Source organism: Triturus cristatus, chromosome 6, assembly GCF_964204655.1.
Source record: "Triturus cristatus chromosome 6, aTriCri1.1, whole genome shotgun sequence".
In the NCBI taxonomy this organism is placed as follows: Eukaryota; Metazoa; Chordata; class Amphibia; order Caudata; family Salamandridae; genus Triturus; species Triturus cristatus.
This window is the reverse complement of record NC_140589.1, coordinates 405,076,264-406,229,696: the sequence shown is the minus strand read 5'-3', so window position 1 is coordinate 406,229,696 and position 1,153,433 is coordinate 405,076,264. Positions and strand designations below refer to the sequence as shown.

Here is a 1,153,433-nt window from a genome sequence, read left to right as displayed (position 1 = left end):
TTCTTAGTTTCCTCATTTACTGCAGTCTCCTCAGTAGGAAATACCTTAAGTTTTTTACTTTGGTTCCATCAAGAAGGCAATCAGATGTGTCACACATTTGCCATAAATTCTGAATGGTAGCACTCTAGTTGCTCATTAGATAGCTGTACTAAAGCTACTGCTCACCAGGGAAGTCTGCTGCTGGTATTCAAAGTGCATGTTTCAGTCTGCATGTCAGAAATTTTTATGAACTAGAAGAGGATTTTAGAAGTCAAAATGTGCCCTAATTTTTCTTGCTGCAGCACTAATCATAATTTCCATGGCAAAATGAACCCCCTCATTGTGATCCTTTTTAAATTAAATGTTTTAAGTGTTACCAGTTTATTCCAATCAAGATGACTTCAGGTGTGCCATACTTTTGTCATAAGTAAGACAGTAAGCGCTTTAGTTGTTCTTAAGAACACTCTGGGACAGTCTGTCATTGGGCTATAATTGGACTACATCTGGGTGATATTTGGGCTACAATTGGGCTCTTTTGTCTCTGGTGGCCATCTTGGGAGACTTATTTGTTATGAAGTTTCCTAATTTTCTCATTTACTACAGTCTCCTCAGTAGGAAATACTTTCAGTTTTTTACTTTGTTTCCATCAAGAAGGCATTCAGATGTATCACACATTTGCCATAAATTCTGAATGGTAGCACTCTAGTTGATCATTAGATCACTGTAGTAAAGCTACTGCTCACCAGGGAAGTCTGCTGCTCGTATTCAAAGTGCATTTTTAAGTCTGCATGTCAGAATTGTTTTATGAACTAGAAGAGGATTTGAGATGTCAAAATATGCCCCAACTTTTCTTTCTTCAGCAGTAATCATAATTTCTATGGCAAAATGAACCCCTTCATTGTGTTCCTTTTTAAATTAAATGTTTTAAGTGTTACCAGTTTATTCCAATCAAGATGGCTTCGGGTGTGCCATACTTTTGTCATAAGTAAGACAGTAAGCGCTCTAGTTGTTCTTAAGAGCACTCTGGGACATTCTGTCATTGGGCTATAATTGGGCTACATCTGGGTGCTATTTGGGCTACATTTGGGCTCTTTTGTCTCTGGTGGCCATCTTGGGAGACTTATTTGTTATGAAGTTTCCTAATTTTCTCATTTACTACAGTCTCCTCAGTAGGAAATACTTTCAGTTTTTTACTTTGTTTCCATCAAGAAGGCATTCAGATGTGTCACACATTTGTCATACATTCTGAATCGTAGCACTCTAGTTGATCATTAGATCACTGTAGTAAAGCTACTGCTCACCAGGGAAGTCTGCTGCTCGTATTCAAAGTGCATTTTTAAGTCGGCATGTCAGAATTTTTTTATGAACTAGAAGAGGATTTGAGATGTCAAAATATGCCCCAACTTTTCTTTCTTCAGCTGTACTCACAATTTCTATGGCAAAATGAACCCCCTCATTGTGTTCCTTTTTAAATTAAATGTTTTAAGTGTTACCAGTTTATTCCAATCAAGATGGCTTTGGGAGTGCCATACTTTTGTCATAAGTAAGACAGTAAGCGCTCTAGTTGTTCTTAAGAGCACTCTGGGACATTCTGTCATTGGGCTATAATTGGGCTACATCTGGGTGATATTTGGGCTACATTTGGGCTCTTTTGTCTCTGGTGGCCATCTTGAAAGACTTATTTGTTATGAAGTTTCCTCATTTCCTCATTTACTACAGTCTCCTCAGTAGGAAATACTTTCAGTTTTTTACTTTGATTCCATCAAGAAGGCATTCAGATGTTTCACACATTTGCCATAAATTCAGAATTTTAGCACTCTAGTTGCTCATTAGATCCCTGTAGTAAAGCTACTGCTCACCATGGAAGTCTGCTGCTGGTAGTAAAAGTGCATGTTTCAGTCTGCATGTCAGAATTTTTTAATGAAATAGAAGAGGATTTGAGAAGTCACTCAAAATGTGCCCTAATTTTTCTTTCTTCAGCAGTAATCATAATTTCTATGGCGAAGTGAACCCCCTCATTGTGTTCCTTTTTAAATTAAATGTTTTAAGTCTTACCAGTTTATTCCAATCAAGATGGCTTCGGGTGTGCCATACTTTTGTCATAAGTAAGACAATAAGCGCTCTAGTTGTTCTTAAGAGCACTCTGGGACATTCTGTCATTGGGCTATAATTGGGCTACGTCTGGGTGATATTTGGGCTACATTTGGGCTCTTTTGTCTCTGGTGGCCATCTTGGGAGACTTATTTGTTATGAAGTTTCTTAGTTTCCTCATTTACTGCAGTCTCCTCAGTAGGAAATACTTTCAGTTTTGTACTTTGGTTCCATCAAGAAGGCATTCAGATGTGTCACACATTTGCCATAAATTCTGAATGGTAGCACTCTAGTTGCTCATTAGATCACTGTAGTAAAGCTACTGCTCACCAGGGAAGTCTGCTGCTGGTATTCAAAGTGCATGTTTCAGTCTGCATGTCAGAATTTTTTATGAACTAGAAGAGGATTTAAGAAGTCAAAATGTGCCCTAATTTTTCTTGCTGCAGCACTAATCATAATTTCCATGGCGAAATGAACCCCCTCATTGTGATCCTTTTTAAATTAAATGTTTTATGTGTTACCAGTTTATTCCAATCAAGATGACTTCAGGTGTGCCATACTTTTGTTGTAAGTAAGACAGTAAGCGCTCTAGTTGTTCTTAAGAACACTCTGGGACAGTCTGTCATTGGGCTATAATTGGGCTACATCTGGGTGAAATTTGGGCTACATTTGGGCTCTTTTGTCTCTGGTGGCCATCTTTGGAGACTTATTTGTTATGAAGTTTCCTAATTTCCTCATTTACTACAGTCTCCTCAGTAGGAAATACTTTCAGTTTTTCACTTTGATTCCATCAAGAAGTCTTTCAGATGTGTCACTCATTTGCCATAAATTCAGAACGATAGCACTCTAGTTGCTCATTAGATCACTGTAGTAAAGCTACTGCTCACCAGGGAAGTCTGCTGTTGGTATTCAAAGTGCATTTTTCAGTCTGCATGTCAGAATTTGTTTATGAGCTAGAAGAGGATTTGAGAAGTCAAAATGTGCCCTAATTTTTCTTTCTGCAGCACTAATCATAATTTCTATGGCAAAATGAACCCCCTCATTGTGTTCCTTTTTGAATTAAATGTTTTAAGTGTTACCAGTTTATTCCAATCAAGATGGCTTCAGGTGTGCCATACTTTTGTCATAAGTAAGTCAGTAAGCGCTCTAGTTGTTCTTAAGAACACTCTGGGACATTCTGTCATTGGGCTATAATTGGGCTACATCTGGGTGATATTTGGGCTACATTTGGGCTCTTTTGTCTCTGGTGGCCAATATGGGAGACTTATTTGTTATGAAGTTTCCTAATTTTCTCATTAACTGCAGTCTCCTCAGTAGGAAATACTTTCAGTTTTTTACTTTGTTTCCATCAAGAAGGCATTAAGATGTGTCACACATTTGCCATAAATTCTGAATGGTAGCACTCTAGTTGATCATTAGATCACTGTAGTAAAGCTACTGTTCACCAGGGAAGTCTGCTGCTCGTATTCAAATTGCCTGTTTAAGTCTGCATGTCAGAATTTTTTTATGAACTAGAAGAGGATTTGAGAAGTCAAAATATGTCCTAACTTTTCTTTCTTCAGCAGTAATCATAATTTCTATGGCAAAATGAACCCCCTCATTGTGTTCCTTTTTAAATTAAATGTTTTAAGTGTTACCAGTTTATTCCAATCAAGATGGCTTCGGGTGTGCCATACTTTTGTCATAAGTAAGACAGTAAGCGCTCTAGTTGTTCTTTTTTTTTTTTTTTTTTATATCTGTTTTTTATTGATTTTACACAACCAATCAAATAAACAACGAAACATGATACAATATCATAAGCATACGTGGCATAATGTCATACAGTCTCAGACAGCATAGTAGAATACACAGTTACGGTGTCGAAGCATCATGTGAGCAATTTTAACCTTAGTAAGTAAATCTCCTGTTGCTAACCAATGCGAGTGCTGCCAGCTTTCGGTCCCTCATCCCGTGCCCAACTACAGCCTACCCTGAGTACTCGAAGCTATCAACGCACATTACAATGCCGATAACCCAAACAAAATATAAAGAAAAAACTGTAACCCCCCCGCCCTCCCCTCCCCGCATGTCCGGCACCAGTAGCACTAGTAGCCTGTACACACTCCCGCTATTGGACACATGCGCAGTCCAGTCCCACGGCTGACTTAGTCACATTGCGCCGTCTTGTGAATCATACAGGGTGACTACCCATGGATAATGTGAGGAGCCCCCGTGGCATACAATCGTGGTCCAGTCCCTCAAACCAACCACCACAATACACTCTAACAGGAGAATATATCTATAGCAACAAAGTCCTCCAGCATTGCATTCCAGCTCAACGAGATAGGTGTTTTCCTGAGTCCCCTAAACTCCTCTCTATGCAGTTCAGCCCCCTCAGCCCTTCCCCACTTCACCATTTCTGCATGCCAGTCCTGTAGGGACGGGGCCCTAGTAGCCTTCCACCGCGCTGTTATGGCTCTTTTAGCCAGCAGTAGCGCAAGGTTAGCAAAACGGGAGGCAGGGTTACCCTTCTTACCCCGCGGCCCTAATCCCAGTATGCAATATTCCAAGGTGCCTGTATGGCCCACCGAAGTTACACCCGCTATTAGTCTGCATACTGTCACCCAGTAGTACCGTAGTCGGGGGCAATCCCACACCATGTGTATCAATCCCGCATTGGGTGCAGAACAGCGCGGGCAGGTATCACTCGCTCCTGGATACATAGTGTGCAATCTGCGCGGCGTTAAATAGGCTCTGTGTAGCAACATCAACTGGATAAATTTAAATCTAGGATTGCGAGACACTTTCCTGGGGTGCCCCGCTATCGTCTCCCATTCCCCATCCGTAAACTCCCGGCCTACATCTGCTTCCCACTTGTCGCGCACCAGTCGCAAGGAGATCGCCGTGTCAGTGCGAATGCCGTGGGCGAGCCATTTAGTTAGTCGCGCTCCATGGCCCATTAGGTATTGCATGGTAAGTAAGGCACTCGTGGTTTGTTCAGTATCACCCGGCGGCCATGTGATGCGTATATATCTGGATATGTGGGCATGTAAGAGGAACATTGTGTCAGGGACACCGTGTAAGCGTACGAACGTCTCATGTGGCATCAGGACACCCTCCGAGTAGAACTCTCCGATCGTAGTGACTCCTGCATCCTCCCACACCCTCAGAGCACGGCTAGTAGTCAATCCCGATCGTGTAGGAATACCCAGCAACGGGATAGTGGGGGCATATGGAACCGCCCGCCCCGTGTATCTCACCGCACTTCTCCAGTAAGTAATAGCTAATTTCAATAAGTGGGGCGTCGACGCCGGCAGGGGGGCCTGCGGTAGTAAGAGCCTGTGAATAATCCCCTTGTCCCTGTCGTGCGGTGACATATCCAGTTCATTCAAATTACGTCCTGCAAGCCAGTAAGCTAGCCACTGCAACTGGCTAGCATAACAATAAGCACGGAGATCTGGTACCCCCATCCCTCCTTGTTTCGTCGGCAATTGCAATTTCGCTAGGCTAATACGCCTTCTCCCAGTGCCCCACACCAAATCTATCACCAGGGAGTTCAACACTTTAAAGGTCTTCACAGGGATAAGGATAGGTAGATTTGTGAAATAATAAAGGAGCCGCGGCAAGAGCACCATTTTTGTGATGGCCACTCTGCCCGCCACCGAAAGGGGCAGTGAAACCCAGAATTGGATTTGGGATTTGAGCGCAGCAATCGCGCGCATCAAATTGCCATCCAAGAGGTCTGTGGTATCTCGATAAATCTGTATTCCAAGGTATTTGAAAGTGACAGGTGCTATTTGAAACGTCCAGGGGCCGAATTTAAAGGGACCACTCCGCACCGGTGCATCAAAAAAATACGCATATGACTTATCGGCATTAATAGCCAGCCCAGAAAGGTCCTGAAACATCTTAAATATGGAAGGCATTGGGTGTTGGTCAACCTCCATATCTTGGAGATAAAGGATAATATCATCTGCATATGCTGAGACAGTGTGGGATGTGTGACCCCGCATTATGCCCCTACAGGCTGTGAAAACCCGGAGTCGGTGCAGAAGTGGCTCGAGAGCCAGAATAAACAACAACGGCGACAAGGGGCAACCCTGCCTGGTTCCCCGAGCCACTGCGTATTGTCGTGAGATATGCTGACCGGTACGCGCCCGTGCAGTGGGTTTAGTATATAATAGGCGAACCCACGCTATATATTCATCTGGGACACCAAACCGAGCAAGGGCATAGAACATAAAGTCCCAACGCAGGGTATCGAATGCTTGACGCAGATCAAGTGATATGCATCCCTCGTTGGTACCCGTGCCAAGTGTGCCCAACATGACCCGATGGAGTCGTCTAAGATTAAGTGCCGTATTTCTACCAGGGACAAACCCACACTGATCAATATGTATCAATGTAGAAATATACTGCCCGAGACGGGTAGCCAATATTTTGCTCAGGATCTTATAGTCCGTATTCAGAAGCGAAAGTGGCCTGTAATTCAAGAGATGTAAACCGTCCCTCCCCGGCTTTAATAAGGAGACCACTAACGCCTGCAGGGCGGAAGCAGGGAGCTCACCCAGTTCCAACGCCTCCTGATAGATACGTTGCAAGCGGGGAATCAACATGTCGGCATACACCGCATAAAATTCGGCCGGCAAGCCATCGCTCCCTGGAGCTTTATTGCGCGGTAGAGCTTTAATCGCTTGCCGAATTTCTGCCCCTGTTATCGGCCTCCGTAACTCGTCTTGCTGTTGCCGTGTAAGGTGCGGTAGGTGCAGGCCGCTGAAAAAAGGCTCAAAATCAATGGTGGTAAGTCCAGGAGGTGGCTCATAGAGTCGTTCGTAATAGTCCCTGAACGCATTATTAATATCTAATTGCGTGTCTACTACAGTACCCTCTCTGTTCCGGATCTCCAAAATGGGAGTCGGAGGGGGGGTATTACGAACCAACCGTGCCAGCAGCGGCCCCGACCGGTCAGCTTGTGTGTGTTGTTTCTGTACATATAGCCGGTGATCAACAACGCGCAGTTCCTCAAGCAGTGCAGCATATTGTATGTGGGCCTCTCCCAACTGTGTCGCTTGTTCACCAGTCCCCGGAGCCCTCCCCTCTAGTGCCGCCAATGTACCCTCTAGCTTCGTGAGCCGTTCTATTATATCAATTCTAACTCCTATCTGAGTGCTGATTGCTACTCCCCTGATGACCGTTTTAAAGGCATCCCATTCCGTCCGGCGATTACTAGCAGAGCCTGCATTTTCCAAAAAATAATGATCGATCGCTTCCGACAGGGCGCGGCGGAAGACCGGGTCCTCCAGCATATTGGGCTGCAGTTTCCAAGTCGGGACAGGAGTGGGAATCTTACCCCACCGCATAGTGACTTCCACCGGGTTATGGTCCGAGAGGGTTTTACCCATATGGAGTACAGAAGTAATGGATCCCAACAAGGCGTTGGAGCAGAGGAACCGGTCAATCCGTGTGTGTAGTCTGTGTGGTGGTGAGTAAAAGGAGTACTCCCTGTGTTCCGGATGTTTAGCCCGCCATGCATCACGAAGATCCCAGCCCTCCGCCCATCTCCCAAGAGCCTCTGCTTGTTTTTTGCTTTCCGTAGCGTGCAAGGGGGGGTGGGACCTGTCCAGCTCGACGTTCAACACGGCATTAAAGTCGCCTCCTAACACCCAAGGATACTCGGCCCAATCCGCCAACACAGCGCCCAGTGTAGTTAGGTACTTATCTTGTTCCGTATTTGGCGCGTATATACTACCCAAGACCACATGAGTCCCATCTAACAGCCCATGAAGCAACACATACCTGCCGTTAGCGTCTACCTTCTGCTCTAGGAGTCTGAAAGGGACACTGCTACGCAGCCATACCGCCGCCCCCCTTGAGAAAGCCGAATACTTAGTAGCAAACAGTTGTCCCCTCCACTTCTTCTGCAGCTTGGCTACCTCGTCAACATTAAGGTGGGTTTCCTGTAAGTATGCTATTGCGACCTTTCTTCTATTGAGTTGTGCCAAAATACGGTGCCTTTTATGGACAGAGCCCATGCCCCTCACATTCCAGGTGCAGGAAGTGTATGTGTTATGTGACGCCATCCCGGGTCAGAAATTGTCGTGTCCATGCAGCCTGTGGGACCCGAATCACTAAAGAAATCAACTGTCTATGCACCGAACATGCTTGAACATTCACATACCCCAATACCAGGTTCCCCCGAGTAACAACAGAGGACCAAACCTGAAACCAAAATCCAACATGGATTCCAAACAATAAATGCCGAATCGCATTTGCCTGGGGAGTAATGGCCCAAGCTGCGTCGGGCGCTCTAGTTGTTCTTAAGAGCACTCTGGGACATTCTGTCATTGGGCTATAATTGGGCTACATCTGGGTGATATTTGGGCTACATTTGGGCTCTTTTGTCTCTGGTGGCCATCTTGGGAGACTTATTTGTTATGAAGTTTCCTCATTTCCTCATTTACTACAGTCTCCTCAGTAGGAAATACTTTCAGTTTTTTACTTTGATTCCATCAAGAAGGCATTCAGATGTTTCACACATTTGCCATAAATTCAGAATGTTAGCACTCTAGTTTCTCATTAGATCACTGTAGTAAATCTACTGCTCACCAGGGAAGTCTGCTGCTGGTATTGAAAGTGCATGTTTCGGTCTGCATGTCAGAATTTTTTAATGAAATAGAAGAGGATTTGAGAAGTCACTCAAAATGTCCCTTATTTTTCTTTCTGCAGCACTAATCATACTTTCTATGGCAAAATGAAACCCCTCATTTTGTTCCTTTTTTAATTAAATGTTTTAAGAGTTACCACTTTATTCCAATCAAGATGGCTTCAGGTGTGCCATACGTTTATCATAAGTAGGACTGTTAGCGCTGTAGTTGTTCTTTGGAACACTCTGTGAAGCTGCAGTAGAACACAAAGGAATCAGCTGACAGTCTCTGCCCTTGTTGGATGTACATGTTTTCCTGAGAATGTCAGACTTCATTCTCACATGACTGAGAAAGATAATGTGAATTTACAGAAAATATGCTCTCAGTTTAGCTTACAGATCACCTTCCAAACCTCTGTGGGAAAAGCATGAGAAAATAGTTTTCTCTCAAACATGATTCATGATATCACAGCAGAAGGCTTTTTCACATGGTAAAATCACCTTAGAACACACCACAATTCCTAAAATGAGTATGGTACCATCAACAAATTATTAATAATGTAACTAAGGTCTTAAAACCTTCTATTAACTGCAATGCTTTTTAATGAGGTGCTATCATGAATATTGGTCCCAAGATGGCTGCCAACACTTCTTGGATGAAGTACTGACAGCCAATCAGATCTCACGATGAGATGTGGGGTTAGGCTCCGCCCAGATATATATGTCATTTTGATTTTCTCAGGAAATACTGAATGGATTTACACCATTTAAGAAAAAGGCACGACTCTGAACCAAGGTCTACCTTTCTGCCAAATTTAGTGTAATTCCGTTCAGCGGTTCGGGCTGTAGCTGCGACAACAGATCCTATGGGAAATTGCATGGGGAAAACGCGTTTTGGGACCCCCTTTTTTCTCGGCCCCTGCTCGACGGATCACCGCAAAACTGTCAGGGTAGGAGTGGACCAGAGCTGACCAAAAGTTTGGAAAATTGTGCGAGGGTTCATCAACCGGCGCCAGACTTATTGGGAATAGAATGTTGCGGATTTTCTATAGAAAATAGGTCCTAACTATAACTATCTACTGGCGACCGGCAGTAGATAATATAGATATATATATTCACTGAAAAAACCATAGGGTTCAGGGCTGATATAGTTAGGAATTAGCATTGAAAAAACCTTAGAAATTCACTTAAAAAGCAATAGGTTTTAGGGGTGTTATAGTTAGCTGGACATTCACTCGAACAAAACCATTGAAATTCCTCCGATATATTTAGTTGTACTAACTACATCTCGCGCGCCCGCAATCCACTGTGACATCACTGATGACATCTCAAATTACATCACTGATGACATCATCCAGTGAATGTGGTTTGGTTCGTTATTTAAATATGTATTATATATATAGCAATTTGCATTGAAGAATGAGTGTCTGGATGGAGGATTTAGTAGCAGTGTGATTGACTGTTTACTTGATTAATTCATAGTGTATCACTAAATATATTGGATAGTGACTAAAGTGTGTGAATATCTGTATCACTTTGGCAGTTGTTGTGTAAACTGCTGTACCAGTTGGCTACTAGCTACGTGAAAGTCTATATCATTTATTGATTAGTTAACTGAGTAGTTGCATGGGAGAGTGAATGTGTGTGTGGTTCGGTGGGGGGTGTGTGACTGCCCAAAGATGTGTGAATAGTTGATTCAGTAGGTATATGAAGTTAAAACTATATGTTATAACAGTTGTTGGGTGAGTGAATATCTTGATGGGTGTGGAGATGAGCAAATATATGTCTCAATGGTACATGTCCAACAAACTAGAAAAATAAAACCCAGTGTATGTGTCATTTGTTGTATATAAATAAGTATACATAAGATTCAGTGATTGTATGAGTGACTGTATGGATAACTGTATAGTTGAAATAGTGATTTTATAACACACTAAGTATGAGCTATTATCTTTATGAATAGATGAAGTGGTGTTTTTATAAGTGTATAGCTAAGTAAAAGTAAGTATGATCCATTGTTTGCATAAGTGAGTAGGATGACTTCATAAGTGATTAGAATGTGTGCTGGTGTGTAATGTCGATAGAGGTGTATAAGTATATTTGATAGTGTTCTATTCATCATTGACAGCATGTAGGAGTGAATCTATAGGTAAGTGATTAGATGTGTGTATAGATCTAGGAATCACTGAGTGGGTGTTTAGAAACTTGTATTGGTGTGTCAATGGTTTTAAATCTGGCACTCTGTATTTTAAAGTGAGTGATGAAAGGTTATACTAGTATATAATGAGGTGTATCTGATTGTCACGTGGATGATGTCATCAGTGATGTCATCAGTGATGGCATTTGAGATGTCATCAGTGATGTCACTGTCCATGTCATGAATGATGTAATATGTGACATCATCAGTAGTGGATTGCGGGCACGCGAGATGTAGTTAGTACAACTAACTATATCGGAGGAATTTCAATGGTTTTGTTCGAGTGAAATGTCCAGCTAACTATAACACCCCTAAAACCTATTGTTTTTTCAGTGAATTTCAAAAGTTTGTTAAATGCTAATTCCTAACTATATCATGCCTGATACCTATGGTTTTTTCAGTGAATTTCAAAGGTTTTGTAAATGACAATTTTTAATGTATTAATTGTTATACTGATTTTTCTGACACTGATTTACTACATTTTTAAAACTGTCTTTTTTTAGATATTTTATTTTTTTATCACATTATACATTACAATACAAAATATACTTTCTCAGAATGAATTACTTTAGTTTAAATACTTTGCAAATAGGCAATAGACTTTTAAGTACAGTAGTTACAGTTGTTGCAATGGGCAACACAATTTCAAACACAAAGCAACATTGAGCTCAATGAGAATTTCTAGTCAAATGCAATTAGTTACTTTATGGATTACTTTTCTAACCACAGGACTGGATCCTAGATTCAGTCCTTGGACATCTCCTGTAAACAGTTGAGTAAAAGCGTTTTGGTTATAGTAGTCACTTTTAAGGATTATTATTGTATTTTAAAAGTTGACACTTAGAAACTTTTTCACATAGAATCACCAATGTTATCCTACGACAGAAAATTCACTTAGCAGGTAAGTAGTGTTATTGTCTTACTCAGTGGTGGATCCTGGATCCAACACATGTGAATCTCCTGTAAACAGTTGAAAGAATGTGTTTAAGTCATACAAACGATTTTTTAGGAATATTTTTATTTTGTGAAAATAGAAACTTAGTTCGGCTGATTTAAGAGGAATATTTGTACGTTTCAAAAATGGACACTTAGAAACCTTTCTGCTTAAAAGCACACAATGGATTTATATGGAAGGAAATACAAGTTACTGGTAAGTACGCTTAGAATTACTTTTCAGGGTCAGTGCTGGGCTAAATGATGCAGCCCTGGGTTCTATCCTGATAACAGGTGAGTAAATCGGAATTTGTAGTTCGGATAATTTAAGAGGGAATATTTGTACGTTTCAAAAATGGACACTTAGATACTATTCTGGTGAAAACCACACAATGGATTCATATGGAAGGAAATACAAGTTACTGGTAAGTACGTTTAGAATTTCTTTTCAGGGTCAGTGCTGGGTTAAAAGATGTAGCACTGGGTTCTCTCTAATGCTAACATGCTGCTCCCCATGTGGAAACGCAATCTGCTTTGCTACATTGAAGCGAGAGCAGGTTTCCCTGCTCTCGCTTCAATGAAGCAAAGCAGTTTGCAATGGCAGGGTGGGAGCCGACCCTGGGGGGTGGCGGTCCCCAGGGTCAATACAAGGCTTCAGGAGGGGGGCCGTGTGGTCCCCCTCTCACATGTACAAGTTTCCCCGGGGGCGGTGGTCCCTGGGGGGGCCTGAGAGCCCCCCCACATCAAATTGTTTTAAGCCCCGGGGGTGGCGGTCCCCGGGGCTGGAGGGGCTGCGAGCCCCCCCTCCCATGTTAATGAAGCCCCGGGGGGTGGCGGTCCTCGGGGCAGTGTGGGGGATTGGGACCCCCCACACTTTTTTTTTAAATTATGTCCCCGGGATTTGACCCCGGCTGAAATTCGCGCTGGGTGCGCGAATCTTGCCGATTTGTTTTTTTTAAATATCTTTTTTGGGCCCTAGGGGTCCTTGTGGGACCCCCTGGGAAGGCCTAGGGGGTCAGGGTGTTTCTACCCTGCCCCCTTTTTGCGTTTTTGCATTTGTTTTTTAGGTTTCTTGTGCCTCAGTTCTACCAAGGCACAAGATGGCTGCCAACACTTCCTGATCTGGAGTGTTGACAGTCAATTAGAATACAGCTCGTGCACGGCAGGGTGCGTGCTGGGTGCGGGGAGGGTGCGCGGTTCCTCCGAGGCCATAGATATATATGTACTTTTACTTCTAATTTTCTCAGGAACTACTGAACGGCTTTACACCATTTAAGCAAAAGGCACGAGTCTGAACTGAGGATTACCTCTTTGCCAAATTTGGTATTTGGTGTAATTCCGTTCAGCAGTTCGGGCTGTAGCTGCGTCAAAAGGTCCTATGAGAAAATGCATGGGAAAAACATGTTTTGGGACCCCCTTTTTTCTCGGCCCCCGCTTGACGAATCACCGTGAAATTTTCAGGATAGGAGCAGACCGGAGCTGGCCAAAAGTTTGGAAAATTTCGCGAAGATTCGATAAATCGGCGCCAACATTATTCTAAATAGAACGTTGCGGATTTCCTATGGAAAATAGGTCCTAACTATATCTACCTACTGGCGACCGCCAGTAGGTAATATATATATATATATATATATATATATATATATATATATATATATTACCTACTGGCGGTCGCCAGTAGGTAGTTATAGTTAGGACCCCTTTTCCATAGGAAATCCGCAACATTCTATTTTGAATAACTTTGGCGCCGGTCGACGAATCCTCGCAAATTTTTCAAAATAGGTGGGGCGCTACGCTACGCTCCTACCCTGAAAGTCTCGGGGGGATTCGTCAAGCGGGGGCTGAGATAAAAGGGGGGTCCCAAAACGCATTTTTCCCATGCATTTTTCCATAGGACCTTTAGACAGGGCTACAGCCCGAACGGCTGAACAGATTTACTTGAAATTTGGCAGAGAGGTAGTCCTCAGGTCAAGGAAGTGCCTTTTGTAGGTTTGGTGTAAATCTGTTCAGTATTTCCTGAGAAAATAGCATTTAAAAGCATATATATATGTGGGCGGAGCCTAACCACACAGCTCATCCTGAGATCTGATTGGCTGTCAGCACTTCATCCAAGAAGTGTTGGCAGCCATCTTGGGACCAATATACATGATAGCACCTCATTAAAAAGCATTGCAGTTAATAGAAGGTTTTAAGACTTTAGTTACATTATAAATCATTTGTTGATGGTACCATACTCATTTTAGGAATTGTGGTATGTTCTAAGGTGATTTCACCATGTGAAAAAGCCTTCTGCTGGGATATCATGATTGAGAGAAAAATATTTTCTCATGCTTTTACCACAGAGGTTTGGAAGGTGATCTATAAGCTAAACTGAGAGCTTATTTTCTGTAAATTCACATTATCTTTCTCAGTCATGTGAGAATGAAGTCTGACATTCTCAGTAAAACATGTACATCCAACAAGGGCAGAGACTGTCAGTTGATTCCTTTGTGTTCTACTGCAGCTTCCCAGAGTGTTCCAAAGAACTACTAGAGCGCTAACAGTCCTACCTATGATAAACGTATGGCACACCTGAAGCCATCTTGCTTGGAATAAAGTGGTAACTCTTAAAACATTTAATTTCAAAAGGAACAAAATGAGGGGGTTCATTTTTCCATAAAAAGTATGATTAGTGCTGCAGAAAGAAAAATTAGGGCACATTTTGAGTGACTTCTCAAATCCTCTTCTATTTCATTAAAAAATTCTGACATGCAGACTGAAACATGAACTTTCAATACCAGCAGCAGTTTTCCCTGGTGAGCAGTAGCTTTACTACAGTGATCTAATGAGCAAAAAGAGTGCTAACATTCTGAATTTATGGCAAATGTGTGACACATCTGAATGCCTTCTTGATGGAATCAAAGTAAAAAACTGAAAGTATTTCCTACTGAGGAGACTGCAGTAAATGAGGAAATTAGGAAACTTCATAACAAATAAGTCTCCCAAGATGGCCACCAGAGACAAAAGAGCCCAAATGTAGCCCAAATATCACCCAGATGTAGCCCAAGTATAGCCCAATGACAGAATGTCCCAGAATGTTCTTAAAAACAACTAGAGCGCTTACTGTCTTCATTATGACAAAAGTATGGCACACCTGAAGCCATCTTGATTGGAATAAACTGGTAACACTTAAAACATTTAATTTAAAAAGGAACACAATGAGGGGGTTCATTTTGCCATAGAAATTATCATTAATGCTGAAGAAAGAAAATGAGGGCACATTTTGAGTGACTTCTCAAATCCTCTTCTATTTCATTAAAAAATTCTGACATGCAGACTGAAACATGCACTTTTAATACCAGGAGCAGACTTCCATGGTGAACAGTAGTTTTACTACAGTGATCTAATGAGCAACTAGAGTGCTAACATTCAGAATTTATGGCAAATGTGTGACATATCTGAATACCTTCATGATGGAATCAACGTAAAAAACTGAAAGCATTTCCTACTGAGGAGACTGCAGTACATGAGGAAATTAGGAAACTTCATAACAAATAAATCTCCCAAGATGGCCACCGGAGACAAAAGAGCCCAAATGTAGCCCAAAATCACCCAGATGTAGCCCAAATATAGCCCAATGACAGAAGTGTGCAAAACACTTATTATTTAGTGTTTTTGCAGTGTTATATAGTGCAGACTTGTCAGGTATTGGAGTGCTTTACATGAGCATTGGTTACATCACACAAGCACATATTCATTTTGGTTGTAGAATACGGGGAGACTAAGTGATTTGACCAGAATCACAGAATGTCGAGCTGAAGCAGAAACGTCAACCTGGTTCCCCAGTTGCAAAGTCTGCAGTTCTGGAAGTAACACCACATCCTCTACCCTAAGTGCAACATTTAATCAAGTGGTCAACTGGATAAAAAAACATAAAGATAACAAATAATTTAAAAGTGCTTTGTCGCTATTTGAAAACTCAGACAAAATGTCCTTATTTTAGTCTTTTAGAGCACTAACCATAATTTTGATGCCAATAAGACCCTCTCATATATGTAATTTCTAAAGGAAATGCTCTAGGTATTACAGTTTTGATTACATCAAGATGATGTCAGGCGTTCCACACTTTTGTAATAAATATAGAATGTTAGCAATCTAGTTGTTCATTGGGATACTGTTGAGAGGCAAAGGCCAGGGGCACGGACTCTGAAAATTGAAGGCAGGTAGGAGAGTGCAAAGGCAACAATTTAACCACACTGAGCAGGCAGGAAGGGCCGTGGAAGCACAACAGACTATGGAGGGCAGTGGAAAGGGGGGCAGGGGCAACAAACCAACAATACAGGACTTGCAAGAGAGGCTGTTGGAGGGAAGATCTATTACGGGTCAAGGAAGCTAGAGGCGGTCCCCAGAGCCCCGGGAGCTACCACAGAACTGAGCAGGAGAGTGAGTCAGGGACAAAAGGGGCACCTTAATTTGAGCCGGGGTGCCTAGGAACGCTTGCTCCAAAAATGAAGAAAACAGACATATGAGACATGGAATTGGTGGCAGAATACAATGGCAGTTTAATGAGAAGATACAACTTCAAAGAAACCGCAGAATAGAGACATAAAGTACAAAATACAGAATCCAGATAATCATACAGCTGTCATGATATTCTCTGTATCTCAATTAATGTACTGACAGAGAGAGAGAGAAAACACATCTATAAATGCATCATGAGAAACAAGTTACACCAAGGAAAATGTTACCTAGGAACACTCACGTTTACTCTTAGAGCAAGCATTCCTGCAATTACAATACAAAATCTTTTAAATGCAAAAGTAAAGAGAACAATGGTTAAACATAACATGACATTTCATATAGGTAAAATAGAATAAGATACTTCAAGCAAAGCAGAGCAAGACATTTTAAGCAAAGGAAGACAAGAGCTCCCAGCTTTTGGGGAAAACCTGCACAGCCTGTTAACCTACATACAGACGGCGAGGTAGTCCGTCGATATCTGTGGGTGCTCCCTTTTTATATCATTTTGTGGGCTCCTTTGCACGCTACATCTACCTACGTATGCTACCCAAAAGCTTCGTCTGCAGATTTTACCAGACATTTCGTCATTTGCCCACTTAATGCTGACAATGGACTCGGTGAAAAGGTCAGTCTCTCAGGCCAATCGCTTATCGTAAGTTCCATAGAGCAAGCAGAAAATAATGGGTATTGTACGGGAATTCAATATATTCATGTACAAAATCTCCTCAGTTCTCCTAACTTGACGCTCTGCGGTTGCCACTTCCTTAAAAGCGGGAAACCTGCCCAGGAAGCAAGTACCAGTCCAGGATGCAGCCTACTGTATGTCGACAGCTTCAGTGGGATGTTGAACTTTGATACCGAGCACGGAGCACTCGGGTAGGGTGGGGGCTACTAGTTTGGAGCAGAAGGCCTCGCAGACCTGCCTTCAGACTGCTATACACTAAAATTGCAGAGCTATGGTCAATTTAACAAAGAGGCCTACATATTGAACAGAAGGGCCTACACAGGGGTTTTATGCTGGCTGAGTGGTAAGGATGTCTCAGGATAATTATATAGCAACACAGGACCCGCTGGTCAATTTAATACGGCCTACAAATGCGGCTGGCAGGGCAAGGACAAGGGTCTCATACTTCAGGTGTGGACAGAACGGGCCAGGGGCCCCCTGTGATACAAAATCTACCCTCCTTCAAGGCTGTGGCAATGTAATAGACCATTGTGGGCAGAAGGAAGAGGCAATGGTAGTACAACCATACATGCCAACAGACCCGATTCAGCCAGGAAACGTCCAATGTTTTTAAGCTCAAATGGGCTTTATTTGATCTGTCTCCTGTCTACAATATCCTCTTTTTCAATGTAACTCAAAGGGGAAAATCAATACCCCAGTTTTTTTTCAAAATCTCCCTCTTACCAAGTTCAAAATGTTCGCAAGTATGGTACATTGGATCATGGAAGGAAATGGGATAGGGACATGGACTTGGATAACAAAGGACAAGAGGGACATGGAGAGGTGCACCAAACTGACCCTGCAGGGCAGGCATCAGGGTTTGCAGCAGCACAATACACCACACAGGGCATGCAGGACGGGAGTGCAGCACAACAATCCATAGAAAGCAAGAGGGAGGGGACAGGACCATGCACATGGACAACAGAGAACAGAGGGGCAAGAGGCAATGGTAGCTAGCTGACCATAATGGACAGACAGGAGAGAAAGCTGCAGCATTACAGACCATAAAGGGCAGTAGGGACGGATCAGGGGCATTACAATGGAACAGACAAGCCAGGAGGGAGGGAGTAGGGGTCTTCACATGTAAACAGAGGGCTGGGGGCAAGGGGGCAGGGCAGGAGCAGCAAGATAGCCATGGAGGTCAGGCAGGATGGGCACTAGAAGCAAGACACACCATGAAGAGCAACAGTGAGACTGTGATGGCATACACACAGACCATGGAGGGAAGGTGGGAGGGGGTCAGGGGCAGCTAACTGACCACACAGGGAAGGTGGGAGGGGCCATGGCAGCACAGAAGACCAATGGCTATGATGGGCAAGAAGGAGGGTGCAGGGGCATGCACAAAGGACGATGGAGGATAGAAGGGAGGGTCAGGACCTGTGCACAGACAAGAAAGTTCAGGGGAAGGGACCTCACAACAGACCACACGGGGCAGGCAGGAGGAGCAGTTGCAGCACAACAGACCAGGGAGGGCAGAAGGGTGTGGCAGTACAATGGACCATGTAGGACAGGAGGAAGAGGATAGGGGCATGGCATGTGGACAGGCAGGGTGGAGGTGGCAGGGACAGGTTACAGTCATCTGACAATGCTAGGCAGGTGGGAGGGAAGTGGCAGCTCAACAGAACACTCAGAGTAGATAGGAGTGGCAGGTCCATGGGACATGGTGGGCAAAAAGGAGGGAGCAGGGGCATGCACAAAGACATCGGAGGGCAGGGGGAAGGAGAATAGGGGCAGCAAGCTAAGCACAGAGTTTAAGCAGGAGGTCAATGATGGGGCATAGAATTGGGCAATGGAGGGCAGGAGGAGTGGACTGGTACATCATACTAAATTGAGGGCAGTGGCAGCACATCAGACCATGCATGGCAGGAGGGAGGAGGCTATTCCATGGATTCACACAACAGAGGATAGGGAGGAGGGGGATGGGGCAGCAAGCTAACTGTTCAGAGAAGGCGGGTATTAGGAACTTTATTGTTTTTAAAACATTGAGTCTGTGCGAACTACTTAAAATATGAACAAGTATGCAGCATAATCTCACTTTTATTCAGGAAGAAGAGGACGTTTGTGACTGTGACTCCGGGCTCACTTGGCAGAAACACCCCCTGACCCTCCACCCCCTATCGCAAAATGTAATGCCCGTGAAAAGGGTAGGTGAACACAGTGTTATATAGAACATAGTCCTGAGAGCACGATTGAAAATGAAAACTAGATATAGTGTATGGTATAAACTATGCACCAAAAAGTGTGATATAAGATGAACCGGGCATGAAATATAATATGCAATACATTGTGCGCAATGACAGATTCATTGGAGAGCACGAGATAGCACAGGCACTAGCGCGTGCTATGCGATATGCGCCTTGGAGTGTAATATGCACAGGGCAGTGTTGTGTAACCTAACTAGTCTCTAAAGTTGTAATATAAAATATGTGCTGGGGAGTGTAACGTTGCATATGCACTGTGACACAGATATGGATCGCAGATTGTAATATGTATGGCATAGCACTGTGCGTTATAACATAGGCATCGAGGAAGGCACGTTAGATGGGGCAATATAACCCGTGCGAAGACAAGTGTGGCATGACATATTCACGGGGTGGTGTTACAGTGCACATGGGCTAGAGAGTGTCATAGCATATGCACTAGCTAGTGGAATACAACACAGAGGTGTGTGGCACTCGGCAGGCAATGGTGGGTGTAACACAGCATTGGGCTCTGTCAGGAGCGCGCTGTGACTCTCAAGTGATGTTCGTCCCCTTTCCAGAGAGTAAAATAAAAAGTATTACACATCCGGCAGTGGATGTGTGTTTTATTAACCGTGAGGGGTGTTTCTTGCATAGTTTTGGTCGAATTTTTGTCGAATCCCCTTTGAATGGCTTGGTGTGCATGTGTATTAAATGTGCCCGTCAATAGCTACCCATGTTTGTATAAATAAACGACAAGGGTGTCTACCGGGATTAGGCACGGTAGGGCATCAGACATGTCAGAGCTTCACTAGTAGTGTAAATACATTCCACGTGGATTCATTGCATGCATAGTCGCCTTTTAATGAATATCCCGCAAATCGTCATGGTGATAGGTACGTACGGTTTGTCCAGCATGTCCTAGGTGTGTCTATAAATAAATATTTTTTTAAAATAATAAAAAACAGTGGCCGGCCCTAGGGATTGGGGTCAAAAAAATATAATTAGGAGACAGGCCCTGGGGGATGGGGTCATCAGGGCCAATAAATTAGAATAAGAAGGGGAACCACACAGCCCCCCTTCTTAAAAAATTAAAATAAATAAAAGACTGGCATCGTGCCGGAGGCCATGCCCCCTCCGTGCAGCACTCTGCAAACGCGCCCCCAACAGGCATCTCCAGTATGCGCCAGGGAGCTGCGCTGCAGACAGGTGTTCTGAGGCCAAGCCCCTTTTTACACCTCTCTGCAACGCAGCTCTGTGGCGCTTACTGGAGGTACCTAGTGGTCTAGTTTGACCCTAGGGACCCTTAGGATTCAAGGGGACTTAATCTCTCAACTTAGAACAGCCACAGGGCGCGTTTACACAGTGGTGAAGGGAGGGAACGGGGCCTGAGGTGACGTGTGCAAACACGCACTATGGCACGTTTTAAATTGGGGATATTATTTCCCTTCAATACTGAGGGCCCCTGGGGGCTAACTAGCCCACCAAGTGCTTCCAGTAAGCGCCACTGAGCTGCATTGCAAGGAGGTGGTCCAGGCCGTGCCACTTTTTACACCTCTCTGCAACACAGCTCTGTGGCATTTACTGGAGGTACCTAGTGGGCTAGTTGGACCCTAGGGACCCTCAGGATTCAAATGAACTTAATCTCCCAACTAAAAATGGACACAGGGCGTGTTTACACAGTGGTGAAGGGAGGGGACGGGGCCTGAGTTAACGTGTGCAAAAACGCCCTGTGGCCTGTTTTAAGAGGTAGTTTTAATCCCCATGCCCTATTATGTACTAGGGGCTTACAGAGGAGGTCATGCTAATCACAGGAGGACCCCAACGCATAATGTTCCCTAGTGTATGTAGGTGTTTTCACTGTATTCTAAGTGTCTTTTAACATAGCACTGGCTCTAGGACTGGCTAGTCAGACTCAGTTACCACCAGTATCCGTCTGAAAAAGTTGAGGGTACAGGATGATTTTGCAACAAGGCTTCTTTCTGCTCTTCTTTTTGTTCTTTCTGCACGTTATCCTTCTTCCTGCACTTTTCTTCGTCTTTGAGGACTTCTGTTGCTTCTTTCTGCACTTCTTTTGTTTCTTTCTGTGCATTTTTTCTTCTTTCTTCACATGTCCTATCTCTGTAGGCATAGTTAGAAATTAGCATTTAAAAAACCTTTGAAATTCACAGAAAAAACCATAGGTTTCAGGCACGTTATAGTTAGGAATTAGCATTTAAAAAACCTCAGAAATTCACTGAAAAAACCATAGGTTTCAGGGGTGTTATAGTTAGCTGGACTTTTCACTTGTACAAAACCATTGAAATTCCCCCGTTATAGTTAGTTCAGCTAACTATAACTCGCGCGCCCGCAATGCACTGCTGATGACATCACATATTACATCACTCATGACATGGTCAGTGACATCACTCATGACATCACTGATGACATCTCAAATGACATCACTGATGACATCACTGATGACATCATCCTTGTGATAGAGTGGCAGACCTCCTCTCACCCTAATATAACCTTTGATACACACATTCAAAAATAGAGACTAAAATTTTCAAAACAATGGACATACCAATACCAGTTACAACAACCTCTTCAGTAATTCTAAGATCCACATACACATCCACTCATTCACCAACAGTCCTATACAGTCACTCATACATGTACTCACTCATCATATGTACTCATGCACCTATACATCCTGTTACACAATGCCACTCATCCATAGAGTTACTCACACACATAGTCACTCATGCTAATAAAGAATCAAACATACATTTACTTGCATATACAGTTATATACACACACCACCACACTTACTTCTACGGAAACTTACACATACTTAGTCTTTTAAACAATCACTTATAGAAACACATACTTATTCATACAGGAACTCTTTCAATCTCTCACTCTCACATATATTCACATATATACACCAATAGTCACATATACTAGTTTAAAACATATGTAGTTACTCATAAAGACACTATTGAGACAGTCATTCACTCACTAACACACCCATACACACACTCATCCACCCATACAGTCCTGCACACATGCTGTGTTCAACACATACAAACAGTGAGTCACTCATTCATGCACCTATGCACTACGTAATACCCCCCACCGAACCATGCAGACACTCAGACTGATACTCAAAAAACCAACTAATAACCTATATAGACACCCATGTAGCTACTCACCAACCCATGCAGCCACTTATACACAAAGTGAGAGACTGATACAGATATTTACATATTTAAACATTACTCACTAAGCCATGTATTCACTATGATACACTTAATCAGTCAGTTACACAATCAATTTTTCAAAAACAAATCATCCATTTAGACACTTATATACCCATTTATTCTTCCATCGACCTTGAGATATACATATATAAAACATATTTAATTTTCAGAAAAACACACATTCACTGGATGATGTCATCAGTGATGTCATCAGTGATGTCATTTGAGATGTCATCAGTGATGTCATGAGTGATGTCACTGACCATGTCATGAGTGATGTAATATGTGACGTCATCAGCAGTGCATTGCGGGCGCGCGAGTTATAGTTAGCTGAACTAACTATAACGGGGAAATTTCAATGGTTTTGTACAAGTGAAAAGTCCAGCTAACTATAACACCCCTTCAGTTTTTTCAGTGAATTTCTGAGGTTTTTTAAATGCTAATTCCTAACTATAACGTGCCTGAAACCTATGGTTTTTTCTGTGAATATATATATATATATATATATATTCACTGAAAAAACCATAGGTTTCACACATGTTATAGTTAGCTGGACATTTTACTGATAAAAAACCAATGAAATTCCATGTTATAGTTAGTGCAGGCAACTATAACTCACGCAACCGCAATCCTCTGCTGATGCTAATACTGTATTTAGACACTTATTTGCCCATGTCTTCTTCCATTAAATTTTAGCTATACATATATTACCAAATTTTTTTTTTCATAAAGACACATATGTCATCAGCAGAGGATTGCGGTTGCGTGAGTTATAGTTGCCTGCACTAACTATAACGTGGAATTTCATTGGTTTTTTATCAGTAAAATGTCCAGCTAACTATAACATGTGTGAAACCTATGGTTTTTTCAGTGAATATATATATATATATATATATATATATATATTCAATGAAAAAACCAAAGGTTTCACACACGTTATAGTTAGGAATTAGCATTTAAAAAACCTTAGAAATTAAATGAAAAAACCAAAGGTTTCACACATGTTATAGTTAGCTGGACATTTCACTCGTAAAAAACCAATGAAATTCCCCCGTTATAGTTAGTTCAGCTAACTATAACTCGCGCGCCCGCAATGCACTGCTGATGACGTCACATATTACATCACTCATGACATGGTCAATGACATCACTCATGACATCACTGATGACATCTCAAATGACATCACTGATGACATCACTGATGACATCATCCAGTGAATGTGTGTTTTTCTGAAAATTAAATATGTTTTATATATGTATATCTCAAGGTCAATGGAAGAATAAATGGGTATATAAGTGTCTAAATGGATGATTTGTTTTTGAAAAATTTATTGTGTAACTGACTGATTAAGTGTATCATAGTGAATACATGGCTTACTGAGTAATGTTTAAATATGTAAATATCTGTATCAGTCTCTCACTTTGTGTATAAGTGGCTGCATGGGTTGGTGAGTAGCTTCATTGGTGTCTATATAGGTTATTAGTTGTTTTTTTGAGTATCAGTCTGAGTGTCTGCATGGTTCGGTGGGGGGTATTACGTAGTGCATAGGTGCATGAATGAGTGATTCACTCTTTGTATGTGTTGAAGACAGCATGTGTGCAGGACTGTATGGGTGGATGAGTGTATGTATGGGTGTGTTAGTGAGTGAATGACTGTCTCAATAGTGTCTTTATGAGTAACTACATATCTTTTAAACTAGTATATGTGACTATTGGTGTATATAAGTGAGTATATGTGAGAGTGAGAGATTGAAAGAGTTCCTGTATGAATAAGTATGTGTTTCTATAAGTGACTGTTTAAAAGACTAAGTATGTGTAAGTTTCCGTAGAAGTAAGTGTGGTGGTGTGTGTATAACTGTATATGCAAATAAATGTATGTTTGTTTCTTTATTAGCATGAGTGACTATGTGTGTGAGTAACTCTATGGATGAGTGGCATTGTGTAACAGGATGTATAGGTGTATGAGTACATATGATGAGTGAGTACATGTATGAGTGACTGTATAGGACTGTTGGTGAATGAGTGGATGTGTAAGTGGTTCTTAGAATTACTGAAGAGGTTGTTGTAACTGGTATTGGTATGTCAATTGTTTTGAAAATTTTAGTCTCTATATTTGAATGTGTGTATCAAAGGTTATATTAGGGTGAGAGGAGGTCTGCCACTCTATCACAAGGATGATGTCATCAGTGATGTCATCAGTGATGTCATTTGAGATGTCATCAGTGATGTCATGAGTGATGTCAGTGACCATGTCATGAGTGATGTAATATGTGACGTCATCAGCAGTGCATTGCGGGCGCGCGAGTTATAGTTAGCTGAACTAACTATAACGGGGGAATTTCATTGGTTTTTTACGAGTGAAATGTCCAGCTAACTATAACATGTGTGAAACCTTTGGTTTTTTCATTTAATTTCTAAGGTTTTTTAAATGCTAATTCCTAACTATAACGTGTGTGAAACCTTTGGTTTTTTCATTGAAATTCTAAGGTTTTTTAAATGCTAATTCCTAACTATAACGTGTGTGAAACCCATGGTTTTTTCAGTGAATTTGCAAGGTTTTTTAAATGCTAATTCTTATATTTACCTTTTTTTTTTTGCAATGTTTTTTACATATTTTTATTTTAATTTTATATCCTTTTTTAAAGACTATGGTTAAATTTTAAAAATTCTACAATATATTTTGTATTTTTACCTTTTTTTTAAACTAAACAGGTAAGATTTAGTAGTATAACATAGTGGTTTTTTTTCCCTTTTTTTTTTTTTTAGTATTTTTTTAACGTGCGCGTACGGTAAGCGCACGTCTTGCTTTTATTACGTTAGATTTCTACGCTGTTTGCGTTCATTTACGCAATTTGTGTAGACGTACGTCACGCGCACGCAGCGCGTAACGCGTATGCTGCACGCGCATGTTACGCGGAAGTGAAGGGGCGTGCCTGTTTTGCGCATGCGCGCGTGCGCGTGTCTTTTTTACGTGCATGCGTACTTTTGCCGTAAGCGCTCCGTAAGCGCACCGTAAGCGTAACATACGCGCACGTTGGGTCATGTGATCAAGAAACAAGACTTTTGATTGGTTTTTACTACTTTCAGTTCTAGAACTCTCCTACACCACACCCATTCCCCTCATTTCTGCTTGTGATCCCTTAGGAGAAGGAGCTGAGTTGTCTTTGTGATACGATGGCAGAACAGCAGACCTCTTCTGAGAGTGAGGCTAGCAGCACTACCTTGAGGCAGAGAAGGAGGAAACAAAAGAGCTCTTTCATATGGGAGTATTTTTCTTTTCCAGAGGGCAAGAAAAAGGTAAATGCACCCTTAGTGACTTGTAAGCTTTGTGACCGTGTACTTTCAAGAGGGAATCCCAACAAGAAATATTCCTTCGGGAATCACACTATGTTGAGACACCTTCATGATGTACACGGTAGGACATATGCTCGACATACTGAAGGTAACCCTTCAGTAAGTCAACCAAGCACATCCACAGCAGCTCAGCCTGGTCCATCATCTGCAGGGCCGAGTCCATCTTCAGCAGGTCAGCTGAGCCCTTCATCTGTGGGGGGAGCATCTCCTTTTTCTGGTCCTCTGGAAACCAACCATCGGTTTGCGAGGGTTACAATGGGGTGCTCAAATTGCCATGGTCTAATTGTTCATGGGGAGACCAGTGTTGCCCTAGTGAACAATAAAATAGACCAGCACATTTGTCCTACCGACTAATATTCCCATTCTTTCTTTCCTCTGTCCCTGCATGAACACAACGGCTCTTTTAAGAGCCAACCTTACCTTTCAACTTTTTTTAATATATTTTTTTAAACTTTTTTTTGATTTTTTTTTACCGTACGCGTAATTTTTTTTTTATTTTTTTAAAAACACTAAAAATCAATTATCACATTACAAGGTCCTTGAGAGACTACAATGAAAAAATGAAAATGTGATTGTGGAGAAGTGGAAAAAAGGGACCATGAAATTTCTGACTTACCATACCCACTCAAAAAATTATTTATTAATTAAAATTTAATTTTAATTGCTATAAAAATGGTTCAAGTTTTCGAAAATTTTCTATCTCAATCTGAAAAAAAAGAAAAAAGTATTAATATTTAATAAAACATTTTATAATACAGTACACATATTTACATATTTTCCAAAAACAATTTTTTGCCTTTTTTTTGCTGTTTTCAGAATATATTGCATTTCACTATAAATCGTGAAAGCAATTGCATTCATCACTTAACAGCGGGCAAAAAAAAAATAACAATCTCAAAGATTGTTTAAAAAAAGCCCAGAATCTCTTCTCAGTTAAACATAACATTATCGAAATTCAAAATATTATTCATTAAAAATATCATCTAATAACAAAAACTATTTCTAAATAATACCGTCTGACAATTTTCTTACAGAAGCATAATCTCAAAAATAATATATCTCAAATAAATCCACAATACATCTAGTTCCTTTCTTTTAGGCCAAATGTTAATTTTTGAAATTATTTTTTGATTAAATTTCCAATGATAATCCAATAAAATTCCAAAATTTAAATTGTACAGATGTTACCGATTCTCTCTAAAATTTTGGTTTCTGAAAGATTAATTAGGATTTAATTAAGTCCACAATACAATTGGATACCTTTCCTTTAGGCCAAATGGTAATTTTAAAAATCTTTTTTGATTAAGTTTCCAACGGTAATCCAATAAAATACAAAAATTTAAATTGTACAGATGTTACCGATTCTTTCTAAAATGTTGTTTTCCGAAACATTAATTAAGAATTATATAAGTCCACAATACAATTGGATACCTTTCCTTTAGGCCAAATGATAATTTTTAAAATCTTTAAATTTGAAAATTCCAATAGTAATCCAATAAAATGGTAAAATTCTTTTGTACAGATCTTGCCAAGTCTCTCTAAAATTTAGGTTTCAGGAAGATTAGATAGGAATTTGCTAAATCAAAAGGCAAACGTTGCTTGAAAATCAATTGTGAATCATTACACAGTGTCCAGCCTTTTTCACATTTAAGATAAACTGTGTAATGTCCAGAAGTAACAGTAGGTCCTTCATGGAAAATTATTGCAACTGTTACAAAAGTTTTTCCTGAAATTGATAATTGCTGTCCTGTAAACTTCTTTATTAAAGTATCCAATTTTGAACCATCAGCTCTACATCGTTGCATCATTAAAATTACATACTGTCCGTATTCCTTTAAAATTAACGTTGAAAACATGTCAGATTTACACTCACTGCATTCCATGCTATGATTAGCATCTTTAACTAATTTAGCAAAAGTGACTGTTTTACTCTCTGGCAATGTTAAATAAATAAACCTTTCAGAATCAACATTAGAGCCACATGTATTGAAACAGTTTTCACAACTATGTTCCCATTTATAAGAGAGACCAAACATATTTTCAATGGGAACCCCTTCTTCTTCCAGTACCTGAAGAAAATACAACAAGAATTCCTGTGCGTCTTGCTGTACATTTTGAGAAAACTGTGTACATCCTGAACATACATCTAAAAGTTTTCTAATTTCAGTAGCACTTTCTATTTGAGTTTTATCATTACTCAGCTTTTGAAAAAGGAGACTCAACTCAGAACAGAATCTTTTTCTCTGATTTACTATTATCTGCTCTTGCAAACTTTCCAGATAAAATGCAACATTCAGCACTACATTAGCGTAGCAGTTGACACCAGAGCTATTTTCAAAATGACATCCTACAACCTCTTCTTCATTTTCCTTTTTCTTTTTGCTTGCAATTACATCACTCCTCTTTTTTTTCCTCCTCTCTACATCCTCATTACAGATATTCTCATTTCTCCTTTTACGAGAAACTACTCATTTCTCTAACACAGGATACTGACCTAAATGAGGAGCATAGGTTCTTCTTAATCTATTATACTCCTTTACACAATTTGTATCAGCACTAACTTTTGAGTCATCAAAGTCTATCATGAATAAACCAGATAATGTTTTCACTCGTGACAAAGCTACATAAGCCATACCTTCTTTGAACACAGTTGAACCAATGTTCACAAAAGCACAATCTACAGTCAATCCTTGAGACTTGTGAATAGTTACAGCATATGCTAGAGAAAACGGAAACTGCTTCCTACGTACATATAAGTCTTTCACAAGCATGAAACGAACTGAACAACGACAAATGTCTTTAACTTCTTCTATCTGATCAAATTTTATTTTTAAACATTCAATTCCATCTTTTTTCTGATAATTAATAAAACCCACAACTCTTCCCATAGCTCCATTAACTAAACCTTTTTCAACATCCAAATTTCTCCTTAAAAATACTCTACAGTTCATGCAAACATATAGATTTTTTTCTAATCCAGCTGTTTTGGAAATGTTCTTCCAATGAAGTGAATCCAATTTATTTTTCAGTGTGCCTGTTAATGTGATAGTAATTCTTCCATCCTCAATTTTGTCCACTGCTTCCAATTTCCTGATATCTTCCTTTTCCAATTTTAAAAGCTCCTCATTGAATATTGAGCATTCACGTAGAGTTGGCATTAAGCAGATGACACTTTTCTTTTCTGCAATGTTCTTGTATATCTTCTCTGCAACTATTTCTTCCTTTGGAAATAAATTATGTAGCAGCCGACTCTGTAATGCTTTTTTGCCAACTTCTGTGAGTAGTCCAATTCTGATATCTTTCAGAATACTTCCATATTCTTCATCGTTTGCTTGCCTCATATTAGTAGTAAGTTCCTTGTACTCAAAGAAGGACCAAATATTTGCATTACCGATGCTTCCCAATGACTTCTTTGTGTCTTCATGTGTCACAGTATTAAACACTGGTTGTCCTTTAACTGGAGTAAGTTGTAGAAGATCCCCAAAAACTATGACATGTTTTCCACCAAATAACACGTCATAGTCTGTCCTTAGAATTTGCTGCATTCTTAAATGCACAAAGGCAAGCATTAAGTTTGATACCATGCTCACCTCATCAATAATGAGAACTTGCATCTTCTTCAATACTCTTGAAACTTCCAAGCATGCTTCTCCAGTTAGCTTGTTGTATTGTATTTTGTTCTCATGCTCCACTGGTAACATTAGCAAACGATGTAAGGTGATTCCTTTTATGTTATATGCTGCTAACCCAGTTGGAGCAGTAACAACACAAGACAAAGTAGAATCCGTTTTTTGCTGTAGGTAGCTTCTGATGACTTTTATTAGGAAACTTTTTCCAGTTCCAGCTTGTCCGCTTACATACATCCTGATTGGATGAAATGATGTGCATGAGCACTCTTTTTTTTCATGTAGAAATCCGTGATCAATTTTGTTTCTGATCTCTTCATAAATTTGTTGCTGCTCTTCATTCAGTTGTCTTTCCAAATTTTGCAAGTCTATAAATTCTTCTTGAGCTTGATTCATAGCCGTTTCCACTTCATTCATGGCTATTGATGCTTCATTTTCAACGATTGGTTGTCCTAGGGGATCTTGACTGAGTGTTCCTGAACTTTGGCTGTCTTGAGAACTGTCTCTAGCTACTTCAGCTGCAATTGTAGTTTCCTGTTCAATTTCTTCATTTAACATTTGCAGATAAGTTGAGAATGTACTGCATTGTATGCTGTCTTTGCAAGCATTAAAAGAATCTTCATAGCTTTGAAATTCTCCCAGTAGTTCATCCTCTGTACGCCATGGTTTAAACAGCTGTAAAAGAGCCAAGTAGTAAAATTCCTTTTTGTCAGTAGTGTCGCAACTCAGCTTCCTGTGATTTATCAAACTTCCTTTTGTTTGCTTCACCAAACATCCTTCCTCACCAATGACTTTATATTTTCCATTGTTGATGTCTTCTGCGGCTTTCCGTGAATAAATGTAGTTCTGCAGCACTTCATAGAGACACATGTTCTCCAGATGATGACTTCTTTTGGGATAATATGTGTCCAACATGTTTGATTTCAAAATATCTGTACTTTCTGGGTCATTCTCGGCCAAATATTCAATTTCTCCAACAGATTTCAGTACCCGATTTCTCATTGCTGCAAGGCCTAAACTTGCCCAAATTATTCTTCTTGATTTCGAGTAGAGACTTGCAGAAGATAACCTATCTGAACATTCGTAGGATCCAATTTCTCGATGCGATAACATCTTTAAACTGAAACTGTAAAGCTTCTTACTGACAGTCTTCTCGTGAGAAATCTCTTCCCACATTTCTTTCAATTCAGTTTTTTCAGATTTAGTAATGTAAGACGTTACATATCGAGCAACAGCAATGGAATTGTCAGCTACATACTGTATATCCATGTTAGCATTCCACATGGATAAAATGACTGGGTTGTAGTCATTTATATTTTTTGATTCTTCTTTTCTTTTTAGGTTGTAGGTATTCTTAGGTGATTTTCTTGTGATAGTATGTCTCACAGATGGCATAAAACTGTTTACTCTTCCATTTGAAAGAACAGGTCTAGGAAATCCAAATCGACATTTAGTGTAGTATTTATCTTTGCTCTTGTATTTCCGTCGACAGTATTTTCCACACCGATGACTTTGGAAACGTAAAACTTGCTCCTTTAACTTTTTCTCTTATGTGCTTTTTGGTATAGCACATGTTGCATATTCTTCAATGTAAGATAACACTGCTTCATCAGCATCTGTTCCAAACTTTGGGGCATCCTTGATCCACAACAGCATATGAATATGAGGAGCACCTCTTGCCTGGTACTCTTTTCTCCAAAAGAAATCCACTACTTCTCCAAGAGGTGGATTTTTTTTATTGCAGATGAAGGACATCATAGCCTCAAATCTATGATTGAAATATCTGCAAACATTAACCGGATCCAATGAGCACAGTTCTCCTGCTGTCTTGTATTCGATGTTTTTAATATTTGAATTTGCCTCTCGTAGAAAATCCAGTAAATCATCCCAAGCGTACTCAGCACAGCTTAGGGTAAGGAACCATGTTGGTGTTCCTAAATTTCGTAACATGCATTTTAATTCACCATGGCGTCGGTACCAATATTCATTTGTCCCACGCTGACAAGCCATCAGATTGATCAGTTGTGTTTCCAAATGATCATCTCGGTGCTGCACTTTCTCCATAAAATCCTTAGCAGACACATTTTGTAAATGTACTCCACTTTTTAAAATGTGATTTACTGCATAAGATAGTGCAGACAAGTCGCTTTCAAATAAAAGATGGAACAAATAAGGAATACTTTGTCGAAATCTGGGATCTTCTGCATATAGTCTTGTAGTCCGATACTCAGAAGCTGGAATCTGTTCTGGACGTTCATCGTATCGTCCTCCTTTTCCTTTAGGAAACAGCTGGGGAAAACATCGAGCTTCCAAGCTCTCTTCCCATACACTCACGGGAGTTCCTTTTGCTTTCTTCATCTGAAAGAGATCAATATTGTCTCCCATAACTTCTTTTCAATGAAGAGGATGTATGCTAAAATGTTCATAAATTTCTTCTTCCTTTGACTTGTCCACTTTTTCAATTTGTCTAGTTGGTGTTTCTGTGTCTTCTTGTAAATCTTCTTCTTCTTCTTCTATATAAATTGATTCATACCATTTGTTATTCCTTTTCAAATACAAATTTGCTCTTTGTACTTTCCGTACATCTACCAGCTCCTGCCAAATCTTCTTATTCTTTGTAGGTACATCATTAACCAGAATAACTAATGGTCCAGTTTCCAAAGTATCTGCATCACTAGTTTCCATATTTTTTTTCAAATCCAAGGGCAAATACACCACTCTACCTTTTAAACCTCTCAGGAAATCTGAAGGAGGTAATTTACCAGTTTTGGGCTCCATACGTACTATGGTCTGGAACGGATGAACACATTGAATAAGTATAGACTCATATGTATTTAATTCAGAAAGTTCGGCAGGAATAACATCCAATTCTAAATTATTATGTACAGCTCTGGTTGGCATTCTATTTTCCTCTAACTTGTTGTAACAGTATTTACAAATATGCTGATCTTCACCCAATTCAAAACAATTTTCAAGAAATATATATGTGGCAAAATCCTTCCACTTATAATTATCTTCATTTTCACTCTTTCTGTAGAGATCAACATTCCTAGTTTGTTTTTTATAATGAGTTCTGCGGCAACAAATACAAGTTATATTTGGTCTTTCATTAGAGATTATTGCAAATATTGTTATGTGATCATTAAATGTTTTACTTACAGAGGGTTCTACATTCTCTTCCACTTCTTCCTCATTTACTGTGTCCTTTTCTGCACTGTCTTGTTCAGGACCAAAGTAACAAAACTGAATTTCATCAATAACCTTCTCTACATCTGATACCGATCCACGGAACAGAGCCCTATTCAATTCATCTAACTTTATTGCTGGACTTTTAGCAAAATACAACCGTCTCACAAACTTTCTCATTTCAGTATGATGAACAGCCAGCATCCTAAAATGATGAAAAACACTATTACACACTTTTCTAGATAGACAAGCCAGAGAATGACCCTGCAAACCAGTATTCTCTCTCACTCTGCATGGATCTAGACTTTGAAGCACCTTAATCTTCTGTTTTACACTTTTTTTACTATATTCTCTTAGAAACTCATGAAATTTATCAATAGATTCCTGATGCACAGTGCAAATACTACTACAATTCCAAGTGTACACTGGGGCTTTAGGACGTCTCCCCATAGCCTCATCCGCCATCACTTGTACCTCATCTCTTGGAACCATTATCTCCTTCTCCATTATGCAACCATTTTTCACTTCATAAGCACGACCTCTGGTGTCAACTGCATGCAGCAAACTATTACTTTGAAAATAACTCTCTTCATTAAAAAAAGGTTCACTACTTGAACTATGCATCCATTCTCCTAAAAACACTTTACAAAAGTTTGTTCTTTTCACTACTCTTTTCCTTTTGCTTTGTGATTTCAGTACATTAACCATTTTATCTAATGTACGCATCCTATTCAAAATTAAAATGAATAGTTTCCTTTTTAATTCTAATGCCTTTGCTGCAATGGCTTCAATTTCTTTTTTTCTCTTATAATATTTTGCCTTTTTCTTATATTTCTTCACATCCTTTATCAAATTGGACATCACTCTTCTCTGAAACATTTTTCTACGTATCTCTTTAAACGCTGTTTTTCTGTTTAAGTTAATCTTTATTGTTGCAGAAGGTATATTTGCATTAACTAAATTCTCAATTTTTTCCTGTTCTTTTCTATTGAAAACATTCTTTCCAGTACAGACATGTTGTACATTTTTCCTTTTTTTGAAGATGTTCTTTAAAAAATCTTTTGTCTGCTTACCTGAAGACTTTCTCTTTTTCCCAACATGAGCATCTCCAACTAACTTAGGTCCTCCAGTTGTCTTCAAATATAGTTTCTTTTTGTGGTTTTTCCTTTGTCTGGATTTTGTAGGCATCTTAAATTTTGTTCACTGCTCTTCAGCAATACCTGAAAAAAACTTAAAAAAAATCCTTTTTTATATTTAAATATATTACTACATTTTTTATGATCTTTTCAAATCTTAAAATACTAAGTACCCCTTTCCTAGAAGTGAAAACCACAATAACACCTTCCCAAATTAAATATCTAAAAACAATTCCTGTGTGCACACAGAGTCATGCTTTGAAATTAGGCAGAAAACGAAATTTCTTTGCCAATTGGAAAGCACACTTTCTACTACTTTTTTGGCAAGTGATAAGTACTTTTACAGTCTGACACATTTTGAATCCACTTTTCAGATTCTGATAAAAGCACATGTCCAAACTGCTTTTTGAGACCAGCACCATGTGTAACCTGGGTGACTGACTACACTCCAGCAAGGGCAACCAGCCTTAGTGATGCTGAATGTATTTGCATTACTGACTGCAACCTCAAACCCCACTCGGTTGTGAATACTGTGCATGATTCCACAGGATAAGCAGCTGGCTGTGTGCTAAGAGTCTGCTTCTGCATAAAAAATAGCTCCCCCTTTCCATCTAATGCAAATGTAAAATCACCAGAGCAATACCAAACAGCTTTCTGAGACCAGCAACATGTGTAACCTGGGTGACTGACTACACTCCAGCAAGGGCAACCAGCCTTACTGATGCTCAATGTATTTGCATTACTGACTGCAACCTCAAACCCTAAAAGTATTCCTCATTTATACCACTACACCTTAATTTATGGTGAAAACATAGTCCATATTATTTTACATGTTTGTATTTGCATTACTAAGTGCAACCTCAAACCCCACTCGGTTGTGAATACTGTGCATAATTCCACAGGATAAGCAGCTGGGTGTGTGCTAAGAGTCTGCTTCTGCATAAAAAAATAGCTCCCCCTTTCCTACTAATGCAACTGTAAAATTACCAGAGTAGTACGCAATAAATCTCTGCCTGTAATTCCTCTTTGCACACAGAGTCATGTTTTCATATTAGTCTGAAAACGAAATTGCTATGCCAATTTGAAACCACACTTACTACTCTTTTTTTTGGCAAGTGATAAACACTTTTACAGTCTGACACATTTTAAATCCACTTTTCAGATTCTTAAAAAAGCACATGTCCAAACTGCTTTTTCAGACCAGCAACATGTGTAACCTGGGTGACTGAGTACACTCCAGCAAGGGCAACCAGCCTTAGTGATGCTGAATGTATTTGCATTACTGACTGCAACCTCAAACCCCACTCGGTTGTGAATACTGTGCATGTTTCCACAGGATAAACAGCTGGTGTGTGCTAAGAGTCTGCTTCTGCACAAAAAAAAATAGCTCCCCCTTTCCTACTAATGCAAATGTAAAATCACCAGAGCAATACGCAATAAATCTCTGCCTGTAATTCCTCTTTGCACACAGAGTCATGTTTACATATTAGTCATAAAACGAAATTTCTTTGCCAATTTGAAAGCACACTTACTACTCTTTTTTTTGGCAAGTGATAAGTACTTTTACAGTCTGACACATTATGAATCCACTTTTTAGATTCTTAAAAAAGCACATGTCCAAACAACATTTTCAGACCAGCAACATGTGTAACCTGGGTGACTGAGTACACTCCAGCAAGGGCAACCAGCCTAATTGATGCTGAATGTATTTGCATTACTGACTGAAACCTCAAACCCCACTCGGTTGTGAATACTGTGCATGATTCCACAGGATAAGCAGCTGGTTGTGTGCTAAGAGTCTGCTTCTGCATAAAAAAATAACACCCCCTTTCCATCTAATGCAAATGTAAAATCACCAGAGCAATACCAAACAGCTTTCTGAGACCAGCAACATGTGTAACCTGGGTGACTGACTACACTCCAGCAAGGGCAACCAGCCTTAGTGATGCTGAATGTATTTGCATTACTGAGTGCAACCTCAAACCCTTAAAGTATTCCTTATGTTTACCAGTACACCTTAATTTATCGTGAAAACATAGTCCATATTATTTTACATGTTCCTCACATTTAAATATCTCCCAAAACAGAAAATGATAAACACAACTTCAACAAAAGGAATTCCAATTCTATTATTCATTTCTTAATTTACCATATACATCCCCTCTCAAACTCTAAACTCACCTTTAAAATTAGTTAGTTGTGAAAGAAATGTGGCACTCAAACAGCAGATTATCAGAGCCAGGATCTCTGTTCTGTACACCTCTCTCCTCTCAGCAGAACCAGATAATGGCAATGTTTCCCTCTTTTTTTCCACACATATACATGTTAATTTCAAATCTCAGTGCTTCCCCCTTTTTTTCAAATGTAATCACACATTTCTATTGGTTGAAAACCAACCCTTTTCCAAAAGTACCCTTCCCCCAACTTGACTTCAGCCTAGTACCCTTCCCCCAACTTGACTTCTGCCTGCTACCATAGCAACAGCTCTTGAAACACTGCTGTGTAGAGTTAGGTCAGAAGTTCACCACACAATGTTTCATTTCCAAAGAGCAGGAGTGCTTGACTTTTTAAACCTAACAGCAAATCCATAGTACTGTTCTTTGGTAACACATTTTTCTGTACCAATAAAAAACATGCTTCTATAAATTTACACATACAGCCTAGTTTTTATTGTAGAATGGTATGAAACAGCCAATCAGTTCTTTTTTTTTATAAAAAAATATGTATGCCTCCATTTCCAAACTGTCTTTCATTTCTTTTTACCATTCTACTGAATTACACCTCCTGAGTGCATCCAGTTCTCCTTTGAAGATGTTCACAGTGTGGATTGTAGGGCACAGCTATGTCTTCTGGAGTGAAAACTATGCAGAAAAAAAAGGTATGGTGAGAGACCTTGCTTTGCCAAATGTAGACATTAAATGGATTGGTCAGAGAGCGTTAAAGTGGCACCAATTGATGCCATTGGTGAAATCCTTCATGCAAATCCAACACCCTGACCTCATAATAGTGCACTGTGGTGGCAATGACCTAGGCACTTTGACTGGGGTAGTTCTGGAAATGCTTATGAAGGAGACCTTTGCACAACTGTTTTCACTTTTTCCTAAAACTGCCTTTGTTTTTTCTAACATATGCCAAAGGCAAAAATGGAACTGGTCCAATCTTTTTTGTCCACAGATTGACAAAGCAAGAAAGCACGTCAACAAATCTGTTTCTGCTTTCCTCCGTGACTATGGTATGGGTTCCATTTACCACAACAACTTGCGTTACGACATGCAAGACATTTATAGAGGAGATGGTGTACACTTCACTGATGAAGGGAACAGAGTCTTCCTCTTGAACCTTAGACTCTGCATCGGTACTTACTTGTAGGTACCACTAAAAAATCACAATAAGCACAACGGCTCTTTTTAGAGCCCCCTAATATCTAAACACTTAAATCTGCATTTAATTTCATTTTTTTTTTTTTTTTTACCGTACGGTGAGCTTACCGTACGCGTACCCCGCGATTTTTTTAAAAATTAATAAATGTTTTTTTTGTACTTTTCTGTCCTTCTTTGACCCCCTTTCAAATGTTAGGGGGTCTGTAACTCTCTTCCTTGCCCCCTTTTCAAGTTATCACCCTTTTTTTTCTGAGTGAAACACACAAAATGGCGGCCGCCGTTTCCTGGTTTCGACCGATTCGAATGTTTACTAAGATCTAAAAGCCAATCAGAATCGCGCTCGCGCACGTCACCGTACGCGTACGGTAAGCGCACCGTAAGCGCACCGTAAGCTGGCTCAGATATATATATTGATTTAAAGGCTATTTTCTCAGAATCTACTGAACAGATTTACACCAAACCTACAAAAGGCACTTCCTTGACCTGAGGACTACCTCTCTGCCAAATTTCAAGTAATTCTGTTCAGCCGTTCGGGCTGTAGCTGTGTCTAAAGGTCCTATGGAAAAATGCATGGGAAAAACGCGTTTTGGGACCCCCCTTTTATCTCAGCCCCCGCTTGACGAATCCCCCCGAGACTTTCAGGGTAGGAGCGGAGCGTAGCGCCCCACCTATTTTGAAATATTCGCGAGGATTCGTCAACCGGCGCCAAAGTTATTCAAAATAGAATGTTGCGGTTTTCCTATGGTAAGAGGGTCCTAACTATAACTACCTACTGGCGACCGCCAGTAGGTAATATATATATCTATATATAAAACCTTAATAAATATCTGTAATATAGGCCTATTATCTAATCAATGGCATCTGGTGATCTTTCCTTTTCCCTAAAAGCCTCCAGTATTATGGTATTCCCCTCTTTCTAGCCACTCCGCCTCATCCATCCCACATTTACCACCAACACATATAACTATGTGTGCAGAGAACTTCACCACAGTGAAGTGCATACAAAAGAGGAGGCAAAAAGGTTCTGGAGGTCTCTTCTTGTCGGTCTGTTAATAGCATTTTTTTTACACATAAGTAGTACTAAATTAGTACTACTTATGTACTACACAATAAAGTTTATGATCATGCCCCTGTTTGCTTTTATACTATTCAGTGTTTTCATGGAATTGAAATATATAAGCATATAGGAAGTCTATTTTTTGACACACGTAAAATAATTATAAGGCCACTAAAACTTTAGACCTCGTATTTAGCCTTGATGACTTATATAAGGACAGTTTTTATCTTCCCAAAGCAAGAACTGGTAATATAAAACGCATCTTTCGAACCTGCATACCTAACTCTATTTGTATTGAATACTGCTTATAAAGCAACAAAGTTAATGAATGCTGTGTCATTGTGTATTCCTGTGGGTCAGTTTTTTGAGTCATTGGCTACCATTCATTGACATTAGCCTAGAAGGTTCAATGTAATTTATTGCTGAATATCTCACAGCAGAACATTTCTTAAGGCCTAACATCTTGTTGGATTTATATGTGAAGGTTTTTAATTAAATGTTAACATTGCCTTTAGCTATAGAAAGATGAAATACCGCAGCGCCCTGCTGATAAACCATTTCACAGTTAACTGAAGTGACCAGATTCAGCAGCCTTATCTTTTCATGTTTTTGTTATATAAAATATAGCCATTTTCATAATGGCACTCAACAGTATAAGATTTGAGGGCTACAAGTCATCGTGATAAAAGATTATGTTAGTAGGGGGACTTAAATCAGTTTTCTTTTTATAAAACAAGCTTTTTTTGAAAAAAATAATGCTGTTTTGTATTGGATTACTATAATGAGTTGGATGAGGTATTCCTTTCAATATTGCATCTCTCCTTTTCAAATATAATTGAAAAAACTACTGCTTGTTGAACTAAAGTCTATAACTGCACAATATTATTCATCCGCATAAAATGTTATTTCAAATGCTGCTAATAAAGCGAAAAGCTAAAAATTAAAGTGTTGTATGGGGCTGCTATTGGTCATGAATTACTTAAACAGCCATCTTAAGGTGACGTTAAAAAAACTCAGTCTACTAAAAAAAAAACATTAAGTTAGACTAGTCTTAATGTTAAACGGGATAGATACTAATGTATATCAGTGACAGCTGTTCCGCTAAGGCTGAGGAGATTTGCCCCACTGAGCAATTAAAATTGGAAAAATAAAAGGATAATAACTTAACGTTATTATAATTTTATTTAAGCGTACTGGCTCAGTTGGTTGGGGCAGGGATGAGCTGATTATAGGCGGGGGAGGAGTGGACTTCTTAAGTGCACATGACATTTTGGACTGCTGTCCCAAGCCGGTCAAAATGTCATGCGCCCTTTGCATGTTCTTCACACAGGATGCCTTACAGCCTAGGTGGGGAACATGCCCAACCTCCCAGCCTCTGTCTGAGCGACGAACTATGGCACTCAGACCAATCACAATGCTGTTGTAAGGCAGTGTTGTGATTTGCAAGGGGAGTCTGAGAGGCTGCGTGCTTCCGTCTTCAAACGATATTAAGCAACTCACATGTCTTTTTAGTAATGGTGGCCTAAATGTCTGAGGAAGCTGATTTTGAATAACAAAGAAACCAAGACATCAAGGAGTCTATTAATCAAAGCATTTTTCATTGTGACAACTAGCTCTTATCTAGCAGTACCTTACATACTCAAAACGCTATTCACTAACTTCTCAGCAGAAATCTCTGTTCAAGCTTTATCTACTTCTTGTTTGCTGACATCTGTGCCTTGAGTGTGAAGATTTTTGCACACAATTACACATTTTTGTTGCAAATATGAGAGTGACATGGGGGAGTGGTTGGACAATGAGAATGTCTATTACTAAATGGATGGGGGTTATGAGAAATTTAAGAGGGGTTTGTGATGGCATGTGCAAATAATAGAATGCACCAACAAAGGAGTAAGGCACTTGCAATTTATGACAGTTACACTACTATCGACTAGTAATACTGACAAACTAGGCTCAAATCGATGCCAGTTAAGCCGTGGTTGAAGACCTTCACTGGTAATGCATTACACTCGCATTGAAATCCGTAGAGGAACGTAATACCACTAACACCACATATGGAAAAATAGAAAAAAAAATGGGAACTATTTTCAAATGTCTAAAAATCAAGCACAACATTAATTTTACCAACAAGCAACTCATAGCACACAATACAACAAGGCTACAATCACATGGAACACACCTGCAACTAGAAAGGGGTAGAAAATCAGCAGTCAAGACCATGCCACACTTTTAAGCAAGTGAAACTTACCACAGCAACCAATGATGCATGGCCTGTGCACTTAAAAAAGCAAGACAATGTTAACAAATAATTTATCTCACCATGTTAGTGAATATCTTTTTGCCTTACTCCTCATTTCAGGAACATTATTTGAGGAGGAGAGAGAGGCAGACGAAGAGTATCTTGGTGATATACAGGTAAGCAGTGGTGGCTAAATGTTGCTTCTCACTAGATGACATCCTTGACATGATTGAAGGGTGTGAGCAGGAGCTCAACGTACCTACAGCTTCACCCAAGACCATAACTGCACATAACAAAATACTGACTGTACTCCATTTTCCAGCCTCTGGACCTTTCTAGAAGTCCAGTAGAGACACTTTAGGCATCTCAATGGCAAGCCAGTTATGATGCCTGCAGCAGGTACTGTGATGCAGCAAAAGCAGAATGCACCAGATTGTCACCATGCCACAGTCAGGGGTAGAAGGGAAATGGGTGGCATGTCAATTCTGTGCCCTTGCCCACTTCCCCTGGATATTAGGTGCCATTGAGTACACACGTGGTGCATCTGAGTATCCTGACACAGGGAACACCATTTCTAAAACAGACACTGCTGTTGCTCTATCAATGTGCAAGCTGTGTGCAGCACCACTGATGAGTATGATGCCTTTACTGGGGGTGCATATACAACAACGTCATCTTCCAAAAACAAACTATTGTACAGCAGTAACTTGCTGGGGAATTTTTTATATGTGGCCACTAAGTGGAACTAAGGTAAATTGGCGCTGCCTTGGCTAACTAGGAAATAGCACAGAAAACATAGTTAGTCATAACTTTATCCCATCACACTATACTCCCCTAACACTAAGATATTAACTATGTATCTAGAAACAGCAGCTTTAACATTTATTTACGGTTCGATGGGCTAACATATGACTTTATAGCAGGTGATGCCAGGAAATACCCTCTTTCCCAATCTCCTCACTCCCATCGGATTCCCAAACATAAGGCCTTAACAGAGTAAAAAAAGGGCAAACATGGAAACAGCATCCATCATTGAGCCCCTGTTTGGCTTCTTCAAGTTGTGCTTCAATGTCTTGGTCATAAAGAGAGGTTGCTCCAGTATTCCCTAGTAGTAGTGTGTAAGATTATTGCATCCTGTTGGCATGTTGAACAACATCATGCTACGGGATTTACATGAAGAACCTCCCCATCAACTGCAGCCTCATCCAGGATCCCGGAGTTGGCTCAGAACGGAGGTCAGTCTATAGGTACATTGCTAACTAGTGGCCTCAATCATCATCTGCGCTGCTTCTTTGGTTGCTGCATCATAGCGGATGGATTTGCAGAGTAAATGCTGAATGGGGCATTGTTATTGTCCACATACATCCTCCTGTGAAAAGACCGATCCAAACCCATGTTGTCACAACCATACATTCAAGAATATGCATACACTAATACATTACTTACTTCTTGGTCTATTAATATATCATATGCTTTATCTACATTACATAATTCATGTATATAAATATTTTATTGTTACATTCTAATTCTTCTGTGTTTATTATGCATATTTGAAGTCTAATGTAACCAAGTGATTTACCCATATTTTCATTAAGACTTTCATGTTCTTTCAAAACTCTTAATACATTTTGGTTATGCAAAATTATGTTTGATGATAGTGTTATGCTTCTTTTTGCAGACACGCATTTTCCCCAACATTTAGATTTTTTATTATTGTATTTCACCGGCATAACAGATTTCCCCACCTGTAGTCAACCAGTTCTTTTGAGGATGAACTATATATCATCTCCAAAATGATCACCAGCATCGGGGTATATATTAACAAAATGGGTGACCCTGTGTCCCTAGGAACCTGGGTATTTGATATATAAAGAACAATGGTTCCCTTGGGTAGAAACAATGCGTATTGCGGTTAGCCGTAGTTACTTCAGCATAACATATGATACATTTCTGAAAGCAAGAACATTTCTTAACCCCTTCAGTGCCACGCCCTTTCCCCCTCCTGTGCCGGGCGTTGCACTAGTGGGTGGGGTTCATGACGAGATAGTCTCGTCATGGGCACAGCCCAACCGTGCTCCATGACGAGACTATCTCGTCATGGGCACTGAAGAGGTTAAGCAAATGGGGGAAGGAACAAGAACACAGAAAAAGGGTTTTTCATTAATTTATGTATCAGAATTGATAGCATTCGTTATGCGAACCAAATTACATACAACAAAAATACATTGCAGAATTTTTGCACTTCAAAATTCATACAGTGATACACAATGGTGAGATAGTAGTGCTCAGTGGTGATATAGATACACAGTGCAGTGAGGTGGTAGTGGGGGGATGCGGTTTGTTTTGGAGGGCCAAATTCAAGAAGCAGTGACAAGTACGTTAAACAAATTATATAGTTGATAGCGACTATGTCCTGCAATCTGTGCCAAAATAGATCGTCGACGTTTCAACCCTATGGGCGCTTGGTGGAGTGTCACAAGCGGGTCTTTATCAGGACTGTGGAGGAGGAGAGGCCGCCTATGGGAAGGAGTATTATAATAATGAGTGTTCAAGTTCCCATTGTTCGAAAGTAATTAAATCAAGGAATTGTATTATAGACTCACCCTAGAATTTCAAGGACGGTCAAGGCAATTGATTGAAGGGGTTGGTTTATTCTAGCAACATGTCTGTGAAAAATAAGGTATTTGTAAGTGCTAACTCAGATGTGAGTAAAACACAATAGCTTGGAATAATTCTAAAATCTTACCAACTGTGATATGAATTGCACAGAAGATCTAAAGGAAAACAAGATAAAGGGGAAAATTAATCCCTAAGAAACCGAAAGTTTATTTGAGAGTGGTATAATCAGGGGACAATGGTAAAACTCACCAAAAAATGATTGTATTCTGGTAAAACGGAGTCCTCACGAAACACTGCTTTCTGGTTGCAGAGCAAGTGAGAAATGAGCTCTTAAGTACTCTAGGCCAAAGCTCCAGCTGGGAGCTTGATGATGATTGACAGGTGTGTTCAAGGACAGCATCATAAGGCCTCACTGCCGAGTCAAAGGGCTACAGCTGAACTGTAGCTAAAACAATCAATCAATTAAATTCTGCCAGGTAAATGTGTGCAGACGAAGTGAAGGGAAAAATGCCGATTTGGATAGTTAAACCCGAATCGCTTTGGCGAATGTATTGGGTAAGGGAAAAAGAATATTCATGGTGATACTACCTTGCATGGAAACAATTGATTGATTCATAGAGGAGGGGCCTACGCAGGCAAGCTGGGTTGGGCTCCCACCCTGAGCTTGATGATGATTGACACGAGTGTTCAAAGAAAGCAGCCAAAGGATTTCACTAGCGCTGGGTATGATTGAAGCTGAAAACATCCAGCTGAAAGAGGTTGTAGGAAATCAATTGAACTTCTGCAAAGCAGATAAATGTATTCCGGGAAAGGCAGTTTTATAAAAATACACTTCATGAATTCCGGATGTGGTGCTGATCATACAATCTTGCCTAAATTTAGAGGCTTGGACAGGTATTCAGTCTCCATGAAAAAAGTGTGTTTTATGTAATGGAAACACAGTGATTCATGCAGGAGTAACAAGAATATCATGAAAGAGCACAATAAATGATAGAGACAACAGATCTAAAGCACTCCGAAAATACAATAGTATTAATAGTCATTAAATAATAATTTTTGTAAACAACGCTGTGGTTTTTGGACATGTAAAAAGAAACATTAAGTGCTAAAATCAGTTTAACATAACAAAGACATGTTATATTAAAGGACATTCATACTGTTGGGGGTTACTACATGTAGATGGTTAAAAACATACAGTAAAAGTGCCCTTATGTAATGTGTGCAATTGTCCTTAAAGAGGGGGGGTGCATGGGACTGGGGAGAACTAAAGTTGGCCCATCTGTCTCGAAGTCTCTTCTTGTTCATTGAGCCCCTCGGTTACTGAATTAAGTGAATGTATCCATTTGAACTCTTTATACCTGAGAGCTTGAACAATGGAACCACCCCTGGGACTGGGCAGTATCCTCTCAAGTATTAGCCATTTGAGACTTGTAGCTGTGTGCATTTTGTTCGAAAAATGTTCGACTAGGGGTGCTCCTGGGACATTGCATCTCACCCTGCTCATATGTTGTAGTATCCTCGTTTTTGTCTTCTGAGTTGTTTGACCCACGTAAACTTTTTCACAGGGACATATAATGGCATACACAACATTCATGCTGTTGCAATTGGTGAATGCTGGAAGTTTGTGGGTTTTGTGGTTGTGTGTACCCAATACATTCGCCAAAGCGATTCGGGTTTAACTATCCAAATCAGCATTTTTCCCTTCACTTCGTCTGCACACATTTACCTGGCAGAATTTAATTGATTGATTGTTTTAGCTACAGTTCAGCTGTAGCCCTTTGACTCGGCAGTGAGGCCTTGTGATGCTGTCCTTGAACACACCTGTCAATCATCATCAAGCTCCCAGCTGGAGCTTTGGCCTAGAGTACTTAAGAGCTCATTTCTCACTTGCTCTGCAACCAGAAAGCAGTGTTTTGTGAGGACTCCGTTTTACCAGAATACAATCATTTTTTGGTGAGTTTTACCATTGTCCCCTGATTATACCACTCTCAAATCAACTTTCGGTTTCTTAGGGATTAATTTTCCCCTTTATCTTGTTTTCCTTTAGATCTTCTGTGCAATTCATATCACAGTTGGTAAGATTTTAGAATTATTCCAAGCTATTGTGTTTTACTCACATCTGAGTTATCACTTACAAATACCTTATTTTTCACAGACATGTTGCTAGAATAAACCAACCCCTTCAATCAATTGCCTTGACCGCCCTTGAATTTCTAGGGCGAGTCTATAATACAATTCCTTGATTTAATTACTTTCGAACAATGGGAACTTGAACACTCATTATTATAATACTCCTTCCCATAGGCGGCCTCTCCTCCTCCACAGTCCTGATGAAGACCCGCTTGTGACACTCCACCAAGCGCCCAGAGGGTTGAAACGTCGACGATCTATTTTGGCACAGATTGCAGGACATAGTCGCTATCAACTATATAATTTGTTTAACGTACTTGTCACTGCTTCTTGAATTTGGCCCTCCAAAACAAACCGCATCCCCCCACTACCACCTCACTGCACTGTGTATCTATATCACCACTGAGCACTACTATCTCACCAGTGTGTATCACTGTATGAATTTTGAAGTGCAAAAATTCTGCAATGCATTTTTGTTGTATGTAATTTGGTTCGCATAACGAATGCTATCAATTCTGACACATAAATTAATGAAAAATCCTTTTTCTGTGTTCTTGTTCCTTCCCCCATTTGCTTAAGAAATGTTCTGGCTTTCAGAAATGTATCATATGTTATGCTGAAGTAACTACGGCTAACCGCAATACGCATTGTTTCTACCCAAGGGAACCATTTTTCTTTATATATACACCAGCATTGGGGGGCATACAGCTAACTAAGCATTGCAGCACAGAACTAAATCTAGTAGGACAGCACCACATGCTGCAGGCAATGGGTTTATATACGTTGAATGCGATGAAATGCCACAAATGCTGAGAGGAACTCCAGAGCTGGACATGTCATAAGGTTCAAGATGTTCTTGGGGTATTCTTTCACTCATATTTGTGATACTGAAGGCGAATTCCACAGCACTGAAGGATCGAGAGAACAGTCTGTCTGAACCTTCATGCTCAGCTGTAGGCACTTGAGCAGTAGAAAAGTTGTCAGCTTATATTTGCCAGCAACCTGAGGGTATATTATTTGTGGAAGTATTGTCCTGTTATGGCTCGTGTTTTATGTGTTTTTGCATGTCTATGTTGGCTATATCATATGTTGTTGTATGAAAAAGCTTTTTTTTTACCTCTTTTTGCGTAGTGTGGTCACCCCTATTTTTTGTTAGATGTAAATGCTGCCTTTCTTACTCTATGCACTGGGACTCTGATAAGCAGGCCTTAGTGCAAGTGCTCTGATGCCTAAAGCATATGAAAATTGGCATTTTACCTTACCTGCAAGTCACTAGTATATGTTACAAAGTGTGCCCGTAGCCTGTAAGTTAAATATCACTAGTTGACAGCAGTACACATTGTGCCACCATTATAGTAACAGTGCAGTATTTAAAAGTACAACATGTAAAAGTTAAACGAAGAAATGTTGTTAAAGTGCCAAGACCCGGAATGCTATCTTTATGGAAGCATGGTTAGCAGTTCCATAGCAGAACATTGGGATAATATATTATAATTAAATTATGTTATTTCTGCTTAGCAACCAGCAACAAAATTCATTCTTGGATTTTCTTTTTCTATTATTACTTGGCGAATTCATTGGTAAAATTGTGTTTGCACTGAATATTTCAGAAAATGTACTTTTAAATAGCCAACATTTGTATGCCCAACGCTTATAGAAGATTGCATACTGATTAAGTAGCTATGTGCTTCTCCAAGTCCTATAATTGATGGATTGAGAAGCCCATTTGCATTATCTTCCAACTGTCAACCAGAAGCTGAATAGCCCTTTCGGGGATGTGTGATCATACTCTCTGAGCTCAATCAAATGCCTGGGGTGTGGGGAGATGTTCTTTACCTCTGACAGAATGACCATCTGGGCAGTGCCCAGGGAACATATTACCTTATCAAATCATAAATGGTTATCAAAGGATTTCAATGTGTGCCCACTATATATTTTCAGCAATAATGTTGTTTCGAACACAATTGCTTTAGAGCAGTTGGATTCTTACATAAAAGACACTGCAGACTTTCTCCACAAATTGTAGACCACCAACATCAAAACTAATGTGAGATGTGGTTGTACACGTTTGATGTGAATGCACTGTACATTTGTATTCTACATGCAAAAGGTCTTGAAGTTGTTGAATGGGCCTTATTCAAACAAGGGGAAACATGTGCACATAAAATATGTTTACTAGAGATTTTAGATTTCGCATTACAGCACAGCTATTTCCATTGGAACAATCAGTCATATTTACAATTGAATAGTACCTCCATAGGTTTCACAGGGTCCCATAGCTACGTAGATATTTCTATGTCGAAATTTGAACAGGATTTCATTTTGTATGTGCAGTTCATAGATGTCATATTCATACTTTGGAATAGTCAATCAAAAAGCTACTGACTAATACATGCGATTATAGCATGCGAAACCCTAATATACAATTAAGGAATCACATTCACAAATATGAAATTGCATTCTTACATGTTTTGATAAGGATCTATGATACCAGTATAACCGCAAATGTTTTCAGGAAGAAGACTGTTCAAAATAATGCTGTGCACTTTTGACGTTTTCATCCAATGTCCTTAAAACAATACTTCCCATGTTCTAAATATTTGAAACTATAAGGATTTTCTCCTAATACGGAGTTCTATACTGTTGCCATACAGGTACAAAAAGCAAAGTTCCACTCACGTGGATACCCTGAAATCGTTCTGACTTCAGCTGAGCACAAGATTGATGAACAGGACTAGGCAAGATTTACTGGGGAAGCAACCAAAAGCAACTGCACCTAGATTAGTGTTTGCAATAAAGTTTTTAATAGTGAGTGCTGGTATCAAAAGGCTCATTCATAAAAGAATGGAAATTCTGCAAACTGAAAAAGGTTTTGGAGAACCAATGTCTGCCCATCAGAGGTCTCATAAAATCAAAGACATTTTAATGAACACTAATGTGAACTCTACCATCCTGGGAAAGACATAAGGAAAGACGTAAGGGAATGTAATAACTGTTTACATTGCAATAATGTAATTGATGGAAATGTGTTGGCACATGTATCCCACGACTCGACAATGCATTGTTTTGAAACATTCTGCTACATATGACACCTAGAATTGTATATATTCCAGGATGTTGCATAAAGGTAAAAATTTAAGTGAAATCAAAGCCTCACATATCTGAGCATAAAAGCAACATCAGAAACAACAATTTCAAATCCAGCATAGCCACACTTTGACGTTAACATAACCATAACATTAGTCAACTTCAATTTCAAGTTTTAGAAATGTCACCTGATATGGATAATAATAAACATCTGCTGAAACGAGCATTCATGTGGATTAAAGGATTAAACAATCTGAAACCAAGACATATGTGTATGATAAATTTGAATTGGCTTGTTTTCTGTAAAGTTTTTGGGGTACTTTCTTGATTTGGTCATTATTTGATATAATAGATTCCGAAGGGAAATGTGTTTGAAACCACATTTTGCTGCATATGTATAATGGAAAGACATTGAAATGCTTTGATAAGCGTTTACAGTATAAGTATAACAATTTAGTATTATGGTGCCAGTGTTAATTATGTTATGATTGTATACATTCAGTCACCACACAATGAAACATTCACACAGACATCTTAAGATGGCCACCACACTGGCACAGCATACAATCACATTTTGATTCGTGAAAAGTATCACATGGTACACAGATCATGTTTGAATTTGGTAGACATTAATGGCAGGAGATGCATTATCACTGGCAGTATAGGAGGGAGGAGCTGGTCACAAACCCACTTACACTTGAATAGGCTGTGTCCAACCTCTATACAAAATGCTGCATACCACCTTCAGTTAGACTGGAGCCAGGACAGGGTAGGCAGAATGCCTGGGAATTCAAAGAGAATTTCTAGGAGCTTCTCTCACCATCCAGAGGAAGGGCACCAGGTAAAAATATTGGACTTCAGACACAAACTCTTCAGTCCACTTCTGGGCATGCGGATATTCTGCCAGGAAGAAGGACTGCTGTGCTGCGGAAAGAACTGCCACTCTGCTGGACTGCTGCTCTGACCGACTGCTGGCCTACTGTGCTGATCTGCTGTCCTCATGCCTGGGTGAGAAGGACTGGGCCTGCATCTCTTAAACCCATAACCCCAGAGTGACTCTAAGGGCTAGTAGGCAGGCCTCCTGTTCTGACACAACTGGTTTCCAACAACCTTGCACTTGGACTCTGACATCTGTGAGTCTAACCTGCCAAGCGTTGTGACCTCAGTCCTTGACCCTTGGAGGCAGACTTAAGTCATCCTCTGTGGATGCAGCGGAACAGACGCATCTTCTCTACTGCATAGCACGACACCAAACAGAACCAATGCATCATTGTTACAGTGTGAACTGGAACTGCTGCATAGAACTACATCTCATTGCAGCCCGTCACCTCACCGGAACCACCATTTTGCAACTAGGCAGCCTTGACAAAAACGTCAGGCTCTATCCCGCAGCCTCGCAGCTCCTTGGAACCGACACATCACTCTGACTGCGCAACGCATCCTCAATGCCCGACTTCTAAATGCAAGCCTTTGTCAACTGGATCCTGGATGATGATGCAGGGCCTTGCACATCAGCCTTGCTGTATCTCGGAAATAATGTATCACTTTGGCTGGGCTAAGCATATTTGACACGGATCCTCGCATCACTCCGCAAACTATGATTCAAGGTACTTCATTCAGCTGGCCTAATTGGTTCCCTGTAGACTGCCCACACTCCATCGCAATTAGGCCTGGGCCAAAATTCCGTTCCGTTCGCGGAAATTGCGATAATTTGGCATTTTCGCATTCTGCGGAAAGCGCAAAAATGTCAAAAATTCCGCAGCTTAGCGATAATTTGTTTCTTGCTCGCGCTGTAAAATAATACATTCTCGCGTGCGCGCGATCGCCTTACCTGAATCCCCGCGTTCGCCGACAATTTTTCCCGATCCAGTCGCGTTCTCCACGAGATGTTGGATTGTTGGTAGCCATTTGCTCTGTCTCGCGACTGTTCATGTCTGCAGTAACGTCATGCATCGCGCGATCACGTCTTTCTTCTCGCGATCATGCACCGCGAGACAAGTGAAAACAGGATGGCCGCGCCCGCGAGCAACCGCATGGGTAAGTTGGCGAGCCGCGACCACGCAGAAAATACAGCGAACGGGCGGGAAAAAAACTTCCGCATCTTCGCGATATTTCCGCGTGTTTGCAGAGATTTTTAACATTTTCGCGATAATTTGTGAAAGTGAATCTCGCAAATTCCGCCCACCCCTAATCGCAATCAGTCTGAACGTGTGACTTTGTCTCGGTCCAGAACGATCGGATATTCACAGTTGACGCTTTGCAGTTTTTAGAGATATTTTACTAAAATCTTTAAACCTGCAAATCTTTGGTTCTACTGATTGGATTTTTGACATTTTGGTTTTGCTTCATTTATTGAAAAATACTCTTTTTTTCTAAAGCTGTTATGGGATCCTTTTTTGGTGTGTTTTCACTGTGTTACTGTTTGAAGTATTGCACAGGTACTTTACACATTGCCTCTGAGTTAAGCCTGACTGCTCTGTGCCAGCTACCTTTCTGTTGAGCACAAATTAATTTAGGGATTGCTTGTGACTTCACGCTAAGAAGGGTTGTGGTTGCTGCTTGAGAAAGGTTTCACCCCCTTTATCCCCTTCTGTACCACGCCCTTTCCCCCTCCTGTGCCAGGCGTTTTATTAGCGGGTGGGGTTCATGACGAGATAGTCTCGTCATGGGCACAGCGCAACCGTGCTCCATGACGAGACTATCTCGTCATGGGCACTGAAGAGGTTAAACAGTAACCCAATTTCTTACAATGTTGTATTGATGTTTTTGTCACATGCTGTGTTGGGAATCAGTCTGGTGGGTTTTAGCTGCATTATCATGGTAATGATGTAAATGAGTCCGGTTCTGCTCATTTTATTATGTGGGGTGTTGATATTTGTTCACGTGGTGTTCACGTGTGAAATGGGTCACAGTGAGGAGTTGACACCATTTCGTTATAGTCTCCCTTTGTTGAGCCTTCTGAAACATTTTATGAAACACAGGTATTTATGTGTTATAGGAGTTCCACTGAGGAAGGACAATTGGGTCCGAAATGCATCAGGACAAAGAATCAGTTTTCACGCTATACTTTTGAAGATACATTTCTGTTCAGCAAAGAACATTACATGTGGATTGTTAGGTGTGAGTTTTGGCGGTCTACACCAAGAAAGTTCAAAATATAATTAGATTTAGCATACAAATCAGATTGATGAATTGAAGCAATGAAAGTATGTCACAATAAATTCATATTTAAAAACCACAGAAAATGAGATTTTGAAATAAGTATTATCTGTGGATATCAGGTATTTGAGAGAGAAGTGTGCCCCATAGGACTACTCATAGAATTAGCAGAAGTTATCATTGGTATAATTCATGTAAACGTGCTGCACGCACTCAATGGTAGCACTGAAAGGAATTGTTAAATAATCTACAGAAAAAGTAAAATAACAGAGTTGAAACTATATATTGCAATTATTTTCAGTTAAACCATTAAAAATGAATTCCTCCAGTTCCCCCTACTGAATTTGTTTGTGTCAAGGAGACTGTTAAAAATCTCAAAGAATTCACTGAACTTAGACCTCGACTAAGAAGCTGTGGTTTTAAGTATCGCCTTTTTGATCCTTCTGTTATGAGAATTTGAAAGGATGGTATCTCAAAATCTTTCCATAACCCTGAGGATCTTCGTGTGCTCTTCATGGAAACAATTGACACTCCAGCATGATTCATACATTTGAATTCTCTTTCATTGAAGCTTATTTATCGATATCTTTTGTGGGGGCATTATCTAGGCAGGTCAAATTTGTATATGTGCGTTTGTGATTCTGATACTTATTTATGTTTTCATGGTGTCTTTGACATGTTTGTCCTTGTCTTTCATTTTTCTCCTCTCTTTTTCATCTGGAGCCACTTTCTACTTCTTTTTGCCAAATTTTTTCTTTCGGTGTTCTTTCTCTTTTTTCTGCTAATGGATAATATTAACATAATGAAAGTTGTTTTGTTCAATGTTAAAGGTTTAAAACATCCTTTTAAATGAACTAACGTTTTAGATTATTTAGCCAGACATAAAGCAGACATTTGTTTACTTCAGGAAACCATATAGATGATACAGTTTTATCATATATTAATAAACGTTGGGTTGGTCACATTATTTCTTCTCCTGCAGTTAGTAAAAAGAATGGTGTCACTATCCTTTTTGCAAAAAAGTTAAATATTCAAATATCATCCAAATTTTCAGAACCAGAAAGTTGTTATATTATAGTGAAAGTTAAAATTGATAGTAATATTTGTCATATAATTAATGTTTATGGTCCAACAAATGATGATCCTAAATTTTGGTCTCTTTTTACCTCTGCAGTGATTAAATTAGGTACTGTTCCACTTATTATTGGTGGTGACTTTAACTTAATCTGTGACCCATTGTTGGATAGATATTCCCAAACTAAATATTGCCCCCCATGGCTTATTTTATTTTAAAATCAGTTTTTTAAATCAACCAAATTGGTGGGTATTTGGTATTTATATCACCCAAAAGTTTACCTTTTTCTCTAACCCTCACAATTATTATTGTTGTATTGATTGCTTGTTAATTTTCCATTCATTAATTAATTCATTTTCTGATCCTACAATTCATAATATTGATATTTTTGACCATGCTCTTATTTCAGGTATTATGCAACTTAACGCAGCTCAACAATCCCACTCTCAATGGCGCATGAATATGAATATTGCTCTTAAGGACAAAATAAATCTAAACTTTTGTCAGCATTACATGACTATTTCTTGTTTAATACAGAAGGATCTACTTCACTTGTTAATCGATGGAATGCATTTAAGGCTTATAATAGAGGAGCAACAATATCAATTATGGCACACGATAACAAAGCTTTCAACACTAAACTTAAACAATTTGATAAACAAAAAGCAAAATATGAATGGCTCTTTATTTCATCATATGATAATAAATACAAGATGCAATTATAGAAACTCACATATGAGTTAAACTCCTTGCTAACTAGTAGAGCTGGTAAACAAATTTCGAATAATAAGGCTAAATTTAATTTCAAAGCGTATGGATCTGGGTGACTTTTGGCAAATTATTTGTGTATTAAAAATGATAAAATCCAAATTAATGCAATACTTTGCTTAAATGGTAAACTAGCACTATCGCGCAAGGAAGCTCTTAACTCATTTTTGGTCTACTATTCACATCTATACTGTAATCCCTAAACTGTAGTTTAATTTAGTGTTTATAATTTCATGTGGCCTACACAAAATCATCCAATAAGTGAGGGAAAATTTGGATTTACCGATTTTATTAGAAGAACTTGAATCTGCTATTAAATCACTTAAGCCGGGTAAATCACAGGGGCCAGGCAGTCTAACTGCTGAATTTTATCAAGAATTCTCTCCTTATCTCATGCCTCATTTACTTAAATTATTTACTCACTTTAGTTTATCAGGATCTACTTTAGGATCCTTTACTGAAGCTTTGATAATAGTTCTTCCAAAACCTAATAAAGATCCCACTATTGTATCAAATTACCGCCCTATTTCAGTAATTAATCAGGACTGTAAACTTCATGCGAAAATTCTTGCGACCAGGTTGATTGCTGTACTTGACATTATTGTTCATATTGATCAAACTGGTTTCATGAAAAAATAGACATTCAGTGAATAATACTAGGTTGTTATTTCATGCAATTGAAGCTGTGTCATCTCTACCCCTTCTTGCTGGTGTTCTGGCATTAGATGCTGAAAAAGCTTTTGACAAAGTACAGTATCTATTTAGGACTTTATCTGCTTTTAATTTTGACAATTCGTTTATTTGTATGATTTCAGCCCGCTATTTTAGCCCATCGGCTAGACATTTTATTAATGGTCAACTCTCTAATCTTTGTTTCCTTTTTAAAGCCACTTTCCAAGGTTGACCCATATCACCTTTACTTTTAATCCTTGCCATTGAACCCTTACTCATATCTATCAGACACTCCACAGAAATAGAAGGAATTTCTATTCATGAGGTTACTATAAAAACTTTGGCTTATGCTGATGATGTATTATTATATATTAGTAATCCTGATACCTCTATTGCAGATGGTTCAGCAATATTCTCAAATTTCAGGTTACACTTTAAACACAAATAAGACTTTTTCCCTTAAATATGCACTGTCCCCCAGATATGCTTCCTAATGATGAAATAAATATTGTAAAAATAAAAACTTAAACATCTTGGCATCCTTATCTCTCATATAATAAAAGAATCAATTCCTCTGATTTGTGACTCTATGCTTAATACTACTAAAGTCAAAATTCATCAGTTTGTCTGCTTACCATTTATCCTGGTGGGCAAAAGTTGATTCTGTTAAAATGGTTATTGCTCCAAATATATACTATCTATTATCCATGCTACCTACCCAACTTCCACTTAAGTTTTATAAATCTTTAAACACGCTGATCTCCAAATTCATTTGGAATAATAAAGCACCTCATATAAGTTACAAAAATTGTAAATTGTAAAATGTAATGGAGGTTTTGCTTTGCCCGATTTTTAAATGATCAAAAAGCGTTTAAAATGATCAAAAAGCATTTATTTTAAAACAAAGCGCTTTTTGGTTCACCAACACAGATTTGAATATTGCTCCTTCATGGCTTCACATTGAAAAAAGTTTGGTGTCACCTTTTCCGTTACTTACTTTACATTTTATGTCTGCTTCTAGTTCTTTATTGCGAAGATCTGCAATATTGAAATCTACGAAATTAATATTATAGGATGTAGATTCTCTTTTTCAAACACCTATTTCTCATTCCTTAAATATATCCTTCTGGTATAGTCCTATTATAAAGTTTAATCGAGACATACAATTCTGGAAGTCTTCGATAATTGTGGCTATTTAAAAGAGATGTATCAGTGGGCTGCGCTAAGTGACGCAAAGTATATCAGTATTTACGCAGCCACATATTTACGTTTGCATTATTACAGGAACCACATCTCACCGCGCAAACACATGCTTCACTCCGTAAATGCTGGAGAGGTACGAGCCTGGGTACCATATACTCAGGATACACCAGGGGGCGTGCTTATTCGGGTGCCACCAGGGACCCCGCTGCAGGTCACACACTCTAGAGTGGATACACAAGGCCGTTGTGTTACCATGGAGGGTCTGCTTAATAGATCCCCACTGGCGTTGGTGTCCCTATACGCCCCGAACTCAGGCCAATCCTAATTCCAGCAATCACTTACGCCGTGCTTACTGGCAGATCCCACAGTCCCCATGTACTGGGTGTAGACTTTAACAGGGTGCCAGATCTTGGTTTAGACCGCTCCCGCCCCCCCCCCCTTCTAGGGTCACAGTCCATCAAGCTGGCACAACAAATGAAAGAGTGGGCTTCTGCCTTTTTGCAGGGTCATCCCTGAACTTTTTGCCTTCCTCCTAGCCTTTACTCTGACATGGTGTTGGTGGTTTTAGTACTCTAGGCACTTTAGCACTGCTGTCCAGTGTAAAGTGTGTTGTGGACTGCCAGGTGAAGAGGGAGTGCCGGTGTCTGCAGCACTGGGCTGCAATGGGCTTTTAGGGAACCCCAGTGTGTGGGATTCCCCCTATGCTGTTCATTGGAGCGGGAGCCCACCCACCGTTTTGCCAATCGAGCGAGAGCCCACCCCTCATTGTGGTGTGCCTTTGGGGGAGCCCACCCGCATTGTGCGCTGCTTGGTTTATTTTTGTGGCGGGAGCTTACCCCACAATTGCAGCCAAATTAGTATTATTTTATGAAGCGGGTGCCCACCCTGCATGTATGCTCGTAAAGCAGGAACCCACCCTGCATTGGCCAGGAATCACCGCCACAGCCCGAGACAAAGGAGAGAGAGCCGCCACCACCACAAACGACCCTGAAGCTAGGCAGAGGTGTGCCTGACTGTGGGGGGGCCAGCAGCAACTACGGAGCCTCGCGGGCTCCCTCTCTGCCTCCTTTGGCCTAGAAGAGGATGCCCAGTGGTTGCGGTCAGAGAAGGGGCCGGTGCGAAGCCTGGAGGAGGACGGGAGCCTTCCCCACCTCCGTGACTGGGAGCGAAGTCTGGTGGTGGGCGGGAGCCTGCCCCGCAGAGAGAAGCACCCAGGAAGTCGCCGGAAGCCAGGCAGGTCGTCCCTGGAGGAAGGCGGAGACCTCGTGTGCCAGTGGGAGCCCCGCGTGTCTGCCCCAGAAGAGGAGACCCCGGTGAGTGGGGTTGCCGAGGCATGTTGTCAGTGCCTGCCCCGATACAGAGACGGAGACCGCAGGAGACCCCGAGCAGCCCAGGTGAGTGGGGCTCAAGTTGGGCATGGTTGCTGTCAGCGTGGAATTCCCTTGGGCCGATTTCGTTTTGGGGGACATTCCGGTTCCTTGAGGCACCGTGGTGCATGTGCCTATTTTCCTTTGGGTTTAATACAATGGGGTAACCCAGTGAGCCTGGGTGAGTATATAGCAAAGAGTGGCTCCGTCGGGGAATGCCAATCACTTTGATGAAAAGTACAAATCATTAGAATAGTGGACACTTATATTTACTTGAAGAATACAGTAAACAATTAGATTAGAGTGCGCAAGTAAAAAAGAAGAACAAAACACCCTGACAAACATGAAAATCTGAGGAATACTTGCAAAGCATTTTTAGTATTTGAATTTTCAGCATTTCATCAGACAATATCAATATACGAATAGTCGCGCTGTCCAAGTAAGACACAATAAAATAGTGACACGTGTTTCAAGGTGAAAAAAGGAAAACATATGAATCTCAGTAATTCCCTAGAAGAAAATGCCAATTCATAGCGTTATGATCTGATTCAATCACGCTGCTTTGAGCTGGATTAATTCAGTCGTCCTGCCAATCCGCATAAGTATCGACGTAGCCAGTGCACATCATTGAGCATGCAACTGACTATAGCAGGCCTTAACACCTTCCATGCTCATGATGAGCTCAGCTCATCATGAGTCACAGTGGAGCTGTGCTCATGACGAGCTGAGCTCGTCATAACGGCCGCGGCCCGCGTGATAAATTCCCCACCTGTGTGGGAGAATTAATCAGTGGGCGGGGTCGTGATGAGCTCAGCTCGTCATGAGCACAGCTCCACTGTGAGTCATGACGAGCTCAGCTCGTCACGAGCACAGCGGCGCAGCGGACCTCCCCCTCAGACCGTGGGGGAATTACCCCCGCAGGGAAGGGGTTAACGCTATGAATTGGCATTTTCGTCTAGGGAATTACTGAGATTCATACATTTTCCTTTGGTGTTAATATTAAAATTGGGATTCACTTTTGGAATCCTGTCGCTTCACATCTTTCCTGACATTGACAGGTAAGACTTGTTCTATTCTTAGCGTGCTTCTTTAATTTAATGTATGCATAGTGAGACCTGGTAGTCAACAGCAAATTTAAACATTTTTTAGATTCATTTGGCTGCCCCAACACTGCGTGGGATGCTTTCTTGGACTCAGGGTGAGTAATGGTCATCACTAGTCCACCTCCTATTTTGGCCCACTTCAAAACACCCTCTTACATCATGTCTCATCTACCCTAGGCTGTCAACTGTCCTGATGAAGACCCGCCGCCACATACCATTGATGCACAGTTAGGGTCAAAACGTCGACGCTTAACCGTGGTTCAGCTCTAAGATATCTCTAGTTTCCAATTTTGAGCAATTCAGCCTTGACCAGAGTGATCCCTCCAATCTTTGTTCTGACCTCTTTACCTCCCTTTTTGAAAATGTACAATCCTGTATATATCCTTATACCTGTATATATGCACCTTGTTACCAGCACTGAGCACTTTTTTCACCTTGAAACACGTGTCACTATTTTATTGTGTCTTACTTGGACAGCCCGACTATTTGTATATTGATATTTTCTGATGAAATGCAGAAAATTCAAATATAAAAATGTTTTGCAAGTATTCCTGAGTTTTTCATGTTTGTCAGGGTATTTTGTCATTCTTTTTTACTTGAACACTCTAATCTAATTTGTTTACTGGATTCTTCAAGTAAATATAAGTGTCCACAATTCTAATGATTTGTACTTATCATCAAAGTGATTGGCGTTCCCTGACGGAGCCACTGAAGTTTGCTATATTTTGCTTAGGGGGAAAGTGTGTGCTTAGAGTCCCAGAGTGGGGATCCCAAGGTACAGTGGTGCCAAAGCCAATTGTCTATAGCTGCCCTGCCGGACAGAGGGCAGCTGCAACTTTGGACAGAATTATTGTAGAGTCCCAGTGGGGACTCAAGAGGCACAGTAGTGCCAAGGCCCAATCTCACAGCTGCACCACAGAAGCGCGGGCAGTTGCAACGTGGTGGCATTTTGTGTGGGCAACGTGGTTCTTGCTGCATTGGCAGCCAGAGTGCTAATTGGAAAGCCCTGGAGTAAGCCCTGACATTATGGACAGAGGGCATTTTGAGCCCCAGTGAAAGGCCAGGTGGCCTGGGGTTAGTTTGTAAGGTGAAGTATGCACCTGATAGTAGTGTTACTGTGGTGCACTGCTGATTTATGCATAATGTGTTTATGCCTAATGTGATGTTGCCTGATGTATTTATGCTGATGCCTAATGTCATGCTATGATGTTTTAGGATGATGCCTATTGCGTAATGTGTTTATGCTGATGAGGTCTATGTATAATGTGTTTATGCCCAAAGTGATGCAGACATAATGTGTTTATGTTACAGGTGATAATGCTGAGGTTATTATTGTGCCAGTAGTTACTGGTTGTGTTTAACAATTGCTACGTGTGCTTTCTAAAGGTTCTGACAGTGGCCCGATTGGCCCTGTCCTGTGTATATAGTCCCCTTTGAATTTTGCCCAGTGCCAGTTGGCACAGTGTATATCATGTGATTGTGATGTGTTTATGATAATACAAAGGCTATTTTTGATATAACCTAGTGTGGAGCTTCTTTTGTGGTGTGCCTAGTGTGTTGCTGCTTTGTGAGTGTGTTGCACAAACGCTTTACACATTGCCTCTGGGATAAGCCTGACTGCTCCCAACAAGCTACCAAGGGGGTGAGCAGGGGTTATCTTCAGCCTGTAACTCCCTTGCCCTGACTAGAGTGGTGGTTTCAGCCTCGCTTAGGCGCATGCCCTAGCCAACCAGAAATCCCATTTCCAACATGCAGATCCACGATGCATGGACAGCAGGCACCCTCTGCCATGCACATACTCTCACTATTCTGCACTACACGAGCTATACACCCCGATAGATATTACATAATGCTCAGATAACGCCTTACATAGGATATTGCAGGGAGATTATTTGCCACGATCACTCTCTGACCATAACCCACTACAATAGACTCTCGACCTGGCGCCTGCCGAACGCTGCGCTGGCTGATTCAACATATCGCTCCACGCTCTCGCACTCCATTGACTTGTACTTTACAACATGTGCTGGCACTGCTTCATCTGGGGGGGTAGAATGGGACGCCTTTAAGGCTGTCCTCTGGGAACATGCCATCAAAACCAAGTACGTTTCCCGAAAGTTGATGACAGATGCGCTCCCGACTCATGAATTGGAAGTACGGAGATGCAAACAACTCATCCCTAATGACTCCCGAGTCGGTCCCTTTCTGGCCCAGGTCTGCCTAGCCTCCAAGGGTGCAATGGACGACCTCTGCGCACTGGACTATAAGTCATATTTGCCTCACAAGCATAAGGAGGGTGATAAAGCGGGCAAGCTGCTAGCGCGGCTATTGAAGTATGACACTTCCCAACCCCGGATTATTGCTATACACACCTAGGCTGAGACTCTTGTGAACACACAGTAGGACATTAACCAGTCATTTTATGAGTACTACACAGCGCTCTATCCGACCCCCATTGCCCATGACCCAGCCTCCATACAGGGCTTCCTTGTGGAGATTCAACCCCCACAAGTTACACCAGCACACTAGAAGACCCCATCACAGTAGATGAGATTACGGAGGCAATCCGGCAGCTAGCAACTGGTAAAACACCGGGAACAGACGACTGGTCGCTGGAGTTTTACTCCACTTATTCCGAACAGTTAACGACTTGGTTGGCCACTATGTATACTGAAACCTTTGAGAAGGGTGAGCTTCTGCCCACTCTGATAGAAGCAACACTAGTTGTTCTGCCGAAGCCTGGCTGGGATCCACTCAAATTGGCCTCATACCATAAGATTCTTGGGAAATTAGTAATGAATCGGTTGGTCGCAGCTGACCCTTACTGGTCCATGAAGACCAGAACGGTTTAAAACTGGGCAGAAATACAGGCCTGAATTTGCACTGCTAGAATGGGAGAGGGGGGAAGTGGAGATGTCCTGGATAGCATCTCTAGATATCAAAAAGGTGTTCGATACACTGTGCAGGGATTATCTGCTGGCGGTGCTGTCCTGGTTTGGCATTGGTCCCAACTCCCTGCAGTGGCTACGGTTGCTGTACCACGAGCCACAGGCAAGGGTGAAGAAGGGCCGCACTTTCTCTCTGCTCTTTATGACAGAGCCAGGCACACGCCAATGTTGCCCCTTGCCGCTGATATTATTTGCCCTGGCCATGGAGCTGCTGGCATGCAGATTAAGACAACATGTAATGGAGTGGGGCCTGCATGCAGATAGTCAGTGGCACATAGTGTCGCTGTCTGCGGACGACGCATTAGTTCATCTGCGCGGCCGTACTGAGGTATTGCAGTTGATAATGGACCTCTTAAATGAGCATGAACAGGTTTCTGGATTACGGGTCATTTGGTCTAAATCGGTGCTACTAAAACTATGGCATTAGCCAATTATCATTTTGAACTTTGTACTGAGCGAAAAACAATATACTACATCGACCAAGATGCCTAGAGGTAATGACGCTGAGACGTGATGGCAGTGTGCTCCTATCCACTTTTACCGTTATAAAATGCTCTTTTGAGCCGCTTGAGTTGTTGAGCTTGGGAGCGCCTCTTGGCCCAGAGTGGAATTGTGCCTGTGAAGATTAAGTGGCAGCATGTTCAGCAACCTACTAACTTTTTCCCTACTGATGACGGAGGAATCCAGAAACACGTGTCTAGGGATATGCTACTAAAAATATGCCATTAGCCACTTATCATTTCGAACTTTGCACTGAGCTAAAAACAATGTACTACCTCGACCAAGGTGCCTAGAGGTAATGACGCTGGGAAGTGATGACAGTGTGCTCCTATCCCATTTCACCAACAACAGTAGATAGATGCCCCAGGTGCCGAGACTCAGTGGCCACATTTACACATATGGTGTGGAACTGTGCAGTTATTCAAACATACTGGGCCGAGGTAGACATCACCCTCACAGAGGCAGCTGCCACCAGGTCGAGGTGCAGCCCACTCATTTCCTACTGGCCATCACGAGGCACACAGCTTCTCGTAAGGGCCTGAACAAGTTCCTAGATCTAGCCATGGGCCTCGCCAAACGTACAATAGCCATGACATGGAAGGCGCGTCTGGGCCCCAACATACACTCATGGCTGCTCGACCTTGTCACTGGTGTTGGAAAATGCGATTCAGCTGGCAACAGCTGCATGAGCCTCGGCGCCCCCGAGTTTGAACCTCATTCAATGGCAGGAGTATTTGACACTAATCGAGGCCAGGCTGGCTGCGGCGCACCATCCCCCTTAATCCCAGACATTAGCACGGGGCTTTGGCTCTCTCAACTTCGTGGGACCTGCACCGTTATACTTATACATAGATACATGCCTGCTTTCAGACACGTGGGGCCTCTGCCCCCCTTCTGTCTCTCTTCCCCTGCTTCCCCAGCCTCCTTCGCCTCCTCTCCTCCTATCCCCCTCCCCTCCTGCTGCCCTCTCCCCCGGGTCATCCCCTTCAGATGAGCCGCTGCAACCATTTAGCTGCATACGTTATGCCCACCGTGATGCTTCACCGATATACACGCTTTGGCCTGTGCTTACGCATAAAGATCGACCTTTAGTTCCTAGTTTTTATTTTCATGTTTTCCTACTTTGTTGCCTACAGATGACTTAATGATGGAATTGATCTGTGTAATAATGACGGGTTTTCCTTTTGCTAATATGACTCATGTAACTGTTGGTAAATGTACCATGTCATGGAAATGTGTGGCGGCACAGATGACAAAGTGGACTCTATTTGTCACTGAACTGGATTACCCTAGCATCCCGCCTAAGACACTCAATTTATTGCCATTGTAATGTCAATGTTGGATTATGTTGTCATGCAGATGTTAATGATATCCTTATGTCAAAATTAATAAAAATCATATACAAAAAAAAGATACATATCATAATAACTCTTTTTTATCTTTTGAATAACTGCAACAGAAGTTTAATTTGCCCAACTCAGATATTTCCAAATACAAGTTGTTGTGTAATTCTGTCCTGGATTCATTTCCTAGCAATTTTCCAATGGGAAGTGTATCTGATTTAGAAACTTATATTCATCAATTGCTTCTTCATCAAACGCTGTGTCAATGTTTTACAAAAAATTGCGTAATTTTTATAAAAAAATAACATTAATTTTATCTCTTCTTTTTGGAAGAATGAACTCAATCTTTCTTTATCCCAAGTCTTATGGAAGATAATTTGGATGAACAATGTCTCTGGATGGTTACCAGTATCCTTATATCAAACTAATTCTTTCATATAATTGAATTGTTTATGGACTAAAAATGTTTAAAGCAAAACTACTAAATTCCCCCACTTGTTGGCTCTGTAATTTAGCTCCAGGTTCATTTAAACATTTGCTTTTTGAATGCAATATTGTCTTTAAGTTTTGGAATGAGGTGTCAAATGTTATTATAAAAAATGTTCATTTATCAGATAAACCTTCATATCATTTGTTGATTTGTAAATCGGTATTACTTTCAGCAAAGTGTCAGATTGAGATAATGAGCTCTTTAACTTCTTAATGTCTGCTGCTCTCAAACCCATTACTACCAATTCGAAAGACGCCTATTATTATCAATACATGCATGGTGGTCATGGATAATTTTTACCAGAAAGGGTGCTGATTTAACTATGTTGGGTGTTGGTCATAATTCATACACTTACCATTCGATTTGGAATCCAATTGATATAGCATTATACTATTAATTGCTTTATATTATGTATCAAGTTAAGTCTTTTAGATTTTCATATATAGCTCCGTTATATAATACTTATTACCAGTAGTTATTGCTTCCCCCTCCCTTTTTATTTTTAAATTTTAGTTTTTATAATACTACAATTCTCAATGTACAGATGTAATTTTCATCAAAAGTAATACTGCAAGTTTAATGTTACTTCATCAGTGCTCTTTTTTGTTTGGCCTGTGCTTTATCAGAAACTAAATAAAATAATTTGAGCTCAAAATAAATGTGAGTAACTTCATATTGTGATCTACATATGCATCATATAATGTATTCTATTTACATCATGCTAGATAAAGCTCTTAGATAATGTACACATCTCAGCCACATTGACAGTTATACGCATACACACAAATTGTACTTTGATTGTACTATGAAATGTGATGTTCATACCATAATCACTTGTAATCTTCCACCACTACATGTTCAGAATAGGCCTGGGCGAAAATTTCGTTCCGTTCGCGGAAATTGCGATAAGTTCACATTTTCGCGTTCCGCGGAGAGCGCGAAAATGTCAAAATTTCCGCATTCCGCAGCTTGGCGATAATTTGTTTCTTGCTCGCGCTGTAAAATAATACAGTCTCGCGCGCGTGCGATCGCCTTACCTGAATCACTGCGTTCGCCGACAAGTTTTCTTGATCCGGTCGCGTTCTCCATGAGATGTTGTATTGTTTTTAGCCATTTGCGCCGTCTTGCGACAGTTCGCGCCCGCAATGACGTCATGCGTTGCGCGATCACGTCTTTCTTCTCGCGATCATGCACCGCGAGACAACTGAAAACAAGATGGCCGCGCCCGCACAACCACATGTAAGTTGGCGAGCCGCAACCATGCAGAAAATCTCGCGAACATGCGGGAAAAAAACTTCCGCATCTTCGCGATATTTCCGCGTGTTTGCGATAATTTTTAACATTTTCGCGATAATTTGCGAAAGTGGATTTCGCAAATTCCGCCCACCCCTAGTTCAGAACTGTGCCATGAACGTTGTACTTGTCAGTCATCATATTTTGACAAATTACGTGTATACAATCCTGTTTGACATCACAACTAAATGCTAGGGTGATATTATTCAAGGAATTCTAGTTATCTGCTGTTAATGTGTAGTTGTACAATGTCAACCAAAGACAAATAATAATGCGATATTGTGAAGTAATGTGCTTCAAATGCATATTGGTTTGTCATAGACAACCACATGGAATGTGGAAAGAACAACCATGCACAACAATGCGTGGTGCTTTGCTTGCACTTATCATACGTTGTCAAATTTACTGTTAAATTTAGTTAACAATATTTCATTTTCCATGAAGTACAGGACATATGCATTTATCATTTCCGTTTACATCATTCCATTTCAGTGGGAATTGATGGTAAAGCCAGAGAACATCAGGACCCAGGGCAAAGATTCAGGTGGTCATCAACCACTAGGTGGGCAAGTGTACAATTTAGTGCTATCAGTTAGAAGGAGGAACCTATAACCAACATGGAGAGTGCACTTGCCTAATCACAATAAGTACAAAAGCCCCACAAGTAAATTGTTTAACTGAATCCCATGCATCCCCCATCCCTTTCTAGAAATGCCAACCTTGAAAAACAATGGTTTAGCAAAACATTCACCCTAGACATCATAAAGACTTCCCTAGCCCCAGAGTATGTCACCATGGCTGTTTTACTGGTGGCCATAAGTAAGCTTATTGCTGGTTAGCATGTGCCCGCTCAAGGTGTTAAAGAGATGACATGGGAAAAGGGACTAGTGGAACAAAAATGTATAATTAACAAGAAATTAACGCTGGTTCTTCATTAATGCACAGAATAAATTTGGAAAGCTTGATGAAATAATGTATTTAGAATGCACACAACTGCAAAATGTTTATTTACTCGTACTAGGCCTCAATAATGGCTAAAAACAATGCTGCTTTGAAAACAAGCTTGAATAATAAATGCTGAATGCAAATACAGAAATTGCTTCTTGATCACACCTCTAACTTTTATATTAATGACAAATTAGTTGCTTATATAGTTTCAATTTTTCACACAATTGTTTCCACATGGATGAATATTCCTGCTTCACATAACTTAATTTCATCATTTAATGAGATAATGACTAGTTCATGCTTTGAAATGAAAAGTTTAAAGTGTGAAGCTGACTTTTTAACCTTTTTATTTTCTCTCTTCATGATCTTGCTGCAGAAATGTTTTTCTTTTTACTAAATAGATGTTTCAATTCCTCCATAGTTTACTAATTAGAAAGTGATATTATAGGATTAAATACCATCGTCCATATGGGAGAAAGCCAGCTTGAAGGAAGTGAATTCCATGTGAAAGCATAATTGTGAAGATATTACTGAGAGTGCAACATTATCTTCTAAGGACCAATGTATTTGTGTGAGAAGATGAGAGGCGAGCCTGTTCCCAGGAGAGCATTGAACACCGATTGACTGATGAAAGACGAGAAAATAAATCTATGAAATGTGAAGTCTATGATACTGTGTGTTCCTAGATTATGTTTCCATTCCATTCACATTAACCCATTGTCATTCCACACTTGTTCCCACCACTGTCTTTCGCCCAAATTCCTATGTACCCAGACCTGATTGCATTGACACTTGTGAGAAGCTGGCCTGGTATATAATGTCCACTAATGTAAGTGGGCACCTTGCACCAGCCGAGACAACCCTTATGGTGATTTAAGAGGTCTCAGACAACTTATAGAGCTATCCAAGTGGTAGTTGTGGAGAGCAGCCTTAAGGCTTTATGAAGGAAGTGACCCAACTAGGGACACCCGTCAATTCTAACACTTAGTCTTGAGGGAGTGTAAAGCATATTGTTTTACCAGAATGCACTCTTGTAGTGTAGATTAAATAAAAAAGATCCACATAAAGTATTTATAAAAATATGTATTTATTATATAGCATTCTCTAGTATGTTACAGTATCTCGTACATGGAGATAGACAGAAAGAACACAATACTTAAGCAAAATAATCACAGTAAATAGCACAAATACACAGTGGGCCTCAGGGGGGGACCAAACTATATACTAAGAAAGTAGTATAGGAACCATGACTCGAGTCATGACAATGTCGAGAGGATGTAGAATTGGTTGGGACCCACAGAACCTCCCGTGGTAAGTAGACAGGGACCCCACAGAGAGCGTATGCAGTGTGTGAACACAACTGCATGCTCCGTACAAGTGGACCCTGAAGGAACTCCCTTGGAAGACAGAAGGTTGGAGACCCACCCCACCTGTGGATACCATGGCACCCAAGTTGCCTATCCCAGGTAAACCGGGTGCATAGGTGTGAAGTGACATCGGAAACAGCTGTTGAACTCAATGGAGGACTTCAGGAAAGTGCTGCTGCTGGAAGAGGAGAACGTTTCCAGAGGAATCCACATGTGGATTCTTGAAGATGAGTACATGAAAGCAGAGAGGACAGAGTCTATGTCACTCTGGAGTGACCAGGAGAATCTGATGTCGGGTGCTTCAGGAAGGATGACGGTGACCTTGACTCTGCAACTGCGAGTCTGAGGTTGACCAGGACCCGGGTATGAGCTGTCCCACAAAAGATGTTGAGTGCTGAAGGGTTGGTGTCAGGCGGGAGCACCAACACGCCCTGGTAAATGCAACCCATGCAGAAAATCAAGAAGGTGCAACGGTTGGGGCCAGTAGTGCCCAGGGGACTCACCACAAGCAGGGGAGTCAGGGCAGGCCCCAGGCAATCAAGAGAGCCCAAGGAAATCAGAGGTGACCCTCAAATGGACACACAGGCCAAAGGCACAGGAGTCGTGGGAGGACCTCATGCAGCTCAAAAAAAGATGCACATGATGCAGTGTGGCTAAAGTTTCTGCTCACTGGAGGTGCACAAGGTTGGGTCTACTTGGAGGCCGAAGATCTTCTTGCAAAGATGTCAACAAGACTTTGCAACTGCAAAGAGACCCATTACCCAGGGGTTCGGTTGTTACAAACCCCACAAGGACTACTGGCCTCAAACTTGGTGAAAAGGAAAAAACAGGACTTGGGAGCTGAGGGAAGCCACCACCTGTATGGCAGAGCCCATGGAGTCCAGGGGAGCTTGGGATCTGCAGAGTGGTCATCTTCATCATGGTGTTTGCGAATGTAGTGGAGGGACTCCTTCACTCCGAGGGAGATTACTTTGATTGTCTTTGATGCTTCACAGGCCTTGGAAGCTTCCTGTATGATGCACAGGCACAGACGTTGCAGCAGACTGGAAGGGAGACAAAGTTAGGCCCAAACAAAGTCTAGCGAAGTCCACAGTGCCCAGGCAGTAGAAGTGCAGTGGTTTCAGTTCTGAATCTTATCCCAAAATGAATCTAGGGACCTACACCCAGGTAAGCATTTAAGTACCATAAGAAAAGGGTTGGGAAGATTCAGGGGATCCTCCAGGGCAGGTTCTGGATAGGGGGAGGTTACTGTTTCACCAGAGTGAGATACAGAACTGTACTATGCACAGGGACACCAAATGTGCCCCTCATGCAGACTTTCAGGCACTGGCAAGCGCACCCACCCAGCTCTAATACACTAAACACTGTCTGGGAGGGGGTCACACCTCCGTGTGACAGGATGCCTATTGTTCTGCCTTCTCCTGCTCAAGCTTGGCCCAGCAGCAGGTGTGCAGAAATTTGTCTCTGGTCAGCAGTAACCATTTTGTGCTGTCCCAGACTAGAAGGCTGGTACAGGGAACACTGAGAGCCTAACGGAGGGCGCTCTTGGTGCTCGGAATTATACCCCACACACCATTTATGGTGTGGGGGTATGATTCCAACATGTTTGATACCAAACATGATAGGATTTGTTGCAGCTGTTTTCAAGATGGTAATCACAAGATTATGCATTGCCCCTCTATATAGTAAATGACTGCTTCACTGACAACCTGGGAGAATGGACTCTGTAGGCTGCAGGGGTGTCCTGCTCATTCAGGGGCACCCTCTCATGTAGAACCAAGCACCCTGCCCTCAGGACTGTAAAGGCCTGCTATAGGGGTGATTTATTGTTGTTAAGTGCAGTGACCCATAAGATAAAGCAAAGCTATATCTTTAGTAAGTGTTGCAGGCACCAACTTACACAGGCTGCAATGGCAGGCCTGTAGTTCCATTTTGAATGGTCTCTCGTAGGTGGCATATGCATGCTTCAGCCCATGGGAGATCTCTGTGGTGCCCATGCCCTGGGTACATGGGTACCATATACTAGGGACTGACAAGTGTACCCCAGTATCCAATCTGGGGTGTACCTAAGTACTGAAAACAACAGTTTAGGGAGGAAGCAGATAATAAACCGGTGTCCTGATTAGCAGGATCCCAGCCTAGTCAAAAACAGCCTTACATCAAGCAAAAAGTGAGGGTAACCATAAGAGGCAGATCCTACTTTCCTACAACACTCTACTGAGTTTCTTGAACTACACTTGATAGGGAGTTCCTGCTTTGATTTTGATCTGTTTTAGCTGATTTACATGCTAAAACTTTATGCTATCTCTCTTTTTATTGATTAAGAATCTTTATGGACTCTAACTAACTACATGTTCTATCTGATTCTTAGAATGAGGATTTATTTCTCTATAGAACATTCTTTTATCCAATGTTTTATTGAATTGATTGTAATTTATCCTATTACATCTTGTTATTTTCAATCAAGATGATCTACAAAACAATGAACAATGACACTTTAACAACTCTCATTATTGACTGAAACCATTAGAATAGTTACTGAAATAACTTTTGATTAAATGTTTTACCCTCTTCTTCTCAGCCACAACAGTGAAGGTTAATCTCAATAGGTAACAAAGCAGTAGGGGCAGAGTGACACAATTCAGTGATTTGTGCTGTGTTGTGTTACTGCAGATTTATGAAGTCACTCAGGACCATGAAAGCGGCCTTGCGAGTCTTCATAAATAGCATTTGGGGTTTGTGTCATGCATCTACCACGTTGTGGGGTGCAAACCTGATGCAAACCCCCTCATAGCTATACTCCTTGGCACTCATAACGTAAAAGTACATTTTGATGGCAGTTTGAACAAGAACTGTGTATTGTCCCACTGTGTCATCTATTCTGGCTCCCACCATGAGCACACAAATATCATATCACCTATTGAATTCCAGTAAAACAACATTGTGATACTGGCAGAGTAGTGCAGTGGCATCAAGTAACTACTTACCTCTCACTCTTGTCCCTATAGCAGGAAGTCCGAAATTGTACCAGGCATGACCAACAATATACATCTGACTTGGCGGCAAGGTTCATGCCTTTGCTTGGATATGTTGCATGATGCTTAAAAATAGGGACAAATATGGTAATGACTTTCTTCTGAGGCTGTGTGAAGTCTACAGATTCATGCACCTGTTGTACTGGGCTCATGTGCCTCGAGTGTACAGGCTGGTGCAGGAAGTTTACTAAATAGCATCAGAGATGTTGTGGGCCCTTTTAAAAACACAAACACACGCATGCACTCTGTTAGACTTGGGGGTCTCTAGTTGGCACAGGTATGCACTTTTGACAAATAGGGACCCTCTCCTCTAGTCAGGGTAAGGGGCTACACTCCTAAAATAACCCCTGCTCACCCTCTTGGTAGCTTGGCACGAGCAGACAGGCTTATCTCAGGCAGTGTGTAAAGCATTTGTGAACACATACAGTAATCAAGTGACAACACTACAGATGGACACCAAACAGGTTTTATATAAAAAATAAGTATTCTTTATATAGATTTACCACAAGACCATTAAACGACAAAAACACACAATACTGTTACTTTAGATGGTAGGATATTCGTAAGTTCTCTTAAGTTCTTAAATGCGACACTTTAAGTCAATGTACCTTTTAGATGCGACACTCAGGGCAACGAAAGTGTTGCAACGATGTTTTTGAGATTAAGTTTTTGGTGCAAAGAAATAAAGATGTGAAGATCTTCCAGATGAGGTACGCTTCTCCGATGTTGCGAGAAGACTCGACTCGATGTTTCAGCTGCAGCGGCGACACAATTTACGCGATCCAACGACAGCGGCCTTGGCAGCGACACTCTTGTCCGACATTTGCGAGACGCTTCCGCTCGATGCGATGTTGCAGCGGCAACACCCCTTTACCTGATGCGACGACAGCAGCTCCGACGGCGGCACGCTTCTCCGTGGATGCGAGGCGCTTTTCTTGATGCGGTGCAATGCGACAACTACGATGGCTGCGATGGCGACACGCTTCTTCCTCGATGCGAGACTCTTCTCTTGATGCGGTGCAATGCGTCAGCTACGATGACTGCGATGGCGACACGCTTTTGCGGCTTTGCAAGACACTTCCTGGATGATGCGCAACGCTTCCTCTCGATGCGATGCTGCAGCGGTGACACACTTTACGAGATGCGATGACAACAGCTCCGACGGCGGCACGCTTCTCCTTCTTGAGTCGCGCTTCCAGCTCCTTGCGACATTCAGTCCCTCAGAAGGCCCAACAACAGCAGCAGGCACTTCCAAAGAACTCTGGGGAGCTGGGGGTGAAGTCTGTTGTTCCTGAGACTTCAGAAGGAGACAAGCTCTTTTCTCAGCAGAGGTTCTTTTTGTTTTCCCAAAGTGATCTAAATTCTTGGGATCAGGGTCCAAATACTTATACCCCAAAATCCTTCTCCTTTCCTTTTCCAGTGTAGGGCAGAAACATTATACGCCCCACAGGAGGTGAAGCCACCATTGTGGAAGGCAAGTACAGCCCTGGAGCACTTTGTTGACATGATTCCTTCTCTCCTTTCACAGTTCAGGGCAGAGACATCAGACGCACCACAGGGGGTGGAGCCAGCACTGTGGGGGGCAGGCACTGTCCTATTCAGGTCCCAGGTGCAACTCCTCCTTCCCATCTAGATGCAGATCTCTCTATTCACCACTGGGCGGACTCACCCTGTCTCCTGGAATCCCCCAGCCCTGTCACACAAACTCCAGACAAGGAATACACAACCTAGCAGAGGCAGGTTTGAATGGTTAGACAAGAAAATACCTACTTTCTAAAAGTGGTATTTTCAAACACAGAATGTTAAAACCAACTTCATTAAAAGATGTATTTTATCATTCTGAGTTCAGGCGCACTAAATTTGAATTTCTACCATGTTCCCTGAGTCAGTTAGGGTTATAAAATGTAATAATCAAACTGCCCATTCTGGCCTATGGAGAACAGGTAGCCTTGCAATAGTGAAAACGAAAATGGCTGTAATTCACTATTAGAACTTGCCACACTCACCAGGGCATGTCCTACCTTATACTTACAATGCACCCTGCCCTTGGGTCTACCATAGGGGTGTCTGATATGAAGAAAAGGAAAGGTTTAGGGACTGGCAAGTGGGTGCACTTGCCCAGTCAGCATGACAGTACGAGACTGCACACAGGCTTTGCAATGGCAGACCTTAGACACATGTTTACATGCTGCTTCTGTGGGTGGCACAACCAGTGCTGCAAGCCCACCAGCAGTATTTGGATTACAAGCCCTGGGCACTCCTGGTGCACTGTACTAGGGTCTGACAGGTAAACCAAACCAACCAATCACGGAATCACAAATTATACAGTAATTTACAATAGGGAGCACTTGCACTGTGGCACTGGACAGCTGTGGCACAGTGCCCTAAGCAACTAACACCAGCAAAAACATATGAGGCAACAGCGAAAAATGGGAGGGATACCCACGCCAATGTGCCAGGTCTAACACGTGTCCCCTCCAGCTGAAATGTGGGGAGAACTACCCTTCCTCCTGGGAGTTCTCATCACTAAGGCGGAAAAATCTGGACAGACCATCAGCATTGGTGTGTTCTGTACCGGGACGATGTTCCACCGTGAAATCCATCCCCTGTAGGGAAATGGACCGCCTTAACAGCTTTAGATTCTCAGCCCTCATCTGCATCAACCATCTGAGGGGCCTGTGGTCTGTCTGAGCCCGGAAGTGATTCCCAAACAGGTAGGGTCTCAGCTTCTTCAGTGCCCAGACCACAGCAAAAGCCTCACACTCAATAGCACTCCACCTCTGTTCCCGTGGAAGTAACCTCCTACTGATGAAGGCTACAGGTTGATCTAGGCCCTCCTCATTCATCTGTGGGAGAACAGCCCCCACACCATGCTCTGAAGCGTCTGTTTGCACTATGAACTCCTTGGAGAAGTTGGGTGCCAAGAGCATGGGTGCTGTGCACATAGCAGTTTTTAAGGCCTCAAAAGCTTCCTGACAGGTGTCAGTCCAAATCACTTTCTTTGGCTGCTTCCTGGAAGTCAGTGCTGTCAAGGGTGCAACAATGTTGCCATACCCCTTGACAAACCTCCTGTAGTAACCCGTGAGTCTTAAGAAGGCTCTCACCTCTGTCTGGGTTTTGGGCGGCTCCCAAGCCAGGATGGATTCAATCTGGGGCTGTAGGGGCACCACCTGGCCGCTCCCTACCTGGTGTCCCAAGTACGCCACGGAACCCTGCCTGATCTGGCACTTACTCGCCTTGATCGTGAGGCCTGCTCTCCGCAGCGCCATCAACACTTCCCAGAGGTGGCGCAGATGTTCTTCCCAACTGGCGCTGAACACTGCGATGTCATCCAGGTAGGCGGCACTGAATGAATCCAGTCCAGCCAACACCTGGTTGACCAACCTCTGAAAGGTGGCAGGGGCATTCTTCATCCCAAAGGGCATCACCTGGAACTGGTAGTGCCCATCTGGTGTGGAGAATGCTGACCTCTCCTTTGCCCCATCGGTCAAGGCGATCTGCCAGTACCCAGATGTTAAGTCAAACGTGCTGAGGTACCGTGCAGCCCCTAGCCAATATATGAGCTCATCAGCTCTGGGGATGAGGTGTGCATCAGTCCTGGTGACTGCATTGAGCCCTCGGTAGTCCACACAGAACCGGAGTTCGGGTGTGGCACCCGGCGCGGCAGCCTTTGGGACCAAGACCACTGGGCTGGCCCAAGGACTGCTAGAGGACTCATTTGCCCCTAACGCAAGCATCTTGGAGACCTCCTCCTTGATGCAAGCCCTTACCCTGTCAGTCACTCTGTATGCCTAGTGCCGCACAGGTGTACTGTCCCCAGTGTCCACCTCATGGATGCACCAATTAGTGACACCAGAAACCAGGGAGAACAGATCAGAAAACTGTCCCAGCAACTGGTGACAGTCGTTCTGTTGCTCAGGGGTCAGGGTGGTAGAGAGGTTGACACAATCCACTGACCCATCTTGCTCTCAGGGTGACAGGAGGTCAGGAAGAGCCTCGGTCTCCTCCTCCATCCCAGCATCTGTGGCCAAGAGCATGCCCACTTGAGACCTCTCCAAGTGGGGCTTCAGGCAGTTGACATGCAGGACCCTCAAGGGGTTCCTGGGACACCACAAGTCCACCAAGTAGGTAACCGGACTCTTGCGCTCCACCACCTCAAAGGGGCTGGTCCACTTATCCTGGAGCGCACAGGGCTCCACTGGGGCCATAACCCACATCTTCTGTCTAGGGTGAAGCTCAACCAGAGGGGCATTCTGGACGTACCACCGCTTCATCTCCTCCTGGCTGGCTTCCAGATTCGCCTCAGCGAGTTGTCTGAAATGCCTAGTCTGGTTCCTAAAGGCCAGCATGTAGCTATATACATCCTGGGGAGGTTTCCTGGGAGACCGCTCCCAGCCTTCTTTGACCAGACTTAGAGGTCCTCTTACGGGGTGTCCATAGAGAAGCTCAAAGGGACTGAACCCTAGAGATTTCTGTGGCACCTCACGGTATACAAAGAGCAGGCATGATAAGAGGACGTCCCACTTATGCCTCATGGGTTCCTCAAGACCCATTATCATGCCTTTAAGGGTTCGGTTGAATCTCTCAACCAACTCGTTTCCTTGGGGGTGGTAAGGAGTGGTGAACTTATAGGTTACACCACACTCCTGCCACAGGGACTTCCTGTTCTCAGGACACCCCCGCGCCGCACGGCCCCCAGCTGTGTGAGCCCCCTCGTGTGCCCTGCTGCTGCTTGCAGACTCGTTTTGCCCTCTGCCTGCCTCGCACTGTCCCCCAGCTGTGTTCTAGTTCCTTTCTGTTATCTCTGCATTTTGTAATTGTTTTTGTGCATAACTGTTGTGATTTTAGGTGATTGTTGTGTCTGCCCCGCTCTCCGGTTTCCGCCGTCGTCCTCACGGCCACGCCCCTTTTTCGTGTCCTCCCCGCTCCCGCCTCCCAGCTGCTCCTCCCTCCCACTTAGCCATAAACGGCGACCGCGCAGACGCGCAGCGGTCACGCGCAGTGTGAGCGCCGATTGTGCGCCGAAGGCGCGCCAAAGGCAAGCCCGTCTGCGCCCGTCCGCGCCTGGACCGTGCCCAGTGCCGGAACCCCTGGCCCCCGCCGATGCAAGACTACCCGACGGACCTACGACGCCGCCACTCTCTACGCACTCAATGCCGGCCAGAACCCTGCCTGCTACCGAGCCACCCCGAGACGCACCCACGGACCCTTCGCCTGCCAAGCCTGCCGATTCACCTGCTACCGGGCCTGCACCACCAAGTCGAGCACCAGCAGCAACCACCTGAAATGCATCCTGCTCAACACCCACAGGCACGTCGTGGAACTCTGGGACCTACTCGACGCGACAGCACCTGACGTCGCCTTCCTCACCGAAACCTGGATGAACGCCTCCTCAGCGCCCGACATCGCCACAGCCATCCCGGACGGATACAAGATCACCCGTAAGGACCGCGTCAACCAGACGGGAGGAGGCATCGCCATCATACACAAGAACACCATCCGCATCTCGACTAACTCCGACGAAACCTTCACCACCGCCGAACACCTGCACTTCCAGATACACACTGACCCCAAGACCACCCTCCGAGGCACCCTCATCTACAGACCCCCAGGACCACGCACACAATTCAGCGAAGACATCGCAGACTTCATCAGCCCGTACGCCCTCCCCTCCGCTGACTACATCCTCCTAGGGGACCTCAACTTCCACCTGGAGAACAACAACGACAGGAACACCACCGCCCTGCTGGACAACCTCGCCAACCTTGGACTCAAGCAACTGGTGAACACCCCCACCCACTACGCCGGCCACACGCTTGACCCCGTCTTCTCATCCAGCAAGCACATCTCCTTCAGCCACGCCACCGGACTCCACTGGACCGGCCACAGCTGCGTCCACTTCAGCTTCAGAAGACCTACGACCCACCACCACCCGCAACAGGCCCCCTGCCGGAGCTGGAGCAAGATCACCGCCGACCAGCTCACCGCCTCCCTCAGCCAGAACACTCTCGCCAGCACAACGGACCCCAATGAAGCAGCCAGCAACCTCACCAAGTGGCTGACCGCCTGCGCCGATGACCTCGCACCACTAAAGAACCCTCCCAGCAGACCCGGCAGCAAGAAAACCCCCTGGTTCACCAACGAACTCAAGGAATCCAAGAAAAACTGCCGCACCCTCGAGAAAGCCTGGCGGCATGACCAGACCACAGACAACAGGACCGCCCTCAAGCACGCCACCCGAAAACATCATTAGCTGATCCGCGCCACCAAGAAGTCGGCACTCAAAGAACGACTTGACAACAACGCCCACGACAGCAAGGAACTCTTCAGCATCGTCAAAGAGTTCTCCAACCCCAGCGCCGGATACAACGACATCACTCCCTCGCAAGACCTCTGCAACTCACTCGCCCCCTTCTTCCACCGCAAGATCGCCGACTTACACAACAGCTTCGACACACAGACAACGCACCCTACCACCGAACCAACGCCGGCCACCACCACCCTCTGCAACTGGACCCCGATCAGCACCGAAGACACCACCCGCACGATGAACTCCATCCACTCCGGATCTCCAACCGACCCCTGCCCACACCACGTCTTCAACAAAGCCGACGCCATCATCGCACCCCATCTCCGGGACATCATCAACTTCGCCTTTCACACCGCCACCTTCCCGGAGAGCTGGAAACACGCCGAGCTGACCGCCCTCCTGAAGAAACCAACGGCAGACCCCACCGACCTCAAGAACTACCGACCCATCTCGCTCCTTCCTTTTCCGGCCAAAGTCATCGAGAAGACCGTCAACAGACAGCTTGCCGCCTTCCTCGAGACAAACAACTCCCTCGACCCCTCGTAGTCAGGGTTTCGGGCCAACCACAGCACCGAGACCGCCCTAATCGCAGCCACTGACGACATCAGAACCCTGACCGACAACGGGGAAACTGCGGCCCTCATCCTCCTGGACCTCTCTGCGGCGTTCGACACTGTCTGCCACCGCACCCTAGTGAAGCGCCTCAGCAACATTGGAATCCGAGAGAAAGCACTGGAATGGATCATTTCGTTCCTCGCCGGAAGAACCCAGAGAGTCCGCCTCCCCCCCTTCAGATCCGAGGACACCAAAGTCATCTGCGACGTACCACAAGGATCTTCACTCAGTCCAAACCTCTTCAATGTCTACATGAGCCCCCTCGCAGCCATCGCACACCAACACAACCTCAACATCATCTCCTACGCCGACGACACCCAGCTGATCCTCTCCCTCACCAACGACCCCACCACTGCCAGAGCCAACCTACACGAAGGGATGAAAGACGTCGCAGACTGGATGAGGAACAGCCGCCTCAAACTGAACTCGGACAAGATGGAGGTCCTCATCCTGGGATCATCACCCTCCACCTGGGACGACTCCTGGTGGCCCCTGGCCCTGGGCACCGCTCCCAAACCAACAGACCACGCACGCAACCTGGGCTTCATCCTGGACTCCTCCCTCTCGATGACCAGACAAGTCAACGCCATCACATCTTCGTGCTTCAACAACCTGCGCATGCTCCACAAGATCTTCAGATGAATCCCCACCGAAACCAGGAAGACCGTCACCCAAGCACTCGTCACCAGCTGACTGGACTACGGGAACACCCTCTACGCCGGAACCACAGCCAAACTTCAAAAAAGACTCCAACGCATCCAGAACGCCTCTGCACGACTCATCCTGGACATCCCCCGACACAGCCACATCACCGGACACCTGAGAGACCTGCACTGGCTCCCCGTCAGCAAGAGAATCACGTTCAGACTCCTCACCCATGCACACAAGGCTCTCCACGACCTGGGCCCCAAGTACCTCAACGACCGCATGACCTTCTACACGCCCACCCGCCAGCTACGATCGACCAGCCACGCCCTCGCCACCGTTCCACGCATCCGCAGAGCCACCGCCGGAGGAAGATCCTTCTCCTACCTGGCAGCCAAGACTTGGAACACCCTCCCCACCCACCTTCGGCGAACCCAAGACCATCTCTCCTTCAGGAAGCAGCTCAAGACCTGGCTGTTCGAGCAGTGACTCTTCCCCTTCCCCCAGCGCCTTGAGACCCTCCCGGGTGAGTAGCGCGCTTTACAAATGCCGTGATTGATTGATTGATTGATATACTTGGATATGAAGTTGGTTTCCCGGTCAGACACTACCTCGCGAGGGAATCCCACTCTGGAGAAAATTCCAATCAGTGCTCGTCCCACCACAGGGGCCATCACTGTCCTCAGAGGTATGGCTTCCGGGTACCGGGTGGCATAGTCTACCAAGACCAGGTTGAACCTGTTGCCCATGACTGTCTTGGGGTCCAGTGGCCCCACAATGTCAATACCCACCCGTTCAAAAGGGGTGCTGACTACAGGGAATGGCTGGAGAGGAGCCTTGCGCTTTCTCCCATTCTTACCACTTGCCTGGCAAGTCTGACATGTCCTGCAGTGAGTGTCTGAACTCCTGCGCATTTGGGGCCAAATAAAAATGGGTGACAAGCCTCTCAGAGGTCTTGCCCTGCCCCAAAGGTCCTGCCAATGGAGCATCATGAGCCAGCTCCAGTAGGAAGGCTCTGAAGCGCTGGGGTACCACCAGCACACGGGCTGACCCAGGCTCAGCAACCTTAGGCTCTGTATACAGGAGATCGTTCTCCCAGTAAATCCAATGTGATCCAGACTGATCACCTGCTGCCTGGTCTGCAGCCTGTTGCTGCAGACCCACAAGAGAAGGGCATTCTTTCTGCTCCTTGCAGAATTCCACCCTGGAGGGTCCTCCTTCTTGCTGCCAATGGGTCGGCTCAGGCAGGTCCCCCAGTTCAGCTACCTGTTCCCCTGTAGGCTCCAGGGCATCCCCCTCAGGGTCTGCTCCCTCCTGGACCGTGGGAACTTCGAGGGCCGGTTTCCCGCGCCCCCTGCCTCTACTCTTGACGGCAGGTACCTGTACCTACCTCTCAGGCTCCAGGTCCTCTTGAGCACCTTTACTCACTGCCATTGACCGGGTGGTCACACACGCCCAGTCAGGCATGCCCAACATTTCTAAATGTGCATTCCACTCCACCTTCGCCCAAGGTGAGCTCTCCAAGTCGTTCCCTAACAAACAGTCAACAGGCATGGTGGGCCTCACAGCTACCTGAAGAGTACCAGAGACCCCCCCACTCAAAGGGAACCTGAGCCACCTTGCAGTGACTCTCTGTGTTGTCAGCGGCAACAACTGGGTAGAATGCTCCAGGGACAACCTGCTGTCACACTGGCCCCTGTGTCTCTGAGAGCCTCCACTCTATGGCTATTGATGGTCACCCACTGCCTGAATATTTTAGTGTTATCAGGCAGCTGGGTCCTGGGGACCACCTCGCAGTCTCCTAATGAGACAAGGGACATCTCTGCGGGACCCCACCCACCTTGGGCACCCATCTCCTCACCCAGGGCTACACTAGCCATCTGCCGGGGGGCTGCACCAGTGGGTGCTGGTTTTCCAAACAGGCAACACTTGGGATCATTGGCAAAATGACCCAGTTCTCCACATTTGTAGCATCTCGGGGGCCCTCTTTGAACAGGTGGACCTGTCGGGCCCCTGACGGTTTCTGGGGGGGAGGCTGAGAACCTTTCCCTTGGTTCCCTTGAGGATTACTTTGGGGCCTCTTATGGAACTCCCTCTGTTTACCCTTTCCCCCCCACTCTTCTGCTGGGGACCCTGCCCACTCTTGGCTGAGTCTCCCACGTGACCCTTGTGGACCCTGGTACTGACCCAGCGGTCCGCCTCCTCAGCAGTCTTCCTAGGATTAGTCAGCCTACTATCAGTCAGGTGCTGGCGTAAATCAGGAAAACAGTTACTTGACAAGTGCTCCCATGCAATCAAATCAAGCAGTCCCTGAAAATCATTGACTTTGCTACCCTACACCCAACCATCCAATGCTCTGCAGAAAAAAGTGACATATTCAACATAGGTGCTGTTTGCTATCTTTGTGCAACCCCTGAACGTCTGTCTGTACATCTCAGGGGTCAAACCATATCTAGACATCAATGCATCTTTCATGTGGGGATAGGAATTATGGACATCAGAAGGCAAGTCTAGCAGTGTGTCCCGCCCCTCACTAAGGAACTGCCCCCACAACCTCGCTCCCCAGTCCTTCTCAGGGACCCGGTGGGAAGACATGGCTACCTCATAGGCCTTGAACCACTGCCCAATATCATCATTTTTTTTAAATTCCTTCACTACATCTTTAGGGATGTATACTCTAGATTCCACAGGCATTGACAGTGTGCTGCCACCAGAGGGAGTACTCCCTAAGCTCTGGGCTTTCAACTCCAACTCCCTCAAAATCTGTTCATGTTCAAACTGTAGCTTCTTTTCTTCTAGGGCTAACTTTCTACTTTGCATTTCAAATTCTAACTGCCCACTTAACTTGAGCTTGGTGAGCTCTAATTCGTGCATCCTACACTCTTTTCTATCTGCCAACTCCTCTGGAGATAGACTTTTACCAGAAACACTGCTACCGGAAGGGAAAGGGGTTCTCCTTCCTCTTGGACCCACTGGTCCATCCAGCTGCTCCTCTGCATTATCATCATCAGTGGCATTCCTTGCTTCTACCCAGGCCCTCAGCGCCTTGTAGAACTCTGCCTTGTTTTTGCACCCAGTAGTTCAAACATTAAATTTTTTGCAAAAGAATTTCAGCTGTTGTACTTTGTAGCTTTCCAGTTTCTCTTCTTCCCATTCCCATTCTTTATCAACAGAGACTATGGATGCTGCTTTCTCCACCATAGTTATGCTTGGCAGTACTCACAAATAGAAAGTCCCAAAAAGAAATCTACCAACAAGCATTGGTTGCGTTATGGTCTGCACTCACTAAGTAGTGTTCACTAATCACTGTACATGAGTCACAAATGCAAGTCCAGAATCCTCACCGCTGCCCACCAATGTTAGACTTGGGGGTCTAGAGTTGGCACAGGTATGCACTTGTGACAAATAGGGACCCTCTCCTCTAATCAGGGTAAGGGGGTACACTCCTAAAATAACCCCTGCTCACCCTATTGGTAGCTTGGCACGAGCAGACTGGCTTATCTCAGAGGCAGTGTGTAAAGCATTTGTGAACACATACAGTAATCAAGTGACAACACTACAGATGGACACCACACAGGTTTTATATAAAAAATTAGTATTCTTTATATAGATTTACCACAAGACCATTAAACGACAAAAACACACAATACTATTACTTTAGATGGTAGGATATTGCTTAGTTCTCTTAGGTTCTTAAATGCGACACTTTAAGTCAATGTACCTTTTAGATGCGACACGCAGGGCAACGAAAGTGTTGCAACGATGTTGATGCGATTAAGTTTTTGGTGCAAAGAAATAAAGACGTGAAGATCTTCCAGATGCGTTACGCTTTTTCGATGTTGTGAGAAGACTCGACTCAATGCTTCAACTGCAGCGGCGACACCCTTTACGCGATGCGACGACAGTGGCCTTGACAGCGGCACTCTTCTCCAATGTTGTGAGACGCTTCCGCTCGATGCGATGCTGCAGCGGCGACACCCCTTTACGCGATGTGACGACAACAGCGCCGACGGCGGCACGCTTCTCCGTGGATGCAAGGCGCTTTTCTTGATGCGGTGCAATGCGACAACTACGATGGCTGAGATGGCAACACGCTTCTTCCTCGATGCAAGACTCTTCTCTTGATGCGGTGCAATGCATCAGCTACAATGGCTGCGATGGTGACACGCTTCTTTGGCGTTGCGAGACACTTCCTGGATGATGCGAGATGCTTCCGCTCGATGCGATGCTGCAGCGGCGACACACTTTACGAGATGCGACGACAACAGCTCCGACGGCGGCACGCTTCTCCTTCTTGAGTCGCGCTTCCAGCTCCTTGCAACACGCAGTCCCTCAGAACGCCCAACAACAGCAGCAGGCACTTCCAAAGAACTCTGGGGAGCTGGGGGGGGTGAAGTCTGTTGTTCCTGAGACTTCAGCAGGAGGCAAGCTCTTTTCCAAGACCTTGGAGATCCTTCACAAGTTGAGCAAAATTACACACAAAGTTCCTTTCTCCTCTCTTTGGCAGTAAGGCAACCACTGCAGGCCAATCCCCCAGGTTCAGGGATAGTTTCCTCCTCAGCTTCTTCTGGTTCCTCCCTCAGCAGAGGTTCTTCTTGTTTTCCCAAAGTAATCTAAATTCTTGGGATCAGGGTCCAAATATTTATACCCAGAAATCCTTTGTCCTCTGAAGGTAGAGGCGTCTTTGCCCAGTCCAAACCAGTTCCTGAGCACTCTGTTTACCAGACTTCTCCTTTCCTTTCACAGTGCAGGACAGAAACATTGGACGCCCCACAGGAGGTGGAGCCAGCATTGTGGAAGGCAAGTACATTACTGGAGCACTTTGTTGACAGGATTCCTTCTCTTCATTTACTGTGCAGGGCAGATACATCAGCCGCTCCCCAGGGGGTGGAGCCAGAACTGTGGAAGGCAGGCACAGCCCTATTCAGGTCGCAGGTGAAACTCCTCCCACCCATCTGGATGCAGATCTCTCTATTCACCACTGGGACACCTCACCCTGTCTCTTGGAATTCCCCAGCCCTGTCACTCAAACTCCAGACAAAGGAATACACACAACCTAGCAGAGGCAGGTTTGAATAGTTAGACAAGAAAATGCCTACTTTCTAAAAGCATTTTCAAACACAGAATGTTAAAACCAACTTTACTAAAAGATGTATTTTATCATCCTGAGTTCAGGCATACTAAATTCGAATTTCTACCATGTTCCCTGAGTCAGTTAGGATTATAAAATGTAATAACCAAACTGCCCATTCTGGCCTATGGAGAACAGGTAGCCTTGCAATAGTGAAAAACGAAAATGGCTGTGATTCACTATTAGAACATGCCGCACACACCAGGGAATGTCCTACCTTATCTTTACAATGCACCCTGCCCTTGGGCCTACCATAGGGGTATCTGATATGAAGGAAAGGGAAGGTTTAGGGACTGGCAAGTGGGCGCACTTGCCCAGTCAGCATGACAGTACCAGACTGCATGCAGGCTCTGCAATGGCAGACCTTAGACACATGTTTACAGGCTGCTTCTGTGGGTGGCACAACCAGTGCTGCAAGCCCACCAGCAGCATTTGGATTTACAAGCCCTGGGCACTCCTGGTGCACTGTACTAGGGTCTGACAAGTAAACCAAACCAACCAATCATGGAATCACACATTATACATTAATTTACAATAGGGAGAGCATATGCACTTTAGCACTGGCCAGCAGTGGTAAAGTGCCCAGAGTCATAAAACAGCCAACAATCGGTCAGAAAAAATATGGGAGGAAGGCAAAAAATTCAGGGATGCCCCTGCAAAAAGGGCCAAGTCCAACACTACCCAACATGACTGTGATATAAAGTTGAGACTAGTGCAGGAGCCCATTCTGCTGCTTCAGCTTGTTTTACTGCGTCAGGGACAAGCGCAGTATTTCATCCTCACCATGTGGGGATGTTTGGACAAACTATGTGGGCCAATAGACATCCGCTAAAAAAATTGCAATACCAAGCACATTTTTCTAGACTATTACTTTAATGGTGTCGGATATGTCACCCTCAATTTGCACATCTAAATTATATAGACTGTCTGGAGAAGCTACACACCTGTCTGGGGTTTCAACAGGAACAAATGTATCAGTTGCTGTCGCTGCCAGAAACTACTGGAGATTCCAGCACACTATATTGACCTCTGCTGTTCTGGAGGAGAGTTTACTGTGTTTGTGGCATATTTTGTGGTTATGCCTGTAATCTTCTTTTTCAGAAATTGGGGCTTAAATTGAGTCCCTCTTCGGTTCCGCGTACTCTTCCTGTGTGCGGTCAGAACGCCCTTCTCTCTTGTATTGTTTCACTGAAGAGTCCTAAAAGGAAGAAGGACGAGTAGCAGAAAACTGGTGACTTTATTTGTGAACAATCACGCATTTCTCAAAGGACTCCGGAGGCGGAGATCCTCCTCGAGATCTTGCTTTTTGTTTTGTTTTGGGTTTATCCTATGGTATTTTAACATACTCTGGGCTCGACTTTGCAGTCTCCCGGTCTGAACTAGATTTGCCAAGTTGTGGTTTACTTGGTCTGGTTCCCTAATTATTGTGTACTGTATATGAATATACTTGAGCAATAATTATAGGTAGCTGACATCCTGGTTGGCTGGTACAACCTGTTTGAGCCACTGGCATATAGCCAGAAATGCTGCTTCGCCTCTAATGTTAGACAGACTCATGGCAGACACTACAGGACAGTTTCCCATTAGTTTCATACCCCAAATTCAGGGCAATAGCTGCCCCGTGTTAATTGTGTATTTGTGTTAACACTTTACACAAGACTAACAAAGACAGAGTACCAGGTATATGGTATAGAGAGTGGTAAAGACTGTGCCCCAACTGGTGACCAAAAAACTGAATTTCTTCATGATTTGTGCAAATTTTACCCATAGTGGAATGATTGATTACAGGATTTATGGTTGGCACTGCAGGAAACTGGGCTTGTCCTGCTCTTGAACATTGAGAATCACTATATTAGAGAACGGTGTATAAACAGCTAATGTTGGCCAGGTACCCCCTGCATTGCTAAGGAAACACATGTGTACAGGTGCAAGTACATGTATAAGGGAGCTTTGGAATCAATTATGATGTTCCAAATGTTAAAATAGTATTTCTAAGAGCACATATGCTCTGTATACTTGTGGTGGAATAACATTTGTGTATTCATGAAATGTGCAGTATCCACAGCCGGAAAATTGACCCAAGATTAAAAGACTTTTAAATGATAGACATTGTGGGCTTCAGCCATGAAAATAAAGACATCACCTACAGCATCAAGGCCATGCAAATTTGCAAGTGCAAAGACTGCAGGTCTAGTGTTAGACCTGAGTTAGAAATCCCTTAAAAACCAGAAGACATCAGGCGTTTGGCGGAACAGGAACAGTTTGTTTAATTAAACATTATGTCCAGGAGAACAGTTACAGGCACAAGGACTGAGAATTGTGTCAGTTTACAATCAGTATGTGTCCTTCTTTTATACAAAACATGATGGGTTACAAAAGTTTCGGGTGTACCATATATGGTGAGGAATGTTAATTGCTGCCATTAGAGTCGTAAATTAACTGTCTAATGGTTACCACAGGTAGATCTCAACCTTGTGCGGACACGATGTGGTGGGTGGATAATGTGTCCAGATGTCTGGCATTGGGTGCGCATGAACACTGCGTGTTCTAGGTCATGATTGACTATATTCTCCTAACTCATGCGGCATCTGATTCTTTATGGTGTTTTAGAGCGTGTATAATCCCTGCACCCGTGTGGGCTCTACTGAGGCAAACTGCCAGCTTCCCCCCCCCACCTGTGACCTATCAATCAGCAATCCCAGGCCTTGGTCTCATGGCCTGATTGCCTACATATTTGCGAGTAGAGATTGATGTGGAGTTCAGAATGGGCAATTCTGTTAATATGGATGAGATTTTATTTTCATTGAAGAATGCTTCAATTTGCATACGAACAATTGTCAGTAAAAAGGACTGTAGTAGGTTGCACCATTATTAAAACAGTAATGGAAACAAAATGCAAACACACATGAGTAATCCTTTTGAGGGTTAAAGCTTAAACAACCCACATAAAAAATTAGGTGCTGCCAAAAAATACTGTGGAGGATGTACCCCCTACACCACAGAGGTCTACGGTGGTAGGTGTGAGTGTACTATGGGCATGCACAAGCACTAATCAGGATTCCAGCTGAATTCCTACCAGTCCATCATTAATAGTGCCATGTTGCAGGGATTCTGTTTGGAAACAGAACTGTGCCTTGGGAGAATAGGATATCAGAGTGTAGGGACTGAGTCTCTCTAACATCATCAGTACCTGCTGGCCTAAATCTGACTAGCTCACAGTGCCTCACCTGCATTCCTAAATTTTCCAGAGTAACAAGTGATTTCGGCAATCCTAGAACATGAACCTCTAGTCCCCAAGGGAACCGTGGAAACAGATCATCACCTTTCATTCTCACTCATGCATGACCATGTTAAATAGATGTAAGACATGAAGGAAGTTAACAATATATTAATTGAAACTATCATAGTCTATTGTAAAGCAGGTCTGCTGCGATTAGTAAACAGATGCAACTAGAAAAGTAATCAACATTACTAATGGGCATAAAAAATGAACAACCCAACCATGGCAACTAATATATATATATAGCTAAGCCTCCCCTCACTATGTGGGCACAGGGACATATTAGTGATCTCTGGGATTAATGCTGAACCCCATACCTGGTATGTGTGGTTAGGAGGTCCGCATCATAGACGTAAACTCAGTTTATGCAAGGCTTCTGCCTCCATTCCAAGACTGGTCTTTCTCCGCCTGAATTTTCCCATCTAGCCTCCAAGAGGTCGAGACACTGTTTATATTCTGATAACTGTTATGTAAGATATCTGAAGCTGTGCTACTGTGTTTGTGTCTGAAAACGTTAGCCGATGTTGCTGTGCGCTCACAGAAAAAAAGGACTCCATGTTGTTTGTGCTTGTGTGAAATATTTATACTAAATACCAAGAAGTCACTGAATAACAAATATTATGCGCAGTATATTGCTAAAATAATATGAGGTTGCAAAAACATTTCTTTTACGCGTGACTGTGTGAAGCAAAGGCAGCCAAAAGTTAACTAAGGGAGTACCAAACTGAGGCCAGAAGGGCTACATTGGTGAAATCTTCCAAATGGAAGTTAAAGTAGCATAAGATAGTATTTTTTGCGTATTGTAAGCTGCATTCACTAAATTCACTTAAGGTCATTAAAACGTTAGCTTTGAGGCTGAGGGCCTATAGATCAAAAGGCCATTAAAAATTGAGTTATTTGACAGTTTACAGCTAAAGGAGATTGCTTCACTATCCATGATACTTGTTGGCTCGTATATAATCTCTAAATAATCACAGTAGATGACTACTAAGCCACCTTTGGATTTAGCAACATAGTCTACCCTAGCAATATCAGTGATTCAGTGATAAAATCAGGGTTTGATGCCTAATTTGCCCATGTCTCTGTTAAAAAAGTATGTGTCAGGAGTATAAGTTCCTATATGATTACAAAAACTGTATTTGTGCTTAATAACTGATCTAGTGTTGATCAGTACACAGTTCAGTATTAGTGTGTTGGTGATTCGGTGAGAAACTGAATGATTATCTATATTACTTTCAGAGTGCGGCAAGGGTCCAGTTTGACAGCCAAAGACGCAATGCACACAGTAATTACTCTGAGCACATACTGAGCTCAATTCTGTTACATAAAATAAGCATATGTGGAATATTGAGCTGTAGTTGCTGTTCTGTGGAAACCTTCTAGGGGGAAAATGGAGCAAGAATTCTGGCGCAAGGCGCAGTTAAGGCGCAAATGGGTTTGCCTTTGGCACACCCTTCCATCAGTCTTTTTATACCATGTTGGGCACATGGTAGAGTCAGCACTAAAATACTGACCTGCTCTTCTTACAGCCCATACAAAATGGCAGACAAGAGAGGGAAGGCTTGATCCTCCCGACCTACTATCGTATAAAGTGCTACTTGGCAGATAGACGTGAGCTCAGACTCAGTATTCGTGATCCGGTTACAGCAAATAAGCCCCACTATTGTGCAAAAATAGCTATAAAACACAAAATAGCAGCAATTCAAATAAAGAGTAGACTGACTGTTAATTGCTAAAAACAACCTTATAAAAACTATTAAAAATCAATTAATAATGCAATTAATAAGCTTGACGAGCGTTCAGAAATGTGGGGTGCTGTGTTACCAGCGCATATATGCATTGATCATATTTTTATACTGGGCTGGACACATGGGAGGATCAGCACTAAAACCCTGACCTGCTGACCCTCATGGGCCATCCAAAATGGCCAACAAGAGAGGGAAGTTTTGATCCCCCAAACTACTGTGGGAGAAGGTGTAGTGATCGGCTGGTCACGGTCTAGTGTTTTAAAAATACTGTGTTTCCAGAAGCCACTCCTTGAGGGCTAGCTTCCACACTCACCCCACACCCATCCATCACAGGTGTCACCGGTCAGGTGACCCTGCCAATAAATGAAAGGTCGGGCGCACGTGCCCAGTTCTAGGTACATTAACCATGTAGCCGCGTCATTAATGCCCTGAGGTTTGGCAAAGAGGGAGAGAGTAGCCTGAGTATAACGCAACCCTGCATGCACACTGCACCCGGATGGCGAGATTGATGGTGCCCACCAGTGAGTGACACTACCGCAGCTGTCTACCGTAAGCCGGATCACTGATGAGTGGTGTTCCCTGAAGCAAGGAAGGGAGAGATATCTCCAGGTCCTGCTGGTGAGACCCCCAAAGGTCAAAAGGGAGAAAGTGGCGGGCCTGTATACCTGCCAGGCATGAGGTGAGTCTGGGGGTCCAACTGAGCTTAGCTGGGCTGGTGTTTGAGCAGTGTGAGGGGGTGGAGTACAGCAGCAGACAAACGGCACTCTCAATGCATGTGTCACAACACCCTCACACCTAAGTGCACCTGTGGGTGCCATGCACCTACGTTTTGTATGCAAACCCAGCTGTCCTCAAAATCATTAGGGCGAAAATCAGGCAGTGAACCAGCGGCATCGCACCCGCAAGTGCAAAAAGCAGGGCATGGCCCACAACATCGTGGAGGAGATGCAGGCAGTAATTCAGTGACCAAGTCACCTGCCTGTGAGGGGGTAGGCCCTGTTATAGGCCAACCTGAAATGTCCCCATACTGCAGCGTGACAGGCCAGAACCATGAATAGTTGAGTGTGGGGAATCACACACCCCTTGGTGAAGCCCACAAGTGAAGAAGAAGAGATCACAAGATAGCCCGCACAAAGGCGGGGGGCTGATGTGTTGTGGCCACGAAGTTTACAGAAGGAAGGAAGGAGTAACGGAACCCAGCATTAGTTACCTGTTCAGGAAGTCTCTATCATGTGTGTCTGCTTGCCAGTGCTGCAGCTTGCAAAGAGGGTGCTCGTGGATATGAATGACTGCAGGAGAGAGAGGCCCTATGACGTTGGGAATGCCTTTGAAGACGTAGGCCTGGTTTGTAGCTGCCGATGTGCTGAGGCCTTGTGAGCGGCCTCCCACCCGTCAGCCTGCTCTCTGGCCATCCGTTGCTGGCCCATGTAGGAGAGAGAGGCGGGCTGTTCCTGGTCCCTGTCCTTGCTGCACCTGTGGGGAGTGACATGCCGGCAGCGTGGAGGAGCTGCTGCGGCATGTGAATAGGAGTTGGCTGCAGTGCTGATTCTCCGGTACCTTCCTCTGCAGCTCTGGAGAGAGTGGTGATGTTAACCCTGAAGAAACATGCTGTTTTTTTCTTGTAGATCTGCCCGCACCAGGGAGGTGCATGATACAGAGAAGTGATGAGAGAGCCCCCCACCATGTCGAGTTGCTCATCGTCGAAGCGCAGGGAATGTGGACCCTTTTGATTTTGGGCATAAACTGAGCACAGCACTGTATAGAGAGAGGGAGATCACCCCATGCCCTGGTGGGAATTCAAGTGTTGGAAGGGGGCGAGACTATGCACACCATAGAGTATAAGCACTCCAAGTTGGCCACAGATACCCCTCCCAAGAAGAACTGCTGGGGCCCGTGAAGGTGCTCTGGTGACGCCTAAGGGACATGGGTGGTCACTGCAATAGTTAAGAATGCTGACTGTGTTCCCTAGTGGTGAAGGCCAGCAACCAGGAGAAAAGACCAGGTGTGCAAGGCGCAGCGGAGAGTGCCTCTGAAGACCAGGAGCATGAAAGATCTGAGGTGTGTAGTGGACCACATTTGGAGATCAGACAGTACAATCAGGATCCTGGGAGTGAGAGCCCTGTGAGTAAAAGGACTAATGTCATCACAGGGTGTGGCAGACCCTGCGAAGCTTGCCTGAGCGGAGGCAGTAGTGATTGCTATGCTGGCGCTGTCTAGAGGTGCATGCATGAAGCAGTCCAGTGAAGAGAGAAAGAGGAAGGAAAGGAAGTGTTGCCACAATGTAGCATTGAGGCGCAAGGACTGTGTCATCAGGTGAAGACGAAGAGAAGACCTGTGAGAGGTCTACCATGAGGAGACCTGTGACTAGGAGACCTGTGAGAGGTCCACCACGGGATGAAGAGTCGAGTCCTACAGAAAGATCAGAATGCAACTAGGGAGGTCTCTGTGAAAAGAAGATCACAGCGAGAGGCCTGGACAGAAGAGACAGAGGAGAAGAGAGTCCTAGAGGTAGAACGTGACCAGGAAGGTCCAGGTGAAGTGCACGTCACATGGCGAGGCCTGTTCAAAAGGAAGATGAGAAAAAGGGAAGTGTTAATAACGGGGTCTCTAGTTGGCAGGGGTATGTTACCCTAGTCCAAGTAGTGACCACCGGTTCCGACAAGGTAGGTCCAAAAGCACCCAGGACCACCCTCTGGTAGCTTGGCACAGAGCAGGTAGGCTAAACTCAGGAGGCAATGTATAAAGTAGTTGTGTTACACCCACCCACCATAATACAGTGAAATAACACAAATAGACACCACACCAGTTATTTATAAAAATATAAATATCTTTATCTATGTTTTAGGCAAGGTCAAATCCCCAACAATTCCACATACACATTTGGTTCTCTTCTTGGAAAGCTTCTTTGGAGAGTTCCTTACTAATCAAAATGTCATCATCAATGCAGACACAGATTTGGAGTATTCTGTAAGCCTCCTGAAAAAGGTAACACTGTCACAGTTGTATTATTTGGTTGGCAGGTCTGTGTTGGTCTTGAAAACGTCTTGTCCCCAGTGCTTGGCACTTGTTACCGGGGCACGCTGCTCCTCATGGCTAGTTATGGACCCGTGAGCAGCAATAATGGAATAAAGGTGTCCCTGAACTCTGAGATGGCTATTGGTGCAGTTGTCTTGTGATGCTAACCTCGTCGTCTGCAAAATGCCCAGATATACTTGCGAACCACCCACGTTCCAATTAGCCGCAATTGGAACTCAAAGGTGCCGCTGTAATGCTGGGAACCAACCTAAGCTTTGGTGGGCAGGCCCCGGTACCACGGCTCGTTGGCTGGGGTGGTACGGGCCGTACTTGCGCTTTAAAGTACAGGGGAGCCCCCAGCCCTGGGTAAAGTCACTTGCACCGTCCCACCGACTCCCAACCCGCTACCGGCAAAACACAACACACAGCAGTGCGGTGGGAAGCATTTTACCTGCAGAGTTGGCTTCTTACTGGCATATGCACGGGTAGAACCTCCAATGGGGGCCCTTCTCCTATGATGGCGCTCTTCTGGGGGGAACAAGCCTTCCTTCCTCCCAGCACGGAATGACGTCTTGCTGGGCGGAATGCAATCAGCACCGACTTCCGTTTGGTTGCTAGGGGATGCCTCTCCCCTCCTGGATGCAGCGGGACTGCCTCCGGTGAAGAGCCCCTTGTCGCTAGGCAGCGCCACGCAGCGTCTTGACCTCAGCGCTCGCAGAGATCCTGGGCCGGCGGCGGTGAACACAGTGCTCTCGTAGCCTCTGGGCAGGCGGGGTTGCCAGCAGGCACAGCGTTCTTACAACTCTCGGGCTGGCGGCGGTGAGAGGGGGCTAACAGCGCCTTCCTTTGACAGCGCTCTCGGGTCCACAGCAGCTTCAGGTTCCCGGGCGGCGGCGGTGATTTCAGGGGTGATAAAGAAATAGCTTTACACACCCAGCGCTGCAGCGACAGTTTGTAAAGGAAATAAAAACGCAGTTGTCTTTATGAATCCACCACTAGGCAGGGGGACACTCAGCAGCAGGTTACGGAGACACTCTGGGGGTGTAGCTTCAGTCTCCCTGGCAGGGCAAGATTAGCAGGCAGTAGGGCAGCTCAGCAAGTTGAGGCAGCAGTTCCTGGGAGCAGTCAGCCTTAGCAGTGCGGCAATCCTCCTGGCACCTTAGTCTTCACTCCAGCAGAGATTTTTCCTGGTTCAGTAGGGTAACAAGGAGGTGTAGCCAGGACCCTCCCTTTTATACCCAGGTGTCCAGTCACTAGAAGGGAGCAGAAGCTTCTGGAAGGGTCTGGGGGTTTCTGGGGCGTTCCCTGCCTTCCCTGACCCAGTTCCTGTCTGTCTACAGTGACAAAGGCAGGGTTGTTAAGTCTATTGTGGGGCAGCCAGGCCCAGCCTATTCATGTGTAAAGGTGTGAATCACCACTCCCTCCTCACAGCCCAGGAAGGCTATCAGCATGCAGATGGGAGGGGGAAGTCTGCAGTGCACAAACTAAATGCAGGCAGGAAAATGTCCACTTTTTAAAAGTGGAGTTTCTAAAGTAGTAGTGCCCAAACCCCATATATTACTAGAAAGGGCTACCTACTACGATTCTAACTGTACCAAACATGACCTACCTATTAGGTCCAAGTCCAACAAAACTGTGAGGTCAAGTGGGGGGCAGAAAGGGCAAAAATGTAGGGGGAGGCCACCCTAAGGCTGACAGGTCCAACAGGAAGCAAAAGAAGATGAGAAAGGAGAAGAAGTGGATGGCATGAGGCCACAGCACTAGAGTGTGAAGATGATAAAGGAAGAAGAGAAAGGTGTGTATTAGACATCTGCCACACCACAAGTTACAGACTGATAACTGTGAGTGTCATAATTATTAAATGCATCCCTGAAGACCATCCATGGAGTGCCGAACATCTTGAGTGGAGCCCTGTGCCAATGAAACACCCAGAAGTCAGCGAGGCATATTTGGTGCGGTGGGAGGCTGGCCACCAAGAAACCATCAAACTAGTGCCTGCTGGCAAGAGCACCCTTGACCATTGGACCATCCACAATTGGAATTGCATGCGAGGCTTGGAGTAGGTCCTGTTTGGAGTTCAGCAGTGACCCCTTGTCATGGCCTATGAGAGACACTGCACAGCCCACCCAGTCCCATGGCAATTGAGGTGCAATCTGAGAGGGCAGTCCTGCCAAGAGAGATGTGTCTTCAGCCGCACCATGAGAGGTATCAGGAAGCAATGAAAGTGCAAATGAAGGCTGGGTCACCTCAAAGACTATCCTGTAGATGCCTGTGCACCATAGTCCGGATGCCAACAGTACACTAGCCTTGAAACAATAACCCTTGAGGCAGAGCGAGTGGCTTGGATGTAGTGCTGTTGGCGATTCCTCCATAGCCCTATTGCTTAGAATGGGAGGGATACTGTGCAGTCCACACAGACCCATTGAAGCCCGGTGTAAAGGGCCTCGGGGGATTCCAATGAGAAGGGAATCCTGGAAAGTTAGGGAAGTCTGAAGTTGGTCCACCATTGAGCAGCTGGAAGCACTGCAGCATCCGAGGAAGACACTTCAACAGTCGCATTGACTTCATCTGTCTTCGGAGGCTTGCTAACCATGGAACCTTTGAAGACTTAGCAGCAGACTCTACTATTGCTCCAAAGCCACCCTCACAGCAACTTTGTAAATAGACTTCCACACAGTGAGACCAGGTGGGACAGGACCCACAGGACCCAGGTAGACTGTGACAACTTGGACTAGCGAGTGAGACATCCGGACTTCATCCACACTGCCATTCGTGCCCAGAGTAGTCTGGTTTAACAATGGAGGCATGCCATAGTCGCTGGTGCTCTGAGCTGCACCTGTCCACTCATCCCGTCCTGTAAGCAACATTAATAGAATCAGTGGAGTTTTGTGTTTGTCATTTTGTTCACTCTAACAGGTTGGACTTGTTATCCCCGTTTTAGTAAAGTTTGAAAGGGAAGAAGTGACCTGCTGGTCATGGTCTAGTGTTTCTAAAATACTGTATTTCCACCAGCCACTCCTTGAGGGCTGGCTTCCACACTTACCCAACACCATTACGTCAAAGGTGTCACCGGTCAGGTGACCCTGCCAATAAAAGGGGCTGGGTGCACGTGCCCTAGGCCAGTTCTACATATGTTAACCATGTGTCCGTGCCATTAATGCAACTGCATAAGGTCCTAGGGCCCTAACTCGTAAAGCAGGTAAACAAGCACGTGAGCTCTGACAAGCTCCGAATAAGGGCCACGAGATATAAGAAGTTAGAACAAATGAGCCTCAACGTTGTGCAAAAATAGCTACATAGCACAAAATAACAGCAATTCAATTATTTAGTAGACTGGCTGTAATTGGCTAAAAATAATCTCATAAAAACAATTACAAATCGATGAATAATGTAATTAATGAGCGTGACGAGCGCTCGGGAAATATCGGGTGATTTGATTTTACATTATATTCTCCTTTATTTCCTGCCTGCAAGCACGTCTGATTGCCTCACTGCCATCAGACACTGGATATCCTTTCCAGTCTTTAATGGGGTTGACAACAAGGAACAGGAAATAAGCAAAGATCTGCACTACCAGTTGTCTTTTTACGGTATTAGACCTGTCTGCTGCGATATAACAGCAACACGCACCCTTTAAGCAAAGTATCATTCCTCTTGTGACTGACCCTGCATGCATTCCCCGTTTAATGAGAAAAGAAAGCATGCGTGGATGGATACGTGAAGTCCTTAATTACAAATAGCACTGCTGCATTCTAGACAACTTTCAGATGCCTTCCTAGAAAGCCAATTTAACGAAGGTCAGCTCAATAGATCAGCCTTGTTCAAGTGGGTATGCCATAAACACAAAAACACACAAGCTTCTGGTTTGTTTACATTTAAGGCATGGTTCTTTTTGGATAGTTAGGAAATTCTTGGTAAGATCGGCTACAAATGTCTGAGATTTATGTTTGAGAAACGCGATCCCCAGTGCAGTGTGACATGTTTTATCTTTCTAAATTAAAAGAAGATAAGGAGGATCAATTCACAGTTTCCCCAGAGAAAGTGTTGAACAAGTAAAAGAAAATTGCTGTGGTAGACATAAAGCTGATAACATACATCTTAGTTTTTTTCTGATATCAGTGAGTTTGCCTCCCTTCAGTTAGATTATGCTGTCAGTGCTAGCTTTCCTCTGGGGCATAACCCATAGCCTAATCTGAGCTGCAACTCATAAATCAAAGGGAAAAATTCAAGAAAAACAGGAGCACTCTAAGGAATAGATGAAACCTCCCTGGCATCACACCTTGCGCTCATAATGTCTTCAATGCAGATAACAGAACACTAAAAAAAAGGGCAACATGTGAGGCAAAGATATTATTTAAAGGACACGTCTTGACAAGTTAGCAAACTCATCCCAGTGACTCCTGGGAAAATGTTCAATCCGGAGGTCACTATAGGCAGCGCACACATTGTAATTGCAATTTCCTGCAGCCTGATGTTCCAGGCAGGAAGTCAATGCTTGGAATGGTTTTCTCATGAAGAGCTGACACAAATCAGAGATCAGGATTCAGAAAAGTCATTAGGTTGCATTGTGCTATATACAGTGACTGTCAGTGGTACTGCGTTGCTGATAGCCTTTGCAGTAATCACCAGATAATGGCACTGTGGTAGGCAACTATGAAACTAGAGCACGTTTTACTTTTGAAGCTGCAGTGTGGAGTGAACTCTGCTTCCGACGTGCAGTTTCACTCGGATAAATCCAAACCTAATGTGTGGATATCACAGTTTCTGTCTAAGGTATTGATTAATTCCCTTCCTAACTGAACGTTTTTCTTTTCTGTTTCAAATACCGCGCCAAATCAAGCGTACAATGTGGCACCAGTGGTGACATGGCCTTTCAGTGACGTCTAAGATGTAACAGGCTGACACGTTTGCGTCTCTCCCGCCTCCACCCTTTAGAAATAAACACAATAAATATTCACGCTCGATTTTCGTTCACAGTCTTGGAAAAGTATGCATTGTTGCATAAGATTGTGTAACAAACGAAAAGCCCTTACAGATGATTTTTTTCCCAGTCGGAACAAAAGTAGAAAGCTGGTGACAAAGAAATTAGTTTTTGTTTTAGTGGCATAGGGCTCTTAAATGGTATAAAGGAATGCCATTTTGGATGATAGGGCAGCAGGGGTAGTATAGAGGGTTGCCTATAAAAAAGGGTGGACTGCAACTGAGGGAAGTCTGAGAAGCAGCAGGCATGCTTGCAGTGGGTGTAGGCACCTTTGCACTGCAGTCCAGCATGATGTGAGGGCCTTTTGCACAAACTTCATTGAAACAATGGTACATCCAGGCGGAAAAATGTAAGTATGTATTTGAAGTTGAGGTTTTTTTCTTTTTTTTGTGGGGGGGGGAGGTAATTGGCAGACTTCCAGACATTTACCCTCGGAAATGAACAATATTTCGAAGTTAAGGCCTCTAAATTCATAACACCATCTGTTTACGGAGGAAGGCTTACAAGACATTTTGCACGTTTCAGGAACAGCTTTTTACTCCCCATGAAACTCGTTTGCCCGTCTGTCCTTCCCCATCATATTTAATGGGGGCTTTTCGTCGCCTTTTTCGCACTGGGGGAAAAACACTTTCTCCTGCCTACGGCAGCAGTAGTACTGCATGTTCATCCAGGACAAGAAGACGTTATTTTGTGACTGTTAAAGGGAGTTTGCATTTCACATCACTCAACAATACCTATTTTCTCCTGTTTAAGTACTGTATCTCATACCTAGCTTCAAAGAAAAGTCTACAGTAAGGTAAAAGTGCCCAAAGCCTCAGATCATAACCTATGCATCTGGATGTGGGATTTGCTAAAGCAAAGTGTTTTTTTGTGCAACAAAGGGACTCTTCTGTACTGAGCAGTCATTAGGAAATGAGCCCAATCATTCTTGAAGATCGTGCATCACTAGAAACTGCCACATATGCAGACTTTCTTGTGACAGTGCTAAAGTACATAGTAGTACTAATGAGTGGAACTGCACTTCTTAAAATAAAAAAGACAGACAAGGGAGAGCAGAGAAACAGACTATTGTCAGTGTCGACAAAGAGCGCATTCATTCTTCTACCATATTCTATCTGCTTTCTGCGTTTTCAAGTTTTACATTTAAAAATTACAAGCAGGTTACGTGAATTAAGATGAGGTGTAAAATAATTAAAACAAATTCCAGACACTTATGCAATACATCATTATACATATTAAAAATTATACTGTTAAAGAAGTACCAGTCTCTGTCATCTCTCTGTCTGTTGTCTGCGGGCAATCCACATCTTCGTGCACAGGCTGGAATGCAAGAGGAGGTGGTGGCAGTTGCCAGATGTGCATACAGCTCATCCCAATCTAGATCTGCCAGGTCACAGTCTTCCTTCCGTCCAAAGTCCTTTTTTTGTTAATAATTTAGCCACAATTCAATGCTGAATAACCATACAGCTGATTTACAATGCCCAGGGAGAATGCCTCCTTTAGTCAACTGGCAGCTATTCCTTATGAATTATTTTTTTCAGTAAATTTAAATTAAATTTAAACCTATTACAATTTCATATGAGGGTTCATAAATGTGACCTTTTACATAATGTTTTTTAAACGTTGTATGAGTTGTATTGGGGGATTGGGTGGGTAGTATTATACAGATGGTGTGTCAAAGCAGCTGCTCTTGGTTGGGACAAATGTTTCTGGCCTTCCTGATTCCATAAAAACAAATCCCTTCTCAGATGCTGACAGTGGCGCTCCAACGTTAGGACCTGACACCTCCTGGGGTAGTCAAAACGTCTGATGTAGATATAGAAGTAGCTTAGGCAGAGACACTGAATGACACTACAACAGCAAGTGGGGAGGGATGGGATTTAAGACTAGACAATATGCCTGCTCTTCTGTAGGTCAGGAGACTAGAAAGTTTCTGCTGCTGGTGCTAAAACAAAGACAGGGATTAAAGGGCACGGTTTACTATCAACTGGGCTAACCCCTGCTGCTTTGTCACCTATTGTGATAAAACTTTGCCGTTGTGGCTGAGAAGAAGAGGGTTTAAATCATTTAATCAAAAATAACTACAATAACTATTCTAATGATTTTAGTCAATCATGAGAAGCGTTAAAGGTTTTTATTAATTAAATCTTTTAGTACATCATCTTTATTGAAAATCACAAGTTAAAGTCAGATTCGTTTTAATCATGAATAAATGACAGAATTACCATTCCATAAAATATTACATAAACGCAGATTTCATCTTGGAATATATCCATATTCTACTAATCGGGCAGAAAATGGAGTTAGAGTCCAGAACGGGTATAAATCGAGAAAGTGAGAGAAAGCATTAAGCTTTAGCATTTAAATCAGCTCAAATGGAGCAAATTCAAAACAAAAGCAAGAACTTCCCATAAAGAGTAGTTCAAGAAACTCAGTAGAGTGTCAATGCAATAAGGTGTGGGTAAGTAGGAAATCAGGCACAATAAAGTGGTGGGAAGGAGTATGAAATGTCAATGGGTAAAAGTTAATGAATGGAAACCTACTCTAGGAACATGCACTGTTATAGACTTCACATTTCATTGTTCTTCTCTCATGTCCTGTCAGCCAATCAACATTTAATGCTTTCCTGGGAACATGATCACTCCTCATCTTTACACATGAATACAATGATCCTAACCCAATAATGTTGCACTCTCAATAATATGCTAACAATTATACTTTTACATGGAGTCTGCCCTTTTCAGGCTGGTCTTCTTACATATGTACATTGTTATGTAATTCTCTAATATCAGTATATAACCGGTAAACTATGTAACAATCAAAGCATCTATTAGTGAAAGGAAAAACATTTCTGCTGAATATTATGCCAGGTGAAAATAAGTAGGTTAAAAAGTCAGCTTCACATTTTAAACTTTGCAATTAAATGCTTGAACTAGTCACTACCTCACTAATTGACCAAAATTAGTTATATGTAGCAGGAATCTTTACATATGTGGAACCATTCTGTGTCAAAAATTGAAACTAAGTGAACACTTTATTTGTTCATTAATACAAAAGTCCAGGGTGTGGTCAAGAAGCAAACATTTTATCTACATTCACAATTTACTTTTCAAGCTTGTTTTCCAAGCAGTATTGCTTTTAGCCATTATGAGGCCTATTATGAGCATATAACATTTTACAGTTTTGTGCATCGTAAGTAAGTTATATCATCAAGCTTTGCACATTAATTCTGGACATTAATTAAGAACCAGCATTAATTTCTTGTTAATTATGAACCTGTTCTTCCAATCCCCATCTGATGGCTATATTAGACATCACATGTCTTGCGTCAATGACTCTTCAGAGCTTCGTTTCACTCTCAGTTCAGTCTTTTCTCTTTCTTTTTAAACTCTTGTATTGTTTTGCCTTCCTGTTCTCTGCAAAAAGGTGATCATTTAATGCCAAATCGCTTTCCATTCGTATGTCCCTTTCTCAAATTTTTCTTCTCTTAATGCAAAACCTTGTCAGTTTGAAAATTGCAAATAAAACTAATATACAAAATCCCACAGCTAATATTGACACAAATTTTGATTTAATAATCCCTTTCCCAACTGTTGTAAACCAATTTCCAATAACAGAAGCTCCTTTTCCAAAATGTTCTAAAACATTGTTAGTCTCTAAGGGTTTTCATTCAGGTTTCAGGTCAGAAATGTGAATTCTAAAATGTTCTTACATTCATCCAGGATATAAAAATACCAATGTGGAGCTTTCAGCATTTTGCAGACCCCACCTTTTTCTGCAAGTAAAATGTCTAGTGCAAGTCGATTCTGCAAAACCATGGATCAAATTGTCACTAATTCTCTATTTGAAACTAATAAATCTCCAGAGGAGCTAGTTGCCAGCTTGTCGACAACTGTTGAAAGTTTTAAAATCATTTTGTCATTCAGTATGACTTCTACTGATGGTATGATTGCGACAAAAATATCTTCAACTAGTTATGCTCAATCATCTACACTACGTGTATGTCTGTGTGATGGTGTCATTGTCAAAGCATCTATACTTTATGCATGATATATCTTGGGAAACAGTAAAGCTAAATAACAAATGCCCTCCCAATCAGCTGATAGCGGGAAATAAGCATCCTGTTCACAAACAAAATAATCAATGTCTCCTCTCTTCGCAATTTTAAAAAGAAACTTGTTTTTATTAAGGACGTACATAGTAAGTTACATTACAGGACGGCTTATATGGGAAAAATGTCATAATGAGAAGCATTAAGTGCTCCTACACTGACTCTCTGAGAAGCCCGTATTCATTCACTTTTACTACCCTGAGGGTACGTGCTTGTCCCAGTATGCAGAGTCACTGTAGGATGGGATACCAGTGGCAAACAACCTCAACTCCCATGGCTCATGCCAAGTAACCACTGGCTTCCATGTGACGCCACCAAACAGTATGTGACCATAGCCCACCTACATAATCTACATACTGACCAGTTACAAATCCACAACCTGAACTCAAACTCCAGTGGTCTCAGTATTGTGTAGGTGGAGATATGGATAGCTCCTACAGTGTGAGGGCAGAAACCAAGAAAATGATTTCCATTTCATGCAACCCTTCAGTTACTCATCCTCATAATGAAGCAAAATCTACTTTTATATCCACACATCCTAAACCTTTAGATGTAACCTTTATATACAGATCACTTTTACCTAATAGTAATTGGTGTGGATTTACATGTTCCTCGCCACATATAATGTTTATATGAGCAAAATGTATTGTGCTATATACTATGTGCCATTTCACATTTTTCGATAATGCACAAATATTTATGTCAACAGGCCAGCCCACACAGTCTGGAAAGAGTAACAACACATTAAAGTTATAAATTCCACAAAAGTCTATATTTTTTTTAAATTAAAATGTTCTTCTTTTTAAATTTTTTAAACAGAACAATCATTGGCTATGGGCACAAGGAAAAAACAGTGCTTTCATCCATGGAGGAAAATTCAACTTGGCCTGAATGGGCAACAGAAAAAAACATGTTGGGAAAGTCAGGGGACAAGTCTATTTGCAAAATTCAAAAGGGAACATAGAATATAAATTCAAGAAGTTCAACACACAAAGTCCAATTAATGGTCAAAAGGTCTAAAAATAAAGTATTTTTTAAAAAAAAGTTTAAGTACTACAGAAGTCTAACGTCCTACTATACAGATGGTGTGTCAAAGCAGCTGCTCTTGGTTGGGACACATGTTTCTGGCCTTCCTGATTCCATAAAAACAAATCCCTTCTCAGATGCTGACAGTGGCTCTCCAACGTTAGGACCTGACACCTCCTGGGGTAGTCAAAACGTCTGATGTAGATATAGAAGTAGCTTAGGCAGAGACACTGAATGACACTACAACAGGAAGTGGAGAGGGATGGGATTTAAGACAAGACAATATGCCTGCTTTCCTGTAGGTCAGGAGACTAGAAAATTTCTGCTGCTGGTGCTAAAACAAAGACAGGGATTAAAGGGCATGGTTTACTATCAACTGGGCTAACCCTTGCTGCTTTGTCACCTATTGTGATAAATCTTTGCCGTTGTGGCTGAGAAGAAGAGGGTTTAAAACATTTAATCAAAAATAACTACAATAACTATTCTAATGATTTTAGTCAATCATGAGAATCGTTAAAGGTTTTTATTAATTAAATCTTTTAGTACATCGTCTTTATTGAAAATCACAAGTTAAAGTCAGATTAATTTTAATCATGAATAAATTACAGAATTACCAAATCAACAATGGTTAATCAATTCCATAAAATATTACATAAACGCAGATTTCATCTTGGAATATATCCATATTCTACTAATCGGGCAGAAAATGGAGTTAGAGTCCAGAACGGGTATAAATCGAGAAAGTGAGAGAAAGCATTAAGCTTTAGCATTTAAATCAGCTCAAATGGAGCAAATTCAAAACAAAAGCAAGAACTTCCCATAAAGAGTAGTTCAAGAAACTCAGTAGAGTGTCAATGCAATAAGGTGTGGGTAAGTAGGAAATCAGGCACAATAAAGTGGTGGGAAGGAGTATGAAATGTCAATGGGTGAAACTTAATGAATGGAAACCTACTCTAGGAACATGCACTGTTATGGACTTCACATTTCATTGTTCTTCTCTCATGTCCTGTCAGCCAATCAACATTTAATGCTTTCCTGGGAACATGATCACTCCTCATCTATACACATGAATACAATGATCCTAACCCAATAATGTTGCACTCTCAATAATATGCTAACAATTATACTTTTACATGGAGTCTGCCCTTTTCAGGCTGGTCTTCTTACATATGTACATTGTTATGTAATTCTCTAATATCAGTATATAACCGGTAAACTATGTAATAATCAAAGCATCTATTAGTGAAAGGAAAAACATTTCTGCAGAATATTATGCTAGGTGAAAATAAGTAGGTTAAAAAGCCAGCTTCACATTTTAAACTTTGCAATTAAATGCTTGAACTAGTCACTACCTCACTAATTGACCAAAATTAGTTATATGTAGCAGGAATCTTTACATATGTGGAACCATTCTGTGTCAAAAATTGAAACTAAGTGAACACTTTATTTGTTCATTAATACAAAAGTCCAGGGTGTGGTCAAGAAGCAAACTTTTTATCTACATTCACAATTTACTTTTCAAGCTTGTTTTCCAAGCAGTATTGCTTTTAGCCATTATGAGGCCTAGTATGAGCAAATAACATTTTACAGTTTTGTGCATCGTAAGTAAGTTATATCATCAAGCTTTGCACATTAATTCTGGACATTAATTGAGAACCAGCATTAATTTCTTGTTAATTATGAACCTGTTCTTCCAATCCCCATCTGATGGCTATATTAACCATCACATGTCTTGCGTCAATAACTCTTCAGAGCTTCATTTCACTCTCAGTTCAGTCTTTTCTCTTTCTTTTTAAACTCTTGTATTGTTTTGCCTTCCTGTTCTCTGCAAAAAGGTGATCATTTAATGCCAAATCGCTTTCCATTCGTATGTCCCTTTCTCAAATTTTTCTTCTCTTAATGCAAAACCTTGTCAGTTTGAAAATTGCAAATAAAACTAATATACAAAATCCCACAGCTAATATTGACACACATTTTGATTTAATAATCCCTTTCCCAACTGTCGAAAACCAATTTCCAATAACAGAAGCTCCTTTTCCAAAATTTTCTAAAACATTGTTAGTCTCTAAGGGTTTTCATTCAGGTTTCAGGTCAGAAATGTGAATTCTAAAATGTTCTTACATTCATCCAGGATTTAAAAAGATCAATGTGGAGCTTTCAGCATTTTGCAGACCCCACCTTTTTCTGCATGTAAAATGTCTGGTGCAAGTCGATTCTGCAAAACCATGGATCAAATTGTCACAAATTCTCTATTTGAAACTAATAAATCTCCAGAGGAGCTAGTTGCCAGCTTGTCGACAACTGTTGAAAGTTTTAAAATCATTTTGTCATTCAGTATGACTTCTACTGATGGTATGATTGCGACATCTGTGTGATGGTGTCATTGTCAAAGCATCTATACTTTATGCATGATATATCTTGGGAAACACTAAAGCTAAATAACAAATGCCCTCCCAATCAGCTGGTAGCGGGAAATAAGCATCCTGTTCACAAACAAAATAATCAATGTCTCCTCTCTTCGCAATTTTAAAAAGAAACTTGTTTTTATTAAGAACGTACATAGTAAGTTACATTACAGGACGGCTTATATGGGAAAAATGTCATAATGAGAAGCATTAAGTGCTCCTACACTGACTCTCTGAGAAGCCCGTATTCATTCACTTTTACTACCCTGAGGGTACGTGCTTGTCCCAGTATGCAGAGTCACTGTAGGATGGGATACCAGTGGCAAACAACCTCAACTCCCATGGCTCATGCCAAGTAACCACTGGCTTCCATGTGACCCCACCAAACAGTATGTGACCATAGCCCACCTACATAATCTACATACTGACCAGTTACAAATCCACAACCTGAACTCAAACTCCAGTGGTCTCAGTATTGTGTAGGTGGAGATATGGATAGCTCCTGCAGTGTGAGGGCAGAAACCAAGAACATTATTTCCATTTCATGCAACCCTTCAGTTACTCATCCTCATAATAAAGCAAAATCTACTTTTATATCCACACATCCTAAACCTTTAGATGTAACCTTTATATACAGATCACTTTTACCTAATAGTAATTGGTGTGGATTTACATGTTACTCGCCACATATAATGTTTATATGAGCAAAATGTATTGTGCTATATACTATGTGCCATTTCACATTTTTCGATAATGCACAAATATTTATGTCAACAGGCCAGCCCACACAGTCTGGAAAGAGTAACAACACATTAAAGTTATAAATTCCACAAAAGTCTATATTTTTTTTAAATTAAAATGTTCTTCTTTTTAAATTTTTTAAACAGAACAATCATTGGCTATGGGCACAAGGAAAAAACAGTGCTTTCATCCAGGGAGGAAAAGTCAACTTGGCCTGAATGGGCAACAGAAAAAAACATGTTGGGAAAGTCAGGGGACAAGTCTATTTGCAAAATTCAAAAGGGAACATAGAAAATAAATTCAAGAAGTTCAACACACAAAGTCCAATTAATGGTCAAAAGGTCTAAAAATAAAGTATTTTTTAAGAAAAAGTTTAAGTACTACAGAAGTCTAACGTCCTACTATACAGATAGTGTGTCAAAGCAGCTGCTCTTGGTTGGGACAAATGTTTCTGGCCTTCCTGATTCCATAAATGACCCCTGCCCAGCCAGAGTCCTTGCGGGCCTGGCCAACACAGTCGGCCAAGAGGTGACGCATATAGTGAACCTCTCCTTTTCCAGCGCCACAGTTCCAGCTTGCTGGAAACAGGCAAAACTGCTACCACTCCTTAAGAAAAATGGCCTAGATCCAAAAACTCCCGCTAACTTCCGACCCATCTCTTTACTGCCAGCTCTAACAAAGATATGCGAAAAAGTTGCATTCTCACAGCTGGACCGATTCGTAGAAGACTCTCAAGCTCTCCACCCTGCGCAATCAGGTTTTAGAGCTGCCTTCAGCACAGAGACGGCCCTGGTTGAGGTCTCTGAGGCTATCCGGGAGTGCCTAGACGGAGGTGGCAGAGCGGCGCTGATTTTATTGGACCTCTCTGCCGCCTTCGATACGGTCCCTCACTCCCTCCTACTGACCAGACTAGCAGACATTGGCATAACTGGCCCTGCCCTCGGTTGGCTGAGATCTTTCTTAGATGACAGGTCCCAGCAAGTGTGGATGCCTCCTTTCTCTTCCTCTCCCAAAAAACTCTCAACTGGCGTACCACAGGGCTCCACCTTGAGCCCCCTGCTTTTTAATGTCTATATGACCCCCCTTATCTATCTTGCGGAACAGCTGGGGGCCAAAATTATGGCCTACGCCGATGATACCCAGCTCTTGTTTACATGGCCCAAAAACAACCTTGACACGACGAGAGTCCAATTTTGCCTATCATCGGTCTTCCGCTGGCTGGCCTTGGCTCAACTTAAGTGCAATGAGAGCAAATCTGAGATTCTACTGTACGGCTCCTTCCCAGATAATTTCTATGATTCTCTCTGGCCCACCGATTTTCCCAGCCCTAAATCCACAGGTGGACCTGCAAAAAACCTAGGAATCTGGTTCAGCAATAATCTCAGATTTGAAGATCACCTGAAAAAACTCACCGGAATCTGCTTTTCCACTCTTAAAACTCTACGCAGATTCCTTCCTTTGCTTCCGCGATCAGCTAAGGAGACGGTCATTCGCGCTCTGATATTATCCAGACTGGATTATGCGAATGCTCTCTACAGCGGACTCCCAGCCTATCTGATCCATCGCCTCCAAGTCATCCAAAATGCTGCGGTCCGGCTGCTGTTTAACATTCCCAGAAGATCTAGCGTTCGCCAACCACTCCGAGACCTTCACTGGCTTCCAGTGGCACAAAGGATCTTATTCAAGATTCTTGTGTTAGCATACCGAGCACTCCACCTAACAGGCCCAACCTATTTGAGAAAAAGATTCTCTCTCTATGCCCCCAATCGCCCTCTCAGATCAAGCAATCTCCATCAAATGACTGTACCAAAGTTCAAATATAGCAGGCTTGGCGGACAATCCATTTCTGTTAGAGCAGCGAGAGCTTGGAATACCCTGCCTCTGCAATTGAGAACAGCCCCTTCCATTATGGCTTTCAGGAAAGGCCTAAAAACCTACCTATTCAACACCAATGCCTAAAGGCTGCTCCTCCCTTGCATTTACTGTGATCTGTCCCCTTCTTTTTTCTCTTCGCGCCAGGATACTATACTATTTAGTAGCAGAGCGCGTTATAAAAGCCTCTATAATAATAATAATAATAATAATAAAAACAAATCCCTTCTCAGATGCTGACAGTGGCGCTCCAACGTTAGGACCTGACACCTCCTGGGGTAGTCAAAACGTCTGCTGTAGATATAGAAGTAGCTTAGGCAGAGACACTGAATGACACTACAACAGCAAGTGGGGAGGGATGGGATTTAAGACAAGACAATATGCCTGCTCTCCTGTAGGTCAGGAGACTAGAAAGTTTCTTCTGCTGGTGCTAAAACAAAGACAGGGATTAAAGGGCACGGTTTACTATCAACTGGGCTAACCCCTGCTGCTTTGTCACCTATTGTGATAAATCTTTGCCGTTGTGGCTGAGAAGAAGAGGGTTTAAATCATTTAATCAAAAATAACTACAATAACTATTCTAATGATTTTAGTCAATCATGAGAAGCGTTAAAGGTTTTTATTAATTAAATCTTTTAGTACATCATCTTTATTGAAAATCACAAGTTAAAGTCAGATTAGTTTTAATCATGAATAAATGACAGAATTACCATTCCATAAAATATTACATAAAGGCAGATTTCATCTTGGAATATATCCATATTCTACTAATCGGGCAGAAAATGGAGTTAGAGTCCAGAACGGGTATAAATCGAGAAAGTGAGAGAAAGCATTAAGCTTTAGCATTTAAATCAGCTCAAATGGAGCAAATTCAAAACAAAAACAAGAACTTCCCATAAAGAGTAGTTCAAGAAACTCAGTAGAGTGTCAATGCAATAAGGTGTGGGTAAGTAGGAAATCAGGCACAATAAAGTGGTGGGAAGGAGTATGAAATGTCAATGGGTAAAGATTAATGAATGGAAACCTACTCTAGTAACATGCACTGTTATAGACTTCACATTTCATTGTTCTTCTCTCATGTCCTGTCAGCCAATCAACATTTAATGCTTTCCTGGGAACATGATCACTCCTCATCTTTACACATGAATACAATGATCCTAACCCAATAATGTTGCACTCTCAATAATATGCTAACCATTATACTTTTACATGGAGTCTGCCCTTTTCAGGCTGGTCTTCTTACATATGTACATTGTTATGTAATTCTCTAATATCAGTATATAACCGGTAAACTATGTAATAATCAAAGCATCTATTAGTGAAAGGAAAAACATTTCTGCAGAATATTATGCTAGGTGAAAATAAGTAGGTTAAAAAGCCAGCTTCACATTTTAAACTTTGCAATTAAATGCTTGAACTAGTCACTACCTCACTAATTGACCAAAATTAGTTATATGTAGCAGGAATCTTTACATATGTGGAACCATTCTGTGTCAAAAATTGAAACTAAGTGAACACTTTATTTGTTCATTAATACAAAAGTCCAGGGTGTGGTCAAGAAGCAAACTTTTTATCTACATTCACAATTTACTTTTCAAGCTTGTTTTCCAAGCAGTATTGCTTTTAGCCATTATGAGGCCTAGTATGAGCAAATAACATTTTACAGTTTTGTGCATCGTAAGTAAGTTATATCATCAAGCTTTGCACATTAATTCTGGACATTAATTAAGAACCAGCATTAATTTCTTGTTAATTATGAACCTGTTCTTCCAATCCCCATCTGATGGCTATATTAACCATCACATGTCTTGCGTCAATAACTCTTCAGAGCTTCATTTCACTCTCAGTTCAGTCTTTTCTCTTTCTTTTTAAACTCTTGTATTGTTTTGCCTTCCTGTTCTCTGCAAAAAGGTGATCATTTAATGCCAAATCGCTTTCCATTCGTATGTCCCTTTCTCAAATTTTTCTTCTCTTAATGCAAAACCTTGTCAGTTTGAAAATTGCAAATAAAACTAATATACAAAATCCCACAGCTAATATTGACACACATTTTGATTTAATAATCCCTTTCCCAACTGTCGAAAACCAATTTCCAATAACAGAAGCTCCTTTTCCAAAATTTTCTAAAACATTGTTAGTCTCTAAGGGTTTTCATTCAGGTTTCAGGTCAGAAATGTGAATTCTAAAATGTTCTTACATTCATCCAGGATATAAAAAGATCAATGTGGAGCTTTCAGCATTTTGCAGACCCCACCTTTTTCTGCATGTAAAATGTCTGGTGCAAGTCGATTCTGCAAAACCATGGATCAAATTGTCACTAATTCTCTATTTGAAACTAATAAATCTCCAGAGGAGCTAGTTGCCAGCTTGTCGACAACTGTTGAAAGTTTTAAAATCATTTTGTCATTCAGTATGACTTCTACTGATGGTATGATTGCGACATCTGTGTGATGGTGTCATTGTCAAAGCATCTATACTTTATGCATGATATATCTTGGGAAACACTAAAGCTAAATAACAAATGCCCTCCCAATCAGCTGGTAGCGGGAAATAAGCATCCTGTTCACAAACAAAATAATCAATGTCTCCTCTCTTCGCAATTTTAAAAAGAAACTTGTTTTTATTAAGAACGTACATAGTAAGTAACATTACAGGACGGCTTATATGGGAAAAATGTCATAATGAGAAGCATTAAGTGCTCCTACACTGACTCTCTGAGAAGCCCGTATTCATTCACTTTTACTACCCTGAGGGTACGTGCTTGTCCCAGTATGCAGAGTCACTGTAGGATGGGATACCAGTGGCAAACAACCTCAACTCCCATGGCTCATGCCAAGTAACCACTGGCTTCCATGTGACCCCACCAAACAGTATGTGACCATAGCCCACCTACATAATCTACATACTGACCAGTTACAAATCCACAACCTGAACTCAAACTCCAGTGGTCTCAGTATTGTGTAGGTGGAGATATGGATAGCTCCTGCAGTGTGAGGGCAGAAACCAAGAAAATTATTTCCATTTCATGCAACCCTTCAGTTACTCATCCTCATAATAAAGCAAAATCTACTTTTATATCCACACATCCTAAACCTTTAGATGTAACCTTTATATACAGATCACTTTTACCTAATAGTAATTGGTGTGGATTTCCATGTTCCTCGCCACATATAATGTTTATATGAGCAAAATGTATTGTGCTATATACTATGTGCCATTTCACATTTTTCGATAATGCACAAATATTTATGTCAACAGGCCAGCCCACACAGTCTGGAAAGAGTAACAACACATTAAAGTTATAAATTCCACAAAAGTCTATATTTTTTTTAAATTAAAATGTTCTTCTTTTTAAATTTTTTAAACAGAACAATCATTGGCTATGGGCACAAGGAAAAAACAGTGCTTTCATCCAGGGAGGAAAAGTCAACTTGGCCTGAATGGGCGACAGAAAAAAACATGTTGGGAAAGTCAGGGGACAAGTCTATTTGCAAAATTCAAAAGGGAACATAGAAAATAAATTCAAGAAGTTCAACACACAAAGTCCAATTAATGGTCAAAAGGTCTAAAAATAAAGTATTTTTTAAGAAAAAGTTTAAGTACTACAGAAGTCTAACGTCCTACTATACAGATAGTGTGTCAAAGCAGCTGCTCTTGGTTGGGACAAATGTTTCTGGCCTTCCTGATTCCATAAAAACAAATCCCTTCTCAGATGCTGACAGTGGCGCTCCAACGTTAGGACCTGACACCTCCTGGGGTAGTCAAAACGTCTGCTGTAGATATAGAAGTAGCTTAGGCAGAGACACTGAATGACACTACAACAGCAAGTGGGGAGGGATGGGATTTAAGACAAGACAATATGCCTGCTCTCCTGTAGGTCAGGAGACTAGAAAGTTTCTTCTGCTGGTGCTAAAACAAAGACAGGGATTAAAGGGCACGGTTTACTATCAACTGGGCTAACCCCTGCTGCTTTGTCACCTATTGTGATAAAACTTTGCCGTTGTGGCTGAGAAGAAGAGGGTTTAAATCATTTAATCAAAAATAACTACAATAACTATTCTAATGATTTTAGTCAATCATGAGAAGCGTTAAAGGTTTTTATTAATTAAATCTTTTAGTACATCATCTTTATTGAAAATCACAAGTTAAAGTCAGATTAGTTTTAATCATGAATAAATGACAGAATTACCATTCCATAAAATATTACATAAACGCAGATTTCATCTTGGAATATATCCATATTCTACTAATCGGGCAGAAAATGGAGTTAGAGTCCAGAACGGGTATAAATCGAAAAAGTGAGAGAAAGCATTAAGCTTTAGCATTTAAATCAGCTCAAATGGAGCAAATTCAAAACAAAAACAAGAACTTCCCATAAAGAGTAGTTCAAGAAACTCAGTAGAGTGTCAATGCAATAAGGTGTGGGTAAGTAGGAAATCAGGCACAATAAAGTGGTGGGAAGGAGTATGAAATGTCAATGGGTAAAAGTTAATGAATGGAAACCTACTCTAGGAACATGCACTGTTATAGACTTCACATTTCATTGTTCTTCTCTCATGTCCTGTCAGCCAATCAACATTTAATGCTTTCCTGGGAACATGATCACTCCTCATCTATACACATGAATACAATGATCCTAACCCAATAATGTTGCACTCTCAATAATATGCTAACAATTATACTTTTACATGGAGTCTGCCCTTTTCAGGCTGGTCTTCTTACATATGTACATTGTTATGTAATTCTCTAATATCAGTATATAACCGGTAAACTATGTAATAATCAAAGCATCTATTAGTGAAAGGAAAAACATTTCTGCAGAATATTATGCTAGGTGAAAATAAGTAGGTTAAAAAGTCAGCTTCACATTTTAAACTTTGCAATTAAATGCTTGAACTAGTCACTACCTCACTAATTGACCAAAATTAGTTATATGTAGCAGGAATCTTTACATATGTGGAACCATTCTGTGTCAAAAATTGAAACTAAGTGAACACTTTATTTATTCATTAATACAAAAGTCCAGGGTGTGGTCAAGAAGCAAACTTTTTATCTACATTCATTACTTTTCAAGCTTGTTTTCCAAGCAGTATTGCTTTTAGCCATTATGAGGCCTAGTATGAGCATATAACATTTTACAGTTTTGTGCATCGTAAGTAAGTTATATCATCAAGCTTTGCACATTAATTCTGGACATTAATTAAGAACCAGCATTAATTTCTTGTTAATTATGAACCTGTTCTTCCAATCCCCATCTGATGGCTATATTCACCATCACATGTCTTGCGTCAATGACACTTCAGAGCTTGGTTTCACTCTCAGTTCAGTCTTTTCTCTTTCTTTTTAAACTCTTGCATTGTTTTGCCTTCCTGTTCTCTGCAAAAAGGTGATCATTTAATGCCAAATTGCTTTCCATTCGTATGTCCCTTTCTCAAATTTGTCTTCTCTTAATGCAAAACCTTGTCAGTTTGAAAACTGCAAATAAAACTAATATACAAAATCCCACAGCTAATATTGACACAAATTTTGATTTAATAATCCCTTTCCCACTGTCGTAAACCAATTTCCAATAACAGAAGCTCCTTTTCCAAACTTTTCTAAAACATTGTTAGTCTCTAAGGGTTTTCATTCAGGTTTCAGGTCAGAAATGTGAATTCTAAAATGTTCTTACATTCATCCAGGATATAAAAAGATCAATGTGGAGCTTTCAGTATTTTGCAGACCCCACCTTTTTCTGCAAGTAAAATGTCTAGTGCAAGTCGATTCTGCAAAACCATGGATCAAATTGTCACTAATTCTCTATTTGAAACTAATAAATCTCCAGAGGTGCTAGTTGCCAGCTTGTCGACAACTGTTGAAAGTTTTAAAATTATTTGGTCATTCAGTATGACTTCTACTGATGGTATGATTGCGACAAAAATATCTTCAACTAGTTATGCTAAATCATCTACACTACGTGTATGTCTGTGTGATAGTGTCATTGTCAAAGCATCTATACTTTATGCATGATGTATCTTTGGAAACAGTAAAGCTAAATAACAAATGCTGTCCCAATCAGCTGGTAGCGGGAAATAAGTAGGCCTGGGCTAAAATTTCGTTCCGTTCGCAGAAATTGCGATAATTTGACATTTTCGCTTTCGGCAGAAAGTGCGAAAATGTAAAAATTTATAATTTGTTTCTTGCTCGCGCTGTAAAATAATACATTCTAGCGATCGCCTTACCTGAATCCCTGCGTTCGCCGACAAGTTTTCTTGATACGGTCGCTTTCTCCATGAGATGTTGTATTGTTTTTAGCCATTTGCGCTGTCTCGCGACAGTGACGTCATGCGTCGTGCGATCACGTCTTTCTTCTCGCGATCATGCACCGTGAGACAACTGAAAACAAGATGGCCGCGTCCGCGAGCAACCACATGGGTAAGTTGGCGAGCCGCCACCATGCAGAAAATCTCGCAAACATGCGGGAAAAAAACTTCCGCATCTTCGCGATATTTCCGCGTGTTTGCGATAATTTTTAACATTTTCGCGATAATTTGCGTAAGTGGACTTCGCAAATTCCGCCCACCCCTAGAAATAAGCATCCTTTCACAAACAAAATAATCAATGTCTCCTCTCTTCGCAATTTTAAAAAGAAACTTGTTTTTATTAAGGACGTACATAGTAAAATACATTACAGGACGGCTTATATGGGAAAAATGTCATAATGAGAAGCACATGGCGCCATGAAATGCACCAGTGCCAGCGACCCTGGCTCAACAATATCACAAAGGAATAAACAGTTCCACAGCCATAGCATAAGTGAATGGTACATCATACCCATAATTAAACACCTTGAAAGAAACAAAAGAAAACATCTGTGGCAACAGCAGATCAACACTGATATATATGCCCATGGCCGTGAGGCAAGAGTACATAGAGTAGAAAAATATGGGGTCCCAGATTATATTATATTGAACCGTCGACTGCAGAGCACCACAGCCAAACCAATATTAAACATCTTGAGAGCAAAACTAATACCTTCCTTAAACTATGGTCATTTAGCCTTCCGTGGAGCGGTGGATTCATACCTTATGAGCTCACAAATAACGGCTTACAAAAAGATCCTTAATTATCCTAGGCAGGCTAGGAGAGCAAGGATGTGTTAATGAAGTACAGAGTCACAATGATGCTGAATATATGAAGTTTACTCAGTTTTCAAGTGTAGGAAAACGTCCTATCCACCAGCAGGCCCAACAGCAACTGACCAAAGCACTAAGCAACAGAATTGTAGATTACACATTCCATGGAATTACATTGATGAATGTTCCATTACAAATGCATAGTAAACATGAAGCAATACCATGGATGTGACTGGAGTTAGGCTTGGTCAGCCCAGACCCTACTTGTTTAGAAGATCTAATAAAATATGATATCAGGACCCTGCACTCTCCGATGTCCACACTAAAGACACAACTCAAAATAATCTTTGAATAGGAAGGCTACCTCCGGTATACCCAGATGGCAGTAGTTATCAGCCACCTGAAGATTGAGAACTCCAATTGCTCAATCAGGACACACCATTCTCAGCATGGAAAAAAGCAGTGACAACCAGGTCATAAAAACCTCATTTGAGCGGGTCATAGTAAGTCACTGTTACATACCTAACTTTACAGTTTTAGATACCTCATATATACATAGAAAGATTCAGCCCTATTTTAAGTAACCATTGTCAGTTCAGGTACGCAAGAAAATTGCAGTACTTGGTTACTTAAAATAGGGCTGAATCTTTCCATGTATATATGAGGCATCTAAAACTGTAAAGTTAGGTATGTAACAGTGACTTACTATGACCTGCTCAAATGCCCATGTACATGTATGAGTGACTGTATAGGACTGTTGGTGAATGAGTGGATGTGTATGTGGATCTTAGAATTACTGAATAGGTTGTTGTAACTAGGCCTGGGCGGTACATTCTGTTCCGCTTGCGGAATTTGCGGAATTTGGGTAATTTCGCGTTCCGCGGAGAACGCGAAATTGCCCAAAAATCTGCTTTCCGCGACTTGGTGAAATTTTTTGCTTGTTCGCGTTCTCAAAATGTGTGTTCGCGAGATATTTCTCCCCGAGCACGCAAACAGCGATTGTGAACAGGAAAAAGCATCGCGAACAAGCAATTCCGCGTGTACGCGGAATTTCTACGTGTTCGCGGAGATTTTTTCCCGTTTCGCGTAGATTTGCGTAATGCGATTACGCAAATTCCGCCCACCCCTAGTTGTAACTGGTAGTTATAGTTAGCTGAACTAACTATAACGGGGGAATTTCAATGGTTTTGTACGAGTGAAAAGTCCAGCTAACTATAACGCCCCTGAAACCTATGGTTTTTTCAGTGAATGTCTAAGGTTTTTTAAATGCCAATTCCTAACTATAAAGTGCCTGAAACCTATGGTTTTTTCAGTGTATATATATATATATATATATATATATATATATTATCTACTGGCGGTCGCCAGTAGATAGTTATAGTTAGGACCCTGTTTCCATAGGAAATCCGCAACATTCTATTTGGAATAACTTTGGCGCCGGTCGATGAATCCTCGCGAAAGTTTCAAAATAGGTGGGGCGCTACGCTCCGCTCCTACCCTGAAAGTCTCGGGGGGATTCGTCAAGCGGGGGCTGAGAAAAAAGGGGGGTCCCAAAACGCGTTTTTCCCATGCATTTTTCCATAGGACCTTTAGACACAGCTACAGCCCGAACGGCTGAACAGAGTTACTTGAAATTTGGCAGAGAGGTAGTCCTCAGGTCAAGGAAGTGCCTTTTGTAGGTCTGGTGTAAATCTGTTCAGTAGTTCCTGAGAAAATAGCATTTAAATCAATATATATATGTGGGCGGAGCCTAACCACACATCTCATCCTGAGATCTGATTGGCTGTCAGCACTTCATCCAAGAGGTGTTGGCAGCCATCTTGGGACCAATATACATGATAGCACCTCATTAAAAAGCATTGCAGTTAATAGAAGATTTTAAGACTTTAGTTACATTATAAATCATTTGTTGATGGTACCATACTCATTTTAGGAATTGTGGTATGTTCTAAGGTGATTTCACCATGTGAAAAAGCCTTCTGCTGGGATATCATGATTGAGAGAAAAATATTTTCTCATGCTTTTACCACAGAGGTTTGGAAGATGATCTATAAGCTAAACTGAGAGCTTATTTTCTGTAAATTCACATTATCTTTCTCAGTCATGTGAGAATGAAGTCTGACATTCTCAGTAAAACATGTACATCCAACAAGGGCAGAGACTGTCAGTTGATTCCTTTGTGTTCTACTGCAGCTTTCCAGAGTGTTCCAAAGAACTACTAGAGCGCTAACCGTCCTACTTATGATAAATGTATGGCACACCTGAAGCCATCTTGCTTGGATTAAAGTGGTAACTCTTAAAACATTTAATTTAAAAAGGAACAAAATGAGGTGGTTCATTTTTCCATAAAAAGTATGATTAGTGCTGCATAAAGAAAAATTAGGGCACATTTTGAGTGACTTCTCAAATCCTGGCATGCAGACTGAAACATGCACTTTCAATACCAGCAGCAGTTTTCCCTGGTGAGCAGTAGCTTTACTACAGTGATCTAATGAGCAAAAAGAGTGCTAACATTCTGATTTTATGGCAAATGTGTGACACATTTGAATGCCTTCTTGATGGAATCAAAGTAAAAAACTGAAAGTATTTCCTACTGAGGAGACTGCAGTAAATGAGGAAATTAGGAAACTTCATAACAAATAAGTCTCCCAAGATGGCCACCAGAGACAAAAGAGCCCAAATGTAGCCCAAATATCACCCAGATGTAGCCCAAGTATAGCCCAATGACAGAATGTCCAAGAATGTTCTTAAAACAACTAGAGCACTTACTGTCTTCATTATGACAAAAGTATGGCACACCTGAAGCCATCTTGATTGGAATAAACTGGTAACACTTAAAACATTTAATTTAAAAAGGAACACAATGAGGGGGTTCATTTTGCCATAGAAATTATGATTAATGCTGAAGAAAGAAAATGAGGGCACATTTTGAGTGACTTCTCAAATCCTCTTCTATTTCATTAAAAAATTCTGACATGCAGACTGAAACATGCACTTTTAATACCAGGAGCAGACTTCCATGGTGAGCAGTAGTTTTACTACAGTGATCTAATGAGCAACTAGAGTGCTAACATTCAGAATTCATGGCAAATGTGTGACATATCTGAATACCTTCATGATGGAATCAAAGTAAAAAACTGAAAGCATTTCCGACTGAGGAGACTGCAGTACATGAGGAAATTAGGAAACTTCATAACAAATAAATCTCCCAAGATGGCCACCGGAGACAAAAGAGCCCAAATGTAGCCCAAAATCACCCAGATATAGCCCAAATATAGCCCAATGACAGAAGTGTGCAAAACACTTATTATTTTGTGTTTTTGCAGTGTTATATAGTGCAGACTTGTCAGGTATTGGAGTGCTTTACATGAGCATTGGTTACATCACACAAGAACAAATTCATTTTGGTTGTAGACATGGGGAGACTAAGTGATTTGACCAGAATCACAGAATGTCGAGCTGAAGCAGAAACTTCAACCTGGGTCCCCAGTTGCAAAGTCTGCAGTTCTGGAAGTAACACCACATCCTCTCCCCTAAGTGCAACATTTAATCAAGTTGTCAACTAGATAAAAAAACATAAAGATAACAAATAATTTAAAAGTGCTTTGTCGCTATTTGAAAACTCAGAAAATATGTCCTTATTTTAGTCTTTTAGAGCACTAACCATAATTTTGATGCCAATAAGACCCTCTCATATATGTAATTTCTAAAGGAATGCTCTAGGTATTACAGTTTTGATTACATCAAGATGATGTCATGCGCTCCACACTTTTGTAATAAATATAGAATGTTAGCAATCTAGTTGTTCATTAGGATACTGTTGAGAGGCAGAGGCCAGGGGCACGGACTCTGAAAATTGAAGGCAGGTAGGAGGGTGCAAAGGCAACAATTTAACCACACTGAGCAGGCAGGAAGGGCCGTGGAAGCACAACAGACTATGGAGGGCAGTGGAAAGGGGGGCAGGGGCAACAAACCAACAATACAGGACTTGCAAGAGAGGCTGTTGGAGGGAAGATCTATTACGGGTCAAGGAAGCTAGGGGCGGTCCCCAGAGCCCCGGGAGCCACCACAGAACTGAGCAGGAGAGTGAGTCAGGGACAAAAGGGGCACCTTAATTTGAGCCGGGGTGCCTAGGAACGCTTGCTCCAAAAATGAAGAAAACAGACATATGAGACATGGAATTGGAGGCAGAATACAATGGCAGTTTAATGAGAAGATGCAACTTCAAAGAAACCGCAGAATAGAGACCTAAAGTACAAAATACAGAATCCAGATAATCATACAGCTGTCATGATATTCTCTGTATCTCAATTAATGGACTGACAGAGAGAGAGAGAAAACACATCTATAAATGCATCATGAGAAACAAGTTACACCAAGGAAAATGTTACCTAGGGACACTCACATTTACTCTTAGAGCAAGCATTCCTGCAATTACAATACAACATCTTTTAAATGCAAAAGTAAAGAGAACAATGGTTAAACATAACATGACATTTCATATAGGTAAAATAGAATAAGATACTTCAAGCAAAGCCGAGCAAGACATTTTAAGCAAAGGAAGACAAGAGCTCCCAGTTCTTGGGGAAAACCTGCACAGCCTGTTAACCTACATACAGACGGCGAGGTTGTCCGTCGATATCTGTGGGTGCTCCCTTTTTATATCATTTTGTGGGCTCCTTTGCACGCTACATCTACCTACGTATGCTACCCAAAAGCTTCGTCTGCAGATTTTACCAGACATTTCGTCATTTACCCACTTAATGCTGACAATGGACTGGGTGAAAAGGTCAGTCTCTCAGGCCAATCGCTTATCGTAAGTTCCATAGAGCAAGCAGAAAATAATGGGTATTGTACAGGAATTCAATATATTCATGTATAAAATCTCCTCAGTTCTCCTAACTTGACGCTCTGCGGTTGCCACTTCCTTAAAAGCGGGAAACCTGCCCAGGAAGCAAGTACCAGTACAGGATGCAGCCTACTGTATGTCGACAGCTTCAGGGGGATGTTGAACTTTGATACCGAGCACGGAGCACTCGGGTAGGGTGGGGGCTACTAGTTTGGAGCAGAAGGCCTCGCAGACCTGCCTTCAGACTGCTATACACTAAAATTGCAGACCTATGGTCAATTTAACAAAGAGGCCTACATATTGAACAGAAGGGCCTACACAGGGGTTTTATGCTGGCTGAGTGGTAAGGATGTCTCAGGATAATTATATAGCAACACAGGACCCGCTGGTCAATTTAATACGGCCTACAAATGCGGCTGGCAGGGCAAGGACAAGGGTCTCATACTTCAGGTGTGGACAGAACGGGCCAGGGGCCCCCTGTGATACAAAATCTATCCTCCTTCAAGGCTGTGGCAATGTAATAGACCATTGTGGGCAGAAGGAAGAGGCAATGGTAGTACAACCATACATGCCAACAGACCCGATTCAGCCAGGAAACGTCCAATGTTTTTAAGCTCAAATGGGCTTTATTTGATCTGTCTCCTGTCTACAATATCCTCTTTTTCAATGTAACTCAAAGGGGAAAATCAATACCCCAGTTTTTTTTCAAAATCTCCCTCTTACCAAGTTCAAAATGTTCGCAAGTATGGTACATTGGATCATGGAAGGAAATGGGATAGGGACATGGACTTGGATAACAGAGGACAGGAGAGACATGGAGAGGTGCACCAAACTGACCCTGCAGGGCAGGCATCAGGGTTTGCAGCAGCACAATACACCACACAGGGCATGCAGGACGGGAGTGCAGCACAACAATCCATAGAAAGCAAGAGGGAGGGGACAGGACCATGCACATGGACAACAGAGAACAGAGGGGCAAGAGGCAATGGTAGCTAGCTGACCATAATGGACAGACAGGAGAGAAGGCTGCAGCATAACAGACCATAAAGGGCAGGAGGGACGGATCAGGGGCATTACAATGGAACAGACAAGCCAGGAGGGAGGGAGTAGGGGTCTGCACATGTAAACAGAGGGCTGGGGGCAAGGGGGCAGGGCAGGAGCAGCAAGATGGCCATGGAGGTCAGGCAGGATGGGCACTAGAAGCAAGACACAACATGAAGAGCAACAGTGAGACTGTGATGGCATACACACAGACCATGGAGGGAAGGTGGGAGGGGGTCAGGGGCAGCTAACTGACCACACAGGGAAGGTGGGAGGGGCCATGGCAGCACAGAATACCATGCATGGCAAGTGGGAGGGTTAGTGGCAGCACAATGGCTATGATGGGCAAGAAGGAGGGTGCAGGGGCATGCACAAAGGACGATGGAGGATAGAAGGGAGGGTCAGGACCTGTGCACAGACAAGAAAGTTCAGGGGAAGGGGCCTCACAACAGACCACACGGGGCAGGCAGGAGGAGCAGTTGCAGCACAACAGACCAGGGAGGGCAGAAGGGTGTGGCAGTACAATGGACCATGTAGGACAGGAGGAAGAGGATAGAGGCATGGCATGTGGACAGGCAGGGTGGAGGTGGCAGGGACAGGTTACAGTCATCTGACAATGCTAGGCAGGTGGGAGGGGAGTGGCAGCTCAACAGAACACTCAGAGTAGATAGGAGTGGCAGGTCCATGGGACATGGTGGGCAAAAAGGATGGAGCAGGGGCATGCACAAAGACATCGGAGGGCAGGGGGAAGGAGAATAGGGGCAGCAAGCTAAGCACAGAGTTTAAGCAGGAGGTCAATGATGGGGCATAGAATTGGGCAATGGAGGGCAGGAGGAGTGGACTGGTACATCATACTAAATTGAGGGCAGTGGCAGCACATCAGACCATGCATGGCAGGAGGGAGGAGGCTAGTCCATGGATTCACACAACAGAGGATAGGGAGGAGGGGGATGGGGCAGCAAGCTAACTGTTCAGAGAAGGCGGGTATTAGAAACTTTATTGTTTTTAAAACATTTTGTCTGTGCAAACTACTTAAAATATGAACAAGTATGCAGCATAATCTCACTTTTATTCAGGAAGAAGAAGACGTTAGTGACTGTGACTCCGGGCTCACTTGGCAAAAACACCCCCTGACCCTCCACCCCCTATCGCAAAATGTAATGCCCGTGAAAAGGGTAGGTGAACACAGTGTTATATAGAACATAGTCCTGAGAGCACGATTGAAAATGAAAACTAGATATAGTGTATGGTATAAACTATGCACCAAAAAGTGTGATATAAGATGAACCAGGCGTGAAATATAATATGCAATACATTGTGCGCAATGACAGATTCATTGGAGAGCGCAAGATAGCACAGGCACTAGCGTGTGCTATGTGATATGCGCCTTGGAGTGTAATATGCACAGGGCAGTGTTGTGTAACCTAACTAGTCTCTAAAGTTGTAATATAAAATATGTGCTGGGGAGTGTAACGTTGCATATGCACTGTGACAAAGATATGGATCCCAAATTGTAATATGTATGGCATAGCACTGTGCGTTATAACATAGGCATCGAGGAAGGCACGTTAGATGGGGCAATATAACCCGTGCGAAGACAAGTGTGGCATGACATTTTCACGGGGTGGTGTTACAGTGCACATGGGCTAGAGAGTGTCATAGCATAAGCACTAGCTAGTGGAATACAATACAGAGGTGTGTGGCACTCAGCAGGCAATGGTGGGTGTAACACAGCATTGGGCTCTGTCAGGAGCGCGCTGTGACTCGCAAGTGATGTTCGTCCCCTTTCCAGAGAGTAAAATAAAAAGTATTACACATCCGGCAGTGGATGTGTGTTTTATTAACTGTGAGGGGGGTTTCTTGCATAGTTTTGGTCGAATTTTTGTCGAATCCCCTTTGAATGGCTTGGTGTGCATGTGTATTAAATGTGCCCGTCAATAGCTACCCATGTTTGTATAAATAAACGACAAGGGTGTCTACCGGGATTAGGCACGGTAGAGCATCAGACATGTCAGAGCTTCACTAGTGGTGTAAATACATTCCACGTGGATTAATTGCATGCATAGTCGCCTTTTAATGAATATCACGCAAATCGTCATGGTGATAGGTACGTACGGTTTGTCCAGCATGTCCTAGGTGTGTCTATAAATATATATTTTTTAAAAATAATAAAAAACAGTGGCCGGCCCTGGGGATTGGGGTCAAAAAAATATAATTAGGAGACAGGCCCTGGGGGATGGGGTCATCAGGGCCAATAAATTAGAATAAGAAGGGGAACCACACAGCCCCCCTTCTTAAAAAAATAAAATAAATAAAAGACTGGCATCGTGCCGGAGGCCATGCCCCCTCCATGCAGCACTCTGCAAACGCGCCCCCAACAGGCATCTCCAGTATGCGCCAGGGAGCTGCGCTGCAGACAGGTGTTCTGAGGCCAAGCCCCTTTTTACACCTCTCTGCAACGCAGCTCTGTGGCGCTTACTGGAGGTACCTAGTGGTCTAGTGTGACCCTAGGGACCCTTAGGATTTCAGGGGACTTAATCTCTCAACTTAGAACAGCCACAGGGCGCGTTTACACAGTGGTGAAGGGAGGGGACGGGGCCTGAGGAGACGTGTGCAAACACGCACCATGGCACGTTTTAAATTGGGGATATAATTTCCCTTCAATACTGAGGGCCCCTGGGGGCTAACTAGCCCACCAAGTGCTTCCAGTAAGCGCCACTGAGCTGCATTGCAGAGAGGTGGTCCAGGCCGTGCCACTTTTTACACCTCTCTGCAACGCAGCTCTGTGGCACTTACTGGAGGTACCTAGTGGGCTAGTTGGACCCTAGGGACCCTCAGGACTCAAATGAACTTAATCTCCCAACTAAAAACGGACACAGGGCGTGTTTACACAATGGTGAAAGGAGGGGACGGGGCCTGAGTTAACGTGTGCAAAAACGCCCTGTGGCCTGTTTTAAGAGGTAGTTTTAATCCCCATGCCCTATTATATACTAGGGGCTTATAGAGGAGGTAAGGCTAATCACAGGGGGACCCCAACGCATAATGTTCCCTAGTGTATGTAGGTGTTTTCACTGTATTCTAAGTGTCTTTTAACATAGCACTGGCTCTAGGACTGGTTAGTCAGACTCAGTTACCACCAGTATCCGTCTGAAAAAGTTGAGGGTACAGGATGATTTTGCAACAAGGCTTCTTTCTGCTCTTCTTTTTGTTCTTTCTGCACGTTATCCTTCTTCCTGCACTTATCTTCGTATTTGAGGACTTCTGTTGCTTCTTTCTGCACTTCTTTTGTTTCTTTCTGTGCATTTTTTCTTCTTTCTTCACATGTCCTATCTCTGTAGGCATAGTTAGAAATTAGCATTTAAAAAACCTTTGAAATTAACAGAAAAAACCATAGGTTTCAGGCACGTTATAGTTAGGAATTAGCATTTAAAAAACCTCAGAAATTCACTGAAAAAACCATAGGTTTCAGGGGTGTTATAGTTAGCTGGACTTTTCACTTGTACAAAACCATTGAAATTCCCCCGTTATAGTTAGTTCAGCTAACTATAACTCGCGCGCCCGCAATGCACTGCTGATGACGTCACATATTACATCACTCATGACATGGTCAGTGACATCACTCATGACATCACTGATGACATCTCAAATGACATCACTGATGACATCACTGATGACATCATCCAGTGAATGTGTGTTATTCTGAAAATTAAATATGTTTTATATATGTATATCTCAAGGTCGATGGAAGAATAAATGGGTATATAAGTGTCTAAATGGATGATTTGTTTTTGAGCAATCCTCTGCTGATGACATATGTGTCTTTATGGAAAAAAAATATTTGTAATATATGTATAGCTAAAATTTAATGGAAGAAGACATGGGCAAATAAGTGTCTAAATACAGTATTAGCATCAGCAGAGGATTGCGGTCGCGTGAGTTATAGTTGCCTGCACTAACTATAACGGGGGAATTTCAATGGTTTTTTATCAGTAAAATGTCCAGCTAACTATAACATGTGTGAAACCTATGGTTTTTTCACTGAATATATATATGTGTGTATATATAGGAACTCCAAAAGGGATACATAGATCACGTGACCGTCGCTGTCAATTAATTTCATCCAAACTCATCCAAACTCATCGAACTGTCAGTTGTACCCCTGGTGTACGATTAGCAGTCCCCATCTCGGACAGCCCTCCATCTCCCTCTGCGCATTCATTATCCCGGCAGTGTGCGCTCAGGCTTGTCATTGTTTAGTCCTGATGATGATCTATGTATCCCTTAATAGATCGAAACGTCGTCGACCTGCTGAACAACATGCACGTTAAACACATAAGTTAAAAGTTGTGCATTACTGTTCACTTTCTAAATAGCTTGCCCCTTTACTTCTATCGGCGTTAAGCTTGTTTGTTTCGCCTGAAAAATGTCTTCGTAATTTGTGATTTTCTCTAAATGTTTTGTATGTTGAAGGACACAGGATTGTGTCCCACTCTATTTTACTTCTTGTAAATTCCAATTATCACAGTTTATATAAAATTACATGTCCGGCTGGACATTTTGAATTAATATAGTACTGATTCTGGTCTATATGGTCAATTGTTTTTTGAAAAAATAGAGTGTTGGGAAGCATTGTAGATTGTAGTAAAATGTTGTACACTGGGTGTAGAGTTATAGAGTAGAGGGCAGTGTTAAATAGTGGCACAGAGTGTAGTAGGGTTTTGTTGAGTAGGGTTTCATAATATGGACTAGATGGTGGTACAGTGGGGGTGTAGAGTGAAGTATTGTACAGTGCCATGGAGTGGTGTAAAGTGTTGTGCAGTGGAATATTGTGTAGTGGAGTCCAGTGGAGTGACATAGCATAGAGTGGAGCCACATGTTCTAGCGTACAGTGGCATGAAGTTGAGTAGAGTGGAGTGGCATATACATTGGACTAAAGTGTTGTACAGTAGAATGGTGTGTGGTACAGTAGAGTGGACTGGTGTGTTGTAGAGTGTTGAAAAATGTTGTAAAGTGGAGATACTAGAGTGTCACAGAGTGGATTAAACTGTTGTACAGTGTAGCAGTGTGTTGTGGAGCAGAGGTGAGTGTGGTACAGTATGGTAAAGTGAAGTGGGATAGACTGTCGTATAGTTGAGTGGCATTGAGTGCAGTGGTGAAATACAGTGGTGTACAGTGGAGCAGTTTTTGACATAATAGAGTATTAACTGGAATGGAGGAGCAAAGAGGGAGTTCTGTAAAGTGGAGTGGAGTAAAATGTCATAAAGTGCTAAAGGGTAAAGTAACTTTAGTGCAGGTATTGTCATGGAAATCATTTGAAAAAAGGTTATTTGTAATGGTACAATATTTTCTGTGTGGATTTCATCTCTAATTCAATTACACTTCCTGTCTTGATTTAATCAATACAGACATTATTTTCAAAAAGAGAAGAAAAGTCAGTATCTTGTTGTGTATTTCAATTCTGCGGAACCAAGTTCTTTTTTACTTAGAAAACAATTTTGCAATCTAAGGCATTCATCAAACATGTGAGTGATAAAGGATTTTAAAGTAAAGTGGAGTGCTGTACAGTGGCATTGAGAGGAGTACATTGCTGTACATTGTAGTGCTATACAGTGGAATATAGTTTGGTAGAATGGAGGGACATAAACTGTTGAGTGTTTTTGAGCGATGCATAGTGAAGTGGAGTTGGGTAGAATGGTTTAGAATGGATTGGCATATACTGGAGTGACGTAGAGTGGAGTGGCATAGAGTGCAATAGCATACAGTGGATTGGGGGATAATTGTTACATAAAGTTGAAAAGCATAGAGTACAGTGTTGTGGAGTGGAGTGGCAATAACTGCATTGGTGTAGAATGGAGTGGCATAAATTGGAATAGAGTACAGTGAAGTAACGTAGATTGGAGTGGTGTAGATTGCAGTGGGGTACAGTAGAGTAGCGTAAAGTGGAATGGCGTACAGGGAAGTAGCCTTCACTGGAATTGCATACAGTGAGGTGGTGTAGAGTGGTGTGTTGTAGAATGGAGGGACATACGGCTGAATAGCACACAGTATAGCAACATACTCTAAAACAGCGTACATGGAAGTGCAGTAGAATGGAGCACCGTAGATTGGAATAGCATACAGTGGAGTTGTATAGAGGGGCGTGGCAAGTAGTGGAGTGGGTTAGAGTAGAGTGGGGTTGAGGAAGCTGGCTCTTTATATAATCTACCAAAAAGAGGTATATTGTGTAGAAAGTCCAGGTATCTTTTTCTGGTAGTGTGGTCGAGCAGCCTTAGGCTTATCAAGGAGGAGTGTTAACCCTTTCCATGCTCATGACCTTATGGTTCCGTCATGAGCACAAGTGCTAGTGTGCTCATGACGGAACCATTCCGTCATGAACACATGCTCAGGATATCCCTCTGCTGCAGACAGCAGAGGGATTTCCCTTTTTTTTGCCTGGGGAGGTGAGGGAGAGCTTCCCCAACCTTCCCAGACCTGGTTTTGAATTTCATTGCAATGACGATTCTGTGCATGGCATTTTATCGTCATTGCAACGAAATCGAAACTGAAACTTAGTTTCAGTTTCTCAGTTTCATTGCTTGTGGGGCTACCTCAGCCCCCCGAGCACCGAAAAAGATGGGAGAGGTATTGTTGGCAAGGGGAGAATCTCCCCTTTCCATTGGTACCCTTCCCTAGTTGATCCCTGCTGAGGGATCACCCCAGGAGGCCGATCCCCAAATAGGGGTCCACCCACTAGCACCAGGGAGGGGGGGAGCGGCCCCTTGGGAAAAGGCCTTTGCTCACCCATATTTGTTTGCCCGCAACAGACTTTCTGTAATAGCCCCTAATCTGCCCCCCGGGGGGGCTGAAACCAGGAATTATTTTCTTTTCTTGACGTTGGGGTGGGGGCTGCCCAAAAAGGGCATGGCAATGCCCCCACCCCCCAGAGAAATGTAAGCATTACTATCCCTCCTGGGGGCCAGAAAGCCCACTAGGAACCAGGGATTTTTTTTTTTTTACATTGGGGTGGGGGCAGCCAAAAAGTGCATGGCAATGCCCCCATCTCCCCCAGAGAAATGTAAGTGTTTCTGCCCCTCCTGGGGGGCAGATGGGGCAGTAGCCACTAATTTGCCCCCCCGGGGGGCAAAAAGCCCACTAGAAACCAGGGATTATTTTTACTGACGTTGGGATGGGGGCTGCCCAGAAAGGGCATTGCAATGCCCCCATCCCCCTAGAGAATTCTCAGTCTTTCTGCCCTCTATGGGGGGCAGATGGGGGCAGTAGCCCCCAATTTGCTCCCCTGGGGGGACATAAAGCCCACTAGAAACCAAGGATTTTGATTTTATTGACGTTGGGATGGGGGCTGCCCAAAAAGGGCATGGCAATGTCCCCCCAGAGAAATTTCAGTCTTTCTGGCTCCCAAGGGGGGGGGGGCAGAAAGCCCACTAGAAAGCAGGGACTTTTTTTAGTGACGTTGGGGTGGGGGACGCCCAAAAAGTGCATGGCAATGCACCCACAACCCAAAAATGCAACAGTTTTTCTGCTCCCCCAGGGGCAGATGGGGGCAAGAGCCCCTGATCTGCCCCTGGGGGGCAGAAAGCCTATTAGGCACCAGTGATTTTTTTTTATAATGTAGGGGTGGGGGCTGCCCACTCAAAAAACAATTACCACAGTATTTCTGCCCCTCAGGATTTGTTTTTTGGTTTTTATTCAGGGTTGAGGTCAGCCCAGACCTCCTAAAAAAAATGCACAGTGTCTGCCCCCTCGATGGGCGGATGGGGGCAGTGGCCCCTGATATGCCCACCAGGCGATTACGCTGGCTTTTTTATGTGTGGGGGTGGGGCTGCCCAGAATGGCCATACCAGTTCCTCCACCCCCCAAAAACATTGCAACAGTCTTTCTGCCCCCATTGGGGTCATATCAGGGCAACCCCCAATCCCCCCAGGGCGGCAGAAAGCCCACTAGGCACAGACTTGATTTAGCAATGTGCTTACCTGTGGGTTTTGGGCCCACAGCGTTCTCCTTAGTAACCCGAGTAAAATGAATACCTCACTTGTCTGGGTGTCCAATGCAGAATTGGCTAAAAACGTATTTTTGAAAAAATTTAGCGCTTCGAATTCTTGGTGCTAGACCCTTATTCCCTATGTTTTGGACTCTTCCCAGTCATAGGCCCTTGCCCTACCCACACAAGTGAGGTATCATTTTACTCGGGAGACTGAAGGGAACGCTGAGGGGTAGGACATTTATGCCAGCACGGTGATTCCACCCAAACATATGTGGAAAATGTGGGGTTTTTCATCTAAATGTGAGGTTTGCAGGACATTCTGGGAAGGAAAACGTTGGGGAATCCACGCAAGCCATAACACGCTGGACTCCCCCGGGTGTCTAGTTTTCAGAAATGTGTGGGTTTGGTAGTTTTCCAAGATGACCGCCGAGCCCGGGGCCAAAAACCCAGGTGACCCCACTTGCATAACCAGGTTGTTTTGTGATAGGTCATTTTGATGTCTCCTCAATACGTTTTGAACCCTTGCATGTCGCGGGTACTTGAACCACCCACCCGAGTGAGGTATCATTTTTATCAGGAGACCTGGGGGAATGCTGGGTGGTAGGAAATTTGTGGATCCATGTAGATTCCAGAACTTTCCCATACAGAAATTTGAAAAAAAAAGTGATTTTTCAGCTTAATTTGAGGTTTACAGGGCATTCAGGGTAGAAAACCTTTGGGGGACCCACGCAAGCCATACCTCGCTAGACTCCCCCAGGTGTCTAGTTTTCAGAAATATGTGGGTTTTGTAGTTTTCCAAGATGCCCACCGAGCCCGGGGCCAAAAACCCAGGTCACCCCCCTGGCAACAACAGGTTGTTTTGTGATAGGTCATTTTGATGTGTCATCAATAAGTTTTTGGCCCTTGTCTGTCGTGGGTACTTGACCTACCCATGCGAGTGAGGTATCATTTTAATCGGGAGACCTGGGTGGTATGAAATGTGTGGATCTACACAGCTTCCAGAACTTTCCCACACAGAAATTTGAGAAAAAAGTGATTTTTTCAGCAAAATTTGAGGTCTGCAGGGGATTCTGGGTAGGAGAATGTTGGGGGACCCACGCAAGCCATACCTCACTGGACTCTCCCGGGTGTCTAGTTTCCAGAATTGTGTGGGTTTGGTAGGTTTCCCTAGATGGCCGCCGGGCCCCGGGCCAAAAACTCATGGGACCCGCCTTGCAACACCAGGTTGGTTTGTGATAGGTAATTGTGATGTCGCCTCAATAGGTTTTGGGCCCTTGCCTGTCGCGGGTACTTGACCCACACACGCAAATAAGGTACGATTTTTCTCAAAAGACTTTGGGGAATGTGGGGTGGGTGGAATTTTGTGGATCCACCAGATTCCAAAACTTTTCACCACAGAAATGTGAGAAGAATGTGTTTTTTTTTTTACAATTGTTTTAGGTTTGCAAGGGATTCTGGGTAACAGAACCCGGTTAGAGCCAATCAAGTCACCCCATCCTTAATTCCACTGGGTGTCTACTTTTTAAAAATGTATAGTTTTGCTAGGTTTCCCTAGGTGCCGGCAGTGCTAGGGTAAAAAAAAACAACAGCTAGGAACTTTCCAAAAAAAGGGACATTTCTCACTGTGGAAATGTGGTGTGTCCACGTTGAATTTTGTGCCATTTCCTGTCGTGGACACAAGGCCTACCCACACAAGTGAGGTACCATTTTTCTCTGAAGATTCTGGGGAACGCAGGGTGGGTGGAATTTTGTGGATCCACGGAGATTCCAGAACTTTCCACCACAAAAATGTGAGGAAAATGATTTTTGGGACATTTTTGTAGGTTTGCAAGGGATTTTGGGTAACAGAACCTGGTGAGAGCCAATCAAGTCACCCCATCCTGAATTCTCCAGGGTGTCTAGTTTTAAAAAATGAATAGTTTTGCTCGGTTTCCCTAGATGCCGGCACAGCTAGGGTTCAAAAACTATAGCTAGGCACTTTGCAAAAAAAGGGTCATTTTTCACTGTGAAAATGTGGTGTCTCCATGTTGCGTTTTGGGCTGCTTCCTGTCGCTGGCACTAGGCCTACCCACACAAGTGAGGTACTATTTTTCTCGGGAGACTTTGGGGAACGCAGCATGTGTGGAATTTTGTGAATCCATGCAGATTCCAGAACTTTCCACCACAGAAATGTGAGGAAAATTAGTTTTTTTGACTATTCGTTAGGTTTGCAAGGGATTCTGGGTAACAGAACCCTGTGAGAGCCAGTCAAGTCACCCCATCCTGGATTCCCCTGGTTGTCTAGTTTTTAAAAATGTATAGGTTTGTTATGTGCCGGCAGAGCTAGGATTAAAAAACTACAGCTAGGCACTTTGCAAAAAAAGGGTCATGGGTCACTGTGAAAATGTTGTGTGGCCAGGTTGCGTTTTGCGCCATTTCCTATTGTGGACACTAGGCCTACCCACACAAGTGAGGTACCATTTTCCTTTGAAAACTTTGGGAAACGCGGGGTGGGTGGAATTTTGTGGATCCATGCAGATTCCAGAACTTTCCACCACAGAAATGTGAGGAAAATGTGTTTTTTTAAACAATTATTTAGGTTTGCAAGGGATTCTGGGTAACATAACCTGGTGAGAGCCAGTCAAGGCACCCCATCCTGGATTCCCATGGGTGTCTGGTTTTCAAAAATGTATACGTTTGCTAGGTTTCCTTAGATGCCGGAAGAGCTAGGGTTAAACAACTACAGCTAGGCATTTTGCAAAAAAAGGGTCATTTTTCACTGTGAAAATGTGGTATGTCCATGTTGCATTTTACGCCGTTTCCTGTCGCGTGCACTAGGCTTACCCACACAAGTGAGGTACTATTTTTCTCTGAAGACGTTGGTGAATGCAGGGTGGGTGGAATATTGTGGATTCCAGAACTTTCCACCACAGAAATGTGAGGGAAATGTGGGTTTTTTGACAATTTTTTAGGTTTGCAAGGGATTCTGGGAAACAGGACCTGGTGAGAGCCAGTCAAGTCACCCCATCCTGGATTCCCCTGGGTGTCTAGTTTTCAAACATTTATAGGTTTGCTAGGTTTCCCTAGGTGCGGGCAGAGCTAGGGTTAAAAAAACTACAGCTTGGCACTTGGCAAAAAAAGGATCATGTGTCACTGTGAAAATGTGATGTGTCCACGTTGCGTTTTGCTCCATTTCCTATCGTGGGCACTAGGCCTACCCACACAAGTGAGGTACCATTTTTCTCAGAAGACTTTGGGGAATGCGGGGTAGGTGGAATTGTGTGGATCCCGCAGATTCCAGAACTTTCCACCACAGAAATGTGAATAAAATATGTTTTTCTTGATACTTTTTTAAGTTTTCAAGGGTTTCTGGATAACAGAACCTGGTGAAAGCCAGCCAAGTCACCCCATCCTGGTTTCCCCATGGTGTCTAGTTTTCAAAAATGTATAGGTTTGCTAAGTTTTCCTAGGTGCCAGCAGAGCTAGGGTTCAAAAACTACAGCTAGGCACTTTGTAAAAAAAGGGTAATTTTTCACTGTGAAAATGTGGTGTGTCCACATTGCATTTTGCTCCGTTTCCTGTTGCAGGTACTAGGCCTATCCACACAAGTGAGGTACCATTTTCCTTTGAAGACTTTGGGGAATGCAGGGTGGGTGGAATTGTGTGGATCCACGCAGATTCCAGAACTTTCCACCACAGAAATATGAGGAAAATGTGGGTTTTTTTGACAATTTTTTAGGTTTGCAAGAGATTCTGGGAAACAGAACCTGGTGAGAGCCAGTCAAGTCACCCCATCCTGGATTCCCCTGGGTGTCTAGTTTTGAAACATTTATAGGATTGCTAGGTTTCCCTAGGTGCTGGCAGACCTAGGGTTAAAAAACTACAGCTTGGCACTTTGCAAAAAAAGGGTCATGTGTCACTGTGAAAATGTGATGTGTCCACGTTGCGTTTTGCGCACTAGGCCTACCCACACAAGTGAGGTACCATTTTTCTCGGAATACTTTGGGGAACGCGGGGTAGGTGGAATTGTGTTGACCCGTGCAGATTCCAGAACTTTTCACCACAGAAATGTGAATAGAATATGTTTTTGTGGATAATTCTTTAGGTTTGCAAGGGATTGTGGTTAACAGAAACTGGTAAGAGCCAGTCAAGTCACCCCATCCTGGATTCGCCTGGGTGTCTAGTATTAAAAAATGTATAGGTTTTCTAGGTTTCTCTAGTTGCCGGCAGATCTAGCATTCAAAAACTACAGCTAGGCACTTTGCAAAAAAGGGGTCATTTTTCACTGTGAAAATGTGGTGTGTCCACGTTGCGTTTTGGACCATTTCTGTCTCGGGCACTAGGTCTACCAACACAAGTGAGGGACCATTTTTCTCTGAATACTTTGGGGGACGCGGGGTTTGTGGGATTTTGTGGACCCACGCAGATTCCAGAACTTTCCACCACAGAAATGTGAGAAAAATGTCTTTTTTTAAACAATTTGTAAGGTTTGCAAGTAATTCCGGGTAACAGAACCTGGTGAGAGTCAATCAAGTCACCCCATCCTGGATTCCCTGGGAGTCTAGTTTTCAAAAATGTATAAGTTTGCTAGGTTTCCTTAGGTGCCAGCAGAGGTAGGGTTCAAAAACTACAGCAAGGCACTTTGCAAAAAAACCAAAACATTTTTCACTGTGAAAATGCGGTGTATCTACGTTGTATTTTGTTGCATTTCCTGTCGCGGGCACTAGGCCTACCCACACAAATGAGGTACCATTTTTCTCGGAAGACTTTGGGGAACGCGGCGTGGGTGGAATTTTGTGGATCCACACAGATTCCAGAACTTTGCGCCACAGAAATATGAGGACAATGTGTTATTTTTGACAATTTTTTAGGTTTGCAAGCAATTCTGAGTAACAGAACCTGGTGAGAGTCAATCAACTCACCCCATCCTGGATTCCCTGGCAGTCTAGTTTTCAAAAATGTATAAGTTTGCTAGGTTTCCTTAGGTGCCAGCAGAGCTAGGGTTTAAAAACTACAGCAAGGCACTTTGCAAAAAAAAAAAAACATTTTTCACTGTGAAAATGTGGTGTATCTAAGTTGTATTTTGTTGCATTTCCTGTCGCGGGCACTAGGCCTACCCACACAAATGAGGTACCATTTTTCTTGGAAGACTTTGGGGAACGCGGGGTGGGTGGAATTTTGTGGATCCACACAGATTCCAGAACTTTGCGCCACAGAAATGTGAGGACAATGTGTTATTTTTGACAATTTTTTAGGTTTGCAAGGGATTCTGGGTGACAGAACCTGGTGAGAGCCAGTCAAGTCACCCAATCCTGGATTCCCTGGGTGTCTAGTTTAAAAAAATGTATCGGTTTTCTAGGTTTCCCTAGGTGCTGGCAGAACTAGGGTTAAAAAACTACAGCTAGGCACTTTGCAAAAAAAGGGTCATTATTCACTGTGAAAATGTGGTGTGTCCACTTTGCATTTTGCGCCATTTCCTTTTGCGGACACTAGGCCTACCCACACAGGCGAGATAACATTTTTCTTGGAAGACTTTGGGGAATGTCAGGTGTGTGGAATTTTGTGGATCCACATAGATACCAGAACTTTCCACCACAGAAATTTGAGGAAAATGTATTTTTTTAAACTATTTGTTAGGTTTGCAAGCAATTCTGGGTAACAGAACCTGGTGAGAGTCAATCAAGTCACCCCATCCTGGATTCCCTGGGAGTCTAGTTTTCAAAAATGTATAAGTTTGCTAGGTTTCCTTAGGTGCCGGCAGAGCTAGGGTTGAAAAACTACAGCAAGGCACTTTGCAAAAAAAAAATAAACATTTTTCACTGTGAAAATGTGGTGTATCCACGTTGCATTTGATAGCATTTCCTGTCGCGGGCACTAGGCCTACCCACACAAATGAGGTACCATTTTTCTCGGAAGACTTTGGGGAACGCGGGGTGGGTGAAATTTTGTGGATCCACACAGATTCCAGAACTTTCCGCCACAGAAATGTGAGGACAATGTGTTATTTTTGACAATTTTTTAGGTTTGCAAGGGATTCTGGGTGACAGAACCTGGTGAGAGCCAGTCAAGTCACCCAATCCTGGATTCCCTGGGTGTCTAGTTTTAAAAAATGTATCGGTTTTCTAGGTTTCCCTAGGTGCTGGCAGAACTAGGGTTAAAAAACTACAGCTAGGCACTTTGCAAAAAAAAAATAAACATTTTTCACTGTGAAAATGTGGTGTATCCACGTTGTATTTGGTAGCATTTCCTGTCGCGGGCACTAGGCCTACCCACACAAATGAGGTACCATTTTTCTCGGAAGACTTTGGGGAACGCGGGGTGAGTGAAATTTTGTGGATCCACACAGATTCCAGAACTTTCCGCCACAGAAATGTGAGGACAATGTGTTATTTTTGACAATTTTTTAGGTTTGCAAGGGATTCTGGGTGACAGAACCTGGTGAGAGCCAGTCAAGTCACCCAATCATGGATTCCCTGGGTGTCTAGTTTTAAAAAATGTATCGGTTTTCTAGGTTTCCCTAGGTGCTGGCAGAACTAGGGTTAAAAAACTACAGCTAGGCACTTTGCAAAAAAAGGGTCATTATTCACTGTGAAAATGTGGTGTGTCCATTTTGCGTTTTGCGCCATTTCCTTTTGTGGACACTAGGCCTACCCACACAGGTGAGATACCATTTTTCGTGGAAGACTTTGTGGAATGTCAGGTGTGTGGAATTTTGTGGATCCACATAGATACCATAACTTTCCACCACAGAAATGTGAGGAAAATGTATTTTTTTAAACTATTTGTTAGGTTTGCAAGCAATTCTGGGTAACAGAACCTGGTGAGAGTCAATCAAGTCACCCCATCCTGGATTCCCTGGCAGTCTAGTTTTCAAAAATGTATAAGTTTGCTAGGTTTCCTTAGGTGCCGGCAGAGCTAGGGTTCAAAAACTACAGCAAGGCACTTTGCAAAAAAAACCCAACATTTTTCACTGTGAAAATGTGGTGTATCTACATTGTATTTTGTTGCATTTCCTGTCGCGGGCACTAGGCCTACCCACACAAATGAGGTACCATTTTTCTTGGAAGACTTTGGGGAACGCGGGGTGGGTGGAATTTTGTGGATCCACATAGATACCAGAACTTTCCACCACAGAAATGGGAGGAAAATGTATTTTTTTAAACTATTTGTTAGGTTTGCAAGCAATTCTGGGTAACAGAACCTGGTGAGAGTCAATCAAGTCACCCCATCCTGGATTCCCTGGGAGTCTAGTTTTCAAAAATGTATAAGTTTGCTAGGTTTCCTTAGGTGCCGGCAGAGCTAGGGTTAAAAAACTACAGCAAGGCACTTTGCAAAAAAAATTAAACATTTTTCACTGTGAAAATGTGGTGTATCCACGTTGTATTTTGTAGCATTTCCTGTCGCGGGCACTAGGCCTACCCACACAAATGAGCTACCATTTTTCTCGGAAGACTTTGGGGAACGCGGGGTGGGTGGAATTTTGTGGATCCACACAGATTCCAGAACTTTCCGCCACAGAAATGTGAGGACAATGTGTTATTTTTGACAATTTGTTAGGTTTGCAAGGGATTCTGGGTAACAGAACCTGGTGAGAGCCAGTCAAGTCACCCAATCCTGGATTCCCTGGGTGTCTAGTTTTAAAAAATGTATCGGTTTTCTAGGTTTCCCTAGGTGCTGGCAGAACTAGGGTTAAAAAACTACAGCTAGGCACTTTGCAAAAAAAGGGTCATTATTCACTGCGAAAATGTGGTGTGTCCATTTTGCGTTTTGCGCCATTTTCTTTTGCGGACACTAGGCCTACCCACACAGGTGAGATACCATTTTTCTTGGAAGACTTTGGGGAATGTCAGGTGTGTGGAATTTTGTGGATCCACATAGATACCAGAACTTTCCACCACAGAAACATGAGAAAAATGTATTTTTTTAAACTATTTGTTAGGTTTGCAAGCAATTCTGGGTAACAGAACCTGGTGAGAGTCGATCAAGTCACCCCATCCTGGATTCCCTGGGAGTCTAGTTTTCAAAAATGTATAAGTTTGCTAGGTTTCCTTAGGTGCCGGCAGAGCTAGGGTTAAACAACTACAGCAAGGCACTTTGCAGAAAAAAATAAACATTTTTCACTGTGAAAATGTGGTGTATCCACGTATTTTGTAGCATTTCCCGTCGCGGGCACTAGGCCTACCCACACAAATGAGGTACCATTTTTCTCGGAAGACTTTGGGGAACGCGGGGTGGGTGGAAATTTGTGGATCCACACAGATTCCATAACTTTCCACCACAGAAATGTGAGGACAATGTGTTATTTTTGACAATTTTTTAGGTTTGCAAGGGATTCTGGGTGACAGAACCTGGTGAGAGCCAGTCAAGTCACCCAATCCTGGATTCCCTGGGTATCTAGTTTTAAAAAATGTATCTGTTTTCTAGGTTTCCCTAGGTGCTGGCAGAACTAGGGTTAAAAAACTACAGCTAGGCACTTTGCAAAAAAAGGGTCATTATTCACTGTGAAAATGTGGTGTGTCCATTTTGCGTTTTGCGCCATTTCCTTTTGCGGACACTAGGCCTACCCACACAGGTGAGATACCATTTTTCTTGGAAGACTTTGGGGAATGTCAGGTGTGTGAAATTGTGTGGATCCACATAGATACCAGAACTTTCCACCACAAAAATGTGAGGAAAAAGTGTTTTTTTTTGGAAAACATTTTAGGTTTGCAAGGGATTCTGGGTAACAGAACCCGGTGAAAGCCAGTCAAGTCACCCCATCCTGGATTTCCCTGGGTGTCTAGTTTTCAAAAATGTATAGGTTGGCTAGGTTTCCTTAGGTGCTGACAGAGCTAGGGTTCAAAAACTACAGCTAGGTACTTTGCAAAAAAAGGGGTAATTTTTCATTGTGAAAATGTGGTGTGTCCAAGTTGCGTTTTGAGCCGTTTCCTGTCATGGGCACTAGGCCTACCCACACAAGTGAGGTACAATTTGTATCAGGAGACTTAGGGTAACACAGAATTGTAGAGCAACTGTTATTACCTATTGACTTTCGATGCATTTCTGCCTTCCAAATGAAAGACAATGTGCAAAAAAAAAGAAGTCACTTTGAAAAATGACCTATAATTCTCATGCTAGGTGGGTATTCCCAATTTTGGAAATGTGCAAATATCTACTGTTTCTAAACCTTATATTTTGTTCCCATTTCAGAAATACATAGGTGTCTTTCATACCAATTGTTCCATGTATACATTTTCCCAGAATAATTGCTATATACCCGGTACATAATAAAAAACCATTGCAAGTCGCTGCTCAGTTATTGGTTCTGGGTTTGTCGGGTTCTTAGTGAACCTACAAGTCCTATATATTTTCTCAACCAGAAAGAACCAGTAAATGTAACGGTATATTGCTTTTAAACAGCTGTCATTATTAGAAGAAGTTACAGGTGAAAATGTTAACACAAATGGCTGTTTTTTTCAGCTAATTTTCAATTTGTCCTAAATTCAACGGTTAGTTTCTATAAGGAAACCTTGAAGGATCTACACAAATGACCCCTTGTTGAATTCAGAATTTTGTCTACTTTTCTAAAATGTATAGCTGTCGAGGCTCCATTATTGCTTTTATACCGATTTCTACCATTAACTGGAAAGAGGTTGAAAGCACTAAAAATAGCAAAGATAGGCTATGTCCCAGAAGAATGCCAAAACTGTGTAAAAAATGTTGGTTTTCTGACACAAGTCCACTTGTCCGTGAAAGCTGGGAAGATGGTGATTTCAGCACCACAACTCCTTTTTTGATACCATTTCCAATGAAAAATCCAGACGCTTTCATCTGTTGCCTTTTCTCCCATTTTTGCCCCAAAAAACAAAATTGAGCTGTATTTTGGCTAATTTCTGGGTCCCCTTTAGAATCCCCATGATGTTGGAAATTAAGGGCGCAAATTTGGCGTGGATACCTTATGTGGTCAAAAAGTTACAGGGGCCTAAGCGCGAACTACCCCAAATAGCAAAAAAAGGCTTAACTTAACACGGGGGAGGGGGGAAAGGACCAGCAGCAAAGGGTTTAAACATTTGCTACATAAACACAGTCAATAAATGCTACAAACACACTCAATAAGAAGATCCACACCAATATAGAAAAATACCACATAGCTTTATATAATTTGAGACACCAAGAACTTCGTTATTGAGTAAGTACTTTAAAAAATAGCAGTTTTGAAGAAAACAGTTAAATACGCATCTATTGTGTCTAATGTGAAATTGTTATCCAATTGGGAAAACACATATACTGCATACAGGTACTTAGCAGTGACTTACAGGACCAATCTTCTGGAGTTAAGGTAAGTACGGGGCAAGGTCCAAGGCAGCCCAAACAGGTCAACTTGGAAGTCTCTGGGGTGTCTGGGTACAGATGTGGTTTTTGGCATCGGGTGCCCAGTTAGTTTCAATGGGAGACAGTCCTGGGGAAAAGAGGCTGGAGAGCTGGGACTAGGGAGCCAGTAGGGTTGAACCCACAGGGGGCTGGGTCCTTTAGATGCTCAGGCACATAGGGACATCACCGGTCCACTTCTCCTCGGGCTCCAGGGCTCCGGTGCAGTGGTGCTTTAGACGTCGGGTCTGTGCTGCAGGAGACACTTGTGGGCTGCTCTGTGTGTGTTTTCCTCCAGGCTCTGACTCTCTTTGTGCCAGTCCTTGGGGCAGTAAGGAGGGGTGCAATGTGCATTAAGATGCCGGCGCAGTGCCATAGTGTGGCACACCAAGACCAGGCCAAGATGGGGCCTTCTTCACCTGTCATCGCCCAGAAGAGGCCTGGCCCGGCCTACCTTCTTTTTATTGCTTCTCTGGATTCAGCCATCAAGTAAGCTTCTGTCTTACTCCCCACCCCCAACAATTGTATACTTGGTTGACTGGAATATTCCTTTTTTTACTGACCATGGGTAAACGGAAAGCTGGGCAATCAGCAAAATCAATGTCACATGCAAAGAAACCATGCAAGCCCTCTGGGAGCAAACCTGAGTCAGCATCAATTTATGCTTATGCAAGTGATGACACATTAGTTGACATTGATCTATTAATGGAGGAGGTGGAGATGCTTCGAAATGACAAAGCACAAAAATCCTATGGTAAATCAGCAAGATTACCTGATATGTTTGTAAAAGTCAAAACCTCATCTGCTGCTGTCAATGGTTCAAAAGTCTTGAGTAACCCAGCGTCTGTGCCTTTCGAAGTTTTTGATTGTTTAGCGTCTATAGAGTCCGCTCCAACTGAGCAATGTGAAAAATCTTACAGCGAGTGGCCAGCTACAGTGCGATAACCTTTAGCTCCCAAAATGACTATTTTGTCTAGTATACCGTGCTCTACCAGAATTCTTCTCTAGCTACCCTTGGAGACAGTGACCAGTTACCCTCTCAAACAGTACCTTCTTACACTAATAACTTTGTTCAAACTGATAATGTTATTCATTAAGTGCCTGTGTGCGCCAACAAATTACAATTTAACTGCAAGTTGGATAATTTTAAGGTCATACTTACTTCCCTGATAGAGCCGGTTAATACTTTACAAACCTGGGGGCATATTATCAAGACAGGTGATAAAATTATCGCCGCTTTAGCGGCAGAAAATGGCCGCTAAAACGGCAATAATGGGCTTGATAATAAGCTCTATGGAATTCCAATTGAAGCTCAGGTTAGATGTCCTTCACATGGTGCATAGCTTACTTAGCGCTACCCACCTAACCTAGTTATTGAATCATACTTGTTGCCACTCGCTTGGGCTGCTGTGATGAGTGATGATTATGTAAGACGTTCTGTAATTAGTTATTTATAATGTCGTAAGCGCATGGTGCATGCCAATGCCACACGGACGGTGCTGGGATGTTTGTCAACAACAACATCCATTTTTCAATGGAAGCTTGTGCTGCAGGCCTTTTCGTCTGCCACACAAGCTTACATTGACAAAAGAAGGTTTGTGACTGCCTTGTGGCCTATGGGCGATTGCATTGATTCGTAGTAAACTAGTGCGGACGTCATGACCACGGCGCCAACGTAAGGCCGGGCGGTTCCAGAACCGCAATGGCATCCACCCGACATCATTGTAATCACTACATCAAGGCTCTGAGTGATTAGTGCATTGGCCCGTCAAAGGGGGTTGACTTGATTAAGAATGAGATTCGAGAAGAAGCAAACATCATGATTTGTTGGAATTTATTATTAGTAATTCCAAAATGCAGTTTACTACATTTGGAATGGGAGTGGACTAAGTAAGTAGGTTTTTTAATTTTTGAATAGGATAGGACAGTCCGCGTTATACTACTACTAGTTGATCTGATTTAGAAAAGTTCTATGTTATTGCGATTGCCTTTGCCTGTGAAATATATTTTGGGGAGATATTATTTATTATACTACTAATCTTTTTTTGTCTGTATGTTTTACATCACCATACAGGGGCAAGAAGAGGGCTGAGGGGGTGAGGGTCCGGTAGCTGGAGGTGCCTCTCAGAGTTCCTCAGCCGATGGCTCTGGTCTGCTGGCCCCAGTAAGTCCTCCTGGTGTTAACATTAATATATTTATTCCCCTAATTTTTCAGCTCCTTTTTGAGTAATGTGCGTATAACTGTTTATATATAATGTTTCCAAATCTTCTTCAATGTATCCATTTCAAATTTCTTGTTATCCCTCCATTATCCTTTTCACTTATTTCCTAAATTTTACGCTTCTCTACTTTACGTCAAAGTGTCTCTAGTTACTAGTCTGTGGCTACCTTACTTCTGCTTTTTCAGTCAGCTTTCCCTCTACCCCAGTGGTTCTCAAACATTTCACTCCTGAGGAACCCCATTGGGTCAGTACTGAAAGCCGGGGACCCCCATGCAATTTGTGAAATTTACATTTCAAACATTAAAACTTTAATTCGAAATAGATAAACACATCAAACAAAGACTAGACTTGAATTACAAAAGATTTTAGTATTTTTATATTAAAAATATTTGTTAAAATCAAAAAATCTTGATGGGAAGGTTGGTACTGCATCTCGCAACTAACCTTTCATTGTTTGGTTTTATTTTGCTGCCTAAGGCTCCTGCTCCTGCCAAGGCTGGACTGGAAAGCTAAAGCTGCTTTGGCAAATGTTGTCACACCAGTCCCCTTACAGTGCACACCAAGTGCAGCGAGTGAGCCTGAGCACTACAAAGGGGGCTTTGAGGGGCTCTCCACAAGAAAATAAGGGGGGAAATGGTGCATTTTACAACATATTTGTCATTATATATTGATTTGTATTAGTTTTTAAAGCATAGTAAATAATGACTTTACTATGCACCAGCATACAACAATTTGTTGGCAATCTGCAATGATTGAAAATCTTCAGTGATTCCCTCACTACTACACTCCAACAGTGCCTCTCATCTCTCCATATCCCCCCTGTCACATGTATTTAATTTATTTTATAGCATCTCTCATACCACTGTAGGGTGCCAGAGCACTTTACATCACACACATAAAGGGACAATGAAACATACGTGTGTAAATCAGTGAATAGAAAATGTTAGATAAGGCAAAGGGGACTACAAGGTGTAGGATTCACTTGTCATCCATACTGGTAGGCATTTTAAGAGTGCTTGGTCGAGTCTACCCCTTTGTTGACTGCCTAGTGGTAGTACTCTAAGACTCAGAGAACCCATTGGTCACATAGTACTACTACTCCTCTGCCGTGTAGATTGCATGTCCATTTCCCAAGTAAGGTATTCTACACATGTAATAGATGAGAAGGCTTTTTATCACTAAAACAAGAGTGGCAATGGTCACATTCGACACCCCAAAGGTGTGTCTTCTTATTAGTCAAGCCTAGTATTATTAGCAGCAGTTGGTGAACTGATGACTGTGCACAATGTGTGGGAGGAAGTATGAGGAGGACAGCCCCATTGCAGCATTAGCCACCCAAGGCCATATGCTATTTTCTTCTCAAAACATCAGATTCATCAATCAATAGCTCTATCCACTCCTTAACAGCTTGTCTCTTGCCTTGACTTCAGGCTTTATTAAAACTGTCCAACAAAAAGATGCCCATCCTGATATTTTTTGTAGAAGATACTGTCTGTAATATATCTAAATTGTAGTGAATGATGTGTGTGGTGTTTTTTTTTATTTTGCTATAAAACAATGAATAGTGGGAGGTGTATCTGGCATCTAAGAAATGTGTAATCTTTTTTTTCTAGCCTCTTTGAACACCAGGGCCGGGGCAGCACAGACGGCGCCAGCCAGTCTGCAGATGCGACAGCAGAAAGGGGTGAGCCAGTGGCAGTGGCAGGCTGTGTTAATTCATATTGCTTGCTTATTATTGACAATTAATTATAACTATACGATCACTGTAAAGGTGCAATCTTGTTGACTTGTGAACAACAGGTGAACACAGAAGGAGTTCAAGTTGAGCTGAGTAACTAATAGCCGCTCCTATCTTCAACTCAGCAGAAAACGTTTCATGAACAAGACCATGATCTATGGGTTGTTGGAAAAGGGAAGGATGGAAGGGGAAAGGTTGGATGAAATGTATTATATATGACTGAAAGTGAAGGATGCGTGGGAGAAAGAAAGCGCCGGGTGCATAAATAGTACTATAGGTGGCTGATAGCTAGGATGCATGGGTGGGAGAAGGATGGATGAAAGGATGATATACGGTAGGAACAAAGCTTGCCTGGGTGGGTGGAAATGTATGTGTAAAAAGATGCCTGCTTGGGTGGGTTATTAGAATCCTGTGGTGGTTTCTTTTGGTTGAAATAAACTTGAGGAACCAAGGGTGGGTAAATGTCAAATGACAAATGTATGTTGTTGAAAGGTTTGTACTTGAGAATATGAGACTAGAGTGAGACAGAGAGCTATGTTTGGAACTTTGGATGGATGGCTATATGGATGGATGGGTAGTTTCAATGGTGAAGACTAAGAGTGGATTGAGAGAAGGTAAAAAAAACTAAATGGTGGTGAGTAGCAAAGCCAAGGGTGAAGAATAAAAAATAAAATACTCGAAGAACGGTGCAATGATGAATGTAAAAATTCTTGGGAAGGAGAATAAGGAACTATGGTGCTCCTCTATAGTGGCGTTCGTCTCACCGTTACTTGCCTAGAATATTTTTTTCAAGTTTGTTTTATTCAAATGGTTGAGGAGGTGGTATTTTAGACTCCTCCCTGGACTCACAGTCATTTTCAAGCACAACATTATGTATCCTTCCTACCCACCCATCAGCAAATCACCTCCCTCCATACCAATGGCATCATTTTCTATTTGTTTTGCTGAGAGCATTGTTTACAATTTGACTCATTTCTTTCTTGTAGCTACTCCTGCTGCTCAACCATCCAGGCAGGAGATTGCAGCCCGGACCCGGCAGTGTCAAATGGAGGACATCTGGGGCAAATACCAGCGGCTGTGTCCAAGGAGGATGCGGCAGATGCTGCTGCAGATGCTCCAGGCCTCAGCCAGGCCCCAACAACTGCCCCACCACCACACCATCGCTACGCCCAATGGGTGCCCGCCGGCGCCACCACCATTCCACCAGCACTGCTGCTCCCCCTTATTTCCACCATTATGAACACAGAATCATGCGAAGGCGGGTGGAATTTGAAGCCAGGTAGGAACGGGTGGAGAGGCTCCTCCAGAAGTTCCTAATCTGCCATTTGTGCTCTCTGCAGCCCCTTTTTTAATCTGTTTTTGGGTGGGTTGGTGGATGGGAGTTGGACGATTGTTGGGTTTGTCTTTATATATGGACATTTCTTGGACACTACTTGGATATTGGTTGGGGTTAGAGAGAGGGATGGGACTGTTGAGGGTTTTGTATTTTGTTCACGGAATATTACACTTTTTATATTTTATGATTATGAATGATTTTTTGAAAAATGTGGTGGGGTTATTGGTTGTTTGTTTTACTTATCAGTGCTGCCTTTGCACCAGCCAGTTTTAAAAGTCTGCTGATAGGGTAAACAAAATAGTCATGCATTACCATCCCTTGTCCTACTAGTCTCTCCTCCTAGTCTCTGCAGTCTACTCTGCTACTACTCTATAATATTATTGATTCCTAAGGACTCGGACAGGGTAGGCGCGAATTACCATTGTATGGAATGATTGCCGTTCAACAACGATCAATCAACCACAGTTCACTTCTTTTACCTGGTTAGATGAAGCAAGGGCTCCATGGTTTCTCAAGGTGCCGTCATGGTGGTGGTAGTAGTAGCAGCATGCATTGCTAGCATTTCTTTTGATATTGAAGGCAAACTCATCAGAACTGAAGCAAGGTTCCATTCCCTCCTAGGTGAACTAAAACTGTAGAATAAGGACTCAGAGAGTGGGGCTATTCATCGAACGCGAATTTAACAAACTGAAATAAAAAAAATATGTTAATCCCGTTAATATTATAAGCAAGCTTGATTACAGTCCCCAGAGACTAGACTACTGGAACAGACTCAGTCTCAGACACAAGAAGAGAATAAGATAAGCAATGAAAAATTGAATTAGTCAAAACAATGTTGAGCTACTACGAACTGTACCAAGTGGACAAGCTTAACTGGCTTAGACACAAATGAATCCAGTGCCTGAATGATGATGCTGGCAATGAGATGTTCCTCTGGAAAAATATATCATACACTGTGCTGGCTGGGGTGGATATTGTATAATATATACTGCCAGTGTGGGCTATATGAGCTTAGTTAGGAATAAGATCCTCCTCACCCTGCACTGAGTTATTGTGTTGCTTTCACACTTCCGCCCCACCGAGTGTGTGATCAATAATGGTGTAAAAAATTGTTAAGTCACATCTCAATAAATCACACAGCCTGGGGGAAGAGGGTTAGGGGTTTGATGAATGGTTGGGAAGGGTGATTGAGGGAAAGGTTTGACAAAGACTAACACTACACATGGACAACACTCATCTTGGCAACCAACCATCATAAATCTGTTATGGGAGGAAAAGGAAATGCATGCATGATAATGAGTGGTACTAGACAAGTACAGGGAAATATATTAATTATGCAATTGTCTGTCTGCCCCCAGAGAGACCAAAGTTACATACATCATATTTCTGTTCTGTTGTACCGGGCTTAGAAAGATAGCAAATGCAATTAAATGATCTGTAGGAGTAAAAAGCAAACATAAACACAACACACACAGTCGTAATGACTGTAGAGAAAAAAAGATGCTGTATAAATTGGGAGTTGCATCCCCGCATTCCTATTGGACTGTCTGCCTGTGAAGCTTGGGTGGCTGGCAGACGTTGTTTGGTATGGTAAGTGTGAGCTGTTTTTCCAGTATGGCGCAGAGTAAAGGGCCTGTAGATGGAAAAACAAAAAGGATATTTTAAAATCAAGGAGAAAACAAAAAGTTAAACTGCATAAGGAATATTGCAACAAGAGGACTTTCAGAAGCAGCATGGATAAATCAGACTCTTTTTTCCAGCAGCTACCTCCAACAAAAGGTCACCCACCCAAACTCCACTTAGCTTCAGACTGGAGTCAGAAGCACTGAGTACACATACATTGTGTACGTACAGCAACAAAGTATTTCCCAAATTAAGCAAAAAATCAATGCACCGCTGTCAGCCACATCACACTCACCACTAACCCTGGGCGTAGTTTGCGTAGTAGTGCTACGCGTAGCTACACGAAGTGCACTTCGCACTATGCGAGCTACGCATAGCTATGCGAGCTGCATTGTAAATGCTGTTCGCACTGATTGCACAGTACCGGATGCTTGTCCGCACTGTGCAATCTTTGCAAACAGCATCTTGCACAGTGCGAGCGGTCGTTTTCTGCCGCTCGAGTAGATTTGTACTCGAGCTGCAGTTTTCTCAACGCGGACTGGTAGTTTCGCATCGCGAGCGGTCGCGAGCATACGCGACCACTCGCAATGAGAAACCTGACCTTCCCGCGTTGAGAATCTCGCCGGGAGGTTTATTTTCCACGCTCGCAATCGGCAACTTGATGTTGCTGATCGCGAACGAGGAAAAAGTCTCGCCGGGATGTCATTTTGCTCGCTCGCGGTTGCCAACTTGATGTTGAGGACTGCGACCAAGCCCGCTACGCTACACGTTTTTGCACTGTGCTACGTGCAATTCGCATAGCGCGTAGTTGCGCAAATTACGCAAACTATGTAAGCGTAGTGTAGTCCTACGCCCAGGGTTATTCACCACCCACCACCATTACACAGACATGTAAGTCTAGTCTCTGTTTAGGCCACTTCAAAGTCCTCATCAATCATCCAAATCGGTTGGTTTCAAGGAATGTGAAAAAATCCACCTTCTTCTGGTGGCATGCCCTGAGATATCCCATCAATCATCTCCGATCCTCCTGACCTGACTCTGACAGCGAGTATGGTGGTTATGCTATCCAACTCTGAGTCTGTACCAACAGTGTCCAACTCCCGAGTGAGTCCTCCAGACTCGTCCACTCCTGACTCAAAAAATGCAATGGATTGGCACGTAGTAGTACAATTCTGTTATTGAACAACAAGAAGGGAAAGATTGACTTGTGTCACTTTGTAGACTGTACATTCACAAGAAACAACAATTACTCGGTGTGCAATGCATGCCATCATTTACCTGTTCTTCCGAGGTAGTACCTCTATGTTAGGAAAGGATAGATAGATAGTCAGGGCCCAGGGTTGGAGGCAGGCACACATTTGTTTGAATTCTCTATCCAATGTCTGGTTTGAGAGAAATGGCTTTTGGGCAAGCCAGGAGTAGACTTTACTGCACCCAGTTGCAACTCTGATCCGGCACTAAAAAGAGTAAGACGGTGAGGATGGATTTGTGAACCAGAAAGACAATCACACACACAAATAAATAATAAAGTAAATAATGTTTCTTAGCTATATCTTTATGTTGGGGGTCCATCAAAAAAGAAAGAAAGTAACTGGAAATTGAAAGAGCCTAGTTGTAAGGGAAGTAGAGTTCATCCTCAAACTCTCGTGGTTCGTCCAGAAGTAGGTCACCTAACAAACTACTTTCATGACCTATCTTCCAGCTATGGTGTAATCTGGTGGTATAAAGTGCTGATTAATTTTGATTCATGGTTAGCCTCTCCAAGTTTTGGGGCGCGAGACTTGTCCTTTTCACTGTCAGAATGGAACCAGCAGCACTGAAAACAGTCAGAAGAGACACTTGCGATAGGGCAAGCCAGATAGTTTATCGACAGCCTGCTGAGCACTGGCAATTGGAGCCTTTTCCCATACCAATACAGCAATGGGTTTTGATCAATGTGGACCTCTGCTAGTCATTCAGATAGGCCTGGACCATATACTCAATGCTCAGGGGTGCTCCGCTTTGCTCGGCCTCTTTTGCCTTTGCCTCAGCACTGGACCTAACAAGCCCTTGCTGTAAAACCATTCCTGTGCCGATTTTGGGGCTGATACTCCTGTTCTTGTTGTTGTCGATGTTGTACTTGGTGTTGTTGGTGGTTTGGGATGCTGTGAGCCAACTGCACTGCCCTCAGGCTCTAAAGTTGTACTTGAAGCTAACTGCCCTGCACTACTTGTTGTACCCTGAAGTAGTGGGCCCCTTATTCCCAGCTGTTCTTTTTCTAAGTGACTGGCTTCTACAGCTATCCAAATTTTGTAGTTGGCAACATCCCCTTATGAAAAAGGAATGAGAGTGTGCAGTAATGGTTTGTACCATGGATCCTGAATTGTGGCAAAAATATAATGGTTGGATGACACAATGCCTCTTTGCACCCTTGTATTTTCAGATAAGCAAAGGGTTAAGCTCTCCACCAACTCATATGCTTCTTTTTTTCCTCCCACACCTGCATACATTGCAGATACCCCCTTCAGCTGTTCCTTTAGCATGTGCAACAATGGGATAGCTTGGCCCATAGTACGGTCCTCCTTGCTGACTTCACGTGTGAAGAGCTCGAAAGGAAGTAGCATCTCTGCGAGGCATTTAACTAGGCCACATTGGTCTATCTCAATGATCATGGCTTTCACAGTAGCATCTCCTCTTTGCATGACATATTCATTGATTGGTCTGTACTGCTCAAACAGATGTTCAAGCATGTAATAAGTTGAGTTCCAGCGTGTTGCCACCTCCTGGATGAGTGCTTTAACTGGCATTCTATTATCACGTTGAATGATCCTCAGCTGCTTCCGGGCTTTAAAAGAATGGCTAACACGTTGGCAGATTCTTCTACAGGTGGTCAGTAAGTTGCTGTCAGTAAGTCTTCTTTTTTTCAGAAAGTCTTAAACAATGATGTTGATGCAGTGCACCACACACAGGACCCTGAAATAGCCACTATTGGCCATGGCCTTAAATATATTACTCGTAGAAAACAAGTGTTATTTCCCGTAGGAGTAACGGCCCCAAATGTGCACTCCTTGAATAATTGTCAATAAAGTTTCCATAATGTTTCATACAAATCTTGTCGATATTTTCTTTGTTATTATTTATTAAGTTCATTTGGTTTCATACTATTGCATTCATAGTATTTATTTAATTCCACGTTTGTTTTGCCCAATGCATTTCGGCCTGAGCCCTTCTTCAGGGGACTATAATTCTGAAGGTATAAAAATGATGTGTCAAACCGATGATGCTTTTGGAGTGTAGAAACTACTGTATGAATATACGGAACTAAGTGCATGTACAAAAGTCCGGGTAAAGCCTGGAGTTATCTTTGTGAATAACTGGCGTTTCTTGTGATCATTAGTGTGTTAATCAGCGGTGCAAGCCGGTTGATGTGTACGATGCCTAAATACATAACGGTGCAAGTGACAAACGACAATGGTCCATGTGATTATCATCAATGGTTAATACATGCAGCGATTAATATAGTACCCATGGATAAGTTGAAATTCAAAAGGTGAATTGAAAGGTGCACCATTTAAGAAAAATACCGATGTGATGGTTTCTTTTAGTTGTTCGTGATACGATTTACCTCGTACCTGTGAATAGTGTCAAAAAATTACGGAGTGCTCAAATCAAAAACGAGTGCGTGAGCGTCTTAAGGAAAACGCATGCATAAACATTCAAAAATACTCGAGTCAAACATATAACCGTCTAACCTTGAATGCAAGTGAATTTCATGGAGACCTCGTTGAAAAACATATATTTCAAAAGGGTCAAAACAGATCGACGTCTGGGGTCGCCTGTGAATTGAAAAAGGCTCATTATTGTAACCTCGGGTATACGGAGTGTGACCAAACTGACAGGACGGCGAACCGTGTGCCCGCTTACCTTCTAATCTTGATTAAACACGACAGTGGGCAGTGCGTGTGTATATCCTGTTAACGCGGATGCCTATTTGAAACGGTTAAGTTCCGGTCATGTGATCCGATCATGTGATTACGGATAGTGAAGAAATTCTAAAAGTAGCGAACGAGCGGGTGAAAACAGACTAACTATATGTGTGCTATGTTGATAGGGTGTACAATAAAGTGAGTATTGTCACAAACAACTTTTTCAGATATTCAATAAAATATATACTGGTACATTACTTTAAGAATACCGGCTATAAAAAATGACAGTATGATCAACAATACTTTAAATGTTTTAACAATGCGTTTTTAAACCATTATTTATGGGGTTTGACTGTCCACAATGCAAAAAATGCAAAAAATCATATATACATGATAACTCCAGTATTAAAATCATAGCTTGCAAGAATGTACAGAGTACCGCTGTATGCAAACAATAACACATCCTAACCCTTGGTGTACAGTGTGTTCTTTCAGTTTATAATCCTATGATTGCGGTGATTATCAGTTTATAAGAAACATCCAAAGTCCAAACGTTCATTCAGACCCTTTGGTTGTAATGTCGATAGATGATTTATCCAGAAGGTTTCCCTCCTTAATAAATGTTGCGAATTGTCTCTTCCAGGTAATAATGGCACGTTTTCTAAAATACAAAAACGTAACTGACTAGGGTTATACCATACGTGATTCATTTACCCTTGTGCTCAGAAGGGTTCACCAATACGGCACCCACCACTGTGATCAAACTTAAGTACACAAATTAAAATTCGGAGTGCAAAATTCCACATTCCAATTGGATTTCATCTTAAATATGTCACTGCCATTGTCCATGGCAACAAAACCAATGGTAAGCCATCTTGGTTTGCAGCCATTCAAAGACCTTTCTGTCAAAGTCTTCCAAAATGTTTGCAGCAGTATGAGATTTCTCCATTGCGAACATGGCTACAGTTGCATGTTTCTGAGTGGCATTAAAAATCCCCTCAGTGTCAACAACACCTGCTGCAGATATCTTTTCTTTAACTCCCACAAAAGAGGCCTCTCCAATTTCCCCTGAATTCTGATCACATGCCGCTCGGCAAACTACCCGGTTTCCAGCTCTCCATCTGTAGTTTTCTGAAGCTTGTATCCTCCAGCGCTGCCATCGCGCTTCTCTCCGCTTCCTTATTGGCAACTTCTCAGGCACTTGATCTATCAGTTAGTCCTGATGAGATCCCGATATTCATACTGGGATTGAAACGTCGTCGACACATACATCTTCAATTCTATACCAATATTTGTATTTTATTGTGGAGTATGAGATGTAACTCAAATTGTGACTTTTGCTTATCTATATTCTCGCACATTGAAAAGTCACCTTTTTAAATCACTTGCCTGTGGTAAGGAAATCGGCTGATTTCCCTTTGCCCTGTCACGGTTTGCTCACTCATCTTTTTGTGTATATTAAGTTCGCGCTTTATTAACATACCTTTTTTTTAATAATACATTACAAAAATTGTGATATTTTCTCATATCCTTAACTTGCATGGGACCACTGTTCTACGTAGCATTCTTCTCACTGGCAACTTTCTTGGTACTGGTCCTGGTACCTTTCTTAGGGGCCATCTTGAAGATGTCATCATCTTGCAGTGGCACAAGTTGAAATTATGTCTCTGGTCACAAGTCACGTGATGTCATGCGCAGCAGGAATTCTGTCTGGCAGTACAATGGGTGATGATGTCTCCTCCTTTTTTGTGCACCTAAGAGCAAAAAGCAAGAAGAATATTAGTGAAATGTGGCATTCATTGTTGTGGTGCAATTACTACTAGTACAAACAAACAAATATAATATAGAACTCAGTTATTAAAAAAACATAACAATACAGTGTAGACATTTGTGAGACTTTGACAAAAACAAGGGCTTTCATGGTTGGTGTACTAGTGTACAGTACACTCAGGAAGGATAGGAAAGAAGAAGAAGAACAACAAAAATACAAATGTAACGGACCAGGTTTGGCATTGTGCATCACGTGGGATTCAGCATTCAGGGAGCTGCAGCTGACAATAGATAGAAGCAATAAGCCAAGAGGAACAAAGGAAAGACATCCAGGCCTAATGCAGAAGCACATTGGCTTCCTTCACAAAATGGCCACCAGCTACATAGCCAGGCCATAACAACAAGAAAGGTAAAGCAGACAATGCAAGCCTATGGCAAAAGAACACTGACTGCCTTCACAAAATGGCCACCAGCCACATGGTCTGTCACTCACAACAACAACAAGCAGGAGGCCTGGAAAACAACGAACTCAAGCAGACCTATATGGACACAGACTTTATAAAATGGCCCCTGGCCACACGGGGAGTCTCAGCCAATACAAATGCTGGCCCACAAATACAAACACACTCACACACTGGCCAGACAAAGGAGGCATGCTAAACAACACAGCTTTAATACAACAATGCCAAAAACGAAAATCCACAGGGCTAAAAAAAAGTTTGTAAGTTATACAACAGCCACACACATCCAACAGAGGAATTTATTTAACTCACAGGAAAAAAGTGAAATACCCCCCAAAAACACATTTGGCATTTCAATCCAATGCCATTCATGCCCTAAATGTTGTTTAAATTCAACAGACACCACAGGAACAGTTGTTTCATGCACCCATGAGTAGCTCTGGGCCTATTAGTTGGAAAACCCATTGGCGGACTAGGCCACTTGGTGAATCAATTAAAATCAACAATATTGCAAATTTATTAGAAAATGCAGTGAACTGTGCTACATTTTTTGCTGGATAAAAGAAGAAAAAATTGCATGCAAAAGAACAACCAGCAAGAAGGCATGGCCACCACAGAGAAGGCTTGCAGGCCTAATGCAGAAGCACACTGGCTGCCACTTCATATAACGGCCGCCAGTAACATGGCAAGGCCACAACAACAAGAAAGGGAAGACAGGCAATGCAGGCCTATGGCAAAAGCACACTGGTTGCCATCACAAAAGGACAGCCAGCCACATGGCCAGGCAGGCCACAACAAGAAGCACTAAGCCAAGAGGAACAAAGGAAAGAAGACATGCAGGTCTATGGCAAAAGCACTACCACCAGCACAAAATGGCTACCAGCCACATGGTCAGTTACACCACAACCACACACATCCAACAGAGGCATTTATTTAACACACATGAAAAAAAGTGAAATACCCCCCCAAAAAACATTTTGCATTTCAATCCAATGCAATCTATGCCTAAAATGATATTTAAACTCAACAGACACCACAGAAACAGTTGTTTCATGCACCCATGAGTAGCTTTGGGCCTACTGGCTGATAGGCCTATTGGCAGACTACTGGCCGGCTAGTGAATGAAATAAATATTGCAAAGTGATTTCAAAAGTTGTAGAAAATGTAGTGAACTGTGCAACATGTTTCCTTAATAAAAGAAGAAAAAATACTTACAAAGAAACAACTAGGTCCCCACTGAAACTACAGGCCACCCACCACAATAAATAAAAAAGATGAAAAGTACAAAAAATATAGGTGCAATGCCCCAATCAAAAAAACAACACCAATTTTCAAGCTTACTTGTGAAATCTCAAATTCAAAAGTCCTCAGATCCAATGATATATGATGAAGCAGGCACAAAGAGGGATCCTTCCAGCTCCTAATCCAAATGAAAAGTGAACAGGAGATTGTCATAGCACTGGGATGAGCCTGCAGGACAGGAACAGGAAGTTGGAGACTCTGGGGCACTTCCTTCATCTTCAAAAAAAAAGGAAAAAAAGAAAAAGGACTCCTTGCACAAAAAAGTACAGCCAAATGCCAATTTGAGGAGTTTTTTTCATCCAAATCATCATTTCGAGAAGTTTATAATGCTGCTCTCCAAATTGCAAATTCTGCATGTTTGGGATCACGTTCTACACAAAACTTCCGCCAGAAGTCCAATGCCGCATCCTAATGACGTGTTATTGATCGCAAACTCTCGCGGGACCATGTGGCTGCCTAGCAAATCTCGTGGCGCTCGCGAACGGATGGGAAATCTCATCGGCGATTGCAAGCACTCTCGTGTGAGAAAACGCATTTTGGGTGTGCAAAAACAAAATAACCCCACTCCGGTGTGGAGCACGGAGTTTTCAGCAAATCTGCAGAGTTGCCAAAAATCCGCAAACTCTGCAAGCGGAGCGGAGTTTACGCCCAGGGTTAATAATGGATTGTTGTAGATTAGAGTGACATATAGTGGACTGGCGTAGAGTGGAGTGGCATAGAGTGGAGTGGTGTACAGTGGAACAGCATACAGTGCAGTGGTATACACTGAACTGGCATACATTCATGTAGTATAAAGTGGAATAGCATAGAAAGTAGTGTCATAGAGTGGTATAGCATGCAGTTGAGTCGCAGAGAGTGGAGGAACTTACAGTTGAGAGGCATACATTGGTGTGTCATAAAATAGAGTGACATAATGTGTAATAGTGTACAGTATAGTGGTGTAGAGTGGAGTGGCGCAAAGTGGATTAGTGTGGAGTGAAGTGGTGTATAGTGGAATGGCATAGGGTGGGCAGATGTAAATTTTATGTGGCAAGAAAAATATATTATTAGGTGTAGATGGTGGTTTTTGGCAGTACGTGAGACTAGTGTAAGTAGTGCTAAAGTTATACATTTTAAAATACTTAGTTATATATTGTGCCACAGTATACAGCGGTAAAGTTTGCTGTACACTACGGTACTTGCACATGAAAAGGCAAGAGGTGATTGGCTAAGGACCGTGTTTGCCAAACATAAAAGGCAGTCATGTCGTTTTCAGCAGTTTGGCTGCATTCTGTGGTTCACTGCGTTCTGGGCTACGGTCGCAGATGTAGGTAAGTACTATGTTTTATTGTTGTTGCCAACCTATTACCACTTTATTAAAATATTAATAAGTAGAAAAAAGGTATTTTTAACAGTCTATATATCTTTACAGCCACGTAGGGAGATCTGCACCTTTTTTAGAATTTTGTTTTAACTGGCGCAGTAATTTGTAGATATAGCCACGGTACTCTGTAGATTGTTTAAAGATTTAAATATGCTAAAAATGGAAAATACATTGTAGTACACTATATTTGTAAAGTATATTGGAACTACAGTGTATTTTTAATTTTATAACATATTTATTTGTTTGTAATTTGTTTTAGGTATGTTTTAGGTTTGTTTTAGATATAAGCATATTAAAAAAATAATATATAGAAACATATAAATATTTTTCCCCACCTATTACCACTGGGTGTAGGTTCTGGTGCCCTTGACTGACTACGTGACGTTACACTATAAAGAGTCCCATTTTAGGTAAGGCATACATACTGACTTTGTTAAAGGGTCAAAACACAAAAATATAAAACGTTGGCCTATTTGCTTTATGAAGGGATCAACATATCAACTTATACAAAGTACACTAATTGTCATTGTCAAAAAATCACTAATCATTATAACCAAATATATAGTTCATTAATTCACACAATGTAACGTAATATTTAATAAAAGTGATTATTAAAAAAAATTACGTTTTATATTTAAAAAATCAACATGTCTTTGAGTCTTTCTTATAGCATTTTCAGGCCACAAAATGCAGCCACAGATTCCAATGTGAGAGGGCTCTGCCCTCCAGCTGAAGAGCATACAGTTCCAGCTTAGAGTACTTTAAAAATATATGGTAAGCTCTCCTGGGTTCATGGATTTAATGGCCTAGGAGGCTTACTGTATTTTTTATGTTCATGGGGGCCTGCTGCACTCCCTGCAGGCTCTCACAACATTAACAAAAATGCTTGTCAGTGCTCCTGCATCTTCTACTGGCACCACCATGCTCTAAATAAATATTTGAAAGCCCTTGCAGGTCATTATGGGGTGCTCTAGGCTTTGAGCAGCGAATAAGAAATAAGCGGCTCCTGCCCTTCATTTATTAATAAGCAATTATTTTTTGTTATTAATATGTTGGGGGCACATGCACCAAGCTATTTTTTGATTGTAAACAGTGCACCTTTATTTGTTTGGGGCACCTCTGGGGGGCCTTAGGCCCCTGGGCACCCTTGCCTTTGCGTTACTTAATTTGTGAATACCACTTAGGTGTTCTGGAGCCCACCAGGGACATCCAGATCTTTTATATTTGTTGGGGGCAATGGTGTGAGCCCCGAGGCCCTGTAGCCATGCATACTTCTGCAATGTGGCTCCACAGGCCCCCAGGATCTTTCAACAATATTCTTTTTTTCAAATGGGGTGCCTGGTGCCCACCTAACGACCTCACAGCATTTTTTACTTCAGGAGATGTGACCCACACAGCCCAATGGTATTCCCTGACAGAACTCGTCCTGTGATAGCAGTTTCTTTTGCTTCCTCTGGGCAGGAACACTTGAGAAACATATGTGCTCCCACCCATCTGGAGCAGCTTTATGCTCCTGCTAGGTGGGAGCACATAACAGTTCTCTACTGGCAATCTTGTGGGCAGGGAATTTACGGTGTCCTAGGGTTGGAGGACCCTAGGACACATCAATGGATCCGACCCCAGGGGATAGGGTTCCTGGGGCCACAAAATGTTTCAGGGTTGGGGGACGCATGCCCTCCCTCCTCTAATTATGTTTACGGGCGCTGGGGGATGGGATCCCTTGGGCCTTGCAGAGGCCCGGGGAGGAGGTTATATACCAACAGTGTTGGTGTATGATTTCAATTATATCGTTTTATATTGTCTAGTATATTGCTTTCTGTTTAAACAGATGAATGACATTGCATGGCTATATGCTAACAATGGGAGGTAGGGTTAACTTACTATGACAGAGTTGTGACACAAAGTTATGGTAGTACCTTTACTCATGAATTTCATGAAATTTTAGTTTTTATGGCCAAGCCACTATTTACAAATTAGTCCTCCTTAAATGCCTTTAAGCTTTAGATTTTGTCAGGGATAATAATGATTTTGTAGACATGATTGTGGGTGTGGTAGCGTATAATGGTGGATGTTTGGAGTTGTGATGTTCGTATTAACGAATGATGCTGGGTTCATTGCTTAAGATGTTGCTTATTCTCAGACATGGTGTGGATTTGTGGAGGGTGCATGGACTTTTGATGGTGCTTGTATTTGCATATGATTGTGGAGCTGCCGGGTCTGTATCAGTCACAGTAGCACGGTGTCTCCAATTCTACCCCTCCTGTTATTGTCCGTGGCTACTCTAGTTCTGACACCCAGACCTGCTGCTCTAGAGAGTGCTGATTATCCATTTAATGGTAGCCCATGATCCACAGGGTCAGATTACCCATTCTCCTTGTCTCCCACCTAATCACCCTTACTGTCTCCCCAACAGGTTTGGCAGACACAGGCAGATGAAAGCAAGCTGCCTCTTTCCAAATGTCATGTTAACTGGTGTTGTGGAACTTCACGGAGAAATTGATATCTCATTAGGAGGCCAACTTGAGTGGAGGTGCATTTAAACTGCACACAGGGTGTGGTTGGGCCCTTGGCTTTCTTACCATGTCATTAGAGATATTCTGCACTCCAGTTGCTCATGTTGGCACTGTTATAATTTTGCTTTCAAGCTCCAGTTGCTGATGAGTCTTCTTCTTCTCCAGTTTGCCTCACTTCTGGATCCACAATCATCTTCTTGGGATTTAACTAAAGGAACAAGCGTAAGTATGTCAAAACATCATTAAATCTACAATGAGTATTTGATTTCCTCCTTTTTGTGAGACAACAGAACAAGAATTTCATTTGTGAATGAACAATTATTTTTGAGTACAGTGCTGAGATCTGCAAATCAAGGACATAGAACAGTGAATGAAAAAATCTAGTAGCTCTATGGTGTATACCATTAATCACCCTCAAAGATCCTCAGGTTTTCCCAATAACTGAGAAAGGTCTCAATCTTACTTCTTGTGACAAGCAAACTGATATTTTAAATGTCTGCTAGACTCATGTGTTTCACTATCTAGCATTGGCAAATCCCTCTACGTTAGATGCTGTAATATTACACCATTGAATGAGACAGTAGAGCTATATTATTAAAAGAAAATGAGTACAATGCCCACGTACATGAATTTACCTTGCAGGAAGCTGCCTACTTTGATTCTCTTCTCAAACACACTTTTCCTTCATTGCCAGGTTTTGTTGATGAGACGTGGGACAAGATTGATCTCTTTGACTCTGTGGCATCCATTTCAAAGAAAGCAGTTTGTGGCACTGTGATGACATTGTTTATGTGAATGCATAATGGAGTCTTTTTGGATGGTTTATGTTGATTGCATTGATATCTGATATGAATGTCTTGGTGTACGATGATGTTTTTCTGAATTTATGATTTTGTTTTACATTTGATATTAGCTGCATGGGCGTATGCTTATGAATGCATTGGCATATGATTTGGGTGTGCTTATTTGATGACTTGTGTGGATATATGATGTTGGTTGTGTTGGAGTACAAAGGTGTGTGTTGGTATGTCACTTCTATGCACTTTGAAGGTGAGCCTTCTGGCATATGATGATGGCTGGGTTAGAGTTGTTTGTGCGTTCCTATGATGGCATTTGTGTTGTAGTATGATGGTAGTTGTGTGGGCGTATAGAATGCATAAAGGGTTGATGGCTGATGTGTTGGTGTGTGATGGAGTAGGTGTACTGGCATATTATGAACGTTGTGTGGATACATGGTAGTTGGTGTGTTGGCATCTGATGTTGGCTGTGTGAACATATGATGGTGCATTTGTGGACCTGAAATATTGTTTATGTTGATGTTCCATGGTGGATTTTGTGGTGTAAGACGTTTTCTGTGGATGTGTTAACTTGTCTGTTTCGGCACATGACAGTATGCATGTTGGTGTATGACAGTGGTGTTTTTTTTTTATTTGATCCTCATATTACCTTAGGTGAGCATACACCCAATCTGTCAATGCCGCTAATACTCACTGACAGTTGTAGTCAGGGGTCAATGCTCTCTATTCAACACATAAGAACCCACACACTGACATCAGCACTGAAGGTATAATCATTGGACATTTTCTCCATCTAGCACCCTTTCTAGTGTGTCCCACATGGAAGGATAAGGATCTTTAGTGCTCTCTGTTCTGTTATCCAACTGATAAACATAAATCACTGATCTCCACCAGACTAACCAGGTGGGATTCTCTGACTGGGACCATTTCCTGCATATATCTCTCCTTGCCAGAAGTATCAGCAGAAACCGTAATTTTCCTAGCTCATTCCGATTCAGGCATTGCTCAGTTGTTTCACCCATCACCCCAAACAGTATTAACTTTCAGCTTACTTCTATCATCCAGTCAAGGATACTTCGAACATCTTATCCATCCGTTGCCAAAATTGAGTCAAAACTGGACAGCTAACAAACATTTGGATAACATCAGCTTCTAGAGATCTACAACTTTTAAAATCCTCACTTTCCTTGATCTTTGCTGGAATCGTGGGGCTCCAGTAGATTCTGTGGAGATGCTGGTCTCAGCCGCTTTTAATAGATGTGAATACCGTTTCCCTACTTCCTTCTTCATGAACTTAACTTCCTGCAGCCCTATTTTGACCTTGGTGTTAGTCTCACAATTTGTCCAGACTTTAGTCTTAAATGACATGGATAGCTGGTAGTATTTAAATCTGGACATATCCACCTTTGCTAGCCTTCACCAGTTTTCCCATAGAATTAAGCTATCTCTCTCCATTATCTGCCCCTATCTCTGAATCCCGGCCTTCCTCAAGGGACCTGCTAAACAATCCTTCAAACATTCCAGGATTCTTGGGGAGTAGCAAAGAGGAGACAGCTTATTATAACGTGATTTTTAGTACTACTCTAGTATTGAACCAAAATCTGGCAAAATCTGGCAGCCCATGTCAAGCATTTCAATCTCACTTTTTTTAAGAACTTGGGGGCTCCAAACTTGTGTAAGAAGCTTTCTGCCCTTATGCTTTTTTAGCATAGAGTTATATAGTGTCCCCATACAGGTATCAGAGTGGGAAAACAAAAACCGCCAATTTTTCAACTGAAATACCCATCAATAAAGCTGTATATCAGGGAGATCTGGACCACCTTCCTCTAGTTTCCATCCCAGTTTTTCCTAAGAAAAACAAATTCCTTTGGAGGCCCAACTAACGGAGGATATCCTCCTTTAAATTTTGTCTAGGGCTTTCTTCTCAAGGTGAGCTGGATGTTAATGAATAGGAAGGTAAACTTTGCCAATATTGTCATCGTCACAAGGTTAACCCGCCCTTAAATTGTCAAGGGGAGAGACTTCCATTTAACCATCAGCCTATCCACTTCTTTTCACACTCTCTCCAAGTTTATTTCAGCATGCTTGTCGAGATCTTGCTCTATATTCAACGCCAAATACCTAATAGCTTTCTTGTAAACTCCACCTTCCCTCTCCTTTTCTTTTTCTCTATTTCTAGTCATCACCAAGCTTTGCAAATGTATCCTTAGATAGGCTTTATATGAGTCCCATACCACTTCTACCCTGGTCGTTTCCTCAATATGTTCAATGGGTAAGGGGGAACATGGGGGCCAGTCAGTTCCAACTGACCACAAGCTAACAACAGCCGGTGGTTGTGTGTGGCTCACCTGAGTTTTCAGGAGGAAATCCGCCAGATGATGTTCACTGAAGGGAAGTGGATGCCCCCATTGGTGGAAGTCCACGGCAAGCCATGCTGCCCAGCTGGGCTTGGACAGCATGGCCTCTCCCTCCTCCCCACTTTCCACATCACATTGGGTCCACACCTCTGAGGGTTGGGTTCGCAGACACAATGCATCTCTCTGGGGTCATACAGGCAGATTCAGCATATGCTCTGCACTACCCCCACCCAGAGGACAGGAGATCACAACCGAGAGAGGAGATCATAAACAGAGGCAGGGAAATGGAGTAAGGACTGCCTCTCTTGCACAAGGTCAGTTCATAATATTAGAAATGATATATTGGAGTGAAGTGTAAAGAAGAGCCATAACCACCAGCAGTATGGGGGGCAATTAATGGAACTGACTGAAGGGAGTGAATGCCAGGAGAAAATGTGAAGAACAGCAAGTCAATTGGAAGCCATATGAAAGGAAGTAGAGCAGGCAGGTCCAGTTGCTGGATGTCCCCAAAGTTCTAATATCAGAACTCACTCAGGGACGGAAAAATCAGGAGGGCAGCCAATGGTTGAGAAGCTTGAAAATCGAGTTTAAAATACTAGGAAAACACCCTCTCTAAGGTCATATTTTAGAGTTAAGTGTAACGAGGATTCCCGTACTCCAAGAACAAATCCTAGTCAGACTGAAAGAACTCCTTGGGAAGGAGGGAAGGCAGATGTTACTGATGGCAGTAGTTGTGGAAAGGAGAAGGAGATAGAGAAAGTCAGAGGAAACATGACAGGAAAAAATAAGGAAAGCCTAATTGCCCAGATATCAACAACATACCGATTTATCCCTCTTATGACACGAGAAATAGAGCATGAAGTGTTAGTAGGGAGAAAGGTGCATGAGCCTACCATTCCAAATCTTGGGCTGAGAGCAAAAGGAATGAAAGATACCAGCAAACCCAGAGGCCAGGTAGAGAATTTGTGTGATATATCAATGTCAAATAGAGCAGAAGGTCTTCAAACTGTGCATGAAATGATAGCTACATTATTAGTAGAAATAGAAGACCATTTCGCAGTTTCAGAAACTAACCAGAGGAACATCCAAGCAGCCTTTTCAAAGTTAGAAGAGAAGATCGAGGGGTTGCCACGGCGCACCGAAGTATTAGAGAAAGTAGTAATCAATCTTAATTTAGAAGTTGGTACCAACACAAAGGAGATTCAATGTTTAAAAACAAAAAGAGAAAGATCTTATGAAGAAATTGGAGAGGCTTGAGAATAGTGCAAGGAGGAATAACATCAGAATTCTGAACATTGTTGAAGGAGCAGAAGGAATAGATTTAAAGGCATTTGTAGTTAAGCTACTGAAAGACCCACTCCCTCAGTCTGTTGAATAAATCAATTTAGATTCAGAAATAAAGAGATTGCATAGAAATCCAGTCAGGTTGAAACCAGGTATCTAGCATTAGCACTGAGGGAGAAAAATCAGACTGTTCAAGATGCCCCATTCACTCTCAGATCAGACCTTTCTCATTGTACCCTAGATAGACAGTGGGAGCTTAATAAACAGATGCAGGAACTAAAGAAATTTGGAGTAAGTCTTCAGCTCATTTTCAGCTATGCTAAAGATTATGAGAAATAACAACATGCATAGCTTCTCTGACCCCGAGGAGGTTGATGAGTTTTTGCAGAGTTTAAAAACAGGCGAGGAGGAATGGCAAAATATTTGGGGGCAGATTTATGGTCCCTGGCGCATCCCTGCAAATCAGCATGGATGCGCCAGGGAAGATGCGTCACGCAAGTTTGCCCTTGCGCCACCGCAGATGCGCCGCAGTTACAATGCGGTGCATCGTGGTGCAAGGACAAGCAGATGCGTGACATATCTGCCGGCGTAAGGTTGGCGCAGTGCTGAAGTTGTGTCGCAAGCGCGACGCAACTCCAGCACTGTTCCAACCTACCCTATCCCTAACATGGTGCGTCAAGCCTTACGCCTGCTTCAAGCAGGTGCAGGGTTTTGACGCATCAGCGTTAGGAAAGTGACTCAGTGAAATCTTATAGATTTCACTGAGTCACTTTTCAGGGGCGTTCCTGCGATGGAACGCCCCCCCCCCTGTGTCGCAACGCCCACATGACACCTGACGCAGGTTTCACGTGGCGCTGGGCTTTACACCGTGACGCATCTCCATAGATGCGTCACAATGTAATTCGGGCGCAACGTGGCACAGGGTTAACGCCGCCGCTGCATCACAAAAGTGACGCAACGGCGGCGTAAAAGGGGCGCAAGTCCCACATAAATCTGCCCCAAAGTTTCAAGTGATGACAGTCAAGTGGAGGAGGGCTTCAAATGGAGGCATTTTTTATGGCTAAGTTCTTAGTGGGGATTGTTTCCACGGGGGAGGGAGTATGGAGGGAAGGGTTGCACGAGTTTTGGAGCATTGAGGAAGCAATTTAACAAAAAAAGGATTCTCATTTTAGGAAGAAAGTGAGCATGTTAAGCCTAGAGTTTATTCACAAGTTTGGTGGACAGAGATGGGAAAAAATGAAGGTGTAGGGGGACAAGAGAGATCAACGTCACAGGTGATTTTTTGGAATCTGAATGGCCTTAGGGTTAAAAAGAAACAACACATTTTGTGTTATTTAAGAGAGAGAGGTGCACATACTTTGTTATTACAATAAACACACTTATTAGGAACAGAATGCAGAAAGTTGATGAAAAAGCATGGATGGGTCAGATAGGTGATCGCAACAAACCAAGTACATTGTGTTAAGGGGGTCCAAATCATAATTTGGGCCAACATTGGTATTGAGGTAATAGAAAGCAAAACTGACAATGGGGGTCATTGGGCCATTCTAGAGGTCAAGGTGCAGAAGAATCAGTATACTATTGTCGGTTGCTATGGCCCATTGTAGACAATAAAACACCTCTTAAGCAACACTATGAATCCTTATTGCACATTCACTCCCCAATATTTATTGGAGGGGACTTTAACATAACTTTAGATAACACTTTAGATAGGTCATCAGTAAGATCTCAGATTAGTTCCCCGAGAACAGGAGTTCAGCTTCTTTCAATGACGGAAGAATTGAACCTCTGTAATGCCTGGTGGAAGAGGAAAGGTACACACAAAGATTATTCTTTTTTGAGGAAAAAATATGGGAACTACTCAAGATTTGATTTTTTGGGCGGAAAATAGCAAAATGAGTACATTTTGGAGTTCGGAGCACTTGCCTATTCACCTCTCGGCCAATGCTGCTATACTCTTGAATCTTACTGTGTCAAGTTATAAAAAGATAGTAAGATGGACATTAGATCGGAAGATCCTTCACCACACATATAAAGTGACAGAGAGGTGTAGTATGACAGTGGTGTGTTGGAATATCATATGGGTTGTGTGGAAATATATTGGTTGCTATATTGGCATCTGATGTTGATCAAGTGGATGTCTTTCGTGAGTTTATAGGCTTAGAATGGTAAAGATTGGACTTGCTCTGCCTGCTCCTTATCCTACAGCACAAAGACGTTTATCAGAGGGATTAAATATACTCTAAAATTATTTTAAAACTGCAATTCTGATAATATGATTTACTCTGTCTGAGTCTCTATTTCGTAAAAAGCTCCATGGGTGCAACATGTGTGAGTTCCAGCTTTCTGCAACTCTAGGGCACTTTAGTATTTGGAGTGGCTGGGTTAATTTCTTCATGAGAGGTTATTCACGGTTATTGCCCTACCGTTTGCCTCTGGCAAACATCTAGTTAAGCAAGGGGTGCCTCAGGGCTCCTCCCTTAGCCGCCTATTGTTTAATATTTATGTTCAACTTTTAGTGGCAGTTGCCAGCAGTAGGGGTCTGACCATGGTCTCCTGCGCTGACGATACTCAGTTGGTGGTGGCACTCTCTAATAATACCGAGCGGGACGCCCTCAAGTTTCAGGGCGACCTTGCGGCAGTGGCCGAGTGGATGAACAGCAACTGCCTCCAACTGAACTCTAACAAATCAGAGGTATTGTTAGTGGGTAGGGACCATGGTCGGTGGAGTGATCTCTGGTGGCCAACCAGTCTCGGTAAACCCCACTCCCCCAAACAGGTAGTAAAAAACCTTGGGGTATTGCTTGACTCTTCCTTAAATTAAAAAAAAAAACAGCCAGGACATGTTTTGGACTCCTCCGGGGGCTCAGACCCCTGTTGGGCCTTTTCGATGCGTCAACGTGTCAGGTCATCATTCAGGTGACGGTTTTGTCCAGACTTGACTATGCCTGCTCCCTTTATTTAGGGTCCAACAAGGCGGAGGTCTTGAGGTTGCAAAGGGCACAGAATGCAGCAGCTAAAACACTCTTAGGTCTTTGCAAATTCTGCTCCGTGTCTAATGCTATCCGCCGTCTGCACTGGTTACCGGTGGCCAGACGCATTGAATTCAAAACCTTATGCATCGCTTTCAAGGTTTTGAAGCTGGCCATGTCTCCCATTCTGGCTGATCTCCTGTTGCTTTATGCCCCCACGCGATGTCTCCGCTCACAGGGTCAGCATTTGGTGGTGGTTCCCCGGCCCTGCAGGTCCCGGGGTGGTTGCCACTCTTTTCGTTACAGAGCCGCCACCCTTTGGAACTCACTCCCTGTGCAGATCCTTGGCCTTGACAACTATTTTGCATTCAGAAAGGCCATCAAGATCTACCTTTTCCCTGCCCCCTAGTCTCCTGCATGCTCTCTGCTGTGTTTGTCCTTCCTGCATTAGCGCCGGGACGCCCCCTTGCTGGGGAAGCTGTCGCCTTTACAAGCTAAGATAACATAACATAACATATTACAGAAGAGACCACAGATGTTTTTGTAACTGCTTCTAAAATACTGATCATGCTGGCTGACAGATAGTGCTGGTGGGATCCTAAGGGGGAATTTAGAACATACTTTGCCTCTGTGCCCACACCCTACTATGGACGTAGGTACAGAGGCAGGATATGTAGGAAGCTGGTTCTGTATATACTATACCAAAGTATGCTATAGTGTGCACAGAGTCCATTGATTCCCCAAAGGTATAGCAAAGTCTAAAGTAGATAATACTTTACTCTCCCCTTTGTGGTAGTGTGGTTGAGCTATCAGGCTTATCAGATGGTAGTGTTAAGCATATGTTGTACACACTCAGGCAAGAAATGATGTCACAGACTCAAAGACTGTATCCAGAGCAATTGTTGGTAATAAAAGTTGTTATTTTGTTTCAGATTGCTTTCAGATTACTTTGTACTTACCTTTCTAGTTTGGCATGAAACAAACTAATAACATAGTCTAAGAAACACAGGACATCAGTAAAAAGGTTAACTTTTTTAAAGGCACTAAGTTACTTTTGTTACAGTACAAGGCAGCGCAAAACCCATCATACAGTCCTATGGAGAAGTTTACAGGTAAGTAAATGGTTTTAGGAATGGAGTATTGGGGGTTAGAACCAAGGTTCCCCAAGGTTCAGGTTGACACTCAAGTTGTACCACCAGCGGCACTATGGCAGTAAGGTGAAGAGTGCCAATGTTAGCCAATGGAGCTAGGGGCACCTTGGTTGGGGACTGCTCATGGGCAGGCCAATCAGTCTTGGGAGCCAAATTCCTGGGTTTAAGGTCATGGCAAAGGGAGTCCCAGATTATCACCAAGTCCACACCACCAGCTGTGCAGGGGCAGCTGGTTGAAGGGCGCTCAGGAGGTGTTTAGAGGCCAACGCTTTCCTGAAAGGTCCCGTTTTACCGCGCTGCGGTTTGTAAGGGCTGCAGATTTTAATATTTTACTTGGGGCAGTTTCTAGCGCGTTTAGCGCGTTTTTGCGCGTTTGTCACTTGTTCTTGTTTTATTTATTGCGCACTGGTTGGGCTCTCCCCCCCCCTCACACCTGCATTTAAATTGTGGAATACTCACCACCGTTTTGGTGGGTCCGGGTTCTGTGGGTGGTCCGGGGATCGTCTTTCATCGGCGACCAGCGCCATCTTGGATTGGGTCCAGGCTTTTTGTGGCGGGCGCCATCTTGGAGCGTCCAGGCGCTCCTCCCTCCACTTCGGTGCCTATTTAAGGCACTTCTTATTGGTGATCGGCCTGAAAGGTCCCGTTTTACCGCGCTGCGGTTTGTAAGGGCTGCAGATTTTAATATTTTACTTGGGGCAGTTTCTAGCGCGTTTAGCGCGTTTTTGCGCGTTTGTCACTTGTTCTTGTTTTATTTATTGCGCACTGGCTGGGCTCTCCCCCCCCCTCACACCTGCATTTAAATTGTGGAATACTCACCACCGTTTTGGTGGGTCCGGGTTCTGTGGGTGGTCCGGGGATCGTCTTTCATCGGCGACCAGCGCCATCTTGGATTGGGTCCAGGCTTTTTGTGGCGGGCGCCATCTTGGAGCGTCCAGGCGCTCCTCCCTCCACTTCGGTGCCTATTTAAGGCACTTCTTATTGGTGATCGGCCTGAAAGGTCCCGTTTTACCGCGCTGCGGTTTGTAAGGGCTGCAGATTTTAATATTTTACTTGGGGCAGTTTCTAGCGCGTTTAGCGCGTTTTTGCGCGTTTGTCACTTGTTCTTGTTTTATTTATTGCGCACTGGCTGGGCTCTCCCCCCCCTCACACCTGCATTTAAATTGTGGAATACTCACCACCGTTTTGGTGGGTCCGGGTTCTGTGGGTGGTCCGGGGATCGTCTTTCATCGGCGACCAGCGCCATCTTGGATTGGGTCCAGGCTTTTTGTGGCGGGCGCCATCTTGGAGCGTCCAGGCGCTCCTCCCTCCACTTCGGTGCCTATTTAAAGTCGCTCTCACCCGCGCAGCGGGAACGCGCAGCTAGGACGCCGTCGCTTGCCGGAGTCTTGCCAGAGTCCTGCCCGTCTGCGCCCGTCTGCGCCCGTCAGTGTCCCGGAGGCGTTTCGGCGGCGGGCGGGGCTCTGCTCACCGAGGATGAGTAATCCGGGCCCTCATTTGGTGCGGTACTCTTCTAGGGAGCTGCGCTCCTTGAATCATAGGGAGAGCTGTTGTTGTACTGTCTTCCCGGGCCGCTACAGAGGTAAGTCGCGATGTCCGGGTTGTGGCTGGCATCCGACACGGGTTCTGTCATCAGCCCCGCCTACTGACAGTGCTGGTGCAGAGTATGCCTGCATGCTGTTAAACACCAGATCTGCACGCAGCCATGCGCAACACATCTTTGAGCTCCTCGAGACAGAGAAGCCACTTTGCCTAATGCTGACGGAGACCTGGTGGGGTGAAGCTTCCAATCCTGATGTGGCTATGGCCATTCCGCCGGATTTTGATGTCTTCAGGAAGGATAGAGCAAAGGGCAGGGGTGGCGGGGTTGCATTGATGGTTAAGAAGGGCACGCCCTGCACTATCCTGCCCACTGAGGACATCCGCGGCTCGGATTCGCTGGCTTTTTCAATTGTGCTAGCGCCGCATCAATCAGTAAAGGGACTGTTAGTCTACCGCCCCCCTGGTCCGCTTGGGACGTTTTTTGCTGATCTTGATTCAGTGCTGGTGGGCCTAGCACTGAGAGCAGAACACTGCTTAGTGGCGGGGGACTTTAATATCCGGATGGATGATTCGTCGGACCCCGCCGCTATTAAGCTTTTGGAGGCTATGACTCCGCTGGGTCTTACCCCGCATTTGCAGGGCCCGACCCATGACAAGGGGCACACTCTAGACCAGGTCTTCTCGACCTCGCCTCTAGTGGTGAAAGAGATTCTCCCGGTCGTGTGGTCGGATCACTGGCTGGCCAAATTTGTAATCAGCGGCAACGCCAGGGCGCCTTACCCTGTCTCACAGCAGCGGGGACGAGCCTTTAGAGCATTTAGCAGGGTGACCCCTGAGATGCTGGCTCAGGCTGCTGTGAAGCACCCTTGTCCTCTGTCTGGCGAGCTAGAGAGAGATTTGGAGTCCCTGCAAGAATGGCTGACGGAGAGGCTGAATGACCTGGCCCCAGTCCCGCCCCCCCGCCCGACATCTAAGCGGGTCTCGGCCCCTTGGTTCACCCCTGCTCTGAAGGCTACGCGGCAGCAGTGCAAGGTAGCCGAAAGGGCCTGGCGGGCACATTATGACAGCAAGGACAGGTCTGCCTACATGGCGGTGGTTAAAGCTTACCACCGAGACATTCGCCTCGAAAAGAAAGCCTATCTTGCGGGGAGAATCGAAGCAGCTTCGAACTCCAGTAAGGAGATCTTTACCATCGTTCGAGAATTCATCTCCCCTCGGACTACTGCTTCGGAAGAGGGGCCCGCAGAATCTTGGGCGGCGGATCTTGCATGTTTTTTTACTGGCAAGATCAAACTTATCCAGGACTCCTTTCTATCGAGTGAACTGGTTATATTGCCGCTGCCCGAGGCGGGCTCACCTCCCTCAGTTGCGCAGGGTGCCTTATTGGCTGAGTTTCCTTCTCTGCCAGCCTCAGCTTCTTTAGCGCTTATGGGCAACTTAAAATCTGGGTCTCCGCTTGACCCCTGCCCTGCTAAGCTCCTGGGTAAACTGGCGGAGGTGGTTAATCCGCTGGCGCACCCTCTTCTCAACCTGTCGTTGAGTCTGGGAGAGGTGCCGCCAGTATGGAAGCAGGCAATGGTCATCCCGCTGCTTAAAAAGCCGGGACTTGACCCGAAAGCCCCAGCCAATTATAGGCCAATTTCGTTGCTGCCGGCCCTTGTAAAAATTTTGGAGAAGCACGTTCAGTCGGTGCTCTCAAATTTTCTGGAGTCTCATGAGTTATTACATGACTCCCAGTCGGGCTTCCGTTCACATCGCAGCACCGAGACCGCGCTCCTTGAGGTTTCTGAAACCATTAAAGGGGTGTTGGATACCGGGGGCAAAGTCATGCTGGTGTTGTTGGACTTGTCGGCGGCTTTTGACACCGTCCCCCATGAGGGCCTGCTCGCAAGACTCTTTGAGATTGGTCTGCGGGGGACGGTGCTCAAATGGTTTTCTTCCTTTTTGGCCGGCCGCCGGCAAACGATCTGGACATCATCTGACACCGCCGTAATGCCGCCTCTGGGAGTCGGGGTCCCTCAGGGCTCTATATTGAGCCCGACCCTTTTTAACATCTTTATGACCCCTTTGGCGGCGGTGGCGGAGTCATTTGGTGCCCGGATCGTGTCGTATGCCGACGACACCCAGCTCCTCTTCTCTTGCGAGAGAGGGGCCGACTTTGACGGGGAGAGTATCCAGAATTGCCTTGGGGCTGTGTTCGCATGGTTCCAACGGAACAGCCTCAAGTGCAATTCCGACAAATCGGAGGTACTCTTCTTTGGGTGCGAGACGGAGCCTAGCTGGCAGGCCTGGTGGCCCATCGACATTTTCCCTCCGTCCGGTTCTTCTCCCATGGCTAAAAACTTGGGGGTTAAGATGGACAAGGGGCTGACGATGAAAGCCCAGATCTTGGGGGTAACCGGCACTTGCTTCGGCCTGTTAAAAATGCTGCGGAGGTTCCTGCCTCTCTTATCCGAGGAGCACAGGAGGCTGACGGTGCAGGCTCTGATAGGCTCCAGGTTGGATTATGCCAACATTCTTTACCTGGGCCTGCCAGAGTATCTGCTACAAAGGCTTCAAGTTGTACAGAACGCGGCGGCCAGGGCCATTTTTGGCCTAAGTAGACGGGCCAGCGCCTCCGGGTTGTTGGTGGCGTTGCACTGGCTACCCATCCGCAAACGGATTGCCTTTAAGGCTTTGACCCTGGCCTACAAGGCGCTCCATGCGGTGGGAGCTAAACATCTTCAAAAGAGACTGACCTTCTACCATCCGACTCGCTCGTTGCGGTCAGAATCTCTACTTTTGGCGGCTGTTCCGCGTGTGAAGAGGGCTCGCCTGGGGGGCCGCTCTTTCAGTCTGTTGGCCCCACAGATGTGGAACGCACTACCGCTCCCTTTGAGGGGGGCGTTTACTCTCCTTGATTTTAGAAGAGGTCTCAAAACCTGGCTGTTTTCTCAATAGGTCTTCCAGTTGTTTGTTTTCTTTTTGTTTATCTTTTAACCTGTTTTTAGTTGTGTTGTGTTATTCTGAAATCTGTTTCCCTTACCTAAAAAGCGCCGGGACACTCTTTTTGAGTAACCGTTGCGCTATACAAAAGAATAAATAACATAACATAACATAACATAACTATGGAGGATGTCGGTTGTGGAAAGAACTGCATACTGGAGCCAGAAGACCGGACGAAGGAATCAATGACTGGAGGATGAAGTTGAACAGTTGCTGGACACCAGGACACCGTCGGTCAGGCACCTCAGGACTCAGGGGCTGAGGGAGCAGGGGTGTCCTTTCGAGTCGGGTTCTTCTCAGTGGTTCCGGTCGCATTGGGAGGACCCTTCTAAATAAGGCTGGAGGCTACAAGGAGAAGCTTGGTGGAGGTCATCCATTGCTGGACCACAGGTCAGGATTGCCAGGGGGGCCTCGCTGGGGTGTTCAGCCACTAGAACTCAGACCGTGCTTGCAGACATTTGAGGACTTGTGGACCCGGCTGTATCTGGAGTCCTGGCTTTGGTTAGTGTTGGACAAATCCAGTTTTAACAGGAGATCAGAGTTCTTTGGGAAGGCACAGCAGGTCTCTGGGGTTCTTGGATGTTGTTGGCTGCAGATCACACTGATTTCAACTTGCTGGGGTTCCAGAGCAGGAGACAGATCAGTAGAGCTGGGGCAAAAGCAGTTGTCATCGTCCTCCTCGTCCGCAGAATGGATCTTTGGTCCTTATTCTTCTTGGGCCTGATTCACAGAAAAGTAATCTGAGCCAAAATCCTAAACTTACTACTTTTGGTATTCACAGAAGGCATTTGTCTTAAGTCTGTCTTAAATCTGTCTTAAGTCTGTCCTAAGTTTGTCTTAAGTTTGTCTTAAGTCTGTCTTAAGTCAAACTTAATTCAAATTTAAGACAAAATCCTAACTTTACTACTACTAAATGCCTCCTCTGAATACCAAAAGAAGTAAGTTCTGTGAATCGGCCCCCTTGTGACGTCAAATCTAGTTTCTAGGTTCAGGGCTGCCCCCTGAATACTATATTTAGAGGGCATTTAAGGGGTCTGGAGGTAGTCAATAATGGGCTACTGTCCTTACGGTGACTACTCCATTGGGGTACTCACCCCACCACCACCATCCCTATTCCTTATTGGAGAGTGCCTGCCATCTGCAGGATGCGGGGCACTGAATAGTGGGCTTCACCTCACCTCCCCTTCCTGAAGGGTGGGGTTGGCAGAGGTGGGCACACCTTCTGGGCTGTTCCTTATAGCAGGAGAGCCTGGGGGTTGCTTTGTAAAGGCGGCAAGGCCTTTGAAACTTCCCTGCCACATATGGCTTTTCCTGACCTGGGGTCCCTTAAGTTCAGGGAATAATAAATCGGACACTGGGCTCAGTGCATGTTTAATATTCTGAGATGTTTAATACCAAACATCTCATGATTCAGTAAAGCTATAATTGTGCTAGGAAACACGTAATGACCAGTTTCCAGACCATATACTCAGAATGGCTTCACTGAGCACTTGTAATATCTAAGTATGTCCTTATATATATTATAGAGGCCTGTCTTCTCATGCAGATAGCCCCCCCAGCTACGATGCCCTTGGTAACATAGGTGCCCCTTGCAATGGATTTAAAAGTAGTCCAGAGTTGTGACAATTGTGGAAGCATTGGTACAGTTCCAGGGAACAAACACAGGCCCTGGGAACCTGATTGGCAGGAATTCAGGGTACACTAAGTCAAATTGCATCAGGTATATGGAAAAAAAGTTAGGGGCAACCATGCAGAAAGACCACTTTCCTACAGGGGCACTGCCCCCCCTCTGAATGAAAAGAAGTCCCAAGGAGACCCAGGCATCCCCCTGCAGGCAGATGCTGCTCCCATCAGCATGGGAATTATTGTACCCCTTTGAAATGCCATCTGACCTGTGAAAGACGGGGCTACTGCTTTAAATAACTGCTCCTTATTTCCATAATATGTTGACCCTATTACAGATGCAAGTTTGTGGCTACCAAAGGGGCAGCACATTGATTGCAATAGGGAACACTATCCTTGTCTGCACGCTAATTCATCTTGTTCAATATGCGCTATGGTGCAGTCCAGGGATGTGCACTTTTCAAGGATGTATGGTTTGATGTCATTGTGACCTTATTAACATTAGGTGAAACTTCACAAAATGTAAATGCATGAACCATTCAACACAGATGTAGATTATATGCCGGATCACTAAAGCACCTCATTTCCAGTTGGATGATTAATGTGGCTCCGTTATGGGATAGCATAATCACCATCTGACATCTGTGGTATTTTTCTTATAGGACAGATGCCTTTATATTAAAGTGGTCACGTACTTATATTTTAAAATAGCTGCATTATATGTTTGATATATTATCTATTTAAACAATTAAATTTGATGGTATGCTGTTTGCTGAAGAAAAATCAGTAAACTGTAAGGGGCATATCAGCAACGGCCGGCGATAATTATCGCTAAGCGCGGTTAGCGTGAGGATAATTATCGCCGGCTATCGCTGGAGTTTATCGCGGAGATAGCGCGCTATGAGCAACGCTTATCTCCAAAGCGATGAAAATGCAAGCGATAGCTGCAAAATGTGCGATTATTCCTGGAAATTCAGCGATAATCGCACAGCGACAGGCAATACGTTGCTGATAGGGCAGGGTGGACATAGCCATATAATCCACCTCCCATTGGATTTAATGGCTAAGTCAGATTGTAAGCAGGCGTAAAGAAACCTGCGTTAAGCGCGGTTAGCTCTACTTTTATAATCGCTAAGCAGGTTAGCGATTTACTTGATAATTGGAGAAATGTCGGTTAGCGACATTCTCCACGTTAGTTTGGCAGGGTACGCCCACTTTGCATCTCATTGGCGATGCAAAGATGGGCGTTAGGGAAACCGACGCTGAGGCATGGAAACACGCGTAATTATCTCCACTTTTTGCCCGAAAACGGACGCTAAAGCGGCAATAATTTTATCGTGGGGCCTTGATGATATGCCCCTACATGTGCTGTGTGCTGACTTTTACAAACAATTTCTGTTTCCATATATTATTATGCCAAATTCGAGACGCAGCTCACATGGTTTTATGCAAGCCTATATTGTCTTTCGTGCAAACAATTTTGTATTTCTTCTCTGTCCATATTTTTAGTTTTATTCTATTTAAATCTGAATTAAGTTGAGCTAGCCTCTAAGCAATTTGAAAGATTTTTGATCAAGTTCTGTAATTGTATTCCCTTTGTTTTTTAATGAGGTGTTTATTGAGAACATGTTGCCCTCCCGATTGTTATCTGTCTTAGAACAATACCTAAGCTGTAGTGCATGATAGCTCATCATTACTTCCTAATGCAGACACAAATGATTGATGCAAATGTTTGGCTGTGCCTCCTACATGTCCTTCTAATTCATGTGTAAGATGAAATATATTTTTCAAGTACCTTAAACATGCTTAAGTATTTTTAATGAGTTCTGAAACAATTCTAAAATAATACCTTTAATCGGGCCCTCACATAATGTAAGCATCATTTATTTGTTAGCTTTTCACATGCAACAACTGCTAAACAGATTGCTTTCATGCTTGTTTTTGGACTAATTTGTTAGTGCCCTCAGGTGGTCTTTATTGATTTCAATTTTTTATAACTATAGTCTTAATTAGGTTATTCACATTGTAGCCCAGTAGATGTACTTACCCTATGTGTTTGACTCTAGTATGTACGGATTTATAGCTTTCATACTAACCACACATTGATGAACCTTTTAATTTATTTCTAGGACATTTAGAGTCAACTGCATTGGAAAAGGGTTAATTTGCCCTTTTTCAACGTCTTTATTGTTTAAAGAAATTCTGATTGTGCTCTGTTAAAATGCTGTCCTGGTGATAGCCCCTAAATTAAGGTTGAGATTAAATATTGTATGCATTTCTGACATTCAGAACAGAATTCCTATTGACTAAATTGACGGCACCGATTGTACCTATCCAGTTTCCAGCGATTATCCAGTAAGGTCTTATGGCATTTCACTGTACATACGTTTTCAGTCATTGTTTGTTTCTATGTCATCAACTGTGTGCTCATGGTATTCAAAGGGTGTCCTCATGTTTGTCAAAAAAGTGAATGAAATATCCTCTATGTAGGATAAACAAAGTTGATTGATGATATAATCCTAGACAAAACATTGTATTAAATGCTATTAGATCAATAATGTGTCCCTTAAAAAAAGGTTGAACATCTCATTATATGGTTTTGAACTGATTACTCGACTGAACAATTGTTGTGATGTAACTAGAGAGAGGTACAGACATACTGAAAACTGCATATATATATCAAACATACACTGGCATGTCCACAGAGAAAATAATGTGACTTCTGTGTTTTTTCCAGGAAGCCTGGGAGACTGCTACTGTGCTATATACATTCATTGTCTAATAAAAAAGGGAAATTGTCATAATAGTGTCTAATCAGCAAATTACCTTCTCTGACCATCTCTGTGTCCATAAATAAGTTATCTCTCCACTGCACAAAATCTGCTCACCTGCATGTGATGGAAACAATTTCATATGAGCACAATCCAAGTCACCCACAGTAGATCATAACTAAGTTGGCATACAGAACACTCCACCAAACACCACTACAAGCAGCTAGAACACAGATGGAGGGAGAGCCACAACGTTGTGGACAAGAGCCATCGAATAACTCTATCATCAAATCAGAAACACCAAAATAGCTGCACCCACCAACCGTATTGAAAACATCACTTTTGCAGGGTCACTCCCATCTTTTTTGCCTTCTGTTACTGGACCAGATTTTGCTGATATTAGGAGTGCTTAACAGTGTTAAAGGGTTTAAGTTCTCTCCTTCAAACACATTAAAAATGTTCCTATCCAATTGGTGCATCTAATTTACATTTAAGTCCCTAGTATGTCATTCTACATGTACCCAGGACCTGTAAATAAAATTCTACTACTGAGCAGCAGCACTCACTGTACCATACTCTAAAGTAGCCTTTTAAAACTTTTCTCAGGCCTAGTGCTGCAGTCTGTAGTGCAGTTTTAAACTTCCATTTCGACCTGACAAAATAAACCTTTTACCAGTCCTAAACTGTTTTTAATATTTATAGGTCACCATTGAGGTAGGCCCTAAAGGCTCCTATGTCAGGGTGCATTGTATTTAAAAAGTAGGACATGTGTACTTAAAGTTTACATGTCCCGACAGTGAAAAACTCATAAAGTTGTTTATTTCTGTGTAAGTCTTATCTCTCCCATTGACTAAAACTGGGTACCTTATTACATTTAAAAAGTGCTAACTCTAGATTGGGAACACGTGAAGAGATGCTGTTTGCACTCAAATAAATTGTAATTTAAAAATCCTCTTTAATGGTAAAGTCAGATTTTTAGGTTAGAATTCTGAAAAGGCCACTTTTAGAAAATTGATATTATATTATCCCAAACAACTGTGCTTTCTGCCAGTGTCCGAGGTCATATGTCTGTGAAAGGCTCTGCTGTTGGGGTTTGTGTATTACTTTTAGACATTGAAACAAAGGAAGCTTAGTTGTGGACGGGATTGGCCATCTTGAGAGGATGACTGAGGAGAAGCAGTGCCCGGACTCACTTAGACTTCATTGATCTTTCCCTACACACACACAAAGGAACCTGACACCAGGCCTACCCTGCCTGTTGTCACCCCAGAAAGGTTGAAAACTTGACAAGAGAAGTGGAAGAACTTTTCACAATCATTATTGGGGGTAGGGGAGGGAGTCCCCCAACACAAAGGCTGGCACCATGTGTAAATAATAACTTTCCAGAGCCAATCATCAAAATACTCCTGCATCTGTGGGAGTTGCAAAAGAAGGACTGTCCTTCTGCCAGAGCACTGTCCTGCTTCTTGAAGGACAGCCTTGTTGTCTTGAGGGGAAGATTGGACCTGTTTGTCTTCTTCCCAGGCTACCCATGGTGACTCCAAGAGTCAGTTGACTGACGTCCTCTGTGAGCTATTACAAGCTTGAAAGGCCTCCCTACACCTGCACAGCTGACCAGCTGCAAGTGGACTTGCCTAGCATGCTGAGCCCTGCTGTTGGTGTCTGCTGACGTGAGCCCTGATCTCCAAGAGGTGCCCTCTAGGTCCTGGACACTTGGCAGGCAACAGAGAGCACTCCTCATAGTGTAATTGAAGGTTCCATCAAATCTGATGCAAAGCAAATGGATTCCCCACAAAGCATCACCGCACAGCTGACAGATTTACCAGAACCAGCGGTAAGCAAAGAAAATTCCAGTAAAGCCTTGCTTCTCAACTAAAACCGTCATCAGAACTGACGCCAAGTGATGCAAAGCATCGTCAATAAGCTGACAGCATCATTGGAACTGACGCAGAGCAATGTAAATATCCACAAAGCACAGTTGCTAAGAACTTGAATCAAGGACATTGGTACAACTCCCAGTGGGCCAAAATTGGTCCTGTGCCTGGCATAAACTTTATCTTGGTCAGCCTGAATGCATGACCACAGTTGGCGCTTTGCGCTTTTGACGCTATTTTAACCTAAAATCTATCATTGAATTTCTCCCATTCTACTGACTGGATTTTTGATGGTCTGGTATCATTTTATTGATTAAGATTTACTAAATGTTTCTAAACTGCTTTGTGATTTTGCTCATGTTGCATTTGTGGTCCACTGCTACAAAGATTGTGGTTGTTGCCTGAGTGGAACTTCAACCACCTCAACCAATAACCCAATTTCTTACAAGCACCAATAGCACAAAGGAATTTCTTGCCATCATTAAGGAATTTTCCTCTCATACAGTCAGAACTGCTTGTGTTAGTACCTCAATATTTGTCTGCACCTTGCTCTCGATCTTCTTCAGCAGTAAGATCAGCAACATTTACAAAAATCTTGAAATTAAGCCAGACCCTACCACCCTCACAAGACTCATGTCCATAGAGTCCAACCGGCAGAAAACGATCTTGACTACTTAGCAGACCATATATTCTGGAGCTTCCTCAGACCCCTGCACACATCACGTTTTCACCAAATGACTGGACCCCCTCAGAGCAAGTGACTTGATTACCACAGCAATCTTCCTGATCACGTGGAAGCACAACACTATATCACTTCCCCTAGAGGAATCTTCAGCATGCTCGCAGATGCCAGTTAATGATCAATAAACATCAAGGCAGCGACCGCACCAGAAACAACCTCCTCAACTCCACCTAATCATAACACCAAGAACACCCTCATAGCAGCCTTTGATGATACCTACTAATCATGGACAGAGGAGACTCCACTAGTCTTCATCCTCTTGGACCTATCTGCCAACTTCAGCACCATCTCCCACCCGATTCTTATTCAGTGTCTCTATGAAGATGGCATTCAAGGTTACACACTATGCTGGATCTACTCCTACTTAACAGATCGCACCCAATTAGCCAGCCTACGGCCTTTCACATCTACTGCCACCAAGGCATTTACAGAGTTCCCCAATGATCATCACTCAGCCCCCGCACTCTTCAATGCATACATGACCCCACTCATCAGCATCATTCTATATGGAGAAAACACCCAGATCATCCTCTCCCTCACTGACAAAACACCAAGCACCCGGACGAGCTTCGTCCCCTGCATTCCCTAAGTCACCAGATGGATACAATACAACTGCCTCAAGCTCAACACACACAAAACAGATGTTGTACTCTTCAGCAGAGACATGCCACTATGGAACTCGACCTGGTGACCCGAAGAATTTGGACCCACCCTTTATCCAGCAACCCAAGCAAAGAACCTTGACATAATGATCAATGACCAGCTCATATGACCAGCCAAGTACACTAGTCTCTGCCTCCTGTTTCTACTCCCTCACAATGCTCAGGAAAATCTTCCAATGGCTTCCAGTTAATGCAAGAAGACCTGCCACCCAGTACCTCATCATTAGCAAGGTGGGCTATGGCAACGTGCACTATGTTGGAATCAAAACCAGAGAGACTCCAGACCATTGAAAACACAACAGCCAGACTCACACTCAGTCTTCTTCCCCACACCTCAAAGTGTTTCACTGGTTAACTGTCCATAAACATGCGCTCTTTAAACACCTCACACACACGTATATACAGCCCTACACAATCTTGTTCCTGCCAATCTCAACAGCCACATCAACTTTCTCACCCACCAGACACCTCTGCTCTGTTGGACTTGTCTCACACACATCTCCCTCATACTCAGAACCAGAGCCAGTGTTGTGCCCTCTCCCACCTAGTTTCCAAAGCCTGACCCTTCATATCAGATCTACCTCCTTAGTTCTTGAGTTCTGAAAAAACTGAAGACCTGGCTCTTCACTCAGACACAGCATAGACAGAGTCTAGGCGGCATCTGATTATTAGTACCAGGATATCCTCCTGGGTGAATTACATCCTCTACATATACATCTAACATAACATAAGCCCATAATATTTAGAAAGTTGCTAATACCATGAAAATGAATTGTCCCCCTTCGTCACATATGCTATATCAGCTCTAACAATCATTAGTTTCTTCAAATGCATGGCACCCAGAACTTAGTAATAGATGGCACTGAAAGATGGATGAGATATCTCTGTGATGAAGTGCAATGACACTTGAAGTAAAGCATGTGAAGTGCACCTAAACATTTTGCGAGACGTGATATGGCGGTGTGCACATTTCTGGCAGGTTACAGGTGCAACTTAATTTTATCTCACAATAAATATTGGATCTTACAGAAGTTGGAACACTTTCAACATCTGCTTAAATTATGCAAAATGCTGCTAGATAAATCAGTACCTCAGTCTAAATTTGAAATTGAGAAAACACATCAAACACATGATCACAAAGGGAGGATTTGTCTTCAATAAAATACTATGCTTTGGCAGGACGTATTGTCCAGCTGGAGAAGATCAAGAAAGAAAAGATTGAGTAATACGTCTACATAAAAACAAAATTTGGGGAACATTGGTGGAAACAAAATCCTTCTCCAAACAACAGAGGTCGTTTTGGAAAGTGTTATGGACGGTTCCAAGCTCTGGTTGTAGGCAATCTTGAAGGATGTATTTTGATGAGTTCCCCTTAAATTGGAACCCTAAGTGGCCTGCATGGGATACACTTGTTAAGAGATCTTACTCTGAGTGAAACTCTTCTGTGAGTACATGCTGGCATAATTGATGGATTCATCCAAAACTTAACATGTGAAGGGCATTGCTACAGTGATGGTGTCTTTCAGTATGAGACAAGAAAGATTTTTCTGTATTGGGATTCCAACGACCAAAAAACATCTGTAAAGAGAATCCCCCATAAGAAGGGAAGACATGGAGAATGCTTATATAAACTATGCAACACCCCTTAAAAATAAATATTTCCAGGCAAAGATACAAAGCAGAAAAAAATAATCCTGTACCCCATCCATATTCTATTGAATGAGGAAAGAAGACTTACTTGAGGCCAAAATTAGTTTATTGAAGACCCAAATTGCCCAAACAAATGATATTTTCAACTTGTAGGTAGATCTATGGAGCAACAGGCACTTTACATTGTACCACAGCTACTTCTCATGGAACCATGATAATTATTTATAGATCACAGGTATGTCAATGGGGAATTGTGCAGCGCCTTGCTATGCGAATCTTTTTATGAACAAATTTGAGTTGGACAACATCCTCAATGATCACGAGTGGCAGGAACATCTTCATACCTATTGGAGGTACATCTACCACATACTTATCATATGGAACAGTTCCAAATCAAGCTTGGTGACAGCCTTCGAGAAACTCAATGAAGTTGACGATCAGATTGGGTTTACCAATGCTACCAGCGACAAAACAATTACATTTTTGGATGTGGAAATAACTATAAGCAATCAGTCATTAGAGACCAATATCTACATAAAACTAACTAACCACAACAACCTCTTGCACTGTAGTAGCTTCCATCAGAATTTGCTTAAGAGGCATCTGCCATACTCACAGTTACCGAGAATTAAACGCATACTCTCCAATTCTAACAATTTTGACACAGGCAAAAATATGTTGATGAATAAATTCACACAACATGAATGTCCCAAAAGCGTCATCCAAGAGGTTGTAACATGGGCCACCACTAAAAACAACCTCCTGAAACCAACAGCATAGTGTATGTGTCAAAATATTGTACCAGGAGCACCATACTAAAAAGCATCATATTGAGACATTGGTTTATGCTCCAAACTAAAAATTACTTTAGAGGGATTTACAATTTATCACCAGTGTTCGCCTGTGAAAGAACTGAGAATCCTAAGGAACATCATCAAAGGCACCACTATCACTCACCCATTGAAAGGCACCAAGTGCACACTTCATGTGACCGTGTATAAATGAAGAATCAAACCCAGACTAATTGAACACAAAGATCTATAGTGGCTTCTGATATCCACACACAAGAGCATAGTATTGACCAACAAAGACATACCATATTAGAGGAGGTTTTAATAAGAGAAGGCGTTGACTACAACAAAAACCTACTATGGAGGGACATGTATTGGGTTAAATGCCTTTAGACCTTAATACCAAATGGTTGGAATGATCGTATCGAGTATATCTGTTATTTATAACAATGGTTCACGTCTCTGAGTATTGAGTTTCTGTTCTAGATTAGCATTTAGTTAGTTCTTTTTTTATTACCATAGTCCTACCATGCTGAGACCAGCTCATCTATTTCTTAATTGACTCTTTGTTTCTCTTTCCATTATTAGACTTCCAGCACTTCTTAAATTTGCACAGTTCTAATACTGGTTGTCTTTTACTTCCACTACCCTCTGATATACTTTGTTCAGGATGCGCGCTAAGGATAATTTTCACCACTATGTATAGTTAATGATCAGACAAGATTGAGAATAGAGGGCTTTTTAATAACTAGACTTATTCTCTCCATTCAGTCATTTTTCATATTATTTTTCCACCTTGCACCTTATCCAATATGGCGAGAGCTTTGCTGATGACTGGGAGTTCACTTTGTGTGCTCACTGTAGACCACATGTCTTAGAAGCACGTTAGGCAGTTCGTACTCAATGGCATTTTTAAACACTCTTACCGTGGAGCAGGTTAATGATGCAGGACATTTGAATGATGAGACTTAGAGGGATATGTACAAGTGGAGGAGAGAGGCATTAGCCTTCCAGGCTTAATGCCTCTCTCCTCCACTTCTGAAATGAAAGGCTGCACCATATTTACAAGAATGTGGTGCAGCCTTGCGTTTCCCCCTGCCATGGCGCTAAGTTTAGCAACTTAGCGCCAAGGCAGGCACCCTTGCACAAGTGTGCAAGGGTGTCTGCGTGCAGGGGAGGATTGTTTATGTGTAGAAAGGTGCAGCACACATGAAAGTGACAAAATTGCTTGTTTTTAAAAATGTTATTTATGTACAGGAAGGGGCACCTAAACAAACAATGGCATTTTGCTTTTTCCATGTGTGCTGCACAAGGCAGCACACATGGAATACACAATACATCCCATTGCGGCACTGAGGGGGAGGCCCACCCCTCGCACACATAAAGATTGAATCCGAGTATCCTGTTGAACGTCGGGGGAGTCAGGGCTGTTCCAGCGAAATCCAACGGAGCGGAGAGCCATAGCGCGTGACGGCGGGAGTTCCTGGCAGCAGAGAAGCCTCCGGTGAGGTATCATGGGGGAATTCAACCCGTGCGCGGCGCCAGGTCTCAAAGGTCAGTGAGGGAGACAGCTGCTTGGCCCTGACTGGCTCCTATAATTCTACAACTATTCTTCTCCTCAGAAGCACACGCTTCCCTCAAGGACAGACAAGCTGCAGGAAGTTGCATCCAAGACTTACGGAGGGAATTCTGGGAGCCTTCCACAAAGGCAGTAGAAAGGGGACTGTACATGAAGAGAAAAAATCAGTAAGAGAAAGTAATGGTTGCTAGACTTTGGTGACTTGGTATTATTGTCAGACATCTTTGAGGAGAGTAGAGTGAACTATCTACCAAGTAGCCTGACTAACCCCGCCTATCTTACCTGTCCATTACAAGTACCCCCAGAGGGTAATTATTGAGATCCTCCCCTGGAGAGAGCAGTAGAGATTTAAGAGGGATATAGGGAATATCCAATAATGGCAGGGGCAGGAATCAGTCAACCCCCACCATTCTTGAATGAATTAGGAGAACCAGACATCCCCTGGAAAAGATGGGAGGGTATTTTCAAATCCTACCTGATAGCCATAGGGGGCGGGAACTTTTCTAACATAAGGAAACAGCATATACTATTACATAATTTAGGAATACATGGAAGGAAAGTTTATGAGGACATAACAGGAAGATTGGTGGAGGGTGAGGTTCAGGATGAGGATGAAGGGGTGGATGTTTATGAATACACATTGCGTAAATTAGAAGCACATTTTAAAGTGAAAATAAATGTGGTTCTAGAAAGGCACACATTTTTCAAAAGGGTGCAAAGGAAAGAGGAGAAAGTGTCTTCTTATATAGCTGTGTTGAGAGGAATGGCGGCTACATGTGAGTTCGGGGCACTTACAGATTCACTAATCCGAGACCAGTTAGTAAGGTGCACCAATGAGGAGAAGGTGCAGGAGGAGTTGCTCACAAGGAATCCTGATCTGGAGGAAGCAATAAGCATAGCGAAAGGTCTAGAACACACAGCGATATGCATGAGAGAGATGAAGGGGTCAGAGGAAAGGAAAGAGAAATCCATATCTAAAGAGGTTTCTGACGGGGAAGCCGTTTGTAAGGTGGAGAACAAGTACCGAGAGGGTGTGAGCAATAAGAGGGAAGGGCTGAAATGTTTTAGGTGTGGGAATCACAATCACTTAGCCAACAACTGGCGATGCCCTGCGAGGAATGTCACCTGTAGGAGGTGCAACAGGAAGGGACATTTTGAAAAAGTGTGCAATGTTAGTAGTACAAAGGTACACATGGTGGACAACCCAGAAGAAGTGGTGGGGGAGGAAAACATTTTTATATGTCAGATAGAGGACGTAAACGAGGAGGAAAATACACAGTACCCCACATGTGAGGTAAGACTGGATGGGGAGAAGTTCAAGGTGTATGCAGACTCATGTTCCCCGTTTACCCTAGTAGACAAGCAAGTGTTCAGGGAAAAATTTGCAAAGAAGAATATCATATTAGAGACAGCGGATATAGCTCCCACAGGGTATAACAGAGTGCCGATCCCGTTGGAAGGGATGGTGAGAATGCGAATATCCTTCAAAGACAAGCACACTGTGGGGAAGGTATATGTGACCAGGGAAGGATCAAATCTTTTAGGGTGGAAACACCAGAAGGAATTGGGGATAAGGCTCGACCCAAACAACCAAGAGCAGGTACTTCTCATAGATCCCCCGGGCGAGAAGTCGGACCTGGTAAAAGAATTCCCAGAGGTGTTTAATGAAAAATTGGGTGTACTAAAAAACTACATGCATAGGATAGAGCTCAAGGAGGGGGCAACACCCACTGTGCACAAAACACGTTCCATTTCCCTATTAATGAGGGAACCTTTAAGAATGGAATTGGAGAAGTTGGTTGAACAAGGGGTCATACAAGAGATAGAATGCTCAGCATGGTTGGCGCCCATTGTAATAACGAGCAAAGATGGAGGAAAAAGCATTAGGCTATGTGTGGACTTGAGGGCATTGAATGCCAACATTGTGGTGGACAGACATCCCCTCCCAAGGATACACGAAATGTTGAGTACATTGCAGGGAGCCAAGTTGTTCAGTGTGCTCGACCTCTCATCAGCATACCACCAAATCATGCTGCACCCCGACTCCCAACCATTGACCGCATTCACCACACTGTTTGGCAACTACAAATTTTTGAGAATGCCATTTGGGTTGGCGTCGGCGGCTGCAGCATTTCAAAGAGCAATGCAACATGTGCTGAGAGATTGTCCAAAGTCCATGTGTTTTCAGGACGATATATTGATTTATGGGTCAAGCGACGTGGAGCACGATGAAAATGCAAAAAAAGTGCTCAGACGTTTAAGGGAGGTGGGTTTTACCACAAAAGAGAGCAAATGCAAAGTGGGAGTAACCTCGGTGGATTACCTGGGGCACACCATCTCGGAGGAGGGGATAAAGCCCAAAATAGATCTGGTGGAGGCAGTAAGGAAAGCACCCACTCCATCTTGCAAGGAAGAAGTACTTTCGTTTCTGGGGTTAGCCGAATACATGGCTAAGTTCATCAAGAACTTTGCAATGATAGCACATCCCCTCAGGGAAATATTGAAAAAAACCACACCTTTCTTGTGGGAGAAGGAGCAGGAACAGGCCTTTGAAAACATAAAAGAGTCAATTGTGTCAGCACCATTCATTGGCAACTTTGATATAAACAAGGACACCATAATCACTACAGATGCAAGCAGAAAAGGTGTGGGAGCCATGCTTTCACAGAGAGTGGATGATACGGTGAAGGTAGTAGCATTCGCATCAAGGTCCTTGTCTGGGGCGGAGTCCAACTATTCCACCATCGAGAAGGAGGCATTGGCGGTGTATTGGGCAATAAAACATTTCAGTTTCTATGTATAGGGATTGCCGTTTGTAGTATGCACAGACCATAAACCTTTGGTCAACCTCTTTGGAAGCAAGGTATTAGAAAATATCACTCCCCGCATTGCCAAATGGGTGCTAGGGCTGCAAGGCTACAATTCCAGAACAACATATGTGCCAGGCCAACAGAACAAAGTAGCAGACTTTTTATCCAGAGCTCCAGTGGAGAGTCAGGAGGAAGAAATCAGTGACAGAGAGAAGGTCCTGGAAATCAAATTTCCGGCCATAACTAGAGAACAGTGGGAAGTACACATGGAACAGGATAATACCCTCCGAGAAGTGAAAACATGGGTAGTAAAGGGGTGGCCAAACAAATGTGGAGCTCTACCAGAGCACTTACAACCATATTGGAACGTACGCAACGAACTGTCAATAGAAGGAGAGTATCTCCTCAAGGCCGGCAGAATGGTCCCCCCTGAGGGATTAAGGAAACAAATCATCGACTTAACCCATGAAGGTCACCTGGGTAGGAGTCTATGCAAGGCAAGATTAAGATCAGAATATTGGTTCCCAGGCATGGATTCTAGCATGGAAGAGAAAGTGAAAGAGTGTTACGCGTGTGAAGTCAGCGACAAATCTAAATGTACAAGGCGACCCCCACTTAGTCCGGTGGAGGTTCCAAGGTCCCCGTGGGACAAGCTGGGATTCGACATCACAGGCCCTATTAGGGCTAGAGGACCTCAACAATGGTACATTTTGGTGATCATTGACTATTATTCTAATTGGGTCACCCACAAATTTGTGAACAACATCAACACCAAAGCAATAGTAGAATTCCTGAGTGACGTATTCTCAAAGGAGGGCATACCTTCCACTTTGATCACGGACTACGGAGTACAATTGGTGTCGGAGGAGATGAGAGAGTTCTTAAGGGACATGTCCATAAAGCATGTACGCACTCCATTGTACTGCCCGAGAGCCAATGGCAAAGTGGAGAGAGCGAATAGGATGCTGAAGGAGAGTATCCAACTAGCAGTCAAGTCTGGAGGAAACATTGAAGCGGCACTGAGAGACATGCTCTGGTCCTACCACACTACGCCCAGCCTATCCACAGGTCATACACCCTTCGAACTGTTGAGAGGAAGAAAGGCGGGCTCAAAACTGTCACCAAATTGGATGAAGCCCAAGGAACCGGTGCTGGTCAATCCAGAAGAGTTTAGTAGGAAGGTGGATTCAAGGCAAAAGATGTACAAAGAAAGATATGACAACAAATGGGGTGCCAAGGAAAGAACCTTTAGCAGAGGCCAAAGTGTGTACATTCGGAAACCTGGGAGTAGGGGAGGCAAAGAGGACAAGTTCTTTGCTCCAGAGAAAATAAGGGAGGTGAAGAGAAACGTGGTCATCATGGAAGATGGGCGGAAGTGGAGCATGGATCGGGTGGCCCCAGGTCAGAGGGGAACCGACCAAGAGGGACGTAGAGGTGAACTGGAGATAGGACCCAGAGCAAGGGCGACCCCAGAGGGAAGGGGGTTCAGACAACGCAAACCCCTAGTTGGCACAAGGATTTTAGAATGGTATGAACAGAGTGGATACCCTGCCATTCTTTCCAGTTTTGCCCCGCCGAATGTTTAATGTTATGTTCTGTTTCTTTGTATTGCAAATATTAAAGGGGGAAGATGTGTTATAACGTGCCACTTGGTAGGTGCCGCAATCCCCCCCTCCGCTATCCTCCGCATTGGTACAGTTTAGAATGTTGTAGTGAAGGCAGCTCTGGAATGTTGACAGGCTGCCTTCGCCCACGATATGACTGCCAGCAGCTGAGGGTGTCAGAACGTTTAAACTGAATAAAGCGCTTTTACATTTAACTGAGGCTTTACTTACTTCAAAAACGTGGAGAAATAATGCATTTCTCCTCGTTTCGCCATCTTAAGACCAGTTTTTACCTGTTCTTAATTTTGGTGTTGTCTTCTATGTACGCCACCCTTGTACATACGGGGCAGCATCAAAATTAATGGGTGTTGTGGTAGAATGCCCACCGCAACACCCACTGCCCACTCCTTTCACGCTGACCATAGCGTGAAAGGGGGCCTTATGTACAAGGCAGCGGTAAGCCACATTAAGTGGCTTAATGTTGCCTTGTACATAAAGCTCAGCCCCTATCGCCACCACAACGTCATTATAGGTGACGTTACAATGGCGATAAGGGCTTGTATATTTGCCCCTTAGTTTCACTGTAAGATCGCTTATGAGGCTATTTTATATTTGTTGGACAACCAATGCACTGCATGCATGAGTACATTTCACCTGCATTTTAACATTTATGTTTATGGGTCCATTAGACTCATGTTGACCGTAGGTTCATTTGACCTGTGAATTATGAATGACAATATGCCTCATTTAAAGTGAGTTTCATGTTCATTCAAGCTCATAATAGTTGGACACCCAGGTATTTATTGTTATAACTAAGGCACTAAGAGTGTGTTGTTACCAGCATGCTTACCTCTCACTCTTGCTAAACTTTCAATCTATGGGTCCACCCCATAGGGTTTCTGAATACGTTTTCCACTTACAACCAAGACTGAACGCACTGAGATTCAGTTCCGTTTATACTGGTTTGTTTACATTTTTTTCACTTTCATCGTTATACCTGACGCACTATGAGCCTCAATACGTGTTTTACCAGCATGCTTATTTATCACTTTTGTCCTAGAAGTTTTTCGCTTACAAACAAGCCAGAATGTGCTGAGATTTAGTTTTGCTTATCGAGTTTGTTTAAACTTGATCAGCTCATGGACCGATGGCAAACACTTTCACCATCTTTGCGAGCAGGGCATTAGATGTGGTTTATTAGCATGATTTTACCACTCATCTTCACCCTCATAATCTCTCCAACATTTTGATCTATCATGCACGTCATGCTAAATGTCACATGTTTGGATGTGTTGGAGTCAAGCAACACTCTGTTATAGATGTCTGGTTTAATTTTTAGACAACAGTACCATGTGTTGACTTTTGTGTACATTCCATTGTTTATGTAAGGCTTCATAGTAGATTATAGCCCCTGAAGGACGGCTCTGCCCGAAATACATTGAGTTTGACGAAGTAACACAATGAAATAATATGTGGATATTATTGTTACTGATCATACATCCCTGGATGAATACCCATTTGTCATGGATTTTGATTCAAAGATAAAGATATTCCACCACTCATCTAATTTATCTACAGGAGTTCAAGGGAGTTCCCCATCTAGGAGTGCACTTTGGGGACACCATTTTCAGATTGGGAGGGCACAACAGATGTACAATCACGCCCAGGATCAGAAGACAATACCCTGGAGCACCTAAAAAAGTCAAGCGACCCAGAATACAATACTTTTGAGTATCACTTTGGAGTGCATTGTCAACATTATTTTGCATTGCGACTAGCACCTTGAGATCATTGTCCATGATCAGTTACTAGGACTAGAAAGATCTAAGAAGGGTTTTCGTAAAAATCAACAACAGTATATCTGGTTGAAGCATTCCCACGAATGAGAAGGGTGCTGGTGGGAAGCCTTAAAACAGTCTTTAAAAACACAATATTGATTAAATAATACTGTAATGGTAAACATCCAGCAACAGAAAGTGAAAGAAGTAAGACAAGAGTCAAATGAACAGTTGGTCGGCTGGAAACTACTCCTCCTTCTTTCGTCCATTTCTCTTTAATTCATGCCTTACTGGGTGATAACAGCCACGGGCCGTATAGGGAGTGCTACCAGGGCAGTGACGTGGGGCGGAGGAGGGGCAGGGTGGGGGGTTGTAAAAAACGGCAAACGGCCGATTTCAGGTAAGTAACAAAAAAAAAGAATTTTATTGCGCGCGCTGCATCGCATTTGGTGATGCAGCGCGCGCAACGAAATTCGCTGGAGTAATTTAAAACAAATGGAAATGAAATCTTTGCTCAATCTGATATTTGAGGAGATCAGGGAAATGAAAAAATCCCAGGCACACGAGTCAGCCGTCCTCCATCTCAGGCTGGAAAAAATTGAGGAATCAATCTCAGGCATTCCCGTAAGGCTCGAAGAGGCGGAGTCAAGGATAGCTCTCCTGGAAAATCAGTGAAGTGACAGCAGATAAGATCACCCTAGAGACCATATTGGAAGAATTGGAAAACCAGTCAAGCCGTTCTAATCTTCATATCATGGGAGTGCCGGAGGGGAGAGATGGTACCAACACGCTTCGCTGGGCTGAAACATTCATTAAACAAAAAGTGCTTCCGACTTTTCTAGGGATCTAACTATAACCAGGGCACATCGGGTTCCCGCTCATCCCATCCCGAATTCCAAGTACCCTTGCACAATTCTAATTAATTTTGCTTTAGGGTTAAAGAGAATGTCTTGACTAAAGCAATTCAGCAGAAACAGTTTGCTATTGACGAGGGCTCCAAATGTTGGATTTTCCCAGACATGACAGCAGGGGCGGCACGTAGACGTAAAGAATTTGTGAAGGTGTTGTTTCTATTTACAGCACAAGGGGCCCAGGCATTCATTGCTCAGCAATAAAAGCTAAGGGTGCAGGTCAAAGGCAAATTTCATATGCTGTCGCGGGTGGAGGAAGCACAGGAATTACTGAGAGAGATTACCATTTTGAGATGAAAGTGCTTTGATCTAATTTATGGAAATGAATAATGTTTGAGCTTTCTCCACTGGGTCTTGTGTGCTGTGTGGGGGGTGGGTACCACATAAGCAAAGGGAGGGGACAAATGTGGTTTGTGTGGATTGCAGAATTGACCACGTTGTTGGGGGGGTTTTCTTGGGTTGGCGGTAGGGGGGCTGGGTAGTATAGTAGCAAAAAATGAACAGGACAAATATGTGAAAGCAAATAAGGAACAGGAAAGATATAAACTATTTAAAATCAAGCTCAAAAGGACAAAAACATTCCAGAGATTGATCTTGAGGAGGGAGAAAATTAAAATGAGATAAACTGGGTTAAAAAATGCAGGATATAAAAAAGGTAACATGTAATGTGAATGGATTACTTAACCCGCAGAAAAGTGCTGCTCTTCTAAATTGGATAACGTCTCTCTCTCCATAGATCGTATTTTTGCAAGAAACACATTTTAGGACTGATGCCCCAAAAATATCACTTCCTAAGAAGTATCAGCAGGCATACTTCTCATCTGCTAATCTAGCAGTTTGTGGAGTAGGGGTTTTATTATCTAATACGTTAGATTGGCAGGTTAAGGATATTCATCGTGATGGGAAGGGCAGATGGCTTTGGGTGAAAGTAAAGCTGCAGGAAACAATTTTGAATCTGGTTAACTACTACGGTCCTATCAAGGATGATTCTGCAGCACTCGCCCAAATCTATCAATTAGTAGTACCAATGGAAGGTAAATTAATATTGGGAGGAGATTTTAACTTTATCCAGTATTTGGCCCTTGATACATCAAATAAAGCAAAACGCCAATTAAAGCCCAAAACTGCAAAATTAATGAAGAGGCTTTCTAATGATTTCTCACTAATAGTTCCTTGGAGACTTGGACACCCTAGTCTCTTAAAGTGTACCTGTTATTCCGCAAGATTTAGATCAGCCTCCCGCTTGGATTACTTTCTGGTAGATAAGTTGGTTGCTAATTGCTCGACAGAAATATTGGCCAATTCTTTTTCAGATCACTCATTACTTTCATTTATATTGAAATTAGGTAGCGCTATAAGAAAAAGATCTAGGTGGCAGTTTGATAAATCTTTACTCCAAGATATGAATTGGTTGACAGAAACCAGAGGGTTTATTAAAGAGTTTATTCAGCTTAATCTAAATACGGCTCCATTGTTTACGGTACGGGAGGCTTTAAAGCCACCTTTAGAGGCCAGGTTATGTCAAATAAGGCAAAAATAGGTAATATTCGGAAACAAAAGATTCTGGCATTGCAGACGGCCGTAGAAAAAGCTAGACTAAATGTATTCCTAATGGATATACCACAGCCTATTATAAAAGCACAACAGCAAGAGTTAGATAGAGCCAAGGAAAAGCTGAAGGATTGTTTTCTATTCGAGGAGATTACAGGCAGTAGGGCCTATCAGCAGAAGCACTACGAGGAAAGCCAACAGATGGGCAGATTTCTGGCTTGGTCTACTAAGGTGCCGATTCCGATCCGGGTCGGAAAGCACTCCGACCGAGCCGGATCCGGAGTGTTTTCCGACCGAGCCAGAGTCCTGCAGTCCGACCGAGCGAGTACGATGCAGCCGTATGCTGCCGGACTCGGTTCGGTCGGACTCCCATAGAAGTTAATGGGAGCCAGTCGTACGACGCGTAAATGGGCTCCCATTGACTGAATGGGTACGTCTCGCGCAAGGGCACTCCCTACAGTTGGTACGCATTGGTGCCATCCGCACTGCACATGCCTGTGTTGGAGGTTGCCCTTGGGTCTCCCCCTGTGTCCGAGTCGTAGGGCTGCAGGTGACAGGGGGTCAGATGCGGACCCCCAAAGGCAACCACCACACTCATGCTCACACAGGCTGTCCGACACTCCAGCTCGCACAGGCTGTCCGACGCGTGCGTCGTACTGGCTCGGTCGTAAATCACATCCATTGCACGCCACGGTTAGCTTACGACCGAGACGTACGGAGCGGTTCGGACCCGGAAACGACTCAGCCGGTGAATTTCATGTAGCTCGCATCGTACTTGCTCGCTCGTACAGCTGTACGAGTGGGGAGGCAAACACGCATACGGCTCGTAGTTTTTCCGGCCGGATCACGTTCGGTGCCCTTCCGACCTGGATCGGAATCGGCCCCTAAATGTTAAAAAGCTGCTCAGCTAATTACCCAAATTAAAAATCCATCAACGGGTATATTAGAGGATGATAAAGAGGAAATTGCTGAGGTCTTTCTCACACATTTGAATCAAATATACTCAGAAACTCCAGCAATAGATGAGCTAGCATTGAAGAGTTATTTTGCAGAACTAGAACTACCTTTAGTATCACAACAGCTTTCGGAGACATTAAATGCTCAAATAGGAATTATGGAGGTTCAAAGCAGTTTAAAAAGTATGCCCAATGCCAAGGCTTGTGGTGCAGATGGGATTCCGGTGGAAGTATATAAGGCATTTCAAGAAGAATTGCTTCCCTTTTTAACAAAATTGTTTAATCATATTAAAGAATCTATAGATATCCCAAAAAGTTTCAAAGAATCAATATTGATAATTTTTTTTAAAAAAGATAAAGATCGCTCCGATCCCAGTTCTTATCGCCCTATCAGCCTCCTAAATACAGATAATAAACTTCTTATGAAAATCTGGGCAAAAAGAATTGCACCCTGTGCACAACAAGTAGTTCATCGTGACCAATGGTTTTATTCCAGGATGTCTAATGGCTTCTAATACATATTCTTTAACGCAAGACAGTGATTATTTTTCTACTAATAAAACCAAGACGGTGATTATGATGATGGATGCCGAAAATGCTTTTGATTTGGTAGATTGGAGAGCTTTATTTTTTATCTTGGATAAATTTGGTTTTCCGTCACAATTCATTCAGGTCTTAAAAAAGGTATATAGCTGTGCTGAAGCTAAAATCATTATTAACGGCTCAGAAGTTGGCAAAGTTAATATTAAACGAGGCACACGCCAGGGATGCCCGTTATCCCCTCTTTTATTTTCAGTTTTTATTGAACCCCTGGCTGTCAGTATACGGAAGAGCTTAATGATTTTTCCTCCAATTATGGGGATGACAAAAATTAAGCTATATGCGGATGACATTTTTTTATATCTTAGAGCAGGGGCCGTCAATATACAGAATGCCGTTGATGAAATCCAGAAATTAACACAGGTTTGTGGATATAAAGTAAACCAAGCAAAAACTGAAATTTTAACATTTAGGGGCTGATTCTGAATTCGGCCGGAAGGGCTCCGGACGATGGTCGGAGCCCTTCAGACCGAATCGGAACGTGTCGGCCAGATTCCTTTCCGACCGAGCCATTCTGATGGGCTCGGTCTGAAAGGAATCCGACTCGGAGTTCCGGATGGCGGACGACAGGCTCCGAGAGCCCGTCCGCCGTCCGGAAATCCCTTAGTACTTCTCCGGCGGCCTCTTTACGACCGAGGGAGTACGATGGCAATTTTTCACTGCCTTTTCGTGCCGGTCTTTCCGGCACGAAAAGGCAGTCGGAAACTGTCTTTGGGGGCCCCCAGTAGGGCCCCAATGGGTGCGAGGCTGCCGAATGGTGGCCTGGGGTGTGGATCCCTGTACCCAGTGGCAGGCACCTTGGGGAGCCGGCTCAGGGTGCAGGGATGAACTGCACCCCTGCTTTTCACAATATAAGCATGCATTCCGCTCGGAATGCATGCTTGCATTGTGAAGTATACGAGTGCGACCGAACCCTGTTCGGTCTCATCGTACTTGCAGGGCTGTAACCGACGACAGCAGGTCGGTCGGTTACGGCTCCTAACTGATATCGGATGGACCTGAGTCCGTCCGACATCGGAATCGGCCCCTTAATGTGATTCCTTTGGATATTCCATCTTCTATTCAGTTAAAACCACCACATCCAGTTAGATATGTGGGGCTACACGCCACAAATGATAATGGGCAACTATTTTTCTTAAATTACACCAGTATGCTCACGAAAGTGAAAAAGCTATTAGACAAATGGTCTATGCTCTCATTATCATTAATAGGGAGGATCTCTATGATCAAAATGTCGGTGCTTCCTTTATTCTTGTTTCTTTTTGACAATCTTCCTTTAAAAATCCCGAATGCATATTTCAAAGAGCTAGATCAAATAATCAGGAAGTTTGAATGGAATAACAAACATCCACAGGTTAAAATAGCTATATTACAATTAGATGTAACATCAGGAGGCTTGGCACTTCCACATTTTCCTACGTATTACCAGGCTTCTTTACCTAACTTGCTCTCTCAACTAGGTGAAATCAGTCGGTTTTTAATAATTTTCTGCTAAATCATATGCTTAAGGAAAGTGCTATAACACTCCCCGTTTTTGTACGTTTGGCAAAACTTCTGAAGAAAACAAGGTACAAGGTGATACTGATATTAGCTGAAAGAACTCAGTTATTTTTTAAATCTCGAAATATCCCTATGTTGCATGCATATACCCCTCTACAGGATTGTCAGGCAGAAGGTCTCATACTGTCAAGAGGGCTCTATCACATATGGCAAGCGCTAGGTTTTCTTCAGTTAGGGAAATTTTATAATCATGAAACATTAATTACCTGGGAAACGGTTCAAATCCGGGACAGTGTACCAACCACCCACCTCTTTCTTAGCTTCTTACAGCTAGCTAATTTTCTTAAAAACAATTATACTATGATGTGCGAAATGGCACGCCAAATCTCCCAGCAGATGGCGAACAAAATGGTGGGGGTCGGCTGTTGGTATCGGCTGCTTCATCAAAAGGCCAATTCAGATGAGATCTTGACAAAAGAGCTTCAAAAAATCTATTCGGATACTGGCTGTAAGTTTAATGTCAAAGAATGGAAACAGCTTAGTGAGTTAGCTAACAAAGCATTTAGAGGGGCTAACTATAATAGAATGAATTTTCTATCTAGATGATTTTTATATTATACACCTGAAAGACTATCTAAAATGTTTCAAACGAGCCTGAATCAATGTTTTCGATGTAACAAAAATGGTAATGGTGGCTGGTGCATACATTCTATGAATGCGATGATTTGCAGCCCTTCTGGAAGGCGATTTTTGCCGAAGTGTCTGTGATTTTGTCCTTGCCAATTGAGCCATCAGCTATGTTGGTGTTATTTGGCTCATCAGGCGAAGTGAAGTGTTTTACAAAACATCAGCAATATTTTATATTAATTTCTATTGCAGTTGCTAGGTTACTTGTTCTTCAAAACTGGATAACCAATAAACAACCTAGTATTGAACACTGGTTTAATAAAATGTCCAGGACCTGTAGACTAGAAGAGGCCTATGCTAAACGAATAGGAGCAACTGTAAGAATCAGGGGTATTTGGCAAACATTTTCTCTTAATGAGCTTGCAGACGAAAGATGATTACAGGATATAGGTGATCCCCGCTACAAATACAATGCACTTTAAGTATTATAGGGTCCGCTCATACAATGTAAATAATCTTATGCACTTGGCACTTTTCTGGAAGTATATTTGCTGCTAGATTTCTAAGCACTTTACTCTTGTGCACAATGCACTTTTCTACACAATTAGAGGGATATCCGTTGCAAGAATGGCATGTATTTTAATCAAGCAAGAATGTTTCCCATTGGGGTATATGTAATGAAGAAATTGTAGGGATTTTCTGTATCTTTTAGGGGTATTATAATATGGACCTTTCTGAACTATGTTTTTTCTAAAATCATTCAGATAAGATGTACTATCTATTTTATTTTTACAGGAGTGAGTCTAATAGCCATCATTAAGTGTGAATTTATAATCATGATGTTTTGATTTAGTTTGCATCTTGTCAGTATTTATGCACTGTCTCTGATGTAGTATAACTTGACTGTTTACTCTATTTTCCTGTTCAAATAATAATAATTTTTAAATAAGAAAAAAAAACGTAAACAAACATGGATATAAGTTTGTACTCATATGGGGCACATCTGAAGGACCCTGTTTTCTATCTGAGAATTATTGCAAACAAAAAAACCGACACTCATGTGTACTTAATGTATATATGTAATAATTATTGACAATTGTCATATTTTGCATATGGAAAGGTACATAACATGCTGATTTTGGTGCTTACGACTCGAAAATTCATATCCCGGTATTTACAAGGCATTCTTCCCCAAAAGATATCAGCAGGTTATCCGGAGGGATTTGTTTTTAGGGCCCACCTTTTGTAGGTGGCACAATAGGAAACACAAAACGCAATTCTCACACGTGTGGTAGCAGGCGTTACTGCACATAATGGAAGCTCTCCGACCATTAGTAATGAGTGCCCTAGTCTAGCACTGTTCCTTTCCTTAGAATGTTCTATCTGCAATGCCTTTCGTAGTGTATACAAATGCTTATGATGAGGATGGATGCCAAGAATCTGAAGACGTGGCAGGTTCATGCACATGTTCAGAATTCCCAGTAACTTGTCTATAAATAATTTCCTATAGACCTGTTATAAAATGAGAAATAATACGAAGCAACTTTTGTAATTACACCAATTTCTCATGTTATGTCATTAATTAGGAGATTTTTCTTCTTGCAAATTCCTCCATGTTTACCTTTTTTTCTGTCCAAATTTGTATTAGGTTGCAGTCTTGCCCTAGGAGTAAGTAAATCAATTAAAACAAGCATTAGAAATGCATTAGGTCTCGCATTTGTTCGAGTTGGAGCGATTGGTATTGTAAATGTCAACGTTTTTTACCTATGCAACAGATATGCTCTCCTCACCTTAATAAAATAAAGAACTCAGTTGTGTATGTTTTTATGTACTATTAACATAGCTATAAAAAAAATAAACAAAATGTCCTTACCATAATAAAACACTAGCCAATCCTGATTGGCAGTTTAAAGTAATTAAAATGTCTTCCTGGATTAAAACGCAGCCCATAACAAACTTGACATATCACAACATATGTTGTTTTGTTTCACTTATTGAATATGTTTTCGTTGTTGATAATACTAGAATACTTGTATCCAATGTATATAGTGCTGATATGCCAAGACATCAGCTTCAAAGCACGTACATAGAACAAGTAGCAATAAATACAAAGTAGACAAGGGTAAAACAAAGGAGGACAGCAGAGTATAACACGTTCAGGTGTGTAACGGCCCGATTTTGTTTGTATTGTTGTGTTTTCAGCTCCTCGATGTTTCATATGTTTAATAGTAGGTATTGTAACAGATATTGTTCTTAGTAAAGCGCTCTCACCCATCGCCTGGGCCTTTTATGTGCTACAAAAAAAATGTCAATAAACATAGATGCACACAAAGACTCACACAAAAGTGCAGGCACAGATTCACAGAAACACGTATACGCACACAAATGCATACACAGACATGCCCACATTCAGGAACACAGCCAGCTACAGCCTCATACACAGATACATGCAGACACACAAGTAAACATACACACACACTCATGCACACACATTTGCAGGCACCAGCACATACATACAAATAGACACACGTGCACATAGACATACACTTAAGCAAGCAAGCACATACATATACAACATTACCAAGGGGAAATACATCGACACACACACAAATGCACACATACAAGCACATACACACACTCCTACATACCTGTGCACACTCATACACACATGTGCAGGCATGCACGCACACACACAATTATCATGTCATCAGGTTTGTTGGGACATGATATGACACCAGACTAACTGTAGTATTTGGATTTTCAGGGGAGCTCTGCGGCTAGCTTTCATTTTTAAAGCAAAACAGATCAGTTTCAGGGAGTTAGTGGCCTTTTCTTGTACAGTTCAGGGTCTGCGGAAGATTAGTTGAAGACAGCAGCCTTGCAGCCTTGTTGCTGCCAGCAGGCCTGGATTCTACTGGCTCTGGCTTTGCCATCTTGCTCAAGCATGGACATACATATGCGCACACTCACTCACATACATACGCATGCACCCACGCAGTTCTACATAGTAACCTACAGATGCACACTCAGACACACACACACACCAAAGCCCAATCACACACGCATGTAAACATGCAAGCACACGTACAGACACACACAGACAAGCATGCACATACATATACGCACATACGAACACATAAGCACAAACATGCTCATCAACTGACAACATTCACGTGCATAGAGAGGATCAGACATGTATGTTGGTTTTTATGGCATCTTTCTTTTGCCTAAACCGGTTTTCGGCCAGGCCGCCTGTGAAGAGTTGAAATTGATGACAGCGTCTGTAAAAGCGATCACTAATTACTGGATTAATGGACGGGTGGGAGGACTGACATATGGAGATCTTGAACACTGGAGATGGGCATGGTATGGGCGCTGGTCTGCTTCCCACAATACAACAAGAGTAATCAAAAATAAATCATTGTTTAGTCTTATCTGAACTGGGAAAGGGGGGGGGGCATCTTATTAACCCAGGTGGAGGCCTTGGGAATATGGCAGGCTAACATTATTACATGCTCACTGAGGTGGGTGGGATGTGTGGAGGGCATACAGGTTATAGAACCAGGCACCTGTCAAAAGGTGGTTGAAAGCAAGGTGGGTACCCAGTGCAGTAGTTACACAGGATATCAGTTTGGACGAATTTGGTCATTTGAGGACTGACCTGGCATAGTAAAACCAAGGGTGGGAGTTAGCACGTTTTAGTTATTATCGGTGATGGCGTTCAGTGTCTCATTTAAACCCCGCTTCCCAGTGAAGTTTCAAAACATTGGAGCACTTGCACGAAGGAGGCTTTTATTTGCATTTGTTCGGTTTGACAAAGACACATTTTCACACCTATGATGAGATACTGGCTGGGACTCTTCCCCGAGGGAAACTCACCAACCTCTTCTGGAAGAGAACGGCCCACATGTCAGCAAAAGAAGATGCTCATATGAAGGACAAAATGGGAATGGTCTCAATTCGCTGGTCAAATTACAGGCAAGATGCAGCTCTATTAGAAATTCCCATCCAGATGTATGCCTCCAAGAAACGCACCGCATAAGGAAGGACCAGAACAGGATGAAACCTTATTACAATATTGCCTATTACTTATCCAGTGCATATACTCAGTATGGGGCCTCCATTTAAAGCAGACTCCTTTTTAACTACACAAGACACCAAAATAGACAAGGGAAGAAGATAAGTCATACTATGGAGCAGAGTAGGAAGGAAGGGCACTCGCTATAGCTTTGGTGTATTCCCCTAATAGGGCACCAGACTAGTTTCTGATTAAATTCCTCAAAACACTGGAGGAATGGGCCAATGGAGCTATTGTCGTCACTGCAGATTTCCATTTGATGTGGGACATATCCCAAGAATTTGGGGGTGGGGGTATGCGAGAGGAACTTCATCCTTTAGGAAAGACAATACTCTTTTTCACATCCACCGCATGTATTCCCTCAGATTTACATTTAGAAAGTAATCCTCTAATGTATTCACTCTAAGTGTGAAGATGGGTACACTGGGTTTTTCGAAAACAAACACACACACACAAACAAACAAGCGGCCGTGTGGCCACGAAAGTTAAAGTGATCGCGATCAAAGCGGCCGCTAAAGTGAAAGTAATCTCGGTAAAGTGTGGCGCGCGCTCCCGCGCACATGCACTGTAGCTCTAGGTTGGCCTGGTAGCACTTTTTGGAGCCCTCTCAAAAAGTCTCGCCATACCAGCGCATGCGCTGGGTCAGGCGAGACCTAAAAACAGGTATGCTGTAGTTACAATGATCAGTTTCACTTATGTCTTTTCCTGTGTATGCTAACTTCCAGATCCATTGGTTTCAGACACCATCTGGTCAAGACACTAAAATATTATTCTCTGAGTGTAGATGAATTGGTAACTTTTTAAAAATGCTAATTCGAGTGTGCTATTCACAGCTGTGTAGCTTTCAGATTGCTTATGCGTGAAATGTCTGGTTCCAATGCGTTTATGCTGGAGATTCTATTGCCAAGTGCGTGTGACACTACAAGTGGCACGTTGTGGCAAGTAAATTAAATCACTGCGCAGTATTTGGAAGCCTGTTTGTAAGGTCAGTGGAAGGGGTACTGATCTTCAAAGTGCCTTAAATACTCATGTTCTCTCCTTCACACTGCTTTACTGTGCAGTTTCTCACTGTTTTGTACGTATGCCAATTTTGTCCCCACACCACCTCCTTCATTGTTTCACTCAGTCCTGCTGCATACACTTTCTTGTGCTGAGCCCATTCACCACACACCCACACGCTCTCTCTTTTTTCACCTGTAAAGACACAATTTCGTTTCGTTTGGTGTTGTCAAAATTCTGATAGTTGTGTACCTTCTTCACACAGTTATATAAAATGGGAATTGCAATTGGCATATATGTGACCATCCTTCCTTCTGCATGCTCTGCAGAGACTCTAAGGATTGAATGAACATGTAGATTTGAAGATCTTCATTGGTTCTACCCTTCCCGATAGGCATTCTCATTACCTTTAGGCATAAATCCAGAGCTTTCAACAATGCCCACCCCACAACCTACATTTACTAGACACCTGACAGCGACTCAGGTCACTGTATAAACTATTCAAGAGTCACATGTTTCATAGAAAGAAAATGACAAAAACACAACATCAAAAAGTGAATATCAAACAGGGGTTCAGAGTTCATCACTGGTATAGATTATTAGGGTTTAATGCTGAGAATACAATCTGGGCTGCACTGTCCGTGTAGCAGTCTCGATGCGCCGGCTTCCACTGTGTCACCCTCTTCTTTATCGGAGAGTTTCACCCTAGAGAGAGGGTTGAGCAGACCACCAGTCACTTCTTTTCTGGACCCAACTCACACTGTTCACAAGGGCTGGGGCTCATTGAAATATTAATCAGGTAAGTGATGGTTTGCTTTACACATTCTGCCTTGAGATCATAGGTCCTTGAGCAGTGAAGAGGCGCTAAACATGGCAACAAATAATTGTAGTGCAGTAATGCAGGAACTCTCACTAAAATGCGTTAGACTAACCTTAGATGCATGACACTTGACAGGGCTTTTCCATGCTTGCAGACAAACGCCTCTTACATGAGGCATAAGAAATATTTTCTGCAAACAATGCAATTAATAAAAGGTTGAAGGACTGTGCGCATGCAGCCCATTGCTCTTGGAAAATGCTTTGAGCCCAATAACAACAGCTTTTAATTAGGAAGTAAAACGTACACTGTTTGTGGCATTCCTAACAATCATATAAATGTGTTAAACTGGAGATATGGCGCTTTTGATATCCTGGACATTTCAGCTCCTTTGAAGAGTTCCCCTTGTCTTCTTTTTTAATGATTTGCATACAGAATGCACTGCGGCAAGAATAGTCAGCAAATTTATATGCAGACACCACAGTCACTCAAAAGAACAAGAACTAAGCTTTGAAGTACATGCTTTGACCTCACGCTATACACAACAAAAGGTTATTGAAAATCTGTCTCCATATATTTGTGCGTGGGGAGAAAGTGCTGAGAGGCTCGAGGGCTCAATAAGGTATTGCATTTGAAACATTTGGAAAGCCAAATAACTTCGAAGCTATTTACATTTTTATGGTCAATTGACTAACATTGGCAGTATCAAATAATAATGCAACGCGCATATAGAAGTCTGCAGGCGCAAACAAAGAAATACTGGTTCCACGAACTAAATCCATACATTTGAAATATGTGTTCGCATAAATAAAACATATACCTACTAATAAATAGTTCAATAATTTATAGTGGCAGGAAATTTGCATTGCCCTACAGCTTATTTATTTAAAGATTGTTCAGTATATACCTTTGTTTAGCCTGCTCAAATAATATATGCGATTTACGGTGTGTGTTATAAAAACGCTTCAGAATTGCAGTGTGCTATAAGAAATAATACTTTCGCTGCATTCAATTATTTAGTACAAAATGGACAAGAAACGCTTCAAAAGAATTATTTAAAGTATAGACGCTCCTGAACTTTAAAATGGGTGCTTTATTGAAAAAAGAATATTGACATTAAACAGGAAATGAAAAAAACTCACATGATGCACTTTCAAACTGCATATAAAGAGGCAATATTGGTTACAGCTTGCATGTAGGACAAAAAGGTTGAAATTTACAACAGATGTTTCTGATCTTAACTTGAGAAAATTGATTATTACTTGAAGTGGATGGTACTTCTCTTCAAGCAATAATGGCACTATTCCTGACTAGATAAAGTTAGTTCTAACTAATTTAAACCTGAGCTTGAACATTGGTAGCTGTAGCACAGAGCATACAGGCTTAATTTAGGAGAAATGTGTAAATCAGTTAAACAGTAGAAAACACAACACAGTTAAAATACCAATCATAAAAGGAGGAGGGAGAACACTGCCTGGCATACCAGCACACTATTAGCCCAGAAGCATGGAGGGTAAATACAGTGGATGATAGCACTCACTTCAGTTAAAAGTCTTTAGTATTCACCATTGTTGGTAAAAATACCACACCATTTTATGAAATAATTAATAAAAATGTAAAGAGCAAATAGACACAAAAAGTGCATAGTCATAACTCTGTTTTCATTATTTTGGGGAAGTTTAGGAGGTGTGAACCACCCCAGGGTACTTGCCAGATGGACAGTTTCTCACAGCATTTGGATCATTCAGCTGCAAGTTGCAAGTCTCAGCCACAAGTAAAAGCAGTTAGCAGCTTTCTTAATCCAGATGGTTTTAAGAATTTATTGAGTCACTTATAGCGTCTGGAACTGCTGCTTTCTCTTCCTGAAAACTCATTTCTCAGTCAGGTCTTTTGCCTGCTCTTCTCTCTAACCTAGAGGTCTCCTTGCCTGAGAGTTAGGCCCTTCTCAGCTATGTCCCACTGTTTCTTCATGGAGGACCACCATCTATTCCTACATTCACCAGCCACCAAATCCTGACCATAACTCTAGTTACTACATTCTTTCCAAACTCAAAAGGAGTCCAAAGTACCCCCCTTTCTTCCATGGCAGTGTAGCAGGTCCACTCCCACAAGATCTGGGTGAGAATTGTGGAACTGCTACCACCAGCCCTGGAGGGAATTCTAGAGAGTCTGTTAATACAAGCCAGATGAGTGTTCACCCCAAAACGTCCCTGACAGGAGATGCATCTGTGGTAATGCCTCGTCTTTTCTTTCCTTGCTCCATCAGCCTTTAAAAGTGTTTGTACGGTTTCTGTGATTGGAAAAGCATCCACACAGATAGGAGAGAACACATCATTCCTCTACAGCTGTACTTAAAGGAACAAGTCCATTGACGGTCCCACCCGTAAACTGATTGAAAACAGATAATATGGCAAACCTGTCCAAAACCAGATCAATTTATTTTTCTGGCTGTTCTTCCACCCATGCAGGTCTGGCTTCTTACCTCCAAAACCTCAAAGAACCCTACCTATGTATGACACCCAAAATAATAATTACAATGAATGGCAATTCCTCCCGGATGCAGACTAATTTCACTTTTTGTATGAAAGATGTAGCAGCTTGGATGGATAAGAACTGTGTGCCTACTGAGGAAAATGCTCTCACTACTGTTAGCAGATAAGACATTCACAGCGATCTAGGCAATGATAAAGTATCTACTTGATTACTGCAATGCATTATATTTGGCATACTCCAGAACACTTTAAATAATCTTCAAATCATGGAAAAAATGTCATTCACAATAATTCAGAACCTACCACAATCAGTTCCTGTCTCTCGTCATTTTTCACAATTATGCTGCTTGCAAATTGAGAGACACATTAAATTTAGAGCACTCTCTCGCCACCATGAAGTAATTTATGGAACTTCAGAATTTAACTAGGAGAAAGGTCATTTTCCTATGTGGCATTTCTTAAGGTGGTTTTCTCTCCCTCTTCTCTTACACTTTATTGGCAATCGTTTGGGCTTCAAGACGACAGTTATGGCAGTCAGATTAAGTGTTTAAATACCTTGCATTGTAATTTCACGCTCTATTAAACATTTTAACATAACATAGCATAATATAACAAAAAATACCTTAGACTAATGTAACATAAGGTAATTTAAAGTAGCATAACATACCTTAATTAACAGCAGGTTGGTGGTAACAGCAATGAAAATGCCAACCATGCCTGTTTCCCTGCAGGAAAATCCTAACCTCTCTTTAATGGGTCCATTGTTCACTTAGGCATTGACGTTTCAAGTAATGGGCCACACGAATTATTCCTCTCATCCAGGTATATGCTCCTACACAAAAATGTTAAGGGATTAAAAAAGGGTAATTCTTTTCCTAAATATAAATTCCAGCCGCCCAAATACAAGCATCTACTCTGCAACGTGTTGTTTATAGTACCCACCAGTTCAGAGTATACAACGTGAAAACACTACTCAATAAACGCTTTACCGAAAAGAAATGGAGCAGTTCTTTTTGTTTTCTAATTGAATTATTAATTTAGATTCGGCTCATATGCTACAATGCTACCTATGCACGGATGCATGGGCAGTCAGACAATAGTCTTCCTGTCCCAGATAACACCATGTGTCAACTCCCTTTACCCGAGCTGTCCACAGCAGCTGATCAGAGTTTGTGAAGTGGTCATTGGAGGTTACAGCTAGTAATAACCAATTTAAACACAGCTTTACAGTGAGAGAAACTCCGTTATTTGTTCTCACACCAGAACATAGTCATGGACATCATTTGGGGGTAGTCTGGGGTTGCACCTGTGACCTCTAGCATGCCCCCTGCTAATTCTGGCACTTCCTTTCCAACCCCTGACCTCAGAGGGGGCAAATTATTTGCTTCCTCTGAGGCCAAGGTTCTCAAAGGAAGTGCCCACAATCATGCTTACTGAACAGTTTCTTTAAATGCATTTTCATTCTACAACCAGGGGCGTAACACAGGCCCCCGCAGCCCCCGTGGTGCGGGGGGGGGGGCCCCAAGCTGCAGGGGGCCCCCTCAGCACCGTACTCAGGCCTAAGAGCTCCATATTAAATGTGGAGTGGGGGCCCCTTCATGTACCTTGAAGGGGGGCCCCCTCAACTTTCGTTACGCCAGTGTCTACAACCTACATATAATCCAATAAATGAAATCTTTAATAAAGGAATCAAGCTCTTTTATACTGTACTCTTATATGTGATGCACTAAACTAATACATGTATTATTAAATAAAAAAGTCAACTGGTCACAATTTATAACAAAAATCATTGAACAGGCAAATGGTTCATTCTCACTAATCCCTGGGGAGTGCACTGCATTAAATGTATTTTAGCACACCATCTTATAATTTTATTTTTTTACATTTTCCAGTACATAAACAACCAAAGAAACAAAATCATAGTTTCATCAGTGGGCATACAGGATACAAATAGATAGCACAACAGTACCCATTAGTCTGCAATGGATGGCAGCATATATTTAGACAGCAATAGAATCATATTATAATTAGCAGAATAACAAGAGACAGAAAAATACATCAGTTATCATTCATGGTGAGCAAATAAGATGTCAACGGACCCCATATGTCACGAGGTTTAGAGGCACTAGGGAGTTCTTCAGCATAGCAAGTAAGCTGGATCCGGCAGTACACCAAGTCCTGCAGCCATTGCTTATGCGCCGGTCTGCCACCCCAACATATAGCAACCCTGCGCTTAGCCAATAGCAATTGCCACTGCCACCAATCTTCTAACTGGAGCTCGTATAGTGGATACAAGTCCCAGTAAACACATTTGCGGGGTACATACCACGGGCGCTGCCCCCATTTCGGTCAGACTTTGTGTGACCCGCACTCAGAATTCTGTGACCTGCAGACAAGCCCAGGCCAAATGCTGAAAGTCTGCGTCTGCATGAGGGGCACTGCATCTGACACAGCTTGCAGAGTCTTTCAATCCACATTTATGTAGCAAAACAGGAGTATAATACACCTGGTGTAGATACTTAAAATGTATCAGTTTAAGATTACCATTGGCAGTGAGCCGTTCTGACAGTTTACAACTTTCATGCCAATCCACTTAGGACAATGGGTCAGGGAGAAGTGCATTCCATTTAGCCAGCGATGCATCTCCCGTAACTAGCCCTTCTCTCTGCGAGGTGTGGTGTAATCGTGTAATAAGTTGGGATTTCGTTTGAGTCGCATAGATGAGGTGCAATGTATCCAGTGTTGGCGGCACCATCGGAAATTGCCGGTACGGTGTACGCATAGCGGCACGCAGTCTAGTGTATATAAATACACGCATTGCAGCATTTTCCCCATCCCCATGGTTTTCGTCAGGTATAAAGTTCCCAGCCGGAAACACATCCCCCATCGTGTGTACACCTCTCTCATGAAGGACTTGAAGCGCACCCTTTTAGCTAGATACTGAGATTGAAGAGTGATGTAAAAGTGGCATGTTCGGTGCATAGAGTGGAAGCTTCTGTGCTCGTCTCCCGAGCTCCTGCCATGCACCGACTGTGCACTGCACCGTATCTATTTCCCCCTTCTCAAAGACCGAATGAGTGTTCACAATCATGGCCTTGAGCGGTATGGATGCACAGCTCCCACCTCCCCCACCACATGTGGAATATAAGCCAGATCTTGCTGCCAATAGTAAGCATAATGGGCCTGCGCGCATAGATAGTACAACTGCAGATCTGGAGCTACAAAGCTGCCCATATCATATGGAAGGGTTAGGACTTCCCATTTCACTCAAGGCTTTCCCCCCCATGCAAGTGTAATCAACAACGATCGGAGTGTGTCAAAGAAAGCTTGTTTGAGATGGACTGGAATATTAATAAATAAGTATAAAAACATAGGAAGGACGATCATTTTAATCAATGCGATCCTATCAGCCAGCGATAACGTCAATTTGATCTACCTAGTGGCTTGCTCTTCAAGTCGCGTAACTGCTCTACCATAATTCGTTTGGACAACTACCTGTGGATCTCTATGTATCCATATCGCTAGATACTATACCGTGTCTATGCTCCACTCCAAGGGATATTCAATCTCTATACGCTTCGTGCCGTCGGTCAAAGACATGACTATAGACTTGGCCCAGTTTGTTCCCAGCCCTACATGCCATTCAAACCTGACGTATTCCCTTATAAGTTGCGCTAGATGTGTCTCCAGATCGCTAACGTCTAGCACCAAGTCATCCGCATACATGGAGACTGCCAACGGACGTTGATAAAATAGCAGTGCAGCATGCGCATAACGCTGCCGCAGGATACACGCCAGGGGCTCCAGCACCACCGCAAATATTAGAGGTGACAGCGGGCATCCCTGTGGCCTATCATGCTATATCGGTAACGTGGCAGACATGTGCCCATTCAGCCACACTCGCGCTATAAGATCCATGTCCAATAACCGGATCCAATTGGTAAAAATAAAGGGGACAGCCATGCGATATAAAACTGTGAACAAGAAGGTCCAGGAGATCGAATCAAAAGCCTTGGCAGCATCTAAGACGACTGCCACCGCAGGCAGTGTGGACTCTAGCACATGCAGCGCCACAAACAGCATGCGTAAATTGTAGACGTCGAACGCGTAGGCATAAATCCAGACCGATCTGGGAGAACCATAGTAGGGATTAGTAATTGCAGACGGCTAGCCAACACCTTTGCTAAAATCTTAACATCAGTATTCATAAGTGATAAAGGCCGATAGGAGTCACAACTATCCGGCGCCTTACTAGGCTTCAGCAGCGTTATAATTAGTGCTTCTTGCATTGTGGACGGGAGACATTTTTGCTCATATGGTTTCAGATACAACTCATGCAAGCAAGGTGCCAATAAGTCGATATATTCTTTATAAAACTCAGCTGGCAAACCATCTGTGCCAGTAGCCTTCTTGTTTGGGAACGCCATAATAGCATCCCGTATTTCATCGATCGTGAGTTGGTGTATTAACAAACCTTGCTGCTCTTGCGATAGCCAGACCAATGCGATATCTTCTAAGTATTGCGGAATATCTGCTTCTCTCACCAACATACGACTTGCATACATGGCCTGGTAATAACGCACAAACGTGTCAAGTATCCCTGCCGTGTCATAATGTATAGTGTCCTCATTTGCTACAATCTTAGCCATATGTGTCTTACCCCATTGTTCTGCAATTTTGTTGGCTAATGCTCTCCCTGGCCTACCTCCGTTTGCCATGATATCTTGCCGTCCAGCGATGCGACATAGGGCGCACCTCCTAATCCGCCGTATCATTATACTCTGTGACCTTACTCCTTATATTTGCTAGGGTAGCTGCATCCGCTATGACCTCATATTTAACCCTGGGCATAGGACTACGCTACGCTCGCGTAGTTTGCGTAGTTTGCGCAAGTACGCGCTACGCAAATTGCACGTAGCACAGTGCAAAAACGCATAGCATAGTGGGCATTTTTTGCTTGCTTGCGGCCCTCAACATCAAGTTGGTGACCGCGAGCGAGCAACATAACATCCCGGCGAGACTTTTTCCTCGTTCACGATCAGCAACATCAAGTTGCAGATTGCGAGCGTGGAAAATAAACCTCCCGACGAGATTCTCAACGCGGGGAGGTCAGGTTTCTCATTGCGAGTGGTCGCGTATGCTTGCGAACGCTCGTGATAAGAAACGACCAGTCCGCGTTGAGAAAGCTGCCGCTTGAGTACAAATTTTCTCGAGCAGAAGAAAACAACCGCTTGCACTGTGCAAGATGCCGTTTGCAATGATTGCACAGTGCGGACAAGCATCCGGCACTGTGCACTCAGTGCGAACAGCATTTTGCACAGTGCACTATGCAGTTTGCGTAGCTAGCGTAGTGCGAAGTGCACTTTGTGTAGCTACGTGTAGCGCTACTACGCAAACTACGCCCAGGGTTACTCATATACACGCTCTAATCGGCCCAGTGCCTGCTCTAATGTCCTCATAGTACCACGCAGAGACCAAAGAACCCCAGCTCGTAGACTTATACAGGCACCCAGTATTGTCACCTTAAAGGCTTCCCAGAGAACTCCCATACTGTCTACAGATCCTCTATTATATGCAAAATAATCGACAATAGTTTTTCTCACCCCTTCACTGAAAACTTGATCTAGCAGAGAGGAAGATTGAAGGCGTCACTGAAATTGTGTAGGCATGTGCGTGGGTATGTTCATACTGAGCAGGACAGGGGAGTGATCTGAGAGTGTCTTGGGTAGATGCCGTTTATCGGTGGTCCATGTATGAACATCAGTTGTCGCTAACCAGAAATCAAGACGCGACCAGGAGTGATGCACATATGAATGACACGTACCCTCCTTTAACCAAGCGTTGCGCAGTCTCCACACATCCAATAGTCCCAAGTCTCTCATGCCATTAGTGACAGAGAGCGCTGCTCTCTTAGGCACTACCTCGGCTGAGGTCATACGATCCTCCCCAGGTACCAGTACATCATTGAAATCCCCCCCACAAACAATAGCAGATGGAGTGAATTTATGTATTTTACCTCACACCGTCTCAAAAAACCCTGGGTCATCTATGTTAGTCCCATAGAGGTTTACAATCATCACCCGTTTGCCACACAATATGCCCTGCACCAGGATATATCTACCATATCATCCATGTCATCATGCAGTTTCTAAGGGGATGCCTTTCTTAATCAGTAACATAACACCTCTCACATAGGAGGAGTAAGAGGATGCTATCTGCACACCCGCCCATCTAGTGGCCACTGCCTCCACTATATGCGTAGTGAGATGGGTTTCCTGTAACAGTGCTATGTGAATATTGTGACGGTCCAAATATGCCAAGACCTGCCTTATTTAGTTTTGGATTATTAAGGCTTCTAACATTCCATGTCAGCCATGATATAGTAGCATTCTTAACCTCTGCCATTCAGCTCAGTTTCTAATGCATCAGCCTGCCATTTGACATTTCCCAATCGTGCACATGCCATTGTCAGTTTAAACGAGGTGCCCACCTCAGTAGTGTTCGAATACAGTTCCCCAACAGTCCCCCCTCCCACTTCAGCATCCCAATTATGCTAAGGATCCCACAGCAAACAACAAACTCATAATCATGCTGCAATATGACATACAACAACAAAAAAGCACAGACAAAGTTGGGCCCAAAATACCGTAAACCAATGTGCGGTACTCCCTACAGGGGGGGTCGCCAGTAGCCGCCAACCCCCAAGATAGAGCCGGGGGGGTCAAGGTGTGTATAGAAACTGGCCCCTCCCAGGGATAGCAACCAGTAGCATTGCATATGAAAAACAATACATTTTGCAACCTGCAATTATACGATACCAGAGCATTGTGTGGGCCAATACACCAAAATACAGAGCAGCATATAAAAATATGATGTAACTAAAAAAAATAGGACTAACGGTTAGCAACATTTTAAACTTTGTCACTGCAATCAACTATTTTGGTGAACCAATCTCCATACGTGCAACAGTTTATAGTGAGCTATGACTGCATTGTGTCTTAGTAAATAGCTCACATGATCGGTCCTCAGTGTCTACATCATCGCCAGCTGCTCGTGTTGAATCTCGCTTCCCAATCTGCCGTACATACTGCAGAGCATCCTTGGGTGTCATGAAGACCTTGGCCTTTCCCTTGTGATGAATGCGGAGGCATGCCGGGTACAACATGACATATTGAATCTTTATAGACTGCAGCTTCTTTTTCACAGGATGGAATTCCCACCGCGCCTGCTGCACCGATGCTGTAAAATCTGGAAACAGTGCAATTTGCATGCCTTAATACGAAGTGGTCTGCTTTTCCTGGGCCAGATGTAGCGCCATGTTCCGGTCATGATAATTGAGTAACCGGGAAATAATTGGGTGCGGCGGCACTCCAGGCACTAGTTTGGGTGCCAGGGATCTGTGCGCATGCTCTACCACCATCATGGCCGAGAGGTGCTCCGCACCAAGCATATCCTTGAACAGATTCTCAACATACAGTTCCATGGGGCCCGTATTAGTTGACTCAGATACCCCGGTAATCCGTATGTTGTTACGGCATGATCTGGCCTCAAGATCTTCGTTCTTAGCTTGGATTACTGCTAAAAGCTTTTCCATACTGGAGCAGGATGCACTGACTACCTCCATCTGATCCTCATTAGTAGAGATACGCTGCTCCGCCTCAGAGATGCGTGACTTGTGTTTATCTAGTTTGGCCGACATGCTGTCCATTCGCAGATTAAGATGGTCAATCTTGCTGTCGATTGCCTGCAAACTGCGGTGCATAGTGAGCATCATCCGCTCCAGTCGACTGCTAACACCCACACCCAACTCTAATTCAGTGTCAGATGTGGTGGGTGCCTGCGATTTTGTGAGGTGCCAAGTCTCAAAGATAAATTTTGCCTGTTGTTTGCCGCTTTGCCCATGTTGTTTGCAGATCGTGCGTGCGATGAAGCAGCACCACCAAGGCAGTATTACAGTCGGAGCAGTGTAGGTCTACCAGGGAGTCTAGCATGACACCCGCATCAGGTTACACTCAAATGGTGCGATACGGCCGATATATGACCACTCTGTAAGAATCTGGGCAGCAGTGTTGATATCGTAACCCACCACAGTAGAAAGATCAGGGGATTGGAGGTCAAGTCTGTGCAGGCTAACACTGTACACTTGTAGAAAAACACTGTCTCGCAGTTCCAGAATATGTACAATCGGTCACCGAAGCCTCACAATGAGGTAGAATCAATTCGCCGCATGTACTCTTTATCACTGTTCCATAGCCTCACCATAAACACATGTAGGCATCCTCCATGTGAGGAAATATGAATTTTTATGATCAATTGTGTCCCCTATCTTAGACCCCAACGGCTCCATGTACATGCTACAAGTACATGTATGTTCCCTCCATTTCAAGCTATGAAGACGCAAATACAATTGTGTCCAACGTCAACATGTCCTCTTTCAGATCCGCCCTGAATGGGTCGAATATTCCGTTCCTAAGTATGCCTTGCCACCGTCTTTATATGGTGTACTTTTCACGTTTTTCAGCTCTGGCAAGTTAGGCCCTGAATTCTGCCATCAAGCCTTTTCCTGCCTTCTGCCTCTGAATGCTCCAGCCTGGACCTGCATCTGTATCAATGACCTTTGTCTTACTTCCTGCGCGGCTAACGGTGCCTGGCCCGGCCTGTTGCCTGCCAAAACTGTATTCAGCCTTCAAGTTATCTGCTCCGCTCCTCGAGAAATACATTCCTGCCTGGAGAAGGAGGAATATAAACATGACCCATCTGCAAAGGAGAAAGCCTAGCCTTTCTGTCTCTTTTTGTGTGATTACAAAGCTCACGTCAGTGAAAAGCCCATAGCCCCCGTGCAAGACTTCAGCAGTAAACGAAGAAATAAATGCCACATTGGCTCTTGGTGATGGGCAACCTATGTCACGAATCAGTCCCTGCTCCAGACTTTAGATATCAGATAATACAAGATGTGCTGGTCGTCCTGACACTGAAGGCCTCACTTCCAGACTTGTCCGGTTGCATAGCAACCCTCCCCACGTCAGTTACACGTCATGCTCGAGTTGAGCACAAGTAAGGCAAAGTTCCAGTACAATTCCAGCAGATCACGCAACCCCCTCCAGGTATCCACCCACACATGACAAATTACCCATTATCATCAAGTGGACGCCCACATGGACGCCCACCTTCACGCCTACTTACACGCCCACATGCTCTTATCTCATTCTCTCTTGCTCTTTTGCTTACGTACAATTGAGAAATGTATATATACTGTACTCTGTGAATAATGTTTTGAGAATATTGAGAATACTTTTGAGTCCCTTCCAGATCCTTTGTGGTGATGGTAATATTCTCCCTTTGACTCGAGTTATTGGAATAAAGCCCTTTTTGAACCTGATACCACAGACTCAGCCTCTTGCTTTATGCATGATCTTATTTATATACTGAAATTCTGAGAGCGTAATATTTTATTTACGACATAATGGCGCCCGAACAGTTCAATCTCTTTCCCCACACGCCGGAGATGAGGGTCCAGTTTTGCCCCCTTCCATAGCCGTGACGGACTTCAAGCGCGCACGTCGTGGGTCTTCCCGCCAACTCCCTCAGGCCAACGAAGGGGACGGACTGCGACCAGGCATCCAGACGAGGCGGTGAGGAACGCAGATTGTCCTACCCAGAGCCCACCTGCGAGAGAGCTGTGTCCGAGGTATACAGAGGCCCACCAGATTTCGAAGTTCCGAAATATCCACGTCACGAGTCGAGTCCAGAGTTTCCGAGGCCTTCTGTTCCGTTCCGTGCTTCCCGGTGAGTACCGTTGCTGGGGACGCATCTAGACGTGCACATTGGTTTGTGCCGGTCAAGACGGGTTTGGGTACACAGACCTGGTCTGCACTGTTTTAGCAGTGTATCTGTACTGTTTAGCAGTACATCTAGTATTATGCAGTTAGCTAGTTTTATTCTAATTATCGTTGTTCGTTTTAAAATGTTTTAATGTGTTTTAAATGTCGTGGTATGAGTGATTGTTCAATCTTCATTACCGTGTTTATTGTATTAATTGTGTTCAAGTCCGAGTAAGAATCAAGTAGCAAGGTTTAAGATGCCGTTATTCTCAAAATTAAGACAGATAAAAAACTAGAAAAGGAATACTCGAGGAAGCCGTTCCCATTCCACCTAGGGACACTCCAGGGTACTTTATATACCATAGACATGGCCGAGATGCCGTATTATATCTCGATTTGTGGGTGGACTACACCAAGGATTTAGCAGAGAATCAGAGATGGCCCGCTGTTGGGACATGGGATGCAGATTGCATCATGAGAGTAGAAGAAGCATTATGGAAAAAGAAAGCCAGACAGTCACAGAAAAATGCCATTGAATTATGGCGTAAAGAATTGCATAGAAAGCGCTCAGAAAAGAAGAGAAAAGTAGGGAGGATTCAGACAAAGCCCGAGAAAACGTATTAGTTGAGGAAGGTATCCGAGTAAAAGCAGAACAAGTAGACAGACAACGAAACACTCTTATGAAAGAGAAAATGTAGACCAGCTCGGAAGGATGCCATTGAGTTTTGGCGCAAGGAGTCACATAGGATGACAGAGTAAGTGTTTCACGAAGCAGAGAGAAGTAGACTGGAGTCTGGAAAAGCCAAGGAAAAGATGTTACAGGAGGAAGTGGAGCAGGTAAAATGAGCGCAGGCTGACAGAGAAAGAAATACTGACGTTGCTGGTATTTATCCCGTCCTTTCAGAGGACCTAGCAAGAGTGGCCCCAGTAGAAAGACCAGTTGGAGTGCCACCGCAAGTACCCCGATACATATGATAATGATATAGTAGCTCAAGTGTTCTTGAGCCTCCCGCCAAAAGATCAGCGCATGGCTGGTGTTTTCATGGTCCAACATTTGATTACGTTGTTAAAAGGGACTTGAGAGGGGTGTAGCTAGGGTAATAGCAACGCCTGTGATTTGATGACACCCCTAATGTACAAAGTGTTAACGAAAAATAATTAGTGATCCATTAAGGGTTTAGCTTGAGAAAAAGAATTGTGGGTATTTCGAATTTGCAAATTGTTCAAGAATACAGGTTTGTGTTCTTGGTGGTCCAGTGAGCCAATGTGCTGGGTCAAGTCGGTAAGATTATGACCCCCTGAGTGCAAATTGTATGCAGGCCGCGCTGAGGGGCTATTTTTAGCTTCTCTGATAAGACAGGGCAGCTGAGAAATGTAAGTCGAGAAAGATTCCCTTGTTCTATTCTGTGCAAAACCAGTGCCCCGAGGAAATGTCTATGGAGAAGATTTGTTTTATTTTTTAGCAAATGTTATATTGCTTCTGGCCAGAAAGTAAAACGTTGCTCTTGCTTGGAATTTTAAGGGCTATATGCCTATATAAAAACGATTTTCAAATTCAGACATTTTTGAATTGTGGCCACAAGCTGCCACCAGTTGCATTGGATAAATGATCCAGTGGTTACGGGTCTGTGAGGAAAGATGGGAGATGCATCTTCGACTAGGACATGAGGGTACATTGTGTACAAAGATGCATAGCTCATTTTTATAAAAAAAAGACAGGTTCGTGTGTTCTTCATTTTTGGTTATTGTTGCTGATCCTGTGTGTCAGACTTGACACGGTGATTTCAGCTGACAGCTGGTCATCATTGGGATGACCCACTGTCAGATGGGGGTGTATAGGGCAGGTAAATCAGTTATTGATTATAAGCCTGACAAATTAAGCAGGCCAGAATGTTCGCCTCTGAGCTGTAGGTACAGAAATTGGGCGTCGCTGCTCATTTATATATGTTAACGTAATTTGTCTATGCTTTCTGTGCTTGGTATACTGATGGCTTGGCATATGTATTTTATATATGTTTTGTTTTTGTGTTGTATTGACCAGTCTGTTTAGCGTTTAATACAAAGTTCTCCTGAACAGTACAGAGATGGTCGTGACGACGGCAATCTTTGCACAGCGCTTGGCTGGAACTTGTTCACAATTACTAAATTTCACAGACATGATATTACCATTATCATGCTGTCAAAATAGCAGACAACACGTTATCAGTGTATGTCTAATTGGTGTTGGAGATGAATGAAACAAAAGAAAAAGGCTATGCAAGACTAAAATATTTTTCACATAACTGCCTTTCTCTTATAGACAGGCAGCCTCGGTCAAATGTTTCCAGATTAGACATTAAGGAACAATTATGATCTGTACACTCGCATCTTAGCTCTTGAAGAGCCTGTTTTAGATAAGGACTGCCACCCCAGAGTGACAAATGAGGCTCGGTATTTAGGGTAATGAGAAAATATCTGACAGGATTTCCTTTTTAAAGTTTGCTTTAGTAAGCTCATTCTTGTAAGTGGTGGCCCCAAAAGTTGACTTGTTTTTAAATTAGGCTATTGGGTTTGGGTTTCTGAAGGGAGACGTTTGAATATGAAAGGCGAATGATGCAGTTTATTGTATAGGTGGAAATTATTGCTGAATGACTGGTTTCTTTAGCAGATAAATTATTAATTATCAACATTAACAACTGTTCTTAAACTTGGTTTTCCGAATATTTAGGAAGCTTAGCATTCCTATTAGGGCCTCCTAGCATTAATATTGACTTCAGGTTGGTGTAGGTTCATGTAATAGGGACATTTGCATATGAGATGTCATTTGGCCAGCTTATGAGCTAACACAATGAGGTTTGTACATTAATTTGAAGGATTTCTCGCCGTTTCAAATACGCTGTGTATCTCCTATAATTTTGCTTACGCCCAGTAGCTACACACAGGGATTAATAGTGTTGACAAGACACAGGGTTTGGTAGTGTTTGACAGCAGTGGAATCTGTTTCAGATTTCCTCCTGTCAAAAAGGGGGGAAGGAGGAGAATATTGGCTTTCTGCTGGCCCCTGAGGAGGTTCGCTTCCCGCTAGCCCCTTAAGAAATTAAGCCCCTTAGAAATTAGCCCCCTTAGAAATTAAGCCGAGGAAATAGGTATGGTGCTTTCCCCTTTTTCTCATGTTTTATTGTGATCTTTCAGGGGAATTAGTTGTGGGCACCGGAACGTATTCAATTGATTTCTGGTTTTTCACAGCCCAAGACACAAAAGGAGGTACGTGCATTCATTGGCCTCACTTCATATTGCAGGCAGTGGATTCCCCAGTATGCTTACATAGCCAAGCCCCTAATACAGTTGACGACACAGGAGGCAGCTTCTACTAAAGTCCTCTCTTGGACACAAGAACACACTGTGGCATTTGAAGAATTAAAGAGAGCTTTATGTCAAGCACCAGTTTTAGCAAACCCTGATTACAACAAATCGTTTATGCTTTTTGTGACAGAGCGGGATGGAACAGCACTATCTGTCCTAACACAAGATCATGCAGGAAAACACAAGCCCTGTGCTTATTTTTCTAGTACATTAGACCCAGTAGCACAGGCTTTGCCTGCGTGCCTAAAATCAGTTGCAGCAACGGCCTTAGCCATAAGACAAAGTGACTCGATAGTGCTGGGCCACCCTCTGACAGTACAAGTACCACACGCAGTAGAGGTTCTCTTGAACCGGACACAAACACAACACCTGACTGTAGCTAGACTGACAGGCTATGAGCTAACGTTATTTCAACCACACATAGAGATCAGACGATGCAACATACTGAATCCCGCTACCCTTTTGCCCTCCAGTACAGAAAGCGTTTCACCACACGACTGTGTTGAAGTAATACATACCGTGACTAAACCAAGACAAGACTTGACAGACGTTGCACTCCCAGACCCCGACCTAACACTATAAGTTGACGGCTCATGCATGAGGACAGGGGCGGGAGAATTAGTGGCAGCATATGCAGTGACTACTGATACTGTAATAATAGAGACTAAAAGAATAGACATATTGTCAGCACAAGCAGCAGAGCTCATCGCCCTGACACAAGCGCGCATAAGAGCTAAGCACCTGAGAGTAAACATTTACACCGATTCTGTGGCGAGAAAGAGGTTTCTTGACCTCTCATGGGGCCAAGATACAGCATGGCCCCCTTATTCAAGCCCTACTGGAAGCAATACATTTACCAACAGCCATAGCTATCCTAAAATGTAAAGCACATACTAGAGCCACAGATACCATTTCCCAAGGCAATGATCTGGCAGACCGAACTGCTAAACAGACAGCTCAGACCCCACTAGACATGACAAAGTTACAGGTTCAATCAGTGTCCAACGCCATGACAGTTAGGGATCCTTCCAAGGATGTACAAGACATACAGACACATGCTACTATGGCCGAATTAAAGAAATGGTCGGAACAAGGAGGGGTACTGACTGATCAGGGTTGGATGAATCAGGGCAAATCCACATGGTTTTCTTCCTGATTCGATGGTACAAGTGATTATAAATACCGCACATAGTCCTGCACACTTAGGAGAGAAAGCAATGCTAGACAGCTTACAGAATATATGGTTCAACAAGCACCTGCGTACAGCAGCGAAACAAAAGGTCAGAACATGTATGATCTGTTGCCAATTCAATCCAGGTAAAGGCATTCCGATGGAACAAGGTGGATTCCATCCACCTGACCACCCTTTTGAAGTGCTCCAAATGGATTATATCCAAATAAACAGATGTAGAGGTTACAAATATGTCCTGGTACTAATGAAGCAGGTTTCCCTTCTGTTAGGGTATACCTGGAAATTCCATTGTGTGCGACATCCTGAAGCAGCAGGCCTTGTAGAAAGACATAATCAGACATTGAAAATTAGACTAGCAAAGATTTGCGCAGACAAAGGTGTAGATTGGATGGTAGCCCTACCGGTTGCCCTCTTTTACATGCGAATGATAGCCCATTCTAGAACAGGCTTATCTCCCTATGAAGTGGTCTTTGGTAGACCACCAAATATGTGGGGCACTCCAATGCCTAAAAGATTACTGATGTTGATAGTAACATGCTGACAGATTACCTGGCTTCCTTGATGTCTGCACTACTCTCTTGTTGTTCGCAGGTTGCTGCCGCCTTCCCTGACAACACCCAGGTCAAGGGACACTCCATCGCTGATCCGGAACTTTGATAGATCAAGCCCTCTTGAGCCGAGGTGGAAGACGCCGAAATTGGTGTTGCTAACCACAAGGACCGCCGTTAAAGTCGAGGGACGGAAAGGATGGATACATCATTGCAAACGTTACTTTGGGAATAACTGTACTTTCCAAAAGAACACTGACTGCTTGGACTTTGAGCCCCCTTTTCTAGAGGAGACTCCCCAGCAGAAGCTAAACTTAGATCTAAAAAGTCAGAACCCGTTTGATCAATTAAGTCCACTAGGTGGTGAAGCGGTTGAACATGTATTCTGGCTTGCATAAGATCTTGGACAATAACATTAAAAAAAAAAGAGCAAGATAAGAAGCAAATACTGTAAAATAGTACGTGGTAGATGTATAGTGACTGTGATTTTTCTATCTCTTCTGTGCATCACGATAATATGTATCAGCTTAATACTACATGCTATTTTTCCTTCTATTGCCTCACTCTTCTACTCCTCCACTAATGATACCATAAAGCACACATTTAGTGATCTGCCATCCCATGAGTTATCATATCGACTTGCCTTACGCAGCAATACCTTTATTCAGATGCTGCACCATTCACATCAGGTTAGCAATGCTACAGACTGCTGGGTCTGTGGCCGATTTCCCCCGTATCAGAAGGTAAAGGGAGTGTTGACTCTTTTTCCTTTTCCGTTCTCCCATAATGGTTCTTGCGGAGCATGGTTTGCCTTAATGACATCCATCAACGGTGATGCCAAAGAATGTCAAGACAAGGAGTGTAGGGGCGAGTGGGTATGGGGTAACTTGAATAAAGTCATGAACAAAGCATGTTTCCCAGATGAAGAGGGACTTCCCCAAATGAAAGGTACAGATCTAGAAAATGAAGAGTATCTGCAAGGAAATGTGACCCTCGACTTTATAGTGTTGAATGTCAAGCCCATACACAATTTAGGTCCATCCTCAATTACAGTCCTGCCAGTAAAAGGGAACTTGTGTGTCAGAAAAGAAGGCTCAGTACATTTGGGGCACAGTGAGTGTGATACTATAATAGTATTCAAAGACAAAGGAAAGTCCTATTTCAGAGCATCACGATACACCTACTTTATTTGTGGCCACACCCCCTGTGTGCAACTGCCCTTAGACTGGGGTGGGACGTGCTACATATCATTTCTTTCATTCCTAATAACGCACCGTCTGTATACAAAACAATAACAAGGCTCCACAAGATTGCCCAAAGCATACATCAAGACCCAGGCACGTGGACATGGTCCGGTTGGCTCTGGGGATTAATATCGGCTTGGGGATGGAAAGTGTTGACCGTCTGTGGGTTGATACTATTAATAATATTCAGTTGCTGCCTGTGTCTACAATGTGGGCCAGCGATTTGCGGCCTGTGTGCCACATCATGTATTCCACGTTCAAGTTCTCATTCAAAATCCCAGAAGAAGAAAGAAGAGCAAATTATGTTACATGAACAGATTGATGGATTCCTGAGGATCGATATCTCATGAAGGGTCCGTAGGGGACAAGGAGGGAATGAGGAAATATGAATTTTTATGATCAATTGTGTCCCCTATCTTAGACCCCAACGGCTCCATGTACATGCTACAAGTACATGTATGTTCCCTCCACTTCAAGCTATGAAGACGCAAATACAATTGTGTCCAACGTCAACATGTCCTCTTTCAGATCCGCCCTGAATGGGTCGAATATTCCGTTCCTAAGTATGCCTTGCCACCGTCTTTATATGGTGTACTTTTCACGTTTTTCAGCTCTGGCAAGTTAGGCCCTGAATTCTGCCATCAAGCCTTTTCCTGCCTTCTGCCTCTGAATGCTCCAGCCTGGACCTGCATCTGTATCAATGACCTTTGTCTTACTTCCTGCGCGGCTAACGGTGCCTGGCCCGGCCTGTTGCCTGCCAAAACTGTATTCAGCCTTCAAGTTATCTGCTCCGCTCCTCGAGAAATACATTCCTGCCTGGAGAAGGAGGAATATAAACATGACCCATCTGCAAAGGAGAAAGCCTAGCCTTTCTGTCTCTTTTTGTGTGATTACAAAGCTCACGTCAGTGAAAAGCCCATAGCCCCCGTGCAAGACTTCAGCAGTAAACGAAGAAATAAATGCCACATTGGCTCTTGGTGATGGGCAACCTATGTCAAGAATCAGTCCCTGCTCCAGACTTTAGATATCAGATAATACAAGATGTGCTGGTCGTCCTGACACTGAAGGCCTCACTTCCAGACTTGTCCGGTTGCATAGCAACCCTCCCCACGTCAGTTACACGTCATGCTCGAGTTGAGCACAAGTAAGGCAAAGTTCCAGTACAATTCCAGCAGATCACGCAACCCCCTCCAGGTATCCACCCACACATGACAAATTACCCATTATCATCAAGTGGACGCCCACATGGACGCCCACCTTCACGCCTACTTACACGCCCACATGCTCTTATCTCATTCTCTCTTGCTCTTTTGCTTACGTACAATTGAGAAATGTATATATACTGTACTCTGTGAATAATGTTTTGAGAATATTGAGAATACTTTTGAGTCCCTTCCAGATCCTTTGTGGTGATGGTAATATTCTCCCTTTGACTCGAGTTATTGGAATAAAGCCCTTTTTGAACCTGATACCACAGACTCAGCCTCTTGCTTTATGCATGATCTTATTTATATACTGAAATTCTGAGAGCGTAATATTTTATTTACGACACATGCACCAACCGCCAGTTGTCAGTCGGTCACCCACAAGATGCAACGTTCATCAGGAAGAAACAAGCAGTCAATCCTCATTATTACCGAGCAGGAAAATGGCACCAATATGGACGCGCACAGAGCCACAAGCAACCAGAAGGGCAACAGCAGTGACGTATCCCCAACCAACAAGGGCAAATGAGGCAGAGTGATGGCCAATGAAGTAACTGTGCCAAACAGCGGAGCAGCCCTACAATTAAACGGCTCCAGCCAGTTGCATATAGCAGCGGTGCCCCCAGCAGCTCCTCACCCTATGTTGCATCATTCTTACACTCAGAGCCAGACAGAAGGCGCTGCGTATGTCGTAGGCCACCACGGTGCCCGCAGTGCCGGCCCGCAATCGCCATCACCGCTGTCCAGTCGATACTGGTCTGGAGGATCTTCAGCGGGGGTCGCAGTGACAGTTCTGCTAGATCCCAATGCAGTACTGTCGCCGGCGGCCACTACGCCCGAGGCCGCAATATAGATATGCGCACCACAACACCGGGGCTTACAACTCTGCGCATCGGCTGCCAGCGGCCCTCTCAGTGAGTGCCTGTCCGTCACTGTACCACAACACACCTGCAGCTGCTCACGGCGCAGCCATACCGCCCTGCCAGTCTCTATGCTCATGTCCGGTGCAGGGCAGGCTTGCACCATGCGGAATCCGCTTGCCGACAGCCCAGTTCAGCGGAGCATACACAGCTCTGCAGCAGCCTCTTACCGCATCGGTGCCAGGAATGTAAAGATGTAATGAGGAGCCAGTTTCAGTTATGCAGCCAATTTCCACCAAGCGCTTCAGCAAATCCAAAGGCAAGCTCCCAGCCGCACCACTTCGTCCGTTCGCCGATAACTCGCGGGGCCCCCATTTTGTGAAACAAACGTCTCCGCCACTAACTCCACACAGCAGACTCGTAGAGCGATGCAAGTTACAGCAAAGTGTTCCTCTTGCTAAGTGCAGCCCAGATAATATCTTTTTTCCACTGGATGGTGGCGATTGCAGCAGGATTTTAGCCGGACCGGCAGAGCAGCACTAGGGTGCGGCCATCTAACAATTTAAGCCTACAGAAAAATAATATCAATAATCCAGATGTTTTAAAAAATGAAATATTTTAATATGCATACACATATATGTCAAAGCACACAATAGATGCACTGTCTTTACTTTTGGTGTACCATATCTCATTAATATAATTGGTTTACATGGGTACATAGGGCCAAAGGTAAATATATACATGGCTTGGCCAAACGTAAAAGAATGGAACCAAACTTATGCTACTCCATCTCTTAAGCGTGTATCGGCTTGAGTCCAAGAGTCTGTCTCCTCAAAACCTGCGGCTTATGTGGTTAAGAAGGAAAGCACAGCATTAGCACAGTATAGAAAAATGCTAAAGTATTTCTCAAGATTCCATGGAGTGGTTTTCAGTGTTTGATGTTGATTTGGCATTACAGGTGCAGCATAACTTTCAAACTATTTTTGAGGGCACAATTACGGCAACATTTGAGAAAAGACTTAAAACCTCCCATTTCCAAGAGGCCCTCAAAACCATTTTATTTTGTTCTGAGCTTTTCCACACCAACAAATCTATCCATTGGAAGTTTCATACAAGCCTTGCCTGAGGCCCTTGAAGTCTGGTCAGTCTAAGTCTCAAACGATTGACCACTGAAAAGAGAAAAGCTTTGTCATAGCCAAAGCAAAGGGGCTGACCACGGTAAAACATTCAGGGCACTCAATGGCTTTAATGGCTTTACATATGGCTTCAGCTGGCAATGTACACATTCTCTCTCATGAAGCTCTGGCTCTACCTATTTCCCAAGCCTATTTGACTTTGTATATCCATACGCCAGGTTTTAGACAATGACTCTGGAAGGAATTCAGCATCATACATATGTCTGTCTGAAATAAATATTTCTGCAGAGTAAAATCCACAAGCTGCCCATGTGCACTTGTGAGTTCACCTAATGGTTACACCAGTCTTCGTAAAATAAATACCTCTCATCACATAACAATGTGCTTCTGGCTTTGTGACCATTTCCCATGACTTACTTTGACTCATTGAATGCTACGAAAATGCATGGCCACCTCGACTTACACTTAAGATGTATAAAACTATGTTCTCTGTTTTTATTTATACAATTATTTTCAAGACTTTCTGTTTTTTAGGCTAGATCTAGGGGGCCGATTTAGAATGTGCTGAGCAGCCCGTCTTCTGCCAGGAGAGCAGAGGTAAAGGCATTTGCTGACCGGCAAACAACCAACTGCTGTATTTAGAAATCTACACCTGCCTAGCGCACATCTCTATTTCTTTAGAGGGAACATCAATGAAGTAGAACCTCTAACGGCATTCAAAGTTTGCTGAGTGGATGTCATATTTCATCTGGCTGCTCAGCAAATATTTTTGTTTTACAAATAAATTACCCTGACATCCTGGGAGTTTTCTCCCTCTGTGTTCCAATTTTTCTCTTTGGAACTGCCAGGATTTTACTGACAGTCCTGAAAAGAAAAGCAAATGCATCACTGTAATATAGTGGTCCATTAATTGGGGTTGACAACACATGGAATAAGGCCACAAACGTGTTAGGGTAAAACACAGTTTCCGGAAAATGTGTATAGCATTTAGCAGTACCAAACAGTTAAAATGTCAAAACACAGAACAATAAATACCCCACAACTACATTAGAAAATTACAGAGAAATGTAAATGTCAATGATTAAATGAAACCAAAACAACAACATATCCAGTAAGGGGAACCAGAGATACAGGAGGTGGGTGGACCTCGCAATTTGGTGGAGATGGTACTCGGTGGCTGTTGCAATGAAGTACCCTTTCCTCCAAACTCTAAATCGAGAAGTTAGTCTTTTCTATGGACCTCAAAATCGTCCAGTGGGGCAAACCCACAGCTGTATTTGATGAAGTTGCTTTTAAGTAGGACATATTTGTTGAGACAATCTGCAGACAGTCCAGAGGTTTTTTTCAGAGTTTCTGGAGTAGCTCCTCATGATCACTTCTCCATTTCCAGGACCTCAAGGACAGTACTTAGGTGCAAGGACTCCCTCCAGAGGATGCTACCACAAGGTTCCAATCCAGTTCCAGTTGTTAGCTGGTCAGCTGCAGCTTAGCATTTTAGGAACAATCATCTTGCAGCTTGCTGTTTCCTTGCAGTCACACATGAGGTCATTCAACTGACCCTTGAAGTCAACTTCTTAGTCCTGAATAGAAGTGGGAGAAGGTCCAGCCCTTCAGCTTTCCACACAGGTCTCAAACAGTAGGTCCAGTCATCTTTTGTTCTTCGTCAGGTCCAGAGAGTGTTCGGATAAGCTGTGGGTAAGGTGGCCAGCTTTTTAGATTTCACAAGCCAGTGGGTGAGGGTGACTCTTTGACTCTCTCTAACAAATGAGAAAAAAAGTTACCAGGAGCAATCCTACCTATGTTTGCAGCACATCACATTTGCCTTGCATCAAACTATCACACAGTGCATTATTCTGAAGCACATTCAACATGGCAGAATGTTTCTTCCCCTGAAGGGAGCATGTGGGTCAGTCAGGGGTGTGCTTAGGGAAATGAGCAATCCCCTCCAACTCACTTACACCAGACTGCTTCAGCAACTAGCTCCTCCTTTCACGGGGCTGGTGATAAACTGGCTACAGAGTGCATATGAAACAAAAGGCTCTCTTCCACAGGTCTCCATTTACACAATCATCAGACCTCATCCTGGTCCTTTTCAAGTTAATGACGTTTCTGAAGTGTCCTCAGCTTCCCTTCCTGTGCTATTATCTGTCACATACCTTATACCTACGTCTTCCTGTGAAAAGTCCTAAACCATTGTTTTTGTGCTTGGAGCAGTTTTGCACCTCATTGAGGGGACGCTTTGGCAGGGTCATCTTCCAGGAGACTGATGGTAATTAGCCGGCTGGAGGATCTAGGGCAGGAACACTGTAATGTTTAACACACCTTCATCAATGAATTGAATGTTTACTAAATATTACAAATAGTGGTTTATGCTTCTATTGCTTATGCCAATCCAAAGTTATGAGATGACCTGTCATCCTTAGGGTGGTGTTCCGCCTAAACATTTGCTTTCATCCTCCATTTTTACTGATCTCGTGAGGCTTGCCTTAGGACTTTGTGCACTTTACTACTGCAAACCAGTGCTAAAGTGCATCTACTTGGCATATTTAATTTACTTTTAGGTTCCTAGTAAAGTGGTACTCCATTTACCCAGGGCCTGTAAATTAAATGCTACTGGTGTGCCTGCAGCACTGATTGTTTCACCCACTTAAATAGCACTTTGAACATGTATCCGGCCTGCCGTGGCAGGCTGTGTGCACAGCTTTAAACTGCCATTTTGACCTGGCAAAGTAAATCTTTTTGCCATGCCTTCCTTTTTAATATATATAAGTCACCCCAAGGGTAGGACCTGGACTGCCCAAAGGCAGGGTGCAATGTATGTTAAAAGTAGAACATGTACTTTCAAATCCATACGTCTGGTAGTGAAAAACTCCTACATTCATTTTTTTAACTGCTAGAAGGCCTACCTCTTCCTTAGGATAATATTGCAGTTCTCTCATATTTTATAAGTGTAATTTCCAAAAGGGAAGAGATATCCAGTTCATGTATGATAACTCTGGAAGACTGTCTCTCACACCACTAGTTCTATAAGTTTCAATTTCACTTGGATCACGTGACTTTGTAGTAACCAGGAAGAGATGTCGTCCAGCGTTCCTTGGTGGCTCCAAGATCCAATCAATCAATCAATCAATCAATCAATCAATCAATCAATCAATCACTGCATTTGTAAAGCGCGCTACATACCCGAGAGGGTCTCAAGGTGCTGGGGAGGGGGCGGTGCTACTGGTCGAAGAGCCAGGTCTTGAGGAGTCTTCTGAAGGCCAGCAGGTCCTGGGTCTGTCGTAGGATGGTGGGGAGAGTGTTCCAGGTCTTGGCGGCGAGGTAGGAGAAGGATCTGCCGCCGGTGGTGGTTTTTCGGATGCGAGGGACTGTGGCGAGGGCGAGGTTGTCTGAGCGAAGGCTTCGGGTGGGGGTGTGGAAGCTGAGTCGGTTGTTGAGGTAGGTGGGTCCGGTGTTGTGCAGTGCTTTGTGTGCGTGGATCAGGAGCTTGAAGGTAATCCTTTTGTTGACGGGGAGCCAGTGCAGGCCTCTCAGGTGGAGTGTGATGTGTCTGCGGCGGGGGACATCGAGTATGAGTCGGGCCGAGGCGTTCTGGATGCGTTGGAGTCGTCTCAGGAGCTTGTTTGTAGTTCCTGAGTAGTGGGCGTTCCCGTAGTCGAGTCTGTTGGTGATGAGGGCCTGGGTAACGGTTTTTCTCGTGTCGAGGGGGATCCCTTTGAATATCCTGCGGAGCATACGGAGGGTGTTGAAGCAGGACGCGGAGACGGCGTTGACTTGCCTGGTCATGGAGAGAGTGGAGTCGAGGATGACCCCCAGGTTGCGTGCATGGTCCGTGGGTTCCGGGGCTGTGCCTAGTGACGTGAGCCACCAAGAGTCGTCCCAGGCTGATGGGGTGGGTCAGAGAATGAGGACCTCTGTCTTGTCTGAGTTCAGCTTCAGTCTGCTGTCCTTCATCCAGTCGGCTACGGCCTTCATTCCTCTGTGGAGGTTAGCTTTGGTGGTGTGGGGATCTTCGGTGAGGGATATGATCAGCTGGGTGTTGTCGGCGTAGGAGATGATGTTGAGGTTGTGTTGTCGTGCGACGTGGGCGAGGGGGGCCATGTAGATATTGAACAGCGTCGGGCTGAGGAAGGATCCCTGTGGGATGCCGCAGATGATCTCGGTGGTTTTGGAGCGGAAAGGTGGGAGGCGGACGCTCTGGGTTCTGCCGGAGAGGAAGGATGTGGTCCAGGCCTGGGCCTTCTCTTGGATACCGGCGTCATGGAGGCCTGCTGATAGGGTGCAGTGGCAGACCGTGTCAAAGGCTACTGATAGGTCCAGGAGGATGAGGACGGCTGTTTCTCCTTTGTCCATCAGGGTCCGGATGTCGTCAGTGGCGGCGATGAGGGCGGTTTCTTGTGTTCTACACTGACCCAAACTGAAGCCACTGACCGAGCAGATCCCATAAAGGACACAAGAATTGAAGTTTACAGACTCCTCCTGTGAGACGTCGTGTCCGTGCCCACCACACACGCAGTATACGTCACTACCACAGTCTCAGAGGCAGAGGTGGAGGTTTCGAAGGCTTGTTGTGGAGCCACTCTATCCATGAGGCATTCTATTATCCAGGTATTCGGTTCAGCTTCGGGTCTGGTTAAAAGTTCACTGGTTTCAAGCTGCACCCGAAAAACCACTGCTTTACCAAATTACCAAACCGTGGCTGCGAGCAACCGTTAGAGTAAAAAAAGCTGATGTTGCAGGCATTATTTTATTACTGCGGTATCGCTCTCACTCGCCACAGTCACTGCACCCGGTCAGTTCATGGGTAACTACGGGTGTGTGGCAGGGTGATTCAGGTGGTGGGCAGCTGTTGCTGATGGGCCGGACATCGAGTGTGTAATGTGGAGCTCTCCCTTTTATCTTTTCTGGTGAACCTTTATTCAAGGGGCTATTCTAGGGGCTGCAGGGGCTGTTGGGGCACTTGCACATACATTGATGCCATTATGTGCCACTAATGTTATGTCAAAGGTGAGCAGACTGTGTACAGCCTTAAGCCCAGAATTAAAACCTAACCTCCAACTCCGCAACTCCTAGAGACTTCTTGAATACCTCCCTGCCCTTGAGGACAAGTGGGGGTTAAGAGAGAGAGAGAGAGTTCAACAGCAGGACCTTATTGAACGTCATTGAATATTATAGTCTACAGCCTTGGGACTTGGGTGTATGGTGGAGTCGGCCTCCCACTAGCACGGGAGGGACCAGGTAACAGGACTTTTTAGGATTTGTGCACAACTGCACTCATTGCTGCTTACTGACTGTTTACCTTTTATGCTGTATTACACGGGCTGGGTTGCCATATTGCCATATCAGCCAGCCTCGAGACTAGTAGTATTGTTGACATGTGACTTCCCTAGTCTTTTGGAAATACCAACGTACAAGGCTCTCTGTGGGTTGGGACAGGGAAGGACAGGACCACCCAGTCGCGGCCGACAGCGGGGTTCACGCAGGGGGTGTTTAATTTTAAATACATTTTAAAAAAATTAACTTACCTTCACGGTCCAGTCCGGTCCTGCGTTGTCCCATGTCCTCTCCTCCACACAGAAAGGAGGCAGCCTCCCTCCCCTCTCCTAGCCAATAACAACACGCTGCAATGGCAGCATTGTGATTGTCTGGGATGCCGACCACACAGGCGTCTATGTGGAGGCCATTTTCTGCAGCCTACATGGAGAAAAGGGTAGAGTGCGTACGACTTCCACTTCTCTCCTGCCCTGTCGCAGCACGAGAAGCAGAAACATCAAATTGTACTTATAATACCATTTTATGTTTCTGCTTCTGGAACTGCGAGCAAGCAGTGGGGTGACACTCCTGCACCCACATGGAGGTCGCGCCCCTGTGACCACCTCCTCTCTCATATTTTACAACCTGTACCCCTTTATTTGTAGGAGTACTAGATGTCCTGGGGTGCATATTGATAATCTGGACCTGGATCCCGATGCAGCCCTGGCTCCTGATTTTACGATCATATAGCACTGTAAAATTGTCCTCCCTTACATGATATGAAAATTACAGCAATGGGGAAGGAGAAGGTACAGGCTGAAATTCCTTCACCCCACAATACCAATATCATGGACGCATATCTGAAATGTGCCACTGGGGTCATCAACAAGGAAATTGAGTTGGTGGAATGTTGCTTAACCCTTTCACACTCCATCTTGCCCCCATGGGGACTTTTGGCACCCAGGCTTGAGGTTCTATGGAGGTGTATCCCCTTTAGCCACAGAGACCACGTTGAACATGGGACATTCACCAGTACTACAAACTGCATATATAGAGGACCCGCCTTTGCTACCTAGACCCCAGAAGGCGCCCATCCCACTAAAGGCTAAAGTTACAGTGGGAACATTTAAGGACTGTGGGCCGGGGCAGTAGAAAAAAGGAAGAGACTTGAGATGGGAGGTACATCCAAATCTAAACAGGCCAGGGTAAATACCAGGGCAAATATCACCCAAACCACTGTCCTTATAACATCTAGAGGTACTAGGCCTCGGGAAAAGGATAGATTAGAGAGTTTGATGGATTCCATGTACAATACATGTATGGTTGTTTTGGATGCTAAATTAGAAACATCTCCTAATGCCATTGACTCACAAACCACTTGTAACCAGCTAGAGGGAGTGCTACGGGGGCATCAGGTGACACACAATTAATCGGTAAATTATACTCCACAATTGACAGGCCTCTAATGAGAGGGTTACACATGACTCAGCACCTGGTACCTTAAACAGGGCAGGGAGGGTGTTGAGGGGGAAGCAGTTATATACTTCTTGGAAGGGTCCGCTTAAAGTGATCCAAACCACCACGCCTGTTAATCGGGCACCAAATATTCGTTTAATAAACACTATCACACCTAATTTGTCACCGGTAACTACCCCCTATGTTATAGTTCTGGTAAAATATCCCCTCCTTCAGGGTTGACTCTACAGAAACATTTGGTCAACTAAAGGATAAGGTTATGCACTGGTTAGATTCTAACTCAACGTTGGGGGTTCATGTTGGAGGCTGGATCAATATGATCTAAAGAGTACATTGGATTGACAAGGAAGCTAAATCCCTGGATGGAGATTGTGTTATAATAAACTTTAACAGACCATCAGTGGCAGGGAGAATCCTTGCCCAACTTAGACATCTGGGTATAAATCAATCTTCCAATCCCATTTGGGCCCTACCACTTGGTTTCAATTACAGAACTCAGCCTATGGATTAGGCTCCTCAACTAAGTCAGTGGCAGTTACCTAGACGCAAAGCGCCAGCCAGAGGTGGTTTCCAATTAGCTCTGAGGGTCTTGGGCCTTTTTATTAGGTTTGCCCCTCAGAATTTTGTCGATCACTGTGACTGACTGGAAGTTTGCACTGAATTGGAATTGAAAAGGATAAGGGATGAGAAGGGCCTAAAAGCACAGACCCAGCCCCCCTCGAATCCATTGGGAAAGAACATATACATCTCATAGGACAGATACCTGTTTTGATCTTACTGGGGAGCGGTCAAATTTTGATAAATAGTATAGGGCATTTGGCAACAATTGGTGGGATTCTGATGGAGCCAACCAATGTGGATGGGCAGGGCCCCCCATGCCTGCATAGTGTGGACACCACAGTAGAAATAAGGACTTGGAATATTGCAGGTGTTAAAAATAAACTAGGAAACAATGACTGGATATACTTAATTAAACCATCCCATTTGATTTCTTACATGAGACTTGGCATATAGATTTATTTTTTATTTAGATGGGTATAAGACATATGGTACACCAGCCACTCTCCTCCAGTCATGGTTGAGCTAAGAGGTGGCTAGCTTTATTAATCACCACCACCTCCCCGTGAATAAAGTTCTCCTCATTTCACCTTTCTTCCAAATTTTAATCTCCTGACCATCGAGAAAGTACATTTTATTCTTATTAATTTTTACAATAAAGTTTTTGACAGTACAGGGAATAGGGTCATTGACAATCTAGGAAGAGAACTTGAAACATTTGAGACTAGTACTTTAGATATGTGCATTTAAATATGGGTTGGGGATTTTAATATAGAAACCTGCAGTCAACCCTATGTACAATACGTGGATATACTAGTAATCATGGGGGTAACAAATTAATTTCCCATGCAATCCATACAGGGAGGCTCCAATTGAACTGATCTGCAGATATAATTTTGAGTTTATGGAGCATACACCGGACAAGGAGGGAACTGTTCTGGTTCTGCTGTCGACCATATCTTGGTCTCTGTAGATGGACTTGGATGGGTAGACTCTTTTAAAATTGTTTCAAGCCTTTTCAGCAATCATCACCCTTTGTTGATGTCACTTAATATTAAAACACAGTGGAATAAGGGGCCACAAATGGTGGAACGTATAGAAAACCATGGTACAAAGGGTATTAGGCTCAAGTGGACAAATGCCAATGGAGCTGTCCTGTTAGCAGATGTTTTCATGGACTACCCCGATTAACTTTCCATCTGTACTAATAAAATTTCTTTGCCCTGCCAAATTATAGAAGCCTTTAACAAATTATTAACAGCTATTGCGGGCAACTTGAAACCCACTAGAAAGAGGCATGATAATAAACCCACTAGATGGTTTAACCAGGAATGCTAGAGTGCAAACCGGAATCTGAAGAAAGCCTTCCACTCTCAATCCAGAAATAGGGGTGAGATTTAAACCTTAAGACTTGCCTACAAGCAAGCGATAAGGAAAAGAAAGGTGGAGTTGTAGGAGGAAGCATGGGCAAAACTGCAACTGGCAGTTTATGGGGGAATTTTCTACCCAGAAAACAAAGACCTGTATGTTACCAATGGAGCAATATGCCTTGTAGGACCATAACACATAAAACCCTTTAGTCTAGAGGAGATTACTTCATCCTTGAAAAGATTTGCTGCTGCAAAGGCACCTGGCCCTGATGGGGTCCCAGTTGACACATTCAAATCATGTGTTAATTTATGGGCACTTATACTGATGCAAGTAAGCAACACAGCAGATGTAGGATATCTGCCCACATCTTGGACAGGAAGTACTATTGTCCCAACTTTTTTAAATCGGGGATCGTGGGATGAAAGAAGTTATCGTCCAATATCCTTCCTTGATTCCTCTGCAAAACTAATGAGCAGATTCTTACAAGAAAGTTTGTAATCCTGGGTGACAGATAATCATATCCTAACAGACACACAATATGTTTAAGAAGGGATGTGGGCACCATGGAACAATGTATTAACCTGATACACAAAGAGCCCTCAGGTCTACCAGGAAGGGAAAACAAAAAGAAGAAAACAAACAGGGCTGACTCAGACGGAGGTGTCCCTTTAAAGGATGGTTTCCATCACCACCCAGAGGTGGTGTTAGAATCCGGGTTCTCTGGTTGGCACAGGTAGGTACTTGTGACAAGCAGGGAACCTTTCCTCTAGTCAGGGTAAGGGGTTACACTCCTAAAATAACCCCTGCTCACCCACTAGGTAGCTTGGCGCGAGCAGACAAGGCTTATCTCAGAGCGTTATAGGTTAAGCATTTGTGAACACATACAGTAACCAAGTGACAACACTACAAATGGACACCACACAGGTGTTTATATTAAAAATAAGGATTCTTTATATAGGATTATCACAAGACCATTAAACGATTAAAAATACACAATACGGTTGCTTAGTTGGTAGAAGATTGCTTAGTTTCTCTTAAGTTCTTAAATACGACACTTTAAGTCAATGTACCTTAGATGCGACACGCAGGGCAACGAAAGTGTTGCAGCGACGCAGGTGCGTTGAAGTTCTTGGTGCAAAAGAAATAAAGACGGGATCTTCCAGATGGGTTACGCTTCTCCGATGTTGCGAGAAGACTCGACTCGATGCGTCAGCTACAGCGGCGTTACCCTTGACGAGATGCGACGACAGCAGCCTTGGCAGCGGCACTCTTCTCCGACATTGCGAGACGCTTCCGGTCGATGCGATGCTGCAGCGGCGACACCCCTTCTGCGAGATGCGACGACAGCAGCTCCGACGGTGGCACGCTTCTCCGTGGATGCGAGGCGCCTTTCTGGATGCGGTGCAATGCGACAACTATGATGGCTGCGATGGCGACACGCTTCTTCGGCGTTGCGAGACACTTCCGGAATGATGCGAGACGCTTCCGCTCGATGCGATGCTCCAGCGGCGACACTCTCGGTGAGATGTGACGGCAACAGCTCCGACGGCGGCACGCTTCTCTTCCTTGCGTCGTGCTTCCAGCTCCTTGCGACATGCAGTCCCTCAGAAGGCCCAACATCAGCAGCAGGCACTTCCAAAAGACTCTGGGGAGCTGGGGGTGAAGTCCACTGGTCCTGGGACTTCGTTCAGGGGGCAAGCTCAGTTCAAGCCCTTGGAGATCTTTTTAAAGCACAAGTTGAAGCAAAGTCTTTAGTAGTCTTTCTCCTCTCCTTCAGCAGCAAGGCAACCACTGCAGGCCAATCCCCCAGGTCAGGGACAGTTACTCCTCCTACAGCTTTCCCAGTTCCTTCTCCTCTGGCAGAGGTTCTTCTTTTTTCAGCAGGATCTAATTTCTTGGGAGCAGGGTCCCAATACTTATACCCCTAATTCCTTTGTTCCTCTGGGGTTGAGGGGCCTTTGCCTAGTCTAAACCAGTTCTTGAGCACTCTGTTGACATGACTCTGTCTTTCTATTCAGGGTGCAGGGCAGAGACATCAGCCGCTCCGCAGGAGGTGGAGCCAGCATTGTGGTAGCAGAGCACAACCCTATTCAGAGCCCAGGTGTACTCCTCCCACCCATCTGACTGCCAATCTTCCTATTCACCACCAGGCTGCCTAGCCCTGCCCCTCTGGGTTTCCCCAGCCCTATCACTCACACAACCAGACAGGCAGATACACATCACAGCAGAGGTGGGCTGAAATGGTCAAGCAAGCAAATACCAACTTTCTAAAAGTGGTTTTTGCAAACGCAGAATATTAAAATAAACTTTACTAAAAGATGTATTTTATTATTCTGAGTTCAGGCATACTAAACTCGAATTTCTACCATGTTCCCTGGGTCTGTTAGGATCATAGAATGTAACAATTCTAACAGCCCATTCTGGCCTATGGAGAACAGGTAGCCTTACAATAGTGAAAAACGAAAATGGTTGTAATTCACTATTAGGACATGCCACACACATCAGGGCTTGTCCTACCTTATGCTTACAATGCACCCTGCCCATGGGCCTACCATAGGGGTGACTGATATGAAGTTAAGGGAAGGTTTAGGGACTGGTAAGTGTGTGCACTTACCCAGTCAGCATGACAGTACCAGACTGCACGCAGGCTCTGCAATGGCAGACCTTAGATACATTTTACCAGGCCGCTTCTGTGGGTGGCACAACCAGTGCTGCAAGCCCACCAGCAGCATTTTTATTTACAAGCCCTGGCACTCCTGGTGCACTTTACTGGGGTCTGATAGTAAACCAAATAAGCCAATCATGGAATCCAACGAACATATACATTTAAAAAAGGGAGCACTTGCACTGTGGCACTGGTTGGCAGTGGCACAGTGCTCTGAGCAGCTAACACCAGCAAAACACATGAGGCACAGCGACAAAAAAGTGGAAGGGAGACTCACGCCAAGGTGCCAGGTCTAACACGTGTCCCCTCCAGCTGAAAAGTGGGGAGAACTACCCTAACCCAGGGAGTTCGTCATCACTAAGGTGGAAAAATCTGGACAGACCGTCAGCATTGGCGTGATCTGTACCAGAGCGATGTTCCACCGTGAAATCCATACCCTGTAGGGAAATGGACCATCTCAACAGCTTTGGATTCTCACCCCTCATATGCATCAACCATCTGAGGAGCCTGTGGTCTGTCTGAACCCGGAAGTGAGACCCAAACAGGTATGGTCTTAGCTTCTTCAGCGCCCAGACCACAGCAAATGCCTCACGCTCAATAGCACTCCATCTCTGTTCCCGTGGAAGTAACCTCCTGCTAATAAAGGCTACAGGTTGATCTAGGCTCTCTTCATTAATCTGTGAAAGAACAGCCCTCACACCATGCTCTGAAGTGTCTGTCTGAACGATAAACTCTTTGGAGAAGTTGGGAGCCAAAATCACGGGCGCCGTGCACATAGCAGCTTTCAGCGCCTCAAAAGATTTCTGACAGGTGTCAGTCCAAATCACATTCCTGGGCTGCTTCCTTGAAGTCAGCGCTGTCAAGGGGGCAACCATGTTGCCATACCCCTTGACAAACCTCCTGTAGTACCCGGTGAGACCTAGGAAGGCTCTCACCTCTGTCTGGGTTTTGGGCGACTCCCAATTCAGGATGGTTTCTATCTTGGGTTGAAGGGGTGCCACCTGGCCACTCCCAACTTGGTGCCCCAAGTACACCACTGAACCCTGCACGATCTGGCACTTGCTCGCCTTGATCGTGAGGCCTGCCCTCCGCAGCACCATCAACACTTCCCAGAGGTGGCACAGGTGTTCCTCCCACGTGGAGCTGAACACTGCGATGTCATCCAGGTATGCTGCACTGAACGAATCCAGCCCAACCAACACCTGGTTGACCAACCTCTGGAAGGTGGCAGTGGCATTTTTCATCCCAAAGGGCATAACCCGGAACTGGTAATGCCCATCAGGGGTGGAAAATGCTGACCTCTCTTTGGCCCCATCGGTCAAGGCGATCTGCCAATACCCAGACGTTAGATCAAACGTGCTGAGGTAGTGGGCATCCCCTAGCCGATCTATGAGCTCATCAGCTCTGGGGATGGGGTGTGCGTCAGTCCTGGTGACCGAATTGAGTCCTCTGTAGTCCACACAGAACCGGAGTTCGGGTGTGGCTCCTGACGCTGCAGCCTTTGGGACCAAGACCATTGGGCTGGCCCAAGGACTGCTTGAGGACTCAATTACCCCAAGGGCAAACATCTTGCCCTAGGGGTAATTGCCCAGGCCCTTACCCTGTCAGTCACCCTGTAGGCCTTGTGCCTCACAGGTGTACTATCCCCAGTGTCCACATCATGGACGCACCAATCAGTGACACCGGGAACCAGGGAAAACAGGTCAGAAAATTGTCCCAGCAGCTGGCGACAATCATTCTGTTGCTCAGGGGTCAGGGTGGAAGAGAGGATGACACCATCCACCGACCCATCTTGCTCCTTGACTGACAGGAGGTCAGGAAGAGGCTCGGTCTCCTCCTCCATCCCAGCATCTGTCGCTAAGTGCATGCCCACTTGGGACCTCTCCAAATGGGGCTTGAGGCGGTTGACATGTAGGACCCTTAAGGGGTTCCTAGGAGACTTCAGGTCCACCATAAAGGTAACCAGACTCTTGCGCTCCACCACCTCAAAGGGACCGGTCCACTTATCCTGGAGCGCACAGGGCTCCACGGGGGCCAAGACCCATACCTTCTGTCCAGGGTGAAGCTCTACCAGAGTGGCATTCTGGTTGTACCACCGCTTCATCTCCTCCGGGCTGGCTTCCAGGTTTGCCTCAGCTAGTTCCCTGAAACGCCTAGTCTGGTTTCTGAAGGCCAGCATGTAACTATATGCATTCTGGGGAGGTTTCCTGGGAGATTGCTCCCAGCCTTCTTTGACCAGACTTAGAGGTCCTCTCACTGGGTGTCCGTACAGAAGCTCAAAGGGACTGAACCCTTGAGACTTCTGTGGCACCTCTCTGTAAGCAAAGAGAAGGCATGGTAAGAGGACGTCCCACTTATGCCTCATGGGTCCTTCCAGGCCCATTATCATGCCTTTGAGGGTTCGGTTGAATCTCTCAACCAACCCGTTTCCTTGGGGGTGGTAACAATGTTAGAATCCGGGTTCTCTGGTTGGCACAGGTAGGTACTTGTGACAAGCAGGGAACCTTTCCTCTAGTCAGGGTAAGGGGTTACACTCCTAAAATAACCCCTGCTCACCCTCTAGGTAGCTTGGCGCGAGCAGACAAGGCTTATCTTAGAGCGTTATAGGTTAAGCATTTGTGAACACATACAGTAACCAAGTGACAACACTACAAATGGACACCACACAGGTGTTTATATTAAAAATAAGGATTCTTTATATAGGATTATCACAAGACCATTAAACGATTAAAAATACACAATACGGTTGCTTAGTTGGTAGAAGATTGCTTAGTTTCTCTTAAGTTCTTAAATACGACACTTTAAGTCAATGTACCTTAGATGCGACACGCAGGGCAACGAAAGTGTTGCAGCGACGCAGGTGCGTTGAAGTTCTTGGTGCAAAAGAAATAAAGACGGGATCTTCCAGATGGGTTGTGGTAAATAATTTAATTACCGGGACTTAATTTGATGCGGAAAATCTATAATAATAGCTCAGTAAAATAAGAGGCAGAATCCGTGGTATTAGAGGTTCGGAACGGGCTTTATTCCAAAATCAATTCGAATTGAGGACTCCATATTCCATCACCACGAAGGTTCAGGAAGTGAAGGCCCCATTTTATTGACAAGTAATCATTTATATACAATAGGCATTACAGTGAAACAGATGCCGGAGGCGTAACAGTTGATAACAAAGATAAGAACATACATGCGTAACTAAAGTGGGTGTAACTAAAGAACGTCATCAGGTATGATGTCATAAATGGGTGGTTCCATGAAAGAATTTCGCAATGTCAGCAGAAATACTTGGCAGAGATGCGCGCGCAGCAGCATGACGTGTGATTGACGTGTAACTAGGGGATGAAGGGGACTTGACATTTAGCTCTACATGTGGAGACAGAAGTCTGGGGTTATGTCAACCTAATCCCACATCATATCTAATATCCTATGTTTAAAGAACTGTGTTATCCAGAAAGAAAGGTCTCTTAGGATAGAATCTTAGTCTATACTGACTATACTGTCCGTTAGTGCGTGTACAAGCGTCTAAGTGTCTACACTAGATGCGAGGGCAGAAATCTTCCATAGTAATAGGGCTATTAATTACTTGCATGAAGACAGAGAAGCCGGGCCCTTTGCTCGGTAGCTGGGAGAATGTTTACTTAAACTACTAGACAGGAATGTATTGGATAGGGAGCGGAGCAAAGCAGATAATCTTGAAGGTGAAATACAGTTTTTGGCAGGCAACAGGCTGGAGTCAGGCACCGTTAGCCGCGCAGGGAGTAGGACAAAGTTCATGGGTACAGATGCGAGCTCAGACTGGAGCTTTCAGAGGCAGAAGGCAGAAAAGACTTGATGGCAGAATCAGGGCCTACTCGTCTGAACTGTAAAATGGGATAAGTGAACCATATAAAGCCGGTGGCCTTTCATACTTAGGAATAGAATATCCGGCCCATTCATGGCGGATCTGAAAGAGGACATGTTGACGGTGGACGCACATGTGTTTGCGTCTTCATAACTGGAACTGGAGGAAACATACATGTACTTATGGTTTATACATGAAACCGTTGGGGTCCAAGATAGGGGACATAACTGACCATAAAAATCCATATTTCCACATTCCCTCCTTGTCCCCTACTTGCCCTTAAGAGATATCAATCTTCATCAATCCATTGATCTGTTCATATAGCATCATTTGTTCTTCTTTCTTCTTCCGGAGTCTTGAATGAAAACTTGGATGTGGGATACACGAGGTGGCACACAGACCACAAATCGCTGGTCCACATTGTAGGCATAAACAGCAACTGAATAGTATGAGAAAGCCAATACCTAGGAAGGATAGGACCCTCCATCCAAAAGTAGATAATACACTCCAAAACCAACTGGACCAAGTCCAGGTGCCTGGATTCTGGTGTATCTGGCTTACAATCTTATGAAGGCGAGTTATGGCTTTATATACAGATGGCGAATTTTCTGGTATGAAAATGCAACAGCTTGATCCGATGACCCTACAAGCTCCGCCCCTATCGGCCAGGATGACGTCAAGGACAAGACGATTTTGAAGCACAACAATCCGCATAGCAGACTGCTCTTCTGTTAAATTGCCTAAGGCGGAAATAGTTTCGTTCACTACTGCTTCAAGGGTTCTGGTTAATCTACGTATCAGCTTACTATTGGTAACTGTACCTATATAGGGAAAGAGACCTTTATTGAAATCTGTGTATTTTTCCCATGCTGTCTCAGTGTAATCGACTATTGGGAGATCTCTCCGTTCTCTATTGTGTACTAAATGAGTATTTCTATGATAATCAGGAGGAGCTAGGAAAACAGGTGGCAAAAGGAATCCAATGTAGCAGGTACCATCCCAATCTAGAGGCAAACGTATATATGCAGTCTGACCACATACAAAGTAGGAATGGCGAGAAGCTCTAAATGTAGACTTGCCTTGATCACTGAATTCTATTACAGTGGTGCATTTACTGTGGCCCATGTGTATAGAGCCATTCTTTCTTATACATAATTCACCTTTAACTGGAAATACTGACATAGCGGGCAAGATTGGTGCAGGTTCGGATTCGACATTCAGGATCATGAGATTAAGCGTGAAATTACCTAATCCATATACTTCATTTTCTAGATCAGTTCCTGTTCTTTTGGGAAGTCCCTTTTTGTCAGGATAGCAGACCTTAAGTAAAACTAAGTGCAGGTTTCCCCATACCCAGTTGTCTTGATAAACTGCGGATTTCGAATTTTGGGAATTAATTAGACTAAACCATGCTCCACAGGAGCCATTGTGTGTGAACGGGTATGGGAAGAGAGGCAGAATTCCTTTATAGTTCTGATAGGGAGGGAGTCGGCCACATATCCAACAATTTGTAGCATTGCTAACCTGATGGGAATGATGTAACATACTAATAAAAGTGTTGTTGCGCAGCGCAAATCTATATGACAACTCATGCGGGGGAAGTTCACTAAAAGAATGTTCAGCAGTAACATCATGAACATGTTTAGAAATAGGATAATATATGTGCAACAATATACTTGCAGCTATTATTAAAAGACATAAGAAAAACAAAATTAATAACGTCACTGTGCAATGACTACGCAGTGATTTATAGTACGCATGTTGTTTCATTCGCTTCCTTCGGTGTCTTTCTCTATTCAGGTCTAGGGGATTCATGTCAGGGACAAATTCGACCGATTCACCTTGGAGAGGACTTAAACAATCAAATTGTCTGACTTGGTAGACCTTAATTTTAGTCTGTATTGTTCTTTGTCATTCAGTTCAACCAAAGGAAGCTTTGAGTCAATCGGTGAAGACACGCAAGGTGTGTCATTTACATCGGACGGTAGTCCATGAAATTTCTTGATATGACTTGAATGTATCCAGCCTTTTCGACCTTCGATCTTCACGGCTGTCCTCGTTGTTAACAGTACGAGTTGAGGCGATCTCCACCTAGGATCCAGCTGGGACTTCCGGTCAAAATTCCTCACTAACACCAAATCCCCTGGAATTACGTCATGGGGTTTCACCTCGGTGTTGTCGGGAAAGGCTGCAGCTACCTGTGAACGACAAGATTGTAGTGCAGACATCAAGGAAGCCAAGTAATCTGTCAGCATGTTACAGTCAACATCAGTTATTTTTCGTGGTATAGGCGTCCCCCACATATTTGGTGGTCTACCAAAGACCACCTCATAAGGGGATAGCCCTGTTCGAGAGTGCGCTACCATTCTCATGTAAAAGAGTGCAACTGGTAAGGCTACTACCCAGTCGACACCTTTCTCTCTACATATTTTGGACAATCTAATTTTCAGAGTTTGATTATGTCGTTCCACGAGACCTGCTGCCTCGGGGTGTCGGACACAGTGAAATCTCCACTGATAGCCTAACAAAAGTGAAACGTGTTTCATTAGTTCGGAGGAGAACGGCTGGCCGTTATCTGAGTAGACAACACGTGGTAAACCGTATCGTGGGAAGAATTCTCGAACCAACTGTTTGGCAGTAGTCGGGGCAGTGTAATCTGAAACCGGGTATGCCTCTGTCCAACGGGAAAGAGCACAGACAACTACGAGAACATATTTGAATCCTCGACATCGTTCCATCTGGATATAATCCATCTGGAGGACTTCAAAAGAGTGATCAGGAGGCTGAAATCCACCCTGTTCTACGGGAATGCTTTTACCTGGGTTAAACTGACAACAGATCATACAGGTACGGACTTTTTGTTTAGCTGCTGCTCGTAAATGTTTGTTGAACCAAATGTGTTGAATGCTGTCTAGCATAGCTTTTTCTCCTAGGTGCGCTGGACTATGTACAGTGTTAATGATAACTTGGACCATTGAATCAGGAAGGAACCACACAGATTTTTCCTTCGTCATCCATCCTTGATCCGTTTGGGTCCCTCCTAATTCAGTCCATTTCTTTATTTCATCTGGTGTAGCATGTGTCTGTATGTCAATTACGTCAAGAGCGGGATCCTTAACCGTCATGCAATGTGTTGGTGTCGGGACTATTGTCTTTGTCATGTCAGACGTGTGGGTTTGAGCAGTCTGTTTAGCTGTTCTGTCAGCTAAATCATTGCCTTGGGAAATGATATCAGTAACTTTCGTATGAGCTTTACATTTCATAATTGATATTGCAGTGGGTAGATGTATTGCATCTAGTAAGGCATGAATAAGGGGTCCGTGCTGAATGTGGGTACCGTGAGAAGTTAAATAACCTCTCTCTCGCCACAGCACGCCGAAGTCATGTACAACTCTGAATGCATAACGTGAATCAGTATATATGTTGACTTTTTTATTCGTAGCTTGAATACAGGCTTGTGTCAGAGCGACGAGCTCTGCTACTTGAGCGGACAAGGTATTTATGCGGTTTGTTTCAATAACTTCAGTATCTGTTGTGACTGCATACGCGGCCACTAACTCTCCTGTACTTGTTCTCATACATGACCCATCTACATACAACGTCAGGTCTGGATCTGACAATGGGACGTCTGTCAAGTCTTGTCTAGGTTTCGTCGTGATAGTGATAACTTCAATACAATCATGTGCAAGTGGGTCTGTTCCGTTTACTGGTAACAGTGTGGCAGGATTCAATGTACTACAACGTCTGATTTCTATATGTGGCTGAAACAATGTTAATTCGTAACCAGTGAGTCGTGCTATAGTCAAGTGTTGTGTCTGTGTGCGGTTCAAGAGAACCTCTACTGCATGTGGTACTTGTACTGTCAATTGGTGTCCTAACACTATGGCATCGCTTTGTCTAATTGCTAAAGCTGTTGCTGCCACTGATTTCAGGCACGCAGGCAGAGCCTGAGCTACGGGATCTAATGTACTAGAAAAATAAGCACACGGTTTGTGTGATCCTGCTTGTTCCTGAGTGAGTACTGACAAAGCAGTACCTTCGCGTTCTGTAACAAAGAGTGTAAAATGTTTGTAGTAACATGGTGTTGCTAAAACGGGTGCTTGACATAAAGCTTTCTTTAGGCTTTCAAAAGCTTGTGTATGTTCCTGTGTCCAAGGGAGGACAGTCGATGTGGCTGCCTCCTGTGTTGTCAACTGAATGAGTGGTTTTGCTAGAAATGCATACTGAGGGATCCACTGCCTACAATATGAAGTGAGGCCTATAAAAGCCCGCACCTCCTTTTGTGTCTTGGGTATTGGCATGTTAGCAATTAACTGGATGCGATCTGGTGTAAGCTGCCTTCCCTCCTTGGACAGCGAGTGACCAAGGTAAACAACTCGCTGGACACAGAATTGCAGCTTAGAAGGGGACATCTTGTGCCCCTTTTCGGCCAAAAAATGTAAAACCGTCAGTGAGGCTTTTTCACATTCAGGTTCGCTTCTAGCGGTGATCAGCAGATCATCGACATATTGAAGCAGGGCAGTGTTGACTGGCATGTGTATACTGTCAAGTTCTCGTTTCAGTGCTTGGCTATAGATGCTGGGGCTTTCTGTGAATCCTTGGGGTGCGCGTGTGAATTTAAAGCTTCGTCCATTTAAACTAAATCCGAACAAGTATTGGCTTTCCGGATCTATTGGGACGCTGAAAAAGGCATTCTTGAGATCAATTACAGTAAAGAATGTTGCTTCGGAATCAATAGCTGTCAGTAATGAAGAAATGTCTGGAACTACGGGGTATTGTGGTACAATACATTTATTTAATTCGCGCAGATCAATGACCAATCGATATACTGGCGGGGCCTTTGGATCAGTTCGTTTAAGAATCGGAATTATCGGTGAATTACATACATTGGAGTCTGTTTCCACAACCACTCCTTGGGTAATAAGTTCGTCAATGATTTGCAGTAAAGCCACTACAGCATCTGGTGGTAACTTGTATTGTCGCATTCGTGGTAGTATCACTCCTGCCTTTAGTGTAACTCGATATGGTGTAATGTTCATGCAACCAACATCTGTAGGGCCTTGTGCCCATAAATGTGTGGGTAAAGTCTGCAGTCGGTGATCCATGTCTCGGGACACATAGTGCCCTTTGAAATCACGTAAAAACAATCTTACTCCTTCCGGAGAACAACATATTATAGCTCCTAGAGCTTTCAAAGTTTTTATACCTAACAAGTTTTCTGGGCATGATTTAGTAAGCAATAAATCTGTAGTTCGTGTCAAAGGACCAATCGTAAGGGGAAGAGGCTGTGATACTTCGTTAACGATAGGTTTTCCTGAAAAGCCAAGGGAAATATTCTGTGAGCCTGAGAGGGGTGCCCCTGGAACTTCACTACGTTTTATTGTTGTTCGGCTTGCCCCTGTATCAAGTAAAATTTTTCTATCTTGGCCTAATAGTTCACTGTGTACATAAGGTCCTTCTTGATCTACAGGGACCTCAATAAGGGGTAAGCCAACTTCCCTCTCTAGGCTGTTTCATGAGTATCGTTGATAATCAGGATAGTCATACTGTGCGGTCTGGTACATCTGTCGTGTCGTTGTTTGTGTGGCAGCAATAGGCTGCGATGGTGGAGCCGGCAGAGACTGTTGCGGAGCTGGCATGGACTGTGCATGCTGCGGGGCTCCTTGTTGGTTCTGATCCTGTCTAGGTGGCCGTGGTCTTTCTTTTGTATTACCTATGGCGATATTATGTTTTAAAACTGGACAATCGTGTACATAATGACCTGGCTGTTTACAATAGTTGCATGTCCCTTTTACAGGACCTGCTGAAACACTGGACTGTGTCATACCCTTTTTATGACCGTCAGCTGGAACTGTCTGGGAAACTAGCATTTTCATTTTCGTGTCTTTCATGCGTCTTTGTTCATGTTCTTGTTCCTCTCTAATTCTATTGTGATGGTACTGTAGCATTTGTAACATTTGTGACGGAGTGTTACCTTGCCAGGTACTCTCGAATTTCAATACTCTATTCTTAACTTGGGGCAAAGAATTTTCAACTAACTTTGTCACAAACAGATGTGGATACGACTCGCTGCTTGCTTTTATTCCACTATTTATACCAAAACATTTTTCGAATCGGGCGTAGAAATCACTAGTGTCCTCGTCTGGTTTTTGTTTACAGGCTGAGATTGCACCCCAGTCTTCCTTTTTCGTAGTTAATAAACGTGGCAGTACCTGTACTAGTAAACCTGGTAGTGTTTTGGTCTTCTCCCCAAGCCCTGCACCTGGACCTCGAGCTTTTTCTTCGTTTTCTAATGCTGTCCAATCTATCTTTTGGTCTCCCACCTCCCAATCCTTTTCCTTGAGTTTTTCATAAATGCCCGCAGGCATTAATACCTTCAATATTGTCATAATGTCGGGGTAGGTATACTCTCCCATGAGCAACATGTCTTTAATTTCTCGGTGGAAACCCGCTGGGTCTTTGCCATGACTGGGTACCACCTTCTTCATTTCCAATAGTTCTATTTTAGATATGGGTGTGTATACAAACACACGTTTAAACTGATTGTCCTCACCTTTTATCGGGTGCACTTCGCGTAAGGGATTCTGTCTATCCATATAGTACGTCGTTCTTTCCTTGATGGGCAGTGAAACATGTTCGGGACATACAAAAAGAATGTACTGCTTTCTGGATTCTAGTATTTCTCTAATTAGCTCAGTACCTGAACCTCTCCATTTATTCGTGAGTAATTTAGTCAATATATCAGGTAAGGGACCAGGATCGGAGTGTTGGCTTTTATATAATATAAGGAGTTGTTGAATCATATAGATACCAGCTAAACGCTGTTCATCTGGGGCGAGGTTCAAAAACGTGTGCGCTAATGTATCATCACTATATTTTCCGGGACTATCAACCCAATGAACGGCTGACCTGGCTAATTCTTGTTCGTCCATAGAATCGAGTATATGATAACCCCTTCGTTCTCGGAGTAGGTTGTCAGCGGCTTGGAACGAATGTTCGGGGGACCTTATATTTATTATAGGAGTTTGGAAATTTCTGCTATTATCTGGACGTACCGGACGTATCGGATCAGTGAAGCATCTAGTATTATTGCAAGATCTTCCTCTACCTACATAGGCCATGGTTTCTAACTGTCCTGAGGGCAGTTCTAATTCTTCCTCGTCTTCGGTTTGTTCAGGTTCGTCTACTGCTAATCTTTCTTCGTGTATTCGTTCTATTTCTTTGCGGATCTTTCGGCACATAGCTACTATACATGATCGTTTATCATGTCTCCCCTCTGATATATTCTGACTCCATGTGGTAAGAATTTGCATTTCTTTCGGATTTACCCCTGGTTGGTCTTGATTTCTGATCACACAATTTATGAGGAAACGTAACAGTTCCCCCTGTATTTCCACTTTTTGGTACTCCATGGCTCTGTTAATACTCTCAGAATCTCGCCCTGACTGGACAAAGTGATATATATTTTCTAAGTGTGTAGTCATTCCTGGTAGCTTCCCTAAATATATAGCAGCTCGTCGGATACGTAATGATGCCAGCATCATTTCGTCCCCTTTTCCGGGCACAGGGTCATATCTACAATCTATTAGAAGTTCCTTGAGCGTGTTGGGAGTTACTAGTTTGGGCGTACGTTGGTGGGCTAATTCTTGAAAGGAAAGTTTATTTACTCTGGGTGGCGTGGAAAAAATGTTTGATGTACCTCCGGTAGCCCCACCTGGGGTGCTGGATGTGAAAGGATTCGTCGAACGTGATATAGCAACTATAGGTGTGGATACAGATGTCGAAGCAGATGTGCTTGCCTGAACTTGTGTCGGAGTTTGCTGTTGCGGAGGTACAGACGGAAGAGGGTCTTGGCGTTGAACCCCCTCTGCAGGCGGTCTATGTGGCGCAGCATTAGCATACTCGGGAGCTGCGTCGTCTAAATAAGAGGAAAGAAAAACATCTTCTGCGGTTCTGGGATGCCCTTTGGGATGTACCTTTATTGGAAACAATGGGGGTGGCAAGTCTTTTGGTATCTCCGGAGTAGCCTTAGGTAATCCTTCGGCCAGGAGAGGATACATACCATTCATAAGGGCATTTCGTTGTCTGTCTACTTGTTCTGATTTTACTCGAGTACCTTCTTCAATTAATATATTTTCTCGAACTTTATTTAAATTCTCCTTACTCTTCTCTTCCTGTCTACGTGCTTTTTCTGTACGTCTATACGATTCTTTACGCCATAATTCAATGGCGTCTTTCTGTGATTGTCTAGCTTTCTTTTTCCATAATTCTTCCTCTACTTTCACGATGCAATCTGCATCCCAGGTCCCAGCTGCGGGCCACCTCTGACTTTCTGGTAATTCCTTGGTGTAGTCTACCCATAAATCAAGAAATAATATGGCGTCTAGGCCATGTTTATGATACATAAAGTACCCTGGAGTGTCCCTAGGAGGAATGGGAACAGCTTCTTCGAGTAACCCTTTTCTAGTTTTGATCTGTCTTAATTTCGAAAAGAGCGGCATTTTGAGAACTGATCTGATCTGATACCTAATTTTGAACACGTTTAATACAACGAAACACAATAATGAACAGTCATTCACACCACAATATGCAGAACGTATTTAAAACATTTAACATTTAATGAACAACAATGATGGCCGTTCACTAAGCATAATACTCGATACTAACTAGATAATTCTGACTTCATATACTAGACATACTTGATATACTGCTAAACAGTACAGATACACGGCTGAAACAGTGCAGACCGGATTTGTGTACCCAAACCCGTCTTGACCGGCACAACCTATGTGCACGTCAGAACGCCTCCCCGACAATGGTACTCACCGGGTAGCTCGGAACGGAAGGCCTCGGAACTGAACTGAACTGGACTCGGACCGGACTGGACTCGACTCGATACTTCGGAACTTCGGAACTGGTGGGCCTCTGTATACCTCGGATCTTGCTCTCTCAGCTAGGCTCTGGTCGGGATACTTCGCACTTCTCACCGCCTCGTCTGGGTGTTGATCGCAGCCTCAGTTACCCCCGCTCGGCAGGAGGGAGATACAGGAAATCCTGTGGGTACGCGTTGTTGTCCGTCCAGCTGTGACAGGAGACCGGGCCTGCAACGCACCTCCGGCGCGTGAGATGAGAAAGTGTCCCTATTCGGGCGCCATATATGTGGTAAATAATTTAATTACCGGGACTTAATTTGATGCGGAAAATCTATAATAATAGCTCAGTAAAATAAGAGGCAGAATCCGTGGTATTAGAGGTTCGGAACGGGCTTTATTCCAAAATCAATTCGAATTGAGGACTCCATATTCCATCACCACGAAGGTTCAGGAAGTGAAGGACCCCATTTTATTGACAAGTAATCATTTATATACAATAGGCATTACAGTGAAACAGATGCCGGAGGCGTAACAGTTGATAACAAAGATAAGAACATACATGCGTAACTAAAGTGGGTGTAACTAAAGAACGTCATCAGGTATGATGTCATAAATGGGTGGTTCCATGAAAGAATTTCGCAATGTCAGCAGAAATACTTGGCAGAGATGCGCGCGCAGCAGCATGACGTGTGATTGACGTGTAACTAGGGGATGAAGGGGACTTGACATTTAGCTCTACATGTGGAGACAGAAGTCTGGGGTTATGTCAACCTAATCCCACATCATATCTAATATCCTATGTTTAAAGAACTGTGTTATCCAGAAAGAAAGGTCTCTTAGGATAGAATCTTATTCTATACTGACTATACTGTCCGTTAGTGCGTGTACAAGCGTCTAAGTGTCTACACTAGATGCGAGGGCAGAAATCTTCCATAGTAATAGGGCTATTAATTACTTGCATGAAGACAGAGAAGCCGGGCCCTTTGCTCGGTAGCTGGGAGAATGTTTACTTAAACTACTAGACAGGAATGTATTGGATAGGGAGCGGAGCAAAGCAGATAATCTTGAAGGTGAAATACAGTTTTTGGCAGGCAACAGGCTGGAGTCAGGCACCGTTAGCCGCGCAGGGAGTAGGACAAAGTTCATGGGTACAGATGCGAGCTCAGACTGGAGCTTTCAGAGGCAGAAGGCAGAAAAGACTTGATGGCAGAATCAGGGCCTACTCGTCTGAACTGTAAAATGGGATAAGTGAACCATATAAAGCCGGTGGCCTTTCATACTTAGGAATAGAATATCCGGCCCATTCATGGCGGATCTGAAAGAGGACATGTTGACGGTGGACGCACATGTGTTTGCGTCTTCATAACTGGAACTGGAGGAAACATACATGTACTTATGGTTTATACATGAAACCGTTGGGGTCCAAGATAGGGGACATAACTGACCATAAAAATCCATATTTCCACAGGGTTACGCTTCTCCGATGTTGCGAGAAGACTCGACTCGATGCGTCAGCTACAGCGGCGTTACCCTTGACGAGATGCGACGACAGCAGCCTTGGCAGCGGCACTCTTCTCCGACATTGCGAGACGCTTCCGGTCGATGCGATGCTGCAGCGGCGACACCCCTTCTGCGAGATGCGACGACAGCAGCTCCGACGGTGGCACGCTTCTCCGTGGATGCGAGGCGCCTTTCTGGATGCGGTGCAATGCGACAACTATGATGGCTGCGATGGCGACACGCTTCTTCGGCGTTGCGAGACACTTCCGGAATGATGCGAGACGCTTCCGCTCGATGCGATGCTCCAGCGGCGACACTCTCGGTGAGATGTGACGGCAACAGCTCCGACGGCGGCACGCTTCTCTTCCTTGCATCGTGCTTCCAGCTCCTTGCGACATGCAGTCCCTCAGAAGGCCCAACAACAGCAGCAGGCACTTCCAAAAGACTCTGGGGAGCTGGGGGTGAAGTCCACTGGTCCTGGGACTTCGTTCAGGGGGCAAGCTCAGTTCAAGCCCTTGGAGATCTTTTTAAAGCACAAGTTGAAGCAAAGTCTTTAGTAGTCTTTCTCCTCTCCTTCAGCAGCAAGGCAACCACTGCAGGCCAATCCCCCAGGTCAGGGACAGTTACTCCTCCTACAGCTTTCCCAGTTCCTTCTCCTCTGGCAGAGGTTCTTCTTTTTTCAGCAGGATCTAATTTCTTGGGAGCAGGGTCCCAATACTTATACCCCTAATTCCTTTGTTCCTCTGGGGTTGAGGGGCCTTTGCCTAGTCTAAACCAGTTCTTGAGCACTCTGTTGACATGACTCTGTCTTTCTATTCAGGGTGCAGGGCAGAGACATCAGCCGCTCCGCAGGAGGTGGAGCCAGCATTGTGGTAGCAGAGCACAACCCTATTCAGAGCCCAGGTGTACTCCTCCCACCCATCTGACTGCCAATGTTCCTATTCACCACCAGGCTGCCTAGCCCTGCCCCTCTGGGTTTCCCCAGCCCTGTCACTCACACAACCAGACAGGCAGATACACATCACAGCAGAGGTGGGCTGAAATGGTCAAGCAAGCAAATACCAACTTTCTAAAAGTGGTTTTTGCAAACGCAGAATATTAAAATAAACTTTACTAAAAGATGTATTTTATTATTCTGAGTTCAGGCATACTAAACTCGAATTTCTACCATGTTCCCTGGGTCTGTTAGGATCATAGAATGTAACAATTCTAACAGCCCATTCTGGCCTATGGAGAACAGGTAGCCTTACAATAGTGAAAAACGAAAATGGTTGTAATTCACTATTAGGACATGCCACACACATCAGGGCTTGTCCTACCTTATGCTTACAATGCACCCTGCCCATGGGCCTACCATAGGGGTGACTGATATGAAGTTAAGGGAAGGTTTAGGGACTGGTAAGTGTGTGCACTTACCCAGTCAGCATGACAGTACCAGACTGCACGCAGGCTCTGCAATGGCAGACCTTAGATACATTTTACCAGGCCGCTTCTGTGGGTGGCACAACCAGTGCTGCAAGCCCACCAGCAGCATTTTTATTTACAAGCCCTGGCACTCCTGGTGCACTTTACTGGGGTCTGATAGTAAACCAAATAAGCCAATCATGGAATCCAACGAACATATACATTTAAAAAAGGGAGCACTTGCACTGTGGCACTGGTTGGCAGTGGCACAGTGCTCTGAGCAGCTAACACCAGCAAAACACATGAGGCACAGCGACAAAAAAGTGGAAGGGAGACTCACGCCAAGGTGCCAGGTCTAACACGTGTCCCCTCCAGCTAAAAAGTGGGGAGAACTACCCTAACCCAGGGAGTTCGTCATCACTAAGGCGGAAAAATCTGGACAGACCGTCAGCATTGGCGTGATCTGTACCAGAGCGATGTTCCACCGTGAAATCCATACCCTGTAGGGAAATGGACCATCTCAACAGCTTTGGATTCTCACCCCTCATATGCATCAACCATCTGAGGAGCCTGTGGTCTGTCTGAACCCGGAAGTGAGACCCAAACAGGTATGGTCTTAGCTTCTTCAGCGCCCAGACCACAGCAAATGCCTCACGCTCAATAGCACTCCATCTCTGTTCCCGTGGAAGTAACCTCCTGCTAATAAAGGCTACAGGTTGATCTAGGCTCTCTTCATTAATCTGTGAAAGAACAGCCCTCACACCATGCTCTGAAGTGTCTGTCTGAACGATAAACTCTTTGGAGAAGTTGGGAGCCAAAATCACGGGCGCCGTGCACATAGCAGCTTTCAGCGCCTCAAAAGATTTCTGACAGGTGTCAGTCCAAATCACATTCCTGGGCTGCTTCCTTGAAGTCAGCGCTGTCAAGGGGGCAACCATGTTGCCATACCCCTTGACAAACCTCCTGTAGTACCCGGTGAGACCTAGGAAGGCTCTCACCTCTGTCTGGGTTTTGGGCGACTCCCAATTCAGGATGGTTTCTATCTTGGGTTGAAGGGGTGCCACCTGGCCACTCCCAACTTGGTGTCCCAAGTACACCACTGAACCCTGCACGATCTGGCACTTGCTCGCCTTGATCGTGAGGCCTGCCCTCCGCAGCACCATCAACACTTCCCAGAGGTGGCACAGGTGTTCCTCCCACGTGGAGCTGAACACTGCGATGTCATCCAGGTATGCTGCACTGAACGAATCCAGCCCAACCAACACCTGGTTGACCAACCTCTGGAAGGTGGCAGTGGCATTTTTCATCCCAAAGGGCATAACCCGGAACTGGTAATGCCCATCAGGGGTGGAAAATGCTGACCTCTCTTTGGCCCCATCGGTCAAGGCGATCTGCCAATACCCAGACGTTAGATCAAACGTGCTGAGGTAGTGGGCATCCCCTAGCCGATCTATGAGCTCATCAGCTCTGGGGATGGGGTGTGCGTCAGTCCTGGTGACCGAATTGAGTCCTCTGTAGTCCACACAGAACCGGAGTTCGGGTGTGGCTCCTGACGCTGCAGCCTTTGGGACCAAGACCATTGGGCTGGCCCAAGGACTGCTTGAGGACTCAATTACCCCAAGGGCAAACATCTTGCCCTAGGGGTAATTGCCCAGGCCCTTACCCTGTCAGTCACCCTGTAGGCCTTGTGCCTCACAGGTGTACTATCCCCAGTGTCCACATCATGGACGCACCAATCAGTGACACCGGGAACCAGGGAAAACAGGTCAGAAAATTGTCCCAGCAGCTGGCGACAATCATTCTGTTGCTCAGGGGTCAGGGTGGAAGAGAGGATGACACCATCCACTGACCCATCTTGCTCCTTGACTGACAGGAGGTCAGGAAGAGGCTCGGTCTCCTCCTCCATCCCAGCATCTGTCGCTAAGTGCATGCCCACTTGGGACCTCTCCAAATGGGGCTTGAGGCGGTTGACATGTAGGACCCTTAAGGGGTTCCTAGGAGACTTCAGGTCCACCATAAAGGTAACCAGACTCTTGCGCTCCACCACCTCAAAGGGACCGGTCCACTTATCCTGGAGCGCACAGGGCTCCACGGGGGCCAAGACCCATACCTTCTGTCCAGGGTGAAGCTCTACCAGAGTGGCATTCTGGTTGTACCACCGCTTCATCTCCTCCGGGCTGGCTTCCAGGTTTGCCTCAGCTAGTTCCCTGAAACGCCTAGTCTGGTTTCTGAAGGCCAGCATGTAACTATATGCATTCTGGGGAGGTTTCCTGGGAGATTGCTCCCAGCCTTCTTTGACCAGACTTAGAGGTCCTCTCACTGGGTGTCCGTACAGAAGCTCAAAGGGACTGAACCCTTGAGACTTCTGTGGCACCTCTCTGTAAGCAAAGAGAAGGCATGGTAAGAGGACGTCCCACTTATGCCTCATGGGTCCTTCCAGGCCCATTATCATGCCTTTGAGGGTTCGGTTGAATCTCTCAACCAACCCGTTTCCTTGGGGGTGGTAACAATGTTAGAATCCGGGTTCTCTGGTTGGCACAGGTAGGTACTTGTGACAAGCAGGGAACCTTTCCTCTAGTCAGGGTAAGGGGTTACACTCCTAAAATAACCCCTGCTCACCCTCTAGGTAGCTTGGAGCGAGCAGACAAGGCTTATCTCAGAGCGTTATAGGTTAAGCATTTGTGAACACATACAGTAACCAAGTGACAACAATACAAATGGACACCACACAGGTATTTATATTAAAAATAAGGATTCTTTATATAGGATTATCACAAGACCATTAAACGATTAAAAATACACAATACGGTTGCTTAGTTGGTAGAAGATTGCTTAGTTTCTCTTAAGTTCTTAAATGCGACACTTTAAGTCAATGTACCTTAGATGCGACACGCAGGGCAACGAAAGTGTTGCAGCGATGCAGGTGCGTTGAAGTTCTTGGTGCAAAAGAAATAAAGATGGGATCTTCCAGATGCGTTACGCTTCTCCGATGTTGCGAGAAGACTCGACTCGATACGTCCGCTACAGCTGCGTTACCCTTGACGAGATGCGACGACAGCGGCCTTGACAGCGGCATCTTCTCCGACGTTGCGAGACGCTTCCGCTCGATGCGATGCTGCAGCGGCGAGACCACCTCTGCGAGATGCGACGACAGCGGCTCCGACGGCAGCACACTTCTCCATGGATGCGAGGCGCTTTTCTGGATGCGGTGCAATGCGACAACTACGATGGCTGCGATGGCGACACGCTTCTTCGGCGTTGCGAGACACTTCCGGAATGATCCGAGATGCTTCCGCTCGATGCGATGCTGCAGCGGCGACACTCTCTGCGAGATGCGACGGCAACAGCTCCGACGGCGGCACGCTTCTCTTCCTTGCATCGCGCTTCCAGCTCCTTGCGACACGCAGTCCCTCAAAAGGCCCAACAACAGCAGCAGGCACTTCCAAAAGACTCTGGGGAGCTGGGGGTGAAGTCCACTGGTCCTGGGACATCGTTCAGGAGGCAAGCTCAGTTCAAGCCCTTGGAGATCTTTTTAAAGCACAATTTGAAGCAAAGTCTTTAGTAGTCTTTCTCCTTTCCTTCAGCAGCAGGGCAACCACTGCAGGCCAATCCCCCAGGTCAGGGACAGTTACTCCTCCTACAGCTTTCCCAGTTCCTTCTCCTCTGGCAGAGGTTCTTCTAGTTTCAGCAGGATCTAGTTTCTTGGGAGCAGGGTCCCAATACTTATACTCCTAATTCCTTTGTTCCTCTGGGGTTGAGGGGCCTTTGCCCAGTCCAAACAAGTTCTTGAGCACTCTGTTGACATGACTCTGCCTTTCTATTCAGGGTGCAGGGCAGAGACATCAGCCGCTCCGCAGGAGGTGGAGCCAGCATTGTGGTTTTAGAGCACAACCCTATTCAGAGCCCAGGTGTACTCCTCCCACCCATCTGACTGCCAATCTTCCTATTTACCACCAGGCTGCCTAGCCCTGCCCCTCTGGGTTTCCCCAGCCCTGTCACTCACACAACCAGACAGGCAGATACACATCATAGCAGAGGCGGGCTGAAATGGTCAAGCAAGCAAATACCAACTTTCTAAAAGTGATATTTGCAAACACAGAATATTAAAATAAACTTTACTAAAAGATGTATTTTATTATTCTGAGTTTAGGCATACTAAACTCGAATTTCTACCATGTTCCCTGGGTCTATTAGGATCATAGAATGTAACAATTCTAACAACCCATTCTGGCCTATGGAGAACAGGTAGCCTTACAATAGTGAAAAACGAAAATGGCTGTAATTCACTATTAGGACATGCCACGCACATCAGGGCTTGTCCTACCTTATGCTTACAATGCACCCTGCCCTTGGGTCTACCATAGGGGTGAATGATATGAAGTTAAGGGCAGGTTTAGGGACTGGCAAGTGTGTGCACTTACCCAGTCAGCATGACAGTACCAGACTGCACGCAGGCTCTGCAATGGCAGACCTTAGATACATTTTACCAGGCCGCTTCTGTAGGTGGCACAACCAGTGCTGCAAGCCCACCAGCAGCATTTGTATTTACAAGCCCTGGCACTCCTGGTGCACTTTACTGGGGTCTGATAGTAAACCAAATAAGCCAATCATGGAATCCAACCAACATATACATTTAAAATAGGGAGCACTTGCACTGTGGCACTGGTTGGCAGTGGCACAGTGCTCTGAGCAGCTAACACCAGCAAAACACATGAGGCACAGTGACAAAAAAGTGGAAGGGAGACTCACGCCAAGGTGTCAGGTCTAACAGGTGGCATGCTTCATCATTGGTAATATTCTTCGCACCATGAAGCCTAGTCATGGTGCGGGCTAAAACTCCCTCGCTGCAAGGGAGGAGCTCAGGGATGTTTTTAGTATGGGAGGGGTTGTCACTAAAACCCAATGTCAGCTTGCAAGGTGTCGTGAGGGGTGCAGTGCAAGTGATGGAGTTGATTAAAACTAGCTACAGGGTTTTTCCAGATAACATTTATTCTGGCTACCTTGTGCTAGGATTAACAACAGAAGGTATGATGCCAACCATTAGAACCAGTCGTACTAGACAATATATTGCTCAGGAGTGACAGATTTGGCACTGGTTTGCAGGAGGTGGCCAGAAGACTACAGGTTCTGGAAAGCTATGCGTGAATTCCAGGAAGCAGTCCGAAACCGGTTCATCGTGCATTACATACGAGCGGCAGGTTCCCGCCTCTGACGTGCTTTCCTGTCTCCGGACAAACGTGCACTGAGGACCCTCCTGTGCTGTAGTGGTGAGTTGTTTTATAGTTTTCTCTTGGCTCTCTCATGGTTTTTCATGGCTCTGTCTCCGATGGCCGCATTGTAACTGGGTATCAGTTTGCCCCCCCCTTTTTTCCTTTAATTGCCTGATCCGATCTTACTTGATCGAAGTCTTACCTTAATGACCAGGGTTTCCCCAGATTTCTGAACCGTTACTTTCTCTGGCATTTCTCATGTGGTTCTTCATAGTATGCCTTGCACATTGGTTACAAAAGAGACATGATATTGAATGGTCCGCTCTTACTGATTAAATTATGAGCATAATGTCAGAGGTTTCCCCAGCTCTCTGAACCACTATATTCTCCAATATTGAGCGTGTGGTTCTTTATTGAATGCCTCCCACATGGTGTGTGTTAAACGGAAGAGAAATTTTACATGCCTCCGCATTGACAAGACATGCCTCCACCACAGGGTTCCCTTGGTTGTCTCCATACAGATCTGGAGCACGGTTGCCAATGACACTAATCCTGATGATGGCATGACAGTTTCACGCATGTTGGCCAGTGGTTCTTTACTTAATTTTGAAACCAGTACATATTCACACTACTACACATGGGGCAATCATGATGGAATACCTCAGAGGTAACTATACTCACAGGAGCGTCATTGTGACTAATACACCACCGCTATTCTTAGCAGATATAAAAGTCTTAAAGGTTTGGACCCTGATCGCATGGCGATGTACCAGGGATTGGCTAATACTGATTATTAACACACCGAAACAAATAGCCAACACCATCCTCATAAACTCTAGAAGCCCAGTTGAAAACGACAGTGACAGCCACACTGTTTAAGAAGAATTCAGAGGAGACTGTTGGAGACTACAAAAGAGTACAAAGAATCGTTATTGACTACAAAAATCAGTAAGTTCAAAAAAGACTTGGCAAAATTTGCTCTTGAAAAGGTCTACCCATACATGAGTGATGACTATAAACCACCTGAGTCTAACCGCAGTGGCTGTTGCTATGGTTCCAACTACTACAAGTACTAATAACCCTCGACCAAATAAAGAAAGGAGAGGGCAAAGAAGATGGCGTTCACCACGAGTAGGTCCCCCGCTGAACCAGTGGTGGCCTTCCAACCCTTGGGGCTACCCCCCTTTCCAACTATTGGGACCAAGTCCACAAGGACCCTTGATGGGGTTACAGCCACCGCCACCTTCAGGATACAACCAGTATGTTTTTAGGACAGGACCGTGGACGGTCCAAAAGAAGAAGAAGGCAGCAAGTGCACTGGAGCCCCCTAATGTCTTCACGCAACACACAGATCATGACAAAAAATACGATACAACCGGGGTCAAGCAAAGATCCAACCTAGTGGCCAATTTGAGTTAACATATATTGACTGAAGATGAGGAATGGGTACTCAATCGTGGCCTTGGATTTGTGCTCACGTTAACTGGGGATCTCTTTCAGTTACACCAGGAGATACACCAGTTCTTTCTCAAAATACGGTTACATTTATTTTTTGCTGAGAAAACGCAGAGTACCTCATTTAGTCCACACACTGCACTTCTACCTGTAGAAGTAGCTACATTTGAGAAAGCAGTCTTGAATGATATCAAGACACAATTGACAACAATGCCTTCAGTTTACCATAACCAAAAGGAACAATTGGCCTTTTGGACCATGAGCGAAGACAAGTCCATTGTAAACAAATCTGCCGATAAAGGAGGAGCCATGTCATAGTGGATACCACTGCATATAGGACGGAATGTCTGCGACAAGTTGGGGTTCCTGCATCTTACCGCCCCCTACAGAGTGACCCAACCAATAGGTTATTGTCAGTAATATCGTGCATGGTTGATAAAGCCCAGACAACGAGTGGATAACATCAAACGAGGCAGATTTTTTTGAAAACTAATGAGCCTGTCACCCCGTCCTTTTATGTATTCCCAAAAACCCTTAAGACTCACAGACCACCACCAGGCAGGCCAAACATCTCAGGAATTGGTTCAGCTCTAGAACCTTTGTCTCAATTTGTGGACAAATTTTTGTGACCCCTGGTGAAACAAATGCTACCATACCTGCAGGACACTAAGGATGTACTCCGCCTACTGAGGGATATCTCTTTTGACACAGAAACCAACTTCCTAATATCCTTTGATGTCGAATCCCTCTATTCGTACATCCCACAGGACCAAACTTCTTCACGCCAATAAACCGGACACCATCACTTTCAGTTTGAAGAGCGACTGTATCTACAGATATCGGGGATTTCAATGGTGAGTACCTTTGCCCCGAGCCTGGCTAATCTTTATATGCACGCATTTGAGGAGGAAGAGGTCCTCACAGGAAACAATCCATACTGACCCCATATGGTCCTGTGAAAGCGGTATATAGATGATATCCTGATGGTTTGGTGTGGTGATGGTGCCTCCATTGAAGAATTCCACATCAGGCTCAACATTCAGAATACACATCTACGGTTCACTTGTGAGTACAGCAAAGAACGTTTACCCTTCCTCGATAACCTCATTGGCCCCGGTGCTGGCCGCCTGTAAACAGAACTGTACCAGAAGCCCATGGCCCCAGAACGCTCTCCTACAATATGGCAGCTACCATCCAAGGGCCCTGTGGGGTAATTTGCCATTCGGCCAGTTCTTGAGACTAAGACGGAACTGCTCGATCATAGAGAAGTACAAAGAACATGCTACCAACTTACGGGGTAACCTCCCGGATAGACATTACCCTTTGCCCTTGGTTAAGTAATCTGCCAAACGAGCACTAAACAACAACCGGGACACCTTACTAGACAACCAACCGGACTGAGAATCTCAGGAGAGACTCGTCTGCATTAACACTTTTTACTCTCTATCAAATCAAGTCAAGAGGGTGATACATAAGAACTGGCACATTGGATATTGGATAAGTATTTATAGAGCGCAAACGTTCGCTCCGAAGGGAGCATCTTGGCGCTGTAAAACCTGGGACCAGATCACTGGAAAGGTGGTGGGGGGCTAAATGGCTGCTTTAGTCCAGTCATCAGAGAGACTAAAAGTCCACGTTTTGAGGAGCTTCCTAAACGGCTTCTCATGCGTCTGAAGTCTAAGATGCCTTGGCATACTGTTCCAGGCTCTAATAGCCAGGGTACTGAGTGTTTTTCCGCCTTTGGACTTCAGGTTGAATTTAGAGGGGGTCATGAGGTTTTCTTGAGAGGATCTGAGAGTGCGACCCGGGGTGTAGTGAGGGAAGCGTCTCGACAGGTAGACTGGGCCGGATTTGTTGAAGGCTCGGAAGGCTACAACGAGAATTTTAAAGAGTATTCTCTTGTGCAAGGGGAGCCAATGAAGGAATCTGAGGGCAGTGGAGATAGAAGATTTGCGTGGGAGTTTTAAGACGAGACGCGCGGCAGTGTGCAGGACACTTTGCAGTTTCAGTCGGGTGGACTTTTTGGTCCCTGCCAGGAGGCCGTTACAATAGTCCACTCGAGAGAGTATGAGGGCTACCGCAATGGTCTTTCTGGAATCGAGCGGGAGGAAGTCAAAGAACTTTCGCATGGATTTTATAATGCCGAAGCATTTACCTGCTACAGTTGCGACGTGGGAATCGAAAGAAAGATCGGAATCGAAAATAACTCCGAGGTTTCTGGCCAATGAAACTGTCTGAGGTGGGGCAGCAGAGTTATCAGGCCACCACAGGGCGGGACTGAAAGATGCATTCTTTCCAATGGGCAAGATCTCGGTTTTATTCGAGTTGCAGCGGAGATGGTTGGCGTCCATCCATTGAAAGACCGCTGTGAGGCAGCGCTTGAGATTAAGTTCGGCCGAGTTGGAATTGTCGTCGAGAGGGATGACAAGCTGAGTATCGTCAGCATAAGACGTGACAGTTATGCCAAACGATTCTATAAGTGAAAGTAGGGGGATGAGATATATATTGAATAGGAGGGGACTAAGAATGGAGCCCTGGGGAACTCCACAGGAGATCTTTTTCTCTTTCGATTGGAAAGGACCCAGTGAGACGGTTTGAGATCTGTCACTGAGGAAGGAACTGATCCAGGCAAGGGCCGAGTTTGTGACGCCGAAGTCCATAAGTCTGTTGAGCAGAATGGAGTGGGAAATAGTATCGAATGCCGCCGTGAGGTCAAGAAGGATCAGTATGGCCTTCTTCCTCTGATCCACATCCTGAACAAAGGTAAACGATCTCTACAAAAACCTTTGTTCACTTTCAAATGAAGTCACAATCTTAAAGATAGCCTGGTACACCTTAGACTGTGTCCAGTTCAGAGGACCATGCTGAACACTCTCTGGGGTCTCCCACCGGTACTAGGACATTATCCGTGTGGTTCGTGTGGAGTATGTGCACAGACCTCTGTCACCAAGACTATTCACATTGGCACTGGAAAACCCTGGGTATTACGACATCAGATAAATTGTAACAGTGAGAGATTAATATACTTGATCACATGCCATTGCAGACTTTGAAACGTTGGTATGACCACGCGCAAAGTGAGAATCCAAATATTAGAACACAAAAGCACCATTAGGTGCGAGAAACAGGCAGCGAGACTCATCAAATATTTTCTGGAAAAAAATCACAAAGTGGAGGATCTGAGGTGGACAGTTTTGGAGAAGCCCAATGTGTCATCCATGACACCAAATATGAGCAAAACTTTATTGCGAATCGAGCAGAGATGGGGGTTTAGACTGGGCACAGTAGAGAGAGGACTAAATGATGAAATACCCTGGCTGTTTATCACATAAACACTAATTTTCTCTGCCCTCGGAGCACATACTATGCAAATTAGATGGGATTGACCACTAGGTGATTGTGGTAGTTTAGGGGCCACATTTTAGCTGGATACATACGAAAAACCAAATATGAGCATGCCACCAATTCACACTACCAATTCACTCACCATCATGACCTTACACGTGTGACTATGATCTGGTCCCTCTCTATCCCACTTTTGCTGCTGTGCACAAGTGACTTCTTGGTATGGTTCCATTGTGATTCAACAAGCGTTATTAATGTGAACAATCCACCACTCCTGAAGTGCTTATAACTTTTCTTGCAATGGTCTTACTCTCGCAATCATCATGTCACCTAAAAGTGCTAACCACAAGTGACTTGTACTGTTCCACTGTGATTCAATGAGCTTCATTAAAGCGAACAACTATCCACCACCCCAGAAATGATTTTCCTCAGCTTTCTGAACTGTTACGTTCTCTGACATTTGGTCCAGGGAAGACATGGCTTGGCAGTTTGGGCTGGACTGTTCCTATGAGGCACAGGGTCAAGACTGATTTGCAAATAGCTGTGTCTGAACTGGGGTGGCGAAGTGACCGAAAGAACGATGATGGTTTTAACCCAGAACTGTGACTGGAGATGAGTGTCTGAAAAGTTTTCAGTGCTCTGTCCATCATCTCCTTGTGTTTGCTTTGTTCTTCATAGTATGCCTTGCACATTGCTTACGAAAGAGACATGATATCGCATGGTCTGCTCTTACTGATTGAAGAATAAGAGTACTGCCTGAAGTTTCCCCAGCTCTTTGAACCAATATATTCCCCGATATTGAGTGTGTGGTTCTTTATGGAATGCCTCCCACATGGTGTGCATTAAACAGAAGAGAAATGTTGCCTACTTCTGCAGTGACAAAGTCGTGCCTCCACCGTGGTGTTCCCTTGGTTGTCTCCATATATGATGATGGCTTGACAGTTTCACGCATGTTGGCCAGTGGTTCTTTATAATTACCTGCATGCTTTTTTAATTTAAAGAAACATCTGCACAGTAGTTCGTAAATCATGACTCGAGCAACAATGCACATGGATAGGGTCCCGAACATTGAGGGTGTTTTGCACACTACTTGAATCCAACTACCTTTACGAAAGGGGTTTTAAATGGACCTCTTCCTTCCCCTTCATCAGACATAAACCAACATGGTTCTATTGAAATGTCTGGATCATCTACACACATTTACTGTACACCTTACAGCCCTTCAATATAACTTTATTGCACCTAACATTAAGACACACTCTTTTTAGAAGTCTCTACTGTGTTTAGAGTTGATTTGGTCTCTGCTTTTTTACGCTTGTTGCTATCATTATGCCATAGATTTGTTTTTAGTGCCACAACATTTATTAGACAGGTTGGAGATGCGTTTTCCCCTTAAGTAATTTTGCTATTGACAGATGGGGCACACTACTTGACTACTGCAGGTGAGTGCTTCCGATCCTAGACAACTTGTCACGGTGTGACAGCCTTCATGAGAAGGACTCTTTTGGGTGTTATGGGATGCTTTCCTCTTTTCATAACGTCTGTATGAATAATGGTGTCTCAATAAAATGTTTGATTCCAAATTGAACATATGGCTTGCTTTGTTTTACATTGTAATGAATCTATAAACTGCTTGGTATGTTGTTTAAGTTCCCTCACAGGTATCACCGGTGAATCCATAATCTTGATTTCCATGGATCACTGGTTTTGTATCAAACTAAATATACCGACGCAATGTTTAATTTTTGTTACTTTTTAACACTTTTTCACTTGCATGGCAGTAGCTAAGAAAAGATCCTGAAGAAAGTCACAACACTTCCTAAGTCATAGGCTTAACAATGTTGATCTGCATCTAGTATGACTGGTTTTAAAATTTGCCGGTGTACCTTCTCTTTTTAATCCTAGCACAAGGTAGCCAGAATAAAGGTTATGTGGTAAACCCTGTAGCTAGTTTTTACCCACTCCATCACTTGCACTGCACCACTCATGACATCCTGCGATCTCACATTGGGTTTTAGTAACAACCCGTCCCATACTGAAAACATCCCAGAGCTCCTCCCTCTCAGTGAGGGGGTTGTAGCCCGCACCATGACTAGGCTTCATGGTGCAAGGAGGATTCCCGATGATGAAGCATGCCACCACTGGTGGGTGAGGGAAACCATCCTTTACAGGGATGCCTCCATCTGAGTCAGGCCTGTTTGTTTTTTTCTTTTTTTTTTCCCTTCTTGTTAGATCCGAGGGCTCTTTGTGTGTCTAGTTGCCCTCACTGGTCTCTGTAATCTCTTCGGGTCCCATTTTTGTGTAACCTTCATTTGCTCATCAGCAAATACACCCTGGCAAAAGAGGGCCACATTCATCTATGTTTTCCTGATTTGAGCAGTGCTTTTGACTTGGTTAATAACGCTAAACTGTGGCAGTCACTGTTTAAGATGGGGGCCACTACTGACATTGTGAATTTTTTGTCAGAGCTATATGCAGTTAACATCAAGGGTACGTTATCCGCCAAGGGGAGAAGTTACATCACAATTTAAAATAACCCAAGGAATTCAGCAAGGCTGTGTCCTTGCCCCTCTCTTATTCTCATTCATTCTCATTTTATTCTTATTCTCATTATATATTAATGGAGTAGATGTGTTTTGCAAAAGATAAATGCAGATGCTCATAAAGTTGGCCAACATCTAACACAGGTACTCCTGTTCGCTGATGATGCTGTTCTAATATCTAGACCTGGTAATGGTCTCCAGCACTTGACAGACGGGTTCACCACATAAATGGAGGACAGGTATATAAAAATTAATGTAAAGAAAATGTTTTAACATGATGTGTGGGAAAGGCAGAACAAAGAAGAAAACTCATCACATTAAGGGAGTAGCACTTGCTGCAACAGAAAGTCCTACATATTTAGGTGTGAATTTCTCTAGTATTGGTCAATGGGGAACTAAGGTAGAAGCAGCAAAACTTAAATTTATTAGAACTTCAGAAGCCCATTTCAAGTTTGCATCAAAAATTGTTAATAACCTCTTTAGAGAGCTGTTGACTGTATATAGAAGTAAATGTATTCCTAGTGTCAATTATGGAGTCCCATTGTGGGGGCTGAAATATTGTAAATTGTTGCAGACACAGGAAAATATTTTCCTATGCAGCCTATTAGCAGTGCCCTTTTCAACCTCCTCTTATATTGCTCATAATGAATTAGGAGTCCCCTATTTAGAGGATGGTTCACAGACAAGCCCCATCACACTCTGATACAACATATGGTGTAAAGATGGCACTAAATTCACCAAGGAGATGGTAACACGGGGCTTGTTTATGAGCCCCTTGCAGCACTTTTACGTTGCTGGTCCGTCACTTTGTTGATGCACTGGCAGCGTAAATGATGCACCACGTTGCGTCCTATTTACAAAGTGACGCATCTACGCACATGCATCACTTTGTAAACCCCTGCACTACATTATGCCTGCGTCAGGTATCATGTATTCATGGGTGCATTCCCCCACAAGAAAGCTTCATAGAAGGGACGCAGTGGAATCTAGATTTCAACACGCCACTTCTAGTACGGCCGCTGCGTCGAAACCTTTGCCTGCCTCACAGCATAAGCACAGGCATAAGGGTGACACAATGCAATTTATATAGGCATCCCCCATGCATTGCTGGAGTTGCATCATGTTTATGACACAACTCCAGCAATGGGCAGGTTTTGAGCTGACAGATACGTCCGGATTCCTGACTTATCTGTCAATCCTTGCAACATGGAGCACTGCACTGTAAATATGGCGCACCCATTCAGTCGCAAGGAGGGTGCAGTGAATATTGTTGCATTGCTGTTTTAACACAGAGATGCAAAACTTTTCATGAATAAGGCCCAGACCATCTTACTCATGTAAATGTTTTTAAAGGAGGTGGATGGGAAATTGAGCATCGATGAGCCAGAGGAAGTATTACAATTTAGTAAGAAAGATTTTAAATCTGTTCTGACGGGGAATGGGATGGCTGATAGAGAAAAGAGAGATTGTGTAAAACCAACTGTCAATGTATGTCTCAGGCCCCACACAATCAAAAGCCTAGACCTACCTCATCTTAGTACCAAATAGTCAGCACAGATTTTATTTAACAAGACTGCGAATAGGCACATTGCTCTTTTTGGTTGCTTTTCTCGAGATGGGCTTTTATTATCAAAAGTTACCCAAATGTGACGGCAAGTCCAACCAGACTACATTGCATTTTTTACTTTTTTGTAAACTTTAAAGGGATCTGAGGAAACAAATATTACAGACATTGTTTTTAAAAGAAAAGCATATTTATTATAAAGATGCCTTTAATTTTATCTAAAATCTTAATACTGTGAACCTGTGCTACTGAGTTCCTGCATACATTTCTTATGCCATTCAAAGAAGCAACAGCTACTGTACCTGGACACTTTAAGATATGAAAATGAATAGTACATTAATTAGCCCACAGCTAATGTTTATGACAATGCATTTCAACTTGATGACCATTGAGTTGACGCCTAGCCTGGTATCTGGTGTCATGCACCTGTACATCTAACTGTCCACATGTGAGATCCTTTATATGGATTTTAATCAAATTTTTATGAAGATTTTTTATCAAATTTTATCTCTGCAATACTTTTATGGATATTTCATCTGAAAAAAGATTTATTTGATTTGATTTGATTTGACTCTGGAATCACAATTTAAAATCTTAACTCATGGTGAAGTTGAATTTAAAATTGCAATTTTGAAAATGATACTCATCGAAAGTTGTCATTTTCTTGCCTTAGCAATGTGGCCTGACTCTGGTGAAATAACTGGCTGCAGTTGACAGTTGAGCTTTATGTATTCATCCCAGCAACACACAATAGGGATTTTAAGGGTGCCTTGATGGGCCATCCCTGGAAGGATGGAAGGGAGGAGCTACACATACACCTACATATGCTGTATCCTACCTCCCCACAATGGGATGCATACCCCCTGTAGTTAATCTGGAGCCACGGCAGGGAAGGCAGGATGCCTGGGACCTTCAAAGGGAAACCTCTAGAAGCTTCTCCACCACTTCAAAGGCACAATTGGGTATGCATACTAGACCTCGGACACAAACTCTTCAGTTGCACATCTGGACCTGGGGATACTTTGTGAGGATTGAGGAAGGCTGTGCCATTGAAGGACTGCACTCTCCTGGACTGCGCTCTGCTGGACTCATGCTTTGCTGGACTGAAATGCTGTCTGCTGCCCTCCTGCCTGGGTGAGGAGGACTTCACCTGCATCTCATGAACCCAGAACCCGGAGTGACTCCAGGGTGTGTTAGCTGGCCTCATGATATGAAGCCTCAGGGACATAACCGGCTTCCAACAACCTGCACCTGGACTCCTCCATCCATGAATCTACCCTGCCACGTGGTGCCACTCCAGTCCTGGACCCCTGGAAGTGGACTTAAGGTGCTTGCCAGTCTCTCTGGATCAGCAGAACTGATGTATCTCCTCTGTTGCATGGCACAACCCAGTGCAGAACCGATGCATCTCCGCTGCAACATGGATTGGACCCATCACAAAGAATCGCATTGTGCCGCAACCCGCTCCACCTTCAGAACCACCACTGCACAATACATCCTCAGGGCAGTCCCACACATATCCCACTGGCAGCCTCAATGACAACGCTGAACTCTGCATTTCAACCTAGCAGCTCCTCAGAGTCAAAACATTGTCCAGACTGTGCAACGCATCCTCGATGCCAGACTTCGCATCACAAGCCCTCATTGACAAAATCCTTGATATCAATGTCAAAGGACCTCGAAATGCAGCCTATCTGCATCTCAGAACTAATGCATTTCTTCGTCTGCGCATAACCGATGCAAATTCACACAATTTTCGAGAAAACAGGATTTAAGGTTCTCTGTTGAGTGGGCCTTACTGGGTCCCTGTAGTCGGTCAGTGCTCCATTAAGGAATGCTGAACATGTGACTTTGTCCCGGTCCAGCATGACCAGATATCCACAGTTCGCGCTTTATGCTATTTTCTCTAAAAGCTTTAAAATTAATTATCCCCAATCATTGGAATTTTATCGTTCTCATTGTTTTATTTATTAAATTAAGCTCTATTTTTATAAGCTGATGAGGGATCTTTTTGTGTGGTGTTTTCACTGGATTACTGACATAATATCGATTACCAAAATACCTCCATATACAAATATCGACACATAGATATCGATGTCAAAATTATCAACATCCTATCTTTATAATGTATAGCATAAAAATATTGAAAAAATGACATCGTTGTAAAAAATATCCATGTTCAAAATATCGGGGTTTTTTATATATAAAAAATAAAGTTAAATAAATTAAATAACATAATTAACTTAAAAAAAAAACATTCAGATGTAATGTACATTTTAACAAATATAATAAGTATATTTTATTAAAAAAATTATACATACATATATAAAAAATAATATATGAAGGCATATTTACTTTAACACAATTGAACTAATAATTGTAATTTGTTTTAAAATGTTATAAATGTTATAAATATATTTAAGAAATTACAAATAATACATACACCTATGACATAAAATCTAATAACAAAAACATTACATTACATATTAAAACATTAAAATATTTAATAATTTTTTAACTTACAATTTGCACTCCATTGAGTGCAACAGTAGGTAAAGTGTCGGATAGCGTAGGGGTAACAATTACTATTCCAACTCCAGTAAGTGCAACAGTAGGGAAAGTGTTGGATAGTGGAGGGGAAAAAAATACTATTCCCACTCCAGTGAATGCAACAGTAGGGAAAGTGTTGGATAGCAGATTGGTAAAAATTACTATTCCCACTCCAATGAGTGCAACAGTGGAGAAAATGTTAAATAGCTGAGGGGTAAAAATTACTATTCCCACTCCTGTTAGTGCAACAGTAGGGAAAGCTTTGGATAGAGGAGTGGTAAAATCTACTATTCCCACTCCAATTACTACAACAGTAGGGAAAGTGTTGGATAGCAGAGGTAAAAATTACTATTCCCACTCCAGTAAGTGCAACAGTAGGGAAAGTGTTGGATAGCAGAGGGGTAAAAAGTACTATTCCCACTCCAGTAAGTGCAACAATAGGGGAAGTGTTGGATAGCGGAGAGGTAAACATTAGTATTCCCACTCCAGTGAGTGCAACAGTAGGGAAAGTGTTGGATAGCATAGGGGTAAACATGACTATTCCCACTCCAGTGAATGCAACAGAAGGGAAAGTGTTGGATAGTGGAGGGGTAAAAATACTATTCCCACTCCAGTGAGAGCAACAGTAGGGAAAGTGTTGGATAGCGGAGAGGTAAAAATTACTATTCCCACTCCAGTGAGTGCAACATTAGGGAAAGAGTTGGATAGCTGAGGGGAAAAAAATACTTTTCCCACTCCAGTGAGTGCAACTGTAGGGAAAGTGTTGGATAGCAGAGGGCTACAAATCACTATACCCACTCCAGTGAGTGCAACAGTAGGGAAAGTGTTGGATAGCAGAGGGATAAAAATTAAGATTCCCACTGATCAATTCAAAATTAAAAACAAACAAAATGTCCACTACACAAAAAATGTTAAAAACAAAAAGGGAAAACACATATAAAAATACTAAAAATTACCAAAGATAAAAACATATTATAATGTTAAAAAATCTAAAAATTACCTACAACATTAATTTATAAAACTTTAAAAAATAATTTACACAAAATACTATATTCAATAGAAATTAATTATATACAAAAACATTAGGTGCCGATTGCGATCCGTTAAAAAAATTACCGTACGACTCGTATCCGTATTTTTTTATGTACGAATCGTACAAGTGCTGTCCCACCGGTGAAGTACGATTCGTACGTGAAAAATACATACGAATCGCTTCGGGAAAAGTCTACGAGATGTCCCCGGACAGTTTTACATACAAATCGTAAGTCCGAGCGCGCAAGTAGGATCCGTACCGCCCGACCGAAAACACAAGCTCATGGAAAAGGCCCCGTACGGAGCGAACGCCATACCACTCGTATCCGGGTAAACTTGTGCCCGGGATATGAGTCGTACAGTCACCCCTCCCCCCATATGTCAGCACCGTACCCCCTCCATGTCCGCACTCTACCCCAGCCCCGTACGTGTATGCAGCGTACCCCACCACCATACCCCAGCCCCGTACATGTACGCACCGTACCCCACCACTGTACCCCAGCCCCTTACTTGTACGCACCGTACCCCACCACCGTACCCCAGGCCCGGACTTGGATGCACCGTACCCCAGTGCACTACCCCAGCCCCGTACCCCAGCGCTGTACCCCAGCCCCGTACATGTATGCACCCTACCCCACCACCATTCCCCAGCCCCTTACTTGCACACACCGTACCCCACCACCATACCCCAGCCCCGTACTTGGACGCACCGTACCCCAGAGCCCTACCCCAGCCCCGTACCCGAGAGCCGTACCCCAGCCCCTTACTTGTACGCACCGTACCCCACCACCGTACCCCTGCCCCGTACTTGGATGCACCGTACCACAGCACTGTACCCCAGGCCCGGACTTGGACGCACCGTACCCCAACACCGTACCCCAGCACCGTACTTGTACACACCGTACCCCACCACCGTACCCCAGCCCCGTACTTGGATGCACCGTACCCCAGAGCCGTACCACATGCCCCTACTTGGACGCACCGTACCCTAGCACCGTACCCCAGCCCCGTACATGTACGCACCGTACCCCAACACCGTATCCCAGCCCTGTACTGGTACGCACCGTACCCCACCACCGTACCCCAGCCCCGTACTTGGACGCACCGTACCCCAGCGCCGTACCCCATGCCCCTACTTGGATGCACCGTACCCAAGAGCCGTACCCCAGCCCTGTACATGTACGCACCGTACCCCAACACCGTACCCCAGCACCGTACTTGTACACACTGTACCCCAACACCGTACCCCACCCCCGTACTTGGACGCACCGTACCCCACCACCATACCCCAGCATCGCGTATGTACGAACCGTACAACAACATTGCATATGTGAGCACTGTACAACAACATCACTGTAAAACCGCACTAGGAGGGTCAATTTGACTCGCACAACACCACAAAACACGTCTACAGTACAAAAAACATCTAAAAGACTGACCTGGCGCATCCAAACAGGCAAACAGAGGCCCAAACTCACAACCACCTCTTATAACACACCCACCAAAAGTCCAAACCCAGCCACACCCACAATTGGACCAATAAAAAGGGCCCACACTCACAAACCATGAGCCTTTGCAACAGACCCACTGCTGACAGACATCACACACAAACAACTGCATCCATACACCTTAACTTACACACCTTCACACAACCTCCTTCACACATACCCCCTCTACACATTCACACCCACACCTACACATTCACACCCACACACCCACAACCATCCACACCCACACCCCACACCATGCCCACAGACAAGAATCCAAAGTTCACAAGGGAGGAGCTGGACATCCTTGTCAACGAAGTCATCAGAGTCGAGCCACAGCTCTTTGGAACATTGGTCAGACAGACAAGCATAGCCGAAAAATCATGCCTGTGGCAGAGGATCGTCGATTGGGTGAATGCTGTTACGCCCATCAGAAGGACCAGGAATGAATGCCAAGCCAGGTGGTACGATCTGCGGAGGGCAGTCAAGCGCAAAATGAACGAGGACTACGCCCAGAGTAACATCACTGGAGGTGGGCTGCCCCGCAGACCGGTACATTACCATCCCTGGGAGGAGAAGGTGATGGCCCTGCTTCCGCCGGTGGGAGTACACGGAGTCGAAGGAGTTGCAGAGCCTGGTGAGTACACAAACAACTTACGTAACATGGGGTAATGGCATCCACACCCCAACAACAACAAATGCACTCACCTACCCCCATGCCCTCACCGGACACAACCACACTCAAAAACAACGCTCATGCCATTAACATGTGTATGCCCCATTCACAAAACAAGGCCATGCCATGTCCCAGCCTACACAAACCACAAACTCAAGACTGGATGTCCGGGATGCTGGGAGGGTGGGGATCACTAAACATATTGTACAACTCAGAAACAGACACCATTGCCCTCAGCCCATATGGCCCAGGTACATACCCATGCACCATGCACAATACACAGGGACTGGCAAAGTACTGACAAGGTAGCTGACACTTGGCCCTGCTGTAGGCAGCACAAGGCCCTCCTGTGACAACTACAAACTCTAACACAAACACAACAAGCTCAGATATCTAGGACAGGAACTCACACTCACTGACATGGCAGCCTGCTCCATGGGGGGACAGATACATCACCTGGGAGACCCACTGCCAAATCACACTACACCCACCAGCAGGCACTGTCAATCAATCAACAATCAATCAGGGTACTTGTAAGGCGCGCTACTTACCTGTGAGGGTCTCAAGGAGCTGAGGGGGGGGGGGGTTCCACTACTGCTCGAAGAGCCAGGTCTTGAGGAGTCTTCTGAAGGCAAGTAGGTCTTGGGTCAGTCATAGGTGGGTTGGGAGGGTGTTCCAGGTCTTGGCGGCGAGGTAGGAGAAGGATCTGCCGCAGGCAGTCGTACGTTGGATGCGGGGGACAGCTGCGAGGGCGAGGCTGCCGGAGCGGAGCTGGCGGGTGGGGGTGCAGAAGCTGAGTCTGATGTTCAGGTAGGCTTGTCCGGCGTTGTGGAGTGCAGTGTGTGCGTGGGTGAGGAGCTTGAAGGTGATCCTCTTGTCGATGTGGAGCCAGTGCAGGTCACTCAGGAGGGGGCTGATGTGGCTGTGGCGGGGGAGTTTTGGAAGCATTGTAGCCGCCGTTGGTGTTTGGATGGGAGTCCTGCGTAGAGTGCATTGCCGTAGTCCAGTCAGCTGCTGACAAGGGCCTGTGTTACTGTTCTACTTGTTTCGGTCGGGATCCACCAGTAGATCCGGCAGAGCATGCGTAGGGTGTCGTAGCAGGAGGAGGAGACGGCGTTGACCTGCTTGGACATGGAGAGGGAGGATGCGAGGATCAATCCTAGGTTGCGTGCATGGTGGGTGGGTGTCAGTGGTGTCCCCAGAGCGATCGGCCACCAGGAGTCGTCCCAGGCTGAGGGTGTGAGTCTTCCGTCTTGTCCGAGTTCTGTTTTAGATTGACGCTCCTCATCCAGTCAGCGAAGGCCCTCAGACCCTTGTGGATGTTTTTTTTGGCGGTGTGAGGCTCCTTGGTGAGGGAGAGGATGAGCTGGGTGTCGTCGGCGTAGGAGATGTTTCTGAGGTTGTGGTGGCGGGCCACTTGTGTGAGGGGGGCCATGTGGATGTTGAACACCGTCAGGCTGAGAGATGATCACTCACCCCTTACACAAGCACACACCCCTGGGGCAGCCAATGGAGTTACCCACTCTCACAATGGACATGTGACACAACAAGATCAAGCCACAGCCAAAGAAGCATCCAAGCCCAAATTCGACATGTCAAACACCCTGGAGAACATTTCAATCAGTCCCCTGCAACATACCCATCCACAAGTGAACATTGATGTGAATGCTAGGCACATACAACTACCTGGAGGAACTGTGGCAACCAGAATATGTATGAAACATGGATGTCGCATTAAACGGCATTAACATTGTCTCTCTCTCACACACAGGGCAACATCATGGATCCCCCCCAACAATGGGGGGGAAGTACCACAGTCCCAGGCTCGGGAGGAACCTGATCCCACCGGCAGCGACACCTCACAACCCTCCGCGGAGGACCCCAATCCACTTGCCCCCTCTGGTGTCCAAGCCCCTGCAGCACCTGCTTCAGGTACATCAGTGCCAACCACCACCCCCATTCCTGCCACATCCCAGGAGACACCCAGGAGCCCTGCCCACACTGAACAACTGAGCCAGTCTGACCTGGAGGGACAAGGTTCGCCGGGCACCCAGGAGGAGGCAGCCAACACCGACACTGCCATCCCTCAGGGGTCCCGTAGACCCGATGTACCCACAACGGCAGGCCAGGCTTGTGTGGGAAGGGGTGGTGGGAGTGGAGGCAGGCGGAGGCGAGAACCTGACCAGACAGCTGAAGGGACCGGTATGTCACACGTATGCAACATCATGGAGGCATACCGGCGTGACACCAGGGCCATCAGTCAGGTAGTGGCGACCCTCACAGACAATAAGAATCAGCATGCCGAGCAACACGCCAGTCAACAACAACACCAAGGATGGATGGAGGCAAGACTGGCTGAGCTCCTGGCGGTGCAAAGGGACATAAGCCATTCACTCCGTCAGATCACCGACAACATGGGCAACCCTCCCTGTGACACCAGGCGCAGACCAGCACCAGCCACAGGGAGGGAGGAGGAGGATTCGTCCGACGGAGTGTCCCAAACATCGTCAAGGCCTGCATCTGAGGGTCCCCGCAGGAAGGTGGGTCGTCCACGGAAAAGACCGTGAGAGGCAGCGGACCATCCACATCTCCCAGGTCACCTGGCCTGGCACCTGGCCTTCATGCGCAACAGCAGCACATCATTCACTGACATTCTCTGCCACATTGACTTGCTGGTCACAGTCTGACCAATGATGACCAGCACTATGGTCTGGACTCTGATGACTTCAAATGCTCAGGATCCCATCTCCCCCTGTGAACTTTGGATTCTATGCACCCGGTAGAGCACCTTATTTTTTCTACCAAAACATGCACCCCACCGAGAATAAAACTATTTATTTGTCATGAGATGTTGCAGTCATTTTGCATTAGTCCACAACATACGTGTGGGTAAATGTCAAACTATGCCTGAGTGTTGAACTAACTCCAGCCATCCATACCCTGGGATCTGTGTCCGGTACAGGACACACATGGCTCACAATGTATCATCCGATACAGCCTGGGAGCCCAATACTCACCCGTGATGGCCTCAAGCTGCTGAGGTGGGGCTTGAAATACTGTGTGGACACACCAATCAGGAAGAGGATGATGAAGGCCTAGAGGTCATGGCTCATGTAGAGGTTCCCGGGGAGGGAGTCCCAGGTATGTTTGTCCAGGCGTGAGAACCATCTCCTTCATGCTGGAGTGTTGTGGATGTGAAGAATGGTGGCCAGGCCAAGTTCGGATGCATAGAGTTGGGCCAACGGGGTCTTGGATGACAGACTTACAAGGTTGATTTTGGGGTCTGGGGTTGTTGACTTCTTCCTGAGTGTGTGTGAGGAGTGTGAAGGTCATCCTGCAGCACACAGTGATCCCTTGCAGCTATCTCAGGTGGACGGTGATGTTGATGGGGTGCGGGATGTTGAAGCTGAGTTGTGCAGATGCACCCTGGATGTGGACAAGTTTCCCGTGAGTTTGGATGTACTTGCTCTGTAGAGTGCGGGGCAGTAGTTGACACGGCTGGTGTCGTGGACCTGGGGGATGGTCTGTCTTTCCTTGGAGTGGATCTATCTGAGGATCATGTGATTCATGCAGAGGGTGTTGCAGCATGAGGTACAGATGCTGGTGATTTACATGGCAAATGTGAGTGACAAATCCATGATGCACACCATCTTGTGTGCGTTGCCACTGGGTGCTTGTGTAGGGCCCCTGCGGGTGGGACACAAGGAGTTGAGCCAGCTGTAAGGGGACAATCCTCAGATGCTTACCTCAGTCCTGTACAAGTCCAGCCTCAGGTGGCTTATGTTCAGCCATTCATCCATGGACCTCATGCCTTCTTGAAGGTTGGAACTGGCAATGGCTGCGTCTTTGGTGAGGGTGAGGAGCACCTGGGTGTCAATGGCATACGATATGATGATGAGGTTGTGTGCGCATGTGATGGTGGAGAGGGGGGTCCTGGACACATTGAAGATTGACACGCTGAGAGATGATCCCTGGGCCATGTGCCAGATGACGCCACTATATCACATGCTGAAGGCTTGAGTCCCACTCCCATGGCCTTGCTGGTGGACGGAGCCGGTGTGGAGCAGGAGGGACATGATATTGTTGGTGTGACAGGGCCTGGAAGGCGGGGCAGCGCTGTGCAGGCAGTTGGAGTTGCACACTCAGCATGCAAAGGTGTTGTGTGTGCGTTTAGGGTATGCCTGAGAGCAGGCGGTTGAGTTTCGGATAGACATTGCTTGGAGGGTGGCCACAACATCAGACTGTAGTGTGATGTGTGTCATGCAAGGACATGAGGATCATGCAATGTGCACGTTGCATGTGCTGACGGTCCTGCCTTTAGCACCGCGTGGCCGCAACAGTGGCACAGACAAGATGATGACAGCCAAATGAATTGGTTGAGGGAGGGAGGGAGGAGCATCTTTGAGGCGTGTGTATTGCCGAATCCCGCTACTTTGTGGGCCCTTGCTGCAGGGGCCGCAGCAGCAGGCGGCATGTCCTGGAAACTATGCCAAAAGTAGCACACAAAGACAAGGATGTCAGAAAGGACAACTGCAACAGGCGTATGTAAAGGAAGGAGTGTCCGGTTACCCATGGCACACCCAGAGAAAATGGATGCACAATCACCAAAGATGACTGACACAGGATCAGGAAACAGAAGGCCGAGCCGCGCACAGGAGACACACCCTCAGCAGGCGTTGACGGCCTGTCGTGGGGACCAACATGCCCAAATACATACACAATCATGGACTTCATGCACAATCGAGATTCTAGCCCATGAAGAACTGCATGCATGTAGCAAAACTACACATGGACTCATATTCACAATCTTTGACAACTATGTCAGAGATGCCACATGCAAAGTGGCAAGAGACCTGCATTGACAGATATGAGGCACCTTGGAGGGTGAGGAACCTCTTTATTACTCAGGCTCACACTAAGGGAAATGCATCAATATGAACAGACACACAGGTCATTTGGCTGAACATGTGGGACCTACACTGGACACCCCCTTCACAACACAGATGTAGTAAATCCAAATGGCCTGGCACACAAGTTAAGGGGATGAGCCAAACACCCCCTGCTGCACACAGAGAGGCTGCAATTCCCCATTGAGCCTGTTATGGGGATGTCCCACACCATGACCACCCGTAGCATCCCGTATGTTTCTGAGGGAAGTTTTACACACATTGATGCCTTCATCAGAATTCACAAACCATTAGAGATGACTGTCACGAAGGTTGACTATCAATTCATGGGAGTTATGCTACATGTCATGTGCCCCATGGTGAGTTGACATGTATGCATGGTAACCCAACATGCACAGGAGCAGTCCCCACACATTCCAAACACGTAACACCCCCAAAATGCCTTGCTGCAATCCTCACCCAAAATGACTTTTCCCCATGTCCGTGCATGGAACGCTGATTCAGCACACGTTGCAATACTCATGAGGAATAGCAGGAGGCCAACGATGACAAGACCAGACAACATGCGCAAGAACCTGTGGATGACAGACACACAAGAAGTCAGCTAAAAGATTGTTATCCGCATACATGGTCATTTAATCTACAGGAATAATGTTGTCACCATGCGATTAGAAAAATTAGAGTCTCCTAATCCTCCTCCTCACTTGCATTGTGACCAAGCCCTTCATCCTCCACGGGTGGATTTTCCTGCTCATGCTGCTCCAGGATGAGTGGCACTGCCTTCTCCACTGCCATGTTGTGCAGCATGCAGCACACGAGGAAGATTTTGCAGAACTTCGCCGGTGCATATGGGAGGGACCCGCCTGTCTTGTGAAGGCACCGGAATCGGCTCTTCAGGAGGCCAAACGTCCTCTCAATCACTCGCCTGGTCTGCCCGTGTGCATTGTTGTAACGGTGATCTACAGCTGATCTTGGGTTGCGGAGAGGCGTCATCAGCCATGGCATGTTGGGATAGCCAGAGTCCCCTACATGGAAACATCATGAAAAAAGTGAGTCAGGAGATGCCGTAAGATACAAAGATACCACAAAACACAGGACAAACAGAGTATACCCACCAACAAGACATGCTCATTCGTTGTGCAGCCGCAGCATAATTTGTGGCACCCTGCTATGCCTCATGATGTAGGCATTGTGTGCTGACCCTGAAAAACGTGCACAGACATGGGAAATCAGCATGTTAGCAAGATACACCACAAGGGCATTTATAGAGTGGTAATGTTTACGGTTGCGATAGGCGACCTCCTGTGCCTGTGGTGGTACCAAAACCACATGTGTCCCATCAATGGACCCAATGACATGGGGCATCCCTCCCAGGGCATAGAAATCACCCTTGACACCTGTCAACTCCTCAGGAGTCGGAAAATGGATGAATTCATCCAGGTGCTCCAACATGGCTGCCAAAACATCATGCAGGACACGGCTGAACATCGTCTGTGACATGCCACCAACATCAGCTATGGTGAATTGAAACGTACCTGTGGCAAAAAAATATAGGGCTGCCATCACCTTCATCTTGGGGGTCAGCGCAGTAGGATACCTGTGTCGTGGTTGGAGGTGTGGTGCCAGCTTGGCGGTCAAGTCCTCAATCAACTTGTTGGGTGAATCTGTAACGGCGTATGCACGTTCCCTCATGGCACCCAAGTCTGGCATTGGTCTGGGGACAGGCGGTGCCCTGCAGAAAATTGGAATGAATAACGAACAGTGAGAACATAACAACATCAATGTCAATGAACTGAGCACATGCTCAACTGCTAATATACATCTGCTAAACACAGAGTCTGGTCTGTGCAATACATCCAGGACACGTATGCCAGCCAGGTGATACTCCTACGAAAAGCCAGCTACACCCGTTGATTGTCAAGTCTACATGACATGCCCTGAAACGAGCTGTGGGCCAGTGTCAGTAAACAGCCAGAGACATCACATGAGTGTCATACATCCACATATCAGCATTTGAAGGATGTCATCTCATACAGACAGCTGACGGCAAGCTAGACGCACAGATCACATGGAATGTCAAATGTACAGATCACACACATTGAGATGAAGGGGTACACGTGAAAACATAAAACACAGACATTGAGAATTGAGACGACGCAGATATGTCCTCATGTCAAAATATCATGTTCGATGCATACAGACACACGTTACGTGGAAATCCACATGTGGCATGGTGTGCGTAGATGTGTGCCATGCCCATCTACATACAGACACATGTTGGATGCAGCAACAGCTGATGCAGTTGACAGAACACCAACAACAAGCTCATGGGAACACATGACACACACATGACATAGTCACATCGGTGCACGCTGGTCGTTAAATGTCAGTTGTTAGTGTCCCTGTCCCTGGCGTCAGGGGACAGTTGCGGGTGGTGGTGACTGTGCCATACCAGTAATGCTGTGCTTGACATGTTTGTACTACATGCACACATGTGAAAAGTGTAAAGGGGAAGTGTGCCACATAGTGCCCCATCACACATGACATGTGTACACAGGTCATCACACATCAATTGTGCAAATACATGAGGCGACATGTGCAATATCACTGCCTGACACACCTAGGCCCTGCACATGTATGACAGCAATGACAATGACTTGATGTACATCCTTGTGCCAGTCTGAGACCTCCATTCCTTTCGCGTGCGCATCCTATCAACAGTGTAAGCATGTGAAACGCACTGTACACATGCTCTGTTGGGCGTGTGTACGGTCTGTATCACTATAGTAGTGGTGCCGTAGGAGCATGCATGGTACGGACCATACACACGTACGTGTCCTACCAGTGCCTACACGTACGTGTATTACCAGTGCCTACACGTACGTGTACTACCAGTGCCTACACGTACGTGTAGGCACTGGTAGTACACGTACGTGTAGGCACTGGTCGTACACGTACGTGTACACAGTGGTAGTTCACGTACGGGTACGTGTACTACCAGTGCATTCACATACGTGTACTACCAGTGCCTACACGTGCGTGTACTACCAGTGCCTACACATACGTGTAGGCACTTGTATTACACATACGGGTACGCACTGGTAGTACACGTACCCGTACGTGTACTATCAGTGCGTACACGTACATGTAGGCACTGGTAGTACACGTACGTGTACGCACTGGTAGTACACGTACGTGTAGGCACTGGTAGTACACGTACGTCTAGGCACTGCTAGTACACGTACGGGTAGGCACTGGTAATACACGTACAGGTACGTGTACTACCAGTGCATACCCATATGTGTACTACCAGTGCGTACCCGTACGTGTACTACCAGTGCCTACACGTACGTGTACTACCAGTGCCTACACGTACGTGTAGGCACTGGTAGTACACGTACGGGTACGTGTACTACCAGTGCGTACACATACGTGTCAAACGCACTGTGCAACTGGTGCCGTAGGGGTACGTGTGAAACGCACCGTACCTGTGTGTGGATTTGAAAATTACATAGGGGACACATAAGGGACAAGTATTAGGCACTAAATGCATGCTGGTTGTCATGGATACAGAGTTTTCAGTTCAAATTTTTCCATCAGGTGTCCTGGAAAAGTCAGTTGGCCACAAAATACAATGTTGCAAAGTGGTTGTTGACTTGAAATTATGCTCAAAATTTGAATGATGCAAATGCTGTCACTGGTGTATGTGGAAAGGGATTGGAGTAAACGTAAGATGCGAATGAATCTGACCAATCACTATGCACTCCTCCAAATGAATGCCCCTCAGCAAGACAGATATAAGTCAGCCAGAACCCATGAGAGGGCACTTGCCTGCACAACTTTCCTGTTGACAAAACTGCTGCTGTCTGTGCTTCCTCTGGCACCATGTCAAGGTCTGTGGAGAGGGCCCAGCCATTCACCCAGGAGGAGAATGAGGCATTGCTGGATGTCATCCTCCCACAGTACACCAGCCTGTATTTGAGACCAGGGGAGCAGGTGAGTGCTGACTCCACTACCTTTGACTGTGCACCTTTTTTGTGACTGTCACTTCTGGCATTGTGTCCAGGTGTGACAGACATGCAATGTTGTTTAGAGTGGGTCCCGGGGGGAATGGCTTATGTCTCCCATGCAGAGCATGATGTAGTTCCTGTGTGCACTCCTCACTTGCATTGTGCTTACTGTATTCACTGCATAGTGCATGACACATTCAGCCTGGCTAATCCTTTGTGGCATTTTTTGTCTATAGTCCTGAGGTGATTCAGTGGTCCCCCCGGTGTGACAGGTGACTGTACCCGCAGATGTGTGTGAGTTGAGTGGAGCTGGTGTGAGAGTGTCCAAGTGATGTGTACGCCCCCTGGACATTGATGTGTGTGAACGTTCCTTGTCATGTGGGTGAGTGTCTATGTGAAGTGTTGCACCACAGCTGCATGGAGGAGGCAACAGCTCTACCAATCTGATGTGAGAAGTAAGCCGTGCTGTGTGTCTGACTTGCTGAGCTCGCCCCACACCTTTGACACCCCACAGGCAAGTGGCACATGTGCGGAGTGAGCTTTGTATCCGCTGTTGCCAATGGCAGGTGATTGAGCTGTGCCTGTGTGTGTCTGTGTACTCTGCTGAGGTTGCGTCAGTGGCCTGGGGCATGTAACTGCTTGGAGGTGCTGTCCATCAGCCTGGTGTTGCTTTTGATGCACAGTGTGTGCCATGATCATGGAGTGTGTCGCGCCCCTCATACCACCTGTGTAATTTAAATGCCATGTAGTGCATTGGGGCTTCCACAGAGGCCAATGTCCATATGACAAAGATGCTATTCCTTGGCAGCATCCTATGCACTGTTCAACATATCAAAGATGTTCAAATGTGTGTCTCTCTGACATGGAGCAGGTGTAGTGATGTTGTCTCACTTTGTCATCCTCACAGTGTTGCAGGGATTCTGCTTATATACAGAACTATGCGTAGAACCCCAGGACCTCAGTGAATTGTGGTGTACCAGAAACTCACCTCAGAACCCAGAACCCAGTATCCGGCTAGCATAAGTGTCCCATTCGTTATCCGAGATTTAACTCGGCGATCCCAATGAAAAGACAACCCAGAACAAGCTACTCAGTGTACTCTCAGGAATGGTGGGAATCGGAAATACCTGTTCGTATATTATTCTCACATCAGTCCACAACAAGAATCAACAGAGACACGGTGAAAATAAAAAGAGTTTATTTTTATAGACCACGTGTCCTAAGATGCAGTACTTTGGCTAATACAAGCAGACAAATGATTAAAATCAAAACCATCAGCATCGTTACAATACCATAGAATATAAAAGGGGTGATCATGTTATAATGACAGTGGATACTACCACCTTCCCTTTACTAAGAAGCTAATATTATTATTATGCTAATAGAAGGTCTCTTAGGCTTGAATAGGGGACCCCATACCTCAAAGATCAGCTTAGTGAAATCACATCACAGGAGCATCAGGAGTCTTCTCGCAGGAAGGCTCGTCTTCGGTCTGAATACTAAACATGAGGGCTGCCATATTAAAAGCACCAACTTTCAGGTATTTTGCAGCTGTCTGTGTGTTATGGCTAAATAGTGGGTCGATCAACCTAGAGTGGAAAACATGCATTGTCTAACAACCCAGACTGTTTGTCACATCACGTACAGAGCAAGGTCGCTGCGCAGAGCTCTGGATGGTAACAACAGATTGCTCTCGTGTGAGGCAAAGCTCGAGTCAGCAGTTTGTTTAAGCAATAACATGTGAACGCAGTGTCGTGCGCAAAAGCAGCGAGATGGCTTTCTAACATCTAACGTGGTTATGCTAACTTAACAATGTATGTACGTATTAAGGGAGTCCTTACTACAACAGGTAACTGCCTACGCGAAGGGGGAGATCTGGAAGCGGGCTGTCAGGGCCGTGAGTTCGGTGGAGGGTCGCAGTCGGCGCCTAGCCCAAGTCAGAAAACGGTGGCAGGACATCCGGTGCTGGACCCGGAGGATCGCCCGGCTCCTGCTGGAGGACTTACCTCCACACCCCCACGGCGGGCGCCGATGCCTGACCCACCAGATGAGGCGTGTCCTGGCGGTGGTCTTCCCTGACATGGATAGGCGGTTACAGGAGAGACAGCAGCAAGGAGGGGGTAGGTACATGTGTGTTTGTTGTGTATCACCAGCTTTTGGAAATGCTCAGTCGCCTGGATACACTGCCAGGGTATATATGTGCAGTGCAAATCCTGTTCCCCCAAGTCAACCGGTGCTGTTCTTCCTCCCTTCCCCTCCTTGACATGTGTTCCCTGGTCTGTGTGTAATCACTATTGCACATGGTCATCTAGGCTGCCAGTTCATCCAAGTGCACTTTGCATTCTGCATCATGTGTGGGGGTGGTCTGTGACATGTGTTGGTACCTTGCCTGTGCCCTGTCCTGTTCAGTCATTTGGGGGGTCTATATTTGTTGGCACTGATGCTGAGTCTCAACATAGGAGTGTGAGGTTTCAAATTAACAGACTTGCAGCATGCATGACCGATGTTGTGGCCTCATACATGATGTGCATGAGTGGGAGATATGCATAGTGCTGGGACGGTTGCTCATGTTACAGTCAGATCATTCCAGGACCATGGAGCAGTGTACCCACTACAGTCCCCTGAGACACCCCTGCCTCGGAATCATGTGTGTCATCTAACACTGTGCCCATTCTCTGTGTGTTCAGCATAGGTTGGCCACTGTGGCATTGTTCCCTGGCCTCATTTGTATTTATCTAAAGTGTGCTACATGTGTCCACTGGACAGGGTGACCCCATTTGGCTTGTGCATCCTCACATTGGGCAGTGCCTGTGTGTCTATTTACAACTATCTGTTGATGGTTGTTTGTGACAAATATGTGTTGGTAGCCTCACGAGGTGATGTGGAGTACATTTTGGAATTCTTGATGCACATTTTTGTAACCCCTGATTAAGAGGTGTCACTTCTTGACCTGTCTCAATCACATTGTCTCAGGTATGGGGGGTTTGTGCGGGCGAGGCCTACATGCCCAAACCTTATGTCTCCTTGCCAGGTCTGACCTGTGTGTGATTATTGTCTGGACAGACACTCAACATGCAGTGACCCAGTGATGTTGTGCAGGCTTCCATGTTTGTGGTTTGCAGCATGTGTCAAAAGTTTAAATACATGATTCCTGCTCATCCATTTTTGGCACCAGTGTGTGGTCCAGATGCTACGTAGTTTGGTCTTTGTGTGCTGACATCTGTGTGGACATTCTTGCTTGCCAAGAGGGTGTCTCCTCAGTGCAGGTGTGCCTTATTCCGAAACAGTTGCAGGCCCATTAGCTTATGAATTGTCCTGTGTTTGGACATGTGTGCCACTCCACATGACAGGCAGTGGGTCAGATGTGTTGCCATCTGTGTCATCATGGTACGGATGGCCATGTGACAGGTGGCATGATTCAAGTTGTTAGTCAAGAAGTCTTGTACCTTGGCACTCACTACACTTGTCAACATGTCTTCATGTTTTCAATGCTTGACTTTGATGTTTTGTTGTGAGGGACAATAATGTGCCTGCATGACAGATGTCTCCCAAGGAAGTGCACAAGAAACCACCTTTACACTTTCAGGGGACACGCTGGCACATTTTTAAGAAAGGCACAGTTCGAATAAGACTGTTTTTCAGATTATACATATCCATGTTGCCAGAGTGTGGTGGCATTTGGGTAAGTCCTTGGTTGTTGCTGATACCAACTTACGAGTGTCAAGTCATCCAGACCGCCGTGGTGCCATGTATATGTACTTACTGAAACCCCATTTCTTCCTAATAGTGGCTTCTTTGAATAAGGCTGGTAGCTCATACAATGACTGTGTAAATGTAGTTTTGTGTGCACCTCCTTGTGTGACTTCTTTTATACAGGCACATGTGTGTTCTGTTCACAAAGTGGCACATTCACACATTCTAAACATGTAGATTGTGTACAGTGGTGTGATTCCCAAGGGCTCACAATGTATTTCGTTTGGGTTTCCAAAGTACTTACAGGTCTCTGAGTGTGGGGACACCTTCAGCATTGAGGTCTGTTATTTAGCCTTGGGTGCACCAATACTGTTTTGTTCACAGTAAACAAGAGGTGGCATGCCTTCATAGTATTGCTGTGCTCAACTGTTCCCAGACACTAGCTTCTCAGTATATTTCAAAATCAAGTTTTTGGCTGTTGTGTCCTCTTTTTCCTTGTTTCCAAGTGGCATGGTGGGTCAACCAACTGGGGAGTACAGGGCTTACATATGCGCTGAGTAATCTAGATGTTACTCATGATGCATTGCCTGATATGCACTGTGACCTATTTTTTGGACTCATGTGTCAGATGTATACAGGTGACTGATTATTTTCTGTATCTTCACCTTGCCCACTGCATCATCGGAGGACACAAAGGGAGACACCTGCATGGACCTGGAGGAGGGATCCAGCACCGGTGCCACCACTGCTGGCAAGTCTGCGGGGGCAAGTGGCACGGAGGGCAAGGGGAGTCAGGCGGAGGACCTGTCTGGTGGCCACACCGACTACGACGCTGACGGGTCCGAGGCTGAACTCCTCAAGGGGGTGGAGGCTGCTACAACACCTGGCAGCAGCACAACATCTGTCCCCGCCTCCTCCATTCTCATCACCGCCCTCCCAGTTGCTCCGGTCCCTTCTGTCCGTGCAGGGCACCACCAGGTCTCCTTCGTGCCAGGCACCACACCGCACCCCGTGCCCTGTCACCCCTGCTGCCCTCACTGCAGAGTCTGTGGACATTCAGCGGCAGTTGCAGGTTGGCCAGACATCAATGCTAAATGTCCTCCATGGCCACACCAGATACCTGCTGACACAGATGGTGTCGTTCATGGAGGGCATGTCAGCAGCGATGTCTGACCAACGAATGTTGCTGAGGTCCATGGACTCTTCGCTGACGGCAGCAGTGAGTCTCCTGCAGCGCTTCGTCCCCCCCACCCCAGCCCCATCCACACTTCCCACTCCCATGCCTGTCCCATGCACACCCAGACATTCCCAAGCACGCACCACACCAGACACAGGCAGCACACCAACACGTAAGGGCAAGCACACACCTCCTGGCACGCACACTCAGGGGGATAAAGGCACACCCACTGGGTCTGGGGCACACAGACATACACGCAGCCACAGTCTGAGTCTGCATGCCTCACTACCCAGTCCCTCCAAAAGCACTCCCCTTGGCTCCCCTGCCACACAGTCAGACAAGGAGAGCTACATGTCTGTGCTGGGCCTCAGCCCCACTGGGTCACCAGCCCGCAAATGGGCAAGGCACTCCCCGGGTAGGGGAGTTGAGTCCCCCCCATGTCCACCCCCTCCCCCAGTAGTGCTGCACCCCATCCCTCTGACCCCCCCCCTCCTTTGTGCCTGTGGTTTCTTCCGGTGCAGGGGATACTCTGGACGCCCTGGTAGAAGTGTGCAGCGCCGAGCTCACCTCCACCTTTGGCGCTGCCCCACCCCCTGTGGTGTAGGCGTCCGTCCCTGCACCCACCACACCTACCCTTACACCTCCTGTCCCTGCGGTGCCTGGTCCCTCCCCACATGATGCCCCCCCCCTCCCCCCGTCGACGAACCTGAGGGTTCAAATGTGCAGGCTAGCTAGGGGAGACGCGTGCCCATGTGTCCCCCCAAGGACTTCTATTCTGGACTGGCCATTGGCCTTTGTATATAGTGTTCTTTAAAAAAATATTATTTTATGCTGATTAAAGCATTTTCTTTTTACTTTGAACACTATTGCATTTCAGGTATTGATGTTGGTGCTGATGCTCCAGGAGTTGGGGTTGTGGTAATGTGTTATGTTTTGGGCAAAGGTTCGAGTCTGATGGTCCTGAGGTGGACCATGGGATCTGCATGCCATCACAAGGTCTCTGCAAAGGATCTTTGGTCGTGTGTGTTATTTGTTTTTTGAGACATCGTACCAAGGAGTGTCCCTTCCTCCGTGGCACCTGACATCTTCCCTGCAGAGAGTTGCACAATTGTTGTGCTGACCTGTGTATACATTCCCTTTGTTGGTGACCGATTGTTAGAAAGGATAGACGGACCGGGAGGGTCGGCCGGGGTCAGGAGGAGAGGTCTCCGGGGAGAGCCGTCTCCAGCGATCGTACAGACAAGTAACTTCCCCCCCACAGACAGATGCCACACACGGATAAGGTTCAGTGTTCTTTATAAGCACTTCTTAAGGTACGGTTGAATGGTACAAGGAGGTCTGGACTCAGGGGTCCCCTCGATTCAAGTCTCTCAAAGCAGGGTAAGGGGTAGCGGGACAGTCTGTCTACCAGTCAGGTAGTTTGGATGAGATGATGATTAGCTCACAATCCTCGAGCTTAGTTGGTACGGGCCGCGGCAGCGCCAGCAGGTCCCGGAAAGATGGTCGATGTACGGTCCGCGGCAGCGCCAGCAGGTCCCGGTGAGGATGGTCGTTACAACGGGCCGCGGCAGCGCCAGCAGGTCCCGGAAAGATGGTCGATGTATGGTCCGCGGCAGCGCCAGCAGGTCCCGGTGAGGATGGTCGTTACCACGGGCCGCGGCAGCGCCAGCAGGTCCCGACGAGGATGGAGGTTGTAGAAGGCCGCGGCAGCGCCAGCAGGCAGGACGATGGTTCACAAGAGCGGGCTATGGCAGCGCCAGTAGTCCGTCAAGGCTGAGTTCTCTCGGTGTCTCTCGACTCCAGGATACAACTGCCTTCCTGCTCCGGAGTTGCCCCAGTTATAGGGCAGGCGCCCTTTGATGTCCGGACCCTCGCACTTGGAGGTCGGAGGGCCCGGGATGAAGGTGTCCAGACACCCAGCAGGGGGTGGAGCCAGCGCCTGGGGGAGCTGGAGGCGATCGGCACCTGGCGGGGGAAGAGCTCTTGACACTTCGTCCTCCCATTGACCTGCCAAGTGGTCCGCTCACCTCCCGGGTGGATGGTGGTGCCGGGATGTCGAGGCCGGCCAGGCCCGGGGTTAGGGTCGGGGCGAGGCCACGCGGCCTCGTGGTGCAGGGCCCAAGATGGCGGCTTGAACCGGCCGGGGGAGCCGGTGGGGCTGGGCCCCGTGATGAGTAGAGGTCCGAGGGCAGAAGATCCGTCGGGAGACGGGGTACAGGTGCTTTTCGTGGGTTATGCCTGGTGGGCCGGAGCTCGGGCCCTGTCGTGCGGGGAGGGAGCAAGCCCTTCGTGTGGCCTGTCCAACATGCGTCCCCCCCAGCTGAAGGCGGGGAGAGTCACCCATCTCCTTGGGGACTCTCTTCGTCGAGGCGGAAAAAGCGGGACAGGCCATCCGCGTTGGCGTGGTCTTGGCCTGGTCGGTGCTCCACAGTGAAGTCCATTCCCTGCAGGGAAATGGACCAGCGCAAGAGTTTTGGGTTCTCCCCCCGCATCTGCATCAGCCACTGCAGGGGTCGATGGTCGGTTTGTACCCGGAAGTGGGTACCGAAGAGATAGGGCCGGAGCTTTTTGAGGGCCCACACCACTGCGAAGGCCTCCCTCTCGATGGTGCTCCAGCGCTGTTCTCGGGCCAGGAGACGTCGACTGATGAAGGCCACCGGCTGGTCATGACCTTCGGGGTTTAACTGAGAAAGGACGGCTCCGATGCCGTGGTCGGAGGCGTCGGTCTGTACCACGAATTCCCGACCGTAATCGGGGGCCTGGAGCACCGGGGCGGTGCACAGGGCGGCCTTCAGCTTCTCGAAGGCCGCTTGACAATCGGGGGTCCAGTTAATCCGCTTCGGTTGGTTCTTGGACGTGAGACCCGTGAGGGGCCCCACGATGCTGCCGTAGTCCTTCACGAACCGCCGGTAGTAGCCGGTGAGCCCCAAGAAGGCTCGGACCTCGGTCTGGGTGACGGGGGGCTGCCAGGACTGGATGGCAGCAATCTTAAGTTGTAGCGGGGCCACCAGCCCGCTTCCCACTTGGTGCCCAAGGTAGGTCACAGACCCTTGGCCAATTTGGCACTTGCCGGCCTTAATTGTGAGGCCGGCCCGCTGGAGGGCCTGTAGGACCTCTTGGAGGTGACGGAGGTGGTCGGGCCAGTGGCGGCTGTATACAGCGATATCGTCCAGGTAGGCAGCGCTGAACTCTTCGAGCCCCGCCAAGACCTGGTTCACGAGGCGTTGAAACGTGGCGGGGGCATTCTTCATGCCGAAGGGCATGACCTTGAATTGGTAGTGGCCATCGGGGGTAGAGAAGGCTGACCGTTCCTGAGCCCTGGGTGTGAGGCCGATCTGCCAGTAGCCCGCTGTTAGGTCGAAGATACTGAGGTAGCGGGCGGCCCCCAGCCGGTCGATCAGCTCGTCTGCTCGGGGGATCGGATGAGCGTCGGTCCGGGTGACAGCGTTCAAGCCCCGGTAGTCGACGCAGAATCTCAGTTCAGGTGCGGTGCCGGGGGCAGCGGCTTTGGGGACCAATACAACCGGACTGGCCCAGGGACTGTCCGAGGGCTCGATGACCCCGATTGTGAGCATCTTGGCCACCTCCTCCTGTATGCAGGCCCGTACCCGATCTGGTACGTGGTAGGCCCGGTGTCGGACAGGGGGACTGTCCCCGGTGTCCACGGCGTGCAAACACCAAGGGGTGACCCCGGGGGTGAGGGAGAACAGGGTAGCGAACTGCAGCAGGAGGTTCCGGCAGCCCTGGCGTTGCTCCGAAGTGAGGGCGTCAGAGAGCCGGACCCCGTCCACGGAGCCGTCATTCTCCTGAGTCTTCAGAAGATCCGGGAGGGGTTCGGAGTCTTCCTCTGCCCCACTGTCCGTAGCCATCAGGAGGCTGAGTTCTGAGCGCACAAAGTGTGGTTTGAGTCGGTTGGTGTGGAGGACCCGAAGGGGGTTCCGGGAGGTCCCCAGGTCGATGAGGTAAGTGACGGGGCTTTTGCGCTCGACCACTTTGAAGGGCCCCGTCCACTTATCTTGCAAGGCACATGGTTCGGTGGGGGACATCACCCATACTTGTTGTCCAGGCTCGAACTCAACGGAGGAGGCATTGTGATCATACCACTTCTTCATGTCCTCCTGGCTGGCCTCGAGGTTCGCCTTGGCCATCTCTCTGAAGCGCCGGGTCTGATTGCGTAGGGCCAGGAGGTATTTGAAGACGTCTGGAGGGGTCTTTAGAGGGGCCATCTCCCAACCTTCTTTTACTAGGCTGAGGGGCCCTCGCACAGGGTGCCCGTACAGGAGTTCGAAAGGGCTAAAACCGAGGGACTTCTGGGGAACTTCGCGGTAGGCGAAGAGGAGGCACGGGAGTAGTACATCCCACTGGCGACGGAGGGGCTCTTCCAATCCCCCAATCATCCCCTTGAGGGTGCGGTTAAAACGCTCCACTAGTCCGTTCCCTTGGGGGTGATAGGGGGTCGTGAATCTGTAGGTGACCCCGCATTGTTGCCAGAGGGACTTCATGTATTTGGATATAAAGTTCGTGCCTCGGTCGCTGACGACTTCTCGGGGGAAGCCTACCCGGGAGAAGATCCCCATTAGGGCCCGGCCAACCACCGGAGCTGTCACGGTCCGTAGGGGCACCGCCTCGGGGTAGCGGGTGGCATGGTCCACCAGTACTAAGATGAACCTGTGTCCTTGTGCCGTGCGGGGGTCCAGAGGTCCCACGATGTCTATCCCCACCCTCTCGAACGGGGTGGTGACCACAGGGAAGGGTTGCAGAGGGGCTTTCAGTTTCCGACCACTCTTCCCGCTGGCTTGGCATGTGGGGCAAGATCGGCAGTGGTTCAGGACGTCGTTCCTCATCTTCGGCCAGAAAAAGTGGGTCACTAGGCGGCTGTACGTTTTATCTTGGCCCAGGTGTCCAGCCAGGGGGACATCGTGGGCCAGGTTGAGCAGAAAGTCTCTGAAGCGGAGAGGTACCACCAGTACTCGACCGGCCCCCAGCTCGGCGATTCTTTGCTCGCTGTATAGCAGGTCGTTATCCCAGTAGACCCAGTGAGTTCCGGTGGAGTCCCCTGCGTTCTGGGCGCTGGCTTGTTGGCGGAGTCCCTCGAGGGAGGGGCAGGTCTTTTGTTCCTGGCGGAACTGTGCTTGGGTGGGCCCCCCCTCTTGACGCCACTGAGCCAGGTCAGGAAGGTCCTGGGGTTGCGCGTCCCCTTCGGCCGTCGGGTCTGGGAGGCTGGCCTCGTCGTTGTCTTCTACTGGGGCGACTGGGGGCGGAGGTGCTGGCCATTCTGGTTCTTCTGATCGAGGGACGGCACGGGCGGCCATGGACCGGGTGGTTATGCAGGCCCAGTCTGGGAGGCCCAGCATCCCCAGGTGCTCTCTTCTCTCAACGGTGGCCCACGGGGAACTCTCGAGGTCATTCCCCAGGAGGCAGTCCACGGGGGCATCGTCCCGGACCGTCACCTTCAACAGGCCGGAGACCCCTCCCCATTCGAATGGAACGCAGGCCATTTGACACATACTTTCAGAGTTGTCTGCCGAGCGGACGGGGCAGAGAATGTTCGGCAGGATCTGCTCGGGCTTCACCAGGTGACAGCGGACGGCCGTCACACTGGCGCCTGTGTCACGCAAGGCCTCGGCTCGCTGTCCATTAATGGTCACCCACTGACCGTATTTCCTGGTGTTAGCGGGTAGGGGAGCCCGCGGGACCATGTCTCTTCCCCCTAAGCACGCCAGGACCATGGCGGCCGGTTCCCACTCTTGCTGGGCCGGCTCATACTCCTCTGGTTCCTCCAATGATCGCTCTTCCCCCAGGGCGGCGGCAGCTACCTGGCGGGGCTTGGGTGTTTGGTTCTGCGGGCAGCTCGGGTCATTGGCGTAGCGGCCGACTCGCTGGCATCGGTGGCACGTGACGTTGGCTCGGACCCCAGGACGCCACGGGGGGTTGCCCCGACCGGCCGGAGCCGGGGTGCTGGCCACGGGTGTTGCGGGCAAGGCGTCTCTCCCTCGCCCCTGGCCCCCTCCTCCTCCCCGAGGACGGTGCTGGCCTTGGTTGTTTCTGTTCTGTTCGTGTGGCCCCCTCCGGCCCACTCGGGTGCTTTCCCATCGGTCAGCTTCGGCGGCGAGCTGCCGGGGGTCAGTCAGCTTACTGTCGAGGAGGTGCTGCCTGAGCTCGACGAAGCAGTTGTTCGACAGGTGCTCCCATACCATCAGGTTAAAGAGTTGTTCGTAGGTGGTGACCTGGCTCCCCTTTATCCAACCCTCGAAGGCACGGCTGAAATAGTTCACGTATTCTACCCAAGTTGTACCTGGGATCCGGGTGCAATCTCTGAACCTCTGGCGGTACATCTCGGGTGTGAGGCCGTAGCGGGTGAGGAGGGCAGCCTTCATGTGGTCGTAGGACGACATTTGGTGATCTGGGAGCTGCAGTAGGGCATCGCGCCCCTCGTTGATAAACCTCCCCCAGAGTCCGGCTCCCCAATCACTCCGGTCGATCCGGTGGGAGGTCATGGCGATCTCGTAGGCTTTAAACCACTGTCGTATGTCGTCTTCTCGGACATACTCGCGGACAACATCCTTGGGGATGTGGACTTTTTTCTCGATTGGCCCCGGGGTGTGTGGTCGCTCAGGCACCCCCAGTTCTTTATTCTGTTTCCGAAGTTCTATTTCCGCCAGTTTGCGCTCGTGCTCGAGCGTTATTTTTTTCTCCTCCAGCTCTCTCTGTCTCTGCTTCTCTTCTCGTTCATCTCGGAGCCGCATGTGCTCGAGGTTGAGTTTCTGTTCAGCTAACTTGAGTTCCCCATCCATCTTGAGTCGTGCCATTTCCAACTCGTGCAATCTGGTTCTTTCTCTTTCTCGGATCTCCTCCTGCGAGAGGCCCGTTCCCCGCTCCTCGGGAGCCGTGGCGTTCCCCTCTGGTGTGATGCTGCTTTGGTCGGAGGGTCCGGCGACCCCAGTTTCTGTCCACGACTCTAGGGCGTGCTTTAGATCATCTTTGGTACTCAGGCCGGTGGTAGCAATGCCAAGTTCTATGCAGAATTGTCTCAGTTCGCGGTGGTTGTATTCTTCTAATTTATCCATTTGGAAGTTCTCGGTGGAGTTGCTATCTTTGGCTGACATCGTGTTGTTGTCGTGGGGTGAGCTACTCTCTGTACGATTACGCGTTGATTCGGATCGCGCCGCTGGCCACCAATGTTAGAAAGGATAGACGGACCGGGAGGGTCGGCCGGGGTCAGGAGGAGAGGTCTCCGGGGAGAGCCGTCTCCAGCGATCGTACAGACAAGTAACTTCCCCCCCACAGACAGATACCACACACGGATAAGGTTCAGTGTTCTTTATAAGCACTTCTTAAGGTACGGTTGAATGGTACAAGGAGGTCTGGACTCAGGGGTCCCCTCGATTCAAGTCTCTCAAAGCAGGGTAAGGGGTAGCGGGACAGTCTGTCTACCAGTCAGGTAGTTTGGATGAGATGATGATTAGCTCACAATCCTCGAGCTTAGTTGGTACGGGCCGCGGCAGCGCCAGCAGGTCCCGGAAAGATGGTCGATGTACGGTCCGCGGCAGCGCCAGCAGGTCCCGGTGAGGATGGTCGTTACAACGGGCCGCGGCAGCGCCAGCAGGTCCCGGTGAGGATGGTCGTTACCACGGGCCGCGGCAGCGCCAGCAGGTCCCGACGAGGATGGAGGTTGTAGAAGGCCGCGGCAGCGCCAGCAGGCAGGACGATGGTTCACAAGAGCGGGCTACGGCAGCGCCAGTAGTCCGTCAAGGCTGAGTTCTCTCGGTGTCTCTCGACTCCAGGATACAACTGCCTTCCTGCTCCGGAGTTGCCCCAGTTATAGGGCAGGCTCCCTTTGATGTCCGGACCCTCGCACTTGGAGGTCGGAGGGCCCGGGATGAAGGTGTCCAGACACCCAGCAGGGGGTGGAGCCAGCGCCTGGGGGAGCTGGAGGCGATCGGCACCTGGCGGGGGAAGAGCTCTTGACACTTCGTCCTCCCATTGACCTGCCAAGTGGTCCGCTCACCTCCCGGGTGGATGGTGGTGCCGGGATGTCGAGGCCGGCCAGGCCCGGGGTTAGGGTCGGGGCGAGGCCACGCGGCCTCGTGGTGCAGGGCCCAAGATGGCGGCTTGAACCGGCCGGGGGAGCCGGTGGGGCTGGGCCCCGTGATGAGTAGAGGTCCGAGGGCAGAAGATCCGTCGGGAGACGGGGTACAGGTGCTTTTCGTGGGTTATGCCTGGTGGGCCGGAGCTCGGGCCCTGTCGTGCGGGGAGGGAGCAAGCCCTTCGTGTGGCCTGTCCAACACCGATCCCTTCAACTATGGCCATGCCTGCTCAGCAATGTCTCTGGCTGCATCGTCTGTGCCATCCTTGCTAGTCACTGTACTTGTGTATTGAGTATGTTGCCATGACTTTATTGAGAAATTCTCCCTTTTCCACACTATGCATGTGTGTAATCCCAGCCTAGCACACATATGGTACTTGTTCTGCAGGGTATTTGGGCACCTGACTCACAATTGTGGGCATTGTATCTGTGGGAACTCCACCCTGTTCCTTCCATGAGAGACATCTTGGTGGCTGTCCCAGCACCTGTACATTCCTATCAGTCCTGGGATGTGCGTGACAGTGTGTGTTCCCTTTGGCTCTCTTAGTTTAGTAGGTATTGACATGACTATACAGTCTTGTGACATGATCTCTGTGTGTGTATTCTGCTGCATCTGCCAGGGGTGGGTATGCATGTGTCATTTGTCCTCACACCCACATGTGGTGTGACATGCAGTGGGGGAAAGACATCCATCCTCAAGGGAGTGGGACACTGCTGTCAGTGATGTGTTGTTATGGCACTATCAACATATTCGAAAATTAGGGATGCGTACATACACCCAGGGAGTTGTGGTCATCTGATAATGATGTACACATCCCCATGTCTCAGTCCACTGCTGGGAGTGATAGGCACCCACCCCCATGTCTCTGTCCACTGCTGGTATTCCTCTGCACCCACCCCTCACATGTCTCTGTCCACTGCTGGTATTCCTCTGCACCCACCCCTCACATGTCTCTGTCCACTGCTGGGAGTGATAGGCACCCACCTCTTGCATGTCTCTGTCCACTGCTGGGAGTGATAGGCATCCACCCCCATGTCTCTGTCCACTGCTGGGAGTGATAGGCACCCACCCCAATGTCTCTGTCCACTTCAGGTATTCCTCTGCACCCACCCCTCACATGTCTCTGTCCACTGCTGGGAGTAATAGGCACCCACCCCTCACATGTCTCTGTCCATTGCTGGGAGTGATAGGCACCCACCCCCATGTCTCTGTCCACTGCTGGGAGTGATAGGCACCCACTCCCATGTCTCTGTCCACTGCTGGGAGTGATAGGCACCCACCCCCATGTATCTGTCCACTGCTGTCATTCCTCTGCACCCACCCCTCACATGTCTTTGTCCACTGCTGGGAGTGATAGGCACCCACCCCTCACATGTCTCTGTCCACTGCTGGGAGTGATAGGCACCCACCCCCATGTCTCTGTCCACTGCTGGGAGTGATAGGCACCCACCCCCATGTCTCTGTCCACTGCTGGTATTCCTCTGCACCCACCCCTCACATGTCTCTGTCCACTGCTGGTATTCCTCTGCACCCACCCCTCACATGTCTCTGTCCACTGCTGGTATTCCTCTGCACCCACTCCTCACATGTCTCTGTCCACTGCTGGGAGTGATAGGCACCCACCCCCATGTCTCTGTCCACTGCTGGTATTCCTCTGCACCCACCCCTCACATGTCTCTACCCACTGCTGGTATTCCTGTGCAACCACCCCTCATATGTCTCTGTCCACTGCTGGGAGTGACAGGCACCCACCCCTCACATGTCTCTGTCCACTGCTGGGAGTGATAGGCACCCACCCCCATGTCTCTGTCCACTGCTCGGAGTGATAGGCACCCACCCCATGTCTCTGTCCACTGCTGGTATTCCTCTGCACCCACCCCTCACATGTCTCTGTCCACTGCTGGGAGTGATAGGCACCCACCCCTCACATGTCTTTGTCCACTGATGGGAGTGATAGGCACCCACCCCTCACATGTCTCTGTCCACTGATGGGAGTGATAGGCACCCACCCCCATGTCTCTGTCCACTGCTGGTAGTGATAGGCACCCACCCCTCACATGTCTCTGTCCACTGCTGGCAGTGATAAGCACCCACCCCCATGTCTCTGTCCACTGCTGGTATTCCTCTGCACCCACCCCTCACATGTCTCTGTCCACTGCTGGGAGTGATAGGCACTCATCCCCATGTCTCTGTTCACTGCTGGTATTCCTCTGCACCCACCCCTCACATGTCTCTGTCCACTGCTGGTATTCCTCTGCACCCACCCCCATGTCTCTGTTCACTGCTGGGAGTGATAGGCACCCACCCCCATGTCTCTGTCTACTGCTGGCATTCCTCTGCACCCACCCCTCACATGTCTCTGTCCACTGCTGGTATTCCTCTGCACCCACCCCTCACCTGTCTCTGTCCACTGCTGGGAGTATTAGGCACCCACCCCTCACATGTCTCTGTCCACTGATGGGAGTGATAGGCACCCACCCCTCACATGTTTCTGTCCACTGCTGGGAGTGATAGGCACCTACCCCTATGTCTCTGTCCACTGCTGGGAGTGATAGGCACCCACCCCTCACATGTCTCTGTCCACTGCTGGGAGTGATAGGCACCCACCCCCATGTCTCTGTCCACTGCTGGGAGTGATAGGCACCCACCCCCATGTCTCTGTCCACTGCTGGTATTCCTCTGCACCCACCCCTCACATGTCTCTGTCCACTGCTGGTATTCTTCTGCACCCACCCCTCACGTGTCTCTGTCCACTGCTGGGAGTGATAGGCACCCACCCCTCACATGTCTCTGTCTACTGCTGGGAGTGATAGGCACCCACGCCCATGTCTCTGTCCACTGCTGGGAGTGGGAGGCACCCACCCCCATGTCTCTGTCCACTGCTGGTATTCCTCTGCACCCACCCCTCACATGTCTCTGTCCACTGCTGGTATTCCTCTGCACCCACCCCTCACATGTCTCTGTCCACTGCTGGGAGTGATAGGCACCCACCCCCATGTCTCTGTCCACTGCTGGCATTCCTCTGCACCCACCCCTCACATGTCTCTGTCCACTGCTGGTATTCCTCTGCACCCACCCCTCACATGTCTCTGTCCACTGCTGGGAGTGATAGGCACCCACCCCTCACATGTCTCTCTCCACTGCTGGGAGTGATAGGCACCCACCCCTCAAATGTCTCTGTCCACTGCTGGGAGTGATAGGCACCCACCCCTCACATGTCTCTGTCCACTGCTGGGAGTGATGGGCACCCACCCCTTACATGTCTCTGTCCACTGATGGAAGTGATAGGCACCCCCCCTCACATGTCTCTGTCCACTGCTGGGAGTGATAGGCACCCACCCCCATGTCTCTGTCCACTGCTGGTATTCCTCTGCACCCACCCCTCAAATGTCTCTGTCCACTGCTGGGAGTGATAAGCACCCACCCCATGTCTCTGTCCACTGCTGGGAGTGATAGGCACCCACCCCTCACATGTCTCTGTCCACTGATGGGAGTGATAGGCACCCACCCCTCACATGTCTCTGTCCACTGCTGGGTGTGATAGGCACCCACCCCTCACATGTTTCTGTCCACTGCTGGGAGTGATAGGAACCCACCCCCATGTCTCTGTCCACTGCTGGTATTCCTCTGCACCCACCCCTCACATGTCTCTGTCCACTGCTGCTATTCCTCTGCACCCACCCCTCACATGTCTCTGTCCACTGCTGGTAGTGATAGGCTCCCACCCCTCACATGTCTCTGTCCACTGCTGGGAGTGATAGGCACCCAACCCCATCTCTCTGTCCACTGCTGGGAGTGATAGGCACCCACCCCCATGTCTCTGTCTACTGCTAGTATTCCTCTGCACCCACCACTCACATGTCTCTGTCCACTGCTGGTATTCCTCTGCACCCACCCCTCACATGTCTCTGCCCACTGCTGGGAGTGATAGGCACCCACCCCCATGTCTCTGTCCACTGCTGGTATTCCTCTGCACCCACCCCTCACATGTCTCTGTCCACTGCTGGGAGTGATAGGCACCCACCCCTCACATGTCTCTGTCCACTGATGGGAGTGATAGGCACCCACCCCTCACATGTCTCTGTCCACTGCTGGTAGTGATAGGCACCCACCCCTCACATGTCTCTGTCCACTGCTGGGAGTGATAGGCACCCACCCCTCACATGTCTCTGTCCACTGCTGGGAGTAATAGGCACCCACCCCCATGTCTCTGTCCACTGCTGGGAGTGATAGGCACCCACCCCTCACATGTCTCTGTCCACTGCTGGGAATCCTAGGCAGCCACCCACCCGCACCCTTGGTGCAGTACACTGCTGTCCTGGGCATAAACACACCCAAATATACTGGTTATATGCTGCACCAGGCCCTAAGCCAACATTCGTGGCGTGTGTACGCCTTGTATCACAAATGTACTGGTGCCTTAGGGGTACGGGTGATGCGGTCCGTACCCCCGCATTCATAGGTTGAGTACGGTTCGTACCATGCGTACCCCTACGTCACCACTACAATGGTGGTACGGACTGTACCCACGCTCTGAGGCCGTGGGTACGGTCCGTACCACCATTGTAGTGGTGATGTAGGGGTACGCGTGGTACGGACCGTACCCACGCTCTGAGTGCGTGGGTACGGTCCATACCACGCATACCCCTACATCACCACTACAATGGTGGTACGGACCGTACCCACGCTCTGAGGGCGTGGGTACGGTCCGTACCTGCGTACCCCTACATCACCACTACAATGGTGGTACGGACCGTACCCATGCCCTCAGAGCGTGGGTACGGTCCGTACCACCATTGTAGTAGTGACGTAGGGGTACGCGTGGTACGGACCGTACCCACGCTCTGAGGGCGTGAGTACGGTCCGTCCCACCATTGTAGTGGTGACGGGTACACGTACACGTCCACTTCCGTTGTTGCGGTACGCAGGGATTGGTAGACACGCCCCCCGAAGTGACCAGACCATGGAGGTAATGTATGTCCTCCCTATTGTATGTTTTAATTTTTGTAGGGGGTATGTTTCATGCCCCTCACCCCCCTTGACCCATGGGTGTTGTTCTCACCGTCTGCGGCATGTGCGTCGGGTTCGGTGCACCAGGTCGTAGGCTAGGAGGGCTGGGATGATACGTAGGATGGGGTCCATGGCTGTCCGTCACGTACCGGTGCTCCTCTACCGCGTCGTCCTCAATTTCCTGGGAGTTTTTGGCTGCCTTAAAAAATGAGCCGTGCGGAGTGACGTAGGCATGAATCGTACTTGCCGGTCCGTAAAACGCTGCCTGACTCCGTACAGACGTCACTTACGCGCTGTCCCGGATCAGAATTGTGGGTATTTTTTTGCCGCACGTAGTTTTTTACGAATCGTACGGAAATGGTATTTCTGTACGAATCATACTTGCTGGTTTGTAAGGATGATTTCCCAGGTACGAGTCGTACGCAGAATACGCTCCGTACGACCATTCGTACCCGGGTTTTACAGGATCGGAATCGGCACCTAATTGTTAAATAAAATTAATATTTTTTATTTCTCACCCTATAACAACACACAATTTACAACATGCATCTTAATTTCTAAAAAAGTGTACCTTCATAATTAGCATAATTATCAAAAAAACAAATATTATTAATTAAAAAACAAATTAAAACAGATAAAAATGTATTTAGTCACCAAACATTACTCCTATATAACCAAAATCCACACACAAAATAAAAGTAAACAATTACCATAAATATTTATTAATAAATTAATGAATACTAATGAGCAACTAATTATTAATTAATAAAACCTGAAATACTTTGAATGAATGAATGAATATAAGATTTATAGAGCGCTAACTTAGCCCAAGGGCGTCAAGGCACTAACAGCAGAGCCATATGCAGGCAGAAAGGGCACACTCGGACATACATCTAAGGGAACAACCAGGTCTTTAAAACCTTTCGAAAAAGAGTGTGTCATTGTTGTCCTGAAATTTCCTCAGGGAGGAAGTTCCACAATTTGGCTGCAGCAATTGAAAAGGATCTCCCGCCCCATCTCATCCTTTTAAACCTGGGCACAGTAAGGAGATGTTTGCTTGCTGACCTGAGATTCCTAGTGGGAGCATAATGATGAAATAAGGTTTTAATGCCATCAGGACCCAGGCCATAGTAAGCATTATGAGTAAGGCAAAGGGTTTTGAACATAATCCTGCGGTCCATCGGGAGCCAGTGCAGAGAAAGAAGAGAAGCTGAGACTGAATGATGTTTAGGCAAGTCAGTCACCAGCCTTGCAGCAGCATTCTGCACCAGCTGCAGGCACCGCAGCTGTCCCTTATTGATGCCCAAATAAAGGGCATTGCAGTAATCCAGTCTGGGCATTATTAAGGCAATGACAACTTGTTTGCGTAATGCAGGTGAAAGAAACTTTGAGATCTTCCTTATAAGCCTTATTAGCCTGAAACAGGTAGCCACCGTCCTGCTAATCTGCAGATTCAAGGAGAGGGAGTTGTCCACCAACACTTCCAAATTTTTTCCATGGGAGACGGGGCTACCCTCTACCCCAATAAACACCACAACATGCACCTAAAAAACATTACACAATTTCCATAACTAATTTTACATTATTAAATCAATATCAATTAACTACAGGTTATTAATTAATTTAAAATAATTTACTTCCCACCCTTTACCACTATAAACCCCACAACTCTCATCTCAAATTAATTACACAATTGCTATATTTAATTATTAATTAATTACTTACCATTAATTATTAATACATTTTAAGTAAATTACTTCCCATCCTATTCCCCTAGAAACCCCACCACTCATTCCTAAAAAATGACACAATAAACATAACTAATTACCAATTATCTAATTATTTAATATTAATTTACAAACTATTGTTAAATTATTAATAAATTAATTCCCACAATTAACACTATAAAGTATAAGTTAAATAAATATGAATTTATAAAAATCATTATTAATATTCCCACCCTAGTCCCCTATAAACCCACAACCCGCTCCTACAAAAATGACACAATTAACATCATTACCAATTAATTAATAATTATTAAAAACCGAGAAAAAAAATGTAATAATAAACTAATTGTGATAATTAACACTATAAAATCTAAAATAATTACTAATAAATAAAAAAAATATATAATGTATTATTATTAAATTACTTCCCCACAATTAACACTATAAAGTATAAGTTAAATAAATATGAATTTATAAAAATTAATATTAATATTCCCACCCTATTCCCCTATAAACCCACAACCTGCTCCTAAAAAAAATAACACAATTAACATAATTAACAATTACTTAATTAATAAAAATTAACAACCAATGCAAAATGTAATAATAATACATTCATTATCACAATCAACACTATAAACTCTAAATTAAATAAATAAAAAATATTATTTCATTTATTATAATTAAATTACTTCCCACCCTATTCATCTATAAACCTACAACCCGCTACAGAACTAAAAAACGCAAAATGTAATTAACATAAAATTAATCACTACAAAAAATTGTAACACACATATTAAAAAACAAAAACAATACTTATACAAAAAATAGATCACACACTTTTAAAATACATACTGAAATACATAACACTAATGTAAAAATTGATATTTTAAACAACTATATTTTTGCAAACAATATTACTCAATTTGATATTTTCAAAAACGATCTTTCTTACCCTAAAGTCGATATTCTTGACCACGATATTCTTGCTGTCGATATTTCAGTATCAGGTTATATTCCCAAATTGATATTTGTGCATGGCACTATTTAAAACTCGATATTCTGTCTGTGCACAATTTTCACTGTTTAACAGTTTGAAGTGTTGCACAAATATTTTAACCATTGTCTCTAAATTAAGCCGGACTGCTCTATGCCAACCTACTAGAGGGTTGAGCACAGGTTAATTTGGGTTTTGCTTGTGTCTTACTCTGACAAGTATTTTTTTCTTGATCAGGGCTCATTCCCCAGTCAACCAACAACACAATTACTTGCACACTTCCTTTCTGACAGATCATCAGAGCCTAATCTCTTTTCAGGTATCAATAATGTACAACAATCTTGTGCTCATAACAACCCTGGATCACTTATGCCTCACAAAAATATGTTTTCAAGAAGATGAAATTGAAAAATATGCTAACTTACTAACAGGATTATTTCCTTGTGTTAAATTGTACTCTGCATACAGCCATCATAAACATTGTAGGCCAGGTTAAACAATCTCTCACTCAATCAAACACAGCATGACAACTTGCTGTGCTGCATGAAAAGGAGAGGGCAGGAATAATTAATATTTACAAACATATATGGCACATTCCTGCTCTCTATTTCTGCTGGTGCACAATCTGCTGCCTAGCAGCAATGCAAGTACTGTTGCACCATGGTGAAAGTGTGCTTGTGATGCTATCTCTACTAAGATACATAGGCAATGGTAAAGAGGAAAATATTTTAGTAACATAAGTTAAGCTTTAGTTGATGACAGTAATGTCCTTTCGGTTCCTGGGTTGGAATACAACAAGATATAAAGGCAAACTGAATTGAGCACGATGTTGCAGATGGAAGGACTCAAAGGATCAGAGGTTAAAGGGGGGCCACACAGTATTATTGGATAATAATAGTGAGCAGTTAGTGAGTGGATTCAACGTGGTTCTCAGTCACATGGAGCTGAAGTTAAGCAACTATGGGGTAAGGTAGACAATATAGAAAATTGTGCACAAAAAGAAACATTAGTGTGAGTTTCTCCTAGGAGAGTAAGACTGGAAAAAAGGAAGAAGTTTCAATCATTCAAATAGTTCTTGTACAGCGCAGCTTGTCACCGGTGAGGGTATCCAGGTGCTGTGCTGCAGGAGTTTAGTTGAAGAGACAGGTCTTGAGACCCTTCCTGAAGTCTGTCAGTGATAGTGTGGTCTGGAGGGGGAGAGCATTCCAGGATTTGGCGGGGAAGTGGGAGAAGGGACAACCTGCAGTGTAGCAATGATGGATGTCTGTGCGTGGGTAGGGCAAGCAGAGTGGAGGCTTCTGAGTGGTTGGTGGAAATTCAGATGTTGGTTCATGCATGCAGGTCCTTGATTGTGGAGGGGTTTGTAGGCGTGGGCCAGCAGCTTGAATTAGCATCTCATCTGGTTGGGGAAGCAGTAGAGTCCTCTCATGTGCCGGGTAATGTGAGTCCTTTTCGGCAGGTTGGCGATCAATCTGGCTGCTGTGTTCTGGATTGTCTGGAGTCTTCTTTTGCATTTGCTGGTTGTGCCTGCATAGAGTGCATTGCCGTAGGTAAGCCGATTAGTGAAGAGAGCCTGAGTCACTGTTTTCCTGGTGTGGATGGGTAGCCATTTGAAGATTCTGCGGAGTGTGAAAAATCAGGTTGAGGAGATGGCGTTGACTGCCAATTCATGAAGCTCTGCTGTCCAGGATGATTCTGAGGTTACAGGCTTGGTCTTTTGGAGTGGGGGTGAGTCCAACTTTGGATGGCCACCCAGAGTCATTCCAGGGGGCGGTGTGTCTTTGGGAGATCAGCACTTCGGTTTTTTCCATATTGAGCTTCAGGCAGTTGTCCTTAATCCAGGCTGAGACATTGCTCATGCAGCTGTGGAAATTGGGTTTCGTGGTTGTGGGGTCTACTGAAAGCGAGGGGACGAGCTGAGTGTCATTGTCATAGGAGATGTTGTTGATATCATGGGTTCCGAAGATCTCTGCTAGTGGCATCATGTAGATATTGAAGAGAGTAGGACTAAGGGATGAACTATGGGGGATGCTGCAGATGGTGCATTTGGGCTCAGGGTTGAAGAAAGGGAGGCAGATAATCTGAAAGCATGATCTTTGATTCCAATCTGGTGTTGTCAGCTGATGAGAGTGTGGTGGGAGATGGTGTCAAATACTGTGGAGAGGTTGAAAAGGGTCAGGGAGGCTCATTCGCCTGTGTCAAGCAGTGTGAGGATGTCGTCAGTTGCAGCGATCAGGGCAATCTTGGTGTGCTGTGGTTGGCTCTGAAACCTCATTGGGAGGGGTGGGGTAGGTTGTTTCAGTTGTATTCGGTGAGTTGGAGATTGATGGACCTCTCCAAGACTTTGGCCGAAAATGGGAGTAGTGAAATGAGGCAGTAGTTCTGGAGATTCTTGACGAGAGGTCTGACCTCTGCGTGTTTCCATGCATCAGGAAATGTGGATGTGGTGATGGAGGCATTGAGAATGGTGCTGTGCTGGTGACTGATTTTGTCATTTACAAGGTTGAAGAGTCAGTGGGGAAATGGGTCAGTGGGTACTGCCAGGTGGATGGAGTTAATTTAGGCGGTAGGGATTGGTGTGCTGAGTTGTTCCCATGAGGTGTGTGGGTGGTCGTCATCTGTATTGGTGGGAGTGAGGATGTTGAGGAGGTCGTTATTTGGGGATCAAGATTTCTGTAAATGGTGGCAACTTTGTTGTGGAAGTGGTCTGCCAACATTTCACAGAGTTCTTGTGTGGCAGGGATTGAGCTTTTGGTGGCTGGGGTCAGGTGAATTCTTTATTGATGGTGAAGAGTTATTTGGTCTGGTTGGTACTGGCCTCGATGCAGTTCTTCAAGATCTACTTTTTCGTGACTTTGAGTTGGTGATGGCAGCTGTTGAGGGGGGATTTGAAAGTGGTTCATTCAAACTAATTTCTGCGTTGTATTCCAGAGTGTACCAGCTTGCTCATTTGGTGGGTCTCTGCATTCTGGCTCATTTGGTGGGGGCGAATCATTCAGCTGCTCTGGTGATCCAGGCATTGAATTTCTCTACTGCTTGATCCAGGCTTGTGGAGGGAGCCGGCTGGGAGCTGCTGAGGGCATTGGTCCATCGGTGCTGAGTGACCTTTATCCAGCTGCTAAAGGGGATGCTGTGGTGACTGGGGGTGGTGTGTGGGGCTTCGGCAATGGTAAAGAGTACTATGGAGTGATGGGCCAGGTGAGCTCTGAGGCGCTGCTGTAGCTAACTGTGGATATGAAAATGATGTCCAGTGTGTGCCCTGCTCTGTGCTTGGGGTCTAAGACAAGCTGCATGAGGCTGATGTCGCTCATTCATTCCGGGAGTATGGCGGAGTTGGTGTTGGTTAATAAAGATTTAATAAAATGGTCCCTTTGTACCAACGAGCTAAAAGAAATGAAAGGAGATTGTACAGTAGCAACTCGCATTGTAAGAAGTGTGCAACTACAGAAAGGTAAACTGTAAGGTCAACATTCTCAAACGCTATTTAGAATTAGAACTGGAGGTGTTTTCTAAACCTATATCTCAATCACAGTAATGAAAAATCTGCCAGTGTGATGAATCTTCGGTTATTTGAAGTATAGCTGTAGGGCTGTAAATCTAGAATTTTCTAGAGACGGGTTGAGGTGATCTTTGATGAACACACTCAAGGTCAAACCTTTCTGGAAATTCCCAAAGACATTTAATGCCTATTTTTCATTATTATTGTTAGAATTAAACTGCTCTGGTAAGTGGGCAAGTTAAGAGTGGAAAACCTTTATTACAAGTGCATGCTGCATGGGATTGTATGACTCCTCTAAAATGTGGAAATCTATTTATAAATGCATATATGAAATAAACTCTTAGAACTCATGTTTCATCTTATGGAAGGTATCTTCCATAAGGGACATTAGAAATGGCTATCTTTTCTGGCATTAGGAATACAGGGCCAGATTTATGAAAGAATTGTGTTACCTTTGTGTCACGCATGGTGTCGTGTTGCAAGGGCAATTCAATACTAAAGTCAGATTTACCAAGTAAACCAAGCCCATTTTGCATGGCACTGCGTTACTTGATATCTGGATTATTGCAAAGAAGTGTAAGCCACAGCTTTGCAGTACCCTGCCCTTGGAAGGCATTCCATGGGTGTAGTATGTTTCCACACATCCACCCATGGATGTTGGAGCATTCCCAGATTTACCAAGACTGCTAAACCTGGCATGCATTGAAATGGTATGCCTTCATGGAGGAGGCGCAACAAGGAAAAATACTTTTATTTTCCGCTTAGTTTACTGCATTCTGAAGCACACAACAAAAGAGGAAAAAGCCTCTGAGGATTGTTTTTGTGCAGGAAGGAACACCTTCCTGCACAAAAGCATACCTCAGAGGCTTCTTACCGCTCAAGAATTTAAAGCTCATTGGTCTTATTAGAGTCGGTAGTTTCTATTCATCTTATTAGCATCCATTCCAGCTTTATAAGGCATCTTTGTTCTCTGTTGCACATCTCTCCTCCCAGTGTTCTATTCTCCTCCCCATCTCACAATATCCATTTTTTACAAAGGGCTGACAATATATTCCACGGCAAAACACTATTTTATCTCATTCTGTTCTTATCTGTTGAACAAGTGTACAGTATATCCAGGTTTAAAATCATCCTAGTAGGACTACTTTGGAAAGTGTTCCTAAATGTTCTCTACAATGTCTTTATATATTATAAAGCTCCATAAACCTGAAGTAAATATTAACAAGATGAATTTGTCCACTAGTCCTGCATCCATGCCAGCAAGTAACTTCAGCTCAGTTCCCTTTTGTAGCATATATACTACAGTGTCCTTAACTTTAAGACCTATCTTAGTAAACTTGTAAGATTCCAAGCTTCCGTGCATTACTTGATGTCTAGTCTGAACACTTGGATCAGTCAACAAGCTTAGAAAAGAGGTTGGACGCAATACTTAGATAATGTGAAACAGTGCCCCATTCTTATATCATGTCCTCATCTTGAATTAATATATTTATTTCACCAAAGCACCGTCACTAGAATCAACAGTGACTGAACATTGTATGGACTTTCTGCACCATAGCATATACAACACCAGCATATCCCTGTGGGCATTTTCAGACACCCCAGTAACTTTTGAGATGCCAGACATAGTGGGCTTCCTTACACTCATTCGAAGGCAGCTTAATCCAGATTGCCTAACTACTTAACCTTTACCTTCCGAGGACTAATCATTTAGCCACACATTTACCACCAGGACGCTCTGTCCCATTTGCATCTCACCATTTCTCGGTACCTCCTTCTTTTATATAGCTGCATTACAGTTGGTTAACAATGACCTTAAATAGATCTTCCATATAGGCTAACAAGCAAAAGTCTTCTTAATGCACTGTCTATAAAAAATATCAGGCTGTTCTACTGAGCAATGCGATTGTGCTTCTCCCACCTGATCAGAACCACAACACTGTAGACATGCATGAATGCTGGTCCCCTCAATAAAATGCTTTATATCTCCACAGAAACATTTTGTCATGGAGTGGTGCTGCATACATGCGGTTGCCTACCTGCAGCTAACATTCTCCTTTTTGGACACTGTGACCCACTAGATCCATGTTTACAAGCTTCAAAAGCAGGAAAGCCCATTGCAACAGGTAATTAACTCACCTGTACATTTGGGCAAACGAACAGTCTTTTAAAGCAAGAAGCCAGTACAATTAAAGGAAACTACATCACATATTTTGAGAGAGCACCTCAGTTAATTTTGACATGCCTCTGCCTCTATTCCACGACTTCTTGACTGCCCTTTTCAATAAAAATCTAAAATCTCCCCTTGATGTTACAATAGACATTAGAAAGAAGGGGGCAGATTTATGAGGCCCGTTGCGCCATCGGAACGTCACTTTTTGTGACGTTCCGTGGCGCAGAAGCCTGCGTGATATTTATCAGGCAGCACTGAGCCACTTTTTTTGGCTTAATGCTGCCTCATAAATATCAGTCCCTTTAACGCAGTGTTCTGCGTTAAAGGGGCGTGCAATGGGTGTTGTTGGGGGCGTTCCCAGCAACATCCATGGCCTTTTGACACTGCCCCAGATTTACGAGAAATCGTAAATCTGAGGCAGCGCCAAAAGCTTACGCCTCCCCAGGGGAGAAATATCTTTATTTCTCCTCGTTTTTCCTTTTTCTGTGTATGCTGCATTCTGCAGCACCCATACAAAGAGGAAAAACCTCTTGTGATTATTTTTGTACAGAAAGGTTTCCCTTCCTGTACAAAAATATTCATGCCCGCAAAGCAGGCACCCTTGCACCATGGTGCAGAGGTGCCTGCGTTGGCGCAGGCAGCCCATTGTGCGCCGGCGCAGGGGAAAAGGACAGGAATGCACCGCATTTCATAGATACGGCGCATCCCTGCCCTTTTCTTTTGCCGTAGGGAAGTGCAGCAGGAAGGCCTGCTGCACTTCCCTACGGCAAAACCTCATAAATCTGCCCCAAGGTACTTTGCTTCTTTTTTTGTGCTCATAATCATTGCCTCTTTCTTTATATCCATCTACAAAAAAGATAGGTAACAATGCAACATTGTACTATTTGTGACCAAGAGTCACATGATAGAAAATTTGTATGGGAAGAAATAAGGCAAGTCCACTTTTTCAGTTTCTGCCCCTTTTGCAAAAGGTATTGAAGCAATCAGTATTAAGACTAAGGGCCTGATTTTGATCTTAGCGGATCGAGTCCCACCGTGGCTTTTCGGCAGTCTTCATACCCGCCGGCTTGGCGGTCCGCACGCCAAATTAGGATGTTAACTGGTCAATAGAAAAACACTGCCACAGTACCGTCGTCATTGCCTGGAACTCTCGACCTCGTCGTAGGTGGGATAGACAAAAGTGACTGTCCAAAGGAAGACTCACAGTTTACCCGCCAGCCCAATCACGATTTGCCTTCCTGTCTCTGTGACTGTGGTGGTAATTCCTCCACACCTGAGTTGGCGCAAGGCAGAAACTCACCTTTTCTCACTTACCCGCTTCCTGCTCCGCTATGGATCCGATCTTCCAAGTCCTGCTGCTGCAGTTTGATGATGAACAAAACCAACACCTATGTGGATGCAATCGACGGCAAGCTACACTCTTACCTGTTACCTATTAACTTATCTGTTAACATTATGCACAGGACTTGTGCATTTATATATTTCTCTTACAAGCAATAGCATATCAATGTGCAATGCATATGTCTGTAATGTTGATGTTTAAGAGCATTAAAAAAGCACACTTGTATGATCATATTGTATGTATAAATTTGGTGCAAGATGCCTTCACAAAAATGGGCACTCACACACAAAAAATATTTAAAAAATCACAAAGTCACCATACAGGTGTGCTTAAATACATTTCTAAAATTCCCACATTAAAAATATATACAACACACATCATAAGGATAAGTGCAATGTAAAATGATGTAGAAATTGCACTGGACAAGGCGTAACCCTGAACTTAGAAATTGACTGAAATGTCAATGTCTGTCGCAAATCAGAAGTATTTGACATATGCATCTAGGTAACATTTCCCCCTGTCTAGTGCACATCCTGTATTGTATCCAATTTCAGTAGTCACAAAATATTTCATACTGATCAGTAATCAAGATTAAACAAACACACCTGTATTAACACATTTAAATAAAATTAATAACATCAATTATTTGGTGCAAGTGGCCATTACTATGATGAATGCCTGCACCGAATTTCAAATGACCATCCCATTTAATGTTAACCAGTGTATGAACTGATCAAAGTAGACATAAAAAAAATCAGTTGTATTACCAACTATCATGGTGAAGAAAACTTAAGTACTTCACATTTTACTCTGAACCATTTCTAGTAATCAATCAATTGCTAAGGAAAATTAAAGCCAGGACTAACTTAGTCAAATTAAAAGTATGTATGTATTCAACAAAATGAGATATGGCTCTCAAAAGATTAATTAAGCCAACTGGCAGCCCATAAAGCAAAACATCTACACTGTTGTCCAGTGGCACAAAGCTTACCTCCAAATACACTGCCAAGGGAAACGTCCTATTGAAGGGGCATCTAGTTGGACAGACCAGGCACCTCCAAGATCTTATATGGAAGGAGGGGTTTGGGTTGAATTTGTTAGGGGTGCTCTTGGGTTTGTGAGGGGTGCCCATGGGTTTGGAAGGGGTGCACTTGAGTTTGGGACGGGGTGGTTTTGGTAGAGTTGCTCTTACATTTCGCATGGGTGGGTTGAAATACGGAAGGGGTAAATTTGAATTTCAGAGAGTTGGCTTGGGATGTGAAAGGGGAAGGTTGGGGTATGGAAGGGTTTGATTGGTGTTTGCTAGCAGTAGTTTAGGGTTTGGCAGAGGTTAGGGCAAGGGTAAAATGGGCATCTTCAGTGGAAAAATGGGTACTTGTTTGGGAGAGAGTTGGGTTTGGGAGGTAGAGGGAGTAGCAGTGTGTGATGTGCATGTGTCTGTTGAGAGTCCATGTGCCTGTGGGTCTGGTGTATGTCATGCCTACTTGGGTGTGTCTTGCATCATAGGTGTATGTTGTTAGGAAGGGTGTGGAAGTTTTGTGGCGGTGAATTCTGATGTGAGTGTGGGTGTGCTGTGTAGGTGCTGGTGGAGGGAAAGTGTATGTGGGTCTGACAGTGGCTATGGTGTCTGTGGAGGTGCTGGGTTTGGTTGTGCTGGTGGCTGTGGCATCTGTGGAAGTGCTGATGGTGGGGTGGTGGACACGGTGTCTGTGGAGGTGCTGGGTGTGTGTGTGTGGTGATTTCGACATCTGTGGACGTGGTGGTGGTGGGGGATGCATGTGTAAGTGGTGGTGGCTGCAGTGTCTGTGGTTGTGCTATTATTGGGGGTGTCTATCTGTTTGGATGTGCACCTGTGTTTTTTGGGGTGTTTGTGTTTTCTGTGTGGCTGTGCTGCTTGTGCCTGTGTGAATGGGTGCATGCGGAAGGTGTGAGTGTACTTGGGACATGTGTGGAAAAATGTTTTAATGGTTGGGAGGCTGTGGTCAGTGACGAGGCTACACCTTGAAAAGACCTCAGTAGGTCAGACATAGCACTGTGAATGCCTTCCAGATAGAGCAGAGGAAACAGGGACAAAGACACTGAGGAAGGGAGAAGTCTGATCCACAAACCCATCATTCTCCCTCCCTGGCAGATAGATTGCAGTCAGACCCAGCAGGTTGGCCTCTGCCCAAGCCCCAAACTGATCCACCAGGAGTGCCATAAGCAGAGAACGAATCCCCCCCAAATGGTTCAAATAGGCCCAGGCCACTTGATTGTCTGTTCGGACCTGAACCAACTTGTCTTTCAGAAGAGGGGTAAACTGCAGGAGAGCTTTGAAAACTGGAGCCAGTTCTTTCCAATTCAAATACATCCAGCTCACCGTGGGTGACCAAGGACCTTGAGATGAAAGAGTTCAGAGGATGCCCCACAACCCTAAGGGCTCACATCAGGGCATGAAAGAGTGCAAGGGCACCGTCTTCGCAAGGTTTTCTGAAAGCCACCACCAATGCAGCTGATGAGAAATTGTGGTTGACACTGGTACCAAGGCATCATAATCCTGGGACCTCAGATTCCAGTGAGACAGAAGGAAGGAACCCTCAATTATTCTCTTGCACACCCAAATTAGCAGGAAGGAGGGACTCCAGACAAGACCTGAGATGAAGCTGGTTAGCCGGTGAAAGAAACACCTTTACCAACCTAGTATTGAAGAGAGCACCATTGAACTGATGGGACCAAGATGGGACTTGCTGAGATTCACAATGAACCCATAGGTCTCCAGGCAATTCTGCAAGAACTCCACTTCCTCCTGGGCCTTAAGGAAAGGTGAGGAAGAAATTAACCAGTCATCCAGGTAAGGAAACAGAAGCACCCCCGGGATATGCAACAGACCTACCATGGGAGCAAGGGCCTTCGTGAATGCCCCAGGGCCTGGACTAAGCAAAAGGGAAGGACACCGTATTGGAAATGCCACCCTAGGGAAAAGAACCTCAAATACCTCTGAGAAAGAGGGTGCACAAAGATATGGAAATAAACACCCAAAAGGTAAAAGGACAACAGAAAGGCCCCAGGAGAATTAAAGGGTAAACTCTTCTGCAAAATCACCATCTTGAATTTTTGGTAAAGAGCATAGGAATTCAAGGTGTTGAGATCCAAAACTCGGTATTAATACCAAGACACCTTCTGGACCAGAAACATCAAAGAATAACACCCCGATCTAACTTGTTTTCCAGGACAGGAATGATGGCACCCTTTTGGAAAAGCTTAAAGACCCCCCTGCTATAGACCTTGGGGTTTCAGAGGATTCTGAGAAGTCGGCATGGGATCAATAGATCTGGAGGCTGTTAAGAGAAGTCAATAGAATAGCCACCAAGGGAAGAGCCCAGGCATCAGTGACATCACTTGCCCAAGTTGATGAAAATTGTTCGATTTGGCCACTAACTCTTTCATAGTCATACTTTTGGAGTGGAACCGACAAGGTCAGCTCCAGCAGGGGGTTGACAGGACTTATTAGAGGACGGAGTGCCACGGCCTCATCCTCTCCCATGAAAGGGCTGGATGTGCCCCTTCCCAGCTGAAGGGGAGTTCCCAAACGCCCACCTGTAAGCAAATACACGACCTCTCCCGCAGGCCTCAGAGAGGTCAGGAGTTCACAATCTTCCACAGACTTTCTCAACATCTCCTCAAGTTGACGACCAACTAACTTTGCCCCATCAAAGGGTAAACTAGAAAGGAGGGCTTTATGGGGGTGCCTCGGCCTTCCATGGCCTCATCCGGATGGGACGTCTAGCTGAGATAATGGAAACAGAAATGGTCACAGCAGTGAAAAGAGAGTCAAAGGATTGTACCAGTTTATCAGCACTGTCCACCTTCTTATCTACCAGGTCACTAGTCGAGGAATCTTCAGAGATGATGGAACCACTAGAAGCCAGACCCACCATCAGCGATTCCACCTGCACCTGAAGGGGGAACTCAGTCAGGACATTACTAAGAGGACACTTCTTAGCGAGGAACCTAGGGATCCCACCCTTCTCTAAGTCAGATTATTCTCTGGACAAAAGCTCCTGGATTGTTTTATGGATAGGAAAAGACTCAGGCTGCTTCTGACAGTACTGCGAGAAAATAATTCTCATCCAGGGGAACCACAGTATGAGAGGCCAAATTGTCTTTAAGTGGGTCATGACCTCTGTTAGACATGGCCTTTTTTGCAGGCTCATCCCCAGACATGCCCAAGTCAGCCCCATGGACAGGGTGCAATGTATATGAAAGGTAGGACATGTACAGGTGTGTTTTTAATGGCCTGAGTGAAATACTGCTAAAACTATTTTCACTATTGCAAGGACTATCACTCTGGTAGATTAACTTTGGAGCTGCTTGACAACATCTTACAAGTTTACGTTTCAATTGGAAAGAGATAGAGATTTCGAGTTTGGTCTTCCTGAACTCAGAATTTAAAAATACATCTTTTAGTGAAGTTGGTTTTAAAATTGTGCGTTTGAAAATGCCACTTTTAGAAAGTTTAAGAAAAAAGTGATCGAATTGTTGTGTTGCAATCCTAATATAATCTGACTCTAGAAAAACTAAACATGAGTACACTGATTTAGTCAAACGTAGTGTGCACTCTGTTAAGGGGATCCAACCTCACCCCAGTTAAAAGTCAAAAAAGGTAACCTGAGCGAATGCTTCTGGACACAGTATGCACTACTGTGGCCCACAAATGGGGTCAAACCAAGTGTTACAGGTTTAAGCAAGTTTACACAATAATCAGCTCATTAGACAAATATAATTGTATGTTTTTTTTAAACTGTAGTCCTGTAGTATACACGACTCAAAAGTACAATATGAATTAAATCAATTTAATAACGAAAACAAGATGATAAAGCAGGTTTCGGGAGTTTCTCTTTTTTTCTCCATTGTTTTTGTTTATTGTCTTGGACACCTGACATTAACCATAAGGACCTGCTATATATATATATATATGTATATACTTCCACAGCGTTTGCGAACAGCCACCGCACTCCTAATCAGCGGGTGCGTCGTCGAGAAGACCTTGCAAACTGGGTCCGTAATATGAACAGATACTCCTCTCAAGAAAAGGAATGACGACGCCACGTCTTGACAATCTGTATCAGATTTTAATCAGCGACAATGTCGGACGCGTTTCGCCTGATCCAGCAGGCTTGTTCACCAACAAAGTTTTGTCAAAAAAACACCATTTTAAAGCTGTGCACATGATAAGTCACATGATAAACTACAAATAAAGTGCAATGAAAGACAGACTCGTAGTTCATTTAAATTCACCATCAAAGCAAAAGCAGGCATAACGGAATTGGTGTGAGTTAAAATCAAAATTAAACTGGTACCAAGACTTATTCTGTGTGAATACGCAATGAATACTGTACTCCGTATTATTTAAATTCCACACACCAAACCGTAAATGTTGCCCTGGTGGGCATGCACAATGGCTTTTGCTGCCGTATTTCAGATTAAGCCCTAGTGGGCATGCACTACACATGATTTTCCGACTTATTCAAGCAAATCTGGACTTATCTTATTCTATCTCATACAGTGCTACCCAGTGCAAAACTGACAAAACATACAATTACACAAACATATTTAAAAAGAGATTACAGAAAGAAAGCAGCAATGGCATAATACTGATGACCTTAATGTAGACCTATCTCTGGCCCTTATAGATGTGTATACAGGTCCTCTTCCATATTAAGGCCTGACGGGGCTCTGCTATTTAGTTCTAAAATATAGCGGGATTCCAATTTTCTTAGGTCTTTTCCCCTATTGCCCCCTCTAATATTGGGAGCAATCGCATCAATGACAAAATATGTGAGGTCTAGAACATTATTCTCATGGTATTTTGCAAAATGCCGAGCAACAGGGTATGCCTTATCCCCATTCTTAATAGCTCGAAGATGCTGCAGAATTCTTTTATGGACTGGTAAAATGGTACTGCCCACGTATGATAAATTGCATGGGCAGTTAAGTACATATACAGCAAACTCAGTTTTGCAATCATATTGCCCTTTGATGTTCTTATCAATTTTAGAGCAACCCGTTACATATTTTGAAGTATTCTTACCATGATGACACGCTTTGCACTTAGTGCATTTAATAAAACCATTTTTGCATTGCAACCAAGAAGGTTTGGAGCGTGTAATTATGGGTTTAGGTGCCATTTTACTAACCAGCATTTGCTTGAAGGATCTAGCTCTTCGGAAAGTTATTAAAGGTCTGGATGAAACTAACTTATTGAGCACAGGGTCATTACGGATCAGGTGCCAATGTCTTGCCAGAATATTTCTTACTTGGCCATGTTGTTTATTGTAGGTTGTTATCATTCTACATTCACTTGATACGTTTTCCCTGCTCTTGGCTTTCTTGCTAGACCCGGTTGTTTTAAAAAGAATATCTTCCCTTGTTTTGTCCTTAATTTTATGGACAGCTGCTTTAATACATTCATCCCCATAGCCTCGAGATTTGAAGCGGGAATGTAAGTTTGTCAATTCAGTCTCCCTGACTTCATGCTCACTACAATTGCGCATAGTTCTCAAGCATTCCCCATAGGGGATGCTTCAAATCAGATTGTGCGGATGGAAACTGGTTGCATTGAGCAACGTGTTACCTGCCGTCGGTTTCCGATAGATTTTAGTGTTTAGTTTGGCATCTTTTACATAAACTGTAAGATCAAGGAAATTGACTTCTGAATCACTGATAGTGCTAGTGAATTTCAGATTAAGATTATTAGTTTGCAGCTGTTTCACAAATTGTCTGACTGATGACTCAGAACCTTTCCAGACGACAAATAAGTCGTCTATATACCGACTCCAATGTAGTATGTTGTTGTGCCATACCTCCTGGTGCTCTTGCCGGATCACCTGCTCCTCCCACCAGCCCATATACAAATTCGCATAGCTGGGGGCGAAGCAGGTGCCCATTGCAGTCCCACATAACTGGTGAAATAGTTCCCCATTAAAAAGAAATAATTGTTCTTTAAACAGGTACCTATCATAGAGATCAGCATTTGTGTGTGTGCCCATAAAGAAATTTGCCGTGTGCCTAAAAAATGTTTGATGGCATTCAGGCCATCTTCATGCCTGATACTTGTATAAAGTGTTGTGACATCGATAGTTACTAGGAACATATCTTTTTCCCATGGTAGATCATAAATACTTTTCAGAAAGTCACCCGTGTCTTGTATAAAAGAGGGTAACATTTTGACCATTGAGCATAGAAAGGAGTCAATGAATTTGGAGGTATTTTCAAAGGCACTTCCAATGGCCGAAATAATAGGCCTCCCCGGCTGATTATTGAGATCTTTATGCACCTTGGGTATTAGATAAAAAACTGGTACTATTGGATTATTGATTTTTAAATACAAAAACTCTTCACGTGTTAGCAAATTTTGATCAAACCATTGTTGCAATTGTGTATTGTACATCTGATGCCTCGTTAACATGGTATTGGAGGGAACTCTAACATAATTGACTTTGTATTTTTGTCTACCCCACAGCACTATATTCCCACCTTTATCAGCATTTTGCAAAACACAATTGACATTCGTGGACAGTTTTTTAATCAAATCCATACACTCTTTCTGCTGTTGTGACCATTTTTTATATCTTGCGCCAGTGCATTTCTCCAAGTTTTTTAAATCATTCACTACCAATTCATTAAAGACGTCTATCGAGTCTCTTGCAGACATGGGAATGAATTTTGAACGTGGCCGAAAGTGCGTGGTCTCACTTGCACCAATGTCAATTCCCTGTTCATTGGCAATTTCTTCTGTGGCTAGATGTCCCTCAACGGATAGCATGATATCATCGTTGGTATTACTGGATCCCATTTGTTCCAGATCACACATCAAATCCATATCCTGTACTTGTAAATTGCAAAGTTCCCCTTGCATAGCCACACTTCTGTGTACACCTGTTGTTTTATATCTCCCAGGGTCTGACGCAAAATGTTTTTTTAGCTTTAACATTCGTGTATATTTAAATGTGTCAATTCTTGTTGACACATAATCAAATTCTTGTGGTGGGCAAAAGGACAGTCCCAATTGTAGAATCTTCTTTTCTTTCTCAGATAGGGGGATAGACGTTAAGTTAATCACTGCTGCTTGGTTCATACTTTGTGATTCATCAATTACTTTCTCTTGTTCTTCCCATCTGTGCTGACGTTGTTTGGCCCCTTTCCGCCTCTGTTTCCTCTGCCTCTTCCCCTTCTTGGTCCTCCGTAATTCGTCATGGTTCTTGGTCGGAGGTTGAACCTCCGTTCGTCTTGTAAAAAAGCAAACTCTTCTATAACCAAAGGTATTTTATTGCCCATACTACTGCTTGCCCCTTCATCTGCTGATGTTTCCACCTCTGAACTTAGAAGACTGCTCAGACCTGATTGCATCTCGCCTGTCAAACCAAGCTCAGGGTTCAGTTTTTGTCTGCGGACATTTTCAAATTTCTTGGCGAACGTATAGATTTGCCCTCTCTCATAGTCGCCTTTGTCTCGCATAAACTTTTCAGCTTTTCGTTCCTTAATCGATATTTCTAATATACGCAGCCGTTCCATCATATCTTTCTTGTATTTCATTATTAGCTCTTGATCTACTTCCTTATCCAACATTTCAGTTATTTGACCAATTTCCTCCATTATCTTAATACAGTCTATATCTGCGTATTTTATCATTATCGCAAGCATTCTACGTGAGGATTCCTGATTGTTTTCCGCCCACTCGGCTAGCATGTTGGGGTTTGGGTCCTCGTAAGTTGGGGCCACCAAGATTCTTAACCCGCTCAGGATTCTTTTAACTTCCAAGTATCTTTGTAGGGATTTGGCTTCCCACCATTTCGAAAGTTCACCACGTTTGAGTTTTTCTAAGCGTTTAAGTCTTGCCATCACATCAGAAATTTTGTCATTATTGGCCAGGCCACCAGTATTCTTGCCTTTTTTCATGACTTGTTTGGTATCGTCAAAGATTGATAACGCTGCTTCTTCTCTTTCTTGCATCTCTGCAGCCGACATGATTAAATCCAAGGTTTTCACCATCAAGAACCACCAGCGTCCGCTTAACTCTATGAGCGCAGATATACTGTATCTGCGCTGGCTTTCCCGCTACCCTTCACGTCTCTTTAAGTATCTTAAGGATCGCTCACCTGGGGTTACGGTGCTTCCGCGGGCCCTCCGACTCGACCGGACCGCCGAACCACACAGGCTGGTTTCCTTGTATAGTTGTACTCCAAATTATTCATGTGAAGGGGAGGCGTCGGCAAACCAATACTTCCACAGCGTTTGCGAACAGCCACCGCACTCCTAAACAGCGGGTGCGTTGTCGAGCAGACCTTGCAAACTGGGTCTGTTATATGAACAGATACTCCTCTCAAGAAAAGGAATGACGACGCCACGTCTTGACAATCTGTATCAGATTTTAATCAGCGGCAATGTCGGACGCGTTTCGCCTGAACCAGCAGGCTTGTTTACCAACAAAGTTTTGTCAAAAAAACACCATTTTAAAGCTGTGCACATGATAAGTCACATGATAAACTACAAATAAAGTGCAATGAAAGACAGACTCGTAGTTTATTTAAATTCACCTGAAATACGGCAGCAAAAGCCATTGTGCATGCCCACCAGGGCAACATTTACGGTTTTGTGTGTGGAATTTAAATAATACGGAGTACAGTATTCATTGCGTATCCACGCAGAATAAGTCTTGGTACCAGTTTAATTTTGATTTTAACTCACACCAATTCCGTTATGCCTGCTTTTGCTTTGATGGTGAATTTAAATGAACTACGAGTCTGTCTTTCATTGCACTTTATTTGTAGCTTATCATGTGACTTATCATGTGCACAGCTTTAAAATGGTGTTTTTTTGACAAAACTTTGTTGGTGAACAAGCCTGCTGGTTCAGGCGAAACGCGTCCGACATTGCCGCTGATTAAAATCTGATACAGATTGTCAAGACGTGGCGTCGTCATTCCTTTTCTTGAGAGGAGTATCTGTTCATATATATATATATATATATATATTATATATATATATATATATATATATATATATATATATATATATATATATATATATATATATATATATATATATATATATTACCTACTGGCGGTCGCCAGTAGGTAGTTATAGTTAGGACCACGTTTCCATAGGAAAACCTCAACATTCTATTTTGAATAACTTTGGCGCCGGTCGACGAATCCTCGCGAATTTCTCAAAATAGGTGGGGCGCTACGCTCCGCTCCTACCCTGAAAGTCTCGGGGGGATCCGTCAAGCGGGGGCTGAGATAAAAGGGGGGTCCCAAAACGCGTTTTTCCCATGCATTTTTCCATAGGACCTTTAGAACGAGCTACAGCCCGAACGGCTGAACAGAATTACTCAAAATTTGGCAGAGAGGTAGTCCCTAGGTCAAGGAAGTGCCTTTTGTAGGTTTGGTGTAAATCTGTTAAGTAGATTCTGAGAAAATAGCCTTTAAATCAATATATATATCTGAGCCCGCTTACGGTACGCTTACCGTACGCTTACGGTAAGCGTACGGTGGCGTGCGCGAGCGCGATTCTGATTGGCTCTTAGATCTTAGTAAACATTCGAATCGGCCGAAACCAGGAAGCGGCGGCCGCCATTTTCTGTGTTTCACTCTGAAAAAAAAAGAGTGAAAACAAGAAAAGGGGGCAATAAGGAGAGTTACAGACCCCCTTACATTTGTGAGGGGGTCAAAGAAGGACTGTAAAGTACAAAACAAACATTTATTGATTTTTAAAAAAAATCACGGGGTACGCGTACGGTAAGCTTACGGTAAGCGTACGGAAGAAACATGGCGTGCGCGAGCGCGATTCTGATTGGCTCTTAGATCTTAGTAAACATTCGAATCGGCCGAAACCAGGAAGCGGCGGCCGCCATTTTCTGTGTTTCACTCTGAAAAAAAAAGAGTGAAAACAAGAAAAGGGGGCAATGAGGAGAGTTACAGACCCCCTTACATTTGTGAGGGGGTCAAAGAAGGACTGTAAAGTACAAAACAAACATTTATTGATTTTTAAAAAAAATCACGGGGTACGCGTACGGTAAGCTTACGGTAAGCGTACGGAAGAAACATGGCGTGCGCGAAGGAGATTCTGATTGGCCCATAGATCTTAGTAAACATTCGAATCGGCCGAAACCAGGAAGCGGCGGCCGCCATTTTGTGTGTTTCACTCAGAAAAAAAACAGAGAAAACAAGGAAAGGGACAGAAAAGTACAAAAAAAACATTTATTGATTTTAAAAAAAATCACGGGGTACGCGTACCGTAAGCTTACGGTAAGCGTACGGTAAAAAAAATAAAAATAAATAAATGAAAAGCAGATTTAAGAGTTTAGAAATTAGGGAGCTCTAAAAAGAGCTGTTGTGTTTATGAAGTCATTTTTTAAGTGGTACCTACAAGTAAGTACCGATGCAGAGTCTAAGGTTCAAGAGGAAGACTCTGTTCCCTTCATCATTGAAGTGCACACCATCTCCTCTATAAATGTCTTGCATGTCATAACGCAAGTTGTTGTGGTAAATGGCACCCATACCATAGTCACGGAGGAAAGCAGAAACAGATTTGTTGACGTGCTTTCTTGCTTTGTCAATCTGCGGACAGAAATGATAGGACCAGTTCAATTTTTGCCTTTGGCATATGTTGGAAAACACAAAGGCAGTTTTAGGGAAAAGTGTAAACAGTTGTGCAAAGGTGTCCTTCATAAGCATTTCCAGACCTACCCCAGTCAAAGTGCCTAGGTCATTGCCACCACAGTGCACTATTATGAGGTCAGGGTGTTGGATTTGAATGAAGGATTTCACCAATGGCATCAATTGGTGCCACTTTAACCCTCTCTGACCAATCCATTTAATGTCTACATTTGGCAAAGCAAGGTCTCTCATCATACCTGTTTTGTCTGCAAACTTTTCACTCCAGAAGACATAGCTGTGCCCTACAATCCACACTGTGAACATCTTCAAAGGAGAACTGGATGCACTCAGGAGGTGTCTTTCAGTAGAATGGCAATATGAAAAGAAAGACAGTTTGGAAATGGAGGCATACATATTTTTTTCAAAACAAAAAGAACTGATTGGCTGTTTCATACCATTCTAGAATAAAAACTAGGCTGTATGTGTAAATTAATAGAAGCATGTTTTGTATTGGTACAAAAAAATGTGTAACCAAAGAACAGTACTATGGATTTGCTGTAAGGTTTGAAAAGTCAAGCACTCTTGCTCTGTGGAATTGAAACATTGTGTGTCGAACTTCTGACCTAACTCTACACAGCAGTGTTCCATGAGCTGTTGCTATGGTAGCAGGCAGAAGTCAAGTTGGGGGAAGGGTACTAGGCAGAAGTCAAGTTGGGGGAAGGGTACTTTTGGAAAAGGGTTGGTTTTCAACCAATAGAAATGTGTGATTACATTTGAAAAAAAGGGGGAAGCACTGAGATTTGAAACTTACATGTATATGTGTGGAAAAATAGAGGGAAAGTTTGCCATTATCTGGTTCTGCTGAGAGGAGAGAGGTGAACACAACAGAGATCCTGGCTCTGATAATCTGCTGTTTGAGTGTCACATTTCTTTCACAACTAACTAATTTTAAAGGTGAGTTTACAGTTTGAGAGGGGATGTATGTGGTAACTTAAGAAATGAATAATAGAAATGGGAATTGTTTTTGTTGTAGTTACACATGGTGGTTTCATAATGTGTCAGTCTGTAAAAGTGATTTACACTTGCCCCGAAAAAAAAAAGAGCAGTAAGTGTGCTTTCAAATTGGCAAAGAAATTTCGTTTTGGGACTAATGTGAAAACATGACTCTGTGTGCATAGAAGAATTATAGGCAGAGATTTATTGCGTCTTGCTCTGGTGATTTCACAGTTGCATTAGATGGAAAGGGGGAGCGAATTTTTGGGGGAAGAAGCAGAGTCTTAGCACACACCCATGTGCTTGCCATGTATAGTCATGCACAGTATTTAGAAGCGAGTGGGGTTTTCAGGTTTAAGTCTGTAATGCAAATACATTCAGCATCACTAAGGCTGGTTGCCCTTGCTGGACTGTAGGCAGTCACAGAGAATACACATGGTGGTGGTCTGAAAAAACAGCTTGGACATGTGCATTTAAATAAATCAAAAAAAGTGGTTTTATAATGTGTCAGTCTGTAAAAGTGATTTCCAATTGTAAAAAGTGATTTTCACTTGGCCCGAAAAAAAAAGAGCAGTAAGTGTGCTTTCAAAATGGCAAAGAAATTTCGTTTTGGGACTAATGTGAAAACATGACTCTGTGTGCATAGAGGAATTATAGGCAGAGATTTATTGCGTCTTGCTCTGGTGATTTCACAGTTGCATTAGATGGAAAGGGGGAGCGAATTGTTTGGGGAAGAAGCAGAGTCTTAGCACACACCCATGTGCTTGCCATGTATAGTCATGCACAGTATTTAGAAGCGAGTGGGGCTTTCAGGTTTAAGTCTGTAATGCAAATACATTCAGCATCACTAAGGCTGGTTGCCCTTGCTGGAGTGTAGGCAGTCACAGAGAATACACATGGTGGTGGTCTGAAAAAAACAGCTTGGACAAGTGCAATTAAATAAATTAAAAAAAAAGGTTTCATAATGTGTCAGTCTGTAAAAGTGATTTTCACTTGCCCCGAAAAAAAAAAGAGCAGTAAGTGTGCTTTAAAAATGGCAAAGAAATTTCGTTTAGGGACTAATGTGAAAACATGACTCTGTGTGCATAGAGGAATTATAGGCAGAGATTTATTGCGTCTTGCTCTGGTGATTTCACAGTTGCATTAGATGGAAAGGGGGAGCGAATTTTTGGGGGAAGAAGCAGAGTCTTAGCACACACCCATGTGCTTGCCATGTATAGTCACGCACAGTATTTAGAAGCGAGTGGGGTTTTCAGGTTTAAGTCTGTAATGCAAATACATTCAGCATCACTAAGGCTGGTTGCCCTTGCTGGAGTGTAGGCAGTCACAGAGAATACACATGGTGGTGGTCTGAAAAAACAGCTTGGACATGTGCATTTAAATAAATCAAAAAAAGTGGTTTCATAATGTGTCAGTCTGTAAAAGTGATTTCCAATTGTAAAAAGTGATTTTCACTTGGCCCGAAAAAAAAAGAGCAGTAAGTGTGCTTTCAAAATGGCAAAGAAATTTCGTTTTGGGACTAATGTGAAAACATGACTCTGTGTGCATAGAGGAATTATAGGCAGAGATTTATTGCGTCTTGCTCTGGTGATTTCACAGTTGCATTAGATGGAAAGGGGGGCGAATTTTTGGGGGAAGAAGCAGAGTCTTAGCACACACCCATGTGCTTGCCATGTATAGTCATGCACAGTATTTAGAAGCGAGTGGGGTTTTCAGGTTTAAGTCTGTAATGCAAATACATTCAGCATCACTAAGGCTGGTTGCCCTTGCTGGAGTGTAGGCAGTCACAGAGAATACACATGGTGGTGGTCTGAAAAAACAGCTTGGACATGTGCAATTAAATAAATTAAAAAAAAAGGTTTCATAATGTGTCAGTCTGTAAAAGTGATTTTCACTTGCCCCGAAAAAAAAAAGAGCAGTAAGTGTGCTTTAAAAATGGCAAAGAAATTTCGTTTTGGGACTAATGTGAAAACATGACTCTGTGTGCATAGAGGAATTATAGGCAGAGATTTATTGCGTCTTGCTCTGGTGATTTCACAGTTGCATTAGATGGAAAGGGGGAGCGAATTTTTGGGGGAAGAAGCAGAGTCTTAGCACACACCCATGTGCTTGCCATGTATAGTCATGCACAGTATTTAGAAGCGAGTGGGGTTTTCAGGTTTAAGTCTGTAATGCAAATACATTCAGCATCACTAAGGCTGGTTGCCCTTGCTGGAGTGTAGGCAGTCACAGAGAATACACATGGTGGTGGTCTGAAAAAACAGCTTGGACATGTGCATTTAAATAAATCAAAAAAAGTGGTTTTATAATGTGTCAGTCTGTAAAAGTGATTTCCAATTGTAAAAAGTGATTTTCACTTGGCCCGAAAAAAAAAGAGCAGTAAGTGTGCTTTCAAAATGGCAAAGAAATTTCGTTTTGGGACTAATGTGAAAAAATGACTCTGTGTGTATAGAGGAATTATAGGCAGAGATTTATTGCGTCTTGCTCTGGTGATTTCACAGTTGCATTAGATGGAAAGGGGGAGCGAATTTTTGGGGGAAGAAGCAGAGTCTTAGCACACACCCATGTGCTTGCCATGTATAGTCATGCACAGTATTTACAAGTGAGTGGGGTTTTCAGGTTTAAGTCTGTAATGCAAATACATTCAGCATCACTAAGGCTGGTTGCCCTTGCTGGAGTGTAGGCAGTCACCGCGAATACACATGGTGGTGGTCTGAAAAAAACAGCTTGGACAAGTGCAATTAAATAAATTAAAAAAAAAGGTTTCATAATGTGTCAGTCTGTAAAAGTGTTTTTCACTTGCCCCGAAAAAAAAAAGAGCAGTAAGTGTGCTTTAAAAATGGCAAAGAAATTTCGTTTTGGGACTAATGTGAAAACATGACTCTGTGTGCATAGAGGAATTATAGGCAGAGATTTATTGCGTCTTGCGCTGGTGATTTCACAGTTGCATTAGATGGAAAAAGGGGGAGCGATCTAAGAGCCAATCAGAATCGCGCTCGCGCACGCCATGTTTCTTCCGTACGCTTACCGTAAGCTTACCGTACGCGTACCCCGTGATTTTTTGGGGGAAGAAGCAGACTCTTAGCACACACCCAGCTCCTGTCCATGTATAATCATGCACAGTATTTACAAGCGAGTGGGGTTTTCAGGTTTCAGTCTGTAATGCAAATACATTCAGCATCACTAAGGCTGGTTGCGCATAACAGTCACTCCCCGGCACTTCCGCGTAACGTGCGCGTGTGGCGTAAGCGCGCACGCGTCCTACGCGCAGTACGCGCGGCTACGCAAAGTGCGTAACTATACGCAAGCAGCGTAGATAGATTACGGACGTTGCGTAAACCGTACGCTTACCGTGAGCTTACGGTACGCGTACCAAAAAAAAATTTTAAAAAAAAGAACTGGAAATAAATTTTACATGTTTATTTTAAAAAATATATTAAAAAAAAATATTTAAGGATTTTAAAAATTAAAGCATAGTCTTTATAAAAGGTAAGTAAATTAAATTAAAAATATGTTTGAAAAAATTGAAGAATAAAAAAAAATTAGCATTTAAAAAACCTTGCAAATTCACTGAAAAAACCATGGGTTTCACACACGTTATAGTTAGGAATTAGCATTTAAAAAACCTTTGAAATTCAGTGAAAAAACCATAGGTTTCACACACGTTATAGTTAGGAATTAGCATTTAAAAAACCTTAGAAATTCAGTGAAAAAACCATAGGTTTCACACATGTTATAGTTAGCTGGACATTTTACTCGTAAAAAACCAATGAAATTGCCCCGTTATAGTTAGTTCAGCTAACTATAACTCGCGCGCCCGCAATGCACTGCTGATGACGTCACATATTACATCACTCATGACATGGTCAGTGACATCACTCATGACATCACTGATGACATCTCAAATGACATCACTGATGACATCACTGATGACATCATCCTTGTGATAGAGTGGCAGACCTCCTCTTCCCCTAATATAACCTTTGACACACACATTCAAAAATAGAAACTACAATATTCAAAAAAATGGACATACCAATACCAGTTAAAACAACCTTTTCAGTAATTCTAAGATCCACATACACATCCACTCATTCACCAACAGTCCAATTCAGTCACTCATACATGTACTCACTCATCATATGTACTCATACACCTATACATCCTGTTACACAATGCCACTCATCCATAGAGTTACTCACACACATAGTCACTCATGCTAATAAAGAATCAAACATACATTTACTTGCATATACAGTTATACACACACCACCACACTTACTTCTACGGAAACTTACACATACTTAGTCTTTTAAACAATCACTTATAGAAACACATACTTATTCATACAGGAACTCTTTCAATCTCTCACTCTCACATATACTCACATATATACACCAATAGTCACATATACTAGTTTAAAACATATGTAGTTACTCATAAAGGCACTATTGAGACAGTCATTCACTCACTAACACACCCATACACACACTCATCCACCCATACAGTCCTGCACACATACTGTGTTCAACACATACAAACAGTGAGTCACTCATTCATGCACCTATGCACTACGTAATACCCCCCACCGAACCATGCAGACACTCAGACTGATACTCAAAAAACCAACTAATAACCTATATAGACACCCATGTAGCTACTCACCAACCCATGCAGCCAATTATACACAAAGTGAGAGACTGATACAGATATTTACATATTTAAACATTACTCACTAAGCCATGTATTCACTATGATACACTTAATCAGTCAGTTACACAATCAATTTTTCAAAAACAAATCATCCATTTAGACACTTATATACCCATTTATTCTTCCATCGACCTTGAGATATACATATATAAAACATATTTAATTTTCAGAATAACACACATTCACTGGATGATGTCATCAGTGATGTCATCAGTGATGTCATGAGTGATGTCACTGACCATGTCATGAGTGATGTAATATGTGACGTCATCAGCAGTGCATTGCGGGCGCGCGAGTTATAGTTAGCTGAACTAACTATAACGGGGCAATTTCATTGGTTTTTTACGAGTAAAATGTCCAGCTAACTATAACATGTGTGAAACCTATGGTTTTTTCACTGAATATATATATATATATATATATTATCTACTGGCGGTCGCCAGTAGATAGTTATAGTTAGGATCGTGTTTCCATAGGAAATCCGCAACATTCTATTTGGAATAACTTTGGCGCCGATTGACAAATCCTCCCGAAATTTTCAAAATAGGTGGGTCGCTCTGCTCCGCTCCTTCCCTGAAAGTCTCGGGGGGATTCGTCGAGCGGGGGCTGAGAAAAAGGGGGGTCCCAAAACGCGTTTTCCCCATGCATTTTTCCATAGGACCTTTAGTCCAAGCTACAGCCCGAACGGCTGAACAGAATTACTTGAAATTTGGCAGAGAGATAGTCCTCCGGTCAGGGATGTGCCTTTTGCAGGTCTGGTGTAAATCTGTTCAGTATTTCCTGAGAAAATAGCATTTAAAAGCATATATAGATCTATAAGCGCGCACTGTGCGCGTACGGTAAAACTTACCGTACGTGCACGCTGCCGTGCGCGAGCGCGATTCTGATTGGTTGTTAGATCTTAGTAAACATTCGAATCGGTCGAAACCAGGAAGTGTCGGCCGCCATTTTGTCTCTCGCAGTCTGAGGGGGTGAAAAACAAAGGTGGAGAACGTGAAAAGGGGGCAGGATGGACAGTTCCTGACCCCCTAGCCTTTGTCAGGGGGTCCCAGAAGGACCCCCAAGGGACGACATTTCCTTTATTTTTTTTGTGAAAAATCACAGAGTACGCATAGCGTGAGCGTACGGTAGAAACAGTAAAATTCCGCGAACTGCGTAAGGTGGGCGCGCGGTGCGCTAAGAGCACCACGCGCCCACAGCGCGTGCACGGTGCGCAAAGCGCACCGTGCGTGTACGGTACGCGCACGGTGAAAGACCTTTAAAAAAAAAAAAATTACATAACTTAGCATTTAAAAAACCGTACAAATTCACTGAAAAAACCATAGGTTTCACACACGTTATAGTTAGGAATTAGCATTTAAAAAACCTTGCAAATTCACTTAAAAAACCATAGGTTTCACACATGTTATAGTTAGCTGGACATTTCACTCGTGAAAAACCATTGAAATTCCCCCGTTATAGTTAGTGCAGGCAACTTTAACTCACGCGACCGCAATCCTCTGCTGATGACGTCAGATACTACATCACTGATGACATATGTGTGTTTCTGAAAAAAAAATATTTGTAATATATGTATAGCTAAAAATTAATGGAAGAAGACATGGGTAAATAAGTGTCTAAATACAGTGATGTAATATCTGACGTCATCAGCAGAGGATTGCGGTCGCGTGAGTTATAGTTGCCTGCACTAACTATAACGGGGGAATTTCAATGGTTATTCACGAGTGAAATGTCCAGCTAACTATAACATGTGTGAAACCTATGGTTTTTTAAGTGAATGTGCAAGGTTTTTTAAATGCTAATTCCTAACTATAACGTGTGTGAAACCTATGGTTTTTTCAGTGAATATATATATTGATATATATATATATATATATTGATATATATATATATATATATATATATATTTTATATATATATGTATGAAAGTTTAGTGAGTGTGGGAGATCTACTGTTTCAAACACATCATTGATTGTTATTCACAGGGGGGGTTATTGTATTTTATTCAACCTTGGGCATTATATGTTGACATATAGACAACTGCTGTTTTGTTTTATTCATAGATACCCCTGACGAAGGGCTCTTTGGTAGCCCAAAATGCATTGAAATGTACATATGTAGCCAGTCTTAAAGGAATGTCAAGACTAGCTTTTATGTAAAAACTTCTAAATTAAGAATCTTGTTTTTGTTATTAAATTGATTTGATTCATATTGTAGTATTGACTTCTGCACACTGTGTCCAGAGCATCCACTCAGGTTACCTTTTTGACTTTTAGAAAGTGGGCATTTTCTTGCTTTACTGTCCTGGGCCTCTGTTTGCCTTTGAAATGCACATCGAGTTTACACTGAAAGTTGGGCTGTTTGTGCATTCACTCTAGACAGTCACACAAAGGGAGTTGAGGAGTGCCCTGCATATCCTGATTGCCCATGACCAGGCTGATGGGCCTTCTTGAGCTGGAGTGGAGGGAGGAGTTGTCACTGACACCTGAATAGGGCTGTGTCTGTCCTCTCACATTGCTGCCTCCACTCCCGTAGTGTGTCTAGAGCCAGGACAGGCAAGGTAAGACATGTGCACTACAAAGACTATTCTTTGAGATATGCCTACTTCAAAGGCCAAAAAGAGGTATCAATATTGAACCTATAACCCCATATTTTTGGAACACTTCTGGATCAAGAGGAGACTCAAGGCCACAAGGAAGATCTGAATAGCCATCAGGAGCACTGCCCCTTTGCTGTGTTGCTTTGCTCTGTTGGCCTGCATTTGCTGCTTCTGTCTTGTAGAAGAAAGGAACTGGACTTGGCTTTGTATCCTGGTTGAGAAGATTCTCCAAGATCTTTTGTGTGCTTGTTTCCTGGTAAAAAGCATCAGGGCCATCAAATACTTCACCTGCAGAGCCTGGACTTCTCTGCTGGGAGTTCTGACCTGCCAAGTGGTGTCAATTCCAGTTCTTGGACCTTAGAGGTTGGTTTGCTGCAGAAAGATGAAAATCCACCAGATGGCCCTCCGAGCTTGTTTATCCAGTTGCAAGCTTGCAGTGTGGTTGAAAAACAATGCATTGATGCGCTGCAGCCGAAGAATCAATGCAGTACCTGTTTGCGGCTAGGATAATTGATTCAGCGCTGGTTCACATGGCTCCAAGTTTGACACAGCCTGCGTCCCGAGCACCCTGTCTCTAATGTCCAAGACACCTGCTCCGACTCCGGCGCATGCATCAACCCCAGCACGTCTGAATTTTCCACTCATTGCATCGGTGCACCAAGTTTCCAGCTCCTCGCCTTGCAGAAACTACCCACTTTCGGATTTTGATGCATCGCTTATCCTCACAGTAAGGGATTGACGCAACACATCTGTTTGCAGCCGAACAGATGCCTCCATTCACCTGGGACTCAAGAATTGATGCATCATTGTGTTTTTCGATGCTTCTTTCCTTTGCAGCTGGTTTTCGCCTTTGAATTTGATGCTTCAATGATAATTTGTGTTAAAATCACCCCATCCATAGAGTTCTATGGACAGATTTCCTTAAACCTTTAAAAAGTGATATCTTGAGTTCTGTATGTTGGATCTTTGGCATATTTAGTCTTGTTTGGTTTAGATAATGAGCGTTTAATGTTCTAAACTGGTGTTTTTTACTGTGTGTGTTTTTTACAAATGCTTTACACAATGCCTCTGAGATAGGCCTGACTGCTCTTGCCAAGCTATCAAGAGGTTGAGCAGGGGTAATCTTGGGTGTGTAACTCCCCTACCCTTACTAGGAGAAAGGGTCCTTACTTGGATAGGGTGCATACCATTGCCAACGAGAGAACCCCATTTCTAACAACCTCCTTCAATGATGTGGCTTTCCCAAAGCAACCACTTTGTTTTTCATCTGACACATCAGAGTCCGGGTCAGGATGGGAGGAAGCCCTAGCGATCCTAGCCACTGGGCCCTCAGGTGCCACAAAAGCAAAGTTCACAGCCTTAATAATAATGGCCTTAAGGACATCAAGATACATACCAACAGGCTGATGCGAGGAAGCAGGCTCTGTCAACACGTCAGAGCTAGAGGAATCATGCCTACACTTTTCAGAGCATTTCCCCATCCATGCCTGCAACCAGTAAACAACTACTGACATAGAGGAAGAATTGTACTTCCTTAAATACCGTGGCGAGACACTGTTGCAAGTCAACAGGCACAGACTCCATGACGCGGAATGCTGATGATTGCAATTAGTGTGCATATAACCAAAAAAATGACTTGCGGGCTAGCATTACAATACTGCTGAAGGAGACACCCAGACCGGGCCCGAGACAACGTCAGTCTCTGCCCAGGTAATGCCCTAATTAATGCACTGCCATACTCAGTGCAGGAGCAGCAGCGGTAACCTAGGCGAGCCCCCACTTTTCTCCCAGTGCCTTTCACCAGAGCAGAGGCAGGACAGCAAAGACTGCAACCCCAACTCCTGACCGCTATAGCGCAGGAGCAGCACTGGTATATCAAACAAAAAGAGTAAAAAAAGCTTCACTGCAGCTCCCAATTGCTCAGCACAGGAGCAGCGGTTCAACTGGAAATGAACACTGCTGCCCTCAAACGCTCATCATGGGAGCATCAACACCAATTAATAAAAAAGTGTGGATGCTATAACAGTCCTACTCACAGAAATGAATAACAATATATGTACCACTGCTACGAAGTGAACGGAGCTGGGAGTGTATGTCTATGAGCGTTCCTTGCCAGAACACAGAAAAAAATACAGGATGTAGTATTGGTTTGACCCACCCTTATAGGCCAGGTGTGTGCTATGCTATGCTATGCTACGGGTGAATGCTTTGCCTCGCACACATAGTGCTCAGAGATGGCTGTGATGAGGAAGACGGAAAGGGATGTAATACGTCAGTTTCTTACTGTCAGGAGAGGTGATGCGTCAATCAATCAATCAATTAGTCATTTGTAAAGCGCACTACATACCCGTGAGGGTCTAAAGGCGCTAGGGGGGGGGGCACTACTGATCGAACAGCCAGGTCTTGAGTGTTCTCCTGAAGGTCAGCAGGTCTTGGGTCTGTCGTAGGCTCAGTGGGAGGGTGTTCCATGTTTTGGCAGCTAGGTGGGAGAAGGGTCTCCCGCCAGTGGTAGTCCTTCAGGTGCGTGGGACGGTGGCTAGTGAGAGGTCGGCGTAGCGTAGCTGGCGGTTGGGGATGTAGAAGGAGAGACGTCTGTTGAGGTAGGCAGGGCCGGTCTTGTGGAGTGCCTTGTGTGCGTGGATGAGGAGCTTGAAGGATATCCTCTTGTTGACGGGGAGCCAGTGCAGGTTTCTCAGGTGGGGGGTGATGTGACTGTGGCGTGATACGTCGAGGATCAGTCGTGCCGAGGCGTTTTGGATGCGTTGTAGTCGTTTGATGAGCTTGGTCGGGGCTCCCGCGTAGAGGGCATTTCCATAGTCGAGTCTGCTGCTGACGAAGGCCTGGGTGACTGTCTTTCTTGTATCTGTTGGGATCCATTTGTAGATCTTATGGAGCATGCGGAGGGTGTTGAAGCAGGAGGAGGAGACAGCGTAGACTTGCTTGGTCATTGAGAGCGTTGAGTCGAGGATGATTCCCAGTTTGAGTGCGTGGTCTGTGGGTGTCGGGGCTGTCCCCAGTGCCGTCGGCCACCAAGAGTCGTCCCAGGCTGTAGGGTTGGAGCCGAGGATGAGGACATCCGTCTTGTCTGAGTTGAGCTTCAGGCGGCTGATGTTCATCCAGTCGGCGGCGGCCTTCATTCCTTCATGGAGGTTGGATTTGGCGGTGATGGGTTCCTTGGTGAGGGAGAGGGTCAGTTGAGTGTTGTCGGCGTAGGAGATTATGTTGAGGTCGTGCTGTCGGGTGACGTGTGCAAGAGGGGTCATGTAGATGTTGAACAGTGTCGGGCTGAGGGAGGATCCCTAGGGTACGCAGCAGGTGATCTCGGAGGCTTCGGATCGGAATGGGGGAGACGGATGGTCTGGGTTCTGCCTGAGAGAAAGGATGTGGTCCATTCCAGAGCCTTGTCTCGGATCCCTGCGGCGTGGAGGCGTGTGCGTAGTGTGCGGTGGCAGACGGTGTCGAAGGTGGCAGAGAGGTTTAGGAGGATGAGTGCTGCGGTCTCACCGTTGTCCAGCAGGGTCATGATGTCGTCGTGGCGGCGATGAGGGCGGTCTCGGTGCTGTGGTTGCTGCGGAACCCTGACTGGGAAGGGTCCAGGATTCTGTTTTCTTCGAGGTATCGGGTTAGCTGTCTGTTGACGATCTTCTCGATGACCTTGGCCAGGAACGGGAGCAGAGAGATGGGCCGGACGTTCTTGAGGTCTCTTGGGTCTGCCTTGGATTTTTTGAGTAGGGCATTGATCTCGCCGTGCTTCCAGCTCTCGGTTCCTTACTTGAAGGGGAAGTGATTCCTCGATTTGCACACACACAGCCGCATTTCCTTACTGTGGCGCACTGTCAATGAAGTATCAGCATCGAGTGACAATGCATAGAAAATCAAGATGCGCTGCATCATTGCAAATGCAGCGAAGCAGACGCTGTGTCTTTTTACCCAGCTGCAAAGCAAGCTCTGCGTCCATTCCACATCCACCAACCAGGTGCTGATTTGCAATCGAAGCGGGTGTCATAGACTCTGGTGACTCAGTCCACAGGACACAGGCTGCAGCAATTTTTCTGATGCACTGCAGTGGCAAGCTGAGGCCTGTGGTGAAGGCCATGGTCAATGTGCAGATCAGGCACCATGCTTAGGTGCTGGCAGAGGTGATGCGTCAACCTCGTTCAGCGATGCATTGAGAAAACAGGCACCGGGAGTCGATTAATGGATTTTTTCTTCAGATCAACAGGTTACACTTCCAAGGGCCCAGGAACTCGATTTGGCACCACTTCGCAAGTCAGAGCTCTCAGTATAAGAGTCCAGGCACTGATAGGTGAAGTCTTTAATGATCCTGAGACTTCTTAGCAGGAGCCAAGCATGCACAAGCCCTTGGAGAACCTTGGAAGCAAGGAGTATGAAGCAAAGTCCAGTCTTTACACTCCCAGGACAGAAGCAGCAAGCAGCAGGCCAGAACAACAATGCAATAGGCACAGTGGCAGTCCCTCCAATACCATCCAGCTATTCTTCCTGGCAGAATGCCCTCAGTCCAGAGGTGCTCTGATTTTGGGGGGTCAGAGGTCCATTAACTACACCCCTTCCTGCCTCTGAAGCAGGCAAACTTCAAAGGAAAGTCTTTCTAGTGCACCAGCCCCTGTCTTTCCCTGACCTGGCTCCAAACACACTACAAGGAGGTGGATACAGCTTTGTTTGAGGACAGGCACAGCCCTATTTAGGTGTCAGTGACAACTCCCCCCACAGCTCTAGCTTAGGAAGGCCCATCAGTCTGGTGATGGCCAATCGGGAAACAAAATGCACACCTCAGCTCCCTTTGTGTGAATGTCTAGAGTGAATGCACAAGAGCCACACTGTCGGCCAACCCAGACATGTATTCTACAGACAGGCAGAGGCACAGAATGGTTAAGCAAAATAATGGCCACTTTCTAAAAGTGGCATTTTCAAACATGCAATTTAACAACTAACTTCACCAAAATGTGTATATTTAAATGGTGTGCTCAGAGAACCCAAACTCCAAATCTCCATCTGCTCCCAATAGGAATTTGCACTTTAAAGATACTTCAAGGCATTGCCTATGTTACAATATGGGAGAGAAAGACATTGCAATAGTGAAAAAAGAAATTAGCAGGCTTTCTCAATTAGGACATGTAAAACACACCAGTACATGTCCTACCTTGTAAATACACTGCACCCTGCCCATGGGACTGCCTCACACTGTACTCACAGACACTGAAGTGGCAGGCCTGAGACATGTTTGCAGGGCTACTCATGTGGGTGGCATAATCAGTGTTACTGGCCCACTTGTAGCATTTGATTTACAGCCCCGGGGCACACATGGTGCACAGTACTATGGACTTACTAGTAAAACAAATATGCCAATTATGCAGAAACCAATCACCAATTTAATTTAAACAGAGAGCATATGCATGTTAGCACTAGTTAGCAGTGGTAAAGGGCCCAGAGTCCTAAAACCAACAAAATGAAGGTCAGCAAAATAGGAGAAAGAAGGCAAAAAATTGGGAGGGAACGCTGCAAAAAGGGCCAAGTTCAACAGAAACTATTATGGATCAGAGGAATCTTCTATGAATTTGGCAAATCAATGATATTCGAGAAATTCACAAAAAAGAGGATATCTCTTGAATATTATAAAGAGGTAAAGAGGGCTCTAAAAATTGGCAAGTCTTGTTGACAAACAAACCACTGAAACAGGATAACACAAGAATGATATCCCTATCAAACTTTGCAACAAACAGCGCCCAAATTAGGAAAATTATTTTAAAGTACAGGCCAATGATGCAATCAGAGCTGGATTTTAAAGACCTATTTACTCAGATACCGATGTTTGCATTTGAATGATCAAAAAAGTTGAAGGAATTATTGTACTCTCGCAAAGAAACCAATGATAATTTCTACAAAATATACAGGAGGACCACCTCGTGTTTGAATTCTAATAGTTGCAATAGCATAATCAAGGGAACTGAAAAGAATCATCCATCGAAAGGCATCAACATCAGAACGAATGCAACATGTGAAACAAAAAATGTACTATACATGTTGAAATGTCTATGCAGCCTCACCTACATGGGTAAGACAGAGCGGGAAATAAAAACAAAATGACGGAACATGAACATAACATAAGAATGAAATATGAAAAATGGTCACAACATCAGTTATTTGAGATTAACTGTATTAGAACAAGTAAAAGCAAGAGAAAACACTGACAACAGGAAAACTTGCTGAAACAGGAATTGTTTCGGATAAAGAAACTAAGTATATAAATACCAAATGGATTGAATGAGTGAATAAAATACTCATGTTTTTATGAAACTTTAGAGCAAGGAACAACCTGCGAACCATGAGTTGCATATGAACTTCAAAATATTAATTTGATCATGGTTGATATAAGAACACATTTTTATTTTATAATGGGACAACATGTTTAGTATTGATGCAGCCGTGAAAAAAGCAGGTATACAAATGTTGGCACAGAGATGATTTACTGATCTGTAATTTGAGTATAAAGAGTATATTGATGAAGACACAATTTGAACACAATGTGTACACTAGGAAGTCATGTGTTTGATGATGTAACAGAGAAAAACATATCTTATCTTGTTTACAGGGCGTTTTGTGATAAACAATACTCCACAGTAAAACCAAAACCAATATAAGCACGCACACATCATCAGACTAATTGATAGCATGGTTTATCCAATGATATAAAAAAAACACACATTTCTAACATGGTTGCCTTACCCGGACAGTCTAAAACCATTATGATGAGCAGTCTAGCATTTGGATCCAGGCGCATGTGGAACATGCAAATAACCTTACATATGAACATGGTGGACTATGAGGATGCCAAGTACAGTAGACGCTGTGTATTCATATCAGAGAATACCCGGTGAGTTGTCCTTACAAATCTTTTATGACTATCAGCACATAATGATTTAGTGACGATCCATGTGTACATAATTTTTCAGGTTCATCAATAACAACACACAGAAGCGTTCGGCTTACAAACGTACATGTAACTTTTGAAGACACACACTGATGGGACTGCAATCAATGAGAGAAATCAGATGAGATGTTTGCATGAGTCCGGTAACCAATTTTAAAAGTCACTACACAATGATGTTTATACACCAATATGCTACACTTTGATTAGCATGCATACCCGTAACCGCCACAATATTAACAAAAGTGATACAAGTGATGTGGAGACACTTATCTAATCCTGAGTGTTTTTAAATAAGTGTATACCCACGCGTTTTATCAGACGTGTACAGAAATGCACCAAATACAATGTTGCAATGTTTGGAAATCATTCACTCATTTTGGCAAAGTAAATTGGATTTACCACATGGGGCATTTGTGCAAACCTGGGAGGCACTTCAAAATGCCATTGGCATTTTTCAAATATGAACACACTCCATCTTGATAAATATGATTGTCATTAAATCAGTCTGTTCGCAACAGCCGGATATGTTACATTAACAAGTTTGAACTAGAAGACGCTGATTTGATGAAACCAAATCAATTTTCAATAGCATTGATAGCGATACCTTTTGATAGATATTAAAGACATGCTTCATTCAAATGTGCTGAAAAAAGTTTTTGTTTATATTGATATAACATCTGAAATGACGTATCACAGCCTATGCAGATTAAGGAAATGTAAAAAATAGTTTTGATATCTTAAAAGAAATTAGATTGAATGATGACCTAGCCTCAGTGCATGAACATGTAGGTACAATATTGTAATATTTACTTTTGTTCCATAGCATCTAATGAACTCCTGATGAAGGACCAGGAGTCCAAAATGCATTGAAGTTTTTAATGTTACATATAAACCATCATTTAATATATATGGGATGGAACCACGCAAATCCAACGGTTTTCAAAAGCAATTGACAAGATTCAAACCAAGCTTCAATTAATGTTATTATTATTTTGTGAACTTTGATCGTTTAAGACTTTTTTAAAATTATTATGGAAATTGATTGAAGAAACAGTTAGGTGAGGAACCCATACTGGGCCCATAAAGAGTGTGAGGGGAGACACTACACCAGACTATTTTAGTGCATTGTGAATATATATGTAGCAACCCCAATCCTTTTCTGCCCAGGAGCAAAAATATTTCTCTACAATGGACTAAAGCAAGGTATATTCTAGGTATTCCATATTACAGAGGCAGGTAACCAGCATCAGCTAGAATCACCATATTTTGTACCAGCACAAGGCTTATTTAAACTGCTCATTGGTGATTAACAAGTGGGCAGTCTTTCTTGTGGAAATCATAAGATAGACACCTTAGAATGTGCAAATATTTTACTATTATTTACAAGACCCTTGCGCCGCCAGTGCGTCACTTTTATTATGGGTAAAAGTGACATACCTGCAGCGCAAGGGGCTTGTAAATAAGCCCCAAAAGATTTGCCATTTGCAGCTGACCAGGACCTTTTGCACAATAACATACGTGTTTTGCTTTTCGAAACGCAATTATCCTTTAAGATACAATATGCAGGTGACAACCTGTCAGTGAACCCACAGCCAAGGGCATCAGAAACATTGAATAACATTTTATTTCTTGTCATCATCTTTAATCTGTTTTGTTATTTGAATGCTAAGCGCGGATTCGCAAGAACGCCTCGATTTCTTTCTAGTTGGGAATCCTTTGGACGTATATCCAATTGCAGTTATGGAATTTCAGCCATAACCTAGTCTTTATAGTCTCTTTCAAAACATGCAACGTTAAAAGAAAAGGGAGATTACAAAGCCATGGTTCCTTGCGGGAAAAAAAACCTGTTCTTTTCTTGGAAATGTTGTGGCAGTCAGCTGGATCTGTCCTTGTCGCTGACATAAGTATAATGATTTTTATAATCGTCCATTCTTGAAGTGATTTTCCTGCTTCTGACAGATTCATTCGACCTGCAGGAGTGTATCAGAGGTAGCAATTTTTTACAAGGATGTTCTTGTGCCGCCATCTAGAGGGCATTTATAAGTCGATAAAAGTAGATTGAAACATTATTGAACTCCAAATGTGTAACGAAAAAAAAAAGTTAAATTACCCATGTGCTTATTTTTATCCACATTTTTACAAGCATACATTACTTCATTTCTTCTTGTACCTAAAGTGTTTTGCATGAATGGTGTCTAGTGGAATTATGTAAACATAAACAATATGAAATCTAGGAGCAATGGATAAATAACCCTTTTAACAAAAGTACTGGTATCAATGTCAGCTGTCTCACAGAACAGAATATGTGCCCTCATTCTAAGGAAGGAGGTAGTTCAACTGTAGTGTTTTAGGTTCAACAAAAGTATATTATAGGCTTGGGCTGAGTTTGCACAGTTGTGCTATGAGGAACTCCACGAAGTGAAAAAAAAACCTCCACTTCTCTGCGCAGAGTTCCGCAAGCTGGCAAAGTTGCTCACTGCACCCATTCACGTGGTGTTTTCATCATACACAATGCGACGTGCGTTCTTCGCCAGAAATCACGTGCAAATGGCGTGGTTCCCATGTGTGTGGCCATCTTGTTTTTGCTCTGGTTTGGTGCTGGGGCCAAGTTTTCAATCCTTCCTTAGTCTCTTTCATCCTCCCCCTATCAAACGCATCTATCCCTCATTTTAATGTATTCTATTACTGTGTGTCTTTGTGTTTGTGTATTCTACTGTTTTTGTAAGTTTTTTTGTGTTTATTGGCAATGTTTGTATTTTTTTCATTTTTTGCATTACTTTCTTATTTAATTCCTTCATCCCTTTTCCTGTTTCAATTCTTATCTTCTATTCTTCCTATCCAGTGCCATGGCAGAGCAGGGGAGAAGCAGCGTCAGGCTCCCCGAACCACCTGTAGCACCAGGCGCCTACCTGCGGTCGGCTGCACAGGGAAGTGGTGCAACCCTGTGCAGTTTTTTCAGAGGTGGAGGTGGCTGTGGTAGTTTTTTATGAGCAGTATCACCTTCACTTCACCCCGGAAGCAGGCAGCAGGCCTGGCAGTGGGTTTGGCCTCTGGGAACATCAGCAGAGCTGGGAGAGGGTGCACCGTGCTGTGTTTTGTAGTTCTGGGGTCCAGCACACTCAACAACAGCTTACACACTGGTGGGCCAACATCCTGGATAGCGGACAGGACCTGCTCTACCTACTGTGTGTGGAGGTTGCAGGGCACGGTGAGTAATAATTATTTCTTTATTGCATTCTATGCTAATATTTTTTTCCCAAATAGCAAGCATGCTGCTCACAATCTGGTAAGCTAAGTTTATGTTACAAATACTATGTGATTGTCATCTAAACAGGTTCTCGGCTCTACCTAATTGTACTCATTGGTACTCACTTAAGTTGGTTGTTTAAGAACTCATGCAGGGACTCCTCTGTCCTGTTAATAAGCCTGTACATTCCCAAGCAAATTCCCGGTGATGTGTAGTATGCATGCATCCATGCATTGAAAAAATGGAAACTGAGTTGGCCTGTCAAAGGGGGTTGAGAGATTGAGAATGAGATGAGAAACTGTTAGAAATGTGGGTCTCTAGTTGGTAATGGTTTGCTCCTTTGTGCGAATTGGGACCCTTCTTCCTAGTTAGGGTAAGGGGATACACTTCTAAAATAACCCCTGCTCACCCCCTTGGTAGCTTGGCATGAGCAGACAGGCTTATCTCAGAGGCAGTGTGTAAAGCACTTGTGCATGCATGGAGTAGCACAGAGAAAACACTAACAATGGATACCACACCAGTTTAGAAAAAGAAGCAATTCTTCATCTAAACCAAACAAGACCACAAACAACGAAACGCCACAATACAGTTCTGAAAAATAAGCAATTTGCAAGAAAACCTTAAAGTTGTAGAAATATCCACAAAACATAGTTCTTCTGAGTCAGTAGCTCTGTTGGGGGCTACTGCGATGCTGAAAATTACAGAGTCTAACAATTTAGCTGACTGCATCGGTGCGGGTCAGTTGTAGAATCGAGAGATTCAAAAATAAATCTCATGGAACGCCAACATGTGGGTGCAAGTCGGTCAGGGCAACTGTCGCAAAAATGGACGGTGCAGGGTATGGTGCCCTCACGATGCGGTGCAGGCAGTGGCTCGGTGATGATGGTCAAGACGGCGTCAGTGAGACCAAGACTTACAGTGCGGGGGTAATGCGGTGCTTGATGCAGTGCCGGCAGGTTAGGGTGCAGGCAACGGAGCTGGTCAGTGTTCGGGTCCGGCAGCGACGGTGTCAGTGACGTTCAGGCAGGTTTTGACGAGACGGTGTGGAGTGCGGTGCCCACAAGACGCTCTGCAAGCAGAGGCTCAGCGACGATTATCTAGACAGTGTTGGTGAGACCAAGGATGCTGTGCGAAGTGCAGTGGAGCCTTCTGTGGGGCCTTCAGGACATGGAATCCTGAGACAGACTCGGTGACAGAATCGGTTGGCCTTTTCTTCTGCGATGACTGAAACCAGTGGTTCCAGAGACAGTGACCAGAAGGATGGCGAGGTCTTTGCAGTTCCTGAGACCTCTTGAACAGGGGGCAAGCTCCACTTCCAAGTCCTTGGAGATACTTTCTCAAGCAGGATACACACACAGTTCCTGTCCTAGGTAGAAACAGTTACTGCAGGCCAACCCCAGACAGCACACAGCAAAGGAGCAGTACTCCTCCTCCAGTTTCTTCCTCTCCTTGACAGAGAAGTCCAAAGTGATCTAAAAATCTGGGGCCTGTACCTAAAGCACAAATGTGTTTGTTCTCTGGTGGCAGAGAAGCTCTTTGCCTAGCCAAAACCAGTTCTGCCCAATCTGGTGCAGCTGCCCGGCAGGAGGTGGAGACAGCATTGTCCAAGGCAGACCAGGCCCATTCAGGTGTGAAAGACATCTCTTCCCCCTACTCTGAATGCAGTCCAAGTCTATTCAGCCCAGCCATGACTCACCCTTGTAAGGCAGGACACACCTCAACCCCCAAGTAGCTGGCTGAACAGAACGCACATCCTCAGCCCCTGTCACTCCAAAGCCAGACAGTCAATACACCAACCTAGCAGAGGCACACAGGATGGCTAAGAAATAAAATACCTAATTTCTAAAAGTGGTATTTTCAAACACAGGATTTAAAAACCATCTTTACTAAAATATGCATCTTTACATTATGAGTTCAGGCATACTAAACTTTAGCTTCCTATCTTGCCCCACTGGGTAGTTATATTTATAAGATGGTATAAATAAACTCCCATTCTATGCTATGGGACAGCCTTTCAATAGTGAAAAACTAAATTGGCAGTATTTCACTATCAGGACATGCCACACACATCAGGGCATGTCCTACCTTTCCCCATATACTGCACCCTGCCCACAGAGATACCTTGGGCCTACCTTAGGGATGACTCACATGTACAAAAAGGGAAGGTTAGGGCCTGGCAAGTGGATGCACTTGCCAGGTTGACATCGCAGTAGCAAACTGCAAACAGATCTGCAGTGGCAGGTCAGAGTTACATTTACAGGCTGCTTTTGTGGGTTGCACAATGAGTGCTGCAGACCCACTAGCAGCATTTGATATATTATGTCTCCAGAGAGTGCAACAGTAGAGAAAGTGTTGGATAGCAAAGGGGTAAAAATGACTATTCTTACTCCAGTGAGTTCAACAGTAGGGAAAGTGTTGGATAGCGTAGCAGTAAAAATTACTATTCCCACTCCAGAGAGTGCAACAGTAGGGAAAGTGTTGGATAGCGTAGGGGTAAAACTTACTATTCCCACTTCAGAGAGTGCAAGAGGAGGGAAAGTGTTGGATAGCGAAGGGGTAAAAATTACTATTCCCACTCCACAAAGTGCAACAGTAGGGGAAGTGTTAGATAGCGAAGGGGTTAAAATTACTATTCCCACTCCAGAGAGTGCAATAGTAGGGAAAGTGTTGGATAGCATAGAAGTAAGAATTACTATTCCAACTCCAGAGAGTGTAACTGTAGGGAAAGTGTTGGATAGCAGAGGGTTAAAATTAACATACTCATAAATTAAATAATTGTGTTAATTAAATTGCCAATTAATAATTAATTAATGATATTTATTTATAAATAATAACAAATAAAAATTAATAATTACTTCATTATAATTAAATTACTGCCCACTCTATTCCCCATAAACCCACAACCTGCACCTAAGAAAAATACCACAGTTAATATAATTATCAATTATTCAATTAATAAAAATGAATTACCAATTAATAATTAATCAACAATAAATTAGTATCCATACCAATAAATAATAATTAATAATTACTTTATTAAAATTAAATTTCTTCCCACTCGATTCCCCTATAAACCCACAACCCGCTCCTAAAAAAACACAATTATTATAATTATCAATGAATCAATTAATATAAATTAATTACCAATTACTAATTAATTAACAATAAATTAATTATGAATACCAATACATAAACATGAATAATTACTTTATTAAAATTAAATTACTTCCCACCCTGTCCCCCTATAAACCCACAACCGGCTACAGAATAAAAACACAAAATTTAGTCAAAAATAATTAATAATTTCTAACAATTATTATTAAATTTACTATAATTAAATTACTTCCCACCCTATTCCCCTATAAACCCACAACCCGCTACAGAACTAAAAATGCAAATTGTAATCAAAAACAATTAATAACTTCTAAAAATGTAATACATATATTTAAAAAACATACAATACTTAACAAAAAATATAGAACACATACATTTAAAATACATACTAAAATATATAACACTGATATAACCATCGATATTATTAACAACAATATATTTACATATTATATTATTGACTTCGATATTAACAAATACAATATTTCTAACCTGCATGTCGATATTCTGGTCACCGATATTCTTGGTGTCGATATTCAGTCCCTTCGATATTTCCAACTCGATATTTTTGTACTCCGAAAATAAAAACTCGATGTTATGTCCGTGCACGCCAAACTCTATGACAGACATTCCCGGGATCAATGCATGTCCACTTTGTACGTCCAAACAGCATCATACACCTGCTAATGTCACAACTCTGAAATGTCCAAATGAAGATGACATGGTGATGATACCTAAAACAGACCAACACAGACATATTAGCTAAGGAAACATACATAAAACACACATCACATTGTCCAATTCAATTGAACACAGTCCAAGACAACATTTACAGCTCAACTAAAGCTACACTTACAAGACAAACAGTTTTCCTCAGATGATTCCAGACCAATGTATTCCTAGTATGGGGCCAATTCCGATTCCGGCCGTAAAACGTACCGACCGACACGGTCCGGGAACGGAGACCGAACGAAAAGGACCGGCGCCGTACGACCCGTGCAGTACAAAGCAACGCGTGTGAATTACAACCGACATACGGAATACAAGCCGTACGACCGAGCCGTAGGGAAACCAGAGATTCGCCCGTAAACCGGACACGATTCGCACTGACCGACACACATCACGAATGAACCCGACCGACATGTACCCGCGATGTCCAATCTGCGCAGTACGATGCAATGCATGTAAAACCAGACCGACTCACACGGAGCCCAAGCCGCATGACCGGCACGCACAGAAAACAGGAACCTGAAGCAATAGAGATCTCCGCGACCGACGCATATGAAACCCAGAAGAAAGTCAGCGTGACAGACCCGGAGAAGCTGGCACGAGCCAACATCAGCATCCGTCTTGGTCAGAAGAACGTCTCCGTCATGCCTAGAAAGCCCAAAGGAAAAAATACAAAAAAAGGACCAAACAAGCAATAACAAAGTCAATAAATATCAAAGAAAAAAACTTGGAACAAAGACACACCCACAACTCCACCTATATAAAGGACACCGATCACTACCATGATTCTTTGCAAATTCAAGAGAACAGTCAACAGAGAACACCATCAGACAGCAACCACAGACAGACTCACAACTCACCCATCACACAACTTTCACACCATTAGCACCTCACTAAAAGCACTCACACATACACCTAGCAAAACTGACACTCGCCCACCCTCACTTGCACCCTCACACACACATCACTCATCATCACCACCCATCACCATGCCCCCAAAGAAGAATTCAAAGTTCACAGATAGTGAGTTAGAAGTGCTGGTAGATGAAATCATCAGAGTAGAGCCACATTTGTTTGCTACATTGGTCCAAAGGACCCCCAATGTCGCAGAAAACAAAGATGTGGCGAGGATCGTGAACATGGTGAACGCACAAGCACCAATTTTGCGCAAAAAGGATGATATCCAGAAAAGGTGGTATGACGTGTGCAGGAGGGTCAAGAAACTCATCGAGAAGGATCACGCCTTGAGTCAGCGCACTGGTGGTGGCCCTCCTGCCAAACCAGTATACTTCAGGTATAGGAGAAGGTACGGGACATCCTACCACCAGAGAGCGTCCATGGTCTATCAGACATACCAGAGCCTGGTGAGTACACAACCAATATACTCAATATTGTGTGGCAAGGGGACAGTGAAACCATGCACCATTAGCAAAGCCACCATAACCAATAGATAATCATCCCAAGATGTGTATGCTAGTCAGACAAACACAATACCTGTCATCTCATAGTGACTTGTAACTGTGTCATGACATGTACAAACCTACCAACAAATAGAGCAAGGCAGTGACACAAATCTAAATAAACACTGTCAGACAGTTTGCCACCACAAACACACTACCTCACAGTGCAGCTGACTGACAGGAAGGAATAGTGGGTATGCAGGTGAAGTAAGTTTATCCAAAAGCATGATGGGGTTTGTAGTCACAGATAATGCTCCCCCTCCCAATTGGCCCATCAAGACCTCTATGAACCATGCCCACATCACAGGGAGTGCAAAATGACTGACAAGATGGCTGACACTGGGTACTGCTGTGGGAGCACAAGGCCCTGGTAGGGGTTGTGCGCAAATCAGAAGCAGGACACCACTGCCTGACATCCTGAAAGCCAACTTGCACGCCCTCCAATGGAAGCACATTTCATGGTGGGATGTCTGGCTGGGTGGGAAGGAGGACTGACAGCCCTGACCATACTTACCAGCATGTGTAGACACACACACCCCTCAACACAAACTCCACACAACTCACCTGGGATAATGCATTGACTCACACTGTAGTGAAATATCACCCAAAGATACACTGCACTGGGTTCTGCCGTGTGAAGCACAGGGGCTCTCTTTGAACTTGTAGCCAAACAAACACCAGGACTGCACAGTCAGCCATCTTGCCATTGCTGTCACACTCCCTCACTGGGAAGCAGAGTCAAAAGGAAGGAAGTATGGGCATGCTGGGAAGGGGGATGTAGCCAAAAGCATGATGGGAGTTGCAGTCACAGACAATCCCCACCCACCCACATGGCCCAGCAAGCTCACACTGAGCCATGCTCACCTCACAGGGAGTAGAAATGGACTCACAAGATGTCTGACACTGGGCTCTGTTGTGGGGAGCACAAGGCCCTGCTGGGAACTGGGCACTAACAAACACCAGGACTGCACAGTCAGCCATCTTGCCATTGGTGTCACACTCCCTCACAGGGAAGCAGAGTCAAAAGGAAGAAAGTATGGGCATGCTGGGAAGAGGGGTGTAGCCACAAGCATGATGGGAGTTGTAGTCACAAACAATCCCCACCCACCCACATGGCCCAGCAAGCTCACACTGAACCATGCTCACCTCACAGGGAGTGGAAATGAACTGACAAGATGTCTGACACTGGGCTCTGTTGTGGGGAGCACACGGCCCTGCTGGGAACTGGGCACCAACAAACACCAGGACTGCACTGACTGACATCCTGAAAGTTAACCTGCACCCACTGCAATTGTTTCACACTTCATGATGGGATAACTGGCCTGAGGGAGAAGGAGGTCCTGACTTGAAAACAAATAACACCGATGCTGGCCATACACACACCTTCCATGCTAAAGCACATTGCACACGTGGTACCAGTCACTCACAAAGATAATGCCCAGGCAAGATGTCTGACACATGGGCCTGATAAATGATATGGCTGAAAATCACACATATGCACTGGCCAACCCAAACACGGTCGCACACACAGCCATTGCAACCGTATGTTCACACTCACTGTCTGGGATTAAGTGTCCAGGGGTGCCTCCTGGCCTGGCTGTGGAGGTGTGTCTTGCAGATGACAAGTGTGGGGATCCATATATAGTACATTGCACGAAACACACAGGAACTCACATATACATAATTGACAGGGGACATCTGACAGTGAATGGAATGGACACACCAATATAGCCAACACCGTAGCATGGTCTCATTCACACTCGGTGCTGTAGTGAGCTGCATTCCACTCGTACATCGTTCTGCAACATATGCATCCTTCACACAACACACCACTCACTGTCATAGACACTGTAGACACAAGGTCTAACCTGGACTGCATTGGAGGAGACATGCTATTCACAGCAGCCAAACCGCAACACACACAACACCGGCTCTCACAGTCATGAGCAATGAAAATCCAGAGAGCTGCCTTGCTGAATCCATGTCACCACGGAGAACATTGACAAGTCAAATCACATATACACGTACAAAACTCAGTACCAGACTCATTAACAATGGTAATATCATCACTTGTATGAAATGAGATGGTAACTAGGAACACAGGAAAAAAACATTTTCTCCCAAGAGATCACAGGCATACCGGACTGTGACCATGTCGTACCAATACACCAATGTGAAACACAAAGACTAGCAAAATCTGCTACCACACATGCCCCAATCTTACAACATATCCTCAGTGGAATTGCACGTATGTCCTTGTTAAAGGTTAAATGTGTACAGGGATGACACACCTGTGTCAGAAACGTGATGGCCCTTGGGTAGTAAGGGCCATGTACAGTCAAATCTATACATGAGCTGGACATACACACACTTCGACATGCACATTGAAATTCTTCATGTTGGCTGGACAATGTGCTACAACAATATCAATCTCTGTCCGTGACAACTTTGGACAAAGCAGTGTACTGGCACGCATCCTGACGTACAGTAGCAAATGTCATGTATGTGAACCATTGATGCCTGTAGAAACATAACTTACATTGTGTGTCTCTTCCAAACACAGGTGGTGCTGGGGACACAGCAACAAATGAAGAGGAGTCCCTGTCCCAGACTCTGGAGGGCCCTCAGCTCTCTGGTGTGGATCAGTCTCTGTCCTCTTCGGATGACGAAGAACAACCTGGCACCTCCGGTGTGAGTCATCATGCAGCAACAGCAGTACAAACATCTGCACCCCCTGCACCCATGCCTCCAACATCTGGCAGCAGACAGGGTACCCCCGCCAACACGGACAGACCAAGGACACAGAATACCGACAGCACAGGGACATAGGCCCCCCAGGAAGCTACGGACAACACCACCAGTAACAACACCCAAGGGGGCCCAGTGTCACCTGTGCGTGCCGCTGCAGGTCCTGCCCTTGTGGCTAGGGGTGGTGGGAGGGGTGGGAGGCAGAGGTCGCGGCTTACAGAGGGGTCTGGACTGCATGATGACCCCCAACTGGCACGCATCATAGATGCGTACCAGGATAGCACCGAAGGATTCGGCCAGGTAGTGGGGATCTTCAAGGACATTCAACAGGAGCAGGCTGTCCTTCATGCTCGCATGGAGTCCAAGTGGGATGCACTTACTGTGGTGTATAGGGACATACTCACATGCCTCCGCCAGATAAGCACCAACATATCCACACCTCCCTGTGCGGCCACAACATCTGTTGCTGCAAGATCTGCCAGTGCCACAGGGAGGGAGGATGACTCTGGTGGAGAGTCCTCTGCACCGCAGACGCCTGCACCTGTGGATCCCCCCCCAAAGAAGAAGAGGGGTAGTCCGAAGAAGGACAAGTGAGACGCAGGGCCTCAAAACCAGTTCTGGAAAATGTTCTTTGTGTGCAAACCGTTCACCTTGTTGTATCTAACCCAACTCGCCTACATGACATGGAGGGTTCATGTTGGTCTAATGTAGCAGATGACTGTGGACTTGACTCTGGACATTTCAGCTACCAACACTTCCAACTCTTCTGTGAACTTTGGATTCAAAACCCACCATCCTGTGCACTATCCTCACACATGTTTTAAATAAACTCACCAGTACACTATACTTGCCTCTGTTGTGATTCCAACTTGTTATGTGTCATGGAGATGATGATCTGCTAAAGAACACAGTACATGCCAAATACTACAGCAATGTGATCACCGTTATGTGAGTCATGGTGATGTGACACATGTGAGGGAGACACACCACTATGGCACCACAATACATACTCACCATGGCCATTTTACTCATCCCATACAATGCTGTTGACCTGAAATACAGTGGAATGCACAGACACCACACCTATCCACAGTCAGTGGTAACAAGCCCACAGGTGAGGTAAGCAAATGTCAGTCAGATGTGGGAAGACAGACAACGCACATTACAAAGCGTAGCACAGGTTCATTAGACATCAGCAACATGTTTACTCCACAACATTTGCAAGGTAATTCTACGTGACAGTGGACACTCGGTCACAAAGTGTCGGAGAATTGAAGTCCAGGTGTGTGTGGTACATCACTTGATGGGAATCGACAACTACCACCCTGGGGTTGGATTCTGGGTTTTGGGGGTCAGTGTTGACCAAACAACAGGCAAAGTACCATGGGAAGGACAGACATAAGACACAGTCAAAAGTACAGCAGAACAGGACAGAAATACAACACACATGCACAAAACATGTCACAAGAAACCTACACAGAAACAAGTTAGCATGTCAACACTATTGTGGAGTACAGACTACCTGAAAGGACACATCACTGCTCGCATCCAGTCAAGTGGCACACAGACACACTCAAACAGCAACAGAGCAGCCACAGCACATTTCAGGCTAACTCAATACATTGACATAACAACCCTGTAAACTCACATTCAGGTGAAGAAGTTGTTAATGAGCTGTGTGCGGACGTCACCCTCATCATCATCATCACTGGCATCGTGGCCCAGGCCTGGATCCTCCACAGGTGGCGGATGTAGGTCATCGTCATCCTGGATGAGAGGCACCTTCTTCCGCACTGCCATGTTGTGTAGCATGCAGCATACAAGGATAATTGTGCACACCTTTGCAGGGTCATATGGGAGTCCCCGTCCGGTCTTGTCCAGACAGCGGAAGCGGCTTTTCAGGAGACCAAATGTCCGCTCAATCACCCTCCTGGTCCGACCATGTGCCTCATTGTAGCGCATCTCGGCTGGTGTCGCAGGGTTCCTGAGGGGAGTCAGCAACCACGGCATGTTGGGGTATCGAAGTCACCTACATACAAACAATTGAACAATTAGCTGAGTTTTGAAAGAGGGTGGAATACAACATTGCCAAACACACACAATGGTAAACAGTCAGTACACACCGACAAGCCAGGCACGCTGATTTGGCATCTGTGACATCAGCGTTGGAATGCGACTACTCCTCATGATGTACGCATCATGCACAGAACCGGAGAAACGTGCACACACCTGTGTGATACACATGTCCGAAAGACATACCACCAGAGCATTGATGGAGTGGAAATGTTTCCTGATCCGGTATGTCTGCTCATGTGCCCGTGGTGGTACCAGGGCCACATGTGTACCATCAATAGATCCGATGACGTTCTTCATCCTCCCCAGTGTATAAAAAGAATCCTTTATGTCAGTGAGTTGACCTGGGCTAGGAAACTTGATGTACAGGTCAAGGAAATGCAACATCCCCTCCAAGACATCGCGTAGCACACGACTGAACATAGTTTGAGACATACCATCAGCAGTAGCCACAGTGTACTGGAAGGAACTAGTAGCAAAGAAGTGCAGGGCTGCCATCATCTTCACCTCAGGGGTCAGTGCTGTAGGTTATGTCCGGCCAGGCAGCAGATGTGATGCCAACTGCTCCACCAACTCCTCAATTAGTGCCCTGGTGAAACGGTACCATCGGATGCAGTCGCGTTCCTGCATGGTTTCAAGGTCTGGGAACAGTCTATGGACAGCTGGTGCCCTGAAGTACAGAGATGAACAAAGGAAGATTGTCGATTCATCCACCCATGTGGCTATGACCAAGCAAAATATCACATGATACATCATGACAATACACAATGTACTGAGGTGTGTGCTGTTGGGTATGAACACATATGTCAACTACATGCCCATCACCTCACATCTCAAGTCCACATGGCTACATAAGTTCCATGTAGTGCAATGGCCAATCATTGGGCTGTGTCACAGTACCTATGTACTGCTGTCACATTCAAAACACACACCACAATGACAAGTAAGGCCTGATGTCTCCCAGGCATCACAGCTCTTTGACAGGCAGATACCCAGGGTCCCTGTAGATGAACATGGACACTGGCATGACATGGCGTATCATGTACACGCCACAAAACAACCATGAGTCCCACAGGTAGTGGCCCCTGTTGTCTCTGCAGGCCCTACATGGACGTCTCTGAGACACACACACAACATCAATGTTGATGCACAAACCACATGGATGTGGAGACTGTCTCCCACTGGGCACATTTGATCAGACACATCTGAGACACAACATGCACACAGACTGTGGGTGTACATCAGAATTTCGGCTATGGGTCTCACTGTGACGTACATACCATCCCACCCAGGACTCAAACATATCCAACCTGCAACTGTGTACATGACTCATGCCCATAACTGTACAGTGGTAATGTGCACAACACACAAAGGATTCTGTCCCCATGAACACGTGCACAGCCTGGGAGTGGCTGCACCAAAGTGCCACACAACAAACCAAAGGTTGCCCCCCTACACACACAGGTAATGCAGCCTTACATGCCATGGGACACAGTGTGGCACATACTGTAGTGTGGTAGGTGTGCAGCTGAGTCCCTGGCAAGTAATTGTGTGTGGAAGCTGTCAAAAAGTAACACCAATGTCAACCGACACGGGTGACTTCTACAGAGACGCATTGCACAGTTCAGGACTGAGCTGTGCGCAGGCTTAGACATTGACTGCAATGAGAACCGATGCAGGTGACTATCATGCATACGCATTGCACAGTTCTGGACCGAGCTGTGCACACGCTTAGCCATTGACTGCAATGAGAACCGATGCGGGTGACTATCATGCATACGCGTCGTGCAGGCATGGACCGAGCCCTGCGCACGCCTTGGCCATTGAATCGTATGGAGACGGGTGCATGTGGATTTTCAAACTATGCGTTGTACAGTCAGTTGACCTAGCCGTGCGAACCCATTGGCTCTGGACTGTCATGGAGACGGACGCGGATTCAAAACTTGTACGAGTCGTGCGCTGGAAATTCAGTTGGATGCCTACAACAATGTGGCAATTTCTAGGGTGTCATGAAGGTGAAGATTCGAACGATGCGGAAGACGTGTATGAGTCGTACAATTCCATGGATTGACCAGATTCATAGGATGCAACCGTGTTGGACCTATCACTTCGGACACATGTCACAGATTCTGCCTCTGCAGCACAGATATAAGGCTGGCTGGCCCCCAGACAGCTCACTTGCCTGCACTACATGCTACAGGACCACATCTCTGCTACCACTGCTGCTGTCTCTGCATCCTCTGGCTACTGCTATGGCACATACTCTGGAGAGGGCCCCAGCCTTCACTGAGGAGGAGAACCAGGCCCGGCTGGATGGGCTCCTTCCACAGTACTGCAAGGTGTATGGGAAACCAGGGGAGCAGGTGAGTGTGCAGTCCACTGCCTTCCTAATTGTCCATGTTGTCTGACTAGCAGTACCAGCAGTGTGTACACCAGTGGGAAGCGTACTCACTGAGTACTTTCAACCCCCAAAGTGTGTAGGTACATGTGATGAACAGGTGTTCTGCAGCAAAAGTGCATTTGTGCAAGCTTTAACTTCCCAGGCAATGTTAACATGTCAGACGTGCAGGGCATTTGTCCATTTCCTTGGGTGCACTACCTGTGTACCTCATTCTCCTTTGTGATGACTCCAACTGTGTGCAGCACAAATATGCGGCATGTGTGGTAAAGGACTTTTAACTTTGCCATCCTCACAGGTTGATGCCCACCAGAAGCAGGAGATATGGCTGACGATCGCCCGGGCAGTTAGATCAGTGGGGGTCTACAAGCGCTGGATCCGCAACTGCCAGAAGAGGTGGCAGGACCTTCGGGGCTGGACCCAGAGGATCGCAAGGGTCCAGCTGAAGCTGTCGCCTCCTCGCAGGAGGGGCGGACACTGGACCCTGATGCCCCACATGCTCAGAATTCTGGCGGTGGTCTTCCCGGACCTGGATGGGCAGCTGAAGGCCAGACAGCAGCAAGGAGGGGGTAAATCCATGCCTAATATGTGTACTATGTCTGACATGCTATTTGCAGTCTTTTGGCCTGGTCACACTTCCACATTACGTAGGTCTTATAGTCCAGGACTCATGTCCCTTAATTGTCTGATGCACCCTCCTCATCTGATTCACAGGTGTGGCCCCTACAGTCTGTGGCTTGTGTCACTAGGGCACTGTGTCCCTGCAGTCAGCTATGCTTCAGGTTCCGGACAGCATCTGTTACCGTGACTCTGTTGTGTGTTTCATGGGTGGGTCAATTGTTTACACAATGCCTGAGATCTGACATGTGATATGTGTGTGTGCCCTTGATATGTGTTCCAATTGCTGGTCTGACTCGGCAAATGTGCCTGGGGTATTTCAAACACACCCATGCAGCAGGGGACTCCAAATTTTGGGCCTCAGGAGTATGTATATCAAGTGTGTCACACTTGCCTAGCCACCTGACTACTGTCCAGGGCTATACACTGTTTCACGTAGACCAGGGCCATCATGCCTACTCCAGGGCATTTAGAAACACTCTGTACTCCCACTCCTGTGTATCAACTTACCGGTTGTGCTTAGTGACATGTGCCTTCAGGTGTCTGCCTCTATGTCATTGTGGTGTGGCTTCCTTTTCAGGACAACTGGGGTGTTCATGAGTTTTAGGGTCAGCAGGACATCTGAGATGTGACTATAGGAGACTAGTATTCAAAACTAAAAGACTTCCCTTTTGGGTTTATTCAAAATACTCCTACGGTAAAATCATATACAATGTATAATGAACCAAACACAAGAAGTCTAAAGACTATAGCACCACGAGAATAGGGTATATTATTTTTATTAAAAATTCCTATATCTCAAACTGTATTACAATATTATATCCAAGACTGCTTAATGTATTGCAGTAAACAGACACGGGCAGCACACAAACACCCAAACCAAGGTCTAGACGTGCACACAAGCAACCTCAGAGGACTGATACCACACACACAGGGGATGGTTTGCAAACACACACACAGGCATCCACAAACACTCTGCAGTCCTCTAATACCTCTCCCTCCAAGACCCCTTCCCTTGCCTCATCTGCAACCCCATCTTCCAAGAAGCTCTTCCTCTGTGACCTTGGCCTCTTCCCCACTGATCCAGCAGATCCAGCTTACAAGGGGAAGAGGAAGTCCCCACACACAGAGGGGAGTGCCCCTCACACCCGGACACCCTCCCCCAGGCGCAGTCAGACTGAGGTCTCCACCCACAAGTCCCCCAGGAGCCAGAAGAGCAAGACCCCACCCCCGCCCGCAGCTCCATGACACAGTCTCCGTCCTCCATCCCCCAGGCCACCACTCCACAGGTTCCCCCGCCACAGCCTGCCACAGGTTCCCCCACCCACAGATACACAATCCCTAAAATGCTCAGGCCCTCCCCCCACCACTTGCTCTTCCAACCCCACCCCCCTGGTCAGACTGTTTGTGCCCCCCCTCTGTCCTGCCGACCTCACCCGAACCCAATTCCGCTCCCATGGAGTTGGGCACTGCAGTGGAGTCCACGACCACTCCGTCTGACTTGGGCACTGCAGTGGGGACCCAGTCCACTCCATCTGACCTGCCCACTGCAGTTTTGCTGGCACCCACCCCATCTGACTTGTGCCCCACAGTTTTGACTGCACCCACTATGTCAGACACCACCAACCCTTCACTGCCTCCTTCTGCTGAGCCCTGATCCTGTCCCTGGGGTGCCTGGCCTGCCCCCATGTATGCCCCTCCAAGTGGATGTCCCCTGTCCTTACCAGTGCAGGCAAGCAACATGTGACAGTTGTCACTTGAATCACATTTTTGACATTTGGATATGGACTGGTCATTGCCCTTTGTTTTGAAAGGACTTTGCATTTGCATTTCATACTTGCAGAATAAAGCATTTGTATTTATCCTTGTGAATTTGATTTAGCTGTACATTATGGTGATGATGTTTACCATGACCCTGCAGTTAAAATGCTGAATGTTCAATGATGAATACTGAGGTGTTGATGTGATGTACTCCATGTAGTCCATGAGATATGTATCCTATTCTGGTCGGTATCCATGTCATCCTTTGCAGCTAACTGGGTGTGTCCTGATTAACAATTTGTGAACATCTCTGTAAAGATTTCATTTGCATGGTCACATCTGTGGCTTGCACACATGCACATATGATGTGCTTCCCATTGTCCAATTTGTCTATTTCCCTGACTTTGGGCGCATCTCCACTGACCTGCAGGTGTGGGCATCATTGTTGTAGGAGCAACTGGGTCCTCTGTGCAACTTGCTGGACATATGTATTGAGTATGTGCAGATGACTTAAGGGACACTCCTGTACCCAGGCTGATGTGACCAGAGCCTTCATTGGGTGGTAACTGATGGCTGACTGACCAAGTGTTCTGCTGACATGAATGAAACCTGCTGCGACTATGTTTGGCACAGCTGAGCTTCCACAGGAGTTGAGTCCCCTCAAGTAAGTGTGTTGTTCCGTGACATTGCTTGGGCCCATGGTGTGTGTTGTGTGAGCATATGTGTGTGTGTCCACATCCCTTTTTCTACACAGGCTGTGTTCCCTTGATAAGTTCCTGTTGTTGATGCTTGCTGAGTTGTCCTGTGTTCCTTCCACATCTTTGTCCTGGGCTACCAGATGTGTGGGTGCATGACACACTACTGTTAATTGGTGTTTCATCATTGGGATTTGTCAGTTCTGAGTGGTGATGATGTGGTCAGACAAAGATAGGACACAGTCAGGGGTCCCCAAGGCACTTGTTTGTTCGCAATATCATGTAGTTGTCCCTAGGTGGTACCTTTAGGTGATTGAGACATGTGTATGTGTGTGTGACTGCTCCCACTCGTCAGGTTCAGGGCTGCAAAGTTGGCAGGTGTCAGCATGTGTGACTTGTGGTTCTCCTTGGCTTCTGCATTGTCCTGGGACTGTGGCAGGGATTCCGAAGGTTACGGGAGCTTTGATGTCATGGCCATGTACTGCATACTGTGCAGTATGTCGGTCATTCACCAGGGTTGTAGACTGTCCTTGTGTGATGAGTCTGTGCACCTTAGTTCCTCCCAACATTATTGTGTTTGTCATGGGTGCATGTGCAATGTCACATGTCCATGTGGGCTTCACAGATGCAAATTGGTGCAGTTCATGGTGTGTGGTGTTGAGGGTGGACAGATGTGAATGTTTGCATGGCTCGGCCCCTACCTCCCGTTTGTCCCTGGATGACGGGCCATGCTGAGTGATTTGTTTTTGTGTCGGTGTGATGTACGTTTGTGGCACAGGACACATGTCTGAGTTTCACAGTTTGTACGACATCTACCTTTGTCATCACAGTGGACGTATCATGCATGCTTGTGTCACCCCAATGTATGGTCCCTGGGGGTAGTGCTGTTGTGTTTCAGTCTCTTGCTGTTTTAGTTGCTGTTCATTCCAGCTTGTGTCACATGTGTCTGTTGGGCTCTCTCTCATCTCACAATGCCTGATTACCCACTAAGGGGGGTCCAATGACGTGTTACTTTTGTATGGCACTGTGTCCACATCTGTGTCACAGTGGTTCAGCCCCCCCCATGGGTTGTGTAGTTGCCTGTGGATACTGAGACACCCACACATGTTGTGTCAGATGTGCAGTGTGAGGTTGCCTGTTTGTGTTTGTGCATCTGCACCAGTGCGTTGGTTTTGCTGTTGTGGCCATTGTCTGGATGTTGTTTTGGTGATTTTCCCTGCTGTCCCTGTGTGTCATATCACATCATTCTGCACATTCATCCTGGTTGTTAGGTCCCATTGCTGCCATGGAATGGGAGTTTGTGACCTGACACCTACAGTCTACATAGGATGTATTGATTTGTGTGTCTATTTTCGAGATTTGTGTATGCAATATGATGGTCACTTCTGCTTTTGTGTCATTGTACACTGTATGCAATGTCAGCCCCCATGGGTGGTGCTTGTCTGCAAATGGCTGAGATTATGTTTGATTTTCACAGCACTGTTAGCCTCACCACATCTCTATGGGTATGGGACACAACCACTACTTTGCCACAAAAGTGTTTCATGTGTTGGGACCAGGAATCATACATGCTGTTTGGTATTTGCAGCTTTTACCATGATGACACTTACCTTTTGGTCACTGTAAGGAGGGGGGGTTTAGACTAGAGGTGGGCAAAATTTGCGAAATTCACTTTCGCAAATTATCGCAAAAATGTTAAAAATCTCCGCAAACACGCGGAAATATCGTGAAGATGCGGAAGTTTTTTTCCCGCCCGTTCGCGGTATGTTCTGCGTGGTCGCGGCTCGCCAACTTACCCATGCGGTTGCTAGCGGGCGCGGCCATCTTGTTTTCACTTGTCTCGCAGTGCATGATCGCGAGAAGAAAGACGTTATCGCGCGACGAATGATGTTACTACGGGCGCGAACTGTCGCGAGACAGTTAAATGGCTACCAACAAACCAACATCTCGTAGAGAACGCGACCGGATCGGGAAAACTTGTCGGCGAACGTGGGGATTCAGGTAAGGTGATCGTGCGCACGCAAGAATGTATTATTTTACAGCGCGAGCAAGCAAAAAAATTCCGGTAAAATGCGGATTGCGGAAATTTTTACATTTTCGCGCTCTCCGCGGAACGCGAAAATGTCAAATTATCGCAATTTCCGCGAGCGGAACAGATTTTTAGCCCAGGCCTAGTTTAGACTCCATCACCACAATGCTCAACATTTGCTGCAGTTTGGAACCCCACACTTAACTTTTGTTCTACACAGTGAGGGGGGGTTAGTGCACATTGACACAGTGCTATTGTGATGCTTGCCTTGTGTAATCCACACTCGGTTTTTGGTCACACATGTGATGGTAGTTACATTGTATGTTCAAAGTCATATTCACTGTTGTGGGCATTTGTCACAGACTACACACTGTTGTCATGATGTTAGGAGGGATGTATTTTGCTGACATACCTAAGGTTGGTGTATGATGGATGTGTGGTGCATCACCCATCCTATGGGTGGGGGTGTTGATATTGATAGTCACACAGCACCCTGTCAGTGGGGGTGGCAGCAGTGATGGGCACCATAACCCCTATGAGTGGGGGTGGCATTAGTGAAGGGCAACATAACCCCTATGAGTGGGGGTGGCAGGAGTGATGGGCAACATAACCCCTATGAGTGGGTGTGGCAGGAGTGATGGGCAACATAACCCCTATGAGTGAGGGTGGCAGTAGTGCTGGGCAACGTAGTCCCTATGGGTGGGGGTGGCAGTAGTGATGGGCATCAGGTCCCCAATGGGTGGGGGTGGCAGTAGTGATGGGCAACATAGTCCCTATGGGTGGGGGTGGCAGTAGTGATGGGTAACATAACCCCTATGAATGGGGATGGCAGTAGTGATGGGCAACATAACCCCTATGAGTGGGGGTGGCAGTAGTGATGGGCAAAATAGTCGCTATGGGTGGGGTGGCAGTAGTGATGGGCAACAGGTCCCCTATGGGTGGGGGTGGCAGTAGTGATGGGCAACAGGTCCCCTTTGGGTAGGGGTGGCAGTAGTGATGGGCAACATAGTCCCTATGGGTGGGGGTATCAGTACTGATGGGCAACATAACCCCTATGAGTGGGGGTGGCAGTAGTGCAGGGCATCATAGTCCCTATGGTTGGGGGTGGCAGTAGTGATGGGCAACAGGTCCCCTACGGGTGGGGGTGGCAGTAGTGATGGGTAACATAATCCCTATGGATGTGGGTGGCAGTAGTGATGGGCAACATAACCCCTATGAGTGGGGGTGGCAGTAGTGATGGGCAACATAACCCCTATGAGTGGGGCTGGTAGTGGCGATGGCCATGCAACCCATGGTGGCCTGTTGCTAGTGGACAGGATATCGATCCTCTGGGTGTGTGTGACATTTGGCGGGTATGTGTCGTTTGTTTGTGGGGTGGGTGTCTGACTTGCCATCTGCGCCGTCCGTGTCTGTTCCTGATCCGGTCATAGATGTACAGTACTGGTATGACCTGCGCGATGGGATTCATGATGTGTTCGTCTCGTACACGCTGCTTGTTGCTCTGTCTCGTACGCATTGCTAGCTGGTCCGTCTCGTAGCCGTGGATTGTGTTCTGAAGCGACTCATACCTGATATGCTTCTTTCCCGGATGCTGTGACATGCTGTACGTGGCGACCCGTCCGGCGCGTATGATTTGCGCATCGTGCTTGTCCGGCCAAAAACTGCTGTGGGAACTGCTTCCGGGTGACTCGGTTCAGCGATCGGAGGTACGGCTAATACGGAAAATGGAGCTTGAATCGCAGCCTACATGTCAGTCGGATTTGTGTCACTTATGCGCATCGTACTTCATTGCACAGACAACCGGCTCCCGCAACGTGTCGTTCGCAAGGTAAGGCTACGAACAGCTCTTGGAGAGCTGTCCGACCCGGATCAGAATCGTCCCCTTTGTAGCATTAACATCCTCCTCACAGCATCACTACAAGAGTTGCAAGAAAATTAAAAGTCTACACGTCTCACACCATCCTTACACTCAGGAAAAGTAGTTTTGCATGAGATCTTGATGCAAGTCAGTTTCTTACCTTCACCGCTATCATCATCTACATTTGTCATTTTAGGGTTTCCATTGGGTGGGTCTTCATGGCCTGCATCCTCTGCAATGTAAGGGATGGTCCATCACAGGGCAATGTTGTGGAGTATGCAGCAGGCCACGATGATCTTCCACACCTTCCGGGAGAGTAGAGGAGGGCTTCCTCAGTACTGTCCATACATCTGAATCTGGCTTTCAGGAGCCCAAAAGCCTTCTCCACTGGCTGCCATTTGCATCTCTGGGCCTCATTGAAGGGGACTTTTCCCGGCTTTGCCAACAACCTTGTCCAGTTAGGATACGTTTAGTCTCCTTTATGGAAGAGAGACAGGTCCCCTATGGGTGGGGCTGGCAGTAGTGATGGGCAACATAGTCCTTATGGACGGGGGTGGCAGTAGTGATGGGCAACTTAACCCCTATGAGTGGGGGTGGCAGTAGTGATGGGCAACATAACCCCTATGAGTGAGGGTGGCAGGAGTGATGGGCAACATAACCCCTATGAGTGCGGGTGGCAGGAGTGATGGGCAACGTAATCCCTATGAGTGAGGGTGGCAGTAGTAAGGGGCAACATAAACCCTATGAGTGGGGGTGGCAGTAGTGCTGGGCAACATAGTCCCTATGGGTGGGGGTGGCAGTAGTGATGGGCAACATAAGCCCTATGAGTGAGGGTGGCAGTAGTGATGGGCAACATAACCCCTATGAGTGGGGGTGGCAGTAGTGATGGGCAACATAGTCCCTATGGGTGAGGGTGGCAGTAGTGATGGGCAACAGGTCCCCTATGGGTGGGGGTGGCAGTAGTGATGGATAACATAGTCCCTATGAGTGGGGGTGGCAGTAGTGATGGGCAACATAACCCCTATGAGTGGGGGTGGCAATAGTGTTGGGCAACATAGTCCCTATGGGTGGGGATGACAGTAGTGATGGGCAACAGGTTCGCTATGGGTGGGGGTGGCAGTAGTGATGGATAACATAGTCCCTATGAGTGGGGGCGGCAGTAGTGATGGGCAACATAACCCCTATGAGTGAGGGTAGCAGTAGTGCTGGGCAACATAACCCCTATGAGTGAGGGTGGCAGTAGTAATGGGCAACATAACCCCTATGAGTGGGGGTGGCAGTAGTGCTGGGCAACATAGTCCCTATGGGTGGGGGTGGCAGTAGTGATGAGCAACAGGTCCCCTATGAGTGAGGGTGGCAGTAGTGATGGGCAACATAGTCCCTATGGGTGGGGGTGGCAGTAGTTATGGGCAACATAACCCCTATGAGTGGGGGTGGCAGTAGTGATGGGCAACATAACCCCTATGAGTGGGGGTGGCAGTGGTGATGGGCAACATCACCCCTATGGGTGGGGGTGGCAGTAGTGATGGGCAACAGGTCCCCTATGGGTGAGGGTGGCAGTAGTGATGGATAACATAGTCCCTATGAGTGGGGGTGGCAGTAGTGATGGGCAACATAACCCCTAGAAGTGGGGGTGGCAGTAGTGCTGGGCAACATAGTCCCTATGGGTGGGGGTGGCAGTAGTGATGGGCAACAGGTCCCCTATGGGTGAGGGTGGCAGTAGTGATGGATAACATAGTCCCTATGAGTGGGGGTGGCAGTAGTGATGGGCAACATAACCCCTAGAAGTGGGGGTGGCAGTAGTGCTGGGCAACATAGTCCCTATGGGTGGGGGTGGCAGTAGTGATGGGCAACAGGTCCCCTATGGGTAGGGGTGGCAGTAGTGATGGGCAACATACTCCCTATGGGTGGGGGTGGCAGTAGTGATGGGCAACAGGTCCCCTATGGGTGGGGGTGGCAGTAGTAATGGGCAACATAACCCCTATGAGTGGGGGTGGCAGTAGTGCTGGGCAACATAGTCCGTAATGGAGAGAGTGGCAGTAGTGATGGGCAACATAATCCTTCTGAATGGGGGTGGCAGTAGTGCTGGGCAACATCGTCCCTATGGGTGGGGGTGGCAGTAGTGATGGGCAACAGGTCCCCTATGGGTGGGGGTGGCAGTAGTGATGGCTAACATAGTCCCTATGGGTGGGGGTGGCAGTAGTGATGGGCAACAGAACCCCTATGAGTGGGGGTGGCAGTAGTGATGGGCAACATAACCCCTATGAGTGGGGGTGGCAGTAGTGATGGGCAACATAACCCCTATGAGTGGGGGTGGCAGTAGTAATGGGCAATATAACCCCTATGAGTGGGGGTGGCAGTAGTGATGGGCAACGTAGTCCCTATGAGTGGATTTGGCAGTAGTGCTGGGCAACATAGTCCCTATGGGTGGGGGTGGCAGTAATGATGGGCAACATAGCCCCTATGGGTGGGGGTGGCAGTTATGATGGGCAACATAACCCCTATGAGTGGGGCTGGTAGTGGTGATGGCCATGCAACCCCTATGGTGGCATGTTGCTATTGGACAGGATATGGATCCTCTGGGTGTGTGTGACATTTGGCGGGTATGTGTCGTTTGTTTGTGGGGTGGGTGTCTGACTTACCGTCTGCGCTGTCCGCGTCTGTTCCTGATCCGGTCATAGATATACAGTACTGGTATGACCTGCGCGATGGGATTCATGATGTGTTCATCTCATACACGCTGCTTGTTACTCCGTCTCGTACCCATTGCTAGCTGGTCCGTCTCGTAGCCGTGGATTGTGTTCGGGCGCGACTCGTACCTGATATGCTTCTTTCCCGGATGCTGTGACGTGCTGTACGTGGCGACCCGTCCGGCGCGTTTGATTTGCGCATCGTACTTGTCCGGCAGGAAACTGCTGTGGGAACTGCTTCCGGGTGACTCGGTTCTGAAATCGGAGGTACGGCTCGTACGGAAAATGGAGCTTGAAAAGCAGCCTACGTGTTGGTCGGATCAGTTATGCGCATCGTACTTCATTGCACGGACGGACCGGCTCCCGGAATGTGTCGCTCGCAAGGTAAGGCTACGAACAGCTCTGGGAGAGCTGTCCAACCCGGATCAGAATCGACCCCTATGGAGCATTAACATCCTCCTTACAGCATCACTACAAGAGTTGCAAGAATATTAATAGTCTACACATCTCACACCATCCTTACACTCAGGAGAAGTAGTTTTGGATGAGATCTTGATGCAAGTCAGTTTCTTACCTTCACGGCTATCATCATCTACATTTGTCATTTTAGGGTTTCGATTGGGTGGGTTAAATGGCCTACATTCTCTGCAATGTAAGGGATGGTCCATCACAGGGCAATGTTGTGGAGTATGCAGCAGGCCACGATGATCTTCCACACCTTCTGGGTGAGTAGAGGAGGGCTTCCTCAGTCCTATCCAGACATCTGAATATGGCTTTCAGGAGCCCAAAAGCCATCTCCACTGGCTGCCATTTTCATCTCTGGGCCTCATTGAAGGGGCTTTTCCTGGCTTTGTCAACAACCTTGTCCAGTTGGGATACGTTTAGTCTCCTTGATGGAAGAGAGACAGAATGCCAACATTTAGTTACACACTTTCAGATCATATTCCTTGAAATTTCCAGCACAAAGTTGGGACAGATCACACTTACCTACAAACCAGGCCCTCTCCAGTAGTAGTTGTGACATCAGCTGGGGTATGGTGCTGTTCCGCAGTGTGAAGGAATCATGTGCAGATCTTGGGAACCAAGCACAGAAGTTTGAGAATTATTAATCTGGTAAGCAGACAATTTGTATGTGAATAAAATGGAAGTGCTGCCTGTTCCCATACACTTGCTCCCTCTCATGTGGTGGTATTAAGGCAATATGGGTGTCATTAATAGTGCCAATCACATGTGAGATGTGATCAAATCCATACACATCCGCCTTCACCGTGGCTAAATCCTCACGCCTGAGGAACTGGATGTAGCTGACCATGTGCCTCAAATGTGCTGCTAGCACCTCTGTGAGGACCTGACTGAAAAACAGGTTGTGACATTCCACAAGAAATAGCAGCAGTGAATTGAAATGACCATGTGGCAAAAAATGCAAAACAAACATGAGTTTAACTAGCGGTGGTATTGATGTAGGATTATTGATGTGAGGTAGGAGGTCAAGCTCCAACTGATAACGTAAATCTAGGATTGTTGCATTGGCATCTCCTCTCTCTCCCAGGGTACCTATGTAAGGAGTAACAAAAACTTATTTTAGTCACAGTGTGCACAGTAACATATGTAGGCAAAACTCATATGTGTGAACATGCTTCACGAAGTAGTACACATTTTACATCATCACTTTCAAATCTTGAACATCTACCTGCCATCCCCAAGGTGGCCTTCACATGTCTGTGACAGAACTGTGCACATCATCAATTCATAAATTGTAAATTGCCATTATGGTGAGGGCAGCATAACATTTCTTGTGAAATACCTCCAACCATGGTGTACAGTGCTCTGTGCACATTTTGCCTAAGTGCACAGTAATGCACTACACAGAAGGCTTTTTGTACTGGACATGACATGAAAATAAGGCATTTCAAATGTAAAATGTTTACCTTCATTTGTAGTGGTGGTGACGCACTAAACTGTCACCAATATAGTTTTAACTCACAAAAGATACGTTCTGCTAAAACCGGGGTTGTGTACCTAGTGCGATGGGAAGGAGTCCTTTAAAGGATGAGAACTCTCACTCACCCAAAGGTGACATGCTTCATCATTGGGCTCCCTCCGCACAACTGGCCGTAAGGTCCCAGATGTGGGCTCAACTCTCCACCTAGTGTAGAGGGTAGAGAGGAGCTGAGGTGTTTTCAGACAAAGGGATGCCACAACGTGGTTGAGGTGAATGAGGGGCAGAGTGCAGTGAAAAAGTGTGTGATAAGTTAAAACTAACTCAAGGGCTCAAATTGTTTATTCAGTAGTGTCCTTGGATAGGATTAAAAAGGGGAGGACAGGAGAATCATAACAAATATACCCCCTTGAAGGTCAACATGGTTCTGCCTTCGTAAGACTCCAAACAGAGTTCATAGGCATTCTTCAGGACCAAGTAATCGTACAAGTCACTCTGTAATAAGTATAACAGACTTATATAAAACAAGATGGATATACTGGCTGTATTCAGTTGTGAACATGGGAAACATGGGTAATTAATACACCATCTCCATCTGTAACGAACAAAACTGTGATATACTTAACTCATGGTGATTATGCAACACATGTTGTATCAAAGCACTATAAAAAACCCTTTATAGACATTTCTTGAAACATCAAGTGCACTTGTGAGCAAAAAGGTAAAAGCAAGGTTACCTGCTGAAGGAGACAGACTTAGGCTCTCTGCAGCCACAAGGTACCCCGCAACCACTTCGGCTCACTGAACTACAACAAATAAATCAGAAAAACCAACAATAGAAGTTTTGAAGAGCTTTCAACTTCAATTTCTAAAGTGTGTAGAGTCCTCTGCCTCTGAGTGTCTTGAAGTAGATGGACAGCTAGGTCTAACTAAACATACATCCACCGAATAACATATGCAAATAGATGTATTTATCCATTTATTTTTTATTTAGGAGTTTTATATAGCGCTAGCCAGACCCAAGGGTATCGGAGCACTTTACAGCATAAGTAATAGTAAAATCAGTCAAAGAATGTAATACATATTGAGATATTAACACACAAACAATATAATACATATTGAGTCATGGCGAATTAAAAGTCTGAGAATATAGTATCACATTATTGGGATGAAAACGCATTATATAGGAGTGGTATACAAATTGATTTGAGTGAGGACCTTTTTCGGGAGGGGAGGTCCATGTACCGTTCGGGTGGTGGAAGAGGTAGAAGTCTTAATGCTCAGGTGGCTGAGTGCTGCAGTGAGCAGGAGTTTGCGGTTGGGAAGCGGCTATCCATTTGGAAGGGATCAGTTGAGGAAAAGGTCTTTGAGTTGTCTTTTGAAGTTTACAAAGGAGGGGGTGGTCCTGATCTGAACTGGGATGGAGTTCCAGATTTTGGGCGCATTTACCGAGAAGGATCGAGATGCGTTTTTTTGTTTGCGAGTTCTCGGGGGGATGAAGAGTAGAGTGTTGCTACTCCTGAGGCTCTTTGTATGGCCTACTTTTTTGAGTTTCGCAGCCAGGTAGGCGGGTTTTCCGGTGTGTAGAGATTTGTGTGTGAGACAAGCAGTTCTGAAGTTCACACGCATTTCAATTGGGAGCCATTTTAATCTCTGAGTGCAGGGGAGATATGTTCAAATTTCTTAACTCCGGTGACCATTCTGGCTGCTGCATTCAGAGTTGCTCTGAGGGGAGCCACGTGGGATTTTGCTGCTCCTGTGAGGGTTGCATTCCTATAGTCCAGTCTGGACAGCACTAGGGCTTGAGTAGCTTGTTTAAGGTTATTTGGAGGTATGAAGGGCTTTATTTTGTTGAGCAGTTTGAGGTTGAGGAAGGCGTTCTTGGCAGAGTTTTTGATATGTTTGGCCATATCTAATTTTGGGTACAGTGTGATTCCCAGTTATTTCACTGAGTTGGCAAGCGTGAGATTGCAGTTGAGAGCATCAATGGCTTTCAGCCATTCTGTGATTTGGGGGTTCTGCTCCTTGTTGGAATTGAGAAGGATTTCTGTTTTGTCTTGGTTGAGTTTCAAGTGATTGAGTGATAGCCAGTGTTGGACTTCTCTTAAAGTGTTGTTTAGTCTTTGGATGTCGTCCATGGAAGAGGTTTTGAGATAGATCTGGGTGTCGTCCGCATAGAGGTGGATGGGGATGTTGGATTTTTTGAGTATGGCAGTGAGGGGCTCCATGTAGATGTTGAAGAGCTGTGGGGAGAGAACCGATCCTTGGGGTATACCCCTGTTGACAGGGGTCAGACAGGAAGTTGTTGATTTTTATCTTTTGGATGCGCTTCTGTAGAAAGAAGGTTAACCACTGTAAGACCACTTCGTCCGCTCCCACCCTCTCTTGTAGCACCTTAATGAGTAATTTGTGGTCAACCGTGTCGAAGGCTGCCGATAGGTCTAAGAGTATGAGTAGACTGCATTGGTCGTTGTCTAGAGAGTTGCTGATGTCATATATGACATTCAGGATCGCTGTCTCTGTGCTGCATCCTTGTCTGAAACCCGATTGGTGAGGGTCTAGGAGCTTAATGCAGTCCATGTGTTGGGTTAGTTGGAGGAGAGCACACCTTTCCAGGATTTTAGCCAGTAGAGAAAGGTTGGAGACAGGTCTGAAGTTGTTCAGATCAAGGCCGTTTTGTTTTAGTAGAGGTGTGACTTGTCCAATTTTGAGACATTCAGGCATGACTCCAGTTCTCAGGTAGCTATTTATAATCTTGGTCCAGATCAGTGCTAGGGTGAGATTGATCTTTTTGGCCAGTTGGGACGAAATGGGGTCAGAGACATGAGTTGAGGGAATCAAACTAGCAATCATTATTGCTATCTCAGCTTCAGAGATGGGGTTGAAAGATTTCCATTTGTTTGGGAGGTGCTTGGGTGTGGTAGCTTCTGTCTCAGTGAGTGAGCTACTGTCAGGGTGGCAGAGGTGGACGTGTAGGGAAAGCTCAATCTTTGTGATTTTATCATCGAAGAAATTGGCAAAGTTCTCGCATAGGACTTTGGAGGCCTTTACAGTGGATGCCGGGGGCTTTGAAGTTTGTTGTCTGATGACATTGAAGAGTTCTTTCGGCCTGTTTTTGCGTTGTCAAGGGCCCCACAAAAGAAGGACTTTTTTTCGCTTTTGATGTGCTTATTGTATACCCTACGGACTGATTTGAGCCGATTAAGGAGGATTGTTGACAGATTGTTCCACCGAGTCTTTCTGCAGCTCTGACCTTTTCTTTTTTCTGAGTTGATGTTGGAGTTGAACCAGGATCTAGAAGGGGTGTTCCTGACTCTTTTCTTTATCAAGGGAGCTAATTGGTCCATGACGGTGGTCATATTTGTGTTGTATTGTGAGGTGAGTTATGGTGTGGAGAGGTTGTCTGTGGTGATGGGGAGGAGCGCGCTTACCTTTTCCTCTAAGTGTCTAAGAGGAATTTAATTTAGGTTTTTCACCCATTTGGGGGGTTCTTGGGTGCGTGGCAGGCATTGGGTAGCTTGGTTGATGTGGTATAGAATTAAATGGTGGTCAGACTAGTCCACCGGCAGGATGCGATCGATAGTGACTATGGGGCCGATTCACAGAACTAACTTAAGACAAAATCCTAAACTTACTACTTTTGGTATTCACAGAAGTTAGGATTTTGTCTTAAGACAAACTTAAGACAGACTTAAGACAGTCTTAAGACAGACTTAAGACAGTCTAAAAACAGACTTAAGACAAACTTAAGACAGACTTAAGACAGACTTAAGAAAAACTTAAGACAAAATCCTAACTTAAGTCTGTCTTAAGTCTGTCTTAAGTCTGTCTTAAATTTGTCTTAAGTCTGTCTTAAGACTGTCTTAAGTCTGTCTTAAGACTGTCTTAAGTCTGTCTTAAGTCTGTCTTAAGTTTGTCTTAAGACAAACTTAAGACAAAATCCTAACTTCTGTGAATACCAAAAGTAGTAAGTTTAGGATTTTGTCTTAAGTTAGTTCTGTGAATCGGGCCCTATGTCTGCTTGGGCTATGACGGCATCCAGTATTGATCCTCTGTTATGTGTTTTTTTCTGTACAGTGTTGGGTAAGATTGGTATTGTGCAGCAGTCCTTTCAAGGTTTGGATCATCGAGTTGCTTTCCTCATTACACTGTAGGTTGAGGTCACCAAGAATTATGCTGTTGGAGTCCCGGAGTGAACATTGAGTTATAAGGTCAGAGAGGTGTTCACCAAATGCTGAGGTGTTGCCAGGTAGATGGTATAGGAGATGGCATAGTAGAGTTTCATTTTCCCTCATCTTGATGTTGCCAGTTAGACATTCAAATGAGTTATAGTTGAAGGGGTCAATTTCCGTTACAGAGATGCTGTCCTTGTTTAATATTGCAGTGCCCCCACCTCAATTAATGTGTCTGTTTTTGTTAATGATTGAGAAGCCTGGGGGTACAAGCATGTCCATGGATGGGGCAGAGAACTCATTGAGCCATGTTTCAGTAATGAACGCAATGTCTATGGCGTGTTCAAGGATGCTTTCTGCCAGTTCGGTAGCATGTTTCGTAGCTAATCTACAGTTAGTGAGTAGGCATTTGATGTTGATCTCCTCCTTGTTGAGATTCGTTGTTAGGGGGACCCTGGTAATAGAAGAGAGGAAGGCTGGTGGTCTTGGCGTTTTGGGTGGGGAGCGGTCTCTACCGAGTCCGGTGATAACCTAGATTTTGTAGTTAGGGGTGATAGTAGGAGATATGTCATATGAGGTGGCAAGTTTCATCGCCTCTCTCATGGACATTGCGGTTTTTGTTCTATTAGGTCTCTGTGATTGGTTCGCGAGGGGCGTTGTTTTCCAGCTGTGCCATTTGTCCTTTAGAGGTCTTGGGTGTTTAGTGTTGTTATTTTTGGGTGTGAGGTGTGGGTGTTGCTGAGAATTCCAGTGTGAGGTGAGGCTAAGTATGATTTCATTGAGTCCCACTATTACCGTTTCTAGCTGGCTTTCCAGTAGAGCAAGTCTCTGATTCGTCTCCCAGGAGGAGAAGGGGAGGGCTTCAGGGTACTGGCTGTCATGGGGGTGTGTTGTCCAGGGAAGGGGAGAGCTTGCAATTGAGATATTGGCTTTTAGTGATAATGTTGCCTGAGTTATTCCTGTGGGTGGCCCTGGACCTGGGGTGAGGAGGGTCACGTTGTGATTTGTGTGGTCGACTCTGGCTCGCGGGTAGAGTAAGCGAGTTAGGATTCAATGACTAAGGATTCGTTTTAGTAGTTGATAGCTGGGAGGAGTAATTTAGGGGGGAGTGGGTAGGTGACGGTCAGGGGGTTGTAGGGTCTCGTCTGAGGCGTACCTCTGATTAGTATTGGAAGGTGGATGTGCTTTGCGCGTTTCAGGGGGGTGATGATGGGCGTGGTTGTTGTTTGGGGGGAGCAGTTGGCGTTAATGGTATAGTTGCTCTGTGAGAGTGTCTTGGGTGAGTGAGTGAGGACGTTTCGTAATGTGGGGAAGAGGTGGTCAAATGCATCTAGGTTATCGTTGTTGGCTTGGATCATGACTTTACCATTAGTGTAGATGGTCGCCAAGGTGTTGCCACTACGCACGGGTTGGTTAGGGAATGAGATCATTAGTTTGGAGCTGTAAGAGGTGTTAGTTGTTTTGGATATGTGGAGATGTGTTTTCAGAATGGTATTCCAGTTTGTAGGGTTTTTGGTATGGAAAATGAGATCCATTTTCAGCTGACCTTTAGAGGTGCAGTGGTATATGTCTGCAAATAGTGTATCAGGGTGTTGTCTAATGAGTCTATGTTTGAATTTTCTTTTTGCTTTTAGTGATAGGTTGGGGGAAGATGATGAAGAAGGAGTTAGGGCCATGTGGTTTCATGCAGTGTGGAAGGGAGGGGTCGGGGAGGTTGCGGTGGCTGGCGCCATTAGGTCTCAATTGAGATGGAGGGTAGGTACCAGGAGCTTCACTTAGTTTATTGGTTTGAGAGGGTTGGGACTGTGAGGTGTTTGCTGTTAGTGACCCATACCGAGATTTGGAGGCAGATCGGGGAGAGCTATGTCTCTTGATTCCACTACGTGCTCAGCATTCATGCTCCAGGTGTGAGTTGCCTGGAATAGTTAGGTGAAGGAGGCAGATCAGTGATGGTATAAATCGTTGAGCGATAGGTTGGAGCAGTTCACGATGCAGTTATGAGGTCGGGCAACGGGTCATGTCGCAGTTTTGAAGACAAGTATTAAGGCGCCGTGTCCTGCGGCCCCCTTTGCTGGGCGCTTTTATTGAAGATCCGGGGTTCGTGCTGCCATTTTGGGGTCAGGCATTGAGTTACTGTGCCCCTCTATTCCCTATGTTGGAGCCCCGTGCCTGAAGCTTTTAACACTATCCGGGGCTTTTGTTCGAGGTCCAGTGTTATGGTGAGAGGGATTATTCACATTGTAAATTTGTGCACTCACCTGATGGGAAGATTGTAGTGTAGGTCAGGCCGCCATTTTGATGTCAGGCATCAGTAGCGTGACTGGGTGCTCCCATTATATAGACAGCGTGCCTGTTGAGCTTTGCTACTGGCTCCGCTTGGCTTTTAATTTTCAAGGGCTTTTATTCCAGATCCTGTGCTCCGGTGAGCGAATCAGTTTGAGTATGTTTCTCGGGTACTTATCAAGTGAGAGCCTGTTTGTGTGGGTCCGGCCGCCATTTTGGTGCCAGGTGTCAGGTAGGGAGAATGTTGCTCCCGTTACAGAGAAGAGTGCCTGTTGCGCTTTGATCGTGGCTCCTGGCTCCGCTTGGCTTGAAATGTATTAGGGGTCTTGATTCCCTATCTAATGCTCCGCAGAGTCGGTCCCTTTGTATAATTATCCTGGGTACTCGCCTGGAGGGAGAATGATTGTGCGAGACCGGCCGCCATTTTAGTGACAGGCATCAGGTAGTGTGGCTGGGGCTCCGGTTATTGGGATAGCGCTTTAGTCGAACTTACATCTCGGTTCCGCTTAGCTATCCGTATCCAGGGGTGTGTGGTTCAAGATCCGATGCTCCGGTGAGTGAATCTATTCAGCTTAGTTGCGCGGGAGCTCGCTCGGAGGGAGAATGATATGAGTCAAGCCACCATTTTGATGTCAGGCATCAAGTCTTGTGACTGGGGCTCCCGTTGCTGGAACAGCGCCTCTGTTGAGTCTTGTTCAATATTCCTCATGGTTTCTTCTCTGGGCTTTTTCACATTTTCGGTGTACCGGTGATTGGAGCCCTTCCATTTGTTTCGTGGGTGTACACCGATGCTGCTTCAGGTTCTCGATGGGAGGGCGGATGCCTCTGATGGGGCGGGGGGGTGTTTCTCACTCTGTCGAGTTGTTTGTAGAGTCTTTGCTCAGTTAATCTTCAGGTAAGGATGCGTCCCGTGATTTTCTGGCACCGTTTGTTGCTGGAGACTTGTTAGGATTCTTACGGGTCCAAGCGTGGATATCCAGGACCATCAGCTGAAGGGTCCATCGGCCGTTCTCCCCCTCCGTAAGCAGAGGCAAAGAGGACGGATCTGCGATCCCAGTAGAGAAGTCACAGCGTGATTTTAGGATATCTTCTTGGTGCCGTTGTATCGGTGAGTTTCTTGATCTCAGAAGGGGTCGCAGGGGCAGGTGACCGGGATTTACACGTAGAAGTTATCCCTTGCCCCAAGAGCTTACTCTCAGACCTTTACCCCCGCGGCCATTAAAAAGGAACAAAGTCATAATACCTCCAATGAGTTCTATTAATATTGTAGTGAAGTGTGCTCTCATGAGGACAGAAATAAATAATCACAAAGGGGCCTTCCGTGATTCTCAGACTACAAAAAGGGGGAGATCATGCAACCAACCTGCCCCTCTGACACCGGTGTCTTCGTCAGGTTTGTAGGAAAGACACTTAATTAAGCCGGGGGATGCATAAGTTCCACACCCATTTTTAGGTGTCTCACTCTTATAGCTACAGTCCGAGTGCGTAGCCGGAAAGTATAAACTCAATCCGGTGGCACACGCAAAAGAAGAGGAAACATCCTAACCCACTACGGTGAGGAGCACGTCTCACCCAAAACAGATAGTTGGGGTCAAACTACTACCCCCAAAGAAAAAGACATATGCAGGGGAACGGTGCAGCAACACTCCCCCTCTTACTATGAGTTATAGTGTGGGTGTGCGGGTGTGCGGCCGGGAAATGGAAATTAACATTGGTTGCGCACCCAACTTCAGTGAGCAAGAAAAAGTGCATCTGTGAAAACTCACATCCAAATGCACAGGCTCCAAGACACAAAGGACTCACCACAGTCCTCAGCCGAGTGTACTGTGCAGCGAAGGGTCCTGAAGAGAGGAAAAAACACCATCATAATTGCGTATTTCGTAGACTGGGAGGAAAACGCAAAGCGGAGGTGACATCTGTCGTCACTTCCGGTTGCAATCCGCAGCGTTGCTGGGAAACGTAGTCCTCGCGTGAATATAAAAAATTACCCCAAAAAACTGCAAGAAAAGATGTCACAATAGATAGTAATGGCTAGCAATTGTTCCGTGTAAGCTGGAAAAGCAAGCAATGAACCAACCTCGACATAAGAGGAGGCATGGTGTTGCAGGCAGTCCCTTCATTAATATTTATTTATTTTTTAAGCTTGTAGAGCGCACAGCTACCCCCAACGGGAGTGTCCCGGCGCTAAGACAGGCGGCAGATGCGTGTACTCATAGAGGGCTAAGAGTTAGAAACCAGTCAGGTTTTCAAGTCACGTCGGAAAATAGATTCAGATTCAGCCATCCGCAAGGACAGAGGCAGGCTGTTCCAGGCTTTGGCCGTGATCACTGCAAAAGCTCTGCCACCCATTATGGAGCAGCGAAAATGGGGAATCACCAAAAGGCAGAGATGGTTTGATCTGAGTGAGCGGTGATTGAGTCGAGCTCTGAGGTAGACCGGGCCCTGAGCTTGCATTGCTCTAAAAGCCAAAACCAGTAACTTAAACTGATTACGCCTGGTCACTGGAAGCCAGTGTAGCTTCTTCAGGTGGGGACAGATCGAGTGGCGATATGGAATGTTATTAATCAACCTGCCCGCCCCATTCTGAACAATCTGTCAGCGTTTGATCAGATAGGCAGGAGCCCCAGCATACAGACTATTTGCATAGTCCAGATGTGAGGTGATCAGGGCATGAACAATGGTCTGGCGAGATTCCCGAGGGAGAAAAGGGAGAATTTTGCGAATCATGTGCAATTTACTGAAACACGCTGAGGAAACCTGGTTCATTTGAGATTTACAGGAAAGCTTGTTGTTAAACCGGAATCCAAGATTCCTGGCTGAGTCCCCAGGTTCCGGCAGGGGGTTCCACTCCGATGGCCACCATAATAGAGGTGGAGGAGAGTTTTTTTGATTGAAGAACAGCACTTAGGTTTTGAGCCTAAGCGTGTTTAATGACATCCAGGTGGAGATATTGCACAAGCAGCGTCTAAAATTAGAGAAAGCTACTTCAGAGTGATCCTTAAATGAGAACACCAATTGTGTATCGTCAGCGTAGGAAATCACTCTGACACCACAAGATTCTACTACTAAGGCCAGAGGAGAGAGATATACTTAAAAAAATAGCAGGCTCAGCCCTGAGGGACTCCACAGTTCAGTGGTTTCTCCACGGAAACATGTGGCTGAAGGGAGACCTGTTGAGTGCGGCCATTTAGAAAGGATCTGATCCAGGATAAAGAGGGTACCCTGAATTCCGAGACTGTATAGTCTCTCGAGCAAAATAGCAGGAGGGACCTTATTGAATGCCGCGGACAGGTGGAGGAGCACCGACATTGCTGTCTCGCCTGCATCCACACATTCACAAATGGTTTTAGAAACCTACAGCAGCGCAGTCTCTGTGCTATATCCGGATCTAAACCCGGACTGTGAGTCGTGTAAATGATGGCGCGTCTCAAGATAACTCGATAATTGCTCCCGAACTACTTTTTCCAGGACTTTGGCTGGTTTACGTAGAAGGCAAATGGAGTGGTAGTTTTTGAAAACAGGGGATCGGCATCCATTTTTTAGAATAGGTATTAGCATAGCCTGTTTCCAGGTTAAAGGGAAAGCCCCAGTTTGCAGGGAGGTGTTCCAAATCAAGTTCAAAGGAGAAATAATGAGGGGGGCTAAAGAGCTAAATAATAATGCCGGACAGGGGTCCCTTAGGTAGCCTGATTTACAGGCAAGCAATTTTTGTAGAGCTAAATCAGTGGAGATTGGATGGAAAGTGGTGAATGGGTCACTATTGGTTACCACAGAGTTTTGAACCGAGTAAATGTCTAAAATGTTGTCGCGAAAGAAGTCTGATATTCCATTACAGAGTTCCTGAGTAGGATGCTAGATAATACAGATGGTTTAGTAAAATCTTTCACTATTTTAAAAAGTGTTTTAGAAGAATTACCGGCAGAGTTCACTCTCTTGACAAAATACTCTCTCATTACTGAGCGCTTAAGTTAGTGAAAATTCTTAATCGCCGCTCTGTAAATTGATTTTGTCTCCGTATCATAGGATAGTCTCCAATTCCGTTTGAGTTTCTTGCACCGACTTTTTTCAGAGCGCAGAGCAGAAGTAAACCAGGGAGCAGATGGTTTTAGTCTAGAGGAGACAATAGGTTGCATGGGGGCAACCGTATCGAGGGCAGAGGAGAGCCAATCAGTAAAATTGGATACATCTAGTTCCAAATTCCCCCCAACTGTAGATGAGTGCGAGAAAGGGCAGGAACCAAAGTGTTGCAAGTGATTTTAAACCATTTCCTACTGTGATCCCGGATAATAAAGGTAACCCAGTCATTAATAAAGGTAACCTTGGCAACCAGAACGCAAAAGTCTGGCCAAACTATTCCTGTCAGCATCCTTGAGATTGGAGAATTGAATGTACAAGTGGTGAGGCAGTCACCATAGAGAACTGGTCGAGTGAGGACAAAAAAACTCATGCATGGCCCAATATCCCACAGCGCAAAAATTTGCGTTGTGCGATATTACATGAACCAGAACACGGAGGTCAGGATCAGAGGGCACAAGCTACAACTGAATTGAAAATAAAGGGAGGCATGGTGACTGAGGTGATCCCCTGGCCTGATACTTCTTTCCATTGTCTCACAGTATCAGTGTGTGTGTCACTAATGACTGTCACCTCACTCACACATGTTTGTTGACACTTTTCTAAATTCTGTTGCTTCCACTGTACAGGCCTATTCCACATCTGAGACATAAACAGTGTAGATAGTGGGGTACTTTTGAATAAATGTAGAAACGTGAATCATCTGCTTGGCTACAGTGTTCCCTATCACACTACACATACAATGGTATGTTGATTGACCTCCCTGTTACAGTGCCATATATACCTACGAAAATAGACTGGGGGTCTAAGAGAAAGCACAATCGGTGATGTATATACTGGTAGAAGGATAACTATTCTATCATCCCTGGCAGACAGAGCCGAGCAGGATTTCCATCAAATTACTTCTTTGTAATAGAGCTAAAGTGTCAAGCTCAGTTGATCCGTGTTATCACGTGGTTATCCGCCACCTCCAAGAGGGCAACCTTTTGATCATAAGGATTCCCTCTGTGGCAAGCTCATACGCTCTCCGTGAATGCCATTCCCAGCCAAGGCAAACAGTAGATGCCAAAACTTTTCAGAGAATAATGGAACAAACTAATGTGATGCAGTGCAATGAACGTTAAAAAGATTGTGTGGAAAGACTAAAGCATCTAGACAGTATTTCTCTCCTCACACCTAGTAAAAACAAGGGGAGTTAACTTGAGTCCCCGCTATTGAGTCATAGCAGAAAACACAGTAACGCCTACTACATGGTCAACATGTTTCAGCCTAATCAGAAATGATCCAGGCTTTCTTCAGGACCTATTAATAGCTACTGCACATTTGTCACAATCTTCTTGTATCAGAGCACAAAAGTAAGAAGAACTATACAACCTCGTTTGATGCGAAACCTTCAATTAACAGGATGTAATCATCACCTATGGAGATATAAACCAATTATCATACTCCGTGCTTTGAAAATAATGAGACCTACAGACATAAAAATATGCCCATTAGGACTCCAATATTTCGCTTACCCTGAATGATCAGGGCCCAAACCTCACCTCCCTGGAACCTTCCTCAGGTAGAAATGAGGCCCCGCTCTACAGGAAAAGGAGGGGAGAAAAAGGGCACTTGATCAATCATGTGGAAGAAATACAGACCCTGCCCCAAGTACAGAATCTTCAAACATCAGTTGGTATACCCAGTGTGCATCCATGTCATACCCACTGGACTACCCCTCAACTCTTAAAACAGAAGAAAACACCAGTCATCGGTCAAGGAAATCTATAGGAATAGCAGTATGCATAGCTGGTGGCAGAAAATATTCAGTCCCCTGACTAGTATCGAGGCAATGGCACGGGCACAGATTGCCATGTGCATCCGGCCCCATTCTCAATTTGCAGGGATATAGTGTTGGTATCTTGTATATATGTACCCTCGACGGCCCACTGTCAGGGCACAGTTATTAATGTAAATGTCTAAGGCTCACTAGTCCCAAAGCGTTCACACCGCTCATCAACCCAGAGTACTGATTGTAAATGCAACTGAGGTCAGTATAGCCAATGGCGCGGTCTCCAGTCATGACAAAAAGGAATATAACATACCCCTTTACAACCTGCTGAATGAAATTATCGAGTAATAGGTAATTCACATATCTTCAATGTATTTGTCTGGACTAGTGACCAGGTCGTATGGCTAACATAGCTAGATCTAGAGGTGTGTCAAAAATAACGTGGCGTTCTATAATATATAAAGCCACGTTAAAAGGATGTCACCTCCTATTCAAACGGCCTTTACGCTAAGTCAACCGGCGTTCAAGGGCCGAGAAATGCAACATGAAATTATGGCAGAAAAAAGGGGATGTAGCGCCAACTATCCAAGGCTCCTGCAACGCAGTCCTCAGGGAACATGCACCTCAGATATACTCCGAGTGTCAGTACCCGAGAGACATTGAACCAGTCTTAGTGACCGAGTCTAAGGGATTATGTAATTATTAGCGACATAATGCTACGCTTTCTGCTCTTTCACTCACAATCATCACTCACAAACTAACCTGTCCGTCGGTACCTCTGTGTGTCACCGAGTCAGGGAAGGAGGCACCGAGGCAGCGACTTCTTCGGTTTAAATATCTTCGGCCATCTTGTTATCGTGAGAGTATCTCCGGTGTCGAAATCGCGCATCCTGCGCATAGTCAGAGACACCGTCAGAGCGTGATACTACAAACTGACGTCACGCGTCATTCTTTTGTAGTTCCGAATACAAATCAGTCCGACCTACGGAGTACGCCTACCCTGGTTTACGTAAAAGCTGTGTGTGAGTGAGGAAAACCTTCAAGGGGTCCTGTAACTATATCGGGTTTGTTAACCAAAAATCACTGCCAATCATATTACATCGACAAAAACTCAAAGAGTCTGAGGACATAGATCATTCTAATAGTATTGTTTAGGAAGTGGTTGCACAATGCATAATTTTGATAATGTCAGAGCACTCACACGTCTAGTGCTGCGGTCAAGATACACAAGTGTGTACTTCCCACCAGGCAAACACTGAGCATGCTCTCATGGCTACAAAAATACCTTATCACAGTGTTACTATGTAGAACATAGTATGTTCAAATCATATGTTTGTAATGCACACAGGGGTACCCACTTGCTACAATCACAGGCCCAGGGTACAGCGCCAAATGTAGCTCAAGAGCCTCATAATTGCAGAAGTCAGCCCATAACTACAGATGTTAGAACCAGAGAGTATGTGGTAGTATGTTACTGGTCAGTTGAAGAGATTTGCAAATCAAAGACTCACCCAAGGTATGTCATCATTGAGACCCAGAGTATCACTATGGAGTTTGTATATCCATTTTTGCTCTTTAATAAACAGATATCTGGAGATGTCACTGACAGATAAGGGTATATTAGGTTTTTCCAGCACTGTCCATTTTAAATCCTCTGGTCCATGATGTTCATTGAAATGTCTCATGAGTCTTGTGGTGAGCTTTTTGCATCTAAATGTACTTTTGTGTTCTAGCATCCGCGCCTTGACCTTACGAGTAGTCATCCCAACATAATTTATCCGGCAAGGGCACGTGATCAAATAGATCAGATTGCTGCTATTACAGTTAGTAAATTGATATTGAACCCATGGTTTATTAGTTCCTATATCAACTGATGATGAATGCGAGGTCTGTGGACAAATAGAGCATTCCCCACAGGGATGATGACCTGTGGCTGCTGGTAAGCCCCAAAGTGTACCCAGTTGTCTCGGTAATGGTGTCGTAGGGCGTGTATGTACTAGTTTGTCCTTGATGTTGCTACCTCTTTTAAATGCAAAAAGAGGCAAAGCAATCTTCTCTTTACTGGAATTCAGCAAGCGCCAATGGTGTCTGATACTTTTCTGTATCTGGTTCGACAATGTACTAAAAGTATGTACAAAGGTCAGTCTGTCTGCAGGAGGTTTCTGCATCGGTGGCTCAAGAAGGGCCTCACGGTGATTATTGGTGGCTCTCTTTCGAGCACGCTTTACCAAACTGCGAGGGTAATGTCTCTCCAAGAGATGGGTGGTCAGCAGCTTAGTATGCGTTTTAAAGCACTCAGAGGTGGAACAATTCCTCCGGACTCGAAGGAATTGTCCGTAGGGTAAATTGTCTCTGAGTGCTTTTGGATGTTGACTATCATATCTAAGAAGTGAGTTCCTCGCCATGGGTTTCCGATAGATCTCACTCTCTAAGCCATGTGGTGTAGCAAAAATAGACAGGTCGAGAAAGGCCAGTCTGGTCTGACTCGATTCAACTGTGAAATTTAGAAATTCATTTTGTGCATTCAGCCAAGGATGGAACGCAGAGATAGAATCTTGATCCCCCCGCCAAATGACCAGCACATCGTCAATGTATCGCTTCCACAAGCGAATAGATGAAAAAAAGGGATTAGTGGGAGCTAAGACGTGTTCTTGTTCGAATGCGTGAACATATAAATTCGCCAGACAAGGCGCGAAGACACTTCCCATACTTGTACCTGAAGTTTGCAAGTATAAGAAGTCCTCGTATTTGAAATTTTTTTCCTTCATTGCCAATCGTGCGAGTGTCATGATGAAGTGGACAGGTGTAATCGAGTGCAAGTCAGTTGCTTCCAAAATGGACATAATAGTCTCCAAGGTTTCATCTTGGGGAATCGAGGTGTAGAGGGATTCGACATCGAAGGAGACTAAGTAGTCTCTCTCCACGTTGAATTCTATTGCAGGTAGTAATCTCAATACATCCTTTGTGTCCTGCAGGTATGTCGGCATTTGTTGTACAATAGGTCTTAAAAAGAAATCTACAAAAGTCGACAGAGGTTCTAGAATGGAGCCCTGCCCGGAAATGATGGGTCTTCCGGGGGGAGGTCTTTGCTCTTTGTGTACCTTTGGTAGGATGTAAAAATAGGGAGAAACAGGGAATTGAGTTCGTAAGAACTGAGCTTCCTGTGCTGTAATCCACCCTTCATTAAGTGCCTCTTCACTACATTCCAGAATCGTATTCTTAAGCCTGTGAGTGGGGTCCTCATTAAGAATTCTGTAGGAATTCTCATCATGAAGCTGACGAAGGCATTCAGTCCTATAGTCATCAGAATTTAAGATGACTGTAGCCCCGCCCTTATCTGCCGGTTTGATGACGATGTCGTCATATTTAGCTAAGGCTTGAAGGGCCAGGTGCTCAGAGCGTGGTAAGTTTTTATAGCTAGTGTTCTGCTGAGTGCACAGATCAATGATCTCACTCCTTACTGCATTCTCAAATGTTAAAACCTGTGGTGGAACCACATGGCCTGGAGGGTTGAACGTAGATTTTATTCTCATACCTGTGTTTCGATCAGTGTCCTCTGCTGTAGTCAAATCCTTATCCTTAAAAAAATAGTGCAACCTTATTTTCCTAAAGAATTTGGCAAGCTCACACTGTATTAGAAAAGGGTCACCTTCAGAAGTTATGACAAAACCCAGACCCCTGTTTAGTACTCGTTCCTCATCTTTAGATAAGGTCCGTTTGCTCAAATTGACTACTAAGTTTGGTTCTGGTTTGTCCCTGTCTGAGCAGAGTTCTTCCTTGTGTTGCTCCTGGTCCCTGTATGTGGACCGGTAGTCAGGTCCCAGTGAACTTGGGCCTGTTGATTTCTTCTTCTGCCTCTGGATCTTGGTGGGCCATAGCCTAAAAAAGACTGATCGTCATATGTTGATTGATAAGGCGTCATAGGGATTGGAAACGATTGAGGTGGAAAACCCCATGGAGGTGGTTGCCACCATTGTTGAAAATGAGGAGTATATACACCTCGTTGACTATAAGGTCTCATCCCCCTGCCTCTGCCTCTATATCTGGGACGCTGATAATTAGGTTCGTCAGTATCACTAAAGGTGTCATCTGAGCTAGAGCCAGAATAAGTAGATCCGTATCTTTTCCCATTGCTCTTAAATTCTGGTGGTGAATAATCATCACTAGTATAGGGATAGACTCTGTCATGTTTAAATTTGGCTAAGTCTTTCTTAAATTTCTCAATTTTGGATAGCAAAATTGAGTCTTTAAACTCTTTGTTACTCTTGTTGGATTCCTCAAGGTTTTTCTTAAATAGAGTTGCTGTTACAGTAGTTTTTATTTGTGCCTCCAGAACTTGTATCTCTACAAGAATAGAGTCAGCAACTCGTTTGGCTGTGCTAATTATTAAAATTAGCCAGTCTCTGGTGCACCGCCATGCTATTAGAGACCAATCTTTTCGGAAAGTTTTATCCTCAAGAAATAGTCTTGGTGCATTATTTACTATTAGACCTGGGGGGGCACAATTGGCGCGTAAATATTCAGCCATTATCGCGCCGTGTATTGAGGCCCGTGAGTGAGATTTCTTCAAAAGCAGAATTTTGCCCCAGTCATTGCTAGTATCCAGCAAGGAGGTACCAGCTATATCCAATATACTCGGCATATTGTCCAAGATCGCCTGATATACTGTGTCGTCATATGCCAAACCACTAAATTCTGCCATTTCTGCTGTTCGCTCGAAGCAAACCTTAAACCGAATTAACTGGATAAAATCTGAAGAAGAGAAAAGGTAGTAGCAAGAAATCCCACTGAAAACATGTGGAGTAGAAAAATACACACAACTACCAAATAGTGTAGTTATGAACGCCGACCCGCAGCTCAACAGCTGCTCAAGAACATCAACAAAACCGGTGAAAAAAAGGGTCTAAGGGAAAAATAATTTAGAGACCTGCCCAAGTCCTAATCCCCTACTCTAAACTTATAAACCTACGAAAATAGACTGGGGGTCTCAGAGAAAGCACAATCGGTGATGTATATACTGGTAGAAGGATAACTATTCTATAATCCCTGGCAAACGGAGCCGAGCAGGATTTCCATCAAATTACTTCTTTGTAATAGATCTAAAGTGTCAAGCTCTGTTGATCCGTGTTATCACGTGGTTATCCGCCACCTCCAAGAGGGCAACCTTTTGATCATAAGGATTCCCTCTGTGGCAAGCTCATACGCTCTCCGTGAATGCCATTCCCAGCCAAGGCAAACAGTAGATGCCAAAACTTGTCAGAGAATAATGGAACAAACTAATGTGATGCAGTGCAATGAACGTTAAAAAGATTGTGTGGAAAGACTAAAGCATCTAGACAGTATTTCTCTCCTCACACCTAGTAAAAACAAGGGGAGTTAACTTGAGTCCCCGCTATTGAGTCATAGCAGAAAACACATTAACGCCTACTACATGGTCAACATGTTTCAGCCTAATCGGAAATGATCCAGGCTTTCTTCAGGACCTATTAATAGCTACTGCACATTTGTCACAATCTTCTTGTATCAGAGCACAAAAGTAAGAAGAACTATACAACCTCGCTTGATGCGAAACCTTCAATTAACAGGATGTAATGATCACCTATGGAGATATAAATCAATTATCATACTCCGTGCTTTGAAAATAATGAGACCTACAGACATAAAAATATGCCCATTAGGACTCCAATATTTCGCTTACCCTGCATGATCAAGGCCCAAACCTCACCTCCCTGGAACCTTCCTCAGGTAGAAATGAGGCCCCACTCTACAGGAAAAGGAGGGGAGAAAACGGGCACTTGATCAATCATGTGGCAGAAATACAGACCCTGCCCCAAGTACAGAATCTTCAAACATCAGTTGGTATACCCAGTGTGCATCCATGTCATACCCACTGGACTACCCCTCAACTCTTAAAACAGAAGAAAACACCAGTCATCGGTCAAGGAAATCTATAGGAATAGCAGTATGCATAGCTGGTGGCAGAAAATATTCAGTCCCCTGACTAGTATTGAGGCAATGGCACGGGCACAGATTGCCATGTGCATCCGGCCCCATTCTCAATTTGCAGGGATATAGTGTTGGTATCTTGTATATATGTACCCTCGACGGCCCACTGTCAGGGCACAGTTATTAATGTAAATGTCTAAGGCTCACTAGTCCCAAAGCGTTCACACCGCTCATCAACCCAGAGTACTGATTGTAAATGCAACTGGGGTCAGTATAGCCAATGGCGCGGTCTCCAGTCATGGCAAAAAGGAATATAACATACCCCTTTACAACCTGCTGAATGAAATTATCGAGTAATAGGTAATTCACATATCTTCAATGTATTTGTCTGGACTAGTGATCAGGTCGTATGGCTAACATAGCTTGATCTAGAGGTGCGTCAAAAATAACGTGGCGGTCTATAATTTATAAAGCCACGTTAAAAGGATGTCACCTCCTATTCAAACGGCCTTTACGCTAAGTCAACCGGCGTTAAAGGGCCGAGAAATGCAACATGAAATCATGGCAGAAAAAAGGGGATGTAGCGCCAACTATCTAAGGCTCCTGCAACGCAGTCCTCAGGGAACATGCACCTCAGATATACTCCGAGTGTCAGTACCCGAGAGACATTGAACCAGTCTTAGTGACCGAGTCTAAGGGATTATGTAATTATTAGCGACATAATGCTACGCTTTCTGCTCTTTCACTCACAATCATCACTCACAAACTAACTTGTCCATCGGCACCTCTGTGTGTCACCGAGTCAGGGAAGGAGGCACCGAGGCAGCGACTTCTTCGGTTTAAATATCTTCGGCCATCTTGTTATCGTGAGAGTATCTCCGGTGTCGAAATCGCGCATCCTGCGCATAGTCAGAGACACCGTCAGAGCGTGATACTACAAACTGACGTCACGCGTCATTCTTTTGTAGTTCCGAATACAAATCAGTCCGACCTACGGAGTACGCCTACCCTGGTTTACGTAAAAGTGGTGTGTGAGTGAGGAAAACCTTCAAGGGGTCCTGTAACTATATCTGGTTTGTTAACCAAAAACCACTGCCAATCATATTACATCGACAAAAACTCAAAGAGTCTGAGGACATAGATCATTCTAATAGTATTGTTTACGAAGTGGTTGCACAATGCATAATTTTGATAATGTCAGAGCACTCACACATCTAGTGCTGCGGGCAAGATACACATGTGTGTACTTCCCACCAGGCAAACACTGAGCATGCTCTCATGGCTACAAAAATACCTTATCACAGTGTTACTATGTAGAACATAGTATGTTCAAATCATATGTTTGTAATGCACACAGGGGTACCCACTTGCTACAATCACTGGCCCAGGGTACAGCGCCAAATGTAGCTCAAGAGCCTCATAATTGCAGAGGTCAGCCCATAACTACAGATGTTAGAACCAGAGAGTATGTGGTAGTATGTTACTGGTCAGTTGAAGAGATTTGCCAAATCAAAGACTCACCCAAGGTATGTCATCATTGAGACCCAGAGTATCACTATGGAGTTTGTATATCCATTTTTGCTCTTTAATAAACAGATATCTGGAGATGTCACTGACAGATAAGGGTATATTAGGTTTTTCCAGCACTGTCCATTTTAAATCCTCTGGTCCATGATGTTCATTGAAATGTCTCATGAGTCTTGTGGTGAGCTTTTTGCATCTAAATGTACTTTTGTGTTCTAGCATCCGCGCCTTGACCTTACGAGTAGTCATCCCAACATAATTTATCCGGCAAGGGCACGTGATCAAATAGATCAGATTGCTGCTATTACAGTTAGTAAATTGATATTGAACCCATGGTTTATTAGTTCCTATATCAACTGATGATGAATGCGAGGTCTGTGGACAAATAGAGCATTCCCCACAGGGATGATGACCTGTGGCTGCTGGTAAGCCCCAAAGTGTATCCAGTTGTCTCGGTAATGGTGTCGTAGGGCGTGTATGTACTAGTTTGTCCTTGATGTTGCTACCTCTTTTAAATGCAAAAAGAGGCAAAGCAATCTTCTCTTTACTGGAATTCAGCAAGCGCCAATGGTGTCTGATACTTTTCTGTATCTGGTTCGACAATGTACTAAAAGTATGTACAAAGGTCAGTCTGTCTGCAGGAGGTTTCTGCATCGGTGGCTCAAGAAGGGCCTCACGGTGATTATTGGTGGCTCTCTTTTGAGCACGCTTTACCAAACTGCGAGGGTAATGTCTCTCCAAGAGATGGGTGGTCAGCAGCTTAGTATGCGTTTTAAAGCACTCAGAGGTGGAACAATTCCTCCGGACTCGAAGGAATTGTCCGTAGGGTAAATTGTCTCTGAGTGCTTTTGGATGTTGACTATCATATCTAAGAAGTGAGTTCCTCGCCATGGGTTTCCGATAGATCTCACTCTCTAAGCCATGTGGTGTAGCAAAAATAGACAGGTCGAGAAAGGCCAGTCTGGTCTGACTCGATTCAACTGTGAAATTTAGAAATTAATTTTGTGCATTCAGCCAATGATGGAACGCAGAGATAGAATCTTGATCCCCCCGCCAAATGACCAGCACATCGTCAATGTATCGCTTCCACAAGCGAATAGATGAAAAAAAGGGATTAGTGGGAGCTAAGACGTGTTCTTGTTTGAATGCGTGAACATATAAATTCGCCAGACTAGGCGCGAAGACACTTCCCATACTTGCACCTGAACTTTGCAAGTATAAGGAGTCCTCGTATTTGAAACATTTTTCCTTCATTGCCAATCGTTCGAGTTTCATGATGAAGTGGACAGGTGTAATCGAGTGCAAGTCAGTTGCCTCCAAAATGGACATAATAGTCTCCAAGGTTTCATCTTGGGGAATCAAGGTGTAGAGGGATTCGACATCGAAGGAGACTAAGTAGTCCCTCTCCACGTCGAATTCTATTGCAGGTAGTAATCTCAATACATCCTTTGTGTCCTGCAGGTATGTCGGCATTTGTTGTACAATAGGTCTTAAAAAGAAATCTACAAAAGTCGACAGAGGTTCTAGAATGGAGCCCTGCCCAGAAATGATGGGTCTTCCGGGGGGAGGTCTTTGCTCTTTGTGTACCTTTGGTAGGATGTAAAAATAGGGAGTAACAGGGAATTGAGTTCGTAAGAACTGAGCTTCCTGTGCTGTAATCCACCCTTCATTAAGTGCCTCTTCACTACATTCCAGAATCGTATTCTTAAGCCTGTGAGTGGGGTCCTCATTAAGAATTCTGTAGGAATTCTCATCATGAAGCTGACGAAGGCATTCAGTCCTATAGTCATCAGAATTTAAGATGACTGTAGTCCCGCCCTTATCCGCCGGTTTGATGACGATGTCGTCATATTTAGCTAAGGCTTGAAGGGCCAGGTGCTCAGAGCGTGGTAAGTTTTTATAGCTAGTGTTCTGCTGAGTGCACAGATCAATGATCTCACTCCTTACTGCATTCTCAAATGTTAAAACCTGTGGTGGAACCACATGGCCTGGAGGGTTGAACGTAGATTTTATTCTCATACCTGTGTTTCGATCAGTGTCCTCTGCTGTAGTCAAATCCTTATCCTTAAAAAAATAGTGCAACCTTATTTTCCTAAAGAATTTGGCAAGCTCACACTGTATTAGAAAAGGGTCACCTTCAGAAGTTATGACAAAACCCAGACCCCTGTTTAGTACTCGTTCCTCATCTTTAGATAAGGTCCGTTTGCTCAAATTGACTACTAAGTTTGGTTCTGGTTTGTCCCTGTCTGAGCAGAGTTCTTCCTTGTGTTGCTCCTGGTCCCTGTATGTGGACCGGTAGTCAGGTCCCAGTGAACTTGGGCCTGTTGATTTCTTCTTCTGCCTCTGGATCTTGGTGGGCCATAGCCTAAAAAAGACTGATCGTCATATGTTGATTGATAAGGCGTCATAGGGATTGGAAACGATTGAGGTGGAAAACCCCATGGAGGTGGTTGCCACCATTGTTGAAAATGAGGAGTATATACACCTCGTTGACTATAAGGTCTCATCCCCCTGCCTCTGCCTCTATATCTGGGACGCTGATAATTAGGTTCGTCAGTATCACTAAAGGTGTCATCTGAGCTAGAGCCAGAATAAGTAGATCCGTATCTTTTCCCATTGCTCTTAAATTCTGGTGGTGAATAATCATCACTAGTATAGGGATAGACTCTGTCATGTTTAAATTTGGCTAAGTCTTTCTTAAATTTCTCAATTTTGGATAGCAAAATTGAGTCTTTAAACTCTTTGTTACTCTTGTTGGATTCCTCAAGGTTTTTCTTAAATAGAGTTGCTGTTACAGTAGTTTTTATTTGTGCCTCCAGAACTTGTATCTCTACAAGAATAGAGTCAGCAACTCGTTTGGCTGTGCTAATTATTAAAATTAGCCAGTCTCTGGTGCACCGCCATGCTATTAGAGACCAATCTTTTCGGAAAGTTTTATCCTCAAGAAATAGTCTTGGTGCATTATTTACTATTAGACCTGGGGGGGCACAATTGGCGCGTAAATATTCAGCCATTATCGCGCCGTGTATTGAGGCCCGTGAGTGAGATTTCTTCAAAAGCAGAATTTTGCCCCAGTCATTGCTAGTATCCAGCAAGGAGGTACCAGCTATATCCAATATACTCGGCATATTGTCCAAGATCGCCTGATATACTGTGTCGTCATATGCCAAACCACTAAATTCTGCCATTTCTGCTGTTCGCTCGAAGCAAACCTTAAACCGAATTAACTGGATAAAATCTGAAGAAGAGAAAAGGTAGTAGCAAGAAATCCCACTGAAAACATGTGGAGTAGAAAAATACACACAACTACCAAATAGTGTAGTTATGAACGCCGACCCGCAGCTCAACAGCTGCTCAAGAACATCAACAAAACCGGTGAAAAAAAGGGTCTAAGGGAAAAATAATTTAGAGACCTGCCCAAGTCCTAATCCCCTACTCTAAACTTATAAACCTACGAAAATAGACTGGGGGTCTCAGAGAAAGCACAATCGGTGATGTATATACTGGTAGAAGGATAACTATTCTATAATCCCTGGCAAACGGAGCCGAGCAGGATTTCCATCAAATTACTTCTTTGTAATAGATCTAAAGTGTCAAGCTCTGTTGATCCGTGTTATCACGTGGTTATCCGCCACCTCCAAGAGGGCAACCTTTTGATCATAAGGATTCCCTCTGTGGCAAGCTCATACGCTCTCCGTGAATGCCATTCCCAGCCAAGGCAAACAGTAGATGCCAAAACTTGTCAGAGAATAATGGAACAAACTAATGTGATGCAGTGCAATGAACGTTAAAAAGATTGTGTGGAAAGACTAAAGCATCTAGACAGTATTTCTCTCCTCACACCTAGTAAAAACAAGGGGAGTTAACTTGAGTCCCCGCTATTGAGTCATAGCAGAAAACACATTAACGCCTACTACATGGTCAACATGTTTCAGCCTAATCGGAAATGATCCAGGCTTTCTTCAGGACCTATTAATAGCTACTGCACATTTGTCACAATCTTCTTGTATCAGAGCACAAAAGTAAGAAGAACTATACAACCTCGCTTGATGCGAAACCTTCAATTAACAGGATGTAATGATCACCTATGGAGATATAAATCAATTATCATACTCCGTGCTTTGAAAATAATGAGACCTACAGACATAAAAATATGCCCATTAGGACTCCAATATTTCGCTTACCCTGCATGATCAAGGCCCAAACCTCACCTCCCTGGAACCTTCCTCAGGTAGAAATGAGGCCCCACTCTACAGGAAAAGGAGGGGAGAAAACGGGCACTTGATCAATCATGTGGCAGAAATACAGACCCTGCCCCAAGTACAGAATCTTCAAACATCAGTTGGTATACCCAGTGTGCATCCATGTCATACCCACTGGACTACCCCTCAACTCTTAAAACAGAAGAAAACACCAGTCATCGGTCAAGGAAATCTATAGGAATAGCAGTATGCATAGCTGGTGGCAGAAAATATTCAGTCCCCTGACTAGTATTGAGGCAATGGCACGGGCACAGATTGCCATGTGCATCCGGCCCCATTCTCAATTTGCAGGGATATAGTGTTGGTATCTTGTATATATGTACCCTCGACGGCCCACTGTCAGGGCACAGTTATTAATGTAAATGTCTAAGGCTCACTAGTCCCAAAGCGTTCACACCGCTCATCAACCCAGAGTACTGATTGTAAATGCAACTGGGGTCAGTATAGCCAATGGCGCGGTCTCCAGTCATGGCAAAAAGGAATATAACATACCCCTTTACAACCTGCTGAATGAAATTATCGAGTAATAGGTAATTCACATATCTTCAATGTATTTGTCTGGACTAGTGATCAGGTCGTATGGCTAACATAGCTTGATCTAGAGGTGCGTCAAAAATAACGTGGCGGTCTATAATTTATAAAGCCACGTTAAAAGGATGTCACCTCCTATTCAAACGGCCTTTACGCTAAGTCAACCGGCGTTAAAGGGCCGAGAAATGCAACATGAAATCATGGCAGAAAAAAGGGGATGTAGCGCCAACTATCTAAGGCTCCTGCAACGCAGTCCTCAGGGAACATGCACCTCAGATATACTCCGAGTGTCAGTACCCGAGAGACATTGAACCAGTCTTAGTGACCGAGTCTAAGGGATTATGTAATTATTAGCGACATAATGCTACGCTTTCTGCTCTTTCACTCACAATCATCACTCACAAACTAACTTGTCCATCGGCACCTCTGTGTGTCACCGAGTCAGGGAAGGAGGCACCGAGGCAGCGACTTCTTCGGTTTAAATATCTTCGGCCATCTTGTTATCGTGAGAGTATCTCCGGTGTCGAAATCGCGCATCCTGCGCATAGTCAGAGACACCGTCAGAGCGTGATACTACAAACTGACGTCACGCGTCATTCTTTTGTAGTTCCGAATACAAATCAGTCCGACCTACGGAGTACGCCTACCCTGGTTTACGTAAAAGTTGTGTGTGAGTGAGGAAAACCTTCAAGGGGTCCTGTAACTATATCTGGTTTGTTAACCAAAAACCACTGCCAATCATATTACATCGACAAAAACTCAAAGAGTCTGAGGACATAGATCATTCTAATAGTATTGTTTACGAAGTGGTTGCACAATGCATAATTTTGATAATGTCAGAGCACTCACACATCTAGTGCTGCGGGCAAGATACACATGTGTGTACTTCCCACCAGGCAAACACTGAGCATGCTCTCATGGCTACAAAAATACCTTATCACAGTGTTACTATGTAGAACATAGTATGTTCAAATCATATGTTTGTAATGCACACAGGGGTACCCACTTGCTACAATCACTGGCCCAGGGTACAGCGCCAAATGTAGCTCAAGAGCCTCATAATTGCAGAGGTCAGCCCATAACTACAGATGTTAGAACCAGAGAGTATGTGGTAGTATGTTACTGGTCAGTTGAAGAGATTTGCCAAATCAAAGACTCACCCAAGGTATGTCATCATTGAGACCCAGAGTATCACTATGGAGTTTGTATATCCATTTTTGCTCTTTAATAAACAGATATCTGGAGATGTCACTGACAGATAAGGGTATATTAGGTTTTTCCAGCACTGTCCATTTTAAATCCTCTGGTCCATGATGTTCATTGAAATGTCTCATGAGTCTTGTGGTGAGCTTTTTGCATCTAAATGTACTTTTGTGTTCTAGCATCCGCGCCTTGACCTTACGAGTAGTCATCCCAACATAATTTATCCGGCAAGGGCACGTGATCAAATAGATCAGATTGCTGCTATTACAGTTAGTAAATTGATATTGAACCCATGGTTTATTAGTTCCTATATCAACTGATGATGAATGCGAGGTCTGTGGACAAATAGAGCATTCCCCACAGGGATGATGACCTGTGGCTGCTGGTAAGCCCCAAAGTGTATCCAGTTGTCTCGGTAATGGTGTCGTAGGGCGTGTATGTACTAGTTTGTCCTTGATGTTGCTACCTCTTTTAAATGCAAAAAGAGGCAAAGCAATCTTCTCTTTACTGGAATTCAGCAAGCGCCAATGGTGTCTGATACTTTTCTGTATCTGGTTCGACAATGTACTAAAAGTATGTACAAAGGTCAGTCTGTCTGCAGGAGGTTTCTGCATCGGTGGCTCAAGAAGGGCCTCACGGTGATTATTGGTGGCTCTCTTTTGAGCACGCTTTACCAAACTGCGAGGGTAATGTCTCTCCAAGAGATGGGTGGTCAGCAGCTTAGTATGCGTTTTAAAGCACTCAGAGGTGGAACAATTCCTCCGGACTCGAAGGAATTGTCCGTAGGGTAAATTGTCTCTGAGTGCTTTTGGATGTTGACTATCATATCTAAGAAGTGAGTTCCTCGCCATGGGTTTCCGATAGATCTCACTCTCTAAGCCATGTGGTGTAGCAAAAATAGACAGGTCGAGAAAGGCCAGTCTGGTCTGACTCGATTCAACTGTGAAATTTAGAAATTAATTTTGTGCATTCAGCCAATGATGGAACGCAGAGATAGAATCTTGATCCCCCCGCCAAATGACCAGCACATCGTCAATGTATCGCTTCCACAAGCGAATAGATGAAAAAAAGGGATTAGTGGGAGCTAAGACGTGTTCTTGTTTGAATGCGTGAACATATAAATTCGCCAGACTAGGCGCGAAGACACTTCCCATACTTGCACCTGAACTTTGCAAGTATAAGGAGTCCTCGTATTTGAAACATTTTTCCTTCATTGCCAATCGTTCGAGTTTCATGATGAAGTGGACAGGTGTAATCGAGTGCAAGTCAGTTGCCTCCAAAATGGACATAATAGTCTCCAAGGTTTCATCTTGGGGAATCAAGGTGTAGAGGGATTCGACATCGAAGGAGACTAAGTAGTCCCTCTCCACGTCGAATTCTATTGCAGGTAGTAATCTCAATACATCCTTTGTGTCCTGCAGGTATGTCGGCATTTGTTGTACAATAGGTCTTAAAAAGAAATCTACAAAAGTCGACAGAGGTTCTAGAATGGAGCCCTGCCCAGAAATGATGGGTCTTCCGGGGGGAGGTCTTTGCTCTTTGTGTACCTTTGGTAGGATGTAAAAATAGGGAGTAACAGGGAATTGAGTTCGTAAGAACTGAGCTTCCTGTGCTGTAATCCACCCTTCATTAAGTGCCTCTTCACTACATTCCAGAATCGTATTCTTAAGCCTGTGAGTGGGGTCCTCATTAAGAATTCTGTAGGAATTCTCATCATGAAGCTGACGAAGGCATTCAGTCCTATAGTCATCAGAATTTAAGATGACTGTAGTCCCGCCCTTATCCGCCGGTTTGATGACGATGTCGTCATATTTAGCTAAGGCTTGAAGGGCCAGGTGCTCAGAGCGTGGTAAGTTTTTATAGCTAGTGTTCTGCTGAGTGCACAGATCAATGATCTCACTCCTTACTACTGCATTCTCAAATGTTAAAACCTGTGGTGGAACCACATGGCCTGGAGGGTTGAACGTAGATTTTATTCTCATACATGTGTTTCGATCAGTGTCCTCTGCTGTAGTCAAATCCTTATCCTTAAAAAAATAGTGCAACCTTATTTTCCTAAAGAATTTGGCAAGCTCACACTGTATTAGAAAAGGGTCACCTTCAGAAGTTATGACAAAACCCAGACCCCTGTTTAGTACTCGTTCCTCATCTTTAGATAAGGTCCGTTTGCTCAAATTGACTACTAAGTTTGGTTCTGGTTTGTCGCTGTCTGAGCAGAGTTCTTCCTTGTGTTGCTCCTGGTCCCTGTATGTCGACCGGTAGTCAGGTCCCAGTGAACTTGGGCCTGTTGATTTCTTCTTCTGCCTCTGGATCTTGGTGGGCCATAGCCTAAAAAAGACTGATCGTCATATGTTGATTGATAAGGCGTCATAGGGGTTGGAAACGATTGAGGTGGAAAACCCCATGGAGGTGGTTGCCACCATTGTTGAAAATGAGGAGTATATACACCTCGTTGACTATAAGGTCTCATCCCCCTGCCCCTGCCTCTATATCTGGGACGCTGTGGCAGTGGTTTTTGGTTAACAAACCCGATATACAGCTTTTACGTAAACCAGGGTAGGCGTACTCCGTAGGTCGGACTGATTTGTATTCGGAACTACAAAAGAATGACGCGTGACGTCAGTTTGTAGTATCACGCTCTGACGGTGTCTCTGACTATGCGCAGGATGCGCGATTTCGACACCGGAGATACTCTCACGATAACAAGATGGCCGAAGATATTTAAACCGAAGAAGTCGCTGCCTCGGTGCCTCCTTCCCTGACTCGGTGACACACAGAGGTACCGACGGACAGGTTAGTTTGTGAGTGATGATTGTGAGTGAAAGAGCAGAAAGCGTAGCATTATGTCGCTAATAATTACATAATCCCTTAGACTCGGTCACTAAGACTGGTTCAATGTCTCTCGGGTACTGACACTCGGAGTATATCTGAGGTGCATGTTCCCTGAGGACTGCGTTGCAGGAGCCTTAGATAGTTGGCGCTACATCCCCTTTTTTCTGCCATGATTTCATGTTGCATTTCTCGGCCCTTTAACGCCGGTTGACTTAGCGTAAAGGCCGTTTGAATAGGAGGTGACATCCTTTTAACGTGGCTTTATAAATTATAGAACGCCACGTTATTTTTGACGCACCTCTAGATCTAGCTATGTTAGCCATACGACCTGGTCACTAGTCCAGACAAATACATTGAAGATATATGAATTACCTATTACTCGATAATTTCATTCAGCAGGTTGTAAAGGGGTATGTTATATTCCTTTTTGCCATGACTGGAGACCGCGCCATTGGCTATACTGACCCCAGTTGCATTTACAATCAGTACTCTGGGTTGATGAGCGGTGTGAACGCTTTGGGACTAGTGAGCCTTAGACATTTACATTAATGACTGTGCCCTGACAGTGGGCCGTCGAGGGTACATATATACAAGATACCAACACTATATCCCTGCAAATTGAGAATGGGGCCGGATGCACATGGCAATCTGTGCCCGTGCCATTGCCTCGATACTAGTCAGGGGACTGAATATTTTCTGCCACCAGCTATGCATACTGCTATTCCTATAGATTTCCTTGACCGATGACTGGTGTTTTCTTCTGTTTTAAGAGTTGAGGGGTAGTCCAGTGGGTATGACATGGATGCACACTGGGTATACCAACTGATGTTTGAAGATTCTGTACTTGGGGCAGGGTCTGTATTTCTTCCACATGATTGATCAAGTGCCCTTTTTCTCCCCTCCTTTTCCTGTAGAGCGGGGCCTCATTTCTACCTGAGGAAGGTTCCAGGGAGGTGAGGTTTGGGCCTTGATCATGCAGGGTAAGCGAAATATTGGAGTCCTAATGGGCATATTTTTATGTCTGTAGGTCTCATTATTTTCAAAGCACGGAGTATGATAATTGATTTATATCTCCATAGGTGATCATTACATCCTGTTAATTGAAGGTTTCGCATCAAGCGAGGTTGTATAGTTCTTCTTACTTTTGTGCTCTGATACAAGAAGATTGTGACAAATGTGCAGTAGCTATTAATAGGTCCTGAAGAAAGCCTGGATCATTTCCAATTAGGCTGAAACATGTTGACCATGTAGTAGGCGTTACTGTGTTTTCTGCTATGACTCAATAGCGGGGACTCAAGTTAACTCCCCTTGTTTTTACTAGGTGTGAGGAGAGAAATACTGTCTAGATGCTTTAGTCTTTCCACACAATCTTTTTAACGTTCATTGCACTGCATCACATTAGTTTGTTCCATTATTCTCTGACAAGTTTTGGCATCTACTGTTTGCCTTGGCTGGGAATGGCATTCACGGAGAGCGTATGAGCTTGCCACAGAGGGAATCCTTATGATCAAAAGGTTGCCCTCTTGGAGGTGGCGGATAACCACGTGATAACACGGATCAACAGAGCTTGACACTTTAGCTCTATTACAAAGAAGTAATTTGATGGAAATCCTGCTCCGCGCTATTTTGCCAGGGATGATAGAATAGTTATCCTTCTACCAGTATATACATCACCGATTGTGCTTTCTCTTAGACCCCCAGTCTATTTTTGTAGGTTTATAAGTTTAGAGTAGGGGATTAGGACTTGGGCAGGTCTCTAAATTATTTTTCCCTTAGATCCTTTTTTTCACCGGTTTTGTTGACAGTGCCATATATGGCAAAGGCGGTGTCCTTTGATGGCCGTATAATTAATGCAAACTCATTATGACTTACTAGGATATTCATATAAGTAGTCCATATGTCCCCACAGCCCCCAGAGAGGTAACTCTCAGAGTCACACATACCAGCCCTTACCTTGTGACCTTAGTCTTAGGATGTTGTGTATACTATCGTACTTGCCACTATGGACCATATGCATCAATGCAATTGGCCAGACAGAAAGGTGTCTGAACAGTCATGCACTGGTAGTTTACCCTTCAGAATGGACAAATGCTGTGCTGTGTGTCATGGTGCCTCACATCACATTCCATGTAGGATGGCTTTGGCCTACATGATGTTAGTGGCCTGCCTCAGTCAGTGTAGGTCATCCTCAGAATTGTTGTGCTCAGCATGTGACATGGACACATGTATTGTGGTGGCTTTTGATGAATGTTTGTGCTAGTTGGAAAAAATATATATATCAACCACACAGAAATCCTTAACTTCCAGTTAAAATATGTTTCTACATCGATTGCATCTATACAGGTCAAACCCCCATCAGAAGAATGCCATTTAGAAAGCATCACGCGGAAGGTGCAGACCCTTGGAGTCTATAACCAGCATAGTGCCCACTGCAGAAAGAGATGGGAGGGCCTGTGCAGTTGGACCCACAAGATTGTGGAGGTCTAGCTGAGGAAGTTCTCACAACGTGGAAGGGCGCATGCAGGACCCTGACCCCTGATGGCCTACATACTTATGGTGGCCTACCCGGACCTTGATGGGATATTGAGCGCCCGACAGCAGTGGCAAGGGGGAGTCCTTGCCAGAGTCATACATGTCATTTTGTCAACTTTGAGTGTTACTGACTGCATTTCACCAATCATATTTGTGGTGACTCATGTCTCACAAGGAAGATGATTTATTGTTAGTGTAAGTGTGGTAGCAGATGCATGCGGCTGTGCTGTGCCTATTGCATTTCGGACCTGGAAGACAGTAGAGTCCTGCCCACATCCAATTCTTCCCTTTTGAGCAGACACCTGGCTGTGAAGTGAGTAATCATCTCATGTTCTCAGAAAGTCTTGGTGACAATTGTACCACACAAACAGCTGGTCTTTCTTGTGTGAGAAGTGATATACCCTCACTAGGATCTCTCATATGATGGTGGCCCTATTGCATGTGACATGACATAGAGTTTACAGTACAGTCAGTGAATTTACAAGAGTTCCCATTGATAAGTATTGGTTATACAGTGAAATGAGAGTGCAAACATCACTGCTGCCATCAGCATTAGTTCCTTCATGTTGGCAAATGTGCATTTGCCATTTGACGATTCATCTCAATAGTGTTTCAATACATTCATTCACTGACTGGTGACATGCATGAGGGAGTAAGATCTAGAACTGTAGAGATCCTATGTGAGTGTCTACACAGAGCCTTACAAGGCATTTTGAGTATGCAATACCAAAGAGTGGTGTGTAATGGCCTGCCCATTGGGACTCTAATGATCCCACATCTTCCAGTCATAGATGTTCAGGGAACCCCAAATCCTTCAAAAGGTTTATTGGCTAGTGGATTTACATTCAATGATTGGTGTCATTACCTGTACCAAGTAGGACTGGAGATCTTCATAAGGCTATATGGAATATTGTGCTATGTGGATTCAGAGTATCTGTCTTCCAAATGTTTGGACCTCAATATTTTAGGGAATTGTATCTGCTACATGTGACTCATAGCTAACCTATATGCACACTGCTGCATTTGGATTTTCAGGGAGTGGACATATGATGTAATTTGGAGTGCAAAGTGTCATTGGTGTGCAATGAGCATTTGCATGTGGCATGATGCCTGCCACAACACTAATTGATGGTACATTGGTGTACAACTTGAACGTCATGATATCATGATGTGTTATGAGTAATAGTTAGATGTATTAGATTCTGGGCCTTGTGTGAGAATTGTTTGAATCTCACTATTGGAGCTATCCTATTTGGTAACATCTCTTTACAATAGTATACAACAAATGCCAAGTATGCAAGCATTTGCATGGACTAGAATAGACAAAAGGATGGAATGTAGAGAATTCCATGAATGCATTTGAGCCTGTCTGTGGTTATGATATGCGTTGACCCAACTGTTTCCAGGTCATGTACCTTGCATGCATGAGCGCCTGCTAAATTTGAAGCCTATGGAGTGAAGCATGAAGGTGGTGTGATTTGTGGACTTCTTCAAATTTTCAGTGGATTTGTGATGGTCTGGTGTGGAAACACAGTTGCAATTACCCATGTTACATGTCATTCCAGACACAACCAGGGCAAGCGGAGTAGAAGGGGCCAATGTTGGTGGGGAAACACTGATCATGGTGGTTCTGGATGTGAGATGTCAGACACAGAGGGACCCAGTGACCAGAAGGTTGTGAGGAGTGCCCCGGAGGACATCAGCTCAAGCTCATCATCATCATAGCCATCGTCCGGTGGACAGTCCCGAGTGGGGGTGGACCCAATAGGATCAGTTCCACCTTCATCCTTGTCCCCCACCCCAGTTCCATCGCCACCCTCCAGTTATGATCACTAATTCCTGCGCCCAAGCATGTACCATATGTTCAACAACACATTGCTTTATAAATCATGTCGTCGCTCCTCAATCTCACACACCTCTAGATTAAGTATTTCTGCTAAGTGTGGTATCACTGTTTTCTATATCAAACCTTTAGATTATTATTTTGTTTGCAATGTCTCATGTACTTGTGCCTGGAGCCAGGGACTTTCCAGTTAGGTACTTTCCAGCGTGATTCACTGCCACCAGTACGGGACTTTCAAGTCAGGTACCTTCTGGAGTGGTTCACTTGTTGGTAATTATCCATTTGCTTGCAGTCAGGGATTTTCCAGAACCCTTGAACAATTAATAAACATGTCCCCTTCTAGAAAGAACTGCCCACCTATACTCAGCCAAACCCCAGTCATGTGCTTAGCTTAATTTCCTGAAAAGAGAATCCTTCTCCTCTCTCCCACTCTCCTGGATCATCGCACCCTCTTCTCCTCAATCCAAGCTTGCTCACCTGACTCATGACATCTGTGCTTCCGCAGACATCCCTGAGCATCTCATCGGACTTCTCCGATCCCTGCATTCCAGAAAAGACCTACCATTGAGCGACGGTGGAAAATCTTCTCCATGGCTGCAGCTGTTCTGGAGCTGGCCCATTGGTAATCCCGGCATTGTGATGGCATAACCTGCAATGAAAGGAAGGACAAAACAAAAGAAGAGAAAACAAGGTTAGTGCACCATTCTTTTCAAAACTCACTCACTTTAATTCTACAATCTCGAGCGCAGCGCTCTTACAGCTGAGACTCCTGAGGCACAGCCGGGAGTAGGGAATTGATTGCTTGCTTTTAAAAATTTCATTGTACTGTTACCTGATTTTACTTGCCGTCTCTGCACTATCCCCCTCAATCAGTAGACCGAACACAGCTGACGCGGGCAGGGATTCCCAGTTGCAGCAGCGTGATTGGCCGGTTGCCAGAGGCACGCCCACAACCATAGCCACGCCCCCATTGCGTTATGACGCGCGCCGATCTCGAGCGCAGCGCTCTTACAGCTGAGACTCCTGAGGCACAGCCGGGAGTAGGGAATTGATTGCTTGCTTTAAAAAATGTCATTGTACTGTTACCTGATTTTACTTGCCGTCTCTGCACTATCCCCCTCGATCAGTAGACCGAACACAGCTGACGCGGGCAGGGATTCCCAGTTCCAGCAGCGTGATTGGCCGGTTGCCAGAGGCACGCCCACAACCATAGCCACGCCCCCATTGCGTTATAACGCGCGCCGATCTCGAGCGCAGCGCTCTTACAGTTGAGACTCCTGAGGCACTGCCGGGAGTAGGGAATTGATTGCTTGCTTTTAAAAATTTCATTGTACTGTTACCTGATTTTACTTGCCGTCTCTGCACTATCCCCCTCGATCAGTAGACCGAACACAGCTGACGCGGGCAGGGATTCCCAGTTGCAGCAGCGTGATTGGCCGGTTGCCAGAGGCACGCCCACAACCATAGCCACGCCCCCATTGATCCTATTTTCCACCACTATAAAGCATGTGTCCTTACCGGAAGCGCAGCGGACGAGCGCAGCGGGCGCGCCGACAGCGTGCCAAAGGCGCGCCAAAGGTAAGCCCGTCTGCGCCCGTCCGCGCACGAACGGGCTCAGGGCCAGAACCTATGCCGGGCGTGGACACTGATAGGGTGAGCTATTCGCGTCGTGCCTTACTAAGTCTCAGACCTACAAAGAACGCACAGTGTAATTATGTACATGATTTAGACGGACATTTTACAAATTGTGTACTCTGCCACCCGGTCAACTTACCACTGACTCAGGCACCAATTTCACACTCTGGCCTGAAATTAGCAGAATTGAACTGTAGGTCGCTCCCCATGCACGCCCTGCTTATTAACCACCTGCTCGTGGACCATGAGCTAGACATCCTGTTTCTTACAGAAACTTGGCTCACAACACATTCGGACTCGGACGTGGTCTTGGCTCTGGCCCCGGGTTTTCTTATCCAGTCCCAAGTACGTCCCTCTGGTAGAGGGGGCGGACTGGCCATTTTGCACAGAGATTATTTCTCTTGCAGAATTAGCGATGCTCATATCACAGACTCAGAGAGATGCCATTTTACCATCCATCTGGCCCCGACAACCTCTCTGGCAGGTCTTCTGGTGTATCGCCCCCCTGGCTATTCTGGTCCCTTTGCTAGCGCCCTACTAGAATCTATCTCAGCACTTGCCCACTCTACACCTAACTTTACTGTGCTAGGGGACCTCAATATTCACTTTGATGATCCCCTAGACACAGGGGCTGCGGATCTGATACTAGACTTGGCTGCTTACGGCCTCCAACTGGCCAATACCGGAGCCACCCATATCAAGGGCCACCTGCTAGACCCAGTTTTTACAAACGTTCGCACCCTCCAGGCCAAAACTTCTTGCCCCCTCCCTTGGACTGACCATTTTTTGGTTCCTCTTTTTTGGCCAGGAGAATTCAGGAAGCTCTACAAGCCCGTCACGTACACCCAGGACAGGGCATGGTCCAGACTCTCAACTGAGGACTGGGCCAGAGCTCTGGAATCGACGACCCCCGCCCCCTCGGGGGACCTTGTCGTAGCTGATAGCAATCTTAGGAAGTGGATTTCCGACTCACTCGACTCTATCATACCTATAAAAACCCGTGAAGACAAGAGCGGAAAGACAGGCTCGGCCCCCTGGTTTAGCCTGGAACTCAGAGCCCTCCGTAAGGAATGTAAAAAAGCGGAGCGACTGTGGAGGAAGGACTGGCTCCACTCTAGTAAAGACTCCTACCGGAGGACTGTGAGAGCATACAAATCGGCTTTGAAACTTTCTAAGGCCTCTTACTATGACGATAGGATAAAAAATGCCACAAACCCCGCGAGAGAATCCTATCTCATCGTCAAAGAACTCCTAAAGATACCACAACCCCCTTCATTGATCAGGGCCCTACCGGGTAGGAGTAATGAACTTGCAAAATACTTTGACTCTAAAGTCTCCCACATTCTAACCTCACTTCCACAGCCCAACCAGCTACCCTGCTGGGACAACGTGACGCCTGACACTTGTCCAGTAGGCGACCCTCGCCCGCAGCTGAATGCTTTTAGGGCGGTCTCTTCGGACGAAGTTGAAAAAACTCTGTCCAAGATGAAAAGTGGCTCTCCCCGTGACCCTGCCCCTATGAGGTTTTTGAAAGCAGTCGCCTCTGCGATTGTTCCTCCAGTTCTGGAGTTGATCAATGCCTCACTGTCCCAAGGTTCCTTCCCTCCTAGTTGGAAGGGGGCGGTAGTTAAAGCCCTTCTCAAAAAACCCCAATTGGATCCCGCTGATCTGGCCAACTACAGGCCGATCTCGCTCCTCCCGGGCATCAGCAAAATTGCTGAAAAACTGGTTAACGTCCAGCTGTCCCAGTTTCTGGAATCTAACAATCTGCTGCGACGTTCCCAAACAGGCTTTCGCCCTGGCCAAGGTACGGACACTGCCCTCCTCGCCGTCATCGAGGAGGCAAGGTGCATTTTGGATTCGGGGGGGTCAGTGGCAGTGATCCTCCTGGACCTTAGTGCAGCCTTTGACACGGTGAATCACCGTGTCTTGCTCCACTGGCTGGCCAGGGCAGGACTCGGGGGCACTGCGTTGGCCTGGATAGAGTCATTCCTGTCGGGCCGTTCGTTCCAGGTCTGGGATGGCAACTCCCGTTCTGACTCTCTTCCTTTGACAAGTGGGGTTCCCCAGGGTTCCTCACTTAGTCCCACTCTTTTTAACGCATATATGGTCCCTCTGGAGGATGTAGTTGCCCCCTTCGGCATCAAGATTGTGAGTTATGCAGACAACACGCAATTGGTCGTCTCTCTCTCACATCTTGATCAATGCCCAGATAATCTCCTGCACTGCCTCCAGAAAATCCATCTCTGGATGTGCGAGTCCTCACTCAAACTTAATGGGTCCAAAACAGAAGTGATGCTGATGGGTAAGAAGTGGTCAGCAATTCCATCATCTGTTTGGCCCGATATTATGGGTGAGGTACCCGCCCCCAAGAAAGAAATCAAGAGTCTTGGGGTCTGGCTCGAACCTGACTTATCAATGAAAACCCAGGCAACTAAAACAGCTGGAACCTGCTTTGGACTTATGCGGTCAGTCCGCAAGATCCTTCCTCTGCTTCCCCCTCAATCCAGGAAACTCCTGGTTCAAGGACTGGTCCTTGCACAATTAGACTACAGCAATGCTGTCTATTTAGGAGCCCCTGAAGCTACTCTGGGCAAGCTACAACGAACCCAAAATGCGGCTGCCCGGATGCTGATGGGTCTTCCTTCCAGAACTTCTGCCAGACCTGCGCTTAAGGCTCTCCACTGGTTGCCAGTGCGAGAGAGGATCGAGTTTAAGGCAATGTGCATCGCTCACAAGCTCCTCAATGGACAAGGCCCTTCGATCCTAGGAGATATGGTTACCCCGTACAAAGCCTCGAGATCTCTGCGCTCGGACAATGAGCGACTGGCAAATGTCCCCAAGTTTAGGAGGGTGCGTACTGGAGGCCGTCGCTTCTCCTTAAAGGCAGCCACACGCTGGAATTCGCTTCCCCGCAGTTTGCGGTTGGAACCCTGCTACTTTCGTTTTCGCAAGCAGCTCAAAACTCTGCTTTTTCCTAAATAAGTTTTTTCCTCCCCTCTTGGTCAATTTTAAGCTCTCACAGCGCGGGGATGCCTCCGGGTCACCAGGCGCTTTACAAATCTTTAAATAAATAAATAAATATAAAAAAACTTCAAGACTGGTGAATAATCTCAACATAAGAACCCCAAGCTATCTGATGGAAGTTCAAGAGACAATTTGCAAACTTTAAAAAAAAAAAAGGGAAACGGAGAATTCAAAAAAGGAAGAACAGTCACATAACAAAAGCATATGATGTACTATGCTGATGGGGGAAACCTGTGAACTGTTATTTGAAGCTCACTGAAGGATCTTCAAGGTTGTTGAAAGACAACCAATTAGAAAAGTACACTGCGAATAATCATCTCAAAGAGACTTCTGTAATGGATTCTACTCTTGGCATATTTAAACCATGTAAGAAGAAGTCCTGCCTCTCGGTCCTCCACAACATGTGAGTGGCCTCACTATTCCATCCATCCTTACCCTATTACTTCCTCATATTCTTGTGGAACCAATTTGTTAGATCTTAGTAAAGCAGAGAATCAAAGTCCTTTATCCTTTATGGTGCTGACATTCAGCTGTATGTCAAAACTGATTGCTCAAACAGTGCCTTGAGACCCCTACGGGTAATTTTGCCACTCTTTTCAAATCCTGATTGATGGATTGATTGATTGATTGATTGATGAAACAAATTCAGTGCCTTAACATCCTCCATTAAGTAAATTAAATTCTAGATCACCAATATGAAAGCTGATTCCACATTGCTGTCTAAAGCTAAAAGGAGTCTTTATCTGGGCTTGTGTGACAGCAGAGGAGTTAAGGTCTTCTATGCGTACTTTCTTTTTCAGTAAAGGAACCATGTTTGGTTTTAAGAAGTACTTACAATGGCAAGTTTTGTGAATCCTCCTGAAAGATGGAAATCTATGACTTGTGGAAATTACCATCTTCTTTGTGGTTTTCCTCCATTGCTGAAGCCATTTCTGCTGCCCATGCTCTGCCCACCTTTCTCCTGCTAAACAGTGGTAACATGCTTATACTATCCTCTCAAACATGTTAGAATTGGCATATTTAATTTACTTGTAAGCCCTTAATACATGGCACCACACATAACCAGAGCCTGTAAATTAAATACTGCTAGTGGGTTGTAGCACTAATTGGGCTCCCTAGTAATATAATAGAGATAGGGGGATCTCTCAAACCTAGATATCAATTGGTCCTGGATGCTGGCTCTCAAATATGTTTAAATTGGCATGTCTAAAAACCAGTTTGTGTCAGCAGTAGAGGCTCTATATGGGCTAATGAGCATCGCTCCACCCAGCTGCAGGTGCAGAAAAAGAGAAAATATAAATGATAATTAACTAAGTTTATTAACATTTTATTTATTCCTCTGGCAGCCCGAGCTACAAGGGCACGGCTAGGCCATTTCTGCAGATTGGCAGAAGAGAGGAATGGTGACAGCATTTTCAAGTGCACATGTCACTGTGGCTGGCTGTCTTGCGACAGCCAGCCTAACATGTGTACTTTAAACCTATCCAACCCATGCTGTCTTAGACAGCTGTGTGGAGAGAAGGTACAGGCACCCAGTGCCTGAAAGAGTCCTGATCCAGCCTACTCCAACCAATCCTGTTTTTTCTCTCATGCTGATTAACAGCATGAGATCAGCGTCTGGTTTAGTTAGGGGGCCTGCTCAAGGGCTCTGGATGACTGAAGAACAACAGGACCGGAGAACATGCTAGCAGTAGGTAAGTAACAATTGTATTTGCTCTTCATATAATTAAACAGTATAAACTGTAACTAAATCGTTAACATGCATTACCTGAACTTTTTGAAGGTAACTTCATAGCTTATCTGTTAAATGTTAATGTAATGCATGGCAGCGATTTAGTGACTGTTTATAGCTTGCGCAACCAAGCATTTAATTTAATTTTGCTCAAGCCGGCTACATAGTGGAACCTCTTTGACCCACTGATAGGCAGTGTGAGAAACTCGCATTGTCTTCAGTCTCAACTCCAGAGCTCTTAGTCGTGGCTCCTTTTAAACACTGTTTATAACAAGCCATGATTGAGAGCTTAGGCCTGGCCCTAAAAACATTGCTGGTGTTTCTCAGTGCCAGTTTGTTCACCTCACCACTTACTATTGTCACCAGCCGCCACTGGTTAGAGTTAATCCCTTTGGAACTGGCTAGCTGTAATCCAGATCTAAGTACACATATTAGATATTCATGCTGTGGTATATCCCTAAAATGTCAGCAGTGGAAGGTAGTTTATTTGCTTGTCTGTCAACTTCCTCATGACATTAGACAGGATGAATTGAAGGTGTTTATAGTTAAATGCTGGATTTGGGGAGTTAGAAGGTTATGTTAGCATTTGTGGAGCTGACCCACACATCAACCTTGGCTAAGGAACTACTATGAAAGGGTACATCAATCACAAAACAATTCAAATTTCCAACCACCTTGAATGAATAAATTAATGAGATATTTTTTATATCCCACATGCTACCTGGGGAGTGTCCTGGTGCTTTTAGGCATCCAGAAGGGCATAAAACAGAGATCTGTCCACCCACAATTGCGAGTATTCGGGCAGTGTATTCCACAAGTTTGCAGCTTTAGCAGTGAAAAAGGAGCCTCCACTTCGGTATTTCTGAAAATGGGGAACCACAATAAGACGCACAGAACTAAATCTCAAAAGCCTCCCTGGGCTGCATGCCTCAATGTGTACGTTCAGGTACATAGGACCCCTATTGTGGAGAGCTCGGTGCATTAGGGTCAGAGCTTTATACCTTATGCATTGATGAACTGTCAGCCAGTGCAGTCCTTCCTGAAATGGTGACACCGAGTTACTCTTTGGAATTTTAAAGGGTAATCGGACTGCCATATTCTGCATAACCTGTAACCCCTGGGTTAGGCATTCTGGTAGACCGAGGTACAGGACATTGGCATAATCCAGCCTAGATAAAATCAGTGACCTGACAACTGTAACTTGAGCCTCATGGGGAAGCAAGTCCGGAATTTCTTTAACATGGGAAAACTCCAGAAACAGGTTTTCACCACCGCTGACACCTGGGCCCCAAACAAGAGCTGGGCATCAAATACACACCAAGATTTTTAGCCACCACCGCTAGAGAGGGTGGATTGGGAACACTAGCGGGCCAGACACCTAACCAACCTGGAAAGAGATCCCACCCAACAATAGGAATTCTGTCTTATCAGGGTTGCACTACAATCTATTGGATCTAAATCCAGTCGGGCAGTGCCACATTGCAGCTGGCAAATGCAACCCTTGCCCTGGCAGCATCCCCATCGTACACAAGATGGAGCTAAGTACCATCTGCATATGAGATGATCTTGATGTTATAGGATTCCACCAAATATGCCAAAGAAGACATGTAAATGTTGAAGAGAGTAGGACTAAGGGAGAAGCCGTATGGCACCACCCAATTTAAAATGTTTCCTCCTGAGGCATAAGGCTTTGTCTATATCATCTGCTCACGTCCTTCAAGGAAGGAGCCCAGCCAGCTCAGCATAGAGCCTATTACTCCCATGTTCTCTAGCCTGTGCAGCAAGATGTTATAATCCACAGTATCAAATGCTGCTGACAGGTTCAACAGCAACAGAGCCACATTGAGGCCCAAATCCTAACTAAAATGAATGGATTCTATAGACCTATATTAACGTGGTCTCGGTGCTGTTGTGGGCTCTGTACCCTGATTGAGAGGGGTGCAGTAGGTGAGTTGCTAGTTTACCAACATTTCCCATACGGTTGAGGCTACTGGAAGCAGCGAGACTGGCCTAAAGTTAGCAAAGGATTCAGTATACGCATCTGCCTTTTTTAATGAAGGGATCACATCAGCTCTATTCCAGTCATCCGGTAGTATACCTAAGTGGAGGAAGATAGCAAATAGTTCCTGATAAAATTAAACAATAATGTCCAAGATAGACTTAAAAATGTGAGAAGTAATGGGATCCATTGGGGACCCAGACCTACAACTCACAAAAGAGGCAGTCACGTCGTCCACAGATGGCACTAAAAAAGTTGACAGTGTTGAATGTGATATTAAACTGGCTGGGTCTTCTACGTCTGACGTCCCAGAGCATTATTCACCCCTGGCAAATTAGACTGAATTCGAAGGAACATAGGGACTGACTAGGCTCCAGCAGGGCAGACGTAATTTTAGGATCTGTGTAGTTAAGCACCTTTTCAAAAATCTGCTTCACATCATTCTCAGCCTCCTTGATGTAATGCGTATAAAAGGCACCGCAAGTCTTCTTGAGGTCTTGAATTATTGTCATGTTCACTCTTATATGATAGGATCTCAAGGCAGTTTTGTAATGGACTTTGTCAGATTCCTGATATGAATGCCACCAAGCTCTTTCTCATTTTTTGAACACTGCTCTTTCATAAGCTAATTCTTGCAAGAACCAACATGCTGAGTGGGACTTAGTAGCTGTTCTTGGGGTAATGATGGGGGCTACAAGGTCAGCCGACCTCTTAAGCAATTAACTTCTCCTTCTCCTGTCCCCTTCTCTAGCGTAGTCAGGGATAACAGGTTTAAAATCCACCAGGGTGCTCCATGATTCATCCAAGGGCACCCTCCTCCAGCATCTGTTCTGCAGCAGAGAAGGTTTGGATCCTTAAAGTAACCAAACTGCCACTAAAGAGGCAGAAGGAAATGATCCGATCATAGCACTGGCTGGAGAAATGTGCCTTTTAGTGTTGCATTTGAAAATATGCCATCAATAGCATGGCCAGGTACATGGGTGGGCCCCATAGGGGCTCTCACTAAAATAAAAGAGGCTAAAGTTTCCATTAACCACATCGTTAAGGGCTCCTCTGCCATGTCTAAATGAATATTAAAATATCCAAGCATGGGGAAATTGGCATAGGAGATACAATTAGGGGCTAGTACTTAATCAAGGGATGAAATAAAATCTCATGCAAACCCCAGGGGGTGATAAACCACTAACCCATAAAGGCAGTGTTGTCCATCAATGCATAAGCTAAAGACCAATGTTCCTTCTCCTATAATCCCATCTGCTTTAAAGGTCTTACAAATATATGTCCTTTTGTAAACCATTGCCACCCCACCTTTTCTTCTTCTCACCTTGTCTAAATGAACACACACATAAGACTCAGGGAGAGCAAAGTGCAAATCAGGACAGGCATCCTCATTCATCCACATTTCAGTCATGAAAAATATGTCCAAAAGTTGCCTCCTTCAGAAGATCATATACATCTAAAGTGTGCTTGTGCAGAGAAAGAACGTTGATCAATGCTACCTGCACTTCCATTTGACTATTTCTGGGTCTGCCCTATTAATGACCAGGTGGTTCATGGGACAGAGGCAATGCTTACAATTGCCACACGAAACAGTAACAGTAGCATCTAATAAAATAAGATGACACCCCGTCAAATACCTCCAACTCATACCTATACGTTTCTCCAATGTGTAGGTCCAACAAGACGACCCTCTGTTGTACAACCAGCATAATGACTGGCACTGCTGTGGCTGGGACGTGGCCGGGCACAGACGATCTTGCCTTATGCGTGACTTTGGCACACCAGCATCACATCCACTGCGCGTGTCCATGCTGCGGCCATGCTTTTATAGGAAAAGCCTCCTTCAACTTGACTATGGAGCACTAGAGAGTGCCCAACACAAGAGGCCATCACTTTGTGTCCCAATGAGCCCTCCTCCCAGCAGCCCTGTCTGTCCCTCAGACCTCCTGCATGTTAAAAGACCCTTTAAAAATTACTAATCCTAGTTTTAGAAGCAAAAATTCCAAACAATATAGTAGCAGATTTCAACTGCTTGTTTAAAACATCTAGCACCAGATGTCAGGCCCTGTTTTAAATACAGTGCAAAATCAGTGCAGATCAGAACATTAAAAACACAGTTAAAAGCAGCACAAATCTTAAACAATTCACTCCCCAGAACAGATTTAGTGAGACAGAGAGTGCCCACACACTACAGTACCCTTTTGAAATACCTAATAGTGGCGCTTGCGTGCTGCGGCTATGTTTGTATAGGAAAAACCTCCCCCTACTTGACAACAGAGCCCTAGAGTGCGCACAACACAAGATGGCGTATGTGTCCCAATAAGCCCTCCTCCCAGCAGCCCTGTCTGTCCATCAGACCTCTGGGACATTATAGCCTCACTTTTGTTTGATCTATAGCTTGCTGATTTGCCACTAGCATTATTCCACATTTCAGTGCTTTCTCTGAATATCTTAAACAGATGTTTGAATGCATTACTCAATGGTGATGACTTAGGGCTTGATTTAGATTTTGGCAGGCAGGTTACTCTGTCACAAATGTGAGAGATATCTTGTTCTTCTCATTACTAGAGCATTGCATCTTATGGCACTTGTAGTTAGTCAGAGGAGAAATCCATCATGTTTGTGACAGAGTATTCCTCCAGCAAACTCTGAATCAAGCGCTTAGTTGTTCTGCACCATAGGACTATCAGTCTCCACTGCCAGCTTGATCAGTTGATGAATTATTGTAACAATACTACAACAATATATGGAAAGTTCAGGTATTCTGATAATAAAACCTATAATTTATTTATTATTTATGGATTTTTATATAGCCCAGACATTACCCGAAGTTGTTTGAGCACTTTGCATTAAAACAGATTTCATTACAAGACATACAAAGTTGCAAACAGTTGCTAAATATAATCATTACAAGAGGTACAAAGCAGTAGGTCGAGACATATGAATATTTTCTCATTTTGATTGTTACATAGGAACAGATTCGCAGATTATAGGAAGAGATAAGTGGTGTAGTAACAGCAAGGTAAGGTTAGGTGAGACAGGAGCAGTGCCGTTAGTCTCAGTCTTTAGGAGGGTGAATTATCTTGGTGGGATGTTGGCTAAGGGGGCAACATGCCAACATATTTATGCTTTCTAATGATTTCTTCAGCATGGTAATGATATGTTGAAAGTTAAACGTGGTGAGAACATTTACCGTATGCCACTGATTGTAAAATATGCTATAAATGTAATTTTGATGGCATTTGAATTGTTATATGAAATGTCCACTTACGATTTTAGAATTGTGCATGGTCTCTCTTAAATGAAAATATTAGCTATACTTTTGGAAAAAAAATCTATTTATTCCTGTTATATTTTAATGGACATTGCACTGTCAAGTTAACTATAGTGTACCTCAAGCACCTGGTACTTGGCATCAATGTTACTTAGTGGCAATCTTTTTTTACCAGTGTGTAGTGCTAAAGTCAGCTAGGGCTTGACATTTTTAGCATGATCACTTAGTGGGCCTGCCCCTTTGAGGATGAAAAGGGAATGGTCTGCATTCTTCTTTACTGGTTGCAGGTTTCCCTCAGCAGTGAGGACTCTAGCTCTCTCTTGAATCTACAGGCAGTTGTTTGGATTCCTTGTTTTATCTTGTTTCACATGTGAACCATGTCCTTCATGACGGATTCTCACAAAGATATTGTAAACTCCAATAGGAGGAACAATTTGTCCCCTCTTAGAATGATTTCATTGCTCAAAGATAATTCATCCTTCACCTTCTAATAAACAGGGCAATTGGCTCTCATTATTCTTTCACTGGGCCAAATGGTGGTAAATTACTCTTTAATACTCTTTAATTCACTGTCCTTTTCCATCTCTTGCACATACACATCCTCGGTTAATTTACTTTTTTTCATTGCATTACTATATGTGAAAGCTACTTCACATTTAGAAATTTAGAATCATCATGTTTTATTTCAACACAGATAGCCTTTACAGGAAGGCACGATAGCCCATTAGCAACCACATTGATTCTTCCTGCAGGATATTACATTTTATAACGGTACATTTCTAATTTAGAGGCTCATCTTGCAAATTCTTCCGACATTCTGGTTTTAATATGCTAAATAATGGTTTATGATCAGTAAGAATTTTTAACTTCTTATCCCACAAATGCATCCAGAACTGCTCTGCTGCCACTGCTGAAGACAACAATCCCTGCTTAATTACTGATTAATTCATTACTGCTGGTGTAAATGTGTGTGAATCATAATCCACAATCCATTTATCCTCACAGTTCTTCTGTGACAGGACTGCCCCAACATCATCTCATATAAAATCCACTGCAACGGCACAATCCGCTTCAATCACAAATGATTTCAAGCAAGGGTCGCCCATCATTTCACACTTAACAAAGGCAAAACAAGTACATTGTTCTTGAGAACAAAGAAAACTTTGCATTTTTCTTCAGCAATCTTCTTCAGGATTCCACTTTAGTCGCATTAGTCACTTGAATAAAACTCTATAAATCCTCAAAATAAGATTGATTCTGCCTTGCAAGTTGGTTTAGGTGTATTCATTATGGCATCAGTATGACTTCTTTTTGGCCAAATCATTTAACGATATATTACATGGCCTAAATACTCCACTTTCGGATTGGCCAAAATTAAACTTGTTGAATTTAATTGATAGTCCTTTTTCTCTTAACGAAATTAAAACATTCTTCAAATTATTGTCATATTCACTCTTGACCTTACGAAACACCAAGATGTCATCCTCAACAACTATCGGTGCTTGAATACCATCCAACAACATTGACATTGCTCTTTGAAACACCACCGAGGCACTTGTCAATCCAAATTGAATTTTCCTATACCAGAAAGCCTCTTCAGGAGTTGCAAATGCTGTGAAATGCCTTGAGTTGTCTTCAAACTCTACCTGATGATAAGTGCTAATGAGATCAATTGTTGATAACACCTTGGCATAAAATACAGATGACATGAATTCATGTAGTTTCAGTAGTGAGAAGATATGCAGCCAAATTGCTTCATTCAAATATCTCAAGTTAAAATACAATCATAACCACCACTAGCCTCCAGTGAAAGCACAAATGGGGACATCCAATTGGAACTTTTAATTGCTTCATTAATATCCTTATTACCTAAGTCCTCAAGGATCCCCTTTAACTTATGTCTATGATTTGTATGCCAAATAACCAAAAGAGAGTCCCTTCTGCCAAAGAAGGAAAAGCAAACCTCTTGTTAGGACTGAAAGGAAAGAAAAGCGTTTTCTTCCAAATAACCCTCATCCAGCCGGGTTGCTTCTTGGTGGCATGCTTCATCATAGGGTTCATCTCTGCCCTCTATGGACAGGGGCATGCTGCTACCTACGGAGACGCAGGAGCACTTTATAGAAAAAAGGGGTGTTCCTGTACACCTATACACCTATATGGTTTCTAGAGATGAAGTGGGTTAAGACTATATGGAAAAACTTTAAAAATATCAAGATAGTGGGACAAAAAACACTTTATTTTACTCCCCTAGTTGATATGCTAAACCCTGGGGACAAATGGGAAATGCTCGAGGTACAATTAACTGCCGTTTCCCTGGTTGGTCGACTAGTTTCAAGCCCTACCCCAAGGCTTTTCTTCGGGACCTCAAAGGAGAAAGAATGCTCCCCCTCCTAATGTGCTATTCAACATTGGTGTAAGAGTCAGTAAATAGAGCAGCACTAACATGCAACTTCTCAGGAACACCACCTGGTATTCTAAGTAGATACCCACACTACAGAGGAGCATTTGACCAACAAAAGGAATGCCAAGAGATGCCTGCATTGCTCACCTGGAAATGCAGTCCATTGAGTGGTCCTAGTGCTGACAAGTGAGAAGATAGTTTTAGGGACACAGCCCGACTCTGACATGAAATGCCTGGCACTTGACATTTGGTTCTCACAGAGCTCAGTGTGCTGAAAGGGCATAGACTAATTCCAGTCAGGCCCCTGGAACCTGGTGTAATTTTGCTTAGTACATTTTTAAATATTTTCCAGATATGATTTGGAAGCTAGGGAAGCTTTGTTGACAGGAACCTCTTAGAGGAATTGCCTGCTATTTGTACCATACCAACCAGGGTTTGAGTCAAGGCACTCCAAGTGCTGTGTTTTAGTCTGACCCAATAGTGTTTATTAAGTTGGGAGGGATGCCCTCCTTTCAAATTCATATCTAAATTTCTGACAGCCTCCATGTTGGAAACTGATTGATGATCCATTTAGAAAATGAAGGTTGAGTGTTATATCACATTTCCATCTTGGATATCTTTAGCAGTCCTGTGTTTTAGACCCCTTGTAGTGTGCTATATTTTTTCCTAATCTATCTGTATATTTGACCAATGGCCATGTTTTCCCCCCTAAAATTATGCAAAAGTATGTAATTATACTACTTTATACTGATGATCCTCTGGTTTTAGATCACACTCTTAAAGATTCACAAAACAGTTGAATGTTTTGCAGCAATATGTCAAGGAGTACCATTTAGCTATTTATGTGAACAAAATGAAAGTGCTCACATGTAGGTGAGAAATTGGAGATTATAAATCAATCCAGGCATTTTAGTGTACTATTTAAAAATAGACTGGCCAGCGCGCGGGAGAAGCGCGAAGTCCGGGCCAAGGGCGGGCCCGTTTCCAGGTCTCTCATCTCCATCTGAACTATGTCTGGCAGGGAACTTAGAAGTAAGTCCTCGATTGTTGGGGGTTCCATTGCGGGAGGCATGGAAAAATTCCTAACTAGAGCAAATTCAATAGTGTCCAAAGAAATCTTAGTACTGGAAAAACGCATGTCGCAAGAACTTACTGCAACTAAAAGATCTTCACTGGGACCAATCGCTAATGCCATAACGCCGGATAGACACTTGCCTACGGCGGATAATGTTCCTTGTATAACCAAGCAAGATAGCACCCCTGGAGGGAAGGAGAATAACTCTCAGGATCTGGACCTTTTGGTTAACGAAATAATGCCAGAAATTGATTTAATCCTCGACAACGATGTGAACTCACCCATCACTCCAGGGGCTGCCCCCAATAATATTATGCATCTAGGGCCTAGAGAAGGGACTATCCCAAAAAGGAAAAGAGTATATAACAAGAAGGAGGGAAGTCTAGCGAAGGTTGCCAGGCAAAATAGTAGTAATATCAAACCAGGAAGGCCTGCTGCAGGGCTACAAGATTTGGGCAGTGGATTGGTAGACTTGACTTTGCCCCCTCCCGTTTCCCATATCCCAGGCCAGCATGGTACTGCACTGACCCTTGAAAATCTGGGAGCGCTATTTAAATCTATTTTATATCCCCTAGAGGCCAAATTGGAACAGATTGAAAATAGATTGGCTAACATTGAGAGAGTAACGTCCACTTTAGTAGCAAGACCTACTCCTGCCAATATTTCCAGTACAATTATTCCTGAGGGTGCTCTCCCCCCCTCAGCTAGTAGTATGCCTATCCCCAGCTGCAGATTGCTTGGACCACTGGGCTCTAACCCTCTTCCCTTGGTACCTCCTAGGCAGTCGCCGGCCTGCTTCCTGGCAGGTGCCAGAGGCAATGACAACCCGGGGGTTACAGTTACAGACAGGGGTAATAGTGCACCTCCAACGTCAGTGAAAGATATCAGGGCTAGTAAACCCCGAACCCCGGACCTTCCCCCTGAAGCTAACCGCTTTATGGTGGTCTTGGCGGGTGTCCCAGCCCTAGAAGAAGGGGAAGATGAATCATTTACCTCACTTAAAAGCAAGGTTGTCAAATGGCTTAATTGGAACAGACCCCTGCCAACCCAGCTGTCTAGCGAGATTGTAATGCTAAGAAGGGTACCTTGGGTGGGAAAAACTATAAATGGGGACTGTATAACGATTAATTTTAGGGACCCCAGAACAGTCAACCATATTTGTGCCGGTTTTATTAGGTCTTTTGACTCCACTATCCATACCCTGCCGCTTTCTTTCTTTTACCCCCCATCCCCGACGACCTATGGGAGTGGCAGTAACGAGTGGACCAGGGTCAACTATAGGGGCAGAAATAGGAGATATCATGGCGTTCCAGGCCCTATGCCATCTAGAGCCACGTTTTGCGATTACAACCGTTTTAGCTGCCTTGATGCAGTTGACTGACTACTCCAGGAAATACAGTCATCTCTTGGGGAGGGGAGCACACCCCTGAGTGTAGAAGCTTTAATAGGAGGTACCGATCAGTTAGAATTGGCCCGTGTGGAGTATCTGCCAACGGCTGGTGCTCGGCTAGGGCCAAACACCCAGTCCCAATTTCCCTCCGTGTGTGCCAGTCAATTTAGTAGCTTGGCGGCCACTAAGGATTTGACATCCCTCAGTAGTCCCGTGGGGGATATCCCTGGATCTGATGCTGTGGATTATGGTGCAGGGTTTAAAATCTTGAGTTGGAACATCGCAGGCTGGCGTAAAAAGGAGGAGGCCCTAGGGTGGAGGGAGACTGTTAACGGCCAGGACATACTCTGCCTCCAAGAGACCTGGTCCACAGAAGAGATTCTCTTTGATGGCTTTGTCTCTTTTAACTGCCCGGCGCAGGCATCAACCATGGGTAGGGCCAAAGGCGGTCTTGTGATCCTTTTGTCCGTAAGCTTCCCGGTGCAAGTTAAATCTCATACCATTGTAGGATCCCATTCACAGGTCCTCTGGCTGCAGCAAAGTGGGGCTGTGATGTCCTGCTGATTAACCACTATAACAACATGTTTGATTCTTCAAGCTCATTTGTAGTCAATGAACTTGCAACTGCAGTTGATAAACTATGTAGGGCTAACCCGGTTCCATTTGTTATTATCTGGGGGGGTGATTTTAATATTCCCACATGTACTTTCTATTTTTCTAATGCCTGCGGATTTGATGGGGACCAAGGGGCCGACCGGGCTCATTTTGTACATACACCTTACGGAGAGTCACTAAATGCCTTATTGTTAAAATTGGATCTACTTGTTCATGTGCCCGCTAATGATAGGGAGGGCAACCCGGTCCCAACTTTCGTAGGGAGGAACTCAGCCTCTGTTATTGACCACCTGTTGGTTTCGGAGAACATCAGCTCTCTCTGTTCTGTCCCGTAAATTGTAGACCTGTCCCTTAGTGATCATAACGGAATTACTTTTACCACCTTGATTTGGGGGAGGAAGGTCCAAGTTGCCCGTAGGACTGTTGCTGAATTAATCCCTCATAGGCCTAATGGATGTAGAATAAAATGGTGCAGTGACGATTCTGAGAAGCTGATGTCAAAAATTGTGGCTGTAAGTCTCCCTGAGCTGCAGCGCTGTTTAGACGATAATACAAGTGCGGCAAGCATTATCGTTGACTTCGAGGAAATTAATGCCATAACTATAACAATACTTACTGCCCCCAACAGGCCCAGGGCTAACGTGGGATGGTTTGATAGGGCTTATACGAAGTCCATGCAGGAACTAAAGAAAGCCCTATGCAATCACCCCAGGGACAAGAGTGTTGTTAAATCCCTCAGAGCAAACTATAAGGACCAGTTGTCCCGTAGGAAGCATGAATTACGGGAGGAAGCCTGGGATAATTTATCCAAAGCAGCCGAATTGCGGGACAGCAAACTCTTCTGGAGCACTGTGAATAGTCCTTTTCTGCATCAGAAGGAGGCTTACCCAGTATTGTCAGCCCAGGTTAGTGAAGAAAACTGGGTTGTGTTTTATAATAGCATTTTTAATCCAGGGGGGGGAACTAGTACGTGCCCTAGAGCAGCAGCCCTTGATCCAAACCTTCCCCTAAATATTACAACTGACGAGATAGTTACTGCCATTCAAAACAGCAAGGGAGGAAAGGCCCCAGGGCCTGATGGGGTGCCGATAGACCTTTACAAAGCTGACACTCTTTTGTGAGGCCCCCTTCTGACCAAAGTCTTCAACGCGGCAGTTATGGTAAGCACCCCCCTTACATGGGGTGAATCAATTATTATACCAATCTACAAGAAGGGCGATAGGAGCAAGGCAAAGAACTACCGCCCAATCTCCCTTCTGGACTCCTCCCTAAAAATTATGAGTAGGGTGCTCCTACAGCGTCTGGAGGAATGGCCAGAGGTCAATGGTATCTTGTCTGACTCCCAATTTGGGTTCCGTAGGGGCCTTGGTACCGTTGAGCAGTGTGTTAATTTAGATCTTATCATAGGTAAATACACCCGAGCCAAAGAGGGCTCCTTATTCCTCTGCTTTGCTGATTTGTCCAGCGCTTTCGATTTGGTGAACCATGCCCTTCTGTGGACTACGTTATTAAATATGGGCGCCCCACCCGCATATATTTATTTTCTGGCCAGACTATACAGTAAACTATCGGCCAGGATTCGTTATGGCCAAGCGGGTGAATGCACTGATGATATTGAGGTCAAATCAGGTATTAGACAAGGCTGCGTCCTTGCCCCACTGCTCTTCTCTCTTTTTATTAATGACATGGACTCTGAATTGAGAATGGTCTCCGCTGATGCACCACAAGCCGAGGGCCAAGCCATTCCTGTACTGCTCTATGCAGATGATTCTGTTTTATTGTCTAGAACTCCAGTGGGTCTGCAGAGATTAATGGATAGTTTTTTAGTTTTATCCAGGGGAGGAAATTAAAAATTAATAACTCCAAGACATTTATTATGGCTTGTGGCAAGAGAATAAAAAACCTGAGATCTTTCCAGTTTGTGTACCAAAAGATACAAGTGGTGGATACATTTTGCTATTTAGGCATCACTTTCAGTAGTAATGGCATGTGGGCACAGGAGATTTGTAACGTTAAGGCCAAGATGGGCAAAGCCATTTCTGGTGTTTTTAAATTCGCCTCAAAATTAGGAAGCCGGCGTCTTTGTGATATGTTGCACATTTACCGCCTTAGATGTGTTTCTGTGGCCCTCTATGGATCAGGGGTTTGGGGTCATTGTCGCCATGGAGACCTCCAGGTGGAGGAAAATAGCTTTTTAAAGAGGCTTCTTTGTCTTCCAACTTCAGCCCCACTGGACTGTCCCACCTTGAGGTTGGGCTGGAATACCTGACTGACCTTACGGGGCTAGGCCCACTAATGACCTGGAGATCGATTTGGGCAAAGGAGGAAACTGGCTTCACTAGGAAAATTATCCAAGACTGCCTCCGTTTGGATAAACATAACCAGATCCCATGGCTTAATTACGTGATCTTATCCTATAGAGAGATATTCGATATGAATGTTTTGGTGGACCCTGCCAGGGCTGTAGATTCCTCAAAAAAGGAGCTAAAACTTATTTACTTGGGGATTAAATCCAAAGTGCGTAGAGACATAACTCACCAATTTCACTACTCCCTTAACCAGGCAAGTTTAGGTTTCGCCAAGTACCTAAAAGTGGTCAACAAACAATCTCATCAGTTTGTCCTCACCAGACTACGTCTAGGTATTGCCCACATTTTAGTGGCCTTTCCGTTGATTAATAATTACACGGCAATGCCCTGTCCCTGTGATGGGACTTCGAAGCAGAGCACCGAGCACTTTTTGCTTCTTTGCCTTCTGTATTTATATCTCCGAATTGCTTACCTCAAACCACTTTTTAAAAAATATTCAGTGTCTAATGTCAGATCTGCAATGAGGCTTCTTTTTGCACTTGACGAACCGGATGTATGCTTTTTTACAGCGACCTTTATTTTGCAATCTGTGTCCGTCAGGAAAAGTATGATCTACTGAAATTACATGTGAAATGATACTCGTAGATGTTGTCCATCTGGCTCACCCCCCCTTCCTGCCCCATTTTTCTTATTGTTAACCAAATGTATTGTTATTTTATCATTTTATGTTTTGTATTGTATTACTGATGCCATGTGCTTTTATGACTGTTTTTAAACAATCGAATAAAGTTTGGAAATGAATGACTGGCCAGAGAGAGCATTTAGAGTTGGTTTGAACTAATGGTCTGCTTACATTGAATGTCAGTATGATTTTAACTCCAAGTTTGGAGGTCATTAAGTAGTCCCTGTCTTAAAGGTCGGCAATCAAATATTAGTAAGCAAAGATCCTCCTCTAATAGTGCGTCTTAATGTTACATATAAAGTTTGTAAAACATTTGAAGGAAGGTGTTTGAAAACGGCAATTGTACCTTCCAAAGTCTACTATTTGATTAGAATTATTCGACATAGCATGAGATGCACATTTGAATATTTGGGGTAAAATGTGTTTATGGTATTTGATGAATGCAAACAAGCAATCAATTACAGGCATGGCTTTTTTGGAACTCCCAGGGGAGTCCAGGGTGGTGTACCTTGCATTGATCCCACAATATTACCGTCACCACAATGCCCTGCAAAGCTTAAACTTTTCCTAAATTCATGCATATTCTTTGATGAGGAAAGGGCAGATACTTACCACACCTCTAACCCACACATGAGTCCCTAAAATAGGCACAACAATCTTTCTGCCCCTAGGGGACTAAAGTATCTCCATCCCCATGGCAGTCTACCTGAACCGGTGATTCTTTTGGGCATAGATTTTACATGTGAGCCAGCAGAGTGGGAGTACATCTCAATTTCCTCTCATTTGCCATACTGAATGGCTGAACTATTCAGGCCTGAGGTCAGCTGGATAGCAAGAAAACCAACCAATCACAGATATTCTTTTAAACTAGAGATCTATAGGGTACAGGGTTGCGTACTTTGTGAGGATCCAATGATATTTTCTTACCAACTATGCCCTGCAAACCTCACACTTTGCCTAAAATCACACATTTCCTCACACTCCTCTGAGGGAAAGTTGGGCACAGATCCACAAACTTCCTACCACCCGGAGTTTTCACCCTTTTCCACATTAAAACCCTACTCCACTTCTGTGGCTTGGCCTAATGCCTTCAAAATAACAGGTCCCAAAACACAACATCACAACACCAATATTTCTTGTAAAAATAAATTACCTTTTTTGGCTACGATCCAACGGTGGTATTTAGGCCCTGCTTGGCTGCTGCTCAGGGAAACTTCCTAAATCCAGACATGTTTGAAAAGTAGGCACCCAGGAAAGTCCAGTGTGGTGTACCTTGCATTGATCCCACAATGTTTTCTTATACACAATGCCCTGCAATCCTCAAACTTTGCCTAAATTCATGCATTTTCTATGATGAGGAAAGGGCAGATACTTACCACACCTCCAGCAACAAAGTATTTTTTGTACCATACCTGGTTGGTATGGTACAAATAATAGCCCATTCCTCTAAGAGGTTCCTGTCAACAAAGCTTCCCTAGCTTCCAAATCAGATTTGGAAAATATTAAAAAATGTACTAAGCAAAATTACACTATTAAAATTGGATTGCCTTGTTTGATTTTCGGAACATTCTTCGATAAGGAGTCTTTTTCTAATTACTATTGAAATATTTTGTAATTAAATGCTTTATTTTTTGTATTATCATAAAGAGCTCACATTATCGTAAAGAAAGTGTTTTATTATTTCAATGTTTAAGAACTATGGGTTCATTATGGTTATTAAATATGTACTAAAATATGTAAATTCCTTTTTAGTTATCGTCATTGGATGTTAAAACAGATGTTTACTCCCTTCCAGAAGCTAGGTGCCAAAGTGTATTCACAAAATCCCACAAAACTGAAAGTGATATTCAAGGGCCGCACCCGTACCTTTTTTTTCTGAGATTCAGGCCCATGAATACCTAGCGGAGCTGCAGGGTAGGGTCTGATCCTTTGGTTGAGTGCAAGGCAAGGAAGGTTAAGTGGAACTAAACGTAGCTGAAAATTGCTGGAAATGCCTTAATAATGGAGGGGGCGACAGACAAATAGGAAGAAGGAAAATAAAAATCGCAGAAGAAATATAGGGGGCACAAAGTAGAGGAAGGGGAATGAGGTGCAAGAATGGAGGCATGGGTGTAATGGAAAAAAAGGGGGGAAACATTAACATTAATAGTCAATTCTTGGAACAGGGTTTTTTAAGGGGGCCAGTGGTGGGGGCTCGGGGAGCGAGTTTTGTCATGTCAGAGGATGTCATTAATGCTAGGCCTGTTTGCTCAGAGGAGTGGTATGGGTGGGGGAGAGGGTGGAGGGGAAATGGCTGGCTCAGTTAGGGGGGTAGGGAGGGTGGGGATTGGTTCCGTAACCCTACATGTCCAGGGTAAAAAGGGAGAGAAGTTGAGACACTGAGTGGTGGTTAGTAGGGGGGTGCTAGGCTGTTATGATACCGAAGGGCTAGTGCTAAGGATGCAGTGTGAAATAATGCAATGAATAATAATCAGGTGATTCAAATTGTGCCTATTAATATATGCGGTTTAAGTGACCCTAAAAAACAGAACTAGTACTGCCCTAGGACTTAAAATCCTGAGGGTGGACATCTTCTGCCTATAGGAGACATATATTGAAGCATCGCACAGGGATATTTTAAACTCTCTGGGCTATAGATTAGTAGCCGGTACCTCACAAGGTGCTCGTACTGAAGGTGTGACAGACTTGGCCCAAGGTAGTCAGCTAAAATTCTCTCAAATACGGTCTGATACTGAAGGGAGATGGCTAGCAGCAGTCTGTCACTCTCCATGTGGTGGTAAATTCATGCTGTGCTCAGCTTATGGCAAGAAATTTTAAAATAGGAGGGCAGTCATCGTACATTTGAGGGGAAGCCTAAGGTGTTTCAAACACTTAGAGGGATATGTAAAGATCATAGTCTGGTAGATGTGTGGCATAAAAAGAATCTGTTGGCAGATGGGTACACTTATTTTTCTGCTCCGCATAGCACACATGCATGCCTTGATTACTTTTTCCTGTCCAATAAGTTTATCATGTCCTGTCAAATTCATCAATACCCCCGGTTTCTCTCGGATCACAATCCCCTTGTATTTGAGCTGAAGGGCATAGGGGGGAAACCACTAAGCCCATGGAGCTTTGAGTGTGCGCTCTTACCAATGAGGATTACTGCAAACATATCAGTAGGTAGAGCCCAAAATTATTTGAGGAGAATAATGGCAGTGCCTCCTTGTGTAGGATCTGTGATACATTAAAGGCCTGCCTAAGGGGAGATACCTTAAACTTCTCATTGAATAAAGGGAAGCAGGACAGACAGCTGACACAAGTTAAACAAGATAACCTAGCAGTAGCAGAAGAAAACTTAGCAAAAGCAATACAACAAGCAGAGGAGAAAATGGAAGCATAAACAAAGGTAACACTCGCAGAGGTAGAACTAGAGGGGATATTCGCAAACAGAGCAGTAGAAAAATATGTAATTTGGAAAGAAAGAACTTACGAATGTGGTGAGCTGGTCGGACACCATCTGGCAGTAAGAGCAAGGCAGAGGTGCACAAATAGCGAGATTAGAGAAAATCGAGATCCTGCTCTTGGGGTCGTTACAGATGCAAAAAAAAACATGGAGGCTTTTCAAGTGTTTTATCAAACCTTGTATACGGAAGAAAACAGGGATTGTTCTAGGCGAATTGAAGAGTTCCTTAAAGCAGTCCCTACAAGTGAATTATCTATGGACGAACGAAAAACCTTAGAAGAGGAGATATCTTGGGAAGAGATATGATTTGCAATCTCCAGTCTTCCACCGAGTAAAGCTGCAGGTGTCGAAGCAATTCCCTCTGAATTTTATAAAGTTTTTGCCCCCCAGTTGAAAGATCAGATACTTGCACTTTTTAACCATATATTTAAAGGAACTATACCACCAGATTCCTGTTGGATGGCTAAAATAGCTGTTTTTCTGCAGAAAGATAAGCCATCGGCTGAACTCGGTTCATATCGGCCAATTACGCTGATAAAAGGGTATTCCAAAATTTACTCCAAGGTGTTAGCAGCACGTTTGGCCCACGTTATCAAAAAATTGGTTATACACCAACAGCATGGTTTTATTGCTGGAAGGGACACTACCGACCACATTCGGCGTGTGATCTCACTTTTTGACGCTGTGTGTCAGGAGACCCTATGGCTTTGATTTTGTTAGATGCCGAAAAAGCATTTGATAGGGTCTCCTGGCAGTTCCCATGACATGCAATGTACTCAAGGGACTTTGGCCCAAGATTAACTCAAGAAATAAAGGCCTTGTATTGGAAGCCAGCGGCTATGGTCTGTATTTCTGGAAGCATGACAGGGCCAGTGAGGATCACTCGTGGAACTCGACAGGGGTGTCCTTGTTCACCACTCCTGTTTGCGCTGTATATTTACCCATTTCTAAGGAAAGTAGTACAAAGCACTGCTATCTCTCCAATAATAATGCATGGTTATGAAACCAAAATACTGCCATACGCCGAAGATGTTGCAGTTTTGACATCTAACCCAGAAGCTGCTATTAAGGCAATAGAGACAGAAGCATCTGTTTTCGGAGACATCTCCGGCTTCTCGTTTAACAAGGAAAAGACACAAATTATTATCAATGATAGGATGACCTTGGTTGATAAAAGATTAGTCGAAAAAACATTATACTTAGGTGTTTTTATTTCATCACACGTAGTGTCTATTGTTACTTTAAATCTAGAACCACTGGCAGATAAAACCAAGAAAGGATTAGCAAGGTTAAATAATCTGCACCTGACAATGATAAGCAGTTGTAACTTATTAAGATGATCTATTTCCCAAGCATTTTATATTTTTTAAGAGCAAACCCTTTAGATTTTCCTTATGAATATTTTAAAACTTTTGAGGCAGTATTCACCAGATTTTTTTGGGCCTATTCTAAACCAAGAAGAGCGCTGAGGTATCTCTTGCTTCCGAAAGAGAGAGAAGAGTGGGCTCTCCATAATCTTAAATTGTATTATTGGGCATCACTGTTGTAATATAGCCAGATTTTACTAACAGAACCTTCGCAAACAGTTACCCCACATTCTACACCTTCTATATTTGAATTATTGCTAAGGAAAGAGGCGCGGGGGTTTCTGCTGAGACAAATCGAATATAGCTATTACAAAATGGTACGGTTCAAGTGCCTTGCTGGTGCGTGCAATGCTTGGACCTCTATACGAAAGTTGCTGGGTCTGGGGAGATTGAGTTTTTATACTCCAATTTTGAACAATCCAAACCTACCTGGAATCTTTAATGACTACTATATGCAGTATGGTACTTGGAAGGTATAGATAAATTGTGTACTTTTTTTCTTCATCCGGCCTTGTCTTGTTCGACGAGCTAAAGTCAAAGTTTAGTAATAGCAACAAGGAACTTTTTAAGTACCTGCAAGTTAGAGACTACCTTCAGCGGAAAGTGGGAGTCCCCAGTGGTTTTGACAAGAATGTTTTGGTTGATAGAATAATAACGCAGAACTCCATGAATTATCAGACGCTGAACAACGAAATGAAAAATGTTCTTGATAAACAGTGTGTTAAGTGGCAGAATAAGTTGATGATTACTGAAAAGGAATTTGAAAAGGCTCTTAGCTTATCCCAAACTGTTTTAATGTTGGCCAATTTACAAGTGCAGTTTTTTTAAATCTGTTTTATGCTTTATTATACACCTGCAAGAATAGCAAAGTGGAGTTTGGGGCAGGGAACCAAGTGTCGGCGCTGTTCCACCTTTTTTGCTGACATTGTTCATATGTTTGCAACCTGCCGATATTTAAATTCTGTCAAGAATGAAATACAAGGGGGCGTGGCCAAGGAGCCAAGCGAAAGGGTGGCGTCTTAGTGGAATTCTGTAAACTGACTTTGTATTCCCTCCAGAAATCCGTCAACCCATCCGAGCCTGCCGGCGATTTGGACCGATATGGTGATAGGGACCCCAGGGACTGACTTGGGGCTGAGCGCGACCCCCAGAGACACCGCCGATGAGCCGCCATTACTGCTGTGGCCTAGAAGGGGCCTGGTGATGTGTTGACGGTAGCGAGGATCACATACGCAGTTTCCGCCTGCAGGCTCTGAAGTGTGGCGGGCCTCTGTGCGGCCTGTGGCACCACTGGGCCCTGAGAGAGAGCGGCTGATGTGACGATCCAGCTTTTTCGTGGCATGGAATTGTGTGGTGCCCACCAGAGACACCAGTGAGCAGGCCCTGAGCAGCGGGTTTGAATTGTGGCTCCTGCTGCTGTAAACCGGACTCGATCTGCCGGGGGCGACCGGGGATCTGATCGCGCCCTGGGCCACTGGCATTGCAGCTAGATCCAGCAAGCGGCTTTTCTCAACTGGGAGGGTGTGTGTGAACTGACCCCCGAGAGGCAGGAACAGTGGCATTTCCCGAGGTGAGCTCAGGGGGAGACTGGCTGCTGCTGCGGGCCTTGGTGTGTGCGAGTACGGCCTGATTTGAAGCACCATCCCCTACCTGGGCCAGACGAGCTGTGGTGTGCTCGGAGTCAGAGAGACCCGGGGGATTGCAGGAGCCCAGAAGCGAGGGGCGCCCCTGAGCGGACAGAAAGAAGGTGATTAGAGCTGTTTAGAGAGTGAGTGAGTGTGATCCTGTGGCCTGTCTAAACAATGTGTGCTTGGGGCTGCACACCCACTGTGAGGTGAGCAGCAAGTAGTGACACACCGGGCCTGGACTTCTCAGGGTGTTGATCTGCCATGTGATTGGGGTGCAGGCCCGCGGAGGGAGAACATCAACTGGTGTGGTAGGCCATTTCCAGGAACCACCAGGGAAAGTACAGGTGACGATGCTAAGCGCCCGGATGAAGCCTAAGGTACAGTCTATGATGCAAATTAACAAAAAGGACAAGAATGCCGTCCCTAAACCGACAGCCGTCTCTCAGGAGCAGCGATCGGAGGGTGTAGCGGAGTCATTTATGGGCGCAATAATGGCGGCAATTGCAGATCTCAAGGGCTCGATTTAATCCAAATTAGATGCCGTAACGATGGAGGTGAACCTCCTGCGGGCGGACCTTCATAAAATGGCAGACAAAGTGGCTGCCACAGAGAAAGATGTAACACACCTACAGGCCAGTACGAAAAGTCTTGAGGAGCAAGTTTGGACTCTCACGAAGCAACAGGAGATGATGGTGGCCAGGCTCGAAGATCAGGAGGGGCGTGCTCGGAGGAACAACATTCGAATGGTCGGGTTCCAAGAGAGCATGGAAGGACCAAGCGTGGATCTGTTTTTGGAATATCTTCTGCTCAATCATCTGAAGCCCCAAGACTTTCTACGCATTTTACTGGTGAACGTTCACATAGGGCGGCTGTCCCTTAACCAAAGCCTGGTGCTCCACCCAGAACAATCATAGCACGTCTCCTTAACTATCGGTACAGGTATGCAATCTTGCAGACGGCAAGGGCACGGGGGACTTGCAACATGAAATGCGGTGATACATTTCTTTCCAGACTTCACCCTTCAGGTCCAACGTCAGCGACGTACCATTGAGGGTGTCAAAAGGGAAATACCTAACAAGGGCATTAAATACTCTATGATGTTCCCTGCGAAGTTGAGAGTGGTTGCCGAGGGGAAGATGTGGTGTTTTGGTACAGCTGAGGAGGCCTGGTAATGGCTGGAGGGCTGGCACACAGTTGGCCGCACCTCTCCATGTGAGAGACAACAGGGCCAGAAAGATCAGCATGAGGGCCCCAGAGAACATGGCACCCAGGGGTCAGACTGCGATATGCTTCGGATGATGGATCCGACGTTGGCAGGTAAAGTGGCACTGTGGGTTTGGCACCTTGAGACAGGCGGAGAGCTGTTCCTCCACTACCTGGAGGCTGAGAATATGTGTGCAAGACTTTATAGGTATGGCTATAAACTCGCTGCACACTCCGGTTACACCACAGGTTTGTGGGGAGTGGGAATCCTGGTCAGCACTGGCCTCCCCTTTGTGGTGGGGAACATCTGGTATGGCCCCTTGGGAAGATATGTGGCACTTACTGGGAAGTGGGAGAATCAGACGCTGAACATAGTGTTGGGTTACATACTGCCGGCGTTACATACCGAAGCACTGTCGGCACCAGAGTCCTTGCTGGTGGACCTTCCATTGGGTATTTTAATATTAGGGGGGAAATGAACTCCACCATGGATCGACAGAGAGATAGGGTAACTAAGGCAGCAAGTGGGAGAGGGGTGAAGCAACAGCATGCTTTTACAAAGGCCATTGGCTTCTCAGACATATGGCGACTCCATAACCCCCAGGAGCAACAATACACCTTCTATTCGGCTGTGCATGGCAGCTATTCCCGTCTCGATCATGTCCTGACTCTTCAGGGTACTGAAGGCTGGGTCCGTAATGCCCACATTAAATCAGGGGGAATCTCCGACCATTCGCCGATAGAGGTGACGCTTCAGGGACCTGTGCGAACCACTGTCCTGCCGCCTAGAATAAACAACTGGGTCTTTACGAATGACGACTTGGTGGACCAAATGAGGGAGAGAGCTGAATTGTATTTTGAGAAAACAAGGGATCAGTAGACTCGGCATTCACACTCTGGGAAGCGTTCAAACCAGTGATACGGAGACACATTCAAGCCCACCTAGGGGGCTGTAAAAAAGAAAAACGGATCCAGTGGGACATGCTAGAGGCTAAGGTTGCTATCTTGGAAGCCAGAATCCTGACTGGAGAAGAGGCAGACCCACTGATTACCCACCAACTTGAATTTAAAAGGCAGGAGATGAAGAGCCTCGCCGATTGCTCCCCGAGGGCAGCCGCCCTGGCAACACAGCGACGGGTATATGACCTTTGCGATAAAGCCAATAAGATGATTGCCTGGCTAGAGAGGAGGGATGGAGATCGTTATTGGGTGGCAGAGATCTGCGACTCGCAGAGGACAATGCAGGTGACAGGGGAGGGGATAGTGGAGGCATTTGCGCACTCTTACGAGGAAGTTTATTCCTCAAACCCCGTTAGAAGGAAACTGACTGCCAAGACTTACTGGTGGACGTCCTGATACCTGCACTGTCCAAAGAAGATAGGGAAAGCATGGAGAAAGATTTTACTTTTGAGGAAATTGAAAGGTCAATTCAAGATCTACAGTCCGGGAAGGCCCCAGTGCCGAATGGCCTACCAGTAGAGCTATTCAAGCACATGACGAGCGTCTGGCGCTGCATATCCTATCTATGTTTGAAGAGGCCAGGGTAGCTGGCTGCCTGCCTATCGATCAACGTACAGCCACCATTGTGGTTATACCCAAGGAGGTAAACCACCAAACCGCTGTAGCTCCTACAGGCCCATATCTTTATTGAACATGGAAGTCAAAGTCCTTGCTAAGGCCTTGGTGAATCGCCTTACAGGAGTGAGTACCTCATTAATACACCCTGATCAGTCCGGCTTTATGCCACAACGGAGCACCAGATTAAATCTACGTCGTCTGTACGGCGTGATGCACCTAACTGGGTCCTGACCAGCCGAGGACGCAGTGCTCCTGTCCTTAGACGCCCAAATGGCGTTTGACAGCATCGAGTGGCACTACCTGTTTGTTGTCTTAGACAGGTTTGGGTTTGGCCCCCGATTTCAATCCTCGATTCAGCTACTCTACAGCTGTCCTTCGGCCAGAGTACTTGTGAATGGCTCCGGCTCCCGTTCCTTCACCATGCATAGAGGGACGAAGCAGGGGTGTCCACTGTCTCCTGCACTATTCGCTCTGGCTCTTGCGGCGTGGGTGCGGGTAACCCGGTAGCCTCAGGAATTGATGGAAGTGGGCAATGGGAGGAGAAAATCTCCCTAAATGCTGACGATGTTCTTTTATATGTGACCAGGCCCGCTTCACAATCAGCAGACACCTACACATTGTTCACTTGTTCGGGGCATACTCCGGCTATCGAATTAATGGGGATTAGTCCCTTTCATTTATGCTCTCTGGTGCCCACCGCCCGCTCTCCCCGAGGGAACCCAGCTTCAAGTACATGACCATTTTAAATACCTAGGCGTGGTTGTGACTAAATCAGAAGCAGAATTCATGGCCTGAAATTTGCTACCCCAGCTTGAACGCCTGAGGAGAGACGTGGCGCACTGGAGGACATTACCAATCTCCCTGATGGGAAGAGCTGTCCTGTTTAAAATTATGTTGTTATCACTAATGGTCTACATACTCCAGAACACTCCATATAAGATAACTGATGGGTTCTTTAAAGAGGTCGATAATGAACTGCAGAAGTTACTATGGGATGGGGGTGGCATGCGAATAGCATTAGTTAAACTACAGAGAGGAGTATATGAGGGGGGCCTGGCAGTGCCGGGCCTTAGGAAATATTATTGGGCGACGCAATTGTTGGTGATAAATGACTGGGTCTTTGGGGACAGGTAGGATTCGGCATATCGGGTTGATCACTTGGTGATGGGCACCAGCGACTACCCTGCTGCTCTATACCGCAAATGCACTGGGAAGTCTATGCCCCCCACACGAAAGCGGTGTTGGATGTGTGGAATGATGCTAACAGATTCCTGGGGTGAGATAATAGATTAATGCAACGCACTCCACTATGAGACAGTGATCTGCTTGAGAAGGTTGGGAAATTGCAGGGCTTTGGCAAATGGAAGTTGCTGGATATTGCCCACTCAGGGGATGTGTGGAGGGATCCGGTGATCATTTCATTCGAAAACCTACAATCTGAGTTTCAACTAGCGGAAACAGAACAATACAAATATATGCAGCTGGGGCACGCACTCCGTGCACACATCCGTGAGAGGGAATGTAATCCATAATATGGCCCCTTGGAAGACCTGTTTCTCTTGGATTCAATGCCTGAAAAAGCACTCTGCCTAACATACAGAAAGATCGTTAATAATTCACCCAACCCCCTGGGGGTGTTAAGAGCAGCCTGGGAGGCTGACGTTGGGTTACTAGAGGACGATGATTGGGTGGAAGCCGTACAAAGCCCGAGGGAGATGGCAATTAGGGCAAGATTCAGGCTAATACAGTTGCGGATCCTACATAGGTCCTACTCCATGAGCGCACTCATGCACAAACGTGGACGTATACAAACAGACGCCTGTGTTCGGGGCTGTGATAGCAAAGGTACCTTTTTCCATATCCTATGGGAATGCCCGCGCATACACTTCTATTGGGAGAAGGTAACACGCGTGATGTTAGAGGTTCTGAGTGAAGACATTCCGAATGGATGCCAGATGGGGGAACAGACTTGGCCAAAATATCAAAAACTTTGGCCTATGGTGGCGGCTATGGTGGCTAAAAGAAACATTGCCCGGGCATGGGGGTTACCCTACCACCAAGGGCGAACCAATAGAAGACTGATTTGGACTGCTGTTGTGCAGCCGAAAAAGTAGTGTACGAAGGCAGAGGTTGACCTAAGAAATGGGAGAAAGTGTGTCACCTGTGGGTTACTTACAAGGGACTATGAAGTAATGGGGCAAATGGGTGTGGGGCAGGCAGGCCACTGGATTATGTAGGAACACTCGAGCAAGAGTTATTGGTCATGTTTGTCCTGAACTCTATAAGGCTGATTGCTTGTAACTCAGAACTGCATATTACAATGTCTTCACTATTCACTACAGTCGGTGACTGTACTGTATGCTGCATTATTTTATGTTTAATACAGAAAGATTTGTTTTAAAAAAAGAATGAAATACAAAAAGAAATTCTTAGCAAATTAGGTATAAAAGTTTTATTGAGTCCAAAATGAATTCTATTAGGAGTTTTTGTTGAGAAATCGACCCTGGGTATGGATTATTTTCTCGCTATTGCAATGACGGTTTTTAGACTTTTAGTTACTACAGCATGGCTTGACCCACAGCCTCTTCAATTTCAACACTGGCTTGCTTGTCTTTTAGCCATCTCCAATTTGGAGAAAGTGTTTCATTGCAGTAAAGGGGCTAAAGCAAGGAAAAAAGGACAGCTAATATGGGCACCGTTATGTAGATTACCAAATTCACTGTATCCTTAAAGACAGGATGGTTTGATGATATTTATTTATTTAAAACGTCGTCTTTTCTTATTTCTGCACTTCGCAATTTAAATAATGGTCTGATGTTTACAGCTGTGCCTTTTCATGATTCATCAAATGATATATTTTTTTTATAAGAGTCTATTGCCAATGGTTTTAGCCCTGTACCTTAAACTTCGTATTATTACCTTGCGATAGTATATGTGAAGGCAGGAATTTTTGTTAATATTAATGAACTTTTGGTTACATCTCTTTTCTTTCTCTACACAATGCACTTTAAATAACGGCTTGATGTTTAACATCTGTGTTTTGTTGCTGATGGTTTTTATCCCAGAATCTCGTTTATATTTGGATGATAAAATTATGTAAGGCGTCTCTGACGCTATTTGTTTCCTGATCGTGGGGGTGGGGTGGGTGGTGTGTGTTCATGGTTTATTGTAAACAATGGAAAATGCTTAATAAAGACTATTTTAAAAAACAAAGGGATGTTAAATATTTAAAACAATGGAACAGTTAAAGTCTATCTCAAAGAACTATCGCTCAATCTCTCTCCTCCATTACCCAGACAAAATCTTAGTGGCCCATGTAGCCTAACATTTCTGCACCTTTCTGGAAGACTCCTCCTATTGGCATCCTTCAACACAGTGAATCATGACATTCTCCTCAACTGTATCGAGGCTGCCGGCATTCAGGGTTATTTTTTAGATTAGATAAAGTCCTTTCTCTTAAACTGATGTCAGTCGGTTCCCCTCTCCCCTTTCCGCTCCTCCAAGGATAATTTAAATTCTGAAGTATCTCATGGCTCTTCTTTATCCCCATCCTATTCAATCTTTATATCGGCCCACTGGTATATTCTCTCCGAAGGCAAGAAATGAAAACATACACCTACGCTGTTGGCATGCAGCTATTGTTTAATCTCAAAGACACTCCAGAATCTACAGAATTCTTCCACAGAACTATGATCTTTTTCCGTGAATGGATGAGTTGCTATCAAGTGAAACTGAAATCAGAGAAAACCAAGGTGGTGATGGTCAAAAACAAATTACATTGCTGAGGTCCCTTGTTTTGGCCTCTGGAGCTAGCTCTCCCTCCCATTCCAAAAAAGCAGTCAAGAGCCTCAACATACTTGTTGACGAGGATGTCTCAATGAAGTCTACACTGGAGCATTGACCTCAGCCTGCTTTTTTGCAGCTTCGCAATATAAAAAACAGGAATTTCTTTTCTGTCAAGGCCATCATCCAGATAGTAATTGTCATGCCACGAATAGATCACAACAATTGCTCTTTGCCTAGGACTTCCTAAGGGATTGAGTCAAAGACTGCAGCTTGTTCAAAACCAAGCAGCCAGATTGGTTTGTCGTCAACCTAGACACTGCCATACTAAACCCCTGCTAAATAACCTGCATTGTATCCCAGTCACCCAGAGATCCCTGTTTAAATGGGATGTACCATTTTTTTAATCCACAATGGTAAACGCCTCACCTTTGTCTCTTCCAGATTTCGGAACTACATCCCTGAACGCAATCTCAAATCAGCACACCCCAATCTCTTAGAGGTTCCCAGATTTAACAGGAAATGATTGGAGGGAACCATGTTTGCTGTGCCCACTCCAGGGGTTTGGAACAATCTCGCTGAAAACATAAGGGCATCAACTGGCATCTGCCTCTTCAAAAAAGCACACAAGTAACCACATAATCTCTCTGCTTCTTGTGCTTCAGCACCATAAAACCTTTTGGTGAACATGCACTTTACAGATTCTTTGTAACAAAGCATAACATAACATAGCAATATACCTAATAAACTTATTATTGCACAAATTGTGTAGCACACATGTCTTGCATGTGGTTCTGGCACCCAGGACTGAAAGATACAAATGGTTCTAAGCCAGATGATGTCTCCAGGTTTTTAGACAGCTAATGTTCTCAAAAATACTAAATCTCCAACATCAGTAAAATGATCTTTGCTTCTTTCTGTCTTGGTCAGGGGCCAGCTCTTATCCTAATCAGGCATTATAGCTTCTACTTCATCCAGAGAAGGTTTTGCAGAGTGGAGGGGTTGGTGTCTCAATATAAGCTCCCCAACCCAGCATTCACAAGTCCAGTTTTTTATCTGGACAGGGTTCCCAGTATTAAAATTGTAATAGGGACTCCGTGATACCAGTTTTAAACCACCATATCTGCAAAAATGTTTCACTTGTGATCCCACTTTTTTCATTTTATGTTGTATTGTCTTCCCCCTCCCAATTGCTCCACCTCCAGCGTTGTTCTGCACGGAGGTGTGTTAGAAGCCCTATAATGAAGCATGACACAGCTTGCTGTGGGTGAGGGCAGTTTTAATCACTCTTGTGTGCTTTCCCCACACTCACTCTCTATCATCAAGAATAATTGTCCCTCTTCTATATTGTGATTAAGGTATTAAGCGGGAGGTCGAGGAGGGACGTTCTCCTCTCACCCCTCATTCTTGTGTGAATCTAATGGAGGACTCTTACCAACTTGATAAACACATCCTCATTAGGTCTCAGTTTGAGCCCTGGTAGCAATGGCACAAGAAGCAGGCAGTTCAGTAGAGAAATTGTGTGATAAGTTGAAGCAGTATCAATCATCTCAAAGTCATGGAAACAACACATAAAATTCCTAAATACATTTAAAAGAATGATGATACATCCAATAAGGCACCAAAGCAATCAAAAATTAATTAGGATAACCGGAGACATGATTTTTTATGCCTTAACAAAAAAGCACCTGCAAATAGTGAAGTGCCATTGTAAAATGTCAGATCATAGTTGAGTGGGATCTTGGTACAATTAGAGGCCAACCGCAATTGAACAAATGTTTGCTATATAAAGTGGCTCATCGCAGTCAAAGTTTTCACCTTCTGACTTGATTTACTTTTTGAAAGTCAGAATCCTCTAGCCAGCAGGGTCCAAGGCTGAAACCAGAGAAGACCCCATAACGTAACATACTTTGACATTGGTCTACCACTGGAGGTGTTCATTTTGGGATGGAGAGCTTGGGACAAAGCTGCATTTCATAACAGGCTAAAGACCTAATTTTGAGTTTGGCAGACAAGTACTCTGTCACAAACACAATGGCTATCCCTTCCACCTTATTGCATTTTACAAGTACATTATATTCTAATACACATATAATACGGTGTTAAGGGGTATGTGTCATGTTGCAGCAGAGTAACCTGTCTGTCAATCTCTAAATCAAGCCATACGTCACTTTGGTGATGGGATAGATTTGTCTCTCATTATGATCCATGGTTTTGCCTCCAAACTGTGTCTCTTTTTTGGGTCCTAAATTCCTCCAATGGTGCAAGGCTGAAAGGGCAGTGCTTCATGAAAGTGGATACCTTTACTGTGAGGGCCATCTGTACTCGCTTTCAGAGCAGCAAAGCCTATAAGCAGGACAAATCTGTTTTTGTTTCAAGTTGCAGAATCTTGGAAAAAGTCCTATCTTTCTCCAACTGCTGGTCACTGCAGCAGTCCTAATGTCTACAAGCAGGCTTCTAAGAACCAAGCACTAGGTCTCTAATCATTGAGCAGAGTCCAGTTGCCAGCGTTTATCTGTTCATCTGGGTCATCTTGGAGTAAGGAATACTTATGTTTTTGTATGTCCCTGGGCAGGCAAACAGGCAACCAGCTACTGGAGTTTTGGAGAACAGTACCAGCAGAGCATGAGTCCTTGAGTCCTTTTCTTCCAGTACTCTTCTTTCTTCAGATGTGGTCTTATTAGGTCAAGGAATGTTCTGTGGAGGAGTAAGGTGAGGTATCAATCGTATACTGAGCGTTAACAATTGATTTGAGTGAATCCTACACCCTATTCTGTCTACTTTCTGAACATATGGCCACCTCATTTTGCAGCACTTCCTTTTTACTGTATTGTAAATATTCCAAGACGTCTTACATCCAAAATGTCTAACCCTTTTATCCTTCTGGAAGAAGCCTGTCTCTCCCTTTGTGTCTTTCCGGGGTTCAAGCCATTGCCCGAGGGAGCCCAGTCATTAACTCTCAGCAAGGAATATATATTGAGCTTCTGGAGTGGGACTGAGTGACATATTGGGTGTAAACCAATTTTGGTACAGGAATCACAAAGTTCATTTTAAAGAATTATAACAAAATCTACTCTTACCATTTAATTAGATGTTGAATCTTTGCAGAAAATAGCTTTGCATTTTTTTTCCCCCACGAATTTCCCTGATGAAAATGTGAAATAAAGAACTTAATCACAACTAGGGCTCTTTATCATAAGCCTTGTATAACCAACACGGTAGAAACAGTCTTTAGATGGTGATTCAATTTGACGACACACTAACCCCATTATGATATGTGCCACATTTTATGCATTAATCACACAGCTCTGTGGGCTGATTAGGCACATTTTAGGGGAGATGTATCTCATATAGATATAAATGCATTTTCCTACATAGAAAATGTACTTTTCCCTTCTATGTATCATTGCAGTGCTTCATAAGTGCAGCCCAGCTAGTGCACAGTAGTGCTCTGGACAACCATAGAATTCTGTCAATTATGTATGTGGCACACAAACAGACTACAGACCACATATGACATCTGACATTTATTTTCCTGCTACTGGTTTGTTTTATACACTTTCTATCATATTCTTGCAATAAATTTAAATAGATCAATTGGGCAAAACTAATATTTACACAGGGCCATAAGGACAGCAAAATTAGGGCAATGAAAAGGGAGATACAAATGGAGTGACCATGCAGGAAAGATAACTCTGCCATAGTTATGTATTTTGGTTCTAAAAGTCTGAGGATAATGTATGAGGAGGTTTAAAAATATAGTTCTGTGTCCTTATAATTATGATATACAAAGGCATAATGTTATGAAGATACTGTCGAAATTTTGTATAGATGTGTACACATGTTGTCCTTCTAGACCCTCTTTATTTTTAGAGTTATAGACCCTCCATTCGTAATCTGCTCACACAATTGAACTTCAGAATTGTCCATAGCAATAACGATGAGCCATAATATGACCTCCATTTTGAAAGAGTTCACCTTAGTCCTACTTGATAATGCTTCTTTTTCTCAAATTATTTTTATCTTCTGCAACTGAATACATACCTTGGGTGTAATTGTCTTGTCACAATGCTTATAAATTCTACTGTAAATTGCTGCAAGGTGTTAATTCATACTTTTGATCAAAACTCTTCTGATATATCTGAGATACTAAAATTTTCTACCAATTGTTTTTATTTAAATACCTGAATTGATGGCTCTCTTCAAATCTGTCCTGTATATTCAATATAAACTTTTGTAATATTATAGAAAAAATATACAGTGTCACGGTTAATCTCTGCATTTATCACAGGTCCTTTATAATTTCTTTACATCCTTTGTGCATTTGCTGTATTGTAGTTTATGCAGTTGCCGACTTTCGGTGACCACCAGTACATGGAGCGAACAAAAGATCACTCCTCGTAGAATAGGGTACTGAATTTTGCAGCACTGAGCACATTTACTATCAAATGCAAGAAGCATAAGTTATTCAAAAAACATTAATTGGTTTCTTATTGCCAATATTAGCTATTTTTGATTCTAGTTGTCTTTTAATTTGTTCATCCTTTTTCCATTTAGTGATTTATTATCACATTGGACTAAAAGCACATACTAGTAGATAATACACAATGCTACCCGAGTCTCATGTCATCCCACATTATTTGTCTTAAAAATTGTCTCCCTACAATACAAACTTCCATATACAAGACATCTCAGGTGTATCCCAAACTAAATGAATCTCATCATCAACCATTCAGGGCAAGGCTCTAGGAAGGACTCAATGAGAAGAGACTGACTGCCTCTGTGTTATGACTCATTAACAATGCCATATCTCAGCCTCCTCATCAATACCATCCTCTGCTCTAGGACACAAACTGCACAAAAGAGTACAACTTCCTGGAATCGATGGTCACTGGTTCACACTTTAAAGAGGTCTTGACAATGGCCATCTGGGCTTTGGTCCTGTTCTACGTCAATAAAGGCAACACACTACTACATGACATCCCAAGGACCAATCAGATACATCTGAAAAGCCTTCTAGTTACAGCAGCATGCCCCATCAACTCTAAATCTGAGAGATCCCCACTAGCTTTCCCTGAATACTTGCACCTTAGTCTAAAACTCCTACATTATATTGACAGCTTTCACTGATGGCACTACCCTCTATCTGAGATCCAACATCAAGGCAGCAGATGGTCTGCACAAGATATGAAGCAGCAACATCAGCAGCCAAGAGAGACCAAGAAGTGGAGAAGCAAAAAGACCAAACCGTCCTTTGCTATGTTGTGAGGCTGTAGAACTTCATCACATTAAATCAACCGTTCTTCCCCTCTTCTGCATTTCACCAAAGAGCTTTTTAAGCAACTGCTGTATAGCCCCTTGACTGCTGGATTCATTAGAATATTATGTCATATTACCCTCATAAATGATGGCAATAAGCAACTTCCTCACTACCGCCCCTCCATACTGCCATTCTGCAAGCCCTTCTGTATGCTATAAACCCTAACAATAATTTTACACTAACACATTTACATTTCTAACCTATTTCTTGGCTTTATATAATTATCTGCTGAAGCCCCTCACCCCTCTCCCACTACCATTTTCACACAGCTATAACATCCACTCTGTCCTATGCTACATGACACTGTCATGTTGATGCATACTAAGTTTATGTCCACAGTAATAGCCTTTGAACAATGACTGCAAGTCAGCCACAATGAGAAGTACAGTATCATTCCATCATACGTTTTCTTACCAGCTGTATAGATAATGCCAAACATAGCATATTTACTTTGTTAGATTTGTAAAATGTTATCAACCTCAGCAATAGTTTGCAGCATAGTTTGTTAATGTTGATCCCTACTCGGTTTAGCAGAATGATCCTCCAGATTTGTCATCAATAGAAAAGTGGCAAGCTCTTTTTTTTTGTTTACTTAGTGTCCATGAATCTGAAAGAAAGGTGGTTAATTTACCAGTGTCAGTGAGTCCCTGGATACCAGAACATGTGCCAATCCCTTGGCTTTATTATTTGGGAAGGGCTTATGTTCTCCCCAACGAATATCCTATTTTCTTACACCAATAGGCTTCATAGTGACCTCTACAACAGTAAAAGCTTCATGCCCCTTGTGTAATTGTATTACTTGCTTGGCGGTTATGTCAAAAAGCCAAGGACAGGGAATCCTTCCAGCGCTGGCACCAGAGGGAATTCATATTTCATTTTGGAGGTCGGGTTGTAGGGGATGTGGTTCTCCAGAGGCTGGATATTTATGTAATGACAATCAGCGTTATGATGCCATTGGTGAAAAGGGAGTGTAGCTCAATTTGTGGCATTTCTTGAACATCTAAGTGTTGATTTTGTGGTGAGAAGTATTGTTGAAGAGGGGTGAATCCTATTTTCCAAAGGTATCTGTAATGATGACGTCCAGTAGCCAAGATGTAGTTTAGTAGATTTACTTAGTCTTAATTGCCGGTTGGAAAGTTCATGTAGAGCAGTCCCACCTTTAGCAGCATGCCTGCTGCTCAGCCCATACTCCACCTCACCTCACAGGCACCCAAACATTCCATTCATACTCACCACACCAACAATCCATGCAGCACATTAACAGTGGCTGAGCCTTCAGAGGGTGATCCCTAAGCAGTGATCCACACCACTAGACAGAAGAGATTATTTTTTTTGTCAGAGCCCTGCCCTGGGCCATAGGCCTTTACTCCCTCTCATGGGCACAATCAGTCGGTCCTCCTTCCTGTGGTGGATGGTGCCTTCCCACCCAGGGAATGAAAACCCACTAGCCACCAAGGAATTAAATTGAAAGTCTAAAATGGGTGGGGTGGCCCACACTATCATAGGTCCATGCTCCCACCCTTAAAAAGGGCAATGCAGTCTTTCTGTCCCCCCAGGAGGAATATTGAAGTTTTACAACAATGGGGAATCCCGATCAGATATGGGGCCCAGCTCCTATCACAGAATAGGTGCAACAGGCCTTCTGACCCCACCCTCGGGCAGATTTGCTGAGTGTATCTCCAATTTGTCCCTCCTGAAGGGAACAGAGAGCACATTAGACATCAGGGGGAAAAAGCTCTAAAACGAAGAAGTGGGTACAGCCCACCCACACATAAGTCCCTAAAATAGGCACAACAGTCTTTCTGCCCCTTGGGTACTAAAGTATCTCCATCCCCATGGCAATCAACAGGAACCTTTGATTCTTTTGAGCATAGATTTTACATGTGAGCCAGCAGAGGGGAAGTACACCCCTATTTCCTTTCATTTGCTGTATTGAATGGCTGAACTATTCAGGCATGAGGTCAGCTGGATAGCAAGAAAACCCACCAATCACAGATTTTATTTTAAACTAGGCATCCATAGAGTGCAGGGTTGTGTACCTTGTGAGGATCCGATGATATTTTCTTACAAACTATGCCCTGCAAACCTCACACTTTGCCTAAAATCCCACATTTCCTTCACATTGCTCTGAGGGAAAGTTGGGCACAGATCCACAAACTTCTTACAACCTGGCATTCCCACACTGCTCGGGATTAAAACACTACTCTACTTCTGTGGCTTGGCCTAGTGCCTGCGAAATATCAGTCCCCAAAACGCAATTTCACAGCAACATTTATTGTCAAAATAAATTACCTGATTTGGCTGGGAGGCAACTGCTGGATTTAGGCCCTGCTTGGCCGCCGCTTAAAGAAACCTACCAAATCCAGACATTTTGGAATAGTAGGCCCACAGGGGAGGCCAGGGTGGTGTACCTTTTATTGATCCCACAATGTGTTCTTCTGCACAATGCCCTCAAACCTTAAACGTTGCCTAAAAGCATGCATTTTCTTAAATTTATTGTGAAGGAAATATCTGGAATCTGTGCAGATCCACAAAATTCCTAATGCCTAGTGTTTTCATACTTCACCCAATAACAACAATAGCCACTTTTGTGGCTGCGCTTAGCACAAATGACAGGAACATACCAACTTTATGACCATTGTAAAATATGGTATTTGCATAGTCTCCGGTTTCATCTGTTCCCTGTTGCAGGCACTAGGCATGACAGAGAAATGAGTCACCATTTTTATCACAACATAGTTGGACATTTAAAAAGGTAATATATTTGTGGATCCTGTGTGACTGCAGAACATTCTCTCCCAGGAATGTGAGGTAAGTGCATGGTTCTGGCAAAGTTGTAGTTTAAAGGGCATTTTAGTTATGATACATTAATGGGATCCATGCAAAGTACACATCCATGCAGTACCCTGGGTGTCTAGTTTACAGTAATGTCTGGTTTTAGTTGGCTTACATGGGTGGGGTTAACCCCAGGCCCAAAAAGCTACCCACAATGCATGGAATATTTCATCAGTTCATGTTGCGTTTTGGAGTATTTCTATACATATTCCAGAACTTTCTCTCTCAAAATGTGAAGAAAAAGCATGTTGGAGCCAAAGTTTGAAGTTTGGAAGTACTGAAGGGTGAGACAAATCCTAAGGATCCACATGAGTCTCACTACCCTGAATTCTCCCCGGTGACTACTTTTCAAAGAAGTCTGGATTTGGTAGATTTCCCTTTTTGAAGCCTGAGCTACGAGCCAAAATCCACTGCTACCCACTTTGTAAAAAATATGTGGATTTTGCTGGTTGAATTGCAAATGTCTTAAGGTTGAGCTTTGGGGTGGTTTGTGTCATTGGTGCTAGGCCCAGCCACACCAATTTTGTATCATTTAATTGGGGGATGTGTGGGAACACAAAAGGTAGAACATTTGGTATTTGCTGCTGGATTTCTCTGCGATTTTGGCTTCCAAATGTAATCTAGTGTGCAAGAAAGAAGGCATTTAGCAAAATGCCTCATGAATCACTGGATTACATGGATAACCCCAAACTCAGAGGTGTAAAAATAGGCACTATTCCCAAATTCCGCATCTTGTGCACATACCTATTCTTCATTCGTTATATTTTATCGTATGAATTGCTGTATGGTTCGTGTGCTATGTCTCACTCTACCTCTGCAGCAATTTCGGAGGGTTGGAGATGTCACTGGGGTAGGAACACTGGGATGTCATCAGGGAGTGGAAGGCTGAGCCCGTCATTATGTTTGGAATGAGTAGGCAGAGGAGTGGAAGCTGAGCGATTGGGGAGTTGAGGGAGATATCGCTGCTTGGAGGGATTGATGCTTACATGTTCTATCCTGAACAAAAGTTACCAAAACCACTTGAACAATGATGCATTTTGGATTTAAATACTGGTGAAGAGGGGAGAAGAACCAACAACCCTACACATGTTCCCACGCATCTCATCACATCTCATTTGGTCGGCAAAGCCTTACACCTGACATTGGTATTCAGAAATCATTACTATAGAGTGCAGGCACAGTGTTGAGGAGTTGCAATAGGAGCAGAAGGTGCTAGATGCATTGTACTGGTGAGACACCAGATCGGGGAAGTGTGACTGGCAGTGATGGTTATCTCCCGGAGATCCGTTCTCCACAGAGTGGAACCATGAATGATGACGTTGTGTTTGGAGATGTCCAGCAACAAGTAGCTTAGGCGTTGGAAGTCTGAAGCTGCTGACATTCATGTACAAGCTCACATTTCTCAGGAAACTACATGATGCTTGACACATTAAAACACAAGGTCCCTTGCTCACTTTGCCACTGAATTCAAGCAAGCCTGGCTGATGAGGCTTGTTACCCCGAAACCGGTTCCAAGATGCTTGTTTCCGGTCTAGGGAAGACATGGCTTGGCAGTTCGGGCTGGACTGTTCCCATGAGGAACAGGGTCAAGACTGATTTACATATAGCTGTGTCTGAACTGGGGTGGCGAAGTGAGCTAAAGAACGATGATGGATTCAACCAAGATCTGTGAATTGGGGTGATTGTTTAAAAAGTTTCAGCGGTGCGTCCATCATCTCCTTGTGTTTGCTACATTTAAAAACAAGGCCTACCATTCCTAGAAAGTGATGCAGTGCAACATTATGGCAGCCATCTTTGGTGAGGGAAATAAATTGAAGCATTTGCAACAGTATAGATTTATCATTCACAGGTGAGGAGTTCAAAGGTTCCGCATGCCTAACTTTGAAGAAACATCTGCGCGGGAGAACATCTTGCATCAGGTTTCCACTGCTTTGGCCATTTAATAGCAGGTCTACTTTTCCTCACATTGTGAAGACCTACACGGGGATGGCCATACCTAGCATTTGCATACTTTCACCATTGCAGTGAATTCTGCAGGCATTGGCAGTATTGGCAGTTTTGCAGTTTGACAGTAGTCTTCACATCGTGAAAGACTACACAGTAATAGGCACACCTGACATTTGTGTGCTTTCACAATTGCTGTAACATTGACAGATATTGTCAGTTTACATATATTCACATGGTGATGGGCACACCTCACGTCATGAAGACCTACACGATGATAGGCTCACCTGGTATTTGTGTGCTTTCACAGTTGCTGTAGTATTAACAGGTATTGTAAGTATTCCCACAAGGTATACGGTGATAATCACACAGTGATGGGTAGCTGGCATTGTGACACAGTGTTAGGCATGCCAGGAGGCCGATCTGGGTCTGGGACTTTAATTGCAAGCTATGCTTTGGGTTACACTGTTTTATTTGGGTTAATATTGTTGTATGTTATTTTGAACCCACAATCAGGGTGCCATGATGTCGAGTACACACATGTCTGGGCCTCCTTATTTCCTTTCCAACAAGGGTGACCGTATCTAGCCTTGGAAGAGATGGAAACTCGTTTTTGATTCCTACCTTATTGCAATGAGGCAGGGGGAGTTTTCGCCAGTTCACAAGTAGGCTATTCTATTACATAGCTTGGAAATTGAAGGCAGAAATGTCTATGAAAGTCTTGACGAAGGGGTCATTGCGAAAGGTGAAGGAGAACCTAGCACTGTTTAAGACATGTCTAAAAGGATGTTGGAAAAACATTTTGGACTGCATGTGAACGTAGTGATGGAGAGACAGAAGTTCTTCATGAGGATGCAGAGAAGGCATGAGAAGATTGGTAGTTAAGTTGTAGCTTCGAAAACCCTTTGACCATTTGTCTGTTTTGTTGGTGAGGGATCAGATTGTAAGGTGCACTAACGATCCCAAGGTTCAGGAGTGACTCTTAGCTAAGAATACTTGTTTGAAGGATGCCATAACTATGGTTGAAGCTATGGCATATGTGGGTTGGTGAAATGCATGATGACAAAGATAAAAGTGATTCCATTGGGTTGGATGCAACGATCAGTGAGGTCAAAGGGTCAACTAGTGGTACTGAACAGGGTTTGTGGCTGAAATGTCAATGTGAATGTTAAAAACAAGGACTTTGGAGTGAAGAACTAGCCATTTCAAATTGATTCCAGAAGTGGAACGGTGTCGTGTTTTTGGTGTGGAAGTGAGGGACAATTTCTAATAGACCACGGTGTTATGCTACATTCGCAACTTGAAAAATATGTGGGAAAAAGAGATTGAATGCGTGGGTTTGCAGGGGTTCCAAGCAGAGTGTGAATGAATTGTGTAGAAAAAGATGAAGGTAAATTTGTATTTTATGTGAGTAATGAGGGGATGGTTGATGCTCATCCCATCAAGATGCCTCCGTGTCAAATTGTAGTTGGTGGGAAGAGTAAATCAGTACATGCGGATAAGGATCTCCCTACACCATGATTGGTGACAAAAAGTGAGATTTGTTATTTGGCAAAGAACAAATAATTTTACAAGATACTAATTTTAATCTAGCTGGGTATGGTGGTAAGAAACTAGATGTCCTTGTTTATTCTGTGATGAGGATTCAATTTGACGACCATGAAACTGTTGGCAAAGTTTATATGGCTAGAAGAGAAGATAACTTTTTGGGTTGGAGACATCAGAAGGATATAAGTATAACACTCATTCCTAATGCCAAGCAGGACGTGTTAGTAGTGGAGGATGAATGGTCTTCTTATGGAATATGCACTGAATGCCCAAAAGTATTTTGAGATGGGTTTGGAGTGAAACTTCAAGTAGAAGATTGTGTAAAAAAGTGGGGCAATACCATTTGTTTCCAAAGTTAAGAAGGTTCCGAACATGATGTTGGCACCACTTGAGCAAGAACTCACTAAATTAGAAAAGACAGGGATGTGATTGAAAAGATAGAGGGCTCGGAATGGCTCACCACCATAGTTTTGGCACTCAAAGGTGGTGGAAAAGAAATCTGCATGTGTGTGGACTTAAGAGGGTTGAACATATATATTTGGGTTGACGGACAATCTTTGCCAAACATCTCAGAGACATTGGCACTGATTAAGAATGCAAAAGTTTTCAGTGTTATGGATCTATCCTCCGCTTATCATCAGTCATGTCCATCCTGATTCTAGACACCTCAACTCTTCGCATGCCATTTGGGCTTTCATCTGTGGCAACATGCTTCCAGAGGGTCCTGAAGAAGGTTTTGGAGGGTCTGGATATGGTGTTATTTTTTCAAGATGACATATTGGTCTGTGGTTGTGATGTTCAGGAGCATCATTTGACTATGTGGAAGGTTCTGGGCCATCTCCAGGAGGCAGGTTTGGTTGTGAAGTGAGAGAAGTGTAAGTTCAGGGTATCGAGAGTAACATATTTGGGTCAGAATATCTCTGGGGTAGGGATAACTCCTAAGACTGATTTGGCTAGTAAATGTCAAGTATTTGTAAAGCGCGAACAATTATCCGAAGATGTCAAGGCGCTGGGGACCATCAGGAAGATTAAGCAAGCTATTGCCCAGAGTCACATGGTGCTGGGCTGATCTGCCGCCGGCACTGGGGATCGAACCGTGAGCCTCGGGTTCCGGAGTCAGTTGCCCTGGCTGCTGCGTCACACCTCTTCCAAATGCTAGTTAAACTGCATGGACCCCCAGACCGGAGAACAAGGATCAAGTATGTTCATTCCTTGGATTGGCAGAGATCTGTTCAAAATTCATACAGAACTTTGCCAGTATTTCCCCGCTGTTGAGGAGTTTGCTAAGAAAGGAGAGTCAGTTCAAGGGGACAGAGGATTGTGATCAAGCAATTGGCATTATAAAGGATTGCATTACAAAATTACCGACATCTGGGCACTTTGATGCAATCAAGAAGACAATTCTGTTAATCAAAGCCAGTATTAAGGGTTTGGTTGCTGTTCTGACTCAGGTGAACAAAGATAAGCTCAAGGTGGTGGATTTTCTCTCTTGTTCATTAAAATAGTGGAAGACTGTTATTCGGTCATTGAATGAGAGGCATTAGCTCTGTACTATGCCATCACTAACTTAAAGTTATTTGTGTGGGGGTTACTCTTCACAGTGAGGTATGACCATAGGACGCTCAACAATATTTGTATGTGCACGGATTTAGAGAACTTGTCTCCCAGGATCAGGAGGTGGGAGCAGGTCTGTCTAATTACAACTTTTCTGTTGGATATATTCCAGGCCCTAGAAATAGAATTGATTGTTTATCAAGGATGCGAACTAATGAGGGTGCAAGCATTCCCAAGGTGGGGTTGGTGACTTGGGTGTGTGAACCAGTCTTTAAGGATAGTGAGTGGGTGGAGGCCTCAATGGACCCAGATTAGGAATAGCTCAAGGAGTTAATAGTGAGAGGATGCCCGTATAAGAGATTCCATCCGCTTTTAGGTGAATTGTGGAAGGTAAGATGTTTAGAGGGAAGCATTTGTACCCTCATGTGCCTTGAGGGGGAAACTTATGAATTTAGCTGATGAAGGACACTTGGGCTGAAGTAAGACCAAAGCAAGACTGCAGGAATGGTGTTGGTGGCCATGGATGGATATTGAGGTGCAGTTGGTTGTAAAGGAGTGTTGGGACTGTGCCAACAATGACAAGTAAAAAAACCTATACTGTCCCATTGTCCTTGGTGGAGAGCCCAGATGAGCCATGGACCAAGCTAGTGTTGGACATCACTGGTCCTTTTGATTTCCTGAACCCTATTGAATGGTTTGTAATCCTGTTGGTGGAGTAAACATCCAAATGGGTGGTCACAAAATGTGTACATACAGTAAATACCAGAACGGGTTTTGAATTTCTTAAGTAAGAATTTTCAAGAGAAGGCATACCTAAGAATCTTGTCACAGACAATGGGATGCAATTCGTGTCCCATGACGTGTGATTTCTTGGAAGAACTCTCTATTTCTCATCCCAAGCTCTTTATTTGCCTCAAGTGAACAGCTTGGCAGAGAGCATGAATAGATTGGTGAAGAGTTGTGCACAGAGTGATCTGCTGAAAAAATCTTCCTTGAAAGATGTGTTAGGAGAGACTTGGTGGGCATATCATGTTACACCCAATGATGTGACATCTATCTCACCTTTGGGGCATTGAAAGGCAGGAGGCCGCATTGTAAACTCAATCCTGTCTGGTTGAATTATGCATGGAAGTGCAGAGGAAATAGACTGGTAGTGAGTTGAAGCTACGTGGACAAGTACATCAAAGCATAAATAAAAAACATTTTGATGTAAAGAATTGTGTGTGCGGTGGTGATTGGAAGGTGGGTGACAAGGTGCTGCTGAAAAAGTCATGGATGGTGAGGAAGGAGCAGTCAAAGTACATGGTTCCTCTTAAGTGCTGTGAAGAAAAACGTTATGGTTTTATATTCTGGTGATGTGTGGAGTTTTCTAGATTATCAAAAGTTAGGGGATACCACTGTCCAAGATGCAAGTTCAAAAAATATTTCTAAGGATGATTCAAAGCATGATTCCATTGTTCAAGATGCACAACATAACAATCAATCTATGAATTATTTAAATTTAAACTGAATAGTATCTAGAAGGTTGAGGCTCAAGCCCAAGTGACAAGATGATTATATAATGTTATGTAACCATGAAGGGGAAAATTCTGAAACAAAGTTAATGTTTTGATTGTTCTCTTTGGTGCCATAGGTAAAGTTGTAATCTGTATCCATATTTATATCTGTCTTTTCCTGCATTCATGCACTGAAATGACAAATTGATTTTCTTAATGTGGTTAATTTTATCCTTATTGTCTTTTTTTATTACTATGAGGAGGAAGATGTGCTATGTCTCACTCTTCCTACGCAGCAATGTAGGAGAGTTGGAGATGTCATTGGGGTTAGAACACTGGGATGTCATCAGTGTGTGCAAGGTTGGGCATGTCGTCATGATTGGAATGTGTAGGCAGAGAAGTGGAAGCTGAGTGGTTGTGGTGTTGAGGGAGATATCACTGCTCGGGGGGTTTGATAGTTACATGCTTATCCTGAATAAAAGCTACCAAAACCACTTAAATAGTGAAGCTTTTTGGATTTTAATGCGGTGTCAATACATATTTATCATAAGCTGAAACTCAGTTTTTAGCTCTGGGTATCTTTTAGAGAACATACAAACTGTATAATTCCCTGCGACCATAAGGGTCTATCAGACATAATGGTATATTGCTTTCATGAATCAACAATCGTAATTAAAAGTTATAGATGAAAACCTCATCAATGGCTATTTTTTGTCCTAGTCATTTTTATTATTTTTTCTATTCGATGATCAGTTTTGTTGGGAAAATCTGCAGGGATTTACACAAATGACCCTTGCTGAATTCAGACTGTTGCCTATTTTCAGGAAGCACCAATTATTTTCACACCTGTTTCAAACTCAAACTGCAAGTACATTGAAATCACAAAAAAATGAAAAAGGTATCTACCTCATAAAAAAATCGATATCTGAGGTAAATATTTGCTTTTGATATTTTTCTGATTCTTCCTGAATGCTGGCAAGCCGGTGATCCTCACACAGTAAACCTTTTGATACCACTTTCAGAAAACATGCTTTTTCTTGCAGATCACGTTTTTTCTCATTTTCTCAAGGAAACCAAGGTTGAGTTATATTTTGGCTATTCTTTGGGTTCTCAAACCCTGGGTAAGAATAAAATGATGCAAATTTGGCATTGATGCCAAACGTGGAAAGCTCAAACTTTGCTTATGATCATGCATTTTCTCAAATTTCTGTAAAGGACATACCTGGAATCTGTGCATATCCATGAAATTCCTAGCTCCCAGCATTCCCACACTTCTCCAGAGAACAACAATATCCTCTTTTGTGGTTGAATTTATCACACATGACAGAAACCAATCGAATCATGGACCATTTCAAAATATAGGCTTTAAATGGTCCCAGGTTTCATCCTTTCGTGTTGCGGGTGCTTGGCATGACAGACAAGAGAGGCACCATTTTTATCACAACAAGACTTGAAATGCTGAACAGTAGGACATTTCTGGATCTTGGCAGATACCAGAACATTTTCTCACAGGAATGTGTGGAAAATGTATGTTTTTTTCCAAAGTTTTAAGTTTGAAAGGCATTGTCCAAAAACGTTATGGAATCCATGCAAAGTACATCCCCATACAGTACTCTGGGTGTCTAATTTTCAGAATTGTCCAAATTTGGTAGGCATATATATGTGGCAGTCAAGCACAGGCCCAATTATCTACCCACTGTGAGTGGAAAATTTGATATGTTCATATTTTATCATGTGAATTGCTGTGTGGTCGTTATTCAATGAAAATTCAGTATAAGCTGAAGCTCTGTCGTTGGCTCTGGGCTTTACATGATTTTAAAGAACCTATAAGCCCTTTAAATCCCACGGCCATAGGGATTTATAAAGCATAACAGTGTATTGCTATTGTAAATCAGCCAATGTCAATAAGAGCTACAGATGAAAATGTCACAAATGGCAATTTGTTCCTGCTCATTTTCATTCAATGGACAGTTTCTTTGGGAAAATCTTGAGGGATCCACACAAATGCCCCCAGGCTGAATTCAGAATGTTGCTTACTTTTGAGAAATGAATAGCTTTCTGAGAATACCAATGGATGTTTCACCTGTTTTCAACACAAACTGCATGTAGGTTGAAACCACCAAAATTAGGAAAAATGGTCCACCTCTTAGAAAAATATCAAATCTGTGGTAAAGACATGTTTTTGATATAATCCTTCTTCTTCTGAAACGCTGGCAAGATGGTGATCTTAGCACATCAAACCTTTTGTTGATGCCATTTTCAGAAAAGAAAACATGCTCTTTCTTGTAGATCACTTTTTTCTAATGTTCTCATTTTCTCAAAGAAACCACAATTGAGCTATATTTTGGCCACTTCATTGGCTCTCTCCAGGGCAATGTACAAACCCTGTGTACCATTGGAATGACCAGATGCTGGAAAAAATTATACATATTTGATGAGGATGCCTTATGCAGAAAGAAAGGTGTGAAGGTTTAAGCAGGAACTACCCTAAATATCCAAAAAAGGGCTTAGCACTGGGGGGAGAGGGCAAAGCATTAGAAATCTTTCTTGCACCACTGCTATCGGAGGGCACTAATGCAATCCTTTGTGGGTCATAATTCTGTTTCTCTGTAGGATTAGTGTGTAGTTACACAGCATCTAGCTGGTATGTTTCACCGACAACTCAAAAAAGGATATCATCCACTAAGCCAGTCATTTTAGTATTTTATGTCAGTATTTATAGGTTGTGGATTAATAACTGAAGTGGAGTTTGTGTGGACAGGTGGGTTATTGTGAAAAAGTCCTGTTGCTCATTTTTTTAGGACATATTTTGTATGAATTGTCTATAGATAACAACTATCTCTTGACACATAACCCAGATATGTCCTACATCTTGCTGATCCCAACTGTGAGTCTGTCCCTGAAGCGTACGTAAACCCATATTAACAGGTACTAAAACATGCATGGATCCACTGCAACGGATTATAGTGTACCAGGTTGAGCGGTTATTCGAAGTGTTTTGTTTAAGGACCCATGTATTACCATCTACTGTATCAAAGGGTATCCTTGACTTAACATTTTTCCTTGAGTATAGCAATTTAACTGAAACATTAATTGTGATACTTCCCACTTAAATTAAAATTTAGGGGGTTCCTACCTTTAAATAGAATTTTAAAAGCATGTACCGAATTGCTCCATTTCGATATGGTTTGAACTGATTTAAGACCCCTAGCAACCTAGTAACCTTAGAATGATTCACTGGCTCTATTCTTGGCACCACTTACATGTGTGAAGGCTTGGTCACCACTTGTGCTTCACTCATGGCTCCTAGAATCCATGGTAATAGCCAATGGACTCTGCTCATGAAATTTTCACAGTGAGCAGTGTATTATTCTTCTTGCTTTCCTTTGCTAGTCTGAACACAGCCTATTCTGGATCATCCATGGGTGCCCACTTCTATCAGACAGCATTTCCTTCAAATCAGCTCAGAATAAACATGCTTTTTGTATGAAATTGGGTTATTAGTTGCAAAGGATGCTAACACTTCACAAGCAATAAGGCTGTAAGCTTCTCATTACTGGGAGCCAAGCATCCCATTGTAGCACTTGACCCTATCATGGTAGAGAAGCAGAACAGTTCAAAAGTCTACTCACTGAAAGTGGTGTAATGTTTCCTACATAGGCCTAAGTATCAAAGCAACCTTTTTACCTTTATTTATCCTACCTTGCTCGCCATAACGGTTTTACCCAGTTATGTGCTGAATAAATATTGATTGGTTTCCTTGAAACCAGCCTCAGGTGTTATGCATGAAGATTCTTTCCATCATATCTTAAATTTCTTGCAAATCACGTACATAATAGAATTAACATACTCTGTACAAAAGTGATCGTTATCTTCATCCTTGGGTAGCAGGGCTACTTTGCATAGTTACAATTATTGATTTAGGCTCATCTGCATAATCTTACTCCTAACATATCGATTGTGGAAGAACCCCAATGCAACCTTTTTGGTATAAAAGCACCTCCTTCACTGGGTAACTAGAGCAGACACTTCTACGCTGGCACTGACACAGAGGTCCCTGCACACTGAAGCTTCATCACCCAGTGGTCTGATGTCCCTTGCAGGGTGTCCAACTTGTGACCAAGATGGGGTCCTTCATTGTCTCCCATCAGGTAATGGGGTTGGCTCTTTCCTATGGGATTCTGGCTTCACACCCACATACAAGCTAGGTACACTTAGGTACACTTAGGTAGGGTCCGCATTGTTTTTATATGTGTCTGAATATATCCATTGCTTTAGCACCATGGTAGAAATGCATCTACTGTTTACTCTTTTGGTGCTTATAATCACTTACGTTTGCTTCTGTCTACTGACTGTTGCAGCACATATGGTCTATACTGGAATGGCGCTGGTTCAATAAATGCTTATAGAAAATGTCCCCAAAGTTTATTCTGTGTATCTCTCTGAAGAGTAAGTGAGCACGATTGACTGAACAAAAAGAACTGTACTGTTTCTACGATCCCTGAAGGGTCAACGGTTGTCATGTTAGATGGTTGCCAGAAACTATTCACTGCTTGGTAAGGTTAGGGAGCTTATGCGTTATGCTGGTCTATAGGCCGACATATCCTGTGGGGGTGTCCTGAATCAGTCTAGACACCAATCCCTTACTTTATGTTGTCCAACAAACTTGCAGATCCTATGTATTTTTAGGAACTGCACGACAGTAACCTGGTACAAAAACAATAGCACTCAATAAATCATTGTACATGTGGTACCTTCTCTTATGAAAAGGAAAAATGTGTTTACTAAACACATTACTAAATACTGTGCATTCATTTAAGATAAATACAATCAGGTTAATGGAAATACGTTTGGTGACAGCCTCATGACACATTATATCCCTAGTGGGTCATGAAGCATAAACCGCAACACCCCCATCTTCTCCATTAGATACAATATCACAATTTGAGGGTGAATCCTTATCATTAAGGCAGGCCTACCAGCTTTGTCAGGATACTACCATATCAGTAAAAGTAGCAACATGTTATAATTATATAATTGCAATACGCTAGAAAGGAATATGGAAAGTATCAATATTGAATATGTGTAATATCCACCCAATGAAGTGATGGGGCAGTACTAACTTTCAAAACTGTTCTTTATAATGCTAAATCTTGCACTGTTAACCATCAATATCGTCAATAAAGCACTGCATTGAATAACGTGCCTCAGAGTCTCATTTATTTTTTTGCTATGCTAACTACTGCAGCTTTAAGACCAACAAAAGTGGTCTCCATACTCCACAGATTATGGGAAAAAAGATCCAGCTCCTATTGTGCTTTAGTCACTGGAGGCTCTCCAGGGGTTAGGGATTTAATCCCATGGGAGATATTCTCTGAAAAATATCTTTCTGTGGGTTTCTGAACTCCCTGTAGCTGCCAAGCACTCTAGTAGCAAAGTTGTTGGTGCCCCTACCTCTTCTAGGGTACAGTAAAGAATCATACGCAATTGTTTAGTGTGCTCAGAGGGGCTTATGGGACAATACCATGCCCAACAGTATGCATTTTATACTAGCTGTGTTCCTGCTTCTAAAACAATGACTTTTTTTTTCCTTTGCTACATTGCAACTCACTCCTTTTCTTTTAAAACCTGGGGCCCATATCCACTCAGGAACCCAGGTGTTGGCCATTGTTGGGGACTGCAGGAGAAGCCCCAAAACTCTATTTTGCTCCTGCAAAAGGTGGTAGCAAAACTGCTTGTCTGTGGCTCCCACCCAGATGTGTGAGCCAATGTGTCCTCTCCTGTCTATGCTGGCCATGGGCAGGAGGTAGTATGCTAGCATTCCCTGCCCCCCTTACACACAGGCATGGGAGTGGCCAACGTATCTGGTACTGGGCTTTCTGTGTCCCTAGGGATGGGGTCCCCTGGGACATTGCTGATTTGCATTGGGGTATTTGTCTTCCAGGGTGTCATCCTTCCCAGGAAAGGAGCCCACACATGTCCCCACTCCATGGAAATCAAATAATTAAGGATGTGTCTACCCCAGGGAACTTGCACCTCCTCAGGAAAGATTTTGAAAATCCAGCTTCTATCCCCAGTCCACCCAAGGAACCAGCCTTTATTTATTTTTTCTTTCACCTCACAGGGCTGATTTGTATTTTCTTGGGCTCATTTGGCTCATTGTGACAAGGTCAACCCATCAGGAGCATTTTCCTCAGGTCATCTGCCCTCTAAGAGGCTATTTTAGCTGGGAGCCTGATTTTATGACTACCTGAGCCGCATCTATTCTCTATCTTGGCTCCAGGTGCTCTCTCCCGCTTGGGGTTATCTTGCACAATCCCTCTACAACCAGCCAGCAGAATACACTCCCTGTCACACTCCTCAGGTCCCACAGCCTCCTGAAACACCTATCTGCCAGTGGAGTCAAATGCCAGTCCACAGATGTGCAGCGGAAACAATCCAAGGTGCCCAGCAGGTCTATTCCTCCAACCATTCCTCTGTGTCACTAGGGGGACAGTGCCATGGGCCCTGGAAAGGCCCGCCCAAGTCCAGGGGGCCTGCTAGAAGTAAAGTCCTTCAGTACATCCTTGCTAGGGCATCAGGCAGCTGTACATTCTTACGCCATCTGTGTTTTGAGTATCAGTGTCTTCTCATAAGCTTCTTTATTTTATAAGAGTTTTTAAGTGGGGGCAGATATCCTAAAATCCAGGCACCCCTAACCAATCCTAGTGTGCCACATTATCACTCCACTCCTGCCCCAGCACAGCTGCACAGCATTGTGCGACATTTTAAACCTGTAACTTCAAGTGGTTGACGAAAATACCTCCCCAGTGAGCGTCAGTTCTGCCACCAACACACACTTATGCTTGATCCTTCCCAGCAAATATCAAATGGGAACCCCTCCTGTGTTTGGCTTCAGCAGTCTTGACTTTCTCTCTTGTTTCCATGGGCTTGGACTTTCCCAGCCCTTGTGCAGTGTGAATAGTTAATTAACAGTTGTAGATTTTCTCCCCATCCCTTTGTTTCTCTGGGACTGAGTCAAACACTGTTCTTGGTTCCATGGTATGGGGAGGCCTTTAATCCTCCTGCCAGCCAGCAGAGTAATTAACACAACCTGGAAGGGGGACAAAGGCTTGAATCTAATTATGAGCTGAACCTAGGAAATATGAAACTTTTTAAAGTTCAATGAGGACTGTAGCTATAATGAAATGGACTATGGATCGACATTTGGGATGCATGTGAGGTTGAAAATGTACTGTACAGACTAGGCCTATCATCTGGAAGTCAGTTAAGCACTACAGACTTTCACTAAGCAAAGCAGACCTACACTATGAACACCCACTCCCATTATTAGGCCCACCTCAGGTCAACATCAATCTATGAAAAGTCCCTTCTGCAACAGGCAACCTGTGCGAGGAGACCAGACTGTGCAAGATGGTAGTTTCTCATGAGCATCCTGCACACAAGTACACCAGCTCTTGCTCACATGTTCACGTACAACCAGACCAGAGCTTCTTGCCCTAGCTAACAGTGACCTTCTCTTAAAAGGCAGATACTGGTGGTTAGCACTATGAGACCATTTATCCAAAATTTACTATTAGTTAGATTCAGGAGATAAGACTCACTCACAGTAAAAATCCTAAAATGGAGTAGTTATAAGCAAAATCATTCAGGGGGACTAAATTGGTGGAACTCATTGCCGACACTTATTAGCATTATCAGTACCAAATCACATCATTTATAAAATATGAGAAGCAAGGTGACATTCTCATATATGCTTGCGAATAAACGTGTGAGAACTGTGTGAAATGAATTGCCACATTTAGGTACCAAAGAAAGCAATTTATTATGAGAATATCAGTATACAAACATCACAGAAAATCACAATATGATAACATATACAGCTAAAATATTGTTCACACATGACTTTCTTCTACATGCCTCCTCTGCCAGTTCTCTCTTAGTCCAACAGCTTTCAGTGTCTACCCACCATTTCTTCATTCTCTGCCAAAGCACATGTAACTTTCCCACAGCTTGTAAACTATTCCCACCAGTGCAGTGACACAGTGGGAATGGGATACACATCTAGACATGTCCAAGCTACTTAGAGCAGTACATGAAACACACAAAAGGCAATGAGGGGAATTCTTGCAATTTGTCTAATCACTGGCAGTCACTTATGATAGTATTCTAACTCATCGGAGCCGATTTACAGAACTAATCTGTGATAAAATCCTAAACACACTACTTTTGGTATTCCCAGAAGGTATTTAGTAGTAGTAAAGTTAGGACTCCTAACTTTGCTACTACTAAACTGAGACAAAATCCTAACTGTACGACTTTCGGTATTCACAAAAGGCATTTAGTAGTAGTAAAGTTAGGAGTCCTAACTTTACTACTATTAAATGCCTCCTGTGAATACCAAAAGTAGTAAATTTAGGATTTTATCTCAGATTAGTTCTGTGAATCTGCCCCATCGTTCTTTTGCTCTCCCTTCCACCTCAGTCTGGCCCAGCCATATGCACATCAGTCTTGACCCTGCTCCCCACCATGTGAACAGTCCAGTCTGAACTGCCAGGCCGGACCAATGGGGTGCAGGGTGCCCCCATCTGTGATGACCACTTCCCCGGAAGTGTGGCATTTTCTTGCCCCAGAAAGCTTTGTTCACAAAAATCCGAAATGGAGAAAATCTCTCCTTGAGTTTTAGGTCTGGCTACCTAAGCTACAGATATGGCTAACTTTTCCTAACACTCCCCTTCCTTCCAGCCCCTCTGCTAATTCAATTACAATGGCTCCCATCTGGCTGGGGGTGCAGGAAGTAGGGTTGGGCCTGGTTCCTGCCCTTCTCCCTTTGAAGACCAGTTTGGCTACCCAGCCCCCTTCTTGCCATTTGCATCTGCAGCTTGCACATCTCCTCCCACCAGATGTCTCTTTGTCTCCTTGCCGGCCACTTCACACCTCAACAGAGTAGTTTGACTCAGCCTATCTAAGCCTGGTCAATCAGGAGAGGCTGTTTCAGAACTGGAATCAGGCACATCAGAAAAGCAAGTTCTATAACTTTTTTTTTGTCCAACCATGGCAAGTTGTTTGATTTATTGTAACTCTAATTTGAACAATTTGAATTTATATTGCAGCTGACTCCCTTTATTAGTTGGACTTTATGTATATTAAATAAAGTCTTCCTATGCAAGCCTATGGAGCGAATTTACTACTATGGAGAAAAATGAAATTGGCAGTTTTTCCTTAACCAGGGCATGTACAACACATTTTATAATATCCATGCTTATTTTACCATGGCACCCTACCCTTGGGGGGAGGGGGGGGCTAAGGTAGACCTGAGGGGTGACTAATATGCAAATATAAGATAGTTTAAGACTTTGGGAGTCATTAATTCCAAAGTCGAATTTGGACATCATTTTATTTTAAAAGCAGTCTGCAAGGCAGGGCTGGCTTTTAAAATGACAGTAGGCATCACAACAGTGCACACTTAAGCACATAAAATCTAGTGGGCCTCTAAACCTACATGCTCTACCATACACTGGGGGCTTACAGGTAGGTTTTCATACCAATTTTAATTACACCTAATAACTATATATTTTTTAAACGGAGCACTAGTACTGGGCCTGGTTAGCAGGGCCCAGGGCACAATCAGATTCAGTAACCACCAGCTTCAGTCCAAAAATGGGGGTGATCAGGGCAAAAAGGATGACTTTCTTATAAATATGAATCTGGCATATAGCCAGAGGTCTGATGTAATGAAAGCACTGCCATAATTTGTTACTTCACATGACAATCATGAAATCTAATGCAGAACATTGGCAAGTTCACACACACCTTACAATACTCTTATCAGTGTCTGGAGGTGAAGGCCCAGTCTCCATTTCTCAGCCCAAACCTAGTGATGCCCCAGCCTTCATTCTTTATCTTTTTATGTGCAGAGACTCCCCTCTCATAAAGATACTACTCATAAGTCCCTTTATGAACAGTGTGGGCCCGATTCACAGAACAAACTTAAGACTAAATCCTAAACTTTGTACCATTCTGGTATTCACAGAATGCACCTAGTACTTCTGGTATTCACAGAATGAACTTACAACTTTTGCTATTCACAGAATGAACTTAGGACTTTTGCTATTCACAGAATCCATTTACGACTACTAAACTTACGTCCGCACCCGGGCCGGAATTTCCGCACTCGGAGCGGCCTTTCCGCACTCGGAGCGGCCTTTCCGCACCCGGAGCGGAAAGTCCGCTTATGGGCCGGAAAGTCCACTCACGGGCCGGAAGTCCCGCCTACGGGCCGGAAAGTCCGGCTACAGGCCGGAAGTTCCGATTGCGGGCCGGAATGTCTGATTTGGTGGCCATTGATCATGTGAGCCAAGAGTGAACACCTGTCCAAGTCCCTACCATCTCCCACCGTGCATCAGCTGACACACTCCAGCCAATCCTAGCTCGGCAGCATGTATAACTGCAGAGCAGACACACACAAACCCTTTCAACATTCATTGAATGTGTTTATTGCACTGCCCCTTGCCATGCGGCAAAACGACTTGAGGAGGAGGAGGAGGAGAGCCAGAGCAGAGAGGATCTTCAGACAGAGGATCAACTTATTTGGAATGTCCAGTCAAGATGTAAGGGCCAGGTACCGTTTCCCTCCAGAAATCATCTTGGATATGGTATGTGAGTGGGAGCAGGAACTTGACTCCGTGACCTGCTGCTCACATGCAATACCAGCATACCTAAAGATACTATTTGCGCTCCATTTCTTTGCCACTGGCTCATTCCAAAGGGTCTCCAGTGACCATGTGAGCATATCCCAGGCGAGCCAGTCTTGGTGCCTGCATCAGGTACTGCGATGCATCACTGCAAGATCCCACCACCACATACATATGCCACCGACACTGGCCCTGAGACAAAGGGCAGCACGAGATTTCTTTCTCATTGCACAATTTCCACGTGTGCTGGGTGCAATTGACTGTACCCATGTGGCCCTTCAGCCACCCCGCCACATTGCACACATCTTCTGCAACAGACACCAATGGCATTCCATCAACGTACAAGCTGTCTGTGATGCCAGAGGGAGGTTCATTGATGTGCATGCGGTGTTCCCCGGCAGTACCCATGACAGCTTCATATTCCGCATGTCACCTCTTGCCCGGCGGATGGCTGCGGGAGAATTTGGCAACATGTGGCTACTGGGTAAGTACCAAGCGTTAGAAAGGAGGAATATGTGTTTTTGAAATGTCTGAATGCCCCCCAACATTAACCATTGTACTATAAGAATCATAAAGCTAGATACAGGGCCCAACTGACAATGCATGTAATACAGTATAGATCATGTCCTGTGCAATTCAAAGAGGGAAATTTAACCAACTGCCCTTTCCCCTCTACTCAGGTGATGCTGGGTATGCACTCACCCCACATCTCCTCACCCCTTACAGGCGTGCAGACACTGTACCATGGCGTAGGTACAATAGGGCACACATACGGACTCGAGCCATCATAGAGCGCACTTTTGGTCTGTTGAAGTCGCGATTCAGATGTCTCGACCGTACAGGGGGGGTGCTGCAGTACTCCCCAGAAGTAGTGTGCAAGATCATTTTAGCCTGTTGTGTCTTGCACAACATTGCCTTAACGCATGGCTTACAGATACCGCTGGAACCTCGGCTAGCTATGAATCTGGGAAACCGAGCCATGGCACATTACCGAGGTCAGGGCATGCAAGTCCGTGAGCAGCTCGTTGCCACGTTTTTCACATGAGCAACCTGTAGTGGAATGGACTAAATGTGGATTGCTGTCTGTTGCCAATGATGAAACTTGGATATACACGACTGTGTCAACAAATTCCTTCCTGAGGCAACTTTGCAAGCCACACTAACTGCATGTTAATCACAGCTCTTGACAGTAGTCAAAAGGTTGAGCCTGCTTCAGCACATGTGCCCATGTCAGCGATCAGTGTAGTGGATGTCCCTAAAGAATCTATTGCCGCAGATGGAAGATGATACATGTACTGAGAGACCTTGCGGGACCTCATGAGGATGGGTCACTTAATCAGAAAAGGCCATAACCATAGCATTGTCGGCCCTGTGCCATCAACAGATGTGACTCCCCCCAATTGATGCGCCCACGACGTGAGTGATGCAATGGGTCAATCAGACACCATGGGGCAGGTCAATGTGGGACTTGCGCCCCTTTCACGCCGCCGTTGCGTCACTTTTGGGATGCAGCGGCGGCGCAAAGCCAGCGCCATGCTGCGGGGTATGTACTGTATGACGCATCTGGGAGATGCGTCACGTTGGAAAGGCCTGCACCACATGTAGGCGTCCTGGCGCGGGGGGGGCCTTCCGGCGCAGGGACGCCGCCTAAAAGTGCTGGGTGAAATCTACAATATTTCACTCAGTCACTTTCAAGTCCATGCTGCATCAAAACCCTGCGCCTGCTTGAAGCAGACGTAAGGATTGATGCAGCATCATAGGGATAGGGCACCCCCGAGCCTTGCTGGAGCTGCGTTGCGCTTGCGGCGCAACTCCAGCAATGCGCCGCCTTTCCAACGGGGGATGCGTCACGCATCTGCACATCTGAGCACCACGGTGCACCGCATTGTCAATGCGGCGCATATGTGTTGGCGCACGGGTGGGCAGATGCATCGCAACTCTTCTGACGCATCTCTGCTGATTAGCAGAGATGCGCCAGAAGTCGTAAATCTGCCCCAATGTGTCTGTGATTTATCCACACTTCTCCAACCCAATGTTCCGTAACACATCACACAACTCTGCAAATGAGCACCTAATATGGACTACATGTACCATAATGCAAAGCAGGAGAAACAGAAACTGAAACTGCAGATATGACTTGAAATTGTCTCTTCCCCATCTTTTCACATTTTAATAATTCTCACATGCACTGTCTTTTCTTTTTTATCCACAACAGAACAGCAGGATGGCAGTAGATTTGATTCCTGATTGTGGATGGATCTGGATGAATACAAAATGGCTGCCAACTATTTCCTGTGATGTATTTCCTGCCTCCCACTCCCTGTCAAACATTTCCTGCATGGAATTATATGTTCCGGGTCATTTTCGGAGTTTACGGCCAAAAAGCGGAAGTTCCGATGACGGAGCGTACGGCCCGTGTGCGGACGCTCCGATTACGGAGCGTACGGCCCGTATGCGGAACCCCCGCTCCGGAACCGGAAACTGCGCTTACGGGCCGTAAACTCCGAAAATGACCCGGAACACATAATTTCATTCAGGAAATGTTTTACAGGAAGTGGGAGGCAGGAAATACATCACAGGAAATAGTTGGCAGCCATTTTGTGTTCATTCTGAGTCATCCTCCATCACAGACAGATCCTCTGACACCCTGCTGCTCTCATCCTTCTTATTATCCCCATAATGGCTGAGGGTTACGAAGAGAAGGCACCTCCTTTCAGTGAAAGTGAGTTGAACATCTTGGCTGAGGGGGTGCTGGCCAAATTTCCTCAGCTATATGGGGACCCTGAACACCAGCTGAGCAATGCAGCCCGGGCCAGGCTGTGGGCCAACATCGCCGAGCGCTGCAGTGCAGTGGGAGTCCACACCAGGAGTGCGAGGACATGCCGCAAGCGCTGGGAGGACCTAAAACGGTGGGCCCGGCACAAGGCTGAGGAGCTGGTGGGCCAGTCTTTCCAGCACCAAGTGCATCGTCCTCGCCTATCCCCACTGTACCGGAGGGTCCTGCGATCAGCTTGGCCGACCCTCCATGCTCAGCTGGAGGAGCATGAGGAGCAGGGACATGGTAAGTGCATCATATGCTAAATGTGTCTGGGAGTATGATGTGAGTGAAACAGTGCTGTACCATTGTGTGTCCGATGCCTCCATTCACAGATTCCGTGTCCATGCAGCAGTTACCAAGCTTAAAAAGGCACACTGTGGCATATGGACTGTACAGGGCAGAGTGCATTTTGGGAGTTGGAGTTTCGTCATGACAACAGGCTAAATGAGCCATAATTGTGCATTTATACTGAAATCTGCTCCTCCCGCACCACTACAATTGGAACTAGGGAATCATGTGTGCATTGGATGAGCAATGGTACAGACACTCTCCAGTGTGCGCATGGCAGGCCAAAGGGTATTGGATGCTATGAGTTGCATTGCATTTTTAGAGTTTGGCTTCCAATTGTGACAAAACATCATGTGCCAAGGAGTCAAGACAGACTTTGACATCCTTGCATCACTCTTAAGCGCTTCTAAATTTGCAAGGGGTGTCCACTGACAGACGTCTCAGCCTCAGTGGCCTGTTTCACATTTCACATGTACAGGTAGCTGTCACTAAATTCCCCCAGTGTTCAGCGGTGTACTGCATTACCATATCAGTCACCAAAGCCAATATGTGCCACTGGATTGTCAGAACATGTGTGGGGACAGCCAAAGGCTAGACTCACAATTTAGCTACAGAAATAGGCCAGAGATCAGTGCATGTGTGACCCACATTCGCCACATGTCGTGTCCCATACAATGCTACAAAGCAGATGACACTTGTCCAGACCTTAAATAGCTGTGACTCCCTATGAATGGCCATAATCTGAGAATCTGGACTTCATGTTCTCCATTGGTGGACTGCTTTTGGAACCTGCACATGTAGCTGTGGCAGGACACACAGATCACCAGATTGCCAGGTTGAGGGTTGGCCAATACAGTTGTGTAAGCCACACACATCCACGTGAGATGGCCATGTCAGACTCAATCCAGTAAATGACGGTGAACATACACGTAATGTCAGCTCATAGACACTGACAACTATTGAGTGTGATCAGAGGACAATAAGTCTGACCTTGGCTCCTCTATGAATGTGTCTCGTCCTGCATGACACAAACATAACATTTGGATTTTGCTTACATTTCAGCAGGCACAGCTGGCGAAACAGAAGGACAGCAGGACCAGGTCCGGAGTGCGAGGCCACCAGTGCGGCGGCGGCTACACCCTCTTTCCACCAGCGAGGAAGAGGAGGATGAGGAGGGACCCTCAACATCACGAGGCAAGGGGATTGCGCCCACCCGGACTGACAAGGGACACCCTGATGCTGGTGCCACATCCCGGGTGGAGGCTGCAGACAGTGAATCGGGGGGGGTGAACACGACACCTCGGACCATGAGGTGTTGGAGAGCTACTCTCCTCAGGACTCTACACCTGTGGTCCCTGAAGAGGTGTCCTCGGGGCAGGCCAACAAACAATCTGGGCCTGCCATCATCCCCTCCCTACCTCTAGAGTCCCCCATGCCATCGGGGGCTCCAGCTGAATCCCCTGCAACAAGTCCCCCTCATCGTCGCCGCCAGCCCCACAACATCATTGGCTCCGGACCTCAGGCACCACATCCCTCCTGTCCCCCCCAGGCCCCTCCCGGTGTTGTTCCTCCTGTGGCTGTGCCAGTGGACTTGATGTGGATGTGTGAGGGTCAGCCAGACATGTCCGCTCGCATCATGCTACAAGTGTGCATGGAGGTACGCATGATGCGAGAGGACATGCTCCGATGTATGGCCACCCTCGCCACCAGCATCAATTCACTGACCACAGCCATGTCGTCTGTTGTCTCCCCAATCCTTTGCCATACCACCGTCAATGTCTCCCCCTGTCCGTTGCCCCACACTCTTTTCCCCCGTTCTCCTCGTGTGGCACGAACCCAAGTGGTGCCTGTTCCTGCACCCGCCAGACGTGTGCCTGCATCCAACTCTGAGGATCTGGACATTGTGGTCCTAGAGGATGACCAGAAGGACCCTTGACTTTTGGCGTGAACAATTATTTCATTTTCCCCTTGTAAATAGACTGTTTTCCCTGATGCTCCCTGACGTGTTATATTTTTGTTGCCCCACCCCAATCCAGGTTCCCATCTCCCTCTGCATTAAGATCATCATTTGTTTTCCTTTCTCCCTTCCAAACGGACGGTTGTTCTTTTGTACCTTCTTACAATACAATTTGGAATACTAATAACTTCCACTTGTTTGACTTCATTCTGAATGTCTGGTTCTGAAAATGGACACATATTTGGTGAGTCATCTGCTATGCACATAATGGCTTGTTGCAATGATGGGTTACACTTGTGACTGTGTCACACACACACATATCTTCTCACATCTCGAGGCCACCTACATCGTTACACAGGACATGATACACAACAGATTTTTATTTTTGGTAGGTGTTTATTTGGTGCACACACAATCACGTGATCACATTGTCCTGGGTTCCTGTCACTGGTGAGTGCGACGCCGCAATTTGGGGGGGGATGACCGCTCAGAGTGCTCAGGTCTGGCTCGCCGCCTACGTGGAGGTGGGTACTGTCCAAGGGACTGTCCAGGGTCATCCACATGTGCTGGGGCAGATGGTGTATGCACACTTGATGGTTGTGCCTGGACAAGGGCAGGTTGTGCACGTGGTGGGAGTGCCTGTACAGGTGGTGGTGGTGGTGGTGGTTGTGCAGGTGGCGGAAGTGACTGTACCGGTGGTTGTGCAGGTGGCGGGAGTGACTGTACAGGTGGTGGTGGTTGTGGAGGTGGCGGGAGTGACTGTACAGGTGGTGGTGGTTGTGCAGGTGGCGGGAGTGACTGTACAGGTGGTGGTGGTTGTGCAGGTGGCGGGAGTGACTGTACAGGTGGTGGTGGTTGTGCAGGTGGCGGGAGTAACTGTACAGGTGGTGGTGGTGGTTGTGCAGGTGGTGGGAGTGCCTGTACAGGGGGTGGTGTTTGGAGTGCCAGTTCAGGCCGCTGGTGTGGATGTCTCCCTTTGCTGTGTTGGTGTGCAGTTGGTACAGGTGTGGGGATGTGCTGTCCTGTGGGCAGATATGATGGCTCCCCTCCCTGCGTTGACCATGAAGGGAAAGGTTGGCTCACTCTCAATATGCCCTCCATCATCTTCATGGCCAAGGCATGGTGTCTTGCACTCTCTTCCCTCTGGATGGATAGCATGTCTCGCATATTTCTGGACATGTCCTGCCAAGTCCTATCCATCCTATCCAACACTTGGCTCAGCCTCTCCACCGCCTGAGGGAAGTGGACCATGTCCTGCAGGGAGTCCGACATGTCGGACAGGGTAGCCCCTATGGCACTAATGTCCTGCCTCACATCGCTCTGCTGTTGGAAGAAGTCCTGCTCCCACTGGTCATCACAGCCAGGTGCAGGCCCTCTCTGCAGCTGTCTGCCATGGATGGGATGTGCAGGTCCTACGGCAGGGCATGGGGTGGGAGGTGGGAGCCTGTGGGCAGGTGAATGGTGCCCAGGGGAGTCCGGCAGCACAACAGGGCTGGTACTAGCCCCAGATGGTGGAGAGGATGGCAGGGATACACTGTCTAGGGAAGAGTGGGTAGGGGAACCACCATGTTGGTCCTGGACGTGAGGACTGTGAGGGAGTGATGTCTGTGTTGTGATGCATGTGTGCTGTGGCTGGTTTGCTCGAGTCTGGGGACAGGCCATGGTATGCCTGGGAGGAGGCGGAGGGACGTTGCTTGGCAGAGGAGTTGATGCCCTGACCTATTTAGCCAATCTGGCACGATATCGCGCATTGGCATCTTCATCGTCAGACATGTAGTTCTCATCATCCACCAAGTAGAGGTCCTCAGGAAATTCTTCCTCCTCCTCCTGAGCAGTGCTTGCAGCTGACATCACAGCTTGGAGGATCAGGGGATTCTCCCCTCTGATTCCACGTCGGCCCGCACTGGTCATAGGCCTGTCATCCTCGTCATCAGCATCCCCTGGAACAGAGGTTGCAACCGTATTAGGGATTGACCTGGTATGACATGTGGTGTAACACAAGGGTTTGTATCAACTGTACTTTGCATCAACAGATGAGGATCATGTGACCTGTGTAGGGTACCACCACAAATGACAGCTCACACCATAGCACTGAGGTGTTACACAGATACAGGCAAACTCACCAGCTCCAGCCACAACTCTCTGTCCCTTGGTGTTCCCCCCTAGTGTCACCTGCTGGACCTGTCTCCTCACAGGCCTAGCTGTCCCTGAACCAGCAGCTGTAGAGGGAAGTGACAACATTCTCAATTATCTGCATCACCAATTGTCAGACAGGCACATGACACTCCTGATTTGTATTTCACTTTGTACACAACAACTGCTGATTACATGCAGAGGGGAATCAGGATCTCTGTCATGGCTTTGGAGTCGAAGCCAGTGACACACCTCATGCCAGAATTACCTGAAGGACGGGTGCGCGAGGGTCGAACTGCAGCAGCCAGGATGTCATTCAGTCCCCGTGATGGTGCATGCTGCTGGGGTGTAATCCGGTCAGCAGCTGTGATAAGACATACAGGTCTATATTTTGCAACCACAGATGGTAGCTCTGAGCCAACATGTCATTCACAATGACTATTTGTGGGTAATCCAGAACTATGTGCAGCATGTTTAGCTCCTGAACTTTACATTTGGGCACCTGCTCACATGCAGCAGTTGCCAGCCGTTCCCTCCACACAGCAGTGACATCAATAAGATGACACATCAACAGACACCTCATGCTAGAATTACCTGAAGGACGGCTGCGCGAGGGTTGGATGTCATTCAGTCCCCGGGATGGTGCATGCTGCTGGGGTGTAATCCGGTCAGCAGCTGTGATAAGACATACAGGTCTATATTTTGCAACCACAGATGGTAGCTCTGAGCCAACATGTCATTCACAATGACTATTTGTGGGTAATCCAGAACTATGTGCAGCATGTTTAGCTCCTGAACTTTACATTTGGGCACCTGCTCACATGCAGCAGTTGCCAGCCGTTCCCTCCACACAGCAGTGACATCAATAAGATGACAAATCAACAGACACCTCATGCTAGAAATACCTGAAGGACGGCTGCGCGAGGGTTGGATGTCATTCAGTCCCCGGGATGGTGCATGCTGCTGGGGTGTAATCCGGTCAGCAGCTGTGATAAGACATACAGGTCTATATTTTGCAACAACAGATGGTAGCTCTGAGCCAACATGTCATTCACAATGACTATTTGTGGGTAATCCACAACTATGTGCAGCATGTTTAGCTCCTGAACTTTACATTTGGGCACCTGCTCACATGCAGCAGTTGCCAGCCGTTCCCTCCACACAGCAGTGACATCAATAAGATGACACATCAACAGACACCTCATGCTAGAATTACCTGAAGGACGGCTGCGCGAGGATTGGATGTCATTCAGTCCCCGTGATGGTGCATGCTGCTGGGGTGTAATCCGGTCAGCAGCTGTGATAAGACATACAGGTCTATATTTTGCAACCACAGATGGTAGCTCTGAGCCAACATGTCATTCACAATGATTATTTGTGGGTAATCCAGAACTATGTGCAGCATGTTTAGCTCCTGAACTTTACATTTGGGCACCTGCTCACATGCAGCAGTTGCCAGCCGTTCCCTCCACACAGCAGTGACATCAATAAGATGACACATCAACAGACACCTCATGCTAGAATTACCTGAAGGACGGCTGCGCGAGGGTTGGATGTCATTCAGTCCCCGGGATGGTGCATGCTGCTGGGGTGTAATCGAGTCAGCAGCTGTGATAAGACATACAGGTCTATATTTTGCAACCACAGATGGTAGCTCTGAGCCAACATGTCATTCACAATGACTATTTGTGGGTAATCCAGAACTATGTGCAGCATGTTTAGCTCCTGAAATTTACATTTGGGCACCTGCTCACATGCAGCAGTTGCCAGCCGTTCCCTCCACACAGCAGTGACATCAATAAGATGACACATCAACAGACACCTCATGCTAGAATTACCTGAAGGATGGCTGCGCGAGGGTTGGATGTCATTCAGTCCCCGGGATGGTGCATGCTGCTGGGGTGTAATCCGGTCAGCAGCTGTGATAAGACATACAGGTCTATATTTTGCAACCACAGATGGTAGCCCTGAGCCAACATGTCATTCACAATGACTATTTGTGGGTAATCCAGAACTATGTGCAGCATGTTTAGCTCCTGAACTTTACATTTGGGCACCTGCTCACATGCAGCAGTTGCCAGCCGTTCCCTCCACACAGCAGTGACATCAATAAGATGACACATCAACAGACACCTCATGCTAGAATTACCTGAAGGACGGCTGCGCGAGGGTTGGATGTCATTCAGTCCCCGGGATGGTGCATGCTGCTGGGGTGTAATCCGGTCAGCAGCTGTGATAAGACATACAGGTCTATATTTTGCAACAGATGGTAGCTCTGAGCCAACATGTCATTCTCAATGACCATTTGTGGGTAATCCAGAACCATGTGAAGCATGTTTAGCTCCTGAACTTTCCATTTGGGCACCTGCTCACATGCAGCAGTTGCCAGTCGTTCCCTCCACACAGCAGTGACATCAATAAGATGACACATCAACAGACACACATGTATGAGAAGATTACTGATAGGAAGGGATAAATGACCCGGATTCCTCCCCATTAAACTGCTATCACCTTTGCCATTCAGACTTACATATTTCCAGAGTCTCATGTTGTTTGTTATCAAGTCAGAAAGGGTTTCATGTGTGAGATTTGCAATAGTCAGGGACATGATGTTGCTCATTTGTGCTTCCCCACGCTTGAAGTCACACATATTTGTATGAGAGAACACAGATGTCTTATATCCATCCTTTGAGTGTCCTCTCTTTGCGTACTCTATTTCCCAGATCATGGTACTACTTAGCTGACGACGATTGGTGTCTTTTACAGCAGACATCCAAACCTCATATGTCAAACACTCACCTATACATGTGAATACAGTAGGAGAGGAGGCAAGCGGAATGTAACTTTTGGTTTATACTCACACATTGCGGATAGGCTGAGAGGCTTGGATGCCTTCTGCCTGCACTGGATTAGCATGTTGCTCTTCTGCCTAGTCATTTAGCAGGTGTAACTGCATGATGATTCACCTTAGCAGCCCCTACATTCATCTCAAAGGTACACTACTGGCATCAGTGTTGGCCTCAGCCATGCTATTTTCATCATGGTGTTTCCTATAATTGAATTGCAAGCCGGTTGTGTTTTGGTCACTTCATATGACTCATGGTACTATTGAATGTCCATTCTGCACTCACTTGGCATACATTTTGTGTCATCCTTTCATTAGCCACCAGGGTCTGATCTTGCATGGGTTCAAATGCCATATGTGAGCATATTGTGATGCAGAACAACAGTGTTGTAATACACATGCAACATACGGCGGACGTGAAAGGCACATTTCATGAGCAGTCAGCCTGATATATTCTTGGGTTCCCCTCCCTTGGCCCAGCACGGGAACAGTGTGTGGGCCCTGAACAGATGTCACAGCCAACCTTGTAGCAGAAGTCAGTGTGTGTCTTTGATTCTGGGAGGACCTCGTTGTACCTACAATGATAAGTGTGTTTTGCTACTTAACATTCCGGAAGCCACATGTGATGCACTAGATTTCTGGCACAAAGGATGAGCACAAGCAGTTGTGGGCACCAGCGTTGCATTAGTGTGTTATACGTAATATCATGATTGCTCCCACATAACTTCGAATGGGCCCACTACCTGGATGCAACCTATATCACAATGACATGTCTACGGATCCTGATGTGAGGTCCACTATCGTGTTTTGTTGATGGGCAACACAAAAGCCAGACAATGTAAGTGGTACATGACCAGCTGTGTGGACTGGGAATTTGATCTATATTGGAAACATTCAAAGTTGGACACTGTATGCATTGTCAATACTAATGACCCTGGGATCTCACTTGTTCATCATTGCCATATTTCATTCAATTACTTTGATTGATTATGTCTACAGACACCATTACAACATAGTGGGGGCACCCTTTTGAGTAGTTGTGGCACTCGATAACAGGATTGGATTCCCAGGTCTGGGCATGTTGCTGTAAAACATGTCATGTTCCGCAATTACGAAGGTTTGATGAGCCAAGACATGTAATATATTGTCTTCAGCTGTTCACAATTCTAATTAGCTAAAGGTGGATGTCCATTGACGACTCCAATAGTAATGCAGCTATTTGTACATCTCTGGTTGACTTTCATATGTGGGCACTACATGTCCCTCGGTCACTCCTGGCAATGTATGCATTTTGACCATCTCCTGGCCACTTTGACTTACCAGTCAGTGAGGGTGTACGGTGGCGATGCCTCCCAGTCGATGCAGGGACCTCTGCTGCGGCAGCTGTCTGTGCTCTGGCTGAATGTGTCAATGGGTGAGAAGAGAGAAAACTAAACATCTGGAATATGTGCTTGTGGAACATTTCTGTGATTTCCCCATTTCTTCTGCATGCTAACAGTGTTATGCAGTACTGCTGCTGACTGGGCAGGTAGGAGCAGTGGTGCATTGGGGTCGTAATGGCGTGGCAGGGTGGGAAATGTACAACAGAATAGGTGTCTGACTTTTGGACCAGATGGTTCTCTCACCTTCTGCTTTGAGCTTTAAGCTTGCACTTCTTTGAGATTTAGTGGCATGTTTCCACGCCCCTTGTAATACATTTACACCGCAGTTGTGTCACTTCTGTGACACAGCGGTGGGGTAATACAGGTGACACATTTAGACTTATTCACAATGTTATGCATCTATGGGGATGCCTCACGGTGTGCGGTCCTGCGCAACATTAAACATGCATCAGCTGTGATGTAGGCAGGGTGTGTGTTTATTTGGTTATGCCTCGTACAAGTGATGCATTGTAATCGACGGCATTTCACGTAGTCACTTTTCATAGGGTGTTGCCATGCAAACTTAAACCAGCTTGAGGCACCTGTAATGAGTTGCCCTGAACGTTAGGTGTAGGCGGTCCATGGACATAGTTGGAGTTGCGTCACACTTGCAACACTACTCCACCAGAGCATCCCCCTAATGCCATCAGTTGCGACACCCATCTGTCTATCCCAGCGCCACAGTGCACCGCATTGTAAATGTGACGCATCCGCGGTTGCACAAGAGTTGGATTGGGTGTGGCATTGTTACTGGCGCATCTCTGCTGTTATTTGTCAATTGCTACTTAGCGGGCTGGTGTATTAATGCAACTGGACAGTGGCCATGTTTTCTGAAGTGGGGGAGGGATTTGCCATTTCCATCGCTAAGGATTGTGGGACTTGTAGTGCTACATACAGAGGGTGACACAGGAGTCTCTGACTGACGGATTAATTTATACACTTTGGACTACTTCCTTATTCACACTGACAGTGCAACACAGACATTCTATTCATGCACTTTAACTTTTCATCCCACTTACCTGGTACCACGTAGCGGACGTCACTGACAGGCAGCCCATGGACCAAGTGGGGGTGTATAGTTGTCAGGATATCCTCCTCCTGTGTGGTGAGGCGGATGCGTGGTCCAGAGTGTGCGACTGGGAGGATCCGTTGTAATTCCATCCTGGAGAATTTCTCCTTTACCCTCAGCCGCTCATCCTGCCATTTTTTTTTAAGGTCCTGGACAGTGCGCCTCTCCTCCCCCAATGCTGTGACAGCAGTGGCTAATTGCTGCCACAGGGCTGCCTTCTGTGTCCCACTGGTGCAGTAGGGTGGGAGTCCATAGAGGCGTTTGTGGTGCCTGACAATGAACTCCACAAGCATGGTGGTCTCCTCTGCTGTATAGTTCCTCTTTCTCTTCAGGAGCTCCCTTTTTCTTAGCCGGTCTCTGCTTGCAAATACAAACTGTGTGTGGCCAAACCTGTTCCTTCACTGTGTGCTGCTTTGAAATGTTTTTTGCTGCTGGTCAATCAGTGTTAATTGGCTTCAGCTGGATCATGGTGGGGGATGGTAGGCACTAGCAACATGATGGCTAACTGGAGCTGTTGGCTGGGATTGGCTGGAGTGCGTCAGCTGATGCATGGTGGGGGATGGTAGGGACTTGAACAGGTGTTTTCCCTTGGCTCAAATGATCAATGGCAACAGTTAATGTAGTCTGGTCCCAATTCTGATTTTCCGGCCCGGGAGCGGGATTTCCGGCCCGAGGCCGGAGTTTCCGGCCCGAGAGCGGATATTCCGCGTCCGGAGCGGACTTTCCGGCCCGCGTGCGGACTTTCCGCTCCGGGCCCGGAAATTTCGCTCCGTGTGCGGAAATTCCGGCCCGAGTGCGGACGTAAGTTTAGTGGTCGTAAATGGATTCTGTGAATAGCAAAAGTCCTAAGTGCATTTTGTGAATAGCAAAAGTAGTAAGTTCATTCTGTGAATACCAGCAGTACTAGGTGCATTCTGTGAATACCGGATTGGTACTAAGTTTAGGATTTAGTCTTAAGTTTGTTCTGTGAATCGGGCCCTGTGAGTTTAACTTTGTGAATCAGGCCGTAAGTGTAGTGCAGTTTTGATGCTATTTCTGAAATGTGTTGGATCTCACAATTTGTCATACCTGGAAAAAGCAATGGCTTACATAGGTAGTGTCATTATTATCACTGTTAACCAGAAGGGTTCTTTTAGTAGATAACAGATGTTTAATGTAGCTGAATGCAATAACATTTATTTTATCAAATTTGAAAGGATGCAACGCAGAGTAGGATCATCACAATTCTATCCAATTACCATGAGGTCAAATGTATATCAAATAGATCCCTCTAGCAGATACATTAGTATTCAGGATCACCAGACCTGTGTAATATTAATGTACAGTGTGAATTAGTGTGCACTAATGCATAGCATCCACAGTCTACAGTGCACAGTACTGGGTCCTCTCATAAGTGATGTTATACTAACTAGTAACCAAATGTACCAACATATCCTCAAACAGATCTTGTATGTTTAACGGAATAGTGCTACAACCTTTCACTAGGGCTACTAAATTAATAAATCGAAATGGGACTGCATCATCACTCTCTGCATACACCAGTGACTAGTTGATTGTATCTGTCTCCACCATACAGTACTTGGATTGTCTAAATATCCACACATTAGAAACGTTCAATATTATTTATTACAATTTAAAGACTGAGAAAAGAAGAGATGTTTTGTTGACAGTCTCTTTTTAAAAAAATGGCTCATGTGTTTGTGATTGTTGTGACTTCCATGAAATATCAGCACAAAGAACCTTAGCCGAGACACTGCCTTCTTCCTGCCCACATGCCATGTTAACTCAGGAGATCCAAGGCTGCTGCTCAATTGTCCTCACTGAACTTCATCTTCATCATGGTATCAACAGTACCATCAAACAGTAATACTGTCAAAACAGAGTTATGGGGACCCGCTTTTACCTTTTGCCTGTGTTGCAGCAGGACTGATACCTGCTCCTCCGTAGCCGACTTATTCTGCCATTCAACTTGGACTTCAGCCATTCACATGCCAAGGTCCTTGCAGAAACTCACGCCAGGAGCCACTTAGGGGCACACGCAGCCAGAACCAACTTTGGTCCAGACTAGGCTGTAACAAAAACCCCTCCCCCGCCCCCCCCGCAGACAGTCCTGATGAATACCCGTAGTGACTAGCGAAAGGAGCCCATCGTGGGTTGAAACGTCGACGATACAACAAGGCTCAGACCAACCAAGGCCCTGCATACCATAAGGAGCATTAATAGCAACCAGGGCTCATGGTTATGAGTCTGGCCATTAGAAACCTTGTCCTGTCCCCTGTATATAAATCCTGAACCACCTTGTATATACTGCACAAATTGTTTTTTCAGTTAAGCACATATGTCACTTGAGCACCCTATATTTCACCCATTGCAAACAGCCGTTTTTGTATCTTTGAAAAATGAACATATTTGAATGAATTAATACGGATAAAATGCAAAGTGGATATGCATTTAATGTGTTATTGTGATTATTCCCGATAAATTTGTACATGTGTAGAGGCGTGTGTGATATCCATGCCCTGTGAATAGTTGGGCTATGCGACACTTTGTGGCCATATGAAATAACTCTTGAGAACCCGACAGAACCACTTTTTGTTGATAAATGGTTGTGACCTGGGGCACGGACCACATCCCCCAGGTTCTCTTGCTGCTGAGGCATCGCCAGGTGCCCGGAGGTGCATAACGCCAGTCACGAGGACCCGCTGCAGGGGATGTATGAGGGCTGAGCCCAGGCAAAGCCCAGGCCAAGGATGGGCCTGTCCACGCCCCTCGGAGCCCGGAAAAGGCTTGGCTGGGCCCACCCTCTAATGCCTGGGTGAACATCCACAAGCAGACTCAGGTTTAAATGATGGGGGAAAAGAAGACAAATCCACCACCAACAGAGGGGGTATCTATGACATCGCTAGATTCTTTCCTGGTAAAAGCTAAGACAGCCATTGCAAAAGAGATTTCCCTGACCAAGAAAAGACTTTTGTTGGGGAACAGGTCTTGTGAAAGTGAACACATTATGATCTCCAACTCCAGTTCTGAAATATTAAACCTCATCGAGGGGGCATTAAAAGAAAGTTTCCCTGAGCCACTCCTTCCCAATCACATAAATGCAAGCGCCATTATCCCTGCTATAAATGGGGAAAAAGACGGAGTTACTATATAGAAAAGGGGTGCTACGAAGGACCTCCCATTCACTTCCTCAAAAAGAGCAAGAATGTCTTTATTGATCCATCCAAATCCCAAATGGCAAGAGCAACACATTACTACACCTCCCCCACCATGGCTGAGGCAGAAATATCTGAAAAAAATATGGGAAAAGTTTGCACCGTTATTACTACCTATTACCCAGAGTTTATTTGAAATTGAGCGAACATTACGGGAGTTACTCTCTGTTAATTCCCAGGCTTCTAATGGAGATCATCCTATGTTACAATCTAAGCACTTAAAGCAGCCCCACATAAATCCTTTAGTGGACCCTCACCCTAGGGTAGGATAACAACATCCACAACATCTGGCCCCCAGTAATCAAAGAAGGTCAGACTTAACCTTCCAGGCGACCCAAATTCAGAAATTGACGATAATACAGAATACAAACAATAGGGAGCAGTTGTTAAATACAGCACCGACACCTTTAACGCTCATAGGGTCTGGTACCAGCCGAGAGTTAGGGGACAAAGGCAGATCGAGTGAGAAAGGGGCCCAATCTTTCACACAAGAAAGAAATGACAAGGGTGCCCATGGGAAGGAGAAAACATTACAGTATTTAAATGTACCACCTGCTGATTGCCCTCTTGTTCTAATAATGGTGAACGACCTAGTTTTAAACTCAAACCAACAGCAATCCTCGGTGCAACTTATAGATTAGGCTCGGCACTGGATAACTAGGTTTACTAGATCTGGTCATCTTATCCAGAATCATCTAATTATGGCCAGAAGAGCACCATGGGTAGGCCCGTCGACAAACACATTGAGGGTGATTGCATAGAGTTGAACTTTGATAAGCCACGAAGAGCAGGTGATCTGCTAAATCAGCTCCTTTCAACGCCAACATTGTCATTTCAAATATATATTGTCCCATTGGGCTTATTTTATAAACCTCCCTGTCCCTTCTTAAATGTGATGCATAATGAATTCTGTAATGAAATCGGCCATCCAACTTGGCCCCTACAAATAGGCATCTCAGATATACCTACCATTGGATTATCTAGATAGTTGCGATTAACTTACAGTCCCAACACGGGTGCTTCAACCATTTAATGAAGGGGTGGGAGATATAGGGAGCTGTAGAACAAAGAAGCCCTCAGTAGTCAATGTGATAGAGGTTGAAACACAAAGGCAAGATGTGGAATTAGGTGTGATAGAAATGATCAACCTGCAGGAATCCATGCCTAGAAGAAGCAAAACCAATTTAGTACTCCTTACTTGGTACATAGTTGGGTTTAACAGCAAAAAAGATAATACGGGCTCGTACAAGGAATTGGAAAATTCACACATTATCTGCCTTCAGGAATCATGGGAGACAGATCCTATAAGCATAAATGGATATCACACATTTCAAACCCCAGCATTACCATCTTCTAGGTGCAGGGCACAAGGTGGCATCGTAACATTGATAGCAAATACAATGTCGCTTAAAAAAAAAAAAAGTGCCCTACTAATATTAAACAATTATAATAATAACTTCGCAAACCCATCATTAGTCGTCCAGGAGCTTAAAAAGAACATGGATGATCTGCTCTATCAATACCAAAACCCCTACAAATTATTTGGCTGGGGGATTTAAATGTAACTAGATGTTGCAGGGAAGACCCACGTTTATGCGGGGTTGCGGATCATAATGGGGACTCAATTAATCATTTTAAGCATGTAGGTTATGGTGATGCTTTAAATAATTTACTAGTTTCAAGGCTGCTAGAAATTTGAAATTAGATAGATTTAAGTACAGGTGAACCACTATCCAGCTGAATCCTCCTCAGATATTGATTTTATAATTTCTTCAGATCTCCATGAAGGATACCTGGGTAATCCAAAGGTCAAAATGATGAGCTTTAGTGATCATGCCCAAATTGTATATAACCTGCCTTGGGATAAGCAAACATTAACGAGTAATATACTTGTCTCTATGCCAATCCTTCAAAGGAGGAATGGATATACTTGTAGATGGGATCAAATAGATCCATATAAGCTAATCACTGAGATAATTATTAACAAGAAAAATGATATTTCCATATGCTTAAATCCTCCAGCCAAGGAGCAACAAATAATGTAATCTTTTGAAAAAATTTGAAATATACACAAGTGAAATTAACCGCCTCCATCCCCCATAAAATGCGCCCTAGAATGCGATGGTTTGATAAGGAGTCCTCGCAAGCCACTGCTAAACTCAAGGAAGTATTGAAGTGGAAACCAAGAAATAAAGAACAAATAAGTAAATGCAGGGCGGAGTACAAATTAGCAAGAGAGAATAAAAAGAACCAGCTTAGAGCAGAAGCATGGGAAAAGCTACAACATGCTGCAAACTCTAGTGATAGCAAACTAATTTGGGAGTTAGTTATTTTCCCTTTCTTACAAGATAAGGGTGGACCAACTTGGAATACACACATTGATGAGGAAACCTGGTTTGCCTATTTCCAGTCTATATTTCAAAACAGGGGCGGTACCAAGATGGAGGTCAATGAGGCAGACAAAAAAGACTCATGTATATTAAAGTTAAATCTCAAGGAAATAGAGTTAGCTCTATCCCAGTCCACTGTATTAAAAGTGCCAGGGCCTGATGGAGTCCCAATTGATCTATTTCTCTCACAAAAACAACTCTAGGTGCCCCTATTGACAATTGTATTAAATGCAGTAATAAAAGCAGGCCCAATACCCTTTTGGAGGAGATCTGTGATTATCCCGGTCCATAAGAAGGGAGATGCTACAAACCCAGTAAATTACCACCCTATCTCGCTAATTGTTAGCTCTGCAAAATTAATGGGCAGACTTCTTCTCAACAGGCTGGAAGACTGGGTGGAGGAAAATAAGATCCTAGCGGATGTACAATACAAGTTTAGAAAGAGCAGGGGAGCTCTTGACCAATGTCGAAATCTATCGCTGTTAGTATCAAAATATACCATAGCAAAAAAGGATCAGCTTTACTTGGGCTTCATGGACCCCTCGCGGCATTTAATTGTGTGGCCCACAGTAAACTGTGGTCCAAAATGGAGGCCATGGGAGTGGAGGAATCGATAATAGTATTCATCAGACAAATGTATGTGAAAGCAGAAGCGGTAGTCCGTTATGGTAAGCAAGGAGCGTGTACAAAACCTTTTATTGAGAAAGGTGTTAGGCAGGGTTGTGTCCTTGCCCCATTTTTATTTTATTTGTACACCTACAGTTTAAATACTGTTTTGACTGATAATAGCATGGAAATCCCATATGCCCCCTCAATCTTACTACCAATTTTGGTATACGCCGATGATGCAGTCTCGATGGCCAGAACTCTGAAAGCCCTTCAAAAATCTATATTGGTCTATGCGGCTTTTATGACAACACTGGATCTGCATGTAAACAAAACTAAGACCTTTACCTTGGTAATGGGCTGGGCTATGAAAAGACTGAATAAGATTTACATAGAGGATAATAGCATAGAGTGGGTTGATAAATTTACTTATTTAGGCATCTTGTTTGACTCGAATCTGACATGGAAAGAAATGTTAATGAACAGAGCTAATCACATGTCAAAGAGTATAGCTGCACTTTTTAAATTTTCATGAAACCTAGGCAATAAACCAATTCAGGAGATGATCAAAATCTACCTAGCAAAAATTATTTCCATAGCTACGTGTGGGGCAGCAGTATGGGGAACAGTACAAGTAGAACAATTGCAAAAGAGAGAAGATAAATTCTCTAAAAGCTTATTTTAATTTCCTGAATCATGTAACAACGTTATCATACAAAAAGAACTATGCCTCCCATATATCAGTGACACCATTAAGATAGCCCCATTATTGTTGTGGCTATGTGTTTGGAAAAGACAGGAGGTTCAAATTAATCAATACATTATAAGGGACATTTTTAAACGTGATCATGCTGCGTTAATCCCATGGTTTACCTTTGTGAAGCAATCTTTTGCTTCCATTGGTTTGGAAGATCTTAGCTATGTAGCTTTCCCTAAATCAAGATTAAAGGATCTTTTTTTGGCATGGGCATCGTTTTTTTAAAAACAGAAAACAAAACAGAGAGTAGCAGTTACGGGAGTATTTGAATAATTATTATGATATTGCTGTATTTTATAAACTTTTAAGTGGAATACAAATGTGATGGTATTTTATTCTAAAACTAAAAGGAGGAAGTATTGTACTTACAACTGTACACAATGAATTGTATGTACTTTTATGCATTTTTAATATATGCAAATAAAGTTTAATGATGACGATAATGAATAAATAGAAATGGGACTGCATCATCACTCCAACCAATGTATCAGCATATCCTCAAACAGATCTTGTATGTTTAACGGAATAGCGCTACAACCTTTCACTAGGGCTACTTAATTAATAAATAGAAATGGGACTGCATCGTCACTCTCTGCATACACCAGTGACTAGCTGATTGTATCTGTCTCCAGCAAAAAGTACTTGGATTGTCAGAATAGCCACATATTAGAAATGTTCAAAATTATTTATTACAATTTCAAGTCTGAGAAAAGAAGACATGTTTTGTTGTCAGTCTCTTTTCAAAAATGCCTCACGTGTTTGTGACTGTTGTGTCTTCCATGTAATATCAGCATAAAGAAACTTAGCCGAGCCACTGTCTCCATCCTACCCACATGCCATGTTAACTCAGGAGACCCAAGACTGCTGCTCAATTGTCCTCAGCTGATCTTCATCTTCATCATGGTACCAACAGTACCATTAAGTAGTAATACTGTCAAAACAGAGTTATGGTGTGATGTAAAATGAAATGAATGAACACCCTAACAAAATTCTAAAAACAGATACTAATATTTATGTTTGTGTGTTTTCTTCTGCTCCCCTCATGTCTCAGACCCATTTGAAAAAAGAATACAGCAGGACCCTATATAGTATGTTGCTGCATCCCACATTCAAAGCCTGACTACTTGACCCTTCTGATAAAAGTCAAGAACAGGCAATGAAAAATGTGGAGCATATTAATGAGAGGAGCATCATTTTTTGGACACTATGGGGCCATAAGCATCTCAATCATATCTATGAGGTGGCACAAAGCGTCCCGCGTGAATTTTCATGGCCTCATAAATATAATAAAAGATGCTGCGTTACCTTACTCTGCATCAAGGAGGCATTCCATGGGAATTGCGGTGGGTGTTCCCATGCAGCACCCATGGATTTTGATGCTGCCCCAGATTTACTTGATCATATAAACCTGGGGCAGTGCCAAAATCTTACACCTCCCCCAAGCAGGCATAACAAGGATAAATATTTGTATTTCTCCTAATTTTTTCCTCGTTGCACGTGTGCTGTATTCTGCAGCACACATAGAAAGAGGAAAACGCCTCTCTGGATCGTTTTTGTACAGTGAGGTGCCCCTTCCTGCACAATAACAATCCTGCCTGCAACGTAGGCACCCTTGCACCACCCTGCATGGGTGCCCCACAATGGTGCTAGGTAGAAAAATGTATGCCAGCGTAGGGGAAAGGACTGGAATGCACTGTATTTCACATTGGCACGGAGCAGCGCAGCAAGAAGACTTGAGGGGCTGCCCTATGCCAATTCCTCAGAAATGATTGTACATTCAGGTTGCAGGATAGTGTTATGCCTACAGAGAGAACTCGTCCATGAGCAGCATTGATTCTGCAGCAGTGTCAGAAATGGGGAAAGGCAAGAGAAAAGAGTAAGCAAATAGAACATGAAAGGAAGGAAAGGCAGGAGAGAAAGAGGAAAGGACAGAAAAAAGTGGCAAAGATAGGGAACCAGGAGACTAAATAAATGTGAGAGTGTAGAAAAAAGGAGAGCATGGCAGTATTAGATCAGAGCACCCAGTGACTGCCAAGGTTGCTACAGATGGGAGGGTAAAGGCCAATGTGCAGTGTAACAGCACACGGACAGAAAGATAAATCACACAAAACCTGTCAATAGAAAGTTTTCAAAATAAGTGGCCCCTGGTAAATGTCAAACCAGGTTAATGCACTTCCAAAACTGCACCTTTCATTTTGGGAAAAAAACAATTCAGCTGTCCCTTGAAGAAGAGTAAACAACAAGTACCTGTAAGGTGGGGACTAACCTAGAGAGAATAACCAGTTGCAGTGCTCTATGCAGATAGTACACTGAAGTGGAGGAGCAGGAAATTATGGTGAGAGCTGTGTTCCACTGTATTTTAAACACATCACAAATTGGGTTTACGCTAACCTAAGTATTGTTTACACTGCCCTCCATCTTGCACCATCGTCATCAACTTTCACATGTTGACTGTTGGTGTTCTACAAGTTCTAAATAAAGAATTGCAAGGCTCACACTAATAACTATAGAATGTTCCCAGTGTACTTAAACAAGGACATTTCAACTGTCCCATGCTATTGCTATACAATGTATCAATTGAATTGTTGGAATAAACTGTGAATGTTTGTAGACCCAACTCAGTACTATCATGAGGGAAACTTTGAATGTGTTCTGTGGTAAAATGTTTCTTCTCACTCATTTCCTATTTGTACATATCATGAGAACAATATATTTGTGTATGAATGTATGAATGTCTTTGTCTGAAGTACTTTGAAAGGATGTGTAGGTTTCTATGTAGGAGAGGCCCATTTCCCTACTTCAGAAACCAAACCTATGCAGTATTCACTCAGAATTGTGCTGAGTTCTCTGGACGTATGATTTGTATGCTTTGGTGCTGAATACACTTATGGTATGTTCTATGCAATCTGCCTATCAATTCTTTATATAAAGCTTTGAAACAACAACCCTAGCTTGTCAATCTTGCAAGTGTGTTTGCCACCAGCTACTAATCTTAGTAAATGTAATTAACAGAAGTGATGGCTCCAGTCAGGGTGCACCAAAGTCCATATCGGGACTCCTACACTCCTGGTCCTAGTTGTTGCCCTGCCCCATGATTTGGATTTTAGGATAGGTTTGCCCGCTGGCAGATCTGGTAGCAGAGGTGATGGTTCAGATTGGAGCCTACCCACAATTGACAAACAAAGTGGCTGTAGAAACAAGTATTGCACCTTAATAGTCCAGAAGATTTCTGTCAGAGATCTAAATTGACCCAGTCCCAACCCGATCCTGGTGCCAGAGAAGATGATGTGGTCAGAGAAGAAACAATGGCTGAGTGTCAATAGCGATTGCATGCAAAATATGGGAAACATAGTTATGGAACAGTGCATGTTGGGAGGAGGTGTTTTGTGATGGAAAGCAGTGGACTGGTTTTGAGAATAGTTATTACGTGGCTTTGATTGCTGTACTTGTGGGGACAATTATTATTGTGATTTGGATGATATTCTTAGACTTTTGAAAGGGACAAATGTTGGAGCTGTTACACATGTATGGTATAGAGTTAAAGAGAGATACCTCAAGTTAGACCATTAAATAGTTGAAGTTGCCTGCTAGGTGAGGTGCGCTGGGAAGTGTTATCAGCTACACTAAGACAGAGAAATAATTATCTTGTATAAGTGTATTGACTGAGTTCAGTGGAAATTCTCTCCTTGGTGCACAGGAAGCGGGCATACTAAGTATAGTGGCTTTCGCAGGTTGAGGGAATCATTTTTGTATGAAACTAGGTAGCATTCTTATTATTGTAGTAATTTCCATATAGTCGAAGCAGACAGGTGGTGGAAAAGTTGTAGATTGACATAGAAACATTTCAGTGGCAGTGTGGTGTTGCATAGCTAAGGTAGTGTGCAGTGATTGGCTGGCATAGTGTGCCCATTGACATTGACACTCTGGTATTGGTGGATGGCCAGGAGTTTGTTGGTGTGGACAAAGCGAGAGATTGAAGTATGGAGTGAGTGAGACATTGCTAGAATGGGGAATCCCTTGTCATGGAAAGGCAAGGATGTAAATAAGGAGAAATAGTTTCCTCCTGATGGTACTCCATCCAGAGATATGTCAGCCAAGAAAGGGTTACAAACATGAATGTGGTGTACCCAATGGCATGAGTATATGTCCTAAGATGGTGAACTCTGATTCCCAATGAGTAGTACTTTCCACATCCCTCACATTGAGATTTTTGGGATAAGAATGTACGATTTAAAACCACAGCCTAAAACCACACAGTTTGAAGCCGTAAACCTTTGCAAGCAAATGGCAAGCAAAAAGAAAGGAAGAAATTTGAATTAAATTCAGCAGTAGGGATCATTCATGGAGAAGCACGCAGAAGGGGGAGAGGCAGAGGAGGTGGAGAGAGTAAGTCATTGATGCTGTTGGTGCCTACTCCTTGATAGAGAGAGGAAAGGGAAAATGAGAAACTGACATGGGTAGTGAGGCCGAGGATGCCTATATAGATGAACTCCTCAGTGTAAGACCATCCAGCACAGCGTGATGACCATCGATCTGGGGTCCACAGCCCTGGCAGTGACTTACATCGGAAGAGCCAAATCTTCCACAGCAGTCAGTGCACCCCAAAGCTATACAGAATCTACCATCTCATCGTCCGCTCAGATCCCCACTCCTGTACTCCTAGGCACCTTACCTTCATCAAGTATCATAATCACTGCCCCAGCAAAAGCACTTGCTGGTACCATTCTGAGTCAACCTATCCGAAGTATACCATAGGACATAGCACCAAGGCCTGAAGGGACACCATTAGTACCCCTACAAGGAGGGAACTAATTTAGTGGCAGTATAGAAGGTCACACTACTTGCACATATCAGGTAACTCACCAGGGGCAGGGCCAAACTCACAACAACTACCCTCACCTAGTTGAAAAATGAGGAAATTGTTAAGCGAATTGTGGGGATGGATCATCTAGGATATTATGGGGAAAAATAATTGCTTTATATGAGTAAAGGGGCCGCGAGTGCAACAAGAGAGATTCATGCAAGGATAGAAACGGTGGCGGATGTATGTGTAATAGATATCACTCAGCGAAAGAAGCTGTGAAAGAATGTTAGGATGGTGATGGGTGAGAAGGAGCTAAGGATGTCAAAATTGAGAGGGTGAAGAATGCATGTGAGGGAACTAATCCAAAAATTAGTGAATGGAGTGACACCAACAAATTTAGAGAGCTGTGGTCCAAGAAAGAGAAGTATAAAGTGAAGCATAAGGGAGAGGGATCAAGGGAATTAGAGGCAGGAGCGGCAAAGGAATACCCCTTGCAGGAGGTGCATGGAGGAGCCTATGTACATATCCCATATTTTCAATTAGATCTATTTAATTTCACAAAAACACAACCAAAGCTTAGAGAAAATCCCCACAAGTGGTATACCCAAATGTAACAGATTGTGACCGACTCTAAGATTTTGTGGGAGGATTTGGATGTATTAGTTGAGGTGGTGGTCTCAATGACCTGCAAAAGAGCAGTTGATTGCCCAACCCAAAACCCACCTCGGGTGTGGCAGGGACGAATGCCCCTAAACAATCATCAGACAATTAATATTCATATTATTGTATAATTATCTATATATTTGTATATATATTCTATTGTTATGTCTCTTGCTTATTCCCTGAAGAAGAAAAAAAAGAACGAACAAAAAAGAAAAACAACTCTACAAAGGCCATCAAGCACCTAATGACGAAGGTTACCCAAAAGGAGATGAATTGGTCCAAGATTTCCAGGACCTCTCAAAAGCCAAATGAGCCTGTACATGCTTACTTTGAAAGATTGATGCAGGTGTATAGGGAGCACAGTGGGATCAATGACCCCCCCAGGAGACCACATTGAAGGGTTCATTATGCCTTTTGTAAATGTGTTAAGATCATAGATTAGCCATCAAATCATACAATAAGTCCTTTATTGGCAGACCAAACCTGTTATTGAGATCTCACAGTATGCATAATTTGCAATGACCTGCTGGAAGCGATCAAAGGGGACTTAAAGAGAAGTACAAGATAGCCCAAACACAACTGATGCAGAATGGAGGGGTCAAGGGACCTGAAAGTTGCATTCCAATTACTTGAGTGAGACCCCAGTTTTGGAACCGTGTTGCAGGGGACTTCCCTGAACTACAGTGGGAACGCCCAGGGGATGGGGAGAGGTTGAGGTAATGTTGCAGAGACCGGTATAAGTGAGCAAAAGAAGGTTATCCAATGTCACATTTGTAACAGAGTAGGGCATTGGAAGTAGGAGTGCCATTTTAATGCAGACCTGATTGTGGCTGAGGAACTGGAGGTGAGTCCAGCAGACCAGGGAGAGTTTCACCCAGCGCCTAAACCCCCTTAGCAGCACATGAAGTTCCAAAATCAGGATAAGTGTCAAAGTCCTTCAACCCATCAGCGACACAGGGAGGTATTCCCCAACTTCAAACAAGTCACAGTGGAACCGAGAATCCAATGATGAGACAAGCAGGTTAAGTCCCCATGATGTTTGAGACCTCTATTTATAGACCGTTCATGGATGTAAAGGTGAACGGTCATCCCTTATTCTTTCTAATCTACAAAGGAGCAACTCATTCAAAGGTTTGAGTAGTTGAGGTCCTTAACCTACCTCTCTCTGGAAAAGAAGTCCAAGTTGTAGGCTTTACAAATCAACAGTGTATCCAACCAAATCGCTGCCCAATACTGATAAAAATAGGAGACAGCAGAGAACAGCACCAGTTTGTGACTTGTGACTCCAGCCTCGCAAACTTACTAGGATAATATCTTCTCTGCAAACTCAACTGCGTCATCTATTGCACACAGGATGTGATTGGGATTGAAAAACAGGCAGTCCTCAGAACCTGTAGTCAGATTACATCTGGAAATTACATCGGAGGACCTGACAGTGGATTTGAGATAGACAATTATGGAGGAAGGCTGGGATTTTGCAAAAATGAAGATTGGGTTGATTAAAGGTGCCAGCCTCTAAAGTTCACCCTCTGACCCAATGCTGTCTTTCCACAGACTCGCCCATAAAGAATTACCTCAGAATTCATCGCAGGGATCACTGCTGTCATTTAGATCATGATAGAACAAGGCATCTTGAAGGAAGTTATCTAGAGTCCATGCAACTCATGGCATTACAGACAGTAAACAAAAAGTGGAGGATCATGCAGGACCACTGACATATTAACTAAATTTGTGTTCCATGCTTTCTTGTGTTATATTCTATATAGGTACCCTAATATAGGCCAGGGTAACATCCCAACCTTTCACCTATATTCGTGCCTACACTACATACATAACGGGCTCCTAGGACTGACTCTTTACCTAGTTACAGTACTGCTTACAGAACTTGGGGTTTTCCCTGAACAATAGCCTCATATATTATGCATGAGGATCCTTGGATTCTTGGAAACTCAGCAGGACTACCACCTCCTGCATAATAACTATGTACCTGGTTCATTCCCGACGTCATTCTAAGTCCGACAGTGGCACAGCAAGGTAGAACCCCTGGGGATACCTTCAGGTATATAAATATCACATCTTGATGAGATACACAGAGGAGATCACAACTTCCATGCCGACACACTGACGCGAGAGGCTGAGGTTCCTACATGCAGACACTCCAGCTCGCAGTTTTTTAAACATCCCTTGCGGGGTGTCCAACTTGAGACCTAGACGGGGTCCCACAGTCTCTCACTTCAGGTAATGGGGTTGACTTTATCCTAGAGGGATTCTTGGCTTAACACCTACATACATGTTAGGTACACTTAGGTACATCTAATTAGGGTAGCATTGTAGGAGTATGCATATTATTGTTATGTATTTTATATACTTGCCTGTATTTATGATTATAGCAAGATGGTAGAGATCTACCATCCATTGACTTTCTTAGTGCTTCCAATCATTTATATCTGTTACTGTCTAATTATTGTTTCAGCACACCTACTTAGACTCGAATAATGACTGTTCAATAAATACTTATAGAAAAACGTCCCTACCGTTTATTCTGTGTAACTCTCTGAGACTAAGTGAGCACGAGTGACTGAGTGAAACGTAGTACACTGTTTCCATGGCCCTGAGGGATCAGGGTTGTCATGTTTGATTGTTGCCAAGAACTATTCTTTCCTTGGTAAGAGGAGTTTCTAGTGGCACTGTGAGCTAGCTAGTATAACAGGCCAACATATCCGGTGGGGGTATCTGGAATCAGTCTAGACACCAAGCCCGCAGTGTATGTTGTACAAACACGCAGATCCTGTATAGGTTTTGTAGGAACTACATGACAAGGCACCTCCAACGTTGGTTGGGTGCTTATTTAACAGTCAAATCTGAGTAGTTCAGCCGTGCTATGCTCAAGAAACCCCTACTCACATTTCCTCAGAGAGGGGTGAAATCAAGCTTTAAGGATACATTGTTCCTGTTGTGCATAAAACCTTATCAAAGTTCCCTTGAAAGGCTCTTCTAACTAAAACAATGACTGTACAGGGAGTTCCTGTGGCTGCATTAAACCTCTCAGGAGAAGAAGATGCAGATGCAATACATATTGCGGAAAATTTTAGAAATACCATCACCCTAAAACTAGTAGTAGCATATAGTGTAACAGCTAGCGGTGGGTCGGTAACATTCGTGATTGAGGCACACGAATAATTTAGAACAGAGGTATTCTATTCATGGGTTACATTCCCACAGGCAAATGCACTAACAAAGACATGTCATTACTACACAGAAGATGGAATACTGAACGACTATTTTCCATATGAGACATTGAAATTCCACTTACCTAAAAGGAACATTTATACTGGTTTAAAGGCGCCCTACCCCATACAAGAAATAGAGTAAGACTTGGTCCGCTCAGAAGAGACAGAGCAACATGGCAAGTATTAGCTGTCTACAAACCACATTCTGACATTACCACAATGCAAGGGGGAGACTTGCACAACATAAAGAATTAATAAAACTTTACAGAAACATGACACAATTCGTGATGAGAACACTCACACTTCAGCCAACACAGAGTACACAACCAGGACTTCTACACTTCTACAACTAAAATTACACCACAAACGTTACACACAGTGATGAGTAAAATTTCCACTAAACGTGAACAAATGCCTTTCTGGATAGCTAAAAAAATAACAAAACTAGAGGCAGTATTTCCACACACTGGTACACAAGAAAAGCATAGAATGCTGACAATTTACTTGCCAATGGGGATAGCTCCTCCCATAGAGGATTGTACTTCTTGGGGTACAGTCTTCGCTGCAATATATACCAGAACTCATGGTATCCCTTTGTTAGCAGTAATACCAGACATATTGAGACAAATACAGAATGAGTATGGAGCAGAACTTAGGGATGAAGTTACTAAATAACTTTGCCCAGGTATGAGTTATAATATTAGCAAACATTAAAGGGGAAGCAGCATCAGTGGCAATACGCCAACGTCTGAGAGATTTCACTCCTTTACAGCAGGAGACAGAATTACCAAAACTGATTGAAACTGCTTATGCAGAATTAGGTAGAGATAGTTTGGGAGCTAGACCAGTAAAACTTCAACTGATGGGAGGTCCAGAAAAATAACATGCAAAGGAAACACCAGTTTCTTCAAAGAAGAAATGGGGCAATAACAAACAACAAAAGAATAAAGACAATAGATCGCAATCCAGAGGTGGGTCTCCTCGACAGGAGCCCTCTGAAAAGAGGTGTAACCTTAGAAATAGAGACAACATTAGGAAACCTGACAGGTATCAGGATACTGATTCACGTTCCTCTCGCTCCTTTCAGGGTTCATTGAAAAACTCGGAGACGGAAGGACGGTCAAAACACAGACAAGAAAAGTGTACAAAGTCCAGAGACTCACAACGCAATTCAGACTACGCTTCCAAAAAAGAAGAAAAGCCTAAAGGGAAACTTCAATTAAAAAAGAAGTAGCAGGTCTCAAAGTTAGACATGCCCAGAATTCTGAGGACTCAACTACTGAATGGAGAATGGGCTCTGACTATGCTAGACAGCGCAGCAGAAGTAAAAATAGCTCGCCAGAACCTGATGGAATTTCTGGTGACAGCGGAGTTGAGTGACTATATCACAGTGTAAACACCGTATACTAGGGTAAGTGTCCCACAAAAGTTACATGAAATAATACTCCAAATGGAGGGGCCAAGCCCAGAAAAATTAAAGGTCTCTTTTGGGAGAACCTAGCTTTTGGCTATGACAGTCTTTTAGCTGAAAGAGATTGGCTGCCTGCTATTGTTATAGATTGCCCAAAGGGAGAGATGGTAATTATGCTAGCCTTTTCCGACCTCATTCCCCAATACTTAAAACACACATACACGCGGGAGTGGGTGGTAGACCTTGCACCTGCACTATATCGCAACCATGTTGGGTGGGATGAAGAATCAACTCACCACGTGATACCACTAAAATCTACTCCAACTCCATAGAGACAGTATCCAATAAAACAGGAAGCGATAAAACAGGTCAGGGAAATCTTAGATCAACTTGAATACCAAGGTGTGATTATATCGTCCAGTTTTAGATTACAGACAGCTGAACTAATGCACAAAAACATTTGCAGTACAAAACGCACATAGTGCCGCATTGATGAATAAAAACAAAATGACACTTGATATCTCAAATGGATTTTTCGGCCAAAATATAGCGCCTGAGAGCAGGTATTTGACAGCATTCTCAGGGCTGGAGTCTCAGTGGCAACTTTGTTGACTCCCCCAGGTGTATAAGAAGAGCCAGGGGTTGTTTTCCATCAGGGTAACTGAGTTACTTCAGAATCTGGATGAGGAGGCATTGTCCTATGTAGATGATATTTATCTGACGGATGATGACCTACAGGAATACTTGACCAGGGTGAGAACCATATTTTTGGGATTTGCCTCGGAGGGCTACAAATTCAAATTCAGAAAATCAAAAATAGCCCACCTCAATGTCCTATTTGTGGGACATGAGCTTTCAAGTGAAGGAAAAAGCCTGTCAGCCAATTTGTTTGAAAAATGTGCTCTGCTCCAACCTCCAAAATAATTGAAAACGTTACAATCCATACTGGGATTCCTGAATTTTGACAGAACATACATTTTGGATTACGCAGAAACGGTTAAAATTTCTATGACCTCATAAGACCTGATTTTTCAGTTAGGTAGTGGACACAGGAACAAACAGATATCCTTTGTTCCCATCAAGCTGACAGGATAGCATCTAAACATTTACAGACAAGCATAAATGTCTGCAATCTGGTGATCTGGATAGTTGTGGGTGAATCTGGGTACACCTACTTAACATACAATGGAGGTGAAACTGTCCCAATAGCATACAAATCACACTTGTACACAAATGCTGAGATGCATTTTGCCTCTACAGAGAAAGGCCTGACAGCCATACAGACTGCTGCAGTAAGAGAAAGAGCACTGGCTCAGGGGAAACAAGTTATTGTCATGACTATGGTACCGGCCTTAGAGGCTGCGACAAAGGCAAGCATTCCAAATGCTAAACCCTTACATCCAAGATGGTTACAATGGGCTAATTGTCTCATTGAATCAGATGTGGAATACAGATACGACCCAAGTCTAAAAACACAAGCATTCATGCAGTACGAACAAGATTATGAAATGATGCCTCTAGATCAGCATGAATACATAATTTACACTGACGGATCTGCACAACCGGCCATAGGAAGTAAATAACAATACATTGCCGCGTCTGTGATTGTTAAAGGTCGTATGCAAGATGGTAAGTTCCATCCAAGCTGCACAAAGATTCAGTCTCTAGGCGACTGCGTGTCTCAGCTAACAGAACTAAAAGCTCTTTTACTGGCACTGATTAATACGGATCGAGAATTCCCCACACTAATTGTGTGCGATTCCTTTTACTGTGTCCAGTCATACAATGAATATCTTCACTATTGGGGACAAAAAAGGTTCAAAGACTCAAAAGGTGGCACAATTAAGCACAAAATGATATGGGAACAGGTAGCTGAGTTGAAAAACGAACTACCAAGAGCTCACGTGATACACCTGCTGAGTCATCAGCGTGATGGTTGTTCACGTTGAAGGAAATTCATTGGCTGATGAAGCCGCAAAGGGGGCTGTACACACTGCGCCCGTAGCTGCAATGACTGGTTCAAAAGCGAGAATAGACGGACAGATAATGGTAGCTGTCATTGCTTCACGCAAAGACAACAAAGCACTTCCGAAATGTTTTCCACTCAAGTACTCCTACAAGTTAGATGCAAACAACGTTCCATTTGCTCAGATTCCAGGAGTGGGGGATAGAGTAATACCAATCATAGATCCAAGATTAGGCTTAATATTAGCTGCACACGAGGATCTGGGTTCTGCACATGCAGGAGGAACGGCAACAGTTTCTTTACTGAAACAACGGTATTGGTGGCCAGGGTTAACAAAGCAGACCAAAGACTATGTCTTAAAGTGGGACATCTGTCAACAGATGAAGGGCTCCACCATAACACGTCCAGCGCAGACACCATTGTTGATATCAGACAGACATCTCGCATGTGTCTATTTGGACCACTCCGGCCCCCTACAATCTGATGGGCCTACAAGTACATAATGGTTGCAAAGGATTCCTGCTCGAGATTCCTATGGGTATGGCCTCAGCACTTGGCTGACGCTCGAACTGTTATCAAAGAATTGCAAGTCTTTATAGGGACATACGCAGTTGGCACATTACATTCTGACCGTGGCCCTGCGTTTATCTCTAGGGCTTACAAGGAGGCCATGGGAGGTTTGGGCGTAGCATTGCAGTACTTCTCTTTGTTCCATCCCGAGGAAATTTGTTTGTGGAGAGGAAAAACCGGGACTAAAAGCAATCATTAACAGCTAGAGTATTAGACGCGGTGGTAGTTGGGTCAATAACCTAAATGGGGTTCAGAGGGCCTTAAACAACTTGCCAAGAAGCTCTCTAGGGTGGGTCACTCCTTTTGAGGTCCTATTTGGGACAAGAATGTGGGTACCTGACCTAGATTGTGAAGGCACAGTGGCGGATGAAAATCCTTTTGACATCAATAAATGTTTGGCTGATTTACAGGAACTGAATGAATCAAGGGCACTACAGAGCAATGTCCAAGTGAAAAGGTCCGCCAGTGGGGAAGTCAAGTCAGTCATGGCAAGACCTGTCTGGATTCGTAAAGTCTGGGATATGGTCAGAGAAAAGATAACAAGCAAAAAAGGAATTTGTACCATCATACAGAAACCAGTATCTGTCCTGGCCGTTGAAAGAACAAGGACTCTACTTCTGCCGCCTCTTGCTGGAAAAAAGGAGAAAATATTTGTCTCCATTGATATGATAAAACCACACTATGTGGCCGATACTGAATAGTAGCCCTCGTGAGCTCCTGGGTAGCCATGCCCTCCTCTCGCCACCATACAGGAAGTTCAGCCGGAAAGGCTCATCACGTTTCAAGAGTCTCCCATACGGAATAATGGACTATGCAATAATGCCATGGAACTCGTTCCTCTTGAAACAGAAAGCCAAAATCAAAATGAAAGGCAAATTTCAATTCGACCTAATACTGATGTCTACATAAACATACCTCATCAAGAGCAATCTACAATTTCAACAAAACCTGCTGAGCTACCAAAAATAGATAGATCTGCATCTGGCTAGTTCATCGACTTTGATACCTTTTCTTTAGATCCAAGTGAACCTGAAACAACGACAGCCCCTAAAGCTCATCAACAACAAGTCAAAGACTTCTTTATTTTTCTGAAAAAGACTTACCTGGTGTCACCTTGGATAGAACTTTGGATAAGCACCGGGATACTTTTCTTTCTCTTCTGGTTAGGCTTAGTAGCTGTTTGCTGCTTACTTGTTAATGGAACTTACCTTCGCCAAAGCTCTGCAGAATCAAAAGTGAACTTGCTCCTGAAACCTCATGTTTCCTCACATCGTGAACAAAGAGACTTGTCATCAGCGAACATTACAGCAGTTCCTCTGCCCAATGGTATAGTATAGACAAGGTTGATTGTGATATATTCGGACTGACAGAACTTTTAAAAATACCACATTTATTTAAAATTTCCTTGAATGATAGCCTTACCTCCAGTACATATTCCAATGTTTGCGATTTTGAAACTGTGAATATGATGTTGTCTGATTTAGAACAATCTGCCGCATTGTCTAGCCATGAAATGTTAGGAGATACATCAGACTTTAAAACAATGCATTGTTATCAACATTATGGTCATCATTTTCTTCACAAATCTAGTGACCCTAGAAAGGTTTTCACACATCACCAATGGGAACATTGCCCAACACCGCTGAAAAGTAGTTTGAAAACTTTTTCACAAAGATTTTAATTTTTTTCAGGGTTTAATGTTTCAGACCCAACCTCGTATTATTATAAGGTTGCACCTGCACAGAAAAATATGTTGACAAACACCAAATAGATTTACTCTGCTTCCTTTATTACTCAACTCTCTGAACAGGGTTTTGACTTATAGAAAGACGCTATAGACTTAAAATCAGTCTGGGGTTCTAGAGATTGGTAAGTCCAGGGAACAGAAGCGCTATTTAGAGCATGCCTCATTCCTCAGCAGATGATATTTCTAAATGAAACCATGCAACAGACTTCCTGCCTTGGGATTGCCAAGAACAAGGATTTGAACACACCTCGGATTCCAACACAATCACAGGCCGAGAGTAATTTTACATCACTGAAAGGGCATACATTAGATGGCATTTCATAATACAACAGATCAGACCCCAATTGGAAGGGATGGTTGGCTTGGCCCTTGGGCACTAATAGATGTCAGGAAAGATTCAGGGGTACAACCAAAGGGTAAGGTATCCATAGGCCAGATCCATGCTATGTACAAAGAGAACATCCGGGGGTGGTGACATCATACAGTGTTGGGAAGTTATGCCTCGATTGGCTAAGAACCTCAACACTAACACAGGTGAAACAACACTTATCCTTTCTCACAGAGAATGTGGACCTACGGGATTTTTTCTTAGGTCTTAGGAAGCCACGTCAAAAACGTTTCTATCATGCTGTCTATAATGAAATTTGGAAAATCTCCCAACAAGAAGCCGCGGAGAGACTACGAGAAATAGATACGGTCAATTTAGGAAAGCCGTAGTTGACAATGGTATGACTACATTAACATCCAGGATTTATTCACTGGGCAACATTGTATCTCCTGCTATTGATGTACTAGAACACAATTTGCGCACACTACAGCACAGACAATAACATTTACATTCTATTATGTTATTGAGCTGGACGCTGCAATCATTGCGCGCAGGTTATGTTGGCGTTTTATCAACAGTACGTCACTATTTTCTGCATACAATATAAAGGAAAAATAGATGAAGATGGCACAGTGTGGAGCAAAATATACAATGCTGCGTACTGAAAAACTGGACAGATTAGCTTTTACTGTGGCAGAATCACCGTCCACAGAATGGTTGATCCATGGTCATATAACATTGCTGATCATAACTTTCCAGTTTTAGTATTGCCTAGAACATCAACGGGCAGGCAGATATGAAGAAATGGGTAGGGAATTAATCAAGGAATCTTGGGAATCACCATACAGATTTTGATGCAGGAGTGGGGATCAAGAAGTGTTTCTAAGTGGGACAAACTGCGAGAGCGCTTTGAGTGGATCTCTCATATGCCAGGATATTATGTTGCACGGGGCCTGCAATGGTTCAGTAGCAAACCTATCCTGCCACTTGAGGAGTACCCCAGCAGCTGTGATTACTTCGGTATTCAAGCTACATTCGAATGGGAGTTACTTGATGCTGAATGATCAAGGCTGTTGTGGCATGCATCCAAGCATCGCATATCTACTAACCGTGAGCTACAGGGTTACTTGCTGTATGCAAGTATTGTTTCCACCGACACATGCAGTCAGGGAGGTGCCATTATGGCCTTCATTAAATGTTTCTCCTATACAGTTTGATACTCTAAGAAGAATAAAACCCATGCTTTTACAGAAAACCGAGCCCTTAACCTCCGCCTGGGAGACTTTTGATCTCCAGATTGCAAGGTCCTCGACCGAGATACAGGCACTCATACGTACAAACTGCCGCTTCCATTTTGCAGAAATGATGAATCGTATCTTTAACATGTCTGATACGACAGGTATAGTACACCTATTTAAGACCATAGGTTCGGGACTGTTAAGCACCTTTCAGCCAGTCCTCGGAGTTATACCAAACTTTATACACTCCTTTTTCGAAAGCATTTTTGGAGGACTTTTGCTCATCCTGTTTCTAATAGCAGGTATCCTGATTGTAGTTTTTCTGCTATGCAGTGGACATCCCAGTTACCAAGGAGATGGAAAAAGCACTCCTGGAGTGTAAATACCGTGATCGCATGGTGCAACATCTGGGCACACCTCGCTTACTGGAACTAAGTGCTTCTTGGTTCCTGTCATTCAGACCAGTCTGGATGGACTGCATCTTACCTGTTCTCCGATGCGTGTTCTGCGGAGAAGAATGTGTGTTGGATCTCTGTGTGACACTTAACTCGATTGCGCAACCGGACATTGATGCATTGCTGGACCCGATAATGGCCCATGTTCTGCAGTGTCCCCAGCATATTCCTAAGTTGATGGTGGCATTCTTAGAGCCTCCACAGGAACTCTCTGCTCCTGTTGGAATGGATACCGGCTCCTCCACTGAAACCCAGGCCTTGGATGGCGCACAGGCCGCCCCAGCATCGGCTGCAGATAGTACGGAAGTTCATCTGTGCTCAATTGACGTAATCTGTGAGCTGTTATAGGAATTGTTATCTGCAAAGGCAGGCAATTGCGATATTGCATCTACCAGTCAGGACACATACACTTTTGGCTCATCGTGTGCTGGGAACAAACTCAAAATTGAAAATCCAAAATAATTGACACTTTGTATGACCTGCATGGCTTTCCGATGCTTGCAGTTGTTCGAACTATATATACGGACACAATAGAGCTATTGCTTGAGTGACAATCTTTCTGTTTAGAGTTTTTAAACATTTTTTTATTTTATTTTTTCGCAGAACTGTGGTTTTTATTATATATGTTTGCGTACCAGTACCCAGATTGGTAGGACGTTAGAATTAGATTATGTCGTCCAGTCACATGAGGAGTGGGTGTTATATTCCATATAGGTACCCCAATATAGCCCAATATTTCACCTATATTCGTCCCTGCACTACATGCAAAACGGGCTGCTAGGACTGACCCTTTACCTAGTTGTAAAAATTGATACTTGTATAGCGCACTACTCACCCGCAAGGGTCTCAAGGCGCTTGTACAAATACTGCTGTGGAACCCATCCTGGCTTTCCCTGTGAGGTGTCCACTCCTGGGCACCCCCAAGGTGGAGGCCAGGCATCCTTGGCGTTGTGGGGGCTGTTGTGGAGATTAAGCAAGCTATTGCCCAGAGTTGCAGAGTGGGACTCCATGATTGGAATAGGCACCGAGGCGAGAATTGTCAGGTCCGTGGAATTTTGAGCCCAAGCCCCGCTGAGGAATTGAACCCTGGTCCCAGGCCAGACCGCTGCATCAGGGTCTGCCGCTCTAACCATTGAGCCACACTTCTCCACTAGTTACAGTACTGCTTTCAGAACGTGGGGTTTTACCTGAACAATAGCCTCATACATTATGAACAAGGCTCCCAGTTTTCCGTTTTTACTGATTTTTACAGATAAATACAGACAGAAAACAATTGTTTTCTGTCTGTATTTATTTTTTAAAGTGGAAAAATACTAGGCCTGGGCGTAGTTCGCAGAGTTTTGCTAAGCTAAACTCTGCAAAGTTACAAAAAAACTCCGCAAAGTTCAGCGAGTGTTGGAGTGCAGTGAGAATTGCAGTTTGTGCTTGCATTCTACCTGAGCCACAGCTAGCGCTCGCGAACTTACCGTTCGCAATCGTGAGCATGGAAAAAACTACAGCGCACACCGCAAAGCGGAGTTTTCTGCACTCCGCGAGCTCCGCAGAGTGTGGAGTGCAGAAAACTCTGCAGACTCCGCGAACGGAGCGAAGTTCACCGCCCAGGCCAAACAAATATTGAAAATGGTGATTGTTGTGAAAGACTCTCCATGCTGTCTGTCAGGAACTCCAGGCAAAAGCTGAACAGATAGACAGCATAGGGAGTTAAAAAACAGGATGAGATTTCCTTAAATACAGGCATATGGTAACAAATAGTTGTAGTATAATGCTAATATGTACCTGTGGGTGTAGTGTTAGGCTATATGTGGCTTCTTTATTTTCTAAAATGCAACAGGCATCCAGGTATGTGTGCATGTGTAAGAGTTAAATAAATGTGGAAATATACCACTTTTTGACTCCATTTATTCTCAAAACACAAAATAATTCTGGATAAATACCAATTAGATGGTCAAAAAATAAATATAGATAAATACAGACGAAAATGTTAAAATAAACACCATAAAACCGGGAGCCCTAATTATAAATGAGGATCCTTGGATTCTTGGAAACTCAGCAAGACTACCATCTCCTGCATAATAACTATGTACAATGTTCATTCCAGATGTCATCCTAAGTCCAACAGTGGTACAGCAAGGTAGAACCCCTGGGGATTCCTTCTGGTATAGAAGCATCACATCCTGCTGAGACACACATAGGAGATCACGACTTCCATGCCGACACACTGACGCGAGAAGTTGAGGTTCGTGCATGCAGACACTCTAGCTTACAGTGGTCTGAACATCCCTTGCAGGGTGTCCACCTCGAGACCAAAACGGGTCCCACAGTCTGTCCATTCAGGTAAAGGGGTTGACTTTATCCTAGAGGGATTCTTGGCTTAAAACCTACATACATTCTAGGTACACTTAGGTACATCTAGTTAGTGTAGCATCTAAGGAGTACGCATTTTATTGTTATGTATTTTATATACTTGCCTGTATTTATGATTATAGCAAGATGGTAGAAATCAACCATCCATTTACTTTCTTATTGCTTCTAATCATTTATATCTGTTACTGCCTAATGGTTGTTTCAGCACACCTATTTTACACTCGAATAACAACCGTCCAATAAATACTTCTTGAAAAGCGTCCCTACCGTTTATTCTGTGTAACTCTCTGAGACTAAGTGAACACGAGTGACTGAGCAAAAAGTAGAACACTGTTTCCACGGTCCTGAGGGATCAGGGTTGTCATGTTCGATAGTTGCCAAGAACTATTCTATCCTCGGTAAGAGGAGTTTCTAGTGGCACTGTGAGCTAACTGGTATAATCAGCCAACATATAGGAATCCATCTAGACACCAAGCCTGCAGTGTATGTTGTCCAAAAGTGCAGATCCTCTATAGGTTTTATAGGAACTACAAGACACCTCTGGTACCAAACCGTACTGCGAACCTGTTCCAAATTCTCCCAGAGGCAGAGTGGTTCCAGGTCATTGACCTGTGTAAAGCCTTCTTCTCAGTCTAGTTACACGAATAGAGTCAGCTTGTTTTTGCATTCCAGTTCCAAGAGGAGACTCTTGTGTGGTGTTGAGCCCCACCAGGGTATACTGAAAGCCTATCCTATTTCAATTACATGCTCAAAAGGAATCTAAAGACTCTCCAGTTGCCATGTAGTTCAACCTTGATCCAGTTCATCAACGATCTTCTGATTGCCTTTATGACAGAGGAAGCTTGCAAACAAGACAGAATTGCTTTGCTCAATCACTTGTCCGAGAATTGGCATAAGGTCTAACCCGAGAAATTACAGTACAGTCAGAGAGAAGTTATGTCTTTTTGGACAAAAGATAGAAAAGGGAGTGGGGAGAGTGTTCCATGAGCATATAGAGACAGTCCTTAAGATGAAGTGCCCAACCACCCAGAAAGACGCGAGGACATTTTTGGGCATGTTTGGTTTCTGCCAACAATCCTGAACTCTTCTTTTGTGACGAAGTCTTTGATAAGACTGAAGCACACTGATATCAATGACCTGGTACCAAAGGATGATGAAATCAGGGAAGAACTCACAAATCTGCTTTGTAGAGATCTCGCTCTTGGAATGCCAGACTATAAAAAAAATATTTCTGCTCTTTTGTCATGAAATAGATGGGTGTGCTCTGTCCATACTAACACATACCCATGAAGAAACTAAGCACATCATTGGATGCTTCTCAGCTATTTTTGATCCAGTGGAGGCAACGTTATCTGGTTGTTCTAAAGAGGTTGCAACGGTAAGCCTTAGTATTCTGCAATCTGAGCTGATAGTGATGGGTTACCCACTTAATCGTAATGATACCCCACTCCATAGAAATTCTCATTTCTTGCACCAGAACCCAACGTATGACAACAGCCTCTTAACCTACAATCAATTTGAGAGAGAATCAATTTGGCAGTGGAAAATGATTCCATTCGGAGATGTAACACACTAAACCCTGCTTTTCTGATGCCAACTCCAGAGGGAGACTTTGAAGGTGAATTCAACTATGACTGTTTCAGTGGTACTGAGTTGTGTACAAAACAGAGACCTGACATACTGGATGCATCTCTTCGTGAGACTGACCATACCCTTTTTGCTGCTGGGTCTTATCTGAAGGGGCAATTTGGCATTTTAAGAGAAGCTTATGCTGTATGCATACTGAGCGGAGTTGTAGAAGTGAGTTACTTGTGCCATGTAATGTCTGTACAAGTGGCTGAACTGAATTCCCTTACCAGAGCTTGCTGCATGTCAGAAGGCTCGCAAGTCAATATTTACACTGACAGTCAGTATAGATTTGGAATTGTGCATGATTTCAGCCAGTTCTGGTCTTAAAGAGTATTTTTCACATCAGCTGGCACCCCAGTCAGTAATGGGCTGTATGTTTCAAATGTGATAAATGCTTTGAAAATGCCAGAGAAAATTGCTGTGGTGAAGTATGGTGCACACAAGAGCGGGAATGATTTTGACACCAGAGGCTTCATTCTGTAGATGACATTCTCCTATATTGCGCTCTTTAGTCCAGTATCTTCTATTTAGAAGAACCATGTAATAAAGAGAGAGAGACTATATCCAACATGTTACTAAATACTGTAAATACAGTTAATTAGTTGAGGGAACTGCAACATACCACCCCAGAGTTGGAGAAAGCCAAATGGAAAAGGAAGGGATGTGTCAGGGATGTCAGTGATATTTGGGTATTAAGTGAAGGAAAAAACAGTTCTCCTCAATTCTCTCCTACCTGCAATGGCGCAACACATGCAACACATCACCCAGCTGGTCACCAACCTCACAAAGAGCACAGGAAAGATTCAGGACCCAATCTTCACCACCAGTGACAGAGTCAAGTACAGTCATGTCATCAAACTCACCTGGATTGACCACACCTTTGTCTACTTCACTATTAGAGGATACCTTCAAGCCACTACCATGTCCTCCTGCTCCTCCCACCAATGCTGGAACAAAGTGACTGAGACCCAATGGGCTGACACCCTCAACACCATCCAGCCCGATGCAGCAACCAACCTGGAACAAACGGTCCAGAACCTCTCCACCTGGATTATCAGCTGCACCGACATAGTTCCCCCATTAAGCCATCTAAGCCCAGGAGAGACACCAAGCAAGACATCTGGTACACACTAAATCTCAGGACCCTAAAACACAACTGCAAACAACTGGAACTGGCACCAGCAGAGACCCCACAGACTGATCCACCTTCAAGTCAGCCCTCAACATATACCACCAATGCCTCAAGGAAACAAGATTCCATAGCAGACCGAAATGAAGCAGGCACCAATCACAGCAAGGAACTCTTCAGCATCATCACAGAGTTCTTCTGCCCATCAGACACTGAGAACTCGATTCTCCCCTTACCAGGAACTCTGCGACACACAGGCTAACTACTTCCACAAGATAGCCACCATCTACATTAATTTTGAACCGTAACCAACTGCCTTCTACAACCTTCTCACAGCATCGGATGCCACCCACCCACTCACTGCATGAGAACAGCTCACCACACAGAACACCACAGCCATCATGAACTTCATCCACTCGGTAGCACTCACGGACCCCTACCCCACTATCTCTTCAACCTCAGGAGCAAAAAGATCAGCGTGGCACTCACCTTCAACCTCAACGCAGCCATCATCACGTCTGCCTACCCCAGTGGATAGAAATATGCCCCTCCTCAAGGAACCATCTGCTGACCCCAGTGAACTCAAGAAGTACCACTCCATCTTGCTGCTCTCTATCTCCACCAAAGTTCTTGAGAAGGCCATCAACCACCAGCTCACCAAACACCTAGAGAGAACCAACCTGCTGGACACCTCCGAGTCTGGCTTCCACACCAACCAGAGCACTGAGACCACTATGATCACCACCTCAAACAACATCAGAACCCTCCTTGACCGGGGTGAAACAGAGGCCCTGATCCTTCTCGACATCTCTGCAGCATTCATTACCGTATCCCATCACACCCTCGTCAACAGGCTTCCTCACATCGGGATCCAGCGAGATACCCTCAAATGGATTGCATCCTTCCTCAAAGGACACAGCCTGAAAATCTAGTTGCCACCATTCACCTGGGATCCCAAGAGCATCATCTCTGGTGTCCCTCAAGCTTCATCCCTCAGCCCAACCCGATTTATAACCTACATGATACCCCTGGCCAACATCATCAGAACCCATGACCTCAACATCACATCCTCTCACTCACAGAGGACACCTCCACCACTTGAAACAACTTCCACAACGCCCCGATGAGTGTTGTCAAGAGGATAAAGACCAATTGCCTGAAGCTCAACATAGACAAGAAGAAAGTGCTCGTTTCTGGTGACAACACCTTCCTGTGGGATGACACCTGGTAGCCTGCTGAACTCGGACATACACCCTTTCTGACAGACTATGTCCACATCCTCGGCATCATCCTAGATAGCAAACTCACCATGAAATGCCAGCTCAACGTGGTCTCATCCACGTGTTTCCACACCCTCGGCATGCTCTGAAAGATCTTCAGTTGGATCCCTATCAGCATCAGGAAAAACGTGCACTCAAGAAATTGTCACGAGCTGACTGGACTACGGAAATTAGCTCTTCACTGGAATCACCACACAATAACAAAAGAGAGTCCAGATGATACTGAACTCAGCTGCCAGACTCACCCTCAACCTCGCCAGCAGAACCACATCACCCCCTACCTCAGGAACCTCCACTGGCTCCCCGTCCAGAATAAATGTCAATTCAAGATACTGATATCCACCTACCAAGCCCTTCATGACCAAGGACCAGCATACATCAACCGTCGCCTAAATATCCACCAACCTTCAAGACACCTGATCTTCTCCTCCCCTACCCTTGCACCCACTCCCCGCATCCACCAAAGCCACAGTGGAGGCCGTTCCTTGTCCTACCTCACCTGGAACTTTTTCCCCTTCACCTTCCAACATCACCATCTCTTTCAGGATTCAGAAAGGGACTCAAGACCTGGATTTTCAACTGAGTCAAGCAAGAACCCAGTGCATGGAGACCCTCACTGGTAAGTAGCCACACTCTATAAGTAACGACTGATTGATTGATTGATTGATTGATAGATAGATAGATAGATAGATAGATAGATAGATAGATAGATAGATAGATAGATAGATAGATAGATAGATAGATAGATAGATAGATAGATAGATAGATAGATAGATAGATAGATAGATTGATTGATTGATTGATTGATTGATTGATGCCGGTATTAGCCTCATTTCAGATCAATGGCATAGAATTTGTGTTATCGCTATGTAGTTTGCTAACAGCAGAATGAAGGCAAATGGGTTGCTGTGGCCAGAAGTCTCATTGGAAAGTATGATGGTCCCTTCAACCAGCTCCAAATCAGTTTTGTAGAGATGCCGCTATGTAACCAATTGAGGTATATCCTCATCATAATGTGTCTGTTCTCACAATGGGTTGAGGCATATCCTACTCAGAGATGTGAGAGCCTAACAGTTGCCAAACTATTGCTGTGGGAGTTGATACTGCAATTCGAGATGCCAGTGCATCTTGAATCAGATCAAGGGACTCACTTCAAGAGTGAGATAATGCAGTAACTGCACAGTTTTGGGGATTGACCAGAGATTCCATTGTTGCTACAGGCTCAGGCATTAGGTATTATTGAGAGATTGATTGGTACAATCAAAGCAAAACTGGCTAAAGTCTGTGCTTCTACATTGCGCAAATGGCCTGACACGCTTCTCTTTGTACTAATGAGCATTTGAAGAACCCCTTAAAAATAAGCTGCACTGTCTCCTCGTGAGGTGCTAATGTGAAGAGCTATGCAAATTCATTCTATTTCTGCAGCTGCTCTTGTGAATATCACAGATGACCTAGTCCTCGAGTACAGCAATGGGGTTGTCAGATGAGGTGCATTCTATCTCTCATCATGTTGATGCTGCTACTCCAGTCGTCCGAGGTTCCCCAGAGCATGACCTTAACCCTGGCAATTAGATCCACATCAAGAAACATGTCCGCAAGACTTTTTTGGAGGAGCTTTGAAGAGGGCCCTAGCAGGTGATCCTGGTCATCGACACTGCCATTAATTGTGCTGGTCTGCCGAAATTGATTCACGCCTCCCATACAAATAGTGCAAGGCATGAAGAGGAAGAAGCATAGCCATCATCCACTAATTCCCTGGCCCATCCCAGGTTTGAGGTGTCTGAGGCTTTAGAAGAAGAGGAAGGCCAAGCTAAGGGCCCACGCCCTTCACTGGACCAGTAGCACTCAGAGGAAGAGGATGAGTGTGATATTGCCCCAGAGACCACTGTGAGACCGACCAATGGATTAAGAATTCGTAACCACTGGGACAGTGGAAATTCATGGAAGGCTGAAACTAATTTGTTGCAGCAAGCCTCGCCAGGCATAGAGGTGGGGGTAGGGCAAGGGACCTCCACCTCGGAGACCAAGTCAACCTCATCAGTGCCAGAAATCTCAAATACTTCCAGGGGTCGAGGCCCAGTTAAAGATGGGTGGCCAAAACCTGCAACCACCCAAAAGAGACTGTTGACGTCTAAGAAAAGAGCAGAGATGTTTAAGAAAGGCAGTGACTTAGACAAACAAGAGCAGGCTGACCAGATTGACCTTGTGGATAAAAGCCTAGACCTGACAGTACCAAGCAATCCTAGAGAGAGAGAAAGCTCAATCAGAAATATTCATGTCCATACTAAACATACCTTGCCAAAATCAAGTTTGAGATGAAAGACTCCATGACAGGAGCCTAATCACACTTACAATCGGCAACCGTTGAAAGCATGGTTAGAGAGTTAGTGTAGCTGTCAAAGGAGGATAGTTCCTTTAAACCTTCAGTCGACGTCAAATAAAAATCCCGATAGCTTTTGAGATAGGATAACAGCTATTGAACGAACTGCTCTAATTAAGATTTCCTTGAACAGATTTAGGTTAACATGGCGCAGAAATGCTGCAAAACTTTGCTTGTATGCTCGGCAGTTGCCATTGCTGTTGGATGTCTATTTGTTGGGAGGAGGTATCCCTCATAGATCAATCAACTCTATACTAATAGTTAGAACTTCCCCACTTAAAAGTAAGATGTCTCACATTCCCCAGCATGAGTGTGTGTATAGCTACAATGTATATTATCAGATGTTAGCTGAATAGATGAAAGTTATGGGGGTGGAGTATTGTTTCGTTTGTTCTCATCTTCCAGCTTCTAAAGCTAAGGGAGCAGCATTCTTTCACTTACCCCAACCCTATTCGTTTTCCTGGTCAGTCTTCCAAAATCGTTTCTGTCATCAAGAATCTATCAAATTGTTGTGTTCTGATCTTGATAATCCATTGAAAGATGTGTCAATTTTCAGTGATGAAAATCTGCATTTGTGGCCTACTAAAAATGTTTCCCACTCTTACAAAAGGTTTAAATCATGGGATCAGTATGAATATTTGATTAAATTCTTTACCCGGGTGACCAATGCAAGTGCTACTAACCAGATTAATGCATGATGTAACTTTCTAAATTAACCAAGATGAAAGGGTATTTATAGACTAATTAAATGAGAGGATAAGGATAGATGCAGAAATAGGAAAGGGAAAGACCGGTGCATAAAAAATTGATAACACATCATTGAGAAAGTTGAAGAGATTCTAAAGGAAGCAACCCCTAAATTAAATGTTGATGTTACCAAGAAGGGCTCTTTATCTATCAAATGATAGTCAGACGGAAATTAGACTGTTGAGAAACTAGGATGGAGCGAATGAGAGCACAACTATTTTGTTAAAGGAAAACCCTTTTCAAATCCATATGCACGTATAAAAGGGATATAATATATATGTGGTAAATAAGCCTATTTCCAGCTACCAAATACTCTGGACTGGTAGTTTTTATGCAGCATTAGTTTCTCCAAGGATTTATCATGCAAAGCAATACATAAGAAGGGGTAAACACAGTTTTAAACAGATTCTTAGTGATGACTTTGGAGCGCTCATACCACCTGCAGGAGTGGCATTGAACAAGATAGAGATTAGAAAGTTACCCACCTTAGTTGATAGACTTGTCACTAATACAGCAGGTGCCTTAACAGTAATGAATAAAGAATTGCTTGCATTGAGAGCTAAGATTATGCAAAATCACCTTGCGCTGGATTTAGTACTCATAAAGGAAGACGGAGCTTGCAAATTCAATCGTGCTTAAGAATGTATCTTCTATATACTGCGCGTGGATAAGCAGCTTGACAGTAAAATTACTAACATCACAAATATAACGTATGAACCTACTGAGCTTGAAGATTCAGGTTCCTGGGAAGTGTTCAGATCTATATTTGGAGCTACTGGAAAGGGATTTGGTGAGATAAAGTAATGGCATGGTAGTGTACGAGGAGGAATTCTGAAACCCCCTCTAGCACCTCTTTTGCTTATGATGATTGCTATCGCATGTGTGCTTGTTTCCTTGACGTTTTTCAAAGGAATTTAATTGCAAAATGGTATGGATTGTGGGTGTAGGAAGCTGCCAGCAAAAGGCAATAAGAGGAAGAAAAAGTAAGAGGCTTGATGTAAAGGTTGACGAAATGAAAGCGAACTTACACCTTGAAGGACCTGAGAGAATCCAAGAGAAAGAACCCAAAGTTAATGAATGATGGTCTGTATTAAAGAATTGAAGTGATGATTTGGAAATCATCAGAGGGGGATTGTGCCATATGCTTTTCCCTGCATTTTAAATTCATCGCACATAGGCTTTCGCTAACCTAGGCCACTTTTACCCAATGCAGTACTACCATGAGAGTAACTTTGAATGTATTTTGTAGTAAATGTTTCTTCTCACTCAGTCCCTATTGGTGCTTATTCTGAGAACCATGTGCTTGCGTCTTTGTCTAAAGTCCTAAAAAGGACATGTAGGTTTCTATGTGGGAGAGACCCTTCCCCTTGCTTTAAAAGGCAAACCTATGCCGGATTTCATTCAGAACTGTACTAACTTCTCCATACTTATGATTTGTATGTATTGGACTTGGCCCTTTCTGGAGGGTCCGCCCAAGACTTTTTGCCGCTACTCCTCTACTTTTTGCCGAGTCTGATCTTTTTGGCCTTAGGCTTATAACAAATTGGCATATTTAATTTACCTATAAGTCCCTACTAAAGTAGCACTACGTGTACCATGGGCCTGTAAATTAAAAGCTACTAGTGGGAATACAGCACTGATTGTGCCCCCCACTTAAGTAGTTCTTTAAAACATGCCTCAGGCATACCATTGCAGCTTATATGTTCGGTTTTTAAACTGCCATTTCGACCTGGCAAAATTATTTTTTTGCCAGCCCCAAACCTTCCTTTTTAATATAAATGTCACCCCTAGGATAGGCCCTCGACAGCCCCAAGGGCAGCTTGCAATGTATTTAAAAAGCAGGACATGTACTTTTAGGATTTACATGTCCTGGTAGTAAAAAAACACTTACATTTGTTTGTTTTTTTGTATTGTATATCTATAGGATAGCATTGAAGTTAACTTATTTCATTTCATAAGTGTAAGTTCCAAATAAGAACAGGTAACCAGTTCACGTTTGGTGTCTCTGGAATCCCAATTTTAAATCCCAACTTATGGTGAAGTCAGATTTTAAATTGTAATTTTTTAAATGCCACATTGAGAAAGCTGGCATTTTCTTTCCTTAGACATTTGGTGCCTGTAGCCTGTCTCTGGGTCACATGACTGGGTGTAGCTGGCAGTTGGACTTTGTGTATTCCTCGCAGACAGCCACACAAAATGGGGAACTTAAGTGTGACTGGAAGTGCCATTTCTGGCAGGATGGGAGGGAGGAGATGGCTACAGCCCTAAATACACATGAATAGGTTGTATGCTGCCTCCACACAAAGGGGCTGCATATCCGTGTAGTTAATCTGGAGCCAGGGCCTGAAAGGCAGAGCACCTGTGCACTACAAAGGCCTTCCTCTAGAAGCGTCTACCCACTTCAAAGGCACAACTGTGTATATATACTGGACCTCCCACACCACCACTGCAGTACACTTCTGGGCCTGTGTATACTCTGCCAGGAAGGACAGCTGTGCTGCTACAAGGACTGCCATTCTGCTGGAATGCTGGTCTGAAGGAACTGCTACCCTACTGTGGTGACCTGCTGCCTGCTCCCCTCTTGCTTGGGGAAGAGGCACTCAACCTGCAACTTCATCTTGAATCCAGGACTCAAGAGTGACTGGACCCAACTGCAGTGAGTTCCTGACCCCCAAGTGGTGCCTTTCAGGTCCTGGATACTTGGTGTTGCTCAAGGGCTCTGTCTTCAAGCTTTTGAGCTCTTTGTGATCGTAAACAGATCCGTTTACACCACAACCTTGCCCCTCACACCGCAAATCAGTGGAGAGCTCCATCAGCTCAACTCTTCGCACTGCAGCATCAACCGCTGATGGGGACTGCCAATGCGAAGGACCAGCAACAACCGCCCACGATGTCGGTCGGCTCTTTGAGCTTTACCAACAGCCTACCATAATGCTCTCCATGCTCCTCACGGCCCTCTTCAACATGAACTGGACTCTTGGCACAAACTTAAGAAGGTAAACTTCAGAGGGCCTAACCTCATGACTATATCTGACCTGCGTTCCGTCGCGATCAGCCTGAAAGTGTGACTTTAAACCAGTCCTGCGTAGCCAGATTTCCAGAGTTGGCACTTTGTGCTTTTTGGCACTATTTTTACTAAATTCTTTAAAAATGCATAACTCCTGTTCAACAGATTGGATTTGGCATTGTTTTGTTTATTACATTTTACTCTATTGTTCTAACTTGGTGTGGGATCCTTTTTATGTGGTGTTTTCACTGTTTTACTGTTTGAAGTGTTGCACAAATACTTTACACATTGTCTCTAAGTTTAGCCTGATTGTTCTGCGCCACTCTAACAAGGGGTTGAGCACAGATTATTTTGGGGTTTACTTGTGTCTTACCTTGCCATGAATTGTCTTTGCTGCTTGACTAGAGCTCACACCCCAATCAACCAGTAACCTAATTTTTCCAACTATGCTTTGCTGCTGAATATACTCATGGCATGTTCTATGTACCCTTCTGTTTCATTCTCTATATAAAGCTTTGAAACTACAACCCTTGTCTGTTATTTTTGCAAGAATGTTAGCCACCTGCTACTGAACTTAGTCATTTGAATCAACAGAAGTGACGGCTCCAGTCTGGGAGCACCAAAGTCCTTATTGGGACTCTAACATTCTCGATCCTAGCCGTTGGCATGCTCCATGAGAGGTTTGCATAATGACACACACAAAGGAGGAGAATGGGAAATCACAGACTACACTGGAGGATGGGAGCCATGTAGTTTAGGAGAGGGGACAGTCAAGAAAACAGAAAGAGATTGCAGAGCGAAAAAATTAGAAAGAGCAGAGCTAACGGTAGAGAACAGAATGGGAAATCTATGGTAAATAGATCGAAATGGGAAGCAAGTAGAGGAAATGAAGACAAAAGTGGAGAGAAACATAGAAAGATAGAACAAGGCACCATTAGAGAGGTGCACCTAGTGCCTGCCTAGTTTGCCATGGGGTAACTCAAGGAGGGAGCAACAGGGAACAACATAAATCCGGTAAAATCATGGCACACAGCCTGCTAAAACAAAGCTTTTAAAAACTGTAGTGTTTAACAAATGTCGTATCAGGTTAATGCACTTTTAAAAATGTACAAATAAATTAAATGAATTAGCAGCAACCTGTTTTAGTGGAAAAGAACAACCTCAGCTGAACTTTTGTGAAGCGGAAGCAACAAACATTTGCATAGACCTCCAATCCAGGGCTGGGTGGTAAACTCTGCTCCGCACGCAGAGTTTGCAGAGGTTTCTCACTCCGTGCTCTGCTTGGAGTGTGGAGTTCAGCAGAAATTCCGACACCGGCTGCATGGCAGAGTTTACCAGTGCCCACCCTGGCCTATACATAATATGGAGCAGAGCTCCTTTGTACACATGAGCAGTGCAATTGTTCCCATGGCATTGCCTGGAAGTGCTTGCACAGACTTGAATGGAACTGCCAAGGCTGCCCGGGGGGCCACGTAGGGGACCCTCCAACAGGGCGGCCACCTTAGTGCCACAGGAAGGCACACTAGTCAGCACACTAGTGCCCCTGGTCTAGGGACCAGGGGGTCAGTCGGCCGCATCACTTCTGGCCGTGGTGGGGGAGGTCAAGGGTACAAATACCTTCCCCCGCGCACAGTGCAGCCTCTTGTCTGCTGCCCGTCTCGCTGTTTGTACGTGTGCCCGGGGAGCTGCTGACAAACCATTGCACGGTGAGTGTGCCAATTGGTCCCCTCCCCCGGCCCGGTCTCCCCAGCGGGGTTGCAGCCAGGGCAGGGCGGCCCGCCAATGGTTGTGGGCCGCCTTGGGAGGGTGTTGGTCAGCTCCCATGGTTTCACGGGCGTCTCCGCCGGGCTGCCCCCGGCCCGAGTGGGCCCAGGGGGTGCTGGGATCGGAGGATGGGGGGCCGATTTGTGCATGGAGCACCTCCACTCTCCTTTGCCAGTCACATGCGGGGTACGGTGTCGCTCCCCCCTCCGTGTCAGGAGGGGTAGTCCGGGCCTACAAGGTGATTGGCCTGCCCCGGGCCTGCAGTAGGAGGCAGCAGGGAGATCGGCACGTAGGCCACAGCTGCGACGGAAAAGGGTCAATCTCCGGTAAATCTCGATCGCCCGCTAGCGGGCCGGGTTTCTCTGTGCCACCTGGGACGCCAAGTCCGGACCGGAAGTTGCAGGGTCCTGGGGTGGAGCTCACAGTGGAGGGGGGGCAACGGGTGCCTTGCGGGTTCCCCCCCACCAGGCGGAGGTTTTGGTTGTGCTCCTTTGCGGCCTCACAGCTAGAGCGGCCAACCTCAATTCCCGGTAAGATGGGTTCGGTCTAGGCAGGGACGCCCAACGCTTGGGATTCGGGCAATTTTCTGCATCTCCCTCTGCCCATCAAATGAAGGCAACACTACCAATGCTCTTGCAAGCGCGATGTATCTTCGGGCCGATTCCGCGCCATTTAATACTGGGGGAAAGTAATTCAAGAGTGGCACGGCGTCAGTCCATTCTCACCGTATTTACCACGACCCTAGGCCCAGTCCAGGCTCAGCCTCCATCGCGGGGGAAGCGACACGCTGGGGGCGGGGCAAGGCCTATCACGGGGGTCATGCTGTCACTTACGTTTCACACGCGCCTGCAGTGCGAGAGCCTGCCACCAGGTTACACCACCAACTTTTAAATGAAGACATAGGGTTGCATGTTCCCCGTAGGTCCCATGTTACACCTCAATGGACGGTGTCCTGATGTGGGGCGAGGCAAACTTTTAACAGGGGGCTGTATATTGCCTGTTTGGAACGGAACATGCATTGCAGGGATATCTTAGGTAATGGTGGCAGGGTTGCTTGCTTGGCTGTATATGTTTGACTGGTTCATGTTATTCAATGCATCTGTCAGATAGGTGCTGTTCATTCTTTTCCACATGGGTTGGGGTCGTGACTAGCTGATTGCTCGGTCTCCCCCAGAACCCCCCCCCCCCCCCGGTGAACCACGGATCTGAGACTCGGCAGATTGCATTTCATTGCTCGCTGGCAGACCTTTTTAGGCCTTGGATACAATCTGATGGTCTTATTCTTCGGGATACAGTGTAGGTGCCTTGACTATGGGGACTGCGGACGCCTCTCGACTGCCTATCGTTTGCGGGATGATTGGGGGCGAAGGCCACACTCCTCCATCGTTCTACAGGTGGACTTAATTAAATGTAACTATAGTTGCGATATGTTCAGTACAGGAACCCACAAAACATGATTGGCTGAGTCAGCTGCCCATGGCCGATGCAGATTTAAGCTTTATGGACAAAAGGACCACAAACCCTATCACATTCCCTGTGCCAGGTTGGCAAGTTTTAGATGGCCCTCACACCAGCAGCATCGGGAGGTTCGTACATGGTCCTTGGGGACATCCACAAAAGGGTTGCTAATAACTACAGGGTCACACAGTGTAGGTTTAGCACAGCTTACGGTGCACAATTGTGCTGGAACCGGTAGGTGGCATTGCAGGTCCAGCTGCATTAGAGGGCCCCTCCCGCATGGTGCATGAGGTGCATGGCCTGGGGGGTAGACACAGGTGTAGGCATGCAACAAGAGAGTGAGCACCCAACAACATCCCAGTTCTCACACAGCACAGCACAACAGCAATTTTACGGGCAATACTCACTGGTATTGTACGGGCAGGGGCCTGTGTTTGATCTCACAGTCACAGGTTCAGAGCTCGGCAGGCACACTCAGCCATTATCCTCCTGTGGTCGATAAAGGAGTACCAGTAAGTTGGGTTTCAATACACACCTGTAAGCTGGTTTTAGCTGAAGGTTTAACGGCAAATGCTTAGTGTGTATGTGTCCATATTGGCCAGGCAAGAGGCCAGTTAAAGGTTTTACTTCAAGGCAAAGGAAGCCTCAGGGTGCGCGCCCGAATCATTAAGACATGGGGTGGATTTATTAAGTATTTCAGCGTGCAGGTGGCACATTTGATAATGGAGCAGGACACCTATTGTTTACTTTAGGAAAAGTAATAGTGTCCTAAGGTGCAACATGATATACTTTGGTTTAGGAAGCTTGTTAAAGCGTCATTTGGTCTAACAGTGCTTGGCTAACGGGGACGACTTGTACAAGAAACAAACTTGAGCGGTCACTCAACACTGTTGGTTAGAAGGGATGTTGTCAAGAGCAGAACTCAAACTAATTAGCCTTAAACACATGATGGAGATGATTTAGGTGACATGCCTAAAAGCTGTAAATGTTGTGCTAGAGGGAGGGCATGCCAAGGGAGATATCTTCCAGATTTCACTGGATCCCCTCAATCCAACAAGCTTAAAGTAAGCGGAAGAGGCCTGATTGATTTGTTAGACCTGTTATTAGTTTTATTAAACACACCAGGTACTATGAGGTAGTGACATTTGTACTCAAATTATAGCTACTACCAGGACACTTGTCCTTCAATACACACACCTCCAGACAGGACTGCCCCCCCTTGAGCAAAGGGAAGTAAATACTATATGGGTTGGCATGCTTTTACAGACGTTTGTGGCAAGCTCGCACATGTGGGTGTTCGGCTGAGTTTGGGGCAGGTAACATGCTTCAGCATGTCACTTCTCTGCCAAGGGGCACATCGGGTTGGGCAGTACAAAAAATAAAAAAAATGTCAAGTACAATGGGGGATCCCCTCAATTACGTCAGATCCTGCTCATTTGTTGTTTCCGCAGAGTTTGGGGCAGGTTAACAGGCCGCATCTTGGCTCTGTGGGTTTGATGTGTGGTCGAGTCAATTGACCGAGTAGAGCCATTATCGCTTGGTATATCTGGGCATGAAGGAATGCCAGGAAAGATTCTAGCGAAGGCAGATAGTGGTACTTATGGGGTATGTGATGTTTGTCTCACTGGCAGGCCACCATGCAAGGGGACCATGTACCTAGGTCACACACATCAGGCAGTGCCAGATAACAGGGACGACTTGTACTAGAATCAAACATGAGTGGTTCCCAACACTGTTGGTTAGAAGGGATGCTGTCAAGAGCAGAACTCAAACTAATTAGCATTAAACACATGATGGATACTATTTAAGCGACATGCATAAAGCTGTAAATGTGGTGCTAAAGGGATGGCATGCCAAGGGAGATATCTTCCTTTCCACTGGATCCCCTTAATCCAACACACCTAAAGTAAGCGGAGGATGCCTGTTGATGTTGTTAGACCTGCTATTAGTTATTAAAAACACCAGGTACTATGAATTAGTCAGTTGTACTCAAATCATAGGTACTTACAGGACACATATGGTTCAATACACACTCCTTTGGACAGGACTGCCCCATCTCGAGCAAAGGGAAGTAAAACATTATATGGGTTGGCATACTTTAGCAGACGTTGGTGGTTAGCTCGCACACATGGGTGTTCTGAGGAGTTTGGGGGCAGGTTAGCATGCATCATCTTGTCACTTCTCTGTCAGAGCCAGCAGACCCCTAGGGTGACAGCGCGCTCAAATACACGTCATGTTGGAGGTAGGTCCAGGATGAAAGGTTGTGCTGGGTCAGGCCCAAATCCAAAGCGATTGTGGTATCTTTCCAAGGGGCACATTTGGTTGGGCAGTATGAAATTTTAAACTACAACCAGGGATCCCCCTCCTTTATGTCAGATCCTGCTTATTTGTTGTTTCCGCAGAGTTTGGGGCAGGTTATCTGGCCCAAACTGGTGGGTTTGATGTTTGGTCGGGTCAATTAACCGAGTACAGCCATTTTCGCTGGGTATATCTGGGCAGGTAGGAATGCCAGGCAAGGTTTTAGCAAAGGCTCGAAGGCAGGTAGCAGTACTTATGGGGTATGTGATGTATTTCTCACTGGCAGGCCGCCAGGCAGGGGGACAATATACCTAGGTCACTTACAGCAGGCAGAGATGCCCAGTGGAAGCATGTGGGGGACTGCACAGAACAGGATGCTGCACAGGTTAGATGACGGCGAATTGTGGCTGCACTACTGCAGATGGCAAAGTAAACCTATACTGATTCACATGCGGGGTATGGTGGTGGTGGTGGTGGTCCCACCTCTTTTCTCAGGATCACTCCCTGTCTAGTTTAGCGGTGCTATTTGTACCATCATTAGCACCAGCAGCGGCTCACGGGTAGCAGTAAAGCTTCCTTTTATTTCGCCTGGGATGGGAGCTGGTAATGTCATAAAGCGTTGCAGCCAGGAACTGATTAGGCAAAGACATACCTGTGATGGTGCAACGGGCACTAAGCTAAGTTTTAACATAATCCTGGTATACCGTAAGTGATAAACGTAAGGCCGTGGGCTACACACGAATAGGCCCTTTCTGTCAGCGGGTGCGGGTGTGTGTCATTCCCAAGAGAGTGCGGGTTGCCTTGTTAGTGCTGATATGGAGGGGATGGAGCACTTATACGGACAACTACCAGAGCACATTTTGCAGTCATAGTGAAGGTTAAATTGATTATATTGTTGGCATGTTACCAGTTGTTTCAGTTAAGCCAAATTACCTTGGGAGTTGTCAGCGAACAGTCGGACTGCAACGGTGGTGGTTAGCCGGTTGGCAGGCCTTTTAGATGTGTGTTCTAGCTCCGGCATGTCCAAGTATGGGTTATGGTGCCTGAAGTCTGCCCTGTGATGCAAGTTCACAGGCAGGTGGAGCATCAGAACGGAAAGGGGCTTGGGTTCGACTGCTTGTCACAGGTTCAGATCCTGGTCGGTCCACCTAGCAGTTCAGCTTTCTGAGGTCGTTGAAACAAGTACCATTGAGTCGAGTAACAAGAACGTGCAATTTCTCCCGCCCTATAGCCTTGGCTGGCAGCTATGCAGGTTGTGGAAGTTGTCATCCAACAAGGGTGCTATGGTCCATAAGATTGGGGAAACCCCTGGGTTAAACACAAATGGGCTACAAAGTATTAGAGAACACTTGGCATTCCCAGTATTAAAAAAAAGAGAGGTATTTATACTTTGGTTCCCCTCTGGTTCACACTGTTCTGTCTGCTCCCTGGTATACTAGCAGAAGTTTGGGAGGGCAAGGCATCACCTAGGGTGGTGACTGACTGAATGCGATGAACATACTCCGACTAGTGCTATACACAGATAACTGGGTGAAAGAGGAAGTAAGGCGGGCTTGTTAACTCTTACTTCCACCCGCATTGGCACTTCCTGGCAGGAGTGGCTTGTCAAAGGTATTGCTCTTCAGCCAGGCAATGTTAACATTGAACCAACACCTAACTATTGGTTTTAGGTCATATCAGTCTAAAGTCCACGGGGAGTTTAGAAAGGATGGGGGCACCTGTCCAGAAGGGGCATGCTGGCCTCCGGTCCTGTATGGGCTAAGGCTTGTTTTGGCTGGACCTGGGAGTGGCCCGGTAATCAGCAGGATGTAGGTAAAGATGCCTACCTTGGTGGGGGTCCCTGGTTGTAACGGTGGCCACCCCCAGAGCTGTGGAGGAGTTACAGGGTGATCCAGAGTCTGCAAGGTACAGAAGGGTACTACATGCAGCAGCACATTAAGGGTGCTAATCCAAGGATACCCAAGGATGTCTTAGCGGGTCCCCTGGAAGTACGACGGTGCCCTGTTAGTCCTACGGATGGTTGTGGGCCTGAGCAACCGGGGGCGGCCTGGAACGCTCCGCCCCCTCTTTTGTGGGGCGTGACTAAGTGCGTGGACTGGCTGTCCACTGATGGGAGGGGTGGCCTCTCCCAAAATTGGTAACCACCGATTGGCGACAGCCACGGTGTAATTTGGCTCATCAGGCGGGCATGTGGCATAGGGGCTGGCCTGCCCTCGGATCGCCCGTAAGATAACCCACCATGTTGGCATATTTGTTATGTAAATAAACCTGCAGCAATTTTCTCCACTAACAAGGTGTCGTGTGGTTTATTTATGTATGTTGCTGTATGAGAACTGAGTGTTGCCGATATTGTCACTATGTCAAGGCTGCCCGGGGGGCGACGTAGGGGACCCTCCAACAGGGCGGCCACCTTAGTGTCACAGGAAGGCACACTAGTCAGCACACTAGTGCCCCCGGTCTAGGGACCAGGGGGTCAGTTGGCCGCATCACTTCCGGCCGTGGTGGGGGAGGTCAAGGGTACAAATACCTTCCCCCGCCCACAGTGCAGCCTCTTGTCTGCTGCCCGTCTCGCTGTTTCCCTCCCTACCGCTTACCCTGTAGACGGCCAGAGGGTGGTAATGGGAGGGGAAGAATCTAACTAATTGTTTTGTGTTACAGGAGGAGTTACAGGGCGATCCAGAGTCTGCAAGGTACAGAAGGGTACTACATGCAGCAGCACATTAAGGGTGCCAAGCCAAGGATACCCAGGGATGTCTTAGCGGTTCTCCTGGAAATACGACGGCGCCCCGTTAGTCCTACGGACGGTTGTGGGCCTGAGCAACCGGGGCGGCCTGGAACGCTCCGCCCTCCCTTCTGTAGGGCGTGAGTAAGTGCGTGGACTGGCGGTCCACTGATGGGAGGGATGGCCCCTCCCAAAATTGGTAACCACCGATTGGTGACAGCCACGGTTTAATTTGGCTCATCAGGCGGGCAGGCGGCATAGGGGCTGGCCTCCCCTCGGATCGCCCGTAAGATAACCCACCATGTTGGCATATTTGTTATGCAAATAAACCTGCAGCAATTTTCTCCACTAACAAGGTGTCGTGTGGTTTATTTATGTATGTTGCTGTATGAGAACCGAGTGTTGCCGATATTGGCACTATGCGCTTCTGACGTTCTGCTCTGTCTGGGCTTGGCAATTCTCAGGCTGTTTTGCATATAGTCTGTTGGCAACAGTGTTTTCCGGTGCTCAAGCGATGTGGCATAGCTGACACTCGAGGACGTCTGCTGATTTTCGGGTCTTGCAGTAGCCATCTAGCGTTGGGCACATGTTTGATGGGGTATGCATACACTCTACAGGGAAGTCAAATTAATAAATCGCTGGTAATGAGCTACCCATGCATTCCTCTTATATTGTAACTGGCTGTCCAACTTCTTGTCCAGATCAACCTAAATGGCAAACCCAAGTGAGGCTCCTGGGCGAGGCACAAGTGAGGCTTCAATTCTGCAAAGGAGGCGCTGTCGACTTTCCAAATGAAAGGAGATCTGGGTGTGTTGAGCTGGCATGGAGGACCATTTGAGTGGCCTACAGTGGTGCAGGCTGGTCGACAGTCGCAGAAGGCATCGTGGAGGTATGGCGAGAGATTGAAGCAGGCTCAAAGGTGGTAAGTTGCCCAGTAAGGGAAGGGAGGTGACCCTATGGGGTTAAGTTACACTTGTTAGGTTTTATTATGTTTATGAAATGACATTGTTATCCTGAATGACCCGTGTATATCACTTTGTCTAGTTAAGATTGTTTAGAATTGTTGGTTCAGGAAATTATTTTTAGAAATCTTCTTCAGCAAACCTGAAATGTCAATTTTCCCCGCCAGAAATATAAGCTTTTCCCCTTTTGGACCCAAAAACAGTGCTTCCCCCAAAACCATTGTTGTAAAATGTGTTGTAATGCTTGTAAATATTGTGAGGATGATCCGTTCACAAACAGGTGTTTGTACAGGCATCGAAGTTCTAAGGATGTATGTTCACAACGCGTTTGGCATCAATAGTTGCAGTGTAGCTCGAGATGCTGTGTAAGTTATCTCTACATGGGGCATGATGGCATGCCACGGCATCTTATAATAAATTGTTGACGGGTCTGCGCAGACTGGCATCTGCATGACTTCAAACGACTTCACCATTATCAGATATGTATTACCTGAACACTCTTAAGAAACATATAGAATGAGGCCTGTAAATCGTACTGGAAGCATGCATCCAAACTGCACACTAACATGCCACCGTGGTCTGAGAATCCCACTAATGCGGCTGTAAAAGGATGCCTTTTTTCTGCCAATCCCCGATGGGTGCCGTTAATTGCAGCTGAAAGGCCCCACTCTGGCTTTACCCAGATCTGAGTGCTGCTGGGAACCTGCAAGTGAGTAGTCATGGCACCGGTGAGATGGAGACAAAGGGGTGCAGACAGAACCTTTGTCCTCCCTGGCAGGTAGGGGTTCTTTGAAGTGGTTTCTTGTGCTGAGGCTGAACGGGGCTCTGTCTTTCTCATCTTCCTCGGTTGGCCCATGAGCATGAATTTTAAGACTATTTGAACCTTAAAAGGTCAGACTCTGCTCAGATGTTCTGCTAGGCAATCCCTGCTCGCCGGGTACAGTGTAGAAGCAGTAGCACCCTGTCTAATCCTTTATGAAAGTTAAACATAAAATATGAGATGAAGTGAAAGTGGGCAACGCTGCATCTCGGAAAAAGCCTGGCCTGACCCCTTCAGGCCTGCCATCTCTCCCTGCAGGGCAGACTGCCCCCATGCACCCCCTGGATGCTTCATAACCTGAGCTCAAGGTGAGCGGAACGCCGCAGAACCTCGCAGAGTATTCATGTAGTAAAACTCTGCAAGTGCATCCCAACCCTACCCCAATCACAAGAATAATTCATGCGTTATTCATACATAGAGGTGGGCGAACCACTGAAAGCTTGAGCCAGGCTTGAACTTGAAGCCTGACTCTGGTTCAACTTGAAGGAACAAGCATGCATGTGGGTTCTGCCTACCTCCCTCTATCTGGGACGTGGTGTTATGGGCACAGCTGCAGAAAATGGAACTGGGAAACAAAGTTAAAGTCTCACCATTGGTTCAATATCATGTGATTTTGAGAAATCACTCAATCTCCCCATGCGTGTAAACAATGCATGTGACCTTGTGTGATGTCACTGGTGTTCATGTAAAAGCGATCCAATACCTTTGGGTCAAATTTGCACTATTTTTTAAGAATGCACTAAGGTAAAAACAAACCCTTAACATAACAAAAGTCAAACAAATACCCATGTACTGCCTGATTTGTACAGAGTGAAACCAGAAAACCTGGATAAATCATGGCTCACTTGCTTAAATTATGTGATGTTATGCAAATATTTTATTTCACCAAAACTCTTTTTTCTCCATTATCACATAAGAAAGCACTTTCTAATATGTGTGTCCAGACTACCAGTTGTTGAAAATAATTACTTTGAATAAATACTTCTCTGGAACATGCACTGACATGCACAAGTGACAACCAAACAGGTGTCACTTGTTTTACAAATGGAAAGTGACTGGCAACCTTAACTTAAATTTGGTGAACCACCACAAGAATAGCAAAGACGTGTGTGTGTGGATGCAATTACTGGCATACTGTTAGAAATGGGGCGCTCTAGTTGGCAAGGGCTTGCACCTTTTTCCAAGTAGGGACCATTCTTCCTAGTCAGTATAAGGGAGTTACACTCCTAAAATAACCCCTGCTCACCCCATTGGTAGCTTGGCACGAGCAGTCAGGCTTATCTTAGAGGCAGTGTGTAAAGCGTTTGCACAAAACCAACAGTAATACAATGTAAGCACTACAAAAGGATACCACACCAGTTAAGAATAATAGCCAATATTTTTATATATTTAAAACAAGACCAAATACGATAAAAAATTCACAATACAGTACTTCAAAAATAGTTACTTTTCCAGATGTCTTTAAATTGCAAAAATACGTTGAAAACACAGTTCGTACGAGTTGGTAGCTCAGTCCGAGCCTACCGCAATGCTGAAAACAACAGAGCCTCTCCGTTCCCGCTGACCGCATCGGTACAGGTCAGCAACTGCCTGAACAGACTCATTAACAGTACCTTTCTTAGTGCGGCTCACACGGGCGTGCGAGTCGGTCTTGGCATCCGTCGCGGTTGCGATGCAAAGTGGAAGCGGTGCAAGGCGCGATGTGGTGCGAGCAGCAGTTCGGTGACGATCATCCAGACGGCGTCGGTGAGACCAAGGCTTGAGGTGCAGGGAGAGACGGTGCTCGATGCGGTGCTGGCAGGTTGCGGTGCAGGTGACAGAGCCAGCCGTGGTGTCCGTCGCGGTTATGGTGCAAAGTGGAAGCAGTGCAGGGCGCGGTGTCCTCTCGATGTGGTGCAGGCAGCAGCTTGGTGACAATCGTGCAGACGGTGTCGGTGAGACCAAGGTTTGCATTGCAGGGTGAGACGTTGCTCGATGCGGACAGAACCGGTTGGCGGAAATTGGCGCTGGTGGAGCCGGACAGCTGTGCTTGACGAGGCGGTCATGGGTGTCGAGCCAGCGGCGATTGTGTCGATGAGACCAGGCCATTGAAGTGAAGCAAGGTGGTGCGAGCTGCGGTGTCCTGCGGTGTCCTCTCGATGCGGTGCAGGGAGCGGCTCGGTGATGATCGTGCAGACGGTGTCGGTGAGACCAAGGCTTGCGGTGCAGGGTGAGATGGTGCGACCTGCAATGCCTTTGGGACACAAGGCCCGCGAAGCAGTCGGTGACAGAGTCGGTCGCGGTTCCCTCTTCTCTGTGGCAACTGAAACAGCGGTCCCAGGAGCGGTACCCAGCAGTTGGTGAAGTCTTTGCAGTCCCTGAGACTTCTTTACAGGAGGCCAGCTCAGTTTCAGGCTGCAACCCAACCCAACAAAGCAGCAACACAGTAAAGGGGCAGTACTCCTCCTGGCAGCTCTTCCAGCTCTTCTTCTTGGCAGGTTCCTTGATTCCAGCGAGTTCTCTGAAGTCTTTTCTATCCCTGAGACTTCCAACAGGAGGCAAGCTCTACTTCCAGCCCTTGGAAAAAATTCTTACAGCAGGATGATGAATGCCCAGTCCAGTTCTTTCCCTACCCAAGACAGAAGCAACCACTGCAGGCCAACCCCACAACACGCAGCATAGGGGCAGTACACCACCTCCAGCTTTCCCGGTCCTTCTTCCTGGCAGGTTCCTTAGTTCAGAAGTAATCTAAAGGGGGGCGTGGCTTAGGCACCGACGGGAATGGCCGCGCTCTCGGAGGCTCCGTGAGAGCGTGAGGCGATGAAACTCCCCCGGGCGCACACCGCGATTAAAGGATCAAGTAGACCGTTCCTGGCGGCGGCAGAATTCCTCCTCAAAACATGGGCGGCTGAGCGGAGATACGGGGGTGAGCTTCTGCAGTGATTTTCCAGCTTTAATTGTCGGCCCCGACCCAGCGCTGAGTTGCGGCCTCCATTTTGTGCTTTCATGCTCCTCCTGCTTCCCGCAATGAATTCCATTTGTTTTTTCTGCCTACACATGACTTTCAATGCCTTGAGAGGATTGTAGATGTCGTCTATCTCCTCAATTCATGATATTCTCCACTCCGCTTGGCAACTTGGTTATTTTTGACTTCTGAGGAGATCTTTCTTCGGCTCAATGTCATCCTGGACTCCATTTTGATTTTTAGCTTGCTGCCTCTGCCTGCATATTTGATTTCTACCTTGTTTTTCCACAACTTAGCTGGGATTGTTACTCATTTCCACTCATAATTGATACGTAAGCTTATATGGATGAAGGTTTTACCTCTGGCACGTATTAGCTGACCTTTCAGTTTTTCTCAACAATTTTTCAGTGTTTTCTGCTGACACCTCTTTGAGATTTTGTGCTCCTCTACCAATATTTTCATCTCTCGTAGTTTTTGGTAATGATGGCTCGTTCTAACCGCAGCAGCGCACCTCACATAAATGTCACTTCCGGGCCATTAGAGGAAATCAATCCATTCAGTGTTTTACAGGATACCATGGATGAAGTAGCTAACTACTCGATTGGAATAAAAAGCTCATCTCCTAATACGTCTCGTCCCGGCACCAAACCTAACTCTAAATCACCTACCACCCCAGGAAAACGGGCAAAGATGAATCCTCCTTCTCCTACGACAACAGCCTCGTCCATTTCCATGGAGCTTCTTCTTGAAGAAATACGCTCTCTTAAACCCTACATGGCTGAAACAAATGCTCGTCTTCAGAGTCTGTGAAGATAATTGGTTGCATACTGAACAGAAAGTTGCGGATCTTGAAAGGAAAATGACCTCAGTACAGGAAATTTCTGACCAGGTTCCGGGAATGCATAAGGAAATACAATCTCTTAAGCAACAGATTGAAAATTTAGAAAATCGCAATCGACGTAATAACCTACGTATTTATGGCCTTGTGGAAGGTCTTGAAGGTACTAACCCTATATCCTTCTTTCAATCCTTCCTGCCAACACTCCTTGGTCTTCCAAGTTCTCCTCCGTTGAATATTCAGCGAGCACACCGTTTGGGTCAACTTTCTCGTTCCACCAATTTCTCTTCATCTTCGACGAAACCTAGGGGTGTTATCTTGTACTTCCTAGAGTATACCGACTTGATTAAAGTCATTCAAGCTGCCAAACAAAAGGGGAAAATCTCCTGGAATGGTTCCAATCTCTTTTTTGCTCAAGATTACGCTAAAGCTACTGCGGATCGTCGCAAACAATTTTTGGACATGAGACCTGCTCTCCGTGCTCTGAATGCACGATACGGACTGTTTCACCCTTGTCTCTTTAAAGTGACATACAACAACAAAACAACGAACTATGAAGATCCTACACTTCTTCAACATTTCCTCAATTCCTGCAGAGATGGTTCTATGGACACTTCACGTTCATAATTAAGCGGATTGTCTATTTTTATCCTCCTTTTTGCAATTTTTGTTATGTCTTGAAGTATTTTTCTAATGTGTTTTTCTCCTTCTCCTGTCAGGTGCAGTTTTGTGATCCTTTTGATGTGTGACTTCCTCGTCCTACAGCCGGAGGCTGTGCTTCCTTTGCCGCGTCCTCTTGGAGTCTCCCATTCGGTGTGTGTTTTCCATTATGTGGTTCCTCCAACCCCACTCTCATTGTCTTCTTGTGGTATGTCTTTTTGACATTTTTACGCTTTTCCAAATAACGTTTGATATATTTTGTATTTCTGTTCCATGTTCTCTTCTTCCTTCTCGCTCTTTCTTTTCTTTCTTTTTCTTCTTTTTCTCTTTCTATTCTCTGTTTCTTCTCCCATTCTTTTTTCTTCTTTTTTCCACTTTTGATGACAGTCTCTCTCTTCCTTTCTCCTCTCTTTTTCTAATCTGCATCTCCCATTTTATAGTTTGTTATTCTAATACCTATCATTTTTTTAATATTGTATTTAGTTTTCTCATTGCTTACATGATACTTGGTCGAGTTGAATTTAATCAGTTGCATATTTGTTCTAATTTTTACCAGTCATTTAGCATTGTGCTTGACTCTTTTACTGTTTGCAAAACAGTTGTTAGGAATAATTTTATCAGGTTCCATTTGGAGTTGTTACATGGAATGTTAAGGGAATAAATAATCCTATAAAAAGACAACGAATACTAACCCATTTAACCAAGTTAAAGGTTGACTTAGCTCTACTTCAAGAGACAAACTTATCTGATACTGAATCATCTAAATTGAAACGAGGTTGGGTTGGTAATGTTCTTTCTTCTCCAGCTCTTGGAAAGAAAAATTGAGTATCTATTTTATGCCAGAAAAAATATCAGGTTTCAGTTATTCATCAAGAATGTGATTTGGTTGGTCGTTGGATAATAATCAAGCTACTCATAAACCAAATTCCTTCAGTCCTTTTTAATACCTATGCTCCAGTTACTGTGGATAATTATTTTTGGACTCAAATTTCGGAGAAGCTTCTCTTACTGGATGATGAATATATTATTTTTGGAGGGGGATTGCAATCAGGTTTTTGATCCCGTATTAGATAGACACTCTTCTGTTAGATTCTCTAACACTAAGATGCACTCCCAATTTACTTCTGCCATACGACGCAAATCCTTTGTTGACATTTGGAGGCTTTGTAACCCTGATACCCGAGAATACAGCTTTTACTCCCCCGCTCATCATTCTCAATCCCGAATAGATTACCTCTTCTTTAGTAAATCCTTATCCCAACAAGTTTCTCACTCTGAAATTGGTTCCATTCTAATTTCGGATCATGCTCCAGTTTTTGTTGATTTTGATTTGTTACCCTATATTCCGCATACACGTAGATGGCGTTTCAACAATACTTTGTTGTCTGATTCTAACTTCACAAGCCAATTCAACTTGTTTGCTTCCGAATTCTTTTCCCTCAATTCTGTTTCAGACTCTTCCCCAGTTATGATTTGGGACTCTTTTAAAGCAGCGGCCAGAGGCTTTATTATAAATTTTGTATCCCGCAAAAAGAAATCTTTTGAAGCTAAAACTTCTCAAATGCTTACAGAAATTAAACAACTTGAATACGATTATTATCACTCAAACTCTGAATCTTCATTAAAAAAAACTTATTGACGCAAAATTCTAATTTAATAAATCATCTACTGAAGCGGCTTCTTCTTATCTCTTAAAGAGCAGTGCTCGTTATTATGGAGGTCAAAATAAAATGGGGAAGTTATTGGCAAACTATTTGAAAGTACGACGTGATCGAACTAAAATAGAGTCCATAAGGAACAATGCTGGTATCTCCTTATTTAAGGACGATGACATTTTAAACGAATTTATTTCCTTTTATAAGAATTTATATACTCCTGAACAACAACCGACTTTATCTAGTCTTTCTGCCTATTTTGAGTCTATTGAACATCTTCCACCTCATGATACTGACTTCTCCTCTTTAGAATTGGATATCACTCTTTCTGAAATTACTCATGCAATATCAGTTCTAAAAACGGGGAAGGCTCCTGGTCCAGATGGATTTACGATTGAATTTTATGCGCAATTTGCTAATTTACTTCTCCTGCATCTTCTTTTACTCTTCAATTCCTTTATTACAAGTGGTGCTTCCTCTGGTTCATTTCAGGAAGCCTTAATCTGCTTAATTCCCAAAGATAACAAAGACCCTACTCTTTGTAAAAATTATCGACCAATCTCCCTAGTCAATCTTGATTATAAAATCTTTGCAAAAATTCTTGCTCTTCGCCTCGACCCCATCCTACCTAACCTAATTGGACCTGAACAATCGGGTTTCGTAAAAGGTCGTCTATCTTCCGATAACTCTAGAGTCTTTTTCAACATCCTTAGTAAAGCTTCTTCTCTTGAGTATCCTATCGCTGCCATAGCGCTGGATGCAGAGAAAGCATTTGACAGGATTGGATGGGATTTTATGCTCCAAGCTCTTAAATGGATAGGACTCCCTTCTAAATTAATATCCTTTATTTCGTTATTGTATTCGGGTCCTAAAGCCTCTATTTTTGTTAACGGTAAAATCTCAGACTATTTTCCCCTATCGAGAGGAGTACGTCAAGTTTGTCCCCTCTCTCCTCTTTTATTTATAATTGCTTTAGAACCCTTTTTAACTAAAATTAGGCAAGATGCTCAAATTACTGGTTTTCAGCTTGATACCTCCCATGTTAAAATGTCTGTGTATGCGGACGATATCCTTTTATATTGTTCTAATCTTCTACATCCATTCCGTCTTTTCTACAACAAGTTGATATCTTTTCTCAATTATCCGGATACCGGCTTAACTCAGACAAATGTGAAGTTCTTCCTTTAAATGTGCTTTTCATTAAAGAAGATTTAATTCCTACGGGTTTTTCATGGCAAACTTCTAAGATAAAATACCTGGGCCTGTGGTTTTCTTCAAACATTCCAGAAACACTTAAATTGAATTTTGATCACATAATCAAAGTTCTATCTGACTCTATCGATCGGTGGCATCCACTTTTTCTATCTTGGTGGGGGCGACTAGATTCCATTAAAATGATGCTCTCTCCCATAGTGTTATATATTATTTCCATGATTCCTGTACATATTCCTGGATTTTACTTTAAAAAAATTGATACTCTCCTAATGAAATGTCTTTGGAAAAACAAACCTCCCCGAATAGCTCTGTCCTCTTTAAAGAAAGACAAATCTTCTGGCGGTCTTAAATTCCCTGATTTCAAACAATATCATTATGCCTTTTCATTAAAACAATCTTCCCGCTGGCTTTCTCTTGATCAGACTACACCTTCGCCCATTTGGTTGAATATAGAAAATTACTTTTTATCACCTTTTCATTTTAACGAATCTCTATCCTTTACCAACAATATCTCATCTTTTCGAACTCCAGTCATCTCCCATACACATAAACTTCTTGTTCCATTACTACCATCCTCTTATCCTTTGATTTCCTCACTAAATCAACAACCCATCTGGCATAACAATCTATTACGGATTAATAATCATACCTTTTACTGGAAATCTTGGAGATCTAGAGGTCTGCTTTGGATTTCACAATTAGTACTTAACAACACCCCTCTATCTTTTTCGGAGCTTCAGACAAAATTTTCCTTACCACCTTCATGTAAAGCTCAATATGATCGACTATATCCTTCGCTCTGTCAATATCTTTTTTCTCTACCGACTACGTCTTCCCCTTCCTCCAGGTGCTCCAGGCTTTATCCCTTACTCTCTAGTTCTTCTTCAGCTTCTGCTCTTTATAATTGCCTATCTTTTTCCTCTGATAGGAGTAAAACAAAAGTTGAATTGGCTTGGGAGAAAGATCTTCTTGAATGTTGGACAATCCCTCTTTGGGACAAGTTGTGGCTCAAAATTCATAAGACGTCCAGAGCTGCTAATACATCTCAAACCCTTTATTTTATTTATCAACGCCTCTTATTTACTCCCGCAAAATTGGCCTCCTTCACTACAGATACCTCTCCATTCTGTTGGTCTTGCTCTGCCACAAACGCTGACTTATTACACATGCTTTTTCATTGCACTTCTGTAAACCGCTTTTGGAAATCAGTTTGGTCTCAAATTAACAACATTTTTAAAACAAACATTCCTTTTTCTCCCTCTAATATTTTCTAGGCTCTCTTTCACCTCATTGCCCCCAATTGCCTTCTAATTTTAAATTACGAGATTTGTTATTGGCGATAGCTCTTCACTTAATAACTTCTAACTGGAAAGAAGCTGATAAAGTTACCTTTAAAGCCTGGTGGAATGCAGACTGTTTTCATCATAGACTTGACACCAATTTCAATACCCATATCTCTGTATCTATCAAAAGAGACCTTTTATGGCTACCTATCTCTACATATTCAACTTATATCGCCTCACAAAGTGCTCCAGTAGTTCAAACCCCTGATGAAGTACGGAAACCTCCATGATACTCTTCATGTCTTTTAAATAATTTCACAAAGATCCGTATTAATATTCCCTTTGATATTTTTTCCTTATTGCAACTTGATTGACAACATTGTCTTTTCCAGTTATAGGAAATACTCATGTGTACTGTTTTTCTTGAAGTTTATAATAATATTACATTCATTAAAATAGTTTCCTTTCCCTTGTTCCTCTCTTACCTTTACCCTCCCCCTCCCCACCCTTTCTTTTCCCTTTTTACAGTTTTATTGAATTGCCTTTATTGCTTTTCAGTATTTTTCCCATGTATATCTTATGTATTTGTTGTTTTCTTATTTTGTATTACATTGGAACATTGATGAATAAACGTAATTGTTAAAACTTAAAAAAAGAAGTAATCCAAAGTTCTGGGGTCTGTCCCACAATATTTATACCACCAAATCCTTTGTCCTCTGAAGGCAGAGGGTTCTGTATCTTGTTCAAACCAGTTCTGGGTGCATCCTGCCAGTGTGCACCTTCCTCCTTTGTCAGTGTAGGCCAGGGTCATCAGACGCACCACAGGAGGTGGAGCCAGCATTGTGGGAGGCAGGCACAGCCCTATTCAGACGCAGGTGCGACTCCTCCCACCCATCTATGTGCAGATAGGTCTATTCAGCCCTGTGCTGACTCACCCCGTCTCCTGGAGTCTCCCCCGGTCGCTGTCACTCACAAACCAGACAGACAATACACAACCTAGCAGAGGCAGGCTGGATGGTTAGGCAAGAAAATACCTACTTTCTAAAAGTGGTATTTTCAAACACAGAATGTTAAAACCAACTTCACTAAAATATGTATTTTATCTTTCTGAGCTCAGGCATACTAAAATCGAATTTCTGCCCTGTTCCCTGGGTCAGTTAGGATTATAGGATGTTATAATCAAACTGCCCATTCTGGCCTATGGGAAACAGTTAGCCTTGCAATAGTGAAAAACGAAGTAGTCTGTAATTCACAATCAGGACATGCCACACACACCAGGGCATGTACTACCTTTGGCATACAATGCACCCCGCCCACAGGTGTACCATGGGTCTACCTTAGGGGTGACTAACATGTGAAAAAGGGAAGGTTTAGGGACTTGGAAGTGTGTGCACTTGCCAAGTAGACATGGCAGCCCCAGGCTGTGCACAGGCTCTGCAATGGCAGGCCAGAGGTACACTTTACGGGCTGTCTGCGTGGGTGGCACAATCCAGTGCTGCAGCCCACCAACAGCATTTGATTTATAGGCCCTGGCACTCGCAGTGCTCTTTTCTAGGGACTGACACATAAATCAAATAGGTCAAACATGGAAACACCAATCCATAACACAGTTTATATAGACAGCACATGCACGTTAATGCTGATTAGCAGTGGTAAAGTGCCCAGAGTCCTAAAACCAACACACAGAGGTCAGGAAAAAATAGGAGGAAAAAGCAAAATGTTTAGGGATAACCCTGCAAAAAGGGCCATTTCCAACACATACCCAAGCAGGCTTCAAAATATGCAAAGCCAGACAGCTTTGACCATCAGCTCCTGTCCACATCTGAAGCCAAGGGACTTATAGTGTGAAACGGGTGGTTTGCCACAGACCGCCCGATGGTGGGAACACGAAAATCCGAGTCAGTGCTGGACTACGTGTTCGTCTCCTTTCACATTTCCACAATGTCATAACGTTTATAGTAGAAGACCACCAAGAAAGTGACCATGAGTCTCTGGTGATAGACATCACGAATAACAACAAACACGCTGCCCGGAGGACTAAAATAGGCCTTCAGGACTGTGAAACAACTTGGTGTCAGCTACAATGGTCAGAACTCACCGAGGAAAAATATGAGCAGTGGAAAGAGACCGCCCCACAAAGCAGATGGGATCCGCAGAATCCTTTTTCTGCATAGGAAATCATGCAAGATGATCTTAAAACTAACCCTGGGCAAAGCACTGCGCTACACTCGCGTAGTTTGCGAAGTTTGCGCTACTTCGCACTACGCAAATTGCACGTATCACAGTGCAAACACGTGTAGCGTAGCGTAGTGCAGCGGTCATTTTTTGCTTGCTCGCGGTCCTCAACGTCAAGTTGGCGACCGCGAGCAAGCAAAATGACATCCCGGCGAGACTTTTTCCTCGTTCGCGATCAGCAACATCAAGTTGCCGATCGTGAGCGTGGAAAATAAACCTCCCGGCAACATTCTCAACGCGGGGAGGTCAGGTTTCTCATTGCGAGTGGTTGCGTATGCTCGCGACCGCTCGCGATGAGAAACTACCAGTCCACGTTGAGAAAGCTGCCGCTCGAGTAAGAATCTACTCGAGCGGCAGAAAACTACAGCGCGCACTGTGCAAGATGCCATTTTCAATGATTGCACAGTGCCGGATGCTTGTCCGCACTGTGCAATCATTGAAAACGGCATCTTGCACAGTGTGAACAGGGAACTACGCAGTTCACGAAGTGCTACTCATAGCTCGTGTAGTGCGAAGTGCACTTTGCGTAGCTACGCGTAGCGCTACTTCGCGAACTACACCCAGGGTTACTTAAAACCTTCCTGGGAGGAAACAAATGGCAACGGCTGCTTTACCAATGTTTAATAAAAAAAAGGGAGTTCAGTAGTGTATTTAAACATCAGAATTGTGAGCTAAAAACAATGAAGGCAAAGCAGCATGTAGAAGCATCCCGATTTAATTTGTATGCATTTACAGAGCTTAGGAAAGAGTACAAAAAAGCAATCTGGGCGGTAAAGTGTGCAAGAAAGAAGGATGGTGGGACTGAGATTCTACAAGTGTGTAAATGAAAAAAAAATCATTTTGTTGACCCTGATTAATCAGCTAGAGCATAACCACACTGTTTCTGCTGGCAATAATTCTCAACAAGAAGGCTGGCATGTTGGCTCGTTGGATCATTCCGAAGATCAAACACGTTTGTACATAGACAACATGAGTAATACCCAAACTCTTTTTCCCCCAATCTACAATTGAAGATCAAATAAAGAAAATTAGGAGAAACGGGCACCAGGTCCAAATGATCTGCCAGCCTCGATCTACAAGCACGTCCAAGGTTTGTAAACAGCCTATTTTTACAGCTGTATAATTTTTGTCTCCAATAAAATACCATACCAGAGTCTTGACGTGGGCAAGTTCTCCATCCAATGTATAAAAAAGGCCCTTAGGACCCAGACAGCCATCGTATGATTGCGTTATTAGATACTGACTCAAAGATTTTTGCTGTCATCTTACTGCAAGAATTGGAAAACTGGGCAGAAGAAACAAGCCTGAATCCACGCATTCTAACAGGCTTTTGACCCAAGTCAAACACGACTGATAATCTTGTGGTACTTTGTATCCTTATAAAGAAACATGCTCAGAAAAGTAACTCCTTTACACATGCTTTATTGATTTTACAAAAGCTTCTGATCAGGTGTACAGGAATTTGCTATGGCATCATGGAACATCCTGGCCAATCTCCTATGAGCGATATAGCTTTTGTACTCCACAATCTGGGCAAAGGTGAGCCTAGGCACAAACAAAGGCCTCACACTGCAAATTATAACTGGAGAAGGTTTAAAACAGGGATTGAAAAATCCGTCATAATCCTGTACCTGCATCTGCACCCCTGAGATGTTAAGGGTAGACAAAGCTGACTGAAACCTCAAGCATCAAGAATGCTGCGTTCCTAAACTGAAATTGCAGCTATCACACGCAACGCTAGCTGCGCCTGGGCCGCTGACACTAATGGCCCGGGATTAATAGGGTAAGAAAATCGAGTTGTGGAGACTTCTCTCAGATTACACACCACAAAGTCAACCGATGCCTGCTTTATGAAGGGCGGCCAAACCTGACACGTAGGCAGCGCATAATACCATGGCTAAAAGGAGCATGGGAAGCTCGCTCCCTGTCGTCACACTGAGGAGAGAAGGCGCTGCAGGACCGTGAAGCACATGGGCGCTCCTGCGACAAAGCTCTGGTGAAGGGCAATAGCTGTGAAGGCGACACCCTAAGACAGCGAAAAGCTGAGAACAAGGCTGAAAACCAGGATTCCGAGATGGCTGACACACAACATATATCCAAAGCGCTACCCGATTTGCAGTATGTCGGAGTCCTCCCCGAGGCACAAAAAGTGGCAGCCTTGGCCTAACGGGGCCAGAAGACTGGATGATGGCCTTCGGCCTGGGGCAACCCGCCGGTTGAGGATCTGGTTTCCGCTCTGTTGGGGTAAGAAGTTAAGCAACAAGGTGACGCACGTGGCGCCAGCCCTGCCTTGGTGAGCTGTGGCGAGTGGACGCTGCGTGGTCCAGAGTCGCGCAGGCACCTCAGATATGGAGCCCCGAGTGGTGGCCTACTGCAGGTGGATCGACTATCGGGCGGCGACGCCACGCACGGAGGATCAATCTCTAGAGAGAATAGTGCACTATACAATGAACACGACTCTTGATGGCCCTGATTTTGAAGATCCGGGAGCCAGACGTCTGCCACACAATCCCTGATATCCAGTAAGATCGACCTAAGGAACACGGGCGGTACAATTAGTGAACAGGGTCTGCTCATGCCCCCCTCTTGCGATTGGGGTGCGGTGGGGCTCACAGATGTGAGGCTGGCAGGTAGCACCAGAGGGAGAGCACAGGTCCCACAGAGATCATCGCTGGACACGCCAGAAGAGGTGCTCGTGACTGGAACCCTGTTGCAGCATTAGTGACCATGAACACAAGACAAAGCAGCTTAAGCTCACCTTTGAGAACAGGCGTGCCACACATCAGGGAGACCATGAAAACACAGGTGGAGGTGCCCAAAAGTGATCCGGTGCAGGACATTAACATTAAAGAACTGATATTGGAGGTGAAATCTAGCTTGAGAACCATTGACGCAAAACTGGATGCACTTCCCACAAGACTTGAGCATATGAAACAAAGGGTAGACAAGCATGATACTCGACTCAAACAAGCTGAAAAGCTAATTTCAGACACTGAAGATGCCCAAGCAGAAGATAAAGAACATTAATTGTGTATGGATAAAGTTTTGGAAAATATTAAGGCTAGAAACGAAGACTTACATTTGACGGCGCGGCAGAACAACCTCCGAATTACTGGCATTTCCGAGTCAAGATCTATCACAATGGAGACCTCCGTTGAAGCACTTCTCCGTGAACTCTTCTGGAAAGCATTGTCCCCCGTCTTCATAGTAGAGCATGTGCATCACTCTCTCTGCCCGACCACCTCCCGGTGCGCAAGCACGTCCCATCATATCACACTGTTAAACTACAGGGACACAATGTTACGTATGGCACATGAGAAACAATCAATAACCACCAAGGAAATCCCATCTATTTTTCTCTAGACTTTACTATCACGGTGCAAAATGCCAGAAGGGAGTTTCTTCCAGCCAAAAGAATGCTTCAGCAAGCTAAAATTCCTTATGCTCTTTTATACCCTGCCAAGCATTGCATCATGAGAGGTAGAACTCCCTGTTTTTTCACAAATGCTACAGAAGCGCACTGGTTCGGCCAAAATCTTTCTAGCAGCCATTCATCATCAGCGGGCTCGCCGAGGTGCACCGACGAGACCACTTTAGACGTAAATGACTGAACTTTTTTCAGGATGCAAGACGCAGTAGACCTGCTATAGAAGATGTTTTTCATCATTCACCACAGATAAGTGACTTGAGATACAGTGATTAACTATTAACCACCACAAAGGATTAACGCCTTAGCTATTAATGCAGGATGCACGGTACTGGTACATTGGGCCTGTGCAGATCCGATCACCCACACCCAGTGGTGGTGGAGATCGCTTGGTCCTGTTCCAATCCCAAGGATGACTCCCGTTATATTACATATTGTTGTTGTGGGGGAAACAGGTGAAGGGTGGGACGCTCAACTCAACTAAGTTTGGGGGTAGGTGTGGGGGGTAGGGACATGACACCAATGCGTGGTAAGTTTTATTGGTTACACAGTTCATACATTTTTGCAGCACCCATCTTTGTTTCAAGAATAGGACTACGATACATGCTATCCATTGTTTGCACCTACATGGACACTCCGATAGACACGTCACATTTCACGTAACAAGATGTTGATAAAATGTCTTACTCGGAACATAAGGGGTATTAACAATTATCGCAAATCCAGACTGGTGCATGCTTATATGGTCCACCATCACCTAGACATATGTTTCCTACAGGAACTACACTTGACAACCCGCACAGCTCCCAGGTTAAAAGCAAGATGGTATGGTGAAGCATCGTTTCAGTATACTCAAACTATGCGAGTGGTGTAGACATCCTTCTTCACAAAGGATTGCCATGGCATCTTAGAGATGTCATAATAGATAATGAAGAAAGGTATGTCATTTCCAAAGGCATGCTATACACACAGTAGCGATTCATGGACCGAACACGGATTACCTAGGTTTTTTCACTGACCTCTGGCGCCTGCATTGCAGGAAGGAATCTCCATGGGGTACAGATCTGGGAGGGGACTTTAACAGTGTCCTAAATGAAAGCTGGGACAGATCAGGGTTGGCATGTCACCCACACCCCAGAGAGGCAGGCACGCTTAACACCATACTTTAAAATAATATCCTCCTAGATGTATGGAGATGGTCCCTAGAGGGGCAGCGAGAAGGAACCTCTTTTTCAACACAACACTATACATGGTCAAGCATGGACTACTGGAGCATCTTAGATGAAGCTAAATTATGGGAAGCCAAAGATACACACATGGCCCGCACACTATCAGACCACGCCCCTCTCATGTTAGAGCTTAAGATACCACAGGCTTACCCTGGCATATTCACATGGCACCTTCTGCAGGGAGCACTATGGGACCCAGTATTCAGAGAAGAGATCCGGGCTGAAATATTTGCTTACTTCACACTGAATAAAACCTGATTCATCCTCATCTACAATATGGGAAACCTTCAAGGCGGTGATAAGTGGTGCATGCATGTCTAAGCAAGCAGGTATTTTTAAGGCAATATGAACCCAACTAACAACACTCAAAAGCGTAATACGCGCCTTGGAAATGGATTAGCATAAAACTATTGATCCAAGCATGCTTACCACAATTAGGGAGAACATTTCTGCTTACACTGAGGAGGCTGAGGGGGAAGGGAAAGATGCCCAAGCACGCCGGTACGGCGAAGGGGACAGACCTGGGAAAACACTTGCGGGTATCCTCAAACACACACGCTCCCCTACATACATATTCGAACTAGTAGATAGTAAGAAAGGCGTACGAGATATGCCCGCTGCAGTGCTAGATACAATGTCTAATTTCTATGCAGCGCTATTCACATACCAAAACAACTGGGATAAAGAACAACTCAGCAAGTACTTCGAAACACTGCAGCTTGTATGGCTAAAAAGCACACATAAACAGTTTCTTGATATGCCCCTTACAGTAGAGAAGATTACACAAACTATTAGCGCACTCCCGAGTGATAAGGTACCACGACTAGATGGCTTTACTACTACCTTTTATGAAGAATTCCCCGATTTACTAGCTCCACATCTACTAGCAATGTATGAAGATTCATTTCAAAAGGGCGTCCTTACCCCCACACTGCGGGAGGAAGTTATAACTTCATTGTTAAAACCAGACAAAACACCTAACAATTGTGATTCTTACAGGCCACTGTTACTAATTAATGTTGATAATAAAATACTGGCCAAAATTCTCGTGAACTACATCCTGCCTCTGCTGCCCACAATTATTAGACCAAACCAGACCTGGTTCATCCCAGGGCACTCTACTGCACATAACCTACGAATGCTGTTTGCAGTAATACACCATCTAGACCCAGATTTGCAACCGATAGTGGCCCTGCTAGACGCAACCAAAGCGTTTGACTCCCTGGAATGGGATTACTTATTCTTACTGCTCAAGTGGTTAGGATTAAACCTTTCCTTTATCTGGTACATACAATTATTGTGTTCTCTCCCTACAGCCCAGGTATGACTACACATGCTTATCTCTGAGCCAATTGTGATAACTCGTGGCCTAGCTCTGCCCCACCACTTGACCATAGGACATTAGTTTAACAATTGATCTGCTGTATTACTTTGTACCAACATTTACAAGATGTTCTCTCAGACGCAAAATATTGAATCCTTGATGTTGACACTCTTAGGAATAACCTGTCGCCATATTTTATACAGTAGCATGCCCGGTATACATGTGACTATCAGCAGATCAACAAGCTACTTTTTTCTAAAGGTTCTTTTATATATGAATCACAATTACTTTTTTTAAGATTAAGTAATAAATGATTTTTGTGGGACATAATTTTGATGGTGATTATTTTAAGGAATATCTGTTCCTGATTTTTTCAGAACAAATTGCTGCTACATTCGTTGCACTAGCACTTTAGGGAATTACCTGCTGCTATTTATACTGAATAATTTGTTGGTACACCTGTTGCACTAGCATTTGTGGGTATTTTGCTCACACTTTGAAGATCAATTTGGTGTTTTTTAAAATGATTTCAGTTGAATCTATATGAAGCTGATAGGACAACCTGTACCTCCTTATGGTATCAAAGCCTCTCAGTGTATCGCAACTCTGATGGTGTCTAGTTTAAGGATTGATTGGCCGCAGCCCCTCTGCACCAGCACTTTTACGTCCTTCACCGTCTATCTGCTGATTGGTGTGGTGTTCCCTATATGTTTCAAATGCTGATTACACTGTTCGAATATGCGCCACTCGATCTCTGTTTTTAGTGACTGTAATGGTTTCCAATTACTGCATACAAATGTTGACTGTATTGTTTCAATATGTGCATTATGTCCCTATGTTTTTAGTAATTGTAATGGTTTTAAATAACCTCATACGGTAAAGAATTCCTTTCCTTTCCCCATGTGGGAAAGGAATTGTTCTGGATACTAATCAGTGAAAAAAGACACAGAATGAAGAGTTCTAGCTTTATTAGCACATAACCAGAAATACAAACGCTGCATAGTTCAATGTAATGAGTAGTGACTCTCATACCATTAACTGTACCAATTTTCTTTATTAATTAACGTATGGTTTGGCACAAAAGCAATACCTATCAGAACCTATGTGCTAACATTTTCATCAAGCACTTTCTGTGAGGGGTGCATACTAGATATCGAAGTCAGAATATTGAGTGTACTGAATATCGAAGACAAAACATCAAGAAAAAAAAGATATCGACAGGTAAGTCTAGATTTTCTATTACTAACTCCACAAACATGTACCTACGAAGTACATATATCTTCAACGCATGTAGAGTTCAGAGTCGTAAATCTATACTTCGCTATATGCATATACTTTTCAATATTTTGTCCCTTGATATTCTTGTTCCACAATATTCTTCATGTCGATATTAATATTACAATCTTCTGGTGACAGCAAGTTAGCCCTACTGACATTATACATAAGGGTGCGGCTGCTTCTCTGCCCTGATATCTGTAAAGAAAGGTGACTGCTTGCAGGTCTATCACATGGGGTTACTGCAACTTGCCTGTTTCATGACTTGATATTTCAACTGTAGCACTTCTAGATAAGATATTTAATCGAAATATCATTGGCTCACATATCTAGAAATAAAAAAAAGTCAGGCATAAGTACTGGGTAGAATGTCTGCAGGCACCAGTATTATTATCCACATTTTCAAAATAGGCAGCAGAATGTTAACAGTACCCCTGAAACAGTTTACACTGCTTGCTAATAGTTTTTTGTTTCTCTGTGGAATATTAAAATCAGTGCTCTATTTATTTTCAAATGTCTTCTTTTGTAGATCATGTGTTTCGCTCTCTTTGAATTAGGGCATTATTTTGGGGCATATTATCAAGACAGGCGATAAAATTATCGCCGCTTTAGCGGCAGAAAACTGCCGCTCAAACGGCGATAATGGGCTTGATAATATGATCTATGGAATTCCAATTGAAGCCCATTTTAGATGTGAAGGACGTCTAACCTGAGCTTCAATCGCCTGTCTTGATAATATGCCCCTTAGTATTTGGTGGAGAGATACACAATCAAAATGAGGCTACTATCTCTCACTACAAATACAGGAGGCTATAACACTAGTAATGCAGTGGGCGGGACACCCACTGCTTATCTGACGAGAATCCCATTCGGCAAACTGTGTCTAGTGCCCAGGCTGGGTGCCTGCCTGTGTGAGGCACAATAAATCATTTCTCAAATTTCAGGAGAGAATTTGTAGCTACTGTGTTGTTTGCTACGGAAGAGGCAAATAAAATGATGGACGGGAAATGCTACATTCCCATTTGCCTTGCAAAACCCTTTTTCCTTTGATATGTATAGAAAATATGGTACTGCACACTTCAGGCCATCCCCGACCTTAAGACGTTATGATATATATAACATTCCTAGTGAAAACAACATCTTATAAACATTTTTGGTGGACATACACATACTACAGATTTTCACGAACATCTCTAATAATCTAGTTTGAGCACCTGAACTTTCCTATATCCACATTTTTTTGTGCTTTACTTTCTGGTGGATTTTACTCCTTTGGGTGGCACCTTTGCGGGTGCAGCTGGTTTAGATGAGGCTGGCTTGGGAGCTGAAGCAGGTGGCTCTACGGGTGCTGCAGGTTTTGGTTTTGAGGGCTGCGTTGGTTTAACTTCAGGCACCTCTTCGTCGTGTTTGTACACGCTCACAGTGACATCCACCGTTTCACCTCCGTACTTGTTCCTGACGTAGATTCCGTATTTGCCGGAGTCCTCTGAGGACACACCTTTGATGGTTAGGCTGGCATACTTCGACTGCTCCAGTGACACTGAGAAGTGGTCGTTGAGTTCAAGGTCTCTGTCATTCTTCAGCCAGCTCACTTCAGGCGCAGGATCGCCAAACACTGTGCAAGTTAAATTTAGAGTCTAAAGTAGGGGAGGAAAACAAACACATGTAAAATCACACATTCAATTACTATACATAAACTCGCATACTGAGTTATTATAAAACAACAGATTTAATACATGTTTTTTCCAGGACTTCAAAAGGCATGGAACAAACCAATTTGATCCGATTAGCAAAAAATGAGATTGCATAAATTATAGATGTCATTATTTTTAATTTACATTTTTGTGCGTAATACCCGGAAATCTGAAGGAGCTCACATTCAATTTTCACCCAAGATGCTCTATGATATTTTACATTATATGATGACATTTTTGGAAAATACCATGACATTTAGCAAATCAGTATTTTGAAATTCTGGACAGTCCACATATTGCTCACAGAGAGAAAATTTGTTGAATGTGTAAACTTGCATTCGTCTCACCTTCACAGTTTCTGAATTCTTTATATGATGGAAATTCTGCACGCAAAAATATTTCTCATTGGAGGTATCGAGCAAATCTGCAACTATCATATATTTCCTTGAATACACCTGAAACTTTTTCTGACTTCTAAAAAAGTTGGAATTGTGCTCCAGATGTAGGAGTAACCTAACAGGAACACATTACAGACCTGTCAACGTTCTCATTTGTGCAAAGGACTCACTGTCAGGTACTTTCAATGTGAATGGGGTTCCAATGACTACCCTAAGAGAGACAGTGGCTGGTCAGTCCCTGGTGAGGGAGAAATGTGTGATTTCTAAACAGTACATTTTGGAAAATCTTCTTGGATATCGAGATTCACAACCCCATTCCAACGACATTCCTGTGATTTGTTCTCCCTGGAATAAGAGCATATTTTTTCCCATAGGGAGACAGAAGTATGGGCAGCTGCAAAGAGGAGTGCATTGTATGCAAAAATGTATCTAATTATGTATTAGTTGTAGGTGTTACAGCCTAGTTCACATGTAAGAACTTTAAAGATAGTTATTGATGAGAAAATAGTTCAGGTATTATAGACAAAAACAATAGATACAAAGCTACTACATCCTGTCACTGTTTAGCTTCTGAGTCATCATCATCAAGAATCTTTATTTCGGCCGAAGCGGCCATAAAAACACAGATAAAAAATACAGTACAAGCCATTAGATAAAAAGAGACAAACTTTACAATGTGAAAAACGGGCAGTTATTCTGGTTAAAACAGCAATACAGTACATACAGCGCTCCACTTTCCCCCCAGACTTCCTCAGTAGATCAGAAAGCACGTCTAAAATTATGTAATTTACTAAAAGTGCGTGTGTAATACGTAGGGGACGCGGGGCCTAACGTTGATAATGAGTCAGATTCAATAAAGTACATATGCATTATGTAAACAGCCAAAGGTTGTTAAAGTGCTCCAGTATCATAAAAAAGGGGAAAAAACATTCATAGTACACAGTTCACATATCCCCTCTTGTGTTCCTAAGGCGCATCGCTACTCTTAGAAAGTTTACAGTACAGTGCAATGTTAAAATATCTGCAGAAAGTTTCAGGTACAGTAAAGCTACCTTGGCCTGTCTAAAACCAGCCTTTTTTAAAACTCTTTTTAAAAAATATTTCCTTGGGAGCGTATAATACGGGCATAACAGCACGAAGAGAAGGGTGTCCTGCGGAGATCGGAGATCGCAGCCGCAGGGACCCTTCTGCTCCACCGTTTTAGTAAAACCTGCAGGCACCACTAGGCTATGATGTATGGAGTTCAACCTGAAGCGTGTCATAAGGTACCTATCCTGGGCACTATGGATGAGATACAGGTAAGGTTCAATGCCCGGGCAAGATTTCGTCAGTATGTGGCTTCTCACTGCAGGTTTTGTTATCTCTTGGTCTTCCCTGATAGAACCCAGTAAATTCAAAAACTCCCCTTTAACAATGGTCTTATCCTTTGCCAAGATTTTGGTAGGGTGAGTGTTAGACCTGGCACCATTGGCGTGGGTCACCCTTCCATTTTTGTCTGTGCCTCAATGTGTTTTTGTGTTGGTGTTAGCTGCTCAGGGCACTGTGCCACTGCCATCCAGTGCCACAGTGCAAGTGCTCCCTATAGTAAAATGTATTATGTGAATTGACTTCCACGTTTGGTTTATTTGGTTTACTATCAGTCCCTAGTAGAGTGCACCAGGGGTGCCAAGGGCTTGTATATCCAAATGCTGCTAGTGGGCTTGCAGCACTGGTTGTGCCACCCACCGAAGCAGCGGGGTAAAATGTGTCTAGGGTCTGCCACTGCAGAACCTGCGCGCGGTCTGGTACCGTCGCGCTGACTGAGCAAGTGTCCCCACTTGCCAGTCCCTAAACCTTCCCTTAACTACATGTTAGTCAACCCTCTGGTAGGCCTAAGCGCAGGGTGCATTGTAGGCATAAGGTAGGACATGCCCTGATGTGTGTGGCATGTCTTAATAGTGAATTACAGCCATTTTCGTTTTTCACTATTGAAGGCTACCTGCTCTCCGTAGGCCAGAATGGGCTGCTGGGATCGCGACTCGCTGTGACCCCAGTGGACTCAGAGAGCATGGTAGAAAGTCATGTTTAGTATGCCTGAACTCGGGATAATAAAATACATCTTTTAGTAAAGGTTATTTTAATATCCTGGGTTTGCAAATGCTGTTTTTAGAAAGTTAGCCTTTGCGTGCCTGACCATCTCAGTCCGCCTCTGCCGTGGGTGTGTGTTCTGCCTAGCAACAGTACAGGAGCAGGGCTGGGGGATTCCAGGAGACAGGTTGGCTGCCAGGTGGTGGGTAGAGAGATTACACCAGGATGGGTTGGAGGAGTACACCCTGACTCTTGAATAGACCTGTGCTCTGCCACCACAAAGCCGGCGCCGCCCCCTGTGGAGTGGCTGATGTCTCTGCCCTGCTGCTGAAAGGAACAAGCTGAGTCACCACAACAGAGTGCTCCAAAACTGGACTGAGCCAGGCCCAGGCCCCCTGGCGCTAAAGAACAAAAGAATCCCTGTATAAAAGTAGGAGCCTGGCTCCTAAGAAATCAGATCCAGATTGAACCACGAAGGAACTCTGCCCGACTAGAAGGACCTGGAAGAAGCTGAAGGAGGAGTAACTTTCCCTGACCTGAGGGACTGGCCTGCAGTAGGTGCCTTGCTGAGGAAGGAGAGGAAAAGACTGAAAGAGACTTTGCACTTTGTTTTCAACTATCTCCACGGGCTTGGAAGAAGAGCTTGCCCCCTGAACTGAACCCCAGGACCAGTGGGTTCACCGTGTCTCCGCTCGTCTGAGAACTCGAGCCGTGTGCTTTCTCCCGCCGGAGTGCTCTGCGCACCTTCGCATCCCTCCTAGGGCCGTGACACCCAGAAGCCTGGCCGCCTCCCCTCGCCGAGAGCCCCGCTCTACCTGAGTCGCTCTGGACCCATCGAGGCTGGCCGCCCCGCTTCCCTGTCACCTGCCTGCCACTGGAGCGTGCCTGGTGCCCTCTCGCCCTCCCGCCGGATTTCTAATTGGGAAGTGAAATCAAGCCTCGGACGGCCGCCCGTACGTCGTAACGTATCCGGCCGCCCCGCTTCACCTCCCAGCCTGAGTCTGACCGTGCCGCCCTCCGCAGTGACCTCCCGCACAGTCCGTGCCGGAGGCCCTGGGCCACACCTGTCTACCGAGAGCTGCCCGCTGAATTCTTGATCCGGAAGACCCGCGAGGTGCAGAACCTGCATCTCCCCCGAAGACTCGTCCAAGCACATCGCACGTTCCCAGGTACAGTGAACTCTCTATCGGACTCGGGGTCCGCAACGTTCTGATTTCCCCGTATCACTGTACCCCGGGTGCACTGCGCATCATCGTGACTGGACCGACTCAACCGAGCCCTGTGAAGCGCTCGTGATCGAATAAGTTACCGAAGAAAAGAACAGTGCCTAATTATCATCTTGTGGCTTCCATTTCGCAACCGTTATTGATGGTCTTGTACATGCCTGCGTAACCAAGAATCTTTTATATAAAGCATCCGTATTTTTGATACAACTTACGCCTGGTGTCCATTTGTGGGGGATCGTTGTGGTTTACTGTGTGTGATCATAAATGCTTAACTGACTAGCGCCCTGAAGTTTAGCCCTGACTGCTCGCGCCACACTACCTATAGGGTGAGCAGGGGTTGTTCTGAAGGGGTAATTCTCTCGCCCTGAATAGAAGAAGGGACCACTGCTTGTCACAAGTACCTACCTGTGCCAACCAGAGGTTCCCCATTCTAACATTGGTGGCAGCGGTGGGATTTCGAATTTGCATTTATGATTTACATACAGTGAATTATTGATCACCACGTAGAGCAGACCTATAACGCAGCCACAGATTGATTGACAGTTGTTGCTAAAGAAGAATCTCCACCTTAAGAAACCATGCCTAGCTCAGTCGGTGGAGGCGGAGCGTCCTCTGTATTCTCTGGAGTGGATGACATCGATTGGGAGCCCGAGGCACTGAGGAAGTGCACAAATTATGTCCTGAAAGGATATCTCTCCAAGTACAGAATTAAGCAAAGTGGACTAACGACCAAGGATCAGTACGTGAAGGCGCTGAGAGCCTGGCACGAATCAAAGTTTCCAGAGAATGCACGAGAGGTGATACCCCCAGAAGGTGTTTTTGAGCCTAGCAGAGGCCTGTCGCCCGAGGAGATGGCCGTCAGGAGTGCTGCACGAGCACATGAGGTGGTGATGGCAAAACTGCAAATGGAGATGGAAAGGCAGAAACTGGCCATGGAGCATGAGGTAAAAATGAGGGAGTTGGATCTCAAGGCCAGGAGTTTAGACAACTCACCCTCTGGTGGCAGCAATTCAACAGAGTCAAGGGTGCACATTCCTAAAGATGTAGTCAAAGAATATTATAAGCAGGATGATATTGGGCAGTGGTTCAGGGCCTATGAAGTAGCCATGTCCTCCCACCGGGAGAAGGATTGGGGAGCGGGGTTGTGAGGAAGGTTCCTGAGTGAGGGGCAGGACACACTGCTAGACCTCCCCTCTGATGTCCACACATCCTATCCACACATGAAGGAGGCTCTTATGACAAGGTATGGGTTAACTCCTGAATTGTACAGACAGAGATTTAGGGATTGCACCAAGAAACCTGGTACCACTTATGTAGAATATGTGACCTTTTTTTGCAGAGCGCTGGATGGTTGGGTGAAGGGTAGCAAAGTGAATGATTACCAAGGGCTGTTTGATTTAATTGCATGAGAGCACTTGTCGGATAATTGTTTTCCTGAGCTACGCCAGCACCTGATCGATAGCAAGCTGTCCAACCCGAGGAAGCTTGCTGAGGAGGCGGACCGCTGGATCAGCACCAGGGTCCACGAGGGTCCCGTGGGAGGCCCCGCCAAAGGTGTTCAGGGTCCCCAGCAGAAGAGTGGGGGGGACTAGGGTAAACAGAGGGAGTTCTACAGAGGGCCCCAAAGTAATTCCCAAGGGAACCAAGGGAAAGGTTCTCAGCCACCCCCACCCCCGAAGCAGACCGGGGCCCCGACAGGTAACCCTGTTCAAAGAGGGCCCCTCAGATGTTACAAGTGTAACAACCTGGGGCACATTTACGTGGATCCCAAGTGCCCCCTGTATGGTAAACCAGCACCCTCTGGTGCTCCACCCCCCAAGCAGGTGAATAGTGTAGCCTTGGGGAGGGAGATAGATGTCCAAGGGGCGGGGGATCCCGTACAGATGACCCTAGTCTCATTAGGAGACAGTGAGATGGTCGCTGAGGCCCAGCTGCCCCCCAATACTCAAAAGTATGGGCAGTGGGTGACCATAAATGGCAAGAGGGTGGGGGCTCTTAGAGATACAGGAGCCAGTGTGACTGCTGTCAAGCAACACCTGGTGTCTCAAGAGCAGGTTGTCCCGCACGCATTCTGCCGTGTTGTCAACGCCGACAACACAGAGAGTCAGTGTCCAATGGCTCAGGTTCCCTTTGAGTGGGGGGGGGTCTCTGGTACTCTGCAAGTGGCTGTGAGAGAGGCCATGCCTGTTGATTGTCTCCTAGGTAACGATTTGGAGAGCTCCCCTTGGGAAAAGGTGGAGAAGACAACTCACCTGCGGATGGTGGGCTTGCCTGATTGGGCGTGCGTGACCACCCGCTCGATGGCAGCTGGTAGGGGTGTTGAAGGAACCCTGGAGCCTGAGGGAGAGGCTCAGGAACCGGCCTTAGAGAGAGGGCAAGGGAGACACGGGAATCCGGCTCCTGAAGTTCCCACGGCCCAGGAGGAAGCAGACCTTGAGGGGGATGCCCTGGAGCCTACCGGGGAACAGATAGCCGAACTGTGGGACCTGCCTGAGCTGACCCATTGGCAGCAAGAAGGAGGCCCCACCAGGGAGGAATTCTGCAGGGAGCAGAAAGAGTGCCCCTCTCTAGAGGGTATGCGGCAGCAGGCTGCAGCCCAGGCCAATGGTGATCAGTCCGGAACTCACTTGATCTACTGGGAGAACGACCTCCTATACTCAGAGCCTAAGGTTGCTGAACCTGGGTCAGCCCGTGTGCTGGTGGTACCCCAGAAGTTCAGAGCCTTCCTACTGGGGCTGGCTCATGACGTGCCGTTAGCAGGACATTTGGGGCAGGACAAGACCTTTGAAAGGCTTGTCACCCACTTTTATTGGCCCCAAATGTGCAGGAGTTCTGACACTCACTGCAGGACATGCCAGACTTGCCAGGCAAGTGGCAAGAGTGGAAGGAAGCTGAGAGCTCCACTCCAACCTTTCCCTGTGGTCAGTACCCCATTCCAGCGGGTGGGGATTGACATTGTGGGGCCACTGGACCCCAAGACAGCCATGGGCAACAGGTTTATCCTGGTCTTGGTGGACCATGCCACCCGGTACCCTGAAGCCATCCCTCTGAGGACAGTGACGGCCCCCGTGGTGGGACGGGCACTGATGGGAATTTTCTCACGAGTAAGATTCCCTCTAGAGGTGGTGTCTGACAGGGGGACCAACTTCATATCGAAATATATGAAGTCCCTTTGGCAAGAGTGTGGTGTGACCTACAAGTTCACCACCCCTTACCATCCCCAAGGAAACGGGTTGGTTGAGCGCTTCAACCGAACCCTGAAGGGCATGATTATGGGTCTCGAGGAACCCATGAGGCGTAAGTGGGACGTCCTCTTACCATGCCTTCTCTTTGCGTACCGCGAGGTGCCACAAAAGTCTCTAGAGTTCAGTCCCTTTGAGCTTTTGTACGGCCACCCAGTACGAGGACCTCTTAGTCTGGTCAAGGAAGGCTGGGAGCAATCTCCCAGGAAACCTCCCCAGAATGTATACAGTTACATGCTGGCTTTCCGGAACCAGACTAGGCGTTTCAGGCAACTTGCTGAGGCAAACCTGGAAGCCAGCCAGGAGGAAATGAAGCGGTGGTACGACCAGAACGCCACTCTGGTTGAGCTTCAACCTGGCCAAAAAGTGTGGGTCCTGGCCCCTGTGGAGCCTTGTGCACTCCAGGACAAGTGGACCGGACCCTTTGAGATTGTGGAGCGCAAGAGTTCTGTCACCTACTTGGTGAACTTGCGGTCTCCTAGGAACCCCTTAAGGGTCCTACATGTCAATCGACTGAAGCCCCACTTGGAGAGGTCCGAAGTGGGCATGCTCTTGGCCACCGATGATGGGACGGAAGAGGAGTCCGAGCCTCTTCCTGACCTCTTGGTAGCCTCAGAGCGAGACGGGTCAGTGGATGGAGTTAACCTCTCACCCACCCTGACCCCTGAGCAACAGGGTGACTGTCGCCAGCTGCTGGGGCAGTTCCCTGACCTGTTCTCCCTGGTTCCTGGTATCACAAATTGGTGCGTCCATGATGTAGATACAGGAGACAGCTTACCTGTGAAGCACAAGGCCTACCGGGTAACTGACAGGGTCAGGGCCTGCATCAAAGAGGAGGTCTCAAAGATGCTTGCCCTAGGGGTGGTTGAGTCCTCCAGCAGTCCTTGGGCCAGCCCAGTGGTCTTGGTCCCGAAGGCTGCAGCGCCGGGTGCCACGCCCGAACTCCGGTTCTGTGTGGACTACCGAGGACTCAACTCAGTCACGAAGACTGACGCGCACCCCATCCCCAGAGCTGATGAGCTCATCGATCGGTTAGGGGCTGCACGGTACCTCAGCACGTTTGATTTAACGTCTGGGTACTGGCAGATCGCCTTAACTGATGGGGCCAAAGAGAGGTCCGCATTCTCTACACCAGATGGGCATTACCAGTTCCGGGTGATGCCCTTTGGGATGAAGAATGCCCCTGCCACCTTCCAGAGGTTGGTCAACCAGGTGTTGGCTGGGCTGACCGAGTTCAGCACCGCCTACCTGGATGACATCGCAGTGTTCAGCGGCACATGGGAAGAACACCTGCAACATCTCTGGGAAGTGTTGATGGCGCTGCGCAAGGCAGGCCTCACGATCAAGGCAAGCAAGTGTCAGATCGGGCAGGGTTCAGTGGTGTACTTGGGACACCAAGTGGGGAGCGGCCAGGTGGCGCCCCTCTAACCCAAAGTTGAAACCATCCTGGCTTGGGAGCCCCCAAAGACCCAGACGGAGGTGAGGGCCTTTTTAGGACTCACCGGGTACTACAGGAGGTTTGTCAAGGGGTATGGCAGCATCGTTGCCCCCTTGACAGAGCTGACTTCGAAGAAGCAGCCCAGAAAAGTGATATGGACTGACACCTGTCAGAAAGCCTTCGACACCCTGAAAACTGCCATGTGCACGGCGCCCGTGCTCTTGGCACCTGACTTCTCCAAAGAGTTCCTGGTGCAGACAGATGCATCAGAGCATGGTGTAGGGGCTGTTCTCTCACAGATCACTGAGGAGGGCTTTGACCAACCCGTAGCCTTTATTAGCAGGAGGCTACTTCCCCGGGAACAAAGGTGGAGTGCGATAGAACGAGAAGCATTTGCTGTGGTCTGGGCGCATAAGAAGCTAAGACCCTACTTGTTTGGGTCTCACTTCCGGGTTCAGACCGACCACAGGCCCCTCAGATGGTTGATGCAAATGAGGGGTGAGAACCCAAAACTGTTGAGGTGGTCCATCTCCCTACAGGGTATGGACTTTACGGTGGAGCATCGCCCTGGCACAGATCACGCCAATGCTGACGGTCTGTCCAGGTTTTTCCGCCTTAGTGATGAAGAACTCCCTGGGGTAGGGTAGTTCTCCCCACTTTTCAGCTGGAGGGGACACGTGTTAGACCTGGCACCATTGGCGTGGGTCACCCTTCCATTTTTGTCTGTGCCTCAATGTGTTTTTGTGTTGGTGTTAGCTGCTCAGGGCACTGTGCCACTGCCATCCAGTGCCACAGTGCAAGTGCTCCCTATGGTAAAATGTATTATGTGAATTGACTTCCACGTTTGGTTTATTTGGTTTACTATCAGTCCCTAGTAGAGTGCACCAGGGGTGCCAAGGGCTTGTATATCCAAATGCTGCTAGTGGGCTTGCAGCACTGGTTGTGCCACCCACCGAAGCAGCGGGGTAAAATGTGTCTAGGGTCTGCCACTGCAGAACCTGCGCGCGGTCTGGTACCGTCGCGCTGACTGAGCAAGTGTCCCCACTTGCCAGTCCCTAAACCTTCCCTTAACTACATGTTAGTCACCCCTCTGGTAGGCCTAAGCGCAGGGTGCATTGTAGGCATAAGGTAGGACATGCCCTGATGTGTGTGGCATGTCTTAATAGTGAATTACAGCCATTTTCGTTTTTCACTATTGAAGGCTACCTGCTCTCCGTAGGCCAGAATGGGCTGCTGGGATCGCGACACGCTGTGACCCCAGTGGACTCAGAGAGCATGGTAGAAAGTCATGTTTAGTATGCCTGAACTCGGGATAATAAAATACATCTTTTAGTAAAGGTTATTTTAATATCCTGGGTTTGCAAATGCTGATTTTAGAAAGTTAGCCTTTGCGTGCCTGACCATCTCAGTCCGCCTCTGCCGTGGGTGTGTGTTCTGCCTAGCAACAGTACAGGAGCAGGGCTGGGGGATTCCAGGAGACAGGTTGGCTGCCAGGTGGTGGGTAGAGAGATTACACCAGGATGGGTTGGAGGAATACACCCTGACTCTTGAATAGACCTGTGCTCTGCCACCACAAAGCCGGCGCCGCCCCCTGTGGAGCGGCTGATGTCTCTGCCCTGCTGCTGAAAGGAACAAGCCGCGTCACCACAACAGAGTGCTCCAAAACTGGACTGAGCCAGGCCCAGGCCCCCTGGCGCTAAAGAACAAAAGAATCCCCGTATAAAAGTAGGAGCCTGGCTCCTAAGAAATCAGATCCAGATTGAACCACGAAGGAACTCTGCCCGACTAGAAGGACCTGGAAGAAGCTGAAGGAGGAGTAACTTTCCCTGACCTGAGGGACTGGCCTGCAGTAGGTGCCTTGCTGAGGAAGGAGAGGAAAAGACTGAAAGAGACTTTGCACTTTGTTTTCAACTATCTCCAAGGGCTTGGAAGAAGAGCTTGCCCCCTGAACTGAACCCCAGGACCAGTGGGTTCACCGTGTCTCCGCTCGTCTGAGAACTCGAGCCGTGTGCTTTCTCCCGCCGGAGTGCTCTGCGCACCTTCGCATCCCTCCTAGGGCCGTGACACTCAGAAGCCTGGCCGCCTCCCCTCGCCGAGAGCCCCGCTCTACCTGAGTCGCTCTGGACCCATCGAGGCTGGTAGCCCCGCTTCCCTGTCACCTGCCTGCCACTGGAGCGTGCCTGGTGCCCTCTCGCCCTCCCGCCAGATTTCTAATTGGGAAGTGAAATCAAGCCTCGGACGGCCGCCCGTACGTCGTAACGTATCCGGCCGCCCCGCTTCAACTCCCAGCCTGAGTCTGACCGTGCCGCCCTCCGCAGTGACCTCTTGCACAGTCCGTGCCGGAGGCCCTGGGCCGCACCTGTCTACCGAGAGCCGCCCGCTGAATTCTTGATCCGGAAGACCCGCGAGGTGCAGAACCTGCATCTCCCCCGAAGACTCGTCCAAGCACATCGCACGTTCCCAGGTACAGTGAACTCTCTATCGGACTCGGGGTCCGCAACGTTCTGATTTCCCCGTATCACTGTACCCCGGGTGCACTGCGCATCATCGTGACTGGACCGACTCAACCGAGCCCTGTGAAGCGCTCGTGATCGAATAAGTTACCAAAGAAAAGAACAGTGCCTAATTATCATCTTGTGGCTTCCATTTCGCAACCGTTATTGATGGTCTTGTACATGCCTGCGTAACCAAGAAACTTTTATATAAAGCATCCGTATTTTTGATACAACTTACGCCTGGTGTCCATTTGTGGGGGATCGTTGTGGTTTACTGTGTGTGATCATAAATGCTTAACTGACTAGCGCCCTGAAGTTTAGCCCTGACTGCTCGCGCCACACTACCTATAGGGTGAGCAGGGGTTGTTCTGAAGGGGTAATTCTCTCGCCCTGAATAGAAGAAGGGACCACTGCTTGTCACAAGTACCTACCTGTGCCAACCAGAGGTTCCCCATTCTAACAGTGAGTAAAAAGTTCCAGGTGACCCGTGGCCTTAATAGAATATCTAACATATTTAACCATGGGATATTCATCCCTTTGTCCCGTAACAGGCAGTCCTGAATGATATCTCTTTTCAGTGCCGCCTCTGGGTCAGACCAGATCTTAATCCAGCAGCTAACCGGTTTTAATTTTATCCTGTCCTCGATGTGGGCAACACCCAGCTCTCATGTACAATAAAGCCCGGGGTACTTTGTGGCACTTTCAGTAGTCTTCTTAAAAGTTTATTCTCTTCGATATGGAGCGACTTTGTATCCACAAAGCCCCAGACCTCACTGCCGTAGGGAACTTTGGCAGAACATATTGAATTGTAGAGTATCAGGATCAGGTCAGGAGCCCAACGGCCCAGCCTATGTGCGTGATTCATAATTGCCCCCATGCTTCTGGTTAGTGAACAACATTTATCCTCCAGCAATGGTTTAAAAGTAAGCCTGGAGTCAACCAATATCCCTAGGTATGAGAAGGAATGAACTTTTTCAATACAGTGTGCCCCAATCGTGTATTTATATTTTTTTGGGGCGCCTTCCCTACCTCCATTATGTAGGATTTGGCTAGGTTTGCTGACAAATCCAGGCTCTCCATGAAGTGGATAAAACCGTCTAACAAAGTATGTAGGCCACGCGGGGTTCGGGCCAGAAGTACCGCATCATCTGCGTAGAGCAGAACCTGAACCTCCCTGTGACCTATATTAGGCGAGTCCACTCCCAGCCCCGCCAGTGCTTTCTCTAAGCCGTTAATGTAGAGGGTGAATAAAAAAGGTGCTAAAATACAGCCCTGTCTAACTCCCCTCGTACAGGGGAACTGATCTGTCAGACTGCCCTCCTCGTTGTACCTAACCTGTGCATGTGTATTCATGTGAAGGGATCTCAAAAAATTTGCTAGGCCCTGATCCACTCCCAGTCCCTCCATAAGTTCCCACAGTTTGTTCCTGTTCACCCGATCGAATGTGGCTGTGAGGTCCATGAACGCCAAGTACACAGTTCCTTGGCTCGCTATTGTGTACTTGGCGGTCAGGAGATACAGGTTGAGAAATTGGTCTGTTGTAGACCGGCCGACCCTGAAACCATATTGTGTGTCCGTTATGATCTTGTATTCTTCTGACCAATCTAATAGACGGTTAAGTATAACCCTGCCGAGAACTTTCACGGACACATCTATCAGGGAAATGGGCCTGTAACAGGACGGGCTCTCCCTGTTACCTTTTTTAAAGATTGGCACAATTATGGCTGTTGACCAAGATTCAGGCATGCCCGTGCACACTGCAGCGTTTATAACCCTAGTTAAAATCGGGGCCCACAACTCTGCATACGCTAAGAACAAGTCCGGGGGGGACGCCATCTGGACCCTGAGCTTTATTTCTGGTCAATCCTTCTATGCCGGCCTTAATCTCATTAAGAGAGAAAATTGTGTGTTCCCCCCTTCCTGGCCCTTCATTGGTCGCAAGGCAATCTCCCTGGGTGCTAAGATTATATAGACCTTTAAAGTGATCATGCCAGGACTCCGCCAGGATGTGGTTTACAATCTTGGGTTTATCCCTGTCTTGGAAGCAAGGGTCATTTATGATTTTCCAAAATGCTGTTATATTTTTAGTATCTACTGCTTCCCTCAGGTTCTCCCACGCCTGCTGTTGCATCAAAGATTTATGGCGCTTAACCGCATCTTTGTATAACCCTCGACACGCTTTAACCCTGGTTTTATCCCTCGGGCAGGATTTTAAAGCCATTTTCAGCTCTCTCAGAGCCTTAGAACAAGCCTGGTCGAACCACCCATGTTCCCTTGGTTCTTTTTTTCCAGACTTGATCCTGAGGAGTCTATCAATGTGCAGTGTTGCTCCTTCGTAGGCCTTAACCAGCTCGACCCCTGTCACTTCAAAATTCAGGCACCTCCCTATATGATGGTCTTTGGCTGCCATTAGTGCTTCATAAAAGGCATCAACGTCAATTTTGTACCATCTCAGCCTTCTGCCCTGATCAGTCACCATTAGCTCCCCTTTCGGACCTCTTTTGTCGAGGGTGTTGGTAGTGTTTGGGTCCCTCAGGACAATAACTAAGGGATTGTGGTCACTAAATGCACTAGATTGTATTTCGAACCCCAAAAGCTCCTGCTTCATTATGTGAGATACAGAAAATAAAATCAATGACTGAATCACAGCCTCTTCCTTTAAAAGTTGGGTTAATCCGCCCTTCATCAACTCCATTTATTAAATCCATGGTGTGTTGGAGATCATGCCTTTCCAGCACCTTATTGAGCTCTTTTCCCTCTGCAGTTTGTTCTAAATGGGTGCCCTCTTCCAATGGACAGGAGTTCCAGACACCCCGTGTATTTTTCGCATTTGGGCAAAGGTGACAGTTAAAATCACCTGCGAGCTCCCAGTCGTACTTGCATCCCTCTTGATCAGTCTCTCCCTCCAGCCTTTTGCCCAATTCTCTAAAATTTATGAGTGGTGACCCTGGAACTATAGCATTATAAAAGTTCTCAAATATTATGTTCTGGCTCCTCATACGTAGTTTTAGCCCTTGTACAACATTAGAGTTCCAGCTCAGGTCTACCCATGTCCCTTTCAGTTTTAAATCCGCATAGATCATCAGCCCACCCTTAGCTCTTCCTGACCGCTCTTTCCTTGCCGGGACAAAGAACATCTTAAAGCCTTCAAGAGCTAGCTGGTCTCTGTTCCATTCTCATGTCTCTTGTAAACATATGACCTGGAACTTTTTTATATAAGCCACCCATTCATAATTTTTTAGTTTTACTGACAGCCCCGCTATGTTCCATGATAAAACTTTTATAGTGCCTTGGGTCATGGTACTTATGCTCAGCAATGTCTGACAGCCGCGGGTATTCAAATGGGCTCCTATAGTCTGGCCTTTGTCCTCTTTAGGACAGCTAACCATATCGCTTTCCATGGGAACGGGTGTTTGTGTGCAATCTGGGGTTACTGGGAGGCCTCCGCTAGAATGTATGCATGGAGCAATCGCTTCGGCGAGGACGTCGCCGCGGCGAGAGCTCCGTTCATGTCAATCAATGTCTTCTAATCCCCGGCTATTTGCCAGAGGAGCAAAACAATTTTTTGTAAGAGACAAGGGCCCATTTCCAATCACCCCACTATACGTTTGCCTATAAAACTCTCTTCGGGAACTTGTCCATGGGTCCCTATAAAAGAAACCCAGTGGTAACATTTGGATGAATGGGTCATTCTCCCCCCTGAGGCCACCTCTGGGATAGGCAAGGAGGTCCTGTGTCTCCTTCAAAACACTTTCTGCTCCGGCCTATCCAGGACACCCTTCTTGCCATTAAGATTTGCCTATAGTGCTCCAATTTAAAATGTGTGTTTTTACTTAACCAATGTGCTGCCTTGTTGATTAACATCTGGGGTGTTTCTTCACAGATTTCAGTAGAAGCAGGAACCCCTGTCAGAACTATAGTATAAGGGCTCGCGGCAGGAAGAAGATCCATAACAGGCAAATTCGTCGTGCCCTTGACAAACTCGCTCCCTACTGGCTCATTCACTACAATTGCACCAGTCCCATCCCCTGGCCCCCTGAGCCCTCTTTCCTGTTGTCCCACTTTGTTGTGGTATCATATGCCCTTCCTCCCTAGTGGGCAGAACTCTCTCCTTCCTTCTGGTGTCTTCGTTTCTGCCAGTCCCCGGGTGTTCTGCTTGCGCACTACCTGAGTGGGTACTATTCCTCTCTCTCTGCGGTAGGTCCCCCTGTGGTACTCCTCCCGTGCCCTCACTACCTCGGGTGTCCATATCCTGAGCTGCTATGGGTCGGGGAGTGACTAATGTGGATGGGCCCGTCCACTGTGCTGCCAATCTGGCCATATTTTCTTCGAACGCGCTAATTTTCATGTAGAGGGGTGCTAGTTGGTTAGTGATTAAAAATGCCAATCTTAACCATAATGGTGAGTCCTCCTCATTGCCCAAATCCATCCCTCTGCATTTAGAACACTGCGAAAAGCCTGTGGCTTCTGGTGTCCCTTTGGACCTATCCTCCTTTGATGGTTCTTTCTTATTCACATTTCTGGTAGTCTTATTTCGTCCTCCCCCTCGCCCTCCACCTCGTGCGCTCTTGGCTGAGGCTGTGGGGACACTTACAGGCATGACATCTCTACTAGACATGTGTTGATCTAAGCGCGCACATTTGGATCATGTTACAACCTCTGCGGGTTCCATAGGTGGCAGTCCACAGGGCTCTGGTGCTTCTGCCCTCTCCGCCCCCTCTTCCCCCACTCCTTCCCCCTGGATGATGACGTAGATGCCAACATGGATTGGCCCGATTCTCCCTCCTCCCCTCCATTTATTACAATTACAGATGTCATTTCCTTGGTAGGTGACATAATTACTCCTGCCTCAACGCAGGCTTTCTCTGCCGATCTGTGGGAAGTAATAACAATGTCTACATTTTTTGGGGTAACAGCCTTCAGATTCTCTGTCTTTGCTAAACCCCCCATGGACAGTCTTTTCTGGGCTGTGTTAGAGTCCAAGGAAAGTCTTCTTTTGGCAGAACGAATTTCTTGATCCAAGGCCGATTCTGCCCTGATAAAGAAAGCATCCAGTGTCCCTTTTAGGCTCCCTCCCACATTGTCTGGTTTGATTCTCTCTTTAGTCATCGCGATTCGGGGGCCAAAATCCCAACAGGATCGGCCTTAAACTGCACAATAATAGATAACCAAGTCAACAACCCTCTGGATGTATAAGTTCAGCCGCAATGTACTGTTTGAGAAGAGGGCAAGTTGCGAATCAAAATAACCCAACTGATTTGAGTCACCAATTTTACTTCCTTTTGCGGGCATCCAATTTTCCTCACCTGCCTTCTGTAGCGGTGTGTAGTCACCAAAACGGAGTAATCATATATGTAGGTGGCGATGTTAGAGCCCTGGCCCAGCCCTACCTCCACCTGGCTACGGGAGACGCCGCAATGTTTGAAGCGCTTTAAGGTGACGATAGCGGTGTGCGCTGCCCAGGGGACGATGGTCAATTCAGTCCCTAATGACCGTATCAGCCTCGGCAATGGTACGGCGAGAGAACCGGGTGAGTCCGCCAGCGTTCAAAACCCCAACAGCAGATTGGTCCGGCAGCGTTCAACACCCCAACAGCAGATTGGCAAAAGATCAGCCCGCCAATGTAAAACAATGCGCCCCATGGTGAACCCGGTGAACCCGGTGAACACTACAAGGTGAGTGAGATAAAGTCTTACTTTTCAATCAGTCTTAGACTCACCGGTAATGCCACCCTCCTATCTCTCTCCTACCGTAGTCCACACTTGATTTCCTTGGGTTTCAATACTTGAAAAATTCTCATGAAGTACTTTCCCGTATTTTCACAGCCCAGCCTGCTTGTTAGAGCGTCACCGTTGCACTTTTCTGTACTTCGCCGCACTTATCTGCCTCTCTGCCTGCGAAGCACAAAGCACCGGAACCTTCACTCTGCAACTGCCGTCAGGCTGTAAAGACGAGGAAAGACGAAACCTCTACGAAACCTCTACACTCGGCGCAGTCCTCAGCGGTCAGCTGTGGGGGATATGAGGAACCGGAGCCGTCTTTCAAACCCTGCACCCTCGCCAGTACCAGAGAGTACCGTTCCGTGAAAGACCGTGAAGCTTCTGAGTCAAGTGTTGCCTGCTGTTACACTAAAGGACTCTGTTCCAGACTGTATAGTGCCAGCTTACGAGAGGCATATGCCACCTCCCTCCTTCACCGCACACGGTCAGGCATCTGCATGGAATAAAGAGATCTGCCACCCTTGAGCACTCATGCTTGGGTTTTGCAGTTAAGTGTAGTGATTATGATTGGGTAGAGAGAACTGGGACGGCATGACCGTATATCTATCTCAGGGAAAGGTCTAAGATCACACAATCACCAGGACAGAGAGTAGAAGCAGGACAGAGAGTACATCAAGACAGGGACCTTACACTGAAACAAGAAATGCACCAACTCCGGAACAGAGAATAGAATGACACCTAGGGCGGTCATTACGATGTCAGGCGGAATCACTTCCACCTGACATCGCATCAGTCATGGGACTAACCAACACCCGGACTGCCTCATTCGGATACGACCGAACACTGTTCGGTCGTATTACTACAATTTACTATGGCAGCATGCATTCCGGCAGTAAACCAGCCGTAATGCATGCTCCCATAGTGAAATGATGGGTGTGGTTCATCCCTGCACCCAGTGGCAGGCACCACAAGGTGAGGGGATCAGCAAAGGGGCAGGCCTTAATGCCGAGGCCGTGCTCCCAAGGGGTCACCTGGGGGAACCCCAAAGACGCTTTCCGGCATGCCTGGCATGAAAACCATGTTGGAAACCGTCCTCATAATCTCAAGGCCACAGAGGGCCACCCTTGAGACTTCAGGGCAGATTCCGACTGGTGGACGGGCTCTCGAGCCCGTCAGAAGCCAGCCGGAATGACCGGCTGCTTTACTTTCGAAGTGCCTCCATCATAATGAGGTGTCAGTAATGAAACCGAACAACGCATTACGTTGCTGCTGTAAAGGCTCCGACCACAAGTCGGAGCCTTTACGAGCTGCATTGTATTCGGCCCCTATGTCAGGATATGCACTGACAGTTGGACAGAGAGACAAATGCACTCTTACATTGAGACAGATACTGGCACAGGGAAACAGTAAAACTGCAAGCGAAAATTTATATGTCATCGGGGAAAATGCACACAAAGTTTTTAAAAGTCAGTGATCGGAAACCCAATAAAGATCACATTTTTCAATTTACACCATTCGCTGTGCACTGTGAGGACTGGTTAGTACAGACCTTGCGAAATATGAGACAAGTAATAGAGCTCAGTGGGTTCAGCACTTGATGCAAAACCGTTACATTCTGGACTGATATGCAACATATATATTCTTTTCTAGACCAGACACCTCATTACATTGGAGGAGGGTAAAAATAAAAACACATATTTGACTTTAGTTGTGAGCGAGTTGCAATCATTCCACACTCTGAATCTGGAACCCTAAACCTAAAGGCTTTGGAAAAGTCTAGCGGATAATTAACATCTGCTTTCAATATGTGCTCTGCAGTCATCTACATCTAGGCAAGGGGGATTTTCCAGCATTGTAATTTGCAAGAGAACAATCTCACTTCTGCTGTGGCCTATGCATCCAGCCAGAAAGTCAAAAACATTACCTTATGGTAGATAGATTTCTTCTGTATGGCTTGGAAATGCTCAATATTCCAGACACTTTGGCAGAATGTTTTCTAGACACTATCATTGGTGATAGGGTGTCTCTGGAACACCTACTAAAGCTATTACCCCTAGGGGTGAAGGAGGATCTTCAGGAGTCGAGGGAGTAAAGTGCATTGGTAGGCTTGGGAGACACTACTAAATATTGAGGAGTGAAGCATGTCCCTCTGACAGAGAAATGAGAGGTATGGGCAGATGTTCTAACTTATGGAAATATTCTATTATGGCTGTTCACACAAACACAAAAAAGATAAAGGGTCAGTGGGGTGATTACTTTTTTATAGCCACTGCATGAAAGGCTGAGATGTATCCAGAGTTCTGGTTTGAGGGCTGGGGTCGATAAAGTTGAAGACTGGGATTGTGTTTCCTTTTATGAATAGTGATATGTGGATGTGTCATGTTTCTACCATATGCGTAAAAATCAATAAACGTGTTTATAAAGATTTCCTTACCTTTCCATCCATTATTGTTACCACATCAGGTAATCCGCCAATAACTTTGCCACGATCTAAAAAAATGAGCAGATCAAGGATAAAAGGAAAATTAACAAAAACCTGTTCGAAATCATCTATATTTTTTCAAATAAATGTGGACAAGTGTGGGACAAAAACAAATAAAAAAAAATCTCCAAAAGGGCAGAATACTTACTCTTCTCAGCAAACGCAGCTTGCCTGGAAGTTAAAAAAAATAAAAAAAATTACATGACAGTTAAGGTCTTGAAACGATGTGACATTCCAAAACAGCACCAGACCATAAAATAACGAGCATTGGTAAAGCCAATAGGTCCCAGCTTTAAAAAGCTGTGCTATTGGCTTTCATTAATGTTCTGTGAGCGTGCCCACGGAAGGGCCTCGAAAAAAAACACAAGGAAGAGAGTAAGAAAACCCACCCAATAAAGCTCTCTGTAGCCAAAACCGAAAATGGGATCAGAAAGCTCTGGTTACTTTTTCATTCACTAATAGAGGTTTCATAAAGTACTACAGTGCATTTCCCACTGAGTAACAACCTTTTAATTTATTTTTCATTTACGCTGCCCATCATGTTTTCTGTAGATACCTGATGGTAAAAGACCTCAAAAACGTGCAGAGGGCCTCATTTATGAAAATTGCTGCGTCGCTGCGACAAAACAGCGATGCAAAAGTTTTCACTGCGCCCTCCTTGTGACAATGTATGTGCAGCATTTAGTGTACGTCGCACCTGCATGGCTTTGTATGGCCTCTTAGATATGGAGTATGACATAGCAGCACAAGTCACTGCTTTGAAATACTCTGCGTCAAGGAGGTGTTCCATGAGCTTTGTGTGGGGTTCCCATGCAACACTCATAGATTTTGATGCTGCCCAATATTTACAAAATCATGTAAACCTGGGGAGCTTAAAAACAGATGCCTCCCCAGTGGAGGTGTAACGTGGAGAGATGTTTTAATTTCTCCTAGTTCTTTCCTCTTTCCATGTGTGCCGCATTCTGCATCTCACATAGAAAGGGAAAAACACCTCTTTAGATTGTTTTTGTGAAGGAAGGTGCCCCTTCCTGTACAAAAACAATCCTGCCTGTGTTGGTGCTAGGCAGCAATTTGTGCACCAACACAAGGGAAAAGGACAGGAATGCACCATATTTCATAAATACGTCAATTCCTCAAAAATTAGGCCAGTTGTTTATAGCTACACCTTTGACTACACCCCCATGCTCACTGACCTTTGGTTTGCTAAACACTGTTTAACATTATTTTCCCACAATAAAAATTATTTGCTGTAGGAATTGGGGGCGTTTATAGTTGTCGATAGTTGTCGATGATGAAGAGTACAAGGTTCTAAAATATTTTGTCAGAAGGGGGTCCTTAAGCCTAAAAAGGTTTGACAAGGGGGTCTTGACATCAAAAAGTTTGAAGACCTCTGCTTTAGGGGCATGGGTCGCCAAAGAAGGCAGTTGAAATGCGTTCACTTTGTACAGATGCTTTGCTAACATTATCATGTTCTTCATATTGAAAAAGCAATTAGCAAAACAGGTAAATCAGTGAGAAAAGAATGGAGCAGAGTGCGCTACAAACGCAGACTTCAGAGGCCACCGCTCGCTTTTATAACTCCACAAATTGTAGGGATTTGCAAAACGGAAATTTGATCTCACACAATGGAGGCTGTTCTACATATACTGTTTGTCTCTCGTAAAATGGGAGGGGTGCGAATGACCTGGAACTAATGCATTCTTCTAGAGAGATGTAGTGGCAAAACCTTTACTAATATCCACCCTTTCAAGGTTTCATTCCTTCCTCTCTGAGGACGCTGTCAGCTGCTGGGTAGATACCTGTCTCCCTGCACCTATCTGGACTCTTTCTTGCACTTCAACTGTAAGGTAAAGCACTTTGCGATTTTAGATTACACCATTTTATCCATTTGAACCACTTCGTACAATAAAGGAATACAGTAAACATATTAAGAAGCAAAAGCAAAATTAACAAAATACAGTAGGTTGTAGAAAACTCCTAAAAAGTCTGTCTCGTCAGTTCAATTCCCACCAAGGAAAGGATTGAATTAATTCTGAAGATCAATTTAGCATCAGCATTTTTGGATAATTTAGATAGGGCTGGTGTTCTGTTGTACCACTTGCACTGCCTATCAAGGGAAATACGATATTTGCACTATATAAATGTTCTCAAAAATACATTTGGCAAAAGTCCGTCTGAGTAACCGCGGGAACAAATAGTGGTGTGCAATTTCATTGGAGCTGGAGCAGTCTAAGTAGTTCAGCGGTTTCAACGTTAAATTGCACTAGCACTGGTGCCATCAGTTGCAACACTGAAAGGCCACACCTGTTTTCTTGCCATAGACATGTGTCCCTACAACACTTCCACAGACATTTGTAAATAATGATGGAATACACAGTCATGGCTGCTGCCTGGCAGCCGCAGTGGGGCGGGTAGGGGGGAGGGGATTGGATTTTTTGAAAACACACTTACCTCCCGGCCAGCCAGCCGGCTAGCCACCCGCCACCACCTCTCCTTTGTCCTCTTCCTGGCTTCTTGGGAGAAACAGGAAGCAGGAAGCATCACGGCTTTCACACTCCCAGCAGCCAATCACGACAGTGCAATTCAGCGTTTTGATTGGTCTGAACGCTATGACACGGCACTCAGCCAAGGGCTGGAGGGGTGAGCATGTTCTCCATGCAGGCTGTAATGCAGCCTGCATGGAGAACAGGGAAAGTGTGCATTACTGTTTAGGGCTGCCTGAGAGTCCGGCCAAACAGTCATTGCACACTTAGTAGTCTTCTACCACTCCTCCCCTGCAATCCGCCCCGTCCCCTCACACATGCTGTCGCAGCAGGAGGACACAATAAAATGATAATACAATAACTTTATTATCATTTTATTTTTTCCTTTATTTTGCAGCTTCATGGCAGTGGGGTGACACTTCTCCGTCTTAGCGGAGAAGCTGCTACTGTGAATACTAGAAAAAGTATTCAGTTATGTGATAACAACTTCCTTTGATGACACAAACTGCCTGGTGACTGCAAAACCCTTTCGTTTCTTTTCTGAAGACTTTTGTAAAAAAAAAAATAAGAAGAAGAACTTCATTCAACTAGGGCTGCTCAAATTGCGACCAACTGGCCAACTTCCATCACAATTAATAATTTATACCGCCTGACCAATGAATGTATTATGCAGGAGCACCTCATTGCAAAGATCACACAAAGCCCAAAGGTACCTAGACATTTATATTTTAGTGCTTGTTTGGATGAAGGTGACCTTTATCTGCCAGCTTCAAAGTACATCAGAAGCACTAGAGGGCTGTGCATTATTTGCTCCAAATGGGCATCAGTAGTAACTTCTCTGTCTCAAGTTAAACATATGTACATGTCATCAAGATGGCAGAATCTCGCAATACTTATAACCCCTTTCATTCACTTTCTTTCTTATTAGGCTTCGGGTGATAGTATGAAGAACAGCGAGCACCGCTCCAACGGTACTCCAGATGCATTAAGACACCTGTCAGTCTGAAAAAATGACACATGACAATGGCTTGTCAATAGCGTCTCATAAGGGTCAGAAAAGTCAATGATAATTCTAGGGACATGATTCACAAAGGTAAATTTACACTTTTGTGCAAGCTTAGGATTGTTTGCTAATCACAAGCTTATTTTATGGGCAGTATCTATACGAGTGCGGAGTCTCCTGACATAAAAGGATAGGACAGGCCTATCTTTTTATATGTGGATACTCAGCACTTATAAACATATAACTTGTAAAATTAATTTGTAAATAGTAAACAATCATAAAAGTACACAAAAGTGTAAGTTTACCTTTATGAAACAGGTCCTAGGTTTTTAGCAGCGGGTGGGGGTAAGACATGCAAGGAGCAAGGGCATCAGAAAAGTAGAAAGGGGTTGGGGAGAAACATGGAGAGCAAAGAAATGAGCTGGGAAGGGAGAGGGTAGGATGGCATGAAGCAACATAGTGTGTGACCAGTTGAGCAGGGAGGTGATAGGGGTGCCTGGAAGAATTTGGGGATGAGGTGTCCTTGGTGAGAATGGGGACTCAACACAGAAAGAAGTTATGGGGTGGAGTAATTTGAAGGAAGGAAGCAGCAGTAGAGAGCAAGAACACACATGTACTCCCATAAAGAGCTTAGAAGAAAAAGAAAAAAGTAGTTCCCTGACTGCATGCAACATCAGCAATGGAAAAATAGTCAACCAATCAAAACAGTGTAATGACAACATGCTCCAGGGTGGGACCTACATATGAATAGGGTGGAAAGCCATTGGATCAGATAAAGCAAACAACAAAGACATCCAATCATGAGCAAGCAGCTGATCCAAAGCCCATTTCACATGTAGCAGAAGAAATTGGTCTGGCTAGCGGAAGAAATTGGTCTGGCCAAGACAAAGCTAAAGCTGCATGTAGATGAGACATACAAACTTACTTAAGTTTCTGAAACTCTGCCAACGCTTCAGTGAAAGCTGTGAAGAAAGTGAACAAAGGCAAAAATAAGACTGTGCAAATTAATAGAATGGCTCCTATACAGTTGTATATCTTGACTAGTGATCCAAAGAGCGATGTGCAGTCCTTAAATCCTTGAAAATGTGAATACCTTGATGACATACCTAAATATGATGTATTAGCATGGAATAAAATGGCATGCATTGGATTTACAATAAGAGTGAATGCACCATGCCCAAAGTATTTACCCTCTATATGAGTATTGTCAATATAAAAATAATGGGCCTTCTAAACAAAAAGAACATTGATGAAAATAATGCTGTAGTGAAATGTTGGCTGGTAAAATGAAAGGTTGGCAGAAACACTATATAAGTGGAACGTTGTGTTAAACAGTAATCATTTGTTTTTATATAGCAGTCCATACAGCGGTTTTGCCATCAACAACCACTGCAAATAGGATATATTGACCAATATTCTGGGCACCTGTCTGAGTTGGACTTGCTAGGATTGGAAATCAGTCCTTTCAGGTCACAGAAGTTGTCATAGGTGAGTGCTCACTATTTTGCCAGCTTAATAAACGTATCATGGTCAGGATAAGAAAACAAAATATTGCCAATTGACATTTTTTTTTACTATATAGTACAAATCCTTTATTTCTTACTCGACAAAACATACTAGAAATAAGTTCACTTTCATCGTTGAATCAAAAGCATACGACAACGTAGCGTGATTACTAATAACAGCATTACCAAAAACAATCGAGTAAAGTCATAGTCGTATAATAGTTTAAAAAAATAGTATTTTGTGCAGAATTATTGAATAACTACAGATTGGTATCATAGGGAAAGATGCTTCTGAATCATGCAAGCGTCACATCTGACCGTCAATGACTAGTAACCTACCTTGACCAGCTAAATCAATGACACGTTTGTGCGACGTCTTTGCATCGAAAACCTCAAACGTGTACTTCCCCTTGTCTCTTTCAGTTGGCTCACTTATTTGCAGCCAAGCATACTCATCAGTACCCCCGATTCTCAACCTGTCGCTCGAAGATATCTTTGACTCCCTGGGTGGATAAAAAAAATCTAAGGAAGGTTTGCAAAACTCATAGCTGAAAACATAATTGATTATAAACTAGTATTGAGAGGTGGTGGTAATTTTACCAAGTATGAATTGCAAATAAGCCTGTTGAGAAGCAACACAATTCATTGAGCAACAAGCTGAACATTGTTACGATTCAGAATACATTAGTTCGAAACAAACTTCATAGAACTCATATTTCAATGCACCGCCAGGGAAAATGTGGGCCATATACATTTTATTCTATTCTTCATAGTAATTAAATTCTATCTATGTAACCAGGTCGGCATTGCTGCTTGCAGTGAGCCAAGGAGCCCCAATTTGAACACCAGGAGAGCACGTTTGAGGCCATAAAGATAAGAGAATACAGGAATACATAATTTTACGAGATAACATATTAGGTGAAAATGTGTCATAAATCAAATTGTTGCAGATCATTTTCTCAGTGACAACAAATATTGTAGTCTCCACATTCTCTATGCGAATGTGATACATTTAGGCCACTGGATCATGGTCTTAGGATGCCGCGCTAGAGATGTTGACTGAGTGGGGTGAAGTACCTATCAGTAAGTTATTTGTTTGCAAAACGTTATGAACTACACAGAAATATGAAATGGCTTTGCACTTTGCATGTCACTGGAAAGTCCCTTTCAGAAGGCGATGATTCATTAGATCATTTAATTTTAACTTTGGAAAACCACGAGCTCGCAGGTCTGTTCAGATGTTTAATCCTATGGTGTCTTCCTGCTGTGCAAACCATTCACATATTGCAAACCAACAACCATGTGCTCAGAAAATCTGTTGAGGCTTGCACTGGGATCACCAATTGCAGCATTCTAAAAGTGGGCCAGGGGGAACTGTGTATACCTTGCATAAAGTGGGTCTTTACAAGTTCAAAACGGACCCAATTTGCAAACATGGGTCTCTTACTAGCTGTCTGATATACTAATAGGGGGTACTTTTATTTCGGTGCCCGGGACTTTTCTGACCCAGTCCGATTTTTCCCATGCACCATCGAGGATGTTTACCTGAGCTTCGTCTCAATTCACATAATATTCATCACATGAAATGCTGGTAGTTATGAGAGATTACTCCAGCGTAAATTAAATGTTGCCTGTGCTTGCCCAACAGCTGTAGGAACTAATCACAGAGACTCGTGCAAGGCAGGGGTCCCTTAGCCTGTATCAGAAGAAGATTCTGAAAACACATTTGAGGTAATGCTAGTGATCCAACGTAAGATTTAAAAGGTCCCAGATAATGAGCAAAGTTAGCTCTTTAAATGTCCTACAGCTCTTCAAAGAGCTTCTTGTAAGGTGTTGACTATATAACGATATCACCAGCAAATAGCAGTAATCAGTGTCATACACATGGAAAGAGAATATGGCATTATGTAACTGGCCTTAAACATCAATCATGGATTTCGTCCTGGGAAACAGAAGCTCAGCATGCAGCATGAAAACTCCTAGTATTGTAGGTCTCCCACTTCGTCTCTTCCAACTTAGAATTTTCGCCTGATTTGTAACAAAGAGATTTAGGAGGGTGGTTGAGGCGACACTGGCACAAAGGCCAACCAGAATATATGCTCAAGGAAGCAGACTTTTCCATAACCCAGAGTCCTTGAACCAACTGGTGAAAATGGGAGGAAAAATACAGTCAGCTGCCAACACCACTAGAGGTAGGATACACTTGTAGGGAACAAGTAAGTATGGGAAGTCTAAAGTTCCCTAGAAGCGATCATAAAGGGCTGTGCACTGCTTAATGTTGACCCTTGCCATATATGTTGTTAATCCACAATAGAAACGGATGACTAGCTGACCTTATTTTAGTAACACTGGCTTACTCTTTCTTTCTTTGTTAAATCATCTAAACAGATTACTGTCACATTGCATGACGTTTGAAGCACGAACCAAAATAGTAGCATTTCCCAGACTACTGCACAGGAAAGATTAACTCAGTAGGTTATGATTTAATCACTACTGGTGCCATATTTGGCGATTTAAGGTGACAACGGTATTATAAAAGATACATACTTCTGATACCACTGAACCTTCATTTCCTCTGAAAAGTATTTCATGAAGCAATGCAATCTAATGCCTTCTGCTGTGCACACAATCTTCAGCTCAGATGCAGATGACCCTGCACGTGTTGGAAAAAAGGTAAAGAAATAGTAAATAATATGTTTAGTTTATGCCCAGCTTTTGATTCAGATCGGAAGCAATTATGTGAACATTCATAAACATGATTGAAGGACAATAAGATATAAATAAGTTCCTTATTTCGTTTGATACTAAGTAAAAACATTTGCATTGCTAAATTTCAGAGAAATCCAAACTTTTCTTTGCGTTTTTCTTTATGGCAAAGCCGATACGAAGAAACATTATCAATGTCTTATTCAACATTTATCTCCATTATCGTTACCTTTTAACTGGACAATACAATTTTTTAAAAGAAGAATGCTATCTCACCATTACTCTAAACATTTTCAAATTAGCAACAATGCACTAACATAAGCCTCTGCAGCCCATGCGGTACATGGGGGATCCCACCGTTCAGGACCCCACAACCCCTCAGGGGATCCCATTCAAGCCAAGGTCAATGAATATATGTGCGATGTGGGAGACTCAGGGGCCTCGCATCACATTCTGCAAGAGGATCCCATCATTTTGCATTACACCATTGATTGACAAAGAAAGCAATGCTAAAAATTGAGCAGGACTGTCATCTCAGAGGCAGTAATTTCTTCTAAGGAGCAGGTTCGGTTTTTAAACTGTAGTTCGGGACAGCATTTCCAGAGTGCATTCACTGTAATTTTAGGGAAAGTATCCTGCAAGCTGACCCACTCTTTAGCACTTGTTATGAGCCCAGTACATCAAAATATAAAACTTTCATGTCACTTCAATATTATCTAAGGCAGGGATATTCAAACTTTTCTAAAATGAGAGCTATTCTGATCAATGAAAATAGTCAATCAATCAATCAATCAATCAGGTGTTGATAAAGCGCAGCTACTCACCCGAGAGGGTCTCAAGGCGCCGGTGGTGGCTTGTGAGGGTGCGGCTCAGTTGAGTGCTGATGTCATCCAAAGAGCCAGGTCTCGGGGTCCTTCCTGAACTGGAGCAGTGTGGGGACTTGCCGAAGGTGGAGGGGAAGGTCATTCCAGGCCTTGGCTGCGAGGTAGGAGAAGGAATTTCCTCCTGTTCTGCTTTTGTAGGTGCGTGGGATGGTGACCAGAGAGAGGTCAGTTGATTGGAGGTGTCTATAGGGTGCGTGGAAGGAGAGACGCTTGCTTAGGTATGCTGATCCGATGTTGCGGAGGGCCTTGTAAGCCTGAGTGAGGAGCTTGAATGTTATTCTTCTTTCGATGGGGAGCCCGTGGAGACTGCAAAGGTGTTGGGTGATGTGGTTGTGACGGGGATGTCCAGGATCAAGCTGGCTGTGGCGTTTTGGACGGTCTGGAGTTTGCAAAGTAGAGAGCATTTCCGTAGTCCAGTCTGCTACTGTGGGCGTGCATGACCATTTTCCTGGATTAAGGTGGGATCCATCTGAAGGTCTTTCATAGTATACGGAGGGTGTTGAAGCAGGCCGAGGACACAGCATTGATCTGGCGGTTCATTGTGAGTGATGACTCTAGTATGATGCTGAGCTTACCGGCATGGTCCGTGAAGGCGTGGGGATGTTCAGAGGGCGGGGGGCCACCAGGTGTCATCCCATGGGGATGGGGTGGAGCTAAGGATGAGGACTTCTGTTTTCTCCTAGTTGAGTTTCAGGCAGCTCTTCTTCATCCAGGTGGCAATGGCTTTCATCCATACTTGAAAGTTGTGCCTGGTGATGTTGGGTTCTTTGGTGAGGGAGACGATGAGCTGGGTGTCGTCGGCAAAGGAGACGATGTTGCGTCTGTGGTTTCTGAGGATGGCTGTGCGGAAACGCCATGTAGATTTTTAAGGGGGTGGGGATGAGGGAGGATCCCTGGGTCACTCTGCATCTGGTCTCTGTTGGTTCCAAGAGATAGGGTGGGAGTCTGACTCACTGAGCTCTGCATGTGAGGAATGAGCATATCCAGCCGAGGGCCTTTCTGCGGATATTGGCATTGTTGAGTCTGGTGCCTAGTGTGTGGGGGGACATGGTGTTGAAGGTGGCTGAGAGGTCCAGGAGGATGAGGGCTGCCATTTGGCCCTGGTCAAGGAGGGAGTGGTTGTCATCGGTGGCAGCGAGGATGGCGGTGTCTGTGCTGTGTGGAGATGTCTAGGACGTTGTTGGCTTTGATGAAGTTTGCAAGCTTGGTGTTTTGGTGTTGATGGCCTTTTCTATGACCTTGACTGTGAAAGGAAGCAGGGAGGTGGGCCTGAATTTCTTGAGGTTCTTCGGGTCTGCGGCAGGTTTCTTCAGGAGGGGGTTGACTTTGGCGTGTTTCCAGTCATCAGGGAATGTGGCGGTTTTGAGTGAGCACTTGATCGGCCAGCATAGTTCAGGTGCAATGGCTGTGGCGGCTCTGTGAAAGATCTATGGTAGGCAAGGGTCAGAGGGAGCTCCTGAGTGGATGCTCTTCATGGTCTTTATGGTGTCTTCAGTCATGAGTAATAGTCCCATTCTACTCATTAATATGCCATTTTCTGCAGCAGTGACCACACCAGATAGAATCACAGTAGTGACCACGCAGATGTAGGTCACAATATTGAGTGATAAAATACCGTCAGCCAAACTTTGTATCGAGAATACTGATTACATAATATCCTGAAGGTACTTAGACCTAGATAAGTATAGATTTACTGTTCTTAGCTAAATTTTTACGTATCTCGAACAGATACATGATAGATTACGTAAGGGATAAAGTACCCCCTCTTGTACATTATAAGAATATTGCAAGTCACCGAGGAGTTCCATAACCATATTGAGAAACAAAGCAGAACACCAAGTTCCTTTATCAGGCGGGGGACTCTGACGTGACTTGTAATATCCTTATCATGTACGGCAGGGGTGCTTTATCCAATATGATAAATGGCCACAACATCATCATTTCCACAAACCACTTAAAACTTTGGTGTGTAACATGTTTGCAAACATGAAAAATAGAAATAGAATTGCTAGTGCAAAACAAAACACATCACAAACCTGTTAGATATTTGTTGAAAAAAGATATTAGAAACAGTTCAGTACAAGTCAGTTTAAAAAAAAGCTAAAGTAGTTTGGAATGTGTAGAAACATTCAGAAAGATTCTAACTTTTCCATAATTATCTAAGGAATCTCAAACATACACATGTTCTTTCTGCTTGTCAGTACAAGCTAGAAAAATAGAGCAGAAGAAAGAAAAGAAAATTATTTTCATTGCTTTAAACAGCTGCTCTGTGACCTGCCTGCCTTTCACCTCGAATGCGAATGCTGGCTCTTTGTGCAGGCATTGTGACCTCAAAACACGACTATAATAACTTATTACATTTGAGTTCAGACATCTTTTCTTTATAATCGGCAACTGGGTGCGTAACAAGTCACCAATTATAAAGAAATTAGTTATGGGCAGTTATACAGGGATTGCAGATTCCCATGTATTACAGAGATTTATCTTCAAGGTATATACCTGTGGATTTAAGAATGCAAATATAACTGTACTAATCTATATATGTGATGATGTGGTTGTTGATATTCTAGATACACTACTTTGGGAGAATGGTATTTAAAAATCAATATTGGTAGAGAACACTGACCAGCCCAATGCATATGACGGGTATACCAACAGTAATGCCTGGAAAAGCTTCATCAATATACACTGCCTCCACATGACTAGTGAAAAAACAATCATATCAACAGGTGTTTTGTGTTTTCATTCATTTTATTTCCAAGCACAAGCATATCACTTTCCCAAATACACCTTTTTCTTTAAACTATTCACTTTTCATTTTGGGTAAAAACACTCAAAAAACATCCTTGGTTTTTCACACATACTGTATAGTTGATAAACTGGGCCTTGCAATGTGACAAATCTCCATGTGACTTAGCAAAATTGAGAGTGGAGAAAGGAGGTCATGTTACAAGTCCCACAGTCTGTCACAGTGTGTGTTCCCACATTGTCTAGGCTGGCTGCCACTATAAGTTTACTGAGATGTGTAGTGCTCCCTTATTCAATGTGGCTAGACCCTCTGAATTACATACTGTGCTGGACAACCATTCTGGGGGCTACTTCCAGGATACTGGTGAGGTACCATTGGAGACCCCTGATCTAAGGCATCTAGCTATGAAAAGTTCTTCAGTAAGAATCCAATGCCCATAGTATGCCTGCATTCACAGATTTCTAAAGAAGACAGTTGCACAGACAGGCACAATGCAGGCTTACAGTTTGTATAAGCTGGAGCTTTCTCAATCACATATTTTGAACATTTTCTTAGCGTTCTCATTTCACATCAGTACTTGCAAACTTGAGTTCTTTTTTCCCTCTAACAGCATCCACCTATCATATAAAACCTCTCCTTTGAAATAGTTTAGTTCCTGTTTTTTAATTCATTGTCACATGTCATGCACTGCCTTAAAGTCTACCATCTTTTCACATCGATTTATTGTACAATGCAGAGTTATAGATATCAAGCTCCTTTTTACTATCAGGGCCTTGGTTGCTTTCACCAGTTTTAAAATTTAAATTCTGGACCACACGACACTGCTATGTTTGGGAATGACTGATTTTTTGGACTATTCCAATAAAACATTAGCCTCATCAATAATATCTTCCCATTAATTACTGTTGGTATTTTTGTTGTCCAGTCATTTTACGAGTACAGATAATTGGATGGATGACAGTCTGTGCTGTATTTACGTAGTGCTTGAAATGGATAAAAGCCTCTCTAGTTACCGGTGTCAGTATACTTAACCGAAAAACAAACAAGTAATGTCCAGCCAGACCTCTGTGAAGAGAACTGCAAGTTTGCAATTGTTTTCTGAAACGTTTGAAGTGAATCTGAATCAGTTTGGTGGTGGAAAGTTATTTTCAAAGCCACAGCCTCTTTACTACAAAACTACACCTAAAGTAGATCTCTACATGCCTTTTGAGTCTTCTGATCTAACTTACCCATCAGACATATTTCAAAGTGATATAGGCGTAGGCACCAGGATGGTGCAAAAAATTCAGAGATTAACTAACCAGAAGTAGCTAAAATAAAAAGACCTTGTATTTCTATGGAAGCCACTGGAGGTAGTGGAAAATCCTGAAAAAATAGTCTTTCTTTTTCAGTCCCAAAATTATTAAACAACCATATATTGGGAAGAGAAACATTTCTAGTAGTCTTAAAGTGAAGTGAATTCTCTGAAGTGAGGTGAATTTTCTTAATTCAGGATTACAGGTACACTGTGATTGGAAGGTCAGAGGAGATATTGGCTGTGAAAGTAGAAACATAGCTGTACAAAGAGCTGGCTTATCCTGTATCACAATGGCAATGACAAGTGAGGTTAGTTGCATTTCCTTGACACTGGCGTAAAAGTAAGAAGGACAAAAACCTGTGTTGCTAGAATGGCAAACTCTGCTTACTATACAGCTGAAAATTATGAAGATTGAAGTCTCATGTGAGAGTTCAAGTTGCTAGATTAACAAAGAGAATACGTCCTTGGTGGCTTCACTTTACGCACTTCAAGCCAAGTTAGAGGGAGTGAAGGAGAGAGAGGTAGAGAAATGTGGGAGGGACTAGACACGAGTGGTCAGAATTGTAGAGTTGGAGAGAGCACTTGTAAAAATGAATTAAAACTGTGACGCTAACACAAGCTCTTAAAAACGATTGAGAATATATGAACTATGTGCATTTGTCTCAAAATATGACTGGAGCATTTGAAGAACCTGATCAGAGTGGAAGAATTCAGAATCCTATGTATTCAATGAATGTGCTTAGAAGACAATTATCAAAGAGTTGTTGGAGTCCTCATTAATCTAAATGGTTTAAGATGCCATTCCTACATCAATTCACAGAGTAGTCAGACGTATAAAATACCCAAGTGGACTACTGAATAGCAGTGTTTATCCGATAGACCCATTTGAAGACAATTGGCAGCACTCCAGTGTTGAAGCGTGAGTCAAAGAGGAAAAGGGGTTGAGAAAGAAAAACACAGTAACCCATCTCAGTAGTGGGTACAGTGCTCCGTCTTGTCTGGTAATTTGGATCCTTATTTTGTATAGCACAAAAATATTCAAAGCTTGTTAGAATATCTTCTGAAATAAATATTATGTGCTAAATAAAATCTTCAAATATATTGCCCCTTTTAAATTGATACAACAAAATCCACATCCCATGGAAAAATATTTTAGTAAATGTTATTTGGGAAACCGTATGTATGTCAGGCAATACGTTTGTACATGATAGTCTGACATGCAACTCTCCCCAAGCCTACATGTTTAGTGGATAGAAGTGGATATAAAGATATAATGGTCAACACACAACACTTTGTGCCTTTGAGGCTCTTTATCTTGCAGGGGTAAATACAGCTGGAATCCTAGCACTACCTCATTGCTCATCAAATATCAACTACAAAGAGCTCACTAGATCAAGGACTGACAAAACCCAACATAGCTAACTCCTTTCCATCGATATCAGCAGGCCCCTCTCAGACCTTTTCTCATCAATATAAAGATACTGATAGCCCCACCCTTGGCCAATAATGCTCCTTTGCTCTATCTGCGAGAACGCTGTGCTGAAGAGGTATAGATACTTAATAGTCAGAATCAGAGAAAGAGCGAGTTCTCAGTGCATCCAACAACGGATCTATTCTTTGACTGCAAAGTTACTTTACCTTGGCCATTAACTCAGCTCATCCAAGGTTTTGGTGCCATCACGGAATTAAGGCTTGAGTTAACTGGTGCTGCCTACCATTGATTGCTTATATTACTAAGTGGATTCTATGACCTGACTATTCCGGTAATGAGTTGCACTAGTCTCAAACTCTAGCCTGAACATATTGAATTTCGCATTCCGAGCTGCAGAGCCTCCTTGTGTCTTCCTGACTGAATTTTGAAGTCAAAAAGAACAGATGAATGGAATGCTGAACAATTTCAGTATTGAAGGGAAAATGACTTGTAATTTGAGAGTGGTTCATTTGTATGAGGTGTTTCAAAAAGGGAAATTCATATATTTCTTATAGCTTTTTTAACTAAAAATAATTTAAGAGTTATGAATTTTCTAGCATAAAGCTTTCTTCATAGGGCCTAGAAATAATCAGGGACTTTTTGCAGGGATCCATGAATTAAGTTCAACTAAAAGAATTAATGAAGAACGTAGTCCCTTTGGTAAAGTTTGAGTTTGTGGGTTGATTGTGATTCTCAATTTATGACTCTTGATTCGAACGTTGAGTCTTTAAGGTTATCTCTCAGAGGACACTACAAAAATGTCAATTGTGCTTATCATGCATGTTAGACGTTTCTTATAGCCTAAATGTTTGAAGTTGAAGCCTCTTAAGCTTGGGTTTGTCCTGATGAGAGCTCTGCTTAATCTCAAGATGATTCTATGACTACAATTTCAATTTGTGCAGTTTTGATACTCCTCCACTCCCCTGATATATAAATTGAGCTACGGTGTAAAATTCAGCATGGGGATGACCTTTTATAATGGGGACTTGATGGTAGGAGGTTTTCCTTTATTTATAGTTATGTGGGAAGGCTGATTCCTTTTTATTTGTTATTGGTTCTCGCTAAAATGTTACATTTTTTAATGCCTTTATAGTAAGTGGTCTGTCAGTTGGAGGTATCTCTGCCAATCATGCTTTAGACCTACTCTGAGGCGGACAGGTGTTCCATTACACCCCTGTTTTTGTTTTTCTAATGAAGATATGTTTGTGATATCAGGTGTCCTTCACTATTACTGCAATTACTTGGTTTTGCTCTCCCAGAATACTTTCCTGTGCAAAAGTGAAGTCATGGTCTAGTTATTTGTCATGTTTGTTGCTGATTCCTTTTTTTAGTCTTTCTATTTTAGGGATGCTTAAAGCTTTAGCACCCCAATTGCTTGGATGGATTATACATTTTGCCAATCAATTTGCTTTTTCCGTGTTAGAATCCAGCAGACCCCATGAACTATTGCCCCAATTTCCCATCTCCCCTCCCGTCAAAAATCATGGAAAAAATTATTAATATGCTGCTAGCCCAATTCATCCTCAATAATCATCTTCTTGACCCACCTTAGTTTGTTTTTAGACCTGGGCATAGTACAGAAACAGCACTAATTAAAGCCACAGTGGTGGTAAGGGCTGCACTCGACAAAGGAGGCTCCGCAGCCCTTATCCTCCTCGACCTTTCTGCAGCCTTTAATATGGTTGATCATAAGACCCTGATCAACTCCCTGGCAGAATTAGGTGTTAAGGACTAAGCGTTGTCTCTTCTGACAGCTTACCTGTCCAGTAGCAAACAATCAGTAGCTATGGGCTCTTACGAGTCTGTGCCTTTTTCAATTCCTTGTGGGATCCCTCAGGGATGCTCGCTTAACCCCACACTTTTTAACCTCTAAGTTTCTGAATTGGATACTCTTATCAAAAGCCTTGACTTTGCACTTACGTATTATGCTGATGACACTCAATTAGTTGTGTCAGCCTTCAGCGATGACCCTGGAATTTCCACCCCCTTCCAGGACTGTCCAGGAGAGCTACTGGCTCATGGATGAGCGTGCACTGTCTGATGCTGTACCCAGGCAAAACAGAAGTGATTACATTTGACAAGCTTTCTCCAGTCTGGTCTCCCTCTTGTTGGCCGGCTCATCTAGGCTCCACCCATTCCAGTACCCAAAGCCAAGAACTTGGGTACACTAATTGACATCAGCCTTAGCTATGGCATACAATTATCAGCTGTAGTCTCTTCATTCTTTTACACCCACAGAATGATAAAAAAAATCCTCCGGTACATTCATGCAAATAACAAAAAACAGTTATCATCGCTCTAATACTAACCAAACTAGTCTATTGTAATGGCCTCTATATGAACCTGCAGGAAAAACATACCAACAGACTTCAGATGGCACAAAATGCAGAAACAAGAATATTAGAATTGTCCATATTCCATTCAATTTCCCATGGAATCCGGAAGATTGATTGGTTCCTGGTGAGAAGTTGGATTAAATTCAAAGCACTTTGCATTGCCCATAAGGCACTTCACAACACTGGCCCCGAGTTTCTGAGAAAAATCTTTCATTGGTAAGTTCCTAGAAGACCACTGATCTCCTTTGACGCCAAAACATCCACGACTCCCAGATTCAGGAAAGCTAACTGGGGTGGAAGTAGCTTTGTCAGGAGTACAACCAAACTTTAGAACACTCTGCCTCACCATATTAGAGACATCACTACCCTGCTTGCCTTCAGGAAAGAGCTTAAAACATGGCTTTGCAGAATTTAATGGCATTTCAGGTCATGCTCAAGTGCAGTTAGCGCCAAGACTTCTCAAGGTAAATGGGCGCTCTATAAATTTTAAATTTATTAGTCAAATTGCAGTTGCACTTTGTTTTCAGGGATTCGGTATACTGGGAAGAGTGTGCAGGCGGTCTCTTAACATTTACTACTGTGTTTCTAGCCAGTATTTGTTCCTTTGCTTCCCAATTTGATTTGAGCTCTCCATGACCTGCATGTCTTTTTGCAGATGGGAGGGTTTTTTCTTAGTTCTGGGTCAATATGTGTCTTGGACCACATCGTATTTTCTTTTCTTTCTGTAATTGTGACTTCTATCCTCTTGGGGGTCCTTCTCTGTGTGTTACTACCAGAAAAGTTCAGGTTTTGTTTACATCCTGGCTTCCCTGTTATTTAAGATGTCTAGTTGTTTTGGAATTAAGTTTGTGTGGGTTATTTTGTCAGAGGCGCTTAATTGTTCCTAGTTTACAGGGATGCTGTTCCTTGATTGTGGTATATGGGGTCACTCTCTCTCTAGTGGATGTTGGGCCTGTTTTCAATTTCTTCCAGCTTTTCTGGTTTCCCTTAATTGGAGTGGGGGGAGAAGGAGGTCCTCTACCACATTTTTGTCCTCTGTATGCTGCTAGATTGCTCCCATCGGATTGGACAGTTAATGTTTTCATTCTCATTTTTGGTTCATTTTTGGTTCACTCTGCTTTTACTTTTTCATGCCACTACTGGATCTTCATTGCATCTGTCCCTTACGCGGACAGTTCCAATACACAGCCTTGGACTCATTTTATTTGAAGGACTGAAGTTGTTCATGCTTACCATGTTTCACTTGTGGATGGTCTCTGGCTGTTTCTGATTTTGCTTGAATGCATCCTCACATAGGGACTGATTATGAAGTCTGCCCGACACTGTATAGGTCTGGAACTGGCCGACCATAGGTCAGCAGTTCTGACCTCTCATTTTGGATGCCACCACCCATAGGGTGGTCAGAAACATCCATTTCATTATGGCAGTTTGTGCAGCGGGCGGGAAAGACCCGCAGCACAAGATGCCATAGTGAAATGGAGGTTTGTAAACATCCCTCACCGTGTGGCATGCACCCAAAGTCATTTTCCGACAACCTTTCCATATCGGAAAGGCCAACATGGAAAGGCTGTAGGAAAAAGACATCATAATCCAGACAGCGGAGCCGCAATCATTAGGGGATTATGAGCATTTCTGATGCACCGACTGTCCATCCAGCCGATGCCTCCGCCCGCCGCATCATAATGCAGATATCGGTAGGTCCCACATCATAATCAGCTCCTTAGTTAGGACTGGGACAAGGAAGATGGATGAGGAAGTAATGACTTGATTACTTTCCTGTAATCTTCATTACTTGGCGTCTAAGTCTTCCTTGTCAGAGTCTAGAATCACTCCCTCCCACATCCCATAGCAGCGCCCAACCACAGTGGTTGTCTTTGGTATGTATCAAGAAAAATAATCACATACAAAGCTTCTACTTATAGGCTATGGAAGGCAATTCTGTCTCCTAATTAAGGCAAACTTTGCTCAGTTAGGACTGGCACTGGTAAGATTTGGACTGGGAGAAACAAAGATTACAAGTAAGTAATCGAGGCTGGGACAAAAGTGAACCAAATGCATTTAGCTTCTTAAGCAGTTTTTACAATAATTAATCAAGTCAACAGTATTTGATCAAAGCCTTTTTTATTTAAAAATTCTATACAGAGCATTTTAACAGAACATGAATGTGTTGTATTTTTTTTTAATAGGTGAGATGTGAATTGGCAAGTGGATGTTACCAAAACTTAATTATTATAATAATGTCAGTCCAATGGAATTTAAAGCTGTTTATTGAGTAGCATAAAGGCACCGCCAACAATGTCAACTCACCAGTTCAGCTCCCAGTCACCAAATAATTACATTAGAGCCCACTATGATGGAGACAGTGAGAATTCCTGGCATGTGCTGACTAAAACATTTAAAGTCACAATACAACAAGTTAAAAACAACACATCCGCCTTAATCAACAATATATATATAGGGAACAAATAAAACAAAGCAACAGAAATCATTGCCAGTGAAACTGACACCCCCTTGAGTGCTCTTGAGGTGAAAGCAACTACTCTCTCCTCACTATCCACTACCTGGGACAGTACAGCTCCAACGCCTTGAGACTTGCATCTGTGGTAAGGATCATCTTGAGTTTGTGTCAAAATGTCCCAAGGTAGACATCTTGCTAATCTCTGACTTGATTGACACAAACACTTTATCACACTCCTCCGACTAACTGAAGGGCACCTATTATTTTAGCAATGACCAGATAGGTTCCACCACACTCACAAACCCCTTCACAAACTTCACGTAGAACTCTTAAGAGTCCCATAAATTACCTTGCTTGCTCCTTGTCAGTAGAACTACTCTCAGCTAGTTCCAGTTTAGGCAGAATGCCCTCACCCGAAATTACATGTCCAAGATAAGTGACAGATGTGACTCAAATCTGGCACTTTTTCTTTTTCACCGTGAGTCCCTATGCAGCCAATCTCCTCAACACACTCCTCAACATACTATTGTGCTTGCACTCATCCTTGCCATAAATCAGTATGTCATCTTGAGAGAAGAGGACATTAGATACATCACTGAGTACATCTTCATAATTCTTTGGAAACAAGCTGCCACCGAGGCGTACCGGAACAGCATTCTGACAAAATTGTAAGCACCTTGAGGTGTCACAAAGGAGGTCCAATGTCTTGAATCCTGATGTAGTCTCACCTGACGGTGGGCAGATGAGAGATCTAACACATTGAAAACTTTGACCCCCTTCAACATGGTGATAAATTCTTAGATATTAGGGAGTGGTTGGTGGTCCACCCAGATCCATACATCATTCAACCCATGCAAGTCCACATGCATCCTAGTGGTTTTACCCCTAACCTTGGGTGCCAAAACTACTGGTGTCAACCACTCGGACAACTCAATTTCTACAATCACCGTTATGTCCAAAAGTCTTTCTAACTCGTTCCTCAGTGATTCAACCATCATGTTGGGTACTCTGCATACTTTATGTATACATGGCCTAGGGCTTCTTTTCAACATGCTGTGATGTTAAAAATCTTTAGGCAGGCCTACCTTATCACTAAACACTCCAGCAACTTTGTTATGGAAACGTTCCTCATCACCAGAGTTGTCAATGACCATGACTTGATCACATGGGTTGTAGGCATTGGGATTCAAAGTAATTCCCAAATAACGTTGGTGCCTCCATCCCGACAGGTTGTTTCCCCACTTTGCTAAGTAGACATTTCCTATAGTCTCCCTGCCTTTGAATTCGATCTTACTCACAACATACCCCAAAACCTCAATCCGTGACCCACCATATCTAACCAGATTGATACCCAGGGGAAGCAATTGCACTTCCTCATTAACACATTTCTCATCCCACAGTTTCTTCCTAATCATGGTGAAAGTAGAATCTAAGTCCACCAGTATCACAATCGTTTTTCCACCAATCTCAATTTCACATTCAGGCATAACCACTATGTCTGCATCCACCTCACCACCATCATCACTCATACCCTGGACTGCAGTCCGCAAATTATCAAAAACATCTTCCACTGTTTCCACCTTTTCAGTGCAGTTGCACACTCTTGCATAGTGCATTTGAGGTCACATCTCCTGCAAACTGACATCTTAGCTCAACAGTTCAGACTGTTTGATAAATGTGCAAAACCGCCAGATCTGAAATATTTGAGTTCATGTATATCTGGCGAATTTTTCAACCTTGCATTGGAAGATACCTTCAGAATGTTTCCCCCACCACCTTGAAATGCTCCCTCTTCACCAATCTCATGACTTCTACTGATTTGTATGGAAATGTTGTCCTGTGTCACAGCACCATTCCTCATTTCTTTCACACATCCTTACATGTTCTCCATTCCCTCAACAGTGGCAATGGCTTCTTTCAGCATTGGATTCCTAGACAGTAATTTCTTTTGCACTCTGTTGCATATTCATGCACCTCACCAACTGGTCCCTCATGAGAGAGTCAGTCAGTTCTCAAACTCACAGGTGCGAGCCAGTGTTTTTAACAATGCGATGTAGTTGCCTATGTTTTTATTAGGCTCCTGTGCACTGGTAAAAAACTTGTGTTGTTCTAGAACCACATTAATTTGTGGGCCAAAGTACTACTCTAACATCCCCATAGGCATTTCAAAAACATCAGAAGTATCTCCGTCACCACTGCCAACTGGTATTTCATTGATGCTCTCATATATGTTGTGCCCCTCAATCTCAAGATTATTCAGTAGTATTGTTTGTTTCTTGTGGGCTGAGAATTTCTCCCCTCCACTAGCTAGGAATCAAAGAGTTTTTCCACTTTTTCCAAGGTAGCATGGGCACCCCCTTCACTGACAAGAAACCTGGGGGCTGCAACGTCCTGCTGACCGACATATTGGGGAAGTAGGTAAAAGCAATGAGCTAAATGAACACAACATGTACTAATTTTCATCCCTGCATGAAATCTCACAGTTGATATAGCCACAGTAAGCACAGATTCTCACCAAGACACCAGGCAGCTGCTGAAGTCATGCCACAACAGAGATTGCAAAGATTTTCTCCAATTAGGTTTGACTTAATTCAAAGAAGAAAAGCGGTCATGCGCGTCCTCACAATAACTAGGAGTGGTGAAGGTAGTGAAACGTGGCACCTGAATGCGTTCCTGCCAGGCCGATCGACTGAGTACAATACGTGTCCCCAAAAGAAGATGGCAGGCTATGCGGCTATGCTCACGACATCATTACATTAATGTGATGACTTACACATGCTCCCACATGCGTGTCCTCAGCAAGATCGAGAAGGATTTTGACAACTTCCACTGCCTGCAGCTGCTTTGCTCATGGCTCCTTGACAACAGTGACCGGCCTCTACCAAACCTCGCTTGGACCGCCGACACCTGTGCTTGTGGTTCCACCCGCTCCTGAAGCCTCACAGCCAGCACTGCACGCTTGAGCCACAACAGCCAAGTACAACGTGACCAAATTAACACAGCGTTTCCCTGAAACCTCCCCCACGTTAGTCCAAGGTAACAGTACTACCAAAAATAAAGTTTACCCTTTTAAATGTTTTGTGAAATCGAATCGTGGAATCAATCTTCAGTAAATTACTGAAAAAGGCACAAGAGTCCGTAAAGTGAGAATTGGTGCAGTGCGCTTGACCCCAATCAAACCTTACTCATCGCCAGTATTATAATATCAGTCCCATGGAATTTGATAGCTGTTTATTGAGTAGCATAAAGACACCACCAACAATGTTGTATCTCCAGTTCTGCTCCCAGTCTCAAACTGCTTACCATGGAGACTGTGAGCATTTCTGGCATGCGCTGACTCAAGCATTTAAAGTCACAATACAACAATATGAATACAACAGTAATCTTATGCTTCATATTTCAAAACGAAGTCAAACATTATTTGCCTAATCCAAAAGTATTGCTAAATATGTTTCCTCCTTTGACCCCATGCAATGTTTTATGCAATGTGACTTATGATCAATCTTGAGCAAACTCCATGTTGGAAATTTTTCAAATTCTAAATATTCAACAGTGAAAATGGAACGCCCTTTTTGCGGGAAACTGAACACTTGTGCTTTGTACCTGTAAATGATGTTTTCAGTGTATTGTTTTACCGTAACGCCAGATCATGCTTGACTGTGTCACGCGCTACTCTTTCTCAGTCACCCACCTGATGCATATACTTTGCCTGTGAATTTTCGTGTCTTCACCCTTGGATAAATTTAGTGAAGGGTCTTGACTTTGCTGGACATCATTGTGGCAAAGTGTATAGCGCCAAGTTCAGCAGAAGTGAGGATTTCCACTGCAGGATGTCCCATAGTGACCAGAGCTTGTATTGCTGTGAGCCTGTAACCCATCCGAACTCTTCAGGAGATAAGATGATAGGCAGCGAGGCAGCAAACGGTTTGGGGAGTGTCATGGTGGTTCTGGAAGGGGATGTGCCATGGCGAGGCATAGTAGGGGCTGAGGCAGGCACGCTATTAGTTACCAACCTTTGGTATCCTGCTGTATAGCTCATTATACCTTTGTAAGTTCTCAAGAGGTTTGACTACAATCTGACCTGAATATTACAATTTTCACAGCAGTCACTAGTGACGCACATTAATGCAAATGTGTAAATCTGAGCAACAAACAGCTACTCACCACAAACTCTGCTCATCTCGAGGATTATATCTTCGAATACTAAGGGAAAATAGTATAACATGTTATATTCAAACCGAAACTGGATAACGGACGATGCTTAAATAAAGATTACCCATGAAAGTTAACCAATGCCATATGTAACCACTATTATTCACACCCTTTTTGTTTGTCACTATAAACTGAAAGTGCAGCTCTGCAGAGGTTTCTACGTTTGCTGCATTCAGCAGTCCACACGCACAACAACGTCAACAACGTCATTTTCAATAAATATACTTTAAGGACTTAGATGCATGCATAACATGTTATCGCAGAGACTAGACTGCATCACACGTGGTTATTCTGTACCTTTTCCAGCAATTTCAAGTGTAGAAACATCTTGCCCTCTGTCATCCTTCAATGTTGCCTTATACACACCTTGATCCTTCTTCGACAACTGGAGAAACACAGCATTACAAAGATGCATTAGGGGGATTATATTTGAAGTGACACTTTGACTTCCAAGTGTGTTCTAGTCTTATTAAATTCATGGAAAACGGGGGTGAAGTCACTGTTGGTCAGCATAATGCGACAACAATGGCACAGAGTGATGAACCCAGACTGAGTTTGTTGCTTTCAATTCTGCTTTCCAAGATACACGCCTGATTGCTCCAGTGAGAGCCTGCGTTTTGAGGAGTGGATCAAGAAGCAGTTCGTAAAGAAAGGTACTTTCTTCCAACTGGAATTCACAAAGCATATAATCTCAGTATTAATCAAAAGACTCATTTGTGTGAACGGATAGAAAAAATATTTATGTGCAGGGTGCAATGCATTATTCGTATGTTCAGTGCAAAAATGTATGCTGCATGCGATTATGTACGGGACATGGTCGGGCATTGGCACACTCTGGCTTGAGTTGCACCTTTTTGGATCGCTCCCTGTTGTTAATACTTGCAGCTGCAGATATAGATGCTATTCCATGACTATCATGAGTGCGCCCAAGCGTCCGAGCGGGAGGGAGAGCTGATATTCTGTCAGGTATTCTCATTTATATATTGTCTAAAACATCGCCAGTGAGTCTAGAGTAGTCTTTTTATGCCTGAACCTATAGAAACAGACCTGGCTCAGGCTGCTATTCTTAGCGCATGCGATGGCCTTTATTACACTTACACCTACATCAATGCTGCCAAATCCACATGCTGCATTGACCAAATATCCTCCCTTAACTTTACTCTCAGAGATCATCATGAACACTCAACTCCCTCCGCTTTTCTCCAGGCTCACCATTGCCTTATTTGATCTTAGCAGTAGCACCTTTTCATTCTTCTTCTCTTACGCAATATCTACCATTAATAACGCACTCTGCAAGTGGACTAACCCACCTCCACTCTCTTATACCCAATCTACAATCACCTGCCACTCAATACAATTTGACTAAGCTCATATCACTAAACCTGTCAGTAAACCCAATATTTGACTGATTTGACCCTTTCACCCTTTAACCCTCCAAATATTCATACTCTTAGTCCTCTCCTCCAATGTTTTGACCGAGGTGATCATCCTTCCATCACTAAAACAAATGGCTATAGACTTTTCTTTCCCATCCAGTTAGTCAGTTGGCTCTCTAATCACTCATCGTGTGCTTCTCTTCCTACATCTTACTTTACCCACTTTAATATGGCTACAATGACTTGACTCTAGTAAGAGACCACCTGAGAGGGAACCCAAAGTACTTCTACTTTGCTCTTCAAATCATTTTCCTTTGTTCCTTCAGATTTCTGTAGTCTTTGGTATTATCAATAAGACTACAATATTACGGACTTTGACTTCCTTAATCTATCACAGGTAAAACATTATAATGATTCTAATCCTAGCTTTATAGTTGCTGTTTCTCACTCTCCTGGTGATTCTCATACCACAAACCCCCAGTCTACTGGCTGTGCCCAAACGTTCAGACCAGGGGAATTTGATTGTTCTCTCTTCACTACCTACCACTGTGACATTGCCCCCTCCTTTACATTCTCTTATCAGTTTTATTTTGACGCCATGTAGATTCTTTGTTTCTCATGGTCCTGGCACTTTGCAGAGATAGAATCTCTCATGTTACTGCAGTTAGATGCTGGAAGCCTCTGAGCTCGTTAATGCTCAACCCTTCTAAAACCCAAAACATTTACTTCTCTACATTTCTTGATCCCACTAACTTTACCATCTCATCAATTATCAGTTTCTTAAAGTGCATTCATTCTTGGCTAGTTATTTAGGCTTTGTGATTAACAATATAGCTTACTATCATAGGCTGTACTATTGTTTGTAAGCCTGATGAGTCTTGCTTTATCTCTGCAGGGATGACTCTGATCTTTAATTATCTATAGCCTTAGGCTATGTGGGGCAGAGCATAGGTAGTCCCAGAATTTAAAAAAATTGTCATGCCTTTTTTTGTAATGACTCCGTTTGGGTGGGTACAGGTAGGGCTTGATGAGATCTTGATTTATGTAGTGTAGTTCCTATAGCATAGTAATTACATTTGTAGAGGTATTCATTCGCTTGATGCAGCAGCACAGTGTTTTTTTTATTGATGCTCAGCACTCTACTATGTAAAGGGTGACAGGTTGAAAGAGTGTGGGTTTATAGTGATGGCTATATGAGAGTGCTTTTTTGTGTCATGAGTAATGCCACCTGTATGGTATATGAACATGAATTTACATTTTCAACTATTGTAAATAATATACAAAAAAATCACTAAATTAATTTAAACGTTTGAGTAATTTACCTTTTTGAGTAAGTTAGCTACTTTTCAGAATTCACAAAACCCAAGAGCAAATTTACTACAAAAGAGTAAGTTAAATGTGTCTTGTGTGTGTGGGTGAAGTCCACCCCTAGACCCCTCCCTGACACTCTCTAAACTCCCAGCCATGGCCCGTATAGGGCGTGCCACTGGGCAGTGACGTGGGGCGGGGGAGGGGCAGGGTGGGGGATTGTAAAATGCGGCATATGGATGATTTCAGGTAAGTAACGGAAAAAAAACGAATTTCGTTGCGCGCGCTGCATCGGCAAATGCGATGCAGCGCGCGCAACAACATTTGTTTTTGTTTTTTTTTTCGTTACTTACCTGAAATCGTTCATATGCCACATTTTACAACCCCCCCACCCTGCCCCTCCCCTGCCCCACATCACCGCACAGTGGCACACACTAAACGGGCCATGGCTGTAAACTTCTCTTACTCCCCCCAATCCGGCCCCTTTTGCAGTAAGTCTGACCCTTTTTAGGCCTATTTCCTGTGTCCCTCCCACATTTACTACTAAAACATAACTTTACGTATGCGGAGACTCAGCAGTCAGAACTGAGAACTCTGCACACATAAACATAGGTACTATAGAGGTGTAAGCTATGCACGTAACTTGTGACTAGCAGTTTGTAGAATGTTTTGTCGTACTATAAAGTGAAGTTTCTGAATTAGACCCGGAGTTTGTGGACACCAAAAAGCAGTAATCTCATTGAAAAGTGTAAACTAACTCAATAATGTAAGTTAGGTTTGCAAATCAGGCCCTATATGCTGTTTAAAGAATAGAGTGAAGAACCAAACCCCTGTTCTTGAAAACCGATGCTGGCAGTTGGAAAGCCAGCAATTACTCTTATCTCATCCAGGTCCATATGACCTACTTCAGGTTTTAGCATGAAAATGCAGTTTCAAAGACGTCTGTAAGCCAAACATAACTGCTATTCAAAGTTTAGATATGCTGCTTTTCACAACTCGGACTCAGAATGCTACAAATTGGCCAGTCTATTCTTGTTTTGGAGATGTATAGGTCCTTGCATGCTGCTCTGATGGTTCACTTAAGATTTTCGGAAGGAGGCATAATGATAGTAAAAGCATTGCAAACCTTTCAACAGCGAAAAACATTTATTTTGTATCATCTACTTTTTTGTATTTGCTATGCTTTACCTTTACAATTGGTAATCTACAAATTCCTTTTTGCAAATCAGGGGCCTCTTCCGATTGAATCTCAGCATCATCCCTGTACCACCTAAAAACTGTTTCTTTCTTGATGTTGGCTACCTGCAAACAAGAATAAAAATACGCACGATTATTATATTAAATAATTATCAACAGTTTCTGACCTACATTGGTTTTAGGCACTGATCACAATGTTACTTACATAGCACAAACTTGCATTAAGTCATTAAAGTTCATCGACAGAAATAGGGGCAGCCCAATAGCAAACAATTCTGAACGTATGGCTGTGTTGGACAGAAAAAACAAGTATGTTTTTGAATTACCTAGAAGCCTGACTTGATCGACGGAAAGAAATTAATACCATGATCCAGGAGGGAGCTCTCATTGTCGTTTTCAATTCGAGGGGAACGGCTTCAGTTTTAATTTCCCTGCCACCTTCTTTTGATCCTGATTACTGCAAGCATAAGTCTGGCTTGCTTATGTAATTTTTGGGGGCTAATACAGGTACGGGCTCACTGTCGGTTAGGTGGGACGCAATGATGGCATACGTTAGGGGCATCACAGTGCAGTTCATTCTTAATAAAAAAAAGGGTTTGCAAGGCAGTGCTAGACTGCTCTGCCAGTCAATTCCACAGTTGGAGATATTGCATCCTCAGCCAATAGCTACCGGAGGATCAGATGAGCAGGTCCTATACCGCAACTTAATTGAATAACGTTCTCCTTTTGGGACGGGGCTGAGAGAAAAGGTGGCTTCTAGCTATCTCAAGAATAGGGCTCCCCAATATGAGTATGGGGAAAGGGTTGGTCGAGTTCTGGCCCATCAAATGTCTGATAGAAAGACAAGGTGCACAATCCAGTGTATAAAAGGCAGCGATGGACTAGCTCACATTCATCCCCAGGCTATTGCAGAGCAATTCTCATCTTCTATCAGATACAATATAATCAGCTTCAAGCGATTAGTCTGTCTTGTCTAGGTTTATGGAATATATCCGGGGCTGCTGATTGCCATGTTTAGGGGAGTCTCAGGCATTTACACTTGAGAAAGACAACTCTGTCAGGGAAAGTGAGGCTTCTCATGTAGCCCTGCCACCAGACATTTCTAAGTTTAACTCAACATATTGATAAGGGTGGAGAAGTGCCTGTTACTTGGAACATGACTAACATCTTAGTGTTTCTGAAGAAAGGTAAGCCATCTGATGACAGGAGCTCTTATCAACCCATATCTCAACCCATATCTTTCATCAACGCTGATGCAGAGGTTTTTGCAAAGATCTTAGACACCTGGCTTGCTCCCCTCCTGCCAGTCCTAGTCCTGCAGCAGCAGCATGGCTTAATACCAGGCAAGGACACCACCAGCCACATCTATATGGCACTTGCTGCTTTTGACTGTGCAGTAAAATCTGATAAAAGAATAGGTAGGATTGTATTAGATGCTGAGAAGGCTTTCATCAGCATTGTATGGGATTGTTTATGGGCGACAATTGTAGCTTTCAGTGTGGATTTTAGTTCTGCTAATGGGTACAGTCATTATATAGAAACCCTTGTGCCAACCTAGCCTATGCCAGGAAATTTTCACTGCCGTTTAAGACCCATCAGGGCACCCGGCATGAGTGTCCATTATCTCCTTTTTTAGTCACTCTATATATGCACAGCTGAATTGGCAATCTGTGCAGCTGAATTAAGGAATTCAGCCATTGATCTCTAGTGGGTCTGAATTTAAAATCACCGCATATGCAGATGATGTTACTATCTTTTCATCTAACCAGTCGTGTTGGATCATATAATAGATGAGGCTAAAAGATTTGGAACATTCTCAGGCTAAAAGTTAAATGTAGCTAAAACCCAAGTGTTAATGAATTTTAAACTAGATTCCCAATTTCAGGGGTAACTTCAACAACTATATATCTGGGTGTTAAGTACTCAGGTCGATAACATTTGCAAATTGAATTATAAGCCCTTGTTACTCTCTTTCATTTCTAAATTATGGTTCAGGAACATGCTCCAGATTAGTATTTTACGCTGTTGTAATATTACAAAAATGAACGTTTTGCCATAATTTTTGTTTTTATTTTTGACAATCCCACTCCGGGTCCCAAACTTATTTTTTAAATGTTTGGAAGGCACTGTAGGCAGTTTTATATAGGGTTATAGACAGGTTAGATGTGTTATACATCTTCTAAAATTTACTTTTAAGCAGTTGATGGGTTGCAAGTTAAATTTCGGGGCAGCATTTGATGGCCACTTGCGTAATTTGCTAACAAAGGCAGAAACAGATTCCTCGGTTCTCGATTATCGACTTGCACTAGGGCCTGAATTTAGGCTATTTCCCTATAGAGTAGGAGATCTTTAGCTTTGATACACAGTGATACCCTATATTGGAATAATCTAGGCTTGGGTAAGATTAGGGGAGGAGACTGTTGAACAGCTTTACGACCTTAACGGATTCCACTAAGTCGTTGGGCTTCATGCTTCTTATGATCTCCCTCATTACTTTAAAAATAAATATTTACAGTTAAGGGATTATTTTATTTTAGGTTGCAAGTACCCAATCAAGCTGGCAGGTTCAGATATAATGTCTTGCATACATAAGACACTTAGGAATCCTCTAATTGGAACAATCTTCCATGGCTTCTGTCAGTGTAGGATCGACGATAGTCCACTACTTGCGGCTAAGTGGAGCAGGATACTTTATTCTGAGATCTTGTCATTAGAAATTCATTGTGCCCTTGAGACTGTTGATTGCTGGGTGAGCTCCATAAATCTAAAACTGCAGTAATTTAAGACCATTTGTTTTCTGTACAACACACCAGAAAGAATTGTAAAATGGGGTGGTAATCCTGGTGCTGATAAGACTAGCTGCCCTAAGTATGGTTTATCTGCAGCAGATATTCTCACATGTTTGTTACCTGTTCCACCCTTCAGGAATTTTGGGAAGGGGTGACTCAACTAACAAAATCTTGCCTTGGATTTGAAGTACAGTTTACCCCGAAGGAGATTGTGACGGGATATAAAATGGAATTAAAATGTTGCTTAAGACGACTGCTGTCAATAATAATTTTTTCTGCTAGGCTTTGTATCACCAGGTCATGAGTCTCGCCATCTCTGCCAAGGACAGCCAAGTGGTGGACCGTCATTCGGCAAATATAAGAGTCCGAATTAGCACTGGCCAAAACAGAGATCTCTGCTCTCTTAAAAGATTTGTTAGAAGTTGGGTTAGATTTTATTGGGATCCTCAGATCAATGATTAAAATAATTCTTATGACCCAATAGATGATATGCTGTGGAACGGAGATGTTTCTACTGTTCGTTTCTACTCTTTGCTATACTGGTCTTATATTCCATATACCATACACTCTGTTGTTCAATCATTGTACGGCAGGCTCGATCATTCATTTGTAATAATGTATTTGTAACTGCGCTAACTCACCACGTGATATTTTTTGTGGGTAGTATGTGTAATGATCATGTCTGACTTAATAAAAAATCATAAAAAACTAAAAATAAACCATGCTAAGAATATGGAAACTCTAAAAGAATAGATGGTTAAGTTCCTCATTCTTACACTGTTGGAAGATGGGTTATTGGGAGGTGTAGGTAGGTACTTAACACCAGCAACAAGGCCTCCAATACAGAAGTGGGTCCTAAATAGGGTCTCTATAAATTAGTCCCTTGCTCAAGCCTTGGTAGCTGACACTGAGCAATATGGCTTAACTTAGGAGACAGGCATGCAAAGCATTTAAAAACACCACTACAGTAAATAAGTAAGACACAGCACACAATACAAATCCCACACCAACTTATAAAAGTAGGAAATATTTGTATCATCAATCATCAAATGCAAGATTTGGATCTTTAAAATGACATGACAAATATGAACATCCAATGAAGGGAACCGGAGCTATGAACACCTTCTAGTGCTTAGAAACCAACAGTGCCACTTCTGGACATATGGTCACACTTGACAAGTGCAAAGTCAAAGATTGAGGCTGAATGCTATGGAGCCCAGCTCTGATATCCTTCACGGTAGACCTCGGCCAAAATTTTACCTCTGAATTTAGAACATTTCTGCAGCTTTTTCTGCACTCGCTGCTCTCCACCAGTCCAGATTTGGTGACGGCTCACTGGTTTGACTTTTTTAGGGAGCTCCCAGTCAAACTCTGAAAGTTGGACCTATAGAGCTCTTCAGTGGGATGAACCTGGAATCTGGGCCAGGTCGCTGTTGAAGGTGGCCGGCTTGGCTCCCGTGGTCGTGTCGGTCTCCTCCTGGAGCTTTTTCCCAAAAGTTTCCCAGATTTCTAGAGGTCCTTCTGGAAGATCCTCTGGGGGTTCCAGGTGTTGAAAACAGAAATCCAATGGCCTGGAATCTCCTAGATGGTCCTGGACTTCACTTCCCACAATGCACTTGGTTAACCCCTTAAAACTCCACTGGACGCACCCAGGTGGAGGAATCAGGCTGGAGAAGGGTCAGTAAAGCTCTTTTAAACTGTGACTGCAGGGAGTCTACTCCTTACTCCTTCTTTAAGCTGTAGTCCCAGACAATGCACGAGGCAGGACCGGGGGTTCAGATCAGGATTCCAGCAGAACAACTCTCCTTCTTCTTGTAGTTTCAGGCTGCAAAACTGAAAGGCTATGGAACTCTCACATATTTAATCTCGGCTTCAAAGAATCAAGAGGGGGGGCGCGCCTGACCAATGGGAAGCAGGTTGCTACCCAGGCGCATGACCACTTCCTCAAAAGTGTGGCATCTTCTTGTTCGAGGAAGCACAATTCCTCCAAAATCCATCATGGCTGAAATCTCAGCAGAGCAGCTGGAGCTAACTGAACCGACTCTCAGTGTGGCTTATTTCTATAGCTCTCCACCCCCTAACATCTCCAAATTCCTTCCTTACGCCTGCTAGCTGGCTGCGGCACAGGAGACTGGGGGTAGGTAAACCTGACATTCCCTGCCTGTCCTCTCCTCCTTTGAAGTCTCATGCTTTATGACCCCCTTCTATGCCCTGGCATTCCTGTGTAGTCACAGAGCTCTCTCCAGCAAATAGCCTCTCCCCAGGACAGCCACTTACCACCTAATCAAGGCAGTTTTGCTAAGCCTGTTAGCACTGACAAATCAGGGGAGACAACAGGAAGGCTGGATTTTGGCTTACAAACAAGAACGTGTTATAATTTGCTTTCTGTATAAATTGGGATAAATTCAAGTCCAATATATTGGATTTATCAACACCATTCTGTTACATATTTGAATGATATGTTCATATTTTCCTAGGAATAGTTATGAGTCCATAAAATATAGCCATGTTAGCCTATGAGGCCAAGTATCTACAAAGTGGATAATTGCAAATTTGCAATTTCTTCCTCACCAGGGTTTATAAAACCTCTTTTATAACGTCCCTGCTCATAATTACAGGACCCCACACCCCTTGGACACCTAAGGGAGACCCGTGGGTGGTCCTAATATGAAAAAGTGATGTACATTAATACTTCACAGTGCCCACAGCACTTAAGTCAACGTAGTAGTGACTTTCCTTCACTGGGGAAAAAATAGAATGGGCAGGGTTCATAAAACATCTTTTATAGGGACCCTGCTTTTAGTTACATGACCCGCCACCCCTGGAACACCTCAGGTAGACCTTGGGGTACACACAATGTACAAATAAAGTAGATTATCACTTTTAATGTGCTCATACCACCAAAGACGAGTTAGCAGTACATTTTTATTTTTAAAAGAAGAGGTGCAACACAGGGCTGCTTTTAAAATGACCTCAGACTCTCAGTGGTGCATGCATACAAGTACAACAAAGTCTGCTGGCCTCTAAACTGCCATGCCCTATTATATACTAGAGACTCATAGTCAGTTTTTATCCTCTTGCCCTATTATCTACTAAGGACTTTTAGGGTAGGTCATGCCATTAATAGGTTTACCTGAATGTATGTGATTGTGTTTAATATAGCACTGGCCCTGGGCATAACTAGTAGAACCCAGGTCACAATCAGAGTCAGCTACTACCAGTTCCATTCAGCACAAACAAATGGGGGTGAACAGGCCATAAAGGGTGACTTTCCAACATACCTTACCTACCCCTTCTACTGTACTATCTCCAGAAATAGGATTTTAACACATAGGGTTGCGCTTCTCAAAATGCGGCTATTTATTTGGTCAATGTTTTGGGAATTGGGCATGAGGTGTTAAATTAAAATAAATATGGTACTGTTTACTTTCATCTATGTGATACTCCAAATTTCAGGAATTGGTTGATCATAATACTTAATTAAGCATACGCTACTGATATATGCATGAGCCCTGAACATTTTATGCCTGACTCAGGTGGGACTACTGAGATTCATATGCTTCTAAAACTGATTATGTAAGTCCTTTTGACTTAGAATGGCACCTATAGCACTGTTATTTAAAATTTAGTTTCCACCAACCACAGTGAGGCACTCTTTATTCCATTACTTGTTTGTCTGGTGCTTATCTGAATGACAGCATCTATTACCCCAGTGAATACACTTGATGATACCTTGTTGCATTGGTCTTCCATTTCCTGGTTCCTTCTAAATATTTCTTTCTTTCACATTTATGTTTAATTATTTGTTTGTTGTACTGTTTAATGTCAAATATGTACCCCCTTGCGTTGTCATAGTTTTACATACTCACATGTAAAATATCACATGCATTTATATTTCCAAATTAACTGTCAATATTTTCATTGCTCTCTGTTACATTGTCCTTTTGTATGTATGGTTAGGGTTGGCAGGTGGTTCTGGGATATAGTGTTAGTGACTGGGGTTACAGTTAGTGTTAAAGGTAGGGACTAGGGATAGTACTAATAATAATTGTTAGTTATACCTTTAGGGTTAGGGTACTGTTATTTTTTAAATTGTACTTTAATATGTATGGTTATAGTTAGAGGTTGGAGAGTGGTGTTATTAATTGAGGTTATGATTAATGTAAGGGTTATTGGATAGTATAAGGGATGATTGTTAGCTATTGCTGTAGAGCTGGAGATCTGTTTATGGGTAGGCGCAGGGTTATTGATAAGGGTTAGAGTTTGGATTTAAGGTTATTGATTGGGATATGAGTTACGAATAATGTGAAATTTAGGAGCAAAGTTTGGGTTAGGGGTTGGATTTGGCATTTAGCAAACGCTGGGATTAGGAGATGTGGAAAGGGATAGGAAAATGGTTGGGGTTGACTTTGCAGTATTGATTAGTTAAGGCTGGGATTGATGGTAGGGATAGGCTTAAAGGTTATGGTTTAGTGTCAGAGTTAAGGTTGGGTCAAAAGGCAGGTAATACTTTTAGGGCTGGGAGTGATTCTGAGTTTAGGATTAAAATACAATTTAGGGTAAGGGTGTGATGTCTTCTTTATATTAGCTATTGGGATTAGAGCAAGGGTTGGCTTTTGAGCTTGGTGCTGAGTTTAGCATTGCGTGTTAGGGTAAGATCTAATCAACTTCAGTTATGGCTAGAGATTGTTATTAAGTTTAAAATTGTGGGTTAGGGTTAGAGTTATAATTAGGATAGTTGACAATATACAACCGATCACAATATAACAGTGTTCAAATGGTTGTACAGTACATGGACTCCTTATACTGATGGTGTAGCAATTTAGGATGTTTCTGTGACACAGAACATTGTGACAATGTAATAGTTGAAGATGTATATTTATTAGGTAAAAATGTGCCTTGAAAGATGATTAGCTGAGCAGAACTATGTTCTTAACTGTCTATGCCATATAAACATTAAAGACATTTGATTGTGCATACTTCTATGCTGTTTCGCTAAGATTTAAGTAGACAAATGCAAATATTTTAATAATTAGTACTGTTGTTCACCCAAACATATTGATGGCTCACAATACAGTGAGCTCACGTTGAGAGTTTAAAAATATGCAGCTTCTGTACAAATAACTTTACAAATATTCTTCCTTGAATAAGGTGTTTCTGTAAAGCTGTTTGGAGCTGGATATCACATGAATGTTGCTGCTTTCCTTATCATAATATGCCATTGCCTTAATTTCATGTTTGATGAAATAGCACTGTTTTTGTTTTCCTTCTTATTGATCTGTTTTTTTTAAATTTGGAATGACCTCATAACTTCTTTCCAGGTTTTTGATTTAGAGTAAACATCTGCAATTACTTTGTCACCTTTAGAAGTAAGGTGCTTACTTTTAGATTATGTGTTTTAGAAATTAATAGGTGTTCAGAGCTTAGAAATGGGTGTTGCTTTGTACTTCTGATGGGTTATATGCCATGGGTGTTCCTTGTTTCTTTATCCATGAATGATGTTTCAACATTTTGCAGATCATGGAGTGGCAGGGCTGGGAAACATGATTTGTTTCAATATCTAGTGAAATACTACTGCTTCAACATAATAATGAATATGGGGAAGTTTTGGGTTTTCTCGAAAGTTCTCCTGTCAAGATTCATACTCATTACAACAAGTAGAGATGGAGATTTTAGTCTAATTGCCTACAAAGTTGCATCAATAGTTGTTGGTTGTGGCCAACGTGTACCTTGCAAACTATTGTTTATAACCATGGCCACAGGAATTTAACAACACTTAAGGATCAAATTATGCAGCAGGGTGCACAAAATTATTGACCAAGAAACGGCAAATTATGCAGCATAATGCAGCACATTCAGTTTCAGTATTATTTGGCTAATTTGTCATTTTGTTACATATTAATACTGTGCAAATCTTTGCCGATACAGAATCTCAGAATTCCAGTGAGCTCTACCTCTGCAAACCCTTTTAAAATTTGTCAAGGTACAGGCTCCTCATACCAGCTCCTCAACTACCATCTTCTCCATAACAAAGCACATTTATATTATGAGATCTTGCAGATCTAATAGCAATTCCAATACACCCACAACAGTGTTTTTTCTTAACAACAATGTATAGCACTGTCACTTTTACAATGAGAAGTTATTGTTTTACACAACGTGTATTCTTACCTTACATATAAGTAACACCACACATTCTTCTGTAACTTCCCAATACAAATACTCCAGAAAGTAAGGCCCTAAAAATATGAACGAGTTAAGTATAAATAAATAAAATAAGATCTTCTTAAATGACTTGCATTTGTTTTAATTGCCACTATGAAGACATATTTGAATGACAGTGTTGGATTTAATTGAGAAATTACATTTCAATTTTAGTGCCTTGGCATGCAAGAACAGATGGCACCAGAATATGGGCTGATTGCTTGATATGTCCAGCAATTGTAGTGAATAATAACAATAGCTCCAAGTATTCTCTATAACGGCCTGAGCCCCAAAATGTGTGTTGTCGCCCACGTCAGGCTTACACATGGAAAATGTGCACATCTTTGCATACAAAGTTCCCAACCTGATTCACAAAGGTAAAATCAGTGTAGAGTTCCTTGTAAAGATGTCACCTACAAGTGCCAATGTTGTGCTACATATCCAGATTTTTTCTGTAGTCACAACTGAAAGTCATATGTTGTTTGAGAAATTTCACATATCTCCCACCCTTACGCATTCAATGTGAATTCATTACATAGAATTCACTCTTGCAGTGTTGGGTAGATGAATGTACACTTAAAAGCCAGGGTAATCATAGTTATCCCTTGTATATGGCCTCTCATGTATGAGAATCAGAAAAATCTTGCAAATATTTGCTATGAATAAGTAATGACTTTTTTGTGGGGAGACATGGCCTTTTTGTGCATGTGTCCTACTGCTCTGAGAGCTGTAGACTGGTCATAGATCTCTGCTGCATGTGCAGAAACCAACTTAGCAAAGTCAGCAGAAAAATTGTTAATGCATTTTCATATAGGAAAGAATTCAAACTACTAATTTTCACAAACAAATCTAACTAATACTTCTAGTAAGAATGACACTGTGGAATAACACTGTTTGTGTGTCAACATCAACTGAATGGCTGCTGAAACTTAGTACAATGTGAGTTAGCAAAGAACGATATTACTATTGTTAACACTTTCTAGTCTCACCTTGTTTCCTGAGAAACTCTTTCCTCTGGAACTCGGCCTCAGCCAGTACTGCTTTGAACGCTGTATGCAAAAAAGTAAGGATTAAAAGAAAGATTGGACAAAAAAAGACAAAAATTCAAATGTAATGTTTAAAAGACTCTACAACAATGAAACGCTTAGTGTGAACGTATGATGGTGCAACAAATTTCACAACATATAGGAGTGGAATTAATACTTAGCAAAAAGGTGTTTTTATAATTGCTCATTGTACTTTCTAAAAGAGAGTTCTTTAACCACTAACAGAAGAAAATAACAATCACGAGCAAGAAAATGGTGCGTCTATTAGCCTGAAAACACCTATGGCCTATAATAGTAGTGTCAGTCAGTATGGAAATATTGGAAGAATGTAGAAAGAGATGTATCATATATGCAAATACTGGAATCTAAGTGGCATGTTTTGAGTTAGACTTATTTCACCCCACACGTTTGCAAATGGAAGAACACCTCAGACACCATGTCTGCCCAGCCACATGTAAAGGGAGTAATTTTACCAGGTTCACTAGCATACGAAAACTATGCTTCCATGTTCTACTGCACACTGTATTAAAATATCCAAGTTTTCACTAAACAAATCTATTTAGAAGTAAAAATAATAATCACTATTTTCCCAGTATCACATTAGTAGAGGAGACCCTGTCATATATTGGAGTTTAGCTGCATTAAACAATAAAAAAGGTTTCTACATCAAGTTGTACTCTGGCAACAGCCATATTTGCAGGGATTATTTTTCTATATAGTGCCAAATTGCTACCATTTTCAGTTGGTTTAGGACAGCTGTACTAGAAATTAATATGGGTTAACAGAAACAGTTTAGTAAAGTAGGTGGCCTTATTGGGCCTGAATCTGTACTTAGCTATAGTTGAATTACGTAGGTGAGAAAATAGTGGCAGAATAATATCCAAAGTAAATTAGTACTGCTTAAAATGTTCTCAGTGCTTTAATGAAACCACGCCTGTGGTTAGTTGGTCATTTTCTATGGTCTGCATTATTTGTATGCTTGATTGAACAATGAAGTACTCATTCAGAAATGTTTGAAACAGAAGACAATTTGCATTTTCTCTCAAACCCTGCAGAATCACCGACTCATGCTTCCCAATAAAGAAATTAAGTTGTAGTACGTTTTCCTGAGTTGTTCAGACTCCCTTCATGTGTATACTAATAGGCAGAAAAGAAACCTGGTCTAGTTCATTTTATCCTACTTATATTTCAGCTCACTACATGACCAGGCATCATAGTTTATTTTTTTATCAGGGTCATGTTTTGTCTTTCTTTTTAAATTCAGAAGGAAGTTTGTTCTATAGACTTCACCCCATTACCACAAATGCACTTATCCTTGAATAAGTCAATTTAAAGTGGGGAGTTCCAATAGCAGAGAGTAATATAAGGAGCGGGCTTGTCACCATCCTGGGAGAGTCTCCCAAAGAGATTCACTGGGTGTTTTCTCTAATCTGCCTTGTCTTATTTTAATGCAGATTTGCTTCTCTATGAGGAGTTAATGAAAAAAGGGCCAATGCAGAAAATATGTTGCATGATAGAATGACATGATTGCATTTCTTAGAACATTCAAGTTCCAGTGAGTAAATGTTTATACACCCGGTCCTCTCTGTATGTCAGGCAATATTCTTCTATCAGTCTCCACGTATTTGAAAAGAAATAAAACAAGCATTTGCAATGCAATAGGTCTCGCATTTGCGGGAGTTTGAGCTATTGGCATTGTAAATTACAATGCCTTTTATTTATGATTTGAAAACCCGCAAGCGATGCATAAACACGCACTTTGTATGTATAGTCATTGCTTATGAGAAGCAAAGCTGGCAGTAACTGCACCACTTTTACTGCCAGCCACGCTTCTCATAAGCAAAGACCAGAAGTACAAAGTGCGTGTTTACGCACCGCTTGCAGGTTTTTAAACACCCAAATAAAAGACATTGTCGTTTACTGTGCCAATAGCTCAAACTCTCGCTAATACTAGATCTATTGCATTGCAAATGCTGGTTAGTATATTATTACTGCTTTATACTTTATATTTTATAGTTATCTATCTTTTACATCTAGCACTACACTTCCGGTGTGAAGTACTCTGTTATCTATTGGATCCTGTCTGTGGTATATGAGAGCATTAATAAATAATATTCACCCGTTTTTCACTACATTTGGGCTGCAGCAGCTGCCTTATGGCTTTCTTACAAGAAAGATGGTGCCAGATCGCATCAATAGCCATAATCACAGCATTTCTGGTGGTGAAAGGGCGCTCCAAAATAGCAATCAATTATATGAAGATCAGTGAATATTATTCATGACTATCATTCATTTGTAACTTTCAAACCCCTTGCACTGGCCCTGCTGAAATCTGACAGAGCATCGAAACATTATGTAACTGGCATTGAAGAAAGGGGTCACAGGGCTTGACATGAAGTAGATGAAAACAAGTCGAATTCTAGGAAGCTGTTGACACTTCATCCCAGACACGGCAGCCTGCTATGCAATTACTGACAAGGCAGACAACAGAACTCAGTGTGCCTGCAAACACCAAACAAACTCAACAGCCTTAACTCATTCGGTTATTTCGAGCCAGCCTCGTCTCCACCGAGTTCCCCCTCCCCCCACGGGTTATGCAGCAGCCATGTGAAAATAGACCCAGATGCTGCAACACGGTTCCTATTTAAACACGAGCTTTAATTAATTTCAGCCAAAAAAATCACTTTAATTGTGATAATTACTACGGCCATAATAACTTCTTTGTTTACCTGTTTACTTACACGGAATGTCAGGGGCCGGGGTGTAGATGTATTTGGAAGTTGATCTAACAGATTCCATCTTTGACGTGCTTCCAAAGCTCTTCTACCAACGCCTAATAGAGAAATCCCTCTGGAGTTAACGCACTTTATCAACCAGAACACCGACGAGCAAATAAACACTGGAATTCATTCCAAGATAAAACAGGAAGTGTCCCATAAGTGTCGATCCTTTGTCACCACTCACACAGAAGGACGATCCTTAATGTTTGGAAAGTATTCCCTCACAGTGAACAGTTTAAAGAAAACAAGCCGAGCTCTGTGAGTGATTGCAAAGGAGGGGAGGAAAAACAGAGAGTGGGGTGGAGGAGCTGGGAAAAAACACAATGAACGTAATACCAGCGCAGTGTTCGTGAAGCAGACGCCCCGCTGATTATGTATGTCAGTAAGCTCCTTCCATCAACGAGAAACGGTGATAACTGCTTCTCGGCTGTAAGTTAATTCTCAAAAACACGAGGAGCGCAGTAAAAGTCATGACTTTCAGAGGTGGGTGTGCATACAGCTCATTCATGCAGCGTCGAGATTGGCTTTAAAGGAAACAAGCGACACAGCAGAATTTAATGAGGCGTGAATGAGGGCTGCGACAGCCGGACAATGGAGCTCTTCACTGAAGGGGAAGGGAATGTTTAAAAATATCTATCTATCTACATATCTTTGTATGGAAGATGGCGAGATCCCGGAAAGCAGTTTACACTCAATTTTAGTAAACTATTCTCCTTCCTACCTCCACAGTACTCCGCTGCGTGTTCCAGGGACCGCAAAGCGCAGTTCGCCCTGAAGTACACGAAGACGCTCTCGCCATCGAAGGAAACAATGTGATGACTCTGGGTAGGTTTTAAAAAACAGTTTACTTTGTGAAATGGCGCTGCGCGGGAGTCTACCAGCCAGGCTCGCCGTCTGTGCACTCTGAAAGCACCCCAAGCCCTGCACCTTCGCCGATGGGGATGCACTAAGCCACCAAATCTGGTTAAACTTGGACTCAGCATACATCCGAGAGCCCCCAGGACAGGGGCACTCACTCACAGTGTCCATCCCGCCTGCCTCTCTCGGCCGTTTCTGGCTCAAGCACACGGAAAGACTGAAGCTGAAAACAAATCAAACAATTTATAAAGGGAGCGATTCGGAGCTGGAAGCGCTCACACACCCAGGAAAGAGCAGAGGCGGGCCGGCGCACTGCTTGCAGGAGGAGTGAGACACTCCCACGGAGGCCGGCCCGGTGGAGCAAAAAACCCTCCAGACTCCACGAGTGGATGGAATGCTGAGAAAGGGTCCATGAGGAGGCACCAGGCAACAACAAAGTAGTCCCTACATTCAAAGATACTGCCTTGCAGGGTAAGGTAACTGTAGTTGGTCGATGCTGCTTCCTCCGAAATCGGAAGAAAACGGAAGTGACGCATCGGCCCATCAGCCAATAATAAGCGAGTTTAAAAGAGCAATGCCACATTTAAACCAATGGCAAGGGACAAAACAAAAAAAACGCAATGGGTGGAGTTTCACCCTTATTACTAATTACTTGATGCCTCGTAGAGGCAGCGCATGCGCGCTACCCATGCGAGACCTAAAAATGGAGGAGATGTGGAAAAATAAAGATGAATCCCAAATAATAGAAAGATCTTCAAAAAAGTATTTTTGGGAAATGAAATGTTATGTGATATGAAACCATATAAGGACAGAAAAAGAAAATTGTAGCTAAAAACAAAGCTTGCTTTTGCTAAATATAGATAGTTTTCAACTACCATTGTTGTTTTACTAGGGCAACTTTTCTTGTATGATATACATACATGGGAAAAACATCACAACTTTAGTTTCAAAATGGTTGGAAACATTTGCAGTTTAATGTATGCATGCAGTATGTAAAGAAAAAATGGCTATCTGTGTTTCAGAAAAAACACAATATATATATTCAGAGTTGCCTGCAACAGTAAAAAGATCGTTTTGACTGATGTGGTTTATTATGTAGTTGTGCATGTGCTTGACATTCATCAATAAATGTGCTTATGTGTGTTGGGGTTAAAATGAAGAAGCAAATAAAATCACAACAGGAATGCGTGGAGTAAATTTCAGGATATGACATCATATATTTAGCGTCCATTACCATCGCCAATGAGAACTAAAGATGATTGATTCTTGGCTTTTCCATCTTGAATCTGTACAGTGTAGGTGCCTTCATTTTCAATCGTGAATCGATCCATCTCCATCTCAATAATGCCGGTTGATTTGTCACACTTAATTCTGTGCTTCTAAAGAAAGTTAAAACAGAAATATAATTATATATTTCAATTAGAAGAAGAACTGATCATGATTCAACCTGCCACCTAGATATGTTATATAAATATGTAGGGCTGGGATGCTATTGAAATAAGATCCTTAAGAGCGTTTCATGCAGGTCTACTGGGTTTTGGTTAAATGTATGTAATATTCTTGAGAATCGTCGTTCTCTTTGTAGTTATTATGATGCATATTGCAAGGGTGAGAGTATACCTAAGTGGCCTGTATGTGTGTCAATGAATGAGATCAAGGTAAGTCCTAAAGAAGGTTGAAATAGAGTACCTGGAAGTTTGTATAGTTTATAAAACATGTTCCAGTAGAGTGAAAGCAAATATTTGAGAAGTGAAAAAGATTATATCGTCCATAAAGAAAAAAGACTAGCTGTTTCACTGTAATGCCCAATTACTTCTATGTACGCTACACTGTGTCTAAACTGTTGCACGATTTACACAATCTTAAAGGGTTTTATTCTCTTCAGGACTGAATGTTTTAATAACCAAGATTTGCTGCTGGCCCTAAAAAATCCTGTGCTGTGTAAGAGAAAGTAATCTTAAACTATGGAAAAGACACTTGAAAAGTGGCAAGCACTTTGTAAGACAGCATGGATGGCATTTCCTGTGGTCACGCATAAGGATGAGCCATGCTTGACTGTTATGCACTGCTATGCAGAAGTCAATATATCAAGACACTACACAATGTGCCATATTCACTGAGAATTCATTTATGAGTAAGAGACTTCTGGAAAATCGAACGTTTGAAGGAAGTCACTTCTACTCACAGTCAGCCTTTGTGAATTGAAGCTATTGTTTGTAACCCAGCACATTAGACAAGCAGAAGATAAGGTACATTGTAATGAAAGATTTACAGCCCTTGCGTGGCTGGTTACTGGTGCTGTGACCCATCAGAGGCGTGCCTCCCCTGTGATCACGGCTGAGGCAGCTTGAAGCAATCTGGAAATGTTTCCGTCCTGTGAATGGCTTGTCCTCAGCAGGTGCTAATTACAGTTTCTGGCAATCACGGAAAACAGTTCCGCGGGATGTAAAGCTCCTGTTGTGCTTTGCACTGCCATTTAACAAATGCAACGCACTTGTATTCAGTGGCGAATCTTAATTTTGCCGTCTCAAAGTATTCCTGTTTGCAAAGTGCTAATTTAAAGCCGGAAATACCCTTATTTTAATTGCCATAACGTTTGCCCACTTGCAACTCAGTGCAGATTCACATTTCTGTGAGCAGTCAGCGAGAACCGGGCATGTTTGTGAACCCTCAAGGTCCCGGTGCAAGCGAGACAGCCGAGCAGCAATAAAGAAGGCCTCATCGAGGCCTCATGAATAAATGAGACATGCTTCCGGGCAAGGTCTGAATGCTGACACCCTCAAAAGGACATTTTAACGAATCAAAGATCTCACTGTCACTTAGAAGAGAGGAAAGACTTCCAATTAAAGAAGCTGCCGCCTTATCGCAATCAGTGGTACCAACACAAAGCCAATATCCATGCGGTGCAATGAAACCCCTAGGGCACATCCCGTGCCTTGTGTCCCAGTGTTCTTATTTGATTAGATTTTGAAATAGACACTAGAACCAACTTTCTATATTGAAGTGATTATGTTTGATAATAAGCTTTCATTTCCGACGGGCTCGAATATAAATCTCTATAGGTACGGATGAAGTTGCAGCATTACAATTAAATTGAAGGAAATAAGGTATGTCTGCGTGTTAATAATCGCAGAAAATAATGCAAAACCTTTTCCCCCTGTCAGCAGGCTAGAGTATGTGTCTTCTAAATAGCACGCTGACTTGTGTAATTGTAGTTCTAAAAAGTACAGAAGCAATAAATGGAAGTGTCTGCGTCATCAATTGGTTATGGGAGGAAATTACAGAAAACGTAACCAATAAATTAACCTAGTTGAAGTAACAGGCACGCTTGAAGGACTTCTAGTTATAATTTGTATAGTTTGCATATGTTTTTTTTATTAATTAATACATAGTAGGATTAGACAAATATGTAATTTTTTTCCATCTGCAATACATATATTTTTGTAAAAATGATGTGTACTTTTGTGAGGGCCCCTGCCTAAATATTGCATATGAGGTGAGCGATTGTGTACCTTAAGCAGGTGCCCCTGCATCTGCTGCCCCACTGATAGCCATGTCCCTAAATGTTGACTGTGAAACACATGCTTCTGGAGCTCACATACAGTTTCACAATTCCTACAAGACATTTTATGGTCAAACCATTTACCCTTGGGTGTACATTTTTCGAAAAAGGACAAGCAGGAGAAAATGATGCGAGATACGCAAACTAACTGTATCGGTAACTGTGCAACATCACATTCACATAAAATATTCGCTTCAGCCCAATGTCTGGCCGCAAGCGCAGCGCATTTTTGAATAGTCTATTAAATGTTCAGCCTGTACTTACTACTGCCTTGCTTTATTTTCTGACATAAGCTCTCTCATAACCTGCTCAGTTTGATCTTTACAAGGGGGCCAAATCAGCACATGCCCCTCCGCAATATCATAAGCTGATCAGCATCAGCATCATCGCCAGAGCAATGGGGCCATAATCCTTTCAAGGACTGTGGCTTCTGAATGTGCCTGCTCTGCAAAACCACAGCTACTTGTTATTGTCGCCGTGCAGCCGGATGAAGTTCAATGGCTTTATGGCAGCCATAATTCCATGTTTTATGTGACTGCTCAATATATCACCTGTGCCCGCTGCAGAAGTCACCTGTGAATTACCAAATGAAGATGTAAAACCCAGCTCTTTAACGATAGGAGCATCGAGAAATGCAAGAGTAAGTTTGTTAGCAATTTCCTAGTTAAGTAAAAGGTAAATAGATTAATATTTCTAAATGAGGGGCAAATACATATATGCAATAAAAATGCAAAGTGAAATAATATTTTGAGAAGGATATACTGCTCGACGTTTTTAAGGCATAATATAACAGACTTATTTATAATGGGCACGTTAGAGTTCTTGACACCTAACCGTTTTGCATTGTTACCCAACAGAAAGGATCTCATTTCATTAGCCAAAGAAGGATGAAGGGACAAAATGGACCTGCTCGCATTTAACTCGGATACCTAGTGGTTAAACATAAATATATGGGTTGTAGCATTAAGACACAAGCTGTCAGACCATGAATAATTTTCCAGTGTGACTAGAGTGTGGATATATTACCCTGTCCACACGTTTTAATTATGTGATGTCCATGTTGAATACACAGTGTGTTATATATAGCTGCCATAGAGAGCCTTTAGCATGAATATTAGCAAAAGTTATTTTCCCACAGTTTTGACCTCACAGGGAAGCATTTGCTTTCCACAGTTCCAAGGTTTTTCTCCTACCTCACCACGGTCTACAGAGTCCTCAGGCAAGGTGGTAGAATTGCAGATGTCTGTCTCTTGTAAATTCTTGTGCTCTATTTCTGGTCTCCAATGATTCAAATGAGGTGGGAAAATGCGGGAGGTACTGACCTGCTTCCAACCACCTTCCCTGTTAGAGTCTGGTACTGGAATCTCGTTGCTAGCATTTAATTGGATATAAGTACTCTGTCCTAAATATCGTCCAAAAAACCCAATGGAACAATATGTTTGTAAACAATATTTATGACTCAATATTTAAATCAGGTGTTGAGAATGACCCTCTCTGCAGGGTCACCCCCAAACATTTTGCCTTCTTCATTCACTTTTTATGGTCTTATTTTTGCAGGCCTTAGAACTCTGATCACTTTGTCACTGTTAACTAGATCTATAGTGCATATGCTATATCTTCTAAACATGGTAATATTGGCTCATACCCAATTGGTATATTTAATTTATTTATAAGTTCCTAGTAAAGTGCACTACATGTGCTCAGGGTCTGCAAATTAAAAATGCTAGTAGTGGGCCTGCAGCACTGGCTGTGCCATCCACTTAAGTGGCCCTCTAACCATGTATCAGGCATTCCATTGCGGAACCTGTATGTGCAGTTAAACAATCATTTTGACCTTCCACGACAAATATCTTCCCAGGCCTAAACTTCCCTTTTTATACATATACCTCACCACTTAGGTAGGCCTTTAATAACACAGAGGAAAGGGTTCAATGTATTTAAAAAGCAAGACATGCACTTTTAAGTTTTACATGCCCTGGTAGTGAAAACTCCCAAATGTGTTTTTCACTACTGCAAGGCCTATCTCTTCCATAGGATAAGATTGGGATTACCTTAATACATCTTTTAAGTGTAATTCCCAATTGTGACGAGATAGACTTTTCAAGTTTAGTGTCACTGAACTCACTGTTTCAAATCACAACTTATGGTGAAGTTGGATTTTAGGATACAATTTAGCAATTTTAGAAAGTTGGCATTTACTTCCTTTAGCCAATCTCTGTCTGTCTCTGAAAACATGTCTTGGGTGGGTGACAGCTGGGCTTTGTGCATTCCCTCTATACAGCCACACAAAGGGAGCTTAGGTGTGACTGGTTGGCTCTGCATTCTGATGGGCCGTACTGGGCAAGATAGGAGGATAGGGCTGACACTTACACCTGAATATGCTGTGTTCTGTCCCTATACAAAGGGATGTAGTGAGCTTGAAGCCAGGACAGGAAATACACTACCGTACACTTCTGGACCTGTGACCACTCTGCCAAAAAGAAGAACCGGTGTGATGCTGGAAGGACTGAAAACTCTGCTGGACTGCTGCTTTGCTGGGCTCTTGCCTTGCTGTGCTCTTGACTAGCTGAGCTGCCTGCTGTTCTCCTGCTTGTGTTAGAAGGTCTGGACCTGCATCACTTTAACCCAGAGTGACTCCAAAGGGCTCCCTGGTTTGCCACTTGTACTAAGTTTCAGGGATATCAAAGACTTCAGCTACCTGCATATGGACTCCACAAGCTGTGAGTCTGCCCTGCCAAGTGGTGCCCCCCCATGTACTGGACCCTTGGGAACCAAAACCCATGCATGCTCATTAGAACTGGTGCATCTTCACCATTGCGTGAGACAGAACCAGCGCATCCTCATCAAAGCATGGAACGGAACCTGGGCATCGCACTTAGAACCAGCGCATCGCTTTCGGAAACAACGCATTACCTGCTGCCGGAGCAGTAGCCATGCATCACCTTCGGAACTAGTGCCTCGCCATTGTGTAGAGAATCTCGATGCATCTCACCTACTGCATGGCTCTACACCCACGCAACACTTCGGCTGCACTTTGCACTTTCTTCAACGTCCACGAGAGGCCAGATCGAGGCACTGTTGTCCAGCGGGTGGCTGTACTCAGCCTGCGCTCCATTGCGGTCAGCCTGAACTTTTGACTTTACCCTGGTCCAGCACGGCCAGATAACCCATTAAAGGGCTTATTACTTCTAAGTGCTATTTTCCATTTATTCATGAAAAATTCATATCTCGACATTACTTGTTGATTTTTTGTCATTTTGGTCTTGTTTTATTTATAAAATCACAATGTATTTTTCTAACCTTAAGTTTAGTCTTTTTGGGGTGTTTTCACTGTGTTACTCTTTGAAGTTTTGCACAAATACTTTACACATTGCCTATTAGGTTAAGCCTGACTGTTCTGTGCCATGCTACCAAAGGGTGAGCACAGTATAATTTAGGGTGTGTTGTGTCCTACCCTAAGTAAGATTGTGGTTTCTGCTTTGCCAGAATGCATTCCTCTGCCAACCAGAAACTCAATTTTTAACATCAGCAATATTTTTGTATATGATTATCTGACCTGTAAACCCCCCCCACCCTGTCAACAGCAGGTCTGAACAGACTAGCACTGACAGAAAACAATTGTTCTCACAAGCAACTGTCAAATAGCTGGTTGTTAGCATTTTTGGTGGTTCTTCTCTTAAAAGCACTGCATTGAATAAGGAGGGGAGGTAAGCACAGAGTGTGGTGGAGCTGGATGGCAAAACACCTGCTAAATATTAATCTAGGATGTGGGATGGCGGGGCAATCCATTGATTGTGTGGGAGCATGGCAGGACATTAAGTGACTTTAAATCCTTCAGCGGGTGGGGAGGGATATGTACATGGTGGCGGGAATTTGTGGTTAGACACCAGGTTATTTAAAATATTTGGGCAAGGGAATGGAGGTCAATGCTGAGAGTTGTGGGGATCAGTGCCAGGATATCAGGTAATTTCAAATATTTGAGAAGGGGAGAGAAGGATAATGCTGAGGGTAAATGTGTGGGTACAATTTTTAACCTTAGTTGTAATACGAGGTATGGGGCTGAGGCCACAAGGGGCATATATCCACTCCATTACTCCCCTTTTTGATGCTTTAGGGGAGAATACTTAAATCATAAATATAGACAGGTAACTGTGAATAAAGTTACCTGTCTAAATGATGAGTATTATCATAGGCAGCTCACGTTTTGCTTTTATCTATTTGGTGTCACTCTGAACCACTCAGCCGAAAGCATTCCTTTTATTTACAATTACTCATCAATAATGTAATATATTTAGTAAATGCAGTGAAATAACAGTGAAAAAATACTAATGAAGTGTACAAAATCTGGTGGATTAGAAAAGACTGTACCGATGATCCTAATGTTAAAGTGAAATTCCTAGTGTATCAGTTGAAACAAAGGTAACTACCTGGGCTACTGCATAAAGGACTGCTTTGGGAGACACTATCTCAGATTTATGTAGGCCAGTAAGCTATTTCAGATGGTTTGATGGCCATCTGTTATGGAGCTAACATTAGGGCTGGGCGGAATTTGCGAAAGCGACTTTCACAAATTATCGCGAAAATGTTCAAAATTATCGCAAACAAGCGGAAATATCGCGAAGATGCGGAAGTTTTTTTCCCGCATGTTCGCGATATTTTCTGCATGGTTGCGGGTCGCCAACTTACCCATGTGGTTGCTCGCGGGCGCGGCCATCTTGTTTTCAGTTGGTGCATGATCGCGAGAAGAAAGACGTGATCGCGCGACGCATGACGTCACTACGGGCGCGAACTGTCGTGAGACAGCGCAAATGGCTAAAAACAATACAACATCTCATGGAGAACGCGACCGGATCAAGAAAACTTGTCGGCGAACGCAGGGATTCAGGTAAGGCGATCGCGCGCGTGCGAGAATGTATTATTTTACAGCGCGAGCAAGAAACAAATTATCGCCAAGCTGCGGAATGCGGAAATTTTGACATTTTCGCACTTCCCGCGGAACGCGAAAATGTCAAATTATCGCAATTTCCGCGAACGGAATGAAATTTTCGCCCAGGCCTAGCTAACATACACTGCAATTTTTACATTTTGCTTTTTTCAGGCTTCATATTATCAATGGGCCATTTTAAAGTGTGAGTAGCTAATTCATTAATTAGTTGTCTTGATATGAGGGTGTAGAGGCTTTGATCTTTAATATTTCCTGCAGCAAACTGGCCTTGAATGATAACGATGTACAAGAGACTTTATTTATTTTCATATATGTTATTGTGGCGGATCCTGTCGTAAGATTTTGCATGTCCAGAGCTATTCTCTGAAAAGGAGTAGCAACTAATCAGTGTCTATCTCAATGACATCTGGTGAGGAGAAGTTTTGATTCAGTAGATCTCGTGCTTTATACATAGGGAGCTGACTGTGGGGAAGTAAATAATTTGCAGCAAGGTCATATGAAAATTACTTAGTGGAAGCATGATGATGTAGACGCAACAAGAGATTAAAATCTTGGAAGAAAATTAGTGGCTCTGGAACTGTTGATAATGTAGACAAAAAAAGTAGAGGCACTGATTATAAACGTTCAGGGAAATATGATAGAGAGGTCACCTAGCTCTATAGATAAAAAGCATTGGCAAAAAAATTAATTCCCACTAATTTACAGCAGGGATATACTGTGTATTACACAAGAAATTGGATATCATGTAAAATTATGGATAGGTAGATTGATAATTAGTGCGTTGGTGGAGTGACAGTATAGTGGTGAGGTTCAAAGTGCAGGAGTGGTCAAGGTGGTAATGAACAGGGAACAGAGAGTGGCTGTAAGAAATTGTGTTACTAGTTGAGAGGAATGAGAGCCATACTTAAGTAATGAACACAATCCTTGTAAGGGTGAACCACAAAAGTTAATAAATATATCTGTCTTTACCCTTCTGACTGCATGGCGCAAAAGCAGAGGCTTGTGTAAAGTAAAACTCAAACAGAACTAAGGTAACACCACAACATAAGAAAAAACCCAAAGCATTTTAAAATGATAGAGTCAATTTTAATAAATAAAATGAAACCAAACTGCAAAAATCGAACAAGTACAATGGGAGGTATGAATTTTTAACGTTTTAGGTAAATAAAAGCACCAAGAAGCATAAAGCGCCAACCAGTGTTTTCTGGCCGGGGTGGACCAGGTCAAAGTCAAAAGTTCAGGTCGACCACAAGCACGAATTAGATAGAACTGGGCAAAATATTTATTGCGGAGTAATTTCAGTGATTATGCATAACTCCTGGCTGTATGTCCACTCTAACAATTAGGATGGGTGGGCATATAGTCATTTTTTTACTGTCACCAGCCGGCAAACCCTGGTGGTGAGTGACAGTAAAATGCAAATAATGCCCCCGCCATTCCTTTTTTTATTTTGAAAAAGATAATCGAAAAAAAAAAACTGTTTGGTGACACAGCCTTGTACCAAACAACAATGTGCTTTGACAGGACCACTGTCACTGTGGTTCTTGCCAATGCATTACAAATGACCGCCTGCTTGACGGTCATTTACAAATTTGGCGGACGGCCCTTCGGTAATGACTGGCTGTCTGCCAAAATATAAAGCAGGCCCTTAGTCCAGTTCCACAGGAGGCACCTCAGTTGGAGTTTTGTTTTGCAAGAGACCATGCGGAGATCGTTGTTGGCGTGAAGAGCTAGTTGCCTGTCGGAGCTTCATGATGGCAGAAAATGTGGGGCAGTTGCTGCAGATATGAAGAGCACTATGTGAATGTAATACAGAGTCTGTAGCCAGGAAGATTACATCAGCAGTCAGATGCGTGTTCAGCATTGATCTCAGTGAAACCCGCTCACATTCGCAAGGTTACTGGGAATGGTTGTTTTCATTGCAAAGAGGCTGGAACCTCTGAATTTGCACATGGAATCCAGTTCTTGCAGTCTGGAGGTTGGAGGAGTTCACTCTGATACCAGCCACGTGTCAAATACCTTGGAGGGACACCAAGGGGTTAGAACACACTGTAGCAGAGGTCAACAGAAGTTTCAGGCAGGTCCAGCTGGTGCTGATCAGCTGGGCAGTTGCAGCGAAAGCCTATTTGAAGCTTGTGGTGCCCATGGTGCTCAAACAGGAGGTCAGCCAACTGATCCTTGGAGTCACTTCTGGGATCCTGGGTTCAAGGCAAGTAGGTCCAGTCTTCCTTCTGGCTTCAGAGAGTAGGGTAGTCCTTATTCTTAGTCTCCACTGGTCCAGAAGTGTTCCCCTGAGAGGTTCTGATGATGGTACTCTTATACCCAATGCCTTTCTGTGTTTTCAAGTCACCCTCTTTGTCTAACTCTAAACTTGTTCTGGTCAGTTTGTCCATGTTCCCTGGGTTTGGCTGCAATCTGCCTAGGGAAACAAAGGGTTGGCAGGCCCAGGTGTGGACTGCATTTTAAATCACAGCACAGGCATCTTCAGAAGACAGAAAATGATTGGGTACAGCCTTGAGGCTGCCCTTTGATTTTCAGAAAGGCCTGAGTACAAACTCCAGCCCATTCTTCTCAGGAGAAGTATACCCTTCCCCTCACCCAAGGCTTTTTGTCCCCATTCTTGAAGGAACAAATATCAGGGCACAGGCGTGCCATTGACAGGCATGTGACCCTGGACACAGACAGAAAGCCACATTTGGTTTGGGCTGGAAAATGCAAACTTTTTAAAAGTGGCATTTTTATAATAGTAACTTGAAATCTATGTTCACAATTAAAGATGATTTAACATTACAATTCAAATGAGTGGAAATGTAAATCATTAGTACGAAAATGGAGGAGACACTAAGCGCCTGATCTTAAAGATGCCTATAAAAAGGCAAAAAAAAATACCATAATCTCTGTAACTCTGCTAGGGCCAGTTTTGTTTCCAAAACCATCACTGATGCCGCTAATTGCTCGAAAACACTTTTCGGTCTAGTTAAAAAGCTTGCTGGCTCAGAGACCCTAGCTAACCCTTTGCCATTAAACAAATGCCAGTGCGAAGATCTCTGTCACTTTTTTAAGCACAAAATTGAGAAGATTTACCTTGAAATTGCTAATTCACATCTAAGCAGACCCTTGCAAGTACAATCCACATCCACTACCCAGACGATACTTTCCTCTTGCATGACTGTTCCATCACATACGGAACTCTCTACTGAGTCTTACACCACTGTCCCCCTTTTAGACTCCTGGCCCCTTCTCAACATAGACTCCCTAACTATGATTTTAGACAAAGTAAAGTCCGGCTCTCCTAACGACCCATTACCTATTTCAATACTCAAACAGTTGGATCCCTCCCATATGCACGTCATTCTAAATGTTTTAAATTCTTCTCTACTTGAGTCTACAGTTCCTTCACAGTGGAAACATGCCATGGTGACCCCTCTTTTAAAAAAGCCCATGGCCAACCCTGCCACTCTCTCAAATTACCGACCGATCTCCCTTTTGCCAGTCTTCTCCAAAATCCTTGAGAGACATATTCATTCTCATTTCTCGCAGTTCATCGAAACCAACAAAATCCCCCACCCCTCCCAATCCGGGTTTAGAGCCGGTTTCTCCACAGAAACTACTCTTTTGGGGGTTACAGAGAGGCTGTGCCATCACCTTGATATCGGAGATACCGTCGCGCTCATACTATTAGACCTCAGCACGGCGTTTGACACAATTTCCCATCCCACACTAATCAACACACTGAGGTCTCTGGGCATTTGTGGCTCAGCCTTGGATTGGATCATTTCCTTTTTGGATGACCGTACATTTCAGATCTTCTCTGCCACGGATAGTTCCAACACCCATCCATCACCCTATGGGGTACCCCAGGGTTCCATACTCAGTCCGTTGCTTTTTAACCTGTATGTCAGGCCTTTAGCTGACATAGCAGAACAGGCTGGCCTGACTCTTTTTACCTACGCTGACGATTCTCAGATAATTTTCTCTCTTTCACACACTGACCCTTGCTCAACATCCTGCCTTCAGTTGGGTCTTAGGAGAATTGCAACATGGATGAACCAAAACCACCTGAAACTTAACGGTGATAAAACCGAGGTCTTAATCCTTGGTAAGGAGAAAGATCTCTGGGGCCCGCTTCATTGGCCTGCCAAGATGGCTTCCCTCCCGCGGCCTTCCAGTTGTGTCCGAAACTTGGGCGTGTATATTGATGATTCTTTGACCATGCATCAACAAGCAGTCAAGGTCACAGCCGTGTGTTTCACCATCCTAAAATGGCTTAGGAAGATCATCTGGATGTTGCCAAATGCCACCCAAAAAACGGTGGTCCATGCACTCATCACCTCACAGTTGGACTATGGAAATGTCCTTTTTCTAGGCGCAAATAAGGCTGTGACCCTCAGACTACAGCTGGAACAGAACTCCGCAGCAAGACTACTGTGCAGGGTTCCCAGGGCCAATCCCATTTCTGGCTATCTCCGAGACCTACATTGGCTTAGGGTGAATAACCGCATAAAGTTCAAAGCCCTGAGCTATATGTTTAAGATCAAAAGGGGTTCAGCACCACAATATCTGCATTATCTTGTTTGCCCATATGTTCCCACTCGTCATCTTCGATCTACAACTCTTGAAAAATTCACGGTGCCCAGGTTCAAACTCACAAGGATGGGTGGAAGGTCCTTTTCGCATCTTGGCCCGACCCTCTGGAATACTCTTCCTCTTGCTATCCGCAAAGAAACTATTTATACCAGCCTCCGCAGATCCCTGAAGACCTGGTTATTCAACCAGTAATCTCATCTCACCACCACCATTTTTGCACCCAGTCCGTCCAGGCGACGGGAAACCCTTTTTGGGTAGCTGTTGCACCCTACAAATTCAATTAATAAATAAATAAATAATAAATAATAAAGTATGTTTCTATCTGCAATGAGTGCTGTAGTCCACTTGTAGCATTTAATCTACAGGCCCTGGGTATAAGTAGTACCATTACCATCAATAGCCCAGTGGTGAAGGTGGTAATGTTGTACCACAAGCAATTGATATGGTCGGTAGAAAAGCAATAGAGGGGAAAGGAGTGGCAGTGTGTATACTCACTTATGAGCAAATACAATCAGGCCAACTTATGGAGGCATACCAGAAATAAAACACGTCAGGATTCCACCAGAACCAATGTCATCTATAAACCCACATGGACCCTGCACATAAAAAAACTGTACACAACAGAGCACACTAGTGCTCCCTTACCCTTACCAAAAAACTTAAACCCCATGGACTGCTCAAAAGAAGGTGACATAATGCTCAAGATCAGTAAGATCAAAGCAGTTATCCATAAAACAAGAGCATTGTGTGCACCTGGCCCAAACGGGATCCCAGCACAACTGTTCAAAGATGATCAAATAATGTGGTTGGCAACACTCTCCCCATAGATCCGCTCATGTTTCAAACTCTGCCAAGTCCCGGACAACTGGAGAGGATCAGTATTGCAATTACGTTTGATCACCCTTATGGACATAGAGGTCAAGATATTCGCCTCAGCCATTTGAAAAGCTCTGGAGTCATGGGCAATAACAAATGCAATAATCCTGTTGTGCCAAACAGAATTTAAAGCAAATTCCTCCACACTGGACAATATAATTACCCTTTCCTATCTCATCCACCAGGCGAACACCCAGAAATCACAAGCTCTCTATGCATGCTTTGTTGACTATTCGTCATTTGACCTGGTGGATAGGGGCATCCTATGAAGCAAACTCCAGGCGTAGGGCATTCCAAGCGACCTGCTTAATGCTAATATTGCACACTATTCATCAACTTGGGTGAGGGTCAAAATCTCGGCCACTGCCCTCACAAAAAAGATCAATACCAACTAAGGTCTAAAATGAGGATGTGTGCTAGCTCGAATGCTTTATAATTGATACACAGAAGATATGTCCTCGTCACTAAACCACGCCAATCTAAATGCCCCAAAAATTGGAACAACCAAGATTACAATATTACAATATGCAAATGATATAGTTCTCCTTGATAATTTATAAATAAGGATCCAGAGAGCCCTTAACGCCCTCCATACATGTAATAAGACAAACAAGATGATAGTAAACACTTCAAAACCAAGGGTGGTATCATTTGGAAGGATTCGCAAGAAAACAAATCGTCAATGGTCCCTTAAAATTAACAGGAGCAAAATTGTATAACTACCTGGGCATTCCGCTTTCGGCAAACAGTGGACCCAAAATGCATCTGAGTCATCTTAACGAAAAGGCTGCACTAATTATCACTAGACTGTGGCAACTGAACGCCTCCCTTGAAAGCCCTACTTCAGCCCCAATCCGAAGAGTGCTTAGGGCAACATTACCATCACCTGTGGCAGTGAGGCTTTCCCGGGACTAATCATCAAAAGCATGGAAACATTACATCTAAAAGCCTATAGAAGAGTGTTTAGGCTGCCACATTACACCAGGGGATCACTAGTGAGGTTGAAATTTGTCCTGACGGGCCTAAAATTGACCAACATGGTCTCTATCCTAAAATATTATCATAGATGCATTACGACCATGCCCGGTACGCTGAAGTTTGTCCTTCAAAATATATTCAAAACCAAAAACAGCCCATGGAGCACATATTTAATGGCATCAGCAGACACCCTTCAAATAGACTTAAACACATTATATTCTCCATCGCTCTTGCACAGAGCAGTGAAAAGCATACTGAAGAAACAGACAAGATTTCTCTCGAAACTCGCTGATGTGGAAAATATCAAGACTATCCCACTCTCACAAGCCCTGGCAACCTCATGCGGCAATGAATACCCGGTCGGCCTAAGGCCACAGCCATATCTTCGTTGTTCAATTGGGAAAGCCTTTGTCAATCAAATTGTGGCTGCTAGGATAATGACACCACAAATTAAGGACTTCAACACAAGCTGGTCGCTCCTCTCCAATATTTTGAGGTGTAGGCTGTGTGACTATAAAATTGACACTTTCCCCCACTTACTCTGCTGTTGCCAGTTGCTACTGCATTCTAGTTTGACATTACTAAAGCCACTCTTTTTATTCTATGGCTTAAGGACCGCAGTGACGCTACGACCTGGATTTTTACTATCATGGTCCCTTCAGAACTGGCAAGAATCGGTAAATACTATAAGGCAGCTACCCAAAAAAAACCAACTTAGTGCAGCAATGACTGCTGATTGATTAAAATGCACAGTTCACCCGACTTATTTGCAACAGAATTTAAACAATTACATGATCTTCTATGTGATAACTGCTGATTTTTTAATATGCATTTTATTCTTTTGATACCACACGCTTGTGAAGGTTATATGGCTCACAAAGATCTATTTATCCCAATACACTGTGCACTTGCAGTTGACTTTAAATAACCACACTGACGTCAAGATAACTATAAATGACTTCACATCAGCTGTCCTATTTTTCACTCCTGTATGCCACATGGCAACATAATGAACTAACTGCCTTTTAATTTTCTTTCAATGTTCTATATTGTCTTGGTTTTAATTAATCAAACAATAAATGTATTACTACTGCTATACCATCATATGGGAGTACAGTAACTGAGATGCAAAAGGTGTTGAGGTAGGTGGCTGTGTTAGTGTAGTTTGAAAGGTGTAAAAGCAGTGTCATGATATAAGCAGTGCAGACGATTGATAGTCTAGAGCTGTGAGTAGGCGGCGTGATGTATGGTGGTAGTGTATGTGTGCATGGTAGGGGTGTGGCAGTGAAGTGGTGGCGTGGCAGTGCAGTAGAGCAAGAGATGGCATGAAGGAGATGTGTTATATTAAATAATGTGGAGTTCTGCTGCTCTGATGTGGGATGTCAAAGGGTTGGTGGTGGGAATCTATGGGCAGATTTACAAGTTATGTCATGCAAATGGTGCATTCCTGCGTCTTCCACTCCACTGCAGCCATTTTGGCCCACCGTGATGCAGGGGTGCCTGCATTGCATGCAGGATTGTGTTTTGTGCAGGAGGGGGCACCTTCCTGCACAAAGTCATAGGCCTCAGCTTTGCTGTGAACTCAGGGTAGCATCGGGGAAGTCTGGAAATCCACCTCTGGTGATACAAAGACTTCGGCGTCCGGCGGGAGCTTCAGTGATGCAGACCAGTCAGTTGCTTCTTTGGTGCCTGCCAAGCAGGGGAGTCACTCCTTGACCCCAAGGGAGATTTCTTCAGTCTTCTAAGCAAAGTAGAATGTCGAAGGTCCAGGATATATGTTGCAGAGTTGCGTCCAGGGTAATCTAAAGTCGCAAGGACTGGGTTCCCATACTTATACTAAGTTTGGGGGTTGGACATACTCTAGGGACCCACCTATGAGACGGTTTGGAAAGAGGGGTGGTTACAACCATTTCCTTTGTCCAGTTTCTTGCCAGAGAAGGGGCAGGTAGCTCCTGCAACCGGTTTGAACTGGACTATGCACAGAGACACCAAGTGTGCCCCCAGTGCAGGACTTCAAAGCACCAGAGAATGCTCCCACCCAGCCCCAATACACATCTGCCTGTCTGAGACAGGAAACCTATTGTCCAGGCCTCCCCTGCCGGAGTTTTGGTCAGCAGCAGGAGGCCAGACCCATGCCTGTGGCAGAGGCATCCATTTTGTGATGCCAGGGCTGTAGAAAGTCCTACCGGGTTAGACCAGTGTGAACATGTCTCTCCCTCTAGAAGGGTGGAATGCTACCCCCCACCAGAACTGGTGGGGGTGGTAGTATTCCAAAGCATTTGACACCAAACACGACATGTTTCCATGCAGCCATCCCAAAGTTAGCAAAATGCTGCGAAGTTATAATGCACTTAAGAGTATATGGTCAGGCTGCACCACAAACAGCATCAGAGGAGGTACTCAGAACGCTGCAGAGGGGCTCTGCTCATGCAGGGGCACCCTCTCACATAAAAACCAAGCACTCTGCCTTCAGGATTGTTAAGGCCTGCCATAGGAGTGACTTATAGGTTTTATATGTGTGTGTAATGGTAGTGATATAGGTAGCCTATACCACAGTAAGGGGTGCAAGCACCACCTTAGCAAGGCTGCAGTAGAAGACCTGTGGTGCCATTTTGGAGTGCTTCCCAGGGGCGGCATAATACATGCTTCAGCCCCTGGTAGGCCTCTGAGGTACCCATGACCTAGGTACATAATATACCATATAATAGGGGCTTATAAGGCACTCCAGAATCCAATTAGATATGTACCTAATGTACATGGAAACCATTTTAGAGAGGAAGCAGCTAGGCTGGGGTCCTGATTAGCAGGGCCACAGCCAGACTAAGGTCGAAAAACTGTGAAACACCAGCAAAAAGTGGGGGTACCCATGTGACTCTGTTTTTAGACTAGGGTAATATGTTATTTGTTTTTAGCAATAGAGGTAACATTCCTTATTCCAAACCTGTTGTGTCTGTCTTGTCTGTGTTTTAATATTCCTTTTAAGATCGAGCCTAGAGTCAGAGCGCAATCTCTGCTCTAGGGAAGATCTGTTGTTGTTCAGTATGGGAGAGAAGCCTCGCCCACTTCCTGCCCATATTTTTCATTGGCTTTTGTCTTTGTGCTTCGAAAATGCTGGCTTCTGGTTCCTAAATATGTTTGTTAGTCCCTCCTTAGTACGGCTGTGTCGTCATTTGATTCCTCCCATGCCTACTGGCCCCTTTACTTCGGTAATTAGACAGTAAGCACTATATTATTTAATGAGTTTGTCCTACTTAAGGCAGGACGACATGCTTTGTTTACTTTCAGCTGGCTGTGGGCTCTTTCACTTTTGATTTATTGGAACCACTTCATTCCGTCTGAAGACATCTATCCAAGCTCTGCTCCTATGCCCTGTTACCTCAGCGTCCACACCCCTGCCCCACCATCTACCCCAGCGACGTAATCGGCCCCAGCCGCTTGAACTGCTCATTCGTTCCAACACACATGCTAAGTCCCCTGGATCTCTTCTCTTAAACCAGAATCTGCCATTTCGCCCGGTGACCGACCTTCTTGCCCCAAGGATCTGCCCTCATGGCCTTGGATCTGCCTCCTACGCCGGGATCACCCAGAGTGCTGTCAGGGAAGCCCTGTGTGTTGCCAGTGGTGTCAGTCTGGGCCCCCTTTACTGCTGGATTTTGGATTTTACATTCAGCTCTCCGTCTCCTGCAGTGGATCTCCGGTCCCGGCCATCCTGCCCCCCTTGTACTGCCCCCAGCGAATCTAGTCTGCGCCGGTTCCTGTGTGTACTGGAGGCACGTGGGTTGCATCCTGGGGTGTGGGACAAGGCTCATGAGTGTGAACAATATCTTACTGTTTCAGTGCAGCTTTTAATAGATCATCAGTATGCACCTGGCTGCTCCATCTGGAGAGGGGAAGGGGGCTGCTGAAGTCTGCGCCCACTCTCTTTCAAGATCCCATTAACTTCACTCCGGCACATTAATTCGAGGGGGGCCTCCCTCAAACTCTATATTTCTGGGGGTACCCCCACTAGTGTTCAGTAGTCAGCTGGCAGATAATTCCCTTAATCCGCCCCAATGCACAGACCCTGCAAGATGCCCCCCATACTCGCACCCCCACAGGAGAGGCAGCCAGAGGAGTGCGTGGCATGGTCACTGTACATAGGAGGTCCTAAGTGTGGAGCACCCCTCACCTTCGGGACAGAGTTTGCTGCTCTTCATGGTGTTCCTAAGACGGAGGGGGCACGGGGTCCACTCCTTCCCAGGGGCTCCTGCTCTCTACTGTGGTGTGGGAGGTAGTTCACGGGTGTGCCCTAGTATTGTTGGTGTTCAGACAAGGGTTTTAATATAGCGAGTTCCCGGACCACCCCCAACCCCTGTGTTTCTGTTCTCCCCTCTAGTAGTACAGTGTATCAGTATGGAGGCATGTGATGCATCTGCCTCCTTCCCCGGGCTCGCTGGGAATACTACTTAATGTACAGCTACTTAGTATGGATAAAAGGACAGGACCCGACCCCCCTCCCCCCCCAAAAAATGAGTCTGGTGCTTTTCACTGCGAGGTCCACAAAACGGGTTGACAGTGAGACCTGAGGCTTGAGCCTCGAGTACCGAGTAGGTACTTCACAGAGGGTGCCCCTGAGGTTAGCACGGCGAGAGGATCCTGGGTCCAGGGGTTGGCACTGATGTGATGTGAGTAACACTGGAGATGGACTACCTTACGTTTACTCACTCACTGACTGCCCGCATGCAGACTTGCTCCTCAGAGTGACCCGTGAGTTGTCTTGAGCACCTGTCTGCAAGTGCAGTGGTGGAGCTATCAACAGTACTGCAGGTGTAGTGGCCCTGGGTCTCATTGGAGACGTGTGGTCATGTCCCTTGCTTGCACCGGGCCGAGTGTGACAGGGTGATGGGAGGCCGAGGCACCTGCTGCATGGACCAGGACCTGCGACCGAGCGTCCCACGCTTTTGTCAATGCTTTTCTCGGGGCGCTTGTGTCACCTGCCATGCAGTGCCCTGGGGAGACAGGCCAGGTTGTGTCCTCGCGTGTGTTGATGCGCACCGCCATCAGATACATTGGAAGTAGTCCCTGGGATCTGTAAGTGAACCCTGAGTGTGGATCACAAGGTGGCATAGATCAGCAGCTCTCGGGTCTGAAGGGGCGGCGAGAGGTTTAAGGACCCCACTTTTCAGGGTGAGGTAGCAGGCTTCCAGCTCCCTGGTGAAGTGAAAGGCACAAGTCTCCGGGTTTCAGGGTGGCTGGCAGGGCAGTGCACGGTCAGTTCTCAGGAGAGGTATGAGGTAAGTGGCTGTCTGTTCTCAGAGTAAGGTAGAAGATGTGCGTCTTCCAGTGCTCAGGTTGAATAGCGGGGCGTTAGGCTGTCTGTTCTTAGAGTGAGGTGTGAGACAGCAGACTGTCAGTTCTCGGCGTGAGGTGTGCATGAGATGTAGGGAGCAGGCTGTCAGTTCCCAAGTGGCAGGTACCATTTCCTATGGTGAGGTGTGAGTAAGGGAGCAGGCTGTCAGTTCTCAGTTCTCAAAGAGAGGTGTAAGGGAGCAGGCTGTCAGTTCTCCGGGAGACATATAGGGGAGCAGATTGTCAGTTCTCAGGGTCAGGTGTAAGGGAGCAGGCTGCCAGTTCTCAGGGTGACATGAAAGGAAGCAGGCTGTCATTTCCTTGGGTGAGGTGTAAGGGAGCAGGCTGTCAGTTCTCATGAAGCAGGCTGTCAGTTCTCAGGGTGAGGTGTAAGGGAGCAGGCTGTCAGTGCTCAGGGAGAGATGTAAGGGAGAAGGCTGTCTGTTGTCAGGGTGAGGTGTAAGGGAGCAGGCTATCATTTTCTTGGGTGAGGTGTAAGGGAGCAGGCTGTCAGTTCTCAGGGTGAGGTGTAAGGGAGAAGGCTGTCAGTTCTCAGGGTGAGGTGGGTGGCTCATAGTTCTCAGGCTCGTAAGCTGTCAATGGTTAGGGCGATGTGTGAGGCACCTTGATGTCAGGCTCAAGTGAGGTGTTAGTCAAGATGCTTCGGTTCTCATGGTGATATGGAAGGCATTCATCTCTCAATTTCCAGGTTAAATTGTGAGGTGCTTGTCAGGTTGAATAGTGGGACAGCAGGCTGTCCGTTACCAGGGTGAGGCGTGAGGCAGCAGACTGTCATTCCTCAGGGTGAGGTAGCAGACTATCAGTTCGCAGGGTGAGGTGTGCGGCAGCAGGCTGTCAATCCTCAGGGTGAGGTGTGAGTCAGCAGACAGTCAATCCTCGAGGCAGCAGGCTAGTGGTCCTTAGGGTGGGATGTGAGGCAGCAGACTGTCAATTCACAGGGTGAGGTGTGAAGCAGCAGGCTATCAGTTCACAGGGTGAGATGTGAGGCAGCAGATAGTCAATCCTCAGGGTGAGGTGTGAGGCAGCAGGCTGTCAGTTCACAGGGTGAGGTGTGAGGCAGCAGGCTGTCATTTCACAGGGTGAGGTGTGAAGCAGCAGGCTGTCAGTTCACAGGCTGAGGAGTGAGGCAACAGGCTAGTCGTCCTTAGGGTGGGATGTGAGGCAGCAGACTGTCAGTTCACAGGGTGAGGTGTGAGGCAGCAGACTGTCACAACCGATACCACCAATACCATCACAATACCACCACAAATACCACCAATACCACCACCAATACCTGCACCACTACCACCACCAATACCAACATAAATACCACCACCACCAACACCACCACCACCAATACCTCCACCACCAATACCACCAATACCACCACCCCCACCAATACCACCACCACCAATACCATCTCTACCAATATCACTAATACCACCACCAATACCACCACCAATCCCACTACCAATACTACCACCACCACCAATACCCCCACCACCAATACCACCACCACCACCAATACCACCACCAAAAATACCACCACCACCAATACCACCACCTCCACCAATACCACACCACCAAAACATCTCTACCAATACCACCAATACCAGCACCAATACCACCACAACCAATCCCACCACCACCAATCCCACCACCAATACTACCACCACCACCAATACCGCCGCCACCACCACCTATACCACCTCCACCAATACCACCACCATCAGCACCAATACCACCACCAATACCACCACCATCACCAATACCACCACTACCACAACCAATACCACCACCACCAATACCACCACCAATACCACCACCACCAATACCACTTCTACCAATACCACCACCACCACCAACACTATCACCAATACCACCACCAATGCCACCAATAACAATACCATCACCACCAATACCACCAGCAATACCACTAATACCAATACCACCACCACCAATACCACAACCACCAACGCCAATACCAGTACCACCACCACCAATACCAGTACCACCACCACCAATACCATCACCACCAATACCGCCACCAATACTACCACCACCAATACCACCAATGCCACTGCCACCAAAACTACCACCAATACCACCACCACCACCACCAATACCACCACCACCAATACAACCACCACCAATACCACCACCAATACCAATACCACCACCACCAATACCAATACCACCACCTCAGCGCCTCTCGCTCACTAGCAATAGCAGGGGCACTGTACGAGGCCAGAGCTGAAGCCAAGACCATCCCTCCCTCCCTCCATCCATGCCTGCCATAAAGCACAGCCCGCCCTGCACCAGGAGGTGAAGCCAGGGCCCTACTACAGCTGGAGTGTTTTTATTAGGCCAAAGATAGCAATGACATTACGCAATGCCACACTGCACACTCAATTCACAGAGAGGGCAGGAAATAGACCCCCCTCCCACTCTTCTTCCTGAGCCGCAACAGTGTAATCACAGAGCGAAAGGTGTTGGAGCGCTTTGTTAGTGTTTATAGCTCGGATCATATGTAACTCTCACTTCACACTTTGTGTCTGTGTAATTTACAATTCTTACACATCCTCTTGACGGCACTATTTATCACTACTTTCGAAGATGTTGCAGGCCGGTCTCTTCCTTTGTTATTTACAAAATAACCAGCAGTCTAGAAGGCCCTTTACTACAATGCAATAGGTCTTGCTTTTGCGAGAGTTTAAGCTATTAGTATTGTAAATGACAATGCCTTTTATTTATGTTTTAAAACCCAAAATATAAATAAAGGGCATTTTCCTTTATAATGGCAATAGCTCTAACTCATGTGAATGTGAGACCTATTGCATTGCAAATGCTTGTTTGATTATATTTTTACAAATAATTATATTATTCCACTCTCTCTTGTTGATTCAAGATATTACACACCATTTTCCAAAATATGTTTTGACTACTCTTTCATTGCTGGAAGTTATTGCGTTCACCTAGTGTGCTTCGTCAGCCACTGTGTGTTTTACTGCACCTTCACCGACATTTGCGACTCGGCTAATGATAACATGGCATTCACGGTTATTTCCTGATACTTGGTGCGAAAGTCAAACAGTGATGAAATATTTATTCCACAGAGGAACATAATTTTATACCTATACAAACAAAATTATTCGTGTTAGAAAAGTAAACGAATTGACAGCATTGCGTACAAATGGGCATTGCGGACGCAGCATTGCATGTACCTCGCTGTTTGTAATTTCCTCGTCATTGACCACGAATCTGAAGGTGGAATCGGCAGACAGGCTCTCAGCCTGCATCCAGAACCGGACCTGGCCTCTCTCAAAGATCTCATAGGACAGCTCTGATTTTAATGGAATTGCTGTGAGAAAAAACGAGGATAAAAGAATAATAAATGATGCGATTTTCAAACAGCGATTACTCCTAGACCAGGGATTCTGGACACTTTTCATATCCTGTTTTATGCTCCACAGGAGCATTCTATGTTGACCGACTTGCGCTTAAATGTACAGTTTCCTGACAGATTTAAAAGGCTAAAGATTAAAAGATGCGGTAAATGAAAGATAGTATGTAATCGATATTGTGGAAGGAGCCAATCAATGCTAACAGTGAGGGGTGAGTGTACCTCTTTTTGGACAAGTTGATACGCCTTGCCGGGTGGGTATAAAGAAGTTGTGCTATTAGTGCATGGAGTTACATTCAGAGGCGCAACTAGAGCCAAATTTCGGGGGGGGCTGAGCAAAAATTTCGGGGGGGGCTGAGCAAAAATTTCGGGGGGGGCTGAACTTTAAGCAATAGGCAGAGTGGAGCTGCAGGGGCACTTAGAAGGGGTGAGCAATATGCAGAGTGGAGCTGCAGGGGCGCTTAGAAGGGGAAGGCCTCATTAACATGCAAATGGTCTTTTAAAGACCTGTGAAGTGCTCGGGTGCGGCTGCTTTTTTTGCCCGGGAAGGTGTCTCATCCCGGGCTGCCACACACGACGGGGGGGGCTGAAGCCCTGTGAGTCCAATGGGTGTTGCGCGCCTGGTTACATTCAAGCCAAATTCATATGTAAAATGATGTGTCTTATAAGCAAATGCGACTTCCCAAATACGATTTCCATGCAATATTCTACCCGGGACAGGTAGTCAATATGAACGCCGTGTGATGTATATTGCAAGCGAGCGCTAAAAACCCTTTAACACGATAATCAGTAGATCTCCCCCATGCAGTGCTTTTCTCTTTGCTGTGAAGGGCTGAAAATAATCAACTACTTGGCCGGCATCTGTCAGACTATAGAGCAAGTAAATCCAAAGTCGTACAATAGATTCCAGAGGGGACTCCATTATGCATCTATTACAGCGCCGGCTCTCGCTCTGTAAAGTTCGTCACAACCGTGGCAGGGGTAAATCAAACTTCTAAGAAATGACTGGCTCATAAAACCGCCCGCAGAGAGGACAGAGAGCAATATTTGTCTTGAAATACAGCACGCAGCAGCAAGCTGTTTCATGACAAATGATCGCAGGAGCGCCTTGAAAGCGCTCTGTTGGGAATTTCAGCCATCGCTTCAGTGTGTGCTTCTAATTCTCTCGAAATATTTGATGAGTGCCGCGCACTGTACTTACTTGGGTTCCTTATTTCATGGCTCAGAGCCATCAGACGCTCCAGCTCTGAAAGAGAGAAAAAACGTCACGTGCTCAGCTATTCAACAAATACTTATGGTTGTTAAGCAGGGGCATAACTCTCTGACATTATTATTTAAGAAGCCTCAAAAACAGACTAAAATCAATACATTCTATACAAAACCTTTCATTCATACGGCACTGTGCTTTTCGTATTATGTTTTAGTCAGCAAACAACAGAATATCAAAGTTATATCACACCAGCAAATACCCATCTTCAAACGGACCTTTACTTGGTGACCCGTGAGGCTAAATATGTTTGTGGCATTGTGTTAAGAACTTTGTATCTCTAGGTACTGGGCTTCTCATTCACAAAAGGTTAGGGAGTGTAAGAACCTGTTAAATATGTTGAAAGCGGATTTCTGTGGATGTTAAATGATTTTGGTATTTAGAATGAAGAGATATATTTCTATATCACACACACTTGATATTGTTGGAAATTGGTGCCTATTACACAAGCAACACGTGAAAACTGCATTTTTAAATGTACAGAAACACCACTTTCTTTACTGCCCATGTGATGATAAATGTGCAGTCATCGAAGATTAGTATATGAAGTGAAGCAATTAATAAATCGTGGTATTTCCACAAATATTCACGCTAGATTTCAACAGCTGTCTTTACTTCGGTTTGTCGAATGTAAAATTTCACAAGTGTGGTTGGAGTGAGGTTGCTATTGAGTGTGCTATAACTGTGCTGGGCAATTCCCCCCAGTCATAAATGCCACTCCACTAGATCTGTGCAGCTATACATTTATTGGATTGCTCTTTATTGACAAAGTTAAGGAGAAACACGGTCTGATGAGCAGTGTAATTTCTCTCCTTTGAAAGGGAGTCTCCAGGTTTTTTAACCTCTAATATAAAGACCACTCCCTAAAGCGATAGTAATTACATTAATTTATTCCAAAAATTGTAACCTTCTCCAAAGTAGGGACCAGGACCCTGTTACACATGTCCTTAGAGGAAGACACTAGTGAAATAGAAGCACAAACAGATGACGAAAGGGCTGGTAGTGAGAATGAACTTCCACAAGGGACCCCAGAACTGTGGACAATCTAGCATAGCATATGTGTCGTGATAGAGAAGGGACCAATTTCTGTTAGATCTGCTGTGGCACTAACCAATCCCAGAGGCCTGCCTGGAGTGTCATAGAGTTAAAATCTGACTTCTCCGTTCTGCAGAACCTCTCAGTAGGCAAATAAGAGGCATGGCAGGAGAAGATCCCACTTCCTCCTGAGGTTCTCTGGTAGAGTTCCCATCATGCTTCTCAGTGTTTTGTTAAACCACTCCACCAAAACATTGGTTTGTGTGTGGTATGCTGTGCAGAAGTGATATTTCACACCAACTAACTCTCATATCTCTCTCATGTAAGAAGAGATGAAGTTAGTTCCCCAGTCAGAAATTACCATCTTTGGAAATTTAACCCTAGAAAAAATCCACAGGAAAGCTCTTGCTACCACTCTTGCAGTCATGCTTGTCAGAGATACAGTTTCAGGGTACCTTGTGGCATGGTCCACCGAAACCAAGATATACTTGTTACCTGACTGTGAGGGGGGGGCAAATAGACCAACTATGTCCAGTGGCGGCTTGCAGAGGAAGTGCTGCGGGTGGTGAGGCGGGGGAGGGGCTGGGTGGGGGGTAGTGGAGCCGGACATAGTTTTATTTATTTTTTTACTTACTTTACTCCTGCCCGTCGTATGTCCGACTCCACTATCCCCCACACAGCCCCTCCCCCGCCCCGCCTCACTCCCCAGCAGCACTCCCTCTGCGGGCCGCCACTGACTATGCCTATCCCCACCCTCTCAAATGCAACATCTACAACTGGTAGAGGCACTAATGGTGCCTTTGTCTTCCCTACTGACTTACCTCTCAGTTGGCAAGCTAGACAGGTTCTACTGAACCGCTCTTTGTCTGTGCATCCCTGACTAGTAGAACAGAGGGTCCAACCTATCCTGGGGTTTTCTAATCCCTAAGTGTCCTGCTAAGGGCACTTAATAGGCAGTGACAACAAGATGTTTCTGTGCACTAATGGAACCACAAGTCTGCGACTAGTAACTGGCTCAGAATTTACCGGTTCACTATAAATTAGGCCATCCACCCAGCCAACATAGTGTTTCTGACCACTCCTTTGCTGGCTTGTTCCTGGGCTTCCTTCGGAAGTCCTTCAAGTTTAGAGCACTCTTCTTGTGGAACTAACATCCCTTGCAGCTCTGGAAGCAACCCCGACTCCAGCACATGGTCGGTTTTGGGAGCCTCCTCCTCCTCTCCCTGTGGAGCAGATGATCTCCACAGCCATTGCCTTCCCAGAGTCTACCCTTACCTGCAAACTATCCTGTCCTTGCAAATCAGAGATGACCCCAGTCTCATTCTGAGACTGTGACGCAGCCTGTGCTTCGATCAATTAAGCTCATTCTCAACCCTGGCAAGTGGGTATTCCATGCACTTTCCAGTGACTACCAATCCTGTGTCCTTGGTTCCAGGGAGTAGCTCCTCAGGCTTAAGGTACTTCCTCTCAGCCATAGTGTGAAAGGATCGAGTGTCCCTCAGGGCAGGTGTTTTCCTCTTATTGATACTGACTTCCTGCACAAATTCCAGTGTGTTAGGATGTATGTGTTTCAGAGTATCTGGGTCCCTTTCTCAAATGTCCATAGCTTCTAGATTGAGTGCAACTGGTCCATCACAGGTACCTCCACCCACGTGTAACATGCTTGCTATTACGGGCGTGGCTGTGTCAAGTTCCTTCTCTTCACAATCTCACTTGCAAAGCCCCAACTTGTGACACTTAAAACAAGTCAACACCTTGGATTTAGAAGGACATCCTTGCTTTCCCTTCGCATGATGCTCCTTCCTGGACACACCATTACCATTCCCATGGAACTATTCTGTTCCGTACCCTCTGGTTTGGAACCAGTCTATGTAGAGTTCTTCTCCCCATTTGGCCTAGAACTTGCAGCTCCAGCCATTTGTGAACCCTATTAGTCAACCACTTATCAGCTAACACTGCACATTTTTTGGACCCCTCTCTGTCAAATCAGGTATTGCCTAAGTGGGGTAGAGCACTCCTCCTTGAATTGCTCTAACACCTTCAACTGGTTAAGGGACTGAAAATCCTTGGCCTCCATCACGCTTACCCAATTATTTCAATCATTCAATACAACGAGAATCCAAGTAACAGACAGAAAGCCATTCGATCTCTTGCAGTCACAGAACCTTTGCAGGTATTGAGCTGACTTCAGCTCAAACCTTCTAACGAGAGCTTCTTTCATTTATTCGTAGACCATCTGGTTGCCCTCAGGCGTCCTTCCAATGAAGGCTGTCCCTTCTAGAGGTATGTGTTCCATTAAGGCAGCTGCCTTAGACACCTCATTCATGGCCTGCGCCTTACAAGCAACCTCAAAACTCACAAACCATTCCAAAATGTCCTGACCTTCCATATACACATGCACAAGATCTTTTGGAACCTTGGCCACCACCTAACTTGAACTAAAAGTAGAGTCACTTATCCCAGTTGGAGTTGTCATTACTGCCATGCTAAGTTCCTTTGTCTAAAGGGATATTCATTCCTTTCCAGCTCTCTTTCCTTTTTCTTCTGTTTCTCCTCCCACTGTCTCTCTGCTCCACCTCTCCTTTCTCTCTTTTCTCCTTCTGTTCTCTCAATATCTCTTCCCTGGCCCATTTCTTCTGTCTCTCCCGCCCCCTCTACTCTTGTTCCCGGTGGCTAGTCTTAACTTCTTCCTCTCAAACTCTCTGGCTTTCTCATCTTCCTCAGCCTTAGCTTTCTGAAGTGCCAAGTGGAAGCTCAGGGTCTCTGCTAGACTCAACTTACCCAAGTGGTTTACTTTCTGGAAGTGGTGACAGTGGTACCCTTGAAATTCAAGGTGGTGTACACACCTGGGGTATTCTAGAAACTAAAGGTGGGGAGTGTCTTTGTGAAACTCTGGAATATGCATTCGGGGCACTTTCTGTGTGTGTCTACGATATATCTGTGCTAAGCGGATCCTAGAGCCTGAATCCACTGTGCTCTCTTCCTGGGTCCCTAACATGGTTTACCCCCCAGAGTCAGCTACAGCCTCCTCCCTTTCATCCATTATCTCAAACTGATCCCTAATGAAATTAGCAAAGACCTCTCTGTCCCTATTCCTGGGAATCTTCCACCCTCTGTTCCTACATAAATCTTTCACCTGATCTATGAACATGGTGCTGAGGTCATTTCCCAACTATATGTTCTCCATTGCCAAAGTGTGTCGCCTCTGTACATTGACACAAAAAAACTGGACTTATTGCAACGCTGTTGCAAATTGAAAATGGCCAATGCCACCTCGGTATCTTTTTAACTCCTAAGCATTAGGCATCCCACTGCTGCCTCCAATTTTCAGAATCCCGTTCAGAGGGACCTGGGGCCAGCAGGGGTTACTGGGCACAACAGAGGTGGTTAGGTGTTTACTCCTGATATTCCAGGGCCCACCCTACTATGGATCCCACTAAATTGGGTTAAGCGCTTGCTTCTGTTCCTGAGTCTCAATTGATAACGTAGCATGATTAATCAAGGGTCTCTCAAAGGGAAATGTAGATACAAATTAGTGAACACGACACATGACTCAACGTGCATGTAGTGGCCACAATGCATCAACGTCCAGTCAAATAATTATTTTGTGTCAAAGTAGTATTTTAATTCTAATGCTACACATACATAGTTAAACAACATTCAATATGCAATAGCACAGTCCCCCTTGAGGTAGACACACTAGTAGTTGTCAGGCCCCCTGAGTTACTAAGTTATTATATAATTGGCATGTGGTTACGTCCCACTCACATGCAGCAATATCCAAGGAATGTAAAGTACTAGGCCCTGTTTGTGGAATTTTCCCCTCTTGGACTTAGTCAAAAAGGCATGGTAACTTAGAGTGAGACAAGTAAGGTTGCAAAAACCAAACGTGGTATATCTTCCAGGGCGTAGTAGGCCAAGTTTTCTGCTTACCCACTCTGGTGGTATGAACCCTTGCAGCAGCACAGTCCTTCCTAGTCCGGATTGGCAAAGTCGGGCGGGACGCGTTCATTTGCAAAGCTCCTGGCAGGTGCAGACTCTGTCTTTCCTGAGCGGCTCTTACCAGCATCCTGGCGATCAGAGTTGCTCTGGCTCCAATCACATGCTGTAAGTGTTATTCTTCCTTCTTTGGTGATGAGGGCAGTCTCCTTGTTTCGACAGGGCTCTGGCGACATGTTGTCAGTCCTCGAGCCTCCTAGGAAATGTAGCCTCCCTCGTCTTGGTTTTGGCAGCAAGTTGGAGTCATGGGCAGCGACCTGGGCCTCAAGCCTCAGCATTTTGAGTGCCCATGCCTGGCATAATGGGTCACTCCAACGAACCTCACTATTCTATCATGCTGACCTTAGGTTCCCTCCTCAGCAGCACCTCCTGTCAAACTGGTTCATGGCAACATTCCAAACTTTGGTAATGGCCTGATCGATGCGATACAGTTACTCAGCATACAGCGTACCCACCTGGTATACAAGGTCATAATTTCACTAACGCAGCACATGGGCAATGGCCTGATCGATGCAGCACTGTCCTTCACGCCAGTCGGCCCTCTCTGGGATGCAGGGTCCCCAAAATTTCACAGTGGAGCACACAGGCAATGGCCCAATCGGTGTGGCACAGTTCTTGAAGCACGGTGGCCCCACTAGGCATACAGGGTTGCCAAAGTTCACAAAGCGGCTCATGGACAATGGCCCGTTCAGTGCGGCACAGTTCCTCACACCTCTCTCAGGACCTCCACACATCTGGGCTCTCCTAGAGCTGACACCCTCCAGAACACTCCTCTTCCTCACAGACACACCAATATTGGCAATCAGACAGGTACTGGTGCTTCAGACTCCAATACAGATGATCCTGGTTTCCCTGGGTGATGTTCCCTCACCCAGTTGGGGGACTAGCAGACTGGGCCTCTAGTAGTAGTCACAGGGAGAAGTCTTGTAGAGCTTCTCCACCTTGTGCGAACTGGCTGGCTGATCAACAGATGACAAAGTATGGGGTCTCAGACTCCCCTACTTATAGTTCTTTTCCATATACCAAATGTGATTTAGGGTCTGGCCCTTTGGGGTTTTATGCAGGGGTTCTGCTTATTTGATATGGACAACCCTTCTTCTCATCCTTTCCTCTAAAAGATGTCTGTGACAGAAGGTATGACTCTGGAGCTGATTAAACCCAATCAAGATACATGGGAGAGACCAGAGTTCGCACCTGGATGTCTGCCACAATGATTTGTGCATCAAAGGTTAATCCCTGGCCCTCAACCCTACCCTTTATGATTTGCTTATCAGCCTCATCCCCTCTTCCTGAGATGTGTCGAGGCCCTTTCCCTGTGATCTGTCACTGAATAAAAGAGCCCTTTGAAATGCACAGGGAGAGCCCAGTTACCCCTCATCAAGTGTTTGTCTCACTCAGCTTACAATAATGCAGCAATCTACATTTCTGTCTAGGGGAGATTCCTCTGCTTATCATGTTTTCACCAGAGATGCCTAGGCTTCCCACAATTGAACCCAAGGTCATCCTTGTAATCTACCAATGCAGGCATCTGTGCACTCAGCATACATTCACAGCAAACTCCATTGACTGCTGCTGTTGTGCCCATATACTATGCTACCACCAGCATTTTCACATGCATCTCACACACTCCGCCTGAGTATTCTGACCAATACTAAAGTCTCCCTGTACTGCACCAGAGTGTCACTTTAAGCATCCTCTCCCAGCGCACACACATTTACCATTTGCCCTCTGATCCACACTGCACTCTCTGTGTAGTGTATTTCCTGTGCACTCACATGCACTCAGCACGTTTTCACTATGCATGCACTTCTAAATCACCCTGATGTAGACCAAGGGTGAGTAAAGATCACAGCAGCTGAACTTTTTAAAAGGTAAGTGAGCCAGTAGGCCTCACTCCAATGACACAGGGTAAAAAGAGCTGGTCACTACTTCTAATCAGCACACCATATGTTGCCACCACAGCGATTCTGCTGCTTAGGTCCCGGTGAAGGCAGTAGCCATCCAGCACTATGAGGGTAGCACTTTGGACACCCCTCCCCAATCCAATAAGACAGCAGTCGATGAAACAGGACTATGTCATTGTACACAAACATGATCCATGCTCGCTTATGTAAAAATAAAGTCAGCATTAGGGACAACAACACTGTTGGGCACTCAGGGCAGGGATACACGTCTTTACCGTGCAGAAGACTTTTCCGTACCATCAGAGCTGTCAGGGGTCCAGTTGTGCATTTGAAGTGGGGGAGACTTCAAAGAAAAACTTTGGAGTGTTCAAGGTCCCTGTCCTTCCTGCCCTGACTCAGTCTCACTACATGGGGTTATGCAGCTCTTTGTGTGGGGACAGGCACAGCCCTTTGAGGTGCAAGTTTTAGCTCCTCCCTCCCATCCAGTCCAGGAAGACTCATCAGCCAGGCGACTGGCTGTCAGGAAATGAATGGCCCATCAGGCACACCTAAGCTCCCTTTGTGTGGCTGTCTAGAGGGAATGCACAAAGCCCAGCTGTCACCCACCCCACCTGGTCAGAAGGCACAGAATGGTTTAAGTATGTCCTTACTGGCCTTTTTAGACTTGTAACTCAAAATCCAACTCACCACAAGTTGTAATTTCAAATTAGATTGTGGGTCCAGGGACACCAAACTCAAAATATCTATCTTGTTCAAATTGGAAATTTCACTTATAAAATGTAATAAGTTAATCCAAATGTTAACATTTGGGAGAGATAGACCTTGCAGTAGTGAAAAACAAAATTGGCGGTTTTCACTACCAAGACATGTAAAGTTTAAAAGTACCTGCCCTGACTCTGAAATACATGGCACCCTGCCCTGTGGGTTAAACAGGGCCTACCTTAGGGGTGACCTATCTGTATGAAAAGAGATGGTTTAGCCCTGGAAAGAGGTTTTCTTGCTAGGGCGACATGGCAGTCTGAAAGGGCACACACAGGCTCCGAAGTAGCAGGCCTGATATATGGTTAAGTTGCTACTTATGTGGGTGGCACAATCAGTGCTGCATGCCCACTAATAGCATTTAATTTACAGGTCCTGGGCACAATACTAGGGACTTTTAAGTAAATTATATATGCCAATCGGGTATGTGCCAATGTTAGCATGTTTTAGAGAGAGAGAACACATGCACTTTAGCACTGGTTAGCAGTGGTAAAGTGCTCAGATTCCTAAAGCCAGCAAAAACAAGATCAGTAAAAATGGGGGAGGTATGCAAAAAGTTGGGGGGAAGACTACCCATGGCTGTTAAGCTTAATACACCGATAAGTACTCCTTGTTACCCATAAGGTAGGGTGCCTGATATTTAAATGTTAATATGTGTCAAATTATTGTTACCATGTTCCCACAGTGACTGGGCTCCAACAGTTATTTTCACTGGCAGGGATATATATATGGATCCTAAGAAGTACTGATTTGAAACGTTAAACTGTAACATTTGATAGGAAACAGCCAGAATATTAATTCAACGTAAATTTATCATATTTATTAAAACTCCAATTCATTAATGAAGTCAGAAGTGTAATAAATATGTTCGAATAGTAACTTCTAGAAAGTATAGCTTTCCTGCCTAAGCTCCAGTTGGCTCATTAGCATTTGCCTGGGATCGCTAATCTGTCATGTCAGTGCCTGACTGACTATGAGTTGTGTAAACTGTTCCCACTGCAGAGACTTTTTCCCTAACCTTTGGTTCTGAACAGCAAGGGTGTAGGGTGGTCTTTTTCTTTCATTTGCAGGAAGGATATTTGGGGTTGACCCAAGAACTTCATTAGCATGAAAGGGACCAAGGCGAGGCCTGCCCTTTCAAAAGTAGACATAAAGTGAGAACTGGAGGAAAGCAAACCTTTATTCCCCTGATCCACACTGGCCAAGCTGGCTCCAAACTGAGTTGGTGGGAAGCTACCCACCAAACCAGTTTGGAGTTGACAAAAGAGAGGGAACTGCTCATTTCCCTGGCCATACTTCTTGATGAACACTCAGGCTCTGCACATGGGAGAAAGGGTCTCCCTTCTTTAATGTTAGGAGTAAGGTACACTTGAAATCACTTGCAGTAGAGTGATCAGGAACTGCTTAAAAATGAGGAGGGTTAACCCATTGGAACATTTATCACAGTGGCTATGGAAGAGCCAAGAGTCATCACCCCCAAACCACTAGGCATTGCAACCCATAAATGTGGCACCTCAAGGAACCTTCTTCTGAAAAGTTAATGGACCTGCAGAAAATCAGAAGATGACTGGACACTGCTTGCTGTTTCCTAAGAGAAACTCTTAAGGAATGGATCTGACCCCTCTTAAACGCAGGACAAAGAAGAGAACCTCATAGGTAAGGAGGCCGACCTCTTGTGTAGCACAACCACAGTGGCACAAAAAGGTGGAGAACCACATCTGTTTTGGATTTCCAATTGCCCTGTCCAAACTGGACCTGAACTGGACATTGCTCAAGGACATTGCTTCATCGAGCCCTAAAGCCTTAAACGCCTCCCATGAAGTCTAGGAGCCTTAGATGAAAAGCTGGGGAAAAGGGGCTTATCCCTGAAAATTTGGGGCATTAGAAGTTCAGACTTCCAGCTGCAATACGATCCAGACGAAACACCAGAGCCTCCCTGTCCAAGGTGCATCTTAGCTGGGCTGAGAAATCAGGTTCATCCCTCTTGGAGCTTATCGGTAGCAAAAATATGTTTCAGCTGGCCCTCGGTGAGAATGTACTGACCTTGTGGAGTCATCATCAGGGGAGAGGAGTTGGCCTAATGGCTAGGGTGGTCGACCTCAAATCTGGGGAACCGGGTTCGAGTCTCGGCAAGGGCATGCAACATCCTGTGAATCTGGGCAAATCGCTTAATCTCCCCATGCCTAACAAAAATGAATGTGTCCTTATGTAATGCAACTGGTGCTCATGTAAAGCGCTCTGATACCCGATACCTTCGGGTCACGTTCGAGCTATATAAAACTCTGTAAAGAAAATCATCAGCTAGTGCCTGCTTCCTTGCTTTATTGTAAGAAGAGGACTTCCATTACAGAAGTCCAAATGTGAAAATCATATCCGGCTAAGGTGCAAAAAGTATTCAGGCAATGGTTGGATCAGCAGGCAGAAATTCAAATTTCTGCCACTGAGAGCTTTTCCCACCTAAGCCAATGGACTCAGCCGAACCTCGCTCAGCAACTGTTTAAGTTTGCATAGACTTTTTTGACTGTAGGCTTCAGCCTTGCCCTGCTTGTGGACTTTCTCATACATTGTTCAAAAGGTAAAGTCCTTGACTGGGTCGTCCCGCTTGGTGTAGCAGGTCCTGATCTACCGTAACCATTGATTATCATTATTGCTTAGTGCTTTTTGCTGCTAATTGCACTCAAAAATATAAAAACAATGATCTCTAGTTTCCCATATCGTATAGTTGTTGTTTTGCTATAGTTCTTTCAATTAAACTGTACTCTATTTTTCCAATTTGGTTTGGCATTTTTACTGTTTGCTGTTTTACCTTTATAACTGTTTTGGCACTGAATAAATATTTTACACACTGAACTAAGTTAAGCCTGTCTGGTCTGTGCCCTAGCTACTAGGGTGTTGATCTTATGTTAAGTTAGTAACTTTTGGGGTTCACCCTGGGAAGCTAGTTTTATCATTTCTTAAGGTGGTCCACTGGCCACCCCAAATAATAAGCTACACTCCCTATTTTTTAGTTCTCTGTCAGGGTGGTACATTTTTATTAGTCAAGGTAGCTGCATTCATCACCAGAGGAGCCAATAGACAAATTATTTTCTTCCAGTATAGTCGGCACTAGAAATGTGCTTTGAAGTGGGATATGCTGTCATTGCCCGCAAGTCTAGTTTTCCTAATATGCTGGGGGTGATCCCAGGAGTATTCAAAGACTTCATACTTACATTTTAATCAGCCAATATTTGCGTGACGGGTATTCACTTTGGTAACTTCACTAACATCGTGCTGGATTAGTCATGCTACGTTGGGTGGTTAGTTTATCACTATCTGCTGAGAAGTTACCCGTGCACTTTGGCAAAGTCAATGAGGAGCTGGAGAAATATCTGTTGTTGTGATAATTACTATTCACCAAATTCTAAATGAGTGACTTTCTAGTCTGTAGAACAGGGTTCTCCTAAGTCGGGCCTGAAGAGCCGGATCCATGCCCGATTTTTTAAATAACTACATTTATCTAAATGGGAATATTGTAAATGACTGGCATGGATCCGGCCCTCCAGGACCAACTTCGGAGAACCCTGTTGTCGAGTACAACAGCAATGACTTTCTTTGACCCGGTCTTAATATACAGGCGATAAACTCTAAGTGCAGAGGTTCTTAGTGTATGGCCCATGGGTTGCATGCAGCCCTCCAGACCTTTGCTGCGGTCGCCTTTGAACACAAAATCACTCTGCTTTTCTACTGACAATCAAAAGAGTTTGAGAAAATAGTGGTAGGCTGCGAAGCTTCGAGAAAGTATTGGAGAAAGACTTCACACAGCCCTGCTCACTATAAGCAGACTTCCAATTAAAAAACTAAGACACTTCTTTTGTAAACTTGACTCAAATTCAATTCTTCATTCAGATTTACAAAAATCCATAAAAGCAAAGGTAAACAAATACAAATCATATGATTTACCAAAACGGATCAATTTAAAAACTGAATATTAATACATAATTACAGTGCAGAAACTATTGTGCAAATGTTGTGGTATACACACAATTAATAATACATACATTTAAAACTTTCCTTCTTACATTTGGTTGGACTTGGCCCTTTTTGCAGGGTCATCTCTAAACGTTTTGCCTTTCTCCTAGCCTTTTTTCTGACATGGTGTTGGTGATTTTAGGACTCTGGGCACTTTAGCATTGCTGTTCAGTGTAAAGTGTGTGTGCACTCTGTGATAAATATAGTAAGATTGGTCTACACCTGTATGGCCTATTTAATTTTTATGTCAGTCCCTTGTAAAGTGGTATCTCATATACCCAGGGCTGGTAAATTAAATGCTACTGGTGGGCTTGCAGCACTGATTGCGCCACCCACCAAAGTAGCCTTTCAAACCTATCTCAGGCCTCTGCCATTGCAGTGCCTGTGCGCGTAGTGTTACTGCCGCTGTGACGTGGCACCTAAAGTGTGTGCCACATCTGTGACTCCCTTTTACTGCATGTCAGTCACCCCTAAGGTAGGCCCTAGCTAGCCCTATGGGCAGGGTGAATTGTAGGTAAAAGATAGGACATGTACCTTACGTGTGTGACATGTTCTGGTGTGACTAACAAACATTTTGGTTTCTCACTACTGTGGGGCTGCCCTCCCATAGGAATGCATTGGGGATTCCCTGATAAGTGTTTCAGTGGTAATTCCTGATATGAGAGGCGCAGCATGGTCAAGATTGGTACATTTGGAATAGTGATAATAAATGCTACGCAATGGTGTGCGCAGATTTATTAAAACTATTTTAGAAATGCCACTTTTAGAAGTTGGCATTTCCGTGTGCTATGTGTCTGCCTGCCTAATGTGAATTGCATGTCTGGTTTTTGAGTGACAGGGGCTGGTGAAGTGTGTGTGGCTCCAGGAAGGGCAGGGTGAGTCAGCACTTGGCTGAATAGGACATCTGCATTTGGAGTAGCGGGAGGAGCAGTCCCCGAACCCTGAATAGGATTGTGCCTGCCCTAGTGAATGCTGGCTCCGCCCCCCTGTGGTGTGTCTGATGACGAGCCACCACCTAATAATGGAGAAGAGGAGCCCTATCAACAGAATGCTCCAAATCCCGCCTGAACCAGTTGCATCTCGTTCCCCCAAGCCCTGTGCTGGCGCAGACAAAGGAAATGTTAGTATAAATGTAAGGGCTATGACCCCATGTAGGTGTGCTGTTCCTGACTTTGCTGGGGCTTGCTGCTGCTCGGGGCCCAGGAGGAAACGCCACAAGGGCTTGCCTCCCTGCTGGAGGGCCCTGTGCACTGGCCTCCCTGGGCCCAACTATGCCCAAAGGACTTTTCTCTCTGCCTGACTTCTAGCGCCTCGTGAGTGCTAAATTTTAACTGCCCACGAGAGGGAGAATGCTGGGGCCCTGCAGCATGAGGCTACGACGTGCTGTGAGGGAATCCCAGCATGGGGATTCGCCCATGTTGTGAGGAGGAGCGGGAGCCCACTCCGAATCGCTGCTCATCTGGCGGGAGCCCACCCCGCATTTGAATTAGTTTTATTGGCGGGAGCCCACCCCGCATTTTGCCGCTTTCCGCGGGAGCCTACCCCGCATTGTGGTTATTGTACGGCGGGAGTCTACCCCGCTCTTATGCGATTGTGAATGCGGGTGCCTACCCCGCATCTGCCTTGAGTCTGGCGGGTGCTCACCCCGCATGGCAACAAGAGGAGAAAGAGAAACAGCTGCCGCGATCGCGCGGCGGCCCGGAAGTCAGGCAGGATGAGCCTGACAATGGGCGGGGCCTCGCGCCTTCTGGGACAGAAGCTGTGGCCAGTTGGAGAGGGGCTCCCGTGTGCGAGGAAGAGCCCCGCGGTGTCAGCAGGAACGATGAGAGAATGACGGCAGGAGGAGGGGCTCGACCGGAGTCTCCCCATACAGCCGATCGAGGAGAAGAGCCCACTCTGGTCCCAGGTGCTGATTAGGAAGGTGGAGGAGTCTACCAAAAGCCCCGGGAAGTGGGGCTGTAAAGGAGCCGGTTCTTCCTCTAAGGCATGAGTTGCCCCAGAGGTGCCCCGGGGAAGGGGGCACTGTGATGATTAGGGTCCCAACGTGAGGGACTCGCAGGGGCCCAGAAGTGTAACGGAAGGAGCCCAATGAATAGAGCTCCCGGCGCTGATTTCTTTTTGGGAGCAATTTGGCAAGTAAGAGTCCCGGAGTGGGGCTCTCAGAGCACTGTGTGCCAGGGATCATTTTTCTCCAGCTGCACCGCGAGAGAGTGGGCAGCTGCAACGTTTTGGGCCAGATCCTTTTTAGATGCCCGGTGTGGGGCTCGGGGGCCTTTCTTTTTTGAGGTCAGAGGCACAGTGGTGCCATTGCCATTCCCAGCTGCCCTGCGAGAGAGCAGGCAGCTGCAACATTTGTGGGCATTTTGTTTTCCTAATAACACAGGGGTGTGTTGCACCCCACGCCCCAGCGCAATATTGCCCTTTGCTTGTTGCTTTGGCAGCCAGAGGGCTAATTGGATAGCCCTGGAGTAAGCCCTGACTTTCTGGAAAGAGGGCATGGGGGCCCTCCCTTTAGAGGCCAGTTGGCCTGGGGGACAGGTTTAATGTTGGTAGGGCGCAAAGCCCTAATGTGATGCCCCCTTCATCATGTGTTTATGCCTACAGATATTGCTATGAGGTCTATGCGTAATGCGATTTATGCGTAATGTTATGCCTAATGTGATGTCTACTGCATGATGTGATTTATGCCCGCTGTTATTGTCTCAAGGTGGTACCTAATGTGTAATGTGTTTATGCTTAGGAGGTTAGTGCATACTGTGTTTATGCTGGTGAGGCCGAGTGCGTAATGTGTTTATGCTAATGAGGTTTGGGCCTAATGTGATTTATTGCATAATGTCATGTTATGATATTTTATGATGGTGTCTAATGCTAATGTGATAATACTTAGGTCATTATGGAACCAGTAGTTACTGGTTGTGTTTTAGATTTACTTACCTGATTAGATGGTTCTTACCGTGGTCTGATTAGCCTGGTCCTGTCTATTATCCCTTGTGAATATTGCCTAGTGCCAGTTGGCACAGTGTGAATGTGTGATTATGTTTCTAATGTGTTTATGATAATACAAAGGCTATTTTTTATATAAACTTGTGTGGTTTTTCTTTGTAGTGTGCCTAGTGTGTTGCTACTGTGTGTGTTGCACAAACGCTTTACATATTGCCTCTGGGATAAGCCTGACTGCTCGTGCCAAGCTACCAAGGGGGTGAGCAGGGGTTATCTTCAGTGTGTAACTCCCTTGCCCTGACTAGAGTTGTGGTTTCTGCCTGGCTTAGGCGCAAGCCCTAGCCCACCAGAATTCCCATTTCTAACACATTTCGAATAAAAAGACACATTAGGGTAAATTATTCGACTAATGTCCAAGACTATAACATATAAAACAGGCAGGGGGGCATAAGATAATAAATACATAGGAGTTGCAAGGTTTGAGACATACAATACATGATTTACGCTATACAGTTCCATCAATAATACACTTCAGACACAGTGAATAAAACAATCCAATCCCTATTACAGCTTTCTGCATAACACAGTCTTTCTAAATGGATCAATATTTTATGCCTTTGAATAGCCTTCTTTAAGTAGGTCATGATAGTACAACATGCATGAGGATTTGACAGATTGCGTAAAAAATAGAAGGCCTCCTGATGGTAAATAAACCTGAGTTAAAAATAGGGAACACAGTATACGTGATCTAAAAACTTTATAGAATTTGCAAAACATATAGTGGATTGTTGTTTGTCTAGCCTTTCCATTACATGGGCATCTCTGTAAATGTATTGCCACTGCTCTGATTTAGGAAATACTACTAATTGATGGAGCTGCTTTAAGTGCATTCTAGTTTTCAGGAATATGTTCTGGGTATAATTCACATTTATCAAGTAGTCTTGTATCCCCTCTTGTATTGGACCTGAACAATATCTCTCCTAGATATTTTCCTAGACTCTCTATATGCCACCCTAGATATTAAAACGTTCCTCCAGTTCCTGTAGTAAACCATTCACATATTAGAACCATGGTACTTTTTCATAAGGGTCAAGTTCCAGGAAATCTCTTTTGATATCTCTTGTAAACTTAGTTCTTGCTTTGCTCCAAATGCTATGCCATTTAGTAAACGTGCTGAGATCGATGGAATCTTCTTCATACATACTATCAAGTTCTTTGTGGATAATGTGGTCGAACTTGGGACTGCCAAAATCCTGTGTAGGAAGCTGTTCTCCTGTATTGGATTACAATTTGTCTCGCCCAAAACAGGGGCCCTGGATAATGTATACGGGAGCCATTTACTTTTATACAATTTCACAAGTTCCCTTATGGGTTTACTGCCTAATTTCTTGGTGAATCTAAAAACTGCATCTATAGCCCTAATGCACTTTAAATTGGCAGTTTTGAGATGTGGTACCAAATGTCCTCTCTGTGAGAACAGTAGGCCCAGATAACTAAAAGTCTTCACTTGTTCTAGCTTTTGGTCTGCAACACATTGATTTTTTCCACTATTCTGCCACAAACCATAGTATATGTTTTAGTTACGTTTTGGGTCTCTATCCTTAAAAGTTACAAAATTATTTATCAGTAGCTGGAGGTCCTGGCCTGCAGCCCTGCATCATCTGTTTTGTAGTAAGATAGGGATAACATGGGGCCCACTCTAGGTGCATCTGTTTTTACTCTCTGTAGGAGGTCATCCATCCCGTTAATGTATAGTGAAAATAAAAACAGTGGAAGGACACATCCCTGCCTAATTCTGTGTGTCATCCGGAATTTGTCTGTGTACTCCCCATTCTTTCCAAAGCATGCATAGGCTGTTAAAGAGGCATAAAACTGTGAGAGATGGCTTATAATACCTACTGGAGCACCCATATCGGCTAATGTCTGCTACTGTTTAGCGTGGTTCACAGGTCAAATGCACTACTCAAATCAGCAAAGCAGAGATGAATGTGCCCTTCACCGGCCATTGTATATTTACTAATTATTAAGTGAAAATTTATGCCCTGATCCACGGTGCCAATTTATTTTCTGAACCCATATTGAGAGTCTGTCAGTGTTGGAAATGGAGGCATTAGTTGAGTGGCCTGCACAAGTAATGGGTCTTCATATGGCCTCAACTGCGAACCAAACTCACCTCCCTTGAGTAGGCCTTGGACTGCTCTGCAACGCTGCTCCCAGTAGAACTGTGTACAGCTATATCATCCAGACAAGCTGCACTGAACTGCTCTAACCCAGAAAAGATCTTGCTCACCAATATTTTGAAGGTGGAAGATGCATTCTTTAAGCCAAAGGACATTACTTTGAACTGACAATGTTCCTCTGGTGTGGAGAATGCTGACCTCTCCTTTGCTCCGTCTGTGAGGGCAATCTGCCAATAGCCTGAAGTCAAGTCAAATGTACTCAGGTACTTAGCAGCCCTTAACCTGTCAATGAGCTCATCATCTCTAAGTATAGGGTAAACATCAGTCTTTGTGACTGCATTCAGTCCTTTGTAGTCCACACAGAATCTTAACTCTTTCGGTCGCCCCTGGGGATTAGGTTTGGGCACCAGCACCCCTGGACTGGCCCATGGATGGTTCAATTACCCCCAACTCCAACATCTTAGCTAACTCAGCTGTAAGGCTGACTCTGACATGGGCAGACAACCTATACAGTCTACTTTTGACAGGTCGGCTGTCACCAGTGTCAATGTGGTGCACACACCACTCAGTGACGCTAGGGGTCAAAGAGAACAGGCCAGCAAACAGCTCATGCATCTGCTTACAGTCTCTGTGCTGCTGGTCTGTCAACTTGGGAGAGAGTACAACTCCCTCCACTGACCTATCTTGCACATTAGTGGAGAGGAGGTCGGGCTCTGGCTTAGTTTCCTATGCCAATCCCTCATCAGTGACCAATAACATGGTCATATATAAGAGCTGTCATGGTGTGGTTTCAATCTGTTCACATGCAGGGCCCTATGAGTGTTCTTGGGGATGCTAAGGTCACCAAATAGATAACCTCACCCTTATTTTCTAACATTGGATAGGGCCCACTCCACTTGTCATGGAGGGCCCAGGGAGCCACAGGCTCCAACAACCACACCGACTGACCTGGAGTATACTCAGGCTTAGTAGCCTTCTGATCATACCAGTGCTTCATGAGCTCCTGGCAGACCTCCAGTTTCCTGATTGCCTTGTACATGTACTTTGCCATTCTTGATCTCAGGCCTAGCATATAATCAAACACATTGTCCTTTGCTTCCTTGGGAGGCTTCTCTAAAGGCTCTCTCAGCAGGCACAACGGCCCCCTCACAGGGTGTCCAAACAACAACTCAAGGGGACTGAAACAAACCCTTTCTGAGGAACCTCAATGTAGACGAACATCCCATCTCCTCCTGAGTTTCTCTGGCAACCCATTTATTATGCCCTTCAGGGTCTTGTTGAACCTCTCAACTAGACCCTTTGTTGTGGGTGATAGGGGGTGGTGAACTTGTAGTTGAAACCACACTTATCCCACATAGCAGTCCGATAGTTTGATAGGATGTTTCTGCCCCTGTCAGACACCACCTCTTTTGGAAAATCAAGTCTGGTGAACACTAAATAGTGCTCTAGCCACTGCAGGAGCATCTATAGTTTTCAGAGGGATTGCCTTGGGGTTTGTAGTGGCATAGTCCACCTCCACCAAGATATATCTATTCCCTAATGCAGTAGGTGGGTCATGGGGGTCAATAATGTCCCTCCCGATCCCTTTCAAAAGGAACACCAAGCACTGGCAGTGGTATTAGGGGATTCTTTTGGGTTGCCCCCTGCCTTGCCACTGGCCTGACAGGTGACACTGGAATTGCAAAACTCCTTTACCTTTTCAGACATGTGGGACCAGTAGAAATGGTTCATGGAAAGGCTCCATGGCTTTGTCTGTTCCAAGTGTCCTGCCAAGGGGATATAATGAACCAAGGTCAGAATTAACTCTCTGTACTTCTGGGGCACCCATATCCTCCTGGTGGCCTGCTCCTTGAGGTTTCTGGCCTCAGTATAAAGCAGTCCATCTTCCCAGTAGATTCTGTGAAACCCACTGTCACCCCCTTCTTCCTGCTTAGAGGCAATCTGCCTCAAGCTCTCAAGGGTGGGACAGTCTCTCTGTCCCATACTGAACTCTTCTCTGAAGGGTCCACCTGCTCTTGTCAGTTCTGCGGTTCTGCAACATAGGGCTGCTTTTAAACTGACCTTAGACCTCAGCAGTGCCCAGATGCAAGTTCAGAAAAGTTGTTGGCCTTTAAACTGCCATGCCCTATTATTATACGCTAGGGTCTTAAAGGTAGTTTTAATCCACCTTCCCTATTATGTACAAGAGCCTTATAGGGGAGGTCATGCCAATCATAGGTGTGCCCTAACCCATAGTGTACCCCAGTGTATGAAGATGTTGTCACTGTATTCTAAGTGTCTTCAGTATATCACTGGCCCTGGGCCTGGTTAAGCAGAGCCCAGGGACAGTCTGAGTCAGCTACCACCTGTACCAGTCAGCAAAACAAATGGGTGTTAGCCATGGCACAAAAATGTCTTTGCAACAGTCAGTATTTGATTTTCCTGGGCCCCGGATTCTAGCCTACCTATTAGGACCATTCCCATGATTATCACAGAGCAAACTAATAGGAATATTGGGCAATAACATCTAGCATTGCCCCATCCCCCTTTTTAAATATAGGTATGGTGATACTATCACTCCATGATTTAGGGAGGTGGCCCTTTTCCTCGCAATTGCAAATTTGGGTTAATATTGGTACCAGTAGTGATGTATAAGATTTGAATGCATTGACTGGGGCCCTATCAGGTCCGGGGTCTTTCCAAGAGCACTGTTTTTCAAAGTTACGCTGACTTCCTCAGTACGTATTTGCTTCAGGGGTTCAAAACCAACAACATCAAGGGGGTACTGGGCTGTACCAATGTCTATGTTTTTCATATAAAAATTATCCCCTAAATGTGTGATCAAGTCACCCGGTGCAACAGAAATTTTCATGGGTGGCATGAGGTTATCTTTTAGGAAGGGAGAATTTACAATTTTCCAACACAGAATACAATCGCCAGTATCTACTGCGCGTTCCAGATTTGCCCACGCCTGGTCCTGGAGTTCCTTTCTCCTTGTAGAAGACATTAACTTGTAAGTCCTTCTTAGCTCCTTAACCTTTTCCCTGTATGCCATGTGCCTGAGCAAAGGTGGCATTTGAGTGGAGGCGGATCGAGAGAGTCAGATGGACTGTTGTATTAGATCATTGGCACATAAGGTTGTTGCAAGCTTGTTTTTTACTAGGCACAGGACAAGTCATTTTAAGTATTTTTTTCAAAAAAATTCAGCTCAATCTTTCTGGCATTTTGGAATATCAGCATCATGCAATTCCCATTGTTATTGGGGACATGAAAAAATATTGAAATAAACTAAAGTCAGGATCTGCTTTTAGAAGGCAAATAACTGGCAGGGGGCCACGGTGAAGCTGCAATGTGGTGAGTTGCAAGGATCAGACTCCTAGAAGTCAATATGCACAGATTGTGGCCTTTACCCACAAATTCTTCTTCATTGCATCTGCCATCTCTATATTCTATTTTACATTTTAGTTGTTTTAATATTTGTTTCACGTTCCATTTGGACAATGAGCAATGTTAGTATTTTGGTCAGTGCAGATTGCTTTGGGTGAGGCAAGAGTATTATTATATCAGGAAAACAATGATGCCTAGAAGTTTGGAAGCTGGCATCCCTTCTCTGAGATCGTTACGACTACTTAATTACTGGGCATATTTGTTGGTGAAGAAGTCAACCTTTATTGTCTTCTAGCCAAGGGTCCACATTCTGGAATTTTTGGGTAGTTTATAAAGTTGAAATTAAGACTCAACTTGCAATGTGACCAAAGCCATTTTACCCTACATAAAGATTTGTATACTTCAAAAAGCTATATGCAAATATTGAACTTGACTTGAAACAGAGTTATCCTAGGTGTGAGTAAAATGAAACGTTTATGCACTAATATACTGATAAGAGATTTCAAATGAAGAATCCAGGATAATAATCCCCTATCTTCTCACAGATATGCTTATAGAGTAGCATCTTCAAAGATTCTGCTTGCACACCAACATAAAAAATATCATTTACTAGGATTCCCCATATGTCTTAATGAGGCAGTGAATACAGTTCGGTGAAATATAAATTATGTTGGTGTCATTTGCATAATTTCGGAAATTTCATGTTACACTTCTTACATGAAAATCCTGGAATTATGCAATTATGCCACTTCGTACAACTATACACTGTTTGCGGCAGACAATTACCCTGAATGTCAGAATTTGTGGTAAAAGATTACGGCAAATGCACAGGATAACAGAATGCGAGCACCTGCTGTTAGCAGTGCTTTTTTTTAATATATATATGTCCTTGCGCCAAAAACACGCATTTCAAACTAAAATATAGCACGAAATGACGGGTTTGCCTTTCACATAATTATGTACAACTTTATTGCAATTTTGCATAACTTTGTGAAAGCAAATTCTGTGAAAGTAGTGATTACCTTTGGGAATCTGTCAAAATGATTAGGAAAGAAGGGATGGTGGTCTTTGAGGGATGAAAGAATGCCATTCCTGCATTTGAAGAATGACAATATGGCAGTCCGCGTCCATTCAAGAGTCAAAATTTGCCATTTATAAAAAATGTTACATCCTGTGAATGTTCATTGATTGGAGCGTGCAGCCATCCTCTGGGCAGATGTCTCCGCACTCATGCGACCAGCAAACTAGAAACTGTCCCTCATGGACACTTCGCAAATTCAATCCATCTGGTTTGATAGGTAGGTAGGCAACGTTCACAAACTAAGAATTACATCTATAAAAAATGAGGCGAACACCATTATTCACTTGATGATTAATGGCCAATGGGGTTTTAGACCGGGCGAAGGATTACACGTATTTTAAGAGTTTCCTGTTTGCGATAAGCTGTAGCATGTTGGCTTCCAGTATCTTCAATAGGCAGAGCAAACTGATTCTTCTTAACTTCTGTGTATCATTTTCTATGCAGATGAAAGCGTTTCTCTGTAATTAGATATAAATATGATGACACGGCAGGTAAATGTGACTGCCTTTAATCATGGATTATCCATTGATTGTTTTAGGCCATTATTAAATTACTTTATAGGGGATAATCTTCAGAATATTGAGCGGTTAATCCTCATGGGAAGTCAATTATGAAATATTTCTACTATGGAATATAAAACATAACATGGATTTGCTATAAGTTATATGACTGACAATAATACTTAGATTTCTTGGATAATTAAAATTCAGATAAAATGTACATATATGTAAATGTGGCATATTTATCATTGCCTTTTTTGTTTTCTGTTACGATTTTCGTGTGACCTGGTTATGGACAGTGCAATGATTTTATGATAATACAATTGGAATTATTATGCCATCTGATTGTTTGCAATTCGCTTGCTGTGTGGAGAGGTGAAGAAGGTAAGAAGCACCGACCACATAGGGCTAGCGAACAAACTTGTACATGTGAAAATTTAGGAGAATTCAAATAGGTGAGTGTTTGTTGGAACAGGTTTCCTTCCAGGAACATGATGATATGATGTATGATTCTACCTGATAAATAAAAAGATATATTTTTGAGTATGTGAAGGTACGGATTTCCTGCTTCTTTGACATGATGTTTGGAATACCTATTTACTGTGCTGCTTCCGAAAGACTGCTGTGAGCCAATGTAGTGAATGTGATGGCTTCAATGAACCCATTTGCTGAAATGAGCGATAGTTGGGGAACGGCTTTAACACCACAGGATTTTAAGAAAGACATACTGAATGGGGGTTAAGTAAACAACCTCAATTAAATGGCCCATTTTGTCACCAAGTTAGGGCCATGTTTATCAAGGGGTTGCCAAAGCGACACAACCCCTAAGATGTGATTTATCAAGTCACACAAGGTCCCCTTGCATGTCCCTTAATGGCTGTATAAATCTGGAGTAACACAACGCAGCACAAATCTCTGCTTTGTATTACTCTGCCCCAGGGAGGCATTCCATGGGTGTTGCGTAGGTCTTCCCTTGCAACATCCATGAATTTTGATTCATATCCAGATTTGGCATTACTGGTATACCTGGGAATGTCGATATCACTAGAGGGTAACTGTTCCTATAAAGGGAAGCTTGCCTAATAGGCAGGTGAGAGTTGGGGTGAAAAAGAAAGGTTGGTAGTAATCCATCTAAACAGATGATATTAGGTTGGATGAAAGGGAATGTATGTTGTGGGGAAATTCCTCAAAATTGAAGGGTTTCCCTCACACACCAGTTAAGGTGTTATGCTTCATCATAAGACATTGAGCTCTTCATGGGATAGGCGCTGCAGTACCCCACGGGCCCTGCAAGAGGGCTTTTCAGCGTAGATCTTTTGAGAGGAATGCCATAGTCGTGCAATATATTATGCAAATATAAATTCATCAGGGTATTTCTATAAATCTAATTTCGATGCTAATTTACAATTTTCAGTTATTACCAAACCTTACCAATGATACAAATGTAAAGTTTACCATTTGCAGCTTTCCTAGTCCTGCAAACATAATTTGACTACTTGGCTATATGCATTTCTACATTGTGAAATTGTGTGAACAGTACAATTACGCATTTGCAAAAGGCATCGCTATTGTGCAATTACAATTTCTGTCAATTTCTCTTTATCCTCCACTGACGTTTTCGTCCATGAAAAAAATCATCTTCTCCTAATTTCTGGCCCATTCTGGATAGGATTTCACCTCAGCCCTTCATTGGTATTATTATCTATCCATATACAGTATGCCTATGTGTCAGAGAAAAGTTTGTTAGTGCTCAAAAATTGACTTGTTTTTGAACGTTCACAGCTCATCAAGGCAAACCAACTGTCCCATAATTCACCCATTCCGCATCCCCTGTGTGGGATTTACTCCTGTGAATATTTTTGGACCCTGAGATAATATTGTGTAAGAGTAAACTGGTACATCTATTCATTCGGATGCTAAGGTATGTGTAAAACCAAATTGACTTTGTAAAATGAGTCCTACATCTTTAAATATTTTCCTGTTTTGTTTGTCTCTGTTGATATCTGCATCCCATGCTTCAGGATCTTTCATGCTTTTGGATAATGCTGCTATAGGGTAAGCCAAGAAACGTAGAGAAGACGTACACTTTTGTCTCTGTGAAGTGTTTCTGGCTGATATGTTTTGGAATACATGTCTGAGTACATATAGCAGTTCTTATCTACTGCCTTACTCTATTTCCGGGAGTTTTAGACTGGGGATTCATTTTTCAAGACCTCGCAACTTATTTCTGCTTTGCTTTTTGCTCCTTTGAAGGGTAGGCTTTGCACTTTATCAAACTATAAAAAGGAGGGATAAAGCATAGCTGTTCGTGAATCGCTGGATTAGGGTGATATGGAAAGAAAATAGAATCATGAACCCCTATCACCTTTTAACACCTATGCTTTTATTCACTTCCTCAAACGATTTTCAAATGTAATTAAAACAGAATAAATGGTCATTAAAGGTACCGTGGGACCATTCTGATAATCCAGAAATAAGGATGTTCAACTATTTGTTTCACATTTTCGATTACCTCAAAAGCCCATGTTAAACACCTGTAAACAAATGCTCTTCAAAATAGATTTTAGCCGAGGGTGATAGCCCAGGCTACTTCATTAAGAACTAAATGGTGCAATACCTCTTGTTTTAAAATATACATGGATTCTCCATAATCGATACTCCCAGTTTCTTACAATACCTTAATGTACCTGAGAACATGTTACTATGTCTGGGTAGTGAGGAACGCCTTGTGGTCAAAGTAGTTGGTGCTGCTGCAGAACAATCCCAGGAACCAACTTTAATTGGACCTTTGCTGATTAACTCAACTGGAGATGTTGGGTGTCCACCTTCAAATTGAACATGTGGGGATACGCCAGACAGCAATTCATGAAGTTTTAAGACTTCTGGTAAGAAAGCTATGAATGTGTTCTTAACATTTAGATTCAGAGAAAATCCATCTACAATGAAAGTGCTAAAAAGTGGCATTCCACCTTGTGGATCCTTCTTTGGCAATAGCTTCCAAACGATCACCACTAAAGATTTTAGGACTTCAATATTTTTCTAGATTTGAAGATCACAATTTTGCCTAGGCTAAACTACAGTATTTAAATGGCTGTGGTCCAATGCAAGTCTCTGACAGAGAGTACTTAGGTCTCGGTCTATCACACCCATAGGTAAACAATATCTATTTGTCACTGCTTCTAACGAACATCATTTATTTCCATTTTCCTTAATGTGCATGTATTATTTCTTATTATTCTTTCCTTTTTAAATTAGTACATTTATCTCAATTATCTTCAATTTTGTATTTTAATGATGAGGAAAGGGATGTACATGATTTTCTCTGGGGAAACATTGCTGCTTAAGCAAGGTACTAAAAAGGAGTCGCCTGTGATGTCTCACAGAAACCAGTTTACATAGTAGAAACGAGGTAGCTTAGATGCTGAGGAGGCAACATCTCAAATAAAGATTGTGACCTCCCACATAGCACACCATAAGTCATCCTTCTTGACTGAGAGGAGGGGGCATCACCAGGTTGAAAAAATACATCAACCACGGCATGAGCTCCACCAGCAAGCTCCTGTATCATGTGGTAAGGCATTTCTTTCTAGGAATGCCAGGCCAGGTTAAAATATCCTGTTAAAGGGAGAGGGGCTGGCATGTCTAGAGGATTTGTAACTAGTTTTCCTATCTTAGAGGCGCCGGCCACTTCATTAGTAAGGACTTGGATGAGGATGGGGAGGTGTTTCTGAGATACTTGGTAACAGGAAATTGCAGTCCTTTGTTGCTTGATTGTTGTTATAACATGCCCTTTTGCCTGTGAAAGGACTTAATTGCCAGTTTTCAGTAAACGCAGAAGGCAATTACCGGACTCATAATAAGTATGAATAGGTATGTAAAGGCATAATCCTGTCCTTGCACCACCTACACAGGCTTCTAGTAGCAAAATACATCGAATTTGAAAAGCTGTGCTTTGAATGCATGCGTTCCTACAAGTTGTGTCCAGCTTTCATGGTAAAGTAGTAAAGATGCAAACCAATCACCTTCCCCATGAACTTTTTTTAAAATCACCATTGGAATATCACAGCAGGTAACACATATTCATAACACAATAACCAGACATATGGCATTCTTGTTTGTGGGTGCCAAACTTTACCAGACTATACGGTTGTATCTTTTCCATCCCACCTCATAGAAGTAGATGAACATTTAAGTGTGGAAACAACATGGTCGACTAGCCTGACTAAGTTTGGCTTTCACCAACAAGAATGCCGTATTCCTTGTTCGTGTGTTATGGATACTTCCACCTCCTAGAACCAAATGAACATTTTAAGTATAGCAATCCCTTTAAGGCCATTGTCCACACTCATTATAAAGCGATGCTGTCCTGCGAGGTAACAGATGTTAAAATACATCTTCATGACATAACTGCTTGAAGTCACATTACTGACATCAAATGTTTTATTTAAATTCAAGAAACTTAATACCATTATCTTTTCTTAATAATTCTATTGTGGAAGAATTCCAGTTGGGAACATTTTCTAGCATTGTTTTCAGTTTCTTCACTATGAGGAAAGTTACCCAATAATTTAATGTGAGTACATGAGACTCGTGTGGCATACACACGGACACGCCTCAGCCATTATTAGTGGCAACAGTAGACACTTTGTTAACATTAAATAACCTTAAATGTCTGGATATTTGCTTTTAAATTAAATAATCCTATCTCAGTCCCAAACACAGTCTAAGAGAGCAAAAATATCATGAGCTTTGTGGAAAAATTGTCAAATACTGTTCACAAATCTCTGAAAATGAATTAAAAGGTAAATTTTAATACACAACCAATGGATCAATAGAAAAGGTCTTACCATCCGCATCCATCACATAACTTGATGAAATGCCCTCAGTGTCACTTACAGCGACGGAGTAGGTTCCTAAATCTGATTTGTCTGGATTTTTGAAGTATAGTTTAGAGCTAAGAAAAAATATAGAACATTATTGATTAAACCAAATTGATTCTATAATATTAGAATGTCTACTTTAGATTATTACTCTTTGCTACATATCGTACTTCTCTTCCACTGTTTGAATGCTGAATTTAGATTCATCAGAGATTTCTTCATAAGATTTGCTCCACGTAAACAGGGAGGCATCTGTCTTTTCTTTGCAGTTGAACGAAAGGTAAATGTTACCTTCTTCATCCACACCTGTGGTAATTTCTTCAACGCCTACGGTATAAAAATAAAATAGCATTATTATGTTTTAGCGTTTGAGATTTTAAAAACAGGAAAGGTATGCATAAATCTCATTTTTATACAAACCAAAATCATTCATTATTAAAAATTGTAGATGTGAAAAACACTTCACGAAATTAATGCAACTGTAGATAAACAGAAATCGGCATCACTGTGTAAACAAAGGTAAATAACAGTGGGGTTAATGTTTAAATGCAGCATTTCAGGCTGTAATTGGCTTCTGCGACAAATGGGTGATTTGTTGTGCAGGATGTGACGCCTCCACAAGTAACAGGTCCACAATTGTCTTTTTTTGGGGATCTAAGCAACCCATTGTAGCACTTGACTCTCTCAGGGTATGGAAGCACAGCATTCCAAGGCCTAATCAGGGGGGGTGTGGGCCAGTAATCGCCATTCACTATCACACAATAAATTATTGCCTTGTTAGTGATTTTTCATTGAAAAAGGAAAACTATGTTTATTACACACACACACTATTACTTACTACAAAATAATTTACAAATATGTACCTGAGGAAGATGTAAATACCTTTGGTGACATTCTGAAATCACAGTTGACCTCTACTAGGTCATGACTCCCAAAATCACAGTACTCCCTGGTAGAACATCACAATATAGGGGGTGTTGTTTTAAATAAAATAGACCTATTAGTTTAGTCAGGGACGGGGGGTCCTCACATCAGTATGTAACAAGTGACAATGGGTTCTGATTAGACACACCATTTGCCAGTTGTGTGCCACCACAGAGATCGTATGCTGGCCTCCCTACACTGTGACCACACACCAAGCACAACAACGTAGCCACCTCTCCCTACAGGGTGCCCAGACTGCACTAAGAACACTTCTGGCTCTAGGTTGAATGCATCCAGGACTCTAAACATCTACATAGCCTGAGCAAGTCTGGGCCTACCTTTGTCCTGGCTCATCCAACACTACGCCAACCACATTGTTTCTGGTAGAGGTCGAGTGCCTGAGCACTGATACCATCACAACAGACAAGCCTGAAACCAGTACTATGGTGCACTGGCTTTTCTCCCTCTGGAGAATACGCAACCTGATACCCTCACTCCTCCAGGTCACTTCATCCTAAGGATGCAGACGCAGTCCCCTCACAGGACCTCTGACCCTCATCTACAGTAGTTACGCTGTAGGCCATTGCTGTCACCTCACCAGCTCTGGATGACTGTGTTTCCTAAGGAAACCCCAGTCCAATCATGGAATGCTCTATAGACAAGAGTCACTCTCAGTCATTTCCCATCACAGGAAACCCCTCACCTATGGACTCTCAAGCCCCACGGGTCAACTGAAATGGCACTGGGTACTGTGCAGGCCACACCACACCCAGGTCACACTTCGGGCCACTCTCCAGCCTCCAACCGGTCAAGTTGAAGATCAACCAGGGACCCTAAGGATTCCCCCAGTGGAATTTACCTGGTCAACCTGTTGGCATACACTCCTGCCTTCCAACACCTTAACATGGGCATCCACTCCAGATGGTATGCCTAAAATGTGCCCACCACAAGTCTGCCAGAAAATGTTCTCCACTGTGGCAATACTGACAGAAGTGTCTAGCGCCAACCGAGACTGATGCACAGGGTCCCTTCACCTGGCCAATTAGTTGTGCCACCACAGCAGCACTTACTTTCTGCACCATCACGATGGAGGCTGCTCACACTAGTGAAACAAATGCCTAGCAAGCCAGGGCTTCATGAGGCCTCAGGACTGTTCTCCAAGGCTGATACACCAGAAGTGCACCAGGCAGGAGTTCGCTTAGGCCCAGAGTCTGCAGCCTGTCCTTCTGATAGCTCAGAGTAAAAATCCCTAAGAGGCGTGCTTCCTTAACTCCAGACTGATGCTAAGGTCCCTTAACCTAATACAGGTCCCACCTGGCCACCTTGGTGGGTCATTAGGGTTCACTCACCTCCAGCATACCCTTAATCTACCAGGCTTCCACCACAACTGGTACACACAAAGTGTACCTGGCATTATTTGACTAAAGCAGAGATTCTTCAGCCTGTCCTTCTGACAGCTCAGAGTGACAATCCTTAATCCATGGTTCCCTCCCTCCAGAACGATGCTCAAGGTCCTCTTCAAGAGTAGGCACCAGCTGGCCAGCTGGCTGGGGCACTGTGGCCTCAGCCACCTCCTGCACCATACCTCCATCTACTGTCTACTGGACCTGTGCCCTCAGCACCGTGGTCTGATTCCATAGCATCCACTTGATTGGATGCCTGGTTGTGCATCGTCACTGCCGCCACCTCAGCTCAGGTAAAACAGTCCTAGGATGACATCCTTCACTGTACTCGGGCAGTCGCCTACCATACCCTGACATTGCAGGCTCCACCACTATCCAATGCTAGGAATCTAGAGAGTCCACGACTTCCTCTTTGATCTTCAGTTACTACACCTTCTAACTCCGAAACCACCCCCTTACCGGGCTACCCACCACTATAGGCCACCCTTAGACTGCTCTCCCTCCCCACCATATAACCCCAACTTTTCGTGCATCCCATAAAATGGGAAAGCTTTTCGGGGACTGCCCTTCCTTCCTGGTGGGAACCCCTGGAGGGTCACTAATTCTGAGTACTCTCCCGTCCCACCCTTCTAGTGGTTTCAGGCCTGCATCAATGATAGGAAAATATCTACAAAAAGGAATAACTTGCAGGTGGGCTCTCTCATTGGAAATCTGCCCTACTCATGGCAAGTGAGAGAATATCCTGCAGCTCTGATATTTGTGAATTATGGTATAGGTAATGTATGGCAAACCTGAACTCATAAAATGTTCTCAATGTGTACAGGAACTGGGTGCAATTGATCCCGGCACTGGAAAGCAATGTAAAACACTGGGTTATAAGTTGTGCAGACCGTGAGGCCTAGGGAAGCAGTGAGTCCATAATTGGCTCCTTTCTTGGAACCAAGCATCACATTGTAGCACTTGATTCTTGGAGTAGTGAAGCAGAGCAGTCCAAGGTCTATTGATGGGATGTTGTGTGGGCTAGGACTAGCCATTTGCTGGCACAAATAATAACACTTGATAAATGATTGTCCAGTCAGTGCTTTTTCTTTGAAAAAAGAAAAGTATATTATACACACACCACTCTGTACTACACATCAATGTACAAAATATATACATCAGGCAGATGGAATTAGTTTTGATGGCATTCTGAAATTTCATTGGACACCCACTGGGTCATGACCCCCAAAATCACAGTACCCCCCACTTACACCAGGTAAAATATCACAAAATATGGGGTGTCACTGTAAATAAAAGAGGCCTAGTGGATTTGTCAGGGGTTTACCACATCAAAATATAAGACAATCATATTGGCTTTGTCAAGTGGATCACCACCTTATGATATGATGCAACCCTATTGGCTTTGTCAAGGGGGTCATCACATTATATCATTAGAGCAATATGAAAACAAGCCGCTGCTGGGCGTTATGGGGAGCTCTCAGCCTCAAAGCAGGGAGTATTATAACAGACGGGTGCTCCTGATGCAGTATTTACCGCACATGTGTTTTCTCCCTGCGACCAAGTGAAACACTAGGGGCCACTGGGGAGACCCAACACCCCTGTGACCTTGCCAGCTCCCCATGCTCAGTGCCCTCCAGTGATTGGTAGCCAACATTTTTCTTTCTGCTCCTGCTTCACAGGAGCAACTCTTGTTGAGCTTCCATGGCAGGAGCGAGTCTGCTCTGTGCTTTGGTAGTCTTCTGAGTCCTGGGTAGGGGTACCTAGTTCTCGTCCTGTACTTGCTGGGCTGCCACGTGGACTGGCATTCCCTTTTGCATCTGACCCGGTGCAATAGGGTACCAAGAGCCAAAAAAGAACCTGGGAAGGGAGGGGCTCCACGCATGCCCCTCTCTCCAATAATTACATTTTTCTAAGTTGCCCTGAGCCCTGGGCACTTGCCCATCCAGGGGGTAATTTTAAGAAATAGTGGTGAGCCCTGTGTACTCCCTTCCAAGCACAATATCAAAAATCAAATTCTTTCAAGATCAATATCTTTAACCCCGTTGGACCGATTTCAATGATCTTGGGCTTGTTGTACTCCTGTTGGCAAGCTCTGGCTATCAGGAGCATATTTAGTAAGTCTCCTTGCCCCAAAAGAGGCACACTTCACAAGGAGCTGGTTTCCCTGGGTCCTTACACCATTTTTCGTCTTTGTATTAGTCCTGGTGCTTCCTTCCTCCTTCCTCCTTCCGGGGGCACATAACTCAATATCTTCTGCCCATTGGCCCTCAGTGGGTGGAAGGTGGCCAGCATCACTGTCCCTGGAGAGACTTATCTGCTCCTTGGGGTCAGCTACAGACAGACTCCTTAATCCATTAGGGCATCAAGTGGGTAGTCCTTCCAGCTGTCCATGGCGTTGGCACAGTCACCATCTGTTAGACCTGGCACCCTTAGCATGTTTTTTCCCCTAACCTTTTGCCTTCAGACCTCCTGTTTTTAATGACTTCATTTTTCCTGGCCTTAGGACTGTGAGCACTTTAACACTGCTAACCAATGGAAAAGAGCAAGTGCTCTCTTCTTAAAACATGTTAGATTGGCTTATACCCAATTGGCATATTTAATTTATTTGTAAGTCCCTAGTAAAGTGGTTTTACCTGTGCCCAGGTCCTGTACATTAAATACTACTAGTGGGCCTGCAGCACTGAGTGTGCCACCCACTTAAGTAGCACTTTAAACATGTCTCAGGCCTGCCATTGTGTGGGCAGTTTTAACCTACCATTGCGACCTAGTAAAGTAAACATTTGCTATGCAAAAACCTTCCTTTTTAATAAATATGTCACCTCTAGAATAAGCCCTGGACAGCCCGGAGGGCAAGGTGTGATATATTTAAGAAATAGGACATATACGTTTAAGTTTGATATGTCCTGGCAGTGAAAACCTCTTAAATTTGTTTTTCACTACTGTAAGGCTTACCTCTACCATAGTATACTGTTGGACAAAATGTATTGCATTTAATAAGTGTAATTTCCAAATGGGAACAGGCAACCCCTTCAGGTTTGATGTCGTGGAATAGCAATTTAAAAATCCTAACTTATGGTGAAGCCTGATTTTAAATTACAGTTCTGAAAATGCCACATTTAGAAAGTTGGTATTTTCTCGACGTAGCCATTTGGTGCCTGAAGTATCTCTCTGAGTCGCATGACTGTGTGTATTTGACAGTTGGGCTTTCTGTATTCCTCCTAGACAGTCGCTTACATGGGGAGCTTAGGTGTGACTAGATGGGTCATCACTAGCTGGGTGGAAGGGAGACGCTAGACTCAGACCAACTTACACTTGAATAGACTTTGTCATGTCTCCACACAAATGGCTACTTACCCTCGGCAGTTAGTCTGGAGCACAGGTCAGGAAGGCAGGGTCTGTGCATTACAACGGCATGCCTCCAGATGCTTCACCCCACTTCAAAGTCACAACAGGGTACATACCAGACGTCAGACACTACCACCTCAGTACACTTCTGGACCTGTGGATACTCTGCCAGGAAGAAGGACTGCTGTGTTGCTAAAATGACTGCCATTCTGATGAACTGCTGCTGTGATGAGCTGCTACCCTGATGTGCTGAACAACTGCTCTCCTCCCTGGGTGAGAAGGAATTGACATGCATCTCTTGATCCCAGAACCCAGAGTGACTCCAAGGGCTAGTTAGCTGGTCTCCTGATCTAACGCTTCAGGAAAACAACAGGATTCCAACAACCTTGCACATGCATCCTGGATTCTGCCATTTGTGCGTCTATCCTGCCAAATGGTGCCACCACAAAGCTGGATCTTGTAAGTGGGCTTAAGGTGCTCTGCCAGTCTCTATGGATCCAGTGACAGAGACACATCCCCTCTGCTGCACAGTACAACCCTAAGCAGAACCTATGCATCTCTGCAGCTGCATGGATTGGACCCGTTGCAAAGACCTGCATTGCCACCTCAGCTCATCTGAGCCTCCTCTGTTCGATACATCTTTGCCACAGTCCCTCCCACCCCTTGCTTACTGCAACCTTGACATTGATGATGATGCCGGACTCTGAATCGCAGCATCACAGTCCTTTGGAATCACTTCATTACCCTAGCTGTGTACAGCAACCTCTTAACATCACATCGCAAGATCTGTCAATGGGATCCTTGACCACTATTCTGGTCATTGGTTTGTAGACTCGCCATGCCTCGGAACCGATGCATTCACTTCAGTTCCGCAGTGCATCTTCATCGTGGATCGGCACAACGCCCCGCAAACTAGGATTTAAGGTCCTCTGGCCTTACTGGGTCCCTGTAGCCAGCCCATGCTCCATCGTAGTGGCCCTGACTTTATGACTTTGGCCCAATCCGGCACGACCAGATATCCAAGGTTGGCCCTTTGTACTTCTTGGCACTATTTTCACTAAAACCTTTAAAATTGCATATCTCTGGTACTACTGATTGGATTGTTGTAGTTTTGGTCTTTTTTATTAAAGAAAGTTCTATTTTTTTATCTTGGGGCCTCATTAGGATGGCGGTCGGACCTTTTCCGAGCGCCATCTATTCAGAAAAGGGATTGCTCAACTACAAGTCGGTGGTCCCGCAGTCCGAATAATGATGTGCCCGCCACCACATTGGTTGCAATGTCTATTTTATGTATTGTAGTGGGTGCTGCGGGCTGCAGTACGCACCACAGTGCATAAAATATGTCAGAAACATATCCCTGCACTACGTGGCAGGCATCATGAGGTGCCTGCCACATGGTGCAGGGATATGTAGGGGGGCACCATAGTTGCCCCCAAATCTGAGGCCCAGAGGGACAAGAGGTGCCCACTACGGGCCCCCAATGTCCATTTCCGCCTGCCTTTTCATGGCGGTGGGCCGGTGGAAAGGAACATCGTAATACCTCCACCATTGTAGGCTTTACTCTGCCGCCTATGAACCGACGGGCTCTTTGAGCCCGTTGGATCTGTGGCGTTCGGTCTTTATGACCGCCACACATCCACCTACCATCTAAATGTGGCGGGCAGAAAAAATAATTGCAATGGCGGTTGGACCGCCACTGACGGGCTGTCAGTTGCCGTCTCACCGTCATCATAATCAGGCCCTTGGTTTGGGATCCTTTTGCTGTTGTGCTTTTACTTTATTACTGCTTGAAGTATAGCACAAATACTTTACACATTGCCTCTAATGAAAGCCTGACTGCTCTGTGCCAACTACCAGGCGGTTGAGCGCAATTTAATGTGGGGTTTACATGTGCCTTATCTAGTCAAGGGTTGTGGTTGCTGCTTGACCAGACTCACACCCCAGTCAACCAACAAGCCAATTGCTTACACTGTCCATGTCCAGGATCTTGTTCTCTTCCATGGTCTGAGGATGCCACTTGTATGTCGAACCCTAAAACAGATTATTTTCAGTTCTTCACATTCCCACTCAGTTTGGCTCCAACCTGCCTAGTGTAAAAATAAAGGCAGGAGACTGCCTGTTGTTAGGTTCTCTTCTGTGAGCTGCTGGCAGGTTCCTTTGAAGTGTAATCAGGGCTCACCTCCTACCCAGCAATCCTTTCAGGAATTCCAACTATCTTCTACACCCTCTACACCCAGGCCCCTTTGTCTCTTGTCTGGCTCCAATACTCATTTCCCAGTTGGAGAGCTATCAATAGCCATTAGCCCAGGCAGCTGGCCCCTCACAGAAAGGCTCCAGAAACCTTAGGCAGGGAAATGTCAATTTTCTACAAATGTCATTTCCAAAATATTAATTATAAATCTTACATTACCATTAAAGAAGATTTTAAATTGCTATTAGAATGAGTGGAAGAAGTATTTCTCTAGCTGCTTCCAATCCAAATTTAGCATTAAATGAATGTAACAAGGTACCACAATGATTTCCTATGGTAACAACTAGCAGTTTTACAGTAAATATTGTTTTTAGGTATATTTCACTGTAAGGACATGTTCAGAATTTATTTCTAGGTTCCACTTTTAAATATCATGCTCCCAGCCTATTAGGACTACATATGGGTCACTTATTAATAATTATAGGAAGAATGAGGCCTGTCAAAAGCAGTATGTTGTCCAGTAAAATTTGAAGTTTAAAAAGTGCCACAGGCAGGTTACCTATGTGCAGATACCAGGCTGTGCACAATTGTAGTCTCAGATGTGCAGTCTGCACTAGTGCACTTACGTGTGTGGACACATGATCACTTGTAACCAGCCTTGTGCTCGTTACTCTTGCTATGTCACAGCGGCGGTAAACACGTCCAGTCTAATTATCATGAAATTACTGTGAGTGAGACGCAGGTAGTGAGACTCATCCACTGTAACGGTCCAAGAACTAGGTGATCAAAAAGCAAAAAATCCTGATGTATTCAATGGGAACAACCCTTTGCAAAAAGCATCCTTCCCAAAACTGTTGATAATGTACTGAAGTGTGTTGCAGATATTTGACAGAGGTTCAATGGTTATTCTGAAGGGAAGGTTACCACTGATCACAATACATGGAATATCATGCAGGAATCCATTTTTACATGCTGATTTTGCATGTTTTGCTCCCATCTGGATTTAAACGGCACACTTAATCAACCCTCATAAATAAGAAGAACTTAACCTAAGGGTAGTGTGATAGTGTGAGGCCTAGTGGATGACACATATATTGATTCCAGAATACTGTGTGTCAAAACATTTTTCAATATAACAATCTAATGGAAACAGAATATTGATGGTAGGAACATCTTGTTTTATATATTACATTTTTAAAGGATATTTTGGTATTTGATAATCTTTGCTTTAATATAGCAGTAAGAAATATCATTTTTTATTAATCTAAGGGCCTTATAAAGAGTTTGGCAGTGCGGGAGCGGGACCGCCTGCTTCCCGCACTGCCAAACCCATGTTTAAACCGCTTGCCAAATTAGGATATTCTTCCTGTCTGGCTGGTGGTTCTTAACCATCCCTGTGGCGGTGAAATAGGCACTACAATGGGAACTTCAAAATCTGTACCTGCAATAGTGCAGGTACTGGGGTGCATGCTCACGGGGGGCACAACATGTGCCCCCCTGCATGCACCCCATTGTGCAGGGACACAGGGGGCTTTCTTTGTTTCCTCACCACCACACTTTTTCAATGGCAGTCGCACCGCCATGAAAAGTGTGGTGGTGAGGAAACTCGTAATAGTCTTGTCAGGGCCTCAGCAGCCTTTCAAGAATATTGTGGCCTCAAGACCGCCACACCACCACCAGGTATCTCTGATCACTGGCAGTTGCGGTGGTCCCAGGGTGGCCCAACCGCCCTGGTCATAATAGGACGGTCAGAAGACCAACTGCCGTGGACTGTCAGATTCGTAATAAGCCCATGATACATATTAGCATATCAATTTTAGGTATTAATTTTATTAGTATCATTGTTATAAATTTTAAATGGCCATTTTTAAAAAGTGTAATTAGTAATGTATATTCTAGTACTGGTTGGATTTGCAGTGACATAGGGTGGCAAATGATTAAATTACATTTTATTGATTTTAATGTTAATTATTTGTTCATATTAACTATTTCATTCATGATTAAATATGTAAACTGCTTAATTGTTAATTTATTTAAATTTTGTTACTTTTAATGTATGTTTCATTTTTATAATTTAATTTTTAATGTATATTTAAGTAGTGGATGGTTGGGTGACAAAATGTTTAAATTTAAATTGTTTTTGAAATACATCTTTTAATATTATTTAGATACTTAATTGATAATTATGTACATTTTAGTTGAATATTGATTATGTATATGTGTTGTTGTATATGGAATAATTATACATTGTTCATTCAGTGTATTTAATAAAAATATATGCAGAATGTAGTTATATATATATTTTTTAATTCATTTGTTTTAATTAAATACAATTTTCATTTCATTTTAATTTTTTGGATGTTTAGTTTGATTTTGGGTATAGGGAGGGAAATTCATTTTATTTCCCTGTTTTTCAATATATTTAATAACATATTTTGTTATTTTTTAAATTTAAATGTACATTGTTCAAATGTATATAATATTTGTTTCAACATTCTTATTAATTTGAATTATTACACTGAATCACATAACAACTCAGGAATATTTTTAGTCCAGGCTGTAAAGAGAATAGGGATTATTGACTAATTTGCTTATTGTAAAGATGTTATTTTGGGACACGCAATAAAATCTTCTCGATAGAATATGCTTCAGGTCATCAGGGTATAATTTCAAAGTGAGGCCAAGCTGCTATGTCAAGCTTTTGGGACATTAAATGCATTAATATACCATCCTAATATCCTTTATGGAATGTGATTCAGTGTAATGTATTAATATACAGTAACATGTTTATCTTTATTACAAATAATAATGCACATACTGGCAATATTCAACACATGCAGTGACTAGATACCTGGTATTCTGGTATGAGAATGTGTATGCAGTACATCTGCTAATATGTATTACAAAGATACATGTTTGGAGGATTTGGAAGACATAACTGACCAGAATGTATAGTGAGTTATATATCAGTATTCTGTGATAAAGTAATCTAATATAATATGTACCTTGCTACCATATAATATGTCCAATGCTGTGTGTTGGTAACTCAATATGAGACAGGATGATATTACGCGTCTTGAACTAAGAATTAATCATTCTTTTGGACATATACTGATTAATTCATCTTTTGTTAAAGAAAATATTTATTTTTACTTTGTGATTATTTTGACAAAACATAACCAACAGATAATTTCCAAATACATTTCATGTGATCTTTGTTATTGAAAGACAGAACTATTTCCTTGCTTGCCATGGTTAGTCCACCACAAATGTGTACAACTTTTCTTCACAGCATTGTTATTGTTTGAGGAAGTCACTTTGCCAAAATGTGTCATATCTAAATGAACCCACTTCACAGCATTTCCTTGAAGCTCGGGTCTGTTTTTTTCCTGGCAAGAACCCCATTGCATTTTATGATGGTTACTGTGTCCATCTGCCTGAAAGATACTCATCATCATGCATTGGAACAGGGAGAGAACAGAGTCCCAGTACCCATAATGAAAAGCTGTCTTTGGGGCAGTTTAGTTATCCAGGGGCAGAAAATCCACATCTGTTTTAGAGGACTTGTTTAATTAGTTCAGTTAAAGAATGTTGTCTTGGATTGGACTGCAGATGAACTTATATTATCACATTTCTACCCAACAGTCCAGTCAATGAAATAAACTTCAAGTATGTATGTATGTATGTATGTAAGTCACAAATATAAGCATTTTAACCCTATTTTCCTGAGCTTGTGTAAGTAGTTAAAAAACAAAAGGTGGACAGGGTAATTTTCTGGGTTGGAGTAAACAATAACACAGCAGGTTGTCTATAAAATATTGCCAAATCAAATACAGTTGACACAATCTTTGTGAGACAGATAGCACATTAAAGAGCATATATTCACTTATTCTGGAACCTTGCCAATCAAAAGAACCCCATAATGGGGCGCCATTGCATGCTTTTCTTAGGGAAGTATTTAAAGAAATAATCAGTGCCCAATTATTAAAGATTTGTATATACCCGAATTCAATCTAGGTGCACAAAATATTTAATTTGCTTTGCAAAATTACATCTCCGATTCATAGAATTACATTCACAGAATCCAAAATTGTGAAAATGTACCCTTTCAAATGTGCTTTTTACACACAGTAACTCTGACAATATGATGAAAAAACCTTGGGCCTGATTCACAAATGTGAACTTATACTGTAGTGTACGTTTACGATTGTTTGTTATTCACAGAGGTATTTTACAAGCATCTTTTTGACTGCAGTGTCTCACAGCACATAAAAAGATAGGACTGGCCTATCTTTTATTATGTGCAGAGACTCTGCAGTCATAAAGATACTATAGTAAAATACCTTTGTCAATGGTTCATAATTATAAGCCTAATCAAAGGTGTAAGTTTATCTGTGTGAATCAGGCCCAACATTTTCTAGTCTATAGGTAGGTTTGTGCGCATTGCTTGGGGCATTTTTTCGTGAACATACAAGTTTGTGGGTATTCTGAAAATGCCCGCAAGATTGCTACTGCCAACAAGTGGTGAAAATATGTTTTCATGTTGGGAATGGGAAAAAAACATGACCAAAATTAATGGAGATGTGGGGCAAGGGTTTTTTTCCTGTGAAAAAAGATTTCTCAAGTGAAAGATATGTGGAATGCATTTCTGTGTACTTTTTCACAATTAACATCCGATCCTTGTTGCAATTCTGATTCTGATTATGGAACTTGAAATGCATTTGTGTATTCGAGGATACCTATAGTGGGTGTAGATTTCCAAGAGTACTCCTACAATTCTTTCAAAATTTCCATAAAATTCAGAAATGTACTTAAAACCAATGCACACTCCAATATGCATACACATTACTTTTTCCAAAGATTTGTTCCACTTTCACTATTTGTTGCACACATGAATCTGCATACAAACCCCTGCGTATTAGTTCAAAGGGACTTGAAATATGAATGTCGGTTCAACAGTCTACACAAGAGATGCAGTGCAAAGTTGTTAATGACGTAGTTCAGAATTCTGGGGTGCTTAGGCGGCACTCGGGCCAAAATTCCTTAATGTACTGCTCGCAGAAATTGGTTTAGAAGAAGGCTGGAGAAGTTAAACATCATTATAGTTTTTAGGTTTTTTATTCATGTTTAGCAATTTAGCTATAGGAGCATCAGAGCATTTGATAAGAAGAACAGAGAAAGGTACACATTGAGAGGGCTCTTCAGGTTCATAGAGATTATTTTGAGAGATTAGTAAGGTCATAACTTCATTGATATCTTTATGACAACCTAGAGGAGAAATCTGAAGAGTAGAGCTTGATGAAGCGAAACGGTGACCATCAACTGAGAAATATTGCAACTCATTTTTTTTAAATCTGAGATGATAGCACTTTCATGGGGTTCTGAGGGGAGATGTGGATACTTGTTTCATGTAAAGACTATGGTAGAAATAGCCCAAATACGCATAATTGTAATAGTATAAGGCTTTGTGAGTGGGAGCCAGTGTAAAGATTCCAGGCTTATAGTATTATCAGTGCTCACCGTGCCATCACATTTTTAGTCTTTCTTTACGTTTGGATGACCATCATGCCTGTTTTTATAGTCAACTTAGTTAGCTATACTATATGCGTATATTTATGTGTTGGTATTAATAGAGCCCAAGGTGGAAAGAAGACAATTTAAAGATGTGAACAAATGCTTCACAGCCAAGTGAGGTTAAATCTCATGTTAATGGAATCAAGGTGTGTAGAGGGAATGAGGCAACTCCAAATAAATGATGGACCAGGCCCTAAAAATAGAAGTTGAACAGGGGCCCTCCTCTCTTTGTGAGCATCAAAATTTGGAATCTTCCTTGCAGACCACCTGAGTTAGAGCCAAATCCTATCCCGGATCCCACTGTAAAGAATTTGCGAGTAAAATTCGACTCCAAACTGTGTATGACAGAAAACTTTAAGTCTGTGGTTAGTTCCTGTTTCTTTCAACTCAGAATGCTGAAAACTATCATTTGCCTTTTGGTTTCTTGCTACAAGAAAAGATTGTGTGAACACTTTCATTTCTATGCAGCAAGACTATTTTAATGTGGTGTATGCAGATCTCCCTCTATAGCTGATCAACAAACTTCCTATTACTTAAAGCCATTGGCCACGTTTCTCACGCATGTATCTCCCTTTACTAGCTTCCTGTGATGGAGTTTCTTATTTTTAAATCACTTTGTTTAGTTCAAAAAGGTGTCTATGCCTCTAAGAGTTCTTTCTTAGGCAATTGATTTGCCTTTGTGAGAAACTGGGGTTGCTGGTTGAGGGGGGGGTGAGCCTTAGTTTTTTATATTAGTGCTTCTTGCAGAAAAAAGTATGCCTTGTGGTTGTGCCGAAACCTTTGTTGAATCGCAGTGCGGCTTGAAAGTGAACCGCCCGGAATGAATCTCAGCAAGAGGCACGAGGCATACTGTTTCTGCAAGAAGCACAAAAATAAAAAACTAAGGCTATCCTCCACCGATTAAAATCAGTCCGAAGCGATGATCAAGCCCTCCGCTCACCAAAAAGTTTGCGAGTCTATAATTGATTGAATCATTTTGTGAAATCGGCCGAATAGTGACTGGTCCTGAAGAGAACCCCCACCTTCCAAACTATGGGGTTCAAAACGCGTCATTTAATAAATGTAACTTATATAAATGAGATCCTCTGCATTTTTCAAATTATGTTTTAAATAATGTCTGTGAATTAATTCACTGCAGAGAATACTCAATACCCGAATCTTTACACTGTTACTCCTGGTTCTTCTTTAATTGACTAACCTTTGCCATGTTATTAAAAACAGATTAGACTGTTGTTGCTTTATGTTCTGTGTTTCATGTTGTCTATGTAAGTGAGTGGTTTTGTTCTTGATGTTGTCTAGGATTTTTTCCATCTATCTGGAGTCATTTGTGTCTCTTCATCCAATTTTGTTTCTTTTTGGTATTGTGGTGTATTGTGCCAAGATGTTTAAATATATGACAAATTGAAAATAATCCTTTGAAGAATAAAAAAGAAATATTGAATTAATTTCGATTAGGCAGTCATTATTAGATTGATTGGCGCCTTTACCTTTTGGTGTTAAAGTAGACATCAGCATAGGCAATCCTATTGGTTTTTGTTTATACTCGTAATCAGGCCCTAAGAATCCAACTTTGCCATTTAGTAGGATTTTAAATTACAATTCCTTAGATATCAAACATGGTATTCCAACCTGCTCCTATCACTTAGTAAATGTAATAAGATAACCCAATGTTATCCTTTTGGGATAGGTAGGCCTTGCAATACTTAAAAAAAAGGAGTTTCTGAGTTTTTCTCTGCAAGGGCATGTAATAGTTAAATGTACAAATCCAACTTTTTGTATACACTGCATCCTACCCTATGGACTGTTAAAATGCACACACAGGTTGCAATGGCAGACCTGAGACATGTTTAAAGAGCTACTTGAGTGAGTGACGCAATAAGTGCTGTAGGCCCATTAGTAGAATTTTAATTTACAGACCCTAGGTGAAAGCAGTGTCACTTTACTAATGACTTACAAGTAAATTAAATGTGCCACTTGGGTGTAAATCAATTTTACTATCGTTAAAGGAGAGAGCACAACAACTATAGTATATATACTGCTTACCAGTGATAAAGTGCCTGAAGTCCCAAAACCAACAAACACAGGTTCAGAAAACAGGGGGGTGAAAGCAAAAGGTTTGGGGGTGACCCTACAGAGAGGGCTTGGTCAAACAACCGTCTCCAACCTCAATGTCTTTCAATGTTGAGCGATCTCTCTCTCTCTCTCTTGTTGGTTCCACATGTTTAACAGTTTTTGCTTAGAGGTTGTGCTTTTATGATTGCTTCAGCCTGGCACTAGAATAAACAACAAGTACATATCTGAAAGAGCAGAACCTTGCCAGATTTAGAAAGGCCCTTAAAACCTTGATCTACTCAGAGTTACAATGAATTGTGCTAAAGTAGTAATTGTAATGCTTTTCTTCTGCCTTTGTTATTCACCTTTGTTTTGTGCTTTTATAGCATCAGAATACCACTTCTAGGGTGATAGAAACACCCTTTTCCCAAAACCATGAATACAAATACAGTTCTTATCTAAATTGTAGGGCTGTTATGCTTGCTGGGTATGCAGTTGGATTCCGTTGTACATTCCTTGTGCTTAGCTGATTAAGGCTTCCCTCCACATATTTTCTTTTTTGCCCCTCTTTAGATTTAGCTGTTTTGTGTCCTTATCATTAGATATGAGTTCCCATTTGTAGATATTTGGTGTTTATCCTTTCAGAGTTCAGGTAACATAAATAGCAGTAACAGATGTGGTGTATTTCAATAAAGCATTTCTAGACCAGCACAGATAAGGGAATCCAGGTGATTAAGAAGTATAGTTTTAGCATTAATTAGGAAGGCATAGTTTTAAAATTAATCTGACGAAAACAGCATAGATCTGAATTATTAATTGGCTTTAGAGTACATAAGACTCCAATACCTTAGATTTAGCAAAGAAGTTATTTAGCGCAGGTCAAATTTTTTCATTCCAGTTTTCCTTTTGGATGTTTGTTGCTTTTTTAGCTCAAATCTGTATTTGCCATTAGGTGTATAGTCTTTTACCGTAATGCTCATTTAAAACACTAGCAATCTTTTACATGATTTAATGGTGTTGTAATTAATTGAATTATTCAATAATGCTGCGATAGGAAAGAGAGTGTGAGAATTGACACTTTCACGGCAGGAGGTATTTCCTAAGAAGAAGAATGTGTTTTGAATTAATGATTTGTGAGATTTTAAAATTATATTAGTGGAAGTATGGCACTTGAATGTAACTTGTTATAAGAGAATGTGTGTCATTGCAAAGGGACAAGTGGGGTTTAAATGCGATTTGCAGATAAAACTTGTAAAGCCGTTGTGGATGAATTCAACAATTCTCCCTATGTTTATATTCTGGAGCTTTAGGTAGTCAAATTTCCTGGCAAGCTAGTCCACGTGTACATATCTGTGAGAATGTAGGACTACACATAAAACCTGGTCTCATAACTTTAATCTTAATAGATGGATCGGCAATATGTTAACTAGAGTTACAAATCATTTTACATTGCGTTCATTTTTTTCCAAAAACTCGGCATATGATGAAACTGAAATCCCAAGTGTTTAAAATACATTGATTTATTGGAAAATTTCCAGAAAAGTCATACCTGGTCTCGCCTGAGCAAGCACTGGCTCAGAAACTTCGGATGGTTTGCCTGCCCCTGATGCATTTACTGCCCGAATCCGGAAAACATAGGTTTTACCCTCTTCCAGTTCCTTGACCTTGAATAAAAAAAATAATTGACTTATATTCTCCTTTGAAACACTACCAGTCAGGTCACAACACATGACAGTAAAAAAAGGACAATTGGTGTTACTAATTCTGCAGTTTTGCTCCTGCAACTTGTTTGTGTGAGAGACCAGTTGCAGGCTTTGCAAATACACGGTAGTAATTAGAACACTGTAGTTAATGTTCAAGCACATGTGAACTTTTTACTAAATCGTATATTATGTCTTTAAGGAGGTTGTCATGAGATTACGATTTGATGGAAGAAAAAATTATTGATTTTGATACTGAAAGAGTACAAATACAGTTGGAAATGAATCATCATTAGTGTAAAGGTTAAATCTATTTCCTAACACCTCTGAGGGAGCAGGATTTTCTATATCTTAACCTAAAACTGTAATTATTATATAACTCCCGCCACTGGTCCTATGTACCTTTGTTCATTGACAAGGAGAAGTAAGGAGCAATCATCTACAAAGCAATACATCATTAACTTTTAGTTTAATCGATAAAGAGAATTAGTGTGATTTGAAAAGTTCTATTTTTAAATCTTTTAGTTTTTCTTCTTTTCATTAACTAGATATTAATCTTTAGATTCCAGCATTAAAAGTTATTGTAATCCATCATCGATATTTGATTATAAAATATAACAAAATGTTTGTTAGAATCACAGTTAATATGGTATTCCGTGAAGGAAATTCCCTATTTTAAATTAAGATGGAATAATTAGAGAAAAAAGAAAGATGTCAATTCAAAAACCCAATAAAGGGCTCTGATGAGAGAATCAATGAGCAAGCATAAAGCCTTTGCAAAATAAGCTGGAAAGTATTCTCAGATCAAAAATATCAGCAGACAATCAACACAATTTAAGTAAGGCAGTCTCTCATGTAGAAGTGTCAGAAATTCAAAAGTGTGTCTCTCCAGTCAGAGAATCGGGAATGGAATCCTGGAATCTAGCAGCTACTCTAGGAACACACACTAATATACATACACAATATTCTATCTTCAAACAGTGTTTTCTTTCTCCTTTTTCATCCTCCTATAGAATTTCAGTAAACTCCTGAAAATAGGCAATCTCCCTATGTCGCTGTACTGGCATAATAGACTTTCAGAAATTAAAACTTGAAAGATTACATTGTTGATATTTTGGGTCCAAATAGTTCTTCCTGTAAATCATCCTTTTGGTCACTCCTCTCTTCCCAATGAGAACTCACTACCAGTTGTCTAACACAAAACAAGAATCTTATCACTAGCTAACAAACAGCTTCTGGAAAAATACAACCTTTGAACAAAGAAAGAAACGTCGTGCGTAAACGACCATTCAATGTGAAAACAGACCTTTGCTAACTCAAATCACCACTTTTTTGCAGGCCTATAACATTTTCAGTATGATTAACAACTGCAAATTGGTCATTTAGAATATGTTTCAATTAAATGTAAGCTTTGCACACTATTAATGTAAGCATTTTTGTTAGAGAATAACATTTGCTCCAACACCTCCAAGCAAGCAGCTCTTTTACAAAATTAACTAACAGCGCAATTGTTTTCAAAGTACTGTATACAAGGGCTAAACAGTTTTATAGATGGACAAACAAGCTTATGTATGGATAAAGTAAATAAAGATTTTGATATTTTTGTTTTCATGGGCAAATGACATATTCTATCTGAGGAAGAAAGAGTGAAAGGAGCGAGTGATTTACTGGAATATTTCGGAGAAAATAAAACATGCATTGATACTGTAAGTGATAAGTATTATTATTCATAAATCATATACTGGACATGCAGATCCTGCATCACTGCAGACTAAACAAAACATAGCAAAACAGTAGCAAAATGTTTTGACCAGTGAGTATGAAGAAAGCCAACTGAACTTTTGGAAATTGAATTATATTAAAGATTTATCTAAAGCTTGGGGCACTTTATATGGAATAAGTACCTGCATTTTCAATGTCCCTTTTATTATCAAGACAATGAAGCATAATTTCAAATTAAATTACTTTGAGACACAGTTCTTACCAGACACAGATGCTAAACAAGTGGTACTGGTCGTACCTCTGTTAAGCTTGGATTTTTATATGAACTTACAGATGGAAATTCCCAACACATGTGTGAATTCTCTCAAAATAGCCCTTTGAGTCAGTGCAGTGCAATCTCTTGTATTGACATGTTCAAGCATACAGTGGGAATCGAAGAAACAGGTATTAGTTCAGTGGATCTTTGCAGAGGCCGGAAGAAGGGCCACGGCTCACCAACGCCCTGCCCCCGGCAAAAACCTGCGCTGATTGCACCCACACAGCAAAGATGCACTCCGAAGGGAAGAGAACTGCTGCCACCCTGGATTAGCAGACGCTGGTTCAGGAGATGCAGGGGTGCTCTCAGAAGGGAAAAGAGCCATCGGCATGCAACTGCACCAGTGGGCGCCTACCGACTAAGGAGGGAGGGAACACTTTTGCCTCTTGTTTAGTGCAGCAGGAGAGGCCGCACTGCAAATGTCCCATGGGTCCTGACCAGGGACTCAGCAGGTGCCCCCCCTCTTTTATGGACAAATATCCCTCACCATGGTGCCACCAGAGCACAATCCGGTGCTATTCTTGACCGCTAGTAAAGAGGGCATTTATGAGCTGGTACCACGCAGCTGGTGGTATTGCATATGTGTTCCTCATTCCAGACTGCCTCTGATATCAGAAAAGGCCCACATTGTTACGTTCACCTGTTTTGTGAATGGTCGGTAACGTAGGATTAATTAATGCAATGCACAGCGTTTACTGATCTATGAAGGTGATCAAAATAATGGTGATCTAATGTATTTGGCCTATTCCACAAGGTGATCTATGTGTAACAGTGCACTGGGGAGAAGCTTTACAGTGAGGGCAGACCACAAGCCCCAGGACTCCTTGTGACTGGTGACGCTGACGCACGTTCCCTGCACCTGGAGGTGCATCTGAAATACTGGGAAGTGGCCCCTCTCTCGGCAGGCCATGAGATGCTTTGCAGTGGGGGAAGACCACAAGCCCCAGGACTCCATGCAGCTGGAGTCGCCGACACACGTTCCCTGTGCCCTAGAGACACAGTTTAAATACCGGGAAGCAGCCAAGAGCGTGCCCGTCTGCGCCCATCAGAGGCCGTAGGAGGCCGAGCTGGCCTACCCTCTTGGCTCTGCGACAGGCTCCCAACCTCTAATTTTGTGTGGCAGGGGCAATAACAGCAGCATACTGGGCAGCAGGACCCAGGAAGTAGAAGAATCCTCAGTAAGTAGCTGTTTTACAGCTCTATGCCCTGGTCCCTTTGTCTCCCATTTTTGTGACACATTGATTATGGGGAAAAGAAAAGTTATGCCTGCTACAACACCTGAGGGCCCAAACATTTCAACTAATGACTTCTTTTTAGCAAAAGCAGTGGGGGTCTTTCTCAAAAGAATAGACAGGGTTGATAGGTGTCTTTCTATAGGTCCTGGAGGCCATTGCCGCTGGAAGCCCCTCACTTGGAGGTCCTTAATGCTCAGGAACCAGAGACGGAGGTATCACTGATAGGCCCAGATGCACTCACCCATAATAGGGTATTCAAGGCTCCCAGCTCTGGCCTCATTAATAGCATGTCTGCTTTAGTCTCCCCTGGTAGCACTGTCACGGTAATCTCTCCTACCCTTAAAAGGAAGAATAAATCCAAAAAGTGTGACGACCCATAAGACACTCAAAAGGGGTTCGGGGATGATCATGCAAGAAGCCGAATCGATGCAAAAAATCACAGGCAAAATTACCAGACTAATAGGCCTACTTTGGGACAAAATTTCAAAATTGGTGGTGGACTCAAGAGATGCTCGAAAGTTTTGAGAATATTCTGTCCTCCATTAATAAACTTTCCTCTTCCTTATATCCGCAGACTCAAATCACAAATCATGAACTATCCCCTAATGATCATTGAAGCAGCAGACAGCTCTGTATCTGTAAACCCATGCTACCGGCAGCCACGAGCCAGAATGCTATCACACGGTCCATTGATTCTCATTCCTGGAATAATTATTTAGCTCATTCTAGCCAGCATATTCCGTCATGTACCCCCTTTGTAGCTATGCAAATTTCCTCCACTGTCATTATTAGTCCCCTTCTAAATAATCTTCTGCCAGCTTGTTGTCCTTATACTTTAGTCTTGACAGGGGTCCCAGGGCTTGCTTCCTACAACCGGGAAACCATGAGCCAACTGATTAACAAGGTCTCACGCTGGTTAGCCAAACACACTAGATATAATACCACAACACACAGGCACATTCTGATGGCCCGGTAAGTTTCTTGGATAGGGTCCTCCCAGAAATCTTTTGAGGGAAATTTTGCAATTGCCACCATCAGACATCCTGAAAATGATATGAAATATCCTGAGGTGTTCTTCCCAGACATACTCCCCCATAAGTGGTATTAAACTACTACTGCTGGGCATCTTTTATAGACCCTCTCAGAGTATTTCAAATACGGTTATGCCTCTTGCCAGTAGTGAGGCAGTATGCACCCAGGGTGGGTTTCAGTCACTTTCAAATCGGTATGCGACCCTGGTGGACCTAAATGAGTTGGATTGACTCCAAGAAAGTGACAACAGATGCACACCTCAGGGCTTTCTCCCATGGCTGCCCATACAGGATGTGGAAGATATTGAGGTTTCACCCCCTTTTATTTCAGGGCCCTAACTTAGTAGGTTATGTTCCCACAGAGCCACAGAACCCTCTGCAGGCCCTATAATCCATTTTTCAAGCCACAACCAGGGTACTGGGAAAGCTTTAAGCTTCGTCTCATGGAATGTGGCATACCTATCAGCAATGTAGTTTTTAGATGAAATGTGGATATTGTTTAACAAGTCCTTTAATATTATTTGTCTTCAGGAAATGTGGGAAGTCGAGAACAATTACTTTCACAAGGGGTTTAAAATCTTTTTCTGTCCGGCTGTGGGTTGCAGACCAGGAAGAGCAATTGGGGCCAAATTATTTTTGTATGCCTGGAGCAGTGTGGACCAGTGCGGACAATAAAGTGGGTCTCCAAAGTATTTCAGGGCCTTAAATTCATGGTGGGGAGATCTCTCCACGTGGTACTAATACATTTTTATAATGCAACAAGGGGGAGGCAAGGACCATCATATCTTTCAGTCCTAAGTGTTGCTATGGACTCATTAAGAAGGGAGGTCTCACTCAGGAGAATCTTATCTTAACAGGGGATTTTAATTGTCATTTATGCCCAAACCCAATACACTATTTGCATAGTTACCAAACCTGCACTATCAATGAGGGCACACACATGGAGCATTCCCTAGAAGGTGCTGAACTAATAGTTTCTTACACACTCACAATCCTGAATTCACCCTAGATAAGATGACTAACTAATTTAAGTCTCACATCCCCCCCTAATATATAAAGGAAGGGGAAGTGTCACTATAATTGATTATATGTTTGTATCTGCCTTGTTAGATTGGTCTTCATTTTCTTTTAATATCTTACACAGCCCATTCAGCAAACACAACCCCTTGGCCTTAGTACTCGAAGAGACGGGGAATCAGGTGGAGCACCCCCGCATATCACTGGGCACACTATCTTTAACCGACCAGGTGAGGTGTCACGATGGTTGCAGATAAACGCTGTGTCTTTCAATTGGACCCTATTTGAAATTCGACAACAGGAGATATTAACCTGCTTAAACCCCTTAGCCCCTGGCGAGGAGACCTTAAGCTCAATTATTTTCATTGCCCAGTCAGTCGCTTATTTGTTAATGGTGGCTAAGGATAGCCCTGCTCCTGACCACCCAAAGTGGTTTGGCGCTGAGTGCTCACAGGCCCTTCACCTCCTGAAGAAAGCCCTGAAGCAGTCCCCCCCTGAGATAGAGTAAAGGTGGCTAATTGTCATAATAATTATGAGGGCACTGAAAGTACAGAGGTGTGTCCTTCAAAGATAGGCCTGGGACAAACTAGCCTACACGAGTGAAATGCAGGATAGTACAGTCTTTTGGCAGGTCATAAACAGACCTTGTTTTGCGGAGCCGTCAAGGCCTTTGCTATGCCATCACATTACTCCAAAACAATGGGTTGATCACTTTGAAAGGGTGTACAACTATCAACACAGTGAAGGGCCCCCCACTGACATAGAAACCCACCCGGGTGATACATCAGTTACTTTCTCTCTGGAGGAAGTATGCCTGGGCATTGACGGATTGTCCCGGAATAAGGCGACTGTATCCGATGGGAACTCTCCCGATTTCTTCCGGGACAACATAGAAGTGTGGCCTGGTTTTGACCAGGGTGTTAAATGCAGCAGCAGGGAAAGCGGCGCCGCCTTCTTGGTCAACTGACACCATTATGCCGATTTTCAAGAAGGGGGATAAGAATAACCTCTATTGCTATCGTCCCATATCCCTCATTGACGCTACAGTTAAGGTTCTGGGTCAGGTTCTACTGACTAGACTTTCAGCATGGCCTGACATGAACTGAATAATCTTTGAGGTGCAGTTTGAAAATCAACCACCGACCAATGTCTTAGCCTCTGTTTATTAGTGTCCAAATGCACACTAGCTCAACCTGGTGCCCTTATTTTGGGCTTTATGGACCTTACATCTGCCTTCGACCAGGTGAACCACAAGAAACTGTGGGATCTACTTAGTTCTCTGGTAGTCAAGCCCGCTATCTTAACTTTACTAATGAACCTACAAGCCCATTCAACAGCAGCAGTCAGATATTCACAGGGTGCAGGCCTCACAGAGTATTTCAACTGCACCAGGGGGGTCCACTAAGGTTGTATTCCAGACCCTTTTTTATTTACTATCTATATTAGTGCTCTAAAAGCCACCCAGTCTGCATTACAGTCTGATTGCCTTCGAGTCGGTAGGAAAGCATTGCCAGTCCTTTTATATGCTGCCGATGTGGTGCTGATGGCCCGTACAGAAATGGGCCTCCAAGTACTGATCAAGGGGTTTCTATAATTTATAGACAGGCTGGACCTGTTGGAACAACTTCACCAAATCATATGTTTTGGAAGTTGGCCCTCATGTGACTCGCACCAAAACTTTTATGGCCGGCGCTCATACCTTAGCGAAGGTCCCAGCTTTTCCCTACCTGGCAATTTTATTTCATGCCTAACTTAATTGGAAACAACTGATGGAGGGAAAGTTGTGTGACATGCATATAGCCATGGGAGCAATTGCCAACTCTGCCCACAGATTGGGTTCTTAGTCCCCTTAGATGATCCTAAATTTGTGCCAGTCAACGTGTATCTCCAAGGTCTTGTACGGTTGCGAGGTTTGGGGGACCATAGCGACCAATAAGTTAAAGGTCGCTCAAAATAGGTTTTTGAGAAAAATTGTGAAGGTCCCACAAGGCACCCCCTCGTTCATCATACATGAAGAACTAGGAGTTAATTACATAGCGGATTTGGTGGCAGTGAAGCCCTTGTTGTGTTGGTGTGAAGATATGGTATAGGGATGAGGCCAAGTTAAACCGTTAGATTATTTTTGACTGTCTGTCTCTAGATCATGCACTCAAAATACCTTGGAAACTGTATGTAAATTAGTCCTTTATGGCTCTACGTAGGGCAGATATTTTCTTCAAATATGTCAGAGTAAGGCCTCAGGACCAGAGTACAGTCAAGAAACTTTTTTTTTAAACAGGCTGCTGCTAACTGCGAAAATACTGAGCTTATGAAACCAGCTGTGAGAGAGCATGTTTTGCTAAAATCAGTGCAGAGAATGAGAATTATCTTTTCACTCTTAAAAACCCTTCTAATAGATCTTTAGTAACTCGTTTTGGATTCAATCAGCTCCATTATCTACTGATGAGCCAGTTTTTTTTTTTACCTGCAGACGTGAGAGGGTCCTGTGGCTGCGACAATAGGTCTCCACAGGACATTTTACACTTTGTCCTCTTATTTAAATATTTTAGCCACCCCAAGAGATTTTTTCTTAGGCCCCTTTTAAAAGCTATGAAATTTAGACAAGCCCGGGTTGCACTTATGTACTTGCAGCTATTGCCCAACGACCATACCCTTTTTGTTGTCACAAATTTCTTGAGAGCTGCTTTTTGATCAAGAAGCTCAAGATTTAAGTGATGCCCGCTTGGACCTTGCGATTTTGCACAAGACTTTTTTAATTTATTATAACTGCAATGATGTTCTTTTTACAGTATGTTCTGATCTTTTATGGTTGTGATGACTTCCAAATAAAGATGTAGTAATTCTTTATTCAAAATAGCCCTACCTGTAGCCACCAGACTGATCACTGGTGCTAGAGAAATTGACTATATCTTCCCTATTCAATTATCCATGAGATGGCTCCCATGGAAACAAGGGACATCTTTAAACTTCCATGAATCACCTATAAGGCTCTACCCGAAAGGCATTCAAACTACCTCACACAGAACCTGAATATCGCTGGTTGCCAGCAACAATTAAGGAGCATAGGCATCGTTCTCCTCAAAACGCCAGCCATGTAGAAATCAAAAACATTGAAACAGTCTTTCTCCTTCAGAGTCCACAGGATATGGAATTTCATTAATCTGGAACTTAGAACAATTCCATCTAATAAAACATAAAATAAACTGAACTTTTTTGTTATTCCAGTGACATGTTTTCAGTTAGGAAGCTCAGTCATTGAAAAAAGTAAACACATCTGCAAATTTAAAAGCTTTCATGACGATTCCACACAAACGACCCATATGAATGTGTGTACCTTGTAACTATCAACGTTTGGGCATCACTCATGGTGATTGATGTGTGACAGTGTGCCCTGCTCTTGTTTGACCTGTGAATGTGCAAATATTTTTTGGCTTGAAATTTAAGTAATGTAACGTTGATAAGGTGGATGTGATTGTATTAACACCCATCAATTAAAAGAGAAAATGCTCTGTCACCTTTGTTTTTTTTTGTCTGCGCCATACTAGCATACTAATTAAATAAATAAAACTGTCTAGAAAACACATTCATAAAGCAGTGCCCTAGATGTGAGAGTGTGAAGATGGAGAAAACCAATTAATGTAAATTAGAGCAGGTACTAGCAAAGGTTTAATCGATGTATTTGTTAGGCTGGCAATTGTTATTTTAGATGATTGGAGCACAATTCAGATTCTCGAGTTAGCTTCTGTAAAATGGCCACCTTCTCTATATGTTTGTTCGAAGAGTAATTTTTCTTTGAAGTTCTAGAATTTTTGTCCATAACGTTGTTGAAAATAATGGAGACTACAGAAATAAAAGGGGAATAATATCAAGAAACGTCGTTAAAATTATCGCCGCTTTAGCGGCAAAAAACTGCCGCTAAAGCGGCGAAAATGGGCTTGATAATATGCCACAGAGAATTCCAATAGAAGCCCATGTTCCGGTGTGAACATGGGCTTCTATTGGAATTCTCTGCGGCATATTATCAAGTCCATTATCGCCGCTTTAGCGGCAGTTTTCTGCCGCTAAAGCGGTGATAATTTTAACGCCGTGCTTGATAATATGCCCCAAAGTGTTTAAGTCTTCATCATCATCATCATCAAAACCACTTTATTCGATTATTTAAAATCATAAAAGTATGCAATACATGATAAAAACAATTTAAGAACATTAAAACAATTTCATTGTTAAAAAGTAGTTAATCTCAGTCAATCACTTTTATAAAAACTAATTAATTTCCTCCGGTATGGCTACCTGTCTATTTCTCCTAGACCTAATAGATGCAACGAGGAAGCTGGCAACACCAAACATAGTTACAGGGGATTCCATTAATTGTAGAAACAATAATGCAGGTTTTAATTTGTACAAAAGCTTTCTCTTTCAGTATAGGGAAAATAAACCTTTTCCTGGCTTCATGGTACAGGGGGCAAAAGAACATAAAATGCATGGTATCTTGGGGAGAAAAATCGTCACATTTACAGGGGGCCACATCTTCCGGCCTAGACCAACCCTGTGAATCACTTAATACTAAGTGAATCTGATTAAAACGAAATTTTGTCAGTAGCCATCTATGATAAGAATTCATAACTGTAGACAAATATGGATGCATGGCCAAGGACAAAATAAGCAAGAAGTGAGCCCTTACTGTAGGTTTGCTTAACTCCTGGGATTCTCGCTCAACCTCGCAGTGCTTATTATAATTTGTTTTAACCCACTTTAGATCAGCTTTACATAGGCTTTCAGGATTGGTGAAAATCTCTGGGCACCCAATTTTCTTAGTTGACATTTTAATATAAGACAGCCACTGGATTTCCTTCGTATTGTCTAGTTTAATACAATCTTTCAGGATTCTATGATTCAACGTGAGATTCGGATTTGTCCAAATTCTGATCCATAACAGGATTGGAGCTAATTTTAGTATGTCAGTGATGTAACCTGTCCCTAATTCAAGGTGGACCGAATGTGTCGCAGTAGACTGTGGGAGGCCAAGAAGAGCACGTAAAAATTTATTTTCTTCTCTTTGTATGGGATCAAATTTAATATAGCCCCATATTGCAGCCCCATACCTAGCGATTGAAACAGTTTTAGCTTGATATATAGCTAAAATAGCCTTACAGGGCTTTCCTCCCAGTCTTTTCGCAAAACCCAATATTGCAGCTGAGGAGTTGCGTACAGCATTTACCTTAGTAGAGAGTTGTGGTGCCCAGGTTCCTTTATCGTCCAAAACAACTCCCAAATAGGTAAACACTTTCACTCTGGTAATTACTTCTCCACCACAATAAAAGGTTTTGAGATGGTTTTTTCCCTTACCTAATGACATAATGTGTGATTTGCCATTGTTAACCACAAGGTCCAACGATTTCATAAAATCCCCAAAAGAATCCAATAATCTTTGTAGCCCGAGAGGGGTCCGGGCCAATAAAACTGTATCATCCGCGTAGAGGAGTACAGGAATGGGTGTACCTCCCATTCGCGGAATATCAAGGGTAGCAGTTAGCAGATTATCTTCCAAGGAGTTTATATACAATGTAAATAACATAGGAGCAAGGATACAACCTTGGCGCACCCTTCTTCCAGATTTAAAACTAGCAGTACATTTCCCCTCCTGTGTCATCCTTATTGAGGCTCTCAGGTCTTTATGTAAATCGGCCAAAAAATACACAAGGGGCCTGTCAAGACCCAGTTCCAAGAGCATAGACCATAGCTTTGACCTGTTAACCAGGTCAAAAGCCGTGGACAGGTCCATGAAACCTAGAAAAATCGAGCCCCCTACAGCTTTTGTGTATTTGGAAACAATTAAATATAGATTAAGACATTGGTCCTCTGTACCCCTCCCAGATCTAAATCCATACTGGGCATTGGTTATTATACCTTTCTCCGAGGCCCAATTCGTTATCCTGGCTAAAATAACCTTCCCTAGGATTTTAATTGAAGAATCCAACAGGGATATGGGCCTGTAACATCTGGGATCTCCCCTTTGGCCCTTCTTAAACACGGGGATTATAATCGAACGGGACCAAGACTTCGGAAAAGCTGTTACAGCCGCGGTGTTAAAAATATTCATCAGTATTTTAGCCCAATACTTAGGGTTAGCCTTAAACATATCAGGGGGCACCCCATCTGGGCCTGGCGCCTTCTGCCCGGCCGTTCCCGCAATTGTTTTCTCCACCTCCTCTGTAGTGAAGTTAATAGAAGGAGTAGGAGGATTAGAAATTGGTACCTCAAAGGTTTCCAGCTCAAGATTACTCCCATAAATTTTTTCAAAATGGCCTAACCAGTCCTCCTCTGAGATGTTAAGTTCTAGAACCGAGTTCTGGGTGCCAGATAGCAGGGGAGTATTGATGATTTCCCAGAACTTAGAGCTATCTTTCAAAGTGGCATTATCCATTAGGGCTGCCCATGCATCTTGTTTAATTTCCCTTTTCCGTACCTGTACTGCTTGTGCGTACTCTTTTCTTAGCTGAGTAACTAACCCTTTATTTCTAGGACTATCATTAAGAGCCTTTTTAAGTAAATTATGGGCTTTAGTACAATTATGGTTGAACCAACAAAATGCAGGTTTGTTTTTAACAACTCTGCCCTTAATAGTAAGTTCTTTAGCCACTTGAGAGCAAATAGCTTCAAATGACGTTATTACATCCCCGCCATAAAAGGGCGGATCTGCGCATATGTTTAAGTCTGGGCCAACCTTTGAAATAATCGAGAAAAGAAAATCTTCAGGGGTAACCTTGCTCCAATTTAATCTCCTCCCCTGATCTTTAACTTTTACATCGACTAAAGCAAGTGGCGGAGCTGTTTTGTCCATAAGGAAGAAATCATTAACTAATACTATTGCCACCGGATTATGATCACTGAAAGAGGAGCGTATGGCATTATAAAAAAATCACTTATCTTAAAAGTCCTGAGGATAAAAATATATAATCTATTATGGATTCACAATCCCTAGCAACAAACGTGGGGACACGGTTACTCTTATCAAAAAACCCTGCTTCATACAATTCATTATTAGACAAAAGAGTCTCCAAAGATTCCCCCTTAGAGTTATGTTCAAAATGTTGGGGGGATGTGAAATCTGGGCCATCAGTATCTCTATAATGGCAATTTAGATTACATAAATGCACATTAAAATCACCCATCAGGATATAATAACAAAAAGTGGATTGATTTTCCTTATAGGATTCTAAAAAATTTGACAACCAGTGAATATGCTCGTTTGGGGACTCCCCTTGCTGTGAATTATAACAGTTTACAAGAATTAATTTAGTGTTATTTGCCAAGCATACTTCCAATATAAGGCAATTATGGGAAGTACAAGCAACCTTTTTAACTCTTCCTGCAATGTTTACTGAGACCAAAAACATGAGACCACCTCTGTCTCTCCCTGCTGTCGAACTCAGAGCTGGGACAAAATAGGATGTATAACCGTCAATCCAAAAGTCACAGTCCTTATCCCATGTCTCTTGGAAGGCTACAATATCATGTTGTATTACAAAGTTTAACCAACCGTTGTCATTCCTTTTAGTCCGCAAGCCCGCAATATTCCAGCTTAACAGCTTTACCTTTTCCCCCATACTATTAGCAACGCTAGCAGAATTGGGTTGAAGGTTTCCATTTCTCATTGTTGCTTGTACAAATTCCGTATGTCCCAGTTCAACCGAACTATCCCTTCCCTGTTCCTCAGAATCCTCGCGTCAGTCACAGGCCTCCAGGTCCGAGAGTGCCCCAAATCTGTTGTAGGTGATGATGTTAGATCCAAACCCACAATGATTATCAACATTATAGGCTTGGGGGGCTACAGGGGTCTGGAACTCACTAACGGTGAATGGTCTAAGTCTCACGCGATTCGGGGGAGTTTTAATTAGATGCGTATAAAAAAAAAACAGAGGGCGCGGACAAACACTATTTGCATCATAGACCAATGAAGCTGCACGTAACAGAAATGTAGCGACATGTTGGGGGTATTTAAAATTTACTATTATACAATCCCCACTACAGTTCTTTCGGGACGGGCCAACCCAGTTAGTCCTTCTGGTAGATAAAGTTTGATCTGAAAAATATATCGGGAAGCCACATCTTCTATTAAGCCATGACACTGTTTTATTTTTTAGTGACTCGTGCGATTCCTCATGGGGCTGTGCATGATGACTATCTAAGGGAGGCACATTTGTTAAAACAACCACGAATGGCGCGCAATCAGGGGGAAGATTAGTAAAACCATTATTTCTTCCCTGTCTAAAGCTTGATGTTCCCCCTTGGCCCAAAGAGGATTGTTTAGATAGACCATTTAATGATATAGGGTCAGGGGGGACAATTTCAGGTGTAATGGAATGCTGGGTGGGTTGCTGCGGAGTATCGTGAATTGTGCCCTGGGAGACACCAGCAGAACCCGTAACCAATGCCTTGTCTCTTTCGGTCGCGGCCAAGTGATTCTCTAACAAATCTCCAAGCCTCTTGACTTCCGAGTTAACAGTATCTAATTGGAGCACTAGAGATTGAGTATACTCGGCTAAGTTGGCCTCAAATTTGGCTTCTAAAGTACATACCAATAGGGCAAATTGATCCGGTAATAAGTTAATACAAGCTGCACTATTACCTTCCTGCGGGACAATTCCGGGGACAGAGCTATTTTGAACTTGATGGGAAGCTTCCACTCTTTTTTTAGTGTGCTTACCCCCCCGTTTACTTAGTTGGTTCCTACAGGCTCTCACTGGTCTGGGGATAGGTGAAGCCTCCTCTAAATCAACAGTGGATATGTCAAGATGTTCCTCTAGAGACTCTGAGTGGACCTGTGCTTTAACCGTTGTGACCAGCCGATTGCTCAGGCCGGGTATATCATCACTTAGGCTTTCAACCAAAGAATTAATGGTAATGTCGGAAGAGGCAGGGGGACTCCCTTTACCAAGTGAGGCTCTCCGATCATTGTTAATTTTATTAACAATTTTGACCAAGTAATTATCGATTAAGCCTGCCCCAGCTATAAATTTGTCGTGTTTGCCATTAGGCATGATCAATACTAAGTTATAATGTCCAGCAGAAGATAATGGTCCAAATAAAAAACAACAGCAAGATTGAGATATCCCGACTTCGGAATTTATCGATATATAGCTGGTATATTCACTCTAACAAAACATCGAACAAGGTCCACAATATAAAAAAGTCTCACGTGCACGATGAGTAGAAAGTATATAATCGTCGGGATCGGTGTACCAGGGTCTGTGGCCTTGCCCGGCCTCCTTCGGCCCCGGACAGCCACACACGGCCCGCCCTTTGCCCGGGCTTCATCCTGGGTGTCCCGCGGCGCGTCCCGCACAAAGGGAGCAGATTATATTAAATGGGAGCAGGAGCCAATGCGCGGGTGGGCGGGCCGCTACTCAGCTGCGGACCTCACGGGCTCCTGGGACCTGGAGTCCCGTCCAACAGCTCCTCCCGACCTTGGCAGCGACACAGCAGCTCCACAACACGGCCCCTCCAGGGACAGCAGGCACAGTAAGTTTTTATGCCCCCACAGCAATGCGGGACCCACGCCAGCGGGTTCCGCGAGGGTATTTAATTGATTAGTGGGCGGGTGGGCGGGCCGCTACTCAGCTGCGGACCTCACGGGCTCCTGGGACCTGGAGTCCCGTCCAACAGCTCCTCCCGACCTCGGCAGCGACACAGCAGCTCCACAACACGGCCCCTCCAGGGACAGCAGGCACAGTAAGTTTTTATGCCCCCACAGCGATGCGGGACCCGCGCCAGCGGGTTCCGCGAGGTTATTTAATTGATTAGTGGGCGGGCGGGTGGGCGGGCCGCTACTCAGCTGCGGACCTCACGGGCTCCTGGGACCTGGAGTCCCGTCCAACAGCTCCTCCCGACCTCGGCAGCGACACAGCAGCTCCACAACACGGCCCCTCCAGGGACAGCAGGCACAGTACGTTTTTATGCCCCCACAGCGATGCGAAGTTTTGCCTAATTCTCAAATTCAAACTTCCAAACCTCTCAGTATAAGTATGTTTTCATGTTTTGAAGTCAATTTTTTTATGCCAAAATAATACTTTTTTTAAGAGAAACTGTCAAGAATAACCAAACTCTTCTCTTAAAATAAATACTGTTCTCTGTGGCTTGGGTTTTTAAGCATTTGCTTTAGAGGCCTTACATAAGTTGTTAACAAGCCAAATAGGTGCTTAACTGGAAGTTCCAATAGAAAAATGAACTATAATTTTGCAGTGCCACGCACCGTCATTTAAAAAACGCAGGGATGCGCCATGTTTACAAGAATACGTACACCCCTGTGTTTTCCCTTGTGATGGAGCTGAAAATAGCTGCCTAACGCCAACACAGACACATTTTCACCATAGTGGATGGGTGCTTGAGTTGCAGGGCTAATTGCTAATGTGCAGGAAGGTGTCCCTTCCTGCACATAAACAATCAATAATGGCGAAGTGCTACTTTTATGTGTGCTGCATTCTGTAGGACACATAGAATTTACAAACCGCCATTATTTTATGATTGTTTTTTGTGAAGAAAGGAAAACCTTCCTGCACAAAAACAATCATTATTAGGTGTTTTGCTGTTTCTATGTGTGCTGCAGAATGCAGCCCACATAGAATAAGCAATCACGAGGAGACGTAAAAGTATTTCTCCTTATTGACCCAGCCTGCTTTTGCATGTAGTTAGTTTTTGGCACTGCCTCAGATTTACACATCCTTGTAAATCTAGGGTGGTGTCAAAAAGCAATGGGTGTTGTGGTGGAATGCCCACAACAACACCCATTGCATGCCCTTTCACTCAGATACCTGCATGAAAGGGTACCATTTTTACAAAGCGGCATTAAGCCATGAAAAGTGACTTAACGCCGCTTTGTAAATAGGGTGCTGGGCACAGTCCAGTTCCTCTCCAATGATAAAGGAAGTTGTAGTTTGAAATCACTAGCATACCTTTTGGTGCCCTACTATCTCCAGTGCATGTGCTTGCTTGTGCCTGCACTATAGGCATTGTTTTTGTAGACCTTTGCTTGGTCTCAATGTGTGCAGAGATTAGACAGTGAAGGTGCAACCTGCATAGCCCAGGATCATGTCTTATTAATGCAAAAGGGCACCAACTGGTACATGGTAGGATGCTCAATATGCTTCTAAATATTTCAGTGAGCCTTTAACTTTCAGAAATTGTCATCTATACAAAATGCAATTACAACTTTTTATTTGAAGTCAGTTGTTGATTCCCAGACAAAATTATCAAATAGAACAAAAAACATGTTCTTGTTGTGAGTATTATTTTAGTTAGCATTTGGATAACATTAAGGGGCCAATTATGATCTCGCTAGGAAAGCCCTCCATATGACTACGATCCAGAGTGCTTTCCTAGCGAATCACGCTGTGCGAGTCCGACCGAACGAGTACGATGCAGCTGTATGCTGATGGACTCGGTTCGCTCGTACTCCCATTGAACTCTATGAGAGCCTGTGTACCGATGCCTACACAGGCTCCCATAGCAAAAAAGGGGTGGGTTTGGAAAAGCGTACACCCTGTGGTAGGCACCCCATGTTGCCTGCCACACAGTGCATGCTTGGATCGGGGGGACCCATGCCTACCCTTTTGCGACCGATTTGTAGGGCTCCAGATGAATGGGGGCCCCCCAAAGTCCGATTCCGACAGCTGTTTTTTCTTGCTGACACAGAGTCAATACAGCTGTCTGAATCGTGCATTGTACTCGTTCGTTCGGAATTCGAATTGCGTGGCATGATTCAGCTCCGAACGAGTCAGATGGACAGGATCTGGTTCAGAAATGATTTGGTCGACGCGGACGAGATCTTCACATCGTACTTGGTTGTTCGGTACGGGGGACGACTTGGCAAAAAACATAGGTTCCGAATCAGATTTGCTCGTTCCGGGACCCGTCTGGAGGCCTTCATAGCGAGATCGTAATTGGCCCTCTAGTAGTCAGAATGCAATTAAGATCGGTTTGTAACTGTTAGAAATTGAGTCTCTAGTTGGCAGATGCATACACACTGTCCAAGTAGGGACCTCAATTCTAGTTAGGGTAAGTCAGTCACACAGTTAAAATAGTCCATGTTCGCCCCCCCCGCTAGCTTGACACAGACCAGTCAGGCTTAACATACGAGTATATGTGTAAAGCAGTTTTGGATACAGTAACACAGCAAAAACACCACAAAAACGACATCACAATGATGTATGAAAATAGTATGTCTTATACTCTTCTAAACAAGGTAAAAATTATAAGAATCCAATTAAAGCATTTCAAGTTCTAAATACTTCAAGAATGTACAATGCTGAAAGAGCCCTTGCACTTTCAGTAGGTTCTTTACTGTTACGCTGGGGAAATGGCAGCCATCCACTCTGTGAATCGGAAAGAGACTTTCTCCCCGGGTCAGCGTGAAGCAATGCTTTCAAAGTTATTACAGTTAAAATGCAATGTCAAGTTTGTGAGAGACTGATCTACTTGCTCCGTTCAGGGTCGCTCGTGAGTTCGCTGGTGGGTGGCAGGGACCTCTTAAGTCGTGGAGTGCACAGTCTCGGGGTATTGCAGCGGTGCCATCGGCCTCGGTATCGGGACCCACGTTGTATAATTCTCCCCTTGCTTGAGACAATGCAGTGATTGGAGTAGCAGAGGGCAGATGCCCATCTTTTCTTTATGCTTGCACAGTGCTCCAGGTCATGCTGGACTGCGTTCAGGGGCTGCAGTTTCGGCAAAGTTGACAAGCACGATGATCTGGTATCGAGCAGGCAGACACAGTAGTACTTGATAAGCTCACCGTGCACACCGTGCTCATGCATGTGGATGCTCAAAAGAAGCTGCTGACACTCTGCGTAGGTCCAGGACTGGTTGAGGGCACATCAGGCAGAGTCAGACTGCAGATTAACAGAGCCTAGCAGAGATCTTTTGTGTGAATGAAATCTTTTATGGACCTGTGATTTTTTAAACAGAGGGCAAGCGAACAAGCCCTTGGAGCTACTTTGGTTGCAAAAGCTTGTAGGGAACAGGTCCAGACTTTCTCACTGTCCAGGTCAGAGGCAGCGGGCCAACACAGCAGAGAAGGTAGCAAAGTGGCAGTCCCTCCTGTAGCCCAGCAATCAGTGGGCAGCAGGCCAACACAGCAAAGCAGTTATCACAGTGGCAGTCCCTCCTGCAGCACATCTGCTCTTCTTGGCAGAGTCTCCTTAGGATCCCAAAGTCAACTAGTTAGAGAGGGTCATAGACCCAAAGGTGCCCTTAATGTGGAGGTGACTACAAGCAAAGCCTTTGTGGTGCACAATTCTCCATTCAGGCCAGCTCTGTCTGCAAGCCTATCTGTGGGAGGTAAATCAGTGTTTTGTGTGAGGCCAGGACACTGTCTATTTAGGTGTACATGTCAGCTCCTTCCCTCTCTCTTGCCCAGGAATACTCATCAGTATACAGATGAATACAGATGCAGCTGAGTGTCCTATACTTGTGGCTGTCTAGAGGAATGCACAAAGTGTAGCTGTTACCCCACCCCAGACATGTGTTGGAGACAGATTGTAAGGCATGAACTAAGAGCAGAGAAATGTCCAGTTTCTAAAAGTGGCATTTCTAGATTAGTAACACCAGATCCAACTTTATCATCAAAGAGGATTTTTCATAACCAGTCCAATGCCATAAAACATGAAGCAACCACTCCCCTGCAAGCAGGAATTACACCTAAAAAGGATATTTAAGAATTTTCCAATGTTTATCTATGAGAGGAGCGGGGCTCACAGTAGTGAAAATGAACTTGGGTGGTTGTCATGACCAGGAGATGTAAAACATAAAGGTACATGCTCATCCTTTTACATATACAGCACCATGCCCTTAGGGCTGCCTAGGGCCTACCTTATGGGTGGCTGATATATAATAAAGAAGACTTTAAGGCTTGGCAAATAGTTGAACATGCAATGTCAAGGTGGCAGTAAACTGTGCCCACAGGCTTTGCAGTGGCAGGCCTGAGTCAGGTATGGTGGCAGGCCTGAGTCAGGTATGAAGGCTACTTCTGTGGCTTGAACAATCAGTGCTGCAGGCCCACTAGTAGCATTTGGTTTGCAGGCCCTGGGTATATAGTATACCAGTATGCTAGGGACTTATAAGTGAACCACATATACCAACCATGGATAAACTAATTGTTATCACATTTTACATTAGAGCACATGCACTTTACCACTGGTCAGCAGTGAAAAAGTGCTCAGAGTCATAAAGCCAGCAAAAGGAAGTCAAAAACAGGAGGTCAGAAAGCAAAAAGTCAGGGGGAAACAACGCCAAAAGATGCCAGGTCTAACAGTAACCCAGGTGTTTAGTCTGGCCACAATTCATTCCTTGATGCACGCCAAAATATTATTTGTTAATGTTGCGTTTAGCATGATAGACTGTATCAGGATGAATATAATCTGAAAATATGAATACAATATACATGTGTATAATAATATTAATCATGCTTCACTTGGTGATGCTGTTAATTTATCTGGAGTCAGGTCAGGGGAAGCGGTAGAATTTTAACTGGGACATTTACAGGGTGGAGGATGGTTCACTTCTTATGAATGTCACTATTTCTTCTTCCAGGTCTAGGAGAATAAAATTAATATTTCAATTTGCCCAGCCCGATGCTAAGAAAGGTAATTGTAAATCTGAGAAATGTATCTTTGCCATGTGTTTATTGCATTCATTGACGTTAGGCAGTTTTATGCCTGGCTGAATTAATTATTTTAACACGATGCTTTATTACTCTAAGGAATGCTTACAGTTTAAAACAGTCAATAATATATAAATAAATCAAATCAACACATGGCGCTCAGATTTTCTTAAAGATGAGCGGTGCTGTGCTGCATGAAAATGTTCACAACTGCATCAAACGCTGCATGAAAATTAAGATATTGTGGCATGGCATGATTGCAAATGATGATGTAATCAGACACCCTCATGAGAAAATTAGGTTTTAGCATGATGCTAACTCGTGCAGCATAAAGGTGAGCTAGCTGGTACAATCTTACAGCACAAATGATAACATAATTACAATGGCTGAAGGTTCTGTTAGCACCAATTTTGTTGTGGTGTGCTCCAAATCGATTCATGTATGATTTTCCTGGCTTTAGGACACTTTGCACTATGCCACTGCTGCACAGACGTATAGTGACAGTGCTTGCACTTGGAAAAAAAATTCATTCTTCGTAGGGGTAACCTAAAGGATTTATTTAATTTTCTTGTAAGACCATTGGAGGGGGTCCAGAAAAAGCACTGAAAGCATGTGACTTAAATGACATATACAGACTGCAGTATGCTTTTACATCACACACATATACGACAAATATAAAACTGACATAAGCATAAATGCACCTAGGTTTAGCTACAAATTAAAAGCTCTTCAGTGACACATGGAAATGAGAAGTGGCATTGCATGTAGGAAAGCCTTTTCTTTATATATAAACAAGATACCCCATAAAATTATGCTTTACAAGCCAAATAAAACGTGTCACATTACATATTCGAAATAGAGCACATAAATGTCACTGTTTGAGTCAAGATAGATGCTCCATGAATATACTTAAATAATATTTAAATACTCAGATTCTATGTTTGCAAAGAATAAACAATCAATATGATTCAAAATTGTGTCTGCTTAGCTTGATACATCTAATTTCATGGTGAAAGTAGATTTTTAATACATTGTGCACCAAATAACTTTATAAAACTGTGCTTTGCTGCCTTTCCAAAAACCATTTTAGAACCAATTGTGCCACTTTATTTACCTTCTTACCACCAGGGACCCAATACACATTCCTGAATATAGTTAATGACCCAGATCATCCGAGGGCATTAGCCTGGCCTCTGGGCACAGAAAGACATTAATATTGTGAACAACTGGCCACATGACAGGGGTTAGCCATATACAAAGAGAGCAGGCACAGTCGGCAAAACAAAGGGTAGCCTTTACACCAGCTCTTTTCACTTGGAGATGTCAAATGGGGGCTTGAGTATTGTTCTCTTACTATTTCCCAGGCATCTTACCCTTTCTGATTCAAGGCCGAGAAGACATAATCCAGGCCTTGACATAGAGAAGAGACCTTATCTAAATACATAGATGGTTTAAAGCAAGAGAGAGACCTTTCTGATGGAGGAAATGGTTTGCCCTTGTGGATTTAGGGCTTTTGGGAATTCTTATAGCAAAGCAAAGATGTGCTGTAAAAGGAGAAAGATGCAGAGTGAGAGAGCAGACAAGATTGGGAGGGAGAAATGTTTTTGTCACTTGCTAGTGCATAGGATAAACCTGTAATACACCATGGACTGCTCAGAACACTCATAGACCTGGGATGAAAACATCTGAAAAAGATCCTGCTGGAACAAAAGAACTGAAGGATACATTATGTTTGCTGCCACCTATAGGCTAGAGCTGCTGCCAGCAGTGACATGGCTGATCTCCTGTTTGCATGCTCTAGGGATACAAATAGGAGAAGGACTCCTAACTTAATGAAAACCCTTATTACCACAGAGAATTGGACCTTGCAGGAGCTCTTGCTGGAGGGAGAGATTGTGCCCAGATTAATTCCCTGAACCCCTTGGGACTACAGGAAGGACCAAAAAGATTTTATTTCTAGCAGTTGGATAAAAGTGGAACGTAGCAAATTGTTCCACCTTTGGAGGACTGGTACAATGTACCGAGGCTTGCCCAAAGTGGTGGACAAGAAGCCCACATTTGTACGGCTCAAAGATTTATGTCATAGTAAAAAAGTGGGTCAGGGTGGTTCAGGGTGACCTTGCAGCAAATGTATCTAGCTTTGTGGAGTCATGCCCAGCTACAGCTTGCAGCCTTGCCCTTCTTTAGGATTCTGAGGAACCATGGCCAAGGGCAAGTTGGTAAACTTTCACCAGCAGCAAACTGAGCTAAGTGTCTTTGAAATCCATCTTTGTCCCTCTTGGTGTCAAAACGAACAGCTATGCAAGGACCTTAACAATTACATATCTGACTTCGAGGGACTCTCTTTGGCTTGGACCCTGGACTTGCCCCCCAGGAGGTATTGACATCCGAAAACTAGACTAAGTCAGAAGGTAGAAACTGAGATGGAAATAGGCAAGCTTTGCATATCTGACATATGCTCCATCACTGTCAGCCTGAAATTGTGCCTAGGTGCAAGACAACCTCAGACGACACTTTGGCATTTTTATTTTTCTAGGCATTTTGTGTCCTAAAAATTGAAAAACTCATATGTCTGGTTGCCTTGTCTGATTTTAATTGTCTTGGCGCATGTTTCCTCATTAAATATTTATCTCTCTACATTACTTTGAATGATATATTGGTCGCTTCCTTGACTTTAAAATTGTTGCCAATGCTTGAATTTGATATTTATTGGACACAGAATATCTGCTGTTTGCACCAGTTCTATCTGGGGTAGAGCAGTGTTTTACAGTGACTTGTTTCAAGCCCTAACCATGGTATGTTACTAACCCACTTTATGATAGTGAGACATCTTAAAATATGCAGTATTGTCAAAATTACAAAACAGATGCATACAAATATTTAATAATATTCAGGGGCACGTAAAAGTAAGCAAACTTTTATGGTGAATTGGCACAAAATTGCACTAGGTTGATTACAATTATGGAAAGTGCTGCAGAATAGACTTTTCTCACAAAATAAAGTTTGCCAGTAATTAGCATGTTGTTTTCAAGTAACAATACACATTATACAAAAGTCACATATAATACCAGCACAATTATGCTTCTAACAGAAGAATCTTTTCACAAGATATTTTCTGTGAAGTCCAGTCTCCTACTACCCCAGCACATATAATCTGAGAGGTGTGTCTTTGCCATGGGTTAGTTGCATTCCTTTATTATTAGACAGTTTGATGCCTGGTTTATGCTATGATTATGCACATTTGTATTATTTAATTTTTTTTAATTTCATGTAACATGAAATTCAGAAATGTCATTAATTTTACTGCTGTGATTAAAAATTCACTACGACTTAAGAAATTCTGCTTGCTTAAAGTATGCACCTGGTTTTTATTTGGTGCTATGATCTTGAACGGGGTGCCACACAGATGAATTGCATTCTTATTTTGCCTACCTGCACTAGAGTACTTTAATTTCTTCTGCGCTCCCGATCTGCTGCATGTCTCCATTTGTGTGGAGGGAGCTGGACACTTTATTTGCCTCAGCTGTACCCTAGGGGCCACCATCTTGGCCATACAGCTGAAATGCATTCTGTTGTCCATAAAAGGATGGCCTGGAGCCGATGCTCAACGGACAGGCAGTCCACAAATAGTTACATTGCTGGGGGGGTTTAGGCATTGTTTTTAGCGATTGTTTTAAATCTTTGATCATATTTTGGCCACATGTTTGTTCCTTATTTTGCCTAAGCTCCCTCCACACAATTGGAGACTCATGGCAGACTGTGGAGCTGAGAAGGCAAGAAAGTGCATGACCCACGGCGGACCGGGGAGCCTACTGCACTTTCTTGCCTTCTCAGCTCTCTGGTCCACCGTGGGTCTCTGTTTGTACAGAGGGAGCTGGAAAATTACTTTACCTGCCTCATTTGTACCCTAGCGGCTTCCATCTTGGACGGTTTGCCATACAGCTGAATTGCATTCTGTTGCCCACAAAAAAGAGCCTTGTGCTGACGTGCAGCGGATAGGCAGCCCACATGTAGTTACATTGCTGAGGGGATTCAGGCATTTTTTCAGTTATTGTTGTTAATCTTTGACCATAGTTTGGTCACACGTTTGTTCCTTATTTTTCCTACTGGCACAAGTGCACTTTATTGTCTTCTCAGCTCACCGTTCTGCCGCAGATCTCTGATTGTGCGGTGGGAGCTGGAACATTACTCTACAGGTCTTGGCGGCTCACCAAAATTGTGCCAAATGCAAGCCCGACTGACCCCCTCTGTGTCGGGATGGCAACAAGGGCCAGGGATACTGCCAGTTTTGAGCCCCAAAATAAACTGCCATGCTAAGTCACTACTGGCATGCCCAACTTATGGAACTTCGGCCCACTGGATCGAAGGGGGCTTGTCTGACTAAGATTAATGTGTACAGCAGTGCAGTCTGTGACTACCATTTTTACACTCAGTGTGCTCCTAATACTCTACTACCGTCTGTTGCAGCAGAACACGAACATGCAATGGCTGGTTCTGGCCCCAATTATCAGAAATTCTCTGCGGTGTGCTTATCAACACCCGTTCTCTTATTAAGCAAAAAATTGTAACTCACGATTCGGTTTTTGCACTGTCTCTGGATTGTTCATTCATAACTAAAACATGGGCCAGAGAGGGCTCTGGTTGAGATCTGGTGGACGCGGCCCTGTTAGTTTACACTATCACCAGACTTGACCGTCAGGGCTGTAGAGGAAGCGGGCTAGCCATTATAGCACAGGTGGCTCTTTCCAGCACTTTAGATTTTCTGGCCAGTACAGAGGACTTCACCCTCTTTCGGCTCAAACTCTCTGCTAACAACACCTTTTCTGGTCTATTGGTGTACTTTCTTCTGGGCACATGTACTAGTTTTCCAGACGCAGCTTCCCTACTTGAACTTCTGTCTAGCTTTGGCTTCTGCCAGTGGGTAAAATCCCCCGCTCATTCTGTGGGACATACCCTTGATTGTATATTTACCAAGCATAATGACTTGGCTATTGATGGCATTCACCAGGCAATCTCATTTAAAGTCCTCCTGTTGCAACCTCCATGTGATATGGGCCTGGGTCCCTCTAAACCTTTAACATGCAGGAAATTGAGCAAGATTACATCCGAAATCCTGTAATAGGCGCTCAACATCACTAGAGTCAGACTTGATGACTCTTGTGCCTACTCTGCAGAAGGCTTTAAAGCCTGGGTCAAGGCTGCTCTGGATAATGTCCCCCCCCTTTGAAGGAAAAATATTCAAGAGACATAAGCCATCAGCACCATGGTTCTCTGATGGACTTAATGGCCTAAGACAGGAATGCCATGGACAGGAAGGCAAATCCTGGACTTGGGGAAAAAGAGAAGCATCAGGCCCTCCTACTTTATTAAAAACCAGTCATCAAATTGGTCAAAGCTCCCTTCTCCACGAAGAAAGTCAGAGCTGCTAACAACTCTTCTAAGCTACTTATTAAAGTAGTGAAAAATCTGTCCACTCCCCCTTCTCAGGGTTATCTGAACTCATCTCCAAATTTCTGTGCAGAGTAGCACTTTAGTTTCAGGATGAAATCCATATTAGCTACTCAGACTTTCATTTACCTTAAGTAAGTGATTTCCTTCCAAAATTACCACTTCTTACCTTCGGTCCAATCAGTTCAATCAGCTTTTTGAAATTGCCCCCATTTCCTTACAGCAAACCAAGGACTTATTGCTGGTATAAAATCTGGATCTCCGTCTTACACTTGTCTGCCTAAAACTTTACAACTGGCCGTCTGTCCAATTGCTGACTTCTTGCAGAACCTGTTTAAACTCACACTGCAATAAGGATTTACTTGACCCTCTGGAAGGAAGCAATCATAACTCTGATACTTAAAAAGCCTAATGCGGACCCCAAAAAGACCTAAAATATATCTGCCCCATATCTTACTGCCAGCCCCAGCCAAGATTCTATAAAAGTTTACTGACCTGGAATTGGCCAACTTTATTGATACTTATGGTATCCTTGACCCATCTCAAGATGGGTTCAGGAGTGGCCACAGTACAGAGTCTGCCCTTATTGTGGCTACCGACAGCTCAATTTGTCTGCAGCATTCGAAACCGTCTCGTCCTTACAGATGGTCCAACATCTACAGCAAGTTGGTGTTCGCAGGACTGCCCTGAAGCTCCTTTGCTCTTTTTTAACCAATAGAGTACAAATTGTCAGCTGCTGGGGCTTTAAAGCGGAGGCTTTCAGCCTTCCCTGTGACGTGCCCAAGGGCTCATCCCTCAGTCCTTATTACACAATATGAGCTTAGATTGAGAACCGTAGCAGTGTACTCAATATAAATACAGCTGATTAAACAGTATATACTCCCGAAAACGGTTGGCAGACAAAATATGGAGTCGGAAATTTTGGACTACAGAAATATAGAGTCCTAAATATTGTCAATGAGAACTATCGACAGCAAGAATATCGTGGTCAAGAATATTGATTTGCAGGTAAGAAATATTGTTTTTAAAAATATAGAAGTCAAGAATATGATTTGCAAAAATATAGTTGCTTAAAATATCGATTTTGTAGTTAGTGTTATGTATTTTAGTATATATTTTAAATGCATGTGATGTATTTTTTTGTATTAGTATTGTTTATGTTTTTTAATATATGTGTTACATTTAAAGGAGCCGATTCCGATGCACGTCGGAAGGGCACCGAACGCGATCCGGCTGGAAAAACTACGAGCCGTACGCGTGTGTTTCCGGCCGACTCATACAGCTGTACGAGCGAGCAAGTACAATGCGAGCTACATGAAATTCACCGACCAAGTCGTTTCCGGGTCCAAACCGCTCCGTACGTCTCTGTCATAAGCTAACCGTGGCGTGCAATGTATGCGATTCACGACCGAGCCAGTACGATGCACGTGTCTGATGGCCTGTGCGAGCTGGAGTGTCTTGGGGTGGTTGCCTTTGGGGGTCCGCGTCAGACCCCCTGTCACCCGCAGCCGTACGACTTGGACACAGGGGGAGACCCATGGGTCTCCCCAACACAGGCATGTATGGTGTGGATGGCACCGATGCGTACCCACTGTAGGGGTGCACTTGTCCGTGACATACCCATTCAGTCAATGGGAGCCCATGTATGCGTCCTACTACCGGCTCCTATTGACTTCTATGGGAGTCCGACCGAACCGAGTCCGGCAGCATACGCCGCATCGTACTCGCTCGGTTGGACTGCAGGACTCCGGCTCGGTCGGAAAACACTCCGGATCCGGTTCGGTCAGAGTGCTTTCCGACCCGGATCGGAATCGGCCCCTTAGTTGTTATCAATTTTATCTTAATTACATTTTGCGTTTTTTTGTTTCGTAGTGAGTTATGGGTTTATAGGGGAATAGGGTGGGAAGAAATGTATTTATATTAATTAATGATATGTTTCAATTTATTAATATTTTATAGTGTTAATTGTGGAAAGTACATTATACAGTTATTGTTAATTAATATTAAATAATTAATTGAAAATTAAATATGGAAATTGTGTAACTAATTTCAGGTGCAGGTTGTGGGGTTTATAGGGGTAAAGCTTGGGAAGTAATTTATTTTTAATTAATTAATAATTAGTTGTTAATTAATAATATTTCAGTAATTGAAAATTAAATATGGGAATTGTGTAATTAATTTTAAGTTTTATGTGCAGGTTGTGGGTGGTAGTTAATTGTTTTCATTTAAATAATATTTAGTTGTTAATTAATATTATTTATTAATTGAAAATTAATTGGGTAGTACATTTTAGGTGTGGGTTGTGGGATTTATAGGGGTAAAGGGTAGGTAGATAATTAATTTGTATGTGTTTGTTTTTTAATTAATAATATGTATTGAATTGATAATTATGTTAACTATGGAAGTACATTTTATTTTTAATTCAGATGTGGAATGTGAATTGTGTGATGTTATAGGGTAGGATGTAAATGAAATAAATGTATGCCATGTTGTTGTTTATAAATAATTTCTAACTACAAATATTTGATTGAAATATATTTTTATATTTTATTTAACATAATATTTGTAGGTATTTGGGATATGTATTTAACATTATATTATGTTTATATTTATTCAATTTATAATTTTAATTATATTGGTATTTTAATTTTTAACACATTTATATATTTTTTCAATGTATTTTGTTTTTCAGATTTTTTTGTTGTAGATATTTTGTTTGTTTTTAATTTTGAATTGACAGTGGTGGGAATAGTAATTTGTATCCCTCCACAATCCAACACTTTCCATACTGTTACACTCAGTGGAGTGGGAATGTAATATTTATCCCTCCGCCATCCAACACTTTCCCTACTGTTGCACTGACTAGAGTGAGAATAGTAATTTGTACCCCTCCGCTATCCAACATTTTCCCTACTGTTCCACTGACTGGAGTGGGTATAGTAATTTTTACCCCTTTGCTGTATAACACTTTCCCAACTATTACACTCACTGGAATGGGAATGGTAACTTTTACCCCTCCGCTATCCAACCCTTTCCCTACTGTTGCACTGACTGGAGTGGGAATAGTAATTTTTACCCCTCCGCTGTCCAACACTTTCCCTACTGTTGAACTGACTGGAGTGGGAATAGTAATTTTTACCCTCCGCTATCCAACACTTTCCCTACTGTTGAATTTATCGGAGTGGGAATTGTAATTTTCATCCCTTCGCTATCCTACACTTTCCCTATTGTTGCACTTATTGAAGTGGGGATAGTACATTATATCCTTCCGCAATCCAACACTTTCCCTACTGTTGCACTTATTGGAGTGGGAATAGTAATTTTTACCCCTCCGCTATCCAACACTTTCCCTACTGTTGCACTGACTGGAGTGGGAATAGTAATTTTTACCCCTTGGATTTCAACACTTTTCCTACAGTTGCATTGACTGGAGGGGGATATTAAGGTTTACATATTTTTAAATAGTTTAATGTTTTAATTAATAATATAATTTTTTTACCATAAATTTTATGTTATTGGTATATGTATATGTATTTATTCGCTGCATTTTTATATATTTTTTAAATAAAAAAATACATTTAAATTAATAGTTAATAGTTTGTTTTACAGTAAATATATTATATTATTAAATCATTAGTATATATATGTTTAACTTTTTTCAGTTATGTTCGTTATTTTTGTTAAAATGTTTATTATTTAATATATTTAATTTTATATACATATATATATATATATATAAAACAATATTTTTAATGTCTATATTTATGTTATCGATATTTTATTCTGAAATTTTTGTGCTTACCTTCATAACTATAGGATGTTGATATTTTTGACATCTATATGTACGACTCAATAATGGGGATGTTTTGGGAGTCGATGTTTTGTCAGCGAACCCCCGGAATCATATGTGAAACATATCTAGAGTATTACAGAAATTCTGGAATTTATCTGTGTCCTTCATTGAATCACACTATGCTCATTATTGAAACTCTCCAACCAAATCTTCCAGCTATTGCAGTTTACTCATCTCAAACGCTACAATTGAGGTAACATATTGATGGAGCAAGGACTCGTAGAAAAGAGACTTGCTCGGATGCAATCATCTCATATAACTCGTAACTGTGTACTAATTATGTATATTATAAATTAACGTGCACCACATTACATAATTTAGCAAGATGAAGTTTGCTTACGTGTTTTAATAACAAGCTTGGGAATAAGAATTAAGGGTCGGGAACATTAAACCAAGAACCAAAAATAATTATTAAAACTTAGCATGGTGTGATGATCATTCTTCCCTTGCCTGTCCAATCAGAATTAGGAGTTTCATAAAGTTGAAACATTAATGGGTAGTACATGAGTAATGAAAGGTATAATCGAGGTAGTCTAGTTAGTTAAAAAGGCTCGTGATGCAGAGATGCTGAGAGACCGGGATGCTGTCCGAGAGCTGAACGAATGCTGAAGAAGAATCGATTTGCAGACTTAGAATCTAAGTTAATTAATTAGAAGAAGATCGTGGAAGAATCGAGGAGGGAAATAAGGCAAATAATTAGAAGATCGCGGAAGAATCAAGGAGGAAGATAGTGTCAGAGAAGGGTGCGACACAGGCACAGGCGTTGGATCTAGAAGAGGTCACCATCCTGTGCTGAATCCTGTCCTGAAACCTGTCCTGAAGTCACCTGATCTTTACCAGGGGACCCTTCCAGCTCTTTGGCCAAGGGGTTGGTTTCCACACCATCCTAGGTAAATATATTTCTGTGTAGTATGTCAATGTACTGCTCTCTCTATCTTCTCCTTTCTGAAGTACTGTCATTGTGAAAGGTCATTCTAATATAGGTTACTGATTGATGAAATAATTGACTTTTACTCCTTGGAGAAACGGAGTTCGTACTGTATTCTTGTTTTGGCTCACATGAATTAACTATATACACATTTAAACTTATCCCCAGTCTGTGGTTATTTCAAAATAATAAGAAATATAAATTCACCATCAACTAGTTCCAACTAATAGGTCCATTGACCCGAGGAAAGACATTTTTGATCAGTGAAAGATTAGTTAAAATCTGACAGGTAACTAATCTCATAAAAAGGCAATTGACCCCCAGCGGTATTTACTAGCCAATGTGATTGTGTGTTTTATGGGCCCAGGTGAGTATATGGTGTTTAAGTACCTGAGGTTGGTAACCCGCTGGGTCAGTTTTCTGGTAGCAGTGCTATGGTTATTATTGACTAGTTTGGTGATTATCGATAATTAATTTATGTTTTAACAAACCCGTTTGTGTTATGTTTTATGTTGTCTGGAAATTCCCGGGAAGTGAATAGCGGGTGGTAAATGGAAGCTACACTGCAGTGAGGTTACTCGGCTGTTGGGATAGCACTGAGAAGCTATGCAGGGCTAGCAGTGTTAAATTAGGGAGTATTTTCGTATAAAAGTGAGAGTGATTGATAGCAAAAGTGTTTGCTGGTGAAACTTTGGTTTTATATCACCTAGAAAGGGTAACACTGAAGGAGTAACAGGTTCATCTGAGCTTGAGTGAAGGGTAAGCGGAAGGTTTTACTCACAATGTATGAAAAGTAAGCATAAGGTCTTACATTCAGCAACAGAATTAAACTATTATTTTGGTTTAATAGAGCAGAAAGAGTAGCAAATATTTTTACGTCGTTATTAATGAAAAATGTATGCAAATCTGTAAGAAAATACGTTTTCGTGTTACCTCGTAAAGGGAGGGTCACTTGCCGAAGCTGCACTGACGTCAAAAGGGCGGCGCTGGCATTGGTTAAAACAGCGGGTGTGTGACTGATGGGAATTGGTAAAAGAGGGGTCAGTAGTGAGGAGTGATACTGACGTCACAAAAAGTCCGCGCTTGTATTCGCTGAACGAATTGCTTAAGCTCGAGTTTGATTGGATGAAAGAAAGAAGCCACGCTGGGATTGGTGAATACAGGAGTGTGCGCAAGAATCTAATTGGTTGTCAAAATAGAAGCCGTAATAATATTGGACAGTGGAGTTTGTATGTGGAAATACAATCTGACATTAATAGGGAATCGCTCAGACAGGGGATATTTAGGATTCACAAGAAATGAATATATAAAAAGATCATCACCTAAAATGTACGAAGAAAAGAGAAAAATTTTGTTTATGCAGAAAATGAAAAATTATTTCAAGAAAGATAAACCCATAAGACTAGAGAGGGGATTCTTATCCCATCACCGAAGAGACCTGCCTCATTTATGATGATGGAGAGAGGCTACCATACCTGTGTGTGGTCAGAAAATTGGATAGAATACACTAAAAATGATGGAGTGTTATCTTTCCCGGAAAATGTTACATTCAATGGGAGAATCCTTCATCATCTAAGAATGCGGGTGAATCAGTTAGAACCCAGACCCAGATTAACACTGTATGAGCCATTAGAAGAATGGGAAACTGAGTCATTTGAGCATGACTGATCCAGAAGTAGTAGAAGTTATAGAGGATTTCTCCCCAAACAGATGCGTGAATCACAAGAAAGTCAGATGAAACAATGGAGACAAGCAATGATTACGGAAGGACTGTATTCTGTATTAATGGCTGAGGAACAGTCAGGGAGCAAGTGTACAGCGAAAACGAATCAATTAAGAAGGATAGGTTGTGGGGAATCAGAAGATGAGTTCATGGAAGACATCGTAACGAAAAATCCACCACCATATCAGGAAGGACCGAGTAGAACTACACCAAGTGCCCCTGTTTTGGGAAAACCTTTGGTTCCACAAGTTATACCTGATTTAATGAATGGAAGGGTACTTCAGGAAAAGGAAAGAGAAGCGATAAATAAAAATAGAGAAGAATTAATACAGAAGATATCCCAATTGAATACACACCCTGAAGCATTGACTTTACCAGTGACTAATGGTCCTGTTGCTCCATTGTATGGGGATAAAGTGAATTGTCCCAAACCATCAGTTATGATAACTCCTATAATCGAACCTAGAAAAGAAAATATAATAATGGATGATCAAGCCAGTGAATGCGATTCGGTAATTTCATTAATAAAATTGCCGATAAGAAGACAGATAAATGACACCCGAGAAGAGTTACACCTAGTTGTTCAAATGAAATAAGATTAGAGACATCCACAGGAACTAAAAGTGCCACAATAATGTCCCCGGGAGAATTAGAGAGATGGGCACAGGGAATAGACAAACCGAACCAACAACCAAAAATTTTAAATATTTACAAATTAAATGTGGAATTCGAAGAAATGATAGCTGGAAACGTGGGACTAGATAGGCTAAACACTTACAGTGAAAAAGAGTTATTGTTCATTTGTAGAAGCATCACTAGAAATACAAAGGTATCTCATGAGAAATTGACAGACCTTGCCTCTGAAATGGGAATTGAGATAGGGAGATCTAAAGTATTACAGAAACCATATAGAGAGAATTTACTGATAAAGATTTAGAAAATATGAATGTGTCTGGAAGAAAATTACAGATTAAGGAGTAAATGACCATATTACAAAAATGGGGAGACTTAGACAAATGGAAAGCTAGATGGATGAGGAAAAAGGAAGAAGCACAGGCAAGTCGAACAACATCAGAATTTTTGTTAAAAGAATCGGGAAAGGCAGAGAGGCTGTGCCTAATGAGAAAAGTTCCAGGAGGGGGGATATGTACATGTCCCATGGACTGGGCAAGATATTTTGTCATTTACTAATGATTTCCCAAAGTTAAGAGAAAGACCAGTTGAATGGTACAGGCAGGTTGAACGGTTTGTGAAGGTGTCTAAGGTTTTGTTGAAAGATTTGGATGGTCTATTTGGCATAGTCTTGCCTGCTGATTTATGGACAGAATGTAAAATCACAGTTGATTGGCCTAGTGATGAGTACGCAAGAGATGAAAAAATGGGAGCCCCCTCAGAGGAGGTAATGAAAAAATATCACCAGGTGATCACTTTCCTGAAAGGGAGAATTCCACCAAAAGAAACAGATTGGGTAAAGATAGATAGAACAACCCAAGACATAAATGAGTCAGTACATGCTTATTATGAATGCCTGTTATAGGAATTCAAGCAGTATAGCGGATTTCAGAACATTGGAGATAAGAGTATGGATCATTTTCTGTATCGGTTTGTGTCTGATTTAAGGTCAGAGATCTCCCAAATGATTCAACAACACATGTTGTGCTGACAGGGAAAAACTGTCGATGAGATTTTAAAATATGCCAAGTATTGTGGTGACGATATTAAGAATAGACGTAAAAGTTGGAAGAAAAAGTAATGTGGGCACAGGTTAAACATCAAGACCTAAAATTGAATAGTCAGAATGATGATCAAGTGAAAGTACAGGGTCAGAATGAAAATAATGGGGGAAACCAAGAGGATGGATGAGTAGAGAGGAAGCAAAGAAGAAGTTTCCTTGTCAAGGGTGCGGAAAATTGGGGCATTGGAAAAATGAGTGTAAAAATATTCAGAATAATAATGGCCCAAATCAAAATCTAAATCTGAAGACGCAGAATGAGGTGATAATGAGTCAACTGCAGCAGGTTGTTAATCAACAGAGTCAGTTGTCACCTGCCCCTATGCCAAATTTTGTGAACAGAGCAAAGTACAGTGCGGACATCGGATTTCCAGGAGAAAGTGGTAAGAAAAGTTTTATGACTTCACAATTTCTTTTGCAGTACAGTCGCCTTCATGGAGATGATCAGTGACGGTGCCTGAGAGGGGGAGGAAGAGGAGTGTATACTTGGCGCATCCTTACCGGTAGATCAGTCAGGTCCATATATTTATGGGAAGGTAGAAGGAAAAGATATTACCTTTTTGTTGGACACTGGTGCTACCCGTTCTACTATGAGAACAGCAGACATCCCAAACCTACCCATCTCGGGAGAAGCCATACAAGTAGTAGGAGTTTCAAATAAACAGATTAGAACCCCAATCACAGAACCCATGGAGGTGCACATTGGCAATTTCAGAGAAATGCACACATTTGTAGTGTGCTACTCTAGTCCAGTGAACATGCTAGGGAGAGATTTGTTGTGAAAAATGAACTGCACAATTGTCTGCACACCGGATGGTGTTGTGATTCAGACCCCTGATGAAGACGGTGTCTATTAAATAATTCTGGCCAAACAAGGCACAAAAGTAGAAGAGATGTATTCAATAATGACAAAGGATGATTTACCAGATGAATTAAATACGACTGTGAATCCAGAGGTGTGGGATTTTACTGGAAAAGAAGTAGGCTTATTGACAAATGTAGACCCATGAAAGGTGACTGTAAAGGAAGGTGCAGTTTACCCAAATACTAGGCAATACAAAATGTGCCCCGAAGTTAAAGCAGGTGTTGCCGCAGAAATTGATTGAATGATTAAGCAAGGCATTTTAAAATAAATAATGAGCAGTCCTTGTAATTCACCTATAATTGGCATTAAAAAGCCTAGCGGAAAATACCGGATAGTGCAAGATTTACGATAAAATTAATAAGGTTGTTCTGCCTTGTTGCCAAATAGTACCAAATCCAGCAGTGATTCTATATCAAATACCATGGAATGCAGGGTGGTTTACTGTAATTGATTTCTGCCAAGCATTCTTTTCTATTCCTTTACACCCAGACAGCCAGTATCTCTTTTCATTTAGTTCCTCAAGGGTATACAGAAAGTCCTTCAATCTTCAATCAAAGTGTCTAGAAACACTAGTGATGCCCAGAAGTTCAGTTCTGGTCCAATATATTGACGACTTGTTAATAGCTTCAAAGTTGCGAGATGATTGTGTTACTCATTCAATTGCCTTATTAAATCATTTAGTTGATGGAGGACACAAAGTGTCTCCAGATAAAAACAATTTTGTCGAACTGGAGTCAGATATTTGGGACACCAAATAGAAAGAGGAGTGAGAAAAGTGACCCCTGAAAGAATAAAAATAACAAAACAAATGCAGTTACCGCAAACCCAGAGAGAAATCAGAATGTTTCTTGGTGTAGTGGGGTGTTGTAGGCAGTGGATTGTAGGTTTTTCTTTGTTAGCTAAACCCCTAATACAGATGACACGCAAACGGGAAAAGGACCCAGTAGTTTGGGATGATGATTGTGAAATTACAAAATAGTTTGTGTGAAGCTCCAGCTCTAGATATGCCAGATTATACAAAAGAATTTGCACTCTTCTGTTCTGAAAGAGAAAATTGTGCCCTTTCAGTGTTAACCCAACGACATGGTTTGATGAGACGTCCAATAGCATGATTTTCTGCTACTTTGGACCCTGTAGCATTACCTGGCTGTTCAAAAGCAGTAGCTGCTACTTGCATGAGTCTTAAACAAAGTGAATCCATTGTGATGTACGTGGGTAAGAAGTAAGAGATGAAGTTGAGCATGATTGTCTGGATGTCACTGAGTTATGCACCAAGCCCCTTCCAGACATACAGGAAGAGCCCCTGAAAGAAACTGAGCATGAGCTATTTGTAGATGGCTCATGCATGAGACATGAAGAAGGAGGATTAAGTGCTGTTTATGCTGTATGCACATTGGCTGGAATGGTTGAAGCATCCTATTTACCAGGAGTCAAGTCTGCACAAGTAGCCAAATTGATAGCTTTAATTAAAGCATGTAAAATTGGGAACAATTAGAAAGTAACCATTTGCAATGATAGCCAGTATGGTTACGGGGTTGTGCATGACTTTGGCCAGCTCTGGATGATGAGGGATTTCATGACTTCTTCAGGATCCCCTATTAAAAATGGAAAATGTGTGAAAGAACTGTTGGAAGCAATACAATTGCCAAAAGAAGTGGCAGTGGTCAAGTGTGCTGCACATCAGTCAGGAAATGACTATGTGGTGGCTGGTAATCGATACGCTGACCAAGTTGCCCGGTACCGTGCCAAAAATAAAATGGCACCAAACAGGAAAATTGAAACAAGTGGAATCAAATGCCAACTTATGCTACTCTCGGCACTGGAGACATGGGATGAGGTAAGACAATTACAGGATGAAGTGGAAGTGAGTGAAAAGGAGGAATGGATAAAAACAGGGTGCTAAAGGAGAACAGAGGATGATGTGTGGATTTACCAAGATGGCAGACCAGTAATGCCAAACTGTTTACTCTCTCAAATTGCCCGAATGTATCATGGAGACACACATGTAGGCAGGAACGCCATGATCAGGCTCTTTAGACAGGATTGGTATAATCCAAGTTTTAGGGCTGTCGCAGAAAGTCTTTGCCAGAGATGATTAACTTGTCAACAAATGAACCCAGGCAGAAAGACAGTGGTCAGTTGGGGAAGAATAGGGGAGGCAGAAGGACCATTTGTGAGGTTGCAGGTAGATTTTATCCAACTAACACCATGCAGGGGATTGAAATATGTCCAAGTCATAGTCTGCTTGTTCTCACGGTGGGTGGAGGCAAACCCTACTACAAGAAATGACAGCATAACAATTGCCAGACTGTTGTTGAGGGAGCTAATTCCGCGGTTTGGTTTTCCCGTAACTGTGGAATGAGATAGAGGATCTCACTTTAATAATGTAATAATTTGGTTAATCTGTGAAGCATTTAAAATTGAACAAAAACTGCACTGTGCATATCACCCAGAGGCTTCTGGAGTGGTAGAACAAATGAATGGCACAATCAAATCGAGACTGGCAAAGGTATGTGCATCCACATCACTGTGTTGGCCAGATGCATTACCTCTTGTTCTGATGGGACTCAGAAACATTCTTGATAGAAACACCGGCTCGCGTCCCCATGAAATTCTCATGGGAAGAGCAATGAGACTAGCATATATACCAGGACACAAACTGTTGAGTATAACTGATGATCTGGTATTAAATTATTGTAAAGGATTGGCTGACCTAGTGCGTTCTGACTCTCGCCAGGTTGGAGAGGACGCAGTTGCCAGGCAGCCGGATCAAGCACATGATCTAAATCCCGGAGACTGGGTGGCAGTGAAGAATCACACCCGAGAGTCGTGCCTAGAACCCAGGTGGGATAAGCCACGACAGGTCATACTGGTTACAACAACAGCAGTGAAATGTGCATGTTTGCCTAACTGGATCCATGCCAGTCATACCAAAAGAGTACCAGCTCCTGAGGAAAAGGAATCACAACTGACACAAGCAGTTAAGGGTGCCAAAGGTTGTACAGCTGAAGAATCTAGAATAACAGGTTCTGAAGTAGTTGATCAAGAACAACCGAGTACAAGTCAGGAAGACTGGATACCTGCGGTTGACATACCTGAAGTGATTATTAAAACAAGAAGCAGAACCAGACTAGAAAGGCAGGAAACTAGTGAGGAGCAGACAGGTGTAGAAGTACAAGCACAGGAAAGGGTGAATAAAACTGTTGGAGACCCTGAGCAGGACCAGATAAGTAGAGAAAAATATACTCAGACAGAGGTGAAGCAAAACATTCACAAATCTGAGGAGGGACAAATAGGCCTAGAAGAACACGTTCAGGCTGCAGAAAAGCAAAGTGCAGTAAGATCTGAGCAGGACCAGTTAGGATCAGAAGACCAAGATCAGGAAGAAGAACAAGCCAAAATTAGACGTGAACAGGACCAGATAGAGGAAGAGGAACACGTTCAGGCAGAGGATGTCACAAAAATAAGCCTTGAACAAGGACAGATAGAGAGGGAATCTGAAGACGAAGATAATCAAATTGTGCCACAATATAATGAAAGTAAAAGAATACTTGAAAGAGACGAGGAAAGTGACAGTGCAGTACAAGCCAAAAAGGTCAGAAAAGGTGGCCAGGTGGCGTTAAAAGATTAAAGTATCACTTAAAGACAATAAGTGAAGAACCTGAACAAACAAATTAAATCTCTAGTCAGTCTGGGGAATTGATTGCAAAACCCCAGCAAAGGAGACAAAGACTGTGAATTTTAAATAATAAGTTCAAAGGTCCTGAATGTACCTATATGATTCTTGAAGAATTTGAGAATCTAGATTTGAATGAAGAAAGTGACGAAGAATTAACTGTCAAACAGATTGACGAAGAAGTGAGACCTCCTTGAAGATCAAATAAATAAAAGTCATAAAATAGAGCAAAGAAAAGAAGAGGAATCTTCTTAAATTAAAATGTTTGATGAAAGGGTTGCTCGAAGAACAAAACAAACTTGTACAAAGAAGTGTTGTAGAATATGTATTTGTAGTATACTTCTACTACTTATATTCTGGTTAATATTAACTGTAGCAATTCCTTATTTAATGGTGACAGAAAAGAAAAATAACACAGATACTAAAGAAAGAGTGGCTAACTTAAAAGGAAATAGAGCAGAATCAGAAGCACCAGATGAGGTAGATTTACATCACACTGTGACAAATAATGACACTGCTTTAAATGTATTCACAAAGCTATTAGTTCAGTACGGAGACACCATGGAGATTAGTGATTGTTATGTATGCATGAAATTACCAGCATCAGTAGCAGAAGGTGTCACCAATCACCAGTTACCATTAACATATGGTATTTCATGTAGTATATTAGGTAGTTTATTTTATAGAACAGGAAAATTACAATATTATTACTCAAATGTAGATATGATATTTTCAGAGGTTCTTATTCGCAAGAGTATGAATCCAGTTCTTAGTACTAAAGACGCACAGTCTATGGGTGAATATTTCTTAACTATGAAAACAATAGATATATCAGAAGCACACAAAAACAATCTAACATGTTCATTACACGAAGAAGAAAATATATTTTTGAATTTAGTAGAGGAAAGGAGACAGGACTTCCAAAGAAAGGCTTCTGAAAAGAAACCGCAAATTCCTCAATGGGCTGAGAAAGAGGGAATATATAGAGATGGCAAGACTCATGCTGCGATGTCTCTAGATTTTGAAAAGAAAGGGAAGATCTGCCTCCATAGATTAAAAACTGAGTATAACAATGTACTTATTGGTTCCAGTAAAAGTGAACATAACTTTTTGGTAATCGGAGGATGGGGACTAAAAGGGGGAACAGATCCGGTATTTCCTGGAGTCTATTATGTGTGTGGAAATAAAGCCTATTTTAGGCTGCCTGCACATTGGTATGGGAGTTGCTATTTTGGGATAGTATTCCCTAAAGTCTGTCATGTAAAAAGAATCACTGGAAGCAATGAAAACTCAAACAAACTAACATGAAGGAAAAGAGCTAGTTTTTCAGGAATAGTAGGTGATATATTTAGTACATTGATACCTTCAGTGGGAGTCCTTCTGAATTCACGAAAGATTTGTCAATTGTCTACAGTAGTTGATCGTCTATGAATACACTGATACACTGATACTGCTGGAGGGTTCTTAATGATCAATACTGAAATGGTTGCAATTAGATCAATGGATTTGCAAAATCGACTTGCTCTTGATATATTGTTGGCAAAAGAGGGCGGAGTCTGTAAAATGCTGAAAGCGCAACATTGCTGCACTTATATTCCTGACAAAAGTGTTGAAATTGGAGGATACATTAAAAATATTTCGAAATTGGAAGAAGATCTGAAACCACTGGAAGTTGATAGTGTATGGAAGAAATTAACAAATAGTATTACCTCAATAGGGACTTGGTTTACTAATATAGGCCAAATAATACTACCTATACTTGGAATAATAATATTAGTCTTAGCCATAATGACATGGTGCAAATGTTGTAGAAAGAGAAAGAGATATGAAGTAAATGAAAAGGAAAAGAAAAGAAAGTAGGAAGAAATTCAGTTAGAAGAAATGAAAGGCGAATTATATAAGAAAAAGAAAAATTTGAAAGATAAAGATGAGGAAGGAAATGAACAGACTGGAAAGGGAATTGAGATGTGCTAAAGTTGGTATCTGGTTTGGTGATGGGTAATTTTGTGATGGCACAAATGCCAACAGAGAGGGGATTGATGGAGCAAGGACTCATTTAAAAGAGACTTGCTCGGATGCAATCCTCTCATATAACTCGTAACTCTCTACTAATTATGTATATTGTAAATTAATATGCACCTCATTACATATTTTAGCAAGATGAAGCTTGCTTATGTGTTTTACTAAGAAGTAACCCGAGTGAAAGTTAAAATGTCTGCTAACACCGGAAACTGTACTGCGCATGCGTCAACTGCATCTTCGCAGAATTATGTTATTTCACTTGGAGGGAAATTTCGGGACCTGCACAGTTGTTTTAAAAATGGCCGCTTGAAAGCTCACATGCTAAGCATCTGCTATGTTGAAACTAAAACAAGCTGTTTTACTAAATACTAATGCGGGGAGAGCTTTTATCAGTAGATGGAATTAGAGTAGAGAGGTGGTATACAGTGAAATAATTTTATTCTGAAATTAATATGTTTCTTTTTGACCTCTCTACTAGTTCGTATTTGGGCCTCTGAGAGAGAGTGAAGCCTGCGCTACACATGACTTTTACACAGGCGCAGTAATAACAAGCTGAGAAGCTGTGATGTAGTATTTGAAACCCGTCCAAGGCCATCATTGCTACATGGCCTGGGAACCTGATGGACAGCCTGAAAGCTGAATGGAAACGAACATCAAATGTATACATTTGTCTGATAAAGATTGAGTATGAGTGGGAAATAATGCTTGGGAATAAGAATTAAGGGGCGGGAACATTAAACAAAGAACCAAAGAAAATTATTAAAACTTAGCATGGGGTGATGATCATTCCCCCCTTGCCTGTCCAATTAGAATTAGGAGTTTCATAAAGTTGAAACATTAATGGGTGGTACATGAGTAATGAAAGGTATAATTGAGGTAGTCTAGTTAGTTAGAAAGGCTTGTGATGCAGAGATGCTGAGAGACCGGGAGGCTGTCCGAGAGCTGAACGAATGCTGAAGAAGAATCGATTTGCAGACTTAGAATCTAAGTTAATTAATACGAAGAAGATCGCGGAAGAATTGAGGAGGGAAATAAGGCAAATAATTAGAAAATCACGGAAGATTCAAGGAGGAAGATAGTGTCAGAGAGGGGTGCAAAGCAGGCGTCGGATCTAGAAGAGGTCTCCTATCCTGTGCTGAATTCTGTCCTGAAACCTGCCCTGAAGTCTTTGTCACCTGATGTTTTCCAGGGGACCCTTCCAGCTCCTTGGCCAAGGGGTTGGTTTCCACACCATCCTAGGTAAATATATTTCTGTGTAGTATGTCAATGTACTGCTCTTTCTATCTTCTCCTTTCTGAAGTACTGTCAATGTGAAACGTCATTCTAATATAGGTGACTGTTTGATTAAATAATTGACTTTTCCTCCTTGGAGAAATGGAGTTCATACTGTATTCTTGTTTTGGCTCACATTAATTAACTATATAAACATTTAAACTTCTCCCGAGTCTGTGGTTATTTCAAAATAATAAGAAATATACATTCTATGTCATTTCACCATCAACTAGTTCCAACTAATAGGTCCATTGACCCGAGGAAAGAACTTTTTGATCAGTGAAAGATTAGTTAAAATCTGACAGGTAATCTCATAAAAAGGCATCTATAAAAAATGCACCCCCCAGCGGTATTTACCAGCCAATGTGAATGTGTGTTTTATGGGCCCAGGTGAGTATGTGGTGTTTAAGTACCTGAGGTTGGTAACCCGCTGGATCAATATTCCATATTATGCACATGATTTATATAGATTATCATAATTCTTCCATTTTAACTATATAGAACATTTGAACATGTGTTAGCCTTGCCCAAACCTGACGAACAAACAAGACCCTTACCTCTGAGGGCAGTCTTTATACGTTTACCGTGTTACACTTATATGCACAGTGTTACCACATGTATACTTTACAATAATGCATTGTGATTTACCTTAATAATAGTGGTCACACTGAAATATCTTTGAAGAATCTCTTGGTCCCCTATCCATACAGGGTAAATCAAGTGTCCACTGTCTCGCAAGATTGTGAAAGCAACATCAAACTCTATACAGGGTGTGTACAAATTTAAAAGAATAAAATATTGTTCAGAAGGCATCATCCTCCCGCTTACTTATTGTTAATAGGTAAGCTGAACCAAATATACTGTTGTTTGAATTAAATGAATCAAAAACTAAAACGACTTCCAGAAGTTAAATCTTTTGTCCGAAATCCTCTTTTGTTAAATGCTCTCTCTATCTGAGACTACTGGATCATGTGGCCCTTTCTTGAAAAGACTGTAAGGGTATACCATGATGGTATTACCAGGATAAACACTTAGCTGTCTCATCAAGAACATCTGATGGCTTCAAAGATGTGTTGCATACGATTGATGATCTTTATACCAACTTTCAGGCTGCACATGTTACTGATAACTAGGTAAAACTGTGTTGTCTTTCACTAGCTCATTCTTTTACGTGTTTAATATTGAGAATTGCACATAACGTGTACAGAATGACTTTCTGAATGTGTTCTAATGTAGCATTATTGATTTTACAGAGAACTAATGAGTCTAAGTATTTGCCTTCATGTGACTTATGCATGAAGAATGTGACTTACCTGTAATGAAAAGTAGGGGTGGGCGGAATTTGCGTAATTGCGTTACGCAAATCTCCGCGAAACGGTAAAAAATCTCCGCGAACATGCAGAAATTCCGCGAACACGCGGAATTGCTTGTTCGCGATGCTTTTTTCCTGTTCACAATTGCTGTTTGCGTGCTCGGGGAGAAATATCTCGCGAACACGCATTTTGAGAACGCGAACAAGCAAAAATTTCGCAAAATCGCGGAAAGCAGACTTTTGAGCAATTTCGCGTTCTCCGCGGAACGCGAAATTACGCGAATTCCGCAAATTCCGCGAGCGGAACGGAATTTACCGCCCAGGCCTAATGAAAAGATGCTTTCATAACAAGTTACCACCACATCACATGCTTTAAAGCTCGGCTAAAACAACAAATTGCAGATTTAGTCACAAAGTTATTGAAGATTGCTCCGACTAAAGTGCTTTTTTGGGTCATGTAATGTTTACATATTTTCCATTGGGCTGTGCATGATGTTGTTTCCAAAGGTTGCATTTATATGATAATAGTATGCAATACTTGCATTTCTTTTGTGATGCCATGTATGTCGTCACTTTATAAAGGACAGCAAATGATGCTCCTTATTGAACTATGTAATAGATTGGAGGTTTAACACTTTTTATTGCTGATTTTATTATGTATTATGTACTTCTGTTTTATTATTGTCTCATGTTATGTGGACATCCGTTGGAGTTCTGTCTCAAAATAAATTAAACTTGACTAGATTGCTCTTGAGGTTTTATTCCATCCCAGCTCAAGATGTAGCCACATTACTTCAAATAGTACACACATCTCTGTGCTGTGAAGTGAGACGTGCATACACCCACCAAAAGGCTGATCCTTAGCATATCACTGAGGGTCAAAACACAAGGCAGCACATAAGAAACATAGTATGTCATCATCCCAGTCCTGATGAAAACCCCTGTAACACGCTCCTGAGGGTCAAAACGACCCACTCTATCCCATGTGGCCCTTCTCAGTGGTTTTAAGATTCAATCTGGTACACTGATACGGCCCCAAACATGCATATGGGTGATGAGTGTTATATTGGGGGCTCATACAAATGAATGTGCAAAATTATACTCTGAAGTTTACACAAATGAATGAGCATATTATGGCTTCTTTGTCAAAAGATATACATCACAGTTATGGAATATGATATAAAAATCTAGGGGTCGATTATGTTGGCGGGCGGATGGCAACCACCGCCTGCATGGCAGTGGCGATCCGCACGCCAACATTCACCGCCCGCCTCCCATTTACCCCCACCACATTACGATGGCGGGGGGACCCCATTGGACGGAAAGATCCTTCGCCGGTTTTCCGCCAGTCAACTCATCGACCGGGCGGAAAAAGTGTTTAATATGGTGGCGGTGTCTGCAAGACACTGCCATCCATATTGAGATGCAGGCAGTCACTCGCCTTTCCATGGCGGCATTGCCGCTATGGAAAGGCTTGCAGACTTTGCTGTTAGGGGCCCGTAGCGGGCCCCCAGGGTGTTGGGGCTGTGAGGGGTACCGATTGGGGGGTACCCCAGAGCATTTCCATGCACAAGGTGGCAGACACGTTGTGCATTCGAATACACAACATGCATTTTTTACCTTGCCGCGGGTGCTGCTTGCAGCACTGCCCGCCGCAATGTAAAAAATGTGGGATGCACCCGCCAGTGTGGCAGGTGCATCCTAATGCCCCTTTAGCTGTTGCGGTGGCGAGCGGACAAATCGCAATAGACCCCCAAGTTTCCAATAGTCTATACATAGGGCCCGATTCCGATCTCGTTCGGAAGGGCTCTGAATCGGAATTGCTTAAACCGATCTGGAGGCCATTTGTCTCACTGAATCGTTCACAGTTCCGAACGACCAAGTACAATGCCTGGAAACCCTTAGCACTGACCGAATCGGTTCCAGAAGGAATTCAGAGTGATGGAGCCTTCCGGACCTGATTTAGTCAGCTCTATGGACTATGTTTTCTGAGCGAGCAAGTACGATGAATGATTCGGACAGCCTTTTCGATTCGGTTTGCCCAAAACTAAAAGGCTCCAGAATCAGTCTTTAGGGGCCTGTAACAGGCCCCACTTCTAATGGGGCCCTCCGAATCGGGCCTGTGGGGGTATCCATGGATCCCCTCTTCCCAGGCAGTCACCAAGGGGTCACAGGGTGCCACAGGGTGCACGATTATCCCCAACCACCCCTTTTGCCAATCCGAGCCTGTGTACGCGTTTGGTGCACAGGCTCCCATTGAAGTCAGTGGGAGTCAGACCGAATCGTATCCGGATGCATTCAAATGCATCATACTCATTTGGTCGGACTACCCCGATCCGAGTCGTACGGAAAGCATTCAGGACCCGATCGGAATCGGACCCATAATGTTAAGTAAACTTTCACATATTTATGAAAAACATGAAAGTTCCTTTCGACATGAGCCATTGCCAACCTAATATCTCTGCTAAAAAAGTCAAAAAAACTAATCTTATGAGGAAATATCAGAAGCCGGGCTATACATTTTTTCGTCATAAGTCTACTTAACTTCTGCCCTGGACCGCTGACAAACAGTTACTAGCTACGATTTTTGACTACCTCGAGGACCAGTAAAAGCTTTTGTCCCATAAATATGCCTGTAATGTTATCCGCTCACTCCATACTGCTCTTCTAATATTCCATTAGCCTGTTGCAAGAGAGGGTCAACTAACAGTACTCGGAGCACCTCAATGGCTTCTCCTATTTAAACATTCCAATTGTGGATTATCATTTATCATCAAGCTGCACTTGCAGTTCTAGGGTTCAATAGTCTTATATTTCATATGCTCAAGTAATCACATATATATTACTCCTGTAACACTATGACAAAAATGAAATGAAAAGAGAACGCTATATGTTGACGGCAATGTGTGGAGGAGGGTACGTTCTTCCACGTCATGTGGGGTTGCTCTCCCAGTCAGAGATACTGGGGCACAATAGTGTCACAGCTACGGACGGTGCTATGCAAACAACTACAGCAAACACCACAACTATGTCTGCTCAATACATGGGGACCGACAGACCTCACTAGTAAGGGGTGTTTTTTGGTCACACTAGGTTGTGCAATAGGCAAACAAAACATCGCAAGGAAATGGGGAGTGGAGACACCGCCCACCATGGTGGAATGGGAGAGAGATGTGGACTGGGCGATGGTGGCAGAAAAAGCCATCTATGAAAAACGGGGATGCCCCCAGAAATGGGAACGAATCTGGAACAAGTGGAACATTTTCAGAGGACAACTATGTACCCCAGCTGTCTCGGGAGGGGGAGACCCTATGATAGAGATCTAGCAGGAGGGTGTAAAGAACTCTAAGCTAAAAATGTACTCTTGCTTGTCAACTGAAAGGACGACCTAATGGTGTTGATGTGATGTGGTTTACAATAACTGTTGTAATCAACTGTGTGCAACTTTAACAACAAAAAGTGTTAAAAAAAAAAGTCAAGACATATATGATAGCTACTCAAGCAAACGCCATATTGAGGCCTTTGTGGAATCTCGAAAGGCTCTCATCAAAGTCATTTGTAGCCGATCCTGGGCAGGTCTGGAATCACATTTATTTTTGATTACCGTTTTCAATGTAACACTAGCCCATACATTTCTATTCATTTTGATCCAAAACCTTTTGTTTTTTCATGTGCAGTAGGCACCTCTAAATATATAACGCAATATTTGTAATTCTAGTAATGAAGCAGAGCGTGGGCGGGAGGAAGCCCAAGAAAATGTTACATTGACTTGTAAGACCTATTTTTTAAATGGGAAATATATAAAGGGGCATATCAGCAAGGGCCGGTGATAATTATCGCTCAGCGCTCTTAGCGTGAGGATAATTATCACCGGCCAACTCTAAATTTTATCGCGGAGATAGCATGCTATCAGCAACGCCTATCTCCAAAGCGATAAAATTCAGAGCGCAAGCTGCCAAATGTGCGATTATCGCTGGAATTCCAGCGATAATCGCACAACTTTTGGCGAAAGCTTGCTGATAGGGCCTCACATAGTCATGATATCCACCTTACATAGGATATCATGGCTAAGTCAGTTTCAAAGCAGGCGTAAGGAAAGTAACGATAACAGAGGTTATCGCTACTTTTCTTGTAGCTAGGCTGCTTTGCGTGAGACTTGATAATAGGAGAAATGTCGCTTAGCGACATTTCTCCCATTATTCTGGGCAGGAACCCCCACTTTTCATCTCATTAGAGATACAAAGCTGGGCGTTCAAAAAACAGGCGCTAATGCACGGTTTCACGCGCTAGCTTGACCTTGCAGATTAGGCGTTAAAATGATCGCCTCTTTTCGTCCGAAAACGGACGCAAAAGCGGCAATAATTTTCTATCGCCTCGTTGCTGATATGCCCCAAAGTGGTTAGCTTGTCAGGAAAATCGAGACTACTTTGAGGGTGAACGCATTTTGTGGTTTCTTTCCTAATATTGCTAGCAAATAAAAAAAACTCAGCACTACTTTCATTTTTGATTTGGGAATGTCGCTGACTAGGTGTTTACAATGCCTTATCTTTACTTACAACAGGAATCATAGCATTACCAGTGTTTGTTTTCTGTTTTTATGAATTGACTGATCGATGGCTGAGGCATTTCAACTACCATGCTCAATGAGCCTTACACTGTTATGATGTTTTATGAACAATCTTCCTTATTCAGTCCTCACTACCAAGATTCCATTATTTTGAGTGATCACGGTAGTTTGTTGTTAAGGCAGGTGGGTTGATGCTCTCACCTTTTACACTGCTGTAAATAAAAAAAATACCAGCACACAACAAATAAGTCACTTACTACATTGGTCGTCAGTACTGACTGCAATTTCAGGAAGCGGTAATTTGAACTATAAAACAATTATTCCTGTGTGACATTGTATGAAACTTACTCGTACAATTCTGGAGCAAGCCAAGAGCAAGTCGCACTTATTCAAATCGAAATTCACATGAAGTTTGGCAAAATGTTTTGGAACATCAACAGAACATGCCGATATTTTATGACTGCTTACCAAAGGACGCAGAAGCAAATCCACAGTATACAGAAAAGTGCATCAATATATCCAACCGAGGATGCTCATTTATCCATCCAACTAATACAATATGTATTTTTTTCTTGACGAAACCCATTTTCTTCTAACGTTAAACATTCTGATACTCAGAATAATCACAAAACATTAAATATTACTATTTCTGTGTTGTCTTTGCGGAGTTGTAAAAAAACGTGTGTGATAGCACAGTTTATTAGTTAAGGTATAGAATAAATATGCATATGTGAAAGACCTGGCCCTTTTTGAAGGTTTATCCCCAAACCTTTTGCCTCCTATTTTACAGACCCTGTTTTTGGTGACTATACGACTCTGGGCCCTTTACCACTATTGATCAGTTCTAAAGTGAGTATGCTCTCTGTGTAAACTGTGAATATGATTGGTTATCCATGATTGGCATATTTGATTTACTGGTATGTCCCTAGTAAAGTGCGCGGTGTGTGCCAGGCCCTATAAATCAAATGCTGCTAGTGGGCCTGCAGCACTGGCTGTGCCACCCACATGAGTAGCCCTGTAAATGAGCCCTGTAAAAGAGTCTCAGACCTACTATTGTAGTGTCTGCATGCACAGCTGTTAAAGCTTTCCTTACATGTAAGGCACCCCTAAGTCAGGCTAAAGGAACCCCATGGGCAGTGTGCACAGTATATGAAAGGTAGGACATCTGTGTGACATGTCCTGATAGTGAAATGCTATGTATTTCTTTTTTCACTAATGTATGTATAATGGATGTATAATGTAATGACTAATGTATGTCTGTCCCATAGGCTTATCATTGGGACTGCACACTAACCTTTTTTTACATGTGTAACTTTCAATAGGGAATTTAGGCTTTCTGATCTCAGAATTTATTAATGCACCTTTTAGTAAAGGACGTTTTTAAATTATGGATTTCAAAATGCCTCTTTTAGAAAATGGGCATTTTCTTGCTTTACCATTCTGTGTGGCTCTGGCTGTTTGTGTATTCAACGTCTGACGTTGGAGTGACAGGAGCTAGGGATGTGGATTCACTCTAGACTGTCACTGGGGGCGTGGGGGGGGGTTGAGGTGTGCCCTGCACTGCCTGGTTGACTCATTGCTAGGCTGAATAGACCTGGTATGCATGTAGAGTGATGGGAGGAGTTTTGCTTGCACCTGAATAGGTTGCGTCTCCTTTGCACAATGCTGTCTACACCTCCTGTGGTCATGCTGCCCAGGGAGGACAGGACTGGTTTGGACTGGGTTCAGAGAACCTTGCCACAAAGAGAACAATGACAAAATGGGGTATAAGTATTTGAGCTAAAACCCCAAGACTTGAGATTACTACAAGAAACATGAGGACCCAGGCAAGAAGAAGAGTGGACTGACTGTGCGAGGAGTGCTGCCTTTTTTGAGTGAGGGGTGGGTTGGCCTGCAGTTGCTTCTTCTGTCCGTGGTGGAGGAAAAGGACTGACTCTTTTTGCCCTGCTGTGGTATCGTGCTTGTGGAGAAATATCCAATGACTTGTGTGTGTTTGCCTCCTGTTGGAAGTCTCAGTGCAATCAAAGACTTCATGAGAGATCTGTGTCAGATCTAAAAGATACCTGCCTAAAAGGAGAGTTGAAGAGCTGTGAGGAATGCTTCCCCTTTTCTATAGTGTAGGGGTGGGTTAGCCTGCAACTCCTGCAGGAGAAGGACTGGAGTGATCTTCCCTTCTTTTATGTTGAAAGTAAAGTGTGTGAGGAGCGCTTTTGGTTTACATCCTAAGTCATGGAGAGTGCTGTTCAGAAATTTTGTTCTAGCGCGTGCAGCGATGCCCTTGTCTTGTGGGTTAAAGTGACGGGAGGAGAGGGCTGAGGTGGAAGAAGCCCTCTCCCTCTCCTGGGCGGCTGGTGTGTGGTCCCACAGTGGTTTATAGCCGGGGCTCTGCTTACTTGGCCCTGGGCTGTATAGGATTATGCCGCCCAAGACTAAGGGAATCCCAGCCTGGAGGCCCCCACATTGCTGGGCGATGCCAATGTCACAGTGGGTAGGGCTGGCTGTCCCAGAAGGCACAGAAGGCTGTGGAGACTGAAGTGGAGCTGACGGAGACTTCGCTCCGTGCTCAGCCAGTAAAAGGGGATGCTGCATTCAGCACCGCAGCACTCCCTAGCAGTCCAGACGGCTCAGGGCATGAAGTGGCCTGGCCTGATCTGCCAGCCTCCCGTGCCAGTCCTCAGATTAAGTGATTCACTTGGCTTACATCTGTACCGCATGGATGTGAGTAGCTGCTGGATGCCTTGATCGTGGGGGAAGTATCGGATGAGGCCCCCCTCCTCCACTTGATTTGTCCATAACTTGGGGGGCCTGGAGGAAACCCAAACCATTAGCAAGACGGGAGGGAAACCCTCAACCACTCAAAGTATCGAAAAGCCAATTCTAAGAGCACAGGCATCCCTGTGCCCTGCAGGCTCAAAATAGTTACTGCATAACTGAGAGAGCAGTGCAGGTGAGCTGTGTATATGGGGATCCCTGTGCAATGATGTTTTGGTGATTCAGGCATAATCTAATAGCCTGCATTTCTTGCTCTAAATGTTGTGTTCAGGACTACATTATGTGCAGTATTGTGGTTTGTGAGATGTTTTCTTCATGACGTGAAACTTCTAAGTGTGTGCTTTAGTCCACTAAATGATTGTGTATATGACAAATGCCTTATGGCAGAATGATCTATGACCTATACAAGGATATTTACTGTATCATGCTAATTGTATGCTTATGTCAATTTGCCTCGATGGCAAACTGAATGTGATTTATGGGATTCTGGCCTATGTGTTTTATATATAATACAAGTTATATTTTAAACACCTCTGTGTGGAGTCTCTTTTAAGTGGTGTGCCTAGTGTGTCACTGGTGTGTGTGTGTGTTGCGCAAACGCTTTACAGATTGCCTCTGGGATCAGCCTGACTGCTCTGCCAAGCTACAAAAAGGTGAGCAGGGGTTATCTTGTGTGTTTAACTCCCTGACCGTGACTAGAGGGGTGAGTTCTGCCTAGCTTAAGTGCATACACTAACCAACCAGAAACTCCATTTCTAAAAATATTGATATGCACATAGTATGTAGACTATAGCACATAGTATAAAGTATGAATGCAATGCAAGTGTTATACGCTATATGGTGCTACTTTTGCATGAATGAAATGGTCCTTGCTTACAAAAGGGAGAGGCTCTAATTGGTCATAATGACCTTCTACTCTTTCCACAAATTGCATTGGTTTTCTGGGGTCTGTCCTACTAAGGCTCCGTACACTGGGCCAATTACAACATTTTCTGCACATGACTGTTGTGGTAGGAAGGACAATCAGTCACAGCTTTCTGATGAAGGTAGAATTTGTTTGGGCAAAAGCTCAGAACTCAAAAGTCAATTAACAGACACAATAACAGAATGTCCATCCCAGTGTCTCACAGTAGGAACTAAATACTACACAATTTAATGCAATCATATATAGGGTTGTAAATTAAGTTGTGATAGGCAGTGAGGTGCCACATTCCCTTGGGTGCGATTCTGGCACATGGGTCAGCAGAAAGGGAGTTAACCACTCTCATTTCTTTCTCCCCAAAGGGAGTGGGCCTACAGTGTAGTGCCAGGAAGGGACATTCTGTTTCTCGCTTTTTTCTATAATGGTCTGGTAGGCTTTCAGACCCCTCCCCAATAGGATAGATAGGTGGAGTAGGAAATGAGTTGCGCAAATTGAATCCCCTTAGATTTTTTACATTTGACTGCCAGATTTTTGGACTTTAACTATGAGGGTGTCTCACCTTCTGAGCTAAATTCACTTTAATTTTATAGTAATTTGGATGGAAAGTGCTAATCACCATTGACCTCCTTTTAAGATTAGGCCACTGCTGCACAGTTAGGGCAAAAGGCTCTGGGCTAGTTACACATGAACATACAAGCACACTTGTGGGCGATCTACATGTGTGAGACTACCATCTTGCACCACCCAGTATCTGCTGACAGGTGTGTTGTTGCAGAGGGAACATTTTAGAATTGGAATGGACCAGTGTGGGCCTTATATTATTTATAAGGGGTGTGAATGGACATAGTGTAGGTCTGTAGTGCTTACTGAAAGTCTCTGGATCTTATACTGTATTAAATATTATGGGAGGAATCTACATTAAAGTACGGTTTTGTTCTCCACTGAGGCACTCGTGTTCCAGTGAGGTATGAACCTAGGTGTAATCATGTACTTTCAGTGTAGATTAACAGTCCCGAACATTCTATCTGTTAGATTTGGGATCCTTGGCGTGGTTTCCCCAGACGTTTTGTCTCTACCTCCTGTATCTCTGATGCTGTGCTGGATTTTGTTTTTGCTTGCTTAGTTGCTTTGGGCACTTTACCACTGCTGATCACTGCCACAATGCATGTGCTGCTTCTGTACATTGTTATCATGATTGCTTATCCATGATTGCCATATTTTATTTACTGGTAAGCCCCTAGTAAAGTGCACTGAGTGTGCCCAGGGCTTATAAATCAAATGCTACTAGTGGGCCTGCAGCGCTGATTGTGCCATCCACACAAGTAGCCTTCCAAAAGTAACTCAGACCAGCCACTGCAGTGTCTGCACACACAGTTTTCAACTGCCATGTTGACCTGACCAGTGCACCCACTAGCCAGGCCCAAACCTTCCCTTTTCTTACATGTGAGACACCCCTCAGGTAGACCCAAGTTAAAGGGTGCAGTGTATGTGAAAGGTAGTACAGGTACTGGTGTGTGTGATATGTATTATCTTTTACTATTGAAAGACTATCTGCCCCATAGTCTCCCATGGGAGTTACTTTGTAAAATCTTACAAGTATGAGTTTCCATTGAGACAAGATAAAGAAGTGGAGTTTAGGGAGATGGTTTTTAAATTGTTTGTTTGAAAATGCCACTTTTAGAAAGTAGGCATTTTCTTATTTAAACCATTCTGTGTGCCTCTGCTGTTTGTTTATTGACAGTCTGGTTTTGGAGTGACAGGAGCTGGGGATGTGCATTCACTGTAGACAGCCATGGGGGTTGAGGTGTGTCCTGCCTTTTCTGGGAGACCCAGAGCTGACCTAAATAGAACTTGGCTGCATTTAGAGTGGTGGGACGAGTTTCACTTACACCTGAATAGGCAGTTTTTTCTCTGCACAATGCTGCCTCCCCTACTGTAGTGAAGCTGGGTCAGAGAGAGCAGGACTAGTTTGGACTGGGCTCAGAGACCCTTGCCACAAAGAGAACAAAGACAAAATGGGGTATACGTAGTGGACCTTAAACCCCAGAAAATTAGATCACTTTTGGCCTCAAGAGGAACCTATTACCAATGAGAGAGCTGGACAGCTGTAAGGAGTAGTATTGCGCATTTTCTGTGTGCTTTGCTGGGTTTGCCTGCAGTTGCTGCTTCTACCAAGGAAGACGACAAAGACTGAGAACCTGCTTGAAGAAGAATCTCCAAGGGTTTGTGTGTGCTGGCCTCCTGTTCTGAAGTCTCAGAGACACAAAGACTTCACCACCAGCTCCCCTGATCTCCACTGCTGGTGGTTCTGACCTGCCAGAAAGTACATTTTCCAGTTTTCTTCCTCTGGAGGTTGTTCCTGAAATTGGGAGCTGGAAGAAACTTAAAGAAAGCAAGTAAAACAACTGACGCTGTCAAGGATGCCGCCAATGACAACGCGACCTGCACTGAGGCCAGGGGCACTGATCGTGAAGTGCATGACACACCGCCCCGCCTGCACCGCAGCCCCGACAGCCTTTGATTCCTTCAGTTATCGGCCTTTCCGACCCCAGCTCTCGCACCAACACCGTCACTGCCAGCGCCTGCATCTCACTATTGCAGAGCTGATAACCGATGAGGGTGACTTTATAAACTCTTTGAATTTGATCGCCTCACCAGGAACCGATCCCGCCTTCTTGCCCTTGCTTGGACACAACATTTTGCCTCCTTGTGGACACGTTACCTCGCTTCCTCCATGTCAACCAAGGTACAGGCCTCGACCTCGGCACTGACACCTCACCTCCACGATGCAGTGCATTGTCCATAGACTTTGTTTTCCAGCTTACTGGCTGTCCATGTGGCACAGTGCCCGATGCCACGTACCTCGCAGTTTGCACTGTACTTTGTGTTTATGCCTGTCACAACGTCATAATAGCCGCAGGTGAAGCTATTTGTTTCTGCAAGTGCTATTTCTGCAAGTAACTGTTTTTAAGTACTAGTTTGATATATGTATGTTGGATTTTCGTTGTTTTGGTCTTGTTTGGTTTGGATAAAGGTACTTTATTTTTCTACGATGGTGTGATGTCCATTTGTGGTATTTTCACTGTCTTACTGTGTGTTTTGAGTACAAATATTTGACAAATTGCCTTTGGGAGAAGCCTGTCTGCTCATACCAAGCTACCAAGAGGGTGAGCTGGGGTTATCTAAAGTGTGTATCCCCCTTACCCTTACATGGAGCAAGGGTCCCTACTTGGACAAAGGCACATACCTCTGCCAATTATACCCCCATTTCTAACACTATTTACACACAATGACACTTTAAAATGTGTTCCCTATCTCAGCACAGGCCTTTGTCACTCCCTACTTGGTCAAGTTAATTACTCTACTCCCAGTGAAGGGATCATCGGCCTCCCCACACAATATATCAATTAAGAGTGATTGACCCAGTTCATGGGAAAGGAAGGGGTGGAGCGGAAATCTGAATTTTGTAATTAGTTTTTCACATGGCACCTGGACTGTGACTGTCCAGAATCACTGGAAGAAAGGAGGAAGTCTGACTATGGAGTCAGCACAAGAAGATCGCACCATTGACGTTTTCATGGATAGTGATGCAGCAGTTATGTCTTCTTGGGGTAGAGCGGAGGCTCCAAAGGTAGCTCTTTCCACAGATAACTTGAACTACCATATTGGATTGTTCCAGATTGCTGTGCAGGGGGGTTGGACACAGATGGAGTTTTGATGTGCGCTGTAAGGTTTACCAGGGGTGCCTGTCTTCTAGGAATTGGTTTGTAGACATTTCCACACCCACATAAAATCCCCCATTCAAGGGAAAGAGAGTTGAAAAGACAATGGACCAGAGAGTAACAAAGTCAGGAGGATGCCCACCTGGAAGGAGAAGCAATATGATGTCCTGCAAGGATGGACTTTGATACTTTGACTCCAGCTGACCCAAGGACTAGAATGGTTTCCCTGAAACCTGTGTGAATTGGCCTTTAACTTAGCTGACACACAGAGACCCTGCAAGTAGTCAGGAGGCTGTGGGACCTGAGGACTGCAGTAGATACGATTTGCTGCTTATTGACTGCAGAGGGGCTGCAGAAGATGCCCTAATAAGCAGAAGAGCACCAAGAGCTGTGCAAACGACTGGTATGGCACAGGGAGTCTTGGAAAATAAACCAAGACCATAACAAAATCTTCATTATGGAAACTGGCCCTATGGGTCTGAGATACAACCTAATCCCCTGGGAGTACCAGGCAACGAATGAAGTGAATGGCACTTCATGGAGGATTTCCCCGATGTGGGCCAGGGACTAGCACAACCTCCATTTACTAATTTAGATGGAAGGCAATATGTGTGAGATCCCCTCACTAAATGAACTTTTAACAAAAACATTGATGTCCCCTGAACCCCAGGATAACATTTTTTAACTGGCTAGGTGCCACCATGTGCCTCATTCTGTTCCAGGGAGGCCAGAGCCACAGGAATACTCTGGGGTTCCTCCTCCACCCCTTTTTTAGGGAGGTGGATGGCATGCAGCAGCAGCACCCTGCCAGCACTTCATGCAGGTGAGAAAGAGAAGTCAGTGTTTTACCCACCTGCAGGAGCAGCAGTGGACAGCAAACTGAATAGCTTCCCAGGCAGTGAAGGAGAAACGGACTGCTCTGCTGTTCTACTCTGAGAGAGTCAAGTGCTACGAGGGAGTACTTGGTTCCCATTAAAAAGACAATGGCTGACTTATTACTTGTGAAGGCCCCCTTTCTTCACATCTAATACCCCAATTTGTTACAGGTGATAAATATGCAACCCTAAACATCAAGGAAGCTGAAAGTTCACTTGACCACATGGAAAAATGTGAGAAAAGGAATGGTTTGGAGCACTAGGCCATCTAGACACCAGTCTCTACCTAAAATCACAAGACAGCTTTTCTGCCAGCAGGAGAAGGTGGAACGGTGGGTTTCTTTGCTTTTTTTCAGTCCACATGTCACAAAACTACATTCAAAGAAATACCCACCAAGCCTGGGCATGTCTGAAACCTAGAGATATATGGGAATCCAGGGTGGTAAGGCTTATGGGGATCCTAAATCGAGTTTCTTAACTAGAATGCCCTGAAAACTTCAATGTATGGATAAAGAAAAAGGTAATTTATTTCCTTTATTAATGTGACAGAAAACAAGTGCACATAAGAAATGATTAAAACTGTAACAATTTAAAAATCTCTTTGACGGTTCAATGTCCAAGTTTTGACTGGTTCCATTCTATTAGTTGACGTGTGGGAACCCTGGGAGGTAGGAAGTCTTGGGATACCTATAGATTTCTTAACCTTCCTTTACAGAAATATGAGGAAAATCTGTGTTTTTGGCCAATGTTCGAAAATTTGTCTGCCATTCTGTGTAAGAGAATGTAGTGGGATCCACACACGTAACACCATTACTTATGACTAGGGTTTAGAAAAGTATGGACTTTATAGGTTTTCTTGGATGTTGGAGGCGCCCAGGCCAAAAACCGCAGTTATCTATTTGGCACAGGTGATAGGTTCACTCACACAAGTGGGGTATCATTTTTATAAGAAGAAGTGTGAGAACACAGAATATTAGTAAAATGTTATTATAAGATGAATGTTTCTCCATGTTTGACTCATAGCGCATCCCAAGATACGGCTAACCACAAAGCGAGAGTTGTACGAATAACCCATAATACCATAATAAATAATAATTGCCACACTCCATATTTAAAAAATGTATAGATTTTCTTCATAATCATTTTTCATTCTTTAGAGTTTAGCATATGATTTGCTGCACGGTCAGTACGTTGTAAAACATATTTATATGCTGCAGGTCAGTTGACGGCTCTGGGTCTCCTGTGTTTTTGAACAAACAACAAGCACTATATATTCCTGCAAGCAGAATCGTCTTATGTATGAAACAGTATATTAATGTTTTATATTGGCCTTTGAGGCAAAAAACTAAAGATTAAAACAATGTCACATATTGTATTTCTGTTTTAGTTATTTTCCTTAGCTTTTAATTTAATTGACTAGTTTCTTTGGGGGAAATGTATAGCTTTTCAGGTTCATCAATGGGTTTCACACCTCTTTCTACCACAAACTGCAATTAGGAAGAACCAACAAACATGGGAAAAATTGAATGGCACTAAGAAAAAGCCACAAACGGTGGTAAAACAATGCTTTTTTTGAATAGCTATGGCTGTTCCTGCAAGTTTGGAAGAGGCTGATCTTAGCTCAACAAATCTATTGTTGATGAAAATCCTAAAAAAGCACATGCTTTCTTGCATAGCAATTTTTTACGTAAAACTGAGCAATTCGCTACATTTTGGTTAGTTTCATGATTCCCTTGAGGAGAATGGACAATATCTGCATGCATTTATAATTCAAAATATGCGGATAAAAAAGCTTGGCCTGGATAACGTTAGTGAAAAAAATGTTCTGAAAGGTTAAGAGTGAGTTGCTTCCAATATCATTGAAGAAGGTCTCCACATAGGGGGCATGCAAAACCACAGTACTTAAGGAGTCAAAGCTGGTTTCTAGTGCAGTACCTTATCACTCGTGTTATTATTAAGCAGAAATGAACCTATCTGCAAAAACATATAATTCAATTTTATTCACATAAGTCATATACTAAAAGAGTGTAAACACTTGCGATGCAATACATTTGATACCTTCAAGTAGCGACTTGCAGTTGGTGTCTTGTTTACTGCAGACCATGTTTCTGAATCCACCTCTTTGTAATCCACAAAGTACCCGTTTACAGGGCTCTTTCCAGTGTAGATTGGAGGTTTCCACAGAATTACCAGTGATGTGTTTCTAACTTCACAGAATGTCAGATCATAGGAAGGACCTAAAGCAAATAAACAGAGCCAAGTGTTACTCTTTCGACAGCTCTTGCTGCAAAGCAGAGGCATATGCTTCATGCTGCTGAAGATAGCAATGTGCAAGCTATGTACATATGTTAACTCTTTATGCCTATGTGTCTTTAAAGTAATGTTAACATGCACATGGCAGCATGCAACAGATGTGACTTATTCTTTACTAATGTAATATTTTAGGTATATGTTTGAAGGTGGATAGTGGTTTTGTGGCACAACATAACAGTTCTTGGAAATAGTTTAATTACATGCAACAAAATATTTAAAATTGAACAAGAGGCATTAGAGTTCTTCAGTTATTCTTTATAAAAATACTTACCAGCACTTGATTTATCCAGTGATTAATCAATATAATGTTTTCTTTGGAGTGTGTTGCCAAGACAATGGGGGCTGGTCCAAGACATGCACAATAGTTCATTGGCAATAGTACTATTTACATTTGAACATCGTAAGAATGTGTCCTGAAGGTATACATTTACAGAAGCACACTCCTAGCGAAACTTGGTCAATTAAATTCTATATGCTGGCAGGTGTGTTGGATTGGATCTGTGGTTTCTGTTAGGGGTAAAATGCAGTAGAAAACATTTTGCACAAGTTAATTTAATACCATTTTCTGAAAGTGACAGCTGCAGCTATTCCCTGATATTAGTTGGTTACCTAGTACATGGAAATAACTGGCATTCACTCTACACTGACTGAATTTATTGTTGTTCATTGGGCCATGAAAAATTTGATTATGTGGGTATTGTGTACATTGAGCATAAGTGAGATATTACAACCAATCAGAAGGTGCTATCTTTTACATTTTTGGTACAGTTGGCGTACCGGAATACCCAATGGTCCAGATATCTTCAACTGTTTCTGTGGGTTAGCCCCTTTATGCCCAACTCTAATTTCTAGCAAATGGTTGAACAAATTTACACCAAATGACAAGAAGCATGTTTACTACATACAGTTCTAACTATGTGCTAGATTCTGTGCAATTCAATTTATACGTTTTATTCTGTATCAGAAAGTAAACTTTCCTTTGGGAATTAAATAGTAAATCAGACCCCCATTTGTCTTCGTCGCTGCTTGTAAGATCAGCCCAAAACTCAAAAAAATCCACACAGGAGCCAAAGTTGGTATATTGGGATACTCCAAAGAGAGAGGCTACCCACAAAAACTGCTGAAGTAAGCCATTTAGAGGGAGTAAAATGTAACTCAAACCAGTCTATTGTTCAATCCAAAAAAGGAAGAAATAGACTTGGACATGAAAGTAATATATGTCACCACCTTTATTAATTATTGGTGGAAATGACCATATTGTGCGTGGTATTTCCCTCGATTTTTGCCTTCTTTTGATGACCTTGTTTTGTTGGCCATGAGAATCTGTGTGCTTTATTCCTTCTAACCAGTGGTAAAGTAATTGCGTGCTTCCTTCTCAACATGGTCAAATTTGACATATACCTTATTACCTTAAAGGCACATTTATTTACTTCTCAGTCCCTAGTGTGTGGTCCTGAATGTACCCAGAGCCTGTAAATTAAATGCTACTAGTGGGCCGAAGTACACATTGTGCCTGTGTCACCCACTAAAAGAGACATGCCGATGCAACCTATGTATGCCGTTTTAAACTGCTAATTCGACCTGGATAAAAAATAAAACTTTACTAGGCCTCCCTTTTTAATAGCTATAAGTCACACCTAAGGTAGGCCTAACAGGTTCATAGAGGAGGGTGCTTTATATTTTTTTTTAAAAGGCATCTGAGTTTAAGTTTTACTTGGCCCAGTAGTGCCAACTCCTAAGGTTTTTTATCACAACTGTTAGGACTATCTCTCCCATTGAGTAACACTGAGTACCTTATTCCATTTATTAAGTGATAACATTGGGTTGAGATCATATAGAGATGTGCTCTTCACACTTATATGAAATGTAATTTAAAATCATCTTCAATGGTAGAACCAGATTTTAAGTCACAATTCTAAAATTGCCACTTTTGGATAATTGGCATTTTCTTGTCCTAACCATTTGTGCCTTCTGCCTTCCTTCTAAGTTACATGACGGTGTATGGCTCTGCTGTTGGGGTTTGCGTAACACTAAGGGGAGCGTAGGTGTGGACAGGATTCATCCCAGCACTACTGACACTCCAAAGGCCTTTGCCTACTGCACACACATGGGAATCTGACACAAAGTCCTAACTTATTAGAGGGTTTGCAAAAGCGATATGCACTAGTTTGAAGGGAACATTGATGCCTTTTGTAGAGTACCTTCCATTCTAATCCAATTTAGGTTAATCTGTACCTTTTGAGTATCAGTACCTGTAAGAAATTGGGCTAATATCTTTGAGGGGTCAAGGCCCTTTTTCAATTTTAAAAACAGTCAGAGACAGACATTAATTTATATTTTTGAAATAAAAATTGTGCCAGAAAGCATAAAGGACCACCCATGGTTATCTGCACGAGCTCAACTGGGTCAAAGTCAAAAGTTAAGGCTGACTGTGTCAGAGTGGGTTGAGATACAGGGACCATGATTGTGTTGGTGGAAATTTCACCTTCTGACTTTTATGGAGAAAAAGTTGTCGTCGACGAGACATCAGCGGGGCAACCTGCAAGCTGGATCTTAAGCAGCACTTGATGATAATGGGTTGCCGAAGATCAGGCCCAAGAAATGTTTTAAAAGTGCTACTTAAGTGGGTAGCACTGTGAGTGCTGCAGGCCCAGAAGCAGCATTTAACTTACAACCGTGGGTATTTTAATACCATTTCCTAGGGCCTTTCATGTAAATTAAATGCGCTGATTAGGTGTACGCCAATTTTCCATGCACACATACACTTTCGCACTGGTTAGTAGTGGTAAAGTGCACCGAGTCCTAAAACCAACAAAAACAAATTCAGCAAAACACGAGGGGTGAAGACAAAAAGGTTTGGAAGACTATCAACCAACTGTGTTAGGTCTAACAGTCTGTGAAATACATGCTATTGCTGTTACATGATATAATTTTCTAATAGTTTGTCTTGATGGGCAGTTAATGTAGTGAATGTAGACGGTTAGTGTGACGAAAGTGTTCTGAACCACTTTTGGGAATTCAAAAAAGGAGCAGCAAGTATTTTATTTTACGAGTAAAAGAGTTGCAGTGATTTAAAGTAACACCTCTTCTGGAGCCTTTTTCACTGTGACTTCTGATAATATTGTACCAGGTGAAGCAAGGCAGGTAATAAGAGCCTCTGATTTTTTGTTCAGTCGATTTCAGTAAGAAATAGGTTTACATCTACACTGTTCATTATTATGGCATAGTGAGTACTGGCAGACCAACAGTTGGGCAAGATGACCTGAGCTGTATCGAGTTTTCTGTACAATGAGTGTTGTATGTGGGATCCCTTGCAAGGTGTTTTAGGTTGGATTGGAAGCTGCATCATTGGATGGCCTTAAAACCTGATTTGGCTTTGAGAGAATGGGAATGATCTGAACTGGCTTGTAGAAGCTAAATTTTCTGTGGTCAGGTGAAAAAGGTTAGTGTAATATTTCCAAGGAGGCGGTGATAACTGCAAATGAATAGTTTCTTAGAGGTAATGATTAATATTTGACAGGGGAAAAGAAAGGGGGTGTCAACAAAAAATAAAAGTTTTATTAACTCCTATTTTTAAGCATGGCTAGAAAAATTTTGCCCACAGTATTTAAAACTCGACACAAGATGGCATTATTGTAATATTAAAAGGACATATGGTTGGGCTTTCATGCAAAAAGGCCTTATATGGGTTTAATCAAAAAATACCTTTGTGCATTCATTAGAAGAGGTTCGGCTGTATTGTATACACGGTGGAGAGGTTTGGGTACAGGCAGAGAATAAATTGCAACATTTTTGTCATTTTCTTCAGATGTCTTTAGAGATGTCATAAGTGAGGTCATCAATTATGTAATATAACGTGCCGTGAGTGTTGCCATAGATAGGGTCTTAAGCAGTGCATGAATTATCGAATTATGGTTTGTTTACCTAAACATAACTAGTGAATTTCATTGGTTTTTAGCTTTTGTTTTGCAACCATACCTATACTTTCACAGTTTTTTTTTGTGCGAATTTCTGATTTGTGTTTTAAATATACATAATAACCATAGCTATCCATGACTCTACTTTAACCTGTGTTTTGCAGTGATTTATTTTATCATATGCCTCATCTAACTTTTACTTTCATCTAACCTCTTATTTAAAGAGAAACTGTACAGTGCATAGCCAGCTCAGGCGTTGCATTTTGCCAGGCCTTGGACTCAACCTACCACAAGCCATCTTGATTGAATCAAAGCTATAAACTTTAAGGCATTTCCTTTAAAAATTAACAAAATAAGGTGATCCTATTTGTGATAGAAATTATGGTAAATGCTCTAGAAAGCTAAAAGATGACACATTTTCCATGAGTACATTTTCCCGATCCATTTCAGTAAAACATTCTGACATGCAGAGTGAAACGTGTTCCCCCAAAACATTTTCTAGAATGTGTAGGGTTGGCAGGGTTTCTTTATCAAATCTCATTCAAAATACACTACACATGGATGCTGTTTTTGCCTGTTGATCTACACTGCAAAATGGCCACCCACATAAGTGTTCCTGCTTTAAGAGTGATGTGTGTGATAATTTGGGGATGTACCAGGAGGCAGAGACATTACCTTCAGAGGAATATCAAGTGAGATGTGGTAATACCTCCCATCTGCTCTACTAAAGGAGATGAAATGCAGAAGGTGGCTAGAGGCCAGAGAGAACAACATCTTGTGCCAGGAAGCACAGCTCATAACTTTGTTTTTACTGATTTGTTTCTCAAAACATTATCCCTAGTTGGCAGAAAGCATGGCTGCAGGTCCTTGGGGTTGGGGGCACGTCAGAGGTAACAGCCCTGAGCTGCTCACCTCTGGTAGGTGAACTGCTGACAGTAGGGAGAGACCTAAAGAGAGGCACACATTGTTCCACTCGGTTTCTGTTTTTAGGTGTCTTTAAAACGAATCACTGATGACCATGGAGTATTTTAGGTTCCCCAAGAGGTAGCAGCTGTGCACTACTCCCCCTTTCCAAAGATTCCCATCCCAAAAGGAACTCTATTCTGGCATTTGAAAAGAAGTATGACCTTTGTACAGTAATCCATTTACAAGAATAATGATGCACCTCCCCAAATATTCCTGGTTGGAAAGTGTGGCCTTGCCCCAAAGAGGTCATTATACAAGCAGAGAACGATTTGAGTATGATTAGCCGATGAATCATAAAATCAGTGGCTAAACCACCAACTGAGCAAAGGCACTGTGTGTAGAACATGTGTGAAACCAGGCCTTCAATGAGGACTTGTAAAAATCTTGTAAGAAAATAAAAAGAATTGGAGACTATAAAACGATATTCCTACTTGAAACTGTAAAACTAAGGACCAGCACGAAAATAAAGAACATTTACAAACCCAAATATTTACAATATTATGTGACAAAAATGGAAATAAATGTAAGAACACGAAACATCAATCTTAAGAGATTTCTAACACGCAAAAATCAACCCAAACTAAAATAATAAAATTAGTTATCCTCACCAGGTTCTGGCATTGTCCATGCTTCACATTTAAAATGCTCGCTTGGATCAGAAGGCAGTCCCATTCCTGCCAGATTACAGGCCACAATTTTGAATTCATACCATGACCCTTCACACAGATCCTGGACCTATTTAGGGAAATGTAGTAGATAAAGCAGAATGTTTTTTTATTGATTCTAGACACAAGGCGAAGCATATAGCTATGATTTAATTAAGCATTGCTTTGATATACTGAAATATATTTCAAGCACACTTTTTCTCAGCTGGCTAGATGACTCGGTAAGGTAGGTGCTCACTGCTGTCTTTTGGAGCTCTACCAAATTATTATTGCACAGATTTAGAAGAGGGTTTTGCACCAGAATTTTCAAGAACTTGGGTACAGATTTATTAAAATCTCATGCACTTTAGTGCAGCATCCTAAGATGTCGTGCTGTGTTGCATGAGAGGCAGAAAGCAAGACAGAGCCATTTTTACTAAGATGCCAATGTTACTCTCTTTTTAAGCGCTAGTGGTAATTCTGAACCTATGAGCCATGCGCATAAAGTTGCACTATAATCCAAAAGTGTCTGCCTGAGTCTAGCATACGTTTTGTACTAAAAAGATACCCATACAGTACAAAATTCTAGACTTAGACTTACTTTTTAAACTTTTACCACTTTGTATGTCTGCTGTACAGTATAACACACATGTAATGTTATAAACATTTGGAGAAAGCAAAACATTTCTCTGTCGTTGCACCTACATCAAGAAGACATATTTTTGGATCTATGCCCAGTCTACAAATATACGCAGATGATTCATTGTACCACCAATGGGATGCCTTCTTGATGCAAAGTACTACAACTTCAGAAATTAACCTTGCAACATGCAATTTTCCTACTATTATAGGAAACTATGATCTTTCTGACATGGTTGCCCCCACTTTTTGCCTATTGTCAGTGTGTCTAGATTGTAGTACACTGGGATAATGCTAACCACGACCCCAGTTTCTGTGCTCTCTCCCCTAAGTTAACTTGGTAAGTACTTTGTACACCCCACAATTGGCATGTTGGCAATTGACACCCTGTGAGTCCCTAATAGATGGTACTTAGGTACCCAGGGCATTGGTGCACCAGAGGTCTCCCATGGGCTGCAGCATGTATTATCCCACCCATGGAAGTCCATGCAAACTATGTCTACAGGCCTGCAGTTGCCGCCTCTGTGAAATGGTGCATGCACCTTTCATCGCAGATATAAGGTTTACCTTATATCCCAGTCATTGCACTTAGACCATATAAGTCACCCCTAAGGTAGGCCCTTCAGGTGCATGACTCTAAGTGTGAGGGTACCCCTGACTGAGCAGAGGTACCCCTACAAGCTCAAGACTCCATTCTCTGGGTTTTGTAAGTGCTGAGAAGCCATTTAATGTATGTAGTGGACACTGGCCAACACAAGATGTCCAACTTATTAAATATCACCGACCAGAGGAGAGACTGCCTTAAGGTGACGCTTCTTCCAACATTTGACATATAGATCCCGGACGTTTTTACTCATAACATACGGGACTATCAGAGTCGCTCTACAATTCCTTACGCCCTGAGGAAGCCCCAGGCCAGCAGGCCATGTAATGGGGCGAAACACGTGTTGGCTGTATTTTGCTGTTGCCCAACCTTGAGAAAGTATCAGTATCCTATGCAACCGAAATTAAACAGAATTTACACTGAATCAAGACCGTTCTTCATGGAATTTTTCTACGCAAACACTAACAAATAATTAAGATTTGTCCTAACACCCTCCTGCAACTCCTTAATGGCTTCACCGAACCTAGTCATGTTTGGTATCAAACATGTTGGAATCATGTAACCACACTGATTCCAGTGTTAGTCGATGGATACGATGTATTAGGGGACTCCTTAGAGGCACCCCTATGTTATGTTATTGAAAATTTCTAAAGCGCACGTACACCATCAAGTCTCTTGGCGCTGGGTTATTGAAGCCACCAGTTTAGAAATTCCGTATCTCACTGTAAGCTTGGGTAAAACGCCAAGTCTTCAGCTTTTTTCTAAAGCACATATGATCTGTTTCTAGTCTCAAAATGGTGGGTAGGGAGTTCCAGAATTGGGGTCCCTGTATTGAGAAACTCGACCCTCCTGTCCGTTTGTGTCTGAATCTAGGAACCACCAATATATTCATATGCATAGATCTTAGGGTGCACTTTGGGGAGTATCCGTGAATTCTGGAGGATATGTATTTGGGACCTGTGCCATGTAAAGCTTTGAACAAGATGCATCCTGTTTTGAACATGGATCGCTGCTCCACTGGAAGCCAGTGGAGCTCCTTCAGCAGTGGCCTGACGTGACCTCATCTGCCCTATTGGTAGATGATTCTAGAGACTTAATTTTGTATCAGCTGCAGAAGGTATTTCTGGTTGCACTAGAGGCCTAGATAAATTGCATTTGCATAGTCCATTTTTGACAGAACCAAGGCAATGATTATTTGAATGCTTGCCTCTCTGCTGAAAAACCTTCTAATTTTCCAAAATATCCGTAGTTGGAAAAAGCATGCATGAGGTAACCGAACCGATCTGCAAGCTCATGGAAAGTTTAGAATCAATTTGTATGCCTAGGCCATTACTCGTGTTCTTAGGAAGAGTTGCAGGGCCTAGCTCAGGGGGCCAGTGGGCAGGAGTTCAGTGCAATAATTTGTTATTAGGGATGATAATTTCAGTTTTTTCGGAGATTAGTTTTAATTGATTTTTGTTCATCCAATTCCTGATGAACAACATGATGTTCCTAAGAAACTCCATCAAGTTTGATGAGTCATCGATGGAAAAGATCAGCTGCATATCATCAGCATAGTTATAGATCTTTACCCCCATCTGAAGCATGAAAATGATTGGGCGAATATAGACATTGAAAAGGTATGGGGACAAAAAGGAACCCTGCAATACTCCACAGTCCATGTTGACGATGGCAGATTTGTAGGGTGAAAGCCACACTGATTGCTTCCAGTCCTGTAAAAAGGATTCGGACCAATTTAGGGCAGCACCTTTGATACCGGCTGCAGCAATACGTTCCATCAACATGTTATGGTTGATTGTATCGAAAACTGCAGACAGGTCCAAGAGGATCAAGGCCTGAGTGCAGTCCTCATCAACCTTTCCTTTTAGGTCATCCATAACGGATTGTATAATAGATTCGGTGGAGTGGGATGATCGAAAGCCTGCCTGGTGGGGGACTAACAAATTGGTTCCTTCTATGAACGCACTAAGATGTTTGGCTACATGTGTCTCTAATAGTTTAGCAAGAAAGGGAATAAGGGCCTAGGCCTATAATTATCCAGCTTCTGAGGGTCAACACCTTGTTTTTTTTTAAGCGGGAACAATCACTGCTTCTTTGAAGGCTGACAGCACAGTCCCTTGAGTCAAGGATAGATTCAGTAGGGAGGGGATAGTTTCCAGGAATGCTGTAAAAATTATTTTTTGTATAAGAGAGGGGCAGGCATCTTTAGGGGAGCCTGATTTTACTTTATTAAGGAGTTCTATGAGGTGACCTTTATTTAGACAGGAAAAAGTGACCATAAAGTCGGGATTGGTGTTTCCTGAAAATTCTTCCACCTTGTGGTTGGAATCCATGGATTCTTGAATTTTCTTGATTTTATGTACAAAAAAGGAATTTAAATCATTGCATAGTTTCTGTGTGGCAGTGATAGATGGGGTCACACGATCAGGTTTTGATAGCTCCCTTACTGTATTGCAGATGTCCTTAGTCTTATTATTTGAGTTTAGTATTTGTTAGCATAAAACGATTTTTTAGCCTCCAAGATGGCTTTTTTCATATCTACCTGTGTAGCCTTGCAAGGTCTGCATGCAAGGCAGTGCTGCTGCAAACCCCAAATGCTGTTCTGCCCTCCTGCTGCTGAGTCCAACTCAGGTAGGGAAGGCTCTCCTTTAGAATTAAGTGTCTCTGGGTAGGATGGAGGTGCTTATGAGCGCCTCCGGACTGCTTTGAAGGGCACATTTGGTGCCTTCCTTCCATAAAGCAGTTGCTCCCGCTCTGGTACGAAACCATTCAAAGGACAGGGCGGTGACCCCCCCATCCAGCTTCTCCCCCTTGAGGTGCCCAGAGCTCCACCAGGTTGCCACTTGAATCTGCCATTTTGAAAGTAATGATAAGCAGAGGCCCAGGGAACATCTGACTGGTCAGTCCACCAGAGTAGTCCCTGACCCCCTCCCCTGATAGGTTGGTCACTGCAGAAGCTGTCCAACTCTCTTCCTGGGTTACTTCAGGGCTCCCCTGAGGGTGGGACCTTAGATTTGTCTGTACAAAGATTCCTCTGCAATATTCATCTGCAAGTTTCTTCTGCAAGACTCTTTTTCTGCTAGACACCTGATTCTACTGCTGAACTTGGCTGGGACCGAAGACAAGACTGCATCTGGTAGGAGGGCTCCTACTGTGACTTTGTCCCCGTACTTTGTAAAGACCCTGCAACCTCCATGGCCGTGTATCCTTTAGACTCACAAGCACTCTATGTGCATCAAGGACAGCAAGAAGGAATCTCCTTTGGAGTGAAGGAGTCACTCCCTGCAACCACAGGCACCTCAACGGCGACAACCAGCTTGTGGATCCTGCTGTCCCACAGACCCTTCAAGGCTCTGCAACACAGGTGGTGCTTTTTGTGGCTATCTAGAGGTCTGGCCTGCCTTCTGTGTAACTTGGAAGACTGTATTCCCTTGCTGGAGCTTCCGGAGCAGAGCCCCTGTGCACCGCATCTGTTTACTGTTGCCAAGGCTTGTTGGCTCTCTATGTCTTTGAGCTCCATGAAGCCCCAGTCTTAAGCATCATGCAATTGCAAAAGCGATGTCCTAACTGCATCTCTTGCGGCATGGGCCTCCCTCTACGGTGTGCTGCTGATGTCTCCCTGCGACTCTCTGTGCCTGCTGCCAGAGGGTCGCTACAGGTTCTTTATCAAATCCTGCTAGGGCTCCTGCTTGCTGAATAATGGCTCTAACTTACCTGTGGTTGGTGACCCAGCAGCAGAGGCGATACATAAGTTCTGCTCGGGTTGTGTTGCACAGCATATGTGATGCTTCTGGTTTGCTGGATTTACAGACGGCTGACAGAGCACCGTTAGGCCCATTTCCAAGGTTCCAGGACTGGGGTGGCATCACTTGGCAGGGTAGGATTCACAGTTGCAGAGTCCAGGTGCTGGTTACAAGAGACTAGCCCTTGGAGTCACTCTGGTGGTCGTGGGGTCAGGTTACAGGCCCAGTTCTTCTCTCCTAGGGAAGAGGGCTGCACGTCAGCACAACAGGCACCAGTCGAGCAGAGTGGCAGACCTTTCTGTAGTACAGCAGTCCTTCTTCTTGATAGAGTCATCCACAGGTCCAGAAGTGTTCTGAAGAGTTGGTGTGTGAAGGCAGGAGACAGCCTATTCAGGTGTATTTGGGGCTGTGCCTAACTCTGCCCTCCAATCCTGTCAGTGATGGCCCACCCAGGTGCACCTACATTCTTTATTTTGTATGGCTGTCTAAGAGGAATACGTAAAGACCACCTGCAAACTACACCCAGTTTTGTGACCCATAGACAGGCTGCAGGCAATGAATTACTAAAGCAGGAAAATACCAACTTTCTAAAGGCCAAAATACCAATTGATGAACAGAATGCAGAACAATGTCAAGTACAGAGATCTAGGCCTAAATCTATTGTTGTTTTGCTCAGCATGCCATTCCAGTTTGAACCTAGAAATATGCAAATCAGTCATGACCCTGTGCCCAATGGGAACAGTCCAGCCTGAACTGCCAGGCCAGGTCCTCCCTGAACTGGAAACAAGCATCCTAGGACCAGTTTCGGGGTTTTACCCCTCATCAACCAGGATAGCTTGACTTCAGTGGCATTAAGAGCACAGTGCCCATGTCTGGGCATACCGATCCCACTCGAGGTGACAAATGCAAAAAGTAAAATTGATAGCTAAAATGCAGAACAATGTCATACATTCACCTCAGCAGAGAGATTTGGGCCTAAATCCATCAGTTTATTTTGTGCTCACCATGCCATTCCAGTTTGAACCCAGCCATATGCAAATCAGTCTTGACCCTGTGCCCAAGGGGAACAGTCCAGCCTGAACTGCCAGGCCAGGTCCTCCCTGAACTAGAAGCAAGCATTCTAGGACCAGTCTTGGGGTTTCAACCCTCAGCAGCCAGTCTAGCTTGACTCCAGTGGCATGGAGAGCACGGGACCCACGTCTGGGCATACCCGTACCATTTGGGGTGACAAATGCAAAAAGAACAATTGATGGACAGAATGCAGGACAAAGTCATACAGTCACACCAGTACATAAATCTGGGCCTAAATCCATAGTTTTTTGTGCTGACCATGCCATTCCAGTTTGAACCCAGCCATATGCAAATCAGTCTTGACCCTGCACCCAATTGGAACAGTCCAGCCTGAACTGCCAGGCCAGGTCCTCCCTGAACTGGAAACAAGCATCCTAGGACCGGTGTTGGGCTTTCACCCATCATCAGGCAGGATAGCTTGACTTCAGTGGCATGGAGAGCACGGACCCACGACTGGGCATATCTGTCCCACTCGGGGTGACAAATGCAAAAAGAACAATTGATGGACCAATTGCAGAACAATGTCATACATTCCCCCCAGTACAGGGATGTGGGCCTAAATACATCTTTTTTTTGCTCACTATGCCATTCCAGTTTAAACACAGCCATATGCAAATCAGTCTTGCCCCTGTACCCAATAGGAACCGTTCAGCCTGAACTCCCAGGCCAGGTCCTCCTTGAACTGGAAACCATCATCCTGGGACCGGTTTCGGAGTTTCACCCCTTATCAGGATAGCTTGACTCAGTGGCATAGAGAGCATGGGACCCACAACTGGGCATACCCGTCCCACTTGGGGTGACAAATGCAAAAAGAACAATTGATAGACAAAATGCATAACAATGCCATACATTCACCCTAGTAGAGACATCTGGGCCTAAATCCATAACTCTTTTGCTCACCATGCCAAATTAGTTTGAGCCCAGTCATATGGAAACCAGTCTTGACCCTGTGCCCAATGGGAAGAGGCTAGCCTGAACTGCCAGGCCAGGTCCTCCCTGAACTGGAACCAAGCATTCCTAGGACCGGTTTTGAGGTTTCACCCCGATCAGCCAGGACAGCTTAACTCCAGTGGCATGGAGAGAATGGTACCCACGTCTGTGCATACCCATCCCACTCGGGATGACACATGCAAAAAGAACAATTGATGGACAGAATGCAGAACAATGTTATACATTCACCCGAGTACAGAGATCTGGGTCTACAATGCATTGCTCTTTTGCTCACCATGTCATTCTAGTTTGAACCCAGCCATATGCAAATCAGTCTTGACCCTGTGCCCAATAGGAACAGCCCAGCCTGAACTGCCAGGCCAGGTCCTCCCTGAACTGGAAACAAGCATCCTAAGACCGGTTCCGGGGTTTCACCCCTCATCAGCCAGGATAGCTTGACTCCAGTGGCATGGAGAGCACGAGACCTATGTCTCAGCATACCCGTCCCACTCGGAGTGACAAATGAAAAAAGAACAATTGATGGACAGCTTTCTAAAGGTGGCATTTTCAAAATTCCAATCAAAACTCTGACTTCATTATAAAAGATAATTTTTTATTGCAACTCCAAATACATCAAACATGAACTGTTTACCTGTTACCACCTGGAAGATGCAGCTTATTAAATGTAACAAGGTACTTCAACTTTATCCAATGGGAGAAGCAGGCCTTGCAGTAGTGAAAAACAACTGAAGAGTCTTGCACTATCAGAAAATATAAATCTTAAACGACATCCCCTAATTTGTAATCTAAATTGCATCTGCCATGTGGGCTGTTTAGGACTCAGACCAGGGGTTTCCTATATGTATTAAAAAGGAAGGGTTGTGCCTGACAAAAGGTTTTCTTTACCAGGCCGAAACAGCAGTTCAAAACCGAACACACAGGTTGCAATGGCAGGCCTGGGACAGAGATACTTATGTGGGTAGCACAATCAGTAATACAGGCCCACTCATAGCATTTAATTTACAGGTCCTGAGTACATGTTGTACCTTTTTAATAGGGGCTTATTAAGTACATTAAATGTGTCAATTGAGCGCAAGCCAATTCTACAAAGTTTGTAGAAGAGAGTGCAAGTGCTTTAGCACTAGTTAGCAATGGTAAAGTGAACAAAATCAAGAGCAGAAAAATATTGAGTGGTAAGGCTAGCCGTTTGGGTAAAGGCCACCCTAGACTGATAGGTTTAACAGTTACCTTATAGAATTTCATGATTGGACTCTCAAATAGTACACTAAGTCACAACAAATATTTTGACATGGTGAGTAACTAGTATGCACATTTTCATTTCAACACTCAGTACATATACGTTTTCTCCTTCTGAATTGGCCTCTTGCTCTCTCTTGTAGGCAATAGTTTTCAGATGACTTGTCCTGATAAGACCCTGCAAATAGTCTTAGGGTTGAAATGTCGAAATAAATACCCCCTGGCCCAGAGTTTCTATATTGTTAGAAGGTGAAACTGTGAATTAGAACATAAAGAGGCCAGAGACTACCTCAAAAATCTGCTTTTTTATTTGTAGATAATTACGTTATCATTTCTTTTGCACTGCGTCGCCTGCACTTTTTAGTCACTATACAACAATTGGATGTTTTGTACCTGCTTCATAATTATGGAATAGTCATCCTTTTTCCCTGATCACCCCCATTGTTTGCTTGATACTGGTGATAACTGATTCTGACTGTGCCCTTGGTTCAGCTTACCAGACCCAGGGCCAGTGCTCTGATTATAAGGTATTTGGTAATTTGGTTTAATTACAATTGGTACTGACAGCTTAGCTGTCAGTACCTAGTATATAATAGGGCATGTAGGTGTAGAGGCCCAGTAAACCTACTGTACATATGTGTGTACTACTGTTTTGCTTACTGTCATTTTAACTGCTTTTCAGGCTAGGCTGCCTTTATATGAAATGTATATGCCAATTCAACTTTGGAATTAAAGGTACTTCCAAAGCCTCAAACTCCCTTATTTATACATATAAGTCACCCTTAAGGTCTCCCCTAGGTGCCCCGGGGGTAGAATGCTGTGTAACCATAAGCAGGGACATTAAAAAAATATGCTTTGTAAGCCCTAGGTAGGGAAAAACTGCCAATTTCGTTTTCCCCCATTGTAGGAAACTATCTCCACAGGCTAACATAGGAATATTTGATTTAATTATAAATATTGATAGTAGTGAGCTACAAAATGTCATTCAAATACTTAAATCAATAGAGTAAGCCCAACAGTGTGATTTTTTTGAGATTTGTTATAACTATTACAGACAAGAAGTTAAAGAGTTTTCTTTTCACCAAGGCTGAATCCAGCCTGCCTGCTGCTGTCTCCTGATTGGCCAGCCTCCACCATGCTGAGCCAAGCTCTCTTCATGAGCTGTGAAGTGGACTGCTAGAGGGACAAAGGATTTCCTGTGGGTGGAGAACTGTAGCTGCAGAAGCTAAAGGCAGGATGGGATGGTGCATTCAGACTGGTCAGACAGCACAGGCCTACCCCCACATCCTGCCCCCCAGCCTCACAGGATTCCCTGTAATTAGATTAGTGAATGGGCTGGAAGGGGAGTATTAGAGAATCTTAGCCACACCAGCAGATTGGCTTAGCCAGATCTATCCATTCAGGAGAGAGTTGCTCCATTTTGGATTTTGGAAGAACAGTGCTGTTAGAAATAGGGTCTCTAGTTGGCAGTGGTTTGCACCCTGTCCAAGTGAGAACCACCTCTCTAGTCAGGGTAAGGGAGTCACACAGCTAAGATTACCCCTGCTCACCCCCTTGGTAGCTTGGAACTAGCAGTCAGGCTTATCTCAGAGGTAATGTGTAAAGCATTTGCACATACACTCCCAGTAACACAGTCTAAACCCTACAAAATGAGTACACACCAGTTTAGAATAATAGATAATATGTATCTGAATAAAACAAAGCCAGCACAACAAATATCCAACATAAACAAATAAAGATAACACTTTTCAAAGGCTAACCAAATGTAGTCCATAGAAATCTATGAATGCATCATTTTTAGCACAAAATAATTGAGATCTGTCAAAGTTCAGAGACGAAAACAGGCATAGAGCAGACATTTTACCTCAGTTCCTTACTGCTGGGCTACGTCGCTAAAGAGACAGCGGCGAAGTAAGGTGCATCAAAAATCCAGACACATTGTGTCAATGTGGTGGCAATGAAGCAGGTGCTGCGTTTATTTCACAGCCGCAAAGCAGGTGATGCATCAATTCTTCCGCCGCAAAGCAGGACTGTGTCAGAGTAGGAGCAGGTGCCACGGACATCAGTGACATCGTACATGGGACTCGGGCTGCAGTGGTTTATCAGCTGCACAGCAGGCACTCCATTGATTCTTCAGCCGCACAGTGGTGATGCATCACATTTTCAGCTGCACATCAGTGCAGCATTGGGAACACAGGCGCTTAGAGTTGATGCATGGATTTTCTCACCAGTCTGCACTTCAAAGGTCCCAGGAACTGGATTTGGCACCACTTAGCAAGTCAGGGCTCTCTGCAGAGGATCCCAAAGCTGCAAGCAGCAGGCCAGCACAACATAACAACAGGCAGAGTGTCAGTCCCTCCTACAGCATCCAGCTCTTCTTCCTGGCAGAATGTCCTTTGTCTACAAGTGTTGTGTTCTGATTTTAGAGTGTCAAGGGTCCAATACTTAAACCTCTTTCTGCCTTTGAAGTAGGCAAACTTCAAAGGAAAGTCTTTGTAGTGCACAAGAACCTGTCTTTCCCTAACCTGGCTCCAGATACACTACCGACGGTGGAGACAGCTTTGTGTGAGGACAGGCACAGCCCTATTCAAGTGTCAGTGACAGCTCCTCCACACAATTTAGCTCAGGAAGGCCCATCAGCCTGGTGATGACCCATCAGGAAATACAAGGCACACCTCAGCGCCCTTTGGGTGTCTGTCTAGAGTGAATGCACAAGATCCCAACTGTCTTCCTAATCCAGACATAGATTCTACAGACAGGCAAAGGCATAAAATGGTTAAGCAAAAAATTCCCACTTTCTAAAAGTACTAACAGGTAACTGTGCCTACAAGGGATTTCTTTCAGTGCACTTAGTTCAACAATTGATACATACAGCAATGCTAGTAAGTTCCAACCGGTAACCTACAGTTGAACAAACAATAATTAAATTAGCTTTCTTTTATCACAATAGATCTGTCAAAGATACTCTTGAAACGGGTGTGAATTTTTCAAAATACAAACTTTTATGATGAAAGCTAGAAAGGGTACAAAAGACTAGAACAACACACAATGACCGAGGTTTACAAATGATTCACAATTACTAATACCTCAGAGTCATTAATGTGAACATCTATTCCAAACAAAATACATAGATGGAAAATGAGCCTGATCAGTACAGAAATCACTTCCTTAGGGAAAATCAATCACTGAGGAAATAGATGAAGTTGTTGACGTTTCCGTCTTTTTGGTGTAAGCATCCTTTAGACCATCTTCAGGACGATGATTTTAAAGTGTTGAACAAACCTTATGGGCATCCCGTATGGAATTTCTAATCCTGGCTAAGTCTGTAAATGGTTAAAATCTTCCTGGTCACTGACTCCAGAGAAAAAGCTATTAAAGAGCTCTTGATTTAATATGTGTCCAAACGAATTGTCAGACAGCGGCAGGTTGGAGGAGCAGGGCCCCATTTCGAGCTCGATGGTTGCGAGCCTGAATACAAGCAAATCCCTGAGGATTGCTTTCCACAAATTCTGACATGTTTGAAGGGCTACTTATGTGGGTGGCACAATCAATGCTGCATGCCTACTAGTAACATTTGATTTACAGGCCCTGAGTACACCTGGTGCACTTTACCAGGGACTTACTAGTAAATAAAATATGCCTATCATGGATAAATCAATCACCAATACAACTTACACAGGGAGTACTTGCATGTTACCACTGATCAGCAATGGCAAAGTGCCAAGAGTCCTAAAACCATCAGAAACAAAATGCAGAACACAGTCAAAAACAGGAGGTCAGAGGCAATTAGACAGGGGAAATCACTCCAAAAGATGCCAGGTCTAACAAGTGCTTTCTGGAACAAGAATCTGCCACACTGTGGAGAAAGTGATCATACCTGAGGTTGGCACCCTGCATCCCATTGGTCAAGAGTGCCCCCCTGCTTGACGCCCAAGGACACTGAATAAATATGCGAGAGTTGCCAAGCAACTAATTTCTACTTCCTTAAACAACAAGGAGAAGAAGGACTGCCCTGCTGGAACCCTGATCTGCACCCAAAGGACCGCACTCTGTAGGCCTGCACCCGCTGCACAATCTGGTACTACAGACCTATGGAGGTTGCCTGGCTTCACATGGATTAAGGAGTGGACTCCCTGCAAGTTATAAATTACCAGATCCTACCTGCATCATCTCAACTAAGAAGTCCCCATCCTAGAGTGCATCTAGTGGACTTTTAGGGTTTTAGCCAGGTGCATTTGGGGAATTGTAGTCCCAACATTCCAAGGACGGTCTCAGATCTTCTAGACCTATGGATTGGTGTTTTGTACACTTTGAACCCTCAAGAGGAACTTAAGGAAGACGTTCCAGAAATTAGGAGATGTTTGGAGCAACTTTTGGAAAAAGCTCCATAAGGTGACCGACCTGATGTTGAGAGTGAAGCAGACTATGTCGAACCAAAACCCAGGTTGTCCTGCTGAAAGCTCCAGAGCTCAATACTTCCAGAAGTTGATCTGGGCCTCCTGTTTGACCAAGCCAATGAAGGTGCTACAAACATGACCTGCTGGAGAGGTCCACAGGCCGTCAAGAGAAAATCCTCCAGAAAAGATTCTAAGTGGAGTGGTTACATTTTGACCGAGTCCTCCCACTGTATATCCGAGCAGGTCCACATTGTAGTCAGCCTTAAACTTTGACTTGGTCCCAGTCAAGCGCGACCGGATGTCACAAATTGATGCAATGGGTTTTTAAGCACTAGAAAGTGTTTATTCTTTAAAAGTTCATATCTCTGGTTCCCTACATTGGATTTTTTGCCATTTTGGTGTCTATTTTGTTAGAACATTCTTCCCTCAAGTGACAGAATGTTCTAATAGCCTTATAGCCCTTCGTAGCTGGGCTATACTGGCTATTAAAGTTCCGCTCCCTTGTCAAAGGCCCTGGCCTTTTGCTCGGGCTTTTAACGCTGGCGCGGGCCTTTAATAGCCAGTGGGCTATACGGCTATATTGTGTCTTACTTATTTAATGTATTGTTGTTTTGCATTGTTGTTTTTAATTGCTTTACACACCTGTCTCCTAAATTAAGCCTGCCGGCTCGTTGCCAGCTATCAAGGGTGGTTGAGCCAGGAAACAATTTGTTGAAACCGTGAGTGAAACTTTTATTGTGTTTGTGGCCTTGTTACTAGTGGTAAGTTCCTACTTACCATTACTAATAGATCTCCAGACTTCCGTTACTGGCCAAACTGGTGGAGAAAATTATGAACAGGCAGCTGAGCCAGTTCTTGGATGAGACTCAAGTGCTGGACCCGAGCCAGTATGGCTTTAGGCCAGGTCATAGCACGGAATCGGCCCTCATAAAAGCCACGGAAGAGATCAGGGTTGCGGTGGATCAGGGAGGGAGGGCGGCACTGATTCTGCTAGACCTGTCCGCAGCATTCGATACGGTTCACCACTCCATATTGTTGAGCCGTCTAAACACCTGTGGAATTCAAGGGAAGGCCTGGGATCTTTTAAGATCCTTCCTTGCGGACAGGAAACAAATTGTTGCCCTTGGGGACTTTCAGTCCAATCCCTTTTCACTGCCTTGTGGGGTCCCGCAAGGATCCTCACTTAGTTCGACTCTTTTTAATATCTATGTTAGTGCACTAGCCCCAGTTATAGATGCCTTTGGTTTTGGCTTCACATCATATGCAGAAGATACTCAAATTGTGGTATCTCTGACACCGGAGGGAGAGGCTGATGCGGAAGGACGTTTTCAAGAGTGCATGCTAGCAGTGGACAAATGGTTGGCCAACAATTGCCTTAAACTGAACTCAGAGAAAACTGAGGTGATATTGTTTTGGAATAACATTAGTTTTTGGACTCCCTCCTGGTGGCCAGACTCAATGGAGAATGCTCCCTTGCCAACCAGAAAGGTTAAGAACCTGGGAATAATACTTGATGACAAATTGACCTTAGGACCTCAAGTAAATGCGTTAGCTTCTAAGACCAGCTATATCATTAAAATGCTGAGGAAAGTCCTGCCCTCACTGCCTAGGGAAAGTAGACAAACTGTAGTCAGTGCGCTGGTAATGTCCAGACTGGACTATTGTAATGGACTCTACCTTAACATTCAACTAAGAGGATTAAAAAAACTACAGATACTTCAGAATGCGGCAGTTAGATTACTTATGGGCCCTTCAAGTTTTTCCTCCGTTTCTAAGGAAAGGAAAGCCCTACTCTGGCTCCCAGTGAAGAGCCGTATACAATTCAAGGCACTGTGCTTAGCCTTCACGGCCTTACACGACATAGGTCCAGAGTATTTACAGCGGACATTGCGCTGGTATGTCCCAGGCAGATTACTGCGGTCTAAAGAAGCCTGCCTGGCTAGGGTGCCGCGTATAAAGAAAGCCCGTTGGGGGGGCAAAAGCTTTATTCACGGCACAGGGAAGGCCTGGAACGAATTGCCTCGTTATCTGAGAACCATCACTGAGCTCCTACCTTTTTGTAAAGAACTAAAGACCTGGCTCTTTTCTAAAGAGTAGGCCGCCTTCGCTTCTACCTTGCCAATCTTAGAGAATCAGGAGGCGCCAGGACACCTCCGGGTATTTGTTGCGCTCTATAAATTACATTAACATTAACATTAACATTAACTAATAAACCACTTTTCCAACAATACTGTAATGTATATGTAAATGACTAATGTTTTATTATTAATTCAGTGTATCACTGAGTGAAGTATGCTGGTTCCTGGTGTCTGAAAAAGATTCCATAGAAACACTGTGCTATATATAACCAGGTCCTAGTGGCCTTATTGGGTCGGTCTTTGTTATTTTACTACCATTAAAAATGTGGAGGGCTGCATTTTGGAACTATTCCCATGACCTAAGTGGAAAAAGGTAGCATTTAAGCTTCTTGATCTGCTTTACTGATGGCAAAAGGTCAATTACCATACAATGGAAAGCTCTCAAACCTCTCCTTCTTACTCAGTAAACAAAAATTGTAATATACAGAAGGCATTGCCTTGTGAATGGACGAGAAAAGAGGCTTGCAGAAACAACCCACTGTAGAGCAATGTGATGTAATTCTCCTGGTATATCAAGAGAATGGCAAAGATCACAATAAAGTACCATGAGACCCTATGCACTAGCCAACAAAATATTGATGGTTGACAGCTACGAACTGAAATGAACTTGGCCAAATAAATCCTGAGTTTATGGGCTTTGACTGAACTAATATTAAGAGTGTAATTGTAGGACCATTGCTTCATAATAAAGATTCCCTGCTCAACCTGTTAGACGGTGTGTTCACTGGAATGCAGCTGCATATTCAAATGTAAAGCATATATATATAGTTAACCATGCTTGTTGGTGGCCCTGTCTTCCAGGATTTGCTTCAATTTTGGGGGGAGGATTGGGGAGCATATTTATGATAGTTGATACGTTTGCTGAGAAACAATTCATAGCTTGAACACATCCTGTAGCTGGCACAGCATTATGGCCAGATTTATAAAGCTTTTCTGAGGCTGCAATGGCAAAATTTGTATGTACAAAGGCCCAATTGGCAATTCAGTAACCTATTACCGAATCGCAAACTGTTTACGATTCTGTATTAGAAAGGGGCGTCCCTTCCTACAACCGAATCACAATTGTATGTGTGAATGTCTTGCAACTGAAATGTGGACACCAAACATTTGCATTTTACCACCTACTTCAAGTAGGTTATAACCCATTCGCAAATGGGAAGGGGTCCCTAGAAGACCCTTTCACCTTTGTTGAATGTTTGTAAAAACATTTTTAAGAGCAGGCAGTGGACCCACGGACCACTGCCTACTCTTGAAAACTTTTCATTCTTCTTTTTGAAACACATCCTATTTTCCTTTAATGTTATGGGCTACATTTAAGAAAAACAAAAAACATTGCTTTATTGAAAAGCAATCAAGGACATGGTGGCCTGCCGACCCCAGCAGGTCACCATCCCTGTGATTTTTGCGATTCCCAAAGGGTCGCAAACTGAGACCTACCTCTTGAATATTAATGAGGTAGGTGTATTTGCGACCCACTGGTAATCTCAAACTGTGTTAAATACACATTTGTACATGGGTGTCTGCAGTTATCAAATAGCGAATTGCAAAAATTCGCTATTTTGTAATCACCAACACTTTCCTACGTACATCTGGCCCTATGTTATGTTACAAACATGCATTGTGTCTTAACTGTGCCAATGCTGTTGAAGTATTACAGTAGCAATATGTGATATTTGTATACTAACAAGTAAAAACAACAACAAAATCAATTATGTGCAGTTTGAAAAATACCACCACTGGTCTTTCTTGCTTTTCACATTTATATCCGTTATCTCAGTTGAATAAAGGGTTGTCCAAATGTTTGCAATATATTTCCTACTGCACATGGCAGCTAATCCTTTATATGCCTGTTTCCCTTACTTGTTAGCTTTGATACTATGATGTACTCCTGCATCACTCACGCACTCAAGAAAAGAAATGCAAACGCTCATGCATGCACACACACAAATGCTCCCACTCACTCTCTCTCTCTCACACACACACACACTCAAACACAGGGACTGTTTTCCTCATAGGCGCTATCATCTCCCAGCTCTTGCATGTACACTATTTATGTCAAGATAGCTATGTTATGCAATATGGCTTAAAATTATGGGGCATATCAGCAACAACTGGCGATAATTATCGCTAAGCGCACTTAGCGCTAGGATAATTATCGCCGGCTATCGCTGGATTCTATCGCGGAGATAGCGTGCAATCAGCAACGCATATCTCCAAAGTGATAGAAATCCAAGCGTTAGCTACAAAACAGTGTGATTATCGCTGGAAAACTGTCGATAATCGCACTGCGACAGGCGATACCTTGCTGATAGGGCTGGGTGGATTTAGCCATGTAATCCACCTCCCATTGGATTACATGGCTAGTCAGATTAAAAGCACGCATACAGAAACCTGGGTTAAGCGCAGTTAGCGCTTCTTTTATTATCACTGAGCAGGTTAGCGATTTCCTTGTTAATTGGAGAAATGTCATTTAGCGACATTCTCCACGTAAGTTTGGCAAGGTACGCCCACTTTGCATCTCATTAGAGATGCAAAGCTGGGCGTTAAGGGAAAGGGCGCTAAGGCAAGGATTCACGCTATAACGTGACCTTGCTGATAATTATCGCCGCTTTGCGGCTGAAAACGGATGCAAAAGCGGCGATAATTTTATTGCGCCGCCTTGATGATATGCCCCTATATTTTTTAAACACTGCTCCCATATCATCTATAAGTGAGCACCTGAAATATAGATATTATTTCTGCTAACCACAATAGACAGGAGTAAAATAATAAGCATTAACAATAATACAGACCGTAAAAAGTCTCTCTTTGATTACGTTGATATTGACTTCGTGCCAGTTAAGATGGTTGACTTCTCGTTTGTCAATATAATAACCATTAATTTTAGATCCACCACTGAATTTCGGCACTTTCCAGCCAAGTGTCATTGAGTGGCCATCACAGTTAAGAAGATTTATACCATAAGGATGCGAAGGGCTTGCTGCAGGAAAGAAAAACTGTTTTATTAAATGCTTCAATAACTCTTAAACAGTAGCGTTAAATGGTGAAAGTGTTGTCTCGTGATTGCGGCAAAGACTGTTGTCCTGACACAAGTCAGGCGGAACGAAATGAACACATGCTTCAGTGTATTAATTTCGCCTCACTTGATTAATAATGATTGGATTTTTCCGCACCTGGATTTACGAGATGAGGAAAAGTCGGTCACGGTTTCTCTGGCCAGAAAAAGTACACAAAAGGTTGGCTGCAGCAGCCAAGCCTCATGCTGCTTTTTTTTCTAACAGGGGGAAGCATATGACATTTCAATTTGCAAAAAAAAAAACTTCCCCTACCATTTCCTTCTCCGTCCACCCCACAACAATCTCACCCCCCCCCCCCCCACACGCATACTTTTATAACCTGCTCAATGGAGTTGGTAAAGGTGTGAGGTAAAGCAGAACGGAATATGGCATTCCATGTGGTTTTACGGCCAGGAAAATCAGCTCAGCATTGTAATTCACCACTATATGGGTTTTAGTTGTAATTGCATGGTACTTGGTCGATTTATCTGTACAAAATGTTAAAAAAGCACACAATGCTTGGATTACTTACCGGTAATCTTCATTGCTCCGATTCTTCCTTACTAGTCCCATTCCTTACTAACGTAACGGAGTGACTGTGCCCATTCACTCCTCTCTATCACCTTTGCAAAGTGGCTTCTCTTTTTTTGAAAAAGAGTGACTCAAGATGAATAAACCCATCTCTTTCCTACAACTTCCAGTTCATTAGTAAGTCCAGGAGGGATGCTGAAAGGAAGCGAGGGTGGGGAGAGGAGTAGGGAGTGAGATGAGTAAGGAGGAATTGGAGTAATGAAGATTACTGGTAAGTAATCCTGGCATTACCTCCTAATTTTCCTAACCTCGTCCCATTCCTTGCTAATGGAGTGATGCCCATTCAAATAACCTTTCAGCAGCTCCTGGAACATACAAGACAAAATGAAAAACACTAAAACAGAGAATATGGAAAGAATGATATTTATTGTCATTCAAACCAACTATTTTTAACAATGCTGAGAGATAGAATAGAAACCATAGGTTATGAATGAGTAAATGAGCACCAAATTATTTATTCATTGTACCCATGGGACATGTGAAGCAAAAGAAAGGTCAGACCCCTGTACAACATTGAATCTATTATGAGAAACAAAGGTGTTCAGCAAAGACCATGTAGCAGCTCTACAAATAACCTTAATCTAGACACTAAATCACTCAGCCAAGGGTGCCACCATACTCCGGCTAGAGTTAGCCTTGATCCCACCCAGTACATCTACACCAGAAGCTACACATGCCAAAAAGATAACAGCCTTGACCCATCTGGCCAAAGTAGAGGAAGGTGGTTTCCTACCCTTCAGGACCAAAGTTGACAAACTCTCAAACTGGCGGTACTTTGCTGAATGTGATGGTAAATTTTAAGGGACCTTACCACATTAAGGAGTGAGACCGAAGAATCTAAAACTGAATTCTCCTGTGGAAGATTCGGCAACAGAATCTCTAGGTCCTGATGAAAGGAAGAATTGACCTTTGGAGGAAACTTCAGATCAAAAGACAACACGATCCTGTCATCAAAAACGCTCAAGTACCAGATGATTTAGTTTACCCAGCCACCTTGCAGAGGTGATGGCCACCAAGAAGAAAACTTTAAAAGTGAGAAACCTGAGAGAAACCTATTGCAAAGGATCATAAGGATCACCAGGTAGGTGAGGAATCCCCATTTGCTGCAGATTCGAAGAAACACTTGAGGATCTAGGACAGATTCCTATGATGGAGGTACAGCTGGGCTCAAATAGTCTGACAATTGAGAGCACCCTGGCTGTAAGTCACTTTGAGACTGAGGAGATTGAACTCGCCCAGGAACAAATAGAGCCAGGGTTTTGAGGGAGGAGGAACTGGTGCCGAACTGGCAATTAATGTATGACATTGCTACCTGATTGTCTCCCTGCACTAAAATGGCCCGATTTATCAGGAGGGGAGCAAAATATACCAGAGAGTTGCAAACTGCCCTCAGTTCCCTCTAATTGGATGAATGAATTCGCTCTCTTAGATATATATATACAGACAACTTCCCAAACAGAAATAGAGAATCCTCATGGAATGAAAAAGACATTACAGAAGTGCAAGAAAAGGTCAGAGATTAGGAGCCTCTATAACGCTAACCAGGTAATGCCAAGAATGCTGAAGCACCACACAAGGACTTGTATTAAACAGAGAAGACTTAACCCCCCAGGTAAGGTTTTTAATGCCTTTCCTGAGAGATCCTGCTGTCTAAATACAATGTGCCACATAACGAAAATAAATGAGGCCTACAGAACCAACCAGTGTTGAAAGAGATTGCTAAACTATCACCCGACACCAACGGATTTCCAGTAAAAATAAGCCAATTGAGACGGGGCTATGGTAAAGGATCACATATTCCCTTGCAGCTGGCTTCTGTTAACCCCAGGACTGCAATGTCCGAAGCGCCCGCTGAATGAAGCGACCGCAGGGAACAGGAACCACCGTGGAGCACAGCAACCGCAGAGGTGCCACAGCAGCCGCACTGCTCAGTAATGAAGCTGTGCTTCTGAAACTGGAATGTATGGTACATAATAAAAAATAAAGAACAGTAAGTTGTAGGAAAGGGAGGGGTTTATTCTTCTTGAGTCTCTCCTTTCCATAAAAAAGATGACAGCTGTGCAAGGATGATGGGGGGAAGGGGAGGGGGAGGGGAAGGGAGGGAGGAGTGAATGGGCACAATCACTCCATTACTAAGAAATGGAACGAGTTTAGGAAGATGAGGTGGTCTTTTCACTGTACAGTAAAATTGCTCCAGTATTGCGCAACTCATAATTAGGGCCTGGATAGGGTAGCTCTCCTCTCTGAAAACCTTGAATAAATACATATCATGTTCTATTCTTGCTGATCCTTTAATGTTATCTCCTCTCATATTGCAAATGCTCTCTCGAAGTGTAGTGTAAGTCTACCCTATTAGCGAAAGTCCCATGCAGCCCCTTTAACCTAAATTTCAAACCATTACGGCCTGGATGCTCCTAAGACACCAACTCAGTGCGAGCATGTTTTGGCTTACTGGGTACTGCTATTGATTTTGTTAATAGGGAAAGGAAGCATTAGAGGGCCATTGGCTGAGCTGATTTTTTAAAAGCATTCCACATTGATTTACTGAACAATAGATTACTAGAATGCCTTTGAGCCACTGAGGGCATTTGACTACAGCAAGGAGTTTGTAAATCAGATGGATTCTTCAGATCATGGCATTGGGGCAGTATTATTCAAGCAGAATGATATACGCTATAACCATCTGTAATGTTCTTTAGCAGATGGCTACTACCCAGGTAACAGTATAGAAGTACTCTTGATAGAGAAGGACCTTTGCAGTCATGGATCTCTAAAGAAACTGAGTCCATATCTGTTTGGCACTCATTTCTGGTTTTAGATAGGCAACAGTCTGGTGGCTAATGAAGACACAGGGAAAGAAACCTGAACTGATGAGGTGACTCATTTCACTACAGGAGATGCAGTTCATGACCCTGTCGTAAATCACACAAATGCAGGTGATCTTTCCAGGATTATTTCATATCAGAAGGATTAATTCTGCCAATGCACAACCACACACCCTACAGGGTGTAGCATGCTTCTCATATACGCAAGTGCTTCAGTGCTCCATGAAGTGGTAGTAAGCGCTATATAAATATTACAATGGAATACATGGTATATGCTCCCTATGGCATCATGTATGAAATGTGATCTATGGCTAGGCAAGGAGCCAGTAAGATACCTTTGTGACTTGCTTCATAATTTCTTTCTATATTTTCATAGATTCAAACATTTTCTAGTGGAATTGGTAAGCCAGCTTTGCAGCCTGTAGGTGAATATTATTGGAATCCTAGAATAACATATATTATTGCTTCCCATAAGTGCGATCACCATGACTTTTGACAGTTTCACAAGATGAACGATTTGAAGAAACAGACACTTTCACAAAGCTTGTATATTGATGCAAATTATTTTGAATATGATTTTCAGGTTATTTACTTTTTGTGGTATGCCTGGGGTCTTTTCGTAACCCTGAGCGTAGTTCGCGAAGTTGCACTACGCGAAGCTACGCAAAGTGCACTTCGCACTACGCGAGCTACGCGTAGCACTTCGCGAACTGCGTAGTACCCTGTTCGCACTGTGCAAGATGTCGTTTTCAATGATTGCACAGTGCGGACAAGCATCCGGCACTGTGCAATCATTGAAAACGGCATCTTGCACAGTGCGAGCTGTAGTTTTCTGCTGCTCGAGTAGATTTTTACTCGAGCGGCAGATTTCTCAACGTGGACTGGTAGTTTCTCATCGCGAGCGGTCGCGAGCATACGCGACCACTCACAATGAGAAACCTGACCTCCTCGCGTTGAGAATCTCGCCGGGATGTCATTTTGCTTGCTCGCGGTCGCCAACTTGATGTTGAGGACCGCGAGCAAGCAAAAAATGACCGCTGCACCACGCAATGCTACGCTACACGTGTTTGCACTGTGCTACGTGCAATTCACGTAGTGCGAAGTAGCGCAAACTTCGCAAACTACACGAGCGTAGCGTAGTGCTTTGCTCAGGCTTACTTCTCAGGTCTCCTGAGTCCCTAACACGTTTTGCAGTTTTTCCCCCAAAACTAGAATCTCTATTTTAGCTTCAATCGGTCGGCAGGAGAAATGTTTCATGTAGCAAAATGCTAAATCTAAGCATTTACTGATTTTTGCCTCATGCCTAGAGTATTTTTCATATGCTATGGAAAGGTGCACAATATCCACATACATGTGGAAATGCAACCAATTCACCTATGCAGCCTGTGATCGTGGGACATAAAGGTGCCAAAATTAGCCTGTTGAAGGAGGATCCCTGATATATCCATACGGCATTGCCCATCGAGGAGTTCAAGAAGCAAAACCATCCAAGGTCTTTCTTTACACACTACACATTTCTTCAGACATTTAGTAGCATAATGTGGGCAGGTGCATTGAAATCTACAGAGATGGAGACAGCTTTTTAACATTAACCAATGCTGATGATGAACACCTCTTTCATATTAATTCGCTCAGTTGTTTTTCCTCTCAACGTTTCTTAAGCCTGATACTAATTGCAGAGACTTCTTCTAAGATTCCACCTGGATACGGGATAGCAAACATAAAAGGGCAGTTGGCCAAAAATGTGAATCATACAATCTTTTATTTTGATATTTGTGATGACTGGTTGTGTTAGGGAATGCAAGTGACCAGCCCTCCCTGCCACCTGTGAGCCATGCCGGCCACCACTGTCTGGGTTATGTGCTTTGTCATGGAACTCAGATGCACTTGCCTGAATAATGGGGCTGTGGTAGCATTTGATATGAGTATACCATCACTGCCACTCTGAGCTGACGTTGACAACTGATAGAGTGGTGCAGGGTTCACAGAAGGCTGTTGGTCACTGGATAGTAATGGTACTTTAGTCAGCCTCACTACTAACAGTTATCTAACTCCTGCCAGAGGATGGGTTGGGAGGAGGTTCAGGCGCATAAAGGATAGGGAAAAGAATTTGCAGACTACAAGGATACTGAAAAGTCATTCATCCACCAAGAGCAATGCTTACAAAAGCTGTTAATGACACGATATAAAACAAAATGGGAGAAGAATTAACCACAGGTGCTCTTGACAGAGTAAACATCCCTCTACAATTGAAGAGTGGTGTTTATAAATAAGTGGAGGTCTGAAGAGATTGTCCCCTACATTAGAGATAGATGTGGCATTGAACACAATTACATCACAATGCAAATGTGAAAGACGGAGTTGTCCCTATAAAAAGGGATTATGATGATTTCACCAAACAGTAAGATTACAGAAAGAGAGGGATGTGGGGATTAACCATCCAAGGGATAATTGAGGTGGTAAGATTCATATTGTGGTATGAAGGTTAGAAATGCATGCCATGAATTGTGTCAGTTCCTCTGTTCTAGGGGTACAAAGCACACGCAAAAACCATCAACCAATAGCTCATCAAATATCTGGAACCAAACCACCTACTTGCTGCCTCTAATCAGCGGTCCGTGCCAACCACATCACTGAGACCGCACAGATTGCTGCCACAGACCACATGAGATTTCTGCCAACTGCCGCGCAGCGGAGGTTTTTCACACATGTGGCTAGCCAACAATAAATTGGTGAGCATGAGTGAGAATTTGTCTCTCCTAGCATAATTTTCAGGCACTAGAATGGCACCCTGTGAGATTTTCTCAACATGTGAGGTTGTGACTGTTCAAATTGAAAACAACTTGAGCAGCAGCAAAGAAGCAGCACCCTCTGGCATGCCCTGCGATGCAGTTTGCGCTGATTTTGCAGCGCAGTACAAGCTCCCAGCGCTAAAACTCAGCCAGAGCAGCACAACATACCGACTTCTTCCCCATCTGCCCCTTTTTATGTAACTCCGTGGAATTCCACAGAGTAAAACTTCCACTGATAACTTCTGTTTCGGCTGAAATGAAATTAAGACAAAATTGTAATAGGGATCATAGTCTGATTAATCTTTCCATATGCAATCTTTCGGTATGTATGTTTAAGCATAATCAAACAAATGTGATAATCTTAAAATGTCCTATCTTAGTTTGCAGTGTAGAAACGAAGCCAACACACATACATAAAAGTTAGACAAAGATTTCACTTTGGACAAATATACCCATAGGAGTGAACCCACCTTTCATATTTTATATTGAATTTAACATGCAGTCCATTTCTGATGAGTAATTGTTTTCTTTATTAAACACAATTTTCCAAAAATTAAAATTATTGGGAGATACTTACTCAAAGCTGCATGCACTGATATAGCTTCAGATTCTTGAGAATTTTCACTGACCCCCACGGCGTTAACAGCCTTCACGCGGAAAATATATTTCTCTCCAGTTGTTAGACCATGAACAACAAACCTGAAAAATTAAGTAGATCCATCCTTTTAGGCAAAACAGAATATCTTTAAATAATTTCCATGAGAATATAGTGGACAAATTTAAGGTTTTATGGACTGTATGCAAACTTTGATTTTGGTGGTGAGAGCATGTCAGTGATATCAGTGGTGGCTCTGTCACTAAATATAGAGTTGCCAGCCATTTTGCATAATATATATTGCCCATATGACATCCACATACACAAGACAACAGGTCTCCCATATCATGTTGGCATAGTGGTTGTCAGGTGTCAGTTATGTTATTCTTCAGATAGACTCCTAATGTGATGGCTGTTTCAAGGAATAACCCAGAAAATGTCCTGCATGGGCAGAGAGTTTTCGAACAACCAGTGGGGAAAGTGTGTCTTAATAGCTCCAGACTAAGAATTGAGGGTATGCAGCCCTTTGTGAAGAGACAGGACATTTGTCAGTCCTGCCATTGCAGGGTCTGTATGTGCAGTTTTAACCTGCCATGTCGACCTGGCAAATAAACCTTTTGCCAGGCCCAAACCTTTCCATTATAATACATATAAGTCACCCTAAGTTAGGCCCTAGATAACCCCATAGCAGAGTGCCGTGAATTTAAAATGTTGGACATGTACTATTAAGTTTTACGTGTCATGGTAGTTAAAAAAAAACACTTACATATGTTTTCGCTACTGCAAGGTCTAGCTCTCTCACCATTTCTGAGGACTAAGGCAGTGATGCAGGTTTTGGCATCAGTTTGGTCCACGCAGCAGATATGCTGTATCTGTTCTGTTCAGGGATGCACCATGCAGCAGATGAGATGCATCGGTTTTGGGGATCCACAAAAGCTGGCAAGCACCTCAGTCCACCTTCCAAGGATCCACGACTGGGTTGGAACCACCTGGAAGGGTAAACTCATAGATGGCAGGGTCCAGGTGCAGGTGCAGGTGCAAGGTTGATGGAAGCCTGTTATGTCCCTGAGGCTTCAGATCAGGAAGCCAGCCAACTAGTCCTTGGAGTCACTCTGAGTTCTTGGTTCAAGAGGTGTAGGTCCAGTCCTTCTCAGTCAGGCAGAGGGCAGCAGGGCAGCACAGCAGGGCACAGGGCAGCACAGCAGGGCAGCGGTTCCTTTAGAGCAGCCGTCCAGCAGTGGCAGTCCTTTCAGCAGCACAGCAGTGTCCTTCTTTTTGGCAGAGTCTCCACAGGTGATATCCAATAACAAAAATATTCTGTTCTGGACAGGATACTTTTTGTTATTGGATATCACTTGGGAGGACGTATCCTTTTCCACTTCCCGTGTGCGGAAACTTCTCTCTACCTTTCAGGCCTCGTGGCCGGTCTTGTACAGAGTCTCCACAAGCCCAGAAGTGTGCTGAAGAGCTGGTGTCTGAGGTCCGATATTTATACCAGGGACCTCCTTTGAAGTGGGAGGAGCTTCTAGAGGTTTCCCTTTGAAGTGCATATGTTTCCTGCTTACCCTGCCCTGGCTCCAGACTAACTATTGGAGGTTATGCACCCCTTTGTGAGGAGGTAGGACGCAGCCTATTCAAGTGTTAATGGAGTTGGGCGCAGCTCCGCCTTCTCATCCTGCCTGTGATGGCCCATTCAGGCACACATAAGCTCTCCATTGTTTGTGGCTATCTAGGAGGAAAACACATAGCGCAACTGCCAACTACACACAGTCATGCGACCCCATGACAGGCTGAAAGCACTAAATGGCTAAGGCAGAAAAATGCCAACTTTCTAAAAGTGGAATTATTAAAATTTAATTTAAATTTCAACTTTACCATAAGAGGGGTTTTTTCATTGCAGGTCTAAATACACCAAACATGAACTGGTTCCCTATTTCCATTTGGAAGTTTAAGCTTTTTAATGTAATAAGGTTACTCCAATGTTATCCTATTGGAGAAGCAGGCCTTGTAGTAGTGAAAAAATGAATTTAAGATGTTTTCACTACCAGGACATGTAAAACTTGGAATCAGACGTCCTGCTTGTTAAATACATTGCACCCTGCCCTGTGAGCTGTTTAGTGCCTACCCTCGGGGTGACATATCTGTTAAAAAAAATGAAGGTTTGAGCCTGGTAAAGGTTTATTTTGCCAGATCGACATGGCAGTTTACAACTACACACACAGGCTGCAATGACATACCTGAGACATTTTTAAAGTTCTACTTAAGTGGGTGGCACAACCAGTCTTGCAGGCTCACCAGTAGCCATTTAATTTACAGGCCCAGGGTAGATGGAGCACCACTTTGCAACTGACATACATAAATTAAATATGCCAATTGGGGATAAGCCAATGCTGCCATGTATTAAGGAGTGAGCACTTGCGGTTAGCACCGGTTAGCAGTAGTAAAGTGCACAGTGTCCTAAGGCCGGACAAGATTAGTAAAAGATGGAGAAGAAAGGCAAAAGGTTTGGGGGAATACCACCATAGAGCTGACAAATCTAACTACCACTATATAGTAAGTAAAATGGTCTTCTTTTTTCTTTCTTATTTTTATGTTCACAGTCATTTACAAGGATACACAGTGTGCACTTCCATGCTCCTTGATTTCCTGATGTCTTTTTTTAAGGCAATAAAGGGGTGGTGTGTATTTTTGATGTTTGTTTTTTTTACCTGTTTTACCCTGATAGTTTGTATGCTCATGCATTTCTAAATGCAGAAAATCTATGATTTTTTATGAAACCCACAAATCTTACTTGGCATTTGCATCTTTATTGCAATGGGGGTAACAGTATGGTACTTTACTTAATCTTAGCCTCATGCCTCTTTGGTTGAGCTAAGCCTTGACTGCTCATTCGCATCTACCCAGGGCTGTTTTATTAATGCGAACACTGTCCTACTCTGTGTCACTGGGCAAACTTAAGTCTTTCCATTAGGAGTAGAGTGGGACAGTGCATGGTGTCACTAGTAAATGTGCTGTTCCCAGTGCAAATATGAACTCACACAGGGGAACAATCCATTAGTGAAAGATGGACTAGCAAGTTGAAGCTGTTGGAAGGGGTAGATATTCATAGTGATGTCTGTAGGATCCATGAAGCACTCTTTACCCTTCAAGGGACACTCTATGGGGGAATATAGGTGTTACATCGCATGCATTTATTAAAATTATAATTATAAGTGAACTATATAGGGCCTTATATACAATCATGCACACACAGCATCTTCAGTTCTGAGGTGCTCTTGCTTACCCTTGGTGATGAATATTTGCGTGCAAAATTTCATTTTCATCCTTGATCTAGTGGGACTATAAATATCATCATTGGTGCACGCATTTTGCTCCACAAATAGGTGGTGCGCAGTCAGTGTGCCCATAGAGGGGAAACAGCCATCACATTGCATGTGTTACAACCCATGCGATTACAACGTGGTTGTTACAACGACAGCGTTGTTACATCGCAGTACCATTACAACGCAAGTCGTTACAACGGCTTACTGTGCGGTGGGCGCTGGACTTAGGAATAGTATAATTTACTATTCCAACTCCAGTGTGTGCAACAGTAGTGAAGGTGTTGGAATAGTAAATTATACTATTCCTTAGTTTAGAGCACCCCCTACAGCAAGTCGTTGTAACAACTTGCGTTGTAATGGTACTGCGATGTAATAACTCGGTAGTTGTAACGACCGCGTTGTAATCACATGCGTTGTAACGCATGCAATGTGATGGCTGTTTCCCATCTATGAGCACACTGACTGCGCACCACCGATTTGTGGAGCAAAATGTGCGCATCAATGATGACATTTATAGCCCCACTAGATGAAGGATGAAAATGAAAGTCTGTACTCCAATATTCATCACCACGGGTAAGCAAGAGGACCTCAGAACTGAAGACGCTGTTTGTGTGTGTGTGTGTGTGTATATAAGGCCCTATATATTTCACTTATAATTTGTGGCCTGCATTCACCAATCCGCAACAAAGTTAAAAAAAAAAATCTGTACCTCCTACCTAATTAAAATTTGGAACATAATGTTTATGGGTCATATATAAAACGTTACCCTAAAAAAAAAAATCATTTTCAACGGAAACCTACATATTGAACTTTCTGTGATAAATGTAAAAACTGGCTGGATGAAAGTGCTGGGGGGAGGGAGCTTTTTCTACTTCCATTGAGCCTGAATTAAATTACACGTCAATGTTCAGTGTCCACTTGTGTGCTATGTATGCATTTCTTACTCTACATGTGAAGATTAGCAACACTGAAAAAAGGAGACAAGCGTTTGACAGATTCTTTCTGGTGTTTGAAAACAGAAGAAAAATTGGCTGGGTAGAAAAATCCATCTCATTGGAGGGACATCTCAGAAAAAAAAACTCTGAGTCTGCCCTTCTGGTTCCACACACACTTGATTGAAAACACAAAAATGTTCTACAGCCTTGTCTTGTGGCGAGACTGAGACTTTCCCAAAAAGGGCATCACTTCCAGTGGCTTTAACCTGCCCAGGATCAGGAGTGTTTAAAAACACACCATGGCCCTGCCCCAGGGTTGAAGTACATATTTGTAATCCTCTTTGACATTGTTAAAGAGCCGGAGATGGAAAAGGCAGTTGAATTACTGAACGTCCATGCTTTAAGGAAGGATCAGATTGTTTTGTGGCACCCGAAACAGCTGTGTGGTCTCACACCTTCAAAAACTCTCTTCCATCTTAATAAAAAGTCAAGAGAAGGACACCTGTGGTCAGAATGCTTGGGTTAGGCCCTCCCACCCTTCCTCTTACGCAACACAGGTACAGCCTTTTAGTACTTTTTCCTCTTTCTTTTTTATTTGGGGTATGTTTCTTCACATACTCATTTCACAAAATATAGGGTCTTTTCTGAGTATAAGCGGAGAGCAAATTGACAATAACTTGAACTATCCTTCATCTTCTGAGTCCCAGTGTTCTCAGGTCTCCTTCCCACATTGTGTCTCCTCAATGAGACGGGCAGACCCAAAAGGAAAAAAACAAAGAGTGCTTAGGTTACTGCCGTATTATGTTAGACAAAAGGGGAGGGGATTAGTGCTCCATCACCAGTGCCTGATTGTGCCAGTGAATAGTGTAGGGGATACATGTGCTCACTCTCTTGTGGCCCTCAACTGTGCCCACAAACCCTTCACAGAAAAGGAACATACAGCAGGTACTTGCCTGACCCCACAACCCTTCTGGGCCGTGGTCAGGGAAGACGCAACCTCCTCATCTCCTAGGGAAGCCCCGGTCTCTGGCACTGTGCTTCTTGAGCGGTTCCTGCCTTTGTCATCTTCTTCCAGCTCAGTGTCGACAGAGGAGTCCCACGTTTCCGCCCGAACGCCGGTTTACCCGTGGTCCTCCTCCTCGACGCTGATGCCTTTTCTTCTCTTTTCCTGATTCCTGGTCCTCATGTCTTCTTCTGGTCCGTGTCCTTGTTGGCAATCCTCCGGCTCCGATCCCACTCTCCACCATTCCACGCCCCATGTCCCTCTTCCGTCTTCCTCTTCACTGGCCACGTTCTCATGACACGCTGCGTCTTCTAGACCGGAACCCTTAATTCCGTTGGTCGAGGACGGCGACCATAATGGGAATGTCGCCATCCGGCATCTCGCTACCGGACTCATTACAACACCTTTTGCATTTTTCTCTACCTTGCATATCGGCCGAGGATGACTATTTTATACCCAGGCAGGCCTGTGACAGAGGTAGCAAAGCCAAACACTCCTCTTTTCCCCTCTACTGCTTACCTGCCCCCAAAAACCTACTCCGCTGCCAGTGCCTTGTTCCTCTATTTGCTGCCTGGATAGTGGAAAACGATGAGTGGATAGGTGATAGCTTCCCCAGTTTTGCATTCATAGTTGTGAACAAGCCTCTCTTGAATGTGGATGTGGGAGGAGGATGTCCATCAGCACCCCATTGCTCCATTCATTATTTACAACAAGACCAGTGTCAGGTGCACTTTTGCACCGTCCCCTTCATGATTATTTGATGCTGTTTGTGGCAGTAGTTTCACTGATGATGTTATTTGTGATGTCATCTGTGATGCGGTGTGTGAGGTGATAAGTGGTACACTCCGCTGGAAGCTAAAGTTTCTTAAATAGACTAACTTGTGAAGCCCACAGTCTTAGCTTTAGTATTACATATACTGCATCATGATTACTCAGCTTTTGATTGATTACATAATCAGGCTACTTCCAACAGAACTCAACTGAACCTCAATTAGGTTTATTTGTGGCTAGTAACCTAGTTTAAACTTTATGTTAAATGCCTCCAGTTAAATAAGAGGCAGCAACTGTAGATGGCAGTTCGGCCAAGAAGTGACCATTCTTAGATGAATCCATCTCTCCTCAAACCAACACTTTTCACATTAAAGTTAAATTGCTCATCATTTTTCAAACAGTGCAAAACTTTTGTGTTACCTGTTGTACGTAATCGGCTTGTGATTGCAGTGTTCCCAGTGGTTGGATCCTACCACAGAAGAGTCTATGTAGTAGCCAATCAAATCCTCTTCTTGTTTTGGCTTATCCCACTGCACAACAACTGACGTTTTTGTGTTTCTTGTGGCCAGTATACGACCAGGGGCTGATGGCACAGCTATAATAAATAGAAATAAACATCCCGTTAGATACCCAATTAGTGTATTTTCTCATTTTCTGTGAATGTTGACACAATTAAAACACACTTCTAATTCGGAAATTCCCATCGCAGCTGCCAGAAATATGAAACTCAGCGTTTTGAAATTTAGCAGTAAGGGACTTTTTTGACTGTCTGCTTGTTAATGGTAAGTACGGTGAATATAGATTAAGGTAATTGACAAGCATGAATTTTGGTTAAGAAAAAAAGCACGTCTGCAGGATTTGATAGGGCTTATTGAGGGCTGGTCTGGTGTATGCTTTTATGTCTGTGTGTGCCGAAATAGTATCAAAAGGGTAGAGTTATGTGTTTAATACTGTACATCTCACAAAAGTGAATAGCAATCAGGAAAATTAGGAATGGTATTCTGTAACAAACGTTATGTAGGTTCAGTGGTGTTGCCCATGTGCCCATTTTAAGGTAGTTGTTTCCCTGGATGGTCTGTGAACAAACTATCGGTGTGCTCCTGTGCAGCTCTGATCTCTGATGGGCATCGTGGAGCAGCTGGCCGGGTCGCTGCTCTGTTACACTGTGGAGGGAAGATCTCCAAACGTTGATGCGAGCCCCGTTATTCTCCCCGCAGGTGGGTTACCCCTTAAGGGCAGCAGTGCTCAGGGCATCAATGCAGAGTCAGACTTTAGAGGCACTGATACCCAGCCTGACATTGTGCCCGGAAATTAATTGTGTCTGGTTGTGGGTCAGCACCCTGCGGGTAGTGATGCATTCCATGCCTGGACCTCTTACCCAGGCACACTGCCCTAATTTTCCACTCTTAAGACCCCTTCAGGTGGATGACAAAATAAAGCCAACTTCTGTGTGATCTATGTTCTCCAACTTCCTTGGGAGTATAATTTACAAGGTGCATATTTCATTACAAGGATTAATAGGATATGTAATGGGTCAGTTGTGATTCCATGATTTGCATGAGGCACAGCCCAATTCAAATTAGTAAATGTCTTATTTAAAATATGGACGTGATTTTACAACACCAATAAATTCAATATTGTACGAGTGTTAACATTGTTTGTAGTAAGTGCCTGGCCTGTTCTGCAAAATTAACAGTGTTATCCGAGAGCCCAGAGACCTGCTGCTGCTTATTGGTCCGCCACATTAAGATGTCACTCCCCATCACAAGGCTTAAGTAAATAATATGTTGGAGATTTTTCCCTATGCCAACTGCATAAACAGAAGTTACAAGTATATCTCGGTCGAAATTCGAATAGAGAGAAAAGTAAAAAGTGCATTCGAATACATTTGTGTCGAATACATTGAGTCAACACAAAATGCAACTGTCAATACTATAAACCTCAACGCTTCCTAGTAGCAAGTTATTCCAAATCTATAGAAAAGGACATTTTTCTAACGTTATACCACGGCTTGGGAGACACCGTTTGCAAAGTCCTTGCAGCTTTTATAAGATAAAACATTCGATTCTTTTTCATAGTAAAGTGAACGTTGTTGTGTTCACTTTTATCAATATGTATTATTTGAAGGCATTTCGTTTTCTTTTTTCCTACAAAGTTTTCACTGACACTTATTTAATTGGTTTACTTAAGGCATTGAACGTGATGATCTTTGCTCACCAATGTAGTTTTGGAATATAACGCGTGTGTTTGCATTATACACGTTCAGCTGGAAGGGTATCCTAGCTCCTGCAATAACAACGTTTATTGTTACCTAACCAAATGGTACACATTGTGTCGACCTCCGAAGGATGAAAGACTGAGTAAAACTGCCTGAATTCGAGGATTCAGACATGTACATGTCATGCCAAACACAGATTTCTGGAATAAATTCATTAGACCTCTGAACCACCTTTCCATTCCATTTCGTGATGTCTGTCAGGTGTGGGTCTCCTTTAAGTAACTATTTATGGTGAGCTCTTTTGAACTACAAATGTATTTTGACAACTGTTTTTCTAATGTCATCCTCGGTAAAAGCTATATAATTGTAGCAATTAAGCTGTATGTTTAAGCAGTCTTTGGATTTCAGTCAAATATGATTTTTATTTTAGGTAATTTAAATTTTCTATTTTCCCGATCTCTGCTTGAACTAGAACCCTGGTTCATCTTTCAGGCCTCTGTATTCAATGCAGTGCTTAGGTGATTACCATACACAAAAGAGGGTATTCCTAATGACTGAACACTAAGATTTTTATTAGTTCTGGACTCCTTGGTTCGAAACACTACTAGGAAGATTGTGAACAATGCCATACCCCTTACATAGCAGTACTTACAATATAAAGTCTTTCTTTGCATCGGAAAACCATAAGTTATTGTCCTTCACATGTGTCTGATTTGCCAAGTTTACAGGAGTGGAGAGCCTGGAATTAGACTAAACGAAAATCCATGCAAATGAGCAAACCTGATAAGCCAACAGCTGACATGGGAGGCTTCAAGGTGTCTTAGTGAAACTCCTGCATTTGTTCCTCAGTCCAAATAATAACATTTCAAAATTTTGATCGTGTGAACATATATACAGAGTTGATATTCCAGGTTAGGATACTTCTTTAGTATAAAAGACCAGATTGAGAAACGGTAGTACCTTTTCATACAATTTTGACACCAAAATTACAAAAATCCAATCAGTATACCCAGATTTATGAAATTTTAAATTTAAGGATAAAAACTAGCAAATAGTCACGCAAGACCGGGTCAAAGTAAAAAATGATGTCCAACCGCAATGAAGCGCGAGTGGGATACAAAAAGTGAATTGGGCCCAGTCGGTGCTTACCTTCGGACTTTGAAGAAATTTCAACAAAAATATTCTATGAAGGAAGAAGTTCAGCAAGGCAAGGGTGTGTCCGAGAAGGAGGCAGCATTGTCAGGGAGCCGCTGGACCAACGTTGCAGTGAAGATTTCCACATTCAGACTTTTCTCTTTTTTCTATTTTGGAAGTCATCATTCTCCAGCAGGACAGGGCTGGAGGCAGTAGCCAAAGAGGGCTCGACAAGGTTGGATTCCCCTTCTTCGAATGACCTTCAAACAGGATTAGCTGCTGCCGTGGAGAACAACGATGGAGGGCCTGCCACAAAGACAGGCCAACTGGCGATTCACCTTAGGTGGATAGACGTCCTGGTCTCCTCTTGGTTCTCATAGTAGCGTTTAGGCAAAAATCTTCAGAGTCCCAAGTTTTGAATTTTGGCTATCTGGGCACTTTTAACACCACTCACATGAGTCCAGGGAGGTGCCACTTGCAGGATTGTGACTCACTTAGGTTGGGATAAGGTGCAGGTTCAAGATGGTTGGAGCATTTTCTGTTCCTGAGGCTCGGATCATGAAGCCAGACAAGTAGCCCTTGAAGTCCCTCTGGTAGTCCTGGGTTAAAGCAGTTGAACAGGGCTCAGGCAGTAGGTGCAAGGCAGGCTTAAGGAAGCAGAGCAGTCTTTCAAGGTGCAGCAAACAAGTCTTATGAAGTACACAGAAAGCCCGAGGAGGAGGCAGTCCTCTGAAAGACGTTCTACAGGTCCAGAAAGTGAACAGACAAAGGGGTCTGAGGGTCCTATTTTTGACCTAGTGCCTTCTTTGAAGTAGGTAGACATTTCTAGAGAATCCCGTAGACATTCTTGGAATTTCCTGCATCCCCTGCCCTGGCTCCAGCCTGGCTGAAGGCACGATGCACTCACCAAGCCCTTTGTGTGAAGGCAGGGCACAGCCCACTGATTTGCAAGTTTGGCTGTGCCCACCCTCCCATCCTGCTAGTGATGACCCATTCAGGCCAGGCACACATAATCCCTCTAATGTGTGGCTGATTGGCCCTTTCATATGGCAAGAACAGGCTGCAGGTAACAAAAAGGGCAGGAAAATGGCAACTTTTTAAAAGTGACATTTTCAAAGTTATAACTTAAAATCCAACTTTACCATTGAAGAGAGTTTTAAATTACAATTTCTTAGACACCAAACATGTCCCGGTCCTAATCAATAGTTACCACTTATTCAATGTAATAAGGCAACCCAATGGTATCCTATCGATGAGGTAGGCCTCATAGTTTTTAAAAATCAGATTTGTTAGTTTATCAATACCAAGAGATGTACAACATAAAAGTACATGTCCAACCTTTTAATTACAATGCACCCTGCCCTATGGACTACCTAGGGCCTACCTTAGGAGTGACATCTGTAATAAAAGGGAAGTTTAAGACTTGGGGAATGTAAGGCTTGGCAAGGGGTTTGTTTTGGCAAGTTAAATGTACAGTTTAAATCTGCATTCAGGCTGCAGTGGCAGACCTGGGACATGTTTTGAGAATCTACTTAAGTGGGTGGTGCAATAAGTGCTGCAAGTTCAGTAGTACCATTTAAGTTACAGGGCCTGGGTATATGATATGCCACTTGACTAAGGGCATCTAAGTAAATTAAATAAGCCTATTAGCAATATGTCAATTTACCATGCTTCAGGGAGTGAGCACAAGCACGGGTTAGCAGTGGTAAAGATCACCAAGTCCTAAGGCCAACAAAAACAAAAGCAGGAAAATAGGAGGGTGGAGGCAAAATGTTTGAGTTGACTCTGCAATGAGGACTAAGTCTAACACTTCCATTTCCAGACAGTTACCTGATCCTTCCCAAAAAATGACAGTTTATGTTGGGTAGAACAGCCTAGTACATTTAATTGGAGACCTAATTGATGCCTTCTTTAGATTGAGGCAGGCCAAAAGGAATAAAGAACATTGATATGCCACTCATAGATCTAGCTACACCCCATGTATGGCTGTGAAACCACTTTAATTCCTATGACCTTTAAAGAGCAAATACACAGTGGTAGTGTAAGGAAGAAGCTACCAGTTGTAGAATAAAGAAGGCAAACAAGCAGTCTTTGTCTTTGCTGAGCAGGAGTAGAACTCTATGCTTGCCAATGTATACTTTTAACTTAAACGTCCATGATCTGGTCCTGTGCAGTATGTAGGCACCAAACCCTATGTCTCCTTCACCTACTAATTTACTCTTATTTGTATATTAAAATGATTTTGTTTTGCTTAGAAATCTCTACCTTTACCTCTAATTAGCTAATAATGGATCAGTTAAGCTGCACCACTGGCAGACCAAATCAACTTTAAAAAGGGGCTTCCAAATATGTACAAAATAAAGAAGGAGATGATTGAAATACCCCATTCAATGCCAAATATTGAAATTTTGAATATTTAGTTATACCTTTCTACCCCTGACATGCTCCTACTGCATTCCAAGAACTGTCAAATGACAACTTCTATGACATAATGGTATATTGGATATCTATGTAACGGTATACTTAGATGATATTCTTGCATTTTCCTTATCTATAAAGATACATCAAGAACAAGTTAGAGTAGTTCTCTCTCACCTCAGACAACATTTCCCTTATGGTAAAATAGAATTCTGTTTGTTTGGAGTAACCTAGCTTAAACTTTAAGGTGCAAAACACAAAGATAAATTTGCAGGTGAGTAAATCTACAAATTCTAATAAATGTAGTACTTTTGGTGATTCACCATTTACAAGTGTACATTTATTATATGTGAAAACTTCCTTGTCTCGACCCACTGAATTCAGGGGATGGAGTCTAATTTATGAGTGTAAAGTTACAACTAGAAATTAGGCACATGTAGACGGAGAGCTTCGCACCGAGGTGTAGAGCTCCATATGATAAATTATATGGAAAGTTCAGAAAGAGGTTATTAAACTTTAAAAGAAATAGTACAAATATGTGTCAGATAAATAATTATGTACATTAATGTTATTTATTTTTTCAAAATGTAGAACAAAAAAAAATATTATTGTACTATTGAATAATTTTAAATTATTAAGATAAATATAGTACATTAAATTAAAATTATTTTTCAAAGATTTATTGATAACAGATTCCCACCTAAAGCAAAATGCTTATATGTTTTTATTATATATTTACATTGTTTTAAGTATGTATAGAAATAATTCGTATTAATTAATGTTTTTAGTTACATTTATTTTTTTAATAAAAAAGATTATTAAAATATTTACTAAAATAAAAAGTATTTTTATTTATGTAAACTTTTTTCATCATAAAAATTCATTTATACATATTTTGTTTTAAAGTTTAAAAATGAATGTATTTTAACCTTATTACCTATGGGATGGTATTTTTAGTCACTGCCACCAAATATTTTCTATCGGACGGTGTTGCACTAACAGTGGTTAGCCTTGTATGGTGCTGGATTTATGTTTAGGATCTGTCTTGGGACATTGTGGGCCATAGTAGCTTTAGAGGTGCAGTTTGTAAACATGAATGGCAGTGGGTGCATTTCTCTCCCTAAACCCTTTTCAAGCAATCTTTAAACTCATTATTACTCCTTCTTTAACCCTTCCCAATTAGCAGTAGATTTTCCAGCCACTCCACTCTGTCCCCCCACATTTACTGTTAAAACCTTGGCTTACATGTGTGGAGATCTCAGATTGTCATGGTGGAGATCTTAGCTCTGAAAAGATGGAAAACAAAAGGTGGAAGCAGAGACCTCCACATGTAGGTTACTAAATAGCATTTTGCAGCATGTGAGTGGTACTATTATAGGACTACTAAACACTCTGCAAAATGCAGTCTCTGAATTTGCCCCTTTGTGCATAGGGCATAAACATGGATGCCAGCAAAAGACTAGGGGGTAGATTTACAAAAGACTAACAGAACACAGCACAGCATAGCAACCACAATTGCTGCATTGAGCGGTGGCACTGAGCTGCACAGAGGCATGTTTTCTAATTATGGCCTGCTTCTTCTTACTTGCTTTGTGCTGGAACTCTTTAAGGAAGCCTAGACCTTACACACCCTTGAGCAATGATCTGTCTACCATAGAATGTTTTACTGGAATAGTACCATTCCTGTATGAAATTCAAAGCCTACAATTTTTTTGAAAAAAATTACGCATTGAATGTGTTCTGTACAGTAGAGTATTGAAATATAAGGAGAAAAAAAACATTCTTCTACGCTACATCTTTTTCAACAAGGCATTACCTTTTGACACAAAGCCCAGTTTAACAATTTTAGTAGATTTGACTTTGCATCAAAATAACCTGGTCGGGTGCCCTGGAATTCTCAAGTACCATCCATGGAACACACCTTTAAAGTAACATAGCACAAAATAGCACAATGCGCTACTTACGCTATAAAAAAGGGTACTATCCAGCACAAAAAAGCTTTGCCCTGAAATGTAAATACCATGTCGAGGCCTTGAGTCACTTTGCTTGACATTGCACCTAAAGTTTTGAAAAATATGTCTGTCACTCTCTTATAACAACCTATTACAAGAATGTCAGAAAGTTCTAAGATTCATTGCATTCACCAATTTTTTTACAGGGAATTCATCCATCTTTCTCAGCCATCATAGCCCTAATCAGCTTTATGGCCATGAGGGGTGATCCTTTTCCCTCTGGAGAATATCATGAGCAAGGACTTAATATCCTCATGAAAATCTTTACCACTGGTTCTAGTCTAATGAATGTTATGTTTCTTTGCTCTACTGTGCAGAAACCAACACCTTTACAACTATGACAAGTGCCATTCTATCTGAACAGGTTCCTCATAATTAAGCCCAGTATACTGTTGACTTCACAAACATTATATTTTTTAAAACTACTCAATGAGTACTGTTTAATTAAACACAATATCGTGAATTAATCACTACCACAGGGGGTGTGGCCACAGCCGGACTGGGAACAGAAACCATTCATGGCAATTCTATTAGAACCGGGAGGGGGGTGGTGGTGGGGGTGCCAATGTCAAGCCAGTCCAGCCCTGGCCTTCAGCCTGAACTGGGAGATCCACTCCCTAGTCCACAATATTCACCTGCATCACTCCTCACCGAGACTGATTGCCCCCCTTAATGCCCTGGGGGTCCCCGTGAGATAGATACATGTATGTTGGTGCCTGGATTGTGGCTGCACAGCCCTTTCAACCACTGATAGCAGATGACAAGGACTGCAACCCATTTCTCATAGACTGAGGCCCACTCACCTGGTGGGAGGCCAGGGCCACAAGGCCCACTCATCTGTTGGTGGGCCGGGCTGCTATAAGTGATGCAATTTGGTGGGCAGCAGACTTGGGGGGACCTGCAGACTTTGCATGGCAATGCCCCCCTGCTGAAGACATCTGCCCTACGTTTTGCTGAAGTGCTGGAGGTGGGACCTTGTGGCCAGCAGAAGAGGATTGGGCCCTGTGGCTGAGCTTCCCTCCTGCAGGGTGGCCTAGTGGTGCCTCCCCTTGTCTGGGGCTCGGGTGAGCTGCGAAGGGCACTCGGGGCACTACGACTGGCTGGGGCAGAGGATAGCTTTGACTGCTGTCAGATACAGGGAGACAGGGAGGTCTACTGCCTAAGCCTACGCTGCACTGGGCGGGCTGGGATCCTGGGGTGCTTGCTGTGGTAGGTGTGGGTTCCTGGGTTCCTTTAAAGGTCCTTGGAAACACTGGCCTCTGGAGAATGGCATGCCTGGGAGAGCCCCTTACAATGGTGCCATAAGCTGTGGCTCCTTGTGCTTCTGATGGCTGTGGACCCTCTCTAACAAATACAGCTTTCCTCTAGTGTGCTTCCCCTTACCTTGATGACTAGGAACTTGGGTGAATTATTCATGAGCTGTGCTTATTCCCCTGAGCTGTCCTGCCAGTGCTGCACGATGTGGCCAAAACGGAATTGGACTAGGTGAAATCTTTCCTCAGATGTGCGTTCCTCCTGCAGTTGTGCCTGGCATGCCATCTTCGGGGATCTGGAGTCAGAAATTATTTGTGGTGATGTGGCCTTGGATTGGTCTACAGGGCTTGTGGCGCAGGGGGGACCTGTACAGAGTAGTTGCCTCATGTACACCGGCCTCCTATATACTGCCCATCATTTGCTAACCGATTGATGCCTCCACTTACCCATTGGTGACATCCATGCAGGCCTTATCACCTGCTGAATGGTCCTTGAGATTGCCCTTGTGATTGACTTGTGACTGGTGCCGGCTCCGACTCCACCACCCTCAGTAGATGGCTGGGACCCTGACCTTCAGGGGACTTCAAGATTACTACTCACCTGTCCCCACCCTGCTGAAGTGGGGTGGTCCTGAATTATTTTAGCAAAAGAACATATTTCCTCACTGGTTCCTCTCATAATGGGTAAAACTGATCCTAACCACTTCAAGTTTGGCTTTGAGCCTCATAAATATACTGCTCGCAAAATTCGATGAGGCTGGTGATTCACCAGCGACTGCAGGCCTCCCCTCCATGGAGCCTGAGACTCATGCCTTGCTGCTTTTAGATGAGCGCTAGCCTCTAGTGTATAGACTCCAAAATTGATAACCTGATGGGCCATCTTGACCGGCTAGAGGCTCGCCTTACCAGGCAGGAGACGAGAGATACTGATACTGAGCAGCACATTTCTTCACTGGAGGTGGATCAAGCTACTATAGCTGTACACTAGCAAAAGCTATGTGTGGTATTACTAAATGTAGCTGCCAAAAAATTAGGACTTGGAAGCCTGCTCTCAGTGAAACAATTTATTCCTGGTAGGCATCCCTGAATCCATCAATAACGGGTGGATAGAATAATTCATTGAAAAACTGGTATGCAATCTATTTGACATTGACTTTTTCTACAAATACTTCATTGTGGAGCACGCTCACCCTTCTCTGGGCCCTCCTCCGGTCCCTGGAGCACATCATTGTCAGGCTTCTCAACTACCATGACCAGCACACTGTACTTCAGCTGGCTCGGGACAAGGGTGTAATCACATACCAAGGCTCCAAACTCTTCTGGTGCAGTAGGCCCAGCTAGCTTTCTGAGATGTTAAGACCCTTCTCTGTGAGCACAATGAACCCTACGCCATGCTGTAACCAGCCTGACTCCAATGTAAGCTGAATGGGAAAACAACTATCTTCACGTCACCGGCGAAGGCCATTCACAGCATTAGGAATGTCATTGGAACACGCACCCAGCATTACCGCATTACCCAGTCCTCCAAGCATGGCAGTGACACCAGCCCATCTTGAACCTCACTGGTCTCAAGGTTTGAACTACCAGGGCCCTTTTTCCCTTGTCTGTGCCTGAGATGTACGACTAATGTCACAATCAATCTCTACTTTTTAGATGTATTCACTTTCCCTTCGGAAGTAGGCCTAATATGGTGTTGTCTGGAATGGCAACACTTGTCACTCCCCAGACAAATGTAGAGCCAATGTTTAACTCCGATAGACATATGTTCTTTTGAAGCCTTAACTTTCTCTTCTAAGGACTGCTGATATCAGGCTGTCGTTAGTTGGGCAATTAATCCTTCCTTCTTGTTAAGTGGCAGGGTGGTCAACTGCAATGAGTTCCCCCCTAGTGCATTGCACATTTACCTTGATACTTCTGGCCATGGATAATTGTTTGTATTTTTGTTATTGCTTTAATGACACTGTTTCTCTTGTTAGGGTATTCACTTCTTCCCAAGAATAATTGCTTGTATTTGTGTTATTGCTTTAATGACACTGTTTCTCTTGTTAGGGTATTCACTGATGCTAGGGAGGATCAGTATGGGTGGAGCAAGAAAATGGGTTTTGTTTGCATTTCTGTTTGTTATGTTTTTGTGCCTTGACTGCTGACCTCATAATCTCTTTTGAATATCAGGGTGTATGCTTGGGTGGGATTATTAAGTGCTCCTTAAAGCCTTTTTGGCCCTTCTGGTCACCTAGGCTATTTTAAATATCACCAAAAGTATTTTTCCATGTCACTACCTGCCACCAAGACAACAGAGGTCAACCTTAAATGACTCATGGGAAAGCAGAGGGTCCTAGCCTATTTGATGCAGCAGAGCATTTGTATCTCACAATTGCACACCTCAACCCTAGACGCAAGTGACTTGCTAGTAACAAGGCTATTCCTGGGGTTTATGCAAATTACTAAGCCTATACCAGGGAAGTGACTCTAAAGATAGGGCTTCCAGGTCGCTTGCTGGTGGAGGTATCATAACCACTGGGACGATATGTTATATTACAGCTGGTAATCCAAGGAAACAATTTGCTATTTTTTGCACATACGGGTCCAATACTGATGATCTGGAATACTGATGATCTGGAATTTGTCTGGGCTATCTAGGGACAATGTTTAACTTTATCCCCAGTAGTATTATTTGGATGGGGATTTCAATCTTGTTATTGCCTGTTATCTAGACTGTTCTAACACTGCAACTCATACCCATCGTGGAGCAGCCAGCTCCCTGTGTGATCTTATGAAGAAATGTTTTCAATAGTTAACAAATTATCCAACCCCAGTAGAGTGATATTAAAATCTACGCCCTCTCAGTCACTATGTGACGCTCTAAATAACTTTTTTATTGATAAAATAAAAGTCATCAAGGCCAGCATTCCCACATGTCTGAGTCTGATACGTGTAATGGTACCTATGAATTCATACTCTTTAAATCAGTTTCCAGCAATAAGCGATACTGCCTTCCTGGACCTGCTGACAAAAGTCAGCTCAAGTTCTCCCTGTTGCCCCCCTTGGATCCTGAGAGAGGTCTTCTCCACTCTCCCTGGTCCAGCTATATCTCTCCTGAATGAATCACTGTCCCAGGGCTGTGTACCCGACACCTTTAAGGAGGCCATTATCATCCCTCTTTTGAAAAAGCCAGGGGCAGATCCCGAGGTATTGTCTAACTATCGCCCAATATCTTTGCTGCCTTACCTGGCCAAGATACTTGAAGCCTATTTGGCAAGATGCTTATCCTCCTTTCTGGAACAGTCTGAATGGCTGGACCCTCATCAAGCAGGTTTCCTGCCAGCTCATTCCAATGAGTCAGTTGCTCTGACGGTTCTGGATACTCTGCGGGGGGAGGCGGATAGGGGTATTTCACAGGCCCTGGTACTTCTGGATCTCTCTGCGGTGTTCGACACTGTCGACCATAATATTTTGGTCGACCGTGTCGAGGGGGCAGGAATCCAAGGCTCAGCTCTTAAATGGATTTGTTCCATTCTGGGAAACTGATCTCAAGCAGTTCGTCTAGGTCAGTTCACTACCCCCATGGTGAACACTGCGGTCCTCACTTTCCCCCCATCTGTTCAACCTTTATCTTTTTCCCCTGATTCATGCTCTTAAAGAAAAGAAAGTCTGTACTTTTAATTATGCTGATGATTTACAACTTGTGTTTCATATTTGCAACACCCAAGAATCCATCCTTGAATTTCAGACTACGATGCTGTTCATCCATGACTGGATGAACAGCAATCACCTGAAGTTAAATCCAGATAAGACGGAGGTGATTCTAACAGATGGCTCCATGAATCCCTGGAGCACCCTTTTTTGGCCTCGGGAGTTGGGACAGCCCCCTACGCCCTCGGCCTCTGCAAAAACATTGGGGGTCATCATTAACAGCGACCTTACAATGAAGACTCAAATTGGCGCTGGGATCTCTACGTGTTTTTTCCAGAGGAGGAAAATAAGGAAAATCCATAGGTTCCTTACACAGGAAGCTAAGATACAGGTGGTTTTAGCTATGGTGATTTTGCACATAGATTATGCCAACTCTCTATATTTTGGCATTCCAGCTAAGCTTACCCACTGACTCCAACTGGTGCAGAATCAGGCAGCAAGACTGATTTTACAGGAAAATAGGCGCCAAGATGTTACCCCTCTCCTGAGGAAGTTACACTGGCTACTATATATAATTCAGAGATGCGCCTTCAAGGTGGGATGTATCATCTTTAAATCTCTGAATGGTAGGAGCCCCAAATTTGTTGACAGGATTATTAAAAGATACATTCCTACTCGTAATCTGCGATAGGCCGAGTTGCATCTCCTGACTCCTTCATCATTTAGGTTGAAGCGTACCGGCGGAACTAGTTTTGTTGTTTTGCGCCCTAAATATTTGGAACTCCTTGCCATTAGAAATCAGATCCTGCACAGATTTTATGAGATTTAGGAGAGTTTTAAAAACATGGCTGTTTAGACTGGCATATGAGTAATGTTCAGGATTATGGCATCTTTACAGCAGCGCCATGAAACCAATCTGGTGTACGTGCGCTATATAAGTGATATATAACATAACATAACATAACATGAAGGATAGTGACCTACTAGACTTTTGGAGGGTTCTTCACCCTATGCTTAGAGAAGACATGCATATATCCACTATCCACTGGTCCTGGGCTAGATTACATTACTGGCTAGGCACTCATGACATCTAAGATTGGGTTGGGCAAACAGAACACTTTCCTAGGACCCTTTCTGACCACTCCTGCCTCCAAACATTCTACTTTTGCATCAACACTCTCTCCCCAGTCTCTGTTAGATCCAGTGTTTCTCTCTGATATCCAACACGACATTACGGAATTCTTTGACACCAATGAGTGCTTGTTTGATTCAGTGGGCACGATGTGGGAAGCATTCAAAGTGTACATCAGAGGGATGTGTATGACCAACTAGTTCTCGATGAAACAAAGATGGTTCTGGAACTTCACCATTGCCAATTAGAGCATGACATAGAGACCGCTTATCAGCCACATCAGGTGGTGGAGCTCCAGTTGATCCTAACAGAATATAATATTCTGACGGAAAAAGGACACAAACACTCACACAAATATCATATTGCGTGTACATATGGAGAGGGCGATAGGCCAGGCCGAACATTTTACCATGTGCCGCTACGGTGGAAGGGCGCTCCTGCTGTCAACAAACTGAACCGTGATGATGGCATGATGGTGTTTGCTGCCAAAGTTATCATTACAGAATTTGCTGCATATTACCCACAGCTATATTCTCGACACTCGCTAACCCAGCAGATTATTCAACATACCTTAGCTGCCTTACTTTGCCGTGATTGGAGGGGCCTAATGGGGTGTTTCTAGCAGAGCCCATAATTTTAAACGAGATCACCATAGCAGTTACCTACTTGCAAATCCCCGGGAAGTGATGGCCTTCTCTCTGAGTTTTACACTGCTATTTCACACCACCTTGCTCCTTCTGTAGCTATACAAAGAAGCATTAGGCACAGGTGTCCTACATCTTTCTTTGTGAGAAAGTATCCTAATAATGCTTTCAAAACTAGACAAGCCACCCCCCCAAAACATTGGACTCCTATCAGCCCCTCTCCCTCATGAATACCAATGTTAAAATCCTAGCAAAAATGCTGGCCAATCAGCTGAATCTTCTGCTTCCCAATCTCATTCTGCATGACCAGGCAAGGTTCATCACCAACCATTCCACCTCATACAACCTCAGGACAGTTTCTGCACTCCTACATCAACTGTGACCAGATAAGGAAGCAGAGGCTGTCTTCCTAGATGCCACTGAAGCTTTTACTTCTTTTTGTGGTTCTGTGCAGAATCAGATCCCTGTTTATGATCTGGGTCAGTATTTTATTACCAGACCCCATACCAATTGGCAGAGGCACTTGCCAGGGTTGCCCTCTGTCAACATTACTATATGCGGGAGTAACTGAGCCACTGGCGACACTGTTTGTCATCTCACCTCCACAGTCAAAGGGGATTGACATCCATGCTCCGCAATATTGTTATAACACACTATGTGGATAACATTACTCTTTATTTGAGTAATCCAGGTGAGAATCTGGACTTGGTCACCCGTGAGTTTTCTTTATTCGGGTGGTATCGGGCATAGGGATCAATTGGAGTAAGCATTTTTTTCCCCTTGCCACAGCTATTAAAATTCACCCACTTTTGCTGCCCCTGCCTTGGGTAACAGACACCCTAAAGTACTTGGGGATTTACATTAGTACTAGCAAACCGGCATTAATTCTTGAGAACTATGGAGTCACAATATCTGCACTAGAAGATCAGATCCAGGGACGGATTAAATTGCCTTTCTCTTTAATGGAGTGTGCATCTCTAAAGAACATGTTTGTTCTCCCAAGGCTGCTTTATCTATTCATGAGCATACCTATTCCTCCACCTCCTTATTTTTTTCATACCCTTCACTCTCTTATGGTACATGTTGCCTGGGCAGTAGGGCAGCCTCAACATAGCTGGGATACTCTGGTACTGCCCCAAGATTGGGGGAGCCTTGCAGCGCCTGATTTAAAACTTTACTATCTATATACCCAAGCCTCCTTTGCACAATATCGGCTCAGAGCTCCCCATATCTGACTCATGCTCGATGACAATCCTCGAATGAAATAGAGACAATTGCTTATACCCAGCACGCCTGGGTGTGACTGCAAGCTACGCTGGGTCATCGAATATTATACTCACCTAAGTAGCTGATCATCCACTCCCCATTGTACAATATATTGTGAAAGAGGGGAGCAACTCAGAGAGTAGCACGATGAGGCATTACGGAGATGGACATTTTTTACCCTGACGAGCGCTCTGCGAAATTCTAACTACCAAAACTGGTTACCAGCATGACAAATTAGACCTGTTCACTTTTTTGGGCATATGCGTGAAACTCTGGGACTCTTGCCTGGAATTCCTGGCTGCTCCAGCTGAATTTAAAACACTTACCTTCTCCTCACAGCAGCTTCTCCTCGACACCCTCTATGTCATCTTTATGCCTCTGCACAAACTGAGACACTCCTGAGCTTGCAGCAGGATAGGATTCGCTGGGAGGAGGAATCGGTAAACCATTATCCATTAAAGATTGGACTGGTGTGTGTGGTCTAACCCAATCTCTCTCCCCAAATGATAGACTATACCTTATGCATTTTTGCTTTCTTCACAAGGCATATTACACCCCAGTTAAACAGTATAATTGTAAGTTCCGGCCTAACGATGAGTGCACCAGACACCATGGCAGGGAGCCGATTTCATGCACCTAGCCTGGCTTTCTCCCCCACTTTCAGACTACTGGCATGCTGTCTTCTCCACCCTCTTGAACATATTTTATCTGCACATGCACCCATTGCCAGAGTTGGAGCTTCTTTGTCTCCCAGCAGAGATGCCTGTCATTAATAAATGGTTTCTTACATTAGCCCTGCTTCTTTCTAAGTGCAGGGTGGCCTGTACATGGGGTTGGGCGTGTTTCCACTTTTCGCGAGTGATGATTAGATATGGCACATAGTCAACAGCAGTGAACAGTATACTACTCAATGCTCCTGTCTTCTAGCAGACCCAGGGATATATGGGGGCCTTTCCGAGAGTTCTTGATATCACAGACACTGCCCTTATCCCCTGAGTTCCCGTCTGCATCTGTAGCCCACTAATGTGATTTTGACACTGCTGCTGATGCCCACTGACTATTTGTCAAGATTTGCACTTCCAGCACGAATACCTTGTCATTATTTTACTATTGCATTACAATAGTCTGCATGAATTGCAAAGTGAGCGTTTCTTGATTTCTTCATGCAGCACCAAATGCAGGGCCGGCTTTAGGGCGGTGCGACCGGTGCCACCGCACCAGGTGCTGGCTTCCTGGGGGCGCCGCATTTGAAAGTTTATTAAGCTTTTGAAGCACCTGTTGCAGCGTTTCTTTCCGCCTGCAAATACCAGGCCGCACATAAATGTCAAGATAACTGGTGTGATTAATTATTTTCCTGGAGAGAGATCAGCGTTTTGTATAGTTGAGGTTTTGACTTAGGTGAAGTTAGTGCGGAGGGTTAACATGCCTTCTGCAAAGAACTTGTATCAAGTAGATTACAGAGTGCATATGATGTAAACAGGTCAGCAGATTACTGCTTTCAAAAGAGACATCCTTTTGTTACTTGCAATTTATAATTTAAAGTCCTAATATACAACAGTGAGCTATTAACTTTCATCCCAGAACTGCATGCACACTGCAAAGTATACATTATTAGAACATTGATTAATGTTGCAAAAGGGGTTAATTTGGCTAGAAATCGATTCTCATTATTAAAGAAAACTCCCAACTATGCTGTTTCTTTTTCGACTCTGCGTTTGTGCTTCCCCACACCAAGCACTCTTAAACTTTACTGCCTACCAGTATGGGTGACATGTGACTCCTACACTTTCAGTCCTTTGGCTTAAGTAACATTTCCTATACACTGATTTACACTTGTATGATTGATTGTCTCTATATAACTAATTCAATGCATCTGAGAGAGTGTGGTTATGGTGACTTGGTCACTGCTAAAGGGTGCTAGTGAGAGAATCCGTGGTGGAGGTGGTCATTGGGGGGGCGCCAACATTGTCGCACAGGGCACCACCAGCACTAAAGCCGGCCCTGACCAAATGGATTCTAACTTTTTTTATTGCACTGTGTATGAAGATGCAGTTCTTTCTTACTGTTAAAATGATTTCTAAATTTGAAACTGTAAATAAATAAATACATTTAAAAAAAACACTACCAAGGATGTCTATGGTCACAAGATACTTAAAGGGTGGAAGGCCTAAAGTTCTGGTTTTGGATAGACCATAAAAAACGGGTTTTCTTATAGTTCACAATAAGTGAAAACTAAAGGCATGGGGTGGGATGCTCCACTTCTCTCGGTTCCGTTTTTCTGATCCATTGCAACCTGGAAAATTACACGGTAAAGCTGACATCCTGTCTCAACATGGTGAAAGTAATGAAGAGAAGGCAAGTTCATTAATATTGCCTGTGGCCACTTCTGTACAGCTTGAACATAAGAACAACAATTCATGAAACAGGAACGGTTACAAGAGGAAAGCACATGAAGAAACGAAGTACAAGAAGTCCTATGTTGGAACAGGAGGACATTTAACGTGATGGGTGGAGTTCTAAGTATGAATAGCATGGAATAATTGGTAGCATTCATATTTTGGTGGCATCAACTACACAATAGAGAACAAGAATTGGTCAAGAGTTGTGTTGTAATCCAGTAAGAATAGATATTTATGCCTTTGATTTGTTGAGTTCTCTCACGGCTTGTTCTCAAACATGTTCCACAGTATCAATGGATTTCCTAGTCGAGTTATGCTCCTCTGATACATATACCATTTTCTTTGAAGTTATGGACTGTTTTGCTAAGATGATAGTTTGTTTCACTCCATGCATTACTCACACCTCAGAGTCATAATTTTATCTTCTTGAAAGAGATTGTATGATTGCTTGGCATCTAAACATCTTTACTGGTTGGTCTGATTGATTAATTGAAGTCAAACAATGCATCCGTTGTATTAGAACACAACATGACTGTGTATTGTGGATGCCAATTGCCACTCACAGTAACTCATTTCAGAGCTCCCTCCATCAATTTTGAGGTTGGTAGAGAAGTCCTGTCATTGCCTTTTCACCATGCAAAACATTCAGAGTCAATAGCCTATTTAAGCACTCATATACTCAAAGGTTTAACAGTAAACAACAGCTTACACATATGTTATATTTAAAAATGATATAGGTACGGGGCGTGGCTTGGCGCCCGAGCTGAATGGAGGCGCACGGGTGAGGCTCCCGGCTCGCCTAGAAGACTCTGTGTTTTGCGGTGACTCTGCTGCTCGGCTGGAGGCGTATATGGCCGCATAAGATACTGGGGCGTGCTGTGGAATGCCCGCTGACCTCCGTGCAATGCTTCAAAGATGTAAATTGTTGAAGTGAGTTTCACCGCGGATGTCTCTTCAGTGCGGCCGCCATTTTGTTTTGACGCGCTAGTGCGCGTTTTCATAAAACGGAGCCGGAATACTGCTTTTGTTCTCTACAAGCTTACTTGCCTCTCTGTCTGCATTTCGGAAATTGACTTCTGGATGTCTTTTCACACGGTTACTTAATCATTAAATGCTATACTTTCTACATTGACTCTCCCATCAGCTTCTCTGCTCTACTTCAAATGGCAGCCATTTTGTGCTCACATTTTTTCAGTTTTTTCCTCTCACAATTTACCTTTACAGTATAGTGCTCCCTGAGCCTGAACTATCTTTTCCTTGTAAATTTCAGCAGCTTTGAAAGAGAACAGTGCTATTCTGCAAATTACTGCCAGTTTCCTTGTCTCATATCCTGTTTTTGTTGGTGCTCTATTTTCTTCACTGGTGCTGCACGCTGTGCTGTGTCCTTTTGAGAATCTTATTTAACTCCTTAGCTTGGGTATTTTCACCTGCCTCGCTTTATGGTTTTTCAACGGGCACGAAACCTGTTTGAAGGCTGACAGAAGATTCTCACCTTCAATGAGAGAGTCGCTTCTGTCATATCCTGACGGTGTGCTCTACTGTTCAACACATTGAATCTTCTATTTGTGAGTCCACTTTTCTTTGCAACATTTTGCATCGATGCGCTTGCTTCTTACATCGCCTGCATCAGCATGGAGTGCGCGGAGTGTGCTTCATGGGCAGAACGAAGCTACCTCATTCCTCAATTTCCAAGCCAAGACACATTTTGATTAAGAATTCGAAGGTCTTCTCTGAGTTCTCTAAACTAGAAGGCTCTTTGGACCCTTCTTCTCAAGATTTGAACATTGCAATGGAGCCCCCGTCCATAGCTTCAGGGAAGTCCAATACCAAACGATTAAAAAAAGACCCCCCATCACCACCCAAATCAGCTTCGCCTGTATCAATGGAGCTACTTTTGGAGGAAATAAGAGCTCTTTGGCCTTTCATGGAAGAGACTAATACTAAACTACAAACCCTAACAGATAATTGGTCTCAACTTGAGGCAAGGGTCTCTTCTGTTGAACAAAAAGTTTCCTCCTTCAAAGAAACCTGCGTCAATGTCTCTCATCTTCATTCTCAAGTCTCTATACTTCAGAAACAAGTCGAGGACTTGGAAAATCGTAACAGGCGGAATAATCTATGCATTTATGGCCTGGGAGAAGGTCTTGAGGGGACAGACTATATTTCCTTTTTCAAATCGTTCCTTCCAAAGCTGCTCCATATGCCAGAGGGAACGACACTCAACATTCAACGGACGCATCGATTAGGTCGTATGCCATCACAGGTCACGTCCTCATCAAGGCCTAGAGGAGTTATCTTATACTTCTTGGAATACACAGATTTGTTGAAGGTCCTCTCAGCAGTAAGAGCCTCTCCGAAGGTCACGTGGTCTGGTTCATCTTTGTATTTCGCACAGGACTATGCTAAAGCTACTGCAAGTCGTCGCAAAGCATTTTTAAACATGCGGGCCGATCTACGTTCAATAGGAGCCAGATATGGTCTTTTTCACCCCTGCCTCTTTAAAGTTACACATAATAACAGAACAACTACTTATGAGGACCCTCTGCATCTATAGAGCTACATCAATTCGTGCAAATCGGTTGCTATGGACTCCTCTGGGCTCACATCTTCCTTTAATGCCAGACATGATTATTTGTTGCACCTGCTATTTGAGTTGCCGCTATCCATAATATGCTTTTTCATAGCTCAGAATGTGTTCTTCCCATGTTCTCGGTTTCCCTGATGTTGACCTTTTCTAGGTCTTAATTTTTGATTACCTGTCTTATTATAGTCTTTGTATTACTGTTATTGCTTTGTTTTGTTATATTTATTCTAATGTTTATTCTGTTTTGCCTCTGCAGAATTTTTATTCGTGTCTCATGATGTCTTCCCGGTTGTCCGTTTAGCCGACCCCTGGATGTGTCGTCCATTCCATGTGATTCCACCCCCTTCCTCGTTTTCACCTGGTCTTTCCTCGTGTAGGTATGTCATCCTCCCACAGTTCCATTACTCTCATGTTTTCAATCTCTCCTTTCCTATTCTTTCCGCATATTCCTTTCCCTCTTATCTTATGTGTTGTTTTCCTTCTTACTCTCTGCATTTCGCATTTCAATTCCTTTTATGCTTCATTTAATTTAAATCTCGAGGTGGTTTGTTTCCAGCTTCTAGTGTAACTTATCTCTCTTATTTCTCATTTGCTTTTCTCTCCCCTCACTGAATCACAGCTCCAGCTATGCTTCTTCCTGCTTTTCCTGCTTCTCCATAGGACTCTATTTTCTTTTACTATTTTCCATTAATTTCCTCTCTCCTACCTGACTCCTAATAACTATGCCTAGGTTTTTTTTTTGTTCTTCTCTATTATTTTTCATGACTTCTTCATTGAATTCTAAGGTTATTTTTCATATTTCTTATTTTCTAATATTCCTAATCTGTTATGCCGTTGAAATTAATATCATGGAATGTTAGAGGGCTGAATTCCCCCATAAAAAGACAAAGAGTTCTGACTCATTTAGCTAAACTAAATGCAGATATAATATTCCTGCAGGAGACTCATCTCACGGAGAATGAGTCGTTAAAACTAAAAAAAGGTTGGGTGGGGGAAGCATTCTATTCCAAAGGTGATGGTAAGCATAATGGAGTCATGATACTATGTCGTAAGTCGCTTAATTTCACGTTTCTTTCACAAAAGTCTGATGTGGATGGTCGTTGGCTTAATGTTAAATTAATGTTGAAGGATGTTCCAGTCTCCTTTTTTTAACGTTTATGGTCCTACTGGTGGTGACTCCTCCTTTTGGCACTCAATTGCTCAACAGCTTACTCTCTGTATGGAAGATAATGTTATACTAGCAGGAGACTGCAATCAGATTTTTGATCCTTTTGTGGATAGAAACTCTAAAGTCTCAATTATCCCCAATAAGCCACATAAATCCTTTGTTCACGCTATTACTCAACACAAACTTTTAGATGTTTGGAAGTTGTGTAACCCAACCACTAGAGAATATACTATATACTCCCCTGTGCATCATTCTCAAACACGTATTGATTACTTTTTTGTATTCCATAATTTATCACAAGCACGTACAAAGGCAGAAATAGGACCTATATTATTATCGGACCATGCACCTATTTCAATTGATTTTGACATTTTACCTAAAGCTAATACCCCTAGAAGATGGAGATTTAATACCTCCCTTTTGTTGGATCCAACATTCTCTTCCTCTTTCTCTGCCTTTGTTGAGGAATATTTTTCCTTAAATAATACTAACTCTCTACCTTTCTCCATTATATGGGATGCCTTTAAGGCTTCAGCAAGAGATTTTATTATAAGTTTTGTGGCCCGAAAATGCAATATTGCTCGCAAGCGCTCGTGTTCTTTATTGCAGCATATCAAGAGACTGGAGCATTCTTTTTATAAATCTAATTCGAAAGTTGTTCTTGATACCCTTATAAAAGCAAAATTACTCTGTAAAAAGGAATCAACTGAAAATGCCTCACTGTATTTACTGAAGTCTAGCGCAAAATATTATGGTGGGAAGAATAAGGCGGGGAAAATTGTAGCTAGCTACCTGAAAACCAAACATAACAAATTGAATATTGACTCTATTTATGATAGTAATTCTACTTTAAAACTCAAAGATGCAGAAATTTTGGATGAATTTGCTCTCTTTTACAAATCATTATACGCTTCTGAAACAGATCCTACTAGCCACATGCTCTGAACTTTCTTTTCCCCCTTACACACATCTCAGCAGCACTTCCCCGCTTTGTCTTCCTTAGAAACAGACTTAACACAACAAGAACTTTGGACTGCACTCCAACACTTAAAGAAAAACAAGGCACCTGGACCTGATGGTTTCATTGTCAAATTTTATCTTCATTTCTCTAAGTTATTATTGCCTAAATTGTACCTTTTGATTAATTCCTTTGCCTCTTTGGGGAAATCGGAAGGCTCTTTCTCAGATGCTCACATATGCCTAATTCCCAAAGATGGTAAAGATTTGAAATATTGTAAAAATGACAGACCCATTTCACTTGTCAACATAGAATATAAGATCTTTTCTAAATCACTTTCCCTGCGTTTGGATCCTATTTTTCCTTCCATTTTGGGCAAGAAGCAGTCTGGTTTCATGAAAGGGCGAGTTATTAGTGATAATACAAGATTATTTTTCAATATTTTATCTAAAGCCCGCACTTACAACACTCTCTTGCAGCTATAGCGCTAGATGCTGAGAAGGCATTTGATAGAGTTGAATGGCAATATCTATTTTACACCCTCAAATGGTTTGGTTTTGGCCCTAAATTCATCTCCTTAATCTCCCTTTTATATTCCAATTCGCGTGCTGCTGTCTGTGCCAATGGTCTCAGTGACACAGATTCTTTCTTTAGTCTTGGCAGAGGAGTGCGTCAGGGTTGTCCCCTATCCCCTGTTCTTTTTAATCTAGCTCTTGAAACCTTTCTTTCGAAAATCCGTCAGAATGCACAAATACACGGTTTTCAGACACCAAATACTAATATCAAACTTGCAGCATACGCTGATGATATTTTGCTTTTTATTTCCAATCCTACTGAATCCATTCCCGCTTTTTTCCAGGAAGTACATGCCTTTTTACTGATCTCAGGGTACAAATTAAACAGTGATACATGTGAAATTTTACCTTTGACTAAATTCACTTTTAAGGCTGATTTTATTTCAACTAATTTCGCTTGGAAGTCTTCCCATATCAAATATCTAGGTCTATACTTCAAGTCCACAATAAAAGACACTGTAACCCTTTGTATGACACGTCCTAAAGCTGAGGAGTTAACTTTCTTAATTTTCGTTCTTACCACAAAGCATTCTTATTATGACAGGATTCATACTGGTTACTTGACTCCACAACAGATTATCCTTTATGGACATCAGTTGAACGTTCGCTTTTATACCCGTTTTCATTTAAGCAATATCTTTCTTTTTCTCGTAAACCCCAAACTTTATCCACTCCCCTATTTAAACTCACTTCCAAACTTCTTTGCCCTTTATATCCTTTGACTCATGATACTCTTGATTCTTTTTTAGCCTCCGCTATCTGGCACAATAAAACTGTACTAATACATAATAAACCCTTTTATTGGAAAACATGGAGACAACATGGTTTATTATGGGTCCTTCAATTGTTTTCAGATGATGGTTTTATTTCTTTTTCCTCGCTTCAGCAGTTTTATAATTTGCCTGCCTCTTTCATGTCTAATATTATATTCTCCGTACCACAATACTTCACATATACAATCAACTTGCTAGTAATTCTGCCAACTCTTCAACTATTGCCTTGCCTACTGGATTGTCCACTATTCTGCGCACCAAACCTAAAGCTTCCACTTTATATACCTTCCTTCAGTCCACAGGCATATCGAGGCAAAAATCCAAGATTGAAATTGCTTGGGAGACAGATTTTAATGTAGTCTGGTCCCTACCAAAGTGGAACAAGATCTGGATTAAAATACGCAAAACCTCAAGAACGGCAAGTTTAACACAAACATTGTTTTACATATATAATAGGATTTTGCTATCTCCATACACTTTAAATAAAAGGCTCCCCACTGTACAAAATACTTGTTGGTCTTGTGCGTCTCCTGATGCTACTCTTTTTCATATGCTTTTTTCTTGCCCTTCGAATGTAAATTCCGGAAACAGGTTTGGTCTCAAATTAACTAAATTTTTGACACCAATTTCCCATTTTCCGTAGGGGACATTTTCTTGGGGAGTCTCTCACCAGTTTTGGATAATTGTGAACTTAATGTTAAAATTGTAGATTTGTTAATAGCTGTAGCTTTTCAGCAGATTACAAGAATCTGAAAAGATTTTGCAAAAATTTCTTACAAAGCTTGGTGGTATGATGTTTGTCACCATCATAGATTGGATACGTTTCTTATTTTTCCTTTCCAAATGGCTACAAAAAGACTTCAGTTATGGTCGCCTGTTACTGCCTTTTTTGATAAATGTGCTTTGCAACATTTTTTACAACTCCCATCTCAGCAAGAAGTACTTAAACCTCTATGATCTTTCTTGTTGTTCTTCTATTTCTTTCTACAAATTGTGAGCTGTGCCATTCCTGATTTTCTTTTGCTGTGATCTTATTTGTTATCCTCATTTGTGTATTTATGCTGGATACCCTTATATTGTATTGCTTTCTGCTTGAATCCATGGGGCTCATTTATGAGCCCCTGCGTCACTTTTGCGCCGCCGGTGCGTCACTTTTTGTGACGCACCAGTGGCAGAAAACATGCGCCATGTTGCGCCATATTTACAAAGTGACGCATCTAGGTAGATGCGTCACTTTGTAAACCCCTGCGCCACATTATACCTGCGCCAGGTATAATGTATGCAAGGGGGGCGTTTTGACGCAACAAAGGGTCGTAGAAGTGACACAGTTAAATCTACGAGATTTCACTGCGCCACTTCTAGTGTGCAAATGCGTCAATTTCTTGCGCCTGCCTCACAGCAGGCGTAAGACTGACGCAGGCCCTTTCACATGGGGCTTGCCCCATGTGAAAGGACACATTGCTGGAGTTGCGTCACTTTTGTGACACACTCCAGCGATGCGTCACTTTTGCGCCTACAGATACGTCAGAAATACTGACGTATCTGTGACTCCTTGCGACATGATGCGTCATACTGTAAATATGACGCATCACTGGAGTCGCAGGGAGGGCGCAGTGAAAAGTGGCGTATCACTGTTTTCACGCAGTGATGCGTCACTTTTCATAAATGAGGCCCCATGTATTGTTTTTTGCCACCCTTTTACCTTTGCCTTTAATAAAAAAAATTTGAACCAAAAAAAAATGATATAGGTCATTTACAACTATTTAGCATGTTAGTTAACTAACATTGTTCACAATGTGGTACTTTCACTACATGTACATTAAAACGACACATACCAATAACAATCTTTGCATTTTCCAAGTTATAAAACCTGATATATTTTCAGATGGCATTCACATAATTTTCAAAAATGTGATTAATAAGTCATATCATTTACCCAGAAGATCTTCTGCTTGAATTGGTGGTGTAAGTTCTGATGGTTCACTGACACCATATTTGTTAACAGACAGGACTCGGAAGTTGTAGGATTTTCCAGCCACCATATCAAATACTGCAAAGCGAGGAGATCTGACAGCAATCTGGGCATTAATTCTTTGCCAGCTACCGCTACCAACCATGGACTAAGAAAGATAAAAAACAATTAGGACATTTCACATATCTCCATATGTGTGCACAAAATCAATATACCTAAATCAATCAAAATGAAATTGCCAGCATTTTATTCAATCTTACCTTTATTTAGAATTGTTCAAACCATACCCTTGTAAGCCTGGAGTAATGGGTAAAGCCAAATACAAGTAGAGAACCCTGGGTACGTCGCAGTCTTTAGGTGGAGACCTGCTTTTTCAAAGAAGCACATCTACAGCACCACTAATATTCTGAATCTGCTCAACTCAAATGTCTGATTTTCTAGTAGAATTTTGAAGTGCACATAAGCTTAGTGTCATCCAAGCTGAGCTAGAAAAGTGACAAAGCCTTTAGTAATTTGTTAGCAAAGATTTTAAACATAGAATTAGCAAGTGATGTCCACACTGAGCTAAACAATTCCAAAGATGCTTTTGCCATGCCAAGCACAGTAGTGCAGCGTTGAATTGTTAGAATACAATCCAAGCCATACTGGAATAAGTAAAAATAGCTCCTGTCACATGTGTTTCACTCTTGTTAGAGCTTGGTGGTGTGACTTAACTGTTGCCTTTCCCTTTCCTTAGCTACATCTTACCTAGTGATAAGCCAGGATGAGTGCTGGAGTTGCTACAGCCTTATATGGTGCAGTGGTATGAGGATATCATTGCAGCCAGGCCCTACAACAAGAAGAAAATGCTTTTTTTAAACGTCTCCTAAATTTACCTCCCTCAGTATCCACTGAATTAATACATCGGGAGGTCGACTTGACAAACCTAGCAGGTTTGACCTCTATGCGGCCACTGCTGGTATGGAGATCGATATGGGCTAAAGATGAGACAATTTTTACTACATCTATTATTAAAGATTGTTTACTCTTTAAGAAAAAATCACGTATCCCGTGGTTAAAATATATTATGGATACATAAAGTAAGTTATTCAACATCCAGCTTCTTGATAACCCGGGTACAGTGGTTTACTTAAATAAAAAGGAAATTAAAAAAACATTTTTGCTATACAAAAAAGAAAATCGTAAGAGTACTATAGAGAAACAATCAAGTTTTACATTTTATCAATCACTTGAATGCAAAAAAGGAATTCAAGATTGTTTGATTATAGTGAATAAAAAATTGCATCGCTATGTGCTGACTAGCCTGAGATTAGGAACAGGACATCATCTAGTTGCATTTCCAGTTATGAAAATATGCCCTTTGGATTCTACCCCTTGTCCTTGCGATGAATCTTCTAAACAAAACACTGTGCATTTTATGCTTTTTTTGGAAATTTTATTTGCACTTTAGATGTTTGTATCTGAAACCGCTTTTTATAAAAAACAATGTACGATCGCATCATGCTGCTATGAATTTGCTTTTTGCACTGAATGATCCGGGATCTTCCTATCATTTAGCAGTATATATTAGAAAAGCAATTAATGTCAGGAAAAGTATTGTTACTATTAACTGATCAAAGATAAGATATATGTGAGACTGTACAATGTTGATATGACCTGCTATTGTTTTTGAATGGTTATGAAACTAGGCATCACTCTGTGGTATTAATTTTATAAGATATGTCCTCTATGGCAATGAAACCTGTAACCAAATCATATGATTGCTTTTAAATGTGTATTTTAACCCATGTAACTCTATTATGGTTGTTCTAACAAACCAAATAAAGTATATTGAATCGAATCGAGTGCTGGAGTACTTGGTGTTGAGTGGAATGCTGGATGCCTGGTAATGTCATGGAATGCATGGGTGCCTGGTGAGTGTCAGTTGACATGTGCAGGCTGAGCAGTAGGGAAGATGTAGCCATAAAGGCATCAGTTAAGTCACAACATATCCCCTTTTCTTACAGAAGCAATAGACAGAAAAAATGCGAAGAACAAAGATAATACTAATAACCAAAATGAAGAAAATGGCGATTAAATTACATGCAGAAATGTGAAAATGTGAATTCAACTGACTAAAAATAAAACACAGATAGAAGGCACGTTGCCAAAATGTTGTAAACCAAATGAAGTCCAGATGTAGCCAAGTAGTGTTTTATGACAAGATGGTTTATTTAGATTCAGTTACAGGAGAATAAAATGGTAAGTATGATAGTTGATAGCTCCACCAGGAGCAGCCTCCCTGCTGCTCAGCCTGCACACTCCAACTGACACACAGCACATCACCATGCACCCATGCATTCCATGACATCACCAAGCATTCAGCATTCCACTCAAGACCAAGCACTCCAGCACTCATCACGGCTGAGCAGGAGGGAAGATGTAGCTAAGGAAAATGAAAGGCAATAGTTAAGTCACAACACTTGGATGTTCCAGCGGGGTGTGAGGAGAACACTGCGGTGGAAGCATCACCTTTTGGTAGCAGGTGGCAGGTGGATAGGGAAGAGCTTCAGGTGCAAGCCAAGTATTTGCTGCTGCCACCATGTTAGGAAAGCAAAAACGATAAGAGACGAAAGAGGGTCCAGAGGAAGCAGAGTCTAAGGAAGAGCAAACTTCAATATATTCAATAGAACCACATGGGTGGCACCAAAGGGAGTGGCTATAGATAAATGACACTATTGAAAATTAGCACAACCTTCAAACCAGAGGAACAGATTTCTCCAAGCAGCATTAAGGCTCCATTGTGGGTCAGACAGAAACATGGAGGATGGACGTTTCGTGCCCTCCTTTTATTCTCCCCAGGGTTCCTACTGCTAACAGAAGCAGGTACACCTATGAATGAAATATGTACAATTGCCACAAAAGTACTAATTGCAAAGTGAGAGGTCCCTGATATGGATTTTTGGATGATCATTTAACGTATGTGGAACATATCCACTAATAAATGAAATGAATAGCCTCAAAGTATATGAAGGAATATCCCCTCGCCTTGCAAAAGCACTAAAATCTGAAACAATCCATGACTTTGCTTATAAATTACAAATCATGAGAATGTGTGTGGGAAAATAAAAATGTTGTTGAACAATGGTACCTGTATCTGGTATCTTACTGAACCTCAGACTAGTAATGCAATAGTTTCATGGACATGGTTATAATGTGACCATGTGAGGAAATAACCATAGAATAGACACTTTAATTGTCTCTTTCTTAAAGATAAATGCACAACTTGACTTTTTAGAGTTTTATTCAGTTTACTGTTTGTTCCTGACTCCCTTGCCCTGGGAACACTCTTCTACTATTGAATTTACAGTATTTGAGTGATGCTTGTCTGTTGTAGGAAATCAGCCTTTTCACTGTGGTCACCCCTGATTTTTTGCCTGACCTGCTGCTCAGTGCCCAGTTTATATGCTCTGACCCCTAAACATGGAGAAATTGGCAAATCTCTGATTGGCTTATTTAACATTTCTGTAAGAGCAATATATGGTGCAGAAATACACCAATGGCATGGAAATGTAAATGTCACCTGTGCACTGCAGCACTCATTGTACCATCCACTAGTGTGACTAAATAAAACATGTCTGAGGCCTACATTGTAACATCTGCACTGAAGCTTGTTAAAATAGGCATTTTAAATATTAGTAAGTCACCCTATGAGTGCCTGGAATTTAAAATTGGGACATGTAGAACATTAATTTTACCATGTCCCTATAGTGACAAGGTGGCAGGCCTAGCTGCCCTCATTAGAAAAGCAAATAATTAAGCAACTATTTTTATAGTTGTTAAAAATCTAATTCATTGGTGAAGTGGGATTTTACTAAATATTAGGAACAGTAACTCAAAAAGTCGCCTTTTCCCTGCCAGTGAGTTTGCGAGGCCAACTTGCATCAGATCACCAGCTTCTCCCAGGCTGTACTTGAATAAGGCATGATAAAGGTGTCAAATCAGAAATGACTCCTCCTAACTTCATAGAACATTCAGAGTGGGGACTGTGGGCATACGGTGATGCACAAATGTCAAATCCTGCTTGACAGGCCTGGTAAGCCACATGTAATACTTAGGGCACACTTAAAAAGGAGGGAACGGGATAACAATAAAAGTCATGTGTATTTCATGTCTGATTGCTGAAGGACCCTCCGTTTGTCCTACCATCTCTGTCTACCTCTGAGTTTGTAGCGGGTACAGTGCCTGCTTCAAACTGGATTTCAGTGTTAGATGTGGGGGGATAATGGTGATTTATGTTTGGCACTCCCACACTCCACCACAGCCTTCAGAGCCTAAGTTTAGTGTGTCCAAAGACCTTCACCATCTTGAAAATGCCCCAACATATGACAATTTGGGCCTATTTGCAGTAAGGCAAAGAGTAACTGCTGAAAAAGTGGGTAGGGCTGGCCATGGGAACTTTTCTCCCATTAGTTAGGGAAAGCCCAGGAACCACTCCCACCCACTAGCTATGCAAAACATAAATGTGGCACCGTCAGACACCCATTTCAGAACCCTTTCTGGACCTGCAGAAGAACAAAAGAGGACTGGAATTTCTGTCTGTGACATGAGATATGCCCTGAAGGACTGGGACTGTTCCCCTTTGCACCTAGGACAAAGAAGTGGAATCCAAGCATAAGTTGGCAGACCTCCTGCATGGCTACAGGGATACAACAATCAGCAAGTGGCCTTTTCCCTAGAGAGCCCAGTTGACCAGTAGCAACAGGACCTGGGTTGGACCTTGCAGGTGACCTCTGCCAGAGCGAAACATGTGTCCTCAGTGCGGCCACTGAGATCTTGGATGTCTTAGATGTGACCCAGAGAAGCTGTTGTACAACCCCTTAAAAGTTAGGGTTTAAAAGACAAAGTCAAAATGTAAAGTATTTGACCAGAATCAACCTGGTTGGTGTATCGGACCTGCACTCCATTGCAGTCTGCCTGAAATTTCACGTAGGTCCCAGTCTACTGCACACATGGACTGTAATTGGCACTTGGCACCTTTGGAGCTATTTGTGCTCAAACTTTTAAAAATTCATATCTCTGGTTCTCCTTATTGGATTTTTGTCATTTGATGTCAATTACTTTTTATCTAATTCAGTTTGAGAATCAATTTGAGATTTGTATTCTTTGGCATTGTGACTTTATTACTGTTTTGGTACTATACTTTACACATTACCCCAAACTAGGCCTGTCTACACTGTGCCATACCTACCAGGGATGTGACCTCAGATTCATTTAGTGACTTCAAGGTTTCATCCTAACAAGAGTAGTGGTTACTTCTTAAGGTGGATAGTCACTCCTTCCAAACAATTATCTAGTTTCTTTCAGCCTTTGTAATTGTAGCAGAATGAAGGATGTGTTTATAGATGTTAGTCTTGACATTAACCAGGAACCATGAGGGCATTTCCTATTGATATAGGAGGATGTTAGCATAACAGTTTCAAATGTGATAGACCAATCCAAAAAGACCAAAATCGTTATGGATCTTTCAGCTGCTGTCACACTGGGCATATACATATTGAAGTCTCAAGTTTTTGCTTTTTCATCTTGGTAATTACAAATGGTAATTGTACATAAATCAGCAGCTCTCACACTTTGCCAATCTTGTGATCCACTTACTTCATTTAAAGGTGGGAGGAGTGATGATTGAACACTGGTGGCCCCTGTAATATTTCTGCCAGTCACTGGTCAATCGAAGACAGTGACCTGTCCACATCGTGTCATATCCTCTTGTGCTTTAGGAGCTCCACTCTATTTATGGTGGACCAGCGGATTCATTCTTGCCTTGAAAAGCATGGCGGTGCGAGGAAGGCTGAAAACAAACATTGGCCCCCATGCACACAGAGAGAAATCTCCTTGTGTGTCTGGGAGATGGTTGTTCTGTTTTTCACAAATGGCACCATAGTAATTCTGACAGATTTAATCATGGCACATTCAAAGAAACTTGTTATGCCTGTGAACATAAAATGATCTTATTTATAGTCCTATACCTCAAACATAGCTATGCTGCACTACTATAATAAATGCATAATATGATGGCTTTATCGGTACACTCCTGGTATAATTAGGCTTGTCAAATATAAAGTTAAGTCAGTGTCACTGCAGCAGGATAAGGGAACATATGTGACTAAAACCTAAACAGTAGGTCTCAGACCTTAGCAGAAGTCAGAAGTCTACAGTTTTTTTTCTATAGATTTTTGGCCACTGAGGGTCAGAATTTTACCACTGAATATATCATTAATTTAGAACCATTTCATGCCCTACTTTGCACCACAACATTCGACTTTTAGTTATATTCTCAAAGTAATTATCCATGAACTACTCTGCATATCTGTGCTCCTTTGTTGTTTTGTCCAATATTCTCTGGCTATTAATTCCTTGAAGTCTCCAGCATTAGTTTGAGACATGCATAAAATGTGCCAGATTCTCCTTCTATACGATGAAAGTTTGAAGCCAAGTCTCAAGATGGATGCCAACACTTCCTGGCTGAAGTGTTGGCAGGCAAACAGATGTCAGCATGAGGACTGTCGGATCCTCAGAGGATCATGGCCTCTCGATATTCAAATTAGAATTTCCTTTTTATATTCCAACACTATTGAACGAGTTTACACCAAATAACCAACAGTATGATCTGTGGAACAAAATCTACCTTACTACCAAATTGGTGTAATCCGTCCAGCAGTTTGGGCTGTAATTGTGTTAAAAACTCCTATGGGAAATAACATGAGAACATACTTTTTTGAACCCCCTTTTTCTGGGCCCCCGCTTGACAGATCACCAGAAACATTTCATACACAACAACAATCACTGGCACACTTTTTTGTGAAACATTTGTTGCACCTCAGATTGATCCAATTCAAATACCTACATAGACATTACACACAACACAAGCTTTGGAGGGCTGGGCTGGTGGAATTTCCTGTGTGTCTGTGCTGATGAAATGAGGAAGTCGGCCACCATACAGACCAGTTGACGGAAATGGAAAGTCTGCCTGCTACAATGGAGAAAAGTGCCGTTTGCTCCTAGGCGCAAAAAAAGTGACCCGAAGATTGAACCTTCCCGGCGACGCAAGAGAGCAAGTACAGACAGGCAGCGGAGGATGCCCATTATTGAAGAAATTACCTGGCTGCCCTTGAAACTGATATAATCTACCTCATTTTACAGTGTCCTACACAAAGTACCACAGCCCTGAGGAAGACCTTCCTTGAAACTTTCTGGTCCCCACACAAAGGTCGAAACACGTCGGCAACCCCCCTTCCCTTATTTTTTTTCCCCAGCACGAGGTCAAGAGCCTTAACATGTCATAATTGATTGAAGACAACATAAAATGTTTAGGTGAACCTATTGATTGAGGTTTACTTTTATATACTATGTATCAATGCGACCTCTGACCTCATTTTCTTTTGGACCGTGTATTAATTTCTTATCGAGGAAAAATGCAGTATTATTTTCCCGTTATATGTTGTTGCATTTTGTAAATAGTATCAAGGACCAAGAAGATGTAAAATAGTACAGATCAGAAGTCATTTTGAATGTGTATTGTTTATAAGTTCACAAAACTGTACATAGATTGTAATAAGACTTATGACGATGAAATGTCTTTGATAAAACAAAAAAACAAAAAAAGAGAGTGTAGATATTTATATTAAAAATATCTGTGAATTAAAAAATGCACTTTTTTCGAAAATTATCAATTTGTTGGTGGCTATCTTTTTGCTTACAGACTCACAGTATTAAAGTTGTTTGAATGCAATGTAGTTGATTCTATTGAACAGACACTTAGGTAATGAGATGTGCCTAGGTGTTAATTGAATGTATTTAATCTATGGTTTTAGGGGTAACTTTATCTCTGTATCTAGTTTATTGAATTCCAGCCCCTTCGCTCCTCAACTGAATCAGTTCCCCCCATTTTGTACAAGCTGAAATGATGAAGGCACTTTCCTACATATAATTTGGGCCTGCGCAGCTTTAGGTTTTGGAAGGGAGTGAATGCGTGCCTTGCTGAGGTCCTGGGGTGGGAACTACCGAGATCTATTAGACTGACCCTGTTCCAAATTACGGAGGAGTTTGGTGGCAATAGATATAAGCGTCATCTTTTATTTTGAGGCCTCACACTTACCAAACAAGACATAGCTAAACTATGGAGGTCTGAAACACCACCCTAGGTAAGTGCTTGGAGGAGGGGGATGGGCTTTTGTATGGGGCTCGAGGAGTCTGTTTTTCGAGCACGAGGATGTCCTCAGAAACAAATAAAAATGTATCAGCAGTGGGCTGACTACTGGGGTATCTCTCTCACCCCCCCCCCACGTTGTCAATTGCCACCACCATAGAGGAGAAAGTACAGTCCTATGGTCGAGATATGTGATGGACTGTATAGACTGTTTTGGGATTTATGGAACTCCAACTGGGACAGGCTGAATGACACAGACTATTTCTATCGCAGCGTGTTGTACTGTTTTGTTATCTAACTCTAATATACATTGCTACGACGATGTATATAATAATCTATGAATGTGTATGTGGCCCCTGAGCCTAACAATGACAAGAAACTAAATAAATGTTTTTATGGAAAAAAAAGGTAGAGAAGTATACATTTTTAGAAAGATGGACTGAAGGTGTATATCTATTATTAAATCACATATATGTTTCTATAGTGATCTATGTTTTTTTAAAGCTGTTGAACATTTCATGAATATGGTGAGGGTGGAGCATAAACATCCTGTGATTAAAATTGAGGAGGGTTAATAGTGCAGAATATCTCTTGAGAGTTCTTGAGCTAGCTTCACTTGGTGTATAACTTTTCTTTGAGAAATGCTGAATAAATGTTTTAAAGACAGAAGAAATATTTGAGAAATTATGTAGGTATGCTATTAAGAAAACGTTTTGTAAATTGAAACAGTGAGAAGTGTTGTTTTCAGTTTTAGATAGTTAGTGATGCATGTGCACGCTGAGCAACAGAGCAATGTATGCTCCAAGAGTGCCATTTATCCAATTTTATATCAAGTGTGATATCTAGAGTTCACTCACATATAACTCAGTAGAAAAGGATCGATACACTAAAACAGGTAGTTTCATACTGACAGAAGGACGTAAACAATGAGTCATAGTTATAGTCACAACTGTTATGTATGTAGCGCCGGGACACCCCTATTTGGGGTAGCCGTGCGCTCTATAAATCGTATTAATAATAATATTAACAGCAATAGAGGTACTTTCACAGTAAGCCAGGCACTCATCAAATCACCCAGCCACTACTCACACATTCATCGAATTACTCATGCACTGTCTACACACATATTCAATTACACAGGCACTACATATGCACTCTTGCAATCATGCCGGCACTATTTATGTGGTCAATGAACTATGCAGGCACTACCCTTGCATTCATCCAATCACTCAAGCACTAACCATTCACTTATACAATCACCAAGTCTGTACCTATGCAGTCACTCAAACATGCAGGCACAACCCATGCAGTTATCCAATCACCCTAGCAGTACCCATACACTCATCCAATCATTCAGGCACTACCCATGCAGTATTCCTATCACCCTGGCAGTAGCCATGTAGTCATACAATTACGCAGGCAGTCGACAATTACTAATCCTATCATCCAGGCACTACACATGGAGTCATACAAATATATAGGCACTACTCATGGACTCATCCAATTCACCAGACAGTAACCATGCACTCACCCAATCACTCTGGCACTACCCATGCAGTCATCCAATCACCCACGCACTACCCATGCACTTATCCAATCACCCAAGCGCTACCCATGCACACATCCAATCACCCAGGCACTACTTATGCACTCATCCAATTACTCAGCACTACACATGCAGTCATGCTATCTGCCAGACACTACTCATGTACTCATCTAATTACCCAGGCAGTTTCTATGCACTAATCAATTTATCAAAGTACATCTCGTGGAGTCATACAATTACCCATGCAGTACTCAAGCACTCATAGAGTCACCCAGGCTCTACCTATGCACTCATACAATCATGCAGGCACTACCCATGCACTTACACAATTACCCAGGCATTACCTATGTACACATCCAACAACGCAGGTACTACTCAGACACTCAAGCAATCACCCTGGCACTACCCAGGCACTCATACAATTACTCAGGCAGTACCCAGGCAGTCATCCAATTACTCAAGCACTACCCATGCACGCGTACAATCACCCAGGCACTTCCCATGTTCTTATCTAATTACCTAGGCTCTACCCACTCACATAACCACAAAAACATGGGTAGCAGCCATGCACTCATACAATCACTGAAACAGTACTCATGCACTAATTCCATCTGCAAGGTGCTATGCATTCTCGTAAACAAACACATAGGCACGATACATTCACTCAACAAATCAGCTATATACTATGTATGCACTCCTGCAATCATCTAGGCACTACAGTTGTACTCATTTAATCATCCAACCACTATCTATGCACATATTGAATCAATGAGGCATTAGTCATGCGCTTATCTAATGATTCAGGCATTACTCCTAAATTCATCCAAACACCCAGACAGTACCAATATATGCATCCAAACATGCAGGCAGTAACTTTGCATATATGGAACCACACAGGGAGTTCAGTTATACTCAGGGAGGAAAAGATTAGTCAATAGAACTAATTTGTGTACAGTTTTTAGTGGAGAATGCATACATACATGCTTCTACTATAGATCCTTTCTTTAATGCAGAAAACTATCTCCAGGATAACACATTAATTGATGCTACTGATAAAAGAGAAGGATTTTATTAATTGAAAAATGTCACTCCTACAGCAAAAGAAGTGATGCTGTCTAGAAATGCAGAACAAGTAAGTGCAGAACAGGTACATGTAAGGCGTAGCTAGGCCATGTATACAAATAGAATTGTGGTAGTGGTTACAGTATTCAACAACAAACCACTGATATAGTAAGAACAATTTTACATATCTTTCCCCAGCAAACTTTAAAGCACACAAAAAAAGAACTTCACATGTATGGGATCCTTGCTAGGTTGGAAAGCATACAAATTTGTATGGACCCTCACTCTCTTTTTTGTCAAAAAAAGTGTGCCAAAGCACCTTTCATTATTTCAGGACATAAGCAGTACACCTCTCAACAATGCAAACGTTACTTATGAGGTTGTAGTATGTTAATATTCCTGCTTTATGTTTAGGAGAAAAGGATAGAGGACCTTTGTATGGTACTGTGGTAGAAGGAGAAAAGGTTTGTGATCAGCTGCGGTCTGTGCAGGTAACAACGGTGGGGCGGTGGGGACAGATGAGGGTCGATTTCGAGGGACTATGCCAAGGGAAAATTAAATAAATATTTTTCCCTCAGCATCTTCCCTCGAAATCCCCCCTTACACGGCTCTACGGCCCCACCACTGTTACCTGCACAGACCACGGCTGTTTGTGATGATGTGCAGTTTTGTTTCTTTTGTGCAGAACAGGACTTCACGGAAAATGAAGAGTTGATATCATGAAGAGTTGCAGAACATGACACAAATATAGTTGATAGCTTTGAAGAAGAAGAGATTAGAAAATTGAACACAGTATGCTCTGAAAAACCAGAGTATATTTGTATATGTTGTGAACATACTCTCTACAAAATTGAAACATGGACTGTTGACTTGTATTTAAGAACTGAAAAAGAAAATATTGATAACTGAAGAAAATTTACTGAGTACTTATTTGAAGAGGAATGCTTTCTCTTGTCCACTACACAAGTTATATGTAAGTACTGTTACAATAAATTAGCTGATAATAAAATGCCTGGTAGAGCTGTGCATAAGAAGTTATTGCTGGTTGCCATTCCAGACCAACTTCAATGTTGAAATGTTTATGAGTGACTTGTTATAGAAAGTATACTACCATTTCACACTTTAGTGCATATGGAGCGAAAGCAGGCAAGTTACCACCAATAGAGTGGCGGATAGGTCTAAAGGGTAGAGTAGTGTAGTGGATTACTAATGTTATCTCAAAATGTTCAGCAAGAAGCTCAAGACTTTTTAATGGTAATGTTAGGGCTATTAGACAAGACAGAAGTTGTGAACATTAAAGAGTTATTTGGTTTAAGTTGTAAATGGAACCATAATTGTGAACATTGTGAAATCATCTCTAGCACTGAAAATATTTAGCGACTATTTCTCTATTTGACATTACCAGATTGTAAGCTGTGGCCTTTGAAAATGTAACCAAAAATGCTCATCAAGATACGATCTGTCCAAACTGCAGATTGGAACTTATGTGTATATTGTTACTAGAAAAGTATGAGAAATATTTCATAGTCATGCTACAATGATGTAGAGTCGATGGTACTACATTAGAAAATGAAATTACAAACTTTGTAGTTGGACACATTTTCGTTTCAAAAACGAGTTTCACAAGTATAGCAAACATATTTAATGAAGGGGTTCATATACCCTCTAAACACTACACAACATTATGAAGATGTCAAAGAAGATGGACAGGGTGCATTGATGTAGAAATGTGATTCAAACCAAGACTATGTAATAAGTTAACAAACTTAAATCTGCTAATTCTAGAACCGAAATTGCAAGGATAATTTAGGATAATAATTTGTGCTATTGTGTAGAAATGTATACGAATTATGAGTTTCTGAGACAGTATTCGGCCTATTAGGGGTATTGTCGACAGCCAGTTGATAGACATGAAAGACTCTTTTTAACTGAAGGAAAGGCATGTATAAAACATTACAGGACTACATTCTATTAGTACAGATAAAAACTAAACGGAGGTACTATAATTCCAGCAGTCTTAAATTGCACTTAAGAAGTCCCTTCTCTTCTGCACCATTGTCTCTTATTTTGGTTGCCTATTGTTCAAAATGAAATCCTAATACATTTTTCTGTGTTAACATTTTTGAGGGTGCTTGAACTTCTGCATTAAAAAAGGAGCAAAAAATAACTAGTATGGTTTTTCACATTCTGCAATGCTATAAATCTAGCTCCCTGCATGCAAGAGCAATACTTTAATCTCTTTTACTACCCACATTTCTGCAGGCAGGGAATGAGATGAAAACTCTGCTTCCAGCAAGTGCAGCAAGTGGGAGCATGTTGACACCTCCTGCCTGCTGGAAGTGGAGTGTTTGCTTTTGCTTTGCAGGAGCTGTCACAGCTCCCGCCAAGCAAAAGCAAACAGCTATGTACGGTGGTAGGCAAATGCAACCATAAACCTACATCTTCATAGACCAACATTTATCCGAAAATATACTTTAAATGTACCAGTGAGTGAAGAAGGTTAACAACTGTTCATACCTTTTCAACATAATAAACTAATGGTTCTCTTCCACGGGGAACAGGTGGATCCCAGCTCAGCACTACATATGTTTTGGTAGTCTCCACAGCTTTAACATTGGTCGGTGGTCCAGGAATCTTGACATCTCCTAAGCAAAAAAAAACACAGAATGATTGTAAAAAGGAAAATCACAAAATTCATATCAGCTTACCTTACTGAGTAAATGAATGAGCAGCAAAGAGCCCAAGGTGTCAGTTACACTGTATTGACCATTGATCCCTTTTTCGGGAAAACCAACCCACTGATTGCACATGTATCTGCTTCTTTGTGCCCATTCTCCCTTTGTTTATTTCACTATTCTTTTTTCAGTTTATCTATTATAACATTAATTTTGTTGCATTTTAGTATTTCTTTGTCTCTCCCTCTCCTCTGTTTTGTCTTTCTCAATTCCTCTTTCTATTTCTCTTCCTCTCTCTGCCATTCGTTCTTTCTCTTTCTTTCATTTCAGCCTAAAAGGATCACATGAATACCAATGAGTTCTGATCATATATTATCGGAATATTTTATCACATAATTGGAAAGAACTAATGCAATTGAAAATGTGAGGATTATAAATGTAGATTTCAAAACCCATCGGAACACCTAGGTCCTGCATTTGAAGGCTGCCTTAGCCTTCATTTTAATGATGTCTGACCCTCCTATTGCAATATATAGTGATACTTAAGTAGACAAACCTTGTCAGCACAACCATTTATAGCCACTAGTAAACATCAGTGAACTAACACAGATAAAATCTTGGTTCTTGATCATCAGTGACAGAAAAGTGACACGAATGGCCTCATATAGGGCATGCAGAAACTCTGATGTCAGTATAAAAACAGAACTACAGACCAGTGTGGTACATTGGTATGTGCTTAGAAATGTATATGTTGAATGTTATGTCTTAGATCCTCTGCATCTTATAAAGAGTGACCAGTCCTGGTTGCGGCTAGTTCAGACACTATGGCTAACATTTATCAAGACTTAATGCAGAGCAATGCAGTAAGACAACTTAGTGCATAGCGTCAAATGGGTGCCTGTGTTACACACAGGATTGTTTTTGTGCAGAAAACACCTTCCTGCCCGAAAGCAATCCTAAGATCTTAGGATTGCAGTACACTTAGAGAAACGAAAAAAACAAGGCGAAATAAAAATATGTCTCCTTCTTGCACCTCTGTCAGGAAGGCGTACCATATTTACGCATTCCCAGATTTACTTGTCTTGGTAAATCTGGTAATGCACTAGAATACATTAGTGGAGAGTGGGAACACCCACTCTCCACCCATGTAACACCTTCCTCGCAGAGTAACGTAAAGCATAGACTTCTGCTGCCATGCAATACTCTAGGTTTACCAAACCACGTAGGGCTGCGCAAGATGACCTTGCGTGGCTTGGCAAATCAGATTTAAGAATTGCGTTGACCTGCATCACCCAGCATGATGCAAGGACAATGGAACTCTTTGAAATATCTGGGCCCAGATGTGTATGGGATGTCTCACAAACAATTCATGAAGGTAATGCCTTGTGCATTGAATTCCCCCCGATTTTTGCCTTCAATTGCTACAGCTGTTTTTGTTGGGATTGAACTCTGTGCACTTTACTCCTACCAATCAGTGGTAAAGTGCTCTCCCTGTAAATATGGTGACATTTACAAATTCCTAATTGGTACATTCATTTTACTTACAAGTCCCTAGTATATGGTATTACATGTACCCAGGGTCTGTAAAATAAATGCTATTAGAGGGCTGCAGCACTCATTGTGCCACCCACTAAAGTAGCTCTATTAAACACGTCTCCAGGCCTGCCCCCGAAACATGGGTTTGAAGTTTCAACTGCAATTTTGACCTGGTAAAATACACTTTCTGCCAGGCCTATGCCTTCCTTTTTTAATAGTTATGTCACCCTCAATGTAGGCCCTAAATCCCCTTAGAGAAGGGTGCATGATATTTCAAAAGTAGGATGTGTGTACATATGTTTGACTTGTCCTGGCAGTGAAAAATCTTCAAAGTTGTTTTTCTCATTGACGAGGCTGGGGATCTGATAGGAAAAAAGCTGGTTTAAATGACATCACCGTATATGCTTAACTTCAGTTTAGGAATAGACAAAAAATGATTCAAGGGCTCATTTTATTAGTAATTCAATATCCAACTTAATGGTCAAGTTGGATTATGTATTGCTAGTTTGAAAATGAAACTTTTAGAAAGCTGTCATGTTCCTGCCTAAAAATAATGTGTTTTTCTACCAGTGTTCATTGTCACCTGAATGTTGATGGCTTACCTGTGGTGAGATGTTTATTGCCCCCAGACTGTGGAAAAGAGCTTAAATATGGGCAAATGTATTTCCTCCTTGAGCAGAATGGTGTGGGGGCTGTTGCCAGCCCTTTTTGTGTCTTCAAACTATGACTAACCTGTCACTAGAAGATGTAGCTCATACATAAGCCTGCCTTCATTTTTTCTTGCTAGGCAGCTTGGCTTAAAATCCTGTTTGAGGGTCAGCTGCCATAGAATTGATTTGAAGTGACCACTAGGGAGGGTTTTCCCATTATCTTAGCCACACCTCTGGGTGGGCACAGGGACCTCTCACCAGAGGAAGAAGGGTTGTGCCACATTTGATATATAATATTCCACTAGAGCACCAAAAACAAATTAAACAGACGTGCTTAAATGGAGAGAGTTAAATGTATGGTAACTGAAAAGAGTTTCAAAATGTATTACTATTGCATGATGCATAAAAAAACTACTACTTTGTTAAAAAATATTTTTTCAATATATAAAGCAATTGTGATATTTCATCACAAAAATTAAAACAGACAAATCCTATGAACATGTCCATTTGTTCTGGTACAATATCCGATGAGAGTCACAGCTAGGCCTGGGCAAAAATTTCGTTCCGTTCGCGGAAATTGCGATAATTTGACATTTTTGCGTTCCGCGGAGAGCGCGAAAATGTCAAAAATTCCGGTTTCCGCAGCTTGGCGATAATTTGTTTCTTGCTCGCGCTGTAAAATGATACATTCTCGCGCGCGCGCGATCGCCTTACCTGAATCCCTGCGTTCGCCGACAAGTTTTCTTGATCCGGTCGCGTTCTCCATGAGATGTTGTATTGTTTTTAGCCATTTGCGCTGTCTCGCGACAGTTCGCGCCCGCAGTGACGTCATGCGTCGCGCGATCACGTCTTTCTTCTCGCGATCATGCACCGCGAGAACAACTCAAAACAAGATGGCCGCGCCCGCAAGCAACCACATGGGTAAGTTGGCGACCCGCAACCATGCAGAAAATCTCGCGAACATGCCGGAAAAAAACTTCCGCATCTTTGCGATATTTCTGCTTGTTTGCGATAATTTTAAACATTCTCGCGATAATTTGCGAAGGTTAATTCCGCAAATTCCGCCCACCGCTAGTCACAGCCATGCAAGCACATGTTTCATCTATAGGAAGACATCCTCAGGGCTTCTGGCCATAATTGGAAAAGACCATACAAATAAGGACCAGGATATAATAAAGTTGCTTGTATCAGAGTAAGTATACATGTGATATCTTGGTGTTCAACTGATGTATTCCATATAAAAGTTTATATGTTGTGCCCTATGTAACTAAGGACTACTTCACCCTTCGTCACGAGCGCAGTTTACAAAGGTCACTGGTGCCCCGATCCGCCAGCGGCCAATGGCAATGCTAGATGTACAAGATAGAGAATGATACTGTGAGGTAGTTTACACTGAAACACACAGGAAGTGCTGCAAAAGCGAGTGGGTAAGGTCACCTCTTGAAAATTTTAACCCATTGCGTAGAGAGTGACCAGGAGTTTCTCCCACTCACATGCTGGCACTAGAAATAAATGTGGCATCCCCAGTATCCTCATAATATGAGATCAGAAGAAGGACTATCTTGCTGTCCCAAGGCCCTGAAGGAAGACTAGGACTGCAGACATCACTCCAACGGTATTTTTTCTGACCTTCTGCTTGAGCTACAAGGGTACAACAAGCCTTCAGAGGCCTCTCTTCCTACAACTGCACAGCTGACCAGTTCCAACTGGCCCTACCCTAAAGCCTGATGCTGGCCTCTGTTGGAGTGAGTCATAACTCACAAGTGGTGCCCCTCATGTCCTGGACCCTTGACTTGTGGGAGAGTGTGCTCCTTCTAAGGTTTCCTGAAACCTGGGACTTAGAAACTTGTTGACAACTTTTTGCTCTGAGAACCGACGGGGGGCTGGGACAAAAGTGCCAAGCCAATCTGAGGAATGTTCATCACCACTGGGCAAAAGATTAGGGTTCTTCTTCTACATTCTTCTCCAGAGCAGCAAATCCAATCCAACAGGGCCTTGTGGAGAGGGTATCAGCCCTCGTGGAGCCCTCTACATCGACTGCTTGTGGCCTTGCCCTGCTGGAAGAATCTGAGTTACAAAAGTCCAAAGGTAAACGTTTTTACAGGGATGAACCTCGTTCATGTAACAGACCTGCGCTCCATGTTAGTCAGGTTAAGACCTTCCCCTTGTCTCAGTCAAGCACAATTAAATGACTATGATTGGGATTTAACTGGGATGTGGCGCTATTTTCAACCATATGATTTAAGAATTCATAACTCCACTTCTGCGTATTGGATTTTTGTCATTTTTGTGTCATTTCATTTAATAAAATGTTACTGTATTTTTCCAAATTCGTTTAGGATTTTTCTTTTCACATCACTTCTGTTTTTTGTACTGCATAAATACTTTATGCATTGCCTCTAAGTTAAGTCTGACTGCTTTTGTGCCAAGCTACCATGGGGTTAAGCACAAGTCTATTTAGTAACATTTGTGGTTCCCCCTTACAAGGATTTTGAATATTATTTGATGTAGGTTCCCACACCTTCAACTTATACACCAATTTCTTACAGAAGGGATTTTGCACTGATTTTTTGCTGCAGAAAATGTAACTCTTCATGTTCCAGTTCGAGAAGCAGGACACACCTACTTAGGATTAAACACTGTACTTAGTACCGCAAGTTGGAAACTCTAACCTGATCTCATGAATATATATGGAACATTTCTTCTGGTGTAAGTGGTTGTACACAGTTGAGTGAACTTAAAGTATGGTTAAGTACAACAAATACATTGGCTTGGACATTTTCTCAAGTGGCAGTATGGTTGGTGTTTAATCATACTTACCATTTTTTTCAGAATAGTTGCATTGATGTAAGTATTATTTAGTTGATGTATGTAGTGATTAAACATATTCACCCTTGTTTTCTGATAGGAGACTGATTACGTACAGTAGTTAAGTTTGGAATGTGATTTAGTCATTCAACTATCCTGTAGGGTTATGAACTTTTTAACTCACCTTTCCTGCATTTTAGTGATTTTCCTAAAATTGGTTAACATTTAGCATTTTGTAAAGTTTGAGCAACATGCAAAATTTTACAGCTTCACTTTTGTTTTCACTTCACCAGGATAACCCATAATTAAGTAGGCAAAGTGGAAGACAGAATTCTGTCATTATGGCAGAGAATTTAGCACTTTATTGAGTGCTGATAGGAAACAACTTTGCTTCTATAATGTCTAAGAATGGAAGGACAGAAGGTTTTTGATCCTCTCCTAGACTTGAGTAGTGAAAAGTCAGCAAATCATTATGAGTAGTAAAAAATGTGTGTGCAAAACCGTGGTCTGCATTATTTGCCCAAAGGGAGTACAATACTGAAGAGGTACCACTGTGGTAAAAGACTATGTAAGAAATGGGTTGACTGTTGAAAGTTATGCCATGGATTTATGAAAACTAACCTCCTCATGTAAACCTGGCCCTTTGCAAGAAGAAAGGATAAGGGAGCAATTCATGCTGAGTTGCTTCTTAGAGAAGGTGAGAGATGAATTATGGTGAAAGGATGATTTTGACCTGACTGATCATTCTTTCTAGCAACAAACATTGAACATTGAATAGCATGTGTGGAAGAATGCAAAAGTGATAATGGGCATATTGAAAGAGTACATATCATAAAATATGAAATACTTTACAGAAAGTCAAAGGAAAGAATTTAGAAGGAAATATTACAAATGTGGGAATTTTGGACACTTTGCCAATAATAAGGAGCTTGTCAGACTTAGAGGATGACATTCAGAGTAAGTGGAAAAGATTATGTACGATTTGTAGAACAAAGTTGCATAAAGAGAAAAACAGAGACATTGAAACCGAGATAGAGACCACAACTAAGGATTTTGATAGTCAAGAAATTGTACTGCAAATAGGTGGTGGGAAAAAAATAGCCCCATTGATGTGGTGAAAAATTCAGCAGCGGAACATTCTTTTTCATTCTTAAGCTAAGATAACCCTGGTTCTCAAATAGGCTTTTTCTACTCAACATATAAAACCAAAAGAATATTTGAAAGAGGAGATGAAATATAATGAGATATACACTGCAGGGAAAATATATGGCTCCACTAAAGGTGACAGTGTCATTAGTGGGATCAATCAAAGTAAATGGGACTAATCTTTGATACCAGTAGTATTCTACCTATTAGACTAAGAGAATTAGAGAAGGCAATTACGTGAGATATGTTAGAGCCTCAACTAAGCATACAGCCACACGTATATTGACCATATTCCCTGAAGTGTTTAAAGATCAACTAAAGTGTCTTAAAGGTATTCTCATAAGATTGCATTGAAAGATGACGCTATTCATGTGGTGAGCAAAGTAAAAAATATCCTAATAGTGGTGAAGGAAGCTGTTGTATATTGATTCTTCATGTAATATGGCTGACAGTGGTCATTAGCCCTTCGCCTCCCAGAATACCTGTGAGTGTTCTAACTTGTACCAGAGTGTTCTATTCTTGTCAGTTGATGGTCTGGTCAGCTGGCGAGGTGTGCGCTCAGCTGTGTCTTGAATAAACCTACATGTAACTTAACTAGAAATATCCTGTCATTTACTTACAACAGAAGCCATGCTGACTGAGTTAGAAAATGTTATAAAAAATAGGTAGGCATCATACAGGTGGAAGCAGCAACTTGGTTAGTCCAGTGGTTGTAGAAGCAAACCCTCAGGTGAGGTCAGACTATGTATCAATCTCAGAGGGTTAGACAAGTGTGTTAAAGAGGACAGGTATCTACTCCCAAGTGTATCAAAATTACTATCCTCACTGAAATTTGCCAAAATATTTTCAATGATGGATTTAACCTTCACGTAACATTAGCTCAAGATCACATAAGCTTGATATATCTGACAGCATTTGTCACCCCTTTCAGACTATTAAGGTATCTAAGAGTGCCTTTTTATCTCATCTCAGCAGCTACAGTATTCCAAAGAGCAATGGAGCATGTGCTGAAGGAAATCCCAGATATCAAAATAAATGAGAACATTGTATATGAGGATATAGGATAGCTCTGCCATTGAACATGAACAGAGGCTGAGGCAAGTCCTCACCAGATTCTGGGATTGAAGCCTTATGCTGAAAAGTTCCAAATATAAGTTTAACAAGCAAGAACTGACTTAACTTGGGCATTTGAATAAAGGTAAAAGATGAAGTAGTAAGAATGATAAGTTAATTACCATGTCCTCAGAACAAAGATGAACTACTGAAATTTCTCAAGGTGTCTGAGTATTATTCCTTTCATCTAAGCCCGAGAACCTTGCGAGATCTCTTTCAATAGTGCCTGGGCTTCATCTAGGTCAGAAAACATAAAGAATTTGCCCTTGACTAAAACTATCAGTTTTGACTGCTGAGCAATAGACGCTTGAGCACCATTGGCTTTAAACAAATGAAGGATCTTAACAAACTCCTTTCTCCTACGTGCCGCCACCGCAGTCATATCAGAAAAAAATACGACATTTAACAGTTTATTCACTAAAAACTGTCTTTGTTGGATTGCTTTAGTCAGAATTCTTTCTTTTACTTGATAGTCTGCAAAATTTAACAGTATTGTCCGCGTCATCGTAGAGTTGGGGAACGGACGGGTGGAACGCGGTGAGCCCTGGTGATGGTGAGATCTCCTTCGAACTCCGGAAGAACCCTTTGTTTGATAAACAAGTTAACCCATTGCAGGGGTTGGGAGCCTTCGATACCTTCAGGGACTCCAACTATCTGGAGATTGGACCTCCAGGAATGGTTTTCAAGATCCTCGAGTTTGTTTTCCAGATAGCTCTTATTTTTGACCACCTCTTTAACTTCCCCCATTACCGTGGTCATCTGGTCCTCTAGATCTGAGATTCTGGCTTCCGCCTCCTGAAGTTTGATAGGAAAACATGACATTGTCTTTTCGATTTTCCCTAATCGTTGGTGGAGAGAGGCAATTTCAATTTTCTGGGTTCTCTTCATCTCGCGGACTTCCTCCAGAATTAGATTCAGCATATCTTTGATACTCAGCTGATATCCACCTACTGGCTCCATACTTGGACTGGAGATATTTTGAGGCGAATCAGCACCGGGAGATGTATTTCTGACCATTAATCCTTCAGGAGACATCAGGCCATTTGATGGTACTGGATCCTGCAGTGATACCCGAGGTTGTATCTGTACCCCGGCTTGGGGGAACATCGAAATTACCGAGGTGCTTGAGGCGGTCTGATCAATTTTTTCTGATGTTTCTTGTTGCCGAGATTGTCTCACACTTTGAGTAGTCGGTTCCTTTAATGAAGTTAAGGAGGTCATCCCAACATGACTTAGGTCTTGACCCAGGCATGTCTACACGATTGTCAAGTGATCGAGCTCCAGATTGCATTGCGATTTTTCCTGATTGTTAGAAACCAGATCTATTACTGGTACTGGCGACACTGAGAATCCTGAGGGCTCTTTGGATAGTTTCGGGGCTGGGCTGGAGCCTGAAGAAGGGGATTGCAAGGTAGCTTTCATCAAGAATAGTGCGAATTGTTTTGCCTCTTTCCTCTTCTTAGGACCCTCTGTCACAGGGTTGCCCTGTTGAGATGTAACTGACATAGCTACAGTTGCACTTTTATTTGCCTCATCCACCTGTTCCGGAGACATAGCAGGGGGCAGATCCTCCTCCAGGCTCTCAAGAGTACTATCAAGTCAGTACGAGTTGGAGGCGTTCTCCTTACTAGCCAGCCGAGCCGCCTCTTTTGCCTCCTTAGCCCGAGCTCGGCGAGTTCTAACCTTAAGGCGGGCTGCGGAGTCAATTTTGGCTATAGCATTCCCATGTTTAAGAAGTTTACCCATTTTGACCTCTTCAGTTTCTCATTTTAACTTTCTCCGACTGTAATATATCCTTATCGTGTCCTCACAGCCTTGCCTTTGCCTTAATTCGTGTTTAACTACCTTTATTCACTTTTTTTCCCCCCCTATGCCATCACAGGAGGGTCTACAAAGTGCTCCAAAAGACACTCTATTTATTTATTTATTTGTTTTATTTTGTTTATTTTCCTCTGTAATGGTTAAGAAATGTATTGCTCCCCATTAATGCCTATTATATCAGGCGCGTCTTAAGATAGATTAGGGAGCCTCACCAGCAGTGTGTATCCAGCAGCTACTCAATTGATGACCCTTAATTAATGCCCCCCGGTCTCAGGTCACCCAGAAATCCAGTCACCACTTGGGAGGGCCGCCTCCTCCTCACCTTTACCTTGGCGTCCGCGGCTGTAGCTGTAACAAATGGCCCCCCGCAGCTGCTAACACCTTGGAATCACAAGAATCCCAGCCGCCGCCACCGCTCGGGAAAGCCGCATCCTCCTCACCTTCACCTTGACGTCCGCGGCTGTAGCTGTAACAAACAGCCCCCCGCAGCTGCTAACACCTTGGAATCACGAAAATCCCAGCCGCCGCTGCCGCTTGGGAAAGCCGCCCCCTCCTCAGTGTCGAGCCGGAGCTGGAGTTGAATTAACACAATCCGTGGAAACTTGTTCCGCACCTAGCCTGGTCCTGGTATCAAAATCATGCCTTTCCTCACGGAAGAAAAACCCGCCTTCACTCCGCAGAATTCACCGGGAACGCCAGCCTGCAGCAGGTCAGGTACGAACCTCCATTGCTAGGGGTGGGGCAGCAGTCACCTGTGGCTACTCGGAGGCATGGTTCTCTGTAGCATCCTCCTGGATTTAAATGTAAATTTATTAGCCGTGAAAGGGGGGATAGCAGGGTAAGGCCTCTTTCACCTGAAGGCCAGGTCTTAATGTTGATTTGTTAAATGGTTACAAAAGGGGTCTTCCTCACTTTTTTTGCGCTTGCTTGCACGTCAATGGTTGACAATATTAAGGTATTGTTGGGGGCACGGGGGTAGGGTCACTCGGGTGTTATCACATGACACCCAGGTCAAATGGGAGGGGCGAAATGTGGCTAGCGTGGTTGGTAAGGGTCCTTCCACATTTCGGGGGGAAGGGTCACAAGGGGGGGAAGGGAGCATAAGGGAAAAACGAAGTCCATTTTTCAAGTTCATTCATGTATTATACATCCATTTTTTAGATTGATACATTGTCAGATAATGCGTCGGATGCCGTTCAGATGGTTACATTTGTTTTGGTTTTTTCTTTATTATGGCTAGTAAGGAGATTTTGAAAGTGGTCTCTTTTAACGTCAATGGTCTCAATAATAAAATAAAATTCGGGCAATTGAATTATGGATTAAAACAGAAAATCCAGCGGTGATTTTACTGCAAGAGACTCATATACCGGCTGCAAAGCTGTCAGACTTTTCTAGGTTTAGGTCATGGGCAGCCTATAGGGCATTTTCTTCATCTTCAGCTTCCCATCGAGGGACGGCAATATTTTTAAATAAAAGATTCCAGGCGGAGGTCGTTAATTTTGATAAAGATCAGTATGGTCGTTGGTGCTGGGTTACCTGCATTGCTGGACAGAGATAGAGACCGATTACCTTTGCTAGCATATATGCCCCAGTAGATGATAACCCAAAGGTATATGAGGATCTCTTTCAATCTCTGATTCAAACACCCGGGGAGCTGATTTTGGGGGTAGATTTTAATGTTCTAATGAATCCTAAAATCGACTCCTTGGCACTGGCTAAAAAACTATTGAAACCCAAAACCTTAAGAACCATACAAAATTTTGGAGTAACTCTTGATCTACAGGATCCATGGCGTATGGCTTTTCCAACTAAAATTGCTTATACTTGTTGGTCAGGTCGATTCCACACCTCATCACGTATCGACTTTTTTTTGGTCTCTCGGAGATTACATTTTAGTCTTTTTGGTCTCTCGGAGATTACATTTTAGTCAGCAGAGATTCCTGCATAACGGATTCCCAGACCATTCTATGCTAGTACTTGACCTACAACTAGGGGATCGTGCTAGGACCCCTAAAAGATGGACGCTAAATAGGCAATATTTAAGAGAAGAGGATTGGGTGGGTTTTATTGAGATAGAGATCAGGGAATTTCTCTTACGAAATCACGATTCTGCACCCTTAAATGTGGTTTGGGGTACTTTTATCCGGGGGTTAATTATCGGAAAAGATGCTGAAAATATAAAGAAAGTTAAGGAAGATAAGCGAATCCTGGAGCAGTAGGTACAAAGGTCCTATTTTGTATTTCTTAATAGTCCTACTATGTTTAACCAGCGCCAGCTGGATCAGGCTAAACGTGATCTCAGTGCAAGATATTACACCCAAAATGAATCCTTTTTTCATCATTATAGGCAAAAAACATATGAAGAAAGCAATTTTACGGGTAGGTTTTTGGCCTGGCAGGTTAGGGAGCAGGCTGCCTCTAATCAGATTAACGCATTAAAATGCCCCTTAACTGCCTTTCGCACGGATGACCCAGTAAAAGTTAGTGATATAATGCTACAGCATTATGGGTCTATATATGGTCAGCAACAGACTGTTGATATTACATCTTTGAGAGGCTTTCTTCAGAAAAATGGATTACCGACACTTTCGGATATTGAAAAATCAACCATGGGAAGACCTTTTACAAAGGATGAGTTGGACAGGGTTATTAAGAATCTACCAAATGGTAAGGCCTGCGGTCCGGATGGTTTTTCGGCTGAATTGTTTAAAGTTTTTTATAGTTCCGTTTCAGACTTTTTTCTACGGTTAGTAAATTCAATGTTAGAAGGTGGGGTGATACCAGAGTCCTTTAGACAAGGCAATATACTTAGTTTTTTGAAAAAAAGAAAAAATAGCGAGGGTCCGAATTCTTATCGTCCGATTACGATATTAAACTTGGATTATAAGATTGTTACTAAACATTTATCTATTCGGTTTAATCAATACGCCTCACATTTAATTAATCCGGACCAAAATGGTTTTATCGCTGGCAGGCAGCTTGGTACAAATACACATTATTTAACTGAGGCATTGGACTATTTTGAGACCCAGAAGATACCCACACTAGTTCTTCTTTTAGATGCCGAGAAGGCATTTGACCTTGTTGTTTGGGAGACCCTGTTTATTATTTTACGAAACTTTGGCATTTCTTCTAAGATCACGGGGCTGATCCAAAATGTATATCTTAATGCTGAAGCCAATGTAATTATTAACACTTCGGTGGCTGGTCAGGTTAAAGTAAAATGGAGGACAAGACAGGGGTGCCCTTTATCGCCGGTATTATTTGCCTTTTTTATTGAGCCTTTGGCGATCGCCATTAGGAACTGCGCTGATATTCGTCCCCCAATTCCATCTATGGCGAAATTGAAATTATATGCGGACGATATTATGCTTATTATTAAGCCAGCGATAGAGGTCGATGCAAAAATCTTTCAGATTTTTGAGGATTTTGAGGTTTTAGGTGGGTATAGAATCAATAAGAAGAAATCTGAAGTTATTCAGTGCGGCGGAGCGGGCTTGGATTTGCACCCTGATATTCTCTCTTGTGTAAACACCAAACCCAAGAGATATTTGGCTGTTTATTTCTCAGAAAGTATAAGTGATTTATATCATTTGAATTTGCCCCACTTTTACGAAAAACTCAGGATTTGTTCTCACGCTGGAACTCTCTTCCACTATCTATTTTGGGCCGGGTTGCACTGATTAAAATGTCTGTTCTTCCTCTTTTTAACTTCCTGTTCTCGACCATCCCATGTATTTTATTAGGCTCCTTTCTACCCGAGTAGAGTCTATGTTTACAACTTTTCTTTGTGCAAAAAACCCCCTGTGAATTGCACTTAGCACTTTATACGAAGAGTTGGAACCGGGAGGTTTAGCTCTTCCGAATCTCAGACACTATTACTGTGCCTATTTTGCACAATATATATCGAGATTTAAGTCTCAGCAAAAATCAAATCTTTTGATCAATAGTTTTATGAATCTAATGTGTAAGGAAAGCCAGATCCACTCCCCTTTGACAATTTTTAAATCTCCTAAACTGGTTCGGTATAAATGCCTACAATGGGTTTTTGTAAGGCGTCAGACTCTCTTTAAAAGATATTCCATTCCTGTAATCAACTCCGCTACATCGTTATCTGGCCCTCTGTTATTGTCAGGGATTAGACAATTCTCAGAATTTACACTAAAGTGGGCCACTGCTGGATTTCGCAAAGTTTCAGATTTTTTGAGGAATGGAAGATGGTTGACTATGACTGAAATGTCACAATTGATTGTTAATGATTTTTTTCTTTTGGGGTTATATAGCATTTTTAGTAAATTCCTTAGTGAATTAGACTTAACCCAAATTTGCGAACAACATCATTTAGTTCATGAACCTTTAGAGGATACGGTTGGAAAAAAACCTGGGACATTGAAAAAGCATTTAGCCTCAGTTAAGGGCCCCGATCTTGGGCAGAAGGCAATTACAAAATGGATGAAACATGAAGAATTAGAAATTTCCGCTAGTATGTGGTCAGTCATTAATAAACTTAATTTCAGTACGCTAAGAGGTGCGAATCGGCGAAGGATGCTGTTCTTCAGTAAATGGCAACTTTACCGAAACCCTCTCTCTCTCTCTAAAATGTATACCAATCAATCCGCGAACTGCTTTCGCTGTATTAATCATCCTACAGCGAAATGTTTACACATCATGTTGCAATGTCCTAGGATTCAGAGGTTCTGGGAGGATATTTTTTGTCACTTGGAATCTGAATGCAGTATTCTATTAGAAGTGAATAATTTGTTAATAATTATAGGTTTTAATCCAGATCTTCTTTTTCCTGATAAACTTGTTAAATTTGTATACATTGCTATGGCAGTAGCCAGATCACTTTTGTTGCAAAGAGGGCGAACTGATCCTATACCCTCTGTCCATGAATGGGCCCACAAGATGAAAGCGGTTAAAAAAAGTGATCGTATTTATGCTTCACGAGTAGGGGGGCTAAAGAAGTTTGAAAAAAAATTCGATTAGGATTGGGAGTGGATACTGTTTTACGCTTGTTGTAAAAAGGCTTAAATTGTTCCTGTCTGTCTTTTTTAATTTTTAATTGTTCATGACTTTTCAGTATTTTTGTGCTATTTATTGATCTTGTAATTCTAATATTTTGCCTAAAGGAAAATCCTTTTTATGGATGTATGGGTTTTAATGTATTTGCAATTTGAACTTCAATTAAAAAAAAAAAAAAAAGTGTCTGAGTATTATAATAAATTTGTTCCCAGATTGGCTGACCGGACAAAGAATGTGAGACGGTTGCTAAAAAAGGGTGCTTGTTTTAGCTGGTTTGAGAGTACGAAGATGAATGGACTGACAGAAAGGGAGGTCTTGAGAGTGCTGCAGATCTTCAAAGTTGTGATCCCCATGGCTAGTCCATTGCATTAACCAATACTAGTTCAAAAGAGCTAGGTGCTGTTCTAAAGCAAGGAAATGGTGATGTTTGTCTCCAGAGGATTGAGAGGACCAAAATTAAAATATTCATCATCTTGTAAGAAGAACACATTTTTGTGGAGTTCACAGTTAAGACTGATAACAAATCACTGAGAGAAGTGTTTTGTTAGTAAAGGCATTGATTTTATTTCTAGTAGAATATGTAAGTGGGTAATAGCATTGCAAGATTTGGATTTTACAGTGCAATATATATCAAGAGAACATAATTGTGTAGTAGATTGCTTCGCAAAATAGTCATGATGAGGTGGGAGAAGATGATGTGTATGAACTCAGTGAGGATATAAAGGTATGTCAAATCTTGGAGAGAGTGATGAGTGAAGAAGAATGGAAGGAGGCAATTCGCAAGGATAAAGATCTGCTGGAAGTAACACATAGACCATACCATGCTGGAGCAATAAAAGTGAATGTAGCCAAGGTGAGAAATTTTGGGAAGTAAGAGACAGGATGTCTGAGCAGAGATAGAGACCGATAACCTTTGCTAGCATATATGCCCCAGTAGATGATAACCCAAAGGTATATGAGGATCTCTTTCAATCTCTGATTCAAACACCCGGGGAGCTGATTTTGGGGGTAGATTTTAATGTTCTAATGAATCCTAAAATCGACACCTTGGCACTGGCTAAAAAACTATTGAAACCCAAAACCTTAAGAACCATACAAAATTTTGGAGTAACTCTTGATCTACAGGATCCATGGCGTATGGCTTTTCCAACTAAAATTGCTTATACTTGTTGGTCAGGTCGATTCCACACCTCATCACGTATCGACTTTTTTTTGGTCTCTCGGAGATTACATTTTAGTCTTTTTGGTCTCTCGGAGATTACATTTTAGTCAGCAGAGATTCCTGCATAACGGATTCCCAGACCATTCTATGCTAGTACTTGACCTACAACTAGGGGATCGTGCTAGGACCCCTAAAAGATGGACGCTAAATAGGCAATATTTAAGAGAAGAGGATTGGGTGGGTTTTATTGAGATAGAGATCAGGGAATTTCTCTTACGAAATCACGATTCTGCACCCTTAAATGTGGTTTGGGGTACTTTTATCCGGGGGTTAATTATCGGAAAAGATGCTGAAAATATAAAGAAAGTTAAGGAAGATAAGCGAATCCTGGAGCAGTAGGTACAAAGGTCCTATTTTGTATTTCTTAATAGTCCTACTATGTTTAACCAGCGCCAGCTGGATCAGGCTAAACGTGATCTCAGTGCAAGATATTACACCCAAAGTGAATCCTTTTTTCATCATTATAGGCAAAAAACATATGAAGAAAGCAATTTTACGGGTAGGTTTTTGGCCTGGCAGGTTAGGGAGCAGGCTGCCTCTAATCAGATTAACGCATTAAAATGCCCCTTAACTGCCTTTCGCACGGATGACCCAGTAAAAGTTAGTGATATAATGCTACAGCATTATGGGTCTATATATGGTCAGCAACAGACTGTTGATATTACATCTTTGAGAGGCTTTCTTCAGAAAAATGGATTACCGACACTTTCGGATATTGAAAAATCAACCATGGGAAGACCTTTTACAAAGGATGAGTTGGACAGGGTTATTAAGAATCTACCAAATGGTAAGGCCTGCTGTCCGGATGGTTTTTCGGCTGAATTGTTTAAAGTTTTTTATAGTTCCGTTTCAGACTTTTTTCTACGGTTAGTAAATTCAATGTTAGAAGGTGGGGTGATACCAGAGTCCTTTAGAAAAGGCAATATACTTAGTTTTTTGAAAAAAAGAAAAAATAGCGAGGGTCCGAATTCTTATCGTCCGATTATGATATTAAACTTGGATTATAAGATTGTTACTAAACTTTTATCTATTCGGTTTAATCGATACGCCTCACATTTAATTAATCCGGACCAAAATGGTTTTATCGCTGGCAGGCAGCTTGGTACAAATACACATTATTTAACTGAGGCATTGGACTATTTTGAGACCCAGAAGATACCCACACTAGTTCTTCTTTTAGATGCCGAGAAGGCATTTGACCTTGTTGTTTGGGAGACCCTGTTTATTATTTTACGAAACTTTGGCATTTCTTCTAAGATCACGGGGCTGATCCAAAATGTATATCTTAATGCTGAAGCCAATGTAATTATTAACACTTCGGTGGCTGGTCAGGTTAAAGTAAAATGGAGGACAAAACAGGGGTGCCCTTTATCGCCGGTATTATTTGCCTTTTTTATTGAGCCTTTGGCGATCGCCATTAGGAACTGCGCTGATATTCGTCCCCCAATTCCATCTATGGCGAAATTGAAATTATATGCGGATGATATTATGCTTATTATTAAGCCAGCGATAGAGGTTCATGCAAAAATCTTTCAGATTTTTGAGGATTTTGAGGTTTTAGGTGGGTATAGAATCAATAAGAAGAAATCTGAAGTTATTCAGTGCGGTGGAGCGGGCTTGGATTTGCACCCTGATATTCTCTCTTGTGTAAACACCAAACCCAAGAGATATTTGGCTGTTTATTTCTCAGAAAGTATAAGTGATTTATATCATTTGAATTTGCCCCACTTTTACGAAAAACTCAGGATTTGTTCTCACGCTGGAACTCTCTTCCACTATCTATTTTGGGCCGGGTTGCACTGATTAAAATGTCTGTTCTTCCTCTTTTTAAATTCCTGTTCTCGACCATCCCATGTATTTTATTAGGCTCCTTTCTACCCGAGTAGAGTCTATGTTTACAACTTTTCTTTGTGCAAAAAACCCCCTGCGAATTGCACTTAGCACTTTATACGAAGAGTTGGAACCGGGAGGTTTAGCTCTTCCGAATCTCAGAGACTATTACTGTGCCTATTTTGCACAATATATATCGAGATTTAAGTCTCAGCAAAAATCAAATCTTTTGATCAATAGTTTTATGAATCTAATGTGTAAGGAAAGCCAGATCCACTCCCCTTTGACAATTTTTAAATCTCCTAAACTGGTTCGGTATAAATGCCTACAATGGGTTTTTGTAAGGCGTCAGACTCTCCTTAAAAGATATTCCATTCCTGTAATCAACTCCGCTACATCTTTATCTGGCCCTCTGTTATTGTCAGGGATTAGACAATTCTCAGAATTTACACTAAAGTGGGCCACTGCTGGATTTCGCAAAGTTTCAGATTTTTTGAGGAATGGAAGATGGTTGACTATGACTGAAATGTCACAATTGATTGTTAATGATTTTTTTCTTTTGGGGTTATATAGCATTTTTAGTAAATTCCTTAGTGAATTAGACTTAACCCAAATTTGCGAACAACATCATTTAGTTCATGAACCTTTAGAGGATACGGTTGGAAAAAAACCTGGGACATTGAAAAAGCATTTAGCCTCAGTTAAGGGCCCCGATCTTGGGCAGAAGGCAATTACAAAATGGATGAAACATGAAGAATTAGAAATTTCCGCTAGTATGTGGTCAGTCATTAATAAACTTAATTTCAGTACGCTAAGAGGTGCGAATCGGCGAAGGATGCTGTTCTTCAGTAAATGGCAACTTTACCGAAACCCCCTCTCTCTCTCTAAAATGTATACCAATCAATCCGCGAACTGCTTTCGCTGTATTAATCATCCTACAGCGAAATGTTTACACATCATGTTGCAATGTCCTAGGATTCAGAGGTTCTGGGAGGATATTTTTTGTCACTTGGAATCTGAATGCAGTATTCTATTAGAAGTGAATAATTTGTTAATAATTATAGGTTTTAATCCAGATCTTCTTTTTCCTGATAAACTTTTTAAATTTGTATACATTGCTATGGCAGTAGCCAGATCACTTTTGTTGCAAAGAGGGCGGACTGATCTTATACCCTCTGTCCATGAATGGGCCCACAAGATGAAAGCGGTTAAAAAAGTGAACGTATTTATGCTTCACGAGTAGGGGGGCTAAAGAAGTTTGAAAAAAAATTCGATTAGGATTGGGAGTGGATACTGTTTTACGCTTGTTGTAAAAAGGCTTAAATTGTTCCTGTCTGTCTTTTTTAATTTTTAATTGTTCATGACTTTTCAGTATTTTTGTGCTATTTATTGATCTTGTAATTCTAATATTTTGCCTAAAGGAAAATCCTTTTTATGGATGTATGGGTTTTAATGTATTTGCAATTTGAACTTCAATTAAAAAAAAAAAAAAGTGTCTGAGTATTATAATAAATTTGTTCCCAGATTGGCTGACCGGACAAAGAATGTGAGACGGTTGCTAAAAAAGGGTGCTTGTTTTAGCTGGTTTGAGAGTACGAAGATGAATGGACTGACAGAAAGGGAGGTCTTGAGAGTGCTGCAGATCTTCAAAGTTGTGATCCCCATGGCTAGTCCATTGCATTAACCAATACTAGTTCAAAAGAGCTAGGTGCTGTTCTAAAGCAAGGAAATGGTGATGTTTGTCTCCAGAGGATTGAGAGGACCAAAATTAAAATATTCATCATCTTGTAAGAAGAACACATTTTTGTGGAGTTCACAGTTAAGACTGATAACAAATCACTGAGAGAAGTGTTTTGTTAGTAAAGGCATTGATTTTATTTCTAGTAGAATATGTAAGTGGGTAATAGCATTGCAAGATTTGGATTTTACAGTGCAATATATATCAAGAGAACATAATTGTGTAGTAGATTGCTTCGCAAAATAGTCATGATGAGGTGGGAGAAGATGATGTGTATGAACTCAGTGAGGATATAAAGGTATGTCAAATCTTGGAGAGAGTGATGAGTGAAGAAGAATGGAAGGAGGCAATTCGCATGGATAAAGATCTGCTGGAAGTAACACATAGACCATACCATGCTGGAGCAATAAAAGTGAATGTAGCCAAGGTGAGAAATTTTGGGAAGTAAGAGACAGGATGTCTGAGCATGAAGGGTTGTTTTACAGAGGAACTAAACTACTAGAAAAGCCACATTGAGACAGAATATTTGGTGTCTGGGAATTGGCATTCAATGGAAAGATCAGTAACAGGTTAAATAGAATGTCTACAAAGTTTTTAGAAAGTTGCAAATCAGGAGCATAACAAGATCATAACCTATGGTAACTAGACATCTACCAGAAAAGCTGTAGTAAGATGTTGCAATCGATATTTTAGGACCGATAGCTGATAGAAAAGGCCAATTCATTTTTAACTGATAATGGAGAACAACTAGGATCTGAAGAGATGGACGTTTTCTTAGAGAAAAGAAATATAATACACATTGAGAAATTCAACTGCTAGATATGGGGATCTCTAGTTGGCAGAGGTAAATACCTTTGTCCAAATAGGGACCCTTGCTTCTAGTCAGAGTAAGGGGGACACACACTGTTGATAACCCCTGCTCACCCCCTTGGTAGCTTGGCACGAGCAGGCAGGCTTATCCCCAAGGCAATGTGTAAAGTATTTGTACCAACACTCATAGTAATATAGTGAAACACCACAAATGGACACCACTCAGGTTGTTTATAACAATAAAGTTATCTTTAAATAGATTAGGCAGGTTAAAACGACATTAAATATGTTCTCTTATGAAAAAGAGAGTTCACTTTAGTAATGTTCTTTTGTGGAAAAAGTTCACTGCTAAATTTACTTGGATTGGTTGAGTCCTTAAGGCTGTAGGACTCCTGCCCCTAGCTTGGGGAATCTTTAAATGTGGTGCCTTTATCGCTAGCTACCCTGCTGTACTCGTAGCACGGGATGTGCTACCAGGGCTTGCACAATTTCACTTGTGGGGAAATGACCAAAAAGAACGCTGTATTCAAATCACCAAATAGAACGTTGTATTCAGATCACCAAAAAGAACGCTGTATTCAAATCACCAAAAAGGATGCTTCTCCCGAATTTTGCCTTTGTTGTCTCTTAAATCTCGCCCGTGGCGATGCGCGAGTGCTCGCCAGTCACAAAGAGGATGCTGTCTCTAAATATGGCCTTTGCTTCTTGCAATCACCTTGCAGCTGGCTGGTAACTGTCCCCTTCGCGCCAGGTTGCTCACTCTTAAAAATCACCCCCTTTCACGAGGCGCGAGTGCGCGCAAATCACAAAGAGGATGCTGCCTCTCTGAACCCCAGCCGCCAACTCCTCGCAGGCTTACAACCCGCCCCAGGCTAACAGGCATGCTGCACTCGGAATGGCAGCCCAAGCGTTACCTGGGGGTTGTTTCCTCTCCTGCATGGCTGGCGATTCTTCAGTCAGCTGCGGGGCTTCGTCACGCTCGGAGATTCCAACGGGCTCTTTGCAGATGAGCCTCCCCGTTGCTAGGCGACGCTCCGCGGTTTCTCTTCAGCACGGTGAAATCGACCCTGAGCCTCCGGGCAACATACGAAGTGCGCACACTCTCCCGGGCCGGCGGTGGTGAAATAGACGGCAGGATGGGCTGGCTCATGAGACAGCGGCGGTGAAATTCACACAAGGCACTTGCGGCGCACGGGCCGATGGCGGTGAAATTAGCACAATTCTCCCTGGCCTCTTCACAGCCACGAGCAGGCGAGAGCAGGCAGGTGGTGACACTTAACCACATGCTTGTAACAACCACGATGGGGTTAAGACACACGCCCCCAGCGAGGGCCAGATGTTCTCCTGCAAACTTTTGTGTCCCTGAGTTTTGTAACAGGAGGCCAGCTCTGCGCAGGCCCTTGGAGATAGGTGGACTTCAGAGGGTCGCAAAGCACACAGCACAGCTCCTCTTCAAGTAAGGGGGACACAGCACACAGCAGACAGTTCCTTGGTCCTCTTCCTCAGTAATCACAGCAACTGCAGGTCAGCTCCCAGACATTCAGCAATGGCAGCACTTTTCCTCAGTCTTCCTGGCTGTTCTTCTTTGGCAGGGATTCCTTCTTGATCACAAAGTTTCCCAATCTACTTTTACAGGGGTCTCAGCTCTACTCCAAAAGTCTTTGTTCTTCCTGTATGAGGGGTCCTGGACCCAGTCCAAACCAGTTTGGGGTGCACTCTGCCAGGGCACATCATCTTCCTTTGTGAGTGTAGGCCAGGGCCATGAGACACACCGCTGGAGGAGGAGCCAGCATTGTGGAAGGCAGGCACAGCCCTATTCAGACCCAGGTGCTACTCCTCCCCACCACTCTACATGCAGGTGGGTCTATTCAGTCTAGTGCTGACTCACCCAGTCTCCTGGAGCCACCCTCAAACCCGGTCACTCACAAAGCAGACAGTCAATCCACAAACAGGCAGAGGCACACAGAAAGGCTGAACAAGAAAATAGCCACTTTCTAAAAGTGCTATTTCCAAACTTAGAATTTAAAAACCACCTTCACTAAAAGATGTGTTATTAAATTCTGAGTTCAGGGATACCAGATTCCATATGTCTATCTTGCCATTATGGGAAGATATGCAGGTAAAGAGGTTACACAGCATTCCCCATGTTATCCTATAGGCAAGATAGCCTTTCACTAGTGAAAAACGAAATTGGCAGTATTTCACTATCAGGACATATTACCCACACTAGTACATGTCCTTCCTTTCACATACACTGCACCCTGCCCAGAGGGGCTACCTTGTACCTACCATAGGGGTGTCCAGTGTGGAAGAAAAGGGAAGGGTCAAGCCTGGCAAGTGTGTACACTGGCCAGGACAACATGGTAGTTCACAGACTGTGCACAGGCACTGCAGTGGCAAGCCTGAGACACCATTTTAGGGCTACTCATGTGGGTGGCACAATCAGTGCTGCAGGCCCACTAGCAGCATTTGAATCACCCGCCCTGGCACACTCAGTGCTCTTTACTAGGGACCTACTGTTAAAAAAAATATGCCAATCATGGGTAACCAATCACAGTAATCATTTAACCAGGGAGCACTTGCACTTTGGCACTGATCAGCAGTGGCAAAGTGCCCAAAGCATCTAAACCAGCAAAAGGAAATCCATCACAGTGTAAAAAATGTAGGAGGTAGATGCAAAAAAATCAGGGAAAACCACGCCAAGGATGCCAGGTCTAACGTCACCTATCTAAGGCCAGTGGGAGTAGCTGGACACAATCAGTTTTATTGAGGATAGAAAAGTTCAATTTGAACTATTTTGGTGCATGAAATTGAATTTAATGTTATATTCTTCATGATTGAATTAGAAGTGTTGAAGTGATGCACCGAATAATAATTAGAGAAAGAGAGAGAAAGGATTAACATAATCATATGCAAATGATAGTTTGACAAGAAACATGTAAAAGTAACAAAGATGTAGAGAGGTGATATAGTCAGAATCAGAAACCCGAAACAAATGAAAGATGGGCCTATATACCTCAAGCCTATCTGTGATCAAATTATTTACGCATGCAGTAAAGACGGAAAATGTAAAGAATTTAGAATCTGAACAGGATTGTCATTGTAGAGAAAGGAATGTCTGACATTGTAATGACGGATGCACAAGAAGCTGAGAAGAATGAGGAAAAGTCTCAGAAATGTTTGGAGCCAAGGAGATGTGGCAGAATTGTGAACACTCCAAAATTCTTCAAAGGATATTGCTGAGGTATCCGTGGTGGGTAAATCTCCACCCCAGGTCATATAGCACTTATGTGTATCATTCACATCTGGAATGGTTAACAGTAAATAAGTTGTAATGTATAGGAAAAACTTTGTTAGTTTGGTTAGTTAGTATCTGTCATGGCTATGTGTATATAGAACATTATTATTATTGAGTATATGTACTTGCGTCCGTCTTAGTTATTGTATAAAGGGATGATGTGTGGTAAATTTAATATAGCCATATAGATGTGTATGTACAATGTACTCAGTTAACCAATCTGTTTGCATGCCACTACTGAAAGAGAAGGCCAAAAGGCAGGCTTAGCTAGTTCCTTGCTGCTAAATGGAACACCTCACAGTTTATGCTCATATAAAAAGCATAGTCTTTTATTCTGATCTTGTGTTTGAATCTAGTTATCTTGCTTAAGGACCCTGAAAAATCCTTAGGGAACTGGCTCAATTAAAATGTCAATCCATTCCCAGTCATGAATAACCTTAGTTTGCTCTTTGGTGCTAGGCCTTAAAATCATTCCACTAAGACACTGGCGAAACAAAACCAGAATATTTAAGTCTTTGTCTACTACATAAATATTTCTTAGGATATGTCTGCCTTCAAACTCAAGAACATCTTTAAAAAAATCACCAACTCAATGCTTTTTCTTTCATAAGAAACTGGAGACCTGTTTGGATGTTTAAATTCCCTATTAACCCACACCATTTGAAAACAAATGATTGCTGTCATGGTTATCCTTGCTCCAGAATCAACTAGTTTTAATTGCCACCTTTGATTTCCACATTGATTTGTACATTGAACAAGCACACTGTTTCATTAACAGCAGTTTTTTCAAATTGATGATGTTGCACTTTTTATATCGCCTTTCTATCCTGATATTAGTATATTTAATTTCTTCCATTCTCCATGTTATCAGATTGCTTTATTGGACTAAATGCCTGACGTCCATGGCATGCCCCAGCTAATTTGTTATTTGACCTCTAGTTTTCTGATCACTGCTGTTGTTTGGTGTCCTGCCTACGCCATGACATGTAGCATTGGCATTCACTACTACCACAGACTCTTCAAAAGCATTTCTGACCTGACTTGAAGTTGAAGCACTAAGATGACATTGGGAGTGGTTGTATGTCAAAATATTAAGCACATAAATATTGCGCAACAAAAATAGCAATAGCATAGCCAGAATACCAACTTCCAAAATATTGTAAAGGTAAGTGTATATCGGCTAATTATAAATGTACTATTCTCAACTGCACCTTTATGTACCTTTAAGACATACATATATGATGATGATGGCATATTTATTGGAAGTTCAATGTTGTACATCTATACTTACCTATACACATATAAATTCACAATATTTTGGCAGGCATTATCCGGTCTAAGATATTGCTAGTATAATATTTAAAACTTGATATTCTGGAAGTATAAGCTCTAAACTCTAATAATAAATTATTGCAAATTAACTGTAGAAGTACAAGGTATCCTGCCATAGGTTTTGCAGCACTTTTATACCCACAGCTCAGAAACATATCTCTCTGAAAACAGTGACAGCTTGTATCCTAACTCGTCCATATATGGAAATCTGATTGAAACCTTAATTTGATAAATAGATTTAGGGGCAGCAAATGAGGTGACATTTACTTAATTGTCTTAGTTATTGTATAAAGGGATGATGTGTGGTAAATTTAATATAGCCATATAGATGTGTATGTACAATGTTATAATGTATTATATTCATTGCATCTTATGCAGAGTGACCAGTATTGGTTGCAGCTAGTGGAGTACCTATGCCAAAATGCTATCATGCTCTAACCTGGTGGAAGCAGAAATCAAAACATCATCTTGGAAGACAATGACTCATTTGATATCGTTGAGCATGTGATCCATAATCCTCTCAAACACAGACACTGCTGAAGCCCACCTAAAAGGAATTCAACAAAATGCAAAAGACCAGAATGGAGAGACAAATGCTGTAAAATTACGTGAATCTGGCTCAAGTTCAACCTGTCGATATGCGTAGCCAGAGCAAACTTAGAAGACCATTTAGTTCCACCAAGTTCAGCCAATATCTCATTGACTTTAAGAAACAAGTGACAGTCCTCCCACAGTTCCCTATTCAAACTTGACACAAACCCTCAGTTAACCAATCTGTTTGCATGCCACTACTGAAAGAGAAGGCCAAAAGGCAGGCTTAGCTAGTTCCTTGCTGCTAAATGGAACATCTCACAGTTTATGCTCATATAAAAAGCATAGTCTTTTATTCTGAACTTGTGTTTGAATCTAGTTATCTTGCTTAAGGACCCTGAAAAATCCTTAGGGAACTGGCTCAATTAAAATGTCAATCCATTCCCAGTCATGAATAACCTTAGTTTGCTCTTTGGTGCTAGGCCTTAAAATCATTCCACTAAGACACTGGCGAAACAAAACCAGAATATTTAAGTCTTTGTCTACTACATAAATATTTCTTGGGATATGTCTGCCTTCAAACTCAAGAACATCTTTAAAAAAATCACCAACTCAATGCTTTTTCTTTCATAAGAAACTGGAGACCTGTTTGGATGTTTAAATTCCCTATTAACCCACACCATTTGAAAACAAATGATTGCTGTCATGGTTATCCTTGCTCCAGAATCAACTAGTTTTAATTGCCACCTTTGATTTCCACATTGATTTGTACATTGAACAAGCACACTGTTTCATTAACAGCAGTTTTTTCAAATTGATGATGTTGCACTTTTTATATCGCCTTTCTATCCTGATATTAGTATATTTAATTTCTTCCATTCTCCATGTTATCAGATTGCTTTATTGCACTAAATGCCTGACGTCCATGGCATGCCCCAGCTAATTTGTTATTTGACCTCTAGTTTTCTGATCACTGCTGTTGTTTGGTGTCCTGCCTACGCCATGACATGTAGCATTGGCATTCACTACTACCACAGACTCTTCAAAAGCATTTCTGACCTGACTTGAAGTTGAAGCACTAAGATGACATTGGGAGTGGTTGTATGTCAAAATATTAAGCACATAAATATTGCGCAACAAAAATAGCAATAGCATAGCCAGAATACCAACTTCCAAAATATTGTAAAGGTAAGTGTATATCGGCTAATTATAAATGTACTATTCTCAACTGCACCTTTATGTACCTTTAAGACATACATATATGATGATGGCATATTTATTGGAAGTTCAATGTTGTACATCTATACTTACCTATACACATATAAATTCACAATATTTTGGCAGGCATTATCCGGTCTAAGATATTGCTAGTATAATATTTAAAACTTGATATTCTGGAAGTATAAGCTCTAAACTCTAATAATAAATTATTGCAAATTAACTGTAGAAGTACAAGGTATCCTGCCATAGGTTTTGCAGCACTTTTATACCCTCAGCTCAGAAACATATCTCTCTGAAAACAGTGACAGCTTGTATCCTAACTCGTCCATATATGGAAATCTGATTGAAACCTTAATTTGATAAATAGATTTAGGGGCAGCAAATGAGGTGACATTTACTTAATTGTCTTAGTTATTGTATAAAGGGATGATGTGTGGTAAATTTAATATAGCCATATAGATGTGTATGTACAATGTTATAATGTATTATATTCATTGCATCTTATGCAGAGTGACCAGTATTGGTTGCAGCTAGTGGAGTACCTATGCCAAAATGCTATCATGCTCTAACCTGGTGGAAGCAGAAATCAAAACATCATCTTGGAAGACAATGACTCATTTGATATCGTTGAGCATGTGATCCATAATCCTCTCAAACACAGACACTGCTGAAGCCCACCTAAAAGGAATTCAACAAAATGCAAAAGACCAGAATGGAGAGACAAATGCTGTAAAATTACGTGAATCTGGCTCAAGTTCAACCTGTCGATATGCGTAGCCAGAGCAAACTTAGAAGACCATTTAGTTCCACCAAGTTCAGCCAATATCTCATTGACTTTAAGAAACAAGTGACAGTCCTCCCACAGTTCCCTATTCAAACTTAACACAAACCCTCAGTTAACCAATCTGTTTGCATGCCACTACTGAAAGAGAAGGCCAAAAGGCAGGCTTAGCTAGTTCCTTGCTGCTAAATGGAACATCTCACAGTTTATGCTCATATAAAAAGCATAGTCTTTTATTCTGATCTTGTGTTTGAATCTAGTTATCTTGCTTAAGGACCCTGAAAAATCCTTAGGGAACTGGCTCAATTAAAATGTCAATCCATTCCCAGTCATGAATAACCTTAGTTTGCTCTTTGGTGCTAGGCCTTAAAATCATTCCACCAAGACACTGGCGAAACAAAACCAGAATATTTAAGTCTTTGTCTACTACATAAATATTTCTTAGGATATGTCTGCCTTCAAACTCAAGAACATCTTTAAAAAAATCACCAACTCAATGCTTTTTCTTTCATAAGAAACTGGAGACCTGTTTGGATGTTTAAATTCCCTATTAACCCACACCATTTGAAAACAAATGATTGCTGTCATGGTTATCCTTGCTCCAGAATCAACTAGTTTTAATTGCCACCTTTGATTTCCACATTGATTTGTACATTGAACAAGCACACTGTTTCATTAACAGCAGTTTTTTCAAATTGATGATGTTGCACTTTTTATATCGCCTTTCTATCCTGATATTAGTATATTTAATTTCTTCCATTCTCCATGTTATCAGATTGCTTTATTGCACTAAATGCCTGACGTCCATGGCATGCCCCAGCTAATTTGTTATTTGACCTCTAGTTTTCTGATCACTGCTGTTGTTTGGTGTCCTGCCTACGCCATGACATGTAGCATTGGCATTCACTTCTACCACAGACTCTTCAAAAGCACTTCTGACCTGACTTGAAGTTGAAGCACTAAGATGACATTGGGAGTGGTTGTATGTCAAAATATTAAGCACATAAATATTGCGCTACAAAAATAGCAATAGCATAGCCAGAATACCAACTTCCAAAATATTGTAAAGGTAAGTGTATATCGGCTAATTATAAATGTACTATTCTCAACTGCACCTTTATGTACCTTTAAGACATACATATATGATGATGGCATATTTTTTGGAAGTTCAATGTTGTACATCTATACTTACCTATACACATATAAATTCACAATATTTTGGCAGGCATTATCCGGTCTAAGATATTGCTAGTATAATATTTAAAACTTGATATTCTGGAAGTATAAGCTCTAAACCTAATAATAAATTATTGCAAATTAACTGTAGAAGTACAAGGTATCCTGCCATAGGTTTTGCAGCACTTTTATACCCACAGCTCAGAAACATATCTCTCTGAAAACAGTGACAGCTTGTATCCTAACTCGTCCATATATGGAAATCTGATTGAAACCTTAATTTGATAAATAGATTTAGGGGCAGCAAATGATGTGACATTTACTTAATTGTATACGTTTTACTTAAAACTCACAAATCAAAAGATAGATTCAGAATAACTGTTCTAGTATTTTAGACACGCCCGTCTGAAATTTGCATTCACGGATGAACTACTGACATACTTACATCTTGAAGGTTGGAGGCAACCCAACAACTAGAAAGCGCTGTGAACTCTGAAGGGACCATATATGTGATAACCTGTGCTCAGTCCTCAGCAGTGCGTTCTGCATTTGCATAAGTGACATACATCTGGAATGAGCCACTGTACCCCCTTCCTCCTAATTTGTTTTTGCTAAAAAGTGCTTCTTCTACTGTTGTCACCTGCCAATCTACCGATTCTCTTTAAGGGAGAGTGAGGCATGAGCCTGCTATAAACACCTGTTTTCCAGCCAGGGGAACCTTTATCCTTCAAATTTAAAAGTGTTTGAAACAAAAATCACCTCAAACCCGAAAATCTCGATTTAAATCAAGGTACCTAGAGATCTTGTTCAAATTAATTGCACAAATAATTTTTGGTTTTGGATCGCTAAGTTCTGCAGCACAGCTGGCCCTGCTGCAAAATATATTTCAGGAGTTTTGAAGTAAGTGTAAATTAATAATGATTTATGAAAACTGAACCCTGCAGTCACTACAATGATGTGTACATAACTAGATTGCTGGGTGGACTTGATTTCAGTGAGAAGTTAGCCATGGCAACTCTTACAAAGAGGACCGAATTCACTTAATTTTTCCGGAAGGGTGCAGATATTAAACCATCTGCAAAACATTTTCTAATTAAAGAAACCTTCTTGTACATGATAATTAAATATTTTGCAGCACATAAGGTCAATATTTGTAGGTTTTATATTTGATAAAGGTGTGTTATTTAACATCACAGCTGGGGCTTGCACATAGCCTATTTAGTTCCAAACAGCATGTTTCCCAGGGTCTCCAACAAAGTTAATCCAAACATGTTGAGCCCAATCCAGATACAACTTAAAACAAAAAAATATGTATGAACATTTATAAGAAAAGACATCAATGCAACAACATCAAGAGTGGGGTAGCAGGGGGCTTGACTTGATAGTAGATTAAGTACAAGGAGAATCAGTACTTTGTCCCATCAGTGGAGGTACACATATACAGCAGGTGCAGACCCACATCGTCCACATTGAGCGCAGTCCATAGCATGACCCAAGACCAATTGACCAAGAAGCATGGATTTCCCTAATCACCCAGCACGCAGAGGTCATATGAAGTTTGGTTACGTGGTAGCTGTGCTGCTCGTGTTTGATACATGGGGGACATCGTTGAGTGGTGGATCACCTTCAGCCAGTTGAGGTGAAGTGTTTCTCTGTCTCAGGAATGTAGAATGGGTCCTAAATGTCTTTAGAATGTGATAGTGATGGTATGAGCTCCCAGATGTTGGAGAGTAGCTCCTGACAGTTAGCAGCATCTTGTAGCCATGTCTTCATCGTGGGGGCGGGACTTCGCCCCCGTGAATGGACATTCGGCATTTAGTCAGGAATAGAATCATGGCGGTGATACAGCGGACTTTAGGGGGTAAGTCCCTGACCTATCCCAGGATGCCGACCAGGGGGGTCCTAGGAAGAGAGTGTCCCATATTAGTGAGCACAGCGGAGAATACCCTCATCCAAAAGTCCACTAGGTGTAGGCACTAATAGGCAGAGTGCAAGAAGGATACCCGATGCGCAGCGCAGGCAGTGCACATCTGCCACCAAACACATGCAGTGGAGTTGCACTGAATTGCGATAGAGTCTGTAGAGAAACTGGAAGTGAATGAGGCTCACTCAGTAGTTGGGGAAAAGTGCCACTCTTTAACCACAGCAGAAGGCCCATTGTACATCAGTGATTGGAGGGATATGTATGAATCCCATGTGGTGTGGGCTGCTGGGAACAAGATAGGCGCCGTGTTTTGCATGATGGAGTAGAGGCGCGTGACCATTTGCGTGAAGATGGGTTGCTAGGTATGTGTTCAAGGGCTTGCAGTGTGAGGGTAGGGGTGGGAAAGGTGACATGGATCACGCGACCGGCGGGTTGGAGCTGGTGGTAAAGGAGTATCACAAGTGTTGTGGGAGGTGATGGTCCGTCTGGAGCACATGGGGGTAGAAAGTGGTCGTCTGGGTATAGATCTGAAAAGGTTGTGAGGCCTTTTCCCCACACCCTTGTCCTGCAAAGATGGCAGTAGGGGGTTGCACTAAATGGGATTTGTGGGTGCGTACAGGAAGGGTAGCCTGGTATGTCATTGCATGGCATCCCATGCCCTTCTCAGGCACTACACCATGTTGATCTCAGTCTGCAGTGATTAGCCTGGCTTGAATACAGCAGTGATAAAAAGGTCAGGGCGCCATGTGATCCGGCACAATAGCTGGTCGTGGTTGGAATTGTGTGGGGTAGAGCCAAAAGTGAATGTATTGTGCCTGAGTGTGTGAAGCTATGCCACTGTGTTAGGATTGGAATGCCTAGGAGGGCCCGAACAGTCCACCACCCCATCAAGTACCACGTTGAAGTTGTCTCCCATAATGATTGCACCCGGACCCAAGCTAGTGATCAATCTCCATACCTCGGAGAAGAATTCGGTGCTATCTATATTAGGGCCATATAATGAGGCCAGTATGATGGAGTGTCTGTGTAGTGTAATAGCTAGGAGAACATATCTCCCTTGGTTTGTCGTAGAAAGTGTATTGTAGCCACCATGGCAGGCCTTTCCATATGAGTATTGCTCCTCCTGATGTAATTAGAATAGATGGGCGCGTAGGTGTGAGCACACCACCCTGCACTCAGCCTGGGAGCAGTGGATGGACTTAAGTGGAGCTCTTGGAGATAGCAGATGTCTATAGGGTGCACGTTGACGTAAGCGTGTACCAGTCTGGCCTTTCTGCGGTCATTAGGCCCATGAATGTTCCAAGTTTGGCATCTAGTGGCGGTCATCACACTGTGTGGTAGGGGCGGTAGGGCACTCTTAGTCAAGGCCAATGCCGTCCTCAACTGGAAGGTGCAGTTCCATGATGCATAGCCATGCAGAGAACATAGCTGGGGGAGATAAACCCATAAACAAGACGCACCCTTTCCCCACTCCAGCACCCAAACATGGTTGAAAGCACTACCCCCTACCCTACTCCACCCCAGCACCCATCCCAAGAACATTCAAGGAGCATGGGAGTCATTCAGGAGGACAGCAGCAAGCCAGGTGGACACCCCAGTCAAGTCTAACAGCAGTCTCCCAGTTTGGATTGGTAGCTTTTATAGCTTTGAAGGGTATGGCAGCCGGACGCGCATGCCAGTCAACTGGCCCCAAAGGTGTGTCACCATGGATAGAAGAAACAGTACCATCTGGGCTTGTGAAGTGGCATGCTGCTGTCGGTGCACAACTGCGTTTATGCAGGGATCAGTCATTGTCACTGAGGTGGTGCTCATCCTGGAACCTTGGAGACCCCCAAGGCAATGCCTCTCTATCAGTGATGTGGTTCGCAAACTTGAGTGCAGCCTTGGTGACTGTGAAGAAGTGAGGTTTTCCCTCATGAGGTAGGGACACTTTGGCAGTGTTAGACTTGGCATCCTTGGCGTGGTTTCCCTGACTTTTTGCCTCTACCTCCTGCATTTCTGATGCTGTGCTAGATTTTCTTTTCGCTGGCTTACATGCTTTGGGCACTGCTGATCAGTGTCAAAGTGCAAGTGCTCCCTGTATAAATTGTTATTATGATTGATTATGTATGACTAGCATATTTGATTTACTGGTAAATCCCTAGTAGAATGCACTGAGTGTGCCAGGGCCTGTAAATCAAATACTACTAGTGAATCTGCAGAACCAATTTTGCCACCCAGACAAGTGTGCTTTTAAAGGTATCTCAGACCTGCCACTGCAGTGTCTGCCCACAGTTTTTACTGCCATGTCGACCTGGCCAGGCCCTAACCTTGCCTTTTCTTGCATGTAACACACCCCTCAGGATTCCCCCATGGGCATGGTGCAGTGTATGTGAAAGGGAGGACATGTACTGGTGTGTGTGACTATACGTTTTTCACTATTGAAAACCTATCGGTCCCATAGGCTAACATGGGATTTACTTTGTGACATCTTACAAGTATAACTTTCCACAGGGACAAGATAGAGAAGTGAAGTTCAGGCTCTCTGAACTCAGAATTTAATAACACATCTTTTTAGGGAGACGATTTTTAAATTGTGTGTTTGAAAATGCCACATTTTAGAAAGTAGGCATTTTCTTGTTTTACCATTCTGTGTGCCTCTGCTGTTTGTGTATTGACTCTGATTTTGGACTGACAGGCGCTGGGGATGTGCATTTACTGTAGACAGCCACCAGGGGGTTTGAGGTGTGTCCTGCCTTTCCTGGGTGATTCGGAGCTGAGCTGAATAGACATTGGCTGCCTTTAGAGTGGTAGGAGGAGTTTAATTTACACCTGAATAGGCAGTGTCTCCTCTGCACAATGCTGTCTCCATCTCCTGTAGTGATGCTGCACTAGAGAGGACAGAATTGGTTTGGACTGCGCTCAGAGACCCTTGCCACAAAGGAAACAAAGACAAAATGGGATATAAATAGTTGACCTTAAACCCCAGAGAATTAGATCTCTTCTGGAATCAAGAGAAACATTTTGCCAAGGCGAAGAGCTGCCGAGCTTCAAGGAAGAATACTGCCCCTTTGCTGTGCTCTTTGCTGGGTTGGCCTGCAGATGCTGCTTCAGCTAAGGAAGAGGGCACAGACTGGAACTTTGCTGGTAACCTCCTTGAAGAAGAATCTTCAAGGGCTTGTGTGTCCTGGCCTCCTGTTCTGAAGTCTCAGGGACACAAAGACTTCAGCACCAGCTCCCCTGAACTCCACTGCTGGGAATTCTGACCTGCCAGGAGGTACCTATTCCAGTTTTAGGCCTATGGAGGCATGTTCCTGCTGTTGGGAGCCGGAAGAAATTGAAATAAAGCAAGAAAAACAACTTCAATGCTGTCAGTGACATCACCAGTGATGCCATGACCTGCACCGAGGCCAGGGGCACTGCTTGTGAATTGCACGACCCACCACCCCACCTGCACAACAGATCCGATGACCTTTGATGCCTTCTGACACCTGGAGTTATTGGCCTTCTCGACTCCAGCGCTTGCACCAATGTCGTCACCGACAACGCCGGCATCCTGTTATCAAGGAGCCAATAATTGACGAGGGTGACTTCACAAACTCTTCAACTTCGCATTGTGAGACCGGAACGGACACCTCACCGTCTATGCTGCCGTCTTCCCCTGTCCTGGGCTCGACATGTCGCCTCCTCGTGGACACGATGCCTCGTCTCCCTCGTGGCAACCAGGCAACCGGCCTCAACCTTGGCACCGATGCCTCACCTCCACAATGCTGTGCATCCTTCATAGAATTTGTTTTCCAAGGTACTGTTGTTTGGGGGTCCATGTGACTCCATGCCTGTGGCAGCGCACCTCACAGTCGGCACCTTACTTTGGATTTATGCCTGTCACTACGTTGTAATAGGAGGAGCTGTTTGTTTCTACAAGTGCTTTTTCTGCAAGTAACTGTTTTTTAAGTGCTAGTTTTGATATATGTATGTTGGGTTTTTGACGTTTTGGTCTTGTATGGTTTAGATAAGGATAGTTTATTTTTCTAAACTGGTGTGGTGTCGATTTATGTTCTTTTCACTCTGTTACTGGGTGTTCTAAGTACAAATACTTTACACATTGCCTTTGGGGTAAGCCTGTCTGCTCGTGCCAAGCTACCAAGGGGGTAAGCAGGGGTTATATAAAGCATGTATCCCCCTTACCCTGACTACAAGCAAAGGTCCCTACTTGGACAAAGGTGCATATCTCTGCCAATTAGAGACCCCCATTTCTAACAGGCAAGAACGAGTACAGCAAATATCTTTATAAATGCTCTTTAGCTGGTAGGAATTCCTGGTGGGCAGCCTGCACCGCTAACGTAAAGTCCAGGTAGAACGAGAACGCATTGCCCCAGTATTGTACAGATTGGCGCTAATGGGCCAGGTGAAGTACCACATATCAGTCCCTATAGTGTGGCCACTATGGGACAGGCCGAGGATCCCAGAGGGGGATGCGGCTCGAGAGAGCAGTGAATTCGCTCCACGACAAAGACCAGGGATAGAGCATCTCCGAAGAGCATGTGGAGCATCAACTTCACATAGTCCTCCATTTTGTCAATGACTCTGGTCTCTTGAATATCAGTGATGTGGAGTTTATTGCTCCAGGAGCTAGCCTCCAGATCATGGTTCTTAGGTTTGATGAGTTCCAGGACCTTGTCCATGTGTAGGAGATGCTGGCTGTTGGTGGCCTGGGCAATGTCTAAATTTAGTGGTTGCCGCGAGGCAATGCGACTGTTATTTGCTTTTAAGGTGAGTCACTGAGAACTCTGAGCGCAAATCCATATGTCTATGACTCCCGCTGTTGAAGTTAGCGTAACGAGGTACATGTATATATGTCTTTTCAGCCTCAAGATCAACCCCCTTGGCTACTATCATTGGACCATGACATGGTGAAGGTTTTTGCGTGCCTCTTTTAAGGTATGATTAGCTGACTATGATGAGTTCGCGCATGTCGTTTCATCAGCATAAGGAGTAGAGAGTGGATTAAATATTGTCTTTCTCGATTCATTATAGCACTGCAGAGGTGTCATAACACATTGAAATGGTCTGTGGAAATTCTGCAGGTCCATTCGGTCAACTACCGGTATTTGGCTTGTTTTGAGTTTCTAGAAACGGATGTACTGTTATGTTTTTCAAACAATATAGCAAATTGTGTGCCATCTTTGTGTTACCAGGGTCACTGTTGATTTATTCAGAGCATCCAATCGGATGTAAGTATGTTTGTGCAGCATGCGACAGATGGGTATCACCTCGGGGATGTAGTTGACACATAGACATTGAGATTCACTAGCCACATACATTAGCAAGACAAATCTTTATTAGTTGCACATCTACAGATTTATTTTCCCTTTTCTCTTACAGGTTTACCCCTGACGAAGAGACCAAAGAGTCTCGAAATGCATTGGGCACAGTTGCTTGTTTAAAAATTGTTTTGTGATAACTTTATATTTCTTTATGCAATTTGAATTTTGGGTTGTAAAAAATGCAAACTACGCAATGAAAATATATATTGTAAGATGAAAGTAAAGTTATTTGAAAGAATGTACTAAGTTTGAATATTCTGTTTAATATGATGTATACCAAATAGAGTTGTGCATGTTATGTCCAGGTTACTGGACATGTGTGGACTTGGCCACTCCACATTTGTCACGTTATATGCTGGGCAGGCATAACTTTAACATTGCACACTGATCGGGTTAAACGCACACAACAAAAGCATCATAGAAATCGTTTGAGTGCACAATCCACACCATTGTTGTTCAATGTCTGCTGCCGACACATGAGCTTCGAAGTGGTCCAGTCGATCCTCAAGTTTGCCAACTCTCTCCTTCATGTGGTCGCGCCAGCTTGTCAAGAGGTCGAGTTTTGCATCTAAGGCTCTCTGGCTGTTCTTTACATCCACTAGGAGCTCTTCAAAGTTGCTGTATTGTTGAGAACCTTCACGGGGACGATCCGGCGGCCCCTTGAACAGTGCCTCCTGTTTGGTATGAAGTGGTTGCAGCAGCTTGTGGAAGGGTAGGAGGCCCACGGTAGGGAAGGAAGACTGGCACGTGGTTTTACCATGTGGTTGCCGCTGCTGGGGGAATCACAATGGTGCTGGCTGAATGAGATGGTGCACGGGGATGTCCAGCAGCTCCACCTGGGCCCCACCTCAACCAAGAGTGCACAGCAGGGGGCATGAGTAGGCCTGGGTCCAATAATGCATCAGTTGAGGAGGGAAATCCATTGTCCCAGGAGACGTAGTAGGATCCCCAAGTTGCTGTGATGTATCATCCGGCTACTCCAGGGAGGGATCCCGCAGGCAGATGAGGAATGCTGGGGCAGTGTCAAGGCCTGGTGTAGTGTGCGCCCAGCTAGGAGTTAGGCTGCATGCCCCCATGCAGCACAAATGGGCATCAGTAGTCTATAGGTCCAATTGGATGGCAGGGTACTCTAGTAGGGGGTCACCTGTACACTGCGCAAGTCTTGGGGAAGCCGCAATGCAAAGCGCTGCTCACTCACCAATGGGCCTTGAGGCCCGCTGATCTAGACAGCACTGTTGTGTCCCCGCTCCCCCTCCAGGGGTCGATGGTGCTGGAATTTGGCCCTTTAGGATCTGTGGATCAAGAAGGGGGGCAGCAGACTCTAAGAATGCATCCTCCGGCTGACCTCAGAGAAAGGCAGCCAGTCTCCGCCCGCTGGGCCAAACAGAGTCTCCTGTTGGGCCATGGCAGTGCAGTGGGATGCAGCAAGTCTACAGCAGCACGCCAGCGGCACAAGGCCATGCACCAGTAAATGATGCATTAGGCCCCCATTGTCCCAAGGCCTCACACAGATCACAGGTGGTAGCTGGGCCGGCCCGGCCCGTTGCTACTCCACATGGCTATCAAGGGGGAGTTCAGTCAGGTAGCGGCCTGTGCAGAGGTGGCCCATGGAGCAGCCACAAGGGGCAAGCTGCCTCCTAGCCCCGGCAACGTCCATGGAGTGAGCTGAGGGGGTGCAGGTCCCCAGTCATCCAGGTGACCCACCGGCAGCATGAGCAGACTCACTGCAGCTACCCACTGGCAACCATTATGGTGGGGGTCATGAAGGAGCCGGATATTCAAGGATGCCTAACGGATTGTAGCATTGGCAGGCAGAACACTCCAAGGAGTGGCCATCTTGCAGCCCGGTTGGCTCTGCCAAATCGCAGATACAACCTTTGACTTCATATTACTGGAGCAATTGAGTTTCACAAATGTTTTAAATTGTGAAGTCAGATATCTCAACTGGATGCAACAATCAGCTTTAGGCCAGTGGTACACACTTGTGTGTTGAACGTCCTTTGGCATAGAGTCAGACTCATAGCTCCTTAAACCAGATTGCCAGCATTCACTGAGGGGTCTTACAACTCAAAATGTACCTACCTGAAGCCCTGTTCACCACCAGGCAGGTCGTATTCATCAGGGGTATGGTAGGTGCCATCTAGTATGATCATGAATGCACCCAGAAGTAAGACAAAAGGGGTGCCTAGGTCCCTGTCAGATCTATGGAAAATACCTTATTGTAATGATTACATTTCACATAGGTAAAGGTAGAACTGCTCTGACATTGAAGAAGCCTACAATTGTCTGTAGTTCTATGTTCTGATGTAATATACATATTGCACAATACTTTTATGCGTGGTAGTTGGCCTATATATATCAACTGAATTAAACCTACTTCTATTAACTTTATATCAGGTATCACCTGATTTGATTTGATTTGTAGATTTGTAAAGCGCAACAAATGCCCGAGCAAAATAATACACACCTGGTATTAATCGCAAGTGGAAGCACAAAAATGTAAACCCTAGGTTCACCATCTTCCCCTTGTACTGCATGACACTATAGTGCAGAGAACAGCCAGAGCAGCCATGATGGAGAACTTCCGACTCAAGCAGAGGAGCTTCAATGAGGAATAGAAAGACATTGTGGCAAAATGTGTAATAGTCCAATACAGTGAACCACATAGTCTGCCAAACACATCGCTAGTGGAGCAGAGAAGTCTGCAATGTGACAGGAGGGTAACAACAGTGTGAGTACTTTGAGGGGTGGAGGTACTCGTCCTGGGGCATTTCAAGAAACAGTGGCAGGTGAGAGGATAGGGATTATGGAATGTTTTCAAGACAAAAGTGGTAACGGCTTTACTTTGTAGTGAACCCATACCACACTTCTCTACGCCTACTCCTCCTTGAGGGGATCCTTTACACTAAGTACCATGACCTCTGTATGGACTGCCTGTCCCAAGGACGCCTACTGCCAGCCAGGTGAGATAAACAGATCTCTACATTTCACTACTCCTCTGACTTCCAACACATATCAATGTTTCTAGAAACAGAAGACATATCTGCTCACATACATTGGTACATATATACCTTCCAGTGCTATACACCCTACCCCTCAGACTTGTGCAGAAAATGCAAGATTTACATATGTTCTGCTGAGTTACAAAAACATTTATGAGTACAGGAAGAAGTACTACATGCCTTTGTGAATCATGCTAAAGTGTGTGCCACATTGGAGGCAACAGAGGATCTATGGCAGTACCGTAACCAGTCCTGGAATCACTGCACATCCCTGTCGCCCAGCCTGGTGTGTGTCACTGCTATGCTTGGCAAAACTATACACCTTAGATATATGTAGCTTAAAATGACCTACCTTGACACTAACATAATCGTATTTAGTTTGCAGGTGTCATAATGCTAGCGCCATAAAGCAGGAACCACAACAGAACATAGTGGAGATTCGGAGCTACACCAAGAGGAGAATTTAGTAGTTAATCTTTCTCAAAGGGTATTGACAGACATTGAAAATAAAGTTCTACAGAAAGGTCTAGGTTACGTACCAATCCCTTGAACAGACACATTTCAAGAGCAATGCAAGATTCAGAATTTCTTCCACAAGGTACGCCTCAAGGCTCTTTTTCATGGGAAACCAACACCTGAGACAAATGACTCAGGTTTGCACAACCCCTATACTTTCACTCCTATCAGCAGGTTGGTTCCTAATTAGGTGCTCACTATTGAGCAAGTTGTACTTAAGGACTTAGAAAAGAGCACGATGCCTAGACACTTTAACAATATCTCCATGGCTGTCAATTCCCTTGCAAATGACACGACCATTACTATAAAAAGGCCTGACAAAGGCAGAGCAACTGTGATCATGTCCACTAAAGAACATGACACAGAATGCCAAAGACAACTCAGTTACCGCCAATACTATACACCGATTGCCAGTAGTCCTATGACATGACTGACCAAGACTATTACAGCTATTGTCTTTACAGCAGAAAGCTAAGGCTGGTTGAGTAAAAAAGAGGCATATTTCCTCATTAAAAAAGACCCCAAAGTACCGTATTTCTACATCTTGCCAAAGATACATAAGGGCACCTCACCAGTCCCAGGAAGACCCATAGTCTCAGGTATTGATTCAATACTTGAACCGCTGTCCAAATTCTGCGACCATTTTCTACAGCCATTTGCCAAACAAACCCCTTCCTACCTGAAGGACACAGCTAATGTTTTACATCTCATGACAGAGATTCAACACACTAACAACATCAATATGTTGATTACCCCTGATGTGGAAGCCCTCTATACCAACATCCACCAGAGGGCAACCTTGGGTGTGATACAGGAGATATTTAACAGTACCAACTGGGACTCTTCCACTCCCAGCAGTTTCATTCTCGAATGCGCTACACTCGCACTCATAGAATTTCTTCCAGTTTAAGGGCCAATTCTACCACCGTACCTAAGGTATTTCCATGGGAAGTATCTTCACCCCGAGTGTAGCATGTTTTTACATGGCAGCTTTTGAAGAGAACTTAATCTTCAAAGATTCAAACGCCTACCGCACCAATCTTCTCCTTTGGAAGAGGTTTATTGATTCAGGGAAAGCCCTGAAAACTTGGTTGTTTGATCGGGCATAAAGCCCCGTTGGCCATTAGCCCTCCTGGTCCCTTTTGGCCACGCCTGTACTCCTACTGTTAGCGCCGGGAAACTTCCGTTGGACGTAGCCATGCGCTCTATAAGCTGCATTAATAATAATAATATTGTCATTTTCTGGTCAGGCGATATGAGTACCTGCAAATAATTCTGTAACTGGATTAATACCTTAAACCCCTGCCTGAGGTTTACCAGTTCTATATCTCACACTCAGATCCCTTTCCTGACCTCACCATCAAATTGACAAATGGCAACCTCAGCACAACAGCCTACAGAAAACCTACAGACTGCAACAGCCTGTTGTTATTTAGTAGCCACCATCCACATTTAATAAAGGTGAACTTACCCTCTGGTCAATTTTTGAGGCTGCGAAGAAATTGTAGTAGCCTAGATTAATACAAAACTGAGGCAGACAAGCTGGCTATTAATTTTAGCAGATGAGAATACCCACAACGTAACATTGCACTCTCAAACAAAGAGCTAGGAACAACAACCGCGAGGCTCTACTTGAACCTAGAGAGAAAGAACAAACTGACACTCTCACATGTGTTACCACCTACACACCTGATTCCAACATAATCAGGAATGTGACTAAAAAACACTGAGGCATATTGAACACAGGGTCCTTGGAATTAGATATTCCTAGATTTGCATTCAAGCGCACGAAGAATCTTAAAGATATGCTAATATGTACGAGACCTAAGCCACAGAAAGAGATGTCACAATGGCAGCTGTGGGACTTCCGCCAGTTCAGGGCCACTACCCATGCAGAACTTGCATAGTATGTGCATTCACCAAAGTTACCAAAACCATAACCTTTTCAGACTCTTTCACATGGGAAATATGTGCACACACTAACTGCAATACATCCAACTCTATCTATATGATCACCTGCCCATGTGATCTAAGGTATATAGGTATGACCACCAGATCTCTGAAAACACACATCACAGAACATCGTAGTAATTTCCGATGTCACAAGCTCAACACAAAAATGTGTGCACATTTTTCCCAACTTCAACATTCACCTGACTCCCTGCAATGGGTAATGCTAGAGGCGTACCCCAAGATTAACAAAGGAGCCCTGTTTGCAAAAGAACAGAGATGGGACTATCATTTATCAACCAGCACATAAGGGTTGAATGAAGATATTCTCTGAAGCACACTAAACACTTGACACACTTAGAAACCGATAATGCAAACTTTTTGTCTACCTTTTAGCACTACCCCTAACCATACATGAGGTAATACAGCAGCGCAAGCCATAGAGTGATTCACACCACTGATACAAATATGGATTATATCAAGGCCTAAATTTCTCAAATATGTGGCATACACGATAATATAACACGCAATGAATCACACTAACTGATTGACCCACACCACTGATACAAATATGGGTTTACGATTATATCAAGGCCCGAATTTTTCAAATATTTTGCACACATGAGAAAATAACACGCAATGAATCACACTAACCGCTCCATACCACCGGGTAAACTCAAAAACCATTCCAAGATGGCAGTCATTTTTTACCTGGATTAAACATCTTCCAAGATGGCCCCGACGTGTTTCTGCAAAAGCTGTAACAGTCTAGTGTAGGCTGTGAATAGACCGGAAGGTTCCCGCCAATTCTACTTGAGTCACTCACAGTATTTAAACAAGCCTGCTGGACGTCCCGGCACCTCCCGATCCCGGCAGAAGAGGGTAGGTCAGCCGGCCTTTGGCGGACTTTGCAAAACGTTAGTTCACTGTGGCACAATACACTGTGCTCTTGTCGGTAATATTGATCAAATACCTTTATTATTTGCCCATACATTGGGAAGCCTCGGCCACTGTATAACTAGTCTGCTCAACATCACGCTAGACTCCCACAGCTCTGCCAGCCCCGCTTCAAACAATTTGTTTTCAGATTATTTATCAACCAGATATGCTATACCTACACCAGTACTAGTGCTGTTATTTAGAAGCAAGGTAATACTTACTCAACTCATGCCCAGGCTGTTCGTGGTAACGACGAAGCCCGTTACTCACCGTATTTTATTGTTAACCCCTTGTAACATCGTTACTAGTTTGAAAGACTCCTGCATTTCTTTTAATCCACAACCCACGCAGCACACAAGGAAATTCCTTGTGAGATACCTGCCGGGTATCGATGAAGTAGATAGAGAAACCCAACTAGGGTGAGTTAATCAATTCCATCTGCAATTATGGTGATGTTCCACCAGATGCGCTTGTGTAATCCTCACAATAAAATGTTTGTGAGAGTCACTCACATTGCACTCACGTTACGTATGTTTTTAGTCATCGCTACTGTGTGCTGTGAGCTTGTCACACAGGGAACACAAGAGTTCTGTTTATACCTGTACACCTGATTCTAATAACTGTTTTTATTCCTTTACCAGGTTGGTCATATGCTATCAGGTACTACACATAGAATGTGTTAGTTGGTTTAAAAGGGTAGATCACACCATACAACCACCCACGTGTAGATAGATTTTATTTTATTAGGTCCTGACGAATCGCTACCAAATTGTTTAGCTACCAGGTGAGAAACATGTTAACCGCACAATAGAGTGCCCTACCTGAGACATAATCTAAGACATGCGCCTTTGTTTCTTTTAATCAGGGTGGGAAACCCATTGATTAAAATAGTCTTCGCTGGTACTCCCTTACCTGTTTTAAAATTTCTTTCAGGTTACACACCTCCACACTTTCATCTACATTAATTAGGCCCCTCACCCCCATGGCACCAAACGGCATTTGGAATAAAAGATCTCCGCCAAAGAGCCCCTCATAGGGAGTCCATCAGGTATTGCAGTGCCGACATGACGAGGAGCAGCCCATATGATGAAGCATGACACCTTGCCGGGTGTGTGAGGGCCCTATATTCCAAGAGGAGGAATCCTCATCCTCCTACACTTCATGACCACATAAAACCAGATTTCCCTTGTCTCGATATTAGGAACAGCATATTAGGAACAGCATACCTTTTGTATCCCAATGTAAAGGCCACATAAATATACATTATCACCATTGAATTGTCACCTTGGCATGTCATGTGTTGGCAGTTCCTCATCAATCTGGCAGGCTGCCACCACTTCAACTGCTGTAGTTCTGCTCCTGCCTCCATATGGACAGGTCTCATATGAGAGGTTGATATAACTTTATATGTTAACATCCTTGTCAACCTATAATTGTTCATGGAAGTCTCCTTCTACACATAGTTCATAACAATATAAGTGCCACTCACCCAGGGAGGAACCAATCTTATGTAAATATCACCATTAGATATCAATAGTGAACAAACATAGCTGATGTCTACATTCTGAGTATATGACATACATCAAATAAATACAGATTAATGGAAAAAAATATTTTCAAATGGTACATATTTTAAAGGACAATGTAACAATAAATGATAACACTTAGCTACATTATTTTGTTAATCAAAATAGGTTATTCAATATTTTATAATTAGATTATAATTAAATACTTTTTTATCATTCATTTATTCATTTGCATTTTAACTATAATTTAATGTAACATTATTTCCTCAGTGGTGTTTCAAAAATTTCTACCTTCATTATTTTCTATGTGTGGGTGTTGCATTACCAGTTTTCAGCCATATGTAGTGTTACACTACAGTGTAAATTACCTTTGTGAATCCAGCCCTTTATGTATGTATTACAAATCTGCTTCCCTGGCATACAATTGTCTATTTTCTAATCATTTTTTAAACCACGATAGTTGTCTTATTACCAACCTCGCATATAAGGTAAGTCATGTGGTTAGAATCAAAAATTGTATTTATTAAGACATTGTGCTAACACAAAGTAGTCCTTGTAGTTCTGGAAATGAGACAGCAACCTCACACCAAGCAGATCTTTGTTAGATGACAGAACACTGTGCGGGTCCCATTAGTCCTGCTGGTTCTTACTGCTCGCTTTAATAAGAATGATAATGATAATAATAATAATAACAATAATAATAATAATCATCTTAATAATAATAAAATATGTAAGTATACTTGAGCCCACATGCTCATATTTACAATAAACCAAGTTGCATTATTTCATTCCTGTAAAGAAATTTGCAGAGAAATACTCATGCTGTTATAATGTGACTTTCGATGGAAAATACATATGTGGAAGTCGAACTAGTCTCCTGAGCTTGCCATGTCAGCAAAATATGTTGGCAATATTTTACCAGAGTGCCAACTGGGATATAAGGAAAGAACGAGAACTTATGTTACTATTCTTGGAGGTCATAAAAATGCTAGAGGCGCTGTAGTTTGTTTTAATGTATTTGATCCCTTCTGTTCAAGCTTCAAATATCCAAGAAACATGCACCAAATAAGCAGAACTCCTCTCAATATTACTTCTAGCAATGTAAAGATATTTGCAAACTGGGAAGTCATTAAAATCTTTCCCTACTGTGCGGGTTTCTGAAGATGAAATAACAATTGGACCTCCTCTGTCTTCTTGCAACAAAACTTGCAGAAAAATAACATGCAGCAAACTTTATTATTAGATTTCTTTGGCGCAGCATCGTACCTTCCAAGTCGTCTTGGTATATAACAATCTGTTTACCGTCATCAAACTGTATAGCTGCAAAATGAAATGTACAGTATTTTAAATGAGAAATGTACTAATTGCAAGCTGTAAAATAGCATATTGCGTGGTTTTAATATATAAAACACGTTTTGTGCTCATTAGTATTTGTTTATTCCTGCGAATTTAAATGCGCTCGACTTCGCTTGCTTTACATTTCAGCTTCATTTTATTGTTTTTCATATTGACCTCCGAAAAAGGTCTAGAACACATACACAGCACATGCAAATATATATATATATATATATCTATATAATCATTTCATCATTACTATTTAAAGCAGAACCTTAAAACAGATGGCAATGTTAACAGTAAGTCAATGTAGTTGGGGAAGACACAGGGGCTGATCTAAGATCTAGCAACGAACAGTTGTAACTTACTCTTTTTTCTGGAGTAACCCTATTTATTCCTGGTTTATTGCTGGAATCAGGGAATAAGCCAGGAGTGCTACAAGGGTAAGCTACAAATACATCTTTGTGAATTGGACCCATCAGTTTCAGGGGGTCATTAGTTCTTCTCAGTTTTAATAAAAAAACGATTAAAATCGAATCTGATCTAAGATCTGCTGCACTCAATATCTCGCCCTCTCCTGACTCCTCTGTCTCCACACCCCTGCCCTCGCCTCATGGCCTTTCCCTCAAAAACCTATCTTTCCTCAGGAAACTCAAAACCTACCTTACCCAAGATGACTTTAAATCGGCGGTCCAAGCACTTGTCATCTCTAGATTAGAATACGGCAGTGCTACTCTATGCGGACTGCCTAAACTCAGTTTAGCCCCCATCAGAGCATCTCTAAATGCTGCTACTAGACTCATCACGGGTTCTAAGAAGACCAACCACATCTCGACGGACCAGAAATCGCTCACTTGGCTTCCTTTGGAGGCAAGGATCCAACTAAAGATCGCTTGTATGACCCATAGACCACTACACTTCAACACCCCACTCTAACTGACAAACAAGCTGGAACTATCTGACGGATCCAGGTCCACTAAGAGCACCGGCACACTGCTGCTCAAGCCAAAGAAATTTAATAAGAATAAAACCTACATTCGTACATTTTCTGGCATCGCCCCGAGAATCTTGAACTCCCTTCCAGTGGAAACAAGACTGATTCCCTCTACTTTTGCCTTCAAAAGGGAAGTTAAAGCACTACTAATGAACAATGCACTGAACTAGATACCTTTCTCCTCTTGCCTCTAGCTTACTGAATTCATTGCATTTGTTGCAACCCATTCTCGCTGGCCATATTGTCTTGTTATTGAATACATATCATTTCCTGCGACCCATTGTCGCCTGCTATATTATCTTGTTTGCTCTTGTTGTATATTGCCCTACTTGTCGGGCTCACCCAGCCTGCTTCCCATGCCCACCCTAAGGTCATCTGCTCCTGTTGTATATTTTCCTACTGTTTCCCAAATTTTTCTCCCCTAGCTGTTTTCCTATGTCTTCCTCAACCATATGTAAAGCACTCTGATACCCAGTTGGGTCATGTTTGCGCAATACAAAACTTTAAATAAATAAATAAACTTTAAATAAATAAATAAAAATGTTGTGCAAGAATATCCTGAAAAAGTGTTGCTGGGAGCAGAGCACTGTTTTTTGTTCGCTTGTTTTTTTTTTAACCTCTTCCATGCTCATGACGTCTCCCGGCCGTCATGAGTCACAATGGGCGTGTGCGGACGACGGCCGGGAGACATCATGACCACGCCCGCAATTGGAATGTCAGCACTGCGGTAGCGCTGCGGCGGAATTTGCGCCGCAGCGAAGAGGTTAAATAAGAACACTGCACAAGTTGGCTTAGTCTGTCTATTCTATACAACGACTATTGTCTGCACTGAATGTGTTTTCCAGTATAGCCTTTTTGATTGCTTATTTCACTTGTTTGTGTTATGGAAATAGAAACAGTGCCTATAGTGGTATTTATTCATATAATATAATAAACAGGCACATCTAACCTCTCCATTACAGTGCTTGTGCTCATTTTCACTTGGTTTTCAATTGGTGTGAAATTATACCCATCATTCTCAAGCATATTACTTTTCTTTAAAACCCCCAAGGTTTTTTATATTAACTTTGTGTTTCACAAACCTTTGCTGGGGAGGTCTTACAAGCTTTCACTCATCCTTCAGCAGTACTTACTGAATTGGTTTCACTCCATTCTCGCCTCTTATTATCTAATGTCACCAGAATATAAGGGAATAGATTGGTGTGTATGGCGCAACCACACGTTCAACCAGTGAATATAGTGTGTTGGAATTTCCATACAGGCCATCTTGCCCAATATAGTAGCACTACCACATACCATCTCTCTGTTTTAATGTTGTTGTGGGTGAATTTGTATTCTGATGGGGATAAGCTCATTACAGAAGGTAACCCAGTTGCCATCAAATAATGTTCCTTGGCCCTGGATTAGGCTGCGTGCATGTATGTATAATGTCTAAAAAATTTATAAAGCGCACTATCGCACGAGTGGAGCATCTTGACGCTATGTGAAGGGGAGAAAAAGAACTCAAGGATGCTGTGGACAAATGCGGAGATCATATAAACGAGAGGCACAGGGAGTCCAGGGCTGCAAAGATCCAGGTTTTCAGCAATTTCCTAAAGACAGATTCTGAATCTGAGAGTCTGAGATTGTGAGGAAGCACATTCCAGGCTTTTGCCCTGCTACAGATTTCCCACCTTTAATTTTACACTTAAAAAGAGGAGGTGTAAGGAGATTTACTGATGAAGATCTGAGCAGGCGGGAAGTGACGTAAGGAGTGAACCTGGCCGCTTAGTATTTAGGACCTGATGCTATGGTCGCTCTGAAGGTGATAAACAAGATTTTAAATAGTACTCTTTTATGAATTGGAAGCCAATGTAGTATCTTGAGGGCTTTAGGCGCAGGCGTTCAGTGAGGTAGGTTTAGCACCAGGCATGCTGCAGCATGTTGAACTGTAGTTTAAAAAAAAATGTGTTATTGGTCCCTGCATACAGGCTATTGCAATAGTCCAATCTCGAAGTAATGAGGGCTATGGCCACTGATTTTCTCACCGTAGAAGGTATCAAGTTAAAAAATGTTTTAAGGTTTTGATCAACTGGAGACACTTCCCAGCCATAGCTAATGCTTGTGGGTTAAAGGAAAGTGAAGTATCAAATTTTACTCCTAGATTCTTTATCACCTCCACTGTGTCCGGCAGAGAGACAATATCTTTAGGCCACCCTAACCTAGGGGTAAAAGTATTAGCCTTTCCTAGTAGCATGAGCTCAGTTTTTTCAGTATTACATTTAAGATGGTTAAATTGTATCCATCAGATGACTTCTGTAAGACATAGTTGAAATTGCTCTTCTGCAATGGTGGAATTCTTGTCAAGCACTAGGATCAACTGAGTATCATCAGCAGATGAGGTGATTTCAATGTTGATGGAGGATATCAATTCTATAAGGGGGGTCATGTATACATTGTAGAAAACCGGGCAGAGAGTGGATCCCTGCGGTGTGCCAGATTTCAGTGGTTTTTCGGTTGACCGATTGTGACCAAGAATAACCACTTGCATACGGTTGGTAATAAAGGACTTTGATCAGTCCAAAGCTAGGTGGGAAATACCGCAAGTCTTCAGACGATGCACTAGAATATCAAGAGAGATGGTATCAAATGCAGCTGATATATCTAATAGAATCAGTACTGCATTTTCCCCAATATCCAAAGATAATTTGAGGGTCTTTGCAATTTCTAGCAGTGCTGATTCAGTGTAATGGTTAGGTCGAAATCCAGACGGGTGCAGGTGCAGAATATTGGCCTTTTCTAAGAAGGTGGTCAACTGGCTATTGACCAATTTTCTGTGATCTTACATAGGCAAGATAACAAAGAGATAGTCCGAAGGTTTGAGAGAGTGGTAGGGTCCGTTAGTTTCTTTGTTGAAGAGGCTTTACAGCAGCAACTTTCAAATCAATGGGATCTTCTGCAGTTAAACGGGAGGAATTACTTAACCATTGATAATTGGGCTATCAACATCTATGATAGCATGTAGCCCTTCCGGAGGCCATGCGTCAAAGGGCAAACTGGATTTTCAGGAAAGTATGGCTTGGCATGACTGCTCTAGACTGATGGTATGGAAGGTTTGAAGATTAGGACCTATCCGTTGGGGCACTGTTATTATATCTGCAGGGGGAGGGCATATACCAAGTTAAAATCTATTTGTAACTTTTGAATATTTTTTATTTTATGTTAACAAAAAGTTTCAATATTTTACATAAAGTTTGTGAAGGGTGATGTCTTGGTTCAATATGTTAGGATGAGTGAATGATTTCACAATTTTAAAAATTGATTTTTGATCTGATTCAGCTGTCGGTAGTAGGCTCGTAAAGTAAGGTTTTTTACTATGATTTGTTTGTGATAGGCTTTCAGAGCTATTCAGAACTGGGTTAATTCATGAGTTATATATTTTACGCCATCTTTGCTCTAGTTGTCTACAGAGAACTGTATCTCTATTTGGGTGTATTTGTGGAATGTGTTCAATAGGCATAATTGATTGGCATGGAGATTGACCCAAGTCATCTAATGAACTGCCTTGCTTACTCACCTAAAATTGGTGGTATGTTAGAGAATCAGAGTTGAGGTCTCTTTTCGAGAACAGTCTTATCAAGTAGCTCTCATGTGGGAGTGTGAGTGGGCAGATGATGTGTCAGTTCCACTGTTAAAGGTATAGTGTAGTTGTGGCTCCTTAGTTAGACTTTTGTGAACTGATAGTATTGATAATGAAGTAGCAGGTCCTAGTCATCTGCCATGAAGGACTCAGAATTTTTTTTTAACTTATCCCTGCTCTCATAGTTGTGGTGGTGACTACATGAGTTATCAAGAAGCTCACCAGCTCTGATGTGAACTAGAGGCTTACAATGTTTCCTATTACTTGGTCAGGAATCACTAATATGGTAGTGAACACGATGTAGGGAGGAATACACCTACCTGTAGTCGAAAAAAACTACAGACCCTGTGTTTGACTTTTTTACGAATTAATAATAGCATTCATGCTAATTTAAGGATTCTCAGTAATTTTTAGATCAGATTGTTTTGGAGTGGCTGATGGAGGCAGGTAGTAAGGAATGAGGCCTCTTAGGAGGACTCTGAGCAAGTTTGTCTTCTGCATGATCACCCCATTGTTTGTCTACTTTTATTGTTGGTTTTCAAACTTTGCACATTTAGGTACTGCTGTCGAGTGCCCAGTTTATGTGCTCTTGCACCTAAAAAATAGTAAAAGTGTCTAACTTCTAATTGGCATATTTAACATTTTAGTAGCGCCATAGCTTATGTGTAGAAAATACATCAATGGTATGGAAAGATGAATGTCACCTGTGAAATGCATATTTTGCCATCACTAGGCAGGCAAGGAAACCAAGGTATTCAGGTTTCCATGTGTAACCCCACTACTGCAGCCTTTAAACCTGCAGTCAGACATGTCAAAATAAAACTTTTCACAGACATGTGACACGCCCTTTGCGTGTCACGGAAGAGTTGCACAGCCTTGTGAAAAAATATATATCCACGTACTCAATATTTTTGTTAAAATTCATCCGGTTTATTAACAGTTTTCTCCATCCTTTTACGTCACACCAAAAAACAAAGTTATCGTCTTTTCAAGCATCTTAATTTGCACGAGAATTGCCCATCCGGGCCTATTCATAGGCACGTAGAATGAACTTCACACAAACGTTATCTCTCTGTTTCGAATTATTTTGATGTTTTAGAAGGGATGATTATGTATTATATCATGGGAAAACAAGAGGCATAAAATGAGTTTAATATTGTAATTTTTATTGAATGTCAACTTGTGGGATTGATGCATATTTTTAAATCATTGTAGATACTCCTGAAGAAGGTCGTTGACCGACCGAAATGCATTGGGTGAATTAAATGTGACGGAGTAATGAAGTTCGCTCTAAGTGCCTATGAATAGGCCCGGATGGGCAATTCTCATGCAAATTAAGATGCTTGAAAAGACGATAACTTTGTTTTTTGGTGTGACGTAAAAGGATGGAGAAAACTGTTAATAAACCGGAAGAATTTTGACAAACATATTGAGTATGTGGATATATATTTTTTCACAAGGCTGTGCAACTCTTCGGTGACACGCAAAGGGCGTGTCACATGTCTGTGATTATTTTAGAAGGCGCATGTGGAACAGAGCGTCCATAGAGTGTATGCACGCCAAATTGGTAAAACATGATGGATTTTTCGGAACCATAAGGGTGTGCTTCAGGTCTACTTCCAAAATAAAACTTTTGACAGTAGGGAAATGCAACTTTTAAATATTAAGTATGTCACCCCTCAGTAGGCCTAGTGGAACGCAAGGTAGGATGACTGGTATTCAAAAGTGAAACATGTAAGAATTAAATGCTTGCGTTTTCATACAGTCACTTGTCCCTAAAAGCTACTTTCATGATTAGGGCTCTGGCTGCTTCTCTGAAGAAAAAGCTAAGCTTCAGTATCTGTGCTAATTCTGTGCCTTTGGTTTCAAACAAGCTATAGAGATGGTGTTATCACTGCTTTTAATATTTATTGCAAATCCAACTCAATGGTGCAATTGGAATTTTGATAAATAAATAGGAAGTGAACTTTAAAAAAGTTATACTTTCTCTGCCTGTAGCTCCAGCAGGCAAAAGAGCATTAGCTTTCCCGCAGCTGTTCTATCACTACTGCCTTTGATGAGGGGTTAATGGCACAAATATCAAATTAAATATATTGTGTGACATGAATATTGTGTCAAAAAAAATTGTCACTACCAAAATATTGTGGCACATAATATACAAGGCAAGAATATTATTTTCGCTATATATCATTTTAAACATTGTTTGCCTTAATTGTTTTCTCATTAATTTAAATATATCAGTTAATATATTAATGTTAGGTGTTACTATAATTGTTAATAATGTCTTTAAACATAGTTTGAAATTTTAAATGTACTAATTTATATATTTCTAATTTAATTAGTAGTTAGTAATTAATTTGAAAATACTTAATATGCAATTGTCTTTTTTGCCACAATGGTAACAAAGGCACATTTTTCTACTTTACTGCTGTGACTTTACTGTTCATGTCAAAATGTGCCCAGCATCAATTCAATTAATAAATCATAGTGTTGCTTTTCATAGATGAATTGCAGCAGCAATGAATTCTCAGCAGCCATTTGACTTGGTCCCAGCACTGATGTTTCATGTTTTAGTTCTGTTCATTTTGGAGGTTTCTTTACTATTTTGATTGACCCTGTGATACTGGATGTTTTTTCTTCTATTGAGATCTCAGTTTAATAATGTTGAGAATGTTGAAATCTCCTTATAATGTCTGCCAGATCTATAATGTCTCAAAATGGTTTTCCCAAAGTAAGTGAAAAGGTGGTCTTGCCTCATTTTGTTGTTGCATATGCTTGCCTCTCAAAATTGATAATGATGTGTTCTGTCTGACTACATTTTTTCACGGCTGGACCACACCCCTTACTAGGCAGTTTACAGTATCCAAAATGTCTTACTCAGTACTTGTTTTATGTCTATAAGAAATTCTTTACCACACTGTCAATCCAATCATTCTCATGAATGCAATGCCCTTTTTGAGAGGCAATCACTATATGACTGTATTAGGGCATTGAATAACAACCGAGAGGCCCTACTTGAACCAGCTACACCTAAGCCCTCATTGGATAGACTTACTTGTGTACAAACATTCAGCACACGGTCGAACCATATTCAGAAGATCATACGTAAGCATTGGCGCATTCTGAATGTAGGGCAGGTACATCTAGCCCCTCCACTGTTTTCATTCAAGAGAAGCGCTAATTTGCGCGACACCCTGGTTCACACACGTCCAAGAGACATGCCGGTTGCCACAGCTACCACACTCTGGAACTTGCCACCAGTCCAGGGGCATTATGCCTGTGGCAATTGTGGTGCATGTGCCTACACACAACACACCACTGAGATTGACATTGGCAGTAACAAACCCTGGAGACAACTGAAACATACCAATTGTAACAGCGAGAGAGTTATCTATTTGATTACCTGTCCCTGTCATAAGAAGTATGTGGGGATGACCATCAGAAAGGTCAAAATACGGATCATGGAGCATAGAAGCACCATAAGATGCCATAGACAGGCGACACGTCTAACTAAACATTTTCTGGATCTGAAACACAGTTCTGATGACATCAGGTGGACGGTGTTGGAACAACCTTCGATCCCCTCCCATGTCTCAGATGTTTCCAAATTTCTGTTCAGAATAGAACAGCGCTGGGTCTTTAAATTGAAGAGTGATCAATCAGGGCTCAACGAGGCAATCCCGTGGTCCTCATTGTGACGATGATGAGGGGTTTTTTGACCTATGTACAAGTCTTCTTGTCATCGTGATAGACTCTGATGCCTTGATTTCGCATGTCCACCCATGTATACATTGTTGCCGGGTCACCGGGTTCTCATTATCTACTGTCATCATCATAACAATCGTTATGATGACATTAACCGACTTTTAGGACATCAACACTATGTTCCTCTTTGATGTGCGGCTTGGTTTTATAACACACTGGGTTGTTGGTGCTCATATCATGTAGGAGTAAGTTTAACATCTTGACAGAATGTACTGTCTTACTTTGGCATGTCCACCCTTGTATATACTGTTGCCATGCTGGATGAGTGATCACTATTTATGGACAGGGTCAGCACAAGTGTTGTGGCGATAATAACCGTTTTACATGAATAAAACAAAATGTCTTGGTTGTTGCGCAGATTAGTTAGGTACCACTTGTTATATAACAATTTTTGTGGGCACTGAGTGACCGGTATCATTTCTAATCATATGGTGCGGTTTGGAGGCAGATGGAACGTCTTGTCCGATCACTTCGGTGGTCTCGAGTAGTTTGAAATTTTGTGAGTCTTCGGCGGATTAAAGTGTCTTCTCGGAGCGGGTCTGGGCGTTTGCCTGACTACATTACCCAGCGTGCTCCGTGGTTCGCCAATAGGCGCCCCCCCCCCCCACACACGTGTCAACCCTCTTATCATGTGCTGGTGGCCGGGTACGGGATTGGTTTTCGTTCTGTTGTCAGCATAAATTCCCCACCCAATATGGCAACTCTCAGATCACGTGCTGGGGGCCGGGCTGTGATTGGTGCACGCGACTATGCGAGATCTCAAGGGCGGCTTCCACACAGTTCCGGCTACCACTCGGCACATCCAGGAAGGAGGCCCGGGGTAGCGACAGACAGGTAGGCGTAGTTCTTGGTACTTTGCACTAGCGTAGCCTTTTCACTGTTGGGGCGGTATGGTTAGAGGTATTCTCTGCGTTGTCTTGGGGAACGCGTAGCCTGGAGCCGTACACTGTACTAGCCTAGCCCTGTAATGTTAGTGGTGTTCTCTCTACCCCCGAGCTTCATTCGAGAAAGGTTAAGGTCCCATTCATTCATTCTTTTCCTTTGGACCTTAATAGACAGAGTCGGAAACGACTGACTCTAGTAATTTACTGTTTTTTGTGGGTTTTTACAACGGCCCTATTGTCTATTGCAGCCGGGCGTGAATGCCCGTATTAACCCCATTGGCATCGTTAAGGTGTGACCAGCTTTGCCTTTTAAGATTCACTGGATGGCCCCATAGTGAGACCCCTTGTGAGGGGCATTCAGTTTTTCTGAGTCATAGTCAACTGATCTTGTATTACAATGTTCGAGTTTGTAGAGCTAACCGCAGTTAATGTTGACATCAGTGAGCAGATTATATTCTGGAATATCTGTTCCTCTTGTTTTTTAGAGCGTTGCCCCACGCCCTGAGTTGTGACCAGGAGTGTGGGACGTTCCCCGATCTCTTGACGGGTAAGGAGGCATTTTTTGATCCTTGTTTAGACAGACGTTCATTTATGCAACGTGTGCTATAGATCTACCACCATGTGCTTTCGATCCAGTTTGCAACAGTTTGTATGTTTGTCCTAGGTCAACATTAACTTCATTTTGACCAGAGACCATTCTGTCTTTTTTTATTAGGTGACCTGAATACTCCCAGATGGTGCCGTAGATCCAATGACAAGCAGGTACCACTGTTGGATGTATCGTTCCTCTTTTATTCCCTTCCACACTTTATCACATTGCAGTAGTGTATTAGTTTGGTCCTGAAGAAAGCCACGGTCATCTTTCTGAGACGCTAGTTGGCTGAAACATGTAGACCTACACTTAGAGTACGTGTTCCGTATTGTTTGGTGCACACGCTTTACTCTATTATTTCTGCGTCTTTTTATTGTTGATATCACTGGATATTTAATAAAGCAGTTTTCCCGTGGTAATCAATTTTAAATTCACATTTTTCACACACTGCACTTCATTTCACTACACCACAGGCAGCTTCCTTCCATTTTGGGAGTGATTTCCCCCGTGTAGGACAGTTAAAAACATCCCTGAGCTCCTCCTTTTTTAAGTAACTAAAGGAGTAGTAGCTCTTTAACCACACCAGGTGTGGTTAACGGGAGGTCCCAGATGATGAAGCATGCCACCTCGGTGGGTGATGGGACTTGGTCCTTGTAGATAGGATCCTCTACTGGGGTATGCAAACTGTTTTCTAGGTTTCATCGTTAGGTAGATCTCCTTAGACCCACGGGCCCTTTTGTTGTTCTTGTATTAGGTAATAGCCTTTCTTTGGCTAATTTTGGCCCAGATAAATGATCTGTATTTAGAGATGCACTAAGTTTAGAATTTTGAAATTGGTTTGCCTATTTGGTACATTGAAGTACAATTGGTTGTAATTTGCACAGGAATGTGAGTTGACGTCCATTGGTTATTTTTAGGAGTGGTCGAAAGCTGGTGTTGAAAAGGATCTTTCAAAGGGTGTCTCTTTGTGGTATACTGAAGAGAGTAGGGCCAAGTCCCAATGAACAGTGTTGCCATAATTATATTTAAATTGAAATTCTGATAGAATTTGCCTGCCTTTTTGCCCTAGCATTCTTGAAGAATCTAAGAACTCACCCAACACTGTACAGCAAGGCATGTTGTTTTGCGGTATAGAATGAATGAGAGAGAGCTAAAATGCATCATAACTATTACAATATGGTTTTCTCCATCTCTCCCTCCACAGACATACTTATGGTTGCCTAGGCACCCTTGCACCATGGTGGATGGGTGTCTGCATTACGGGCAGGATTGTTTTTGTGTAGGAAGGAACACCTTCCTGCACAAAAACAATCCAAAGAGGAAGCATTTTGCTATTTCTATGCGTGATGCAGAATGCATCACACATAAAAGAGGAACTACCAAGGAGAGAAAAATATTTTTCTCCTTGTTGCGCATTTTCATGGTAGGTGTACCCATTTCACACAGTTCTAGCTTTAGAAACCATAGTAAATCTGGAATTGCATGTAATCCATGGTTGGATTTTCAGAACACCTTTGCTCACCCATGGAACACCTATCACTCAGAAACATAACACAACACAGCAAAAGCTGGTGTGTTGTGTTACATTTCTTTACAAAGGCACGGAAGGCCATGCAAATCAGGCCTTGCGTGGCTTGGTAAATCCAAAGTAAGCCTTTATAATGCTTGGTGTTGCCTTGTGTCACCCAAGGACAATAAAAAGGATAAGTAAATCAGCCCCCACAACAGTCCTAGACCACGAATAGAGCAAGGTCACAGCAGTGGTCAATTGCTTGCCACTTTCGGCCAGAGAAAGTCAAATACTCACAACAGCAGTAATATTGGATGGCACAATAAAGACATCCTCCTTCTGAAACAGAAGCTTGTAAAATCTTTAAAGTCCGAAGGTTCATCTAATGGCATTGAATACTCAAAGCAATCTTGAAGTAATAAATTGTACGGCGGATGGGGAGGTCAGGGGGAGGGGTTGAGTGCAATACTAGTTTATGGGTTATGATTTTGGATGAGTAATTATTTTCACTCTGGAGTACTTGAAAGCAGATCAGTAAAATGTATTCGAACTTCTTCTCCCTGCCATACATGAAAAACGAATAGCAAGGCAGCCAGTAATCCCAAAATGAAGCACAAACTATGGGGCAGATTTACAACTGGCGCATCTCTGCATATTAGCAGAGATAAGCCAATTAATTTGCGACATGCAAAAATCCTTGTGAGACCATGGATGCGTTGCATTTACAATGCAACGCACCGTGGTGCAAGAATAGATAGATCAGTGACGCATCTTTTGGCCTAAGGGCAGCACATTGCTGAAGTCTTGTTGCAAGCACAACGCAACTCCAGCAATGGCTATTCCTATCATGCTGCGTCACTCCATACGCCTGCTTCATGCAGGTGCATGGGTTTGACGCAGTGGCATCGTAAAAGTGACTCAGTGAAATCTTGTAGATTTCACTGTGTCACTTTTACAAGGCTTACTTGCGTCAGAACGCCCACTCTGCATACATTATACCTGACCCAGGTATAATGTAGCGCAGGGCTTTACAACGTAACCCATCTCCCTAGATGCGTCACGTTGGAAATATGTGGCAATGTGGTGCATTGTTTACGATGCCGCTGCGTCACAGAAGTGCTGCAACAGTGGCATAAAGTTGTCGCAAGGGGCATGTAAATCTGCCCCTATGTGATTTGGGTGCAATTTATGTGGTTTGAGCCAGGGAGTACCACATAAATTGAATTATCCACATGAAGTGCCTGAAATTCATACGGTTTTCTGATTTGCTGGTAGAGCGGATTTGGGTGTTTTTTAAGACCAGTTTCGCCCAGCAGATTATTTATAAACATTTCTCCTGCTTTGTAGTTTCCTTTTTTCACCCTTCGCTAGTGGCAAACTCCACTGAACTGTTACAGATTTAAAAGGGATTGTTTGCTCTAGTGCAGGTGCAGCACGTTACCATATACATTTGAGATCATTACTATGACTTTATGCTTTCATCCATAAAAAAACGAATTAGTCATGGAATCCATCTTGCAAACAGATCTACCCCAACTTGGGTTCAAACCTGAAACGAATTGTTTGATTGTTATCAGAAGCCGAATAAACTGCCTTTACATTTATAGGTAAATTGTCAGTGTAAAAACAACTTTGAATCAATTTTAAATGCATTGTTTTCTAATGAGTATGCAGGAGTTGTGTTCCCTATCGACCGCTATGTAATAGCTGGTCAAATGCCATTTTTTTCTGGCAAACTGTTCATTAATCCATAGTTCTACACTGCTCATGCCCTGATGGTGAACTGCTGAATACTGAAATGTTTTTTTTCGCTGTCTCAGCAAAGCTGTTGGTCGCCTAGAAGATATGCAGCAAAGAGAAATTCAGAACTTCATATTAACAAACCTTACTGAGAAAAAAATAATTATGCCTTATTTTGAGGGGCGGCTTTCAAAATCTAATGTCTAACACAGCATGTACATTTACAGCGTCTAACTGCTAAAGTTACAAGCACCCTCTCACAAAATATTTAATGATGTGTGCATATTCGTCATAGAGTAAATGTGGGATTTTCTATTTTATCTGACTGAGGCAATCAGGACTCTAATATCCACAGAGAAGTCCATACAGCTGGTTTTGTATTCCAGAGGGAAGCTGTCATGAGAGTCGTAGTACACCATCAATTTCTATCAGTCTGAGCTAATTATCAAAAAGCTAAAATACCTTACATGGCATGTTCACTACTTGTATACTTGTCTTGCTCTGTTTTTAACTCAAACAGCACTTACAATCTTTGTCAGAATAACATATTTTAAGAGGGGAAAATGGTTGCAATATGCTGGACTAAAGATTCTCCATTGCACCACCATATTCAGCTAGCTGTGCCTCTTAAGACTAAGTCTAAGTCCTTAAGTAAGATGGCTCAGTGGGTTTGAATTCGAGCTTTAATCAGACGAATGGCAACTCACACTTTGACCCTTCTGTATATAAATGAAGTGCCATTATATTCAATGCCAAATAACCATGGTGTTCACAATCCTTAGAGATTGCATAAATGCTAGATGAAGCCCCATATAAAATACGTTTTTTTTATAATTAATAGGTTTTTATTATCAACCTAGAACACATTTTATATAGATGGTCAGTTTGCGCTATAAAAAATCAAATAATATTTTAGCACTTCCTTATAAAGCACATAAATTGAATAATATATTAAAACTTCCTTTTACTACCTAAATGGTAACTGTTTCTGATCCCCAACAGAAAACCTATGTAGTTTGGGCCCCACCCAAGAAATAAGACATAAAAATAAAGGAGAAAATGTACATGTCTACCAAAAACTTACTGTTATGTTTTTTTCTATTCACCAACATTCCCAATAATACACTTAGAAAGTGTGCAGGCTACCCAGCATACTAATGTGAATATCCTGTGACTATTTTGTGACTATTGTGCATAGTTCTAAACAGTGTAGAAGTCTCTGTTGGGGGATTCAAACCACTATGCAAGCACATACTTTTTTCTATGTGGGGGTGCAAACATTTTGCCCATACTCTTCCCCCACACATCCAGCAAATCTGGGGGTTATCTGTTCGCCTTTCAATTAATCAATCAAGGATTTGTAAAGCACGGCAAATCACCTGTGAGGGTCTCAATGTGCGAAAGGTGCTATCTGCTTCATGCTGAGTTTATTTGAATAGCCAGGTCTTGAGTCCTTTCCTGAATAGCTAGAGCGATGAGGCGGGCCTTAGGTGTAGGGAAAGGTGGTTCCAAGCTTTGCCCGCCAGATGTGAGAAGGAGCATCCTTCGCTGATGCTTCCATGGCTCCCGGGGTGTCTCCCAAGAACAAGGAGGCAGAGCGTAGGTGTCTGGTCGGTTGGTGGAAGGTCATGCATTTCTTGATGTATGCTGTTCCTTCATTGTGCAGGGGTTTGTATGTGTGGGTCAACATATTGAACTGGCAACTCTTATGTGTAGCTTCTTGAGGTGGTGTGTGATGTGGGTTGGTCTGGTAAGGTCAAGGATGAGTCTTTCCGCTGAGTTCTGTATGATCTGTTGTCTCTTTAGGAGGCATAGGGTGATTTCTATGTAGTGTGTATTCCTGTAGTGCAGCCTGGTGAGAGCCTGCATGATGGTCCTTCTGGTGTTTACTGGGAGCGGCATGGAGATCTTGCAAACCATGCGTAGGGTGTTGAATCAGGCGGATGAAACTGCATTGACCAGTTTTTTCATGTACAGCTTACTGTCCAAGATGATGCTGAGAATGCGGGCATGGTCTGTCAAAACAGGGGATGGGCCGAGTTCAGTAGCACACCATGCGTCGTTCCATGGGGAGGTGTTCCCAGTAGTTGTCCATGCTGAGCTTGAGACAGTTGTCCTTCATCCAGTTAGTGACATTCATCGACATCTGTGGAAGATGGCTCTGGTGGTGGGGGGTCTTCTGGCAGCGAGAGGATGAGGTGGGTGTCGTTGGCCAAGAGGGTCATGTACATGTTGAAAAGGGTGGGGCTGAGGGACAATCCTTGCGGGACACCACAGATGATTTTCTTGGGTTCCAAGGGGAACGGTGGGAGACTGATTCTCTGGGTCCTTCTTGTGATCCATATGAGGGTGTCTCCCTGGATTCCGATGTGGTGGAGTTTGTTGATCAAGATGTGATGGGAGACAGTGTCAAAGGTGGCTGACAGGCCCAGGAGGACGAGGGCTGCCATTTCACCGCTGTCCAGGTAGCCCTTTATCATCGGTGGCAGTAAGCAGGGCTGTTTTGGTGCTGTGGTTGGTTCGAAATCTGGATTTCGAGAGGTCCAGGAGGTTGTTGTGTTACAAGTATTTGGTGAGTTGCAGGTTGATTAGCTTCTCAAGAACCTTCGCTGGATGATAGGGTGGTAGTTTTTCGGTTCTGCTGGGTTTGGCGCATGGTTTCTTCAGGAGGGGCCTCACTTCAGAATGTTTCCAGTCCTTAGAGAAGGGGGACGAGGTTATGGAGATGTTCAGGACTTTCTTGAGCTCAGTGGCAATCGTCTTGCTTCTGAGATTGAAAACATGGTGGGGACAGGGGTCCGTGGGTACTCCCAAGTGCATGGAGCTCATGATAGAGATTGTGGCTTGAGTAGCGAGAGGGTCCTAGTGGATGAGCAGGTGTTGAAGGGTTTGGGTTATTGGGAATGAGCAGGCTGATGCTGTTGGTTGCAGAGGGTTAGGGTTTGAAGTTGTTGCAGATGGCTGAGATCTTGTTGTGGAAGAAGTCAGCCAGGGCGTCACAAAGTTCTTGTGAGGGGGTGATGTTGTTCCCGGTGGCTGCGGAGTTGGAGAAGTCCTTCAAGATGGTGAAGAGCTCCTTACTGCAATTTGGGCTGGCATCTATGCAGTCGGCTAGGGCGTTCACCTTAGTTTCTTTGATGAGGCAGTTGTACTGGTTGAGTGTTGTCTTAAAGGTGGTATGGTCTCCTGCCTCTTTGCTGGTGCACCACTTTCTTTCTAGTTGCCAGCAGTTGCATTTGGTCTTTTGGATTTGGCTAGCTTGGAGGGGGTGACTGTGTCAAGCATTCTGTGATCCATTGGGAGAAGTTCTTCACACCCTGTTCTGGGTTGGATGATGTGTATGGGAGGTGGGAGTTGAGAGTGTTGTTCCACTGTTCTTCTGATATTTTTTTACAGTTTCGGTGCGTGGAGCTGGGGGGCCTAGGGCCAGTGCTGGTAGGTCCTGAGATGGTGAAATGGACATCCTGAGATGGTGAAATGGACACTGCAATGGTTAGTCCAGGTGACCTGTGAGATGTGGTTGTACTTGACTCTGTTGCTGGATGTGAAAATGAGGTTGAGCTTGTGTCCTTCAATGTGGGTTGGGTTGATGACATGTTGCTTGAGGCCGATGTTGGTCATGCTTTCCTGGAGGTCAGTTGTGTTGGTGCCGCTGGGGGTCATCGAAGTGGAAGTTAATGTCCCCTATGACGATCTAGTGCTTGGAGTGGATGATGATTGGGGCGATAAGGTCAGGGATGACATTGCAGAATCTGGGGCATAGTCCTGTTGGTCTATATGCAAGGGTGCCTCGGACGGTGCTTTTTCTGTCTGTGTGCAGTTGGGAGTTGAGATGCTCCATTATCAGGGTTGAGTAGTTTGAGGAGGTCCTTATAGATAATGTGAATCCACCTTCGTGTTTGTTGGTTCGGTCCTGGTGTGTTATCTTATAGCTTTCGGGGGAGGCGATGGCAATGTCCAGTGCAGAGGGGGGATTCAGATAGGTCTCGGTGAGGAAGTTGACGTCTGGGTGGGATGAGGTTGTGTCCCAGATCGCAGTGGCATATTTGCTGATCGATCGTGTATTGTGTAGAATGCACTGGAGTTGTTCTGTGGCGGTCAAGGTCGGCGTGGTGGATGTACTCATGTTTTTGGTGTCCCCGGCATTGTTGGTTGCTTCCGTGCTGCAGGTATAGCGGCAGTACTTGCAGGAGGATGGCGCTCTGGTGGTCTGTGGAGATGCAGTGCAGCAGTTGTCTGTACGTCCGGGTCCTGATGCTCAGAGCTCTGTGGCAGTGGAGCTGCGAGGGGTAGAAGAGCCAGGGTTTCTGGTGCTGTGCACGTTCTAGGCACGGGCGGGTGCTGATGTGCTTGCTTTTGGCATGCAGGCAGTGTGCCCACTTTGCGGCCTCGATTAAGTATGTCCTAGGAGGGGTGCTTGTCCATTGTATCTTTAACATTTCTGATACTAAAGGAATAGTGCATTGTTTTAAATGTTCCAGCTCTGGACTGGTTAGCACCTTTCTGACAATCTTTGGAGTTATTTCAGCATTCATAAACTTCGTGCTGGGAAGAGATTTTGGAGGGCTCCCGTGTGCCCTACTATTTTTGGCAGGAATCTGATTTTAATTTTTCTGCTCCGCGATGGATGTCCCAGTTCGATTCGGAATAGAGACAGCACTGCTTATGCTGCGATGCTGTGAGAATATGGTTCTCACTAGTTTGGCACACTTCAACTTCGAGAGCTGGAAGAGCACTGGTTCTTGTACTTCAACCCTGTTTGGCTTAACTGCATACAACCTGTATTCTACTGCCTGCTTTGTGGCCATGAATGCGTACTAGACAAATGCCTAGGATCACAATTGGCTGCGCCATTGGACATTGATGTACCACTGGACCCGTTTACGGCCCATGGGTATTGTTGTCCCCAGCGTCTCCCATTGTTCATAAATGCACTTCTTTTGTCACCTTGGGATGCTTCAGCTCATAGTGACTTGGACAAGAGCACTAAGATATGCATACAGGATGCAGTCTCTCCCTCTGCGGCTGCTATGGGATTTGGATAGAATCACCTTTGCTCCATATATCTGCTTCAAGGTACGCCTCTAGGATTATCATCGGTGGTTGTGGACAACAGCAATGTTTTGTCTGCCACTCAGAACTCATGAAATAATTGGCCCTTTTTCCTTGTGGGAATAATTTGGCTTGTTTGTTTAAACAAAACTTGGCCAAAACAGTTTTGGTTTTATTCTATTTTTCTAGGTACCATGACTTTTGGAGTTCTTAGGATTTCAAACACTATAATAACTTTAAGGCTTTTAAGAATATTTCTATGGGAAGCTTGCTTTTAGACAATGTTCAAAGTAATGTTTACCTTTTATTCCATGTCATGACATGCTGAATTTTTTAGATAGCTTCTATTTATCGACCCTTAGGATGAGGATTGGGTGTTATATTTTTCAAAGCTAGGACCATGAGCGAAGCAGCCTACTGCTTACATTGCCCTAGAAATTGACATTTCAGCTATGAACTTTTGTACACATTTGCATGCATGACAATGTTAGATTAGTTTCTCTGAAACTACTTTGTATACACATTCAGATTTGTACAACTTTATCACGATGCCTTGAACATCATGTACTAGGCCTCTCTACGCACTAAGTACAAAAGGCGTCCTATCTTCATCCACGGAGTGACAGTGCTATCTACTTATCCATACCATCACTAATCTAACACACGCATTGCGGAGGATGCTTTTTATTGTAAAACAATAGTTATCCAATAGATTGGGAGAGGAAGCACTTCTGCTGACACTGAAGGTCGGTGCATGCTAAGAATCCACCACGCACCGATCTGACATTCCGTGGGGGTGTCCAACTCAAGACCAAGACAGGTCCTTCACTCTCTCCTATAAGGTAATGGGGTTGGATTATCCTTTGGGGGAATTCTTGGCTCTACACCCATACACACTCTAGGTACACTCAGAGTAGGGTCCGCATCATAGGAGTATGTTAGATTATCATATTTTGCATATATGCCTGCATATATTCATTGCTTCAGCACCATGCTAGAAAAGTATCTACTGGTCAATTTTTTGGGTGCTTGTGATCACCTTCATCTGCTTCTGTCTACTAATCATTGTAGCACATGTATTTCTATACAAGAATAACATTGCTTCAATAAATAAATATTATTTTAAAAAATGTCCCACTGTGTATTCTCTGTATATTTTTTTGAGAATAAGTGAGCACGATTGACTGAGCAAAAGGTTCTGTACTGTTTCCATGATTCCTGAAGAATCAGGGTTGTCATGTTCAGTCGTTGTCAGAAACCATTTGCTCCCTGGTAAGGTTACATGGGGTTTACGGTGGCACTTTGAGCTAGCTGGTCTGTAGGCCAACATATCCTGGGGGGGCTCTCTGGAACCAGTCTTGACACCAAGCCCTTAGTTTATGTTGTCCAAAAAATGCGCAGATCCATGGAACTACACAACACTGAGAAGTGGCAGGAAAAGTGGCGATCAGTCAGATGAACGGGTGGCGCATAGAAAAATTAACAAATTATCAGGCACAAAGAATATCAATGCACAAACAACAAGGAATCAGGCACAAAGAATAAAAACAGGCATAATAAGAAATGTGGCTCAAACAATACAAATGCACAAATGTAAATAACAGGCCCAATAATGAAACAGGTACAACACCGCAAATGCAAAACGAAGCAACAGTCACAGCAAACCAAGGAGGAGGTAACAATGCTGAAGACGGAGAGGTGGGAGCTGGCACAAGGGCCTTGTTAGAAATGGGATTTCTGGTTGGCTAGGGCTTGCGCCAAAGCCAGGCAGAAACCACCACTCTAGTCAGGGCTGGGGAGTTACACGCCAAAGATAACCCCTGCTCACCCCCTTGGTAGCTTGGCACGAGCAGTCAGGCTTATCTCTGAGGCAAGGTGTAAAGCGTTTGCACGCGCACCCAGCAACAACACCCAAGGTCCACCACAAAGGAAACTCCACACAAGGTATTCTATAAAAATAACCTTTGTATTACAAAAAAACCCTTTAGATAAAAACACACACTTTACAATGTGCCAACAGGCACGGCAAGAATTTACAAGGGATTATATGTACAGGGGACAGGGCCACATGGACCACTGTCAGGAATTAGCACTTTTTAGAAATAGCACTTAGAACATAGTAATAAAACTGTAGTACAAAAACATATATAGCACACAACCAGTACTTACTGGTATCAGGTAAGTACCACCTACGCAACCCTAACCACCTTAGGAGAATGTCACGCAGGGAACTAGGACCTCACTAGCACCACCTGTACTAGGAGAAAACAAACAACCACCTAAGTATCACAATACCTGTAGGGGTAAACGCACATTACACATGATGCCTAAAACATTCAGAGGTGTAGGGAAGGAAAACACATGATGCATAAAATACATTCAGCGGTGTAAAGCAAGGCACATGACGCATCAAAATACATTCAGAGGTGTAGGTTAGGAAAACACATGATGCATAGAAATACATTCAGCGGTGTAAAGCAAGGCACATGACGCATAAAGTACATTCAGAGGTGCAGGGTAGGAACCTTAGCGAGAAACTCACATACGCCACCACCTGTGGCAGTCCCTAGGCCAACTGGCCTTGTCCAGGCTAGGACGCTCTGTCCCAGTCAGGCTGCGCCAGCTGCGCATGCCAAAAGCGTAAAGATCCCCAACCTAAACGTTGCAGCTGCCCACTAAGTGCTGGGCAGCTGTAGAACTGAGTGTGAGCACCACTGTGCCCTTCAACGCAAATCTGTCGTTCTCGTGGGGCCTCTCTGGGCTCTAAAACAATTGAAATGCCCCCTAGAGCCTTCGTGGCTCTAAACAACTCAGTGGGGCAAGGTGGGAGCGGCCCGCTGCCTTCTGGGGCCGCTCTATCAAGAAGCAACTGGTGCCCCCTTCGTTGGAGGGCCACGCGCTCGCAACCCAATGCGGTGCACTTTAGAGCCCTCTAGGTTCTTCAAACAAGGAGCCTCGTTGGAGCCTTGTGGGCTCGGAAAGAAGGGTGCCCCCAATGTGGGAGCGACCTTGGCGCTCACGAAGTACTGCGCCTCGCTGGAGCCTCACAGGGCTCGTGGACACTGCCCCTTCACTCCCTCCCCATGCGCGGAGTCCCCCAGCCCTTCCGTACTCACCGGGCTGTTGCTCTGGGGACTCCCGCGTCGTCTTCTCTCTCTCCGCTCGGGGCGGGAAGGCTTCCGAGGCTTCTTCTTAACGCGGAGGGGCAGGCACCGACAATGTGCCTCGCACCCCCTCCGCACCGGCTCCTGCCGCACTCCTCTCTTGGGCAGAGAGCCCCGGGGCGCAGGGTAGGCTCCTGCCTGTTCCAGGGCCCTGAGCAGCCGCGATGCTTCGGTAGGAGGCGGGGTAGGCTCCCGCCCTCCTATTCTCAGTTCCGGTTGTCCCGGAGGCCCGCCCCCGGCCCGCCTGACTTCCGGTCCGGGCTGCAGCGGTGATTTCTTCGGCAATGCGAGGGGTGGCTCCCTCGCAAACGAGCACAACGGCGGGGTGGGCACCCGCCGAACTTGGCAGACACCGGCAGAATCGCGGGGTGGGCACCCGCTATCAGAATCAAAGCGCCCACAGCGCTATAAAGCCAAAAAGCGCTCCCAGGCGCTACAAAGCCAAAAATGTCCAGCACTTTGTTTTGCTCACCCCCTCTCCCTATTCACTGGACAGGCCAGGGTCATCAGACGCACCACAGGGGCCGGAGCCAGCATTGTGTGGGGAAAGCCCTGTCCTATTCAGGACCCAGGTGTACTCCTCCCCAGCCATCAGCATGCTAAGCTCCCTATTCACCACTGGGTGACTCCTCCTGACTCTGGGGATTTCCCTAGCCCGTCACATGACCTCAACCAGCCAATCGCCAGACAAGCCACACATTTCACACTGCACACAGAAGTGCCCACTTCTAGAAGTGGCACTTCCACACTAGGTACATGCACGCCGCACACATCATCGCGCAGCATTCGATCACCCGAGTCCGCACATACCAAACTCGGGCCTGCACACCCCACGCATCAGGAACTACCAGGACACATACATTCCCCCATGCATTCCTATGGGAGGGCAGGCCAACCTCACAACACGCACGCACTTTACCCTGGGACACAGCGGTAAAGTGCGCAGAAACCAAAAATCACTACACCAGGTTACCAATAAAAAGCAAAAAGTTCAGGGGTGAACCTGCCAGAAGGGCCAAGTCCAACAGGCCTGTAAGTGTATTTCCCATTGACGGAATGGAGTTAATCCATTGCATGGCTGGAGTAAATCTCTGAACATTTCTAGGATGAAAATGGGTCAGAGAGATATGCAGGAATGCCAAGGAACGCACATTTTTGTGGATGTTCTAAACTTTCAAGGCAATGCCTTGAAACTTCCCTGCATACTTTCTGAGTAGGATTCCCTGCTACAGATTTCTGCACACGTGTGACAGAGAAATCTGCAGTAGTTAATGAATTTACACCTGCCACAAATACATTTGTGAATGCTGGAAGGAATTGACATGATATTTTTGGCAATTAAAATACGTTTACAGATGAAAATACCTGTATGAATATAGATTATTGTATTCATTAGTACTCTGTGTCACATTAAGTAATTCACTGGCCTTGAAGTAACTATAGGCATACTGCTTTAGTGTGTTCCTTAGGATTCCCACAAAGGGAATATTGGTCTTCCACTGTCCGAGGATTGGCTTCACTGTTAGCTATGTCACTTTCTCATTGGCAGCCCACCAACATCGTTGGTGTATTCTATGAGGGAGAGGCAGCTGGGGACACAGAGTGCCTCAATGGTTAAGTGATCATGGAAATATGCAAATGTACACAGCACAATCCTGCTCACTCTGGAGCCGATTTACAAGCCCCTTGCGCCACTTTTGCGTCATTTTTAACATGGGAAAAAAGACGCAAAAGTGGCGCAAGGGGCTTGTAAATCTGCCCCTCTGTGTGTATGCCAAAGGATAGAACTGACCAACCGCTAGCAGCATGATAGTCTCAATCAGTGTGATTTGGTACAGTGTCAAACTCAGGAGCGGCCCATATAGGTAAGGGTGGTGGGGCAGATTGGGGGGAACTCAACAGATGGCAATGAGCGAAAATGAAATAAATAAATTATTTTCCCTTGTCGTCTGTCGAGTCCCCCCACCCTGCCTCACCACCCACCACTCATTTCTGCACAGGCCGCTACTCTTTTAACTCTATCCTCCTCAGTTTGTTGATGGCACATAGTTTGTGGCAAAGATCTATTTTACTGGGTGTAGGCATTGACACCTTGGACCACCCCAAGTAGATGTGGCAGATATTCTGACCTAAGATAAAGTATTTCCCCTCCGCACTTCCTCATTTTATTGAAAATAATGGATTTCCTCTCACACATTATGACTTCTGTTATATGAAAAAAGTCTTTAGTAACGTGAACAGCAATTTCGCTTTCACGGTTTTTAGGTCTCGCCTAGCGTTGCAGCGCGAATCCCTTGCCATCGCTTTGTGAGGCTTGCAGTTTACTCTATAGTGTGGAAGCTTTGTGGAAGCTCCGCCCACTCTCCGGCCCATCCGCTTCATTTGCTTGGGTTCTAAATGCTGCCTTCCAATTGGTTTTAAGCTTGTTTCTGTTTACGAGCACGATGTTTCATAGGGTGGCTTTTCCTGCCACATGTTTCTCCAATAATTCACCTGAAGCTTGTGTTTCAGTACAATATAAATTATAAAATAAAGTAACACAGAATGGCTAAATGGAAGCAGTTGTAATTTGATAGTTGTTTTTATAGTGAACAAATGTGAGTGGAGCCTTTAGATTTATACAGATTCCATACGCCATTATGAAAGTGACATAAATGTCACCCTATCTCTCAAGAAAGAAGAAAAAACAAAGAATGTAGGGAATGCAAAAAACTGTCAATCCCTAGTGTACCCCCCTCCCAAAAAATCTTTATTATAATGATTGAATACTTACTCTGCATCCTAGCCAGATCTGCGGGGTCAAGAGCAGCTACTGCTACCGAGACTCTAGAAGGCCTGCTCACTCCAGCCTTATTGACTGCTCTTACACGGAATATGTATGATCGTCCCTCATAGAGTCCAGTGACAGGATACTTGCAAACCTTCACAGGCGCATCATTGCACTGGATCCAGTTGTCAGTTCCAACCTCACATCTGAAAGTGAATGGTGACGTAAGAAATAAATGATAGTAAACATACAAAGAATAGCTTAAAAACAATGCTATTTTCTTTGCGTTGTGAAACACGTAACTATTTGGTTCGTAAATTAACAAAGTAAGTTAACAGAGACAGAGGGAAATGCAACTATCGTCACTATCAGATGTTTTCTTATATTTAACACTAGTGAAAAGTGTACAATTTTCCAGGCACTGCAGATCAACTGTTAGACCTATCTTACATATTATCCAATTCCTTTTTTTTTACAGAAACTAAGAATAATGTAATTTAATTGTATTTATATATTTGTGTGTTTATTTATTTATTTTTGCATTTTTTTACATCGCACTGAGACCTGAGGTATTGGCGTACTATGCACGAAACAAGAGGAGACATGCTTCACCTTACATAGAACTGGACAGAAGAAAAAGAATGTATCAATTGAATATGTGCACCACAATAACAAAGACAAGTTAGTTAGGTTGGTTACATACAGATTGGTCCATGTTGACACATGAACCTGAAGGTAGTGGAGGGAAGCTGGGAGGAGAGAAAGTGAACATGAATCATGTGAGATGTAGAAACCAAGAATGGTAGGACAGGAAAAAGTGTAAAGCATAATTGTATTGGAAGCATTGAAGGAAAAATCTAACAGACAGGCAGGAATAAATGTAAAAGCTGAATTGGGGAAAAAATTACAAACCTAAGATATTTTTAAATTTCAATGTCTTTCAGTCTCACAATTAACTTATTATAGTAGGAATCAGATGTATTTTTTCAATTGCATGGACATCATCGTTGCAATTTCCCTAGGTGAATATTTTTAGTGAAGGGAAAGTGACAAGCAATTGCCCTTGGCACTGAGCATACACATCATTTCGTTAACTGGCTCAGCAGATGCACATCATTAAAGTCCCTATCGATGTTTTCCAACTATACAAATATGTATTTTTCCTCGTATTTTCCTATGCAATTAATTGCCTTATGTACTTGAATTAAATACACGTATGGTTTCTCAATATTAAATTTCCATTTCCTCTTTCACAGTCTTCAATCAATGTGCTTCCCCCATCCTAGAGAGCCAAGATCAAGACCATTCACAATATGCTGTAGACGTTGGCTGCTACGTAAAATGTATTTCTATTTTAAGATAATTATAGAAGGAATCCTATCAAAATATACTGTATTCACCAATCCTACCTCACTTAGGGCCTCATTTATGCGTGAAAGCAGCGATGCGCCACCTCTCAGTGTGCCTTCCTTCAACATCAACGATGCGTCATATTTACAATATGACGCATCATGTCGCAACGAATGACAGCTACATCAGTATTAGTGACGTATCTGTCAGCGCAAAAGGTGGCACATTGTTGGAGTTGTGTCGGAAGCCTGACGCAACTCCAGCAATGTTCCTTTCATATGGGCCAAGCCCCATTTGAAAGGGCCGGCGTCACCCTAATGCCTGCCATAAGGCAGGCGTAAGGTTTTGACGCATTGGCGACATAGAGGTGTCATAGTGGAATCTCATAGATTTCACTGCAACACTTCTACGGGGCTTTGTTGTGACAGAATGCCCACCCTGCATACATTATACCTGACAAAGGTATAATGTAGCGCAGGGCTTTACAAGTTGACGCATCTGCCTAGATGCATCACCTTGTAAATAGGTCGCAACATGACGCATGTTTTACGCCACCGAGGGGTCACGAAAAGTGACGCAATGGCAGCACAAAACAGACGCATGGGCACATAAATAAGCCCCTTAGAGTTTTTTGTACATCACAAATGCCTTGATTGAAGACTCCTGCAAAATAAAAGCAATCTTGTGGGTTCCTCTATTGGTGCACCTCTAACTTTGGTGCTCCTGAAAAATGAATGTTCCTAACACAGGCGTTCAACTGAGATTAAAATCCAACTTCAGGTCTGTGATTTGCATTCATAGGTCAGACTTATTTTGATACTTGTGACGCTGTGACCATTTGGCAATCAATTTCTGTGCCTCACCAAGGACTATCAAAAAGTGCACTCAACAACTTTCCATCCGGTACAGATACAGCACAAACTTTGGTCCCACTGGACATTTTTTTGTTCCATGTATTATTGTTCTTTCTGCTCAGGTAGTGTGGCACCTCAAGCAGAGCTTATATTAAGGCTGTTAGCTCTCTCCCCCATAGCCTACCAGAAATGATATCTACAATGGTTCTGTTAGCAGTTTTTGCACTGCTTTATAGACCACTCCCAGTAACCTAAACAAACCCTTCTTCATAAATGAACCACTGAGATCTTAATGACCTGTATTGGAGTTGAGGTTTGTAGCAGAGTATTTGGCGGACTAGCAATTTTATGAAAAAAAACACTATCAGAGTATTTTTCAGACTTTTACAATGACCTAACATCAGAGAATTCAATATATGAAAAATGATTCCGCTCCTAGGACTGGACCTAGACAATCATAGGTCTAATACAATTAATGGTAGGGGTTGAAAAAGAATTAAATCAGATTAGTACTGTGACTGAAGTGAGTAGATTAAGAGTGAACTGAAATGTTGACGTTGATGTAAAGAAGTGTAGGTTAGTCAGTGCTATGGTACACGCTTAAATTAGAATTTGCAACATTTTAGCAGAGATTATTTTTGTTTATATGCTTGTGTTTCTGGTTAAGTTGCTGCCTACTTTTTTCAAGATGATCTGATCAATTTTGCCCACTAGTGCATAATGAAAGTTAACTCTTAATATTCTTAGAATTACCTCAGGTTGCACATGTAGATGATTAGAAACAATAGAAATAGTAGGGACACTTGGGTAGGTCAAAGGCATAGAGAGTTTATTGAAATTGCAATTCTGATAAAGAAACAAACTACAATTGTTGACATGGTTTGTGAGATGTGGAGGTATATTTTAGACCTGTTGAATTTGAATGTTGCTAACCAGTTTGGAAGAGAAAGTGAAGAACCATCGTCACTGTGATAATGAAAATTCAAAAACTATAATTATTGCAGTTGTTTTTCTACTGTGAAGGGGGATAAATTGTATTGCAAAGTCGCTGCTGATATGATTAGTATCAAAGAAAGTTTGAAGTTGATTAAGTTGATTTGTGATGATGAACTTTGGTATCTGTGAAAAATTAGGTTGTTTGCTGAGTGGGGTGTTAACCCTGTTCAAACAACAGCCCCAATCACCGTTAGGGTGAACCACAAAAAGTCACTAAATTAATCTGTGCTTAACCCTCTGATAGCATAGCACAAAAACATTCATGCTTAACTTAGAGGCAGTGTTTAAAGTATTTTGCAGCTCGCAAATAGCGATAAAGTGAAAACACAACACAAGAAAAGTCTCACTCATTTTAGAAAAATAGAGTCAATTTTAATAAATTATTTGACACCGAAACCAAAAAAATACAATCAGTAGAGCCAGAGTTACGCATTTTTTAAGTTTAAGGTAAAAACTAGTGCCTAAAATAGCCAAATAAAACCTGTGGACATCTCATCGTGCGAAACTGAGACAAAGTTGAAAAATATGACTGACAGCGATGGAGCGTGAATTGGATACAGGAAGTGAATTGGGCCTGGTGGGGCGTGCCTTCCGACTTTTCAGAAATTTCAACAAATATGTTCTGAGAAGGTAAAGTTATGTGGGGCAAGGCTGCAGTCAGTGTTTGAGGAGGCGGCATCATTGTCAGGAAGCCGGTGGATGAAGTCACAGTGAAGATATCCACGTTCGGTGTCTTTTTTTAAAGTTAAAAATCTCCAGTGGGACAACGTTGCAGGCTTAATGCTTATTGCAATGCTGGCTCCATGAGTAAAAGAACATAGTCAGGCCGACTGGCGATGTACCTTGTGTAGACTGACAAGCAAATTAGTCCCGGTCTCCTCTCAGTTCTCAGAGCAGTTTTTAGGAAAAAGAATTCTAAGTTCCAAGTTTTGAATTTTGGGTATCTTGGCACCTCTGCCACCACTTCCAAGGGTCCAGGGCTGGAGGGGCACCACTTGGAGGGCCATGATTCAATCAAGCTGGATCCAGGTGTGGTTTCAAGGTGGTTATAGACTTTTCCGGCCCTGAGGCTCTGATAAGGAAGTTCGCCAACTAGCTCTTCAAATCACTCTGAAAGTCCTGAGTTCAAGCAGTGGAACAGGGCTCAATCAGCAGAGTGACCTTTCAGGCTTCAAGGAAGGCTTCAGGCAGCCAAGCAGTACTTCCAGGTGAAGCAAAGCAGTCTTTTGAAGTACACAGCAGAAGCAGGCAGTTCGCTGAGGGTTCTTCCACTAATCCAAAAAGTGAACTGAAGAGTGGTTCTAAGGGTATTATTTTTATACCTGGTGCCTTCTTTGAAGTAGAAGTTTCTAGAGAATTCCATTTGAGTGCTGGAAGTTTCCTGTCTCCCCTGCCCTAACTGCACCCAGACTGCATGAACAATAAAGTGGTGTCAAGTCCTTTGTATGAAGGCAGGACACAGACTATTGATTTGCAAGAGGGGCTGTGCCCAGCTTTGCCCCTTCACCCTGCCAGTAATGGCCCATCCAGGCACACCTAATCTCTCCATTGTGTGGCCATCTGGGAGGAATAAACAAAGTTAAACTGTCAACTACACCCAGTCATGTGACTCAGCAGCAGGTTGCAGGCACTAAACAGTGGAATTTTCTATATTGTAACTTAAACTCTGACTTTACTATTAAAGAGGATTTAATTACTAATTTCTCAGATATCAAACACGTAAGCTTTTCCTGTTCTCAATCAAAAGTTAGAAAATATTAAATGTGATAAGGCAACCAAATTTTATCTTATTGGGGAGGTAGACTTCACAGTACAAAAAACACATTTAGCAGTTTTTTTACTACCACAACATGTAAAACTTAAAAGCATATGCTCAATTTTTTAATTATGATGCAGCCTGGACTAACTAAGACTTACATTAGGGGTGACCTATATGGAATAAATGGAGGGCTTAAGGCCTCACAAGGGGCTATAGTGCCAAGTCAAAATAGTATTTTAAAACTGCATGCAGGCTGCAATGGCAGGACTGGGACATGTTCTAAGGGGTGAAGGAGTAAAGTGCTATACCATTTACCCAGGGTGTGTAAATTAAATGCTGTTAGTGGGCCTGCAGCACTGATTGTGCCACCCACTTCAGTAGCACTTTAAAACATGTCTCAGGCATGCTGTTGCAGCCTGTGTGTGTGCCATTTTAAACTGCTATTTCACCCAGGGAAAATAAATCTTTTGACATGTACTTTTAAGTTTAAGTATACTAATTGTGAAAAAGTCTTAAATTCATTTTTTTCACTACTGCAAACCAAACCCTACCTCACCATAGGAAAACAATGAAGTTACATAATTACATAAGCTGCAATTCCCAAATGGGAACAGGTACTTGGTCCATGTTTGGTGTCTTTGTAAAATCCTAATTTATGGTGAAGCCAGATTTCAAATTACAATTTTAAAAATGCTACTTTTAGAAAGTTGAGATGTTCCTGCCTTAGCCATTTGTATCCTGCAGCTTGTCTCTGGGTCACATGACTAGGAGTAATTTACAGTTGGGCTGTGTGTATTCCTCCAAGACAGTCATACACAATAGGGAGCTGAGGTGTACCTGAATAGATCATCACTGGCAGGATGGGAGGGAGGAGCTGGGCACAGCCTCACTTACACTGCAGTAAACTGTGCCCTGCCCCCACATAAAGGGCAGCATACCTCCTGTAGTTAGTCTGGAACCAGGCCCAGGAAGGCAGGTCATGGTTGCACTTCAAAAGCATACCTCTAGAAGCTTCTCTCCACTTCAAAGGCACAACTAGGCACACATACTGGACCTCAGACACCAATTCTCATTACACTTCTGGACCTGTGGATACTTTGCCAGGAAGAAGGACTGCCGTGCTGCTGAAAGGACAGACACTCTGCTGGACTGTTGCTCTAAAGGACTGCTGCTCTGCTGTGCTGACCTGCTGCCTGCTGACCTCTTTCCTGGGTAAGAAGGACTGCACCTACATCTATTGAACCCAGAACCCAAGAGTGACTCCAAGGGCTAGTTGGTTGCCCTCCTGATCAGAAGCCTCAGGGACACAACAGGTTTCTTTCCAACAACCTTGCACCTGAACTCTACCATCTTTGAGTCTACTAGCCAAGTAGTGCCACCGCAGTCCTGGATTCTTGGAAGTGGGCTTAAGGTGCTCTGCCAGCCTGTGTGGATCCAGTGGAACTGACGCATTTCATCTGCTACGTGGAGTAATCTTGAGTAGAACTGACGCATCACCACTGCTGCATGGATCAGAACCATCAAAAAGACCCACATCGCCTCCCATGCCTTTTCAGAACTGCTGCTGAATGATGCATCCTCACCGCATGTCCTCACATTCCTCATTGACGACCGCCTACATGACAACGACAGACTCTGCATTGCAAACTTGTAGCTCCACTGAACCATTGCTGAGCCTTTAACGCCATACACATCTTCGATGCCGGACTTTGCATTGTAAGCCCTTGTTGGCAGGATCCATGATGATGACCTCGCATCGCAGCCTTGCTGCACCTTTGAACTGACATGCATCTTCGGCTGTATGACACATCATCGATGCGGATTATCGCAATGCTCTGAAAACCAGGATTTAAGGTCCTTTGTTCATCAGGCCTAACGGGGTCCCTGTAGCTGGCCAATGTTCCATCAGGGTCGGCCTGACCTTGATCCCGGTCCGGTGCAAACAGATATCTATAGTCGGCGCTTTGTGCTTTTTGGTTTTGTTTTACTGACATTTTGAAAAACTGCATATCTCCGGTTCTACTGATTGGATTTTTGTTGTTTTTGTCTTTATTTATTTATTAACAATTACTTTATTTTTTTAATTTGTGGGGTACTATTTGTGTGGTGTTTTTCCTTGATTACTCTTTAAAGTGTTACACAAATACTTTACACATTTTATCTAAGTTAAGCTTGATTGCTCTGTGCCAAGCTATCAGAGGGTTGAGCACAGATTGATTTAGGGTTGGCTTGTGCCTCACCCTGCCAAGGAGTGTCGTTGCTGATTGATCAGGGCTCACATCCTAGTCAACCAATGACCACATTTCTAACAGGAACCAAACACAAAACCATGTCAATATGGCCGTCTGCATAGGTGGGTGGTTGAAATTGAAGAAGGACATTAGTGTCAATGCTCTCCAAGCAGCAGCATCAGTCCCCATAGAATGGGAGAGCCCCGTATTCAAAGCAACAAGAGGTATTTATTTCAAATTGATATGGAGCCATAAGTAAAGTCACAAACCTGAAATAGAGATATGGCTCATTAGCAATGAATTTAGGTGGCTGTCAAGAAAGGGAAACATTGTATTGTCCATATTTATTTATCTTTCATTGGCGTATAATTTTTACATAGTATGGTTTGCCAAATAAATATTTAAATAGTGTCCAGTTTTATTTCACTATATCACAAAATAACATACTTTCCTTTAAATGTGCCTCGAGATGTCAGGTTACATCCACCACACAGAAACAGAATGTACTGCCAGTGCCAACTATTAAAAAATAAAAATAAAAATAAACACAATTACCTGCAGGCCGGCCGGCTGGCCACCTTGCTGCCACTTCTCTGTCTTCTTTGGCTCCTCGACAGCAGAAACCAGGAAGCCCCCAAACACCGGACTCCCCTAGCCAATCACGACTCTCCCTTACAGCAGCAATGTGATTGGTCTGAGTGCTGTAGTTTGGCACTCAGAGAGGGAGTTGGAGCCTGTACATGTTTCTCACTAGGCTGTGTATTACAGCCTGGTGGGGAACATGCAGGTGCGCATGACGATTTGGCCGGCCTATGACGGCCGGCCAAACTGTCATGCACACTTCACACTGTTATCACCACTCCTCCCCCTGGCCCTTGCGCTGGCAGCCCAGCCCCGCTTCAGGTAACAGAAAACTAAAATGATATTAACATTGACTGTTAATACATTAACTGTTCTGATGCAGCGTAGAAGTCGCCGCTGCATTAGAACAGAGGAACAACTGCAGAATCAGACTTTGACAGAAAATAAGCCCTGCTCTAATCTTTTTTCTGCTTTCCTTGTCTGTCCCTCTCACTAATTACCCCACCTCTCCTTCCCCTCCATGCCTATCGAGTTAACTAGAGCAAACAGAGTGAATGGGGATTTTGCTACACAGGATATATATGACTCCTATTCTTCCGTGTGCAGCAGTAGTGAATGGGTCCTGCATGCAGTCAGTCACTGCACTGAGGTTCGTAGAATACTGATGACATTACATTTGAATGGTGTAGGCATTAAATATACCCAAAGTTTGACTATACACATGTTCTAGAATACTGAAACGCCCCCATATACTACTGCATAACAAATATTGCTAGTTACGCTATCCAACTAGTATCCATTATAGTAAGATAAATGTGAAAGGACTGATAGCATACTGGTCACGGGACATAGTCATATTCAAGGACAGTTTTTATGCCCCACTTCTTTAAAAGATCACCAGCTGCCACTGCCTTGTAGTAATAGGGGAACAGGTGATTAATGTTAGACGTACAGGAGGTCCTCATTTGTTTTATTTTTCATATATTTTATATGGATAATTAACATTAAGGAAAGGGAGCTGAGATTAAAACATGTCAAATATTTACAGAGAGAGATCATTTCAAATATTTCCGTAGGTTGGTTTATGGACTGATACATTTCATAAGAGATATAGGCTGCTTTTAAATAACTCATTATATCTGTTGAATGGTAGTGACATTGACAGATTTGAAGGTTAGCACAGAGTGACAGAATGTTTGTAGCGTGGTGGACCTGGCCCTCTCTACTGGGTCACCCCAACACGTTTTACCTTAACCTCTCCTATTTTTTCTTAATTACATTGTGGTGGTCTTAGGACTCGTGCTTGTGCTTTCTCCTATAAACATGTTAAAATTGGTCTACACCTGATTGGCATATTTAATTCACTTATAAGACCCTAGTAGAGTGGTATACCTTATACACTGGGCCTGTAGATTAAATGCTATTAGTGGGCATGCAGCACTTATTGTGGCACCCACTTAAGTACCCTATTAAAACATGTCCCAGGCCTTGCACTGCAGCCCGGAAGCAAATCATGTTCAGTGGTACCCCAGTGAAGGGGCATTCGGCCTCTTAGAACTCTTGTCAGCTACAGCCTCCTGATTTGTCCTGCTGAAGATTCTTCGACTTTCAAAAGTCCAAATGTAGAAATCTTCACCTCGACTTCATCCAGCGACTCCCCAATGACGATGCTCCCTCCTCAGACAATGCCTGCAGTCTTGCCCCGCTGAACTTTACCTTCTCAGAACATTTTCTTCAAAATTCTCGTAAGTCCAACGGTAAATGCTTACTGGGCCCAATTCACTGCTTTATTTTGCATATGCTCCATCGCGATCTGCCATATTTTTGGTCTTTGACACTATTTCATAAGACTCAATGTATGCAATTAGCGCTTTATTCTTTTAGGTGCTAGATTAGACTAGAATGTTTTAAAATTCATAGCTCTGGTGCTACTGATTGGATTTTTGTTGTTTTGGTGTCACATAATATATTAAATGTTACACTTTTTACAAAAAAATGGTGTGGGATTTGTCTTGTGTTTTGTTTTCCCTTAATTACTGTTTGTGTGCTACATAAATACTTTCCACATTGCCTCTGAGTTAAGCCTGACTGCTTTTCTGCCAGGCTACCAAAGGGTGAAGCACAGTTTGTATTGTGTCTTTTGTGGTTCACCCTGGCAAGGATTGTGGCTGTTACTTGAACAGGAGTAAACCCCCCTTCAACCACAAACCCAATTTTTCACACAGATGACTTCAACTTTCTCCTTTACTTTTCTTCTCATGGGTGTTTTTATGTGAGAAGTATAATATTTTGTGGGAACCTGTTTCATTGTTGTCTTTAAGCTCCTCATTCTGCTGAATGAAGCAACATATTTGAGGGTTAACTTTGGTTGTACTATATTATTCAAGTAGAAATCATTGATCGTTTATTGTGAGACAGTAAGCTATCTTTGATCTGATATGTTATTCAATTTAATGGGTGTAAATTCAGATTCCGATTGAATGAATTTGGATTGTTCCTGGTGAAAGTGAGTGTTACAAGAAACAGAATTGAATGTTGGCTGGCGAAAGCTCATTGAGATGTTTGCGCAATTCAAAGGCGAGATGGTGAGAAAGTAGGGGTGCCAAACACCAAGGCTGGATTAGGCCCCGATTTACTGAGATTTTGCATCAGGGTTGCATCACCTATGTGGCACAGTCCTGACATAATATTCATTTTGGCATTTACTACGTCATGCAATGTCAATGTCCTTGGCTTTGCCTGCTTTGTTAAATACAAGGTAAAGCAAGGCATGACAGCGCGCTGCCCTGCATTACTTTGCATCAGGCAGGCATATATATGGGTGGAGCATGGGCATTCCCATGCATCCACACATGTATTTTTATCCAAACACAGATTTACTAAAACTGAAGTGTGCCAGCACTATGAGAGAGCAGAAGTGTGCCATGGCTTAGTAGATATGGCTTTCAGAGCTCACCCTTTCATTCAACACAGAGCAGCAAATTGCCTTGCTGTGTTGCATTGCATGAAAGAAAAGTAATTCTACCCCAAGATGTATGTCCAGTTCTCTGTGTGTGTCTGTATGTGTCTTTGTGTGTGCATGTGTGTGCAGGTGTGTGTGCACACATGTGTGCAACCCCTGACAGTGTTGGAAAACCCTAATAGAACCAGAAAAACAATATCATTGTGATGACCAGTGTGCTATGAGAATAGCATGTGTATAAAAAAAAAGTACCAGTGCTGCTATATTTCCTTTAGCCTGTTTTTTAACCTACAGCAGCATCAATGTGCACATAGAATTAGAAGAGCAAAGACACAGTCCATTATGGTCAAGGGCCGGTCCTCATAAAGATATGTATGAAATCTGTGTGTGTATGTGTCTATGTGTATATGTCTATGTCTTTGTGTACCCAGAAAGTCTTGTTAATGATATTACATATTATGTTATAAGGACTTGTCAAGTGCATTTTTATCATTTGTAACATCTAATAACGCTTTGAAATTTTGGGGGCTCACATTTCTCATTAATACTGTTCCCTGAAGTCCTCAATGTTTAATGTAAATGTCTGTGGGATAGATGATGTTCAGGACAGGATAGGACTGTTTTTTAATCTGAGCATTACCCCAGTGGCTTTGAGCCCTTGGAGGCTGGTTTTGGGAGAAGAGACAGGAGAGAAGGCAAAACAGAGAGAATTGATGGATGGAAAGAGAGAAATTGCACAAGGAGGCAAAGCGAGTGGGGCTGGTTTGAGCATTTTTGCCAGGACTGCTTTTGGTTCCCCAGGCATGTGGCGATGATGCTCTTTATGTTATGTGTGGTTTAAGTTTGGAAAATTGCTCCATGGAATTATTGCAATGAAGAGTACTAAGTATGTGGATACATGAACCATTGGACTTTGCTGATCTTCAAAAGCAGTGCATTAGTGATATGTAAATAATTCATTGTTAAATATGAATTTCTCGGAGACATGAATAAGGTCCCGAATCATGAGACTGAGTTTTCCCGGGGTCCCGATTTTCTCCGTCTGTGCTTCATACATTTTAATCCATCCTGCTCTGTTCAGCAATACTTTAAAAAGTACTTTATTAGGGACACACGTAACAGACTTTGTACAACAAAGACTGAATGGTTCATAAAACAAAATAGTATTCTTTAGCAGCTCTGGACTACAAGTGCTTCTTAAATATTTATGTTATTACTTATAGACCTTCACATTTAGTGAGGTAAAAATGTACTGATATCAATCAGTCATACAAATGTTTGGGCTAGGCCAGCAGGTCTTTTTGCGCTTACCTGGAAATTTAATAACACAGATAGGCAGACAGCTCCTTCTTTTAGGATGAATTCATAGATAATATTGGCGCTCTTGTGTAGTCCTGAGAATATATTTCCTTATTTCCATAGGAAGGTCTCCCAAATATTGAAGTCTTTCCCTTTGCCCGTTTTCATGCTCCTTGTACAGTTCATTAAAATTCCAGCCTCTAAGGAAGACGCACAGAGGTTCATGCCACAGATGTTGTTCATGGTGGAATTTAGTAGTGCTCCTACACAAGAAGGCTCTCACCTTAGCTTAGCACCAGAAAAACCCTCCACTCACTCATTCATGGCACCTTTGATGCAGTAATGATGGAGAGTGCAACAAGAAACTGCAAATACCTTAAATGAGGATGAACTCTACCTCAGCATCTAATTGTCATCTTCATAATGGAATGATTCTTATTCAGAGGATGAGCTCGGTCTGCAAATGCCACACATTTGCATTTCTAATGTCACGAACCCTGGGCCGGTTCCGTGACACCCTGCATTTTTTGCATACATCTGGATGGGGCCCATAGTTCTTCAAATTCTGCTCATTTTGGGCCAGAAGTAGAAAGACTGGAGTTGAGAAAATTAGTTGCAAATTGTGCTATGATTTTTACAGATCCTATTATGTTTTAGCGCTCACCTATGTACTAACAGGTCGGTTCACAAAAACCCGATTTGTAGTGGGTCACAATTTGACTTACCTCATGAATGTTAATGAGTTAGATTGCACATTTTTTATCAATGTGAATCATTACCATCACAGTGATGGTGGCCGACTGAGGTCAGCAGACCACAATGTCTCCGATTGCTTTTAAATATAGCAATCTTTTTTTTAGATTTAGCACAGTATCCTAGGACAACCTGATGTGTTTAATAGAACAATAAATAGGCAGTGGTGCATGGAACCACTACCTATGCTTAAAAAATGATTTTCTCACCATTCAATAAGGGGAACAGGCCCTTGAGATCCCATGTGTGAAGGCATTTTTACTACTTTTGAGTAGTCAGTAAAACATTAATACATCCGATTCTGATACAGTGTTTGGAAGGGAGCCTTAAATACACCCTTTCCAAATTCCAATTTGGAAATTATTTGCAAACCCAAATTGTGATTCGGTAATGTATCATCGAATCGTAATTTGTGTTTATTACATTGCATTTTTGCCAGTAACATCTACCAGCTTCTTATGTGTGAGGTTTGGATGTTGTTGTAAATTTAATATTAATTGGTACAGGACCAAAATGCCTCTTTTGTGTGGTATTATTTTTGATGGGTCTCCATTACTATCAGGTCCCTTGTTGCTTGTTTCTTTCTCTCTTTGTTGCACCAAGGGAATCACCAAGATAGTGATCATTCTGTGAAACCTGCCATTATGTTGGATCTCTTGTACAGACCTAAATATGTCCCTTGTCAAAAATACTTCCCAGTTATGCCTCTGGGTAGCTCATCCATTCTTTGCTCTATCATTTTAGCCCAGTGTGAACTATGGATTATTGAGGCTATGTAATGTTTGTAATGATTGTAATGTTGGCAGTATGTTGAGTGGGCTCATTCCAGTGTGACGTGGTAGAATACATACTTCGATTGTGGAGTATGTTTCTTCCACTTTGACCTACAGATTTGGACTTCATGGGCCAGCTAGCTATGTTAATCAAGGTTCCTAATTGTGTCACTTGACTGTATCATTCCACATGTGGGAAGGCAAGGTCTACAGTGTTTATAGTTTACGACAATGTGTTCCTGGCCCAAGTGAAACAAATATTGTTTCTTGAATACACTTGAGGATACTTGTAGAAACAACTTAAGGCATTGCTTGGGGGCAATACAGCCAGACTAAGAAATATCCAGTTTGCCACATTGATACAGGTCTTTGAATAGAGTATACAATAGTGAAGTAATATCAGTGTCATAAAGGTGTAACTAACTACCAATTAGTAATTCATTGGACTACCAAATAGTCCAATGAATCTGTCACTTCTGAGAGTCCATTAGAGATCATTGTACTTGTCAAAGTTGATGACATCTCTGGGATCGTTAAGTGCTCTGATTCAGAGTAATGGATTTAGAAAACAAAAACATGGGGAAATGGAACAGCTCTTGAATTAAATTTGGTAATTAATGTGCTTGGTCAGTTACTAACACAGTATATCATCCACAAATAGCTCCATTTTGAATGTATCTATAGCTATCCCCTAATATCCAGATTAGCATTATTTCTTTGAACTTTTAGTTCTATCGTTAAAGCAAATATTGACAGTTTCTAGGGGCATCCCTGCCTTGTGCGCTTCTATAGAGTGACCAAGGCCCTGGATAAGGAACATTTGTTGTTATATTGAGGCACAGGGTTGTTTTCTCAAGTTGTTGTATGTAGGAATCTCCAGTCCACACTGTCAAAAGCCTTCTCTGCATCAAACGAAATATAGATCAGTTGACCTCTATTTTAAGTGGTTACATCCACCAAGTCCCAGATAAGATGGGTGTTGTCCATGTCTTGTTTCTTCTTAATAATACCAGATGGGGCTGGGTGGATTTGTTTTGATCATGTGTTAATTAGGTGTGCGGGCAACATTTCTATTCATATTTTGGTATCAGTATTTACTAAATGTATAGATTGATAATGCACACATTTCTCAGTCTCTTTACCTGGTTAAAGTAGGAGGACCATCTCTGAATCTATCATCTAGTTTCAAGAGATATCAGAAAGAAATTAAATTGCCTTTGCAAGGGTATAATTAAGATATGCATGAAGGCTTTGTAAAAGCAGGCTGGGAAGCAGCCACCTGGGCTAGCGCTTTACTGATGGGTAAGCTTTTAATTACGTCAGCTACTTTTTATTTGGAGATTGGATCTCTTAATTGAACTAATTTCTCTTGTTCTAACTGTGGAAACTTGTGTTCCTCAAGTAGTCTTCCTTGTCATTTTCTTGTGCTTCCCCGACCCACATAGTTCAACATAAAATGTATGTAATATGCCAGCTAAAGCTGTGAGTTCAGTCACAACATTCCCTTTGCCATCTATTTTAATAGTATTTCTGGCTTGTTAGATTTTAGGTTTGTGAGCTAAAAATTATTTTGCTTTCTCACCTCTTCAATAGAACAGCTGTGTCACTCTGAGCACTTCTTAGCCTGATGCACCCATTAAAATCTATTCTAATTATCCTCTTGTTTCCATTAAACCTCTGTTTTTTTCTGATTTGAGTTGTAGATGGATTTTTACTACCTCATTGTTTTAGCCTTTTTTAGCTCAAGCAATGTGGTAGTTTGCCTTTTCATTACTTCATTTTGTCTTGTGAGAATGAGACATTTTTTGTTGTGAAATGATCTGGTTATATTCAAAGGTTTTCGGTGCTGAAGATTTAGTAAGAATATGTCCTTAATTAGATCAATTAGAAGATGTAAACACAAGTTGGTCCAAGGTTAAAGCGACTTGTAAGGTTGTGGTGACAAAGAAAGAAAATAAGATTTGGAGCTATGCTAGATATGTGTTTTAAACTTCTTAATCGGTTAGGATCAGATTTGAAATGTATATGGATGTTCAAACTGAACTGAGTGATGCCAGTAGCTAGGCATAAAACGTCTGTCAGTAGTGAAACGGTCTCTTAATCATTGATGGAGTGCACACACCTCGAACAAATCTGCTCTTACTGTAAAATGGATCCCATTTTCCTAAAGTTCTGGTCATTCTAAAATTGAATACACATCGTAATCAAATAATTTATAACATTATCTAATTCTACAAAAGATATAGGGATCTATTTAGAGTTTGATGAACAGGGTACTCCATAGCAGATGCTAAAGAGTACCCTGCTGGCCAAACCCTAGGTCTGCCCAAATCATTTAGAGATGGGTAGACCTTAAGTAATCTGTTAATGGAGCTCACGTTGGCTCTGTCAACAAAGTACTTCCTTTGATTGCCCAGGAAGTTGAAGGAGGGGCATAACACCACAAGCCCTTTTTGGGTTGATGGTGCAATGTTTTTTTCTGTCCATTGCTGCTAGGATTAATCTGGCAGTAAGGGACAAAAAGAATAATGACCTCCATGTCTGGGGAGAAAACTTCCAGGGTAGGGGGGCATTCATTTTCTATTTCTTTCTGAAAAAAAAGTACTGATTTGGGCTTTGGTTATTACAAAAAAAGGTAAAAAAGTTGGATGAATGACCTTCAGAACCAATGAAAGCCATCCACCATTGTATAATGTACAGAGTTGGCTGCTAGGCCAGAGGTCATTTCTAAAATGACAGATGGTACTCTCTCAGGATGGTAGAGGTAATGTCTTCGCCATCCTTACAGATGGAGTACTGTTCATCAAATTCTGAATCAGCCCTAAAATCTCCAAAGTTGTAGCAAAAACAAATTGTGCACTCCTCTTCTCTTTAGAAGTTCATAAAAAGTAAACATACATACCAATGAACAAAAACACTCTATGTAAGGAAGGTATCAGCTAATTAGTACCTGTCAATAAAATATCCAATAACTGGACTCTCACTAGCAGTATTTGGTGGTTTCCAAGTGACAATGACATAATCCTTGTTGGCATCGTGACATTCCACGTCCATTGGTGCACCTGGCGCACCTGCAACCAGTGCTGTAGCATCTACATAAGGGAAAAAGAATTGTGAGAGCACTGTATTTCGGTGAAAATAATCTTCATAATCCATATGGTGTATTTGGAGAACTGCATGCAAATCTTTTTCTCCAAGATTTGATAGTGCATGTGCATTTGTGGTAATAGTCGTGGTATCTCTCCATATCACTTCTAATTGCTGAACAATCTCTTTTCCTTTTTCATCTTTCTACAATAGTTCGGTATTTCACAAAGAAAGCATACTGCATGTGACATTGAAGAGTTGCATAAAAGAACAAATTAACTAATACAAACACACATGATAGCAGTATCTACATCGAAATGTTTTAGCAATTTCCATGTCTAAGAATATCTAGTCATACCTGCCACAAACAGAAATGCACTGTATTCATTTACACCTCCTCTGGTGACCATCCTCAAGGAGTATAAACCTTCATCATCCTTATTAAGATGGGTGAATGAAAGAGTGGCACGTCCTTCTCCAAAGAACAGCTCTGTCCATTTTGATTCTTTTATCAGCACATCTGAAAAATAATATGGGATAAATTCAGAGTGCAGGCTTTGTTCGATCCTGATTTGAACTGTATGTTCTGTCTTTTTTGTTTTTTTGTGTTATTTTTTATGAAATGTTTTGTAACTCTAATACAACACCAAACCAAATAAGTACATACAAGTAATTATATATAAAGGTTACAGTAACAGTGAAATAGAGTACATTTTCATCATAGTTGAATGTAGAAAGTGATATTGTATTATCAAAGTAACAGATCAATGAGTACCTTAAAGAATAATTTCCTAACTACATGTTCCTAGGAAAAGGGGGGAAGAAGAGCAGAACATGGGAAAAGCCTGTGTTGCCACATGGAAGTGTTCACCTTCAGCCAGCCCATACTTTTTAGTAAATAGAATTTTGCATATTGGAACTCCTAAATATTATGTTTAGAATGAAGCACGAGTCTTGAAATGCTGACTGCTCTTAGCTGAAAATAGACTACTTGTGGCTGTCACTTTTACTACAGGGCGAATTTTCAGAGAGTTTCTTCCAGTTTCTTTCTGTCGAGTGGACAGGAGTGGGTGTAGGGAAAGGAATTTCTATATAAGAAACAGGAAACATTTTGGGAGATCTTTGAATAAAGAAAACTATGAAAAAAGATACAAAATGCACTTACTATAATACATACCCCATTTGGAACTGTACATTATAATTTTAGAAATGTATACATAGAATGCATCTGAGTACTTCGGAGCATCATGCCTTGAAGTATTTGTGCATTCCAAATAAGAAAGAAATTTACTCTAAAATTCTGAGTAACCAGGATAAAATTTCTAACTTTCAAAGTAAATCACACCAACAGTAATGTGCACCCTGTTATAAGAAAAAGTAGAGCAAGGTTTAAGCTTGTCTCGTCTTATATTTGATTCACCATGACAAATAAGAAATAAACAAACAGATGTACACTCTATGATGTCTGATAATTATGGTTACAATATAGGTAGGTCAGAAAACAGTTGCACGCTGACTGTTTTGCGACCGTACCCACGTTTGGCACTGTGACTGACGTACAAATCAGCTGCAGCGCAAAGCCACCATTTGCAAGTTGTCTCAAAAAGCTGTGCCACATTAATAAGCATAAGGCAGGATTCATTTTGTGATTCAGTGAGAATGGCACTAAATGGTAGGGATGGATTTCTGAGAGGATGCAGACCACCATCTCTGTGTTCACATTTATAGAATGCTCAGTATAGACTTATAGTCCGCTATTAAGGTCTATACTAGTTGTTAAAGGCCTGAAATCCAAGGAATAGGCCTGAATCACAGGTGATGAATAGAAACAGTTTAAAACATGACATATTTACCAACTTTAAGAGACAAAGAACTGAATGTGCGCATTGCATGTTTAATGAGAATATACAGCAATAGAGATAAATGAAGTAACAGCACCGTAAAAGTATGCTTGAAAGAGTTAAAAAAGGAGAAAATACATTGCTAAATAGTTATGATCCTTATTTATAGGTTTATTTTAACAATTTATTTATAAGATGATGTATTAATTACTCATTTCATGACTAATGATCTAATGGTTTGGCTTAGCATTTCTGTTGCCTTTCATTGAAATGCATTGTAAACAAAATATGGTGCAAAATGTTGTAAAAGTAGTTAGGAAGTTGAAATTCATAAATATGATAGTAGAAACAATAATGAACATAAAAGTTAAGAAACGATTTTAGTAAAATTATTTTTAGGAATAAATTACCTGTGTGGATGTTGAAAAATTGTGGCAGTAGGCCATAGCTAACGTTAATCAATTTGGGGTAATAATACATTGGTGAAACATTTCTGGTTCTTCTCTTGTTATGAAATGATTGGATTCATTTTATTTGATTGTAATTGAATTGAATTCATTGAAAGCTCACATATGCATGTAAGGCCTTTTTGAAGTGCTTTTTTTAAAGCTGTGATTTCCACTTATCAAGCAGGATGGTTCTTTGGCATTTTAGTAAATGTTGTTTGATTTGTTTTATAAATGTTTTATCTTAACATCTAAAGAACATTCTTTCAAAGTTCACACATAGAAATGGCTCAGTGGGAAAGTCAACTCCAACCTGATGCCATCGACAGTTGCATTATATATTTTTACTATTAACCATCCTGTGAGACCTTGGAAGGCAAGTCATTCTCATGAACAGCATGGGAAAGTATGTGAGAGTTACTAAATGTATTTTGGTGACTTTGCAATTTATTACCACGTTCTTTAACAGACAGGTAATCTGTCAATGGTTTGTAATACAAATACTAAGCATTGATATATTGGACTGCAAACTGGAAAAAAGAGCGGAGGATATCCCTTTCATTGCCCCTCCACCTTCTGATTCACAAGGAAGTCACTAAGTGTGCATAGAGGCCTGCTGATTTGCAGTCACAAAGCCTGTGGTTTTCTGAATCAAATGCTATGAGCCTGCAAAACAGTTTAATACATTGATGTCCTATATATTTAATGCTAATTGTAAATCAGATGAAATGTGTTTCCTTGTAAATAGCATAACATAACATAATATAACATACTGGATTATATTTAGGAGGGAGAGACTGAACACCTGAAAGAATAAAGACAACTCTGGTACGGGTTAAACCTCATAGGCACTAAATTAACCTTAGGTCCACCCCCTTGTAGCGGTGGCAAAGAGCAGACAGGCTTAAATTAGGGCAGTGTGTAAATTATGTATACCGTACCAAAACAATGATAAGGTCAAAACATCAAGCAAAAGAAAAGTAGAGTAACATTTAATAAAAATAATAATATCAAAACCACAGATATCCAAAGGGGATACCGGGGATATGAATGTTTAAAGTTTGAAGTAGAAATAGAACAAAAAAGCACAAAACACCAATGATAGTCTATGGAAGCAGGAGTCTGGGACAAAGGCATAATTTGAAGCTGACCACCGTGAATCCCGGGTTGGATACAACAAGAAAATTGGTTCTAGTGAAAGTCTGGATGTCAAACATTTTGAAACCTTTCTAAGTCCCAACACAAAAAGGGTTGAAACATTCAAATGTATTTTAATTCCCAAAGAACCAGAGGAGTACACTTCTAAAGCTGGCAGGACTTCAGTGGAGGATACTTAGAAACTCTAAGGGTATCGAGCAGAGGCCAACAACAAAGTGCAGTCCACTCATCAGCTGGCCACTTTAGGAAAAAAGGCCTCTTGAAGCTTGTTGTGTCAGCCAACTGATCCTTGGAGTACACTTTTTTGTCCTGTGCACAAGAGAAAATAGGTCCTGTCCTTCAGGGCTTTCTCAGGTCACAGACAGCAGTTCCAGTTCTCCTCTGTTCTTCTACAGGTCCAGAATGTGTTCTGATGAAGGGCCTTACAGGTGCCATATTTATGCCTGACACTAGGTATTGGGTGGATATGACTCCTGGGCACTCCTTCTACAGTGGGGATATGTTCCCAGGGGCAACCATACCCACATTTGCAGTAGTTAATATTTGCCTTACAGCAAACAGGCCCAGAAGACTTTGGCCACACTAAACATGGGCTCTATGCATTGAAGATCTGTAAGGGAGAGCACTATGGTATTTATTAGTGTCCTACCATATAAAACACTAATATCCAGTTTGAAGCAGACCCTGTACCTACAATAAACTAAGAGACAAACGTGTGACAGTACAAAGGCAGGGTCCAACAGAACCCAGACAAGGGATGCACAAGAACTGTCTCCTGTTTCTTTTCCTCTTTCAGGTACACCAAAGTGTTAAATGTGGCTCAGATAGGTCTGCCAGGTAGAAGCTGATACTATGGTGTCAACAGGGAGCCCACAGCCTCCAACCCGAAGTTCCTCCTGAGCTCAGAGGCGTCATCGCTGCCCATTCAGGTCACTCTATTGTGCAGTTTCTGTAAGGAATTTCTCTCCTTGTTCACAGCTTATTCAGGGATGAGCACATGCTTGGAGTTGGCAAAGGCCAACACTAATTAGCCTTCTGAAAGCTCCTTCAAGTGAAGGCTAACTTCCTAAAAGTGACTTTTCCTTTATGTTTATTAAAAATTTAACATAGATTTTTTAGCGGGTAATAAAAATAGTGGTTTCATACTTTTTCTAACTGCTTTCTTTCCCAAGTTAAATGTATTAGTATTTTAATTGGCATTCTGATGTGCCACATATGACAGCTGGGCCTGCCACACTGGAAAATGCTTTTTGGACCATGTCACTATAAGTACATGGTGATATTAATTTCCTATCTGTCCCACTGTTATATACAATGCAGGCAACCTTGTGGGCTATTAGGCCTATTAGAAGTGACTTCGTAATATTTTAAAGGGTGGTCTGTACCTGCCAAAAAGGTTTTTATTTAAGGACACACTGCAGGCTTTACAATGCAGCAGTCAGGCTACAAAGGGAAGACCTGTAGCCAAGTTTGCACTGCCACTGTATTGGAATTCAAACTAGGTGTTGCAGTCCACAAGTGTCATTTAACTTCCAAGCCCTGGGTGCACTTTCTACACCATATGGTACCGACTTACAGGCAAGTTAAATGTGCCATTCAGAAATAAGCAAATGTAGCCATGTTTAAAAGGGCAGCAAAACTACTTTACTTCAGTTAAAGGGGTAAAGCTCACAGAGGGCTTAAACCAGCAAAGCAGGTGGAGCAAAAATCTGGAGAGGGGAGGCATTGCTCAAAAGATGGTCATTTCCTACAAGTGTAATATCTGTTGCGATGGTAAAGGTTATCTGCATGGCTCTGGAGAGTGTGCTCCACTACCTGGAGTTACCTGTATTAAGCTTAAGCTTTTTAATGTTTATCCTCGAAACCTTTGAGGATCACACATGTGTACATAGGATGTACTTTTTGTAACTTGGAATGAGGCCAGGAGCAGAGCTCTTTGGGCCCAAGGGGCAAGCTGCCTGACCTTCTTTTGCTTGAGTATGACTACCATCAACTCACCAGACTATAGATTGCTGATAATAGTGGCATCTGTACTATTCTAGTGGTAGGGCAGGATTTTTACCTGTTCCTGCCAGGGAGAGTTGCCTACTGATCTCTACCAATTTTTAAATTGGTTCTGTCAGTTGCGTTTGACCAGATCCTTTGCAACCTATGTGGCACCTGAATGCTGCATGGATGTTTTAGTAAACATTCATGTGGATGTATCACTCTTCTGATTTCCTGACTTCTAGAACAGTCAGTTATTCGCTTTAGAAAGGGTCTGAAAATGTTCCATTTGGTTTTTTTTTGTACTGGGGCTTGGTTTTACCTGGTAATGGATCTGCATTGTTTCTATCTTAGGCTTACTGCTCTTGTTTGGGAGCGCATGGAGTGTGTGTGGTACATGTGAAGCTAATTTCCATTTTGTATCCACACTTTAGCCAAGTGCTATAGGAAATGAAGGGTTGGAAAGAGCCCAGACAGCAGCTATATATTAATGGACTTAGTGATGGCGTTCTAGGAATGATATAATATTGGGTGAGACTAAGGAGCATTAAGGAAAAAAGACAAGGAGGCTTTTAATGTGATGGAGCTTCCCATAACCTTTCCTGGCCCATTGTTCTCTGCAAATAATATCCCACATAAGTTAACAGGTCCCTAAGTGAGGCAGCTGGCCTTTTTTTGTGCCCTTGCTTTTGGACGCTCCTGACTGGAGATTCCCAGCCCCCCCACCTTCCTGCTCAAAACTTTGACAAAGAGTCTATCGTGACCAGACTTTATGGATTGCAAAAAAGGGCAAAACTGCCCCAGACTGATCTCAGAACAGAAATACAAGAATGTACAACCTCTGTCCACTACCTTAGCATAAAGAGTAGTCAGAGACTTCCAGACAGTGTGTCGAGATTTATTTTCTTGAATCGAGAGTCCCACCACCATTTTTTACTAAGAAACTCTTTGAGCTCCAGGGTTGTGGTAACTCCCACCAACTGCCCTTACCTGGTGACTTTGGCCAAGGACTGTAAGCGGAGACTGACTGGATTCTGATTCAAGGGAGAGAACTTTTTGACTACTCAGGGGGAGCATCAGAGGTACCCTTTTATGAGGAAGATGCAGCTCAGGAGGAGTGGGACCGAAACAAAACAAGGCAGGAAGAGATGAAGATATCCATTTGCCCCTTCCGGGAAGGACCTATATTGCTCTGCAAAGGTGGGACCAAGGGATCCCAAAGCGACCTTGCAGATGAATTGGAATTGTGCAACTAGTGGAGAGAGGGTGCTGGGTAATGCTGGGTAATGTGTTCCAAGCTTAGATTCTTTGCTAAAGTTCTATGACGTTAAAAAGAACTAGAGGGGGTTCAGACTGCAGTTCGAGGTTCACCTCCCACAAGAAATTTTGAGTACCAAAGAGAGCCACGCCTACTGAGGGGCTCTATAAAGAACTATGTACTCACTAAAAACGACAATGAGGGCAATCTAGTATATTCGACCAGAGAATGAGTCCATCAGCATGAGCTGGTAAACCACAAGTCCAGCAATTCCAGCTCAACCCTTCTCACCTAGTACTTACAATGCTTTTGGTCACCTTGTGTTGGCGAATGAGAGCTGGCCTGCCCTAGTGCCACTTGAGAGAGGGTTGTATCCTTACTTCGCCCGCATTCTGGGCCTACCTTGAGCTATGCAACCCACCTGCAGTACATTGGCGAGAACTGCCACAAGTACACAATTCGAATCAAGGACAAAGAGGGTACCTGTGACATTGCTTCTCAAGAGGGGAGAGAGACATAACAATTGTGAGGGAGATCTATACAATCTCTGTCACAGGGTTCATACCGAAAACTCCACTGAGCCCCCACCAGAAAGGGCCAAAAATCAATCGATACTGCTCCTTAAGACTGTGTACCATGTTAATAGGGGTTCTGGTTCACAGCACTATCGTTATAAGGGTCCTCTAATGGATTATTTTAGTAAGTAAAATGAATGCTTGGACTGAAAGTGCTTTTGTTTTTCTTAAATCAAAGTTCTCATTGGGCAGTGACGTATTGGCTGGGTTATCAGCCTTTTTTGTGTGCATCCCTAGCCACATGCCACCTCCCCAAGTAAGTCTTCTACTGCTTGACTTCACTACTCTGAGCATCCTGTGCTAAAGGTGTGTTCTTGGTGCTCAGTTTTGTGTCCAATAGTCGGATTAAGCTGCAAGACATCACTGTTGAAAGGCTATGATTGATACAATCTGAGTCCAGTAACCTCTGCTTGCCATCAGACTCATGGACGGTTTCCCACAAGATAACATGACGTTTGCTTTTGTGGCTTCAAGGTGGAGAGGAAAGATATTAAGCAGGCTAAAGAGTGGGTGACACATTAAATGCTGCCCAGACCGGCATCACTGACTTAATGACCTTGCATTGTTTATAACTTACAGAACATAATTTATATAGCTGAGTGACCTCGAACAGCATAGCCCAATTAAACTGTCCAGTATTCAGCATTCATTGACATATTTACGGCCATAGACCACGCTGTCCCATCATCCTCATCAGATTACGTTTGAGATGCAATTTTATTTTGACTCTGCTTCTGGGTAATCAGAATCTGACACCATACCAGGGAGAAATTTCAGTGGGATTTTAATTAATATATTTGGGCGTTCGTGTCAGCTTCAATGAATGTTTGAAATAATTTGATTGATTTTACAGTACATACTAATATTTAACCACATTTTATCGTCATCAAAAGGCACACTATGGGCCATATTATCAAGGCATACTATGGGCCGTTTTAGCGGCAGGAAACTGCCACTAAAGCAGCGATAAGGGGCTTGATAATATGCCCTAGAGAATTCCGATAGAAGCCCAGGTTTGTGGTCCTTCACACCAGAACCTGGGCTTCTATTGGAATTCTCAAGGGCATATTATCAAGCCCCTTATCGCTGCTTTAGCGGCAGTTTCCTGACGCTTCTCATAGTGACATTATGTCCGAGTGCTTTTAATATCATATTCTCTGTCCCTGTAATTTATTTGAAACTAAGCCACTGATTGGCGACCCTTAAAATTCTTTGGCCAGCCTTCCAAATAAGAATGTTGTCCAGATTCGGTCGGTAGCAGGAGTTACTGGCAAAATCAGCATTAAAAGTAACACAGTAAGGCCCCACTCCCGAAGGTCCCTAGGCTTTTCACCTGCTAAATGCATGGCTGGGAGACACTATGAAAATGAAGAATAACAATTCGAAAAGATGCGTGACTTCTCACGGTAGAATACGTAATGCTGAAGCATTCCAATACCGTGAATTTACTGATAACACGTTTTTGGTAATTAAAGGTGCAGGAATCGCTCAGAGGTATTCTCCACCCAGTAAAATGACAGCCTCAATTATAGCACAATTTTGAGCCTTGACAGCCTTTTGAAAGTCACTTCAACAGTTCTCCTCTCATCTCTTTTTTTGTGTTTCAGTATATTTAATCGTGCCAACCATGGGGAATACTAGCAAGGGCTTATCGCCTCTTTAGAGGCCCTTTTTTGCCGCTAAAGTGGCAATATATTTATCTCCCTATTCGCAAGCTGTCGCTAACAGGCGTTAGCGACAGCTTTCCGGCAATAGCGGGCAGTTTTTCTATCGCCTTGCGTGCCAGTGATAATTTTCGCTAATGACATGCAAGGTAGGCGTTCCATCTCTAAATATCCCAAAAACTCCCTCTAACCGTACTTCGCCCTATTAGCAAGGATGGCCCGGACCTGCGAAGCGTCAAAAAAAGTTGCGCTAAGGCCCGTTAGCAGCAGGAACTTAAGACCAGACAATAGCTGGGCTTAAGAAGGGGGATAAGTCTTGGGCCCACATCTATGCATGTTTTTGGTGCTGCACAGCGCTGCAAGCAATGCTGCAGCACTGCCCTGTGACACAAATACAGTGCAGGAATGTGCACCATCAATAAGATAGTGCGCATTCTTGTGCCACAGTCAAGACAGCTTTGCAACACTTCTCATTACGCCCCCCTTGCAACAGCATGGATGCGCTGTACTCAATGGACAGCGCTCCATGACGCAATTAATGACAGATATGTCAGGAATCCTGATGTATCTGTCTGCACTGATGTCACGCGTTGCTGCAGTCGTGTCACAACCATGACGCAACTCCAGCAATGAATGGGGCCAGCCTATCCCTATGGCACTGCCCAGCCCTCATGCCTGCCATGAGGCAGGTGGAAGGTACTGACGCAGTGCCGTTCATGAGGGGTGCCCGAATGTCGGCGTTGTTGGGGATCCATCGGTGGTGGCTGCGCGCTGTGGTGTCATCATTTGGAAGCATTGGTGGAGTGTCGGTGCGGAGGGAGTTAACGAGACATTCTGCGGTGGCCTTGAACCAGCTGCGAGGGGCTGTGATTATGGCGCTGGCGTCCGGTGGGCAAGGTGAAGACATAATTCATCCAATGACGGTAGTGCCAGGAGAGTCCGAAGTCGTGACTGTAGTGGAAGTTCCCACTGGCGTAGGTGATGTGCTCAACCGTGTGTCTTACTATGTGGCCTGTTGAGGTGCCTTGTGTCTGATGTTGGTGACCCTCCCCAGGAAGGGGTGGTGATCTGGTCATTTGGGTTGCCCAGGTGGAACTTGAGGTCACCAAGTTGGATGTCGTCTGTGGATGGGAGACCCTGAGGAGCAATGAGGTCTACAATGGAATTGGAGAATGGGGGCCATGGGCCTGCACATGAGGGTGCTGCAGAGGATGTTCATGGGTCTGGTCCGGAACTTGGAGTTGCCGTAATTCATGGCCACCCTTGGGTCATTAGAGTGTGTGGTCAGTCAGAGTGTGCTTCTTTAGGTGACGGCAATGCCTCCTCTCTGACAGTCGGGGGTAACACTGCAGCCATCAGTGACGGCGATGTCCAGAGCAGAAGTTGGTCCAGGCAGGCAAGGTGGCATCCAGGGTTGATGGCAAGGAGGTTGCTGGCATCATTTCGGTGGAGTGTCCAAGAGGAATGGTCCTTGGTGCTGAGCGTGGTCCAGGGGCAGTCGGACACAAACGGTTTAGCCTACGGCTGCCTTTGGCTCGGGATACCACCATTACAATGCAGGCAGGACATCGTTAACAACGCAACTCCGACAACACAGATGCCGTTACATCGCATTTGAATACAACGCATTGTGAGGGCAGTAATGGTGTAATTTAACTATTTCGGTGGGTATGGGTTTCTGATGTCAAAAATTTTAATTTCGGGTGTTTATTGGGGATATATATGTAAAATGGAGTGTATTTTGGGGTAAAATATGAAAAAGGGGTGTATTTTGGGGTAAAAAATGAAAAATTGGGTGTGCATTAGTCTCAAATGAGATTTTAGGTGTGTTGTGGGTACTCAAAAAGGAATTCCAGGCTTCACGGTTGGGTTTGTGGTACAAAGGATAGTTTTGGGTTGCACTCACCGAAGTGGGAACAGTGTTCTTAAAGTCTCCACTATGCAACACCTACTGTCTGTTGCAATGTGCCTAGTATTAGTATGCATTGGAATGGAATGTGATGTTATGTTATGGCATGCGTTGCAAGTATGTATGTCCCTTTGGCACAAGAGTGGTACGCCCGCTGTGCATGGGCGCACAGCGGCCACCATTGAGAAGTGTGGGGGACGGACAGCTGTGAAGTGGTAAACACTGGATGGTGCATGGACGCGGGGATCTGTGTGTGTGATCGGGTGATGCTACAAATTTATTGACGGAAGTCTAACCTCGATGCCGTGTCCCATATCTTCGTAGCTCCTGCTCTCCTGCGTCTACTTCCAGGAAAAGGAAGTACGCAGCCAGGCTCCCTCCCCCGAGTCAATCATAATGCTACGATGCGGCGGTGTGATTGGTAATTGGCAATGGTACAAGTCATGCAGCCAGGGGCCGGAGGGGTGGCCATGTTCTCCATGCGGGCTGAAATGCAGCCTGCAGTGTGAACAGGGAAGTGTGCATGACTGCTTTGGGTGTCATGAGTGAGCCAACCAAACAGTCATTGCGCACTTGAGTAGGCATGCCAATCCGCCCATGCCCTGCTCCGTGTTTGGAGCAGTCCTACCCACCCTCCCACGCCCTGAGGATACATAGCATGATCACATCAGTTAGTTATCCGTTGTTTTTCCCTTTTCATTCTGTATTTTTGTCTTCTCTGAGCCCGCACTTCCCGATTCCCGTAGCTGCCACCCCTGCGCTCCGCACCACTGTCCTCATGCATTCCCGCATCCCACATGATCGTTCCTCCCCCCTCCCCTACTTAATGGCAGTCGCTGCGCAGTCACGCAGCAGGCGCGCACTGCTGGTGCGCTGAAGGTGCACCTAAGGCAAGCCCGTCTGCGCCCGTCCGTGTCCTGACCACGACCAGCACCAGGAACCCTGGATCTCGAGCCAGCCACTGCTACAGCTCAGCCACCCTCCACGCACTCAATCACAGCAAACTCAGAGACTGACAACAGGCCTCGCCAAACATGACCCACGGCCAGTTCACCTGCCTCCGCTGCCACCAGACCTTAACCACCACTCCGGCCTCCAACACAGCCAACGCCAGTGTCGCAGCAAGTGAACTCCACACTTGGATCTCAAACTGCGCATACAAGCTCACCCCGCTACGCAAGCCTGACAAACAGCACCCCAGGAAAACAGCCTGGTTCACCACTGATCTCCAAGAAGCAGTACACACTTGCAGATGCCTGGAGAAGAACTGTAGAAACACCAAGAAACCTGAAATCTAAACCACCTACAAGGACGCCATGACGCACTATCACAACCAAATCCTCAACAACTCCACCAACTCCAGGCAACTCTACAAGGTCATTCATGAATTCACCAACGCATGCAGCGAAGCCACAGACATCACCCCGTCCCAAGAGCTCTGCGATTAGCGTGGAACCTAGTTCCACCTCAAGATCAAAAATACTCCACATCAAACTTTGCTGTCCATCCACCAGACGCCACAGCCGGCCCCCGCCCCCCTCAACACACCAGCCAGCCCACCATGTCCACCTGCACGCCGGTCACAGCCGAATACACTGCCTTGACCATGAGAGGCATCCACTCGGGGGACCCCACCGACCCCTGCCCTCCTCAAATCTACCACAGCACCGAGATCGCCCTACTCACTGCCACAGACGACATCCGCACCCTCCTGGACCAAGGTCACCTCACAGCCCTCATCATACTCAACCTTTCAGCGGCCTTCAACACCGTCTCCCACCGCACACTAGTCGCCAGACTACACGACGACGACATACAAGGAACAACCCTCGACTGGATCCGATCATTCCTCCTCGGAAGAGGCCAAAGGATCAGACTGACAACCTTCCTCTCTGATACCACGTAAATCACCTGCGGAGTCCCAGAGGGTTCATCTCTGAGCCCGACACTCTTCACCATCTACATGGCAGCCTCGACGTCATCGTCTGACAACACTGCCTCAACATCGTATCCTATGCTGATGACACCCAGCTCATCCTGTCCCTCACCAAAGACCCCACCACCGCCAGACTCCACTTCCAGAAAGGAATGCAGGATGTCGCAGTCTGGATGACCAACAGCTGCCTTAAACTCAACGCCGAGCAGACAGAAGTCCTTGTCCTTGGAACCACAACTTCAGCATGGGACAACACCTGTTGGCCTTTGCCTTTGGAAGCCCACCTACCCCCTCGGAGCACACCAGAAACCTTGGCATCGTACTCAACCCATCCCTCACCATGAACAGACAGGTTTACGCTGTCACCTCCAGCTGCTTCAACACCCTCCGCATCCTCCACAAGACCTTCAAATGGATACCCCCAGAGTCAAGGAAGACAGTCACCCATGCACTCATCACCAGCAGAATGGACTATGGAAATGCACTCTATGCCGCCATTTACAAGTACCTACTCTGCAAACTACCGACATTACAGTACACCGTCACCAGACTCGTCCTCAGAATCCCCCGGCACTGACACATCAGCCAACACCTACGTAGACTTCACTGTCTCCCCGTGGTGAAATGAGTCACCTTCAAACTCATCACTCACGCCTACAAATGCCTACACAACAACTTAATCAAATACCTCAACAACAGAATCAACTTCCACGTGCACAGATGAGACATATGATCTTCCAACCTCGCACTGTCCGAAACCCTGCATGTCCACAGAGCCAGAGCAGGCGGAAGATCCTTCTCCCACATTGCATCCAATAGCTGGAACGAGCTACCGGCAGACATCAGAGGTGCCCACTCCCTGAACACTTTCAGGAAGACCCTCAAGACGTGGCTCCTCAGCTAATAGATCTGTGCCCCCCCCAGTGATGCGAGACCCTCACAAGTGAGTAGCACAATTACAATTTCCCTGAGTGAGTGAGTGATTGACTGAGTTAACATCATGTGATAATTGTTCCTCTTCTGCCCTGCTTGAGGTGGTAGGGCAACACTCTTCCAACATAGTGGTGGAGCTGGCACTGGGGTGCGTCATCTACGTGTCATTGGCATGAGCGTCTCCCCCGGCCCTCCTGCGCTATTCGTCCCACCTTCTCCTTACTCGGACATTGACCCCATGGTGCAGTCCACTGCTCTTGCTCCAAATCTGTGACTCAGCCAGCAGGAGCCTGAGCCAGGTGTGCTTTCAATGGGCTGGGTACAGCAGTCACTGTGTAGTCCGCTGGTGAACCACCCGATGCAGTTGATGCAGCAGGGCTCCCTTAGGTGTCTAGTTGTAGCGCTCAGAGCACACAAGTTCTGTGTAGGACAGGGGCCTCACCCTCCAGAGCATCCAGCCAGCCCAACATCATCCATCCTGTGATGCAGGGAGACGGCACCCACCGTTGGTAATCCCCTCCATGCACCCCGGTGTAGTGGTGGATTATAGTATGCGAAGCGGACCTTACTACATTGGTGCGCAAGATCACCTCTACCACTAACTGCACCAAGGTGCATATGGTGGACTTCTCCCACAGGTCAGCTACGTGTCTCCATGCGACCTGCCAGACTTCACCACCAGGTACGGGCGATCGTCGCACATCAATGTCTCCCACCACGGCTTATCGACTCTACAGATATTCCACATCCCACCTCAGGCCACAGACGCAGGTCCAGCGAGGGATCCAGGAATCAGTTGCAAGTCCAGCGAGGGATCCAGGAATCAGGTGCAGGTCCAGCGAGGGATCCAGGAACTAGACGCAGGTCCAGCAAGGGATCCAGTAATCAGAAGCAGGTCCAGCGAGGGATCCAGGAACTAGATGCAGGTCCAGCGAGGGATCCAGGAACCAGACGCAGGTCCAGCAAGGGATCCAGAAATCAGACGCAGGTCCAGCAAGGGATCCAGGAACCAGATGCAGGTCCAGCAAGGGATCTAGGAACCAGACGCAGGTCCAGCAAGGGATCCAGGAACCAGACACAGGTCCAGGGAGGGATCTTGGAACCAGACGCAGGTCCATCAAGGCATCCAGACTCTCATCCTGGCCAAACGGAATGTTGGCTGGCTTGAGGGAGTTGTTTATGTGTGCTGCTCTTGGCCCTGGCTGCTCAAATCTGCATTGGTACTTTTTTTTGTGCATCTTTTATGTTGGAGGTGGACTGATAGGCTAAGTCCACACTTGCTGCTTAGCGTGCCTTTTTCTGTCGCTAAGGGCTTTTCGCTGGATTCCGCCCGCTATCGCCGGTTTCATTAACGCCATCGTGCTATTGTTAGCGGCAGTTTTCCCTGCAGCTATCGCCTGTCAGCAACACGTTGGTAATACGTCGCTAACAGGGGGATAACTTGTAGGGATCAACGGCGATAAAAAAACTAGCGCTAACCTACGTTAGCAATAGTTATCGCCACTTCTTGCAAATATGCCCCTATGTCTTAATGTATACCCTATTGATTTCAACACCACCCTTTTGCGTTGGACAAGATATGTCTCCTCCATGTTGTCTGCAAAAGAACAACATTCAGACGTTCTTTGTTGATTTCCATTCATGTATGCAAGAAGGCACTTGCGACCTATTCTAGCATCCTATTTTACAATTCCAGAATTGAAAAGTGAACTGGCATGAGAGTTTCACCACCCATGAGATGCAAATAAACATTTTTCTTACCGATACTGTGCAACCTTGAATTGTTCAGCCTGACTCATCAGTATCATGTTTGAGAATGGAACACTCTGTCCCACTGGCTCCAAACGGTATTTAGCCTTCGCGCAAGAGCAGTTTTGTCAGCCATAATGTCTTAGTGGATTGAAAGTTGTGACAAAAAAAGTGCCGTGGTGTTGTGATCTTCTCAATGGTCAATTAAACTGAGGTCACAGACAGATTTCTGTAAGATTTGCAAGAAAAATGCTTGTCCTTTTCTGTTGCTTGCCATGCAGCTTGCTAGAAAAATATCTCCTGTGTGCTCCATCTTTAAAACAGGAATGGCAGAGAGAAGCTTTTTTTTACTAGCCCAAGAGTGAAAAAGATAATAAAATGTCATGATTAATCTCGGTATTATAAGTGTGACCTGACGAATGAATGTGTTCCATGGCCGTTCTTAAAATAATGGTAAATAAAAGGAAAGGAGTGATTTCAGGGCACTAATCTCTAGTATTTTAAAAGAAATACCCGTCTAAGATGAAGAGAAGTCTTCACAATGCATGTTGAATTAGTGGTAAATGTATGAATACATGGATGTATCATTCTCATTCACAAACCAAGGGTGTGCAATTTACGAAGTGGCTAGGTTGTGAATTAGAATGCGAACTTGCAATGCAGCTTATTTACTAATAGGCTGCATCACGAATCGTCTTGTCACAAGGGGTCACAAAGTGACCTGCCTCAGGAATATTAATCAGACAGGTCACAATTTCTGCCCCTTGTAAATCGATGTCAATGCAGGGAGGGGGGCCTGCAAGGTATAGCAGGCATATATTACAGTGTTTGCTTTCTGGAACAAGGAGCTTTTTTGCAAGCAGATAAGGTCCATTAAAGCCACAGGTGCTGTTTTAAAAAAAAAACTGTTTCCTATTTTGGAAACCAAGACCTGTAGCAGGTGGTGGTCATCTGAACCACCGTCTACTCGTCCCAAGGCTGCTGATATCATTCATAAAGGAGAAGGTGTCCCTTGGGGAGCTTTCGCTTTGTGTATCAGTTACCATCATAACTTGTAGGTCAGTAACTCATCAATGTTTTGCAACCATAGCTACAGTCATAAGGCAGTCATAGACTGCATTCAAAATCGCAAATAGGAGAAAGTGCTCCTTTCATAACCCATTTGTAAGAATGTGTTTTACTGGTTAAGACCATTCTCAAGCAGCAACCACAATTCTTCTCAAGGTGAAGCACAAAGCAAACCCTAAATTAACCTGTGCTCAACCCTCGGGTAGCTTGGCACAGAGATGTCAGGCGAACTGTGTAAAGTATTTGTGCAACACTTCAAACAGTAACACAGCCAAAATAAACCACAAAAGGAGTCCATTCCACAAGGGAGTTAGACAAATAGAGTAATTTTTAATAAATAAAACAAGCCCAGAATTTTTGTATAAGAAAAAGAAAAATACAAGTCCAGAATGACAAAAATCCGATTAGTAGAACTGGAAATATTCAATTGTATTCAACTGTAAAGGTTTTAGTAAAACAGTGCCGAAAGGTGTAAAGCACCAACTGTGACTATCTGGTCGCGTCAGACCGGGAAAAAGTCACACAAGTTCAGGTCAGCTACAGAGACTCAGTTAGGGCTGCTGAATAACGTATCTTTAATCCTGGTCTGTGGAGTGTTGCAAGGATATGTGTGGAAGATGCATTGCACAGCTGAAGCAATGCAACAGTTCCGAGATGCAGGGAGGCTGCATGCAAGGGCCTGCGTCATCGACGAGGATCCTGTAGATGAGATTTGCATTAATAAGTTTGGTGTCGAGGAGGCAGCGGGCAGCCACGTAATGCATTGGTTCCAAAGAGTTGAGAGGCTGTCATGTGGAGTCCGGCATTATCATCAAGGCTGCCGTCGATGAGGGATTTGAGGCCGTGCACCGAGGCTGCGTCATGCAGTCTGGGTAATGCCACAGTTTCAAAGGGCTGCAGTGTGATGAGGGTCTTTGTGACCAGTCCAATCCACGCAGCAGTGGCAATGCATTGGTTCAGCGCGGGTTTGCGCCTCACATAAGAAGAGAAGAGATGCGTCGGATCCGCTTGATTCACAAAGTATAGTAGGCACCTCAAACCATCTTCCAAGGACTGGGGTGGCACCACTTGGCAGGGTAGACTCAGAGATGGCAGAGTACAGGTGTAGGTACAAGGTTGTTGGAAGCCTTTTGTGTCCCTGAGGCTTCAGATAAGGAGGTCAGCCAATAAACCCCTGGAGTCAACCTGGGATCTGGGTTCAGGGGATGCAGGTCCAGTCCTTCTCACCCAGGAAAGAGGGCACCCAGGCAAGAGGGAAAAAGGCTGCAGGTCAGCACAACAAAGCAGCAGCCTGGCATAGTGGTATTCCAGCAGAGTGCTGTTCAGCAGAGTGGCAGTCCTTTAGCAGCACAGCAATCCTTCTTCCTGACAGAGTATCTACAGGTCCAGAAGTGTACTGAAGTGATGCTGTCTGAAGTCTAGTATGTATACCCAGTTGTATTTCTCAAGTGGGGGAGAAACGTCTAAAGGTTTCCCTTTGAAGTCCCCAGGCATTCTGCCTCCCCTGTCTTCGCTCCAGACTAACTACAGGGGGTATGCAATTGTTTGTGTGGAGGTGGGTACACAGCCTATTCAGATGTAAGTGGGGCTATGCTCTTATCCTGCCAGTGATAGCCCATCCAGGCACATATCAGCTCCCTATTGTGTGTGGCTGTCTATGAGGAATACACAAAGCCCAAATGTCAGCTACACCTGGTCAAGTGACCAAAGACAGGTTACAGGCACTAAATGGCTAAAGCAAGACAATGCCAACTCTCTAAAAGTGTTATTTTCAGAATTACAATTTAAAATCCAACTTCACCATAAGTTCATATTCCAGAGACACCAAACATGAATTTATGATATCTTTCCATTTGAAACTTACACTCATAAAATGTAATAAGGCACCGTCAATGTTCTCCTACTGGAGAGATAGTCCTTGCAGTAGTGAAAAACAAAGTTTAGAGTTTTTCTCTACCAATACATGTAAAACTTGAAAGTACATGTCCTATGTTTTAAATACATTGTACCCTGCCCTCTGGGCTGCCCAGGACCTACCCTAGTGGTGACTTTTATGTATGTGTTAAAAAATAGGTTTGGCCCTGGCAAAAGGTTTATTTTGCTATGTAGAAAAGGCAGTTTAAAACTGCACGCCCAGGCTCTGCAATAGCAGGCCTGAGGCATGTTTAAAGTACTACGTAGTGGGTGGCATAATGAGTGCTGCAGCACCCCTAGTGGCTTTTACCAGTGTCTGACGAGTAAATTAAATATGCCAATGTTGCCATGTTTTAAGGAGTGAGCACACGCTCTGTAGCACTGGTTCGCTAAGGTAAAGTGTTCACAGCCCTAAGGCCAGCACAAACAAGATCAGAAAAATGAAGGAGAAAGGCAAAAAGTCTGGCTGACAAGTCTAACATCTGTTTTACTCAGCTGAAAGTGGGAAGAACTGTGTCCTCGATACTTACCTTGCTAGGCTTATTGTGATTACGTGATTCTTGATTTGTATGGAACTTTATGTTTTTTACTCTATGCCTATGTGTCCTTGATATTTACCTTGTAAAGCGCTCTAATACCCGCAAGGGTCTTGTTCACGCTATATAAAACCCTCAAAATAAATAAATAAATAAAACTACCCATCCCCTTGGGAGTTCTCATCACTAGGGCAGAAGAACCTGTCCAGACCATCAGCACAGGCATGGTCTGACCAAGGACTGTGTTCAACCGTAAAGTCCATTTTCTGTAGGTGAGATGGACCACCTCAACAGCTAGGGATTTTCATCCATTATTTGCATGAGCCATCTGACGGGCCTATGGTCTGTCTAAACCCAAAAGTAAGCCCTAAGCTAGTATAGTCTCAGCTTGTTCTGTGTCCAGACCTTAGCAAAGGCCTCCCTTTCAAACACACTCCACCTCTGTTCCTCAATCAATCAATCACAGGTTTGTTAAGCGCGACTACTCACCCGAAAGGGTCTCAAGGCGGAGGGGGGGTGGGTGGGTGCCTGGGTTCAGGGTGTTACAGTGCTTTGTCAAAGAGCAAGGTCTTGAGTCCCCTCAAGAACTTGGCAAGTGATGGTGTTTGTCGGAGATGGAGAGGGAGGGTGTTCCATGCCTTGGCCGTGAGGAAGGAGAAGGAGCCTCCTCCTGTTCTGGTCTTCATAATGCACAGTACTATCGCAAGAGAGAGCTGTGCTGAGTGGAGGGATCTTTGGGGTGCATAAAACGAGAGGTGGAGGGTCATGTAGGCCGGTCTGGAGTTGTGGAGGGCTTTGTGGGTGTGGAAGAGGAGCTTGAAGGTGATTCTCTTCTCAACAGGGAGCCAGTGTAGAATCTGGGGGGGTTTGCTGGTGTGACAGTGGTGCGGTAGGTTGAGGACTAGCCTGGCGGAGGTGTTCTGGATGCTCTCGAGTTTGCGGGTGAAGTTCTTGTTGATGCCGGGTAGAGTGCGTTGCCCTAGTCCAGTCTGATGCTGATGAGGGCGTGGGTGACTGTTTTCCTGTGTTCGAGGGGAATCTATTTGATGGTCTTATGGAGGATGCAGAGAGAGTATTAGAAGGAAGAGGTGACAGCGTTGATCTGGCGGTCAATCTTGAGTTCGGAGTCCAGGATGATTCCGAGGTTGCCTGCGTGGTCCATGGGGGAGGGTGGGTTCCTGAGGGCAGGGGGACACCAGGTGTGGACCCATGATCAGTACTTCGGTTTTGTCTGTGTTTAGTTGTAGGCAGCTGTTCTTCATACACTTGGCGACTCTTCCATTCCTTCTTGAAAGATGTGTTTGGAAATGTTGGGATCGTTGGATAGGAAGAGGATGAGTTGGGTGTTGTCGGCGTATGATGCCATGTTGAGTCTGTGTGATCTGGCGATGGATGCAAGCGGGCCATGTAGACGTTGAACAGGATGGGACTGATGGAGGATCCTTGCGGGAATCCGCAGGTGGTCGCTGTGGGCCAAGAAAGAAGGGGGGAGTCTGACCCACTGCGTTCTGCCAGAGAGGAATGAGCAGATCCAGTCGAAGGCCATGTTTTGGATACCTGCGTCATGGAGTCTGCGGGTTAGGCGGCAGTGTGAGACTGTGTCGAATAAAGTGCAGGGGTCCAGTAGGATGAGGGCCACAGTTTCTCCTCTGTCGAGGAGGGAGCGGATGTCGTCTGTCACGGCAAGAAGGGCAGTTACTTCCTGTGGAAATAACCTCCTGCTAATGAAGGCTACTGGCTGGTCTAGGCCCTCCTTATTTGCGTTTGTAAAGACCGACCCTATGTCATGATATGAAAAGTCTGTTTGCACTATGAACGCATTAGAGAAGTCAGGAACCTTGGGTACAAATGCTGTACACATGGCCTCCTTGAGGGTATCAAAAACTTCTGGCAGACCTCTGTCCAGATCACCTTTTCTTTTGAGTCAGCTCTGTTTAAGGGACAACAATTGTGGCATATCCCATAACAAACCCCCCTATAGTATCCTGTGAGACCCAGTTCAGTCTGTGTTTTAAGGGGTTGCCAGGCCAGGATAGTTTTAATCTTAGCCTGGAGGAGCTGCACATTGACCTCACCCCTGTGTGGCCGAGATACACCACAGAACCCTGCCCTACCTGGCAATTACTGGCCTTGATAGTCAGGAACGACCTGAAGAACCTCTTGGTGGTGCTACTGGTGTACCTCCCAGGTGGAGCTGCATACAGCTATGTTGACCAGGTAGGTGGCACAGAATGTCTCCTTCCCAGCTAGGACCCTGTTGACCAACTTCTGAAAGGTGGCAGGGGCATTTTAAAAACCAAATTGCATGATCCTAAACTGTAAGTTGCCATCTGGGGTAGAGAATGCTGACCTCTCCTTTGCCCACTTAGTCAGAGCAATCTGCCAGTATCCTGATGTCAAATTAAAAGTACTGAGAAATGTAGTGATTCCCAGCCTGCCTATGAGCTCATTAGCTCACAGGATGAGGTGTGCAACAGTCTTCATGATAGAATTGAGACTGCTATAGTCCACACAGAACCTATGTTCTGGAGTAGCGCCAGGTAAAGCAGTTTTGAGTACCAGCACCACAGGGCTGGACCAGGACTGTTGGAGGGCTCAATCACCCCTAACTCCAGGATCTTGAAGACCTCCTCCTTGATGCTGACCCTCACTTCTTCTGACAACCTGTAAATCTTTTTGTTAACAGGTGAACTGTCTCCAATGTCATGGACTCACGGGTGTGTGAATCCAGGGGTGAGGGAGAACACAATCGAGAACTGCCCAGCAGCTGGCGGCAGTCACACTGATGTTCTGAGATCAGTTTTGGGGAGAGGTTCATGCCCTCCACTGACCCATCATGTACCTTGGCTCACTCTCCTCTTTCACTCCTTTATCTGTCACCAGAAGCCTGCTCACGTCAGACCTCTCAAAGTGTGGTTTGAGACGGTTCATATGGAGCACTCTTAAGGGGCTCCCAGGAGTTTTAAGGTCCACCGAGTAGGTGGCCTCCCCCTTCTGCCTTTTTCACCTAACATGGGCCTGTCCAGAAACCCTAAGGAGTTCTGGGCTCCATAATCCACCCCTTCTGGCCAGATTGACACTCTACCAGAGTGGCCTTCTGGTAATACCAGAGGTTCATAACTTCCCGACTGACATCAAGATTGGTTTTTGCCTTTTCCAGAAGTAGTGCATCTGGCTATGGAGGGCCACCATGTAGCTGACCATATCCTGATGGTGTTTCCCAGGAGCTTGCTCCTTCTTTTTCCTGACAAGGCTAAAAGATCCCCTAACAGGGTGGGCATTCTGTGGCACCTCTCTGTATGCAAAGAGACAGCTTGGTAAGGGGATGTCATCCTTACGCCTCATGGGCAGAGGTAGGCCCATTATCATGCCCTTCAGTGTCTTGTTGAATCTCTCCACAAGACTGCTGGTTTGGGGTGATAGTGTGCGGAGAACTTATATGTTACCCCACACTCATTTCACATGCACTTCATTTACACTGACATGAGGTTAGTGCCTCTCTCAGACACTATATCTTTAGGAAACCCCACAGGGGTAAAAGAAATACGATAGGGCCCTGGTTACCGCAGGTGCAGGCACCAACCTGAGACGAATGGCATCTGGGTAGCAAGTGGCATGGTCCACCAAGACCAGGCTGATCCTTGGGGTCCAAGGGTCCAACATTGTCAATACCTGCCCTCTCAAAGGGAGTACAAATGAGAAGTAATGGGGTCTGAGAAGCTTTGAACTTTTCCTCTGACTTCCCACTGGCCTGGCAGGTGGAACAGGACCTACAGCATGCATCTGAGGCCATCTTCATCCAGGGCTAAAAGAAGTGGGCAACAAGCCTTGCAAAGGTCTTGTATTGTCCCCGATGTCCTACCAAGTGTATGTAAATAATTAAGTAAAGACTTATACAGTGCACAAATGCCCATAGGCATCTTGACGATAGAATCTGACATTAGACCCAGTGGGAAAATCTAGTGAGAGAGAGAGAGATCATGTGAAGAGTCAAGTTTTAAAAACTGTTTCCTAAACTGTATAGATCGGATTGGGCTCTGAGTTTAAAGAGCAAAGAGTTCCACAGTTTACATGTGGAGAAGGAAAACCTTATGCCACCCCAGAGGGCCCTATTGAATTTGGAGAAGGCCACCATTTTAGCTGCAGTAGATCAAAGCATGCGCTTGGGAGTATACCATTGGAATATCATTCTGAGGTATTCGGACTGGCATTGTGAAGGGCTTTGTGTGCAATGCACAGAGCCTGGAAGTTGACCCGCTCGCAAATTGGAAGCCAATGAAAGTTAATTATGGCTTGAGAAACCAAACTAAATGTCTGAATTTCCATAAGCAGATGACCTACAGCACTTTGGAGAGTCAGACATTGTTGAATACCCACATAAAGAGCATTGCAATTGTCAATCCTAGAGACGAGTAGGGCAATAATAACTGTTGTTTGGGGCGCTGGATGAATGAAAGGGAAAATCTTCTTCAGGATTCTTAACAAGAAAAAGCAGGATGATGTGACCTGATTTTAGCTTCTTTTAGAAGGTCCTGTGAAACTGGAGGTTCCAAACCTTGTAAAAAATAAATCAATATAGATAGTAGGGTAGTCTAATGGATTTCACAATAGTTTTCTATAATGTAAATTGTCTAAGTAGCAGACGTAATAGAGAGGATGTATTTTTGGGTCTGTTGCAGTATGATCCCTCTGTCATTTTTCCATAAGAAACACATTTTGTTTGTGGGAAGTAAGGTAACAAACTCTGCTATCCTTTGGTTAGAAATTATTTTTTTTTATCTGCAAAATCATACCACAGAGAGACAGTAGTGGTAATTAGCCAAAAAGTGCAGGTTAGCTGTCTTCCTCCAGCAATGCATGATTGGGGGTGTTGGGTTATAGCTGTTATCATAGCTTCCAATGTAAGAAACAATATTGCTTCTTTCTTTGGCCCTACCCACGATAATATCGAACCTGTTCAGTCACTATTACAGGAGCTATGCAATCTTCCTGGGATTACTATACTGGGGATGATTTTAACTCTCTTCCCTGACCAGGGTTGGATTTGTCAAACTCAAACCCTTAGCAACATATGCAGAATACAGAATGTATTTTTTACAATCTCTGCTCTCAGCTGGGGGTACTAGATGTGTGGCATAAGCTAAACCCAATGGCTAGAGTTCATTCTTGTTACTATCAGTCAGCTTCACGGATAGACTTATTCCTAGCCCCCTTAAGTATTCCTAAAATGTCCTCCTAATTTCATGTAGGGGACTTTTTGGATCACTTGTTGATCATTTTGAAATTCCTCAATCACATTTGAGGGTAACCAGGTGATGGGTTATAGATAAACTATTGCTGGGACAGAGTCTTAAGTTCAGTCCCTGTCAACAGAAATCAAACACTCTATTAACACCCATACTGCACAAGGTGCTATAGTCTGGGAGGCACTCAAGGTTACAATTCGGGGGTCTACAATTCCCATTTTGGCCTTTGAAAGGAATAAAGACAAAGAAAGCAGGATCTCTTACCGAAAGTGATTGATGAGGCATATTATAAAGCTCTGGCCAAGCATTTTTTTTCACTTTCTGTGTTTAAGGATGGAAAAGAGAGAAACTTTGAAGGATTCCTTTCAGAGTAAGGAAATCCTTAACAGCCACACCAGCAATTGTAGGGTGTACAAAGAGGGTGAGAAAATGGCCAAGGAAAAAAACAGTCAAACCTGATAAACAGTGTCAAGGATCCTGGTAAGGGAGAAATACAAAGGGACAATGGAAGAACTGGACAAATATGTTTTGATTATTATGACTCTGTATATAAGGGGGAAATAAAAACATGGGACCCAGCCTTTGCAGAGCAAGTTTTGAAGAAGGTTCACCTCACATAGTTAAGTAGTGAATCTGCTGTGCTTTTAATACAGCCATTAGTCCTGATGAGGCAAAAAGGGTCATAAAAAAGCTGCCCGGGTCTAAAGCCTAGGGGGAAGATGCCATTGAGGCAGAGTTTTATAAGTGCATTAGAACTCTATTAGAAGCCCCTCTTTAAAAATTGTTTAATTCCAGTCTACTTGGGTGCCCTATCCCACTCTCTTTTAAAAAATAAGTTTTAGTAAATTGTTTCAAAGATAGGGAAAGATGATTTTGATACATCCTCATACAGACCAATAATGGTCCTAAATACGTATTACAAGAGTTTCACAAAAATCGTAATGAACCGTATAAGTGCTGTGATGAAATCGTTGATTCACCCCAACTTAAGTGTTTTTATTAAGGGACATAGTCTGAGAGCCAACACTTACTACTTTGCTGAGTTTCTTGATCTAGTTAATACTTTTAATATCCTGGATGTCGCCGTTTTGCTGGATGCAGAGAAGGCATTTAACCTCATCAGCTGTGATTTTATTGTTTAAATTCTGGAGAAATTCAATTTTCCATAAAAGCTACAAGGTCTGTAGCCAGGTTGTATGAAAGCACTTTGGCTTGAGTTATAATAGATAACCAGAGTGTGGGAACTGTGTTCCCTAGCAAAGGAACTCGCCAGGGTTGCCCTTTATCGCCTACCTTATTTGCCTTATTCATAGAACCGCGGCCCAATATATTTGTTTGTGCAAAGGTACCTGCCCCCCCTTCCCTGGTGCTGCAAAAATAAAATGATATGCAAATGATGTTGCCTTGTATTTATCTCCTGATACGGAGAACATTGAGACAACTCTGCAAGGGATTCAGAGATACATGAGGTTGGGGAATCCAAGACTGAATCCCTTTATTCAGTACTACAACTGAAGTATTACCCCTGGATAGTAGAGCTAATTATAATTAGGGCTTACAGTTTTATGGTATTTATTTTTCAACATTTCCGTCTGCATTTATCCATATTCATTTTTTGCTCATTTTTTTTTGTATTTATCCATTTTTTTTGTGTTTTCTGTATAAATGAAGCGGCATTGGGGATCTTGCTAAGAAAAAAACCTAAAAAATGTATACTCGCATTTGAATGTGCAAAAGGTTTCAGCAGTATACAGCGTAATAGCCTTATCTGAAATCACTAGCATTGTAGAATAGCATAAATAACTGTAGATCTGCACTTAATTAGGCTTAATTAGGAAATCTATTGTATTTTTTCATCTCTCCTACCTCTCAATCTGTACACCAACTGACTTGGCCCTCATGACTGGCAGTAGAAAAAAAATCATTCAAAGAAGGCCTATTTTCTGTATTTTTCTGTGTCTAAAAATAAAAACAGACAGGAAAAAAAAAATTATTTCTGTTTTTATCTGTAAAAATTGAAAACTGTGAGCCCTAATTATTATTCATATCCCAAAATATATTTAGGGATATTTTATTCCGATTCAGTTGCAGAGAGCTACCGCCTACATTTTGTCCCAATACTATCAAAAATTAATTATTTTTTGCCATCTAGAAATTTCTAGCCATTTCTGTGATCGATCAGATGTTGTCAATAAAAATGTAAATTCTACCTCTTATCTTATTTCTTTTAATAAATGTCCCTTGCGAGTTGGATGAAAAAAAGAAATTGATGAACAGAATGCTGAACAATGTCAAACACTCACCCCCAGTACATAGATATGGGCCTAAATCCATTGTTTGTTTTGCTCACCCTGCCACCACGGTCATATGTAAATCAGTCTTGACCCAGCTCCCATTGGAACAGTCCAGACCGGACTGCCAGGCCAGGTCCTCCCTGGACTGGAAGCAAGCATCCTAGGAACGGCTTCGGGTAATCATCCCTCATCGGCCACAATAGCCTGAATCTAGTGGCATGGCACAGTACCTATGTTTGGATATGCCCATCCCACTTGGGGTGAAAAATGCAAAAAGAAAAATTGATGGACGCAATGCTGAGCAATGTCAAACAATCACCCCCAGTACAGTGATCTGGGCATAAATCTGTTTTTTTTTTTGCTCACCACGCCACCCCAGTTTGGACCCAGCCCTATGCAAATCAGTCTTGACTTTGCTCCCCAACGGAACAGTCCAGCCCGAACTGCCAGACCAGGTCCTCTTTGGACCAGGAACAAGCATCCTCGGACCGGTTTCAGGGTAACATCCCCCATCATTCAGGATAGCCTAAATTCAGTGGCAAGGCAAGCACAGAACCCATGTCTGGGCATCCCCATTCCACTTGGCGTGACAAATGCAAAAAGAACAATTGATGGGTGAAATGCTGTACAATGTCAAACACTCACCCCAGTACAGAAATCCATTGTATGTAAATCAGTCTTGACCCATGGGAACAGTCCATCCTGGCATATGATGTATCCTTTAGTTTTTCCTATAGACAGATGGTCTCTGTCCTTAATAGTCTCTCCCTATCCCAAGTTTATCGTACAGCCAGGTTGGTTAAGAGACTCTTTAGAACTGAAAAAGTGAACGATTTCCTGAGTTACTTCTTTAAGGAACTTTGGCAGGATAGATCTCAAGTTACCGCTAATATTTAGGTGATATGGAGGGATTGCACAGAGATAGAGATTGACAGAGACAACTTGTCAAAATATTTTAAATATAGATTTTCGATGCTGAGAGGGGCAATTTTTCATATAATTATGCTTTTTATTGCCTGGATGCTTTATTATACACTTGAGAGGCTTAACAAAATGTTTCAAATTACCACTAGAAAATGCACTGGGTGTAACGGAGTAGAAGATTGGGAACATATGTTTATGTCATGTAAGGCTGTTTTCAAAATTTGGACTCAGATTTTGTAGAATATCTCATGAAAGGTAGGACACAAGGCTAAACCCTTACACTGCATTATTTTGTTAGGCCTTTCTATTCCACCACAATTTGGTAAGAAATGTGCAAACTTTATTTACATTTCTACTTTGGTTGCACTATCTATTATTACATGCCACTGGAAGCCACCTGTGAACCCCACATTCGAGGAGTGTTTAAGTAGGATGAGGAAAATCAGTACAAATGAATACTGGTATTAATCATTGGTGAACAATACACAGCATCATAAAAAGATAGGAGAGGTATTCGCAGTAGAAGAAACAGCGGAGGAGAACCAGATACCAATTCCACTCAGCACTTTATCAGTACCATGTTGGGATCTCAGCTAATATTCTAGTTGACATGTCACTACTGTGTCGCCAAGCAATCAGTTAGCTCGACCATACAAGAACTGTATCTGCACCTTCACTTTACTGTGTTAGTCATTTGGTTGGCATTATACATCGTCTGATTTACTTTCAGGTGGAAGGGGAAGCAAGCAGTTTACTATTTCTTTGCCAGCATTTACAATGTTGAGGAAATGAGCAATGTATTTGCACTGTTACTTTATAATGTCAGCCATTAGGCTAACAACAGGTCTTCTTCTGAGATTTGTCTGACATTAAGGCATTTAGTCAGTATATGTATTGTGATTTTGTTTATGTAAGACTGCTGGAAATTGATAGCGCTAGATCAAGCTAAGATGCTGTAGTGTTAAGGTATAATGAGCAGCATTAGTGTTGAGCTGCTATTTTTCTTTTTTCTGTAATTTTCCTTGTAATTTTTCAACATGTTCGCCATTTGAAACAGTGGGAATTGATTGAGTGAAAACTGTCTGAACTGTATCCCAAGTAATAAATAAACATATAAAGTAGAAAAAGATGGCTTTCATGAAGGAGTACCTGGTTTGGTCCCTAACCTCTAAAGTAAGAAAGGTGTCCTGCCCCACTATAAGCATGTGAATCCACAAACCACCCCATTAGTTATCTTCTGGGATCTTGTGAATACTCAGGCCTACCTTGTAGGCAGAAAACCATTTGTCAGCTTCATCCCCAACCACATAACTGGGCACCAGATCCTTGGGGATGCGCACCTTTTTGTCTATTTCAGAAACTGTACAATTGCTGCCACCACTACTGCTGGAATCTGCCTGCCTAGCTTTTAGATCTAGCTCTTTCAAACTCTGTTCATGAGCCAGTAATAATGTTGTTGCCCTCCAAGGCCCTCTCGGCCTTCTTTTCTTCAGTTCTGGGCCTTGCCATTTCCAGCTTGAACACTCTCACCTCCCCCTTTCCGCCAGCTCCTCTGGGGAAAGGCCATGGGAAAATACATTACTTCATGCCCTAGCAGGGGGCTCCACTTCAGGAGCTAAGTCATCCCCCTCTGTTGAAGGCTGCATTCCAGGAAACACTCTCCTTGCTCTTCCATCACATCATCCCCTTCTGTGGCTTCAATCAGTGATTGATGGGCTTCTGCCCAGGCCCTCAGCGCTTTTTGCAATTCCACCTTCCTGGTAGTGCTATTAGCAGGACATTCCCTCTCCAAGCAGAACTCATTGAGCTGGGCCAAAATGTAGACATGCATGTGGCCAGCTCACATTCCATCCTGGCAGGTGTGGTTTCAGACACAAAAGTCAGGGGAAGAATTTGGAAAAAAACAAAAAGAAGCCAATCAATGAAAATTTAAACTCAAATTGGTCCTAGATTTTTGGTGTGGGGTGGTAGTGTAGGACAAGATAACTGTAAGACACTGCATAAACACAAGTCTAATACTTACCACCACACAACAGTGTAAGAAATGTGGTTATTGGTTTGGGGGGGTGAAACCCTTCTCAAGCAGGAACCACAATTCTTCTAAGGGTAAAGTCAAAAGCAAGCCCTAAATTAACTTGTGCCCATCCCTCATGTAGCTTGCCACAAAGCAGTCATGCTTATCTTGGGGCAATGTGTGAGTACTCGGTACCGAGGATGCGTAGGGCAGTGAGGGAAATGCGACAGTTCTGAAGGGCTCAGATGTGATGCACCTGTTTTGATCAATTTTTAAATTAATAAGAAACAGGAATGGTCTAATAAAAATTCCATTCGGACAGATAAAAGAGTTGACTGTTCGTTACTCCATGAGTAGGAGGAGTATACGGTAGTACGGAGCCGGGTTCATTGTTTTGTGTTCTGAACTCTCTAAAAGGGGCATTTTCAGAATTGCAATTTAAGATCTGACTTCACCATAAGTTAGGATTTTAAATTGGGATTCTAGACTCACAAAACATGTCTTGGTTATCTCTTGCCATTTGGACATAACACTTATAAAATGCAATAAGGAAACTCCAATGTAATCCTATATTAGCGATAGGCAGTGCAGTAGTGAAAATCAAATGTAAATTTTTTTCACTAACAAGATATGTAAAACTTAAAAGTACATGTCCTACTTTTTAAATAAATTGCACCTTGCCCTCTGGGTTGTCCAGTGCTTACCCTGGGGTGACTTCTGTGTAATGAAAAGGAAGGTTTGGGCCTGGAAAAAGGTTCATTTTGCCAGGTCGAAATGGCAGTTTAAAACTGTACACACAGGCTCTGCAATGGCAGGCCTGGTGCTTGTTTAAAGTGCTACTTAAGTGGGTGGCACAATCAGTGTTGCCGGCCCACTAGTAGTATTTTATTTACAGGCCCTCAGCACATGAAGTGCCCCTTTACTAGGGTCATACAAGTAAATTAAATCTGACAATTGGGGAAAAGACAATGTCATCATGTACACACACTTTAGCACTGGTTAGTAGTGGTAAAGTGTGCAGAGTTCGAAGGCCAGCAAAATGAGATCAGAAATATGGAGGAGGAAGGCAAAAAGTTGAGGAGAAGACCACCCTAAGACCGACAGATCTAATACAATCATATTTGCAATTCATAAAGAATCAGAAAAGCCCATCTACGAATCAGAAAGAATATTCAGATTCATAGATAAAACACTTTTGTAGTGCAAAGCCTGTGATTTCGCAAATCACAGGCTTTGTGACAACAAATGGTCTTAGCACACACAACTCTAAGTTATTTTGATAGGTTCTTAAAGATAACTACGTTCTATATCCTCATTCCCATATACAACTATGATAATCAAACAACACTAAAAACTCTAAACCATACACAATGCAGCTCCATAACTGTATAAACCCAAGCCCCAAGCCCCAAACCAGAAACCAAATGGAACACCTTTGCTCGTACAAATGAATTACTATTCTTGAGTATTCTAGACTTCATGAAAAGAAAGAGCTTTCCAATTGTACAAAGAGAGATTGCAAATGTTGTTTTCTTTTTAAACATAATTTCTAACAGCAAACTTTTGGTGTACTTTGAGTTTACATAAAGGATAGCTTAGTTTAGATTAGAGAGTTGCCTCGAACTGAGCAGCCTGAGTGAGGCATGAGTCAGGCTTAAGTCGGACCTACAGTCAGGCATGTTATCTTGATGCAAAATCTCTCAAGGAAGCAAAAACCGCAAAACTGCATTTTCTCCCTGCTTGTTAGAGCTAATAAGACTGCGCCTTAAATGACATAACAGTTTTCAAACATTTTAAGTTCTTGTGGAAAAAACTTGAACAATAATTATGGAGAATGTTGACTAATGAAGCCTAAATGTAATAAGATGCAAACTACTCCATAGTATCTCCGGCCGGACATGTCCTCTGCCACTTTCTTCCTTCCTTTCTCGTTCTTTTGATGCACCTCCTGTTTGTCTTAAATGCTCCGAATTGGGGGAACACTTAACCGAAAAATGAAATGATTTAAACACACCTTAGACCAGTGATTTGGTCCGGGGTCCCCTGGGTGTCAGTGAAGTCGACTCAGGGGGTGCACGACAGCTTGGAAAATGAAATCATATTAACAGATTAATAAAGTATACATAATTAAAGAAGCAACATATAAAACTGAAATGTCTATAATGTTCTGTAACTGTGAAGAAATTTGAAAGGTGAGTCTAAAAATTAATTTGGTATCCTCAGATTGATTTCTGGGATAGATCAAGTGCATCAAACAGAATATAGTTTGGACGATTGGTTGCCTTAATTGAATTTAGAAAAGTTCCAACCTTCCCATTAAAATAGAAGTTGTGAATTTTTACAATATTTGTTTGTGAATTAAGTAAAATATGTCATCATTTGCATATTGATTTGCACTTCAAATCTACAAAAATTCCTTAATCCATGGTTCCCAGTCTCCAGTAAGTGGGGCTCCCCCACTTCCAAAATTGTTTCTTTGGGTGATCCCCTGATTCTAGGAATGATTAAGTGGGAGTCCACCGAAGTCAAAATGCTCAGAACCACTGCCTTAGACACTAAGAGAAGAATTAGCATAGGCATATATGCCTCTAATACAATGCAGTAGAAAGTATACTATGAAGTAATTTGTTATTTTCAACCAAAATAGTGTTTTTTGCAACTCATCAGTCACAGTACTTGATCTGTTTCTCTGTTGACGGCACATTTCCTAAAGCTGAGATTAAGAAAGGTAATCTTCATCTCACCATGTTGTGGTCTGTAATTGCAATCTTAAGGCCTATTAATTTGGTGGTGGCGGATGGACCCACTGATATAGTGGCAAACAGAAATTAATGATTCAGCCAGACAGAAGTGGAATAGGCGTATGTCAGGCCGTCTCACTTCCTCAACCTTCTGGTTTGCGGACAAAGTGTCACACGGATGTCATGGAGAGGTACATGCAGAAAGGCAGATATAGGTAGCAGTGAGGATGGAAATGAGAGGTAGAGCAGAAACTTCTGTTTGAGTAACAGCCATGGAGTATGCCACACATCATCATCAGTATCTTAGCACCTATGAGGAGTCACATGTGTTGCACAGTGAAGCCCTGATGACACTCGCTAAAAAGTGAAGGTGAATGAAACACACAGGGTCAAAAACATAACTTTTAATAAATTAGATGAAGAAAAGCAGGTGCCCATAAATGTCCTGAATTCTAACACTGCAAGAGGTGCAATCCAGCATTCAGACAAGGGGCAGAGTGATTGACTTAGACTAACTGCAGCATACAGAATTATGGAAGGGTTTCCGTCAATAACAACAATGTTTTTCACCGAGGGATTCTCAGTCACATCAAATAAACAACAATAGCGAATCTCAAATTATTTGTGATGTTGCTTGGAACCCTGATGGACAGAGTAGTGGGAGTGATACATACCCTGGCTCGCTTCCCTAATAAACAAAAAAAACACATAGCTTCCAAGATAACAGCCCCACCACCAAGCCAAAGAGTTAGCAAAATAACGAGATAAGAGTAGCTACTCATGAAACCTGAGTCTCCAAAAACGAAAATAAATCTCCAAATCTCAAACTTTTTTCCATTATTGTTTGCTTGCTTTTGTTGCCCTATTTGAGTTTCCATTTCAAAAATGACTGTTGTTTGTAGGACAAATACCATATTTACAAAAGACAAAAGCTTAAGAAAAAAAATATATTAATTGGGAAAGGTAAGTCAGGAAACAACTCTTATAAGAGAGTAACCTGCTGAGAGCACACTATTAAGATGTGGTTCATCAGGAATTTGTCCAGACACATTAGTGCACAAGCACATCATTTTTAATACTCTAACTGGTGTCATATTTCTTCAGGTCCAATCTGCAACACCAAAGTAGTATTTTTCAAGCATTCTTCTTTGAAACCTGTTCAAGGCAGTTGCAAAACTGCAGGTAACTTTCATGAGTATTCCAAAATATAATTTTTAAGATGTACTTATATTTTACCTTAATCCTATGTATGCAACAAATTACTTTGGGGTATATATTTTAATGACCAACTTCTATATATGCTTTCCAAATAACTTAGTAAGTCATAATTGCAAAAAGTGCAGAAATCAAAAAGCAGCATTTGCTTCACTTCTATTTCCTTCAATAAAATCTTGGATATGGAAGCCCCTCTCAGGCATCTCCCACAATCCTTTTCAGGATGAACCGCAGAAGTCACTACATTAATCTTTACTTAACCCACTGGTAGATGTGCCACTAAAACGGTCCAGTTCAGCTTAATGATAAAGTGTAAAGCATTTATCCTGCACAAAAACAGTATTGAAGATGAAACACAACACAAGAAAAATCCCAAACAAATTTTAAAGAATTGAGGAAATTCTGTAAATGCCACATTTAGAAAGTTGGCATTTTCTTGTCCCAACCATTTTGGTGTCTTCTGTCAGTGACCAGGATCATATGACTGTGAATGGCTCTGCTGTTGAGCTTTGTCTACTCTTCCCGGGTAATTAGACAAAAGGGGACTAGTCATTGGCATGATAGGCCAATCGAGATGGCTTGGGGCAGAGCTGTTCCCTGCCCCGCTTACACTTCAAAGGGCTTGCCTCCAGCACTTCTAAAGGAACCTGACACTAGCCTTTTGTCACCCCAGACTTCTTTGAGCCTTGACAGGGGAAGAGAGGAGCTTTCCAGAGCCAGAGTTGGGGGTAGTAAAGGGAATCCCCCACTTCAAAGGCTAGCACCATGTACAATTATTGGACCTCCTGAGCAACTCTTGAGTGCACTCATGGATCTGTGGATATTACGGATGAAAGACTGCCTTGATCCCCAGAGGACTGCCCTGCTTCCTGAGGCCTGTCTTGTTCCCCAATGGACTGTCCTGCTGCTACCAGAAGACAGCCCTGCTGATTGATGTATCCCTTGTTGTTCCCCAGAGAACTGCCCCAATGCTTGATGCCTGTCATGCTCTCCGAGAAGGAAGACTGGATCTGTTCCATTGACCGCAGACTAACCTGAGTGACTCCAATGGTCAGTTCGCTAACCACCTGTTCTAAAGTATAGGGGTACAGCAAGCTCCAGAGACGACACTGCAACTGCCAAGCTGACATACTGCAACAGGACCTGCCTGGATCTGCGACTGGACCTGACTGAGCCCTGCTGGCTTCCGCTAGAGTGAGTCCTCAATCCCCAAGAGATGCTTCTCAGGTCCTGAACTTTTGCTTGCATGAGAGTGCACTGCTATAAATGAAAAGGTGAGATTCTGAAGTTTTGTGCTCCTCATGACTGTGATAGGGCCCATTCATGCCAAGACTCTGCTGCCTGCAATGACCGTCAATGCAAAGCTTGAAGATTTTCCTAAAAGAGATTACATTTGGTTTTGTTTGCAGGCTGCGATGTAGCAACTTCCAGAGCTTCGCAGCAGTTATGGAGGAAGCCAGATTGCTATAGGTTACTGAACTTCATTTTGGACCCACAGGCAGAACACTTTGTGAACACTGGTCATAGTTTTGATGGAAACCCTTTGCCATATGGACACCCATTGAATGAACCAAAGCACAGGTGAAACATACTTAATTCAGGCTTTGCCTGAACCAAACTTGTGGTAGAATTCTGAACCATATGAAGAAGACTGAGGAGGTTATTTGGAGTTGCTAGGTGTATCAAGTTGGCATAGTTTGACCTAGATTGGAATAAGCAATTACAACTGGGATATGAAAATTGACATTTTAAATAGAGGTTCTCTTTGAGGATCCAGAGTTGCCCAAGGCAAATGCTTTCTTCTCTTACTACCTGTGAGTTTAGTGGCAAGTTACAAATCACACCCACATTTTGAACAGTGTTTGCTGGAGTGGAATAAGTGCCCCTGATTTTTGTTCAGGAGTTGTTTTCCACAAGGGTGATGTTGAAAGAAATGCACAACGTTCCTAAGTTTCATTTTGGGAAAGCTGGTGAGCATCTACCACATTGTGATGGCAACATAGTTTGTCTGGGTTCTACAGTTCTGTAGATGGACTCTTTGTGTTCCAGATGTCTAATGCCATTGATGATCTCAGTGTCATTTTTGTATATATAAAAACAGTCCCCAGATTGGTGCAGTAAAGTGGGAATCTGCCCCTGTGGAGCACCACATTTTCTATTTTTTTCTTCAGATAAGAAAAGGGGTAGGGCAGCTCATCGGTCTCATCCTTCAAGGAGTAAATCATTCTACTTAAGAAGAAGCCATTTACCTTTCCTCCAGTCAGTGGTTCAATCAGGATATTGTGGTTGATGGAGAATGAGGCTGTCAGACATCCAATAGGATAGGCACTCCAACAACTGCATTATAAATAAGCCCCCATAGGTTGTGTATAATGTGAATTGTTACCCGTTTTGCACTATGTCAAGCTGGAAGCCTGCCTGGAACTTGTCCATAAGACCATATTCTGAAACAGATTCTTTCAACTTTAACACCATTTTTTCTATTTTCCTGAGCTATAGCGGAATGGAAATAGTATGGAAGCCGTATAATCCTGCTGAGTCAAGGGACATTTCCTCAGCATTTGAGCCAGTGGTTGCAAGTGGGGTCCATTGGCACTCATTGTTGGGCATTAGCACTTATTTATCATCATCAGCTATTGACCAAGAGCAAGAAAGGGAAAAACACACAAATGGGAAAGAAGGAAGAAGAGAAAGATAGAAAACGGTGACAAAGATGCAAATCAGGAACCTACAAGAATGAGATAAAGAGGCAGGTAGTGTCTGGTTGTGGGGTAAAGAGACCGAAGGTGAATTCAAGACTATAGAGGTTTGGTATCTGGTGTGCTGTCTTTTAGTAGCGCTGGTCGCTGCACTGGCACTCTTTCTTTCAGAGTTCTCATGTCTTACTCTTGGAATTCAGGAGAAAGTTAAGGGTATTACAAGAGTAAGTCACGTCTACTGACGCAAAGTCTTCCTGCATCAGACACCTAAGTCTATACATATACTACTTGCACCAGACGAAAGTTGCAAGTGTTTATTTTTTCGTGTTTTGCCAACTGTTTAGAACACAAAAGCTATTTTCTGATTTATAGCATTGTGCTTCCAAAAATGGGTTGTATGACCGAACCTCGCATGTATTTGCACCGGATACCTTTACAACACAGTCACTATCCTGACTGTGATGTTACCACGTTTTACTTTGCTATGCAAATCATTAACATGATTTGCTTTAGGGAGCGCTGGACTTTGGAATAGTATAAATTACCATCCCAACTCTAGTCTTTGTAACGTGTAGGGCGTTTTACCGGGGCGGTGACGTGGCAGGGTGGGGGGTTGTAAAATGCGGCAAACGGCCGATTTCAGGTAAGTTACGAATAACAATTATAAAACGAATATCGTTGCGTGCGCTGCATCGCATTTGGCGTCACTGACTGCGGGGTAAAGAATGTTTCCCTCGATAAAGCAAAGCTAAAGTTAGTTCATCATTTGGCAATTGAAAGAAGATGGAAGAAGGAACCCTGTGATAGAAACCGACTACAGGAAGGAAGAAACAAGTAGAGAAAATGCATTAATTTGACATTAAAAGCATTGCAATTTCTTTGCCCGGCGGGTTTGGCAATTTTTCCCCCCAATGTAAATTTTCACACGGAAATTGCTTTTGTGAGAGTTTGCACAGACACTGTCACTAGGGACAAATGGCTACAATGTTGCACATAAATTCACACTTTTCAAGATTGGAATAGATGTACTTTATGATGATAAAATTGAACTACACCTTATGATACACAGAAAATCAGCATCTCAGACTCCTACAGCTTACTGACATAGGAAATCAGAACCCAGTTGATTAAATTAATCTAGCTTTAAACTGATCTCATAGTGGGACAAAATTTCAGACAGTCCTTATTTACAGTAAACAGTGCTAAGAAGTCTGCTACTTTGAGACCAATCTGAAAGTGATACAAGAAATCTCTGCCACCTTCCTGGTTTTGTTGGGAAAAATTGAACTCACCCTAATGATATGGTGCCACTTGGCATCTACTATTGAAGAAATGAAAACAGACAGAGCGGTCTTTACAGGGCTCACAACTGAAAATTATGTTAACGTGGAAAGTCAAGTGTAAATATTAACCGCATTGCACTCTAATGTGGGTTCTTTAAAACAAATTTATACAGGTGAAAATAGTGAACTTATGTGACTGTAAAATTATTTGCAAAAGAAGAGGGAGAGGCTGAAGCACCTCTAGCCACACAGCTTGCAGATTAATTCATCTCTGATTGAAAGAAAGCCATTTTGGCACTTCCCAACTTGCTTTGCTAGCAGGAAAGATCAGTTTGAAGGCATCTCTCTGCCACTGGGCATTGCACTACACTGGCTTCTTGGCTCAGGAGGTCTCTACAACAGTCAGATCTCTGATCCCAGTTGCCAGTATGACATCTGCACTAGTCTCTGGTAGGAGTGGCACAGACTAGGAAGAGTGGGAAGTTTGGCGAGGGTAGGAATTACTGTAGGATAGACTTTATTAAGTTTATTCATCACTCCAACTCCTTCACTTATTGAGTAGATCCAACTCCTTCACATAGTGAGTAGATCTTTGGCATTTTCACCCAATTAAGGTTAGAGAAGGGGATCCATTTAGGGACTGAGTTAGCATTAGAGCTTATGGAAAATACTTTACAAGTCCAAATCCAGGCTAATCATCTTGTTTTTGCAATACTCTTTGCTACTGCCCTTACCCTTGCAGGCACAGCACATGTGAGTATGGGCAGGATTGAATGTACCATATAGTGACATCATAGTGTGTGTGTGTTGCTTTACTGTACTCTTTTGTCGTCTTTCTTCTCAAAGGATTCTCATAATCTCTTCCTTTTACTTTTCGCCTTTTGGCATTGCTCCACCCATAACAGATTTCTAGAGACTGAATCATCCCTTGTGAGCATGCGCTCAGAACAGAGCCAGAAACAATCAAGGTTGTTTGTGATGTCCTCCGTGTCATTGAAATGGGGTTGTGGAAAACTAGATTTTGGATTCTGTTGAAACTGTACGAGTGTTCCAAAATTGGCATCCCTTTAGGATCCTTGTAACTACCTAGTATGTGGTGCCCCTCCTTCCTAGGGTATTGGAACTAAAGAAGGTTACTCAGGGTTGCAGCATAAATTGTGCCACCCTAAGGGGCCCTTCACCAAGATTATGCAGACTGCCATTGCAACCTGCATGTTTTGGTGCACAGAAAAATGAAGATTCAACATAGCACACACCTCTGTGGTCCATGCCAGCAAAACTCTGCATGTGGAATAGGTAAATCACCCCAACAGTAGGCCTAACAACCTAAAGGAAGGGTGCACTATACCCATGTGTGGGCATATTTGCATGAGTGGATGCGTCCCCGTGATATCGAAGTTCACCCGTGGGTATCAAGAGTGCACTGGGAACTGTGGAACTATATTTCTGTTCACGTGCACTAGCCTACATAAATATTATTTCAAATGTACTGTTTCTAATTTATATACATTAATATTGTACTAAACTGGGTTTCACTAAGAGATATATTTTTCTAAATCTCTCCACACATATAAAGGCTGAATTAAAGTTAAAAACTTCTCAAAACATAATTGCATTCTCAATTTATGTTGTTCCTTCAGGTGCCTCCAAAGTCTTTTTTATAACCAATCTGATTTTCTGTTAGCTTGTTATTGATCTAGAGTTTTGTGTTGTAATCACCTGAGCACTATCCTTCTATTTAATTGTATCTTACAGAATGATGCCAGGGATACATATCATGGAACGCATATATTTATAGATATTATGGGTGTGTAGAATAAAAGCATCCGGGTTAATCATTATTCCTTGGGATGTTAGGTCTCCTTTTTTGGGATGAACCTTCCACATTCCATCTCACCTCGTTTGGCCACTTCAATCCTCTATGAGGTCAACTAAGAAGGTGCGGCCATTGGGTGTGCTTGCGGAATCATGCTGCTGCTGAGGAATCTGAGTGCGCTAAAATAGTAAGTAAGATACACTTGTGCCTCCCCTGTATCTCTCCACTGCACTCTGTACAGCACCACGTTTCTTCATAACATTTTTGTGCTTCATAGTTTCCCATGTATACCTAAATACATATGTGTGCTCAGAGGCTCATTAACGCTATATAATTATTGGGCATGTGTAAAGAATCATTTTTTTTTATAATAGGAATTTATGAAAAGATAGTAATCCCTAATTCAGACAACTGTCTATGTGTGACTCAGTATGAACTGAATTAGTGGAGCTACTGTTCGTGTGTGGTTGACATTTGTTCATTTGTCCAATCTGGTAATGGCGTTTGATACTAGCTATACTTCCAGTTATCTTCTGTATGAGAGGGCCCTCTTTGTTGAAGCTCCATTCATGGCAATGTAGAGAATCATTAACTCCACTCCAGCTTTAAGGCAACCTTGAACAGGTATCTCGTTTAGATCTGTTCAGAAGACCACCTCCAAGACCCCTGGCCAAAGGTAGTTGGCACCATGCATACACCATTATTAATGTATTCATTTTACAAGCCAAGTGACACTTGTTAAGAGAAGTCTTATGGCTTGAGGTCTGTCGTTTCATAAATCCTAAACATTGGCATGTGCATTTTTCAACAAAGCAGAAGCCATTAAAACTGAGGACCATAAAATCCAATCTGAGCCTAGCAAAGCATCTGAAAGTTTGGATCTTTCAGTAGTCTTGTGATTCGAAGAGAGAAATGCTTTCAAAATATTTTCTAAATAGGTATGATTTTTTGTGGTGTATTACACTGCAACTGTGATTTTACTGAATTGTACAGTGTGCTGAAGACTTTGACATTAGATTCCGGCTCCAGAAAATGTCTAAATGGTAAAATAAAAACAGTTGAAATGTACTATAACATTTATATTGTAAATTTACAATGCAAAACAGCGCCTCTGCAAACAATTATTTGCAATGTAATAGGTCTCGCATTTAGGCAAGTTTGAGCTTTTGGCATTGTAAATAACAATGCCTATTTTTGTTTTTTTAAAACATAAATAAAAGGCATTGTCATTTACAATGCCAATAGCTTAAACTTGCGTCAATGCGAGACCTATTACATTGGAAATGCTTGTTTATAAAGTGGCACCCACATCCTGTTTTCCTGTGCTTGGTCATGTCTGAAAAGTGAGTGCTGTTTCATCTGTTGGAACTAGCAATTGAGGCGAACCATTTCAATAATTCAAGTGAATAAAAGCATTCTGCGTAAGAACACAATGATTGATAAATAAATGTTGGGAGTAGCTCCGTCTAGAGGGTTGAAAATGGCCCATCAGCTCTGGTTACCCAAAAGTTGAAGCAGCATTAGTGCTAAAATCGAGCCGGTGGTTGCCTCATTTTGGGGGACTGCCACTTATTTGTTCTCATCCGATGCTGAACGTGATTAAGAGAGAGAAAAAAACACAAGCGAAAAGAAAGAGGAAGCAACATAAAGGGAGATAGCAGAGACAGAGAAGAGGGAGATAAAGAAGCAGCAGTGTCTGGTACTGGATTAAGCCTGAGGTGAATTAAATACTACACAGCCTCGGTATCTGGCCCGCCGATTTATGATAGCACCGTCGGAGCAGAGCTTTGGGCATGAGCACTCATGCTGAGGTTCTGAAATTTGTTGTTTCTCGATCGTACCTAGACTCCATCTTGTGTTCTCCGCCATTTTAGGTTGCCCTCACTCAGGCAGCTGGTAAACGAGATGTTTTTGTCATTTCTGCCCTTGCGTGTTAGGTAGCTTTTCGTCCCGTGTTTATTAACTAGTGTCAGGGTCTGGCCGAATACACTAATTCATGTCTGAGCTGGATAACCCCCGCCCGAACTGTCTGTTAGCTCACACCATTCTTTCCTCTCGCTTATCTTATCTACTGCCCTTCGCTACACATCTCATGCATTCTCTTGTTTCACGACTGTCCTTCTAGAGCATACAACCATGTTTTCTTTCCTTGTAAACTGTATCATGTGGATTCTCTTTGCAATTTGCTTAAAGGGGCCAGCAACAAACATCACCTGAAACTCGAGTCAGTTTTTGGCTTAAACCATTGTTGGTAACATTTTTCGATGTCTCAAATTCTATATGTGTTTGGGTTATCCATTGTATCCATTGTATTTCACTGTATAAAAGCCTGTGCACCACGGAGTTAGGCGGCAGTCTCTTGTGAATCCATCCCTATGTGACTTCACGGACAACTGTACTAGCTGCAGCTAATAAAACTCGATCTTTTACGCCAGACGGAGTGTCCAGTGTCTCTGTATTGCAAGGCAGGAGAACTAGAGGATTTCAGGCGTACTCTGCGCCGCTTGGCCCTTAAAGATCAGGTTCCTCAAACGGTGACTACGAAGGGATGGCTTCAGTGGTAGCGGTGCAGCCAGAAGGTCGTGAGGGGCCCCGCAAGAAAAATCCGGAGGAGGCGCCCCACGTGATTGACCCCTGTATGTCAGAAGTGGACCGAAGGATTTTGCGGCGTGGCTTCTACTTTCAGACGGCTGCTGCGACTGCTGCCCTGACTGCCGCCCTGCCTTGGCCCCGGTTTTTGTGACGATTTGGTAGAGCGAGACGATAGACGGACCTCCGGTTGGCGTAAGAAGATACTTAGTTAAGTATTTGATTGGTGGGTCGCTCCCACAAAATTCTTTTTTTTTTTTTGGGTCTTTGAGTTTCCTTTTTGTATTTCAATTGTTGCAATAATTGAAGCCAAGGGGTGAGTACGTTTGTGCTCTTTTGTTAAGAATTGACACCCCCCCCTTTTTGAAGTTTGTAGAATAGTCCAGAGAAATAATGATGCCTGGTCTAAGTAAGTTTCGTCGATTTTGTTGCTTAGGTTGTACTAGGGACTCCCAGCTCGAGGACTCTTGTCCGATTCCTCCGGTTGGAACTCCCACTTATGAGCTCTATTCAAAACATGGTATTGGCCCCATTACTTTTAACAAAACATGGGTCCGATATACCAGAAGAGATGGTGTTTTGCAGTGGCCACAAAATGGCAGTTTTGAGCCCAACATATTAGACAATTTAGAAACCACTTTGTTTGGAAGAAAAGCCCGGCCGGCAATGTTTGACTCGTTCCGCCTTTGGCGAAAGGAAGCCAAACAGAAAGAAATGAAACAAGCGAGAAGAGATCAAAAAGATAAAAATGTGTCGATTTTACAGGCTGCCCAGCAGTTAAGAAATAACGAAGTAGACTCTGCTAGGGAGGTATCAGAAAAACAACATCGCATGGCATTAGATAGATGCTATCCGGTGTTGCCTACTTCCCCTTCAGAGAAGAGTAAAGATATAGAGGAAGACCCTTTAATGTCTTGTTTGTTGAATTCTCCTCCACCCTATGTGCAAACTCCTAATGCACCTCCTATGGCTCAGCTAGCAGCAGCTCAGCGACCTGCTCAGCCAAATAATACTTCTCTTCTTCCTCAGCCTTTGTTTTCTCCTCCTCCTGTTATTCCATCTCCTTTAAATTCCTCTCTATCCCCTGTTCTGGTGAGAGATTCTCCAGGTACACCAAGGAGACTCACAAATGCTGTCACAAGTTTCTTTTCTCCCTTAATTGGAGCCCTGAATCTGTCTCGTTGTCAGCTTCCTCTTACGGAAGACAAAGCAATATTAGGTTCCCTCGCCCGTAAATGGATTGAGAAAGGTCCAATATATAGTGCACGGGATATTATGAGCACCTTTTGTCAATGGACAGAGCCCATTCAAAGATATGTTTTTGACGTAATGTGCGATACTCTCATTAAGGATTGGGACGATATGGAATTAGACACGGCTCCTATGGAACTGATGAAGCTTCAAGCCGATTTTGATAAAGGTTTTATAGTAGGAGCAGACGTTGAGAAAGCGGTGATTATGCTGATTGAATTTAGGACTTCATTTCTCTCTCTAAAACTCCCGGAAACTGACCTTAATGACAAAACTAAACATTATCCAATGCGTGAAGTTCCCCCAGTATGGAGAGAGGCGGTAGGTGGTGCTCATCCGGTGGCTGCTCATTTCCAGTGTATATGGGTACATGAACCTTGGAAAAGAGCCGAAGTTTTAGCCCTTAAACAAACACTTCCAGACCCACGTAAAAATCCTGCTGGCTATTATAAGGAGCTATCCCAGACAGTTGAGGCTTGCGTTATGAACTTAGCTGATATTGATATGTTATTTGGGAATGTTGTTCCACAAGCAATATGGGCGAAAATTCGTAGGGAAGATCATGCTGCCGAACTAGGTGGTGTTTGGGCAGCTATTAGAGCTGCTGACACAGCACAAGTTGGCGGCGCAAAGCCTGACGATCTGATTACAGCACTTCCTGGTAGAATCATTAATTTAATGAAGACTCTTATTTTATGCAGTACGAGTAAATTGGGATAAGTTAACCGCCTGTAAGCAAAAGAAAGACGAGAGCGTCTCCGATTTCTTCACTTGTTTTGAGGAGACCTTTCTGGATCATAGTGGTCAGGATATGAGCACGGAAGGTGGACAACGCTTATTTGTGGACAAGTTCGTATTTAACTTGCTTCCCGAATTATCGAATAAATTAAAAAGTTCCGAGAGTGCATGGGCTGTTTCTGCTACTGCGAAAATATTGGCTACAGCACAATATTATGAAAACAGAGACAAGGAAGAGAAAGATAAGCAGGAGAAGAAAAATAAAGATTTAAAAACAAAGGTTATTTTACAGCAGGCTTATCCTCCACGTCCTGCTCAGCACCAGTCTTCTCAGCCCCCACAGTTTCAGAAAGTGTTTCAGAAGCCCGAACATTATGTACCCCGATCTATGCTAGGTCCAAACCAATGTGCTTACTGTAAGGAAGAGGGACATTTTAAGAGTAATTGTCCAGTTTTGCTCCAACGTAATAATGGAGTGTTTGTCCCACGGGGCCGTGGTAATTTCCAGTCAGTCTCCAGGGGTAGAGGTAGAGATACATCCCTCCAAGAGAAGCGTTCCTTTCCCTCTCCTAACGCTGTGAATTCTTTTGACCAACAGAGAGTCCAGTCTACACAATATTATAGTGACGACTATTATGTCGAAGGTGGCGACGAAAGTTTCCAAAATGAATAGGCCAGCCATAGACAAAGTAAGGGAGTAGTATCAATTCCAGTAGATCAGAATGGTCCTTATGTCACTGTCAATGCAATGGGTATTTCAGAGCCATTTCTTTTGGATACTGGTGCAATGAGAAGTTCTATTATTCATTCTAAACTCCCTGGGGCACCTTTGTCTGGCTTAATAAACACGTCTGTAGGATTTTCCGGCGCCCCAGTTCGTAACCCAGTCTCTTGCCCTTTACCTGTTTCGATTGGTCCATATGACCTGGAAGCATCACTTATCCTTACAACTGGTTGTGGTGAGAATCTATTGGGTTTGGATCTGTTGAAAAAGTTACATGCCACGTTACACTGCTCCCCTTCTGGTGTGTATCTTACGCTAGGTAAGAAACTAACATCGTCAATGCATTTGTCTAGAGATAAGTTTCCACCTGAATTACTATCTCTTCCTGAAAGTCTTTGGGCTACGGGTCCGAATGATGTGGGTCGTCTTGCGATTCCACCATATGTTGTCACTCTCAAGCCTAATGTTAAACTGCCACGTATAGCTTAGTATAAGATTTCCAATGAGGGTGAAAAAGCATTATTGGCTATTGTTCAAGATTTGGTCCAGAAGGGTGTGGTGGAAGAAACGAGAGGAAATGTGTGTAACAGCCCTATTCTTCCGATTCTTAAGCGAACTGATCCTTCTCAACCACCCGTCTATAGATTTGTGATTGATCTTCGAGAGGTGAACAAAATTGTTTCACCACAGTTTCCTGTTGTCCCAGACATTACAGCCTTACTGACGATGATACCAGCTTCAGCAGCTTGGTTCACCGTGATTGACTTAAAGAACGCTTTCTTCAGCATTCCTATTGCTAAAGAGAGCAGAGATATTTTGGGATTTTGTTTAGGAGGCCGAAGCTTGCGATTCAAAAGAGCACCACAAGGCTATTGTGAAAGTCCATCCATTTATAGTCAAGCTCTTAAGTCACAGCTTGATACATTCCCTTTGCCTCCAGGAGCCACTCTTATTCAGTATGTGGATGATTTGTTGATCGTGACTGATTCAAAGGATGTGTGTAAAGATGTGACTGTGGCATTGTTGCGGCATTTGTCTGATCTCAATCATAAGGTATCACTTTCTAAATTACAGTACGTGTGCCAAGAAGTTACATACTTAGGTCATCTCTTATCAAAGGAGGGAAGGCGACTGACCCCCGAACGTATTGAAGCAATTACGCACATGTCTGTACCATCGACCCAGAGAGAACTGCATGCTTTCTTGGGCATTACTTCCTACTGCAGACAATGGATACCTAATTTCTCTTTATTTGCCAAACCTTTATTAGCACTTACACAGAAAGACACGCCCCATCCACTCCCATGGACTGATGAATGTCAGAAGAGTTTTTCTGACTTACGATCAGCCCTGTGTTCTGCTCCTGTGTTAGGTACCCCTGATTACAGTAAATGTTTCACGCTCTATGTCCATGAGAGAGAAGGTTGTGCATTGTCAGTTTTGACACAACAATTTTGAGACAAACAGAGGCCATGTGCCTACTTTTCTGCTGCGTTAGACCCGGTAGCTAAAGCGTTACCTGGCTGTCTCAGAGCTACGGCGGCGACAGCAATCTCCATTCGTCAATCAGCTGGAGTAGTGTTGGACCACACTCTCACTGTCATGGTACCACATGCTGTGGACACTATATTGAATAGAACTAAAACACAACATCTCACGAGTGCCCGGTTGTCTGGTTACGAGTTGACTCTCTTAGCAAGCCACATACGTATAAAGCGATGTAACACCTTGAATCCAGCTACTTTGTTACCACTCTCAGATGAAAGAGATCCTCAGGATCATCATGATTGCTTTCTTCGCAAAGAAGAAGAAACAAAGGGAAGAATAGATTTAAAGGATACTGTGCTCGAGGATCTGGATGGAACCTTGTGGGTTGACGGTTCCTGTTTCAAATTACTCAATGGCGAGACTACCTCAGCTTATGCAGTCACCACATTACATACAGTAGTGGAGACAGCATGCATCAGATACAATTCAACCCAGGCTGCAGAATTGATAGCCTTGACTAGAGCATGTGTGCTGTCGAAAGGAAAAGAGTGAATGTTTACACGGACAGCCAATATGCCTTTGGCGTGGCTCACAGTTTTGGTCATTTATGGAAGGAAAGAGGATTCTTTACTTCCCATGGAACGAAGATTCAGCATGGCCAGTTGGTCACTGATCTTCTTGACTCTCTCACATTACCTACCCAAATTGCCATCATCAAGTGTAGTGCACATAAAAGAGTCACAGATGACATTGGTCGCGGGAATGCTTTCGCAGATGAGGTAGCGAAAAACACAGCTAGGGACATCACAAGTTACATGTATGTTGCAGGTCCTGCAAATCAGATCCCAGAAAGAGGAATGTGTGAGGACACAATTGAGAGCGTAAGAACGATTCAGGAAGAGGCTACAGAGAAAGAATTGAGTAAGTGGAAAGAAAGTACGGGAATGTTGGATTCGAATGGATGTTGGACAGAATTGTCAGAGCATCAACGATGGATGTTGCCAGATGCATATGTATTACCTGTAGTGACTATGGCTCATGGACCAGCTCACATTAGTGCTAAAGGCATATGCAAACTCCTGGCTCCAGTTTGGCAAAATGAAGGAATTCCGAAATGTGCAGACAATGTTGTAAAACATTGCATTATATGCTTAATGCATAACCCAGGGAAGGGTACTCCAACTCCTGCAGGCCATTTCTCTGAAGTATTACAGATTGATTATATACACATGGATCGATGCAACAATCTCAAGTATGTTCTGGTGGTAGTATGTGCATTCTCTAGATGGATAGAGGCTTACCCCTTAAAGGATAACACAGCTGTATCAACTGCTAAAGTATTACTGAAAGAGTTTTTTCCTAGATTCGGTTTGCCGTGAATTGTCTGGAGTGACAATGGAAGTGAATTTGTAGGCAAAATCATGCAGAAAGTATGTACGGGTCTTGGTATTAGACAAAAATTCTATGCGGCAAACCATCCACAGTCAGCGGGTTTGGTAGAGTGCTACAATGGCACTCTCAAACTCAAATTGGCAAAGATTCAAGCCAGCACAGGTCTTGCCTGGCCTGACGCTTTACCATTGGCCTTACTATCCACCAGAACTACTGTACACTCTTGTATGGGACTTAGTCCATATGAAGTGATATTCGGACGCCCCGCCAATATTTGGGGAGTTCCTCGTCCTAGGAAGTACTCAGACATACCGTACCCTATGCTTATTGATTACCTTCATGACTTGACTGCTAAATTAAGTGTTCTCCGTCAACAGGTTCAAAGTGCTCTGCCAGAGGCCTCAACAGACCCAGGTCACTCTATCAAACCGGGAGACTGGGTCTGCACCAAGAACTTTCAACGAAAGAAAAATCTTGATCCTCGCTGGTCACCTCCTCGTCAGGTTCTACTGGCTACGCGGACAGCAGTAAGGATAGAAGGACCAAACGATTCCAACGAAGAAACGATACAACCTGAGGACCAGGCCTGAAGCAAAGACTTGAACATTTGTTACTTTTGCCACCAATGAACTATTTTTCTATTTTAGATAGTATTTGTGCCATCTGTCCCCGTTGCTGGGTCTCGGTCTTGGACTGAACCTGGTTTATGGTCAAGATCCGCTAGGTTCAGGATTATCAAATAGCCAAGTGATTGAGGAAAATTGCCGGGAGCGACAAATTTTTCTAGCCAGGATGGATGGTACATCACGTCAGGTAGATAGGAGACAGAATATGAAAACCAAATATTGTAAATCATTACGTAATCGTTTTGGCGTAACCTTGTGTGTGTTGCTGATTCTATGTGTTTTATTAGCATGTATAGGTTGGATTGTCCATGTGTTGCAACTAAAAACTGTTCCTTTATCTACTTCTGTACCTTCTCTTCCCACTAAATTTCAACACAAGATAAGTGCCCTTTCCTCACATGAACAAATAAGAAGGATGGAGTATCAAAATAATTCGTTTATCCAGCTGTTACACCAACACCAGTTAATTGTTAACACATCTGACTGTTAGGTGTGTGGACTCATGCCTCACACTGCCCATAAAGAGATGCCCTATCTAGTATTGCCTTTCTCATATGAAGGTTCTGCATGGGCTTACCTGACCATGTTTTCGGCTGCCTACCACAACAGACTTCGATATCCGATAGGTACATTTGAGAATGGAATGGATTTTAGCCACGGTACTTTGATAAAGGGTATAGTGGCCATGGCTAAAATCCTAGGGAAGAGTAAGATTCCTTTGGATGAAAAGAAAGCCTACGAAGGTTGGAATGTAACTCATTACATTTCCAGTCTTAATAACAAGACCAAACAAGAGAAGTCTTCCCCAGCTTGGACTGTACCCCACCAAGGCAACTTTTGCCTCCGAATCAATAGCAAGGAGAATGACACTCAACAAAACTGTTCCCAGGTATATGTATTCACGTCTCAAAATAACCCTCCATTGATCCCATCACAAGGAACCTTTTTTGTCTGCTATGACAAAGCATATACATGGCTCCCCTCTGACTTTTTGGGAACATGTTACATAGCATTCTTGCTTCCCCCAATGTATACTGCACCCTCAGACCATCACAGACACAGATATGGTAGAGGCGTATTTGATGCCAAAGACACAGCTGGCCAGGACTTGAGGAGATTTCTTCAAAGGATTCATTCCCTTCTGGGGACCAATGGTTAACAGCAGAAACATTAGGCGGTTAGTTCGCGTGGTTGAGACAACCATCGATGTTACTGCAGGTGCCTTAGGTAACATCACTGCAGAACTCCGAGCGGACCGTCTTATGACATTACAAAACAGAATTGCGCTGGATGTGATCCTAGCAGAGCTGCTGTATATACATTCCTGATGATGCCCCGACTGTATATCAGGCCATCTCAAAATTACATACCATCTCCACATCGATCCATCAGGACGAAGGAGATTGGTCCCTCATGGGATGGTTATGGGGATTATTATCTACCTGGGGATGGAAGATACTAACATTCCTTGGAGCAATTCTGGCCATCATATTCTCTTGTTGCTTGTGCATACACTGTGGTCCTGCTATCTGTGGTCTGTTCGCTACCCTATGTGTATCAAAGCCTGTAACCCAACAAACAGAGAATATTAAGATGATGGTCCAGCAACAGTTAAACGACCTTATGGCAATTGATATCGACTCCGACTCAGACTAACATGAGCCCAGTCATTGTGTTATTGCCTGAGTAAGAGCAAAAGGAGGGTCTGAGGTTCTGAAATTTGTCGTTTCTCGATCGTACCCAGACTCCATCTTGTGTTCTCCACCATTTTAGGTTGCCCTCACTCAGGCAGCTGGTAAATGAGATGTTTTTGTCATTTCTGCCCTTGCGTGTCAGGTAGCTTTTCGTCCCGTGTTTGTTAATTAGTGTCAGGGTCTGGCCGAATACACTAATTCATGTCTGAGCTGGATAACCCCCGCCCGAACTGTCTGTTAGCTCACACCATTCTTTCCTCTCGCTTATCTTATCTACTGCCCTTCGCTACACATCTCATGCATTCTCTGGTTTCACGACTGTCCTTCTAGAGCATACAACCATGTTTTCTTTCCTTGTAAACTGTATCATGTGGATTCTCTTTTAGCAATTTGCTTAAAGGGGCCAGCAACAAACATCCACTGGAACTCAAGTCAGTTTTTAGCTTAAACCATTGTTGGTAACATTTGTCGATGTCTCAAATTCTATATGTGTGTGGGTTATCCATTGTATCCATTGTATTTCACTGTATAAAAGCCTGTGCGCCACGGAGTTAGGTGGCAGTCTCTTGTGAATCCATCCCTGTGTGACTTCACGGACAACTGTACTAGCTGCAGCTAATAAAACTCGATCTTTTACGCCAGACGGAGTGTCCAGTGTCTCTGTATTGCAAGGCAGGAGAACTAGAGGATTTCAGGCGTACTTTGCGCCGCTTGGCCCTTAAAGGTCAGGTTCCTCAATGCTGGATTCTGTCAGGGGACTTCAAGGTGTAATGTTACTTTTAAAGAGTTAATTCAATTATCCCACTACATGCTATGTACCAGTATCTCCATCAAGCACTATCAGCACAGCGAAATAGTGCTTGATGGAAATAATGAGCTATGACTGGATCAACAACAACCTGCATTTAACACCCTGGGCGCAGATAATGAAACTTGTCTAGCGAAGGGCATTTTTGCACCAGTTACGGGAAATTGTGAAACACAGTAGGTAAATTGCTGCATCAACTCCACTGAAAAACCGTGCAAAAAAAGCTATTTGCACGGACTAATCAGTGCAACAGTTAAATTTTGCTAAACTTGCTGGCTTCAAATACGGATGGCGATGGGAACTATTTCTAAGGCGCTCATAGCCCCAAAAACATAGTGCCTGTCGTTGCTGAGTCAAGATTTGTGTAAATAATTTTGCCAATAGTGTAAATGTTCTGGCACTTGTGCTGATTGCGTGATCAGGCTGCGCACCTAATTTAACCTTAAAGTTTAGGTGCCATTTGGTATATTCACATGTAAGTGCAGCGTGACTCGAAAAAACAAACACCAGCTGTATGCATTTTGGGACATCGAGTGATTAATCTCTAGATGTATTCTTTGGATACGACACTGCATTAATATCTCCTCCACTTCCATTTGCAACATTTTCTGATGGTGTATGTTCTAGGCAAAGATACAGGCTCATAGTGAGTGCTGCTATGGAAAGTCTAGTTTGCCATCATCTAGCTCTAAATCTGGGGGTCCAGCACCCTGTCACTTCCCTACCACAGGTGGTAAGGAAGTGAGCAGGTGGTAAGGAAGTGAGCAGTTGGTAAGGAAGTGAGAGGTCACATGACTACAGACAGCCATCAAGTGGGGGGGGAGTCACGCTCTAGGTGTGGACCCTCCAAGCAACCACCAATCCCTGGTTCAGCTTAAAGGCAGACAGGCAGACAGCTGCCTGCTAATGGTACCTCATGTGCCAGTGAAATGGTCATTTTCAAGAAATGAAAATCTTTCCCAGGGTTATTTCTCATTGTGTACATTCTCCTAAAAACCGTATAACAAATGTGTTCTGTACACAGACAAACTGTTGTCCAACAACCTAAAGTACCTCGCTGCGTCACAACTTAGTGCTACATTAGCACAGGGAATGAAGGGGATCTCGTCGGATTCCAATTCTGGCAAATATTTCTGGTCTGGGATCTGCTGATTCAGTAAAATATGCTGAATCTGTCATCGTGTAATTTTCCGACCCCTGGATAAAATCCAGCAGCGTCCGGCATGTTGTCTTAATTCTGTTTGCTGCAGGAGCTTACAGGCGGCGAAATGTATTTCTTATTTTTATTTCCAGTGGGCCTAAAACAAAAGTCGATTTAAAGCAGCAGCGCTGTCTTGGCCAGAACTCCATTTAGTCTCCTGGGCACACATTACTCATGCTTGTTTTACTGCACTTCTGGTCAGCTGCTCTTCTGCTGCAGATACTGTGCAACTGGAAACCGTCAGCTCCGTCATGAGGCGGCCATTCATTCATTCATTTAGCCTGCAGTCAGAGCGGCTGCAGTCACGGGCAGGACGACCTGACTCCATAGCGCCTAATTGAGGTCTGATGATGCCAAAATGTATGCATGGGTGCCAGGTGATAATAGCTCGTGGGACTTGGGGCCCCACCAATAATTCACTGTAAGTGCCCAAGGGCTGAGCCAGGACCTTTCAATTTTTTTTTAAAAGTCTGACCTTGCACAAGTGTCATGTGTTGCCGGGTGCCTGCATTTCAAAACAAGCACAAACAGGTCAATGAGCTGTAAAGCTGTGAATTAATTGACAAGCAGGGGGAGGGGAGAGAGGAGGGGGCCTGCGCCTGTTCCCCTTGCGGGAGCAAGCAGAGGGAACCATCTATTTGAAAGTTAATTACAAACAGATGGTTTCAAAGCTCGCTCCCGCAATTGAATCGACAAACGGGCACGCGTTGCCATTGAAAGCAATGCAAAGCATGCACGTTTTTAGCAGAAAAGGCAAATCGATTCCTAAAGGTCTCCTCCTATGCAGTGCATGCGCGTTGCGTAGAAAAGACCTAAAAATTTTAGTTTGAGACTACATGCATTCCAACTATTATAAATTCCACTCCAAGAAGAGACAAGTCTGTACACTTATGTGATAGCTAATGCCTAGCAACAGCTGAAGAGAAATGGCTGGATTCTCTGGCCTAAAACAGTTAGTGATGTGGTCTATGATGACCGCATTGCGAGTATACAGAGTTGGTATGTTAACAGATAGCCATACCCACCCATCTTTAGAAATATTGTAATTAAAATCTTCATCGTACCACTTTTAACTTCTTGAAATACAAACCTTGAAGTTTCATTGACTAAAGTATCTCAAAATATATGTAAAACCAATTCAACATTTACTATATATACACACAATATTATTGACAGACAGGGTTATGTTCTTGCTAGCAGCGATAAAATCCAAATGTCATGCAAATGTTTCATGGTACATTCATTCACAAAGACATGATTTTATGAAATGAGAGATATAGAACTATACATGCATCAGAAAACATACAGTGTAGAACTTAGTAAATGTATCGATTTCTCTCATATTTTTTTATGAAACACCACTGCATCATTTAATACTAACCATTATAAATGCATACAAAAAATTAAACAATACACTACTTTACAGTGAACGCCATATCGTTAATGTGGAAATTGAACTCACCATCTCTGTACCATTCAGCTCGTGGTTGAAGTCTGGTCAGGTCTGGTGTGATCAACATCGTACATGTCAGACTAAGTGTTTCACCCTCAACCCCAAAAGTGACACCAAACCTCTCCAGAAACTGAACATCGATATGGGCAAATGTGACAAGTGGTGGCATGGGTACTACAAAAAACAAAATGCCAGTTATTAGTAAGCATGGTAGACAGCGCAAAATCATTTCCAAATGGTTGCAACAAAAACAATGTAACTAGGCCTGGGAGAAAGTTTTATTACGCCAGAGTAATCAAAGTAATTTCAGTAGTTTTGCATTTTTCTTGTGATACGATATTCCCAAAAATTACACAAATACACCTGTTTGCATAAATGTAAGTGATTTGGGTCAAGAATGCCTACCCAAGCACAGAGGAACAGAGCACGAACAACTGCTGGCTGCTGCGGTTTCTGTTCTCTTGCGTTTAGAGCCTTTTTTTGTGTTAATTTGGATGTAAGGGTGTATTTTATGCTAAGAAATAGTGCTAAATGCAGGTTTATGCTCCTCGTGTAATGCTGCGTAACCTTGTGTGATTTTGCTTTAATTTCACATAATTAAACAACTGCAAATTACGCATGATACATGCACCCCTGAAGGTAACTGAGCTGTTCCATATGAACAGTATGACAGTCTCATTCCATGTCACGATTTGATTATTCCAATTGCACACACCCTGGAATTAATTTTTTCTACACCAGTGAGAGGCATTTAGATTTCAACTATACAATCAATTTGAGAACCTGTGAGAGACATGCATTTATTTCCCAAAGGAACGTATCGCGAGAATTTGCTTGTTTGCATTTTAAAATAATTAAAAAGGAAATCTAAACATTATTTGTCAAAGTAATGCATGTTAATTAGTAGCATTTGAGGTTGCCTGTTTATCTAACAATAAGTGACATATTAGCCCCATAGGAAATTGCATTTTATCAAGGGCAGTCCAATTCTAAGAAGGAAGCAATAAAAGCAACTTATTTCTTCTTCTTAAAAACTGCTCAAGTACTGAAGTGTACTACCTGGAACAGGAACTCCCCCTGGGATACTCCTGCTGGCCTTCAGAGCTTGGAACAACACCCACACCAACCAACCATGCAAGAAACCTAGGAATTATCCTTGAGGACAAACTCAACATGACAGCATAGGTCAATGCAGTCAGCTCCTCCTGCTTCCATATACTTCACATACATTGCAAGCTCTTCAAATAGATAGCCCAGAAATCCAGATATACCATCATACAAGCCCTTAGCACAAGCAGATTAGACCACGGCAATGCACTCTATGCAGGAATTTCTAAACACCACCTCCAATGGCTCCAAACCATCCAGAGCGCTACTGCAAAACTCAGTCTCGACCTCCCACGACACACCCACATCACACCTCATATCAGCCATTGGCTCCCCATAGGTAAACAATGGCAATTCAAAAATTCCTCATGCACGCATACAAGGCACTGCACAACACAGGACCAACATGAGAACAACCGCCTTCACTTCCACCTACCCACCATACACCTACAGCCTCACTCTCACCCCCCGTATTCGTGAAAGCAGAACAAGAGGTCTGGCATTCTCCCACATTGCACCCAAACCTAGAATTACCTCTATCTACACATAAGGGCCTCTGAAAGAACTCTGCAAGAAGCTGGAGACCTATCTCTTCAACGAACTCTCCAAGGCGGACTAACTACACCATCAGGCGCATGCCTATGCACCTGCTTCAATGCCTGGATACCTTACTGGGTGATAAGGCATGCTATATGAATCCACATAACCATCCGTCAATGGTTTGCAACACAATTACAAAGCATTGATATACTGGACTGCAAACTGGAAGGAAGAGCGGAGACATCCCTTTCATGGCCCTGCCACCTTCTGATTCCCAGGACCTGCTGATTTGCAGCCTCAAAACCTGTGGTTTTCTGAATCAAATGCTTTGAGACTGCAAAATAGTTTTTATATATGTTTGTCCTATATATTTTATGCTAATTGTAAATCAGGTGGAATGTGTTTCCTTGTAAATAACATAACATAGGATAACATAACAACTGTCTGACGGATGCGCATGCAGATGTCCACTTACAATGAATCGGCAGTAAAACTGAATGGTAAGGCTCATCCTCCCTGAATCCTGTAAAACAAAGGACAATGGTCAGTCTGTTCTGTGAACATGTAAAGCTTTACGCATGATGTATAGCACTAGACTGCCGACATGTGCCACACATTAAAACTTGAGGAATCCTTAGTGAAACTATGTGCAGCTGTCTTGCACTGTTCAGATTTAATAACATGTGGTCAAGTTTCACAAAACCCAAAAATATTTTCCCCCCAAAAAAAGAAAGAGTAAGCAGTCTAAAACAAATGGATGACACGTTTATCAGTCTGAGATTATCGTAATTTGCCACCGAAGAGAGACTGCCAAATTTCGTGTTCCGACATTTCGCATAACTTTTTACTAGTGCGCATCTAGCATACAATGTCCCGCCAGATATCAATGGGATCTCTTGCAGATACATTTTACTCTCAAGCCAGTTCACTGGTATCTCGTGAGACTTTTTATGCGAGAACTGAGTACGGGTAGAAAAAAGTGATGCAAGATTCCGGCACACCACATTTCGCTACACGCCTTGAATGCAATTTTGCAAAATGACACAAGACACAATTATGTGTTTTTCCACAGTATGCAGATCATTTTTAAAGTAGTTTGCCTAAAATTCAAATAAACAGCAATGCAACATCACTTTTTCAATACACGAAACCAGCAAGTATATTTTATTGCCCCTGTTAACATGCATTAATCACTGTCTTTGCAGAACAAAAACTAGGTAGGATCAGATTTTGAGATGTACAGTTTGATGTTATTACCCCCTCTTTTATTGTGGTATTCAATATATGTCACTACTGTATAAAAACTTTTAAAGAAAACATTTGCACCCTCTGTCAGTGCAAATGTGATCTGCTTCCAGTGGAAAATTGCACTGCACCAGTTTAACTCTATGCAGACTGGCCGTCTCTCGATGAAAGGCTGAGACAGCGCCTACAGTATATCACAGAAGCCCTCATGCATACGTACTTCTGACAATCACCGCAGCGTTGGTTGAGGCTTGTCCATGAACATTTGTTGCTACTGCTGTATACGTAGCAGTGTCGTTAAAGTTAGTTCTATTGGAGAAAAAAACTGTTATCAGAAAATTCACAGGATATTTGTGATAGCAAGCGCATTCTGAACTCACCAAGTACAACAATGTTTTAACATATCAAATTTAGAACGTTTGGCTCAAAGAGAAAACATAATATTGAAGTATTTTTTCCTGTGGAAACCGGTGAAAAAACTAGGATGCTCCTGACACTACTGAGAACCCCGCTTGAAGACACAGAGCTTGCATCATAAAACCTTCAAGCAAACCCTTCTAGCAAACAGGGATTCTCATGTTAAATACGATTCAATAAATCGATGATTGATAACTCAGCACTTAAGTGGAACACTCGTACAGTCAAATACTGAGGCATTTTAGGAATAGGTAATTTACATGATTTAACGTGGATGCACATAAACGAAGAAAGTACTATTCAAAAAATTAAAAGATTTCCCAAATAAGTAAAAATGATTTGACCTCTCATATCATTTATGTCTGTGCCCCTGATGTTTTTTCAGCCTTCTTCCTTTCAGAAAATAAAATTAACAATATCGGCATTTATATAGGCCAAGTAAAACCCCACAATTGTTCTGAACAAATTGAGATTAGGAAACGAAAAGGCATATTTTAATCATGCTAGCAACAGCAGCATATTGGTTTAGACCTCCTGCGGAATGGGGAAATTGACCCCCAATGGCTTCAGTAAAAAAGTAACCTAGTGGGCACTGCTTTCCTCCTGCCTACTTTAGTACTTGGAAAATAACTTAAGGAATCGATGTTTTTGGGAAACATAAAACACACAATGAAGGATAGAATTATTTAAGCGTTTAAAATGTCCATATGAAAGAATGGAAAAATCCCAATCAATAATGAAGCATTAAGTTGGAAATTTTGGAGACATGCAGGTATAGTAATGGTTAGAGATCTGATGAACGATAGAAACCCGTTATTGATTAGACCAACCCAAACAAAATCAGGCATCCTGGCAATGCGTTTTATACATTCCTAAAATTTGAATCTGAAATTGCCTAAAGACACCCCAGACATAATCTCATTTATAAGACATGTTCAGGGAAATTACATATAGCATCAAAGATCTATAGGGAACTGAGTAACCAAATGTATATATTTGGAAAATTGCAAACTTTCAGAGTGATATGGTCATGTTTATGTGTTCGCTGACTCAGATAGCATCTACCTTGGGAAATGTGAAATGCAACTTCTGGACTTATTGATAACTGTCAAAGCAAAATCAGTTGTTTGTGACTGAAAAAACTATGCAAATTTGTTGGCTCATACGTAGGAGGCCTGAATCTGTCATACACCGAGCTGTGGTACCCTGTAGAATGCCTTATTTAATATATGACCACGGAACTAAGACTACATTTGTTCTAAACTTGATGACTATATTCAACAGATGGGCTTTCCATAACAGTAGGGGTCCTAAAGTGAAACAAAGATTGGGGATTCATATATACTAAAAACTGGGCATTTGTTGAGATACCATATGCATAAAAGATTTTAATGACATTTTGGTCATCCTACCGAGTACTGGAAAAGTGGTACATTTGTGTTATTAGAGACTGTAGTTTGTCTTAGTCTCCTTTAGTTCTATTTCTTTCTACTTGTCTTGATGGCTTTTTCTTGTGTCTTCCGTTGATGTTTTTCTCGTCACTCTTTCAATAATTTCATCTATGTTAATTCTTTTCACGAGACTTGAATTTAAGCCATATTACAGCAGGTAGAAATGAAACAACTGAAGACATACAGGATTTGATGAGTAACGTTTACATGCACATCTGTAACACAATGAAAACAAGGACTGTAATGGATCATATGTCTTTTTGTTTGTTGCTAATAAGGTTTCCTTATTGAGAAGAAATTATATAAAGAGATTTGAACAAAAAAAACTAAGATGAAGAGAAAGCCCATGCTGTGTATTTTGCTGCTGCTTGTAAGACAGGAAAATCAGACTTTATACTCTCATAACACTATAACATGAAACAAAAGAAAATGACCACTTTCAAATTACAGCAGTTCAGGAAATCCTACCTGCATTCCAAAATCGGCCACTATCTTCGGACAGAATCTGGGATACGGGCTTGCCCTAGTGAAATATGTTGGGTTTGTCCTCTTGTTATTTGATGACACCAGGTCACAATCAGGGATGCTCACACTTTGCCTGTTTTGCGGGAAAAGTAGCAAGCTGCAGGGGGAGTTTTGTTTATTTTCATTATGAACTGGGACCAACATAAATCTCACAGCATCCCAATGTCCATTCACATTGGGAGCTAGCTGGATCCTAGCATCTCGATTTCAATGTCATGGATGGAAACAAAGACACTCAGGTTGACAAATTATGATATGGAGGCATGTTTTTTTACTTTTCCACCCCTGTATGTATGATATATGTGTGCACTGTAAGAAAGTCAGATGTATCTGTCTGAATGAGTAATTAACAGGTATCCATTTCTATATACTGGTTTATTCTTCTACATTGAAATTCTTTTATGGTGCTGCCTATCAGAGTGGAGCGTGTCTGAGCACTTTAAATCACAATTATATTGATGCAATGAATCAAACTTATATAAGTCAATATATAGGAAATGTTACCTAAGACAATGAATGTCACAAGGAGTTTGGGCTTCATATCATTCATACTGATATACATTACATGTTAAGAAGGCTTATTCTGGAGGTACAAAATGTCAGGATTACAGATAACAATGGATGTGATTGTACTAATATGTCTTATCACTATCGAAAGCAACTCTTTTTAGAAGACTTAGATTAATGGAATATTCAGATTTTTCTAGTTTCTAGTTTTTTGGGGTAGAGTTTTTATAAAACTAAAAAATATGTAAGTTGACTGTCAGACTCCACTCCTCATGAAGCCTTCCCATTTGACTGATCCATTCGTTGACCCCCGATTTTTGAGATCCCGAAGTAATTTTTTCCATTTCCAGCACTGAATTGCAAGATGATCAGAACCATTTTCTGATTTGTGAATGGCTGTCAGTAATGTTGCCTACATGTATCGTAAAGGACTGACGCAAATCACATCAGCAATGAACGTTAGACAATGTGCACCACTTGTGTGTTCCACAATGCGCAGACCACTTTTTTGTAAAGATGAAGGGCAGCACTGAACATTGAGGAGGTGGGGGGCACTATCACTGATAAAAGCTAACCAGAGCTGCGTTACAACACATCCAGCATGTATTTCTGCTACCAGGTGATTGTGTGCTGCGGGAATTTGGACAGTGAGACAAAGCAGTAGCAAATTATATTTTTGTCTCCGACCAATGTCATGGAGTATAGTGGAAAGATAGACTTGTTCATGTATATAATTAGCTGCAACATCGATTTACAAACAACCAATCATAATTAGTCATCAGTAATTAGATCTTTACCAGCAATAGCCTGATCATTCCTAAAGGCAAGTCATGGTTTGACAAGGCATCTGCAGTGCCAGGCCATGCAGATCAACCACCTTTGATTCCTATCTCTCTTGAAACAGGCAATCACACATTTAGAAAATATCAGAAAAATCTGAATACTTGCTAGTTGTTTTGTTTTGAAGCATTCTAAAAAATGTTTAAATATGAAGTTATTTTGGACATTAACTATGAATATGAGTAAACGTAGGGCATCATTTGGACGCTTCCTCTAATTAGGATTACCTTTCAAGCAGGTGATCAGTATGGCTGTTCCTTTGCTAGTGCCTAACAATGTTTGCAGTATGCTGTTGACTATGGTTGACTGTGGAGTGTTTCGTAGGTGGGTGAGGAGTGATTAGGTGACATTTGCAAACCATTCGGCCTTCAACCTTATGGCTAATAGATGTAATCAGAACACCTTAATGGCAATAGAGGTGCATATCATACAGTTAGCTTTCTATTTATATTGCATATTTGGCTGTTTTTTAGTACAGAAAATTAAGTGATGTAATAAACCATATTTCAGAGTGAACAGTGAACTGTGGGAAATATTTCATGATTCACTGTGAAATTTGAATTTCATCATCATAATGAAAGCCCCCAAACCACTGTGCAGAGCTTTAACATTGTCAGAGCTGCTATTATTATGCAATTTGGAGTACTAAATTATATGGCAAACTTTTCCATAATTAAGTGTTAAACGCGGCAGCCATCGAATTGTTAAAATCCTCTGGCACTCTCCATTGCCATTGTTTTACCAATAATTACATTTATTAAAGTAAAACCTAAACATTATAATTCCAATTAGATCCCATTAGAAACTTAATTTTGAATAAAACTAATTTGTCATTCTAACTACTGCAAACTAAAAAATACATAACAGATAACATGTGTAATTTGGTCTGTATTGCCATTTAGAGCTTCTGGTGACCTTCGTTAACCACTAGGCCTGCGGCATTCTGGTTAATGTCTCTTGGACTGCTGAGCTTCAATACTGGATCATATTGCATGCTACTCTTTATGCGTCTGTTATATGTATTTCAAAGGTCGCAAAAGCCCCTCTGAAGTTATGGTTAGATCAAAGTTTCCATTGAAAAGGCAGTTTTGTTTTCTTAATAACTCTGGTACTAATCGACAAACCCTCACAGCTTTCCAAAAACAAAATATATTATCTACTCTAGGATTTTCCTTACATATTTCATGAAAATCCATCAAGTGGGGCCCTAAACATAGGGTGGGTCCTGACTCATTGACCTAAATAAATGTATGCTCCCAGGGGCTAGTCCTTCTCAAGGCCCTTCCTGTGTATGGCAGTATTATGCCTTCATCACAGTCTACACCTCACTGTCCTTTATGACTGACTATCCCTCTTCTTGGTCGACCCAAACAGAGAAACCGCCTTACTCTCGTGGACTTACAGCATTGGGAGACTGTCAATGGCAAGACTCTAGGGGATCACTTTTAGGACTACTAACTCCTGCCATTCCACTCACTACAGGAGCATTTCGACCTGGATGAGTGCACATTATTAAAGCATGGCATGTGGACTCACATACTTACATACTCACGATCAAACAGTCCATCACCGATTCTGCACCAGAGAACTATACTATTCCCCAAACCTGTTATATCATTGTTCACAGCCCAAAATGTATTGCTTGGTGATAGAAAGCTGTACGGAGCCACAATACGTCTTCCTCCGGGACAAAGGGGAAGCGTAGTTCAACATGATAAGGAATATAGATATGTAAATGTATAGGTATTAATATAGCACCGATCACCTCAGGTATCTCAGCGCTGTACTCATACCGCTGAAGGAACCCTTCCTGGCTTTCCGTGTGAAGTGTCCACTCCTGGGCACCCCCATGGTGAAACCAGGCATCCCAGCCCTGTTGGGGCCATTGTGGAGATTAAGCAAGCTATTGTCCAGAGTTGCAGCGTGGGACCCATTATTAGAATAGGCACTGAGGCGAGAATATCTGGTCCGAGGAATTTATAGCCCGAGACCCTGCCGCGGCAGGAATCGAACACTGGTCCCGGACCAGTGCTCTGCATCGAGGTCTGCCGCTCTAACCATTGAGCCACACTTCTCCACTTCATATATATAGAACTTTAAGCTGACAGACGAAGCATGTGAGTGGCCACAAGTTCCAGAGTGCAATTTGCTTTCCATTGGTGAGGTCCACTAGAGGGCCAAAATTATAAATTGCGGGAAGGGAAGAATGGTCGCCATCAGGGCCGGCTTTAGGGCGGTGCGACCAGTGTCACCGCACCGGGTGCTGACTCTTCAAGGGGGCGCCATCCTTGGAAGTATTTTATAGCTTTAAAAGCACCTGCTGCTGCATTGCTAGCCTCCAGCAATTCTCATACAGCAATAAAAATGTCAAGATAACTACGGTGATTCATGTTCTTCCTGGAGAGAGAAGGAGTTTTGTCTCGTGGAAGTTTTAACTCATTTTATGGTAGCACAGTGGGTTTATATGCATGCTGCCAAGAATGTGTACCATGCAGATCAGAAAGTGCATATATTTTAAATCAGTCAGTGCTTTTGACAGAGAGATCCTTTTGTTACTGGCAGTGTAAATGTTAACACCCTAACATGGAACAGTGAGCTAATAACTATCAAAGAGCTGCATGCAAACTGCAAGATATAGATTAGAGCATTATGATTTTTCCTCTGTATTTCATTATTCTAATGTTTCACAAAGGGTTCATTTTGGCAAGAATACAAAATCTCTATTATTAAATGTAACCCCAAACCATGGGGATATGTTTTCAATTATGAGTCGGTGCTTCTCCAGACCAAGCACTCTTAAACTAAAATGTCTACCAGTATGGATGACATGTGACTCCTACACCTTGTAGTCTTCTGGCTTATGCAACATTTTCTATACACTGATTTACACACCTATGATTGATTGTCTCTATGTAGTGTGTGTGTGTGATGTAAAGTGCTCTGACACCCTACACTGGTATAGGAGGTGCCATACAACTAAATAAATACATGTGAGATAGAGTGATTATGTATGGAGACGAGGAGGCACTGTGAAAGGGTGGTAGTGAGGGAGTCTGTGGGGGGCGCCAACAAACATTGTCGCACATGGCGCCACCAGTGCTAAAGCCGGCCCTGGTCACCATCATGCTTATCAGATTGCCGGACTTCCCATGATAAAGGTCTTGACCCCGAAATGCGTCAGGACTGCCGATATAGTTTGAAGATTAAAGCTACATACCACTGCATTTAGTGCGACTCATTTCTTTCTGCTTGATGGAGGTGTTTTCATGTCTAAGCAGTGTGGTTCTACTGCTGAGAACGCACGCCAGAGAGAGCGCCAAAATGCGTACAGGACCAAATTAGGAGCAAGAACATGTAAGATGTTTGGGGTAATGCCTGCCACCAAGGATTTCTGAGGTATTGGCTCCATGCAGCTTTGAAAATAAGACTGCACTGGAACGGATGCTTGCACAGCACATCTTTATAAAAATATATAAAATGGAATTAATTGGCAACAGAAAAAGCTCACTGGAGGGTACAGAATTTCTGGCCAAGTACAAACTTAAAGCTGCAACAACAACGGCAATAGAGGGGCATCAAACACCCACTGGAGGGCAGACAAAGCATGTGAGTGACCACAAGTTCCGGAGTGCAATTTGCTTTCTATCGGGGAGGTCCACTAGAGGGCCAACATTATAATTTGTGTAAAGGAAAGAATGGTTGCCATCATGCTTATCAGATTGCCTGACTTCCTTTGATAAAAGTCATGAGACCAAATGCATACATACATACATACATACATTATCTACTGGCGGTCGCCAGTAGATAGTTATAGTTACAACCTAGTTTCCATAGGAAATCTCAAAATTCTATTTTGAATAACTTTGGCGCCGGTTGACGAATCCTCGCGAAATTTTCAAAACTAATGGGGCGCTCCGTTCAGCTCCTACCCTGAAAGTCTCGGGGTGATTCGTCAAGCGGGGGCCGAGAAAAAAGGGGGGTCCCAAAACACGTTTTCCCCATGCATTTTTCCATAGGACCTTTAGACACAGCTACAGCCAGAACGGCTGAACAGAATTACTTGAAATTTGGCAAAGAGGTAGTCCTCAGGTCAGGCATGTGCCTTTTGCATATATGGTGTAAATCCGTTCAGTAGTTCCTGGGAAAATCAAAAGTAAAATCCTATACATATCTGGGCGGAGCCTAACCACACATCTCATTGTGAGATCTTATTGGCTGTCAGCACTTCATCCAAGAAGTGTTGGCAGCCATCTTGGGATCAATATACATGATAGCACCTCATTAAAAAGCATTGCAGTTAATAGAAGGTTTTAAGACCTTAGTTACATTATAAATCATTTGTTGATGGTACCATACTCATTTTAGGAATTGTAGTATGTTCTAAGGTGATTTTACCATGTGAAAAAGCCTTCTGCTGGGATATCATGAATCATGTTTGAGAGAAAACTATTTTTACATGCTTTTCCCACAGAGGTTTGGAAGGTGATCTATAAGCTAAACTGAGAGCATATTTTCTGTAAATTCACATTATCTTTCTCAGTCATGTGAGAATGAAGTCTGACATTCTCAGTAAAACATGACCATCCAACAAGGGCAGAGACTGTCAGTTGATTCCTTTGTGTTCTACTGCAGCTTCCCAGAGTGTTCCAAAGAACAACTAGAGCGCTAACAGTCTTACTTATGACAAAGGTATGGCACACCTGAAGCCATCTTGATTGGAATAAAGTGGTAACATTTAAAACATTTAATTTAAAAAGGAACAAAATGAGAGGGTTCATGTTGCCATAGAATGTATGATTAGTGCTGCAGAAAGAAAAATTAGGGCACATTTTGAGTGACTTCTAAAATCCTCTTCTATTTCATTAAAGAGTTCTGACATGCAGACTGAAACATGCACTTTCAATACCAGCAGCAGACTTCCCTGGTGAGCAGTAGCTTTACTACAGTGATCTAATGAGCAACTAGAGTGCTAACATTCTGAATTTATGGCAAATGTGTGACACATCTGAATGCCTTCTTCATTGAATCAAAGTAAAAAACTGACAGTATGCCTACTGAGGAGACTGCAGTAAATGAGGAAATTAGGAAACTTCATAACAAGTCTCCCAAGATGGCCACCAGAGACAAAAGAGCCCAAATGTAGCACAAATATCACCGAGATGTAGCCCAAGTATAGCCCAATGACAGAAATCCCAGAGTGTTTTAAAGAACAACTAGAGCGCTAACAGTCTTACTTATGACAAAAGTATGGCACACCTGCAGCCATCTTGATTGGAATAAAGTGGTAACATTTAAAACATTTAATTTGCAAAGGAACAAAATGAGGGGGTTCATTTTGCCATAGAAATTATGACTAGTGCTGCAGAAAGAAAACTTAGGGCACATTTTGACTTCTCAAATCCTCTTCTATTTCATTAAAAAGTTCTGACATGCAGACTGAAACATGCACTTTGAATACCAGCAGCAGACTTCCCTGGTGAGCAGTAGCTTTACTACAGTGATCTAATGAGGAACTAGAGTGCTACCATTCAGAATTTATGGCAAATGTGTCACATCTGAATGCCTTCTTGATGGAACCAAAGTAAACAAGCATTGAAAATGCAATAGGTCTCGCCCTCGTTTAAGTTAAAGCAATTCTGTTTGTAATTAGGTGGCTTTTTAGCTTTGCTTTTATTAGTGTTTTTCAAAATTTCATGTAAATAAGATGCATATCTGTATATGTATGCATGCATTTATATTTGTATTTATATAGATATGCAGATTATATATATGTTTATATATGTATGTATATATAAATGCATATATGTGCATATGTGTGCGTGTAGAGAGAGGTAGAGAGAGGTAGAGAGGTAGAGATGTAGAGGTAGAGACGTAGAGGTAGAGAGGTAGAGGTAGAGAGGTAGAGGTAGAGAGGTATAGGTAGAGAGGTAGAGAGTAGTAGAGACAGAGGTAGAGAAAGGTAGAGTGGTAGAGAGTAGAGGATGAGTAATAGAGAGTAGAGAGTAGAGAGAGAGTAGTAGAGAGAGTAGTAGAGAGTAGTAGAGAGAGTAGCAGAGAGTGAGTAGGAGAGAGTAGTTGTGAGTAGTAGAGAGTGAGTAGTAGAGAGTAGTAGCGAGTGAGAAGTAAAGAGTAGTAGAGAGTAGTAGAGAGTGAGTAGTAGAGGGAGTAGTAGAGAGTGAGTATTAGAGAGTGAGTGGTAGAGAGTAGTAGAGAGTGAGTAGTGGAGACTGAGTAGCAGAGAGAGAGTAGTAGAGAATGAGTAGTAGAGCATGAGTAGTAGAGTGAGTAGTAGAGAATAGTAGAGAGTGAGTAGTAGAGAGTAGTAGAGAGTGAGTAGTAGAGAGTAGTAGAGAGTAGTAGAGAGAGAGTAGTAGAGAGTGAGTAGTAGAGAGTGAGTAGTAGAGAGTGAGTAGTAGAGAGAGAGTAGTAGAGAGAGTGAGTAGTAGAGAGTAGTACAGAGTGAGTAGTAGAGAGTGATTAGTAGAGAGTAGTGGAGAAGTAGAGAGTGAGTAGTAGAGAGTAGTAGAGAGTGAGTAGTAGTAGGGAGTAGTAGGGAGTAGTAGAGAGTGAGTAGTAGAGTGAGTAGTAGAGTGAGTAGTAGAGAGCAAGTAGTAGAGAGTGTGTAGTAGAGAGAGAGAGTAGTAGAGAGTAGTAGAGGGTGAGTAGTAGAGAGTGAGTAGTAGAGAGAGTAGTAGAGAGTAGTAGAGTAGTAGAGAGTGAGTAGTAGAGAGTAGTAGAAAGTGAGTAGCAGAGAGAGTAGTAGAGAGTAGTAAAGAGTAGTAGAGTGAGTAGTAGAGAGTGAGTAGTAGAGAGAGAGAGTAGTAGAGAGTGAGTGGTAGAGAGTAGTAGAGTGAGTAGTAGAGTGAGTAGTAGAGAGAGTAGTAGAGTGAGTAGTTGAGAGTGAGTAGTAGAGAGTAGTAGAGAGAAGTAGAGAGTGAGTAGTAGAGAGTGAGTAGTAGAGAGAGTAGTAGAGAGGGAGTAGTAGAGAGAGAGAGTAGTAGAGAGAGAGTAGTAGAGAGTAGTAGAGAGTGAGTAGTAGAGTAGTAGAGAGTGAGTGGTAGAGAGTAGTAGAGAGTAGTAGAGAGTGAGTAGTAGAGAGTGAGTAGTAGAGAGTAGTAGAGTAGTAGAGAGTAGTAGAAAGTGAGTAGTAGAGAGTGAGTAGTAGAAAGTAGTAGCGAGTGAGTAGTAGAGAGTGAGTAGTTTAATTTAAAAGGAACACAATGAGGAGGTTCATTTTGCCATAGCAATTATGATTAGTGAGGAAAAAAGAAAAATTAGGGCACATTTTGAGTGACTTATCAAATCCTCTTCTATTTCATTAAAAAATCCTGACATGCAGACTGAAACATGCACTTTCAATACCAGCAGCAGACTTCCCTGGTGAGCAGTAGCTTTACTACAGTGATCTAAGGAGCAACTAGAGTGCTACCATTCAGAATTTATGGAAAATGTGGGACACATCTGAATGCCTTCTTGATGGAATCAAAGTAAACAAGCATTGAAAATGCAATAGGTCTCGCCCTCGTTTAAGTTAAAGCAATTCTGTTTGTAATTAGGTGGCTTTTTAGCTTTGCTTGTATTAGAGTTTTTCAAACTTTCATGTACATACCATGCATATGTATGCATATATGTATATGTTTGCATGAATTTATATTTATATAGATATGCAGATTATATTTATATGTTTATATATTCACTGAAAAAACCATAGGTTTCACACACGTTATAGTTACGAATTAGCATTTAAAAAACCTTGCAAATTCACTTAAAAAACCATAGGTTTCACACATGTTATAGTTAGCTGGACATTTCACTCGTAAAAAACCAATGAAATTCCCCCGTTATAGTTAGTGCAGGCAACTATAACTCACGCGACCGCAATCCTCTGCTGATGACGTCAGATATTACATCACTGTATTTAGACACTTATTTACCCATGTCTTCTTCCATTAATCTTTAGCTATACATATATTACAAATATTTATTTTTCATAAAGACACATATGTCATCAGTGATGTAATATCTGACGTCATCAGCAGAGGATTGCTGATTGTTAAAAGCGTGTGCTGGGAAACATAGTAGTATTGTTTGGTGGGCTTAGGCCACGTATTGGAGAGAGAGGTGGTACTCTCCTCCCTTAGGCACAGCAATTTATTGTTGGTTTCGGTGAAAAATTAGATTGTGAACCTCCCCAAGGACACCATCACCCTCTCAAAAACCACCCATAGGTTAGAGTTAGCACTACCAGAGATAGAAATTCCTCAGCTTTTGCCTCGCTAATAGTTTTATCACCATTTGATCAATCTCAACAAAATTTTGCTGACCAATTCTTTTTTCTACATTGGCTGGAGATGCTAAGTTTTCGGTTATTCATTACTTGGCTGCAAATAAAAAAAACAGTTGGGCCCCATAACACATTTTTCCACCAATACATTTTCCATAGACTTTTTAGACAGACTTAGCAGCAAAATGACCAAACAGATTTACATGAAATTTGACAGGAATGTAGATTATGATGTGGAAAGGATCCTTTTGTTTTTTGTTCTGATTTGGCTCAGTAGTCTGTAAGTTATAAGTGACAAAAACATAGTGATACACTAAGCCGTGGTAAACTGCGGTACCTTCATGGCATACTGTGGTACATGGCGATTACGAAACACAATATTATTGGTGAAACAAATGTCTTGCAAAATTGAAAATGCACACATATTGTTTAGACCACACTTTGTGTTTGTGATGGGTTTTTACATGAAATATAGATAATTACTGTTTTTCTAATATTAACGAAGATATGAGGCAGTTTAGCAAACTCTTCACAGTTAGGGAAAAATATTTTTATTGTTTTACATGTTTTAAAAAAACTTTGCGATGTACTGAGATGTAATTCTTCCTAACGACACTGCCTTTCTTTTAAACTTATCCCCATCCCCTTTTTAATCTTTATTAAATACACTTCTTGGGATTAGAGATGATTTTAATTCACCCACATGGCACATCTGTCCTAACAAAGACTGCTTTCCTCCAGTAAGGAGGTTTTCTCACCCACATACTTAGGTGAAACAGGACCCTATGATGCGGACCATTTTATCAATATAGCAGATATAATATACCGCTTCTGAGGCTTAAATGTGGATGAGGGTCTTCAACTGAATCCTGCACAATTTTATAGCACCATATTTTGTGAATTGTGGGTCACTTCATTGGATTATTTATATCTAAAACAGATGTCACTGATTAGCGTTTAATATGGATTGCATGGTATCTGGAAAGCCATACACAAGTCATTCATCTTCCTCTTTTCAGATCGTCTTTTAAAACAAGATCTCTCATGGGGTCCCACAGGGCTTCTCTTTACGCCCAAGTTTGTTTAAAATGTGTGTCACAGCCCTGGCTAATCTCATGCTCTCATTCACATTCCTCAGCCAGACTCGTCCTGGATCTCCCTAGACGAACCCACATCACCCCCTACTTCAAGGAACTCCACTTGATCCCTCAAGAGAAAAGAGGCCAGTTCAAGCTCCTGACCCATGCATACAAAGCCCTACACCACTGCGGGCCCACCTACTTGAACCACTGCCTGAACGTCCATCAGCCCAACAGACACCTCTGCGTCCCATTCTCTAACCCTCAGCCCCTACATCCATCGTAGCAGGCGCAGAGGTCGCTCCTTCTCCTACCTAGAAGCGAAGACATGGGACAAACTACCTTTTCATCTACGGACCTGCCCATCTCTTCCAGAGTTCCAAAAGTCCCTGAAGACTGGTTATTCACCTATTCAACTGGACCCAGGCAGCGCCTGGATACCCTCAATGGTGAAAAGCACTGCTCTACAAATCTACTGATTGATTGTTTGATTTCCCTAATGACTTATGCTAACGATACCCACATTCTAATATGCCTATTCTCTACAGAGGGCAATTCCTGTACTGATTTTAACCCCTTGTCTTTCATCAGTGCTCTATCGGATGAGACAAAATTCACTTAAAATCAATAACAGCAAAACCAGATGAATAGTCTTTCAGGCAGTTATATTTTCTGGATGGCACTACTTTAAATCACACTCCTTTGGCCTCTCCTACTGCTGTGTGCCCCGCTGGGGATGCATATTACCAGTAAAAATGAACTTTAAAGACTTTTGTTTATTATATTCTGCCTTTCATTGTAATGGTCCACATTCTTTCCAGCAGAAATTCATTCATACACGTCCTCTCTTCTACCTAAATCCTGTACTTTTTTCCTCTCTTTATCTTACCTGTAAAAGGACTGGAGCCCTATCCCACCCCAGATCAGACTTACTGATACTCCTCTTGCTTTTCGCACAGGACCTTTAAATCTTCCTTTACTCTGGGGCATATTTAATATATTTGGGTCCCTTTTCTGCAGTTTCCACTAGGACCCTTATGCATACATGCCAACCTTTTCCAACTAGACAGTGGGAGATTATGAAAGTAATTCAGGGGAATGCATTTCCCCCCATTGACACTGAAACAGAGGTAATTTTAGAGAGGAGACAGGAACGATGAAGATATTTTTTGCGAGTGAGCCCAGACCACAGCCACACCTGAAGAACAACAGATGCCATGGAGCTACTCATCATGCAGCTTGGATCCCCAACAGGCCCACAACACCCATCGCTACCACCCCCGGCCACCCACCACCCCCCCGGACCACCACAGAGGCAGCACAGACACAGACAGCAGACCTTCAGAGAATGCACCAGGCTCACAAACATGACACCAGAGTATGTCAATGCCACTACAGTCTCAAAAGGATAACCATCCTCCGCATCCTGAACATCATTGCCCACAGGCTGATGGTCCCACCTCAGACAAAGCTGCTGGCGATGCTGCACCTGTTGGCCTCTGGGACATTCCAACCAACAACTGCCAGAGTCGGAGAGGTCTCACAGCCAGCCCTATCCAAGTTCCTCAAACCTGTCCTGGATGCCATCATCAGCTTGGTAACCCAGAACCTATACTTCCCACACACTGCAGGAGGAACAGCTGGCTGTGTGGAACAGCTAGAGACCAAGCAAGGCTTCTACACCATAGCTGCATTCCCGCACATGTTGGGGGCAATTGACTGCACACATGTCCTACTTGTGTCCCCTGCCGACACTGCACACAACTACCGCAACAGAAAGCACACGCATTCCATCAATGTGCAGGCAATAGTGGACCACCGGGGACTCTTCACCAATGTCGTCGCCAACTACCCAGGTTGTGTGCACGACTCAAACATCTTCCGACAGTCTATCATCAACCGGCGCTTCCAGGATGGCACCTACGGAAATGCTCTGCTCGTTGGTAAGTACCAAATGAACACACCACACACCTCAACTCCACAATCGTGCAACTCACAACTCTGGCAATGCACATGTTACAAACTCACATACAGCATGCCAAACAACATGCCCACCTACCAGACACGACAGCACACCTTACTGTGGGAACCTGGGCTAGCCATGTACACAAGCCATCCACGGCATGGCACCTCAGCCACACAATAGCAGATTGTGGGGAGAGGTGGGAACCAGGCATGTGCGAAGGAGGCAAGTGACCCATTAATAAGCATGTACACAATGCCAAGTGTGGCGTGTATGTGATGGCCAGACTGCAGTATGCAGACAACACACATATCCATGTCGACACACGTCGCTGTTGTATGGAGTGTAGTGGACAGTGGGCGCAACCATGTCACCCCAGCCAGTGGGAAAGATCACAGAAATTAATTTTGTTACGTCCCCCCTGTAAGCTTGAGTGGAGTGGGCTGGCCCAGCGTACGCTGTAGCGTAGGGGTGTGAATAAAAAGCACGTAGGTCTGGGCGTGGTCCTCTTCTGGAATGCCCAACATTTCGGCCAGGGCAGCGCTTCTCTCTCCGCCACGAGGCTCATGCCGTAGCTTTGAGCGGTGTTGCCTGTGATCCTGTGGGCCTGATGCACCCCAGGCAGCTGGTTCCCGAACCAGTCTTGCCTGCCCCTGCACACCCAGCCCTCAATGCCCAGCTGCCGACACCTGCGTGTGTCGAAGAGGGCCCACCACGTGCAGGTGCAAGCTCCAAGCCCGAGGCCCGCAACCTTGGCAGCATCCTCAGACCATCAAGGCTTCCGTGACACAGGCCCGCAGTACTCCTTTCTCGTTGACGTACTTCACCGGCATACACAGCGGATTAGTAGGTCACATATTTGGAACTGAGTCATGCCCTCTTACATGGCAGAGTCCATGTCATTGCACAGGCTTATTCGCATACTGCATCCCCTTCCAGTTCTGTTGCCCCTGAGTGTGTGCCCTGAAATTCATGGTCGATATCTGTCTGTATGTCTGTGGCATCTGGTCCCATGGGCTGGAGGTTGTCTTCCTCTACATGCAGCTGATACTGACAAGGTGGAAAAGTGGAGTCTGTAGCATTCAACTCCGCAATTTGCCTGTTCCTGTTTGCTTCTGCCCTCTGCATCATGCTCTGGAGGGACACCTTCCACTGTCCCCCGCAACCCTTCGCGACATTCCCCTTGGACATCGATGAGTACATGCTCGCGTGGCCGTACCTCAGTGCACTGCAAGTCACCGTCCTGTGGTGGTGTGCCTGTGCCGGCCGCCACAAACTCTGTGCTGCTCAAGTCAGGGACCTATGATGTCCATACCTTGTAAAGCTGATTGTCTGCTCACTGTGGTGGTTTTTGCCAGCACCAACCAACCCCTGATTGGTGCCTTACACTACCCAACACCCATACAGCACAGGCGTCACTGGAGATGTGACCCTGGCAATAAAAGGGGCCGGGCGCACGTGCCCGTAGCCAGTCCCAGAAACTAACTCAGTGTGTCTGTGTGGTCATTATATATGCATGTGAGACCAGGGCCATTCCACAGTACATTGTGTTGTGTACAGCATGCGCAACCATGTCACTGCAGGCAGTGGTGTAGACCGGGGACATGTAACCGTGTGGTATCTTCATGTGAGCGTAAGCGTGGTGGACAGGCGTACGACAGTACTGCGTTGGGGTGTGGGACCTCCACACATGGATCTGGGTGTGGTTCAGTGTGGGCCTTGCCAATGATGTGGCTGATGCTTGTGTCTCTGTTGTAGTGTCTGCGCCACTCGTCACGCAATCGACAATGTTGCTATGTGGCATGTCCCTGGTGTGAGTGGTCGGCTGAAGGGGTACATGGGGGAGGGCATGCCCGCTCGGGGTCAGCGATCACACATGCCAACTGTTGTGTGTGTCGCTATTAGCGCAGCATGAGCCAAAGATGTGCCCTCAATGGCAAGTCGAGTTCAGTCAGGCAGGTGCTCTACATCTGTGTCAGCACAGTCCTCGAAATGGGCCTAAACACACGTGGCCGGCCACATTCTGCGCAGCATCATCACTGTGTAGTACTCTGGCTTGTAGACATGCACAGACAGGCATGTCAATGGTGTGCCGTAGGGGTGCATGTGATGTAATCGCGCTGCGCACACTAGTGAATGTGAGAGGGAGGTGCCACAGTGAGGCAACATAGTACACAGTGATGCAGCTCATTTGCAACACGCAGTACATGTCATACAGGAATCAGAGTCACACATATCACACACCAATGAACCAGTGAGCCTGCCAACACATCATGTAGTATGTAGTCATGACTCATGTCTCTCTGCACTGTCACAGGTGACCAAAGATATGCACTCTGCGCTTGGATGATGACACCCCTCTGAACCCCGAACATACAGCCTCAGAGGCAGAACAATTTGGCCCACAAACGCACCAGGGGCATCGTGGAACGCACATTTGGTGTGTTGAAGTCACGTTTCAGGTGCCTGGACATCACAGGTGGTAAGCTCCTGTACAGTCCAGACGTCATGTGCAAGATGATCGTTGCATGTGGTATGTTGCACAACATTTGTGCAAAAGACGATGATGATGAAGATGAGGCTGGTGGACCACACCCCACTGCAGCCACAGCAGGAATAGCCCGTAAGGACTACATCATTGACAGTTTCTTCTCTGGTTGATGTCACATTGTGTGTGTCCTTCGCAGTAATGGCACAGTACGTTGACTGCCACAGGCACTGCATGTGCTAATAAAAGCATTTTGATACACATTCCCTGCGTGCATGTCACTCATCTGTACAGGCACTTCACTCAGACAAGTGTGGGTGCGACATGTCGTGCTGTCAATTGAGGGATTTGTTGATGGATGGTGGGTGTGTCACCTCTGTGCCGTGCGGCTGTTTATGGTGTCACGTATTCTAACTGCCAGTTCTGTGTGTCACAGTTGTTACAGTATCCCACTATTCAGTGTTTCAAATGTGTGCCAGATCATTCCATTTTGGCTGTCATTTGTGGCCTACAGGTGACAACAGGGATTCTTTGTGCTCTGATATGTGGCGCAGTGATTCAGGTATGCACCCTGTCACTCAAGTCCCATGACATGGGCAACATGTGCGTAAGGGGGAGTCACTGCCCCTACATTAGTCCAAACTTTCATTCTTGTTTGGTCATGGACATGCCACGTCGGTGTGCAGGGGGTGTTGTATGTTCCTCTGCAATGTGAGGGGGAGATGCAGTTTCACAGTGTGTACCCTGCTTGTTTCCGCATTGGCGTAGGTTACATACTGAATGCATGTCTATGTGCATTGTGGCTGTTTGTGGGGAAATGCCTATCTTATTTGGACAATGGTCATTTGTTCTGCGTCACAGCTGTGGGGTTGTGCTCGCAGGTTGTCATCTCACGGTTTGTTTACTCTGCTTTTATGTTGCATTTTCCCGCCAGATGCGTGGGATTTGCAGGCAGGTCGCTGGTTTTCGGTGCTTTTGTCCCGCGATTGGCCTCATCGTAGGATGTATTGCATTCGCGTTTCGCATTTTTGCGGCGTGGCATTGATTTTATCGTGGTCAGTCGATGAGTTATCTGGTGACTATCGCATGGTACCGCCGTGTTGTGAATACCTGGTTAACACGGCGTAAAATTCCCACGATGGACTGCGATGTTGTAGGTTGCTTAAGTTACTTTTGCAATGGTTATCACACGTTCTTGAGAACATACCCCAGAGTCTTTTGTCCTCCCGGAAATGTTTTGCAGTGCACTTTTTGGTGTGAGAGGAGAGGCATATCAATTCCTGACTGCACGGGTTACAACTTTGAAATGCTAACATGAGCACTAGTATGAATTCAGAAGGTGTCTTTCATTGCTGGCAGTGCTAGATTAGTTTAATTTACATACAGTAGCTGCGGCAAGGACAGAAACAGGTGAAGATGAGATGCCCATGGGATCTGGTCACTTATAGACTGAAGATTAAAAAGATCATGCCACCTACAATAGAATTATACTTGCTGTTTTTTTTAGTTTAAAAAAAAAAAACAGAATAAGGGGAGTGGTGATTTGGTACAATGCATAGTTATGTTGTTTATTTTTATTATTTTAAACAATGTACTAATTTATATAAAGCATCCTTTCCAAAATGCGGTACTCATATAAGCATCACCAGCTTGTTTTAAGATTACGGGTGGAGGAGGACGAACCCAACGGCGATAGTTTATGTTTTCTCCAATAAAACCATATTACATGCTGTGCACAAATGATGCACATAGGGTTGAACTGGCATATAGGGCAGATTGGTAGTGCCAGATGGGCCAATCTGACGGGTCAGTTTGTGGAAGAAACAGTCTTTTCAACGTGGGCATTACCATGTAATACCATTACCAAGCATCCTTAACAATACATTAGTCTTTGCCACGCATGTCTTTACCACACATCATTTTTCCACACAAATACCTTTACCACACATACCTTTACAATGCAAATGTAAGTATTTCACAGGTATATATATATATATATATATATATATATATATATATATATATATATATATATATATATATATATATATATATATATATATATTTATATATATGTATATATATATATATATATATCCAGCTCAAACCCCACTCGTCATCCAAGTGAAGAGACCGCACACCGTTGAGGGTTGGAAAAACTCAGTACTATATTTACCGGGTTGAATGAACAGGACGCGTTTCGGCTTCGCGCCTTTTTCTAACTGAAAACAAAGATGGAGACTCCACCAATCTTTTACAAGGTAACAGTCAAAGTGCTTCCGGTGTAAATTTTAACAGAAATGAAAAGAGGACTTGAAGCAACAATATATGTCGGCCATCTTTGAATGGTTAAAAAGGTTCCACTTATGAATATATTAACTTCATATAAATTCATTTAAGAAATACCCCATTCAATCAATAATTAATAAACATGATTACAGGTTAGAAGTGAAATTATCACTCTCTGAATGAGCTTAAATGCATCTAAGTTGAAACAGTGTAGACAACAATCACTTGTTTGTTATTAAAGTATAATCAAATTATTTCATTTTGCATATTATTCCGCCCTGGATGGGCATAAAAATCATAATACATTTATGCAAATGCCACTGATCAAATCAACAATGCTGCTCACTTCTAATGCCATGATGGCTTATCTGTTGCCCGAGTTAAAGTCTATACCAATTATGTTAGAACGAATAATGAGAATCACGAAGTAATCAGGCCTTACAATTCCTATTTACAACTGGCTGAGAATTATTAACACATAATAGTGCAAACAATTCTATATTTAACAGGGCATCAGGAGAAGTATATACAAATCAAAAAACAAGAATATTCAAATTAGATAATACCACATTACATTAAACACAGAACTGCCATGCTCTAGCCTAGATGTATCGCCAATTCTTCTTCAGTATTCAATATTCAGGCCTAGTGGAGCCTTGGTTTGTAAATCTTCTATGAACCTTGATTCTAATCTCCAAAGTTTGAATTCCCTGTTCCCCCCTCGTTCATGTATGGGGATATGGTGAAGGCAGTAAAATCTCAATAGATTTCTATTGCTCTGATGGAATTGCGCAAAGTGCCTTGCTACAGGGTATGTAAAGTCTTTTCTTTCAATGGCTGTTGCATGTTCCAAGATTCTGCGCTTTGTAAGTTGTATACTACTGCCTATGTACTGCATATTACAGGGACAGACTAGGCAGTAGACGCAGAATGGTGTGTTGCATGTTAAAAACTTGGTGATTTTTTTGGAACATGACATGCCAGGAATTTGATAACTCAGAGTTTTTGTGCTGTATATGCAGGTTTTACATTTGGAGCATGGGAAGAATCTGGTTACATTGCTCATTCTCGGATTAAAGGGAATTGAGTCCAAATGTTTCTTTACTAATGAATCTTTAAGAGAGCGACAGCGTCTATATGTTATTTTGGGGTGATACGGTAAGTTGTTCCCAATTACCAGATCAGATTGCAGAATGTGCCAATTACGTGTCAGCACATGCTGCAATCTTTCTGTATCTTTAGAAAAGTTGGTGATAAATCTAAATGTGTTCCCTTCTTCGATATCTGGCTGTTGTCTATCTTTGAGGAGATAGCGTCTCGGGATTTTATTTACTCTAAGTAGAGTTTTCTGTAGCAGTTGTGGTGAATAGCCATGTATTTTGAATCTTTCAATTGCCTGACAAGCTGCGTCCATGAAATCACTGTGTCTGGAACAGTTCCTTTTTAATTGTAACAGTTCCCCATATGGGAAACTATTCTTTAGGGCTTTGGGGTGACTGCTACTTTCCTCTAAGATCGAGTTCCCCGCTGTCTCTTTTCTGGACAAGGAGGTGCAAATTTGCCCATCCTTGATAAAAACTTTTAAATCCAAGAATGCTAACTCCGTGGAGCTGATGTGTCCACTAAAGTGTAAATTCACTGTGTTTTTGTTCAGGGCCTGTATATACAATTCTGCCTCACTTTGTGAACCTTTCCAGAAAATAAAAAGGTCATCAATATACCTATACCAACCAATGACAGATGTTACCCATTGAGTCATGTCTTCAGCCTGTGGAAATGTGGATTTTCCTGATCAGTTATGTCCCCTATCTTGGACCCCAACGGTTTTATATGCATGTTACAAGTACATGTATGTTCCCTCCAGTTCCAGTTTCTAAGACGCAAACATATGTGTGTCTACTGTCAACATGTTCTCTGTCAGATCCGCCATCAATGGGCTGGATATTCGATTCCTTAGTATGAAAGGCCACCGACTTTATATGGCTAAGTTACTCCATTTTTACAGTTCAGGCGAGTAGGCCCGATTCTGTCCTCAAAGCCTTTCCCTGCTCTCTGTCTCTGACAGCTTCAGCTTGAGCTCGCATCTGTATCCATGAACTTTGTCCTACTCCCTGTGCAGCTAACGGTGCCTGCCTCGGCCAGTTTTCGCCTGTCTGCCAAGAAGTTGTATTTCACCTTCGAATTATCTATTTTGCTCTCCAGCCGATGCATTCCTGTCCAGTGATTTAGGTAAACATTTCCTTTAGCTCACAAGCAAAGGACTCAGCCTTTCCGTCCTCCTGCAAGTGATTCATAGCCCTGTTGCCATGGAAAGTTTTCTATCCCTCGCATCTCATATAGACACTTAGACGCTTGTACAACGCACACAGTCAGTATAGAATAGATTCTGTCCGAGAGTCCTTCCTTGTGGATAACATAGTTCTTTAAACATAGGATGTTAGATATGATTTGGGATTAGGTTGACTTGACCCCAGACTTCTCGTCTCCACATGTAGAGCTAAATGTCGAGTCCCCTTCGCCCCCTAGTTGCACGTCAATTGCACGTCGTGCTGCTGCGCGCGCATCTATGCCAAGTGTTGTCTTATAGATCCACCTATGTCTGATAATCCTAACCAATCATGTTTCTTTTATTCCTTATTACGCCTAGTTTCGATTATGTCACTGTCACGTCATTTTTCTTATCAAACGTTGCGCCTTCTACATTCGTTTCATTGTAATGTACTTATTATAAAAATACATGTCTATCAATGGATTATTGTACTTCACTTCCTGAACCTTCGTGGTGACGGAACCTGAGGGCCGCGACTCGAGTCGGCCATTTTGAATGGAATAAAGCCCATTAGAAAACCTCTTATACCACGGATTCTGCCTCTCGTTATTTTGAGCTATTTTACTTTAATTTAAGATTCCGCATGAAATTCAGTCCGGTAATATTTATTTTATTTACCACATAATGGCGCCCGAACAGGGACACTTTCTCATCTCACGCGCCGGCGGTGCGTTGCAGGCCCGGTCTCCTGCCACAGCTGGACGGACCATAAACGCGTACCAGCAGGATTTCCTGTAAGCTCCCTCCGGTCAAGCGGGGGCGACTGAGGCTGCGATCAACCCAGACGAGGCGGTGAGAAGTGCGAAGTATCCCGACCAGAGCCTAGCTGAGAGAGCAAGATCCGAGGTATACAGAGGCCCACCAGGTTTTCCGAAATTCCGACGTCCAGAGGGTCCGATGTCCGCAGTTATCGAGTCCTGTCCATTCTCTGAGGCCTTCCGTTTCAAGGAGCTACTCGGTGAGTACCATCGCCGAGGAGGCGTGTTGACGCGCACATAGGTTGTGCCGGTCAAGACGGATTTGGGTACACAAATCCGGTCTGCACTGTTTAGCAGTGTATATGTACTGTTTAGCAGTATATCAAGTATTCCGAAGTATTCAGTTATTGTCAAGAATTCAGCGTGGTGATTAGTTAAGCAGACTGTCATCATTGTCGACCATTATTAAATGTTTAATGTTTAATGTTTAAAGTATTCAGAAAATGTCTTGCATATTGTGGTATGAATGACTGTTCATTGTTCACTGTTCATTATTGTGTTTCTCGTATTAAGTAAGTTCAAGAGTAAGTATCAGATCAGTTGTTAATATGCCGCTCTTCTCGAAGTTAAGACAGATTACCACCAGAAAAGGGGTGCTTGAAGAAGCAGTTCCTATTCCTCCTAGAGACACTCCAGGACATTTCATGTACCATAAACATGGCTTAGATGCCATATTGTTTCTTGATCTATGGGTAGATTATACCAAAGGATTACCGGAAAGTCAAAGGTGGCCCATAGCGGGAACCTGGGATGCAGAGTGCATCATGAAAGTGGAGGAAGAGTTATGGAAAAGAAAGGTCAGACAGTCACAGAAAGACGCTGTTGAGTTATGGCGTAAAGAATCTCATAGACGAACAGAAAAAGCACGTAGACAAGAAGAGAGGAGTAAAGAGAGTTCAAATAAAGTTCAAGAAAATCTATTAATTGAGGAAGGTATCCGAGTGAAATCAGAACAAGTAAATAGACAAAGAAATGCTCTTATGAATGGTATGTATCCCCTTCTAGCCGAAGGACTACCTAAGGCTGTTACGGAGGTGCCAAAAGACTTGCCACCCCCATTATTTCCAATTAAGGTACATCCAAAAGGGCATCCCAGAACCGCAGAAGACGTTTTCCTTTCCTCATATCTAGATGATGCAGCCCCCGAGTATGCTAACGCCACACCACATAGACCGTCTGGCGGAGGGGTTCAACGTCAGGATCAGGTATCTGTCCCCGTGCAACAGCAAGTCCCGACGCAAGCTTCGGCAAGCACATCTGTTTCCGCATCTGTCTCCGCAGTCGACTCTACAGGGGTAACAACACCCATAGTTGCTGTGTCACGTTCAACGAACCCATTCACACCCGACGCCCCAGATGGGGCCACGGGAGGTGCTAGCAGTACTTTTACACCACCTAGAATAAATAAACTTGTCTTTCAAGAGTCAGCACATTCACGTACACCTAAGTTCGTAAATGAACGTGCGCTTAAGGAACTCCTTGTAAATTGTAGATATGACCCGGTGGTTGGTAAAGAGGACGAAATGGTTCTGGCATCATTACGTATCAGGCGAGCCGCAGAGTATTTAGCAAGGTTACCAGGGATGATTACGCATCTGGATAACATATATCATTTTGTTCAAACAGGACGAGATCCAGGATGTATTAACAGAGCTATGGAATTCCAGAAAGTAGAGATACAGGGGGAACTGTTGCGTTTTCTCATAAACTGTGTGATCAGAAATCAAGATCGTCCGGGGGTAGACCCGAATGCAATGCTTACTCTTACAAGATGGAGTCAGAATATATCAGAAGGGAGACACGATAAGCAAAATTGTATAATAGCCATGTGCCGAAAAATCCGTAAAGAAATAGAACGTATTCATGAAGAGAGATTGGGAACAGACGAGTTTGAGCAAGATGAAGTGTCCGAATCAGAGAATTCCGCAAGACAGTCAGAAACCATAGCCTATGTAGGCAGAGGAAGATCCTGTGAAAATACTAGATGTTTTTCTGATCCCATACATTCTGTATGTCCAAATAATAGCAGAACGTATCCAACGCCTGTAATAAATCTGAAGTCTCCTGAACATTCGTTTCAAGCCGCAGATAAAATACTACGAGAACGAAGGGGTTACCACCTCCTCGATTCCATGGATGAGCAAGAATTAGCCAGATCAGCCGTTCACTGGATCGTTAATCCTGAAAAATATGGTGATGAGACCGTAGCACACACGTTTCTCAATCTCAGTACAGATGAACAACGTTTAGCTGGAATCTATATGATTCAGCAACTCCTCATATTATATAAGAGCCAACATGCTGATCCTGGTCCTTTACCTGATATATTAACGGAACTACTCACGAACAGATGGAGAGGTTCTAGTAACAAGTTAATTAAAGAGATATTAGTGTCACGTAAACAGTATGTCCTTTTTGTAAGTCCGGATTCTCTCTCGCTGCCCCATAGAGAAAGAACGCCGTACTATATGGATAGACAAAATCCTTTACGAGAAGTGCACCCAATAAAAGGCGAAGACAATGAGTTTCACCGTGTATTTGTTTACACACCTATATCAAAAATGGAATTATTAGAAATGAAGAAAGTAGTACCTAGCCATGATAAAGACCCAGCGGGTTTCCACCGAGAAATTAAAGACATGTTACTGATGGGAGAGTACACCTTTCCTGATATTATGACGATATTAAAGGTGCTTTTGCCTGCTGGCATTTATGAAAAACTGAAAGAAAAAGAGTGGGAAGTGGGAGACCAAAAGATAGACTGGACAGCATTAGCAGAGGAAGAAAGGGGCCGAACTGCAGGTTCGGGGCTCGGGGATAAAGTTAAACTGTTACCAGGTTTACTAGTACAGGTACTGCCACGTTTATTAACTACAAAAAAGGAAGATTGGGGTGCAATCACAGCCTGCAAACAAAAGCAAGATGAAGACACAAGCGATTATTATGCTCGATTTGAAAAATGTTTTGGTATAAATAGTGGTATAAAAGCAAGTAGTGACTCATATCCACATTTATTTGTGACAAAATTAGTGGAAAATGCATTACCTCCAGTAAAGAATAGAATATTGAAATTCGAGAGTACCTGGCAAAGTAACACTCCGTCGCAAATGCTACAAATGTTACAGTATCATCACAATAGAATTAGGGATGAACAAGAACACGAGCATAGACGCATGAAGGATACAAAAATGAAAATGCTAGTTTCTCAGACAGTACCAGCAGATGGTCACAAAAAGGGTGTGACACATTCTGGTGATTCTACAGTTCCTGTAAAAGGAACCTGCAATTACTGTAAACAACTGGGCCATCATGTACACGATTGTCCAGTCCTGAAACGTAATATAGCTACAGGCATTACAAAGGAGAGACCACGATTAGTTAGACAAGATCAGAATGAACAAGGAGCTATGCAGCATGGACAGTCCATGCCAGCCTCACAGCAACCCATACAGTTTGTGCCAGCTGCACCACCGTTGCCTGCTACTGCCACACAAACCGCAACACGACAACTGTATCAGACTGCACAGTATGAATACCCTGAATACCAGCGTTACGCATGAACCAGCCTAGAGAGGGAAGTTGACTTACCACTTATCGAGATTCCTGTAGATCAAGAAGGACCTTATGTACATAGTGAATTATTAGGTCAAGATAGAAAATTCTTACTCGATACAGGGGCAAGTCGAACAACTATAAAACGTAGCGAAGTTCCAGGGGCACCCCTCTCAGGCTCTCAAAATGTTTCCCTTGGTTTTTCAGGAAAACCTATTGTTAATGAAGTATCACAGCCTCTACCACTTACGATAGGACCTTTGACACGAACTACAGATTTATTGCTTACTAAATCATGCCCAGAAAATTTGTTAGGAATTAAAACTCTGAAAGCACTAGGAGCCATAATATGTTGTTCTCCGGAAGGAGTAAGGTTGTTTTTACGTGATTTTAAAGGTCACTATGTGTCTAGAGACATGGATCCCCGACTACAGACTTTACCAGTACATCTATGGGCACAAGGCCCTACGGATGTTGGCTGCATGAACATTACACCCTATCGAGTCACACTGAAAGCAGGAGTGGTACTACCACGAATGCGACAATACAAGTTACCGCATGATGCTGTAGTGGCTTTGTTGAAAATCATTGATGAGCTAATTGCCCAGGGAGTAGTTGTAGAAACAGACTCCAATGTATGTAATTCACCGATAATTCCGATTCTTAAACGAACTGATCCTACTGCTCCCCCAGTGTACCGATTGGTTATTGATTTGCGTGAACTAAACAAGTGTATTGTACCACAATTCCCTGTGGTCCCTGATATATCATCATTGTTGACAGCAATTGATTCCGAAGCAACATTCTTTACTGTAATTGATCTCAAGAATGCCTTTTTCAGCGTCCCAATAGATCCGGAAAGCCAATACTTGTTCGGATTCAGTTTAAATGGGCGCAGCTTTAAATTCTCACGCGCTCCCCAAGGATTTACAGAAAGCCCCAGCATCTACAGCCAAGCACTGAAACGAGAACTTGACAGTATCCACATGCCAGTCAATACTGCACTGCTTCAATATGTCGATGATCTGCTGATCACCGCGAGAAGCGAGCCAGAATGTGAAAAAGCTTCTCTGACAGTTTTACATTTCCTAGCCGACAAGGGGCACAAGGTGTCCCCTTCTAAGCTGCAATTCTGTGTTCAGCGAGTTATTTATCTTGGTCACTCGCTGTCCAAGGAGGGAAGGCAGCTTACACCAGATCGCATCCAGTTAATTGCTAACATGTCAATACCCCAGACACAAAAGGAGGTGCGGGCTTTCATAGGCCTCACTTCATATTGTAGGCAGTGGATCCCTCAGTACGCATTTCTAGCAAAACCACTCATTCAGTTAACCACACAGGAGGCAGCCACATCGACTGTTCTCCCTTGGACTCAGGAACATACACAAGCTTTTGAAAGCTTAAAGGAAGCTTTATGTCAAGCACCTGTTTTAGCAACACCATGTTATAGCAAACCTTTTACACTCTTTGTTACAGAACGCGAAGGTACTGCCTTGTCAGTACTCACTCAGGATCAAGCAGGATCACGCAAGCCATGTGCTTATTTTTCCAGTACATTAGATCCCGTAGCTCAGGCTTTGCCTGCATGCCTGAAATCAGTGGCAGCGACAGCTTTAGCAATCAGACAAAGCGATGCCATAGTATTAGGACACCCATTGACAGTACAAGTACCACATGCAGTAGAGGTTCTTGTGAACCGAACACAAACGCAACACTTGACCATAGCAAGACTTACCGGTTATGAACTGACATTGTTTCAACCACACATAGAGATCCGACGGTGTAATACATTGAATCCTGCTACACTATTACCTGTAATTGGAACAGACCCACTAGCTCATGATTGTGTTGAAATCATTGAAATAAAGACGAAACCTAGACAAGACTTGACAGACGTTCCATTGTTAGATCCAGACCTGACGTTGTATGTAGACGGATCATGCATGAGAACAAGTAGAGGAGATTTGGTGGCCGCGTATGCGGTCACAACAGACGCTGAAGTTATTGAGACACATTGTATGGATACTCTGTCAGCCCAAGCGGCAGAACTTGTTGCTCTGACACGGGCCTGTATTCAAGCCACAAATGAGAAGGTTAATGTATACACTGACTCACGTTGTGCATTCGGAGTTGTACACGACTTCGGCGTGCTGTGGCGAGAGAGAGGTTATTTTGCTTCCCATGGTGCCCACATTCGGCACGGACCCCTCATTCATGCCTTGTTGGACGCAATACATTTACCCACTGCTATATCGATTATGAAATGTAAAGCACACACGAAGGTTATTGATACCATTTCTCAAGGCAATGATTTAGCTGACAGAACAGCTAAACAGACTGCTCAGAATCGCACATTAGACATGACAAAGCCAATAGTTCAGACCCCAACACAGTGTATGGCAATTAAGGATCCCACACTTGACGTAATTGACATACAGACACATGCCACAGCAGAAGAAATAAAGAAATGGACTGAACTAGGAGGGATCCAGACAGATCAAGGATGGATGACGAAGGAGAAATCTGTATGGTTCCTCCCTGATTCCATGGTTCAAGCCATTATAGCTACAGTTCACAGTCCAGCACATTTAGGAGAGAAGGCTATGCTAGACAGCATTCAGCACATTTGGTTCAACAAACATTTACGAGCAGCAGCTAAACAAAAAGTTCGTACCTGTATGATATGTTGTCAGTTTAATCCAGGAAAGAGTGTTCCCGTAGAGCAGGGTGGATTTCAGCCTCCTGACCATCCTTTTGAAGTCCTCCAGATGGATTATATTCAGATGGAACGTTGTCGAGGATTCAAATATGTCCTCGTAGTTGTCTGCGCTCTCTCCCGTTGGACAGAGGCGTATCCCGTATCAGATTACACTGCCCCGACTACTGCCAAGCAGCTAGTTCGAGAATTCTTCCCACGGTACGGTTTACCACGTGTTGTATATTCAGATAACGGTCAGCCTTTCTCATCCGAATTAATGAAACATGTCTCACTCTTGTTGGGATATCAGTGGAAATTCCACTGTGTCCGACACCCCGAGGCAGCAGGTCTCGTAGAAAGACATAACCAGACACTGAAAATCAGACTGTCCAAAATATGTAGAGAGAAAGGTGTCGACTGGATAGTAGCATTACCAGTTGCACTCTTTTACATGAGAATGGTAGCACACTCTAGAACAGGGCTATCCCCGTATGAGGTGATCTTTGGTAGACCACCGAATATGTGGGGGACGCCTATACCACGTAAAATAACTGATGTTGACTGTAATATGCTGACAGATTACCTGGCTTCCTTGATGTCTGCACTACAATCTTCTCGTTCACAGGTAGCTGCAGCCTTTCCCGACAACACTGAGGCGAAACCCCATGACGTTGTTCCGGGTAATCTTGTCTTTGTGAGAAATTTCGACAGGAAGAGTCAATTGGAGCCCAGGTGGAAAGCACCCAAGTTGGTCCTGTTGACCACAAGAACAGCCGTGAAGATCGAGGGACGAAAGGGGTGGATTCATTCGAGTCACGTAAAAAAATTTCATGGACTACCTTCAGATATAGACACTGTGCCCTGCACTCCCTCACAGACTGATTCAAAACTTCCTTTTGTTGAACAAAATGACTCTCAGTGCTATAAACAGAAACTCAGGTCCAGATCTAAACTGTCGGACGATTTGATTGTTTAAGTCCTCTCCAAGGTGAAGCGGTTGAATCTGTCCCGACATGTACCCTTTAGGTCTGAATCATGTAGAGTCCAGAATCATAATGAAACGACATGCTTATTGTAAATTACTGCGTAACCACTGTATTGTGACATTATTAATTTTGTTTTTATTGAGTATTTTAGTAATTATTACGAGTATGATTTTGCACATATATCATCCTGTTTCTAAACGTGTTTTCAATATAACTGATGAACATTCTTTTAGTGACCTACCGCCACATGAATTATCTTATAGACTTGCGCTGCGCAATAACACATTCATTAGTATGTTACATCATTCCCATCAGACTAGTAATGCGACCAATTGTTGGGTGTGTGGCCGACTTCCTCCCTATCAGAATAACAAAGGAGTTCTGCCTTTCTTTCCACATCCATTCACACACAATGGCTCCTGTGGAGCATGGTTTAGTTTATTAAATTCCATAGACCCAGACACAGCAGTTTATCAACAACATTGGATATGGGGAAATCTGAATCTAGTTTTATTCAAAGTCTGTCACCCTAATAAGGAGGGTCACCCCAGTAGAACAGGAACTGATTTAGAAAATGAAGTGTATAAATTAGGTAATTTTACACCTAATCTTATGATTCTGAATGTCAAATCCGAAGTTGAACTAATTTTGCCCACTATGTCAGTATTTCCAGTTAAGGGTGAATTATGTGTAAGAAAAGTTGGTTCCATACATATGGGCCATAGCCAATGCGTTACTACAGTAGAATATAGTGATCAAGGCAAATCTTCATTTAGAGCTTCTCGCCATTCCTACTTCATATGTGGTCAGACGGCATATATGCGTCTGCCTCTAGATTGGGATGGTACCTGTTACATAGCATTCCTTTTGCCACCTGTTTTCCTAGCTCCCCCTGATTATTATCGAAATGTTCATTTAGTACACAATAGAGAGAAAAGAGATCTCCCAGTTGTCGATTATACTGAGACAGCATGGGACAAGTATGTAGATTTCAATAAAGGTATCTTTCCCTATATAGGTACTATATCAAATAGTAAGCTGATACGCAGACTCACCAAGACTCTTGAAGCTGTAGTAAACGAGACTATAGCCGCCCTAGGCAATCTGACAGAGGAACAATCAGTGATGAGAATTGTTGTTCTCCAGAATCGTCTTGTCCTTGACGTCATCCTGGCCGATAGGGGCGGAGCTTGTAGGGTCATCGGATCCAGCTGCTGTATATTCATACCAGAAAATTCGCCATCTGTATATAAAGCTATAACACGCCTTCATAAGATTGTAAGCCAGATACACGAGAATCCAGGCACTTGGACGTGGTCCGGGTGGTTTTGGAGTGTGATATCAGCCTGGGGATGGAGAGTTCTATCCTTCCTAGGTATTGGCCTTCTTATGCTCTTCAGTTGTTGTCTATGCCTGCAATGTGGACCAGCGATTTGTGGTCTGTGTGCCACATCGTGTATTCCACATCAAGGTTTTCGCTCAAGATCCCGGAAGAAGAAAGAAGAAGAAATGATGCTCCATGAGCAAATCAATGGAATGATGAAGATTGATGTCTCGTGAAGGGCAAGAAGGGGACAAGGAGGGAATGTGGAAATGTGGATTTTCCTGATCAGTTATGTCCCCTATCTTGGACCCCAACGGTTTTATATGCATGTTACAAGTACATGTATGTTCCCTCCAGTTCCAGTTTCTAAGACGCAAACATATGTGTGTCTACTGTCAACATGTTCTCTGTCAGATCCGCCATCAATGGGCTGGATATTCGATTCCTTAGTATGAAAGGCCACCGACTTTATATGGCTAAGTTACTCCATTTTTACAGTTCAGGCGAGTAGGCCCGATTCTGTCCTCAAAGCCTTTCCCTGCTCTCTGTCTCTGACAGCTTCAGCTTGAGCTCGCATCTGTATCCATGAACTTTGTCCTACTCCCTGTGCAGCTAACGGTGCCTGCCTCGGCCAGTTTTCGCCTGTCTGCCAAGAAGTTGTATTTCACCTTCGAATTATCTATTTTGCTCTCCAGCCGATGCATTCCTGTCCAGTGATTTAGGTAAACATTTCCTTTAGCTCACAAGCAAAGGACTCAGCCTTTCCGTCCTCCTGCAAGTGATTCATAGCCCTGTTGCCATGGAAAGTTTTCTATCCCTCGCATCTCATATAGACACTTAGACGCTTGTACAACGCACACAGTCAGTATAGAATAGATTCTGTCCGAGAGTCCTTCCTTGTGGATAACATAGTTCTTTAAACATAGGATGTTAGATATGATTTGGGATTAGGTTGACTTGACCCCAGACTTCTCGTCTCCACATGTAGAGCTAAATGTCGAGTCCCCTTCGCCCCCTAGTTGCACGTCAATTGCACGTCGTGCTGCTGCGCGCGCATCTATGCCAAGTGTTGTCTTATAGATCCACCTATGTCTGATAATCCTAACCAATCATGTTTCTTTTATTCCTTATTACGCCTAGTTTCGATTATGTCACTGTCACGTCATTTTTCTTATCAAACGTTGCGCCTTCTACATTCGTTTCATTGTAATGTACTTATTATAAAAATACATGTCTATCAATGGATTATTGTACTTCACTTCCTGAACCTTCGTGGTGACGGAACCTGAGGGCCGCGACTCGAGTCGGCCATTTTGAATGGAATAAAGCCCATTAGAAAACCTCTTATACCACGGATTCTGCCTCTCGTTATTTTGAGCTATTTTACTTTAATTTAAGATTCCGCATGAAATTCAGTCCGGTAATATTTATTTTATTTACCACAAGCCCAGGCCACCTGCTTCGCCTACCAGCCTATGAACAAGTTTTCATAACTGGGGGCGAAGCAGGTGCCCATCGCCACTCACAGACTCAGACACTCATGCACCCACTCACAGATCCACTCAGACGTTGATGCACCCGCTCACAGACTATTGCACACTATCACAGACCCACTCAGACCCTCATGTACCCATTTACAGACCCACTCAGACACTCAAGCACCTACTCATAGATCCACTCAGAAACTGATGCACCCACTCACAGACTATTGCTCACTCTCACAGACCCACTCAGACACTCATGTTCCCATTTACAGACCCACTAAGAGACACACACACCCACACACCTACCTATACAGCCACTCACACACCCACTCTCAAAGGTTACAGGTTACAGTTAGGAAATAAAATTTAAAAGGCTATCGAAATTCACTGAAAAAGCCAAAGGCTACAGTGACAGTATAGTTAGGAAATAGAATTAAAGAAACCTTAGAAATTCACTGAAAAAACAACAGTCACATGGACGTTATAGTTAGGCTCAGATTTTACTCATAAAAAACCATTGAAATTCAGCAGTTATAGTTACCTGAGCTAACTATAACTCACATCTCAATGCACTGCTTATGACCTCACATATTACATCACTCATATCATGGTCAGTGACATCACTGATGACATCATTGATGAAATCTCAAATGACATCACTGATGACATCATCCAGTGAGTGTGTTTCATAAAAGTTTCCGAAAGATAAATACTACGCTTATTCATTGGGTTAATTGTGATGATCCGCCAGCCCAACAAAGGCAGAAATATTGTCCTTTGACCTTTGGCCATGTACAGAACTCAAGAATTACGATAATCAAGTGAGTGAAACTATTATTGTATGATGACAAAATCTGACATGAGTGAAGTATGGGTGTCATATTTAAAGGAACTTTCCTGGTGTTGGGGATGAGTTTGATTACTAAAGCTGAATATCAATTTTTGAAAGTCGATTCACCTGTTACACCCATATTGTAACCCATACCCAAAGTTCACAAAAATACCAGTGACCCATCAGGCAGGCCAATTATATCCACAATTGGGGGAATATTTGAAAACACATCTCAGTTTATAGATTTATTTTTTTCTACAGGAGTACATCGAAAATCTCCTATCCTACATAGTGGACACTGGGGATTTCCTGCATCGGATATATGATGTAGCATGGGAAGGCAATTGTGTCCTAATAACGATTGACGTAACTTCTCTATATACAAGTATCTCCCACAATGACGGCCTGAGAGCCATTAAACACTTTTCGGGAACTAGATCTGTGCCCATATACCAACATTCAAATTTGTTATTGTACATGACGTATTGGTGACTGCATAACAAAAAAAATTATATTTAATAAAGTGATTCATAACAAATCAAACAGTCACCCCCAGGGGGAGCAGGGTCAAGACTGATAAGCATATGGCTGGGTCCAAACTGGAATGGCATGATGAACAAAGAATCTATGGATTTAGTCACAGATCTCTGCACTGGGAGTGAATGTTACACATTGTTCAGCATTCCGTCTATCAATTGTTCTTTTTGCAACTTTCTAAATGTGCAACTTCAGAACTGCAGTTAAAAAAACAACTTCACCACAAGTTGTGTTTTTAAATTGTGATTCCAGAGACACCAAATTAGATTTTTCTACCTTCTCCCAATGAAAGACTACACTTAAAAAATTTTATAAGACAGTCTCCCATGTTAACCTGTGGGAGATATAGGCCTTGCAGTAGTGAAAACTAATTGAAAGGTATTTCACTAACAGGAGATGTAAAACTTAAAAATACTTTTCAAATACACTGCACCCTGCACGTGGGGCTTCCTAGGGCCTATATTAGAGGTGATGTATATGTGCTGAAAAAAAAGTATTGGACCTTGAAAGAGGGTTACCTTGCCAGGTCGCCATGGCGGCTTAAAACTGCACACACGGGTTCTGCCATGCCAGGCCTGAGACATGTTTCAAGAGCTACTGAAGTAGGTGGCACAATCAGTGCTGTACGCCCACTAGCAGAATTTAATTTAGATGCCATGGGCACATTTATTGGACTTTACTAGGGATTTATCAGTAAATTAAAAATGCCAATTGTGGATAAGCCAATGTTACCATGTTTAAAGTACAGAGCACATGCACATAAGCGTAGGTTAGCAGGGGTGCACAGAGTCCTAGAGCCAACAAGAACTAATTCAGAAAAAAAGGGAGAAGGAAGGCAAGAAGTTTGGGGTTGACCTGGGGAAAGGGCCGTTTCCAACAAATACAGATGTCACCCCTAGGGTAGGCCCTAAACAGTCCACAGGGGAGGATGCAATGTATGTAAAAGCAGAACATGTACTTTTAAGTTGTACATGTCTCCGTAGTGAAAAACTCCCAAAATACATTTTTCACCATTGTGAGGCCTACCTCTCCCATAGGAAACCATTGGGGTACCTTATTGCATATTGATGAGTGGGGCGGAGCTGTCACCTGCCTCACCTGCACTTCAGAGACACTGCCTCAAGTAGCACACAAAGTGCTTAACACTAGCCTATTGTACCTGCAAGCATACTGGGACCAGGACAGGGAGACAGGAATTCACAGACATTTATGTGAGGGCAGTGGGAGACTCAATAAATCTCTTCTACTTGATAGCGGGCACCAAGTTATAAAACAGTGACCCTCAGACCCACTCTTTAGTACACACTTGGACCTGTGGATACTACAGAAGAAGGACTGTCCTGCTACCAGAGGACTACCCTGCAGCTTAAGGCATGCCCTGCTTTCTGAGAATGAAGACTGGACATGCACCCTTCATCCCTGAAGTGACTCCAAGGGTCAGCTGACTAACTTTCTGTTCTGGGCTACAGGTACACAACAATCTCCAGAGGCTTTTCTGCAACTGCCCAGCTGACCTGCTGTACTCAACCTGTGTAGACCTGCAACTGGACCTGCCTGGGCCCTGCCAGCCTGCTCTGGAGTGAGTTCCGGATGCTCAAGAGGTGTCCCTTAGGTCCAGGACATTGGTATGGCATCAGCTGAGCTCCTCCTAAAAGGAAAGGAGTAATTCTGAAGTTTCAGGCTATTTGCGACTGTGATCAGGCCCATTCCCATGAGACCTTGCTGCCCATGCTGACCATCAACATGAAGTTCCGGTGAACCGACTATTCACTGTACAAAGACCGCCAGCAATGACCGGAAGTGTGAGATCTGCACTTCGTGCTACAGTATCGACAGTCCGCGGTGACTGCCAACGTGAAGCTCCAGCAATGGCCATCAGCGAGACCAACAGGATGTTACAGCGACAACCTTCTGCGACTACTTTTCATGTCACAGAGATGACAATTTACGACACTCGCCCTGCTCCTTGCGGCCTCTTCAACTGCAACTCTTTGCTCTGGACTTTAGAAGGTAACTTTTTCAGTGGGACTTACCTGGTTCCTGTACCTGCCCCGCTCTCCATCAGAGTCAGCCTGAACTTGTGACTTTCACCTGGTCTCGCACAACCAGATAACTGGTAGTGGCGCTTTGTGCTTTAATGAAGTATACTTACCTTAAATATTTGGAATTTTGTTTTGGTGTAAAATAATTTATCCAATTTGACTCTATTTTTCTAAATTGTTGTGATGATTTTTCTTCTGTTGTGTTTTCACTTCATTAGTGTTTGTGTGCTGCATAAATACTTTGCATATTGCCTCTAAGGTTGGCCTGTCTGCTTTTGTGTCAAGCTACCAGAGGGTTAAGCACAGGTTAACATAATGTCTGTTTGTGGTTCACCCTGACAGGGAATGTGGTTTCTTGAGGAGGGTGCATAACTCCCTCAACCAAAAACCCAATTTCTCACAATATGCATAGTCTATTTTTTAAATACTATGCAGCCTGCCTTATGGGCATTTAGGGTGGAATAGAGGTTGACTTATAACTATTAAAAAGAAAACTTTAGGTCTGGATTTTGCCAATTTGAAATGGCAGCATACAAATGCCCACCCAGGCTGCAATGGCAGACCTGTAGACATGTTTTATAGTGCAATATTAGTGGGTGGCGTAGTGAGTGATGCACTACACTAGTAGAATTTCATTTACAAGCCCTATATACATATTGTACCATATCCTAGGGATTTACAAGTAAATTAAATGAGAAAATTATTTATATGGGCATTTGATCACGTTTAAAATGGGCAGCATAAGCACTTTTCTACTATTTTGCAGGAGTAAAGTGTGCAGAGTCTTTTTAAGAACAAAAATGGGTTGAGCAACAGAACACAAATTTCCGGGGGAATACCACAGAAAAGGCTTGTCTATCCTCCTGCTTATTTTATTTTGCTTAAAAATGTGATTTGGGAAATTGGGGGGAATTTTTCTACTTATATTGTGAATACTCTGATTTTAATGTAACTGCAGAATTCTTTTTAAAAATATCGCTAGGAGTGTGTTATACTCCCTTCATTTGCTTTTTGCACTTTTGGCGAGGCCAGTTCCGTTTTTCGCCCATTTTGGACGTGCCTTGCGCTAATCGCGGGCAGCGCTCTAGTCGCTGCACGCCGTCATCACTCTAACCCTATTTAATGGCCTTTACTCGGACGCGCAGCGGACGCGTGCAGCGGGCGTGCCGATGGTGCGCCGAAGGTGCACCTAAGGCAAGCTCGTCTGCGCCCATCAGCGCTAAGTCAGCGCTCAGGGCCAGTGATGCTGCCCGAGTCGACCCTTCCACCAGCAACATCTTCCAGTTAGCGAGTGAATATTTAAAAACCCTCAGCATGTCCTTCACATAGTGTCCACTCTTTGCCCTCTATTTCAGACTTTGTCTGCCCTGACTGTGGCTTCACCCTTACACCTGAACTCCCCCTATGCAACACGCTTATGAAATCATCTATGCCTCTGTGCATTGGAGCTGCACTTATCAATGCTAGATCATTGAAGAAGCACTATGTAGACATAGCCGGCCTGGTATCTGACAATTCGTTAGATCTTCTGTTTGTCACCGAGACTTGGCTGGATGCTTCCTTTAACCCTGTTGTTGCTCTGGCCACGCCGGTCGGTTATAAATGTCTTTGAGTGGACCGTCCTGTTAGTAGGGGAGGGGGACTGGCCATTTTGTATAGGGATATTCGGGCCCTTCATAGTGAAACATCGAGTCTTTGGGGTGACTGTGAGGCCTTGGACTTTAGTATGCAGCTCTCTGCCCACTTCACCCCAGGCGGCTCCCTCATTTATTGTCCCCCGGGCCCGGCTGGCACCTTTCTCAAATCTTGGGGGGACGCGGTGGCCGTGTGGGTACTGTATTTTTTGCACTATTTGGTCCTAGGTGATGTAAACCACCTTGACCAACCCGAGGTGTGTGACTCTGCTGTCTTTCTTGACTCTCTTCACTCGGTGCAGCTTTCTCAAAGTGTTAGTCACCCTACCCATCAAGGGGGCCACACCTTAGGCCCTATTTGTTCGAACTTTCCCATTCTGGTTGTAAAGCCCTTGCCCGTCTCTTGGTCGGACCACTTCCCTATATTTTTCTCTTGGGAAGTTTCACGGCCTGCACGACCGGCACGCAGCTTGCGCCGTCCGACTTATAGTAGAATTGATCCTCCCCAGTTCATCAGTTCTTTGGCTGCCTCCCAGCCCTTTCTCGAAGAAGACCTTGAGGGTAATGTGTCCAGGTTCGCGGACTGGATTGCTGATTCGGTATCTGCCATATCTGCTTCGTATCCGCCTAAGCTGACAAGAGATTCCCCTTCCAAACCCTGGTTCTCTACCGAGCTGAAAGCCTTGAAACATGACAGCAAGGTATTGGAGAGGGCGTGGCGCTCCAGTGGTTACTGTTCCAAAGCTAATCTCGCTCTAAGAGCCAAACAAAAAAGCTATTATGCTGCCATTGTGGTCGCTATAGGCCGATACTATACTTCACGTATCGACCTGGCCAACAATAATGCAAAAGAAATATTTGCGATCGTGCAAAGCTTTATGTCCCCCACTGCTCAGGCTCATGCCACGCCAGTTTCGGAGTCCTGGTACAACACTCTTTCTACGTTTTTCCTGGATAAAATACGCAGTATTCAAGATACTCTTGCAGCCCCTACTAGGGGGTCTGCAGTTGCCGCACTGGGGCCATTGGCAGTGGGCACTGTCAAGTTGCTCTCCACTTTTATGCCAATCGATCCATCCTGCTCACTTAAAATTCTTAAGGGTTTAAAGTCAGGCTCTCCAACCGACCTTTGCGCTGCTAGACTCCTGGCTGCCGCTGCAGACGTCATTAATCCCGAAGTCAATTTAATGGTTAACATGTCTCTCTGGGAGGCCGTGGTCCCGTTGTCTTGGAAACAGGCACTAATTCTTCCTCTTCTTAAGAAGCCATCTCTTGACCCGTTGCTACCCGGGTAACTATCGTCCCATTTCGCTTCTGCCAAGCTTGGCTAAGGTTTGCGAAAAGGTGGTTATGAATCAACTTACCAATCATGTGGAGGTATGGGGTCTGCTGCACCCGGCACAATCTGGTTTCTGACCATTGCACAGAACAGAGTCAGCATTGCTGGAGGTGTCCGAGGCGATCCGGGAATGTCTGGATACCGGTGGGAGAGCAGCTCTAGTCATGCTAGACCTCTCGGCGGCGTTCGACTCGGTGCCCCACTCCTTACTCCTTGATCGCCTCTCGGAGATAGGCGTTTCCGGGTCTGTGCTGCGCTGGATCAGATCCTTCCTGAGGGCCGGTCACAGCAGGTCTGTCTTCCTCCGTTTGCCTCGGTGCTTCAGCAGGTGGCCACTGGTGTCCCGCAGGGGTCTTCCCTTAGTCCCCTTCTCTTTAACATCTATGTCACTCCCCTGGTTTATCTAGCGGAATTATCAGGGGCTAAGGTGATGGCCTACGCTGATGACACTCAGCTTCTGTTCACTTGGGGTAGGGACAATGACTCAGTCCTTGCTGCGCAACACTGCCTATCCTCTGTGTTTCACTGGCTCGCTCAGGCGCAGCTGAAATGCAATGAGGAGAAGTCTGAGGTCCTCCTATATGGTTTGTTTCCTGCCAACTTCAGAGAGAGGCTGTGGCCCCCTGGCTTCCCCCTGCCTAGCGAAGAGAGAAATGCCGCAAAACATCTGGGCGTCTGGTTCAATGAAAATTTGAACTTTTCAACACAGGTCAAAAAGCTGGCTGGGACCTGTTTTGGCACCTTGAAGGCACTGAGGAAGTTTCTTCCTCTTCTTCCTAGATCTGCCAAAGAAATGGTGGTCCGTGCATTGATATTGTCCCGTCTGGACTATGCTAATGCACTCTTTGTGGGTATTCCTGGCTACCTCCTAAAGAAATTGCAAGTAGTACAAAACTCGGCAGCCAGACCGGTCTGTCAAATAGGTGTAGTGTGCGCGCTCATCTGCACACCCTGCACTGGCTCCCTGTAGAGTCTTGGATAAAATTCAAAATGCTGACCATTGCTCATAGGGCCATCTATGGTCTTGGCCCCATCTACTTACAGAAGAGATTTGCTTTTTACAACCCAGGGAGACAGCTGCGTTCCTCCTCTCAGTTACTGATGCAGACCCCTAGGTTTAACCGCCAAAGGCTTGGCGGGAGCTCTTTTGTACGGATAGCTGGCTTGGGCTGGAACGCACTGCCACTGACATTGGGCGGCATCCAGTATCCTATAAGCTTCAAGAAAAAACGAAAAACCTTTCTCTTCTAGTTACTGCTAGGATTTAGCTTCCTTTTTTCACTGCACACGCCGGGACACTCTGGTGAGTAGCCGTGCGCACTACAAATAAATATAACATAACATGTCATATCCAACAGCAACATTAACATCATTTTACCTCTTGTGAAACTGCACATTTCCATGTTGCACAATACAACATTTTATAGTTACAACGAATTGCCCTTTGACTCCCGTGGTGCAAGGGAAACCCCAACCTATCTGAGGATCCCATTCAGTCCAAGGCCAATGAATATCTGTGAGAGGTGGGAAACTTTTAGGCCCCCTCTTTACATCCTGCCCCATGGCTCCAACATTTTGCGCTTCATCACTATTATCAACGGGAGCTAAAATGAGATGTGATGTCTTTCCATGCTTGAGAGGGCTCCATTGACTGCAAGTTCACTTTCAAAAGGCTCTTCTTAGGTACTCTCCCTGCATAAGATAAGATCTGTGCTCTTTGGTAACCATAAGCGCGGAGATACCCCTTCGGGGGTCGAGCTCCTGCGCTATATAAGAGTATAAATAAATAAATAAATAAATAAATAAATTTCCATTTAGGGCACTGATCTCTCCTTTCTCATCACATGATGATCATGATGACGACACTGTTTCCTATTTTGCTTGCGTTAGGACTCTCTGCAGTATGGCACTGCTAAACAGTGTCATATTGATGTATTTCCCCCCTTAAGCATTAACTGTTGGATTGGTTACAACAAATTAGCTAAACTACATTTTCAGAAAGACCGTGGTAGGATGTCACAGGAAATGTATCAGTGCTTGGGAATTGAATGTTGGCTGTTAATGTGTATTTACACCACCCGCATAGATGACAAGAGTGTATGTCTCCAGAAAGCAGCACTGGCTGCAGTTTTTTTCACCACTGTAACGTATGGGAAGGAAAAGTGCTTTGCCATGTAGTAGTAGGATAACCTGTAAACCAGGGCCTGCCTAAACGAGGAACTCTGCTTAGGCTTTTGGTAAGCTCAGAAAGGAAATGCTAAAAAAGAAGTTCGGTTAAAAAGGGAAAAAGTTAAAGCTTCAGGCCAACCGCGATGGAGCACAAGTCTGATAAGATGAGTGGTTGGGCTCAATAAAATGTTTCTGACGTAGTAATTTGTGGGGGACGTAGTCATTTTTTTGGAGCATTTTCTCTCAAAGTCGAGCGATCGGGTCTTTGGATCTGGATTTCGATTCGACTATGGCTGCCTGCTATAACATGATGCCTCAGTGAGCCCTGGAGGTCTTTGTCTTCCTTGTCGATGGTGAGGCTCTCTGGAGCTTTCAGAGGGGCAAACCTGCGCTGTCAAGCCAAGGGGTGGCTCGATGTCACCGGCTTGACTCTCGTCGCCGATGCTGGCCTTCTTCTACAGCTTTTTCACAAAAGTTGGCAAAAAGTTCCCAATCTTTCAGATCTTCTTCTGAAAGGTTCCTTGAGGGTCATAAAGGGACCACCGAACCAGGCAAGGGATCACAAGCACTGGGCTGAGAATAAGAATGGAGAAATTATCTTCTTGGAGTGCAGGCTTGGCTAACCCAACCCACAGGTGTGCCTAACAGTTCCCTATACTCCTCCCCCCTAATCTAATTAAGGGGGCTCCAAACTGGCTGGGGATTAAGAAAGTGTGGTCTGGCTGGGTCCTGTGACATCTGTGCTTCTTCTTTTGAAGTTCAGTTCATCTTCCCAGCTTCCTTCCTGTTCCTGGCACCTTCAGGAAGCAAATCTCCTATTACCTAATGGCTGTATTGTTTCAGACCCAGGGATGTTGTTGGTAAATTCAGAAAAGGAAGTGCTAAAACTACTTTCCTGCAATAGTTATAATAAATCCGACCTTAGTAAGTAATTTGAATTATTGTATCTATTGTTTGGATACTTTGAATTATGTTGCGAGTTAACTCCTTTGCAAAGTTAGCCTTTATTCATTTTAATAAAGCCTTCCTAGTTTATCCTATGGATCTAGCATCATTATAATGGGGAAAAACAACTTTGGCTGTATTTCCCTCACCAGGCCATACAGAACATATTTTATAATGTTGCTGCTTTTAATAACAAAGCACCTTACCCTTGAGGCACAGAGGGTAGACCTTTGGAAGTACTTTTAATTCCAAAGTTGAATTTGGACGCAGTTTTATTTTAAAACCAGTCTGCAAAGCAGGACTGACTTTAAAATGACACCAGATGCCATAGCAGCAAACACTTGAGTACATTAAGTTCACTGGAGTCTCAAAACCTACATGTTCTACCATATACTACGGACTTACAGCTAGGTTGTGATAGAAAGCGGGGTGTCTAGTTGGCAGAGCTAGGTACCTTTCTCCAAACAAGGACCCTTGCTACTAGTCAGGGTAACGGTCATACACACTTTAGATAACCACTGCTCAACCCCTGGGTAGCTTGGCACAATCAGACAGACTTCTCCCAAAGGCAATGTGTAAAGTATTTGCACTCAAAACACACAGCAATACAGTGATAACACCACAAATGGACACCACACCAGTTTAGAAAAATAAAGTATCTTAATCTAAACTCAACAAGGCCAAAACGGCTAAACTCCAACATACATGTAATAAGAATATGACTTTAAAAAGGTTTCAAATAACTTGGTCCATCGAAAACTACATATGTGGGATTTCTCAAAAAGTACCTGTAGAGTTGTCAAAATTAACATGGCCAAACAGCTGCAGAGATGGGAAGCACTGAGAAACAAAAAGATGCTTTAGTTCCTAAGACCTTAGGGTGGAAATGCGACAGTCCTGCTGTGAGCAGGAGAACTGATGCGTCAAATAAAGTCTGTAGGGGGAAGTGATGCGTCGACTCAAAGACGATTCTGGTCTGCAGGTGATGCATTGGGAAAACTTGCCGCACAGGTGCAATGCGTGGAAATCCGGAAAGTGTTGGCGATTGATGCGTCAGTGGCAAATGGTGCTGCATTGGTTTCTTCAGCCGCGATTCCTCGATGCATCGGTTCAGGCAGCAGCGACAGGCACTGCGTCCGTTCGGCAGCAGCGTGGCGATGCGTGGAGATTCTTCTTGCACAGTGGTGCTGTGTCGGAAAAACAGCCGCAAGAAGAGCGATGTGTCGCAGTTCCTTGGGATTCTTCCAGCTCCCAGTAGCAAGCACAACCTCCAGAGGCCTAGAAAAGGAACAGGTACCTCCTGGCAGGTCTGAACTCTCAGCAGCAGAGTTCAGGGGAGCTGGGGTGAAGTCTTTGTGTCCCTGAGACTTCAGAACAGGAGCCCAGCACATACAGGCCCTTAGAGATCTTCTTCAAGCAGGTTCACAGCAAAGTTCCAGTCCTTGTCCTTTCCTTGGCAGAAATGGTAACTGCAGGCCAACCCCACACAGCACAAAGCAAAGGGGTAGTACTTCTCCTCACAGCTCTTCAGCTTTTCTCCTTGGCAAAGGTTCCTCTTGAGTCAAGAAGTAATCTAAATCTCTGGGATTATACTTATAACCCAGAATGTCTTTGTTCTCTTTGTGCAAGAGTCTCTGAGCCCAGTCCAAACCATTTCTGTCCTCACTGGTGCAGTATGACCACAGGGGGTGGAGATAGTATTGTGCAAGGGAGACAGGCCCTATTCAGGTGCAAGAAAATCTCCCCCCACTACAGAAAATGCAGCCAAGTACTATTCAGCTCAGCTATGAGTCATCCAGGAAGGGCCAGGCACACCTCAACCCCCGCCCCCCCCCCAGTGGCTGTCTACAGTGAATGCACATTCCCAGCCCCTGTCAGTCCAAAACCAGACAGTCAATACACAAACAGGCAGAGGCACACAGTCTGGTTAAACAAGAAAAGTCTAATTTCTAAAGTGGCATTTTCAAACACTCAATTTTAAAACAGTCTTTACTAAAAGATTTGTTTTTAAATTCTGAGTTTAGAGAGCCTAAACTGTATTCCTCTATCTTGTCCCAATGGGAAGTTATACATATAAGATGTTACAAAGTATTTCCCATTCTACCCTATGGGACAGATAGCCTTTCAATAGTGAAAAACACATTTCCAGTATTTCACTATCAGGACATGTCACACACACAAGTATATGCCCTATCTTTCACAAACAGTGCACCCTGCCCTGTGGGGTACCTTAGGCCTACCATAGGGGTGCCTTACATGTAAGAAAAGGGAAGGTTAGGGCCTGGCAAGTGGGTGCACTTGCCAGGTTGGCATGGCAGTTAACAAATGCTTACAGACACAGCACTGGCAGGTCTGAGATACCTTTTCAGGGCAACTCATGTGGGTGGCACAATCAGTGCTGCAGGCCCACTAGTAGCATTTGATTTACAGGCCCTGGCACACTTAGTGCAATTTATTAGGGGCTTACCAGTAAATCAAATATGCCAATCAGGGAGAACCAATTGCAAGCACAATTTACACAGGGAGAAGTTGCACTTTGACACTGTTCATCAGTGGGAAAGTGCCCAAAGCATCTAAGCCAGCAAAAACTAAATCTAGCACAGCATAAAAAATACAGGAGGTAGAGGCAAAAAGTCAGGGGAAACCACGCCAAAGATGCCAAGTCTAACAGGTTGCCTTAACCAATTGTAAGTACACCAATTATCATCTACCTTTTAAGGACAGAGAGTTGACCCTAGGTCTGGTTAGCAGGGCGCAAGGCACTTTCAGTCTGTATACACCATTATCAGTCAGAAAATGGGGATGGTCCGGGGAAAAAGGATGATTTTCCTACATTCAATTTTACAATTTGCATCTTTATTTATATTATTTATATATACTTTATGAATTTACTAATATCATTTAGTTTTCCACACTGTAGTGGACCTCCTGAAGAGGTCTAGCAAACCCCAGGGGTTTGTGGACCACAGGTTAAGAACCATTGCCCCACAATATTACTGGATTATGGAAGGACATCAAGAATGAAGAAGGCACTGCCTGACTGCTGGAGATAGGAGCACGACCCAAGGATCCCTCACTTGCAGCCAGGTACTAGAACTGCCTTTCAAGGTCGAAGGGATTGGCCTCCTCTTGCTGCTACAGGAGCTGAAAAGACAGGTGGGCTCTCTGCTCAGAAGAAGTCCTAACTTAATACTTGGCAGTAAATCCTTATTCATATTTTCAACCTATGAAAAACCTGCACAAGCTGCTGATGCTTACCCACCCTGAGATGACAAATCCCTCTCCAGAGCTTCTATCTGCATAGAACAAGATTTCAGCTGAATATTTCCCTGCCCAGTTTTGTCCTGCTTGAAAATTTCAAGAACCAAAAGAGTGATTAAATCTGAAAGTGTACCCCGGGGACAGGGAGAAAGCTGCAGTAAAGCAAACTAGGAGGCTGTGGAAGCCTGCTTTGTCCCATGCTGAGCTTTTGACATAAACAAATATAGGCTTCAGTGGGAGATCAACATTGATGTATTTGACTTTCAGGAACCCACTTTCCCTGCAGCATGTTGCCTTGCCCCACTGCAACCAATCACATGTACTTACCAAGATATAGCATTTAAGGGTTTGGCCTGCTCTTCTTACCCAATTTTGAATAGATGCTTTGTGATTTATTATTACTTTTTGAAAAATTTAGCTCTCCAATTCCCTTTTTCCAAATAGGATTTTGTATCAGTTTGCTTTTGTTCTTCATTTTACTTAAAAGGTTTGTAAATGTTTTCTATTGTTGTGTTAAATTTAATGTTGCTTGGCTCTGCTGCAAATTAGCACACATTGTAAAAGTGCCCCCTACTTGTGTAATAGCTACCTGAGGTTAAGCAGATATTCTCTTTGACCTCACTAGAGAATTGCTGGAAATTGGGTTATTGGTTGAGGAGGGAGGAACCCTATTCAAGCAGCAACCACGATCTCTGTCAGCATGAAACTCAAGCAAACCCAAATTAATCTGTGCTTAACCATCTGGTAGCTTGGCTCAAAGGAACCCAGGCTTAACTTACAGGCAATGTGTAAAGTACTAATGCAGCACTTCAAACAGTCATTAAGGGAAAAGACTACACACGAAAAATCCTCCAAGTTACAGCAAGCATTGCTAATGCATCGGTTTCATCTATGTAATGAATATATAGTTGTTTTCATCAATCATCGTCCGGTAGCAGGAAAGAGATCCCTGACAGATCAAATGGGATTGGAGTGGATTTGGCAGTGGCCAGAGCTGCTGACTCGAGAGCTGGGGAGCCCGGTTCGAGTGTAGGCGGTGCCGCGCAACATACTCTGATTCTTTGCAAATCACGTAATCTCTCCGGGTGATAAATTGTTACATAAATATGCTGCAATAGTAAAAGGCAAAACTGTATGAAAATATAGTTCCAGCAAAGCGGATGTTAACAGTATTTCAGTGGTGGGAAACTGATAATAGAAGCAAATGAGGAACAAGCATTGGTAAAGGCAGGAAAATATACTACAGCCAATAGAAGTGGCACGCACAGGAACCAATAAGAAGCCAGGAAAGAGAGGAGTCCTTTTAAGTTTATATTAAAAGCAATAGATTTCTCAAGCAAGCGCTGTGTGGGTGAAATTTACAAACGAAGTAAAATTTTGCCCCAGGACTGCAAAGAGGAGTCCTGCATCATCATCGAGGATGCGGTAGATGAGGGGCTTTCAAATCTAAAGTACTACGTCAATGATGCACAGCGATGTGGCAGTTCTGCGGAGATAATGGGCTGTGAGGTGAATTTCTGTGCTGTCATTGAGTATGGCATCAATGAGGGGCTTGCAATGTGAAGGCCTGTCTTGAGTATGTGTCATGCAGCAGTGGTTTCCTATGGGACTGCAGGCTACATTGCGAAGTACGGCTTTGGGATGCTTCACACTTTGGCGTTTTCGATGCAGCTGCAAGAAGATGCATCATGCTCTATCGATTCTGCTGACAGGGCCACAGCTGGGCTGGCAGAGCACCTTTAAGCCCACTTTCAAGGGTCCACGACTGGGGTGGCGCCACTTGAAGGAGAAGATAGCAGAAAGTAGCGTACAGGTGCTGGTTTCAAGAGAGTTGGAGCCTTTTCTGTCCCTGAGGCTCCTATCAGAAGACCAGCCAACTAGCCCTTGGAGTCAGTCTGGTGGCCCTGTGTTCAGGATGCAGGTCCAGTCCTTTCACTCAGGCAACAGAGCAGCTGGGAACTACGACAGAAGCGGTACAAAAGGGGGTGGTGATGGACGGAGCATCAGAACCAATCAAACACTCACACCCAGTAAACAGATCTGGGTTTGATCCATCACCGTTCTTTAGCCCACTCTGCCATCCCAGTTCAGATATGGCCATATGCAAATCAGTCTGACCCTGTGCCTCATGGGAACAGTCCAGCCCGAACTGTCAAGCCATGCCTTCCCTGGACCGGAAACAAGCTTCCCAGGACCGGTTTCTGGCATTTCAGCTGTCTTCAGCCAGGCTTGCTTGAATCCAGTGGCAAAGTGAACAAGGGACTCACGTCTGAGCATGCCCTGCCAACTTATGGCGAACAAAGCGGTACAAAAGGGGGTGGTGATGGACGGAGTATCAGAACCAATCAAAAACTCACACCCAGTCAACAGATCTGGGTTTGGTCCATCACCGTTCTTTAGCCCACTCTGCCACCCCAGTTCAGACATGGCCATATGCAAATCAGTCTGACCCTGTGCCTCATGGGAACAGTCCAGCCCGAACTGCCAAGCCATGCCTTCCCTGGACCGGAAACAAGCTTCCTAGGACCGGTTTCTGGCATTTCAGCCGTCTTCAGCCAGGCTTGCTTAAATCCAGTGGCAAAGAGAGCAAGGGACTCACGTCTGAGCATACCCTGCCAACTTATGGCGAACAAAGCGGTACAAAAGGGGGTGGTGATGGACGGAGCATCAGAACCAATCAATGACATTGTTCTGCATTCTGCCCATCAATTGTTGTTCTTGCATTTGTCACCCCGAGTGGGACGGGTATGCTCAGACGTGAGTCCCGTGCTCTCCATGCCACTGGAATCAAGCTATCCTGGCTGAAGAGGGGTGAAACCCCGAAACCGGTCCTAGGATGCTTGTTTCCAGTCCAGGGAGGACCTGGCTTGGCAGTTCAGGCTGGACTGTTCCCATGAGGCACAGGGTCAAGACTGATTTGCATATGGCTGGGTTCAAACTGGAATGGCATGGTGAGCAAAAAAACGATGGATTTAGGCCCAGATCTCTGTACTGGGGTGTATGTATGACATTGTTCTGCATTCTGTCCATCAATTGCTGTTTTTGCAGCTACGACAGAAGGACAGCACAGTAGTAGTCCTTTTAGCTGAACAGCAGAACAGTCCTACTGAGTCTTCAACAGATCCAGAGGTGTACTGAAGTGTTGGGTCTCAGGGTCCAATCCCTATATCTGGTGCCAGATTTGAATTTAGGAGAAAGTGATCACTAATTGAATGTTATAGGTTAACCCAATGTTATCCAATAGGAGAGGCAATTCTTGCAGAAGTGAAAACAAATGTAGAAGTGTTTCACTACCAGGACGTGTAAAAGTTAAAAGTACATGTCCAACTATGAGCTACCCAAGTGGTGACATATTTGTATTAAAAAGAAAGGTTTAGACCTGGCAAAAGACTTATTTTGCCAGGTGGCAATGGCATTTTAAAACTGCAAACACAAACTGCAATGCAGGCCTGAGACATGTTTAAAAGGCTATGTAAGTGGGTGGCACAATGAGTGCTGCAGGCCTACTGGTAGCATTTAACTAACAGTCCCTGGGTACATGTAGTACCACTCAAAAGTAGATTAAATGTAGCAATTGGGTGTAAGCCAATTTTACCAGGTTTAAAGTAGAAGCACTTTAACACTGGTTCCCAGTGGTAAAGTGCACAGAGTCCTAAAAGGCAGCAAAAACGGGTTCAGAAAACAGGAGGGTGAAGGCGAAACGTTTTGGGATGACCTGCGGAAATAGCCAAGTCCAAGAAGTATAACAATAATGATAATAACTTGTTTAGATAATGCTTCAAAGCTCACGTCTGCCATTATTAAGTACCGTAACTAATCACCAAGCATTATAATTACCTAATTTAATAGTACTCAATTTGCCAGCGTCGGGAAGATAAATCTGAGTCATATTTATGTACTAAGATTCTCCTCAAATGATTTGCCTCTGAGGTTCCTGAAGTGGTGACAAGTTTCTCACATTTAAACATGCCATACAATTCAATCTGCAGCGCAATGCGTTTAGGCTTACCCAGAATATGTGTTAAAAAAAGGACTAATGACTCTTTTCAATTATTAACGACTTTAGTGGAGTTGTCTCTCATTAACGACTGAATCTTCTGATTAGGTTACTGAACGTGGAATACTAATGGGTACCTTTCAGCAGTCACAGAGATGGGGTTAGCCTTGTAAGCTGTACTTCCCAAAAACATTTGCAAGCATAGTAAAAAAGGGAAGAAGTAAAACTTTTATGAGGGAATAAGAACTCGCTTCCTTTTAAATTACATTCAATTAAGATTTCAGGATCTATAAAGCGTGCTCCAACCAGGACTCCTCCCTCTTGTTCTGCATTTCCATGAATGTTGTGAAAACCGTTCTGTTACACTAACACCAGTACCTGCATTTGGACTGTTTGATAATTATGGCATGCAGTTTAATTTAAGCACACTAAACTCTCTTTTGTTTTACCCATGATATATACGATTATATTTTGTGCTCAATGAAAGTAGAAAAAGGGCTGCCCACAAAGCGACGAATAGAGAAATGAATGAATGAAACCGATTCTATTTGCATGTTTAAAAGTATATAGTGACGCTCTCATCTTGGCATCTGAAGAATGCTTCATGCAAGCCAAGGCATGCCCTGGACATTCGTAAAGATAAATGTCAAGGAGAACTTCACTGCATGGGTAGACGTCTGGGGTGGTGCTAATGCGAAAGCCAAGACACGCCAAGCTGGTATAAGTGGCCTCAGATCGAATGACATCCAGCTCAGCAGTTTGGCATGAACAGCTGAGGAGTGTATGTCCATGTCTCCATTGCTGAAGGTGGTAATGTCCGAATTGACGGAAGATTCTTATTATATGAATTGCTAGATAAAGTTTTATATAAGGTATTTGCAAGTTTGTTTATATTATGCAAGCAACGTTTTTCGTTTCTTTACATTTCGGGCAGATTTATCAAAACATTGTGTTCGTGTAAAGTCACTCTAACTGACACAAAGCGGAACAAAGTCTATAAATAGTTAATTGACAGCACAACACTTTACTCTTAAAGTTGTTCATACAGCGCTTAGTTTGGCAATAATTTATGATTGGAGAGATGAGGGGCATTTTTGCCCGGTGAAAGTGAGAGAATCGGAGGAGGCGTTCATAGGGTGGGGGGCGCCATAAATGCAGGTCGCACCTGGCGCCACCAGCGCTAAAGCCGGGCCTGCTGTCATAGTTTATAGTGAATGTTTTCAAATGTTATTAGACACTATTTCCTTCAAGTCTTGACAGCGGTACTTTTTGGAACCTCTTCCATAAGTGAGGCACTATACGGATTAGTGAAGTCATCAGTAAGTCACTTGGGAAAGAGTTAGGTATATGCCACAAGGTTTTTAACCCAGAACAATTCGAGTTGTCTATATTATCCCATAAAAGAGAGGCTCATTCCATAGTGAAGATAATTCTCCCGCATAACTTAGCGTAGACTGTGTAGGAGACCCCTATCCTTGACTCTTGATGGAATGGACCATAGGTGCTTCGGCTGTGACTTATATTGGGCTAATTAGGCTTTTGCCCATTTATTTGCCCATTTATATATGATTAGAACTATATTGGATGTACATGGCATTGTTTATTTTACTTCATGGAAGATGCATATGTGAATTAGTCTCACTCCACCGAAACACATCAACGGGATATTAAGACACGATCTATGAGCAGTGGGTGTCTAGTTATGATATTCATTAAAAATCATAGATGCTCAATTAGAGGTGTATACATTTTGAAGACAGATTGGCTTATCTTAGAAGGGTCTTCCATGTTTGTGTGTAACATTTGGTATATGCTTCCTCATCCATATTTGTATTTTGAACACAAATTGTGGGATTAAGACCACAAATATGTTTCTAAACTTTTCTGGTATTCTATTTCAACATATTTTGGAGAATGAGTTTATTTATGTGATTACAGTGAGAATTAACAGTGTTGAGTGTTATTGATTGTTCGTTCTAATGATTACTAAGGAGACCATTTGTATGTCTGGTGACTGGAGGTGCTGACTATTGGCTCCGGAATAAACTTCTGAAGTGCTGGCACAGAAATCCCGTTTGGAGGATTGAACTGTCTCAGCGGACCCTGGGAGAAACATAACCAATATGTTTCTGAAAAGACACCCACACAGGGTGCTAGTCAGTACTCCCTTAACCATTTCAACTAGTCTCAGCAAGTTATTCAACAAGCCATTCCTTATCCTGTCTCAAGTCATTCCTGTAGTCTTTTTTAAACAGAATCATGGTGAACCTCTTATTTCCTCACACTTACTTCAGGTAAACCACTTAGCCATCCATGACACTGGAGCCCCCTCCTTGGCCATTACCACTTAACCAATCACTCCATTAGTAGCCATTAGCAAGTCACATCACTTACCACTCCAAGCTGTCTCCTAAACTAATCACTTTAGTTAACCCCTTCGACCACTTATATGTTTCCTTATCGGTCATTCAGGTTCACCTCTGACTGAGGCCCACTGTCATCCCAACAGCCAGATAACGCTGTGCCATGCCATCACTCATTTAGCCCCTCTATAGTTACTTGTTTCCCAACAACCACTCACATAACCCATACCACATGTTCACACCACACACCAGTCATTTCAGGTACAGCTAATCCCATATTTCTGCCAGCTCCATAACTTTACTGTTCCTCCTTGTCCATGTGTTTGCAGTCGCTGTCACAGGCGCTATTTTGTTCCCTTTACAACCAACTAAATCTAGAGAACATCTGTCTCCTTCCATTCCAGTGCAATAGTGAACACAGGGAAGCACTACTTGTCATTGTGGCTTTCTCTGTAAGCAAACAACTAACTTCTGTCACCAGGACTCCATCTCTACCCTGTCAGTCAAATGGCAGTAACTTAACTTGCCTTCGATGTGCAACGGTCATTGCTATAATTCTAGCACCTATAAATGTCCAGTTCCCTAGTATTCAAACTCATAAGAGTTTCAGACTGGTTGGCCATGGCAGTGTTCACAAAATGGGTGATGAAAGAAGTCCTGAAGTATACTCAAAGACTTGCATATCTGAAATCCCACTCTTTACATGGTCGAGATCTGATACATTTTTACTCAGCTTTCCAGCTACATGCCCCACGGACTCTCTGAGTATCTAGGAGATTGTAAAGGCAGGGGTGACTCTGAACTTATGATTGCCCCAACACCATGGCTGTTGTCCTCTATTTGCGCATACCCCTGGGAATCAGAGCTGCCATGTGCATTTAGTGCATTGACCACCCCTCCCTGGATAGGCTTTCCTCCAAGCGACAAAATAATAATTCTTTTATTTCCCTTCCTCCAGTCTAAAGTGAAGAGGACTGCATGGAAGTCCTCTGGCATATGGGGTGCTAAATAATTCTTTCTGCCAATAACATACAAGACACTTTCCACCAGTTATCAGTGAAAGATGTTCTTGGCCAAGAGGGGCTGTAATCCGTTAATGGAAGTTAGGGATTAAAGCTTTCATTGAAGAAAAGTCCCAAGTCACTATAACTGCTAGAGCTCCAAGTATGGCAATTATGCATAAAACACAAGACTCACCAAGATTCTGGTGAAAGTTATAACCTAGGGTCAAACCTTGGTTCTTACTTCCTTCTGCATCAAGATCATTTGATGCCTCCCTGTTCTGACTGTTGCTCTCTGGCTAAAGTGAGTACTCTTCTGGAGACACAACCTTCCTGTCCAATCCTGCTAAAGTTACATTAGTCAAGAAGCTTCCCCCCCCACTAAGACAGTGAGAAGATTGAGGATAGTGTTCCTTCCTGACACAATAAACCACTTGCTCATCTAGATGCAGCTTTATTCTAAATACAGCAGAAAGTGGCAATCCAAGCTGGTGGACATCCTCCACTGCTGTCCTATCTTTTTCAACACCGGAGAGCAGTCAGCCTAATGCTGGCTCCCCTCCAAGCATCTGTTTGCAAGCACTCTTGTATATGCACTCTTCACTCCAGGCATATCCAGACATACAAATACATATGTGTCTCTTAAACATGCATCTGGTGTGCTCACAAAACATTGGCCCACCTGAGAACATCATAAAAGTGTCTGACAATGGGCACATAGGGTAACCTACTGTTTCCCATAGTACATAGTCCCCAGCTTTCTTCGGCATCCATGTCATTAGACTCTGTAAATATCAGGGTGGAAACCTAGTTTTCTATACTCAGTCTCCTCCTATCATTTCTTTAATTTTGTTACGAATAAAAAAAATATACTACTCTAAAGAAGTAAGGGGACATTCATGTTGATTTACTAGCGATGACTGTTATATTGTCACTGATACCTAACTTCAAGGATCTCTTACAGAGTTTAGGTCACCTGACTACTGCTACCATAGGCGAGCTGTCGCAGCTATGGAGTGTAACCTCAGTATTCTTAACACTAGCACAAAAGCCAGTATCAATCATATACAGAACCATCTGTGGAATATGTTGGCACTTACTACTGACTATCACAATCTAGGGGACGCACTGACATTACTTAAGTGTGTAACACATCTGTTATCTGCTACAGCCTTCTTTCTATTAACAGGATTATTTATTCCATTTGAACTAGTAATTAAATATCTCTTTGTTTCATGGCTTACAGAGTCTGACGACAGGGTCTACCTCCTTGGAGCATCATATGTAGAGGTCAACTATCTAATTTTTTTGGTTTATTCACATTTTCATGCAAGTGAGTTCTCACAGATGCATGGCCAAGTGCAGAGTGCAGGCCGCAGTTAATTTAGCAAATATGTGCCTACAACAAGCGAGAGGCCCCTTTTTGTTATGTGTATGTCTAGAGTTTTGTTCACCTATGAACACATATGCTATTTGTCTGATTGTACATCGTCATCTCGAAATATAGACTAATAATCCAAACTGGAGACAACAAAAAAAGTGAACCCACAATTACTAGAGGGAATTTACTGATAACCTGCTCTTTGGCACAATGATTAGTTTTTGCATGGCATTGGTAGGGGCAGTGCTCAAATGGTTACACACAGCCGCAGAGTATGTTTACCTACGTACCATATATGTTTTCTCATGATCTTTTCTTCACAGGAATTGTTAGAAGCGGTAACTTTCTTCATGATTGAAAGGTTTGTAGGTACATACCTTTATTTGCATGTCGTAGCGTGCTTGCGATTATGATTTCTGGTCCTGGCCAAAGTCATATTGACCCATAAAGGCACTTAGCTAGATGGCTGAAACATGTTGACCATATTGAGGATAATTGGAATCACTTTAAATCTTAAAAAGATCCACCACTGTTTTTAAAGTTTGACCAGGACCACCATTATTAAAATCACTACAAGTGGAAGGAGTTCCTGAGACAATTTTGAAAATTGCACACTGCCAATGAACACACTGTCACAATCAGAAAAACTCCCAGCTTTGCTGTAACCATGCGTCATAGCAACCTTGAAGCATTCAGCGACCAGGGTGGGAAACCAATGATTAAGCATGTAACCAACTAGGTTGGTGAGTGATGGTTCTTAAAAACACTCTGCAGGTTCCAAGGCACACTCGCCAAAAGAATTATGAGAATTCCAATCTTCTAATCTTTAGCTGAGTAGGTAGCAAACTCTCACATTTACTATGCACTGTAGGATAAAGACAGTGTGATTGGATTTGAACTTGTTGAGGTTACTGAAGCAGCCATCAACTGCCCTTTATGGAAAATAAGGTGAATTGGGACATATGCACTCTTAAATTGACTTGGTTTCCCCACCCACACAATTTGTACAGTAGGATGGAGCGCTATACATAAAACGTTCATATAGCACTATGGAAATGAAACAGCAAAAATTGCTGATGTTCAGTTTAAATTCAAGTACAAAGTGGACTTTCAAAATGTAAAATAGTTTCAAGTGGCACTGTATTTTTAGAAAAATCACAAGATTAGAAAGAGAAGGTGCTTACAGTTTTGCAGCCCCCCCCCCCGAATTTTGCTGCTCATTATACATGCTGCAAGGTTTGTTTGTTTTTATTGTAGCCCTTGTCTGGAAAATCACAGGAATCAGACTTCACATCTAATTCCATGTTAATTTAGCAAACACAAAATCACAAAACTCTGGCAGGTCAGCTGAGAGCATTCTGGAAGGGACTGTCTAGAAGGGAATGCGCACTCAGTTTCAATCAATAGAACTCTAAACCAGCTACTTATTCATTTACAAATGTTCTTTTTTTTTTTTAAACTAAAACAGATTGGGGACTGCAAGCTAATTATATTTTGAAGAACAAATTGAGTGCAAAAAGAGGGCATTTCAGTGCAGATTTTCTGCTGTTGTACACTGCTGGAGCATGCCACTTTGCAGCAGATCACCTTTATTTATACATAGCCGCCAAGTTTACCAGGTCCAAGAGTGCTGTGCTTCTCCAGGTCAGGTTTTTTTTCTGTGAATTCTGTAACTTATAGTCTTGTGTGTTCCACTATTAAACAGGACTACAAGCACCAGAATTCAAAGAAAAAAACCTGGACTGAAGCAACACGTCACACATGGACCTGGGAATGTTGGCAGTGTTGTTTTCACTGGTCCTGCAGTACTTTTCCTTGGACTTTTGCCGGATGTCCCAGGGTAGGACAGAAGATGGAGCAGAACAGAGTTGCAGCTATTGCATTTCCCTACCGCCATCAGGGGGGAAAAATAATTCCCTACAGCCTAATTAATATTCCAGTCACATTGGGTGACACGTAAAGCTACAGCACATCCTGAGTGTATGAATTAAAACAAGCATTTGCAATGCATTCGGTCTCGGCTTGGGGACCTTTTATGCATTTAGCTATGCAGCACATTAGCCTGGGTGCTGAAACATCTACTGTTCTTTAACATTGAGGGAAAGTAAGCACCAAAATGCGTGACACGCCAAGTATGGGAACACACGGAGAGAAATATTGCCTTTCAGCGGAAAATTGAATAGTCCAAAGCTCTGTTTTTAATATAAAATCAGCGCCTTTGATGGTAATATCACTCAAAATACAAGATTTGAAAAAAATATTATTGTCTACGGGTGCTCGTGGAAGACAATTTCTTTTGACTGGAATCTAGAGAATGCTAAAGTGATTCTGGTATTTTACTAACCTCTGCTGGTCGTTTTCTATAAAAAAAAGTTAAATTGGGGCAGTTGCCAGAAAAATAAAAAAATGAAAGTCCCTCAGCAGAAAGCAGTTCTGGTATTTTACTGACCTCTGCTGGTCATTTGCTATCAAGACAGTTAAGTAGAGGCAGTTCAACATAAAATAAAGTCCCTAAGCGGAAGCAGACAAGTCCTAGGGCTGATCTCCAGAGCCCACAAAGTACATACACATATAAGTATATACTAAAGTATATACTAAAGTATATATACTAAAGTATATATGAGAGGTCTCGAATGCTCGACCTAATGAACCAGATCTTGGAGCATGAGATGTACAAGGCTAGCATCTGCCACGTTCATTTAAATTTTAAGTACCATTTATAGTTTTCCACTTCAATTTGCTCACTCATGGAAAATAATATTCAACAAATTGATCAAAACAAATCTCCAGAAGGTCAAAGCATTTATTTGAGAACCACAAATCTTGTTAATGCTTCTAATAGATCCTGCTCCTGAACAGATACGTTTTAAAAAGAAAAGCATAATACTTTTTTATCTCGATCACCAATTGAGCTGATCCACCAACATTCAACAGTCTTTGCTTAATGTCTGTGGCCAGCTCCCACTTATGTGATTCAAACTCAATAACATTTCCAGCTTGCTTTAGTTTTATTAGGCCCAAATCAGCTAGGTCTGGGGCTGCTAACTTAAGCGTTTCTCTACAGAGTTAGGGCCTGGCTTAAAGTTTGGTGGACGGGTTATTCTGTCACAGACGTGACGTATATACAGTCCGCCATACAGCATTCAATGGCACTTGTAATACGGTAGATGGCCATACAGATTCAACGGCACTTGTAATACAGCTGACGGAATATCCATAATTTTTGTGAAGGTGTAATCCATCCGCCCAACCTTAAATGAGGCCCTTAGAATTTATTAGGCCATAATTAATTTAATAGGCCGTACAATAAGTATAAAGGAGGAGCCCAAGCCCTAACTGTCTTTTAGATAATTGAGCATTTCCTAGTTCTTCAGTGTAAACAATTTATGACACCTCTTAAATTAACCTTTTACTATCATTTTTTCAACATGTCTTACTAGTTTAAGCCTTGTGTGTAGGCTAGCTTGCCAAAGAAGGACTAGAGATACCATAGAGAACCTGTGGATCTTCAGAATTTATAAGTATGTGATTTTGTGTATTGAGCAAGCTCCGAAGAATGTGTTAAATTTCTACAATCTCTTACTGGCCCTTGACCTTTTCATACTTGCTTAGCACACAAATAAGCATGTTTAATTCAAACATAGAATGGTAGCATAGTCTCATTCAGTGAAATGTACAGCAAGGAAAATGAAACGCCGTGTTTGTAAGTATTTTTTCCTAAAGAGACAATACTTTTATATGTTGTGCAATTTTGTGTTACGTTTCGTGGTTTGTTTTATTTGCTCTACATTGTGGTCATATAATGGCAGGGAAGTACACAGTGAGGGTTTCCTCATTTTCTACCCAAACTTTTTTGATTATTACAAATGTTGTGATCATCAATCCAAAGTAGTACATCACTGCCTTACCTGTTAATCTCCAGGATGTGTACCCCATATTTGCTTTCAATTCTGTACTTTCCTGGGTCAGATGCTGTGCTAATCAAAGACTCGTTTTTATACCTGACAGTAAAGAAATAAAATGATCAAAGAACAGCTCAGCAATAATAGAAGAACATTTACATAGAATGATTTACCTTTTAATATGTACACTACAACATATATGTGTGATACCTTTCAACCAGTAAAGATTTTCTCACTTAGAGACCAATTTTTATAACGTTACCAATTCCGATTCTAACTAAAGTAATGCTATATCATAGAATTTTCATAACGTGTCAATTTTTATGTTTTAATGTGGATGGGCCACAAATTGGCAAGTAAAGAAGAATATTTTCAGCTACTGAATTAAGTTTATGTCGTTTTTTAAGAAAGGCACTACAGTATTAGTCTTTTACCAAACCTAAAAACTAAAAATAAAATCAAGAAACATTTCACTCTTTCCGAATTAGATATAATTCATCAATGGTCATAAAACCATCACATATTTCTAATAATTAGTGCTTTATTTATATACGGTTTTCTTTTCAGGGTTTTTGAAGTCAAACGATCTAGACATGTAAATTGATGTGTACACTTGGGCGTGGAAATCAAAACCCATGTTAGGTGCGATGTGAGAAATGAAAAGACGAGAACGCTGAACACACCACTTCAAACTACACATTGCTTGGTAAAAGGCCATTGCCCAGATTTATCATAGTATTGCATTGCCCTTGCATCAAGCATGGTGTCGTAAGGGCAATTCAATGCTAAAGTCAGATTGACCAAGCTACGCAAGACCACCTTGCGTGGCCCTGCATTGCTTGGCAAATCTGGAGTAAAGCAAGGCAGAGCAAGTCACTGCCTTGCGTAACTCTGCTCTGGGAAGGCATTTCATGGGTGGAGCATGGGTGTTCCCATGTATTCATGTATGGATTTTGGTGCATTCCCAGATTTACCAAGACTTGTAAACCTGGGAATGTGTCAAGATGCTACGTCTTCCCAGGGGAGGCACAATGAGGAGTAATATCTTTATTTCTCCTTGTTATTTCCTCTTTCTAAGTGTTCCACATATGTATTAAAAAAGGAAGGTTTAGGACTGGCAAAAGGTTTATTTTGAAAAGTCAAAACTGCAGTTTAAAACTGCACACACAGGCTGCACAGGCTGGCCTGAGACATGTTTAAAAGGCTGCTTAAGTGGGTAGTACTATAGGTGCTGCAGGCCCACTAGTACCATTTCATTTACAGGCCCTGGGTACATGTAGTACTACTTAACTAGGGACTTATCAGTAAATTAAAGGTGCCAATTTGGTGTAAGCCAATTTGAACATGTTTAGAGAAGGGAGCGCAAGCACTTTAGTACTGGTTAGCAGTTGTAAATTCACAGATTCTCAAACGCAACAAAAATGGGTTTAGAAAACAGAAGGGTTAAGGCAAAAACTTTGTGTATAACCCTGCCGAGAGGGCCACGTCCAACACAGGGGTACGGAATTGCAACTAGGGATGATAGAGCCTGTCTCCAGCTACACCCAGATGATGTCCATTGACAACAATAATGTGAACTAGTATTTAGAAGCCTCTTATTGTAGTCCAGCTTGCAGGATATTAATGGTGTATGGAAAGGATTAGCAGAGTGAAACCTGAGATGGGAATGGATTTTAGGAATAGTGAATAGTTCGTTGGCAGCGAAAGGTTTGGTTGTGAAGTTAGACACATGCATATGTCAATTATATAATAACTATGTACTACTTTTTTATTTTATTTTAATAGCTTGCCACCATTATTTTCTATGGCATGCTGCTGTAGTACCAATTGTTAGCCATGTGTGTTGTTGGGCTACTATTTTATTGTTTAGTAATAACTTATACTCGGATATTTTGAATAAGAAGAAATTAATAAACTTACTCAAAAGTATAGATTACTAAAAGTGTAAGTTGTCTTTGGGAATAAGGCACACTGTATTTCTTCTTTCAGTGTATTGACACTCAACTGTCAAAATGAAGTGTCAGGGGCCTATCTGTTAGCGAGGAGCTTTTCATAAATGCTAGTGATAGTAAGCAGCGTTATGGCTGTTGTTTCTCTGGGTTTTCTAAATGTACTTTAGGCCACTGTTCAAGGTGCCATTTCATATGGACTTTAAGCAGGTATGGTGTCTATACAGGTTTAGAGTTTCCATGGCAACAGCGGTAACACATTTTCTGCAAAGAAAGTAAATAGTAGCACTTTTATCTTTGTCAACATGTATGAACAAGGCTCAAATATTTGACTTGCATTTTGATGTTGGAGGGAATACGTTGGGATATCATTGATATGAGCCGTCCAGAGACGCACCTTAAACAAGACATGTGGGAGAAATTAGACTTATTAGTGCAGTTGTTTTTGTTAGTTGAGCCATTTGTTGTGCCATTGGCTGAATTGATATATTTTGTCTTTTAAATCTCTCTCGCTATGAAAAGAAGAACACTTTGACTGACGTGTTGTATTTTGACAGTGCTAGTAACAGTAGTGGCGCCTAAGTTTCTCCAGGCTTGGTATCACTCAATTATTTAAATAGAAAATATATACACTTAATATCATCGTATATATATATTACCTACTGGCGGTCGCCAGCAGGTAGTTATAGTTAGGACCTATTATCCATAGGAAATCCGCAACATTCTATTTGGAATACCTTTGGCGCCGGTTGACGAATCTTCGCAAAATTGTCACAGCTCGTGGCCCGCTCCGGTCCACTCCTATCCTGAAAGTCTCGGGGTGATTCGTCAAGCGGGGGCCAAGAAAAAAGAGGGGTCCCAAAACATGTTTTCCCCATGCAATTTTCCATAGGGACCGTTAGTCGCAGCTAAAGCCCGAACTGCTGAACGGAATTACACCAAATTTGGCAAAAAGGTAGACCTTGGTGCACAATGCTTAAATGGTGTAAATCCGTTCAGTAGTTTCTGAGAAAATCAAAAGTAAAATCATAGATATATCTGGGCGGAGCCTAACCACACATCTCATCGTGAGATCTGATTGGCTGTCAGCACCTCATCCAAGAAGTGTTGGCAGCCATCTTGGGACCAATATACATGATATCACCTCATTAAAAAGCACTGCAGTTAATAGAAGGTTTTAAGACTTTAGTTACATTATAAATCATTTGTTGATGGTACCATACTAATTTTAGGAATTGTGGTGTGTTCTAAGGTAATTTTACCATGTGAAAAAGCCTTCTGCTGGGATATCATGAATCATGTTTGAGAGAAAACTATTTTCTCATGCTTTTCCCACAGAGGTTTGGAAGGTGATCTATAAGCTAAACTGAGAGCATATGTTCTGTAAATTCACATTATCTTTCTCAGTCATGTGAGGATGAAGTCTGACATTCTCAGTAAAACATGTACATCCAACAAGGGCAGAAACTGTCAGTTGATTCCTTTGTGTTCTACTGCAGCTTCCCAGAGTGTTCTAAAGAACAACTAGAGCGCTAACAGTCCTACTTATGACAAACGTATGGCACACCTGAAGCCATCTTGATTGGAATAAAGTGGTAACTCTTAAAACATTTAATTTAAAAAGGAACAAAATGAGGGGGTTCATTTTGCCATAGAAATTATGATTAGTGCTGCAGAAAGAAAAATTAGGGCACATTTTGAATGACTTCTCAAATCCTCTTCTATTTCAGTAAAAAATTCTGACATGCAGATTGAAACATGCACTTTCAATACCAGCAGCAGACTTCCCTGGTGAGCAGTAGCTTTACTAAAGTGATCTAATGAGCAACTAGAGTGCTAACGTTCAGAATTTATGGCAAATGTGTGACATATCTGAATGTCTTCTTGCTGGAACCAAAGTAAACAAGCATTGAAAATGCAATAGGTCTCGCCCTCGTTTAAGTTAAAGCAATTCTGCTTGTAATTAGGTGGCTTTTTAGCTTTGATTGTATTAGTATTTTTCAAACTTTCATGTACATAATATGCATATGTATACATATATATATATGTATGAGTATGCATGCATTTATATTTGTATTTATATAGATATGCAGATTATATATATGTTTATATATGTATGTATATATATACACATACATATATATAAATGCATATGCATATATATGCATATATATGTGCATATGTGTGTGTGTAGAGAGAGGTAGAGAGAGGTAGAGAGGTAGAGGAGTAGAGGTAGAGGTGTAGAGGTAGAGAGGTAGAGAGGTAGAGGTGTAGAGAGGTAGAGGTGTAGAGAGGTAGAGAGTAGTAGAGAGAGAGGTAGAGAGAGGTAGAGAGGTAGAGTAGAGAGTGAGTAGTAGAGAGTAGTAGAGAGTACTAGCGAGAGTATCAGAGAGTGAGAAGTAGAGAGTAGTAGAGTGAGTAGTAGAGAGTGAGTAGTAGAGAGTGAGTAGTAGAGAGTAGTAGAGAGTGAGTAGTAGAGAGTGAATAGTAGAGAGTAGTAGAGAGTGAGTAGAGAGTGATTAGTAGAGAGTGAGTAGCAGAGAGAGAGTAGTAGAGAGTAGTAGAGAGTGGTAGAGAGTAGTAGAGAGTGAGTAGTAGAGAGTGAGTAGCAGAGAGAGAGTAGTAGAGAGTGGTAGAGAGTAGTAGAGAGTGAGTAGTAGAGTGAGTAGTAGAGAGTTGTAGAGAGAGAGTAGTAGAGAGTGAGTAATAGAGAGTGAGTAGTAGAGTGAGTAGTAGAGTGAGTAGTAGAGAGTGAGTAGTAGAGAGTAGTAGAGAGTAGTAGAGAGTGAGTAGTAGAGAGTAGTAGAGAGTGAGTAGTAGAGAGTTGTAAAGAGTGAGTTATAGAGAGTGAGTAGTAGAGAGAGAGTAGTAGAGAGTGAGTAGTAGAGAGTGAGTAGTAGAGAAAGAGTAGTAGAGTAGTAGAGAGTGAGTAGTAGAGAGTAGTGGAGTAGTAGAGTGTGAGTAGTAGAGAGTAGTAGAGAGTGAGTAGTAGAGTGAGTAGTAGAGAGTGAGTAGTAGAGTGAGTAGTAGAGAGCGAACAGTAGAGAGCAAGTAGTAGAGAGTGTGTAGTGGAGAGTGAGTAGTAGAGAGTAATAGAGAGAGTAGTAGAGAGTGAGAAGTAGAGAGAGTAGTAGAGAGTAGTAGAGTAGTATAGAGTGAGTAGTAGAGAGTGAGTAGTGGAGAGTGAGTAATAGAGAGTGAGTAGTAGACAGTGAGTAGTAGAGAGAAGTAGAGAGTTAGTAGTAGAGAGTGAGTAGAGAGAGAGTAGTAGAGAGTAGTAGAGAAGCAGAGAGTGAGTACCAGAGAGTGAGTAGTAGAGAGTAGTGGAGTAGTAGAGAGTGAGTGGCAGAGAGAAGTAGAGAGTAGTAGAGTGAGTAGTAGAGACTAGTAGAGAGTGAGTAGAGTAGTGGAGAGTGAGTAGTAGAGAGTGAGTAGTAGGGAGTAGTAGAGTAGTAGAGAGTAAGTAGTAGAGAGTGAGTAGTAGAGAGTAGTAGAGAGTGAGTAGTAGAGAGTGAGTAGTGGAGAGTGAGTAGTAGAGAGTAGTAGAGAGCGAGTAGTGGAGAGTGAGTAGTAGTGAATGAGTAGTAGAGACTGAATAGTAGAGAGTGAGTAGTTGAGAGCGAGTAGTAGAGAGTGAGTAGTGGAGAGTGAGTAATAGAGAGTGAGTAGTAGACAGTGAGTAGTAGAGAGTAGTAGAGAGTGAGTAGTAGAGAGTGAGTAGAGAGAGAGAGTAGTAGAGAGTAGTAGAGAAGTAGAGAGTGAGTAGCAGAGAGTGAGTAGTAGAGAGTAGTGGAGTAGTAGAGAGTGAGTGGCAGAGAGAAGTAGAGAGTAGTAGAGTGAGTAGTAGAGAGTAGTAGAGAGTGAGTAGAGTAGTGGAGAGTGAGTAGTAGAGAGTGAGTAGTAGTGAGTAGTAGAGTAGTAGAGAGTAAGTAGTAGAGAGTGAGTAGTAGAGAGTAGTAGAGAGCGAGTAGTAGAGAGTGAGTAGTGGAGAGTGAGTAGTAGAGAGTAGTAGAGAGCGAGTAGTGGAGAGTGAGTAGTAGGGAATGAGTAGTAGAGACTGAATAGTAGAGAGTGAGTAGTAGAGAGAGAGTAGTAGAGAGTGGGTAGTAGAGAATAGTAGAGTGAGTAGTAGAGAGTGAGTTGTAGAGAGAGAGTAGTAGAGAGTAGTAGAGAGTGAGTAGTAGAGAGTGAGTAGTAGAGTGAGTAGTAGAGTGAGTAGTAGAGAGTGAGTAGTAGAGAGTAGTAGAGAGTAGTAGAGAGTGAGTAGTAGAGAGTAGTAGAGAGTGAGTAGTAGAGAGTTGTAAAGAGTGAGTTATAGAGAGTGAGTAGTAGAGAGAGAGTAGTAGAGAGTGAGTAGTAGAGAGTGAGTAGTAGAGAAAGAGTAGTAGAGTAGTAGAGAGTGAGTAGTAGAGAGTAGTGGAGTAGTAGAGTGTGAGTAGTAGAGAGTAGTAGAGAGTGAGTAGTAGAGTGAGTAGTAGAGAGTGAGTAGTAGAGTGAGTAGTAGAGAGCGAACAGTAGAGAGCAAGTAGTAGAGAGTGTGTAGTGGAGAGTGAGTAGTAGAGAGTAATAGAGAATGAGTAGTAGAGAGAGTAGTAGAGAGTGAGAAGTAGAGAGAGTAGTGGAGAGTAGTAGAGTAGTATAGAGTGAGTAGTAGAGAGTAGTAGAGAGTGAGTAGTAGAGAGTGAGTAGTGGAGAGTGAGTAATAGAGAGTGCGTAGTAGACAGTGAGTAGTAGAGAGAAGTAGAGAGTTAGTAGTAGAGAGTGAGTAGAGAGAGAGTAGTAGAGAGTAGTAGAGAAGCAGAGAGTGAGTAGCAGAGAGTGAGTAGTAGAGAGTAGTGGAGTAGTAGAGAGTGAGTGGCAGAGAGAAGAAGAGAGTAGTAGAGTGAGTAGTAGAGACTAGTAGAGAGTGAGTAGAGTAGTGGAGAGTGAGTAGTAGAGAGTGAGTAGTAGGGAGTAGTAGAGTAGTAGAGAGTAAGTAGTAGAGAGTGAGTAGTAGAGAGTAGTAGAGAGTGAGTAGTAGAGAGTGAGTAGTGGAGAGTGAGTAGTAGAGAGTAGTAGAGAGCGAGTAGTGGAGAGTGAGTAGTAGTGAATGAGTAGTAGAGACTGAATAGTAGAGAGTGAGTAGTTGAGAGCGAGTAGTAGAGAGTGAGTAGTGGAGAGTGAGTAATAGAGAGTGAGTAGTAGACAGTGAGTAGTAGAGAGTAGTAGAGAGTGAGTAGTAGAGAGTGAGTAGAGAGAGAGAGTAGTAGAGAGTAGTAGAGAAGTAGAGAGTGAGTAGCAGAGAGTGAGTAGTAGAGAGTAGTGGAGTAGTAGAGAGTGAGTGGCAGAGAGAAGTAGAGAGTAGTAGAGTGAGTAGTAGAGAGTAGTAGAGAGTGAGTAGAGTAGTGGAGAGTGAGTAGTAGAGAGTGAGTAGTAGTGAGTAGTAGAGTAGTAGAGAGTAAGTAGTAGAGAGTGAGTAGTAGAGAGTAGTAGAGAGCGAGTAGTAGAGAGTGAGTTGTGAAGAGTGAGTAGTAGAGAGTAGTAGAGAGCGAGTAGTGGAGAGTGAGTAGTAGGGAATGAGTAGTAGAGACTGAATAGTAGAGAGTGAGTAGTAGAGAGAGAGTAGTAGAGAGTGGGTAGTAGAGAATAGTAGAGTGAGTAGTAGAGAGTGAGTTGTAGAGAGAGAGTAGTAGAGAGTAGTAGAGAGTGAGTAGTAGAGTAGTAGAGAGTAAATGGTACAGAGTAGTAGAGAGTAGTAGAGAGTGAGTAGTAGAGAGTGAGTAGTAGAGAGTAGTAGTAGAGAGTAGTAGAGAGTAGTTGAGAGTGAGTAGTAGAGAGTGAGTAGTAGAGAGTGAGTAGTAGAAAGTAGTAGCGAGTGAGTAGTAGAGAGCGAGTAGTAGACAGAGAGTAGTAGAGAGTAGTAGAGAGTGAGTAGTAGAGAGTGAATAGTAGAGAGCAGTAGAGTGTGAGTAGTAGAGAGTAGTAGGGAGTGAGTAGCAGAGATTGAGTAGTAGAGTAGTAGAGAGTGAATAGTAGAGTGTAGTAGAGAGTGAGTAGTAGAGAGAGAGTAGTAGAGAGTAGTAGAGAGTGAGTAGTAGAGAGTAGTCAGTCAGTGTCAGTCTGTGTCATTCAGTGTCAGTCAGTGTCAGTCAGTCAGTGTCAGTGTCAGTCAGTCAGTCAGTGTCAGTCAATCAGTGTCAGTCAGTGTCAGTCAGTCAGTCACTCAGTCAGGGTCAGCTACAGCAGCTCTGCTGACCTGGTTCTCTGGCTGTAAAGCAGCTCTGCTGACCTGGTTCTCTGGCTCTAAAGCAGCTCTGCTGACCTGGTTCTCTGGCTGTAAAGCAGCTCTGCTGACCTGGTTCTCTGGCTCTGAAGCAGCTCTGCGGACCTGGTTCTCTCCCTCTAAAGCAGCTCTGCTGACCTGGTTTGTCTGGCTCTACAGCAGGTGTGCTAACCTGGTTCTCTGGCTCTAGAGCTGCTCTGTTGACCTAGTTCTTAGGCTAAAGAGCAGCTCTGCTGATCTGGTTCTCTGGCTCTACAACATCTCTGCTGACCTGGTTCTCTCCCTCTAGAGCAGCTCTGCTGACCTGGTTCTCTCCCTCTAAAGCAGCTCTACTGACCTGGTTTCTCCGGCTCTACAGCACCTCTGCTGACATTGTTCTTTGGTTCTAGAGCAGCTCTGCTGACCTGGTTCTTAGGCTCTTGAGCAGTTCTGCTAACCTGGTTCTCTGGCTGCTTTAAAGCAGCTCTGCCGACTTGGTTCTATGGCTCTAAAGCAGCTCTGCTGACTTGGTTCTCTGGCTCTAGAGCAGCTCTGCTGATCTGGTTCTCTGGCTCTAGAGCAGCTCTGCTGACCTGGTCCCTTGGCTCAAAAGCAGCTCTGCTGACCTGGTTCTCTCCCTCTAAAGCAGCTCTGCTGACCTGGTTTCTCTGGCTCTACAGCAGCTCTGCTGACCTGGTTCTCTGGCTCGAGAGCAGCTCTGCTGACCTGGTTTCTCTGGCTCTACAGCAGCTCTGCTGACCTGGTTCTATGGCTCTAGGGCAGCTCTGCTGACCTGGTTCTTTGGCTCTAGAGTTGCTCTGCTGACCTGGTTCTCTAGCTCTAAAGCAGCTCTGCTGACCTGGTTCTATGGCTCTAAAGCAGCTCTGCTGACCTGGTTCTCTGGCTCTAGAGCAGCTCTGCTGACCTAGTGCCCTCCCTCTAAATCATCTCTGCTGACCTGGTTCTCTGCCTCTAGAGCAGCTCTGCTGACCTGGTTCTATGGCTCTAAAGCAGCTCTGCTGACCTGGTTCTCTGGCTCTACAGCAGCTCTGCTGACCTGGTTCTCTCCCTCGAAAGCAGCTCTGCTAACCTGGTTTCTCTGGCTCTAGAGCAGTTCTGCTGACCTGGTTCTCTGGCTCTAAAGCAGCTCTGCTGACCTTGTTCTATGGCTCTAAAGCAGCTCTGCTGACCTGGTTCTCTGGCTCTAGAGCAGCTCTGCTGACCTGGTTCTCTCCCTCTAAATCAGCTCTGCTGACCTGGTTCTCTCCCTCTAAAGCAGCTCTGCTGACCTGGTTTCTCTGGCTCTACAGGAGCTCTTCTGACCTAGTTCTCGGCCTCTAGAGCAGCTCTGCTGACCTGGGTCTTTAACTGTAGAGCAGATCTGCTGACCTGGGTCTCTGGTTCTAGAGCAGCTCTGCTGACCTGGTCCATTGGCTATAAAGCAGCTCTGCTGACCTGGTTCTCTTCCTCTAAAGCAGCTCTGCTGACCCGGTTTCTCTGGCTCTACAGCAGCTCTGCTGACCTGGTTTCTCTGGCTCTGCAGCAGCTCTTCTGACCTGGTTCTCCGGCTCTAGAGCAGCTCTGCTGACCTGGTTCTTAGGCTCTAAAGCAGCTCTGCTGACTTGGTTCTCTCCATCTAAAGCAGCTCTGCTGACCTGGTTTCTCTGGCTCTACAGCAGCTCTGCAGACTTGGTTCTCTCCATCTAAAGCAGCTCTGCTGACCTGGTTTCTCTGGCTCTACAGCAGCTCTGCTCACCTGGTTCTCTGGCTCTAGGGCAGCTCTGCTGACCTAGTTCTTAAGCTCTAGAGCAGCTCTGCTGACCTGGTTCTTTGGCTCTACAACAGCTCTGCTGACCTAGTTCTCTGGCTCTAAAGCAGCTCTGCTGACCTGGTTCTATGGCTCTAAAGCAGCTCTGCTGACCTGGGTCTCTGGCTCTAGAGCAGCTCTGCTGACCTGGTCCCTTGGCTCTAAAGCAGCTCTGCTAACCTGGTCCTCTCCTTCTAAAGCAGCTCTGCTGACCTGGTTTCTCTGACTCAACAGCAGATCTGCTGACCTGGTTCTCTGGCTCTAGAGCAGCTCTGCTGACCTGGTTTCTTTGGCTCTACAGCAGCACTGCTGACTTGGTTCTCTGGCGCTAGAGCAGCTCTGCTGACCTGGTTCTTAGGCTCTAGAGCAGCTCTGCTGACCTGGTTCTCTGGCTCTAAAGCAGCTCTGTTGACCTGGTTCTCTGGCCCTAAAGCAGCTCTAATGACCTGGTTATCTGACTCTAGAGCAGCTCTGCTGACCTGGTTCTCTCCCTCTAAATCAACTCTGCTGACCTGGTTCTATGCCACTAGAGCAGCTCTGCTGACCTGTTCTATGGCTCTAAAGCAGCTCGGCTGACCTGGTTCTCTGGCTCTACAGCAGCTCTGCTGACCTGGTCATCTCCCTCTAAAGCAGCTCTGATAACCTGGTTTCTCTGGCTCTAGAGCAGCTCTGCTGACCTGGTTCTCTGGCTCTAGAGCAGCTCTGCTGACCTGGTTCTCTCCTCTAGTAGAGGGTAGTAGAGAGTGAGTAGTAGAGTGAGCAGTAGAGAGTGAGTAGTAGAGAGTATCAGAGAGAGAGTAGTAGAGAGTTGTATAGAGTAGTAGAGAGTGAGTAGTAGAGTGAGTAGTAGAGAGTAGTACAGAGAGAGTAGTAGAGAGTGAGTAATAGAGTGAGTAGTAGACTGAGTAGTAGAGAGTAAGTAGTAGAGAGTAGTAGAGAGTAGTAGAGAGTAGCAGAGAGAGAGTAGTAGAGAGTGAGTGGTAGAGAGTAGTAGAGAGTGAGTTGTAGAGAGTTGTAGAGAGTGAGTTATAGAGAGTGAGTAGTAGAGAGAGAGTAGTAGAGAGTGAGTAGTAGAGAGAAGTAGAGAGTGAGTAGTAGAGAGTAGTAGAGAGTGAGAAGTAGAGAGTGAGTCATAGAGAGAGAGTAGTAGATAGTAGTAGAGTAGTAGAGAGTGAGTAGCAGAGAGTGAGTAGTAGAGAGTGAGTAGTAGAGAGTGAATAGTAGAGAGTGAGTAGTAGAGAGAAAGTAGTAAAGAGTGAGTAGTAGAGAGTAGTAGAGTGAGTAGTAGAGAGGGAGTAGTAGAGAGAGAGTAGTAGAGAGAGAGTAGTAGAGAGTGAGTAGTAGAGTAGTAGAGAGTGAGTAGTAGAGAGTAGTAGTAGAGAGTGGTAGAGAGTAGTAGAGAGTGAGTAGTAGAGAGTAGTAGCGAGTGAGTAGTAGAGGGTGAGTAGTTTAATTTAAAAGGAACACAATGAATTGGTTCCTTTTGCCATAGAAATTATTATTAGTTCTGAAAAAAGAAAAATTAGGGCACATTTTGAGTGACTTCTCAAATCCTCTTCTATTTCAATTAAAAAATTCTGACATGCAGACTGAAACATGCACTATCAATACCAGCAGCAGACTTCCCTGGTGAGCAGTAGCTTTACTACAGTGATCTAATAAGCAACTAGAGTGCTAACATTCCGAATTTATGGCAAATGTGTGACATATCTGAATGCCTTCTTGATGGAATCAAAGTAAAAACTGAAAGTATTTCCTACTGAGGAGACTGTAGCAAATGAGGAAATTAGGAAACTTCATAACAAATAAGTCTCCCAAGATGGCCACCAGAGACAAAAGAGCCCAAATGTAGCACAAATAGCACCCAGATGTAGCCCAAGTACAGCCCAATGACAGAATGTCCCGGAATGTTCTAAAGAACAACTAGAGTGCTAACAGTCTTACTTATGACAAAAGTATGGCACACTTGAAGCCATCTTGATTGGAATAAAGTGGTAAAACTTAAAACATTTAATTTGCAAAGGAACAAAATGAGAGGGTTCATTTTCCTATAGAAATTATGATTAGAGCTGCAGAAAGAAAAATTAGGGCACATTTTGACTTCTCAAATCCTCTTCTATTTCATTAAAAAATTCTGACACGCAGACTGAAACATGCACTTTGAATACCAGCAGCAGACTTCCCTGTTGAGCAGTAGCTTTACTACAGTGATCTAATGAGCAACTAGAGTGCTAACATTCAGAATTTATGACAAATGTGTGGCACATCTAAATGTCTTCTTGATGGAACCAAAGTAGACAAGCATTGAAAATGCAATAGGTCTCACCCTTGTTTAAGTTAAAGCAATTCTGTTTGTAATTAGTTTTCTTTTTAGCTTTGATTGTATTAGTGTTTTCAAACTTTCATGTACATAACATGGATATGTATGCATATTTGAATATTTATGCATGCATTTATATTTGTATTTATATAGATATGCAGATTATATATATGTTTATATATGTATGTATATATATATACACATACATATATATAAATGCATATGCATATATTTGCATATATATGTGCATATGTGTGTGTGTAGAGAGAGGTAGAGGGGTAGAGGAGTAGAGGTAGAGGTGTAGAGGTAGAGAGGTAGAGGTAGAGAGGTAGAAGTGTAGAGAGGTAGAGGTGTAGAGAGGTAGAGAGTAGTAGAGAGAGAGGTAGAGAGAGGTAGAGAGTAGAGAGTGAGTAGTAGAGAGTAGTAGAGAGTACTAGCGAGAGTATCAGAGAGTAAATAGTAGAGAGTAGTAGAGTCAGTAGTAGAGAGTCTTTAGTAGAGAGTGAGTAGTAGAGAATAGTAGAGAGTGAGTAGTGGAGAGTGAGTAGTAGAGATTAGTAGAGAGTAGTAGAGAGTGAGCAGTAGAGTGAGCAGTAGAGAGTAGTAGAGAGTGAGTAGTAGAGAGTGAGTAGCAGAGAGTAGTAGAGAGTAGTAGAGAGTGAGTAGTAGAGTGAGTAGTAGAGAGTAGTAGAGAGAGAGTAGTAGAGAGTGAGTAATAGAGAGTGAGTAGTAGTAGAGTGAGTAGTAGAGAGTGAGTAGTAGAGAGTAGTAGAGAGAGAGTAGTAGAGAGTGAGTAGTAGAAAGTAGTAGAGTGTGAGTAGTAGAGAGTTGTAGAGAGTGAGTTATAGAGAGTAAGTAGTAGAGAGAGTAGTAGAGAGTAGTAGAGAGAGAGTAGTAGAGAGTGAGTAGTAGAGAGTAGTAGAGAGTAGTAGAGAGTGAGTAGTAGAGAGTAGTAGAGAGTGAGTAGTAGAGAGAGAGTAGTAGAAAGTAGTAGAGTAGTAGAGAGTGAGTAGTAGAGAGTGAGTAGTAGAGAGCAGTGGAGTAGTAGAGTGTGAGCAGTAGAGAGTAGTAGAGAGTGAGTAGTAGAGTGAGTAGTAGAGAGTACTAGAGCGTGAGTAGTAGACTGAGTAGTAGATAGTAGTGGAGAGCGAGTAGTAGAGAGCAAGTAGTAGAGAGTGTGCAGTGGAGAGTGAATAGTAGAGAGTAATAGAGAGTGACTAGTAGAGAGAGTAGTAGAGAGTGAGAAGTAAAGAGAGTAGTAGAGAGTAGTAGAGTAGTATAGAGTGAGTAGTAGAGAGTAGTTGAGAGCGAGTAGTAGAGAGTGAGTAGTGGAGAGTAAGTAATAGAGAGTGAGTAGTAGACAGTGAGGAGTAGAGAGTAGTAGAGAGAGAGTAGTAGAGAGTGAGTAGTAGAGAGTAGTAGAGTGAGTAGTAGAGAGAGAGTAATAGAGATTGAGTAGTAGAGTAGTAGAGAGTGAGTGGCAGAGAGTAGTAGAGAGTAGTAGAGTGAGTAGTAGAGAGTAGTAGAGAGTGAGTAGCAGAGAGTAGTAGAGTAGTGGAGAGTGAGTAGTAGAGAGTGAGTAGTAGTGAGTAGTAGAGTAGCAGAGTGAGTAGTAGAGAGTGAGTAGTAGATAGTAGTAGAGAGTGAGAAGAAGAGAGTGAGTAGTGGAGAGTGAGTAGTAGTGAGTGAGTAGTAGAGAGTGAATAGTAGAGAGTGAGTAGTAGAGTGAGTAGTAGAGAGTTAGTAGTAGAGAGAGAGTAGTAGAGAGTTATAGTGAGTGAGTAGTAGAGAGTGAGTAGTAGAGAGTAGTAGTAGAGAGTAGTAGAGAGTAGAAGAGAGTAGTAGAGAGTGAGTAGTAGAGAGTGAGTAGTGGAGAGTGAGAAGTAGTGAGTGAGTAGTAGAGAGTGAATAGTAGAGAGTGAGTAGTATAGAGTGAGTAGTAGAGAGTGAGTAGTAGAGTGAGTAGTAGAGAGTGAGTAGTAGAGAGAGGGTAGTAGAGAGTAGTAGTGAGTGAGTGGTAGAGAGTGAGTAGTAGAGAGTAGTAGTAGAGAGTAGTAGTGAGTAGAAGAGAGTAGTAGAGAGTGATTAGTAGAGAGTGAGTAGTAGAGAGTAGTAGCGAGTGAGTAGTAGAGAGTGAGTAGTAGAGAGAGAGTAGTAAAGAGTAGTAGAGAGTGAGCAGTAGAGAGTGAATAGTAGAGAGTAGTAGAGAGTGAGTATTAGAGAGTAGTAGAGAGTGAATCGTAGAGAGTGAGTAGTAGAGAGTAGTAGAGAGTGAGTAGTAGAGAGTGAGTAGCAGAGTAGTAGAGAGTGAGAAGTAGAGAGTAGTAGCGAGTGAGTAGTAGAGAGAGAGTAGTAGAGAGTGAGTAGTAGAGTAGTTGAGAGTAGTCAGTCAGTGTCAGTCTGTGTCAGTCAGTGTCAGTCAGTCAGTGTCAGTCAGTCAGTGTCAGTCAGTGTCAGTCAATGTCAGTCAGTCAGTGTCAGTGTCAGTCAGTCAGTCAGTGTCAGTCAATCAGTGTCAGTCAGTGTCAGTCAGTCAGTCAGTCAGTCAGTGTCAGTCAATCAGCGTCAGTCGTATCAGTCAATCAGTGTCAGTCAGTCAGTGTCAGTCAATCAGTGTCAGTCAGTGTCAGTATCAGTGAGTGTCAGTCAATCAGCGTCAGTCAGTGTCAATCAGTCAGTGTCAGTCAGTCAGTGTCAGTCAGTCAGGGTCAGCTAGAGCACCTCTGCTGACCTGGTTCTCTGGCTGTAAAGCAGCTCTGCTGACCTGGTTCTCTGGCTCTAAAGCAGCTCTGCTGACCTGGTTCTATGGCTCTAAAGCAGCTCTGCTGACCTAGTTCTCTGGCTCTAGAGCAGCTCTGCTGACCTGGTTCTCTGGATCTAAAGCAGCACTGCTGTGCTGGTTCTCCCCCTGTAAAGAGCTCTACTGACCTTGTTCTCTGGCTCTAAAGCAGCTCTGATGACCTGGTTCTCTGGCTCTAAAGCAGTTCTGCTGACTTGGTTCTCTCCCTCTAAAGCAGCTCTTCTGACCCGGTTTCTCTGGCTCTACAGCAGCTCTGCTGACCTAGTTCCCGGCCTCTAGAGCAGCTCTGCTGACCTGGGTCTCTGGCTCTAGAGCAGATCTGATGACCTGGGTCTCTGGTTCGAGAGCAGCTCTGCTGACCTGCTTCTTAGGCTCCAGAGCAGATCTGCTGACCTGGTTCTTAGGCTCTAAAGCAGCTCTGCTGACCTGCTTCTCTCCCTCTAAAGCAGCTTTGCTGACCTGCTTCTCTCCCTCTAAAGCAGCTTTGCTGACCTGGTTCTATGGCTCTAAAGCAGTTCTGCTGACCTGGTTCTCTGGCTCTAGAGCAGCTCTGCTGACCTGGTCCCTTGGCTCTAAAGCAGCTCTGCTGACCTGGTTCTCTCCCTCAAAAGCAGCTCTGATAACCTGGTTTCTCTGGCTCTAGAGCACCTCTGCTGACCTGGTTCTCTGGCTCTAAAGCAGCTCTGCTGACCTGGTTCTATGGCTCTAAAGCAGCTCTGCTGACCTGGTTCTCTGGCTCTAGAGCAGCTCTGCTGACCTGGTTCTCTCCCTCTAAATCAGATCTGCTGACCTGGTTCTCTGCCTCTAGAGCAGCTCTGCTGACGTGGTTCTATGGCTCTAAAGCAGCTCTGCTGACCTGGTTCTCTGGCTTTACAGCAGCTCTGCTGACCTGGTTCCCTCCCTCTAAAGCAGCTCTGCTGACCTGGTTCTTAGGCTCTACAGAAGCTCTGCTGACCTGGTTCTCTAGCTCGAAAGCAGCTCTGCTGACCTGGTTCTATGGCTCTAAAGCAGCTCTGCTGACCTGGTTCTCTGGCTCTAGAGCAGCTCTGCTGACCTGGTTCTCTCCCTCTAAATCAGCACAGCTGACCTGGTTCTCTGCCTCTAGAGCAGCTCTGCTGACGTGGTTCTATGGCTCAAAAGCAGCTCTGCTGACCTGGTTCTCGGGCTTTACAGCAGCTCTGCTGACCTGGTTCTCTCCCTCTAAAGCAGCTCTGCTGACCTGGTTCTCTCCCTCTAAAGCAGCTCTGCTGACCTGGTTCTCTCCCTCTAAATCAGCTCTGCTGACCTGGTTCTCTGCCTCTAGAGCAGCTCTGCTGACCTGGTTCTATGGCTCTAAAGCAGCTCTGCTGACCTGCTTCTCTGGCTCTAGAGCAGCTCTGCTGACCTGGTTCGCTGGCTGTAAAGCAGCTCTGCTGACATGGTTCTCTCCCTCTAAAGCAGCTCTGCTAACCTGGTTTCTCTGGCTCTAGAGCAGCACTGTTGACCTGGTTCTCTGGCTCTAAAGCAGCTCTGCTGACGTGCTTCTCTCCCTCTAAAGCAGATCTGCTGACCTGGTTCTCTGGCTCTAAAGCAGCTCTGCTGACCTGGTTCTATGGCTCTAAAGCAGCTCTGCTGACCTGGTTCTCTGGCTCTAGAGCAGCTCTGCTGACCTGGTTCTCTGGCTCTAAAGAAGCACTGCTATGCTGGTTCTCTCCCTGTAAAGAGCTCTACTGACCTTGTTCTCTGGCTCTAAAGCAGCTCTGATGACCTGGTTCTCTGGCTCTAAAGCAGTTCTGCTGACCTAGTTCTCTCCCTCTAAAGCAGCTCTGCTGACCTGGTTTCTCTGGCTCTACAGCAGCTCTGCTGACCTGGTTCACGGCCTCTAGAGCAGCTCGGCTGACCTGGGTCTCTGGCTCTAGAGCAGCTCTGATGACCTGGGTCTCTGGTTCTAGAGCAGCTCTGCTGACCTGCTTCTTAGGCTCTAGAGCAGCTCTGCTGACCTGGTTCTTAGGCTCTAAAGCAGCTCTGCTGACCTGCTTCTCTCCCTCTAAAGCAGCTTTGCTGACCTGGTTCTCTCACTCTAAAGCAGCTATGCTGACCTGGTTCTATGGATCTAAAGCCGTTCTGGTGACCTGGTTCTCTGGCTCTAGAGAAGCTCTGCTGACCTGGTCCCTTGGCTCTAAAGCAGCTCTGCTGAACTGGTTCTCTCCCTCTAAAGCAGCTCTGATAACCTGGTTTCTCTGGCTCTAGAGCACCTCTGCTGACCTGGTTCTCTGGCTCTAAAGCAGCTCTGCTGACCTGGTTCTATGGCTCTAAAGCAGCACTGCTGTGCTGGTTCTCTGGCTCTAGAGCAGCTCTGCTGATCTGGTTCTCTCCCCCTAAATCAGCTCTGCTGACCTGGTTCTCTGCCTCTAGAGCAGCTCTGCTGACCTGGTTCTCTCCCTCTAAAGCAGCTCTGCTGACCTGGTTCTCTGGCTCTAGAGCAGCTCTGCTGACCTGGTTCTCTGGCTCTAAAGCAGCACTGCTCTGCTGGTTCTCTCCCTCTAAAGAGCTCTGCTGACCTGGTTCTCTGGCTCTAAAGCAGCTCTGCTGACCTGGTTCTCTGGCTCTAGAGCAGCTCTCCTGACCTGGTTCTCTGGCTCTAAAGCAGCTCTGCTGACCTGGTTTCTCTGGCTCTACAGCAGCTCTGCTGACCTGGTTCCCGGCCTCTAGAGCAGCTCTGCTGACCTGGGTCTCTGGCACTAGAGCAGCTCTGATGACCTGGGTCTCTGGTTCTAGAGCAGCTCTGCTGACCTGCTTCTTAGGCTCTAGAGCAGCTCTGCTGGCCTGGTTCTTAGGCTCTAAAGCAGCTCTGCTGACCTGGTTCTCTCCCTCTAAAGCAGCTCTGCTGACCTGGTTCTCTGGCACTAAAGCAGCTCTGCTGAACTGGTTCTATGGCTCTAAAGCAGTTCTGCTGACCTGGTTCTCTGGCTCTAGAGCAGCTCTGCTGACCTGGTCCCTTGGCTCTAAAGCAGCTCTGCTGACCTGGTTCTCTCCCTCTAAAGCAGCTCTGATAACCTGGTTTCTCTGGCTCTAGAGCAACTCTGCCGACCTGGTTATCTGGCTCTAAAGCAGCTTTGCTGACCTGGTTCTATGGCTCTAAAGCAGCTCTGCTGACCTGGTTCTCTGGCACTAAAGCAGCTCTGCTGACCTGGTTCTATGGCTCTAAAGCAGTTCTGCTGACCTGGTTCTCTGGCTCTAGAGCAGCTCTGCTGACCTGGTCCCTTTGCTCTAAAGCAGCTCTGCTGACCTGGTTCTCTCCCTCTAAAGCAGCTCTGATAACCTGGTTTCTCTGGCTCTAGAGCAACTCTGCCGACCTGGTTATCTGGCTCTAAAGCAGCTTTGCTGACCTGGTTCTATGGCTCTAAAGCAGCTCTGCTGACCTGGTTCTCTGGCTCTAGAGCAGCTCTGCTGACCTGGTTCTCTCCCACTAAATCAGCTCTGCTGACCTGGTTCTCTCCCTCTAAATCAGCTCTGCTGACCTGGTTCTCTGCCTCTACAGCAGCTCTGCTGACCTGGTTCTTTCCCTCTAAAGCAGCTCTGCTGACCTGGTTGCTCTGGCTCTACAGCAGCTCTGCTGACCTGGTTCCCGGCCTCTAAAGCAGCTCTGCTGACCTGGTTCTCTGGCTCTAAAGCAGCTCTGCTGACCTGGGTCTCTGGCTCTAGAGCAGCTCTGCTGACCTGGGTCTCTGGTTCTAGAGCAGCTCTGCTGACCTGCTTCTTAGGCTCTAGAGCAGCTCTGCTGACCTGGTTCTCTGGCTCTAAAGCAGCTCTGCTGACCTGGTTCTCTGGCTCTAAAGCAGCTCTGCTGACCTGGTTCTCTGGCTCTAAAGCAGCTCTGCTGACCTGGTTCTATGGCTCTAAAGCTGTTCTGCTGACCTGGTTCTCTGGCTAAAGTGCAGCTCTGCTGACCTGGTCCCTTGGCTCTAAAGCAGCTATGCTGACCTGGTTCTCTCCCTCTAAAGCAGCTCTGCTGACCTGGTTTCTCTGGCTCTACAGCAGATCTGCTGACCTGGTTCAGTGGCCTAGTGCAGCTCTGCTGACCTGGTTTCTCTGGCTCTACAGCAGATCTGCTGACCTGGTTCTCTGGCTCTAGAGCAGCTCTGCTGACCTGGTTCTTAGGCTCTAGAGCAGCTCTGCTGACCTGGTTCTCTCCCTCTAAAGCAGCTCTGATAACCTGGTTTCTCTGGCTCTAGAGCACCTCTGCTGACCTGGTTCTCTGGCTCTAGAGCAGCTCTGCTGACCTGGTTCTCTCCCTCTAATTCAGGTCTGCTGACCTGGTTCTCTGCCTCTAGAGCAATTCTGCTGACCTGGTTCTATGGCTCTAAAGCAGCTCTGCTGACCTGGTTCTCTCCCTCTAAAGCAGCTCTGCTGACCTGGTTTCTCTGGCTCTACAGCAGCTCTGCTAACCTGGTTCCCGGCCTCTAGAGCAGCTCTGCTGACCTGGGTCTCTGGCACTAGAGCAGCTCTGATGACCTGGGTCTCTGGTTCTAGAGCAGCTCTGCTGACCTGCTTCTTAGGCTCTAGAGCAGCTCTGCTGGCCTGGTTCTTAGGCTCTAAAGCAGCTCTGCTGACCTGGTTCTCTCCCTCTAAAGCAGCTCTGCTGACCTGGTTCTCTGGCACTAAAGCAGCTCTGCTGAACTGGTTTTATGGCTCTAAAGCAGTTCTGCTGACCTGGTTCTCTGGCTCTAGAGCAGCTCTGCTGACCTGGTCCCTTGGCTCTAAAGCAGTTCTGCTGACCTGGTTCTCTCCCTCTAAAGCAGCTCTGATAACCTGGTTTATCTGGCTCTAGAGCAACTCTGCCGACCTGGTTATCTGGCTCTAAAGCAGCTTTGCTGACCTGGTTCTATGGCTCTAAAGCAGCTCTGCTGACCTGGTTCTCTGGCACTAAAGCAGCTCTGCTGACCTGGTTCTATGGCTCTAAAGCAGTTCTGCTGACCTGGTTCTCTGGCTCTAGAGCAGCTCTGCTGACCCGGTCCCTTTGCTCTAAAGCAGCTCTGCTGACCTGGTTCTCTCCCTCTAAAGCAGCTCTGATAACCTGGTTTCTCTGGCTCTAGAGCAACTCTGCCGACCTGGTTATCTGGCTCTAAAGCAGCTTTGCTGACCTGGTTCTATGGCTCTAAAGCAGCTCTGCTGACCTGGTTCTCTGGCTCTAGAGCAGCTCTGCTGACCTGGTTCTCTCCCACTAAATCAGCTCTGCTGACCTGGTTCTCTCCCTCTAAATCAGCTCTGCTGACCTGGTTCTCTGCCTCTACAGCAGCTCTGCTGACCTGGTTCTTTCCCTCTAATGCAGCTCTGCTGACCTGGTTGCTCTGGCTCTACAGCAGCTCTGCTGACCTGGTTCCCGGCCTCTAAAGCAGCTCTGCTGACCTGGTTCTCTGGCTCTAAAGCAGCTCTGCTGACCTGGGTCTCTGGCTCTAGAGCAGCTCTGCTGACCTGGGTCTCTGGTTCTAGAGCAGCTCTGCTGACCTGGTTCTTAGGCTCTAGAGCAGCTCTGCTGACCTGGTTCTCTGGCTCTAAAGCAGCTCTGCTGACCTGGTTCTCTGGCTCTAAAGCAGCTCTGCTGACCTGGTTCTATGGCTCTAAAGCTGTTCTGCTGACCTGGTTCTCTGGCTAAAGTGCAGCTCTGCTGACCTGGTCCCTTGGCTCTAAAGCAGCTATGCTGACCTGGTTCTCTCCCTCTAAAGCAGCTCTGCTGACCTGGTTTCTCTGGCTCTACAGCAGATCTGCTGACCTGGTTCTGTGGCCTAGAGCAGCTCTGCTGACCTGGTTTCTCTGGCTCTACAGCAGATCTGCTGACCTGGTTCTCTGGCTCTAGAGCAGCTCTGCTGACCTGGTTCTTAGGCTCTAGAGCAGCTCTGCTGACCTGGTTCTCTCCCTCTAAAGCAGCTCTGATAACCTGGTTTCTCTGGCTCTAGAGCACCTCTGCTGACCTGGTTCTCTGGCTCTAGAGCAGCTCTGCTGACCTGGTTCTCTCCCTCTAATTCAGGTCTGCTGACCTGGTTCTCTGCCTCTAGAGCAATTCTGCTGACCTGGTTCTATGGCTCTAAAGCAGCTCTGCTGGCCTGGTTCTGTGGCTCTAGAGCAGCTCTGCTGACCTGGCTCTCTGTCTCTAAAGCAGCTCAGCTGACTTGGTTCTCTCCCTCTAAAGCAGCTCTGCTAACCTGGTTTCTCTGGCTCTAGAGCAGCTCTGCTGACCTGGTTCTCTGGCTCTAAAGCAGCTCTGCTGACCTGGTTCTCTCCCTCTAAAGCTGCTCTGGTTTCCTGGTTCTCTGGCTCTAAAGCAGCTCTGCTGACCTGGTTCTATGGCTCTAAAGCAGCTCTGCTGACCTGGTTCTCTGGCTCTAGAGCAGCGCTGCTGACCTGGTTCTCTGGCTCTAAAGCAGCACTGCTGTGCTGGTTCTCTCCCTCTAAAGAGCTCTGCTGACCTGGTTCTCTGGCTCTAAAGCAGCTCTGCTGACCTGGTTCTCTGGCTCTAGAGCAGCTCTCCTGACCTGGTTCTCTGGCTCTAAAGCAGTTCTGCTGACCTGGTTCTAGGGCTCGAAAGCAGCTCTGCTGACCTGGTTCTCTGGCTCTAGAGCAGCTCTGCTGACCTGGCTCTCTGTCTCTAAAGCAGCTCTGCTGACTTGGTTCTCTCCCTCTAAAGCAGCTCTGCTAACCTGGTTTCTCTGGCTCTAGAGCAGCTCTGCTGACCTGGTTCTCTGGCTCTAAAGCAGCTCTGCTGACCTGGTTCTCTCCCTCTAAAGCTGCTCTGGTGTCCTTGTTCTCTGGCTCTAAAGCAGCTCTGCTGACCTGGTTCTATGGCTCTAAAGCAGCTCTGCTGACCTGGTTCTCTGGCTCTAGAGCAGCGCAGCTGACCTGGTTCTCTGGCTCTAAAGCAGCACTGCTGTGCTGGTTCTCTCCCTCTAAAGAGCTCTGCTGACCTGGTTCTCTGGCTCTAAAGCAGCTCTGCTGACCTGGTTCTCTGGCTCTAGAGCAGCTCTCCTGATCTGGTTCTCTGGCTCTAAAGCTGTTCTGCTGACCTGGTTCTCTCCCTCTAAAGCAGCTCTGCTGACCTGGTTTCTCTGGCTCTACCGCAGCTCTGCTGACCTGGTTACCGGCCTCTAGAGCAGCTCTGCTGACCTGGGTCTCTGGCTCTAGAGCAGCTCTGATGAGCTGGGTCTCTGGTTCTAGAGCAGCTCTGCTTACCTGCTTCTTAGGCTCTAGAGCAGCTCTGCTGACCTGGTTCTCTGGCTCTACAACGGCTCTGCTGACCTGGTTACCCTGGCTCTACAGCAGCTCTGTATTAGAGACACATACATATCATTTTGGAACATAAAAAATGGAGAAAAAAAATTAATCAATATTTCAATTAGAATGTTTTTGATTTTTTTTTGCAATATTCAGAAAAATATATAATGTTATTTAATGAATAAAATATTTATAGATAAACAGTTAAAGAACTGTAGAAAATCAGAAAAAAATATGTATAACTACTATCACACTTAAAAATTTGCATTTAAAAAAGCTTTGAAATTCACTGAAAAAAACCATAGGTTTCAGAGACGTTATAGTTAGAAATTAGCATTTAAAAAAGCTTTGAAATTCACTGAAAAAAACATAGGTTTCAGAGACATTATAGTTAGAATTAGCATTTAAAAAACCTTAGAAATTCACAGAAAAAAATATAGGTTTCAGGGGTGTTATAGTTAGCTGGCCATTTCAAACCATAGAAATTCCTCCGTTATAGTTAGTTCTGCTAACTATAACTCTCGCGCCAGCAATGCACTGCTGATGATGTCACATATTGCATCATTCATGACATGGTCAGTGACATCACTGATGACATCACTGATGACATCTCAAATGACATCACTGATGACATCACTGATGCATCATCCACGTGACAATCTGATACATCTCATCTTACACTAGCATAACCTTTCATCACTCACTGTAAAAATACAGAGTACCATATTTGAAACCATTGACACACCAATACCAGTTACTACATACCCATTCACTGATTCCTAAGTCTACACACACAACTCCCCATTCAACAGCAGAATCATTTATACATGCAGTCACTAAGTAATAGAACACTATCAAATGCACTTATACACATATATAGACATTGACACATCAGCAGTCATCCTAGTCGGTTATGCAGTCATCCTTCTCACTCATGAAAAAAATTAATCACACTTACATTTACTCACTTACACAATTATCCAACAACATCTCATTTATTCAAACACATAGTAACTCATAGTTAATATGTTAAAAATCACCATTACAATTATACACTCATTCATATAGTTACTCTCACAATCACTGACTCTTACAAATACTTATTTATATGCACCAACTCTCACATACAATGCCTTTTATTTTTTTACTTTGTTGAAGATGTACAACTAAAACATATATTCGCTCACCAACACACAAATAAATCAATCAATCAATCAATATAAACTTTATCAATAAATACACTCAGTCACCCAAATAACTGTTTCCACATGCACTCTTAAACCTATACACCTAGTCAATCAACCATTCACACATCTATGCATAGAGTTACACACACCCCATACAACCGCACACAAACTCAGTGTCCCATACAAATACTCACCCAACTAATCAATAACTAATATACACACTCATGTAGTTAGTGACCAACTGATGCAGCATGTTATACAACAACAGAGACAGTGATGCACACATTCACATAGTTTAGTTACTAATCCATGTATTAAGTGAGACACTTTTAATTACTCACTTAAACAGACAGTCAGACAGCTACTAAATCCTCTATCCAGACAGTTATATATCCACTCAATCTTCAATACAGATTGGTATATATATAATACATATTTAAATTTCAAACTAAACCACATTCACTGGATAATGTCATCAGTGATGTCATTTGAAATGTCATCAGTGATGTCATCAGTGATGTCACTGACCATGTCATGAATTATGCAATATGTGACATCATCAGCAGTGGATTGCGGCCGCACGAGTTATAGTTAGAAGAACTAACTATAATAGAGGAATTTCTATGGTTTTGTATGAGTGAAATGGCCAGCTAACTATAACACCCCTGAAACCTATGGTTTTTTCTTTGAATTTCTAAGGTTTTTTAAATGCTAATTTCTAACTATAACGTCTCTGAAACCTATGGTTTTTACAGTGAATATATATATACGAATTTCGTTGCGCACGCTGCATCGCATTTTGTGATGCAGCGCGTGTAACGAAATTTGTTTTATTTATTTAATTGTTTACTTACCTCCTTTTATCCATATTCCGGTGTTTACTACCCCCACTCTGCCCCTCCCCCGCCTCACCGCCCCATGAAACTCCCTCCAATGGCCGCTACTGATAGTGAGCACTAAATTATATGCTGCCTTCACATATGGCCCGGACATTTTGCTAAATGATGTTCTTCTTAGAGAATAAATATTAGCTAACAATTAGCCATCATCATCATCAATAGTACATAATTAGCCATCAACATGAATTGAATAACAGGCTACATGAAGAAAGAGCGTATGTTGTTGTGAATTAATTGCCATACATGATTATCATGTGAGGTCCACTCTTCTTGCTTAAATACCAAATCTGTAATATTTGTCTTTTACAATGATCGATTCTTACTGCTAAGAGTCAGAGTGCCTCAGTATCAAATATACGTATGGGACACTGTATATCCGAGATCTAAATCAAGAATCTCACCTCAGTAAACCAACTTCCCTGTGGATTCACGATTCATCGAATTGATGTATTCTGTATATATGTATTTATCAGTTGGACAATATATGAGTGGTATTATAGACTTGCTTTGTCAAAAAATTCAGGGTACTTCAACAACAAGGAATGTGCTCTGAATCCTATGCCTGAGTTGAAAATCTAAAGCAGGAAAATGTTTTCAACATAGAAAATAGGGTTGGATTTGTTCACGATGACGTTTCTTCTAGAAATATTACAAACATATTAAATGTGCATGTTTTAGCGATTGGATGAAGACAAGAAAATGTGCTTCTCACCATTGAACAATAGGTGATGGAAACCCTTGCACAGTGAAGAAAAGCTTCACAGACATCTTTTCCCAGACAGTATGAGACCTGAGCCGCACCAGTACTTCAGGGGCTCGACTTATGCATTCTTCGTGAATTTGCCTCTCCAGAGCCATTTTTTCCTCCACCTTTCAGATTAGGAAATAAAAATAATTTCAGAATACAAGCATATAGCACGTAAAAGATTACAACTTCAAGCCCTTAAATAAACAAAGTTTGTCAAATATGATCATGTTGAGGAATCTCATTTAAGGTGTCAAACACAATGTTCATTTACCATCCTTTGTATGGCCAATTTATCGAGCTGCTCTTTGGCAAGTTTCCGTGATGCACGAATGTCTTGTTCTAAGTAGTCCAGCTCACTGGAAAACCGAAATCTTCGCTCCTGACTCTGACGGTGCTGAGCCTCTTCCTCTTCGGTCCTGTATGTGAAAACATTAAAACATAGTGAAGCACAATGGGTAAGTCATCTTTCTTTAATTAAATTAGGTTATAAACTGCAACTTCCATAGGTATAAGTAAAACATGTGTACTCAAAGAGGAGAAAGGTGGCATGTCTGCAGATTAGGGTTTCTGTGTCCCAAGCCTGAGTGTCTGGGCCTCGCCTGACTGCCAAGCAAGTGGAATCCCAGCCATGGGTCATGCCCAGAATAGAAAACCACTGAGGAGTTGAGTCATGACAGGAGCAACTACAGCAGTTATCTAGTTTGGGCTGCAGAGCCCCTACAGATATTGGCTTGAATTACCAGTGGAGTTCTATGTTAGACAAACTACTCAATGAGGTGTGCTGGACCATCGCCAACCCAGAGCGATGCAGATGTGCAAGTGTAACAAAGACCTCTGAGGTCAGACTTATGTCCCTGTGGTTAGCAATGAGGGAGGATTGCAAACAGCCTGTTGAATAGTTCGCTTAAACCTTCAATGAATCTGAGTGGAGTGTGTAAGGTTTGTAGATGGCATATCTGAGTGAATCCAAAACTATGCTCTAAACTGTGCATTTGTATGAAGCAGAAATATTTATCAAATAGCCAATCAATCTAAATTGAAGCACAACACTTCGTACGAAAAATATTTATTTAGATAGGTTCCCATTTACTTTCTTATATGTTATTTTATGAAACTTTGTATACTTAGCTGGTATGTCAGCAATTGATCGGAGCCTGTGAATGATTTCAAAATTGGAACGTAGGCCCTTATGTACCTATCCATTTCCACATAGATACCGAATGGGAAAAAAATCTGAAACATCAGGCCCCTCAATTTTACCAGCTCAATAAAAAATATATCTTTTGGGTTACTATGCCTGTTGATATTTTTAGTTTATCTGGATCCTTGTATTTAGCCAGACAATAAATATCTTTGAACTCCCAGATGCAGTAGAGTCCATTCAGGTAGTATCCACCTATCTGGGTGTGTGGTGGACACTAAAGATGACACATGCCACAAATACAAGTGAGTGAGGCGTCCCCATACATTTTCTTTTGGCTTCTACAGCAGTAGAGATGACACTAGAAATTAGTTGTGTCTCAAATTGATGCCTACGCACCTGGGGCATATGGTTAACTTACTGAAACCTTTACTGGACCTGACAAGAATAGTGACATTATATCTCGTGGTGAACTGTCATCACTCCAATAAATAATCCACTTTGTCACAGGCAACATGCCATTTAGTTGCCTTTGAGCATTATGTAAATACTTTAAATTAATCATAAAGAGAGCACTTGTTTGCTGAGCAATATTTTAAGTCTTTATAATTGTCGTACAATTTATTGATCAATAATGGTCTTTGTATATCTCTGTGCAGAATGGCTAATGGGTGATTTAGAAATGAAATATTTTTCTGTGACTCAGTATCTGTAAACGTTGTTTGATATACCTATATGTTACCTAGAAAATGTAGAACGAATATTTTAAAATGTACACATTTACTCAATCATATAAACGAGCTAAGTATCGAAGTAACAAGTGTCTCTATTGGACCATTGACGAATCATTAAATGATCGTTTCTCTGTATGGCCTAGGTCACTCTCTGTGAAACGTGGTCTCAGGGGGAAGGTACCATTATGACCATTCTGGGTTGTTCTTCGCTGCCTTATGCTGTTTGGTCACTTGCATCAACAAAAATCAACCTTTTCGGCTCTTTAATGTGTGCTTAAGAGTGGATCGGTGGCCACTCTAGTGTTCTGTAACAGCAAAGATATGCTTATTATAAATACTGAACTGGTCTGGCTTGTGTTTATTTTGATGCGTTTCTACCTTTATATATAGTAACTGCTCTTCTCCTGGTAAGCTTGACGTGAATCATAGTGACATTCTAGTGGTAGTGTAGGTGATTCTCAGATGTCCATGTTATCCAAGTACTCTTGCACTTCCACCGCCATGTGGAAAATGTTGACTATCTGGATGTATTCTCCTTGTTTCATGTGGAGAAGCTTGCATGTGAACAGTAATGTCTGCATGGGAATATTTATGCACGAATATTGTGTCTTTTCATTAAACAGCATTGGTTAGCCATGCACACGGTTCATAGCTGCTATTTTTAAAGAGCATAGGCACGCCCAGTGCCATATTCTAATCTAAGAGTTCTTATGTCTTATAAGCCAATTTAATTAAACCATCTTTGAGGTGGCAATTGCTCTGTAACCGCTCTCATGATGAAGCTTGAGTTCTTTGGCAAATGTTCATTGCTGATGACATGATAGTTATATAAACCTCCTGACTGCAATTGAAGACCCATGGGCGGTTTTGAGTTAAGAGAGTGAATTAGCATGCATGATGACGCAAGTGGTGCTCAGAATCTGTTTTTCAAGAACAGCCCTGAAAATCATCAGCAGTGCCAGCCCTAACTTCCATTTCGTGTTGCTTGTGGCATTGAGCGTGCATCGGCAGATTCATGAGGACCAGTAGGCATGTACCATAGCAGTCTGACGTGAGACTCCACTCCCAGGCACACAAGCCCACACACAATCCCAGATGCCACTCAGAACCCCTCAGTGAAAAACACCCCCATTAATCATGGTTACCCAACTATAATTCAATAATGTACAATTTTTAGAGCACACAAAGCTCTAAAGCTCTTTCCTCCAGTTGAGCAATGTGCTTGACTTCCTACTCCCATCATACCTATGGCCATACTTCAGGTGCAAATATATTGCAAGGACTGCCTTTATGAGGGCAACATACGTTGACCACCCACAGTGTATAATAAATGTACTTTAATACATTTTGAGAAACAAAATGTACGTTTTAAAGTTGGCAGGTGCATTTGGTACAAGTTGATTGGAATGTTATTCTGTGATGTAGCACACAGTTTTTCCAGTGGACACTTGGAGACGTATATGCAGTGTAAAGGTGTGCGGCTTTCAGGCGGAAAATACATCAGCTTTTTCGACCTTTAGCAAGTTATTTTGTGCTGAAAAACTATACACTATACTAACAATATTTTCTTTTTTTTATAAGCTTTGTTGATTCACCACCACCAAGATACTTCAGGTTTAGTTCTTCTCGTGATTTTATGCAAGTAGCATGTCCCCACGTTCCCAAAATGACACATTCACTAATTCAGCAACTTTTAATCGCACATCAAAAATATGTGCATCTTGATGCCAACCATATGTAAAATTTAAAAAAATGGAAAGGGCCTTCTTGAGAGCATTATGGTTGAAAGTCCTGCGCGCGCATTCGCGTGAGGACTGTAAGAAGCATCTTTACCTTCTTCTAAAAGTCGGAACTGTGTATTCTAGGCCCTCTTCTTCCACCGAGCTTCTCCCCCGCTTTGCATGTGAAGATCTGTACGAAGACGACGAAAGTGCTGTTGCCTGTGTGGAGGCGGTGCTCCTCCTTCATAAATGAAACAAAACAACAGGTGAGCATTTCGTGGAAATTAATTAAATGAGGCAAAAATGAAATCAATTTGCTTTTCAACACTTTTCTGATGTCTCCCTCTGAATTTCATTTTTCAGTTCCTAAGTATACATTATTGCAATGATTTGAATCCAGTGTCCATTTGCATCCTTAATAGCCCCCTAAAAGCGGGTACCTCTGCGTCTTGCATCTCGCTAGCTTTCTAAACTTGTTCTATATTGTCCGTCTGGTACACTATGTTCTTCCCCTGAGACTGCCCTTGTTCTTTTCCCCCTTTGTTCTGTATTAGGTAAGGCGTTTTACTCATTTCTAGGGTGGAAAGTCATTGGGCTCCAGGAGATATGGACCTAAGCACTAGGCAGACAACGTTGTAATTGCAGATCAAGTGAAGGATAGCCAGCAGGCAAATGTGTCGTGGTGTTCTTTATTAGGTGACACATCTCAATTATCCCAAGGGTGGCCCACTTGCAGCATCTGGACTATGAACCAAATATGTAAGTTGAAAAGTGGAAATTTTACATTTCAATCTTCATGTATAAACGTTCAGATGTACCTAGTCCTCCCTGCACTGGTCCATTTCTAACTTGGGTGTGAGTCAATAATGATCTCAATACCTGACAAATTCCATGCTGGTGGTGGAAAATGAACAGGGGTGTAATGTGTTGATTGCTCCACCCACATTCAAAGATATTGCAGTCATACACAGCCTAGCATAATGTGATGTGGATTCATCTTAGAATGTTAAGCCTTTGGGAGTGGACAATGTCTGCTCATGCCTTAATCTTTAGTCATGTTATTTTCGCAAATGCTACCTCCTGTCTCTTTAGGATCATTCGTAATTATGATTTTTGATTTGCCCTGCATCAGAATCTTCAATTGGAAACAACCTAAAGGTAATGTATGTTTTCTTTTAGCTCTAACAAGCATAGATGACACTTTCATAATTACTTTATTTCGTCCAGTAAATTTCAGTTTAAAATTGGATTTTCCACTCAACTCAAGAATATTTTAATTGGATCTTAGGCACAGTCTTTTGTTAGACCTGTCAGCTTTAGGGTTGTTTTCCCCCAAACCTTTTCCTGCTTGCCTCCAATTTTGCTTAATCTTTTTGTTGGCCATGGGACTCTCAGCACTTAACCACTGCAAACCAGTGCTAAAGTGCATTTGCTCTCTTTCCTAAAACATGGCTTAATTGACTTATCCACAATTGGCATATTTAATTTACCTATACGTCCCTAGTAGAGTCCACTGCATGTGCCCAGGGCTTGTAATTTAAATGCTACTAGTGGGCCTGAAGCACTGAATCTGCCTGCCACCCACTCAAGTAGCTCTTTAAACATGTCTCAGGCACACCAATGTAGAGAAGAGTGTGCAGTTTACAATGCCATATACTTGGCATTTAGAATCGATTGCCATGCCTTAAACTCCCCTTTTATAACATATATATCACCCCTAAGGTAGGTCCTAGGTAGCCCATATAAAGGGTGCTGTGTAATCAAATGGAAGGACATGTACTTTTAGGTTTTGCATGTCCTGGTAGTGAAAAACACAAAAATCCGGTCCCAGAATGCTTGTTGCTGGTCCAGGGAGGCCTGGCCTGGCAGTTTGGGCTGGACTGTTACCATGAGGAGCAGGAACAAGACCAATTAGCATATGGCTGGGTCTAAACTGGAAAGGTGTGGCAAGCAAAACAACAATTAACTCAGATCTGTGTCAATGAGTGAATGTTTGATTTGTTCAGCATTCCATGCATCATCTGTTGTTTTTACATTTCTCGCCCTAAGTGGGAAGGGTATGCCCACACATGGGTCCCATGCTCACTGTGCCACTGGATTAAAGCTGGCCTGGCTGATGAGTGGTGATACCCCAAAACCAGTCCCAGGATGCTTGTTTCCGGTCCAGGGAGGACCTGGCTTTGCTCTTGACTGGGGGTGAATGTTTGATTTGTTCCTCATGAAGTCCATCATTTGTTTGCACAGCACTTTTAGGAAGATGCCATGTTTTCTGCTCTTAGCTCTGTGTGCCTGCAGCCTGTCTTCAATATACGTCTGGGGTGGGTGACAGCTCGGCTTTATGAGTTCCCTCTACGCAGCCACATACAAAGGGAGCTTAAGTGTAACTGAAGGGCTATCCACATCCTGATGGCTCATCCTGGGAAGGATGAGGGGAAGGATGTAGAAACTTTGAATGAATGACCAGGAGAACGATGTGCTTGAAGAGAGGTGTTATGTTAACAGCCTAACCACAGCACAGGTACAGCTCTTTACTGAGAGAAACACTCTCCCCACAGTTGGAATGCTATGTTGGATTGTTCTATTGTCCCAAGGAACACAGGGAGCATAGGCAATGGAGGATTCCATATATCCCGCCTATCATCACTGGACAAGATGCAAGAGTTAAAGGAAGAGGGAAGAGTACAAAGGGAGGGGATGGCCCACACTGACAACAAGATAGAACAAGAGAAGAGGTAGTCCTGAGGTTGAGCACAGATGGTGGCATAATACTATGCAGACAGGTGAGTAAACATTTGTATAAGACACAACTTGTAGGATACAAGGTACAAATGATAATACTGTTTAAAATCCCTGACATTGTCTTGTGAACTAATGTAAAAGAGACACTGTATATGGTTTAATGCAAATATCGAAAGTTCCTTTGCAATCATGGACATAGTCTTTTAAGTATTTTGGTGGTCTGATGGAATGGGTCCATACTCTATAAGGGAAACTCTCATTGGGATGTTTGTTGTAAGCAGTATTCAATAACCCATTCTCTCTGCCAGGAGGATTGTCATTGCTTGAGTCTCCTCCTGCTGGCTGATGGTTGTCATCCTTTTTAAATTTCTGAGGACTGTTTTGCCATCCTCCCGAAACTCCATATTTTACCATAGTCAGTCTTCATAGCATTGTGAAAATGCTTGACCACTTTCATGACTTTTAAAAACTTGGAGTCTTTGCCACCCCCACAAGGAGGCTTAGGGCCTGATTCAGATTGTGGCAGAGGGGACACACTTTCACAAACGTGACCAATAGCCTGTCAGCAGTATTACGATCCCATTATATCCTATGGAGATCAAAATACGGGGGACGGGGTATTCATCAAGTTTGTGACGGAGTATTCCATCCGCTGAGTTCTAAATAAGGCCCTTAATCTTTACCTAATCTCTGACCACACCACTGGACATGTTGGGCTGTTTGCCTTGGTCTTTTCATTTCTGACCATGTTTTGTGTCATTTCTCATTGTTTCCAGGTTGTCTGGTGTTCACATCTATGTGTCCTTTACCCCATTTCATCCATTAAGGAAGAAGTTGAAAATTGAGCACTGTTCTTAATAACTCAAATGGGGTTTTCTGAGTTCTTTGGTGTGCAGTCAGATGAAATTCTCTAATTCCCATGAAATGTTCTGCTTTCCAATTAAGGTTGTTAACTTTTGCTAATCATATTCCTTACTTCAAAGTTTTGTTGAAGAGTTCAATGGCACCGTTGGTTTCTGGGTGGTATTGTGCTGAGCACAGATGGGTGATGTCATTCTCTTCTAAGAATGTTTGCATTTTTTTAGAGCAAAATCGTACTCCAGTATCTGATACAATAGTCGGTGGTAGCCCTTCACTAGCAAATCTGTCTGTTAAAAAATGTTTGACAATCTTTTAACTAATGTCTGATGTAAATCTGATTTCTGGCCACCCAGATATAGATCGAACAGGACTATAATGTAGGGTGTCACATTTACCTCAGCTATAGGAACAATTATACCCAAAGCCAATTCATCCCATGGGTTATTTGGAAGTTTGCATGTGTGCATGGGGTCGTTCCATGTGATTGCATTGTACTCAGTCCCTTAAAGATCTTTTAACTTTGATGTCCATGCCAGGCCACCAAACGTTCATTCAGAGTGTCTCATGTGCTTTGTTTATGATTTTGTCTCACATACTCCCAGGGGGAATCAGTTTGGTACCCCTAAACAGACATTCATCCAGTTCTGCAAGTTCATCTTTGATGCACCAATATGTTTTTAATTCCTCCTTGACAGTGTTCTTGTTTGACCAACTACTGTTTATTTGTTGTCTGACTGCCTCCAAGGTTTCAAATTCTCTCTCAGGCTTGTATTCCATTCAGTCTCAGTTATCACACCATCAGAAATGATGGACACATTTGATAAGGCTACCTCTTCCTCGTCATTCTGTGTTTCATCATCCATACTACTGTTCATGTTGGAAGGTAGCCTGGAAAGACAATCAACAACCTTATTTTTTTCTCCAGGGATGTATTCAACTGAGAAGGTGTTTTCCTGTAGGTTGACAATCCATTTCCAGATGTTGCTAGACACTGAGTCTAAGCCTTTTCTTTCAAAGATTTCTTTCAGTGGTTTGTGAACAGTACTGATCTTGCGATCAATACCCCAAACAAATTATGTGAACTTTTGAATGGCCCAGAATACTGCTAGGGCTTTCTTTTCTATTACAGAGTAGTTAGCTAGTTAGCTTCTGCCCTTCATAATGACCTCCATGCAGAGGGGAATGTTACCTCATTCTTCCCTTCTGCTTGGGAGAGTACCACTCCCAATCCTTTCATGCTGGCATCTGTGGTTATAATCACTGCTCTGTCTGGTACACAGGATTTGAGTTGTGGTGCATTTTCCAGGCACTGTTTGACATCTTGATACACCCTTTCGCACATGTTGTCCCGGAAGAACTCAGCTTTTGGTTTCATAATCAACCTTATGTGGAATGTTCTGTTTTCAAAATTTCTTATGAACCTGTTGTAAAACTCCACCATGACAAGGAACGATCAGAGTTTATGTTTGTTGGTTGGAGAGGCTAACTTCATGATGGAGTTTACCAGATCATCTTTTGGTTTAATCCTCTTTCTGGAGATCTTATGCCCAAGGTAGGTTATTTCTTCACATGCAAATTTGCATTTATCAGCCTTTCCAGTAAGACCAAAACTTTAAAACTTCTTTAGCACTTTCTCAACCCTTTCATCATGTTCTGCGTTGGTTGACCCACAAACAAATACATCATCCTGGTAATAGAACACTCCCCGAATGTATTTGAGCATTTATGACATAGCCCTTTGGAGCACTAAGGCTACAGAAACTAGCCCGAAGGGCATATATTTTAAACTGTAAGCATCTAGAGGTGTCATGAAGGCAGTGAGATCTTGTGATTCAGGTCGTAACCTTATCCCCTCTTTGAAGTCTCACTTACTTTAAAAGCACCACTGGGTATATGAACTGGACTTCTGACCCTACCACTTCTGTAAACTACTGGACCTGTGAAGACTTTGCCAGGAGGAATGACTGCTGTCCTGCTAAAGGACTGCCACTTTGCTGAACTGCTAATCTGGCAGAACTGTTTATCTGTGGTGCTGCCCTACTGCCTACAACCCTCTGGTCTGACAGAGAAGGACTGGACCCACCTCACTTGAACACAGACTGACTACAAGGGCTTGCTGGCTTGCCCCCGGTTCTAAGACATGAACTCACACTGCTACACTAACTGAACTTTGCTTGCTGCACGCTTTGCCCTGCCAAGTGGTGGCAGCCCAGTCCTGGGCCCTTGGAAGTGGGTATAAAGTGCTGCTTCAGCAAAAATCGATGCATCAATTTAATTGTGCCACTCAGAACCAGTGCATCTCCATCAACAATGACTCATCTCTACATCTGCGAAGATTGAGTACGCCACTTCGACAACAGTGTGCCACATTGCCTCCATTTCCAATGCATCTTTGATTCTGCACAGCACTGACTCGTCATCACCTCCTCTGCTCCCCGCGTTGACCTCTACGTTGACGCATAAAAGGTACTTTTTTGTAGGCCAAGGCTAGTCCCTGTATCCGACCCAGGCTCCATTGAAGTCAGCCTGAACTTTTGGATGTGACCCAGTCTAGCGCAACCAGATAGCCCGGTTGGTGCTTTATGCTTTTCAGCACTATATTTCAGTTGATTCCTAAAAAATCCATAACTCTGGTTCTACTTATTGGATGTTTGTCATTATGGTCTTGTCTTATTCATAACAATATTTGCCTACACTGATGTGGTGTCTTTTTTTTTTTTTACAAGTTATTGTTTGAAGTGTTGCACAAATAGTTTACACATTGCCTCTTAAGTTAAGCCTGACTGGTCAGTGCCAAGCTACCAGTGGGTGAGCACAGGATAATTTAGGATGTGTGGTGACTAACCCTGACTAGGATTGTGGTTGAGGGTGCATACCTCTGCCAACCAGTAACCCAATTTCTAACAGCATTTATCACACTAGTATGTGAATGATTCAAATGGACAATTATAGGTGAGGTAACGATACATCTAAACATGAATGTTACAAAATGTAAGGGATACATGCAATCAGATGAAAAAGTCAATGATTGGGATTGGGAACCACCAAAGAGATAAGAGAGTCTGAATAATTGCAACTATACTTGAGATATGAAAAATAATGTTTTCAGAAAAAAGAACTGGTGAACCTCAGTACATATGGGCAGAAGATAAATGAGGAAGGGGAGAGAGTGTGGCCATTCTTAGCTTGGTCTGCCAGGAAAATGAACAAGTAGATTTGTATCTATACTACAGACGATACCACAAGATGGGAAATGATTGTGGAAGTATTGGTATGCCAGTATGAAAAATAATATAAGAGACATGATACATGCATGCATAGTATAGAAGAAGTTCCTAATCATTTTTAGGATTCATGCAAAGAATATGATTCAGAATTCACACAGAGGAAATATGAGAGGTAGTAATTAACACAGGACATGTCACGGGTGGTATAAAAATGAAATTTTATAAGATTTTTTGTGGTAACGTATTACGAAGAATGGTAGAACTATTCAATCATACAGTGATTCTGGAGAAATAGCCAAAGCTTCAAGTATCACCTCATAGCTTTCTGTAACACATCCCAAAAAAATGCGGATCATTCTGAGAATTTCATTGTTGTAGTAAATACATGTTATAAATACTTTCCAAAATACTAGTTTATCTGCTTGGACCATATTTATATTTAAGTAGATGGAAAATAGCCTGCATGATACTAATTCTAGATATTGAAAAGGCTTTCAATTTGGGAAACTGGCAGCTTAAATTTAATATGATAAACAAAGTACCTCAAAAATCAGTTTATCTGGTTGACTGCATTGCACTATTGTATTAAGGGCAGATATAATGCTAAGATCACATAGGTAAACCAGGATAGGTGACTCGTGGCTTCCACCATTGTTCATTTATTTATAGAAACATCAGCTTAAGTTTGGAATATGATAACATTACATTTGTAAAGGTCAATAATGTGAATTTAGAACAGGTTGTGAAGCTGGGACCAGAATATGAAAAGATAAGCATACAATGAATACCACCAACATGGATATTTTATCTATCTATTATATGTCAACTACTCTCATTTGAATTGTTGATAAATGCAAGGTTGGTCTAAACTGCTAATCATAAATTTATTAAATAACAAATGTACAACAGTATCGAATAAGCATGGTAGGTTCCTTGGTAGGTAAATCTCTATCAAAATGCCAGTTCTACTTTAAGTTTCATTTTTCTTTCAGATGATTCACTGCTACTCCTACCGAACATTATTTGTGTGCAAATATAATCTAATTCTGGCTGTTATATTTCCTGGTAGAATTTCAAGAATAAACAAAAGAAATGTGCTGCCTCATTGACAAATAACTGGAATTGAATGATCTTCAGGTTCACCAAAGGGTATTGGTCTTGAGGTGTATGCATAGTTTTACTAGGAATTTATGATTGCTCCATCCGACAATTGATTGTGATAACCCTACAGATATCTGAGTACATTTTCTGTCTCATTTTAAAAAGTAAAGTTCTGAACTCTTAAAGGAATGGAGAAGAAGAAATAAGCAAATGCTGCACTCCCATTCTATATAAAGTTTAAATGTGGTCCTTAAAACTCCTCTTGAGTTAGTATTCCTGATAAACATGATGATTATTACTTGCTCAAAATAAATCAAGCCATCTATATGAATATTTGATTGAAAATGACAAAAACTGGTTTGAAAATTTGCAGATTCAGATGCATGATGAATCTCCAAGTGATACGTGTTTCACACAGAATACTGGCAAAGGATAAGGGGGAATCTTATTCAAAGGAGATGAATTAAAATCCTTATATAGGTACTTTGAAATTTTGTATCTGCTCCAGTTTTACATTTATGCAATAGTATGATACGTGACAGCTAGAATATGCCTTATCAAACCTGAATAAAATTAAAGGATCTATATGTAATGGATGCCCTCAAAGTTAAAGAACTTCTCAGGATAATCTGGAATATATGTTTTTGGGATGTCCTATACTTAAAGATGTATTGAAGCAAATGTCTAGATATCTTGGCCCCTGTAAGAAACTGGAGTTTAAGTTGAGGGGGTTAAAATCCACCTCAAATAATAATCACAATCCTTGTCAGAGTGAACCACTAAAGTAACTAAATAACCCTTTATGGCATGGCAGAAAGAAATCCGGCGTAACTTAGAGGCAGTGAGCAAAGTATTAATGCAGCACTCAAACAGTAATACAGTGAAAGCACAGAACAAGAAAAATCTTAAAGCAATTTTGAAAAATTGAATACATTTGAGTAAATAAAATGGCACCAAAACAACAAGAATCCACAAAGTAGAATGTAATTCAGGAATCTATAGAATTTGGATGAAAAACAGTGCCACAAAACACAAAGCTCCGACCGCAGTAATCTGGACACTCTACATTGGGTCAAAGTCAAGAAGTTAAGGCTGACCCCAGTGGAGTGCAAGTCCAATAGAGGTACCAGGTTTGTCCTGGTGGAAAGTGTACCTTCTGAGTTAGAAACTATTATGGAGAAACAGTGGCTGTCTACGAATTATCAGTGGGGCAAGCAGCAAGATGGAGCAGAAGCCCGCTTCAATGACAGTGGAATGCTGAAAAGAGTGGTCCCAGTGCAGTGGTCAACGAAGGTGGGAAAGCTCCAGTGGATGAAGTCCAAAGTCCATGCCTGCGAAGGGCACCATATTGATGGGATGCTGCTCGGCATTGGTACCGATGAAGCCTTCTACATTCATTAAAACTTAGAAGCTTTTTCTGAAAGTCTAATTTCCTTCAGCAGGGCAAACCAGCATGCTGAGGCTGACCAGTGATTTAACGTCAAATGCTGTGAATTCTCCAATGTTTCTCCAGGCAAAACGTTGGCAAAAAGATACTATGTCCCACTTTTTGCACTTTGGGGATTGTAAGAGTGCACTCTAACAGCAGTTATTTGGTGTTTCCCCTGTTGTTTTGCTGTACCGCGTTGTTCAGTCCTTCTGAGCCAGCCAGCATCGCCACTCGCTCACCATCATTCACAAAGAAACCATCTGCTGCACCACCTCCACAGATGACACCACCCTGATAATGGACCACCTCAACTTCCAACTCCAAACCAACGGCAGAACCACCATCACTTCCTACCTCGCCCACAGACCTTCTAGACCACTACCCAGTTTCTGAAACACCATCCCTGTCTTCATCACCCCACTCGTCATCAACTCTAAACACTACATCTTCCTCCAAGACCTCAGCTTCCACCTAGATCACCTCAGCGACACCAACACTGCTAACCTTATGGAAACCATGAACAACCTTGGACTCAACCCAACTCATCACCGACCCCACCTACAATGCAAGAAACATGCTTGGCCCCATCTTCAAGGCCAGCAACAGATTCAAGTACAGTCATGTCACCGAGCTCACCCCAACAGACCATGTCATCATCCATTTCACCATCACAGGACCCCCCAGCACTTCCACTAAGCTGCCTAGCACCTCACACTATAGCTGAAACAAAGTGTCAAAGAGCAGTGGACCGATGCCGTCAACACCACCTCACCCTGACACCACAACCAACCTTGAACAGGCTGTCAAGAACTTCTCTGCCTGGGTCACCAATCAACTACGGGGCCAGAGCCTCCCCCATCAAGCACTCCAGACCCAGGAGATTCACCAAACATGCCAGCTGGTACACCACGGTACTGAGCACCTTGAAACGCAACTGCAAATGATTAGAAAGGAAATTGCAAACCAGCAATGACCCCACAAACTGAGCCACTTTCAAAACAACCCTTAACAAAAACACCATTTCCTGAAAGACATAAAAAAGAGCGCACTGGCTGAGCACACTGAAGCCAGTTCTAACCACAGCAAAGAGCTCTTCAACATCATCATCAGGGAGTACTCCAAACCCTCAACAACCATAAACACCATCACTCCTTCCCAGGAGCTTTGCGAAACCCTGGTGGACTTCTTCCATGACAAGATCCGCACCATCTGCAAAAACTTCAAACCCCAATCCACTGACCTCTACCGCCTCCTTGCTTCCATAGATGTTAACCCCAACCACCTACTCACCGCATGAGACCAGCTCACCACTCAGAATACTACAGCCAACATGAACTCTGTCTCCTCAGGAGCACTCACGGAACCCTGTCCCCACAACATGTTGAACCACTGGAGCAAGAAGATCAGCAGCGAGCTCTCCTCCATTTTCAACACATTGATCACTACAGCCACCTTCTCAGAAGAATGAAAACATGCAAAGGTCAAACCCCTTCTTAAGAAAACATCGGCCAAACTTAACGAACTAAAGAGCTACTGCACCATCTCTCTGCTCCCATTTCTCACCAAAGTCCTTGAGAAAGTCATCAACTGCCAACTCATGGACCACCTGGAGAACCACAATCTATTGGACCAACACCCAATCTGGATTCCACATCAACCAGAGCACAGAAACTACCCTGATCGCCGCCACAGGCAACATCAGAACCCTCTTGGACTAGGGAAAAGCAGCAGCCCTAATCATTCTAGACCTCTCAGCAGCATTTGACCACGTATCCTACCACACCCTTCTCAAAAGGCTTCATCACATCGGAATCCAAGGAGACGCCCTCAAATGGATCGCCTTCTTCCTTACTGAAAGAGAATCCGCTGACCACTGTTCACCTTGGAACCAAAGAGCATCATCTGCGGCATCCCTCAAGGTTCATCCCTCAGCTACAAACTGTTCAACACCAACAGGACCCCCTTGGCTACAATTGTGATACCCTATGGACTAAACTTCATATCCTGAGCAGACGACACCTAGCTCATCCTCTCGCTCACAGAAGACCGATCCACAACAAAGAGCAGGTGCATGACGAGCGAGCAGGTGCATGACGAGCGTCTCCCGACTGGATGTAAAATAACCACCTAAAACTCAACACAGACAAAACAGAAGTGTTGATCTTTGGGAACAACACCTTCCCGTGGAACGACTCCTGGTGGTCCCTGGAACTAGAGCCCTGCCCACATTGCTCTTGGTGGTCAAATGGCAAACACTGCAATTGCCACACGGGTGGTGACCAGATGAAGGTGGAAGAAAACAAGAAGATATTTCTCTGTCCCTGTTGAGGAAATCAAGTGTTGTTGCACTGTCTCTGTTTATGCGTGGTCTAGTGTGAACTGTCATAGCTCTCAAGTTCGTCCCCCTTTTGTGAGAGAACATCGGTTTTGGGAAATTGAAAGTGCCATAGCTCAGGATGCGCCAATGTTTATTGAGGATTTTGCTTACTTGGTTGGAGGCAATGTTGTAAGTGGTTACACATATAGGTCTCTCCTCTCTAGGTTTGGGTGGTTTATCTCATCCTCATAGTCATATACCCAACAAAGTGCTCCCACGTCTTCATCGGGCATAGCATGCCCCGTCCCGCAGCGGGGAGGGAAGAACCCGATGATGAAGCAAGCCTCATTGTTTTCTATAAAAACACTTAGGATCACAACGATAGGACGGTCACATTTAAATAATTGAACTCTTTTTGTTTATATACACATGACAGGAGGACAAGTCCCCTTTATATCTCACCTCTTTTCCCCCCTTTGGTTATATGTATATTGTTAGTTTGTCAAAGGCTCCAAGGACTCCCTATGTGGTACTTTAGAATTTGGGACCGCGTAGGAGGCAGGGCCCTACCCCTGCCTATCCCGGTATCAGCGAACTGCGAATGGCCAATGTAGTATGTACAAGTGCTTTGCATAACATTTCATCGATTAATGCACTTTGTATACGATATTTTACATTGACTTCGTGGGTTCCATCTTGGAGCAGTGGCCATCTTATGGTTGCCCTCACATAGGCTACACATTACGAACAAGCACAGGCCTTCCGATTATGTGCGCTTTCTATTCGACTTCTCTGTGACCTGTGCAGCTTGGCTCCGCTGCCCCAGGTCAGTCCGGTCCCACGAGCTCCCCGTCCTACGGCCACCTGTGATTAGCATCAGGGTTTGACACACCATAAAGCCTTTTCATCCCACACAAGCCTCCGGCTAATCTCTTTCACACCTGATTCTTCCTGCTTTATGGCTTGTTTTACAAACAGGAGATGCCCGTGTTTAATGGGGTCTGTTGATATCTGATGTGGGATCTGAGCCTCGCTAGGTAAATAATTGTGGGCTGGCTTAACTGGAATGTGGGATGGTCATCATGATTCTGCCTTTTCGTTTGTAATGAATACATGTGAATGACCATATCGTAAACCGAGGAATGTGCGCCTGAAGCATGATATTTTGTATATAAGGAGAAGGCCGTTTCTGTAAGTTTAAGCAGTCTCCTGAGAACATACATTGTGTTGTACTTCTCGGATACCTGTAATTGGTCTGCAGCCAATAAATCGATCTTTGACTTCACCTAGAAGACTCTGTGTTTCTGTGGGTCTGAAACAGGAAGAACTCTAAGTCTTAGGGTGTGTTCCCCTGCACCGCTGGGCTTTAAAAACCCAGTACTTTACCTAAAATATACCTAAATAAATTGTGAAGGGCAAATATATTTTAGTTACTTTCATCTTTAACAAGAGCAATAGTGACGGAGTACTAGCGAAGAAAACTATTTTTAACAGAACATTGATATTTTATTGTTAGAGGTACCATATATTTGAAAGGTTTTCACCATGACTGCAATCGTGAGTAAAGTGAGCTATTATATGAATAATTCAGTTTCTACATTAAGTGCTGAGCAATATTGTTGCACATTCATATCAATGAATATTGAATACAATCTTGTCAATATTTTTTGCAGAACTATACATATTTATAGTGAAGAAAATATGGTGCAGTCACTTGTGCCCACCTGTGGCAGTTTGTAAGGAACGATGAGAATTTAGGTCCAGCAGTAGGTGGGATGTTTATTCAGTTCAATTTAATGTGCTCCGAGATCTAGCTCACAATTGCGTTCTGTCCAAAAGTTAATTGAAAATCTATTTCATGCCTCAGAGATGTTTGCTTTAATTGAGTTGATTTCCTGCTCTAATTCCCCCATATTGTGTTGGTCCGATTTTTAAATTGATAGCAGCCAAAGGGGCTTGATTCACTGAAAAACTAAAATGACAATTAGACAATCTGCACAACAACCCTTCTGTTTAATTGTGTAGATGTTTAAAAATGGGGTATTTACGTATAACATCTGAACTAGCATGTACAGGATGAAGTCATGAAATGCAGTTATAATCATGCAAACCCCAGTGCTTAAGCTTAGCCCGCTGTTGCAGATGGAGCCCACGTGCATTCATTTTTGGGGACCTGGACTTGGCTTTCATCCTCAGTCTTCAACCCTGAATCAAAGAAAGGAAGGCTGGAAAGGATAAAAGAAGGTGGAAGTAAAAGGCAGAAAAATAGTGTCAAAGAAACAAAGCAGGGATGGGAAAGAACCTGCAAAGGTGAGAGAAAGGTGCTGGGATTGTATGGTGGTGAATTTAAAAGGTACAGGGTGGAATCAACACTAGACAGCACACCCTTGGTATTTAGTTACCCCACTTTTCGGCAGAGCCAGTAGCCGAATTCCGAGAAAGACTTCAGGCCTTTACACTTATTTTCTTACAAATTAGGCACTGCAAATCCCTAATTAGAACACAACATACTCATGGCCCAGGCTATTTGCTAACCGGAGGCTTCAGCCCTCTCTACTAGAAGGCAATTTGTTTAGCCCTTTCCAACCTCTGCGGATATCATTTGCTGTGGTTTCGAGTTGTAATGATGTTGAGCTTCCTGGACATCCCATTCTCAGAATATCTCATTTCCCATTGACTTTGCAAATGAACATTTTCAACCACAGGCATCTTCTCAATTGCCACCTGCATCTATGCACAACCCTTCCGCCTTCCCTTCTAACATCAGAGCTTTGCAAACCCCTCCACACACGCATAATCCTTTTTACCTAACCCCTTGCTAACCCTCCACCTTTCCCTATTTTTCCTGTACTTGCATGTTTCCTATGTTATCCCTACTTTTTCAACTTGCTACCTTTACCTCTAATCTCCCTTTACTTCCTTATTACATAGTACATAGTACCAAGCAGCTACTGCCCCAACTAACTATGTAATGTCACATCTCTCTCCTTCACTTTCTCCTCTCTTTCTTCCCTTGAACTCCACTGCATGCCTACACTTCCTCTCTTTGTTTATTTATAAACATCTTTTTATTGTGTTTTGACAAACCAAACAGCAATAACAACCCCCCCAATACAAAAGGCACACAGACAGGTTCTCATCCACCAATATGCATTGTGTCTCAATAAAACTAGACTGGACCACTGTTTGCTACCATAACCTCCATATCTCTCTGGTGAAATCCATTTACTAGACCTTATGAGTAAGATTTCGGCTAGGTCCCCATCCCGATAGACCTCGACCCTCCCCTGGGGCTTTATCTAACACCGTCCCTCATTTCCATCTATGGGCCCCAGACTTTGTCGAATTTTCAGGGGCATCCCCTTTGCCTATAGATCTTCATTTTCACTCCCATGCACCAGTCAGTTCCATTCCTTCCTCCCATTCCTGCCAAGTCGGTAGCATACTAGCACCTCAATATTTGAGGAGGTCTCTACTGGCCACCATCAGTGGCAAATTACTAAAAAGCTGTGCATATCCATCCCAAGATTGTTCCCCCCCAGATGGCCCAGTAATCACCTGGGGTGTGAGCTGTAATTGTAAGCACAGTGCCTCTTAAATTTCCTTACCAATCTGCTCCCAGCATGCCCTGATCCCCTGACATTCCCACAGTGTGTGAAATTAGGTGCCCCTCATCCGCAAGCAGGGCAGGCAGAGGTTGTCAATTGCCCTGCCCATCCGAAACAGTCGGGTCTGCGTAAAATACACCCTGAGTAGTATCTTCAACTTGATCAGACGGAATCCCACCCTGATTGCCACTCTGCTAGGGTATCTGCATACCTGGCCCAAATCATCATTCTCAAGTCTGCCCAGTTCTCTCTTCCATTTCTCCCTGAGGGGAGACTATTGTTCAGTAGGATGGAATTCATTACAGACACCGCATGATCTGTCGGTGCAACCTGTATTCCAGTGGCGATTCCACCTCTGTGGTGTCTGGGAGGCCCCCACCACCACCTTTCTCTAGGATGTATTTCTTTTGATGATATTGTGGCACCCGTAAGTTCAAATTCTGTCTGCAGTGCAGCAAATAAAATTCGTACCCAATCTTTCCAGAAATTTCCCACTTGAAATTACCGAGGAGATCCCACTTACTGTGGCCCTCAATCCTACACAACTCTCTCAGAAGGTCCGAGTCCCACAGGGAGGGGTAGCCAGTGTTGTTTTACCCCACCATCCTAGCTTTCGTGTAGCCAGCTTCTACACTCTCACCACAGTCTTCGTGGAGGTAGGGCAGGGTAAGCAGCCCCCTCCCTCCATAGAGTCTTCCGGGTAGTATTCTGGGGCCATTGCTACGCTGTCGGCATGCATGGATGATTGCAGCCTCCTGGCCATCGTGTACTAATTATGGAGCCCAGGGGCCACCAGAAACTTATCTTCGCCACCGCGGCTGAGTCACGCATCACCCCACAGAACTTCAAAACCAAGAGCACCTTCTTTTTGCAGCATAAAGAACCATATTTTCCAGTGTTGTGCATTAAAACTACAAAGGGTTACGACATCCTTACTAAGTACTCCTGCCTACTAGGAATCACTCATAGTTTTTTAAATTAAAATTATATGTAAAGATTATCATTTTTATTGCAAGTATATGGCTGCTTCTTTTTATTTGCGCATCCTTTGCTCGCAATAAAACATGGGAAAAATGACCATAGCACCAGCTTGCAACAGCCAGATGTATTTGTTTTGGTCAATGCTTATAAAGTATAGTCTGCCGTATGTAGTATGTACTTAGTCCCTTTGGCAGCTTTATGAGGCCACTTCTAAATAGCAGTGGGTGAAAATGAATAGAAAGCTAGTTTAGCGGGTTAATGTGCTTCCCATGCATATCCAAGAATATTTATTACAGTGTAGTTCAAGAACATCCATAAAATACTGTTTTTGTTGCACTACACCTGTTCTTGAAGCCATACAATTGCATTGATCAGAGGGTCTGAAATTGTGCTGCTTTTAAATGAATAGGTACACAGCATACAAAGTAAAATGTATTGTTATGCTTTCATTTGACCCAAGTCTAATTATTTGATTCCATCAGATTTAATACGCTTTATTCAACAATTTAGTCATAAAATTAAACATATATACAATCAAAAATATATGGTCAACAAGCTAATACAAATACATTCTAGAATGAAATTACTTTGGAACGTGGTAAAAACAACAGTCAGCTTCTCTGGCCCCATAGTAAATGCCTAGTGAGTTAAGTGCAAATCAGAAAACATTAGTATCCCTGCATGTCAGAACGGGAAATGAACTCTAGCACGTGATACATAAATTAAGGGGAAGAACACATCTTAATGGAAAAATGAGACTTAACAATGCAATTCATCATTGTTCATGATATGGAAAAATCAGTTGATGTAGTTAACAGCAATAACACTCGTTTAAGACACACTTGCAATCCTAGCTCTAATGACCCATGTCCACCCGAGAAACTTTGCGATCGCACATGCATACATGAGTTTTGGGTCCGATCTAGGAAGCATTTTATGTGCAGTCCAACTGCTATGGGTCCCCATTAGTCTGCATAATGGTTTAATCAATTTCTGGTGGGAAACAATGTAGCCCGGACAAGCAAAAAAGAGGCGACCTATCGATTCTCTGGATCATTTGCAAGTCACACACCAAAGGTCACGGTTTGGAGCCCATTTGTTGGTAAATGTTTTCAGGGGCAGAGTGCCAACCCTGAATTGGAAATATAATTTCTTGTTCAGAGGTGCAGTCTGGCATCCAATAAGGCTTTAAGAAACTGCTATATTTAAAATCGAAGAATTTTCCTGTTAAAGATTAATTAACGGCCAGTTGTATCTCCGATTGTCTGACCCACAGGCAATAGTGTTCTTTTAGCATCACTGCTGTCAGGCTTGATGCAGATGATGGGTTGTTTCTCAGGCTTCGCAGACCAATAGTTTTAAGAATCTTTTTAATTTGTTGGAGTCTGGAAATGTTGTGGATGTGTCAGTCTCCATCATGTCTTTTCAGGACAGTTTATACTGGGCCAATTCTGGTTGGGACCAGAGCCTTCTTAAAAACAACAAGGGGCGACGTCTAGCTTTGTCAGCTACTGAATTCATACCAATCTCTAGCATTAATGGTACCTATTGGGTTCTGACAGGGAGGCGAGATAGACTTCTCAGGAACTTATTCTCGGAACTTGTGAGGGAAGATATGTTAGCAAAACCCCACTGTTTGGATCCATAAAGCACAGAATTCACTGCTTTGACCTTATAGATTTGTGAGGCTGGTACGATGGGTTTGCAATAGGAGGAGCTATGCTCTTTGATTATGGCACCAGAAATGTTTATTTTTTAGGGTAATTAGGTCCACTTGCGATTTCCTCTTGAGTGTCGTAGATAAAGTTATGCCCAAGTAGGTGAAAACATCTACTCTTTCTAGCAGTGTACCACCCAGCTCTAATCTTCCCATTAAATAACTTTTGTTTCTTAAAAATCTTAAACTTGGTCTGTGAAGTGTTGATCTCGAGTCCACGGGCATTGCAGAATCTTCAAAGTGAGATGTCACTCGAGGTATCCCGCAGGGTGTCTTGGAGATCAATAAAGTATTGTCTGCAAACAAATAGGTATTTTTGTACCATCCAGACTAGGGACATCAATGGGAAGACTAGAAAAAAAATAAACAATGTCATTAAGAAATAGGGAGAATAAGGTGGGAGCCAAGACATAGCCTTGGTGAACCCCCTTGAGGATGGGAAACCATTTGGCCAATTCTCCCTGGCTTTTCCAGTGAACCTGCGCATAATTACCCTAATGCATGTTAGTTAGCACAGTCAGGAAGTCCAAAGGCATACCCATATCGGAGAGCACCTGCCATAGTTTTTTATGAGTAACCAGATCAAATGCCAATTTGAGGTTGCCAAAGGCCTCCGCCGATTTCATCCTCCAATACAGGAGCAGGAACTGGAATACCTGGTCCGTGGTACTTATTTTCCCACAGAATCCAGCTTTGTTAAGGTGACAAGACATCATTATCATTGATCCGATCCTAGAATTCTGTCCAAGAGAAGACATGCATAGACTTTCTGAACGCAGTCAATTAAGCTGCTTAGCCTGTAATTGCAAAGGAACAATTTGTCTCCTTGCTTGTATATGGGAATAGCTTCAGCTCCCTTCCAAGATTCTGGTATGGGAGCTCAACTTACAATAGCATTCGCTAGGGTGAAGATAGATCAAGACCAATTATCCCTATCCTTTAATAATACATCTTCCAGTAAGCTATTTGGTCCTGGGACCCTGCCTTTAGTTATTGCATTCATGACAAGTGTAACATCTGCTAGCTCAAAGGAAAACTCAGATTAAGTGATGGAATCATCTGTGCAGGAGATGCTCAACACATCTCCTGTTAGGGTAATAGAGTAGGTGGGAAAGTATAAGGTTGAAAAGGGATCAACCCATGCAGAGGGAGCTATAAGATTATGTGGAGTGGGCGAATGGTCCTTCCTTCCGCATCTAACTAGGACCCAAAATTTGGTAGAGTCTTTGGTGGAACAGGCCAATTTCAGGTCCTGTCACCTCCCATCATTCCATTCCCTTTTTGCACATAACTGTGCCAATTTATAAGGCCAATTTATAAGGCTTCCTTGCTAAATGAATCCGGGGAATGTCCTTTGATCTCAATGCTTCTCCTAGCTTCCAGTGAACACTCCTGCTCTCTCTATTAAACCAAGTTTTAGCTCTACTTGGGCCTTTTTGAGGATTGGTAATTGGAATGATGAAATAGAAAAGGGTTTTCTTAAAAGATTATTAGGTATGTCAACAATAGCCTCAATCCCCTTTGCACCAGAGATGTTTTCAAACATCTGCACTAAACATAATTGGAAGTCAGCACCAATAGCTTTCAGATGGTCAAGGGTCTCTATTAACTGGGACCATTTGATACGACGTGTATCATTGGTGGGGTAAATATCCCTAGTGTCAATACCAACACTTTGGTGTTTACTTTCCAACTTAGGACAGAAAGATTCCATTGAAAGCTGCAGCAGGTTATGTTCACTTTCAGCCCTAATCTTTATGATCATATCCTTAAGATGTGGCCATAGATGAGATGACTTAGAATATCATTTATGTAACTAGAATTGGACAAGTTGTTAAAAGTACTAGTATCCCTCCTATTAGATTTGAATCTTCCATTTGTGGATCCCACCCTGAATTCTAGCAAGAGCGCGTTTAACTGGAAGGCAGCCTCACTCCATTTGTGTGTCGGGGGTAAGTCAAGCTGTGGGACTCCCCAGGCCTTTCCTCTTCTACCTCCAAGTTAACACCATTATTGTCTAGGGGATTGAATGTGGTCCTCTGCTAGCATAGGATGTGATTCACTGCAATGTTCCCAAAGGGACTCCTCTAAGATTGAAACAGTTTTCGATCTCAGGCCTCCCTTAACCCCTCTGGCATAAACATTATAGATGTCAATATATTTTAAATTACCTGTCACAATATGGACTGCTATGATATAGGGCCATCAATATAGAGTTGTTTGATTTTGGATTCCAGATCTAATCGGATCCATGTTGTTAAGCCTCCTGCCGGTCGTCCTGCAGAGCCACACATAGCAGGTGTTGAGAAATTAAGATACCGTAGTTTAAAGACTGGTCCCAAAGACCATGTTTCCTGGAACAAGCTGATGTTGTTCAGCTCAATAAAATCATTCCAGTCAGGAGATACGATTTTGGATTTTATGCCAACCACGTTCCAAGAAATAATGGAAACCGTATCTATGGCTTCAACAGTGGTAGGCGGAGAACAAGAGCCCCCCATAGCCCTTGACTCCTAATTTGACATGAAATTAAACTATCATAGGGGATGGCGCCTAAAGGTAAATGGCTTTTAGATTGGCCACTGGGGCCAGCAGAAGCAAAATCATCGTGCAGAACGTGAAGAAAATTGGAAGAAAGATCGACTGTGCACTGCTCACTTTTATCCATATGTAAACGCCCATCTAAAGGAGATGGTATTCAATGATTGTCAATCTACTGCCCAAGTAGAGGATTCTCCTGCATGGTGGTTAGTAGGAGTGGGCCAATCTTTGATGTGTTTTTGCTCATGGCACTATATTTAAAACAAATGTTTGTAACAAACAGAGAAGATGTCCGCATGACAAACGCCACTAGGTTATCTACTAGCTGTCTGCTAGGAAGGATCAACTCGATAATATCATGGTTAGTGCCAGTTTGCAGGTGCCTAATGTCTCCCAAAATATCCTCTCTTATGAGCAAGCAACAACCTCTCACTTCCAAATCCAGTGTATAGATTTATAATTAACATGTCCCCCCCTTCTGTGGTTCAAGTTTGCTTAAGTCTGGGGACATTTGTCATAAAAATTGAGCATCTGTGATAGGAACCTCGAAAGCGCAACTCAGGAGTGATGTTTGTTAAAGGTGCTAGGAGATTCGAATTGTGATCAATCTACTCCCTGGATCAACGTAGAGAGTAAATAGGGTGTAGAGAACATACTGGCTGAACCATCTGGGTAATGCCCCTTTCCCCAGTCCTTTTTGCTATCTCACGCGGTTTAGACACAGGCCTGTAATCTTTTCTATGAATAAATTTACTAGACTCCAGGGGTTTAGGATCCCTGCTTGAGGACAAGTTCTCTGAGCTATATGTGGTGCTCGAGTCTTTACCAATGTTAATGTTTTTGTCAATAGTTAATAGATTTAGCAGAGTATAGAGGTGCAATACCATAGTTTTGAGTCCCCCAACTCATTTATAAGTTCTACAGTTTGATGTACTAGAAAATAAAAATCCACATTTGTAAAGCGCGATAAATCACCCATAAGGGTCTCTGGGCTCTGGGTCCGTTCGGAAGATTAAGCAAGCTATTGCCCAGAGTCACATGGTGCTGGGCTAATCTGCTGCCGGGGATCGAATCGTAAAATGAATTTTGTTGCACGCGCTGCATCGCATTTAGCGATGCAGCGCGCACAAAGGAATTCGTTTTATTTATTTAAATGTGTACTTACCTCCGTTCATCCATATTCCGGTGTTTACATTTCCCCACCCTGCCCCTCCCCCACCCCGCCCCTCCCCCACCCCGCCTCACTGCCACACCGAACTCCCTCCACGGACCGCTACTGCTCAGTCTATCACAGCCCAGCCTCCTCTAAGCTCTGATTGGCACAGATGTGCCTGTCCTTGGCCAGGGCGCGGCCTGGAAGTTGCCTTCACTCGTCCCACACAGCAGGACCGCAGCATGCTTAAATAGCGCTTATTAGCCATCGGTGTTATCATGCAGTCCTCAGCGGCAGCATCTGTGGCGGCTCACCCCCAAAGTATACATGTGTCCTTGATGGAAACATGTTTGAATCCCCCAGCAGTGGCAGCCAGGAGCAACAAAGGTCACACCCAAATAGCAGATGTAGAATAGTGAGCTTTCCTATCACTTTCCAGCTTGAACCAGCAATGTCTGTTATTAGTACGTTTGTTGTTAATAATACATGGTTTGAATTACTAAGAGCATTAAAAAATGGTGTTTATATTTTGTTTATATCAGTGGAGTGTAGGTAAACTCCATATGCTTTCTGAATCCACCCTCTTCTTGATCTCAGTAACTGTTATTATGGTTCCATGTTGTAAAACGTCCTCACTTAGTGGACCGGACAAATATAAACATACATGTAAATCAAAGAGGAATATGTAGCAGGCTGTAATAAAAGTTGTGTTCCCCTTACATTATTATATTTAAAGTTCTTAGTAGTCTCTGATCAAAAAACAGATTCCAGGAAAATATAGCTCCATTGTAGTCAATTATCTTGTTAAAATCTCCCCTGGTCACCTGCAGCAACCCTACTTACTGTGTCACTGCATAAATCTGATTTATAAAATCCCTGATTTGCAGGTATTTAACAAAGCTAGTTTTAGGTCTATGAATTTCGAATTGTAGACCTAAAATTATCACAATTTTCTGCTATGAGCCCAGTTGGCCTTTATTGACAAGACCTGAATGATCCCATGTGTGACTTACATGATCATGAAAGATATCCAGAAGATTCTTTTCACATTGATGTATAAAAGCAGTATTTTGTAAAATAGAGTACCTAACACCATGTCTGCCTTTTCAAGTTTTTTTCTATATGCACCACCTTAATTTTCACTTCTTCTTGTAATTAGGATCACTAAATCTTAGTAAAATGCTTGGCGCATTCATACTTTCCTGTTATCAATTTTACCAAATCCCTCCCATTCTGTTGGAACAAGGCCTCTTCTTAGCCTTTTTCCACTTGCTTTTTTTAGTTCCATACTTCCCAGTCTTAGTCTCCCTCAGTCGCCTGGCAGCACTGACTATAGGCTCCCACCCAGGTTGTTTTTTGCTTTTCCCTTTACTTTAATTCTCATTTCCTGCATCTTTTGGGTCCATCATAAACACTGCTTGACGCTATTTCATCTACTCTCTGTCTCTATGCTCTCTCTCTTTCTGCATGTGTGGGCTTTAGCTCTCAGCCGCTGAATAATACAAAAATCTACTGGGAAAAGACCCATGTAACATGAGGAGGATTTGTAAGAAGAGGATCAAGGAGAGATAAGGGTGATTGCACAGGTTCATGGTTGCTGGGGTGGGTTGCAGGTTCTTGAAATAAGGAGAGGACAGGGACTGGGTGGGAGAGAGGAACCTTAAAGGAATGCTACTTGTTTGGGAATGGATGTGTGTGTCATGGCTCCTAGGGATAATGATGCAGTCAAAGTTATTTGCATCTCTTTACCAAAATCTGTTTTGTTGACTCCCTGGACAAATTGATCTCACTCAAGTATTTCTCCCTTGCTACTCACAGAGGGCAACATTGGTAAGTCTGGTTTCTTCTCACCCAATATCCAGAGCATTGCCTGTGCTCTTCTGCAGCAGAGAGACAACCTCCTGTTTTTTTTCTGTGGTTGGGGGAGAATAATTGTGAAGAGGACGAGATTTCATGTCATGTCATGTTATGAGTATTTGTCTAGTGCACAAATCCCCATGGAGGTTACTATGGCACTGATGCAGCAGCTGTATGCGCTTAGCCACAGTCGGGGCTAAGTAAAGAGGCAGGTTTTCAGTTTCTTGCTGAATTCACGAACCAAGGAGGAGGTTCTGATGTGCAGTGTCCAGGCTTTAGGAGCGAGGTAGGAGAAGGCACAGACCGCCACATCTGTCTCTGCACATGGGGAGGGGGGTGCAATTAGAAGTGCTGCTGAACAGAGGTGTCTGGTAGGTTTGTGGAGGTTTATGTGGTTGTTGAGGTACATGTGGCCAATGTAGTGTTTGGCTTTGTATGTGTGTGTGAAGAATTTGAAGGTTGATCATATGTGGATTGGGAGCCAGTTGAGCTCTTTGAGGTGAGGGGTGATGTGAGTGTGGGTTGGAAGGTTTAGGATGAGCTTGACCGCTCAATTTTGTAAGATCTGGAGTCTTCGGGTCAGTTAAGTCTTGATTCCAGAATAGAGTGTATCGCACTAGTTCAACTTGCTGGTGATGAGGGCTTGGGTGAATGTTTATGTGAATGTTGGTGGGGAGCCATTTGAAATTCTTCTTGTGCATCCAGAGTTTTGAGAAGCAGGAGACAGAGACTGTATTCACTTGGCAAGTCATGGTGAGCTGGTTGTCGATTACTATTCCAAGGTTCTTTGGGTGGGTTGATGGGAGGTGTATGGGTCAGAATTTGACAAGCTACAATGTGGAGTCCGAAAGTGAGGAGTCAAAGACTACTACTTCCCTCTTGTCTGTGTTGAGCATGAGACAGTTGTTTTTCATCCATCTGACTTTGGACATACTGGTGGTGGAGAAATTGGTCCCGGTGTTGGTCTCTAGTCGGGGAAGGAGAGTATGAGCTGGGTGTCATAAGCATAGGATATGATGATAAATCCATGGAAGCGATGATGCTGAGAAGTGTGGTTATATAGGCATTAAAGAAAGTGGGACTATGTGAGGATACTTGTGGTACTCCATAAATGAGATTTATGGCATCCAAGGTGAAGGGAGCCAGGCTGATTGAGTGAGGCAGGGCCCTGAATGTCAGCTTCACACAGTCATTAGATAGGTATATGTTGGGAGACAGTTTAAAAGGCTGTGGAAAGATTCAGTAGGATAAGGGCAGTGGTGTTATCTCTGTCCATGATCAACCGGATGTCATCTGTGACGGTGACAATTTTGGTCTTTGTATTGTGGTAGGGCCTCAATCTTGACTGAGGGGTGTCTAGGAGGTGTTTGTCAGTGAGGTGGCTAGCTAGGCATTTGTTTATCATCTTACTATGACTTTTTCCTTGGAGGGTAGCAGGGATATAGGCCAGTAGTTCATTGCACCTTCGGGTATGCTAAGGGTTTCATGGGTAGAGGGATTACTTTGGTGTTTTTCCAGGCATCTAGGTAGGTGGCTGTGATGACTGAGTCTGTTAGGATTGGGGTGAAGGCTGCCCTGATGGGGTCCAGCCCTTTGATGAAAACATGGTGAGGTCAGGGGTCTGGGGTTACCCCAGACTGTATGTACTGCTTGGTCTTTGTGGTTTATTGAGAGGTGGTAGTGGGCCAGTGGCCTGGGTAGTCCTCTAGTTGTTGGCAGAAATGGGCAGGAGGGTTGCAAGTCTTGAAGAGTCTGGTTGGGGTTCAAAGTATTCATAGATGCTGGTGATCTTGTTGCTGATGTATAGGGACAGCTTTGTGCAGAGGTTCTGAGAGGTGGTTACGCAGGTGATGGTTGCTGCCGCAGAGGTGAAGTTTTCACTATGGCAAAGATTTCCTTGGCACAGTTGGTGTTGTTTTCAATGCTCTTGGTGAGCATAGATAATTTGGTGGCTCTGATTTGCTGATAATAGTGGCAGAGGGTGGATTTGTAGGTGCTCTGGTCAGTGTCACCCTGACTTTGTCTCCGTCTGCCTTCTGGTTGCTTGCAGTGGCATTTGTTGAGTCTGAGCTCTTTCATGTAGCAGCTTGCTTGCATTCTGGTTCTATTGGGTTTTCTGACTTTGAGAGGAGCAAAGGTATCCATGCAGACTTTTATCCAGCCATTGAACCTGGAGATGAATTCATGGAGATTGTTGTTGTGTTGAGGTCGGTGTTGTGGGAGTTCAGAAGGCCAGGATGCTTCTGAAATCTTGTTCCATTCCAGTCTTGAAGATTTGGTGATGACGTTTCTGCAGTGGTGTGGGATTGATATGCTGAAGCCGATGATGTTGTAGTCGGACAAGGTGATCAGTGTGAGCTTCTCTACTGTGATATTGCAGAAGCTGGTAGAGACAGGTTCCAGTAGGTGTCCAGTAGCAAATGTAGGCCATCCAGTCACTTAGGGAGCCTGAGGATGGGCAGGTCCTTAAGGAGGTTGGTCGTGTTGGCATTGGTGAGGTCCTCTAAGTGGCAGGTGAGTTCTCCGAGCAGTATGAAGGTGCTGGAGTCAAGAATAATTGAGACGATGAAGTCTGCAATGGTGCTGCCAGAGTTGGCACATGGTCTAGGAGGGTGGTAGACAAGGGTGCTGCTCAGGGTGTAGTTAACAGTGATGAGGAGTTTGTAGGTTAAGTGTTACATGTTGCTGGTGGTGCTTTTTGAAGGGGAGGCGCATTGGATGGATTCTTAGCAAATTATAGCAATTGCGCCTCTGGGTCTATTTGTCCTGTTCTCTCTTGTGATATTTTATGAATGACGATTGCTGTTGTGATTACAGGGACTAACGAGGGAGTCAACCAGGTTTCAGTCAGGAAAGTCTTATGTGGTGAACGGTTGTGTAGTAGATCCCATATTTCAGTGGCATGTTTAGTGAGGGAGCAAGTGTTAGGGAGTATGCAGGACAGTGAGGGGTTTGGTGCAGGGTGGGTGGGTGTTGTACTGTGTGTTGAGTTTGTTGGGTGTGTGAGGATTATGGGGCAGTGAGGTGGGTGTAAGAGAGTGCATGTGATATTGCAGGTGGTGCAGGAAAATGCACCTTCGTTATTTGGCATCCAGGCACTGCAGCAGCTTCAAAGTATGCCTATGGGAGATGTGAATAGGGTTCAGGGCATGAAGGGTTGTGGTGAAATAGCGAGGAGGTGGGTAGCAGAAGGACTGGAAATCCAGCCGCTGGGCATGGGTGGGGCAAAAACAGGTCGAAGATGGGCTTGCATTGTGGTACACAAGCGCCACATCAGCTCTGTAGCCTCCATTAAGTGAAATCAATGTATGCAGAGAAAGGACAAGTTACGCTAGAGGGATGAGCAAGGCAGACAGGTGATGAGCTTTGCAATTTACAGCTTCAGGAAAGCACAAGTTTCAAATGAGAAGGGGGTTATTGTGGACTGATAAGACAGCATTTTATCATTTGGGTATTATTGAGACAAAATATGAGAGAAAAATTGTGTGTAGAAATATAATTTCAAGAATATCGAGGACAAAAATATCATGAAGGTAAGTTTGTACAGGTAAGCAAAGTTTTACTATATATTACTCTACATATATGTACATGCATTATATATATATATATATATATATATATATATATATATATATATATATATATATATATATATATATATATATTCACTTAAAAAACCATAGGTTTCACACATGTTATAGTTAGGTGGACATTTCACTCGTAAAAATCCAATGAAATTCCCCCGTTATAGTTAGTTCAGATAACTATAACTTGCGCGCCGGCAATCCACTGCTCATGACGTTGCATATTACATCACTCATGACATGGTCAGTGGCATCATTCATGACATCACTGATGACATCATCCTTTTGATGGTCGCGCGAGTTATAGTTATCTGAACTAACTATAACGGGGGAATTTCATTGGTTTTTTACGAGTGAAATATCCACCTAACTAAAAAATGTGTGAAACCTATGGTTTTTTAAGTGAATTTGCAAGGTTTTTTAAATGCTAATTCCTAACTATAACGTGTGTGAAATCTATGGTTTTTTCAGTGAATTTGTATGGTTTTTTAAATGCTAAGTTATGTATTTATTATTATATTTTTTATATATTTATTTTACAATAAACTACGCATTAATTTTTTTGTTTTTTTATGGTTTTTCACCGTGCGCGCACGGTGCGCGCACCCCGTGATTTAAAAAAAAAAAAATTTAAATGTTTTTTTCTGCCTTCGTGGTCCTTCAGGGACCCCCTGACAAAGGCTAGGGGGTCAGGAACTCTCTACCCTGCCCCCTTTTCACGTTCGCCACCTTCCTTTTTCACTCTCGCACTCAAAACAAACAAAATGGCGGCCGACACTTCCTGATTTTGACCGATTCGAACGTTGACTGACATGTAACCACCAATCAGAATTACGCTCACGCACGTTAGGGTGCGCGCACGGTGCGCGCACGGTGCGCGCACGGTGCGCAGCTTTAGATATTTATGTACTTTAACTGCAATTTTCTCAGGAACTACTGAACAGATTGACATCATATATGCAAAAGGTACATCCCTGACCTGAGGACTACCTCTTTGCCAAATTTCAAGTAATTCTGTTCAGCCGTTCGGGCTCTACCTTCAACTAAAGGTCCTATGGGAAAATGCATGGGGAAAACGTGTTTTGGGACCCCCCTTTTTTCTCGGCCCCCGCTTGACGAATCCCCCCGAGACTTTCAGGGTAGGAGCTGAGTGGAGCGCCCCATTAGTTTTGAAAATTTTGCGAGGATTCGTCAACCGGCGCCAAAGTTATTCAAAATAGAATTTTGAGATTTCCTATGGAAACACGATCCTAACTATAACTATCTACTGGCGACCGCCAGTAGATAATTATATACTGGCGGTCGCCAGTAGATAGTTATAGATAGGACCGAGTTCCCATAGGAAATCTGAAAATTCTATTTTGAATAACTTTGGCGCCGGTTGACTTATCTTCGTGAAATTTTCAAAACTAATGGGGTGCGCCGTTCAGCTCTTACCCTGAAAGTCTCGGGGTGATTCATTAAGCGGGGGCTGAGAAAAAAGGGGGGTCCCAAAACGCTTTTTCCCCATGCATTTTCCCATAGGACCTTTAGTCGAAGGTACAGCCCGAACGGCTGAACAGAATTACTTGAAATTTGGCAAAGAGGTAGTCCTCAGGTCAGGCATGTGCCTTTTGCTTCAACGGTGTAAATCCGTTCAGTAGTTCCTGAGAAAATAAAAAGTAAAATCACATATATATCTGGGCGGAGCCTAACCACACATCTCATCGTGAGATCTGATTGGCTGTCAGCACTTCATCCAAGAAGTGTTGGCAGCCATCTTGGGACCAATATACATGATAGCACCTCATTAAAAAGCATTGCAGTTAATAGAAGGTTTTAAGACTTTAGTTACATTATAAATAATTTTTTGATGGTACCATACTCATTTTAGGAATTGTGGTGTGTTCTAAGGTGATTTTACCATGTGAAAAAGCCTCCTGCTGTGATATCATGAATCATGTTTGAGAGAAAACTATTTTCTCATGCTTTTCCCACAGAGGTTTGGAAGGTGATCTATAAGCTAACTGAGAGCATATTTTCTGTAAATTCACATTATCTTTCTCAGTCATGTGAGAATGAAGTCTGACATTCTCAGTAAAACATGTACATCCAACAAGGGCAGAGACTGTCAGTTGATTCCTTTGTGTTCTACTGCAGCTTCCCAGAGTGTTCTAAAGAACAACTAGAGCGCTAACAGTCCTACTTATGACAAACGTATGGCACACCTGAAGCCATCTTGGTTGGAATAAAGTGGTAATTCTTAAAACATTTCATTTAAAAAGGCAGAAAATGAGGGGGTTCATTTTGCCATAGAAAGTATGATTAGTGCTGCAGAAAGAAAAATTAGGGCACATTTTGAGTGACTTCTCAAATCCTCTTCTATTTCATTAACAAATTCTGACATGCAGACTGAAACATGCACTTTCAATACCAGCAGCAGACTTCCCTGGTGAGCAGTAGCTTTACTACAGTGATCTAATAAGCAACTAGAGTGCTAACATTCTGAATTTATGGCAAATTTGGGACACATCTGAATGCCTTCTTGATGGAATCAAAGTAAAAAACAAAGTATTTCCTACTGAGGAGACTGTAGTAAATGAGGAAATTAGGAAACATCATAACAAATAAGTCTCCGAAAATGGTCACCAGAGACAAAAGAGCCCAAATGTAGCCCAAATATCACCCAGATGTAGCCCAAGTATAGCCCAATGACAGAATGTCCCAGAGTGTTCTAACGAACAACTAGAGCGCTAACAGTCTTACTTATGACAAAAGTATGGCACACCTGAAGCCATCTTGAATGGAATAAAGTGGTAACACTTAAAACATTTAATTTACAAAGGAACACATTGAGGGGATTCATTTTGCCATAGAAATTATGATTAGTGCTGCAGAAAGAAAAATTAGAGCATATTTTGACTTCTCAAATCCTCTTCTATGTCCTAAATAAAAAAAATTCTGACATGCAGAGTGAAACATGCACTTTGAATACCAGCAGCAGACTTCCCTGGTGAGCAGTAGCTTTACTACAGTGATCTAATGAGCAACTAGAGTGCTAACATTCAGAATTTATGTCAAATGTGTGACCCATCTGAATGCCTTCTTGATGGAACCAAGTAAAAAACTGAAAGCATTTCCTACTGAGGAGACTGCAGTAAATGAGGAAATTAGGAAACTTCATAACAAATAAATCTCCCAAGATGGCCACCAGACACAAAAGAGCCTAAATGCAGCACAAATATCACCCAGATGTAGCCCACATGTAGCCCAATGACAGAAGTGTGCAAAACACTTATTTTTTGTGTATTTGCAGGTTTATATAGTGCAGACTTGTCAGGTATTGGAATGCTTTACATGAGCATTGGTTACATCACACAAGATCAAATTCATTTTGGTTGTAGACATGGGGAGATTAAGTGATTTGACCACAATCACAGAATGTTGAGCTGAAGCAGAAACTCCAACCTGGTTCCCCAGTTGCAAAGTCTGCAGCTCTGGAAGTAACACCACATCCTCTCGCCAAGGTGCAACATTTAATCAAGTGGTCAACTGGATAAAAAAACATAAAGATTACAAATAATTTAAAAGTTCTTTGTCGCTATTTGAAAACTCAGAAAATATGTCCTCATTTTAGTTTTTTAGAGCACTAACCATAATTTTGATGCAAATAAGACCCTCTCATATATGTAATTTCTAAAGGAAATACTCTAGGTATTACAGTTTTGATTACATCAAGATGACGTCAGGCGTTCCACACTTTTGTAATAAATATAGAATGTTAGCAATCTAGTTGTTCATTGGGATACTGTTGAGAGGCAGAGGCCAGGGGCACGGACTCTGAAAATTGAAGGCAGGTAGGAGAGTGCAGAGGAAACAATTTGACCACACTGGGCAGGCAGGAAGGGCAGTGGCAGCACAACAGACTATGGAGGGCAGTGGAAAGGGGGGCAGGGGCAACAAACCAACACTACAGGACTGGCAAGAGAGGCTGTGGCAATATAATAGACCATTGTGGGCAGAAGGAAGAGGCAGTGGTAATACAACCATACATGCCAACAGACCAGTTTCAGCCAGGAAACGTCCAATGTTTTTAAGCTCAAATGGGCTTTATTTGATCTGTCTCCTGTCTACAATCTCCTCTTTTTCAATGTAACTCAAAGGGGAAAATCAATACCCCAGTTTTTTTTTCAAAATTTCCCTCTTACCAAGTTCAAAATGTTCGCAAGTATGGTATATTGAATCATGCTAGGCAGGAGGAATTGGGGTAGGGACATGGACTCGGATAACAGAGGACAGGAGGGACATGGAGAGATGCACCAAACTGACCCTACAGGGCAGGCATCAGGGTTTGCAGCAGCACAATACACCACACAGCGAATGCGGGACGGGAGTGCAGCACAACAATCCATAGAAAGCAATAGGGAGGGGACAGGAGCATGCACATGGACAACAGAGAACAGATGGGAAAGAGGCAATGGTAGCTAGCTGACCATAATGGACAGACAGGAGAGAAAGCTGCAGCATAACAGACCATAAAGGGCAGGAGGGACGGATCAGGGGCATTACAATGGAACAGACATGCCAGGAGGGAGGGAATAGGGGGTCTGCACATTGAAACAGAGGGCTGGGGGAAAAGGTGGCAGGGCAGAAGCAGCAAGATGACCATGGAGGTCAGGCAGGATGGGCACTAGAAACAAGACACACCATGGAGAGCAACAATGAGACTATGGTGGCATACACACAGACCATGGAGGGAAGGTGGGAGGGGGTCAGGGCCAGATAGCTGACCACACAGGGAAGGTGGGAGGGGCCATGGCAGCACAGAAGACCATGCATGGCAAGCGGGAGGGTTAGTGGCAGCACAATGGCTATGATGGGCAAGAAGGAGGGTTCAGGGGCATGCACAAAGGACCATAGAGGATAGAAGGGAGGGTCAGGACCTGGGCACAGACAAGAGAGTTCAGAGGAAGGGGCCTCACAACAGACCGCGCGGGGCAGGCAGGAGGAGCAGTTGCAGCACAACAGATCAGGGAGGGGAGAAGGGTGTGGCAGTAAAATGGACCATGGAGGACAGGAGGAAGGGGATAGGGGCATGGCATGTGGACAGGCAGGGTGGAGGTGACAGGGACAGGTTACAGTCATCTGACAATGCTAGGCAAGTGGGAGGGGAGTGGCAGCTCAACAGAACACTCAGAGTAGATAGGAGTGGCAGGTCCATGGAACATAGTGGGCAAAAAGGATGGAGCAGGGGCATGCACAAAGACATCGGAGGGCAGGGGGAAGGAGAATAGGGGCAGCAAGCTAAGCACAGAGGCTAAGCAGGAGGTCAATGATGGGCCATAGAATTGGGCAATGGAGGGCAGGAGTAGTGGACTGGTACATCATGCTAAATGGAGGGCAGTGGCAGCACATCAGACCATGCATGGCAGGAGGGAGGAGGCTAGTCCATGGATTCAGACAACAGAGGATAGGGAGGAGGTGGATGGGGCAGCAAGCTAACTGTTCAGAGAAGGTGGGTATTAGGAACTTTATTGTTTTTAAAATGTGTGTCTGTGCGAACTACTTAAAAATTAAATATGAACAAGTATGCAGCATAATCTCACTTTTATTCAGGAAGAAGAGGACATTTGTGACTCCAGGCTCACTTGGCAGAAACACCCCCTGACCCTCCACCCCATCGCAAAATGTAATGCCCGTGAAAAAGGTAGGTGGACGCAGTGTTATAGAGAACATAGTCCTGAGAGCACGATTGAAAATGAAAACTAGATGTAGTATATGGTATAAACTATGCACCAAAAAGTGTGATATAAGATGAACCGGGGCGTGAAATATAATATGCAATACATTGTGCGCAATGACAGATTCATTGGAGAGCGCGAGATAGCACAGGCACTAGCGCGTGCTATGCGATATGCGCCTTGGAGTGTAATATGCACAGGGCAGTGTTGTGTAACATAACTAGTCTCTAAAGTTGTAATATAAAATATGTGCTGGGGAGTGTAACGTTGCATATGCACTGTCACAAAGATATGGATCCCAGATTGTAATATGTATGGCATAGCGCTGTGCGTTATAACATACACATCGAGGAAGGCACGTTAGATGGGGCAATATAACCCGTGCGAAGGCAAGTGTGGCATGACATATTCACGGGGTGGTGGTACAGTGCACATGGGCTAGAGAGTGTCATAGCATACGCACTAGCTGGTGGAATACAACACAGAGGTATGAGGCAATCGGCGGGCACTGGTGGGTGTAACACAGCATTGGGCTCAGCCAGGAGCACGCTGTGACTCTCAAGTGAGGTTCGTCTCCTTTCCAGAGAGTAAAATAAAAAGTATTACACATCCGGTGGTGGATGTGTTTTTTATTAACCGTGAGGGGGGTTTCTTGCATAGTTTGGTCGGATTTTTGTCAAATCCCCTTTGAATGGCTTGGTGTGCGTGTATATTAAATGTGCCCGTCAATAGCTACCCATGTTTGTATAAATAAACGACAAGGGTGTCTACTTGGAGAGTACCCACCGGCGGGGGCACCGGGATTAGGCACGGTAGGGCGTCAGACACGTCAGAGCTTCACTAACGGTGTAAATACATTCCATGTGGATTCATTCTATGCATAGTCGCCTTTTAATGAATATCACGCAAATCGTCATGGTGATACCTACATACGGTTTGTCCAGCATGTCCTAGGTGTTTCTATAAATATATATATTTTTAAAATAATAAAAAACAAAGGCTGGCCCCGGGGGATGGGGTCCCCGGAGCCATAAGTGGCCTGAGGAGGGGGGCAACGCAGCCCCCTCCTAAAAAATTTAAATTAAAAAAAGGCCATGACCCGGGGGTTGGGGTCCCCGGGGCCGATTAAGGCCTTGGGAGGGCCAAATTAATTTTTTTCAACAAAAAAAATTAGGGTGCAGGCCCTGGGGGATGGGGTAGTAAATTAGAAAAAGAAGGGGGGGCCATACAGCCCTCCTTCTTAAAAAAATAAAATAAATAAAAGACCGGCATCGCGCTGGAGGCCACGCCCCTCCTTGCAGCACTCTGCAAACGCACCCCCTGGCCAAGTGTAAGTTGGGGAATTAATTCCCATTCAATACTGAGGGTCCCTGAGGGCCAACTAGCCCAACAGGTATCTCCAGTGTGCGCCAGGGAGCTGCGTTGCAGACAGGTGTTCTGAGGCCACGCCCCTTTTTACACCTCTATGCAACGCAGCTCTGTGGCGCTTACTGGAGGTACCTAGTGGGCTAGTTTGACCCTAGGGACCCTTAGGATTCAAGGGGACTTAATCTCTCAACTTAGAACGGCCACAGGGCACGTTTACACAGTGGTGAAGGGAGGAGACGGGGCCTGAGGTGACGTGTGCAAACACGCCCTGTGGCGCGTTTTAAGTTGGGGAAATAATTCCCTTTCAATCCTGAGGGACCCTGGGGGCCAACTAGCCCACCAGGTGCTTCCAGTAAGTGCCACTGCTCTGCGTTGCAGAGAGGTGGTGCTGGCCGTGCCCCTTTTTACACCTCTCTGCAATGGCGCTTACTGGACGTACCTAGTGGGCTATTTTGCCCATAGGGATCCTCAGGATTCAAGGGTACTTAATCTCCCAACTTAAAAAACGGCCACAGGGCATGTTTACACAGTGGGGAAGGAAGGGGACGGGGCCTGAGGTAACGTGTGCAAACACGCCCTGTGGCACGTTTTAAGAGGTAGTTTTAATCCCCTGCCCTATTATATACTAGGGGCTTACAGAGGAGGTCATGCTGATCACAGGGGGACCCCCACGCATAGTGTTCCCTAGTGTATGTAGGTGTTTTCACTGTATTCTGAGTGTCTTTTAACATAGCACTGGCTCTAGGACTGGTTAGTCAGACTCAGTTACCACCAGTATCCGTCTGAAAAAGTTGAGGGTACAGGATGATTTTGCAACAAGGCTTCTTTCTGCTCTTCTGTTTGTTCTTTCTGCACATTATCCTTCTTACTGCACTTTTCTTCGTCTTTGAGGACTTCTGTTGCTTCTTTCTGCATTTCTTTTTTTTCTTTCTGTGCGTTTTTTTCTTCTTTCTTCACATGTCCTATCTCTGTAGGCATAGTTAGAAATTAGCATTTAAAAAACCTTTGAAATTCACTGAAAAAAACATATGTTTCAGACACGTTATAGTTAGGAATTAGCATTTAAAAAACCTTAGAAATTCACTGAAAAAACCATAGGTTTCAGGGGCGTTATAGTTAGCTGGACTTTTCACTCCTACAAAACCATTGAAATTCCCCCGTTATAGTTAGTTCAGCTAACTATAACTCGCGCACCCGCAATGCACTGCTGATGACGTCACATATTACATCACTCATGACATGGTCAGTGACATCACTCATGACATCACTGATGACATCTCAAATGACATCACTAATGACATCACTGATGACATCATCCTTGTGATAGAGTGGCAGACCTCCTCTTCCCCTAATATAACCTTTGATACACACATTAAAAAATATGTTCAAAACAATGGACATACCAATACCAGTTACAACAACCTATTCAGTAATTCTAAGATCCACATACACATCCACTCATTCACCAACAGTCCTATACAGTCACTCATACATGTACTCACTCATCATATGTACTCACACACCTATACATCCTGTTACACAACGCCACTAATCCATACAGTTACTCACACACATAGTCACTCATGCTAATAAAGAATCAAGCATCCTTTTACTTGCATATACAGTTATACACACACCACCACACTTACTTCTACAGAAACTTACACATACTTAGTCTTTTAAACAATCACTTATAGAAACACATACTTATTCATACAGGAACTCTTTCAATCTCTCACTCTCACATATACTCACTTATATACACCAATAGTCACATATACTAGTTTAAAACATATGTAGTTACTCATAAAGACACTATTGAGACAGTCAATCACTCACTAACACACCCATGCACAAACTCATCCACCGATACAGTCCTGCACACATGCTGTCTTCAACACATACAAACAGTGAGTCACTCATTCATGCACCTATGTACTACGTAATACCCCCCACCGAACCATACAGACACTCAGACACTCATACTGATACTCAAAAAACCAACTAATAAACTATATAGACACTCATGTAGCTACTCACCAACCCATGCAGCCACTTATACACAAAGTGAGAGACTGATACAGATATTTACACATTTAAACATTACTCACTAAGCCATGTATTCACTAAGATACACTTAATCAGTCAGTTATACAATCAATTTTTCAAAAACAAATCATCCATTTAGACACTTATATACCCATTTATTCTTCCATCGACCTTGAGATATACATATATAAAACATATGTAATTTTCATAAAAACACACATTCACTGGATGATGTCATCAGTGATGTAATTTGGGATGTCATCAGTGATGTCATGAGTGATGTCACTGACCATGTCATGAGTGATGTAATATGTGACATCATCAGCAGTGTATTGCGGGTGCGCGAGTTATAGTTAGCCTAACTAACTATAACGGGGGAATTTCAATGGTTTTGTAGGAGTGAAAAGTTCAGCTAACTATAAGGCCCCTGAAACCTATGGTTTTTTCAGTGAATTTCTAAAGTTTTTTAAATGCTAATTCCTAACTATAACGTGCCTGAAACCTATGGTTTTTTTCAGTGAATATATATATACATATATATATATATATCTTCAATGTGCATGGATGTGGATTTATGAATAGCAGATCTGTACACACCAATTTGTACTTACCATCTCAATATTTTGGTCCTCAATATTTTAGACACAATATTCTGATCACACATCATTTTTGCTTCAGATATTCTGTCAGTTATCTATCAATTAGTAGTGGCGAAGTTATAGAATCAGTGCAGCGTAAAGAGAAAGCATGGAGTATCTAGTCAAACTTGCTGCAGCTCACATCATATTGTTTAGGGTGATTTCCAAACTAGTGTCATGCCTTGCTATCATAAATGGCTTTACTGGATGACCCTAACAGAGCAGAGCATACCATACAGATGTTCCCGAAATATTGATTGTTGGTTATGGTGTACGCTGCAGTTTGTGGAACAATCCAGGGAGGTAGAAGTTCTAACAAACAAGACTTCTGAGGATGGGGCTCTGGATGAAGAAAAGGTGGTAAAGCCTACTGGAGTTATAGTAGAGAAGTGGTGAAGAGTTGTGAGAGGGAGTGAATGGATAGATAAAAAAATAGATAAAAATGAATGCCTGCTTTTATTTGCTGCTACGTGGTGTGTAGATTGACTATATGGTCCTGATACTGCATGTGGGCCTCATCGTGGTGATTTGTGGAGAAGCTCAGCTAAATGTGGATGGGCCTTGCCTGATGTTTTGGGGTAGCTTCGATATTCACTCTTAGTTTTGTTTGGGTAAAGCATTTAGAGCTGGAATTATAATGCCTGCTGTGTTGATGTGCTTTTGGATGCCAGGGATGGTCATGACTGTGCAAGGGCTTTGGCGGCAGTCTTCCTTAATGGTGTATCACACTTTTTTTATATGGTAACACCTAGCACTCGTGAGACGGTCTTTGTTATGGTCTGTTAGTACATAAGTTTGCTATGTGGTATGAGGCAGAATGTGTCTCTTTAACTCAACAACGATTCATCATCAATATTGTTTCTATAGTAATCTTCTGTCAATATCAAATCATGCTGGGTGAAAAAACAAGGACAGCTCAATATGCCTACAGAAAAAAGGGTAATCATATATAATCGAACAGGAGTCCAGTATGACTCATTCTGTTGATTACCTACGTTATTGCTGACAAATCACACCAACATGGTTGCCATTCCTGTCCAATACCATACAGTAAGTAATAATGCTGAGGGATTTATGCAGTATGCAGTGGTTTAGAGGTACACACATGGTGGAATAGCTCTTAGGTTTGTTTTTAACAGTGACTTTAAGTTGGATGCCGGAAATTGCCGAAGTTACTGAGGAGACAGTAGACTTTATAATTCAGACAGTTGTCTTCCTCTGGTACCCTCGCACCTATGAGCTTGGTTGTGCATTAGACAAGTGACAATGCCTTGATGATACCCGTGAAATTCCACTGTGTCAAAATGTTGATACCCCCTTCCCTTGGTTGTTTTAGAACTTATTGAATGTGGAACATATGTGAATAAAGTGTGTATTCTCATGTGAATATTTGTTGAACATACTATCAACCTTGGGTTTACAGTATCTATGTACACTTTTTAATAAATTCTCAATATTTGTATTAGCACTGTATTGTCTCTACTATTGTTTCACTGTATATATTGCACCACGTGTTGATTAAAATGAAGGATTAAAATTCAGAGAATATTTCTGATTGATGTAGGTATTTACTGTTTGGTATTGATCAGAAAAGGCAATTTTATACATATGATTTATAGGATTACAGTAAAGCACTACAATAAGTAATCACCATAATGATAAACACAAGGCCAGTTATAGTAATCACTAGTAGCTGTAACTGACGCCCTAACATAGCGATAACACCAGCCTTGCACTGCTAAATACCCCACATATTACATCACTCATGACATGATCTATAACATCATTGATAACATGACTGCAAGATGTCATATGACAACATTGATGACAGGAATGTGCATGGCAGGGTGCACGATATAGTTACTTAAGGGCATGAGTTAGAGGTACTAGATATTCCTTGGATCGAGAGCCTGCTGTGGAACTGGGAGAGTGACTGGACTCATTCTACCACTCACAGGGTGTGTGGGTGGATGTACTACTGTCCTTCCTCTGCAATGATCATACATGCAAACCGTCTCTGATCATCAGAGAGGTGAAATATTTATTGAGCTTTACTGTTGTTTATTGGAATCACTGTGATGGAAGTGACATTGAATCTAATCCCCTGGTCCACTGACGCTTCTGCAGGTCTTTTATTTTTTGTCAGGATATCCAAAAATACATCGTGCCACTCATTAGTTGGATTTCCTGAAAAAGAAATAGCAGACAGACAAAAGAGTTGACATAAACCGCCACACCCCGCCCTTTAACAAAGTCCAACACTTGACTGTTTCAGGACTCAATGCAAAAAGAGAACTATCTTCGCCCTAACTATGAAATTATTTTAAAAATACACAAACCATATAGGGCCAGACTGGTCTTTCTGCCATGCTGGCACTTTCCTGGTAGACTGTTTTCAGAGCTGGCTGGTCTACAAAGACCCAGTCATGAAAGCCTGCCTGGTCCCATTCCTTTCACAGCCTGGCTTAACATTTTCGCCCATGCTGATTTTAGGTTCAGTACAGTCCTGGTGGATAATACTTTATAGATGTTCCTCTTGGACATAATCAACAACAGGCCCACATCAGATAGGCAAAAAGAGAATAAAGGAAGAGCTCAATAACCTTTACTGAATCTATCTGATGCAACCAGGGGAGGCTCCTCCGTTAAGGCAGAAGAGCATCACCCCACAAAAAAATTGACCCCAGAGATGGAAAAATAAAATGGTAATAAAAGTTAATTTATTACCTTTTTATTTTTCAAAACCCAGACCTGAGTCGAGGGTCAGGATGGGGGGTGAGGCTTTCTGCTTTCTACTGCTGCCAGTCAGGCAGCAGCAGAAAGCAGTGATAGGCAGGGCACTTTAAAGTGCGCATGTCTCTTTGGCCGGCTGTCATGCGATGGCCAGCTAGACATGCGCATTTTAAACTTCACTAACCCAGCTGTTAGAGACAGCATAGGGCTCAAGTGTCATCGAAAGCAGCGAGAGAGAACTGCTCCCTCCAATACTGGATCTGCTACTGCAGTTTCCTGGAGCCTGCCTGCCTGCCTGCCTGGAGAAGACCCAAGTGAGGAGGAGGATTTTGCGCCAGGAAGGTAAGTGGAATTAATTTTTTAATCTCTTTTTTACTTTTATTTTTGTCCCCCGCCCTCCTTACATGCCAGCCGCCACTGTGTGCAACATATTAGGAATAAACTACTATGACTTAATAAAGTTTTACATGCTCTGGAAATGTCAAAAGCCTAGCATAACATAATCACATCGTTCAAGGATGAAAGACATGCATTTGGATGATAGTCTTCATTATTGTTTTTATAACTAATTCACAATTGTTGCCTTACTTTTTGGCAGTATATTCCTGAACAACATATCTCGTGTCAATATTGCGATATGTATGGTCAAAGTGCTTGTGCTTCTTCTGGTAGAAAGGCAGTGCCTTGGTAGACATGGCTTCTCAGTTGTTTCAGCCTGCAATTGAAAAAGAGTTGGAAATCATTAATTGCTTCTTGGTAAATAAGTAATTTATATTAAGCTCAATCTGCATAAACAGAAAAGGTGAATTTAAGTGAATGAATGAATGATTGAATGTATAGCTCGCACAGCCACTCCTGAGAGTGTCCCTGCGTACGGATTAAGACAACTACAGACTAAGAACACAACATCACAATCTAAAGGGCCAAGTCTTGAAAGATTTTCGGTAAGCAGATTCATCTTCCATGCACTCCTTAACAGTGAAACGATTCCAGGCTTGAGCTGTCAAAGAGGAAAAAGGAATCACCCTCTTTCCTGATTGCTTTGATCTTACGGATCTCAACAAGTAAACTGTACGAGGAGGCCATAGGAGAAGGATAGTGTGGTGGACCAGAGCCTTAGGTCTGGTGTGCAAACACCAAGGTCTTAAAAAAGTCCTTTTAATATTGCCAACCAGTGGAGAGCATTGAGATGCTAAGACATATGGTCATGTAGAGAAATTTTTAACAACAAACATAAAGCTATGATTTGTACCATCTGCAGACAGTTAATGAGTGGCTCTGGTAAGCCCAAATAGGGCACATTTGCGTAATCCAATCTTGAAGTGATCAGTGCATGGCCTGAGCTAACGTACAGTAAATGATCCTACTGAGAAGGAAGTCAGATGCTCATGTGAATATCCCGGTACATCCTGAGCCTAGTATGTAACAGTGAGACCAATTGCAATGAGGTATTGTCCGCTCATTTAAGTGCATAAATTAATTTATGGATTCACTTAAAGCTGCTAGTACAATTGGGGAAGCATATAAAAAACAAGTAATGGCAAAACCACTTTAGAGAAAGACTCCCCTTATGCAAATCGCTACTGTTCCTGCTCCTCGTGGGAATAGTCCAGCACGTGCTGGCCAGTGAAGACATTTCCAGAAGGGCCTATAAACAACCCAAAATCAGCTTCATCCTATTTTGACCTTGTCAGTAAGGTATGGCTTACACAGATCACTGAACCAAAATCTAGGCCTACCTGTCCCACTCTGGGTATCAGCTACAACAAACAACAGTATGGTGAATGCTTGAAATAAGCTCTGCCTTTGGGGATCACTCAATGCTGCATCCTAGCCCATCACTTTGTGCCCACCATATTTTCTTAACTATTCTACCACAATCATATAAAGCTGTTTTGAAGTGATTGCATTTCAGGGTGCAAAGATAGTGTTAATCATTTGTTTGTGCAAGTGTTCATGTTAGATTGGTGTCAAGACGTCAGGTTGTGGTCAGTATGTTCTGACCTGTGTCCTCCTCATCAAATACAGCCCACATGGTCAGCCACAGCATCTATAACAGTATAGAAGGAGGAATAAGCGCAGTAGAATTCACCGAGGTAAAAAGAAAGCCCTAACTCGGGTTTCACTATAATCTTAGGGGGTGAGTTTAAACCTCCCCCCTTGTCATCAGAGAAAATATTGTTCTGTATGTAACCACTCCCACAGCTAAACTGTTTCACGGTATGTATGCTACAAAATCAGAGAACGGAGGTGTGCTGTGTTTTCATCCATGGTTATTCAGCCTAATGATGGCATGTAACTTCATACTGCAATAGCTCAGTAAATTGTTGCCAATGGAACTGTTTAATTAAGAATGTAACTGTGATCCTAGTCTCCTAGCAGGGTTGAAATATTTCCCTTCAGTTTCGTGTTTTAACCCTACCAACTAGTGACAGGATAACAGCCTCTTGTCTACTTGTAGGTAGTTTTAACTTATTTTTCTCCCCTTCTGTATATATTTGATTCCACGCCATACTGACCAAATATGCTGGTGTAGGAGGATGTCCTTTATTAATTCTGAAGCTAAAGGAGGAACCTTGCGATAAAACCTGCCACCTTGTGGTGTGTTAGGGTCTTTCCTTTGCCCAAATAACTGCAGTTTTTGGCAGGGTAACTGTGTTGGGTCTTGGGTATCAAATGTTGGGGGGACAATGGAAGTGGAATGTCCTGTGGTGAGATCCAAAGTGTGTCAGTTGCCAATTGGATCTCAGACCAGGGGCGTAACACAGGCCCCCGCATTCCCCGCAGTGCGGGGGGGGGCCCCAAGCTCCAGGGGGCCCCCTCGGCACTGCACTCCAGCCGGAGAGCTCTTGATAGAGTCCGGAGGGGGCCCCTCCACGCACCATGCAGGGGGGCCCCCCTCAATTATCGTTACGCCACTGTCTCAGACCTGCTGGTATTAGGTATGATCTTCTAAGGAGAAATAAGTAACATACATGAAAAGGAATTTGTCAAGCATTTCTTGGTCGATTTTTCAGTAGTGACGAGCGGGTCTCAACCTTGTGTGCAACTCGCACACTTCATAACTGGCAGGGTGAGTCTGCATAAGAGCCGTGTCAGGAGGATTTGCATCCGATGATCCTATCAGAGAGAGTTTGCGTCTGGGTTCCTTGCATGTGATGTTAGTTGCAGCCACGTGGTAGGGGTCGCACAGCAGTGCTTCTATTGGCATCACAAAGGCAACAGGATGTGTATGGTGACATCAACAACGGCCGCCATTTTCTCTTGGGCTTATCAAGTGAAGGAGCTGAAACATGCTTGCTTACGCCATCACAGGTGACAGAATGACGGTGGTGTCATTGTTGAAAAGGAAATGTATTGTTTTAAGGCATTACGGTATGGGGTGTGGATGATAATGTGTGGATCGGTGATTTTCACAACAGCACAGAGCGGATTAACCCTTATCACATTGATAAACACACCATGGAGTATCCTACTAATATTGCAGCAGCCGGTATAAACTTGTAGTCCTGATTACAGTAGCGGTGATTTTCACACCAGCAACTAGACAAAAGGTCTGTAATTGATGCAGTGATTATAAACACATAGGGGCAGATTTATGATAACTGGCGCATCCCTGCATATCAGCAGAGATGCGCCAGTTATTATGCGCCACAGCTGCGCCACCATGGATGCGCCGCATTTATAATGCGGCGCACCGTGGGGCAAAAACGGCACAGATGCGTGACGCATCTGTGCCGTAAAAGTGGCGCATTGCTGGAGTTGCGTCGCAAGTGCGACGCAGCTCCAGCAATGCTCTGGGGGGCCCTATCTGTACAATGCTGCGTCAATCCTTACGCCTGCTTCAAGCAGGCGCAGGGTTTTGACGCAGCATGGGCCTAAAAGTGACTGAGTGAAATCTTGTAGATTTCACTCAGCCACTTTTAGGAGGCGTTCCTGCGCCGGAACCCCCCCACCTGCCCTGGAACGCCTACATGTGGCGCAGGGCTTTACAACGTGACGCATCTCCCAGATGCGTCACGTTGTAAATACCCCGCACCATGGCGCAGGATTTGCGCCGCTGCTGCGTCACAAAAGTGACGCAACGGCGGCGCAAAAGTGGCGCAAGTGCAACATAAATCTGCCCCACAGTACTGTTCACTCCAGCAACCGGACTTTATTTATCTGCAACTAGATTCTGAAGCCGCATTTGTATTTCTTATTTATTTTTATTGATATCTGACTTTAGTTTCAACATGCAACGAAATGTAATGCCTCCTCCTGCCTTTCTGTCAGCCCTCCTGTTAAATGGAAATTGTGGATATGGGGTTTTGAGGAATATTTGGAGGCAATTGAAGATAAAGTGATTCCTCAAAAAACATTATTGCAGCATTCTTTGTGAACTGAAGGAAGGAAAGTATTGAAACATCGGCGTGATTTAACTGTGTTCGGGAAGGAGATGCAGTTGACAAATATGACACTGCTGTTAAGATGCTGGACATTCATTTTAAGAAAAAACTAAAAAGTTATAATGGAAAGGCATAAATACATTCTTCATAAGACATCCTTAGGATGTGAATCTGCAAAATGTTTTGTTAGTGATTTACAGAATTTTGGTGTCTAAAACATTTGAAGATGAAATAATAAGGGTTCAAGTGGTAGAGAAAACCAGTATTAGAAAGGTTCAAGAAAAGTTGTTAACTGAAAACTTGACGTTGGATAATTCTATTGAAATTGCTGGAGGGGTAGAGGCCACATCATCATATATGAAACAAATTGACATAAGTACTCAGGTTCATGTTTTTCAGACTGAGGAAGGGTAAAAGAGAAAGTAGAGAAATAATGATGCGAAACAAAAGTATTTGGAATGCTACAGTTGTGGAAGCAGAAATTAATTAGGCAATTCCTCGAAGGGGCATTTTGCCAAAGTTTGTAAATCTAAAGTTTAGAGCATGAAATCTCAATCTAAGAATGTTCTCAGGATAGACACCAGCTCCGAATTGGGAATGCAGTCAAAGTCGGATGAGGATCATGTAGTTATGATGATTCATGGTGTGAGCAACAGACATGGGAGTACAAGGAGCCTAATGTGGATGAAATGTTACAAGTGAATGTGTTTTCTGCTAGAATACCTTACTGTCAAATTGGCATTTTGGATGTTCGCTTGTTGATAATGGTAGACTCTGTTTTTTTTCTTTACACTAATAGGACCAGAGCAATGAAACAAAAACTGAATGTCACTCTTAAATAACCACATATCAGGCCTGTTGCATAGTGGGGTAAGCCAATTGATGTTTTGGGAGACTTTTATGCTTAAAAGAGAACTGGACCTCTGGTATCATATAAAGAGTCAAGGCTGGGTCATGTCTGTTGGGTTGGAATTTAGGGATAATTTTGGATCCAAGCAGCTCTCAGCAAGGGCTGTTGAAAAAGGAGTGCATGTCAGTGTGGATTATGGACAAATGTGAGTGAGAAGTGGCTTTCTCCAAGGTTTTTAGTGATAAACTAGGCAAGATGAAGGGTTTTTCTCATCAGATTCAGGTGAGTGTCCAGTGGTACATAAATTGAGACAAGTACCTCTTGCCATGAGGAATGCGTTGGAGGCAGATTTAGAATCCTTGTGTCAACAAGGTATCATGGAACCCATTGAGAGTTCAGAATGGCTGTCACATGTGGTGCTGGCAAGAAAAGGAAATGGAGTTTTGAGGATGTGTATTGATTTAAGATATTTGAATGAGAGAATCTGGGTGGAAAGATATTCTCTGCCCAATATTTTTGGAGATGTTAAGTTCTCTTAAAGTGGACTACCTCTTTTTAACATTGTGTATGTTGTCAGTTTAACACCAGATTGTATTACAGTGGGAGTCACCATCTTACCTCATGTATTACCCATGGCGGAGCCTATAAGTTTAAACGAATGTCTTTTGATTTGCCTTCAGCTTCATCTGTATATACATATTTGTACAACTCCCAATGCCATCACAAATGTTTCCCCTTTCTCGTTATTGAAGTTCTGCTTGACAATCAGTACGTAGGTTTTCCCAGGGACAAGTGATTTGTCAGTTCCTGAGGAGAAATGAGGGCAATAAAAAGACAGGTGGGAGAGTGCACAAAGGAAGTATGTGAGTGTGAAGGCTGGCAAAGGGAGGCGTCAAGTTGATTTCAAAGAAGGTGATTAGGTCAGGGTCAAATTACCAGGAATAATATCTAAAGGACTTTCAAAATGTTCTGATGCCAAGGGAATACTATGTGTTAGAAAAGTGCAGCACTCCTTGAAGACAGGAAATGGTGAAACAATGAGAGACTATCAAAACAGAAAAAAGAGGTTATGCTGAAAAATTATTTGGTAGTACAAGGATCATCATCAGAACCTCTAGATGCTAAATGATTGAGAACTTCAAAGGAGAGAAAACGACCTACCAGACTGAGAGACTGTGTCTACAAGTGCAATATGACATGCATTACTTGTGATTGCTCATTTTGTGTTTTGTTTGTTATGTTAAGGAGAAAGATGTGTTGGACATTGGGCAAGGAGCATTGGGGGACAATGGGAACAATTTCTGATTAATGTAGTTTTCTGATGCATTAAATTACTAAATAAATAAATACATGCTTCACTGATTATCCTTTATGCTTCCTGCTCACCTCTGCACTTTCAAGGACAAGAACTGTACAGAAAACTATTACATTCCTCTAGAAGAAGTAAAACCTGTTATGAATTACCTTTTCATACAAACTAAAGCTCTTCTGAGAATCACCTGAATCAGAAACAAGCATACACTCAATTATCGCTATAATCTGAAAATCTTACTGTTCTAAAGAATCTGTATCACTGAACATAAGAACGTGAGACCATCAGCTCACATGCTGTTTAGATAACTTAACATAATCCTTTCCCATTGCATAACTAGCAAATGAGAGAGAAATGTAGCAAGGAAGTGTAAAATGGGTGTATTGGATGAGAAAATATGAGTATAATGCTGCTGTAATAATAAATCTCTCAAGTGACTGTGAGGCATAATCATCATTGTCGTGCAGCACAGCAAGCTACCTTGCTATGCTGCATGACAGAGAGAGCACAGGAATGTGCTGTATTTCACATAATACAGATCATTCCTGTCTTTTCCCACCACTGGTGCTCAATGTGCTGCTTTGTGCCAATGCAGGCACTCTTACACTGTGGTGTAAGGGTGCCTACATTGTAAGCTGACTCATTGTCAGTGAAATTGCTCTCCCCACTCGCAGCTCCACCATCAAGTGAAGCCTTCCCCCGAGCCCCTGCACTCTCAAGTGCTGGTGTTTGAGGCCCTCCTCCACCCACAGGTTTAACTTGTGCCTCATCCCTAATGGTCCAGTGGACCTCTGTCTCCTTTCTCTCGCCCCGCTCTTTCTCTCCATTTTCACTTGTTTTTCACTGATTTCAATCTCCCCCTTTCACTCCCCCTCTGTGTCTTTCCTCCGTTTTCACTCGTTTTTCAGATTTAATCTTCCCCTCTCACTCTCCTTCTGTGTCTTTCCCATATTTTTCTTGCACCTTTCACTGCCTCATTTTCACTCTCTCCTCTCTTTTTACCTTTTCTGCCCGTTTTTCCCTGCCGCTGCTGCCCCCGCGGCCCCTCACTAAGCACGACCAACGCGACCGGCCCAATCCAGCTCCCCTCCCCGCTTCCGAGGTCCCAGCTGTCCAGCCCTCCCCAAATCCTACTTAATGGTGGCCACTACGCATCCGGGCAGCGGATGTGGGTAGCGGGCGTGCCACTGGCGCACCGAAGGTGCACCAAAGGCAAGTCCATCTGCGCCCGTCCGGGACCCGACCATGACCAGCAGCAGGAACCCTGGACCTCCTCAAGGCCAATGCTATGACCCAGCGGCACTCCACGCTCTCAACCCAGGACGCAACAACAACTGCAAGCTAGCATCACCAGCCGACACCCACGGACCCTTCAGCTGTCACCGCTGCCGGCACACCTGCAGCACCGCCAAGACCACGGACCCGGCAAAACCCGCCCGCAAGACCACAACCCAATCGAAGACCCTGCAATACATCCTCCTCAACGTCCGATCCCTCGACAAACACGCCACCGATATCTGGGACCTCCTCGACAGCACCACAACAGAAGTAGCGTTCTTCACCGAAACATGGACCAACACCACCTCGGGACCGAACATCGCTATCGCCATTCCCCAGGGATACAAGAACCCCAGGAAGGACCACCCCACCCGCCCGGGAGGAGGAATCGCCATCATCCACAAATCCAACCTCTGTGTGAGCACACTCCCTGACGAGCCCACAGACCTGATGGAACACCTTCACTTCAAGATACTGTATTGTATTGTATTGTATATAATCTTGTATAGCGCACTTTCACCCTACGGGTATCCTGGCCAGCTCTACCACCAACCTCCAAGGAACCCTCATCTACCGACCCCCTGGACCCCGCAGACTTTTCGCCAATTCCATGACGGACATCATCTCCCTGCATGCCATCACGTCCACCAACTACACCCTACTGGGAGATCTCAACTTCCACCTCGACAAACAACTGGTCCCCAGCACCACATCCCTGCTAGACAACCTCCACAACATTGGACTCTGCCAGATCGTGACTGAACCCACCCACTCAGCAGGACACACCCATGACCCCATCTTCACAACAGGTAACTCCATCACCTTCAGCCACACAACTGAACTCCCATGGACTGACCATTGATGCGTCCACTTCACCCTCAGAACACCCACCATCCACAGACACCTGCACCTGCTCCCATGAAGAAACTGGACCAGAATCACTGACGACCAGCTAACCTCATCACTCAGCAACTCCACCCCAACCATCACGGAAAACGACGACCCCAACACCGCAGCCCGAACCCTGCACAGATGGATCTCCGACAGCGCCAACACCATAGCCCCCTCAAGAAAAACAACAACACCCACGCCAGGCAAGTCAGATGGTTTACCACTGAACTTTAAGAGTCCAGACGCACTTGCCGCTGCCTCCAAAAATCCTGGAGGAACACCAAATCCACAAAAGCCTACAACAACTTCAGAGCCACCACCAACTCATCAGGAAAACGAAGAAAAAAGCAATTGAAGACAGAATCTCCACTCACGTACACCACAACAAAGAACTCTTCAACATCATCAAGGAGTTCGCCCAACCCACCAGCGAATCCATCGATATCCCTTCCTCACAAGACCTCTGCAACAAACTCAGCACCTTTTTCAACCACAAAATCAAGAACATCTACGACAACCTCGACGAAGACAACCAACACACTGAACCCTCACCAACCACCCCCGACACCCTGAAGCCAGCGACCAACAACTGGACAGCTCTCACCACTGAAGACACACTGAAGATGATGAAGTCAATCCACTCCAGGGCCCCCACAGACCACTGCCCCCACCACATTTTTAACAGAGCCGCCGATACCTTCGTACCCATGCTCTGCCACACCATCAACTGCTCCCTGGCAACCGCCACGTTCCCCGACGACTGGAAACACGCCGAGGTTAAACCCCTCCTGAAGAAACTTTTGGCAGACCCCACCAACCTCAGAAACTACAGACCTATCTCCCTGCTCCCGTTCCCAGTGAAAGTCATTGAGTAAGGCATCAACAGCCAGCTCACCACATTCATCGAAGAGCACAACTTCTTCGACTCCTCCCAATCAGGCTTCAGAAAAAACCACAGTACAGAAACCGCCCTCCTCGCTGCAACAGATGACATCCACACCCTACTGGACAAAGGAGAAACAGCAGCCCTCATCCTCCTCGACCTCTCAGCGGCGTTCAACACAGTCTCTCACCGCACCCTAATATGCAGACTCCACGACGCAGGGATCCAAGACAAGGCCCTCAACTGGATATGCTCCTTCCTCTCTGGCAGATTTCAGCGGGTCAGACCCCCCCTTTCCTCTCCGACCCTACACCTACCACCTGCGGAGTTCCCCAGGGGTCCTCCCTTAGCCCTACACTCTTCAACGTCTACATGGCTCTGCTCGCCCCCATCGTCAGAACCTACGGACTCAACATTGTGTCATACGCAGACGACACCCAACTCATCCTCTCCCTATCCAACGAACCCAATACCGCCAGACACAATTTTCGAGAAGGCATGGAAGCCGTCGCCAAATGGATGAAAAACAGCTGCCTACAACTAAATACCAACAGAACAGAAGTACTCATCATGGGCCCAAAGCCCGACGCATGGAATGACACCTGGTGGCCCCCGCCCTCGGAAGCCCGCTTACCCCCACGGACCAAGCACGCAACCTGGGAATCATCCTGGACTCCGAGCTCAAAATGGACCGCCAGATCAACTCCATCTCGTCCTCCTGCTTCCACACCCTCCTACGTAAGACCTTCAAATGGATCCCCCTCGAACACAGAAAGACCTTCACTCACGCACTGGTCACCAGCAGACTCGACTACGGCAACGCACTCTACGCCGGAATAAACAAAAACCTCACCGCAAGCTACAGAACATCCAAAATGACCCACAAGACTGGTCTTTGACCTGCCAAGACACTGCCACATCTCCCAGCACCTGCACACACTCCACTGGCTCCCCATCGAAGCTAGAGTCACGTTCAAGATGCTCACCCACGCCCACAAGGCCCTCCACAACACCGGACCAGCATACTGGAACAGCCGACTCAAATTCCACACACCCCAGAGAACCTATGATCTGCCAAGCTCTCCTACGCTGTGGTCCCCTGCACCAGAAAGACCAGATCAGGAGGCCACTCCTACTCCTTCCGCGCAGCCCGAGCCTGGAACGCCCTGCCGCTCCACCTCAGACAGACAACATCGCTCCCCATCTTCGCAAGAAACCTAAAAACCTGGCTCTTCGACAGACCCCCCCTTGATGGACTGGAGCCTGCTACCCCACCCCACCCCCCAGCGCCTTGAGACCCTTATGGGTGAGTAGTCGCGCTTAACAAACTCCTGATTGATTGATTGATTGTTTTTGTGCTGAAAGGGACACCTTCATGCACAAAAACAAAACCACGACACATTTTCCTCTCTCTCTATGAGCTTCATAGAAAGAGGAATAAATGAAGAGAAATAAAGATATTTCTCCTCATTTTACCTCCCTTGGGAATGTGTAGCATTTTGGAACATTCTCAGGTCTAGCAGTAATGAATAATCTGGAATGTGATGCAATCTATGGGTGTTGCATAGGAACACCCACTCACCAGACACGCAACGCCTCCCTGGGTCAGAGTACTGCAGTGCAGCGATTTGCGCTGCATTGCATTACTACAGATTTATAAAGCCACTCAGAGCCACGTGGCTTGCATCGCTTGATAAATTGCGCTTAAGGGTTGCATCACTCTTGCACCACATTGCATGGCGCAAAAGTGACACAACCCTATGATACCTATGCCCCTGTGTATCTAGTCATTGATGTGATTCAGATTATTAATGACCAAACTTTTTACACCACTGGATGAATTATATCAGATTCTCTATCTCTGGCTCCATTGCGCATATGTGATGCACCAGTGACGTACCAGTGACTCCTCACACCGAAGTCAGTGAGGCTCTTGGTGCCCAATAGGGGACAGCTCAGGCACAGCTCCTGCTCCATCGCTGTGGGCGGTGGCCGGCTTCAATGTCTCTGGCACCTTGACCCCTGGTTCTGGTCCACCTACTTTTGGCCCACTTCAGACGTTGACTTCAGTGGCCTGAACTGTCGGCCATGAGTGCGAGCAGAGCCTGGGAAGAGAAGACATGCAAAGTGGAGCGGAGAGGCGGGTGAGGCCAGAGCCGCGGTCCCCCAGGTGTAGGTGGAAGCGGGAAGCATTAGGCCGTTGCGGCTTGCCTCCCGGCAATGGCCCACCTTGTCCTCCCGATGCATTCTCCTTCTACCCCAGGGGGCAACAAGTCAAATAATATATAATAATCCTGGGAGAAAGGAAAGAACCTGCCTGCTTCTCACATAAAGCCCACATTCAAATCCAAATGGAAACTCAATTAATAAAGTAAAGATTAAAACAGCGCTCATACATATTACCGGCCAGAAAAGAACAGTAAACAAGCATTGGCATAGCCAATAGGTCTCGTCTTTGGGACCTTATAAGTGTTTAGCCATGCAACAGTTGCATAACTAAATACTTATAAGGTCCCAAAAGCGAGACCTATTGGCTATGCCAATGATTGTTTTTCATTGGATTGAGCAAGGAGCTGTTTGTTTTGACACACCGCGTTAAATGATTTGTGATGTTTACCCAGAGGTCGAAGTGGAGTAAAAACAAGAAGGGCTGGGCGAGAAGGGAGGGGGGAATGCGAGGAGCCTGAATACAAGTGACGAAAAAAGAGGAGGAGAAGGGAGGAGGAAGATGCGAGCAGAGCATCAAAGGGCTGGGTGAGAAGGGAGGGGGAATGCAAGGAGCAGAGGAGCAGCTGTGCAAGTGCACGCCATCGTGCCCGCAAGCTCTAGGCCAGCAAAACCATGTGAGTAGCACTTTTGAAAACCCACTTACAAAATGTCTCAAAGAGACAGCTTGCGCTGTCTCAGCGAGACCTAAAAAACGACTTGAAAAAACAAAGTAAATGAAGACACAGTAAAGGAGACGTGGGGAAAGTGTTCAGAAAGCAAGCACTGAAATAGCGTTATACCTCAGAAGGTGGCAGAATTCGCAACCAGGACCAGACCAAGCAGAGAAAAAAGTGGACTACATGGTATGCCCTCAGAGACTCCACCTATGGGTGAAACAATCAGCGTGCTGGTGCCCCTCCCCTCCAGACTGCCAAGCAGAATTCAGAGGCTATGGGGAGGTGTTGTGGCACCGTTCAAGATAATACAAGAATAACTGTGATCGGGAAGAAAAAGGAGGGCTCCCCTTATGCCAGCAAAGTGCAGGAAAGCCAAGGTGGGCACAGTGTGTCTCACAGATAATCTCGTGAACTCACCTAACCCAGCCCAGGAAATGACCTACAGTGCCAATTTTCATCAAATTTCACCAAACTCTTAATGCAGGACCCAGCTCCATGGACGATCCCAGGCAACACCTCTGCAACCACAACAAGGGAAAATTTCTCAACCATACCAACGAATACAACTGGCCCAGCAGGGCCTCTTTGCTCATGTGCCTCTACACTTTTGGACTTTAAAAAAAAAAACACCTGGTGCCATGGCCAGCCCATTACAGCTAAAGGTTGAAGTAACAATTTACCCTCCCCCGAAACAAGCCTAATTTCAACCCAGGACGTGCTATGTGATAGTGTGGCAGTGGCAGGAATAAAAGACCAACTAGACCAACACAAGGCAGTTGACAAAGAGCCATGTCCTACAACAGTTAAACATCATCTTAGCAGACAGTCGCTTCCCGGTACACTCTCAAGTAATCACCTACTTCCAACACTAGCCACAGAACCATCTACGGTTCGGAATCAGCTCTCAAAGAAACCCTGCAACATGTAGCACAACCCTTTAAACAGAACTCGCAAGGTCCCAAGAAGCCATCATGTGAATCCATCTAAGTCATCACCAAGCGCCATCAACACATCCAGCCTACCAGCCGCCAAATGGCTAGGTCCCCAAAGGGCAAGATAAAACCACTCTCACCCTCAAAACCATCCAACAAGGAAGCAGCCAATGACATTATATAACAACCTGAAGGCATGGAACCAAATGACCAATCTCTTTTGGAGCCATTGTTCTTTCTCAAAGTTCCTGACTAGTGCTCGAATCAGGAAACAGAATCCAGCCGCAACAAAATTCCTGCTTCTCCGTCTGCAGGGTGGCCACAACTGCAACCACTCCAGTCAACCGTTTCGGCTCTAAACTACCACTCGGACAAACTGGACATACAAGTGAACCTCCTAAACACTTTATCAGTATTTACATCTGGTATTGACAATAAGCTGGATAACCTGAATACGCTAATCGTAATAACTCAATCAGCCTCAAACCTTGTCCAGTCCATCTGCTGCTGCTCTCCATATATAGACAGTTTGTCATCTCTCCCAATGTTCCGGAACAACCTCTTGTGCAAAGTAAAGTGCTAGTCTGAAGTCACAGGCAAAAGAGGGCATCCAATACAGGATTCCCTTAACTATATTTCCTCGGAACCAAACATAAAAAACTAAATAGGCCCAGAGTTAAGGGATCAATGGCAGACAGCAAGTTCTTTAGAAAACGACAACATTGTCCCTAATACCCTTCTCAATAGACGTATTTTACCACCCAAACGCCACGGCCCAGCAACCTCGCAACAGATCTCTCTAGATAAGAATCCCACCAACGAGTAAAGTTACACAATTCAGGACCTCAGTCAGTTCCCAACAGCTAATCCGTCCTTCACATCCAAGTCACAATTACCCCGCCCATTCAATAAGCTTGAAAAGAAAAGACTGTGTAAGAAACAAAACAAACCTATTACTAACACGGCAAATAGCCCTTGCAAACTGCACCCATTTTTTACAAAAATAAAAGAGAACCTGGGTCAAAGCAGCAATGAGGAGAGTGTTCCACAACCACATCCGCATTTCATAAATGCTTCTGACGTACATAGCCAGTAACATAAGCAGAGTGGCAGTGTAGCAATTCACATCCGCGGCTCCTTCAGTTGGAGGACCGACGCCTGTTTCAATAAAGCTGCAAATGCGTTCTGATAGTTTGAGGATACATTTGTCCAATCATCATGAAAAGGCCAAAAGTGTAGAAACAATTAGGACCCCTAATGGAACCACAAGTCTAAGTGGGCTGCAGGCAGCCCAAACAACCTTGCCGGAACAACAACAGCCCCCCTCATGGTCTCAGAGTGGCTTCACTCAGGTGGGTGATGATCAACTAAGAGTTATAATCGGTAACGCAAGAAGGCCAGTAGTGGGAACACCAACCGGATCACCATCAGTATCGAGGAAAAAAGATACTCAGCCCTAGAACTATATTAAAACCACCTTTAGAAGACCTAGACTCAATCAGGACATGTAATCAGCGACAGGATGGACTGTCCCAATCTGCAAATCTCAAGTTACTATTGATACCAGAGTATTACTCAAAAGGCCTGCAGGAAGATTTAAATAGGAGCAACATCTTAAGACTATTAAAAGCATCCCCTGGGTTTGGAGCTCTGGAATCACAAGACGTTGAGTACATCTAATTCCTCCCTCTCAGAGGTTTCAACCCTCAGAAGTCACATTGGTATCGTTTAATCCCCCCACCTGCGTACAAATTCTTCAATCCAGTTCAGAAATCTTCAACACATAGGGCATCCAAATCCGCCCGTACTCTGAACTGTGTTATCCTTCCATGTTGGCAAAACTACAACTGACATTAAAGCTACATGCAACCAACCCATACTCAATACTAAAGAATGCTCAAGGCCATGCTTTCTCCAAGGGCAAGCCTCGAATTACGACTGCAGCCCCACACACCGAGTCCAAATGGAATTGGCTGCCCACAGCTCTGTCCAGCAGTCACGCCTGAACTAATAATCCACCTCCCCGCCAACCTATGCCACCAATACAAGTTCTTTGCCAATGGGTCACAAGCGGCACACAATGGACAACCCAATCTTGAACCAAACCCCCACTGCAGCCTTCTTGGCATTGTACTCTCAGCAAACCATGCACTTAGTTAAATCATAAACAGCAGGGGCATAGCTTGATCAGTAAGATTGGAGTGGGGGTGAGTTTCAGTTTTTCTGATATTTAGACTGGCATATAATGTGTCAATACATTATACAACACGCAGGGTGCATGAGAGGGGCCTAAGGGGCAGTGGAAAGGAAGAGGAATACGGATTGGTAGGAGTACTAAGAGAGAAAACACTATTGGCCTAATTACGATGAAGGCTGACTTTAGTCTGCCCGACATCGTTTTGGTTGTGGGACCGCCTGACCACCTGTCGGTGGTCCCGACCTACCAATTAGGATGCAACCGAACAGTGCTTGGTCACTCTCCTATTCTTAACAATGGGAGCATGCATTACGGCCTGAATGCATGCTCTCCTTATAAAACAAAGAGGTGCAGTTCATCCCCGCATCAAGTGGCAGGCAGCTTGGGGTGCCTGTCATAGGGTGCAGGGATCACTATGGTGCCCCCTTGGCCACCAACCAGGGGCCATGCAGCCATTGGGGCCCTACTAGGAAACCAAAAGTCGACTTCTGACAGCCTTTCTGTGTCGGAAAGGCCACCACAGAAAAGCTGTTGGCATTCGACATCGTAATCCCTCCGCCGGAAAGAGACGCCCTTGGGATTACTGAGGTCATTGCGAGCCCGTCGGAGGCCAGTCGGAATGACCGGTTGGATTCCTTTCCAACTGACACCATCAAAATGGGTCGGTTGCAAAGGAATCCAACTGAGTGATTACAATGCGTTAGGAAACGGCACGGAGCCGTTTCCTAACACATTGTAATTAGCCCCTATATTTTTAGGTCGAGCCTAACAGCGCTTACACTGTAGGCGATCTGTTGGATCTACTTTGTCGAGGCTGACTCCTCCTTTGCTTGGGATTGACTTATCTGTGTGTCATTTAAAAATGCGAGTGTGGTAATGGCTGATGGGTGTGGAATGTCCCACCTTTCAATACAAGTTAACTCCCATAGAGTATTGCAGCGGGGATGAGCAGGGACGAACACTCTGCTTGAGTGCTGTTATTGTTTGTTTGTTTTTGCTTGAATGGTTTTGGCTATAAAACGTTTTCACTCGATGTTAGAATAGATGGGTTTCATTTTATAATGTTTGCCTTGCTTTGTGCGTTTTTTTTCTCTTTGATTGTGTGAAAGCGTTTATCGTATATTTTGTTTGTTTTTATGTTATAAATGTTTAAGTGGCCGGTGACACATGTGTGCGCTTGTTACTTTCCCACCGTATATTTGTTCTCACGGAATCCAGAGGTTAGGCATGTACGCTTGTTGGCTTTGCAGTTCTTGTTGTGATTAGGTGTTTGCATTACAATGATCAAACAAGCATTTGCAATGCAATAGGTCTCGCATTTACGTGAGTTTAAGTTATTGGCATTGTAAATAACAATGCCTTTTTTTTTTTTAAACCAAAACAAAAATAAAAGGCATTGTTATTTGCAATGTCAATAGGTCAAACTCACGTAAATGCGAGACCTATTGCATTGCAAATGCTTGTTTAATCTTTGCCAACGATTATTAATAAATTGCTTCCCACTTACGTGGCAGAGAAGTGTTTGCACCGAGCTCACCAGCTAACAAAAGCATATGTTGCCTGGTTAGTTCAGCCGAGGTCACGACACGGGAATTAAATGCTAATTGTATTGCATTGTAATTGCATTTTCTTAGCGCTTACTACCCCTGAGGAGGCGCCGAAGCGCTTTTTCGCGAGTATCAGGCTACTCGTGAGTTGGTGTGTATTCAATATGCATTTCATCCAAATGTAACCTGTAAATGAACAGTGGCTCAATTTCCAGGTTACATTTTTGTAACTTTTCAAACCTACAGTTGCCTCTCATTGGCAAAACATTGACTTGGTTTGCGCTATAGAAAGATGCAATTTCCTTGTCAGGCTCAAGCGCAAAGTATGATGATGAAAAACATGCCTCAGTCCTCAAAAGTGAGTGCCGGTGCCCACCACCTGAAAACACCGGCACAAATTAATCAGTGTGTATTTTGGGTGATTGCTGAATACATCTGTATTTTGACCACCTTAAAGCCAGTCCTTTTAGTAGACGTACATTTGAAAGTCCTTCTCCTGGGTGATAGGGGAAACAGAAGGCCTGGGAGCCGATTAAGAAAGTGATGCTGCCCTCGCTGTTGGCGCTGTGTCTCCGAGACAACAGCAATACATACATTCTCTCATGGCCAACAGTCGAGTTGCAGACGCGGTTGCTATGCTCGCTGTGCTAATCCACATGCCACGAGACAGTGCTTTTTGGGGGGTTTGTTTCTGCTGGGCGTGTTTTGTCTAGTCCATGGTATCCCTGGCGCTTGCTCTGTCGCCTCTCAAAGACCACCTACGGGTAGCTAATGACTCCCTTAGCTGGGGAGAGTTCCCTCGGACCTTGCACCCACCAATCATTAGAGATAAAAATTACTATTGGCTATTAATTATTCAGACGATTGTCATGGCTGACAGAATTTTTGGTGGGAAGAAGGTGGGTGGTGCACGGAGTGCAATAAACAGATAGGCACAAACAGTTGTGCAGTAGATACACAGAAAAACAAGTGAAAACATTCATCATCTGATTACTGAAGAATGGGCGTGTTCGTAATTTGAATGAGGTGTCTTCTACCGTTTGGGGATTTTCCCATAGGTCCACCGGGGTTATAGGTCGGTGCACGAGGAACTTCAGAGGTGGAATTTATGGTCTTCCTGGAGAAGACTTCGTCACCCCAAATTTTCCTCTATATAACGTGGATAACTTTAATAATGCAAGAGTAATTCCCAAAGCAACGTACCACAGAGAATCAGAAATCTAGCAAGTCTAAGGAACCCAAACGAGAGAGGCGGGACTTGGACGTGCTTCCGGTCTGTCCGTTCCCACCGCTGGCCACTTAAGCAGACTGTCAAATTCCAGCCAGAGAGAGAAACCTTTTTCAATGTATTCATGTCGTACTCCCCAATAAGCTAGTTTCTAAATAATCTTGACAAGACCATTTTGTATTTTAAGTTGGCCGAGCGTGTTTTAACAAAAGGAAAATGGAAGAACAGGTAAAATAGTGCCCAATGACTTTTGATCAGAACGGATTGAACTCAAACGCTTCACAGCAAACAATAATTATGTTCTCTTAGTCATTTGTGTGTATGCAGCCTCATGGGATTGCGAGGCTACCTCAGTGCTTTGTGGGTCGTGGTTGCAGAGGCGGAGCATATCTCAAGCTGTGCAGACTTTGAGACCGCGACTATGTGTGTGGAGTCACTGGTTTGTAAGCAGGTGGGAGATGGACGAGGTGGGTTTTCATTCTTCTTGTTCCATCCAACATTAGGCCTCGAGGCGCAGAGCCTGATGGCGGGCTTTGAAAATGAAGAGTCTTAAAACTGGTAGGTCTTTTTGGTAGTTTTGATATAATTGTCAATTATTTGATGTCTCAGTGTGTTGAGCCACTTCATGGTGCGGCGGCAGGGCAAGGGCAGGACGCGGGAGTGGTGGCAGCATGCGCACCGCGGTCAGCAGGGCAGAAGGACGTTACTGAGGGCAGGGTCAGAAGACGAGCGCAGGTGGATGCACTCAGGGTAGGGGGGTAAGCAAGGAGGCTGGACCCAGGGGCATGGGGATAACAAGCTTTGGCAACGCGGCCGCAAAAGTGAAAGTGATCGCGATCGCGATTACGATCGCGTGCTACGGAGGAAAGACACATGGCGCTGTGCGCGTGCATGTTCACATGCACTGAAGCTTTAGGCCACGGCAGCACTTTGAAAAGCCTGTATACAAAATGTCTCGGCCAGGGCAGCGCAAGCGCTGGATCAGGCGAGACCTAAAAAACGAAAGCCTACGGATTAACCTTTGCTCTATCAAGGTTCCTTTACCGTGTTATCAGTCTGAGGGTTTTTGCCCGCCAGTGAATCCTGTCAATAATCAGGAGTGTGAAAAGTACATCTCCCTCAGAGACACAGGGGCGCCTGGGCACATCAGGGTTCACAGGCGGAGGTTTTCCGTACTCAGCTTCTGGGGCCAGCAGCACACTCGATCCCAGAGCTGATGGCACATTAAACTGTGTGTTAACGTTTCACTAACACATAGCCGGCATCCGCGCGCGAGCCTCACAATTATTCCATAACAAATAGGGCAGCGTCACTGTATGGATCCTCGAACTGGCTGCTGGGTGTCCTCGGCGTGCATGTTTCTTTTACTTAATCCTCCTAATGTTTGTACACTGTGTCCGTGTCTTTCAGGGCGATCTTTTGGCTGATTATGTAGATTGTGACACTCTGGGAGACACCCGTGCAGGCTTTTTGATATGCAATAATTTACCCCATTCATAAATGGCGTGTCCCTGGTTCATTCACGTGGCCTCTCTCGTTATGTCTCATTGTCCGCTTGTATGTTGCTAGCCCTTGACTCCATTAAGAGTAGGTGGTTAGGAAACTCGTGTTAACTTACTTCTAAATACACCGTGCTTAAACCACAGGGGTTGACACTTCTAAGTGCTATAAATAACAGATGTTCTCATCACCGTTGGAACTGGCTTTAGTTTATTGTTCGTGTAAAACAGAAAGGCCGAATTGTCCTTGGCGTGCACATCCCACCAAAAGTCAATTAGCAACACTAGCTGGGCATTAGGAGAGATAATGTGACTCTGGGTTGAGAATGTGAAAGTGGACCATGTAACTAGCTACTGGCAGGCAAAAGGCAAGATATGGTGTGTCAGGTCAAATTAAGAGTTTTCAACCTAGATTTATGAAAGCCACATCCAGGCCAGTTGTTATATGACCACTAATTAAATAATTATTGTAGTAATTCTATGTACATTTATCTTACTTGGATAACTTGAAAAACTGGCCTGGATTCAGGCCTTGTGGACGAACATTGAACATTCATACTGTGAGAAATGAAAGGCAGCACAAGGTAGACATGAGGTATCAGTGCTTTAAACTAACTACAGTATGATGGGAAACTTCACCCGCGCTAAGGTGGGCCCAGATGGTCAGTCTCCGGGCCTTACTGGAATGCTCTAAAGGTGCCTGGCAACACAAAGGCAGGATCTCTGGGCCTAAGGATTTCTTTATTTGGGAGTGTGCAGGACTTTTATTCAAACTGTTGTAAATGATTTCGTTAAGAAATTCAATGAAAAATGTGAGAAAAAAGAAATCCTAAAACTGTAGCATGGCTAAATAAATGCATTGTAGAATGATACATATGGATAGAAAAGTCTAATAGGTGCATTTCAAAAATTTCAAAACATTGTCAGTGCTGGGGAAAGTCTCTCAGAACCAGAAGGTATTGCCAACGTTTTGGGTTCAACAAAACAAAGGAATAAAACAAAGGGCCTGAATTAGAAAGCAACACAAAGAGGGTGAGGACAAACCAGGAGACCTTGAGTGGCTTACCATAAATATCGGGTAGGTTGCTAAAGGTGAGGTAAATTAGTAAGATAGGAAGAGGCAGGATTCATGATACATTTTAAAACAATGTGCAAATAATTAAATTGAAAAAGATGAGAACAGAAAAGTGAACAACTGACTGAACTACACGGAGAGCACAACGTTTAAGACTCACATAGAGTGAACCGCAACAATCCATTGGAGAACAAGCATTTGCAATGCAATAGGTCTCGCATTTACGAGAGAATAAGCTATTGGCATTGTAAACGGCAATACCTTTTTTAATGCTTTAAAAACCAAAACTTAAATAAAAGTCATTGTCATTTACAATGCCAATAGGTCAAACTCGCGCAAATGTGAGACCTAATGTATTGCAAATGCTTGTTTAAAATAGCCAATATTATGCAGATTTTTTAAAACAGAGAGGGAGTGAGGTTGTGCGTTTTTGTCTGTGTAAACATCCATGACGAAATCCGACTTACGTTACCATACCTGACTGAAAGCATCTGTACTGAACTGATTATCAGAAAATACATTTATTAGGGGTGTGTCACACACTAAACACCCCCCTTTTAGCTGTGCCCCTAATGGTCTATTACTTACCGGTAATCTTCATTACTCCGGGTCCCGTTGTCCTTGTCCCATTCATTTACATATTGGAGATAACCATCTCCCGACAGAAAAAAAGAACAGAGGCATGCTGGGATCCCAATACTGCCCCTCCTACCGGGAGTACATAAGCAGTACTTACCCAGCATACCGTCTGTACAACCAAGCCCAGACAGGAAGGCCGGCCGCCTGGGAGGGAGGGAGGGGCGCATGAATGAGACGAGGACAACGGGACCCGGAGTAATGAAGATTACCGTTAAGTAATAGAACATTACCCCCAGGTCCCTTATGTGTTCGTCCCATTCATTTACATATTGGAGAATACCAAAGCAGAAAACCGGCCTTCCGCACCCACAAGCACACCCAGGAAACCACAACCAAAGCAGCAACCCAAGGGAGCACTGAGAAGGAGAAAAAAGGGAACCGCAGGAAACAACCGGCCCGAAACCCAGAACAGGACCGGAGACAACCCAAAAAACAGACGGCCAGAGCCCCAACAAGCAGGCCGTCAACCAGAGAAACTGGAGACAGGGCAACCGGAACCAAGACCCAAAGGACACAGCCAAGCAATCCTCCGGACTAGCCACAAAGACACAAGGCAAACCGTGACCGCCCCGAAGAAGGTCATAGAAAGAAGCCAAGACCGGCCAACAGAGCGCAGGCACAAGCACCCAGACCAACAAGGAAGGAGGAGAACACAGGCCAGAAACCGGCCCACCCTACCAAAACGGACGACTCGGCCCCAGAGAGCCAAGAGCAGGATCCGAATAGAAGCAAGACCTAAAACAAACAGAAAGACAGGCAAGGGGAAGAAAACCGAAAACCCCAGGAGGCCAAAAAATAAGACTCCACCGGGAAGGAGGCCACCAGCCCAAATGGGAAGGTCACCAAATTCAGAACAACAGGGAAGAGGAGGCCAACCCAAAGACCACAGGCCAGAGACTCCCCCAGAAAGAACCAGCCGACAGCCGACCAGCAAGGAGAGGCCAACAAGACCGGAAACCAAAGCCCAACCAGGGCGGAGACAGAGCCACCGGCCACAACCCCCAGAAAAACCCCAACCCCAAAAGGAAGGGAGAACAGGGCAGGAAAGAAGGCCATAGCAACCGGGAACACCCAGCAGCCCCCAATCCAGGAAACAACTAGGAAGGAACCCACTGAACCACAGAGGGCAGGAGCCAACACGGCAGAGGACCAATCAGCAACCCACCCACAGGCCAAGCAAGCAGCAAGGCCAGGAGCAGCTGAAAAAGAAAACGTCCCCAGACCAAAAGGCCCCAAGGCCCAACCCCAGCCACACCGGAGAGGAGCCATGAAAACAGCACAAACCAGGGCAACAAACGCCAAAAGGAGCCAGGAAGCCAGGACCAAGGCCAAGCAACCCGATGATGCAGGAGGACCCGCAGGCTCAACCAAACCCCGGAAGGAGCCCACGCTGTGCCATGGCCAAAGCAAAGGGCAGGGAGGAACAGAGGACCCCCAGCACAACACCGCCGGCCCACGCAAAAGGCCGAGAAAAAAAAAAGGAAACTGCCAAAGCGGAAGCCGCAAAGAAGCAGAGGGACAAGCAGTAGGAAAACCCCAGACAACCCGCAGCCAGGAAGGAGGACCCCACAGGGGCAAGATCACCACAGAACCGCACCCCAACCAGAGAGGGGTGGGAAGGCACCCAAACAGACACACCCCGGGAACAAAGCCCGGGGAAGCAAGGAGCGAGCCAGGATCCCAGAACCAGGAAAGAACCAGGAACGCCCAGCAAAACACACCACAGAGCCGGCCCAAAACGACAGCACAGACACAAAGCTAGGGAGGCACAGCCCGAGGCCACCCCGAACCAGCAGGAAGCCGGCAAACCCTGAGCCACAAGACCCCACACAGGCCCCGACACAGGCGAAACAAGCCCGGGAAGAGAACCGCCGGCAGGAGAAGGCCCCGAATTACCCACCAGGAAGCAGCCACAACCGCACAGCGCCCCGCCAGGACACAATAGAGAGCCCAGGCAACGACGCAGATCCCAAAAGGCGACCAACAGCCACACAAAACCATGCAGGAGTGGAAAGCCCCAGCAAACACACAGCCAGGCACAACAGCAGCGGCACAAACCCCAGCAACCAAAAGAGGAACCGCCACCGGAACACAACCCGGGGGACACACCAAGGAAAGGAAGAGCAGGTGCCCAACCAAACCAGACAGAGAAGCCCCCACCCGGCACAACCAGCCATAACCAGGAACAAACCAGGCAAAAACAGCGGCAAAACCAGGCGGGCAGGAAACCCCAGAAGCAAGCCAAAGGCAAGCACAGGGAGAGCCAGGGCAGGAGCAAACAAAAAATAGAAGCAGCCAGACCCCAGAAGCAACCCAGCACATAGAAGGCCCCGGGACAAACACCCGAAGTCCCAGGCCGGAACAAAAGAGAACAAAACATCCGCACGCCCGGCAACACGAGCCACCCAGGCGCAGGCAGAGGAGGCAGAGAGCCCCAGGCACGATACCAGGATGCCACAAGAGCAACCAGACGCAGCCCAAGGAACATCAGGAACAAAGCCTGGAAGCAGGAGCCCTCATGCACCAAAATCCAACCAACCACTCAAGAGCGAAGGTGAACACCCAGAACCCACAGCGGAGCAGAGGCCACCCAAAAAGGGGCGGACAGACAGACGGACCCAACACATCCAAGGCAAGGCCACGATACCCACACCCGCGACACCCCGAAAAGCAGGGCAACAGAGGGGCAGCAAGAAAAGCAGGGAAACCCGAGGCAGGACCAACAGGAACCCTGGGGAGGCAACAGGACACCCCCCCCTGCAGCCGCTCAAGGAGCAGGAACAGTGACCCACCACCCACCAGGGGCAGGGAGCCACGGAGGCAGCCAAAGGAGAGGGGACCAGAAGCGCACCCCAACAGGCCACCGCCGAGGAAGCGAAAGGCAACTCCGACACAGGCGCAGCAGAGAAGGCGCAAGCAAGCAGGCAGGGAGACCCCAGCAACATAGGGAACCCCAGGAACGAGCACAGACAGAGCCAGCAACAAAAGGAACCAGCCACCACAGAGGCGACAGGAACCCACGCCAACCCGATACAGGCCCCCAAATAGAAGAGCGAATGCCAATAGCCCAGAGAAGCAGCAAACGAACCCAACGGAGAGGAGAACCCCCCCAACAAGGCCCAAAAGAAAATGCCGAAGAGCCGGGAAAGAGGAAGAGGCAGCGGCGGGCCACCCTACGCAAGCCACCCGACCCAGGGACGCCAGCAACCAGGGGAAAAACCGCAACCACCCCCCACAGACCACACACCCCAGGAGGGGGGCAGAGCCCGGAGCAACCACAGGCACAGGGGGGCACAGCCGCAACCAAAGACGCACTCGAACCGGGCAGAGCAAGCCCGGAGGAGGGCGAGGGAAAGAGTAGGCAGCATGTGAACCAAGACGGAGGAGAAGAGCAGCCCCGACAGGACGCCCCCCGAGAGGAGCGGCAGAAGCAGAACTCGCACCCACAGAAGCACAGCCCAAACCAAGGCGCAACGGACCAGGGCAGCAGACGCTAGAGCCCAGAGACCACAGCAAGCCCCCTGCGAGGAGCAGAGCAGCCCCAACAGGACACACCCCAAGCGGAGCCGGACAAAGGCACAGAAAGCCAACACCATGGCCCAACCCGGAAACCCAGCGCCAAAACAGGCAGAGTCACAGGCACAAACCCCGGTAGTAGGAGAAGGACCCGGACACACAGCAGGCAAGTGGGCAGAAGGCGCCGCAAGGAGCCACGCACCCCAACAACACCGGAGCAGGGCAGCCCAAGTGAAGAGCAACAGCACAGCGCCAGCACACAGGGAAGCCGGGAGGGCGCCGACAGGGAGGTAGCCCAGAGGCAGAGCGCATGCAGCGGAAGCATGAGGTCCCGGTACCAAATCCCGGCATCCCCAGGAGCCACCGCAGCACAACAAAGCAACAGGAAGCAAAACAAGACAGAAGAACAGAACCAGACATGTGCAGAAACAGACAGATTGAAACAGGGCATGACACAACAGAACACCTGTATATGCAAAGCGCACAAATCAAATAACAGATGTACATTGGTACCCAACTCAATGGTGCAGGAATATGAACAGCAAACCGGGAAAGAAGGAGCCGGCGGTGGTACACGAACCCCAGCAGCGGAAGGGGCCACCACACCAACACCACAAAACGCAGCCACTGAGCCACAGCCTCCGGCGCCCAAATGCGAAGGCAGGCGGCAGAGAGAACAGCACTCCAGGGAAAAAGGAGTGCGAGAACAGCACAGAGAAAGGAAATGGCCCTGGGCAACGCCCAGTCCGTGGGACACTGCACACAGGACGAGGCACCACCCGCGAAATCACTGCAAGAAACAATACCATGAGGCCACAGCAACTCTCCTTCCCAAGAAAAGGAAGACCGCTACGCGGTACTCACCCGGAGGGGGACCGAGACGCCACCAGGAAGATGGCCCCCCTCCAACAGCCCCAGCGAACCGACCCAGCGGGCCCACGAAATCCAGGAACGCCAGGAGACCAGCAAACGCGACCCGGAAGCTACCGGGGGGCCAGCAGCAAAGGGCCGGCCAGCAGGAAACAGAGGAGTGGCATGCGAACCCTGGAATCTTCCACCAACTGCGAACGCCAGGGCACCCACAGCCCCACCTGAAGAGCCATAGGAGGCAGATCCGGCCATGAACAGGCCCGCAACCCAGCAAGCCTGGCAGGCCAGGAGGCGGACCAGAAGACCCCCCGCCCTCACAGCCAGGCAGCAGGACGGGGGGAGGAGAAAAGAAAGACCACTCCAGCCCAGCAGGAGCAGCACCAGCAAAACCACGTCCCTTCTGTCGACAGACAGAAAAAAAGAACAGATGGGATGCTGGGTAAGTACTGCTTATGTACACCCGGTGGAAGGGGCAGTATTGGTGTCCCAGCATGCCTTTGTTCTTTTTTTCTGTCGGGAGATGGTTATCTCCAATATGTAAATGAATGGGACGAGGACATAAGGGACCTGGGGGTAATAAACAGTAACTAATCGAACTTACCCACACCATTTTTCCAAGTCAGTGTGTGATGGGAGTTTTATTTTATAGGTGTCTTAGAAAGCCCAAGTGCTATACGGAAATTTAAGCTCTACCTGTTGAGGGCTTAACTACTGACAAAACTGTGGAAGCTCGTTTTGAAATTTGATGCCTCAAAGGCATGCATCATGGTGAAAGGCAGTATCTGGTTCTCCATATGTGCTGATGAATCTGTCAAAAGCCTGAGAAATATCTTGACCATTTGTAAAAGGAGTTGAGAAAGTGCCCTTGGAGTTTTGTAGATTCCAAATTTGATGCAAGCAAAAGTCACTGATCATTTTGCTGCGAACATTGCGATTCAAAACATTTTATGGCAAATGCTAGTAAACTTTAGTGTTGAAGTGAGGCACAAGCATTGTACACCTTTTGTAAACAACTCTGTTAACCCCAACTAAGTCAATCTCATTTATAAAGTAAAAGGAAAGTGTAGGGGGCACCTTCCGGCAAACATGATATCAAAGTTCAAATTAATGTTTTTTTGTTAAGCATGTTTATCAAATAAATTGTTTTAAACTGCCTTGCATCCCACTTGAACCACCACTCACTTATGTTCTGAGTAAATACACAATTTGGAGGTCATATGTCAGGATCAGTCTGAACTGGACCTTAAGTGGTTCAGCTTTTTTACGACCTGATCTTCAACCACAAGTGAATTCTTCTTATTTCACCTTTCAGAGCCATACCATGAGCCCTTTTCAAGTTCTGTAAATGGATGTTCTTGAACTGAAAAAATACAATTGCAGAAATGTGGCTATCACTCTTGTTGACTCTATACCAGTGTACGGGGGCCGGGGTTGTGCACAAGGTGTCTGGAAAGTATACCACAAGAATACTAAATGATGAGGCGTTTCTGATACAAACTAATACTTTTGATCTATCTACTTATTTGCAGAGCTGCATTTTCTGCCCCATTTGAGTCTCATACATTAAACCACCTACATGAAAGGGATATTAATAGTAATTTTTGGGTGAGTTGTTGAATAGAAATGTCACACAGAGAATCATTATGGATTTTTAACGCATTAAAGTTTAACTATGAAAAGTCAGAGGTCATTGTGAAGGGACATCCTCCTCACTAAGGACTTAGAGCTGGTGGCTCTTCTGCTGGAGATGCTTCCAGCGCCTGGCATCAATGCTCAGAACATTGGAGTTATTTTTGGCACTAAACTTATTTTTTCTCCCACATCAAAGCAGTTGCGTCCATATTATATCTTACGGCTATTATGAAAATTATTGCTTACTTAAATCAGAGTGCACAAAGAATTGCCATTGAGACAATTAGGGCCATATTTATGTAGGGCTTGCGTCAGTTTTGCACCATGCAACATGGTGCATTCAAGACGCAATGCAAAAATCCAGAGAAACGTTACGCACCACAAATCAGTGCGTTGCATTACTCTGCCCCAGGGAGGTGTTCCATGGGCACTGTGTGGGTGTTAATAAACACAGCCCAACTCATTGTTCGACTCATGTACTCATTTGTAAACCTTTTCTAATCAAGTACTTTCTTTTCGTGGTGCCGGTTGGTAAATCCTCCTGAGTATGAGGTATCATAGATCAACTATAAATGCCATATCCCCAACTTGTGGGGAGCGTCTCCATTTTACACTCAGAATCAAGATTTGAAATAATGTATTCAAACTGTATATCAAGTTATTGCAAGAAATGTCTTCATTTTCTTTCCACAATAACATTTGTTTTCATTTTGGAGTGTCCATAATTTTTTGTAATTGTTTTAATTCAAACTCATACATCCTTAGAATGAATATGCCCAATGCATTTCGGGCAATGCCCTTCATCAGTGGCTTAATCCCACGAAAATAGAAGAAACTTAAACTTAGTACAATATTGTACAAAGGTTACATTCTCACACGACGACTGAATGGATAAGCCCACACTGTAAAGCACGCTTTTGTGCTAAGTAACTTCTTTTCTGTGATTATTCAACAAAGCAACTTTTTTTTCATTATTCTTTTTCATCATTTTTTAAGGCAATACCTTTGGACGTACTATAAGGCCGAATAAGTCTAACATTTTATCGAGGCTAGCACAATTCGTTTAAGTGAGTCACATTTTCTTAATTTTGATGAACACTTTTTGCATTCAGAACTTTAAAGCGAGTCTTATAGAAATAGTTTTACTGTGCCGATTCATTTAGATATGTACGGCCGAGGATGACATATCTTTGACTCGAGGGATTTTTCATACTCTTGTTTACCATTTGCTGGTTATCACTGAAGGCGGTACTCTTTATAAGTAAAAAACACGGTCTCTGTTTACTAACACCCACCATCGTCCTTCAGGCACCGGTTAGGTTCACAGCATTTTTCTTCGCACGTTTCAGTGTCTTCCTTGCGGCACAATTATTTCAGTTCAACGCAAGTGCACGCTCTCGTGTTTATTTGGCACACTTCTCAGGTTCCTTCTAAATTTTTCTGACCTCCATCAGCATGCAGGACTTCTTGGGCACATAAAGGTTGTCGCCTTCTATTACCATCCGAAGCACGGTTGATTCATGAGAATGTAACCACTGTACAATATTGTACGAAGTTTAAGTTTCTTCTATTTTCGTAGGATTAAGTCCCTGCTGAAGGGCATTGCCCAAAATGCATTGGACATATTAATTCTAAGGATGTATGAGTTCGAATTAAAACAATTACAAAAGATTATGAACACTAACGTGAAACAAATTTAATTCAGGATAGAAAATAAAGAAATTTCTCATAATAACTTGATATACATTTTGAATAAATTATTTAAAATCTTGATTCTGAGTGCGGATTGGGGACGCTCCCCAAGTTGGGGATATCGCACTTATCATTGTGGGGTTGTTCCCACGCAACACCTATGGATTTTGACGCAGTCCCAGATTTACCATTGCCAGTAGACCTGGGAATGCACAAAAATTCTACGCCTTCGCATGGGAGTCATAATGAGGAGAAATATCTTTATTTCTCCTTGTTACTTTCTCTTTCTATGTGCGCTGAATTTTGCAGCACACATAGATAGAGGAAAATGCCTCAGGGGATTGCCTTTGTGCAGAAAGGTGCCCCTTCCTGCACAAAAACAATCTTGCATGCAACACAGGCACACTTGCTCCATGGTACAAAGGTGCCTGCTTTGGGGCTAAGTAGGCCATTGTGTGCCAGTGCTGGGAAAAGGCTGAAAAGCACCTTTATAGTGATAAATACAACACATTCCTGTCCTTTCCCTGTAACGCAGTGCAGCACTGCAGGGTGACTTGCTGTGCTGTGTTACTTTTTGACAAATACGCAATTAATTTCCTCCAGCCTTGACTACTGCATTGCACTTTTCTTAGGTCTTCCTGACTTTCTTATTAATCGTCTCCAACTTGCAAATCATATTTCAGTTAATTGTGGAGAGCTGCAATGTCTTTGTATCAGAAAGTGGGCCATGTTCAAAAGTCTTTGCAAGGCTCAAAGAACGAGCCATGTCTAAGGCCTCAGGTACATGTTAAAAAAATTCTATTTTTTATATATCTCTTTGGTCTTCATTTTCTGTCAATGTGGCTAAACTAGTTATCACTAACATCAAAAACACCTGTCTTGGGGAGTCATTTCTGCTGCTCCTCCCAGGAGCTCTTTTCATAAAAAATAAAAATTTTGGGAAACATCTGCTCTTTAACCCCTACGCCGCGGGGGTAATTACCCCGCGGCACGGTGGGGTGCGGCGGCAGTGGCGCTGTGCTCGTGACGAGCCCAGCTCATCATGAGGCACAGTGGAGCTGTGCTCATGACGAGCTGGGCTCGTCACGACTCCGCCCACTAATTGATTCTCCCACGCAGGTGGGGAATCAGTTACGAGTGGGAGTGGCGCGACCGTTATGACGAGCCAAGCTCGTCATGAGCACAGCTCCACTGTGCTTCATGACGAGCTGGGCTCGTCATGAGCATACAAGGGGTTAACAATGAAATTGAAACCTTTCTGTTCATCATCTGGTCTTCTTTTAGTCTTTCTGCTGTGGTCTGGATCAATCATTCGTGGCCGGTGCAGGTAAGCATGGTGGGGCAGTGGGCGGTTGAGCGGGGCTGGGGGAGAAGTTGACAGATGACAGAATAGGTTTTATTTATTTATTTAATTTTACCTATTCCGTCATCTATCGATTTCCTCCCTCCCACCCTGCCCATCACCTGCCCCGCCCCACTGCCCTCCACACTTACCTGCGCCGGCCGCCGCTGGGATCAATTCCAGGACTTTCTAGGGTAACTATCCATTTATAAGTGGGTTGATGATTTATTTAATACCTACGTTTAGACATGATAGCTCCGGATAGTGAGCTGTTATGTACTACTACTCAATTTAATGAAACTATGACTGCGGAGAATATATTAAATTGGTTATATTTGAAAAGGTCTATAATATTGAGGTAAAAAGCCCGACATATAATTAAAAGGATAATTTTTTAAGATAAGTTAAGTGGAATGTGGTAATATAAAAGGATTAAGGGTTACATTCCAATATGTAATTGAGACCTGACCGTATTCATATCTGAAATACTTATCTGGGTTCTCAATGACAATAATTCAGCTGCTCGATTCTCAGTATGCAAAAACAATGATTCAAAGAAGATGATGTTGCAAAATATCCCTTTATTTGTGTCACGGAAAGGGAAATGGACAACTGAATTGGCACGTATTAAGTAAACACTTATCAGGATATACAATTTAACTGTTGCAGATTATATGATCGTTAGAAAACATGAAGCTCACAGGAAAATGAAAACATTGTTAATCCTTTATTAACAATATATGTAGTTGGAATTTGATTGACACTTGGAAACACTATTTTTTAGAAGTGTTTCTCCTTTAATTTTTTTTAAATGTAACTTATCTTTTATGACTACATTATTATGTATTATCTATCAAAGTTCCAAATACATGAAGTAATTGACTCCTGTTCCCTACATTAAAGTTAAAATATCATTGTCTTTCCTACTTCTCTTTTTCAGCCTTTAGAAAGCTATATCCAACTACCAAAATATATAACGGGTGTCTGACACTTGTACTGAGCAATTTTGTAATTTGATTGCGTTTGCTTCGATAAGGATGTGTCACAAATTTGATGGAATTAGATTTAATTCAATATTCAGTCTAAGATTTCATTAATTAGATTACTTAACTGAGAATTGTCATTTGAACTTGGCTTGTGGAAAGGTGCCCTCTAGCACTCCTTCGAATGGAAAAATAATATCAGTGATGTCCATTACCCAATTTAAGTCTGAGTCAAGAATTTTAAGTATGAGTGAGTGTCGAAAATATCAATGGCTGCAGACAGGTCAAACAGTGGCAAGTGACATGGATCACTGCTATATCAAAGCTGCGTTTTGATGGTGCTTATCCTGTTTTGGTAAAAACACTAAGGGGCATAATTATGAAAAATCACGCAACACAGCAATTCAGCTTGCTGTGCTGCTTAATAGGGAAAGGGAAGGAATGAGCTGTATTTAAAATAATCTGGTGCATTTCTGTCATTCCTTGCACACTTTTGACTGCCTAGCGCCAACACAGGCCCCCTTGCGCCGTGGTGCAAGGGGGCCTGCTTTGCAGGCAGGACTGTTTTTGTGCAAGCAGGGACACATTCCTGCGCAAAGCAATCCTCTGCAGCATTTTCCTCTTTCTATGTGTGCTGCATTCTGCTATATGTGGAACTATTCACGATCTCCATTCAGTCAGAGGTAGTACAAGATAATTGGAAAAGAGCCACTGTGATCCTGAATTCTAGGCTATTTATAGGCCAGTGTCATTACTACCAGCAGTCACTAAAGTTCTTGAGAAGGTGGTAAATCATCAACTGACCACCTTCTTGACAGACAATAATTTACCTCACCCCTCTCAGTCAGGGGTTGGAGCCAGACACAGCACAGAGTCCACACTGTTAGAGGTCTCAGAGTCCATTAACTTTAGTTTGGATTCGTGTCTCAATGTGACATTGGTGCTGCTGGACCTGTCAGCAGCGTTCAACACTGTGGATCATTACATCTTGCTGCACAGGTTAGAACATTTAGAGGTTACAGGTTTTACGCTGGACTGGCTGAGCTCCTCTCTGAAAGGATGTGAGTAGGAGGTATGGTTGAAACTATATGCCTCAGGAGGATAAATGTTGAAATGGGGGGTGCCACAAGGCTTCTCCCTTAGTCCCACTCTCTTTATATGTCCCCTTTGCCATATTTTGTGGAATTCTATAACATCAAGATCATCTCATATGCAGATGATAATCAAATTCTGCTCTTGTATGGTGGGGATCCTATGAGCAGTAGGGGTGCATTTTCCAGCTGCATAGATGCCCTGCTTGATTGGCTGAAGGCCAACAAATTGCAGAGAAACCATAAGGAGAAAGAGGTCTGACTGTTTGGACGGGACCCCCTTCCGGGATGGACTGGTGCCTCGACTGAGAGTGTTCCTTCCCCACCCTCTACAACGATGGTGGTTAGGAATTTAGGTGTGATGTTTGATATCCAGGTCTCGTTTGAGGTACAGTTGTCAGCAGTTGTGAAAACTTGTTCTTGGATGTTGCATATGTTAAGGACATTTCTTTGCCTGCTTCCGTTTGAGGCCCAAGTAACAGTGGTTAGGTCTCTGATTTTTACGAGGTTGGACTATGCTAACATCCTGTACGTCAGTTTATCAGAATATCTAATCCAACGGCTGCAGGTCATGCAGAATATGGCAATCCATCTACTTTTTAAAATTCCAAAAGGTACGTCTGTGTCTCCATATTGGGTATGGACTTCACTGGTTGCCAGTTCAGCAATGTATTAGGTACAAATCACAAACTCTAATACACCAAGCTCTCCACAATAGAGGACCTATGTACTGATAACGCATTGTGGCATGTAGCCCTGGGAGCTCTTTGTCTTTCTGTTCTGCAGGTCTTATTGTGGTTCCCCGTTTTCAAAAACAAAGGAGGGGAGGCCCATCCTTTACAGTTAAAGCAGCAGGTCTTTGAAATAGACTGTTGAAATACTTGAGATTTATATCGGATGAGGGAAATATTAAAAAAGAATTGAAAATGTTCTTATTCAGAGCTTAGTGATGATGTGTTTGATACACACTTTGCAGTGTGGTGCTCTTTTGGGAAGCCTGGTAAAAGCATCCATTCACCAACTACAGCATACAGCATGGAGCAATGGGTAAGCCTACTTCTGCTACTGCCTAACTTTGTTTGAATGCAGTTATCCCTTTCACAAGGAGCACATTCACACACGAGGTAGGTCCCTTCAGTACCAGAGTTTTTAGTTTTACTTTATTATTACTTTAGTGTTGCTTTTGTTTGTAAAGCCTGATGTGATAGCAGGAGGACTTTAACCAGATGAGAGCCCAATGCATATTCCAGCTTTATCCATTCCTGTCGCTTGCCAATGCTGTTGTATTTTCCTTTGGTTATCTGACTGCTGCTTCTTCACGCCGTACCAGCAGCCCACATGTACTCTGACAATAAGCTAATGAGGGTGCTCTATCTTTGCAACCCTATATGTCTGCCATTTTATATTTCTGTCCATATTTCCTTAATTATTTTATTTCATTCTTTCTATTCTTTTTTTCTTTCCTTCTTTGATGTCTTGGCAGCCAATGCTGGCCCAATTAGCTTCTTTAAGTCTGTGTTAGCCAAAGCCTTTTGATCTTAACTGTAGCGGTTTTAAGCCAGACTTCGTCAGTTAGTCTGTGGTCTGTCATTCAAGTTTTTCTTCCATCCACTCCAGCATGCATTAAGGGACAATGTGTTAGCACACGTCAGCCATTGGCAAACTTCACTATGAGCCATGGCTTGCTGTCCTTACGCAAAGAGCACATCAACACACACAGAAGTTCCTTTCCATGCCAGGGAGTACAATGGCAATGAGTGCTTTTTTTAGACCAATGCAACATTTTTTCCTTTACCTAATGTATTTTTTTAGATTGATGAAGGCCCAGCAGTTTGCTGAACAATATGGTTTTCCAAACCCCATGTCAAAACAAGGATTGCCAAAAGGCTGGAACCCACATCAAACCTCTTGGTGTTGCCAATGCTTGTTCTGTCTTATCTTGTATTGCATACATGCCTCCTCAAATTTTTCAACAGGGACCAGTGTCCGTAGACAGGATTGGTACTTTTGGCACTTATGGAGGGAACACAGGAGATTTTGGGAAAAAGAGCCGCCAATCCTGTGCCAATCAAGAAAGATGCTAGGGATGTTGCTCCATTTTATTCCTAGTTCATAATAAGACAGAGGATTATGGTCCAGTGCTGTACTTAAAATATGTAAATTTGTTCAATGCCCATGTTCTGTTTAAGATGGCAACCCTGCATTACATCCTTTCTTTAATTGCTTCAGAAAAAGTGCTAGCCTTTTCAGATCTCAATGACTCATTTTACACATACCAATCTACCAGGGGTTTTTCTATCCTGGAGGAGCACTATCATCCCAGAGTCCTGCCTTTCAGACTGGCATGAGCATCAAGAGTCTTCATAAAGGTGCTGGCCCTGCTTGTGGGTATTGTGCATTCTGAAGGCATATGTCTCGTTCCAGAAATCAAAAAATGACAAGTCGCTTGACAGAATTAATGGACAAATCAGAGACATCATCAAGAGACTGATTGGGAATTCAAAGGGAAATGCCAGCATGTTTAGCAGTGGTGAAATTATCTGGAGCTCATATACAACCAAGGGTGCACTCTTTGTTGGTGCATTCAAAGGTAATTTCTGAGAGCTTTGAGAGGATGTGCCAGAATTTCTGCCAATTCCAGGGGCTCTTCAGTGGTGGCTTGTTCCCTGGAATATGGACATTGTTTTTCATTTCAGGCTTCCTCCCTCAGCAGTGTGAATCACAAATGTCAGTGGTAGAGGCTGTGGAGCAACACTGAACATATAGATGCTTATGGTCTTTGGTCTCAGGAGGAGCTAGAGGACTCTTCCAACTGGAAACAACTAGCTGTCATATTGGGTGTGTCTGAATTTCATTCCAACTTCTGCAGAAAATACAGTCTTGGTGAGGATGGACAAAATGATTGCAGATCATATATTAATTTTCAGGGAGACATCTTGAACACCAAGTTTAGCTTTGTTGCTCAGGAGATGGATGTTCTGTTTCTGCACGGGCCATCAGACACTCTTTATGCTGTACCTTTAATTTCATCAATTTCTGGAATCTTCAGGCTTGGTGATATTGGTAGTTTCTTGTTGGCACCAAAGACCCTAGATCCCTCTTCTGGTACAGTTGGAAATTCAGACACACTGAATCTTTCCCACCAGGCGATCCCCTTTGCAAACTCCAATCCTTCGGGAGTACCTGCTCCTGAAATTGAGGGTTTAGAGTTTGAAAGGGTCGCATTAGGATTGTGATTGTAGGAATTTTCAGTTTTGAAGTTCTGAAAAGAACCCTCAGGTGGCTTGTCTTGAACATATGAAAATCCTTAACATTTTCCATTATGGTTTTTTGTTGGGTTTAGCAGTCTAAACTCAAAGAAGTCTGATATTTCTGATATTTCTATGATTTCTGAGCCAGCCACGCATACTAAGAAGCTTTTTCATTAAGACAGCGTGTCATACATTATTATGAACCACCCTGGGATCTTTCCTTAGTGTTAAAAGGCCTTTGGGTTACTATTTCTGAGCCTCTCTTGTTGGTGGACATGAAATTTCTTTCAGTCGCGGTTCCTTTTGAATAGCCATTTGTTCTGGCGAGAAAATTATAAGTTAGGTGCCTTATGTGATGATCCTTTTTAAGTTTTCATTCAGAGTAGGTTGTTTTAGTCCTTTCCCTGATTTTCTTCCAAAAATCCTTTCCACATTCCATTGGTCTCAGGACATTGTGCTGCCAATATTTTATCCTTCCCTATCTTCTCAGAAGGAAGACCAGCCACATTCATTTAATGTTCAGTGAGCTATTACTATTTATCTTCCTCAAGGACAGCTTATTTTTGAAAGACTAATGCTTTAGATATTATTTTGGCATGTCTGGACAAGGGAAATTTCCTTCCCCGGTAAAATCTAAACATTTGGACTTCATTTGCGGCCTATGAAGCACAAGTTATCTGCCTTTTGAATTTTGTCCAGGAACTTTATAACAAGAGGGGTTTCCACTAACTAAGCATCTTTCAAACAAACTATTCTAGAAGGCATGAAAAAGTAGAAACTTGGTATCCCTGCTCCCCCACCCGGCCAAAGTACTAGAAAAAGTAATCAATCAACAACTCACCAAATTCCTGCAACAAAACCACCTACTGGATCCTCACAATCAGAATTCGGTGCCAACCACAGCATTGAGACCGCACTGATTGCTGCCACAGACAACATCAAAACTCTCCTCGACCGCAGAGAAACTGTGGCCTTGATCCTCCTGGAACTCTATGCGCTGTTCAAAACCGTCTCCCACAACACCCTCATCAACAGACTCTACAATATTGGCATACAGCAAGACGCCCTCAAGTGGATCACCTTCTTCCTCACAGGATGCACACAGAGTATCCGACTGCCCAAGCCAACTGGATGAGGGACAACTGCCTCAGACTGAACTCTGACAAGACAGAAGTACTGATCTTCGGGAACAACACCACAGCCTAGGACCACAGCTGGTGACCCTTGGAATTTTGACCAACTCCAAACCCAACAGACCACGCATGCAACCTAGGGATCATCCTCAACAGCCAACTGACCACAAAATGGCAACCCAACATAGTTGCCTCCTCCTGCTTCCACACTTGTTGAATACTCTGCAGAATCTTCAGATGGATCCCAACAAACACCAAAAAGAAGGGTACCAAGGCCCTCATCACCAGCATACTCGACTACGGCAATGCTCTCTACGCTGGCATCTCTACCCATTTCCTCAAAAGACTTCAGACCATACAGAGCTCAGCAACTAGACTCTTCCTGGATCCCCACAAACAGTCACACATCAACCCATCTCGGAAACCTTCACTGGCTCCCCATCCAGAAGAGATGCCTGCTTAAGATCCTGTTGCATGCTGACAAAGCCCTCCACAATCAAGGGCCATCCTACATAAACTGTTGGACTTGGCCCTGAACTCTTTGCCTTCCTCCTACACTTTTTCTGACCTGTTTTTGTTGGTTTTATGACTCTGAGCACTTTTACTACTGCTGATCAGTGCTAAAGTGCATATGCTCTCTATTGTAAATTGTTGTAATGGATTAGTGACTCCATGATTGGCTTATTTGATTTACTTGTCAGACCCTAGTACAATGCACCATGTGTGCCCAGGGCCTGTAAATCAAATGCTGCTGTTGGGCTTGCAGCACTGGTTGTGCCACCCACAGAAGCAGCTTGTAAAGTGTGGCTCAGGCCTGCCATTGCAGAGCCTGTGTGCAGGCTGGGACTGCCATGTCGACTTGGCAAGTGCATCCACTTGCCAGTCCCTACACCTTCCCTTTTCTACATGTTAGTCACCCCTAAGGTAGGCCCATGGGCAGGGTCAAGAAACCATTGGTTTCGCTGCTCAGCCGTCGGGCATGCACGCATTGCAACCAAGTTGTCACATCGCATCAGAGACGCCACTTTGTCATATCGCACCGGATCATCGCATCGAGGCGCCATCTTGTCGCATCGTAACCGGAAAGCAGTAAGAAACTGAAGCATCACATCCTCTCCGGTATGGAACCAACGCATCACCTTCCCTGCGCTGCAGTAAGGAACCGACGCATCACCTCCGCTGAAGCAAGGTACCGACGCATCACATTCCCTGCGACCCTTTTGTTTATTTTGCATGACGCATCCAAGGTACTTTGAGAGTAAAATGTCACATTTACCAGCTACATTGAACTAAGCTATTTCTACCATCTGAAAGCCATATTCTTGATATTGTATTGTGGATTTTTGTCGTTGGTCTTGTATTAAGTCTAGTAAAGATTACTTATCTTTCTAAACTGGTGTGGTGTCCATTTGTAGAGTTTTCACTGTATTACTGTATGTGTTCACACATGCTTTACACACTGCCTCTGAGATAAATCTGCCTGCTCGTGCCAAGCTACCAAAGGGGTGAATAGAGGTTATTTTAGGAGTGTAGCCCCCTTACCCTGACTAGAAGCAAGGGCCCCTACTTGGTCAAAAGTACCTACCTCTGCCAACCAGAGACCCCCATTTCTAACGTCAACCATCGACTTAATTTCAATCAACCCTCCAGGCACCTCCACACTCTCCCTCGCCCACCCCCGCATCAATCGCAGCCAAAGCAGGCCACTCCTTCTCCTACATTGCCGCCAAGGCCTACAACAACCTGCCCTTCCACCCCCCAACAGCACCCTCCCTGTCGAATTTCCGAGAGAGACTCAAGACCCGACTTTTCGACTGAGACACAGCATCTTCAGAGCCCAGATACCCCTAGGGGTTACAGAGCTGCGCTCTACAAATGCTGATTGAGCATACAATTTTTGTGTTCTGTGTATTGTTTTGTATAGGCTTGTTGCACACTAGTGATGGTTTTGGTATGTCCTCACTTTGTAAAGACTAGGGCAGGGAAGATGAACGAGGAGATAATGGGCTGGGTACTTATTGGTAATCTTCATTACTCTGAGTCCAAGTCACAGTGCTTGTTTTACCACCCACCCAGTCCTAGATATTGGTGCACAGAGCTCCTGTTAGAGCTATGATATTTCAGGAAGTATTGCAGTGAGCTTTTATTTTTAACCTCCAAGCAGAGGGTGTAGCTTAAGATGAAGACCTTATTGCATACTGTTTTGTAAAGCTAACACAGGCCTGAATCTGGGTTTTTGTTCTCTGGGGTTGGTGGATTATATATTTTTTCTTTCTTGTGTCTTTAAATAACACATCCTTAGAGCTCTACCATTTGATTTCCAGATATATGACTGTTTTAAGTGGGCTGATGGTGGACTTATCTGAGAATGTTTTGACTGGATTATTTTGCAAATAGATGAGCAATATATTGTGACTTAACTTCTCCAATGTATTTCTTCCAACATGAATTATATGGGTCACTTTGGAATGAATCAACACAGTCATAAGGATTGCAAATTATGCACTCATAGTGGCTGTCAGTTCATCAAACTTCCAGGGGTAGCAGAAGTGCCATCACACCTCCTTTGATCGTCAAGACATCACTTGAAGTAACATCATATGATCTTTGACCTTAAATCTTGCCAGGACATGATGTTACATGACCTTAACTCTAATGACACCACGATAATGGTCTTTGCTGGAATTCGATAATAACTGCATGCTTAACAGAACAACACAACACAGGCATCAGTCTATTTTAGTTGCGGCCTATAATGGGGTGCTGACATGATTTGCCGCTGGACGTATTCTTTTGAAGAGGATATAGTACCACAACACATAGAACAGCATTCATAACCTAAATGAATCATAAACTTAGCTTTTCTGATTTAATATAGTGTAAATCAAAGTGAGAAACATATTGATAAATCTAATGGAAAGGAAAAAAGAAATTAACAATAACAAGAGTAATTATATCTATATGTATCAATTGATATAAAACATGTATTGAGTATGAAAGATAGTATTAGCCTACAATATTTCATATTGATATTACATTTTGATTTATTTAACATATATTGAAACATGGGAGAAACTTGTTTGAAAATGTTTTATTTTTAGTTATTTTTTTGTTTAATCAGAAAAGTGTGCATTGCACTGCTGAATTTATTTATTTTTTTAATCTAGAAGGCAATGTCCTAATCCCAGTGGAAGCTGTAGAAAGTAGACTAAGTGCATCAAAACAATGTGTGCCTTCTGTTCTTGTAGAGGCAGCTGATGATCTTGGGAAGTGGTTGCATATAATTCCTGCTCTAATTTGTAGTGACTAAGTGAAGCAAATCAGCCTGGCCTCTTTCACACAGGGTTCTGATGAGTTCTCCTCATTAAAACTTTGGGAAAGGGGGAAGGATAGCACATTCTAAAGCACAATGTTCAAATAGTTTTGTTAAAAAAAAACATTAGCTGTGGAATTGAATCTATTGACTATTCAAGTCCTGTCATGGGGTGTAAGGCCAAACAAACCTGATGCTTTCAATGAGTTCACCTTTAAAAAAGAAATGCGCCAGGAATATACCATGTATATAAAAAATTACCTCTATTGTGCCAGGGCCCGCCTTTTGTTTTGGGTGCCCCCCCCCCCCCGTTATGCTACAGGTTAATGCCTTTAGTTACATTTATATACCATGGATGGCACACATGTCAAACATTATCTCTAGCATGACATAGTTGACCATGTCATTTTCATGCCATGGCTGTCCTCCCTTATTCCAAAAATTACCCCAATGTGCTAGCTATACCGCCATAATACATATGTGACATAGCATCTGGGGTATACTTTGTGAATTGAAGAAACAAGAGCCTTTGATTTACAACCAGAAGGTGTGTGATATCATGTGATTGTAGCGGAATTTATTAATTCATATTGCTGATCTCTTAGTTTAGTGTGCATTAAATAGGTTAAATAGATAGAGCATGGAAGTTTCAGATTAAAAAGAGGCGTTGTAGTTCCATGTTAAACATATAGTGCAAGGAATTTGTGCAGAGAGGGTGAGATGGGATTCCAGGTTTTCAGAGCCCACGCGCAGAAGGATTGGGTCATTATGTTCCAGCAGCATGGGACTCAGAGGTCTGAAGAGAGTATTGTTCTCCTGTGATTTTTACCTTATCTGCCTTGCAGTAAGGAGTGCTGTGTGTATTAGTCTATGTGGTAAGCATCTCATTTCAATTGGGCGCCGTGTTACCATTCTGAGTGTAGATATAATATGCTCGACATGTTTGCTCCAGAGATAAGTGATCCAAACAGCGTATATGGGAGAACTGAATAGGGCTGAATGCACCTTGAGATTACCTGTGAGCACAGAATTACCATACTCAGGTCTCCACAACACCAGGGACGCCACTATTTTCTTGAAATCTTGTTCTGGGATGAAAGATTGCATCAAAGGGAAGTTTGAACTGAACTTGTGTGATGGCTCTGTTGCTTGGGTGCTTGTGGTGTCTTTTGTAGAGATGGATATCAACTAATTTTGTGCTTTAATTAATTTATAGTTTGCAGATGCATAAATTGAGAGTCATACCATTATTAGACAGGAATGTTTTTTTCAACAAAGAAGATAAAAATAAATTAAATTTTATCTGCGTGTCATTTAGGGCAGGGTACTGTCATTCATGTGAGAATGGTTTCAAGCGCTAAGCCTAGCTATGTGATATGTCGGGTTGGACACTTTAATACACAGTTGAGTATCATCACTTTCTGGTGATAAGATATGCTAGAATGGTGATAAGCCCTGTCAGTCTGCGAGATTTCCTATAAATTTAAAAAAATTGTTGTGAGATTTTTTTATAATCTTTTATTAGAACAATTGTCCACAGAGTTGCCCTTCAAGGTGCCTATAATGAATGCACTAAGACACGATTATAAACATCTCTAGTGCATGTTGTGCATATGATCTATATTTGAATATTTTAATAATAATAACATCCTTGACATTCGCATAGCTTTTTCTCTTATGTGTTTGCCTACTGGAGAATGAAGGGAGGCATAACCACTATGGTATAGTTGAGACTACTCGGAATTAATACAGTAAAACAATACATACAATAACTGATTTCCCTCTGACTCTAGTGATGAAAAACCTTCACTAGATTTTTTTGTGTGAGCTTCACTTTCAATGTAAACACAAGTTCAAAAATAATTAACACGCTTTCTCTTTGGCTACATGGTGAGTCAATAACTAGCTTTGAATATAAGGAGGCAGTCTGGTCGATATGACATAGACAGTGCACTAAAAGTATTCTAAATCGTTACCTCTGTTAAATATAGCGTGTGATGGATGGTCGTAAAGGGAAGCAGCATGTCTTTCCTTGCCATAAAAGAAGGATATGTCGAAGTGACGATTGATCCGTATGTCCTCTTCTAAACCGCACGCTCGTAGGCTAAATATTGAGCTCTGAGAAATGCCAATGGAATGTCCTGCCCCGGTGTCAATGCCACAGCTCAAGGCGGGGAATGGCGAACCAGAGACTGGACTGGTGCCTTGATCAGGGTTAGATAGTCTTTCACCTCCCCGCTGCCGGGTCAAATCCTGCGTAGGTCAGTAGGAACAAGATGTTGTCACCTTCAGAATGTAAGGTTATGACATTTTCAGGTTGACTCTAGTCCTTTATTCCTTTTCAGTAGCACTTATGAGCACAGAAAACGACATCATTGTATAATTAGGGGCTTGTACAATATTTGACGCACATGGAGTTTAAGTAACTATCACTAATTGCCTAAAAAACAATAATAAAGTGCTATGTTTCAGTCGAAAGTAGCCTGTCATTACTGCATCTATTTATGGAACCCATATCTTGATTTGAGCTGATGATGAGAAATTTTGAAAAGCGCTTATGAGATGGTACAATGGCCCACCAAAGGTTTGTTTGTGTATGTGGGTCTATGTGTGCTTGTGCAGGTATATGTCATAAGAGGTTCTAGTATAGATTATAAACAGTGTGAAAAAGTCATCAATGTGAAGAATCTTATTGGCAATGGCCCTTGGACTCTGCTGATTATAACAGATATGCACCGTAAGCTTTGTGGTGCTGTCCTTCCACCAACAACACATGTCCAGCCATCATTCAGCATTCATTCTTTGCCATCATCATTCATTCCAGTGAAACGAAATGAGTGCACACACACACACACACACACACTCTAAGTGGCAGTAAACAGCACATTGAATTAAAGTGTTCTTTGTCTAAATGCAGAGACACCCACATAATAGGAAATACAAAAGTATTAACCGTGGCTGAGCAAATGACCTTTCATCCGTACCATACGGGATATTAAACAAGCATTTGCAATGCAATAGCTCTCCCATTACTGAAAGTTTGAGCTATTGGCGTTGCATATAGTAATGCAACGCCAATAGCTCAAACTTTCAGTAATGCGAGACCTATTGCATTGCAAATGCTTGTTTGTATGGTACCCAGTATGATCCAGATGGTCTATTTAGAGGCTCTTCGCATAAATAACCAAAGCACAACATAGACTGGACCCCTCTCAGAATAACATTGATTCTAACAAGATGCAGGCTCAAATCCAACAAGAAAGTGCGAGTAATGTTAGGATTTTATCCTGAAACTGATTTACATAACCGTATAGAAGTTTCCTATGATGTGCAATGCATCTCCTTAAACTATATATAACATTTTCTAAATCCATAAATTTACAGTTTGAAATACACCATTCCATTCAAAATTGCAGATGCACGGGCAAAAATGCTTTCTGATACCTACAGTAAAATAACTGACTATTTAATAAATAATAAACCTGCACCTCCTAGATCTGACGTGACATCTTTCGGGCACCGGTCTCCTTTCCGGTGTCGACACTGTTCATAATTACAAATCCTGAAAGGAGATGGTGTGTTTATTCTGAATCATTGAGTGGAAGCCCGTCTGTACCACCCACTGAGGACTAAAACGTCTCATGGTACTGGGAAGAATGCTTTTGGATATATATATATATATATATATATATATATATATATATATATATATATATATATATATATATATATATATATATATATATATTTTTATATATATATATATATATATAATCCTTCACCCGTGCTCTTGCTGATTACTGCCGCTTCTCCTGAACGAAGGGCGCGTCACAAAGATACGGTCTGTAATAAATCAACCTCTCCCTCACCAAAAAGGATGACGACTCCACTTGTAAATGATTCCGAATTTTAATGTCAGGCCACCATCGAACACGTTTCGGCTACACCCAGCCTTCCTCACCGATGCCGAGGCGCCATTACAAACAGTCTATTAACTATTTTCATAACCACGTGCATTACTCTCTGCGTGAACATTAGTGAAAACAGACTGGTAGTCTTTCAAACTCATAAACATTTTTGTAACATTTAAATTCATTTGTCAGCAGATATGTGGAGAATTACATCATATTACTAATCACAACCATTTGTGGGAAATGTTAAAACTGTACACTCATTTTATGGTTTTCAACGTTTCACTACAGTATTATCTGTTTTTTAAATCCGACTGATGGTGCTTTGCCAGTTGCATACAATTTAATCCAAGTGGGTGAACCAGTCAGAAATTTACTTTAAACTTTAAAGTCAGTGAAATCAATACATTATCAATGTTGACTATGATCACTCATTCAGCCTATCAATACAATGCATGTCAAATTCGGTTATGTGATTAAACCCAAGTGGGCATTACTGAATATAGTTTTATTGATGGTACAGTATACCCTTTTCTGCTTACCTAGTCTGAAAAAGTGCAATGTGTTTGTGCTCTGCGCTATTTAAGAACTCTAATGTACATGTTAAAACCAGGTTGTAAGGACACAAGAGGTTAATTATTATATCTTGTAAATGTGATGATTTTATAAATGAGTGTGCAAATCTTCTCCAATATTAAGGCCCCCTGGCGTCTTTGTATCGAGCTCTATAATATAGCGGGATTCCAATTTCCTCAGCTGTATTCGACATTTGTCTAACTCTGTGTCTGCCTTTTTGAGCCCTTCATCACTGTCTGGGACTGCAGTATATTCAAATCGCAGAGCAACTGACCCTCGAACAAGGCATTTGATTAAGACCCTGGGAGGGTCGAAACGAGGCGTGCTGCATCATGTGGATTACCTGCTGTGAATAAAACAGCTTTTTACTTACCTTTTGATTGGATGGGCTTGTTAATCATGCATGGAAGTGGGCGTGAGTTTTCTTTCGCAAGATGTTAGGCAGTGACGTCGCCAACAAGCCCCGACCCGCTAGGCTGGGGGTCTGTTTTGGTCAGAGTTCATTCGGGGATATATATATATATATATATATATTTCTCTGTTATGGTAAGTTCTGCTAACTATAACTCGCGTGCCTGAAATGCACTGCTGATGATGTCACATATTACATCATTCATGACATGGTCAGTGACATCACTGATGACATTAATGATGACATCTCAAATGACATCACTGATGACAGATCGTTTGTCTGTATCTTATTAATAAAGCTTTTTACTTCTCCTTCAGTGCCCTTCCACACCAAAAACAGGTCGTCTATAAAACGACTCCAGTGCATTCATATAATGCACTGGAGTTGTTTTACAGATACAGACAAACAATCTAAATCTTAGCTTTACCAGTGTAATCAGTACTTCCAGTGTGAGCTTCCTTGATCTAACTGTATATGTCCATGAAGGCAAAGTGCAAACAAAGCTTTTTAGAAAACCAACCTCAGGTAACACACTTCTGCACGCTAAAAGCTTGCAGTATCCCTTACGGGGAAAGCCTTAGGGCGAGGCGTACTTGCAGTGAGGTTGAGGAGACAAAGAAAGTGCTCAACATTCTGAAACGAAGATTTAAGAGTGGAGGGTACCCAGATATTTGGATTGACACTGGAATGAGGAAAGCTACAAATAAAAAGAGGAAAGAATTGCTTTTTGATGCGAGTAAAGCACATGACAAAAAAAGTGAATCACAATGTAGATTCATCACAACATATAGCCAGCAACATGACAAAGTAAGAAGTATTTTAAACAAACTCTGGCACTTAATCAAGAATGATCCAGTATTGGGCAAAAATGTGTCTCGGAGACCACAAATTACATTTCGAAAAGCCAGGTCTTTCAAACAGGCTTTAGTCAGTAATAATTTAAAGAAACCACAACCAAAGACAACATGGTGGAATAAAAAACAGGGGTTTGTAAAATGCGTAAAATGTAAGGCGTGTACGCATGGCATAAACACTGAGCAATACAGACTAGGCCTTTCCAACAGAATGCGTAGGATTAAAGGGAAGTACACCTGCAAGACGAGTTTTGCACAATTCTGGAAGCACATAAAAGAATCCTACAGCACCTGAGGGCTATTAAGAATGGTGATGGAACATACCCAGTAGCCAGCCACTTTGAAAAAATGCATGGGAAAGAGACCAAGGGCCTGACATTCTATGTAATAGATGCAGTTGAACAGAGTATGAGAGGTGGAAACCGAGAGAAAAAAACTAGAGTCTCGCTACATAATAGAGCTAGACTCAAAACAGCCAGGAGGATTAAATATGGAGGAAGACTTGCACACACATTTGTAGATTAATCATGAAAGGGATGAACCGCCATTAGGAATAACAGTGCAGCAATGAATTTTATGTATGAATAGAAATACATTTTTTAGCAGACTTAGAAAGTAATGAAAGGTTGTTAGTCACGACATTCACTAGAAAATCAAGAAATGAATTTGCAACAAATCGAATATGGAAGCCCACTTGGGCGTAATTGTTTTAATCGTTTTTGCAATTTTTATGTTGGGAAATGCAAGAGTGAGTAATATGAAAGCTCACTGGAGCTAAATTGATGATTTATTAAGATGAGCGCGTAAATTGAAAAGCCCATTTTTACAAAATGTGATAACATAGCACCAGTGCAGAACGCGCTTCATTTGATATGTTCCAGTTTTATTTGTAAAACAGTGGAAATAATTGGTTTGCATAATTATTCCTCACTAATTATGAAAAAACGATGTGTAATATGAGAGAGTTGCGTTATGAATTTGATTGGTTATTTGGTATACAATGCCTGTGAAATTGAAAAACTACAAGTCTGTTTTCACATCTATCACATTTGTAGTTTACCACGTGATTTGGTTTCAAGCACGTAAAGCACTTTAAAATGGCTGCTTGTTCAAAATTTCGCTATCAGTGAACACGGCTGCTTTGCAGTTGAAACGCTTTTGATAACAGCAGTTTAAAATAAATTTTAGAACCGCCCACGGTGTCGTCTTTATTGGATTGATATATATATATATATATATATATATATAACACACAGGCACCCATTTTGACCTAATAGCCGAGATTCTGTGCCCAAACTATATGTGGGAGATATATATATATTTCCCACATATAGTTTGGGCACAGTAGCTCGGCTATTAGGTCAAAATTAGTGTCTGTGTGTTACAGGGGTATCTATGAGGTAACAGCAAGTTGGGGCCCTCAGGTTGGTGCAAAGTGACAAAAAGTTTGGAGCCCAGTGCGAAATGAGAGTGAGGTGAGAAAGCCCCCAGCACCTCATGACCTCACATTAGAAGTACTTCATCCCACCACTGTTATTACAGAAACTCCCTTCCCTGTGACCAGCACCCTTGCCCCAGAAGAAAAAGCCCTCGCGGTTCACCATGGTATGTGACCTCCAGCAGTAGAAAACAAAACCCCCAGTCGCACACCTAAAACCTGCAATAGAAATGGTTTTTAGGCCTGCCCTGCCCCACCCCTTGCAGATTGTGGCAATGCCTGGAGAAATGCTATAGCTAGCTAGCCACTAGGGGTGATATTTCACACTCAAAGCTCCTGTTTAACGTGTTGTTGCTTGTGGACCACAAGCCACACAATTCTCCGGGAAGGCAGCTTAACGGCTAGGGAGAATGAATAGAAACCAAACCTGTCACATGACCTATGCCTCCATTGTTCCTTCAGAGCTCCAGTCTGTTGTTGCTGTTTTAGTTAATTAGCTGCGGAGCTCGTTGTCTGGTACTGGTATCTAAGGGAAGACTCCCGGGAAGCATCATGTCCGAGCATAAATAAAGAAAGCTGCCTGGCCATGCTGTGTGATAAAGCGTGGTGGGCCATAATGTGTGTACAAAAGAAAGTGACCGCAAAAGGTGAGTTTTAAAGTGAAAGTGGCATGCATAAATGAAAAAAAGCCTCCCGTCCATGCTTCATATACAAGACAAAGCATCGACAAAAGCAAACTGGCCACGTGTTCTGGTGGTGATGAAATTTAAAGTGAAAATGCCCATGCTGTGTGAGGAAGCGCTGCAAAATAAAGGGTCACATTCCAAAACAAATGGAACCTGAAGGGCTGCAGAAGCATTGCAGAAGCGGGAGAGCATGCCCTGCCAGCAGGCAAGAGAAAGCCATTTAAGAAAATAGTGCTCTGAGGCTGTAATTAAAACATACTGAGTAACAACACATGTAACAGGGGTGTCCTCATGGGAAATTACAAGAAGAGTAAAGGCGTTACTAAGGAGGGACTACGAAGCCTATTAACCACTGAAAAACCACCATTTACAAAGGACAGGGAGAGGAAGCTACTAAAAAGATGGCCAGAAATTGGGCGGACCTTCATATCCATATCCTGAATACAGCATATCTTGCGGAGACAGCGCAAACGCTGCCTACGGAAGACCTAAAAACCTTGAAGAGCAAAATAAACCTCAATGGGCATGCATTTTGCACACAGTGTTCTGTTATTCTGGGATGCATATTTTTATTATTATACTATTCCGAGCTTTCACATGAGAAATAATAGCATGAATCGTTGTTTACACACAGATTCTCACATTCCACACCCTTTTCTTTTTCCACAGTTCACCATATGTTTATCGTTGACATCTGGTTTAGGACAAAGATCAGGACTGCGATATTCTCAGGTACCTTGTAATCCACATTCAGCTAGTAATTCCTCTTACTGGTCAAATTATGATATCCATAATGATGGATAAATGTCTACATTGGTGCATATAAAGATGCCATTCAATGTGATCCCTTTAAAATGTTATTGTCTCAGTGTCAGCCGGCAGGGGCACTGCCTTGTGTTCTCAGAACACCTGCTTAATTGGAGCCGTCTGGAAGACAAAGACATGTTGGGTTCCTTTGGTAGATTAGCAGTGGCACACACAGTGAGCTCCATTCTCGGTAGCGCATTAGAGGTCAGTTTGGTCACATTAATTGTGCCATCAGAGAGTTTTAAGTGAAATCCAACCGTTTCATTTTAAAAATTCGCAATTAGGAGACAGCTCAAAAAAGGCTATTCAGAATGTAGCATTTGACTTGGTGCCGTGTTTAAAAGCTATACAGAAAGTAACAATTTACTTGGAGCTGTGCTTCATATTTGCTGCATGCTGTTAAAAGTTAAACCTGTGAATTAAAGCCATATGGAACAGGAAGATTTCCATTGCATAATTGAAATACAAATGTTAACTTTTCTGTCTTGATGAATGGCGGGTAACAATAACATCAAGTTTTCAAAAACATTTCACTGAATGTGACCTCCCAAACACTGATAAAAGTTTTCTTCCTAAAGTTTAATTTTGCTAGCCTTAAACCAGGAGAATTTGCCTGCTGCAAAAGAACTGTACAATGCATCTTAAAATAAACTGCCTACTGGTATGAATGACATTATTTCTACACCTTGCAATCCTCGTGTTATGTAACATGTCCTATTGACTGGTTTACGCACATATGATTCATTGTCTCTATATAATGTGTGTGTGATGTAAAGTGTTCTGTCACTACACTGGTATGAGAAGTGCTATAAAACAAATAAAATGTATGTGAGAGAGAGGCTATGGAGAGAGGAGGGGTGCTGTTTTAGGGTGGTAGTGAGGGAATCAGTGAAGCAGGCAGTCTTGGGGAGTGCGCCAAAAAAGACTGTTGCAGATGGTGCCACCAGCGCTAAAGTCAGCCCTGACTGTATAACCTTGTTTTTCATTATTGTGTTTTTCTGACTTCAACCTGTGAAGCACTTGGGGCGTTGGTTCATCTGCGGAAGAGGCATTACTTAGAAATATCAGTGTATCCTTTCATCGTAAGGTCATAGGGGCAATGAATGGAAATAAAAATAACCTGAAAGCAATGCAATCTTTTTGTGGTTTAGAGGCTGTCTTTGTTTACAAACCAAGGGGCATATCAGCAACAACCAGCGATAATTATCCCTAAGCGCACTTAGCGCTAGGATAATTATCGCCGGCTAGCGTGGATTATTATCGCTGAGATAGCGTGCTATTAGCAACGCTTATCTCAAAAGCGAAAAAAATCCTAGCGCTAACTGCCAAACGTGTGATTATCGCTGGAAACCCAGCGATAATCCCACGAAGTTTGGCGATAGCTTGCTGATAGGGCCTCACATACTTAGCCATGATATCCACCTTACATAGGATATCATGGCTAAGTCAGTTTCAAAGCAGGCTTAAAGAAAGTAGCGATAACAGAGATTATCACTACTTTTATTGTCACTATGCTACTTTACGTGAGGCTTGATATTAGGAGAATTGTCGCTTATCGACATTTCTCCCGTTATCCTGGGGAGGAACGCCCACTTTGCATCTCATTAGAGATGCAAAGGTGGGCGTTAGGAATTCAGGCGCTAAGGCAAGGTTTCACGCGATAGCGTGACCTTGCTGATATAGCGATAAAATTATCGCCGCTTTTCAAACGAAAACGGCGATAATTTTATATCGCCACCTTGTAGATATGCCCCAAAGTGAGTCAGAGGAGACGAGCAGTTTGGTAAGCGGAGGAGGGGAGGACCTCATATCAGACTGGTAACAAAGCTCCTATGCAATACAAGCTAGTGGTCCGACTCCTGTAGTCCTAAAAGTCATGGCAAAGGACAGGATGGGGCGAGGTCTGGGGGCAATCGTTTCTTCTGCAAGGATCCAGGAGGAGCAAGCTTCTGGTTGCCTTGGATCCGAGGCCAAAGGATAGGGGAATCCTATTCATAAAGACACAGAAGGGGAAGCTCCTGCCTGGGGGGTGAGGAGGGGGAACTGTGCCATAGATGCCAAATTGTCCTTGTCTAGATATCACCATCTACTCCAGTTAAGGGTTTTCTTTGCATTCTGGGACTTGTAGTCCTAGGTTTATGATGAGGTACAAATTACTTCAAGTTCCAGAATGCAAAGAAAAATCCTGAAATGGAGCAGCTAGTCATCCATGCACCTGGGAATCTTGGCGTGGCTGTTCTGAGGGGTTCAGGCGGGATGCTACTTTTAGGCAGCTCCATTTGCTTTTCAAAACTGCAGTGGGAGTCCACTCCTGGGTGCCCTAGAAACCTGGCATTAGGGAGTGGGTAAGGGGAAGGGTCTGTTTGTTATCCTTAAACCTGTAGAGTGGGCATACCCAATACAAGCCTCTCAGCTGCGGTCCAAGCGGGAGGGTGAGCTGCAGCAGCTCCTTTTTTTCCTTAAAATACCAGAGGGGTGAGGCTCAAGGGCAGCAATCTAATATGTGCAGGCCTGAGCCTGAGTAGGTCATTCAGGATGTTTTTTTTCCTTTACATTTCATTATATTATGGAACTTGGTGTATTCATCAGCATATTATTAGATGAGGACTACAGATCCCAGAATGCAAAGAACAAGACCCGGAATGGTTGCGGTATCATGCTCGTACCTGGGAAACTTGAGCGCTGTGTTGGGGATCTCGGAGCCATAGCATACTGGTCAAAATGCTGCCGGCTAAATCTTTTCATACAACTGCAGAGGGGGAGGATTCCACGCTCACCGGATTAATGGCCCAAGAAAGAGAGGGGAGAGGTGCCTTTATGTCACAAGACTGTTGAGGTGCCAACTGCAAGGGATCTTTATCATTGGCCAGGCAAATAAACAGCTCACAGTTACTTTTAGAACTAAATTGGACAAAATTAACTCCTGTTATTTACAGTGCTTAGAAATGGCACAATTCCGGAAGAAGTGCTATATAAAACAAGTTATTAGGTAACAGTCATTTAAGAATACCTTACATACCTCTGATATACTTCTGAGATGTTTTGATTTTTTTTCAGCCATTTTAAGTTTATGTCTGAAAGGAGAAATATGCTGGCTGTGCCTACTTTTTCCATCTTTAACATATACTGTTGATTTAATAAGACCTTCTTCCTCTTGCCACCCTAGCAGCTCCTATTCCTGACTCAAGAGTTTTTCAGGGAGGCCCGACTTAAATACATTTCAGTCAAGACGGGCAGCACAAAAAAAGTTGGGAGAACTCTGGTCTAGCATGTGGTCCTTCAATAGTCGTCGCAGCTTTAGCAGGAATACGTTAACCGTGCATCTGAAAAGAAACTCTCCAACTTTAATTGACCACTTCGCCTTGACTAATAATGAATCGTGTTCCCCTTTATACTGGATGCATTGCACTTCGTTTGATTTCCCAAAGAGGAAAAAGTACATAGGAAGAAGTCGACAGCTGACAGAGCCACGGAGCTCCTGCTTAAATGACGGAAAAGGCAGGCTGTTGTATTTATGGTGCGGTCAGTGTAGTCAAAGAAGCGCAGCACGCGTGCAAAGCATATGTGTCTCACTTAAAGGCGAAATGTCGGAAGCCTACACAATTTTAAGTTCGAATTAATCGAATTCTACGTGACTTGCAGTCGCTTCGACTTGACAAGCTTGTATTCAAATTAGCTCTAACACTGTCTGGGTATATGATATGACAACATACTGTCTTTATGCCAACTGACGTCTCCACATTTCTAGAAATATTCATAAAACGAGACAATTCTTGACGCATAATTACGTATCTATATGGCTATGATTAAAAAATTCCAAAATTACACTGCGCAAATACACCTCTCAACAGGATTGAACCTCTGGTATCGAATATGCCATGCAATACAGTTGCGCAAGTCAAAAGCGTCTGCATCAACCAAATGTGATGTGAATGAGTCTAACTGGAGCACTTTTGATTGGCTCGGATGAGATAGCGGTAATTCAGCCGCTCCTCCTGGACGCATGATGATTACTGAGTCGGTAATGTCCTCAGTGTAGTGACTCAGGATGTAATGATGTTCCCAACACGGCGTAAAGGACAGACCCGAAGTACAATATTGCCGATGTAGGGTGCTGCCAAGGGGTGCAGAGATGCCAGGTAACTAACTTGCTAAGTTAAATCACATTTTGAGTGCTTTGCAGCATACTTGATAGTTTCTTTTGTTATCAAACAAGGAAAGCATAGAGAACATCAAACATATCTGTACTACTGCTGTATGTAACCTGCTATCAACTAAAATAAAGAAAGAAAGGGCCTCAAAACAGGTCATGCAGGCTAGGATCATCATATCCGAAAGTCTTACAAGCTGGTAAAGACATCCTTGTCTTTTCCTCAAGGGAAACCACCAAACTCGTATGAAGTGTCTGAATGCTTTTGCATCAAATGGCGCTTCAAATGAATGAAAAGAACTTACCAGGCAAAGGAGAAATAAAAACTGCAAAACCAAGAAGAGGAAGGAGGATGAGCCCAGACCAACTAGCCCGGCTGAGGCTGGGGAAAACAAAAATAAAATCTATCTGTGCAGGAATGTAGCTGCCCCTTCCAACCCTTTTATGGCAAGGCACGGTGCTATATATAGAGAACGGTACACGCTTCCACCAAAATTGTAGAGGGAAATAGTTTAAAAGTCTTAAAAATTAACTTACATCCAGAAAAGCACCATACAGCTTGTGTATTTTGCCCTCGGCAAATAAACTAAATTATACTGCAGTTAGCAACGCTATAAAAATGCAAATACGGAAAGCAGTCTTTTAGCTCGAAGCGTGCACACAGTTCGAAAGACTGGTATAAACTCAAAGCAGGAAAGCCCCTCCTTTTGATGATTTGAAATGATGTTGACAAAGTATGCGATTGAAAGGACTTTAGAAATGAGTTTTAAAAGGCACAATACGAGCGCCTTGGGATGTAACGTTATCTCCCATAAGGCGTCGTGGAGAGCCGCTTGAGTTTCAGTGAATGTTATCGCCATGTGCTGAGACATGTCAGCTGTGTGAAAGGCGCCCGATGCTAATTCGGTTTGGAGGAGCTCAGTCCTGCGCGATCTACACTCTTCCTTCTATTTACTCCCGATAGCATTTCTGCTAACTTTTTGCTGTGCAGCCTTGTTATCTTGCTTGTGAAAGATGTGCGTCTTCACCTCGGGCCGCGATTGTGCACGTGTATATATTCTCTTACACTCGTTTCTTCTCCGTGTTTTCAGGGCAGCCGCGCGTTATACTCAGTGCTCTGCCTGTCTAGCACAAGGCGTTCTGCTACTCAATTAGTCACCACATGAACAGCATAATGTATGAGAAAGCCATTTACCAGCAAGTTAGTGGTTATCCAAGGCTTTTGCAAGGTCTTTAGTGCCGATATCAGCCACCCTTCCCCGAGCAAGATATTTAGTACACACTGCATTAAGTAATCACGCCACACAAAATTTGATGCAAAACAGTTTGCTGCAGGTTTATTTCATACATGAAATATGCCAACGTGGCGGGCTCACTTACGGGCGATCCAAGGGCAGGCAGTGATGTAAAATAGTCTAAGCTGCCTACATGCCTGACGAGCCAAACATCACCATAGCAAACCCAATCGGTGCTACCATTTTATCCGGGGAATTTCTCCCTTAAATACTGTGTACCACCGGTCCATGACTTTACTCACACATTTTTAGGGGAAGAGCGTTGCAAGGCAAACCCTTGGTCACTCAGGCTTACAGCCACCTGAAGGACTAGTGGGGTGCCAACGTTTGGCTCCTGGGGTTTGGCATAGAGCACCCCTGCTGTGCTCATTGACAGGGTAACCCTATGTACCAATCATCCTCCGGATCACCCTTTAACTCTGCCTGCAACATATATGAACAGTTTAATACGTTCAGCACATTACAACGAGAGCCCGCTACCAGCACGCTGGGTACGGGGTAGGGAGGTTGACAGGGGGAACTAAGAGGATGGCCAGCGGATGGGGCAGCTATAAGTACCTGGCCCCAACCCCCTGCGCTCATGACATGACCCTATGAGTGGAGCGTAGTGGATGTGCCATTATGCGGCACTGAGGTGGCTGCCCTCTTACTAGGGCACACTGTGTGCTCCTCAAGCAGCTTTATTTGCTCTCAAGCACAATTTTAATTTATCTTTCACATTCAATATTAAAGGGACTACATGTGATGATTTTAACCTCTTCAGCGCTGCGCGGATTCCCGCGCGGTGCTGAAAGTTCTGAGCGCGGGCGGGGCCATGACGGAACGGTTCCGTCATAAGCACAGCCCAACCGACGTGCATGACGGAACCGTTCCGTCATCGGCGTCGAAGAGGTTAAGAGAAACATCGAGCCCATCTGCTGTGACATTGCAGGCGGCCTCCTGGAGTGCTGTATTTCAGCATTTGCTAGTGGAGTGACCCCATTTGGGGCACTGAAGCTCTTATCCCACAGATAGCGCAAGTATGCTAATAATATACCCTCTACAATTATTTGATCCATTGGAATTGAATAAGCAATTAACTTCTGTGATTCCTCAGTACATTTAACAACTAAATACTTTTATAACAAGCGTTCTGACTGATATATATATATATATATATATATATATATACATATGTGTGATATATGTGTGTGTGTGTGTATATATATATATATATATATATATATATATATATATATATATATATATGAGAAGAAAGGAGGTTGCCCCTAGATAATGGACTTCCAGTCCCATAATGCTTTGAAAATTTCGCACCTGAGCGTAATTGAATAAAAGAAATAAAAGAGGGAATAATACTGGTTGAGTCATGCTGGTGATTCTGGGATGCAGCCTACAACCTTTGACAAAGAGCGCTGGCTCCAAACGCGTCAGGAAACGGCTGAGACGCGGTGCTAATCCGGCACTTCTCTTGATCTTCACTGTCCTCCTGGGACTGCGGTTTAACTAGGGGCAACCTCCTTTCTTCTCATACATACGGCCTGCCCGGTCGGGAACCGCACTGCCGAAGAAAAGCGGTTCTGCCTTTGTTTTTGGACAATAGGGTAACAGAGCAGGAGAGCGATTGTTGGCACTGAGAGAGGCAACTGGATTGTGCACCGGGATTTACAGAGAACATTGTGATGCCTGTAATCACCACCAGCCCACATGGGTGAGATAATGGACTTCCAGTCCCATAATGCTTTGAAAATTGCGCACCTGAGCGTAATTGAATAAAAGAAATAAAAGAGGGAATAATACTGGTTGAGTCATGCTGGTGATTCTGGGATGCAGCCTACAACCTTTGACAAAGAGCGCTGGCTCGAAACGTGTCAGGAAACGGCTGAGACGCGGTGCTAATCTGGCACTTCTCTTGATCTTCACTGTCCTCCTGGGAGTGCGGTTTAACTAGGGGCAACCTCATTTCTTCTCATACATACGGCCTGCCCGGTCGGGAACCGTACCGCCGAAGAAAAGCGGTTCCGCCTTTGTTTTTGGACAATAGGGTAACAGAGCAGGAGAGCGATTGTTGGCACTGAGAGAGGCAACTGGATTGTGCACCGGGATTTACAGAGAACATTGTGATGCCTGTAATCACCACCAGCCCACATGGGTGAGATAATGGACTTCCAGTCCCATAATGCTTTGAAAATTTCGCACCTGAGCGTAATTGAATAAAAGAAATAAAAGAGGGAATAATACTGGTTGAGTCATGCTGGTGATTCTGGGATGCAGCCTACAACCATTGAGAAAGAGCGCTGGCTCGAAACGCGTCAGGAAACGGCTGAGACGCGGTGCCAATCCGGCACTTCTCTTGATCTTCACTGTCCTCCTGGGAGTGCGGTTTAACTAGGGGCAACCTCCTTTCTTCATATATATATATATATATATATATATATATATATATATATATATATATATACATATATATATATATATATATATATATATATATATTCACTGAAAAAAACATAGGTTTCAGGGGCGTTATAGTTAGTTGGACATTTCACTCGTACAAAACCAGTGAAATTACCCCGTTATAGTTAGTTCAGCTAACTATAACTCGCGCCCCCGCAATGCACTGCTGATGATGTCACATATTACATCACTCATGACATTGTCAGTGACATCACTGATGACATCACTGATGACATCTCAAATGACATCACTTATTACATCACTGATGGCATCATCCAGTGACTGTGTGTTTCTGTAAGGTTTTGATATGTTTAATATATATAGGGAAAGGTGTATTGCAGAATGAGTGGGTGTACGTGTATTAATGGATGATTTAGTAGGTGCGTGACTGACTCTATAAGTGAGTGATTAAATGTATCTTACTGAATGCATGGGTTAGTGAGTAAACTGTGCGAATGTCTGTATCCATCTGTCTGTTGGTGTGTAAGCGGCTGCATGGGTTTGCGAATAGCTACATGAGTGTCTATATGGGTTATTGATTTGTTGTCTGAGTATCTGTATGGGTGATGGAGTGTTTGTGTGGGTGGGGTGTGTGTGACTCTGTGCATAGATGTGTGAGTGGGTGATTCACTGGGTGCATGGTTTCAAGAGTGCATCTGTGATGGACTGTATGGGTGGGTGAGTGTGTGTATGGGTGTGTTAGTGAGTGAATGTATATCTCAATGGTACATGTGTGAGTAACTACATATGTGAAAAGCAGTATATATGTGTGTTGGAGTACATAAATGGCTATAAGTGAGAGTGTATGATTGTGAGACTGGCTTTATGGATGAGTGTGTGCTTGTATCATTGATCATATAAGAGCATACAAATGTGCTAGTATTTGTATGAGTAACTGAGCTGGTGTGTGTATAACTGTATAGGTGAGTAAATGGCAGTGTGATTAATTATTTGCATGACTGACTAGGTGTGTGAGTACCTCTATGGAAGAGTGGCGGTGTGTGAGTGTCTATGTAGGTGTATGAGTGCATATGATAGTCCTGTACTGAGTGACCGTAAGTATGATTGAGTGAGTGGATGTGTGTGTAGACCTAAGAATCAGTGAATGGGTATGTAGTTATTGGTGTTGGAGTGTCTATGGTTTTGAGAATGGCAGTCTGTAATTTAGAGTGGGTGTATCAAAAGTTATATTAGGGTGTGAGAAGATGCATGAAATTATCACATGGATGATGTCATCAGTGATGTCATCAGTGATGTCATTTGAGATGTCATGAGTGATGTCACTGACCATGTCATGAGTGATGTAATATGTGATGTCATCAGCAGTGCATTGCGGGGGCGCGAGTTATAGTTAGCTGGACTGACTATAACAGGGGAATTTCACTGGTTTTGTACGAGTGAAATGTCCAACTGACTATAACGCCCCTGAAAACTATGTTTTTTTCAGTGAATTTCTACGTTTTTTTAAATGCTAATTTCTAACTATAACGTGCCTGAAACCTATGGTTTTTTCAGTGAATTTCAAAGGTTTTTTAAATGCTAATTTCTAACTATAACTTGCCTGAAACCTATGTTTTTTTAAGTTAATTTCTAAGGTTTTTTAAATGCTAGTTTCTAACTATGCCTACAGAGGTAAGACATGTGAAGAAAGAGGAAGAAACGCACAGAAAGAAGCTAAAGAAATGCAGAAAGAAGCAACAGAAGTCCACAAAGACGAGGAAAAGTGCAGGCAGAAGCAAGACATGTGCAGAAAGAACCAACAGAGGAGCAGAAAGAGGCCTTGTTGCAAAATCATCCTGTGCCCACAACTTTTTCAGACGGGTGCTGGTGGTTACTGACTCTGACTAACCAGGCCTAGAGCCAGTGCTATGCTAAAAGACACTTAAAAGACAGTGAAAACACCTACATACACTAGGGAACACTATGCGTTCGGGTACCCCTATGATTAGCATGACCTCCTCTGTAAGGCCCTAGTACATAATTGGGCAGGGGGATTAAAACTACCTCTAAGTCAGAGGTGCAAAATATGCTACTTTAACTAGTAGTCGCGTTTTCAGAGTGGTGGAGAAAGGGTGCTGGGCATCCAACCAACGCTCAGGAATTCTGCTGCGTAGGACTTACAGGAGGTACCAAGAAGGATTCTAGGCCCCCCAAACTCCCTCAGGACTAAATTGGACTTAATCCCCCATCCTGTAGTCTGCCACTAGGCACGTTTGCAGAGTGGTAGAGAAAGGGTGCCATGGCCTCCGAAGATGTCTTATCAATCCCACTGTGTGGGACTTACTGGAGGTAACAATAGGGGTAGTTGGCATCCGAGGACATCCTTGGGGGCCAGCTTCCCAAATTATTACCTCCAGTCAGTCCCACACAGCAGCATTGGTAAGTACTCGTACCAGGCCATGCCCAATTTGCCCACCACTCTACAAATGCACTCCCTAGCATGCTCTTGGATAGGGATTGAAGTTCCCTTCACTGCTGGGGGTTCTTTAGGGGCCAACTAGCCTACCTTTTACCTCCAGTAAGCCACACGCAGTGGGATTGGTGAGAGGTAGACAAAGGCCATGCCCCCTTTCTCCACCACTCTGCAAATACGCCCCCTGGCGCGTTTTAAGTTGGGGGATTAAGTCCCCTTGAATTCTGACGGTCCCTGGGGCAACTAACCCACCAGGTACCTCCAGTAAGCAACACAGAGCTGCGTTGCAGAGAGGTGTAAAAAGGGGCATGGCCTGGACCACCTCTCTGCAACGCAGCTCTGTGGCGCTTACTGGAGGTACCTGGTGGGCTAGTTGGCCCCAGGGACCCTCAGAATTGAAGGGGAATTAATTCCCCAACTTAAAACGTGCCACACGGGCGTGTTTGCACACATGTCACCTCAGGCCCCGCCCCCTCCCTTCACCACTGTGCAAACATGCCCCGTGGAGCATTTTAAGTTGGAGGATTAAGTCCCCTTGAATCCTGAGGGTCCCTGGGGTCCAACTAGCCCACCAGGTACCTCCAGTAAGCGCCACAGAGCTGTGCTGCAGAGAGGTGTAAAAAGGGGCGTGGCCGGGAACACCTCTCTACAACGCACCCCTTTGGTGCTTACTGGAGGTATCTGGTGGGCTAGTTGGCCAACAGGGGCCCTCAGGATTGAAGGGGAATTAATCCCCCAACTCAAAACGCGCCACAGGGCATGTTTGCACACATCACCTCAGGCCCCGCCCCCTCCCTTCACCACTGTGCAAACACGCCCTGTGGTGTGCTTTAAGTTGGGGGATTAAGTCCCCTTGAATCCTGAGGGTCCCTGGGGACCAACAATTAAAAAAATAATAAAAAAATAAAAAAAGGCCGTCCCCGGGGGATGGAGTCCCAGGGGCAAATAGAGGCCTCAGGAGGGGGGCTGCATGGCCCCCCTGAGGCCTCTATTGGCTCCGGGGACCCCATCCCCCGGGGCCGGCCTTTATTTTTTTTTTATTAGTTGTTTGGGGGGAGAGGTGTCGCGTGGCCCCCCTCCCAGGCCAATTCTGGCCCTGGGGACCCCATATCCCGGGGCCTGGCCATTGGTTTATTAATTTTTTGGAGGGGGGCAGCGTGGCTCCCCTCCTCAGGCCAAATTCCCTAGGGCCAGCCTGCCTTCTAAAAAAAAATTGTTGGGGAGGGGGGCCGCGTGGCCCCCCTCCCGGGCCACTTCTAGCCCCGGGGACCCCAGCCCCCGGGGCTGGCCCTCTCCATTGGGAAGCATGGGGGAGCCACAATGCCCCCACGGTCCCTGTGGGCTCCCCACGTCCTGTGGGAGCCGGCTTTGCTTTTCCACATGGGGAGCTTCTAACATGCAGGTCCCCTTGTGGAAAAGCAATTCTGCTTTGCTTCAATGAAGCAAAGCAGTTTGCAATGACAGGGCGGGAGCCGCGCGGCTCCCGCCCTGTCATTGCAAACAGCAGTGTCCCGGGGGTGGGCACCTCGGGACACTGCAGGAGCCGGCCCTGGGGGGTGGTGGTCCCCAGGGCCATTAAGGGCTCCTGGAGGGGGGCTGCACAGCCCCCCTCCCTCCTAATGCACAGCCCTAGGGAGGTGGTGGTCTTCGGGGGTCCATAACGGACCCCCAAATTTACATATTTAATGCCTCGGGGAAGTGGCAGTCCCTGGGGTGTGTGGGGGGGCTCGAGCCCCCTACACAGGTGTATGTCTTTTTTTTAAAAAAAAGCCCTGGGGGTGGAGGTCCCTGGGGCAGCGGGGGGGGTGTATGCCACCCCCACAAAATAATTAATTAAAGCCCCAGGGTGTGGCAGTCCCCGGGGTTTGGGGGGCCTTGGAGGCCCCCACACATAAAAAAAGCCCTGGGAGATGGCGGTCCCCGGCGCTGTAGGGTGCCGTGAGCCACCCTGCAAATATTTAATGAAAGCACCGGGGGGTGGCAGTGCCCGGGGCTGCGTGGGCCTGCCTGGGCCCTCACAATTTCACTTTTGCATGCCCCCGGGTCTTGGCCCACCCGGGGGCTAAATAATAATGCGCTTCATGTTTTTTTTATTTTCGGCCAAAATTCGCGCTGGATGCATGAATCTCACGATTTTTAAAAAAAACAAATACTTTTTTTGGCCCTGGGGGTCCTTGTGGGACCCCCTGAGCAGGCCAAGGGGGTCAGGGTGTTTTTACCCTTCCCCCTTCTCTTGTTTTTTGGGTTTGTTTTTCTGTTCTCTTGTGCCTCGGTTACAAGTGTTGACAGCCAATTAGAATGAAGCTTGTGGTTGGGAGGGTTTGCGAATCCACCGCAGCCATATATATCGAAACTTTTATTTTTTGATTTTCTCAGCAACTACTGAACGGATTTACACCATTTAAAAAAAAGGTCTCTTTCTGAACCAACGGCTACCCTTTTGCCAAATGTGGTGTAATTCCGTTTAGCAGTTTCGGCTGTAACCATGTCTAAAGTTTCCTATGGGAAATTGATTTTCTGACCTTTTTTTTTTTAATTTCTCAGGAACTACTTAACGGATTTACACCATCTAAAAAAAAGGTCTCTTTCTGAACCAAGGGCTACCTTTTTGCGAAATTTGGTGTAGTTCCATTCAGCAGTTCGGGCTGTAGCCGTGTCCTATGGGAATTAACATGGAGAAAACACGTTATGGAACTCCCCTTTTTTCTCACCCCCCGCTTCCAAATCACCCCCAAACATTCAAGATAGGAGGTCATCGGAGCGGGCCATAAGTTTAGAAAATTTCGAGAAGATTCGTCAAGCGGCGCCAAAGTTATTGGGAAAACAAATAACGCTTTTCCTATGGAAACTAGGTCCTAAATATAACTACCTACTGGTGACCGCCAGTAGGTAATATAAATATATATATATATATATACATACATACACACACACACACACACATATATTACCCACTGGTGGTTGCCAGTAGGTAGTTATAGTTAGGACCTTGTTTCTATTAAAAAGCGGTTTTCTTTTGCCAATAACTTTGGCGCCGTTTGACGAATTTTCCCACATTTTTCAAAACGAATGGGGTGCTCCAGTCAGCTCCAGTCTTGAAAGTTTTCGGGTGATTCGTGAAGCGGGGGCCGAGAAAAAAAGGAGGTCCCAAAACGCATTTTCCCCATCTTAATTTCCATAGGAACTTTAGACACGGCTACAGCCCGAACTGCTGAACGGAATTACACCAAATTTGACAAATAGGTAGGTCTTGGTTCAGAAAGCACTCTTTTTTAGGTCTCGCCTGACCCAGCGCATGCGCTGGTCTGGCAAGACTTATTGAAAGGGCTCCAAAAAGTGCTACCAGGACAGCATAGAGCTACAGTGCATGTGCGCGGGTGCGCGCGCTGCGCTTTACCGCGATTACTTTCACGGCCGCTTTGATGTTTGATCGTGATCGCGATCACTTTCACTTTCGCGGCCGAACGACCGCTTTGCATAGCCAATAGGTCTCGCTTTTGGGACCTTATAAGTATTTAGTTATGCAACTGTTGCATAGCTAAACACTTATAAGGTCCCAAAGGCGAGACCTATTGGCTATGCCAATGCTTGTTTTAAATGGTGTAAATCCGTTCGATAGTTCAAGAGAAATTAAAAAAAATAAAAATGTATATATCTGAGCACCGAGGAGGAGTCGCAACTCCCCTGAGCACAAGCTTGATTCTGATTGGCTCCCAACACTCCAAGCCAGGAAGTGTTGGCAGCCATCTTGTGACTCAGTAACCAAGTCACAAGAAATAGGAAAAAAAGGGAAAAAACAAGAAAAGGGGGCAGGTTAGAAACACCCTGACCCCCTAGGCCTACTCAGGGGGTCCCACAAGGAGCCCCAGGTCCCAAAACAAGCATTTTTAAAAAATAATTTCAGCCAAATTCACACTGGGTGTGCAAATCTGGCCAAAATTATGAAAAAAATGTAGCACAGTCTCCCTGGCTTCGTTTGTTAAAACCCCCCGGGTGGGCCGGTCCCTGGGGCAAAACTAAATTAAGGGGTGGGGCCTGTGGGGACCCCCACAGCCCCAGGGACTGCCACCTCCCCGGGGCTTCATAATTTATGCATGGGGGCATGTGGCCCCCTGCAGCCCTGGGGACCATCACCTCCCCGGGGCTTTGTTAAAATTGGGTGGGGGGCCTCGTAGGCCCTCCCAAGCTTCATGGCCCACCACCTCACTGGGGCAATAACTAATAGTTAGTGTGGGGGGTTCAAGCCCCCCACACTGCCCAGGGACCACCACCTCCCTGGGGCACTAAATATTCAAATGTGGGGGTCCATTACAGACCCCCAACCCAGGGACCACCACCTCCTCGGGGCTTTACAAATGATGGAAGGGGGGCCACGTGGCCCCCCTCCAGGAGCCCTTGATGACCCTGGGGACTACCACTTTCCAGGGCCGGCTCATGAAATGTCCCAGGGCGCCCAACGCCAGGACATTGCTGTTTGCTATGGGAGGGCGGGAGCATAATTGGCCTGAGGAGGGGGGCCACGCTGCCCCCTTCCCAAAAAAACTACAAAAAAATAAGGCTTACCAGGCCCTGGGGGTTGGGGTCCCTGGGGCCACAATTGACCTCTAGAGTGGGGCGGCCTCCCTTTCCAAAATTTTAATTTAAAAAACAAGGCTGCCAGGCCCTGGGGGATGGGGCCCCGGGGGCCAAATCGCCCCCTCCCTGCATGACCCTGCAAACGTGCCCCCCTAGCATGTTCTAAGTTGTGGAATTATGTCCCCTTGAATACTGAGGGTCACTGGGGGCAACTAGCCCACCAGGTACCTTCAGTAAGCGCCACACAGCTGGATTGCATAGAGGTGGTCAGAGGCCATGCCCATTTTTACACCACTCTGCAAACGTACCTCTTGGTGCACTGCTGGTGGGACTATGAGGTCCTCTTGTGTCCTGAGGACCTCAGGACACAAGTGGACTTCATCCCCAAGCAGCAGTGCGCCAAGAGGTGCGTTTGCAGAGAAATTCGTCCGTTATAGTTAGTTGAGCGAAGTATAACTCGCGCCCCCGCAATGCACTACTGATGGCATCACATATTACATCACTCATGACATGGTCAGTGACATCACTCATGACATAACTGATGATATCTCAAATAACATCACTGATGACAACACTGATGACATCATCCAGTGACAGTGTATTTTTTTGTAAAGTTTAAATATGTTTTATATATATATATATAGGCCAAGGTGTATTGAAGAATGAGTGGGTGTATGACTGTCTGAATGGATGATTTAGTAGGTGGGTGACTGACTTTATAAGTTAGTGATTAAACGTGTCTTAGTGAATGCATGGGTTAGTGACTAAACTGTGTGAATGTCTACATCAGTCTGTCTGTTGGTATGTAAGCAGCTGCATGGGTTGGTGAGTAGCTACATGAGTGTCTATATAGGTTATTGATTGGTTTTCTGAGTATTTGTATAGGTGCCTGAGTGTCAGTGTGGGTGGGTGGGGTGTGTGTGACTCCCTGCAAGGATATGTGAGTGGTTGATTTACTGGGTGTATGGCTTCAAGAGTACATCTGTGAAGGGCTGTATGGGTGGGTGAGTGTGTTGCTGAATTAATGGATGTCTCAGTGGTACATGTGTGAGTAGCTACATATGTGAAAGGCAGTATATGTGAATATTGGAGTATATAAATGACTATATGTGAGAGTGAGAGATTGTGAGAGTGGCTGTGTGGATGAGTGTGTGCTTGTGTCAGTGATTGTATAAGAGAGTAGGTTGTGTTAGTATCTGTATGAAAACGGGAGGTGGTGTGTGTATAACTGTATGGGTAAGTAAATGGCACTGAGATTGAGTCTTTGGGTGACTGACTAGGTGTGTGAGTAACTCTATGGGTGAGTGACGGTGTGTGAGTATCTGTATAGGTGTATGAGTACATATATCAGAGGTTGTACTGATATGTGTCTGCATGTATGAGAGACTGTATGGATGAGTGGATGTGTGTGTAGACCTATGAATCAGTGAGTGGGCTTGTTCTAACTGGAATTGGTGCGTGTATTCTTTTGAGAATGGTTGTTTGTATTTTAGAGTGGGTGTATCAAAGGTTATATAAGGTTGTGAGGAGTTGCATTAGATGATCACATGGATGATGTCATCAGTGATGTCATCATTGATGTCATTTGAGATGTCATCAGTGATGTCATCAGTGATATCACTGACCATGTCATGAGTGATGTAATATGTGACGTCATTAGCAGTGCATTGCGGGGGCGCGAGTTATATTTAGCTCAACTAGCTATAACAGCCGAATTTCTCTGGTTTTGTACGAGTGAAATGTCCAACTACCTATAACGTCCCTGAAACCTGTGTTTTTTTCAGTGGATGTCTATGGTTTTTTAAATGATAATTTCTAACTATAACGTCCCTGAAACCTATGTTTTTTTCAGTGAATTTCTATGTTTTTTTAAATGATACTTTCTAACTGTAACGTCTCTGAAACCTATGGTTTTTTCAGTGAATTTCCAAGGTTTTTTAAATGCTAATTTCTAACTATAATGTTCCTGAAACATATGTTTTTTTCAGTGAATTTCTAAGGTTTTTCAAATGCTAATTTCTAAGTATAATGCCCAAAAAACACATTTTCTTAGTTTTTTAACTGTCATAAAAATAATGTAATGTTTTCTCTTATGTAAAATATAAATATACATGTTTTAAATGGATTTGCGTACCGAATATGTACCGGTCATGTACCTGTCTCGGTGGGTGCACGAATCCAAGAATTTTACCGCCATATTGGTTAAGTTGTGTAGGATGCACGTTTAGTGTGCAACGGGTGCGTGGATCTTGGCCCCGCGTAACGTCATGTATATATTTCCAGGGGTCGGGCCGGTTGCGCGAATCCACCGCAAATGTTTATGTTTGAAAAGTATATGTATATAAGTTTAATATATATATTATAGCAAGACATTATTTAATCATATATTTGTAACTGAATTAAAGATATATTATTGTTAAATATATTTTTGGGAAATCGCGTCAGGTGCGTGCACGTTGCGCGCCTGGTGCGCGAATCCCATGTGCCTTCAAAACAGAGCATTTTTTTGTAATGATTGTCTTTTTTAAAAACGCTATTTACCATTTCCTTTCGTTACAGCGATACAAATAGAGGCGCTCACTGCCAACCATGTATACAGTAGACAATGCATTGACGTTGATCATAAAAGGTCCAAAATAGTGTCCAGAAACAAAGAAGGGAAGAAGGAGAAAATATGAGTACATGTAGAATACAGTCCTTTTAGTGTGCCCATGTCAGCAAAGGGTGGCCACCCGTTCCCAATAGCCCAACATGTAGCCCCCCGTACAAGTGATATTGACTATAACGGCTGAATTTCTCTGGTTTTGTACGAGTGAAATGTCCAACTAACTATAACTTCCCTGAAACCTGTAGTTTTTCAGTGGATATCTATGGTTTTTCAGATGATAATTTCTAACTATAACATCCAGGAAACCTATGTTTTTTTCCGTGAATTTCTATGGTTTTTTAAATGATACTTTCTAACTGTAATATTTCTGAAACATATGTTTTTTTCAGTGAATTTCTAAGGTTTTTTAAATGCTAATTTTTAAGTATAATACCCAAAAAATACTTTTTCTTAGTTTTTTAACTGTTATAAAAATAATCTAATGCTTTCTCTTTTGTAAAATATAAATAGACATTTTTTAAGTGGATTCGCGTACCGATCATGTACCGGTCATGTACCTGTCTCAGTGGGTGCACGAATCCAAGAATTTTACCACCATATTGGTTAAGTTGTGTAGGATGCACGTTTAGTATGCAACGGGTGCGTGGATCTTGGCCCCGCGTAACGTCATGTATATATTTCCGGGGGTCGCGCCGGTTGCGCGAATCCACCGCAAATGTTTATGTTTGAAATGTATATGTATACAAGTTTAATATATATATTATAGCAAGAGATTATTTAATCATATATTTGTAACTGAATCAAAGATATATTATTGTTAAATATATTTTTGGGAAATCGCATCGGGTGCGTGCACGTTGCGCGCCTGGTGCGCGAATCCCCTGAGACTTCAAAACAGAGCATTTTTTTTGTGATGATTGTCTTTTTTTAAAAACTTTATTTACCATTTCCTTTCGTTACAGCGATACAAATAGAGGCGCTCACTGCCAACCTTGAATACAGTAGACAATGCATTGACGTTGATCATAAAAGGTCCAAAATAGTGTCAAGAAACAAAGAAGGGAAGAAGGAGAAAATATGAGTACATGTAGAATACAGTCCTGGTAGTGTGCCCATGTCAGCAAAGGGTGGCCAACCGTTCCCAATAGCCCAACATGTAGCCCCTCCGTACAAGTGATATTGACTATAACGGCCAAATTTCTCTGGTTTTGTACGAGTTAAATGTCCAACTAACTATAACGTCCCTGAAACCTGTGGTTTTTTCAGTGAATGTGTATGGTTTTTTAAATTATACTTTCTAACTGTAACGTCTCTGAAACCTATGTTTTTTTCAGTGAATTTCCAAGGATTTTTAAATGCTAATTTCTAACTATAATGTTCCTGAAACATATGTTTTTTTCTGTGAATTTCTAAGGTGTTTTAAACGCTAATTTCTAAGTATAATGCCCCAAAAACACTTTTTCTTAGTTTTTTAACTGTCATAAAAATAATGTAATGTTTCCTCTGATGTAAAATATAAATATACATGTTTTAAATGGATTCGCGTACCGAATATGTACCGGTCATGTACCTGTCTCGGTGGGTGCACGAATCCAAGGATTTTACCGCCATATTGGTTAAGTTGTGTAGGATGCACGTTTAGTGTGCAACGGGTGCGTGGATCTTGGCCCCGCGTAACGTCATGTATGTATTAACGGGGGTCAGGCCGGTTGCGCGAATCCACCACAAATGTTTATGTTTGAAAAGTATATGTATATAAGTTTAATATATATATTATAGCAAGAGATTATTTAATCATACATTTGTAACTGAATTAAAGATATATTATTGTTAAATATATTTTTGGGAAATCGCGTCGGGTGCGTGCACGTTGCGCGCCTGGTGCGCGATTCCCATGTGACTTCAAAACAGAGCATTTTTTTGTGATGATTGTCTCTTTTTTAAAAACTTTATTTACCATTTCCTTTCGTTACAGCGATACAAATAGAGGCGCTCACTGCCAACCTTGTATACAGTAGACAATGCATTGACGTTGATCATAAAAGGTCCAAAATAGTGTCCAGAAACAAAGAAGGGAAGAAGGAGAAAATATGAGTACATGTAGAATACAGTCCTGGTAGTGTGCCCATGTCAGCAAAGGGTGGCCAACCGTTCCCAATAGCCCAACATGTAGTGCCCCAGTACAAGTGATATTGACTAAAAGTAGCATAGCAGCAAAAACGACAATTACGATAGGTAGCAAAAACCCCATTCGCTCATCCCACTCCAGTTGGGACTATGCCCTGCTCAATTTGAGAGCCGGAGGCTCAGCGCTCTGCCGCCGTATAAGCACTAAGTGGCCCCCAGATGTCCTTGGGACGTGAAGAGCGAGGTAATGTGGTGGAATAAATTACGCTGTTGATGTTGCAGAACGCTAAGCTGTGCAGCCAACTTTGTAGTGTGGGAACTGTTTTGCGGCCCCAGTGTAATGCGATTTCCCTTTTAGCTAGCAAGAAACCAATGGCAGCAAACCTCTGATTTCCCTTGGGGAAGTTTACCACATAGCCCAGTAGAGCAAGATCAGGAGTGGGGCTCAGAGCCAGTTCAAGCATGTCACCGAGTGCCTTGTGTACTCTCGCCCAGTAAGACTGTATCTTGGGGCATGTCCAGGTGAGATGGGCGAAGTCAGCATAAGGGGCATTGCATTTACCTCAGTTGTGTGATCTGGACGGGTCAAGCCTGTGGGATCTTGCCGGGGTGATGTACATCCTGTGCAAAAATTTAAAATGAAGCAGTTTAAGCCGGCTATTTAAAGATACATCTTTCGTTACTGTGGAGGGCAAGGATCAACGGCAGACTCCGATGGACGCACTTCTTCGCTGCGATCCCGTTGTAGACAGTCGATATTGTAGTCACAATTAGTGTGCACAAACTGCTCCTGCACCGGCCGAAGGGAGATGCAAACTGCCAGGCAGATAAACAGGAATCTGGGAAAAGATGGAGCGGTGCACTACCCTGGTCCTCTGTTTAAGCAACAACAATTAGTCAATTTTCTTTTAGTAAATAAATGTTCTTTATTCCAAATATTCCAACAAAAAAAAGAGTCTCAGCCAACGCATTTCGTTCAGCAGAATGAACTTTGTCAGGGCGTATATAATATTGAATAGCGATTCCAATGGGTTCCGTGGTGGTGTGGTCTCCTGTAAGGAATTGACCGGGTATCGCTGAAGTAGCAGTCACGAATAAATTGGCGGATCCGAGAACAGAGTGAGCCTCCTTGATAAGGGCCCAATAGAGAGATCTGGAGCCATGGTGTATCCGTGCTCCTTCCTCACGCTGCCTCTGGATGATAGTGGAATCCGCCAATTTATTTGTGACTGCTACTTCAGCGATACCCGGTCAATTCCTTACCGGAGACCTCACCACCACGGAACCCATTGGAATCGCTCTTCAATATTATATACGGATCACTGACAAAATATCGAGAAGGAGAATATCGACCTGCCAAAATATCGAGGAAAAAATATAGAATGCCAAAAGATCAAAACCCTATCTACAAACAGGTAAGTACAAAAATATAGAATCCAAAATATCGTTGTAAAAAATATAGTTGGTCAAAATATCGAATTTTTTAAATGTCTTAAAAGTAATGTAAAATTAATGAAATAATACATATAATTAACTAAAACATACTTAAAAAACTTTAAAATTAATAAATAATTAGGTGCCGATTCCGATCCGTTAAAAATATTCCCGTACGATTCGTACCCGGTTTTTCCAGGATCGGAATCGGCCCCTTAATGTAAGTAAAAATGTTTTTTTAATACATATATATTAACATAATATTAATTAAAAATATTCAATATTTTTTGCGTAGGATAGTGGGCGGGTAAAATTTACTATTACCACTCCAGTAAGTGCAATAGTAGGGAAAGCATTGGATAGCGGGAGAGTAAAAATTACTATTCCCACTCCAGAGAGTGCAACAGTAGGGAAAGCGTTGGATAGCGGGAGGGTAAAAATTACTATTCCCACTCCAGAGAGTGCAATAATAGGGAAAGCATTGGATAGCGTAGGGGTAAAAATTACTATTCCCACTCCAGAGAGTGCAACAGTAGGGAAAGCGTTGGATAGCGGGAGGGTAAAATTTACTATTCCCACTCCAGTGAGTGCAACAGTAGGGAAAGCGTTGGATAGCGTAGGGGTAAAAATTACTATTCCCACTTCAAAGAGTGCAATAGTAGGGAAAGCATTGGATAGCGTAAGGGTAAAAACTACTATTCCCACTCCAGAGAGTGCAACAGTAGGGAAAGCGTTGGATAGCGGGAGCACAAAATTTACTATTCCCACTCCAGTGAGTACAACAGTAGGGAAACATCAGATGGCGTAGGGGTAAAAATTACTATTCCCACTCCAAAGAGTGCAACAGTAGGGAAAGCGTTGGATAGCGTAGGGGTAAAAATTACTATTCCCACTCCAGAGAGTGCAACAGTAGGGAAAGCGTTGGGTAGTGGGAGGGTAAAATTTACTATTCCCACTCCAGTGAGTGCAACAGTAGGGAAAGCGTCGGATAGCATAGGGGTAAAAATGACTATTCCCACTCCAAAGAGTGCAACAGTAGGGAAAGCGTTGGATAGCCTAGGGGTAAAAATTATTATTCCCACTCCAGTGAGTGCAATAGTAGGGAAAGCGTTGGATAGCGTAGGGGTAAAAATTACTATTCCCACTCCAGAGAGTGCAACAGTAGGGAAAGCGTTGGATAGTGGGAGGGTAACATTTACTATTCCCACTCCAGTGAGTGCAACAGTAGGGAAAGCGTTGGATAGCATAGGGGTAAAAATGACTATTCCCACTCCAAAGAGTGCAACAGTAGGGAAAGCGTTGGATAGCCTAGGGGTAAAAATTATTATTCCCACTCCAGTGAGTGCAATATTAGGGACAATAATAATTCAATATTTTATTAAAAAATAAATTAATTATTAATACCAACAAAAAAAATATTAATATTAATTACCAATCACACAATATTTAATAATTAATTAATTATAAATACCAATAATTTTGTTGAATTAATTACCTATTAATAATTAATTAACAACCAATTAATTTTCAATACCAATAATTATTAAATACAAATAATACCAATTAATAATTAATTAATAATAAATTAATTATCAATATACAAAAACTATTTCAATAATTAATTATTTACAATTAAATGACTTCCCACCATATTCCCCTATAAACCCACAACCCAATACAAATAATAAATTAATACAATTAACATAATTATCAATTAAACAATGAATAAAAATTAATTTCCAATTATTACAAATTATTTACCAATTAATAATTAATCAACAACCAATTAATTTTCAATACCAATTAATAATTACTTTAAAAAAAAAAATTACTTCCCACCCTATTCCCCTATAAAACCACAACCCGCCACAGAAGTAAAACGCACGATTAAATTAAAAATAATTAATAATTCCTAAAAATTATTATTTAATGTACTATAATTAAATTACTTCCCACCCTAATCCCCTATAAACCCACAACCCACTACAGAATTAAATTACACAAAAATTAAATAACATAAAATTCATTACTTTAAAAATATTCAAACACACATTCCAAAATTAATACATACTTTTAACACATATACTAACACTTAAAACACTATAAAAATAATTGATATTTTTAAAAACTATATTATGACTGGCAATATTACTTACTTCTATATTATGTAAATCGATATTTCTTACCTTATTTTCGATATTCTTCACCACTATATTTTGGCAATTCGATATTCTGCCCATTCTATATTAAAAACTCGATATTCTGTCCAGTCAATATTTTTTTTTCGATATTATGACTGGTTACCATTATATACGCCCTGACGAAGTTCATTCTGGAATAAAGAAACAAATTTTACTACAAGAAAATTGACTACTTGTTGTTACTCAAACAGAGGACCAGGGTAGTGCACCGCTCCATCTTTTCCCAGATTCATCTTTCATCACTGTGCAACATTTAATCCATTGGTCGTCTGTGATGGGGCGCCCTAGGTCGTCCTCCCAGAGCTTACAGATCTTATCATCTATGACCGGAATGACATCTGAGCATGCCTTATATAGTTTGGATACGATGTGTATCCCTTTCTGACTCTCGATGACCATAGAGAGAGGGGCGAACAAATCCAATTCATTTGGAAAGCCCAGCAGCGAGGTCCGCACAGCTGAGCGGATTTGCTCCAAGACGAAGCGATCCATAAAAGTGGTGGTGCAGAAGCGTTCCTCATCTATTACTGAGAAGACATGACCATCAGGGAACAGGTCTCCCATTTTGGTAATTTTGAATTTAGTCAAGGTGCGTTGCACCAGTCGTTCCCCTGTGATCGGCAGCCATCGGGCACTGGGAAGAGGTAAGGTCAATGAGTATAGTTTAATAGTGCCCGTTAACCGCTTCAACTTCTCCCAACCGAGCTGGTGGTAGAGACCATTTGTATGTCTTTGGGGTCTCTGGGTACGCCTCTGGGTAACACCTCAGATAGTTTTCCAGGCAGTACGAAGTCTGCCTGAGGGCAGAGATATGGGATCCTTGCGTCTGGGTGAAACCAAGCGAAGGCGTAGCTGCATTGGGCCACTCTGTAATAAAGCTGGAAGTTGGAAACTCCAAATCCCCCTCTTGAATATGGAAGGGTTAGCACTTGCCAATGCACGCAGGACTGTCTGCCTCCCCAGACCAATTGTATAAGATGTTAGCGCAATGTTAGAAAGAAACTATTCGGAAGGTGGACGGGAATGTTATTGAAGAGATATAAAAACTTGGGGAACACAATCATCTTGATTAGTGCTACCCTGCCAGCGATGGACAGTGGCAGTCCCAGCCATCTCTCCACCTGAGCCTCAAGGCCACTGATTGCTTGTCCATAGTTGGGGCGGAGGATGTGAGCCGTGTCTAAATGGATATGAACGCCTCTATACTTAACGGAGTCAGTGCACCACTCAAGGGGGGAATTCACACTGCCACTGCAGTGTGTTTGAGGTTAGAGGAAATACGACTGATTTGCGCCAGTTGATGTCCAGGCCTGAGTGTTGTCCAAATCTGATGATCTTCCTCACAAGGGGTTCCAAGTTAACATGTGGCTCCCTGACGTATAGAATGGTGTCGTCCACATATAGGGAAACCAATAGGGGGCCAGTATTGAATTGGAGGCCCCTTTGTAGATGTTTCTCCTGGAAATTTCCGGATAAGGGGGTCCATAGCGAGAATAAACAATAACGGAGACGGGGCAGCCTTATCGCGTGCCACGGGATAGAGAGAAGGGGCGGGATAGTGTACCGTTCAGACGAAGTCTCGCCGTGGGGCGAGTATACAGTAGTTCAGTGGTGGCAATGAATCCCATAGGCATCCCCATGCGACGCATGACAGATACAAAGAAGGGCCACTCTAGGGAGTCAAATGCTTTTTCAGTGTCCAACAAAATGGCAGCCGCTGGGACGTCCGGGTTAATTCTGTTCTGTGGAGAATCGAAAAGATTGTCTGATTATTCAGGGAAGTGGATCGATGGAGGACGAAGCCAGATTGGGCCGGGGAAATAATGAATTCCATCAGAAGGGATAAGCGCATTGCAAGAATCTTGGCCAGAATTTTATAGTCTAAATTTATTAAGGGCAGGGGTTGATATGACCCACATAGGGACAGGTCCCTACCTGGTTTAGGGAGGAGTATAATGATAGCCTCTTAAAGAGTAAGGGGCAGGACTTGTCTCTCAAGGGCCTCCGCATAAACCTCAATAAGCTGAGGCACCAATAGGTCCTTATACGCCTTATAAAAGTCTCCTGTAAATCCATCCAGAGCAGGTGCAGAGGAGCCCTTAAGGGCCTCAATGGCACCAATGACCTCGTCCTCTGATATCGGTACCGCCAAGAAGTCTTGCATATTTTTCTCTAGGTAGACCAATGCGATCTCAGATAGGTATGTTTCCTGAGTGGTGGGATCGCGCCCCACTCTAGAAGTGTACAGTGAAGCGTAATAGTCAAGGAATTCATCACGGATCTCCGAGGTGTTCATGAGTGTCTGGTCAGTGGAGGACCTCAATTCTGTGATGTAGGTTTTGTTGTATGGGGGCGAAGCATCTGCGCCAGCATCTGGCCCGGACGCTAACTTTCGCCATAGCAGCGTGCAGCGTAGTATTTACCTAAAAAATGTATCTCGATATCTGCGGATTCCCTGTAGTCAGTGAGGAGGGCTAATCGGCATGCAGCAACCTCAGGACTGGAGTCGTTTAATGTAGCACTATCTATATACCTCAGGTCCCGTTCCAGACGTGAGAGTGTCACTCGGAGAGCCTTCAACACCCCGGCAGGCTTAGCGATGCAGACGCCCCATATATATGCTTTAAACCCTTCCCATAGACCGGTATAGGAGTCAACCGAGCCGGTGTTGAGAGGAAAATATTCTTCAATGGCTTTGTGCACCTCAGAATGGAAAAGGTCATCATTGAGTGCTTTACTAGGAAACCGCCATTGTCGCTCGTAACCATCAGGTCTGGGCACACTCAGGAGGAGTTTGACTGGTGAGTGGTCAGAAAATGTTCTCGTAAGAGTATTGATTGTTCGATACCAGCAGGATATACCAGGGGAGACGAGCCAATAGTCTATCCTGGGCCAAGTGTTATATTGACCGGCATAATGTGTGTAGCTGGTGGCGGAAGGGTTGCGCCTGTGCCATATGTCAAAGAGTGTCAGTCGGTTATAGAGATGGAGCTGGAGTCAAAGCGCGCAGGGTCAGATTTGGGCAGGTGCGTTTCCTGCAACAACGCAATGTCATTGCTGTGGCGTAACAAATAATGGACAACAAGTCTTTTCTTGTGATTGTCGTTAAGGTCCCTGACTTTCCAAGACAGAAGGGACAATCCAGAGGGACCACTAACATTCCCTAATAGAGCCATCTAATCATCCGGCCATGCATGATCAACAATCTCCGACAAACGTGAAATTGGGCAGTGAGCATAATAATAAGGAACTACACGCGTTTATGCGAGAAAAGTTGTCCCCTCCCACCCCCACCCAACCTCGCTGCAGAAATAACAAGGCCTGACCCACATCAAACAATAAACCATGAAACACCAAACAACTTTAAGCTGGAATGAGAAATCCCTGCAACGGTATATCCATAACTCTAGCAACAAATCAACGGTATACACCATGAGGGGTGGCAACGCCACGCCAGTTGATCAGCCACCTGAAACATTTCAGAGTAAAAAGGGTTATTATCCCAGTTTAGTTGCGACACCAAGTAAACAATGTTCTGTGTGGGGAGATCAGCTGGTGCCTGCACTCAAAAAAAGTTCCATGCTTGCATTGGAGCCACTACGAGGAGGGTACGACTCATTGCTATTGGTGATCGCCCGGTGGTTGTTTTGTTTCTAAGAGTGGAAGAATTTGTGTGCCTCAATAGGGTTGTCAAAGATGCGAGCCCGGCCGCTGACATCAACTCGCAATCTAGCAGGGTAGAGCAAACCATACTTCAACTCCATGTTCCTGAGGGTAGCCCTAACCCCGTTGTATTTCCGACGGGCCTCTTGCACTATGAGTGTTTAGTCCGGATAGAGCACTAATTTGGAGCCCTGCTATGTGGTGTCCCTACGTTCTCTAGCGAGGTGAAGCGCAGTGTCACGGTCTCTGTAGTTCATGATATGTGCGATTATCGTCTCGGGGAACAGCCCGGATTGGGGCGTGGGCCCAGGGTGCGGTGAGCGCTTCACCACAAAACCTGGGGTAAACGACTCCCTCCCAAACATGTCAGTGAGCAAGGTTTCAACAAAGAGGTCAAGATGGCCAGTGGCAGTGGTCTCTGGCACCCTCAAAATGAGGATATTATTGCGCCTGCTACACGCTTCAAGGTCTTCATTTTTAATTGCCACGTCATTGAGGATGTGCTCCACACGGTCTAACCGTTTGAGAGACTGTGCAGTGCCGTCCTCAATATCCGATATGCGTGCCTCTGTCACGTCCAGGCGCCTGCCGTGCACTTGAATTTTAGCCCCAAGGCTCTCAAGACGTTAGTCCAAAGTATCAAAGCGCTCGTCCAGTGCCCTAAAGCCCGCCCGCCCTCATGTCCTGCAATAATGAAGAAGACTGAGCAGATGGGTCGTCAATGTGGTCGGGTCCTGGCCACCATCTACCATGTTGAAGCTGCCCTCTGGATTCTTCTCAGAGAGCTTCTCAAAAGGGAGAGTCCTCTGCTTGGGATCTTTGAGGCCCATGCCGCTGTGGAGCCACTCAGGAGAGGCAGCAGCAAAGCGACCCTGAGCTGTAGGCAGGCGGAGGAAACTGGGATCTATGATCACATGGTGAAGTGTGGGTAATGGAGGCCGGGTCCCGGGCGCAGAAAGAGAGGCGAGTCACTGATCAGAGCGGTCTCACAGGGGGGCACCAAGGGATGCCCTGGATATCAATCATGTAGGCTGGGTCTCCTTGCACTGTAAATATGGCCAGTGTTCAATGACAGCACTGTGTAGGGTCTGGGTCACTTGATTGGCATGCAGAGGGCCAGGAGCAGACAGCTGGTGTTGTGCAGGTGGAGGCGTGTTGGCAAAGCGCAGGGAGCAGTCGTTCGCCCCCGCTGTGATTTGGTGAGAAGGATGTCACGGGCCTTTCAGTGTAGCCAGCAGCTGTAGTGTTGGGCCCGATGATCGGTACACAGCAGCGGGCCTGCAGGATGATTGTGCAGCCATAAGGGGGGCAACTGAGTGCCAGACAGCATGCCTTCGCTCTCGTCTCCCCAACTACCCGCACCCACAAACAGCCGGGTGGCCGTCTCCCAGTCCCCCCGTGGGCCCTGTCCCCACGGAGCCTCAGGGAGGGGGCAGGAGCGAGTTGTACAGTCGGGGGCAGCCACACACAGCTTCACAGCTTCAGCCCAGTGTAGTCGAAAGATTAGGCGGGGGGAGAGCGCATGAGAGGAACAGCACCCGGCACATTCACCACCGATGCAATCGGGAACTAGCCTCCGATCAGGACTGTTTCTCAGCTGCTCCGTGTGGACAAGGCCCTCGACGTCGGTGGTCACACGCTCCTCCCACAATCTTCCCAGTGCCGGAAATCGGTGCAGGGAATATCATGCAGCGATCTGATGGGGTCGCCACGGGCACCGCATGTTGAGCATGCTGATGGTGTCGAGCTGGGTATGGTTACTGCCGCATTTACGAGGGATAATGCCACTGGGCTGGAATCGGCCGCCGGAGCTTCAATGCCACGTGGCCATTTTGGTCGGCAGCTTAGCCACGCCCCCAACTTCAAAAGAAAGCATTTCATTGCTTAAGATGTTTTTTATTCTAGAACTTGCAGTACCCCATCCAAATTTTTCATTTTTCCGAGAACATCTTCAGAAACACAGCTCTTGTGTTTTCTGTTCTTTCTTGCATTTTTTGGGTGTTTTTTTCATTCCACTGGCAAAATGGCTTCTTTGATTCCACCACAGGACATTCCTGCACAAGAAGAAGGCTTGGAAGAACCAGTAAAGCAAAGGTACTAGAGCATCGTAAGGGCCTTTTTTTTCTATTCCAGAGGGTGAAAAGAAGGTCAACGCACAAAAGGTCACATGCACCATCTGTAAAAAGGCCCTTTCACGTGGGTATGAAAAAAATATTCATGTGACACATCATCTATGCTCAAAAACCTGCATACAATGCATCCACGCCGTCCTGCATGTGAGCAACATCGTCGTGAGCTTGAAAAACAGGCATCTCAAGACGACCAAGTTGGAGGGCCTAGCACCTCATCAGGTTCTTCAACAACAACTCAAAGACCCCAAATCATACCTAAGTTTGCTGGACTTGAGCAGCGGTGCATTAAATGTATAAAAAGTTCTTTGTTATGGACAGCAATCGGTGGACGCTATCGTGGTTGCTACAAAAAGCCACTGTTGTAACTTTTTTTTAGCAATGACTTCTTAATTGCAAAATGTTTCAAAAGTTTTCTCAGTTCATTCTGTTGATTTTGTCATTTTCTTAAAAAAACACCCACAAAATACAAAAAAGAGTTAAAAAAAAACACAAAAATTTATGAAAAAAATGATTCTTGTTAGAACCGCTTATTTGGTTAAAAAAGACACATTTCTATGTTTTGTACGAATAGCAGCAAGTGTAATATATAGAGAACGGCATGGGCAGCACATGTGTGATAGCATGAGTGCAGGTGTAGTATCTGCATTATTAGAGAAGTGCATGTGTACTACCGGAGTGATTGCATGAGTAATGCCTGGGTGATTGCAAGAGTGTGCGGATACTGGCTGGATGTTTTCATGACTGCAGTGGCAGTGCCTGAATGATTCAAAGAGCCTATGGGTAATTCTTGGGTTATTGCATAAGTGTATGTGTACTGGCAAAATGGTTGGAGGAATGCATGGATAGTGCCTGAGTGATTGGAGGAGTGCAACGGCAGTGCTTGAGTCATTAGAGGAGTGCATGGATAGTGCCTGAGTGATGGAAGGAGTGCCTGGGTAATGCTTAGGTGTATGGAGGAGTGCATCAGTACTACCTAGGTTATTCTTGAGTGTATAGGTAGTACTTGCGTGATTAAATGAGTGCAACAGTACTGCCTGGGTGATTGCATGAGTGCATAGTTAGTGTATGGAGGATTTTATAAGTGTATGGGTAGTAGCTGGGTGATTGAAGGAGTGCTTGGGTAATGAATGGGTGGTTGCATGAGTGCATGGATAATGTGTGAGTGTTTGGATGAGTGCATGAGTAATATCAGGGTGATTGCATGACTGCAGGGGTAATGCCTCGGTGATTGTATACGTGCAGATGTAATGCCTGGGTGATTTTATAAGTGGATGGGTAATACCTACATGATTGCATGAATGCAGGGGTAATGTCTGGGTCATTGGAGGAGTGCATGGATAGTGGTTGGGTGATTGCATGAGTGCAAGAGTAATGTCTGGGTGGTTACATGAGTGTAGTGGAAGTTCCTGAATGATTGCAGAACTGCATAAGTAGTGTGTGTGATTTCATGAGAGCATAGGTAGTGCCTGGATAATTTTATAAATGCCAGGGTACTGCCTCAGTCATTGAAGAAACGCATAGATAATAGCTAGGTGTTTGCATTAGTGCACAGTAAATGTCTGGATCATTGGAGGAGTGCGTGGGTAATGCATGGCTGATTACAGGAGTGCATGGGTAATGCCTAGGTGCATCGATGAGCGCATCAGTAGTACCTCTGTGATTCCATGGGTACATAGGTAGTGTCTGGTTGATTTTATAAGTGCATGGGTACTGCCTGAGTGATTGAAGGAGTGCATGGGTAATGCCTGGGTGATTGCATAAGTGCAGGGCTTATGTTTGCGTGATTGGAGGAGTGCATGGGCACTGTCTGAGTGATTGAAGGATTGCATGGGTAATGCCTGGGTGATTGAATGAGTGCAGGGGTAATTTCTGGCTGATTGAAGGAGTGCATGGGTAATGCTTGGGTGCATGGAAGAATGCATGGGTAATGTCAGGGTGATTGTATGAGTGCAGGGATCATATTTGGGTCAATGGAGGAGTGCATGGGTAATGCCTGGGTACATGGAAGAGTGCATTGGTAGTGCCTGGGTGCATGGCGGTATGCATATGTAGTTCCTGGGTAATTGGAGGAGTGCATGAGTAGAACCTGTTTGATTGCATGAGTGTACGGGTAGTGACTGGATGATTGGAAGACTGCATAGGTAGTGCTTCAGTGATTGCACAAGTGCAGCAGAAGTACCTGTGTGCTTGTATGAGTGCATGGGTAGTGTCTAAATCACTGCATGAGTGTATGGGTAGTGCCTGTATGATTGGAGGAGTGCATGGGTAGTGATTGGGTTATTGCATGAGTGCATAGGTGGTGTCTGCATGTTTTTACAAATGTTTGGATATTGTCTGGGTAATTATATAAGTACAGAGATAGTGCTTCAGTTATTGAATGAGTACAAGAGTAGTGACTGTGTAATTGAAAGAGTACATAGATAGTGCATGGCTGATTAGAGGAGTGCACGGGTAATGGTAATGCCTAGGTACATTGATGAGTGCATCAGTTCTACCTCTGTGATTCCCTGAGCGCATACGTAGTACCTGGATGATTTTATAGGTACATGGGTACTGCCTGAGTGATTGAAGAAGTGCATGGGTAATGCCTGGGGGATTGCATAATTGCAGGGGTAATGTCTAGGTGATTGGAGGAGTGCATGGGCACTGTCTGAGTGATTGAAGGATTGCATGGGAATGTCTGGGTGATTGGAGGAATGCATGGATAGTGTCTTGGTGATTACAGCAGTTCAAGAGTAGTGCCTGGCTTATTTTAGGAGGGCATGCATCGTGTCTGGATGATTCCATGAGTGTAGGAGTAATGTCTGGGTGATTGGAGGAGTGCATGGGTACTGCCTGAGTGATTGAAAGAGTACATGTGTAATGCCTGGGAGATTGCATGAGTGCAGGTGTAATGTTTGTGTGATTGAAGGAGTGGACAGGTAATACCTGGGTGATTGCATAAGTGCATGGGTAGTGCCTGGGTGATTGAAAGAGTGCACAGGAACTGCCTAAGTGATTGAAAGAGTGCATGTGTAATGCCTGGGAGATTTCATAAGTGCAAGGGTTATGTGTGCGTGATTGGAGGAGTGCATGGGCACTGTCTGAGTGATTGAAGGATTGCATGGGTAATGCCTGGGTGATTGTATGAGTGCAGGGGTAATTTCTGGCTGATTGAAGGAGTGCATGGGTAATGCTTGGGTGCATGGAAGAGTGCATGGGTAATGTCAGGGTGATTGAATGAGTGCAGGGATGAAATTTGGGTGAATGGAGGAGTGCATGGGTAATGCCTGGGTGCATGGAAGAGTGCATTGGTAGTGCCTGGGTGCATGGAGGTATGCATATGTAGTTCCTGGGTAATTGGAGGAGTGCATGAGTAGAACCTGTGTGATTGCATGAGTGTATGGGTAGTGACTGAATGATTGGAAGACTGCATAGTTAGTGCTTCAGTGATTGCACAAGTGCAGCAGAAGTATCTGTGTGCTTGTATGAGTGCATGGGTAGTGTCTAAATGATTGCATGAGTGTATGGGTAGTGCCTGGATGATTGGAGGAGTGCATGGGTAGTGTTTGGCTATTGCATAAGCGCATAGGTATTGCCTGGGTGATTGCATGAGTGCATAGGTAGTGTCTGCATGTTTTTACAAATGTTTGGATATTGTCTGGGTAATTATATAAGTACAGAGATAGTGCTTCAGTTATTGAATGAGTACAAGAGTAGTGACTGTGTAATTGAAAGAGTACATAGATAGTGCATGGCTGATTAGAGGAGTGCACGGGTAATGGTAATGCCTAGGTACATTGATGAGTGCATCAGTTCTACCTCTGTGATTCCCTGAGCACATACGTAGTACCTGGATGATTTTATAGGTACATGGGCACTGCCTGAGTGATTGAAGGAGTGCATGGGTAATGCCTGGGTGATTGCATAATTGCAGGGGTTATGTCTAGGTGATTGGAGGAGTGCATGGGCACTGTCTGAGTGATTGAAGGATTGCATGGGAATGTCTGGGAGATTGGAGGAATGCATGGATAGTGCCTTGGTGATTACAGCAGTTTAAGAGTAGTGCCTGGGTTATTTTAGGAGGGCATGCATCGTGCCTGGATGATTCCATGAGTGTAGGAGTAATGTCTGGGTGATTGGAGGAGTGCATGGGTACTGCCTGAGTGATTGAAAGAGTACATGTGTAATGCCTGGGAGATTGCATGAGTGCAGGTGTAATGTTTGTGTGATTGAAGGAGTGCATAGGTAATACCTGGGTGATTGCATAAGTTCATGGGTAGTGCCTGGGTGATTGAAAGAGTGCACGAGAACTGCCTAAGTGATTGAAAGAGTGCATGTGTAATGCCTGGGAGATTGCATAAGTGCAGGGGTTATGTTTGCGTGATTGGAGGAGTGCATGGGCACTGTCTGAGTGATTGAAGTATTGCATGGGTAATGCCTGGGTGATTGTATGAGTGCAGGGGTAATTTCTGGCTGATTGAAGGAGTGCATGGGTAATGCTTGGGTGAATGGAAGAGTGCATGGGTAACGTCAGGGTGATTGTATGAGTGCAGGGATGATATTTGGGTGATTGGAGGAGTGCATGGGTAATGCCTGGGTGCATGGAAGAGTGCATTGGTAGTGCCCTGGTGCATGGAGGTATGCATATGTAGTTCCTGGGTAAGTGCTTGGGTACTGCCTGAGTGATTGAAAGAGTACATGTGTAATGCCTGGGAGATTGCATGAGTGCAGGTGTAATGTTTGTGTGATTGAAGGAGTGCATAGGTAATGCCTGGGTGATGGCGTAAGTGCATGGGTAGTGCCTGGGTGATTGAAAGAGTGCACAGGAACTGCCTAAGTGATTGAAAGAGTGCATGTGTAATGCCTGGGAGATTGTATGAGTGCAGGTGTAATGTTTGTGTTATTGAAGGAGTGCATGGGTACAGCCTCAATGATTAAAGGAATGGATGGGTAATAACTGGGTGATTGTATGAGTGCAAGAGTAATGTCTGGATGATTGGAGGAGTGCATAGGTACTACCTGAGTGTTTGAAAAAGTGCAAGGGTTAGTGCCTGTGAGATTGCATAAGTGCAGGGGTAATGTTTGAGTGATTAGAGGAGTGCATGGATACTGCCTCAGTGATTGAAGGAGTTTATCAGTAATGCCTGAGTGATTGAAGAAGTGCATGGGAAATGCCTGGGTTATTGCATGAGTGCAAGGGTAGTGCCTGGCTGATTGGAGGAGTGCATAGGTACTGCTTGAGTGATTGAAGGAGTGCATAGGTAATGCATGGGTGATTGCATGAATGTAGGGGTAATGTCTGGGTTACTGTAAGAGTGCATGTCTCCTGCCTGAGAGATTGAATGAGTGCATACGTAATGCCTGGGTGATTCCATAAGTGCATGGATACAGGCTAGGTGATAGGAGAAGTGGATGGATAGTGCATGGCTGATGGCAGGAGTATAGGAATAGTGCCTAACTGTATAGATGAGTGCATGGTTAGTGTTTAAAAAATGGATGAGTGCAGTAAAAGGAACTGTAAATATGAGTTCATATTATCCTGCTTATTACATTAATTCATCTTACCTTTTTATTAAAGAAGATACAAAACTCAGTGAAACTATTTTACAGTAATTTTGTTGTAAACTGAATTTAAAATCTTTTCAAACTTCAGTATTACTTTATGTAAAAAAAGAAGTAAAACTGTTATTGCATATAATATTATACTTTTAACAACATAACATAATTTTAGAATTACATAACATATTCAGTTTCCCTTTTTTGCTGTTCTCTGATTCTATTGACTTTCACCATACACAGTGCTTTCAATGTAGATCATCATACAACAGCGGGGAAAAATAAAATCAATGAGATTGTAAAAACAAAAACAAATCTGCATTGAAATTATTTACAGCAAGTTCAACTATCGGTTTACCTATCTACAGTTTCTAAATTACATTCTTCATCTACATTAAATTATTTATTTCGGTGAAGTACATTTTCTAAAATATACACTCTCATTTACATCGCAAAGAATATAAAGATCAAATATATAAACTAGTTCCTTCAAACACAATTTTGCAAATGCAATAAGAAATAGCACAAATATTAATCCAAACAGTAATTGTTCACATCTTCCCAATAGGCCGAATAATGTTTCCAAATCCATTTACATTGATAATATTAAAAATAATTAGCAAACAGGTATTGTCAAATATATGAATCTTTCAGTGTGTATTTGAGTCGTAGAATAAAATTAACACTCTTCACATGTATGATCCAATCTGTAACTTAATCCAAACAAATTTTCAATTTCTATTCCTTAAACTTCCAATACTGCAAGCATAAACATAAGAAATTCTAGTGCATCTTGTTTTATATTAAGTGTAAATTGCGAAGAACCAGTAAATATATCCAAAAGATGCAGAATGCCAGAAGCAGTATGGATTTTAGTTCTATCAGTTACCAACTTTTGAAAAATATAATGCAGTCAAGTACAGAATGTTTTTTCTCGATTTTCCATAATTTCATGATGAAGATCCTCTAGATAAAAGACAACATTTACAATTACTTTAGCATAGCAGTTGATACCTGACCTATTTTCTAACTGGTATCCTACAATATCATCAACAGTGTCCATTTCCATTTTCTTTGCAGCATCATCATTCTCTTGAATTGTTTTCTTTTTTTGATCCCTAATAGAAAGTTTGTCATATTTCCATTTTGGGCACACTACACATTTTTCATATACTGGATATTCACCTAAGTTAGAAGCAGACAGTCTTCTTAACCGATTACAATCTCTTACACAATTTGCATCAGCACTAACCTTTTTCTCATCAGATTTGATCAAATACAAACCAGATAATGTTCTTACTCGAGACAATGCAACATATGCCATACCCTCTTTAAACACTGTACTTCCAATATTTACCAAAGTACTGTCTACACTTAAACCTTGAGATTTATAAATGGTCACTGCATATGCCAAATAAAGAGGAAACTGTTTTCTGTGAACATACAAGTCTTATAAAGCAAAAAACGAACAGCACAACGTCCAATCTGTTTTACCTCTTCCATCGGATCAAATTTAATCTTCAAAAAAGCAATTCCATCTCTCCATCTCTGTTCTGAAAATGTACATAATCAACAACTTTTCCCATTGCTCCATTTACTAAACTTTTTTCTACATTCAAATTACGCCATTATATTACCCGACAGTTTACACATACATATATAGTCTTTTCTGAACCAGCAGTCTTAGATACAGACTTCTTCAAAGAATCCAATTTTGACTGCAATTTCTCTGAGAGAAGAATAGTAATTCCTTCGTGTTCCATTTTATCAATAGCTTCCATTTTCACTATTGGTTGCTTCTCCAGTTTCTAAAGTTCTTGATTGAATGTAGAACACTCTTGCAGAGTGTTGGCATTAGGCAAACTATAGACTTCTTTTCTCCAATTTCTTTGTACATTATTTCAGGTGCAATATTTTCATTAGGAAACAAGTTTGTTAGTAGCCGACTTTGCAAAGCTTCTTTACCATGTTTTGTCAAAACACCAATTCTAATATCTTGAAGAATGTTTCCATAATGTTCATCACTTGCTTGTCGCATATTCTTAATAAGTTCTTTATATTCCAAAAAGAGACCAAGGTGCCGATTCCGATCCGTTAAAAATTTTCCCCGTACGAATCGTATCCGGATTTTTTTACGTACGAATCGTACAAGTCCCGTACAAACTGGCAAGTACGATTCGTATGTTAAAAAATCCATACGAATCGCATTGGGAAAATTCCCCGACATGTCCTCGGGTCGGAAAAAGTGTCCAACACGTCCTCGGACAGTTTTACGTACGAATCGGGAAAATGAAGTCCGAGCGCGCAAGTACGATCCGTCCTGTCCGTCCAAATGCACAACCCTATGGAAAAAACACGTACGAAGCGAACTCCCATAGCAACCATGGAGACGTCCAAACATGTGCCCGCATACGTACCGAACTCGCCACTGGAATCAAGCTATCCTGGCTGACGAGGGCTGAAAGCCCGAAACCGGTCCTAGGATGCTCGTTTCCAGTCCAGGGAGGACCTGGCTTGGCAGTTCGGGCTGGACTGTTCCCATGGGGCACAGGGTCAAGACTGATTTGCATATGGCTGGGTTCAAACTGGAATGGCATGGTGAGCAAAAAAACGATGGATTTAGGCCCAGATCTCTGTACTGGGGTGAATGTATGACATTGTTCTGCATTCTGTCCATCAATTGTTGTTTTTGCATTTGTCACCCCGAGTGGGAAGGGTATGCTCAGACGTGAGTCCCGTGCTCTCCATGCCACTGGAATCAAGCTATCCTGGCTGACGAGGGCTGAAAGCCCGAAACCGGTCCTAGGATGCTTGTTTCCAGTCCAGGGAGGACCTGGCTTGGCAGTTCGGGCTGGACTGTTCCCATGGGGCACAGGGTCAAGACTGATTTGCATATGGCTGGGTTCAAACTGGAATGGCATGGTGAGCAAAAAAACGATGGATTTAGGCCCAGATCTCTGTACTGGGGTGAATGTATGACATTGTTCTGCATTCTGTCCATCAATTGTTGTTTTTGCATTTGTCACCCCGAGTGGGAAGGGTATGCTCAGACGTGAGTCCCGTGCTCTCCATGCCACTGGAATCAAGCTATCCTGGCTGACGAGGGCTGAAAGCCCGAAACCGGTCCTAGGATGCTTGTTTCCAGTCCAGGGAGGACCTGGCTTGGCAGTTCGGGCTGGACTGTTCCCATGGGGCACAGGGTCAAGACTGATTTGCATATGGCTGGGTTCAAACTGGAATGGCATGGTGAGCAAAAAAACGATGGATTTAGGCCCAGATCTCTGTACTGGGGTGAATGTATGACATTGTTCTGCATTCTGTCCATCAATTGTTGTTTTTGCATTTGTCACCCCGAGTGGGAAGGGTATGCTCAGACGTGAGTCCCGTGCTCTCCATGCCACTGGAATCAAGCTATCCTGGCTGACGAGGGCTGAAAGCCCGAAACCGGTCCTAGGATGCTTGTTTCCAGTCCAGGGAGGACCTGGCTTGGCAGTTCGGGCTGGACTGTTCCCATGGGGCACAGGGTCAAGACTGATTTGCATATGGCTGGGTTCAAACTGGAATGGCATGGTGAGCAAAAAAACGATGGATTTAGGCCCAGATCTCTGTACTGGGGTGAATGTATGACATTGTTCTGCATTCTGTCCATCAATTGTTGTTTTTGCATTTGTCACCCCGAGTGGGAAGGGTATGCTCAGACGTGAGTCCCGTGCTCTCCATGCCATTTGAACACCCCCCCAGCCCACCCCCCCAAGTACGTGCCGTACCCCCAGCCCCCCCATGTACGCCCTGTACCCCCACCCCCCCATATGTATGGAGCATACCCCCACCCCCGTAGGTACTGAGCGTACCCCCACCCCACCCCGGACGTATGGTGCATACCCCCACCCCCGTAGGTACGGTGCGTATCCCCACCCCCGTAGGAACGGAGTGTACCCCCACCCCGTAGGAACGGTGCGTACCCCCACCCCCGTAGGTACGGAGCGTGCCCCCACCCCGTATGTACAGTGCGTACCCCCAGCGTGTAGCGCTGGGGGTACGCGCTGTACATACGGGGGTGGGGGTACGCACCATACCTACGGTGGCAGGGGTACGCTCCGAACATGCGGGGTGGGGTGGGTGTACGCTCCGTACCTACGGTGGTGGGGGTACGCTCCGTACCTACGGGGGTGGGGGTACGCACCGTACCTACGGGGGTGGGGGTATGCTCCGTACCTACAGGGGTGGGGGTACGCACCGTACCTACGGGGGTGGGGGTACGCTCTGTACCTACGGGGGTGGGGGTACGCTCTGTACATACGGGGGTGGGGGTACGCACCATACCTATGGTGGTGGGGGTACGCTCCGTACATACGGGGTGGGGTTGGGGTATGCTCCGTACCTACGGGGGTGGGAGTACGCTCCGTACCTACGGGTGTGGGGGTACGTACCGTACCTACGGGGGTAGGGGTACGCACCGTACCTACGGGGGTGGGGATACGCTCTGTACCTACGGGGTGGGGCTACCCACTGTACCTACGGGGGTGGGTGTACACTCCGTACCTACGAGGGTGGGGATACACACTGTACCTACGGTGGTGGGGTATGCACCATACCTACAGGGGGGTGGGGGTACACACCATATATACGTGCGGTGGGGGTACGGTGCGGACGTGTAGGGATGGGGGTACGGTGCATACCCGGCCCCCTCTTTGCCATGCATCGTGGCGTACTTAGCTTTTCCGGCACTTTTTGGGTCCCGTACAAATATTGCCGTGCGAAGTGCTGTGGGTACGAATCGTACTTGCTGGTCCGTAAAACGCTGCCTGACTCCGTGCGAATGTCGCGTACGAGGTGTCCCGGATCGGAATTGTGGGTATATTTTAGCCGGTCGGTGTTTTTTACGATCCGTACGGAAATGGTGTTTCCGTACGAATCGTACTTGCATGTTTGTAAGGTATTTTTCCCAGGTACGAGTCGGACGGAGAAAACGCTCCATCCGACGATTCGTACCCGGTTTTTCCAGGATCGGAATCGGCCCCTAAATGTTTACATTCCAATACTTCCCAAAGATTTCTTAGTGTCTTCATGGACAAGCGTTTTAAAAACTGGTTGTCCTTTCACAGGAGTAAGTTGTAGTAGATCGACGTTTCTAAAATTCTTAAATGAACAAAGGCAAGCATTAAGTTTGAGACCATGCTCACCTCTTCAATGATCAGAAGTTTCATTTTCTTCAGTACTCTTGAAACTTCAGAACAAGCTTCTCCAGAAAGCGTGTGATATTCCAACTTATTTTCATGTTCAACTGGTAGCATGAGTGATCAATTTAACGTAATCCCTTTAATGTTATGTGCTGCTAACCCAGTTGGAGCGGTCACAACACAAGATAAATGTGATTCATTGGTTTTGTGTAGATAACCGGTCAAAACTTTAATTAAGAAACGTTTTCCTGTTCCAGCTTGCCCACTGATATACATTCGAATGAGTTTAAATGATGTGCATTGGCATTCTTTTTTTTCATGCAGTAAACCATGCTGTATCTATTGGGTTACTTGCTGATATATTTCTTTTTGTTCAATATTTAGTTGTTCTTCCAAGTTCCCATCTCAATAATATCCTGTTGTGCTTGTTGCATTGCCATTTCTACTTCATTCATGGTTATTGCTGTTTCATTTTCAAGTATTGGTTGTCCTAGTAGATCTTGACTTAGTGGAGCAAAACTTTGGCTGTTTTGAGAACTATCTCTAGCTGTTTCAGCTGTAATACTAGTTTCTTGTTCAATCTCTTCATTCAACATGTGTAGATAATTTGGAAAAATTGTGCACTCTATGCTATCTTTACATGCATTAAAAGAATCTTCATAGCAGTCAAAATCTCCAAGTAATTCCATTTCAGTATGCCAAGGCTTGAAGAGTTGCAGAAGTGCTACACAGAAAAATTCCCTTTTATCTGGAGTATCACAACTGAGTTTCCTGTGATTAATAAGATTTCATTTGGCAAGTTTTACCAAACATCCATCATATCCAATTACAGCATATTTTTCATCATTTATATTTTCTGTAACATTTCTCTTAAAGCTGTAATGTTGCAGTACTTCATAGAGACATATATTTTCCAGATGTGGACTTCTTTTAGGATAGTACGTATCCAAAATATTCGTTTTAACAATATCTGTACTTTCTGGTTCACTCAATGCTAAGTATTCAATTTCTTGTACATACTTGAATACTCAATTTCGTACTGCAGCAAGACCTAGACTCACCCAAATCATTCCTCTTGACTTTAAATATAAACTTGTAGAGGCCAACCGATCCGAACATTCGTACGATCCAATCTCTCGATGGGAAAGCATCTTCAAGCTAAAGCTGTACAATTTGTTACTAAGAGTCTTCTCTTGTGAAATTTCTTCCCACATTTCTTTCAACTCCGTCTTTTCAGATTTGGTTATATATGACATAACAAAGCGAGCAACAGAAATGTAACTATCTGCAACATATTGGATATCTATATTTGCATTCCACATTGTCAAAATCAATGGATTTTCGTCATTAATATACTTTGAATCTTCAGTTCTTTTTATGTTGTAAGTATTCTTTGGAGATTTTCGAGTTATAGTATGCCTTACTTCTGACATGAAACTGTTGACTCTTCCTTTTCAAATTACTGGACGTGGGATTCCAAAATGACATTTTTTATAACATTTTCCCTTTGACTTGTATATCCGTCAACAATAGTTCCCACATCAAAGACTTTGAAACCATAAAACTTGCTGTCTCAAGTTGTTTTCTCCTCCTCCTTTTGGTGTGGCACAGGTTATCATGTATTTCAATGAAAGACAAAACACTTTCATCAGTATCAGTCCCAAATTTTGGTGCATTCTTGATCCATAACAGCATGTGAATATGAGGTGCACCTCTGGCTTGGTACTCCTTTCTCCAAAAGAAATCAATAACTTCTCCAAGAGGTGGATTATTTTTTTTGCAGATAAAAGACATAGCTTGAAACCGATGATTAAAATATCTGCCTACATTTACAGGATCCAACTAACACAATTCTCCATCTGTTTTCAATTCAATGTTTTTAAATCATCCCATGCGTACTCAGCACAGCTAAGCGTAACAAACCACGTAGGGGTTTCTAAGTTCCTCAACATACATTTAAGTTCTCTGTGACGATGATACCAATACTCATTAGTACCACGTTGACACGCCATCAAATTAATTAACTGAGATTCTAAATGATCGTCTCTTTGTTGAACTTTGTCCAAAAATTCCTTTGCAGAAAGATGTGTAAGATGAACTCCTGTTTTTAATATGTGGTTCACTATATATGAAAGTCCAGACAAGTCACTTTTAAACAGAAGATGAAATAAATATTCAATACACTATCAAAATCTTGGATCTTCTGAGTACAATTTTGTTGAACGGTATTCTGACGCTGGAATCTGTACTGGTCATTCATCATATCGTCCACCTTTTCCAGTGGGGAAGAGCTGTGGAAAACAATGAGCTTCTAAACTTTTTTCCCAAACACTCATTGGAGTTCCCTTCACTTTCTTCATTTGGAACAATTCAATAGTGTTTCCAATCACTTCTTTTGAATGGAGAGGATGTATACTGTAATGTTCGTAAATTTCTTCACTCCTGAAGTTGTCCACTTTTTCGATTGGCCAGTTGGGGTTGGGGTACGCTCCGTACCTACGGGGGTGGGGGTATGTACCATACCTACGGGGGTAGGGGTACGCACCGTACCTACAGGGGTGGGGATACGCTCTGTACCTATGGGGTGGGGGTACGCACCGTACCTACGGGGGTGGGGGTACGCTCTGTACCTACGGGGTGGGGCTACGCACTGTACCTACGGGGGTGGGTGTACACTCCGTACCTACGAGGGTGGGGATACGCACTGTACCTACGGTGGTGGGGTATGCACCATACCTACGGGGGTGAGGGTACACACCATATATATGGGGTGGGGGTACGGTGCGGACGTGTAGGGATGGGGGTACGGTGCGTACCGGGCCCCCTTTTTTCCATGCATCGTGGCGTACTTAGCTTTTCCGGCACTTTTTGGGTCCCGTAAAAATATTGCCGTGCGAAGTGCTGTTGGTACGTTTCGTACTTGCTGGTCCGTAAAACGCTGCCTGACTCCGTGCGAATGTCACGTACGAGGTGTCCCGGATCGGAATTGTGGGTATATTTTAGCCGGTCGGTGTTTTTTACGATCCGTACGGAAATGGTGTTTCCGTACGAATCGTACTTGCATGTTTGTAAGGTATTTTTCCCAGGTACGAGTCGGACGGAGAAAACGCTCCGTCCGAAGATTCGTACCCGGTTTTTTCAGGATCGGAATCGGCCCCTAAATGTTTACATTCCAATACTTCCCAAAGATTTCTTAGTGTCTTCAAGGACAAGCGTTTTAAAAACTGGTTGTCCTTTCACAGGAGTAAGTTGTAGTAGATCGACGTTTCTAAAATTCTTAAATGTACAAAGGCAAGCATTAAGTTTGAGACCATGCTCACCTTTTCAATGATCAGAAGTTTCATTTTCTTCAGTACTCTTGAAACTTCAGAACAAGCTTCTCCAGAAAGCGTGTGATATTCCAACTTATTTTCATGTTCAACTGGTAGCATGAGTGATCAATTTAACGTAATCCCTTTAATGTTATGTGCTGCTAACCCAGTTGGAGCGGTCACAACACAAGATAAATGTGATTCATTGGTTTTGTGTCGATAACCGGTCACAACTTTAATTAAGAAACGTTTTCCTGTTCCAGCTTGCCCACTGATATACATTCAAATGAGTTTAAATGATGTGCATTGGCATTCTTTTTTTTCATGCAGTAAACCATGCTGTATCTGTTGGGTTACTTGCTGATATATTTCTTTTTGTTCAATATTTAGTTGTTCTTCCAAGTTCCCATCTCAATAATATCCTGTTGTGCTTGTTGCATTGCCATTTCTACTTCATTCATGGTTATTGCTGTTTCATTTTCAAGTATTGGTTGTCCTAGTAGATCTTGACTTAGTGGAGCAAAACTTTGGCTATCTTGAGAACTATCTCTAGCTGTTTCAGCTGTAATACTAGTTTCTTGTTCAATCTCTTCATTCAACATGTGTAGATAATTTGGAAAAATTGTGCACTCAATGCTATATTTACATGCATTAAAAGAATCTTCATAGCAGTCAAAATCTCCAAGTAATTCCATTTCAGTATGCCAAGGCTTGAAGAGTTGCAGAAGTGCTACACAGAAAAATTCCCTTTTATCTGGAGTATCACAACTGAGTTTCCTGTGATTAATAAGATTTCATTTGGCAAGTTTTACCAAACATCCATCATATCCAATTACAGCATATTTTTCTTCATTTATATTTTCTGTAACATTTCTCTTAAAGCTGTAATGTTGCAGTACTTCATAGAGTCATATATTTTCCTGATGTGGACTTCTTTTAGATAGTACGTATCCAAAATATTTGTTTTAACAATATCTGTACTTTCTGGTTCATTCAATGCTAAGTATTCAATTTCTTGTACATACTTGAATACTCAATTTCGTACTGCAGCAAGACCTAGACTCACCCAAATCATTCCTCTTGACTTTGAATATAAACTTGTAGAGGCCAACCGATCCGAACATTCGTACGATCCAATCTCTCGATGGAAAAGCATCTTCAAACTAAAGCTGTACAATTTGTTACTAAGAGTCTTCTCTTGTGAAATTTCTTCCCACATTTCTTTCAACTCCGTCTTTTCAGATTTGGTTATATATGACGTAACAAAGCGAGCAACAGCAATCTAACTATCTGCAACATATTGGATATCTATATTTGCATTCCACATTGTCAAAATCACTGGATTTTAGTCATTAATATACTTTGAATCTTCAGTTCTTTTTATGTTGTAAGTATTCTTTGGAGATTTTCGAGTTATAGTATGCCTTACTTCTGACGCGAAACTGTTGATGGTGGGAGTACACTCCGTACCTACGGGGGTGGGGGTACGCACCGTACCTACGGGGGAGGGGGTATGCTCCGTACCTACAGGGGTGGGGTTGGGGTACGCTCCGTACCTACGGGGGTGGGGGTACGCTCCGTACCTACGGGGGTGGGGGTACGTACCGTACCTATGGGGGTAGGGGTACGCACCGTACCTACGGGGGTAGGGATACGCTCTGTACCTACGGGGTGGGGGTACGCACCGTACCTACGGGGGTGGGGGTACACTCCGTACCTACGAGGGTGGGGATACGCACTGTACCTACGGTGGTGGGGTATGCACCATACCTACGGGGGGTGGGGGTACACACCATATATACGTGGGGTGGGGGTACGGTGCGGACGTGTAGGGATGGGGGTACGGTGCGTACCGGGCCCCCTTTTTGCCATGCATCGTGGCGTACTTAGCTTTTCCGGCACTTTTTGGGTCCCGTAAAAATATTGCCGTGCGAAGTGCTGTGGGTACGAATCGTACTTGCTGGTCCGTAAAACGCTGCCTGACTCCGTGCGAATGTTGCGTACGAGGTGTCCCGGATCGGAATTGTGGGTATATTTTATCCGGTCGGTGTTTTTTACGATCCGTACGGAAATGGTGTTTCCGTACGAATCGTACTTGCATGTTTGTAAGGTATTTTTCCCAGGTACGAGTCGGACGGAGAAAACGCTCCGTCCAACGATTCGTACCCGGTTTTTCCAGGATCGGAATCGGCCCCTAAATGTTTACATTCCAATACTTCCCAAAGATTTCTTAGTGTCTTCATGGACAAGCGTTTTAAAAACTGGTTGTCCTTTCACAGGAGTAAGTTGTAGTAGATCGACGTTTCTAAAATTCTTAAATGTACAAAGGCAAGCATTAAGTTTGAGACCATGCTCACCTCTTCAATGATCAGAAGTTTCATTTTCTTCAGTACTCTTGAAACTTCAGAACAAGCTTCTCCAGAAAGCGTGTGATATTCCAACTTATTTTCATGTTCAACTGGTAGCATGAGTGATCAATTTAACGTAATCCCTTTAATGTTATGTGCTGCTAACCGAGTTGGAGCGGTCACAACACAAGATAAATGTGATTCATTGGTTTTGTGTAGATAACCGGTCACAACTTTAATTAAGAAACATTTTCCTGTTCCAGCTTGCCCACTGATATACATTCGAATGAGTTTAAATGATGTGCATTGGCATTCTTTTTTTTCATGCAGTAAACCATGCTGTATCTGTTGGGTTACTTGCTGATATATTTCTTTTTGTTCAATATTTAGTTGTTCTTCCAAGTTCCCATCTCAATAATATCCTGTTGTGCTTGTTGCATTGCCATTTCTACTTCATTCATGGTTATTGCTGTTTCATTTTCAAGTATTGGTTGTCCTAGTAGATCTTGACTTAGTGGAGCAAAACTTTGGCTATTTTGAGAACTATCTCTAGCTGTTTCAGCTGTAATACTAGTTTCTTGTTCAATCTCTTCATTCAACATGTGTAGATAATTTGGAAAAATTGTGCACTCTATGCTATCTTTACATGCATTAAAAGAATCTTCATAGCAGTCAAAATCTCCAAGTAATTCCATTTCAGTAAGCCAAGGCTTGAAGAGTTGCAGAAGTGCTACACAGAAAAATTCCCTTTTATCTGGAGTATCACAACTGAGTTTCCTGTGATTAATAAGATTTCATTTGGCAAGTTTTACCAAACATCCATCATATCCAATTACAGCATATTTTTCTTCATTTATATTTTCTGTAACATTTCTCTTAAAGCTGTAATGTTGCAGTACTTCATAGAGACATATATTTTCCAGATGTGGACTTCTTTTAGATAGTACGTATCCAAAATATTTGTTTTAACAATATCTGTACTTTCTGGTTCATTCAATGCTAAGTATTCAATTTCTTGTACATACTTGAATACTCAATTTCGTACTGCAGCAAGACCTAGACTCACCCAAATCATTCCTCTTGACTTTGAATATAAACTTGTAGAGGCCAACCGATCCGAACATTCGTACGATCCAATCTCTCGATGGGAAAGCATCTTCAAACTAAAGCTGTACAATTTGTTACTAAGAGTCTTCTCTTGTG

The 1,153,433-nt window shown here is 43.6% G+C and overlaps 1 protein-coding gene across 1 annotated transcript; it reads right to left on the bottom strand.

Moving 5' to 3' along the window:
- Positions 1 to 525,249: 525,249 nt before the first annotated feature.
- On the bottom strand, positions 525,250 to 1,111,390 carry MYOM2 (myomesin 2). Its single transcript, XM_085610818.1, has 37 exons — positions 1,111,257 to 1,111,390; positions 1,058,279 to 1,058,405; positions 1,018,180 to 1,018,308; positions 1,014,743 to 1,014,887; positions 1,014,436 to 1,014,593; positions 989,279 to 989,371; positions 931,116 to 931,204; positions 930,126 to 930,173; positions 928,013 to 928,177; positions 875,193 to 875,354; positions 874,698 to 874,839; positions 858,195 to 858,394; positions 834,033 to 834,086; positions 789,408 to 789,535; positions 776,059 to 776,242; positions 750,376 to 750,550; positions 743,906 to 744,027; positions 736,857 to 737,044; positions 719,250 to 719,376; positions 713,504 to 713,682; positions 655,632 to 655,746; positions 638,764 to 638,920; positions 638,561 to 638,667; positions 611,876 to 611,920; positions 610,496 to 610,632; positions 588,230 to 588,374; positions 583,301 to 583,360; positions 582,279 to 582,346; positions 573,310 to 573,423; positions 569,735 to 569,822; positions 569,390 to 569,428; positions 553,872 to 553,977; positions 551,664 to 551,827; positions 550,745 to 550,781; positions 546,482 to 546,504; positions 546,286 to 546,341; positions 525,250 to 527,208 (listed from the first exon to the last, which is right to left on the bottom strand). Exons 2-37 carry the CDS (start codon positions 1,058,383 to 1,058,385, stop codon positions 526,819 to 526,821), a joined length of 4,446 nt encoding a protein of 1,481 aa, XP_085466944.1. The 5' UTR covers positions 1,058,386 to 1,058,405; positions 1,111,257 to 1,111,390; the 3' UTR covers positions 525,250 to 526,818.
- Positions 1,111,391 to 1,153,433: the final 42,043 nt, after the last annotated feature.

Coding starts and splice junctions, on each gene's coding strand:
- MYOM2 (XM_085610818.1), bottom strand. CDS start 1,058,385: ATGTCTACCAAGGCACTGCCTTTCTACCAGAAGAAGCACAAGCACTTT. Junction 611,921..638,560: donor TTATGTGATGGATGCGGATG/GTAAGACCTTTT, acceptor TCTCTCTTTCAG/AGCTGGAGCGTCTGATGGCT. Junction 569,429..569,734: donor ACTTGAAATTGCTGGAAAAG/GTACAGAATAAC, acceptor ATTTTCCCTTAG/TATTCGAAGATATAATCCTC.